Consider the following 1,153,433-nt stretch of genomic DNA (forward strand, 5'->3'; position numbering starts at 1 on the left):
CTATTACCCAATTTTTACACATTCCACTTTAAGTCAAAGCAGTTGATTTCTATTCTGTTGCAAACTAAGGTATTCATTGAACTTTGCTATGACACTAATTTGCACACTGAAAACAATTTTGATTTTTAAAAGCAAATTTGATTACTTTGGTAATCTAGTCATGCTTTTTTTTCATACAGACTATAAAAGATGTGCCAGGCTTCTTACTCGATTGGCAGTAAGCCCTATATGCATGGAAGGATAAAGGTAAGCTTTTTCTTAGCAGAAATGACATTCCACTGCATAGCAAAGCAGCAGATGTTGTGTTTCATACATGAAAATTCATGGGAGTATAATAACAACTGTCCTTTAGATAAGGTGTTCCCCTCCCAGAAGATTTGAAGTAACTGGCTTAATCTGGCAAATTTTGGCATTAAGGAAAGGGTACCCCCTACTGGAAGTCATTACATAAACGTCCATGTGCATCATCTGTGGATTATTTATAGCAGCATACTGTTAGCAGATAGTGAATTTGTTGTTACAGAACAAAACACAACAGCTGTGGCTTATTTTTCAAGAGTTTACTCAGTACACAATTGCCTGTATCGGCAGCAGCAGCCGCCCTTTTATGTGTGCAGCTGTAGATGTGTGCTGTACTCAGTAGTGTGAGTTAATATATACACAGCTATACACATCAAAGCTTTACAAATGCAGATAGGTCACAGGTGCTCTTATAGTAATTCAGTTAAAATGAATTGATAGTAGCATTGATAAACTATCTTCAAGCTATTTGGACTTTGTGGGATTTCCTTGTGTACACCTCTCATGTCTAGAAGTTAATTCCCTCCTTCTTTGCCTAGATGGGCCTCTATTTCCCATAAATACTTGGGAAATTTAATCATGCACCAAAATAAAAACAAAAGCCAATCAACCAAACCAAAAAATGACTCACAAACTATCTGTAGAGAGCTGTAACATAAGAATACAGATAGACTAATTTACATTCTTTCCTCAACCTTCACCTGAGACAAAATGTGATCTTGGACAAAGGGATAAATAATAACCATGTAGATTTGTCAGTAACAAATGCTGTCAAACCAAGATGCTTTAACTCTGTGACAAAATACACATCTTGTGGAAGGAATCAGTGAGAAAAGTAATAAATATTAAGCATTTTACTTTATTTTATTTTAAGCATTGACACTGTTTTGTACTTCACTCTCACAACCAAGCTGGAGAATTAGGATCAAGATAAATGTAAAAATTACTAGGAAAAGATACATAAGTAAGTTTTTAGTGCTTGATTGTCAAAACTGGAAAAAGGTACTGGCCACTGTCACACAGCTTCATTATGGGTTTGATATTGTTCAGTATTTTCATTAATAACTTGGGTAGTAGAATACTGTATTCATGTATTTCAGTATTATAGGACAAGCAACCATGATACAGTACAACCTTGAAATTAAAAATAATCTTAGAAAATAAACCAAATAGTCTAAAACCAGGATAACAGATAAAGAGCAGAATTATGAAGTCCTGTAGGATTATTCAGCTGCAGAAATACATGGAATTTGGTGACTAGTTAGATAGTGCTGTTGAAAACAGAGGTTGTTGTGGATTGTAAACTAAGCAAGTCAGCAGTGTTACACTTGAAGAAAGTCAAACAATACTGGAATGTATAAGTAGAATCATTGTTTATGAAACTCCTGACACAGTTACTGGAATACAGTATTTAATTCAGGGCACCTCACTTGAAGACATATGGGTCCTTGTATGAGTCCAAAGAAGAGCAACGTGCATGACCAAAGGCTTAGAAAACTCAGTATACAAGAACAGTTACAGGAATTTGGATTATTTAATCTAAAGAAAACATGGCTGCAGGAAGATCTGATGGAGCTATTCAATTTCACAAAAAGTTTCTACAAGTCATTCTCTATATCCAGTCTGGATAAATGAGACTTAATTTGTGTAACTTTGCAAATAGGTGAATAATATTATAATAAGTAGATGCATCAGAGTGTGAAATTATTTTTCCCTTTGTTTAGAAAATTTTATCTGTATCTTAACAACCTGCCATGTAAACATGAAATTGTAATATGAAGGAATAGCAACTAAAGTAGTTCACATCTCAGGCTGGGAGTCTATTTAAAAATATCTACCTCTCAAACAACTTTGCTCAACATATTTCAATGTCAGCAATAACTTTCCAATTCTTTTATTCACGTAGACAAAAATCAGTGGTGGTAGACTCCTTAAGCAGCCTCACTTAGCAGAAAGGAAAGACTATCCTCTACCACATACATTTGGAGATGCAAAGGTGTCTCTGTAAGATTAAGCCTCTTTTCTCCTCAAGGCTTTTCCACTGCATCAGTTCAATTTGTGTGAACCAAATTAGGTTTCCTGTTTTGTTCAGTATCTGATTTTTGTTTCATAGCAGGTTTATAAGTGGGCTGTGCTATAGATGGACTATTACTTTGGTAAACTAGTAGTTTTGTTGGATTTTTCAAATCTGTGGACATCAATCGATGTTTAAAGATCAATTTGGAGAGAAGAAAAAATACAAATTTATTTTTATTTGTACTTACAGTGCATTTTGGACTAGCAGAGCTTTAAAGCACACAAGACATTGAAACTCAGAGCTAATATCAAACAAGAAAATAATATATGAAAACAGGAGTCAGACATATTACTGTCACAACACATATCTGTATGGGCAGATGTGTGTTTATGGTGCCTTGTGGAGCCTTAACTTTTTCTCATGTATCCTATACATAGGTAACTGAGCTCCATCTTCTCTTTTTTTTAGAGTGTGTGTTCCCTTTCTGCCTGTCCTACAGACATGAGCAATGCAGGGACCCAGTAACAGCCCTTCAACTTGTTGAGATTGCATGAGTGAAGCCAGAGCAGCAGATTTGTATTATCACATCTCTCAGTAGTCCTTTTGTTTGTTGGTTTTTTGGTTTTTTTTTTTTTTTTCAGTCAGGCTGTATTCCCTGGCTGCCACGAGCACCATCTCTAATTAATTTTATTCTGTTACCCCTTCTCACGGTCAACACAGCTGTGCTAGAGTCCTGTCCTTGATGTTTCTTTTTTTTGTTCTGTTCTTCAGCCTTTTTCTTCTGCCAGCTTCCTAGTAGCTCCCATGTTCCATGCTTGCTTTGCTCCACTCCATGCAAATACATCCCACAACTGTTATGTTGTCCATATCTGCAGTAGGTAAGAGATGCCAGGAGCACTTGATTCCCAAAGTCTTCACCTTAATAAAGTTCACAATTCAGATCATGAGCAGTTCTGGTGACAGATAGTGATGAATCTGAAAACCCCTTTGACAGCATTTGTCACAGCCACTTTGGCTACAGTCATACAGATTTTACTACTTGAGTTTGAAAAGTGCAGGTGCTACTGTTGGTGCTCCATCCCTTTTCGATTACCTGTTCTGTACGTGTTTGCTAGAGGCCAGCACTGATCTCATAACTTATTTTAAAACTCCTTGCACTATGACAAGAAGTACAGGGACTAAGAACTGCATTATCACATCTTACTGCATACTTCTCTTTTGACGATTTCATCTAATTTTTGTACTGACAAATATTAATAGGGTTTTAAAAACTTTGAAAGTATCTACAGTTATTTCAAATAAAGTAAAACTAATTACACACTTCCACACTAATAAATACAAGACTGGTGCAAGTAGTTGGAGTCTCAGGCTACGCAGAGAAAATGAGGTTTATATATTATAAAAAGTGTATTAAAGAAATCTATCAGTTGCTTGTTCCCTTAAGATGCAGATGCCAATAATTAATATTTGTACATACCGGTCAAATATTTGTTGCAAAATTCATAATAAGCTTAAAACTGAAATTTCCTTTGGAACTCCAAAAAATCTGTGTAATCTCCACAAGATGTATTGGCCATACTAGTAATGAATGGGACAAATGCTGAAAATAAAGTTGAAAACTTAAAATTCTCCACTAAATATCCCATTCCTATACACCATATTATATATCCATTTTTTCAAATTATTCTTAAAGCAAGATATTTGGGCACTTGCATTTTGCTTCAAATATTTTGTAACAATGGAAACTACAGCCCTTAATTGCATTCTCCCTTAGACTGCTGCTTTCTCAGAGTAACATCAAGTGCATTGAAATGTCAGACACTTGAATTCCATAAAAGTGAAGGTGAAATTAAGATGAGATGATTGTGTATTATTCAGTGAAGGCCTATTTTTTTTTCTAGGAAGTATAGCTTGATCTCTTTTATACTGCTGCTCAGGGCATGTTCAATCACCTCTTCATGATGCCAGGAATTGGTTCCCAAGTTAACGAATTTAAGACTTTTCTCAGAACTATTGCTTTGAGTTAAAAAGACAGCCAGTGTGCATGGTTACTAGTAATACATCGTCCAGGTTTATTAAAGGGCAGCTCACAGTTTTCCTTGTAGTGAGATGACTGTGACTAGCACCAGATAGAACATTCAGAGCTTCATAATCTTCAGTGCATGGATCTCTGTGATCACATTACAGCAGAATTCCACCTGGGTGTGCACACTTGGGAAGAGATTTTTTTTAATGTAAGCATGAGGAGGTTCTGCTACAAAATCCTACTGGCACAGTATTTTGAAGTTTATATTGATATTTAAACAACTAAATTCTTCTCATATAGATTAGCTTTTTCTTACAGAGTTTATCATCATGCATAGGTAATAACCAGAATCAAATTTGGAAAGCTGTAATATGCCTTTACAATAGCTTTCATTTGTGCTTTTAAAAATCAGCACAATTGGCTGGGGGGTTGTATAGTTACCTACGTTCTCAACAGAGGCTGTAGTCAAATTGCATTCAGGATCTCCACTAAGACTACCCATCATCCTTCAGCTAAGTTCCACCCCAATATTCCTAGACTGATGCATATAACAGACTATATGAAATAAAAAAAAATTAAAAAGTAGAACAGATTTATCAATGCTAAAAACCTCAGGTGTATTCAAGGGTTTCTGAAAATGCCAGGGGTTTAGAAAACTGTGATTTAGCTGATACAAAACTGTCAAGTTACCCATACAAACGCAGGTGTAGATGAGATGACGAATGAGCATCCTAACCACTCTTTTTCTTCCCCAGTGAGATGCATATTCACATTAGTAAAGAAAAAAGTTTTAATTACATTTTCAGTATTTAACTTACAGATTGTACCACACACTGATCAAACCAAAAGCATGTTAATTTCTTCTAAACATCACTTTTTAACATCATAATTTAAATAGGGAACAGTAGGAGCATACATACAGAAAATAAGCTAGATGAAAATGCAAGACAAGAAAAATTTACATCAGTTTCCCCCTCTAAGGAAGGATATTAAAAAAAAAAAAAAAGTAATTGTCCTATCTGCAAAGCCAGAAAAAAGCCCTAGATTGCATTAAGATTTTCTGTAACATTATTACATTTTCTAATAGCTTTCAAAAATTGCAAAACTAAATGTTTAAATACTATTAACAAGTATTTCTGTATGCACCAATAGCTTGATTTTCAATGGATTATGTCAAGTCCAACTGACTTTGCATACAAATGATTCAATTACAAATTATACTTAAGCAGTAGAAAATGTAGAGAAGCTCAGAGTATAAGAGAATTCACACTGATCATGGGGAAGACAGCTATGTTCATACAGACAATATGGAAGTTTTAACTGTGAAAAATATCATCAGCAGAATTCTAGTATCAGATTATCACTGGTTTTTATCTCCGCCACCAATTTCTGATGGCTGTAAGACACCAAAGCTTCATCTAGGTCTGTTTGCACGTAAGAGTCTTTCACTGTGTAGTTCCTGCTAACTGAAAAAAATGTACATTTTTTTTTCTAAATAAGAACAACAACAGGCATAGAAACGCTTGAAACTGGGTGGACAGACTTGCAACATTCAGTGCTCACCTGTCTAGAAGAGGATAGACTTCTAGATATTTGTATGTGCAGTTGCACTACATTTTCTTACAAGCTTTAAAGGTGTGGGGGAGTAAGGTTGTGAAAATCTTCACTGCTCAGCTTTTGAATCAACATTTCTAGAATAGAGACAAAATACATACATAAGCAATGGGGAAACCTGTAATTTTGTATTGGTGATTTCAATATCAGTGTCATAGGCATGACTGTGATTTCATTCCAAGGTGCTCTCCTGGAAGACTTCAGGCAGCAAATTAGACCACTGCAGCTCCTGCTTAGTTTCTGGTGGCTCAGTGCATGTTCCAGAGGCTATAGTTAGACAACCAACTCTTAAAAAGTTACTTCTATTTGTTTCCTTGTTTATATGAATCCAAGTTTCTTCACAAAAGGGCCCAATAAAATATCAAATTCTTCCGAGATCCTTTAAACTGGACACACCATGAACAGCTCCTGACACCAAGGCATTTAGACAGCATTTTGCAATCTGTTAATGCTATTCCTGAGGTTTATTCATTTCTTGACTTCACAGATGCAGTCATTGGAACAGATTAACTATGAGCACATTTTTGATAGGTAGAACTGAATTTACCTAGTGTCTATCAAAAATGAACCATCAGAAAAAATTATGTTTTCCAGAATTTTAGCGTCGATTAACAAAGAAAGCATTAATGTTACAGTCAGGCTGATATGAATTGAGGTAAATCTAAAGTTCACTACTAATCTTTGCAAAGTTATTACTGAATTCTCCAATTTTATTTACTATTTTCATGGTGATAAACACATTCTCACATGTATGTGAGTATAAAAATGATGACAGGCAATTTCTTCTTTCTTTTGATCCACCAGATGTTATTACCACAACAAGGAACACCAAGAACCAAGAGAAGTGCCTTGGAAACCAACAGGAAAACAGAACTTACTACCTTTTAGCAAATTCCATTGTGAACAAGAGATTTATTTTTGCAGATTGACAGACTACTTCCCATAATTCTTTTAACATGCATTTTGTATGGCATCAACAGTTTGCAGATTGACATTCTTTGCAGTAGTGTTAGTGCCAGTAGTACTTAATGCTCCATACTTAAAAACACACTACAATTGATGTGTAATGCTGCCAAAAATTATGTAAACACAAATATTTCACCAAGAAAATTCATGTTCTGTTGCTTAATTCTACAGTTTTAAGGAATGTTTGTTTGTATATCTAGAACTACTAAAGATCTACTCCACAGTAGTTGTGGTCACCTGATATCCTTCATGCTTATGCAATTTTTTAAAAGTTTGGTTAAAACAGACTAGCATTGGGGTCACATTGTACCCTGGAGTACAAACTGCATGACAAACAGGAATGTTATTCCAAGTAGATATACTTTTTGGGACAGTGGAGCATGGATTTTGTACACAAACACAAGCTGCCATTAATTTACTTTATATAATAAATGTATAAAACATTCCAGCGAACGTGCAATATGTAAATACTGTAAATAACAAGCATAAGTAAATAAAGTGTTTGGTATTAAGTTGTTCTCAGTTTGTTTTCTAATCACTGAATCCAGGTAAACAAACTACCTTCTGGCATGTACTATCATTTATCCACACTTAAATCTCTTTCCACGAAGAGTTCACTTGTGCAAAAAGGAAAGGTGCACTTACTTCAGAGTTCAGTAACGTGGACACCCTGGATTTATGAGCATGGATAGATCTGTGTTTCAAACCCACAGAATGCCCAGACTACAAGGCTGCTCAAATTCTCTACAGCATTATAAAATGGAATATTTTTTAAGACTAACAGATGATCTGAGGCTTTTGTTTGAGTTTTGGCTTTAGTTTGGGGAGGGGCTTTTTGTATGGTTTTTAATAATGTGCAGTCTGTTCATGATACTGCAAGGCAATCTAATCAGAAAATATCCAGGGAATAATATTAGTCTTGTAGAATTTTTAAGGAGTTAGTCCAAAATCTTTGACATACATTTCCCTTTCTTCCTTAAATCATATATTAAATCCAGTTGTCACCAGATGACTCAAACAGGAAGAAAAATTTTATGTTCAACCTATAAATCTATGTATTGGATTTGCATGGCCAGGTTTTGGTAGTGGAGGGGCTACAGGGGTGGCTTCTGGGAGCATCTGCCAGAAGCATCCTCCATGTCCAGCAGAGCCAATGCCAGACAGCTCCAGGATGGGCGTGCTGGGCCAATCAGAAATGGCAACACCTATGGGATAACACAGTTGAGAAGGGAAAAGTTATTGCACAGTTGTAATTGCAGCCAGAGAAGAGAGGAGTGAGAACACGAGAGGAACAGCTCTGCAGACACCAAGGTCAGTGCAGAAGGAGAGGCAGGACATGCTCCAAGCAGCTGAGCTGAGATTCCCCTGCAGCCCGTGGTGCAGCCCATGGTGAGGCAGCTGTGCCTCTGCACCCCATGGGGATCCACAGGGATGCAGAGATTCACCTGCAGCCCATGGAGGAGACCCACACCAGAGCAGGTGGATGCCTGAGAGGAGGCTGTGACCCCGTGGGAGGCCCGTGCTGGAGCAGGGATCTGGCAGGGACCTGCAGACCTGTGGAGAGAGGAACCCATGCTGGAGCAGGTTTGCTGGTGGGACTTGTGACCCCGTGGGGGACCCACGCTGGAGCAGCCTGTTCCTGAGGGACTGCACTCTGTGCAAGAGTGATCCACACTGCAGCAGTCTGGGGGGGACTGGTGCCTGTGGGATGGACTCATGTTGGACAGGTTCACAGAGAACTATTTCCAGTGAGGGGACCCTACGTTGGAGTAGGAAAAGGACACCTCTCCCTGAGCAGCAGCAGAAACAACCTGGGATCAACTGACCATAAGCCCCATTCCCATCGCCCTGCACTGCTGGGGGAGGAGGAAGAGCTGGAAGGAGGAGTGGGGGAAAGGTATATTTAAGGTCTTATTTTATTTCTCATCACCCTGCTCTGAATTTGTTAGTAATAATTTCAGTAAAAACCCCCAGCTTGAGTCTGTTTTGCCCAGGACACTATTTGGTGAGTGACCACTCCCAGTTCTTATCTCAACCCATGAACCCTTCATTTTATTTTCTGTCCCATGTCCAGCTGCAGAGGAGAAGCTCTGGTGCATGCCTGGCATCCAGCCAGGGCCAACCTACTACAATGAACCACTTTTATCATAATACTGGCATTTATAGTTTCCATTCTATCCTCAGTTTGAACCACAAATTGTAAAACCAAAACCAAACACGAGCCCAATAGGAGCTGAGATTCTGGAAACTGACACTTCAGAGCCTTTAACATCCAACTCTTCAGAAGAAAAAAATGGCAGAAGTACAAAATCCCATCCTGGAACATGGCTGTATTTAGCAGGGGAGAAGTACATATTTTTATTTGCTTTCAGTGATGACTAAATGCTAAGTTCCATGTCTCAGTGGATGCAATACATGCCTGCAGAAAACACGGTTGTTAAAGGAATCAACTTCTATGAGATTCACTAAAGTGCTCATCTGCAGTAAACGTGGGTGGAGCTCTGTGCTTCGCTGTGGTTCCACTGACCAGACCACAGGCTAATACTTAACATGGGAGTTTAAAATATTGTGAAGCTTTCTTTTTCTAGTAGGATACCCAAAATCTGGCTAAACAAAAACCTTCTAGAAAATCTCCTTGTAAAAGAAATAGCAACTTATTATTTAATCAATTAATATAAAAAAATTAATCCCCTAGTCGTTTTCTCTAGGTTTAGCAGAAGTCATCATGCTCTAACAGAAAATACAACTATACTAGACTGTAGCTGACTTTTTTTTTAGTCTTAACTTTACCACTTATAACAAGCTGTGGGGACAGGGAGGGAGAAACAGGAGTCAGTTCTGTATTTTTTCATTCAAAACTACATTTTTCATGAGTGGCATTTTGGATGTGTGAGCGCTTAGTCATCTGTATGATACATGATTTGTGTCTTAATCCTGTTTTCACTGTTTCTCTTTGAACCCAAATAATGGTTCTGCGCAACTGTCCTTCCTGAAGGCAATCCCTGTTCTGTATTCTGGGCTTCTACAAATTTGTATAAAATACCATAGTGCTCCTTCCCCTCTTCCATTAAAAAAACCTACTGATTATAAAAATAAATCAATCAGCACATTCTTCCTAGTAGAGGTGGTGAATTATTAAGTCACTACATTGCTTGCTGAAAAGTTGAAACTTTTAAAATGTGAACTGAATTTAACACGAGTTTCAACTTAGTATCACTTTACAGGAAGATTCCTAAACCCAGTGAAGGTAAACAACCATATCCTCTTATTTCCTTTGTTACCCCAGCAGCTCAAAGATAAAGATTTAAGACCTTTCAATCTCAGCCTTAATATGCAGGAAACTATAGGCTGAATTCCTACATAGCCGTGAATGGGAAAGCACAAACCATCATGTTGTCAATCTTATGAGTTATTTTACTTTCACTGGGATATCTGAAATGGTCATTCTGGCAGGGAATAACACTAGATTATGCCTAAATACTTCCACCTTTGACGTCAAAGATGCATCAAACCACCTTTAGGATGTTTTGTCCCTAACTGCCCATCATTTTTCCCCATTTACTTTGTCAAAACATTAATAAAGAAATCAAAAATAATTTTTCCAGAGGCAGTACCTAACTGGATCTGAAATAGTGCATAACTCTTTGTCCCTGAAAAGTGAAACAGCTATTAGCTTGCAATTCCTTGCTTGTTTTTAAAAGTCAAAACTGATGGTAATGCAATAATGCGCAACGATTCTGATTTCTGTATTCAAGTATTCCTCCTACCATCTGCCTTTTCTAAGCAAGTTCTGAAGTTTGATGTCTGATTGAAATTTTAGCACAAAACAGAAACCTCATTAACACAAGCACATCTATTCTACAGCAGAAGTCCCAAGAAAGTTAATCCCCATTGTGAAGTCTGCAACAAACACAGAGTGACACCAGGATTCCAACCTCCCCAAGAATAACATGATCTTCTGTTGAAATCCATCTCTCTCCGACAAGGCTGAGCAGGTGACAAGTACAGACTACAAGTTTGGAAGGCAGCAAAAGACAAAAACAAGGCCATATAAGAAAACAAATTTTATAGATCCAGTTTTACAGATAACGTGGTAATGCTAGTTCATACCAATGCTGAGAATATTAAAAACAGAAAATCATCACGGTATCACTTATATTACTGATCTCAGTTCATTTACATGTCTAAGGCAGACAGGAAGGGTGATGTTCAGAAAAGCAGGCATAGACTTTTACAAAGCATTCAGATTTTGTCCAAGAGCAGAACTGTCTACTTACTGGCCTTCTGCTAACTTAGTATTGCATTACAGATGGACTGTCTTTACACTGCACTATACTCTCAAACACTTGTGACAGGCTGTACGTCCTCCTGAGTAAATCTGGAAATACTGTCTGACCCTCATGTAGGAACTGGGACTACAGCAAATTTCTCATCCATTGTATTGCATGGACTTGAGTATTTTACTACTGTGAGATACAAAATGTGATTTCACATTTCAGCTTTAAAGCTGGTATGTTTTCTCCTCAAAGTAAATGCTGTGTTACAGGTGCTTGTGTCACTGTGCTAGGAACTGACCAGAAGACTAAAGGAAGACTTAGCCAGTTCTATCAGGCAGCAGATCTTTTAGTCTAGCAGGCTCCACATGAAACAGCTTCCATCTAAAGGCTGCCTAATGATACTGGGATGACATGACCTAAGTTACAGATCAATTATTATCTCACAGACTAGCACTGAAAGTTGACTAAAATCAACTCACTGAAGACAAGACCTCAGTCAGTTCAGTCAGCATTACATATAAAGAAGCAAGGTGTTACTTTTCCAGTGCTTGTGAGAAAGCACTGGAAGAGTTTACAGAAAAATTTATACTGAATTATATACTTTATAACTGCATTGATGTGTGACAAAATGGTTGATCATGTAATCCAATTAAAACCTTTCTATATTTTCTCATTAGATGACAGAACAGCTAAAATACAAAGTTAAACTGAGTAAGTATTGAATGCAGTGGCAGAATTTTACAATTTAAATACATCAATCAAGTAAACTTTACATATTTCAGATGAAGCTAATTATTTTTTTTAGAAATTATATAATGAAGCATTAATGAGACTTCTCCAAAAATGCTTTACAGCATCTAACACACTGCTCGTAAACAGTTTCAAAGTCCTTTTCGTTCCCCTAGAAAAGAAGAGAGGAAAAAGACTGTAAGAATAACAATACTGGCTAAAGAGCAAATACAAATTGCAGACTGGTTTGTCTGCTGTCAGTAATGGCAAACAACAGACACTAGGAAAAAATATAAATAGTGTAAATACTTGGTGATAGCTTTGGCATATTTCTCTCTAATTTGAGCTCAGGAATTTCCAGAGACAAACTCTGTGACTTTGTATTCAACAGTCCGGCATGACTTTCCTTCATGTATTTCTTCCACTCACTTTTGAGCCTTTTAAGTATTTTCCTTTTTTAGGTTCACACTAAACTGTCATGTTGAATTTCACAGTTTAATGAAGCACTGTGTGGAAACAAAAAGCCCAAAAAAAACACCTTTTGGTTTTGAACCTGCTTCCCACTAGTACCATTTGCTTACCACTATACCATATTCTCTAATATTCTCTACTTCCTGAGTAATGAATGGCAATTTCTTATTCAGCTTTCCCCACGATACCAAGATTTTATAGAACCCTACCTTATCTTCATCCACTTCTGTTTCCTAAACTGAAGAATATTAGTCTAATGGTTTGCTCTTGGCTGGCATTATCCAACTATTTTGATCACCTGCGTCAATGGCTATGTCTCTAACTTTCCTGATCACATCCTCTTTGTAACGAGGATAATCAAACAGGGTTTCACCCAATATTGAAAATGTAGGTGCACTGCATTATTTTAATTTAAATAAATATTATAAGCATAGTAACATTTTCCTTTCCTATCCCAGTAATATATAGTTTTCTTAAGTCATTAAAAAAAAGTTTACACTTCACTTTGTGTAACATCAGATTATTTATCATATGCCAACTGATATGTCTCATATCCCCATTATGATCTGGGAAGATTATACTACACACACACAATTTTTCATCAAGCCACCCAAAGAATTTCTTATACATACATAGTATGGATCTTCAATGATAAGCTGTTTCTGTGGATCATAAGTTCCAAGTAGCTCAATTTTGGCCTTGCAGTCCTTAACTTGGTTGCTTTTCCTGTTCAAATCTCTGTAGAAGAGAAAACAAAATTTTCCCCTGAATTTACCTTCAGAATTTTGGCATCAGTATGAGATGTTCACGACCATTTCTAGACAATGCAGGAAAATAACGTGTCTGGACTCCATCAATCCTGTGGACTTTATGTTGCTCCTTATTTTTGTTTTTCTTGTTACGTGGGGTCTTTTTTAATTGAGTGTGGAAGACATAAACTGAATTCAGAGCATAAAGAAGCAGTGAGGCACTTTAGCCACAGCTTAAAAAACTTTTTAACAGTAAGTTCATCAAATTCGTCCTCAAATCAATCATTAGCGCTTTCAACACTCACCCTCAGCTTGTACTGAACAAAAAACAATGGAAATTATCCAGGTATTTTTCCAGAAGTATGAGTAAGATTCTCCTATCTGCTCAAAGCCACTGTTTTAGACTGGTATGCTCTAGCTCATGTGAAATCCTACCACATTCAGTTAACAGAAAATGGTAAATCAGTGAGCTACACCTGTTTCCCTTTTGATATACGGTAGCATTTCACCAGCTGTCACATCCTCTTCCTTCTACATTGCCTCTCATTGATCGAACATTCTAGTTTTGAGATGGCATTTTCTCTATTTGCTTAAAAATGGCCATCTGTTATCCCAAAAATGGTCATCTGTTATCCATACTTAAAATGGACCTCTCATCATCTTCAGATTAAAGACAGCTCAGTACTATCATCTTCACAATGAACTCCCAAAACATACTAAATTATTTTAATATTACACATCTCCATACCAAATCATCATTTTACTTACTCACCATTACAAAAGGCAAAGAAATCCCTTGTGAATACTTAGTCATAACCATATCAGTTTTAAGACATTAAATTAAAATTATTAATTCTGATTAAGAAATTAATTGCACATAGTTTAGAAATAGCAGTGAGACCACAGTACTGGTTTTGCTTGAAGAAAAATCAGAGATCCTCTATTAAGCTATTGCTTGAATTTACAGATTTTTCAATAAATTCTCTATAGCCTTCTGTTATTAAAAAAATGTCAGACCATCTTCTTAAAGGTTTTTGTCATACCACTTAATGAACAGGAGAGGGTCAGATGGCTCTGGTACTAAAGAAAAGACATGTCCCAAATCTTCCCTTTCTGGTATGACAGTCATTCCATCAACACCTGGAATCAGCCTGCCCTCCTCAAGCTACAAATAAGCATTCCTAGGCAATACAGTTGAACTCAGTGCAAGCTAAAGGGAAAGCTTTAGCACAGCAGCAGCAATATCCCTGTTATAGTTCTGACATTTCTTCTGCTCTACAGCTCATATCAAATGAATGGTTAACTCAAATTTCTGTTTAAGAACTCAAGTGAAAATAGAAGGAAGCCTTGTCACGTCATTGCCTGAGACAGTGCAGTCAAGCCAAGTGTTACACACCCTTCGTTCATGAAGGCTGTGGAAGAGAGCTTATTCAAGACATTCTAGAAAATTCAACAAAATCACACTTATTTCAGTTAAGTGGTGCTGCTTCTAGAAGACTTTATGTGCTGCTAATAAGGTCTTTATTTAGATTTTGCTGTTGGTTGTGGTGGTTTGGGCCTTTTTAAACTAACTTGACAATAGCCCTTACAAGCACTTTGACACTTGTAGTTTATTAAATTCAGCTCTTTAATGCTCAATATGCATGTAATTGAATAGAAATTTTGCTAGTGATATCCAAAATTTTACACTAGGCAGCTACTTAACCAGATCTTTCTTAAGTACGCTTAGCTACAGCACAGCTAACAATAAAAAAAGACTTCCCCAAGCTAACAACCTTGCTAATTTCAGAGTTCCCTCTCTTTTTCTATATAAAAAAGTAAAAAAAAAAAAACAAACAAAAAAAAAACACATCATGTTTAATCCCTTCCAAGTTCCCAGTTTGTCTTTTAACTGCCATGCAATTAGAAAAACTGATCACTTCAATCAATACAGTAAGTACATCTTCATTCTTAATTATACAGGCTTCAGCTGTATACAGCACAAAGTAACTAAATTTCTGTGTCCTTCATCCTTGAGTGGCATGTATCACACAAATAAACCATTAAGTTCTGGCTCAATAAACTTAATAGAAGTGAAGAATCTATCCATTAGCACATCATTCACATACATGTAAAAAAAAAAAAAAACCAAATAAACCCCAACATAAGCTAAGCAGTAAAATGTGACATCTGTCTTCAAAGTGACTTATGAGACATCACTACAAGTAATCCATATGAATTTGTTCCATTTCTTCATACATTACCTTAGATTGCTCTCATCCATACAAAGTATATGATCAAAGGTCTGGAAATCCTCTTTAGTAATCTAGAAGTAAAAATAGGTGCTTTAGCCTACAAACTGCATTTGATTAATGAAAGGGGGGGAAAAAGTGTTTTCAAATTCTGTAGCTCTGATTTATTAAAAAAAGACACAGGTGGAAAGAATAGAACTGCAACTTTATACAATTTTATAATAACTTACAAGGTTTTAAATATATTCTACCATGATTATTTATCCATTTATGCAAGTATTCCACAAAAAACAAACCCAAGTCAGCTACTTAACCAACCTTTTCTATTTTTTCCTTTTACATTTCATGCATCAACTTAGAACATCATTAAAAACAACATTTCTAGTACTTTTCAACTACTAAAACTAAAGCAATTTCCAATTATGGGAACCATGCAATAAAATGGCTAAAAAAAAAAAAATTACTTTCTTGACAGGACAACAAAAACATAAGTAACCTGGAATCAATTGCAATACTTCCAATCTAGAAATCTGCTACTGCACAAGCATATATACCAAGTGAAACTTAAAGCTGAAGTATGATGGTATGTGTTACAATCTCTTAAAAACAAATACATCCACAGTATTTTAGACAATGTAAATTCACAAAATTTGTAGTATGACGTGAAAAAAATCTGGGATCTATTGTACATCTTCCTACCATCATACCATCTGTTCTTTTTCTTTCTTGTAATTTATTGACTCCTAAACACAGGTCTCAAGTTCAGAGATCTGAGTTCAAGTCATGTAGGCAAACACAGCAGATAAACCACTGACTTAAATACTAATGTCATCTTCTTGTTTTAAGGATGGCTGCAGATGTTTGCCAGTTGTCATTTTATTTCAGTTTACATTTAAGCCTTAGTTTAGGGTAAAATCTTCCCAGACCATGCCCCCAACGCTGGTATAAGATATGTGAACCATGTGTCCATAAAAGGGTGAAGAAATGGAATAAAATTTTTAATATTAGAGTTTACTTTAAGACTTATTTCATGCATAGGGCTGTGTGAAGCCTCATAACCAAGAAACTTGGGAAGGTTGTTCAGAACAGGTTTTCTGGCAGGCATCGCTACAAAGGATGGGCTAGAGAAGTAAGCAAGTACACAGCCAAAAGGCAAAACACATTATTCTGTAAGTCAGCGTCTTAACTTTTAGAAAATACTTATGTATTAAAGAAAAAGGTTTAGATGGCAAAGCAGACACATTTTTTTTGTGCAAATGGCAAATAGATACTGATTAAGCTCCTGTAACAGGGAGCAAGAAAAGACAGACAGAAATTATTATCAGAATAAAGCCATAAATGAAACATCACACACAAAGAGAATTGAAGAGGAAAGGTCAGGAATGCACATGAAAAGAAAGGGTTAATGATGAAAACTAATGCAGACTTGTTTATTTTCACTGTAAAAATATTTGCTGTATTCATGCAGTGCCTCTGACCTAAGAAAATATTTTTGCAGTGGAAATAGCTCTGTTTTTCTGGCAAATCTAATCAGGACTTCTACAAGCTGCTTCTGATTGCTCTACGCAGCTGAACACTTAACCCTGTGAAAATAAGAGGGCACTGATTTCTTTGTTGTACAGATAAATGGAAGAATAAACTAGGAACGCTTAACAATGTGACAGTTATTACTCTATGACCAGCACTAATACAGTTGCAAATGCAGCCCTAAAACCAAGGCCACCATTTGGCTTGTGCTTCTAAGTCATAACACAGAATCAGATTAAAAAAAAAAAAAAAGCTTTAATTGAGCAAACTCCATTGAACTGAAGGTACTCCTCAAAACTACTAAAACTAATACTTTGGGGGATGAAATTGAGGACATAAAAAATTGGATACATTTTGAGAAGTGTAGTGGAGAGTTCAAGTAGTCAACTTTGGATGAAACTACACAGATAATAACTTTACATTTAAAAAATGCATGTAACAATTATTAGTGAAACATTTCCCTTTATTTACAGAAGGGAAATCTTTTTCTCCGTCTGAAACCCACAGAGAGGTAGTAATCCTCAAATTAACCCAGTTCTGAAACAGTATTTAATACAACCTTCTTCTAATCTCAATTTGGGTCCTTTGCTTTAATTTAATTGCTCATAAACCACTCTAGGAACACCTAGGAGAACAATTCTCAAGTTTCCAAAGTGTATCTTCTAGGAAGACAAACATGTCACACTACTGTGATGACTGAAACACCGACTGAATAACTTCAGTACCATTTAGCTTGTATATTGACAAATAATGATGTTTGTAAGAACTGATAAACAGTAAATCCAGATGTTGTAACAGGAAAAGATCACAACAGACTTTTGTATTTATTATTCTAATAGGAAATTATTGAAAAATCTGAAATGGTGCTGTGCTTAATTCTGTTTCATATAAACAGAGATTAACATCAGGAGAGGTCAGCAGAGGGCAATTGACTAATTGAGAGAATTTATTTTTGAAAGTCAAAAAACTAAACATGTAGTCTTTGAAAAGTGAAGAAAGTAAATATAACCTCAGTGAGGTCTAGAAAAATTCTGAAGGGAACAGAAATGTAAGATAAAAACAAGACTACTTGATCTTTTTGTCAATACAAAAACTAGTGGCATAAATTCAAACTAAGTAAAGGTCAAGCCCTAAAGGAATATCTTATATCCAGAGAATAGTTAACTGAAGTAAATTATGTGCATTTATATGAGTGTCTGAATGATTTAAATAGATGCAGACACATTTACCTCCAATCTCTCTGGAATTCAGTACGGAAATACGTGTTCTTTTGTTAATGAAAACAGATACGAGTTTAGGTTAAACTTAGAGGATTTCACTAAGTGGCAAACCTGTCTTTTGACTTAAGAATGCTTCAAGGGTATGTCTTCCTCTGAAGTTACCACCAACTGTGCTACTAATCTTGGGTTTGAGTGCTTTCATTCTAATTTAGCACTCCAGATATTTTTAAAATATCTACATGCAAGCGCAAAAGCTTTCATTTTTAAAAAGTATTTTAAAAATGCTCAGAATACTAAACATTTGGAGGCAGGGGTTTTCTATAATTCAGAAACTAGTTCAATGCTTTCCAGTTATACTTCCAATGAACCTTAATAACAAAAAACTCATTAAGCTCAACTAGAAGAGTTAAGCCACTCTGGAGTCCTTTAAAAAACTGCACAGAGTATTTATTTACTACTTGATACTTAACCATGCACTGGTCAAATGACTTCTATGATTGCAATGGTTAGGGCATGGGTATGAATAAGGAAGAAAATATACTCTCCTCTACCTGTCGTGCCTTATGTGCTGTCTCAATGCCATGATTTCTTAGACAACTTAAAGCCCTTGTATCTGGGAAGCGCCCCACGTTCCAGTCTGAAACAGCGGCACTGTCTGTCCTCCACTGTAACAATAAAACAAATACATACAGAGATTTTAAGAAAATTAAGGTACAGTACCTGCCTGGCAATATGATTCATGGTAATGCCATGCTTCTTCATGCAATTCTGTCCTCGATAGTCAGGAGGGCTTCCTATTTCATAGGCAGATGTCGCTGCACTGTCTATCCTCCACTACAGAAAAACAAATTCATATTTTTATGTTTCTTTCCTCACTGCTTATATTCTGACTGGCTATGAGACAGGTATTTCTTGGAACAGAAATCAATAGCTTACCTTATGTTCAAGCTTCTCATCAGTTACAAGTTTTCTGAAAACTGCTTCAGCTATTGGAGAGCGACAGATGTTTCCTATGGAAACAAGAGATTCAAGAGAATTTTCAGACTATTGAAAACAAAAAAACAGTAATTGTGTGGAATTTTCAGCCCAGGTCAGATTAAAGATTTTTATTTACTCATATAGAATGCAAATTGTGTATATGAGAACCCCGAGTCCTGTGCCTGGGTTGGAGCAATCTCCAATATCAGTACAGATGGCATGAAGGGATTGAGAGGAGCCCAGTAGAGGACTTGGGAACACTGGTGGGTGAAAAGCTGGATATGAGTCAGCAGAATGCATCTGCAGCCCAGAAAGCAAATCATATCCCTGGCTGTATCAGAAGCAGCATGGCCAGGAGGTCGAGGGTGGGGATTCTGCCCCTCTGCTCAGCTCTCACGAGACCCCACCTGGACTAATGCATCCAGTTCTGGGGCACCCAGCACAAGAAAGACATAGAGCTATTGGAATAGGTCCAAAGGAGAGCCACAAAGATGATCTGAGGGCTGAGCACCTTTGAGTGAGAACTGAGGTTGTGCAGTCTGAAGAAGAAAAGGACTGGGGAGATCAGATCTTACTGCAAACTTTCTATATATAAAGGGGGCTGTAGTGATAGGACAAGGGACGATGGTTTTAAACAGAAACGGAGAACACTTGTATTGGGCATAAACAAGAATTTTTTTCTTTTTTTACAGTGAGGGTGGTGAGACATTGGAACAGGTTGCCCAGAGAAACTTTGGTGCTCCACCCCTGGAAATGCTCAAGACCAGGCTGGATGGGGCTTTGATCAACCGGGTCTAGTGGAAGGCATCTCTGCTTATGGCAAGACATTGCAACTAGATGAGATGACCCAGCTGATGGCCCCCTCCCACCCAAATCGTTCTAGGATTCTGTACTATCCACTGGTCTCTTGAACAAGTCCAAAACACAGCCACCACCATTGTGAAAATGTACTGAAATGGCTGAACAGCCTGTAGTAAAAACACTCTTGGTAACTGAAGTCAAGTTGCTACAGGTCAAACTGAGCCCTCATCAAGAGCAGCATCCAGAAACCAATTCTACCCCCCCAAAAATTGAATTCAAGTACACAAGCTTTAAAAACATCACAGGAAAAAAATCTGAACTTTTTCTGCCCAAAATTCAGAGGATTAGGAACAAAATCTAACACATGGCAAAGCTTAAATGCTGTCAACCAGCCAACAAACAGTTAAGATATTTATTCAAAAACATAAACAATCTTCCCTTCCAACGGCCTCCAATTGCCCTAGCCACTTGATATGACCTTATTTTCAAAAAGAACCTATTTCAAAAATGAATTACAGCTCCATTAAAAACTAAAAATAATGGATCTACAGCATATTTGTTCTGAAACTGTAACTACAACTGTAACAATCTATGGCAGACCTCTTAAAAATGCATGCAGAAATTCGTATTTGAAAATAACGAAGTGTCTCAACAAAAAGAAAAAGCCTTTTCAACTATTACTTTAGCTCTTTCATCCTTAAGCAATTTTCAGTAACTAGATGGATATTCATAATATTTGATTTGTAATGCAGATTGCAGTAACTCATACACACAAATCTTCCGTTCCCGTCAAATATAATGTGCAACTTTGCTCATCTCTGATTTTTGAGCAGATAAATATAAAATACCAGAAATGGCAAAACTCATCTCTGTACCCTTAAATAAATCACTCTCCTACTACTGATTAAATTCTTCCCAAATCTCAAACTGTAAAAAGAAAAAAATGCCAGTGAACAAAGCTAAATTCCCATCAGCAAAAAGAAATTTTCACATGAGGCACTTAATCTCATTTTTAAACAAAACACCAAGGTAGATACTTCATTGCTAGGGGGCAGCTGCCATGTCCTGGGCATTAAATAACTTGCTGTCACACATTAACTACAAAAATCACAAAGAAGGAAGTGAAGGTCTGAAGCAACACAAATTACTATCAAAGATTCAGAGAACATCAAATCAACTAAATGGCAAAAGGAACAGGCTAACCACTGAAAAACTGATCTTACCAAAACATTAAGTGAGTTCTGATGTCAGCAGATCTTCCAGGAGAAAATATACTATAATTCCATTGTTTGAATTAGTTTATTTCATGCACAGAAATGAACTCAGTCTTGGAAGAAAAATAAAACAGGAAAATTTTGGGGCTATGTGGTTAAGTGAGAAAATAAGTTAGTATTATTAATTATGTAAATGCTTAAAATAAAGTAAAAAAATAATCTCAGTTTTTGAGTGAGTTAAGCATTAAACAGTAAAACTTCAAAACATGGTAACATACAGCACAAGACAGAAAATAACCTTTATATCAATGAACTCAATTCTTTGATATTGAGAGCCTATACAGCATCACTCTTCTTACAAACACATCAAGCTCCACTTTAAAAAGCATCATCTATCTTAAAAGGCTATTCCAGATACTAATTTCCTGTGGTAGCATAAGACCTTCCAGTTTCAACTTAGTATTTATTCCTGGAAGTCTCTGCTCATCTGATCTTGGTTAACATCAGTCTCTGTCTCTCCTACAACAGATAAAGAACCCTTGCCAAGCCTAGCTGTGCTAAACTAACCAAACCAAGCTCTCAATCTCTTCATGAAATTACCTGACCTTATCTAATCACTCGAATTAAGTCATATCTGCACTTCTTCTAATATGTCAGGATTCAAGAAAAGTAAATTCAAACAAAAAGACAGATTACACTACAGGAAAAGTTTGTTCCCATTTGTTTTTTAAATTAAAAAAAGTCTGTAATAAGGTACTTAGTGTTTTTGAAAATAACCTGAGAACTTCTACAATCACCTTTGACTCATTCACAAGTATCAAATTTATAAGTCCCTACTCCTAATTTGTCCATTCCCTCTCTTTCTTTGTTGCTTCAAATAGGTGATCTTTAAGTCCTTTTTCTAAACTATTACATCCTGCTTCCATTACACCAGCTGTGGAGGCCATCCATTTCTTCCTCAATAATTTTTTTTTCTCTTTATGAATGATCCCACGCAACTGTGCATGAACAGTAGAACTTTCATTACTACACTCAACATTTCAGTAAAAAACAATGATTAATATTCTTGGATCTAGTAATTCATTAACTAGCTCCCCAAAATTTCAAAATCGTGGTTTTGGAATAAATCCCTCATGGCTTTTTCCATTTGTTCAGCCTTCTGCTTCACATGGATTGAACTTGTCCCAAATTTTCACTCTTCTACAGCTTGCTCACTTCTTAAAATAAATGCCATAAATATAACCTTTAATGATACCATATAAAATACCATAATGAACAGCACCATGATCACCCTTGATTAAACATATTAACTACCACTTCAGGCAGTAACTAGAAACTTCACTTGTATCATTTTTGAAACCAACACTTAACCCAGTTTGTGACTTAAAAATTCATGTCTTCCCTGATGACACACTTATGATATTAGCAGAAGTATTAACACTGTTAGGGAACTTCAAGCAGCATTTAAATCTATTCTTGGGAACTACGGACAGAATCACAGAACTGATTTAACAGAAGCTCTTTTCCCCACATACTCTGCAATATTATTTTCATCTTAAACAATTTTTACCCATGCTACTCCTTGCAACTGTTAGCACTCATCTCAAGATTGATGTGAAGCTCTATCTTATCCTGCTAACATATGCAAACTTAATCCTTGTTTTCCAGCCACTTTCCTCACTAATTTTCGATCCATTTCAGATACAGTTTTACATCCCACATTGGTCTTTTCAGGCTGTGCATCCTCACAGATATACAGTATTTCCTAAGTTATGGATTGACAGACATATTTGGAGAATGGGAAAACTTCACAATAAGAATCATAGGGCAATTACCTTCCTCCTTGGACTTGAACCATTCTTTTCCTTAAATGTTATCTACATGTTATCTTCACTACCTATCCTCCTGTAGTGTTCCCTTCTGCTTTGTTGTACTTCCAACTGATCTGATCATGCTGGCTTGATATAGAAGGCAGCAGTATTCAAATTCTCAAAGTCTCCATCTTCTCCCTTTATTTTTTTTGCATACAAAGTTCTTTAAGTTTTTTATTTTCAATCATAGAGAACTAGTGCCCAAGGTAGCTAGAGTCCTCCTACTGAAATTAATCCTACTAACATCTCTGAATACAATGATTCAAGGACAAGAGATTTCAATCACAGAATCAGTACTGGAATCACAGAATCAGTACTGGAACCATTTGTCAATCACTTTTAAGAAGTCATGTTTTCACATTTACTTTCTAAGCACAAGGCTTCCAGTGACAGTGACTTAAGCCAACACCTAATTTTTGGAATTCTTACTCCTATCTCTGCACTAATCTTTGACCCACCCTAGACAGAAATGGAAGCTCTGCTTATACTGGCAGAAGAGAGAACCTGAATCAATTTCATGCTCAGTTCCATTGCCCATCTCTGAGTATGCTGATCCAATCACTTAGTTTCTCAAGTGGTTTTGGATCTTTATTGTTCCTTATTCAGCTCCCTACTTCTTTCAGAGTTTCCCCAAATGCAAACAAATGCTTTTCTCTTGTTCCTTTCTTTTGCTGTCTGCTGTTAGTAACAAAAGTTTTACTAGTTTTCATCCTCTCACATGCAAAAACCTGATTTTTATTCTACTTATGTTTCCATGAATGGTCACTTCATCCAAGTGACTGGAATAATACTTTCCATCATTTGCACCATTCATCAGGTCCCCTTCACGAGTGTTTAAAACTGACCAGTCACTTTATTATGTTCTGTACTCCAATTCCTGTCAGAACTTCATCACAAGTCCTAGTTCTTTCCATCTTGTCACACTCAACATTCAATTACTTTTGTAAGGAACCATTCAAGGCACAGATTTTAGTTCAGATTCCCCAGTCTTTGCATTTGTGTGTGTGTGTGTGTCTCAAAAAACTTTCCTTGCAGCGAGAATAATTATCCTGAATTATTCAACTGCTAGTACATCAGGCTTTTCTAATAAACCTAAAGGTTCATCAGGAAAACACAAGTTTTCAGCACATAAGCACCTCATTACAGCAATCAGACCCTTAACATATTTTAAGCATAGATCTTGTTTTTCAATTCCAAGATTACTTTTACAACCATGCTTTCAACTCTCTGGTAATTCTGCATCATTTTGAAACACAGATTAAATAAGACACTGTATTCTTACAGCTGTATTACCAATACTGCATAAAAGAAAGGTAATTTTCCTTACATTTGTCTAACATTCTCTTTATAAAAAAAAGACATTTCTTTTTGTCAACTTGCCAAGAATCATCATTACAGCAACTGTTTTTTGTGACTTCTTCAATGTCTTACCCAACCTATTGCTTTCCCATTCTGCAGCTATAAACATCATTTTGTCCCATGAAGCCTAGTATTTGGCTATATCTAAACACATACAATGAATTGTGACAACTGAATCAGGAAACTCAAATCTCTCTGTAACTGACATCTAATGTCCTCATACCCACTAAGTTAGTTGCCATTTCAGAAATTATTTTATGCTGTTTAGATCCCTGGAGACAATACTCATTCTCAGTGATTCACAACAAGCATTAATAATCTGAAGATCTAGCCAAACCCACTTTGCTCAGCAGTATACCCATCTTACAACCACTCCTCCATCTCTGGAGGAGATCAGAAAGCCAGTGCCTGGTCTAAGATGCCCAGTCTGCTTGTTATGTTATAGTGGAGAAATCATCAGAGAGAAAGAGGCAGACTTATATAATACAACATCATATTAAGCCCATTTCTGGAGCTCAACTATTCATTACATTAGCTATGTAAGTGTAAAATGAGCAAATTGCATTTTGATTCACCTTCACTTTTAATTCCTTCTCTGCTTAAATGTAAAAAAATATTTTCTGGTGCTTTTTCATATCTGTAATCAGATAAGTTACTGGGTACTTCAATTATTTCTCAGTGATGAGGAACCCTTATCATTAATGTAGTTATGCACATTAACTAGATTGTATTTTGTTCTGTAATGACTATCTGCTTATTTCATTACAAACAAAGAACACAATAGATATTTCAGTAATAGGTTTCTTTCAAAACAATGTAGAATGAAAACGTAATTTTTCATGAAGAAGTGTCCTTTCTGGAATCCGCTCTCATTAGATGTGGCAAAATTTAGAATTAATGTACTGCATTAACCAACGCTGCAGTTAAATGCAGTTCTAGAAATCTGTTTGGTACTCTTTTCAGCAACAATCTCAGCTATTATTCCTAATAAAATTTAGGAGAAAAAAGGTATCACTTTGAAGTGATCAAAAGGTAGTGAAGAAAAGGTATCACTTGAAGAATAACAAAAAAAAAAAAGTAAACTTAAAGCAGGAACAAGAAACAAGTTGCCTACAAAATTTAACTGAGAAGAGTGTATTTCACTGGAAAAAAAAAGTGCTTATCATGTCAATTAGCTTTTCACAGCACATATCACTAAGGTTTTTTTTTTTATAACCCAGTAACACAGAAGAGGAAATTTAAAGGCTATTTACAACATCTGACTAAGACAAGCCATCCTATTAACACTGGTACTGATTGGTACTTGTGCACCCTTTCTTCAGGCCTAATAATTAACTAATATAAACCACTATGTTACACTACAGGGGTCCTGCATTAGAACTTTGTTATAGTGGCAATCACCACTGTGGGCTTACACACCCACACATACGAATTGTTTCACAAAACATAGAATAGTTTGGGTTGGAAAAGAACCTGAAGATCACATCTGACTGTTCACCTAGCACTGCCAAGTCCCCCACTAACTCATGTTCTTAAGCACCATGTCTACATGTCTATTAAATACCCATGGAGCCTCAACTATTCCTCTGGACAGCCCCTTCCAATGCTTGACAACCCCTTTGTGATGAAATTTTCCCTAATACCCAATTTAAACCTTCCCTGGTGCAACTTAGGGCCATTTCCTCTCATCTTGTCTCTGTTAACTTAGTTCAGGTATTGTAGAGAGTGGTAAGGTCTCTCCTGAACCTCCTTCTCTCAAGGCTGAACAACCCCAGCTCCCATAGCTGCCCTTCAGACTTGTGCTCCAGACCCTTCACCAGCTTTGCTGCCCTTCTCTGGACACACTCCAGCACTTCAATGTCCTTCTTGACTGAGGGCCTCAGAACTGGACACAGCACTTGAGATGCAGCCTCACCAATGTCGAGTACAGGGGGACAATCCCTGCCCTGGTCCTGCTGCCACACTATTGCAGATTTGGGCCAGGATGCCATTGGCCTTCTTGGCCAGCTGGGCACACACTGGCTCATGTTCAGCTGCGGTCAATGAGCACATCCAGCTCCTTTTCCACGGGGCAGCTTTCCAGCCACTCTGCCGTCGGCCTGCAGCACTGCAGAGGGTGGTGTGATCCAAGGGCAGGACCCACACTTGGTCTTGTTGAACCTCTTATTGTTGGATTTGATGCAGCTTGTAAAGCTCACTCTGCAGAGCCTTTCTACTCTCCAGCAGATCAACACTCCCACCCAACTTGGTGTTGTCTGTGAACTGACTACAGCAGCCCTCAATCCCCTTGTCCAGATTACTAATTAAGATATTAAACAGGACTGATCCCAACACTGAGCTCTGGAGAACCACTACCCATGACCAGCTGTCAGCCGGCTGTAAATCCATTCACCACTGCTTTGGGCCCACACATCCAGTGTTTTACCCAGGAAACAGTGCACCCATCCAAGCCCTAAGAAGACAGTTTTTCCAGGAGAATACTGTGGGAAATGGTGTTAAAGGTTATAGTGAAGTCCAGGTAGACAACATGCCTCTTTTTCTCATCAACGAGGCAGGTCACCTGGTCACAGAAGATCAGGTCGTTCAAGCAAGACCTGCCTTTCCTAAACCCACCCTGGTTGGGCCTGATGCCCTGGTTGTCCTGTGCCACTTGATGGCACTCATGATCATCTGCTCTATGACCTTCCATGGCACCAACACCAGGCTGGCAGGCCTGCAGTTCCCCAGGTCATTCTTTCAAACCTTCTTGTAGATGAGTGTCACATTTGCCAACCTCCAGTCAACCACAACCTCCCAGCTGACCAGGACTGATGATAAATGATTGAAAGTGGCTCAGTGAGCACTTCCAGCAGCTCTCTCCGTGCAGGAAACATGGCTGGAAAGCAGCCTGGCAGAAAAGGACCTGGAGGTGCTGGCTGACACCCAGCTGACAGCAGCAGGCCCATGTGGCCAAGCAGGCCAGTGACATCCTGGCCTGTATTAGCAATAATGTGGCCAAGAGGACCAGAGATTGACCAGTGATTGTCGCCCTGTACTCAGTACTGGTGAGGCCACACCTCAAATCTTACCTTCAGCTCTGGTCCCTCACTACAAGACACTGAGGTGCTGCAGTGTGTCCAGACAAGGGCACCAAGGCTGGTGAAGGGCCAGGAACACAAATCCTGTGAGAAGCAGCTGAGGGAGGTGGGGTTGTTTGAGCTGGAGGAAAGGAGGCTCAGGGAGACCTTATTGCTCTCTACAATACCTGAAAGGAGACTGCAGGCAGTGGCCTCTTCCCAGGCCACTTGTAATAGAAGAAGAGGAAACAGACTCAGGCTGCACCAAGAGAGGTTCAGTTTGGACAGGAGGAGGAAAATTTTCACTGAAAGGGTGGTTAAGAATTGAAAGGAGCTGCCCAGCAGGGTGAGGGATTCCTTGTCCCTGTAGTGCTCCAGAACCAACTGAATGTGGTACTTAGCGCTATGGTTTAGTTGGCACATTGGTGTTTGGTCAAAGGTTGGACTTGGTGATCTTGGAAGTCTTTTTCAACCTTAGTGAATCTGTGATTCTATTCTGTGAATCTGTGATACTACTCCCCATCCCTGTTTTCCAGCTCAGGGAGCTGGTACACAAAGACAAACTGGTCTGAGTGTTCAAGACTGAGGCAAAGAAGGCATTAAACACCTCAGCCTTTTTCTTATCCTTTGTCATTGTTTCCTCCTGCATCCAATAAAGATAGAGATTCTACTTAGCCCTCCTTTTGCTGCTGATCTACTTATAGAAATATTTTCTTTTGTCTTTTATGGCAGTAAACACTTAAAGTTCTAGCGGGGTTTTGGACCTTCGAATTTTTCTCCCTGCATAACTTCATGACACGCTTTAGTCCCCTTGAGCTGCCTCCCCCTTCTTCCAAAGGTCATAATCTCTCCTTTCTTTCTTCACTTCCAGCTAGAACTCCCTGTTTAGACAGACCAGTCTTCTTCCCCACTGGCTCACCCTTCAGCACATAGGGATGGTGATTACCACGGTCCTTAGAACATTGTGTTTGGGAAGGAGGATTCCTATTAATTAAGATGTTTTATATATATCTGATGTTTTACAGATATCTGTTTTATATATCTATCAGATGTTTATATATATATTTGTATAGACCACTAGCTTCTAAACACACAGCAACTGATTATCCCTTACGAAAGGATGTTTTCTCTGGATTATTATTAGCGGTTGATTTTACTCAAAGGTAAACATCAGAAAGGTAAACATCATATTTCAGAAAACTGAACTCATATTTTGCTATTCAACTAATCTGCATGTCTCCTATTACAACAACAAAAAATGCAGATAGTAAGAAGCCCAAACATCAACTAATGGTTTTGCAACAAACCTGGCAAACTGCCAGGGGTTCATAGCACATAGGTAAGATTCTATGGACTAGGAAACAGATAATGCTAACAGTCCTCCTAGATCAGAGCACAGGGCCATCCAGCTTGTTATGCCCTGAAGAAAGCAGATGTTTAGAGAAAGCATGTACAAAATGGGGCATGGCTCTGTAATCTATATAGTTAAGTTAGTTATTTGCTGGTTGTGATTATTTTGTCTACCAGTAATTGACTGTCCTAAACTCCAGAAGCGCATTCAGGTGATTTTTGGTCACTTCAAACTTCTGTTTTCTGTGACTTGGCATGACAAGATTTACAACTTAACCATAGAAAATATCAGTAAAATAAAGTTTCCTTTTTCTTCATTTCGGTAGCCTTTTAAAAAGGTCTTATTCTTTTCATTCATTCTCATACCAGATCAAGAATTTCATTATTAGACCATAACAGATCAGCCTCTTCCAAATTCCTTTTTTTACTTAAAGTCCTACCCTTCTTTCCCTCCTTTTACAGCAGCTCTTACATTAACTTCAGTGGTTCTTGTCGCGGTTTTCTCTCCCTTTCCCACGTCAGGTGCTCCCAACAGCAAGCCTGCGGGCAGGCTCCCCGTCCCCATCCGCTGTTCCAGAAGCCAAGTGCTGCACAGCCCATATCAGAACGCTGTCCAAAGGCACAACCGTGCTGTCCCCAAGCAGCAGCCTTAGGTCAGAGCTGGTTTATGCCTATTTAGGTGTTGCGCTTTCCCACACGCATGATTCGCGTTTGTCAACACTGCATTTCACCTTTTTCACTATTTCCTACCGACTTCACAGAATCACAGAACCATTGCGGTTGGACGGGATCTCTGGAAATTATCTAGTGCGATGCCACTGTCGAGGCAGGGCCACCGAGCGCAGGTTACACAGGAACGCGTCCAGGTGGGAAGGGAACGTCTCTGCAGAGGGAGACGCCACGACCATCCCGGGCAACCTGTCGCGGTGCTCTGCCGCCCTCAGCGCTAACCCTTCCTCGTGGTTCCTAGCAGGAAAAGGGCGCAGGTGTATTCCGCCTTCTATCTCACGTCCTGGCTACCATTCCGGCCCTCCCCGGCACGGCAAGCCCGCGGAACCGCCCGAGGGCGGGTGCCGCACTTCCCCCGGTCCCGGCCCTCGCCTCACCGCGCTCCCGCCCCACCGCGCCGGAGCCCCGGGCCGAGGAACGGCGGGCGCAGAGCGGGCGCGGCGGGGGCAGAGCGGGCGCGGCCGTCCCTGGCCCCGCTCACCCAGGCACACGAACAGCACCGACTTCGTCTCCCCCGCCGCCATCTTCGCTCAGAGGACCTCGCGGCTGTCGCACCGCCTGCGCCTCGCTTTACGGCACCGGCCGGTATAGGCGGCTTGGGACTTGCCTGTTTTGAGGGGGGAAAAAAAGAGCGAAGTATGGCCCGTGCCCGGGACAGCGGGAAGGGAGGGAGGGACGGGACGGAACCGGGCAGTACCGGTACCGCCGAGGAGCCGCTGCCGGGAAGGGGAGCGGGCGCTTCGCAATCGCCTCTGCCCCGCCCGCCTCACCTGCGGCAGGTGCGCGGCTCGGCGGGGCCGCCTCGGCGCCGCCCAGTGAGGCTGCGGCGGCAGCGGCGGCAGCGGCGGCAGGAGGAGAGGCAGCGAGGGGGAGCGGGGGCGCCCCGGCCCGGGCAGGAGTGAGTATCCCGCGGGGGCAGGCGTGAGGATCCCGCGGGGCCAGGTGGGCTCCTCAGCGGGGCAGTCGCGGCGGGCACGGAGCCGCCCCCGCAGCCCGCGGGCGGAGCGATCGCGCTCGTACTCCGCGGGCAGGGCCGCTGGCACATCGCAGCCCCTCTCGCCCGGGGTCGCAGCATGTGCTGGGTCCTGCACGTACAAGTCTTAGAAGCGTCGAATGCGGCTTTGGCCTCGCCAGGCTGCTGGTGAAATTGAGCATAGGGGCGCTTCGCATTCCAGGGCAGCTCGAGTGTCTGGTTTTTAGTTTGTTTTATTTAGTTGTATTTTATATCTATGTATAATATAGATAGGTTATATATACCTACAATGTATTGTAATACATATATATATATGCAAATATATTTTTATATTTTATTTATATTTTTAAGTTATATAGTTTTTTAAACTTTTGTACGTATTTATTTCTATTTTTTTCTGCTGGGCTGTTTTGTATGCTGTCTCTATGTACCTGGCTGGGTTTTGTAACACCAGCAGACGCAGCCCCACCACAGCCGGGTGTGGCCAGGACTGGATTCCGCTGCTGCTTTTTAAAGACCTGCTTGGCTGGTCTTCTGGTCAAAATGCAGCAGTTTGGAGGTTAAATAAAAAATGCCAGAATCTTAATTTTGTGCCAGATCCGTGACTTGCAAATGAAAGCTGAAGAGCTTATATAATGTTTGCTGTGGATTGGAGCAAACTGCACACTTCCTTTTATGCAGCTTGAAATGCTATCCTACATACACAGCTTCTTTTATAAATACAGTTGTACAACCACTTTTTAAAAATTATCTAGTTATTTGACTTTGCAGTGGAAGTGATTCGTAATCAGCAACGTGGTTTTTGTCCCCAGTGCCTGCAGCATCCTGCTGTTGTCAAGCCAGCTCGCAGGTGTCGGGTGTGAGGTGGTGGAGCCAGGCAGGGGCAAGGGCTCTCTCTCCTTGCTTGTCAGACAAAGCCTTGGTGAAGGAGGCTGAGATGAGTCAGTTATGGCATTCTCACATGTGGCTCTGCCATACTACATGGCTGAGCAGAGCAGAGTGCCTTCAGTCCTACTTTCTGTCACATGCAGTCCCTTGTGGTGTCGACTTTGGGAGCGGATTCCCCCCCAGCACACCCATTCCCGTGTTTGTGGGTTGGGGAAGGTGAGGCTCTCTATAGAAGCGAGTGCTTTGAAAGGCCATCCTGGAGTTTCTATAAAACCCGGTGTTTGTAGCTGTGTATGTCACATGTGGGCACATGCCTAGCTGTAATTTTGAGACAAAGTCTTTCATGTTTCCCTGTCTTTGGGAGGGGACTGGGGAGGATCCTTAAGTGTTACTCCACAGTCTTAATTGAAGGGATTATCAAGCATTGGAACAGGCTGCCCAAGGAGGTGGTGGAGTCACCATCCCTGAAGGTGTTCAAGGAACAACTGGACGTGACACTTGGTGGCTGTGGTCTAGCTGACAAAGTGGTGGTTGGTCAAAGGTGGGACTTGATCTCAGAGGTGTTTTCCAGCCTAAATGATTCTGTCAGTTTCAGCCCTCAGCAGTGGAAGAGAGACAAATTTTTGCCTTCTTCAGCTAATGGCAACTTCATACCTTTGAAATGGACTGTGACATAATTCACTGTCCATCGTGTCATGGTTTCTCACCATTCAGAATTATTCTTTCTGGTGTAATAAGCTCTCCATATTTGGGGGGCTTTTGAAACGGTTATTGTGTTGTTGTAAAAGATCCTCTAATGCAGGGCTGTTATGAAGGATTACCTGTATGACTTAGTGGAGAAGAAATGCTCTTGTGAACAAGATAATTTAAGAACGTAGGAAGAACTAGGGTTCTTCTAATTATTGATTAATAACTATCAAATACCTTCACTTTTTTAAGGTTTATTCCTTTTAGCTTGAAGAAATGTTTCTTGTGTGATTAATTGTAGGAACTAATTAGCTGTGGGAATTGGTGACTTCTGAGATTTGATTCATGCACATAGTGAATTGGGACATCTAAAGTGTGGAAAGGAGAGAATCAGAATGATGGTGACAGTTTTCTTGACAGAAGTTTTAAGTATTTATTGGGAAATAAGCAGAGTCTGTATTTTGTTTAGGTAGTTAATGTTTTTTCATGGTAGCATAGAGGGCTATTGTGTACCATACATCTGGGTTTCATCTTAGATTTTTATTCTCTCTGTACTTCTGGCCTTGGTGAGAAGATAAACAAGATGTTTGTTTAGGATTTTTGTATTAAAACAGCCTTGTTTTAGTTAAAGCTTTCATGTGCAAAGGGTAGTAATGTTAATCTGCTTGGGTTGCCTTGAAGTTTATTCTTCATTATTAAAATACAGTTAACAAGTCAAAATTAAAATTCCTTTTGGGATTTTCCCCTTACCCTGCTGTCTTAATTTCACACATCATACCTACTCCTGCATTAAGATGACACGAGACAGGTGGAACTGACTTTGTAGCTCTGACTTAGCTTCAGTCACGCTACTTATCTTACATGTTGGGTAGGACCTCTTTGGTGCCAGTTGTTTACACTTCCAACATATTATAATAAGTGTATATGAAAGACTTGCTAGAAGGGTTTCAAGTGGACAACATCCTGGGGCATGGGTGTAGGGTGGATAGATTTGGTGGCATGTTTTGAGCCAAAGCCTGCAATTCTTGTAGTACAAATTCTTGCTAGAGTTCACACATGAATCTCAGACAACCCCCAGCACAACTCTGCCTTTTGTGCATGTTTTAGAACACATCACTCTCATCTCTGTATTCTTGAAGATGATGTTTTATTATTCTTTTTCCACAAATTGAGTGATTTCTTCCTTATGCCACTTGTGTTTATTCTTTCTTCTAGTGCAAAGGCTACAACTTGGTTATAGAACTGTGGGCTTGGGATTTTAGCATTCTTGCAATTGCTAAAAGTTATAAGAATTTTTGAAGACTTTTGGCTACAGGTATTCCACTATTCTGCCTCCTGTGCAGCCAAACATATGTCTAGTGTACTTTTTGGAGCAAATCATCTGTGCCTCAGGCAGGTATCAACTCTCTTCACACACCACAGTTCCTTAGAAATAAGGAACATTACCTAGTTGAAACATCTTGCATCTACAAGGGAAACACATTTTTCTTTAAAGTACATTTTTCAGCTTTGTCACTCTCATTTTACCCTCATGATTCCAGCTTTCATCAGAATAGGAGATGAGAGAAAATTCTGCATGTCTAATTAGCATTTTCTCCAAGCTGACTTCAGTACAAAAACTGCTGGGAACCCAACTTGTCAAATGCTTTTGATAAGGCAGGAGACTGTGTTACAGGGCTTTTTTTCCTTAGCTTTTCTCAAGGAAAATTCAGCGTGGGACTGAGGTCTGATACCACATAAAGTTACAAAGTTATCAACTTTGTGTTTGAATTAGTTCTTTCTTCTCAGTGGAGAAAAGTTATAAAAATTATGCCACAACCAAATGGGACATGGGTTTTTTACATGTTGTAGGATTATTTTAGCATTAACAAAATGAATATTTCATGTGAAAAATATCGAACTCCCATGGTCTAGAAGTGCATGCATAATTGGTTGCAAGATTTGAAAAGGCAGCTTGTAAACACTAGAGCTGACCAAAAATCTTTCATGCTTTTCAACACTTCATGACAATAGTCATACTGATACAACTAACAAGCATTATTGCTTTTAATACATTTCATACCATATATTTTATATCAGATAGCCTGTGCAAAGCCTAAGTTTATTTTGGATATGTTATTTTATATAATTATGGCATTTCAAATAAATTTTGCTTTGCTTTCCAAAAAGTCCTCAGCTAACATCTCAATTTGTATCTCTGTAAGCCTGAGTTTGCAAAATACCTGTGCTTAGAGGACACCAGCCTCAAAACTTGACCATGAAGTTTACTTACTCCTTTAAAAAAGTCATAGCCGAAAGCCTTAAACCTATATTCAGTGTTTATCCTCAGCAAGCTCGCTGATGACACGAAGCTGAGCAGTGCCATTGATACAACAGAAGGATGGGATGCCATCGAGGGGGACCTCGACAAGCTGGAGAAGTGGTACCTTGAGAACCTCATGAAGTTCAGCAAGCCCAAGTACAAGGTGCTGCACCTGGGTCAAGGCAATCCCAGATACAGACTGAGAGCAGCACTGCTGAGAAGAACTTGGAGGTTCTGGCAGACAAATGCTGGACATGATTTGGCAATATGGCAATGTGCCCCTGCAGCCAAAAAACCCAACTGCACCCTGGGCTGCATCCAGAGCAGCGTGGGCAGCAGGGCAAGGGATGGGTTCCTGCCTCTCTGCTCTGCTCTCATGAGAACCCACCTGGAGTGCTGCTTCCAGCTCTGGAGTTCTTAGCACCAGGCAAATGTGGACCTGTTGGAGCAAATTCAGAGGGCAGCAGAGATGATCAAAGGGATGAAGCACCTCTCCTATAGAGACAGGCTGAGAAAGCTGGGTTTGTTCAGTGTGGAGAAGAGACAACTCCAGGGAGAGAGGTGATGCCTAAAAGATGACTTTTTACACACACAGATAGTGACAGAACAAGGGGTAGCAATTTTAAACTAAAAGAGGGAAAATTTAAATTAGATGTTAGGAACACATTCTTTACTGTGACGGTGGTGAGGCACTGGGAACAGGTTGCCCAGAGGAGCTGTGGATGCTTCGTCTGTGGAAGTGTTCATGGCCACATGTGGTCTAGGCAAAGGTGTCCCTGCCCATTACAGGGGGCTGGAACTGGATCATCTTTCAGATCCTTTCCAACGGAAACCATTCAATGACTCTCTAGTAAAGGCTGTGAAGAGTTACTCATCTTAGAGTATTAGCTAATGGTAGACATAGTGCACATGCAGGTTGGGGTGAGGCAGCTTGCCTCTCCAGGTTTAGAGTTACAACAAAAGTCTTTTAATTTCCATAACTCATAGTAATATATTTTAAAGACCCCTAAGAACACACACACACACACAAAACCCCAGAAAACTCAAACCTACAGACTTCTAGAGATAAGACCAAAGGAAGAAATCTGCTCATCTATCGCAATTACTTCATTTCTATCAATGAAAGCCCTTCTGTGCTTGAAATACTTCTTTTTCCAGTAAAGACTAGGGATTCTTTGTATTTTGGGTTGATTTCATATTGTGTATTTGCATGCCAAAGTCAAAACATAGATGCTTGTGTTACTACTCATTGTCTGACTTCCTAGCTGTCTTGCAGTAAACCATGCAGATGTAATGCAAGTTTATGTAAAGGTTTTCGGAAGTATTAATGGCATTTGTTATTCCTCCCTCTCCACAAATTGCTGTGATTTAAATGTATGAATAGATGTAATTGTGGAAATATAATCTTTGCAAATTCTATTATAATTTCTTATTATAATGTTCTTTATTAAAAAGCTCTTCAAAATGCTGTAAATAGCTTTCTATATTGATAGCAATGTCTATGAGATTCTCCTCCTTGAAATATAGACTTGTTGGGCTGTTTTCCTTTTAGAGAAGGTGCTATCTTCTGTTATGTGTCATTTCTTTTGCATATTTGAATTCTTGAAGGCTGAATTTAGTTGTAACTTCAGTATGCTCATGAGGTTTTTCCTGGGCACAGGCTGTCGTCAGCAGCTAACTTTAGCAGCTTATTGCAGGTAAAACAAGGAAAAACAGGCTGGTTTTAACATGGGTAAGAGTGTTTTTTTTTTTTTAATTTTATTTTCAGCTTTATTTTTAAGCACTTTTTTTACTTCCTCTCACCAGAGTGTTTGGACAGAATATATTTCCATCTGTCTTAGGTAAACCTTAAAATACTTCCAACTCCTTGATTTCTGTATGCTGTCAGCTGCAGGTTCTGCAGACCTTTCTGGTCTGTTCTGCCTCTCTCACCACTACCAGCGCCAGCTTAATGCAATGCCATCCAGTAAACAACTTGTAATCCAGGGTGGGGAAGGAGGAGCGTGTAGTTACATTAATTGACAGTATAAAAACCATTAGGGTTGTGAAAACACACATTAGAGTCTTCCAGTGCAGCTCAGCTGACACTCTGCAAGGCCATGTAGTGCTTGCTGAAGTACTTGTACCCTGTGATAACTCATACTGTCACTGACAGATCACTGATTTCTCACACCAGTGTTGTTGACAAGCAGTGAAACATGGAAGCTGGCAAAACTTCAGGAATCCAAGTGATAAAGATCATGGTAGAAATACATGAGCATAGTGCAAAACTTCACTGTAGAGAGACCCTGTTTTCCTGCTTTTCAGCTCTGCTTCCATTGCCTTACACTGATGGATTATCTGTTGTCTCCTGTCCCCCTAGCTGTTCTCAAGGTGTGTATGTCAGAATTGTACAGCCTTGCCCATTAGCTAGCCAGTGTGTCAGTAATGCTTGCCCATTCCCTGCCACTGCTTTCATAGATTCCTTGCCTATACCATAAGCAGGATGTTCAAAGTGTACATTCTGAGCCTTTCCTTGTTCATGGTCCTTGGAATCTGGAGGAAACAGTATCTGCTTGTTGGTTCCAAACCAAGAGTAAGGAGCTCAGGCTCTGACAATAGTAGTCTGCTGGAAATCAACTAAAAAGGGTCGTTACTGCCTTTATTTTTTAATATCATTTTCCTGTAGGTTCCTTTTCAATTTATTCTGCTGTTTCATTGAACTCCACAGATCTTTTCTTGACATTTCATTAACCTGGATTCTTTGCTTTCAATCACTGACTTCAAGTGTTGGAAGTCGTAAATGGAGAGAGACTCACAGAGACATGTTTAGCATAGGCTGCTGCTTGTCATCCACATCTCTGTATTGCATCACATTTTCTTGGGCTGGGCAAAATGCTTATGATGCACATCTGGCATGCTGTTCGAGGAATTCCAAGTACCAGATGAATCCCAAGGCTGGAGCTGGCTACCACAGTATCATGTTGTTACACATTTGTGAAGCCAAAATTGCATTAACCTCTTTAATTGCAGTGCCAAATTGAAATTTCTTGTTTAGGCCCTTTACCAGTGCTACACAGTCTTGTTTTTCAGGTTTCTCCTTCCCATTAAAATGTTGTTCTTTAGCTTTTCTTGACTATGTGAATTTTCATGTTTATGAATGTACATAATTTTGAATGTTCTCTGTTCGTATAAGCCTTTTAGCACTGATGTTCCTGTTGTAACCATGGGTATTTGCAAATCAGCTATGCCTTAATATATTCTTGTGCCGTTTCTGTACTTTTTAGTGAAGTGAAAGCAAAGACTGTATGGGGCTCATAGAGGTATTTGTCATTGTTTTTCTTCTTTTTGTAGCCAAAAAAACCCCATTAAACCACTTTTCACCAAATACTTCAAAGCTCAAACATACACGGGCAACATATGTGTGAAATCTGCATGCAAATCTTTGTCTCCCCTTTGTCATCTGCTCTTTGAAACTGTACTTTTGATGTTTGGGTTCTCGTAATGCCACTAGGCTTTATTTCATCTGTTCATATTCAGCATAATTTTGATTGTATCAGAATTAGTTATAGCTTTTAAGTAAAAAGGCTTTATTTATTCTTTAATGCACCTTGCTCAGATAATTTCACCAAATGTTCAGCCAGCAAATTATTACTGTTAGTCAGAATGTAAATTAGAGGCTGACGCACTTGCCTCATCAGCTTACAAATTAAGCAGTTAATCAATTTTGGTGTGATATTCCCCCACGGGGTTTGTGTTGCTGACTCACATATGCTCAATATCTTCTCCTTTCAACAACAGGCAGGAGTGCAAATGAAGCTTGCTCCCAGCTGAGCATTCGCTGGTCACGGCATTCCAAATCCATCAGTCAGTGTATCCTCCTGATAGATATTATTGCCTTATTGCTCCTGGTTGCCTCTTTCCTGAGCAGTGCTTGAATACAAAACAGACAATTAGATATGCATACTTAAAAGCTAACAGTGAAGACAGTGCTACAGGGTTATGATGTATGTTAATGATGGGGTAAATGGAACACGGAAATTCTGCTTATGTCGAAATATTTCATACAGTATTTTTATTAAAAAGCAGATGTGTCTATATGATTTTTTCAATAGACTTGCAATATTAAATTAATTTCTAAGGAACTAATTTTACAAACAAAATCCTAAGGCAAACTTGAGGGAGAAGAGGATAATTTGATAGATGAACAAAAGCTGAAATAATTTTTGAGGTCACAGACCTCCCACTTACAATTTGGTCTGTTTACAGAGTGATTAAAATAAATAGAAGAAAGAATTTACTCCTTTGCCTTCACTCTAATATTTTATTTCTATTGTATTTTGGGACAGATGCCACCATTGCATCACAGTGCAAACTTCTGTGTACTTTTTTTTTTAATGAATAGTTTTGAATTGTCTGACATATTTGTGCTATTTTTTATTGACTAGGGTTTTTTTTTTTTACTAAAAAACCAATAATTTTCTTTGCCTTTGGACAAACTTTTATGAAATTGATTGATCTAAAATTAGATGGTAAGAGTCAGGCCTCAGCCATACTATATATATACTGTATGTCAAACCATTAAACTTTGCCTTTTTAGTGTTGATTGTTGACTCTGTCCTTATATAATCCTGAACTCTGTCAACAAAATCCTGATTGTGGCATAGCCCAAGAGGGAGAGCCAAGCTTCCCCCTTTCCTCAGTGATAAAAATACTGTATTTCTTCTGCTGTGGTTCTAGCATTCACCAAAATGGGAGTCCAGCCAGGCCTTATCAGGCATCATATTATACATAATTGAGGTCAGGGTGGGGATTTGTTTGTTTGTTTGTTTGTTTTTTAAACAGGTCATCAGTTCCTCAAGGCTCCTGTCCTGTAGGCATCCTGCCAGTTCCTTAGTATCTACACAATGTTATGGAAGTAAATAAAGGAACTCAAAGTGTGCCACTGGGGAAAGAATCATATGGTTTCCACTTTGAGTAACTGTGTTGGTTTGCAGCATGAAAGTGTTTAATCAGTGGCCTATTCATCCTGCCCGTTGTTAAAACCTCTCTCTGCCATTTTTGCTTGCCAATTAATGTCACTTTAATTTTCATACTTGCTACTGTCTAAATTAAAATCTTACTTGCAGCCCTTCTCTACAAGGTGTAGCTTTGAGCTCCTCAGTTCGTAGCATGTTCAACCTCTTTCTTTTTTTTTCTTTCCTTTTTTCCCCTCTCTGTATTTCTACTGTGTTTTAGAAATATCACCCATTTCTCAGCTTCTGAAAGGGCACAAGTCTAGCTACATGCAAAGTAACCGGCAGAATGCTGTTGTCAAATCCACCTTCTGTGTCCTAGTCCAGAAAAATAATCCTGCATTACTTTAGTCTTTCCTGTGCTTGCTGTTGTAGAGTACAGCTAGATGAATGTCTCTCCAGTTTCTCCATTCCCTGGTGATAAAGGTACCCCACACTATATGGCACAAAAAAAAAAAAAAAAACCAAAAAAACCAACCAAACAAACAAACACCCAAAAAACCAAACAAAACCAAACAAAACAAAAAATCAAAAAATACAACAGAAACCCAAAACAAAACAAAAACACAAAAAAGAAAAAAAAACAAAAAAAAAACCTTTAATTTTGGAGTGGAAATACCTAATTTTTAATTTGCTTAACTAATGCTGTTTTTCTGTGCAAAATTTGTATTTTAAAATACAGTTTTTGGAATCATAGTACAGAAAAGTCATAGAATGGTTTGGGCTGAAAGGAAAAAGGACATCTAATCCAACCCCTCCTGCAATAGGCAGGAACACCTTTGACTAGAGCAGGTTGCTCTGAGCAACCAGTTATGTATTGAGAGGGGAAGGAACAGTGAGGTAGTAATAGTATTACTTTGATGACTCCTGAAGTTCAGCTTCAAATTGTCTTCAATTAAATAGTAGCTCCTGTGTGCACAGTGTTTGCTTGCAACCATCAAATCTTTCTGAAGCAATTCTGAATTTGAAATCTGAAATTGCTTACAAAAACTGTATTGTGATTTTATTTTTTCCCCACTCTGTTATTCCTGTTTGCAGACTTTCAGGTGGTTTTTTTTTTTGTTTTTGTTTGTTTGTTTGTTTTTTTTTACTTTGAGTAGTAGGAAGAATAATTGGAGATGTTTTTCCAAATTATGAGATTAGTCAAAGAGAAGCAAAGGGGAGGAAGGAATGCATGGGTAAACAAGGAAGAGTTTGATAAGAGCACAGAAGTTTATTTTATTTCTCTAATCTAGAAGCTGGATAATGCTTGCTCTTGATTAGTAATGTTTTTTAACTCCCCAGTGTTTTCATCTCCCCAGTGTTTTTTATCTCCAGTGTACAGGTCTTATTTTCATTGTCTTGATCACTTTGCTAGAACTCCTGTATGGTCAGGCACATAACTGTCCATTTTACCACAGTCTAATCTTACTGAACCATGTGAAAAATGAAGTAGCATGAAATGTGTGTTCCGGGTAGACTGGGTAGGTGACCCTTCCCAAACTTGAGACCTCTACACTTGCAAAGTATCTTAAGTGAAAACCTACATATAGAAGGGTTCACCTGATTTTGCAAACGGACATGCACTGTGTATTACAATGTTAATTATTAATTACAAATTATAATATGCTTGGTTTATTCTTTGTGCCTTCTTGAGCAGAATCGTGTTGCAATATGCTTTTTGGGACTGCCTCAATTTATCTCACAAAAATATAAATCTTATTTTTCTCTTACAACATGCTGGTCGTGTTTGCCCTCTGACCTTGAAAATGCAGTGTGAAGTACAAACAACAGAAGTAATGGAGACATTTGCTCCACCCCAGCTTGTTAATCTAGCAAAAGCAATTGTGAATTCATGTTTTATTTGAGCTACGCTGGCCTCTCCTTTTGCCATGTGGCCAGATTCCAGCCTGGGGAAGCCTTCCAACCACAGAAGAAATGGATGTTCAAAACTCCTGCAAGCAGTTTGACAGTTTTAGTACTGTAACAGTCAGAGAAAATTCACATGCCAGGAACTTTTCAGAATATCCTGAGCTCTTAGAGCTTCACCTTCTCCTATCCTTTCACACTCAGGGTCTTGACTATCATCTTAATTTTCTGAAAAGAGAAGGGATTATTAGGAGATAGAATTAATATTTCTACTAAGATAACTGCAGTGTGGTTTAGAGTCTTTTACATTCTACGTATTTCCTTTTGTTCCCAGAGAGGCTGATATTTCTGCACAGCCTTCTGATGGCTGATGTCACTTCAAACTCTCCAACTGCTGCATCTTCACCAAAGCAAAATGTTGCTGCAAGCTGCCTCACGGGACACTAAACCAGATATTCAGCTTTCAAAACCTCTCTTGTTCTTGGAATCTTCCTTCTTGCCTGGAGAACAGACCAGAAGAATATTCTTCTCTTTGAAAAATGGAGGTGTATCGTATTCTAGCCAAGGGAGCCTGGACAGAAACCTGGCTGACTTGCTGCTATGCACTTTGCTTGGTCTGAGCTGAATTGCTCTCTAAGCTTCATTGATGTAACCTCAAAATGTATTTAGTCCTCACCTTCTTGGTTTTGAGTGGAAATGTTGCCCAGAGTGAAGAGGTGAATGAATGTTCAGGGAATGCCAATTAAAAAAATAGTCTACTTTTGACTGAATGTTCTTTCTCAATGCACAGTCTTTTTTACAGATTTGTGAATTTAGGAACAGTAGAATTTTATGAAAATGCTGTCACTAATTTTTTCAGAGATGTGAGACTAGATGCATCTTTGGTCTTGCAATATATATATGTGTTAGCTGGATGGCTTGGTTCTGATAAACTTGGAAATAGTGAGTGTTGTTATGTGCAGACAGGAAAACAAGAATAATTTAGGAAACTCTGGGGGATTTTAGTAGATGTAAAATCAAGACTAACTCCTATCTCTTTAATTGCACTAAGGCTTCTTTTTGCAAATCTACAGGTGAAACATTACTATTCATACATAAAATGGTATTTATAATGTTGCAGAATACTATATGTTAGATCACATTGGAAAGAAAATACTGGTAAGACCTTCAACAGAAAGTAGATCTCTAAAGAAAATTTCTTGGTCTGAGGCTGAATTTTATTCACTTTCAGAACATGCCACATGTTTAGCTTTGTAAGAGAAGCGTCCTGAAGAGGTGTGAAATTTTTAGGGTTCATGAGTCAGCAGTTGCCTGTTGTTCCGCTGTTTGAAGGACAGCGGGGTTGATGGTGGTATAGAGAACAGCAGTTAGAGTGGTCGGGGATGGGGCAACTACCCTGAGGAGAGACTAAGAAGGCTGAGACTCCTGAAAGAGTGGAGAAGGCTGGTGCCTTTACATGTAAAAGCATGAAGGTGGTAGGTAAGTTGAATGCATTAGGTATTCACCAGAACTTGTAATACTTGAGCTAGCGGGCATTCACTGTAACTAGGAGATTAATTTAAAATAGAGCACCTATTTCTTTAAGTAGGAGGTAAACTGCTGCTGCAGGAATTCCAATGGCAGAGTATCAGCAGTTTTGAAAAGGCATTAGACAAATTTTTGTACAATAAGCCTATAAATAAATAGTGACAGGAACAACTAAGGGTGTGTCTCAAACACCCTTGCTGTTACCAGTGTGGATTCTGAACACATGCAAGAGAAAGAGATTGCATAAAAGAATCAGGCTTGTGTGTTTTATTAAGTGGTGTCTTCAGTTAAAACTGTCAGAAACAAAATGTGGATCTGATGCAGAAGATGACTTATTATATTTGCTTGTTCTGTGTGTGTTTGATTTACTCTCTATTTGTAAAGAACCACTTTTCCCATTCAAATGATACTGTTTTTTCATATGAGATATCCTAAACTGACTATAATTCATTTCTTTCATGTTTTACAGTGAACAACCCTATACCTTCCAACCTGAAGTCAGAAGCTAAAAAGGCTGCTAAAATACTACGAGAATTTACAGAAATAACTTCCAGAAATGGACCAGATAAAATCATACCACGTGAGTAAAGAAAATGCTTTGATTCAACTAAAACCTTCAGCACTCCCTGTGTTGCAGTCATGCTGTCTTTACCAATTCCCTCTGTTTCCACTGACCATGACTCAGAGATGAATGAAAATTTCGGGTGCCATAACTTCTTTGAAAATATTTTGGAAGTAAAGAGTTTCAGTTTGCTGTATTCTTGGCAGCTGTTACTTACTGGGAGAGATCTTTTGAATGTTTACTGCTACAAGATACCTGCACTGGAAGGCTTCCCCTGGGATGGACAGACTGTCACATGCTAAACCCTGTAAATGTATATTCTTAAGAGAGAACCTGCACTAGTAGCTCTAGCTCTTGAATATCTATGTTGATTAGAATTAGCTAGATGAAAATAAGTTGAAGCAAAGAAATCAGGGTGATTTTCCTTTTGATGCTGGTTCAGCACTCTTCTTTGCTGCTGTCCTCTTTATTTTTGCAGTTGTTACCCTGTGTTTCTCCTAGTATCTTCCTCCACCTGTTTTTGCTAGTTGTGGTTTTGAATCCTTAACTGTTATGTTCTGGAAGGTCTGCAATAAGATTTGTAGGATGCTGACACATCAGTATTTGCCACTAACACTGTCTAATGATGCAAGCTTGTTAGGCTGCTCTGTGTTGCTGTGATTTAAATTTGGACTCCTCCAAAAATTTGTGGAGACATGGTTGTCAGCTATTCACTGCCTGTTTACTGTTTATCTTGTCAAGGATACTTACAAAGTGGGTGGCACTAAGCAAACTAATTCTATACAAGCTAATCAGGACAGGTGGAGCAGTTGTGGCAGTGTATAGATTGTCACAGTGTATAGATAGGCTAATGTGACCTGCAGCTGGGTTTGCAGTTCTCTGTGGTGGAGGTATCATTATTAGTTCGACTTTTTTTTAAGGTTTCTTTAAGCTTTTGCTTCATTTATTTGACTCTTGTGTTCGTGTTTGTTAAATATTGAGTTTTGTTTTCTTAGAACTTCTCTTACATGGTCTTGAATAAATGATTTTGCTGTTGCAGCTCACGTAATAGCTAAAGCCAAAGGCCTTGCAGTTTTGTCTGTTATCAAAGCTGGATTTTTGGTGACTGCTCGAGGTGGAAGTGGAATTGTATTGGCTCGTCTTCCTAATGGAAGTAAGTGGATATTTTACTTTCATACTTAATGAGAAGTTAATTAAAAGAGATAAAAATATATTTTTTCATTATTCTTTACACAGAATAAAAAGGAGATGTGTGATGAGTCAGGAAAGTAGGTGACAGGTGACAGTGTTTGTTGGGAAAGGTGTTTTCAAATCTTTGTACCTTTGTTTGACCAAATGTAAATCTTTCAGTATCTTTGTGGAAAATAATGAAATATAAAAGTACATAGTATAAAATTCATTAGAAAAATTTATTATATCTGATTATGAATAAGTATATGATAAATATTTTTAACAAGGAATTGTTTAGATTGTGAGGGCTTGTATTTCTTAAATCCTTTCCTGTAGGATAAAGCATTATAGTTATGACTCTATTGTAGTGGTTTTGAACATAGTTTTAAATAGAGAATTCGTTAGCATTTTTAACTATTATAATAAAGTATTTCTTGTAACATGTGGTTAAAATTCCGTAAATTTATCTTGTTTTACACAACAGCTTGGTCTGCTCCCTCTGCAATAGGAATTGCTGGTCTTGGTGGTGGATTTGAAATTGGAATTGAGGTATGGTTTAGCATTTGCAATACTTGTTGGTAACTTTTTTTGCAAGAAATTAAAATACATTCACAAAGATCTAAATGTTAGTGAGATAGTAGAATCTACTTTATGTACAAAAATATTATTATGAAATCCATTTATGCAAGACAAACAAAAGAGGGGTTTTGATCCCATCAGTCAAATTGTTAGAAGGCATTTAGATGAAAAAAAGTGACATGACATTAGTTTCCTTGATTTCTCACTTCTAGCAGACTGATTTTTTTCACTTATGGAGAGCTTCCTGTCACGGTTTCCTTGTAAGACAACTGAAGTTAATTGAAAAAGCATCCTGTACTTAATAGTGTGTCAAATGCTTTGCTAAAGGGCACAGGGACTCTATCTGGCAAGACACAGTGTAAAGAACTGGAGTAAAATGGACTCCACTTAGTGTATTTCACACATTTCCCACTCACACGTGTGGTTACTGTCATGACCCTTCAGTTTGAAAGCACCAAAACTGGCGATGCCTCTCCTGAAGGAATACTACAGAAAAAGAGCCAGTTCCAGCCAGCAGAAATGCTTTAGTAAAGGGCTCCCAACACATTCAGAGAAACACTGGTGAGCTGAGCCCTAATAGCGCTCTGCCTCTGCTTCCCATTTCTTCTTCCTCACAGCTCCTTCACGCTTGTATGTTTTCATCTTTTCTCTGCTTCCGCAAGAGACTAGCCTCAAGACTCATCTTTCTCTTTGTTTAGCTTCTGTTCTGCTGATTCCCAAAGAAAATCAGAGTAACAATACGCTGCCAACAAGATCTCTTGCAATGGGCATTCTGCTCATGGGGAGAATCCATGTGTAGATAGATGATCTGGGTGATCCATGCCAGCCCCCAGTACATCTACGGCTGTCCCTGTCCTGGCAGCCAGTCAGCCAGCACTCACATACTGAGCAACAGATCAATATTTTATTCTATCCTCAGTGTTCACTGTGTGATCTCAGGCATTATTGCATGCACTTTTTAAAGGATGATGTGAATACAAAATCATTAATTTTTGTAAGGGATTTTCATTGGTTTTCATGACTACAGAATCTGAATGCATTATAAAGTGTTCAGTTTGAGCCCCAGAGTTTGTTTTGTTGTGGGGTTCATTTATTTTTTTCTTTCCTTTTAAGCCTCTTTATGTGTTTTGATTAATCTATGAAAATTTTCTTTTAATCATCCCCACCTGATATTTTAGATAATGTAGACATTTCCTATTGATACTGAATTAAATAGTTTCAATACAGAAGCTATTTGAGAGAGGGGGTTTTTCTCTGAGTAATACTGTGCCCTTCATTTGAAATTTTAGTCAGCTTACAAAATGCTGTTTCCTTACCGATGTTATTATAACACAATCTTTTTTATTTCTTCTAGAAAATATATGTTACTCAGAAGTACCTGCGTGACTTAGGAGCATACAGTCCCATTTCAGCATTCTTCTAGTCCTATATAAACTTAGATGTTTTAGAAACTAGGTGAAATTTATTCCTGTAGGAGAGATTATAGTTGATATAGTTGTAGTGATACTTATGGATATTTTTAAAAAACAAGATGGAGATCACACTCAGAAGTCACAATGACTTGGTACTTCAAATTAAGAACCAGTTTTAAAGTTTATATAAATGCTTTCTCACTGTGGATTAACTTATCTTTAACAATGAATTCATGCTCTTAATGGGTAAGAGGGAGAAGCAGTATCCTGACAGATGCTCTCCCTCCATCCCTGGATGATTCACAAACTGCTCCTGTAGCCATCTTTTGTTTGGGATGGAGTGGAGGTTACCAGGGGGCTAATAACAAAGACCTCTCTTATGCTGTGTGTAATACTTCTAGGCCAGCCTTGTTTTGCAAATAATCTGGTATTTCCTCTTGTATTCCCTGCTGTCACTGTTTGGAATCTGGGGTAAGTTGAAAGTTTTTTTCTGAACCTGGCTTTCAGTCAAGTCCATCAGATGAAAGATCAGGTGCAGTAGTCCTTGGGTATGTTGCTACCTCTTCAATTATTAGGTTTAATAGGTTATTGAAGCAACTGACTACATCTCATATTCAAGTCTTAAAAATTTAATAATCCATATACACACACACAGATATATAAAACTCCTGTCATGACAATAAAGTTTTATCTATAGCACCTGTATTCTTTTTGCTTTTTATTCTTTGGACAGAATTTTTTGTTTACTAAGTTCTGTCTTGCCTTCATTAGTTTAATTATTGCAAGATCCAAATGATTCACATCTGAAAATGTGCCTTCATAATTGTATAAGCCATGGAAAATAAGAAATTGTCAATTAGGAATTTTGAATTAACATAGAGTTTCTCTTACAGCTTTTGTTTATCACATACTGACCATATCAGCACTTTGAAAAAAATCAGTCAAATTTGATTAAAAAAGTAGTTGAAAGGATTTTTCATTCAAAATACCTTGCAGAAAAAGAATCAACTTTGTCATGAAAGCTATTTCAAAATAATCCTTTACAAGAAAGGAAGATCATCTCCTGTGCTGTTCTTTCTTCTTAAAAAGTGTAGTACTTTTATTTAATATTTTATAGGTCTCAGACTTAGTGATAATACTGAATCATGAAAGAGCAGTAGAAGCTTTTGCCAAAGGAGGAAATCTTACACTTGGAGGAAATCTTACTGTGGCAATTGGACCTCTGGGGAGGTGGGTAATATGTTTTCTTAATAAGGCATATATGGAAGATAATTTTTAAAAGCCACATTGATGTGGCATTTTTTTATATGTTACAACACAACCTAGGCAACCTGTATGCTGACTGGACCATATTGCTCTTACCAATCACTTATTTTTTCCTTTTTTTCTTTTTTTCTTTTTTTCTTTTTTTCTTTTTTTTCTTTTTTTTCTTGATTAAGTTGTTTATTGGTAGAAGGAAAGTGTTTGAGATTTGCTCTCTGTTTGCAGGAGACTGTTTGGCTAGGCTCAATGAAGAGCACAGGTGCTTCTGTGCCTTATGGAACTATGATTTTTAGTAACATATGGGTCTGCGCTTTCTGTCACCACAGATCTGCCCAACAGTAAATAAAAACTACACCAAATAATTTATTTTAAACCTTTAAGTGGTTAAGCTGTTTACTTTGAAGGATTAGGTGAAATAATCACTGAATAATTTTACTTGGAAATGAGCCTTGCAAGACTGCTATTCCAACCTCCTGCTCAAACCAAGGTCTGTTACTTCACATCAGGTTGCTCAGTCCTATTTTTCCAGTTGGATCTTGAAAATCCCCAGTGAGGGAGACTGCTTGGTTCTCTGGGCAACCTGCTCTACTGTTCAGCTCTCCTGCCTTACACCCAATCAAAGTATTTCTTCATTCTATTTATGTCAATAGTATTTTATTCTTCCTTCCTACACTGCTATAAAAAGCCTGGCTTCATACTCTTGATTACCTCTCCCCAGGTATTTGAAGCCTGCTGTTAGGTTTGCCCCAAGTCTTCTCCAGGCTTACCAAGCCCAGCTACCCCAGCTAGCCCTGCTTATGGAGTATGTGCCTCCTTATGGCTACTCTTTTTATAATTATGAAGTTTTACTGCTTGTTTTTAATCTTTTGTAACAAAATAAAAGGATGATACTTATTGCACAAAAGAGAGAGAGACATCTGTGGATCAGGGAAGGGCAGTGAATATCATCTACCCTACAAAGCCAGTCAGTACACTGTCCTGCAACATGTCCAAGCTGGGACATAGGTGTCAGGGTGAGAAGATGAGCAAACAGGTTAAGAACCGGGTGATCACGTTAGAAATTGTTTATGTTGAAGTCTGAAGCCAGATTTCTTTAGAATTTCTCAGGAGACTCTTCCAGGACCTCTCCTGCTTGGTATTTTTATCCATGACCTAGAGGAGCAGTTGCAAAATATCCTCTTTAAGTTTGTGGATGACTCCAAACCAGGATTTGCAGCCAAGGCACTTCAGGGTAGGGCCACCATTCAGACCAATGGACCTAGAGAGTGTAAAAATCCAACATGAAACCCCATGAAAATAAACAAGGACAAGTGCAAAGTTCTGCACTCCTAGTTGGATGAACCCCCTGTCAATCTGAGCAACTTCCCTACAGAGAAGGTGCTGGGATCCTGGTGGGCGGTGGGGCTAAGCCAGCAGTTGATTCCTGACAGAAAAGGCAGTGTAGGGGGTTGCATCAACAGGACTGTAACCAGTAAATATGGGAAGTGATTGTTCCCCTTCACTTGACATTTTGTAGACTGTGCCTAAAATATTGTGTTGAGTTTTAGACCTGCAGAAAGTTGTTTATAAACCTGAGTGTGTGCAGTGAACCACTACCTAAATGGCCAGGTAAATGCAGCATGTGAATGATGAGGCTGGGGGAGCTCAGCTTATTGAACCTGGATGAGAGAAGACCTTCTGAGGCTGCATTCCCAACAAGGCATCACCAAGAAGACAGACCACAGTTCTTTACAGGTGTGCATGGGAAGACAATGAGAAGTGGTAGTCACAGATTGAAACAAGGAAGGTTCTGACTGGATATGAGAAAAAGAAATTTGACATGAATAAAATTGAGTGCTGATATAGGTTGCTCAGAGTGTCTGTGGAATTATATCCTTAGAATTCTTCAAAAACAGGCTGGACAAAGTCCAGAGCAACCTTCTTTCAGTTTGATGTTGTATCCATTTTGAGATGACTGTCTTTAAACTTAAAATATTATGTGATCCTGTGAAGGACAAATACTGTAATTTTCCAAATCTGTTGAGGTTCAGTAAGGCCTTACTTGAAGTGTTTGTGCTGACCAATCATAAAGCCTAGGAGGATTTGGAAATATTGAATAGACTGAGTTTCAGTCACCAGTCCAAACATAATCAGATCATTTTAAAATGTGATTAAAGTGTGGCTTTAATAGTTTTCAGAGGAGGCTGTTAAGATCTAGTTATTAAAATTATTACAGAGATGCCTCTGCCCAAATAAGATGCAAGTGAGACCATATGCTGGAGTCAATAGTATGGATTTTATTTAACAGTAAATGTGAGTGGGGGAGGGAGAGAGAAAAAAATAGAAAAAAAAGAAGCGGGGAGAGAAAAAGTGACAGAAAGACAGATTGAGTAGAAAATACCTCTCTCTGGATCCCTACAGCATCCTGTTGATCCTCTTCTTCTGATCTTCTTGGTGGTAAGGGTTCCACAAATCTTTGAGTTCAACGGATATGTTCAGGCTAGTTGGGAACCCCCAGGTACCTCCCCTGGTTGGGAAGCTTGACAATGTCTCTTGCCATAGGGTCCGATCTGTTGCATCCCTTTGCATCACATTCAGTCCTTTGATGTAAAGCCTCAGGAATCAGTCTGAGGGTGCTTTTGGGATCTTTGATGGTTTATGATCCCTTCTCAGATATGACAGCTGCCTCTCTTGTCAGTGCATTGAGTCAGTTATGTCCCATTAGACCTTCCCGGGGGGAAGGGGTTGGGAGTTGTGTAAGGGAGAACAATTACCATGATAAAAGGTGCCATCCCACCTTGCTGGATTTGCCTCATCAGCCTGGCTTGCAGCCTCCCCCTCTGTCTTGTGTGAATCTCACTGCACACCCAAACTCACCTCTCTGCAAAGGATGTAAACCTGGCCTCAGCAAATCACCCTGAAGCCTCCTTGATTGTTTTGAGTCATAAGCCATGAACAGTCCAGTCTCTCAGAGACCTAACGGGGAGCATTCATATGAGGCAACATTTTTCTGTGCTTCTGTCTGAAAATAGGGTAAAAATAAAATGAAGGAATAAAAGACAATTGCTGTTCACGCTAGAAAACTGTATTGAAGAATATCAACCAAAACTTTTTCCTTCTAGAAACTTAGAAGGGGATGTTGCCCTGAGAAGCTCTGCTGCTGTCTATACATACTGCAAATCTCGAGGGCTGTTTGCAGGTGTATCTCTGGAAGGAACCTGTTTGATTGAAAGGAAAGAAACAAATCGCAAGTAAGCTCTCTATATATCTAAAAGGTTCAGTGAAAGCAGCGATAGAATTAACTAGGACACATTCATGTTGGAAAAAGTGGTTTTTGTGAAAACATACTATATTCAGTTTAGAATTTCTTGAGGGACAAGGGTTTCTTCAATTTAGACATCTTGCAATGGGTATTGAGATGATGCTAAATGCTGAGGGATTATTTATTTGTGGCAGGTTGACCTTAGCTAGCCACCACATGCCAGCCCAGTTGCTTTGTCATTCTCCCTCCTCAACAGAATGAGAGGAGAAAAAGTATGATGATAAACTCATAAGTTGAGATAAAGGCAGTGAGATCACTTACCAATTACTATTTCAGTCAAAAAAACTCCAACCTCATCAAGGGGAAATTAGTTAAATTTATTTTCAGTAAATAAGAGAATAGGATAATGAGAAATAAGAACAAATCTAGAAAGCAACACCTTTCCCCCCCACACCTTCCATCTTACTGGGCTCCACTTCAATCACAGCTTCTCTACTTCCTCCTCCCAAGCGGTGTAGGAAAATGGGGGCTGTGGTCAGTTTTCCAAATTTACAACTTTGAAATAGTTCTGTCATTTCTCAGATTATGATCAGTAGGAAAAATGCAGGGCTAGGGATGGAGACGGGGAGCATTTGCACAAAATGAATTTATCCAGAAATTGAAATATAATAATAATCAAATACCTGCAATCTTTTTTTTTTTTTTTTTTTTTTTTTTTTTTGGATCAGGTTTTATGGGCAGGACATTCGTGCTAGTGCCATCCTGCTTGGTGACGTGCCTTTCCCTGCTCAAGCAGATGATCTTTATGAAACTCTAGCATCCTTCACTGAAGTGTATGAAAATGAAGAGCAAAAAAATAATCCAGGAAAATCTGTAAGGGAACAAGGAAGGGTTTGTGTGCTTCTTTTTCACATAGGCTTTCCCTGTTCCTAAGCTGTTCCTAGTCAGTGTCAATGCTGATGTTCTTTGTGTCATTTTTAACTTCTCTGTTTGGATGACTGAAGGCATAGCACTTGTCAGTTACTGCATGTGGAACATTTGTTCAAGTATTTCCCTGCTAGACTCTTGAGGGTAAGAATGTCGCTGGGTTTGCTTTGCATCTTCCAGAATAACAAAGTCTATCCTTGTTTTGTAATTGTGTATTATCAAACCCGAGGTGATGATTAGGAATATTTGATCAAGTGTTTTTAGTCAAGTTAATTGCAAATTGGGTACTCTTAGTTTTCCTACTTTTTTCTGTCTTTCATTCAAACAATCACATTTATAATGTAATACTGGGACTGTAGAAGATACTTCCTTACAGATGTTGATGTTACTGATAGACAGTACTGATTTACGTACAGCTTTGTTAAACCCATGGTGATTTACGTCAGTGTCATGTCACTAGTGTTTAGTATGCTTTTTGAATTCCTATAAGTACAGTGGAGAAAGAGTAATTTTAATTTTTTTCAGTGTAATTTGACATACTTCTAGGCTCTGAAGTGACAATCTATGTCCAGATATGATGCTATGTTTTTAAAAAATTTGTGTGCTTTAGGTAAGTGACCGACCTGCTAGACCATCAACCAGACCAGAGCCACCTAAACCCACTGTTAGACCTACACCACCAGGTGAAAATTTTTGATAATGGCAAATTAATTATCTTAATAAAATTAGAGCTTTAAAGCTAATTAATACTATGCAGTTATTATAGCAGCTGCCTCTATAAAAATGTTTTTTAAATACTCTTCCTTGGACAAACATTGAAAACATGTTGATGTAGTGTCATGACTGATAAAGGCTAATGGATTTGTTTTTTTGTTTTATATTAGCAAACCTTTTCTCTCTAACATATTTTCTATAGAAACAGTGTTTTTATAGTTACAGAATCATGTAATAATTCAAAGGAAATACTCATAGATACTGGATACATAGGAACCTCACAGTACAATGAAACTTCTTAGTAAAAATAACAGAAACTAGAAACTGCTAGTCCAAGTTCTAGAAACTTCTGGTTTCTAGAAATTATAGTTTCTCTTTAGGTTGTCATTATCTCTTACTCATTAGAGGTTTTACAGTAGAGCAGAAGAGGCAGAATTTTGACTCTTTAACAGTTTGTCTTAACAAAGTGCTTTCATTCAAAGTGAGGCTTTACTGTGCAGCTCCTCTTGTTAACTTAATTCTCTGGTTAAGGATGTGAGGCAGAGTCTGTATTTCTTTCTTCTGCACTGGTTCTTAGTTAACTGCAATCATTTAATAACTATTGAACTTGTATCCGAAGAGCAGTATACAAAATATAACAATATATGTTAACCTGTCATATAAGAACCTACTTTATTTTCTCTTTCAGCTAAAAAGAATACCAACAAACTTTATCCTGAACTTCCCAATGATTATGCATCTGGAGGTAAGTACTAAGCTTATACTTATTTTATTATTACAGTGTAGAATCTGAGAAGTCCTAAAAGTACTTGGAAAGATATGCAAAAATATCTGGCCATTGATATTTTTCTTTATTGTCCATGTGTTCAAAAGAGATTCAGGTCTTGTATGATCTCCTGAAAATATTTCATAAACATTGATCTTATTCCTTGGCTTTACATTCTAATGATGATGTTCTTTTTCTGAGAAGCCCAAGTTCTTTTGTTTTATTCTGTGAGCTGGAAAAATGCACTTGAAGTAGTAAAACTGTTTTATGTTACCACCTAACTGAAATTAAAAAGGAAACTGATATAACAAGCTTCTGTCCATGTCCTTATGCAATGTACTATAATTACTGTTTTTAATTTTAAAATTGCTTCCACAGATGATACCTGATTATGCTGGCATAAACCCCAATTTACATGGCTTCTTTAGGTTTTTGTACTGAAATAACTCTGTGTTACACTAAAGATATTACTATTGATTCTCTTATGTTTAAAGCACTTTCAGTCTTAACAGGAGAATCTTATTGTGTAGTATTTGCATTCCATATTACATATATATATATCTATATATAATATGAATATGTACTTATATTTTCATGTATTGCATGCTCACTTGAAAATAAAATTAAACAAAATACCTCTTTTTTACTTCTTCAAATAGAGCTAAAATTGAGTTTGATAATAGTTCACAATGAAAAGTCTATTTCAGGCAAAGTATAATTATAGCTTTTCACTAAAAATTAAGATAAATTATGTGTCTTTGTCTTTACATTCTTTTTCAAATCTTCTCTTCATACATGTTCTTGATATGTGTGTCTGTTGAAGGGGCCAACATAGGAGTATCTTAAGCTGAGCTGTCGATGTGACTTCTGCAGATTAGAGACTTCCCGAGAATCAAGATTTGTTATTGTGTTGTACGACTTTTACGAGGAAAAGAAGGATGACTCTAATGGTCTGTACTCAGTAGCTGTCATCCAAGAGAGAAGAACTGGTCTTCTGGCCATTAAAACTAAGCTTTCCCAGTCTTAGAAAAGCCCTGACCAACTGAGAACAGGATTCTAAAGCTTGCACATATTTGCTATATTGAAGGGAGTGTTCTTCTATTCAGGTGCAAGTGACAAGGTAAAAATATTTCAGAGCCATCTGTTGAATGGCTTTCAAGATTCTTTGAAATCAAGATATAGACTCAGTCTGCTACTGGGAATTTCTAGCAATTCCTCAAAATATATAAGTTTTTCTTTAGGAATGCGGTGGGGCAATAGGATCTGCTCTAATGACAGCCTGGTATATTTGGCTTTCTGTTGCAGATTACATTTCCATAGGTAACAGTTCAAATGCTTTCTGAATCCACAGAAATACTCTATGTTTCTAAAGGCTAAAGCTTTTTTCCTTCTCGCAGGGGGCAATTAAGATTGAAGTCAAGAGTCACAGTCTCTTTCACAAAGAGTGTATCAATGCTGGGGGATGAAATAAAGAGCCATAAGGCCATATCTCCTGCCAATAATCTGTTTCTGTCTATTTATAGTCCAAAATACTTCAACAGAGCTGCCTAGCAGCTATAGCATATACACGTCAATCTTTATTGCGGGAGTAGTTGCTGCATCAGATGTTCTTCTACAGTTATCTGTAAAAGACATTAAAAATTTTTTGTGTCATTCTAGTTTAAAAAAATACATATAGATAAGCAATAGAAGAGTGAATGCATCTTATCTTTAGGAAGCTACGTGTTAGGTAAAATGGCTGGGGTGGAGGTGGGTTTTGATGTTGAGCAACAAGCTTAACTGGGTTGCAAGTAATAAGGACTTGCCTTTGGTCGGGGAAGGGGCAACTTGGCATTGTGTTACCAGCATTTGGTTTTGCAACAGTTATACAAGTAGTAGAAAGGTTGAAATATTAACTCTTCTCATTAGATGAAAGAGAGAGAGACTTGTGGATGAAACATTTTAAATTATTTTCTGTGTACTTGAATTATACAGATAAGTAATGTAATATAATCTTTTTCAAATGAAAGAAGAATGATAAATGAAAAACATTATTTTCTAAACTGGTAAGGTGATACTTGAACTCAGATGCAAGGAGATTGTCTTCATGTAACTGAATAATACTCAAGGTAATGAATTTAGTTGTAAAATGAGTGTTTTAAATGTTTCCAGAAACTTGGGAATACCACACATTTTATTTAGATGCAGTTAAAAATTGCATAATGCTTTTACAATTCTGGGAAATAAAACCCCAAAACAACCACAACAAAAAACCACAACAAACTAGCAGCTGCTACAGCTATTGTGATTCAGTGAAGTATGAATTTTTTACACTGGTAGACATTTTTCTGAAGACTCACTAAATAAAGAAATTTGATTTGCTTATGAGCATGAAAGTTCATGCCTTCTCCTTTACTAGAAGTAGGCATTTGCATTTCATTTTTCTACTTGTCCCTCCTTGTTGTAAAATCTACTAGAAGGACTTACTGGCCCTTCCAAGATTTATTACCACAACATAGCTTTTCTTTTTCTGGATGGATGATTCTTTGGACTTCTTTACCACATCTGTAATACAAGCAGCCTATGATTCTTTAGTGACTACTTGGACATTGTAGACTCAGGAGTTTATTTCATTAGGACCACTTTTTTAGATACATTAGGTTCATAGTTTGTTACACTAGAATATCTAATCCTAGATATTAAATTTTCATTAGTGTTATGATTTGTAGTTTTCTGTGCTTGCCGTTCTGCCATGGAGCAGCAAGTAACTAAAAATGTAGCTAAATGATAACTTCCTGCCTACCCTCCTAACAGTGTGCTGAATAGTATACAATTCTAAAAATGTTACAGTGATGTGGTTTCCCAGCTGAACCAGTAGCAGCAGGAGTAGTGATCTGCTAGAAAAAGTTGGGCCTGGGTTGAGGTGAATGTTGGTGAGAACTGAATCAATAACAGGCAGTTTCTTCAAATCAGAAGTCAGATCTTTTTCGCTTTTTCTTCAGCTCAGCTGATCAGAAAAGGACTATTTCATATGTTTGGAAAAGAATCACTTGAAATTGCCAAGGTGCTGGAACAATCAGGAAACAGACTTGAGACAGGAGTGGGGATGAAAATGGAAGAAATTTCTTCCTTCCAAGCAGTGTGCTTTCACTATTCATTCACAATTATCAAATAATCAAAAGGCTTAAATTCTTACAATACTGTAAGACAAAATACTCATACTGAACACAAAAGAAGTTCTTTTGATATCAGTGTAAGTATTTATGATAATTTGGAGAAAGTAATGATGCTGTCTGCATTTTTTAAGGGGTCATGTGATTTTTTCAAGAAACCTATAGGAACTTGTGGCTGTGAAGCCTGAATATTTCAGGATTTTTTTTTCATGTGCTTTCAGAAACACTGTCTTTCTTACCTTCCAGAATTACTAAGCTAAATATTTTAAAATTTTATCTTGAGAAAAATATTTGCCCTCTTTGGGTTTTTGACTGCAGTAAATTATCTGCAGCCATTGAAATTTTTTATCTATTATGCATAAAATCAACACACCCCAACCTGATTACAGGAAAACTAAAAAAAAACCCAAAATATGAATTTTGACTAGGTTTTTCTCAGCAGAAACCTTTCACTTTGAAAATAAAATAAAATCTTAATAAATTGTTATTGTCCCAATAGGCATATATTTATGTTCTTGCATGCTGAAAGAAGTGCTATCTCAAACCTACTGATGAGGATACGGAGGCAGATGAGAAAATTGTCACTGTTTTTAAGAGGCTAAAAAAAGCCCCTTCTTCCTTCAATGATGATTTAAGTGATTCGTCAGCCTCATTATTAAAAATTCATGCCTTCCTACATGAATTTGTCTGCAGCTTTTAGACAATATTTGTTGTGGCTTTCTTCACTATATTAAAGAGCCCTTTGCTACACAGAGGACCTTTTCTTTTGTTCCCCTCTTGTTCTCTTTGAGACACTTGTGCTGAAATCAAATCACTTTTTGGTCTTCCTTCATCTTTCTTTTGATTGCCCAACAGATTGATGAGCTCTTTGTCAAAGGTCATTTTCTCTTTCATCTCAAATTATAAATAATAATACAAATACCAAATTCTGAGCTGTGAGCTCACTGAGATCAGTAGGATTTGGGCTCCTAAAAGCTCTAATGAATTTGCACTAAACTCCAGTCTTTATATTTTCTATTATTTATTTATTTATTTAAACCTTCTTGAGTGTTCTTTATCTAAGTTTAAAACAATTGAGGCAATATCAACCCTTTTTCATTAGATGGTACCATGAGGTGGTAAATTCAGTTTGTGTTAACTAAACACATCAGAGCTGCTGCTTTTCATGGTTACAGTTCTCCAGGAATCAGGCCTGGCCCACTTCTCTGTCATTTCAGAGGTGATCTCAGTGTTTCTTTTGGTAATCTTCGAATGCCAGACGGTTCAGTAGATCTGTGAAAAGCTGCTTCCCAAGAGAATTCCAAGACTGATTTTCTTGCCTCCTGAAGTGAATTTTGCCAAGGAAAATTGAGGGTCTGTATGTGAATTTGCCTTTGTTAGAACATTATGGGGTTTTTTGTGGCCAGTTGCAAATGTTTTAACTAAGACAACATAACTGTATGGACTATGAATTCATAGACCTCTTCTGAGGTAAAAAGCTTTCAATTTTTTGTTTTTGCTTGTGATTTCACCTCCTGTTTCACTTACTTTACTTGCATACCTGTTCTACAGTTCAGTTTACATCTGACTTGTTATCTTGTTATTTTGAAAGCTACTTCTCTCTAGGATGATATTGATCAAACTTGGGAAAGAAAATATAAGCTGGAACATGGACACCATTCTAGCAGTCTTTGCATTAATTAGTACCTCTACTTATGTGTGGTGCTGAGGGTTTTTAACACAGTATAATGAAAAAATGGAATTTTTAGTTACAACTGCTGAAAGAGAGCATCACTCTATGTTCTTGCAACTTTAAAATAGGTTTGCTTTGGTAAATAGTATTGAAGCAATCACTTTATTTTTTTATATATGTATTTCTCAACTTAGGTTTAACAAAACCAGTACTATTTTGGAACAATTCATATTTAACTGGAAATCTAACATGCAATTATTTATATTCACTGTGCAGTTCCATGTTTAGATATGCCCACTGACAAAACAATCTGACAGGTGTGCTACAGGAGAAATGGAAGTGTGCCCAAATCTCCTCTTCATGAGTGACTTTTGACTTGGGCATTTTTATTTTAATTAAGACTAAGCACCACAGCAGGAAAGTAAAATTATTCCATGAGTTTTCAAACAAACAAAATCAGCTATGTGGTCTCAGACTAACTTTTCTCAGTGTAATACCTGAATTTTTGCTTTTCCTTTGTTGTTAGAAAACATATGTCAAGTCTGCCTTTCGAGGATATTGTCAATATTTCATTATTTGCTTCTTTCTGTCTGTTCTGGATCAAGATGATTTTAAATGGTTTCATCGTTCTGAAATTTTCTTTTCCAACCTGAACTGTTGAAAAGTTGAATAAAAAGCTTTTAACTTTTAGTTAAATAAGATTATAAATATTTTTTTTTAATTTTTTTTGTATCTGATATCTGCATAGACCTGGAATGGAGAAGGAGTCAAGAACCTCTTGTTTTTAAGGATGGAGAAAGACTCTGTTGTTCTCAGTGAGGGAAAAATGCATTTTGCTTTTGAACTGGAAATTAAATCATCCATAAACACAATAAAATCAGATGTGTACATATACCTTTAGGTATTGTGGAGATGTGCTGTGTATCTGAAACTGGAAAAAAAAAGCCACTTTTTTATTCTTCAGTTTATGAATTACTCCTTTTCCAAGAAAGGAAGAGATTTGCTGAAGGATCATGTAGAACTGTAGTAAGGAAGAATCCTCATTAAGCTGTGCAGTAATCTGTTCCTTCAATGCTATAATTTAATGAGAATCTCTTAGCAGATTATAAACTATAAAATCAATAAGCTCAGAGTCACAAATAGGTATTTCTTTTAGAAAAAATTTACAAAGTGAGACATATAATGTTCTGCCATAATCCTTCATAACATTGTCTACTAATTTGGTAAACTAAAGTATGGGGGGTTTTGTTTTGTTTTAAGAGTTTTAGCTCAGCTTGGTCTATTATTGTGTTTTTCATGGCAAGACTGGTGACATGTTTATATTTAGTTACTAGAAAAATAAAACATCCATCTGGTGGTCCCCCACAGTATTAATTTTCTTGCTATTATGAGCTCTTTCTTAATACTAACGAAACCCAGGAAATCCCAGGAAATTATTTTTGAGACTATTTTTATCCCTGATTCACTTTTACTAGGATTGTACTATTACTATCATGAATGTGATAAGTCAGATAATCAAGCTGCTTATGGCTTATATTGTGGCAAGCTGAGAGGAAAATATGCAGCATGCAGGCCTTCACTGGTCATACTGAAACAAATAACTTGATGCATATAATCAGCTAACTCAAAATACAAGAAGGCACAGAGAGATTGAGGTCAGACATGCTAGAATGAAATTGGGGTCTTTCTGATGTGTGTGTGCATGCGTGGGCAGAGAGCTGTTGTGCTAAGTATGAACCAGCTACTCTGGCATGGATAACAATATATTTTTTTTTCTTGGCATTTTTAATGGCTTGGAATAAAAATTGGGAAATTAGAGCTAAAGCACAGAACAACTTCAGTGCAATCTATGTGTATTTTTTTAAGTGTAAAGCACCACTATGATCATAATTCTGATTCACAGAACATGAAATTATTCAAAGGAGCATATACATGTTAAATAGAATAGATCGAAGTCTTGTCTGAAGCCATTGTAACAGATACAGATTAATGCTTTAGCATCTGGAATACATGCTTTAAATGTTGTTTCAAAGCTGTGTACTGCTTCAGATATTATTTTCTTCTGTGTTGTTCAAGCAGTAGGACTAAAACAAGCTTAAATTCCTTTCCTGTCTATTATCCAGAAAAGCCTTTGGGAGTATGGGAGCTTCTGCTTCATTTCTAGTACTTGAAGCCAAACAGAAATTTTGACTACGTCAAGGAAGTGATAGATATACAGGATTTCTCTCCAGAGTGCAGTGAAATGCCCTGTGCTTGACTGACTTAAGACAAAAGCTAACACTACTGCAAGAAATGCAGGTCTTTTTGCAGTAATGGTGGCCTGATGCTTTTCAGATCCATCCTTATAGCAGGGATGAGAACATATACTTTATACTAAATGCTAAGGGAATATGGCATTCACATTCTCTGAACAGAGAGACATAATTCTTTCTCTCAGGGTTTTTTCCTGGAGAAGCACAGAGAGAAGAAGAGAAAACAGTTCTTATCTGTGCCTGTGTTTGTGCCCATGTGGAATGTGGTATGGAGATTGTTTACCCAAGGTGATTGCTTGATTGGATCCTGGTGATGATTGTTTGGATTCATGGACCAATTGGATCCAACAGCTGTGTCAGGACTCTTGGGAAAGAGTCATAGGTTTTCTAGTTAGTTAGTGATAGTTCTTGTTAATGTAATATAGTTATAGTATAATAAAGTAATTAATTAGCCTTCTGAAATCATTGGAGTTCAGCGATCATTCTTCCCAGGCACTGGAGGTTACTTTTACTTTTCTCTGGGAAATTATTATTTTTCACCCTGATGGAACACCCACTTCAAATGTATTTTCCCATGAGCAGGAAAATTAGGTGCCCTGGTTCGCCAGAATGCGATATATTCTCTGTCATGGGGGGACCTGGAGTCCTGCATCTGCCTTGGCTGTGCTGGTTCAGTGTTACATCATGCAGATCAGCCAACTGGATATTGCTAATTGAACCAAGAAAGTCATTCACCTTTTGTGGAAACACTGTCAGTCCCTGAATAAGAAATAGGAGTCCATGGGGAAAAAAAAAAAAAAAAAAAAAAAAAAAAAAACCAAAAAACCAGACACTAATGTAAGCTAAATTAGTACAACAAAGAACTGTTCTAGAAATGGTGTAATAATGCTTTTCACTTCTACAAAAAATTATATTTGGTTTGTCTTTCTCATTAACAATTTTTAGCCATATTAGGTAACCTTCAAATATTCTTTTTCCAATTGTTTTTTCCTTGAAGAAGCTTAGCTAGAAGTGACCTCTACTCGTGTGGAAAGGAAGTGTTAATTTTTTCATACACAGTGAGACTTCCACCCCTCTTCCCGCTTTTCTCACAGTGGTGCTTGTTTGTGTTTTTAGCAGCTCCTTTGCTATGTAGCAAGGAAGGTGTCAAAAGAAGATTAAAAATAGGGAAATAGAAAACTCCTCTGTAAGGAAAAATATAATGGGAAAACTTACGTTGGTCCACAATTTCAAGTATTGGTCTCTGCTAGAAGGTTTAGACTGTGTCTTCACTACTACTGACATTTCTGCCTTTTGTCAGCAACTACAGAAGGATGGGACAGAATCTGAGGTTGAGAAACCAGAGTAAGTTTGGAGATACTGTTGAGGGAAAAATCTGCCATCACATAATGTTGTACATTGGACAAATTTGAGCCTGTGGTTGAATCCCATCTGCAAGCCTGAATTTCCTCATGCTTGAACCAAGGGGATATGATTACGGTTAGTTTTTTCTTTCTAAGAGAGCATCTCTACAGCCAATATTTTACTTGATTTAAAAGAACATGTATGAAGAATACTGTTAATACCACTCTTAAATTTCAACTGAAAATTGTGGTACTGTTTGCTTTTTCATTTCAAGAACTTTATCATAACTGACTAGGCTGATGTAATGAGTAGTCTGTAAAGTTTGATTGTGCTTAGCTGGGAAGTATAATATCAGCACACCATGGGTGATAATGGCTATCCCAGATGCTTCATCCCTGTGATGGTGGATGTGGCAGGTTGCAGAGTTTCCACTAATCAGATTAGGCTCTAGTTTATGGTTCTGTGTCATTTCTAGCTCTTGCTGAAGCTGTTCTGTAATGAATAGGGCTATCTATCTTTCTCCTACCAGTTTAAACTGTGGTCAAATGATTACAGGATTGTGCCATGGGATACTGTAAGTGGAAGTACAATTGCTTGAGTCACCAGTTGGCACAGGAAGGGAACAATGATTGAATACCTTTTGAAATGATAAGTTGATGAAGCCTGTGGTGTAAGTAGAATTAATAATGGCTGTACTGCTGCTGAAGGAACATAAAAGCAATGAGAATTAGTAATTGTGGCAAGAAGTAATCCAAGCATTGATTTCAACAGCCCCTTAGTGCAGCTAAAGTTAACAAGTTTTCTATATATTGCAGATGTTCAAATAATGTAAATGTTATCATGAAAGTACTGACTTTATATCAAAACAGGAGATACTCACTTGTTCCCATTACAGAAAGAAGTTTCTGAATCTTTCACAATGACTTGAAACACTTTCTCCCTTTCATCTATATTTTTTCTAATGAAGATCAATTATTCTTTTCTCATGCTTTCTAGTTCTCTAGAAAAACTTTTCTATCTGATTCCTTTGCATCGTAGTAGTAGCATCTTTAATTTGTTTTATTCTGCAAAGCTCATTTTAATTTTGCCTTGAAAACAGGCTTTCTCTTCTTGGTCCGCTATTTTCTCAACTTGTTTTAAACATTGATGATAAGGAATAAGGATTGTGAACAGACCTTCACATGAGGCCTTGTACAGTATTATTTTATTATTATTTAGTGTGTTTCCATATGAGATACTCTTTGTCTCATAAGATTTTATTTTAACCATTTTCTAGCCAGTGCAGAGAAGTATTTCTCCATGCAAAGGAAAAAAAAATTAGTATTTCACAAAGCATTTTCCTAAGAAACTGGCAGAAACTGTTTATAGAATTGTTGCACTTACTACTCTTTGTTTTTTTTCTAGAGGCTTTCCCAGACCTTTGTAAAAGCTAAGATTTCTATCAAGTGAACCAGGTTATGTGCCAATAGTACCCTTGGCAGAAATTTTGAAGCTGACTGTAAAGAGATTTGAGAATCAAAAAGCAGAGACAGTGTATTGAGATTGAGATTGAGATGCCTACTCAGTATGTGTAGAGGAAATATGGAGAAGCTTTTCAACATAAAGGAGTTCCAGATCATTCCTAAATCATCAGTTTGATCTGAATAAAACAGACCTCTGTTCTTGTCACTGTACTTTGCTTTTCAGAATATGAAGGCTATGCTTAGGATTGCATCTCAGCTTTTGTAGTATGATTTCAGCAGAGGCATTATTTGCATTCATGTCGTGTTGAGCACGATAAAGCCCTTGACATTGATATGGGTTTTTTGACCTTTTCACTTTGAATGAAAATCTAATTGTTTTTGAAATGTCAAAAAAATCCAAAAAGTAATCAGCAAAAGTACTGCTATGGGATTGGCTCTTGCAAACAGGAGGTAGGGTTTTTTTTATATCCTAAATATCAAATACATCCACAGATGCTTAACAAAAAAGGCACTTCTTTAATGCAAAAGCTGAGTGTGCTGAAACAAAGATAGAAAGCATTCCATCAGCAGATGAAGATGATGAGCCAGCATGTTCCCCAGTAGGCCAGAAACTCAAGACCAGCGAAATACGTTTCATACTGAATGAGCTAAATTTGCAGAGTGACTTAAACTTTAAATATAGTCAGGTCTGTTTCAAGCACCAGTTTTGTTTGCTAGACATGACACTGTTCAGTAACAACTCAAGTTGGTAATATAGAATCTGCTTTGAAATGATCCATTTCTAGCTTATATAGAGAGGTCAGAAATACATAAGCCTTCTCCTGGGTTTTGTGAGTCTCTTACAAAAGTGTGTGTATAATGTCTTCATTCCGTGCATGCAGATTTGCAGCTGATGATGAACTTTTTATCTGTTGAGGCCTTGCTTCAAAATTGAGGGTCTTGTACCTTATATGGAACATCTGTGGCTAACTTTGCCTTGAATAATTTTTTCCAGCCACTGTTTCTTTGCTCATGGAGAATGTAGTTATTAAATTATTTTGAAAATCAACTGGAGGGCTTTGTAACACTGGAAACCTGGACAAAGTACCCAGTTAAAGTAATACATAGCATCTAGTACTGCAACTAAATCAAAAAATAGGGTTTGCTGAGGCAGTACTCATGGAGGTGGAAGAGGGCTTAACATCTGGTTTTGCTTTCCTTTCAAGAACTTGGGTGTACATTTAGTACTGAAACATATTAAAGAGAGTAGTTCCTGGAATGATACAGGCCTTCCTTGACATTATCAATGTACCCTGAATACATTTTCTAGGTAACTGGAAAAAGGAAAACATTGTACACCTATTAAAAAACTGTGGAAAGGAGGGCCCTGAGAGCTACACACCTGCCAAGCTTCACCTCTGTGCCTGGGAAAGTCATGGAACAGATCCTCCTACAAACTGTACTAAAGTACAGGGAGTCAGGAGGGTGATTTGAGACAGCCAGCACAGCTTCATCAGAAGCAAGTCCTGCCTGACCAACCCAGTCAACTTCCATGATGAAATGACTGTGATGGAGTGGACAAGGGAAGAGCTACAGATGCCTTTTATCTAGATTTCAGGTCCCTTCCAAGCCAAGCCATTCTTTGATTTTGAAATTGCCTTAAATCTATAGCTACTGGAACAAAACAGCCTTCAGGTGTTTTAGGTATAGAACAATTCTTTGCCCATAAGTGAATGTAGAATAGAGTAATGCAACTTATGCCTTCTCTCCCTCCTCAGACCAGGTTTGTTTGACTGATCACAAATAGGCATTTGTGGAGCATTTAAAGAGTAATTTTACCCCAATGACAGTGAAGCTCACTTAATGCAAAAAGTCCACCCTCATTTTCTTAGTCATGAAGAACTAATTATTTGCAGCCATCAATATAGAATTTAAATACTTGTGTGTGTTAAGAAGCTTTTATTCAGAAAGTGGAGAAAGACAGGTGATTTTTTTTTAGTTGCCCAAAACAAGCCATAATTATTGGCAAAGAAACAGCTAAGTAAGATATTATTTATTCTGAGTGTTATTTGCTGAATATCATGTCTCCTGACTTTTGATCAGATGAGCATTATTGGAGATTATTTGGATCAATGGTGGCATATGACATACTTCAAGTATCTGTACAGAGTATATCTGATTATAACAGATTAGTACCTGTAGATGTAAAATGTCAAATCTACTGTGCATATTTAGGTCTTCCCAAACATCTGTTCAGTGACATCTGAGGTTGTTGTTTTGTATATGCAGAGGGTTTTTTGAGGTGAGTCTACATTTAAAAAACAAAATCAAAGAGGCCATTAAGGAAATTAGTAGTTTAATGTGAATAGGACATTTGAGATTTCACTTTTAAGGCTTGGTTAAACAAACACTTGATTTGTTATTTGTCCGGAAACAACTAAAATTAAATTTGTAAGTAAATATACATCTATTCTGCTCTAGAAGCTGCAATAAACCTTTTTTTTTCTTAAGCTAAAAGCTGAGGAATGAGAGCTAAGAATATGGAAAATGAGCACATTGGGTGGAGAAAAGAGCTCATCTGTATACTGGTGTGATTCAAGAACTGAAATTATTTTCATTACTTTTAGTATTTAGAATACAGTTAGGCTACTATTTTTCTTTCTAAATGGGAGTTGCTTGAAGATTTTTTCTAAATAGCCATTAGAATGCATAATATTTTGTTGCCATATAGGAGTTGAAAAGTTAATTTCTGCAGGGTCACAGTGTATAATACACTACAATATGGTTCTTCTTTAGTCCATTTTCCCCAGTCTTCTCTGGCTGATGTTTTGTCTTGTCATCCTTTCATCCTTTCTCTGACTTTCCTTACTTAATTTCCTTCATAAGCTTTTAAACATATCATTTGCCACTTTCCCAAGTTGCTGCTCTTTTAGGCCTATTCAGATCTTTAGACATAGTAAATGGTAAAGCCTGAGAATGGACATTGCCCAATAAGAGCCCTATAAGTGAATCTCAACATTGTAATGTGTTTTATTTCTGCTTATCATGAAATTGTAACTTAGATAATGCAGTAGTTTGACTTAACTTATGTGCATCCTAGCTGTGGACATGAATTCAACATCACCTTTGTGGCTCTGAGCTGCAACTTTGAGCCAAACCTGACATTACTTAATTTGTTAGAAACCACTTACAAATGGTAAAGCCTTGAAATTCAGACATCATCAGAACGTGGACTATTATTTGCATTAAACTTCTTCAACCATAAAATATTAAAAGTATACGTATTCAGTGAACTATACTTAATGACATCTTAATCTCCAAGATGCCAATTTTTGAAAAGTCATATGGATGAGATACTGCCTCTGTCATGTTTTCATCATTGTATGTGGTCATAAAGGGGACATTTTGAGGTAGTGTTGTTTAAATATTTCATTACTTTGGAATTTTTCTTTCTTTGATTACATTCCAGGAAGTAAATGACCCACTCCTTTTTCATAAAAGTATTATGTAATATATGCAAGAGGTTTTTAAATTTAAGAAGATATTCAAAATAGGAGTCACACCCATTGCAAACTATGTGTTTTCTATTTAAATAACAGAATACTATTTTCAGTTGCAGTTTTCATCATTTTGATTGCTTTCTAAAGTCATGAGTGGAAAAATGAGTTGTAAAAAGAGATTAATTTTTATATGTACATGTAGTAATAAATGTACAACTCTGTACTTTTTAACCTTTATTTCTTTACATATGAGAGTATCTTTTTCAGTGTTTTCAGTGTTATTCTGTGAAAATTTGACTGTTATAACATTAATGAAATTGTTTTCATTGCTTTGTTCCTAAGGAGACAATTTTAGTTGCATACATGTATTCTTTCAGATACTGACACAACTTTGCTTTCGGATTATCAGCAGATGTAGATTGGTTTTAGAATATCAACAAAGTATCTTCAATTTTTTCTTTGTTATAACTCAGAGTGCGACTTATCAGATTTATTATGATCAAGACTACTATAATTCACATATTTTAAAACTAGTATTCTTTCCTGTTTTAAAATTTTTAAAAGCAATTACAAAATGTAATAGTGAGATAAGGCATGAGATCCTTAGCATTAAGGGACTGAACAGCTTTCAGGGAAACAGATATGTTAGAGTAATTATTGGTATCTTCAAAAACTCAGCACTAAGCCTTACATCTTTCTGTCACACCTCCTTCTCAGTTGCCTTCCAATGTTTCTTTGACTGTCCCCGATGCAATTCATCTAAGAAATCTAATCTCTTTCTTAGATGCTCTTCTACATAATAGTTCAGAAATAGACTTCAAATATAAAGAAAACTAAGGGGGTAAGTTTAGCTACAGTAAAAGGTAGATACTCCCCAGTATAACTGATCAAATGTAGCCAAGATGTTGGATTTGTCTCATTCTTGAAAAAGGTACTGTATCACTGAGCCTTTGGTAGTTTCAGCTTCATAATTCTTTGGCAAAAAGATCGACGCAGGATTAGCATTGTATCAGACAACGTGCCGTCCAATTTCTCTCTCTGTATCATTGGCCTGGTACATAATTAATGCTTTGACTTCCACCTGATTAATGCTGTTCTTAAGTATTTTCTAAATTAATATCAACAGGTCAGTTTTAGGCTTGTTTCCTTAGTCTCTTTGAAACAGCTGCACCATTTACTTCATGTACTAGTATTTCTTATGGTCAGGGAACAAATCAAGACACTAATCACAAAAACATCTTTATCTTCCCTCTTAACTTTGCATCCCTCTAGTCTTCTGTTTGCTAGCTGCTTTTTTGGTGTGGTTTTTTTTTTTTTCCCTTTTTGTAACCTTAAAATAGATTCCATTATTTTACAAATAGACTTCTCTCCTTTGAAAACCCACTAATATTAAAGCAGTTTATAGAACCAATGACTTTGTTCGATTGATGACTGTCAAACTAGTGAGTATTATCTGTATTCAGTACTGTATTATGTTGAATTCTAATTTGACTCTGGGTTTAGAGTTCTGGGATATAGAATACATCCATGCATTTTCAAAATCTCTCTCTATATATATTTAAGTTTCTTTAAATTATGTACACATTCCCTTTATTTCTTGACCTTTGTTATTAGTTTCTGTAATTTCATTAAGATTCTTCTCAATGGATTTGACCCCTTAGCTTTGTGTTGTCTAGCTTTATCACATATTTTACTCTTAGATCAGCCTTCAGCTACAAGAGTGACTCTGCTACATCACCGGTACTTCTCCTGTTCTTGTACTTCACCTTTCTGTGTCTCCCAGTTCCGCCAGTGTTCTCTGCTCTCCTTTCCCTTCCATTTTTCATTTGCTGATTTCTTCATTCATGGTTATCTCCTCATTAGAAAAAACTGTTCTGACATTCTCATGTGCTGATTCATTACAATTTTTTTTAATTACAATTTTCACATTCACATATAAATCTATGGTCTCCACAAAGTAAGTTCTCTGTTCCTTCTGTTCTTTCACTCATCCATTTAAACAGTTCTTTGTTTAATGGTAATGTGAAAGGTCAGTTACTACAGGCCTTTTACCTAACGATAATATTCTGTTTATTCATTTGCAAGAAGAAATAGGTTAAACTGAATAGAAGTTTAATGAATGAATGAGTGGAGTAAGGAGTCCCTGAAATGTGGTAGCTATCTTATTTTTAGTGTAACTGTCTGAAGGTGTGAAAAAATGGGGTTTGACTATAAACCCCATATATGACTATATTTATGACTATAAAAGCATAAGTCAAGCATATAATTGTCAAGAAAGGTTTCAACCAAAGGCCAATGTTGAACAAAAAAAAAAAAAAAAAAAGTATGCCAGCACTGAATTACTTGGAGCTAGACATTAAGAAAGTTATCTTAGCAACCACGGGAATACATCTGTGAAATAACCTTCCCAGATGACTAATGGGGTAAAAAGAGAAGTGGCAAAAAAGTTGGTTTATTGTCTGGCAAAATACCAGACTCTGACCTAGGTCTCAGAGAATGTGCTTCATTTAGTTATGAGCTGCTGGTCTCACCTGTATGGAGGCCTTGCATTACTAGACCATGCTTCAGGTCCTAGCCAGTGTCTGTCCCCTTTTACCACTTCATATTGTTTATCTTTCAGGAGGATACTGATGCAGATATGATGGTTTTACTCTGTTCATATCTTCTCTAAACTTGAACGCTTTCACAGATGCAGAAGATTGTCATTGTTTTATTTCCCCTCTCTCTCTGTCCCATCTGATCTAGTTGCGTCTTTTTAACTCCCCAACTCACAATATTTCTTTGCAGTATTATCATCTCATCCTTCATCTTATGAAATGCAAGTCTGATCATATTGCTGTTATCTAATCTACTTTTTTCTTGTTTGGAATAGTGTGCTCCACCTTCTTTAATAGAGTTTCTCTTGCTCCCTGTTCAAGCCATTGGCTCTATCTATGCTGATAAATTAGTCTTTGCTAATTTATCAGCATCAATAATGCCAGTGTGATTGGGCACTGGAACCTGGACTCTGATTTGGAGACATTAAGTTCAATAACATGGAAAGGAGCCATTTACTGATGTAAATGTAACTGTTACTTCCAAGTCTCTGCTGATCTGTGTACAACCACATATTAGTAATTGCATTCCATCCTTCTGTATGTAACCTGATAGATTAATATTAATCTTCTGTTTTCTTTGGTAATACTTTTGATCACTGAATTCTATTGCTGGACTAGATCTGTAATCACCTTTATATTTATATTTTGGCGTCTCACTGAGAAGTCTTCCTTATTCAGCCTTCTATTTTTCTGCTAATTTTTCCCAGCTAGCTGTCCTTTGTTGCTTTTAATTTGCTAGATAATATTTTCTGCAAAGAACTATTTCTGTTTCTCCTTTACTCAGGTATTCTTTTGTTAACTAATTAAGAATTCAAGATATAAATTGTCAAATAAAATCTTAAACTTTGTCCTGGTGATCACTGCAGAGCACATGTGTTCTTCAGCTTGAATTTCTTGAGAAGTTCTCACTTTCACTATAGGAGCAATGAGACCTAGAGGTGTTCTCTGGGTACCACTTTAAAGATGTAGCCTTTTCTTTCTGTCTCCACTTTTGTCCATGCTTTTGTCCTGTTACGATTCAATTGTTGCAACATCCGTCTCTCTGACCTTTGCAAATTCAATATTTCTTTACTGTCATCTAGATTCAGTTCCTGCTTCAAAGTTAATTTCCTGCCCTATCATTTTGTCCATCTTTTACATTCCCCCACTGGCTCTCATGTTAAGTATGCCTTTGAGCTCAGAGAGAACCTAAAGCACCCTCTGACAGATCTAGCTTTCATCTCTATCTTATTAGTATTACAGATTTAACTTAGTGGTTCACCTACCTACTTCAAAGTTGAACTTTAAGCATTTCTCTGCCTGCCTTTAGACATCAACAGGGCCCAATTCTGGAGCATTTCTCAAGGCAGAAATGTAGGTCTATAATTTCTTCTATCATGAGCCCTAACACTCCTTAAGAAAGCTATCCTTGTCATTAGTAGTTACCCTGATGCCTTCAGAATTTACTGCATGCCATTTCCTTTGCCAACCCCTTGCCTTTCATATTCTAATGTATAATATGCTGCATCCAGTATAAAATATATCTCTCTGGGTTTTGTCGTCCCTACCCAAATCCCACCTGAAATAAAATTCAATAAACCTTGAGGCATGTTGAGCTCAAACACACCGAAAAGCACTCCATGACAGATCCACCCTTCATTTCAAGGTTTATTGAAGGCATTATAAAGGAGGAAGGGACTGTAAGACCTCTAGAAACAGTGAGTACTGAAGCTGAGTAACTGTTACTTTTTGGATTCTGTACTATGAGTTTAATTCTTCCCTTAAAGCTGGCTTTGACTGTAATGCAGTAACTCACATGGCTCAGAATAAGCCATAAGACAGTTTTTTCTGTTTTCTGTCCTTCACTTGTCTTCCAAGGAGCCGGTGTTACCTTTTAGTTTTTACATCTTTACATCTTTACAACACAGAAAATGCTGACATACCTGTAATATAATACTTACTCTTGTCATTTACTGCCTCATCTCTCATATTGCTTGTCCACCAATGAATTTATTCAGCCCTTTATTTTACTAAACTCTGATCTAAGAATTGCTCTGTCAGTCCTAAGCTCAACTGATTTGTTTGTATGCCAGTGCAACTCCTTACAACACACTGATCCATATATGGACAAGAAGGCCCTGCCAGGAGGTCACATTCTCAGAGAGTTGCGGGTCTCTACTAGGTGTGCTCCATGCTCCATGCTGGCACTCCCTTAGCTGGATACAGGCTAGTCAGTGTCTCTTAAGAAGTCTGTTCTGTCTGGCCTGACCATCAGATGATGCTGACATTGTGAGTTCCATTAGTATCAAATTGGGTTTTGATTACAGCTGTTCCAGTCCAAACTCCCTACAATTACAAATTTTCATTCTGCTTTTATGCTTTCAGGTAACTTTATTTCAAAAGTCTCTTCGAAGTTTTTCACCAAATTGCAGAATGATGGAGGTTGAAAGGGCCTCTAGATATCATCTGGTCCAACCCCCTTGTTCAAGTAGGATCAGGTCTATATGGCTTTGGAATACCTCCAAGGATGAAACTCCATCACCTCTCTGGGAAACCTGTTCAGTCACCCTTAGAGTAAAAAAGTGTTTCCTGATGTTCAGTCAGCACCTCCTGTGTTACAATATGTGCCCATTGCCCGTGTTGCTGGGCATCACTGGCAAGAGCCTGGCTCCACCCTGTTTTTACTGTCCCTTCAGATAGCTATAGACACTGATAAGCCTTTTCTTCCCTAGGCTCTCTCAGCCTTTCCACATAGGAGAGATGCTCCAATGGCAGCTTCCATATGGCCCTTTGCTGGATTGTCTCCTACATGTCCATGTTTCTCTTGTACTGAGAAGCTCAGAACTGGACTGCACTCCAGGTGTGGCCACGACAGTGCTGAGTAAAGGAGATCACCTGCCTTGATGCCTACTGCAGCTTAGGATACAGTTTGCCTTCTTTGCTCAAGCTCATCTATAGCTGTTGGATTAAGCTAATGGTTGTCTTCTACTTTAACATGTTTGGTTGGGACCTAATAATAGTCATTCTTTTTAATATGATCATTTGGGGCAAACATGCTTCAGGCATTTTAGTGTAACCAATAAATGTATACATACAGTGTTTATACTCACAGTGGTATCTTAGCAGGTGGTGTTGTCCAGACCATTTTCTAAGGTTGGCATGAAAATTTCCTGTTAAGTCTTCATTGTTAATGGCACCAACAATCATTTTTTACTCAGATTTGCAATGGCCCGGTAATTGACATAGTTCTTTATCCTACTTTGGAGTCTTTCCTGAACTCTGATTATAAACTCAATACTAACCCTTTCCAAGCAACAGCCCATAATGGGTATAGAACAAATATTTGCCTGTTCACTGTTAGTTACATCTCTCAAACTAAACCTATGAGCAATACCTGATCCTTTCAATGCCTCTCACCAGTGTACTAGTATACTAAACCTTTCTGATATTTGATATGTTTGTTTTCAAAAGCACAGATTTTTGCATCTGCCTAATCTGTTAGTTGTTTTCCATCATGTGGTCTGTTTGTTGGTTTTATCCTACTTCTGCACAAACGGGGTCCATGTGGTTGCTTAGTTTTCTAGGTCTGCATTTAAACAATAAGAATTCTATTACAGCTTGGACAGCTGACCCCAGCTGGGTAAAGGGATATCCCACAGAGTCATACTCAGTATATAAACCTGGGGGAAACCTGCCTAGGGGGCCACTGCTTGGGAACAGGCTGAGCATCATTTGGTTAGTGGTGAGCAATTGCTGGTCATTTGCACAGCCTGCTTTTCTTAGGTTTTATTTCTCTCTTTTCTTGTTATTTTCCTTTTCATTACATTTTAATAAAAAAAAAACTATTATTTTATTTTAATTATTTTAATGTTTTTATCTCAACCTGTGAGTCCATGAGTTTTCTTACTTTCAGCCCTCCAGTTCTCTTTCACATCCCACCGAGGGGGCAGAGAGTGAGGTGTGTGTGGCACTTAGTTGCCATTTGGCATCAAACCCTTACATCAGTGCACAGATGACCCACAAAATCATGCTAGCTCTCAAATTACCAACAATTAGCAAAATTTGCAAAGTGGACATTTAGCAATTTCACCACTAAGCTCAAGTACTTGAAACTTACTTCAGTTTTATTGTTGGGTCCATGGCCAAAAGCAGCACATCTTCTGCAAGATATTAAGCGTCAGGCTGATGGCTGAGGGATATATACATCTATGCCAGTAAAATTAAATTTGGGGCCCACAGCTGAACTGTGTTCCAACTAGTCTGTGTTCCAACTTAGAGCTGGGTTTTGAAAGTATAATAAGCTCAAGCCAAAATTATTACAAATGCCTGTTCTTCTCTAAAAACCAGTCTTAAAAACAGCCTGTGGCTTTACTAATATTTTGTAAGCTCACATTAGAATGTGAAATTAGTGGCTACTATACTAGTAAATTAAACAGTGTGAAGTCATGGGCCCAAGCACTGTAATGGATTTACTTATCTGGTTGTGTTGTTAGAAAATGCCTTGGCATTATTCTTACCATGCACTTTCCCAAAAAATTCCAAGATGTGGTTTAGTTGTTACTCCAGTATAGGAAGCAGTAGGCAGTTTGCACGTGGCTCGTCTCTCTGGTCAGTGTTTACTGGTATGTATGCAACATGTATGTGGCCAGTCTGTGCCAGCTGGCCTTGTAGTCAAAAACTGGCACTCTTAACTGAGTCACAGAAGTGTAGACAATGTATCTGTTCTACAGCAACTTCATAGAAAATGCTTTTATCATGCGATAAATATGCCATAATTAAAAATAGTTATATTGCTCTGTCATTCACTCTGGGGCTGTAATGTAGCACATCCAAGAGGCCATAAATTCACTCTAGTTTATGCCACACCAAGTCTTTTATCCATAGCAGTGGTCCTTCATAAAATCTTCAAATCATTATGGTATGTAAAGATAAATAAAATGGAAGGATATTGTGGTCAGAGAAGTGTGTTATCAAACACATGCCATACCTGTGTATGCTGGAGCATTAAAGATATTTGCTGGCGACTGTACTAATTTGCCTTCAACCAAAATTTCTATATTTCTGTTTTGACCACTGTGTTTGTGGAAGTGTGTATTCAAATAGCAATAACAAATAAGGATTTTCCACAATGTAGTTTGTTTTTCTTGCAGTGTGCATACTCATGAATCTCAATTATTTTAGTATCGTGTGCTGTATGTAGCACTGTAGCACCATCTTGTGTGAGCGGCAAATGTCGTTTCTGTCTATGCATTCAGTGATCTTCATGTGGAATATAACAATTTTATTTAAAACCTTTCTATGTAAAACTGAAGTTGGGAAATGAGAACACAGTATAGATCCTCCTTATAAACTATGTGGTAGATTTTGTAACAGTGCATTAAGGTACCTTATTGTTAAGATGATTCATATAAATATGAAGCATGGGATGCTGAACTGTGGAGGCAAGAAATGTGCATTCTGTCTGCATTGTGCTACAAAACTACAGAAATAAAGAAGAGAAATTAGAATCTTTATGAGAAATAAAATGAAACAAAACTAGAGTATGGGAAAAGGCTGCTAGGGAAAATTAAGTAGAAATTGCTATGAAAGAGCTGACAGGAATAAAGCTGAAAAATGCTTTTAAATTATTGCAGGTAACAAATACCGGGGCAAGGACACAGAACTGAGCCTTCATATTCAGCTGTAGTGCTTTGAGCTTTCTCTGTGTTTGGAAAGATGCACATGTATAGTGACAAAAAATGAGAAGAGAAACACATTAAACAATTTTGTTCATATGACAGAGCAAACAATAATTGGAGACATGGTTGTGTTGCACTGAATACACTCCTACCCTTTGATATCTCATATATGGATCTTTTTTCCACCTTTTCAACCTTTAATTTGTGTTGTGTTTCCTTTCTTTTTTCCTCCTATTTTTACAGAGCCAATTTCAGAATAGTCAGCAGTTTGTGTAAGAGGGATTATAGTCTTAATGCGGGTTCAGCCATGGAAATGGTAACTGTTAGTTACTTACCACTGCTATGAGTCCAGCATATCATAGTGGTCTTGACAACTCTTTTTGGAATGTAATGAAAAGAAGCTTTCACCTCACTTTTAGCACTTTCAGTCTTTTCTTTTGCTCTGTCAAATATCTACTTTTTAAATATATAGTAAGGAAGTTTTAAATATATAGTAACTCCAATTCTCTTTGAGTGATTATTCATTTACATGATAGAAACACATAGGTTTAATAACTCGAAGCATAGGAATTTGTTGCCTTCACTGTAGCATATAAATGCACTTAACCCATGTGTGCTGCCTGAATGTGGCACAGGGGTAAAACATACCCCTTCTTCCTTTTTATATGGAACTGAGTCATAACTGTTTTCATGCCATAGCACCTAAAGAGTCCTGGGCCACAGTATTTTCTGACTATTCTTCAGTTAATGCTAGGAGTAAAAAGTTGATATTTTAATTCATACTTTTTCTATAATTCCCTCAATCAAAATATCTAGCTTCAAACTACACTGTGCATGAGAGCACATCACATCATCCCAACTGCATCAAATGCTTGAATTCTTGGAGGAAAATTGTGTAATTGCTGAATATTCAGTCTGTCAGGGTTTCAGATGTGACCGTAAAAGAGCTATTTAAAAAATCTGCAATCTTCCTTTTTGGTAGGAGTAACTGGTGGAGATAAGGACCTGATAAATTTGGAGTTTTGTTCACAGTAAAAGAAATAGTGTTGTATGACTTTAGATCATGACTATAGATATCAGGATACTGTGTGATCAAGAAAGATGGCATTTGACTTTTCTGCAATCAAATCTCTCCTAGCTCATGGACAAATAATTTTCTTTTAGTCTTTGGTGATTGCTAAATGCAGAAGAGAAAGCACTCACCTATAGAATGAACATATATATTGACAGATGCGGGGGGAAAAACCCTGTGCTCTTTATGAATACATTTGTGGTCCATTGTTCTTCTCTGTCCTCTTTGGCTGCAGTTTGTGTTTGTGAGCCTTAGGGGAAAAAAATTTCCTCTTTCTTTTGAAATGATAAAGGCAACTGGAAAAAAAAATCTGTGTCAGTTGCTGAAGACAGACTGCAAAAAAACAACACAAAAAAGTTGTATCAATGCTTCTCTCACCACACTTTCTAGCTCTCTGCTGGCAGTGTGTAAACTAGTGACAGGTTGGGTTTCCCCTTTTGCAACAGTTTTGACAGCAAGAAGGTGCACCTAATTCTAAAAGCCTTTAATCTAGCATGCTTGAGCATTTATGCAGCCATCATGTCCATATGAGCAATATATCCTGAAATCTCTCTACCTGACTGTGTAAACATTTCCTCTTGATTAATCTTCCATTGCACCTTCCATTTTTCACTTTTAGATTCACTCATGTGAGAGATTCAACTGTTTTCTAAATCAACATTAATCTAAAGCAACTAACTCCTATAGCTCAGACAGTTAAAGGAAATGAGAGAAAGCATAGTTATTGTTAAATTGAAGATACTCAGATGAAAAGTTCAGTGCTAATAAACATTGGCTAAATAATAAATATTGGCTAAATATTTTCTACAGGAATGGAGGGTGGATAATAGCATCCAAAAATTTGATAGTTTTAAAACTAGTTCAGAAGCCTCATGGCAGGATTCCAACCCCAACTGAGAGCTGAAAGAGTGATGTAAGAGACTGGTGTAAAGAGAATAAAAGCCATTTGTATATGTGGTCGAAAATACCACTATACAAACCAAGTCACTTCCAGTACATCAAACCATAATCAGTTCTTTCCACTGCCACATTTTGTGTGTTCTGTTTAACGCCTGAGATACACCAAAATCCCAGGCACTGCAAAACCTATGGAACAAGAAGGAAAGGGCTATGGATATTTTGCATTTTGCCATCCTATATCTTGAGTTTTGATTAAAAAATCAAATTCTCTCCTTTGAGTTTTGCGGTTTCCATGAAGAAGCTGTCACAGAGAACACAAACCAAAACTCAAACCTGAGCAGTGGCTCTGATAGCAGTCATTCAGGAAACATTTGTGCTTTCCTCAAGACACCACCTTTGTTCCCACTGTCTCTGACCATATAAGGCATACAGAGAAATGGCTGATCTTTACTTTGTATAGAGTATTATTGTATTAAATAGACTGCGCTGATAGGCTGGAATTCAAATTTCACTTACCTAAGATTGTAGTGGAAATGGAGGGGATTTTTCATCAGTGGTTTATATGCTCATATACATTATTTTAGTGTTTTTGTTACCCTTTTCTACTGTCATTTAAGAACATTCTGTTTAAGAACTTAGTGTGTGTGCTGACACTAGTAATTTCCTGTTCGTAATTCCTTTTTATTATTTTCTTTAATTTCAGAAAACTCTCAGAGTGATCCAGTAGAAGTGACAGCACTTTATTCATTTGAAGGACAACAGCCAGGTGACTTGACTTTCAAAGCTGGAGACAGAATCACAGTGACAACTAAAACAAATTCCCAGTTTGATTGGTGGGAAGGAAGAATAGCAGGAAAAACTGGCATCTTTCCAGCCAATTATGTTGCCATAAGTAACAACTAAATTTGTACAGAATAAAATGTTGAGGCAGTAATATATGTACACTGAAAAATATATTTTAACTTTTCAGATTTTATTAAAATCAGATTTTAGATCAATACTATTCTAACAAAAAAAATATTAAATGCTTTGTATGACCATAACTTTCCCCTACATTTATTTCTTAAGTAAACAGTAAGTGATAGTCAATTTATGAGAGTTTTATTTTTAAGCAAGTTGTCCCAAAAAGTAATCCAATTTGTGTATAGTTTCAATTCTGTCTTGCTATATGGATTATTTTTTTACATGAGGGAAAAATTTGGAACAGTTTAAAATTAGATATGCTGAAAAAAAGAATTGATTTTTATTAAATTGTAATTTATGGTCTCTTTCCTTAATAAATGCTCTTAAATTTGCTTCAAACCATGTCTGAGTTCTTTACTTAGTAAATGCAGATGTTTTTCCACAGGTATAATAGTTAAAAGTGCCTTCCTACTTGGTTTTAAAAATCACTCTAGATATTGCAGTTTTTTAGTAACTACTTTAGGTCTGGCTTGTAATTTTTCTTATTGTTAGGCATACAAAGACCTTTTTGAAAACAACTCTGTGACAGTTAAGCAGTTCAGCTTCTCTGATATCTTGTCTTATATTGCCCTCACCCTTGGAGAATTTAAGCAATTCTGAAAGTTTGTTTAGTAAAATGCATGCATAGTCCCTCAGAAAACATATAGGCTTATCCTTGATTCTTGTAGGAACTTGTTCCACAGATCTCTATATCCACAAGATAGAGAAATTTATTGTTCACAGGTGAGCGTCAATTCTTCCTGCTTCTTCCCATTTAAAACTTTTTGAATGTTTAATCTTTAGGCAAGGAGCAACATAAAGTAAACTAGAGAGTTAATAGAGTATATTTATGATAATAAGATAGGTACAATATTTCTGTAGGGTAGATGTGATAGTAATGTATAGCACTATACTATGTATCTCATACTATGAGATAGTATGATTCTCAGATTTTAACTTCGTTTTGAGTATATTTGTAAATCAACTTCATTTTAAGATACAGATGCTGCCTTTAAAATTGATGGGACAAATCAGAGCAGAGGTGAGAATGAGGCTTTGAGTTGTTTAGAACCAATTTAGTTCCCTTCTCAGTGCTGAATCTGCTGGATTTGCCTCTTATTTGGAGTTAATGCCAAGATGATAATTATGCTCCATCAGCTTTTTCCCCACTTGAAAATGTCCTTGTTTCTTCTATGAGGACCAGAAATTTATTATGTGTGATCTTTCCAGCAACCACGTTATAGTTGCTCTGTTATGATACACTAATCTATCAGGTAATCTTTACCTTTAAGTTATCCCATCAGAATGCTAAGGCTAAGCCCAGTGTAAATGAAGACTTTGCATTATTTATTTCTACTCATCGGCAAAAGTTTCTGGATTTCTTTCAGACTGGGCCAAAATACATTTTGATAAACTCAAAATTACACAGAAGACACTGAAACCATAATCAAATGCGTTTACAACCTTTCAGTGAAAATCCTTTATATGCTTTGCCTCATAATTTAGACAAAAATCTGTCTTCAAATAGATACCACCACCAAACAGATCCATACTGCTTGCACGCATTTTTTAAGTAAATATTTTCCAGCTAGTGGGAAAGATTTATACAATCTCATGTAGCTGCAGTGGAAATATATGCTGCCAATAGATGCCTTTAGAAGGACTGTTGTAGCATCTGCCAGTTGCAGGTGAGAAAGCAGGTTCTGTGCTTACCTATCTTTGACAGACTGTATCTATTGCTTCTTAAGCCAAAAAACACCAAATAAGCCAGGACTCAGTGAACAGGATTTATAATATTGTTATAGTCCCAGAAGCTAGATATTGTCACATATTCACAAATAATAACTCCTGCATTTATGATATCCTCCTGTTGCTGCATTTTAGTTATACAGTATAAGCTGAAGCATCCACTAGAAGAATTTTGCTGTAATACTTCATTAGACATTTCCAGAGTGCTGGCTGCTTTTTCAGCCAGTGTACTTGCCTTTATGTAGAGTTGTTAAAGCTTCTTAACTCATCTCAAGTGTCTTTTTTCATGAAACTGTCAGAATTTATGAACTCGCACAGCAAAATCTTTCTATTGTTTATGTAAATTCAGTTTCCTGGATTGTCTTAGCTGAGTTTAGGGAAAAAATGATGATTGTCTAATCTCAGTGTTCATGACAGTCTGTAGACTCTGCGGGATATCACTGATTAATTACTAAATCCAAGCTGCATTTTGAAGGGGAAATATTAAATGGAAAGGATATCTTATAACTGGAATGTGTCTTACTTCATTTAAATGTAATATAAGAAAGAGAAGACTCAGCAAATTAGCCTAATGCAAGGAAAGTCATTGGTTGTCAAAAACAGACCTTGAAGCACTACAGAACTCTACTGCCTGATTCCAAATGTCATTGACACAGGCTGGATCAGTTCGCATCAGTGGGCTTAGGCTAATTCCAAAAGTGCTTTTGCAGTAAAACCACTTTACAGTAAAAGGCAGTCTGCACATTTCTGTGAACTAAGAGCTCTGTAAGGAACAGTGGTTGTAGCTCAGGTTCTCTGCAGTAGGTCTGGGAACAAAAACCTAGAGATACACAGAGTCACCCATGAGACTCATGTTCTGGTAAGTGAGGTTTTCCATCAATGAAAATCCATGGCTGTGTTCCTTTGCTACAGGATGCCTGACCAGATCCAGAAGAAAGATAGTGAAGAAGATGGTGCCTCTGGCACAACATATGTAATGAGTTATCAGGTGCCTGGTATCCAGGTGTTAGTGGGGGTTGGAAGAATAGATGTCTGCAGCACCAAATCAGTGGGAATCTGTACTGGAAGAGAAAAAAGGAGTTGTGGAGCCATGGGATTCCCTCAAGGGGATACTTAGTAAAAGGTAGAGTTTACAGGGGAAGTACTTCTGCTGTGTGTTGAGCAGGTTCAATAAACAGTTTTATAAGCAGTTAGCTTCAGGGTTCAAAACAACTATTTTTATTGTGGAAACAGTTAATCAGACAACAGTAATTTCTATACGTACAGTACAGGTACTTTCCGTATTTATGATTATATTTATATATGGTAGCTCTGTTTCCTGTCAGTCCTCATGGGCTTTATTTTGAGCAAGGTGATTCCTGAAGGGTCATAGTTAGGACTATGTGCTCTGTGTTCATACTCCAGAAGAGATGACTGAGAGGGGACCTCATCAATGTCTGTCAGTATCTGAAGGGAGGGTGTCAGAGGATGTTTCCAGTCTCTGGTCAGTGGTGCCCAGAAATAGGACAGGAGGCAGAAACTGGTGCACAGGAAGTTCTATCTGAATATCAGGAAGATCTTCTTTACTGTGGGGGTAACTGAGCACTGGAACAGGTTGTCCAGAGAGGCTGTGGAATCCTGTGTAGTATGCTTTAAGATGACCCTGCATGAGTGGGGAACTTGGACCAGATCACAGAATCAGTTTAGTTGGAAGGGACCCACAAAGATCATCGTGTACAACTCCTTTCCCTGCACAGCACCATCCCCAAGAGTGCCCAAGAGCACTGTCCAAATTCTGTTCAAGCTTCTTGAGCTCTGTCAGCTTGGTTCTGTGAACACTTCCTTGGGGAGCCTGTTCCAGTGCCCAAACACCCTCTGGGTGAAGAATCTTTTTCCTGATATCCAACCTAAACCTCCCCTGACACAGCTTCAGGCCATTCCCTTGGGTCCTGGCACTGGTCACCACAGAGAAGAGATCAGGGTCTGCCCCTACTCTTCTCATGGGGAAGTCATAGATTTCAATGAGGTCTCCCCTCAGTCTGCTGTTTACCAGGCTGAACAGAGGACCCACTGTGGTTCCTTCCAACCTGACCCAGTCTGTGGTTCTGTGATCCCTAACATATCTTTGGCATCTTACATAATTTTATCCATTTATATTTGTTTGTGATACTTTAAATATGTGGACAAAACCATAGACCGTGTTCAGTGTTATAATACATTAAAAAAAATTAAAATCTGTTCCTTTAGTAATATTTTAGCCTTAACTCATAATTTTAAAAGTTACTTTGGTAATAGGTATAATTGAAAAACTTTTCATCTCCATTTGTTGGTTTGTGGTTTTTTTTGTTTTTTTTTTTTTTCTTGGAGGCCATTGCAGACCAAAAAATATTTCTGTTATGTGCAGGTGTAAAGTTCCATCATGGCTAATATCTCCAGGTCTTCAGCAACAAGTAAACATATAATCCCAATCTCCCTTCTCATATCAGGCCAAACACTCCTGTTTACTGAACCTTTCACAAAAATTTATCAGGCCAGTCTTTCATGATTAAGTGCTCTGTTTCATTCTTTCTGTATGCACACCCACCCACCCACACACACAGAGGGTGGTTATTTTGAAACTGTGTTAAATTTTGAAGACTGATATTTACAGATCAAATCAAGTTTTAGAGACTTAAATCCATTCTGCATACATTTCTGTCAATTCTATACATAGCCTATGCCTAGGATCATAAGACAAAAAAGTTATTCATGTTTCCAATTTATCTTTAAAAGAATTGTCTGATATGAAGGGAGCTAAATGTCACCTGTTCATGTTGATTTATTGAGGGTACTTAGATGCAGAGAACTTTTGAAAGTTACACCTTTCTTTTGTATTACCTAAAAACATAGACACAGCATCCAACCTATAAGCATCCATTTCTGAAATACTTGGCCAGAACATTTTGAAATCAAATTAGTTTTCATTTGGGATCTAAATTTATCCAACACTTCAGTCTAAAAGTTCATGGGAAACCATTTGACTTTTTAATTGGTTCTTGCTCTTAATTTAATTAGAAATACTACAAAGAAAACCTCTTGGGCTTTTCCCATGCCATAACTAATGTAAGAAAAATAAACAAAAAAGAAATAGTAAGCTTCATTCTTTGGAAAAAATTTTTAGTTAATTTCATCTAATATTATGTGCAAATAGTTCCTTAAATGTCAGGAGTGTATAAACTAATGCGTGGTAATCCTTGTGCTAGATTGATAGTCACATGTTCTATATCTGCTTTCCATTCTGTAATTCTTTACCTACATCTGGTTTTGACAGTAAAAATAAAAATTCTGATAATTGCAGTCTGCAGACGAATTCTGCTATCTGCATTGCTAAGATGGGCCTTTGCATCTGCCTTTATAAAGCTTATAGGTAGCACCAGTTTGGAGTTCTCTCCTGCGGTTCTTGAGCCTTTTACCTGAGAAGGTTCACATTCCATTTGACATTCTGAAAGAGGCAAATACTCCTAACATGCTCATATTCCCATTTCTAGCCTTTGGCTGGAGAATTTGTTTTATACAGGAGTGTCTCTTACAAGCACGGAAAGCAGCCTGGGCAGGGCCTGGGGGAGCCGATTGCCACATGGAGGATCTGCCTCGCTGAAGAACGAGGAGCTGCTTTGCTTGTCCAGCCTGAGGACTCTGTCTGCAGTGGTAATATGAGCCTGAAGGGTATTCTAGCTATATGAAGTGTTTCCATGGACTACTTGAATAAAATTTATTCCATTCACAAAAGCAGTAATCATAGTTAAAGTAATTTTATGGTTTAAGACATTTTGAAGCAAAGAGTTTCTTCTCCTTCCTTCTTTTTCACCTGTGTATCCTTCTCCAGTCTTGTGCTATTCCTGTGCTGTGTTTGGCCAATTGGTATCTGACCTGCTGAATGCCTGAGGACTATGTTTGACAGTGTCCAGGGCAATTAAACCTAACCTTACTGTGGCCTCCCTCTAAGCATAAGCATCTGAGTAATGCTAACCACGGTACCACACAGATAGTTCAGGAGAAAAAAAAAAAAAAAAAAAAAAAAAAAAAAAAACAAGGGCTATTTAGCTAGCTTTAGCAGCCAAAATTCTCACATCACTCCTGTAAATAAAAATTGTTGCTCTGTCAAGCCAGATATACAGTCTCACAACAACATTATTAGACTTCTGAATTTCTGAACATTATGTTTTCACAATATTGCAGTGCCTTTTCTGCTTTCAGACATTTTAATATTGTTTTCCAAATGCAAATGCAAATCAAATAATTTTCTCCAAGAGTTTTAATACTTTTTAGATTCTAATTTCATGCCAACTAAATGTGAATTTATGCCTCACAATAAATTTAGATGATGCTCGTGACGGAAATAAATAAAGCACCTGGATGCAAAAGTATTGTCACAGATTGACAGTTCCAGGTGGTGGGGAGACATTTTTGATTACTAAAGTATCGAGTCACTTAAATAGGTGCCATTCTGTAATATTTTATCAACTGCAGAAATTTGGGTCAAAATGTAATGTTTTGAAGCAGAGGTGATGTCTGTTAAAATACTGGGTCTAATTTGTCTCAAACATTCTATGACGCTCATTTTTTGTAGAAACTAGATCTGCCCGTTACCTTCTAAAACCTGTCTCAGGCTATTACTTGCTCTCAGCATTGTATTCCCTTTAGTGTGTCTTGTGTTTTCATGTCCCCAATTTCCTTCTGTCATATCTGATGTCAAAATTAAGGCCACAGTTAAGCCAGAAATTCAAAACATCAGCCTCTTATTGTGATTGGTTTTGTGTCAGCCATCAGATTCTTACAAATTTGAACAAGGACAAGCTGTTTTAAGATTTTTCAGCTGAAGACTGTATTTGATGTGTTTTGGATCACTCCTTCTGCATATCTGATCTCATGCTTTTCAGACTAACCCCTTATTTTCTTCTGGGAATGCTGAAAATGCTTGGACCTGTTCCAGCTGATTTTACATCAGTGGGATTCTTTTGGTAGCTTGAGGTATACTAAATGTTAAATGGTGCTATATTTACTTAAAATCTACATCACTCTTCTGGCTTTACTAGGAGCCATACTGCTGATCAAATTACATTGTAAAACAGAAATTATTGATGCATTTATAAGCCTCTGAAAACAATCCCATCAGTGTTTTCTCTGTGGCCATCACACTCCCAAGCAATACGTTCTCTTTATGTAGGTTTCCAGTGGCTCACATTCTTACCAGAAAGGATACTTGTTTTGCATCAGTCCATGCTAAGAATATTTTTGCTATGTACCATCTATGTGTTTTTCTGGTCAGGTACTTCTGTCCTTTAAAAAGTCATCTCACATATTTAAAGCCTGTTAAGCTCTGAAGCAGCCCTGAGCTTGGCAATTTCCTGTTCAGAGTGGCAGCATCTTTTCTTATAGATCCTATAGAGTCTGGTCATGATTATGGCAGCCAGAGGAACCAGAGTTTCTTTTTCAAGATTTTTAGTCACAATTGCTCTTTTGATTGCATTTTAAAAAAGAGTTTACTATATAAAAAGTAAAATTCTACAGCTACCTCCTCGTTTTGCCTTCTTAAGGTTTGGAACATTACCTTAGCTTAAATTGGAGTATTTCTTGACATGAAGAATTTCCTCTTGTAGCAGGGCTTCACCTTCTGATGGACAGAGGTACCCTTCTATAGCCTAGCATTCATTGCACACTGTAAATGCTATAAAACAAAAGTGGAATGATAAATTCTAGAAAACAAAAGTGGATCACAGAATGGCTTGGGGTGGAAGGGACCTTAAAGATCATCTAGTTCCAACCCCTGTTATAGGCAGGGATAGCGTCCACTAGACTAGGTTGGTCAAAGCTCCATCCAATCTGTCTTTGACCACATCCAGGGATGGGGCAGCCAAACTCCTCTGGGCAACCTGTTCCAGTGCCTCATCACCCTCACAGTGAAGAATTTATTGCTAATACCTAATTTAAACCTATTCTCCTTCAGCTTAGGGCCATTCCCCTTTATTCTATCTCTGCATGCCCTTGTAAAAAGCTCCTCTCCAGTTCTCTTACAGGCCCCCTTGAGGTACTGGAAGGTGCTCTGAGATCTCCTTGGAGCCTTCTCCAGGCTGGACAACCCAAACTCTCTCAAAGCCTGTCTTTCTAGGAGAGATTCTCCAGCCCTAATCATTTTATTTGCCCTCCTTTGGACTTAAATCCGGCAGGTCCATGTCTTTTATATGTTGGGGCCCCAGAGCTGGGCACAGACTGCAGGTGGGGTCTCACAAGAGCGGAGTAAAGGGATAGAACCACCTCTCAAAAATTGCTGGCCATGCTGCTTTTGATGCAACTCAGGATGCCTTTGTCTCCCTGGGCCGCAAGTGACACTGCTTGGTTACATTGAGCTTTTTATTCAACACTCCCAAATCCTCTTCCCTGCGGCTGCTCTCAAGCCATTCTTTGCCCAGCCTGTGCTTGTGCTTGGAATTTCCCTGATCCAGTTGCAGGATCTTGCACTTGGCCTTGAAGCAGAAGGAAAACATATTCAGCACCAGCCAACACATCATTCAAAGAGCACTCTTTCTTTGAACATACACCTAGATTTGTGCCATTGACTTCCAGGTACCTGTTCATAAATGTTTAGGAGTCCTCGCAGCTTGGATGTCTCTTTTTCCAAAGCAGTCAGTTAAAAGAGGTAGGTTGCATGAAGTGCCTTCTAGAGTGCTTTCTGGAGTCTGCAGCACAGAAGATTAACTTGTTTCGTGACACTGCCATCCTAATGTCATTTTGTAGTGAATCCCTCAGGATGAACTCTGTTTATAAATCCTTTATAGTTGCATTTTAAAAATAAGTATAATTTTTTCTACATGACCTGCTAAATTAAGGAAGGAGACACAATTTCATATCCTATTAACCAATGTTTGCAAACTGGAATGTGAACTGAAGCTATGGATCACTGCCACTGGAAATGAGGAATTAAAAATCTAAGAAAGGGAAAGATATAATGAACAGCAATATAAGTTCATATCTACTTTGGTAATAGAAATTAATATGGGGTATTAATCTTATTTGATAATTTCGGCACACTCAAGCTATCTGCTTATTTCGTCATTGCCTTTTTAGGTACTAAGACAAATGCTGGTTAAAAATATGTATCTATCTAACTTCATATTGAGAGAACTGGGTTAGATTAATTTAACACCCTTCAAGTTATTCTTCTTTGATCAGCTTTGAAATATTCTTGGCAAAACAAAGAGCTGGAAAGAGAACTTCTTGAACTGAAGAAAACACACATCTCATGAAAAGTTGTTATTTATTAAAAATTTTTAAATCATATATTGCTAAATGGGTTATCTGAATTTAATATTACTTGCTGATGATATCTAACAACAGTGTACATTCCAAGCCTAAGAAACTCAGGTAATCTGGAATATCTTTATTTTTACATGCTATAACATAAAAAATTTATATTTACATATTTCTCCCGAGGATGATGTTAGAATAAAAATACTAATTCTTTTACATTTTAAAAATGCCAGTTTTCTTCAACATGAAGAGTTTGCTCTTAACAACTGGGCTCCAAAATCCAAATGAACAAATTGTTTAACATGTAACTCATCAGTTCCCCATTAACAGATCCTGGCTGGCAGTATGAAACTGGGACGTTATTGATTACAGTTCCAATGAGATGTACTAGCTTTAATAAAGCCTACAAGCAACATGTGCAGGCAAGCCAGATTCAAAACTGAAACGTTATCTAAACAGAGTTGATTTCAAATGTTTCAAATGTAAATAACCCACCGGGTGGTCCTTGAGACTGTCAGCAGTCATTATTTTCTGTAGCATAAACAGGGCTGTCAGCTGGGATTTCTGTCACAGAGATAAAAAAGTCATTCTTCCCTTGCAAATCCCAGGCTGCTTTTAAAGCAAGTCATGCACCTCCAAGATAGATGGAGAGTTCCTTTCTGGATTTTAGTGAAAATATCTTGTAAGCTGCCATGAAAACCAGGATAGGTGTCTGAACTGTGTAGTCTGTGAGGTAAGTAAAGGTTAATGGAGTCAGCAGAATAATAAGCCTTGACTTTCTGAAATGTCTAAATAAATGCATAATTTCCACAGATTCTGCATGTTTGTTTTTCAAAGTTTTCTGCAGGTAGCAAAAACTAAACCAAAAATCACAGATGTTAATAGTTGACAAACATGTAAACTTGGATGAAAAAATCATTGTATGTTAGAGGCTACTGCTTCAATTAAACATAGAAACATGATCAGTTTAAGTGATCGAAAGTATTAGTCGATCACCAGGATTTTTATAATAGCTTTAAGTTAATAATCTGATGTAGACATTTAAGAAGAGTGTTACTGCACTGTCTGCCCCTACTTAGTTCAATAGCAGCTGAGCAATTAAAACATCTTAACAAATCTGGTCTGACATGTCTTAGCACAAAATTATTCATGTAGTACTATCTTCTGTATCAACAGTCACACCTTTATCTGATAGCCACTGAAATCCACAGGAGCATTGCCATTGGCATCAATGGAAAGATGATTTTAGACAGTGCAACACAACAGAATTTATTTCCAAAATCATTGAAGTTTTTTCCAACTGATTTCCTGGAAGACAGTAACATTTCCAGGTCCTTCTCAAGACCATTTTTACACTTCCTCCTGGAAACAGTTCATCCAGGGTCCCTGCCTGCTTTCTATAATGGTGCTGTGCACTGCTCAAAAACCACAGAACTTCACTTTTTACTGAACAACCAAGATCTTTTCTTATTATTAAAGTTTAAAAAATTAAAATATTTTCTTTGTGCATGGGGAACTGAATATAGATCCTACCTTCCATGACAGAATCATTCTTTGCGAGCCTTATTTTTTCTTGCTTACATGCTGCAATAAGTAGAATCAACAGAAAGCATGAACAATGTGGTTAATCCCTCCTGATGCCTTGGATTCTCAATATATATTACATCCCTTGGTAATTTTTGGAAGAAGGAAAGAAAAGGGAATTCTTCCTCAGGAGTGTTACTTGAAACCTAAAAATCTAAGGAAACAATGCATGATAAAGGAAAGCTTTTGAAAGCACCCAGGGTTCCATGGTGAATCTGGACTCTCACTCTTTTCTAGCAAAGAATATAATCACATTTTAATATGAATTAATGAGCTGAATCCCATGGGTTCTTCCAGATGACTTGGCAAGATAAACTCAGATGTATTTTACACAAAAAAAAATCCCTTCATCTAAGAACCTATGACCAGTCATGCAAAATTGACTTTCTTCAAGTCCCTTATCAGAGATACATGCAGTGAATGGCTAAAAAATCAAGAAATATTTATTCCTCCCTCCTACCTAAATCTTTATTCTCTGTTTGTATGTCCTGCAAAGTCTGTCTGTAGTGTTGTCTGTGTGCTTGTCAGATTACCTGGCTACAGTTTTTCTTTTTCCTTTCTCCTTTCTTTCAGTGCACTCCCCATGTTCTCTCAAGCAGCCCCCAAGTATTCACTTCAGCCTTCCCCGGGGTGTTTTGTACAGTCCTCTTGAGCCTTGTGTTCTTATTTTGGGGAAACACCTGTATAACATGGCTGGCATCCTGAAAAAAAGCATCTTCCCTTTAAAAGCTAGTACTTGTACTTAACTTTGTAAAGTAATATATAGTTGCCTTTATCTTTTTCTCACTACAAAACCTTTCAATTTGCTTATCTGTGTAAAATACTGTAAGCATCCCACTACTTTCTGCTGCTAAGAGGAATTTAATGACCAACTCCCTCTGAGATTAATGAATTATATAAACATAAAGTATTACAGGAATATTACAGGTTTTTTTCTTTTGGGTCAGAATTAACTTTATTTGAAATTATGGTATATTTTAAACAGTTTTTTAGTTCAGCAGGTGAGGCCAGCAGATACAATGAGTACCTGAGCTAGATGTGTCTTCATCCCACAGAGGTGCAAAACTTTCCCCATATGACATTTTACTGAGCAGCACCCAGACAGTCAGCTGTCACATACCATGTGCAGACCTACATGAATGAAATGATGACAGCAAGGGACTATCTGCATAATATGGAGAAGTGTGGGGAGGCCAATGTCCCAGTTTCTGGGTGCTGGAAGGGGAATGTGCTTTTCTTGATATGTAGTATCTACTGCTTCTTTAAATCACAGCTGTGGATTTTGGTTTTGCCAAAAGTAATTTTTTCAACAGAATGGAATTTTTCACAAAACACTCCCACAAGAATTGCCCATTTTTAAAAGTCTTTGAAATAGGAACTGTTTGGATTGACAAAATTTTTTTTTTCTTCAAGTGTTTTTCAGGTGTTCCAGCTCCCTGAAACTTTTCTTCTACTGTTCCCCATAGTTTTTCACCCTGCAGTATATCTGTAATTTTCATACATATTTCCCTTATGTTTGTGTTTGTGCATTTCATGGCCTTTCACAGAAAACACACTTAGCTATTGAAATAAAAAGGGATAGAAATCCCTGCAGTATAATTGTGCATCAGAGATACCATAAGCTGTAAATGGGTGTTCTATAATCACAGTACTTCCCTTTTTTCTTCACCTGCCATTATTTTTCCAACACTAACAACACATCAGTCTAGTAATTCACTGTAGTTAAGAAAATGCACTGACATGTCAGATTTGAATGTTAAAGGAAAACACACGGAAGCCACCTAGAACTGTGGTTGCAGAGAAAGAAGATTCTTTCAAATCCTGTTCTCCAGTATCTTTTTATATAAATACTCATTGCATTTTTTTAGATTAATGCCAAAAGGCTTTACTGTATCAGTCAGTAATAAAGTGGAGGGACTGGGTAAGCTAGGGGTAGAGGTTCAGTTAGTGCCTCTGCACGTGCGTGTATCCATATGTGGTCTTTGGTGAAGAATCAATGCCAGAGTGAACCTCTTTGATTGGATTATATTGTGTCTTGCCCTTTCCATCATCATTATATTATTAGCTGACATTTATTTTCATAACTGTGCTTTTACTACAGCTGTAGGAAAAAAAAAACCAACTTTGAAGTTCAGGATTATATTGTGCTGGGAATATTACTTAAGAATTGGCTAAAATACAACGGAGGGAGGGGGCTGAGCATGGGAATTTAAGGCTGAGTGGAGCAAAAGCCATAGAAGTTCTGAAGCCCTGGTCTTGTGATCTTTAATAACATAGTTTTGCTACTCTTCCACTCCACAAACAGCATTGCTGATTTACTTGCATGAATAAGATTTAAAGGATCAAAACTATAACTTGACACTGGTGGACTTACAGGCATAGTTTGGTTTAGTCTACTGTAAGATCTAATTTTGCTCTGATTCAGAAGAGAAAAATTAGAAGAGCAAACTCCCTACATAGTCACTGGAGAGAGGTAAGTGCTTCCAGGGCAGACACTTAGGCAGTGTCAGTAAAATGGCTAAAGCAGACAGCACAGATAACATGCTTCTGAAATATAACCGTACCATGTGGTTCTTGGAAAGTGAAACAGAGACTTGGGTGCATGTTAAGATTAGTCAAAGAAAGATAAACTTATGGTGGAGTTCCTGCTACTTTCATTTGGAATGTTAATAGCTCAAATTAAACAGTGTAGAGTACTCCAAATACCAGAGCAATGAAAAAGTTTACAGCAATGATATCAACATTTGGAGGGTCCATATTTTTTCAAGGTCTGTTCACTTCCCATGACTTTTAACATATTTGTACATTGCCAAATATAACTCAGGGTGCAGATATGATGTAGGCCTGATTTAACTTGGGTGCCTGGGTGTAATTCCTTCACCAGTGTTACCCCATAAAGCCAAAATCGAACCAAACCAAAGAATGCTGCTTTCTATTGTAAAACTATATTTTGTCCCCCTGTATGAAACAAACTTCCAGATTTGTGTACTCAGAAGGAGGCCAAGGAGTGAACCAGCAGAGAGAAATTCTCCCTAGGAATAAGAATAAAGTGATTTTCTAAGGTCAATGCAGAAATGTAAGTAACCCCTACTAAAATTATGCCTTTCCTAGGCAGAGGTAAGTTTGTTCTCAAAGGCTGAAAACCTTGTCTTTTATGCTCCCAAATTCAGATGTTTTATGAAACTTTCACATTAAAGATGTGACATGGAATCAAGCACCATCTCATTAAAAAGGAAGATGAAGTTTTCGTCTCACATTTTTGCAAACAGAAGTTATCAAGGTTCAGGCTGCCAGACTGGGAAAATGACAAAGCAACAGACAGAGAGAAAAGAAGCTGGGCATTTGTGTCCATCCAGCCCCCCAGTCTGCCACTTGCTGGATGCAATTTCTTGGATGAGCCAGCCTTGCCACTTACTTTTCCCCACGTGCAAGGTGAGGAGCACCCTGTGTTTAAAACACTGCAAGGAGTACTAAATGGAAGGAACTGAACACAGGCATGTTTGAGTAAAGGAAGCCTATTTCTAAACCACTCCTGTTAGATTCTGTGTTGGCAGCCTGCTCAGCTTACTGCTTATGAACAGTGGGATTGGGCTAGTGCCTTACTTAAAGGGACAGCACAGTGACAAGCTGAGCTCCCTGTGGTCTCCGTGGTGTTAAAGAAAGTCAAAGCAAATTATTTGTAATATTGGTATGTGCCTACAGAATAATTGAAGCTGTATCCTAAAGACTTGCTGTCTTGGATGAACCCCAGCTGTCCTGGGCATCTACCACTCCAAAAGCAAACCTTTGACCCCTTTATATTTTCACAATTATATGTATGTTATCAAAAAACAGTAAGAACGTGGGAAAGTGGAAAAGAAAAAGGTTAAAAATAAGCATCCTTACTGTGGGAACATGGTGGGGGAAGAATGGTAAAGGCAGCAGCTCTCCCTCACATCCAAGCAGAACTCTGTGCAAGGTTCTGTTGCCTTCATGCCATTTTTTTTTAAGAAAGGCACTGTTGCCTAAGCACCTGCCTGACTTACACTAAAGCAAACAGGCAGCAAATGGGTCTCTCTTAGAGGCATTAAAAATGGCCCCAATTTGTGCTTACTATGTCCAAAGCCAACAGGAGACCAGGCCAAGCAAATGTACTTTCTTGTTTGGCAAGTTTGGGTGCTGCCTATTTGCTGATGAGAACACACAGATATCCTATCCTATCTAATTTGAAACATCTGTGGAAAGAAGTATCTCATGAATGATAAATACAGAATCGAAGGTTCTCATTGCCAACAGAAAAAAAAAGGCAAGAAAAAGAAAAGGCAATAAAAAAAGGTCTCATTTTTGCTGCTTTTCCATTGCTATCCTTCAGTAAACACTAAAATGAAAACAAACCAAAAAGGAACCTATATTAAAATACCTTCTATGCTAAAAAGGTTTGATCCAATTGTTCTTGAAATCAATAGGAATTCACTTTAGAGAGCTTTATGTTGAATGCCTAGGGACATTCTTCTTTCAAGAAATTAGCTGCCTCACTGAACGTATTTGAAGAGTTTAGGATAAAGTAAGGGGCATTTGAATTACAGAGCTACTGGCTGATGTGTCAACAGCCACAGGGTTACAGCAGCCACAGCCCCAAGAAAATCACAGATTAAAAGAAGCCACTGATACCAGCAAGAACATCAATGGGCTCTGTACTAGCTCAAGAGTATCTGTGTTTACCATCCTCTTATGTTTGGGGTTTTTTTTCCTAAAACTTTGCATGTTCCAAATAAATTTAATGTCCTTGGGGCAGTATGAGAAGCTGAGCAAGGCTTCTTCGTGTTTACTGCCCAGACAGTTTCTCATGCACATAGAGCAGGAAGAGTCAAAGCCCAAGTTTTGTCCGACACAGAGAAAGGAGTAAGGGATAGGTGACTCATGGAAGATGATCTTGTGATTCCAGATAAATAAAGAGGATTAATAATATATAACATGGTCCCATCAGTCTGCTTCAGTGGCACTGCCAGACAACACTGGAACGTGTGAGAAAATGAGACGTTAGACAAGTTAAGGGAAGGCATGACCTTGGGAAGAAGCTGTTGAATAGAGGGTGAAAAAATGTTTCTATCAGAAGACTGGTGCCACCAATTAATTAATTGAAATGTTTTGTGGTTCATGAGTCAGCCTCATTTTATTTTGGGAGTCAGCTTTAGCAACTTTGGAGGAAGATGGCAGAAGAACTGAATAATCCATTTGCTCCCATAAACTAAGGATTAATGGAATAGATGTCTGTTGTTCTTTTGAGTTCCAAAGTATATTAAACATCCTTTTTATTTCTCCTTATGCTCTTCCCATAAAGCCAAAAGCCTAAAATTGGCAAGGCCCCCCACACAAGGGTTACAGAGAAACCTGTGGTGTTCTGTGAAGCCAGAAATATGGTTAAAGCTTGAAAGCCCTCTCAGGAAAAATGCTGTCACAGGCAAAGCTGTTTGTCATTTTTGATAGCAGAACTTTCCCTCCTGTGGATGGTAAAGAGCCACCCCGAGTGCTGAGCAGGGTGAGTCTGCAGCAGGGATGGCAGCAGCAGCAGGCAGAAGCATTCAGCAGTGAGCAGCAATGGACCATGCAAAATTCAATGAAGCAGTTCTTCTTTTGGCCTCTGCACACCTATCCCCAGCGCATGTGATTTCTGAAATCCACCAGAAGCAAGTAAAAACCTATTTCTTTTCATTCACTGTCCTGGAATGTTTGTTTCCTGCCCCCCCCCCCCTTGCTTTTGGGCATCAACTCGGCAGAATCAAAGAAAAATACACTTTTTAACTCAATACAAAACCCAGCATACAGGCAAGAAAGGGACAAAGATAGTCACTGATACTTTTGTTCTTAGATATTTGCATGCACATCACTGCTGTGATAGAGGGGCTGCACCGAGCTACCCAGATTTTTTGCAAAGCACAGAGTATCCTGACATCTCAGGTGATTCTATAACTACAGAAATTAATCATAAGTCATTTATTTACATGACCTGGTGATCCTTTCTGCAAGTTTATGTAATGTTCAAAAGCTAACATTAGTATGAGCTCCACAGATTTTAATCTGCTTCTACATTTTTTATGTTTATCTGATCATTAAGTGAGCATCTGTACTTCATGTTATGGAATAAAATTTACTGAGGAAATACTATACAGTGGGGAGAGTATTCATGAAAGAAGTACATATTGAGTATAGTTTGGCTGACATTCAAAAATGTAGAGCTCTGATGGCTCAGTCCATTTCAGTGGGATTCTTGCTCTCAGATGGGCTAAACTTTGTCAGTGGCAGCAACCAAGCAATAGCTAACTGGGCTTTCAATAGATAGAGGTTCTGCTTAGCCAGTTGGGTTAATAAAGTGTTTTGAAAGCAATTTTAATCCACTTTCACACTGAAAAAAAACTCTTGTAATCATTAAAACTGAAAGTTTGAATTAGAAAATAATCCAACACAGAGAGAAGTAACTAAAGCAGTTTATTTTGCTGCCACTAAATTCAAAAGAACTGAGCTGATAGTAGAAAAACCTAGAGTAAATGTTACTTGATAGGGGCAGTGGCAATCTAAAATTTAGTTTGATGCTCTATAGAGAAAAGATCTATAGATACATAAAATGTTTATTGAGAAATACATATAAGAGGTTAAAGTCACATTAGGCTTCAATAAAAGTTTATACTTGATGGGGAATTAGGTTTCTTTGATGAATTAGAGGCCAAAATAAATAGTTTAATCCCCCACAATTTTTAGTCTTCTAGTTTTTATTTGCTAATTAATATAGATTAAGAACCATTACATTTTTAGTCTTCTAGTTTTTATTTGCTAATTAATATAGATTAAGAACCATTAAATTTAAAATCATAAAAAATTTAAAATATGTTATTTGCAATTATAAGTAAGTGCAACAGATGAAATATCAATATTCAAAATAAGAAATTATTTCTTATTTCCTTGTTTCTCCTCTTAGTTTTTTAAATAGCAATCTCCACAGACTTTAAAAAGGAACAACAGAGATGATTTAGGAGAGTGTACAGGAGTAAAAGTAAAGAAATTGCTAGAAAAAAATGACCTTAAACCAGATTTTCATAATGACAGGCTGATAAAGTTAAGGGACCAGATGGCCAAGAATATTGAAGATAGAACAGAAAAGGTCCTCAGCCTTTGTTTTAAGCACTTTTAGACATTTCCCTTGCCATTACCTTATTGACCTAAAAAAAATACTGACTTCCCTCGATTCCTAATTTCTGTAATGGGGGGTTTTATAGAAGAACAATGTCTACTTTTCATAGCTTTTTTTTTTTTTTTTTTTTTTTTTTTTTTTTTTTTTTTTTTTCAGATCTAGGAACTACTAGGTTCACTGCTGAAAGATTTGGGGTGAAATTGTGGCCAATGGGAATTTTGCCATCAACTTCAAAAGATTCAAATTTCATCCTAGATCTATCTTATTTGTTTAGCAAGAAAGTGCTTATTTTTCTATTTTTTTTTTTTTTTTGTGAACAAACTGTCAGCATTGTGTGAAACAAACCATCTTGATTTCCAGAGTGCTTTTCAAAAGCCGGGTGACTGCCAAAATTGCAAATCCAATTTGTTCACAGACTGACCAGTGTGTGATCATTCCAATTATATTTGGCACATGTCAAGTGGAAGAATCAAACCTCCCTCTTTTTGGATCACTTATAAACACTTCAAAAAATAAACTCCCAATATAATTAGCTGCTGAAATGCTTGGCGAGTTGCCCTTAAAAAAATCCCCATCAGGAAACACACCCCCTTGATTCTTCCTGGGCACGTTCTTCAATAACACGCTCAGATCTTGTCCCCTGCACTGGCACTGATTAGTGTAATCCTCCTGACTGCCTATGGGTACCCCCAAAAACTGGTTTTCCCACAGCCGAGGTCCAGGAACTGTGGTACATGAGAGCTGGAAGATGTGGCAGCACTCCCCACTCAGAAGCTCCCATCGAGCCAAGCTGCTGCTAAGTCCACGTGCAAGCTGAAAGTGTGCAGCAGAGCTCACTGGAGCCCTTACCCTGCAAAAACTCTGCTAATGATACATGTTGAGGTTTTTTTTGCAATGCATCAGTGAAAATGTATTATCCTGTCAAGCTGTCTGAAACCCTGTATGGGAGCTACCTTTTCCAGAATAAATCTGCCTTAAATCTTAAAAACAGCTTGCATAATCCTGCCAAAATGCAAAGGAAGAGTCAGTGAACCAGTTACCTGGTTTTGCTGCTATCTTGAAACACAAGAGCTTTTCCTCTTATTTCTTTACGTTTTTGTGGGGTTTTGTCTTCCTTTCCAATGATTGTCACGAGAATCACTTCAAAACACTGAGAAACTGAGAAAGAGAAAAATTCAGTGCTGAAGAGAGAAAGCAGAACAGTTCCATGATCCATGTATCATGGAACTCAAGCTCATTCAGCAAAACTACATTTTTTGAGAACAGTTTGGCAAGAAAGAAAACATGCATTTGGACTTTTCAAAGTCATATACTTTACCATCACAGCACTGAGGACCTCCCAGTGCCTAATCCTTATAACATGTTACTTCTGAAGACAATTCTACCTCTACTCCCTGCTGTTTTAGCAACTTTTGTGAGTACCCATTTTGTGTGGGAAGACTTATCAACTAAAATATTAAATCAGGCCCATCTCACAACAACCTCTGTAAAAGAAAGAAATGCTTTCCTGCTCCATGGATACCTGCCTGAAGCAGCACCTCATGTTTTCCTGATGAATATTTCTTGATAATAGCTTTCCATTTTCCCCATCTTCTCCATCCCAGTTCAGTTCTCATGTAGAACACAACCAAAGGCATGTTTTAGACAAGTCCAAATAGTTTGGGTCTGGTTCATCCCCCTTACCCAGGAATAGCTTAGCACAAAAGTTGCCAGATAAGCCTTGCAGAACCCATATTTGGTAAGTATTGTTGCATTTCTTCCACATCTCTACTTATGTTTTTCTTCAAAATTGTTCAGAAATCATGAACACTGACAAATGGATCAGTAGATGCCTGACTTATGTTTTTCTTTCATTAAATATAGCTTGGAAGTTTATTATTCTCTAGTCAAAAGCTAGCACAGTCAATGTGATGGGTGTATTTATAATGGTTCCTACCAGACTTCTAGCTCTGTGTGCCAGTTCTGTCAGTGTTCTGGGATCATCTGATGCCTCTGGCTGAACTGTGGTGAACTATTTAAGACTGCCATCTTGTCGTCAATAATGTTCATATCCCAAGGTCAGTTCTTACTGTTTTCTACCCTAACTTCCCATTGAAACATGATGAGCCACTTCATTTTAAGAGTAGAATTTATGTTCACATGCACCGTCTCATGAAGCTGTGTGAGATGGCTGCCAGAAGACTGCGCTTTTAGGAGAAAAATAGTTGTACTTGGAAGGATATGTAAACCCTAACACAAATATTATGAAAATAGTGTTCAAACAGGTAAACTTGATGCCTAGTAAGATACTGGATCTTCCTTACCTTTTTTTAGCTAAGGAAAACAATTATTTCTAAGAGAACAGATTAAAAACTTATTAACATCTTCTAGATGATTTTGTTTTGTGTTGTGTTTCTGATTTTTAAGGCACTGCAGCAATCCCCACTTTAATGTGCAGTGTTGGGACTTTCTGCCTCTTCTTTATAAATGTGTATTTCTGGATGTCTATAAATCGGCCACTCAAGATTGTTCCAGACAGATACTTGGCTTCCAGACTCTAAGTGCACAGAAGAATGGTTTTCTTTTCCTCCTGTACTGACAAAAGTAGATGTGATAGTGTGTACGCCTCACCACTGGAATGCAGTAAGTAAACAAATATTTAAAGGACATTTTAGCAGCCTCAGCCAGTTTATTTACCTAGCTCTAACTCAAATGACCTCTGTTTAAAGCATAATTCAGGCAGTCAACTGCACCCCAAGTACTTGCATCCTGCCCCCTCAACAAGAATAAGGAATGTGAACGACGAGCATCCTAACATCTGGGAGTAGGCAGGAACAATGGACACAAAGAAGTACCAAAGCATCAGGACTGCATTTGCAATCTTGCATCACATGCCTGAATCCCAGATATTTCTGGTGAGGCTTTGCTGACAGCTCCTGAGGCACAGTTTACACTGCCCCTAGAATGCAAGACTATGGGCAAGGAGACCCAAACCTCCCCATACCAGACGGAAAGCTATAGTAATGCTCCACTGCTATTCCATTCTTGGGTAATTTTTACAACGGGAAGGAAAGGCGGGCCACAAAGAAAGAAGGTAGTGGACCCAATATTACAAAATTTCTCCACAGTTGCCTCCTTTTAGAGGGCTAAGGCTCCAACAATACATTTCATGCCATGAAATACTCTTACTGCTATTCCTGAGCTGCTGGGGAGTATCTTTCCTCCAAGCCCCTCCTGGGGTGAGTGCTATGAATATCACCTCCAGCACAGCAAGCTGAGGCAGGCAGCAGCCACGGATGGCATTTGTCTTGGAAAATGTTTAGTTATGTGAACATCAGCTTTCGCAATCTGATTCATAGCCTGAATAAAGGTTACGAGTTTTCAGGCTGGTATGCACCACATTCAACATAAGATTGTAGCCTTTTATTTAATCTGAAGAGAGTCAAGTTACAAGGAACATAACAAGTCTTTAGAATTCTGCATACAGCTGAATTCCACCACCCGCCCCCCTTCTCCCCTTTCCATGTTCCTTTCCAGCAGATATGAGAAGTCTGGTTTTTAGAGAGGTAGTGAAGGAAAACAAATATTTACGTATCATTTGTTCCTCCAGGGCCACATGAAATTGATTGCTCCAATCAGCAAAAGAAGGAAAACACTGTCTGCTATCAATGACTGAGTTAATCAGGAGTCTCAAAGGAAGAGCTTATTGTAGAAGAGTGAAAACATTCAACCCCTGTCCCTTCCTCTAAGGAAGTTTCAACACTGGACCAAAGTTCTCCAGCTTTGCTTTGCTTGTGTCTGAGGCATCCAAGACCCCTCCATGGCCTCACAGGGGCCTAACATATCTAGAGAACAGTTTTAGTGGCCTCACATCATCTCAAGCCATTAGGTTCTTAACCCAGTTGATACCCCAAAATTAAGGAGAATTAGTTGAGACCACAGTTTAATGTAAGTAAATGTGTGAAAAAGAATGAAAAGTCTCTTTAGTGCAGGCATGGGTAAATAAAAGGCATCAGCTTCTTAAAATTTATGGTATTTGCACCACAAGGAAGATTTTCTGATGTGATGAGCAAACTAATGGGCAGTGTTTGTGTCAGAAGTTTGTTTGTGCGAAGCTCACTCTGAAAACATGCTACTTAAGTTTGGTTGAGTTTTTTGCTCTCTGAGAAATTCTTCTTTTTAAAATACAAGAAAAGTTTTTAATTTTCTTATATATCTTGGTTTCTACTTCTCTCAAATTTTGCACAGATCATGTTTAGTGCTGTGTAGTGGAAAATAAGAAAGATTTGGTTATTTAAACAGGTGTCCAGCCTCCATGGGATGAACAGGTTACACTGAGTTTAACAAATGGCCATGAAGTCATGGTAGCTAACAGTGTTGATCAAAAGGGTTACAAATATGCTTTTCCTCTTAAAAAAAAAAAAATTTAAAAAAAGGAGATAATGTATGGGAGTGTCTTAGATCAAGGGCTTTTTTAAATTGCTTTAATTATTTTATTCTCTGACAACAAATGTGTCAGGATAGAACCAAGTTCTTTCTGTGTCCTCTTTGCAGTGCCTCAATGATGCAGTGAGATGCTGATGATCCTGACAACACCGGACAAAGGCTGACATCCATTTCTTTCTCTCCAAGGTGCCTACGGCTATGCTGACTTGGATGAAGAACAGGAGGGATTGAATGGCTGGAGGTGCTCACCTGCAGCAAGCCCTCCAGCACTGGGGCTGCAGAGCCAATGCAGGGTAACAGCAGTGGCTGCCAGCCAGGACAACTTTTCCACATGTGCCTGAGCTCTTTGTGCGGTGAGGGGCAGAGAAAAAGGGAGCACATAAAGCTGGAGCTACATCTGTATGGGCTGAAATATGTAATGACCTCTGTTTAAGGTGTAAGGGCTGACTATGAGAGGTATTTAACACAGGCACTCTTCAGACATTGATGACTATCTTTGGCTTTAGTAGAGATAGTGCACAATGGATTCCACCAGACAAGACTATCAGATGGATCTAAACAGCAAAGATTTTTTCAGAAGGTCAGCACAAGACAAGAAGCAGTTTTTACCCCACTGTACCACAGCCGAAACATCTTGCAGAGCTTTAGTGACCACCAGCACAGTGGCAACCTCTGAGAGCAAGTTTCTCACTTGGGCTTCTCCTGCTGCTAAAAATGTAAGTTATTTATGAGGAGAAGGTCTTGTACCCACATTTCAAACTGTAAAGCAAGCCAGAAACTCTCACAATTTCGTGTAACTGTGCCAGAAGCTAAAGAAGTCTAACACATAGGAGAAATCACATTTCATTGTGCCTGAGAGAGAAGGACCAGAAGCTGGTGGCTGTATCTGAAAATATTTGCATTTACTGTCTTTAAGATAAAACTAAATATGATAAAACCATATTATTTAAGATAATAACTAAATATGTTATTATTATTTGGGGGTTTTTTGTTGGTTAATCAGAGACTTTTTTGTTGTTTTTTTCAGGGTTTTTTGTGTATTGGTACAGCCCTAGCAGACTGGAGACATGAGAAAGACAAAACCTGTAGGAAAATATGCTGTATTTTGAGATGCAAAATGATGCTTGTTAAGTGCTGAAATCCGTCAACACTACTCTGTAGCCATCACAGTAAGTGTCCCTTGCCAACAGAGCTAAAGAGAAGATAGAAAGATCACTGGTCCTCTTCTGAATGTACTGTGCTTCATCCAGGCATCAAGGAGAGAATAGTGCTATCAGGACACAACTAGCCAAGCTGCATTCAACAAGGTGAACACATTCTCACTAAAATACATAAAGATTAAGTTAGCACTGGGAGAATATTTTTCATAAAGTTTGAGCTTTGAACCCTGTTCCCCTTTAAAAACTGAACTTTAAAATTCAGCATTCCACTTGCTTTATAGACAGTAGAAAAACTTCATTTTAAGCTTTCTCTTCCACTAATGTCTTTCTTTTTATTTCACTAGGACTAATGATCTCTGTTCTCTCCTAAATCCTTTACCATTCTACTCCTTTTTTTTCAAATTGTCTCATTCATTAAAAAAATTAAATTAAATTCAGAGCCACTGTTCTGTTCTCAGCCTTTCTGAGTCTGTTCTTGACCTTTCTTAACTTCACATTTGCTTCTTCTACCTCAGACACAAAGAAGGGTTATTTATCCCATATGCTACGTTTGTTTCATCTGTGCAGACACACAGCCAGGATCTTTACATCTTTTTGGAAGAATTTCATTATTTTAATAGTACCTATTAAATGAACCTCTTAAAATATAAGAAAAAAAAAAAAAAAAAAAAAAAAGAAATATTTTCACAGAACAGCCCAGGCTGGAAAATACCTTGAAAGTTTATCTGGTCCCATCTTTTATGAAAGAGGCATCTTAGGTCATAGTTCTTATAACACCTTAAGATTATAAAGTATAAAATAATGGGAATATCTAGTAAATAGAACTTCCTACAGTAAATAGAACCTTCTGCCACGAGGCATTTCCCATCTGATTTGAAGGTGAAAGATTTGCCTAGGACTCAGGCAGGCTGAATAAAGTTATCAGCTTAGGTCACTCACTTTACCTACTCAGTGTAGGCAAAGTGATATTTGATGTTCAAGTCTGTCCTTTAGATGCCTTCTGTTAATGATGATCAAAGATCTGGTTGCATAGGGCACTAAATGAACCATCAGTCACCATCTCTTCTTGAAGGAACATTTATCTTGTGTTTCTAAACTACTTGTTTCACACAGCACAAGAACCTCTGAGCAATTTGTTGTACTGAGGCTTGGTGTCCTGTACTTGGTACTGCCTGTGCTTCCATGTGTGCTCAGTCAGAAATCCCTAATGCTACTTTTTCTATTGCTGATCATCAGTATTCTTGAAAAGGACAGAAAATAAAAGTGTATATGTTTAAAACTTTATCAGTATCATTTCTTTCTTTGGGACCTGTCATTTTTCACTGTGTTTTTCTGTGATAACCACCTCTTTAAGACATTTTTTTCTACTGATTTTGTTTTTCTAGTAATTTCCTAATCAATCTCTCTTCATTTTGCTTTTCACATTGAACTCTAATTATTTTGCACTATTTTAGAAATTAGGAATTATGTCTACATGAATAATTAATAACTTGGTTTAGTGGCTGACCTCTAAAATTTAGGTTAATGAAAATTTATGGCTGGCCTAATAAAATTACCAGTTTTGAGATGGAAATATTTTCATTTTTTTAAAGAGCAATTTTGATCAAACCAGGCATTAATCCAACTCACAGCAATTCAATTTTTTTCAAACTAGGTTTTATCACAATGAAATTTTTTCAGTGGGAATCAAATTTTAATTCATCAGAATGCATCAACCTGTTATTCTAGGTGACATCTTACTGGAGCAACAACGTAAGAACAAGATGTGTCTTCCTGAGGGTGCAGATTTGTGCTGCCATCAGAGACGGTTTTCCTGAGACCAGCATCTGGACCTGAGAGAGCAGCCAGGGGCAAGACTGACAGCCAACTTGCTCTTTTTCTGTTGGGACAACAGAAGTAGAACCTTCTGCCACGAGGCATTTCCCATCTGATTTGAAGGTGAAAGATTTGCCTAGGATTCAGGCAGGCTGAATAAAGTCATCAGCTTAGGTCACTCATTTCCATGCTCTGAGAATCACCTTAATGGTTAGTAGCATATTACAGAACCTAGGAGGGAATAAAGAATCTGTACAAGAGAGACAAGAGATGAAGTATTTTTCATGGAAAATGTCAGTGGTGTTATAGCTTCAGGTTCTCTGGGTCTAACAGAGGTTTGTGGTTGTAATAAGGCTTCCCTGTATTTTATCTGTTCCTGCTGTTATGGTGGCAAACATTTTTCCTCAAAAATCAAACAGAGGAGACATCCTTGTGACTGTTAACTTGTTATGAAGAGTACAAATTATGGGCAGAATTTTCAAAAGCATCCTCTGTGAGTCTACCCATGACTTCAGAGGTAAAAAAATCTTCCATTCCTGCCCCCCATTGACTTCAGTGAAGCTGCTTAAAAATCCTTTACTATTTTCAGCTGACTCTCATTATTCCATGGATCTGGAGGTAAACTTATCTCCCATTGTCTTACCAGACTGAGACCATTCTAACTGCATTTTGAATCAACAATTTTCCCATCTTTTCCGCATACAAAATGATTCTTTTTTCTCTTTAGTTTCTTCATAAATCTTAAGATACTGTCAAAATGCAATGTGATTTATATTCATTGTGTTTCGTGTATGTCTCCCAAAGGTGCCAAAACAATAAACCCTGGATAATAGATAAGTTATTGCTGATAACTCAACCAAGAAATATATGACAACTGTGATAGCATGGTTTGTTCTTAGCAATTATTTGTATTCTCTGAGAGATGGAAACTATTGCAGATCCTGGGAGCACAAAGCCTCTAATCCAGCTGTTAGGAAAGGAAGATGGATTCACTAAACTGCAGGGCCACAGAGATTGCTTATCTCTTTGTCATTATGCTGGGGCAAAGGCAATTATTTCTGTTGAGCCTGGGCACAGGTTTCTCTCTGAAGGAACTACAGATTGGGAGCATTTGATTTCTCCAGGGAGAAACATAATTTATCCTATTCATAAGCAAGCAAGTAGGTTAGTAATTAACATAAGAAAAGCCTATATGAAACAGATGGTAGAAGGGTGAAGAGCTGGAACGTCAAGTGACCAGCAGACAGCAGGACAAGGGCACATGGACTGTTGTCTGCAGCCTCATGCCCTTCCCCTCCCACCCAAGGTCAAGCAGGAAAACGCTGCTTCACTCAGGAAGGCGCGGGGGCCGCGACTGTATGGAACGTGGGCTGGTGTGAGAGCCACTCTCCCAGTGAGGCTGTGCAGCAGAAGGACAACAAAAGGGGTGACAACACGTGGACCTGTGCTCTAAGCACTGCTCAGGGGTGGACAGCATTGCCAGGTCTGCCTGGCGTGCACTGAAACCAGGGGTATCCCTGTGAAGACGTGCAACACAAATTCAAAACACAACAGGGTTATTTCATTAGCAGTATGTTTGTAACAGCACAAATGGTTTCCTTGTCATAAGCATATGCAGTAAATGCTTTCCAGCAACCAGCAAAGTAACCACAGATCCAAAAACCTCAAGGAATGAAAGGCAGTGGGATCCCTCCCAGCAGCATAGTGTTACAGACAATATTCAAAAAAACACATCTGAGTTTAAAAATAAAGCAAATAAACAAGTAAGCATGTCACACTCCACCACTCCTCAGTACATAATATCTTACTGAGAAATGAACTGTCAGCAGAGCTGGTTGAGGTTGCCACACCAGAAATGTAGGTCAAAGTTCACCACCATTTTTTTGGAGACCAAGGTACCAGCTTACACTTCATCTCAGCTGAGGTCCTTTGACAAACAGAGGAAAGGCTGTCCACAACACATCCAAGTCATGTTCTGGAGGAGACTCTTCCACAGCTGAGATAGCTGAGAACCACTGGAATACTCTGACATTCCTCAATAAATTGAGAAGGGGAATAGACAGAACAGGTCTAGTGCTCTTATACAGAGCCTGCTCTGGGACCTTAGACTACAAGGTCCTTTTGTGCCCTTCTCTCTATTTAACTAGCAAACTTCCTAGCTGGAACAGCCTTGGGTACAGTTACCAGGGTTTGCAGGTGCTAGCAACACAATTACAGTGACAGTGTGAAGTCCCATGATTCCACTGTGGCTCATGCTGCTGTTCAGTCCAAAAAGCATGGACTTGTTTGCCTTTACAGCCCATCTGGCTTCTTAATAAAGTGATCCTGAGTTGGAATGAATCCTGTCATGAGAACTAAATCTCCAGAGTATTTTGTGTGCAGAACAGTGTGACTCCTTTGGTAGATGCCTGTTTTTGTATTCATTTCTGTAATCCCAAGCAGGTTTGGTGGAAGAAAGGGAGGAAATTTCAGTAGAGTTGCTTTAGTTTGGAACATACTGTGCCCTGTTCCTGTTGTCCCCCTCAGCAGCCTGTTTCAGGAAGGCACTGACAGACCCCAGAACCTGTGGTGCCCATGCCCTGATGCTCCTGCACTCCCATGCCAAGCACAGATGGCACCTTGTTCCTCCAAGTCAGCAGTTGCTTCCCACATGGCTAATGCCTAGAAATAAAAACAGCAGGAACTTGAAAAGTAAATTGAATTAAAAGTAGCTTTCCTGACTCCGAAAAGTGGTATTGAAAGAGGAGGAATGCTGCTAATGAAGTAACTGATGTTTATTCACTTACAGTTGTTAAATAGGAAAAAAAAATCAACAAGAATCTTGTTTCTTAACCAATAATACTGTAACAGTTCATAACTTAGATACTTTAAAATGTGACCAAGAACACACTGCCTGCACCCCCCTATATTTACTATGTATTAAGTAAACAAATCTCCCCCTGGTCATAAGGCCTTGGGGAGGGGTGAGCCAAAACTTCATATTCAGATGAAAACTTGCAATATTTAAGTAGCTCAGAATATTTCACTGAAAATATAAAGTCTTGCATCAGCACGTCTAGAGCAGACATATTTATCTGTTTCCACAAGTCATGATTATGCATTTCTTAGTCACTGTGAAGATGGAAATCTCTGTCTGCAGACTTCAGCAATGACCACCGCAGTTGGAAGCGATGGTTTAGGGTTCGAACTCCCAGCTGCAGTCTGAAGGAGACACAAGGAGATGATGTCGTTTCCAAGCAATGCAATTCTCGAAGGCAGTCCCTAGATGTCACTGAACACCACGGCTGGTTTAGATATAAACCAAGAAATTTTACAGCAGGTAAGTCCTCATGCTAGAGACACGGTGTATTACTGCTAGCTAGAAAATTATGTCTTTCAAAAAAATCTTTATACATTCAGTCCTTCAATTTCAGTGGTGAAAGTATTCCATACTGAAAATTAGGAAACTTGGAGCATAATGAGCTGCTCAGGCACCAGCTCTAGGTTTGCTCCTGAGTTCCATCAGACCTGACAGGTGGTTGGTATCCCCTTTGAAGCTGATTTAGGGCCCCATCCAGCAGCTTCTCCACTAATAGGGACAATTCCTGTTCCTTTAGTCCTTCTGAAAATTTCTCTGTTTCTCTTTCTTGTATGAAATTATTTTTCCACAGAAACTTGCCTACATCGTGCCCTTCTTTACTTTCTCAAAGGCACTTGGTCCTGTAAGAGTCCCTAGGGCTGGGCACAGGGTGGAGCAGCAGCCAGGACCACCAGCCCAGCATCCGCCTGGTCTGTTTTGTCTAAGTTTCTTGGGGTGGTGACTGTGGGAGCTGGTCTGTTCTTATCTTCTGAAACCAGTCCCGGTGAGATCAACACAGCCTCTCCAGTGCCATGGCTACCTGATGATATCACCACTATAATACAGCATTCCCCATGAAGACTGGCTGGGAGAGCTAGGGTTGTGCAGCCTGGAGAAGGGAAGGCTCCAGCGAGACCTTAGAGCACCTACCAGTACCTAAAGAGGGCCTACAAGAAAGCAGAGCACCACCCCTCATAGCAAGAACTTCAGCTAAAACACTGCCTTTGCCAAACAGAAGACCTGTGAGGAAGATTTTCAAAGGTAGATGTGACAGGTCGTATTTTTGATCATCTGCCTTTATAGTGCAATACTATAAACTGTGCTATATAAAAACTGGTATCATCTACACATTGGTGTCTAGTATTTCCTTGGACTCCCTGAACAGCCCTAAAAGGAGTGATCTTTTTTGGCATGGACTGTGTTATTCAACTTGCTTCTTCCTTATAAAAATGAAAAAATACTTGCAAATTTTTAAAACCCTTCCAAGTGGAAGAGGCTCAATTTTTAAAGGAAAGTGAGAACAAACTACGTTTAAAGTAAGAAAGAAAAGAACCAAAAAAGGTCTCATAGGGTTTGAGCTTACAGAAGAGAGGCTGTAAACCAGAAACATGTTCCACCGGTAAATCCAGGTAGGTGCTGCTGTTGCTGCTACACCAGCACTGCCTTCTCTGACAGAAAAACACCTGCGTCTCAAGATTTATTTTCAAGGTTAGGAAATCTGGAAACTTTCTGCAGAATACATTAAATCATACCTGAACTGTTACTGTCTTGACTACTTCAGTGATCTCTTCAGTCTACTGGAATGGCACAAGTTTGGCACACTTTTAACTTGTCTTCCTTATCCCTCACTGGTAATTCAGCTATTGCTTATTTATTTATTATTGCTTGTGCTTATTTAGCACTCCTGGAGCAAAACTTTTAGTTCTTCTCTGACAAGTTTAAGACTAGGTAGACAAAATTAGAGCAATTTAATATAGCTTTTGTATTATTTATGTATCAAATGGAAATAAAACAATACAGTAGATGTCTGGGAAGAAGCAGGCATGGGGTGAACCACAGGAAATCAAAGCTACTCACTTCCATAGGTGTGGATTTACTGTGAACATCAATAGTGCAAGAATATACACAAAGCATGACTCTGGTCTACAGCTCTTGTGCCATCATTCCTTCAGACACTGTTGTTGTATTGTGTTTTGGTTATTATACTCTGCATACAAATGGTTTACTCCCGTACCCCCCTTTTATCCTTATGGTACTGCCCTTGTCAAAAGCTATCCCCTAACTCAGCATAAGTGCTGAGTCACCCCCTTGTCCCCTCTCTGGCGCCTTGTCTGTCACTCGACGTCCCATCCCAATGATCTGGAAACTTCCATCAAGGGCGTCGGGTGATTGGGCAAGGGCCAGGGGCTCCTCCTCTAACCTCCCCTGATACGTTGTTGTTCCTGTCTTTTACCCTGAGAGCCACTCCCCGAGTTTTCCCCATTGGTTGTTGAATAATCCCTTTCCCTTTCCACGCCCCTGTTTATAAGTTGTTGCCAAGTCTCTCTCAGGGCTCTCGATGATTGGTTTTCCCTGGAAGCAGTTGGGCTTGTAGGAGCTCCCAATAAACTTCTGGACTATAAACCCCTGACGAGAGTCAGCCTCCTTGCTTCAGTGTTCGCTGTCTGCCGCTCCTCCGGAGGCTCTCCTGAAATCCTGCGGGAGCACACAGGAGTGCCCTCTGCCGCTTGTCATGCCCATCTAGCCGGGTCAGACGAGCTCTGAGTGCGCACAACAGCACACTGTAAGTAATAAAAGTAGTGATTTTTTGTGCTGTAATAGAACTAAGAACTTAACCACAAAAGTGGACTCAGGTGCCCTAAGTGCTCTATAAACAGAGGACAAAATGCCATTTTCACCCAAAAACCTTTGAAGCCTTCAAGGTGCCAGCCCCACAGCTGCATATTCTGCTGCTGGTAACACTGGCAGGTCACTGGCTTGTCCCTGAGGCAACACTCAGGAGGTGTTTAATGAGCAACAGGGAAAGTTTGAGGGTGTTCCTGGTATGGTGGGATCTGCTGGCATCACAGGAGAAAGAAGGTGTTTAAAATACAAAGAGCGAATAATTAAGATTATAATTTTTGGCTGAGTGAAGAAGGCTATGGAAACATGTCACTAATGCCTTAGAGATGACAATGTTGCAGTTACTGAGAGACAGTGGGAACCTGAATGAAAAACTTGTCTGGCTGGATGGACAGAAGAGATCTACCTTAACAGATGCAGACAGACTCACAAGAATTCAGGGACAAGCTCGGTATGAATATATGGATCCAAAGTAGTCAAAGAAAACCGGTGTTATGGTCCTGATTGATAGGGAAGCTAAGTTCCCAATCACTAAGGGAGAAGATGGTGGAATGCACATGCAGGGGAGTGTGTGGGTTGGGCTGCACTGATTTCAACATCTATATATTCCCACGAGACATGAAAAGACCTGAGTTTTGAGTTTAGGCAGTTATGAAAGGCTCCAGAGCCGAGAAGTGAAATTCTCAAGTGTCCAACACACTTACGTGTGTCCAACAAACAACACACAAATTTATGTTAATGAGGGAGATTACTGGAAATTATTTGTGTGTACACAGTTTAAAAATGCGATTATGTGAGAAGCCTGAGATGCACTTGCCAACTGGTGATTGTTGCCAGCTCCTGGAGAGTGGTTTGAGAAGATCACTGGGTATCTGCAGTTGTCACTCTGGCATGGTTACATCCAGTTCTCTCACAACAGCTAGTCACAGACACCTGAACACAGCTGGAGGGTTTCTTCTCCTCCCCAGAACTCCTCAGTCTTCTACTTACTAAAAAAACCTGTGTTTATTTTGAAACACGGAACAAGTTCACACCTTGCTCTTTCATTCTGTCTTATATTGTTGATCTCCTGCATATAATTCAGGATGAAGTTATTCAAGTGTTTTGTCACAAAAGTTTTCCTGGTCGTACATTAAAAAAATTGTATTTCATATTTTAAATAGGTGGTACAATGGAAAAATAGAGAGCAATGCAGCAGAGTAGTGGCATTAAAAACATACATAATATACTGATTAAAAATGTATGCAGTCAGTTATTGTATAGTTATTTAATGAAAGGAAGCATAAAAGGAAGAAAAAATACACAAAATTAAGGGCTGTTTTAATAGGGTGTTATTAGAACAGAAAACCTTGTCTCACTTAGACAACTTTATGGTTTTTTAGTACCTACAAATAAGAATAATCACATGAGCACAGTTATGAACTCAGCTATTTTTCATTATCTTGAACAGAAATATAAAATTATCATAGCCTATGTAATGTAAGTGAAAATGATAAGGTAAATGAGCTGAAATTATAGCTCTTACCTATACAGCAAACAGACTGGTTTTCTGGCTGTTTGCTCACAGAAAGCCCTGTGCCATTTCTGCCTCTGACTTTTGGAGTTCCTGTGGCATCTCATTTCCCATCATGCGAACAAAAGCAGTGATGGCAGAGGGTGCCCATAAAAGCCAAAGTACTGCTTATGTTGCCTTATTTTAGCACAAACATTGTTTCCTACCTTACTTGAAAGTAAACACTTTGCTTAAGCAGGCTCAGAGTGAGGTGAAATACCACATACCTTGTGCTGTGGTATGTGTGAAAACCCACTAAGGATGAGAGGGCACGAGTAGTATTTCAGGGAGGAATTTTGACATTTCAGCTGAATAAAGGAAGAAGCACAACTCTGTGTTGTTACACATTTTGGCATTGCGTCCCTTCTGCCCTTCACCAACAGATTCAATGAGCATTTTTCAAAAAGCGATTTCCAAATTTATGTGGCTTTGGGAATAATGCTACCTGTGAACTAAGCATCCAATCCTGGAGACCTGTACCATCTGAAAAGTGTTTGTGTAAATCCTGAAGACAAATTTCAGGTCCTCAACTGAGGTAGAAATAACCGGCTCTACAAATGGGGCAATGTGCAGCAGTCCAGAAAAAGCAGAACAGGGTCTTCAGCAGTTCAAAGGCTGAGACACTGGTGTCTTGCTATTGCAAGAGAAGCAAACTCCTGTGTGAACAAAAGATTCACCTCCAAAGAATCCAATGTACATTAAGGCCTCATCTAGAATTTTGACTGTTGCACTTGGAGATATACCTTCCATGGAAATGGTTGAGAGAAAAGCAATGAGAATGATGAAAATTCTGGAAACTTCTGCCCTGTGAAAAAAAAATACACGACTTGAGATAAGAAGATGCAAAAAATTATTGTGTACAAATAGTGTCATCATTAGGTCAAAGGAGGTGATTCTGTGCCTCTACTCTGCTCTTGTGAGACCTCACCTGGAGCACTGCATCCAGCTCTGGGGTCCCCAACACAGAAGATGTAAGAACAAGGTTGCTGTTGAGGCAAGAATGGAATGAAAAAACTCCAATGGTTCAGAAGGCAAAAGAAGAATCTTTATTACAGGAAGTAGCATTCCTTTTTATAACGAGGATTGCTAAGGTGAAATATGATTGGTCTCAAAGTGAAAACCTTTCACACCATTGGTGCACTATGAATAGCAAACTGTGGTAGAACATATCTATAAAGAACATGAACAGAAAGAGAGATAATAATTGCTTTCATTCCTTCTCCTAACTTTCCCAGGCTAGGCCTGGGAGACTTCTCTCTCTTTTCTCTCTGAACTAAGAATATCCACAGAACAATGCAGACCTGTTGGAGAAAGACCAGAGGAGGTTCTCAAAGTTGATCACAGGGCTGGAGCACCTCTCCTGTGCAGACAGGCTGAGATACTTGGAGTTGTTCAGCTTGGAGAAAAGACGACTCTGGGAAGACCTTAGAGCACTTTCCAGTATCAAAGGGTACTGGAGAGAGGGTACAAGAGAGCTAAAGAGGGACTTTTCACAAGGGCGTGTAATGAATGGCTTCAAAGTGAATGAAGGCAGGTTTAGACTAGATATTGGAGAGAATTTTTTTACTGTGAGGGTGGTGAGGCACTTGAATAGGTTGCCCAGAGTAGTTATGGATACCCCATCCCTGGATGTGCGCCAGGCCAGGTTGGATGGGGCTTTGAGCTACCTGGTCTGCTGGAAGGTGTCCCTGCCCATGGCAGAGGGGTTAGAGCTGGATGGTCTTTAAAGTCCTTCCAACCCAAACCATTCTATGAGTTTATGATTCTATAATGTGCTGAAGAGGCAGCAGGAAAAAATTAAATTTACCATTAGGAATTTCTTTTTTTTAATCATCACAGTAGTGAAGGACTGATTGTGTGGAGGTTTGTGAAGCCTGAATGATTAGAGGTGGTTTGACAGAAATATCCATGGGTAGAGGCGGATAGACTAGATGACCTCCTCCAGTCTCTTGCAAGTCTAGTAATTATGAGTCTGCAATTTAATGATGTCAAATAAATGTAAATTTAAAATGTTTTCACATTTCACTACAAATCTCATAATAACTTGACACCACCTCTATATTTAAAGAGAAAAATATTTCAGTCCAAAGGAAATCGATCTTAACTAGAGTTTACTTCTATCTATAGTGGCTGTTTTTCTTTTCAACTTGACATCCATATTACTAAGGCCTTACTAAATAATCACTTTAAAACACTGTGCAAAAACTAGACTGTTATATATAGTCTGTAATAAAAAAAAAAAAAAAAAAAAAAATCCAACCAAACCCCCACACCTTATCCCTTACAACTGCTACCTTTCCTCTTTTTTACCACCTGGCCCTACCAGTGCTGCAGCTTCACTGCACATGAGGCACTGCACTTAAGGCTGGACTGCAAATCCTCAAATCTAAAGTGCCTTTTTATAGGCAAAGTCAGCCATGCCACGGTGAGACTGGAGATGATCTGGGATCAAAGACACAGCAGTGTAGTGCCTTTACACCTGATTGCCACACTGACGGATTAGATTTGTCTTTCAGTCCTAAATTCACCATGCAAAAGGCAACATCATAATAAAATTTCATTAAGCGGCTTTATTTTTCCATATAACAAACTTCAAAGGAAAAGATAATTTGGGGGGAAAAAGTATGATATAAGAAAAGAAATCCAAATGAAAGGATACTATGGAGAACTGGGGCATTCCTTTGCAGAAGTATTAAATGCCTGTAGCTGAAAACCACTGCACAGGCTTGAAAATCAGGCCATTGTTATTTAACCAATATGAGCCATTTTCCACATATCATTCATCAGCATGAATCTGTAATAATCTTACCAAAGAGTAACTAGGTGCAGAGTTTGGCCTCAAATATTTCTTTTGCAGTAATTTCTTCTGCTTTTTGGGGAGAGGCTACTTCTCCTTTTGTGATATTAATGTTGACAAGAATCTGTGAGTCCCTAATTCCTAATGAGATTGAAGATGGCACAGATTAATTCAAAAGGAATTGCCTTGGAGCATTGCCAAGAATGATTGAATTTTTTTTTTTTTTTGGCTTTGGGGAGCTGCTAACATGTTTTAGTTTCCCATTAGCACATTTCACGGGGTGAGGCATCCTAAGAATTGCTCAGTTCCCATCAAAATCTCCAGAGGAAAACAGCTCAAGTCTTTATGACCTTATAGGTAGAACATTCACACCGATCACGTGCAATCCCCTGAATTCATGTGATGGAACACTGATTGCAGCAAATAATTAGATGACAAAGAATTTACAACTTGCCCAGAACCTGCAACTCTTTTTTTTCCATATTGTGCTTCAGCTAGAATGGCTATATTATATATATTGTGCCCTGCAGATTTTATTTTTTTACTTCTTCTTTTTAACTTGTGCCAGGCAGACAATTCCCAATCACTTACCCTTGATCAGTAACATGCAAAATAAATACCAGCTTATAAAGTTTGCCTTTCTTTTTTTTTTTAAGGTGTGTATTTTTTTTTTTTTTGCTTTGTAAGCAAATGGAATGGTTAGTTCTTCCCCATAATTACTGGTATCTTTGTGCCATACCATTTCATGCCTGTACAGCAGAGAGTCTCCTTTGCAAACAATAAAAGGAAAGAAGAAAACCAAACTAAGATAAAAAACAAGGTTAGAAGAAAATGAAATACAGGCAATATTTCTCCAGAGCATCCTCTAAAAATGAGTACTAGCTAGTGAATATAGGGCCAAACAGTAACCTAAATCCTGTCTTTCTCATCAGAACTGTCTTCAAGGAACAAATGAACTTCCATTTGGCTATTTCATATTTCTACAGTTTCAAATAAGACAGATATATAAATATGGAAACAAAGGGGGTTTTACATTCACACACTAGAATTTTATTGCCTGCATGTATAGGAAATTCAGAGAGTACCTATCTAAGGTTCATAACTATTCAAATGACACCAAAAGTGGCATTTAGACTTCTAATCTCCCTCTGCTATAAATATATGCATGATACAAAATCCCAACTAAATCTGAAGTGTAACAAAGGTGGAAAACCCTGTGGCCTTGGGGCCTGATTTCAATCCATGATTTCATTTTGCAAGGCATGTAAGTGCATGATTTTTTTTTCCATATTATTGGAAAAACAGTTGTGGTTACTGTTTGGTTTAAAAATATTTTTGGTAAGCCTAGTCAGCAAGAACTAGTTTCCTCACCCTGAATATATACTATTCAAGACATGTCTGGTTTTAGTATTCAGAAGTCCCAACACTAAAAATTGTTAGAGAGTCTTCCTGTCACCCAGAAAGTATCTGTAAAATACCTGGTCAGTAGATACAAGGGAAGAGTTAGAAACCTAGACCCAAGAAAGGAGTCAGAGACACATCTTGTTGCAGAACTTTTTGAGATATTTTTCATCCTGCAGTGGCCAGTGCAAAAGCTTTCCACAGTGAAATCATCAAGTCTTGTTTACATTTAAAGCTGGCACTTTGGAGGCAAATTTTCTCTAACACTTATCAAAAGGAAATATATGCTGCATACTATATACCCTGAGCATAGTAATTACATTTTATGTCATTTAATGGTCCTGCTGAGCTCTACTCCCCCACGGTAATTATATAGGTACTCCAAGAATTTTAACCAAGGATGGATTGTGTTCATTCATCTGATTTTATATATTGCAGGCAGTAGGTTATGTGTTCTAGTACTGTGGAGGGATCTCTGATAATCCAGACATGATCTGGTGATACTGGATTACTTTTGGCCTAACTGTACTTAGCAAATCTGATGTTCAGTCAGTAGCTTTTTCTTAACCATTATTCTGATATGTGCATTACATTTTCTGCCATGCATTTTGTGTACCCAGTATGAGATAAGAAATAAGTTTTATATAAGTTAGTTCTGATCTGGTGGAAGTTTCTTCTACTCAGTCAGGAAAGCTTGGGTTCTGTCCAAAAGTTTTCTTTTTGGATTTCTCTCAGCCCCAAAGTTTCAAGTGAAGCCATCCACCAAAAATAACGTGTTCAATTTAACTAGTGGACTTTTATTAATCAAGAGGTTGTGGAAGTTTGTTTGTTTGCTTTCTGCTATTTTTAGAGTGTGTTTTGGTCATATTTTCTGTTTTTCCGCTTAAGGCATGAGTTAAAAATGTCTGGGTTTTAATAGTATGGGGTTGGTTTTTGTTTTTTTTTTTTCCCATAACCCTATGACTTCCATAGCTGAGGTTTAAGAAAAACTATTATATATCAAGAAAACTAAGATAAAATTACGAGAGTTGTTACCTCTTTAACTGTATCTACAAATGGGGAGATAGGCTTTCCATTGATACTGACTTCATGATCCTTCTATAACCATATTCCAACTTGTCACCATACCTTATTTCCAAGTGAATTATTTAGTATGGTAAATCACCTGTAAAAGCCATATTTATAATGGGGGTAATTTGTAGCCCATCCTTGTATTCCTGGGAGTGAACAGAAGAAAATGCAATTCCGATTTTTTTCTTTACTCTTACGTTTTTTCACCCACAGAACACAGTCTTACATTTTCATATGTGTTTCTGGGTCTGAGTTAGCCAGCTATGAACATGTCATTCTAAATTTTTCATTTTAGACTGTCCTGTTCTCCCTGCACGGTTCACATTGACACTAAAATTCTGAACCTTAAATATACTTCACATTTTCCGGCTTTAGTTTTTAAAGTTCTTTAAAAATACTTTGTGAGTTTTATTGGTACTCTTTCACATAAGGAGGAATTTACTTGAATAGGAATCACATTTTATAGATGACTACTAAACCTAAAATTAAGGCTGAAAGGTAGAAAAATATACTGTCACTTTCATGTGGATTGCTTCTAATACAGATGTTCCTGTGTCAATTATTTTCTTTAAGACAACTCCTGGATCCATCAGAAACTGTCCTGCTCCTTGGTTTTGATGAGTTTATCAGGAGGGGGTGCCTATCTTACATTCAGAGGAGGGAGGAATGTGCTGGGCCTAGGGTGGTGTGAAGAGAAGAGATTCCTCTTCCCTGATAGTACTGGGCTACCAAGACCTCAGACCTGTGTAGTCTTGTAATCACTTAAAAGGAATTCAGATTGTTATCATGGTGGCCAGCTTCAAGTCATCTGCCAGCCTCAGAAAAAGAGATTAATGCTTTCATAATAAAACTCTCTCATTGCTAAAAATTTGATGACCCCAAAGGTGAAAAGGGGAGTATAACATATACCACCTTTAATCAGAGCAAAAAACAAGTTGTGGAAGAACTAATTTCAAGGTCATTGCTGCTTTACCTAACCAGCACATCTAAACAAACTGTACTTTTCACCTCTAGGTTTACCTACTGTGAGTTTGACCTAACATGAACATTCCTGAGCTTTGCAGGGAAGAGGCAAAGTGGGGTGGCTTCCTCTTCTCCAACACAGACAGTGATGGAGGAGATAATGTATTTTGCACAAGGGAAGCAATGGTTTCCCAAGTATTTGAACATTTATTATGTCCAGAACAAATGAATGGTGAAGGTCACCTAGGAGGTGGATGAGCCTAGTTCTGCAATATTCTTCCTGAGAAGGCATGACAAGAAATGCATAAAGAATTCCAAGTTGAGGAGTGACATGATTAAATTCTCTGTTTTGTTTTTTTCTAATAGAGCCAAATAAGCACTTGTGACTTTGCAACCAAAGCTAAGGACTGGGCTGATGTCTCAGGAGAACAAGTCACAACAGCTCCAAAACTTCATTTTCTGAGCAGCAGCTCATTTAGCATCCATCACTTGTGCAGTTGTGACTACTTCTTCCCATGTGAATTCCTTTGCTTTTAATGACATTGAAGTTCATCTGTGATTTTGCCATTTAATATTGTGAACTCCTTCAGTAGCATTCTGCATTCAATTTTAATTTTGAACCCACTGGATAATTTCTTATCCACTGCAAAACTTCATCTTTCTAACAACACTGTTATTCTAGGATGATTCTGAACATGTTGAACAGTAAAAAATCCACTGATTTTCAGAGATTTCTCCAGACAGTTGCAAAAAGCATTTCTTCCTATCCTTAGTCTAAAACCTGATCTTTCTTCTAGGCCAGTAAGAACTTATTATGTCAAAAAGTCAATTAAGACAAAAATCGTCAGAATATTTTGAAAGTTAAGGATCAGTTCATCCCTTATGACAAGTGTGTTTAAGTTTTCAAAAATGTGATTTCTAAATGCCAGAGAACAGAAAAATAGTAGGATGGAGACTAGAGGCAAGGAAAAGAAATGCTTCAGTGGTTTGTACCTTTGCTTACCACTAGTATTCCTTGTTAGGAGTACCTTGTCTCACAGTGACCTCTCAAAACCTTTTATCCTTGCTCCCTCCACTACTGTGCTAGAAACCTCTAACTTCATGCCAAATCCCAGGCTCCTAGCCCAAAAACACCCAACACCTGAATTCCCTCAAACCACGGCTTCCCAGGCGCTGCTCACATCTGTCCTTCCCAGGCCCCTGCCTCCCACCTGCCCTAGACATCCTGCCTGGCAGAATTTCTCCACCTTTTGCTCCCCAAAGACTCTCCCATTGCAGAACTTTTTCCTCCCACTTAAAGTGAGGCTGGTAACTGCTTGAAAGATAGTTACGATCACTTTGTGCTGAAAATGAAAGCCTCACAGCCCCTGGCCACTGGCAGCACCTCTAGGTGCAGTCAGCACCAGTGAGCTGCAGTCCTCCTCACTGGCATCCTCCATTTCAGTGCAGCTGACCTTCAGAGAGGTCTGAATTCTTTTCAGTGCCTCCCCTGGTACCTGAACACAGCTTTGGAGAACATTTACTGTTCGGTGCTGTTGTAGTTGCAGCAGTTACATAGCGCATGTCTTGAGACACATCATCACAGTAGTTTCAATGAGAAGCTGGGAAAACAAATGAAACCAGGAGCAACTTTTCCATTTAGAATAAGAGCCTTAATTTTAGCATTTTTAGTACTTTATTTTTACTAATTTATAACAAATAAACAATTCTGTTTCATAAATATTCAGGTTTAATATTTATAATCATAAATCTCTATAAATATTCCTTGTAAAACCATGATTTTTCTTCTGAGATCCACTTTCAGATGAAGTGTTAACAGTAATTGGCAAAATTCATCAATTTGCAATTTTTAAAAATAAAGATTTTTGTCTTCTCCTCTTTTCTCACCAAAGATTAATACAGAGTTTTGCTACTTATATTTCCCTAAACACTCTTTGACTGTACATTTCTTTAGATTTTAAGGCCAAAAAGGAACCATTATGATGCCCCTGCATACCATGGACCATTTTTTCCCGTGCTAATAATTTTGGTCAGCCCATGGCAACATTTCTCACTTAGCATTTCTCACTTTGGTCAGCCCATGGCAACATTTCTCACTTGGTAAGATCTGATTCAAAATGCCCACAGAAGATAAGTGAGGGGTTGCATAAAGGATTTCAAATTGTATTATTAACCTAATATTACTAATACCAAACAGAGGATATTGACAAAAAATCTCACCCAAACTACATGTTGATTTTATAGTCTTGTGATTAGCATCAGTGACCAAATTTTTAATTTCTGTCATGAACATAAGAAGATTAGGTCTCTTTTAAATTTGAATAGCCAAACAATAAAAGTCCCACAAACACTCTAAAGCTTAATCTGAAAAGATCGCGAAATGTTTATGCAAGCTGTCGTGGTTTGACACGGAAGTGAAGTTTCTCAGGAGGTTAGGGTCAAACCAATCATTTGTCAGGTTTGGATATTGGCACTTGGAGTGACCACTGAGGGCACGGACACACCTCTGAGAACACAGGGGGTTAAAAGCAAGAACTCCCAGGAGAGCTCTCTCTTTGGTTCCTGTCAGAGTGCAGTGCAGACCTCTTCTGCCCAGCCATGGGCTGGGCAGGGGAGGGGAAGCCATGTGGCGTGGTCGAGGTAGGCCAGGGGCTGAAGGACTGGAACCAGGCGGGCCCCCTGCGGACAGAAGGGTGGAGAGAAAAGGAGATGCCTTTGTTCCCCTCACCCCCAGAGGGAAACAGACAGAGAGCCTGACAGCACCTGGAATTTGCCGGCAGAGGAGAAGGAGAAGGTGGGGGGGAAGGTGCCCAGCCGCAGGAGTTGGCGTTCTGGGCAGAGATTTCAGCCATCGGGGGAGTCCAAGACTTTTAACCCTTTCCTGGGAAATGAAGGCTTTGCAAAATGTTACTCCTCCTCAATTTGAAAGAGAAGAGAGACAGTATGGGACCTGAGATGTTAGAAGAAGAAATTTTTAGGTGGGAGGAGATGATGGAGTAGCTCTTGGCTGGACTTTTCTTGTTAGCCATAGACTGAACCAATTCCTCCTGCAACAGAAACTGCATTTTAGGGGGATGCAATGGTGAGCCGAGTGACCTGCTTCAGCAACTACCAGCACAGGAATGGCATGAACAGAGAAGAGTTGAGGAGGGTGTGGTGGTGCCCTCTGTCTTCAGGAAGAAGATGATCTCTGTTCTTGAGACCCTCGGCCCCAGGGGAGGAGGAAATGGGGAGGACTGTGGTCCCAAAATGAGAAACTGAACTGGTGTTCTTTAGGTCCTTGGCAAAGCATCTTTAAAAGAGCCCTATGAGCAGTCTGTCCATGCACAGTGGTGAGAGCACTGTGACACGGAGAGGAGAGTGTCACACTGGCAGATTTTTTTCCGGGCGGTGCCATGTGTGACATGGAAACGCAAGAGGTGGCAATTGTGTTTCCTGGGGGTCTATGGTGCAATAGAGACTCCTCTCTCCCTTGATGGACTGAGTATTGATTATCTGAAGGGTGATGACTTGATTGAGGGTCCAAGTTGTGTCTCACTGTGGTTTCTTGGAGCTTGGGTGGGGGGAGAAGGAGTGTTTTGTAGGGCTTTCATTCAGGATCTAGTGTGTGTCTCTTATCATAGTAGTAGCTTAAAAAAGTTATTTTTCCTATATTTCTAATCTTGGGCCTGCTCTGCTCTGTTCCTGATCGCATCTCACAGCACTTACTGGGGAAGGTGCATTTTCATGGGGCCGCTGGCATTGCACCAGCATCAAACCGTGACACAAGCCCATGTGTTTTAGCAAGGCTTTCAAAGCTTAGACACTCCCTGTTCAAGTATGTCCATTAATATTAAGCTTTTAGGATGTGCAGGTTTCACCTTCATTACAGAGTTTGAAAACAGAAAAGGACTAAAATGTGATTTTAAGGATCTCCTAAGTGCAAAGATGCATTTAGATGCTCTCAGTTAGCTCAACAGCATTCTTCACTGACTAGGCATGAAGATGCTCTGACCCATTTCTGCTGGTTCCCAGTTTTGGTATTTATAGATGCCTCTGCTCAGTTTTTATCTCACTGTAGGAAAACCTCTTTGCGACACTACTTCTGTAATTCTTCACAGTTTAGTTTTGTCCTTTCTCAAATGTCTTCATAAAAATACTGTTAAGAAAAAAAAAATTGCCCTCTGATGGCTAAGTTCAGTATAAAGTCTGAACTGAAACCATATTTTTGTAACTACATTTTTAAAAATGAGACTCATCTGTTCATAATGGTACTGCTGATAGAACTTTCACTATTGCAGTGGTAGAAAAGGCTGTTATGGGATAATACATATGAAATATTCTTCAGATAAATAAAAGATTAACTTCTCTGTGTGGGACTCTGTAGAATACAGATAAATGAAGTAATAAGAATGAACTGAACCTGAAGCACATTTTTGTTCCTCCAGCTTGCCTGATATAGAAAAAATAATACAGATCAAAAGAAAGGGGAATCAATAGGATTAGTTTCAAGAACACTGCAGCGTGTTTCTGATAATCCTCTCAAATAAATTGTTACTTTTTCAACCCTTTTCAACGAGACATTGCCTCCCATTTTGTGCCATTAGTCATGCTGATCCAGTGCTGCTCACCTTACTTGCAGGAGTACTCTACATATCCCTTTTAAATGATGCCCAAATGGATTATCTGAACAATTTCCTATTGAAGGCAGTGAGTAACCACTGAGTGCTGAGGTAATATAATTTCAATGAATCAGTTCCATCTGAAATGTCAGATAATGGTCAAACTAGATAATGGAAATGGAATCCAGCCATATCCTTTTGTGAAATGGCAGTTTAATGTGAAATAAAAGCCATTCATCCTTTTTACTCCCTAAATCACATCAGCTGAAACAAAGCAGAAATTGCCAATTCTGAAATTGAGGTGGAGACGTAGATTTGGGGAGTAGGTAGGCAACAGCAAGTTGGATGGTGTGATATCTTATCCCTGAAGGGAATATGGATTGGTTCTCTCACTGATGTAGAGTATGGGGACTGTTCAGCAGTCTGGAAAGTATTGGTCCCCATATTTATTTAATAGTTTAATGGTTTTAACCATGGCCAATGCATAAAAGTTTCAATCTCTGGCCTCTCTTTTTTGCTTGGAGTGGAGGGAAAATAAGCAGGGTCAAACCCACATCTTTGACCTCCAGAGGGAGTTCCCTAAGTGTCTGGTTCTGGAGTGAAAACCAGAGCTGAAGATGCTCTTTTCTCTTTCCAGTGAGGAGCACAAATTCCACAGGAGAGAGGAGAGAGCTAGCAGAAGTCTCACTTACCTGTGGTTAGGACACAGCTTGGGAAGTTATGGGTGCTGATGTGAGCCATTTCAGGTGCTGGAAAACATTACTGGTCCCCTTTTTGAGAGAAGCACCTAGGTCATAAACTGCAACTGAAAGTGAGGTTATGACAGAAAAAATTGTGAGCCACCAAATGACAATAATAAGAGAACACATCACCTCTCCTCTTCATCCAAGTATCTGCCTAGGTGCCTTACTCTCTTGGTGTGGGGCCTGCCAAAGAAATTATATAGGAGAATATCTGCACTGGGAGATGGTCCAAAGATAGACACAGAGCTACAGAGATGGGACAGTTCAGGGCACTTGCAGAACTGAAGAATAATAATGAGTCCTCGGGAGGCTCAGGGTCATCTTGGGTGTCTTCAGGAACAGGGACTTTTGAGCAGAGGCGAAGGATGGGAAAGGAAGGAAGATTCACATGTGGAATCACATGGAATTCACAAGATGTGATTCACATCTTGCAATTTAGGTATCTGAAAGCTGCCTAAGTGCTCGTTTGGGCTCCCAAACCAAGCTCTGCTCTGAATAGCAATCATATCTGAAAGCTTAACACTGTAGAGCAAGTCCTGGCATGACAAGAAATTAGGTCTGTGGAGTCTGGAAGCCAGACCAACATTTCAGGGCAGAAGACAGTTTTAGGGGTACAGCGATGAAGGCTTTGATGGTACTCAGATGAGCAGGCACAAAGAATATGTGAGAGGCAGCACTGCTGAGGCTGCAGTTTTCAAGCTGAGAATTCATTTTGGCAGCAAAGATAACTAGGAAGAAATACACTTTTCAATGTTTCCAATGAGGGAAAACAGAACAATATTTTGTGAAGTTTTTGCTCTGGTAGGGAAGAGGAGAAAAAAATGGCTTGTAACTGCAGTAACATTATTGATACCTGGTACAATCTGTCCACAGATACTTGGAGAGAACATAGATGGCAAATCAAGACATAATTTTGTAAGAGCCTTTAAAAACCTAGTCAGGTTAAACAATGGAAAATTATTTTGATTAGATTGAAAAAGTAAGGTGATGCCTAACAAAAATGAATATACATGCCGGCATCTTCCTGGGTGGAAGGGAAAGATTCTGCCTTGCAAGCTGATCTTGCCTTGAAAACAACAGGATGACTCAGATAATTCCCTGGCTAATGAGACAAAGTGGTCAAGGGAGCAGTGAGGGGCTCTGTGATAAGGATAAACTCAGACATATTAGGATAACCTTTTGCCCTCAACATATCTTTAAGCACAGAAGCCCTATTTTGACAACTCACTGCATGATTACCAACCTTGCAAAGAGTTCACTTGCATATTAGAGCCCATTGATTGGGCTGGTATCCACACACCCACCAGTGCATCATCAGCTTCTGGAGCCCAAAGGGTCCATTCAGCACCATCAATAGTGACTTGAAGGACTTGAAGTGCCTCTGGTACACCATTTTATGGGTCACATGTAAACAAGTGCAGGAAAGATTAAACTGATTGGTCAATAACTGGGAGTAGGCCTTTGATGATTCCTTAGGTTTCTTCCAACTCAGTACATAGGATTCTGTGATTCCTTTAAATAGAGTTTTAGAGCTAAATAAATAAATAGAGCTAAAAATTCATACATGGGTTAGCTTAGAAAAGTAAACCAGGCCTTTCAATATGCACCAAATGAAATAGCTCTTCTTTATTGCTCCTTGGGGAAGCTTTCAGTGGGATAGAGGGGGTTTCTCCTGCAGGAGTCACTGGTGGCTGGAAGGTTCCTACAGAGCATGCAAAATCCCACTCAGTCCCTTTCTGTTTAAAAACAGTCTTTCAAAGGTTAATGCTGTGTCAGATCCTCCAGCTTGAGTCAAACAGGTGCATGACTGGAGTCAGTCTTGAAATCAGGATTTAAAAAATGGCTGTAGATGAATGGAAGCAGAACTTTACATCAGAGCTTTACGAACTTTACTCTCTAACACTTGGGTATTCTTAGCAAACTAATTGCCGTTTGCTCAGAAAGCAGGAAGTTCAGAAAATGAGAAGCACTAATCACAAGAAATTGATTTTAATGCATCTAAAAATAAAAGGCACTATACTTCTTTCAGATACAGCTGCAGAGAAACTGATTCATTGCAGCTAATATAAAATTGAAATTCTGAATTAATTGCTGAGGGAAAATGTAGCTAAGGAGCTAAGGCAGGATCACCACCTCTCTACTTCAGTACTCCAAGGTGATGGTATTCCTGTAGCACTGATGTTCTGCAACAAGCTGTGCTGTGTTTTGTTGATGGATTTTCTGCACATATGTATTCTTCCAACTGAGAGGAACTTAGCTATTCAAGCTGCCCTCAGTTTATTACACTTTCCCTTTCTGACAAAGGAGAGGTGTTAAGTCCACTGCCTCCCTGCCAAGTGTCATGACATACAATTACATACTAATTTTGAGCAAAAGTGGTCAAAAAAAAAGGTTAGAAACCTTTTTAGTTCCACCAACCAATGAAACAATGAAAGGTCTTACTGATGTCAGCATTGTGTGATTTTCTTCTCCCTCTGAAATCTTACATACCAGCCTGTTAATTCTCATTACTCACTCAGAACAGTTAAGAAACACCTTATACAAAAAATACACAAAAATTCTCAAGATGCCAGGTTAATCACTCAAAAATTAATGGATTATAGATTTAATATAATCGGAGTAAATTCTTGCATTATGATACAGCTATAGGATTATTTCCTTTATCCTCTCTCTTAGGGGGATATCTATTTACCAACATTTGGGATATAAAATATAAAATAGATTTAAAGGAAAATCTAGGTTAGAGTGGACCTCTGGAGGTCACCTGGACCCATCCTCTGTTCAAGCAAGTCAACTCCAAAGTTAAATCAGGTTGCTCAGGGTCTTGTGCAGTTGAGTTTTGGAAGCTTATGAAAATCATTACCTTTGCTTCTCCCAGCATCTTCAGGAGAATCTCTGAAGCTCTGAAGCCCAATTTGAGAAAATTTGAAAAACTAAAGACATTAAAAAAGAATGGAATATTGCCACTGCAGGTAATATAATGAAATTCATCACTTTGGATTCTATCAGCAAACAATTAAATCTGAAAATATAACTCAGGACAGCCAACATGGACTCACAGAAGGCAAATCCAGTGAAAGGGTCTTAAATTTTTTTTTTGGTACAGCAGGTTGCTACGGAGAAAACAACTAATTTTTGCATTATAATTTACTTCTACAGAACAGTATTTTACACATTTTTTATTGCAGTATAGTACTTTAAACAAAATGTTTGCATTACAGCATGAAAACAAAAGACATTTTGTCTGCAGTGACAGGTCCCAGAAAATTAACTGTTGATGAAGAGGTGTCCAATAGTCAGACAGTTACTAACAGGTTGTCAGTTCTTTATTTAAAGTTGTTCACATGACTGAGATGACAAAATCACTGGTGGTGTGTTTGCAAATTAAAAATAAAAATGGCAAGGTAGTAAATACCATGAATAAATTTCTGGTGTATAGGAATTGAAACTACAGAGTCAAGTATTTCAAGTTCCCCAAAATGCATTTTATTTTGGTTAGATGCAAGGTTATACAAGAATATCTACAGTTTGGAACACTAGTTCAGAAAGAATTGTTTCAGAGAATGTTCAGATTGTCATCTCAGATATGAGATGATCAAGGCAAGATACATTCTAATCTCACTCACAATAAAGCCTCTCAACATCTGCACATTGTGATCAGCTCCTTGACAGTGCCAAGACTGCAGATATCTCCGGGGGCTACCTTTCCTTTTCTTATTTGTTTCTTACTTAATTTCCTGTTCCTCAGAGGCTGTGAGAATGGAAATATGCTTTCTTATTCATAAAGCTCTCTCCCTTTTTCTCTCTCTCCCTCTCTCTCTATATATTTGTGTTTATTTATATATTGAATGAGTCATAATAAACTTTCACATTGAATAGTAAGTTCTGAATTTAAGCTGCATGAAAACAAAGGCTAAAAGGTTGTGTCACCTTATACACGTTACTTCCCTATCCCTGCAGGAAGATGGGACATTTCCTCAACATTACAATTTCACATTCAGCACAATTTTTTGGCCCTCCACAAAGTATTCCCCTTGTGTGCATCAGTGCAAAGACCACTCTGACTATAGCAGTTTGACACCCTCTACTGTCAAAGAGTAGTGGCTCATTCCTCACACACCACTGCCAATTAGGATACATATTTGACATTGTAGAAAAAGTTAAAAAAAAAAAAAGAAAACCGCTAACAATGTATGCAGACAAAGACAGCCCGTGCTTGCTAGAGACCAAAGTGTCTCCCTCTGTCCTTTCTGCCTCCAGCTTTTCCATAAGACACAACCAGGATGCTGAAATCATGGTACTCCTCATAACCCCTCCTTCTCCCCCATTCCTCTCAAATCACTTCCTGTGCTTTGGAAGACACTGGAACTAAAGCAGGGTCATCTTGCATCCACTGGCCTCCCCACAGAAAGACAAAGTCCTGGTGCAGTAGCAAAGCACAGAGAGGTAAAGTCTGATAGAGAGATTCGATAATAATTCAGCTGAAAAATCCCCCATGTGCTTTCCTGAGAAGCATCCATCCTTTTTGTCCCTAGAGGGTAGACAGTTTTAACTTTACTTTTACTTCAAGAGTCAGATCCCAAATATTTATTAACTCAAAGCCAAGTACAAATTAAACATTTTAGTCCAGGAGTCAAAGCAAAACTGAGAGTTTGCCAATACTACAATGATAGAAGAAACAATCCCTAAGTCTTCAAAACAGCTCTGAGCCCCTCTGAGGGTCTGTTCATTCCAGAGTCCTGATACATGCTGGAGTTATATTTGCCCCTTGTGTCCTGCCTGAGATAGCCCCATAAAACTAGCCAGGGACTTATGCTGGATTAAAACCAAGATCTCTTCTCTGCTTTACTCAACATTGAAATTGGGCAGAGGACACCACCTGTAAATCTGTGCATGCTAAGCATATGCAGAAGTTATATGAGAGATAGTAATTCAGCAGGATTGCATTTAACTGAGAGAGAGATTAGAAGCCTTAGGATTTCTTTTCTGAATTGACTGCAGTGTAATTTTCACATCCCCAAAGAGAATAAAAAGAAAAGAAAAATCTCTCCTTTTTCTTAGTAAATACTTCTTTACATTATCTATTACCAAGGTGAAAGAAACTCTGAAAGAAGCAGAATGGAAACTTTCAGAATCCAGTCTTGGGGAACTAAAGCAAATGCTGACATTTAATTTTGCATAATTTTCAAACCAGTCCAATTAAAGACCAAATCCTGCGCCTTCGAGCATGTGCTAATTGTGGATGCCAAAATACTCAAGCCCAGTGTTTCTCTTTTAAGTCTTACTGTGTCCTTATATATATATATACATATATATATATGAAAGTAAAATAAATGCAACCTTGGATGCTTTTGGATGGGCACTGCAAAATGGACATGGTAAAGATTAGTGAATTCCACAAAATTTGTGGCCTAATGACCTGATTTGAGGACGTGCTTCAACTCTCACACATCTAAAAGCCTGTGATTTTTCACACATAAATCTGGTAACAAGTAACTTCAGGGTTGGCTTCAACTTCTTACTACATTAAACTCCAAGCCATATTACAGCAATGCATGTAGATAAGAGTTACTGCAGATGAAGTTCTGATATCTGGAAACCTGGAGAAAAGTACATCAAATTGCAATACAAAAGTATTTTTTTCACTATTTTGATTGTTACAAATTGTTATTTGTTATGTGCATGAAGCACCTTCAGCTATTTCCATTGTTTTTCATAAGATACTTCTTCAATATCAAAGAAAAGTATATTATAGTGAATTATATTTTGAGCTGAGTTCTTGTAACGACAGTTCCATGATTTTCCATTAAACCCTGCTCCCTTTCCCCTTGGCTTCACCCTGCTCACTGTTGCTACAAAAGGAAGATCAGATCTGAAAATGTGTTTAAATGGGATTTGGATAATTCACTGCCAAAAATTTTGGCTGTGCTATGCTGATGATTATTTCATACTTTGACCCCTTCAACCAGAGCCATTATTCATATTTAGGGAAACATTTCAAGTCAAGCAGCTGTTCATGTTTGCTGTGTAGGAGAAGGAAGACCTTCACTTTCTTTAACCAGTCTACTGGTTATTTTTTTACTAGGGAGAGTAGGCTGAGAAAACACAGGTATATTTTTTTAACTTCAATTTTATACAAAACAAGTTTAATGTCCTATCCACAAATCAGTTTTGATTTATTCTAAGCATGCACAGAATAAGATAGATGTCTTCCACCTCAGTACCACAAGTTTAAATAAGCCATAAATCACTTTTTGTTGCAGTTTGGATACACAATAGGCCAAACTTTCTTAATGTTTGTGTCAGTCTGTCATAAAAGCACTAAAATACCTTGAACCTTTATACCCACTCCCTCCATCCAAAAAATCTATATTTACTCAATAACCTTTTGTTCTTCTATTAGTTGATCACCCTTGTAAGACAAAACATATGCAACATTTATTTTTAGCTTTGCCTTTGACAGTTCATAGTTTAATTCTCAAATGTTTAAATCAAGTCATGATGCCCATAGAAAACCTTAAACAGTGAAATAGTCTATCTACTGGATTTTTTGAGCTGAGCAATGAAAGTATAATTTGAATTTTTATAGTATTTGTCAGAGTAAAATAATATTGATGCCTTTGTCCATTGAAATACAAATATATTCTTTCCAGAGTTTTGTTGCCTTATAATTTTTAGATTTACTGAGTTAGGGAGCTATGAAATAAAAATAAGTGCCTGAGGTTACTACTGTTTATTTTGTCAACAAACTGCTTTAACTGCATACAACTTCACCTCCAAAATAGTCCTGATTAATTGCTAGAATTTGTGAGTTTTTATTATTTTTTACAAAAAATATTTTCTTTTGCACATTAGCAATATAATTAATACAAACGTTTACTCCTTTCCTCCAGGGCTCTACCCATCATGTACCCCTAAACCACAAAACCTGGTTTTGACCTCAGCTGCATTTCTGTTAGATGAAGAATTGTGAACTTGGCCCTTATGGCAGGTTTTTAGGATAAGGTAGTCGTCAGCACAATAATTCTGGCAATGTCTCTCTTTTGATAAAAAAAATCATAATTGTTTTGGTAAAAACAAAAATCTGGATTTATTTAATAAACAGTATATAACAGACCAGCTCCCAATAAATACACTTTAGGAATTTGAGGCTGGGAAGTTTCTGCCAGCCTAACATATGGGAGTCAGAAGGAGGAAACTACATTGTTGATAGGTAATAAACGTCCCCTTATTTCTTCTTCTGGAAGAAAGCTGTGGTTAATTAGCTCAAAACTATGGATGGCCCAAGTAACTAGGAAGCAAGTCCTGAGGTCTCTGCCTATGGAGATGCTGAATTTTTTTTCTTCTGGTTGAGAAAAGTTCCACTGTAAGAATTTAAAACCAGAGATTTTGTCTGGCAAGTGCTGCACTTTTTTTGAAAACCAAAATGTCATTCTTTATCTTGTTGGTAAGTTGCTGTTTTGAAGTCTTGCCCCTCTCCTCCCCCAATTCTGGGACTTTTTACACTATGGTGCTGTCAGATCTTGCCTTCTGTCAATGTCAACATCACAATCCAGTCTTACGGTTTTCCAAGAAACTGAAATAAGTAGAATTTGATATTAGTATAGTTCTATTTTCAGAAAACCAGGAAAATCTTTATTGTGAATAATTTTATATTTTAAAAAAAGCAGCAGAATACACTTTTTTCCCTTTGTTAAAATAGATTATTTTATAAGATATTTTTCTGTATTATTAAAACTTGAAGAAAACTTGAGAAATCTTATCCAGGATAAAGGCTATCTTTAATATGAAGATTAATATATATTCCTAGAATAAAAGAAAATTATACACACAGTACATGTATGCAAAAGAGATTAGGCTTTTCTTTCAATAAATGTAATCAATTTGTTAGTATCTGTCATTTACTCACATATAGCATAAAAAAGTAGCAAAATTACTTACTCTATTACATCACTTCATTACACTGAATTATAAAACATCCTGTGCAAGTTTTGGAATATCAACTAACATTGCATAATACCTTAATTACTTTTCAGAGAACATGGTACATTTTAACTTAGTAAACAAAAATCATTTTAACCCCACACAAGGTCACAAAAGACCTAAAAAATGATTTCAGGATAAGACAGATTTATTGAATCTGGTCCTCAGGAATATCTGTTATTGTTAAGGCAATAGCAAGGCTATGGTGTTGCTTGTGTAAAAGAAGTATGGGTAAAACAGTCTCTTCTCAGAGGTACAGCTAATATTCATCATGCTTCTGGTGGCACTTCAAATGTACCAGACACTTTCCAAAACCAGAAAGGAATAACTTCTGTTGCTGGACAGCTTCTTGCTGAAGTTCACTGAAATAGGGCAGAGCTAAGGGGAGAGGGAAAAACAGGAAGCCTAACTGAGAAAGAGTTGAGCAAACCTGTATCTTGTGGGTCCAGCTGTCTTCCAGGCAGGAAAAGCATGCTCTCACATGTACTGCAAGAAATAACCCAAGAAGAGCTCAGAGTGGCTTGCCTGAGATCCAAGAGCATAAATTAACTTGTGATTTCTTGTCAGGTGTAAAATCCATAAAACCTATTGAAATCTCTAGTAGGATCTCTGTCCTTGGAAATAATCAGTACTTGACTACATGTGGCCCAGAGGGACATGATCTAACATCAAAGGTGCATCTGACCTTGAGTACTGCAAGGATTGGACCAGTGATACCTCTGCATCCTAAATTATTGTGTGATTCTGTAAAAGAGCTAAGATGGCTTTATTTCTTCAGCTGATCTCAACACAAGGTCACCAGGGCCCTGTTCAGTGCCTGGATGTCACGATCCATCCCCATACGGGTCACCAATTGTCAGCATCAGTGCTGGGCACCAAGTGACCGTGGATGGGAACTGTCACCGTTAATTATCTTACTGTAAGACTTTCATACCTTCTCTCAACTCTGACTCCTTTTCTCTTTCTTCCACACGGCTGGCTGACTTCTACCTATCACAAACAGCTGACCCTGTCTGTCCCTAGGCCAACTGCCTGACCCTTGCTCCTCGCACAGCCAGCAGACTCTAACTCTCTCCTGGAGCAGCTAACCCACTCTTTTATAACACCCATCCTTATTGGACTGTCTTTATTGGCTCTGAGACTCAGGGAGAAGCTGCTGTATGCTGGACCTGGCTGCCAGTACAAATTCCTCCTGCTGCCTCTGCCCGTCCTGCCACAGCTGCTGTCTAGACAGGGACAGGGACACCTTGACATGAGCATAGCTTGTAGCTGCCTTTAAATGAGCAAATCGTCACACCAGCAGTGCTGTGGAGGGCGATCTGCAGGAAGGAAACTGAGGCAAGTTACTGATAATGCTGATTTACAAAGGGGAAATTAATGGCTGAATCTGGTCTCTTTCCAAGCGAGCCCTAGAATTACTTGGAAGCACAGATGTACAAAATAAAAATTATAAAGAGAGGGATTCTAGGAAGAATACAAAGTTTTCTTTTATTTCTACTCCAATCAAAAAACATATCCATTTTTAACAATTTGTTGGACTTCAGGCTAAGTGATACATCTAGAAAATCTGCACCTTACTGATCCTGTGAGATACAGAGAGTCTGAGTTCATCTTTGAATGGGTGCCCAGCTGCATGCATGACTTTGAGGTATAACGGAAAAAAGATTAGGCAATTTTCTTCAAACCAGTTTCTCACTGGGAAAATATTCCTTTAGGTCATAAAGTACTTATTTACTCAATCAATACTATGACAGTGAGATTTACAACTATGTCATTAATAACACTGATTGACAACTTCCTCAAAACTCAACTCCAGACAAACATGATTCATCAACAAAAGTGTACAATTATAGATTTGCAGCCAAACACATGAGTCTGGAGCAGCTGTGGATAGGGAAAGGGGGATGAGTGCATGAAAAACAATGCCTGATTTTTTTTTTTGCCCCCTATGATCAGTGTTTGAGGCTGACTCATTTGTTTTGAATAGTTGCTTACTTGTTTCATTGGTTGCTGAGGGTTCTTTTGATCTATTGGAGGATGAATTGGAAAGGGACTCCTCCTTTGGAGAACTTGCACAATTCTTTACACTCAAATGGGCTTATGATAAACACATTATTTTGTCCATAGTGAATGAGCTAGGTGATAGTTCTCCTTGGATTTGGTTAAGGACCATCTTAATAATTTTCCCTGTTGTCTGAATGCTTCCACTCCACATCTGTCTTGCAGGAATTCTGAGGGGGAAAAGGAGACCTTGGTGGAGATCAGTGCTGTTGCTTCAGTGTTCCTTTTATTGAAGCTATTTTGTATTTAATGAGTCTCTTCTGCTTGTGCCTCATAATAGCTGTAGGATTTTTTATTTATTGGTACAAATTACACTTGGTCTTCTTTTTTAATAAAACAGTTTTCCATCATAAAATTACCGCGTGTCCAAGGAGAAAGTATGTTGGGTCCCAGTTAATTTATTCTTAGATAAAGAAGGCCTAAGAAACACATTTCTTCTCTCATTTAAAATAAAAGGTTTTTACATTTTTTTATTTTTCATTATTCAGATATAGTTTTTAATTTTATACTATATTTAGGTGTCTTGTACATAGAATGCAATTTACATTTTCTGGCTATCTTTAATATTAGATTCTTTAGCAATTATCTGCAGCTGCTGAATCTACTAGTTTCTTTTACTCTGCAGGTTTATGCTGAATCTTCAAGTATTTTCTTACTAGCCTAATTCCAGCAGATGAACATTAAAAAAAGCTATTTTCTCTAAAGGCAGCACCTGGATTTTCCATATAGTCAGTGCAGAGAAGGAGTTAAGACTCCCACTTGGAGTTCTTGTGTGCCTTTCTTTAGTGCCTCACGTGAAGAAAAACAAGATTTCGGAGAGGGGTAATTTTTTTTATGGGACCAACTGCAGCAGCATTCAGAAGCCCCAGCTCCTTTCTTGATCACCTAAACAGGGAGCTTGGCTTTTAACTTTGGAGGAGAATTACCTCATTAAAGAAGTACGGTTTAAATGCAATCTGAATTTAACAGCCAAATCTTGGCTGCCGGCTGCAGTAAAAACCTTGAAAACCTCTTCTGAACATGCACAGGAACAAAAAGAAAGGCACTTGGACTTTAAAAAAAAATCCCAAGGTTGTGCCAGCTTCATGATTTTGAGTCTGTCTCCTGCTGTTTGACTGGATGTGACAGTGATACAAAACCTGCTCAGCCAGGTGATTGTGTCCGCCTGTGATCTTTTCCTTCAGCTTTGCTTCTAGTAAAGCCTGCCCTGTCTGCTGCAGGACCCTCAAGAAAGAGGGGTTTCTTCACACCCTGCAGAGCCTATGCCACCATCTAAACAGGCAAAGACATCTACTGCAGGTCTGGCAAGCAGCTGGGCCGTGCTGATGAACATCTTGGATCGGGCAGTTAGAGTGCTGCAAGACCTGCAGCTCATCCCTGGCTCTGGAACAGCAGTGCAGGTGTTTGGGAGATAAGCTGCTCCAGGGCTGCAGCACAATCCCTGCTCAACAGTGTGGGGGACAAGGGTGAGGACCCTCTCCTGATCCATGGAGGCAGGTGGAGTGAAGCCAGCCACATGCAGCTGGTTGACATGTGAAGCAGAAGGGTCAAGCAGGGAGCACAGGCAGCGAGGAGGGGGACACAGGAGAAGAAAGTCACTGCACTGCAGTGACAGAGCTGGCCTTTGCTGGCACAAGGGAGTTTGTGCCCCCTCCCATAGGTGTGTGATACAGTCAGAGTGGCACCTACTCCATGTAGTGGCTGTGTAGTGCATTCACATTGAGGAACAATCATCCAAACAACAATTTACCCTGAGGAACAATTGTCTGTCCATGTTTGAAGCCCCCAGCTATGCATTGTGATGCACCAGCCCCAGAGAGCCATGGAATAAGTAGTTAAGCTACACTGGCTTAGGGTGGAAAACAGAGGTGAGAAGGGGAACAAGAAATGTCCAGAGTGATCTGCCTAAAGGTAGGGTAGATATGAGGAGTGGGACACAGATCTTCTAATGGTGCTTAATGGTAATATTCTCTGAAAAATAAAATAGAAGAATTAAGCTGACCTGCACTGCCTCTGTCTCCTCCTGTCTTCTCTTTTCTGCTATGCACATATTAAGGCACTGAGAATATTAACTGCACCACAGAGCTGACACTGAGCTAATAACTGCACCAACACTGATACATGTAAGAAAACCAGATGTAAGTCACCAGCATAACTGCATAGGCTCAGGTGAGCTCCTGTGGTGCTATTCTGCACAGAGAGATCCACACCTATTTATTTGAGTTAGAATTTGTAAACATGAATAGCTGCAGATTTATCAGACTTGGCTGCTGACTGATGGGCTGGAAAAAGGCTGGTGTGGCCAGGGCATTCCCAGGCAGGCAGGAGCCAGGGCACCTCACTCTCCTGGGTAAAGCTGCATGCTCCCAGCACCCACACTGAAGCCAGTGGCAATGTTGTGGGAGATCCACTAGATGTAGATACAGCGTTAGACTGTCACTGATACAGGAAAACTGCAAACTGTCTTCTAGGGAAAATTACCTTTCAGTGCCATGAGAGGGGGCAGGTGCTTCTAAACAGAAACTGAAAACCTTTTAAGGATTACACTGATATTAGGTTTCATAATAAGAAGAAGTGTGTTAGCTAAGGATCTTCTAATAATGTCTTATTTATTCAATCTGTTCTTTTTGAAAAAGCCTCCTTTGCTCTGTTGCATTATGGCTAAGCGTCACCAGATGCCACATTATCCTCTTAAGACTGCCCTCATTTACCCTCCAAAGCCCCTGTCCCCTTTGCAGAAGGGTCCCTGAGATTTGTCAGCTCACCAGGGCAGCACTGGTGGCACCTCATGCTGTGGGAAGCATTAGTGTACTCTTGGGGGATAGCAAAATACTGAGAAATAAAAAGTAGGCAAATAATTCTTCAGTCTTTAGCTAATGAGGCTCTTTTTTTGGAATGCAGATGAGAAATTTATCAAAAGAAGGCTAATGTAAATTTGTAAATGTTTAAATCATCTAAATGGTGCATGAGAAACACTGCCTGGTTGTCCTGTGGGCAATAGTGCAGAGCATCAGCTAATGTAAATCCGTCACAGCAAGGTATAGCAGTGCTAGACCATTCATGGGTCTGGCATGGTCAAGGAAAACTCCCTGCAGAATGAGCACTCTGCTTGCAGTGGGACAGGTAAAAGGAATGAAAGGCTATTGCCAAGGGCATATAGGAGACAGGTCCACTGTCTATCAGAAAGGTACTCATTGTTCATAGTCTCCATTCATTTTCCAGTGTGATACAAATTTAGGATAGCAAGTTTGCCCTGCTGCACTTTCCTAGTGTTGAAGAGTAGCAGAAAAAAATGTCTAGAGAGGAATAAGAAAATAAAATCATTAGCCAACTGATAATCTTCTTATAGATAAGAGAGTAGCAAAGGAAAAGCTGCCTGCAGGGTAATGGTGTTTGCAAATAATTGAGCCCTCAGGAAGGCTCAAAATGAAGAAAACTGGTAATTTTCAAAGACGAACATCAGATGCAATGGATAACAACATATCAACAATAAAATTAAAAAAAAATTAGATAGATAACAATTGAAGGACATTTTGAGTTTTTCCTTATCCATGCCTACACCTAGTGCCAAGGGTAGTCCCATCCTGATCCTCAAAACAGGCAACACAGTATTCCCCACCAACAGCTCACAAGGCCAGGAGGCAGGTTTGAGCAGTGGCCCTCCAATTATCCAGTGTTTGGATGTGACTGGCCAATGGTTAACCCACTTCACGTGGGTTTTGATATATGCCAGATAAAATTTTCCCAACTCCTTCTTGAGAAAAGTTTGGGAGAGGCCACATGTGAGGCCCAGTTCCCAGCAGAGAGGATGGCTGTGATTGCATCAGGCTGGCTCCTTCTGCTCTGTCCTTCAGTTTAAGCTGGGATTTGAACCCACGAATGCCTCCACATGCCAGCACTACCCTGCAGGTTTTGCAAACCACCACCCTCCTACCACAGGAAAAAATGTAGCTGACAAAACTGTCACATTTTTTTCAGGCACTTTGAGCTGAAAAAAAACAACTTTCCAGAGTATAATAATGATGGCACAGGAACCCAAGCTGAGGTGCTGAGGAGATGCAGGTCAAGTGCTGGCAAGGACCCAGGGTTCAAAAAAGCTTGTGGAGGTGAGACTACAAACAATTTCCAGCTGGCTTTCTGCTCCACCATGCCATGGCCTTCTCACCCAAGGAGTTGCATTGCTTCATGCAATACTATTTGAATGTATAAAGCTGTGTAAAGTGCTTGAGCTGCTTCCCAACCTGCAAGCCAACGACCAGTTTCCTAACCTGTTTTAATTTTCTGGGCAGAGCCTTAAATCCCAATAACGAAGTATACAGTTGCTCTGTAAATTCCCTGCTGGAAATAAAGTGATGCACATGAAAAAAAATGTGTTCTATGTCACAGACTACACAGCAGGGAAAAAAAGCCAGGATTTGAGTATAATAAGAAAGGTCTCTCTAATGTTGGTTGGGGTGGAGCTGCCTCACCAACACTGAGCAATGTACAAGCAGCTGCCTGGCAGCAACTCAAGTCAAAGTATGGAAACTGGCCCTCATACCTCAGGGCCAGGTTCTGCATTGCACAGGCTGAAGGCTGTCTGAGACACATAAGCCACAAAAGACAGTTGGCTTTTTCTCAATAAATTACTTTGGCAAGAAGTACTTTTCCCCAAAACAAAATTCCTTGCAACAAAATAATAATAATATTTTTCTTGTTTTGTAAAAGGGTTGAGCTGCTTAATTGTTTTTCATCCAATATTTTGACATCATTACCACAATAGCTACTAAAATGTTTACCTGCTGAAATCTGCCTCTGATAAATCGGTGGAAAAGACATTGAGATACTATGACAATACTTCACAAGAAAGCACAAAGAATAATACACACAATAAAGCTAATTAAGACAAATAAGAGACTTTAATTTGTTTTAAAATGTTTGGAATTTTAAGACTTTGCTTCTAACAACGTTGTGTTTCAGCCAGCTTTTCTCAGATGTGCTTTCAGGAGTTATCCACATGCTCAGTGTTTGCTGTTGCCTTCGAAGATTGTAATCTCATTCAAGCAAAGACTCATCTTCTCACATGTTTGCAAAGCACTTGCACAACTCTGAATGTCATTGGAGTTAAAAGCAACAGACCCATCAACAGAAAGATCAAGCAATGATACAAAGAAAAAAAAGTCTTTACATGACATTTGAGTGAAAACATGCTTCCAGAAAGGAAAGATGGATAGTATAATCCAAGATTCACACCGTGATCCAATTTAGTGTCTTGGGGACACTAATTTGTATGGGGAGAAGCACACAAGCACTGTGCCCACATCTGTGCCTGTGTGGCAGCACTGTGAGTGCACAGCCTTCCCCTGTTTAGTGTGGGCACACAGCCCCAGGCAGGTGGCTGGGCAGGCCCACCATGGACTCCTCAAATGATTAACACTACCTAGAACCCCCCACTGCTGGGGTGTTTTTCCTCTCTCTGCCTGTGCTCAGCTGTTTACTGCCTCAATATCATGTATTGCTCACTGGAAAAAAAACACAAGCAAAAAGAAAGAGATTGACTATGATAATGTACTTAATGAAGGAGGGTTTGACCTATATGTGAACTGAACGGAGCAGAGGCTAAGGAAAGGACATTCACATACACACAACCTATATCTGGGACATTGGTGAAGCTGTCTCTACCTTTTCTGAAATATTTCAGGGGTTCCAAAGTGAAAAATGTTAAAACACTGGTAACAAGGAGCATTTATATGGCTCGATGCTGTGTCATGTATCAAAGACGTAGCCAAGAAGTCCTAAGACATATAAAAGCCATACTTCACTTGGATTAATATAACCTCTTTCTCACAGGGGTTAAAAGGCAGTTTAGGTATCTTAGTACACTGCTGCAACATGCTGGCCAGACGTAAAGTACTGTTTAAAAGGGGAAGGATTGGATGAAGAAAGCTATCCAATTTACTCGAGGTCAGAAAAATACCTGTGGTGGAGACAGTCTCCCATCATCACCCCAATGAGCCATGCACTCACATCCCCCATCTCCCCTGTGTGTCTGTGTAACATGCAGAGGGAGGAGAGGGGTCAGCAAAGCACCCAGCAAAGGGGAAGAATACATTAATACCTACTCTGCAAATTAAACAATGGGTACTGGAAAACAATGCCTACAATTTGGTGACAATCTCCTCAAGTCTCTGCCTTCACAGCCATCATCCCTAGTCTGACCTTTTAAACCTGATGGTAATCAGGCAGGAGAGCTCAGTTCTTCACTTCATGTTGTTAATGAGATCAAGCACACACAGATCCCTCCTACCCCTCCTGATCATTTGTCAGATATATCTATGTCTTATCCTTTACTCAGAGCAGAAAGCATCCAAATGTCATTAAAGCCTGCCCTTACTGTCCAGGGACAACTGTTTAATACAGCAGGTCACAAGGGCAAAGGGAGCTTTTAGACATTGCCAGGTGAACAACTGAAACAGCACCAACTGGCAGGAGACAAATTTCAACTTGTGGTGCAGGATGCACAGAATGGGATACAGTTACTGGGCTACTGAGACAAAGAGGACAAATACAAGAGATAAAACTAATGCTTTCAGCAGAAACTATGGACCAAAAGACCAGAGGTCCTTTAGCTGGGGCCACCAGGGCAGGGGTTTTGCAGCTGGTGGGTGCAGTGTTCCCCAGTCCCTGACTCATGGCAAGGACCCAGGGTTAAACAAAGCTTGTGGAGGTGAGACTACAAACAATTTCCAGCTTGCTTTCTCCTCCACCATGCCATGGCCTTCTCACCCAAGGAGCTGCATTGCTTCATGCAGTGCTATTTGAATGTATATTCATACTCCCAAGTTCAATAGGCTGACAGGAACAACCTGTCTTTGGGCTGAAGGTTTTTTTTCTTAGTTGGAAATGTCACAGTGCTGTTCTGAGTGCAGCTGCCTTTCAAAAGTACAAACTCTTGAGTGCAAAGGACTGGATTATATCCACTGCAACCTGTCATTGCTAAGTGCAGATGACCTCTTTCATTCACTCTAATTCCAAAACACACATCCTGTTGTGCAGTACTAAATACTTTTTTGGCACAGAGTGTGTAACAGATATGATATATAGATTAAAAAAAAACACCAAACACTCATTCAGCTCTTCCTGGAGAGGTTTAGCATGTGATCAGTCTGTCACATATCAGTTATTCAAATTGAACTCAACAAATGTGTGCTAAGGTGGAACAAAAATTACTTGACACAGGGGCCTCACCGAGTCATGACTGAAATCTAGCAGTCATGGTATGGAGGAGATTCCATTTCAGCCTCCTTTTCAGCATGTCCATGTACAGACACATGGAACTTCACAGGCTTCCCACAAGCACTGGGATGTTCCCTTCCCACCTTCTGACAGTCTCTGCTTCTTCTTCTTCTTCTTCCCTGACATGTAACCTTCCTCATTATTCTTCATTCTCCATTATTTTTTCCCTTCCTTGCCTGACCTCTGCCTCCATGCTGTGCTCTCCTGCTGAGCCCCTGCTTCCATAATCCCTGCTGTGTGTAGCAGATGGAAGAACAATGGGTGGGAAAACCCTACAGACAGAGAGGAGTGACTGTGGACTGACTGCTAAGGAAAATGGAAGAGATCATCAGGTCTTGCAAGCTGCCTCTTTCACTTTAAGGAGATCTTTGGATCAAATAAAGACAGGACATCCTAGGATTCTCTTTCCAGGTGAGACTTCTCATGCATGTTGAAGACCCTGTTTTGTTAAGCTGTACAATATCCTGAATGATGCCAACAGACATCAGTGGTGGGGAGTGGGAACCAGGGAGGCTGACACTGCTCTCCATTTGTCACTGAGATGGTGGGAATCACCAGGAATGGCCACCACTGAAAAAGCATCACCAGAACAAAGCTCCCAGAGTTGTGGCTCACCTTGCTCAGAAGTGTAGAGAACACATGGGTGGATATAAAGAGAAAATAAATAAGATTTTAAATTGGAGTCATCATTCTTCTGCCAAAACCTTTGTCTAATATATACTGCTGAATGTGTGCACATTTTGTTTCGGAGGAATGTAGCCATATCCTTCTTAACATTTTCCTGCACAAAATGAAGGCATAATATGCAATACAGCAGGCTGAGGACATATTGAAGATATTTACTACATTCTGCTTATGTAGATGGTGTTTGTTTAACCATCTTTATTCACAATAATTAACTGTTGCATTGCAATTGTCTTTAGCACCAAATAAAAGTTGTTCCGTACTTCTTTACCAATGTATTTTTAAGCCACTCAGTGCTTAATACAAGTTTGTAACCTGCAGGCTCAGGTCTTGTGGATACTCATACACGTGAATTATTCATAAACTAAGGAACCGTGGCTATTAACATAAGTAAAACTACTTGAAAAAGAAAAGTAGCTCACGCTTCAATTTTGTTCAAGAATTGACCTTAATTTGCTCTTCAGATCTAGACTGCCTTATTAGGAAGCTTTCTTGTCTGTTTTTTTATTCATTTGATATAGGTAGGAAACAGATAAAAAAGGTCTCCAAACTTGATAAATCTTCTAATTTAGACTGAGCTTTCATGACAGCTGTGGACAGCATCTTAAACCAAAGGGCTCGCTGTCCTCCCCCAGTGCCCCAACATTTAATACTTTCTGTGTGACTGTGAGGAGGCAGACAAGATGACTCAAATGCCATTAATGTTTACAAGACGGGTCTGTGAAGCCTTAAATCAGTGAGGCTCAGCTGTCATCCTGTGCATTTGCATTTGTAGTGAAAAAGCAAATCCCTGATAATTCCTTGATTTTTCTTAGACAGAGAGAAAGCAGAGAATATTTTAAAGAGCAGTGAAACAGAACTCAGCTATTGCATTCACAAAGTGCCATACATTCATCTTGCTGTTAAAACTGTAAGGAAAAAATCTTGTAAGAGCAAAGCTTTCCCTGCTTACAAAGTAAACAGTGAAATATAAACTGGATTACTTGTCATATCAGGAATATATCACTGATTTTTCAGGGTGTTCAGACATTTTATTTATTCAGAAAACCTTCACCAGTTTCTCTGGATTCAAGTTGCAGCAGAAGTAATGGTAAAGAGTTGTTGCCTAAGGTCCCTTTAACTTACTACTTGCTAGAAACATTTAAAAAAGGACTCTTACAAAGTTAAAAATTTGCCAGTTGCAGTTGCAACGTTCACATTTTAAAGTAAAAAATGCACCAAAATAATTGTGAAGCTTTTTTGCTTTGTTTTGAGTCATCTACCATCCTCTTACCATGTGAGGTGGCTGTAACACCGCAGAGCAAGACTCACTGCAGTCACAGGTTGCAGCATGAAGACTCACTCCTTGCTCTCAGAACTGGCAGTTAATTAGAAGCCAGTTTATCAACCTTACCACAGGCTGTGAGCCCTCTGAATTTTTCATTATCTCCTCCCCTTAAGAGCACAAAACTCATAATTTTTCCACACAAGCACCAGACCATGGGATTCAAGGAAAGAAAAGTAAATTTTGGACTTTGATCAATGTCTTTGATGCAGTTTAAGAAATTTCACAGATTGAGACGCATTCCTGCACTTCCAATCCTAAACTCCCTTAGTTTCAGACAGGGAAGAGTATTCCTCAATATCCCCTCTATCCGTTGCCCCTCAGCTCAGGACACATTTTCAATGCAGAAGGTGCAGAATGGCCCAGCTCTCCATAGCTCTGGGCATGTGTAATTTTGCATCTTCACCTGGGTTTTGTGGGTGAAGCAGTGTCTGTATCATCTCCTTCAGATTAAGAAAACCAAATTATTTTTTCTCTGTGTTGTCTCAGGAAGCACTTGTAAACATTGCAGGACACAGGAATGCAGCCTGGTTTTCTTCTGTACCTTATCGAAATGTCCTGGCCACTAAGCTTTGACAACAGCTCCGCTTGCCACTGCCTATCCTGCATCCCTGGCTGTGTGTCTGTCTGGCTCAGTAGGCTAGAGAGAGGGGGCAGGTCTCCCCCTGCACACACTTTTTCATGTCAACATCTTCATTTTCTGGAAGCAGCATTTCCTCCAGGTTTAGCAGGCCCTACTGACCACTGGCACCCAGTAAACTCTGCTAAATGTATCTTTCCTTACTTATAAAGTTTTGATTAAGGCTTTAGGAAAACAAATTTGGAAAGACACTTAAAAGAAAACCAAACAATGTACACAGAGACGAGTCTCTTTTAACATATTCCAATGTAGCTAAGCCAAACCAACGCTCCTTAGATGCTGATGGATCTGGACAAACAAGGAAGCAGCTTTCCAGTGTCATCAGAATCTCATATTGCCTTTTCAGTTCTTCAGGACTTTTTTTTCCTCCATTGTACACACCTGGCTTGATTCAAAGTGAAGGCACCTCTGAGATGACCACCTCAATAATGTTTCAGAGGTTTTTTTCCTTTAATTCACATGGCCTGAAAATAATTATGCATGCAAAGCTAATCACAATTTTGTGCTTGTGTTCTGCACATCCTGTAGCACTGTCTCAGATTTTAGTACAGATTCACAGTCTTTTTTCAGTACTGTTAGGAGGATATAAAATTAACCTAGCCTTGGTCATTTCTCACTCAAATTAACCAGTATAATTTTAAGCTTTTCTAGGATCATACCAAAGCCTGGATCCCAAAGAAAATAAGGTGTCCATAGGGAAACCCTGATTCAGGCACCAAATCACTTATGATAATGGATGTACTTTCTACATCAGGCCAAAGGCATTTTATCGTGTGCTATAAATGCATCCTCAACACCCAGCTCAGCTTGTTGGGAACATATTGCTGGAGGCAGATAGGTCTGACGGTTAAGGAAGTGCAGAGCTTGCAGCCAGGACTTACAGGTCCCTGGTACCTTGCTATCAGCTTGCTCTCTGCTTTTCTAGTGCAAAGCTGACCTCTTGAAGCTTTCTTCTCCCTTTGTGCTACACTCCCTTGTACTTCAGTCAGCGCAGCTGCATGACAAGGAAAAGTGGGGCAGCCTTGCAAAGCACAAACCTTGAATAAATAAACTGCAAGGAGAGAAACGAATCCTGACTGGCTTCTTGCATCTCTTGAAAGCAGTACATCCTGGCAGCCCTTGTGTCTCACAGCTCCAAAAGGATTAATGTGGTGTTTACCTGCTCTTTCCCAGGCTGAGCAAACGTTTGATCTTGCTAATGTGTACACGAGTTTGTGACAGTTGCCATAGCACAACAGGAACCCTCCCTTCTCTCCTGTTGTTCGTAACCTTTGAGGACTAACTAGCCAAGCTTTCTGACAGCATCAAAAATGCAGCTCATTTTACATTAACTTCCAGGGCAAAAAGGGATGTTTTCAAAGCTTCAGTTACTGACTGAGTTGGATATTCCACCATCAGCCAGCATCAGATGCCTTTTAGAGGAGGAAAGGGCTGTTCTTCTCCCAGAAAATAGGGAACTGGTTGGCTTTTGGTGATTTTTATGGAGGAAGAATCAGAAAGGTGGTACTGCTGTGCCTACACCTGCACTGGAGAAACAGGGAAACACTTCCGTCTCCCATGGGAATCCATTTGGGTACTGTTGACTATTATTTCGTGCATGGTATTTAACACTTGTCTCCTGGCAGAGACTAATGTTCCATTGTGTCCCTGGGCACTTTGTGTGAAGAGATATTTCACCACAATAAAAGCAAGGTGCAGCCAAGAATTGCAGTGGGGGGGGTTGCAGAACAAAGCTGGGAAAGTTTCCTGGCGTATCACAGGTAAAATAAGGGTGGCCCTACAGCACCAACTATGCACTGTGTATGTCACAGCAAGGGCCCATAGCATTGCTGTCTGCACAATACTTCCTTTTCTTCATATTATCTTCACTATGCCCATCTTCTTCAATATGCTTGAATAGGCATATATTAAATAGGATTTATATGGGTTAGGGGTCAGAACTAATACCAGCTGATGTGATGATTCAGCAGTGAGTCATGTACCACCACTGAATGCCCTGCCCTACTCCACACCATCAACAGTGTTCAGTGTCTGGGTAGCACATTCAGTGAGAAGCTTGCTAGCACATTCAGGTAGAAGCTTGGACAGCCTTCTGGGATTGTGTGGTGGGAGGTGAGCACTGCTTCACACACAGGTGCTGGCATGTCCAGTGTCAGAAAATTAAAACTAAGGAATGAAAAAGGCCTTTGCTACCATTTTCACTCTTTGTGAAATGTTGATCATAAAAACAAATATTGAAGAAAAAAAAAATGGAAAACATCCCCATCTACTAGTTTCAATAAACTGCATGTGCTGTCATTTAAATAAAAGCTGAAAGAGGAAACAGAACTTTTCCAGCAGTAATATCCTATGTTTTTTATGGCTCCACTTATCTCAGTCTTATTTTGGCTTGGGACTGGTGGTGTACTGTCAAACACTAGCATCAGCATTTTAAATTTATCAGGTTTTGAGGACTATCTGTTGAAATAAACAGCCTATCCAAAGTGGCAACATTAAGAGCATTGATGGAGACTCAAATAGAATTGGTGGGTGCTTTGCAGTGCTAAATTAAATAACAACAGAAAAATTCATGCTGTAGATGTCATGCCCCATGCAAGCAAACTGAATTCCCATAGCCTCATTTCAGGCCATAAAATTCTGGTGAACAGAAAACAGCAAGGTAAGTCCCATTTCAGGTCTAAAAGTCATGTTCTGGTTTAACCCCTTGATCCTAATTAAAATCCTGGTATACGTTTTCTTAATTTGGGAGTGAAAAAAAAAAGGAGGAGGGACAGAGACCAGAAGTGTTCTCAGTCTTTAATTTACCTACCTACATCATTGCTGCTTCTTCCCTGGGCTTGCAAAATAAGGTTAAAAGCCTAAACAAGGAGGAAGCCAGATACTTACTCTGTTCTGTATTTCTCCAGAGATGACAGTAAAAGGTGAGGTGAGATGTGAGATGAAGAGGCTTTGCTGAGCATTGATCAATGTTCTTGGTGAGTTGGAGAGTAAAACCTCTGGTGCACTTTTATTTTTAAGGTTATACTTTTAATCAGCAGTGTTATATCTATTTTTTCAGTCACACTGGAAGTGCATGCAGAGAAATTTCATGTTACAAATCAAGAAGTCATGCATTATATTCACACAAGTAAAAGGAGAAGTAAGATTCCTCCTTTTCTCCTGGACTCTTAGAGCTCTACCTTTCTTAAAGGAAGTGCCAGTCCTACCTAGCCACTGTATGCATGGCAATGTTCAGTCCATCTCACCTGGAATAACCAAAGGTATCCTATAAATACTTTACCAAGCAGTATGCACCCAAACTGCCCAAGCTGACTTTTCACAAGCTGTCTTATCACTTCCTGAAGCCCTGATACCTAAAGGACTTAATTAACTATCTAAAAATGGCACAATGATTCTGCAAAAGATAGCTAGCAAGTTGCCACTATGTAAATCTGTATTCATATTCTACAGCTGGTTCAATAAGACTGCTCTGGCTTAAAACTGAAACTGATCATACTATCTGTTTTCTGGAGTGCTTGATTAAATTAGTTTCCTTTCTTATTTGTGAGACATTCACAAAGGACTCCTGTTTCCTCTCAGCCTGACTTTTGTCTAGGTGCCAGATAGCTTACACAAACTAACCTGTTTGTGAACGGTTGATTTCAACTGGCAAACGAAGCTGTCTGGCCTGTCTCCAAAGTGCTGCTGGGAGCCCTCTCACACAGGTCTCCTGTGACAAGGAGCAAACAGCACACCCAGGTTCATGTGCACCCTTGCAGACAAGGGCCAGTATCTCATTTCATGACTGCAGAGATATCTTGCCATTTGGCCCTTCCAGTGCTACCCAGGCTGTGCCAGTGTGGCCATTATGAAAGTACAGCTTGTACTTGCCAAAAAGGTTCTTCAGCTCATTCTGAAATTAACTACAAATGCAAAATTTGTCTGCCTCTTCCAGCTTTGCCTTTTGCCAGCCCAAATTTTTCTTAAAACTGAAGGATCATATCCTCTCAGAGAAAACAGCCAAGAGACAGTTCTAGTATAGACAGGGTTAGAAAACTCATTTATGAACAGACATTTGAAGCTTGGCTGGATTTAATGAAGTGACATGTCAAAACAATAAATATTAAAAGAGCACAAAGTTTGATAGTAGAAGAAAGTTTTTCATTAAAAAATATCAGAAAGCTCTTGTACAGAAAGGACTCCTCTTGAACTCTATCAAAGTCTGTGTGTGACGTCTGTGCATTACTATGAATTTAATTTAAGGACTAAAAGGAAAAGATTGGTAGAGGATCTTGGAGACCCCAGATATTGACCACAAAGTAAAAAAAAAAAAAAAAAAAAAAAAAAAAAAAGAAGAAGGAAGGAAGAGCAGAGAGGAAGCAGAACTGGAGAACTGGGAAAGAATGATTCTTGCAAAAGTCATCAGATAGAAGATATGGTTAATGAGTTTCCATGTAGGAAACTATGAGATACCGGTATGAGAGAAATTAATGTACAAGAAGTTCATGAAGTCCCGAAAATAAAATCTGGGATTTGGAACTACTGTGCAGAATGTAAGAACAAGTACTGTAGAGAAAACTAAACCACAATCAAATAGCAATCAAGATTTGATCTCTGAGATTGAAATAGTAATGAAAAAAAGATAAATAAATAGCAGACTGCTGTAATCTTGTCAGCAGTGGTGATGAAAAAAAGTGGCATAGAAAAAAATTCCTTAAGGTTACTAGAAAAGATATTAACAATATAGGAAGATAAATATTACAAATGACAATGGAAGGGTTTTAACTCCCAGACATCAATTAGACATGAAAATCAGATATCTAGTTTGATAGTTATGAAATTTGTTTGCAATTGAGAAACACATTCCTAAGCAAAGAAACTTTTGTATCTCGTCTTGTTAAAACATAATGCTGCCATGAAAGTGGTGGCTGCAGAAGCTAGTCTTGCCTCATGTGGGGTTAAATTAACTAGAAGGATCAACAAAAAGAGCCCATATTAAAGATTATTCCAGAAGAGAAATCTGTAGGATATAGGAAGAGCTAATGAGTGAAGGCACAGGTGCTGATGAGTTGAGAAAACTGAATGAGACTTGGGTGTTGGGCATAAAAAAGTGCTATTCAAATCTTCCTACCAAGAAAAGGAGAAAATCCTAAAGAAGGATCATAAAATTGTGTTGGTAAATAGCCACATAAAAATTTGGAATATGTAAAAACCTAAATACCAGGGAAAAAGACCTTTTACAAAATTCAAGGTTACACATACACCTATTCTAAAAGCTGAATCTGTACCTCTATATAGCTATTCTGCAGTGCCTATCCCCGTATTATAAAAAAATCTTTCACCCTTCCATCCCATAGATGGCAACTGTTGGACAGAATTCACTTCCACTTCCAGAGATGATGCTGGGGCACACCTTTGTTCTCAGCTTGCCCCAGCTGTCTTAAAAAAATGTGTTAATGTGTCCTTCTCCACCAGCCAAATGGAAGGAGGTCAATGGGAAGAGGTGCAGAACTCAACCTATCTATGAGCTCAGGTGGGACTAACTGGAACCATCCACATTCCCTTTTATGTCCTTTCTCATCTTTGATCTGTTGCTGCCTTCTGGCTTTGCTATATAATAAGGCTCCTACTGTTTTTAAATATTACAGGTTTCTGCTGCTCTTTCAACACTGCCCTGAAATTACTGAACAGAGGTACCACAGTAGCAATTTACACAAATGGTGGAAGCGCAAGTTAGAGTCCCCATTTTCTTTCATTTTCACTCATTGTTCAATAATTCATTGTACTCAAGATTTCAAATTACTTTCAAGTTCTATGACTAATAGGGTGTGGAGATGTAATTTACTTACATGAATGTTTCATTATTTCCTTTCCAGTGAATTTGAAGAAGGTATCACAAAACCTCAATTCCTTAACATTGTAACAGGAATCCAGTGACTGAGCTGAAATAGGACTCTAATTTAACATGTAAATTCTGACCATCAACAAAAGGGAAAAGATCACATTGTAGTTTCACTTCATCATTACCCTCCATTTACCAGGAGTGCTTCAGATGCATTTGGAGAAGGTCCCAGTGCAAAGAAGAGAAAAATAGGGCACATGAAACATCAATTATTAAAGTATAATATTCATTGCAATGGATGTAGTCACTAGGAATGGCTAATGGGCCCAGAGACACATATTGGTCTTGATTTACAGATATTAACTGATGTACTGATATTTAGACAGAATAAGTACTGGGTATATAAGGGGTGGTATAAGAAAGCACCCACTTAGACTCAATAAAAAAAGAAAAAGAAATGTTATGTATTAATATTTTATTCTCTGCCCTTAGGGCTGTAAGGTTAAAAACCATCCCTTAGGTTTTCTCCAAAAAAGCCCTATAATTTCTGTATTGTAGCATCTTAAAATTTGCATACTTTCGAATATTCTGTTTCTCTCCTATTCCCTGCTCACTCCTGAGACTGCCCTTCCTCTGCTTCCAAAGCTGCCGGGGCTCTTGCTCTCTCACAAGACCGTCTTACACTCTCTGCTGACTTGTGCCGATCCACAGCACCATTAGCCCAGCTCTCTATCTGGGCCAGAGCACGTTCTAACTCTTGCCAAAGGCCTATGGCTGCCAGATTTTATGTTATGTAAATCTGCAAACCTCTACATGCACCCTCACAATTTACAGCCATCCTTCTTCACCAGCCAATGCGATAGCTCCCTCATTGCCCCAGCTCTTACCCTGGCACAAAATGCCCTGGATGGCAGCAGCCCACACAATGTCTTATCTCATGGAATTCTGTCAAAAATAGCCACAACAAGTCAGCATGTGAACGGCAGTTCCCCAGAACTGTTGTAATGAAAGGCAAATCTGGAGACCTGGGATATACAGCCCAGTTCCCAGGAAAGATTGCCTAATGAATGGAGGAGATTGTCAGTGTTGTTTTTTAAGAACAGGTTACACAAAAAAGCAACAGAACTGGCAGAGCCAGAGATAAATAAGCCTGCCTTTGGGCAGGGGAAGGCATTCAAAGACATGGTACAGTCTCCTCTGCTTTCTATCATCTGCCTAGTTACAGTGATTTTTGGCATATTTCTTAAGCCTTCTCTTTGTGCCCACACTAATTTGGATGATGAACCATCAGAGAGATGCTGGAACAGGAATCAGGATGAGCAGGGCATGTTTTCTCCTTCAGTGCTGCCTCACTGTTTGACCTTGAGCTTCTTTTCCTGTTGTATTCGCCAAGACTGTGCATCTACAAATAAAGCTCGTGGTAATTCATCTGCGTCATAGAGCTAGGATTTTGGATGATAACCAATGTGGAAAGAAACATTTTTTTTTTCTTCTTTCACTAAAAGATTAATCACATGAAGCAAGAAGAAAATAAATTCTAACTTATGTGAAGAATTACTGTATCAGGATTTGAGGGACAGTCACAGAAATGTACACTTACACTGCATAAAATCAAACCAGGCTTTGCAATGCTTCTCATATTTTCTAATGGACACACCATTACATTGTCCCACGTTTTACTTGTGTTGACGTAACCTCCAAAAACATCCATGAAATTGTGGGGAAGTAGTGAACAATCACCATTTCAATTAAGTTCACCTGCAACTGCAGCTAAAATGTCTGAAAAGCAAATTTTCTGGATTGAGGTCCTGGCCTCTCTCTCCTGCCCTCTGCTGCAGTCTTTCCCATGTGAATCCTCATTTTTCCCAAGTGATGCTCAAGTGAGCACAAGTGATTTCAACACCTCCTTAGTCTGAACTCCTGAATATTCAGAGTATGCAGAGAAAGGAACCTGGTAGTATAGTACCATTTTAAAGTGGTTGACTTCTCCCCATATTTATAATTATAAGGAATAAAATTCCTTTGAAAGTAATACAATTCCCCATGGCAATTCATTCATGCTAACTGTGGATCTGTCCTGGGCAATCCACTAGCAAGCTCTTACCAAAGTGGAATTAAAAAGTATATTTATACTGTAATGTCAGGTTATAAAGTTGGAACTTGGACTGATAATTTTTGCAAAGCCAAATTATTTTGTGTGAACATATACTGGAATCAGCATCTTCTCCCACCTTGTACTGTGTCACTGTTCATTTCCCAAAGGAATATTAAGTGGGAATGAAAATCATGACAAGCACTGTGACCACTGTTCATCCCAAAATCCATTATTTAAATAAATTACCTTTTCTGTTGATCAGTAGCTCCAGCACCCCATGTTAGGAAGGTTGAAAGTCAGGGACAGAATTCTCTGTTTCATCAGCTGCATTTCATCACTCCAACCACATCAGAATTCATGCTACAAAAAGACATGAGATAACCGCAAAGGGTGAATGTGGAATGCAGAACTGACAAAAGCCTTCTGAATTTTCAAATGGTATGGGAATCTAAAATCCTTAAATTGTTTGTTTTCACCAAGATTTAAACAATATGAAGCTGTTTGGGTTATATCTTGGGTTTCACTCTTCATGAGGCCTAGATGATTGTAAATCATCTTTTTATGCCCCCTTTATTCCAGTAAAATTAAATGATCCTTTGGTTTACCAAAAGAGGCTGTTTTCCTTTAAAGTACACTGTCATTTGTGTGTTTCTGAAATGGCAGATGCCTTTTTGGTTCCAAAATCAGAGTTGATAAGATATTAAAGCCCTGTGCACAATGTCATTAAAGTCTTATCTGTAATTTAATTCTTTTTGTTGCACATTAATCTTCAGACATGCTGTTTTGATGTGGAAGGACATAGTCTGTGCAAAACCTTGGCAATGGAAAATTTACTCATTGTGTCATGGGTCCTCCCAAGGAATAAAGCACACAAATATTATAAAATCCCTACAGTTGCACTGATTCATCTGTTTCTCCTTGGTTAAAGGAAAGAATAACAAGAAAACCTGGGCAGTAATGATTATTAAACAATTACTTTCCACCTTATCTTCAGTAAATTTGCAGGTTTAAGAAATAATCTATTTTCATTTCAAATTTCTCAGTACACAATTTCTGAAATGCAAAAGAATCCAGATTTTGAAATTTTCATCTTGTTAAACATTTGGATCAGTGTTCTAGGCTCTGTTTTTGTCTCTAAGTCCTGGTGATTATTCTAGCATAATTACTAAACCTTGGTTTCATTTTGCTATGTATAATGTGTTTGTTATGTACACATGGAAGTTCTCTCTCATTTTTTTGCATATCTCTTTCCTGTGATCCTTCATTCCTACATCAGAAACCTAGAAAAATATCCTTCTGAAACAGGAATAGAGATAAAAATCTGATTTAATTCAATTGTCAAAATTATGGAGTAGAATTATATGCCAGGAGATGTGTGATTTTCAGGTAATTTCTTTTCCATGGAATGCTTCTGTCTCATTTAAAACGTTAATTTAAAGCCTGAGGGGCCAGCCCGTCCTGCACTCAATATACTGGGCTGAAAATGAAATTCTTCACTAACAAGGTGCAACGAACCCTTGCTGCCAGAAACCAATATATTGCTGATGTCTGCATGTTTTGTAGCTTTAATCCAACAGCACATTGCTCTGCAGGCAGATACTCCTATGTAAAGGAGGCAGCTCAGGAGGGAACTTATTATTATTAAATATACATAGGAACAAAGAAACATCCTGACTGTGTTTTTTCCAAGTACTTGTGCATAGGTATAATACTGTGATTGATGTTGCTATATCCATGTACTAATAGCCAAACAGATTTCCAAATTCACAAGAGCCATTGGAGAACATCCAATTTCTGTCCATTCACCCGGATGTCATAAAAGAAGTTGAGTGATGGCTGATCCTGGGCTAAAGCAAGTTTGCTTATTCTTGGTAATGGCTTTCTCAGTAATAGCAGGAGGAGTTCTGTTAAAAAGTATTTGGCCAAATAGCCCAGATTTTCAGTGATGTGTAAATCTCTATTAAAATCCCTTTTAGAGCATCATCAGTACCTAGTAAAAGGTGTAGACTTACTTCCCACAACTGAAGGAAACACATACCTGCTTTGTATCCACAAAATGTAGGGGTTTCAGTGTTCTCTCATCTTACTGTATTGTCACTCACCTGAAGAGAGTTTTTAGTGTTTCCTCTGTAAGCAAACTCCCTGGTGAGACTTGAGCCCACTTCTTACACCTTTCATAACAAAGACTTATCAGTCTATGCACCCAGTTCTTTTCTTTAGCTTTCAAAGAGCAAAGCCTTTTTGGTAGTAGTTTTCTGGGAAAGCAGGTAAGACTCATGGGGTGACCCCACAGTGTGAATGTATCTGTAGATAATCACATGAAGGAGAAGAGAGACTTTCTTATCCCAAGCCACTCTGCTTGATGCGCTCCTGATGCACACAGGCACAGCCTTTGCTCCTGCTCGTCTTTTCAATCGTGGTGCATTTTGTGGTTTTGCATCTGGAGGAGCTGCCAGGATGCCCTGATCTGCCCCTGCAGCAGCCACAGGAGGTTGGTGCAGAGGAGGCAGCCTCCGGCATGTGTCTGCAGTTACTGCAGGCTAGAAAATCCTCCAGGTCATGGTATTGTGGGAAAGATCCCCTGCTGTCAGAGTGTAACTATGGTTCACACATCTCAAAAGATGAGTAAAATAAACCTTTGATGGATGGTTTTATTCAGCTTCCTTCATCAAAGACTAAAACATAAGAAAGCATGAAAACATAAGAAAATTATATCAAAGTAACAAGCTGAAAATAAACTTGCTTGAATGAGATGGATGTAGTTTGATTATGCTCAGTCATCATTTTTTAAACTTGACCTTAATTTCCCTTCATATATCAAGTTCCTACTATATAAAATCATATTTGCTTTCCTGTGTTCATCCCTGCTGTCAGTTTTCCAGGTTGCTTTGTAATTTACTATAATCCTCCTGTGGGTGAATCACCCTTCATGCTGGTGTCTTCTGCCAGAAATATTTTTTGTGTCCTGGTGCACTTTACTGAACTGTGTTCTTCCAGAAACTGACTAATGACCCCACTAAAACTCAGAAGTAGTTTATGACCAGTAGAGTTTTCTGTGATAGAGAAATAACTTTAATGTCCATGACAGCTTTGGAGGCTTTAGCAGATACAGTTTAAGAAAAACATTTGGGGAAAAACAGTTAACACAAATACTGAGTCTCTTCAGTATCACTTGTACTTCCTGGGTATTTCTGGGAATAATGCCAGCCAAAGGTGGCACATACACCTGCCACAACTGAGAGCAGAATGCCAAATGACTCCAGTTGGGACTGGATCAAGAGCTGTAGCTTTTGTCAAATACCCTGTGATTAAAAGGCCAGTTTGGATCAGTTCAAACACCACTAGAAGACCTTGTGTAGGATTGACGCAGAGTTGAAGAAAACTCTTTGTTTCACACTCTTGATGACTCTTTGGTGCACAATTCTCACAGGCAAGGAGTGGCTGAGAGGCACAGCTCCCATTTGGGCTAAGGTTAAATTCCCAAAGCAAGAGTCCCTGGGTTAGAATGACCCATGGTGGCTGTGAGATTCATGTCCATCATCACATTGGGTGAAGACAATTGCTCCCAGTGAGTCTGTGTTGATGTAGTGCAGTCTGTTCTCTGGAGAAAAGCCTTCAGTCTGGAATGGGTGGAGCAAGGAAGAGTTTTAACTGAGCAGTGGGTCTTTCTCATTCTGATGTGTGGAGATGCTAAAGCACAGGGCAAAGCTTTAGAGGGGATGGGGTGATACTGGCTGCAGAAGACGTGAAACTCAGTCCTAGGCCTGCTGGCATGGAAAAGGAGGTTTTCTCTGTAGACTTAAAATTCTTTGATTCTGCAGAAAGCTGCACAGCCCAGGATCTGGTATTCAGTCCACTTCGGTCCACTTTTCTGTTGAATCTCTGGCACTACTTAGACTCTTCCTGGAAGATTCCTATTATTGTGAAATACCCCTGAGACAATAAAGGACTTGGAAACTCCAGATGAGCTGGAGAAATATCCTCAGATATGAGATATCACAGGACAGCTCTCTTTTTCTAAAGCTAAGTTTATTTTAGGGCATTTTTTGCACTTGAGTGAGGTACAGATGAAATTTCTAAAATTTTATCTATTGCCTCTTCCACTGGTCATTGAACATGACACTCTTTGTAGTTACAAATAACTCACACAGAGTGGAAAAAGCCAAGCCTATGGCTCATGGTGGAAGTAGGCTGATCCCACATACTGAGGAGGTCTGGTGATGCTGGGCATCACCATCCTCCAGCTTTCACACCAGCAGGCAAACAGTCAACACTTGCTTCAAAGGCATCTGGAGAGCTGTTTGAAAGTCTTCTTCAAACAATAGTAAATTACTATGTGCTATTGTGCTTTGAGCTCTTAATGAGCTTTTTAAATGCTCAGAATATAAAGCTCAGAAGATGCTTTTTTAAATGTTGGAATATAAAGCATAATCAGACAATCTCCATATAGAGAGGTGTGTTGTAAATAGAGCTGTACCAAATTGTTGACTCATAAGGCTTTTTAATGGTTTTTATTTACAGTCAAAAGATAAACTACAGAATAGACATTATTGTGAGAAGACATTCTACAGCATTGTAACTAGCCAAATCATTTTAAGGATCGTGTGCTCGAATCTCTATTAGCACAGGATGATCTTGTCCCTGAATCAGGAGCCTACTGAGAAAATAAGAGAAACAACAATGTAAAGCTTCTTGGAAGCGCTGGAATATCAGTACAGTGAAGTTATTATGATATAAAATGCACAGTGTGCTATAATGAACAAGCTGTCTTACTGTTTATCTCACTTAGAGCCTCCCTACAATAATGGTTTCTTGGTAAGATACATATTCATAATCTTTATTATATCTGTTTTCTAATAAAGAATTTTCCTCTTTTCCATTTAGCTGTTATTGGCAATTCTCCTTTAGGTGCATGCATCCAATGTCTTATAAAAGAGCTCTGTGAGACATTTTCATAATTGAAAATCAATGTATTGTACCTCATCCTTCAGCTGCCCAGCTGTAGAGCTGGTTCCACCTCAAACAATGACTCATTCCAGAGCCAAAATTTATTTTCCTTTTTCTTCTCCAGTGGTGTTCTGTCTCTACTTTTTAGGCACTGCATATCCTTTTTGAGTCCTGCCCTAGAGGAGCATGGCTTTCGAACCCTGAGGCCACAGAGCAGAAGTGCTTTCTTATTCTGTTTCACTGCTTCCTCTTTTGTGGTGTTCCTTACAAAGTAAACAAAACACAAAAAAGATGAAGGTAGGAACTCAAATCCATAAAAATGGGAGTCAACAGACTTCCTACTGGAACATTTTTAATGTTGTGGAATCTCTCCTCCTTCCCCCCATCAACCTTCCCCTCCTCCTTAGGCAATACATTACCTGTTATTTTTTTTTCTCCAGTAAGTGATAATCACCTTCTTATCTTATCTAGCATTCCCCATGCTATTCCCCGAGGCTCAAGCTGCCCAGCCACTCTCAGTTGTCTTAAATGATTTACACATCTAATTAATAACAAAGTAGCTAGGATTTAGCTCTGGAGCTCAGGGCTTCAATTTTATGTCCAAAGAAGGACTTGGGTTCCTGAAAGCTTATCTGCTTCTTTCAAATACAGAAAGTGTTCTCATAAGAGATTATTGCCCAGCATTGTCATGCCATATGCTTACTGTGGTAACAGGATGTGGAGGACAGAGATGAGAGACAGAAGGGTTCAGAGGAAGGGAAGTGTAAGTTCAGTCTCTGAGGGGATGTTGTCCCACAGTGGCAATGTTTTTACTCACACTTTGATTATCTGGTTAGAATTAGCACTGATAGAATTACTCATTTAGTCAGTGTGGGGTCATAAAATGTCAGAAGTGAAGAATAATAAATAAGCACCTTGGTCCAGGAGTTCTTCACAGGTTTTAATCTGATGGTAGAAAAGCTTTAAGAATTTCCAAGTTTATGAGCCTTCACCACTAGAAAAATGAAAATTTTTACAATACTGACATCAGAATTCCTTTTGTAAGTGCCTCGACTTCCCTGTCTGAAATTTCAGTGAGATTAAGAAAATGGTCTTCTGTAAATGGTTCTTTGACATGCATAAAGGACCTCTGTTTTCTTTATTCCCTTTGATAACAAAATGTCCATAGTAGAATTAGATAAACTTATGAAGATTAACATTATTTATGAAGGGGTGACAAACAATGATAGCAGACCAAGATCCTTCTTTTTTCTTTAAATTTAAATTTATTCAGCCAACATGTCCATTGATAATATTGTACCATTTCTCTTTAAAAGGCTGAATCTCTGTGGCAGTCATTCACTTTATTTGGGGTGTGCTGGAACAAGAACCTGGTTTATATTTGCTGCATAAAACAGTGGGCTTAATTGTTGCGGCGCGTTCCGGGGGGGACCCCACGGGAGTGTCCCCGGAGGTGTCCCCTTAGGTTGTGAGTTCGCTGGTGGCAGCAGGCAGCAAGGAGACTCCACACGGCTTCTGAGGGTGCTCATTAGATGAGGTTTATTGGGGTCCTACCCCGGGAGGCAACATGGTTTCTGAGGAAGAGGGGGGAAAGGGGAGTGAGGGGGAAAGGGGAGGGGGAAAGAGGGGTTGAGGGAGCACCGGCCAGGAGAGCCGGCGAAGAGAGAGAGAACCGTCCCCCGGCACACTGAACAGGGAGATTCAAAGTGGGCACGGAACAGATTGGGCCAATGGCATTACAGACACAGGATACTGCAGGGGAGGAGCACAGGCTTGGAATAAACCAGACATTTTCCACGGGTGAGACAGAGCATACCATTTCACTAAAATATAGCACCACACTTTATGACATATAAAATTCTACCTAAAAATGCTTCAAAAAAGAAACCACAAAAAACCACTAACCAAAACCCAAAACCAAACCAAAACAACAACAAGCCCTCCCCCTCAAACACAGAAAAAAGGACCAAGGGAAAAAAAAAAAAAATCACCAGTTTTGCATTTTTTAAATCATTGCAGGAGATTGCGTAGTCTTTTGACAGGGAAGAAAATGGGGTGGAAGGTACATAGAAGATTAATGATATAACCAGCAAACCTTTGTTCATTAAAATACAAATTTTTAGGCCCAGTAAAGTCTCAACAGCATCAGAGATTGGCCATAGGCAAAGGGGCAGCAGGGCAGTTAAAATGCCTGCAACCCCACCATAAAAACATCTCTAGTTAAGAACTGAGCAACTGTGCATTTTGAGGAAGGACTGATGAGTGCATCACAAAAATATTGTTTACTTCTCTCCTTAGAGCTAATGGCACCAGCAAATAAATAATAAGTCATTTCTCAAAATAGAGTGAATCAGCTCAGTGCTGGTTCTTCCTGACTCCTGCTCAGCATTTTGTATTCAGCAGGAACACCACGATGGCTGAGCAAAGCAGAATAGGGTAATTAAGTTGCCCTTTTCTCTGACAGAAAAGAAAGATCTCCTTGTTGGAGTTTAAAGTTTCCTATTGCTTCCTTCCAGAGGCTGTGATATCTTCTTAAACAGCCTGGTACAGGTAAAATTAAAGCCACAGAGATGAGAAGTGTCTTTAGTTCTGTGTTTATTATCAGCCTTTCATTCACCATGGGGCTAGCTAGGCAGCTCTCAAAAGGAAAGGCTCTAGGTGTCTACTCACCTGCTTCCTCTTTAGGAAATCTCTATTGCCTCTTGCATCTTTCCAATAACTACTTCAAAAGTCTTGCTCCTAGTCAGTACTTCAAGGTTGGTTAAAGTTCAAATATACTAAAATGAATAGTTTTGCCAGTGTGATTTCCCACAGCCTTGTTTCCTACTAGCTGATGTGCCCCCAAGAGCAAGGTCTTGCCCCTCCCTTCCTTCCAGCATAATCCATTCTGAACAGTCCCTCCTTTTATGTCTCTTTCTCAGTGTAGCACACCCATCCGCCATTCCCTCTAAGTCCCCATCTCCCCAAACACCAGTGTGACAAAAGACAGTTTATGCCATGCCCTGGTGTGAGTTTTGCATGTGCTGGCCAGTTCAGTGATACCTGGTGATAATTATGGATATCCAAGGGGGCAAACTCCTGCATTGGGTACAGCCCAGAATCCTACCCTGGCTCTTCTCCACGTGCCAGCTGGATGTGCAGGAAGAGAAAATCCTGCTGCTTCTTGCCCTCTGTCAACTGCCATGGACAGAGAGCAGTGGCATTTTCATCTGATTCTTCTCCTTCAGTGATTAACTCAGGAGTGAGTTCTGGTTCAAACAGCCTATAGCAGGAATGTGGTAAAATGAAATTACCTGTTCACAACTGGTTACAATATTGAAATTAGGATGTTCTGGGGTTAATAACCTACTGCAATGCATGAGGGAGCCACCAGCTTGCAGAGTGACTGGAGATTCTTATTTAAGATCTCAGACAAAAAAGCTGGTTTGACCTTTTTTGAAAGTGAAAGAATATTACTATGCTGTCAGACAGAAAAAAAAAAAAAGACTAGAATATATATTAAAGCCAATATAGAATATACATAAAAAGAAGATGCAACAAAACCTGAGAAATTATATGAAATAAAAACAAGGTAGTTTTACCATCATTACAAAAATTAAGGTAGTTTTGCCATCATTACATAAATTACTTAGTGGGCAACTTTTATTTTGTGGTCTGTCTTGCAGCCAGTGATCTGTTTGACTCAGACTGTTGTACTGTTCTCCAGTCTTCAGCTCCCCTGCTCACTGCCACCGGTTTGTCACACATGACACTTGGCCATTGCAAAAATGCTCAGATAGGTGAGAGACTCCTTTTCCTGATTATGGATTCTTGGCAGCAGTAAAAGGCTCCAGTTCAAGCAAGGCTTGGACATTCAAATTTTGGTAGAATTAAAATTAGTAAACTGGTGTCTACTATTTTAGTTTGGGTAAAAAAATACTTCCACAAATAAGTAATTCTTTTGTGTTCATATTTAGATGTTAATACATTTCTGATGTAAAGTTATTTTAAAAATAGGGGTCTACATTGTACTGGCAATAATTAACATGAAAAATATGCTTTTAAAGGAATAACTAGAACTTTTAAATCTTCTAGGGCTATTTAATTCAAACTTCCTTTATTTTCTAGATAAAAACCATTTTAAAAACAGCATTTAAGGCTTTCCATTTCTTTCAAGATGTTTTGACGTGTGCTGCATTTTTACATTTTTTAAATTTCTTTCTCCTGAGACTCTAGAGTTCTGTGTATGAATTAGGCAAACTAAACATTAGCCTAAGTGATAAAAAATATAGTTCTTTGCAATATCATTGTATTAAAAGAAAGGCCAAAGATATGATTGTGACTTCTGCTGGCAAACATCATTTGAAGTATCTGAAGAGGAAAATAAACTTGTTTTCATCCCTGTTAATTATTTTGGAACATGAAAATCAGGGAAAATTGCATGCTGTTGTATGCTCATTTCTGTTTTCGAATTAAGCATTTGAAAGCCTTGCTTGGTTTCAAATTTCTGTTTTCTATATACTACACAAATCCAATATAGCTGCTACCTGAGAAAATGCAGAGGGCAGACTGATGATATAAGATGGTGGGAGTGCATAATCCTGTGAATGTCTCTTTCATTTCCCGGATGAAATATCAGGCTTCATGGATCAGTAAATTATTACTAGGTTTTAATCCATCAAAGCAGCGTGAATTTGAAAGCTGCAGCAGCGTGGGATGGTTGCAGGAGTGGGGATGTTGCAGGGGAGGGGGGTGTCTTGCTCTGTCCTCAGTGCAGCAACAGTTCCTCCAGGAGCTGGTAAAGTGAGGAAGGCAAGGAGAGCTGGGGGCTGCCAGGGGCTCCTGCCCACCCAAGCCCAGCGGCAGCAGAGCACAAGGGACACTTGTGCCTTTTAAACTCCTTTTCACAGTTAGCAGCACTCAGTTCAGCCTTGCCAGCCCAGGTGTGAGCGGTGGGCTCTGAACCCCAAAGCACAGGTAGATCCCTGCTACTGGTACCATCAGGCAGAAAACCAAAGAGGCAAAAAAGGGGCAGCCCCTTGTACCAGCTGTGGCTTGTGTGTGTGATGCTGAAAAGGCACTGTTGTGTACAGTGGTACTGCATAACACTTGGTGTCATCTGGAGTTAATTTCTTATCTCTCTTACTCTCTACCATCAGGTATCTAACCTGAGCCTAAGACAACTGGCTCCAAACATCCTCCTGTTTCATCTCGGTCACCAGCACCCTGACCTGCAGGTACACACACGGCTGGGCAGCCACTCTTTATCTCTTCTCCCTCCATACCACAGAGATTACATTTTTGTGACCTGCTAAGGTAGTGAAGGATTTGTATATAGAAGTAGTTTAAAATGCAAAGCACACAGAAAACAAACTGCAAAAAAACAAATTAATTTTGGATCCCAGGACACTATCTTGATACAAATTACAGCACAATGTGGTTCTGCAACCTTTTCTGAGGGGGCTTCTTCAAACACCCGTGCTGTGTACACTCACTTATTAACATTAACATTTGGTGGAAGTCTGTAGGGTAACATGAAATTAAAAGTCACTCTGGCTGGTACATACTGATTAGAAAAGCACATTTTGAATTTCAAATAAAGCTTGTAGGACTGCAGAATACTCATATGAGCAATTCTCATATTAGAAGGCATCTTCCAGGAAAGCAATTAACATTCCATCTCCTGTATTTTCGCCACTGGAGAATTTGGGTGCTGACAACCGTTGACATCTCCTTACTTACTCCATTTGCCCTTGCACATCCAGCTCCCAAACACGAGTGCTGTTTCTCAGCTCCAGCCCTCTTATTAGTGATAATAACAATGCTTCAGTAAGAGCAATTACAAAGCAGCCTCTCGAGAGACCTGGCAGTCATTTCCCCTCATGCTAAATATGTCAGGATCTGTGTCACCTACGATTTGACCAAAAAGTAGTTGAAAAACTTCCCCACTGCAATGTGTAACTCTGATTCTATCAATTAGCAAACATCAGGACAGTGGCAGGAGGCCGCACACAGGCTTGGCAGGGCAGCCAACGAACCAAATCTGCCACAGGCTAGCAGCGGTGCTGGCTGGAGCTGAGTGCAAGACAAACACCGTGCCCGTGTGCTGCTGGGAGAGGGCAGAGACCCTTTCCACAGATACTTTCTAGACAGCATATTTCTAAGGATGGTGTCTGTGTCCCTCCCACACTGAACTTTTTGCGATCACTATGCTCATAAAATTAAAAAAACGCACCATGTTAGTAGAAAAGTATGAAATAACCTGTCCCATAATTTTTAAAGTCTCAACTAACTAAACTCAAAGCCTCCTATGTTAAACAACGGAAATAGGGGCAGAGATCTTGCATCATGTCTCCAAACAGGTGCTTTAATAGACCATACTCTTTTCAGGTCAGTAGACAATCCTGAAAAAAATGTAACGTGGTACTGAATAACAATTTACTGGTGTTAGAAAGATCTCTACAAATAAGTAAATTGAATGATGGATGAAAAATACAATTTTGGTTTGCTGAATAAATTTATACATACCAGTCCTGTTTTTCCTGCATTGGATTCTTAAAAAGATCTCTGGAAATATTCTCAAAAATGTATTTCAGGAAGTAAAAAAGGTTTAGTTCTGAAATCCTAGACTATATTACAGATTTATGGGCATACTTGACCAGAACACAGTTATTATTTTGAAAGTAAAATTCATCTTCTCCGGTATTTACCCTTCTTATACTAGCAGGACCTTTCTTTGTCCTTTTCTTCTTTTCCTGTACATACCACCAATCATTTTAATGAAGTTTCCAAGGTTTTTCCCCTTTCTTTCTCTAAACTTTGCTGTGTAAGTGAGCTCACCCAGGATTAGATTAAGCACCAGAATATATTTTAGTAAACAGAATTTATTCCCGACCTTCAGCTCCCCATCCACTGGTACAAAACAATCTTTCATTCCCTTATGGCAACATCCGAGGAAAATGCCACTGTATAAAAGAGTTACAACTCATTTAGACTCCAAGGGATAAGCTGTCAAAACAATGCATTGAACGGGGTACATCCAATAATACTCATGTCTATTCAAACCACATCAAGGTTTGTATTTGATGCACTGCTCAAATGTCAGCTCTGAATCTTGTTTACTTGTCCAAAAAGTAGAACTTTGGTATTTTAACTAGTTACCTGATAATGTTTTGGCTACACAGAAAATGCAGTGGTAGAGGAACCCATAAATTTGAATATGAGCCTTTCAGAGATGTGGGACATCCTCAGCAGAACAATCAGCTTCCACTGAATTCTATCTCCTTTTCATTGTAAAGATCATTTAAAAAGTCTATTTGGCCCATGTTTAAGTTTTAGTCTTGTCCCTGTATCTGCACAAAGCTTTGCACTCTCTTTTATGCACTACCACAGTTAGGACAAATTTTCAAACAAATTGAGCTGCAACTGAGCTGAGCAAATAATAACATTTTTGTAATCCAGAGTATCTGCATTTTGCCTTATTGTGTAGAATCCTAGCAACATTTAAATTGGAAAAGACCCTTGAGATTGAGTCCAGCCACTAGCACTGCACTGCCAAGTCCACCACTATATAAAAGCTATACAAAACCTTCATAACACCACCCTATGCGGATCCAAATTAATTGCTGACACAGGCCATGATTTTGGCCCTAAATTTAAATGAATATGCTATCAATTCATACAAAATAATTGAGAAGAAGGAGGAATCTGCCTTTAATTTTTCTTAAAACTGTGCATTGGGGAATGCACAATACAGAATAGAGAAATCATCAAAGGAAAGGATGCTACATCTTGTACTTCAGGACAGAGCTAAATCCCAGGCTTCTGAAACCTCTAGTCAAAAGTAAAGGTGCCAACAAAACAGAAGCCAGGCCCAGGACCACTGCAGCCCTGGTTACCAATAAGTTGTGCAGGCTGCCTCAGCCCCAGGCCAGGCAATGCTGTCTGTGCTCACAGAGCTCTGCAGGACCCTCTGAAATAGAACCAGAGCAGCAGCTCCGTGCCAGGACCTTGAGCCCCTATAACAGGCCCAGCACTCTTCACACTGCAGCATCTGTCAGTCAAGGTGGAAAATCTGTTTCCTGCCATGTCACTCTCCCTTCTCCTTCTTAAAAAACATTTTTTAATCCTGAAACTTTTATTTATTTATGCAAAAGAAAGCTGATCTCACTGAGCTGTAGAGTTCCTGGGGGCATGTAATGATGTCCTGATGACAGCAACCTGTGAAAGTGTCTATACCTGTTTAATTTTAATCACATGAACTGCCCTGCTGAAGTCAATGAGACCATACTCAAGCCATAATTTAAGTGCATTTTTTATTTCAGGGACAGCTTTTACATCTGGAGCATGCACATTCATTTAAGCAACAGTATATTTTTTTTATGTGTGGGAGAGCAATGCATCTGGTGTGCCAATGTGCAAAAAACCCACCTTTTAGTAGTGAGAATTTTCAGTTGACCTTGAAGTCTGATTTTTCAGAGCCCCAAATGGGTGTCAGAAAGTCATACCCCACTAAGTAGAAGAAAACCAGAAACTAGACAGAAAGAACAGAAAAGAAGAATACTCCTTCTAGCATGATTTGCTTTGGAGACCCCACCAACCAGAGAGGTGTATCTGGAAACATTTTCCATACTCAGATGAGTGCAGAGATTATAAATGTTCCTGTAGCCTCTTAAAAAAAATCCCATATAATTTAGAACAGGTTAGTTCGATTCAGTGGGTAAAAACACCTTTTTCTCCCTGTGTAATGGTATTACTTCTGGAGAGTGAAGAAGTGCTACAGGTGACAAGTAAAAGACAGTAGCACGAAGACAGTGGCTCCTCAGCCTTTGCATCATTGTGTATTGGCACAATTTGGTACTCTGTATAGGGTCTGAGAAACACTGAAGCAAGATGCAGTGGTACCTTCTGTTGTCATAGACATTCCCAGATTCCCAGATGTACTCTATGTCATGTAAATATAGTTTGAGTCATCTAAGCTAGTTTTTTATCTAAGAGGTGTAGAAACTGATGATTTCAGGCAATTTAAAAACGGAAAGATTGATATTGCTATATCTGCTAGACACTGTTATTGTTCTATTTACCATCCTCAAAGTTATTTCTAGTTTCATATAATCTTTCAACTTTTACGATCCTGATGTCACTGCAGAAGTAACACACTGATATTTTCTAATATGTACTGTTTGTAGCTATATGAAATAAACAGCAGATAGATTGTTATTTTCATGTGTTGCTCCTGTTGCTTCTTTCCTATATGAATTGTAAACTTCTACAACAAACCCCCTGTCCATTATTCAGTCACATCCCAAAAATCAGTGCTGGGTTAGTTAAGGGTACCACAGACTCACAAATGTTAGCCATAGAAAACAACCAATAAACACAGACGTTACCTCTGCCATAGAGATTTCATGCTCTACTAATACATGTTTCACTAAAGCCCCCGGCTAAAACATCTCATCATAAGTGCTAGATTTTGGTGGAATTCTATGTTAATGTCAAACCCCTGCCATCATGCGTTCCACTGCTTGAAGACCTTGCCTTCTGCAATATTAATGCCCATTTTTTGAGACTTTTCCTAAAACCTGTCTTTGATGTTATCATGTGTTTCTCATCTGCTCTTACACTGGGATTTCCCCCGCTTCTATTTTAGTTTTGCTCATGAGTGCAGTTCAGGGGAATTTCTGAAAATTTCAGAATTTAAAAATATTCCTCCAGACAGTCTAAAGAAAGATGCATGATGAGCACAGGATGAGACAGTTAAGGAGAAGCACAATACAGAAGCCTATACCTTAATGAAAACAAGTGTGCTTATACCAGAGGGACACAGATGCACAGCAGAATTCCTGAGCCAGGTTCCTGAATGTGTTAAGCATCCATTAAGGGATTCTACCAGTGGGAGAATACTGGGATACTTGGATTTTGGTCTCACCGAGTATTGTCCTTCATATGATTTTCATACAACTGTTTTCATCTGCTGCTACAACCCACCCTTCTCCTGTATTCACTAAATTAAGCCTCCTGCAGGTCACTTATGCAAATCTGGTACTACCATTATATACCTCACCTAAGAATTTGGCAGAGAAAACACCCTAGTTTCCACCCTGCTTAATTATAGGTGATACTATACATCAATTTTTCAGCATATTCTAGGAGAAACTGGAAAATATCCTTAAATATCTGACATTGTTATCTGATTTGTATGTGTCTGCACACTGTTTAAAGGCACATATTGTCTTCATATGTAGGAAGAAGAATAAATGGAGTCTTGGTGGTCTTATCATCTAGTTAGGCTTCAACTAAAGAAAAGAGTAATTAACTGTCCAAAGAATGTCATTAACAACCCTGGCCATAATTAGCAAACTGACACTCCTGGCACTCTTTACTTTCCTGTGTATACTCACTCAGGATGTCCTTATAGACATGAATTACCTGTGCTTTTTACTATCCAAAGTTCCTCCATTTTCCACCAGATTATCTCAACCACTAGACCTAAATTCAGACAACTATGAAGAATACAAAAAGGAACAGTATGGGGAAAAAAATTCTCCCACACTATTCTGGTGACACTTTGGGACCATTAGCACTTAATTTTGAAACTCAGCTAAACAAGTAGCCAAACATAAAGCATCAGCAATTTTTTTGATTGTGGTTTTGTATTTTTGATGATTTGTTCATTGTTAAAATATACAGTTTCTCAGAATGGACAAAATACAGAGAGAAATTGTGAAGGTGGAAATGAAATAGTAGCTCAAGGAAGCAAGATGTAATGCATTCTACATAATATGTAAGATATTGTAGTCTGTATGATGAGGACTTCTGAAAGAGTTTTGGGAGTATGAAGAACCACATTAGGCTGGGGAAAAAAAGGCTGTGCTTAAGGCCAGATGTAAAATAATCATTTACTGTATGAGCACTTGGTGTATGCAGGCAACTGCAGTCTATCCTTGCATTAGAGCCCAGCCCTATTAGACATATGAGCAAACCAAAAAAGGCAGAACACTCCTCGCTGCATGAATAGCCCTGCTGCATCCAAGGTAGCTTCTCCTCTTCAACCTGTCTCATCAACAAACTGAGTAAGCAGCTGGGAAAAAAAAAAAAGCCTTTCACCAGAAGGCAGAAATTTAAGTCTTGACAGCAGAGACAGACAGAAGACAGAGTCCCATGTGTACTGCCAGAGCATTATCTAAATGTGCAACCAGAATAAACAGCAAGATTCAGATTCTAAGCCTTCCACAAGCCAAGGCACAGGAGCACAAACTATTCCCTTAGATCCACCATCAGGGTCTCACAAAGAAAAACTAGTATCTCAAGTCATCTTTCACATCTGCAAAACAGCTGGCTATGGATGAATTGGTTATGAAGAAAGTTTAGATAGGAGTCCTCAACCCCCTTCATTTTTATGATACAGCCACTTAACAAAGTGTCTTCTTGGTGTTCCTAGGAAGAGTGTGATCTTTTAAAATTCCCAAACCACAGTTGCTAGGGAGTTTTTTTTTATGCTAGTTATTTATCTCACTGACAGCTAAGCAGAGTGACAGGGGTCTTCCAGAAACAGAGAGTCTGGAGATCTCCTCCTAGGACCTCTCTTTATGAGAAGATGGTACAGAATGATATACTGTGCTGACTCTTAGGTCAACAGTTTGTTCAAAAAGTTCTTTGTCTCATTTAGCTGGGTGAATTTTGGAAATTAATGAAGTCAATGTGCATGAAGTTCACAGAGCATGTCAGCACAGGTCAGCACCTCAGTTCATGCTCAGTGCTGCAGCCATAGTTACATGACTTTCAGTACAGAAATAGTTCCATGTCTGCCCCAAGCAAGCATGGACAGGGAGAACAAGGTACAATTGACCATCAGTTTAGATGTGACCAGGAAAGGGAACAAGGCTGTTCAAATGGAGAAACTCTTATGTTACTACTGGCACGCAAATTCACATCTTGATTTTCTGTAGAATACCTTTCCCATGCAGGCATACCCTTAGAGCAAAAAACACTCTAAAGGATTTCCAAGCTGGTCAGCCATAGCTGAAAACGTGGCAGAGAAAAGTGTAGATGATTAATATTGACATAGTCCACAGGCTGCAAGACTGTGTAATTGTCAGAGCTTCTGTTTTAAACTCAGGATAATCCAGCAAAAAACAAAACAAAACAAAAAACCCAAACAATGGCTATTATACTGTCATTATGGTTGTTTGCTGAAATTTACCTTCTCTGAACATTGTTTTTTTAGAAATTCAGGCAGGAGTGCACCAATCCTGCCCATGCCACACCCTGGGTGAACTTGGCCACAGTATCAGCCATGGACACATTACAAAACTGCCTAAAGTCCTGACCAAAGGGCAAAGTGTAGTCAGATGACAGGAGCAGTGGTGTGGCAACAGGTTGTGACTTGAGAGCCTTTTCCACACAACACCTGAGCTCCACCCATCATCCTCTGCAGACTGTTCCCTCCCAGAGCAGACATGTTCCCAGGAAAAGCTGCAGCAGTTAGCATGGAAGCCCGTGACCTGGGCAGTCCTGATGCAGTAAAAGAAGAATTACAAGACACATTTCATCTTGAAATAAAAGAGGTGTCACCAGCAAGCAACAGGGTAACAGAGAGGGAACACAGAAGGACAAGTTAGAATATAGAAATCTATCATGCTGATGTTCCATGGCAACTGAGCTCCCTATGCGTAAGCATCTGGTGTCATTTGAGTCACAACAGGATGTATAAAGTGGCATCATGGGTCCATCAAACATGGCACATATCCTGTAGAGTACCAATTTCCTTCCAGATAGCAGCTGGACATGTTTGACCCTCAGGCAGCTCAAGTGATGCAGAAGTCTACATCTAAGCATCTGAACTTAGGTGGGCTTTCGGGTGACCCACTCAATTGTCGAGTGATTGTGTAGACTAGACCTCCACTGGCCATGGGCACAGTTTAGGCTCCTGGCACCTACATGGGGACACTCATGGGGACACAACATGTTGTCCTTTGCTGAACCCCACTAGTACCGTTAGGTGAAAGGAATCCAGCCACAGAGTCAGTGTATATGGGTACATAGTAGGTTATTAAAAATGTATTGATCATAGGGCTTCAAACTCTCCTGAGTGGAAGGCTTACTGCAGGCACAATGGAGAAGTGGACAAAGTAGACTAAGGGATGGTTTCTCCCCTCAGATAACATGCCAGGTTTTGAAGATTTAAGATGAAACACACTGCTCCTGATCAGAAAAAGCTAGTTTACCGATCTGCCTTGACAACATAATACACCTTAAGTGGGCTTTGCAAAATTAGATAGTATTTCTGCTGGTTGCATTCCAGCAGAGCACTGCATGGATAAACAGTTCAAAGGAAACGTTCAGAGGGTGTGTTCAGTGTGTTCTACTAATCTCAGTTGCTTTGATGCAGTTAAGTGATATAGTGATTAAAGCCACTTGCAATATTTTAAGATTAAATAAACTCAACCATTTTCTCTCTTTTACCATTATTCTTCTCCAACCCCCATGCTCAGGAGAACTTGTACATGACAAAAACTCATTATTTCTGCTGGCTTGTAAGAAAGCTGTCATCAGGCCCTATTCAAGGTGGAACACTCAGGATCTCTGTGTGAGTGTCCTCAGTGGCCACAGACCAAATGGCCACAACCTGCTCTACAAGTGCACTAAAGACCACCAACTTAGCATTCTTCTGCTTGTAAGCAAAAAAAAAGCCCTCAGTGATTTCTTACAACGAAGTTAAAACTTGCCATAGATTGTTTTTAAACTAGATCTGGCCCCAGGAAAGAATTATCTAATCAACAGGAGTGCAGAAACCACCTGGAGGATGAACTGGATTGCAGCTGTAGTGAGCATGGAGTCCCTGGCAGCATCCTCCTTCTAGCAGAATACTGCTGCTGCAGTGCCTGGAAAGGTCCTGAGGATGTTCTCCCTCTGCACTACACACACATAAACATGTCTACAGCCAGAAAAAGGGGGACAAGCTCTGTCAGGCCATCAGAAACAAGAGGCTGGAGGTCAGCGTCTTGTTATCATCTTGGGCAAAGTCATGCCAGAACTGGCTGCTCTGGGGGACATGCAGGTGAGGTCAACAGACAGCACAGCCCAAAGGAAGCACATCCACCAACCTGCTACCCAGGCTGGACCAGGTCTCATCGGCTGCCTGTCAATAACTGGGATGTAGGGTGCTCTGGTACTTCTATCAAATAGAATCCCATCCAGGAAATCTGACATCACACTGAAGTACAAACCAAGGTGCAGTAAAAGGAGATGATCTGGAGACTGGGTAGAAAATCCCATGACCGAATTGAACAAAAACTGATATAGAAACTCTAGTGGGTTACCCCTGTAACTGAGTTCTATGTGCATGAGGTCCCACCTTGCCCTTAGCCATCAGATATGGCTCTCTCCAGAAGCTATGTTAACTACTATTAAAAAAAAAAAAAAAAAAAAACAACAAAACATCACATTTTCACAGCAATCTTTGCACTTACATGTGCGCATTTTTCAATAGAGATGCTCTCTGTCCTTGGAGGGTTTCTGCTTTAAACACTGAGACTAGGACACAACTGCTTTGGTTTTTCCTGTGAGAGAAAATTATGATTTTGCAGCATGGGGCTCTTCCTGAGGAGCAGGATGCTGGTGGAGGACTCCAAGTGCCCTGGCTCTGTGACACAGTGCACAAGCTGGTTTGTGACACCACAGGGATAGCAGCCAGCTGTTCTCTGTCGGGGAGCTGGGAGCATCTGCTGTCCTCCTGGAACAGCCAAGACACAGGGAAGGAGCAGAGCCAGCCAGGGCCCCAGCTGGGGAGCCATCAGCACAGAGGGGAAAGCAAATGCCTCTCATCAGGCCCCAATTAGCACAAATGTGATTAGAGAGGCCACCTCCCCTGCAGGCTGCTGAATGCTTGGCCAAAGACAGCAGTGAGGGAGAGACAGTGGGAAGCGAGGGAGAGTAAGAGGGGGAGAGCTGAGGGAGAAGGGAGTGGAAAAGATGGACAGCAGGCCTTGTGTGCTCTAAGATAAAATACCAACCACATTATGTAGGTAAATGCATTTCAGCCTTTCCCAGTGCAAAGCTTTAGTCCAATGACTTTGCCAGTGATCTAATGCTCCTTACCTCAAGCCATGCAGAGCTCCCCTGAGCAGCTCAGCTGTGTCTTGCTGGCAAAGAAAGCAAACCCTTGCTGCTGCTGTACTAGAGAACACAGTCCCGACCATTCCCATGTGCTTTGCTACTCTTTCTCATGTTGAGCCACAAAGAGTGCCATGCTGTGGGACCAGGTTTCAAACCTGTAAAGTGTACACCAGGGCTGTTGCTTAGACCATCAGCATGAAGCAGGACAAATATGGTTCATATAAATGGCACTCCAGTTTCCAACAGAAGGAAAATTCACAATCATATGGAGGAAAATGCATTCTTCACTGAAGAGGTCAGTGCTGGCTTTGGAGGGTGATGAGCCCTGTTAGGAAGGTGAGGGAGGAACAGATGTAGACCACAGCCTTCATGAGGTGCCTTCCAAGGGATGAGCTGTAGTAGTGCTGTATTTATACCCACCAGCTAAAAACACAAGACCCTCACTAGGTAGCAGATCTGCCAGCAGAAGGATTTAGAAATGCCCCAATTTAAAATCATGCGTAAAAAATACTTGGGAGTTCATTAAAAACATTGCCTATTATCACTATTTCTTGTCTAGAAGAGGAAAGATTTTGTGCTTTTTTTTTCCTTGACCTCTAGAGCAGTATGGAGTTGGAAGTTGATTTTGCCAGCTGATATCCTTGTTAATAATCCTTTTTCGATCTCTAAAACCCTTGAAAACATAATAAGGCAACTTTGTGACCAATGCATAATGTCAGCCTTTTCAAAGAATTGTATAGAAGCATAAAAGGCACAACTGTGACATTGAAGCTCAGAGATGCAACCTCACACTCTAATGTTGTATTCATTTACATATTCAGTGTTAAAACCTAGACAGTATTAACAAAACATAAACCTCTCAAATAAGACACAGCAAACTAAAGTGTGCATATTTTGTTTGTAGTACTTTTAAGCTTCTAAAAAGGTTAAATAAATATTAAATTATATTTTACTTATTCATTCAATTTAAATTATTGAAAAATAAAATATAATTAGTTAAGTAATAACTTAAGCTCTTTTCACTATTTATCTCCTTTCCAAAGCCTTTGTAAGGGTTCATTGAGCATTGACGTCTTTGACTAACTTGACAGTATGCAAGTTATTTTTATTTCTTCAGTGATTGTATCTCTGGGCAAACAAACTTGCCTGATGCTTAGTGTCCTTATCTCTGACTGAAGCCAGTGGGAACTGGATCTGTTTATAGCTTCACTGATACATAGAAAGCCTTCATTTTTGCATGGAAACCTACGAGAACACAATTATTTTTCACCATCTTAGCTTATCTCTTCACCTCTGCCATGCTCACATAATTTCAGTTGGCTGAAGCAGCAATCTCACGAAGGAAGGAAAGAAAAGCCAGGAACACTGTGGTCTGGCAGATGACTTTGGTTTCTCAACAAGTCTGGGCAAGTGTCAAGTGATTCACAAATGGTTCAGCCTCTGCTGAAATCAGATAAGGGTCAGGTCCAGGCGCCACATGAAACACATGAAGCCAGAGCCAGTGCTGGGATTGCAGGGACTCTGGTGAATGCAGGGTCCTGCTCTTTCCCTGGAGTGCTGCCCCCCATTCCACAAAATATCTGCAAAGTCTGGGCTTTGCTCTTCCAGCCTCAGATGGGTTTAGTTTTGGACAACAGATGTGCTAATCCAAGCACTGCTCCATCATCCCTCACCATGAGCCAGGGCTGACAATGCCTGGTGCTGAGGGCCAGCACCTTGCACAGGGGCACCCAAGTCCAAGAGGAGACTCATATCTTGTGTGACCCTCTGTTCCAGTGCCTGGTTGCACACAGCTTTCACCTCCTGGGAAACAGCTTTAGTTCAGTCTGGGCTGAATGCTCAACACTACAAAATTGGATGGATCAAATTTGTTCCGTATTTGGGGTTACTGGGAGAACCACACACGGTGCACAAACCCCCAGAACAGAAAACTCAATAATTATGGTGTTTTGGAAATATTTTTCCCCTGGTAATCCAGAATGATAATCTGAATTACCAGATTATCTGTTCATTCATTACTCAATACCAGTCTTAAACCAAAGGAACAAGGATTTCAACTAACTTTTATTCTACAACATACTGCATAACTTGAGTTTGTGTGTTAATCCTTATTTTCCTCCCTTTAACAAAATTTTGGACACAGATTCTGAACAGGACAATAGAATAATCAAATACTTTCACAGAATCACAGAATATTCTGAATTAGAATGGACACAGAAGAATCACTGATTCCAACTCTTAAGTGAATGACTCATGTAGGGATTGAACCCATGACTTTGGTGTTATTAGCACCATGTTCTAACCAACTGAGCTAATCTCATGTGAAAGAGAAAAAAACCTACAACAGTCTAATTATTAAAATATTTTAAAGGTGTTTTTTTAGGGGGGGAGGGGCTTTTTTGGTGCATTTATCAGATGGGGTAATGGAAGCAATTTTCTAGGAGAAATTTAAAATACTATCTGCAATTCTAAAAACTAAAATACTAATCTAAAAAAATCTAAAATGCTATCTGCAGTTACTCTTTAAGAACAAGAAATTAGTTCTATTAGGCTTACCTTATAGGCTCCCTCTAAGTTCAGCTGGCATTAAAATAATAGAGACTCACTATTCAAAGCCAAAGAACTATAAACTAAAGTTATTTTTCTCTGCAGTGAAGTCTCACTTTCAGTGGGAATAAATAAGTACTTTAGACTTTAAGTAAATAGCATATCACATTTATTTGTATATCAGTTGATTTTAATATTGCTAGAATTCTTTTATTTTATGCTGAACAATGTTGTAAGCGATTTACAGAAAAGTTAAATACACAAAACAGAGGGCTAAGATCTGTATAGAAAAACTAAATGAATGGGTCACATTAAGAATGGAAATTAAATAGGTGTTCAAAAATATATGATCAACTATTAATGTTTTTGCCTTATTTGTCTCGTTCTGCCAAATCTTATTGGTCTTTATATAATCCTTCCCCACAATATATTTTTAGGTCTAGGCCACAACCTGCTCTGATCTCACAGCTGCTTGGAGAAAGAGTTTGGACTGGAGACCTGGACTACAAGTCCTGAATTCAACATGAATTTCCCTCTGATCCTGTGGTCTTTGCTGGCTCCACTTATTCCGCTCTGGAGCCAAAGCATGCCCGTAGGCCATACCTACACTGTCGAATCCCTCAGGAAGTGCTCCTGGGCTGGTCCCAGTGCCCACGGTGGAGAGGGACCCTGGCAAGTGAAAGCAGACCACGCCTGGGTGCCATGTACATACCCACACTGCTCCTACAGCCAGGCTACACCCACCCCACACCTCTCCGCTCCAGACTCCTGTGTCACTTCTGAGATGTAATTACCATCTGTGTGAGTGGCTGAGGGGTCATTTTGTCCAAAACATCTGAAAAGTGAGGTCTGTGCTTGTTCCACAGGATGAACTATCTGTGCTGGAGACCGCATGTTGCACACCTGAGGGCATAGGGTGAAGGAGCCAGACCTGTGGGAGCTGTCTCCATGTATCCCTTTAGAGTGGCTCTGGGGGTGGAACCTCTCTGAGCAGCACCTAGGGGACTTGCCTGTTCTGGAGAAGGGTGACTGGAGGCTCCAAAGCAAAGCCAGTGTGGAAACCGGTGCTAACCTTCCCTGCCTAACCCCTCACACCGATCAGGTCACAACCCACTCCTTAGTGTAGTTCACCATCTCGCAGCCCAGGCTCTAGTAAAGCCCAAATGGCTTCTTCTTCAGAAATCCAGGAAGCTTTTCCTTTTTTATATTTGTCTGTAAAAGTTGTCTTAGAAAGACTTAAACATATAGATTAGTTCATAGAGAGGATGCCATAAATAAGATGTCTGTACTTGTTAAAAAGGAAACAAGCTGTACTTGTTAAAAAGGAAAATAACAAGAAATTGGTAGAAAAACATTTTCTGACAGGTAAATTACTGGATGGACACTGAATAGACATATGGGATGAATGATTAAAATCGCTAGCCCTTTTCTGCTCATTGAATCGGCTTTTTCAGCCAGGATTTAGCATCTTGCTAGCGCCTGGTTTAAAGTTTGCAGGGCAGGGGTGGACCTGTTCATGGAAGAGGTCTGGACTATTGTTTCCTAGAAAAACCTGCAAATTAGAATAACTGTGTGATCCTGTCCAGAGCAGCTGCTGCATCAGCATGATAAGATCTTACTGAATCTGTAATTTTGTTCAATGTAGCTGTGCAACATAAACCTAATGAAGCTTGAATACTGGGGCTTATGTTTATTTGTTTTGTATAGCTTTGGAATTGATGTAATGATACAGAACAGCTAAGCTATTTTACTGTCTTTATCCAAGATGTTATTTAATCTTTGGAGTCAATCAGATTAGAACAAATCTGTTATGACTTTCAAGATAAATTAATGTACATCAAGAATTTGTAGTCAGGTCATTGCAAGAGTATTGTGAATGTTCTTCTGTTGTTATGTGGAGCTCAGGTCATGCTGGGGTGCATTTAGAAGGACTCTGAAATGCAAAGGGCAAGACAAGGCTCAATTTCACCACGTAAACAACTGTGTCAGAGAACCCACTTGCAACACAGATGTTGCCCAGCTTAGTTAAAACACAACTCTATAGTGTAACAGAAAATTACTCATCTTCCCTAAACCAAAGTTGAAAATTATCCAATAGACTCAGTCAAACTCACAATTAGCCTATGCATAGAATTGCTGCATGTCATGGTGAATATCTAGAGAAGGTCAAACAATTAATTAAATTTGTAGTGATTATTCAGAATTGCATCTGTGGGCTCAGATTTTATTCTCTGATCTCAAGACTAAAACAGACATGATTTGACAACTTCTACACTATTTAACTCACTTGTTAGCCAAATAGGATAGTTGGAAATAGCCAATACCTGTGCTGATTCCCAAAGCTGGGCTAAGGAGACATAGCCTATCTATCTCCTCTGTACATACAGACAGGGCAGGGTGCAGGTTCCCTTTTGAGCTTGGAAGATATTTGCCTTTTATGTCTGAACTGTACAAGAGTCCTTTACAAAGTGACAGGACAAACCACCACACTTTCAGAGGTATAGTGACTGATGACTATTAAATGTAAACGTTTGTCCTTGGCAGGGCAACTGTCTTGATAAATAAGTTCATTTTCCCATCTAAACTCTGAAAGGAGCTCTTGCATCAGCAAATTGAAGGAGACTTGAAAATACTTAGAAATGGGAAGCAAAAAAGCTGCATTAATACATACAAGCACATTTATCAGTTTTCCTATATTTGCATATTTTTGTGCCTAAACAGTAATAAACCAATCACCATTTAGACAGCCTGTATTCCAACAGTCTCCTTTAATTATCACATGTCCATCAAGAATGAACTGCAAACCCACATCCTTAGGGATCTGGGAAGGATTCTAAGCACTGAAAAATCATGGAAAATCACAAGGTATCTCAGCTATGAAAAACACTGGCTCCTTCTGTGGAAAGGTAACATGCAGACTTTATATGCCAATGACTCTGCTAGAGAGACCATGCAAGAGCTCTTCTGGCCCCAAATTATTATATAGGAAGTACAGATAAAGCACTGGTCAGTTCTCTATGGATTTCATAAGGACAGAGACTTAAATTTGCAATCACTTGATAAGAAAGAATGAACAACTGCTAGCTGTATCTTTAGAGAGACTACAAGAAATCCTTGGGAAAGACACATCATGATCTCATTCTATTTGGTATTAAAACCTTAGACAGAAGATGACAGACTTCACATGTTATACATATCCATGCATTCCAAGTTCTGATACTGTGGTCCTTCGGTGATATTTCCAGAGTTTTGGTGTTTGACAGATGGATATCTTTAAACATTAGGAGCTGTATCCATCATAGTGTTGGACAAATTTATTCCATTATATTTAAAAAGAGCTCAATGATGGGCATTTTCTCAAGGAAAATGTGACAAAATTTCTGTCTTAATAGAAACATTTTCAGTTTAGTGACTCACCACACACTGTAAAACATTTAATACACTCTACAGAAAGTGGATAAGACCAATAGGGAATGGGATTTCCAGCAGTCAGTCTCTGAATGGGGCAATACCTGCATAAGCAGGTAGGACATTCAGAACTCTGAAGACTGCTCTGGGTGTTATTTGGTCCCTATGCATCACTGGGATTCTCAAATATGAACATTAGTTTGATTTCTACACTCAAGTCTGTATCACTGAAAATGAGACTGGGCGAGCTTACAGAAGCATGTCAGCAAGTATGGTGGAAGAGATGAAGTTTTCAGATACCATTCTGTGATTTGAAGGCACATCTCCAGGGAACACCTTAAACAACATTGAAAGTGAGACTTTTTCAACCTTCCCTAATAAATCCTTCCACTTTGCAAGAGTAACTAAAAATCCATGAAATTCCTAGGTGCATGCATACTAGATTATAGATTGAATATCTTCTGACCATTACCTTCAAAAATTTTCTAATTAGAGAAGAAAAATATACATGTTTTCAGCAACAGAATCTGAGTCGAATGAACTACAACAATGAACTACAGAGCCACATTCTAACTGCTGTGTTGGGAAGCAAGAAATCCAGTTTGAAAGTTTGCTGCAAATCTGGGAGGGGAAGATTGTCTCTCACACTTTGCCAGGTGAGTACCCCAACTACCATGATATATAATTATATGTAACAGACAACAGGCAATTATCTGTCAGAAGTTCAATAATCAGTGACCTGTCATGTACTTCCTAATCTGCCTGTGTGTGAGCACACAGTGGAATTCATGGAACATAAGTGTGCACTCTCTCTCACCTGCTTAGGCCCACAGATAGACATGTACTGCCTTGGCACAGCAGCAGCAAAAGCTTTGCCCTGATTGTTTTAGGCATCTGCCAGGCAAGCAGACAGCAAAGAAGTGACACAGAGATGCTGGAAGTTCCCTAAAACATCAGGGATGGCTTTAAGCCTTTATGGGTTTTAGTTTTAGATGACATGAAAGGGCTTTTCTATGATCAAAGCTAACTATACGTGAGACCAGACTAGCAGGACCTTTACAGATGAAAACTCTCTGGATAAATATGCTGATGATTGCAGCAATGCTGCCTATAGCATTCATAAAGTATTTAAGAAGTGCCCTGACCCATCCCTGTGTTGGGTGAAGTGACTGTGTATGAGTCTGGTTGGTTGGTAAAGGGTGTTGCAACCACTGAGATGCAACTATTTTACAACTGCAAGCTATGACTAGGCCTATGGGGAACACTGTGAACATTTATCCAACTCGTACACGACAAAAGCAACAGTAAGAACCTCTTTCTGAGTGCAAAGTTTATTTTAACACATGTAACACACATTCATTCATGAAGTATCTCAATTCAAAATTCAAGGAATCCCTTTCAGGATCAAACAGAGTTGTTCTGGGAGTTAAATTACTCATTTCCTTTACAGCATCATAGCTGTATTTTACTGTGAAAACTCTGGCTCTTCCTCTCCTTTTCAAATTACTCAGTGAATTTGATCAGACAGCATGATAAACATATCAGCCCTTTCATATCAAAATATTCAATCTCAATATTTTAACACACACTTAAATATGTTAGGCACCAAACCTGGGTTGGATTTTTTTTTGTTTGTTTTTTACATTTTAGGCATGTGAGAGGTGTATGAAAAAAGGAATTAGTGTAAACTCAGATTTACTGCAGGGACAAGAAGGCATAAAAAGGGAAAGAAGCTAGCACATTCCCCATTGTAATTGCTTGGTGTAATGCATGTTGCATTTGTTCTCCCTTTCATCTCTTGCTTTCACTGTGATATTCCACCACTTTTCTTCTGCTCTTTGTTCTAATAAAGCTCCCCATATGTTACCATGAATCACTGTGATGTAAATTACACAGTCCTGTTGAGATCCATGATGGTTGTTCAGCCTGGAAAGTGGTACACCTGGGTGAATTTCCAAAAAAAATGAAGTCCACTAATGACAGTGAGCAAGCTGGATTGACTTTAGGATGAAGATGTTTTCTGATTAAGATGCCAAGCTGTCTAATGAATCAAAAAACCCAAAATCACAATGGTGGAAAAGGATGCTAAGTGATCTGGCAGTGGTGGGAGAGGCTAAAAGAAGACATACAAGTGATGTGGGTCTGCCTCTGCCATATAGTGCTTAAGCCCTGAATCTTAAAATTCTGCCTGAAGATGTACAGGCATGCCTATATCTTCTGTTGTGTGAATCTGAGAGAATCAGTACAGTCACTGATTTCATGTTGAAAGGCCTAAAATGTCCCCATTGGAGACAGCTGTTTGGAAACTGTTCATTTCTGTGTTGTGGCTGCTTTACATCCCCCCAGCGTAGCAAACAGGACACTCAGTGGCACCACTCATTGTCACAGTGGAGGTGAATCAGCCCCTGATATGGGCTGCAACACCTGCACTCAGCACTGAGAGCTGCTGGGGGTAAAAACCTCAGTCCTGGGACACAGTTGTTCTGGTGGTCTCCAAAATGAGAGCGTCCTATTTCTGTTAGAGCTTGAGCTCCCCTTTCTCTTTCCTCCTTGCCTTTACCTCCCACTGCCACCACTTCATTTTTGCCCTTTGACCACTATAAATCACAGTGTCACTGACACTGGCAATGGGGTGGGAGCAGTGACAGCAATGACCTAAGCTTTGCACACATTGAACTGTTTGCTTGCAGGGCCATTGTACCAGTCCTTTTTCTGGCTTTCCTCTGGTCCAGACTCTAGCTGTGCTCTGAAAACATCCCTTATTAATAAAAACTCAGTGAGAAGTGGTTTTTCTACCCAACATAAATTTCAACTGCTTTGTGTTTCGTGACAACTTTAAATGCCAGCTGACTCAAAGGTGTTTTGTAGAACTCTCCTTCCATGGGAAAACTCTTTGTGTCAGCTCAGGCTTAGTGTGTGCAGGACTTGCCTCTCTTACCTTTGTTTAATGCATTGGTGCCAGAGGGAGACTGATGGCAGCTGACAGGCTGAGGGACATTTGCTGCTGCACCCATTTTTATTTCCTTTTCATTATCTGCAAGGCTGTTCCAGGATGGGGCAAAGGTGGTTTGCTCGGGACTCTCATAATACACTCTCTTTCTTGCTGCTTTCCAGAAGGAAGAAATGCAATGGCTCCCTCTTCTTTAAATACTGTAAGAGTGTATCCATAAATATAAGAGCTAATTCCAAGAAATATAAGTATTTCAAATCAGAAAATCATATTTTAAACTAAAATGCATTTAAGTTTTAAAATATGTGGCCTAAATGTATTTAAAATATCACTTAACTGTGCAGCTGCAATATTGATGTACCTTACTAAAGGGAGACAGAATTTTGTTGTTTGCAATGTTTTCTGACCCTGGGAAGACTCTTCCTCTCCTGGAATGTTGTTGTCATCATCCAGGATTCTCAGGGACAAGTATCTCACATATCTGGAAAGTCAGCTGGAAATTGCTGTTGCAATTTTTCATGAGAAATTTCTTCTGACATGCACTTCATGGAAAATCAAAACTCACATCTACTTTTGTCAGTGAGATGAGGATGAAACTGCCTGAAAAATGAAAATATTCCATCAAAAGTCTTTCAGGCATGCATTTAAAGCCAAGAACATTTTAAGAGAAAGGAAAATATATCAATTTTTTTAATGTTTTAAACCTTTTTTTTCCATCAAAACCAATGTTTTAAAGTTGGTTTTGTATATCAACTCTAAACACAGCTATTGTCCACTGAGAAAAACTATATAATATTGCAGGGTGTGAATGAACAGCTTTCATAAATAATTATAGTTGTTTAATAAGACCCCTCTAATTGATACTTGTGTGTGTTCATTTTTGTTATTATTTCAAATGAATGCAAACAATTTTTTTTGCAAGTTCTTAAAGCTTCTACAAGACACTAGAATTTGGAACAAACAAAAAATAAAATGCATGGAGAAATGTGAATATATGTTATTACATTATTCAGTGCCATAGAACTCCAAGGAAAATGTTGAAGGAAAAAAAAATTAAGGCAAATTTATCAATATGGGAATTAAACATGAATATCTCATTACTAAATTTATTATGTCTATCAGCTTATTGCTCAGATTGTCAGAAGACATCAGCCTTCTCTAGATGCCCAGCATCCCAGGAAGCATTTCAATACATGATGATATTAACTACACTCTTACACATGTGTATGAACCATTTTAACAGGAAAGAGTTCCCTAGTAATCAACTGTGCTTAAACTTTTATTATTTTCTCTCAGTTTTCAAGAATATTGATTTTAGGTAAGTTGTTATGTGAACCAGCTCTACTTGTAAACCTGTAAAAGAAAAAGAAAGTTATTTCTCAAAGAACTGCACCCATTCTACATATCAGCAAGAATTTCACCCTAAGCGATCTCAAGGTATGTTACAAATTTCAGTCATGATTCAGGCAGCCATCATATCTGGGATTCTTGCTGTGAACAGGCAGTTGTATGTGTTACAGGGCTTCTGGAGTTCAGACCTACATGTCTAGAAACAAAGATGATGTAAAATTAAGGGGAAAATCAGCAGTAGAAACATGTTGGTAAGAGAATATTTCTGGTTTGTGTGTTTCTAAGAAGGTCTTCACTGAAGACCTAGCCCAAATTCTGATTCCAGAGTTGATCATAACCCTTCTCTTGACACAGTGAGAACCTTGCTGGTAGCAAAGCGGTGTACCCTGAAACTTCATAAAGAGGACACGGAGGCTCATTTCTTCCTTTCTAAAATTGTTAGCTACAATTTAGTGATTGTAAATATGAAGTATGAACCAATAACCAAAAAAAGCATTCTAGTATTCCCCCAGAAGTAATAGACAAACAGAAACCAAACCAGTAAAAAATATGCATTAAAAAAGCTGCAGATATAAACTGGCTTTTGTTTCCTGTATTAGAACAAAAGTTATCTATAATTCAGTTATTACAGTGCATCTCACATGAGATCACGAGTTAAAGTTGAACTGCCCCAGGTGATTATCTTACAAGTCTAATTTTCGGGAGTTTACATTACCGCAAATGGCTCTGTCCTGACTGTTCAGAACTACCAGCCTCAGATGGGAATTCTGCCCTGTGTTTCTGAAGGGCAAAGATTTGCGACACGCAGTTCAGACCGATGCCATTCTACTGCACTTTACACTTTAGGAACGCACAGCCACAGCACAGCAGCGGGCCAGGGACAAACGAGTCCCTGCGGCAGCCGCTGCCCCGAGAAGGGCAGGATGCCGCCAGCACAGCTGGAGGCACAGCTGGGTGCACAGCTGGAGGCACATCTGTGCTGCCCGCCCGGCGTGCCCAGACTCTGCTCTGCCGCTGTGCTCTGGAAGCCCGTCCCGTCCTGTCCCGATCGTTCCAAGTGTTCCCGCTGGAGCGCAGCGCCGGCACGGCCGGGCACTGAAACTCGGGGGGGAACGCACCGCGTAAGGGCCGCGAAAGGAGCGGGGCAAGGTGGCGCGCCCCGAAGGGGAAGATGCTCTGGGGTCTGCCGGGTCAGGCCCTCAAGCAGTGTCCCGTCCCCAAGCGGCGGCCCGGGAGAGGATGTTTCTAAGGGGAGCAAACCCTCCGAGTGCCCCGGCGTCGGAGCAGGCGCCCCGCGCCCACCGCAGCGCCGCGCCCCCGGAGCCCCGGCCCCCCAGCGCCGCGGGCGGTGGCGGGGGCCGGGCCGCTGCCCCCCCCAGGGCGGCTCCTGCCTCCTTCGCTCCCTCCCTGCCTCCCTGCCTCCCTGCCTCCCTCCCTTCCTGCCGGCCGGGATTGGCTGTGCCTGCCGGCGGGCGGGCGGGACGCGCGGCGCCCCGACGGTGCGGGGAGCGCGGCCCTCGGAGCGCGGAGCCGCCGCCTGCGCGCCCGGGCTGTCCTACACCGCGATTTTCCTTTTTTCCTCCTTTTAAATTTTTTTTTTTTAAATTTTCCTATCTCACTTCCTTCTCGGGACTGGAAGCAGGATCCGCGTCCCTGAAATTGCTATGCCAGCTGAACTCTCCCGGGCCGTGGGAATGCACGCCATCTCCGACCTGCACTCCTCCCTCCCCCTGCGGCTCCTCAACAAGGGGCCCGAGTACCTCCGCCGGCAGCTGGAGGCCGGCAAGCCGGGCAGGAAAAGTGCCGTGGAGAGACTGGCCGCCGATAAGGCCAAGTACGTGAAGAGCCAGCAGGTCATCGGCACCAGGCAGGATCCGGTCATCGCGCTCAGCTCAGCCTCGGAGAGCAGCAGCGAGACCTGTTCCGTGGAGAGCAAAGCCGCGAGCCGGGACCTGGGCGCAGGGACGGGCGCGAAGCCCCTGGAGCTGGGCAAGGCGGTGAACTCCTGCCGAGCCCCCCTGCAGCACGGCCCCCCCATCGCCAGGCGCAGCACCAAGAGGCAGATGCGGCCGGATTCCCTGGTGATTTACCGTCAGAAATGTGAGCTCGGCAGAGGTCAAAGCCAGGACAGCTCACGGGGGAACTTGGTGAGGAGGATCTTCCATGGGTCCATAAAGGAGAAGCAGTTGGCTTCCCCTGCGTTGCCCAGAGTCATGGAGGACATCGCAGCCACCGAGAGCAGTGAGCCTCTCTCAGCAAAAGATGGTGACCATGAGCCAAACGACCATGGAGCGGTGCAGACTATCCCTGTGAGCACTGAAGGGGCAGGGGTATGTACAAGAGAGCATGAGAAACCCTCAAAACTGAGTACACTTCCTGAAGAGGTCAAGGAGGTGAAGAGGAGAGGTCTCCATCGCTCCCAGTCAGACATCAGCTCTCGCTACTCCAAGTCCTTCGCTGAGTTTGAAACATTTTTCAAATACTGTGGCCTGGAGCAGGAGGTCATTGAGGATCTTGGGAGAGAGAACTTCTCCGTGGTGTCTGACAACGTCTCCTTCAGGATCCGCAGCATCAGCGTGGCAACATCGGAGAGTGAGTTCACGAGGCACAGCGGGGATGAGGGGCTGCTGGAGGATGAACTCACAGAGCAGGTCCCCAGCAGCACCTCTGTGATTGAGCGCAACGCTCGGATAATCAAATGGTTGTACACGTGTAAGAAAGCCACGGAGACCAATAAGGTGATCCAGGAACTGGCGTGATGGCTTCATTCAGCATGCGTTGGAGCCTGGTGAACTCAAGGTGTGTGCAAAGCCTCGCCCTGACAAATTTTCTCTTTCCTTTTTAGAGCGCAGTGAACTTCTCATGGTGTATATTAGTCTTTGAAGGAAGGGCTAAAGGAAAATGTATTTTGTTTCCTACGTGTTCCAGATATGGCTTTTTTGCAAAGCAGAAGTCTGTGTTATTACAAAAACCAAAATACAAACAAGTAAATGTTTGCAGCTTGCCAGGTTTAGATCAGACCTGCCACAGGAAATTAAAGAGTCAGTGTCTGTGAGGAATGCCTGCACTTTGCAGATTCCTGCTTTGCAAATATCTTAATTTCTTCTAATTTCTGCTATATTAAATGCTAGGAAAAAGCCTTAGAAGTGTATTCAACCTTTAGTTACAGTTATTTGGATAACAGACTGAAGAGTCTACTACTAATTAGGAGTACACTGTATTTATACGGTACTGCTGAAACTATTACTCATCAGGAGTGCACTGTATTTACACTACATTGCTGCAGTTTTCTCCTTTACTTCACTCTCTCTCCTTCTCCTTGCACATAGGCACCCCCAAGTATCAGAAAAGCAAAACTGAATCAGTGCCCTGCTATCAATCTTATTTCCTTTATGGCTTTCTGTTGGGACACTAAAAGTTTGTTTCAGGTGACCTCATAGCATTTCACAGAGTTTGAGTTTTCTTCTGCAATGGGTTTTGCTGTGTGGTTTGGTGCTGGTAGCTGGAAATGGATTGTGTGGTTTGCCTTGGTCAGAGGGGTGCTCCAGTGTTTTAAGCTAAAGATAATTAACACAAAAGTGTGGATCTAGGCTTAGAAATCAATTACGTCACAGACAGAAGTATAACAAATTTAGCTCTGGTAAAAGCCAATGTCCTGGGTTTAATAAAAGCGGTGTTTAGTTTGCATATGATCTCCTGAAAAAGAACTATATTAATGGAGTCTGTGGTGTTGATAATCTATGAGATAAGAGTTTTTCTTCTTCAGTGCATAAAGCCCCCAGGATAACTACTGCAACTTACCATGAGGTATTTAAAAATTTCATGAGTAGGTCTTGATATGAAGGATTACATGTATATTTTCTGACAGTTCATAATTGGTGCATGAGAAGAACATCATTTGGTGTAGATGCAGCTGTTGATAGAGCATGTGGGCCCTACAAATGTGAAGAACTGTAGTGCTAGAGCCTCATTCCTATGTGGAAATGAGGCTGTCACTCTAAATTCCTTTAATCCATGTATGGCAAAAATCCATTTACTTAAACTGGTTTTAATTATGTGAAATTCGGTTCATCTTTAGAATTAGATTTTTTCTCAAAAGTGTATTTTCTTCCTGCAAGAGGAGAAAGACAGGGAGGGAGCCGTTATACAAAAACTTTTCAGGGCCATGCTGATAAGCATATTCTCAGGTATCTGGCTGACAACTTAAAAGAAGTGTTGTTATGTAACAAATCCTTTCCCAAGTAATTTTAGAGAGAAGAAAGAGCTCTTCTGAACGAATCATTTCTCCTTCCTCATCCTTCTGTGATAAGAGGCCAGGGGGGTACACAAAACAAATGAGGAAGGTGGTGGTTTTCTGAAGCTCCTTGCAGCTGCCAGCCTTGCTAAACAAGAGGATGGGAGGCAGATTCCAGCAAGAACCACACAAGAAAAACAACCAAATAAAAGCCTGTTTGCACCTGAATGCCCCTGATGGGAGTAAGGTCCAGGTTGTCACCACGGAGCTGGCTCCAGAGGGAGCAGCTGGTCCTTTCCCATCCAATTGCAGGGTGCTAAGTGTGTCCAGTGCTGCAGCTGAGGCAGGACACGGTGGTGGGCACCCCTGGGAGCATGCAGTCTGCAGAAGAGGTGCTGCACCAGGGCAAAGGCAAGGGCGGGAGGGTGGGAAGTACCAGGAGCTGAACCAGTGTAACTTCACATGAGCTTGATCAATGGCTCTTTATTTTTACCATATAAGAGAAAATTGTAGTACACAGCCTAACAAGGTGGTGAAAAGATCTCAATGAAAAAAACATCAAGTGTATTCAAGTGATCCTATGTTCATTCTGCAATAATTTTAATTACTCCGGTAGCAACTCCTTTGGCACCAAAATTTTTGACAGCCTAGGAAAAACTAATTCAGAGGGTCCTTATTTATAAACCTAATTTTAAGAATATTAGGGCTAACTCTCAACTGTTGGATCTCATCTGTCAGGTAGTTTCTGAAAACTGAGAACATACTTATCATTTAGGCCACAGAAGTGGGAAGTTCAGAAAGGTCAGCTAAAAATACCTGTACCCTGCACCCAGAATAAAGGACAAGGGTCATCAAGAGTTACCATAAGTTAAATACTACATTTACTGGACAGAATTTAAGGAGAGAGTTGACTATCATCACGTGATTGCAAGATGAGTCTTGTAGTTCTGGTCTAAATTTTCATTCAGTTCTACACTTTGACAATAAAGCATCAAGTCGGATATCTGTATGTTTTCACAATATCCAAGTATTTGACTCTGTTTAGCTTGCTTATTAAAGGGCAGTGGACTGCTGTTCTCTGCTGGGGAGCAACGTACTCTTCCTGGTGTTCCCAGACACATCCTTAGAAGTTCCTGGTTTCCTACAGAGGCTTGAAAATTGTTGCATCTTCTTTGGACAATGAGGCAGAAACCTCATTTCTGAAATCCCAACATTCGTTACGTATAAAACACCTTTCAAGAACTGCAGAGCTTTTATGGGCCAGCGATCATTCCATTCATATTTTATGTTCTCTGTTTAATTTTTCATAAGCTGTCTGGGACCTGATGGAGCACCATGTAAATAAAAGAGCTGGTTGAAGGATCAGGTTCTTTAGCATGTTTCATCAGAGAGATGATTGCAGAGTGTGGGTTATGAGCTTCAGAAAACTGAGGTCCTCAGCAAGATGGTCATTGCTGTTTCTTGGTAGAAAGCTTCCTGGGTTGACCTCTGCAGTTCAGTTCTTCTTACTGTCAGTTTTGCTTGATTCTAGGAAGAGGGTTCACTGCATCCTCCTTCCTGAGCTGAATCAAGATTATTCAGCCTTGGGTTTCTCATCTTTCTTAAATGGATGGGCATTATTCACGTGGAAATCTCCAGGGAGGGTAATTTACTATGTTGGCAGTAGCCACAGGCAGCTGAATAAAAGCCTTAGAGTATCACCTTAAGCTTGTCTGATTTGATGAATAACAAATGGCACTTTTTTTTCTTCTTTCTTCAGAATTGTTGACTTGGAAGTTGAACAAAACCAGACACAGGAAGAAACTGTTCCCTCATCTGGCTTATGTGTACTTTGTCCAAGTTTAGTATTTTGTTATTGCTTCCTACCTTCACCCCCATCCCCTGGAAGCCTCACTCTTGTCAAGCCCAAGGGTGTCCAAGACTGCAGTGAAAAGTGGAGATTGTGAACTGTGTCCCCCAGCAAGACAGCAGGAATCAAAAGCCCCTGGAAAACTGAAGCGTGGCAGCAGCTGCTGTCTGCAGTAGTATTCAACATCAGCTCACTGCCTCAGGATGTCATTCCAGACTGTGACAGAAGGTCTGTTTTGTGCACCCATCTCTTTCCAGCAATGAATTTGTCAACAGGGATGGGGGGAGAAAGTGGGAATGAAGTGGCAATGACCTCTAGGTCAGGTGTTCCCTTGCAGACAGACTCCACCTGGATGTCCAAAGGCTCTGCCTCACCAGGGCTGTTTGATCAGACCTCATCCTGACATCATTCACTATCATTTTCTTTGCTTATGAAGACTAACTGTGGCAGCCTTATCTGAGATACTTGGCAAACATGTGAGCTAAATCCCTGCCAAACCTCTCTTTCTCTGAGAACATGCAAACCAAATTGGCATACCTTGTATCCACCTAGTTTGCTCTTGCTAGTTTGTCACACAGTGTGCTCAGACATTGGGAAAGAATAGCACCAAATACTACCAGCTGCATGGTTCCAGGAAACAGGTATTGAGGGAAGTTTTGCATTGTTTCTGCCTTGCAGAATGGTACAATTTGTTTGCAGTGTGTGCCCGAGTCTGACATGGCAAGCATTGCAAGGTTTGGCAGTCGTGGTGTAACACCTTTAGTTTTAGGCAGTGAGTGAGCAGGCTGTTACAGAACGGCATTAGGGAACTATGCCAGGCTGTGTTAAGCCACACTTCCCCAGTGTGGGTCTGCAGCAGGGCTGTGCAAGGTGGCAGCGCTGCGCTGCAAGGCAAGAAGGCATGCTAGGGCACAGCCAGGCCAGGGAATGTCCTCAGGACACCCAGTGTAGACAGCTCTTCACTCAATATCACCAGTAAAATGCTTCATTTGTGCTGCCTGAGCTAAACTTACTTTAAAAGGTGATACTTGTATCATTAGTGTAGTGAATAGGCCTCTGCAGTAACTCATGGAATTTGCTGGCTATGCCTCAAACGCCCCAATCTGTCATTGCTTGCTAGAAAATCAAAGCATTTCTATATGGACATTGAAAACCACAAAACAATTAAAAAAATAAAAAATCCAAAGCCACTTTCCCTTTCATTTGCAGTGATATCCATCTGTGAAAGCTGCCTGACTGGCACAATGTTGACTTCAGCTGTTGGTCCTGCAGAGGTTAAAAGCTTACTTTGTGTTACCGGGGTTGTGGAAGAGGTGCGCTTGAAGAGCTCATCGACATCAGCTAAATATCATCTGAGTTGCACTTCCATGGGTTTTAAATGTGCTTGTCAGTCCTTGGATGGTTAGTTCTCAATTACAGCACCAGTTTGGAAGTGCAATGTCTTGTGTTTCTAGTGTTGGGTTCTAAGGCCTACATGTCTGAAGTTCTTAAGATAACTAGATAATGATTCCAGATAAAGTAATTGTTGAACCCACTTTTCAACTGGGAGAAAATTAGTTTGTGTGGGCTCCTTCAAACTTAGAAAGAAGTTAGCACACGTGGATATTTTCTTACATAATGAAATCTCCATATGTATTTGTTACATTATTATAAAAGGATGATTCTCAGAAGACTTCAAGATGCTGCTAATATGATAAGATTTATACACTGAAGGTGCAGGTTTTTAAGGATCACAGTGTAGGTTTATTAGTCAGGAACGTAATCTGATGTATCTGTTCTGGTCATGCTCCCAGCAAGATGCTGTACCACGTATATATTTATATATCAGAGCTAAGGAATACTTTTCTTTGAAAACATGGATGACTGTAAATAGCTCAGAGTGCAGGAAAAATCTTTTGAGTTACAATCCAGTGCCCTGCCACAGAAGAAGAGAATTAATTTGTTCTGTTTCCAAGGAAAATTTTTGTTTCATTTTCAAACTTCTATTTGTTGTTCCTCTGTCAGTTGAGCAGCTTTCAAAAGTTAAGATGAAGATGTATTACTCATGAGTTTTCAATATTAGGAAGGACGATGTTTAATTTGCTCGAAAATACTGAACATCAGCCTTTCTGAAAATTTATGAGGATTTTATGGCAGAGGTTAGTGAAATCAGAACTGGACCCATTCTGAATACTTTTTTAGTCCCTCTTTTTGTCTTTGTGGATAGTTCATTAGGGTTCAGGTGACTTTCCACACTGATGTGGCAAAATTTCTTTGGCCTTGTTCAAACTCTGTAGGAATCCCAAGCACCCCCATTTATTTCAGAGGTGATGTGGACTTGTCTAAGATCTTTGCCTGATATGCTGTAGATGCCCTGTATTTAATAATACCTTCTGGAGAAGCTAATAATTTGCATTTCCTATATGTCAGGACAAAAATAGATGACAACCTTTTTTCCCCATATGTTTTGGGAATGGCTAATTCAGTGCTTTTTCCAAATGATGAGAGCTCTGGTGTTCATTCTGCTCCTGTTACTGTTACATGTAAAGGGTTCTCCTTTCTTTCTCCTTTCTTTCTGCTGGGTCTTTCAGTCATATCCTTCAAAACAAGAAGAACTTGCTAATGTTAGCCACTACCTATCTTTTTCTCAAAAAAAAAATTTGGGTTTTTTTTTGTTTTGTTTTGTTTTTTTTACTATTTGATTATAAAAGATATAATTTAGGATGGGTGGAATTTTCCAGCTTTGGTGTTAAACTGTGGAAAAGTGGGCTGTTGCAGTTTGAACAGAAGTTTTAGCAATGGAGCTGGTTTTCCAATTGTTTGGGGAGCCTAAAACGGCGGCTGATGACAAAGGCCAGTCATAAATTGTATTATTTTGTTTGACTAGAACTATGTAAACAAAATAGTCAAATGGGATGCAAGTGTACAGAACAAATTGCTGTTTACACCCAAGTGTTTCATGGTTCTCCAGTGCTGTGACAAGGGGCAATGTCCACAGCTGTGGCATAACAGAAGAAAGGTACAAAGTCTGGGGTTTATGGTCTGGAATATGGAGATAAGACTGAAATTTTTGCAATATATTGTAAATATTACTGTACAGAAATCTATAAGAAATACAGATTTTTCTGTATATATATTACTTTTCTAAGGGATATAAGTCTACACGTTTTATGAAATCAGCCAAGAATTACATTGGTGGGGATTAAGCAGAAACTTTCTTCTGGAGCAGGTTGCCCTGCCATTGCGTCCTGTGAAGTTTCTTGCATCTGCTTTTGAACCCTTTGAAATGGAATACTTGTCGGATCTGATATGGATGTTTCACCATTGTTGTGCTTATATTCCTGTGAAAAAAAACTGCATGCTGTTTAATGCATACAAATAAAACTACCACTCTGAGACGTAATGTTTACTTTTTTAAAGTATACTTTTATTTTGCTTTCTCCATTAAAGTGCTGTTATTTTAAAACTGGAATCTCATAAGGGAATTAATTTCTCTGTGAGTGAGGCTGATACTCGACTGTGAACATCTCAAAGTGCAATGCATCCCTGAGCCTTGCCCAGACCCCTGGCTGAGAGCTTAGGCACAGAATCTCACAAGGAGGTGGCACAATAACTAGTAGCTCTCAATATCAGTACATTTGAATTATATGAGGCTAAGGCTGTTCTACAACATTCTAACACTTTTTATTTCAGAATATGGCTGAAAAGATAGAGTTTATTTCTGAAGGCTACTATTTTTTTCCAAATTTACTATTCTTTTTGGTCTTGCTTACTCTCAAAAGCTACAATGTGCTGCAGGCAACACCCCACTCATCTCAGCCAGTGTCCAAAGTGGAAGGGAGTTTGAAGTTCTGCTTGGAAAATATATTATCTCCAGAATTTTATAAAAAACTGTTGTTCGACTGTTCTTTCCATAGAAAGAATTCAGTATATTATGCTAAATCTCTGTTTATTTATTTTGTGAAGAAAGCAGCAGAAATAACGGTTGCATACAGTGAGCTTTTACCAGAAACCAATGCATTCCAGTTTCTTATTAATCATTTTGGTATGGTCTAATCTGCTCAGACTCAAGTGTTTCACCAGCCAGCATTTGAAGGCAACTTGAGGTAGAGCTAAAAGATGCTTACTGTGCAGATTGAGATCTTCCACAAAAACCCAAGAGAAACTTTATTATTGCTGACCTGTAACCTTCCTCTCACACATCCTGCATGACCTATGTCAGTGCAAGGTATGAAGCAAGTGTGGAAAGGGTGAAATACATGCATCCCCCTTTCTATGGAGGTTAATCTCCCATAGCAAGCCTTTGTTCGTCTTGCTGCCTTGGAGAGGACAGAGCCATTGTAGTCTGAGAATGACCTTGGGCTACAGCCCAGCTTAGCATTTAGGAACATTGCTTTTAAGTAATTTTTCAGATAACACCTGTGTCCCATATTTTATGAAATCCAGTTTCTGGATTTCTTCCAAAAGTAAGGTATGGCAAGTTCCTGCTCTCAGACTGTCTGGTGCAAGGAACCTTCAAAAGTCACAGCTTACTCATCCACTGCTTTGCTTCTGATTCATCTCTGAGTAGTAAATAGATGTTGGAAAGAACCCAGAAAAAAGGTCTTTTCAGATGTATTGTAGATGTTGAAGCATTCTGAACACACCACTGCAAAAGTACTTAGTATCTCCAAGGGCTTTTGCCAAAAAAGGGCAATGCTATGTCAACAGCAGGTAAATAAACAAATACAGGACTTGGCTTTACTCTGCAAAGAGATGCCTTCAAATTTTGAGGACATTTTGTGATTGGTCTGTATTTATCCTGGCTTTATCCTGTGGTACTGAACAGGGACTATGTCAATTCACTTAAGTATAATGTTGTAGAGAGAGGTGGTAGATGCCCCATTCTTGGATATAAAATTAACTTAGAAAGGACTACTCAGCTCATTTGCAGGCAATGATGTAACAGCAGTCTGTCAAGGTATCTATGACAAAAGTTGTTGAGAATTTTGGTCAATTATACTTGCCAATAAAATTTATGATATAACAGAAAAACAAACAGTATCATAGAAAAAAAACCCCTTCCAGATCGAAGTCAGCTACATATATCCTTCTCCAGAAATCAATCTAGTTACTGAAAGAACACAAAATCCTCTAAAATTAGCTTGCACATTTGTACTGGACTTGAGTTGCCTCAGCACTTATGATTAAAAATATCTAAGAGCTGTGATTGTCTGTGTTTCAAAGTTTGCCTCAATCATCAAGAGTTCAACAGGAGTACCAATTTTTATGGTTTTTTCATAGGCAGTAACAGGAACCAGAGGGCAGCATTCATCAACATGAAACTACGTGATTATTGGTCAGTTATTGATGGGCATTAGAGCACTGAAGCAACAAGCGCCAAGATGTAGAGTCACACACACAGGCAGGCACAGCTGAGCACACGAAGGGGAGTGCTGCTCCTATTCCTTCCTTTTAGCCCAACCTCTTCTTGCATCACTGTTTTTCTCTTTGGTGACCAGGAAGTCTTAACCACTTCCGCAGTTATTCATCGCTCTGAGTTGCTCATCTTACGCCCTCTCTGACAGTCCCTTTCTGTGTTTACATTTCCAATGAACTCATTCATGTGCCAATCATTATGCATGGCACTGTTCTATTTGTCCTCATTCCTGTAATCTTTTTTTTTTTCTGAATATTGCTTTCAGTTAGGTTTTACACCCTTCTGCTCAATCTTGCTGTTTCTGCCCTAAGGAAACTAAGAACTAATCGTGCAAAAAGTCAAGAAATGAATGCGCTCTGTAGTTAAGCAGAAGAGATTACAAGATCTGAGACCAACTCTCTAGTCTTTTTTCATCTATATAGCTCTTCCTGCATAGCTTAGCAATATTTTTCTCATTGTTTTCTTCTATACCTGTTTGTAACATCATCTTTGGCTTGGTTTATGTCTTCTAGACAATGTTTTTCAGAGCTGTGGTGACTTTGTCCTCCAAGAGCTCTGAGCACAGCTATTGCAAAATCAAATCCCGAATCACAAGTCTTTTCATGGTGTACTATAGTTTAAACCTTCCAGGAAGTTTGGTGGGACCAAAGAACATTAGGACAGTGAAAGGCAATTGGGTATGCTTTGCAGTAGCAGGACTGAGAAAGAAAGACTGAATCAGTTCTGTGTCGAACCCAGGACAGCAGGGTATCTCTTGAGATAGTTGGAAAGATGTCGTTCGCCACTCATTTCTTGGGAACACATCTTCACTCAACATTTATTTCCTGCAGGAAAGAAAATTTAAGAACTTGATCACATGCAAGAGTCAACCAGCATCAAACAGAGATGTAGTCTATTGGGTTCATCTGCAAACACCAGCTGAGCTGCCTCTCCAGGCATCAGTTGGGTTTAAGAAGAGCATCTGTAGAGCTGCCTCCATCTGCTCTGACAACAATGAGAATAGGATTCCATTATAAAAAAGGATTAAATTCCTTGATGTCAATGCTATAAAGAGGCTGAAATTTGTGTAACTTCCGAGAACAGGCCTTCAATGTAACATTCCAAAACAGAATAATTGTCTGGAAGCTCCATTTTTCCTAAATTTTCAGATTTTTAGATTGTGTAATTTTATTACCCTACAGCTGGTAGAAAGGCCATCTTATTCCTGCAGAGTTTGAGACATTCAAAAATCATCTTACATTGCTCTAAATTGCAGAAACAAAGTGTTAGGATGGTAAGAGGACTTCTCTGCCCACTGATCATAGAATCACAGAATATGCTGGGTTGGAAGGGACCCACTAGGATCAGCAAATCCAACTCCTGGCCCTGCACAGGACAATCCCAAGAATAACACCATGTGCATGAGAGTCTTATCATGCACTATCCAAGAGGACAATTTTCTTCCATGTACACTTTGTCTAAAATCCCCTTTTACCTATGCTTGATCTCAAACTGTCACAAATAAATTCCCCTGATCTTCAAATATTTACAAAATAAATCAGCGTGGTTTGTATTATGTTAGCAACTTGCTTTACCTGAGGACTGAGACCAATATTAACAACAGTCCTCATGTGTGAAATGTTTGTACAAAAGCAGGAGTACATAAAAAATCCAAAGTCTGCTAATTACATCACACTACATAGGGATAATCTGGAAGATTTTTTACAGTAAAAATGAATATTATGCAATAAAAAATTCATGCCCTGCAAAATGCAGGGAAATAGGGAAAACTGATTTGAAGGAATGTTTAACTCCCAAAGTTACATAATTTGATGTATTTTTGTCTTTCTTCAGAGAACCCTAAGAAAGGCATTTACAGCCTATCTGGTGGTTCAGCAGAGCTGGCAAGATTTAGGAAGGTTGCAGTAAATTGCAAAAGAGATGTTTTGTCACAGAATAGAACTCAGATTCTGCCTGCAGTTGGGAGGCACAGGAAACTGTTGTTTTAATTAGAAGTATGGATTTGAATCTATTTGCATTACTTTAACTGTGAAATAAGATTGATTCAAAAGTGTTGCAAATGTCCATGTGCTCAATTGTCCTTCAGCAGTCCTCCCTCTGCTTAGCTCAAGTCAGCTTGCCACAGGGCTCAGCTGAACAGAAACAACTGAAAAGATTTGAAGCTCTGAAACACTCATTTAGCTGAGATGTGGCCATGGAATGAGATCTGGCTGTCAAGTGCTGTGGAGCCAGTTACCCTCCACCAGCTGCAAGTCCAGCCTCCAAGGTGTGCTGAGGTGCACAAGAGCAGACCCTGGCCACCACCAGCCCCCTTTAGTGCTGCAGCACATTGGGCATCTTCTCAAGTTTTTGTCCACCAGGCAGGAGCTGATGGAGGAGTGGGGACTGCTGGGAAGGAGGCCTGCTATGCAGGTAGTTGACCTGGACTCTAAAAGTGCTCTCCAGGGATCATCCTCTCAACTATAGCTGTTCCAGCTTCAGGGCCCTTGCCTACTGTGTAAATAGAATACGCACCGGTAAGTTAGAGAACAGGATTTCTTTTCATCTAAATTAATGCTCTACCACTTCAAAAAATTCTATATTTGTCTCTCTAAACAAATATCTAAAATAGATTTCCAGATTAACTGGAAATACTTATTTCCAGTTTAAGCCAAACTTAAAATTATTTTGCTCATTCCTAAATTAAACAAACACTGACCAAGGACTCTTGTATTTGTTCTCTGTTGATTTTACTCAACATTCTTCTACAGAGATATTATTTCAAGGTTTATATAGGCAGATTTCTTTTGAAATAAAAACTTTTCGTAAACACAGTTATGATCCAGATCGAAACCATCCAAACATTTAGGATTCTTCAGGTACTGAATTTGAACAAGAAACAGAAGGACATCAATTTTACACTTTACATTTTGCCACAAGCCTGGTTTTCATCCAGATTCACAGTTCAGTGGAGGAGGCAGGAGAGTCACGAGGAACGTATGCTCTGTAGCGTGTCTGGTCGTGGATAAGTGCTGTGCTTTCTTGTAGATGTATACATGTAGCATGATAACGCCCAGGGAATGGCTGCAAAGCATAAACATTGCCCAGTACAAACATTTCCAATATCAAGAGCCCTCTGATGTCCATTTCCTGCAGCCTTCCCAGCCTTTCTTAGTGATCCTATTTGTTGTGACAAACCTCAAAGACAGCTGGAGACACAACGATGTTTTCTGCACAGTCAGGATCACACCTTTGCCACTATGATCAAGCATGAAATGTAAAGCAAAGACAACAAATTCCATCCAAGCAGGAAGTAAATGTGAGTGGATCTGAGTGAAATCAAATGGGATGGTGCAATGGAAACACAAAATAGTCGATCATAAACGGATGTGTTTCATAGGAAGAATTGTGCCACATAGCAACAAATCCATAAGAAGTATGAGAAAAGCCAGTGTAGCCAAAAAAGGAGGTGAAAATGAAATCACTTCAAGGAGGAGTCTTAAGACATAAGGAATAAAGTGAACTAGAAAGCTCCCAGACTGTAGAAAGAAAGGTAGCTGTGATGATGGCATCTTCTATTGTGCGGAGGAGGCAAGAAAAATTAATCGAGAATAAAGTGAAAGATATGTCAACCATTTGACTTCCTTATTAATAATTGGGTTGGATCCACTATGCTGTTTGAGTCTGGTGAGCTTCTAAGATAAAAGTAAGCTGATGTGAGAATCATTTTAATGAAGTCATAGATTTTGGCTTTACAAAATGTTCTGCTTTTCAGGCTTAAGGTTCTCACAGTATTTAATTGAGTAATAATCAATTACTGGTAGTAGTTACAGCTAGAAAGAGCCACATGATACTGCAGCCAAGAAGAGGGAGTGCTAAGATACTGGGTCATAGCTTGAGCTGTTTGAAATGGTGTAATGTTTCAAAAGAACTCACAGCCTTTCCAAATCATAAGTCTCTTTATCAGAAGTATCTCAGATCCAGTTTTGCAAACAGATGCTGGTACTAAGGGTTCAGCCACATGACTCAGCTCTGGCAGCCAAACCTGCCAGCACTTGTCCTGTGAGCTGCTGTGACTGTCCAGGTGTGTGCTCCTGGCCGGCTCCAAATGGGAGGTGATGCAGCCTGTGGGTATTTTACAGCTGAGGCTGTTGCTCTGTTCTAAGGGCAGGCTAACAAACAGTGCCCAGCAGCCCAGTGCATCTCACCTGACTGCCAACCCCAGCAGGCCTATCTGCAGCCAGTGAGTCATCCTGTCTTCCCATAGACCTGGAATGAATCACTTCTGCAGCTACCTACAGTTCACTGCTGACTGCTGGGGGAGAATGGTGACTGATTTAGGCTCGACTACTAACCTATGGCCAGTTAAACTTAGACAAGAGCAATCCTACCCTCATCTGGTGTTCATAAACTGTATTGTTGTGAAAGTGTTTGTCTGAAGTCATAAAGCCTACTGAGATTTTTAGAGAGGGCCTGTCACTTCTTTTTTTTCTTGTCCTTTATTGAGGTAAAATATTTTGGTTACTATTTTGGCCTACTGTTTCTGAAAATCCCCAGCCAGGTGTGGCTGGAAGAAGCTTCAGCTTGGTAAACCCCAAATTTGTCAAAACTGAGGAGCCCTGGAAGAAATGCTGCAGAGCCAACATGGTCATTGGCAGAAAGTCCCAATAGGGCAAAGAATGTTGGGTGCCTCCAGGCTAGGTGGGCTCAGCAAATGTGACACCACAGTGGTACCCCAACATCGAGAGGAAGTGTAAGAGTTGTCCTTACTTATCTAGGAATAGGCAAGTTAGTTAAGGTTAAACTCAATGTCTGGCATATTAATTAACTTCTGTGGAGTGTGGCTGCTTAGAACAATTGTCTACTCCCTTAAATCTCATTTTTGGAAGGCTATTTCAATCTCACAACCAGCAGGTTAAAGTAGTGCCAACTGAGACATGCTGAGATTTGGTTTATCCTTATGATAGAGAGTAACACCTAAGGCAAATCTGAAAAATCAAGTAGTGTGCTCCTGTTCCAGAAAAGACCTGTGTCTTTAGCCAAAAAATAAAGCAATTACTGGAAAGACAGGGAAAACAAAGGCAAGGATTGATACAACTGTCTTTGTTTTATTTTCAGAATGAAAGAGGAAAGAACCGTTTGTCAAAACAATAGCAAATGTGCCGAAAATCAGTGGAGGAAGGAGATGTGAGTCATTAGTGTACATAAATCTAGATATCTAAATGGTAAGGCTGATCAAAAAATTTCCAACAAAAATATTTTCTTAAAGGAACTTGTCTCTAATGGAGTTCTTTTCACAGAAGTCCTCCCCCCTCCAGCCCCCCCAAAAACTAAAATTTTAGGCACCAAAAAAATTAGAAATCTCTGAAAATGAATATATTTTTGCCAGTAAGAACAGGCTAGATGAAAGCAAAACATCACTTACATAGTAGAGGAAGCTGTATGTTCAGAGCATCTGGTGTATTCATTTTGGGTATGCTCATTTTGGGTGCTGGGTTCTTTTTGGTCCTGAGGTGGATCATGGAAAAGTTGAATACAATTAATTAGTAATTGTTCAGCTGAACAGTATTGTTGTCGTTGTTGTTAAAGGCCAAAACTACTGACAAGAATTTTAGAGAGCTCTAATTATACCATTAATACAAAACTCTTTACTAACTAGTACACTACTGGGTCTAGGCACCGTACCCCCTTCATCTTAAAATTTCAATATGTACATATACTTTCTCAAGCCTATTAATATTAAGTGTAATATTCATTTGTATTCCAGTCAAACAAATATGTTCCAGGCCATTAGAATGCAATAGAGTCATTACTTTTTTCCAGATAAAGCACAATGCGCTGAAAAGGAAGTTTTCATTTGAATTCTAAACTTGGATAATATCTTAATATGTGAATGTACAACTACTGAAGCTGTTAATGTGTAACTAACTGAAAGATTCTTTGAAACAATACCTTGAGTCTCTGCAGTTTTCACAGTTATGTTAGTCAGCTACTTGTGATTTGTATGTGCTGTGATAAAATATTTTGCATATAACAAATAAAGTTGTGTCAGAGAGAAAATTAAAGGATATTTCCCTTCTAGCTATCTTTTTCTTTTTTCTAGAGGTCTATGTACCCTCTCTAAATATTGCTTTATCCCTTATATTATGAAAAGCAAGTGTGTTGTGAAACACACTTAAATCATCCAGGAAGTCTTGTAACACCCATTTCAGATTATTTCACAATGATATTTTTATTCCTGTGTGGAAAACTGAAGCAAAAAGAAATGAAAATTCCATAAAAATTGAAAAAATACATGCTGATGCTAAAGGGAGGGTTTTTTTATCTTTGAAAGAGAAGGAAGGAAGGAAAGGAAGGAAAGGAAGGAAAGGAAGGGAAGGAAGGAAAGGAAAGGAAGGAAGGGAAGGGAAGGGAAGGGAAGGGAAGGGAAGGGAAGGGAAGGGAAGGGAAGGGAAGGGAAGGGAAGGGAAGGGAAGGGAAGGGAAGGGAAGGGAAGGGAAGGGAAGGGAAGGGAAGGGAAGGGAAGGGAAGGGAAGGGAAGGGAAGGGAAGGGAAGGGAAGGGAAGGGAAGGGAAGGGAAGGGAAGGGAAGGGAAGGGAAGGGAAGGGAAGGGAAGGGAAGGGAAGGGAAGGGAAGGGAAGGGAAGGGAAGGGAAGGGAAGGGAAGGGAAGGGAAGGGAAGGGAAGGGAGGGAGGGAGGGAGGGAGGGAGGGAGGGAGGAAGGAAGGGAGGGAGGGAGGGAGGGAGGGAGGGAGGAAGGAATCTCAGGCAATATCAGGCTGAAATAAAAGTGTGAAGGAAGGAAGGAATCTCAGGCAATATCAGGCTGAAATAAAAGTGTCTAGGAAATAAAAATCAATGAAATGTTTTAAAACAAAGCCTGTTTGTAGCTCAGCTATCCTTCCTAAGATATTACACTCTTCTTAGAATCTGGCTTACATGCTTTTTATAATCTGTATAGTAGTAATTATTTTACACTTTGCTCCTAAATTTGTCCCCAGCAGTCTTCCCCCTCCTATTGGGCCCTTTGATTTTTCATTCTGCTTATGAAAATAAAGCTGCTTGCAAGGTTACACGACACTTCCCAGGGCATTCACTAGGTGTACCTGAAAGTCATGTCCTGTGTTTGCCTGAGGTATTGGCTGCTCCTCCCATAAAGGGGCAGAGATTGCATTTGTTTGCAGATGAAATCTATATTATTGATTTCTAGCCATCAAGGTTCAGGCAGCTGCTGTTTTCTGAAACCCTAAGGCAAACAATGAATTGTAGCACCAGAGAGACACCAGACAATTTTTCTTGCTTCTGCCATTTTCTTGCACTAGCTTTTATGTCTTTTGTCCTGACTTTCTGCTTTGGAGGCGTGCCTAAGTCATGTTTCTTATAAACATGTTTTGTATCCAGAGATTTTTCTTGCTCTTCTAGATGCACTGGTCCTCCAGACTCTAGTAGTCTGTCAAAGGTGATCAAAGAAGGAGCTGAGAAGAGACAGTTTAAAAGGGAATTGCTGATCAAAGGATTGCAAAAAATATTTTTATCAGAGATATGTGATATTATGTAATTGGAGAATTGGTATAGAGGGAATAATGGTCTGTTTTATTATTAAAATAAAGGTTTGCAATAATAATAGATTCTTTAAAAATACTGTAATATCTCTTATTATTATCTAATAAAAACTAAGCTGTGGCTTTTTGATAGCTTTTCAGGTCCTTTCATCAGCTCTTCAGACCTACAGGCCCTTTTCTTTTTGATATACATTTAACTCTTTTGCTGAAGTCCTGTGAACTGGTTAGTTTTGAAGCTACGATACAGTACTAAATGGATTGATATTTATATTTTATTGGCTTGTTAAAACCAAGCATATTCTGAGGAAGAAAAATTGACAAACTGGCAAAGATTAAAAGCTGTGAAGGGCAAAACATGTAACTGGGACAACTTTCAACATTTGTATGAATCCACCAGGAAGCCACCTACTTTGCACCAGGCTTGTGGTGTGGGCAATGCACCCACACAACTCAGAATGCACCCAAAGCTGCAGGATGGTGCTCTCTGCACCAGCACAGGGTTGCCTTCAAATCCTGCATCCCCAAGTGCTTGACAAGGCACTAACACAAACCAATAATATATTTGCAACAAAAGCAGTGCACATTCTAGGAGATGTCAAAAAATGTCTGACAGCTACAGTAAAGACAACAGATGCAAGTCAAAACAAAGCCAACATTTTCAAAATACTGCTAGAATCTTAATCTATACTTGGGCAATTAAATTACTCAATCACAGACTTCATTAAAGATAGTAACAGTTGAGAAACTTCTGTAATTCTGAAAGAAAAGAGCTCCCATTTTGTTGCCTGAACTCAATGTAGAACCAAGCTTTTCCTAAGAACACAGGAACTGATTCAGAAAGGCCAACTTCAAACATGCCTGACAGTCCAGCTCTGCAGAAATGCCACATGAGAACCCACCCCTTATTGGCAAAGTGTCTCCTTAATTAATACAAAATTTTGAGAATTTTATTTTGGATTCCTGATTATAAACACAATATTTTAAAATACAGACTCAACATGCACTGGATATTGATATTTCAGAGTAGACTCACTGTTCTTTCAATACTTCAATATGAGCAGTGCTGGAGGGAAGGTACCACAAAATGGTTGTTTGGATTTGAACTTAGCTTTAAAAAAATCAGTAAGAGCACGGTTCACAATGACAAATCCTTTCAGTCTCTTTTTTGATAAAGATTCATGATTCTAAAAAGCACAGGTACACAACAGAATTTAAACAAAATATCAACATTTCTCTAATTTTATTGCCTTTTATTTTGGAGGAGGGGTTTGGCAGACCTATTTGTAAATGTGCATCCCTCAGACAACTGCTGATCTATCAACCAATAAAAAGTTAGTAACATTTCAAAATGCAACAATCTGAAATGTAAAACAGAACTGAATATGGACTCTTGTCTTCTCCAGAATTAGAAATACTGTTCACTTTTTGGAGAGCAGTATGAATGAATAAATGGATGACAAAAAAGAAAGACAGACACATAAATAATTTTAAAACATGACTTATGTTCTAAACCATTAAATGAAAATTTTATCCATTTATCATATCTCTTTGCATTTAGTTGCATGATTCTCTCATTAGGAGCAATTTCTCTTCAGAATTCCTCAGTGTCTTTCCTAAGAGAGTTTCACCACTGTGAAAGAAGAACCAACACACCAGTTACAAAATAGAGGATTTCCCCTAATATGATCTGGTTAGCAATGAAAATGGATATCACAACACAGACATTTCTGGAGTTTGCAGACATTAATGGTTTAATAATCATTGCAATATGTATAGCCATTTTAATGTGTGTTTACATAATAGAAGCACCAAAGCCTGCTGAACTGGAAGTTGATCAAAATCACATTCCCAATTAGGCAGTAAGCCAAGAGAAAGGGCGAGCTGATAAACTCTTCACAGTATTTATATACCACTTAAATGCTAACTAATCATGGGATTATTGATATGAAGTACATCACACTAACAAAAACAGAATTGAAGCTTTTCTCTTAGAACAATCAAAAAATAAAATTTTCATCTTAGAAAAAAAATTACCACAGACATTCATGCAATCGTGAATATTAATGGACATTGTTTTCATTTTGTACAAGATCAAAAGGGTGGAACCACTGGAAACTTGTTTTCAATTCTTTTGAAAGGTTTCATTGGACAGTTTTGAGAGCTTTCTTCTGAAAATAGCAGTACAGTCTATGACTACAGAAATTTATAACCTCACTATCATTTCAGTGAAAGAAGAATTAGGACTGGAATTTTATTTTTTCATGAGAAATAGAATCAAATTAAAACCTGTTCTCTTTAGAGATGATGACTATGGCTAGATGCCAGAATATTTGATTTGGCATTGAAAGGATTCCCTCAGAGTTTATGAAGAAAAATTATCTTTATATACATAACCTATGATGCTGGAAACAAAATAGTGAATGCTTTCTCTAGAGTCATGTAAGCCATAGACCTACTCAATAGTGCTGGTTTTTCCATAATTGAGCTACCATGATGCTAAGAACATGCAGTAACACAATTTTGTGCTGCCTCAACCCCATTTTTTTTTCTTTTATAGTTACTAATAAATGTACCTTTTCAGTTAGTTCCTCCATTCGCTCCATAATTAGAGCAAATAAACAGTTTACCCAATTTTTAGCCTTTGCTTAAGGCAGGTAATGTGAAATGAGAATATGGCCTTTTAGCTCCACAGTGGCACAGCTTCCCTGATAACTACAACATGTCTTAAATTTTTTTTTTCCTCTTGTGAAAGAATGTAGGGTTTGATTTGTCTTTATCACAGTAAAAATCATAATTTCCATGGAACAACAGAAAATTCATATAATTGTCTTTGAGGAGTTTGGTTTGATTTTACCTAGGATATTCAAAGATCTTCCCCAGAATATTGTGAAATGATGCTTTGGATATTCCCTTTACTCATAGGTACTTTACTTAACAAATTACAGACCTCATAGATATATTCATAGTAAACGAGAAAAACCAGAGCTGTGCAAAGCCCTACTGTGCTGGTTTGCTATGTTACAAGTGATCTTTTGCTTCCTTTCTTTTCCAAAAGGTGATTTTTCCTGATCTGACTGGAACCATCACTATTTGTTGTATCCTTTTGATACAGAAAACTTTCCTAAAAACCTGAAACAAGCTGATCCTTCATGGTGTCAGTGAACATTTAGAATACACAGCACTTTCCAATGCAGCTTCTCTGCTGGTGGTGCTGCTCCTGCAAGCCAGGGGCTGTTGGAGCTGCTGGGAATTGCTCATGGCACAGCAGGTGAGCTCTGCCTGCATGTACCTGCAGTGCTTTGTAATGGTTGTTGTAAACCCTCCAGCACTAAAGAGCTCAGAAAATGTCCATTGGCAGATGGCAAACACAAACAGCAAATGTCAGTGAGAGGATGGAGTTCTTGCCCAATCTTCTTAACGTTCGGCAAAGTAGCCCTTCAGCAAAGGAAGTTTTGAATTCTGTTCCTGTGTGAAACTGCAAATATCTGAGTTCACCACACCCCAAAGCAAACTTAGACCCACTGGTATTTGACTGCAGCCGTTTTTAGCTACACAAGAGAAGACATGATTTCATAATGCCATCCCATCATTTATTCACTCTCTCTTAGCAACCTCAGCTCACTAAGCAATTTAGGTCACACAGATGACTGCACTCAATCCCTACCAGCAAAGCTGGTGTTTAAGAACTCACCATTAATCATGCTATACAATATTCAGGTATGTGCATGTTACAGTGCAGTCAGTGCCATGCACAAACCTGTACATACTAACCATGGCTAATTTAGAAGAGGCATTTAAAATAATTAAGCAGTAAACCACAAGGCATTTCAAGGAGATCAGTGATGTTTCTTTGATTTTTGTAAAGTCTGAGAACAATGACAAAGCCTCAAATAACCCATTGAGTGCAAAACTATTTACAAATTGTACTATAATAATCTTTTATATATTGGATAAAGGTGCATAGATACATATAAAAATTATTACCATGGTTAGACACCAGCTCTGATCTCTCAGCTTAGCTCTCACAAATGGCACTGGAGAGCCCCACACAGACACCCCACATTGTTTGACCACCAGGTTAAGTGCACACTGCATTTGGGTCCTCATGTAGAAAAACCCCAAAGATATGGTGGACATGGTGGATGAGAGGTTGGACAGAGATGCCCTTGCAGTGCAGAAATCCAGTTCTGTCCTGGGCTGCATCCAAAGCACCATGAGCAGCAGCGTGGGGAGGGGATTCTGCCCCTCTGCTCTGCTGAGACCCCACCTGCAGTGCTGCATCCAACTCTGAGGTCCCCAGCACAGGAAGGACATGGACCTGTTGGAGCGAGTCCAGAGGAGGCCAACAAGATGATCAGAGGGATGGAGCACCTCTGCTGTAAAGAAAGAATAGCAGGGAGAATTGGGATCGTTCAGACTGGAGAAAAGAAGGCTTTGGGGTGACCTAATTGCAGCCTTCCAATGCCTAAAGGAAGAATACAAGTGAGATGGTGAAGGACTTTTTACAGGAGCATGTGGAGACATGACAAGAGGAATGGCTTCAAACTGAAAAAGAGTAGGTTTAGATTAGATACTAAAATATTTTTTAAATTCCTTTACTGTGAGGATGGTGTGGCACTGGCACAGATTGACCAGGGAGGCTGTGGATGCTCCATTCCTAGAAGTCTTCAAGGCCAGGTTGGATGGAGCTCTGAACAACCTGGTCTAGAGAAAGGCATCCCTTCCCCCTGCAGTGATGTTGAAACTAGATGGTCTTTAATGTCCCTTCCAGCTCAAGCCATTCTGTGATTCTGTGAGTTATGACATATCTGTGAATCTGCAAGAAGCATGTGACACCCAGCTCAGCAAGGAATAAAAGCTTTTTCCTTCACATAATTCCAAGCCTGAGGACAGGAAAGACCATCTGCCACTACCACCCCAGTGACACATCAGTCTGCAGAAAGCCTGTCACCTTGTTGTGATGGCACACAGAGTCAAAGATGAATTCAGCCAGGGCACAGAGGGCATCCCCTAGAGAGTGAGTGATTCAACAGGGCATATGAGGCTGCAACTGAGTGCATCTATGAGAAGTGTGAAAATCTAGTGAGAACCAGTGCCCCATGAAGCCTTCATTTCACCAGGATTGCTTCACCAAGTACCAGGTACTTATGTACAGCTCAGGAACCTAGGTTAGGCAAACCATACGCAACCAGGAATTAATTTCCACATAGGATGGTGTTTTCAATGAAAAATAATATTAGGCAAAGACTGAAAAATATGACTACTGTGCTGTTATAGCATGAGATGAGAAAATCAAGTATGAAGAGAAGGTAGAAAAGGAGAAGACTTGTTAGCAGTTGGCAAAAAGGTCTTGGAAGAAGTAGAAACAGGAAAAAATGTGAGCTTCAAGACCAGGCAGAAGTCTAGTGTTAACAGTTTTTAACATGGCATATTCTATCTTCATCTATGAGGGAAGCATGGTGACTTTTGTGATAGATATCCAGAGAGTGTTGGTCATACTTGGAACAGATCATTCTGTGTCCACCTCCTACAACATTCAGTCTCCAATGTCCTCAGAGAGTTCCTCTCAATAGCACAGCATGATGCATTTACTTTGGACTGGGCAGTGGACCTGATGCAAATCTGCACTCTGTTGCTCAGACAGTTCCAGAACCCAGTGTGGCTCTATTTGTGGAGAGTGGCTTTTGCATCTACAGTTCAGCAGCCCTCCACTTTTCCTCCAGCAGATGCTCATCCAAAGCACACACAAATCTACATGAAAGGACTGAGCTGATTCCACAAGTGAAAGCCTCCAGAATATCAAATGTGCCTTCCATGTATTAGTCTTGATCACTGACATGAACACTCTAAAGCTCCTGGGTTATCAGGTTTTTCTGTTCCTGTAGCTAAAGCTACTCAAGCACATGGCTTTGTCTCACCCTTTCTCAGCCTTGCAAGTTTCTGTTACATGGGCCAGTCTGTAAAGTAAACACCTGGGGAATGGAGCCACTGCCAGAACAGCATTGCTGTGGGTGCCTTTTGGGAAAAGGTTTCATACTATGCACTGGAAGCACAAATTATGCAAGATCATTTTGCATAGCTGTTCTGGATCTGTGAACCAAGAGCTGAGGCAGGGAATGAAGAATGTGGAGGAATCCACCCTGCATCTGCTATGCTCCTGTATCTGTGACTGGTGACTGTAAGGTTTTCCTCATCATCCATCCCTGGGCTTTGCCAGCAGAGACCCAACTGTCTTCAGCTACTGAGGGCTTTGCAGTTCAGAGACAAGGATCAGTGAGGGAGGTGCTCTGATGGACTTCATGCTTACAAAGAAAGATAATTTCACAGGAACATAAAGATCAGGGGGCAGTTGACTGTGGCAACCACAAGCTGGGGGAGTTCACAGTTCTGAGAGGAGAAACCATGGCCAAAAAAGTGTCATAACCCTGGTCTCCAGGAGAGCAGTGTTTGGCCTGTTCAGATAGTTATATAGCAGATTTTATGGGATACAGTTCCAGAGGGACTCTAAAGATTTATTTTTAGTGGTCATCTTCTCTGAGCACAAGAATGGTCCATCCTCATGAGTAGGTATAAAAGCAAAGGTAGGAGGAGGACTGCCACTCCTTTATAAACTCAAACATAAAAAGGGACAAAACAGGAGGTGGAAGATGGGACAGGTAACCTTGTAGAAATAGAGGTACACTGCCTGAACATACAAGGATAGGGTTAGGAAAGACAGAGCACACCTACAGTTAAATTTTCATGTTGAGGATATGCTGAGCAACAAGGGCTTCAGCAGATATATTGAAAACAAAAGGAAGACTGTAAGAAATGTGTCTGCTGCTGAATGGGGTGGTGCACCTGGTGACAAAGTACAGTGTAGTTAATGGGCTGAGAGACTGAATGCTGCCTTCAACTTGGTCTTTACTGGTCTTGTCCTTCATCAGTCCCAAGGCCTTGAGACCAGTGGGAAAGACTGGAAGAAAAAAGACTGCCTTTCTGGAGGAGAATCATTTAGGGAATTTGTGAATACACTGGGTAAAGACAAGTTGGATGCACCCATGAGTGCTGAGGGAGCTGATCAGTGTCACTGGAAAGCTACTTTCCATTCTCTTTCAAAAGTCATGGCAGCTGGGAAAGGTTCATGAGTACTGTTAGAGAGAAAATATCACTGTCTTCAAGGAAGGAGAGAAAGAGGATATGGGAAACTACAGGCCAGGCAGTGTCATCTCAATCACAAGGAAGGTGATAGAACATACAATCCTGAAAAACCTTTCTAAACACAAGAGCAAGAAAGTGCCTGGGAATAGTGAGCGAGGATTTGAGAAAAGGAAAAAGATGCTTGAGCTGATAGTCTTCTGCAATGAAACTGAGGAATAAAGGATGTTTATCTTGGCTTTACTAGGGCTTTTAACATTGGCTCTCATAACATCATTAATGATCTAGATGTTGGGGCAGAGAAAAGACTCAGTAAGACTGCAGACAATAAAAGGTTGGAATGAGTGGTTGACACACCAGGGAGTTTTGTGGGCATTGAGAGGGACATGACCTGACCAGGCTGGAGAAATGGACTGGCAGGAATCTCATGAAGTTCAATAAGGGGGAGTGCAGAGTCTTGCACCTGGCGAGGAAAAGTTCCATGCACCGATAGACTGTGGGAGACAACCAGCTGAAAAGCAAATCTGCAGAGGAGTGGGGGACACTGGTGGAAAACAAGCTGACCGTGACCCAACACTAAATAATTGTAGTAAAGGTCAAGAACCTCATGAGTTGCATTAATAGTGGTGTTGCCAGTAGATCAAAGGATGTGACTCTGCCCTCTGCTCTACTTGCAATTGTGCATAAACAATCCACAGAGCTGTAAAGAATATGTGAGGGTCAGATGGGAGATCTCTAGAAGTCCCTTTCAACTCATCTGTTTTGTGATTCTGGCAAAACAAATAAGTAAGAAAGCACAGATTTTAGTCTCTCCATATGGAGTAGAAGAAATCAGTGTTCTGGTTCTCATGGCAGTGTCTATCCTATTAGCTTATCCATTGATTTTAACATAAAGCTCAGAAAAAGGTGCTTGGCCCATAGTTCTCACTGAAGTGACACAGTCACAGCTTTCCACTGCTGTAATGGAAATGACACCACTGAAGTAGATGTGACTACAAAATAACTGATGAAGTGCTGCTTTGTACAGAGGAAGAAAAGCAGTGTTTTCAGAACTAAGATCACTGCAAAAGTGTACTGGAGAGTTTGAAAATCATTCTAGTAAGAAACATAATAGAAAAGAATGCTGAAACATGGCTTAAACTGCTTAATTTGACATTCTGTCCCACTCTCTGGTATTTATTACCTTTGTCATCCAGTGTATTATTATAGACTCTGAAGGTCAGATTTTAAAGTCTTGTTGTAGGTCCTTTCATTGCTCAAAATGGCCTGGTCTTGATGTCCTATGCCAAATTTCTTCCTGCAGAGGGTTTATCAAGCATTTATGAAATTTTTATTTGGCCTATGATTTTTACTTTCTAAAACTGGGGGAGATATGAAACTCATCCAATTTTAATTAGTTCCATAAATGGATCATTATCATATCTGAAATATCTGAATGGGATTCTTGGAGCTGGCACAATTTCTCAGAGGGTAGCATATTCAGATGCTTTATGTAGCACAGTTGCAAGGCAGGAGGGAGCTCTATCATTTTCCCCAAAGTGGTGCAATGCAGAAGGATGTATACTAGCTGAGAATTCCCTGGGGACACCTAATGCAAGCAAGTGCCCATCATGTCCACACGTTTCAAGGACATTTTTGTTTCTTTGCTAAGTATAGAGGGTATCAACAAAAGAGGCAGAGGCTTGGACTCATGCCTCACTTCAGAGGCTAAGACAAAGCTTCATTGCCTTCCTCTGCAGTCACTGGGGAAGGAGAAGCAGGGTCTCCCCAGCCTGTCTGTGAGACACAGCCCAAATCCCAGCCACCTCATTCATTCCTTGCCACCCAATAAAAGCAGTGGAGAAAACCTGAAGGAAACAGGCCTGACAGCCTTTTCATGCTCCTGCATACATACATGTGGTTTTCCTCTACTGCTTTTGGTCGTCTCATGGTGTTTGGCCTTTCTTACCTTCCTGCTCTGGATACAGAAGTAACCTTCAGTGCCAGCCTCTACTGTGGGTCAGATTGCTTTTCAAAGTTCTTTTAAATACCACCAGGCAGTAAGCAAGCTACATCAACTATGATGGCTTTACCACCATACCCTGTGATGTCCTTTGGGGGAGCTGGAGCCTAGCATTCTTATTTTCACCCATATTGGATTCTGAGCTATGCTGGCAAAAACAATTGAAAATAAATAGAGAGAGAGTTTTGGTGCAGACAAGCATCCACATTTTGGCTCCGGCCTGCTCATTTGAGTAAACAAACAGTGTGTGATCCTCCAAAGATCTAAGTAAATTCTACAAAGAACAAGTATTTTTTTGCTCATGACTATTTATCTCATGTTTAGTTACTGGGTGGCAACCTCCAATATGAAATGCAAAGCTGCTTACAGAGGAGAGTAAATAATCTGATCAGAATGGTCCCCTGCAGCCCTCTGATAAAAGGAAATGTGAGCAGAGGTGCACCTTGACCAGCTGGAGTTTTGAATTGTGTTTGCAGAAGCTCAGGTTGCAGGCTGTGTAAAAGCTTTCTTTCGTGGTAGTTAGATCAAGCATTAACAGCTGCTGTTCAGTGGGGCATGTGGAATTAAAGTCAGTGACAGGTTAAAAAGAAAAAAAAAAACAGAAAGAGAAAACACATAGGACAGTGCAAGGAACAAGAACTGGTTGATGTTATCACTCAGCTGCAAACAGCAGAGCAGGGGAGGGGAGGGAGGGCTGCTTATCCCAGTTAATCCAGCTTGCTGCAGTTTCAAAGGTTTTCTGCTTTCCTTTTAACTCCAGTTCCCAGAACAGTGAAACAAGGAAGGAAACAAGTAGAAGGGACTTGGAGGTGGGCAAGGCAAATAAAATGCAGTAATGGCAGTGTCCTAAAGTGAGCTAGGAGAGGAAACTGTAAAACATGTTTTCATGCAAAACAGAGGGTTAGCTTTCGACCTTGAACTGCAATTATCTGATTCTTCCAAAACAAGTTTAGTAGCATTCGTGTCAGGGGTGGTATCACCTTCTGTTTTCTCCACACTTATCTGCATTAGAATACGCAAACCTTGGTAGCAACTAATATTTCAAACCTGAATCCAGCCAAGCACTCAAACACAACCTGAAAATGAGGCTCATCATTAGTTCCACCAAAGCCAACAAGCTATTGATTTGATTAAATTTTAACAGGTACTTGAATGCTGTGCTAGACTGAGATCTCCCAGATGCTTTTACTGGTTAATTCCCCTAAGTGCTGAACAAACAATGCACCCAGCCCTGCTCATAGGCAAAGCCTGCCTGCCAGCTGTGCTCTGGCTTGGGAGGCTCCGTGCCTGCACATCCACTGTCACGTCACCTGCAGGTTCTCACCTGGGACTACCTGTGTGGGGCACTGCCCTCTCACCTCTTGCTCAGCCCAAGTGAGGTGAGCCAGGGTCCAGTACAGACTGGGCCTTGCTTTGAGTGATGGAGATCAAGGAGCCTCTGCTGAGCTAAAATACTTAGGAGGATGCTACCTTCTCTCTTGCCAAGGATGTTGGATATTGCAGCTTCTCCATCTCCATGCCTGAGCCCCGAGGAGGGGCACATTTCCTGCCAGGATGGAAATGTAATGTTTAGATAGTAATTTTTTCATGCAATAATCAAGGGAATTAAACACAGCCCATTCTTTTCCTTGGGAAGATAATAGATTTACTTGACTTCATATTTGGATAGTGTCACAAATTGTCAATGACTCCTAAAACAGAAAGAGTAGATATGGGCATCTCCTCTATGGGTATAAATTTTGGGCAGAGTCTCTGTTGTCAGAAGTCTCCATTTTGGAATTGAGACATGAAGTGGAGTCATTATTTATTATACACTGAGATATTTAATGCTCTCCTGTACTTGAAAAAAGGAACATTTCTCAACCACAGAAAAATGATTGTAGGTGTGGACCAAAGCTGTAAGTTCCATTCATTCACACAGCTGTCTGTATAAAATGAAGAAGGTTGTACAGCTCCCTTAAGCTATACATGTCCTGGCCTTCAAAGCAGGTACAGGAAACACACCTACATAAATACATGGATTTCTGAAGCCTCAGGTTAAAAATGTAATACAAGGCTTATTGACTTGGTGTATTATGCTCAGTCTAGTAATTCTGTACCATGCTATGCAATTAAAAATGTCAAGTCGTTAGGGGAAGTTTAAACTATCCTTCTCAAAGAAGTACCCACAGCATGACTCAGAATTGGCCTTGGGCATAGACAAAGTAAGGCAGAAGGCTGCAGGAAGGCAAGTCTGTCACAGGTAGCAGTGCATATACCACAGCTTTGAAAAATCCTTAAACATGTGCTGAATTCTAGATGCTTTTAATTAGGGCAAATGAATTAAATCTTACAGCAGATGCCCTAATTGCTTGTCTCCAGTGATTGCACCTGGAGTTGGGGCCTGGCAGTCTGGCAAATTTCTCACCCCACCATTGAACTCACAGCACCATGAGTTGCACTGCCTACATGCTTTGTAATAGGTGAAAAAAAAAAGGTTGTCAGGGTGTGAGGCTGCAGTGAGCCATTTTTTGTAACTTTTTAAAGTAAGCAATCAAACAGAAGAAAATGCCTCAATGCATTATGGTTTACTTTAAAACTTCCTAGAAAATCTAGATTGTTTCTGTCTTTGGCTATTAAACTTGATTAATATGGCCCAACAGGTGCAAATGCAGCAGTAAATGCTTAAAAGATACTCTTATCCTTCTCTCTATTATTTTCCAAATTACTTGCATCCTTTCTGACTGTATTACTCTTTAGATTGTATTTCAGAGATCACTATTCAGGCTAAGTGCCCATGCCTTGCTGGGAGAGCTGCAGTTTAGGAAGCTCCCAGTGCTTCTTCACAGCCCCATTTGAGCAGTGAGATAAGGTGGGGCATTCTGGGTGTAAGCACCTCCAGGACTTCTCAGTGATAAAAATACACACACTTCTTGAAATGCTGGTTGCAGTGCACAAGGCTTTCTGGCAGGGAAAAAAGCAGTCTTGGAACTGCTATCCATTTTTCACAGCTGTTGCTTCTCAAATCAGATGCCATAATGATTAAGAACAGGAGGGTAGAAAGCACAGTGGGGCTTCAGACCTACCTTTGCACATCAACTCCATGATCTCTAACCTCAGTGTAGCTGGCTGCTGCTGAGCCATCATTCATCACAGTGACTCCAGCTCCCCGCACCAGCAGGTGCCAGTCCAAGATCAAAAGTAATCACAGCAAATACAGTTTTTCTGCACTTACTGTGAACATGAAAAGGCATCAGGGCTGTAAAGAAATGTGAGTGAAGACAGCTTCCTTACCTTTCTTCCTGTGAGTTATGTGGTGACTCAGGGTATTTTAGAGAAATACACAGAAAGAAAAACCTCCAGCCGGATACAACTCAGCCTTTTGCTTGCAGAATAAAAAGCAACAAGGGGTTGCTTGGTGTTGTTTTCCTATCCAGACTCTGTCAAGACCTGTTTGAACTGCCTTGTCCTATTGAAAGAGCTGTGTGCTCTGCAGAGCAAAATAATATTTATTTTTGGCACTACTATAGTGCTTAACATTTTACCAGGGCTTCACAAATATGAATAGAACTGCATTCATAACATTGAATAAGTAAGCTGACAGTGAGGTAAGATAGCAAACACTCTTCCCCTCCTACAGATTGATAACAGCCTCACTCAGAAATGACAGTGTCAAAACAAGCATCCATGATCACAAATCTGGACAGTGGTCTGAATTCAGTGTACTGATGGTTTTTTTTTTTTGTTTTTGTTTTTTTTTTTTTTTGTAAAAGCCTCTTGGGAAAAAGAGTAGAAATATCATTTTCCATGGGTAAAATGACCTTGAAAAGCAGAAGCCTACCAGGTGCAGAGGAATATGCCTCCCAAAGAGCTTGCAGGAACAAATCAGCCACAAATGAAACAGAACCGAAAGGCAAGGAAGATGAAAAGGGTAGATTTATACTGAAAGGTTTGATCCTGCAAAGATATATGAACATGGTGACCTCTGTGCACTGGGGCTGTGCTCTGCAAAGCATCCTGTGGTTCCTTCAGGGCATTACCTGACAGCCCAGCTGCTCAGATGCAGTTCTCATAGGGCAGGGGTGCTGTCCTCAAAAATTGGATTCATTACCTGGCATAAAGCAAGCCAGTAATTAAACACTCAAGAGAGACATTGACTATTTATTTCAGAGCTGTGCAAGCATTAGTGCTTAGTGGAATTCCACAAATCAAGCACACCAAGTATCAAAAATTTTTACTATTTATACATTTTAATAAACAAAGGAATTAGTGTTCATTGGATACTAGTTACACAGTTCTCTTATTAATTAGCAGTCTATGTTCTATTGGTTAATGATTCTCTTGCCTGTCATGCTAATTAGTCACCATGCTCAGTGCTTCTCTTCTTTTGGGTCAGTGGGTTTCTTGGTTTGGTGGTCAGTGAGTCGGTGGTTGCAGATCTCCCCTTGCCAGAATTACCTTTTACCCAGTTGGAGCTGATTTCAGCACAGTTGCTGAGTTGGGTTTATTCATTTCTGCCTATCTTGGAAGTTCTGCCAGTTGTTTTTGTGACCCACAAATTCTGCATTCTTTGTGCCCACTCTGAGTAGGCATCCTTCTTCCTAAGCTTTGTTAACATTTCCCTAGGTCTGAGATCATGACCATCCCTAAACCTTAACAAGGCAATTCCGCCAACAATTAATTAGCTTTTCTAACACAAGGACATCACTTAGACCCTGTTAGCTTCTCTCTGTTTAATAGTTTATTGATTTGGTTTGAAATTATACAATGATAAAGGATTAAAGAACATCCTTTCTTAAGAAAATTTTACATATTTCACATTCTGCTACAATCTTGAAGGCCAGGATGGGGGTTATACCAACTGTACCCATGCATGACAAAGACTGAATCATCTGGTGAGGGTAAATACCCTTCTGGAGGGTGCTATTTTGGGCAAATATAATAATACCCATTCTTCAGCCCTCCCTCAGCTGATTCACACCCATAGAATAGTAGGATTTATATTGGTAATATTAGTTAGTAAAGTACATTGGAAAAATATCTCTGTATTAAGCTATCTAGTTAAATCTGTAAAGTTGAAAACTGACAGCTGTCTAAAGTGAGATGTTTCTGCTTTTGTGGCATAATCCATAGTAGTGATGCTGATGAATAATCTGTCAGAAGGTGTAAAAAGAATCAAAATTCTATGGCTTCTCACTGGTTACAAAAGCTATTTGATCATTGCCTTAAAACTGAGTGTCTATTAAAGGCTTCTTCTCTCCCTACCTTTTTGGGTCTACAGTTTTTAAAGCTTTGCTGTAAGACCATTTTTGTCTCCAGCAGCTCTGAGGAAATCACTGGATGCAGAACAGGGTGGATGTTAACATTACTGGAGTGTATAGTTCAAATTGTTTATCCTGTTTCTATAAGATTGAACTGCTGTAAGAAAAATGTAGGTTTTTGTTGTCAAGCATAAGACAAGGCATGCTGCTCAGTTAGCAGGCTGCCTGTCTAGCACAAAAAAGCAGAAGGATAACATCTGCATTTTGCTAGGATCAGGGTTTAATCTGACACCATTGGGAATGTCTAACACTTTTTAAATTTGTTTGTTTGTACTGCAAATGGAATATTCTTGTGTTGACCCAATTCAGATCTCTATAGGTAAATGCAGGAATCCTCAAGCAGACATCAGGATCTGGTAGACTTTAAGTCCTGTACCAGTGTCCTCATGAAATGAATCCCCACTTCCTTAGGAGTTTCCAGACTGTCTTCTCTCATAGCAGGGCAGGACTGATAGGAAGTGAACAAGCAACAGCTCTTATCTAAATCACTGAGCTGCTGCACCGCATGCGAGGGAATAGCCTTTGCTCAAATCAAACAAGCAGGCCAATTAAATTGGTAGATTTTCCTCTTTGGAGAAAAAAGCTGTTACTCAAGCTCTAAGTCACAAGGCTGCACTCTGTAAATGAGATAAGGCCATCATCTAGTCAGTGGGTTTGCCTTTCCTCTTGAGATATCACTGTGTTGCTGCTGTGAAAGCATCGGAAACCAGGTCATTTTGTAGCTAATTTCTCTTTTTGCTAGTTAAAACCCTCTCATATAACCCTCTCGAACTTCAATTGACTTGCTGGAGCATGTAATTGCTCCCTGGTAGGCTTTGTGAAGGAAATAGTCTTATCTGATAAAACAAATTATATAATAACATTAAACGTTGTGTTTAAGAAGCTAATCCTCAAGTTAAGTGATTGTGTGGAAATCTCAGCTCATTGAAATAACAAATATTAGCTTTGTCAGGCATCACTGCTGTGGAGAAAGGCGTGAAAATAAGTACCCCAAACATCACAAACTATGAAATAAATAAAGCTAATTTTAAATAATTTGTACTTAAAAAAAAAAAATTAAAAAAAAAAAAAAAAAAAAAAAAAAAAAAAAAAAAAAAACCAAATTAATCAGCCAACCAAAAAAAAATACCTTAATTGCCATAAATATTTCCTATTTTTATGTCAGTGCTCCTTCATTTTTAGAGAAACTTCTCAAAAGGCATTGGGGCTATGCCTAAAAACATTAAACATTTCTTCCTGTTAATTGCCAACTAATAAGTAAGTATGTCACATGCTTTTTACACTGGTATTGCTACTGCTTGTAAAGAGAAGAGGTGTTGCACTTTGGACAAAAATACACTAAAATATTTAAAGTTTCCATTTCTTTTACATTTGTATACTTTAAAAATCAGTTCCATTTCTGGGTTTATTCAGGCTTTGTTTTCAAAACATTAATGTGCACTTTCATTTCGGCTCAAATCCCCTTATTATCCTGCAAAGGTCTTTTGCAATTTAAGACTATTTCCACTTTTGAAAAACATTTATTTTTGCTATGCATTTGTACTTTTTTCATGGAACACATTAATATCTTTCTAGCACAGTTTCTTTTTACTGGAAAGCCTGAATAAGGAGAGAATGACCATATAAGAAGCAGTAGGGACACATCTGAGCTATGTGCAGTTTTTTTGGCAACTGTTTACTCCTGCTCCCTGTTGTCAGTTTAGCTGGTAGAGATTCTGCCTTCAGTTTCAAATCCTTTTTCCACACAGAGAAGTATGACTGCAGAGGTTTATTATAAACCTTTTCATCATTTGTACTGCATTTTACTCTAGTCTTTACCTGACTTGAATGTGCAAATTTTAACGTTTTCCCTTTGTCTCTCCAGTCGTCTCCTGCAGCAGTTTTCCAACGTTTAACATCACCCAGCAGTCACTGTCTACACACTTCAACAGGCCCATTATGAGGCTTAATTTACTCTGGCCAAACCAACTTCTCTGTGACTCACGTATTAGCCTTAGGAGCTCTCTTCTTCTGGTACCTGGCATACATGGGACAGGAGGAGGAAATTTTTCACTTGGTGTTACACTGCTGATTAGTAACTTAGCAGGTTACCTGTGTCTAGCAAGTCTGAGATGTATACTGACAGCTGTTTTAAACAATTTAAACCTTGAGAAAAATACTTCTTATGGCTACTTCGAGAACTATCTATATTTATAAGAACTCTAAAGGTAAAAAGGTAAAAACAGTTTTTAAATTTGTTCTACATGGGCATTGTACCATGGAGTTTTGGTGTTTTACAGCCATGCCACCTCCAACAGAGGTACTAAGAAAGACCATGAGAGATCAAAAACATATCACCAAGTGCAAAACAAGATTAATGAATGATGGCATATGATTGTCTGGGGAAGACTTTCCACTCTTTCATAAAATCCTGTAAAATTTGAATATAAATGGCATGACATCAGTATCACTGACCTTCTGAGACAGAGTCACATTAGTGATGCTAATCTGTTCTAAGACTTTCTTGTTCTTTTCCTCCCTTTCCCTTTGATCTTTCATAAAGACATTTGTTCTAGGCAGGTTTAAATTACTTTTAACAGGTGTCTTAGTGATGTTAGTGGCAATCTTATAAGAAGTACTTGGAGAATTTAAGAGAGAAGACTGCTTTCATAATGAACCACAGTATATTTGTGAAATACCTGTGCTGAAAACCTGCTGTGGTTTTTAGTGGAAATTCAAGCAGAAATTCTGTTATCTCCTGCTCAGTTGTGCATATGCTGTCCCTGCAGCAGGCTGGGATATATCTGCTGAGCTCTTTGAAAGCAAAGGATTTGCCATTCCTGGAAATAGTAGACTGTCCAAGCTAATTTGTTCAGGAAATTATCAGGACCACCTTGAAATAACTTGAAAAAAGATCTCTTATACAGAATTTCTTCTTCTTCAAGAGCTACAGGCAGTCTCTCATGGCATTCCTTTGGATATCTCCTGCCTCTGTTCCTTCAGTGATTCTTTCCAAGAGGGCTTCTTTTTTTTCACTCACTTCTACAGTTTCAATGTGTCACCTGGGCAGAACAGGAGGATTTCCTGCTTTTGTTTGGAACTTCTGGCTTGCTCAGTACCCAGAAACCACAGAGATGCTCCTTGGGGAGGAAGGTTACCCTTCAGCACCCATTCCAAAGTCTGATTCTTTGGGAGTGTTGAGAGGTTGATTTTGGTGTATGGATTTCATAGACAAACTGTGTTTCTGCTGCACACAGAACAGGGAAATGAGAAAAAAAAAAAAAAAAAAAAAAAAAAAAAAAAAAAAAAAAACCAAACCTCAAAACTTACTATGAGCACTTGATGTGCTCAGGAGGTCTGACTTACCATGCAGAACCAACACACACACAGTTAGTCCCCAGATATATTAAGCCCATGAGGTACACGCTGCACTGAAGCCTGCAAAAGTATTTCTGTCAAGAAAATCCATCTATCCCAGTGGGTCCCCAAATGACCTTCCCAAGAGCCAGTGTCTAAAACTTAATTAAATTTTCACTACTTTTCTAGGCCATATGAAACCAGAAATCATACCCTTCATGGAGCTCAAATTCATCCTCAATGATCCATCACACTCCTTCTTCCAGTGGGTATTCATTAATAGCAAGGGAGGTCTCTTCCCTGTCATACACTCAGCTCTGCTGTACAATTTCTTCCATGTTCCCACCCTGAAAGAAAAGTGAAAGAAGCTATTTTATTTTCTTTTTCAAGAACAGTCCTCCAGGATATAAAATAGCTTTTCTTGCCAGTATTATCAGAAATGACAGTTTGCAAAAGTCAGCAAGGACATTTTTTCCAGCGGGTTGCCAATTGTTTCTAATTTGCAAAGCATCCAAAAATTTTTCAACTACTGAACCTAGTTCAAATTTTTACGCTCAAACCCTGTCACTTTTATAGATTTTAGAGGCAAATATCTGACAGGCTCAGGGCTAAAAACTGATGTTGCCACATCCCACTTTATTCATATTGGGCCCTTGCAGACAATGCCAAGGACTAGAATATCAACAACTGACTGGCTCCATCCTCTTGACACCCTCCTTTCAGCTGCTTATATGCATTGATAAGGTCCCCCCTCAGTCTTTTCCTCAAAAGGCAGAACAAGCTCAGCTCCCTCAGCTTTCCTCATAACAGAGATGCTGCAGTCCCCTGCTTATCTTTGTTGTCCTTCACTGGTCCTGCTCCAGGATTTCCATATCTCTCTTGCCCTGAGGAGCCCAGAATTGGACACAGCACCCCAGAAGTACCTCACCAGGGCTGAGCAGACAGGCAGGATCATCTCCCTCAACCTGCTGGCAATGCTCTTCCTAATGGACCCCAGGAGACCTTTGGCCTTCTTGGTTACCAGAACACACTGCTGGCTCATGGACAGCTTGTTGTCCACCAGGACCCCTCTTCCTCTTCTCCACAGAGTTGCTTCCCAGCAGGTTGGCCCTCAGCCGATGCTGGTGCATGGAGTTGTTCCTCCCCAGGTGTAGGACCCTGCACTGGCCTTTGTTGATTGCCTCACCATTACTTCACAGACACAAGGCTGAAGCTCCCCTGACCCTGTGGCACCTCCCCCACTCTGCAGTCCCCTGTATTTGACCGCAGTGGGCAGGCAGGCCAGAATGCCAGCAGGACAGGAGCGTCACAGGGATGCACAGGAACCAGGTGGGTACCACATTTGAGCTATCCCTCCCAGAAAGCATTTTCCCTGCCTGCCCCCACAGTCCCTCCATGGTGGCAACTGGGCAAAGAAAAAAAGAGGCTTTATGTAGATACTGTCCCGCAGAGCTTCACGGGGTGGTCTGCAGTATCATCTTCAGCTATTAAAACAAACCTGGTTAACCACAGTGAGGCCTCTGAAACAACAAAAAAGCAGAAAAATGCCCTGAATTCTGGAGAGGTGATTAAATTGCATGCCCTGTAAGTTCTTCCTATTATAATCACTTTGATATGCACTATGTAACATTCACCTGGCTTTCATCCCTACCGCTGTCTACTGTTTGTGGTTGAAGAAAAAGTGTCGTTTATTTTGAGCTAAAAGACAGCTTTGTTCCAGACCAGATGTCTCCTTCACTATGCATATGTCAGCCCTGCAGGTGCTATCTCAGACTCAAGAAACAGGAAGTTTTTCAAATAACAAATACAGTGTGAAGATATTGCTTGGACAAAATAATAAAACACTTTCTCAGCTTCAGTCATAGTAAATTTTGAGGTTTGGTTTTTGTTTGGTTTTTTTTTTCCCATACAGTGAAAATATATGTGCTTTCTCTTCCATCACTATAACTGAGAACAACTGCACTGACTTCAGAGGAAGGCTTCACATCTATGCTCTTAAGAGTGAAATTTTAAACTAGCACATGGATATGCTGCGTATTTGAGGGACTTGGCTGGTTTAACACTTTAATTCTTCAGTGGCTGTCTTTATATTTTCCTGTCTCTAATGCATTGAAAGAAAATCCAAGCTTTCAATGAGTCATTTAAGAATCTCAGCTTTTTGGGGAAACTTTTACTTCAGGGTTTCACATGAACACTATGTCTCTTAGATGTAGAATGCAGAAAGTATCCTTCTATATTTAATCCAGCTGCAACATCACATAACATGCCAACTGACTTTTCCCTTTCACCCACCACAAAAGAACAGTAACATCTTCCTTCTTGCTTTTAAAACACCTATTTTGGAAATGATTTTTTGGGGTGACAGCTCACTGTCACCTTAAATATGGGTCCTTCTTAAATATCATTTGCAAGTGATCTATTTGTGCTTCCTTTCCAGTGAGTAAAATTTAGATTTTAAGATATGGAGAATAGATTACCCCAGTGGCTAGTAATCACATACCTTTGCTTCATCTTAAGATGTGCGACTGTCACAAGAGGTAAATTATTATGGTCCAGATCTACAAAAGTATCTACAGAAGAACCTACATAGAACAGGATTTTCATCACCAGAGAGACATACCCCAAAAAAGATGCCTCATCCCACAAGTACTAGGAAAATTTTTGGTGTGCCATTTAGTAATACCTAAATATATGCGAAGTTTCTGAATCTGTCTTTGAAGGAAAACACTGTTCTTCATCCATGGGTGGCCAAATCCACCATTCAAGCTTCCCTCTGACAGATGGGAGCTCTGCACACTGCATCACTACCCCACCTATGTGCTTTGTTTGTGGGTAGTTGGGGACATCTTGGGCCAATTTCTGCCACAGGTCCAAGAGAAAACCTCATGAACCCTGCACAAGCCAACACTAGAGCTAGACCCCACATTGAATGAGGAGAAGGACAGACAGGATGCCAGACTGCACTGTAAAACACTTTGCTTGTGGATCTGAGGCATTATATAAACCACAATGCCCTTTTATAACTGTGTTGCTGGCCCTGTGTTATATGGAAATTAATCTCTCTTTTTAAATAGCTGCATATTCATAATTCACCCCAAGAGACTTATGAACAGGATCCCCAGTTATCCAGCCTCAGAGGTTAGTTGTAATAGCACGGCAGCATTTTGTTTGGGTGTAGCCTAAATGGTTAACAGCGCTTATATGCTTGGGGAAATAAGTTATAATATACTCTTTACATTGACACAATTCCACCAATGCTTGAATATGCTTTTTGTTATCTAATCAGTCATTTGTTTCTTCTAGTCACCTGGAAGAGAAAGTCTTGCTGTGAGGTGACAAACAGTCATCCTTTGCCTACACTAGATGAGATCATAATCTTCTAGAGGTACTTATCCTTCCTGGCTGACTTTAGAGATGCCTGCTCTTCCAGAGTAGATATTTTTCTGCACTGACAGCAAGGGGAGCTTAAACAACAAGTTGAGAGGGGGATGGCTGCAGCATGTGAAGTTTCGTCTTTCCATGTGAGCCCTGTCCTCTGTCTCACCTCAGAGCTGTGTGACTGACCACAACAGCTCCCTGAGAATGACTAGATGATGTCCTTCATCTAATGCACAAGTCATTTACTGAAAGTGTACAACACCATAGGGAAGTTTTCTGGTACTTGCCCAAATGGATTTTTTGTGGCAATTTTCAATGCTGATTGCCAGATACAGCCTTTCTGCTGCTATATCTAGCTATAAAATAAGTTATATAAAAAAAATCCTGAAGTTTTCTCACTGGGGAAGAGGAATGCCAGCTGTGGAATGTGGAAATGTCCCCCATCATGTCTTTGTCTCGGTGGCCACATGGAACTGAATAGAGGTGGTGAGCACCTTTTGGTGTCTCTTGCATATTTTTCTTATTCATATTGTTGCTGTTACTGGTTCTTTCTCAGCCCATTGCTGTTTGCCTTCGGGAAGTCGTAATCTCAACCCATCTTCTCTGCCTTTGTCCCTCTCTCTGAGGGGGGGGGGGGGCAGGGAAGGGGAGCAGCTTATTTGGAGTTTAATTCCCACCTGGTTCTAAACCACCACAGTGACTTATCCAGGCTTGCAGCCATTTTAAGGCAGTTATCCTGCTCTTGCTAAAATTGCTCAAGGCAAGAGTCTTCCTGTTAGCAAGAGACTAAAGAGGTAATCAGTTTACAGTCAAATATTGAGTTGTTCTTCACTGCTGAAACTTTAAATAACTGGTCTTATAATTATTCTGCTTTTCCAGATCCAAAATATTTTATAAATACATCCTTTCCAGGTCATATAAATCAGTCTGACACCCAGTGTGCTCAGTGGTGAGGAAGGAACATCTGTTCATTTCTTCAGTAGTCATCCAACCTGGCTGTTTATCTTTAAAATACAAAAGTGGCAGTATCATGAGCACATGACTGCAAATTTCATCCAGTCTGTTCATATATTGTTACATTTACAGTTACATTTCCCTGACAATTCAGCACCATACAACATACCTCAAAACTCCACTAATCTCTGTAAAATAATCTGCACAGTTACAGTTACATTGGGCAGCAGCTGGCAATGAAGGAAATTTAGACAGCTTACCAAACAGAAAAATTCATTCAGTACAATAGTAGTTCAGCTCTCTCTCTAAAAAAAAAAAAAAAAAAAAAAAAAAAATATATATATATATTAAAAAGGCAACAACAACAAAGCAACAGCAGCAAAGCAGTCATAACTCCTTCTATAAAGAAGACAGATTAGAGACAGCCTGCCCATGAAATTTGTTTCCCTTCAGGTAGAGCATTTTAATAGTCTGTTCACTGCAAGCAGGTATTGCAAGCATGTAAGGCCCAGCTTTTCCAAGTGCTGCTGCCATCCTGGGCTTTCAGTGAAATCAGGATGGAGCTCAGGGATCAGTGTGGCATCAAGCTCCCATTAACTGTTTACTTGCTGAGGAGAAGAGCCAAAAAATGTTTCATTCTTCAATAGCCAAAGAGAATGGAAGAATATCTGGTGGATTGTGCATTCATGGTCAAGGGGAGAAGCTGCAGCAGGACAAATTGCAAACATTTCAGTTCAAAGACAGGACACAACAATGGCACAATATGGAAATGTAGGTGGAGTCCAGCTAGTCCAGTATATAGCAGTGGCATCAAGAATTAACACCATTTGAATTGAACTGACAGAAGTCAGGTGATGAAAACCAAAGTGAAGTATTAATGTAGTGATACTTTGCCTTTTTACTTAAAAGATCAAATAAAAGGCTCAGCTCCTTAATTTGTACATAGTGTAAAGTCAAGCTATAGATTTTTGTCTTCTCCATCTCATTCTTCTGCTGTTGTTCTTGATTATCAAAGGGATTCAAGAAACAGGCTTTAGCTAAGTTTAGGCTGTTTGAAAGCTGTTCATTAGCTGTGTTCACCTGCCACTGGGAATTCTCAAAGCATGGCAAAAATCTCTCTGCTAACCTTCAAAGGTGTTAAAGGTAATCCAGTCAGCCGAAGAGCCATTTTTCCCCCAATTTATTAAACAATTCCTCATCACTTTTGTTGCTATGTAATTTATGGCAAAAGTGCAGACTGACTCTGACTGCAAGGATGGCTCAGGAAGGGTGCATGTTTCCCAGCAGCTGTTGCTTTACCTGGCATTTGCCTTACCTGTGGCTCACAAAGCATGGCCTTCTGCATTTTAAAAGGGTGCAGACTTCCTGCAGAACCTTTGGAAGAAAGGGCATCAACCAGTTCTGGCATAAAACTGTACATAACCTAAGCATTTATGATGACAGAAATCTCTCAAATCGCAGGCTACAAGATTTCCTGGGAAGTTCTGTCATTCAAGTAACAAATCTGAGGTGTCCTAAGGATGGTCTTGCTTCTCAGACTCAGGGGAAAAAAGGTCAGATCTTTGTAGTCTCTCACTTTGTCTATACCACTGAGTAAAATATTCCAGTGACCACGGGTCCTGAAGCTAACTGGCAGAACACACCATGCAATCTGTGCATGACTTATCCCCTTGCTTGGGCTGATTTTTCAGGAACAATCCATGACATTGTGATCCAAGCTGTGCCTGATCATTCCTTTGGGAGCAGGTAGTTTCAGAGGTCTTGAGAACTCAATGGGAAGGGGACCAAGTATGTGTGGATACTGCAGATCATGTCAGTGGTCAATGCCAGACAGAGCCTGTGGGTAGCAACAATCCCAGCTTTAGGGGATGACTTACATAGTCATGCAGAAGCAGCAGCCCATTGCACAAACAGATTTCACCTGCCAGACAGATGAGCTGGCCCAGGCTGCAAGATCTGAAACATGAGAAAAGCTGTACTACTGCTCCAAAAGCAGTAGCTAGAGAGAACTTCTTCTGAAAGGCAAAGGATCCCAGCTCCCTTGAAAACATTATCCTGGAGCTGGAAAAATACGTTTTCTATCAATTTAAGATTGCCAGAGACTGGCTTAGCACATGCCTAGTGTTGTCATGTGGATATTCTCAGTTCAGTCAGAGAGAAAAAGAGAAAGATTTCTGCCAGGCTAAGCCTGGGAAAAAGTCTGAGAGGAATGTAAACAATCTATTATCTTGCTTTCCATTCATATTGTTTATAGATATGTTCTAGCACACTGACCTAAGTCCAGCGTACCAGTCAGGTGAAATGTTTTTTTACTTTAAGACCAATGGAATTAATGTTCATGATGTTCTCTATAAAAGAGAAAAGTGCTTTTGAATAAACGGTCATTTTGTCTTCTGAAATCGTGCAAGTCGTTTTGCCTGTCCCTGGCTCAACAGCGTCATTGTCGGACCCTGCCCTCAGCCAAATACTCTCATCACCCACCAACCTGTCCAAGACAGCTTCTCCAAGGCTGTGGGGTGGCCACACAAACTTATCAAAACTACAGTTCATCTTCTTAGATGAAAATTGCCCATTGTGGTAGCTGAACCCCTGCACTTCTGAGTACCCACCCGCATGCAGTGATACTGCATTGTCAGCCCCATCCTGTGCTGGAACCATTTCAAAAAGGCCATTATGTCCATTTGGCTAGTGAAGTACTGCTGTCATACATTTTCTGGCATGAAACAAGCATTTGGAGCATGTTCTAATAGTGGAATAGCAATCAGTCTTTAGAAAATTCCTCTGCTAACATCTCTGTATGCCTAATTTAAGTTGCTGAACCCATATAGCCAGTAAAATGAAATGGCCTGATTTTCAGAGATGCTCAGCTCTTCCACATAAGTGCCTTTGCAAGACAGATGATTTACTAGGCTGTGCTGTTAAGCCTGTTAGCTGCTGGCTCTGAAGTTTCAAAGGCTAATCTAAACTGACAGAAAGAGGCGTTTTGCAGGGGGATCATCATAGAGGAGAAATATTTTATAGGTGTACACACTGGATATATATAGAGAGACTGGGCTATCAGCCAGGGTGTGCAGTCCAATATGTTGTTTCTACCAGAAACAATTGATAAAGACATTGATTGAAGATTTGACAAAGAAGTAACACATTTTTAATATGCAATCCCATTTATTCACAACAGCAATGACAAAAATGCAAGGACTCCTGTTTCCTTCATGACATCGATTTGGCACAGCAGCTTGTAGACTTGTGGTCCTCTTTGCAGTAGCCCATTCAGTAAAACAACATCTCTCCACAGCTGGAGAGGAAGGACTGCTCCTATCGCTCCATCAAGACTACATCTGCCTTGGAGTCCCTTATCTGGAATCAAATAATGCAATGAAATTTGTTTCTCCTTGGCACCAAGCCCTATTTTTGGCTTGCCTCATAGCCTCAAGTCTCTCTCTTTTTTTTTTTTTTTTTTATTACTATCATGCCACATAAACTCTTGTGGCATTGAATGTGCCTGCCACACACACTCTCTTGTCTTTTGTCTTTCCTTGCTAGTTGCTCTACTTCTTTCTCACATAATCAAATATGCCTTAGTATGTACCTGTTTTCTGGAGGGTGATTGTTGCTACTGTTACCTCCCCTCAAAGTTTAGTTACTTGTCTGAGATGAGAAGTGGGTGCTCTACCTCCCCTGTGTGTGCATAGAAATCTTACGAGGGGATCTCACAGGCTTTGCTGTGCCTTGGATAAAAACCTCTCACCAGATTCTTCCTTTGTGTGAGATGTCCTGCCTCCCATGGAATTCACAGATAACAATCTGAATATTCACTGAGAGAAGCAAAATCAATTCAGGATCCAAAGTCAGTGAGAAAATTGCAATGAGGGAAGAAATAGGGGGTGGGGGGGAATCATTCCAGTCCAATTCCAGTTTAGACCCACTCTAAATCAGAGAGAAGGGAAGCAAAATTGCAAATGGATAAGTAACTATTCAGTACTGTACTTGCATGCTCTTCAAAATTTTAATTATTCCAGTGAGGAGAGAAAGTATAATTTATTCTTCTCATGAGACAGAAATTGAGCAAAAGACAGAGAGCAAGGTCTGTTCTTTTAATTCATTAATCTAGTAATCTATATTCCACATTTTTGCAAATCAAATTTATCCTGCACAGTAAATGCAGCTTGGCAAACCTTCACTTGAGTAAATGTGATTTTGTTAATCTCCGTTCAGATGTTTTTGACCACTCCACTTTTTTGCAAACATCAAAGCAGAGATCACAGTAGCAGGTTTTTTTTTATTATTATTATTTTGCTAGGCAGGAAGTGAAATATCCCATGAGTACCTTCTGCGAAACAAAGATGCTGATTTGACAAATCTTTAGATCCTGTAGTCACTGGAAATCAGGGGACTCATGCAGAATCTGTATTGCAGATCTCTCCCAAACCTCACTTCATAAAAATTGTAAGCAATCCACACTAATTCTGTATTAATTTGATCTTTTTTAATGTTTTTTTTTGCCTCCTTCAAGCCCCTATACAAACTATGTTTTCAATAACTTTTTCTTCTATATTTTCTAGTAATGCAAAAGTAAACGTTGCATGGTGCATATCAAATAGCTTTTTCATACAATTTCTTTAGGCAGTTTTGATTTTGCAAAAATAAAGTTATTTTTTAAAAACACCTTAATTCTTGCAGAGTTATTAAAACAGACTGATTCAATTAGCTTCCATGCTGATAGAGTCTAGGAAATTTTGATTTCTTGGCCTTTTTTCAGAAGCAGGCAAAGACTAGAATTTTATATTTAAACCAGGGTACAAATTTGAAGTTTTTCTCATTTCTAGATCCTTCTATACAGGATCTAAATTTGGATTCTTGTCATCATACATAAGTAATTACATGCTTAGTACATCTAACATATTGTAGACATTGTATATAAACTCAAGCTATATTAGTACATTAAGTAAAAGAAAAAAATTGCAAAATTCAAGATCCATGCACTGACTTGTAGCTAAAGGCATCTTCTGACATAACAACTTTGCACTAGGAAATGTATCAATCTTCCTATTTGTTCCTAACAATCTTTCCTATATGAAATTTTCATTGGGTTTTTTGGGTTTTTTTTAAATAATTATTTGTATGCATAAGTGTTAATACTATCTGTATATTTTATCTCCTGGTCTACGTTCAATTTCTTGGGAAACGTCCTAATGATATGTATGGAGGTTAAAAGGCTTAAATGGACTGACTTTTATTCAGACAGTACAGCCAGTGGACCAAGGCACCAAATTGATGCAAGCATGTAAAGAGTAATTAATATTGTAGCATACCTTGGTTCTTCTGCCTAAATAATTCAACAGCATTCAGTCCAGTAGGGAACTTCTTGCCTGTGAAAAAGACATTGTGTTTGTCCTATGAAACAATGGGACTCCACAGCAGCAGAATCTTCCTGTTTGTAAAACTGGGTAAAAAACTGGGCTAGTTTAGATTTAAAAGATTAAACAAGGATAGGAAGAACAAAATAAAGGATTAAAAAAAAACAAAAAAGGAGACCATAGAACTTGAGGAAGTCAGGTACCTGAGGTCATGGTCAAAATAAGTCTCATTTGATATATTCTGCTAAATAATAATTTAAAGTTGGCAGAACATTTCAAAACTTAAAGAGATTAACATACTAAAGGTCTGTCTATCTTTTCTATCATCTTGTCTGTTATTCCTCTCTTTTCTTTGACACTTTTTTCTCTTTTTCTTTCTGTCCCTATCATATTCAGCTTGAAGTATGTCCCATTTTAACCTCTGCTCACCAAATACAATAAAGGTGGAAGTATGCATTTTATTAGTCCAATTTGTATGAGGATAGTTCCCTGATTTGAGTGTGATTTCTTCATGGAAACAACTATACTGGTCCAAATCCATGCAAGGAATAATTAGCATTAGCGATGTCGGTATATGTGGTTTTAAATAAGCATGCCATTCTTTACTTGGAGAGAATTATCATGGGGAAACCTATTGATTTAAGTGCAATTGCTTATATGAATAAGCTACTAGGTTGGGCAATCTGTTGTGCAAAAAACACCCTTTTCCTCTTGACTATAAGGAGAACACTGTGAGCCATATGGTCATCATACTCATGAATACAAAACACTAAGGCTACAAAGAACTCATGCACACCAAGTTTGGGAATATAAAGCATCTCATATAGGCCTTGATATCTTATATGGACACTTAATTTACAGAGTTTCCATCTGGTTTATATTAGGCAGCTGGTGTTTTGATTTGTCAGAGAAGATAATTCTAAGAAGGATGTAAAATTTTCCTACCATTTGTTCATATAATGTTTGTCCCTCTCATTTTCAAACCCTGGGATCATTATTTATAGATAAAGGAAATCTGGATTATCACACAAGAATGAGAGAGTTCTTCATTTGTTCATAATTTATTCTTATCCTGCTGCTAGTTTTGGCTGTTCTACTATTAGATGCAGTCAGACAATAAAAGCTCACAGCATGATGCCTATCTGTAGAGTTTTGCTCAGTTTTTGCAATCTAGGCAGCAATATTCTCTTGTTAAGTAGAATCAAAATTCTGTGTACCATGCAAACATGTTTTTAGGTCAGCTATTCAGGTGCATTACCTACTGTTGAAACAAATATAAGGTATATTTAACCAATGACAAAACCTGGTATTTTATTTCAAAATAGTTTATGCTCACTCAGCTTCAGAACCATGTTTGGATATGAGATAAGAACCAAAACAAAATCCACTTTTAAAAGATTAAATGTGTAATAATGCATACAAATTTTATCTTTGTAGTCATAGTTATATTCCTAGGTCCAAATGAAAATTAACTGTGTTAACCAACATACTGACTGGAAGCTGACATAGTTATCACTCAGTTATCACTCAGTTATCACTCAGCTATCAGTTAGCCAGTCATGGTGTCTGCACAGAGGTAAACCTGCACTATTGTCCTGTTGATCAATTTGCTATTCTAGTTCCTTTTCTGGCAAAGAATTTGTGGGGAAATTTTGACAGGTAGTTTGACAACTCAAGTAAAACCAGGTTATTCTTATTTTACACTTCTAAAAAAGAATATTTAATGGTTTTCATTTTGGCCCCTGGTCAGTTTTTTAAGGGATGGTGTGTAGTGTGTAAGCAGCTTTTCTTATTCCCTAGTTTCCCTTTTTACAGTCATTAAATGATTCCTGGTACTATCCACCCTGATGGGTACAAGAAGATGCTGGAATGTCTGATTCATCGCAGTGAATCCAGGGATAGTGATGTACAGCCTTATTTCAAGCACTGGTAACAAGACCTTGCATTTGGATGCAGCCCATTGTAATTTAAAAATCACTGAATGAGCTGAGATGGAAGAGGCCCACGAGGATCATCAAGTCCAACTCCCTGCCCTGCGCAGCACCATCCCCAAGAGTCACACCGTGTGCCTGAGAGCAGTGTCCAAATGCTTCTTGAGCTGTCGGGCTTGGTGCTGTGACCACTTCCCTGAGGAGCCTGTTCCAATACCCAAACACCGTCTGAGTGAAGAATCATTTTCTAATATCCAACCTAAATCTCCCCTGACTTAATTTCAGTGCCTTTCTTCAGGTTCTGTCATTGGTCACCACAGAGATCAGGGTCTGCCCCTCTTCTTCCTCTTATGAGGAGGATGTGGCTGCAATGAGGTCTCCCCTCAGTCTCCTCCAGGATGGAAAGAGCTTTTAGACACTAAATGCAGAAGTGCAACTTGACTTTTTACATGTACTTCAAAATGCTTTAGAAATGCAGAATGCACAGGCAGACATTGCAACATGCATTGAAGCTTCACACATGTGTTTCCCAGGGGAAATAGCTAACATCTCTGTTGGGACTTCTACTGAGCAATGCACCCCACTATGATGAACTTAAATGGCAGAGAAAAACCCAGGTTTGGTGCTAGGGCAAAAATTTTAATGGCAGGAATAATGAAGCTCTAGAGGGATTGGCCAAGGATATTGTTGAATATCCATCCCCTCAAATCTTTGAAAAAGAGAAAAACTGCAGTTATGGATGATCCTGTCTAGGGGTAGCCAGAAGAACTTCATGAACACCTGAAGTCATCTCCAGCTTTATTTCTGTATCTACCCTGTTCCATACCTTACTATAAGATATATCAGCAGGAGAAGCCCCTTCAGCGTGGTGGAAGTGTGTATTGCATCTGACTGTGCTGTGTGTGGAGTCAGGAGATCCACTGCAGCAGTGGTTGGGATGATCCACAGGCACCTCAAGCAGCCACGTGGGAGTTACAAGCCATGTCAGCCAGGGTGCACTGCCCTTACCAGTGAATCAGCACCCTGAGAAGCATGAGGCACAAGTCAGAAGGACAGACAAAATTAGAGTTTAAAGCTGAATAATTATGTGAGACTCTTCTCTTTCTCAATATCGAAGGGACGGAAAAAGGTTACCAATAGATTTTGTAAGAAAGCCACTGATATTATAGTAGCAGACACACTCCTATGTATGTCTGCTGCACTTTCTGCACAGCTAGAGTGCAAGATAGATCTAGACTTTAGCTTTTTTCATCAGTTTATTGCAGGCTTTCTTCTAGTGGAAGAAAGTGGAATTAGAAAATTGAAGAGAAGGGTTGGAGACATCTATTAAGACTGAAGAGCAGTGATGATATTTTTAGAGGAAGCATGAGAAATGCTTCACAGGAATGAGCAGAAAGCCTGCACCATCCTGTAAGTTCTTCAAAACAGTGTCCAGAAAGTGCTTATTGCATATTTCCATTACAACTAATTAATTATAATGATTATGATGATAGCAAGGAAATCCTTAATTTTAGCACCATTAGATAAAATGCAGGTGACAAGTGAACACTGCCAGGTTGAGAGTATTTAGTCTTCTTTATAAATTGAAGCACTGTGCATAATTCCTATTGATGTTCTATTTATAGCCTGAACAGATGGATTTCATAGTCATCCTTCTAGTCACAGCAAGGATGCCAAGATTTGAGAAAACCCCAAAGAATTAAACACCAGGACAAATGAGTATCACCGGGGGACTCCTGTAATTTCTCTTCAAAGTATAATATAATAAAAAAAAATGTCCCCTGGCTGCTGCAGAAGGAGACAGATAAGAAGAAATATTAGGAAATTTACATTGTCATGACAAAGACTTTAAGAAATCCTATAATGTGGGGCCAAAGACTTACATCTTAAAACCAAAGATGTTCTATATGAATATGGTAGCTAATGTTTAAATGTTAAAGGCAGTCTGATTTGAATACAGTATTTGATTTATGTCAGGTACAGATGGGAATTTTCTGTTTCCTTTTCAAGGCAGGATTTCTGATCTGTCCAGGGACTGATCCCAAGATAAAGGACTAAATAGTCAAAGGATGACTAGAGTTTCATTTCATAGAAACTGAAGGAATTTCTCAACACTAGCAGAGTGCATCTTCAGTGACCAAGACAGCAGTACAGCTCTGCCATGGAAGACTCATTAATCCCTGAAAAGCTACAGAATGTGGCTTCTTCTCTGACTCCTTGCTCTAATGGCCTTGCTATCTGTAACAGTTATTAAACTCATAAAATATATCTTAATAGAATGGAAGAAATGCACATCTTTCAGTGTCCTATATTCACTTCCTGTGAAGTCAGAGTTCAGCAGCCTCATTAACTTTGCAGTGCCTGAGCCTTAGTGAATAAGCCAAGTTCACTCAGCCCTCTAAAATGCAGTTGGTTACAGTACTTCAGCACTTCAAAAAGGAATGAAAATAGGTTGATCAGTAATTACTACTCTTACAGTGAGACAGCCATGAATTATTTGTCAGAGTAGATTTTCCACAACCTAAACATTTATTTTTGTTGCATTCCTTTTAAAGCATCTAGAAGTTGTGCTGTTGAACAGAGTAGTTTTCTTATTTTAGTCTAAAAAAAAATGCAAGAAAAAAAAGCCAAGGAAGAATAATATATTATTTCTCCTAGACTAACTGGTTTAATTTCCCAGTTGGTGAAATAAGAAATAAAGCAATTTCATTTTTTAAAATTAAATTTAAATTAAAATATTCTCATGAACACATGTACATATGCCACTATGATATTGACAATGAATAGAGATATATAACCTTCATTAGAAATAAAATAATTATAGAAAAGTGAGCATAATCAGGTGTCAGATGATGACATGACAGGGTACAGTTGCAAGTAAAAACATAAATTAAAATATGGAAGGAGACAGACATAGAAATCTGGCCTAATTGATTAAAATCTGCTTTACATCTCGAACATGTTTTCTGCTAAAATTTCTACATGGTGTTCTTGTAATCAATATGGGCACAAATTTCATCAGCATACCTCCATGTATTCTTACTGTATTCTATTTTTTCAGGTAGAGTTTATACCACAGCTGTCTGTTACTTTTTCCTTTTCAAAAAGTTCCATATTTATACCACAAACATCCCAGTTTAGCTCTCAAAAGAATTTTCCACATTGGATCAAATTTTTGTGTCCCTCCAAATAATAAGCAAGCAAATTAAAGTCCTCTTTAACATCCTCTTTCTATGTTTTCTCCTATTTCCTCCCCTTATTTAAGTCTGCATCAAACATTCCATCCCTCTGGCTTGAGGTGGAGCCTGTGCTCCAGGTCTGTGGCAGTGTGATAGGGGAGGTGATGCCTTTCTTCAGAAACTCTGCACTTGCCATTCTGCTGACTCAGGGGAGGTTTCTGTGTGCCTAGGTTGCAAATACTGAAATTCAGTATTAAGCAACTGTATATATCACTTCACAGCAACATTTTAAGAGTTTTAGAAATAAGCTACTAAACCCAAGTTCTAATAAAAGGAGAGAGACCAGAGGACAAAACTGTAATATATAGAAGTTGTCTTTACATTTCCTATTTAATTTTATGCTTGGTCATTCATTAATCTGCTACAATAATGTATTGAACCTCCTCTGTAAAATAAGCATGTACTTTATCAATGACAGTGGTTATTGGCTGTTATTTTTCATGTGCACACAAATTAATAATAGAGAGATAGGAACTGTCTCCTTTTTTTCAGTTTGACTTCTTAAGGCTTGTATAACTGTCAATTTTCCAAAGACTGAGCCTTCAGCACTTTCAACAGTAAACATTATTATCAGAAAATGCTCAGAAAATGAGGGACCAAGCTATCTTTTAACATTACACTACTTTCTGTGTAAAAAAAAAAGAGGTTAATCTAGGGCAAAAGAAGGAATTATTGTGCAAAATTCACAAAGAAGGAATATGCAGGTGCTCCAGCTTAGATTAACAAATGCATTTTCTTCATCAAGAAGAGGTAAAGGAATAATGTCATTGAAGAGCCATTGGACAGGAGGCATCTGGGTGTGCTTCACTAGAAGTGAGCTGCAGGTTGTCTGGCCATATCTATGTGGCAGCCAGGAAGACTTTTTATATCATGTATGTATTCAAATTATTATTTACTGAACTTGGTATGGTACAAACTTCAGTTCCATTTTCAAATCCCATGAAAGAAAACTCAGAAATGTCCCTGAAACACAGGAATGGGAGCATAGGAATCAGGAACTTCCTTCAGACTGAGCCCCAGGGTTTTGTGGAAAGAACAACCACACACATAATAGACAGAGCAAGAGCAGTAGTTCTTAAGGTATCAGATTCACAAGAGCTTCTACTTTGACAAAAGTTTTGCTTCTTTCCATCCTCCACCCTCTGCATATTAGCTCACAGGATGCATGGCACAGAATCCTGATAAAATCCCATTGATTTGTTATGTATTAAAGTTTGCCAAACACTAACCCACTCACTTGGGATAGAATTAATTTCTTCTGCCAAAGCACTTAATCTAAATGTCGCAACAGTCTAATGAAGAAAATGTTGATTTGAAGATTGCCTGGAAAAAGGATACACATAAATACTGATTCCATGAATTTAAGCTATAACAACATGACAAAGTTATTCCAATAGAAAACTTGCCAGTTGTGCCAACATTTTTTCCCCCAGCGTGGTGTCATGGAATCAGTAGAAAAAATCTTCCCACCTCATAACAGAACATGATGAAGGAATGAAAAAAAGAAAGTAAGTAAGAAAACATGAAATCTTTAATTAAAAAATACCTCCTTCCACATTTTGCTGAAATTATTAAGGGATCCTGTGAATTGCAGTTGTTTGCTTTGGCTTACAAGTTGAATCTGGAGGTTTCATACTCCCCGATAGAAGTGGCTGTTGAAAACAGGGCAGAAATGATGAGGACTAAAGCACACAAGTTGTGACAGGCCTTTAATTATCTCACTGAAAACTGAAAGGGGGAGGCAGGAAATATTTTATGAGTAACGTGTTTCTTACATTTTGGAGGAAAAGAAATAATAGAAATATGGTGGGAAATGCCATGATAGTTCATGTCAGAATTGTGAAAGACACATAACACTCTATTTTGGGACAAAACAGAAAAAGATTAGTTAGAAAGAAAAAAATCCTGTAAAATCTGGGTCCATTGTTCCAGTACAAGAACCCAATCCAGAATTTATGTTTCTCAGTACTGCCTGGTTGCCAACAGCAGGATTTCAGATTCTTGCTTTATCTTTGCTGATAACCAAAACCTTCCTCATACAGATGGAGGCTTCTCCTCCCTGATCTTCTCTCCCACCTGGCTCCAACTCTCAGCATTATCTCCTCTGAGTTAGAGCCCTGTCCTGGGCAGTGGAGACACATTTCTCAGTGCCTGAGTACAGTGCAAACCTCACCACCTCTCTCAGAAAGAGTCATTAGAGCAAGAGAGACCCTAAACCCTGCAGGCACGTCCTTCCTCCAAGGGGCCATCAGCATCCAGCCCTTGCTGTCGCAGCAGCCCCAGGTGCATCCAGTGCCCAGGCTCTCCCTAGAAGCAGAGTGGCAGCACCACTGGGCCCAGCCTTTCTGCTGGCTTAGTGCTGCCCATGGCCCCTGCCTGGAGCTGCTGCCCTGGAGATGCTCCTGTCTCTGCACCGACCTCACGGCAGCCGAGGCATCAAATACAGCGAGCCACGAGGAGTGCTGGGGACTGGGCTTTTCCTGTGCTACCACAGATCTTGTTGGACACTCATAAGTAAGGGATGAGAAAATTTTCCTATGTGCAGCAATGTGTGTGCGTTATTGACTGTAGCAATGGTGGAGGGTTGTGATCCTGTTTGGGAAGTCCCTTTTTTCTTTCATTTTTCAAAGGAAATTTGTGTTTTCATTAATCTCCTGAAGTGCAAGGAACAATGTGACTGTGAAGCCTGTAGTGTGATCAGGGAAAATTTAAATCAAACATAGCAGAGAATGAGAAAAGGATGTAGAAACTGCAGACTGGGTGGACAGTCAGTTTCTGAATAATGACTGCTCTTCGGTCAGCCTTTTTCTTGTGGTAAGAAGCCACTTGATTCAAGCTAGCAGCTCTGCTACCTGTGAACAATGGGTTTTGTTTGCAGGAAAATGTCTCTGCTAGAAGCTGGAACAGCTCAGTCACATCAAGCAGACTGGCTGATAGCACCAGCAGCCCTTTCAAGAGCATGTGGCAGAAAATCAGAAGACAGCATTTCAGCTGCTTGGCTCTATGAAGCACATCTCCATGGAGAGGAGACCAGTCACTTGCTAAGATTAAAGCCACCTCTGACAAATATTCCGTGCACACGTGAGATGTCAAAATCCACATCCTGAGTTGATTCATCCCTCTTCAAAAGTAAGGATGCCATGGACTGGGTGCACGTGCTGATAGATCTTGTGGAGAGCAGTTATCCCCCAGAGACTACTGGGATGTTCAGCCATGCACCAAGGCACGGCCGGAAGAGCACCTGCCTGGACAAGGCAGGTGCTTTGCAGCTCCTGGGTCACTTGGCTTCCCAGGACTGGGAAGAGAGCATGACAAAAGGTTAAAGGGGCAGAGCAAAGCACTTGCGTGTCCTGGGACTCTGTAAGGTCATCTAGTAATTTTAGTCTTCATTTGCCCTGGTGCTAGCTGGCACCAGAATCTCTCAGAAACACAGTGCCAGCAGCCTTCATCAAGACTGAGTAAAACAGCAGGAGACTGCTGCTCTGTGAACCTTCCAGGCTGTTATCTAAACCTGCACAGAGTTTAATTACCATTTCTATGGAGCCTTGCAGAGTTGGGGGCTACCAACCTTGTGCAGAAAATGTAAGATCTTAGCCAAAACACTTCTTTTACTGATTTACTACTTCAACTTAATGACCACTCTCAGTTTCCCTTTATTGACTGCCCTTTTATTGACAAAAAAGAAAGCTCATTTTTTAAGTGACAACAAAACTGTTTTTCTCCCATTTATTGCAGTGTCAACCTGAAAAACTATAATAATGCTGAACATCAAGAGAAAGGAAAATCCGACCCCACTGATTCACAGAGGATTTAAAGGGATCACTGGCTCAGAAAAGGTATAACATAATTTTCATTGTCACCAACAATTGTACCACTCCACTGGCAAGGAAAGCTAGCTTCTCTTTCAAGAGCATTTTCCATAGTGTCTTTAGATCAGTATACTCTATGCTGAGCCCTCTTCTGGTGACGGCTAGTTAGCAGTTGCTTTAGATTAAACAAATAAGACAGGAAGAATTGTTCTGATTTCTCATCTCGAAGGTTGAGAAAGTCTGTTTAATAAAAGTCCAGCTTTTGAGGTACTGAATCATCGGTGGACAACAACATTCTGAAGCTTGCTTATTTGTACAAAACCCTGATGATGGATTTCATATGCTTAAGCAAAACCTGTTCACTGGAACATTGCTTAAACTACTGTTCATATACTGAAGTATTCCATGAGAAAAAAAGGGATTTTTCTGGTTCACAGAGTGCATTTGAACTCTCTCCTGAACTGCAGAGTCTATAATACACAGTGCTGAGAAATACTGAAAAAACCCAAGAGATTCCAGCATGACTGAGACACTGAAATGCACTTAGACCTTCAGGAGCTGACATTAGTTATGTGTATCAAGAACAGCTGTCACATAAATAATTCCAAATCTTTGGTCTTTCACATTTTGTTCCTTTCTAGTTATTATTTTTCCTCATTGTTCAAATTCCCCATCAGAAAATCAAACAGTTTTTGTCAAATATTTCTTGGTCTCTTGCTCCTCATCTCAACTGCAATGTCACCACATCACTGAGACAATCTATATCACGTAATTAGTTCATTATTTACTGGAAGCTAATTATGAATTATCTAATATAATGGTCTATATTAGATATGTTCTAATGATATAGCATAATTATATAATACATTATACAACATATTATATAATTATTATATATTGTATGCTACATTATATAATTACCACACTGTATCATACACAAATATAGTACATGCACTACACACCATTACAAAATGTAATAACAGAATTATATTTAATGTGATATTTTAAGGCATACTTAATGTGTGTATAGGGATAATTAATCATACATTTTTGTTAATCTCACTGATTTTTAACAGTCTGTTCATTAGTTCATATCAAATTTGAAGAATGTTTCCTTTTCACAGCATTTGCCTTAAACAAGAACAACAAAATAAATTACCTATTGGTCATCCACTATCAAGGCACTTTGGCTATTTATTAGATATTATTAATATTACAAGATCATTTCCACAACCTCATATTCCAATTTTACTTGTCTCCTTGTCTGGAAAACTGGAATTCTTTTAAGGGTAGTGGTATTAAATCTTCCAGTTGCATCACATCTCTACAGATACACAGACCAAAAATATCTATAGCATGGGGAAGATACCCTGGATCTTCCCTGCAGTTTAGAATGTAGTTTCTTGGCATATCTTTTAGAGAATATTTTTAAGGTTGATCATAATCAATGATCTGTTTACCGCACAGAGCTGTAAACCAAATCTGCAGCCCTTTCTAGCAAGCAAATTAACAGGACTCATTATGTAAAAGAGGATATTCCAGCAGAATTTCTGTTTTATTTATGCCAAGCTCTACTCAAAGATCCCTTTGGTTTCTGGTTAGTTAAGAACAGAATTGAGCTACTCATTCACAGAGAAAATGAAATAAAAATGTCAAAAAGACCTCTTCTATTTTTCAGGCCAGTATTTGGTTTGAAGTATACAAAAGTGCTTGGAGTACTAGATCATTACAGCTGAACTATTTCAGTGGTTCTAACTCTGCTAGACAAGGTGCAGTGCAGCCTCACCTTGAATATTCTGGGCACTTTTAGTCACTGCAAGATATTAAACTCTTAGGGAGTGTCCAAAGGGGAGCCACAAAGATGGGGAAGGACCTTCAGGGGAAGGAGGGGCTGAGGGCACTTGGTCTGTTCACCCTGGAGGAGACTGAGGGAAGACCTCACTGCAATTACAACTCCCTTGTAAGGGGAGGAAGAGGGGCAGACACTGATCTCTTCCCTGTGGTGACCAGTGACAGGACCTGAGGGAATGGCCTGAAGCTGTGTCAGGGGAGGTTTAGGTTGGATATCAGGAAAAGGTTCTTCCCGCAGAAGGTGTTTGGGCACTGGAACAGCTCCCCAGGGAAGTGGTCACAACACCAAGCCTGACAGAACTCAAGATGGGTTTTGGAAAATACCCCCAGGCTCATGGTGTGACTCTTGGGGATGGTCCTGTGCAGAGACAGGAGCTGGATTCCTTCCAGGAATGGGAGTGGGTCCCTTCCAAGGAGTGGGTCCCTTCCAAGTAAGCTGGTTCTGTGATTCTGTGATTCACACCTCAGAATATGATATGAGACCCCACTACCCCCTCTGAAAGCTCCAGTTTAGCTACCCCTCTCCATACATGCCTACATATACTGCCTCCTGCTCAGATAGACAGTGCTTAAGGGTAGCTCTGTTGAGTCATAAAATATATATGCTTAGGCAACTAAATTGTACTTGAACTGGCTTGAGACAAGCCATCCTTTGGCTTTGCAGTAATTAGATCTCCTTTGACTATAGTAAAAATTAGATATTTTGTATATTGGTACATACCTACAAGTATAAATCTCTAATGTAAATGATTTTGACTTCTGACCCCAGTGGATATATTTAAATGGAAAGCTTTGAGACAAAGTAGTTACATCATTAACACAACTTATACTGGTGAGGCCATGGACAAAAGCAGAATTAAACTTCAATTACTTCATTTTTTGTAATGTGTTTTGAAGTATTTTGAAGGCAGAATAGTTCTTGCTGTTATTGTTAGGAAACTAGCTGCAAAACTAAGAAAAGGAACGCAGAACCAGGCCAAAAGTAAAGGATTTGTAAGGCAGCCATGTAAGGCAGCCATACTAAGAAAATAAACCACAGTATTTTGTGGATAAAGACCATCTGGCAGAAAATGGTCAGATTTCCCAGTCTTCCTGGTAAAAGTTGTAGTAGGTCAGCTGTGAACATCCAAGCTCCTCCCCTGAAGGGTGCTTTTGTTCCTTGTCCTTGCTGCAGCTGATTAAGGTACATTCAGAAAGCCAAAATATGGATGACCTGTGACCTCCTCCAGCTCTCCCTTCCAGATGCCACCTGGGGCAGCACAGTCAGACTGAACCTTAACAACTCTCTCCCTTAGTTCTTTCCTGATGAAGCCAATTGAAAGATTGAGCTCCGGCTTGTCAGTGAAACCCAAAAAAAAGGATTTGTCTCTGTTTGGGCAGGAGCTGCAGGTGCTGTGCATTGGCCAAGAGGGCCTTTAGCCCTGGTGCCATTTCTGACTCCAGTGAAGCCCATCCTTGCCCACCATGTACTCCCAGGGAAGCAGAGCCCAGACATGTGAGATCAGATCTGATCAGCCTGGCAGAAAGCTTCCCATAGCAGGAGTATTCTCTTCTGGGCATTTTCATCTCCTTTCCTTACATCAGTTGATCAAAGGAACCATGATTCACTCAAGATTTGTTGCACTGTAAACAAAGCCAAAGCCTTAACCACAAACACTTTACATGTGCTTGTTAGCAGTGTGTAAGTTATATGCCAGTCCCTCCTGGCTGTTTGCAATGAGCCAAGATTCATTTATTACCATTCCATGTTGTCTAACACCATCCTGCTGATCTATACATAAAAATGTATAGTAAGCAACAACTGAATATTATAAAAGGCTCTCACTTTTGCTGTTTAATGCATTATCTAACTCATATATCTTTGCATTACCACAAGGTAATGCATTAAAATGTTGGAACGTGACTTGCATGGTGCTCAAGATTTTCTGGTAGGTTTACAAGGTATTAAATGAATAGCTCAATTTTTTTCAATATGTATTCCTAACAAGTGGAAAAAATGATGTGTGGTTGTGCAACTGTTGATAGCCAGTGCAGACTTGCTCTCATTTCACGTACCAGCTCTTTATGTACTTCTGCCTCACTCAGGTAAATATTTCTCCATTGTCATTTGAGGGATTGTTTTAAAGTATACGAACTCATACTATACAAAGAAAACTTTTATCACTTCAGGATTCCATATATAGGACTGATTGGTAAGCAGACCTTGAGTTTTAGCCTCAGAAATCAAGGTGTGAAGCAGAAAACCGAGGCTTCAGCTCCACAGCACACAGCCACTGTCATCCACTGCTGCCACTTCTGCACATCATGCAGGAGCAGAAGGGCAGCATGTGTCAGATGTGCACAAAGTTGCACTAAGTCTTCTAAAACCTCTGTGAATGATCAGATAAACTAGGTTCCTGTGATTTGCACTTAATTTTGGAAGCAGTTATTAAACTAAAGAAAATACTGCAGTCAAAAGTAAAAGATTTGTTGCACAGAAATTTGAAATATTTGGAGAAAAAGATTAAAAGAGGCTTTGAGCAATAAGGTTTCTATCCTCATTTTTCTTTATATTTTGTAATTACAAATTAATTAGAAATAAGCAACATCAGAATTAGTCAATGTACTAATTTATTAAAAAGACACATTTAGGTAAAGTGTTTACCATATCAGTAAGAACACCAGGGACTTGTCAGATTGTGCCTTAAGCAAATATAGGTTAGAGCAAAAATTTTCATAAGTGTGCAAGTCTGACAGACTGTCATAAGAGTGTTACTTCACATGTAACTGAAGATCCTAGAATCATAAATGGCAATTTCCCATTTCCCAAGGGATTTCAAAAACTTTAAATAACTTCACTACAGACCTTCTTGTGACAAATAAAAAGAATATAGATATTGGAATTAGGCACCTTGGAGGACCACTCTGACAAGTATATAACTTTTTGCTCCCCACAGAAAATGATAACAAAAGTTGACCTGAAAATCATGTTTTGAAAGAAAATCTTGAGTTTTTTTTAATGACAGGCTTAAATAATGGATTTGGGAAGAAGCAGGATAGTTACACATGAGGAACTGAAAAACTTTCTCCTCTTTTAGCTACTAGAGGTACCCATAAGGGACAACCATTAAAATTTGCAAACTTTGTAACTCCTATCTAAAATCCTGGAGGACTTGCGTAAAGAAGTCTTGGTTTTTTGGATTGTATTCTTCAAGAAATTTTAGACTTCTAGAAAAATGCCAGACAGCTGAATACCAACAGGAGTCAGGTATGAAAAAGGATAAAGATAATATGTAGTCTATGCTTCAGAGTAGCATAGATAATTGCAATAGTTGCTTTTAATCAACACCTTAAAGCACATTGTTGAAGTTTTTCAGGTGAATTTGAGCACTTCTAAAATTTGTTCATCTCCTTTTGCCATTCTGTCTGGTATATCATCATCCTCAGACATGAAACAAGTTTTTTTAAAAGTTACTAAAAAAAGCCTTATAAACACAATTTTTTCTATTTTTTCTCTTGGCAATGATGATGACAACTTGGCAATTTAAGCAGTGGCTAATTAATTCACTCTGTCAAAGGGGAAAAAAATATGTGTCTGGTTTACTTATGTCATGTTGTTGTGGTATCTCTACTCCCTGAAAACCAGTTCTGGGACAGTGCTCTCATCCCAAATATTACATCAGTCCAAACCTGCTTGGCTGTCATCACTTCCAGACTGTCAATACCTGGTAATAAGGTCCTTTCAAAATTCTCCTTTCCATGTTTTTATAAAACATATTTCTGATATATATGATATAAAGGATTGTGCACTAAGATTCATATCACTTAACATTCTGCAATGAACACTTAATTCTCAACAGCTAAATTATCTCTTTATTGACAAGTATCAATCTACTCACTAGATGTGGCCTCAAATGAATATTTTGTCTGGCCAAGTGCTAGCTCTGCCCTGAGGACATCAGCATTTCTAAATATTTGGAATGTGGTTTTAAACTGTTGACTTTCTTACTAGAAGAAAACCAGGTGCATTTGATTTTGCAGTTCCTACAGAAAAGTGTCAACAAGTAGAGGTGTGATCTGAGATGATACTCTGATCCTTCAGATGCATTTGTGATGTTTTAAAATTCTTGGGTCCCAGCTGTCAGACCTGCACAACCATCAATAGCTCTTTGGACAGTGGTCTAGAGACTACTTGAGCTTACTAAGCAAAGCATCAGTGGCTAGAAACACCTGGGGCTCCTTGTGTACAGTTGCTGCAAATACAGCACTTGTCAAGTACATTTTAGAATAATGCGTTCATTTTGCTTTTACTTATTGTTTGCCTATTCTTAAAAGCAGTGTCCAGGTCAGAGACTGTATTCACACAGCGGGGCAGCCCCAGGCAGGGTGACTTTTTCCCCTCTGCATTGTGCAGAATGCCAGGACAAGCTCAGGATACTCTAGACAAGGCAGAGACCTTTTGGAACCAACAAATGAGATGGACTGTCACATGGGAAGGATCTTTCCCACAGGACATTTGCTGACCAGTGCACTATTTGCATTGGCAAAAATGTTAACATAATCCATATTGATCTCCTTTAAATTTACAGGCACTAAATCCTTGTTGAGGCTGTTTATCCCCAGCTATTCAAAAGCATGATACTGTCATCAGGTGGGTAGCTTAAAATCATGGTATTTTCAGCACAGTACTTTGTTTCTTGCCTTTATAATATTTCCTATCTGAATTTTGACATATAATTGGGCCATATAGTTAAAAGTGTCTCCCTGCAAGAACTTTTCTTTATTGTCATGTAATCATGTGGTTGCAAGTCTTGAGCTGGTATATTTAAGGATAAACCATTAAAATAAAAATGATGAGGAGGATTTTTTTCTTTGTTTTGAAAGCTTTTAGCAGATCATAAGGGATAGATCTTCTCCCTGTTCTAAATCCTATGATTCTGAATGAATGACTACCAAAACCTCAAGTTGTTTAATGGTGCCATGAAGAATTGTGAAGATGCTGTGGAGTCCTAACCTGCCTTTCAGGGAGTCCTTTCATACAGTTTAAACCTAAGGAATATCAACACAATTATGCTTCTACCTCCAAATTACTCTTTTTTCTTTATGCTATTTTTTTATTTCTGCATTATGAATAAAAGAGATATTTTTCCTATATTCTGCCATAGAGTATTTATTTTCTTTTCTTTCTTGTCACTTTCCTTAACTGAAATTAAAATAGCCATAGCCTGCAAAAGCGTGATTTGTTCCTTGTGCATGAAAACATAACGTCCTTCTAGGTTATCTCAGTGGGATGCACTGTGACTGCAATGCACCAAAAACCCTCTAAATTAAAAGCAAATGAACAAACTGGGTTTATGTTAAACAAAACAATGGAAAATTCCAATCAATTTAAGAGAGCAAGGTTGCAGAAATGTTTCCTATTCTTTGCCAAACTCTCCACTTTCTTTCTGCCCAGTAAGAAAAGTAACACCATGCTGCATTTTCCTGACTGGTGACCATGTTGTCACAATGATTCCTTCTTTCCTAGCACCATAAAAGGTTACAAACAAGTAACTTAGAAAATTGGTAATATTACAGCTGTTCATTGCAGTTGTCGTCACATCAAGATGTGCAACTGTCATTAACCAAATAATTCAGCTTCAGTGTTATAGTAGAAACAGCACTAGCCTGAAATAATTGCAAAAGTTTTCAGAGTAAAAGGGACATTTTCATCTGCCACAGCTAAAATCAGTGTGATCACTGACTGTGACAAATAAAAGAATCATTTCAATGTCAGGTGTAAGTCTTTGGTAACAGTATCACACAAGTCATCATGGCATCAGACATCAGTCACAAATCAAGGACCTTCTTGTATAATACAGAACAAAAATTATGACCCTTCACTCTAAGTCCCCTGTTCTAACGATAGATATTACTCAGTGATGACAAATTTCAGGTTGGCTTCCTGTGTGCTTTGCATGACACCCTCTAAAACACATAACTACACACCAGTGATAGCAAACCTGTCTGCAAAAGGAAGTTCCTGACGTAGGAAATTACTCATCTCCAGAATTTATTTGAGTCCCTCACTTGTGATTATTTCTGTATGTTGAAAAGGAATGAAGCCAAAGCATACCACTTCCATTTCATTAAACCAGGAAAATTTCCCCAAGATAAATTCAGACAACACGGGGGATTCAGAAATTCCAAGCCATTCCTTTAGCGGCTTGCTGAGTAAGAAAAACTTTCTTTTTTTTTTTTTTTTTTTTTAAATAGAGGAATTTCCTAACCTGAAGTGGCCTTTATGGACATCCTCTACCTTTATGAAAAAAATTGCTTGAAAATATCCCCAAAATCCTCAAATTTGAAACATATTTGGCAGATTAGCCGAGGTCAAATCCTGTTTCATCTCTGAAGGAATTGTAATGGTAATGGTACACATAAGGGACTTCAGCACAAGGGTGGAAATATTTCATGCAACTGCTCACATTGGCACCTAGAACATTCTTCTAGCTATCTGTTCTTGTGCAGCTGATCCAATGCCTCAGAAAGCTTTAGTGCATGTGGATGTATAAAGGAAAGATTTCTTATCTCTACAATTTGCAATTAGCTCTCTCTTTCCTAGAGTCTCCTGCCTCAGTAAATTTAACCCTCACAAAATTAAGTTTAAAATAGGAAAAAGATACAGAAATGCTTGCTGAAATGCCAGGAGTTAATCTGTGCTCACATGAGGATTTATCCCTTTGATCTTCCCTCTGACACCTGGTTGTGGCTGTGGCTAACTTGAGCTACAGTGCAAAATGCAAAAGGAATGCAGGTTCCAACACTCCCAAGATGTCATAACAAAAATGCAGTGCACAAACACGTTTCTGTGTAAGTTCCTTTTCAAAATGAGTACTCATAAATGCAGTGTGGAAGATGCTTTTTCTACAGGTAAGGACTGCAGAGCACAAGTCACCAAAGCTAAGCACTAGGAAAACAATAACTAAGTCCTTCTGCAAATCTTTACTGTGACTGTATGAAAACTTTTTAGCAGTTATATCACCTCTGGATGATGTTTTGATGCTTGTCTTACTGGAAAAAATCCATTATTATTTTTAATTAATTAAGATTATTTTGAAGATTATATAAGTCGTTTTTAATTAATCAAGACATAAAGATAAACCTGCTCAAAATGAAGTCATTCCCCAGGTTTGCCTGTCTACTTCCCTGAATAGTGATTGAAATGTTCTTGAGAGGCAGAAGGATATAGGTAAAGTGCACCAAATACTGTATTAGGATACCTGAACAGGTTTAATGAGCCACTGCTCTAATCAATGTGTTGAAGAATACCTTTAGTGCAGGGAGCTCAGTGTGCAGGCTGCAGATTGAGCTCTGGGTGGTAGGATCAAGAGGCAAGAGGCCAGGAAGTGGCACTGATCTTCTGCACAAGAAAGGGCATGACCAGACTCAGAGGCACGGCAGGAGCCAAATACCCCCAGACTTTCCCACACTTAGACTGTGAGGATATAAAAGCCCAAGGTTTCCTTGGCTTGTGTTCCCTTCTTAGAGACAGCCAGTTTGAGCTTTTGTCTTGTTATTTAACTATTGCACCAAGATTAAATTATTTCAAGGATCCAGACTCTGGAAACCCATGGTTGAGCCAGTAAGGACACCTGGTCTGTCTGTGTGAGAGTGGAGTGTGCAGGGAGTGAAGTGGGGACCTGTCAGTCACTGGAGCCACCCCCCACCAAGGTGTCTCAGTCCCAGCTCAGGTGGTGAGAGTGTGACTGCCAGAGTGGCTCCTGGATGGTCAGACAGGAAAGCTTCCCTAGCACCATTTAAAGTTCAGTGCCAGTTTCTCTTGCTTGGTATCTTAGAGCCTTATGTCAGAAACTTAAATATGAATTAGTATGCCTGAAACACAAGAAGGCATCTGTGCTAGTAAACAAAATGAGCCCAGAGACAGAACCATGCAGCAAGACTCATAGCACATGGAGAACTTCTCTTCCAGTCCAAAACAGTGTCTTAGATTCTGGAATGTGATGGGACGTGATGATGGCCTGTGATGCTCCCTGAACTATATCCAAATGCTGTTTGGGAAAGCATTAGCTCTGTCACCATGGGACTATGTCCAGCCCTTTCAGAATTTACTGATACATAGTTTATGTATCTACCTTCAGGCAGCCACATTTTTAGCTTATCCATGGGCTGACAGTGTTTGTAGACTCACAGTTTAAGTTCAGGGCTTTGCTGTTTTAAGTGTTTTTATGCTGAGAAGCCTAAGAGTACTCTATCCAGCAGTACCTCCAGCCCATGATACCAAACGCTCTTACCCAGTAAAATTCAACATTCCAGTATCAGTTTCTCATCAGAATGACCTGTGCCAACTCAGAACAGTGCCCAGGGGCTGCCAAGTGCTACTTGACATGGGTCAAGTCTTGCCAAAAAAATTCTAAGAATTTAACAAGACAGTATACCTAGGGGTATACTCTAATATGGCTTAATTTACGAATATAGATGCAACAGGAGAGATTGCTTTTATCCAAATATATCTGCCAGTTCAAGTTACAGGCAAATACTACACAAGGCAGGCCTTCCTTCATTCCTTCCATTGTCCCTATCTTCAATTTCTACAGAACAGCTCAAATCAAGAACTAATTACCTTAAAACAAAACAAATGGAGAATGTAATCTTTTTTCTGTACATGGAGAATTCTCTACCCAGGACTTTGTATTGTCAACAGCAAAATTATATTGTTTGTATTTAAAGCTAAGAATTTGCTTGTACATTAAAAAAATAGAGTACATGACAGCTTTCACAATAAAATATTTTTAATACACTAAGATATAAAAAGAACATCTTTAAGACTTGGAGGTTGCAAATCAAGCTCTAATGGAATCTGTGGGAGGACTGCTACATACTTCAGTAAATGCAGGCACTGGCTTGCAGTTCCAGCAATGTTTAATTTCCAGTAACTATTAGCTAAGTGGGAATTCCTCCAGAATTGCAGAAATATATCTAAGAGCCAAATTCAGTCCAAAAAAAATTTTTAAATACTTTCATAATCACACTAAAATACTGGCATGACAGGGATCAAGATACAGGAATTCCTACTGTGATTATTGAAATTTGTTTAAAATATTATATACTCTGAATATAAATCAGTATAAATTGTTTCTGGTTTGGACATATCCAATTTAGACCTGAGTTTCTTGATTATTTTATTATTAAAAATAAACAGTTTTTTTGGTCAAGCCTTTTGTATACATCATACTGTATCAGCCAAGGGGAAACTATAAACATATAAAACAGATATTCTTCTTGATACATTTAGAAATTATGTGTAATAAACATTGCAAACTGAGAATGGGTCCTGAAAGAGTAATTGGATCATCTGACACAGAGAGTAAACCAGGTGAGAATTCATAAAATTAAGAGATAAGGTTGTATTGCTTAATGGCAGTATTGCAAAGGTCACTCCTTTAATTTACTGTAAAGCAGATTATAATATAATACAGACTCTTCTTTCAAACACTGTGTAATCACTAAGGTGGTAGCAATCAATCAGTATTTCACTTTCAAAATAAGAGGATCTATTGAGTAAAACTTTGAGGCAGATTTTCCCAGCTCCAGCTCTCTTCAAAGGATAGAATATACTTCCTGAATATGCAAACTACTTAAAGCTGAAGAATTTTATTACAGAATAGAGCAATAATCCAAAACCAATTTGACACAGAGAAGTAGTCTCAAAACATAAGTGCAGGTGGAGAATATTATTTTTCAGAGGTAATAAGAATCTACCAGAATACAAGTATGGGGATAATTGAGTACACATTCTTTCAAAAAAGATTTAGCATGGAAGCTAATATTCAGATGAAAAATCAGAAGTGCCATGCTAGTGGAGGAAAGCCATTGTGGCACTTTTGAAAAGAAGTATTCCTCTAAAGACATGAGGAAGTAATACTTCTGCTCTGCTTTGGTAAGGCTTCAATTGAATAACTGTACCTAATTGGGATGGCAGCATTTCAGTAAAAACAAAACAAAATCAAACAGTATAAAAGCTACCCACTACAGTTTCTCCCTTGGATGCCTTTTTGAGTGTGATATTGGACTATTTTCATGAACTCAATTTCAGTGATGTTTGCATGGAAGATGATGTGAAGAACACGTTATAACAGTAATATCTTCTGGCCCCTGCATCTCATGAGTGAGATAAGTTGTATGAACATATAAACACTCCTCCCTGTCTTAAATACCTCTCCAGACTTCCCTGAGTAGCCAATGTACTGCCTTCAATAAGATAAGGCTGGAGCTAAAAAGGAAGCAAACCGGAAAATTGCTTTCATTAGCCCAGAATGCCCAAATCCTAAAAAAAAACCTCATTAGAATGGCCAGTAATTAATAGGTTGTAAGCAGTTTTCCTCAGCTGAATTCTCAGCTCACCTTAATTTTTTTTCAATATTATTTATTTTTAAAATAGTAATAAATGAATAGTAATAGTTCCTTCAAATCCTGCTTTTTACATGAGACAGATTTATCATTCTGTTTGCCAAATTAACAGCTTTCTAATGGTTTTTTTCTCTGTTCAGGGCTCTGAAGCACTCTAGATCCCTAGGGCAATGATAAGAAACTCCACATTTTTCGTTTTTGTAGAGCAGACCTTTGGCAGCCTGCAGAGAGAGGCAGCTATAATAAGGAGCACATGTCAGACCCTGAGCACCTCTCCTTTGCCCTGACTCAAGCCAGCTGTCTCTGTTCTCCGTGCTGCACTGAACCCATTGGTACCAGGGACAGAACCATACTGTGCTCTTATACAGGCACAATAGTTGTGGCTTCAAAACTCCGGAAATGTCATAAAGTTCACTCAACAACAGCTAAGTACTTCAATAAAGGCCAGCTTAAATACTGAAAAGGAACACATATTCACTTTCTGTTTGAGATGTAAATAGAGAAGTGTTAAGTTCTCTTCAGGTGAAGAGGAAGATTATTTCCCTTGGCTGCTGTCTACCTCTTGGGAGTTTATGGATACTTAGAATTCTTCAAGTTTTTGTCCAGTAATATCACGAAAACTGTAAATACAGTTCAGGCATTCCTTTTCACTGCTTTGCAGCTGAATATTACATACAGGGGAATTGGTGACCTCTGTAATGGCAGGCTGTAGCAGAATGAAATATTTTTTTATGTGTGTTCATTTTCCCTTTCTCTATTCCTTGGTATTTAAATCAGAATACTAAAGAAACAGATTTTCCCTCCACTGTAGCACTTCTGCAAGTAGAATCAGAATCACAGAATCAATTAGGTTGGAAAAGATCTTTAAGATTATCGAGTCCAACCCAGGACCTAACACCACCTTGTCAACCAGATCATTGCACTGAGTGTCCCATCTGGTCTTATCTTAAACACCTCCAGGGACTGTGGCTCCACCACCTCCCTGGGCAGCCCATTCCATGCCCAAACTAAACCTCCCCTGGTGCAGCTTAAGACTGCACTCATTAGCACTCTGATATTGTCTAGGCTAGTGATAATTTTATTCACAGTAGCTGGGATGGGGCTACTGTGGATTTGTGCTGAGAACAGTGTTGACAATACTGGGATGTTTTCACTGTTGGTGAGCAGTGCTTTCACAGTGTCAAGGTATTGCTGCTCCTGATCCCAGAGAAGGGGGATGGGATTGCACGAGGAATTGGGAGGGGACACAGCCAGGACAGCTGATCCCAACTGAGACAAGGGATACCCCACACCATATGGTGTCTTGCTCAGCATATATAAAGCAGGAGAGCAAGGAGGAAGAGGTGGATTGTTTGGAATGAGAATGTTTGACTTCCCAAGTCACTGTTTGGTGTGATAGAGCCCTGCTTTCCTGGGGCTGAACACCTGCCAGCCCATGGGAAGTGGTGGATTAATTCCTTGTTTTCCTTTGCTTGTGGGTGCAGTTTTTGCTTTACCTATTGGACCGTGTTTATCTCAGTTCTATCTTTCTGACTGTCTCCTATCCCTCTGACAGGGGACTGAGCAAGCAGCTGTGGGGGGCTTGGTTGCCAGCTGGGGTTAAAACATGACACAGAGACACATCAGTAATTATTTCCTCTCCATACTTTTTTACAGGTAATCATCTGCAGACAAACATATCCATAACAAAAACAAATTCCACCTTAAAATTCTACAAACCACTCTATATGCCAATTATGAAGGCTAAAACTCTGGGATATTTTGGACGAAGTAGCTTTTCTGTTCACAGGATGCTAACATATTTGGCAGTGCAAGGACCTGAATATTCCTGTTGATATTAGCCAGACCCTTGCAGCGTTGGGGTTTTCTTTGCCCCCGTCCTGGGTAGCTGGGGCGCCCGGCTATGCACGTTGCTCGGCGGTGAGACCGGGGCTGCCACGTGGTGCGGAGCTCTAGGGCTGAGCCGCCGCGTGGGTTGGCCGCTTTCGTAGCTGCACGCTGAGATGAGACATAGGGAGAGAGAAGGCGCACTCTGCCCCGTGTGGCTGAGAACTGTTTATTTCCCGCGTGGCTGCTGCGTTGGTCGCAGCAGCGTTCCCATGCGTGCGTGCGGGCAAAATGGTGAATTGGACAAAGGGAGCCTGGGGTAAAATAGGGGGTGGGCAGACAGGGGCAGAAGCCCCCCTCGCCCAATGGGGACAGACGACAGAGGAGTGATGCGGACCACGGCATCCTATGGGAACATAACAGGGGTGTGTACAGGGTTTTGGGACAAATGGGATTACAGAGGTGGGGTGATTGATACAGAACTTTCCGAGGGGAAGAAGGGAGTGGTTACAAGATTGACAGGTGAAAGCTCCTGTAGCAGACAGCCTGGAGCACACCATTTTGAGGGGGAAATAGGGGTACATAGAACCGACCTAACTAAGATTTATTAAAACCCCTAACTGAACCCACCTGGCATACAACAGACCCTCACCACTGTCATATGTTGTATGAAGCAGCAGCACCTGTATGCAACAATATGTAAACTGTTCTCACTGGAGTCAGAGGAAACTGTAAGTAAACCCTTGTTATAAAAAGCCCTAGCCAAGTGTAGGACTGTTCACAGCAAAATGATAATCCATGGAGCTTTCAAAGTCCATGGAATGGCCATCATTTGCACATTCTTCAGAATGACCAACATGAAGGGCAGAGTTTCAAAGTAATAAGCAGAGAGGATCACTTATGTGTTCCCCATTTTGTAGATTAAAAATAAAAGAAAAAAGAAAAAAAAAAAAAAAGGCAGCTGGATGGATAAGCTGGCAAGCTGCAGTCTTGCCCACATATAGGTGAGATCCCTGTTCAGTTGTTCAGTGCAGTCTCCAGGCTCAGTCAGAATGGGGAAATATTAGGATGTTTTGCAGTTCCCTGAACGTACCTGTGGCCACATTCAGACTTCCACTGCACATATAAATCAAATGCAGCCACATATTGGACTGTACAAGCAAAAGTACAGTCAGCCAATCAAGAGAAGTGATTGTTCTCCTGCTCTCAGCACTTCTGTTGGCTGCATCTGGAACACTGTGGTGTCACTTTTAGCCCCCAGCACAACAGCAACAAGAACAAATCAGAGCAAGGCCAGCAGCTGATTACTGCCATGTTTAAAGATCTGAAGCAGGTGTGAAAAGAGATACTGAAGGAACTGCATTTGTTTAGCTTTAAGAAGAGAAGGCTTCAGGGACACCTAGGATCAGTCTATCATTTCTGAAAGGGAGTTAAAAGAGAAGATGGAGCAAGACTTCTCAGAGTGGACAGCAAAAGGATACAGGTTACAAAAAGGGAAATTCCTATCAAACAGGAGTTAAAAAATCCACAGTGAGGGTTAACCAAACAGACTGCAAGATAAATTGTCTGATCTCCATCTCTGGAGACTCAGAATTCAGCTAAACACAGTCTTGAACAAACCCCACCTGCCTTCAGAGATAGCTCTGCTTCGAGCAGAAGTCTGAACTAAATAACCTTCAAATATCCCTTCCAAACAGTTTTTCCATGCTTCTCTGATTTAAAGTATTTACCAGGAAAATAGGCACAGGTGTAACTGTTCTTTGTTTAATTGCTTGCAAAGCAACTCCAGTGGTACAGGATGAATGTCAATGCACACAGCAAAACTTCAAAGACCCTTCATGTGACTCAAGAAAAAAGAGTTAGGCTTTGAGAGATACTAAAATTTGGTCATAATTATAACCTAATGTTAACTGATCTACAATGAAAAATTTCTGATGTAGAAGCGGAAGCCCTTAAAGTTAACTAGTACAAGACTGAAGAAAAAATACCCAGCAAGCTTTGCAGAACACTCAGGTTTTACAGGCAGAGAAATTCACAGGCAGACAGCAGCAAGAGATGGGGCCATTCCCTACAGGAAGGTGAGCTGGGAGCTGAGGGTGACTGCTAGTCCAGCAGTGCCCTCACCACCCCGTGCACAGCCCCACAGCACCTGTGCTGCAGATCTGGTAACACTCAAGGGCAGCCCCTGGCACAGTGAGGACATGAATCATGTCCTTGGTCCACCCAGGGACCATCAGGAAATTAAGGACAGAAACAGTGGAGAAATTCCTAAAATAGGCAATTAAGGACAGCACTGGAGAAAAAGCTTTTGCAAAGGTCCAGGATCCATCCTGGAGGCAGGACCAGAAACATGGATTGGCACAGGCCCATTCACAGCACAACTGAGGCCAGGACTAAATGCCCAGCCCTGAGCTGAAATGAAGCCCCCAGCACAATTGTGGGGGTGGAGGCTCCAGGTAGTTCTGGTCAGGGCCATTAAAGCCTATTAGTGCTCTCAGAACCCTGCCAACTTCAGGGTTTAAAGGTATATCTTGTCTAAAGATGTAATTATCAAACTATGTGAAGAAAAAAAAAGCTTGGTCGCTCTGAAGATCATTTTCCACAATGCAGTGAAAGATGAGATATATTTTAGCAACAGAAAAATAATAACAAAGTGTGATCCCATTAAATAAAATTTCCTATTGCTTATTAATAAATCAAGTCATTGCATCAAATTTTGACAAGGTTCCTAAATTCCTTACCATCATGCCTACTGCTTTTAGAGTGGTATCTCACAGCTCATACCTATTCACTATATTATTAGAAACTGATTGACATCTTGACTTTTTTTCTCCATTCCAGCTTGTGCCTTGTGGTCACATTTCAAGAGAGACTGGGAATGCTATCTGGGACAGATTAATTTCAGTGAAGTACACATAGAATGATTTTGACCAGCTGTCACAGATTTCTCAACTTATTTTAGAATAACTTCAACAATGTTAAATAAACTTCTCCAGAGATTGGAAATGCTCCATCAATCACTACATTTAATACCAACAGATTAAATGCTGAGCACCAGCTCTGGCAATGATTGGAATGTGATTCTTATTGTATCTCCTACACGTATCTTAGCAACACCATTCTCAGATGTAGGAAGTTCCTCCTGCCCTTCACACTGTTTATAGATTTTCATAATAATCTGGAATGATCTAATAATAATAAATAATAGTTAGATCTATTATATAATAATAACCTGAACATGATCTTAAAACATGCAAAGCACCTTCTCATTTTATTGACACCCCTGCAAAATTTGTGCATACTATGAATTTTCATGGAGCAACTCCAAACCCCCATCTTTAGAGATGGTTCCTATATATTATGAAATCAGTGAGAGTCGTGTTTTCCCCAGATGCCCTGAAAAATGAAGATTTGTTAGTTTGAGTCTAGGCACAACTCTTACTGTGAAAATAAAGCAATGCTTCTCACGGTGAGTTAAAGTTATCACTGGGAAGGGTGAGCATATGGGCAATGAGCTAAGAACTGCTTTAAGTCTCTGCTGACAATTTAGGAATAGATTTCATATAATTTTCTTTTAGCAAAGCTCAAAAACTGAACCAAGTCATCTCTTTTTTTTTTTTTTTTTTTTTTTTTTTTGCGAATAGGAAGTTTAGTGTGTCATTTCCTAGCTATTTAGAGCTCCACTTTCCTAATTACTGTTGTTGTTTTTGTTAGTGCCTCACAGAGCTGTATGGCATACAACCACTTTTAATCCTAAGGGTAGATATAGTATTGATCAGGGCAGCAGAGAGGTTTGTATTCACAGTGCATGTCAGTGATCCTGATGAGCTTCTTCAGGTCCCACTGGGTCAAGTCCCTGCCTGTCACAACTGCACAAGACCATTCATCATCTGTCTGAGGTATTTTGCTTTCACGTCAAGCAGGAGTGTGTTGATAACTTTCCAACTCCACTATGGATCTCAGCAGTCAGCTAAAACTGTGCCAGAAGTCCTCTCTCCATCAGGAACACTGCTGCTGCTGCTGCTTTTCCTTCTGGGCTTTCAATCCATAAACATGAAAGTTATTCACTAAAAGAAAGTTTGCAGCAATGCAATTAAAAGTTAGCTTTTAATTTTTAAGTTTCTTGTCAACTTAAATCAAGATCTCTTGTACAAAGTAATTTCACACTCATGCTTCCTCCAGGCCACTCTTTTTTCTCAGTTCAGCTAGTAGTCATTCTGTGGTACTGGCGTACTTGAATCCTGATGCCTACACTTATTTGGAAGAGTACTTGGAGCTTCCTAAGCAAATGGCCAGCAGCCAGTGTAAGACTCACACTTCACTCTTACCTCCTTGAATTCTACAAGTTCCCCCTCAAAGGGATACTTGCCTTTTTCAGGGGATAGCTGCCTTTCCTCTGTCCAGCCACTTACCCCTGCAGCCAAAGGCCGGAACTACTCTTCATTTCTTTCCTTACAAAAGAAATGGTGTTACCTCAATGTCCACATGACCCAGTTGTCTGAGTTTCTCTCCTGGCTCCTTAGCGATGACTACATCAAATTTAAGGGTTTGCCAGCATTATAAAAAGCTCTGCTTACCACATTGGAGAATCTTGTGCTTTCAGCACCAGGGAGTGTCTGGAAAGTACAAGTTTACAAAAATGAAGCAAGTGCATTGTTATTCCTACTAGTCTCAGAGTCACAGCAACTACAGAAGATCTTCATTTCCTGTGTTTCAACACTGTACAACAAAGCAGGAACATCTATACCTGGATTACTCCTGGTAGACATATCTCTAATCTGTTTTCAAAGTTCTTCAGAGACAGAGATGCCATGACCTTCCCTAGGTGGCTTTTCCATCCCTTTACTACTTGAACTGTTAAAAAACTTCCTTGGTGTCTAACCTGAATTTTCTGATGTAATTTAAGCCCTTGCATCCATTACATACATATGTCATAGACAAAGAGAACAAATTAATTCCTTGATCTTCACGGAAGACCTTTACTTAATTGAAGTTTGACATTTCTTTCCCTCTCTTTTTCTCTTGATAATCCTTTCTTATTTTTCATCTAAATAACCCTTGTTTGTTCAGTCATTACTTGTAGGTCATGTTATCCAGTCCTCCGATCTTTTTTGTGGATCTATTCCTGAATTTCTCATTTTCTTCTCCCATTAACTGGAAGCCTCTGCTTCTGCAGAACCTTCATCAATTATTCTCTTCATCTGGACATTTTCATCTAAATGAGGTGTGTTGGGCATGTGGGTATCATCTGTGTGTAAAAGAAGTAGAAGGATAATCAGTTGCTTCTGTTGGTTTTCTTTTATTAGATCTTAGCCTCAGGTTTTTCTAGCATTCCATCATTTGAATTATGAAAGAAAAGCACAAAGTAAAGCCCTGGACAAATTCCAGTAAAGGTGAGACAAATTGTAACACTCAGTAGGGATGTGATTGTCAGAGGCTCTTTTAAAGCCAATACTGAGGTAACACAGAGAGGTCTGTGTTAAAAAAAAACACATCTGTAAGTGAATTTTTTGTTTAAAAAGGTATGGAACTGGAGCTTAAAAGGTGGCTGTTCTCTTCTGGCTATGTGAGAACTATGTGTAGGCAATTTTGCTGGGAAAGTACTAATCATAGAATCACAGACTGGGTTGAGTTAGAAGGGACCTTAAAGATCCTTTAGTTTCAATGCCTCTGCCATGAGCAACAACTTTTCACTTAACCATGTGGCTCAAATCCCCATCCAGCCTGGCCTTGAACACCCATGACCTTCCAGGGATGGGGCATCCACAGCTTCTCTGGGCAACTGTTCCAGTGCCTCACCACCCTCACAGTAAAGAATTTCTTACTAAAATCTAATCTAAACCTAGGCTCTCGGTTTGAAGCCATTCCCCCTTGTCCTATCCCTACAGACCCATGTAGAATGTCGCTCTTCAGCTTTCTTTGTAGCCTTCTCTTTAAGTACTGGAAGACTGCCCTAAAGGTCTCCCTGGAGCTTTCCCTTCTCCAGGCTGAACAGCCCTAACTCACTTAGACGGTCTTTATAGGAGAGATGCTCCAGCCCTCTGATCTTTGTGATGCTCGTTTGGATTGCTCCAGCAGGTCCATGTCCTTCTGTTGGGTGCTCCAGAGCTGAATGGAGCACTCCAGGTATGATCTCAGGAAAGCAGAGGGGTAGAATCACCTCCCTCAACTTGCTGGCCATAATTACTAAAACTCCAAATGAAATCTGATGGAATGCACACCTGGCTTAGGCCCTTTATTCTAGTTCATAACAAAGGGAGTTACCTGAACACATCATTCCCATGTGACTTGAAACATAAACCCTTACTATCTGGTAGACTGAAAGAAATATTGCTAAAGGGACTAAATAACTGACAGTAATAACAGAAATTTTGGCAGCAATCAGATACAATTTGCAAAATGAATGCTACAAAAAGGCATGCCCTCTATTATTTTTTGCCAATTTTTTAATTAAAAGAGTGAGTCATACTTCATGTAGACGTGCTTCCCAATTTTACTGACTCCCTGGATTTAGGGAGCAGAAAAAGAAACATGATACATGAAAAGTTCACAGACTTTCACACTCTAGTTTAAGGCCCATGGGCTAGACCTTTTAAAGGAGGCTGGAATCTAAACATTTGGTAGCAAGTTCTGAAAATGGGAATCCACATTTTAAATCTGTAATCTCTGTGAAGAGAGGTATACATTTATGAAGAGTATTTAAAATTAAATACACTTTCCTATAGCTCATCAGTAGGACTCCATCAGGGTAGATCATTACAAAAGTATCCCTTTTTCTGGCACTGGATCCTTGACTGGGGGTCACAAGGATGTAGTACCAGAGATCAAAAGCACTGGCTCCTAAGCACAGGCATAATTATTTTCCAAATACTATATAGGAGTCACTCTTTTCATTACAAACAAGGTTGAAGTAGGAATGGTACAGAAAGCAGGAAACCTGAATTAATTTCTTCTCTGAGAGAGTGCTGAAGGAAGGAGACTGCAGTACCTACTATTTGCTGTTGAAGCTGATCCAATATTTAGCAAAGAGGATACTGTGGAAATTGCAGAATTAAAAACCAAGACACTGGTAGCACACCTCACTCATATTTTTACATATGACCAAGCAGAGACATTAGCAGGAAGATATACAATGCATATCATATATAAGGTAGTATTTCTTGCAAAAAGCCTACTTACTGAGTGAAGTACAAAGGTCTAAAAAGCACCTCAGAGTCCAATTTTTAAGAGAGCAGGCAGAGTTTACTCAGTAATGCTTTTACAGGCAGCAGAGAGCCAGCTCTGGCATGAAGGACTGAAACACAGGACTCACACTAACTTATTCCCAGTGCCTTAATCACTAGATAAAGGATGTATCCATGATTACATGGCTAAGAAAGCAATTTCCAACTCTCGGGACAAAGATACTCTCCATGGTCAAAAAATTTAAAAATACGTATTTTTCATTACTTTCACTCAGATGCATTAATTTAATGCGGGTCAAGTCTATGTTTCTCAGGACAAACCATCCTAAAAGTTAACTCAAGAGATTTCCATGGTTTACTGAAACCTCATCAAAGACAGAGGACATCCCTTTTCTGTGCTGGACTCATGATATATATAGCTAGGTTGTAGCTTTCTACTCTTCCATGGTCCTTGCAGCTAATTGTCATCTGCATATGTTATTAATGAAAGCATTCAGCATACCAAACCTTAAACAGAATTTTGGAACTTCCATCTGGGCCTAAAGCTGAGCATTGAGGAAAGTCCTATATTTTGCTATGCTTTCTACTCTGTGAAAGTCATGAGTGAAAGGCGTCTTTGACAGAATCCTCTGAATGCCCTTCACAGACAGCATCTCTTTCATTGATCTACTGATGTGCTTTTTTCCTGGAATACTGATGTCTGATGATCACTTGATTATATTGTATCTGTCACTCAGTGTTAAAATACCAATACTGAATATACCTTTTTGTAGAAGATTAAGAAGATAATCATTTTCTCTTAAATTATTTAAACAGGAGTGCATAATATGATATGCATCTGTCTACCTCAACATGCTTTAAAGAAAATTTTTATGTCAGCAAAAAATGACATTTCCATCACAGTATTGTTTTCCACTTTAATTTTAATTTCTTGTTATAAATTATTATATTTTGTAAGATTTTATGGTTGACAACTAAACTATAAGCTAAAGAGTAACAACCAGAAATATCAGTTACAACTTCAGTAACTGTCTAAAATACAGAAATTGTGAGAGAAGAGTACAGATTAGAGGAATAAAATTTGTTTCCAGGAAAGAATATTCATTGTGAAGGAACTGGATTGAGACTCAAGAATTAAATTTTGAATTTTGAACTTGCTTCTGTTACTATCTTGATGTGGCTTTAAGCAAGTCACTTTATATTTTCTAGTTGCATTTTATTGGTGAAACAGAAATAATAGTATTTCCTTACTTTATAGGTGTATTAATAAGGATATGCATGTTGATAAAAGACTACTATGACATTGATTGATGACACAAATTCTCCAATTAATTAAAAGAGAATTTGCATTATTTTTCTTCTTTCAACTAATACTTAACTGCTCAGTTGTCAGCACAGAATACTCGTCAAGTGAGATAGCCACCTAGGAACCAGAGCCTTAGAAGAACAGCCTAAAGTCCAGGTTCTGTCTCTGCATTCACACATTCAATACTTCACAGCAGCTTGGCCAAGAAAAAGTGACTGATACGATCAAAGGGAGAACTGGTTTAGTGAAGTTCTTTCCTGCCTCTGAAGAAAGCATTAACTCTTCTCAACAATGAATTTTCAGGAAGCACTGACCTGACATGGAATTTATTTGCTTGAGTTAACTTGACAACTGGCAGGCAGCTGAGGGATGTTTCGCTTCCCCAATGCCTGAACTGCTGCATATGAGTCAAGTGTAACCAAGCTCTACCTGTCAAAGGCTGTGACAGAACAAGTTGCAGCCCAGGAAGATGGCATATACAGCCAGCAACAAGAATCCGAAAAAGGCAACTCCATTGCTGCATCACTAAGGGACACTTATCATCTAGAACTCAGTGACAACCTTTGGCAACAGAAAATACAGAGAGCATAAAGGTGAAAGATGTTGTGAAGATGCCTTTATCTTTTGCTAGGTCTGAACTACTGTACTGAATGAAGTTCTTAACATTCATCAGAGCATCCAAAAGTTGGTGAAACTAATGATTTCCTACTTTCACAGCCTTCAATAGACATGATAACATGTAGCTGTGTACATTGTAAGAATGTGCCTTTTTTTCCAGAATAGCCGCTTCCCCTCTCCTCTCTGCTCTATCCTGGCTGCCACCAGGTAGAAAGTCTTGCATTGTGTATTACTTCACAGAATGCCACAACTGTTATGTTGGACAGGACCTCTGGAGATCAACCAGTCCAACACCCCTGCCAAGCAGGGTCACCTAGAGCAGGTTACACAGGAACACATCCAGGTGGGTTTGAACATCTCCAGAGAGGAAGACTCCATGACCTCCCTGGGTAGATGGTTCCAGTGTTTTGCCACCCTCATGTTGAGGTGAAACTTCTTGTGTCTTACTTCATGGCCATTCTGTCTTTGGGCACCACTGAAAAGAGTCTGGCACCATCCTCTTGACACCCAGCTTTGAGGTATTCATATGGATTCCCTTTCTCTTTTCCCTCTTTTTCCTCTTTCTATAAAATTGTTTGAAAAAAAGTTAGGAGGTATTGACTAGAATCAGTTTTCAATTCCTGAATTTTTGTATATGCATATTCAGAAGGAATTATTCTCTTGGATTTACTATTTTAGAATTTAAAATTTCAGAAATTAAATGAGTAATGTTTATTAGTTTGATAGGTAGTGGTGTAAAGTTTGGTTGATAACCTGTTTACACTTGCTATCACAACTAGATAAAATCTTCATATGGTATGAATTTACTTCTCATTTTCATATACCACTTTCACATAAAGAAAACCTAAACAAACAAGGAAAATATGACATTTGTCCCTAATAATGTAACATTTGCACCATCCTGTGATCAGACATCTATCTCAGAACTAAGGAAAAAAAAAATGCAGGTCTTAACGCTACCACAGATATACTAGCAAAATCAAAAATTTATGTTAATTTGAAATTTCATTTATAAGTCAAGAAAAATCTTCTGAGTTTATAAAAGAAAATGGAATGAAAACTGTGAGAGTAGACATTGAAAATTTAAGACTAGTAATTGATATATGCCATAGTTAATGTTATTTTCGTTGTCCTACTTTTTTTGCATTTGTTTTTTAGGGTACAAGCTGATGGACTTTCACTGTGATTTCTATAAATCAAACTCACCAGAAACTTGGCTCCTGAATCATCACTTATTCTAAGAAATACTGTCTGATTTTTGCCTTCCTTATATTTATTTGCAGTGATAAGGACCTTGTAGCAAACAGGTGGGTTTTGCAATTTGCTCCAAGGGAATTCTCACCGTGTTGTGTGTAATCTCTTTTGGCTTCTATGTTTGAATAAATCACAGGTAGATTTAGAAAAATGCACTGAAAAGACTCTCCTACATGCTGACAGTTACAGTAAGCAATAGTTCAGCACTGCCAATAGCACAAAGTAAAGAACACGTCCCCATGTTTTTGTGACATATCTGAGGCAATGAAAGGAGTACAGGTTCTTATAAAGGATATCCAAGATTTTTCCTAAATGGGAGAGTTTGGATGCATGAAGATCAAACCATAGACTGAACACTGGAGGAATCTTGTTTATCTGAGTTGTACAATAAAAATCCTGCAATAATCAATATTTTTTTCTTAGACTCTTATGGATAAGAGTGCTAGTCATAATAAATATTGCCTAGAATAAGAAAAACAGTACCAACAGAATGACATATCTGTTTCCATATCATGTGGAAAAGATTAAGCTCTCTTTTATGTCTGCTTTAATAGAATGTTTAATTACATACCACATACAGCTCTTTTCAACATGTCTAAGGATCAAATTAAGGCAGAATACTGAAGAAGACTCTTATCTGTAGCAGTCTCATTTCCTGAGGGAATGAGAAAGTCTCTAGTAAAAACATGGAACAAAAAAAAAACTGATCTCAAGGTTAAGGCAATTGAATCTTTTGCTTATCCTTTTTGCTTCCAGCCTCCCAACAGTAGTTTTCTAGTTTTTGTTTTTGGTTGTGGTTTTTTTTTTTGGTTTTTTTTTTTTTTTTGTGTGTGTGTGATGCCAGCCTCCCTCTTCGCTAAGTATCTCGCAGATTATCACTATGTTATTGTTTTCTCCACTATGTTATTGTTTTCTCACTTTCTTAAGTGCTGGAGGCTTCACAAAAATGCTAAGTGTCCCTTTGTCCCATGCCAAGCCAACCAGTGTGGAAGATCTGCCTCAAAGGCATGAGAACTTTATACCTTTAAAAAAAAAATAAGGCTGTCTGTGTGTTCTGCCCTGAGAAAACAACTGTATTTTTCTTTCACTTCATTCTTAGTAAAAAAATCAGGAGGCTGCCATTCCACACTTGGACTGTGACTATATTAGTAAATCAGACACTACAGACAGTTCTGTAGCATGAGAAGCCAAGTGGCACAACACAGTTTGCAGATATACCACTACATTATCTTCCACCTCAAAACAGAAGGGCCAGAGCCTGACTGTCTTCCTGGTTTGTGCTTACCAAACTATGCCAGTACCCAGGCTAGCAATTAGTACAAGGACTCTGACTCTCTTTAGATTTATGGTGTAAACACAGCCTCCAGGTCTCAGCTTGGCTAGTGGTAAAACTATGAACAGCTGAGATGAGCAAGTACAGCAAGTACTGATGGTCCTTCCCTAAGTTACTTCTTCTTTGAGGTCTTTTTCAAGTGGTATTTTCAAACTCTTTTCATGAAGTTGCCATAGGAGTTTTATAACTTTTAATTGAAAGCACCCTATGAGGTCATTCATTATTTCTGTTTCATTATGTGTTTGTTTGCTTATAAAGGGAACATACATGAATTCATTTAAGTAAAGTAGGTTGAAGTTCCTTCCTATGACAATTTTACCTAAAGTGCTGTGCATCATTTGCATTGATTGTGCATTTATAGTTCAATACTAGTATAATAAGAATGATTTATTCCATGAAATGACAGTAAAGCTGTATTTGTATAAGCACTTGATTTAATCTCTTTCTGAAACATTTGCTGTTTAGACACAATAACATCAAAGCAGATTTAACACTGTTTAAGCGTTGTAATTACTGTGTTGTTGTTATTGTTGCTGTTAATACACAAACTGTAGAGACCTACCAAGATACAAACACCTAAACATTGCTTTTCTCTGTGAAGGATGCCTAAACATTTTGCAAACTATTCATCATTCTTCACTAGGGATACAAGGGTTTTCTGGAATTGCCTCCGGCATTTGATTAGTGGTAACCATTCAAGTCAGCCTGAGTCAGGAAACAATATACTACTCAAAAAGTGCAACAGTTTACATATCCAGAATAAAATTATATTAGAATTAGACTTGTAATGGTTTTGTCTGGGGTAGAGTTCATTTTCTTCACAATGATCTGAGCCTACCTTCTAGGTTTGTGCTGAAAACAGTGTTGATAATACAGGGATGATTTTGTTGTTACTGAGCAGCTCTTGCACAGCACTTGCACCTTTTCTGCTTTCCATGGTGCCACAATGGTGAGGGGGCTGTTGGAGTGTGGGAAGTTGGGAGGAGATGCAGCAGGGACAGGTGACAAACAGGCCAAAGGGGTTTCTCAGACCATATGGGGCCATGCTCAGTACATAAAGGGCTGGGGGGAGAAGAAGGAAGAGGGGAATGTTTGGAGTGATGACATTTGTCTTCCTAAGTCACCATTACATGCAGCTTTCCAGGGGATGGCTGAACACCTGCCCTGCTCATGGGAAGAGGTGAATTAATTTCTTCTTTTGCTTTGTATATATGTGTGGCTTTTTTTTTTTTTCACATGTTAATCTGCTTTTTTCTCAACCCAGTAATTTTCTAGCTTTTACTCTTCCAATTCTCTTCCTCATCCCACTGGTGGGGGCATCAGTGGGTGGCTGTGTGAGCTTTTATTCTTCCAGTTCTCTCCCTCATCCCACTGGTGAGGGCATCAGTGAGTGGCTGTGTGTTGCTCAGTTGATGGTTGAGGTTATACCACAACAAGGCTCCAAGCCAGTGTCATGAAACAGTATTTCTGCTCTTTCAGAAAAGGATGTGGATTATTTCACACATTTTTATCTGACATTCCTCTTTACTGGTACAATAGCCTTCCTCTCATTTTGGGGTTCTCACCCATTGCGAATTTCTAGGCTACAAAATCACTTCTGGATTGGATAGTAGTTACACCTGAAAACTGAACAAATGGCTGCTGGAGTTGCACTCTTATCTGATCTTTCTGCATAGCAGCAGAAACAGCCTTGCACAATTACCAGCACTATCTACAGTACTCTGATTTCTTCACAGTGTACTGGTTAGGTGTAAACAACTTGGTTACTGGAGCTGTTAATAAGTCTGAAGTGACTTGTAGCAGCTACAAAACAAAGTTACTGAGAAAAGAACTAATATTACTTTTGAGAAACCCTTTTTAATTAAAATTTAAATTTTTTAAATGACAATTCCTAAGGGATATAACATTATTGATTCTTAAATGCTCTTATGCTAACCTGTTTATGGACAAATTTCATAATGCATATGGGATTCATTACTGAGAAAGGACAGATGAAAGTTATTCCAAAACAAAAGCAGCTTTAAAGCAAAATACCTATACTAAATCAAGCCATGCAATGGTGGCCACTGAAGTTTAAGTAACCAAGGACAATAAGTGAGATAACAGCTAAATGAAGAAGGAAACATGATGTTTTATATATAATAAATATAAATAGTAATAGTTTCAAAGTGGCTAGTTATGCAGGTGGCTAAATACTACTAATTGATTAAGGTAAAACAGTTTTACAAATCTCTCTGTTGTGAAAATTGACCTTGAATGCAGCATTTAATTTCAGTTATAAATCTGGCACTGTATTTATGAACTAAAAAAAAATCACAATTAATTAAAAGCTATTTTCTGAGGACATCAAGTTAATGAGCTATGCTACTTGAACGTAAACAAGTGTGTGCAGATTTTCTTGCTAAGTATCTGCATGAGTTCATGTCTGCAAGTCAAGTGAAAATCCACTAAAGCTCATTTTTGTTTCCAGATGAGAGAACGTGGTGGGATGTTTGAGACATCAGAGACAACACAACAATTAATAGCATCATTTCAGAGCTCACCAATGATTTCTTTTAGATCCATTTTATGTTTAATGCCTGCTTGTGAGTGAGGCTGTGTGCAACATCATATTGTTTCTCTCCTCAATTTTAGTGCATTTCACACTCAAGTATGCAAATCTCCCCCATCACCTATAAAGCTTCAGGCCTTGCACTTTTATAGCAATAATTCTCTTCATGACTCATGAGAGAATATCAAATCTCAGAACCTTTTCTCTGCTAGGCCAGAGACTTAGACTTCTCCATGCCCTCTGAGCTGACTGCTTTGACAGCTATGGAGATATGGATTACTTGGGGTTTGCCATCATGTCCCATACACATTGGAAAATTGCCTTCTAATCTAGAATCGCCAAGAAGCTTCTTGTGCTCAGAGTGAGACAGACAACCAAGTAATTCAGTAACTTTGAAGTAAAGTAACTAACTTTGCCTAGGGAACCTCCCTCATGACATTTCTGTCCTGCTTCCTCCTCACCCTTCATTGTGGCACCATTAAGTCAAGTTAGTCCTGATTTACTCCAGTAAGCAACCTAAAGAAATGCGGCTTTTGGTTTAAAAATCACCTGTTTTAGGGACTGTCAACCAAGGTGATCCAGCTGATCTTAATTGATGAGAAAGCAAGTGAAGCAAAAGGAAATTCACAGGTTGAGGAAGGAGATCCTCAGCCTCTATTTGACCCTAGTGTGGTCACATCTGGAGAACTGTGTTCAGTTCTGGTCTACACAGTTCAAGAAAGACAAGGAGCTGCTGAAGAGGAGACCACAAAGATGATTAGGAGTCTGGACCATCTCTCTCATGAGGAGAGACTGCAGGAGCTGCCCCTGTTTCTCAGTCTGGAGAAGACTGAGAGGGGATCTCATCAATGCATACAAATATCTCAAAGGCAGGTGCCAGACCCCTTTCAGTACTTCCCAGTGACAGGATAAGGGGCAATGGCCATAAAATAAAACACAAGAAGTTTCACCTCAACATGAGGAAGAAATTCTTTACACTGAGGGTGTCAGAGCACTGGAACAGGCTGCCCAGGGAGATTATGGAATCTTCCTCTCTGGAGATATTCAAAACTCACCTGGACATGCTCCTGTGTATCCTGGTCTAGGTGACCCTGCCTTGGCAGGAGGGTTGGACTGGATGATCTCCAAAGGTCCTTTCTAACTCCAACTATTCTGTGATTCCAAATCCTTAGATCCCAAAATATATTCTATAAAATATAAGCCAGTTATATCCTGCAAGATTTGGCAACTGGAATATTCTCTGCAAGCTGCAGCACAACAGCTCTGTATTCAACACTTTATTCACAAGATAGGGACAATAAAATTGCTCCTATCTGAAATAGGACAGAAAATAATCAGGTACTATCATTCAGAATCAAATGAAGATATGTCCTGAAACACAAAGACTCACATTTTTTTCTCTGTGTGCACTGCTGCCACCAAGGAGCTTACAATATCTTATAAATACCTCTTAAGGAAGGAAAATAAAAGCATTATCAGGAAGTGGATATGATTGCAAACTATTTTTACAGGCTTTGGGAGCTACATTTTGAAAAACAATAGTAATAATAATAATAGTAATGATAATAATAATGTGATTTTTTTTAGTCCTGGGAAGGTAATGTTGCTGGATTTAGACTGTGAATGGTTTGCATATTTATAAATGCTTGAAAGAGTGAGGAATGATTACTGCTGCACATTGATAAAGAAGTGCCTTCTTCCTCAACAGGACTAATAGCATCTGCAGTGCTGAGACTCATAAAGCATTACTGTTGGCTTTTAAGATGATTCATAGGCCAATTTTAACACAGAGAGGTATCTTAGCATAGCATTGAGATCAGCAGTTCCTCCCTTCTGATCTGGGCTCTGATACAAAATTTTCTTTATACCCTTGAGCTGTTCACTTAATCTTTCTGCCTCATACTCCACATGTGTGAAATATGTAGTTACCATATTCACCTAACAGTAAAGAAAGGTCATTGTTTCTCTTCTCCAAAAATATTTTCCTTAGGCCATACCTAACCTCAAAGTCACATGAGGACTGAAAGTTATCTTGAACCTTTGAGACAGGGTTAAAAGTTTGTCTGAGCTTGAGGCCACATAATTTCTCTCCACAGAAATAGCTAGTGGCAAACTCAGAACCTGAACCTAGGATACATGGGCTATCTGACCATTGCACAGGCCAGAGTATAAATAATGTGGATGCTTGGTGACCTTTGCTTGAAGGTGGAAAGAAGAGTCCTCTTAAAATACAGTATAGATGGAGTTGGGAAGATAACTTTGCTGCCCGTGTTCCAAATATCTACTCTATGATTTTACAAAAAAAAAAAAAAAAAAAGGTAGGTAATTCTCACTTTGACCCACAACCCACAAAGGGATCTCTTTATATTCTTTTATTGTGAAGCTATGAGTACTGCTGTGACTTCAGTCCTGCAGAAAACTCTGCAGCATGCTAATTCAAACAATGTCCAGTTTGCTTTACAACCATAGCCTAGAAACATATTGTACAAAATAAATAAGTTTGTCTTTTCTTTCAAATAGTAGCAATATTAAAATTATAGCTCCATGGCCCAGAAGAGTATTCCACCAAAAAAAAAGGATTTTTTTTTTCTTTCAAAATAGCAATGGTAAAAGGATATATTCATGAACAGTCTAGGAACTTTTGTCCTTGTTTTTTAACCCTTAAAGAGTCCATTCTGTTCTAGTGTTCTCATTTACTGTAGAAGTTGTATTATGGTACCACAGAATATTAGCTGTAGACTCCTCTTGTGGGATGTTAAAGAAAACCATTGGGAATCTGGCAATGAGAAAGATATAGTAAGAAAAATTCTCTAAACCAGCAAACAGTGAGGTCTGGGGATGTTTCCCTAAGCAGCTAGGAAGTCCTACACAGGACTATTTTTGCTATCTCCCAAACATGATATCTCAAGTACATCAGGAAGGAAAAAAAAATGCCAGAAAGTCACATCCTTCTCTTCCTCTGCACTGATAATGATACCAACCAAACCAAAAGATTTCAACCACTGTAAAAGAAGTGCAGCTGTGATCTCTCCTCTAAAATTAACACCACAATTTAATCTTGCTGTAGTGTTTCAGTATTTTTTTTCTAATTAAATGAGTCTTGTAGCATAATGTCACTACTACTCAGTAGAAGAGCTGCAAATGAGAACTTGATTCTTATATTCTACAGATGTGTTTCATGATAAAAGAAAACTGCTCTCAAACTCTGTGCATACAAGAATCTATTGAGGAGCAAATGAGAGAGCCTGTGACCATCAGACTTTCTGTAACTATTCAGTCAGTAAAAGCAAAAACCTATGTTTAGACTGATGATCTTCTAATAAGTACTCTTTCATGGAAGGGCAGATTCTAACTCAGAGTAAATATAAGCTTTTCTAGAAGATTTAAATTAGTTTCTCCATGGTTTATATCTTGATAGAAGAAACATGTGGTACTTGAAACATGCTTTATTTTGTTCTAATTTCATTCAAAATCTATTCTAAAAATAATTTCTGAGATTCTCCTTCATTCAATTCCTTGAGTAAAATTTTACTTTTACTGGTCGACGATGCAGTATTTCTAATGTATACTGTTGCCATCTAGTGTCAAAAACCCAACAGTGTATTTAATATGATATTTCCCATTTTTAGGAGAATAAGCACATTATTCTCCTATAATATAAAGCATATTTGTATGTCTCTACTAATCTTTAAATTAGTTTGATTTTCTTTTCTCCTTATCAACCATTTGTGATAAACTCCTACCTTGTCTACTGTATATCTTTTCCAAGGTCACCTAGCAGGGATCCATGCTTTAACTTCAATTCTGTTGGGACACCTAGGCATGGTACAGTACTCAGGAACTATGGTGGGAAATGAAAGTCTTTCTCAAAAGCTGCAAGGAATATGGGGTGTCCTACAGGAGGACGAAAGGTGATCCCAGAGGAAATGAATCTCACCTAACTAGACAGATTTACAATATACATATTTACCTTTAAAGTTCCCTCCACAGTCATTGGAAAGACACTGGTACTTTCAGGGAGGAATTCATCTCATTCTAAAGCAGAAGATTAAAACAGGTCAAATTAATGATGTGCTTTAAAATTGCCTACATCTCTGTGCTCCCCAACTATATAGCTAGTATCAGGTAGCAAACTCAGGTGAACACATCTAAACTAGAGATGGCTAAAGGTGGATGAGATGAATCTCACTTCATCTCACTTTCAAAAGGTCTGGAAAGAATTTACTAACTGTCTAAATTTGGACTTGAGCCTGTCTTTTAAATAGCCCTGTTTGAATAGTCCTCACAAGTTGTAATGAGATTTTCAAGTTATGTGCTTGCTGTCACTGATGGCAGCTAGTATCCTTTAAATCTCTTCTAATCATTTTAAGAGAGGTCGACAGAACACTGGAGAAAGAAGGACAATTTGATTACACAATTGATTAAAGTGAAGATACAGCAAAGCTGCCAAGACAATCTCTTTAGCCCTGGAAACCCGAAGCACAGTCCAACCCAATAATTCATCATAATGGCAAGTAACTGAAGAATGGGGATCCAATTGTGGTATTTTCCTGTAATATTTAGAAAGACAGCAGGATGTTTTTTGGTTTTTGTTTTAAGGCAAGAGTTTTAATAGAATTGAACCTACATTAAAAGAGAAATTTTGGCTTGTCCTATTCCACTGGAGTCTTGCCACTGATTTCATTGTGATCAGGACTGTATTCTCAGTATTGCTGCTGCCTACTCTATCAAGCAGCTAAGACCTATGGAGCACAGCAACTCGTGAAGGAGCATATGAGGTGAAAGCTTAAGTCAAAAGAGAGTCTTGGAAAGAGTAAGATTCAAGAAATGTGCAACTTTTTCCTCTATTTTCTGTCAAGTGTTCCTGTCTGACTATTGAATGTACACTCCCAGAACTCATAATTCCTGTGACTCTCCCCACACGTGTTTAAATTTCTGTTAACACAGTTAGCTCTGCTTCCATATGGCACAGCAGTGGCACTTGGTTGCTGTGATTAACTCTAAGCATTGACTGGGAAGGTAAATGAAAAGGCATGCTTTCTGCTGAAGCAATTTGCCAGTCAAGTACTGCAAGCCATATGTTTCTCTATCTTCTTCCAAACATTTGTGCTGATGTTGCTAGAAGGCGATGTCATCCAAGGAAAAGGAGATGCATGATAGATCCTGCTGTGATAGATTACTGAAAGCATATAGCACTTGCCTAATGCATTTTTAGACTCTAAATTCAGTGTTTTACAACCACTAATGCTGCTGCCACTAGAATTCATCAGATTATCCCTCCCACCAGCAGGACTGTTGCTTTGTGGAGCCCATTACTTTCTTGGTAGTGTTGGAAGCTGTGAAGGTTTTGCTCTGTATCTCCTGATGGACATAATGCTCAAAGCATGTACATGCTACATAAAATTGTAAACAATAACAATAAATCAGATCAGTGGTCAGCACTGCATTAAATTAAATGCATATCCTCAAGTGAGGTTAAATAGTTGCAAATTGGTTTTAATTCAGTATTTTTTCTGTCATTAAAACAAAATTAATTCCCCAGATTGGCACAGACTTATCTGAAAAACAACAGCATCTTGGGGCCAGTCTTCACTCTGACAAATTCTGGCTGAAGTTACTGAGCCCAGTTCACCTCACAGATGTAACCTCTGCAGCACCATTTATTACTGCCATGGGATTAATACTCCTTAAACCAGGCAGCTTCCATAACAAGCATGGAAGTGACTACCAAAGGAAGTCACTTTGGTACCAATTCAAATTGGTAGTTACATCCAGATGAAACTTCATCTGTCACTATAGTAACTCAACCTAGTCCAGCTTTAAGGGCTAAAAACCCATTCTTTCCCCTGATCCTCTTATCTCTACTATGCCAAAAACATTTTGTACAGATCCCAGTTCTGCAGCTGAAAGATCTAGCATCAAAGTTATAAATTACTCTCATTTTTTATTTAATTAAATGAATAAAATGTAACCATGCTATAAAATAGAGACATAAAAATAGTACATGCCATGAATTTACGTTTTAGAGCTGTCAGCAAATTCAATCAGGAAATTATCTCCTCAGTATAAATGAACACAGGAAAGCAATTAACTGTTTTTAATTTAAACACAACAAATTGTAATATCTTCCAGACAGGTAAATCAGAATTATGTCCTAACTTTAGTAATCTATAGGCAGCTGCTCTGTCCTCCCAAAGTTGAAGAAATAATGTAAGGATATAGGTTAACAGCAGCAATCATTAGAACAATCATAAATATGTTCTTTTAAGCATATTGAGTCAAGTGAAATTGATGCCACAGAGCAGAACTCTACAGGGTGCAATCCTGCTGCCATTACCTAGACAAAACTCCCTTCAGCATCAGCACTTTCACAACTGGTGACATCACAGAACTGCACATTTATAAAAATCAGAGAATAAGAAGGAAGTGACTGGGCTGTCTTTAAACAAATTAGCTGCATCTTTAAACAGACTGACTACACCTTTACTGTACTTTATAGGGTGGTCTAAATTCCAGTTTATCCCAAAGACCTACTGCTAGTAATGAGGAGTGACTGGTAACCTCCCGCATTTCATGGCAGTGTGGATGTACTCATCAGGTACCAATATGTTTTCTTAAAGGGCCTACAGGATGATCTAGTTGTTAAACACCATCAGACGAGCTGAGAATGGCCACAGTGTGAGGAGACAGCACCAGTCCATGGCACCCTTTTTGTCAGATCAGAACTGTGAACAACAGAAGCCTCCACCGTAGCCATAAAGTAAGTGAAGGAGATGGGCCCCCAGCCCACAGCTCTCTGTGGGAGCACAAGTTCTCTGGTTTTTGCCAAGGAGCAGCGTGGGACTTCTACTCCTCTTCTCTACTCCTCTTCTACTTCTACTCTACAAAGTTAAAGTAGAAAGAAAGAAGCAGAAGAAATGGAAGGGGAAAAGAAAGACACAATGAAATATGGTTCTTGTTCTGTTCTCAGGGTTTTAAAGACATTTAGTCATCCTTTTGGTATGGACAGGCAATCATTGCTGCAGTAAATGTTATGTTCATTTAATCAGGGTGCTTGCAGGAGAAAAACATCTAAGTGATTCTTGAATCTAGCTCATGGGATAACTGTACACCTAGTTATGTAATGTCAGCCTAAATACCATTTCCAATGCTATCAGCAAGACTATTCCCATTGATTATTGGTATTTGATAGTATAAATTTCCACCTTGAAAGGCACATTGATCACTTCCTGCTGTTCCTCTAGTCTAATACATGTGTTAATGAGGCAGTTTTACCTTAACAGGTTGCAAAAATGATTTAATTCTTTGCATATTGCTTGTGTTCAAATAATGTATGAATTAAATCTATGTGTCTTCCATTCCTATGAGCTTCTGAAAATGCCTGTTTAGTTTAATGGCAATCCTATTTTTTCTATAAAATGCACCAGGAAAAAATAAAATTCCTATCCACAAGGTCTTTGATTGTTTTGTAAAAGTTCCTGTTTACATCCATAGATTTTGTGGTTAAGATATTTGTTAAATCATAATTAAAATTTCAAAAGAGCATATGAACAAATGTACACTCAGAATTAATAGTTCTAAACCTCTTTGAGAACTGGCTAGATGGACTGCCACTTTGTTATGCTGTGTGTAATAGAATGGTCCCAAGAATTATGCAGACTGTGAGTGAATAAAATTATGCTTTCGTTTCTTCATTTTCAGGGAATAAATGAAGCACCAAGAAAACAAATCTGAAATTTGCTCAGCTTTTTTCATGACTGTTTTTTGTACTGGACTGGCACTGAATTTAACTGCAAAGTTTAGAATTGTAGTTGTATACTATGTAGCTGCTTTTCTTCCATATAAACAAGCCTGATTCATTTCCTGTGAAATAAAGGTCAAAATCCTCCTTGACTCCACTGGGACTTGGGTGGCACTTCAGGCTGTCATATGAAGTGGTGCTCATATTAACACAGTAAGCAGAGATCAAATGCAGGAATTTCAACTCATAAAGCTTAGTGGACAAACTCACCACCTCCCCCCAGCCACTGCCCCCACAAATGGATTCTTTAGTAGGAAATGTGAATTTAGGGACTGTAATTACATAGTGAGCAAGACTATGAATAATAATCATAAAAGTATATTGTGCTCTAATTTCACAAAATATATTACTTTCTAAGGCTTCCTCAGTTTAGTGCTTCCAAAGGGAACTCTTTACTACCACAGATCACAGTGGATTACAAATCATGAGAACCACTAATGATGAGGTATAAAATTACTGACCATGTACTAATCTCTGATAGACTTTTGAGTAGTTAAATTAGTTGTAAGTTTACAATATAAGAAGCATATCTTATACAGTGACCTCTGTAGCATTCAACCATCAGGTTTTTGTTTTGTTCATCAGAATCGCCTATAGTTGCATTTTTCCAAGAGAAGAAAAAATTATTCTGAACCCATCACTCCAATACCCTGCCAAATAAAGTTTTTGACAGCTTGCTTGATGTTTCATCTTTGTGTCAGATTGATAGTCCATTGATGCCACTCTCATTCAGCAGTGCTGTAAATTACTCTATTGAAAACAAAGACCATTATGTTATTTATAACCAACATTTATTTCTCAAAAGTAGTCTAATATGCAAGCTTACATGTAGACAAAGACTAGATTAAAAGCACTAATTTCCAGTTGCTAGAGACAGTGCTTTTTAAATATGACAGTAGCTTCCTCTGGCCAAAGCCATGGACAGCCTGAGCTCAAGCTGAATGTCCAAGGGCTTTGAAGAGAAATCCATCCTAATTCAGAACCTCCTGAAAAAGGGGAGTGGAAACGTGAGGTTTCAAATTCCCTACAGGACACCTGCAAGGGATGAAACCATACAGTGCATGCAGCCATCTGACAGTCCCTACTGATGGCAAGCATAACACCCCTCAAAGAAAGTAGCCATTAAAGCTCAGTCTAATACAACAATGTCTGCAACAGCTCAAGGTCCCTAAGCTGCTAAAACATCACTTCTTGTCACAAAGTTGCACCATGAGGTAATAAACATAATGCATGGTACTAACTACATTTGCCATAAAAGTTGAGCATGAGACTAAAACCTGCATCCCACAGAAGTAAACACACATGCCAGCAGAATTTACAATGCTCCAGAGCTCATCATGTGATTATCCCAAGCCCCTTATTCTACTACCCACCTCTACAGAGGTAATTGCTTTTATTTCAGCATGTTCTTTTCCTCCTTGTTCCCCTATCTCATTCTAGCCTTTTCCCCACCTTTACACTGTTGAAAATTGCTCAAATGAAAGACATAGGAACTGAAACTTATTAAAACCTCAATAAACTAAATGTTCTGCTCAACATGTACAAATCCACCGGGGAAAGACTTCCAGTAAGAGTGGAAGATTTTCCAGTTCTGAAAAATAACATTGGTATAGTATAAAAACAGTTGGAGTAAGAAATTGGTTAAATTTCTGTGGAGTCTGCATTGCCAGTGGAAAGACACTTTGACTTTAAGGAACTTTAACCACAATTTTTATTGCACAAGACTTTTCTTTTTCCTTACTATGCATTTGCAGTTTGTTTCAAAAAACAAACCTGGAACAGGAGATTTTGTAACCCAGAACCACAGTTCTTCGACACCACTGAGCTAAAGCACAGTAGCTGAGTGTAATTTGAATTACTGAAGTTAAGATTCCGCATCCCATGCAGATGAAAGTGTCATGGTTTCAAACCCACTTGGAGGTGAAACACCACGCAGCTGCTCACTCAGCCCCCCTCTTCCCTCCTCCCCCACCCTAGCTGAAACCAGGACAAGTTTAAATGTGTTTGCTAGCTTCCATTAAAATTTTGATACATCAGAAAGCGTGATTCTGTTCTACCACTTCCATAAACCACAACATAATTTGACTAACACAATTATTATTTATAGGTGTTTCATTTGGTATAAGCAAAACCTAAGTAAGCTTCAGGGTTGGGTTTTAATTTCAACATGCTTTCTTTTTTATTTTCTCACTGGTCTGCTTTATCAAAACAACATTGCTGTGATATCACATACAGCTTCTGCTGCTGAGATAAAGACAGTTACTGATAGCATTAGTAATTATGTTTGGGCTTATGCTATTCCATTAAACCATGTATAGCATAGGCATAGCTAAATGGGAGTGAAGCGCCCTATGGACAGGTGTTTTAGTTATGAGTAGATATACAAAAGAAGGTCTGTTGGGAATTTCATTCTGTTTCAGACCACTTCTCCAAGGTCATTTTTAATTCTTAGCATATCTTTCCACATTCTTAGAGATCTTGCCAATTTCCTACCATCTACCAATTTAACATGCATACACTTAATTCTGTATTCTACCTCACTATAGAAGTCTTATTAGTATTGGATTTTTCCACCAGACATTAACGTTAAATTTACAAATTATAATTGATGGGTTTTATTTTCCACTTTTTAAGAACAGACACAGTATTTGCTCTTTTGCAGTTCTGTCACACTTCTCAAATCCTCTATATGTTTTTTATACAAATGCTAATATCTTTAAGATTGCTTACTAGCTATGTAACTCAATGTATCAGGTCCAGCTAATAAACTAATAAACATCTAATTTCTCTAAACATTCTATCTTTCTCTTTCAAATCATATTTTTCTCTTTGTCTTTGAAAACTTACCCTTTTCAACTAGCAGTTCTGTTGTTAGCCATCTCCTTCAGCTGAGCGTTTTAGCAAACACCAGTACATCTCATTTTGTAGAATAGCAGATTAATAGTTTACTTATTTTCTTACCCTTCTAGGTACATCTACTAGTTTGTGTTCAGTTCCTTGCAGTCAGATTCAAATATATCATATGTACTGACTAAGCTTCCCTTCCTATACTGATGAAACTTCTCTGTAAAATTAGACTTCTTTGTTCCAATTCTTCCTGTGAGAAAAGCCAACAGAAACAAGAGAGGAAAAAAAAACCTCTCTCCTTCATCAGTTAGATATCTTCTCATTTACACATTAATTGTATGTCTATCTTAATTACTACAACATTGTCCTCAGTTTTGATCCACTTTTTCCTTGAGTTCTATGTCCCCAGCTTTTGCTGAAGAAATCACTTTCTCTTAGGAACATATATGAAATCATTAATCCAAATCAATTTAAAGATTCTATGGATGCATACAAATAGAGTGAAAACAGATGGTAACTTAACAATATAGAAAGTCTGATTCTAAGAATTGGTGGTTTTTTCTGATTAAAGGTTTCAAGAAGGTTAGAAACCTCTTGCCATCCTTCATTACCATAAAAGCAATAAACCTAATTCTGATGAGTAATTTCTTAGCAATTTCTATAGCTTGGACCCCCATGAAATTCCACCCCACACTGCAAATTCCTAAGCTAATTAATTTTCTTTCTTAGTTATCTTTCTCTGAAAAAGGCAAAGCACATATTTCTTGAAAAATGAACATTTCTTTTCCAAACCTTAGTTTTGACCTCACATTTCCCCTATCACAAATGAGTTAGTTGCAGTATCCAACCTACCACTGATCAAATGGTGTGATTTTTGTTTGTGTCCCAGGGCTTTCAATTAAAGATTTATCTCAAGATATGGTATATGCTCTTTTTCAGATTGTTTCTCTGGAGTTATCTAAAATCATGGTTTTTACTGCCACATTGAAAGTTCTTCAGTTTCTCCTTTAATGTTTTTTTCCCAGCCAAGTGTTACTGATTTTTTCCACAGAGTAATTATTAGCTTTCAAAATTCTTTTCCTTCTGCTATATAGTGTTTGTTCCAACCAAAGTAAATCTGTTTTTACATTCAACAGTGAATTATTATAAGATACATCTTCCATATTAAAATTCTGCAACCAACATTGATATGCAAATCTGCCAAAGAAAATTACTTTTCTGAGTGTAATAATAAATAACCTACTGTATATCTGTGAATCCTTTTTCCACACAAAGCTCTTACAAGATGTTTCTGTTCATCAATTCTTTCCATTCCCCGTGGTCTTTGGGGAGCAATTTGTCTGATGATATCACATCCCTGTGGACTGGGGAGTTGAGAGGGTTTTTACAAGTCAGAACCTCTCTGCATAAAGCAAGTAGACAGTGCCCAGGTTCAACCAAGAGTCCAGACCAAGGGTAAGGCAGGTTCAGACAGCTCCAAAGTCAAGCTGGGAAGCCAATCTGCAGGTCTAGGAAGGAGCTCAGCTCAGCAGGTTATGTGGACAGGCCAGTCAGGTTCCTTTGGCACTGTCAGCAGCCTCTCCAGCATTCCCAGGAGGAAAGGGGCTGCCCCGGGCTGCACCACTGCTGAGCTGGACCTGTCCTCAGCAGCCAAGCCTTCAGGAAGGGAGATGTTGTCTTATGCATCTACAGTTTCCCTAACACACTAAATTATTTATCCTCTCACACTGAGGACAGTAATAAACCTAATGAAGGAAGAGCAGTAGCATTACCTCTTGTTTTGACAGTATCCATGATAAGTATTAAAGAAAAAAAATGCAAGCCACAAAAGAAATTTCTGAAGAACTGTGTAATACACTGAAAAACACACGTTAAGTAATATGCGGGATAATGAGGTTTTTCTCCAAGTTTTGATATTGTTTTTATAGGTTGGTAGTTTTTTCCTGGAAAACGAAACTATAAGCAACTGACTCCTTGGAAAAAGGCCAACTGCTTGGATTATGTGTTCTTTTCCATTTTTGTTTTACTTACAAGTTTTGTCTTCATCATTATCGTGAGTTTCCTTCTGCTTTCTAATGATTTTATTGCTCCTGCATAATATTCCTGTTTCTTTTTTTTAGCATTAAATGTTGCTAAGTAACTGAATCGGGCTGCAGTATTATTTGTCAGAACCATTCTATTTTTTGAAATATGTATAGAGATTACTCAGCAAAATGAAAACTACTCTTCCAAAGGAAAGAAGGCCATTTGCATCTACCACAACCCTCATTTTCAGGTGATTTCTAAGAAAAAATAGAAAGTGATTCCTATAAACATACTATATGTTTATAGGAATAAACACATAAACATTCCTACAATGCAACTTTTGAGACCAAACAGTTAAGAAAATATGAATCTTAATGGCAAGATGCTTTATGTTCTCCATGAGGTTATCCTAAGCCGCACCAAATAACATTTGTTTTGCTTTTGATAATGTGTCTCAGATCTTACAAGCAATTGTAATTTTAAAGTAAAATAGCTTGGCTTTCCTTTGGTGTAAGCTCATTTAAAGAATTCACCTTTGTTGTGGATTATTAAAAAGAAATCCTAATTTAAGTAATTCAACAGCAAAAAATGGGAATGATGGAATTCACCTTTTTTTTTCTCCTAATTTCATGTTAATGTAGCAATGATCTAGTGTCTCATCGACATGGACCTGCAATCAGCAGTAAAGGTAACTATCCCAAATGCAAAACTCATCTGGGTTTAATGAAATTTTCACTTTAAAATCTCTCTGAAACAATCAAAAGTACTAACAGCCACACTTCAGATGAGTTTGTTCAATTTCCACTGAGAAGGCTTAAACTGCTTTAGTATTAAATAAAACATAATAGAAGGCTGTGACACCAGAATAAGAAAATTACCATAGAACTTTATAAAGAATATGTGAAACAGAATAGTGTCAATTATAATTAAATTATTCAAGAACTGCTCGAGCTGCTCCATGTTGATAAGAATAGTCTTAAAAGCTTCCACATTCCATTAGGTTATTTTATATCTTGAAACTCCCCTAAAGTGAGCAGCATGCTTTCTTTCATATACTTTTAACACAGACATGCACTACACGTAAGAAAAAATATTTTAAAATAAATTTCTCAGTCTTTGATTAATTTTTTAAAGGTCAGAGCATGGACTCTCAAGATAGCAACTATTCTTAACATGGGAAATATCTCTAAATTGCTTAATTTGAAAATTTATCATATTTTGTTGCAAAAAAGGCAGATGGAAAGGTATCATAAACATTAAATAGAAGAATAACTTCACAAACACTATATAGGAAAATGACTTTGGATTTGAAGTACAGATTGAGAAAATTACACTTGCAAGAGAGGACGGCTCAGTAGTAACTATGGGCAATAACTGCTTTGCATCTGCTTGTTGAATAATCACAAGACTTTTAGACACTTGGAATGAAACCACACATACATAAGGTCTTGTAATAAGTGGCTCTTTACTAAAAAATAAATTAAAAATTACATTCTTCCAGCTCTCTCTATTGTATAATTAATATAAATATGCTGAAGCCAGCAGGTGAAATATTATAATAGCTGGGCATGAGTAGCAGCAAATATGCAGGCAAGAGAGTTGTCACGGAAAACCCAATTACTTATGTACCTCAGCTATTAATAACTTTACTAAATTTGAAGCACAAGTCAAAGAGTGTGACCGCCTAAGCTGGGAAGACACACTTGTCCTTGTCCTTCTAGGACCTATACTAGAAAAAAAGAAAAAAGCTAGAAGCATATAGGAAGGAACAGACTTCCTCAGTTTCTTCCTTCCCTATTGTATCCTCCCTAAAGTGGGAGGCATTCAGCCAGGGTAACATCCCCCAGCTGGGCTAGATACCAGCAGGTGTGACCGGCAGGTTGAGGAGGGGATTCTGCCCCTCCTGGGGTGCTGCATCCAGCGCTGGGGACAGAGAAGGGCCACGAAGATGCTCAGAGGGCTGGAGCACCTCTCCCACAAAGACTGGCAGAGAGAGCTGGGGCTGTTCAGTGGAGAGAAGGCTCCAGGGAGACCTTCTACAGCTTCCAGTAAATGAAGAAGGCCTACAAAAAAAAAAAAAAAAAAAAAAAACAGAGAAAGGCTTTTTACAAGGGAATGTACTTATAGGAAAAGTGGGAAAAGCTTTAAACTGAGAGAGATGAGGTTTAGATTAGATACCTGGGAGCCATTCTTCCCTCTGAGGCTGGTGAGCCCCTGCCACAGGCACAGGGAAGCTGTGGATCCTCCCCCACTGGAAGTGTTCAAGGCCAGGCTGGATGGAGCTTTATGCTCCATCCAGTGGGAGGTGTCCCTGCCCATGGCAGGGGGATTGGAAATGAACTTCAAATATCCTTCTCAACCCAAATCATTCTATGATATTAGGAAGTGTGGTGCCCACTCCTCTGCTCTCTCACTCCCCCTCTTCAGCAAGACAGGGAGAAAAAAAATGAAAAAGCTCATGCATCCAGAAAATGACCAATCCACCAATTTCCATCATAGGTAAACCAGAATCAACTTGGGGAAGATTAATTTAATTTGCTGTGAATTAAAAATTGGATATTTTAAAAATTGCAACGTGAGAAACAGAAACAAAAAACAAAAGCACCTTTTTGTCAACTCCCTTATTTCACTCAACTCACACTCAACTCCACTCTTTGTTCTTGACTTTTCTGCCACCTCTTCTCCTCCACAAGTGTCACAGAGAGATGGGAAACTGAGGTTGGGCTCCATTCATAACGCTTTGTCTGAGCCACTCCTTCCTTCTCATGCTGCTCCCCTGCTCCAGCGTGGAATTCCTCTCACTGGACAGAGTCCTTCACAAACTGCTCCAGTGTAAGTCCTTCCCAAAATGCTGCACCCTTTCAAGAAGTAGTCTCCTGCTTACTGTCTTTCAGGGTTTTAATGCTGCTTACTTCTCAGGTAAACACAAGAGAACCGCAGCATATTTTCTGAACTGCATCACTTTTGGATTAGATGGTTCACTTATGAAGCTCTGCTAGTAAAAGCCAGCCTGCCCTAAAGGAGCAACCCCACCAGAGCAATGAGTTAACTGAGTACTCATGGCATGGCCACACACCACAGGACACCTCAAAGAAAGAAAATGTAGAAGGATCCTAGAGACATAAGGATTTTTTGCCACATCATGAAGGAATTTTGTAGATCCAGGTGCCAAAGAGAAAAAAAACAAAAACAAAACCAAAAAGCTTTAATGGGCTGGAAATGGAGATTGACATGTTCCTGGCAGCAGAGTAGTGGTGTAGAATTTTTAATATTGACTCACATAATTTTCCAGTGTGGAGCTGGGAAACTTTTCAATCTGGAAGTGGCAGAGAGAGTGGCCTACAGCCTCTGGCTGTGCAAAGGTAACACTTTTGCCATGGCTGTATTTGTGCCAGGATATTGGGGTCTTGAAAAATATTTGGGTATTCAACATTTTTTTTTTCTGTCTTCAAGAAAAGAAAGGAATCCTATCTCCAGCTTAATTACTAAAAGTAACATATTGAGAACACAATGAATCCCAGACCAAAACCAGCTACTCATATAAGTTTTTCAAGACCAAAAACAGAAAAGAAGCCCTTCCAGTCTGAGTCTTTGCTGAATTCTGTGCTGTTATGACACTGAAATTATTTTATAGGCACATAAACTCCATTTTCTTATGGGAAAGACTAGCAAAAAGATTAAGGATTGCTTCCAGGTAGGGACACGATGCAGTAATTGTTGTATTGTCAATCCCAAGCATTCAAATATTTAAAATAATAAAGCCTTTTTCTACAGCACAAAATTTAGGACCAATTACAATGTTTGAAAATACTACTTTAATTTTACTCTTAATGGCTTTTTTTTTTTATATATATTTTTTTCTCCATATTCAGACAGGTGAAAATAGCTGATTTTTAGTGAAATCGGAAATGTTTATACAATCATATATTAATGATTTAAAGTTTTAAGAAACAAGGCCCTCCATAAACTTGGTTTTCCGGGGCAAGAGGAGCAGACTGGGGCACACGGAGGGAGACCACACCGGGGTACTCCGGGCACACCTGGGCCACAGGGACACAGCGGGGCAGGGGCAGTGCGATCACACACACCGGTCATGCCGGGGAGTCACCCTGGCCACGGAACAGAGGGGGTCACACCGGTCACACGCAGGGAGGCACACCGGGGGGTCACACTGCTCACACCGGGGGCGTGGGGTCACACCGGGGGTTCCCCGGGGGTCACACGGGGGTCACACCGGGGGGCGGGGTCACACCGGGGGTTCCCCGGGGGGTCACACGGGGGTCACACCGCGGGGAGGGGTCACACCGGGGGGTTCCCCCGGGGGGTCACACGGGGGTCACACCGGGGGGCGAGGTCACACCGAAGGGGTTTCCCGGGGGTCACACGGGGGTCACACCGGGGGGCGGGGTCACACCGAAGGGGTTTCCCGGGGGTCACACCGGGGGTCACACCGGGGGGCGGGGTCACACCGAAGGGGTTTCCCGGGGGGTCACGCCCCGCCCCGCCCCGCCCCGCCCCGCTCGCGCCACACGCCCCGCCCCCGCCGACCAAAACATTGGCACGTGCGCCCCGCGGGCGCCTGTCACGTGCCGCGGCCGGCTCGCGCCGGGCGCAGACGGCCCCGCCCCGCTGCGCCAATGGCGGCGCGCGCTGCCGGGTAGCAACAAGCGCGGCGCGCGGCGGCCAATCAGCGCGGCGGGGGCGTGGCCAGCGCGGCCCATGGTACTTCCGGCAACAGCCCCGGGCCCGCGCCGAGCGCCGGGCGGGGAGCGGCGGGGACGGCGCGGTCGGCGCCCTGAGGTGAGCGCGGCCCGGCCCGGCCGGCCGGGAGGACACCTGTGGGGCCGTGTGCGTGAGCCCCGTCGGCCCGCGGGTAGGGGCTGAGCGTGGGCCGTCGTGGCTTGAGGGGTTTGGGGTTGGCTCCTAAGGGCGTGGGGGGCTGAAGGAGTGTGGGGCAAGGTGTTTAAAGTCAGGGTGCGCAGATGGGGCTGGAGCAAGGCGGGCCGGGCAGCGCTGAGGGGTCTGGAAGGAGGTGTGTGGAGCCTGCCTGGACGAATGGGGTGTTGGGATCTCATTAAGCTGTGTGAGGGTGGGAGCCAGCATGGTTTCACAAATCCTGCCTCACAGATCTGGTGGCCTTCTGCGGTGGGATTTCAAGGTTGGTGGATGAGGTCCCATGGGGTCACACCGTGACTGATGTAATTTGCCTGAACTTATGAAAAGCATTTGACACTGTCCCACACAAATTCTTTGTCTCTAAACTGGACAGATGTGAATTTGACAGATGGACCACTGGGTAGATACGGAACTGCCTGGATGGTCATCCTCAAAGAGTTGCAGTCAGCAGCTCTGTGGCCAAGTGGAGATGAGTGAAAAGTGGCATTCTTGAGGGGTAGGGATTGGCACTGGGCCTGTTTAACATCTTTGCTGGGGACATGGACAGTGGGATTGAGTGTATCCTCTGCAAGTTTTTGGATGGCACCGAATCGTGCAGTGCAGTCAACAAGCTGGAGGGAAGGGATGTCATCCAGAGGGACTTTGGTAGGGCAGAAATGAGTGTGTGCAAACCTCCTGAAATTCAACAAGGCTAAATGCTAGGTCCTGCAGCTGGGTCATGGCAGTCCCAAGCACAAGTACAGGATGGGTTGAGAATGGACTGAAAGCAGCTTTGAGGAGACGAACTCAGGGCTATTGGTTGACAAGGAGCTCAACATGAGTCAGCAGTGGGCACTTGCATCCCAGAAAGCTGGAGGTGTTCTGGGCTGCACTAAAAGAAGTGTGGCCAGTGGGTCAAGGGTGGTGATTCTGCCCCTCTGCTCTGCTCTCCTCATACACCACTGCAGCATTGCATCCAGCTCTGGGATTCTCACCACAGGAAGGCTGTGAATGTGTTGGAGAGAGTCCAGAGGAGGGCTGGAGCACCTGTCCTGTGAACACTGGCTGAGAGAAATGGGATTGTTTAGCCAGGTGAAGCCAGGCTTTCGGGAGACCATTAGAGCAGGCTTCTAGTCCTTTAAAGAGGGGCTACAAGAGAGCTGGAGAAGGACTTTTTACAAGGGCCTGTAGTGACAGAACAAGACAGAATGGCATCAAACTGAAAGAAGGTAGGTTTAGGTTAGGTCTTAGTGAAAATTTCTTTACTGTGAGATGAAGAGGCGCTGGTACAGGTTGCCCAGAGCAGTAGTGGGTATCCCATCTTTTTAGCGTTCAAGGCCAGATTGGATGGGGCTCTGAGCAACCTGGTTTAGTGGAAGGTGTCACCCAGATTGGAACTGGGTGATCTTTAAGGTCCCTTCCAACCCAAACCATTCTGTGATCGAGATACCAGTATGAGGGGAGTACTAAGCAACTACTTGTGGTTCATATTATTCCTAGGAAGCAGTAAAAGATTGGAAAAGCAGATAGGCATGAATAAAATTTGTTGCAGCTAGGGGAATGGATGATGTAAATTTTGGAAAAGGTTCTTGTTAAGAGCAGAGGAAACCTGAGGTATTAGTAGGAAGAGGACTTTAGTCAATCCTGAGGCCTAGGCAATGCACTTTGTTTTGTATGCTATGCAGTTTTTAAATAAAGAAAAACCCAGCTGACTTTCTCAGCCTGTATTTCTTCTGGCTTTTTATCCTCTTCTAACAAATACATTGGGCGAGTACTGGTCAAGAGTGCAAATTTTTAAATAAATTCGTGGTGATGTTTACTGATGAGGCCTAATATTTTTTCAAGTTGAAAAAGTATTAGAAAATGCGTGTTTGTGAGGACCAAAGCTGTTGCTGTTATATATTAACATGTGTTTTGAACATGATAATGCTATCTTCCCTCTATAGCTTGCATGTGAAATCTCTTGTTAAACTAAGGAGCAATATATTTGTGTGATGAATGGGAAGAAGAGAGTAAAAGCTGGCAAGGTTATAGTCTTTCAAGTGTAGAAAACTGCCTTGTTCAAGCTCTTAATGTGTCAGAAATGAATCTCACTTTTGAAACATGGTAGCAGAACACTGTTTGAGTGATATACCTGTGATGACCTGCATCTGTTTGTAGGAATTTCTGGAGACCTGTCACAATGGACTTTGTTGCAGTCTCCTTTTGTCCTGGTATCTGCTTAATAGGCTGGCATGGGAGGTGGTCTCAAAAACAACGTAAAAAGATTTTTGGGAATGTTAAAATTCCTTTCCCAAAGCATCACTACACATTTTACCATAAACTCAGTATTTGTAAGGATTAGAAAAAACAAAAGGTGCGACATTGATTTTGTTAGCTGTCAATCTCTTTAAAACCATTTATTAGTCACATATGAAAATTAGTAATCTGTTTGATCATGACAGAGCAGATTACATGTGATATAATTGATTTGCTTTTCTTGGTATCATTCCATTCTTGGGCTACCAGGATTTTTTTCCTTGTTCTCCAAAGAACACGGAAATCTACCTTGATCTAATAAAATGCTGAAAGACAAGAACAACATCATTAGAGAATAAAAAAAATCTACTTAAACCACTGAATCTGTTTCTTTAAAGGATGCTCTACAGAGAACTTTTCTCAAGGTATTTTCTTTTTAAGACTAAAGAGAAAATGAAATAATGACAGGAAGTTTTGAAACTTTTTAAAATAAATTATAGACAAAGAATCTCTTCTTGCTGCTTATAGAGAAACCATGCCATTTTTGGGCCAAGACTGGAGATCCCCTGGATGGAGATGGGTTAAAACAGAAGATGGATGGAAAAGATGTGAACCCTTCAGTCATGCACTTGAGGATGGGAATAATCAGCTGAATGATATCAGCCACACTGTGTAAGTTTAAAAAAAAAAAAAGTGATTCTGCATGAATTAATAGCAGGTGGGAAGGCAAAATTCACTTAATTTCCATTCAGATTGCAACTGTTTATGGTAGCTGATGTCATCTGTATCCAAATGCAATCATGTGTTTTGTTAGTTAGACAGACAGAAGACCCCTGTGGAGACTGTCTTTTGTCACTGCTTTGTGAGTTGCTTATTTGAGGCAGCCAGATCCCTTCTTAGCCTATATGTCTTTCAAAGTAATAAAACAATAAATACTTAGAAAAAACCCAAACCAACAAAAAAAAAAAAAAAAAAAAAAAAAAAAAAAAAAAAACCATGCCCCCCCCAATGCCTGCTGGGTTTTATTTAAAGGTAAAAGTGACACTTGTAAATTACAAGTGCAGAAGGCATATTGAACCTGGAAGTGAATGAAGGCTTTCTGCTGAGTGGGTGTTGGATTAGTTTGTGGCAGCCATAAAATGTTTTTGCTCCAGACATTCAATCAGTGGTAGCTTAATGCTCATTCTCTAACACAGTATATGACTGTATGTGCTCCTGTAGGACAGGTGAGACAGAGATTAGGTAAATAAAGTAATACTTGTGGCAAATAGCCAAAGACTGGTGTGATATAAATAATTTTGTCAAAACAAACTTCTCTACAAAGAAGTAATTCTCAGGGGTAAGATTCTTGGTCATAAATTCCAGCATAATGTGCTCATAATGAGGAAAGGGAACATTTGGTGTTTTGTTGTTAGTCCAGTAAAAGATAACTCATCTGGTTGAGACGGATTTACTGGGAAGCTAGGACTTGCTGTAGCCACACACCTGTGTTTTCTAAATTTGTAAAACAATCTTCAAGGGAGTTATCAAGCAGTGAAGCATTATTAAGTTTAACCTACTGTTTGCTTTATGCCTTTTTTCCCTTTGTGTTAATCTGTCACTGATCTCATTTGGGCTTCTTTATCCACATAGCCTGGCCACTGTGGATACAAAACTTTGTCTGGAAGAATGTTCAGTAAGCCTCCAACATAAAAGTTGCCTTAAATACCTTTGAAAAAAATATTTTCTCTTTTATATCTTTAATAATATACTTGGCAAAGTAAGGGAAATCTAATAAGTATTTAGCAACCATGCAAATTGCTTCAAAAATAAATATCATGTAGGTTGCTTAATTAATATTGTTTGATAAGTATGAAAGGAATTATCAGTCTTTGTGAATACCATTAAGACTTCTGCTCATAATTGTCTGTGTATAAATGTATAAATGTGTCTTTTCCCCAAAGAGCAAGGTGAGGTATTTTTATGGCTTCTTTAAGCAAAAAATACTGGATTGATTTTTTTTTTTTCCTTTTTTCCCCTTAGTCTTGGAAGACCCTAGAATTGAACTCTTCTGGAGCCAAAAACTGTGGTTTTAGTTTTTGATTCTTAATTTTACTTTTGTCTATTCAATTAAAAATGTATGTTGTTCAAACTCAGACAATTCAAGTTGGTACGTCTTGGCATAGTAGCACTACTTTGGAGTAATTTCACTACACTTTCAATTTTGGATCTATGATTGTAACTTTTTATATTCCAGTTAAGTTTTGCCACTAAACTGCAATTAATGTCTATTTGCACAACAGTGTGGAACAATTTAGAGTGGAAATGACCTCTGAGCATCATCTGGTTGAAACACATACTTAAAGCAAGGCCAGCTGAGTTTGGGTTCTGCAGGGCCTTGCCCAGTTCAGCTTTGTGCTTTTCCAATGGAAAATGGAATGGAAGTTCTTTTCTGGGCTCCTGTTCTAAGTTACTGTTACTGTCAGTGTTATTTTTGTTGTTCTGCTGACCTAGGTTGTGTCATTTCTCCTTGCCCTCCTCATTCTAGTAAGAATTTCTCTTATCACAGGTTGTGTCCATTACTGCTTAACTTACTACTGCCCACCTCCTCCAGCCTTACAGTCTCACTCAATCTTATTTATAGTCTCATATTAAAAACTGACAGCAATTAGATTTCCCTCCACCACCAGCTCTTAAAACTGAGCAAGGTCAGTTCTCTACCCTGGTGCACCATGTGCTCCAGTAGCTTGGTGACTCCCCACTGGAGTTGTTCCAGTATGACAATGTTTTCACTGTATTGGGAAGCCCCAAACTAGCCACAGTACTCCAGATGAGTACTCATGCCAAATAAAGATGGATGTTTGCTTCTTTCAGTCTGCAGGATACACATTTGATAGCTCAATCCAGGGTGCAGTTGGCTTAACACAACACAAGGGCACACTGCTGACCTGTTTTCAGGTACTTATCCTCAAGACTCCTGGCTCCTTTCATACAAAACTGCTTTCTATCCAGTCTGTACCCAGCATATACCAAGGCTTGGGGTTCTTCTATGTCATGGGCAGGGCTTCACATTGTTGTACAGCAGTGTAAGATGTGTTGCTGGCTGGATCTCTGTACCATCTTAAGCTGTTTGGCAATAATTATGGTGTATATTGAAGATATAACTCACTTTAGGAGATTTGTTAACGTGATGTAGCACTAAAAAAAGAAAGAAACTTGATAAAGTGCTTCTTTGTAGAAGAAAGGTACAGTAAGCAGTACAAAAATACCTATTTGTCTCTCTTTAAGCTGCCCTGTGAATAGGGGTGGTGGTGTATACTGATCTGGCAGTTCTAGCAGGGTTTTATTCATTTATATCCATTGTAAGGAATCATCTTTTTCACTAAAATATTCTGTAGGAATCTCTTCTGAAGTTAGTACTTCAGTATTGTATTTAAGGGAGAAGTTGTAGTAGTTTTCCTTTATAAGGAAATAAATTCAAGCTATGTAGTTGGATGAAAACCTTTCTTGTTTTGCTTCTATTCTCTTCTGTGAGTGAAAGTGTAGATAGAGTTGCTTGCCAAACTTTCCTTTACCCATTGCAGATATTTTCTCTTCAGAAATCTAATCACAAACAGATTCATAAATAAACCTTAAAGACACATAAGTTACTTAAATTGAAGAATGTGTTCTTGTTAAAATAGAAGTTCAAACTTTGCTTGATTAGTCATCCAATGCCTTGGTGAATCCAGCTGCTGAATTAGTAAAATTGGTGGACCTAATAGTAACCATGCTTGAACAAATATAATCATTTGTGCAGGAACAGTTTTAATTATTTGGCATAGTGCTTGAATAATTGCACTTTAGATCTTTTTATGGAAACTAAGATAGAAAAAAAAGAGACCATCACTTCTGTCGATCTTGGTTATATGCCTAAGAGTGCCTTGTGTCCAAGGTATATAGTAGCTGGAAATGTGGCTTGGGCTGTGTGCATTCAAGCTCTGTGGTGTGAATGCTGGCCATGACTCCCTGTAAATTGAAATAGACACTTCCAGTGCTATAGCACTGTGTCCTTGAAGCTTGGCGGTGGAGAGAGGCTTGATGGGGGTGCAACTGCCTTACAGAATTTTATGCAAGTGTCTTTCATTAGCCCACAACTTCGGAGTAAAGCTGTCTTATGTGTTCTTTTTTGAGGTAAATGAAAGGGAATTAGACTAATAAGATATTCATGATGGTGGTATTTTACTTTTTTGTGTGTTAGGTTCATATGAACTACTTGGGCTGGCAGGGTAGTCATTTCAGTCTGCAGTGTCTCTTGTCTAATTCTGTGAGATACAGTGTTCACAAGAGTGATTTCGGTACTGGATAGAAGTCCTTTGGTTTGAATCTATGAACAGATAACATTACAATATATTAGTCAAATGACAAAATCATTTGGTGCGTGCACTTAGGGTTTTCCATGGTCAAGCTGTGAGAGTCACTTCTAAAATAGTCTGTCTCTGTAAATAATTTACTTGATGGCCATGTGAAAAGAAGCAAGGGATGAGGGAAAATAGTTGGAGCTCAGATAGCCCTGTCACATTTTCCATCATTTTAAGCACCATACCCAGGAGGTTATTTAAATACCGCTATGAAATTACTTTTTTTGGAAAAACTGAAATTGTTGCATGATCTAAGATATTGTAGTTCTAAGGACACCAGGTACTTTGCTTTTAAAAGCTTCAGAAGAATTTTTTATGAAGTGTGTCATCAAGATGAGAGTAAGAATAGCTGTAAATTGACAGTATTATGTATGTATTTAAATCCTGCCAGGTGCACTCAGATGTCACGTGCAGTATTATAATAAAAACACTAAATTAAGGCTTCTGTTGCACCATATGGCACGTGCAGCACTTAATTTGGTTTCTTGTATCTTAAATTGGTGTTTGAGGGGGCAGGGGGTGCTTTTGGAACAGTACAACAGCTTTATTACTTGTCAAGCAACTCTGCAGATTTCTGGAAGGAATGCTAGTGGTCACTGGGTAACTCTGTGTTTCTATCCCATTCTTCAGATGTCTGTGGGACCCTTGCTTTCATTCATTGCTTTCAGACCAAAGGTTTGTCAAGAAGAGTAGTGTTGTTTACGGATGAGTAGGGAAAGACTCTATGTGAAGTGGGACAGAACATGAGGAAATAAAGCCTCATATCAGAGATCCTCAGAGGTAACAGTCCGGTTTGTGTTTTCTCTACAGAGACTTAAGGAATTCCAGGAATGTCACAGGCAAATTTGCTAGATATGCAAATTTATCTAGAATGCTAGATAAAGGTATTTGAAATAACCATCTTCTTCTTCACAATTCCTTATGTTTATTGACTCCTTAAGCTTAGTTATTTATATGATGCTTGAGGAATTGTATCTTACGGGGTGTCAGGAGTGGGATTCAAATTACTTCAGGTATGTTACTGATCTAAATTACTTTATAGAGACACTTGGATCCAGGAACAAAAGAAGGAATCTTTACACAATAACCTTCCTCTTCTAAGCAGGCCTTCGGAAATGTGGCCTCCCACCCTCTCTCTCCATTGCTTGCCTTGGGTCAAGGAGCATGAGAGAGTTTCTGTGCTGCTTGGATGATGTTGCAGAGTATCAGGGCCTATCTCCCTAGTATTGTATCTGTTGTTAGGATGGTAAAACTCTGGGAGCTTTGGGCTCAATTTCTGGTTCTGTAGCAACTCTTCAGATTCTGCCATAGCTTCTCACATGATGTGGTGATGCAGCCAATATGTTAAATCATAATTAAATTAATTTTAGTGAGTTTAGAGATTTCCTGTATGATAGCTTTGGGGGGAAAAAACCCGCAAAAACAAACTGATATGTTGGAATGTTACATAATCAAATAACTTGTGTTGATGTTTTGCTTTTGTCTCTTGCTGGTTTCTTCCCTCTGAGCTCTTTTGCTGTTTGACCAGATGTGATATTTGGCACTGTTGTATAGAATATTTAAGGTGTTGAGTCTTTATCCTCTACTTTAAAAATATTAAGGACTGAACTAATGCTATCACCTTGTATTGAGCACTATCTGAATGCAGATGTTAGGTTTAAATCCTCAAAAAAAAGCTAAGATGAAACCAACTTTCTTTTTCTAAATCTTCTTGACTTGTGTATCTTTAAGCTGAGCTAGCATGTACTGATTAGAACAATTCAAAAGCCAAAAATTTTTTACAGTGTTGTTTAGCAGATGGTTCAAACCTGAAAATTTTAACTGTGTAAGCTAGTAGCAATAGACTAAAATAATTTTATTTTTGTCTTTAAATGCCCAGATACAGTTTATTTTTGAAAAATCTTCTGTTCTTCAGTTTACAATGTTCAGTTGTTTTAATCTGAAGTTCAAACTGGCAGTGATAAAAAGTGATTTAGATTAAAATTGTAATGGATGTGAGGAGTTTCATATACAACTTTGTTGCCAAAGAGCAATAATGTAGAAATAAGAATGTCCCCCAGTTAAACTTCATTACCCTGCCTTATCTGTGCAAGACCATGGCCTTCATATGAAGTATCTTCTTTCTCAGTGCTAGAAAAGAGAACACCCATTTTTATCTTTGTTGCTGGTCCTTATAGTTATCTGCAAAAATTGAATGAAAACTTCATGAAGCTGTGTAGAATTCTTGTAGCACAAACAGTTTTTAAATGCACATAGATTTTAGAAATGTTAACCTATTAAAAAGATTTTCAGTAATTTGTATATTTTTTGTATTCCCAGTATGTTCAATAAACATAAGCATTTGGTATAGTCCTCAGTGTTGGGTTACATAGTTAACTGTCAGGAGTGACATAGGTGGAGTAGAGTCTCTCTGGCAGTGACAGACCACTTGGCTCTTGATGCTGTGCAAATCATTGGTAAAACAGTGCCATGACATCTGTAGTATGTACAGTTGTGAATCAAGAGTTTCTTAAAGACTTTCTTCGCCCCAAAGGTGGCAGTAGTAAGAGAGATGTCGTTCATTGCTGGCTTTCTGCCTGTGCAAGGATGCACAGACTTCACAGACTTTTTACCTGTGTGCAGTTAAAACTTGGTCCATTTCAAATAATGGGTTTTTGTACATCAGAACTTTGCAGAGTTTTACAGTTGTCCAGCTAGTACTGTCTCCTTAGTACTCCTTCCTGAATGTACGTAATGACTTTCAGCATACCTCTTAGGAAGATACTTTCATGTATTAATTATTTTGGCACAAAATTCAACCCCTCTGGGAAGAAAAGAAGGCAGCTTCTCTCCAGATACATGTTGCTATAGACCATGAGATAGAGGATCTTAATTAAGAACATGATTTCTTTATTTTTCAGCTGGTAGACTTTAATGCAGAAAACTGTAAGATGTATGCATCTTAAATATTTAATTACTGCTATTCTAATTAGATGTTTTTATTTCAGTATCATAACTGGGGATGATGAGAATGAAGAAGTGTACAATGCAGAAGACTGTGAGTTTGCAGCCAAGAAAAGGAAAAAAGATCATTTTAGGAATAACACAGATTCGCAATGTAAGGCTGGGGTTTTTCATTTATTTTAGAAGTCTCATGTAGGTTCAGAGAAATGTTAAAATAGTCATATTATACTCTCCTATAGAGTAGCCTTCCAAATTATGCCTATTTCTGTATTGGCAACAAATTCTGGTGTCAAAAGTGATATGTCTGAAACTATGTTATTGACCATTTATTGTGTTGGATTTTTTTTTTCAAGTACCCAAAGGTAATTCATTTAAGAATCATAATTGCTGAGTATTAGGTGTCTTCTGATATTAATCACTTTTATGTTTTGTGGACTAGTTTTAGATTAAACTCTTCTGGATGCTTATGGGACCAAGTCAATGTAGAACAGGCACCTGTACAGAAGAAAATGGATTAGAGGGGTGGAGTGGTCAGGAACAAAAACATTGTCTATATCTGCTGTACTTTCAAATGCTAAGGAGCCTGTTGTATTAAAAAAAAGGTCAGGAATTATGTAGGACCACTGTTATGTCAGTGATTGGTCACAGCTGTCAAAAGTTGTCATTCATCTGCCAATTGTGTGTCAACTCTTGTGGTTTAAAAAAAAAAACATTTATATATCTTTTCTGTTATTTTCATGAAGTCTGTATCTTGTGACAATTTTTATCTTTTCCAGCCTTTGTAAAGTTCCTTCATTAAAACTGTTCTGTTCTTTTATGAAGCATTTTGTTGAAAATTGTATGTTTAGTTGAGTTTCTGGAAGGCGTTAGCTAATGTGGAAGCGTAAAATGCTTATATTTTTATTTTATTTTAGGTTTTTATCGTGAAAAGTGGATTTATGTTCATAAAGAAAGCACCAAGGAAGTAAGTCTGCATGGTGTGGGTCAATTCCTACAAGCTTTGTGGTTCTTAATTGACAGACAGTATATTGAAAAAAGTATTTTTGCCATGTGGTCTTAGGGGCTATACATAACTCACTTCATTGGCAACACTGGACACCTGCTCATGGGGAGGCAAAGGCAGCTGGCAAAATGACTTTTCAGTAGGTCTTTGTGGCAGAGATGTGATAACTTGCAAGGATAGACATACAGTTCTTCACTACTTATCCAAGCCCATCTATCTTTCTACTGTCTCTTTGAACTAAAATTGAAAGTATTTGCAAAACCAGAGAAATATCTCCAAAGAAGTTGCTTGCAGGCAGCCATCTTATATTTTGGGATCTTGGTGTAAATTTGAATGGAAGTAAGTAAAACATCAGTTTCAAACTTTACAAAGAGGGTCTTTATTTTCAGCCAAGTCCACATGCTTTCTGTTTGGGATTTAAACTGTATCATAACTATAAGTTATGATAACTGCAGATAACTAGAAGTGTAAAGGGAATATGAAAGCTCTTGGAAAGTTAAAATACATCCATTGTATGTAGAGATTAAACTGTCTTGAGGTGTGAATTTCATTCCCGTGCTGATTGCCATGGCTATCTGGGATGTGTGGAGCTTGAACATCAGTAAGGAGGTTTTACATACACATAGTAATGCCAGCCAGGAGAGAGAGAAGAAGGTGAGGCAGATGACTGTAATCATGCAGGCAAAAATAGCTTTGCATTTTAGAGCTGAGAGAGACAATACAGAGCTTTTTACTCAGGAAGGGCATGCTATTGAGGAGAGCTTACATAAAAGGATATATTTCAAGACTTTGCAGATCTTATAGACCAGTGACCCAGAGACTGCCCATCTACATCTGAAGGGTACTTTAAAGCCTCTCACCAGATTCATAGCCATCTTTCTGCTTTATCTTCTAGATGAGGTTACTTAGATTGGTCTGCAAAAGTCTCAAGTATGCTTTTTCCCTTTCTTCTGTCTTAAATTAGGGTGAAAAGGAGCAGGGGGACAACAGACTGTCACCAGTCATTGTGGTGCTTTGAATGATAAGGTTAAGCTGAGGTTTCAAAGTACATTGAGGCCAAAATACAAGTAGCCTAAAATCATGCATTGGTGTCCTTCATAACCCATATATAAAGGGATTATTTTTTTTCCCCTGCTTGTGGAGAGGTTGCAGTACTAGTGATGTGCAAGTATTTGCTTCTGTTCCTTGTCCATTCAGAGAGTAGATTAAGTATTTTTGGTTACCTTCTAATATTTGACCATTCATCTTTCAGGTTTACTTGGGTTTTTTAGTATAAAAAACAAACCAGGGATGGTTAGAATTAAGCGCTAATCTTTCAAGTAATTCTTTGTATAAATTTAAAAGCTTAGAGTAGTAGGTTGAAAAAGTAGCAAGGAATAAGAATACATGAGCCAAAAAATTCACAGCAACAATTTAAGCTAATCTAAATCATTATTCAGAGGCTCTAGTTTTTCTTACAGGTTCTAATCTTTCTTGATTTTGAAATAGTGGTCTCACAACTAGGAAACATTTCTTCCCGAATTGGATACTGTTTTTTAGGGCAAAATGTGAAGATAGGGGAGGTCTTGATAAGAAACATGTGAACTATGCTATGGGAGAGCATTGAAATTAAAGAAAACCAAAACAAGTGCATTTGTGTGGCTGAAATGAAATTGGAGATGTTTTTGAATAATTTTGTCATGATTGTACACTGGGAAAGGTAGAGCTGTAGTTTCATAGCAATCTGTTCAGGGAAATGTCTTATGTTAATGTTTTAGGCATGACCAAATGATAACTGTTTAGCCAGAGAACAGCCACAAATACTTAAATTTCAACAAAGGTTTAGTTGACTGTATGTGTTAATTCACTGCTATTAGCTAAGCAAGGTATGCATATTGTGAAGTGTGCAGTGTGCTTGGTTTTGAGGTGTATCAGCTGAATGAGCAAGCAGAAAAATCCTGAATTTGGTCATTAACCAACAGGCAGTAATTATCACCACTCTGCAGTGAATTCTTAACTGTCCCATCCTGCTGGGGTACGTGCAGGGTAAGCGTTCACTGGGTCGCAGAAAGGAACATTATTTGTACCTCAAAATTTGTCAACATCCCATAATTTACCAAGGAAGTCTTTCTAGGAATGAGCTTTAAATAATTATTTATCCTCCTCCTTTCCTGGGCTGACAAAACCATAGTAGCACACTGCTCTGCAAGAATCTCTTTTACCACTTAGAGATTTTCCTAGCGTCAGCGTATTGGGTCCTGGGCTCCAGTGTGGCTTTGTGGCTCTAAATGTACTGATTTTGCATAATCCTATGTCATTTTGGCTGCTCCTACCACCTTAAATTGTTCTCAACGGCCTCTGAAACTTCCATTTTCATATTAGGATATGGAGAAGTACCAAGAGAAAATGCACTTGCTCTTGCTCTTGGTACATAAAAAAAAAAAGTGCCTAAGCTTCTAGCACCTGGAAAATAAATTCTAGATGTTGAGACCATTTTTTCATCTGATCTCAGAAGCAGCTAGCTGTGTTCTCACCCTCAAGTATGAATCAGATGCTTCTCTGTGCATGGCAAATGGGGACTGTGATAGCCACGAGGAGTGCCAGCATTGTGGCCATGCAAGAATGGAGTAGATTCCCAGGGAAATCAAATACCAATGATGCCAGATTACACATTTAGTATGAATTGAAAGGTCTTGCCTACATACCTGATGGTTACAAATAGTGTATCTTGTTTCATTTAATTTCTTGTAGAACAAATAACTCTTCAGTCCAGAGGCACTATATTTCCAGGGAGCATGGTATCCATTAGCATCAGCTGCATGTCAGATTGCTTTTCTGAATGTTTTACTGAATTTAGTCTTTGTTTCCTTCCATTCCAAGTGTATTCTTCCCTTTCTCAGAGACATGGCTATTGCACCTTGGGAGAAGCCTTTAACCGCTTGGACTTTTCAAGTGCGATTCAGGACATCAGGAGGTTCAATTACGTGGTCAAAGTAAGCTCTTTATTTTATATGTGTAAAGCTCTTTATTTTATATGTGTATTATAAAAATGCTCTTGCTGATCTGCCTGTGTGTACAAAAGGAATATTTTTGCACTGAACAGATGATGATTTGTAATTGTATAAATATCCTGATCATACATAATTTATAATGCAAGTAGCAACTTCATACTGAGTAAATTTTCTCTGGTGAAAACTCTTTATATGGCTGTCTGAAAGCCTATAGCTTGAGGATGATGGTGATAGTCAGTGTGCTGTGTCATTTTAAAGGGGAACATTGATGGTACTTTCAGTTGTTCATCAGTCTGGGTAATGAACTCTCTTTAAAAGTAAAATAATTTCTATACAACCAAATATAGTAAAGTGTTATTAATCATAAATATATGTTGCTGCATCTCAAATATGTTTCAAATAACAATTTCCAGAAGCATGCTTGATGTATAAGTATTTTGCTATTTCTGTATCTTCTGTAACTTCTTACCAGTCCTGTGATTCATTTCAGGTTTTTTGTTTTTTTTTACCAAGGATAAGATATTTATGCATTTATCTTTGTTAACATTCCTTATAACTTGAGACTGCAGCTCAATGCCTCAACAGCTGCCCACTTGGAAATGCCTGTTTTGGGGATACTGGTAACCTTACTAGCCCCAGGTTTATTTTATTATCTAACTTGAGGTAGTAAAGTGCTTGTCCCAGCTCCTAGAGAAGCTCAAAATCTGAGTCACATCAGGACTACAGTGGACTGTTCAGTGGTGAGGCTGTTCACAAATATTGTATTTCTTGGAATGCATCCTGAACTTGAAAAGACACAAATAAAAATTAAATAAACATACCAGGAGAACACTCTTACCACTAGCCTGTGGACTATTTGTAGAGAAAACACATTCTATCCATCCCTGTGAAGATGAGGCAATGCATTATACTTTCAGAAAAACAACAGATGTGGAAACAAATCAAAAAGGATTTGCTTCCAAGTTAGTGGTTAGGGTACTTGCCTGGTTTGTTCCCCTTGCAGGGTTGGGGTTTTTTTTGGTATATGTATGTACTGTGGTTTAGAACATTACTTTTTAATGCTGTTTTGGGAGCAGAATCAAGAGCCTTGATCTTTCCCAAGACTTTTCAGCCTTGAACAGTAGGAAGAAGAAAAACCAAAGCACTTAAAAAAGGTGATTTGGTATAAATGGTGTCAACCTTGGGTGTCTCACTTGAATAGCAAGCAGGTAAAAGGAATGCAGATCTAGAATTTTGCATTTGTTTTAGATGCTGCAGTGCCTAAACTGGGTTGCTCAAAACAGTTGATAAGTCAAAGCGCAAAGTCCAGCATAAGCACATTGACCAGTTTTTCTTCAGTTCACCAAAAAATATAAAAAGCTGGTTTTGTCAGCCAGGCTTACGATCATTGAGGAAGGAGTAGTACTTTAAAATTCAGAAATCTGGCTTTGCAATCCAAACCATTATTCTGCTAATAGCAGGCCCTAGGAAATCTGAGTGAATTTAAAATAGTAGATAGACTTTCAAAGTCCTTTAATTGTTTTAGAATTTATTTGGAATTTTGAAAATTTTGCATTGTTTTGCAAAACTTTGATCATGTTTTTGCATCAGTTCCCCTGAGGTGGTAGCTGTTTGTTGATAGCGAGGTGTAACTCAGGAATACTATTTTGAAAGACCAACCCTACTCTAGCTATTCTTTGATCACAGACCATCAAGATGATTCTCCAACTACCTAAAAATATGTCATTCATTATTAAAAGTTAATATTGATGTCTGTCCAGGACTCTTTTAGGATGGGCAGTGAGGGGAAGAAGGTAGGATCAGTTAGTTTTTTGTATTTGTTGGTGCTGCAGTGTATTGATAACTTTGTAGCTGTTAAATTCTGATACACTGAATTGGATATGGGTGGGTTTTGGCTGAATGTTTCCAAGTAAACACATCATCCATTCAAAGTTAAAATCTCTAGACAACCTAAGCCATGGCTCTGCATATATCAGTGTGTGAGATCCTAGTACTCTCTGCTACTTTGCTTTTGCTAGAATTGTCTTAATCCTTGCATATTACCTTTCACTGAAATTGGAATCTTCATTACAATCAATCAGGTGGAATTTGTTTCTTTAATTTGATCTTTAGACTGAGCAACATGATTAATTAAAAAAAAATCAGTTAAGAGAAATGTACCTACTTGCTTGAACTGGCAGACTGCCAGAGACCTCTAGGTATGTTCTCAATTATTAATCAAGCTAATAGGCTTTGAAAAAGCCAACAAAGAGATCCTGGTATCTGTTTATACAGTTTTTGAGATTAGATTGCTTGTATTTAACTACATCAGGACAATTATTTCTTTCTTTCATAGCACATAGTGTTTTGTCAGAGATCGTGCAGAGGAGCCAGAAGTAACATTATTAAATCAGGGACAGAACAGGTATATTCTTTCTTCCTCCCAAGGAAAATTATTGTTGAGTGAAGTGTCAAATTGGTGTTTTAGAAATGAAGATACAATATAATTTTTGGCAAGCTTAGTCTTCTTCATCCTCTGTGCCAACACTTGGTGCTACCCTACACTGGAGCACTCTGTAGGGAATGCTGTTCCATGCTTTCCCTTTCCAGTGTGTTGAGAACACTTGTTCTGAACTCATTGTTATAAAGTGCAAGTTGCAAAGCTCAGTGCCACACCTCTCAACATTGCAATGGTGTCACAACATCAAAGTCTCTCATAATAAGAGACCATTTTTTGATGAAGAGCTAATGGTTCCTATCAGCTACAAAACTTAATCTGAAATGTAAAAGCAAATGTGTCAGAATGGAGGAAGGGCTGCCTCTGGTACCTATAGCTTGGCATTCATGTGTGGCAAGAGCTTAAGATGTTGTGATTATTTTGCCCTAAACCATTGCCACTGTTCTTGTCACTTTTTTTGCTCACAGTGGTTTCAGAGGCAGATGTGTGAACAGCTAGGAGATTTTTACTGTAATACTTAAGAGAAAATTACTGATATGTTTTATACACTGCTCATTATTAAATTGCTGTGGTTTATTCTACCAGGGACCTGAATGTAGGTCTAATACAGAAATTGGTTTTGCCGAGTTTAGGCAAAATAGAGTATTTCCTCTCCATGAATAGAAAGTAGTGCACTAAATCCATCACACTTCAGTTTGACCAGTAAGATACTTTCACTCAGAAGCTGTAATTCTGGTAGCTGGAATCAGTTCAGAGTGATGTTCCTGGCCACCAAATCTGTCAGGGACTTCAGAACCCAGCCACATCCAAGTTCACATTTGTATTTGTGAGCCCCTAAAACAGACTCTCTGTTGGTTCACTACAGCTCATAAAGTATGTCGTGTGCTTTGCCAGAGATAAATATTTGTACAGTATTTTGAAAATGTGCATCCTTCAGAAATTGTTCATGGAAGGCCAGTGGAAATGGTTAAAGCTTTCCACATGTCTTACTTTGTCTTCTGAAATCTGTAGTTATATTTTCACAAAATGCCAATGCAGGCTGTTGTAGGTGAGCATATGCACTAAATGTGCATTTAAAACCATCCTTTACTTCTGTCATTCTTATGACTTTTAACCTTTTTTCATAGCTTTTGCAGTTAATTGCAAAATCCCAGTTAACTTCGCTGAGTGGTGCAGCACAGAAGAACTACTTTAACATTTTGGACAAAATTGTGCAGAAGGGTAAGACCAAAGGATTTGTAATCTAACTGTTCAGATTTAATTGCTGTAACTAAGCTATCAACTGATTTTTTTTTTTTTGGTTAATTTTATTACCATTTTTACATTGTAAGACATAGTAATAGCATACTTAATTATGCCAGGTTTCATACTTCCCATCCCATGATTGCAGTAAGTTATTTTCTCTTTGTTATTGAATAAAGTCTATTGAAACGTGTTGGTGAAATTAAGTGACATTTAGATTCTATTCAAAAACTATTGGTTACTGTTAAATTATGCTCTTCACAAAATGCAAAAGCTTTTAGGTTAATGAAATGTTTGGGTTTCAGATTCCATGATGTACTGAGACTCAAAAAAGATAAGTTTTGATTATTTTAAGAAAAAGCCATTACATTATATTGTTTGTTTTTTTTTTTTTTGTTAACCACACTAAATGGAGATGTTACACTGTCTGCTTGGAACTGAAGAAATTTGATATATAGCTACCTGTTTAGCATTAAGCTTATTAAATGCATAGCATGAATTTTTGCATCAAATTTGCCTGTGAAATTGTTTATTATTGATCTTGCATGTAAGGAACTGCCCCACTGAATGCTGTGGTGGGAATTAGGGCAGTTATTTGTACAAAAACAATTGAGTTATAATTAATTAATCTAAAAATAGTAGTTATTAGCTTGAGCTGTCAGCGTGGTTAACTCTGTCATCCAAAATTGTATTCGGTTTGTTTTGTTTTCCAGTTATGGAAGACCAATATAATCCACGATTGATCAAAGACCTTCTGCAGGATCTGAGTTCTACTCTCTGTATACTGATTAGGGGAGTAGGAAAATCTGTGTTGGTAGGCAATATCAATATTTGGATTTGCCGATTAGAAACTATCCTTCTGTGGCAACAACAATTAAAAAATCTTCAGATGAACAAGGTATATTATTAAATCATGTTAATTAGTATTTGGGGGAGGAGAATTATGTTGAATGTTGCATGCGGATTTGTAAGTGAACCAAATTTCAAATACATTTTAAATAGTTTTCTTGTTTTGTTTTATGAAGAAGTAATGTGAAATTAACTCATTGGCATCAACTTAATTTTCTAATGTTTTAATAGCTTTTCTCTAATGAAAACTGCTACAGTGTCTGTACTGCTGCTTTGTAGTAGAGATGTATAGATAGAATTGGTTTTCCCACTCAAATAAGTTTCAAAAAATTTATCTCTAGTTTGTCAGACACGAGGAAAAAGCCCCAATTTTTAGTTCCAAAATAAATTTTCTACAATCGAAGAAATAAAAATTGAAGACATTTCGGAGGTGTATCAACTCAAGTAGCAATTTTATAGATTTATTCATTAGCACAGTTGCTTTTGTAGGAAAAAAGATAATGACATCAGCATCTGGATTCTCCTCATGTGACTGTGTTCAAAGCATGTGGTATGCACTGTTACAGGGTTTTAAAGTGGAAATGTCTGATGATAAGCAGACAACTTTTTTTAATTTGACTGGTTTACTCCTGGAAGAAATCCTGTAAGATATTGCTCACTGTAAAGTCATACAAGTATTTTATCTATTGGCTTCCAGCTATGAAATTATGAAATTGTCCTTTCTGTGTGAGCTGGTTATCTGAATAAACCTTCTATTTTTGGAATAGAAAGGAGAAATGAGAAACCTGGTCTCAGCAGTTTCCATGTGCCAGGCCACCACAGCACGGCCACTTCTGAGACAGTGCAGTTACTGCTGGGCTTGTTCCCTTCCAGCGTGACACTTCCCTTGGAGCTGTTTTACACTGGCTGAAGTAGCCCATGAGCAGTCTTGCATCTGTAGTGCTCACATACTCATTCCTCAGAGGAGGAACGCTGCTGCCCCAGCAGTGCTTGTACCAGATGACTCTATGGAAAGTCTGGTCTGTAAGCAAGGTGAATGGCTGGGAAGGAAGCAGACAGAAATGTGAGCCCATGGGTGCAGGGCTGCAGTGCTGCCACCACCTTGTGACAGGGCAGCTCTGCTCCCTGGGGCTGGCAGCTGCCCATGCTCTCCCTGCCTGCTGGGACACTGCCTCCAGCCTGCTGGGCCTCTGCCACCTGACACTGTGGGCTCCAGCTTTAGTTGTGTAGGAGCTGTGCTGCTGCTTACCCCACTACAGTTCACAGTGGTGTATAGTCTTAATGAAAACATTCTCAGTGCTCTCATCTGTCATCTCAGCAGATCTTCTCATTTATAAATGAGGGGGAGCTTTCTCTAGAGTTCAGAAATTATCCCACTCTCTTCTAACTTCCAAACTGCTTTAATTTTGTATCTCTGGTCTTCAGTCCTGTATTCTATATTCTATTCTGTACTCTAGCTGGCTTAAGGCAAGTTGATATGTGTTTTGCTTGTTAATAAAAATTGAGAAACTATAGTGATCCAACAAGTTAAAAAAAATTGGTTCAGGCCTTTCTTATAGTTAAGGCTTTAGCACACTGTAGGTGAAATTGGCTAGATTATAGTTTTCAAGACTGCATTATGTTATTTTGAGAGAACAGAAGTGTTTCAAAAATTATTTGAAATTTAAATAATGAATTTAGGATATGTTTATTTAAACAGTATGAAAGCAGTGATTATAAAGCTTACAGCTTGTTGCTTCTTCTGTACTATTAGTCATTTAAATTTTCAACAGCAGTTAGAGAATAATTGTAGGCAAGCATTAACCATAGATTTTACTCAATGATTTGAAAAAACTAAACTAAGACCTAAGATGCCTCTAAAGTAAAGAATCTTATTTGTACTCTATACTGTCATGTTTTTGTAGCTAAAAGTCTTCAACTCTTATTTGCAGCAAGTCAACAATGGACTTACACTTAGCGATCTCCCTCTCCATATGCTGAATAACATCTTATACAGGTTCTCTGATGGCTGGGACATTATTACTCTGGGTCAAGTGACCCCAACTTTGTACATGCTTAGTGAAGACAGACAGTTGTGGAAAAAACTCTGCCAGTACCATTTTGCAGAAAAGCAGGTAATAAACTCTGTTATTTGTATAAATGTAGCTTTTTTGATATTATATTCTAATAATGGAGCATGAACTTGCCCTTTTTGAGATAAGTGTATCATTATGCAGTAATCATGAGTGTTCTCCGTATTTGGGGCTTGATTCCTCCTAAATGTTGCATTCAGTGTGTCTGTGAGTTTAAGGTAACTACTGGGCTGTTTGCTTGCATTCACTTTAAAAAATAATGTGTTCACTTTTAAAAATAACACAAGGAAACAGCCCAGTAGTTATCCTAAACTCACAGACATACTGAATGCAACATTTAGGACGAATCAACCCCCAAATAGAGAGAACACTCAGGATTACTGCACAGTGATTGCAAGATGGGCTTTTTAAAAAACTGCCTTGCCAGTGTTGTAGAAGATACCTCTAAAATGTTCCGCTGAAGTAGACCTTGCATTACCAACTAAGGCAGGCAGACAGGTTTCTCAAACTTTTAAGTTACATGAAAATTCTGGAGAAGCCAACTTGAATCTTTGCTAAGAAGATTAAGAAAAAATGCTTTGAAATTAATAACAGACAGAGAAGCAGTACTTTCCTGTCACTTCCTCATAAAGAGCATTGAATTAATCTAGTAATGACTCCAGAACTGTCTTCATTTTCTGACATTAATAAATGCTGGGAAAAAAAACCTAAGAAAGGTGAAAAAAAACCTAAGAAAGTGGAAGGTACCTCATCAGAGCTGGAGGAAGAACTTTTAAAACCTAGTACATTCTGTACTGGAGGAAGCCAAAGTGCCCGTTCTTAAATCTGGAAGGTTGAAGTTGCTTGGTGACTACCAGATTAAGTATTATTGTAATGGGGAAGGCAGAACTGAAGCTCAATTAACTCATGCACCATTGAACTAAATAAGATTTTTTTTTTTTTTGTGTAAGATGAAAGGTATTAGAATTAACTATGGAAAAAATAGACAGACAGAAGCAAATTGAAAACCCATCCTCAGAAGCAGCCCAGAAGAATTCAAGGTTAAGTTACAAGGATAACAAATTTAAGCTTATGTAGCAGTTGAGTGGATTTTGAAGGTAGATGAGGTAAGCTCTACTGAACAGTGACAAAACTGGTTAGAGAGAAACTTCTTATACTAGGGCAATGCAGAGAAAAAGATCCTTAAGGGTTTCAGTGAAATTAGCTGTCCCTGTGCCCCATAAAGTACTCTTGTACACAGTGTTTCCAGTGTGTTGCTGAATATTCACATTCAGTTTCTTACTAAGTTATTACCTAATGATGTTACCATATCAAATTATGCTTCTTCTCATTACAAGTGTACTGGCTTAGTAAGCCACAGAATCACGTTAGGTTGTTTTTTTCTGTCCCCTGCAGTGTGTTTGTTGAGCCATTGAAACAACCATGAAAACATAATTGATATCTGAAGAGCACTTTTGGGAAAAATGAGGGTCATTATGAAACAAAATAAAGTGTAGCTGAAATCAGAAAGACAGTTCTGTTCTCTCCCCATTCAGGAATTGTCGTCTGAATGAAGAAAGCCTTCAATGTATTAGCATTAATCCACACTGAGTGGAATAGAAGTCTTTTATAATACATACTTAATAAACCTTGTCTGTCTCTCAAACTGGGGAGAAATAGCTGTTTCTGTCTTTACATGCAGATTAGGTCCTCAAGAAGTATGTCAATCACTAATAATTGCTATCCTTCCTGAGAGATCACAACCAAATGTGAAAAATAAACATGTATATGCTTTTAAAATTAAAGAAAGAGCTTTATTTAAATCCATAATGCTTTAACAGAAAACCATGATCTGTAATGCACAATCATGTTTTTAAATCTCATTCCTGAGTGGTTTAGGTTTTTTAAAAGGATAAAATTAATTGCTTACAACTCTAAATACTGTTTTGTTAAATGCTTCTTGAGTATAATTAGAATAATTTTGAGACAGTAGAATTAGATCAGCTGTGTATGGCCTAGTTTTTCTTGGCAAATAGGCACTCTCCTATTTTTAGTCTTTGCCTTCCATCTTTTTTGTGACCAAATCTCTGTCACTGCTTTGCAGAGATGTATGATGTCATAATATTGACTTCAAAGAATTCTAGTTGCAAAACTTCAGTTTAACTACCTTCTCCCCACCTTTCCCTGTCCTTTGCCTGAATTGACTGCAACAATTTTAAAGGAAGATATTAATTTTATGTCTAGTTTTGTAGGCATTTGATTCCATCAGAGAAAGGTCACATTGACTGGAAGCTGATGTACTTTGCACTTCAGAAATATTACCCAATAAAGGAACAGTACGGGGACACCTTGCATTTCTGTCGACACTGTAGTATTCTGTTTTGGAAGGTAAGAGCTTTGGAACAGATAATCAGAAATAGTTCAAACAGCTACTGGTGATCATCTGCAAGGGAAAATACTACATTCATCAGTTTTCTCATGTGAAAGGTGATTGGATAACTAATATCTAACTTTAAAATTTTATATATAAAACTTCCATATAAAATCTGTGTTAAATTCTAAAGTCGTTCTTAATCTTGCCGTCTTATTGGTATCTGATAACCTCAATACTTAGAATTGCAATGAAAAGTGCCATGTGGAAAGAGTTGCTCTTTCTAGTTAGTGACACTTACTTAATTTTACAGCTGGAAGATCAGATATGGGTAGTGTCAAGTGGACAATAAAGAGCAAGAAATGTTTGAGAAATTTTGGAAAATACTTATATTACTCATATTCTAAATAACATAAATTAGTTGTGCTTGTGTCATCTTTCTGTGATTTTTATGAGAAGTTGTGTGTCAGTGTGAGGCTTTTTAATTTTCCTTCAGAAAACCTAGGCTGTTAGCAGGATAAGCTAAATTCTGCTAGAAATAGCATGTTCCTTAATGATGTGATTTTGAAGTTGAGTATTTTTGATATCACGGGAGCCCTTCCAGGTAGTAACATTTTGCAAAATTAATAGAAGGAAAGCAGGTAGCCAGAATTGGCTTCTACTGTGAAAAGCCTGGGCATTTTCTAAAGGATCTGTGTCAAGAGTGACTAAGAACTTTCATTACAGTGGAATAAGTCTTTAAAATGTAGCTCAATATGTAGGGTAAAGCCTCTCTCTGAAAGGGGAAATTTCAAAGGTAAGTACATAGGTGCGTTTAGATGGGCATTTGTGGTATGAGATTTCTCTGGATTGCCTGCCTTCACTGTGTAGAGTTAATGCTTTCTACACTAAATTTCTCTCATTTTGATCTTAATATAATTGAAAAGTACATGTCTCTAATATTAGGAATTACTTTGAATGTGTTTGGAATTAAATGTTTAACTTTGGTGATGGTGGGACAGTAAGAGCTAGTGAACCTGTGCAGGTTGCAGTAGTATTCCAGTAGTAGGTTATAGCAGTCAAGGTGACAAGACACCTGTTCCATTCTACTGCTGGAATAATAGGGCTCATTTTGAACTTTTAAATTCTTTGAAACGCAGCACAGGAAGTTCTAAATGTACTTTGGACTGATGAGCAGTACCTCCTAGATCACCATTCCAGTGCTGCCTCATCCTAGAGATTTGGGCAGGTCCTAAAGTGACAGTGCAGTTATAGATTGTGCAGAAGCACACAACCAGAAATACTGGAGCAGGTGTTTGGGATCAGCTGTTTCAACAAGAGCACAGTCAGCAGGTTGAGGAAAGCCATTATCTCTTTTCATGCAGCACTCATTAGACCATCTGGGATGCTGCAGCTATGAGGCCCCCAGCACAAGGGAGATACTGATGAACTGGGTGAAGTGATCAGGGAGGCTGGAGGACTTGCCATGTGAGGAGTGGCTGCAGAAAACTGCTTCAGGGGGACATAAGAGCCTGCCATGAGGACAACCAAGCAAGGGAACAGTTTGACCATAGAGCTGATGCAGTTTCCATCCTTGGATGTGATCAGGAACTGACTGAATGAAGCTCAGAGCAACCTGGTCTATCTCACACCTTAGCCTGCTTTGAGCAGGAGGCAGGGGTAGAGACCTGCTGAGGTGCCTCCCAGCCTGATCATTCTGTGAGCCTACACTCACATTCCTTGGCATCTAAGCCTTGTCTCTGTCTTAAAATAAATGATGATCAGGCTGAAATGGATTGTTAAATGAATTGATTTATGCATAATTGGCTTCCTTATTGGCAGGGAAAAGTTAATTGTTCATCTGAAATACTGTCCCTCTTTTTACAGGGCAGTGTGGGTCAAGTAATGCTGGTCATTCAGTTATATGGGGGAAAATAGTGCTGCTTTTTTTTTTTCAGACTCTTGTGTCTATATCCCTTCACCAGCTTGCTAGAGGGAGGTGAGAAATAAAGCAGGGGTGAGGGGCAAAGAGATAGGAGGTATTTTATTAATTCTAGATAAATCCTGTTCTGGGTGAAAATATTCCTTAATCTGAGCATTTTTCTGGCTTTGAAAATTTATTCAAGCTTCAGTATCATACTTGATTAGAAAGACTTAAATTAAATATGTATATGAGTGCTCGACATACAATTATATTTGTAATGCATAGCAAGAAAAACCCAAAATAAAGCAGAAAAACAACAAAAACACTACCACCAAATCCAAATTTAAAAAGAGAAATCACAGTTACTACAGAGGAAGTAGCAAGTGTTTGAATCTTGAAACAAATAGAAGCACTGTATTCTTCAGCTAGCTGACAATACGTAAAATTTTTGTTTCTTCTTTTAATGGTATAATTCAGAAGTCAGGGAACTTTTGTTTCCAAGGTCATTCAGAAGAGCTTCAGGCAGAGCTGAACACTTCTTCGTATGTAATCTATTTTTATTTTTCTTCCCTCATTAAAGAGTAAAGCAAAACATTTGAATAGTTGCTGAGAAAAAGATGCTAAAGCGATTAGGCCATGAAGACTAGGAAAGATTAATTTCTCTTAACTCAGTTGTGCTAACAAGGAATGTGGCTGCTCTCCATAAATTGTTTTTGGAGACAGAAGTGTTGCGTAAGCATGAGACTATTTAGGGAAATTATTTACACTAAGGGCCATCCATGATGCAAGTAAATGGTAGTTTTGGGTAAGTGTGCTGAGAGTTAGGAGTTTCTAAGAACCAAAGCCTCAAGGGTCTCAAATAGCCCAAAAGCACAGGCCTAGCTAGTGATGAGAAGAGTTTTCAGCAATTCATGAAATTGATAATATAATGTAATTGCTGACAACGTGAGAGGGCTACACGCAGGAAATTCTTGGAACCCTCTGTTTTGTGTTCTTTTCAAAGAAGGCCTTGCAAAAAGGGACTGATGGCAGCTGAGTTGAATTACCTATTGAACTGTTGAAATAGGGAAATTAGTTTTTCAGTATACTATAATAATCATAATGGGGTTTTAACAAGTCTTTAGGAGTTTTTCAGGAAGAGGTATTTGTATTCCTTGTCTAAAACCTGTAACCCAAGTTAATTTATATATAGCATGTAGGAGTTGCCTAAGTTCTTTGTTGGAAGTACAGTGACTTTTGTACTCTTCTGTGTTAGGAGGGAGTCATAGGAAAGTTTTCATACTGAACATCTGTTTTCAAAACGACTTCTTGCTAAAGGATTTGTCCATGATGAAACTGAAAAATCCACGTAATTTCAGTAGTGCAAAAGTAATGGCTGATTTTTGTGCGATGCCTTTGTGAGTGGTTTCATGTATGCTATGTCCTCTGTTCCACTAGGCACCATTGCAATTGTGGCAGGTTCTTTTATTTTCCTGAGCTTACTTAGTAGCACTTTTCAGTTATCTCAGACATGGCCACAGAAGCTGAAATATCTTTTCTTCTTTCAGTTTCCAGGGCTTTATGAAAACAGTGTAATCACTTCACATAAAACTTGGTTTTAGTCTTCTTGCAACTTCTACTGATTCTGGTTCTCACAAAGCTGCTTGTGATTTACCACAAGAATAAAAGACTTTTTCTAAATGGCTTATAAACCTTTGCTTAAATAAACTTTAACTCTGCTTCTTTTACTTTACGGCTCTCCTTCCTGCTTTCTTCTTCACGATTTCAAAGGACTACCACCTTGCTTTGTTACTCCAGGTATTTCTTGTGTCTCATCTGTTTTCATTGCTGACTGTTCCATAATGTCAAAGTGAATAATGTGTTCCCTTCTAATCTGATGCTCTTTGTTTTGATTTTTCTTTCTATACATCAGTTCAGCAGCAGGAATAGTTTGTTTCTTGTTCCCTTTTAGATAAAGGTAGTGATGACTTCCCATCTCAGCTTTTCATCATTTTGTCTCTCATTATTGCCATGATCTCTCGTAATGCCATTTAAACTAGGGGCCATAATTCAGTTTCTAATGAGCATAGGTGTCAATGGGATCAGACAGATGTTGCTAAGAAATAGGTTTCTCTGCACTCAGTGTCATTATAAACTGTTTTCTGCATGCCCTGATGTATTTAATTCAGTATTTAAATCTGAAGAGTAACATGTACCTCAGATAACTTCCATACAAATGTACAAAAATTTATTTTATTGCACTTGGAATGCGGTAGTCATATTTACTTTTATAGAGAATTTCTCTGAAAAGAAATTCCCCAAAACAGGCTGCATGTGACTTGAGATAGTCAAGGGAATTAATTAAATTGTTGTCTTCTGAATGAAGAAATGGTGAAAATACATCTACAGAGCTTGTTAATGTCTAGCTGTGCTAGATTTTGGGGAAAACAACTGCATTTGCCAGTAAACACTCCTCCGGGGGAATTCTCTTCTTACTTTGAAAGAAGTCAGCTTTAGGTTTGAACATTGAAATCAAATTATTTTAACAATTAAGTGTTTTTATTTTATTATTGAGTTTATTATTCCCATAAAAATGTTATTCTCTCGAGATAAGGAATACTCATAATTACAAGAAAGTTGTGGTTCTTCTTTTCAGTTCTCATCACTTTTTTCACTGTAAAATTTATTTTGTTTTCAATAACTAAAAACATCAATAACTGATCTCTGAGATATTTTTTGCACCTGTAATTCCCAACTGAGTGGAACTTTCAAAAGTGCTTTTATAACAATGTACAGAGAAAGAAGCATGTTACAAACTCAGTTTAAAATATTCAAGAGTACAAATAAGAAAGAGGATAAACCCTACCTTTTTCCCAGAATTATAATTCTGATGGTGTTTTCTCCTGGAAACTAGGAAAGTAATGACATGATATTGACATGGCAATGGGTAGAGAAAATAATAGTCCATTAGCAACTACCTTTGAGTGTTTTCTGGTGTGGTGCAGCTCTTCCTTGCAGGTGTCATCTTAAGATCAAGGTGTTAAGGTTAATACTTCTGATTTTGGTCTTGGCCATCTGTTCTTTCTCATCTACAGATTCCCCCAATATGCAGTTCTACCTGGGTCTCTTTTTTTATGTGTGTGTTTGTCTTTCCCTCTGTGTCATGAATCTGTTTCACCGTGTCATGAATCTATTTCTCAGGTGATGTTAAAGCAATTATTAAAAAGAGTGGGAGGATGAGGAGGTGATACTACTTGGTGTATTCTTGTAGTCCTCCATAGACTTAGTGGAAAAATACAGATAAAAAGTCTATTGAGTAACAATTTTCACTGGAAAAGCTGAGCAGTATTTAGAATGTATCTCACCTGGTGCACTTCGGTGCTTCAAAGACTTTGGGTGGGAATGTGGCAGTGAGGAAAAAAACACTAGAGATTCTTTCCTTCTATTAACTGAATTGCATGTAATTTCACTTCCTATGGAAACAAAAGCAATGAAGACCATAGTAGTCTGTGATCTGTTTGTCATGTATTTATCTAGTTTCTTGCCTCATATGGTGCATTCACCAACATGGGTGGAAAAGGGACAGAAACTCCTTAAAGCCTGGTGAGGACACTTCTGAGCCTTACAACACTGACAAGTTTATCTTCTCCACTGAACTGTCTGGGAACTGCTTCTCATTACACCTCTGCACTTCCCTCATTTAGGGGGTTTTAATAAGATGCAAAACACAACTTTTTGTTCAAAGAAGAATTTAAGTCTTAAATAATTGGACAGGTCTGCTGAGGTCAAATTTGTGTAAGAGGAAAGAAAGCAGGCTTAGTGAATTTGTAATGACAAAGCCTTTCCACCCTGTCTTACTTCTCTGTTCCTACTTTGCCTAGGTGCCAACTTCTTTTTTAAAGGCAGTACTTTCATTTCACTTGGGGAAAAGGTAGGTGTGAAAGATGAAAGAAAGACTGGGGGGAAAAAGTAGCAAGGTAGAAAAGCTTTTAAGACTGGGATTTCAAACACACTGTTCAGGGTTTTTGAGAAAATATCTGCTGCTCATCATTTTCAAAGCAAGGGACTCATTTTCCCTCAAAGCAATAGATGACTTCAGGGTTTGATTAAATAGATAATTTAGGTTCAGTAAAGCTTGTGCCTTTTTGCCTTTTTGTTATGCTTATTGAAAAATAATGAATAAGGAAGATGATACTTTTTCAAAGTTTCCAGCTCAGGTTCTCATAGAAGGAGAAAATTGTTTTGGGTTTGGTTTTGCTTTGTTGTTGGTTTTTTTTTTTTTTCCCGTCCCTAAATTGGGGGTGAAAGGAGACTGAATATGGAAAGAGAACTTATTTTTCTCCTTCATTTTTCAGGATACAGGACACCCCTGCACAGCCAGTGATCCAAACACCTGTCTCATGCCAGTATCTCCTCAGCATTTTATTGATCTCTTCAAATTTTGAGATATTCAGTAGCTGTTCTCCTGTGTTTGTGGCCATTTTTGTGAAAAGTCAGGCAGGATATGTTATGCTTTTTGTGCAATATATTTAAGTGTAATGTTTTGTTGTAGCTAAAACATATAGGGGGGAGATTATCAGAGAGGTTTATTTGGCATATTGCTTTTGTGCAGAATAGCAAGGAGGAAAGGAGAAACATTAAGAAAATTTCATTGTCAGGAAGTCTCCAGTGGACTTTTTTTCAAGTCCAAGAAAGACCACTTTAATCTCAACTTTAAATCCATGCTTTTGACGCCTTAATAGTTGGTTAAAATTATGTAGGGGAGTTTTGAAAATTTCATGGAAGAATTAAACTACTCTTTCAGGGACCAAAGGAGGTTTTTTTTTGTTAATCCTTCTTTCTATAAGCCACGGTTTTCAAAACACCTCCATATAATTTGCACTATTATAAAGAATAGGCCAATATTCTCTTAGACTCTTACTACATCATTATGAAGGTGGCATTCATTATTATGAGCTAGTGAGTAAAATAGAACTGTGGTTATATCTGCTGTTGAACCTGTATGAATGAAGGAAATCAACCAATTTTTGTACATACATTATGCAAAAATATTTATTTTTCTTAAGGACTTTATTAAACATTTAACCCATCTTAGCACATCTTGCGGAACTCATGAGACCAATCTGGGGCTACTGGAAAACTTTCTGATGGTAGCTACAGCCTTCATTTATACTGTTTGGAATGTCTACAAGTGCAACTGCAATAATTTCATCTTCTAAGAAGAAGACATTATTGAAATTTAATGAGGATGGAGTTGCTTGTTCCTAGACTGGTAGAGTGGCAGAACAGTATGCTACCAACTGAGGTTTTAACCTGACAAGCTATGGGAAACACTGAAGGTCAGTCTGAGCTGGAGCACCTTCTACCAAGTTAATCAGATGATAAATTCTCCATGAACCTATTTTTTTCTATCCTGTAGAACAAAATAAATTGCTTGGTTTAAGGAGGTAAAGGAAAAATCGTGGAAGTTTTGGATTTGTCAATGAAATTTAACAATATGTAATATACAGAAAAAATAAATCATGTACCATTTTCTGCACTTGCTTGTTCTGAATCCAGTTGTGTACAGTGTAATAAATCATGGTTTTATGTGTTATTCCTAGAAGCCTCTGGAGCATAGAGATGAATCCAGTTGAATTTTGTAAGATCTTTCTGTAGCCTGTTGTCTCTAGTAATTGGTAATGGGATGAGAAGCATACAAGCAGTCCTAGTGCTATTGCTTTACAGTAGTTTGTTGTATTTTCCCTTTTTGTAATAGCCGATCTGGGCTGTTAATAGGCTGCACAAGAAGAGGAGAATATTTATGTCAAGGAATAGTTTAATGTTAACATAATTCTTCGTGATTGAATTGCTAATTTTCGTGGATTTTTCAGTACAGAGCTTTGTGGATTTTTTTTTTTTCTTTCCATGCAGGTGTTGGCTGTGGCGAAAGTAATGGTCAGGTTTGGATCCAAGGACCTCCATTCTTATTCCTGTTCATTCAGAGCATTGCTGCAAGCCTTGCTTTCCCAGCCAAGCACTGCTGCAGCCACTGGATTTGTTAAGGACCCAGCAGCCCTTCTTTTACAGCAATTTGTTCCCCATTTATTTAATTCCTGTAATTGCTCAGATGCTTTCCTGTCTCTGTGACCTCAATAACCCTGACAGTGGCTGGTGGTGGCTGACATCCTCTAATCACTCCTTTATCATGGTTACAGTTTTGCTACCCTGCATAAAACTTCCTGTAAATACATGGATGCTTTCTCTGAGAGCTTGAAAGAAAGGTTTTAAAGCCAGCATTTGGTTTAATGCTGCTGTGAGCTCTTCACCCTCGTGCTGAAGGCCTCTGCTGAGGGACTGTGCAGAACCACCTCTCCTGCAGACAGAGGGCAAAGCTCTTACACTGTGACCTGAGAGATGCCCAGCACTGAAAAGACAAATAAGGTGACAGCTGGGGAAAGGTGTTAGGAGAGCTGAGAGGAAACCTCTCTCCTAGCCACTGAATTGAGGAGGGAGAGAAATGACTTTAAGACCTTATAATCCATTTTAAGACAGGTTTGGAAAAACTAATTTTCATGTTCAGCTTAGTGCCCACCAGGATCCCAAAGCCAGTATAGTGGCTTTTTAAACATTTCTTCTGGATAAGAGATATGCACAGATGTGCTGAGAAGCATTTCAGTTCAAGACTCTTTGTTGAGAACTCATAAACACTGAGTGGGGAATCAAATTGTCATGAGCAGTGATACAAGCTTTTAACACTGGCAAAACTGAGTTTTGGGAACAGTTCCACAAACTTGGTAAATATTTAGTGACTACACAGCTTAGACTTAAGGCAGATAGCTTGGTTAAGAGTGGCTGTGTGATGTGAAGTTGTTGGATGTGTAAGAAGATAACTTTCAATTCTGTTACTTAAGCAAAAAAGCTAAGGCAGTGATTTTTGTAATAGGGTTGGTGGTGGTTGAGTTTTTGTGTCGGTCTGTTGAGTTTTTTAAATTAAATCACATAAAGAATGGGGAGCTCACCTTTAGGATAACAGTCTTTAATACCTCACCTGAAGCACAGGACATATTTTGACAGCCTAAATTCATCTTCTTTTCCTTTACTCCAGCATTCTCTCGTGTAACCTAAAGCACTGTAACCATGAGAAGGCTTATGCCTTAATGTGAAACCTCTGCTCTTTAGCCTCATGTGTGCTGCTGTCCTAGGAGGAAGGGCAGGCACTCTACCCTTCAGCAGAAAGGGTGCCTTGAAATGTGTTCTAAGTTTCTAAAGCAGAGGTTTCTTTTTCTTTGGGGACAGCTTTTAATCTGAATCTCCTTATAGACATTCTTCAGTGGCAATGGTAGGAAATCATGTTTTAACTGTGGCCCCTCCATGATCACTTCCCAATCCTGGGTGATTTGGCTTTTAGTGAATCCTAGTCCTGAGAATAGCAGTTCAAAGGCAATCAGGATATTTGCTGCCATAGTCCACAAGGAGCTTGAAATTACAAATTTGAAAAACAAGGTCTCCCTTCCCACTCCCCAGTCACTGCCTGCCAAACCTGTCTCTGAGAGACTCCTGGCCTTTTTTATTAAATTCTCTCCCAAAAGTTTTATTCGCCTATTTCTGGGAAAAGACATTCTGCCATGGACCTTCTCCAAGAGCACTGTGTGAGCCTTTCTCCTTGGATGTCAGACAGGACTGAGGCTCTTGCCTGGAAAAAACAGGATTGGGAACTTGCTTGCTCTTTCCCCCTGTTCCCCATCCCTGAGAAATGCATTAAGTTGCTTTAGGAGAAGGAAGAAGCTGAATTTCAGGAAAAGACCAAGCTCAAACCAAGAGTTCTCTACTAGGACTAGCATTGAAAGACTAGTGGCCTTTTTGCAGTCTAGAAGGCAGAAGCAATGAGAGCTAACAGGAAGCAGAGGGTCGGATGGGGAACAATAGCAAAACATTTTGGATTTCATGGTGCACAAATTAGCATATTTACAGCTCCATCATTGGCAAAGAACTTAGAGGAAGGCTAGACCCTTAATATCCAACTAGAGTTGCTTGAATTGGCAGATAGGTACCTGCATTAAATAAATCAATATCAAATGTTTGGAGACAGTTGTTAAATTAGAGTTCAGAATATTGAAACATTAGCTAATTATGCTATTTGCTTGCAGTTTTTTTATACTTTCATCTGTAAGGCTCAGGTCCAAACCTTCAAAGACACTGGAACATAATTCCCAACAAAAATTCCTACAAAGTTCAGTAGGATGAGTGTTACCTTTAATGCTTAAAATGTCTCTATTGAAGGACATGACAGATAAGTGGATCAGAACATGAGAGGTGAGAGTAAGGGTGGGTTTCTTTTGATTCCCGTGGACCATCATCTGTGTCACACACAGACCTGTCCCTCTACCTGTCACACATGCTGGTAGTGCTTATTTCCTGCAGGTTTATGTGTACATTCTTCTACAAATATGAAAAAACACCTTCAGTTTTACATTGAATTGTACATCTGTTGCACTTCATAATCATTGTACCTTCAAAGTTTTTCTAGCAATTTTCAAGGTTTACACCAACAGCTGCCACTTAATTCTGAAATTTACTTACTTGTTTTTTATATGCTCTTCCCACTTGAATGCTAATTTCTTGTAGTATCTATAGCAAAACAATAATGGAAGAAGAATTTGTTTGCTAAAGTCAGTTATCATTCCCATAATTCTCAGATACAGAATGAAGTTCTGCATGCTGAGAGCACCTCTTCCCAATGTTTTGGTCCTCATTATTCTCTTAGGCACAGCCATTATTTTTAGCTCTATTCCTACTGTGAACTTTTAAAGCTGCAGACCTGCACTGTCCTTCTGAACTCAGTGGTATCCCTTTAGAATTGGGTGAATTTATAAAAGCAGTACTTTGGCAGCATTTTCACTAGAACCAGATATGCTTGACCAAAATGCAGCAGCTCCTGCAGTTGCATGTCCCAGGCTGCACCTCTGCTATTTTTCCTTACACAGCTCCGCAGTGCATGGCCTGCTCCTGTGCCATCTGTGCCCTTCCCCTGCTCTTACACTGAAGCCTGACCATGTTTAAGCAGCCGCTGGGCAGAAGTGAGACCACCCCTAACCAGGATGGGTGTTGCTCCATCGCCTAGTTCAGCCCCCTCACTTCAGTAGATGAATCCTACCACCACTTCAGCTCTTGCTGCGAGCTGCCTATAGGCCTTCTGTTGATCCTATGTTTCTTCTGTTGCCTGCACTCACCTTCTACATTTTTCATCAACTAAGTCTAACATATAGGCGTAGAAGTATGGAATAGATCTGGAGAAGTGTTTGCTGCAAGTTGAAGAGCCCCAAAGCTACAAACAAACAGAACTTGCTGTTTCTACCTGTGCACAGGGGATGGTTTTTTCAGTTGCTCATTGAAAGCCAAAAGTCCTGGTCTTGAACTAGAACACCATGAAAAAACACCAGGAAAAAAGACTAGATGTATATTAGTTCTCATTCTCTAAGACCAAAACCCTGGCCTAATAATTAATATTGGTTCTAACAGCTGTAGGAACATTCCCAGATGTTCTGGACTTCTTTCTTCTCTTTATAGTGTGCTTCATTCCTCAATGCCAAAATATCAGCTCCTTCCCTAGTCTTGCACTGTGCCCAGTGCATCCAGTCCTCCCTGCACAGCTCAGGAGCTCAGATCTTGCACTGTGACCTCAGCTGCTGCTCACCCTGGCCACCATGGTTTGGTCAGGTCACACCTGCTCTCAGGCAGGGAGCACTGAGGCAGCCATGCTGTGCAGATGGGTTACTGCACTTCAGGGTTAGTTTACAAAATGAAGAAAAGAGCATGTATCTTTTTCATTAGAAAAACAATATGGGAATCTTGTGCTTCATCCCATCAAACAATGGTTTACTTCCTAATGGGAAGTGATGCTTGACTTGTTTTCCTTTTTTTGTCCTATCAAATGTTGGTTGCCAAGTTTCTGTCCAAATGTTCAGAAGATAAACTGTTTACAGGCACTACCTAAACTGAAGGCATTTCAGCCTAAAAGCGGGGTGTTGGTCATGAAAGAAACCCCAAAGAGTGGGTCTTCATGTAATCAAGGTGCCTTTGCATGTGACACCCCTCCTAAAAAGCTAACAGACTACAAGTACAAAAATAAAACAAATCAAAGAAAAATTAATATTCATTATCTTGCATACTAGAAAGCTTTAGGAGAAAAAAAAGATAATATGCCAAGTACAGTACTTGGTGTCAGGGTACACTGGTCTCCCCTCCTTTCTACAGCACAAACACACACCACAGTGTTTCATCCATCCCTCAAATACCAGAGGAACTTAGCAGTGTAACCTTTAGAGAATCCAAGGCTCCTGGACAAACAAGATGGTCAAGACCACAGCATTTGGGGGCTTCAAGGAAAAAGGTAAAAGATAAAAAAGGCCAAAAGACATTGCTAATTTATAGGAATATTTCTGTATCAAATCTGATATATTTTACTATACAATCTCACATAATGAGACCAGCCAGTTCTCCAAAAAATTACTTTGACTGTTCAGTCTCCTCAGTACAAGGGGCTGGAGTAACTAGAAAGCAAAATATCACATGATTATTTTCAGAAGTGGACAAACCAATCTCAGAAAACACAGCTGTGCACTTTTCTACACAAAGAATAATAATTTTTCTTTTCCAATAGCAAACTCACAGTTCAAAATGTGTCGTAAAGCTTCTAGTAGTGTTATTTGGGTCTCAAAAGCATAAAAACTTAAATGCCAGCCAAGCTTTTACCAGATTGTTATGGCCTTGAAAAGAAAATTCTCACTTTCTTGCATCTTTTAGTAATTGCTAGACAGAATAGGAAAAATTTCTTCCCAATTGCAGAGTAGGTATTTCTTTTTTCATTACCAGTGATAACAGTTGGTAGATACCATGTGAAAAACCATCAACTCCCTACACTTTGTTTACTCTCATACATTTCATATAAATTTCTATTACTTATATTCCTATTTTTATTGTTTTCATACTCTTTATTTCTTTGTAACTACAGAAGCAGCAACTTTCTGCTATAATGGTGGTGGCACCTAAAATAAATGTAATTCTCTGCTTTTGATTTCTAAACTGGCTTTTTTGCCTGTATGTTTGATTCCCTGTCTTATATGGTACAAATCAGCCATGCTACAAGAAATTTTTGAGACTGACAGTATCTAATGATACACACCTTTTCCAACTGTCGCTGGTGATAAGCCTTTTAGGAAATTACTTTTCTTCTTCACAGTATTGGTTTTATTTCCCAGATACATCAGAAACCAACTAGCAGGCACTCAGAGGAAAGAATCAAACAAATCCCTCCAAATGAGCATGAACAGTTTGGATATGCAAGAAACAGCTAAATAACGTGCACATTCGTTTTCAGATTGCACACAAACTGCAGTTTTGTCATCCAAGATTCCTATACAATAACAAGCATTTTGAAAAGTTTCAGAAATTGAGACAGATGCCAGGCCGAATTCACCTGGCTATAGGAACATCTGTGCTCAGAATTTGACAGGGTACTTGTCTGCTCAGGGTCTGGAAATACAGGTCCTTCCACTTCCACCTGCCTGGCTGTGCATCTGGCCCACCTATGTCTAGTCAGAGGCTTCCCAAGAGAGCCTTTTTTCTCCCCACTAAGAACATAACTTGTATGAATGAAGTTTTCTGGTTTAGCTACTTCATGCATTATGACAAGAAACATCTTGCCTAAATGTTCCCTGCTAAGTCTGTGTAGACAACCACAATGCTAGCAGACTGGAGTGGAAGAATGGGAGACTGACAATAAATTCTTTCTGCAGCTGCTCCACTGGAAGCAGTGGCTGCTTCTCACGTGTCACAGGCCAGGCTGTGCAGGTGTCACCTTGTTAGGGGCCAGTGTGTGCAAAAGCATTTCAGGTCCTCCACTCTATGTGTGGCTGGGAAATCTTCAGGGAAAGAATGCTGCTGCTCTGCCCAAGCTTTCACAACAGCCAATCAGTCAAAAAAAAAAAAAAAAAACCACAAAAAACAACAAAACCCACAACATTTTAAACCAAAAAATACCAAAATATGTTTAGTTTGTTGAAACCTATGAATTCTTACCTCTGTAAAAGCAGTGTGTGATACTTTAAATCTAGGATGCTGCAAGTTCCAAGATGGCACAATTCACAGAGTTTGGGCAAACACTACTATCACTTCCTTGGCCATGCTCTACATCCATGCAAGTAATGTCACAGAATCAGCTGAGTCGGAAGGGACCCACAAGGATCACCGAGTCCTTGGATCCACAGGAGTCCAGCTCCTGTTCCTGAACAGCACCATCCTCGAGTCACACCATGTGTCCAAGGGCACTGTCCAAACGCTTCTTGAGCTCTGTCCAGCTGGTGCTGTGACCACTGCCCTGGGGAGCTGTTCCAGTGCCCAAATACCGTCTGGGGGAAGAACCTTTTTCTAACATCCAACCTAAACCTCCCCTGACACAGCTTCAGGCCATTCCCTCAGGTCCTGTCACCGGTCACCACAGAGAAGAGATCAGGGTCTGTCCTTTCTCTTCCCCTCACAAAGAAGTTGTAACTGCAGTGAGGTCTCCTCTCAGTCTCCTCCAGGCTGAACAGACCAAGGGACCTCAGCTGCTCCTTGTACAGCTTCCCCTTAAGGCCTTCCCCATCTTTGTGGTCCTCCTTTGGACACTGTCTAATAGTTTAATTATCTTATATTGTGGTGGCCAAAACTGTCCAAGCAAATGTAAACATTCACATGACAAATTCAAATAACAAAGCATAGTCAAAGAACAAGGTGTTTCAGTTCAAACTAAATCTTTATTCATATGGAAAATACTACTTTTCTTTTTGCAAATGATGCTAATAAATAAAAATACTCAGAATGGACCTTGCTCAGAGCTAAGTGACTAGTAACAGCCACACAAAGCTTTTAATTCCCGTTAAAACCACGCCAACGATCATGCAGATTGGCTACAAGAAAGCAATATAAACTATATTTTATTTTGTGCAATCTTATCATACCATCTTAATGCTACCTTCTTCTAAAACATTTGACACAGATTGAAATGCAATTTCAAAACAAATATTAAGAGACATATTCTACACTTATTCCACATATGGAGCTGTGTATAGCTTAAGCTCTTAATGTTTAATGTAGTTAAGCATCTAACAAAGGTAAAAGATGAAAGGACCCCATTCTGAAAATTCAGACACATTTATAAACATGAGAGAAGAAAAGCTCACACCAGTGAGTTCTCAACAGACAAATACATTATTAAAGCATAACAATAAATTATATTATATTTAATAATGTTGATCCTTAAAATGGTTATTTCTGAGGAAATACCACTTAAAAAGCACACCAAAACTTTCATCACTAGGAGTGAAACTGGATTTTACATATCTCAATTTCCCACTTCTGTTTTATAATAGGCTTCATATTTGTGAGCATATTCTTTATCATACATCTAAAAACAAATTGAAAAAGGTTGCAGTTAAGCTGTGCATCAAACACATCATCAAGGTGAGAAACAGGCACTTGACAGTATAATGTGCAAGGCAGAACCCTTACTGGTCACAGTATAAATAGTTTCTTCAGAAATGAAATTAAAACTTCTCAGTCCATCTTTGAGAATATTAAGGGCTGCTAAAAGATCTTTTTCTGTTCTTTCAGATCAGTACCAACAACCAAATAAAATACTAGCTCATGTCTTAGAGGGTATTCCATAAACTATAAAATGCAGCATACTTTACCCAAGAATACTAATTCTTTCTATAAATAACCTTAGAATACATACTTGCCCAAGGCAGAGAGTTTACTCAGACTAAACAATGCAATATAAATGTTAACCTTTTCTCCCCTATTAATACTTTTTAATATCTAATGCAAATTTTACAAGTATATTTGCCAGTTGTAAGATTTTGTTTTCTAGCACAACACATCACCATTCTTTTTGGTAAACTTAAGAACAATGTCTTTTAGCATCCTATCAATATTAGGAAAAAAAACCCAACCTACCAAAACCATTTTGCTACAGTTTCCCTCCTGGCACATCTCAGCAGGAATCTCCAAACAATAGCTATACAGGAACTGCAAGCCAGAAAACTACACATAAATTGGAGGAGGAGAAAGAGAGAGCTAAGGGAGGAATAATGTGGCAGTAACAGAAGCAAGGTCAGAAAAAAAATTGCATGCATCCCTTTTCATCAGCATAAGCTTCTTGCAAAAATATGTTTACAAGGCATCTGTTATATAAAGGTCTATACTTTCTTGTAAAAATGCTGATTTTCTCTGACATGCTAGCTTCATCTTCCAACTGCACTGGCCATATTGCTAGACAGTCAAGTTTCAGTTCTGTAACACCAGTTTAACAATCTGGAGAGAAAAGGCCTACAGTTCATTTCTTATGAAACTTTTGGTTTGATTTTTATTCATGAATGTTAAAGTAGTCTTTGTGTGGGTCATATAAACAAAACAGAAACTGACTTTGGATCTGACATCAGCTGCACCACTAGTGAGAGACAATATGCTAAAAAGAGGCACTTTTATTAGTCATATATACATTTCAAATCTCAAGTTTAACATTTCACCTTCTTTTATCAAAAAATAAAGCATCAGTAGCTAATAAGATGGAACTTTTCAACAAAAATGCTTCAGAAGTTGTGTGCATGCACATACTTGCAATGGCTCAGTTACTCAGCTACCCTGAAAATGCTGGAATATAATTCTATCATTGCTTATGCAGTAGGAAGGAAGGAAAAACACAGTCAAAACCAAAAAAGTTGTTTGTAGAACAAAGATCAGCTATTGTAAAACATATGCCTTTCCATAATAAACAATTTATTCCTATATCCAGATTCAATATTCCTCCAGAATACCAAGGTCATCTTACATTCTACTCAATGCTGTTTTCCAAATTTTCAATAATTTCTATTTTTGTCATAACATGCATCTTAAATACTGAGAACCTTAGCTTTGTCAAAAGAAGTTCAATATTAAAAAAAAAAAAAAGCAAACAAACCAAACAAAAAACAAAAAAATGACCAAAAAATCCACAGGGGAAAAAAAAATCTAGAACACAAAAATACCCCAACTCTGGAAGACCTATTTGACCTGACTGTTGGTAACAATCCTGTAATGGAAGGAATTACATCAGAGTAGTATTTTCCCATGTCACACAGAGTACAGCACAATGTGACACTAAGCATCTTGTATGCACAAACTGAAGCATAAGCTGAGGCTGAAAATTTGGAAAACAGTACTAAGTACAAGCACTCTTCCTGCAAGTGACAGATTGGTATTCTTAGTTAAAAAGGGACAGCATCAAAACTAAAATTTTGAATGGCCCTCAAATATCAGTAAAGAAGCAGGACCTCAAGCTAGTGGCAGTTCCTTCATAAGGCAGTCAAATTTACAACCAGTGTATACATTCACTAAGGAATTACATTTTTTTTTGGTAAAACCAACAATCTGACATACCGCTGAGTCTGAATGTGAAATATAGGCACAAAATAGATTCTCTACTTTTTTCAGTATGGAAAACATAGCTATCAACAATGTAATAAGAAAATTTACTATCAGGTGAGCAAAATTTGTAACAATCTGAATAAAACAAAGTACTGTATAAAGGTGCAATATTGAGCAGATTTGATTTTGGTTTAAACATGTGAGTAAATCATGGAACTGTTCTCTTCTTACGTATAAAGTATTTCACCAGTATTACCAGTATCATTCTAGTTCTTCCCAGTTGTCAGTAAGGTTACCTTTGCTTTGACGTCTAATACTAACCAGCTTTCCAGCTGATTTGATACTCCACCTGGAACTGTTTCCTGAGCTGGCCAGGTTTGTGTATTTTGTGGAGCCTTTGGTTTCATCTTCCCAGCCTGACCAGGCTGTATAGTCACTTAAAGGAGTTGCTGCATCACTGGTAGAGTCAGCAGTGGTAATCTGTGGCGGTTCCCATCCCTCAATCTCATCTGGTTTCCTAGATGGAACATTCTGCTTTATCACCAAACTGTCCCAAAAACCTGGCTTCTTTTCAGACTTCATCTCTTCCTTTAATTTTAGGTTTGTTCTAGAAAATAACAATGATATCGTGATTAATTCCTTCACTTAAGAGTGTATGTAGCAGTTATTAATATAATTAAGTTTCACAGTAAGAAGTGCTAATCATTGTCAGCCTGTGGCAGCACATCCGTTGCTGTCAGCTTCAGGAAAAACGCCCTCACATACACATAAACCTAAACACAGCAGAATCTTGCAGTGATAAATCAGAAGAGGACTGAGTATGGTCATTTTCTATTACAAGAGAACTGGCACACCACCATCCCCACCCCATTCCTGTGGGGTGAACTCCACAGAGCTGCCTTTGGAAATGTACGAAGTATTTTAGGATCCATTTGAACAATTTAGGACTTTGACAAAAAAAAACCCCAAACAAAAATAAATTTTAAAAAACCTAGGACCACAATAGTAGAAGGAATATGAAAATGTTCTAACACCAGCTTTAACACTCATTATGTTACTCAGTTTCATATACCTGCTACCGCCTTACCAGTTAAACTTTATACCTTAAAATAGTTGATGTACACAGTATTAGGACTTTAAAGATACCAGGCTTTTTTATTAATATTTTCATAAAGATCCACACAATAATGTGATAACAGCTGTTTTGTATTTCTGGTAAGAACTCTCAAAATGCTCCTCCGAAACTCAAAACATAACTGGAACTTCTCTCTCAGAGATTTGAAAGGCTACTCATATTATTACTTTTCTTATCCCCTTAAGAATCTTTAACCTGAATAATTTTGCAGCGTGAAATATTTAAATTACAGGATGTCAAATATTTATGCATAACTTTATATGCAGGATTATGTATATAATCAAATAATGGGCCACAAGGAAAGGTTGAACACCAGGGTTGAAAGACACAACCTTTAGGGTTCAGTGAGCTAAAAAGCAAATTGAAAACATTATCTGTAGTAGCATATCAATTCCTTAGCCACAACTACACCCACCATTGAATCTCTTTTAAATACTTATATTAAAAAAGCTTTGTTCCATTAATGAAAGTTTATCCCTATCATATTTAAACAAAAGCAACTCAACCAATACCTTTAAAAATTACTTTTCCTTTACTGGATTTTGAATTTATGATGCCTCAGAATTTTCATCTTGCTAAAACCAGCCACAGACTCTGAACACTTTTCTTGTATTTTGTAAACAGCACACTTAAAAGTTGCATGGGTCTTTAAAAGTAAAGTAAAAATCATAGTATATAATTCAAGAAAAATATCCTGAACTTAAAAAACAGGCAGTTCTCATAGTAATACCAAAAAAACTTTCTGCATTGGTATCTCTGTTATCATACTTCTGCTCTCTTCACTGTATTACTTGATTCTTATATTCAGCATCAATTGCAAAGCATTGTTACAGGAACCTAGCATCTTAATAACACCCATAAGATTGCACAGGGTTAGTAGATGGGAATTTTTGGGAAGTGTCATGGAAGAGGCTCAAATGGAAATAAAATATACGGATTTATATTCTAAATTGTTTATTTATATACATAAACCCCCTATAAGCATTGCATATATGTGGTGTTGCATCCTGAAACACATTTATTTCAAAGTAAACTGGAGACAATAGCTGCTACAGCAAAGTCTTATCAAAGCTAATATTTGGCAGGAATATTTGGTATATTTGGTTTGTAAAAGGCAGTGAGGTAGCACATGTAGGTAAAGCCTACAGATGCTTGTAACAGGAAGATGGTCAGTCCTGGAAGTGTGTTCTGTCCAGGAGGCTGCCCTCACCATACCAGCACACAACTGTGCCAAAACACAGCTCAGTGCCAACAGGGAAGCCTTGCAGATCCTAGTACAGCTACTCCACTTAACCTTTCTAGGTGTAGTAAGACTTCAAAAGAGAGAGTAAGGCATGTAAAAAAGGGAATTTGTAAACTCAACCATAATTAATCCCTAAGAGGAAAGTGAAAGTGTGAGAATGACCCTTTTACTCATAACCCTTACCACTTTTCCACAGCAAAAAAAAAATATTATGCAGCTTAATTCCTTTTTCTTCCTGACGAACCCAAAAACATTTAAAACATCATCTGTCCTTTCCTAATACAGCATGCATGCCTTATTCATTGTAAGCTTAATGTATATTTAGCTTTGCCCATAAAACTTCCTGTGTCGCTTTGACTTCCAGCAGTTGGACAATGCTGTTTCTCAGCAGCCAGCTCCATTACTTTGCACAGGTATTTTCTGTATTTTAATAGTGTATTTTAATAGCAGATAGACCAAATGGCTTTACTCACCCTTTGGATTTTGGAGACTTGCATCCTGCTAGCAATTGCTGTTCATCATCTTTATTGAACATAGATGTCACTTCCTTCCAGCCCCGGAAACTTGCACCTTGAACCTACAGAGAGAAGTAAATCCTCATCAGTGTGGGTGACAGACTGACAAGCACAGAGTGGGGCTGCCACTGCTGCCACTGGGGCTGGCAGGCAGCAGTGGCTGTGTCCCCTGCACGTGGTGCCACTGGCAGTGAGTGACTCCATGGAGCTGCAGAGGATGGCCATGCCTAGGAAAAGAGCCGCTTGAGAGCTCTCCCTTGCTGAGAAAACAATACAAACCCTCTCGGTTTTGTGATGTCATCGAGAACAGCTGGGCTCCATCTTAATGTATCACAGTAAGAAGGGAATCTAGGCAGCTTTAAAAACAGTCTAAAGGGCTTCAGTAGACATAAAATGAAACAAACTGTCGTGTCTAGAAAGAGTCAACAGACAGGACAGCCACATACATTATGAAACTCTTTAGATTTAACCTGCTTTACACATGTTGTCCCTCTCTGTAACCACCAAATTACAACTTCCTGCCCTGCAAGCAAGAAGGGCAAGAGCACTGGCTCACCAGTGCAATGTATGATGTGGCACTGCTGCACTACAGTGTGTTCTCTAAATTTACTGTGACCATTAAGCATACAGCATAAACTACTTTTTTAACTTTATTAAATGTTTGATTCTCCCTCCCTCAAGGCAAAATAACCAGGTATAGGATACTTTTACTTTGATAGCATGCTCACAAAAACACACAAGTGTGTGCTCAGCACAGAATAGGAAGGTTGCTGCTCTTCTTCACAGGATCCGGTAAGAATGGCAGTAATGGTCTGTCAGTGTTACTTGACTGTATTAAAAAATATGATACATTAAGAAGTATAATAATCAAAACAAAACCACAGCTGTCAAGAAAAGCAGGAGTTTTTGGCATTGGCATGTAATAATAAGACAAGGGGGAATGGCCTTAAGATGAATGAGGGTAGCTTTAGATTAATATTAGGAAGAAATTCTTTACTTTGAGGGTGGTGAGGCACTGGAACTGGTTGCCCAGAAAAGTTGTGGATGCCTCATCCCTATAATTGTTCAGGGCCAGGTTGGATGAGACTTTGAGCAATCATGTCTAGTGGAGGGTGTCCAAGCCCAAGGCAAGAGGGTTGGAACTAGATGATCTTTTAAGGTCTTGCCCAACCCAAACCATTCCATGACTCTATCATCTGTTATCTTACTAAAATTCTAGTATTTCAGGCCTTTTTGGGAAGGAACCTTTGCTACCAAGGCAGAAACACAGCTACAAGCGGCACTTAAAAACTCTATTTCCTTTTAAACTGAATGATGCAATTCATAGATAAGCTGTTTTATTTCAAAATTGATGTTTTATCAAGTCATTTTCACCTAATAAATTTGCAGATTATGAAAACATAGAACCACCTTGTTACTAGTTTTCAGATAGCAATTTAAGACTCTTAGCCATAGGAGAGGAGAGCCATAGGAGAGGCTTAATTGAAATTATTTTGGCCTTTAAAGAACAACATTTCATTGATGAAATGCTTGGAGACAAGCCTTTATACACATACATCCAATGTAACAAAAAGGATATATCTGTACATACACCTTCTTTAATTTGGAACATCATACATATTTTGCCAATGCAATTCCAACCTTTGCTGCACTGTCTGAAAGAAACCAGGAAGTGCAAGAGTAAAACCAGAACCTCTGCCTACCATGCCTAAGCCTCCTTTTCTACACCTGCCTGCACCGGCACCAATCTCCTGAAGCATCTTTTCAGTGCACAGACCTGGAGGGAACAGCTCACTCTTGATTGTCACTGGTGGCATACTCTTGAATTCACACCTTAGTGAAGGAGGAGGTCAAACACTCATCTCACACTTCCAGAAGCTTTTTTGTAACCACTGAACTGTTTTTAAGGCAACAATCTTGTTTTTTGACTTCTGCAGTCATATAGCTGACACATAATAACGAAACTCCTCAGAACAGCCTGCTGAATTTCCATGTTTCTTTTCAGAGTTCTTTAAACACTTTTAACAAACTGATGAGTGCAGCTGGAACAGTTACAACTGTATCAGCTGGTAGGAACAGCTCAGGAAGATCTTGAAGTCGCCATTCCCTCGAACCATCAGGTTGACATGCAGCAGCTGTATAGCCAAAATGTGCTGGGAACCATCACAAGAAGAATTAGACAAATTCAGACAGGAGGTCCATATATGAATACCCCCAAGGGGTGCATCCTCTAATACCTCAAGACAATGATTCTTGAAGTTAGGGGAAGAGGCCCTAGACCCCAGCCATATTATGCTCTCCCTGAACACCATCTCCTTTTACCACAGTCACAGACTGCCAAAATTTAAATCAGTTGGGAATCACATACAACCTCACAGAGCACTTGGAGAAAGACCCATATCCCAGAACAATTGGCTTCCTTGCAATGGATGTCAAAGGAAGGTCAGTAAGTAAAGATAACACTTCAGTAAGCTGACTCCTCACCACACTGGAGACTTGTTTGATGTAAAACTACTAAAGTTATGCAAAGTATGAAAAAACAGTACTGATATGGTATTAAAGTATCAATCCACTGGCAGAAGCTCTGTATATCATTTTTAGTATGTAAGTCTCTACACAAAAGTATTACTCCTAAAATTTCCTAAGAGGTTTGTAAATGTAACTGACCCGATTATATTCTCAAATCTTTAAATTACTTTTCCCTATGCCATTGGAAAAAAGATATAATTCAACATCCAGAATTCACAGAAATTCCATCCTTTACAGCTGGAAAGGACCTCTGGAGAACATCTAGTCCAACCCCACTGCTCCAAGCAGGGTCACACTCAGCAGATTGCTGAGGATCATGGACAGCCAGGTTTTGAGTATCTCCACAGCTGGAGAATCCACAACCTCCCCAGAAAACTGTTCCTTTGCTTCAACATCCTCATGGTGAAAACATTTTTTCCTATTTTTAAATTATATTTCTTCTATTTCAGTTTCTCTTGCCTATTCACTGATCAACCTGAGAACAGTCAGGCTCCATCTTCTTCACACTTCTCTCTGCTGCTAGTGTACAAGCAGAAACCTTTCTTATTGCTCACCAAATTTCACTCTAGGTGAGTTTAATCCTTTCTAACCCCATCCCTGCATACTCAAAGAGTGTATCTATACTCCCCTCATGTCACTTGACCCTACTTCTACCTCTAGAATGCCTCCCTTTAATGTTTAAGGTTTTTCAGGAATATCACATTCATGCCTACTGCCACCTTTGTGTCCTTCTCTGCCTGTTGGGTTGGGCTTGAGTCTGGAGTAGGTGATCTTTGAAAATCAAAGCTGACTGATAGAACCAGGTGTACACTCAAAACCAGGATTAAAAAAAAAATCAGTGAAATGCTCATGGGACAGCTAAAAAAAAAAGGGAGACCACTATTAAGGAGGAGAGCACTATTACTGACTACAACTGTAACATCAGGTGTTAGAATTATAAGACCACATTGGATGCTGCAGTCTACTATTTTTCCAAAATGTCAATGAGAAACAAAGCAGGAACTTCTAAAGAAGCCATTTCAGTATTCTCTGAAGTAGAAATATAGGCTGGTCTCAGCTGTTTGACTATGACAGCAATTAATAAATTTTCTCCTGTATCTTCCACTTTAGGTTGGGAATACCTGTGCAGCAATGTCCTGTGCAATCACTTAAAAGAATCAGTAAAAAGTGAAATTCAACATACATATTAATCCATCAACTGGCAAACCATTGAGAAGCCATCATGGTTTGTTTCAGCTGGTATCTTAAGAGCTCAAGACCAGAGCACAGGTTCTTTTCCTTTAATTCCTTCTAGCTTGTGAAGTACTTTTTTTCCACCCTGAGAAAGCTGCCATTTAATTAGTGTATCATCTGAAAGTAGGAGTACAAGCAGTCCTCCTAGAACATCATGCAAAGGATGTGGTCTCTATCCCTGGTCAAGCTGTCTGCTGTTTCTCCTGCTTGCTGCTCTCCCCTCTGCTTTGCCAGTGCTCCAGTATCAGTGCCCATCTGTCAGACAGATCCCCAGAGAGAGGGGATCAAAAGGTGGCAGATCTGCTTTATCAGATACTGATGCTGACAAGGGTCAACCCAGGCCACTGCCTGCTCACTGATACTGCCTTCCTTATGCTATGGTTTTGTACCTGTGTGATGCTGTGGAAAACTGCTTCAACTGCTTAAGCCAGCAGAAATCTAACTCCCTCATTTTTGCATTCTTTTAGGTTAGTGCTAAGAATCAATTCATCAAAGATAAAGTATTTGGAATTTAGGGGCAACAGCACCTTTTTTGTAGCAGCAACTATTGTAACACCTGAAGCACCCTCTGAAAATTGCAGTCATCTATCAGCTTTCTTCCATAATCAGAGCTTTGTACATACATTATGGCTCCCCTCAAACCCCTAAGCTCCACTCCAATCTCAACCTTCACAGTAATACTTCAGCTGTTACCTGTATTGATTCAAGTAAATTAACTGTATGCAAATTATATACGTTGACTGCAATTTTTCTTTCTTTAGATTAAACAGGGAACAAATGTCTACTGATAGTTAACTTTATAAAATGCCCCAGAATGGGTCAGGACCTCTTAAACTGGAGGTCTCCTACAAAATTGATAGGTATTATTACCAAAAATTACTTCAAGGACACCATTTTTCACCACATCAACAAACTCTAATGTTTACATGACTATCTTCCCATAATAGATAAACAGGCAAATGTACAATCAAAGAGTCTACTGGGAAACAGTAAAGCATCACTAGGAAGACTTTTAAGTTAATTTTACGGTCAAAGGTAAACAGTTGATAATTAGAGCTCTGCTAGAGGGCAAGAATGTTCATGAAACATTAGGGTAAAAGGCAACAAACCAGGAATACTAACAGCTGGGTATAAACTAAAGTAGTTCAAATTTCAAAAGTTTATTGCACCCAAAAAACTATGCAGATACAGATGGATATATACTAAGAGGAAAATGGTGAAAATTTAACTGTAAGCAGGTAAATGTGTGCATCAGATAGATGGTTAATGCAGGCTAACATAATGGGAGAGATAAAAAAGCACAGAATTCAATCAAGTCAAAGAAAAATAACAAGCTTTGGGTCACAGAGTTAGAGGTACAAGACAAGGAGTTTACAAAGCAAGAGATTCAATTATGTTTGAATTTACCCTGACTGCATTAGGAGTGGGTACCAGTACTTTCAGAATATTCCTGGTTAGACTCTTCTACTTCCTGACTGCCACGCCAGCAGGGCTCTGGAGCACAGAAATCACTCTCTGCGGGCTAGAACAAGCCACATGATAGAGTCTTAGCAAGCAAAATAAGCAATTACAGGGCATTCTTGCTGTATGCCTGCAGTGAGAACCAGCACTTCCAATACCATTGTGTAGTTAAGCAACTAATCCCTAAAAAGGCACTGCTCAGCATGTATGAAAGGAGATTTCTAGGAATTTATATTTGGACCATGTTTCACCCAACCTTCATAATTATTTTCACAGAGGATTGACAACTGGTGAACTAAAATTCTCCAGTTAAGCAGAGGCACTTCACAAAACACTCGCAGAAATTTTTTATAAATATAAACAAATGAATGGTTTTTCCTCTTGACTTGGCTGAGAAGAAATATTTGTTTGTTCCACAGATTCCCTCACTCCTCCCCTAAAAAAAATTGAAGCTAAAATAGGAAGTTAGAGATATAATTTTCCATATAAGTACCTTACAGTTCAATAAAGTTACAACTAAGTGTTTAACTGTTAAAAATCAGCTTTAATTAAAGAAGCATTCTTCCCACATGACAGGAAACCTCTTCAAAATGAACGAGAAGACAAATAACCAAAATTTAAAAACCAACTCCCCTCCAAATTTGCCTTACAGATATTAAAGCATTGGTGGTGGTGGGGATTTTCTCAAGCTAGCCAGCTTCTGATGCACAAACTAATGGTTCTTGCTGTGTACCAACACCCTCAAATCCTTCTGAGCAGAGCTGCTCTCAATCCATTCTCCACCCATCCTGTACTTGTGTTTGGGACTGCCACGACTCAGCTGCAGCATCTGGCACTTTGCCTTGTTGAACTTTATGAAGTTATGAAGTTCACACAGGCCCACCTCTGTGCTGCCAAGGTCCCTCTGGAAAGCATCCCTTCCCTCCAGCTTGCTGACAGTATCACACAATTTGGTGCCATCCACAAACATGCAGAGGGTGCACTCCATGCCACTGTCCATGTCCCCAGCAATGATGGTGAACAGGCCTGGTCCCAACCCCTCAGGAATGTCACTTGTCACTGGCCTCCACTCAGACATTAATCAATCCACTGGTCATAATTCTTTGCATTTGACCATGCAGCCAATTTCTTATCTACTGAATGATCCATCTGTCAAATCCACATCTCTCCAGTTTAAAGACATGGATAAAGATAAAGACATGGATAAAGACATGGATATTAAAGACATGCAAAATTCTTTGCACAAGTCCATATAGATGACATCAGTCGCTCTTCCCTCATTCACCAATGCTGTAACACTGTTGTAGAAGGTCATCAAATTTGTCAGGCTTGATTTGTCCTTAGTGAAGCCATGTTGGCTGTCACCAATTCCTTCCTTATTTTTCATTAGCCCCAATATAGTTTCCAAGAGGATTGGCTTCATGACCGTGCCTGGCACAGAGATGAGACTGAATGGTCTGGAGTTCCCTGGTCTTCTTTATAACCTTTTTTGAAAATGGGGGTCATGTTTTCCATTTTCCAGTCAGTGGGAACTCCACCAGATTACCATAACTTCTCAAGTATGCTGGATAGTGGCTTAGCCACTTCTCCACCAGCTCCCTTATGACCTACAAATGTATCTCACCAGGATCCACGGATTTGCGTGCATTAAGGTTCTTGATCTATTTTGTTTCTCAAAACTTTGTCTCTTTTCAAAATCTGGCCTGAAAACAACTACAGATTAAGTTTCTACTATACTTTTATTTCAGAAGCTGAGCATGGCAGTGAGACCCCCAAAGACTGATTTTTTCAGAGGCCAAATCATAGAATCATTTAGGTTGGAAAAGATTTCTGAGATCATTGAGTCCAACCTGTGACCAAACACCAGGTGGTTAACCATGGCACTGAGTGCCATATCCAGTCATTCCTTGAACACGTCCAGGAGTGGTGACTCCACGACCTCTCTGGCCAGCCCATCTCAATGCTAACCATACATTCAGTGAAGAAATTCCTGTTGATGTCCAACCTGAACCTCCCCTGTACCGCTTGAGGCCATTTCCTCTTGTCCTGTTGCTGGCTAACTGGGAGAAGAGGCTGACCACCACCTGGCTACAACTTCCATTCAAGTAATTGTAAAGGTCTCCCCTGAGCCTCCTTTTCTCCAAGCTAAACACTCCCTGCTCCCTCAGTCACTCCTCATAGGACTTACTCTCTAATTCACACATCCAGGCAGAGTGTGCACACAGGTTCCAGTTTCTGCATTTTGCAGACCACCACTGAAGCACTCATAGTTCCTCACTTTGAGATGTCATGAGGCTTTTTAACCACCTATACCTGCCTTTTGAAAGAGCTGTGATGTGAGAACTAGAAAAATTCAGCACTGCAATCAGCTTGTCCTCAGTGTTCAGTGGGCAGCTTCCTGCAAGAGCAGGATCCAAGACCATTTTCCAAGCTCCACCTGCAGCCTTTAGGACTAGCTCCCACTTTTAGACCTCCAAACCTAGGTCAAAGGCTTTCCTCCACAAATGGGCATCAACACTGTCTTAAACCTCAGGCTTTAAGAGACCAGGAAGGCTGTCTCCCCAAGGAGCACACACACTATTCATCTCCTACCTTCTTCTTCAAGAATTCTGTTGCTCGTCACCACATTGTTGCAACATGGAGATTATTTTATTCATGACATGTGTGTACTGGAAAGGCCACAAATGCAATTCTTCAGCCTTTTATTAACATATAAAAATTTTAGAACTTCTGGAATATCACTGTAGTGACAGCTTCTATGACAACAGAACAACCAAATAAAATACAGAATTGTTTTTAGAAAGAGAAGATGAGAAGGATAAGGTGCTTTCTTGAGAATAGGTTTTTAAGACAAGAGGGTTTTTCTTTAAAAGACAAAAACACTGCAGTGGTTTATCTGGTGACATTTCTGTTTTTTTAAGTCAGAACACACACTTAGTAAGCCTTCCTGAATGACTAAGAAAGGGGCAAAAAAAGTTTCAATAGAAAATAGATTAGTTTTACGACTATCTCCCTAAACATTTATCATCTGGTATAAAATATATGGTAATTTATGTTTTCATAAAAAAGAATATATTTCTTCAAAAGGGTAGAAAAAGGTATAGTACAATCTGACTTCTATTTTCAAGGAAAATCATGGTGCATCTGAAGTAGAACAAAAAGAAGTAACAGAGACAGATGTTCACTTTATACATATTAATGTAAAGTATCCCATTACACTAATGAACATATTTTAAAATACTTCTCTTTATACCTATGGAATTTCAAAACAAGCTCTAGCTTATTATAATAACTTCCACTTCTTTCATCTTCTACTAATGTATTTTAAGAACATTAAAGAAGACTCTTGGACACATATCAAGGTAAAAAAATTTAACTTGCATGCCTCCTTCTCTTTCCTGAAAGATATACAAAATAAAATCTTTAACCTCTTGTGGTCAGAGAGCAACTGGACATATAATGGAATAAATAACCCCAAATTCTTCTACTTTTCATGTTTTTATTGCCAGCTGCAGCTAGAATTTACTGCTTCTTTAGACTTCAGCAATTCCTGTGGCTTCATATTTTTATCTTAGGCTTTAATAGCCATCATTGGGAGGAAAAAAAAAATCAGGATGCCTTCCCCTCCCCATTAATGAAAGCAAATAAGGCAGCTTTCCAACTACTCCTGCACTACTAATATTACTACAATAAGAAGCCCATGACCAAGGATTATACATAATTATAAAATCATCAATGAACTATATAAATTCCTTAATCATCTGTCCATGAAAAGCTGGACCCTTTCCAATATACACGGACTGAAATATATATATGATATTAAATGTTTTTGTTTTTTAATGTTTTTAATTTTGAAAACTAAATTTTCAAAGAACAGGTATTTACCTTTGTTGCAAGATGTGACACAGAAGATGAAACTTCATCATGAAGAAACTGGTCTTTATTCTCAAAAGAAGGATAAAAATAAAAAAGGCCCATAGTCAGTTTTGGTTTGACAATTAGCACTGACATATTTTAGACTATTCACAAATACTTTTATTCTATTTGGCACATCATTAATGAAAATTGACAAAACATGATTACAACACAAAACTAAGTAAACACCACTACTAAAATATAAATCTACACTTAGAATTATGAAAAATCAAACCCTTGAAGAACCAAAACCCCATACCACAAAGGCAGAAACACCCTTGCATCATAAAAAATTTAGTCCAATTAGTTTGATTTTACCTTAATAGTAGTATCTTAACTTTTTTGGATCTGCACTGAGTTTCTAAATACTCTACTCAATGATGGTTTATGCATTGTCTTGGCTGGGGGGAGAGGAATGTCCCAGGATTTTTTCCTCCCTCACATTAAAAAGCCCTGCATTTCCTTAACTCAAATAAAAACTTTCCTCCACACTTCTTTCCCCTCCATGAACAACTGTAGATTTCAGAAGAAAACTAGAGTGCTAAATGCCTGTGAAGGCTATTCAGTAGGGAAGCATTTCTGCCCATCTTTGCATTAAACTGCTATGTTAGTATTGTCAGGTCCTCCTGTTACTATCAGTGCTCTCTTCAAGACATGGCAAGTAAGATCATTGCTGGGAGTACTTTAGAGGTCAAAGATAAAGGAAGTGGGACACAGAAGTCAGGAAATCTGAGACTTTCAATTTCTTCACTCTGTATTTCAATAAGAAAAATGTTACCTTGTTTTTTCCTCTACATATGACTACAAACAGAAACATTCCCAAGTACAAAGCCAGAACAGCTACATATGACCAAAAATATTTAACCCCAGTTTAAGTAAAAAATTAAAAGAATTAAAAATAAAAAGAATTAAAACAGAAAAGTGGAAAGTGTTTTTGAAGCAGCAGTCTCACTAAATCTCCAGGATTCACTCTGGTCCATATTTTGATTACGTCAGCCACTTACTGTTTCAAAAATCAAATTTATCAACTCGTTTTTTTTCAATTAAAGTAAATGCTAAAGAGTTGATATGCAGTCCACATGCACATATCTCAAGACACCTAAAACACTCATTATTGTGGCTCCTTTGCATTGCCAAAGGCCTCCTTCACTTTGCTAACAGCATCAGAAAGAGGTGAGAAAACCAGCACAAAAGTATTATGTATTTCTAGTCATGTGGGCACCCAGATGTATCTGTTTCATTTTGACAGACCAGCTTCAAATCCCATGCATTTTTTAATACTTATTTATTTATATTTCTTTTTATATATTTATTTACATCCTAATGTTTCCACTTACTTGACAGGCAATACTTTATATTGTACAAGGGACAAGGATAGAACATTCCTAGAATAGAGTAGTGGAAGACCATTGCTCTATACCTCAATAGTATTTGTATGTTGGAATAGAATGAGATGTAGATAGCCAGATTTACTTGCTAGGGTAGAACACAAAGTCAGGAACTCATCATTCAAAATGAGACTATTGCTTCCTGTGGATTGCAACAAGTTATTTAACTTCCGAATTCAGTTAGCTGTCTAACACAGGAGGATTGTAGGTAGAACACCAAAAATGTTAAGATTTGTGTAGTTCTCTCAAATTAAATTCAACTACTTCCACTCCTTTTGGCTTTTTTATTTCTCTACTTTTAAGAGAAACATTGGCCATGTTTTAAATGGAAACAGCTCACACACAGTATTCAGAAGTCTCTCTCTTTCCCTTCAACACTCTCAACATCAAACGTTGGGGTGAGGTTGCAAAGTCCTAAACTTAAGACTATGGAGTCTCTGGTAGGACATGGCATGAGCTAGAGAATACATCACCTGTTTTATCCAAATTTTTCCCAAGAACAAAAAGAAATCAACAAGAACTAAGAAATCTCCAAGGGGAAACACGTTAAGAGAAGAAATTTTCAGACATCCAGAGTTGGCAATAACTATCATTTCAACAACCAACAATACTACCTCCAGAACAAACAAGACACTATTAGTACCTTTCATAGAAATAGCACCTCTCATTTCAATTCTTCCAGCTCTCCAAGTATCTTAGGAAGGAAAATGAAAATATGAAAGTGTATAGAGACATCATGTTCTAGAAGAGAGAAAAGATAAGAGTGTGAGCCTCTAGCAAGGCTGACCACAAGGAAGTGAGAGTGCAAGGCATTTTCACAATGACAATTTTTAGGAGAAAACCTCAAGATGCAAAGAGCACCATATAGGGCGATGGAGTCAGCATAATAAAATGTGAATACCATTGTCAACAAAAGATGTAATTAACAATAAATAGTAGACAAAAAGGGGTATTTATTTGCTTCTTTTAAAAAGGGACAACTATGATTGTGTTGCTGTATTAATACAGTGTTACTACTCATGGTTATACGAAGTGGTACCTCCTAAGGAATGAGACACAATGTTTGCAGCAACTATACTCACGCAACCCAGGCTGATGGTAAGTGGACAACACAAAGTTTAAAGAGATTAAATCCAAAGACTGAAATTCATTAAACCCTCAAGAAAAAACTGGTGAGAATCCAATCCCTAAAATACAGTTTTTCGGGGCAGAAGACCAATAAAGTATTCACAGTATCCTATTAAATACACTGCTGAAGAAAAAGGGGACTTGGATAAGGGCAGAGTGCTTGTGATGGGATCCATACATCCCATGCTTTGCTCAAAAACAGCCTGTAGGTTTGAATTCAGTCATTTCCAACAGACTAGATTTGAAAATATTTTGTGGAAAATCCATCCTTAGGGAAAGCAGACAGAAGCAGACTAATGCCACACAGTAGGAAGAGAGTGGGAGAGGAGCAGGTATAGGGGTTCGGAGCCAGCTGTGGCCCACATGGCAGGGAAGGACCTGTGCTCCTTGCAGGAGGGATGGGCTTTGTATAAAAAAAAATATATATATATACAGAGGAAAAGAGCTGAGGGAGGGAGGGGACCTGTGCCACCACTGAGAAGAAACCAGGAGGAATGATGAGACATCACTACAACCCATCTTCCCTTGTTACCCACAGAATAATTTGTATTTTTAAGTGATGCACATTATTACACCCTTCTCCTGATACAACTTCCCTGCTTTTGTTACTATTCTGAGATGAGGGAGCCTACGATTTGGTTTATCAATTTTCTTTAAAGGACAATCTGCTGTGCAGCTACATGTCAAAAAAGCTCATCTTCCCTCTTTATCATGCTGCATAACACATAGTGATACTGAACATTCATAAATTATTTCAGTATGTTTTAGTCTGGTTGGTTTACAGGTATGACATTTCATTGTTTTACTTCAATTTAAAAGAAAAACCTGGACTACATGACAGTATTTAGATATTTCCAGGTGAAAATGCTAACACTAGTGGGAAATGCTGATCAGCAGCTTGAATAGCCCTCCAGTTCTGGCAGGAGAAGGTTGGTATGCACAGTGTGTTTTCATAAGGAAACAAGTGCCCTTTTGTTGGACATACTGCAAACCATAAGGTACTCAAGGGACTAATTCAACTAGCACACAAACCTTTTTGTACCGAGATCAAAATTGTAATCTGCTTCCCTCAGCTTCCTTTGTGGTAAAGTAATTAATTAGTCTCTTTAGATCATTCACTTTCATAATTCAGTCCAAGATGAAGAATGCTGAACATCAAAGAGTTAAGGGAAATAATAGCATCATTTCATCCTGCATGCCCTTCTTATGCTCTAGTAAGTAAAATGATATATTATCGATTTTCTCTGCCCAGTTGTGGGAGTTTCCCATCATACACACACACACACACACACACATACATTAGCTTTGCAAACATAAGAGTAAACAAGAGTAGGTCCTTTTGGAACGAATTCTCACCCTTCTACTGACTTATTGCATGCCCTCTGCCTACCATCACATCTCATCAAGGACTGAGTGTAATATAAAGTCTTGGTAGCCATGCCTGTAAGAGTGAATAAGATTATGTACCACAAATGTATGATTTAAGTGGAAAAAAAATCCCAAAACGAACAGCACCTGAAGAGATACATTCCAGGGAAGAATTTAACATAATTTCCAGTACTCCACAAACCCTACTAAATAATTTAGTGATAGGAGAGGGGAAGGGTTAAAAAAAGAAATTGAAAAAATCATTCAGGAAATCACAAACCTGAAAGTCAACCTCTGAAGCTGGAAAGATTCCCAAAACACTGATTACAAACCAAACAGTAGAACAACTACGTATACAGAGCCTGACCAGAAACAACACAGATTAGGAAGAGGAGATCACACAGCCAGATCATCATCTTAAAATACAGCTAACAAAAGAAAATATTTCCTCACGTTTGAGAAGGATTTTAATATAATGTAAAATGATATAATGTAAAATGATATAAATAAGACTAAAGGTGATTATTAATGCAAAAAGCCACCCTGCTAATCTAAGTTTAGAACTGAATCAAAACCAATGCAAAATACACTCAAACACTGAGTAAGAAGAAAGTTATCAGTAGAAGAGCAGTGGCATTTGGCCTCTTTTTTTTTGCTGTACCTGTAATATCCACCTGGAAAAATTCAATGCATGGACATAGGCTTTCTGAGTCAGGAAATTGATGCAACAGTGATCAAATGTAAATGGGCACTGAAACAACTCTAGTAGTTTCAATATTCCTTTAACACAGCTGAAAAACAAAGCTGAACTCTACCTGAACACCCACACAAAACTGAACATGCCTTTAAGGAAAAACAAGGCTTTCAATTTTAACAAACAAAGGCTGCATTACTCAATCACACATCACTTTCTTCTTGGACACAAGGCTATGTGTTCAGTAGAAAAACTCCAGTGCTGAACTGTAAATTGCCTCTGCTCCTTTCTAGCAGAGATATCCTAGACTGAGATGAAGATAATGCGATCAGCCTCGTCCATATTTCATCTACTGCTAGATCTCAATCTTCCATTTGTATGTCCCTAAAGCAGTGAGTGAATCAAACCAGCCATCTGGGCAGAAGGTGTAAATTGAAAATTTCCTTTTAATGTCACCAATGAAAGTATTAACCTAGGTATTTCTAAAATCTTGCTTAAGAGTAATTTGGTATTTTAAACTCATTTTTTCTTTCTATAAACAATACTTTTCCACAACAGATTGCTCCCTACACTTAGAAAAAACATCTTTATTATGACAATAAACTATCTAAATAGTGACAATGACTCCTATGCTACAAGTTTCCTCTGCCAGTCTTCAGCAAACCCAAAAATGCTTTTGTTGATAAAGAAAAAGAAAATGTATAATATAAGTATGTTGAAGAATATACTTTATTTTTGGCATATAGTTTGTAGACAACACTAATTTGGAAATATGCTTTTAAAATGTAATTCTTCTAAAAGAACATATTTCACTCCACTAACTTTAAAAAGTTTGGATGACTACTTCAGGTACAGGAGAAAACCCAACGTATTTAAAAATTCTTCCATCTTCTAGGCTCCTGTCTCTCATAACTGCCTACTATTCACCAGACCAACTGAGAGGTGAAAACATAGGGAAACTGGTTCTCATCTTTGAAATAATTTTAATTTATACAGTACTCATAATAAAGATGATACTCTTTTCTTTAGCATCCACAACTGTTAAGAACTTGCTTAGCATTTTCAAATTCTGTTTTATTCAACCACTTCAGTTGTTTCACATTCCATTACATTTTAAAACAGAATATCTAAATTATTTCCATATTTTTTCTGTCAATTGATATAAATGGCCAAGTGTAGCAGAGAAGATTAATTTCAGAATGTAAGTATTTACACAAGAATACTTCTGTAGTTCTGAATTTTATTGGCATTACAAAGAGAAACATTGGAACACCAGGTTCCTATGCTCTGTTTTTACATCAATACACAAGGTTACTCTATTAAGTGTTTACATTACTGTGCATCTCTGTAGTAAGATGTTATAATACATCTTACTCAGACTTTGCTTCTCTGAAATATTTTTGAAAGGATATTAAAGATTAAAATATTTTAAAAGATGATATGTCATTAAGAATTTAGTTTTACCTAATTTATAATATTTCAAATATCCTTCATGAAATGGAAACAGCCATATTAAGATCAAAAAAGCATCAGAGTCAAAACTGGAACAAATAAGGTCAGATAATCAATTTTAATTCAATTTCTGTAACAAATCAACTATTCCAGTGAAGTTTTCAATTTTGATGAAGATTCCAGCTGAAAATCTGTCAATTATTTTTAACAACTTGGCCACAGCAGAAATTCATATTTGCTGTTTCCTTAACCAGAAAACAAACCAAGAGATGCTAATTCAAAAGACAGTAGCTGACATACAATTCTTATTCCACCATGGAATTTACCATTAAACTACATGTCTCCAATAACGGTCTTGGATGAGTAATGGCCTAGTACAGTTTCTGCAAAATGGGCTGAATGCATCATTTTTTCTTACAGTGTTCAGCAGCACACGTACAGCTTCCTTTTGATGTGTGGCTTTTATCACATGTGCAGTGATCACAGACATTTTCCTGGAGCTCCTCACAGAGAACCAGCAGCAAAACTTGTTGGAAATGTACCTTTGATGATGACAGAGCTGAAAGAAAGTCTACCTAGTAAAGTGTTCAGCAACTTCTAGTAACTCTACTTATGTTATGGATGTCCTCACACAGTTTGGCAAATAGTTTCTACAAAAGTGAGGAAAACATAAACCTACTTTAACAGTAAAGAATTAAAATGATGCATTCGTTCTCAAAACCATTTACATTTTACTTTGTATATTTATGGTAGGTAGGAAGTCCAGCAGAGGCAGGAGAGTATGGCTCCAGAAACCTCACAAAACCCCAAGAAGATGCAACAAATAACTTAGGGAAAGCAGATCTCAAGCAAAGCTGTAGAGGAGGAGATGCTGGTGGATTTGTGGAATTGTGGGAGTGGATAATTCTGTGTTAGGCTGGAGGGGAGGAGGGCAGACACGGTTGCTGCTGGCAAAGCCAGGCAATCAGAGCCACTAAAGCAGAACAGGCTCGAGGAAAGATGCAGGTGATAAAAGTGACAAATGGGGGAGAGGAAGGGGATGTACTAAGAAAAATCTTGAAAGTAAGGACAGATTTAAATGCAAATTTCCTGAAACAAAGGGAGGCCAGCTGAAGAAATGGAATCTGAAGGATGAGGAGGACTTAAACTTTATGCCATAAGCAACAACATTAATATCAGCAATGGAATTTACAGGAACTAGGGGATGGGAAACCACAACATAGGTATTAGAAGCTGCAGAGGAAGTAATCACCATGAGTATGGGAAGTATGGGTCTGCACAAGAATTTCAGCTGTCTAGACAGCAAGAAAAAATAATAATTGAAAAAAAGAGAGAGAGAGAAAGAAAGCAGACTTGACCTGGAATTCATGGAGGAAACAACAGTAAAGTCTAGGACACAAAATCTCTTTCACACAATAGATAAAAAGCACTGACAACTTGCAGGTTAGAGGCTTGGCTGAAAGAAAAAAATATATAGTGATGGTGTCTGTATAGGAGACCAATCAGACAATATGTGCTTTGGGACTTTTAAGAGTCAGAATAAGCCAACAGAGAGGGGATAAGAGGTGAGAAACAGATCTGATCCCAGCCAACTGTGTAAAAAATGACAGTATAAATTAAAAAGTGAAACACCTCAAAAATGAAAAGGATTTAAAACTTAGAAAGCTGAAAGCCACAAAAGACACTGTCAGCTCAGTGGAGGTCCAGAAAGACTGTGAGAAAGAAACAGGACCCACTCAAGAAGCTGCTGAAAGATTTTATGTGGCAAGAAGGAGGAAAAGCAAGAAAGGCAGGCCAAGGAAGGCTCAGGAACGTCTTTGCTGACAGTACCCCAATCGAATGTTCAAGAATTATGACAGAATTCAGGTGATGGATTTTAGCCAGGAAAATGCCACTGAAATGTCACAAGAACAACTCCAATGAAGAGGAAAAAAACAGGCTAGCAGAGAGGAGAAGGTATGATGGGATTATTAGAGTACTGAAGGCAAAGCCCGAGACACACAGAAATGGCTAGAAAGTGAAAGAAAGGCATTAGCTGGATTAACATTTTCTACTTTATTTTTTTAATTAAAAAATACCCTTATTCAACGTATTAGTACAACATAAGAAAGGCTGCTCAGCTTCCACCCATTTCCGCAGGGCTTGTCTGAGTTCAACTCATTTCAAGATGAAAGCCAGTATTAAAATTGTACTAGACACTTAAACATCTTCATTAAAAGAGATAACTAAAATTCTGTATAGCCAGCCTTCAAACATCCTGAGCAAGTCTAAACAAAATTCAGCATAAAACATGTTTTTGCACATATTCTCTTTGAACATAAAAAATACATCTGGGAAGAACAGATCAAGGCTAGGGTTCTGAAATATTTTTACATGAAAGACAGAGTTTCATTAGATAATATAGGTCAGCCTGACACCCATCCCCTCCCCTAATATATAGATGTATTTTAACATGGAGTTCCATTTTACATCAGAGTTACACGCGATATTGACACAGCATTGACATCTCTGAGAACTGATTAGATGGTAGGATTGCATCAAGAAGAAATTCACACAACTGCCAGAACAATGCCTTCCAGAAACCAAAACCCAGCAGTTTTCCCTTTCCAAAAAAACAACTACAGTTTGAAACATAATGACTATATTCCAAACTGAACGCAAGTTTGGCATGCACCACTGTACATTTCTAGCATATTTTTAGAGAGACACACACATTAATTTCATCTCATGTATGTGTACTATTTATGCATGTCAAGTTACCTTCATGCATTAATTATAACTTAAGTGAATAAAGCACCTTCATTGCACAAATTAAAAATACTTATGCTTCAAAGCATAAATGAAGATACAGTCTAAAACTGTCTGGTCTAAAAAAACCTCATAATAATCCACAAATTTATTTACACAAGTACTGTTTCAAAATGTACTTGTCTTTCTTATCTCAGGAAACACCTTACTATTTTAAATAAATGTAAACAATTCAAAGTACTTGAATGCATGCAGAAACTTTTACTAAAAAGTGGCCAGAGGCTTACAGTTCCCTCCCTTGCAATTTTCATGTTCTAAAATTTGTTTTTGTTCTCCCCTGGAACAAAATCAAACCATTCTGTATAACACAAAACTAGAACTGTCAAAACTTTTTTTTAGATCAAACTAGGCTTTTCTATTTAAGAACTATGAACGTCTACAATTTCAAATGTCTGCTTAAGGCCAAATCAGGCTTCCATATCTAAATAGGATGATTAAAATTTCTCTGGAGTAACAAAGGGGTTTTTTGTGTTGGGCTTTTTTTTTTTAACTTATAGTAGACTAATGCTTTGTTGCTGTCTACTGCAATGTCCTAATTATTAGGTTGCACAGTGAGAACTCCTTCACTCTTTCTCAGCTTTGAAGAAACAATATACAGCACCAACATTTCATTATACTGGAATACTTCCAACGTGGTTTGCTTTAATGACATAGATGTGACTACCAATTTCTTGCCTTTGAAGTAAAAAGTTTCAGCCTTATTTATAGCATGAATGGTAGAAGCTTAAGGATTTTCTTCCCAATTGCTTATTAAAAATGAAAATAAAGACAAAAGATGGTTGTTGAGAAAACAACATATCATAAATCAAAGTCAAAACACAATGACTCTCATTCATCTTCTCTTTTACCAAATGATATATCAGAAAAAGAAATTAGATCTAACAGTCGACTTCTGCATGAGATCTAAAGCTGGGCTTCTTAATTTACTAAAAACCACTCACAATAATTATCTAGATTTGGCTCTAACAATAAAAAATCAGGGATGTCCTGGATTCTTCTCATCTTGATGAGGTAATCCTTCATTCACAGCAGGCTGTACCATAACAATTTACACACACTCTGAGGCATCCCCAATGCACAGCTAAGGTACCACAAGAACTGGCCCCATAACTCCTCCAAGCTCTTACGGTGCTGCTGTCCTCCAAAGCCAGAGGGTTGGCTGACACAGGTCAGGATGCAGCAGCAGAGAGTGCAGATCATTACCAAATCCCTCTACACATTACTGGATTTCACTCCCTTACAATCATATTATTGGGAGAAAAAAACAGGATCTGATGAAACATCAAAAATTTCAAATACTAAAAGCAAGGTCAGCTACAACAAGCTGAACAAGTACATTTGGTTCCCTTGACACCTGTCCCAGCCATGTTTTAGATACACTGTGCCTATGGCTGACCTAAAAGCCGCTCTGATCATGAGAATTACAATGTCAATCAAGTGGTCAGAGCTCTCTATACACTCTGTTCTTCCTTAAAGTGTACACAAATTCTAAAATGACTACTGCTATATTTTGGGCAGGATGCTGCATTCCTTTCAAAATATCTTGATTTTAACAGGCAAAATAACTATTAGCATATAATCTTCACTCCAGCCTCTGTGCCAAGCTACACTACAGTTGTGCTAACCTTACTGAATCCTTTGTCTTCTAGAATATTGAATTTAGTGACTTGGAATAATTATTTTTTCTCCTGCCACCCCTCAACACAAAAATCAGTATCCCAGTTCCACTGGGAGCTGAAAAGGATTTTTCTTAAAATTCACAAAAATGCAAACCTTTTTCACAAGAAACCATTGTCATCACCATTATAACTTGAGACTTCAACTAATGGAACAGAGGCCCATGACAGTAAAAGACAATTAGACTGGACAAAATAAAATAAACAAACTCCAGCCTCTGTTGCTAAAGTAGAGGGCTGGGAGAATTGTGTGGACAGATGTCTGAAGAATCCTCTCCCGACTGGGAGGCTATGGTCAGGAGCCTCAAAGGGGGCTTGGATCATTAGTGGTAGAGAAAAGGAGCAGTGAAGAGTCAGTGGGATTTAGTGGAAGCTTTCGGTGACCTTTGGTGTTCAAGGAGGGTTTCAGGAGGTGAGCAAGTCTACAAGGGTTATGATGGTACAAGCCAATAGCTTAGCAGAAACTGTGGAAGTTTACAAGCACCTCAGGATAGGAAATGTAGGAGGCAGAGGTTAGATGTTGTCTGAGAGGTTGGGGGAGATACTTCAGGTCACCTCAAACCCCACAATCCTCCTTACTCCACTGAAGGGGGTCTCCAAAATGAATGCCCATTCCTCTTCCACAGGAGGAGATCCTAGTCATCCCTATGACACCCCATAGCTGCTGCCAAAGAAGTAGCAAGGGCTATGGCTCGACTGTTTACTGTGCAGGGAAAAGGGCAAGGCAAGGCTAAACTAGTGGTTGTGGCTACTGGAAGATGGAGAGAATAACAGCTGTGACTGGGAGAGGCTGCTCTTCAGCAGTTGCCACACGGGTTGACAACTCACAGAAACTCAAGGTGAGGATAGTTTATCCAGACACACTCCAGCTCTTTCAGCAAGATAAACATGGGGTAGAAAGCTGGGAAGGCTTTAGTACCTTCTTTTTAAAAGAAACCTCACTGTTTTGCAACCACGGGCAATTGCTTATTCAGAACCACTCATTCAATATCTAAAGTAACTCTGTGGCAACAGAAGATTAGCAACTAAGCTGTATTGGGCAGTACAACTGGCTTCTGAGCTGGATGGATACCAATTGCTACCAAGTTTTTGAAAGCAAGTCAACAAACATTTTTTTAGTTGTTTTCCCTGATACTCAACGGATACCCTTCCCTTCAAGTTATATTTGTTAAGAAAGTCACTGTTGGTATTTAATTTAACACTTAATAACAAAAGCTTTCAAACAAGATTGCAGCTATTTAAAGATAGTGAACTACTATTAGTGAAACCAAAGAAAAAAATCAGTCTTGCCAAAACATCAGGGCTCTACACAAACGCGTAAATAAAGTCATGTTCTTAAAAATCCTAGTTTAATGTATTGTGCTTAACAGATGGGTTGCAGTGCCTCTGCCTAGGGTTGGGAGAGAAAGTACCCTGCGGTAGGAAGCCACTGGAATGAAGGACAGCAAGTCCCAGAAACGCCGGAGGCCGGCTGCTGGAAGGAAAGGCCAGTGGACAGGCCAGTCAGCACCCCAAAAACCGGGTGACAGTCGCACGATCCGCTCAAACACTCCCAGCTCCGACCAGGGCCAGCCTACCGGCACATCAGGGTGGGAAAACTGATTACTCATGCCGCCGGAGAGCAGGGCAGCGGGAGCGGGGCCGAGCCTCACGACCCCTCCGAACCGGGCTCCTTCCTACCTGGGGGGCAGCGAAGGCGGCGGCGGGCGGCGGCCCGCGGGGACGGGTCTCCTCCTCCTCGGGCGAGTCGTCCAGCAGAACTTTGCTGCTCTTGTTGAGCTTCCACATGGCGGGCGCGGGGCGGCCCCGCTGCGAGCCAGCAGCGAGCGGGCCGCGGCGGGAGCGGGCGCTGCTCCGCAGCCCCGGCCGGGGCGGCTGCGCTCGGCAGGGCTGTCACCCCGCCGGGGGCTCCCGGCCGGCAGGGAGAGAGGGAGGCAGGGAGGGAGGAGCTGCCTGGCGGCGCCGGGAGCCCGCCCCCCGCCGCCGCCTCGCCCACCGGCCTGCGGAGGGAGCCGGGGGTGCGGACGGGCGGCCCGCGGCGGCGGGCCGGGCCGGGCCGGGCCGGGCAGGACAGGACAGGGCAGGGCAGGGCAGGGCCGGGCCGGGAGCCACCGCCCCCCGCCGCCCCTCACCTGCCGCCGCTCCCCGCCGGAGCCGCCTTCGCCCGCGGCAGCCGCGCCGCCGCCGCTGCTGCCATGTTTGCGGGGCGGGGGCACGGGCAGAGGGGGCTGCCCGGCATCACCGCGGCAACAGCCGCCGGCAGCACCGCCGCGCTCGCCCCGCAGCCTCCCGCAGGCACGGGAGGGGGTCCCGAGGATAAGGACCCGCCGAGCGCCGGCCGATGCTGTGGAGGGCGCGGGTGGCGCTGCCGGGCCAGCGGAGGCAGCAGGATGTCTGTGAGGGTAACGCGGGCACTCGGAGGTGAAGCTGGACCCGTCTGGGTAGCGAGAGGAGCGGCACCCGCAGAGCGCCATAGATGGCCCGACAGCTCTGCAGATGGTCCTGGCGCACCCCCCGTGTACGCTGCCCGTGTGCCTGCCAGTTTATCCACCCGTGTGCCTGCCAGTGTACTCACCAGCGTACCCACCCGTGTGCCTGCCAGTGCACCCACCCGTGTGCCTGCCAGTGCACCCACCCGTGTACCCCCGCGGGTCACCGGGGTGCCTGTGAGGAAGGACAAGCTGCACAGCCAGACCCCAGCCTGGACCACAGGCCTGTTCCCCTTGACCCATGGAGCCCTACAGCCAGGGTGGAAAAGCCTGGTGCATCCAGCTGGAGCCCAGTGAGTGCCAGGAGCTCCCAGTTTGACGGCTGAATGATCCACATTTAATGCCCTGGGTACCAGCTGGTATTTTCATTGATTCTTAGTTTGCAGACAGATTTGCTAGGATACTTTTCCATTAAAATCCCCACCTAGCACTCCTTTATCCATTATTTTGATCTGTGAATTAGGGTCAGAAGTCCAAAGAACTGGGAAACTACTCTAAAACTACCGGTTTTGGTTGTTCTCTTGCTTAATGCTGCTGTGATTTCACTAGTGAAAGGCTGTAACACTCAAGGATCCCTCATGACAGACTTGCAAGTCTTGCTGTGACTGCCTGATCCCTTGGTGCGAGCGGCAGCAGTCAGGGAGCAGCAGTGCTTTGCTGAGGGTGCTTTTGGCTGCAATGTGCACCTGGATTCCTGCTTAACCGGAAAAGGCTTCACCCCGGGGCAGGAACGGCAGCTCCTGCAGGCTCCTGTGCTGCCTACTGCCTTCAGCTCCCATCAGTGGCAGAAGGACACCCACAGATTCTAGATTTGCAAATCAATGAGAAAAGGACTTTTTCTGTCATAAAATGTCCTGTGTAAGCTAACCTCAGAGGCATCATATTTTTAACTAGAAATTCTCTTTTGTACTGTTCAGGATTTCTGTAATGACTTAGGAAAGCTGTACTATAGGTAGATAGCTATCATTTGTTGCTGACTCCACAAAATATACATTCACTTCACTTGGACCTGCAACCACAGAATTTACATCAGTGCAGTTTTAACTCTCTATCTTGAAAGTGAGCTTCACAAAATTATATCAATGAGCATAAAGCAAGTGAACAAGTGTTTGAAGGACTCTAAAAGCCTTTAGTTTTGCAATAAGTTTTCAAAGTCTTATCTCATTTTCAATCCCTTCTCTTGTGAGACTAAAAGCTACTGAAAAGTGATGCACAGAATTTCCTTTCACATCTTGCTTGCATTAATATTAACTGAATCTCAAGAGGGTAGGAGACAAAACACATTCTCCATTATTAAAGACAGATCAGGTTTAGCATGCATTTCCTCTAGAAGGCCAAGTCAATTTATAACTAGTTCTTTAACCTCTCACTCCTTCAAATTTATAAACAAAAGTATTTCTAAGTTATATTGGTACATGTTTGTGTATCTCTAAGTAGAAAACAACCGTTTTATTTGATTTGAATTCTGTATTCAGACCTTGAAAAGATCAAGTAAGTTGTCACCACATAACCCTACCATTTTAATCCAATACCATCCTTATGCTATTTTTTCTTATTGCTGTGTGAAACACCAACTCTACCATTAGGCTTAAATCATGGAAATACTTATGATTCTGCTCAGTTTTGGTCTCACTAAGAAATTCACACAGCATTCCCAATACACACAAAATTAACTACATGCCTTTGGTCTTCATTTTTTATTAATTTTAACTTTTTTTCCCCTAAGATTTTATCCTAAGATCTTGAACTTCAGTGTGAAAACTTGGCTTTACTTTGGTCACTGAAAATCAATCCATTTGACTTTAGAGAGGTGAGAATTTCAGTTCACATTTTCTATTTATCTTCAAGACCCCAGGGCATGACTGAGTGTTATCTCATATTCTTTGGAGAAGAATATTATTTTCTGCTGACCTGTTCTACAGATTTGGGCTTATAAATTCATTATATCCTTTTAAAATTAATTGTATACAACTAATAAAATTTGTTTTTCCAGAGTAAGAAGCTGACATCTGCCAACTGGATCTGCCTAGGGTGAAAAAGAATGCAAAACACTTAAATACAAAGTTTCTTCCTCTAAGAAATAATATTGTCATGTGTCCCTAAGTTGTATTCAGGGGAAAGCTGTGAAATCCTGTGTTAGAAACTTCTTGCATGGTGTTTAAAATGCCACAAACATCTTTATAAATATCATTATGAGAAAAAATTGATGATTCCTCTTCTGAACTCTGCTTCTGTCTCCCTTAAGGGAGCACAGAACTGGGGAAAAAAAAGTGAGAGAAGTAACAGAAAATGAAGCCTTTGTCTCTGACTCCCAAGGAGTACTGAGCTGTTTCGAAAGCAAAGCCAGACAACATGGTTTTAGCAGCCACTTCATGACCTGGCAAAACATTATGCTGCTGAAAAATATGTTTCTCCTTTCCTCTTTTACTCCAGGCTTTGACCCAGGAGAGAAGAGGATGGAGTTCTTTTGCTGGCCTAAACCAGGCTCTCAGGAGACAGAGAGCAAAAATGAGAAAAGTGAAGAGCAGTAAGTAAGCTCTGTATCATACCACGTAACTCCATGACACTTAGTGGCTTTAGCATACGTCAGTGACTCCAGGCTGCAGGACCTTTGCCAACCTTGCTATGGCTGCCTGAACACGGCTGCAGTGCTGCTGTTCCAAGCAAGATGCAAAAACAAACCCATGTTGTGCTAGAGATGACACATCCACCACTGCTGCCACCACTGCCAACCTTCTCAGCTGCACTTGGTGCTCAGACCTTGGCCAGGCTCTTGAAGCCCACGCTAGCAAGATGAGATTTGCCACTTCACAGCAGTGTTAGGCATGCACCACAAGCATTAGGGAGACACCTCTCTCCCCCTGCAGGGACCCATTGTTAGCCATTTCATGGTAAAAACTGTCCTTATAGCACTGTGCCAGAATACAACATAGGCACTGTATCTGTATATCTACTTCTGGATTCCTATCCCTATGTGCTCTTCACCTCCTGGACACTGATAGTGCCAGAATCCCAGTCTGGAATTTATCTCATGAAAGTTTAAATGCATAAATGTCATATCTCAGTTATTCCCCCTTTCTAACTTGTGGAGAGCAACACTGTGTTGTTTTGCCTTTTTCATCTTGGCTTTCTGGAGTGTTTACTGTGGACATCTACCTACAACTGTATCAAAGTTCACAAAATTAAGCAATGCCAGGGCTATCTCTATCTTTTGAACTGCAGAAAGGGAGGAAGGTTCAGCAACTACTAATACCAGAGTTCAGGGCAAAACTTTCTTGTTCATGTTTTCCCCCATGCTTCCTAGCAGTTCCCTAGCCAGCTTCAAGCTAAAACATATGTGATATGTATAAGAAAATACATATTGTGTGATACAATACACAGTTTTTAGGAATATGATTTCTGGATGACTACAGTACATGAGTTCTGCAAGTCATCACAAAGTCCAAGCTCGTTCAAATGCAATACTTACATTTCATTTATATATACATAGGTGTGTAAGTCACATTTATTACATAAAAGCTGTTCTCAACAATTTGAAAAATGTTACATTCTACTCTTTTGGGATTTTAGTATAATTCTCATTTAAAACAAAACCTAAACATAGCTGGTTTAGAAACCAGAAAACACCCCAAGATGGTCTAACCTTCCTTTCTAAACTCTCAGGGCCTACCAATAGAAAGGTGAGGTCCGACCCTACAAGGGAAAGGAAATATTGTGTCTCTATCCAAACTCAATTCTCATTGATAACAAACCCACTTTGATTTGAAATACTGGCATGTATAGGAAAGCTGTTTGTGGTTTGGCATGTAAATTAGTCAATGTAGATCTTTGTCCAAAGAAAATGTGTAAGAGAGAAAAGCAAAATACTTTTAGAAAATACACTTATTTTAAAAGCTGACAGCTGCTTGAATCAACTGTAAGTCAGTTCAAGAAATACCAAGAGTCCTAAAGGAAGCAGATGATTGTGTGCAAATCCATGCTAAATTAATTTATACTTTGTCATTACAATTTATTATAGAGATTTTATGTCCCCAGGGATGACATAGCAAAAATAGAAGAAGGCCAGAACTGATGACAAAGACACTCATACATGGAAAAATACTGTTATGAAGATGGATGAACACTGTGCTTTAAACCAGAAATAAATACAAGGAAATGGAATAAATGTACACAGAAAAAGACTGGAAAGGTGGATAGAACTAGCTTTTTCTCATCAGATATAAACAAGGAAGCATCCATTTAGACAAAAGATAATGCATTTATAACTGAAAAAGGAAATAGATGTTTTTCAACGGTGTAATTGCACACTGTGCAAATTCATTTCTGAAGAATGACATTGAAGATGTATTCAAGAAAAAGGAACTTCATGAGGATAACAAGAGCATCAGGTAGCACAAGTAAGCCCCAAAAAACTAATAGGATAAGGCTCAGATTTCAAGTGTTATGCTAATTTTCACAAGCTAGATTTTAATAAAATGAAAATATATTCTGTTATTTTCCACTACAGGATTTCTTGCTGTAATGTACATCAAATTGGCAATGATCTCTATGGGAAATAGAATATTATACAAAGCACACCACTACCTAACCTCTCTGATCTTACATCCCTTTTCTTTTTTATAAGTCTTTTCAAAAACTTTTCCTAGACAGAGAAGAGTTAAAATAAAATGACCTGAAACAGTGCTGTTCTCTGCAATATGTACACTGGATAGAAGTGTACTCAGAAGATTGCAAGTACTAAGATTTCATAGTCTGCAGAAAGCAAATGTCATAATCCAAAGTGGCTCAACTTCTCTGTTCTTTGAGGTATGCTGTATTTTATATTATGTTGGTCACAAACTTTTTCAAGAAATCTAGTGCAGTTAAAACTTTAATTACCAAAATCTAACAAAAATGAGCAATTGATAGATTAACTTTTGAATATTTAAGCCACAGAGTATGTAGTTCAAATCATGAGAATACTCTCATGAGTTTGGCCAGACTCACTTAAGAACAGCAAATGTAATCAAATATGTATCATCTTCTAGACTACTCAGTGATCTGTTTTGCAGAGAGCTAAACCAAATGAAACCTTCCCAGCGTTTTATTTAAGTCAACAGTAAAATTTTGATTGCAGATTCAGGCCTTCTCTGCCTGGTGAACTGATGATCTCAGCCTGAGATGTTTTCATGGATATACCAGCACTCCAAACAGGCAAAGATCTCCAGGTGGGGCCTTTGTTTTGTAGTTCCACAATTATCTGAAGGAAAGAAGGTGTGCTGGGGGGAAAGGGGGACTGTTTCTCCCCCACACAGCTATCAACAAGAGCAGCAGCTCTGACCCTGAGTGACATCTCTGGACTGCAGGAGTCTGCCGGGCTATAGCAGACATGGCCTCAGTTTTCTTTGGAGATCCAATTCTTACCTGTAGTTTTGATCCAAAATTACAGCACAAGGACACTGAAGAGCTCAAGGCTCATTTCCAACTTCTCTACTTACTCAGAGCATCGTGAGGCCATTAGTCACAAAACAAATCTCCAAAAAGACAGACAGCAAAAAGAAATTGGCAAAGAAAAATATGGTAGAAACATTCCAGTTCAGTGCTTATTCTGTTGGTTAACATCAGCAGTGGGAAGATAACAAAGGAAACTACTCAGTGTGAAGGGGGAATCTCAAGGCACCAGCATATGACTCTCCTGGGACCAATTATTCCTCAAGTTTTTCTCAGTGATGCAGTGAGCACATAAGCTCTTACTAGACCCTGCAGAAAGGAGCAAAAATTTTTTTAAATTAAGTCCTGTTTAAACCATGTTAGCTGTCTTTCTCCCTTTTAGAGCCAGGTGCTAGCCCAACCATAACCAACCCTTCAAGCCTTTTGAACAGAAGGGGCTGGAGGAAAAAAAGAAATATGAGAATGAGAAGTGATTCCAGAGGTCAAAAAAAGATTAAAAGGAAAATGTGTGAGTGTGTCAGACTTAAAAGTAGATTGATAGGCACTGGAGGAGGGCAGCCCCCAACATCATCAGTCACTCCTGGAATGTGTCCAGGGAAGCCATGGTTGCTGCCCACCAGCAGCAGAGCTCTCTTTGTCAGCATGAGAAGACGAGGGACTGGAAGCAGATGATGCAGTTGGCAGGATACCCTCACTGAGTTTATGTCTCATGGCGGCGTGAAAGGCCACTTTGGCTGTAACCAGGAGGAGACTGATGAATAGGTCTTGTGTTTACTGCCCATTGTGTTATAAACATCTCAAGTAGTCATTAATGAAAATGTGTTGGAAGAATAAATACTCTTTAATCTAGGCAAAAATGAAATACTGTTCTGCAGTGATCTAGCTTGCTTTTTTATATGTCATGTATGATTTAAGACAGAATTTTGTTTATTTGTAATTTCTATTCTTCCCTGACATTTAAAATGTTCTTTATTTGTTGTACTAATAATGGGCTTCAGATGTGAGAAAACAAATTACATACTTATTTTTTAGTGTGACTTCAGTGCAATGATCTGAAAGTACTTACTTACATATTAGTGAATTAATCCTGACAACATATTAGTCAAGAAAAAAAAAATCTTCATAGCTGAAAACTCCAGCTTACTTTTTTTTTGCCTCTTTTACAAAGTTTGCTATTACTGGAATAAAACAACAAATCATGATTAATAATAAAGCACTACCTATGCTTGAAGCCAAAATACACAGATTTCCTAGCAAGCACTGTCAGATATTTTACTAAACAAGCAGCAACATCCTGATTTCACGTTCTTGCTGTTTATCCACTAGCCCACTTTCTTTGCCAATTCCACATCTACACTAACAAGCACTGTTGCAGAACTGTCACCAAGTAGTCATGGATTGTGTATCTACAAATACATTTTTTTAAGTGATCAAAACCTCGAAATATTCTCATCCAAGTGATACACCCTTCCCAAGGCCACAGAAGCTTTTATCAAGCCTACAGAAGAATAGAAAGAGATGTTGCCTCATTTATATTTTTCTTAACAATTTTCTAGTTCCACAATGCCCTGTTCCCTCAAAGCAATTGTCCCACTGTGGTTTTGTTTTCTATTGCTTTGCATTGATCAATGTAATATGAAAACTTCACATCTGAGAAAGACTTTTTATTTTCTCCACTGCTAGCACAAATCAGAGGCAGGTAGTCATTGCCTTATATAATTTGGGAAGACACCTAAACACTATGCTTCTGTCTGCAGAGAAAAAGTGTGAATATCCTCATGCTGGAGAGAAGGGAAGGTGTAAGGCTGTTTATCATGCAGCTGTAGCAATAGTGAGGTTTGTGAGGAATACAGAAGAGATGCAAACCAGGGAATGAGAGGCAATACTGCTAAAAGACAAACATCCTTCTGGAACAGTAAAGGGATATTTATTTCAGTATGGCTGAATCAGGCCAAAAGTCCATTTGCCTCAGCATCCTGTCTCTGATAATGATGTTTAAGAAAAGAAACAAGGCATAGAGTAAGTCCAGTGTGGTACTTCTCATGGCATGTCCTGCCAGCATCAGCTTCCTGTTCTAGAGAATATATCAGCATCTCTGGTTTTAAAAAGCCTGATGGAATTCTATTCCATGAGTTTTCACTATGGATTCAACTTTTCTCCATAAAATTTGTTTATTTTTCTTTTTTTTATTATTATTTTTAAATGTAATGAGAAAGAAAACCACACAGAAAATTTTGTTTTTATGCAGGAGAAGTTAGGAATGTTAATAACGTGATGGGAAACATTATGTGGGTCACCTGGTCATATTCCTATTGGTGGAATAGTGGCATCCACTGCAAAAAGTCCCCTGTATGTCACTGCCGGACAGCTCTGTGCCCATGTGAGCAGCCCCTTAGTTTCCACCCATCTTGGCCCACAGCCAGGGTGACCAGCATTCAGGTGTGCTTTTGCTCAAGCATAGATCTTCAGGGGATGATGGAATCTACAGTAATTCAACTTTTTCTTGCTGGCAAAGGATAAAGGTCAAGTCCAAACAGCCCATTAAGCATCTCAAGTGTTATTGTTATTATATGATACAGACACATAATCTCCTGCCCTTTTAAATGTTTGGCAATCTATAATCTGTGACTATGAGAATGCCAGTGGAGTCCAGAGTCGGAGAAATGTACTTGGTTTCTATTGTAAGGAAATATACAATTATATATAGATAGAACCATACTATGGATAATGCAATCAAAGGCACTGAGAAAATTAAAAGAAGAAATGGCATAGGAAAAAGTACAAATGCTGGCTAAGCAACAAAACTGTCCCAAATGCCTAACAGATGGAGTTAGAGCTATGGCTCATGAAATTATGACCATGTATTTTCCAGGGAATTCTGTAGAAAAAGACTTGTTATTCATGAAAGTTGAAAATTTAAAATTATTTAAATGCAAGGTATTGTCATCTCAACAAAACTGCACATGAATCTCTTATTCAGAACAAAAAAATTTGCAATTAAGAATTTTACTTACTCTACTTTGGAAGTATTTAGAATGTGGATTGAATTCTATTTACTCCTTGCATATATAGTTTTACTGTTGATTTGACCTTGATTTCAGTTTCTTTACTTTGCTTCTGATATATGCAAAATTAAAGGTGCTTTTATTCTGAAGCTGTGTCCACACAGGATTCAAGGCAGTTTTACTAATACGCTTCCAAGTCACACCTGTAGGTGGTTCACATCATTTTCCTGAATGCTTCTATATAATCAAGGCTGGTGTGACATGCTTGGGACACTGCTGTAGTCTTGGATAATGAGAGTCAGGAAGAGAGCTATAAATATTTCTACAAAAGTTATTACTCAGTTTTGATTATTAATTAGTTTTCTAATAAAGTATGCAGGAGTCAGTGGCATTTGCCTAAATTTGCCTGGAGTATTTGCCTTCCTTATTAATTTTCTTATTAATTTTCTTTAGCATGAAAAAGAAAGTTCCCACGCACAGGCTAATGATGCAAGATGGAGTTTTTGAGGTTTTTTTCCTGTGCTTAGACCAAGTGGCTGATACCTTGACCTCATTGATGTCATTGATAAAGTTTTCCCTGACTTTAGCAGTGGTGTATTTTAATTCAAAATAACTTCATAAAGAAGAGAGAGGGAAAAAAACTGTGTATGTGCAGTGTAGAAATATCAATGTAATCTAAAGAGGTATTTTATCAGATTAGGTCTTGGTTTCTCTCTCATGCCTTTGAGATCAGTATTAAAAAGATATTTTGTTGTCCAGTTAAATTTCACAAGAGAAAGATTCACTTCAGTTGGTTCAAAACCTAGTTAAAGGAGTGATTTTATTTTTCATGTCTCAGTCCTCTTGATCATAGCAGTACCTAACCTAAAAGGAGACCTTGGGCTAGCCCCATTTCTTCTGACAGAGACTTATCTAAAATGTTACTAACAATTATTTGAAATGAAAAGTATAAAAAATCTAGTGGATGTTGGAGCAGGGTCTTAAATTTTGTTTTGGTATTATTTAGCCAATTGCGTAGATGATTTAAATTTAGAAAACCTGTTTACAGAAGTTTAGAAAACAGTTTACATGGCTGGTCTTTTCAGTTTTCATAGAATCATGTAATTATTAAGGTTTTCTTGTCTCTAATCTCAGCTTCAATGAGAATAGTTTTCTTAGCATTTGGCTATTACAGAATCAGAATTAAAACCAAAGTGCTTCAAAAATCATCAAGTTTTCATCAATCAGTTGCTTTTTTTTTGCTGTTCTCAAGGCACTAGCATGTAAAGCCAGTGTGGATCCCCAAAGAAACTGGCAGCTTGCTACTTTAAAATTTCCTTCATGTATCCCCAGTGAGATGTAAATCTACAATAATCTAGATCTTCCACCTTTTACAGCACCTACAATTTTAGATCCAAATAAATTTTCCCCCAGCTGTTCACTAATAGCATGCTCAGCTTAACTTAACAGAAAGGTCTACGGTAAAGCAGATACAGGTGAGAGTTACTTTCTGAAAGCTTACATTGCTTTTTGTGCGTTATGCTTAGTGTAAACCAGGTCCCAGAGACTATGTCCCTTATGTTCGGCAGTAAGGGAATATAAAGCTTGCTTTAGCCACAAAGGGCTTATGCCAATATAGGAATTCAGTTTAAGCTAAAGCTGGAGAGATTTATACTGGCTGAGAATTTGCTTATGCTTTAAGAAGCTTACTTTTATTTAGAGAGTTCAGAGATTTTAGGAAAGGCTTCAATTAGAAGAGTTTATATTTTGTAGATATATTTGCATACCAGTACTTATTTTTCATAAGGATTTTGTAACTTAAATTTGCATAGCTTTTATTTGGATTTAAAATAATGTAATTTAATTTTTTCTATAGCTTTCCCTGCCTTTATTTCATCCACTATTGATGAGTTTGCATGTTCACTTATTACAGTTATACTGTAAAATCACTAACTTCTTTGAAATTCCACTGTGTCTTCCTTCTGAATTTAGTAGTCTCAATATATACTTTACATAAATCCTTTTGCTTTTCATACCATAATAGTTTACTATATAGTTGTCCATTTGGTCAGAAATTTATATTTATTGCAAACAAGAAAAAGAAAAAAAAATCAGTTACTTGGAACCAAGAAATTCATATGCTTCAGGAAAGGTGAAGATTGATATCAAAATGAATAAACTTACATTTCCTATGAGGAGAAATGCTTAAATTCAGAAATAGCATTGCCTGCTGTGTCTTTTATTGTGTCTGCTGTGCTGTTGTATAGTGCTGTAATCTCATCATTCTGCTTTTGCAAAACTGTTTTTAAAACTTCATCTTTGATTTGGCCATTCGGCATTAACCTCAATGTTGATCTTGAAGGTAAGCAGCCATTATGTGTGCCAACAGTCAGTCATCCTGCATTTTGCTTAAGAACTACCTACCAAGTAAAATTCCCTTTGAATTTCAGAGCAAATAACGTCGGTTTAGCTGTCCTGTGCAAGGTTTCTGGATTAGTTCAGTAGCATAGGAGCCTGCAGTTGATCAGTTTGCCGCTGCCTTCAAAGGCAAGAATTGAACTGTTTCAGATGGGACATGATAGCTCAGCTACCAAATTAATCTATTTTTACATGATAAATTTTAATGATCCTCTTTTGTGTTCTTTGCAAAGAAAGGCTTGGCATCTTGATGTAGTATTGCACCATATCTTTCTTGTGTACACTGATGAAAAGCCATAGTGAGGTAATCTCAGAGGGAAGGCAGCACATCCCATTAACCTGTGCTGGGATCTGGGTACCTGGTGTTCAGCTAAATCCTAGTTTTCAATCCAAAAAGAGTGCTTTCATCACAGTTTAAGATAAATCACAAGCTCCCTAAGTACAGGGTCTGCAAGTTCCCTGCTCTGCAATATCCCTGGGTGTCACAGTGCCTGGTTGCTGGGAGATGGGAAGCTGCCACTTACCCCCTCATCAGCCCAGTATTAAGAAGAAACCAATCTCATTTTTGCTAGTCTCCTTCAAAGAGCTTTTGTTGCCTGTCCCTCAGTAAGTCTTTTCAGTCTGCACAGATGCAGCAAGGGTGATGTCCTCTGATGGGTAACTAAGCACAGAAACCCAAGTGTGGTACATCAATTCCCAGTTTTTTCAGTGACCAGTGTGCCCATCTTACAAGTATTCATCATGCTACTGAGATTTCCACAACAGGCAGGACCTGAGCCCACAGAAATGAGGAATTCCTTTCATGATGCTTCTATAAACATCTGGTTTCTGCCTAGCAGAGGTCATGTGCCTCTTCACCACCACTGCAAGAAAGAATGAGAATTGTTTAGGTGACAGGTACTTGAATGTATAAAATGTAAAGAATGAGAATTGTTTAGGTGACAGGTACTTGAATGTATAAAATGTCACACGTTTTTATTTAATTACTCGATCCTTGTGTTCTTTAGATATCTGGAGGCATGATTTTACTGTGTAATTTTTAAAGACTTGGACATTACAATATCTCTGACAATAAGCACAACAACAACTAGGCAAAAAAAAAAAAAAAGAAAGAAATTTCTTAACCTAATTACATAAAAGTCCAAAGAAATTCTGCAGGTCATACATATATGGAGATTTTCTCTATTAAATGAGGCTGCAGGGAAATGCCTGAGAAAAGTTGTGAATTACACTAGCATGAGAATCAATTGATTTACTCAGTAAAAATACCCATTCTAGTGCTGACCCCCCCCATGAAAAAAGCCACTGGCATTTTTCCTGAGGGTCTGTGAAAACATTAATGTTACACTATTCAAATCTTTTTTTTTTTTCTTTCAGTACTATCCCAAGCAGTTGTTTTGGTGCATATGAGTCAGGGAATAGCTTACAGAAACCTCATGACCAAAAGAGATTTGGATTTTTTTGTTTGTTTATGGGGGTTTTTAATTGCTTTCTGAAAGCAGGAGAAGATAATAATGTTGCATAATCTTAGATGAGAAGCACCATGTCTAAATTGTACAAACACAGCTGGAGGGTGACTTAGTGACTACTCCTTATCCACCCATATTGGTGGAGCATCTGCACTTCCCACAGGTAATTCCTAGGTATACTTACTAGGAAGATGCAGATCATGATCAATTGCCCTCCAGAAATAAAGCATAGCCTAATTGAATATGGGTTTCTTGTATTTCCACAGCCCACATTTTTGTATGGAGGAGTTTGTCACTATTCTTTTAGAACTACATCTTTCCAGGTATACTGGCTTTTCTCTGCAGACAGACACTGCTCACAAGCTTAGGTCAGCAACAGAAAATATCTTGATTGCAGAGTAAATGGTCCTTCTTACCAGCTTAACTGAGAAGAACTAGTGACTTTGCCAGTAAATTTGCTTACCTTGACAAAGTGACACATGGTAGGGTAGTCCAATGCAGTGGTTAACAGCATGAATTGCACCTCTAGCACCAGTGGCAGTACCAGGGGAAGACAATTCAGTTTCACTTCCTAACCCAACTCTGCAACTGCAGGATAATAAAGGAGACCTGTGATTGCAGTGATCTGTAATTTCAACCACAGAATTAACAAAACTATTGTCCAGCAAAAATGAAAAGAAGTGGCATATTCTATTTAATGGAATATTTATTAGTTTTTTAAATACATTTGTCAAAATGACTGTTAGTGTGATATTGTGCTATAAATCTGTATGCTATTAAATTTAAAATAATCTCTAATAAATTTGTTGTGCTTATTATTATCACCCTTTTTTTTTATCTGGTATTTTATATTTTCCATTTGTGAATAACCAAGATATCTGTGAGTAAGCAATGTCATAAAATGCATAAATATTCAAAGAAAATACTATTGTGCTTCTTATGGTAATATTTGTCTGCTGGAAAGTGCAGTTTTTAGCTTTAATATGGAAGCTTGATTTACAGTGCCTGAAAAAATGCAGCTTGTAACAGAACGAAGATATTCTTCATCACAGAAAAACACTGGTATTCAAAACTTCCTTGCTGACCCCCTCAGGCATGTCTCATAAGACATTTCATTGTAAGCTATGGAACAGAAATCTAAAGCTCATGACTTAGCACTGCCAGTGCCTATGCTTGTGCTACCAGGCTGCTGCAACATAGCATTTGAGTCCTTCAGCAAGGTTTGTAAGTGTTGGCTTGAAGATACTACGTTGTGGATAAAAACTGAATTGCAGTTTAGTGAGCTCTTATTGAACTGCTGAAAAGATTGTGGCTGATAAGAATTTAACCTATGACACAGTAAAGCAAAATAAATGTGCTACTAAGGTTATGACATGACCTGTAGAAACCAAAAAAACTGAAAGGTTAAATTTTATGTTCAGTCCAAAATTGCTGTGTATGGTGTAAAGTGTGACATCCAAAGTGGCCAGCTTTACTCAATGAGCTAAAAATTGTGTTATACCCAAGTTCAGTGTAACAGAGCAAGGTGGAAATGTTAAAATCGTAGATCCTAAAGCTTTGTGTGGGCCCATTTTTCCTTAAATGTCGATCTGTGTGTGGAATGGCACAGGATTATACAGAGGAAAAAAACCTCACTAAAAACCCCACAAGGATGAGCCATTCTTCTGTATATATTTTTTCTGTAGAATCACTCAATTAGTAAAAATACTTTTTTTTCTGGTGATAAAAGCTACTTCATTAGTCTTTTTATTTGTTTACTTGTTTGGTTGGTTTTTCATCCTTGTAAATATGTGGACTGGGAATATGGTTTTTTAAAGGTCTGCAGATCTAGGTCTGCAAAGCAGAGCTCCTGACCTCCAAGATTTTGTAATGGACCTGAGCTGCTCATTGTGGGGTCGTGCACTGGACACACACTTCAGTTTCCACAGAAAGCACCCCAATCCTGCAGCCTGTAAGACAGTCACAGCATGGCCCAGGAGAATTCCCCACATTGTACCCCTTAGCATGGGTGCACCTGGCAGCACAGGGAGACGCAGCCTTCCAGAGGCAAAGCACAAGTGCAAGACAAGTGAGAACAGCTAAAAAGAAGCTGAAAAAAAAATGGGCAATTGAAACCAAGGCTGGAGAAAAGCAGTGCAATCAGATCCTCAGTATTACAAAGCACCTCATTTTGCTTCCTTACAAAGCTGGAACAAGAGAGAGATCTAAATCTAATCAAACCTAGAAGAATGCTTGCCTTAGTCCTGGGAAGAAAGCAAATAAAATAAACAAAGATCAGAGACTGAAAATTTCAGATGACGAAAACAAAATACAAAGTGTTTATTTATTTATTACTGCAGTAATTTATCTCCAGTTTAAATTTTGATTTTGTTACATGACTCTTACCAAACCTCAGTTCATTCACTTGCAAAACTGGTATAATTTTACTTAGCAGGAGTCTTCCAAATATGAATAGATGTGTTATATTCTTTACTTGGTTAAATGTTTCAGAAATGCTTTTTGAGATTCCTGAGTAACAGGCACAATCTATAAAGTATTGTTACTATTACTCTGAGCTTTGTATTAGGGACCTGACACAATGAAAATAACAGTGACCCACTTCAATCAAATTCTGTATTTCTTCTGAAAACTTGCTGGGTTTATCCATAAATGTGAGCATGAGAGAGGACTGTTTTAGCACATTTAAGAAAGGAAAAAAGTGCGATCAGAGATAGATACTATTTTTTAAAAAATCCATGTTTAGACACCTAAAGGGGATGGAATTGAAAGCTGCTGAACAATTCCAGATGTCACCATCTTGAAAGAGTGCTGGGGAGACTTTTATCCCTCAGCACAAGGAAGGAACTGGCCTGATTTTTAACTGTGGATTCATGTAATCCCAGATATTCAGTTTTGAAGATGCTGTCTGAAACCTCTGGATATTTGAAACACCCAAATCCTTTATTAGTAGCAGTTAGCCTTTTCTATGCCTTGGGAGATCTACGGGACAGCTTTCAGTACACAGTAGTAAAACCACATTTTCTTCTTTTTTTCTGTGTGGAGAAATAACTCCCTAAATCTCATTCTTTTGGATCAACTGTAGGCAATGCTCTGGCAGAAATAGTGACTGCCAATGTAAAAATGTTGAGCTGCAGTCAGCAGACTCATCACACTCTAAATATTGTAGCTTGTGGAAAGAAATGCAGTGTGGGAGTAACCTTTTACTCCCTTCTACATACTTGTGGAGGCTTTCTGCCCTTTTGCACAGTTGTAAGCGATTGAACGTAAAACAAAGCACTACTGGGGGCTGTGGAGCACTGCTGGAAGCAGAGCAGAGCAGGTGACTCCATTTGTCTTCCTGCCAAGTACTTTAAAGGGTACCTTTAGCTGCAGTGGGCACTCTATGGGGTGGGCACTCTATGAGGTCTCTGTTTGCCCTGCCCAGGGTATGGCTGAGTGAGGATGCTCAGTGACTAATGATGCACAGGGGAGATTTTCTGCCCTCAAGAGACCCCATAGCACCGTTTAACCACAGCTGGGACCACCTGGGCTAGGGCACACATCCCTGCTGGGTCAGGCAGAAGCACTCAAATTAAGTTTCAGAAAATCATGTGTATGGGAGGCACCTAGCTAGTGCAAACATCATAACAGAAACTCCCTGGGATTTATATACCAATAAACAGAAAATAGTCTCCTGCTTCACAGGTATGTCTGAGGTTTGGTCCTGCCCTTCAAGGCTTAATAGTCTATGGAGAACAAAAGACCCAGTGAAGTGCTTACTACTTTCTATCTAGTACCTGATAGCTGGTGATTGAAGAGGATGACACCACCTAAGTGAGCCCATTGTACCTCCATTTACAGACTGAATTGACAACAGTAATAATACGTCATATACATTCATTTCCTGCCTACTCAATGAGGAAATTATGTGCATTTGTTGTAGGTTAAAATACCACAGCAAGCCAAGCCAAGGGGATCACAAAATTATCCCAAACAACAATACAATATTTCCTCCTTGTCCTGTCAGATCCCCTTGGGCTCAGACTTTCCATTTTGGGGGGATTTGTTGGTAGAGCTTAATATAATTTCCCAAACTATGAAAAGGTGGGAAAAAATCATGGTTTTTGTCAGTATATTTTGTTAATATAACTGTGTTAAGTCATCAAAACAGCACTCCTAGCTTATATTACCAGAGCAGTGTTTTCTAGCCTCAGATTTAGCCTTTTTTTTAGGCAATTGAGAAACAACAGCTTTGGTCACCCTGGCATTTCTGCTGCTTCATATTGGATGTTCCTGCAGGAATAGGACAGCCATCCTCTTGCAGTGCCAGCCAACAGTCATTCTGGTGTCTGTGAACATATGCCAAGAGAGGACTGAAACTTCCAAAGTAAGTTTGATGACAAAAACCAACAAGGCAGGTTACTTTTTGCATGAAGCTAGTAAAACTTTCAGTGGAGGTATAGAAGTACTTTGTAGATATTATATAGATAATAATAATAAAAAAAACTTTATAAAAATTTGTGTTGGGTTTTCATGGCCAGGTTTTAGTAGTAGAGGGGTTACAGGGGTGGCTTCTGGGAGCATCTGCCAGAAGCTTCCTCCATGTCCAGCAGAGCCAATGCCAGACAGCTCCAGGATGGGCGTGCTGGGCCAATCAGAAATGGCAACTCCTATGGGATAACACAGTTGAGAAGGGAAAAGTTACTGCACAGTTGTAATTGCAGCCAGAGAAGAGAGGAGTGAGAACACGAGAGGAACAGCTCTGCAGACACCAAGGTCAGTGCAGAAGGAGAGGCAGGACATGCTCCAAGCAGCTGAGCTGAGATTCCCCTGCAGCCCGTGGTGCAGCCCATGGTGAGGCAGCTGTGCCCCTGCACCCCATGGGGATCCACAGGGATGCAGAGATTCACCTGCAGCCCATGGAGGAGACCCACACCAGAGCAGGTGGATGCCTGAGAGGAGGCTGTGACCCCGTGGGAGGCCCGTGCTGGAGCAGGGTCCTGGCAGGGACCTGCAGACCTGTGGAGAGAGGAACCCATGCTGGAGCAGGTTTGCTGGTGGGACTTGTGACCCCGTGGGGGACCCACGCTGGAGCAGCCTGTTCCTGAGGGACTGCACTCTGTGCAAGTGATCCACACTGCAGCAGTCTGGGGGGGACTGGTGCCTGTGGGATGGACTCATGTTGGACAGGTTCACAGAGAACTATTTCCAGTGAGGGGACCCTACGTTGGAGTAGGAAAAGGACACCTCTCCCTGAGCAGCAGCAGAAACAACCTGGGATCAACTGACCATAAGCCCCATTCCCATCGCCCTGCACTGCTGGGGGAGGAGGAAGAGCTGGAAAGGAGAAGTGGGGAGAAGATATTTTTAAGGTCTTATTTTACTTTTCATTATCCTGCTCTGATTTTTTTAGTACTAAAATTCAATTAATATCCCCAGTTTGAGTCTATTTTTCCTGTGAATGATATCTCTTTGTCCTGAAATCAACCCATGAACTCTTTGGTACATTTTCTCTCTCCCTTACAGCAGCAGAAGGGAGAATGGATTTGGTGGGTACCTGGTATCCACCCAGGGTCAGCCTACTATAAACAATAAGCAAATACACTTTGGGTTATGCAAATACACTTTGTGTTGCATTCATAGCTAAGAGAAACATAAAGCTACTGACATATATATCTACTTGTTAACATTTGCCTGTAATAATAAGAAAATAATAGGAACAGTTAGAACAAGGCATGGCTGTTGACTCACTAGCAAAAAGGAAGACTATGATTGTATATGTAAATAGGCTGCAACGCAATAGTGGGGGGAAATTGTATTTCCATAAAAGAAACTAGGAAAATTAATATGCACATATTTTATAGTCTCATTTATACATTCCTTACATGGTAAATAAAACTCAAAAACAATCTCACTGTTCAGCGTAAGAAAAATTGTTTCACATGAAAGTTTTATTTCAGTCTTTCTTGAATGGTGAGGAGAAGTACCTAAACTGAATTTCAGCCTTCAAAAAAGGGATACAGAAGAGTTCCTTATATGCAAGACATTGTAGGGCATATGTGAAGCAGAAATTGAAATACATATTTTCAGTATATTCAGTATGTATTTGGGCTAACTCTATAAAAATAACTGCAGGTCTGCCAAAACACGAGAGAGAGAGAGACAGAGAGACAGAGAGACGCAGAGAGAGAGAGGAGGTCAAGCTAAAATATCCTGGCAGGACTGATGGACATAGGCCTGTTTGGCATCATGTGTACTCACATCTGTGAGCTGGGGCTGTGTGTTCAAGGACAGGATCTGCTTCTCTGCAAGAAACCCTGCACATTGAACTTCTCCAGGAGCTCCACAAAGGGCTGGTAGTGGCAGCTTTCCCTGCTCCACCCAAGATTTCACAGCAGTCCAAACTTGGCCACCCTGGTGCTGCTGGAAGACCTCAGACTGCCTGCCCTCAGGGCTCCTCAGTGTTTGGAAAGTTTCTGAAATAGCTATTCCAGAACATAATTTGTGTGTACATCTTCTCTGCATGCTCCTATTTCAGAGTAGGAATGTTTCTTTTGGTCTGACTCTGGTCCTTATTCAGAGCTAATTCAGAAACTAGGTGGCTGCATAGAAAATAGGTATTAAAAAATTATTCTGGAATAATAGTCACAGCTCTCATTTCTGCACCAGTTACAGTTATTGGGGAATGCCTATTCCAGTGCATTTTCACATGGAGGTGAGCCCTGAGTGTTCTACCACCTGTTTTTTTTTCCCCATCAGATAAAGAGAAATCCATATGCCACAGACCTGAGAAATAAATGAAAACCCTTTGAAATTAAATGCTGCTTTAAACTGAAGTTATTTTGACAACAGATCAATCAAAGGTATCACGCTTTACTTATGGTGCCTGAAGAGTTGAATTCTGAGCTATAGTTTCTGTTGCATCACTGAGTTACTCATTGTCTTAACTAAAGATGATTCATGGGCAATTAAAAAAGGGCAAGGAAGAGAAATGCCACCCTGGTGTGATCCAACAGGTAGGTGTTGTCAGGTGGAAAAACTCAGGCAGCAGGTAGGTGTTGTCTCAGACCCAGTCTCACCAGCAAGGCAGCAGGGATGTGACCAGTTTAAACCACACGGAACAGCTCTTGTCCGCATGCTTGGGAACAATGTACCAAATTTCTGTAACAGTCTCCAGGCAGTGCAAAGCAAGTGGAGTCAGCTCTGCAACCTTGTGCTTGAAGGACACTGCCCAGGAGGCCCTTTGTCGCCTTTGTTTACCCTATTTGCCTCATGCAGCTCTACAGTGAGATGCCAACTGGAACAGAAATGCTGCTGGACTGAAGGAGCTAACCAGTTTTTTATTGTATATATTAAGAAACAGTATTGATTTAGTATCTTTTCTAGTAAAAAAACCAGGTTTAGATTGGACATTAGGAGAAATTTCTTCACTGAAAGAGTGGTTGAACATTGGAGCAGGCTTCCCAGGGAAGTAGTGGAGTTACCATCCTTGGAAGTATAAACATGTAGATGCAGTGCTTAGGGACATGTTTTTGTTGTGGGCATGGCAGTGTAAGGTTAGTGGTTGGACGCAATGATCTTAGAGACTTTTTCAACCGTAATCATTCTATGATTCCAGGTGTCAAAAAGCATGGAAGGAAAGGCACTGGTGCTGTGAACTTGGGCAGCTACCCTTGCTCCACAGTGAGCAGTCTCTTGAAGGACAAGTGAGATGATGACCTGAGCTGAGGTGGTCTGAAGTGCTTTCTAGAAGAGGCTTTCTCTCCACTGCCCTCACAGGGAGACGCCACTGGCTCTCAAACAGGTGTTCTTACAGCATATGATGTTAACAGCTCTATGAACACTTAGGTCTGTAGTAAAATGATAGCACAGAGCAACAATGGGAAGGCTGAGCTTTCTCTAAATCTGAGCTCAAGATGAAAAAGGCAAGATCTACATCTGTCAAAAGATGGATGTCAGGCTGTTGGGACTCTCACAGTTACTGGTAGAAGGCCAGTAAGAAATAAGTAATTACAAAGTCAGTCTATTAATTTCTTTACTAGATCTGGCCAAAAATAGGCCACTGCTATTTGTAGCTGAGAGAGAAATAGTGGACGTCTACAGAGGAATAAATTGCTGTTATGAATTATAAGTTAATGGGCATTGAAAATGCTAAATTATAGATATTAAGTAATTATGCAAATTATATTCCTTCATCTAATCATTTATTTAGAAGAAGCACTTATATAGTATTTTCACAGAGTGACTGCAGTGGCAGAAACAGTCTTATTGATGTATAACCTGAAGTATTAGAAGTAAACAAACTTCTGTTATAAATGGTATTGTCTTCTTTTCAGGAACCTCAAAGCTTTTCATAATGTTAGCAATGTCTTAAGGTAGTCCTCAGAAATATAGGGACAGGCAACCTGAGGCACAAAACTGGTAAGGGAAGTAAGACCCAGGTTTTTCCTCTTTAGTTTCATGTACCAGTTTCACTGAAGATGGCAATGCTTGGCTTAATGTGTTCCCATGCCCATCACCCTAGGCTAGGCTACCCAGTGCCCCTGGCCTGACTGTGCTCTTCCAGTGTATCTGCATGATTGCTCATTGGACTACTTCCACAGAGAAGATTTCCCCTTTATTTTTAAAAAAAATAAGAACTTTAAATAGTGTTTTTAAATTTTTATTTATTATTTTAATTACAAGGTTGCCTTGGCAGGAATACATGGTGGCAGGAGCAAGCCACAGCAGTAGCAGAGCTGGGGACAATGTCAGCCCCCAGGTGGGGCAGGGGATCTGTGCTCTCCACCTAAGAGACTCATCGAGCCTCCCCTTTACCCTGTGAAGATGGCAGTTCTCCTCTTAATGCACTGCTGAAGCATTGTTTTGCAGGAGATTGGGTGAAATCCAGCAAATACATCTTTGTTTTTCAATCTGGTCACATAAAATTCTCTCTGGGTTTTATGGTTATGCTGGCTGCTCTCTCTTCAGACTAAATGAGCAAACAATTAAGTGTCCCACTGCTCAGCCAGACCTAAAGCAATGGTAGTGACTGCCAAGGACTAGACTGACTACAAACACTAACATTGGGAATTAATTAATTCAGTGTTTATATGTGTGTGCGACTTATAGAACAGGCAGAATTTCAGCAGAAAGCCATGCAGACAGGAAAACTCATGTTTGTAAATCAGAAAGAAAACCAGAAAACCACTTTTTGGACAGTATGCTAGCTGAACGCCAGGGTTGAAATATGAAAAGGGAAATTGGCTCTGTATGACTTCCGTGCTTAGGAAAACATTATTTGCCAATAAACATAGTCATATCCAAGAAATAGCTGACTGTCATCATTTTCTCCTATGAAGTAGGGTGCACAGATCACTGCACACAAAGCAAATTCTTATGATGAAAATAATAAAAACATGAGATCTGATCTGATGCATTTGAGGCCTCTACTTGGGCATTTCAAAGTTGCCCATTAATTTGAGATTGGAAAATTTTGTTATCCAAACTGCGAGTTCTGCTGAAACTGCCTGTAGCATTGCCAAAGGCTGGCAGTGGTGACACAGCCCTCAATGCAGCCCAGGCCAAGGCACAGACTCAGTCATCATGCATCCAGCAGAAATTTTTAAACTCTTTTTTTGCTGGGACATGCAGCGTGAAGAATCTGTGGCCACTACATGAGATTTTTATTTCTTGCTTGTTGAAATGAAACCATGGTTCGTACTGAAAGCTTTCATTAGAAACTGGGATGAGACAATCTGAAAATAGGATGATTTCACTGTCTTACCACATATCCTGCCAACCCCTGTGCAGGACTGGCCAGGCACTAGCCATGTAAAAGTTAATGGGAATGGACATGTAGGTAACGTAGGACTTTACCAGCTGCAAGGGACAGGAGCACTCCCACAATCTGAAGGACAAGTGAAGAACCATCTGCCCAGATCCCATCTCATTACCAGAAGGAATGATACGTAACTCTTGGCTTTTTTGATCCATTTAAAATCTTAAATGTGGTAAATATGCAGTAAATAATGTAGTAATCCCTGGAATGAGTATTGGCTTGCAGAGGCTTTTTTCTTTCATAGTCCCAAATCTAATTATTTTTCCACCCTTCTTTTTCCCAATTTTGCTCTGTTTCCTCTCTATCATTCTCATTCCTGTTTAAAACTTTCTGCTTCTTTGCACTGTTACTTTCAACAAAGAGGAAAGAAATAATGTGGTCCTTCATTTTACTGCCCCTTAGTAGCAAAATCAGAAGGAGAAAATACAGCAGAGAAAGGAAGAGAAGCACATTTACATTTCTTCTAACTACAGCTGCTGCTGACATTTATATTTATTTGATTTACACACATTCTAATTAATACAAGTAGTAAAGGGGAGAGCTCAGCAGTGAAGCTACAAAAGTTTACAAGTTGCTTTCACATGTTTATTACTTCGCTAAACTCCAGATCCCTAATCAGCTTAACAGATTATTCCCTGCATTCATAATGCTCCGCTGACAATGAAATGTAAACAATCTGCTGCAATGGGAGATGTAAGATCTATAGAGAAGATCTCAGCATTAACTTATGTTTCTGTTCCTGGTGTCAGGAAAGAAAACAACCAGTAATACAAGCCTCAAGTGAGTAGTTTTTCTGCAAGTGAAAACAATTTCACTGATCAAAAAATGTATTAGTATATATCCAAAGAACACGTTATCCCACAGTTATTAATTGTTGAATACAGCAGCCAGCACTCCAGTGAACAGAAACAATTTCTCCAAAAAGAAAAAGAGAATGTGTAAAATTAGTCACAAAAAACCTGCCCAAAACCAAACAATGTAGTTTGAGGAAAAATAAGTATCAAAGCATTAAAAAGTATAAAAATATATTAGCATAAGGAACAGTAGTCCAGAAGATCTCTTTACTGCCCCTCCTATGGCCTGGGAGCTTTTAGGGAGGTACACTCATAATATAAGGAAGAGGGAACTTCACTACATGACATTTCCTTTCTGTGATTAGAAATGGGGAATCCTTTTCCTTTTACTCCAAGACAGATGGGATTCAGGAAAGCTAACTATTTTTGCAGCTTTTAACCTAAATTACATTTTCCCCCCTATCTGCTACTTATGACAAGCTCACAGTATTTTTGTGTCTTTGCATAACACACTGTATCTTCAAAGAGAGCTGAGCACCACAGGAAAGATGATCCTACTTTTAGCTGGACAGTGTGCAGGTTAAAAGTAGATCTTACCTCAAATTACATTCTATACTCCTGTGAGTGGGCCCCACTATGAACTGGTTTTGAGTGGCATTCACCTGTAGAAACTTGATTTTCTAGCCTAGAGCTGACCTCTCCTCAGTCAGCATCTGTAGGAATCAAACCAAACCAGTCAGATAGACTGCAGGGCTTGCAAGCAAATGAACACACACCAGTTGGCCAGGCTGCATCTACACGTGCTCTGCTGTGTATTCAATTAAACATGCAAAAAAGAACTTACACATTTTGTCAGTTCCCTGCAATCATTAGGCATTTCTCTGCCCTTACCAGTTCATACCACAATCGCAAATTTTTAAATGAGTAGGCACTCCTCAATGACTTCCAGCTGTAAGAAATGGGTCTCAGAAGGACAGAATCATCTATTCTGAGTTCTTGAGCCCTGAGCAACAAGTTTAATTTGTTATACATCACATTAGACTGCAAGGCAGTCCAGGTTGCTATAGGGAATTCCATAACAAAAGAATTGATACCTATTCAAATAAAAACATCTTTAGTCTACTCTGCAGTCAAGGAAGGCAAAGCCTATTCAGAGTCTCCTGATACTAGTTCAAAAAAACATCACTTTACAGACAGAAACATATAGCCTGTTTTCTCATTACCACCCGTCAACAGCAATGACAGCCTGACTGACAGACAATTTCAGTGTTCCCCTAAGCCCTCTATCCTCAAACCAATACTTCACAGGTTCAGCATATCTATTACAGCAGGAAATATCCAGTTTATTCACGGGCATTTGCAAGGTTGACCCTTTTGTTCAAATAATGGTCCCAGCACGTGATGTTTTACAGCAGCTTTCCCATCATGTGGGACCAGTAGCTGAAGCCTGTGGCTTTTCACTGACATTTTCCCCAAAGGCATGTGAGCAATCAGATGCAGCCCATCTGATCTCTGTAGCGCCTTGTCAGAGAAGGTGACAGTGGTTAACAGAGCTCTTCCAGTGTCTAACAGTGTCTAACCTAACCTGTGATTAGATTAAATTGATCTAATGTGATTGGTAAGATTAGATAAGATCCCTTCTGCACTTGCAAGGAACTGTGCTGCAGGGGGAGAGCCAAAGTATTCATCTGGACCTGATGGTCTTCCAGCAGACAGCACACTGCTGGCTCAGGGAAGCGCTCCTACAGGAATTTTACCCAAAAAGACATCTATTACAAGGTGGGAATTGTGACTTAGTGCTCAAACTGGAAGAGAATTTCAGCCTTGGCTGCTCAGTGGGAGGTTTAATATGCCAAATATCTTGTGTTATGTTCTGACCTTAGAATTTTCCTGGAGTGTATGTAGGCCTATAGCTGCAGATATTTTCTCAAATTATCCTCCAATGTGACACTTTTTTATGGAGTACAACTAAATAGCAGAGTGCAGGCCAAACCACTGGGCCACATAGGAAGGCTTAAGCAGGAATTAATTTTAAGTACTATTTGGATCTAATCCCAAATGCAGGAGTTCAGGTATTTAATTGCAGTGCAGCTGTTCATGCCACTGTGCCAGAAGAAAAAAAGCCTGAAGGAGGCTGGGAGAGCAAGGGTGGTAATGGCCTCATGGGGTAGCACAAGGAAGAGAGGGATGTATTTGGAAGCCATTTGTATAGTCCTTCTGTAATCAGAAAAATAAGGGTTTTTAATGGTCAGTCCCCAGCTAAATTGCTTTTTCCTTCTTCACTGCGAAAGTCAAGGAAAGGGACCCCCCCATGCAGACAGTGAACATCCCTTCTCTTGTGCCTGCTTGCTGGAAACAAGGACAGCACTGCAGCAGCTCCCAGTTCACATCCTGGCAACAGCAAGGCTTGCCTGAATACTTCAGCTCAAGGCAAACACAACAGGATGCTTTAAGGCAGCAAGATACAAGTGCTTCTCTTCAGAACAGACTGTGCTCCTGAGAGGTGGATTTCACCCACCATCCTCAGGGGGACCAGCCCTGAATCACACCAATGTAGCCGAGCACATCAACACCCCAGGGACTGACAAGCTGCTTCCATTCAACTGCTTAACACTAATTGCCCAAATACACATCTCTTACCAATGGGAAACACATGGTAGCTCCTATGTGTTGCTGCTCACTGCTGAGAGTTGGACAGTTTCATATTTCACACGGAGTGAAACTTTTCAGGTTATCTGTTTCTGGGCTGTAGCTAACACATAATAACTTCAGAGGATATTGTGCCTACAGGTCCATAATCCTGAGAGCAGCATCAAGCTCAAAGGCCTGAGAAAACAATAGGAATAACTTATTCAACAATTAATTTTAATTAGTATTCCAAGATGAGTGGACAAAGGAAATAAACAACTAACAAATTTATCCTAAAGAATCAGGATAATTACATTTGCATTTGTTTAGAAGATCTCTGCAGCTGTGTCAGGTTAGCATGCTCTCTTTCAGGAACTCATTAATTTAAGAAAAGCCATACCTTGAAACAATTTTTTACCAGATAGATGAAGAAATGGCTGATGGATCCAGATGGCTCTGTGATGCAACTGTTTTCCTGCTGAAAGCAGGAGTAACAGAAAAGACAGCAAAGGTTCCCAGCTTCCTTCCCTGCTGGGCTGTGCCTGGAAGTTTCTTTTATTTCTTCCTCTCAAGTCTTATTCTAGTTCCCGTTTTGAGTTCAGTTTCTCTAGGCTCTGTGTGCTCGTGTTTTTTCCTGTTTCCCTTTGGAAAGGAGCAGTTCACTGACTCCCCTTCCAAGTGACAGCCCTGCCTGTGCCTTGGTGTTTTGGGCTCTGCCGAGGGTGCTCTCATTTCTGCCACACCAGCCCAATACTGGTGCTGGTGTGGCAGAAATACTCTTGCTCTGTCTTAAAACTACTCCAAGCACAAGAGAGCTGCAGCTGCACAAGAGAGCTGCAGCTGTACCACAACTGGGATGTTGGGCAGATTCATGGTGTTTTGAGGGGGTTGCTTTTCTGGTTTTATTGGTGGCTCCAAGTCCCTATCACATGGCATCTCACTTGCATTTTGGTGACAATCTTAGCAAGAAACTAGGCTCACATTTTGAGATTTTATATATAGATATATAGGTAAAACCCCAAATAATTATCTGTTCATATAGGGATTATGTGTGCATGTGTATACATTTTCCAGGAGCTGTATGTCAGAGCTGTTGTTGATGTCCTGAGGTTCTGGATAAGTAGCACATGGATAGTGCCCAGGAAGGGAATCCATAAACCCTTAGCCTTGGAGCACTTGAGCTCACTGTCATTTAACCTTTCTGGCTCAGCTCAGTGGCTCCATCCTCACAGTGCCCTGGGGAAGGTTGTGCTATTCATGAAGTCCTGAGTAAAATTAAGCTGCAAGTTTCTGTCAGTTCTTCAGCTGCTTTTTACAGAAGTGCTGTCAGGTGAAGAAGAGGCTATATAAGGTGAAGCAAGTACGCTATAAGAAGCTCTGTAAGCGCTGTAATTGTATATTACATTTATAAGATGCACAGAAGTGCTGTAAGATGAACTAACTGGTGAGGAAGTTGCGCTTGAATGGCTTTTGATTTCATGTTGGTCAGATAATATAAAACACAAAATCACATCTGATAAATACACAAACACATTTTATATATTAATTATAGAAGCATAAATATATGTATATATTTTATCATGTAAATAATACATTTGTATAATAACAGCTATGTAACGACATATTCATATATATACTGTAGTATATATACAGTGTATATGCGATGTAAGTTTGTATAAGTAACATATATAGTACGTAACACAATATTTGTATTGTTATTGTTAGACATAATGCTATGTGTATAGATAGCCCCTCAGCTGAAATACATGAGTGGATCTGTCAGATTTGGCTTGTGCCTTGCAGTGCCAAGCAGTTTTGTTACTGTCTGGAAAGACTGCAGAATGACTCCTGAAGAGGAGGCACAAGGAGAGCAGAGGTGCCCTAATGTGCCTTATTTAAAACTTCAGAAAGAGCATTAACACTGTGGTGTCCAGCTGTTGCATCTCTTCATTTTAGTACTGGTTTTCCATAAATTGCTTTTTCAACCTAAATATATAGGTGGCAATGACAGTGTTATGTAGCAGCTCTTTTAATGTTACCCCACTGCTGCAGGACATCCCTGCCTGGCATATTTGCCCAGATGTTTATTATCTTCTTTCTATGGATTGTGTTTAGTTCCCAGGAAATAATTCACACAAAAATGAAATATTGAATAAAGGTTTTCTGAATATGGCTCCTTCCCTGAAAGTGCTGGCTGATAGGAGACTTCCCAGAGAGTGGTGAGATTTATGTCCTGGGATAAAGACGATGCACATCATCTTCGGAGCTGTGAGGCTGCCTTGACACAAACATCAGGAAAGCTGATTATCTGAAGTGCTTGGAAAGTATTTCTTGTGCAAATATGCTCTTTCAGACTTCTAAGATAGCACCTATCACTGCAGTTGCCCCTTACAGGATGACATTATTGAGAATTCTCTAGAAAAAAGACAGTGATAGTTATTATGCAAAGGATGGTGTAGAGGTGGCAGGGACTTCAGATGGGAATTTGAGAAATAGCTTTGGGCAACTGGGCATGGGCAGAAATGTGTAGAGACAGCCAAGAGCAGTGATTGATTTCCCAGTCTCCAACTGCACCAACATTCATCTGATTGCACTGGTCTTTTTTTATTATTATTTATTTGTTTGTTTGTTTGTTTGTTTAGGGTGTGTATTTTCCTCTGTGCTGTTCCACAGAACTGTTTTTAGGTGAATTTATGACAGAACTTTCAGATTCTTCATTTATATTGGCAGGAGTCCCTTCCCTTCTCTTCCCTTCCCTTCCCTTCCCTTCCCTTCCCTTCCCTTCCCTTCCCTTCCCTTCCCTTCCCTTCCCTTCCCTTCCCTTCCCTTCCCTTCCCTTCCCTTCCCTTCCCTTCCCTTCCCTTCCCTTCCCTTCCCTTCCCTTCCCTTCCCTTCCCTTCCCTTCCCTTCCCTTCCCCCCTTAATATTTCTAAAGTTCAAACTCTTAAAAGGACCAGGAAATAATTTCACATAAAATATGTACTGCTAAATAACATGTCCAATTTTTTCATTATGGATATTCAGAAACAACTCTATAACATAAGCAAAAATCCATCTGGAGAATTCAAGAGTTAAACATGAAATTATGGGGTTTGTAATGTTGATTTGATGGCAGATTTGCATGAATTAAGCCCCTAATCCAAACCAAATAAGGTCAACACCACGACAGTCATGGTCAGCTGACCTTCTCTGCTGCCTGTGGAGTGCTGTGGTACAAGTGATGAAAAATTTTATAATGATGCTGAAGGACTGCCTTGTCCAATCATTCCCTCTGGTACCTCTGCAGGGTGCTGACAAATTCAGTGGGGTTGAATCAGTGTGAGTAACATTTGAATATTTCAAAACTGATAGAGCAATGGTGGAGCTATTTAAGTTTGGAATATTTTGAGATGCCTTGGAGAGTTCATCCCACAAAGTGCACTGCCTCCTGCTTTGTATTCTGTGATGTCAGTCAGCTATTCCTTTGAAGGGATCTTATTAACAGACTCCCCAGCCCCAAATTCTGGTATCTCATAGAGTCACACTTCATTTTACTGTTTCTCTCTGACAATCTGCCACTAAAGAGAGAGTTATCATCTGCTTATAGATTAATTACAGTGTATTCCCATATATTCCCTTGTCCTACCCCAAAGGGTATACCACTAAGTGTAAAAAAAAGCCCTTCTTAATGGGTCATAAATAGAGTTATATACTAACTATAGCACTAAGTATATAGAAAAACTTGCTGATGTGTTTTTGTTACCTTGAATCTTTCCTACAATGACCACCCATCCATTTGTTGCCAGTAGGTTTGACAGCGTGAGGATGTGTTTATTATATGAGGGTGGATCTTGGCTCACGGTGCTGCTCTGGGACCACCTCAGAGGGTTGTTACAGCTGTAGGGTGGTGATGGGTGCCATGCTGGCTCTTCTCCCTGAACACACCCCAAAACCTCCCAATGATGTTGTAGGGTGTCTGTGAAAGGAGGACACTTCTGTGGCAGCAGGACCGGCCAAGTGAGCATGCGGTCAACCCTGTGGTGGGGCTGTAGCACCCAGGACACAGGGGGAGAGTAGGTGTGCATTTGCAGGCAGTCCCAGCCATAATACAGCAGGAAACATCTCTCACCTGGTGTTTTAACAGCTTGAGTTTGGCATACATTGGTGCCACTGAGTCTTACTGGGGACCTTCATTCTTATGGATGGTGCACAGTGAGGTTCTGACAAGAGAAGGCTCCTTGTAGGGAAAACTTTACTGGAGATATGGTGTCTCACTGCAGGACCTGAGACTTTGTGTTATCCCAACTAATCTCTTTTTAGTTCATGGGTTGTTTCAACACAAAGAAATTTCATAAGACTTGTGCTTCCATGAGGGATGTTGCAGAGGAAGATACCTGAACTGTCAGAAATATTAAAGCAGTTAAAGAAATATATTGGTGACATAAGGATATGCACTTAAATCAGAACTTAGGTAGATATACTAAATACAAATGTCCAAAATTTGAACGAAGGCCTAGAGTGAAGCAATAAAACAGCACACACCCTCTCTTTTGTACACAGAAGTACTTCAAATGCAAATTCACCACAGAAATCCCCTATCCTACCCACTGTATGGAGCAGGATTTGGTCTATGGCACTTGTGTATGGACGGGATTTGCAAAGCTGCTCCCCACACCTCTAGCCTTGGTGCAATTTCTGATTCTGTATATTGTAAAGGAGCAAACTGGGGCACCACAGAAAGTCTGGCCCTCACATTTGTCCCCTAGCATTTCCTAGGGCTGCAGAACTCCACTTGTTCCTCCATACGCTCTCCACAGGCACATTAGCCAGGAGGATGTGTTACATGTGGAGTTGGAGGGGGAGACCACAGCACACCAGAAGGAGCTTCACCCAGGAGATTTTGCATCAATTTGAGAGCCTCTGTCTTCTTTAAGGATATTTAGAGTTGTTTCAAAGTGACAAGTATTACCTTGTTCCCCATAAATTGTTCCACAGATGTGGCAGTTTTTTGGCATTGTTAGAAAGATGATTCATTTGCCTAAACCACTTGGCCTCGTTGTGTGCTTAGCTGGTATATGGGAGTCATACCCAGGCAGGCTCCCAAAGAAGAATATACCTCATCAATGGTCAAAATAAGTAAAAGTTAAATTTGCTAACACTTTAATTTTCATGGGACTTAAAAGGGTAAGCAGTTGTGGCTAAGAGGTGATCTGCTCTCTTCCACTTCTTTGTTTCTCTTATAAGCACAGATACAAGGGGTTGACCAAATATTCACTTGTTCTTGCCTTGGGAAAGTTTCCTGTTTTGGCAAAAATAGTTGTGCATTAAAAATAAAATAAGGTTTTTTTAAATGCAGGAATTTGCACTGGATTTGTGAACACATGCATGTAACAGGGATGGTTTAGGACCTTGTCTGGAAATCTGCCCTCAAATACCTGTCAGTGATAGATATTCAGATTGAGGTGTTTCAAAGAACAAGGTTATGAGGCACCAGAGATTACTTAAAATGAGCTATGAACATAATTTTTCAGAAGAGCCTCACTGGAGCAACATGGAAAAATGATGTGCAGGGAGTCAAAATAGATCCTAAGGACATGCTGATCTCCAGACCGGTTTTTTTTTTTTTTTCCTAGTATGCTGCTGGCTGCAGGGTGGCTGTGCTCACTCAGAGAGCTCATTTATACTGCCTTTATGTTTTGGTGAGGGCTTGCACATAGGAAAATACATTCACCAGGGCAAGGGCATTGACTGGATTTTGTAGGTAGGATAAAATTATGCCAGTTCTGACAGCAACTGCTTAAATCCTTAATCACATCCAACTGCACAAGCTGGCCAATATTTTCAAAACACTGTCAAAAATAGTTTTAGTCTGATGTTTGCCCAATCCATTGAGTTCTTCTAGAGCTGGTCAAAAGAAGAGCTATATTTCAACTGGAGATAAACAGAAAAATTGAACTTTTCACTAAGTATGCTTATCCTTTTTTTTTACTTGTATGTAAATTTATGAAAGAAATGTAGTTTATCTTCTATATTCATCTTTATGCTTCCCCCACACCGGTGCTATAGGAACAGTTCAGAGGAAACCTGCATTAACATTTTGTCTCTTGATGATCAATAGGATATGAAATAAAAGCTCCATTCCTAAAAAGAAACCTGGAGTTTATGGTATGGAATTAACTTTACCTTAGGCATATAAAATATTATTTGGGTTGCATGATATTGAATAGTTGATAGAGATAAATAAATCAGGCTACTGAATTGGACCATGCACAACAATGAGATTAACAAAAGAAATCACATGTATTTCTAAACACCAGAAATGGACACAAGATGGACAAGGTGGCAAAAGCAAAAACTCCAGAATGGGAATAAAAACAGTACAGAAAAGAAAAGATATTTGCATAAAATTATTATGCTTTTACCTAAAAAATAACAGGGTGCATGGCTATGAAGTGTCAGGGCACAGTGGTTATGCTATGGATCAGAGACAGCCTTCCTCCTCCCACGTGGTGTGTTAAATGTCAGAAGTATGAATATCCTATGTACCCAAAGCTGGGCTCCTGCACCAAAACTGGGCCATCTTCACCTTCTGGTCAACAGGCAAGGCAGGGCTCATGCCATGGAGATCTACCTGAGGTGCCTCAGGGGAGGGCTTGCTGTGTTAATGTGCAGCTGTGACCTCTGAGCCCAGACATCCATTGCTAAAGACTTGTCATGGGTCCAGCAGCCCACGTGTGGGACAGGGGGAAGTGAGTGTAGACATGAGACCTCTGCCTCCATCCACCTGTGTGTGTGATGGCAGGCTTGCCAGGCTGAGCAATCCTGCTGTGTGGGACTTGCTTGGGCATGTGACAGGGTATGGCACTGGAGATAATGGAGGTTGTTTACCACTTGCAAACAATTTCCTACAGAGTACAGACAAGATCATGGCTCTATCTCAGAAATTGTAATGGGAATGAAATTGATGACATTTGATACAATATTTATGGTGAAGTTCAGTCAGTCTGTTCTCAGTAGTTAATTACATTTGGCTGAGGAGCCATGGGAAGAGCAGGGCAGATGCTAGGAGGTCTGTGGTTTAAAGTTTTTGTCCTGCTTTCCCATGCTAGCTGTTCACCTACAGCTATGCTCCTGGTCCTGCTCATGCTCCCTCCGTGTTCTTACACCCAGCTGTCCCACAGCAGGGACCTGCCTCACCCCCAGGCCTGCTTCTGGGGACACCTCTTGGGGCTGGGAGGCATCCAGGGCTGGGGATACAGTGCTCCTGGTGATGAGTTTGGTGCCACATCCAAGAGACACAGCTGAGACAGGTGCTTTGACTACTGGACTCTTGGGGATGGATGGCATCATCTTCTCCCCTCCAGCTGTGCATCCAGAGGCACCAGCTGTTGAAGGATGCATGTGCTAGGAAGAGGTTTCCACTGGCTTGTGGGTCCTGAGTGATCAGGACTGTCCAAGTGCTGATGGAAGCTCAGATATTTTGGAGTAGCTGCCTCAGCTGGAGGTAGTATCTTGCAGACCCACTGGGCTGCTCTGCAGTCTCTTTTCTTCCCCCTGGTGCTGCAGGGAGCAGAGGTTACTCTCCTGGCAGGGTACAGCTTATTTCCATGAGGTTGGGCTTTGTAGTACCTGAAGAAAGGCACCTCAAGTAGTAAGTCATGACTTTGGCCTCAGTGCATTTACAAATGTAAGCCAAGTTTTCTTTTCCACACCCACCCCCCCTCCCAATATTATGGACCCTCTCCCACTCAGAGAAGACAGAACAGCAAGAGATCAATTTTGCTGGAACATCTTTTACTGAATAAAACTGAAAACAAAATACCCATTTCCAGACAACCCTTGAAAGCACTTGGCAGTGCAGCCATGCACATCTGTGTTCCTAGATGCCAACCTGTGGGGCAGAAAACATCTGGGATGGCTCATCCCTACTTAAGTGTTTGGTGGCATGCTCCATCTGGTGATCCTGCAGTATCAAGTGCTGGCTGCTGTGTCGGCAGGTTCCAGGATAACAGAGCACCCCTGAGCTTCCTGTCCAAATCAGCTGTCTCTAGCATAATTTTGTGGCACAGAGTGTGTATTATGCATCCACAAAGGCACTGCCAAGCAGAGTGGCCTTGTCTTTGCAAATGCTGTGACACAGAGCTTTACAAGGCCAGCAAGAAAGAACACCTGCTTTTTGTGGGTCAGCAGAGATGTCTTCTGCAGGCACAGTGTCCACTGTCAGGGCTGCTGGGGAGATGGTCAGGTCTGTGGCATGAATCAGTTTTCCCGTTTCCAAGCTACCAGTTTGTTCACTCTTTTTGTGCAGATCACATTTTCTGTGCTTCTTACTTTTGTATCTTTCTTCTGAGCTCTCTTCGCTTGCTGCACATGTTCCTTGAAGAGTGGTTCAGAATGAGAAACAGCAGTTTTGCCGGGCCTTCACCGGCGCTGGACAAATCAAGAAGACTCCTTCACACACCTTCCAGCCTGCACCTCCTCTCCTGACAGCCCCACAGGGTTGCTTCCCACCCCTGCAGGTGTTTGACACTGCTGCCTAGTGCTGTGATTCGCTCCATCATGCTTGCCTTGCTCCTCATCCTGTGTTCACACAGCTGAAGCTTCTGCCAAGGCGTCAAGTTTTTGTGCTTGTCCCTCCTGAATCCCACTGCTGATCTGTGCTTACCACACTGATCATAGAGCTCTTGGCAGATTTTAGATCATTCTGAATTCTGCTCCTGTCTTTTGGCACCTAGAGACCTTCTGAGGGTAATGTTTTATGCATTCCCACTCACATACCATGAGTCATTAGTAAAAATATCAGGCAGCCCCCGTTCACAGCAGTGTGCAGGAGTCCATTCTATAATTTTTTCCCAGACACTCAAAGAATGCTCTTCATTCTTTGTAGGTTGTTGAACAAGGCCTGTAATCTCATTACTGAGGTTCATTTAATAGTGTTTTCCTCCAGCTTGCATGTGAGAATGACATTTGCCACCTACATTACAATGCTTGCTCACCTTGCAGTGTTGTCTGAGAAGGAAACTGGGTTGGTTGCACACGATTTATTCCTGATAAACACACTTGCTGCTTTTTATCCTCTTATTTTCTTGTGGGTTTGCAGATAGCTCTGATTATTTTTTGAGTACTGTTGAGTGGTTTTTGAGCACTACTAAGCAGTGATCCTAGGCTTTGCCATTTGAAAGATTTTTGACCTATTTTCAGTCTTCTGGGACCTCCCCCGTTCTTCAAGAACTTCAGATATAACCATTAATGACACTGACTCCTTCAGCCAGATCCTAAAGTACTCCTAAGGCAATTTCCTCAGGCAGCAGAGGGCTGTGTTCCATCAGAGGCTGGCACCCAGAGAACACACTGCCTGCATGGGAAGGGCAGCCACCAGCCCCTCCTGCTGCCATGGGCAGAGCAGAAAAGTGAGAAAAAGGAAATACTGTTACCTGCCTGTTTCAGGTGAGGAACTGAAACAACTGCTGGAGTCCCTCATTGGACCCTAATGTAAAACTTGAGCCCTGTTATCCATAAACCTTCTCCTTTTCTCATCCTCTCTCCCTGAAGTGGATGATTTCAAGTCCTTGGCACCAGTTCAGATCCAAGAGTGCAAAGCACATACAGTACTTTATTTACCGTGCAACAGAGATCTGCAGATAATTCAGCCCCAGCGATATTACACAATTACTTATAGATGTCTGTGTTGAAAAGAAATGAAAATTATTATTTATTGAGAACTTCTCAGCAGTCCCTGGGATTAAAGAATGTAATAACATTCTATGTTAAACATTGTGTTAGGAGAAATAATACTTTAGTACAGGTATTGGCAAAATAATATTTCATTTAAAGGGCTGTTAGACTACAATGAGTACAGGAAGTCTAGCTCTAAAAGAACCATGGTGACTGAGGTACAGCACAACCCACTTTTTAATCAAATATCAGGGATGACAGTGAAGCTCCAACTCTGAAGGTCCCTGCCCACCCAAACCATTCTGTGATTCTGTGATGCTGTTTATGACTGTGGCTTTGTTGCTTGGGAAAAGCAAGTGTTAAGAGCCATGGATTTCATTTGCTGTAAGAGCGAGTTGTTTGACCTTTTGCAGTGGGAGATTTGACACTTAAGTGAATTGATTTTGGCTTGGATTCAGCCTATGGAAACATAAATGAGATGCCTGAATTAGGAGCACAGGCACAGTAGGCTCCCTCCATAATCAGTGGAAAGAAACGTGTGCCTCTGGAGGTGGACTGTCTCACCCAAGAACTGAGTAGCATTTATTTCTCTCCAGTGTCAGTGAGAAAAACCTAAAGTAATTCCAATCCTACTTTAAATACCTGAGATATTTTATGTTATATCATTTCATATACAAATTGCTCAGGTAGCAAAATAATGATGAACTAAATAAGACTCAAAACAGTATTTGAAGCATATTTTACACAGAACTGCACAGTTTTGAGCTGAACTTTCTTTTTTGTTTGTTTGTTTGAGATTTGTTGGGGTTTTTTTTTTGTTTGCAGTTCTCCAGTTCTCATCCAGGAATGATTAATTTTCTGCTGTTCTCTCCTAGCTTACATAAGAGACTGGGAAACTTGTTAATTGCATTTGTACACCAATTGAAATTAATTGTGGCCTCTATGGGATTGCTGCAGTGCATAGGCACCTCCTGATTTGGCCACAACTCATGTCCCAGGGCCAGCAGATGGCTCTGGTGGCCACCAAGCTTCACCCTGGCCCTCAGTCCACCTCCAGCCTTTAGCCTGCAGGCAGTGGCCATCCCCTTGTTTCACGGGGCCAGAAGGTGAGCCATCTCTCATGGGTTCATTGCAGATGAGGGTCATTTCCTGAAAGGCCCACCAAGACAGGTGGTTCTGGAAGGGACAAGAGTGACCAGACTGGGGTCCCTGCTCATTTAAGGGGGAGATGGAGGAAAGGAGCTAGTGGGGTTGTGAATGGGCCTCATGGTAGATCCTTCAGTGCAGTTTTCTGGGTGCCTGCAAACTGTTCTCTCTGCAGAAGGCATCCTGCCATTTTCAGGGAGGATGGTCGGTAGATACATGCCAAACTCCTGTCTAGCAGCTGCTGCTCAATGACAGTGCACACTTGTTGGCAAGGGCTTCATCTCCAAAGGAAATACAGAATGCCCTTTGTGACCTTTTACTTCCCATAAGGATGCTCTGACATGGCATCTTCACCGCTCCTCTCAAATGCTAGTCAGCCCTGGTACCTGGCAGGCTGCAGTACATCCCCCTCTCCAGTGCGAGCTTGCTCCTACTCAGTGCTGCTTCAGCTCTCTGAGGCTTCCAGGTGCCTCCATATGAGAGGTGAGCCACAGGGGGGCTGGTCAGTTCCCAGGCTCTGCTTTCCTAGTCCCAGAAACAACATTCTGCAGCTCAGTGACTCCCTCTGAAAGATGGAGCCTGGAAATTGTGTCTATGAATTCACTGTCTGACTCAGTGTCTGTCTTCAATGGGAAACTGCTATCATTGGAACAGAATGTTTTTGTGGAGATAGGGATGATTTATCTCTGCTGCCTTGAGCTTTCTGACACTGAGATGACCAGTCCATTGTCAGTACAGAGAGAGGCACTCATTAGATGGGAAGTTGGCCCACCTCTTCTAGACACCTCCTGAAGGGGATTCATTTTTTCTGGAAGTGTTAATTTTTTTTTCACTCACTGTGGACAGAACACATGGAAATAACTCAGGCTGAATATTTAATATATAGTGACTAAAGTTTAGTGAAATAAAGGTGCAGAATCATACTCCAGTCTTGATATCCTACAGCAAACTCTGGGCTTTTTAGTGCACTGCTCAGCAAGGAACTAATTAATATGGGAGGGCAACTATGAAGTGGAATTCAAACTGTATGATTTAAAAAGAAACAGCCAAAAAGTTTGCTAGTGACCCACTGAAAGTGGGTTTCTTTACATTCATCCTCCTGTCACTTTGACACAAACCTGAACTGATTTGCACAGCTAAACCACAGCTACCCAGAGCCTGAGTGAGTTGCCAGGTTTGCCCAATGATTGTGGGAGCATTGGCTCATTATAGCCACCCTGGGCTCAGTGTGGTCCCTGGCTCACCGCACGGATGAGATTTACAGCCCCTCTCACCCAGTGGGAGGGATGCTGCTTCTGCTTCTCTTGTTCTTTGCTGAGTGATGCCTCTCACCCCATCCCATGCTGTTCTGCAAGACGAGGTCAGCTGAGGCCTCGGGGCCTTTTTGCTTGGCAAGGAAAAGCGGGAAGATGCAGGGACACACATGCAACAGCAGAGTTCTTACAGGAAAATTGAAAATAAGGTGGAAAGTGGCAACAAACATTGCAGATACCTTCTCAGGGCAAACACTCACCGTGTTTATTTAGTTCTTCCTCTTGATTCTATGCTATCAAATAAACAGCTGAATTCAGCTGGGGATGAAGCATGACAAATAATCCCTCTGGTGAGCGCTGGGGCTAATGAACAGGATGTGGCTGGCAAGTGATAGAAAAGGGGACTCCGAGTTCCCTGATGAAAGAGCTCTTTGCCAGTGCTGTGCTGCAGATGAAAGCTGAGGCCCACTGGGAGGTTGCAGGTTGCTCAGGACGGAGCCGCGATTTGCACAAAACATTGCTGCTGCGAGGCATCACTCCTCACACCGCTGCAGCACTCACCACCTGCATCTGAGCACAGAGCCTGCTCCTTCCCTCTCTCCCTCATGTGCACAGACAGACAGGCACACTGGGTCAGTCACAGCTCCAGAAGGGCCACAAAGCAGCTCTGGGAGCAGGAGACAGTAGTTAGGACAGAGATGTGAACCCTCACTGAAGGCTCAGCCATACTCTGGTTGTCTTGGCTCAAAGCAGCACCCAAGGGGCTCTTCTGCCATTGGAGGGTCACAGTGAAGCAAAGTTTTGGGTTCCATTCCTCTGGCCTTCCTCTCCTCAGGAATCTATCACAGTGCAGCTGAGTAACACCTGGTGGAGCAGAGTACAGCCTCATGTGCTTCCTTTTCCCTTGAGGCAGAGCTCACTTTTTAAAAGGAACTATGGCTCAGCTATGACAGGGAAGGCACATGGTGTTTGAGCTGTTCCTAGCCAGTGATGATTCTGTTTAAGCTTTCAGCAATTTTGGATTTACGTGCCCCATTCCTTTTGGGCCAAGTTTCTGTAATCCATTACTGAAGAACAGAGAGTAAAGGACAAATCCATTTGTCAGTTGCTTTTTTAAAAAAGATTAAAAATCTTTCTCAGCAGCAGGGTAACTCTGCCTTGGCATTTCTTCCTTACTCTGGTTTAAATAATAGCAATGAGATACAGTCTCTTCCCCTAGTCAGGAAAATTAAGAAAATTTGGAGAACCCTCAAATACTAAGTACTTTGACATGTAAGAAAACCATCCCCATTCTTCAGCTCATCACTAAGCACCTTCAGGCTGCTGCCAGGGGCCAAGGTGGTAGTGGCCTCCCTAGGACCCGTATCTGCTCTCTGTATTCAGAGCTAAGGGTGTGGGCAGATTTGGCCAAACTTTCCATTGCTCATGTCAGCTAAGCTGGATCTCACCTATTGTTTCTTAATGGAAAGACATGAAAGCACTCACTACGAGCTAATTCAAGCCCTTACCCTGCTTGGCATCCGACACCTCCTTTGACTACTGACTCCAGTGTCCCCCCTGCAGGATGAACCTCATGAGTTGTGTGCTGTGCATCACCTTTTTAAAAGGTGTGGTTTAATGGTTTTTATACTCTTAGAAAGGTCACTTGCAAGAATGATGCTAAGGAGGGGAAGAAATGGCTCTTTCTGGGCCCTTTGGGGCTGTTTTTTATGCTTACAAACACACCCACTGCAGATACGGGTACTGATTAAAAGTCAGTGACACTCCATAGCTCATGATTACACACAAAGTTGAAAGCTGAAGTGAATATAGCCTCAGGAACCTTATTAATCTACTGTTTGATTAAACTACCTTTCAGCCTCCTTATTAAACTGTGATAGTTCTAGAAGAATAACAACAAAGTCATATGAAAGGCAAGACTGCTTGAGGGTGTTATTTTGTGTTGTCATTGACTACTCATAACTAGGAGGGGAAAAGGCATTTTATCCAAGGTAAGAAAAGATGTGACAAGCATTAATATCTCCTTCTGTTTGTTTTATCACTAATATATCCATAGGGAAGCGCCATTGCACCGCACAGGGAAAACCTTTTCTCAGTTAAGTGTCAGTGGCCACATTCAAAAGAAGCCAGGGAAGTGAATGAACACTAACACACAGCTTTTCCACTGACAAACTCACTGCTCAACCTACCATTGAAAAGGTGGTGCAGACACAGAAGGTTTCAGGAAGGAAGCTCCCACACAGCATCAATGCCCCAGTTTTATTTATTAATTTATTAATTTCTCAATTACCACTACAGCAGCATCTGAAACCTCAGCTGAGGCCAGACTTCCATGAATCTGGCACTAGCAAAAATACATGGTCTAAAATGAAGAGTTTCTCAGCTTGTTTGCATTCTGTTCTCAGTCACATACATGAATTAGGGGCTCAGCCCCATGAGGACATTACCACTGCCTTGTAAGAAATGGAGCACCCACTGATGGGTAAGGGAAACTCAACTTCATCTTCTGGGTCTGTGGTATATTGGGAGATACACAATCTGCAGCTCTAGAGATAAGTAATGGTCTAGAGCAGCAGTTTGCAGAAACATAATTTCCAGAAGGTGCATGAAATATGTCAGGCACTCCCTTTATATTATACTTCCCTTACTAGTGGATGAGTGCTACCTTGAGTGGCTGCCCTTAGTTGCCTGTCCCAATGGAAGGAGACAGAAATCCTGCTTTAGATAACTGAGTACATATGTGTGAAAGAGCTTGAATGCTTTGTGATATTCACTAGCAATGCTACTTATCACAAACAAGTCTCCAGTCTATGCTACATCTATTTGAAGATTAACAACCATGTTTGAGTTTCTGATTATTTAATATTCTTATTTCTCTTGCCTTTAGGAGGTGGACTTAGGCTTACAAATCAAACAGCTACAAAATCTCCTGTGATTCCTCCTCAAAGAATAAAATAATTAACTTGATATATCAAGACATAATTCAGACTAGAAAAGTTACTTCTGTTAGAAGTGGATTAGTTGAGTTACAATTGTTCAGTATCAGGAGATATTAACCTATATTTGCCTGATATTAGAAGTAAAACCAATCCAATAAATTTTATGAAATGGCTTTTAAAGTGTATTTGTAAAGAAAGTCTAATATTTACTAGCTTAAGTAGCATTTCCATTTAAATATTCTTAGAAGCTAGGGAAGGTACAAAGTAATTTCTGGAGGGTAAGTCCTCAAACATAACAATTGATATGCCAAATGAAATCCATTGCTGATGTTTTTTAAAACTAGGTAATGCAGCATTAACCTCCCCAAGCTCACCAGGCTCCTGACTTTCATCAGCATTCAATTGTTGATGAATTGCCAACATTTTTGAAGTAAAACCATATAAACAAAAGTACAAATATATTTAAAATGTAAATGCTTCTTTGGTGGAGATCAAGGAAAAGATTAAATACCTCACTCTGGCAAAGGATGTAAGGATGTTCCTTAAATCCCCTTTGACTTCAATAGGAAAGAAACATATGCTTGAAGTTTGGTGTGCTCAGAGCTTTGAAGAGAAAATTCACAGGCAGGCTTGGGAATTGCAGCATGGAGCAGTGTCCTATTCAGGTTTTGGGAGCCCAGCCACACACTGAGCCTGCAGGCTTCTGTTAGATGTCTATAAACATGGCAGACATAGGTAAGGTCCAAATCCATGGCACACTGTGTGCAGGGAGTGGGAAAACTTAGATAATAAGCACTTAGGAGGAAAAGGTTTTAGCTTGTCCTAATTGCCTGTTTGTAGTGGGTGCAGAGCAGGGACAGGCTCATAGAGCCAGCCTCCTTTGGGAGTCAGGAGCCCTGGGACCATGCCAGTGCCTCAGGAGAGCAGGAGGAGGGAAGGTACAGTGCCACAGGCTCCTCCATGGGAGCACCTGTGCAGGTGCCTTTCCTTCCTCTGCCAAAGAGTGCTTGCTGTAACATACAGCAGGACAAAAAGGGATTTTAGCTTCCACTCATATTCTGGGCAACCTCCAGTCCACAGCTGGGCTTCCAGACACAGAAAGGATGAGAAGATGGGCATGTTGTTGCCACCTCCACAAGGTTTTGATGCCTTAGTGCTCAACAAGCCCCAGCCTCGCCTGGCTGAGGGGAAACCTGAAAGGTCTTCCAGGGAGGCACAGCAGTGAAAGAGAAGGGCACATGGCTGTCTGTTGTGCCTGGCATGAGGTGGCAGATGCACTTCAGAAAACTGAGATTTTGGGTGTAGGTTTCTACGGGTACAGATAGGTTAGATACCAATGCCTACATCTTCTGCTGGATCCAGTCCCATCTTTTCACATAAAGGTGATTTTCTGCCCAGGCCCAATTCATCAGAAGCAAGCTGAAACATCCTGTTTTGTAAATAATTTCAATTACAGCTCCCTGGTGCTTCACTGTATGTTCCCGAGGCTCCTGTGGCCCCTACCTTTATAAAATCTCTCCACACTTAGTGTGCCTATTGCCTGTGATGTCCTCCTGTCATTTTAACTGGTAATAAATAAAGCTTTCAAAACTACTCAAAACAATTCTCATGGAAAAGCACACATTCCTCATGAGCATAATTTCCAATGTGAACATCTCAGTGGCCAAGTCATCATTTATTTCATTCTAGTATATCTTGTTAAAATGTTATTGCACATAGTCTTCCTCTAACAAAAGAGCTTGCATTAGCATAGTAATGACCCTGAAAACAGCTAATGGTCTTACATTCATGTTGAATGGGAGCAGGAAATCAGTTAACAAAAATGCAGCAGCCAAAAATCCTGTAATAGATTAAAAAGCCATAATTCTGGCATACTGAGCGTGGTGGTGGGGGTCACACTATATAATGTCAGTCTCTGTGACTGAATGTTTTCCAGAGGTGTCATTCTTACTTTTGTCAAGGAGTTCAAGTATTTTGTTTCATTTCTTGTAGGTGAAGGCAGAAGATGGAATATTTAATTATATGATTTTTTTTTAAATACAAACAGAAGTCTATATAAGATGGAGGCAATTCGTGACCTGGCACATTGAAAAAAAATGACTTTGTAAACACTGATTCTCTCATCATCTTCTAACAAAAGTTGTAGGGGGAGGAGAGACGTTTCTTAGAGAAGGTGAGAAAAAGGCAAACAGGGACAAGAACAATTAAAAAATAAAAAAGTAAAATTTTCAGCCTGATTCAATTTGTGATTTGTCATGTTGGAATGAGCAATCTGAAGAGTTCAAAATATTCAGCTGTGTAGGATGCCCCTTAGTGGCTGAATTTAAACACTGTTGACAGATGAAATAATTTTAAACACTGAAAACGACCCCAAAATAATATTTGTATTTAGTAACCAAGAACAAAGGATGTTAAATGCTAACATATGCACAGAAGAGCCTACAAAGCCATGTTTACATAAAACATAAGAAACAGTTGGAAAAGTACAAGCCAATAGTAAGAGAACTTTCCTGAATAAGCTATTGTACCAAATGAGAAGAAAACAAGGGAGAAGTAGGGTAAAAAGGTCAAACTCTATTTGTATTTTAATCAGAATGTATATTATGAGATGAGTTGATTTTGCAGAAAAATACAGCCAGATGTTGAACTCTGCAATGGAACCCAACCCAGTATTTTTACTGATACTTTCTAGAACTTTACTGATACTTTCTAGTTTCTGCACAGCTATGAAGTTATCTGGTCTGGAGCCATGGGGCCTTCCCAGCACCATATGGCTGGTGTAGCCTGTGGCCATCTCTGCTGTGACAGAAGGCTACCAGCTTGTGCTGCAATACACAAACATTGCTACTCAAAAGGCATCAAGAAATGTTTAAGATTCAATAGAAAAAGCTAGAGTGCACAAATTCTGGAATATCCAAATGTACAGTGCAAAGAATCTATGGGATCCTTTTGTTCTAACCCTTGTCATGAGGAATATATTGCTTCTAACTTCTTTGCAAAAACAGTCTTTGCACTGGAGTCATGTGCAAAAGCTGCAACGCAGTGACACCCCCAGAAGCCAACCTGGTCTCTTTACAGCTACTCTGAACGTAACTGTATTTTATACCTTTAGATCTCTGTGTATACACCGAATAACAAAAGAAATCCATAACCTTTACAGAAAGTTTGTCTTGTTTGGAAATCCAATGCTTCTGATAGCAGTTTTTTTTTTTTTCTTTCTTGAAGAAGTCTGCAGTCTTTCCATCTATTTAACTTTGCATGTAGAAATCACAGCTGCAAAGTGTCTCATTACCTCCACACGGTAACAGCAGCAGCAAAGCCACTCATCAGCAGGGAGTCAGGCAGTATTGACATAAGCCTGGACTTCTTGGGTCACATCCAACCACAGCCTAAGTGGTCAAGGGGAATCTTTTTGTTTGAGTTAGCTGGTGTGTGCTGTAGCTGGATATGCTGATCCCGAACACTCCCAGGAGCAATGCTGCCCGCTGCAGCACTGTGTCTGACGGGTTGATAACGATCTTTGCTGCAGCTTGAGTCTAAGGGAGAAACAGGGCAAGTTACAGTCTGATTCAGCTCAGTGCAACGCAAAAGGTCTTTGGAACCTACAAAGTGCTTATTTTCTTCTCCATGCCATTTAACAGGGTATGATTCTGCTTTCCACTGAAGAGCATTGCACACAATCTATTGCATGTTTTGGAAACCCTCCCTTTTTCTCAGTTTCTTAAAGATAGGACACATTTCTGATAATGATTTTTCTTTCAGTTGCTGCTCATTGATTTTGGTGACTTTAATGGGGTTCCCTCTGGCTACCTGAGAGGGAGAGCTGAATCAAGTGTGGAGGCTTAGGCATAAAGGAGAAGGAACTTCCTTATTCTGTAAAGAATGAAGATCTCTTGCTTTCAACAGATTTGCTACTAACACAGGATGTTCCCTTGAATGTTAGATATTAATTCAGGAAAGCAAGCCTAGAAGGGATCACTAACATCCATACATACTTTATGACCTCCACAGGTAGGACCAGACCAAGCAGACAAATTTTGACATAGTCATTTTGTCAAGTTCGATGAAGAAGCAGGAAATGCTAAGCAAAGTAAAGATATGAATTACTTATTTATATCTGAATAACAATCAGAAAGGAAATTAAGTTACTGTTGCTTGCCTAGTCCATATGATACACTGATCAAGGGGCAGAAACATATTTGCATGGAGTCCCTAGAGAGCAAAACAAAAATTTATATACGTATTGGCACTTTGAGTTAAAATACAACATGTGTCTTTCTTGGTGCTGCATTTGGTTTCTTTAAGTGTAATAATTACTAGACCTCAAATAATGTTTTTGTTTATTTTTTTTTATGCTTTCCTTGCAATCCATGGATGAAAAGCATGGTATCACTGACAGGAGCAACAGATTCCAAGGAGCCTCTTTTTCACTTCCATATTCTAGGGTTTTTATTGAGCTTAAAGAATTAGAGCTTGGTGCTCTGACCTTGATAAATGTATCTGACTGTGGCTATTTCAGCTACAAAATAAATAAAAGAAATTTCAAACAGAATTACTATGTAAGGCGATATCAAAAGATATGCAGAGAAGTGAAAGAAATTCATGGCTAGGACTGAAACACAGCATCTTTAGCTCAGCCTCTCAACCACTCAACTATCCCTTCTCAACTGCTACAGTCTATGATTCTGGATGAAGATCGCAGTGCTAAGAGCTGTGACATTTTCCAGAGAAAGGATGGATACTTTGTAAATATCAAAATATGGAATACAATAAGGAATTTTTCTGTATTCTTTGGTGTATATATATGTATATATATTTATAGCTGCTTTAGTATCAATTATTCAGCTGATTTAAAATGTTTTCTATACATGCTTTTATTTGTTTTCTTCGTATAATGATTGATAGTCTGATTTCCCAATGTTCCAGAGGTCAGTACTGACTGAGGTTTCCTTATCATGGCCAAGAAGCTGGCTGAAGTGCTTCACTGATGGGTCAGCTGAGTCGCATCCTTCTTTCCATTAGCATTTTCCCACTGCTCCAAACACACAAAGCCATTGCAAGAGAAAATTATGGAGAAGCAGTTTCTGTTTAAGTACTGCAGAAGAATTAACTCCTTCCAAATATTCTGCACATGGTATTCCAGCCTGATACCAATTGTCAAGAAATGTCATAATTCATTTGCTTTTCAGCAGAGGATTAATTATTTTGAGTTAACCCACAGGAAACCAGCATTCCCTTGGGTTAGTCATACAGCAATTTGAAATAAAATCAACCTGATCAAGAGAAATACAGGTATTTTTAAGATTAATTAAAAGGAAAAAAAAAATCCTACCTGCAGCAACCTAATATACCCAGGTGTCATTCTCCGGAGAGGAATAACCATGATTTCTGAGTCTTCGTAGAATTTCAGCCCCTACAATTCTAGAGCACATAAAACATTACTAAACCCCAGGATGCTTTACAAGTTGGACTTTTCATGATACATAGGATTAAGCCTAATGCAGTTTGCTACAGTGCCAAAAGCACCCCAAGAAACACAACGTGCAAACATTTCTTGCTCACCTGATGCTCCTTTTCCTCGAGCCCTTTCCATGCTCTAGGGCCCGGGGTATATAAAGCCCTGCTCTGTTGCATAACCTGTCACATGGCATCTGTCTGCACTGCTTAGGTGTTGGCAGGGCTGCAACTGTCCTGCCTGGGGCCAGGTATGTCTTGCAATATTGGAAAACTCTCTGGGAATGCCTAAAGCTCATTAAGAGAGCTGACCTCCTTAATAAGAAAAGGACCTAAGCCTGCTTTATAGATAGCACTGGACATAGGAAAAGGAGGTCATGATGGCTTTTCATGTCTCAGAGTGACAATGCGAATAGGATTGGATGGTGTTTATATAACTTAAAGCATATATTTATACCCACAGGATGACCTGACTGGATAGGAAGCTTAATGCAACCACAACCCAAGTTCAAAGGTTGTGCTAATATAACAAGGCTATTTGGAGGCACATTTAAAAATAAGTGCTTTCTTTTCTGATAGCATTAGCTTTTACTTAGCTTTTTAGCATAGCATTAGCTTTTACTCAGCATTATGCATGGTCTTGTGCATTTTTCTACTGCTAGTTCTTTAAAAATACCTAATCTGATAATTACTGATATTACTACTTTTTGTTAACTGTGATCTCTTTTCACTGTAGTGTGCTTGAATTCAGTTCTATTCCCGCAGTCATATAGCAGACTATGTAAGAAATGGTGGTAAAATATAATCTACAAAATTAATTTCTCCAACTTTTAGTAGTGTCCATTGATAGACCATGCTAAGAAAGCTCTTTTTTTCCATTTTCAATATATGCAACCTTGCACAGAGCTAGTAAGGCAGAATTTGACTCCAGTCGCAGTCCTACTTCTAAACATGCAGGGTAAGAATCTTCAGATGTTCTGAGTCAGTAGAGCACCAATGTGCACATTGAGCCCACACCAGTTTCCATGACAAGTGTTCCAGAGGTCAGTGCTGACTTGTACTCCTATAGTCTCTGCTATGGAAGCTCTAAGATCTCTGAGAAATATTCCTGCTGTAAAAGAGCAGAACATGATTGTACTTGGAGAAATTATCCACTCCAGATATTCCACAATGATACCACTTCCTTGTCTTCCTTTCAGCAGATGCCTAATTAATGTTACACAAAAGAATGCTTCTGTTTTATTCCAAGGCTCTGGCTTGCATAGTACATGGAGCAGTTCTCATTTTCTTTTCATTGCACCATGTTTGTAGCACACCAACCCTGTGGCACCAACAGAGCAGTGTCTCATTAAAAAAAAAAAGAGGTAACTTGAGTTGAAATCATCCTATAGCATCAATCTAAATCATCTTCACTGAATCATCGCAGATGGTTTGGGTTGGAAAGGACCTTTGAAGGTCACCTAGTTCCAGCTCTCCTCCCCAGGCAGGGACACCTTCCACTACACCAGACTGCTCCAAGCCCCATCCTACTTGGCCTTGAGTATTTCCACAACTTCTCTGGGCACTAAAAGCAAGAGACTGGGAGACTGGGAACCTGCCCATCTGTTTGTTCTTTTTTAAATATATATGCAATTTTCACAGTGACCCCATGCTAAACCTTTTGCACTGCATCCCTTAGCTATAGGACATACTGTATTAGCAGGAAGAAATCAACATAAATTTTGAGAGCTGACTGAAGTTAACAGGAAGCTTATCAGTCCCTGCCCAAATACATTTGGGATGAAAACCTATAGTATGAAAAGTCAAAGGCCTTTTTCTTGTTTTTCACTGTATGCTCCATGCCAGCTTTCCCAAACAGTCAGGAGAGGGCCTGTGTTTGCTGCTTAGAGAGGGACAAGGATAATGATGCAGTATGCCTTTTTCTGGAAATACACAGAACACTGAGATTTTCCTTTAAATTTGCAGCCTTGCCTACATTCAAAGGAAAACCTCCTGACCTGAAGTATTAGAGGAGCTGCAAAATTTCTGCCATTTTTTGTGGCAGAAATTCACTGCCCTTTCCATTCAGAGAAGGGCAGTGAGATTCCAGTGACACGGTATTCAGAAAGGGAGAGCTTTCCAAACAAGCTTCTTTGTGTGGAAAATAAAAGGGAAAGGAAAGAATATGCTTTGGCTGAGATAGCTGTTTTTAAAAAGGATCTCTTGGCCACGTGCAACACAGCTGAATTGTAGAATATTTTCTGTAATTGCAGACATTACCAGAATCTGAATTACATGCCCAAGAACTGTGAAAGAATAACCATCCTAGGATGTTTCAGGAGAACTTTGATCAAACAAGGGGTTGCCTCCATTCCTTTTGAAGTCCAAGCCTCTGAGAATCGAGTCCTGACTGCCAGGATGCACAGGTGAACTTCTGGGTCACAAAGACCTCTTCTGGCACAAACACAGGGATCCCACGTGCTGTGCAGGCTGCTCTCTTCATTCGTCTACTAATGCCTCCCCTGCCTGATGGAGGCACTGTTTACTAATAGGCATCAAGCAGCTAAGAATGCAAATGATATGATGACATCCTCCCCAGTATTAAAGACAAGGGATACTTTGAACTCAGCTGTCAATATTCACCACCTTGTGCTCTATTTCCATTAGGAGGACAAATCAATAATGAAATTACAAGTTCCTTTGCTGTAATCCAGTGCCTTTGGGACCTGCAAGGGCTGCTTCTCCAAATGCAGCAGGAATCAACCAATAGAAATAAATTATTTTCACACTCTTAAAAGACCCTTCTTGACTGGCACTCCCCAAATAACTTTCCATGCTGCCAGTGATCATGTCTCTGCCTCTCCAGTGTGGAGCAGGGACTCTTATAACAGCATCACCCATGTCAGCACTGCACATAGGGCTCTGGCCCCTGCTCTTCTGGCAGATTTTGAAGCCTGTGCTGTTGACCACCCTCAGACAAATACCTCAAATACTTAAGACAGTAATCATTCATGGACTTGTCACTTTCTCTGTGTGCCCCAGACTTTGTTAGGTTCTCTTTCACAGGCAGCTGATTTTCTTGACAGCTGGACTTTATGATCTTAGAGGTCTGTCCCAGCTTTAATGGTTCTATGATTCCTGCATCATAAAAATCCTCTTTCAGATCCTTAAAAATGTTTTATCTTAAAACCAGACTCATCTTCCCAGTTTTCCTTGTTTCCTGTGCTCCATACAATGATTCTTATTTACCAGCTTGTTTTCCCACATACTTCCTAGCATATTTATTTTTATCTTTAAAAGGGCAGCTACATCAGCATTTCCCTCTATACCAGCTCTAGCACCAGAAATTTCTCTTTAGGAGAGGGTTCTATACTGCTTTATTCTGCTCATCAGTTCTTGCCATTGGAGACCCTTGTGGAATCTGGAGTAGAAATGGCCTATGGCACTTGAGACTGTGGATGCTAGCAGGTCCTGATTCCCCCACACATGAGTCCATTGCCTACATCTACCCTGATTTCTTTTTCCCTCATTGCTTTTGCTTTTTTTTTTTTTTAACATTTATTTCTGAAAAACATTTTGGCCATCCTGCAGCAGAGGGAGGGAAGAGTAATGCAAGCTCAGGTGCATGAGTTAAACCACAGGAAGAGGTGGTGGAGGTGCCCAGGTGAGCAGCCCCCTCAGGCCTCCCCTCCAGTGCAGCCAGGTCACCACAGAAAGTCTCCTGCAGAAAGGACACAAGCCTCTCTGGGAGCTGCTCAGACTGCTGGTGGTGGCTCGTGCAGGTGACGCTGATATTGCTGAGCTGTGCGTGCTGGCTGGGGCTGTCCTGTGCACCGACTGCCACACCACACACAGGCATGGCCTGGGCCCCAAACACAGTGCGAAAAGCGGGGACAAGGCAGGGGATTCTCCTGCTGCCACACTCAGTTCCTAAGGGAACCTGACACAGTCACATTACTGGCTTTGCTGGGGCAAGGTCACCAGACTGACAACGTGAGAGCAAGATGTGACACCACGGAGGGGACAGTGCTGCCCCAGGGGTGGCTGGGGTGAGCAGCCCTCACTGCCAGGGGAAGGCACTGCACACTGCAGACAGGGGGAGGCTGCTGGCAGCCCCAGGGCACCTCAGGCAGGTGGCACATGGGCATGTTGACGGGCATCAGTTTCTTGTGACCCACCACACGCGCAGGGGATTGGGGCTGATGTCTCGCCGTTAACTGCTCCGACCTGATGGGTACAGCTGGCAGGCAGAACGCTGCAGGGCACTGCCTACGTGCAGTCACAATTCTGAACAATAAACTGGCTTAAAGCAAGACTCTCTGCTGGCTTTGAGGGCCATTAAGCTTGATTTACTCAAGGCTCTCTATACTGATACAGGGACAGAATTTTAAAAGAGGATTTCCCATAAAGCATATACCATTTTCATTCTATACCTGCTGAACAATGTGTCACTTGGAAGTCATAATTTTGAAAACAATCCAGATATTTAACTAAAGAAGTAGCTTCCAAAATTCTTCATCCTTAAAGAGTCCAGGGTGCAGGAATACACAGCAGAATTCTGAACCTACCCACGGCTTCCACAAACACCTCTTTGTGCAGGATAGGAATAAACATAAAGTGCTGCCACTGCAGGCAAATCAATAAAATAAACCATATAAAGAAAACAAACCACCAAATCTTCCTCAACACACAGCTGTATGACAAATGGTAGGCTTTTTGACTTTAACAATTATTAGATCTGAGAGCATGTCCTTGCAAATAATTATGTGCATTACTCAAAAATTAGAACTAAGCTAAAAGTAATTTTGCCTTAAACAAAGTTAACAAAAGTGCCAGCTCTGTTGGGGTAACAGGACTGGGCACTATTAGGTTATAGAAGGAAGGGATAGTCCTGCCTCAAAGAGCCTAGAATCTGTGGGAAGGCAGATGATTGCCACCAGTGGAAGGAGCACAGGGAAGCAAAGAGGACGTATAGCTTGGCATGCAAAGCGATGTTCTCAGCTCACTTACAGTCAGACTGTTACCAAATTTTTGTAGGCATTGCAGCAAAACACAGTGTAATGGAGGGAAAACATGGGTAAAGGAATTTTAAGATGGTAAGGGAGGCAAGGAACAGGAACAATGTTAGTTGTATTGTTGAGTTACACAGTAATATCTTCAAAAAGCACAAAATAAAGGAGGTGCATTGGAATATGTTGACGACAGAAGTAGGAAACGCCATCAATAAAAGAAGACTGCAATGCTGTGTAGATGAGCTATAGACTGCAGAGTTCAGTCCTCAAAGTCATCTAAGGTTATAGATGCACAGCAGCAAAAGATTTGTGTTGCTGAGGCTTAAGGAGTTACCATTGAAGTAGTTTAAACTATTCATTTATTTCCTGCTGAGCATTGACTCCTGCACTTCCCACAGCTCCACTGCCAAGCAGTTACTCCTGTGTTTGCAGCCTGCCTGCCCACAGTGCTTTGATGCCATCGAGGGACAAAAGAATAAAAACTGACAAAAATGTCATAGCAAAATAATAGGAAAAAATCAAATTCATCACAGCAATGGAGAAAGGAGAAATTCTTTCATGGAAGCAAATTTTATCAGAAAATGCTGCAATGTGTATGTGTGAGAAACAACAGGGGGAAAGATCCAGAAATATTTCCTAAGCAAAGGTAGGTAAAGCATTACTGTTGCTGGAAAAGCACAAAGCTACTGTTCCAGAGCTTACCTGGAACCCAGTTCTGTCAAGCAGCACTGTATCTCTCACCTAACTCCAGATAAGGCCCACACAGATGCCTGCCTTGGAACCAGTTGCTCTAAATACCCATTCTCATTCACCCGTTTCAAATCTTTATGTTAAGATCAGGAAAGAAAGTGACAATAGTACAGTGAGTTGGTACGAACTTCACCCCACTGATTACATCAGGACAACTCAAAATGAAGCTGTTATGAAGAATGGCTTTTAAAATGACCAAAGCAGATTAAAGGCATATATTACAAGAAGAAGCTATGCTTAACCTCACAAAAGGAGGATCATGAAACTCTTTCTCTCAGATACTGACAAGCAGTGAGGATGTCCTTGAGCACTGATTTTTGCCTCACTCCCCAACTACTGCATGTGGTCAATAGCCAAGCTTCATCTCCCCTCACTCAGTAGAGGTCTGCACAGAGGGAAAGCAACACCAGTAACATTAAGTAGCCATAGAAAAGCCAACATACGAGAAGGCTGAATAGAAAGCTTTGCATAAACAGTTACTATTGACCTGATTAGCTGATATGCAACTACAGCATCTTTGGGGGGAAGATCTCCGACGTCCCAGAACAGAACTTGCACCTACTGATCCATGAGCCATCAGCTGGATGAGCACATTTGCTGTCATCTTTTCTCTAGCTCAGATGTGTACTAGTATAGATGAATTTATTCCTTTCACATCTGAAAACCAAAATGAAATAAACCAAACACAAACCAACTCAACCCAAACCCACAAATAGAAACAATGGGCATTTCTTAAAGGTCTGAAGACCTTAATAGAAGCTAGCATCTTTTGAAAAGGTGCTGTTACGCTCACGCCAACCGCTGGCAACTCTTATGTTAAGGTCCATCTTAATGCATTGAACAAATTTGCAGAACCTTTAAGTTGGACTGCAACAGAAAACTGTTCTAGCAGACATGGGCAGGGAGAAGCTTGCCTGCCTCTGCTGTGCAAGACATTGCATCACAGGCACCTTCCTTTTGTCTCACTTAATACACACTCCTGGGCAGTAGGTCCAGTTTAAAGTGCATAGCAGAATTACAAATGTCTTTTCAGAGCAACAACTTTATGCCTTGCTGCTTCTGTGGTGGGTTTGGAGGTCAACCAGCACAACGTGCTATGAGAGAAGCTGGAAGACTTGGCCTGAGAGCTGTGCTCGCTGACCTGAGAATTGCCTGGGTACATACTGCTGGACAGATTCATCTAGAGATATTATGCTGGGAAGGCTCATATCTGGCAGGCAGTGGACAGAATTCCAGCACAGCTTCAGAGTCCCAGTTAACCCTGGAAACAGTCAGTAGCAGAGCTCCCTTTTCCTCACGAGTGCAATGCCCTGTCCTGCCATGTCCCAGGATTCGACACACACACTCCGTGAGCAAGGTAGTGCACTGAAGGACATGCAATGCAGTCCTGACAGCTTGTGAAGAAGGTGGGGATCATCTTTTAACATAAAGCCATTTTTCAGCTACCAAGGCACTGCTGATCTGATGTGGGAAGCCTATGGCACCTCTGTGGATGTATCTGGATACATGAGTCGCAAGACACATCATTACTTAAGACCACATGCACTCCTCTGACTGTGTGCACCACTTAACTGTTTTTAATCCACAACAGTAGATTATTTCTTGCTCTAAAGGAATGACATACAGTAGCTGCTATTTTGCACAGAAACAAGGCATTAGGCTCTTTCCTGTGAACAGCCTGCAATTTCCCATCTGCTTAGGAGCAAAGAGGGGCAAGCTTGTTCAGGAGCAAGGCATGTTCTCTCATCCTGCTCTACTCCCCAGAGTCCAATAAAATGGGTATCTACATCAAGACACCCACCAGATACTGGCTCCCATGCCAGGATGAACATGTGTTCCTGGCTGGCCATCCAGAGTGGGTGTTTTCTCTGTGAGAGCTGGTATGAGAAATTTTATTACAATCTGTGACGAGAACTCTTCATGTGGTGTCCTTTGCTGCTTCTGTGGCTGACAGGACTAAAAGCTGGACTGTCATACTCCATGTCCTCATGGGCATCCCTCATTCCATCTGCAGGGGGTTCCAAGTCATGTCAGATTTCATCACAGCACCCCAGATATCTTCTGCATCTTGATACACAGTGTACAGATACTGACCTGCCCACTGTAACCTGCCCACTGCACATACACACACAGTCCAGGGTCTTTGGAATTTGAATTTGTTTGTAAAAAGCTGGACAGATCATTCCCAGGAGTGCTGTACTGTTGCTGGGAAATCTCATGAGTAAAACTGTACCCATGAGCAGATGCATATGCAACCAACTATTGCACAGAGCTCTCTCTCCTTGTGTATCTCCCACATTGCAACCCTGTTACACACATGCCAAGTCCCCCCGGGTCACACAAGTGAGCTTTGGAAGCAGTCTTCTGACATATAATTCCAGGTATTTGAGTATGGCAAATGAGGTTAGGAGGCTATACCTTTCATTCAATGCCTGTGAATGACTGGATGGCTTGCAAAGCACTGCCATATTTTGTGTGTGTGAACAACCCTAACATTGCATGCTGTGCTTTTCTGTAACTTAGGGACATGTTTCATTTGTTTCAGAGCGCAGCTACAGTGTGAAGTTATAGCTGCAGTGGGGATATCTGGGGTACCAGGACTCTGGAATAGGATTCATTCTAAGAAGACACAAATACATTCAAAGTGTGACCACAATTTTGGTTCTAATTCTAAAGCACTGTTTTACAACAGAAGTACAACTTCAGCCAGTAATTTCATTGGTACCTCTCTGTGCCTTTCAAACAAAATTTTCAGACAATCAAAATGTCTAAGCTACTATATTCCACATGGCTTTATAAACTGTAAGTAATGAATTCTACAAAAGCATCTGTTCCACCTTCTAAACAACCCTGTGGAGGGGCTGGAACTTTTTCTACATATGATCAGAGTTAAAATGAATGTAGAGCTATTATGAAAATGTAGAATTTTACTGACATTCACCATTCCTGAATTAGAAAATGTATCTAAACATCCAGGGGTTGTAAAGTCTTCCATAGTGGTCTCCTAGGAAATTTTCTTACATTTAGTGGCAATGGATAGTTAGGTCTGTAACATCCAAAAATGGTTTCTGATTTAGAAGCTGAAATATATTTATCCTGAATATATTTTGCAGAACGCTGTGTGTCTCCAATGCAACAGGCTAGTGAATTAGTCTACCAAAACCACAAAGCGTCTGTAAATTCCCTTGTAAGACTTTAAACTGAAGTATAAGAAGATATAAATTACTTGAGTTTTCCAAGTTTGACAGAAAATCTTTCAAAGCTTTAAATTAAATCACATAGCTTTAGTTGGAACTTGCTAGCTGAATTTTTGTTCTTGCATGCTTTCTGGTATTGCTTTCCTTGCAATTGCCTTCACGTTGCTGATTACACATGGTTCTCATTCCTTACTGTCTGCTGTCCAGTTTAAATGTTCTGATCCCTTAAACAGACATCTATTAGTTCTGGCATGTAATTGTACAGCATAGTTGTGGCTATTTAACAGTACTGGTAGTCTATTTTTAGGCATAATCCTGGTAAAGGTAAATGTCTTATGTCGTGAAGTCTCAAGCTGAACACAGCAAGATTCTTTCATCAACTTCAGAAGAGGGTAAAAAAATCTATGCAATAAATATGAAATGAAGCATGACAAATACATTAATCCAAAGAGCATCACTTCTATATATTTTTTGTTAGGTTGTTTTTATTCTGATGTGAATGTCTGACTGTGAGGCCAAGCAGAAATTACTAGAACAGAATTCAAATTATCTGGGAGTGGAAACCAAAATGAGGGTCAGAGCAGTGAGCATTTGCACTTAAGTAGGATCCACTGGACTTAGCCTGAAGCTCTGTCTTCAGAGATCACATTTCCCAGGGCACAAACCTAACAGCTCACTAGAACCAGATAGAATTCACCAAAGAGCTCTAAACCAACTGAAGGATGAAATAACACCACTGTGAGCCGCAGTGTGTGACCTCTCCCTGAGAATCCTCTGTGTCAGGGGATGGGAAGGTGGGGAAAGGACTAATTTTTACAAAGGATTCCAGGGATGATCTGAGGAACTACAGATGAGTGAACATGACATCCTTGTTCAGCAAATCAGTAGAAGCCACTGCAAGGAAGAGAATGAGCAGACACATGGAAAAATATCTTGGGACGCACTCCATTAAGTATCTGAAAAAGGAAGACACACTTCATAAGCCTGCTGGCTTTTTTTTGAGAAATTGGCAAATAAGCAAACAAGGTGTATTAAAGCACATTTTTACAATTGGATGGAGTAAAAGAAAGTCCTTAAAAAGGAAGTGTCATGAGCTAAGAAGATCCTAATTTAAATGAATAAGCAATTAAAAAATATGAAAAAAAAAGTAGGAATGCCATTTTCCCACTGGAAGGAAACCACCAACACAATATTTTGGGACTTTTTGCCAGGATCTTGCTGCTCAGCAAAGTCTTAAATGACCTGAAAAAGGTGATGAATAATGGGAGAACAGAGACTGCTGATTCCATTACAGTTATCACAGGGATTAAAATCAAAAGCTGACTGTGCAAAGCTGCAGAAAAGCAATATGATCATGCACAACTTGAGATAAAATGGGAGATAAAATTCCACATGGGATATCGCAAAATGGTGGACATAATTATGTAAACTGATCTATTATGTAAATAATAGTTATGTAAACTAAGATCTGTTCATAAATTAGAAAATGATACCATGAAGATGTCAGCTCCATTACCCAGTGAGGGGTCAAAAAAGCAACTAAATTATTTGAAAAGGACTAGAAAACAAACCAGAGCACACTTCAACAAATCTGTGGTGAACCAGCAGTCTTAATAACATGGGCAGTTTTTGTTCTCTTATCTTTGAAAGGATGAAGCAGCCTTAGAAAAGTTACAAGGGAGGGCAAAAAAAGGTACAAGGAAAGGTAGGAAAAGTTTCTTTATGAAGAATCTGCAAACAGGCCACTTCAAGTTGTATGTGTCCTTCTACTCTTCTTCTGTGCTTCCCTCCTTCATCTGGATGGAGTCTTCTTCCTCTCATGTTACTGTGTTGTTACCAAAATTTCCATAGTCTTCCCAGACAAATCAAGGGTCAAAATACAAGCCGTTGGGATTTTCTCTTCTAACTCAGACTTAGAAGGAGGACTTCTTCCATCTTCCCATATTCCATCTCCAAAGCAGAAAATTAATGTGGATTCACTGCACTAAAATACAAAGGTACAAAGGTAAAAAAAAAAAAAAAAAACAAAAAAAAAAAAAACCAACCCCTTTTCACCTCTTTCCTGCATCAAAGCCTTGTCAACAAGATTTTTACAGATTATCAGACATTGACTTCTCCAGTTTGGATGCAGAGACTGCTTTCAGAGCAGAGCTTCTCCATGAGTTAGGAACTGCAGTGGCAGACTGTCCCACCTGGAAGTTACTTTCAGAGCTGACTATAAACTCCTCCCACTTCACAGTTTATAGAAATCTCAGTCCTCTGCTTTTCCCTGACAGTGAGGTGGTACCACCGTCAGGCATGTTTCACTCTTACCTCTCATGTACGGGAAGCTGGGGTCAACTTTATTTGAAAACTGGAGCACAGGTACAATTGCCAAGGGGTGCACGTGCCCCGATTCCTTCATCTTCAAACTTACTTCTGACTAGTCTTGAGTCGGATGGAAAATCACTCCAACTTCAGAGATATGTTCATGGATTCCCGCTCATTTGAGTGGGACAGACACTCAGTTACTGAGAAAACCACTGCTTCAGTCCTTGGATCATTCCTATTCAAAGACCTGTGCATTTCAGTTCAGGAGGAATGGGACTTATGGGCTCTGGGTGGGAAGCTGCCCTTTGTATAGGTTCTACATAGACTTTCCATGAAGTGCACATCAGTACCTTCCTATGAACTTGTACACAAAAGCCTTTCCCTGCTAGAGATGATTTGTTTTTTACAGTTTGTGTAGAAATGTCCAATTATACAGATTACACAGATTTCTCCTTTGCTTGGTTCCCTACATCCTGAATCACTCATCTTCATTAACTTAGTGTCACATATTTTTGCGAGCATCAGAAACCCAGTGGAAGGCTGAGTGTAGCACTGTAGAAAGAAGATTGCTAGTCACCATAAAAATGCAAAGCACAACCAAGAGAGGGTGCTTTAATTTCAGATAGACAGCTGTAAAATTGCTTAGCAAAGATAGCTGGAAATTTGCTTGTACTTCTTCCCAATTGCAATGCAGAGGTGAACGGCTGTGTACTGATAAAGCCATCTGTCTTGTGGGTGCCTGGAGGTAGCCTCTGCACCAAAGCAATATTGCCAGTTTTATAGTTAATATCTCGGTGCACAATACTCTTGAGCTGAGAGCTGGATTTGCAGACATTTCTGCTGCCTTAGGGCATCCCAGAGCACAGCACCCCTGTTGTAATGACTCTTGTTCAAATGCTCAGGCTGCTGGATTGGGAAGGGGATGAGGAATGCTGCAGGGCATAATGCATTGCCAGCACACCATTCCATGCACTGAGATAATACTGAGGTCCATGCACTCAGATTTGAAGCCAGAGAAAGAATAACTGTCAGTAGAATGCTTTGGCTGGGTAGGTTTTTCAGGTGGTGTGCATATCCTGGAGTGCTGGTTTTCACTGGCGTAGGGGTTTATTCCCAACAGCTGCTGTGGGGCTGTTTTGGATTTGTGCTGAAAGCAGGGTTGACAGTTGTATTGGGTTTGTGTGGCCATGTTTTGGTAGTGCAGGGGCTACAGCAGTGGCTCCTGTGAGCAGCTGGCAGAAACTTCCTCTATTCAAGAGACTGCTGTACAAAGCAACTACGATTTCAGGACACCAGTGATTTCTGTGATCAGCCTTGCACAACTGGAGCTGCACCAAGGTTGACAGAGAGGACCCATAGTTGCTTATCAAAAGACTACTCATCCTCTTGGAAATACTTGCTCAATGGAATCTCATCTTTGTGACTTTTACCTCCCAAGTTTTCCACTGCTGTCATTTGGAAATAAAAGTCTCAGGTCACCCAGGAGAATGCTGTCAAGCACAGAGCACTATGGGTCTGGGTCCACATCACAACCTACGAGGGAAAAGCTATACTTGTGTCTTCTCTGCTGTTCACACCACCTCAGTAAGCCACTGTTGCCAGCTGCTTGCCAGGATCTGCCCATGTTCAAATTCTCACCCTGTGGTACCTGCAGGGTTGTTTGAGATCACTTCTCACTTTGCAAGGCCTTGCAAATTATGGAAAAAGTAGAGGGAGAGGGGACTTTTAGAAACAAAGTCAGCAAAGTATTTATGTCTCAGGTAGCCTGACAAAGACACCTGAACTGTTTGTGGCTTGATATTGAACCTCGATATTCTTTGCTTATGGAAAAAAAGAATCAGACTGGAAGAAAGGATAGTACCAGGATATTTTGACAGAAATGCTGCTTTTTCCCCTGTAAGACTTCCTGTGTAGGGAAGAGCTAAGGAACCTTTTGGAATCCTGCAAGGCGTTGTGTATTAGCAGTGAGCCAGATCCTGGGAACTGAAGGTTCCATGCTGTTTGTCTGCAAGGTCTTATACAGCCACAGTTCAATTAATATTTCTGATGAATCCTTACACTGATCCTGGGGTTTACATAGCCAATGCTGATGCTGACATTTAACATGCCTGTGCTGCAGCCTAGAAATCTCAGAGAACTGCTTCTGTAAGGAACTGAAAATTTACATAACTCACTGTAAAAGTGTGAATGCAAATTCACAAGCAAACTTCTACATCTCAAATCTGTTTTATTCATCAGCAGCTAATGAACTCGTTGCAGGGATCTTTCTTCAATTACCAGCTGGAAGAAATGCAACACAACAGATAATACAAACAACAGACACCTTTGTAACTAAAACTGTGGATCACACCTTACAGGAAAAGGAAAAAATATGAATTTTCCCTTGATATTTAAAAATAAAGAACCTTACACAACAATCATTCTTAACTAATGCAAATCATTCCCCCGCAGAGCAACAAATTGAAAACACCTGAGATAAATTTGAGAGGCTATTTACTTTGAATACTTTTCAATTGTTCTACTTTTCCCTAAACATATTTTAAAACAAAATTTAAGAGGGTTTTTTTTCACAGTGTCTTTAGTTTGGATTCTTATCCTTATCTGAAAAACATTAAAGCTTGTTTTTGTAGAAAACTGAAGAAACTTGTTGACAACTATTATACCTAGTGCCACATGACTTTCTGATCAAAACAAAAAGCACATAATGTAATAAATATATGTTAAATACATTAGAAATCCACTAAATTATTTCAGTTTTCTCTTTTAAAAAAGTAGGTACAAATATGGAATCATGTCTGAATAATGACTATTTCTCTTTGAATCCCATAAAGATTAATACTAGGACTGAACATGTTTAACATTTTTACTGATGATATGGAAGAAAATATAATAATTTCTGGTAAAATCTGCAGATGTCACAAAGATTAGCAGATAATCAATAATAATGAAAGCAGTACAGGCACACAAAATGATCCATCATTTACTAATCTAGACATAGTAAAAACAATTCAAGTTAATACAGCCAAACAGAATGACTAACATTTAAAAACATGAAGTATGGAACCAAGGACTAAATCCTGGATAGCAATGAATTTCATGAATACTTGTCTACTATTAAAAATAATTTAACATGGACTTCCTATACAATCTTATGTCAAGAGGTTGATCCAAAACCAATGAAACAGTGAGTAGAAAAGTTGGCACTTCTGAGATTTTAAATGAACACTAAGTTTCTATGCTCAGTTCCAGCAGGTTTGTTTCCTAAATGGTGGGAAAAAATGGAGAGAATGTATGAGGGAGCCACAAAACCAACTTAGAAGCTATAGAAAATGCCTTAAATCAAATAATTTAAAGAGATAATACTTACGGTGTCAAAAAGAAGGTTGCCTTGTAGCTTGATTACAAAACTTTCACAGAAAGTAGTGGCTAGTGAGGGACTACTTAATCTAGTGAAGAAAAGCATACCAAGAACTAATGGCTGAAAGTTAAATCTAGACAAATTGAAATTTAAAATAAGGCACATGATTCTAAGCATGAAAGTGACTGAGTACTGGAATAAATTACTAAAGAAGGGGCTAAGTCTTCATTCCTTGATGTCCTTAAATCAAGCTGGCCTGTCTCTGTACATGACTTGCTTTAGCAAAAACCACGAACTGTGCTTTTGTTAGACTGGTCTTCGCCCTGAAGTAAAGGGAAAATTTATGACCAGGGATCTAGATGGGGTCAGAGAAGATAATCTCATGGCTTTTGCAGTCTTACCTTCCACGAATCTACCAATTTACTGAATGAGTACAGAGAAAAAAATTCAGAGTGACTTTTGCCATCTGGATAACAATGTGATCCATAGCAAATTGTAAATCATACAGTAATAAATGTATGTCAGAAACCATCAAGATGAATATATTCTTGCAATGCCTTCTAATTTAGAAATTTAGAGTTATTTAATATTTTACACATTAATTTTATTCTGGGTAATTGAATCAAGGTGAAAGGGTTAAGCAGACAGGCTAAATGAAACACTGTGCCGTGTACTTGGTTTAATGTGGTTGGAAAAATCAATGAACTTTGGTCTGTCAGCTTGCAATCACAGATTTAACTGAATCACATGTCAAGTATTTACTAATGTAAATAGAATCCAGCACTATAGTCATGGTAATAAGCCAAACAGCTTTCCCTGAATTCCAATCAGATTTGAACATGACCTTCATTTTAAGCTCACACATGCCAGAGATCAAACAGTTACTGTTATGCCTGCAGAATTCAGTGATTACACCTGTGATTCTCAAGAAACCGTATTTGGTATTGATTTCTTCTGCAGAATCTAGGTAATGGTTGATCAGTTTGATATTCCTAGCAATGGTTACTCTTGAGCATTTATAGTCACTTCCACTTCATTATTGTCACTGGGAGGAGGAATGAATCACACAGCAAACTTTTACTGAGTCTACTTGAGAAATGGTGGAGGCTTTATGCACAATCACATGCACAAAAAAAGGAACAAGAAGAACAGAAACATCTCCTCAGCTAGTGTTGAGTGAACTCCAGGCACAGCTGTACAACAGCTTCTTAGTCTTCTTCTCCCTTCCCTTTTTACCATTCCCAGGCAGTAGCTTCCCACAAGAAGACATGAAAGCATCAAGGAGAGGAGGTCACAGCCCTGTCCAAGTTGAAAGAGCTTGCCACTGCCAGACCAGTGTCAGGAGTAGGTGATGTTTTGGCCATGCAACACGCACATTTCTGTCCTTTTCTCAGGTGCAGTAAATGATCTTTTTTTTCATTACTTTTTTCTTTTTTTTTTCCTTTTTTTTTTTTTTTAACAAGACCAAGATGCCTGCAATGCAGATATTTTCATGAATAACCTATTTATGCTTTCATACCAGTCAACATAAAGCACTAAGTTCTCCCATTGGTACCACTGCTCCACTTCTAATATAGATGTCTAGCAGCAGTTATATCCAGCTATTTAATCCCAGTGATTAGGAAGTTCTTTAGGACAGGCAGCTCAGATGGTAAAAGCTACATGCTACACTGTAGACATCTGAAGTCAGGATGAATGACTGCATGCCTCCAAGATCTCCTTAGCAAGATGTAGAAGAACACTGTCTCCAAAGCACCTGCTGGGGAGAACCAGGTCCCCATTTTACCAGACTGATCATGTGTGCAATGTAAAATTATGAGGCCACTTTAAACTATCAGCAGCCTTGCCCACAGATTCAAGCATGTTCTCCACTGTAAACAAGTCTATTACATTTCCTGAGCACAGTGTCATCTCAGAGGTGATAGAACTGGCTGCACTGGTGCTGTGCAGCAGGGCAAACCCTGCATCAAACTGTTACTGATTTAGGAAAGGAGAAAACAGGGAGATTGATGTGGGAGTATACAGACAGTAAGGCAACATTAATCAGCACAACAGGCAGTTGTCCTAGCACCATACTGACCAGGCTTGGGGTTTTGGCCAAGGTTTTGGGCAGGATCACAGAAAATGAGAGCTTTAAAGAAGGAAAGGAAGACAATGGAAAGATTGTCCTGTACAGTTGTGGAAAGCACTGCGGGAAAAAAGCACAAATGTGTAAATCTGAAGTATGGTAAATGGGTGATGGAAATTAATACCAGAGGTTGACAGGAATGGAGGAATCATCTGTGCACTGAATGAGGGACGGAGAGGACTGGCAAAGATCTTGAAAGTGAAGAAAAGCAGCCCCTATTTGATGCAACCTATAGCAGCCTAGAGTTGATGCAAAAGAAAAGTTCTTTCTGCTTTTGTGTGGTATCACAATGTGGCTGATATTCCTCTTCAATCTTAGATTATACTTCTTTTTTGCCCATTGTGTATCCTAAAACAGGACACAGACTTGCAGTAATAATGTAAAAGAGAACTACAGCTTGCTTATACACTTTACCAGAGTATGGAGTTCATTAAAATGACTACAGACTATTAATTATACAAAGTTAAGCAGTCAACTTAGAGAATACCCTTATTAAAGCTATATATTTGACCTTCACTGACTATGGTGCATATGTAGTTTCAAATAATCATAGAATATATAGATTTTTTTCCTAGATTCTCAGCGACAGTAAACAAATACAGCATCTAAATTTCTGCTTTTCTAAAATACATATGTCCCCCCTCCCCCTTAGGCCTGCATACATCGAACAGTTTAAAACAACAAACAAAATTTACTCTGATGCAATGCAGAGGATGAAGCAGTAAAGAGTGAAGCTTAATTATCTGCATAAACATGTGCAATACAGCCTTCCTTAGGAGCAATCCAGGGCTGATGCAATTAACTACAAAACCTGCAAAGCTAAAACCTGAGGTTTCACTAAATATTAAATATAATACATTTTCTCAATCCTAGAGATTGCCATCTTTTGCACTACCACTTTCTATTATTATGCCCAATGTGTAGCATCCTGTACATGCAAAACACACACCTCTTTCCACTCAATGTCTGTGGACTGGTTTTATTATATACGTGGTATTATTAGTAGGTTAAATAAATTTTCTCTGGTGAAAGACAGCTTTAAAATCTTCTGTCTTCATGCTGCCATTCACCACTTTTTCCTTCCTTGTTTTTGAGTTTTTTTGAAGTTATTTTTTTTTTCTCCCAATGTCATTTCAGACATTCAGCTTATTGAGTAGTAACTTCCTACAGTGGTGCAAGAGAGAAAAGCCACCTCTCATGGAAAACACATTAAGGAATTTATAACTCTCCATGATTGTAAACCACTACCTAAAATATTGCACCAATTACAAAGCAGTAAAAATCTGTAACATTAGAGATTGAGTCCCATATTATATATCCACAAAGAAGAAAAAATAAGGTCTTACAGGCAATTTTAAGAATAAAACATGTACCTATATACAGAGATAATGGCTTTGAACTCATGCCCTTGTATACACAAGTGCACTGACCAGCTTATCCACTACTGCAGATGTCTCAAGCGACTTCAGCCCATGGTCTTCCTTGAACATGCTGGTAAGGTACCACTGCCTCTCAGAGCAGATTTCTTTCCCACTGTGCTGCTGTTCCTTACTTACCATGCACTGTTCAATAATGTGAACTAGAAAGTTAACCCCTGAAGACACACACAGATTACTTTCCACTCGATCCTTAAATTCTTCCTACTCTTGGAGTCCATATAGGTTTTAAACCCAAAAATCTGAAGTTCTGTCTTCACAGAAGTTTGAAATATGCTAATAATAGTGTATGCACAGTTTAGCCAGAAGTATTCTGATGCAAAATCCACTTAAAAAACTCTTCTATGTTTCAGTAATTCCACATGATGCAGCATATTCATTAAACTGAATGATGCTGAAGAAGCAAAAATTCAAGGCCATCCCCTTTACCATATATAAGTTCAGCATGAAAATCTAAAGGGATAAATGTTTCATTGCTATGTTGAAGAAGCCATGTATAGTGAAATGAAAAAGAGTGTTCACTGGTGGATATTAATTTAGATTTTTCAGTTTTCATATCTCAGCCATATTGTGACACCACTGCTTAAATACACCTGAGAAAGTGTAAGGAGATTGAGCACCATTTCTTTAGAGAAGCATTGCAGAAGTGTGACTAGGTATTAAAATTGTGATGTATGAAATCTTTTTGACTGCAAATAGAATGTCAAATATGGACTTGCTGCCATTTTTAGTACACTAATTTAAATTATGAGTAATGTCCATTTCTTTTGCTTTTAAACTAGATCTTTCTGCTGTGTTCTTTTGTGCATTGCTTTTAAGTGTCTTCATGCATGCTGCAGTTCAGCACATCACTGTCTGGCACATTTGTTTCAGAAATAAATACACTTATGCAATTGCATTTATCTACAATGACAATCTACAATTTATCTTCTTGAAATTGGTCCAATTTTCTAAACTCTTAGCATACTTGAACCTCTTCATAATCCCTGCTAGTGCAACTGTGGCAGGTTTGGTAAGTGTAAGATTCAGTTCCTATTACAAGTCATTTGCAAAGACATCAGATATCACTGACTAACTGGCTAAACACAGAAAATGCTCCTCGGCTTGCTTAGCTGGGGTCAGCTGATTTCTGCACAGAATATAAGGCTCTTACAGTGGTGAAGGCAAAATTTTAATTTCTTCACTTAATGAGAAAGAGTTATGATTTTACTTTTGTTACAAATTTTGAGCATCACTAGACCAATGCCTTGCAATGTGATATATCAGGCAATATAATGAAACAGAAAAAAACAAAGCAAAAAAACCCATGCAATGTTTGTACAGTCTCATCAGTGGTGTATCTCCAAGCACACGTTGGAGGAGTTAAATATGTTGCCCCTATCTTAGTTATGACAAAGCCAACACACCTAGATATGTGTTAGCACAGATCTGTGCTCTGTATCACCTGCCAGATGAATGATACAGCAGAGAGAAGAGCCTCTCACAAAGCATTTTTTTCTTCATTATTCCAAAACATTTTGCAACCATGGATATTACTTATTGTAGTATCTACACCTGGATAAATTCAATTGCAAAAATATTACACAGCAGTAGACAGATTACACAGTAATCAGGGAGAGAGAACACAGTACCATAACTCTGAAGTCAGTGAAACCCATTGGATTGTAACAGGCTGAGCCATGGAGTAATTCTGAAAACGCCATCCAACTTTCTGCATAATTCCAAACAGGACTTACGTGACTCACATATAGAAACGTATCTATGTCCACAATTTAGCAGTTTATTCAGCAAAAATACATTCCTCACACATAATGTTGCTTAGGTTTAAATCTAAAAAAATATAGTTCTGTTTTCCAGGCAAGCAGATATACAAGAAAAGTCAAGAAATATAACTTCCAGAAAGGAATGATAAACTTACAAATAAAAAAGATAATACTATACTTCTTAAACAAAATACCAGACAGAGAACTTTATCATTCCAGCAAGTCCCTTATCCTAAAATGAAATGTACATATTAATACAGCTGAAGATTCAGGCCATACTCTTGACCAACCCATCCCAAAAGTCACACTGTAGTTATATCTTTATTGTCTTTTGGAGTTTTTGTTCATTTAACTTTATTGTCTTCTGGAGTTTTTGTTCATTTACCTGAAGGTGCAGAATGTGTATTGACACTGCTCTTCCTGAACAATTGCTACTTGGTTAAGAGTCTGTATATTAAATTTTAATCCTGTGCATATGGACACATGGGTAAGGCTTTATTTCCTGTTCTTCACAGGAAGTATATCTGTAATCCAGTAGTGAAACAGAGATGTGGCTACCTTGGCATGATCTGAAACAAAGAAAGCACATTTCTCCTGAAATACCTCTATGACATTTCTGAACACTAAGAAAAAGTCTTGTGTGAACATCTGTTTCCATTCAATATTAACATTTCAGTAAAATCAATGCACATACTAGACATTGAAGACTAATACCTATAAATGTCTATATTAGCAGGGGCATTTTATTTTAGTACGTCAGTCTTTTGTATGAGACACAATTTTGCTCGTACACTTTGAAATTTCCTATTTGTTATGATTCAATAATTCAGAAAAAATGAGATTGAAATGACATGATCATATAGGCAAGGCTTCTTTCTGTCTGGAGAGTAGTTTCACAGATCATTATTTAACTTAACAGTAGTACCTAGAAGCACCAGTTGAGAATGAGTCATATTGTACAGATAGCTGCATTAAAGCCTCAAAATGCTACGAGTTCTGTCTTTGAATTCAGAGATTACGTATGTGACTTTACTGATTTTTAATGACAGGATTTTCTGCAGTACTTATCACATAATAATCACATTTAAGATGATTCTATAACATTATGCTAATACAGTTTTCAAATTTCCTTTTCTTTGAATACTCATTCATTCAAAAAAAAAGAAATGTAAATTTCATCATTTTAAGGCCTCTGTATATCCAGCCTCTGCATTGTTGGCACACAGTAACTATATTAATTTTGGTCTGGAAAATGTACCTCCCCCTGCAATGAAGACTTATATAAATGACAATTCTCAAAAAAATGACAGTTAAAAGAATCTTTTAGCTCTGCCGTGACTGATAATTTCCTAGGCAACAAGGGAAGAGTATGTTTGAGATTTGAAACCAACCAACAAAGGGAAAATGTTAATAGATAACAGAATGAAGTTGATGAGCAGAAGTTCATAAATGAGTTCATAAGTTAGTAGATAATGTCTTTTTTTTTTAATTAGGCGATCACCTATGCTTTAATAATTGATGTGAAATGGGAATTAAGTAGCTCTCATTTCCAAAGCTAGTTTCCAGTCAGCAAAGGGAGCATTACTTCCAGTCACAGCTCTTCTCCTTTGCCCACTGGACTGTGGAGGATCATGAAGGTCTCTGGTTTCCTTTTGCAAATGGCCACAAACTTTCTAACAGAGATCAGCAAAGCCCCCATCATGAGAAATCCATGTCTATGTGACTTTAAACATTGTCTTCCCTGCATGCACAGAAGATTTTAGGTAGAAGTAAGTATGTTTTGTTAAACACTACCAAATAAATGGAACTAGTAATAGAGCATTTTGTTCTCTTTTACAGACTGAGAACAATGACACTCTAAATAATGATGTTCATATGAACAGTCTTGACCAACCTCAACTTTGTCTGATCATTCACGTACAAGGTCAAAGACAATTGGATGGAGTATTTGAAGCACAAAGTGCAAGGTAAGTTGATGGAGGATGACAACTAAACAGAACAACCAGTACCTCTGAACCATAGAGATTTTCTTGTTTAAGTAATTTTTCTCATTTAAATGAAGGTGTAAAAGATAATAGCTAATGTTGATAATTTTTGTGTCTGAATCTCCTTAGTATTTCCTTTTCCTGCAAAATTTATCACACCCTACCATCACCCTTGATAGGACTTTATTCAATGACTGCAAAAATTGGGATCTAAGAGCTTAAGATAAAACAGAAATTTATTTCTTGTTTCTTTTTTCTTTTGGATGCACTGTGATTTTCAATCTGAGTAACACCTAAGAGATGCAAAGGAAATACCAAATCTCGGTATTGAACTAGCAGTTTTGAATTTGCAGTCTGCAGACCAGGAACAGCCTATGACCTTATTATACAGCACCCTTATCATCAGTAGGCATAAGCTTGCCAAGTGGGACTTGGTAATCCCAGTGGAAAGTTGGATGAAACCATAACATCCATATATGAGAAAATAAAAGACATAATGGTGTGGATAATTTGTAACTTCTACTAGTGGAGAATGTGCACTTATATGAAGAGATGCATCACTTCTCTTTTTTTTTTCCTATACTTCCCTTCCTGGAATTAAAGATAAAACTGAACAAAACAGAGCACCCATCTTTACTACCCTGATGATGGCATCTTAAGTAGAATCATAACCATGGGAAAAAGTGTTAACATACTGCTTCTTGAGCTACAGGGAATAAAATGTTTATTTTATAAAAATAATACACCTTCCTAAAATCAAGGGTTTTTTAAATCATGTTAATATGGAATGACCTTTCCTTCTAGTACTTCGCATCCATGTAAAAATAAAGAGAGAAAAGACGAGATAATAAGACAAACTAATAAAAAAATTAGAGATTACTGTAATGCACTGTTAATTTTTAACTAATTATTTGTTAATACAACAAAGAGTGTATTAACAAATTCAAGTTCAAAAGTTCTTTGTAATAACTCCTAACTTTTATCACCTGCTCATCGGGAGTGAAAACTAAAATGTAAAAAATCCACACTGGACAAGATGACCTGATTTTGAGCCAAATGTATGGGAAGAAAAAAAAAGAGTATAATTAAAGGTCTAATTCAAAGTAAAATTTCAGAGCATTGTATTTTCATTCACTGAATTTCCAGAATTACAAATAGAATGTATTTTTTAAAGTCTGCTGAGGAAACTTAATGACTAGCAGGTGCTTAATTATCCTTTAATAATTTATAAGAATGTATTTTTCCTCTTTCTTATGTTGTTGTACCTCATAAATATCAAATAAACTACTATGGTTACACCACTGTGAACTTGGAATGAGATTAGAATTGAGTCCAGAGTGATAGCAGTTACTAGGGAAAAAAATCAACTGGAAGTGTAAACAATTCCAGGCTGTACCAGCAGAAACATTATTGAATTTTAAAAATCACGCAGAAAATTGTCTTTTACTTTTTCAAGTGATGAATATATACATTGGAAAATTAGGGGTTTTAATTTGCTTCTGTTTTCTCTCTTCATTTTGACATTTCCGCTATACAAAAGTAAACAGAGCAACTTTTCTCAAGGCTGCAAAACCCAACAGAACTCCAACTGTATTGTATAGAAATTAGAAAAGGCCTGTAAAGAGTATCCCGAATGTTGTGACTTCAATTCCATTTGGATTTAATCAAGAAAATCTGAATTAGTTCATTCAATAAAGGGTAATACCATTTTCATGATTCCTGCTGAGATCTACGTGGTTTGCACACATGTATTACATACAGTGAGACAATGTGATTATAATTAATACCAGAGACTGTAGGCTTGCAATGCACAGAAGGATTTCATTCCATGTGGATATATATGTGGATTCTTCACATCCATCAGAACCTTAAGGGTTGTCATACTGCACATCTACCCTTAAAAGAATACATATGTACTTCTCCAAGAGCATCCTTTTCAAAATGTATCAGATCTGAACTCCACAGGCAGGAATTCTCTCCTCTCTCTGTCCAACACACAGCAGCCAGTAGGCTCCAGTCTACATGAGGATCTTTAGCCACTATCATGCTGTAAATTATTTAATGAAGTTGCAAGCAGATATCACTTCTCTGAATGCTGTTGCTAAGCCTCTGATGGTTATGATCTTAATTACAATGTTACCACACTGCTACCACCTTTGCTGTTACTCTTCAAAAGACTTATGAATACAATCTAAAGTGGTTGAGATTCTCTCATGCTGTAGGTAACTGCTCTCAACTCTGATTAAATTCTTTGGCAGGCAAGAAAATTCAGCACATCTTGTAGATTTTTGTCTGATGCTGCAACACAAGTTCTAATGACTAGTAGCAATGACTGTTTAAATGAAGACTACATGAAAAATGAATCATTATACCTCATGTGGACTAAATGCTGATCCCACATTCACTTGAAGAACTATTAACTGTACAAGAAGAGATTCTACTAAAATTATAGGGGTTATAAAAGAGAGCAGAAGGAGCCTGTGCCTCAGGCATGTAAAAATTTAGTAGCAGAGTAATTTTTCTTTTTATGAATGACTTCAGACTAATATTTGTTATAAAGAGTAACTTTAAATTTTTGCATTATCAACAGTATTTTTTAGAAACTTAAACCGGATGTTTATATTTAAACAAAATAGTAAATCAAAGTTTAGCTTGCAAAGTCTGTGTATCAAAGAAGCCACGTGGTGACCAGGAAGAAATAAAATAATGGGTTTTACTGACTTGTATGCATGTAAAATTAATCCTTAGCTGGAGGAGTGAAATCTCCAAGACAAACAAGTTAATTCCTGCAATTTAAAAAGTCTGCCATGGGAATGTATTAAAAATATGCTTTAATTATGATTAAATCTTAACACATTTCAGATTTCAAAAATACTGGTTTAAACCCTTGAATCATCTTGTATTCTGTAGTTGCTGCAAGGTGAGAAAAGCTTCCATATTTATTGTAAACAAATGGGAAATAGGGATATCACTGTATTTTTGGTGGGAATTATGTTTTCATATCTTGTATAAGCATATATTTACTATTGCATCATTATTTACAGCTTCCTAATTAACAAAAAGCTGTGTGAATTTTAATTCACACGAAAATATCAGCATATGAACATGAGTGAATAGTACCTACCAGGAGACATCATAGATTGTTCTTGGAATTGTTTCAAAGCATACTTCAATCTCTCAATATCCTGTAGCAATACAAGGGATTTCAGCCGATGCAGATGAGTCACGTCTGAGGAAGAGATGGTGCGAAATTCAAGACATTGTAAGAGCTCTTGGGCAGTTGCTGAATTTACAGCAGCATCTCTGCATTCTGATTTCTCTGCAAAAACAGTAAGAAAACTATGCTAAAAATATTCAGTGAACTCAGAGAATTTCCCTAATTATAATTTTTTTCCTAAGAGAGCATCTTCCTTTTTAGTACAAATTAGAACCATGTATCAGGTACTAAAGAGTAGCTTGTTAAACATTTTTTGTTATATATTCAAACAATGGTAAAGCGAAAACTACAAAAATCAGTAATTAAAAAGGACAATAGGATTCATAATGATAGGAATGCAAGAAGAATCAAATTTTCAAAGCTAGCAGAGAAAGAAAGTGTGAAGAAGAAACTGCACTGTGGCTAAAGCACTGTGTTTTTGCTTGCTACACACTATTTATTATGAACTGCACAGACATTTGGAGAAGGGAACAACTCTGTGGAACTACTGCAATGCACTTCTGGAGGCAAACAACTACTCTGGTATTGCACCTTTATGTTTTTATTTAAAAAGCAAGTATTACAGCATACAAGACAGCAGAGAAGGACACACATTGTTGTAATGGGTTGACCTTGGCTGGATGTCAGATGCCTATCAAGATGCTCCATCACTCCCCTTCCCAGAGGGACAGGACAGAGAAAATGAGATGAAAAGAAGCTCATAGGTTGAGGTAAGGCAGTTTGCTAAAAAAACCCAAAACCACAGAAAACCCAGCCAAAACTAGCAGATGTTTGCACACACATATTTAAAGAGGAAGAAGGGTTTATTCTCTATTTTTCACCAGCAAGTGATGTTCAGCCACTTCCTGGGAAGCACAGCTTCAGCCCATGTAGTGGCTGCTCTGGAAGGCAAACATTGTCAAAGAACGAATACCCCTGCTCTTCCTCCCTTAGCTTTTATATCTGAGCTGATGTCATCTGTACGGATGGGTATGGAATATTCCTTTGGCTAATTCGGGTCAGCTGGCCTGGCTGTGTCCCTCCCAGGGTCTTGCCCATTCCCAGCCCTTGATGGAGGGGAATGTTGGAGAGACAGCGCTGATAGGATGCCAGCAGTGCCCAGCAGTAGCCAAAACTCTGGTGGGTTATCAACACCTTTCCAAAGTACTGTGAGGGCTGCTGTGCACAAATGAGCTCCAGCTCAGTCACACCCAATACAATTGTTTTTACACTACTAAACCATAAATGCACTCTTTCATTCCAGTAAAGTATTGTCTGTCCCTTTAACCAGACTCCCTTTAATTCTGTTTTTTAACAGCAAGACATCTGAGAAGTACAGAATTTTCCCCATTCAGATTTTTAACATATGTACTAGAAGTATAATCCAATGTGACCATTTCAAAATGCAGCTAAAAGCAATGGCTTCCAATTTTATCTAAAAAAATAGGGAGTGTTAAAGTCATTCAACAAGAAAATGCAAACAACATAATGTCAGATCTATATATAAATTGGGATTTGCCTAACGAGAAAGTTAGTCACACTCTGATTTATAGATGTTATATCTCATTTGCAGATGCAATTCCTTTCAACTAAGAATTCCCCACTGTGGATTCCAAGGTCCTCACTGGCTCAACACTTCAATCTGCTGGTTTGAAATTAGAGCCAGTCAGTCTGTCAAAAACTGCCAAAACCTAAACTTGACTTGCAGGAAAGCTGGAAGTTCAACAACACTCTTTCTTAAAAACCAACATGCAACACAGCTGTGGACAATTTATCAGGTTTCTGTTCTGGGTCATGTATTAACAGCAGAACTTGAAGAATTTGCAATCGTGCTCTGTCACTGTGGAGTTCCACTACAGCAAATGCAAGTAGCTTAGCTTGCATTTACTTAGCCATATGGTGAAGTAGTAAAATTTTTAATTTTGGTGATGGAAAGACCTTAGCCAGAAAGTAGGATAGATTTCAAATGCTAGGCTTAGTATGAAGACCTGATGCAGCAGGAAAATTTAACATTAAGCAAAGAAAATTTTATGTATACATCTTTAAAAAGTTAACATGAGTTCCCTGATGCCATCTTAACAAGGTTTTTACAGTAATTCTGTAACCAAAAGATGAATTTTATGGTACTAGAAGCTGACAGCTCTGCCTCAAGATGGACTAATGCAGGTAGGCAAGCTATTTAATATTCTCCATTCAGCTCCACAGTGACCGATAGGCCATTAGGGATAAATCATGTTGGATAGGCCATTAGGGATAAATCCATGTAATTCTTTTAAAAGTACTGGGGAATGTGCATTAAGCATCAGTTCCCATTCAACTTGTTCACAAGCATTTTATGCCAATATACTTCCCTAGTGTCAATAGTATCTTCCCTGTTCCTGTACATGCTGTCTGTCTAGATTTCCTTATAGAATTCAAATAAATCTCCTGGGACATTCAGAGCATTCAGAAAAGTAGATTGGTTCAGAGATACTAGGATAGCAATTGCCCTTACTTGAAGTTCTCTGAAAGCAAGTAATCCTTCTGGATATTTGCTTGCAGAGGGGAAAAAGAATTTTAACCACTTGTCCCAAGTGCACTGGAATGTTTAGGGGAAGAGCAAGGAACTCTATAGGTTTTTTCTATTGATGTGAATTCTTGCACAGTCATGTACAGACCAAAATGTGGGACAAATACTAGGTACATGCCTTACTTATTCTCACATGCCTCTTCAACAGAGACACTTCTTTAGTAGATTTGTCCCATTTTACAGCAGTAATAAATACATATCCGTTTTCTCCTGTGTGCTAATATTCATAAAAAGAAAGGGGAAAGAGTGGTACGTACTATCAGTAAAATAAATTTGTTGTGTTGCCTGCAGGAAGTCCAGAATGCTATCTGCCTTTTCACCTATGTCTTTTAAGCCTGCTGCTTCTTCTTTGCTGTTTTTGTCAGGCTGATATGTAAAATCCACACTGGTAGTTGCTGTTACTAAGCCAGCTGCTCTCTTTTTCTCTTTCTGTCGCTTCTTTTTCATTTTCCTCTTTTTGTTTTTGCTTATTTTGGGACCGTCTTTTTGCTGCAGCTGTAAATTATCTTGAACAGTCTCTTGCATTCCCAAATCTGTTTGTTCTCCATGGAAATTGCTAGAGATTTGTGAACTGCTCTTTTGTTTCTTCCTTCGAATGCGCTTTCTCTTGGTTTGCCCTTGATATTCCTCTTCTGTGGATTCAAAAGAGACATGAGAGCTGTAAATAAGAAGATCTGTAATAAGCATTTTAGCACTGCATACAGTGAAATATGACACCCTTCAAATTCTGGGATACCTGAGTGGCTCTACCCTTACTTTTATTCTTACAATGTCTCAGTACTACAATATCAAGGTCAACTTTTCTGAATGCATTAAAAAGACACACTTTTTTCCCTTCTGCTTTCAATAAAGACAGTATTCTCCTTCATGCTACATACTTTTCATTTAATTCGCTTTCTTAAGGCAGATAATATGGTTCTATACAGAGTGAGGTCAAAAGAATGACCAGAGCAAAAAATCAGTATGGGCAGACTGGGTGACATGACATGAGAGAGCCCAAAGAGTACCACAGCACCAGTCGGTAGACTTGACCAAGAACACAAGAAGAATGTACATAATTTACAAGGAAAGAGATTATAGTGTTTATATTGATGAGATGCATTCATGACAGTGCTGTACTTGAAAAACACCAGGCATATGTTTCTGACTCATCTCTTTTTTCTTCCTTAAGCATTCTCCTCCATTAGGATATCTTACTGCTAGCTCAGTTTTGGGCATCAACTTTATAAGAAAAGCATGCAAGGCAACAGTGACGTTGGCAAGTAATCTCTAATCTCTTTAACAGCCTGCTGTGGTTCTGTTGTTCCCTTGCTACATTATAATTTCCTTATTACCTAATTCTTCAAAAGCCTCAGTTGTCACAGGAAGTCCCTCTTGCTCTTCAAGATAGCTTTTGCACTTCTTTACTCAGATATTATCCCTGTACACAAAGCCCAAGTTTTAATGTAATCTCTGACCCTGAACTGATTGCTCCTCCCACAGACTCACTTCTAGCCCCTCTAGCACTGGCCAAGGAAAATTTGGCCAGAAGCAAAAACCTATCTTGCCTCTAAGTGTACTGCTGCCGAAGTCCATATTCATGTCTATAATAATTGCTGTCTAATTAACTGGAATTCCCTCATTCATGATCTAACAAAATCCCCACACATTTAAACTTTATGGATTGCAGAATGCCAGTTTTCTTCTATTTGAAGAAAGTATTGAATTTGCATGCCAAGATTTTGGTCACAGGGGCTACAGGGGTGACTTCAGTGAAGAGTTGCTAGAAGCTTCCCCAATGTCCAGCAGAGCCAATATCAGCCAGCTCCAAGATGGACCTGCTGCTGCTGGCCAAGGCTGAGTCACCAGTGATGGCAGTAATGCCTCTGGCATAACAAAGTCATGCGCGCATATATATATATATATATATATATATATATGTAACTTGTAACATATAGTTAAGAAGGGGAAAAAAGTTATTGTGCAGAGACACCGAGGTCAGTGGAGAAGGAAATGCTCCAGATGCCAGAGCAGATTCCCCTGCAGTCTGTGGTGAAGACCATGGTGAAGCAGCTGTGCCCCTGCAGCCCATGGAGGTTCATGGTGGAGCAGAGATCCTCTTGTTGAGGACCCTCCACTTGAGCAAGTGCAAGCCTGAGGGAGGCTGTGACCTCATTGGAAGCCCATGCTGGAGCAGGCTCCTGGCAGGATCTGTGGTCCAGTGGTGATAGGAGTCCACACTAGAGGAGGTTTGCTGGCAGGACTTGTGACCCCGCAGAGGACCCAAACTGTTCCTGAAGGACTGCATGCTGTGGGAAAGGACTAATGCTGGAGCAGATCATGAAGAGCTGCAGTCCATGGGAAGGACTCATGCTGGAGGACTGTCTCCCATGGGATGGACCCCATGCCAGAGAAGGGGAAGGACTCCTTTCCCTGAGGAGATGAAGAGCCTTCATCTCCCATCTCCCTGCACTGCTGGTGGGGAGGTGGTAGAGAACTGGGAATAAAGTTAAGCCTGGGAAGATGTAGTGGTGGAGGGGGGAAGAACAGAAAGGTGCTTTTAAGATTTGATTTTACTTTTTACTATCCTGCTCTAATTTTGATTGGTAATAAATCCAATTAGATTCCCCAAGCTGAGTCTGTTTTGCCCATGACAGTAATCACTGAGTGATCTCTCCCTGCCCTTATGATGTGAACCTTTAGGAATATTTTCTATCTCCTGTCAAGCTGAGGAGGACAGTAATAGAAAGGCTTTGGTGGGTGCCTGGCATTCAGCCAAAGTGAATACACCACTTCTAATGTTTTGCTCAAGAATGTTAAGACATTAATCCTTCCCTCAACCCCTACCTGCATGCTTCTAAATTCCTTACAGTGCCCTGAGCCTAATACTCTTATTTATCTGGATTTGCACCATTCTCTTAGGGTCAAAGCAACCTCACTTGGCTAAAGTTGGTGTGATACAGGAGAGACATCTGAAGCCTAATGCCTGTTGCAGAATGATACGCATAATCTCCTGAACTGTCTCAGACATTCTCAGTGTGTTTGGCTTTCTCATCATTCCTCCCCCTAACCAGTCTTTGTCGCTATTTTCTCCATGGTTGGAGGCCCTCTCTTTAATTTCTGTTTCTTTTTCTGTCTTGAACTCTGTCAGCTCTGATCCACTTTCTCTTTAAATATCACTACAGACTTTTAGTTCTTTAGCTGTCAGATGACTCACCGCAAAGCAATTTTCCATACTTTCAATGAAGAAAACTGCATAAAAATAAATTTTCTGTATTGTAATTGAACACCACAGCACATTAAAGACACGCCAAGCGTCACCCTGGACCCACAGTATGGAATGTTTTGCACCCATGGTATTTGAGCTAAATATCTTTATATGTGATTTGGACATATGGGATGTGGGAAAAATAATGTCTGTGTCATCCTAAAGGAATAAAATATCAGAACTGAAGGCAGATATGAATGGTGAAAGATGCTATAAACAAAACATCAGTGTTTCATCTTGAGATCTAGTTTGGATTTTCATGGAAGTATTTGTGTTAAAATAGGTGAATTTCACTACAAATATATATACATTGCTTTGCAAAATTTCTCAGACCTCTGTTGACCTGAACAGCACTGTTTGCTAATAACACTAATCTATACACTCAGCAAAGCAGCCTAACTTGTTCTCTAAGCATGTGAGACCCCCAAATCTCAGTGAAACTACAGCATGGTGTGCAGCCAAGCACCCTTCTTTGGTTTGAGATCACTTGAAAAAAAACAGGGCAAAAGCCAGGATGGGGCTTAAGATAACTAATGTTTTGAGTCAAATCCAAAAGTTTCCTTATCCTAAGTAGCTCAGGACATCAGAAGGTCTGAAGAGACCATGGTGAAGCTGTCAAAAGGCAGAATGAATTTAGTCTTCCCATGTGTAGGTATTAAGATAAATGCCTGACTGAAAGGAAACCAGAACTATGCTGATTTTCCTCCAACACAGGAAACAAATACAAGACTCTGCCTAGCTCTCTTGAGGAGCTATTGGCAGTCAAGCCTCTAGACTGCTTAAGGCAGTCCTTTAGAAGTTTCGGTCATTCTTTGCCCTGTATTCTAGTACCTGTGTACTATCTACTGTTCCATGTGTGGGAGCTACCAGTGATTCAACATCAGGAACAAATACAATTAGATGCTTATGAATGTAAAGCAATGCACACAAAAGGGATTAATTCACACAGCTCACTGGTACGGGTAAAGTGAGCTGTTATCAGCTCAGGAAAAACAAAAGCCATACCTGTGCATCAGCATGGAAACTCAATGAAAACATTTGCTCAGTTGGTATCAGTGATCACAACAACTAACACCTTGTTTGCATACATAAGAAAAGAGATGGAAAATAACAGGGAAAATATTCCAAAGCTATTATATAAACTTACTGTACTGTTCAAGCTTGTAATGCTGTGTTTCTTAGCATAATTCCAGAACAGTAAGGTTTTGGCAGGCAAAAGGAGGACTCTCAGAGAAGTTAGCAAGAGAAAGAAACTCCAAAAATATTTGTATGATTTGACTTGAAAGAGTAATAAAATAGACTTAATTTCTGTCTCCTCATATGAAAAGGTGACATGCAATTAATCTGAGCTGTTTCACAAGCTAACAGAAGAAAGTAAAGCCATTTTTTTTTTCTCTAATGGTACAGTTTGCTATAGATTTCCCATGCATGTGGCATGCAGAGGAGCCAAGAGAACTGCTTGTTCATATAACCAGCAAGGCTACCTGATTACAACAGCCATGCTAAACTATAAATGAAAATTATACAAGAAACATACACCATAAAGTTTATGTCACAGCCTACACAACGACCTTAACAAATTATATATTCAGTGGGATTCGCCTCCCACAGCTTTAGCTGCCTGAAAATACTTAGACCTATGCTGCCTCTGATAACCCAAAAGACACTTTCTTCTTCAGAAAGCAGTTTATCTCATACTAAACCAGCAGGGATGGAAATGCAATCTGAAGGAATTCATCTCTCTCTCTCCCCTTCCATTAACCACAAAGGAAATCAAGATGATGAGCTCTGACTAGATGCTTGCAACACCTGAGAAGAATCAGTCTCTTTTACAGGAAATATTGGTACACAGTAAGGTGTTTCTTTACTTGAGTCTGCTCATCACGTGATTTTTACTAATTAACAAAATCCACTGTTTTATAAAAAAACCCCAAACAAGACCCAACTTTTAAACTTTTCTCTATATTTCAACCCAGTGGGGAGGCCTGATAAAAGTTCAATAGATACTAATTTGGTTCTAATAATTTTTACCACTGACAGAAAAGATTTGTTATGTCAAAGCTAAGAAATTCTAAAAAACTGCAGGGAATATACACTATGCAAGCAATCTCAGTATGTTGAGTAAGTACTTAAGCAACAGTGATAGGAATAGCTTTAGAATCACACTAACTCTAGCCACAACTATAACTACAGCTTGCTCTGATTCCTCAAGAGGTGATGATTGTTCTCCTGTTCCATATTGGTCCGTCACCTTTCTTTGTCCTAAGATCTATATCTGCTCCGCAAGTTGCTTAATTGATCACATAATGCAATTTTCCAGGAGCAATTGACTCTAACCTGTTTAGTCTGCACTTGGTGCTCCTTCAGACTGAGCAAAGTGTCTTTCAGATGGAATGTCCATATACAATTTCCAGTCACAGTCATAATTTCATAGACATTTCTTTCAGCCTTAGTAAGAACCACTCCCTCAAGAACTGTCCAGAGTTCTTTTTTTTTTTTTGGCACAGATTCCTTTTTGGATGCAGTTTACCACGCAGGTGCACAGTCACACTACCCTAACTGGCAGTATGACATGGAAGTAGGGATGTGCAGCCTCAGAGTGTAAGTCAGCACTGAAAGAAAAAGTAGTTTTCTAACAGCCTATCTTATCTTGTCTGAAAGATTTAAATGTTTTCTCCATTCAAACTCATGTTTCTTTAACAGAACAGAGGTAGAAATACATTAAAAAAAGGAGACTTTAAATGAAATTAGAGGTCTCCATTGATACGTACAGCTTACTGAACTGTGATAATGAAAAGTCAACGCAACCAGTTTCTATCTTCAAAGGAAAACAGAAAACAATGAAAATTATAAAAAAAAAATAATGACAGCGAGACACCCCATAAGCGAACTTTTATTGAGTTATATTTTATCAGGAAGTTGCTTTGTATTCATCATCAGAGCAGCACAATAAGATTAAATACAAAGCCTAACACAGGCTAAGAGCAACAGCTGACTTCCTCCTGTCCAGACTAATCATCAGCGTGAACACACTGCTGGCAACTCCATGATGGAAAATACAAGCTCTCTCGAGTTTATCTTTACTATATCAGTTCATTCATACAATTCCAGATGGAAACATTGTGAGACAGCATCCAATAAGAGAATGAAAAATGGGAGGCTGATTACTTAGGTGTCTGCAAGTCCAAGGGATACAAAGTTCCACAGTATGCAAAATGAAGTTTGGCTATGAGAATAAGCTGGGATTTTTGAATGCTAGGGATTTTTTAAAATCAGGTCCCTGAATATTGTAAGGACAAACTTTTAGAACAGGGAAAAAGAAAAAAGAGAAAAAAAATGTAAAGCATACTGAGGAAAACAAGTCAAAGAATATCCACTCAGCTTTAGGAATCCATACAATCCGCTCATCATTACTCAAGTACGGCAGCTGGCTCTCCTGTTCAAGTCCCACAGTTGGCTGTCTGGATGTTGCTCATGGTATTTCTGTAATTCTGTTGGGTTTTGGTGTTTTGGTTTTGGGTTGGTTTCTTTTTTCAGATGAAACAGGACGTATGTCCTTCTGATTTTTCAGCCAGTTTAAGCTCTTCCCCTTGATACTGGATGAATTTTCCATGGTGTACCATGCACTCAAAGCAGAGGATTTTAATTTTGGTTTAGGATCTTGTAAGGGAAAAACCAAATGTTATTTTTAGTGCCAATTAAGATATTTGAAACTGCAATTTGACCAAGAGCAAAAAGCTGTGGCTGATGAATGCAATCAAATGGAATGGTTCATTAGAATAAAAACAATACTGGAAAGATCTCAGGGACACAAAATGATGTTAGTATTTTTTTCACTCTTTTTTGGGGAAACTGCTTCAAATAATTTGAAATCAGAGAAAGAAAACCCATTTAAAAACTTCAGAACTTCTATTAATGTGCAACACTTGTAATGTTGTAGAAAACTGCAAAAGACTGGAAGTTGTTTAGGATAGGGACTTTTATTTTTTCATTCATACTATGTTTGTGTGCTGATAAATCAAGAATTGACATAAAACTGGCAAATGTTGCATAAGTGCTGCCTACCACAGAGGAGTATTACCTCCTGGATTTAAGCAAATCCAATTCATGCTAATGACAATAATCAGTTAAAGGCAGATACCACTTTCTGCATAAGTCTTCAGTCATGAATGTTCACCTGATTGTATATACAGATGAATTTCTCTTACTCATAAGTTAAGTCAAATTCCTGCCATAGGACAAACTGTACTTGGTCACATCAAACAACTACCTACTTCTATATCCTGTATCATACAGCAGCCATACACTGCATTCAAGAAAACGTGAACTCTGGACTTACAGACAGGTACAATAATGGGCGTTCTTTTGCACTTTTTGCCCTAATAATTGCCATAATTTTTCTTTTTGATTGTTGCTAAATGTTGTTTTCATAGTTATTCATCGTATTGTAAAATCTTACTCTAGCTTGGTAGCAGTCAGTTCTGAGCTCACCACTTTGCAGGTGAATTTTGACTGGTTATTTTTTCCTAAGTACATCAATTGACAACTGCCTAAGATGTGTTTCATCTGTCATTTTTGACAAATCACTCAATCTGGGATTACACTGCACCCAACTCTAGCCTTTAATGCAGTTGATATCCATGTAGCCATCAGGAAACCTTCTGATATCACTTCATTCTTCTTACCTGACCATCTATTGAACACAAACCTCCAGTTGTGACCTCTGTTTTGAGAACTGCTGCATTCTCTTAATCTACTTATCTGTTCTAGGGCTTCACCTTTCATGTTATGTCTATATGCCCCCTTTGGAGAGGGGCTTTATCAAAAGCTTGGTGGAAATTCAAGGAAACCACATCACCTGTAGCATGATCCTTATCCATATTATTTCCTATGTCTTCAAAGATTCCAAGATGTTTGTACAACTCCTCTTTGCAAACCCATTGATCTGTCCCATTCAGATCACAGTTTATCAAGCATTCACAAATATTATTTTGCATCATAATTTGTGCCGAACTACCTAAAACAAACAACAGGATAACCGGCTTGCAGTCTCCTGGATGATTTAAGAACTGTTTTTAAAAACTGGTTGGTTTCACACTATCTAACCTCAAAGTCTCTGACCACAAGGCCATTTGAAAAGCATGTAGCTATGCATCATTGTCAGTAATATGGGCAATTTTTTCCTTAAATTCTTTTAGAAAGTTTAGGTGAATAAAATCTGGTACTTGTGATTTTATTTTATAAATTTATTTTGTTGCACAACCATTAAATCACTTCAATTTACATATCCTTTCAGAAAAGCCAGGAAGAAGTGCTGCATCATGGGATTCTCCATAGTATTTTTTCCACAGCTAACATCAATGCAAAGGATTTATTTAACTTCTCTGAAACAGGCCTCTCTAAATACTCATTCTACATCAAGATCATTGGCTCAAAGGACTGGCAGACACACTGCTCCTGGTGCATCAAAAGTAAGACCTATTCAGTTTTAATTCTATATCACATTTGCTCAAACACTCCTTTGCCTGTCTTACCACACTCTTACATTTAAAATATGTTTAATATATCATCTGGGTGTGAATTCAGTTTTTTAAAAGACACCTACTTCTTTCCAACAACTTCCTTTACTTTTTTGTCTGGCTCTGCTGTCTTTCTCTTGCTTTTTCTCAAGCCTGTCATGACAGGTGGTGGGCGCTGGCCTTGAATATCACATATGGTGTCCTTAAGTAGCTTCCATACCACCTGGTACAACTTCCTTCTCTTAGCTGACCTTTTTTAGATTCTCTTTAGTAAATATCTTTATTTTTCTGTAGTGTTCCTTCTTGAATTGTTGTGGATTGCTGTTTGTTTCCTGTTGTTTTTTCAGCATGTTGAACCCAATGGTTGCTGTTGTGATGTGCCTCTTGTGAACAAAACTCTACGTAGGATAAAGTCAAGGGTGTGATTTCCTCTCACAGAACTAATCAGAGTCTAAAATCTGAAACTTTTCACAACATCCTGATGAGACACTAAGGGAGAAACTGAAGACCCCATCATTGCACTCTCTGCTGCTTCTCTGATCTTTCAGCAGTGAGTGTTCCCAATCCCAGCTGGATACGTGATGAAACAGACTCTGGACTTGCTTTGCTTTTTGGTATGTACACTCAGTTCACACACACATTGATCTAAGGCATCGAGGAGATATATAAAACTATTTTAATGCATAAATTCATTTTAGCAGTAATGTTTTGGGCCTTCTGTCACTTAATACAGAAAGCTATAATTGATGAAGCTACCAATCTTTCTTAAATAGAAGTATTTCTAATACAAATTCTGTACTGTTCAATGACTTAATTTTTAAACAAAAGCAAATATTTTAACTTTTCAGTGATCCTTTATTGTTTTAAATTTCAAACTCATTGTCTTCAGCCATTGCATTTTGGGGTGATGTACAATCAGACTCAGTCACCATTATTTAGAGGCATCAATACAGCACTTCCCACTTGGCCTCAGTTGTGGTCCCCAAACCCACTAAGAATGTTGACTCAGTGAGGAAAATAAGAGTAAAATTATAAAGCTGAGCATACTCACATACAAGAAAAAACAGAGTTTCAATGACAACCAATAACTGTTTTGAAGGCTACTAAATCAGAAATGCTCAAGAATCTTAAGCAGCCACAAAGACTAATTGCTACTAAATATAAAAATCTTCTTAGTCTTTGGCTAAATAAGATTACATCTCTGTATTAGAACAGATAGTATGAATGGGAGGGGGAGATTTGGAACATTTATATTAAAAAACTGGAAACATTTTAAGCACCTGATGTCACATTTCTATTTTAAATACTTGCTCTTTCTTTTACTTTTCAGGACACAAACACATGTTTAGAGTTTTCTTCAAAGCCTTTTTTCCCAGAGATGGTTTTCAACCAATGGTTAGTTTAAAGAATCCAAAGCTTTCCCTTTGCTCAGAATAACATCAGAAATTATAAGAAACACTGCAATCTTAAAATCCTGTGCAGCATTTAAAATGTTATTTCCAAAGATACCAGCTAAAACAGCTCAAAATGTTTAGACACTATTAAGAGTATAGGAATACAGACTGAAAAATGGGAAATACTGGAAAAACTGGTCATCTACTGGAAAACAGATATGTAGTTTTCCCTGTGATAGAACAGCATCTAAGAGCAGATGTAAACGAAAGTACAGTCTTTAGCACAGAAGAGCTACATGAAACTACACACACACTGACCCAGCAAAATGAAGATACTCAGCAACAATCCCCCAACTTATGCCAGTTATCACCTCAATATTTCAGTTTACACCTCAATTCTATTTTTGCCATATTTTGTAATATTTCTTAACTTTTTACAAAGCATCTAATAAACAATTATATTTAACCCCATATATGAAAGAGCTGCCACAACTGCAATTTATTACATGGTTCTTCCAGTAAACCCTATTTCAAAACAATATGGAAAAGTAAAGTCTGAAAGAATGCAGAACTTCCACGTGTTTTACTTTTAATTATTTCCTTCATCCATTTATCTTTGGATCTTAAACTAGATTTGAATTAAATTTACTTACACAGTTTCCAAGCAGCTTTGTAAAAACAGGGATGTTTTAGGACAAGGATTAAGCTTACTTTCATTAATCACATTCTAAATTAATTCTGTATTGAAGCAAAGGAAAGTAAGTAATTTCTTAATGACCAAGTGCTCTATGTTGAACTAATCATACATATAAATATGCAGGCAAGTATGCTGGAAAAACAAGCAACACCACAGGGAAAAATCTAGAACAGCTGTAATTTGGTAATCTGTCAGTCTGTAATAGACATGAACCGGGTGCCACAGTCTTCCCTGGTATGCGGGTTTGTTCTTGACTGCATGTCAAGAATAAACCTGCTCAAACTTTATTTTTTTTTCCGTAGTGAATATTTACACCAACTTTTTTATAGGAAAGCAAGGTTTTATTAGAACAGACACTAGAATAGCTGATTTCTTTTCTGGGGGTGGAGAAAACTCAGAATGAGGAAAGTTGAAACAAAACTAAACATATATAACTTTACCTCCACCTTGCCCACTGCATCCTCATAAATCAGTCCTCTTTTCTTAGGCTTGTTCTCAGTTCAGCACATCAGATACCAGAGCTGCAGAACAGTCTGCACAGTGCTCTCTGGATCTCTAGGGAATTTCCCTCTGAAGCCTGGGCTCCCATTGTTCTCAGTGGACTTCTGGTCTCTGCTGTACAGAGGGTTTATCCCTTGGCCATCATTCCTCTACACCAGTGTGTTCCTCACATTCTATTAAGTTATTCCCTCTCAGTGGGTGTCTCCTCATCTCCTAAAGACTCCATCCTGATTTCTGTACTAAGCAGCTACAGATTTTCAAAGACTAAAATATGATATATGACATAAACATCTGGTCATTCATAATAATAAACTTAAAAAAATCCACAAAACCCAGATGAAAGCATCCATTACAAAAATAAATCTTTGAAAAGTGAATGAAATAATTTTGTCACATATTCTCAACAAGAGATCATGTAGTGTGCATATTCTACTTTCCTAGGTGTTGAATTCATTGTACACCATCTTTACACTATTAAACCACCTATTTCTGGGCACAGTAGAATGTTACTAGGATAATATGGATCACTCCCATTTCCAGGATTTCTTGTGCTGCTTCCCAAAAGTAAAAAAACCCTTAAAATGGCAACAGGAGCACAACAACTTGTCTATTCAGCTTAGCAAAGTGTCAAGTTATTTTTAGTTCCCTTTTAAGTTGTTGAAAAATAAGAGTTGCTCTGCAGCTCATTGAAGAATAGTATCATCCCTTGAATATAAGAGAGACATTGTTATTCTTCTTCAGCTATATGACATGAGCTGTGAAATAAATCTGATGCGATAAAGGGAAATGTGTTCATCTGTCTTCACTTGACTTTGTATTTCATACAAATTTTAAAATCTGTCATCTGCTTGCAGAATGCAGTTTTTTCCATCACACACTGTACCCCCAATCCAGATTAATGTGACATGAATGCTTTTCATCTTTACTTGGTACACTGCCTATCACCTCTACAAAGTTGGTTTAATTTTTCTTTCCAACATCATAGAACCTTAGGTATCAACAGCTGTCAATCACAGACTACCCATAATATGCTATGGATATGCATACATCCTTTGTCTTTGATGCACTTAGATGTTCATTACTAAATGAATCTCTCACTTGCTTTCATGAGCTGGCTGATATGTACTACTATTAATCCAGTTGGGATGCAAATACATTTCCTTGTTGGTGTAAAATGCCATTTCTTTGGGGTAGGAATAAAAAGGTTCTTCCAAAGCAAGCTTATCCTGCCACAAGCATCTAATTTTTAACCATTTATGTTGACTTTTAGGCAGGATGCTCTTCCTGAATGAAATACTCAGCAGCAAGTAAGAAATATGTGAGAAGAGGAATAAATCCAGGTCTAGGAAGTCCCTGTCTAGGCTCAATGATATCACAGAATCATAGAATCCCCTGACTTGGAAGGGATCCACAAGGATCATCAAGTCCAATTCTTAAGTGACTGTCATATTTCACTTTTCCCCAAAACAGCTACTACATCACAGGAAATTTTCTGACACTGGGGAATATTACCTTTTTATACTCAGAGCCTGATTATATGCATCACACATAATTTTATTTAAACAAGAAAATGTAAAATAAAAGTTTCTTCATTTTACTTGTACAGGACAAGTAAGAGTCTTCCAGTAGGACCCAGGCACAAGCATGCCCCCAATATTTTAAGTCAGATACATAAAAATTCTGGATTTAGATTCAAGGAACATAGGACCAAGAATAATTTTTCAAATTCCTTAAGCAGTTACAGTTTCCCTAATTTAAATTAATTACCAAACACAAGGAGGGGGGGGAATCTCATTGTAAATGCTAATGTTCTGCTGGAGTCACAGACTATAGCTTCATTTGGCTTTTTCTTTTCCACTTTGAGAACACACCAATTTTTACAGCTGAACAGACAACACAGGCTAGTTAAGCAGGTAACATAAATTTAAAGAGATCTGTGTGCTTCTGTAAGAAATACATATATATTACATGATTGCTATTGTTCCTATCTGTACAAACTACCCAACTGCTTTTACACTATACTACTATTACTCTCATGAATGTATCACATGCTATACATGAAGCACAAATTATTGCATATGTATCAACCTGAGTATCTTCTGTGGAGCACAGGCCACCAAAACTGCCTCCTTGAAAAGTAATTTTTATGTTTTATAAAGACTTTTGGATGGCTATTTACTATATGAAAAAGTGTTTTTCTAAAATCAAAACCCAACCAAACCACACTACCAAAACCAATGCACTGTGTTCTATAGAAGTCCTAAAAATCAAGGGGTTTATGCCCAGCTCAGCTCTGTTTTGATTTTTTCCAAAGCATATGCAAAATAAGTGATGAGAAAGTGGAAAATTTTCTTATATAACAGTGAATAGCAAAAAGAAAGCGGGACAGATCTGATCCAAATCTAGAAATCTTCAAACCAAAAAGAAAGTCCAAGAAATCTGTAGTAACGTTACAAGCTACCTGCATATCTTATTAGCAAATTCAAGATTCTTAGAATGCTGGGTTTGAAATCACAAGGAATGGTTGTTCAGTTCCTCTCCTGATTCCTTCATAAAAGTAATCTTTCACCAAGGGGGACAAGAGGCCACACAGTACAGGTTTCTGTCTTATCAAAAAACTGGGATTTTGACTTTGGTAGCCAGTTCCAGTGTTCACAGGACTTTTTTCATTCTGAAATACTAAAAAGCTCACAAAAATCTTGCATCAAGTGAAACGATCAATAAATCTCAGGAATGGCTTTAGGTTATCTGAACACAAGGGCCAGTGCACTGACCTCTGGGAATGCAGGACTGGGAATGGGGATCACTTGGATGGAGATAGCCGATGCCTGGCTCTATGGTGGTGTTGGCTACTTCTCTGGCTGGGCAGCATTAAGGGAGACTACAGCTGGTATCTTATTACTCACTCACCCCCCACAAGGGGATACATGCTAATTAGGACTTCACACAAGAATCACTTCTGCCATTAAATTACACTGTAGCCAGCAGAGGTAACTTCCACTGTACCAACAAGTATGATGACACAAAAAGTTGGCAGAAGATCACTAGAGAATAGGCTGCAAACAGCTCAAAATAATTCAGGGCTTTCCATTAACTTGACTTTTAACTTAGGAACTTCACTGCAAGCAAGTTAAAGTGTACAAAATTACTGCCATTAAAAGAAAAGGTATAAAAAAAAGGGAAGTATAAAGACCTTGTAAATACATTTGAACAAACAGATATATAACCACAATGGAAGTTTATTCTGCTTGCAACATAACTGCTAGAGGCACTTCAATTTAATAGAATTTACATATTACTATAAGAATGTATTTAATAGAAGAAAAATGTCAGAGAGCAAAAAGGAAAAGCATTGTAGGTCACTAGAGAAAATATTTAAATAATTTAATCATTACACTTTTACTTAGATGTTTTTCTGCATATGTACAAGTTCTTTTGCTAGAAGAACATGTAACACTATCTCTAAAGCTTTTGCTGAAGTTCTCTATGTTTATACTAAACAAAGTGTGAAGATTATTTCAAATGCTAACACTTCTGATTATTAGTGAATGTTGTATACCATTATGATTTCTAGACATATGTCAAAAAAATACTGCAATGGATTTTTTCCTTGAGATTACTGATTTATACATCTAAATTTCATGCACTCAGTAAACCAATTTACAACTTGAAATTAGAAACACACATAAATAACATATGAAATAAGCAAACACTGCATATTGTATTTGATAATCTTTCATTTCTCCTTGATACATTCTTCTTCCCTTTTAGAGGGAAAAAAAAATCTCCATCCAAAGCTGTGCAATCTTTAGCACTGAAGGCTCCACCCATCAATAGCATATTCAAGACTGTAAATGAAATATAATTTGATTAAACATGCAAAGCCCAAGAGACAGTTAGTAATGGAGTGTATTGGGTTTGCATGGCCAGGTTTTGGTAGTGGAGGGGCTACAGGGGTGGCTTCTGGGAGCATCTGCCAGAAGCTTCCTCCATGTCCAACAAAGCCGATGCCAGACAGCTCCAAGATGGATGTGCCCCTGGCCAATTAGAAATGGTAGTAACACCTCTGTGATAATATAATTAAGAAGAATTAAAAAAAAAGTCATAGTCACAGTTTTAATTGCAGTCAGAGATAGCAGGGTGAGAACATGAGAGGAACAGCTCTGCAGACACAAGGATCATTGGAGAAAGAGGAGTAGGAGATGCTCCAGGCACCAGAGCTGAGATTCCCCTGCAGACCATGGGGATCCATAGAGATGCAGAGATCCACCTGCAGCCCACGGAGGGGACCCACACCAGAGCAGGTGGATGCCTGAGAGGAGGCTGTGATCCTGTGGGAGGCCTGTGCTGGAGCAGGATCCTGGCAGGGACCTGCAGGCCTGTGGAGAGAGGGGCCCACACTGGAGCAGCCTGTCCTTGAAGGATTACACTCCATACTAGAGAACTGTAACCCATGGGATGGACTCATATTGGACTTATATTGCTCATGCTGGAGCAGGGGAAGGACTCCTGTCCCTGAGCAGCAGGAGATACTGACCAAAATCCCCACTACCCCTATCCCTGTTCCCCTCTGGAGAGGAGGTAGAGTTGAGAAGAAGTGAGAGGCAGGGGGAAGGTGTTTTAAGGTCTGTTTTTACTTCCCATTATCCTGCTCTGTTTTTTTTTTAATAACAAACTCAAATAGTATTTTGAGGATGTTTTGTCTGTGACAGTATTTGATGAGTGATCTCTCCTGGAACTTATCTCAAACTGTGAACTCTTTGTTATGATATCTCTCCCCTGTGCAGGTGCAGAGGGGAGTGAGAGAGAGACTTTGGTGGGTGTCTGGAATCCAGCCAGGGTCAACCCACTGCATGGAGGTAAATGCATCATTTTCATTAGCAAGTGCTACAAAGGAGGATACCAAGAAAGGCTGGCATTTTTTCTCAGGAGAAGAGAAGCTGGCAAAAAAAGACAAAATTAAATATATATCCAGAGATGGAATAACTCTATCACTGGTTTATTACTTAAAGTCTTACCACTTATTGTAAGGCTTTGTGTTTTTATTTTTTAAGGAGCTGTAACAAATTAGTATTTCTCTTCTCTACCGTGTTCATCTATATACAAAATAAAGTACTGAACAAGGAATTAATCACTTCTTTTCTCTGGCAGATGAACAAGAAGGATAGACATTATGTTCTTTTCAGTAAAAATGCCACAGTTCATCTAAGGTATTTAACTGCTGTGTAAAAGCTACCATAATACTCACTTCCCTTTCTGGGTTCATATAAAAAGAGACAGGCTCCTCCAAACAGAAAGTTTGATCCTAGACAGACTTTATTATCATCACTTATTGTAATACCACGAGGTGCCTCGCTCTTCTAATTATTCAAGCAGTTTAGTAGAGTATTCTCATATGCTTCATTGAAGAGGTGGGAAAAAAATATCAGATCCCTGCACAAATATGCTGTACTGCAGCAGTTCAGGGTATGAACTGTTACAGACCTGCAGAGCAGCCCTGGAGCCTGCAGCAGTTGCTGCCTCTCTGTGCTGATCTATTAGCACTGGCTCAATATCAACTACATTACAATATGCAGTTTTTTGTTCATGTCTTTTTATGCTTGGGTTTCCACAGCAGAATCTTTACTATTTTATATACCTTGTGATATGACAAGTGACTAGATCTGAGCACTCAATAAAATCAAATTCTCTGAGGAATGACTCTTAATAAACATGCACATTTAATTCTGCTACCTTGTCTAAAAGTTAATGGAGAACTGATCTAAATGTGTCAGTTACTAAACCTTACTAAAACTGAGGTTTTTAGTATACTGAATGAAGGCTGGAAAAGAGCATATGCCATACTTGGAACACTGAGTACTCCTTAAGGTGTCTTCACTGTATTTGCTGCTTCCTCTGGAAAGCTAGGTGAGTAACTAGATATGCACTTCCTGTATTTATTAATAGGCACTTTTCATGAATTTTTACAGCACATTGTATTTTTTATCGATTCAATGACGCATGCCTTTGTAATTTTTGGAAATTTCTATTACATGCTGTTTCATAATGGGAATAACAAAGCATTCTATATGTGAGAAGACATGCAGTAGACAGTATTAGCTTTTCACTTCTCATCTTCAGACAGAAAGTGACCAAAAAATAGAATAAAGCTCTTTACTTGTCCAGACTGACAAAAGACGTGTCCATTTCTAAGTACTCAAGAAATGCTGATATACTACTCAAATAGAGTGCATACTTAATGCAAAAAGATTGGAATGGTTTGTGAACACACTGCAAACTTAAGCCATCCGGGTAAGTACTTAAGTTGAATTTAAGACAGAAGCATGAAAGTAAGCTCATTGTGCATTAAAGATACATCTTTTTTATTAAATGTATGTTAGGCTCTCCTTAAGGTATGGCAACCATTACAGCTCCATTATATTTCAGATTTTTCCATCTAGCTAACCTACTATTCAAGCTACCAAAACAAATGTTTTATCTAATATTATATGTGGCATCATGATAGTGCAATGGCTATTTGCTGGTGAAAAGAAAATTAACAAAATAAATTCAATTTTGTGGTTAGCTGTGCAAGGATGCTGATATCCAGTTCAGTGTTACACTCACATGATGGACCTGTTCCAAAACCACCATCAGCATCTGGTGAGAGTAATGTACTAAAGAAGATTTGAATGGCAGAATTCCTTTCTAGCAGTCAGAACTTTAGGTCATGTGGCATTTTTCATCCTGTTCTACACACCTTAAAGTTGGACCTACCAGAAAATTAGCTTATGTTGCATTTTCTCAAAGTTCCTCACATTTATAAATTCAGATTTTAAATACTCTTTTTTAAAAAGAGCAATTTAAGAAATCTTTTATTCGTGTGCATTCAATTAGATTGGTAAAAAACTGGTATCATCATCCCAACAAAGCAAAACAGTTGCATAAAACTGTTTCTGTATTCTCTCCTACTCTCTCCACAGCAAGATGTGGAGAGAGTTAGTCGGGTGAGCTATAAGTAAGTCCTTTCCAAGTATCATCCATGTACCCAAAAACAAAGAGCTTTGAGAAAGTAAGGTCACCCAGTTCTTTTGGAATAGTACAGAAGCAGGCAGAACTGATATGACTTCACACAAAATTTTACCTGTCATTAGACTAGTTACACCAAGACCAGAGGTTCAAGGCTACTGTTTAAAGTATCTGCATCAAGAAAAGAAGTGTCAGATACTGGCAGTGTCCCACAGGTCACTGAAGGCCTGTTACCCACTACACCCCTACAGAGCTGAGTGCTCAGCTAACTGCAAACTAGCAGAACCAGTCACATCAGTACAGCTGCGCTGGTTATACCAGCCCAGCGGATGAGCACATCCAGATTTCAGAAGAGGAGTCTGTGAGATACAGCACTATCAGCTGGATAGAGCCAGAGGTGCAGCTGTTGGAAGGGATTTGCTTTCTGTCAGGAGAGACTGCCTGCTGGCCCTAATGCCTCCTCCACACCTGCGCACAGCTGATGCAGCTGGGAAATGGAACTACTGGTACAGAGATGCAGCAGCTTCGTTCAGTCATAAGCTGCTCAAAGCAACTGGGGATCCCTGGAATGCACTTCAGATTGCCTGCACTGTATTGTGGCTAGATTATGGCAATAGATTTCTGTACACTGGTATTTCTGTCTTTTGCTATAGCAATATCCATTTTCTTCAGCCCTACACAGATGGCTGGAAAGAGCGTGAATGAGGCTGAAGCATGGCATGGCAACACATAGCCTGTAATACTGAACAATCCTGAGCCTACAGTGAAGGCAGGAGCTTCCTTGCTTCCTTTCTCTCTGACAGTACAGAAGTCTGTGGTGGAGTATGCCCGGTTAGTGATCTGAACTCTAATTATGAGCCAATTTCTGCTTGCAGGGATAGAACGGAATGAAAACAGTATAAAACTAACAAAATTACTTAGCAAAGCTACTGTGAATGGGAGATTGCAGGAAGATGATTTTCAAAGCTTCCTTGGCATAGGTTACAGTTACGAGGGTTGTTCAGTACTTTGAAACTGCTACCTGTAAACTTTGCAGAGGGCAGTAATCAAAGGCAAACGATATGAGATCACAAAATTTCCCCAATGGAGACTGAATGGAGACAGCCCACTGCAAGCTATATCAATGTGTTGCTGTTAATGCCTACAAGTTGCCATAACTACAACTACTGCTATAAAAAAAGAATAAAATGAAGTCATGAGGTAGGCCTGATTTTGACTTTGAACATGAGACAGTAGCATTTACTGTATGTCATACAAAATACTTGCAGAAAACTGTGTAAGAAAAAAAAAAAGACATGGTTAATACTATACACATTTTTTTTACTATCTTAATTTTCCTTGTCCACTCAGCCACACTAAGTCCTTTCATGCTAGAAACAAACTTTCTACCCTGTTTTTATAGTGTCCAGAGTATTTAAACACCAGGATAATATGAATGCAGAGTTCCTATTTTTACAAAAGGCTTTCCTCTTCCCCTGGTCCCTATTTTATTTTCAACTTGAAAATTGAAAATACTGCATTGAAACAAGTCTTGTTAGAAAGAGTAACATGGGTCCTTACAGCAAGAGGATGAGCCAGGGTCACCTTCTCATACCTAATAATCAATAAGTGTGTTGTTTGTCAGTGGATATTTGGCTCTTAACAAGAAGGACAGCAATGTTTTGCTGTGGCTCAATACCAATAGGTTCACAGGCAATAGCAGCAATAACAGAGCAGTGGAGGCTAGAATTTTGCAGGCAACCAACTATACAACTGATAACCAAAATGAAAATATCATGTGATCAGAAATGTCCCAAGATCTACAAACCAATTAAATTTCCTGCTTTAACACGTGAGGAACTAAGATTCAGAACCATGAAGCACTTGCAGACAGACTCATCTGTCTTCTGCCTTTCTCCTTAATCTAGCCATACTGCTTTTATCCTGCTGCTACATGAAGATTTAACTACAAAAGATTAGGCCTTGATTATGGTTTTATTATGAAACAAGGAGGTGAAAGTAGTCAAGCAGTGCCAGATTTCCAAAGGGTTGGATGTCTGCTCAAGTGAGGTAGCAATTATGCCTTTTTTGCTGGGATCTAAAGAGCTTGTTGGTGCTGTTCTCTATTTATTTTCCTTGCCCATCAGTTCCTTACTGTCACTATGACAACAGATGCCTGTAACACAGCTGCAAGGGAGGAAAAAGGGGGAGCGTGCTCCAGCTGAAAGGGGTTAAATGACTCAGCCAGTAGGGAGCAAGAAGGGAAAAATGATGTTCACTAGGGAAAGACGAGAAAATAAAAAGCCACGGTGCCTCTTTTCTTTCTCTGAGACTCCTCTATTATAGGACAGGATGCTCAACAAAAACATTTGTAATGACTGTAATTTGAAATAAAACAAAAAGCAAGAAAACAAAAGTCAGGGATAATGGCCCTAATTCCCTCTCCCCTACTATGCATGCTGTCACCTGACTTCAGAACCTACTTTAATCAAATTACTTTCAGACTTACGGACATGTAATGAGAAGACATTTGAAACACCAGTTGTAGCACAAAGGAATAAGAAAAGCTGAAGGTCAAAGAACTGTCACAGAAAGTGAATGAAATTACCTGAGTCAACATGTCTCATTAAACATGCACTTTTTGGTGAATTCCTACTCTGCTTAAGCACGCATCTCTCCTCTGGGATCCAGCCCAGCATTCTATTTACTTTGTTAAAATGGAAAGGCATAATCTAGGTATATTGGGTCTGCATGGCTATGCATTGTGGTGGGGGTGGGCTACAGGGGTGGCTTCCATGAGAAGCTGCCAGAAGCTTCCTGAGTGTCCAGAAGAGCCAATACCTGGTGACTCAAAGATGGATGTGGAGCCATCCTGATGTCAACCAGAAATGGTGGTAATGCCTCTTTGATAACCTAGTTAAGAAGAAATTAAAATTAAAAAGTTGTTGCACAGGTGTAATTGGGGCCAGAGAAAGCAGGACGAGAACATGTGATATTAACAGCTCTGCAGACACCAAGGTCAGTGCAGAAGGAGGGGCAGGAGGTGCTCCAGGCACCAAAGCTGGGATTCCCCTGCAGCCCATAGTAAGGACCATGGTGGGGCAGCTGTGCCCCTGCAGCCCATGGAGATCCACCTGCAGTCCATGGAGGAGCTCCAAACCAGAGCAGGTGGATGCCTGAGAGGAGGCTGTGACCCTGTGGGAGGCCTGTGGAGAGAGGGGCCCTGCTCCCATGCTGGAGCAGCCTGTCCTTGGAAGACTGCACTCTGTGGAAGAGTGACCCATGCCACAGCAGTCTGAGAGAAGCTGTTGCCCATGGGATGGATTCACTTTGCAGCAGTTCAGAGAGCTATTGCTTGTGAGATGGACTCACATTGGAGAAGTCTGTGAACTTTGAATCTCTAATTCAAGCCTGTTTTGCCTGTGACGGTATTTGATGAGTGATCTTTCCTGGTCCTTATCTCAAGCCATGAATTCTTTGTTAAATTTTCTCTCCCATGTCCAGCTGAAGAGGGGAGTGAGTGAGTGGCTTTGGTGCATGTCTGGCATCCAGCCAGCATCAACCCACTATACTAGGATTAGGGGTATGTTATTTTCTGTACTACAGCAACATATAGTAATGAAAGCTTATTTCAAAGGTAAATTTTTGTTATTGAAATACTTGAGGCTTTTTTAGAAGCATGCAGATACTAATACAGCATCTAAACATGTATTTTATTTACAGTTAAAAAATATAAATCAAGGGTCTTTAATAAACCATTAACACGCAGCCATGGAAAAAGTAAAGCATTACCAGAGTGTCACATTACCATGCACTCTTTTTTCCTTAATACGTTTTCAGCATTTACACCCTTTCCTAGCACCACACACAAACTTGAGCTAAATATCTGGGGCACAATTCTTTGCCATCCAGCTTTCAAAGCCATCTTCCAAAGGGTTTTTTGGGAGTTTGGGGTAGGGTGGGGGGGAAATGTTAGTTTTGTTGCATTGATAAGGTCTACCAACATGTTAATGTCAGAAACCATCACAAGAAATACTGAAGACTGAAATGACATTACAAACTCATTATTTGTACCATGGGTTCTGCAACAGTCCCATAGCTTGTGAATATACTGGCATTTGGAAGATGTAAATAGTTACAGATAGTGGCAGTTAGAAATGACTGGTTTCTACATTGTATATAAACCTAAATTAGTGAGTCATCCTTACAACTTCACCTGATAGCCCAGTCCTGTGTCTAAACCCTCAGTGGACAGCAGTGAATGTCTTGGTAAATTCTACACTCACTTTCAGGAGGTTCAGACTTGCTTACTATGAAATCAAGAGAAGTTACTACTCCATTCTAGCTGGCTGCTTGACAGAGCACAGAATTCGCCTGTAACACTGCTCCAGCACACTGGTAGTCTGGAGATGTTTTCCTAAGTGCCTGCCCAAGTTACACCTTAAATGTTTATAGTTTGTATCACATTCAGTACACTAGAAATATTTCCAAGAATATGGCATCACACTAGTCAGCTTTTGCAATGCAAGTACATCAGCAAGCATATTCTTTCAAGCATACACTTAATTCCTTAAAATTAAGTATGATAAAAGTTAAACTCATAACTAGAATTCTTGACAACTCTTAAATCAGGTGTCACTTTAAAAAGGAAATCCTCTCCTGTTCAGATAGAAAATAAATCAAAAATTTTCCACAGCAGTATTAGAGAAGTTGACTTAAGTCTTTCTTAACTTTTAATATAATTCCAGTGATGCATTCAACCCACAATAATGTCAGTGTACATACGAATATTACTGGATCCAGACTTTTGTTTTTTTTCTAAAAATTAAGCCAGATTTAACAAATTATTAAATACTTTATCTGAACTCTGAAAATAAAAATGGTTATTTAATCTTATTCAATTTCAGAAAGAAAACTGGTGGTTTTATCTATTAAGGAATGTCATTGCATCTATCAAGAAATACAAGGTCTGCCAAGAGGAAATTGAAGGAAAAGACATCTAAGTATAGAATTCTTCAGCTATAGCTGTCCTACATCTTTATTTGTTTGTGGCATCTTTCACTGTAACTGATTCCAAAATGTCCAGTGCACTTAAGCTGAAGAAAAAACAGGCTGTGGAGAATAAAGTTCCTTAACCTCACAGACATCTCTCCTTCCAAGCTATTGATTAATCTCTGAACACCACAACATTTTGAAAAAGCTCATAGTAACAACCTCAACAGAGGTGTCATTGTTACTACAGTTTGCTTTCTGATGATGACAACCACATGAGAATTCCTGAGGCTGTTGATGGCTCAGAAAAATCTGCTATTCACAAACTGGGAGCAATATATTGATTTCTGCAAGGAAAAAGTTAAACTACAGAATGTTATCACATATATTTTTATTATGCAAAGATATATTGTTTTAATACTAAACACTGACATCCAAACTAGCAGAGAATTGAAACTGGATCACCCAAAATTAACTAGGGGGAATTCAAATAAAATTTAAATAATACAATTTAAAAAGACTTACCCTAACTATTAGAAATACAAAAGAGCCCAAACTACCATATAATCCTTCCTTGCTGAATTATTGAAATAAACTTTTTCAAGTAATAACTCTTTCACAGTAAGTTTTCAACCTGCAAGTCCATGCCACACTAAGTGGAAAAGCAGAGACCCATGCTAACAAATCTAACAAGAGAAGGAAAGAGAAGTGAACCTCAAAGTAAGAGTTATAAAAGTAGCTGAAAGCACAACAGTAAAACCTTTTTTTTCAGCAAGTTGTAAAAATCAATCTACACATCTGTATATCAATCCTGTTCATGCTATTTATGCTTATTTATGCTATGATTTTAAATATGATTTGGTTCACTTGTGTAGCAAAACACTGGCTATTATACTAAGAGCTGTACTGTAGCATCTTTCATTATTCAGGCATACTTAATGAAGTAATAAATTAAACAGGATTTTTGATCGTAAGAATACTTTAGTAGGCTTGTTATTACATTAAAAAAGAACAAAGTGGAAAGAATTTTATTATTTTTAGTTTGCTAATGCAGAATCCTTACTCTGAAACTGCCACAATTCCCTCAATTAGTCTTGTTATAAGCCTTGGATATTCTCACAGAAGTTGCCACAAGACTCTGGACAGTCAATGCAGGAGCAGCTGACAGAAGGCACTATATGACAATCTGATTTGCAGGAGGTTTTTTCCTAGCTTTTTCTCTGAGATATAAGATTCAGAAAAGCAATTTTAAGTGTTCTTAAACTCCTTTGTTTTCAAGAGAAGTTGAGTTTATTTCATGTTGAGTTCTTTCCTGAACTCTTTTATTTGAAATAAGTACATTGAGTACTGGTAAACATTTTGATTTACAATTAAGAAGCCCTACAAAAACAGTATTTATTGTAGTATCACTGAGATAGCTGTATATATGAATGAGCTGATTTGGAATTAAAGCAGAAAACTTTTTATATCAACTGTTTATTGTGACTTCTGTCTACTGCCACACCCTCTGATTAATTTGAAAACATATCTAAAACATCGATACAGTATTAGTTTCTTCGAGGGTAAAGAAACACAAATACTACATGCAGTAGTGGAGTTTATATTCTTAAAAAGAAGCTGTGAAAAGGGTGATACCTAGAAGATCTACAAATGTGACTTGAGGATTGAAGTAAATATCTTAGAGCAATGCACAAGTGAACCAGTTTAATCAAAAAGATTGACAGTGACTTGATTACTGTGCTTCTTTGTGGGAAGAAAATACTGGTTAATAGAGGCCCTTCATTTCAATGGAGGAAGGCAGAAAAAGCAATTTTCATTTTTTTTTATTCAATAGAGTGAGACCAATTAACTGTTAGCACTAGAAAGCAGTGGAGCCTCTGTGACATCTTTGAAATTTGAACAGCTTTTTTTTTTGGTTTGGTTTCTTCTAAATGCAAAGTGCTGAGCTCAGCATGGGGTAAGACCTCTCTAACATGTACAGAAGATTAAGTTAAATAATCTAATGATTCCTCTGGTGTGAAGGCTACAAAAAGATTCATAATGTTGGAGTTTCACAACTGGTGCTACTTATCAGTGAAAAAGGTTTGTTGCTGACCTTAGCCGCTTTAAACATACTGCTCCCTTGGTGTGCTTCTGTGAAGTATCACATTCCCAACTTCCCAAGAATGAAAGTAGACAACACATGATTCATAACAGCATCTCTTAAAAACAAACATACGCTTAAGCACCATTAAGTGTTCCCAAAATGGCTGCCTTTAAGTGAATCAAGATGTTACAGACATGTAAGAAAATACCTGAATTTCCTTCTCCCCTTTAGTTCAGAAGCTATTCTGGACATCATTAATTTCATGATGACAACATCAACCTTAGTGGAACTAGCAGTCTAAACAACAATAATAACGGAAAAATCCAAACATATTTTAGAGCTGACAAGAAATTATTTTATTTTATAATTTTAATTACCTTCAACTTTTAAACCATTTCTCAAAAACAGTTGATGTTGAAATCCATATTTTAGTGACTGAATATTTCAGTGTTTCACACAGTAATTTACCAAAAAGAACTGTTGGCCATGGCACATCTATTCCTCTTGATGATCTTGTTATATTAATTCAGACAGAGTTATATTTGGTTTCCTTAATTTATTGAGAGGACACAGCAAATCACAGTGACTCATAACTGAAAAATTATAATCCTAAAATAGAGTCATATTATTTTCATGAGACAACAATGAAAATTTGATAAACAATGAAATTAATTTTTGAGTCAGATTTTTTTTTTGTTGAATTTCCACATCATTAATTCCCTTTAGTTCTGGGATAGAAAAGGATAACACAGGAACCTTTTCTTACCCAGTACATAAGCAATATGCTTACATTGTTAGGAAACCCAGTGGAAGATTACCTGTTGCCATACAAAATATATCATATAGATAGTATTGGGATTAAAACAATGCATACACCAGATCTCAAATTCACTTTATGGAGCTTGTCCTTTGGGAATACCTGGGACAATTCTAAACAGATTAATTTTATATATATAAAATATTCATATATATATAGTCATGCATGCACCCTTTTTTTCCTTCGGTGTCAAAGGTTCTCATTAGAACTTTCCTTTATCCCTTCAAAAAAGATCTAAATTTGGGATATAAACTAAACCTAGGTGAGCACAATAAGTAATCCATAGTGTGATTGCTTAAGATGTTCCTTTAATATTTTATGAGCATTGCCTGAAATCACAGACTTCATTGTTCAATAGATTTTATATGTATGCTTAAATGACACACACGAGTAAAGTGAACCATATACCGTCACCCTTGCACGATTAGCACAGATCTCCAGTTGTGCAATCCTTATTTAGACAAAACAAATAAGGGTCTAAACTGCAGCAAGAAAGATCTATCATTAAAGGGTTGTGAAGCACTAGAGCAAGTAAAAAAGGGAATGTAACAAAAAATTTCCCTGTAAGGAGGTTTTAAAAAAATAATTAGGCAAATACCTGGTAAAAATAACATCTACAGTATAAAATCAAACCTACCTTGAAAAAGGAGCAACAGATTAAAAATCTTCACTACAATTTTGTTTTTTCTTGATTCTATGACTAAGTGCAAAGCCAAATAACAAACCAATCCAAAAGTAAGTCTCCCACAATTCCAGATCCTTTGTTAACTGTTTCAAAAGTAGCTAAAACCCAAAACTTATTCTTCCTGCACAGTGAAACTGGGATCAGCCAAGAGCATTCTCCATCCAACAGTTAATACTATCACTAAGCAACACCAGAACTCTACTTACTGCTACCATGGTTGATTACATTTGTTTTGAAATACTAAAGGAAAATATTAAATCTAAACAATGAGCCAATGAAGTCATTGTTCAATACTTTATCCACTGTAAAACCAGGCAGCTATTTATATAATTCTAAAAAGAGACAATACAGCTCAATCCTAAATTCTGTTCTGCTTAACTGCTTTGCAATGTATCGAACATCTAATTATGTATAATACTATATCACAGCAACATCTCATATGCACCACACATAATCTGATTTATTCATAGATTTTAAACAGCAGCTGAGTAAATTTGCCACAAAAGTTCCATGCTAATGCCTTAAGGATCTATCTCAGTTGCAGCAGTGTTCAGTATGTATGGTAGTGTTTTATTTAAAACAGCTTAAGTCCCTGCATAAAACTGAATTTACCCACAAATATTGTAAGACTTCATTTAGTCTTATCAGCAAAACACAGAAGAGGAAGAAGCACTCCTCTAATATCTGAAAGGAAAGTACATTAAATAATAAACAGAAATTATATGGCATGGAAGGAGAGAAAAGATGCTTCAAGATCAGAATAAGCAGCTTGAATTTGACATGCTAGGAAAGAGAAACCCAGTGAACTGTCCAAAGACAGCTCTACAACTAAACAAAGTTAAGGGTAACCTAAAAACAGCTTCTGGATTCCAAACATGAATCCTATGTAACTGAGAAGAGCACAACCTAGAAGCTCTAAATTAGAACATCTTTCCATTCATAATCCAAAACCTATCAAGATCTACTCTTATGTTACTCTGATAAAGTTACTTCTTTGTCACTCAAAACTAGTCTTTAAACCACTACACACCAAGGAAGAACCCTGTGGGTATTGTGTGCAGAGACAAGCAGAATTTGCCTTTCTATATCTGCAAGTTACGTCTCAGGTTTTCCTTGTATTTAAGGCAATCTCCAGACTGAAACTGATACTGTAGTTTAATAACTACTGCTTAGCAGGTGATTTACTTCAGCTGACTTATCTGGGTATCTTCTTGGCTACAGAACATTCCTAGTGGCCAACAACAGTAATACACAATTCTGGACAAACATACATCCACAAGAACACAGCAATTGAAAAAACTAAATTAATTTGTCTTATCTAAGCTTAGGACTTCTTTCTAAAGACAGATAGAATCAACTGAATTCTGGCAATGTTATTCAGAAAACCATGTATTTAACTGAGGTCAATTTAGAATCCACTTTATAGATTCTGTGCTTTTTCTCTTGCATCCTTTGACAACATCAAATATTGTTTCTGAAGTTATATGGTCACAGTTTCTCATCAGAAAGCCTTTGAATATTAAAGGATTGATATATCCCCCCTACCAACTCCAATGATGAATAACTGTTCTGAGAGATGCAAATTTGACAGGTTGTTAAGCCTTTACCCAATTCCTCAGAACATCAAGGGTAGATGTAGTAAAACAGTTTTATCTAACATTTATGCTTAAAAATAATATGACTGTGAGCAGGCATAATATGAATACACATGTCACTTGAGTGGGAGGAGCTAAAGACTTTGTCCTCAGTTAGGTTCTATGTAACTTTAGTAAGATCTGTGGCACTGCATGGCTATCACCAAATGCTGAATCTAGTCTAGAAACCCCAAATGATGGAAATGAACCCATAGGGAAGTACATCCTCATTTTGCTTATGTTGCAAAACAGTGACACCCACTGGCAGCCACGGTTTAAATACTTTACTGTTGCAGTCTGAATCTTCTTGATAAGAGCTGCTAAGAAGTCTCCCTTCTGAAAAACTAATCACAGTAACAACCATGCAAACTTACCTGTTGAGTCAGCACTACTGCCAGAGGCTTCAGAAACTGCCTTACTAAGAGCATCTGGAGTAACTGCAACATAACCCTCTGGAGGAAGATCCACTGTGTAAACTCTTCTTGGAGACATAACTGTATCATCATTATCTACAAAAAGAAAATATAAAGTATCTGGCTCAATATTGGTCTCACTACAGATTTTCTCAATAGTTTTCCCAACTACAGTAATAAGTGATCTTGAAAATCCTTACAGAGTGACTGAAATTATCCTAAGACCAACAGAACTGTATCAAATTTCATAGTATCTATAAATAAATAAATACTTCATTCATTTTGTTCTTTACACCAGAAGCATTTTTTTTTCTATTGTATCAGGCACATCTTCTCCCCTGTCTTGAAAAGAAGCTTCCACTTTCAGTGATACTTTAAGAGAGACTCTAAACATGTTTTTCCCCATTCAGCATGAGCAGACTATTTCTTTAAGAACTGCTTCACAAAAGATGATGGATGGATGGATGGATGGATGGATGGATACAAGCTTATTAGGAAGTGACAGAAGCAACAGAAGAAGACTCACAAAACAGTAGTTTGCCCATTTGCACAGTGTTTAGTCATAGCCTACACTTCTCTGAAGGGCGCAAAGATAAAGGAAGTTTGAAAGTCACACTTGTCTAAGCCTCAGCAATGCCTGCCCCAGAGGACTCATCTCCTCATCCTGCTCTACTTCTTTCTAGGGCAGGAGGGGAAGTGCCAAGGGAGAGCGAGCTTTCCAACTATTTAATTGCACAGGAAACTATTTGTGTTGATGGCAGCAGTCTGTTTCTGTATGATTTCTTTCCCCTTTGAATGGTATTTAAAGTACGTGCAAGAGCAGCAGTAGAAATCTCATTTATTCACCAGACAAGAAGTCACAGACACATCTCTGCTCCATTCACATGATGTCAGACCATATTTCTGCGCAGAGTAGTGACAACAACAGAGATCAACCACAGTAGGAAAAAAAGCCTTTCCAGATGGCCAGGATTTCAGGGTGTCTCCAGATGTTGCAATGTAGTTTTAGATGGCTAAGTGTGAAGTTTATTTAATTTTGGATTGTTGGGCTTTTTTTGGTTGTGCTTGTTGTTGTTTTGTTGGGGTTTTAAACACTCAGCCAGCTCCATAAGTCAGCACAGACACAGCACTAGCCTTCCCTTCTTCGGGGCAATGTGTCCCTTTAAAACACACAGTGAGCTGTTAAAATGATATACAATAAAAACATTTCTGGCAGGTGCACAATAAACCTCCTTACACCACACACTTGAAGATCCCAGATGATCCAAGTTGATCATCGAGGTGCAGCTATGTGCAACTACGGTTGGACTAATTCCTAAATATTTAGAATGGGGTTGCATCTGATAGATCCCTAATGAGAATAACTTCCATATTTCTAATATGGAATTTAACTATGCACTGATATTTCTCAGGCAGCCTACTTTGAAAACAAAGTACATTTCTGAACATTCAAAGTATTTCTGAAAACACCACCATGGTTTTCATCATGAGGGAACAGATTTGTTTTGAAAACACATTAGAATAATATAATCTTTTTCTTGAATGAGCCAGAAAGTTTCCAGTATTGATAATACTTACTTAGAGGAACAATAAAGGAAAATAAATAAATAATAAAGATGAAGAGCAACTATGTGCTTTGGAAAAATCCATTAAAAATTAACATGGGATAATTCTTCAGCAGATCCTTTCCATGTAGATGATGCCAAATCATTGAACTGGCAGTACTTGCATTGACTTTCTTCTCCCCCATCCAGGTTGATTAATGATGAAGTGCTAATTAGTGACAGTTTAAAATTATAAGGACGTATAAATAAGTTATTCCCTTCTGAAGGATTTCAAGTTTCCTCTTTTTTCCATTTTTATTTAGGTTTTGTAAAACAAAGATTATCAGGAAAACACTAAACTTAATTTACAATAGCCTTGAAAAATTCGAATCTTTTAATCATATAAGCAGTAACTACAATGAGATAATAACCTCCCAGACAAAATAGTTACACATAACAGAATTTGAGGAACCATCTGTAACACACAATCCTACAAGGAAGAACAGTTACAAATCCTTCTATGGAAATGAATGATGACTCATGACTATATTTTTTATTTTACCTCTTTAAATGGGAATCTCCAAATCACACATTTATTCACACCAGCTGCATCTTTAAGAAGCTTGTAAGCTCATAAATCAAGAATTAGTCTTGGCTAATCTTGTGAAAGTATGTCAAACCAAACTGTCACCATATCTGCATCTGGATTTTTGCAGCCTGGGGCCAGAGTCTCCTTGGGCCAAGAAGAGATGTGTTGGTCAAACATAAACACTGCTGCAAAGAAAACGGCCGAGCTTATAAAACTGTGACATAAAGAAGGTTTTTTGAGAAACAAAAGTAAACAGATACTAGAGATATTAAAGAATGCTCCCCTTCTACTAGTTAAAAGTCATTAATCCCATTTCTGAGGTTTTATTTTATGGAAAAAAAGCTCCAACAGCTAAAGGTCATTTACAATGCCCCAAAAAGAGTAAACATTTTTCTTTAAGGCAAACCAAGAATACAGAATAAATGTTTTGAAACTATCTGTCTTCTATTCATGGTCCCCACACAGAGATCCACAGCACATAACTCAGTGTGGTGGTTTGTGCACAGAGTAGGGAAAAGCATCTACACCATGCCATTAGCAACATTACATCTCCAAGCATGTCAGTTCCTTGGCCAGCTATGTTATCTCTTACTATCTTACTACAAACCAGTATCGGATTTTTTTAGAAGAAGTTGAAGGTAAATCTTCCAGCCATACAGAATTCTCAACTGACCAGTCAGTCATCTCATGTAGCCACTGTATTTTGTTAAGTTTATTTTTCAGCATCTTTAAACTATCCCCTACTTTTAGTTCAGAACAGTGGCACATAGCACTAGCACGGTTTCCAGACTGCCTGAACACAAAGCATGCTTAGGCACACCTCAGACACAGACACGGCCAGAGCACACGTTCATACAGTCTTGGTCCTCTGCTTGCTGTAAGACTAAACCCTGGACAGAGACTGAATCACTTCGAGGTTCTGTGCTGGGTTGGCCCTGGCTAACAGCCCAACACCCAGCCAGATACTCACTCACTCTCCCCTCAGCAGGCTGAGGGTGGGGCAGCTTACAGTGGGGCGAACAGGACTAAGAGAGCTCATGGGTCAACAGCAAGGACATCACAACCACAAGAATCTTTCTTCACTGGCTCTTTTCACTCCCAACTTCACCTCTATTTCCTCTCACTGCAGGTTATACCCAGTTCCTTCAGAGAGACAGAGCAGTACAAGGAAGTGGGGTAATGTTTGAAGTCTCTGCTGTTCCTTTTCCCCCCACAGGGGTTTTCCATGGGCTGCCATCCTCCAGGAACATTTACTCAATAACAGAGTACCCTCTCCTCCTCTGACCCTCAGGTTTCCACTGCTGCCACTCCTTTTAGTTCTTTCCTGTCTTGGGATTGTTTTCTCATTTCTTAAAGAAGTGTCCCCTAGGGTGACCCTGCCTCAGCTGTGGGCTCAGTTGTGCCCTGCAGTGGGTGGGCTGGAACTGGCTGTGTCCAGAACAGGGCATCCCCGGCCTCCCCTCACAGAAGTCCCACTACCAGTGACTGGACCCCAGGACCCTGTAGAGTTTTTCAATCAAGAAAAAAACTTTGTCTTACCTGTGAAGTGCTTCTCTGCAACTCAGAAAGCTTTGATAACTCACCCAAGTTAAATTCCCATAGGGCAGAACTCATAAGAGCAAACAGAGAACCCAAGTCAAGCTAGAAAATCCTGCAGCTCCCCCTCCCCCCACAAACAACTCTAAGTTAGCCAAATCTTACCAAGATTGTGATCTTTTCCACAAAATTACCCCTTGGAAACACACAGTTATCTTACTTTTCCAAACAGATGGAAAGAGTTCATCCCCAAAAATAGGTCTTTGTAGAAAAACAGTGTCCTAGTTCTGGCCAGGACAGTTAATTACTTTTTACAGCAGCCAGGTGCAGTGGCACATGCCTGTAGTCACAAGCTGCTGGATAGGCTGAGCCCACCTGAGTACCGGATCCAGGAGCTCTGGGCTGCCCTGTGCTGTGCCCAGAGGACATAGCCAAGACACCAGCCTTACTCAGTACCACCTTAGGCCACTTCCAGGGGCTGGGGAAAAGGGACTATTGCTTCCAAGAAGATAGGTGCTCCTTTCCTCTCACAGGGAATTCCTGTCAGGCAGAAGAGCTGTTTGCCATTGTTTTTCAATGTCCTGGGCTGGGGTGAACATTTGTCATGTCAATCGCCCTCTCTTTGTACATTGTTATTAGCATTGTTGCTGTTACTGTTTGTTTTCTTATCTCACTGCTATTTCCAGTAAACTGTTCTTATCTTCACCAATGATCTCTGCCTTTTGATTCCCAGTGGAGAAGGAGAGGGGAGCAGCTGATGGTTTTCTTTTTTAGTGGGAGTACTAAATCTGAGAGTACCATTCCTAAACCATCCTACATAGGAAAGGAGGAAATGATGCTGAATCAAACACAAGGTCTGAGAAGTTCAGTGTCATACCCTCTACAAAAGTCATTATTTGTAGTAGGCATTTTCTGTGCAGTGTTACAGTAGATATGACTGGGACAAAAATAAGGCTTGAATGAGGTTTGTTATTTCCCTTAAAAATGTTGTATTAAAGTATGATTTTACTTAGTATGTAAGCTAGAATATGACCCTGTTATAGCTATTCCTCATTTTTATTGCATACAAGTGAGATTATAACCCCAAAACTCTGACAATTCCCAAGGAATGTATACACCTCGTTATCTGTACACAATAACTTTCCCCTTCACTGACTAGCAAGACAAGCACCTATAAAGACAGGACACAAATCCTGGGCAAGAGTCATCTCCTTCAAAACCCTTCATAAACTGAAGTGTACCAAAGGTGGTATCAGTGACTATCTGTACACACCTTGAGTGTCCTCCTGAACTGTGGTACTGAAAAATAAATACTTTTCCTGTTGATCAATGTGAACACATCAAAATGTCCTTCAATAGCATGAACAAATCCAGTTAACCTAAACACCCACCCATTCCTCAATGTATACTCATTTTTGTTCAGAGAATATCCAAGTTCCTGGACATCAAACTATTTCAGTCTATAAGGTACAATAAAGTAACCTCAGGGACATGAGGTGCTACATAATGTACAAACACCCTCGGTTCCCAGGCTGACTTAGCACAACCTTGCCTTCTAGTCTCATACACCCTAGAGTGCTTTACACAAAGACAGAAGCTTTTAGTCTTCTGCGCAATTGGAAATATGGTCCTTTTCCTTGGAGGGTGGAATTCCTACTGCTTGACTGCAGTTTTCAACAGTATTCTCTCCCTCAATACTAGAGAAGTCACACTGGGTGGAAAACAAAAAAAAAAAAAAAGAACAGATGCTACCAGCCACTATAGACTCTACCTCATTATCACCAATACATGTAACAGAATGCTGAAAAAGCTTTTTCTTCTGCAAAATTCAGAGTTGCGAAATTTTATAATTCTGAAGATGTCTGCTATTCTTCATGGAAGGACAATTTCCCCTCTTCGCCAAGTAAAATGTCAAAGTTTAAAGTTCTATTCTAAATTGCACAATTACATACATTTAAACAATAAAGTGATAAAATAAAAAAGTCTTTTAATTAAAGAGATACATGTTGTCCTCTGGCTCAGAGAATCCTTAAGCAGCAACTGTTGGAGAACATTGTGGGGAAGCAGTACAATACACTTATTCCAATCCTCTTTTTTATAATACTGATGGTCACAACATTATGCAGACAGCAGTACTGAATTTTTTGATTTACCTTAATTTCTGATACTTTATTCAGTTATGTTTACACAAAACCAAGCCCACTATCCTTTGACATTCAAGCAAAGCATGTTTTCACTTCATTCCCAGGGTATTATTTTTTAGAGTCCTAGCCATATTACAGATGAGTGCTCCCAGTTCTTAGGGTGCTGCCTTGTGCCTGGCAGCATGTTGAAACTCAAGCTAGTTCATAATTACCTTCCTTCTGATACTCACATTCCCAGAAGTTCTTCAGTTCATTGAAAAGAGAAAGTGTAGATTACAGAGGATACTAGACTAGAGCACTGAAAGAAGAAAATGAAATGAGAAAATCCTCAGAAGTACTTCCTCATCATGGTGTTTTCCTTCAGCTTTCCTTCAAAAGGAAACTGAGCCTATAAAGACATTTTACAAGGCCCAAACTTGGGATGGGAAATTAATAAAAAACAAGGAACAAGCAAGCTCACATTTATTTCCCTCACTACCTCCCACATGTACACTAACTCTTAGATTTAGTTTATTTTTTAGACACATAGAAAGGCTCTATTATAGCTAATTTTATTGGAGACAGCACTTACCATTATAACTGAGCTTCAGTTTCACTACATTAGGAGTGGCAAACATTTTTTTGTCACAGAGAAAAAACTGATTAAGTACAAATCATTCTTACTCTTTCTCACTCATGATTTGGGGAAGATGTTTTTGCTTTTTACCTATGAACCATTAAAATAATCTATGTTTCCTTGGAAAAAGTAATGAAAACTAAGCATAAGACAAAGTGAGACTGAAGCATGGAAAAAACACTTATTGAGGAAAACAAGAAACAGAACACTTTTCAGACATGAATCTGGCTACAAGCAGACGGTGGAATTAAAATTTTGCTGTTTTCTGAAAGTTGAATATAGGAGGTAATGATGAAACAAATTTTACAGCTAAATGGTATATGTGTCCCATATATGCCCCGGTATATGAGTATATGCAATATTTTGATTAGATGTCTAAGATTTCGAGCTGTATAAACAGGAACATAAAGCTATCTTAATGTTATGCTAGTACCCAGCTCAATTACTTCTCCTGCTGCAGATCTTATGTGTTCAACACACTTCTAAAAAGCCAAATATATCCCTGTTAATCAATTCCTAAAAAAAAAAAAGCAACAACATTGAATCTAAAAGGCCATGCCTAAGTTGCAATTATTTAATTATCCTCACTGATGAAGTGATTATGTCATTACTGGAACGTACCTGAAATAAGACCAGAAAATAAATAGATGTGCTCATAAGAGTAAAAGCATACTAAATTTAAGGTTTTAAAGCTTTTGCCCCTCTAAACTCACATTTTCTATTCCATAACTAGAAGTTATTGGTAACAGTCCCTTCTCATTTGTATTAAAAACAATGCAAAGCACAAAATATTATAGAAAAGTATTTGCTCAGAACACAGTTCAGTACCTAGCTCACATTATAAACATTTCCACTTTTCAAATTGTTACAAGGTAAAGTTGATAGGAAACACAAGTAAGCTTGGGCAACAGCAGAAAATATGGGATTTGACTCTGAATAATTATGATTTTGACAATAGCCACTTAAGTGATAAACTCCCCAGTGTAAACTGGAGCAGGAGTGGTGTCTCACACAACCCATTTTGTCACCAATGCATTGAAAATGATTTCAAACACAGAGTCAAGGTGAACAGCAGGAATGCTTACACACAATTATTATGCTGCATTTCTATTCAATTTAGTCCTATCAGCCATCTCTAGGTGAAACAAAGCTATTATATCAAGTTCTTAAACAAGCCATTTTTCTGTTTCCTTTACCAAGATAATTTATTTTCCTGCAGTTGACCAGTTTAGGTTTAGAGCTTGTTAGCACATAGAGCTAAAGCTGGCATTTTCTCCTCTACATAGGCAACTGCCACGCACTGTTAGATGAGCTACTAACGGAGCTCAGTTAGTAGCTCACAGAGGCCAGCAGCTCTCCCTAGGACAGCTAAGCTGTTTGCAATGAGCATATAGAAGAGGAGAAGGAATTACATAAGAACACTGGAAAAGGAAGGACTCTGTCAATCAGCAGCACACAACCACTCCAAAACCCAGAAAAACATTGCTATAGGAACTGAAGACAACAAGAGAACTGTTTCTGTCACAATCAGAAGTTACCAATATTTTACATGCAGCCCACTCAGTCTGAACAGAAAGAAGGGTTTTTTTCTTTGTTTGTGGGATTTGGATTGGTTGGATTTTTTAGGCTGGGTTTTGGAATTTTTTCCCTTCTCCCCTAAACCCCAGATTTCTACGTTCCCCTAAAGCAAGTAGCTATACTGGCTTGTAAAACTGGCTGAGGACCGTTTTTACCACAGCCACTAGGGGCTGGTATCTTCAGTCAAATACTCTACTCCTGGATACATCTGTCCCATTTGCACAGCATAATAGCACTGTAATATACCATGCAATGAGAGAATTTTTAAACCCTTGAGAAAACACTATAAGAGTGTGTGACAACACTTTATTGTATGATAATTATAATCTCCATTGCTCCACAATAGACAGCTTTTCAAAGTAATTAACTAAAGCAAAGCTGAATTGTTTAACAAGTCTCTAAATTTGTTTATTGCATTAAGTACTGCTAGAATTTAATTTCTTAACCATAAGCACTTCATCAATTTGATCAACTAAAAGGCAGGGCAGCTCATGCATATTTTTTAGACAAGTATTGTATTCTAGGCATTTCTGTCACTAGCTTAAGTTTTCTACAGTAAAATGGCTGCAGGAAGACAGGATTTGTATGAGGAAGGACACAGTCCTGGCATCCTAGGGATGATTTAAATGCAGTACACTGTCAGCATCAATAACTTCAGTGGAACAAATAAGGAGAACACAAAACAATCACACAGTTGTATTGAACTTTGACATGAATTCCTCACATAGGATAACAGTGCTGGGATAGGTCACATTTGATAAGACATTCACATTTTTATTTAATGAATAAGTAGTAAATTGTGTTTTGTCCATTTATATAGCATAACATGGATTCCAGCTTTTTTAGAAAGCCAAGACCTATTACTAACAACAGCTTAGTAACATTCCTCACTATTTCTTACTTAAATAAATGAAGAAGAAGGAAAGTTTAAGTTATCTCCACAAAATCCAAAACCCTGCCTAGGCTCTCTGCATTTCAAATTTTTCAGAATTAGGGAAAAGGCAAAAATCAGAAGTGGCACAGCATGATATATACTGACATATATTTAATCTGAATGTAATTATCCTTCTTCAGCAACTCTGAAATTTTTGTTTTTATAAGGAAGATGCTAAATACTGATCAGTAAATTCCAAGTCTTATAAAAAGTAGTTATAATTCTGACCAAGAAAAAGGTCAGAGACTAAGGAGGCCATTTGCTCATACTAGGAAAGGCTGAGGGAGCTGGGCCTGTTCAGCCTCAAGAAAAGATGACTGAGAGGGGACCAAACTCACCAATGTCTAAAGCATGGTGTGTCAAAAGAATATTTACAGGCTCTTCTTGGCTGTGCTAAGCAATAGGACAAGAGGCACTGGGCAAAAACTGATGCACAGGAAGTTCCACCTGAACATGAGGAAGAACTTCTTTACTGTGTGGGTGACTGAGAACTGGAACAGATTGCCCAGAGAGGTTGTGAAATCCTGTGCCATGTGCTCTAGGATGACCCTGCTTGAGTAGAGAGGTTGGACCAGATGACCCACTGTGGTCCCTTCCAACCTGACCCATTCTGTGATTCTGTAAAAAAGTCAATTCTACAATTAGCAAATCTCTAGTTAGAAGCATGCATGTCACTTTTGAATATATACTACAAAGCTATTAGAAATAATTACCGAGGTTTTAAAATATCAACAAAAAAGTAAAGAAATCACAGAACTGCAGACCTCACAAGAAACATTTTAAAACATATTAATTCTTGTTGCAAGTAGATCTGGCCCTAACAAAGGTCAAAAACTAACAAAATGAATTCTCGGGACAGAATTTAGCCAAAGCCCATAACCACCTGAGCAATTTATATTTTGAAATGCTCAGTCTTTTGCCAGGTACTTTTTTTTCTGTGATACAGCAAGTTTTAAAGCATTTCTAAGATAGCATAGTCACAAAATATCATTCCTTTAGGGAAAATTTCTCTTATTTTATGTGCTTTCAACTCTCCTTTTGCTCTCTTTTAATGCTTTGCCTTCCATAAGAATTAGGTTCAATACCAATGTGGAACTTTTAACTGATTTAAGGTAATAAAGATGGTAATCTAGATCTCCTTTAATTTTATGCTTTAGTAGCAAAAAAAAATTTTATCTTTTGAAATTAAGAACTATAGCTCTTGCAATGGGTGAATCAAGTTCCTCAAGGGGGGAAATATTTAGAAAGACTTTTCTAATTGTTCTGGGGGAGAGGAATCCCTACTTTGGTTACATTCATTTTCTTACTAAGTATTTAGGTACAAAAGAGAAAAAAAGTCTGATTTAGGACAACTATAATCTAAAGGGAAGGTATATCTTACTATCTATGCCCTAGAACTAAAATTCTGCACACACACAAGTGCTTTGTTTTGTTTTGGATTTGTTATTTGTTTGGCTGGTAGGTTTTTTAGTTGGATGGTTTTTTTGGGATCTTTTGTAGTTTTGGGTTTTTTTTTTTGGTTTTTTTTTTTGCATGTGTGTGTAGTTTTTTTGTTTTGTTTTTAAAAAATCCAAATTTTCTCTCTTCAAACAAAATTATATGACTACTCTTCTTTGGGGTCCAGAAGAAGCATGACACCTCCACATGTTTTCTCCATGCCTAACAGAACTACCACCTTCCTGAAGAAAACACAAATACCATTCAAAAGGCCTCTACAGTTACAAAGGACAGTGACCCTCAGAATTTGCCTTCCACCTCCAGTTATTCTGGGTCTTATTGTAAGCTTTGGTTCCAGAAATATGTGAGGAGCTTTATGGGATAACCTTTTCTGATTCCAAATTATTAATTATCCAAAATTAAATGAGGACCAATCATTAACATAGGTCCTGATGTTCCACTTCTTAAACATCTGAACTTCAATCTGGTCTCAAAAAAGTCATGTAAATGCAAATATTTACAGGATATAAAAGTATGATCTTAAAAGCCTGCATCTGGAAGGACAATAGAGACATGCCCATAAAATTTCAAGGCAATGCTGCAAACTGCATTCCAATAAAGATCAGAAACTTGCAGGTGGAAGGTGGTGGCAGTTTAGCTCAGACAAATTGGTTATGGTATTTTCACAATCTGAGAGTAACTGTTAAAGGCAAATAAGGACATTGTGACGAGTTTTACAGTAAAATCTGTTATTTAATGCTAGAAAATACTTAAGACTAAGTCAGTTTATTTTAAAAGAAATCCTCAACTTTTTATTGACACTAGATCATTTTTAGTAGTATTTTGTAGGACTGAAATAATAAACTTTCAAACTAGGAAAGCGTTAGTATCTACAAAAAAACAAATCCCTTATTTTTCACTGTTTCTTTCAATTAGCCACCTTTGACTACTGCTACTTAAATGATCAGCTGTCTTGTTGTTATGTCCATAATCTTTGGTCTGTAAGTAAGAAGTCACTTAAAACAGTTTATGATCAAAAAATTCAATCAATGCTTTTATATTTTTCCTTCACCAAGGAAACAGTGTTTATAGTTTAAACCTTCTACTTATCTCTAAACATGTACTTTTAGTGTCCAATGGTATAAAATCACCACATGTAAATTAAATTTACATAAAATCACAACCAGAAAAGAATGGTTGTGTGTTGGTTTCCCAGATGGGTAATTGATTTATCTTATTTTCTTATGAGTTTATCACATCAAGGCTTTTTTGTTTTTTTAAGTACTTATATGTTGAATTTGAAACAAGTCAGAACCCTTTCTGTACTACTGTGGCATTTGCATGCCTCTAACAGGAAACAAACTCAGTTAGAGTTTGCTGTTAATTTCAAAAACAGCCTTGTTGCTCTGCCGTGAAAATCCTGAATTTAAACTTGTTCTTTTTACTCCATGTTTCCTATCCCATAAGCTATATTTTCCCTGTATTAGGATTCTGAATAAAAAGCCTTCATTACCTTGAAGAATATTGCAATAGGAATCAGGTATAAACAAATCAGAGGAGTAATAAATCACAAGGTAAAATAAATTCTCCCCCTCACCTCCCATTTCAGTGGAAGTTTTGCCCTAATTTATAAGGAATGGTATAGATTCACTACAAACAAAGAGTTTTAGCTTAAGAAATTACTCCACAGTTGGGTATAATTAGCACACCTTTATCACAGAGCAAAAAAATAGCCTGTTACTTATTTTGAAAGGACCATTAGTTACCAATGCTATCACATATCGTTGTACAGAATAAGTTTAATGCTTTATCAACCTTTTGAAAATATGCTTTTCATTACTGACTACACAAAAGAAGTACAAAAATTAGAAAAGCAAATTGAGTATAAAACATATAGAACTACAAAAGTTGAAATTTCCATTCAACCTTGTATTACAGTAATGGTGCACTGGTTTTGGCCAGGGTAGTGTTAATTTTCTTCCCAGTGGATGGTACGGGGTGTGTTTTGGATTTGTGCTGAGCACAGGGTTGATAACACAGAGATGTTTTTGTTATTGCTGAGCATGGCTTGCACAGAGCCAAGGCCTTTCCTTCTTTTTGTACTGCCACGCTGGTGAGGAAGCTGGGGGTGAGTGGAAGGAGACACAGCAGGGACAGGTGACTCAAACTGACTGGAGAGATATTTCAGACCAAGTGATGCACACACTGACACACAGACTTGACCTCAGACCTACCTTGTCCGGTTAATTAAATTAATTAATATTAACTTGCCCGGTGTCACTGGACTGTTGGTTGAACCTGGTTACTGTGAGCAGACATTCTGCTGCTCTTTGTCAGGCACTGTGGGACTGCTTCCACAGTGATTACACAGCTCCTGTGCCTACCTTGTCCCAGCTAGCCTTCCTTCACCTTCCCTTTGCTGCTTTCCCAGACAGATCTGAGCTCAGTCAGGCATCCTGACACATTTGCTTAGTTTTCTGCATGTCAAAATAAGTCATTCTTGTGCTTTGAGAGGTTATTCTTGAACCAGCTCTTCAGAGCTACTTTCAATTCAGGCAATCCTCTCATTAATCCTAGCAAGCAGATCCCTGAACAAGACAAACATCTGCTGTTATGTAGCACACAGTTCTAACCCTACTAATCATCCTGCTCACTTCTTTCTGGACATTACTCTCCTGCCCCAGACCACATCCACAACCAGATCTTCCCTGTGAGCAAGTAAGGATAGCTGACCATCTCCTCCAGAGAAAACTTTTTATACTCTTGTGAAATATACCTTTCTATTTCAAGCCAGTTTAACAGCCTTATAGTTATGGCAAAATCTGGTTTTAGATAAATACAAAGCAATTCACACTCATTCTATACTTGCGCACAGAGTCTTTTTATCCACAAGTAATACCACAGGTACCTCATTTTCCAGCTCCACCTCCTGGCACACAATTAACATTCTACAACTTATTTGAAAAAAAAAAAAGGCTTTTACTCACTTGTTCAAATATTCATGTGCCATGTTCACTGCATAAACACACACAACATAATGCTCTTTTCCAAGAAACTAACATAGTCTCTAAATTAATATTTGTTTTCTGATGGATCTGCGTTCCCCATGGGGTTTCTGCTGCAGCACGAGGGCAGGATCATGTATTCCCACCAATCTTCATCTGCATCTCTAACAGCTGAGCACAGCTATACCAGCAGAAGTCATTTTATCACTATTTAAAAGACATTACATCAAAGAGAGTTACAGCTTACACTGAACTTTCATATTTGCTACTGCTAAATGCTGCACCCAAGCATATACACCAAGACTATTTCTTGACTTTCACAGGACCTCAAGTGTTCCAGGTATTAAGCACCACTAGCCCTAGTACTCAAATTCATCTGTTTGTATTAATAGATGAAAAAAAACAACATACTATACTGTTCTGAAATAAAGCAGCTATATTTAAAAGTATATTATCATAAAAATGACAACACGGTCTCACCTTGAAATGATTTGCAGGGTGTAGTAGTTGATGTGCTAGCATCTGCTGATGAAATCTGAACATTATCCAAATTCTTTTCTTTAGATTTTGATCCAAGATTTTCAAGAACGACCTCCTCTTCTCTACTTGAGGTCTGAACAAGAGAAGATGATGAAGTTTCACCATAGAGACGTTTCAGTAATTTCGCCAAGAACACTGCAGGGTAAGAAAACTTTTCTTAATAGGAAGAAATAGAGTGTTTTAAGAATAATTTAAGACTTCAGAAACCGCAACAACTAATTGATATGAGACAGTTTCCCTCATATTCCATGGAAGTCTTTTTTGAGTAGTCTCTACCTCTCACAGGTGAAACTGAAAATAAATATATTTAAGTTCAAAACTTGAATCAGAAAAACAGCTTTAAAACACCAGAGTTCACTAGCAAGGTTACATTTAAAGTATTCAATTTGAGTACATTTTGGCAATAAATTAACAGTACATTAACAGACTAAACACACATTAATTTTTAAAACAAGAATCTTTCTATGCAAGTGTCATAAGGCTGCTCAAAATGCAGGTCTCTTCTGGCACAGAGGCACCGCAATTGAATTACTCATTAAAATCAGTAAGCCACAACGATTTAATCACACAGAAAAACCAGAAGTAGACAGCAGCAGAAACACATGGTAACCAGTTATTTCTACAGAATTATCAGTATTCTCATACGCCTCTTCTTCTTATGGGCCCATTTCTGACGACACCGACAATCTGCTATGAGTTAGTCAAATGCAAGTATCATTTGATTAAATAAATATATGCAAATAATCTGCTTATTAACAAAATCATTATATTTTTAATATATACATGTACACTTCAATAACTTAAAAAGACATACTGAAGTATAAATTGTTACTAAAAGTTTTTATCTATTGCAAAGCAACATCTCTAGTTTCATGAATTCTATGCGATCAAGGGGATATGGCGGTATGTGTGGGTGGGAAAAAAGACATCTGGAGAAAAATGTTATCTATACTGCAACCTCAGATTTAATATACATTCTGTGGACACTGCACAAGCAACCTGCTGCAGATTCATAATAAAATAATTCTGCCAAGAGAAAAGAACCTAAATTGTTGCAAGAAGAATGCATCCCACTGCAGCTTAGCAGAAAAACCTTTTGCGATCACGTAACTTGTCAATAAATTACTTCACAACTGAAAAAAAACACCTTCATCCTTGAACCACCAGTCCTTGATAGACAAACTGTACATCCAGTGTACCTTGGCAGCTATGCTTTCCCATGTAAATGCTTAACTACGTGAGTGAATGCTTTGCTATGGGCTATGATTATAGTTTCCAGATAGACAGATATGAACAAGTGACTGTGTGTTTTCATAAGGTTCCCTACCTGGGTTAGTCTACAGCTAGAAAGACAAAAATCCACAATTACTCTCCTCAGCTAAAGAAAGTAGAAGGAAATAACCAGTGTAATGAGACAAAGTTAACTGCCTTTTGCAGATCTCTGACTTTTAAGCAAGTTTTCCAAGAGCTTTATCCTGAATCCTTTCCCCAAGTGCTGCTACTAACACGACATCATTTTAATAAACTACAGCCATTACTAAATGTCATGGTTTAATGCCAATAGGCAGCCCAGCTGCTTGCTCACTTTTCCTCACATGGAATGGAGGAAAGAATCAGAAAGATAGGATTGAGACCATTCATGAGTTGAGGTAAAGACAGTTTAATAGGTAAAGCAAAGGTCACGCACACAAGCAAAGCATGGAATTCATTCACCACTTCCCATGGGCAGGATGTGTTCAGTCATACCCAGGAAAGCAGGGCTCCATCACATACAATGTTGACTTGGGAAGACAAACGTGTCCCACTTCCTCCTTCTTCTCCCAGCTCTGTATGCTGAGTATAACACCATACGGTGTGGGATACCCCTTGGGTCAGCTGGGGTGAGTTGTCCCAGCTGTGTCCCCTCCCAGTTCCTTGTGCACTCCCTGCCTCCTCGCTGGTGGGGTGGGGTGAAGAGCAGAAAAGACCTTGACTCCATGTAAGCACTGCTCAGCAATAACAAAAATATGCCTGAGTCATCAACACTATTTTCACCACAAATACAGAAAACACATCACCACAGGAGATGTTTTGAAGAAAATTAACTTTAGCACATCCACAACTGGTACACAGATTAACATTCAAGCACTTGTACTGAAGGAATATTCTTCCAAAGCAAATGATTACTGACATACTGATAAATCTAGATATGCAAATATAACTCCAAATCTGCTGAGAAGACCAGCCTCCTCATAACTACACTGGATTTTATGCTCCCCACCTTGAAATCTGATATCCCTAGTCATCTCCCCCCCATATTACATGACATTTTCCTTTCCATTTTTAAAATTGTGGGACTATACTCATACACACAATAGCATTACTTCAGAAAGCAAGATGAGACCTGCTGTGATACATTCATTCCTTCTAATTTCCATGGGGACCTCTCCCTATCTTTAATACCCTTGCTTGAGAAAGCAAGCTGATAGAATGCCTGCCTTAGAGGGTATAAATACTGAGGAGGTTATTCTTTGATAAAAATCTCTTTTGCTCAGAAAGAAGTATCTAGAGTAGGAACAGTGAAAAGATTCATGAAAGCAACATCCACTTGGCTGGAGTTTTCAGCAGACACTGGAAGAATCAGCAACATGTGGAGTGAGGGAGCTCTTTACTGCCTGCAAAATTTTCACATCTGTATCAGAGCATCTCAGCAATGACACAGGTCATCTCTTAAGATAACAAGTAATTTCCAAAAATCATAACAAAATAGAAGTGAGCAGTATTGACACTTAGATATTACAAGGTCCTCATTTGAAACCTGATGTATTTCAAGCCTTCTGAAGACAGCAGGAAGCAATGAATCCCAGCAGTTCCCCTTCCTCAGGTGAATGAAGAATCACAGAATCAGGTGAGTTGGAAGGGACCCACAAGGATCACTGAGTCCAACTCCTGTCCCCGCACAGCACCACCCTCAAGAGTCACATCATGTGCCCAAGAGCTTTGTCTAAATGATTCTTGAGCTCTGTCAGACTTGGTGCTGTGACCACTTCCCTGGGGAGCCTGTTCCAGTGCCCAAACACCCGCTGGGTGAAGATATACTTTTACTGATATCCAACCTAAACCTCCTCTGACTCAGCTTCAGGCAGGGTCCTTGGGTCCTGCCACTAGTCACCACAGAGAAGAGATCAGTGTCTGCCCCTCCTCTTCCCCTCACAAGGAAGCTGTAACACCAATGAAGCCCCCCTCAGTCTCCTTCAGGCTGAACAGACCAAGTGCCCTCAGCCATTCCTCATACGGCTTCCCCTGAAGGCCCTTCACCATCTTTGTAGGTCTCTTTTGGATGCTCTCTAATAGCTCAATATCTTTCTTATATTGTGGTGTCCAAAACTGCCCCCAGCACTCAAGGTGAGGCCACCCCAGAGCAGATCAGAGCAGGACAATCCCCTCCTTGCCCACTGGCCATGCTGGGCCTGATGCCCCCCAGGACAGGGTTGGCCCTCCTGGCTGCCAGGGCACTGCTGGCTCATGTTCAGCTTGTCATTGACCAGGACCCCCAGGTCCCTTTCCATGGCAGTGCTTTCTAGAATCTCACTCCCCAGTATGTCTGTACAGCCAGGATTGTCCCATGCCAGGTGCAGAATAAAGCACTTGTTGAACTTCTTGGTGATTGCTCAGCCCTGTTGAGGTCTCTCTGCAGGGCCTCCCTGCCCTAGAGGGAGTCAACAGCTCCTCCCAGTTTTGTGTTGACTGTATTTGGTTAGTATCCCTAGAATTGCCAGAGAGTACTGAAAAAACTGCCTTATTTTGAACTATTTGGAATCCTAAGTATATTCTATTCTGAATAAAAAAATAAAATAAAAATCTGCCTGCAGCCCAAAACCTTTTGAACAAAGTAGTCCTCAGTATAAGTGAACAAAGAAATTAGGCTCTGAGGAATACCCATTCTGCTATCCTCAGCAGCTTTGCATGCTCCAAAGCAGCACTCTGCTGTGCAATTAACAGTCTCAGAACTGAGCTACCAAAACATTTTTCAGATGACAAAGGAAGCTCTTTCCAGAGGGGTTTTATCGCTGCAATTATTTGGAAGAAAGGTATCGTGTGATATCCGTAAGCATTGGCTCAATCACAGGAGAATGGTCTTGCTGATGCTATGGAGCAGTTCTTGCCTATTGAAAACCTCTCCTAAATCTGATGTCTCTGGTACTGTTCAGCATCAGAGATCAGTCCAATTGGTAAGAACTGCTCAGACTCTTAAAAATAACTACCCCTTAACAGAAAATTAGCAATAAAGGAAACTCAAGCAAAAATATCTACTAACAGAAATGTATCTTACCTATTAGAGTTTCAAACTGCAGTAAGACTTACTCTCACCATAGCCATAGCATGGTCAACTTAAAAACCATATGGTTATTTCTTAACAATGTCTTCCTGACAACATAACTGATGGAGGAAATGTACAGGTTCATGTGGTCTTTTGATTCTGATTAAGCTTTTCATTTAATTTTAAAAGAAAGAAAAAAATCACTTTCCAGCTGAAAACATGTAACACCATTAAAATATTCCTACTGTGCAATGAGCTGAAGAAACACTGTAACACTTGACTTTCCAGGAATTCCTCAGTGACAAAAAGGAGTCAGTATTTTCAGACATGAGAACAAGCTGCAAAAGGTACCAAACAAGTTACATTGCTAATTCTTGACAATTCAAGTCTGGAAAGAGTGAAGTACAAATACATCAGAAAACTGAAAAAGTATCAGGTGTCTACAGTTTGACATCATGTAAGGAAAGCAAAGTGTAACTCTAAGAAATACAATGCAGAACACATGCTGACTACTGATACAAATTGTGAACATCCATAAACATCCATGACCTTTCTACTACCAATTTTACAAGAAGAGTAAGGAGCCTGCTTCAAATAAATGCATTTTTGACACCTATTTATTAAATTGACACCCTGACTGAATTCATATTATATACATGAGCAGACTATCCACAAACACACTAAAATAGCACTGCAGACTTATGAACATTCTGGGATTGGCAACAGGACTTAGCATGACTTAAAACTCCATTAGGAATACAGACTGTAACAAAAGCATGCTGAATAATGAAACAAATTAAGTTCTGAACAACATCAGAAACGTTCCTGTGCAGCAACAGCTTTCTCAAAAACATTTCTGTGAAGAATGCTTGCCACATACTTTTAGCTACTTGTCATCCATACTGTAAGTACCCCCACCACATTTCTCATTTGGTTGCCTCCTGCCTACTTAAGTGGAAGTTGGGCAGTAAAAACTAAGTAAAGTGGCATTGGGAGCACTGAACTCTGTGAAGCTTGCAAGTTGCCCTACTTGGTCTTTGTCTCTCCTACAAACAGAAGCTTTCCAAAAATGGAAGAATCAGGAACTTCTTCTGAAACCATCCCATGCGCAAGATGTGCTAATATGCTATTTCTGCTACAGCAGAAGGAAAGATAGCACAGCAGAATGGAAAAGGACGGAAAGAGCAGACAGAATGATAATATTCATGCAGAACATATGGACAAGGCTTCATTAAAATGTTCAGTTCATCTCTGCTAGTGAAGAATTACTCTCCAATATCCAAATGGATTTAAATCCTTGAAGTCTTTTTTATCATGCAAGTACCACATCTCCTATGAAGGGCACAACAGGACAGTTACTTTAAAACATGATCATAAAAATCACAGAACTGTTAAGGCTGGAAGGGATCTCCAGACACCACCCAGTCTAATCCCAAAGCTCAGAACAGGATCAACTATAGCAAATTGCGGAGGGCCTTGCCTAGTAGGGTATAACAATCCCATTGCATGGATCATCTCCTCTTCCCTAATCATGGCTGGGCACTCTTGACGAGAGATCTTCAAGGAATCACCCAAAAAACAGTGACTCTTGAAAAAGAGATGACTGCGTTTATCAGCACCCAGAGCAACGGAGTGTAAAAGCATTTTAAAAGACTGTTACAGACAGAAAGTATTAGCTAGACTGCTCTTCTTACCAGCTAGCAGGTGGAAGACTGATGACAACTTCAGGCCAGGAGCTGCTCATTCCTTTAAACTATGCCACACAAAGCTTACTTTTCCTTTAACCATACAGGATAGTTTGAATTTCATAGCTTGAGTCTTCTGGATTCTTTCTGAAGGAGTTGCTCAGCTGGCCAAACTGATGAACAATTACTTTGCTCTGTGTTTATTTGGTCTAACACAGTGATTTTTGGGTCATGGCTCTGCAAGCCTCACAAAGATAAAGGCATTCAGTTTGTATTTCAGCCACCAGGGCAAAATTCAGTCTGAAGTTATGCTGCCTGTTTTGCCAGCAGATTAGACTCCGCTCCAGAGACCTCAACGTACACAAGACACCAATTCTGCCAATGAGCCTCTGAGTGCCCAAGGTGTACTCAGTAGAGATGATGGTGCACTAAGTACAGGTCCCTGTTAGAGTAAACGGAAATGAATACAAAGAACCTCCAAGGATAATTAAATTTATTAACCTTGACCTAAACTTCCCAATATAAGCAAAAGACACACACACACACACACTGACCTCAGAAAAAACCAAAACCTCCAATCATCAAGCCCCATAGCCAAAATGGCACAAGCAAAACAAAAAGGAATCAGCTGAAAGCTCAAAGACCCCAAACCATTGCTAGAAGTGGCAGAGACCAAAGGCTTGAATTAAGTCAAGAGAGCTTGTGTGTGTGCACAACATATTCTAGTCCTGAGGGAAATGAATAGCTATTCAAGTCATTAAATCAAAATCCTCTGAGTAGGGATCACTTAGCTGCAGAGAAGATTCCCAGATTTGGGATACCAATTCAGCAACTACCAAAAGATTAAAATCAAGGAAGAAAGAGAGCAATTAACCATTACAAAACATTCCATGGCAACTGAAGAGGGTATAATTTTCCCACTCCCCCTCACTTTTACCAAAAACATTCACGCTATGCAGGGATATGAGAAAAAGAACGATGCAGTGACACGCAATTACATTCTGTGTAGCTTGACAGTTCAGATAATCTAAAAAGTGTATCCAACATCTAAGATGGGATGCTCTTGTTAAAGTCAGGAGAAAGAAACATAAAATGTGATTTTCTTGCTATCAGCAAGGTCAAAAATTTTGCCAAGAGTGATGTATTTCCATTTCACCATGGATAGCGCATGCAAACCAAAGCAAAGCACTGTAGCAGTATCATGGGAATAACAAAATTGATCTTTCCAACAGGGGGAAAAATAGTGAAATATGCAGAATCCTAGCTGTGATCAAAGTACAGTTTTAAGTACACAGGAATGGGTACAGTATTTTGCTTTGCATTCCCAGTCTGCAAGCAGTCCTCATCCTGCAGGCGAAGCTATGGTAACAGGCTCTTACAACAGTAGCTAAAGGATAAAAAAAGGATAAAAAAGCAAGGACTGCAAGACCTGCAGCAGAAAATTCAGGCTGAAGCTGACTGTCTCTTTCAAGAGGCACTTGTCGACAAATGCAGAAGCTAGCAGTTTACAAGATCTTGTGTTTAGTCAAAGAGGAGGCTGTTCTGCAGATCATTGACTACATCTTCAGTCTCCATACTTCAGACTAAATCACATCTATCTATGAATTTATAGTGCTTCCTTCCAAACAGCACTGCTATTTTATGACATGCTTTCTCAAGGAAGACACCAAGTAATTTTTCAGCTTCATATTTCAAAATAGAATTCACTTGCATCTTAAGGCCAGAAAGTGTACTACTCTATCTTGTCCAAATGACTGTAAGATGTACTTTTACATCTACCTACACTGAGACCAAAAACTTTTATCTCAACACTTTTAATATACTTCAAGACTCTAGAGGAACTCCATAATTCATATCAGGGTTTTTTTCCAGTGCCTAATTGCCTTTGGCATAAGACACATACACACAGACTATGTTTGCTACTCAGATTTGAAAAACTTGACTGTTTTCAACATTGAAAACAGTCCTTCTCCTTACTAGGTTAAGGAATCCTACATTATATAGGAATATGTTTCCCATTGGAGATTGCCCTACAGGTTAGAAACCTTGATTCTGAAATCTCTTTTGGCCTGGAAAGCAGTCTTTCAGCCTCACACACCTTACTTTTAACTATCTGCCTTTGTCAAGAGAGCACTTTTTTTGAACAAAGGCTGTCCATCCCATTTCTCCCACAAACTGTGATAAGTTACTTGGTTGCTGTGAGGTTTTTCTGGCTTTGTTTTTTGAACTACAAAATTCCAAAACTAAGACTGAGTAGAAACACCATGGTGAAATGCTGATATCACAAACTGATTATTTTAAACTTGACTAGCTCCTTAGACAATCTTTTAGTTCTACAATGCTTACAAAACATTAGTGACATCTTAAAGGGAAAAAATTGTACAGGTCTTCACACGATATCTACACAAGGTGGGAATGGTCCTCTTTACAAGTTTACAATTGGTCTCATTGACATTACACATAACAGATGGTTTTAACAGCTAAAGCTATTATTACATATTTAATGGTGAAAAGAATCCACATGTACTGTTTGGGAATGAAATAATGGAAGGAGTTAATTGTATCCAATGTCCAAGAATTCTGTGCTTGAACTACTAGGTATCAGCTGCATCTCAGTCTGGTTGTTAACCAAAACGTCACAGGGAGCTGCACAAGAAATGTGGATGCTATCATTTTCTATCTGGTGTGTAATAGTAACTTCATATTATCAAGGTTTGTCTCAAGACCACTGACATTATTCTCACTGAAACAGCATCTATTAGTCTTCAACATCCCATAAGACAAAAAAAAAATCAGATGCTAATTGCCCTAATTTTACACCTGTCATATTCTTTATTACAGGTTCGAGAACCACAATGGAAAAAAAAATCCAGTTTTGTGCTCTAAGGCAGTAGCTGATAAAATATGTCTTCACTTACCTTTTTACTTAGCATTACTTTTTATAGCACATGGAAACCCACTTTGTTATCTAAAACTCAGTAATATAGAATTCTCCTGTCTGTGAGAGAACTTTTGAACAGCTCAAAGCAGCTTATTTAAGCATATGGCACATATCAGTAAGATTGAAAGGGAGAAAAGGAAAAGAATATAGTGATTAACCACCCCATATCTATGTATTCACCTAAATTAAGCAGTTATTACAAAGGGAGAGTTATTACAAAGAGAGATTGACCTGTGAGCCTCCAGACCTACGCAGTTCATAGCAATTGCAGATACAAAACAGTAACTTATTGCTAGAAAAAGCCAACATTTATTTTCTCTTCCTAGCTTAAAATAAACTTATTCAGTTAGACCAAGCACAGTCTCTGTCACATTGCAGTTTCAAATCAGTAAGACTGATCTTACATCTGTCAGTAAACTCTACATGACTTGTAGTTCAACAAGAATCTGACTAATAGATAGTGCCGTCCTGTCTCAGCAAAGGTTTTAGAGATCTGTCAGCAGGCCACGTTAATTACAGCCACAAGCTCCTAGACATCTAATAAACTTGACGTGACAAAGATGATAAGAAGTTCACAATGAGAACACCAGGATTTTGTTCTGCTGTTCATAAGAACCCCATCTGCCTTGCAGTGAAACCCTGCAAAATGTGTACTGCTACTGCAGTCCTGGGAAAACAGAGCATCTTCACTATAGTTTCAATTTGTGCATACTATTCATCTTCTACAAAACTTAAAAATATCTTTCTCATACTGCACCATTATCCTTTTCTTACTTGGCAAAATCAAACAGACCTCACTAAAAACATCTAAAGATATCTCATACACCCTTAACAAATCTGAACTTTGGTGACTATTATTATTATTATTATTATTAATAATCATAATTCTGGCCACTGAGTTGAGCCAACTGTAAACAACAGCTGCACAAGACTGTCAGCAGTGCCCTGGCAGCCAGGAGAGCCCACTGTGTTCTGGAGGGCATCAGGCACAGCTGGGCAAGGGAGGGGATTATCCTGCTCTGCACTGCTGCAGCCCCATCTCAAATCCTGTGTGCCGTTTTGAGTGCTACAATGTAAGAAACATACAAAGCTCTCTGGATAGAGAGCATCCAGGAGAGACCTACAAAGATGGTGAAGGGCCTTGAGGGGAAGCCATATGAGGAGTTGGCTTAGGGCACTTGGTGTGTTCAGTCTGGAGGAGACTGAGGAGAGACCTCACTGCAGTTACAACTTCTGTGAGAGGAAGAGGAGGGCAGACCCTGATCTCTTCTCTGTGGTGACCGGTGACAGGACCCAAGGGAATGGCCTGAAGTTGCATCAGAGGAGGTTTATGTTGGGTATCAGGAAATGGCTCTTCACTCAGAGGGTGGTTGGGCACTGGAACAGGCTCCCCAGGGAAGAGGTCACAGCACCAGCCTGACAGAGCTCAAGAAGATTTGGACAGCTTGGGCAGATGGTGTGTATTCTTGGAGATGGTGCTGTGCAGGGACGGGAGATGGACTCCAATGATTCTTGTGCTCCCTCCCAACTCAGTGTACTCTGTAATTCTATGAGACTTTTTTACTCTCTCTTCTGGACAGATATGGGGAAGGGAAGGGGGAGGGCTGTGCACTTATAACATCACTGTTCAGAAACCAATCTGAGGCCAACACAGGTGTAAAGTTTCAGAAAGTTTAAATCTTACTTCAACCTAAATCTGGATGCAAAGAGCATATGGCTAAAAGTGAAGACTGAACTATGCCACACATTGGCTAAAGTTATATGTTATGGTAAATGATAGTAGTAATATGGAAAACAGACATCAAAATAGCTGAAAACAGTAAAAATCAAAAAGCAAAATGCAAAAATCCCAGAACTCATTCTGACTTCAGATTACTGAAGAGAAAAAAATTGCAAATTTTAAACAGACAGTTTCACATGAGAAGAAGCAAGCTAAAATGATGGTAAATATATCAGTATTTAAAAACCAAACCACAAAATTGGCAGGTGTAGTATCACTGAGCACAAAGAAAAGTCCAACAGATTTGTGCATTAAGTATTATTCAAAAGAAACCTTCATAAATTTATATTATATAAAACATAAATTTAATTTAATTTCTACATAGCTTTCTTCAAAGAGTAAATATATCACCCTTTGCAGTGATTTCAACATTTGGTTATAACAAAATCAAGAAACTTCTGCAAGCATCCCTAATATACATATAACAGAAATCAATATTACACCAAACATCCCATCACAATAAAACTTCTGGAAGTTCCAAAGCAGCTGAATTTTTCTTTTCTTTCTGGACATATATGGAGTTTTACTTTAAGTCAGTAGCCAACCCATAGAAATCCAGACTTCTTGAGAGCAGTTTTCAACCTTTTGAACTAAACATAACTTAAAACATAAGAAACCACATATTGCCATAACAATCTGTGCTGGTTTTGGCTGGGTTGGAGTTTTCTCCACAGTAGCTGGTATGGGGCCGTGTTTTGGATTTCTGCTGAAAATAGGGTTGATAATACAAGGATGATTTCGTTATTGCTGAGCAGTCTTAAGGCCCTTTCTGTTACCTACCCTACCAGTGAAGAAGTTGAAGAAGGAATTGAGAGGGAACATGTGTGGAGCAGCTGACTCAAACCGTATGTTGACATGGTCAGCATATAAAGCTGGGGGAAAGAAGGAAAGGGGGAATGCTCAGAATGATGATATCTGTCTTCCCAAGTCACCATTACAAGTAAAGGAGCTCTGCTTTTCTGGGGAAGGCTAAACACCTGCCAGCCCATGGGAAGTGGTGAATGAATTCCTTCTTTTGCTTTGCTTGTGTGGATTTTGGTTTACCTATTAAACCATCTTCATCTCAACCAAGTGAGCTTTCTCACTTTTCCTTTTCTGATTCTTTCCCTCATCCTAGTAGCAGGTGAGTATGTGAGCGGCTTTGCTCTGAGGTGATAGATTCCAGATATCTATTTACAACAAGAGCAAACCTAGTGTTGAGTGAAAGGCATTACACACTGAATGTTTAAAAAGGCAAAATAGCTACAAACAGACACACCTCAACGACACACACCGCCACCTCCACCACTTCTACTAAATAACACAGATTCACACACCTGCTCCTGAATATAATCACTCCCTAGCATGCTTAAACAGTCCTACCTACCCTTGGGGACCATCCTATCTCAATGCAAAGTACGTAAGAATTGCTTGAACTTCCTAAGAACAAACCAACCCTACATTAACACACTCCATCTCCCAAAAAACCCCAAAATCCCAAACAGCCACCCACACAAAACACAGAACCTTAAAGACCACATCATGTCAGGCACTGCTCCATGTGAGCATGTGCTCCCCTTGCAGACTTTATAAAGAGAAGGCCATTGGGTGTATAATTTCTGCTACTTTCACTATCGTTTTGGTCTTTCTCCTTGACTGCATTTCTCATCAAGGTCAGCAACCAAAACTTTTTCTCCCTCCTTCCACAAAAGGTTTCAATGGCAGAGTCAAGTACACTTAGTCTAGTGTAAATTCTACATTTAATCACAAAACACCCAGTTATTTGTAATTTAGCCAATGACAATCCAAACAGAATTTACATCTTGGTAAGCTGTAATAAATCTTCAATCACATTTGCCAGGTAAGCAAGATACTTCTCACAAAAGAAAAAACAATATCAGGCATCAAACTCCACTTGCAATTAATATTTCCCTTACTGATAAACCTATATGATGAAAGAAAACACACCCACTTTAAAAAAAAAGGCCTCTATCTTTTTTCCCGGGAAAACATCAAAGTATTTGCCAAAATTATGTTGAGTTTGGAAAACAAAAATAAGAAAAGGATTTGAATAACCTCAAGATCTCTAAAAATCAATGCTTCTCTGAAACTAAAAAAAGGGAAGAAATGGTGTGTTTTTCTGCAAGAATATGTTTAATATGTGATATAGCCATTTAGAAAAAAACCCAGCAAAACAAAAAACACCAAAACTAAGGAACTGTAATCTCATTTCAACAACTATTATAATCCTGTCCCAAGTCACCTGAAAGATTAAAATAGCACTCCTTAAAGCAATATTCTCTGTTTAAAACCATTTGTCACTGATGTCTATCAAGTGTCCACATTTGCTTTCCAGTTTAATCTCTCCAATAGGAAGTCTCTTGTTGTCCCACTAGATCCTCCCTTGTACAGCACAACTTTTCTACCACTTTTTACTAGCAATTATATCAATAATGTACACTACACCTTCATCAATACCTTAACTCTACCTTTCAGCAGCTGGAACATCACTCTATACAACCCTTTATGAAAGTGTTATTTTGGGCTGGCACAAACTTTCAAGAATGACGACTAAAGCCTTCAAGATGCAATTGTCAATGTTTAACATCAACAAATGAGGAGTTCAGCTGTCCCAGACAGGATCAATATCTTGTTGATAGCACAAAGAATGACAGCGGTAGTACCTCTAGCCCTGTCACGAATCACTGGTACATGAGCAAGTGAAAAACAAAAAAGCCGCACAAAACTTAAAAAAAAAAAAAAAAAAAAAAAAAGCACTTTCTCAACTACTTCTGTAGCACCCTTTCCTGGCAGAGTGAAGTGCATTTCACTTACCTGCTCTACTGGCTTTTCACTATTTAGATTCCCTTCACTGACAATTAGACCCATGACCGACAAGCTGTTGACCATCCCGTTTATTCTGTATTACGGCCCAGTTCCAGACAAAATAAAAAGCTTAATTGCTCTATTGTCATGCAGACAAAAATCTGTCTTCAGCATTTCAAGGTACTCCTACAAAAAACCAGCAAAACTAACCTCAAAGACAAGCACCTAAACCTTCTTTCTCAGCTCTTTTATAGGACACCTGTCCTTTCAAAAACACATGTTTCACAACAGAAAGTCAACAGTTTTGATATATGCTATGGGCTGCAGAGGTTGATCAGATTAGGTTCCAAACTCTTCCGGTTTTCTTATTTCCTCCCAGGGGAGCATGTGACATCCTTGTATTTCTCACTGTATTTTCTTCCCAATCTAAAGTCATGGCTCCTTAGAATGGCTGAATACAACACGAATGATTTCCACCTTTACATAGTAAAGTCAGGCACTCAGCGTGATCATTCTAGCTTTCTCTGACACGCTAGCAAAACAAGTAGCTCTTTATCTGACCTTCAGTTTTAAACAATTTGAGAGCTTTAGAATTCAGTTCCCCCATTCTCAGCTCTAGAGCCATGCATTCATTCACAAGTGCAAGAACTCACTCTTCCTAATTCACTTTCTTCCAGAAAACATCAATTTGTAATTCACATCCCCAAAGCACAGAAGCAAAACAGTTACTCCTTCTCCCTTTCTCGCAAAGAAATCTGCATGTAAACTACAGTGTACTACTGTGTATTTAAACCTCCTTCAAACGATCTCTACTTGCAATCCGTCAGCAAAGAGCTTAAACATTAACGCTTGCTGATCAGTTTCACTCTCAAACTGTTATCCCCCCATGAAGTATTCCAGTTTCAGGATGCTGGAACTGTCTGTAAACGCCAAAGCCAAGCACAGGATGCAAGCCTTCAGTTCTCTGACAGCTCAGCTCTACTCGACACCTCTTAAGAACGATATATTTCTTTATGGAACACTTGTATTTTGATTATTGCGGTCTTCCTGTGCTGTGTCTTAGAAAACATTTAGATAAACGGAATAGACTGAAGCTGTGCATGGATAGCAGATATTTTATTCTTTGCAAGCACAGTACCACAGTTATTTCAGAAGCGAGATAACTCACTTTGAATAAGCTGAAATAGAAGGTCACTAACAAGTAAGCACGCATGTGTGTGCGTATTGAGGAAAAAAGGTGTCATCTTAAAATACTTTATGATTAGAGAAGTAGATTTTATTTACTCTCTCCCAACCCTCAGGCAGGAATATTCGGCCACAGAACCCGCCCGGCCCTCCGAGGCAGAGGGGCCGGACGGGAGGTCGGGAGGGCTCAGCCCCGGAGTCTCCGCGGCCCCGGGCACCCAGAGCCCCGCCTGTGCGGCGGTAAGGCTCCACCGAGGCCACTTTTGTCCATCCGCCTCCCCCCTGCCGGGCTCGCCCGGCTTCCTTCTCACCGCCTTCCCCCGCGGGAAGGGCACCGAGGAGCGGAACAAGCGAGTCCCGCGGCGGCAGCGCGGTGCGCCCGGGCCGGAACACACCTCGGCCGAGGGCAGCCGCGCCCGGGGCCGTCACCGCCGCCCCTCGGCTCCCTCCGGCAGCAGCGCGGCGGGACCAACCTCCCTCCGCCCCTCACGGCGCTGGCTCACCGTTCCTCCTGCTCCCGGCCATGGCCCCACGGCCTCTCCGAGACACCCCCACGGCCCCGCGCCTGTCGCTCTCCTTCCCGTTGGCCGCCGCGCCTGTCGGTCCCGGCGCTGGGCGCCGCCATTGGCGAGGACCGCGGCAGGGCGTCCCCGCGCCGCGCGTTGGCCCCGCCCCCTCCCGGCCCCCCTCAGCGGGCGCGATGCCCGCGCGCTCCGGCAGGGGGCGCGCGGCTGCGCAGAGCCGGCGGGGGCGCCGCTGCCGCGCGCGCGGGAGCGAGGGCGGGGGTGCGCGCGGGGCGCGAGGGGCGGGGGGAGCGGCGCGCGGCGGGCGGGCGAGCGGCGCGCGGCGGCCCCGGCGGGAGAGCGGCGCCGGGGGACGCTGGGCGCGCGCCGCTGCTCCCGCTCCCGGCTCTCCTTAGTCCTGACCCGCCGCAGCCCGCACCCGCCGCGTTAATAATGCACTAGAATGTCAGCGCTGAAAAAGGTAGGGAGGGAGGTAGGGAGGGAGGGGAGGCAAGGGAGGGGAGGCAAGGGAAGCGGCCGCCGTCGGGGCGGCAGGCGCGCCGGGCTGCTCGCACAAGCAGCGGAGGGAACGGGCGGGTGCCGGTGCCGCGGGTCCGCGCGGGGACCGCACCGTCGGGGCCGGGCGCCTGGGCAGCGGGGCGAGGGCGCGCCAGCCGCGCCGTCGGTTGTGGTGTCATCCCCATCACCGGTGCGTCCCGGTGTCGCCGTGGCGAGGGTCTCGCCTCGGTACAGCCCGGGCAGGACGGCTGCGCGGCGGAGTGCCCGATGCTTGAGCGGGGCGGCCGCGGTCTGGCACCCCCCCGTGTGACCGGTCTGGTCGGAGGGAGCGGCGGGAGGGGGATGCTGCGCGCGGAGCCGCAGTGCTGGGGCGATTTAAATTTTGGCAGCGCGTGATTCTGGGGCTGCCCTGCGAGGAGGGGCCGGGCAGCCGGGGCTGGCGGCGCACCGCCACCTGCTCCGCTCCCCGCTTTCCCTTCCCGGCCGCCGTGCCGCCCCGGGGAGGGTGCGGGTACGTCGGAGCGGCCGCGCCGCTCCGCCAGGCTTGTCCCAGTCCTCCGGAGGGACGGCCCGGCCCCCAGGGGCGGTGGGGCGGCAGCTCGGCAGCCGAGGAGGGGCGGGCGGCAGGTGAGTCCGCACGTTCCCCGCGCCGGCTCTGCGCGTCTGCCACGCCGCGGGCGCGCCCCCGGAGCGCGGGGGTGGGTGCCCGGCGCATCTGCTGCGCTGCCCTCGGTCACCGGGGCGATCACGGGTGGCTCTCGCCACGCAGAGGCCGGCGTTCGCAGGCGGGTTGGCTGAGCGCCTCCGCGGCCGTTTGAAACACCGTCTGCCGGAGAAATAAAATAATTGCCCAGTGTCATAATGAGAGCTCAGCGCGCCCCAGCCCGCCTCGCCTCCCGGAGCGGAGCCGGCAAACCGCCCGGCGTCCGCCACCGTCGGGGCGGGCGGTCCCCGCCGGCCCGACCCCACCTGCTGCTGTGGGGCCGGTACGGATCGGCCCGGGGCAAGGCAGTGGGGAGACCCTTCCAGCCGGCGGGAGGTGCAGAAAGGGGGCTTTCTTCTACCGCCCCGCTTTCTGTCGCCTTCGTAACCTAATTCCTGCCGCTGCTGGTGTCCCAGTTCTAACATCGGTGCCGGTGCCGTACAGCTTGGCGTTTAGCCATAAATCCATTTATAAGTGCTTCGGCCTCAACTTCCCTCAAACTTAAAGGGTTCTAATTTTCGATGACAACCTACTGTTTGTTTCCAATTTTGCTTCGTTACGGCACTTTCTTACACAGGCTTAATGTGCCTTGGGAGCAGGTGATACTTGAATCTCTTCCAAATTAAAGCCCTGAGAAGGGGACTAAGTGCTGCCGTCACCTTAGGTGGTGTGAGCCCAAGAGCACGGCTGTGAATGCAAGTGCCCTTCTTAGCCCTAGAGTGTTTTGTAACAATTTTTTTTTTTTAATTTGTATCTCTGCTTCACAGTAGCAACATAGGCAGAGCACTAACAAAATATAAAACACTGGATACCTCCAGCCATTTAGGTAGTAGATGACTGCAAGCGGGCATCCTGCGAGGAGCAATGGTCACCTCAATGTGACCGAGTGCAGATCCAAGGGCAGATGATGGAGAAATCTCATGTGGAGTATTAGTAACTGAATGTTTTCTACTGTGGGATGTGTCAAGGGGGCATACTGATGGTACTGGACATTTTAAAAAGCAGCTTGAGGTAGACCAGAAGATGGACAGTAATATTTTACAATGCACGTGTATTTGAGGTATCAGCCGTTCATATCTCTGATTTGTTGCATTTCCATCTTTGTGTTTTATCTGAAAAACAGGTAAAATAGGAAGAGTAGAAGTTTTCTATTTCTGTGCTTTCCGCAATATAGCAATACTTTCAAGTAATTTCCAGATGGTTTGCACAAAACCCTTCTTTTCAGAACCGCAAATTTTAATTTTACTGTCTGTAGTTATTTTTACTGTGCTAAGCTGATCATATCATTTATGTTTCAAAGGTTCTTCCCCATATCATTTTGCATGCTTTTCAAAACATATGTTATTGTGGTTAAAATGGACTCAGACAATGTTTAATAGTTTTATGAATTAGAATGTTATACATCAGAGATTTAATTCTGAGTGCTCGAGGCAGACCCTGTATGATCTGACATAATATTCCTAAGTTAAAGAATGCATTTATTATGCCATTGTTCAGTAACACATGAACTAAAATCTAGGATTGTCAAATAAATTTGTTGATTTTATTTTAGATTTTTTTTTTTTTTTTGCTTTTCATTTTAGTACTATAAAGTGTTATTTGCATTTAGTCAGTCATATATCTAGTTTGCACTGGAATAGTATAGGGCATACCTCTAATAACTTTTTAGAATTTCCAGTCCCTCTGAAATGAGTTTAAATTCCTGGTGCAAATTGAAATTACACTTAGAGTGAAGTCATAAGTGCTTTAAGCAAGCATTTAACAATCAGCAAGCATAGACTACTCTTGACAGAGGTATTGAGGAGAATGTGTTTTGTCTATGTAACACATAAAATCACAGTCAAATCCAAGACTTGCTGAATCAATGGTAATAACCATAATGACTTAATGGGATTGGGATTTCACATTTGTGTATGGCAGGATCCCACAAATATTAATTGTGATATTGTTGGCAATGCCAAGCTGTTGGTAACAAAGTTACCAAAGCAAGACAAAAATTTCAAGGTCCATTGTGGCAAACTAAAAGTAATATTCTAAATGAATTCCAATACATGAAACAATTTATTTCAATAGTAATTGGTATATGTGATATCAGAAACATATCCCTGAATAGAAGGATTCATATCTGATCCCAAGGAAAGCTGTCCAGTTTCCACTGTGTCTGAACATCAAGCAGCATTCTGCACAGAGGGTACCCTCTGCAAGCTCCCCTGAACACATTGCCTGTCCTGGTCCACTTATCATGTCACAGTTATGAAAGGGTTTTTTGACAGCAGATATTCTAGTAGGAAATATTTGTAGATGCAGTCTGGATGACTGAATTTCAGCTTAATTGTGAACTTTGCCTGTCTAAATTGTGGACTTTGGTGTAATCATTGGCATGGCTTTTTTGTGCCTTAACAAGGATGGTAAAATGCTATTTTACACCTGCCTTTGGCAAGAACTTTTTTTCCCTGTTTGTAATTGCACATAGTCAAACCAATTTCCTTGTATAACTACGATATTCCTATGAGAAATTTTAGTAATAAAAAGAACATAACCCCTCAAATAACCTGCTGATTTTTTATGAGATATACCATTGGGGGCCCTTTGAATCTGCATCAGTCAAACAAAAACAGCTGTTTTGGTTCTACTCCATGAACAAGACAAGTCTTATTTGCTGCTTCACTTAATCAGTACAGTGAATTTGTTTCTATCTAACCATGCATGGTGATTGAGATGACCACTAATGCAGAAAGTCAGTGTTAACCCATCAATTGTGATTGTATTTAAGGAAGACTTTCAGTTCTTAGAAATGTATTACATGGGCCAAAATATCCCATTGAATTGAAAATGTTCTGTTTGCTAAATGTGTAGTTTTGTTTGAATAGCTACAGGAAAAAAAATATACACATATTAGTTCAGTTTGCCTTGCAAAAATTCATAGTCATCCACGAACCATATGGCTTTCTTACCTCTAGTAGAGAAATAGCTCTCAGCATGGCAGATACAGTATGTCAACAGCTATGATCAGATATAAGTAGAAGTGGGCATGGATGAATCAGAATCTCTTTTAAAGTAGACTTGCTGGAGAACACAACTTCCCATATTTCAATCCATATATATCTCCATTATAGAACTACATTTCCCAGAACAGATTATAGTTCATCACAACTACTTTCTGTTGGAGAGGCTGAAATGATTCATTAAAGTAAAATAAGTACTCTTCCCATGATATTTATTTAGAAAATGTCAAGTAGCAGTTTATTCATTTAGTACACGCTCGGTTGTGATGGGAGGATAGAAATCACTGCAGTTAGATTTCTCAATCAGTATTTCCACGCATGCATATATATTTGGTCTCACTTTGCTTTTATCTGTTTCTCATTGTACTCTCTTAAATATTTCTTTTGTGCATAAAATTTACTTATCTTCCATGCATTTTCATTCCATATTTGTCACAATTGTCCTTGCCGGTTTTGAAAATGAACAGCAAATAACTTCCAAAATGGCATTGGCCTTAAGCCCTCTAAATTTTTTGTGGCTTTATAAGCATATGTTCCTATGATATAAAAAAACTTTATTTCTATTTTTGATAGTAAAGGTAGCATCCACCAGCAGTTAGCAGAAATACATGAGGTATACCATAGATGAAGGCTTTTGTCTCACAAGGGGAATCAATGTCTGTTATCTTCAGGAGATGCTGCAACCACCGTGTGTAGATAAATTGGCAGTAGTGGAACATCTCAAAAATATGATCAAATGCATAAATCCAACAAGACAAAAATCAGTAATTTAGAGATTCAGACTTTGCACAAATAGTAGAAAGCTTAAGTATACTCCAGAGTTTCTGTCTATCTATAGCTCCCCATCTTGGGTCCTTCATAGCTTCTCCTTCTCCATGCAAAATTCTTCCACCACTCTCAATTTTGCATCTTCTATCTTAAATACTCTCTTTAAAAAGTAAATTTGTTATGTCAAAAGAAAGAAGAGCATCTTAATGTTGTCAGATTGGCCTGTTCTCATTTTGAACAAAAAAGTTCTTGCATTTCAAAGTTTATTCTAGAAAATGTAAAGGTTAAATCTTGATGATGACATTGAAAACAGTTAGGAAAGCATAAAACTAAGACACAGATTTAGGGAGAAATTGAACACCACTCTATAGCATAGTGATCAGTTAAGGTGTCTCTGATATGTATTTCATCTTGGAAGCTGAGAGGCTGCTTGAGCAGTGTTCAGCCTCTGGCATGCTGCCTTTCGGAGGAAACAACTTCTCTGCATTGTCCTGGTGAGGCAGCAGGTCGGTATTGAGAAAAACAATTCAGAACTATTTTTATTATCTTTCTCCTTTAACTGAGGTGATACTGTATTTTCAGTAATCCCTGAGGTGTGGTGAGGATGCAAATTAATTGTTTAGGCTTGTCTGGAATCTACTTTACCTTAGCATCACATTTTAAAAAAAAATGCTGATTTTCTTAATGAAATTTATTTTTGTGCATTGGAGGTCAACTGAATAAGTTTCCTGTGATTCTTTGCTTCTTGATGCTATGGCTTGTATTGTGAAACTTTTAAAAGCCTTAATAATGTTATGCAAATTACATATCATAAGTCTCCAGCAATTCGCCTAGTTTTGCAACTGGATAAGCTGGTGACTTTTCATTGAAACAGACACAATATTATTAATGATGTAGATAACCAAGTTACCCTTAAAGGAAACTTTGTCCAAACCATTTCCCTCTCATGTGGTGACTTTTAGAGCTCGTGCAGCTGCAGAATACAGAAATATGCTATTGTATTATTCTGTGCTTTTCTGGCAATGAGGAGTAGAACGAACTTCTCAGCTTTCACACCTGCCTTCTAGTTTCACAAGTAGCCTATAAAAATAACACTGAACAAATAGCTTCAATCGCCACAAGTGGGAGGTTACTTTTTAACCTCTTTTTTTCCCCTGAATAGCAGACAGTAGTGAAAGAATCTCAAGTAGTTGCTACACCTTTTATTCTTATATTCTAAAAATAGGGGAGCAAGGAAAAAAAAAAAACAAAACCATAGGATCTTCCACTTCCACATTCTTGTTGATTTATGGATTAATAAGTCATTGGGATATAAAGCTAAAGAGCATAAACACTCTTATTCTCTCAAATTTGTCTAAGCAGAGTCCAAGTAAGATAAAAGACAACAGTTTTGCCTCATTCATGCAGAGTGAAATTCTTACCAAATAGCATCAGTATAAGGCCAGCTTTATCCTCTGTGCAACAGCAGATTTCACTTAAATCGACAAATATATTCTTTAGTTTTAGAATTTGATAACAATTATCTTCCCTGATGAGCAGAAAGGAGGGCAATACTTGCGTTTATTCCTTTGACTCACTTCCCTTGATCTTGCAGCATTTCAAATCCTGCATACTTGAAGCTACAAGAAAAATCTTTTTTTAATGCTAGAAAAGGAAATGAAAAGGTATGTCCAAATGTCTTGAAAAAACTATGTATCTATCTCAATTCTTAACCAGTCTTCCTCATGATAACACAATGCAGAGGAAATAACACATAGACTTAAGAATGTGTGGTTTTTTTAAATTGGGCTATGAAGACCATCACAGCAAGAAGATGCTGAGTATCAGTGAGAAGTATTAATATCCTCCAGCTGGGAAGACGATGGGCTCCCATTGGTAAGAATGACATAAGCTTCACCTTCCCTCTGGAGGAGAGCTCAAGCCTCTCTGATGTTTCAAGCCCTTTCTGGCAGCAAGACATGAAACTGATCTTTTCTTTGATGGCAACTTGTGGCTTTGTTATCTAGCATGTGGCCTGGTTTTGGACTATTTTGGGATTATCTTTGCCATAATGTTTTACTTAAAGGTAAGGAATTGAAAAAATATGATTAAGTGTTCCTGTTATGCACTGTATACATGATAAATTTATTTTTATTTGAGTCTGAAATTTTGATCTCACTCATTGAGGGTCTGTTTACACATACTGTCACTTAGGAGTAGCTACTATAGCTTATATTCATACCACAAAAGTCCAAAATTTGTTTTCAGAGCTAGATAAACTATTGGATTTAAGAGAGTAGCTTCAATAGATAATAGATTATCTATTATAATTTTTAAATAACTAATGTAAATGATTTTTTTTTCTTAGTAACTTAAGAGAAAATTAAATATATTTTTTCCTTTCTGGAATTCAAATAAATAAAGTGGAATGCTCTTTCCTTCCCCTCAGGTTTTGGTAGACTGAGAAAACAAAATGTTACATGTGGCTTAGGCATGGCTCCTTCATAATGGTTTGTTGAAAATCCAGTTTACTACAATTTGTAGATCAGAGTAATTTTTTCACAAGGTCCTGTGGTTTATAGCAATTATATGCAGAAAAGGCTGCAGTACACATAAGAATGCAGCATTACTTTTGTTGCCAGTCCTGAAATGCATTGGATTCTTAGTGTCTCCCATCTCAATATATGTCAGCTCTTATTCATTATGCAAGAGGTGAGTATAGCAAGTGAGCTGTTTCAGAAGAAATTACTTTTTGTGAAGTTAAAAAGGGATGCAATTAGTTATGATATAATGTACTCCTCAAAAATCTTAACATGACACTTCTAAGGGAGAAATTGTTTCTATGATACCTTTAAGTCTCATATCCTTTAGTAAAATGATGCATTCATATATTGCACTGACCTTTCTCACGAAAATTTGAGTTATCTACACTGGAAGGTTTCAGCTGCAACAAGATTTAGAAAGTTATGCATTACTTTATGAATACAAAGGCACATAGTGACATTTGAAAGTAAGGAAATAGAGCACCAAAGTATTAAAATAGATCTAAATGATAAATTAAATATTTTGAAGTTGTTACTTTTCAAATTAAAAACTGATAGATTAATTTTGGATGCTTCCCAGAGTTCTTCTCTTTTCCCCCTTATTAATGTTTCTCTACAGCTAAAATAACTTGTTAAAGGTGACAGAAATCAGTGGAAATATTCTTATGTCCACCAGTAAATGACCTCATAGAGTAATGTGTGTTAAGTCTTGAGGTAATTTATAGTGCAATTAATGTTCTTTATATTGTTTCATTTTGAATTATCTTTTTTTACATGTATATTGTTTCATTTTGGATTATCTTTTTTTTACATGTATTTATTTTTCCCACCTTAATTACTGTATTTCAAAATATCTTTTTCATTTTATGGTGCTTTTTGGTATTATGCATACCTGAGTAAATGTAAATGTAAATATATCATCTGATATATTATTATTTTTATCATGTACTGTGCTTATGATTTTGAGCAGTGTGGAAGTCTCTCCAATACTCTTAGTTGTGGATAAGTTATTCAGCATACTTACTTTGCTAACCAGTGCCATCTCTCTGATCAGTTCCCTGGGATTTTTCTATTTCTTTTTACTTTCTGAAATTGTCATGAGTTGCTGTTCTAAAAATTATGCTGAAAAGCAAAATACGAAGCTGCGAAGCTCAGTGTGTGCTAGGCTGTAGAATAATGCTTTGATCAATAAAATGGAAAAGTTTCTCCTATATAAACATATCACATTCAGATGGCATTCTCTTTAAGGAGCTTTCCTGGCATGTTGGTGAGTAATCTTCTATTTAGTTGCACTCCTGAGTAATATAATACATTTTTCTTTTCATTTTTTTAAGAAAGATACAAATGCCTTTTCTGAACTTTGTTTAATAGAATATTTTCTCTGCATTAGTTAATTGCTTTAAATTGCACACCATTATTTTTAAAACTTTGTGGCATGCTTCCTAATTGGATGGAATTTTGTTTAAAATGTACTGACAAATACGCATTTGTTACTCCAACATGGACACTGAAGCTTAGCCAAGGCAGTGTGATACCTGAGAATCACAAGGATGTGTAAAGCCTTACATTCTGATTACAGACTGGAAATGAAATCTAACACTTTGCTTCACTACTAGAACAATCAGTGCTCTAGGTACAGCTCGTTAACGTTTGTGTTTTCCTGCACTTCATGTTGCAGTCTATGAGCTGGAGGGTGAATAGAACAGGAGAAAGCCCAGGTTAATGTTGAAAAATGGGAGAGTATTATGGAGGGGTTTAGGGATGTGTGTGGTACTGCTTGGCAGCAGAAGAAAAGAAGACAAATGATCAAGAATATAGATAAAAGTGTCAGAATGTAACACTGGAGAGATCCTAATAGTGCAATACGGGGGATGACTTTTGGTTGCCTTGTTCTGGTTACATGTAAGGGACAAGAACAAAGTTCATAACATCCCTTTCCTGAGGTATCACACACATTTTAGGAACTGTATCATGCAAGATTGGCAGACTTTAATGTTTTCATGAGTGTAAGAAAAAATTGCATGGACTATAGGTAAACAGACATCAGTATTGCATAATGTATCTTGATATATAAAAAATTATAGAAAAGGCTCATCTGATAGGAGGTAACTGCCAGGATACAGTTGGATTGTTCTTTACATGGAAAACAGATTGCCTGTAAAATAGGGTAACTTAGATAAAAAAAAAACCCAACAAAATCCAAGAAGACGTTTACTGAAAGAAAACATTATTCTGCTATTAACTTCAGTTGCATAATGCTACATAATGATGAATAAAATTTGTCTCTCTTTTTCAACATCTTTCATAAGGCTGATCCAAGTTACCCTAAAGAAATTAGGGTTACTTATTATTATCACTACTTACTTATTATTATCACTAAAATTTGCCAAGAAAGTTGTGCTTCTCTTGACCAATGGAACAAACTTTTCCTGTGTTTCTGAATTGAAAGCACAAGGAACAAAGTATTCTTGGCAGCCAGGCTGTTCCCCTGTGAATTCTCTTCTGAAAGACATCAATGTGATCATTAGTTGTCTTTATTTTTCCAGAGCAAAACATAAAATCCTCCAGCCTTGACCTCCCTTCATAAATATGTCCAGCTCTTATAATCACTACCACTGGTGAAATCTTATCTGAAAGATTTGCAAGAAGTACCAAAATAAAGAGCAATGTATGTGCATGCAAGATGTCCCCTTTTTGAAGGAATGATAGATACACTGAAATACTGTTCAAAAAAACCTTACTGATGCATTTTCTTAAAAACTGTATCCATGAAAATTTACTCTAATGGTCCAGTACTACTGTTTCTTTGGCTACAGCTATTAATCGTGTAGTTTGATCTAGAGGATTTTCTGATATTATTTCTGACAGATTTTTTAATGTATTGTTTTAACACAACTCGGTTTCAATCTATATGCCATAAACCTTTTAGAAAAATTCACTGTATATATAAACAAAAAATTGTGATCATACCCAAGCATTTATATGTGTTCCACAAAGGAGAGTGGAGAAAGAGGGAAGATTGCAGATCAAACAGTAGGTTTTCAACATCTTTAGCGTGCTTAGGTTAGAATTTTTAAGAGTAATTTAAATATTCCCACTGGAAAAAAAAGTGATTAAAAGTATAACAAATAAAATTGAGAATCCAGAAGATAATATAGAGTTAATGATACTGTGCAATAGCAAAGTAGTATTCATATAGTCATGATGAAAATGAAACTAGTAATACTTTCACATTTTTTCCATATGGAGGCAGTTAATTGTTCATAAATATATGAAAAAACTCATGAACTGAAAGATGAAAACACAGTTGAACTGATTCCAGTAAAAAATTAAATATGATCTAAGGTTATTTAGTGGTTATGTATAATTTTTTTTTTCCTCACTTGTGACTTGAAATTTTTATTTAGATATGAATGAAAATAATTTCCTGGAAAGTTGCCTGTTGTCACCAGAAAATGATATCTTTCAGAATTTCCTTGATAGTAACATTTTTTGTTGTTGTTTTTGGGTTTTTTTGTGTTTTTTTTTTTTTTTTAACAGCAGGCAACTTGAAAATTTCAGCTGGTGTTGAAGTGATGTATATTTCTGAATTCCTGTAAAAATATCTTCTATGTGTGTTTGTGGCTGAACCTGGGCCTTCATTTAGTTTCTTGATGCAGTAAAAAGGGCTGGCTGAAGCCTCCTGTTCCCAGTTGTGGTTTGGTCACTATGGATATCGCAGGCTTTCTCTTGCACAGTGGCAATTTATTTGCTTTACCTGTGCTTGATTCCATGGTGTTTGAGTGTGTTGAGGGTGAGGAGAACACAGCTTCCTCATTTTTGACAGGAGGCAGCATTTTGATAGCTCTGGCTTACACTTGGGACTAAATGCACCTGGGCTCCCTTTATTCCCCTGCATCACTTTAGGTGCCGTAGCACCTCCAAGATTGCTGCACAGCCCTGGCTGCATCCAGGTCAGGGGCATCCAGCACTGCCCAGGGAGCACCAGCTCCCCAAGGTGGCCCTTCCCTGCCACTGGTGAAGAGCTCAGGGCCATGTTAGGGACTACAGATAGTCACACTTCTGCCCTTCAGCCATGGCTTCAGAAGAGTCCATGTAATCCATGTGCTGTATCTGCCAACAGATACAAATCTGTCCACCTCAGGAAACTTGAACTTTCCATAATAATACCAGGTACCTGTTTGCAAATAACTAAATCCTGCCCAAGACCTGTGTTGCCATTGCACCAAAGGGAGCTCTTTAAGTGGCAATACCTGGCTGTAACCATCGACTTCGATGAAAAAACTTCAGTGATAAGGCAAATTTAAAACTAATGGATCCTAGAGATTTAAATGCATTTTTTTATTTTATATAATAAATGAGCACGTCTAAAGTGCTTTTCAGATATGTTTGGAGAACACTGTGCTGGCTATGTGCAGATTTGAGCTGTGAGTTGCACAGACTTCAGCTTATTTGTATTTAGCTTTCACAAATCAGCCTACTTCCCAGTGCAAACCAGCCATCTGAAGTATCTGAAATGTTTTAATTCAGCCGTAATTTGAGTTACGGGTGAACAAGTAAGGTTTTGCCTCTGAACTCTGATCTGGTTTTTAGGTGCCAGCCTGCAAGGCATCCCTAAGCACACACCTTGCTATGAGCAGGGTTTTCGGTTTTAGTATTGTATTTGGGCTGTGTCATACTTCAGTTGTTTTCACTGTAGTCTTCCAGTCTTCCACAGAAAAGGTGACTTGTATATATTAACCGAGCAAAATTTTGATGAGCATGGGCATTTTCAAGTCATAAAGATCAAAAACTGCCTACAAGAAAAGCTGTATTTTTGTCTTCTCTATGTTGTTTATGAACAAATAATCCATGTTCCTATTTTTTCTTCTAATGTGAAACTGGGAAAAGGTGTTTTTTTACTGTTGTTGCTTCTGTCAGAAAAGTAGCCAAATACCCCAAAACACTGAGTTGGGATATGTGCTGATGGCTGAAAAGAGAGCATCACCCAAACTGTGCAGTGCCCTTTGTTTGATAGCCTCCCCTTCCATCGATGACCACTGATGGTGTGCCAGATGCCTGAGACCAGAACAACACTGCCACATGGAATGCCACAGTGCCTCTTGCCCTGCCACTGCACTGTTGATGAATGTGCCGTCTTTGGGGCTGGTGGCCAGCTGTAAAATTCCTGCAAGTGGGGAAGTCCATTCTTCTATGGCGTCAGTGAGTTGTCCATCTCTGAACTTTCTGCAAGCTGCCCCAGTCACTGGCATGATGAGAATTACTGGAGTACTTTGGGCTATTCCTCTGTTGGCATCAGAGAACCCTGAAGGAGGGGCTTAGGAGAGAAGTGGTACCTGAAGATCTCTGCTTTCTCCATCCAAGATGATGCCTTCAGGCCATACTGAAGCTGGGCAGCATATTGCATCTCACTGCCAAAGCACAATTACCAGCTCCAAAGCTCGCCCTGCCACTGGAACACTGACCTCTCTCCTGGGTGCAGTGTTTGGGAAGAGCGCAGTCAGCAGTCCTCTCTGCTGATCTCCAGTAAAGACTGAGAAGGGGCACAGATTTAGTGTTTATCCTGTACAGGGCTGCATGTGCTTTTCCATCATTTTTAGAATTTTCCTTTGAAAGAGCTGACAATGCGTGATCTATTTTAAATAGTGCTTCAGAAGATGAAATTATTTTTGGTCTAAGTGAAATCAATAAGCAGTTTTAAATATGAGATATCATTTAAATAAGCAAAAAAATGTCCAGTGACCCCCAGTATTTATTGCTTGTCTTAGGCCTGCTATGACAACCTTTATTAGCTAATTAATAGCTCCATTCTGTAGAGCAGCTTACTGAAGCCACCAAAACCTCACTCTTAAGTCTTTCAAAACCTCACTCTGAAGGCTTTCAAAGGCATGAGTAGTAATAAGTGCAGGTGTGGTGTTGCCTCCTTTATTTCAGGCTTCCCTTTCTCCTAGGATACCTTTTCCTCAAAGTCCTGGACCTTGTTTTCCCTGTCTTCCTTGTGTGCATCAGGAAGTCTTCCAAGTCCTGGTGTGTGTAGCCCATCCCTAAGTCAGGTGCTGGTAAAATCTCAGTTTGCATCTTCCTTGCCTGCACTGTTACAAACTTCCCTGTCCTAGCACTATGTGGTTGAGCTGTGCACATGCTGGGCTGTGTAAAGCAATGCTCCTGCCTTGCTTATGGAGATCACCATTCCTCTGCCCCTGCCCTCACAAAGGTCTCAGAATGGACTGGGTTTCCCAAACAGGAAAGCATTTCTAAGTACTTTATGAAAATTAATGTAGCTCTCCCATGCTAGCTTTTTCCCCCTAATGCTCTCTTTTTACTGTCTCCTTGTCTACCACTATAATTGTAATGTTGGTACTTTCATTTGTTATGTTGAATATTTTCTGAAATAAATAAGAACATTGCTTGATTTGTGGATAATACTGGTCCCTTATGTATAGTACTGGGAAATGTTGCCTAGCAAATTCTGTGACTCTCTGTGAAATATATTAGTTTCTTCTCATAATTTACATCCATTATTTCTCACAGTATTTGATATATTTTACGTGCTTTTGTGATGCTGACTTTAAGGGAAAGTGAAATCGTGGTCAAGCAGACTTATGGTTTCAGTTCTTTCCTTGAGACTTTGTTGCTGGGTATGAGTTTAATCTGATTAAATGTCCATCTTGTAGCTGCTCCATTGTGACAGTAACTAGTGGTTACTGGAACTTCTTGGTTCCCTTGGTGTGGAGAGTGGAGTAGGATGGGCAGCCCTAAGTGGAGATGTAGCCTTGCCCTAAGGCAGGTTTGCTGCATCACACCTGGAAAGTGCTGCTTGTGTCAACACCAGAGCTTAGGATGACTGGCTCAGAGGTGACTTTCTATCATAATGGATGTATATAAAAATATGGGGAGTTTTGTCAGGAAAATCTACAGGTAGTCTTTTTTTCATACATTTAGGGAGAATTTTGCCATGCTATTAAACAGGTCTTGAAATAATGAATCTCATGATTGTAGTTTCTCACTGTTGCTAAAGATGCTTTTAAAATAAGCATAAATACATCAGAAATAATTGATTTCTCATTAATATGAGGTTGCAATTGAATCGACTGTTCTCGTGCCCTGAATTCTGCAGAAAGTTAAAAATTGTGTCCTAACACTGCATGAACTTTGAGTTGTATGCCCTGTCTCATGCACACTTTTTTTTTTTCCCCCAATCTTCATAGCAGAAGAAGTCTGGTTTAGTGCAATTCCACACAGGAGCAGGGCTGGGGTACCTGCCTTCTCTCTCTCCCTCTCTCTCTCTCTCTCTCTCTCTCTCTCATCAGTAAGTAAATTTTTGTCAGATCTCCTGATATGCTTGCTGATTCTATTCCTTGCTCAGCAACAGGAGGTTAAGACATAGAAAAAGGCTGTTTTGGAGTCTATTTGAAACATGCCAATAATAGCAATTGTTGGTAATGAATCTATTCCTTATAAGTACATGACACGCTTCTCCTCTCTTGTGATAGAAGCTTTAAATGTTAGTAGCCAGGAAATGCAACATTTTGATTGCTGCCTGTAGTTAAATACATAAAAATATCAGAGGCATAAAATATTTTGGCATTAAAAAAAAGCAAATGGGTTGAGAGATAGGGAATATAAGGGAGAGAAAGAAGTGTCTGCTTGGAATACTTGATATTGCCTTTCCTTCAACTATTGCTAAGAGAAGTTTAGCAGTCACATAAGAAATGTGTTTGTGTTCCCTCACCAGCTATGTTTGAACTGGGAGTTTGATCTCTAAGTTGGTCCTTGTAACAGGATTTTTCATGTCTAGATAGTCGTGGTGCTAGTTTTAAAATGCTAAAAAGTGGAAAGTTCTAGAGTGCCATGGAAATGCTGGCTCTATCCATGGTGTTCTTGGAATGGATGTGTCCTGCATTTTCTTGGTTGATCTACTGTCAGTTTTTGAAGTGGCAACTCTGTACTGTGCTACCTTTAACTTATCCTAGAGTTAAAATAACACAACAAATAAAAAGTAATAAAATAATATTTTAGAAGAACAATTACTGTGCACTTTATTGCAGCTGAACTTATTTTGGCTTTTTTTTTTAAATAATCTGCTGCTGACCATTAGAATATTAAACAGAAAATTGCCATTGAAACTGAATGTTTAGTCAAAAGTTATACTCCCATAACTCTGCTAGCATAGAAGGGATAAATTGTCAGTATACATTATGCACATCATTATACACATACCCATTCTCTTTTTTTCAGTAGCAGATATATTTGACAAATTTCAGTGTTCAAAAAAAAAAATTAAATTAAATGAAACTTTATTGTTGGGATTTAAAAGCTCATAAAGCTCTGTTTTACCATGCTGCACACAGAGCTATTTTTAGAAGCAGTCACAGAGTTTCTTTCAAACTGAATCAATGTTAGAAGATTTCAGCTGAGAAAGCTGGTAATGATTTAGGGTGAGACTTCAATTTCTATATACGTAAGAGTAAAAAAAAAAAAGCATAATATTCTAAAATTTAATACTTTTAATACCTAAAAAAGTCTTAATAGATATTGGCATTGCTCCATATGAAACTTCTGTAAGCCATCCTAGTCTTAGTGAGTTCAGCATCCTAAAGAGGCACATGTTCATGCATTAAAAAAACAGCCTCTCTGTTGCCCTGTAAGCACGAAATCAAATAGGATTTTTGCGGTTATTTGTTCCAAAGACTTTACAATGGATCCTTAAATACTTTTATTATTAGCAATTCAGCATTGTAAGTTCCTCCAAGGAGCCTATATGCTTTGTGTTTGAGCCACATAAGTAGGTTATACCTTTTATGTTCAGCTGACTTCTAAACTGTTTTCTGTTGCTTTTGATTATTGAATAGTTAGCTTACTCTAGCTCTGCAGGACACTGAGGAAAAAGAAGATAACTGTTCAATACAGATATGGCTATTTTCCCTCCAATTCTCATCAACACTCTTGTTATTAGTTGTGTTTTAATACTGTATAGACATGTTATACATTCACAATTTTCTATCCATAAAATAAGAGAAATAATTAGTTTACAAATTACCTAAATCTAGATTAGTTTATAAATTACCTAAACCTGGTACACATCTATCACAATCATATCAATATCTAAATCATATTTGAGCATAGATAAATAATACTTTGTAGGGAATATGACCACAAACCTTTTTCTTCTGTACAATGGTAGCTTGTGTGCATTGTCACCATTCAGGCAGAGCATTCTTTCATTAAAATATTTCACTGCATTTTTATGAAGTTCATGTGCAATGTGTGTTCCTGTTTTCAACCAAGCTATAAAACACCACTGCCAGCTGGGGTTGAGAGCACCACTCTTTGCTTCCATCAGACTTCTTTCCACTTCTCTGCAAGCTTAAAGGGTTACTTTTAAAAATTACATTCTTTATGACCTCTAATCAGCTCCACAATCTAGCTACCAATTCTTAGGGTAGCATTTATGTCAGAATCTACATATGATACTCAATTTGGGATTAAGATATCTGAATGTAGTTTTCTGCCTCAATCAGATATCTAATGCCTTTTCAAAAACTTTTAAATTATTCCATGTTGCTCTCAGCTACTGCACTAAAAGACTTCAATCCTTCTTGGGTCCTGTGTGATATCTCCCAACATCAGCAGAGCTCTGAGTAAATAGGTAGCCCCAGAAGCTGGGGGGAAGGCATTAAAACAACAACAAACACAGCAACACAAACAATAAACACAGTCACCTGTATTTATGTACTGACTCAACTCCTCCTTGCCTAAGATCCCACTATAGTGCACGAAGATTAATCAGTACAGTGACAGAGACTGAGAAATTAAGCTGAACAGCCCCTGTGTGTGTATTTCAGATGCTTGAGATATCAAGCACGGGGTAGAATGTGTGTTGTGGGATGTACAGAGGGTGTATGTTCTATAGAAGAATGCCTGGAGGTCAGGCATTGCATCTGAGAGCACCAGCAGTGACACCAAGCACTGGTATGCGAGCAGCTGAATTGAGCCTCGCAGTATTTATTATCAGAGGCACCACTGACTGTACTAGTCATAGGCACTTTGGGAAATGTCAGCACCAGTATTTGTGCCTCATGGATCTGTGAGCTGAATTCTGCCTTGCGGAGGACCTGGATATTAATTCAGCATAATTTTGTTGCTTGGCTGTTTGCCTGTGGTACCTCAATGTTTCATTGTCACATATGTACAAGAAATTACTAGTCCATCAACTACAGAGACCTGTTCCCATAAACTAAGATTCTCTGCTCTTTGGCCTCTAAGTCTTATTCAAGGCTTTGACTTGAAATCCAAACAATATGCTGTTTGCTACACCTTCTGTGCCTACCTTTGAACAGTCATCACTGATTTTCATGAACCAATATCTGTGTACCTAGGACTAAGATTGGCAGGTCATGTCCACATGCTTATTATTAAGTCCTTTATTGATCTTCTACTATCAAAACATTGCTTCAGTATTATGACGTTTAAATGCTTGAAGTGTGGGAATCTGAAGTGTGCAGCAATCTTCCCACCAGACTACATCCATGCAGCCTGAACAGAAGCTGGGGGCTGAAGTCAAACTATGTAATAATCACAATAAGACCTCACAATTCTGGATCATCAGAGGCTTTAAATATGTTTTTCAAATATTAATATCACAAAAGAATGAAGTTCATATTGTTAGCTTGTGCCCATGTCTTTGAGAATAAATATGGAATTAAAAAGAAGCTATGAACTCTTCCTGAAACCTTGGGTAAATCATTCAGATTGTCATCTGTCTTAGGTGGACAGTAGTGCTGTATTCAGTGGGGAGCTGGGGGGTGTTGCTAGCTGAGGGTATTGCTATCTGAAATGGCAAGTGTAGGGGTGTTTTTACAGCCAAAAATAATGTGAATTCAGTGGGATTCAGTGTACAATTCATATTGGCATTTATCAAAATGCGTGGAAGTCATAGAGTTTCAGATGTCTCCATCTGAGCTTGTTGCCCTTGCATTTCTTTACAGTCAGTGGAGGTCTAGTCAGTGTAAAGTGTAACTAATCTCATTCTAAAGTAGGTGTCTGAATAGATTAGACTGCATGCAAAGGATGCATGGAGGTGACTGGTTCGGATGTAGGAGAACTGAATCTCATCCTACCTGTTCCGTGGGCAAAACTGCTATGATTTTGCCTTTAAAAATATACATTCAACTTTACTGAGCCACAGTTAGCATACCAGATGTATAAGTGTTTCAGAGTAAGTCTGTTTTAATCATTTACCACAGATTGTCATACCAGAATTTTAATTATAAATACCAAATAATTATTTATCACCTTACACAAACACAAGGGCAACACCCATTATGTCTGTGTGGGTCATCTGGAGCAGCAAGCAATGCAATGAATAAGGTTTCACAGTGAAGGACTGAGGAGATTTTCTAGGACTTCTTTTTCTAGGACTTTCTAATTTCTAGGACTTCTATGTTCTTCCTTAATGTGATCTCTTGGAACCTTGTTCAGATTTGCACAGATCTAATGCAGTACTTGGTAACCATGTGTAACCTATATCCCTGTCTCCAGCTGGTGCTTAAGGAAGGTGTGGTCTTCTATAGTTTCTGTGTCTTACTGCCACTGTGCAGTGACTGTGAGGTGACTCAGGTACCTGCACACCCGAGTGTCTGAGAATGACACTGGACATCATATATGGATATCTTGTGTCAAGTTTCATTTATTTGTCATCTCTTTACTTGCATCTCTTACAGTTACCCTCATCTAAAAGAAAATCACGTTACAGACAAAAATTTGCTGCATTGAGAATTTCAGAACAGGCATAGATCATCCTCACTGGAACTGCACACAGTTACTGACCTGAGTTCTCATTCTAATTATATGTAGTTTTTTCTGCCCTGTTTCTTTCACAGTCATGGCTGATTTCCCTACTATGAAAATATATTAATATTCTATAATAGAATATTTATTCTACAGCAATAACTGGATATCGACACTCACAAAGTAATCCAAGAGTTTTCTTAGTTGATTTTGACAATTTTCAAAAGACTTGAAAACAGCTTCATATTGGAAGAAAGCAGATCTGTATGAGATCCTATAAGGAATGGTAATTCTCTGCCAGTTTTTAATGGTAGGGAAAGACTCAGTAATAAGCAACACAGCAAAAATCACCCACTTCCAAACAGATAAAGGAAAATACACTCCAAGTCCCCTCAAAAAAAAAAAAAAAAGGGCACCTTAAAGCACTAAGACACAATCTATTGTATTTTATTATAGTTTAGTAAATATGTATGGGACCTGCATCATTGTTACTGAAGTGAATAGGTAGTTTGATGCCTTATTTCTTACAGATTTTTTAAAAACAATGCTATTCACATGCTGATCCCACAATTTACTAGGAAATTCTTTGAAATTCCGTTCTGTACTCAATGCTAAATTATTTAAATATGAAGAAAAAAACAATATGTTGCTAATTCAAATTAAAATCAATGAATATTTAAGGCCTATGTTTACTCTGAAGCTACAGGTTGGGCACTGTGGGCTAGCCATAGCAGTTGCAAAAGAATATTAAGGGATTCATGAAGTATTTTTCCTAAGTCAGTGTGGCCAGTCAGGCCACAGATCTCAGATATCCTGAAACCTGCTCAAGTGCTACAAGGCACATTTCTAATATCTTAATTTTAAAATTAATCATAAAATTTTAATGCCTAAATTTAGGGAAGTTCAATTTTAAGCTATGTTATTTGGGAAGGACAAGTTAATTGGTTTCAACCTGCATTTAGTACTGACTTGACTGCCCTTACTCTGGCTAGTGAAAATGCCATGTAAGAAAAAAGGCCAGGAGTGTTAGCAATCTGCCAGTCAGCAACTCTGCAGGAAAGTGAAATTATAAATGGTGGGAGTTACAGAAATAATGTGAGTCATGCTAAGAAACTGTGTGTATCTAAGAGGAGCAATGGACAAGAGTGTATTTGCTCTACATGTACCTGCAGCACAGCAGCCTCATATTAACCATCCCCAACTGGAGCAAGTGTAAATAGCATAACTAAATAAAGGGGTGGGAAAGCAAACTGGAAGGGAATATCTCCTCTCATCCAAAAGCTGTGAAGCTGCATGAAGGTGATGCTCTGCACAACCTAATAAGTCCTTGCTGTGTCTGTGAACAAATGTGCAGTTTTTAATTATTTTTCTTGCTCCATTTGCTGATGAGCATAAGGGCTTGGCCAGGATGTATCTTAGAAAGGTAACTCAACATGCATATTCAGAACTGACATGACTGACATTTAAGAGATAACTATAGGAAATTAACTCATTTTTCAAATTGAGCATGCAGAAAGGAGCCTTTCTGTTATATTTAGCACTGCTCTGAAATATTTTGTAAATCTTCAGTGTCTGTAACATCACTGAGGCTTATTAAAACTTCATACACAAATGCCTTTTTTGATTAACCTATCTTCTCAATTCAAATACTTTGATTTTTTCAGGGGAAGATTTTTTTGTCTTATGTTAGTGAAGAAGCTTTTACTTGGTAAAGGGATAAACACATTGATGTTTATCCCTTGATGGTATATTATATATTAGAATGATGGTATATGTTAGAAAAGATGTAAGTAAATAACTAAACAGAGGGTAAGCTGAGTTGTCTGTTGTGTGCAATCTGTTGCAGTTCAGTAGTTTCTCATGCCATTAGTGTGGTAACATAATGCTGTGATGGTAGTACTCAAAAATACAAAGAGGAGTTGTGTTCAAAGCCACAATCCTGATATTTATTTCAGTGAGAGTCTTATTATAGTCCACATATGAATGTGGTTTGTTCTTTTATCTTTTAAAATCTGTCAAGCAGTGCTGTCTCTCTTCAATAAATATTTTTAGATCAGTCTTATTAAATGTTTTAGTTGCTTTTATGTAATTGCTTTTGAATCAAGGCATTCTTGTCCTAAATGGAGAATGAAAAGTAACCTAGCAGTGAAATCCTTTCACTTGTTACTCAGATTTTCTCTCTAAATTTACATTAGTATAATAAGAATATAAAATGCAGATTTTTAAATCTGGAATGAATAAGAGTGTGGTAAAAAATAATTAGAAGTGTGAATAGCTATTGTAAAAATCAAGAGTTGACAAAAGAACTTTACATTACGTGAAATATAGAGAAGCAGTTTGAAAAATTATCAGATTATTGAAAGACCTTAATGCAGCATTAAGCTTCATCAAATGAGATCGTCCATTCTCTACAAAACCTTTCATTGTGACTTGTGGCTCTGTTCCTCTTTTTGCTCTTTTCCATTTTTGCTTGCTTTACTTTATCATATTCTAGTCATGTTCTTAATCATCCATTTGTATTTCCCTGCTCTCATGTCCACTCCCTTGCTTCTCAACCCTCAGGGCTGAATCATGCCTCCACCTCTGGGAGCTTCTCTGTAAGCAGTACTTCTCAAAAAGCCCATGTGTACTTCCAGAATCCTGACTGCTGGAAACACAGCTCACTACAGGCCTAGTATTTAATTTGTTTCTGATCATCTATTGTCATCTCAACTTTAAAAGAATGAGAAGTTGACTTGAGAAGCAAGTGAGAAGCCAGGAAAGTGATGGACATGGCTACTTTCAGAAAGGCTCATTCTACTGGCCTAAGCTTTAGATGTGCAAGTGATTTCATTCATATAACACTACTATTGATTTCTGTGTGTTAGCTGATCAAAAATAATTACTTTCCTGAACATAACATAGAAAAGTCAGCTCTTAGCAGCTAGTTCACAGAGTGATCAGATGCAACTTCTAGTCAGAAGGATCTGAAACCATTGACTGCTAAAGGCTGGGAGTGTGTATGCAGAGGAGGGGCATTCCGCTTCTTTACTATTCTAAAATATCTCCTACTGACTGTGGGTGAAAGCAGGGCACTACTGGTAGATGTTACATGGGCTGTGGTATGAGCTGGTGTAACTATTCTTGGCTTAATCTCCTAAGGATGTGCACATTTGACCAAATGTCAAGTTAGTAAAATTATTTGTATTTGCATTAGAAAAATTAAAATATTTCCCATAAATTGCATTTCTGTAGTACTGTCTTGGATTTCTTTGAAAGTATCAGTTATGTATAGGGGGTTAAAGAATTTAATTCTAGTCTTTAGGAATGACTTATGTAAAAGAGTATCAGCTTCCCAGTCAATAGCTTTGAAAACTGCTCATCAGCAAGGCAGGTAAATTATCAAAACTACTTTAATTAATGTATCCCATGTAAGCCTTTGGCTATCAGACTTTTGCTGTCTAAATATGTAATTACATATTGCTATCCCTTTACAGATTAAAAGGTTATTTCTGCTTTTAACTTTTCAGGCGGTTTTATGGAGCATAGATTTGATTTCCCTGTTAAATTTTAGAGACTGAAATAATGTCTTTTTCTTCCCCCTGAGAAACACTGTAAAGTTTTTTGCTTGCAGTTTCAATCCCCTCTTACACTTTGAACTAAGGACTTGGTGAATCTCTTCTGAACAATTCTGGATGGATCTTAGATGTTGGATGTGCTTGTGTTGTTTCATTTATCTTGTTCTCTGAAGTAATTTAATGTCCTCTTGGGTGTATGTGCAGTCAGAAGTATGGCTCCTATTACTCTTGGCAACACTGGAGTTTCCTGATTCATTAACAAGACTTCATGTACAAGGTGGTGATTTTTTTTTTTTCACTGAATGCCTGAAATGGGAGCCCTTCTGGTCATCAGTCAGTCACTGTGTAATTTAAGTTTTATCCTAATGCATATTCAGAAGGGCCAAATAAAGACACTTCATGTTTCCTGATTTCCAACTGCCTGACGTGAGAACCTCAATTATTTTATTTTCCTTTACATTTTAGAACCTTCTTTGATTTAAAAATGGTTTTATTTTTAAGAAACTTTGCATAAAAAGCACACTTATTAGCTACCATATGCCTCTCTCACTCATGCTCAGAAATGACATTTATCCAACCAGTCTAGTTAGACCAGTCATGGGGGAAAGATGGTTAATAATTGGGAATGGTGGAAAGGACCTTCAGCAGGAGCTGTACACAGATACTTGAGTGACTTTGAGAGACAGCGTACCTGTATGACAGAGTTTTGCTGTATTTCTTTTATCCTTATTTATTCCTACTGCAGTAGTGCATAAGTGCATATGGCAAAAGGTCCTGACTGCTTTTGTTTCTCACAATCTGTGTAATAGTGTTGAAAAGAAAATCCCTCACAGAGAAGTGTAGTGTCTTATTTGAGGTCACAGAACAAGGGTCTCCTCCACGAGACACCACCATGCCAGACAAGGCTGTGCAGCTCTGCTCCAGCACATGGCCCGGTGAGCGGGCAGCAGTCACAGCAACTGGAAGCTGGAAGGGCTCCTCTGCTTTCCAGAGCCACACAGCTGCCTCATGGCCAGGGGCAGCTGTGTGACTGCTGTAGTGACATGCTGGAACACACTGCTCCATGAACAAGAATGTAGTGAAAAATTACTCTTAGGAATAAAGTGTTTAGGACTGAAACAGATCACTTGGATCAGTGAGATAATGTGAGCATATATATCTCATTGGATTGATTTAAGTCCCAATTCTATTTATTGTGAGGTTTTTTTTGAAACTTCAAGGGTTTAAAGCAATCTAAATTTACTTTTTACTATATCAGTCAGCACTCCCCTTCCTCACCTAGCTCAATAGTCTCAGGATTCTTAAAGTCTTTGTCTAGGAAGTAGAAGACCAATATTAAATTCTTACTGTGCATAGATTTAGTGCCTTAACTTAATTTGTCTTTTCCACATCACTGATCAAGATAAAAAACTATTAGCTCTTTTCCCTATTATAACAAGGATGTCAGTCTTAACTTGAGAAGTGTTTTCAGGAACTGAGAATTGTTCCACATAAAATATCTATGTTATCAAGTTGTTCCTAGCCAATATTAATTCTAAAGCAATGTATACAGAGTAAAAAAAATATTGAAGAGTGTTACCAGGCTGACAACATTGCTCTGTGCTGTCTGATACATGGATAAGAAATGCTGTCATTCACTGATCTTCTCCAAATATAACTGGATTCTTTTCAGGGCAAGGCAAAAAGTACCTGCATGATTTATATATCTGTTAAAGTTGGAATTCTACTGAAAACTGTAAAGAGAACATTTCAAAGGAAATGGCAGGCATTTTATAGTGGAAATTAATAATACAATAAGATTTGTTGCTTTTTCCTTTCCAGAGTGTCTCAGAATCCACAGAAAGATAGCATTCCATATAGCCAATACTTCTATTTGTAAAATTGCCTACATAAATGAATTGAGTTACCTCTCATGGTTAAAGCTAGTGGCATGTTCTGTGTCACACACTCAGTGCTGCTTCAGCTTCCTCAACTTCACAGAGCACCTTTTTATTAACTCCTTCAAGGCTTTTCTTGCATCAGAATTCCTCTCCTGGACATCATAACTGATACATCAGAATCCTCCATCCCTTTCTATCTTTTCAAGCAGTTTTGCTAGTAATTTGACAGGCCTAATTCACACTCCTGTTTCTCTTGGGCAGGATGTATCACTATCAAGAAGTCCTTGTTCCTCACATATTCAGTGTAGTGACTTGGGAAGTGTAGTCTTGTAGTTCTGTCATGGGAACTTGCAGTATTTCCAAAGTCTTTTGGCTTACCCTCTCTTTTTCTTGAAGAAATATCCTCTCCTATCTGAAATATCCTCTCCTATCTATAAATACTCCATGTGGGATGGTGTTTCTGTTGCATACCACATTGCATCCACCACCTGCGAAAGTGTGGGGATGGCACAGATATTGGCTTGAAGTGCTGCAGTGGAGTAGGTGTAGTGACCTCTTGTGCTTATGGTATGGGCCATGGTCTAGGAACAACACTGTGAGGTATAGACAACTTCACTGATTCACAGAATTTCAGGCTAAAGTGCTACTGTGAGTATCTGAACTTGATTCCTGAATGTTTCTGCTGAGGAACCAATACACCTCACCCGACACTTCTGTCAACTGCCTATTGTTGCTCATGGAAGCTTGAAATGAAGAAGTCTACAGTTGTGGTTGACAGAGCAAAATAAGGTATTTTCCAGAACTGGTTACCAGCAATTGCTGTCCATTGGTCAGCAAAAAGAAGAAGCTTCCTACCTGAAATTGCATCCAAGAATTCCTGCCTCAAATCATCATAATTTCTTTCTTCTTGAAAGAAAAAACAGTTACTATTCTACAGACAGAAAAGGAATACAAGTAGAAATAAAATGGGTAAATAAAGAAGGGAAATAAAAGAGTTATGTTGCTTTTTCTAACAAAATTAATTAAGATAATAATTTTAATAATTATTTTAATAATTATTAAAATAATGAAGGAGACATGCAGAGAAGACAATACTGTTATGAGCAGAATAGTCAGATGGATTTCCAAGCTCCATGTGGCCTGTGCTGATTAGGCAGGTTTAATAACTGACCAGTCAGCACTTTTTCATCACCTGTTCTACATCCTCCTCTCCATGCACAAACTACCATACAGGCAATGCAACAAGTACAGCTGTGTTCCACTTTTCTATATGTTACACACATTGAATAGTGCCAGAGGACAGCTCATGAATATAACATTTTCCACTGCTTTTAGTTTGTCCTTGCGCCGCAGCATAAGAGGAGTTTTACAGTACACTTGGAAGGTTAACAAACCTGAGCTTTCACAAACCCTGAGGGTACTCCCAGACTCACCCCTCCATCACAAAAGAAAGCCTTCTCACTTACACCATAAAACCACAATTGAATATCCCTGCAGATCTTGACTGCAGTAAGATTTCACAGGGACAGATGCAATTTCTCAGGTAATATGGTCTCAAATTACACAAAGTATTGGAGGTTGCACCCAGCATTTGGCTCCCACCTAGAAACCTACTGTATTTTCATTATGGTATAGAAGAGATTCAGGTGCTTCCTTTCATTTTATTTGAAGTTTTGAATTTAGGGCACAGGGCTCTTGCTATAAACTCTGAAATGTGCCTGTTTTCTTGTGACAGGCTGTGCTTGTGTAAGAGTGTCCTCCAGTGGGGAAGCAGTAAAGCAGGGTATTGGTATATGATTTATAGTCCTACCTTCTCTCCTGTGCCTCTCCTATTTCATCCTGCTGCTTTGGCTGTCGATCTTGGAGAGGGACAGATGCTGAACTTCTCCTCCAAAAGGGCTGTTTGGTCAGATTCAGAGGTCTCAGTTGAAGGCAATATCCTCAGCTTGGTGGCCAAGACACTGAATAATGAATTTTCTGCTGAACCTGAAGTCTCAAGTGAGCCACACTTTGGACCCAGCCTAAGGCTTTCTGGGGCCAGTGGATAGTCTTCCACTGATCAGGATGACCTTGGGATTTGGCCCAGACCCATCAACCTGATCTATCTGAAGATGTCCCTGCTCATTACAGGGGGCTGGCACAGAGGATCTTTCAAGGTCCCTTCCTACACAAAGTGTTCTGTCATTCTGTTATGTAGCTATGTTTTCATAAGCAGATAATTAGAGGTTAAGTATTCACAATGATATGAAAACCTAATAGGCCAAATTATTCTCTGGGGTAATTCTGTTGTTTTTCAGTTGAGTTATATCAATAAATTATTTGACCCAATATTTTGCTAATAGGAGGGCTTATGAAATGCTAATTATGTTGGTCAAATTAGGGAAAACCAAACAGACTTCAGCTTTGTTTGTATGGTTAAGCAATGTAATTATGAATGCTGGAATTGACAGCTAGGCTTAATGTGGAATACTGAGCTCTGACTAAAACTGTAGAAGTGAAACACTTTGTTGGGAGTACATACTGTACGGAAACTGGAACATGTTTTTGGACAGCATCCCTGGCTTTGCAAATCAGATGCTAAGATTCAGCAAAGATGAATCTTGAAGGTAAGGAATGCTTTAGCAGAAGAAAATCATAATATGGGTGTTAGTCATGGGTTGCATTGCCCTGTGAATGAAGGTTCAGCTGGAATTATTTTAAATTGTTAATTTGTTAGTATATGAATGACTCTAATCTGGATAAAATTGCCCATTTTAAAGGGGGAGCTGTGTGACTGTGGCTGACTTGGCTCTGTATTGCCCAGTTTGGTCAAAGCCAAATCCTGACACCATATCCTAAGACATACCTGTAGAAGAGGAGATCCCACACAGAAACAGCATTTAACAGGATCTTACATAACCGGATCACATTATCTAAGTTCCTATCCCTGCTAAAGCTCTTTTGTCAACAGTCAGCAGAGAGCATGGCATATAATAGCAGTATATATAATATAGTAGTATAGCATGGCATAATATAGTGGTATATATAATAACATTACATGGTTATTTAGCAAAATATTTTAAAATAAATCACTATATGCATTTCAAAGGAATTATCTCAATAGGGAAAAGCATAATTTTCAAACTGTCAGTGCTTGATTGCAGGTTTACATTAAGATGTTTTTGAAATTACTAGAAATACCAAGAATGTAATAATAGCTAGCTACATGAAGATCTAGATAGGAAATCTGAAGTGGAATGCCAAAAATGAAAAGGTTTACTCTCTTTTGGTTCTTTTGTACTTACAAAAATGGGAAGAAGAGCATTTAACAAAAGCAGAGGTGCTGCACTAGATTTTGCCAACCAACTGAAGAATTGTGGTTTATGCTGATGTATGGCTCTGCCATAAAAATCTCTACAACACTCACCAGAGTTGCTAGTGAAGATTAATCGTTTGACCGCTCTTCTGGCTAATATCCATTAAACAGAGTAACCACATTTCTCCTTACAGATTCTGATATACCCCTTAGAGGTAAGCAGTTATATTCACCCACCAAGCCTCCTACTCACTCATAATACACCTTTAGTTCACTGTCAAAAATATCTGTGGCGTTCAAGGGATTTATTTTTGCTCAGAAGGTATTAAGAAAAAAAAATGGGATTCCTTGTTTTTATTACACATTTTTGTTAGAAACCAGTGTGGGGGAGAAAGATTAAAATACTAACCTTTGTGTCTTTTGTGAACAATTTAAAGTTTAGGAGCATCTTTCTTTCATGGCATTATTACAATAATAATAGCAACAATAGTAATAGTTCATTTTTAATTATTTCATTTGAACCTTTACTGACAAGGCAGTGTAATCCATGACTAACAGCCATATTACAATTATTATTATTGTTAGTATTATTATTGTTCCTATTGAGAGTTTTTCAAGGACTGTATTACCCTACCAGAAAAAGGTTGTTGTTGTTGTTGTTTTAACAGATGAAGGCGGTCATATATATATATATATATATATTATATAGACAGAAGAGTAGCAACAAAACCCAGGCTTTTATAGTCCTATGAAGTTTCTGGCCATGAGTCCTTGCTTAAGACTGGTGACACAGTTACGGAATTAATAGTATCTCTGTCCCATTTCTGGTCCCCCTGGAATGAGTCCTCCAGGTGTCAAGTCTGATGCCTAGTCCTGTGTCTGGATGTAAGCTCAGCCTTTAACCTACATTGTGACCAGAATCTAGGTGCCATTCCAGCTCTTACTGAAGTTATTCAGCTTTTAATCTAGTTGTGTGTGTGAAGGCTCCAGTTCTCCATTTTGCTGTTCTTTAGCTATGTAGGCAGCATTTATCCAGTGAGACAGATAATTAGAGGAAAGCATTTTAAAGCCTCAGCCAATTTACTATTCAATGTTTATCTGGTTGTCCATTGTCTTATGCTGTCCTGTGCAGATAAGTCAGTGACTTCTTTTACTGAGGGATCAAGGCAAGTAATTTTAAGACATTAATTATTTTTAGTGAACAGTTCCAAACATTTTATGGCATTTCTCAGTGATTTTGCTTTCTCCTCCTCTCAGTATCCTCACTGCTTCTTACCTCTGGGCTTGGGTTCCTTTGGAACTCGTTCAGCTCTGCTCCTTCCTGACTCCTCCCTTCTCTCCAGACCTCTCCCACTTCCTCCACAGTGCCTGTCCCTTCTGAGACCCAGCCTGGGAAACTCTACCTCCCACTTTTATTCCTGGCACAGCTGGGACTAAACCTAGTTCAGACAGTGGTCCATTCAAAAGCTTGTATTTTGTACCAAATGTCTCTGTTCCCAACCAGTTGGCCCAAGAGTGCACTGAGAAGGTGATGGTCAAGCAGTCTGCCTACTACACCCATTTGATACCAAAGCTTTTGGCTGCTGCTTGGTGTCTGTGGGACAAGTCACTGGAAGTGTTTATTGCTCTCTGATAGTCCAACTTATCAAAGCTATAGTTTGGGCAAGAGTCAACATCCCCCTTGGACTATGCTTGCATTTGCCACCAATGAATCTGCTATCACAACACAGATTTGACTGTTTGGTTGGGAAAATGCAATATTGTTTCATTATTGGAACCATCTGATTCAAAGAAAAGTGGTAACTCATTGCTGTACTTTTGAAAGAGTCCATTTTCAATTTTTTGGATTCATAAACACACCAATTTTACAATTTCACTATGGACTGCAGTTCCTTTACTCCATTCCAGGAAAGATTGGTGCTATTTTTTTGTAGGTTGTTTTAGGCTGTTTCTTAAAGTCAGCAAGAAACTGATGCAAGAAACTGGTGGCATCTTTCAGTTGCTACTTAAGTCACAAGCTAAGTCCAGGAGGACAAGCTTCAACTGATCTAGATGTTATAAGGCAATTTCCCAGTAAACTGGCACTGCAGTGCAGTGCTTAAAATGCCTTTCAGCAACAATATGAAAGTCTCAAGGGTGCCATTGCATTGCAAAAATGCTGATAGAAGGATGAAGTTCCTTGGTGTTTTTTTCTCTCTTTGTTCCTTGAGGCTTCTGGTAGCTTGTGGAAATTAACAGGCTGGAATTGAGAGTACTGCTCCTTATTCTGCTGTTACAGAGAGATGTGTCCTTTCTTTCCCAAATCTCTTTGAAGAAAGAAGAAAGGCAGAAAAAACCCACACTTAAGTGGGCTGGCTAGATTCAAATACCAGCCACTGTTGGCCTTTCATTGGTGTTCAGCAGACTTTGCAAGATTGTTTTGGGAGGCACTCCAACACACAAATCTGCAATCTGCTGATACATATGCCGTGGAGTTGAAAGTGTTTTTCGTTTATCAAGAACCTTTCAGAGCATCCTTATGCTTCCTGCACTGATTCAGGCTTTTGTCAGTTACCCCTTACATTTCATCACTCTTCAGCAGCTGAGATGAGGCATTGCTATTGCTAGATACCAAATTCATTTTACAGATGAGCTTGCTGCATGGAGATGTGAAATATTTTACTACTTTCATAATTACAGTGTCAAAAAATTACTGTAAGAAAACTTGTCATTATATCTAACCCAGACTGAAATGTAAATACAAAGTTATGCTACTACTTGTCTACTTGCATTTCAGTGTTACTAAAACGTTGTCTTAAATGAAGCATTTCCAAACCATACCAGGGGCATGGCCTCCTTATGGTCCAGAAGACAAAAACTCTATGGTGGTTATTAAAACTACTTTAAGAGTTAAAAGTTGGTCTCATTTTTTTCTCTGACACGAAAAATAAGATGGTGTGAAGAAGTTTATATTTCAAAACCCTCTTCCTCATCTTCACTTTTCTTTCATTGCAAATGGGAAACATCTTTGTATTTTTTTACAGAGTGTATTGTGGTGGTTTTGTGGTGGAGACCATGCCCATTGCGGGCAGAAATCTACACAAAAAAGGCTGCTTTTTCTCCCTTTCTCTTATTTTTCTTAGAAGATTTGCATTCATTTGCTTTCCTGAATAAATAGTCCCAGATATGACTTAACAGTTGTACTGTATCAGTAATATGTATTTAAAGTTTTCCATTGAATGTTTTACATATGAATAAAACAATACTAACAAAGCCTTGCAAAGTACTATCAAATACATTAATACTGAACCCTAAACTAAAGAGACATTTTAAAGTTTTGTTCCAGACCTGAAAGGTCCTGAGACAACAAATACAAGTTTATAGCTACAAGGATGAGCATCTTCCCTGATGCAAAGGGATCTTTCACAATGAAAGAAAATAGTTGCCAAAAATATGCTGAACATTTGTGAAATTCAAATAAGCAAGGAAAGCCTAAGCCTGTAAATTCTTATATTCTCTAAGTATCTAATCTACAGAAAAGATTGTATATGAAAAGACTAATTCTATTAATGGAAAAACAAGGTTGCAATGACTTGACACTGTAAAAATACATTGTACTTGCTTTATTATTATTATTTTTACATTGTCATGGAAGTATCCTCTGCAGTAAATTTGTTGTAAAGAAACATTTTCAGTCAAAAAATGGTGACTGTCCAGCATTCCTATCTGCAGCAGTGTTGCAAGCTCATGGGATCTCAATTGCGAGCAATAAAAATATGCCTTAAAGTTTCCAAGATGCTTACTAGCTCTTTTTCTAAGCTTTTCATCAATAAATCAATTGAAGTGTAAGATGGTTACTTGAGCAAATGAGAAGGTAATGACTCAGTTTCACTGTATTCCTAAGAAAAAGATTTTTTTTTTCAATAATTAGCAGTTTATAGCCAATGTGTTTCTCACACCAGCATACTACTTCTTTCTAGTTTGGATAACTTTTGCTACCTTTAGTGCTCTGTAAACAGAATTGGAAAATATCTTCTGCCTTCCCTATTCACAGTGAGGCAAGTCCTTTCAGCTCCTTTGTTACTGCAAGTTATCAAATGGACAGAAAATTACTCTCTGGTTTGAAAACAAGGTCCCAGACAGCCATGTTAAAAAAATGAGCTTAAAAATATCAGTAATCTTTACATCAAATCTGATCGTAGTAAAACCCCGTTTAAGGATGAGATGCTTTGCATTCTCTTTTATCTCCTGTATTTTCAACTTCAAAATTTCTCACTTTGTGTTTCAAAGAAAAGTAAGCAATTATGTAATGTATTAGCTTAAAGTAACATAACATCAAATTGGTGCATGTTTTAGAGTTTAGTTCTTAGATGCATTGGTTGTATTTGAGTTACTACATATTCTTTGTCTTCAAAGAAAACTTAAACAAATGACCATCTAAAATTACATCTACATTTTCCTGAATCATCAGGGGATTCAGTATCAAGCAAAGAATGTACACAGGACTGAATGCTCTCTTTGATTCATAGGTTTGTTCAAAAGCTTTGATATAAAAACTCCGTGGAGGCACTCACTGAAATCTTGGCAGGTTGAAAGAATATAAGAAAGTTCAGGATGAAGAACTGGCCATGCAAATGTCTATGAGAAATAATTCTTTATAATCTTGTTGAATTTTCCTAGTTTTTGACCCAAATATTAATAAGTTAAAGTCAAGGTAAAACTGGATGGATTCTTTGTTATGGGAAGGAACTGTGTGCTACTCAGATAACATAAATTAGCACACTCACTCTAAGGCATCTTTACCAATGAAGTACTGAGAGACTTCAGGGAAACAGCTGTGAAAGACGTGTGCACTCCCATCCCCAGCACCACAGTGCCTCCTTTTTGGTCCTGTCTCCCACAAGTAGAGTCCCCAGTCCTAACAAGAAGCCCATAGAAGCTTTACACATATACCTGAGGCAAGAGAATAGCATTTTAGAACTGGATGCTAAGTAGCATGGTGAACCAAACAGCTCTTCAAGTATCTCAGTGTGAAGCCATGTAGAACTAGCCAAAGGGGATGCTCAGTGCCCTAAATAGATGTGACCTACATTTTAGACCTTCGTAAGATTTAGATACATATGGCAGGGACCTCCCTTTGCTCTGGATTTGAAATATGAACTTCTTATATGGCATGATTACACCTTTTCTCTCTTTATTTTATTCAAAAGTCTTATTTTGAAGAAAAACCATAGTCCTGCTGTGTTATTTGGTCCTGTTCTGAATACTGATGCATTCACAAAAGGCATCATCTTATCTTTATTTTCTCCTCATGCCTGAAATTGGTGATTGGTCTCAGCTACTTGCTTTGCTGAAGGTCAGGATGAGTGGGGAAGCCCTACAAAAATAAATCCAGTTTAAGTAAACTAACCCAGTTAATGCAATCCTATCAAAATAAACAAATTTATAATTAAAAACAATAAATAATGATATAAACAATAATATAAATAAGAACATTAAAAAATTTAGCAGGGAATTCCTAGTTTTGCTAACATTGCTCCTCATGCTCCAAGCATGTCTCCATCAGAGACAGGCAGGGAGAGAGGTAAAAGAAAAGGCTTCCACAGGTGGGAGACATTCCTGCCAGTACATGGGGAGCAGGAAAAGCTGTTATTGTCCTGCACCCCCCTTTCTGAGGGAGACTGCAGAAAAAGCAGGGTTGGCTGTGGTTTGGAATTGCAGCTGCCTGGGGCTGGGTTTTCTCACTCCTTTGCACAGAAGCAGTCTGAGAAGAGTGTGAAATGCTGCCTATGAGACAAGAGGAGGGATGAGATGCTGCAACTCAGGGGCAGCCAGGTGCTAAATGAGCCTCTGACCTCCTCTCCACCACCCTTTCAGCCTGTCAGCACCACTTTCTCTACACTTAGGTGCATTTTCTGCAGTGATTTGACCTAAAATCTGGTATTTCAGCCCACAGAGAAGTTATGCAGTACCGGGGAGGGGGGAGTTTAGGTGAGAGGCTGGTTGCTGCCACCTGGCAGAAGGGTCACACCCACCCTGTTCTCAAGTTCGTGGGTCTCTGCACTGGGTGTTGCAAGTGTGGGACAGGCTGTGCTCACCTCACTTCTGGATTGTCCTCCAGGTTCAAAGCTGTAGTTTCTGTACTTCTAAGCTCATCTTGGGCTTCTTTCCCCACTGCTGGTAGACATGGGGCTGTGTGGCAGTACAGTTGGTTAATGCTGCTTTTATGATTTTCTACCCTTTGGATAGAACATTGCTATTAGGCATCAAATCCTTTGATATGTTCCTTTGATTTTTGTCACTTTGAGGCAAAATTCTGAGAAAGCTGAATTGTCAGTTTATCCTTTAATCCTGGCAGCTCAGGTAAGCTGGTGCCTTTCCTCTGTGAACCAACAGAGCAAAGCAGTGGGGAAATACACATTATTCAAGAATGTAGACCACCCTGGATAGATTTAAGTGGTGTTGAATTCTCCAACATCATACAAACTGAGCTGGTATCTACAGTGTTTATTAGGCTGAGAGACGATCAGCTGCAATTCAGTGTTGAGTGCTGACAGGCAAGTCAAACTAACATTTAATTTCCAAAGGGTACGGAAAAGAGTATTTTACCGATTTCCAAATCGGAATTAACTTGTTTTTATTTGATTTGATTTAATTTTGCTAAAGCAAAAGAGCCTTACTTCTACTGTAAATCAAACTCAAGAGCTTGGCTGGGATTTAAATGCCTACATATCTAACATGAGTGGTTTTGGCTGTGTTTTTGGCTGTGTCTACACTGTTGTGTGCTGTTCCTAAGAGTAGAACAAGGCTATCATTGTTGCACAGAGTTCTTGCCTGGAGGAGCCTGAAACCTGATCTGGTGCACTATTTTGGGAGGAATCAACATAAATGCACATTTATCGTAGGGTATTATATATATAAATAGATGTATACGTATAATAATCCCCCCCACCCCTCAGGGTGCCCTCACCTCAAGAGTGACTGGTTCCCGATCTTCGTGGTTGTATTTGCCTTTAGGGTTGTGTGGGTGAGAAGACAACTCAGACTACTTTCTCACATGAGTTTCTGAGTTTTTCTGTACATTCTTAAAAGGTGTTCAACTAATACTTGAGCATCATCCAGACCTCATGGTACTGATCCTCCTGCCAGCACTGTGAGCTGTCCCAGCAAAATCAAAAATGCTATCCCAGCAAAATCAAGACACAGAAGACTAATTTGCTAAGATACTGATGACAAGTCAGTACTGGTGCACCCTGAGTTTAGCTCTGCACTGCATTTGGAGCATTTTGATGTGCTTTCAGTAAATTGAAGTACAGATTTATAAGGCAGTTCTGTCCTTTGGGTAGCTCTGTCTACAAAGGATATATGTAATGAGTTAAATCTTCTGAGAACTGTAGGCAGGAGACAGATGTACAAATCCCAAAAAAGTTTTAAAATTTTCTGTTGGTAAAACTCCACCTGTTCCTGTAGTGAAGTGGCCCTATTTACAGAGAGAATTAATTCTCTGGAACCCACATCTTGCCACTACCAAGCGGAATTTCTCTGGGCATTTCTTGAAAGAGACATTTGCAGTTTTTGAAAGAAAGAAAAGTATTTCCTAATGCAGCTCTGGGGTTCATGGATAAGTACTTCAATCCCTAAATTAAAATAAGTTCCTTCACACTGTTTTCTCAAAAGTTCTTGAATTCCAGGAAAAAAAAAAAAAAAACACAAACTAAAAAAGAATAAAATTCAGATTCAGCCATTTCCATAATCTTCAAGTGTTTGCTCTAATATGCTGGCTTGTGTGGCACCTACCCTTAGGCATCTCAGATTTCTTTGGACATGGTTTAGGAAGCCTAACTGCTGGATATTTGATGGTTTTGAGTTGGACTGTCTGGACAATGACTTGGAGTAGATGTACTGCATTGCTTAACACTGTGGAATAAAGCCAAAGTGTGAAATCCTTGAATGATGTAAAAATAGTGGCAGATTACTTCCCAGCTGTGTGATGTAAGGCCTTGCCCATGCCCATGCCCATGCTCTGTGGGGCACACTCATTTGGGGTCAGCTCTATGAGTCTGATGCATTTCAGATGTCTCAGATTCTCTGTGAATGTACCATATCTGTAATTTTGTCATGTGAGTTTCTGTTTAAGAATTTCCAAACCGCAGTTAAGCGTCCTTCCCAAAAGATGCACCTTCATCCTTTATTTATTTATTTTTATTTCTTGGGTTGTATAGAGGATTCAGCATAGTAATACGTTGCATTTTCTACTCACTTGACTTCTGATTTCCTATACTGCCATGATGATTATCCTATATTGCTATGCTGATTTTCCCAAACAAGCTCAGATCTTTCTTTATTCTATTCCCATCTATGTCTTTCCAGTAAATAATGTCCATCTTACCTGATGAATGAATAACTAGATGATTCAGTTGTCTCTTTTTCCTGTATTTTGCATGTAAAGAATAAAGGGACTGTTAATAAACATTATCAGTCTATGATGGCAAAGTCGAATATATGAAAAAGCTTTTCCATAGTATGGTTGTTAACATGCTGTGTGTGTCCTTGTGTTCCTTGTTACATTCAATATTTCTATGCTTAATTAAATTAAAAGCTTCTTGGAGTTATGGTCTTATTTTTGATTCATGTGCACACTGCAAGAACTCAAAACTTGTTCCCTTCTCTTTCGTTTGGGGGGGAGGGAGGGGGTGCTCTTTTACATTTTGCATTTCCCCCACTGCTGTTCATCCCTCACCTTAGGGTTACTCCTGTGATGCATGAGGAGGAGAGCCCCAAGTCCGCCCACTGCTACTGCTCTGTGCGGGTCTCTGCTGGGCTGTGCAAGGCTCAGACACGGGCACAGCTCGGGCCTGCTCTCGGCCCGGGGACAGCAGCCTGTGCTTGTGGGGACAGCTCGGGCCTGCTCTCGGCCCGGGGACAGCAGCCTGTGCTTGTGGGGACAGCTCGGGCCTGCTCTCGGCCCGGGGACAGCAGCCTGTGTTTGTGGAGAAGACAAAGGGCTGACGGCACCCAGTGACACCCAGGACTCAGGGCAGTGCTGCGGTCCATGTGCGATACGACTTCTAGGGCGGGGAGATCATCCCGTGCTTGTTGCTCCCGGGCAGCGGCACAGCCCAAACCTCCCTCAACTCTCCTTCAGCCACGCAGCGACAGCCAGGACAGCCCCAGGCCTGTGACCCGCGTCCATCGCTGCCGTGGGCCGTGGCTGCGGTGGGGAGACCTCCCGGCTGGGCAGAGGTGGGAGGTGGCGGCCACCGGGGACTGACTTGTGCCGGGACAGCGGCCCCGCTCCTGCCCGGCCGGCTCCGCAAGCCGCCCCGGCCGCGCGCGAGCAGCGAGCGCCCTTCAGCGCCTGGCGCGCGGCGGGGGCGGGGCGGGGCCGCCGGCGCGGCGCGGGGCTGCCCCCTGGCGGCGGGAGCGGGCCCGGCACCGCAGCCCCGGCCCGGCCCGGCCCGGCAGCTCCAGCTTCCCTTGTCCCGGTGTAACCCCGGCCCGGCCCGGCCCGGCAGCTCCAGCTTCCCTTGTCCCGGTGTAACCCCGGCCCGGCCCGGCCCGGCAGCTCCAGCTTCCCTTGTCCCGGTGTAACCCCGGCCCGGCCCGGCCCGGCAGCTCCAGCTTCCCTTGTCCCGGTGTAACCCCGGCCCGGCCCGGCCCGGCAGCTCCAGCTTCCCTTGTCCCGGTGTAACCCCGGCCCGGCCCGGCAGCTCCAGCTTCCCTTGTCCCGGTGTAACCCCGGCCCGGCCCGGCCCGGCAGCTCCAGCTTCCCTTGTCCCGGTGTAACCCCGGCCCGGCCCGGCAGCTCCAGCTTCCCTTGTCCCGGTGTAACCCCGGACCCCGCCCGCCTCACTCCGGGTGGAGGAGAATGTGGAAGGGAAAAGCGAAACCCCGGGGTCTGAGATAAGAACAGTTTAATATTTGAAGCCAAATAAAGTGTAATAATTATACGGATCGTAATAATGATAATAGTAACAAAAATAGTAATAACGATAATAATGATAATAATTGTAACGAAAAGCAGAGGGCGGAGTAAGCCCGAGAGAAACAAGTGATTCGCAACGCAATTCCTCGTCACCCACTGACCGATGCCCTCCCCGCACGTGGGCAGGCGTCGGCGGCTCCCAGTGAGCTCCCTCCCAGTTCAGATCCCGAGGATTATGTTCCCTGCTCTGGAATATGGCCTTGGCCAGCTGGGGTCAGCTCGCCTGGCTATGCTTCCTCCTGGCTTTCTGTGCACCTGCTCACTGGCAAAGCGTGGGCCACTGCAAAGTCCTTGACTTAGGGTAAGCACTATTAGCAGGAACTCAGACATCTGTGGTGTGTCAACGTTATTCTCAAAACACGGCACTGTACCAGCAACTAGGAAGAAAATTAACTTTATCCCAGCCCAAACTAGGACATCCTAGTAGGAAAATTTTTAGCAGGGGATGGGGGTAGGGGGTAAAGGGAGGTGTGTGTTTAGTTATCTACATTTCTTCGAGCTTTTGGAGTTGTTATAAATGGATTGAACGATTCTACAAAATGATAATAATTTTCTACTGTAAGGGTTTTTTTTTTCCCCCAAACTCATATTTCAAGAAATAAAATGAGCCATTTTGAGCCCTAAGGCCATTTTAGGTGTTCATCTGCTGTTGGGATTTGATTTAGTTTTATTACATTGAAAAAATCAATATGTTACTGTAATTCAGAAAATGCTTCAACTGAACTAGATGTAAGCCTTTTTTTCTTTTCTTTTCTTTTTTTTTTTTTTTTTTTTTTTTTCTGCTCAGTACTTTGTTAATGTTGCTGTAAGAAGGAAAGCAGTACCTGAAGTACAATTTTGGATTTTGGTATCTTAAGATAGAGGGGATTATAAACTACATTAGCTATAAATAAATTTAGATATCATACATGGTGCATACAGTAGATCTAGTGCAGCTCTGTATTTTCCATTTTCTTTGTGTGTCATTTTTTGTTAGTAAATATTTATGTAGTCTCTGTTTATGAACATATAATTATATCTAAAAATGTAGAAGAGAAGTTATCACAGCATCATTTTCAAATCCTGTTTAAACCATCTGCTTTCTAGGTGTTGACTTTGTTTTCTGACTACGTATAATAACCATAGAATAGTGAAAAATAATAACAAAAGTGAAAATGAGATGCATGCAGTAAAAAAAAAATGCAGTTTAAATTATTTAGCACATATACTTTTAGAATACATTTTGATAGCAGAAGTGTTCCTGGAGGAATTAAGGTGGCAAAACAGGAATTTCATGGAAAGAAACTTGAATATACCAAAGGAAATTAATCCAAGCCCTTATTTTTCAAATACATGCTTCAGATTGGGTAAAGTTTATTGTTTCCTTTGTATTGTGTATTCACTAACTTAGAAATACTGCATTAGTTTTAATGGCTCCTGTTCTGCTTTGTAAGTAAACTATTGCCATTAGCATGAGTGGGCTACTTCCCTTTGCAGTGATTTAAAGAATTAAACTACCAGATTAAAATTAAATTTATCTACAGCCTTGCATTCACAGGCTGAGACTGAGATGTAAATATATCTTCCTTCCTTACAAGGAGGAAGATACACATTATCCCATGCAAAGTAATCCAGTAAGGAATACATTATGAATGATTCATAAGGACCATGACCTTTTCCAGGACCAGCCATTTAAATATATTTATTTGAATATAAGGTGGCTGTAATCTTGAAAGCCATCCCCTTTATACTCTTGGGGTTTTTTTTCTAATATTTCTTTTGTAGCCACTCTTGCTGACCTGAATAAAAATATTATTATTTTCAATGTTCTTTTCTTAGGTGTTCTTTTCTAAGCACGTAACCACCAGATGCTGTGGTTTTTCTGGAGTAGACCAGCTGCAAACATACAATGACCTCAAAAGTCATGCTTTCAGTTCACTGTTTGTGAATATGTGGCCCCAGTGTGCCTTTGAATGATATTTTGTACTATTTTATCTTTCAGCTTGTAATTTTTTCAGCATCGGATACTTTACAGCTACAGATCTAGTAAGTTACTTGACGAAATATCTGGCACCTGATATGAATGCATGCAGTTATCCTGATGGCCAGAACTCACTGCTAACTACAAGAGCCACGCAAAGTAAGAAGCCTGTGTGTTTGGAGGCTCAGAGTCCAGTCTGTGCTTTGTGAGGCTTAAGCAGAGCTTAAGCTACTCAAAGGTCTTCCATCCTCACTATGCCCTAAAACCATTTAAGAACCCAAGCCAGTGGTTCTGAACCTTCTCTGTATATCATGGCAGAGCAAGTTTGGGGAATCTGGAATCTTCCCATGGATATTATCACCTTTGCTAGGATACTCCTAAGGCTGAGGAAAGGAAAATGATGTCAGGGAAGGGGGGGGGGGGGGGTATAAATTTCTATAGGAATAACTCCAGCCTCAGAAATAATTGAAAAAAAAAGATGAAACCCAGGAAAATTTAGTAATGTTGTGTTTCTTTAGAAAGAAAAGTACCAAGTAAAACTGGGGACAGGACCAGTGCATTGTATTTGCTTTTGGCAAACATGATATGGAACCTTTGTATTGCGATCAGATAAATTTACTTTGCAAGAGTAAATTTTTGCTGCAGGGGAAGGGTGTGCACATAACAGATTTAGTGGAATATGTGTTTTGTATTTAAATATATAAATTAGAACTGAGTGCAAAATGCTGTTTGCACATCAATAATTGCTTTGTGTCTGACTGCCAGCCAGGCTTGACTGCTCAGCAAACACCAAAGAGGGGCTGATTGCTGTCTTCATATCTGCTCTTTGTCCTTGACTACTGCATGCAGTTTTGGCTTGAAAAATGTGGTTTTGCTGTAGAGTAACTGATTGACACAAACCTTCCTGAGGTAAAGTCAGTGTAGGGAAAATCCACTATAGGTTTTTCTCCAAAATTGAAGTATCTTGAGGATAAATTACATCTCTGGCATGGTTGATCCCACATAGTTTATGACATGATGCAGCTAAAATGCTTTTTCTTCATCATAGCGTCATGTTACGCAGCTTATATGTTAGCTACCTTCCAGGGTCGTATTATAGTTTTTTCTGGCTGGGGGAGAAAAATCTTCCAGCAGAGCTCCACAAGAGTTGATAACTCCACTGTCATTTGAAGTGGAGCATGGATTTATGTCTCATTTTGGTTAGGCAGTTGGACTGTGACAGTCTAAATTTCAGGCAAAAGCAAGTTTTTTCCAGGACTATGGACATGGATGTTATTTATCCTCATGGCCAATACAAGGAACTTTTTCTCTTTGGTGTGCATGTAATAAACTTCAGTGACAGATCCCTATATTTACTTCTGTTGTATTTCAATCAAGCCACACAGAAATTCACCACAGATCCAAATTATAGAGAGGACTAAACCCATTAGTCCTTTTAAAAATAATAAATAGCAATCAAACTTGGAGTTACTCAAATAAAGGCTGCAATTAATATATCACTGATACAAACCAAGGAGATATTTTTATTTTCCTTACGCTGGTTTGAAAAAAAAAATTACCAGAAATGGGCAAACAGCAGCAAAGGGAAAGAAGGATAGAGAAAGTTCTGGAATAACTTCTGAAAGGTACATGGCCTGGAATGGGCCAGGCTGGGAAAGAAAAAGCTGGGAGAGATCTAAAAACACAAGTAATAGGAAAAAGGTGAGCAAAGAAACCTCTTTTTCCTCACATAGAAACAAGGAAACAAGGGAGCATCAGCACGAATTTGCAGGTGACAGGTTGGAGAGGTGCCAGGAGAGGGCTCTGCTCACAGTGAATAGACAAGTTGCAATACCTCTTGCTTCAGGATTCTTTGGGAGCCAGGCAGGAGTTTTAAAGTATTCCAGTGGGTGAATTCAGGGCAGGGTTAGGTTAACACAAGGGCTCTTAAACACAAATGGATCACCCCAGCTGCTGATATCTTCTGGCTGCTGTAACAATGCCTGAGGGTGCCCATAACATCTCCTCAGGGCTGGTGCAGGATATGTGGTGGATCTGGAGCTGTGTCAGACAAGGGAGCTGGAGGCCTGGTGGGTGTCTTTGGGCACCTGGCATTGGGAAACCTGGGGATCATGGGTATCCCAGCAGGGCATGAGCCAAGTGCCAGGGCTTAGGCAGCTCTAGTGAGATGTGATAGGTGTCTTGCTCAGTGGACAGGTGAAATGCTTGTGTTGCTGCAGCATGGGAGGCAGGTAGAGAGGGAGAATGTAAACAGCCTTAAAATGAGGGGAGAGCTGCCTTATGGTATGTACCAAGCAAAGCTATTCAGTTTTGTGTCTGAGCACTAAACTAGGAGAAACTGCAGGTTTTGATTTCTGAAATATCTCTTGGGTTGCCAGGATGTGTCAAATCTTTGAAACATTTTATTTAGGATTCACTAGCTTTGTAGGCTTAGGGCAGATTGTTTCCATTTTTCATGGTAATTTCAGCACAATTCTGGGCCTATTCTAGGGGCTGTCACTGCTGGGTGCAGTCAGTTCTGCTGGTGTGCAGCTCACCCTGCCCGGAGCACTTGGCTTTGCTGGTCCTGAGGAGCAGCTTCAGGGCACCACAGGGGAATGGGAACCCCATTTTTTTAGCAGTGAGCATGAGGCAAACCAGCACAAGGATCTGACCTCTCTGCCAGCACTGTAGGACACGCAGTGCGAGGGTGGGAACAACCTGGGCAATGCAGGAGACAATGGCTCTGGTTCTTTGCAGCCTGCTGAAAGCCTAGCATGTGTTTCATGTTCAGCAGCTGAGGTAAATGTAGTCAAGTCCTGTGCACTGATCCTGGGGCTGGTCCTTCCATCAGGGACAGAAGCCAAACTTGCTCTCTAAACACCAGCCCTTTCTCATGAGCTCATATGCCAGGAAATGGGCTCTAATTTACTTCCCAGATCTTAACATGCAGCACTTTGGCTTGCACGAATGTTCCCAGAGCTGTGCAAGGGCTTTGCTGTGCTCTTTGCTATTCTCTGTCTTTCTGCTGGTTGTGTGGAGAAGAGCATGGATATATTCCATGCCATTGCCCTGCATCAGCCATTGCCCTGTGCCCTGGAAGAGTAGAAATGCCCTGGAAGAGTAGAAGTTATGGATGGATGGCACAAAAGAGCAGAGAGGTAATGCTGCTTCAGACTTGCCTTGCTGTTACTTACCTGTTGCAGTGTGTTTTCTCTTTATGGTGGCCAAATCAGAACTTTCCATTGCAACACCAGGAATGCATCTGTCTTTGGTGGTTGTCTACAGCCAGTCTTTCTCCTTATGAGCCTTAAATTTTCTCTTACCGTTATTGCTCTATATTTACTGGGGAGTTTGTGAAGTGCTGTCTGAGAGTTACATGGGCTGTGAACTGCCTTGGAGAGCCACACATTTTGATTGTGGCAACACTTTCTGAAACAAAGCTTGTCACAGGCTGTAACTAGAGCCCACCAATAGTGGTACTGTTTTAATGCAGTTGAAATAGATTGAAATGAGCAACTCCAGTGATATAGGAGTTTAATTGATTCTTTGTTGATTCTGACTGATGTTTTATAAAGCAGTACATCACTTGGATAATGACCCTACTTTGCCATCTGTGTCATGGTCCAAAATTTTGATAAACTCTCTTGTTATAATCTCATACTTTTTTTACAATAACCACTCCTATATTATGCCAAACCACTGTGATATACACTTTAGTGTAAATGAAAGATAGGATCTTAAACAGACACCAAATACAAAATGCCTGAAAGACCAGAGATTTCAAATGTGTGTTTCTTTTTAAATAATTAAAATAAGCATAGCCTTTTGAAAAAAATATATCTATATATGTCCCTCAAGTTTTATTAGAAAAGTGACTTGCTGATTTTGTCATGAATGGTCAGGCTGAAACCTGTACTCAAATAATATAATCTAACTCAAAGGTTGTGGTTCCTGGTTGCTTACTTAACAGAACTAGATGGCATGTTTGCAGAGATAGAATCATAGAATTGTTTAAAGACTTTTGAGATCATTGAGTTCAGCCATTAACCTAACACTGCCAAGTCCATCACCAAACTGTGTCCCTAGAGTCTAGCTTTGCCTCATTAAATTCCACCTAGGTAGTCTGAAGTCTTTAGGATTTAGGGTAATTTAGTTGGTCCAAATAGCTACTGCTACTGGACTTTGTAAATGTGTATATATATGTATGTATCCTCTTGCCAAGGTCCCTGTTACAGAATTCACCACTACTTCTTACCTTTTTCTATGCAAGCTGTCTTCCCCTCACCTATTTTCCAGTTAGTGAATGTATGATATCATGTGGATTATGTGCTATTTTCTTAAACTTCAAATAAGGAAATTAGATCTGAGTGGGATTTTCCATGGTAGATTTAACCTAGAGTATGAATAAATATACCTCACAGCCTGTTTTTTATTCTGAGTTATGTTTGCTATATATGCTGAAAGATCTGTAAAATACAGTTTGATTGCTATTGGTTCCATTTAGTCTTCCTTTATAGAGTACTGTGTTATACCACACTAGAAATGCTAGCTAGCTCGTGTGCAGAGCAAGGCACAGCAGATGATAAGACCAGGCTATTTCATCAGAGCCTTGATGAATCAAGCAAGGATTGTACTTATTCTGAGCCCCGCCTTAGCAAAAACTCTCGTGGGCATTTAAAAAAACCCTCCAACAATGATACAAAAACCCCAACTCACTGTGCAAATCTCACAGGAATCAGAAGTTTCTTCATTCATTTGCTGAAGGGATAAAAGAGATGTCCCTCAGGGGAAAGGAGAAAAACTGCCATGTCATTTTGATTCAGGGATCAAAATGGGGTTGTTTGGTTTGATTTCTGCACTACCCTCTTCCTTCTCCTGTTTGTATTGAGAGCAGCAAACCCCACAAACCATGCTCCAGCTGTGCTCTTCAAAGACAGTTCCTTTCTATTAAAGTTCAAATTGCTCTGTACCTCAAGATATGATAGAAATAGGAAGTTATTTTGCAGCAGCTGTGATCTCCTGCCTAAATCCAAGAATTTACAAGACATGCAATTATTTATCTGTGGGGTTCATTCTGTGAAACTGTTTTCCCACTAGTACTGTGCATAAAGCAAGCATGCTGGAGAGCAGCCCAAATTTCTAGCAATTAAATAACAGCAGCACTCCCAGCTAAATATGGAGGTATTCAGTTCCCTCTCCTGTTGAAAGGGGCTCAGTCTTCTGTCTTCTAGTTTACCAGAAACTGGTCTGAGTGTCTTAGTTCATTCTTTTCGGTGAAGTCCTTTGGAGTTTCTCCTTTTTGCAAAAACAATTAAATCTTAATGGATCAAGATTAAGAAAAAAAAAGTTAAAGCTGGTTGTTGAGGGTATTTCTCTGAGGAAGGGGTTGCCTTTGCTCTGAATGCTTAGTGCTCCATACTTACTGAAATAGTTACATATGCACTACAAGAAGAACTAATTTTTAACTATCCCATTCCGTGTATTTTTCTTTCTCTGGTAAAAAAATACCAAATAAAAAATAACCCAAGGGAAAGAAACCAACAACTGCCCATTGAAGATAGAAGAGCTGTAGGAACAGGAATCAAGTTGCTTGACTCTAGTTAACTATGGAAACAACTTAAAACCCATTTCCTTACCTCCTGTCATTCTCTGAAATGTTCCAAAGTATTTTGTGAGAAGGAGCATAGGCTACCACATATGGAAGAAAATTCCAGCTGGGCAAGTCCAGGAGATTGAAAGTGAGTGCCTAAGGGAACTGTGCTTCAGGTCACATTGCTCACTCATTTCCATAGCCAAGGCTGTGCCCTTGTTCACTACAATGATCTCAGGATTCTCATTTTATGCAACTGTTTTCATGAGAAGATGCATTCCTAGTTCCCTAGTGGAGTTTTTCTGATTACAGTAGGTAATCAGAGGAGTAAGAGAGGACTGTTGAATCTAGCAGCACCTGGGCCCATAAATATGTCCCATTTTGCCTCCTTATCTGTCAATGAAACATACAGCACTCTATAATATGTGACTATATAATATCACAGTTATGCAAAATATAGAGTTGCTTATTAGGGAAATTATTCTAAACATATGCTTGATCCATGTTCACTGAGAGACACTAGAGCAGAGTGGCAGCAAGCATGACACAAGCATGGTGGGGCTCTGACAAGGAATCTGGAAGCCAAACCAGGGAAGAGAGAAGAGAAAACATCTCTTATTATCCACAGGGCTGGCAGCAAGCAGCTGGGCTTGAGCACATTGACCTTCAGTAATGCCATGTTCAAAGCTGTACACAATAATAATCTGGCTCTCCAATTTGGACAATAGCATTTCAGTCTAGACTTCATAAGAAGCTGTGTGATTTTTATGAATATCAGTCTCTGCCAGATTCTTTTGCATTAATCATCTATTTTGCATCTTGCAGGGGTTGCTGGGAACATGTCTCTTCTCACCAGATACTCCCACATCAAGTAGACTTGAGAGTACCGACATTCTATACCGTTTGTTACGATTAATGCTCTTCTGACCATTGCTTACATGCTAGACCTTACTTTGCACATATTTTCCCCATAAAATATCATCATTGACGATCTTCTGGAAAATAGTAATTGTTTAGGAATTCAGGTTTATTTTTAAGAAAGCATAGTTCACAGAGATGATTTGACCTCTTTCTCATTCCTGCCTAAGATTTTACATTTTCATCTATGCATACACCACTCAGCTGTTCTGTCAGTAGACTAAGTGATTGTGGTTGAGGTTCCATTTTTTCTTGTTTTCTGGTAACAGCTCCTTTTTAAAGTAAAACCCTGGACATGCTGAATGAAATGTACTTACTATAACTTTCATTGCCCATACTCTCAAAGCAAAGTTTTATCCAGTTGGGAACTTTGCTATTAGTGCTTCACACATTACCTTCTGCCCTGCTGCATGGAAGCTCACTGTCCCACTGGCTTGCAGATGTCCTTCCATTCCCATTTCCTCTAGGAGATGTCACGAGAATGACTTAATGGGAATTGATCTGTTCAGAGGGAGTGAATGAAATGTTTTATAGGCTGGCTACTGTCTTGTTAGTGAGAACACTCTTAAAACACAACGTGATGACAGCTAGGATAGTCAAGAAAAAGCTCAACTTCAACTGCTTGAAATGCCTCAGGCATTCAAAAAAAAAAAAAAAAAAAAAAAAACCAAAACAAAACATGGAGTTTCTGAAAGAATCTTTTTGGAAATGGAAATGAACTTTTCCCTTTGAAAATGAGCTGAGTATTGTAAACTCTGCAAATTTTCCAGCAAATTCTGCTGTACTTTTCTGAGTTCTGCCAGAACTTGGCAAATGAAGATAACCTGAAATGTGATATATTATTCTTAGCTCTTACAAAAATAGATTGCTTGAAATTTGGAATGCCATGTTAACAAAATCGTCTTCAACTTTATAGAAACACTTTAATGGAATACAGAAACAAGAGTTATTTCCTTATTTTATTTCATAATGGAGATGAATTAAGAAACTAGTTAAAATATGGCTAGCTTGGCCACAGTTAAGGAGTTTTTGAGGAACAAAGCCTTTTTTCACTTATTTAAAAAACTGACATAAAATATAGGAGGTTATTGTAGGCAGAAGTGCTCTGAGGTAATGAATTAAATCAAGCTAGTCTTAATTTGCTCCTTTATTTTAATGGCATTTCAAAATTCATATTCTACTTCAAGCAGAGATGGTCTTTACAATTTTATACTCTCTGAGAATGCAGGAAAAACCATAAATTGGAATTTGTACAGTGAACTGTCACTAAAATTTAGCTTTGTTCAGAGATTTGGAATAAAAATTATGCTATATGTAAGTCACATTAAGGCCTCTGTGGAGAATGAGGTTGTACAACTCTAAGATAATACATAATTGATTTTATCTTGGAAGTGTATGCTATTGCTCTTCTTTGTATCAGATGAATGAATCTGACAGACAAAATACTGCATTTAAAACACAAAAGATAATCATTATCCTTTGATTTCCTCCCTGTCCTTATGATACAATCTGAGTTCTTTCTCCTTATTTTCTCCTACCAGAACTCAAGTTAGGTTGCCTCATTTTCTCCTATTGAATTGATGGTTATTTAGGAGGTGTAGTAGCAATTGTATTATCATCAGCACTTCACCTTGAGAAACCCATCTGGAAGTGTGCATGTTCTATAGCAATTTCTTGGATCTCTTTGCATAATAATTACACTAATTATGATTGTATTCAGAATAAATGGCAAAATGGTAATAAAGGTGTTCATTCCCTATTGAGGAGAAGTGCACAGGAGCAGTAACAAATGGCACAGCTACCTTGACTCTTAAGGGCACTCCCTGTTTCTCCAGCCCAGCTCTCCCTTTTTGTGAAGTGTCTGAGTTCTGCTTGTTGTCTTGGCAAAAGACAGCCCACTCTCCGTGAAAGCTGTGACCCTGCCTTGGGTGATGGAAGTCTTCCAAGCTTTTCCAAGTTGAGTAATCCCCTCAACAAAAGCTATGGAGGAAATAGCTGAGGCTGCTTCTGAACCACTAATGTGAATCCTGGAGAGCTAAGAAGACTTCAGAAACTTCAAAAAGTGCTATAATACAATTCAATTGTCAAGGGTAGAAAATAGGACTAGAACACATACACAGCCCCTCTTACATGAATCTGGATTCCACTGTAATACTGGAACAGTTACCCTGGAAGGCTCAACAGAAAGGATAGGTTAACAAACATAAATAATGCCAGTCAATATGGTTTGACAGCAAGGAAGACTTGTCAAATAAATCCGTTATGTTTCTTTGACAGGACTATAGATTGGTTGATGGAAACAACTGTGTGGATACAGAAGCAATTTCATTTCTCTGAAGTATTTGGCTTGGTATCACAGGGTATTTTGATTAAAACCTACAACTGTGTGAGGAGGAATAAACAACTGTCTCATTTTAAGGTTTGACTATGTATTTTCCTGGAGAGATCTGCAGAGACTGGTTATTGACTGAAAGCTGCTCAGTACTTTGGCAGTGGTCTAAATGAAAACATGGCTGGTAGATCATGCAGAAGGCACACAGATGCTACAAAATTATGTAGATTTTTCTCTTAATAGTTTCTGTTCATTATTTTGCTTTGTTAATTCAAGTGCAATATAATGAATTGAGAATGAAGATTGAAGGCATATGAACAAGCAGTATGAGGCAGAAGCTGAGATGAAGCTTTGTCCCTGATGGCAGGGTGGCAGTCCAAGTGCTGCAGGATGCTGGTGGCATTCCCAGCAGACACAGAGGTGCTGGGGGGGTCCTGGGGGGCAACCCACAGCAGCAGAGGTGCAGAGCTCTGTGAAGGGCATGCCAGCAGGGATTTCTGTTTCTGGGGAAGGGAAGGTGAGGAGGTCCCCAGACCAGTGAACACAAATCCAGAGCAGAGTAAAAGGATCTGACCAGGAGCATGCTTTCCTACCTTGCAGGCAAAAACACAGCAAGAACCTATGGCTGAAAATTAAGTTAAATTAACATCAGTTTTGGTGAGGGACTTGGGGATTTAGCCTCAGCTCTCTATGTAGAGCTTGAAATATGAACATCAGCCTAGGTAGAAGTGGATGATACAGCAGGAAGAAGCAGATAATAAGCCTGAGGTCAGGCACCACATTTGCTACTCCTTGCTTCCAACCTCTCAGTATCTGCAACTTTTACAGCAATTACAGAATTTTCTTTCCAAATGTGTGTTTTATCTCTCCAAACATGTCTTTTCAGGTGAGGTGTGTGTAATTTCTCAGAGTGACAGTGCTATTACTGTACCTTCCAACTTAGGGAGAATTTTAAAATAGAAGTAAACTGGGCCACTTGTCTTAATAAGATAATAGGAAGTCCAGTCCAAAGCCTCTTGAAATCACTGGTAATTGATTTCTCTTTCAAAGGCTTCAGAAGAACCCAGCAAAATATAGAACAGACTATGCTCAAGTCTACTGACTAAAACAAGATATATACTATTATATGCATTTGAGATGCAGCATATGAAAGCATACTGTAAATTTCTAGTAGCACACTTTCAAATGTAAATATTCATCTGAATGCTTTTAGAAACAGCAATGATACTTGACAGTGAAGGCTGAGAACAATTTTTTTTTAAAAATCCACATTCACATGTTTATGTGTAGACTAGATAAATGTGTGCAAATATGCTTATAAATATTATAATAAAAATCTTTCATGCCTATTATCATACAATATAAAAGAAGCAAAATGCAAAACTGACTGGTGAGTAACTGTAGTATTTAAACCAGCAGAAGTAAACAATTTGTTTTCAAAATTCAGAATATATAGAATATATCTAGGAAATAAGGTGTATATTTGGAAAATAGAGTCAAGCTCACTGTGGTGCAATAATTTGCAATTTTTTGAGCCACAGAGTGCACTGCTGTGGATCCTGTGTAGTCAGCCTTTGCAGTCAATGGAGAGAACAGGCTTTCAGAGATGGCTCATCTGTCTGCCATAGGAACCCATCTGGATGTCTCTCTTAGGGTGCCTGCTTCTCTCTGTTGCCTACGGAGAGCATGAATATGAGTCATGTGAATCCCAACCACCACCTTCATGGCTGTGGTGGTTTGGCTTTTTGGTACTCCCAGCCTCTCTGGCAGCTCTTTGTGGCATTGGTCCCTGCTGTCTGACTGACGGGCTCCTGCCCACAGCCCTCTCTGGTCCCCAGGCTCACTGCTGCTGTGTGACGAGCTCACCATCGCAGTCCTGGGCCCAGAGCTGCTGCACTGCAGCCATGCTGGTTGTCTGCTTTCAGGTTTTCCTTGGGGCCACAGTCACTGGCTTCTAAACAGTCTGTTAATTGTGCATCAGGGATCTAACAGCATCATCATCAGTGGGGGACTTGTGGGTTATATCCTGGCAGTTCTCAGAGATCAAATGTACCCAAGCAGTACTGTGAGATGGCTGCCTCTTTTCCCTTTCTCTACCAAAAAATCACAGATCTGTTGGAGGCTAACAGGTCTTCAGTGAAGGACTCTACTTACAAAGGCTTCAGTGGTTATCTGAGAGGCTGCAGAGCAAGCAGAGATGTGAGCATGGAGAGTGAAATGAGGCAGACGTGCTGGTGGATATGAGGCAGCTTTTTGTTGGGTGTCATGCAGGCTGAAATGCAAGAATTCATGTTCACGCATAAAGCACTGCCAATTTTTGGATTTCATTGTCATCATGCATCCATATTTTACAGTTTTTCAGGGAAGAAATAAATTGTTCACATAGAGATACACAGCTGCATTGAGCTAATGAAGAGCAGAGCAGTTCCCTGAGATAAAGGAGTTTCTGGTAGGGTTTCAGTACACTACTGGGAGCCTCCTCTCTGCAAGATGATTCCAGATCTCACTGCATCAGACATCGCTGTTCGACTGCAGTTACTCTAGTGGAGGCATCCTGCTGTCCTGATCTCTTCTCATAACCATCCCTCTAGAGCTGAGGAGATCTTGGTCTTCCAAAACTCCCTGACTTATGTCCAAACCCTTGGTTGCTGTGGCCTGACCTTTAGCAGCACTCAAAGGCTTCTGTGGATATAGAGGCCAAGGCTGAGGTCTCTCTGGAGGGCTGAGCTCAGGAGTGTTGTTCCTTTTTCACTCCAGAGCTGTGTCAAGACTCTGTCTCATAACAGCTTGTGCACAATCCCTTTGCATTTCCCCCATGCTGCCATTTCATTCTGCAGAGACTGTGATAGTTTCAGTCAGGGACAGGCAGGCTTCTGGCAAAGCCTTTAATGCATGAATCAGACTTTATTCTTAGGGAAAATAGAAGAGAGAAGCACATGCAAACTGTTCCTCATATATCAGTATCTCCTTTCCTTGAAGCAAGACAAACAATTCAAGGTTGCAATAAAAACCATAAACAAGTGTATGAGCCTGCAAACTGTTGATGAAATAAAATAGAAATGTTTGAGTTCCCCAAGACAGATCCCCAAACTGTCATATTTAATGTCTATTATTAGATCAATATGTTAGTTTACAAGCATCTAGGGAGAGGTGAGCTGGGTAGAAACAATATCATGTCTTGTAAACACATATTAAATGGTATGAATAGTAAGAACACATAGAATATACAGGATGTGCTCTACAAACTCTATATATGCAGGCAGAATAATCAAGATGTATTTCACTTTAACTTTTATATCTTTTGCATTAATATTATGATTTTTTTGAGTTAAATAAATGCATTGAAATGCTCTGGATATTAAAAAACATGCCTTGAAAATACACAGAGTTCTTTTGTCAGTTTATTGTCAGTGTACTGCATATGGTGAGTTGCTCTTTACGAACCTTTTTAGCAACTTTTGTCCACTTCATGTACATTTCATAGAATCAAGAATCATGGAATATGCAGAGTTGGAAAGGATCCATCAGGATATTTGAGTCTAAATCCAAGCCCTGCACCGGACACCCCAAGAGCCACACCATGTGCTGTTCCTGAGTCTTGTCCAAATGCTTTTTGAGCTCTGTCAGGCTTGGTGCTGTGACCACTTCTCTGGGGAGCCTGTTCCAGTGCCCAACCACCCTCTGGGTGCGAAACATCTCCCTGATATTCAGCCTAAACCTCCTGTGACTCAGCTTCATGCTGTTTCCCTGGGTCCTGTCACCAGTGACCCCAGGGAAGAGATCAGTGTCTGCCCTTCCTCTTCCCCTCACGAGGAACTTGTAACTGCAATGAGGTCTCCCCTTGGTCTCCTCTTCTCCAGGCTGAACAGACCGAGTGACTTCAGCAGCTCCTCATACAGGTTCCACTCAAGGTGCTTCACCATTCTTTTGGCTTTCCTTTAGCATAGTATCTTTCTTATATTGTGGCCCCCAAAAGTGCACACAATTTTCAAAGTGAGACAGCCCCACTACAGAGCAGAGTGGGACAATCCCCTCCTTTGTTTGGCTGATGATGTTCTTCCAGATGCGTCCCAGGTACAGTTCTCCATTTTTTTTTTTGTTTTTTTGCATGAAGCATTTTTAGGACTTTTTGTCATGGACATTTCTGTCACCCTCCCCAGTATATTTATGTAAATACTTTTTCCTTTGTGTGCTTGAATGCCTTTCTGTAAAAATAGTTCTATTATTGAGTAAATCTCATATTTACAGTTAATTAAGAAATTATGTTAACAGAGGCAGAAAGTTGTCACCAAACAAGGTTCTCCTGCAGTCAGAGTGCCATAGCTAATGTTAAGGCATTTATTAAAAATAAATGTAAAAGCAAAGCAGACAGGCTCTGAATGTGAGGCATGCATGCAACAGTGCTCCCTTCAGTGACCCCTACATTTCCTGCATGGGGGGATTAATTATGCTGGTGCCCCCCTGCCTGTCCTGGTACATTACTGCAACGTGTTCAAAAGAGCTGTATTGTACATGCAGCTCATGAATGAATCCCTACATTTCAGTCACCCCCTCATTCCCTGTGTCCAAATGTGAGCTGCTCTCCATCTGGAATAAGGAATGGAATATCTTTCCTATCTAGATGACAGCTGTGAAATACGTTGCTCTGTCTTTCCAGTTTAGTCTGCAATCTTCCTTTGAATTTTGGGATCCACTCCAATTTTGCAGCACTTTAGATGTTGCAATGATGTCTGATCAGTGACAGCTGCTATAGGAAGCCCTAATACAGATGAATCATTTTTCTCCATTCACTCCAATTTCTTGAGTTTGCTTGCTTTTATTGAACCTTCATTTTCAAACAGTGTGTGCCATCTTTTCCTTTTCCCAGGGATCCATGTAGGATCAGATTGGAGATCCTACCAATGTAATACCCTGCCTAAAACAGGTTCTTCAAAAGAAAGCAAAACTCCCATTTGGCAGACTTGTAATTAAATATGCATTTGTGGGCGAATTTTCTTAAACTACTAACAGCTCTATTGAATTTTAGAAAAAGAGAATATAAATTTTATACAAAGAAGACATACATTTTATTTAAAGAGGATACAAAATTGTAGGCCAATGCTGCACATTCTTTATATTTTGCAATAAAGTAGCAACAAAAAATACTAATTCAGAAAAACATGTAGTGTTTCTTTTCAAAATGGTTTTATTTTCTGCCTTTGCAAGCCAGTAAGTTAAGTTCCACCGTATTAGTTGTATTTCTTCAGTTCGTCTTTAACTTCTGAAAATTAGAAATCATCCTTCTTTGTCCTTTTTACTTTAAGGGAACTAGACTGAGCAGTTTCAATACGTGTAGACACTTTAGCTTCTGCCAACATCACTTTGCTATGAGCAGAGTTTCAGAAAAAAAGTCCATCTTCTTGTTAGGAAATATAACTGGTGCCAACCACATGCTACATATACCTCTTTCTGCTGTCTGCTTACCATCAGATAACATAAAAGACTGGAAAGAGCCCAGCTGAGAACTACTGTGCACAAAAAATTGATCTAATCAGAAAACCTGCCAAGAAACCAAGAGTCACCCCTGTTGCCTCCACCTGTCTGCAAACTATGTTTCTTCTGCTTTCATTCTTCTTAGTCTTCCCCATAGCCATCTTCCATGGACTGCATTTTGAACCCCGATTTAACTCTTTGTTGCCAAAATATTACTTCTCTCCTGACTTCCTTTTGTGCTTGCCTCCCTCCTTTCCCTAGGTATGTTCTCATCTGGTGCGCAGTGTAATTGCAGTCTTACTTCAGACAGTTTTTACTCTTGTATTTTGCTTGCTGAATTCCATCCACACTCCCCTGTTCCCTGTGAATGCAGTGCTGAAGCGCTACCCTGTTATTCTCTCCATTTCATGCTCTTCCCTCTTCACACTCAGTACTGCAGCTGGTAGCATTATGTGATACAAATAAAATAACTGATTAACTGATTAGCTCTTTTCTCTCTTTGTGAAACAGTTATATAAACTGATTCTCTTTGTTGTCAATTTATACATAAGCCTTTGCTGAATAGTTGAGAAACATATTTTCTAGTCTGTGGGTACTTCACAAACTGCTTACTTTGATTATTAGCTTTTCAATCTGTGATTAGTCATCTAAATCACAGGGTATCAGTATTGCCAACTTTAAACATTACAGAATCATGAGTCAGCCTCAAAAAATCATAGGATTGTTTAAAAATTGTGTCTTTTTTTTCCTATTAAAATACTTTTGCTATTTGGATTTCATTTGGCTTTTGAGCCTTTAAATTACATTTGCTTTAAATTTCCTTGCAAGTTTGGATAAGAACACTTTTTTTTGTAAAGGAAGTTCATTTATTCTGATCTAGTGATCTGAATCCTCAAGAAGAAATTAAGGAAAATAAAAAAAAAAAAATAAAGAGTTGACAGTGATATACCATATTTTCTGTTATCTTATTGAATGACTGAAAATTTTTACATAGACAATGAGGAATACCAAATAAAGATGACTAGAGATATCAATTTTCCATATTTATTTAAAATCAAACAGTTTAACACCTCCATACTAAGAAGTGTTAGGCTCCAGCTTTATTAATTATGTCCCTGCAGCCTTTGGAAGAAAAACAAAGGTGCATATAGGAGGCTAACTAACTCAGATTGGCAATAACTCAAGCAACAGAAAAATCTGTGCCACTCTTACAAAAAACCGTGAGCTTTTTGTATGAATGCAGGTATTTATGTGCAAATATAATCTTTGTAGTGATGAGCTGACATTCTTGAACTGTAAAATCACCCAAGCATCTTTGTGCTTTAATGTTGGCAAAGAATTCTCCTAGATCAGGGGTGACCAAGCCATGATCTGCTTACTAGGGCAGCTCACACTATCCTCTCCCCATGGACTCCTTCCAGTGGTGGTTTGGGATTCAACTGTGCACCAGATATCCACCTTGTTCCCAGCCATGTCTCTCACACCTATGGTCCTTGTGGAAAAAATGCCTTTTGCTGCCACCAGAACCAGCTGTCTTGCTCGTGGCCCCCCTTGGTTTGAAGGCACCAGACAGAGGGTTACTGAGTTTCTTGGTTTGAGGGCACAGACAGGCAGTGTCTAGGTTTCAAGTTTGGAAACCAGACAGAAGGCTACTGGATAAGTAGCCAATTTTTATCTTGCTTGTTCTCCTCACCACTTCTGCAAGCTGTTAATCGCCTGTGTCCCACTTGGGTATTAGTGGAGGAGCACAAAAGGGCAAAATCTGCAAACCCTTTAAATATGACTGTGAGGCAGCTGTCAGTTCTAAACTCTGTTACCTTTTGCTGTTGCTCATTACAAATCACAAGTGTCTCTTGTCTAGGAGGAAGTGTCTATACAAAGTCACCATTACAGCAAGTAATCTAAGTAGAAGTAATAGGAAGTTGCATGAAAGCATGGTAAATGTCATATCTGATTTATCTTACATTCCTTATAAGCAATACCAGGTGCAGCTTGGTTAAAGGCACAAAACCTGAGATGAACAGTTTAAATCCAATGGAAGGCTTCATCTTCCTCATTGCTGGCTACCCTGCACTAAATCCTTTGACTCACACAGATATCTTTCTTATCATATTCCCCTAATCCCAAACTGGTGATTGTTTCCAAAAGTAGTTTTCTCTTCTTATAATCAATGCAGGTTTCTTTAGAAGGTAGACCTCTGGACAACTTTAGAGAATGATTAATATTACCTTTGAAACACCTAAGTGTTCTACTTTCTTTAATCTACCTTGGAAACAAACTGAATCTAGATTTTGAGTCAGACCTCTTGCTTATTCCCCCTAAGGCTTCCCCTCCACACCCCTTCCCTGTCCCTCGTCCCATCTTTTTTTTAGAAACAGGAGTTATGAGCAGTTCCTCATAGGTTTTTAAGGTGTTGCAGCATAGTCTACCCATCCAGCAAAGAAACTCAAGGCAGTCTATCCTAGTAATGGACAAGCCCTCACTATACTTCTATCTAGAAGTATGCCAGTACAGGCCAATATAAGTCATTTTGTGGTAGATATAAGAAAACATTACTGTAATATTTTCTGAAAACCATTTGGCATACCTGTGCCACAGATAATGAAAATTTCAACCTTTTATTTGGTCAGAACTGAAAATTCTGAAGATTTTTTCCTATCCTGAATGGATAACCAGTGGAGTATTAATCAGCTTCTCAGTATTCTCTCTCTTCTGTTCTCCAGCAGATCTTTTCTCTCCCTGCCATTTACTTTGCTTTAGCAGAGAAAACAGTAGTCCCTGTAGGTAATTCTAGCTAGATCTCACCTCCCAAGACCTTCTGTTTAATGCCAAGTACTGCAAGGCTCAACAATAGCAACCTTTTGGAAGAACTGTATATCCCACTATTTCTGCCATTTGTTTTAGAGCAAATTTGTGGTTATCTTTGTGTCCACCCCCACAAAGACAGGCAGCTGGACATTTCCACCACAAGTTAAGCACTCATAAAGGTTGCAGCAGTAATAAACAAGCTACTCTGAAGCTTGAGAAACTTTGAAGCTACACTGTACAAAAGCTGCTGATGCAAGCATTACAGGCAGGGAGACACCTCCATCTGTCTCAGCTCTTGGTAGTGGTTTTTAGAGGGCAGCAGATGCTATCCCTGTAGCAACTTTTCTCTCTTTGCTTGTAAGACATCAGACTAAGGAAAGACAAAACCCAGTATCAGGATTTGGGGCTGTGCTTACATAGCAAATCCAGCACTCTTTTGGGACTTTGGTCTCCTGATAGGCTCCAAAATTAGCTAATGCTTCCCTGCACTGTCCACAGACACTGGGTCTGTCCTCAGATCTTGCTTTGTTGCTCGATCTGCTCATCCTCCTGCAGCCACTGCCTGTTTTACAGTTCTCTGTGGGCAGATCCCTGTCGAATTTTCACCCAGCTCTGAGGCATTCTTGCTGTCTGACAGAGTGCAATGCCTCCCGGGACACCTTGCCCAGTTGTTGCTTGCTGTGAAAGTCAGGGATTGCCCATGCTGCACCCGAAGAGATTGGCTGCTGCTGTTCTCCTCCAAAGTTCTGTCAGAGTGGTGGCACCTGAGCTAACTTGGAGTGAGTCAGAAATTTGTACTATGAACATCTCCCCAGTGGCTTCTCTCCCTCTGTCTTGCATATCAGCTTTGTTTTTTACTTTACAGCACAATTTATTCCCAATACTTGCCTAGACCAGATATCCTCTCCAGGCTCCTTGATGGCATTTGCAAATGCTGTAGTACAATAGTCTCCTATCCACCCCATGCATTTCTTTTCAGTGTTTTATCTCAGCAGCCTTTCCACATGACGTGCATGAGTAACTTATCTATCCTGTTCATGCAGAATCTACTATCCAAAAGAAGTAAGCAAAGTACTTATTTCCAGGCAATATGCAGGAATGGAAGGGGATAAAGATGCTACACTTCTAAAAGCATAAGCTCAAAGTGTTCAAAGTGTCAGTGCTGAAAGTGTCCCTGTTGAAATGTCAGTATGGATTCATAAAATTTCCCTTTGAAATCGGTGTGAGGTGTGTGTCAGTAGGGACTGCAAAGGATGCTAAAAGTAAATATAGCCAAGAGACCTTGTTTGGGCACATTTGAACTGGGGAATTTTGCTGCATTTCCCAGTTCCTTTAAGTGAGTACTTAGGCCAGACTATCAGTGTTTGTTGGACAGAAACACAAACACATCAGTAGCAAGTGAGCCACCATTTGTTCCTCTGTGCTCTCCCATCTGGAGCATGGGATAGGAATGTCTGTAATAATTACAGTGAATTTTTGAAAGAAAAGAAGAAAGAAAGAAAGAAAGAAAGAAAGAAAGAAAGAAAGAAAGAAAGAAAGAAAGAAAGAAAGAAAGAAAGAAAGAAAGAAAGAAAGAAAGAAAGAAAGAAAGAAAGAAAGAAAGAAAGAAAGAAAGAAAGAAAGAAAGAAAGAAAGAAAGAAAGAAAGAAAGAAAGAAAGAAAGAAGAAAGAAAGAAAGAGAAAGAAAGAAAGAAAGAAAAGCAGAGTTCTCTCTGCTCAGTTCTCTGTGGATAACACACTCTAAAAATGCAGCTGCCTGCAGGGCTTTGGATCAGACTGGATCTGAAAAAAAGAATTGTAATTAAAAAAAAATAAAGGTGACTCTGGTGGGTCACTTCTAGCCCACAATATTCTATAATTCTATGATTGCTGATTTTAACCATGTGTTATTGTTATTAAAGAAATAGGCACCAGGTACATTAGATTTTTATAAGTACATTGTAAGGTTTCGGAAAACAAAGCAGCTCAGGAAAAAAGAGGCAAAGCAATAATGATTAGACTAAGAGTAGTGCTTTTGTAGTATATGTAATGGCTTGTTTCAAAGCATGAGGGAGTCCTGTAAATCCCTGGGCATGTGGAAAATAGCATATTAGTGCAAGGCCATAATGATAATCTATAATGACAGAATAAGAGAGCAAGCAAGTATATTTATTTTAATGTGATTATACTTAGTGAAAAATAACACTTCTTGACGCCAAAGTAGAAAGAGCAAAATGTTATTCCATTGCCAGAATTTCATAAGATATTGTGAATTTATCTGCAAATGGGTCCGTATACTACAGCATCTAATATTAAATTAAAGAACAAACTTCCTAAAGAAGCATGATCTTCGTGTGTGGTACAAGAACAAGACCAGCTTTGGAGTAGCTGACTTAGGAAAGATGTTAGGTAAGTGCAGCCAGGGAAATGCAGTTAAGACTCTTGGGTCCAGATCCAAAAGGATCTTAAGTCAGGTGACTGTTTCTGGGAGCTGAAGTCAGAGGGTATATCTAAGCCTCAGCTTAGCTTGAAGTTTCTTCTGTCCCTGGCAGCTGAAGAAGTCTAATTTTCTACCCCTGGAGGTATAAACATGAGTCATAATAAATCTTGTAACTTTTATGGATGATTTTATAGAAGAAAAACTCTACACTGTGCTTCTTTTGAAATTTGGCTACTCTCCAGGAAAAGATAAGGAGATTTTTCTGTCTGTTCAGGGCTCTCCTCTGGGAGAAAATGCATGTAGTTCTGATCCCTGCTTCCAGCACTGGCTTGGTTATTTTTATTAAGATGGTCACCAGCCAAAATCTGGAAGCCATCCAGGGACATTTCTCTGCTGCAAAAGTTCTCTCTAAATTAAAAAGCAGGGAACTGCTTTAACAAGTCATGCCTAGTCCTTATCCTGTCCAGTGTTTCTCACCTATTGGGTACGTCTTCTACGTGTAACAGTTTGCTCATTATCTCTGGAGCTAAATGACAGAAAAATATCACAAATAGCAGACTTCACCTAAATAAAGGCTTTTAGTGGCATGACAGTTTTATAACATCACCCACATTTCATAAACTGCATATGAATTCCTCTGGCAGTCTCACGAGGTACATCCTCTTTGTCAGACAAAACTTCCAAACGCCATTTATGCTTACAAAGCATAAGAGAAATTTTCACATGAAGGAATCATTCATGCAGAATAGTTTCACTGTCCAGGGGGACTGAAAAATTTAGGTGTGTTTTAAGGAGAAATGACAGCCTTATTACTGGGCAAAGGTAATTCTCTGGAAACTTGATTTTTAGTTTGAAACTTTTGAAACACCATTGTTATTGGTTATATCAGTAGTTTGAGAAACGACCTTTGTACCCATCAAAGTGTAGCTGACAGTGTGAGGACTCCAACGTGGGTTCGTCCTAGGAGTGTTTGATGCCATCAGATCCAGTTGCTGCTTTTCATGTCACTGAGTAAAAAGGTTCAGCTGAAAATTCTCCTGACTCTAGTCTCCAATTCTCACGAACTAAGATTTTCCCTTCCTGTTACATTTTGATGTTTTAAGTTTAAGCTCTCTTAACTTTCTCTCAAAAGAAGACATGCTATTGTGAACCAGCTCAGATAGGCAAGGGGGTCCCTGCCCTGGCTTGCTTCTGCCTGCCTGCTGTTCTTAGCTGCCCACTGAGATTATTGATGCCTCAGTTCTGGACCTGTCCTCTCTAAAGGGCTTGGTTTAACTTTTAAACATCTAAGAAAACTGTTTACTTTTGAAATTGGCTGTTGGTAAACTCAGGGTGAGCTCCAAAGAGAGCACTGACCTCCTCCGTCTGCTGGCACAAGATGAGGGCATTCTGCTCTGCCTCATGTCCCCCTCATCCCTGGGTGTGCAGTTCTCCTCTCTCTCTGAAGCTGGGATCTAGCTCAATATGCCAGCAAAAATTAACTTTTTAAAAATTCATTTATTTCTGCATTTGTTTTCTGCCAGCTCAGCAAACTGAATGGGCTGGGCATTGGGCAAGATAAGCAGCCAAATGGGCATATGAGAAGGTGCCTCGGCAGTGGGCAGGAGTGGACAGCCTCTTCTGCTGGCAGCAGCATGGCATCTTCTCATGGATTTTAGTCACCTTCCAGCTCTCTGTGCTGCAAATAGGACCTGCTTGGCAGCAGCTGCTGCGTGCTCTGATCGCTGAGCTGCCTCCCATGCAGGTGTGTTTTCTGCAACAAGGACACTGTGGGTGAGGAGGAGCAGGAACCACGGCAGCCTTCTCAAGGCTGCATGTGGACCCCTCTTTGTTTTCTTTTATCCTGTACACCCAATTCACAGGGATGAACATGTTTTTAGTGGACTTTCTAAAAACAGCATTCACAATAAGCCACAAGTTACAACAACACATTCCAAATGCTATTTTGGATGAATCGAGGTACAGAAGGATAATTCTGGAGAAGGAGGATCAGCAGGGGAAAACAGCGAAGTTGTAGTGAAATTGATAGACTTAATTATAGTATTTGCTTCTGTGAAAGCTATAATGTTGTCTAATCAGTTAAAAAATGTGGGAAGATGAAGGAGTTACTATCAATTTACACTACTACTTTAAGGGTTTATTAAATAAAATATCTAGGATACTGTGATAAATATAATGGTGTATATGGAAATATATGAGCTAATTACATGTTTGGAAAAAACACATGAAATATCAGAAAGCATGAAAAATTCTGGTGTTTTACGCTGTGCATTTGCATTTTATGTGCTCCTCTGGTTTACCTAATCACCTCCCTTTGAAAATATCCCACCACTAGTCTGTTGTAGTATCCTTCCCCATAGTGAATCCAAAATGTCCTGTGTAAACTCAAAGAACAAGAGGTTGTTATTACTAACTGTTACCATAAGAAGTGTAAACAGTAAAGTATTTATACTGTGAAAGACTACTGCGTTACTTTGAATCATGTAGATTAATTTTTGTGCTATATTTGTTTTTGGTAAAGGCTGTTTTGCATCACTTGATAGGGCCAAGTTTGACCATTGAATTATTTGATCTTTACAACTGTTTGGGTTTGTTTTTTTTGTTTTTTTTTTTTCTTTTTTTGTGCTTGTGGTGCAGGGCAAAGCAGCAGGGAACAAAGCATTTTTTTCTCAGATCCCAAGAATGATGTGCAGGTTTTATTTTCTGTTTTGCATTTCCTGTGTTGTAACTCTTCAGAGTAGGGCCAAATTACCATCTCATTTACATTAGTTATATAATTCAATATAACTAGCATTAGTCTAAAAATGATAAATAAGTTAATTGCAACTTCTTGGCACTTTTTTTTTACTTTAGTAAAAAACTTCGGAGTAAAAACCATCGACACATGTATGGGAACATACACTATATATTCCTGTTTTCCTTTACACCCTCGCCAAAGCCTATACTCTTACTCCAAACCCACCTGTTCCAGTGTAGCTGAGTCAGCAGAAGTCTTGCTGTTGGTACAGTTCCAGAGTTGTGTAGCATCCTCAAGGGACTGCTTCTGCCTTAGTGACTTTTCCTCATTCTTTTCTCAAAATAGTGCCTGGAGGGTGAAGATATTGACCAAGCCAACCAGTAGTTGTAATCTACAACCAATTATTTGCAATTTTCTGGTGTCCAGTCTGGTCTCTTTCTCAGCAAAAGACTCCAACAATGTCACAGGTATAATAAACCATTTTTAGGGCACAGCAGGACAGGCTGGGATGTAGAGTGTGATGCAGGGAATGCCACATATATAAACTGCATGGGAGCTTTTGACAGCATCATAGCTATCGATGCAAATCCAATGGTAACAAATGGGGACATTGTTTATCCTTTGTATTTTGTTAATTTCTGTGTTAAATTTTTCAACTGGAATACTCATTGGTTTTGAAGTTATGACCCAAATGTACATATAGCAAATGTTATTAGATTCACTAATTTAAATGTTTGTAATTTAATAACAGATCTAATAGTGATTATGTCTATGCTGCAACCCAACAAAATAACTAAGTATATATTTTGCAGTTCAATATGTGATTAAATGAGGACATACTGCTGAATCAGAGTTTGACTTGTGAATGGGTATTTATCACAACAAAATACTGCACTATAATAAACATCTGTGTGCCAAGTCAAACAGCAAATATACATGACCCCTGGAGTATTTATTTTATTATTCTGAGGCAAATTAATGCTATTTTGTTCTGTTTCCTCAAGTTATATGTAAATTTTTGTGACTCTTACACTGTTCTGACCTTATTCTGCTGAAACTTCAAAGGCTTATTACATTTTTTCACCCCTAATGCTTGTAGTTAAATCTGTAAGCACATTCAGACTTTCAGTTTTCCATGGTTTTAAATTTGATTTCCAGCAAAGAATGCCAAGTGTCTGTTTTCCATTTCCAATTGTTTGAATTTGAAGAATTGTACGAAGAATGACAAGCACACAGTACATGTCATGGGGAAGCCAGCCCTGAAGAGGGGACCAGCCCAGCATTCATGCTATTTGCTTTGTGATCAAGAGTAGACCATGTCATAACCATGCATTTGAAGAGGCTTCAGCATGAATTAATTATTAATTCAAACGTGAATACAAAGAAGGTCTTCAAACATATTTTCATCAGTAACACAGTGTAAATATTGCCTTCTATTATCATGTACATAATTTTGCCATTCTTCCTGGTCTTGTTATTTTAAATATGAAAAAATATGGACAGCAACAGCAGGTTGCCTTTGAAAGATAATAAGCATTTACTTATCTGCCTCAAAAATCAGTATGGAATTTAAAGGATCATCCTTTCCTGAAGATGGGTGAAAGTACCCACAGGTATTATTGTATTACCCACAGGTATTATTGTATTTTATTTAACAATTTTCTCCCCTCATTTGCATTGATATGAATTTCCACCCTATGTCACATAACAATAATGTTTCTGTTCTAGTTCACAGATCACAATATCTTCTCTTGGTGTTTAAATGAGAGCCACAAAATGAATTGCCACTTTCTCCAAGCACTCCAAACAGCAAATTAGTTGCAGTTACCTCAGGGCTCTTTGTGTGTTAGAATAACAAAAACTCATCAATCTAAAAGGCAGTCTGAAATTCAGTAGGATATTGCATTAGTTGTACAGAACATTTGTGTAAATAAACAGGCTACTTATACTTTGGAATCTTGTCTGTGTCAAAACGTTTTTAGTAGCTTTTTAAATAGTGTTTTGGCTAGAATAAACAATGCAAATGCTGAGTGGCAGAGGTCTTTAGTCTTTCGTCACACTAGTGCAATTGGGACAGACTCAGGAAATTTCATTACTAATTGTAGATTCTGGTTTGAAGAAAATAAATTGATGATGTTTACCAGTCAGGAGGTAACATTGACGCTGATGTATATGAAGATGGGATGACCCATGAGAACCATTAAAACACTGAAAAAGGAAATTATGTCAGTGGAGATGGCTTGTCTACTAGTCAGGTGCTTATTCTTTAATATTTTCAGCAGCCTAGACTTGTCAAGCAGACTGATTAAATAGTTCAGCATTGTGTGACTTAACCTTTTGTTCTTGAGAGGTGACATTTCCTTGAAAACAACTTGAAATGAAGAATTAAAACAAACAAGCTGAAAACATTCAGTTTTCAACTGGATAGTCAAGACAGGAAGAAAATAAAAGCTTCTAAAACTACATTTACTTTAGCTTGTAGTTAAGGAAGTGGATGCATAAAAGGTCATTCCACATGTGCAATTACCAACAAAAAAGTGCTCCTGTACCCTTGCACCAGTTCTTGTGCTTATTTCTCTGATGGTAAATGAAAACTCTAGAAGCATAATTAAAAAAAGAAAAAACAGTTAAAAAATTGTCATAGTCAGGGAACTATTTAACTTTGTACAGCCTCACTGCCCCTTGCAAGCCTTACAAGACCCCCAAAATGTAGAGAGCTAGAGCAAAGTGTTAATTGTTAATAATTTCTTTATGGGAGTGTACTAAGTGTGTTGTCCTGGGATGTAGTTAGCACAGATCCAAATATTCCTCTGATTATTTTCAGTTCTTCCCCATTCCAGTGCCCTAAAACTGGGGACTTTTTTCTATGAAAGCAATTCTGCTTTGTACAAAATACTTAAATTAGTATTACCAAAGAGGCAGGAACTTCTCTCCTTTTTTAAAATTTTTTAATTTTATTTTTTCTTTCAAGACCTCTGACAGCTAAATTTTAGAGCTCTTTGTGGTCTGAGTAACATTAGTAATTTTTTCTAGCTGTGCAAAATGAAGAAAATCTTCATCAGAGAAGATGAATGTTATCTCACAATAACTGCTCCTGGCAGCCATTTAAAAGATAAGATTCTCCCATCTCCATTTGTCAGATACTTGACTTGCAGCTCAATCTCCCGTATTGCAGATAAGCTGTGCCTCTATTGCCTGTCTCTCAAGGGGTGAGACAGCACTGTCATCTCCAGTGCTCATTGTAAGACTATCCCCAAGAGTGTATCAGGCATTTTATGACAGCCAGCTTAGTAACACTCCTGGGGATTCCCCAAGCTCCCCTCACTCCTCCCACTGCACTGGAGGAGCATCAACTGCAGAGAAATACACATTTGTTTGTGTTTTACCTCCGTTTTCCCACCTTAAAAGGCATCAAAAATACCCTTTCTCTGTGTGCAGCTTTGGATCACTGGTGGTATGCACACACTAAACTGATCAAAGATTAGAGCAATGCATTGAAGCAGCATAGTTTGAACAGTGTGGTATCATCAACTCACAGATTAAAACTGCCCTACCACACTTCCAATTTTGTATTCTGAAAAACCGTCTGCACAAATTATGATCTCCCTCCTTTAAAATCACCACCGGAAGCATAATTGTTTAACTAGTACTGAAAAAATTATAACCTGCTTACTGAGACCTATCCTTGTTTTATCCCACCTTCAGCAAAATCTCTCCAGACCACTGGGGCTTGCAATAAACTATTGTATTGTTCAACATTGAATGAAATGTGGGTAATATTTCTGTCTTAAAGAGAAAGCTATTATTTCCATAAGAATGCCTGCTCATTGGGGAAGGAGATGTGGGTAGTCACTTTGTATTCTGAAATCTATATCCCCCTGTGCTATCAAACATTGCCAAGGGCATGAATGAGGCACAAGCATCCTTCTCTGTTTGTTCTCTTTGCATGAAAGAATTGTATACCCTAAATCTATGAAGTAAGTATACCTAAAAATAATCTATCCTTCTCTTTTTTTCTGCTGTCACTTGCAGTTGTCCATCAGGAGTGAAATGTCTCAGTTCTGCCTATGCATGAGTTCTGTAGTGTGCTGCTGCTTTAACTTGTGTGTTGGGCCAAAAGGTGACTAATGGACTTGACTTTCATTGCACAACAAAGACTAATGGATTTGACTTACATAGCACAACAAAGCAGCTGTTGGGAAAATTATGCCTGGTGCCCAATTTTCAGGGCAACTTTCACCTGGGCAGGGTAAATGGCTAGGTGAAATATCAGACATCTGATTCATCTCAGTGGGTCTCCCATCCATGATAAAGTGCTACTTACCTCTAGAGTCTCAACTTCTCCAAAGTTACAAACGTATAAAAACCTTGTTTAACATGTAATGCCAAATAATATTTGCAGACTCTGGTCCTTACACAGTGGAGACTTCAGTTTTCCCCATTTATATAGGTGATATCTATTTTTAGCTATTAATAAATTTGGAATTCGATTTATCAAGTAGTTTCTAAAAGCCAAACTACTAATAAATTATAAACCATTAAGTAACTTCCTGGATAGTTAAAGTAATGACTCACAACTTCTGGTAGGAGTTCACTTCACAGCAGGAAAGATCTGTGATACCAGCACCATAAATGCTGCTATAGGTATAGCTAGGATGTTTCCTTTCTTATTTTTGTTGTGGTAATTTTTATACCTAAAACATCCTCTTTTACCTTGTTCATAATTTTTGAACTGTATGTCTTTGTATCTATGAGACTCCTACACATTCTACACAGTAGAATAAAGCAGGCCATTGTTGCCACGCCCTAGCACAAAACCAAACTTTAATAACAATTAGTTTCTTTGTAACAAAGATGCATGGAAGGACTACGACTCTATTTTACATGTGGAATGGATTTGCTTCTGCAGTGCGAGTATAGGCATCAAAATATTTAAAATCCACATGCTTCACACATAAATCTTAAGTACAGTTCCAGAGCAGAAAAGAGAAATACCACCTGGTATTCCCTGGCATTTGCCTTATTTATATTATTATTATTATTATTATTATCTGAATAATCTGTGCATTTCAATTGCATAATTTTTTTGACATTGTGCATTAAAAAGTTCTCTTGCAACAAGCCACAGTAAAAACATATTTCACAATAATCTCCCAGACTAAAACCTGAGAGGGCTCAAGCCATGGCTGTCTTTGTTAATGGTGTGTGGGTGAGATGGAAGCAAGGAAACATCCCACATCTCTAACAAAATAATTGAGGAGCCACATGCTGCCCCGTGAAGTACCAGGGGTATGGTGAAGGTTGGGGCCACCAGGTGCAACCCTCTCCCTGATGGTGGGGCACCTCTACCTCTCCAGCTCTGGTTTTGCAGCATTCCTGAGAGGAGGAGTTTTTTTTACACCGTGTGGGTGTGCTGCAGGCTATTGCAGCCCAGCTCAGCTCTGCTTGGCAGGGATTCAGCCCTTTGGAAAGAGTAGGTAGGCATGCAGGATCCAAAATGTCCCATGAAGAGGACTATGACTTTTGCTCAGGAGAAATAAAAGCAGAGAAAACTGTCAGGGACAGTAGCAGTGGTATCTGCAGTGCATAGCATGTGTGTGCTGACAGTCTGTCAGATGAGTTACAAGTGTGGGGAGATAGCCAGGACCTATCTGCTAAAGGGCTTCAAATTCCCCAGCCTGAAATAATTGCTGTGATTTCCTTTAGCCTTGCTCTATACTGACTTTTACCTGCACCTTTTTGGTGTGTAGCCTAAGGGTATGGCAGTGACAAGAGCAACACCAAGGTGTCCTTTTGCCAAAGGAGGGGCTATTCTTACCACTGTAGTACCATCCTCTCCAACTAGGAGACTTTATAGTCTAGGCATTGCAAGGCCTGCCCATACATGATTTGTATCTTAATAGACTAGTGCAGGGGGAAGAAAAGGAGATGTTGCTTTGCTTTGTATTTCAGAGAGTGAAAATGAAGATGTTTGTTCTGCACCAATATTTGTATAGCAAGCTCTAGAATTTGTATTTGCTCAAAAATCAATCAGATGCTGTAGTGGGTTGACCTTGGCTGGGTGCCAGATGCCCACTAAGTTTCTCTATCACTTCTTTTCCCAGTGGGACAGGGGAGAGAATAAGATGGAGAGCAACCAGTGGGTGATATAAACCAGTTTTATTGCAGAGAAAGAAAGGAAAGGAGGGGAAAGAAAGGAGGGAGAGTCTGCATGCACACAAGCGAAGGGAAAAGTCAGTCTCTACTTCCCATCAGTAAGGGATATTTGGACACTTCCTGGGAAGCAGGACTTCAGCATGTGTAGTGGTTCCTCTGGGAGGCAAACTCTGCAGAATCACAAATGCTCCCCCTTCCTCGTCCCTCCCTTAGCTTTTTATATCTGAGCTGATGCCATCTGGTTCGGAATATCCCTTTGGATAATTTGGGTCAGCTGGCCTGGCTGTGTCCCTTCCCAGGATCTTGCTCACTCCCATCGCTTTGATGAGGGAAGGGATGTCAGAGGGGCAGCGCTGCTCAGCAATAGCCAAAACACTGGTGTGTCATCAACACCCGTCCAGCTACCAATGCCAAGCACAGCACTGTGAGGGCTGTGAACTTCACCTCGGTCAGACCCAATACAGATGCTTAAAGGTAAATCATAGCAGCTCAGTTAAGATTTCATAAGCAATTTCCCGTGCCAAATAATTCTCCACACCTTACTCACCCACAAGTTAAACAATTATAGCCCCGGGGTGACTAGTAACTTTTGAGGGAATACCTGTCTTTAGATGTCTTCTTAAGCTGCTATTATTCTATATGGATTTTGGGTTTTGCAGGTGGATGTAAGTGTACTCACTATTCAAATTTAAGATTCATTAGTACAAATAGAAATTGCATATGACAATTAAAACTATATTTGAAGGAGGATAGAGGAGCTGGTGCATTTTAATTTTATATTTTACAGTGATATTTGACTGTATCGGTACATTAAATCAAATTTATTAGAATTGTGGAATAACTTACGTTGGAAGTGACTTCTAGAGATCATCAAATCCAAGCCTCTTATCAGTCCAGGCTACTTTCAAAGTTAGAGCAGGTTTCTCAGGTCTCTTTCATCTGAGTTTTGAAAATCTTCAAGGATGAAGATTCCACAGGAAAAAAATATCTGGCATGTCTTTAGCCTTCTCTTTTCTTTCTCAGGATCCCCCTACCTCTTGCCCTGAGAAGGTGACCACTTTCCAAGACAGAGAGAGGACTCACAGTCAACACCCTTGTAGCCCTTGGATGTATTCTATCCAGCCCCATGTATTTGCTATATCCAGTTAACTGAGGTGTTCCCCTCCTTGATCCTCCTGGATATGCAGCTCAGGGGTGTAATGCAGGGGCTGGCTGAATCTCTGCAAGTGCTATAGGACATGCAGGAGCTGGGCTCCAGGCAAGCAGCAAACTCCTGAGAGAGCTGGTCTGGCCATCCCTTCTTCACCACAAGATGATGAAGCAGTGACCCTTGAAGGGGGAATAATGCACTCTGACTCCATGTTGTAGAAGGCTGAATAAATTGCTTTTATTAAGCTAAATTATATTACATTAATACTTTACTAGAACTATATTATACTAAAAAGGTACTAGAAGAAAAACCCATGACTGTCTCTAGACAGTCACGACACAGTTTTTACTCAACTGGTTAATTAATCTAAATAACTACCACCGGTGTGCAATTAACAACTCACTCTTTGGTAAACAATTTTTATAACACATTCCATATGTGCTAAACAACAGGTGCAGCAAATAGAGAGAAGAACTGTATTCTTCTTTCTCTGACCTTTCTCACTGTGTCTCACAGCTTCCCAGGAAAAATTCTAGGAGAGAGCATCATGTCTCTCTCTGTTCAGAGAATGTGAATAGCACAAGATGAAGCTTGGATTCTTACCTCTGCAGAGTCTTTGTGGAAAGTTGTGACTGACTGTTGGACTATTAGTGATCTGCCACAGTTATTTCTGTGCCCATGATCCACCTGATCCTATCATGCCAGAGACAGGATGTCTTGCATCTAGGCTATTGCCATTGGGTAGGAGATGTCAGTGCTGCTCATGATGGTAAGAGATAGGAGAAATGTTCATGATTTCTACTTTACACCAAGACTTGTTTCTTGGGTACAGTCTCAGGGAAGTGAATCTTTTTATTTTGGTTGCTAAACGTGTGCAATGACTATGTATCTGATCACAAAATCACAGGATCCAATAAGTTGGAAAAGACCTCTGAGATCACTGAATCCAACCCAAGACCTAACACCACCTTGTCATCCAGACCATGGCACAGAGTGCCACATGCAGTCTTTTCTTAAACACCTCCAGGGACTGTGACTCCACCGCTTCCCTGGCATTCCAATGCCAAATCACCCTTTCTGAGAAGAACTTTTTCCTAATTTCCAACCCAAACTTCCCTTGATGCAGCTTAAGACTCTGTTGCCTGGGAGAGGAAACCAACAAGTTGACACTTGTTGCCTGGGAGAAGAGACCAACCCCCACCTGGCTGCAACCTCCTTTCAGGCACCTGTAGAGAGTGATAAGGTCTCCCCTGAACCTCCTCTTCAGGCTAAACAACCCCAGCTCCCTCAGCCAATCCTCAGAGGACTTGTGCTCCAGACTTTTCACCAGCCTAGCTGCCCTTCTCTGGACATGCCTCTGCACCTCAACATGCTTCCTAAATTGGGCGGGGCACAGAACTGGACACAGGACTCAAGGTGTGGCCTCACCAGTGCAGACTACAGGGGAAGAATGGTCAGTCCTGCTGGCCATGCTATTCCTGATACAGGCCAGGATGCCACTGGCCCTCCTGGCCATGTGGGCATGCTGCTGGTTCATGGTCAGCCTGCTTAGATGATGAGATACTTAGGAATGCTTCACCTGAAAGAAAGTTGAAAATGCAATTGCTATTGTCCTTGAATATTGCTATTGAAGTTTATCCTCCTATTAATTTACTTTTGGAAAAAGGCATTAAAACATCAACTGAAAAGTCTTGGCCTCTTTCTCCCAGCAATGTTAGTCTGGGAAGGACCACATCATCATCTCTCAGATTCAGAGCACTTTGAGAGCATCATCATTTCTCAGCTTCAGAGAACTTTGACATTCCTTGTTCCAGATTTTTGAAGGCATAGTTTTGGACAATGGTGTAATGGTGCAATTATTTGAATAACAAAGTGGAGAGTTCCAAATGGACCTCTATTTACCATGCTGTGTTTAGTCTGAGGTGTCTTAAATAATTTGTGGAATCTCTTGTAAGTGCTGCCAATTACAGTAATTGGACTCAGAGGTCACAAGTATATGTATCACTGCAACAAAGTCTTGTTCTGTCAGTCAAGAGTGTAAATTTCTGACAAATGAAAGATTTAAAAGAGTTTTTTGCTCTTGCTGATGTATTGTTCTGTAAGTGTCTAAACACTGAAAAGGAAGTTAGAAATAAATAGGGTTTGTGGCTGTTGCCAGCACTACTACTTATTTTCCTACTACTAAGAAAGTATTAAGTGTGAAAATACTGTTTTAAGGTATTATTTTGAATCACTTCAGAGCTAATTCCAGTCTACATAGGTTTTTTTTTCCCTCAGGCTTGGCTAGTTACTCTATTGAGTCTCTATTTTATATTCTCATGAAAGCAATGTGGATTACAGTTCAGGTGATAACTTCTAAAAGGTTAATGTTTATAAGTATGTATTAATTGTAGGGCCATTATTATTAGTTCATTCTAATACAGATTCATGCTAACATTACTCTGAAAAGTGTCCTAATAGTTATCATGTTTTCTTTCCTGGGTCATCAAAAAATTATCAAGCCTGTGTTTCAGCTTAACTTGTCATGGTAACTGGATAGAAGGAGTAATGAAGCCAATGGCGGTGCAAGGAGATCAGCTATGTTATCTCGGGTCATTGTAGCACTATACCTTCTCTTCTGGAGTTATTTTCTCCTAGTTTTGATTGAAATATAAAAAGTAGATAATGCAGTCAATGATTTCCTCATTACTTAATTGTCTGTCACCTTTTGTTGAAAACTCTGCTAAGGAAATGTTCTTTCTGTTGTTGCAGTCAGTACTTCCTTTAATCATGGAAAGGGTTGTAGAGAAGTTGCATTTTTTGAGATGTAATACAGTCTGAAAGAACATGTGTTAGTATGGATATTGTAATATTTTCAGAATATTTTTGAAATTTGTCCTCTTTAACATTTCCTTTTATTTGAAAGGAAAAGGACACAATATACTTATTTAAATGTGATAAGATATGCTATGATAAATATGTTGATACAATGCCAAAGTGTTTGATATATGGCAAATATGATTTATTTATTTTCATTGTTACTTTACCTTTCCACAAAATCATCATGTTTTATTTATGTTCTTGATAACTAATTGGGTATGGTGGCTAATGCAGAGGATGATGGAGGAAAATTTTTTTACTAGAAGCCCCACAAAGCAGATAAATCATTAGCAAGTTCTGTTTGGACATTAAATTAGCTTTTGGAGAAAGGAATTAAAACATCAGTGTATATGTGAAATTGGATATTGGATGTTCATCAGTGTATATGAGAAATTGGGTATTGGTCAATAGCAATTTAGTAAAATCTTGAGGAGATATAATTGGACAAGTTTGGGCTGCCTCATCAGAATACAATGAAATGAACTGACAAGATAGGCTTCTCACTCGCACCGCCGTGGGTGGGAGACGTTTTGGAACAGGTTGCCTTTGCAGCAGGGCACGTCTCATCAGGAGCTAAGAGGAGAGGTTGTTTCCTTGGGAGGGCAGAAAAATTGACAGCTCACAGGCAATGATTGAAAGGTCTTGCAAAAATCTCTACTACTTCCAGCAGTACCAGACAGAGGAAAAAAAAAAACAAATCAAGTCTTAATATGTTCTACTTGGGCCAGCTTTGCTGTTGCAAGTGGGATCTGTGTTGCTCTGACAGGGAACATATATGGTTTTGGAGGAAGGCTTGGGAAGGCAGGTGCCACTGGTCCTGATGATCTCTTCTGCCAGATCTAGATATTTCAAGGACTGATTTTAGGAGTTACTTGGAACCGCTGCTGATGCTGGTGTAGGCTGTATCAATATCAGCTTCAATTGAGACACAGAAGAGGCACACTAGTAATGGAATTATCTTTTGAGTTCTTACAGGAATGGAAATGATAACTGGTATTGGTTGATGCACTCCCTAGATACCCCTTAAAAAGCTTAAGCAAATATAATTATGCTTGTGGGAGTGCTATGAAGTTCAGATTTGGCTTTGGTAGGTCAAACCAACTGCATATTGTTAGAAATCTGAAGGCAAGCAGCCTTGATACAGCACTTCACCACCTGGTTGCATAGAATCATCATAGAATTATAGAAAACTTGGGTTAGAAGGAATCTTAAAGATCATCTAGTTCCAACTCCCATGCCATAGGCAGGAACACCTTCCACTAGAGTAGTTTGGTGGTCAAAGTCCCATCCAACTTGACCATGCATACTTTCAGGGAAAGGGCATCCACAACTTCTCTGGGCAACCAGTTCCAGTGCCTCATTGCCCTCTGAGGAAAGAATTTCTTCCTACTATCTAATCTAAATGTCTCCACTTTTAGTTTAAAACAATTTCCCCTTATCCTGCAAGAGCCCATCTGCTCTGAAAGAATTATGGTTATGCTGTAATGATAAGCCTTTGATTTATGGTGGTTTGTAGCACCCAACAGCTTGTGAACAGGAAACCTTGCCTACTTGTAACACCCTGTCTTAAGTCAGATAACTTTACAGACCTGCCAGATAAGTGGCTGCTGTGAGCAGCCAAATCCCAAACGCTTATTTTCTGCTTAAGAAGCACCAGTGAATAACTTCCAGAGAGGTTCCTTCTCCTTCAACAGTGCTAATGGGACAAAGACATCTAAAATCCTCAGGTATGAAGCCAAAAATAGATGGAAACAATAACACAAACTAAAACAAAAATATAATATACCCTTTTAATTACCTGAAGGCAACAAAAGACATTCAGAGAAGCATGAGCACAGAATTTCCAGTGGTTTAAGATCTATTACAAACATTATTCCAAAACCTCTCTGTAGTAGCTGACAAATAAATTTTTTCCTAAAACAAAAGCCCTGAGACAAATATAAGGAAACCCAAATACAGAGATAGAATGGATATGATCCTTAGAATGAAAACAGACAAAATTAATTCCATGAGGCTTGTGTAGATGGTAGGAAGGCAGCAGTGCTTAGCACAGAGCGGTGCAGGTAGCAAGGTCTAGGAGGTGTCTCTCTTTTCCAAAGAAGTGACACAAGGTTTGAAAGACAAAAAGACAGGAACTCACTGGATCTCACCCAAATAACTAACCTTAATTGTCTACAGTACAGTACTGCTTCCATAGAAGATGCAGGGCACACTTGGTGGCTGGCTCTGCCCGTGGACCGTTTCTTTGCAACCATCAGTGTAGGAGTAAATCTCAAATTCTGGAATCTCATTTCTCTGAAATTTTATAAATTGATGTGGATATTCCCAGTATGTTTTAGACACATTTTCTTTTTTTAATGTTACCCTATTCTTGTAATCAAAATGCCTCACATGCTTATTGTAATGATTTTGTGGAGAGGGAGGTTTGGAGCATAGGGGTGTCTCCCAGAGGCAGTCCTTGGAAGTGGTTGCCATTGCCCTTGACCACAAGGGCTGCAAACAGGACCTGTGTGGCTGGCATGCCTAAAAGGGTATGTTCTGAATTTCTAGTCTTTGGGTTCACTGAATTTCTAGGATGTAAAAAACAGAAAAATATTGTCCCATCTTGGACCTGAAATTCAAGTTGAGCTTCTTTCTTTCTGGCAAGTTACAAATCACAGTATAAATCCTTGTTAAGTTCTGCCTTAAATTTCACTTATCAAGCACTCAGACTCCTGAGTGAGTATGGATATTCTCAGTTCAGTCAGAGAGAAAAGGAGAGATTTCTACTAGGCTAAGCCTGGGAAAAAGTCTGAGAGGAATGTAAACATTTATTATCTCTCCTTCTGTTCATATTGTTTGTAGCTATGTTCTGTCACCGTGTGCTATTCATAGTGCACCAATGGTGTAAGATGTTTTTACTCTAGGACCAATGAAGTTGGTCCTCACGATGTTCTCTATAAAAGAGCGATGTACTTGTTAATAAACAGTTCTTTGCCTTCTGATGAGGGAATCATTTCATTCCTGTCCTGCCTCAACAGCGACACCTGAGTTGGGTGTTCTGCAAATTTGGACCTGTGAAACATTAATTTTCCATTGACTCAATTTTTAGCAGAAGAAAAATGTAAATGGAGAAAGAAAAATAGTATCTAACTCATTTTTCTATGGCCATTTTAGCAGTCCAGTTATAAGTGGAGTAGAAAGCAAAACATTTTATCATTCAATACCAAAGAGAGGCCTGATCATCTTTGTGTAGCAGATCCTTTTAAGTGAGTAGATATCTATTTCACAGAGGCCTTTTTGCATATGAGAATTATTTTGCTTCACATTTCTGCTTCTTTGTAAAGTGGGGAATTTTTTAATGGGTTTGAAGTTAATTTTCCAAACGTCAATTGTTTTTTTAGGAATAAATTCTAGTTCTTGTTATATCACTCTAAAAAAAAAAAAAAAGTTGTGTACTGAACACTCAAGAGACTTACCTGTTTTATTTTAAAGAAATTGAAGGAAAGTTTCCAAGCAAACTTATAAAAATATGATCTTTATTAAACTTAAATCAGCTCTGTTGCTACCCTGTGCTGCTCTGAGGAGCTTTCTGCATACCTATATTATGTATAGCTACAAGTTAAAATTTGAACATTGAATATGGCAGCTATATATTTATATATCTCTAAGCACAGCAACCTGTAATGAAAACAAATGTAAATACACCCAAATCAATATCCAACCACAACAATTGGTATTTTTCACTGAATTTGAGGATGCTTTCATCTTGACATCATAAGCTAAGACAATGTTCCTGCTACATGTGACTGTCTAGCTGTATACAATTGACCAAAGTTAATTTGCCTACTGCTAGGGAAGCACCTTGATGTGAAGTACATACCACCTGCTGTATTATTTATTCTGTTTCTGCATCTTTGAGTCCATTTTTAATTTAGTATTGCAATGCCTTAACTCCCAGCTGAGAGCTTATAAAACTGAAGGTTAAATCATCAGTTAATATCATTGAAACCTATTTCTCTTTTGCCTTCCCACCTCCCCCCTCCCCTCCCCACTCCAGTTGATCACATATTTTGATTTCTACTGCAGAAACCAATGCAAGTCTGCTTTGGGTAAAGATTCTCCCTCAAATTGCCTGTGTGAGTAAATTTCAAACAACCAAAAGGAAAAAAAGAAATCTAAGGATCTTCTGTAAAATTAGAGAAAAATCTCTGAGACTGATAAGGTATTTTAAGCATTTAAGCAATAAACTGGATATTACAGCATGCAAATGAATGAAAGTAAAGCAGCAGGGGAAAGGAGAGGCTTGTAGAGGGAAAGGTGACAGTTTTGCTGAGGAATTCTCCTGTCAGTTTCCCTAGGGAGGAGAGAAACAAAGTGGGGAGAAAGTGGGAGGAGAGCAGTGTGAAAAGGCTCTTGGATACCATGGAGATGGGTACAGTGTAAAAATCTGTATACTATAGATAAGTAAGTGGGAGGTTGATATCAAACTCCTACCAGCCAGAAACTGGCTTTGTGCAGGGTAAACATGTTAAAGGGCTGGGGAGCAGGAAGCATCGTTTAAGACTTTGCCATACTGTTTGCCTGCTTAGCACTTAAAGAGAGTGAAGGAAAGGGACAAATAAATGTTTTTTTGTGGGTTTTTTTCACTTCTTTTATCTATATCTATTTTCTAGATAAACTCTTTTCTAGAGCTTTTTTTATTTCCCCATTGAAGTTGTCTTACAATTTCTGACCTGCTTTTTTTTTGTCTCTACTTTTAATTTCAGTCTTAATTTGATTAATTGGGAGCTCATAATAAATTCATAATGCTTCTTCGTTTTTCGTGAATGTGGGGAAGAAAATGTGACAGATTCTTGAGGAACTAAGTGTTACTTTATGTCTGAGTAAGACAGTATGTATTTGAAATTCAGTCTCTGTGTTACACTGCTTTGAAAGACTGTCTCAGCTCATTTTAGGATTTCTTTGTTCTCTGCTTCTAATTTTTATGCTTTCGATGCCTGTAAGACTACTGTTTTTTCTACGCATGGCTGTAAGGAAAATTCTATAGTTCGTACATATGACATTGTATTTCCAAGAATTATCAGGGTTTTTTTAAAATTCTAAAATGTAAGAAACACTGTAGAATGGTGAGTGTGGTTTTCAGAAAATTGTTGTTTGTGCCATTGATTCTTCCCAAAATACAAGCTGCCTGCTGCCTATGAAGCGGAGTAAAGCAAGGTGATTTTTTTACCTTTTATCCACAAGCTTAGGTTTAGAATAATGCCAAAACAAGTGAATTACTTTTGTAAAAGCTTACATTTAAATGCTGTGACTTCTGTGAAATTCAGAAGAGTTCGATGGGGAGACCATTCTCATCCCTGTCAGTTGTACCCGTTGCTTTTATTCAGGGAGGCTTTCTGGCCACAGACTGACTTGTGAAGCAATAATGGCAAGGGGAGCACTGTTTTGCAGTGGCTCTGCCTCTGCATGTGTGCATTCAGGAGGAAGCATGGTGCAGCAAGGTTCTTAAGACTTTATATTGTTTTGCTGGAGGACATACAAGCTGAGGTGTTGCTCCTCCTGGGCGTTCTGAAATCGAGCATTGGAAAAGTCCCGCAGGGAGGAATGGGGACGTGCGGTCCTGCCGCAGGGCTCTGCATGGCTGGGTCTGAGCATGCTCATCCTCTTGGCCAAAAAGCAAGAGCAATCTCTGGGAAAAATAGAAATGTCTCTATTCCGTGAGATATTTTACTTCCTGGATTTTCAGAACTTAATGCCAGCTGTGGTGGTGCTTGGGATCTTTTTAGAGGTTGGAAGCCCAGGATTTCCTGACAGTGGTGGTGCTGACCTGCTTTCTGTAAAAACTAACTGATTTTTTTTTTCTTTTAAATTTCAGACTTTAAAGGGTGCATGTTGATCTTCAAGGGTAAAATTGAAGAAGCTGTCTTAGAGCATGATTTTTAATTGGCTTTTTCTCAGAAAAAAAGCAAAAGAAAAGCCATTAAACTTTAAGCTATAGTTTTACTGTTGCTCATATCATTGTCCAGGGTGCAAATTCTAGATTTTAAAGTCAGATTAAAATTAAGTATTGGATGTTTTAAGTGCAGGTTGTTGCTAGTAGGAGTACCAAAGCTGATTGTCCGCACCAAAATTGGTGAATTTAATATGTAAATCTGTGAAGAAGGATGAGGTCCTGCCTATGGGAAAGGGCCAGTGGTGTATGGTAGCAGCTCTCTGGTCACAGACAGCAGTAGACAGCTTTCCTGGGCATCATTCTGGGAAAGGTTGTGAGAAGATGATTTTGAATTTTTATCTTTACTTACTGCACCTGTTGTTGTAAACATGTAGAATGTGTTATGGAGATATATTTACCAAAGGGTGGTTTCTTAATTAGCCAATGGTGATGGTGTTTTAATTAAAGGACCAATCAGGTCCACCTGTAGTGAACTAGGGTGTAAAAAGCAATGGGTTTCTTAAAAAAGTGAATTAGCCTTCTGTGAACCCCTTGAGAGTCTGTGTTGCTCATTACCAGGTCCTGAGCCGTTGTGCTGACAGTGGTGGTGCTCAGCTTCTGCAGCATTTCTCACTGGCTGCCAGAAGCATTGCACCATGGTGGATGTGGTGAACTACAAAATGTGGCTCTTCTCTGTCCCTGTCCCCTTGAGTTTCCTACACAAGCTTCTGGAGTTTTAAGCTGTCCACTGGAGCTGGCTGTGTGGAGAGCAAAATGCTGTGCTTTGAAATTTGGACCTGGGTGGTTTACAACAAGCTTGATGCCACAACCCCAGGGCCACATGTGTGAAATCAGGAACAGCAGCATCACTGACTGATAACATACTGTCTTTCTAAGTTGAGCATGTTTGATTATGGTCTTAGGTTCTTTCAATCAACTTTTGATATTGTAATCAATGGGAGAATGGGAAACTAACTTTGCATGCAGGTAGTAAGCAGCTAATTTTGCAAGATTCTTCTCTGTTTGCAGGTCCTGATGAACAGGATTCACCTTTACATCACATGATAGTTAATTTGGATTCAGTTTGAGAGCACAAAGCTTGATCAGATGCAGCAAATGCATCATACCAGGAATCTCTGGCTTTTCTTCACATGACGTTAAAATATATATATTCATTAACAGCTGTTTCTTTATTGCCACAGGTTCTGCCGGGCATACTGCAGAAGCATTGCTGTATTTTACCTGACAGGAACACAGGTAAACCTTTTTCTTAATGAGTGAATGTTGTAATATGATTTGAAGAAACACAAATTGGATTATATAGAGAGGCCTTGTTTGCTATTTATAGTCATTGAAATTATCTTATAGGGAGGGTTAACTTGGATGTGTTGTTTAAATTACCTGCTTTCATGTGGAGATTTTATGTATTCTGTTAACATTCTGGAGGTGGCACCATTGTAGAGGTTGCTCTCAGGTTTCACTTAAAAAGTTATTTGTATGAATGTCTGAAGCATTTATACATTTTTAATTTTAAAGTTATTACTTTGTCAGGAAAAAGGGTTTAATACTGGAGTCTGCAGTCTGGTCCTGTTGATTCACAAAAATACTAAGCATTAAGTTGTATGTAGCTCTGACTGCAGATAAATGCTTGCCCTATGCTTATTTTTCAGAGTAGAGGAGTAGACTAAATGAGTAATCAGAAGCAGTATCACTAATAATACCTTACTGTTGTGCAGAAGAAAGTTAGAGTAATGTGTTTGTGAAAGAACAAATAAATTTATGAGAATGATATTGGAAGAGAAGAAATCCATAATTTAATTTTGCGTTCTTTTATTACAGGAAAAAAACAATTTATTTTAAAATAAGTTTTAAAATCCTTTAAAATACTATAAGTTGAGTGAAAGTGACTGCATATGCAACTCTGGATATGATTTGACAGATTCATTTTAGAAAAGTAGAAAGAAAAATACAGATTTTTTTTTCTGATGATGATTGCTGGCATCTCTTTAATCTTCATACCCCTTTCCCCAGTAGGTACCATTAAAATAAACCAGTTTGCTCCTTGGCTTGCTATTACCTGTATTTCAGGCACAGTTTGTACTAAAGGTGATTACAGAGAGAACTTGACAACTGTGTTGAACTGTATTGGGATTTGTGGTTACTTGCCAATGTTGAAATGAAATTTAAAATCTGATTTCCATTTTAGACTGTGAATGTGATAGAAGTAACCTAATAAGATAGTTCATAACACACCCATTCCAGCACGAATTGGGAAGTTTATAATTGGCGAACAAATTGCATACAGACTTTGGCCTTCATAACAATTTCAAGAGCTCCTGAAAATTGGGCTTGGTGTAATGACCTCAACCCAGTGTGTGTGCTCCTTTGCTGTTATCCTGTGCCAGTTATTGTTTTCCTTTTATTTGTAATATAGGAACTTGATCCTGATTCCACTGACAACCAAACTCTTCTTAACTTATATAAAGTGTATCATGTAGATATCAAAGTCAGAGTTACATGAAGTGATGGTCGGGAGCTGGGCACTAAGACTGACCATTTATTTGGAGAGGTACAATATGTCTTTACAACCAATATCAAGAAACCATTTATCTAAAATCTCAGTCACCTGGAATAGTGCCTTCATTTGGACATAAGAAAGAAAGGAGGAGGTTGCTAATGTGAAATTTTGTTTTGAAAATTTTGAACTAAGCTCTTTGAAGAGGAAATCTATCAGGCTTTGGTATGTAACTGCTGCTGTAAAACTCAAGCACACTTATGTATGAAAATATCTGTAAGTTCTATTGCATCTGTGTCACTGCTGCAGTACTTTTTTTATGCTTACCTATTATATAGTGGGGAGTTGCCAGCAGGTGCAAAGTAAATGAAATCTGTGTTCCATTTCCTCCACTTCCCCCATTTACAGTGTTTAAATACGTAGCAGAGAGGAGGAGAGTTCAGACAGGACATGGGGGATTTTTTTACCTCCTTTCTGGATTAAAAGAATGACTGAATTACAGTTTGATTAATTGCATCTGTTAGAGATAAATGAACCTTTGTCTTGTCAGACTTTAGGTCTAAATCAACTAGTCTCAACTAAAAAAAAAAGAAATTCAGGAAATTTATGTAAATGTGGAATGTGCTATTTGCATTCGAATGTATACATCATACATAATCTTGTCCAGTCCCACTCTCAGTAAATGAGCCCAGAAAAATTACCTGATTATGAGCTGTAAGTCTGTGTTCAGCTGTTGACATTTGGAGGAACTGAGTTTGGGTGTTGTTCCTAATAAATAGGAATGACAAGGAGAAATGGACTAGGTGGAGGGATGGGAGAAGAGAGAGGAGAAGAACAATATGATGAGATGACAAAACCATTAGGGAAAAACAAAATGCTGTAGGGAGTAGGATGAGAGAAAGGGAGGGAGGCAGTAGCAGTTTCTTCACCTATAGCCATTCAACAGTTCAAGTGAAGGCAGCTTGGTGTTCTTGGGCTCCTCATTCAAGAGTGCCCCCATGACCAGACTCTTCCACACTATCAGCACTGGGGCTGCACCTCAGGGAAGGAAATGAGCCCTTGGGAATGATGGGGCCAGTGTTGCCAGGCCATCCATTGTCTGGCTGCCCTTCAGACCTAAGTTTGATTCTTGGGGAATATATGCAATTAGCCTGAGATGTAATATGCCCCTGATTGCCTGTGCTTTAGAAAACTGCACATCTCACTGTCCCTTGCTACGCTGTGTAGGAGTTTGAAGTGGCCGCACTTTGTCAGTATTGGTATTCTGTATTTGTAAACTGGAGAAGAGAGCTATGCATGGAAAGATAGGTACCTGGGAGCAGTGATCTCCTTCCAGTGGTGATGGTGTGTTAGTACTTCTACCATGAACTGCTATTCTCAGTGTTTATAACTTAGCTATAAAAATATATCCTGCAAAGACTTTCAAAAATGAGCATAAAAAATGTAATTCAGCCATCCCATAGCAATGCAGTTTTGGAAGAAGATACACATTTATCGACATTAGGTGTTTCAAAGGTTAAAGAATGATTAATTTTCAAACATGTAAAGCCTTTAAAAAATAAAATTCTCTAAATAAATCACTGAATACAGCTAGTAGTTACTTGCATTAAGCTTGCTAACAGACAGTGATGTTTCAATCCTTAACTGATAATTTATTTGTGGCTTTCCATTAATGATATTTTCATTACTTAATTAAAAGTTCATATAGCATGCACTGGCACAATGTGTGCTTGTTATTGTGTTAGCTGGTATCCAGAAACTTTGTCACATACTCTATTACTCAAGAAGCAAAAGATCCCAGACCAGGCACCTTTATTCTACACTTCCATCTTATATGCCATAGCCATACTGTAATAACTGTATTGATGGCCCTGCTCAGTTTCTTTCCATCTCCTAACCAGACAGCACCAACTGGGATGCATTAGCAGTTATAAAGTTAATTGGAAGAAAAACAGCTATGTGCTCTGTACGTGTGTTTGTAACAAGGTCATAAGGGGACACAGTGCGAATGTACTCATGACCTGGTGAGGAGCAGCTTGCTTATTTTCTTGTATTATAGCCCTCTGTCTCCCCAGCTCCATCTGGGAGAAATAACCCACCCCTTTTGATGGACATCCCTCTGTGTGCACATGCAGTCAACTCATATTCCTTTTATAAATATTTCCCAGCAATGATCCATCCCCTGTTACTGGACAATCTTCAGCCAATTCAGAAGTCCTTTCCATTACTGGAGAATTACTTCTGTAAGCCTTAGGTAGATGCTAAGGCTGTCCTTCCTCCCTCCCTTAGTAAGGTACTTGGATATGGCAATGGATAAGAGAGCTCTTCATGCAGTATGAGCATGGTTTCTACCCTCAAAATGAAGATAGCCATTAAATGCAATATGTTTCAGCATTCCTAAACAAAAAATTGAGGGGTAGGAATGCTGATTTGAAACAGAGAAGTCAATGTACCCTGCTGTGGGTTGCTTTTTATTTAAATGTATGTATTCTCAAAATGTATTTTTATTTCCAGTCTTGCTTGAAATAGAACTCTTCAGGCAGTACATGTGGGTTGTTCAGCTGTAGAAAATTTCATGCAAATAAAAAGAAGAAATATATCTGAAAGCTTATGCTTTTGTGTATTCGTGTTTAAGCAGTCTTAGAGCAGAAGAGTGAATTATTTGGAATTTGATTTTTGTTTATCCCAGGCCTCCCTCTATCATGATTTAGCTCAATAAATGATCCTCAAGATGTGCACAAATACACCTGGTGAAGTAAAACATAATAGAACTCTTTAACAGAAGGCATCCGGTGTGATTTTCACATTGCTGCAGCCGTTAAATGGACATTCTTGCACTGCAGAGATGCTCATAGCTGTGTGTTCTGTCTGTCTCTGTTGTGCTCTTGATACACAATTATTAGTTTTCTGTCATGTGAGGAAATTGCACAGACAGCCTCTATAATATTCTTTTCCATCGTAGCCATGACTTGGGTATGTGGTGGACTGCAAATTTGGGCTCATTTTTTCCACTGAAGATCCCAAAGGAAGGGATGAATCAATTGTCACTAGCAGCTTCTTGGGCTGATTCATTCTTTGACGCTTTAATCTTGAATTTCCCCTCTCATCCTGAAGGAGAACATAGGTACAATAAAGAGCATCTGCAGCTATCTTGCTGGCTTGATTCTGATAAATAGCTCTCTTAAACTTTGAGCAACACTCTTAGTAAAAAAAAAAAAAAAGGAAAAAAGATTGATGCTGTCTCAAGTTTCTTCATAACCCATTTTTAGGTCAGCTCTTGTGTGCTGATATTGAACTTGCGCAAGATGTTAAATCCTTCATTATAATCATCCTCTTTTGTCCGCTGCATTGCCTAAAATTGCACTGAAAAAAGTGTAACCGATGTTCTGCTTTCTGCAAAGAATGAGTAATATCTTCTTGAGAGAATGGTAATTGCTTTATATACAAAAGCAGGAATTTAATAATAACCAATCTCTTCATTGGGTAAAGTGCAGCCCAAGACAGTAATGTTTCATCCTTTGCTTGTTTGCTTTTCTTCCTGTTGCTTGAAGAGCAAATATTGAACTGGAGAAAAATCCAAGGTGGTACTAAATAGAATTCCTGCACTAAAATTCACTAAATTGGATAAAGAAGTTAACATAGTTTTTTTTTTTTTCCTTTAGCTACAACTGTGTTACCTTATTGGTTTTAAAATACAACTAGTGTGAATAAGTGTTCAAAACCAATGTGTTTTATAACTAGCAAATACGTTGCTACCTGCTAGTTAATTTTATATATGTGTGTGTGTGTGTATATATACATTTATTGAAATGCAATGGATATTTGTAAGAAGAGCTATCCAGATGACTGGGCTGACAATGTGTATGTATAAACTGTACAGCAGCCAGTTTGATTTCACAGAAGGAGTTACAGCATAGTGTTCAGAAGCCAAAGTACTGTTACAAAAATATATTTACCATATTCACTAGCATATTCCATCTGAACATTTTGAAGTATTAAATTAATTGTGATGAATTTTTGCCTTCTGCCATTGTGATAAAGAATTTATTTCCTATCATATCCTCTTTAATCAAAGAGGAAGTCAGATTATCAACTGCTGCCACATAAGAATATTCACTGGGGTGATATATCATCCTCTTTAGAAGTTCGTTGCTGAAACTGAAGTTGTCCTTTTACTTTCAAGATGTAGTTATAGATTTTAGATAGTTCCTGCAGATTTCACCTGCTGTCTGCTTGCTGAGTTAAACATGAGCATTCTCATTCAGATGTTCAGCTGCAGGCTGCCTGCTGGTACTTTCCAGCCCAGTTTCCATGGAAATGGAAATTAGAGGGCAGAAAATAAAGGAAGAATACGTACTTTCTTAATCTTCTAGTTAATCTGGAAGTTCTCTTACCTTGGTGTCAAGGTTGTTTTGCTTTTAGTTAGATAGGCATATGATGCCAACTTCTGCAAATGCAAAAATAAATTAAACTCATTATCAGAGCTGTTACAAGCAATACCTGTTACCATGACTCTGTAGAGGTGTTGGAGATCACCAGAAGAGGATGAAGAAGGAAGAACTGGACTGGCAAAGAATAAACTGATGAAAGGATGTGTGGCCAGTGGCCATTTTAGACTTAGTACTGCTAGATGTCTATCTAGAATAAGGAGCTATACACTTTCCATCTCAAATTAGCCAGAAGACTACCTTGTCTTATTGGATCTGTATATACCTAGGACTGTTCATCTTGATCTGCTAAAATCTGGTCTCCATGAGAGCAAAAATATAGGCAGGTTGGGCTAGACTCATACTTCAAAGGGGCTGGGTCTATTATCTCAGGACCAATAAGACCTCAGACTTCAGTATCAAGGCAGCTTTAAAACTAATCAATGCACATTAGTCCACTTAAAATAATTAGACAGACTAGAAGACTCTGGATATGTGTAAGCAAGAAAATGTTTTAAGACTTCAGCTGGCACAGATCTCTGTGCCATTCTGCTTGTAGTGTAAAAAGAATGATCAGTGTACACAGTGCTGCAGTCTTTGCATGGTGTCCTAGTTGGTTGCAAGCATAGTACAAAGACCTTTTTGGTGTTCCAGGTCCCCTACCACCACTAGTTCATCCAGGGAGATGTTTTTCCACTCTTATTGCTCTTATGAGAAGTCACAGTTTTGCTTCACCCAAAATTATGCAGTCTTAAGACCAAAACACTGAACAAAATACTGAACTGATGTTTAGATGTCAAGTTAAATGTTTCAAGATTGATAAAATACACTCCCCTGAAGGGCAAGTGTTGTCTAACCCCTGTGATCTCAGGACTGAATGTAAATCCTTAGTTGTGAAATAGCCCTTTCCCAACAGTCTCACCCTCATATGTGTGGGGGAAACAGGGACTGAAGAAAGAATTCTGACTTGGTGAGGCTTAATTCTAGAGGCAGATGTGGACATGCATGTTGCCTAACATTGCAAGAGTCCTGGTGGCTAAAAATGTGTAGGAAGGAAATTAGCTCCAGAAAACAGCATCACTTTCAAGAAAGCTTACTTGAACTTTACTTCTGAAATGTTTTGTTAAGCATTCCAATGTGTACAGCTCAGCTGCTGAAGGAAGAGAGAACTGTGCATCCTCAGATGTAGAAACAGCAGGTAGCTCTGATAACTGGCCATGGTAATAATGTGAGTAGGCCTTGATAAATGAAAGCTGTATGTAGAATGATTTCTATATGCCACAGTTTGGTTTTTGGTGGTTTTTTTTTTTTTTTTTTTGTGCTTACATCTATTTGTGAAACTGTTGCCCAGGCAGTATGTAAATCACATGGACTGAGGGGCTCTGAAAGTGTGAGTGTACTGTACACAGGCACGCTCTTGCGGAGGAACATGGTTTTGAAGTTCACTGCCAAAAGGTATGTCTTGGCCAACACAGTGCAGTGTGTGGGTAGAGGTAAAGAGTGTGTAATTGAGCAGAGAAATCAAAATACAGACATTTCTACTCATACAGTGAGTAAGGAAAAATGTTAGTATGTTTTTCTAGAACAACTATAAGTCAGTGGTGAGGAGCACAGGGAATTCTTATAGATCTCAGAGGAATATAGCTATAATGCTGAAGGACTCTTAAATTAATTTTTTATGTGGGTTCAGTAGACCACACTGATATTTCATTACCTTTAGAAAAAATTGACTGTAAGCCAAAAAAACTATTCCTTACCTTTTAAAGCTCTCAGGGGTGTCTGCACAAAAGTATCTGCATTCCTTACTTCAGTAGCGTCCTGTCTCTCCAGCTGTGTTGAGGCACCGCTGAAGCAAGAATAGACCTCTTGACTGGTGTACATTAAATACACAAGTCAGTTGTGCAAAGTATAGAAGTAATACACATGCTTTGTTTGCTACCATTTTTAAAACATTTTAATTATATTCTTTTTTCTCTTAATTTGTAATTTAACTGTGTAAGTTGATTGATATCTTAAAAATATATCTGTTCCTGAACTTTGAAGACACCCTGTCCTGAGAGGAGTAAGCAATCAAAACAGCATTGGAAGTGACTACCAGTCTTTTATTCCAGAGTTACATAATTTTCATCACAATCCTTCAATTGGTGGAAGTTCTTCAAAGTTTTGAAGAGCAAAACATTTTTTTCAGATTTGTGAGAATAATGGAATTTATCATGAAAGTTTTCTTGGAAAAGGAATGTAAGTTAGAAAAAATAAGGACTAGAAATCACATTGCTAACTTCTTAAAAGAAATCTGTTTTATAAAACTCTTCTTTGCTTTATTTTGTCCTTCTTCACCCACCTCCCACTCCTCCCACCCCTTTTTACTAGAAGACTGGGAAAGTATGGGGAATTGGATTCTGTATCTAAGATGCCCACAGGGTTAGATAATTTTTAATTTCATAAGATGCCTGAACAATCTTTGCCTGCTCTAATATATGCTTGCTAATTTGGTATAGTCTGCCTCATGTTTTGGACTAGTATTTAACTCCCTAGGACAGAATAACAGTTTAAAAGAGATGTAGCATGCAAGCATCTCCATGATTAAAACCATCAGAACTCTCTTTCATTCTAGTTGTGCATTTTCCAGAAAAGGACACTGACACCCTTCTACTGATGTACTGGTGAAGACTTTTTCCAGATGTATCTTTTTGTTCAGCTGAATTTATTAATATACAGTTTTTCCTGTCCTTCCTAAATCTTCTTGTATTAGCTGATTGGGTGGGAGGACTAACACATACATTTTATTATCAAAACATCTGAGCTGTTCATGCTTTCCATTCTACAGTGACATTCTCTATATTAAAGATGGTTTACTTTGCTAGAATGATTTTATTTGTAGTAATGCTGTATGACGTGGTTCTCCTGTCTTTTGGGATACTATAGGAGCTATAAATAACGGCGGCTAATGTCTACAGTCATGCACAACAGGAAGCAATTTAACCACATGTCTCTTTTCTGTCACAATGGGAAATAGCAAACATTTCTGCATCAATAATGCATATGATCCCCAAAGCCATTAGTGGTGCTTATTGTAGAAGTATATTACCAGAGGCAGTGCTGCACCCTCTGCACTTGAGATTAAACGGTAGCAAATGTTTCCATGCGTGTGGTTTAGTTGTCTCAGTATGACTGCATTGGTTAAGACACCAGCTGTACCTCCAGAGGTACAGCCAAGTAGGTACTGAAACCTCCAGTCTGCCAGCCAAAAGAAGCAACAGTGTTAGTCAGGAAAAAACAGGGAAAGAGCTTGGGAACAGCAAAAATGGACACATTAGCTTATCCTTCTTGACACAAAGATCATTGGGGCAGGGAAGGATCAGAGAAAGTGAAGATGTTTCACCATGCAGGAGGCTGACGTTTCAGTATATCTGTGAAAGTCATTGTACAAGATTAGATGCACGTTGTCACTTGTAGGTTGTATTAATTTTATAAAAATATGTTGGTTTGCTGGACTTAGGTAGTTAAATGCTTAAGTGAGAGAGTTTGAATATGTTGCTGACCAAAGCTGCTGTCCCAGAATTCCTCAGGTCTTATCTGGATACAGCTTAAAATCAGGGAAGAAGTGAAGGTAGAGAGTACAGTATCAGGGAAACTATGAGAAGCATAACTCACAACTGTTCTCATTTGACAGCAAATCCTGAGGATGAATCATCTGCAGATTTTCAGTGGTATATATAGGAAACCTAAACTTACCAAAGAATAGCAATGGGATGACAAAAAGCCATGGAGGCATTTGTGGTTTTTCTTACCTTATGTAATGGCTTCTTGAATGTCCTTTATAAACCAAGGACTGATCCTCTGTACTGTACCACTAACAGTTGTGAGCCATGAGCCTCCATCATACTGAACATGGGCAGAACAATGCTGGAGGCTTCAGCTGACAGAAGTTTAATTCATGAACCACCTTCACAAATATATTTGGAAATTGTGACTCACAAAAATCAGCCCACAAGGCATAAGAAATTACATCATGGTTAAGCTGCAGGTGATTATAAATGTAAGGGACAAGATAAGCTTCAGGGAAAGGCATGTATTTATTGAAAATGCTTCAATACTTCTTGCTCCCCTTCTAATTTGGAGGGCAGTTGGAGGAAGCAACACAAAACTGAAAATCTGAAGAGGAAGGGTCAGCATGGCATGAGCTGTTAATACCATGTGTTACAAAATGTGTCCTTCCTTTCATTACCATAAAGACTTGGAAATCATCTACAGCTGTGAGCATCTGTCCATTAGGACTAGTAATTAATGCTTCATATACCTGAGTGTAAATCTTTCTGATGTATTGTATTTGCACTAAATATCTATAATGATTCTTTACCAAAGATCATTACAATGTTGCCCAAATGTGCTCAAATTTTCTCTCTCCTGTTTCTATGGAAACTGTAATACTGATAAGACACAGTAAACAAATGCACTGTATCATAAGCCTCCCCTTTAGCAGGACATTCATTTTGCTAATATCTGTCCAATTTTATCTGGTGACAGGTATTGTTCATTTAACCATTCAAACAGTAAAGTATCTATTTAATTTTCACTGAAGACTTATCTTCTGGCTTTGAGGGCTTTTACTTGCTCTTAAATCATTTTCCTAGCACAGCGGTGAGTTGGTATGTACCAGTGGTTGCCGCTGCTAATATTTGCTTAGCTCAGAGGAGAGTAGTGAGTGCTTATATGCAGTGCTTCAGAAATAGGAAAATCTGAACATGTAGTAGTACACTTGTTGCTAGCTAATGCAGAAAACAAAAGCTTCTTTTGCCTTTGGTTCTTTAGAACATGCTTATGTGGCATGGTCTTTCAGGGAAAGGTTAGCAGGTGGCCTGCTGTCAAAGAATTAGACTTAGGCTTTTGTGGAACAAGTTACACCTCACAAAGCTGAGTGTCATCTTCCTGAGCCATGCCCAATTGCAGTCTTGAAGTATTTTACTTCAGTATTTTACTCAGCAAAAAGTTCTCTGTACATTCTAGAGTGCCAAACACAGCTATACAGTGAGGAGACTGACCTCCTTCCCCCTGCTCTGGGAGGACTGGCAGGTTGCAGGCAGAAGCAGGCAGTGCATCCCCTGCAGCGCTGAGGACCGTGTGTCTTGGAGGCACATGCCAACCCAGGGAGCTTGAGTTGAGGTGGCAAACTTCATACTCACTGAACCACACAATAAAATCCCTGCTTGATTGCTGATCTTGCCTTCTGTTTTAGAACCTTCCTTCTGTGATACCAGTTTCAGGGTGACTAACCATGCTGAAAAGGGTAAGGAGGTTTTCAAAGATTTAACTAAATAAATTATTCAAATGAGTCAATAAATGCTGTGCCTATGCTATACTTCTTGAGTGGTTTATGGGGAATGAAAAGTTAAAGCTCAAATAGCCAAGGTTAGGAATGGAGAAGCCTGCTTGGTTTTCATGCGCTGGAGAGATTGGAATTTACTCTGAACTCTTCCCCTGGGCTGCAGGGTGGCAATGAGGCAGTCACCTTTGCTCCAGTTTGTAATGTTAAATACACATTAAAAATTTAAAGAGCTGCCATAGCATAAGCAAAATACTCTTTATTTTCTATGAAAAGCTTATGATGCTTGTTTCACTGAAGACCTGCTATGTTAAATATCTAACTAAATCAGTTGATAACTTTACTTAATGGTAGTCACTTCTATAATGGCTTTAGAGAAACTGATGGGAATGGTGTGCTAATAAGGAGATCTGTTGATCTAGAGAAACACAAATCATCACTCAGAGCCTTGATGTACTTGTGGTAATGGTAGACAGCAAAACTCCAATTTTTAGGTTTTTCTTTTCAGATTCTTTAGCACTACTATGGATATCATTACTGTGAGAGGGACTGAGATAGTCTATCTGGATTTTGGATACCATGGTGACAAATGGTGTTCCTCAAAGACACAGAATTACTTTGATGTTCAATAAGAAGTAGGCTGCTGGATGGGGCTTAAGGTATCCACTTCTTTGTGTGCAAACACAAGTGTCTTAATGTCCTCCTAAAGAAAGCCTCTTTAGGCAGGGTATCAGATTTGACAGGGGCCCTTGAGATACTTTTTACTGTTTCAGTGAGACTTGGCTCCATGAGGGAGCCTCCCGTGCTTTTTCATAACCATTAACTCAAGAAGCAAATGAAGGCACATCAGCCTGCATAGGCAGAGATTTTTTGTAGGACTAATAGTATTTTATTTTGCCTTTTTTTTTTTCCATGGGGGCAGGCCATAAATCTTCATTATGATTGTCTTTCCATTTCTAGTGTTCACTTGAAAAGAGATAGATTGCACCATACATCATTCAGCTTATAAAGGGGGCTTATAGAAAGACAGAGAAACACTTTTTACCAAGGTGGTGAGCACTGGGCATTGGTTTTAAACTGAAAGAAAATGGTTTTGGGCTGGACATAAGGAAGAATTTGTTTACAATGAAAGTGGTGAGGCACTGGAAGAAGATAAGTGGTGGATAACCCATCACTGGGAGTGTTCAAAAGTAGGCTGGATAGGGCTTTGTACAACTTGATCTAGTTGTACAAGATGAAAGTACAACTAGATGAAAGTACTTGAAAGATGTTCCTGCCCATGGCAGGGGGTTTTGGACTAGAAGATTTTTAAAGATCCCTTCCAACCCAAGCCATTTGATCAATCTATGTTTTCTTGATTTTGGTTGTACTTGTTATTTGAATTAAAATTCAAGAAGGGGTAAATTCTGAGATACATTTGATTGCTTTTCCTTTCAATTTTTATGAGATTCACCTTCATATTGGAAGGCAGATTATGGCCTTAAGGTTGACATCTTCAAAATGTCATCCTTGTAGGCATGAAGATATTACTCTCTTGGAAACCATTGCAAGTGATAGTTGCTGGGCTGCATTCACTGTTTTCTCTTAGTGGTGGTCTCTGACTTCTTTACTCCAGTAATTTATGTGAGGATGCTGTGGTCATCTTTCTTCTTTTGAAACTCCATTTTTTAAGCCCTTGTGGAAGACATCCTATGCCATTTCATCATTTTGATTTTTTTGAGTTGTAATTCAAGAGCATCACAGATACATTCACTGATGTTCTGTGTTTTCCTTTTCCTTAGGACCTTTCATAACTCCACATGGCCAATAACTCAAATCTTCATTGTTGGTAGTTATTTTCATCTTTTAAAAAAAATTTGACAGCTTTATCACTTTGTTGGATATTTTGCTGATTCTCATGCCTAATGTTTTCAGTTCCCTGTAGGATTTTTTGTATTGTCTCTCTAGTTTTGCTGCATTTATTTGATATTTTAATTTTCTTCTTTATAACCTATCTGATTTTTTTTCTGTCTTCTTTTTAAGCATATAAAAACACTATTCACTATACTTCCTCTTTATTAATATAGCTAGAAGATTCTTAGCTTTTTGATGTTGTGTAATTCTTAGCTGCAGAATTCAGAGCTTCTTTAACTGTTGCTGGCATCTTTGTTTGGCATTATAGAAGACATATGGCTTCCTACAAAACTATGTCGTTATTTAACTTGATTTTTGTTGCCTTCCTGTTTGAGCTTTTGACTAAGGTATAAATACTGCATCAAAAATATTTCTTTCCCTACTCAAGAAATCTGATGTTGGCTTAACACTGAGCATTCTAGGAGAACCTAGGAGGTTTAGCTTGCAGTAAAAATATTTTGGTTTTTCATTTCCCCCTTCTTCCTCCTGGTATTGGGCATGTGTGCACATTTGTCTCAAGCCATGTGGATAGGATGGTATGGAAGTGCCAAGAGTGAGCTAATTTTTCAGCAGAAATGAAGACACGGGTTCTTGTTCTTTTGTGTTGTTGCTGTTGTGTATTGATTTGAGGTTCTTTTTCTTTCTTTTTTTTTTTTTTTTTTTTCTGGATAGGTGATAAAGATGGAATTTTCATTCCATTCTTTTAACTTCACTATCTTTTCTACTTGCACTGTGATCAGCCAAAGTGAAGGCAGGGCAGTCTGCCCTGTGTTGTTGCTCTTTAGACTGTATTTCCAGACTCCCACAAATAGCATGGGTTCTCTAACACAATTGATTGCTGTTTCCAGGGATCTGTTTTTCAGAAACATTTTTCCTTTCCAGGTATTCTGAATTGGTATTCCTCTAAATTCTTAGGTGATTATATGGGTTGTCCATAATTTAGGATCTCTGGTACAGTTGAGTACTCTCTCTGTCTTGCATGTTTTACATTTAATGTCTGCCTAATGGATGGTAACTTTTAACTTTTGACACAATCTGCCTATACACACAATTTCTTATGGAATTGCTAACTAATTTTGCATGTAGGTAAATGAAATAATTTTACAGCCATTTTGACATTTTGGAGGATGTGATATATGGAAGAATACTGCCTAAAGGCACATTATTTAATCCAGTAGAAAACTGTTTTTTTTTTTTTTGTTTGTTTGTTTGTTTTTTTTTTTTTTTTTTCTAATTATATCTATTTGATATTATGGCCACAGGTTTTTTAAATAATTCAGATAATCAGAGAAAACCTCTAGGTCTGGAAGATCTGATTTGAACTATGGAGAATGTCTTCTCCTTGTCCAATGCAAGTTCTATTTGTGCCTGCCTGGAGGTAACTCCTCATGGTTGTGCAGCCTGTTACAAGTTCCACGACTTTCTGAAGCAAAGTAGGTCTGCCTTTGATAAGTCTTACTATTAGATATTGTGCAAAATATTTCAAACTGAATATACCATGTTGCAACTGCAAACTTGTTTATTGTTCAGTCCACCATGGACAGAGAGAATATTTGATTTTTACCCGTTTTTGCAATAGTATTTTATGTACCTGTGGACTAGTGCCCTTGATTTGAGCCTTCTCTGTTTCAAGAAAAGATGTTAAAATAGTTTCTTGGCCCTTGAACCATTTTTTATCTAAACTCCTTGTGGAAAAAGTGAATCTGGCTTTGTACTCTTTTTTTCCTAAAGTGTGATGTGACTGCATTGAAATTTCTTCTTAGAGAGGTAAGAAAATGTGATAACTGTTCCTAGATAACAAGAATATTTGTACTGTAGTTATTTTTAAACTCAATTTAAAAAAATTAAACATTTGCCTCTATTTCTAATATTAGTTGTAAAGCAAATTACATGGGCCAACATAGCAGCCACAATGAAATAATCCTGATTGATCTATATGAATTGGAAGCATAAGAAGAAAACAATAATTTAAAAATTCAGTTTTAAGAAGTCAATATATACAGCTGTGGATTGTCTTCCATTTAAACAGGAATTAAGGCATGATAACATCTTAATTCTCAACTATATTCTTGTCCTCCATTCTTTCCTTCCACCATCCTTCCATCTGTGCTAAAATGAGCACTTTAAAAATTATTCTCAGTTCTGTATATCTTCTTAACTGTAGTACCTGATTCATTCTATTGATTCATTTAGAAGTGATCTTCGCAGAAAGTCAAGAAAAACTTTTTGACTATTTTCATTAGTTTTAGCCTTGAAATTTTTAACAGGATAGCTTAATTGATGTTATAGATATTGACTTTGGGATGCACTTACAATATTTAAAGTTCAACAGCCAATAAGTAAATCATACTGAAATATGAGTTAACTGGCAATAGTGACCCTTGACCATTTCTGCATTTCATTTTGGCACATGTTTATAAAACAACTGCCATCACAGTGATAATCCCTATTTTCAATCCTTAAGTGCTTTTCATTTAATATACTCACATTTAGATTAGACACTGGGAAGTAAATCTGTAGGAGTTAAGTGCCTGTTTTCTTATGTTATGCAAAATAAAGAAATGCGGTTAGACATATTGCTGCAATGATGATTTCCAACATCAAGTATTTCATTCAAATGAATGAAACATATTGCTGCAATGATGATTTCCAACATCAAGTATTTCATTCAAATGAATAAAAGGGCATGCATGCATCTAGCAAAGGCTGCATACTTGTCTTCCATCTAGGTATTTTTCCTCCTTTTAATTTCTTAATATTGCAACCAACTATTTTTTAAAAGCTGTGTGTGCTAGTTAGATTTTTGAAAGGAAGCCATCTGAAGAAACTAAAGCTGAACTTTATCTTCTTGAGGTATTTGGAAGTATTTGCTCTTTTTTTTTCTCCTCTTATTTTATGACTATTTGTTTGCAATTCAAAAGTACCTTTATCTTCTGCCTGGGATGTTCACTAATGGTTTTGGGGAATCTACGAATGTAATATTTTAGAGTTCAGTGAGTTTGTCTTTCCTCCAGATCATCTCAAGTTGGCTAAAAAATGCAAAGATTATTTACAAATATCACTGTGTACATTAAAATGATATGGAACTGGCACCTGGGCTTTCTGTCAAAAGAGAAGAAAGCTTCTGTAGGTCTGACTCCTTTTTTTATGAGGACCTGATACAGCAAAGCACTTAGAAGTGTCTTTCTTCAAAGACATTAGTGAAAAATATGGTGAAAATTGGCAGAACAAAGTTTATTGGAAGATTTTAGACAACTTAGAAACAACAACAACAACAAAATTATAGCAGAGGAGTAAGCCCATTGTAGTTGAGGAAAATTACACTACTGATTAAAGAAGAAATTAGGGAGTTTCAATAAATATTTCTATTCTGTATTCTACCTTTCAGATGTAAGACCTTGTGTTATGCAAGTCAGTAGTTTTTCTGTGACAGCGATATCTACGAAAAACATTAGAACTATCTGTAGAGTCAGGTCACTTACATCCCAGCGTGTAAAAAAGCTGGTTTGAAAGTTTTCTGGTTCATTATTTATACTAGAATAATTCAAGAACAGCTGGGGAAACTTCCCTATACATGGCAGGGGGGATGAAACTAGATGATCCTTAAGGCTTCTTTCAACCCAAAGCATTCTATGATTCTGTGAAAATTCTCGATGTGTGCCAGTATAATACTGGCATTCAAAGTAACAATCATGATTGCTCCAGTAGCAAATTAGATTCATTTTATATAAAACCTGAATTCTGTCTAATCTTTTTGGTTAGTAAGGAGTTACAGGTTTAGACTCTGTAATGGCTTTTCACATTTTTAAATGACAGTAGGCCTTGTCATAGATTCAGAATGGCTTGGGTTGGTAGGGACCTTAAAGGTCCTGTAGTTCCAAACCTCCTGCCATGGTTAGGGACACCTTCTGCTAGACCACGTTTTTCCAAGCTCTATCCAGCCTGGCCTTGAACATTTCCAGGGATGCAGAAGTTTTCTTCAAGGTTTCAGTTTAATTCAGCCAAATGTATATAGAGTGCTGCAAGCTTCCTGACTTGATGCAGATGATTTTAAAAACATCACTTCATTATAGCAGAATTATGGGCTAGATACTGGTTGAAAGACAGATCTCAGAATGTTGTTGTGATGGCAGTGAAAAGAGGTCGTTTTTAGAATGGCTGTGAAACAACTAGCACCAGGCTCAGGCCAATTCAGCACTCAAATGGAAGTAAATTTAAAAAAAAAATCTTCTAAAACTTATATCTGAAACAAACAATTAGAACACCAAGACTAGAATGTATGTATGAATTAATGTCATTCATGTCCACAAAGCTGGACACTTTGTTCAGGGAAAAGTTAAATGGCCAATTAGGACCAAGAAAAGGAGGTGAAAAAACTAGAATAGCAAAGAATATCTTCTTGGAAATTGAATTCTTTCTATTTTCTGGTTCTGGACATGGGATGCAACACTGTTTTAGGGTCATGCTGGGAGTTGAAGGGCTCAGTTACAGATTCAGTATTTAAACAGAGGACTAGGGAAAAGGAAGGGGGCTTCAGCATTACAGTGGTGTTATTATTAGTACATGACAGTTTTCTTGCTTGTCTATTTTAAACGACATTGGAAGAACACATAGGCATGCTTAAAAAAGGGGAAAAGACCCTTAAGATCTGGGTCAAATGCATTACCTCAAACTTAGTTTGATCTTTGGCTTTTCAGAATCAGAGGTGTATTTCAGCTGAACCAGATCAGTCCAGAGTGAATGCATCACCAAATACAAGGCTCTTCAAATTGTCAGAGAAAAGTAGAACAAGACAACTACAAATAAGGCAATTTTGGGTTTTTTTTTCCTATGGTGAAAATGGAGATAGAAATGTCTGGTGAAACTTATTTCCCATGGCAGATTATTCATCTCTGGCCAGCTCCCACTCATATCTATTTTGTCTCATACCTGAGGAGTTTTGGGTTGACCCTTCCAGCTCAAGAGGCCAGTCCTGCTGAGTCAGAGGTGTATTTCTAGAATATGCATGAGACATGCAGTATGATACCTAGCCAAATGATAACCCTTTAGAACACCAGGCTTCTTAGGCTTTCTGACATCAGTTTATGGGAATCTGCAGGGCACTTGTCATTGAAATATCTTGATAATGCACTTCAGGTAGATGTAAAGGTCTTCATCTGGGCCACTTTGCTTATTTACTTATGTAGCAGGGGGCATGTACTGATGACTTTTAAGACTAATTGCTGCATGCCAATTTTGCTAAATATAAAACTAGATATTAGCTGTAGCACGAAATAAAAAAAAATCCAAATTCCCTTTTCCCTCTCTTGATTTTGTCTATAGATTTTTTTCATTTTTATTGTGTAAATTTTTTTCTGGGCATTGGTGTTTCAGTGGCCAAGGTGCAGAGGCTGCTGTCAATACAATCACAACATACACCCAATGTGTGCCTCTTTAAAAGGTCATGATTTAGGCAACCAAGTTGACTGGAGTTTTTGTGTAAAAATGTAGATGTTGATGGAGAAATGGTTAACTAGATTTCATGATCTTTTCTAGGTCTTTTTTTCTTTGGGAAACAATGAATTGTATGGAGGTTGCTTTTCGGGTAATTAAGGGCTTCAGGAGCAGGCTGAAATGGTTTCTTCATCACATCCTGTTACTTGTGCAATGTAGCTTGCATATTCTCCTGAAATTTACGCTTAAATTACTATTTCATTCCCAGCTGTCTGTAGCATCAGAGCTTTTAACTTTTATCTTGATGTTATCATAGATGGATCTTTCTGGCTCTGAAGTGATCAGAGATCACTTGTTATGCAGATGAACAAGCTGAAGAGCAATTTCATAGCAGCAATTCTGAATGAATCAGAAGTGCAATGAGGATTAATAGGATTGTCAAGCTGTGCCTTTCTAAGAAGTACACCCATCCTCTAGATACATCTTTGCCTACTTCCAGTGATCCTGCATCACAAAATATTCAAAACATTTCATAATCTAGTTTTGCACTAGATTACTGCACTAGATTACTTAGAACATATCTAAGTAAATGCATATACTGTGTCCTAACTGCTGAATTCAGTCAAATTTTAAAAGTATGCAAATATTACATGCTTATGATGTATGTACAATGAATGTGATTTGCATGGGACTAAATGCTGAGACATGTTTCTCAAAAGCACTGAAAAGTGTTTCCTGAGCAGAGTGCGGTATTTTTAGTGTTGCAGATGATTTTTAGTGTTGCAGTCATTGTTACAGTGGGTCTTGTGCACATATTTAAATAATATATGTAGATAAAGGGCTCAGGCTGTTGCCAAGTTGTTGATAAATTCAGGTCCAAAGGTATTTGAAAAAGGCAAGTGCTCATTTCTTAAAAGTATTGCAGTATCATTGCTCGTAGTTCTATTTCTATGAAAACATTCATCCTGGTAAATCAGTAATGTGTAAATGAACTTAATGTGATTTGATAAAAAGATATCTCTGGTAACTTAAAAACTGCATCATTAGAATTTGAAACAATGCTTTTGCAAACATGTCTCATGGACAAGTCATGCAGCCAAGTAAAGCTGTGCTGGTTTTAAGTGGGTTCCTGAGAGATTACAGGATTTCTGTGCAGGAAGACACATAGCAGGATTGATTTTCAGATCTTATTTAGTTAATTTCTTTGGACAAGTGTACATGATTAGTGGATGTACTCTTAATCTCACATTTGAGAGAAATTATCAGGAAATTAGGAAAATGTCTTCTAATTTTCTGTCAGAGGTGGATTGCTTCATTGCACTTCATTGAAATGATTATATTTTGTAAGCTTAATAGCTTAATTCTGTCACAGAAATTCAGAGTCCTGTCAAAAATTGTTGTTTTATAAATCACACCCAGAGTAGAAAACTGGTAATTCCCACATTTGGATGGGTTGGAGAATAACTTTGTAATGTTCCTAGGCTTTAAGGATTTTGTAAAATATTTCTCTTCCACACAAATATGAATACCAATTTTCCAATGAGTTCTAATATTCTGATTAGCCTGTTGTTTAAAAGTGAATCTACCTTTGTAGGCTGGAGGCTTTGGCAAGGCAGGGTTGTTGTATCATGCATGGCAAAAAGATTGATCCAAGACTATTGACAATCTTTTAACTTTATTTTATAATAGGAATAATAACGTGTGCTTTGGAGAGTGAAAATTTTAAACATTATTAAAAACTAAAAGCAATTACAGTTACTCAGAAAAAAATAAATACAATAATTGAAACTGGAAAAGGCTATAATGAGATTATAATGGTGCAATAATAATAAAAACAAATAGTAAGCAAAGAAAGATTATGCTCTCAGATATGTAAAGCTCCTGACAATAACTGGTGAAAAGAATGGGTAAGATGGATTGGGAACATTTTTGAAACTGATGGTGCTGTAATTAGCTGTGAGCTGTGCTGCAGAAGCACTACAAGCAGTAAGAAACTGCCCTTTTGGAGAATAGGGCCAAAGTGAGCTATCTCTATATGTAGGCTGAGTGGGGCAAGAGGAAGGCAATTTGGGGCTGCAATCCCCTTTTTGGGGGTAATCTGAAAGCAGGATGTGTTTTGAATTACTCGTGTTCAGTCATAACTTAATCTCCCACAGTACTAATTCTGGCCTGTGATAATATCTTATTTCAGCAGTGATATTAGAATCCAAAAGTGAGAAATTAAGCAAGAGAGAGATTGAAGTATTATTTGTCTTTGTACTGTGGTGTCTCCCAAAGGTTTTCTGGAACTTCTGGTTACTCTTATTAATGTTTTTACAAGTGTACCGTCACAAATGTGGGCTGACACTGCCAGAGCTGCCTCATCAAGGGCACTGTTGAGAGGGGATTGGCTGCCTGGCCACGTGCTCCCAAAGTGATTTATGTCAATGCCAACATGGGAAGAGACAGTCCTGAGCTGGGCTGATGATCCTATATTCTCCCACTGTTAAGGTCATGGAAACATCTGTGCGAGCACATAGAAGAGGGAAGCAAAGAACCAGTCCAGAATAAAACTCACTTTTAATGTGCATTAATTCCCAGTTGTACAGCTAGAAGACCCACTGTAAAGCCACAAGAACCAAGTGGTCAGATATTGGGGTGCAGAGCTGCCTCTCAGCAATACTGCATGAGGTTCCAACTTCCAGCACTCAGAGATCTGCAGTGTTAGGTATTGACAGAGATCTATTCAAAGTAAAGACATAACTTTCTTTTCAGACATTACTCACTTTAAGATTTATCTCTTCATGTCATGCCTCTCAGATTTAAGTCCAAATAACAATGTGGTTTACACTGAAAGAAATATTTCTTTTGATGGAGAATTGCAAAACTTCAGGAATTTTTGGTTTTACGGGGCCAGTAGCCAGATATTTGTGTCCCTCCCAACAGTTTGAGAAGAGCTCTTCATCTTAGAGTATGCACAGGTTCCACTGCCTAGTGCATTTTTTATACAGATTTTGTGTTGATTTGTTTTTCAGGTTGCTTCTCTGAGCTCTTCTTTTCTCCTTCCTTTTTCTTACTTTCCCACTTCCTTTTCCATTCTCTTTTCCTTTTTTCCCCCTTTTAAATTAAAAATTAAAGGTAAGTTTTCAATCAGACTGTAGGACCTAAGCTACTTCTGTACTAGCAAACAAAAACATGGGGTACAAAGAATAATATCATGAACAGATCCAGAGATATTTTTATTTTCCAATCCACAGATTTTAATGTTTTCCATGTTGTTGAATTGTTAACATAGAGGGTTTTTTCCACTGTAGTTTTTGCTTGGGGCCAAAACTGTATGTGTCTCAGACAATTCCTAGACAAGGACAAATGGTAGATGAGGCTAAGGACAGAACCCACTAGCAGCTCCTTGGATGCAGCCACTCTTATTTTAGAGGAAAGAGTTGTCCAGAGTGGACAGGTTGTGCATGTTACCCTCACAGTAAGTGAATGTTCCGTGGTGAATTTCGTTTGCCAGTGTTGATGTGGCACAAGCCTTTGTGTACAGAAAAGGGATACTGGGAAAGGTTGTAAATGACCTGTGGGCCTGGGCTGAATAACAACAGATCTGTCTATGAGCTGGATTCAGAGGTTCTTGCTGTGAAAGTAGAAGGATAATGCTGAGTATCCTAAATTCCTGATGATGATCTGGTTCGTCCTTTCTGTCTCATTTCCAACCTGTCACAGCTCTGGTTCTCCATTTTGGTGCTATTTACTTCCTCTTCCGCCCCTCTTCCTCAGGCTCCTCACTCCTGGTTCACTTCTTGCTGAGGAAGTTTGAGTCTCTCCCTCTGAACTTCCCATTGCACTCAACACTGGTATTCCCTAGAAACAAGACGTACTTTGAACCCAGTTTTTTAGCTTGACTGTTATTACTGAGAGGACACTTTTTTTAAAGAAACATTTCCAAGTGGTAATCTGAGCCAATCAAAGCAAAGCTTAGCTTCAAATGTTTGGGTCAAGGCAGTAAATTATATATATTCTTGCCTTCATGCTCACTTTGCACTAGAAAGGCTGTTTGAAAAGTTGTATATCTGTGTAGAAAACTTAGTGCCTGGAAGATCAGGTCACAGCCTCTTGAAAATTTTATACACACCTAATAATAATAATAATAATAATAATAATAATAATAATGATAGACATTGCTTATATATGGGTATTTGAGTCTCTCAAGAAAACTCTTAATATACGACCAAGAAGCTCATATACCCTAAATTTTTTTCCTTCTCAGTGGTCTCTCACACATCTGATGTCTTCATGTTTACAAAGCAGTCTTTGTACTTCATTTTTATAAAGGCAAATGAAGCTGACAGTGACCTACTCTATATAGAGTAGACGCCCTAAAAGCCTTTTTCAATTGGTAACTTTTTTCAAGCCAGGTTTTCTGTACTGATCCTTGGCCATTTTCTTCAGTCAACCACTTTTTGTGTTCTTTGCATTTTGGCACAGTGATAGTGCCTCTGCTGGGGCTGGTGGGAATGAGGGATTTGAAAAGGGCACAGATACTGAATCATGCACATCTTGTATTCTGATGAAAAACATGTACAGTGTCTCACAAGTTGCTCCCATGAGAATTTTACTTAAATGTTAATAAGACACATTAGTAATGCACTAGCAGCATCATAAGAATAGCTGAGAATGAATGAGCAGTACTGGGAATGGGCCAGGTTAGATCCTGCCACTGTCCTGCCAAGGCAGGGGTGTCCCATGCCTGAGCGTTTGCTGTTGTGTGTCCTCCAGAGAGGCCAAATTCTGCCAGCTTGTTCTCAGCTTCTGCCACATGAACCTAATTAAAACAGGAATACACATTTTATATTGGGCCTATGTGTAGCTACTTCTGTGCTTTAAGGAAAATGGCAAAATTGCATATAAACAGAAAATTTGGAGGGACTGAGAAGGCAGTAATTTTTCCATTCATAGATTTGTTGCTGTAGGAGAGAAGATTATAACCATGTCACCTAGACTAGTGACATCTGAGTTAGCTGAACTGGTTTTGTGTTCTCACTGAGCAGCTCTGTAGCTTTCTGATCTTTTTGACATGGAGGACAGTTTGAAATACCTCCGAGATCACCTATGACCAGTATTTTTGTCTCAAATACAAAACTGTAGAGTTACAGTAAGATACTTTTGTGTGGAGAAAGGACTTGCATACAGCATTTAAGCTTTTTAGTGTATGAACGGTTTCCTCTTTGCAGTTTATGTACATGTAGAATACAATTCACAGAAACTAAATTATTATTTTTAATTAGGATACAAACAGAAAATAATTATTTTCTAATTTCTGTCAAATGTAAAAATCTTCCAATTAAATGTTAGTAAGAAACTTTTTCTTGCTGTCTGTAGTATTAATTTTCTGCTACATGGGAATAGAAGAAAAAGAAATCGTATTGTTATTTCCGTTAAGGTTCCGTACACATTCTTCGTGACCGCACCTTAATTTTGAATATTGCAAGCTGAATGGAAATAATTAAACTTTAATCTGTCCTGTTGGATATATGACTAAAAGCCATGTTAGGAAAATAGCAAATGCAAATTTATTTTAGTGAAAACTTGAAGACTGAAGAAAAAAACATTTTAATATTCTTACTTTAATATTTTCAATTATTGTAATTATCTCTTATCATCTGATTTTTGTGGAGACTTCTGGAGAAGTCTCAATCTTATTACAGCATGATTTTTTTAAAGGGGAAAAAAAACAGAGGCAGCAAACATTATTTACTCCAGTGCTTACAGTACTCTGAAAGTAGAAGTAAAAAAAAGGGGGCAGCCTCTGAGCAAGAGAGGCTGAAGTTTTACTTTCAGTCATATTAGATCTGTAGCTACTTTACCCCTTTGCACCCGTTTGTATGCAGCTGGACTGGGGGAAGCCTCTGCAAGGAGATCTGGATGGGTATCAGTGGTGCAGAAGAAAACTCCCCTTTATTAAAATGTGGCCCATTGCAAAGTAGGAGCCCCATGGAGAGCAAAGGTACAGTGAGGTTATAATTAGCATAGCTATACTCAGGTAAATTGAACATCCAGCATCAGAAAATTATGTATAACTGATTGAACTGAGCATCTTGAAAATCCGGTTGTTCCATGAACTTTAGTGACTGGGAATTTTATGTTTAGCTGTAGTTCAGTTTCTCCCACCACTCCCACCAGAGGACAGTAATGTAGATATTTTGCCTAATAACATCTAATCTGTCGCTTGTTCCTGAAAGAAGAAAAGGTGCCCTTCATGATATTTGATGAGCATGTTTGGGAACCTTAGTTCTAAAATAAGGAGAAATTATTTTTCATGCCTACTAGTTCAAGCAATGCTTCCCTTATAAAAAAAGAATGACAGAATCATTTCAGTTGGAAAAGACCTCTAAATTCTGATCAAGACCCATCATTAACCCAGTGCTGCCAAGTCCACCGTTAACCACAACCCTATGTACCATATCTACACATCTTTAAAATATCTTCAGGGACAGTGATTCCACCACTTCTCTGAGAAGCCTCTTTCAATGTTTGACAACCCTTTTGGTGAAGAAATTTTTCCTAATATCCAAAATAAACCTTCCCTGATGCAATTTGAGGCCATTTCCTTTCATCCTACTGCTTGTTAGTCAGGAAAAAAGACTGAACTCCACCTTGCTACACTCTCAGGCAACTGTAGAGAGCAATGAGGTCTCCTTTGAACCTCCTGTTCTCCAGACTGTATAATCACAGCTTCCTCAGCTGCTCTTCATCAGACTTGTGCTCCTGACCCTTCACCAGCTCCATTGTCCTTCTCTGGACTTGCTTTAGCCCTCAGTGACTTTCTTGTAGTGAGGGACCCAAAACTAAACGCAGCAAACACAGGATTCGAAGTGTGGCCTTACCAGTGCCGAGTACAGGAGGACAATCCCTGCTCTGGTCCTGCTGCCACACTATTGCTGATACAGGCCAGGATGCCATTGGCCTTCTTGGCCACCTGGGCACAGCTGGCTCATGTTCAGCTGATGTCGACCAGCACCCCCAGGTCCTTTTCCACAGGTCAGCTTTCTGGATACTGCCCCCAGCCTGCAGCACTGCAGGGGTTCACTGTGACCCAAGGGCAACACCTGGCACTTGTTCTGGTTGAACCTCATAAAAATGGCCTCAGCCCATTGATCCAGCCTGTCCAGGTCCCTCTACAGAACTTTCTTACTCTCCAGCAGATCAACACTCCCATCCAATATGGTGTGATCTGCAAACTGGCTGGGGAAGCATCAATCCCGTGTCCAGTTCATTGATAAAGGCATTAAACAGGGCTGGCCTCAACACTGAGCCCTGGGAAACACCAGTATGTGGGAAGTCTTTGTGGAGTAACCCACAGCTTCCTTTTAGGAGTAGTCCTCATATGAGGTTTTCCACCTGCCTGTGCAATTGTCAGGTGGAAAAGTATCTCCAACAGGCTCTTTTTTCTTGGGTTCCATGCAATTTTATCTGCTTGCTGGCTAACAACAGAGCACACTGTTCCATTTACATCCAGTCCATAGGAATCTTGTTGACTCTTTTCTTTAAAAAATACATACAGATTCTCTCTACCCTCATCTCTGCCTCTTCCTTTGCTGTGTGTTAATGTCAGGTGCAAGCCCCAACCTGACCTACCTTCTGTGTCATGTTGGGCAGTGCTTGCCAGGAGAGCCTGACTCTTGTCTGCATTGAATGGAGATGTTTGGGTCATTGTGAGCCCCTTGCTGAAGCATGATGAGTTCACTCTAGTGGTCCAAGGGGAAATTACTCAATTCTGCCATTTCTCAATGATGCAAGGGCTTTAGCAATCACTGTAGAGCTTTCAGCCACCTTTTCCTGGAGCTTTGGAACCAAATACTTTTTTAAATAAGAAATTGAAAAATACTATTTGTTTTTTTTTTTTTTTAGTTCTATACAGACAAATGATGATTATCTAAGGACACTGCATAACAAACAGGAAAATAAACCAAGAGAAGTCCCAGTGCACAATCTAAAGGAAGCTGTTGATTACAAAGAATACTTTATTAGTAAAAATGGATCAAACTTCTGAGAATACCATTTGTTCATCATGCATTAACTTCCTACAGTATGAAAGAAAATTGGTGCTGGTTCTGCATTTCTGGTCACTGCAGGTCCTCCCAGCCAGGAGGCTCTTCAGAACACCACTAAGCTGTTGCAGTTTGTGCTGTTTGTAAAAGCTGTCCTGAAATAAATCATCCTGGAATCACCCATTGTAGCACTGAAATTACCCTGGTTTGGTGAATTCCACCTTTCACAAATCCCCATTAGGCTGAAATGGATCAAGACATTAACATGAACTTGTGGCTTAAACTAAGGACATTGAGACAAGAGATATATCATTGTCAGGTAAGTTTTCTCCATAGCAAAACTATCAGAAGCCTTGCATTTCAGACATGTCTTTGCACATAGCAATATACTACATATTTTATTTGGTGCACCAATTACCAACAAGATAGATACTTTTAGATATTGTTCTTAGCTTATATATAAATTTGGAGATTTACTATTCCTATTTTGGACTGAAAGTGCACTTCTCAATGTGTCTCTGCTCTGGCTGTACTCATGAATAGTTGATTAATAGCAGGTTTGTATGTCTATCCATAATGCCTACTTGCCAAGGCAGACTTCTTCTGTTGCTTCTATTTCACCAATAGATGGAGTAGAAAGTGCCATAAATTCTTTAAAGATTCATTCAGATGATAGCTTAATTGTAAAGTAATTCTAGCCTGGAAGAAGTTATGTAATACGATACCAGCTTTTAAATTTGTAAATAAAATTAAAATACATGCAAGTGTCTTTACTAAACAAGGCATTTGACAAAAAGACTTCCTTTTACCTCAGCTATTCTTTGGTGCTCTAGCATTAAAGAAAATTTTTTGGAATATACAATTGTACACAGCTGTTTGGTAGGAGGAAGTGGGGGTGTCTTCAGTGAAACACATAAGTTTTGCATGCAAAGAGTACTATTTTTGTTGTGCATTAATATTCAGTTTTGTTAAGGTGGATCAAGAAGAAACAAGTTCTGTGATCAGCAGATTCTTGACAGTCATCAATTAACAGACAGTGATTTCCATATAGTATATAGCCTGCACAATTAATTGCCATGTGTACCTCTCAGAGAATAAAATGAAACCAAACATGATGCAGGGATTTATTTTTTTCTTTTCCTTTCCACTATTATATTGTCATGCTTTATTATTACCGAGTCTCCCTATCATGAAATGAGAAATTAGGTTTGTTAGGATTTATCTACTTGGCATTCTTAAGCTTTGTGGCATAGGAACTATGAGTTTAATTTAAATGTTATTTATATTCATTTCATACTTCAGTAATGCAGTCTTCAATGTATAAAATAACCAGGCTTACAGAACAGGTTTAGCCAGAGTGAATATATGCTTTCTCTTATATGCTTAGCATAAAATATGCTTTTTCTTTAGAGATTAAATGAATAATCACTGTCTAGTTTAGTAATTGTCACTGTCTTGCTCTTGCCTGCTTGTTCTCTCTCTCTATTCTGTCCAGGAGTGTCTTTCTCCAAGACAGTGATTTGCAGACTTGATTGCTAAATGGTGATCCTATAATGCCATTGTAACCTGGGCAATGAAAACAGTCCTAGAAACATTATGACTCAAGCATTTAAGCTAGCTTTTACAGTATCTCTTCTTCCTCTCTTTTTACTATCCTTTCAATTTTTTCCTTCCCTTTATCTCCCAGAATTGAAAGCTATCTGGTAAATATAGGGTTGAAAATTCAATTACAGCAGAAACATTGGTAGATTCTTATTTTTCCTCAAAGTCTGAAAATGAGGAGGGACTTAAAGGGAAAAAGCTGCCTCTGCCATGGCTGCTCTTCACTATCTCATGCTTAAGGGAGAGGGAGGAGGCACCTCTCCAAACTTCCTCTACCTCAGAATCAGTTCAGTCATAATTACATAACCACATTCAAACAGGTTCAAACCCCCCACCCGGCAAGGGCATATGGTGATGTAAAGGGATATTTAATCTAGTGTGCTTCCTTTTTTTTGGAGTGAGGCAATGACATGTTCCAGGCATCAGAAGAAGCCCCCAGCTGGGGCCATCTCACTACCTTACCTCGTGTGCATGGGCACACAAGGCTGACCAGGGAGCAAGTGCTACGTGACCCTTGCTGAAGTTAGAAGAGCTGAAGGGTTGACTTGAATTATTGATGGATGCAGTTCCCATGCAGGTTATGCCAACTCTGTGACCCTCTCACCTGCCCAGATCTTGTTCTGCTGTGTCTCTTGTATCTATCACAGGACATGACGGGGACAGCTAGTGCCAGGGTAGCCTTTCTGCATGAAATTTCTCAGTCTGAGGGTAAAGCAGACCTCTTATCAGGAACTGGGGTGTCTTCTCTAAGCCTGTGGATGTAGGCTAGCACCATTGGGCTAGAGAGAGGTAACTTTGATTTGTGATTTAGGCAAAAGGACTTCAGTCTCTTCAGGGAAAGGTAAGTCAGAAGATTTTCAAAATGATAGTGCACTTTGTAACCTGAACTCCTTCCATGATAACTTAAAATGCAATAGCACTAATAAGCCATAATTAGCAATGAAGTCCCTTCTCATTGCACCCAAGAATGTGCTGTGAAGAGTTACGCCTCTTCTCTTCTGAAAGTTGTTGGAGCTCTCCCCCTCTCCCTGTTCTCCTTGAGCAAGAGCCAAGAGTGATGTCTGCCTCCATTGTAAATAATAATAGACCTGGTGGGAATTGCCTGAACCAACAGTTGCCTTCTCATAGAAAAGGAAATAAGTTTTTTCTGAAGTTCATTTCGCCTGGCAGCTTGGGAAGAGGCCAGGTTGTTCATGCTGGTGGTTGCTCATGCTTCAATCTCTTCTGCTGCTTATAGCATGAGTTTGGTGTTGTTTTGTACATTTTGCCACTCTCCCAAGTATCTTGTCAGAGATTTTATACCAAGTAGTTTATGTTTGTCCTTTTCACCCAGCCAGATATGGCTCTAAATAAAATACCCACTCTGAAAGAAAATTGGGAACTAGAAAACAAGTCAACCTTTCAACAGAGCAACAAACTGCAGTCATATGTTTGTGGACAGATTCTAACCCCAGTCTTGAACCACAATTCATCTGTATTTTGACATGCTCCTGGCACAGAACAGACAAGGAACATCAAATATGGCTTCTGAAAGAGCTTTTGTGCTGGAGGACTTATGCAATCCTCCTGTCTGGGACCTGAGGATACAGACTTGTCATAGCTCCTGAGAGCTGGACTAGTCATTTCACAGAACTAAAACAGAGTTACAAAATTTTTCTTATGTTATTTTTTCCCTTTAATTCAAAACTGTTGAATTACCAGTTTTCAATTATATTTTTTAAAGCAGGGTCTTAAGTGCTTCCTGTTTTTTTTTTTAATATATATGTAAACTTAAATATTGCTTTCATGGCACACTTTAACTTCAAAAAAAGCCTGGAATTTTGATATGCATTTAAATGTCAGAGTAAAATATGAGTAGAATTGAAGACTTAAAGACATAAAATATTGGTAATTCTGTTGATTATGACCCCAGAATATCTGTTGCAATTGCCTTGCTTGATCTTTTATGTAATGTAGTTCATGTGATTTCCTTTAAATAATACTTGTTTGAAATGGACCCAATCTTTTAGGCAGAAAAAGATCTAATTATGATTTTAAAAATAGAGTCATTTTTATAAGAACTTCCTCTTTATCACAGTGTTCCTGATGAACATCAGAGTGACATATTTAACAGCAGTTTACTTTAGTGCCATTTCAAACGCCCAGTAAAACATTTTGATAATCTTACTACAGGAGCATAAAGAATACTTAGTGCCTTTAAGGGACATTATATTAATTAAGATTAAATTATTCCTTTTTTCTTAATGTAGTAGTTCTGTAATTTTCAGTCAGATATTTGTTACTGTTTTTGTCTTTATGTCTTTTTGTGTACTTGGATTTCCTGTCAATGGCTTTGTTTGGAATAAAAAACTTCTAAGAAAAACAGAGCAAGACACAAATCATTTAGAGAGTTCCTGAAAATAATGACAAATTTTATAGTAAAAAAATTTGAAGTAATTAAATTTACCATATAGTATGCAATTGTAGGCAGAAGACAGACTGCTGGATTATTGGTTGTTGGATTTTTTGTTCATTTTTCTTTTCCCATGTGCTAGAGAATTGATACTGTGTCCAGGATTTCAGTGAAGCAACACAATTAAAAGTTCAATGTTTTCCAAATAAATAGTTTTTAATTGTTTTTTCTCAGGAAGGTCTTCTTACACCTCCACATTAATAGGCATTCTTCTGTGCTTCAACTAACCACCCACTCACTTTCTCTCTTTAAAGGATCATCTATCCCAATTACCATTGAGACTTTTCAGTCTCTCATTAAATTTGGAGCAGTAGGCAATTTAATCAGGTGGTGATCAGTGTGATATTACAGAACATGACCTTTATAAAGTGTATCTAAAAAATTTGGGTATTCTGTGTTACCAAACATATACTCAGTGTTTAGTTAGTTTACAGTTCTCTTTGGGGAAAAAAAAGTGACTCATAGACTGCACTGGTAAACATAAAAAAACAGTTTTTATATATGTTATTTGTATTCAATTTGAAGTGTTTTCTCTTGCATGTCAAGCAAATACGAATTTCCACCCCCCATTTGGACAAGCTTGAATCAACCCTGGAGCTGACTGAGGATGTGGGACATTGGTAGAGCATCATTCTTCAGATGAATGCCACATTCTGCCTTTTTTTTCCCTAGTCAGAGTGTCATCTCCCATTGCTTGCAGAGAAGGAACCCTCTTGCAGATGGAGCTTTTACGTTGTGAGCTGTGACTCAGAGCGTGCCCGTGGGCTGTGGAGCGGAGCTGAGGCTGTGGGAGCTGCAGGAAGCGGAGGGGGTGCCGCAGCCTTCTCCCGGCCTTCTGGGGGCTCCATGGGCTCTGCGCACTGCCGGGGACGCAGCAGCTCCATCAGCTTCCAGAGGGGCCTTTTCTGGAAATCCCTGGAGACTTAGGGTACTGCTCTGGCAAAAAGTGGGCTTAAACTAGGGCCAATATGTAGAGTAGGAAATCTGTCAGGCCAAAAGGAGTTTCGTGCTGGTGTAGAAGGGTTTGGCATGGCAGTATTGAAGCACACTAAGCCATTCAGTATGATTGCTGCCTGTGGTCAACAGGTGTTAGGAAATCAGAGCTACTCTGATACCAATGAGACACTGAAAATTTTGTTTTGAGTTTAGCAAATTTAGTTTTGCAGCACAACACAAGATCTAAAGCAACTATCTTTCCCTAATATTCAGATCACAAATTTGGTTGATTTTTCTTCCCTGCTTGTGAAACTGCAAACACAGACAGTCCTTAAAAATTCTGTAACTTGAAGCCTTAGACTCAAAACCCCAGACCAGCAGCTCAGACATGGGTCTTTTTATGGAAAATCCCAATTAGCTAAAGCTGTCCACCCATGTGCCCTTTGGAAGCTCTAAATCTAGATTTTTCATCACACAAGGTGAATTGCAAGTTAGATAAGTAGGATTTGACTTCTGAGAGGGTGAATATATTGTTTCTTCTCCCCTAGTACTAAAATAATTGAATAGATGCCCTGAGGTATAATATCCAGTGTATTTTTGTGTTTCTTTTTTAGATATTAACATGCTCTGAGTATCCAAATATATTTTTCGTACTGTCTTACATTATGTAGTGCAACATAATTTAGTGCTGCCAGCCAGAGAGGAAGAAATGCCATCCTCTTCTCTGCATGCAGATTTCTGAATTCTTCTAACATAATCCTCATATGTTTCTTCAGCTAGGCCCATCTCATATATCCATATTGGAAGTACAAAAGTATTTTTGCCAAGGAGTCAGGACTACAAGTACATTTGTGAGGGGTAATTTAAAGGTGTTATTACTATTGCAGTTGAGTCCTGAATCAATTCCTTCTAGGAAAAGAAGACCAGTTTAATGAGATCAGAATTAATAAAGGTTCACCAATTTCCTCCTTCTGTGGATTAAAGAAATTAACAAAAAAACACTATGCCAAAATTTAGCATCCTGGTTCTACCTTTCATATTTCTGAAGTACACATCCAGGAAGAAAATTCGTCAGTTGTCTCTAAGCAACATGTTAGGCAGTGTTGCAATTTTTCATGTGCCTCTAAAATAAATAATTTATTTCATGTAAATAGTGAGGACACCTATGTTGAAGGGTGGATGAGTTTGTAAAAGGCAGAAGATTTATATCTGATTATTTTGACTCCTTACTATGAGTTTTGTCTGGGAATGCTGCTCATCAAAAACTCACATTGGAATGAGAAGAAAAAGGTAAGATTAAGAAACAGAATGCTTATAATATCTTACAGCACGTAAAATTACCAATAAGTCTTTAAAAAAAGATATTGTGTTCAGTAGAGCATGTTTTTAGGGATGTACCTTTAACCTTTTTCAGATGTCAATTACTGACTGCTTAACACAAGATGAATTGAAGAAAGGTCTGGAGGGAATTTTACAGATGTCCTAGTCATGAGAAACTTTACAAAAAGCTTGTGAAGCTGCCCACAGATTTGAAGGTGTGAGAAATCTGAAATGCCATGGATGACTACGAAGCTACTTAAAATTTCTGAGGTTAATGGACTGCATGGTAGGGATTATGAGCATCACTTAACTGCTCTGCTTTTACAGAACAGACTTTTCCTATTCTAATAATGTGAATTATGAAGCATATGTATTCTGATATGACCTAATGGATGCCATTGTTCCATTTACGAAAACATTTGATATTTACCAGTGTTGGTGAAGGGCAACACATTGCATAGTCCTGCAATTTACCTAATTTTCTGTAGTACATAATACAACACTATTTCAGATACACTTTCTTTGCATGCCAATAGAACACCACTGTTTTCTTCTCCACATTCCATACAGTAAAGGCTATTCCCACTTTTACTATAATCGGAAAATCAAAGTACACCTCATCCCATGCCTTCATTATTTTAGAAAATGGGTGATGGCCTTCTTCAGCCTAGTGAGTATTCTTTCCAAAGAAAATCAGTCAGATTTTCAACATCTGAAAGTTCCAAATTATTACTTTTTCTCCAACAGGTCTCCTCTCTTTTATCCCCTGCAGAACTAATTTGGACTAAACAAAGACATAAGCAAACTTATCAAGTATCTGGGATGAACATAAGAGCTGGTAGATGGCAACAGCTACAGAGAATAGAGTTCCACTTTCAAAACAGTGTTAAACATTTACATCTTCCCATCCTTTTTCCTCTGAGAAATGTAGATGGGAGCCTTTCAGTTTGGTCCTGGATGTGCAAATACAGCTATGTTATTAAAGACCACTGAAAATTAATATTTTTCTATTTTGGTATTTTGTTCTTGTCACCATAAGCAAATGAAACCAGCAGACAAAGGCCTCTTTCACTGACAAAAAGCTCTCACATATCAAAAAGCTCTTTCTACAGAATGAAAAAATTACATCAAATATTTGTTGCCTCTATGCAGAGAGATATTAGTCTAAGATTTGAATAATTCCTAGAATTTTACTGGTGTCCCCTCACCCCCATATTATTGGTGCAGATTTTGTGGGATGTCTCCCACTTCAACCCCATTCTGAATGGTTGGAAATGTTTGGAATTGAAAAGGATTTTTTAGTTACTATAAGGAGAGGAAAATTTAGAATACAGTAGAGATTGAATACACCTCACTACTTTAGAAACTGAAGATCCTTTTTTCTCAGATGTGTAAATCTTAACAGATTCTATAAGGTTCAAAGCTTAAGTAAAGTACATATTCTAAAAGTTTTGTCATTTGAGCTGCATTTAGCCATTTCTGAAATCTTGTGAATTAAACATTCCCTGCCTCTGCCTTACCAGCAAGGAAGCATTGATTTGGAGATAGTGCTTCAAGATGTGCTCTACTGTTCATCACTCTGAGGTACTAAATTGCAGAAAGCCCTATAATGTTTTGCTCCCTCATGCCCATCCCTAACAAACTGTTTTACAGAAGGTTTAAATTATTAATATTGCAACAATAAAGCTCACAGTTACTACTCAGCTCCTTAGTTGGCTGCTGGATAAAATTCTCTCCTCACAGTGGTGGGCACACTAGTAATACATTAGCCAGTTGGGTTAAAAAGAAACCTCACAAAAAAGGCAGATATGGAAGAAGTGAAAATAATAAAGTGGAAAAAAACTTGGAAACTGTTGATGTTAAGTGTGTCTAACACACTGCAATTGAGGAAGGACCACATTGGGTGCTCCTTATGTTGTCAGTGAATATTTAGTTTTGGTTTCCTTCGAATGATCTCTCTGCAAATGAAAAAAACAACCAAAATGCAAGCTTTGTTTCCTGAACTGAGAAATATCTTTGAGCCTTATACACATACACCTTTTGAAAATGTTTTTTCAATCCACAGTTCTATTTTGGCTTGGACTCAGTCTTCTGTGACACATCTTTAAAGTTGTTTTGAGTTAGGGATACATATATATTTAGCTTAGTACTGGCTGAAGATTACCCTGTTTCTGGTGGTCTGTGCAAGATGGATCCAGTCCATGAAAAATACCTTTCTAATAGAGAGAAATCTATCCAGTTTTGTTATTTTCAGAAAAAGATTGTTTTCTGAGTCCAGTAAGGCTTGTCTTGCCACCTCATTGAAGGGTGACCCCATTAACCTTCATCATTTGAAAAGTATTAACAAAGGCTACTGCTGCAGTGAGTGCTTTTTTGATAAAAGAATGCTAAGAGTCTGCAAAGTGCAGGCTTACTATCCTTTTCGTTTTTACTGTAAGTAGACATGCTCTTTAATGGGGCTCTGTAGGGAAAAAAAATCCCTTTTCAAATGCCATTAGTCCGTAGCTGCAGTGATGTCCAGCCCCCAGCTAGACAAGGCATCACCCTGCCTGCCCTTGGGTCTGTGGCTGGTGTGCCCAACACTGTGGAATGGAATGGAATGGATTGGAATGGAATGGAATGGAATGGAACGGAAGAATTAATTATTTTAATTGGAATTATAATTAATTTAATTTTAATTAAAAAATTAAAGGGACCTCCAATGGGAGGGACCTCCAATGATCACCTAGTCCAACTGTGTGACCAATTCAGGGCTGACCAAAAATTAAAGGAGGGCTGACCGATTCAGGGCTGACCAAAAATAAACATAGTCTTGTTACTGGGGACTTGTGTACTTACATGCACGTAAACAGTATACTTTCCTCCTTGAAGCCAAACAGATTATGACTTCAGTTCTTCTTTGGAGGCATTCAAGGGCAATTATAGATATGGAGGAATAACAAAGCATTTATTTGAGCTCTGTGCTGTAAAGTGTGTGACAATTAAGATGGTCATATATAGCCTTCCTCTTCCCTACCTGTTGGCTGTATTGCACATGTTGTCACTGCAGCTCACTTTCAGAGACTGTGTTATGTACTTAATGCTTCACAGTCACACTGGAGTCATCACTAAGGGTTGAACCCAGAAAATTTTAATGAGTTTTGGTCAATGAATTCAAGAAGGTGGCCCAGATATATTTGGTGTTCAGACTGATGTTTAGGGAAAATCCCATCAAACAAGGTCATTCTGGTCTCTCCTGAGCTAAGCAGAAAAAACTATTAATATTCAATGTGAGGATCCAGAAATAAGCTATGTGTTGAGAAATGTAGAAGTACACCTATTCATGTAGTATTTTTTGAATGCTAGGAAGTTATATGTTAGGAAAAAGATTAAATTCTTACTGTTATCAGTACACAAGTATAATGTAATATGACAATAATTTACCTAATTTGATGGGTTTTAAAAATGTCTATCTTAGAAGCCAAGTGCTGTGAGACTTCTTTTCTGTGCTACCTTTTGTTGAATCCTTAGTCTGAGGAACTGTAGGACACTGTGTCATAAGACAGACAATCACTGAGCTCTCTCTAATAGCTAGAAAGTCTGTCATTTTGTTCTGTATTTATCTCCCAAAGTGACCCAGGAGGCAAGAACAGGGTCTCCCAATTGGCAGCTGGTTCCCTGGCATCTATTCTGGTTCAAGATGCTATGGGATTTGAACTGGGATTAGCTCAGCTGTCAGACCCTGGTGCTAATAACACCAAGGTTGTGGGTTCAATCCCTGTGTGGGCCATTCACTTAAAAGCTGGACTCAACGATCCTTGTAGATTCCTTCCAAATCAGAATATTCCATGATTCTGAACTAAAAATGCTCTGCTGGAGCAGTAGTTTACAGAGCTGTTCTTACCTAGGCTTTCCAGCAAGGTCTGCATGTGAAAGGATTTGACTCTGTATTTCTTGGAAATACGTAGCCTCTCCAAGCATCCATCTGCCCTCCTTTGAAATAGCAATAAAAAACATGTATTCACAATGATATTTCAGGGGTTAAGTAATTAATGTGTTGAGTAGCTTAATACAGAAGCACTTTGTATGATTAAGTACTGATGTACTTAATTAGTTTTGGAATTTGATTATATTATTTGTAGTCTCCTGCTGTGGTTCATTTAGAACTTCTGCTTGGTCTTCCCATGGGAGTATAAAGGATGTTGTGCCCAGAACACAAGTACAGCCCTTGTTTCAGTCCCACCAAAAGTGACAGGACACATTAGCTATGGGGATTTCCAGTTTCTTTGCAAAAATACTGGAACCCAGAGGAAATACTTATGCTATTGGGCAGGACTGTGCACATGACTGTTCATAATTCAAAAGCAACTACCTCTTTTCCTAGCACTCCTCTTGATCCTTGGGGCTAATAGTATATGCCAAAGAGACACAGACAGAGTCAGGCCCAATTCCTGAATCTAACTGCAGAAATAGAAGTGGTTGTATGTGGTTGTGCAAGTTTGTACACCTGTACAATCATGGCTTAGTTTTCCAAGCAGCTCTTCTTGCTGACCATTGCAGATATGGCACTAAGATATGCAGTGCTGACTGCAAAATAGCTGGTAATCACACCAAGAGAAAAGAGGGACCACCATCCTTGTACATCTCAGGTGTAAACAGAACTCTTTGGGGAACATTGCTGTACTTCAGCAAAGGAAAGATGGAGTTGTAGTCCCTTATGTAATAGACTCAAGTAATCCTTGTTAATGCCAAACTCAGGTTTTGGAGACAGCACCTTCAATGAGAGGGGCAAATATACATTTCGATATGAAGAGCAGACAGTGACGTGTAACACTTGGCGACAAAATACTGCCAGCCCTGTTTTTTTCTGCAACTTAAAGAGAAAAAGGAAGAGAGAATATTCTTGATACAATGCAGATGTATCTCTTCCAAACTGATAAACTTCTGAAAACTGGTAATACTTCCTACCTTGAGGCCACCACACTTGCAAAAGCTTCAAGTATTTTAGCCACAGCAATTTTTCCCTGATGTCTAAGAATCATGACAAAATGTGGGTGGGTAGTCACCTCTGAACTTTAGACTTAGCCTATTCATCTATGGAAACACTGAAACTCACCTCTGCTTTTAACTTTTGTGCACTTTCTCTCAGTCCACTTGCCTTCATCTTCCTTCAGCTGTTAGCTCTCTTCCTCGTGGCTAGCATGATGGAGCCTGATTTCAGATTGTGGCTTCTAGATGCTATGGAAACAGAAATAAATATTTTACCTTTTTTTTTTTTTTGTATTTCTTATTATATAAGTGCATTAGTAACAATACATGGCACAGGGAATGCAGTAATCGAATGTGCTGTGCAGAGCTTACTCTTTGTTGCTTAGCAATTAAATGTATGCACGTAGCAGCAGCACTGACAAAGATGCTAATAAAAAGTGACAAGTTATATCTCCAGAAAAAATTACAGGATTAAGAAAAAAATATCTGTCAAGATACTAGAGCAACAGCAAATGGTACATATGGATAGATCGTGCCCCTCCTGAAGGCAAGATCTTCAGGTACTGACCACTAGAGGGGCTGAGATGATGGAAATAGAAGGTACCCACATTTATAGCATGGGCTACAGACACACTGTTGTGGAAACATCATGGTAAGACTTTCTATTGTTGTTGTTGTTGTTCCTTTATTATTCATATTTATTTTTATCCATAAAGTGTCTAGAAACATGTTCTGTTTCCTTTGTTTCATTTATCTTCTCGGTGTTCAGATTTGCAGATTTTTCACAGCATTTCTGTCTATCAAATTTCTGACTTTCCTAGCAGATCCTTGTGTCACAGTATATGGTTTTATTTATATAACATGATGCAATCTTTTGTGTTAATGTAAATAGAATTCTCTTTAAAACTGGTTCTTTAAGAATATTGATCAGCTTATCATTATTTATTTATTTTTAATTCGGAGCAAACACGAAACAGAGGAACTGCACTGTAGGCTGAAATTCTCAGAAAAGCCCAGCATTTAAAGACTGCTTTCTATGTGGGATTTGTATGTTTAACCTTTCGCTCCTTCTCTCTCATTTTTAATCTTCCAAAATCTGTGTCACTTGTGTTGTGCTCAGGTAGTGCATTGCTTCTTGGGCTGGTTAATACCGATTATACACTTGCTCTGCTGTAGATAAACACAGTCATCAAGGTTTTTTTAGCGCTTTTTCCAAACTGGCTTGACACATTGTTGCATGAAATTATTTTTACTACATTTAAAGAATGATTTACAGGTTCTAAGTAAGTACTCAACACATTTGTTAGTATCCGTGGTATTTAGCAAATATTTCTAGTTATGTGGAGGATTTAAATAGTTTTTCTTCTAATAATTCTTTCTGCATTTTAGAGCTTTTCCTCATTAGATTTCTGATCACCAAAGTGCTGATTCTGCACTTGACAGTCTGCCTGCATAGTGAATTGCAGGATCTGGGCCCAATTTTGATCTATTTATATTGTAGTCCATTTCATTTTAACTGAATGAAAGTACTAATTTGGCTGTACTTGCTTTCAGCATAATCTCAAGTTTTGCCAAATCATCAGACAGTCCATTTGGAGTTTGGCGGGGTTTGCTGAAGCTCCTGCATTTTTGGTCAAGTGCTATTGAAAAAAAAAAAGAGATTTATCAAAAAAAAAGTAGCCTAACTCTTGGCTTGGTTCAACAATTCCAGGTCTTTATCTCCAGCTTTAGCAAATAAGATGGACCCTGAATCAGTACAGATCATGTTGTATTCTGTGTTAACAAAATGAATAAGGCTTCTTTTAATTAATGTACTATACACCCGAAGAAATAAAAATAAAAATATACAGTAAAAATAATAGTTAAAAGTTGAAACATTACTTGACTTTTCCCCTCCCGCCTTCATTATGACTGTATTCATAGAACAGTTATTGAGATAACACTGACACAGAGCAATCCTGTAATATGATGCAAACAGCAGAAGGCTATTCAATGAGGTTTTTTTGAGCTAGTCCACCTTATGATCACTTTACTTTTTCAGTATTTTTCCAAAAAGGAGTCTTTTAACGTTAGTTAAGCAGGCAGAAATTATCATGTACAGATGCAACTATATTGCAACCCCAATAAGTGAGGGTAAAGAAATAAGTGTATAAGATAGAAAAGAAGAAGAGCAGCAGATCATTGTGGTAAAATATTTTATGTGCATTTGGTTGGGATCTTCTTAACAAGATGTTTTACATCTAGCTCAGGACACTGAGTCAAACAACCAGAAAATGAAAGATTTGAATTCACTGGGGTGATATAAAGCAAAAATTTTCCTTTTCCTCCTACTCTATTAAATGCTATAATGGCAAATAAGCTTTGAGAGAATCACTTTGATTTGTGAAATACTTTTCTCCAAAGGCTGCATTTTGAAAGCTATTTCCAAATAAGCCAGTGCTACCCAGAAGTAGCAGAAGTATTTCATGTTCTAGAAAGATTTAAAACATATTTATGTATGCCTTCCTTCCCACATTACCTGCAATGACATGAAAACATTGTGTGTGCTTATACACGTATGTATGTGTGTATACATGTATGTATGTGTGCATATATAATGCCAAGGGGAAAAGCAAATGCTTTACAGAAATGTCTACTTAAATGTCTGCCTGAAAATGTATGCAGTACATTCTTTTTTAAATAGCCTCCTCCTGGTAGTACCTTCACTCAGATTCTCACCATTCCCATACAGTGTTCTGTAAATACCCTGTGAGAATGACTAGCAGGGAGGATGATCTTGCATAACAGGCAGCTGACTAATTTAGACCAGGAACATTGATCTACAATGACTGAAATAGTTCCAATCTTGTTCCGTTTTCGACATTTGAAGTTTTGGCATCACCCCCATGGATACTTGTGTAGCTCAGTCACCGGAAGTCACTGCACATATATTTTACCATTTTCAGATGGAGCAAGAGAGGGCTAAGCCATTCCAAATATAAAAAAAGATAGAATTTTTGTGTCATATGTGTTCCTGACACAGAGAGGGCTATGTTAAATTTTTGTGAACTATCTCTGCCCTGTCCACGTCTTTAACACGTACCATAACAGGCCCTCTTCTCCATCTTTCTCAGCATGCTACTTTTCCCTCCATATTTTATTCACCTTTCTGAGCACTGTAACTTGACCTAAGCTGTTCTTCTCTTTTATCCATTTAGATTAATTAATGTTTTGATAAACTTTCAAAAACTTATTGCAATAATGAAAGTCTGAGGTCCATCTCTCACCTATATTTTCTTCAGTTTTGGATCACCCAGGTAAAGCTGGGGACTCTGGCATATGTTTCACAGGCATAGTAATTGAACAGTTTCTTTGGCCACCAGTGTCTTTGAGACATTGATTTAAATCAGTGTTGGACACTGCAAAGCCAAGCACTGCAAAGAGGCAGGACTTGTTTGAGGACTGGTCTGTTCTGGGTCTGAAGCCAAGGGACGAAGCTGAGCTTGCAAGGTGGGAATGTCTTTGATTGTAAGTCATTGCTAGTCACTAGAGCCTCTTGGAGGTTAGCTCTGATGTTTTCTTTTGATTGATATTCAATATTTTGATTGATACTCTTCCCATAGATGTTGGTACATAATCAGTGCCATTGTGTGTGTATGTATTTGCAAACATATATGAGGGTCCACTGAGGTCCTCCTTTGACTCCAATGATCTTTTTCTCCATCCATGCACTTCATGGATGCACTTTTCTTCATCTTGCACTTCTCTTAGAAGAGACCTTAAAAAACTCCCAATGTGCTATTATGCATGTGCTACATAAATAGGCATACATCTTATATTCTTTGCTACCACAAAGATATGAGTCATACCTGCAAGTAATTTTGTTTTGAGTAACAGCAAACTGGATCTGAATTCCTAAAGTAGGAAGAAGTCAGGGAAGAAATGACTGTGTAGTTTGCTAGTTTAGTTTTCAGCAATGAATCCTGTAAAATAAACAATGCTTTATGAAATATATGCCCTTAAAAGAAACCCAAAACCTAATCTAGAACTGTAAAATATATTGCCTTTGCATTTGTTCATTTAGATTTGTATTCATATTGCAAAAATACATCTAAAATGAGTAAAACACTGAAAATGAATAGGTTAAGAAATGAGCAGATATTTCTGCAATTAATTTTTATAAGAAAAGCAGCAATTTTTTTTTCTCTCCCCTCACTCTCCAATGTATCTTGCTTACAATAATCAGCTCACCAGTTTTAATCTTAAATACTTATACCTAACTTGCAGAATACATCATTATGGCAAAAGTAAACTAGTTTGAATCCAAATTTTCTTACTCACTAACAAATACCAGAAGAAAGTGATGGGTAAAATTTAGGACACTATTGTATAATAAATGAGTAATCAGAGAAAATGTAATGCATAGACAACAGTTGCTCCTTGCTGTGCTGTTGCTCAGATACACAGCCTGTCTGAATCTAAACATACTGATTTATAAAAAGTGCAGATTTGGTGATACATACCCCAGAAGCCTGAAAACAGTGAACAGGAAGAATTATATTCATGTAACTAGTTGCTGCCTATTTGAAAAAGCCCTTTTAGGCATACAGTAAGCTACAGTGGAGTTAAGCTTGTAAAATTACATTGCGATGTTTTAGCCTGTGACTGGGAGAAAAGGGCTTTCAGAGACATCCACTCAAAGGCTTTTTTTTATTTTTTTTTTATTTCTTGATCAGTGCAGAAGAAACTCGTGGAAACTCTTCCATGAGAATAGCTTGGCAGAGTCCAGACCCTAGCAATAGAGAGGATGAGGTTAGAATTGCTTTTAATTTTTAAAGTGTGATTTGATGTTCCTAGGTTCTTTATCAGTATTAATACATGGTTGGAGATATTTATTGATGGACAGAAAAGAATAGCTTCATCTTTGTTCGACAGAGAAGGCCTTTGCAACATAAAGGATTATAAACATTCTTTTTAATAATCTCATTATTATTTGAAACATTTCTTTAACTTCATATTAAGTACTGGTGCTCTGATACTGAATATGGATGTGCTTATCAAGATATTTGTGGGAAATACTCTGTATTTCTTATGAGACACGAGTAGTAAAGGAGTGCAGGAACCCTTTGCCTGTGGGACCCATCAGAATTCTTGCCATCAGAATGAGAGTAAGCCTTCAATCTGTCATTTTATGCATGCCGCAGAATCAATCTGGCAACAGTGTGCGAGACCGTTCCAGCTGAGAGCTGGATTTCAGGGAAAGCTTGGCTTTATTTCCAACTGCTCAGCCTTTGCAGAAGGTGAGGTGGATGGAGGTTGCTCCCCCCTGCTGGACATGCCTGCCAAGAGAACAGCAACTCGGAGTGCTATTTTGAGTAGATTCTGACTTGTGGAGAAAGGTGGTTGAGTCGCAGCGATGCCATTTCACCCGCTCAGGGGATATTTGCCTCTAGATGGAGCCGTCCACTTGCGTTCCAGCGGCGCTGGCTGAAGCGGAGTCTCAAAGGCGCAGTGCTGCTGCTCGGCAGAGCCCTACAGCCAAGCAGGTCTCCCTGTTTACCGCAGACTTCATCCCTGCTCCCACCCCTGGCTGTTTTCTTGTGGGCTTCCTCTGGTCTCCTTGGTCACCTCTTGCAGCTCACTCTGTGTCTTGGCATCTTCCAGGCCTAGAGAAGTCACTTGTTCCTCATCATCTTCATTTTCTCCTTAAATCTAGCAGCCAGCTGTGTTCTGTAAGATAGTAACTTTTCTAAAGCTGTATTTTCTTTATACTGTGTACTCATTTGCTGTGATTGTGAATCTGCACTGTATTTGTCTGTGCTTTAGGTAAAGTCAAGGCATGCCTCCTATGTGTTTGCACCTTGGAATGATTTCTAAAGAATAATTTGTGTCTTTACAGGTAATTTGATCCTCGACTTGGATTAATTCAATCTGAGCAAGATCTGCTCTTATTTTAAATACTGTTCCATTATAAATTACCTTGTCTGTGGGTTAAGATGCTCTGCCATAGCTCATAATGCTGCAGCTGAACTCCAATATAAAGCCATATTTAGAGGTGATTTTTTGGTTCCCAAGAAGCTGGGGCTGTGAATTTTCATTGTTCTGGGTATAAGTGCTCCCAAACAGAACAAAATGTGTTTCTGTGCCAATCAGGTTGTAACATATTTTAAGCAGCGTGATGTGACATAGTTAATAGTTAGTATACAGAGGTCACTTTACTTTTCGGCATTTCTCCCAGGGAATAAGACAGGAGCATGAGTAAGTAAGCAGACATAACAGAAAACAACTTAAATGTCAGAGTAGCACTCTACCAATAAATATCATCCTTTTGGTGTACTCTCCTTACATAAGTTTTATAAACTTCCACTAAACTGCTTCTGGTTCTGTCAAAATCTAGATGCATGTGCATTTACTAAGACTTCATCAGAAGTAAAACCTCTATCACATTCTCATTTACATTGAAAAATTTTGAGCAGAGAATTTTTCAATATTTTCTATGACTCATATAGAAATTTCTGACTATTTTAAGCCAACAGCTGAATTCTTTGAACTTCTAGGAAGTACAATCCCCCTTCTTCAATGTATCTAGGTGTCATACATGGAAATGATACATGAAAAAGTGACCACTGCTGATTTGTTGCTTTGTGTGACAGTTAATACATTTGCAAGAGTTTGTTATTATAAAAGTAAGGGATTACAGGGAAAAAGTCTATTTTCCAGTCTGGTTTAAAAAACTAAGGTTGTGATAGGCAGTATTCTGAGTTCTTACAAGTTGGACATTTGGTCTGAAATGTCAATGGCAATTTTCATATCTACTTTTTAAGAAAGTATTTATGATTTTGGGAAAGTTTCATCTGTGAGTATTGGGGGTGTTGTTTGACTCCTTGAGGATGGCCATTCTGTAAGACATGCTGTAGATTTGGGTGTTGAGGGGATTATATCTCCTACCTCAGCAGCAGGAACAAGCCTCTGCTGGCGCTGCTTCTCTATAAACCACAGCAGGGTTCGGTGTAATTCCTGCTGAAGGTGTCAAGTATTTTACCTGCATGTCCTGTATGCAGTGAGCACCCTGCTCTTTCTGAAAAAGGGTTCTCAGTAAAAAAACCTCATTGAGTGTTTTGAAGAGTAATATTAAGATCTTTCACCTAAAGGGAACAGCAGTAAAATCACATATAGGAAAAATAGAGGGAAGTAACAGAACTCATAAAGAATATATTGGTCTGTCAAACATGTCACAGTAAAAGCAACTAGCTGTAAGGAGGTAGTTGAGGTGAAAAGAAAGAACAGGCTACTTGTATGTAGGAGAATTGACAATGGTGGTTCAGGGAAGTTTTCAAAATAACAGGCAACACCAGGGAATGAAATCATTCAGTGTGCTGAAAGGGACTTAAGTAGAAAGCTAACTGAAGTAAAAGGATAAAACTAAGAAATATTTTAAATGACTGTTGAGGACACAGCCACTGGATACAATTTTAAAGAGCTTGGTATACTGAGTGACTGTGAGGTCAATAAATGATACAGGCTCTAGCCAGTTTGACATTTATATAAGAATACTGAAAGAAAGAATCATGCTGACTGCTGTAAGATAAAGCAAAGCAAAGCAAACAAAAAAAAAAATTCTTTTACATATAGCTATTTCTTATTACAATGGATAGGGAATCTAACCACAGAAGATGAGCTTTTAACTTTTAATTTTCTTATATTGGAAAGATTTATAATAATGCTAACAACAATCATCTGAATTTGACTTGCTAAATCTCCAGGTAGTGCCTTTTTTCTTGCATCCTGTGTAGTCTTTTCTGGGTTTCAGCTTTGCACTGGCCAACAACAGACAGCTGTTCCACACACACTGATGGAGCTGGGGGTCCATAAAGCATTCCCACAACAGGGTTTCTCCTGCAATACTTTTTCTTATATTCAGATGTGGAATAATATGCCTTAGCTCAGAGTCTATACTTAAAAAGATAAAAGCAACACAGCTAAAAGGCTTATAAACCAAAGAGACTATTTTTTTGTCTGAATAATTTTGGTGCATTTGGTGAATTTTAATGCTTATGGAAATTAAAGATCTTATTGGAAGCAAAGAAAGTGTAGGCAGTAACCATAGTGACTTCTGCACGTATCAGCTTTTCCAGTGTGCTTCAGTTCTAGACTGCAAAATCCTGGGTATGAAGCATTTGTGGGTGCTTACTGGGCAACCATGATGCAGGGCTGATGCAGGGGTATTATTGTCCTTTCATAAAAGACTAGAAACATGGGAACAAAAGTCATTTACCAGGTTTCTCACTGAGGTCAAATCTAAATTATGGAAGCATCAAAGGGTGCCACTGTGAATTTTAATGTTACTATTGATGGGGTTTTTTTGCAGACTGGCAGGGTTAAATAATCTATTGGGGATATGTTCATCTTTGTAATGTCATTTTCTGGCCCTCAGTCACCCTTAGAGAAAACCAGGTTTACGGATGTACTGTAATATGCTTTCTTGAATTATTGCTGGAGGATTTTACTTCTTCCTGCATTCCACTGTTAATGAGTAGTCTTGCTCACATTGTCTTTCTGCAAGAAACATAAAACTTATGAGAAATAATCTACAGAAAGAATATTTCTACTATGTTGTTTTCTATGGCTGAAATAACTATTTTTAGTTTTCAGGCTAACCAGTAATTTCAAAGCACATTTTCACTGCCATAGCTTATGCTAGAAGCCTCAAGAAAAAAAAAAAAATTAGACTTTGTAGTACATGTCAGCTTGGGAACTTTCCTTTGGGATGTGAGCAAGGTTCTCTGAAATGAAAATGTAGGCTGATAGAGGAGGAAGGAGATTTAACTCCTCTTATATGAAATTACTGTATATTTGAGTATTGAATATTGCAATATTGAGTACTGTATATAATTTCATTAAAGTATTCAACGTTTCTTTTTTTTTTTTGTTAAAATTATGCAGTTTCCCTATCCTATATTGTGAATATTTTTTTCTTCAAATAGGAAGCATTAAATAAAATTTATTTACTTTCTAAAATAAAAGGCAGATTCAATTAGTTTCTAAAATAGGCCTTGTAAAGATTGGGATAATTTAATATATATTATTGGTTATTTGGGTATGTGTAAATACATGCATCTGTTTACCTTTATTACTTTAAGTTAACATGTAAGATTGAAAAGAATTTGGGTCAAAATGTATTTTTAATGCAAATCATGATATCCAGAGTACCCCATTTCCTCCCATTGTCACTGTACTATGTTTTTCTGTCTAGCTCAGATTTGTCAGTAGGAAGAAGTCATATAAGTGCCAAAGGTTTCTCCATCTTTGAAAAACTTGTCAGTCCTACACTGATACTTTAGAGTTTGACTTCTCAAATTTGTAAGGGACAAATACAGGTTCTTGTTGAGCTGTTACACATACTCAGATTGAAGTAGGGTTTCAGAAAAAGCCCTTCAAGAAGCTTTTGTGAAACAGATACGAAGAAGCAGTCCTTGATTTGAAGTCCTCTCAGTTTATTTAAACAAAACAAAAAGACAGTGTTTTCCTGGTTGCATTTCAAGTGAATGTGCCAAGACAGGTGTGTCTGTCTGAATTATTTTCTTATAATTCATTATTCCAGGATTCTCAAACCCAGCATTTAATAACACTGAGCCCTATATTTTTTCCCTAAGAGCTAAATCATTCCATCTCACTTAACTAATGTATCGATTGACTTTATCGAGTCCATAATAGTTCTGAGTTTATGAGCTGTGATGCTTGGAAATGGATTAGTGCCAGTGTCTCTGATGAGATATGGCCAAAAGACGACTGTTTTGTCTCTTGGCAACATATGAAATTATAGAATTTGACTTTATTTCACCTTCAAAACAAAGCTTATCATCAGCCACAGCAAGGACCTGAACATGATGTCAAGCCCATATTTCAACTTGCAAAGGTCCAAACTCTGGTACTTTAGTTGTTGCAGCACAAGACACAGTTAATATTGGGGTGACATAGTAGCCATATTTGCATACTGGCAAACAAAGCACAGTATATGTGAAGCAGAATTTTATTTATGCGCCAGAGGACCTAGACTGTGTTGCTATATTTAGCAAATAATCAAGAAATATTACTGAGACCTTGTAGGCTCTTTCTCATGGCTGTGAAATGGAGACAGTGCTTCAGCTTGGAGCCTCACTGTGTGAGGTGCCTCCTCTGTGCTCTCCAGACCCTTTGAAAGCTTTTGAACTATCTGCAGCTGCTGTCACGTGTCTCTCCACCTTTCCCAAAAATTTGTCAAGGCAGAACAGATGATTTCATTTAAAATTTAACCTGATGACACTTTGGTCATCTTCAACTCCTTCCTCTTTCCTCCATTTTTTCATGGTTTCTAGAATGATTTTTTAGAACAGCATCTTCAGTTTTGTCATAAAGTCTACCGATCATCTTTCAAAGACATCAGATTTTTGTAAAATCAAAAACCAGATAGGAAAAGATCATTTTTTGTCTATTTTCACATCACTTTTTTGTCTATTTGAACTTAGAAAATTGGGAAGGAGGAAAAGGGGAAGTAAAGGCAAGGAACACAAGACTGCAAGTGAAGGAACTGTGTTTGACAAAGGACATACAACAGAAAACAAAAAGATAGAAAAATTAAAGCGTGTCAGGTCAGAAAGCCTACACAAACATTTTCAGATTAGTGGTTTCTGAAGCAATGTTACTTGAGAAAAATTGGTAAAAATAATTGCCCTGTTATAAAGTTTGTCAAAATGAAACAGTGCAAAGTTGAGAAAGTTCTTAACTGCTCTAAGCTTAAACATACAGGGGGACCAGGTGGTTACTTTTTCATTTACAATAATAATTTTGAGATACCAATTTCTTGAGTACATTCTGAAAATTCTACTGCAAAGAAATGGCTGGAAGCTTCGAAAAGGAAGGAAAGAAGGAAGGAAGGAAAGAAGGAAGGGAGGGAGGAAGGAAGGATGGAAGGAAGGAAGGAAGGAAGAAAGGAAGGAAAGAAGGAAGGAATTAAAAGCCTCTAATTTAAGTTCTGTGGAGATGTTGGTAAGAAGAAAAAAGTGCAATTTTTGAAGCAAACTCATTATCTTTAAAAGAAGGCATTAGTGCTATAATTTTTGTATATGGTCTTACAAGATTGCCTTTCTCTTCGTTGTTATTACAGCTGTTCTTAAACACTTGCATTAAGAGGCAGACAGATGTTTTTGCAGTCTTACCTCCAAATGAGTGAGGGATCATTGTTCACAAAGCTGTCCTGCTCACAGATGCATCTTGCACTTTGATACTACCAAAAAATGATAGTATTTTGATAGTATCCTAACCTGCAAGAGCCCTCTCTTTTTCATGTCAATGGTATGGACATACCATAGCTTTGCTGGTCAATGTTAGTACTATTTTATAGCTTTGATCTTCAGTGAAGAAAAGTCTCTCTATAGATTTCCTGTCTGCCAAAGGCAGTGTTTTGTCACAATAGCTATAATTTATACAGAATCCAGATCTGAAATGCTCCAAGAACTAGATTTTTTTGACTACAAGGATGAACCCATCCAAACATCTGACCTCTGGAAAATCTACCAGGCATTCTGCAGTATCAAGGTCTATGGTTAAAGAGAGTATTTATTTCCTGCTTATATTAAACAGTATTTTGTAAAGACTGTTGAGCCATAAATGTTTCAATGCAGCTGCCTTTCAATGAAGTGGGGAGTTCATTTGAAAAGGAAATGACTTAGTAAAATGCACATTTTCACAGACAGAAAGAAATTAGGCAGAACTTTTTATCTTTTTTCTTCCTATTTCCCAAACAATGCTATTTCATTTAGAAGAGTCACTAGATGCAAACCATGACTGCCCCTTATCAATCAACAATTGTGCTAACCAGATTTTAAAAAGCAAAGTCCTCCTCAAATTTTGTTCTTTTTTTTTTTTTTTCTATCAGAACATGTAAATTTTAATTTGGCAGATTTTTCTTCACCTGTATTGATAATGGAATGTGAAATTCAGATTTTCTTTGGGACACCAGCATTGCAACTGGTGGTATAAAATTGAGCTTGTGAACAGAACTTTTTTCTGATTGTTTTAGGCATTAAGTAATAATTTACAGTGATTATTATCATTCTTAAGAATTTATTTAGTTGCAATACCTGTAATTGATATTTCTGGCTTTTTATTGGGAAATAGGATTTTGACAATAGGATTTTGTGCAGTAATTAAAAACCGCATATTATTCTTCATCAACATTGCTATATTATAACATATTAAATTTGGCCTTATGAGGCTGAAACCCCCCCCTTTGAGTTTTCCACAGTGCTGTTGAAAAGCAAAAGTGATGAATCTCAGAGGGATTTAAGGGAGAATATTTGTTTAGGTACAGAAATGCAATGCCTGCTGTCTGTTCAATGGATCCCATCAGTCCAGTTCAGTTCCTCAAGAGATTTATGCACAAGTAGATCTGACTAAACGAATGAGGATAAAACTTCTAGCCCTTAGCATTTTTGATCTTGGCTGCAATCATTATGAAGGATAGCAGACTAAAATTTCCTTGTCGAAGACTCTTGCTTAATTTTCCTGTTTGTTTGCTAAAACAACTGGAAGTGCAAGTTCTTATAAAGCTTTTCTTTGTTTTAGTTAGTGTGAGCCTTGTTAATCGATATGCACATGGGGTGGCCTAAGTAATACAATTAAAGGAAGCATCACAATGTCCAGTAGCTGTTTTCCTACTCTACTTCTGGGAAAAGATGGCATGTAAGAATTCACTTTTTATTTGTACTGATTATTAGCTGTTTGCAGTTTGAAAGGACAGCACTGAAAAACATTTTAGCATGATTTTTGTTGATTTGGTATAATTAATATACCTTACAATGAGATGGAGATGGCAGGGTTTCTTGTTACTCAAACCAGCAGACCAACTCATTTAACCAAAGCAATTTGTTTTGTCTCTGCTTTATAGACTATCTACTAAAATATCAGTAGGTGTTTTAGAAGGTAACATCCTTCTGTCTCCTGCCTTTCAGGATGGAGTTTCAGTAATCCACTGTTCTATATCCACTGTTCTGGTGTTCTGTAACTTATGTTTCAACTCTAATTAGTGGAAAGCCCAGAAATTTTAAAGAAGATCTAGCCTTTCTAATTCTTTGCCCAGAAATGTTCAGATTTATCAGCTGTCTATAATGTCTGGAGAGATCTAGTTTCCATTTATGGCAGAAAGAACAAACCAAACAAAAGGAAGACCAGTAGGAATTTCAAAGGTGGTTTAAGGACATTTAGACTTATTTGTTAGGATATCAGGGTATTTCAAAGATCCCACATGTAAATGAAAGATCTTAATTTCAAAGATCCCACATGTAAATGAAAGACCTTAAGACCTTACTAGAATATTCTGTTGTGTGGTTTGTAGGTTTATTAGATGTCCACTGTATTTGCTTACTTAGTATTAGATGTGGTGGCTTATGACAATCTCTCCATGACCAAGTGCAGCAGCTTTGCTTTCACTGGAGTGACTCATCCTTTCAGTATAACACTTCAGGCCTTTCCTGAGACACCAATATGCTTGGACTATTTTCCTACAATATCTCCCTAAACAAATGGTAACTGCTTGAAATGATGGTCCATTCTCTTTAGCACTATGTTTTAGAAAGCTCAGAAGCCTTTAAGCACAGATCAGAACCATCAAGGCATCTTCCATGGACCATGTTTAACATACTTCTCGGCCCGGGAATGAGCCCTGAGCTCATCACTGTGTTCATGGTAAGCTGAAATCTAGGTTAAGAAGAGTGGTGGCATCCTTTGGCTCAGATGATGTAAAAGATGTTGTTTTAAGAAAGCATGCATTTGCCTACTATATCCTGGGAACAGCCTTGAAAGACTTAGAAAATTAACAAGGAAATCTGACATTTGGTGTTTCCCAAGGCAGGATAGAATTTGATGAAGCAGTGATTAATTTTCTTTTTAGCTATTTTCTGTCTTTTTTTCTCTCCTTATTTCCATTTCTTCAGCTTTTATCTAGCCAAGAGAGAAACTTCTGGACCATCAATCTCAGTTACACTCACACACATTTCTCCTTTCTAACTGTTTCTTGTGTTATCTTTGTTTTTTGTCATGGAAACACATGGAAAATATTTATGCCATCTGGATACACAGAGTATATGCTTTTCTATTTCCACCAAGTACTGAAATGAAGGGGTTATATATCCAGAGCCAAAGCTGTGCTTCTGTCTTTTCCTAAACAGCATATTTAAGGAGATCAGCTAGTCTTGTCTTGGAAGACAAGCACAGGAGGGAGGGAGGGAGAAGGAAAGAACTGGCTTGTATCTAAATGACTACTCAGTGCTCTGAAGTTGTTTTCTCCAATGTTTTCAACATCTGAGGAAGGAGTTCTTCTCTTTAGGGTGCCTGTAAAAAACCCATTGACTTCTGTGCTTTGACAGCATACTGTGTCTTGTAGCCATGGATGCTGCATTCAGATTTTGCTTTTAACCTATCTAGACCTGAAGTGAGTCACTCTGGTAGGAGTCAACTCTGAAAGAGTCGCTTTTATTATTAAAATTTGCACTGCCTTGCCTTTGAGACCCTCTCTATGTGTAATACAGAAATTTAGTAGAAGGCGGTCCCTGGTCCAAAGAAACTATAAAATAAAGGTAAATTATTAGAAGGGAATGTACAGTGGAGGGGCTGGATTTTGAGAAGTGGACTCTGTTTTGCTAGAACTACATCAGTGGAAATGTATATAAAGTCCTCTCGGGGTTTTTGCTTTTAAGCTTTAGTGTTCCACTCTGAAAGCCCAGCTTGACTGGTGTTCTGGTGAGCACTGTCCAAACATGAATGCGGATGGATCCTAATGCATTTCTTCCCATGTATTAAGAAGCTGTTTAGATGCAGCTCAGTCTGTTCAAAGCAGGAGTAAGTAAAACAAGATTTGTGAAGATCCTGTTGAAAAATGCCCTGAGGTAATTTTTTTTTAACCAGGGGACCTTCTTCTGAAGTTCTTACCAACTTCTGCCAGGAAAAATATTAAATAAAAGTTCTTAGGCAATTTGCTTTGGCCTCTAGGCACAACTGAGTCCCTTGGGGTGAGTAGGCAAGTGAACACTGTATCACCTTTAACTTTCCTCATATCTCTGTGTGTTAAAGCAGGCAGATGGAGACTAATTTCAGCTATCTGTGAGTATTATAATATTTCCCAAATACATATATTTAATAGAATGTTTTTTCTTAAGAAAACCCTGATGTAAGAAATTAAATCCATGTAGCTAGTGCATGAAGCAAGCCTGTCTAGCAGCCTGGATTTCAAAGAGTCTAAGGGTAATTTGATACAGTGTTCATATTTCAAGCTCCTGTGACAAGCAGCTGCTAATTCTAAAAAATATTCACTAATAGTGGGCTAATTTGTGTATCACTGAAGCACTGGTCCTTTTTGCTGTCAGTGCATATTTTAAATTTGCAAGGGAAAAGGCTATCCAGTCTTTTATTATTTGTTAAAAAGAAACTGACAGCTACACTTCTTAACTGAGAGTGATTTTGTTCATATCTACCAGTATCCTTGAGAGTGCCGAAGGCATTTGAAAAGGTGCCACTGCTCTGTCATTATGTTTTATCTGCCTTTACTACCTCTCCAGGGTTTTGTTCCCAGTTTTAGGTGTGAGGGTTTTGTTTGGGTTTTCTTTTTTTCTTTTTTTTTTTTTTTTTTAATGAGCTTTACTAGAGAGGCTTAATGCTCTTTTTCATTTACAGTCTTTTATGTGATTATGCAGGATTCGTGGTATCACATCAGAAGAAGCTGCTGTAGATTGATGGGACCCCATCAACCACCCTGCCCACTCAATATTATAAAAATTTGTGTCGTCAGTAGTCATGACGTTTTGTAGGAAGTTGCCCATTTATGGATACTAGAGCAAATGATATCATCACAATAGGTGGCTCCTGTCTAAATAGGATCATTTGTGAAATGAGATTACAGGCATTTATCTGGGAAACAGGAGACAGAGGCACCTGCTTTATGTAATTGATATCCTGGGGAATTATTGTGTACAATAATCAAGAAAAATCTTCATTTCTAATTCTATTATGTGGGAAAAGAGCCTTTCTTTTTTCTGCCTGCATAAAACAAACCCCACTTCCACATGGAATAAGCTCCAGACCATGTTTTCTATTATGCTTGAATATATGGGACATGCATTGCAATCCTATGCTTGCCACACTGCTGCAGTATACTTGTTTTGCAGAGCTCTGTAGCAGGCTAGTCAAAGCTGTGACTAACCAGACCCTTGGATACATACTCTAATCTCTGGCCTTTATTTTTACAATGAATTTGACTTGTTCATTGATTGTATATTTTTTCTGATTTGTGAGAAGCTTCATGCTCTGTGTTTGGATGCTGACTGCAATACAGCAATAGTCTTTGATACGGTAAGTCAAAGATGACTAATTTCTTACTCTTGTGCCTTCAATTTATACTTTCTACAACACCATCTCATCAGGTAGAAAATTATGTGTTAATTAATGTTGAAGTAGTTAATTTTCAACAGATGCTAGTCCCTTCCCTCTCCTGAGCACTTTGCACCATGTTTTTTTTCCTACTCATGAAAGCAATAGGTTTGAACTGTCTTTAAGTAAAATGCTTTTGCTGTGATATTTTTAATAATATTGCCATCATTTTACCTATTCTGTAATTTCAACAATAAAGAAGAAAATAGATCACATGCAGAGATTTGGAACTTAACAAGTGATGCTAGATTACGATAAGTTCAGTTCAATATTAACCTTTATTACAGTGAACACAATTTGAAAGGCAAAAATTTTCAGGGATTTGTACTTCAGATAAAGTATAAGGGTTTCAGTTTTCATTTGAGTATTAATACAGTCAGATACATTCAGCTACAAGAGCCCTTATTTCATGTGAAAGCAGTGGAGAGAAAATGCCTTACAGAAAGACAGTTTTCTTTGTAATGCAGCGTGCAGAAGATTCAGTAGTACTCCTTATCAAGTGCACTACATGAGATAGGAGCAAAAAACCCCATATATTTTCTGCACAGTGGTGAGAGCCTTTGCATTATAAAAATGTTGCTAACAAAAAATCTTATTGAACAGAAATATTCTTTAATGAGCTTTAAAAAGTCCTGTAATCACACACACAGTATGCACTCTTTTGGAAACCTAATATTAATTGTACAGTAAGGGTTAAGAATCGATATAAGAAATTTTTTTGAGAAACCTACCTTGAAGCAGAGGTCTGGAGGATCACTAGGTTACTGGGTCTTCAGTAAAATTCATTCAATCCTGGTTTTAGAACCGGCAACTTTGCAGCAAGTGGATAGTGTTCAAATGCCTTGAAATGATTCAAAATGGGAAGTATTCTCTGTATGTATTTTTCTCCTTCTCATGCTCTAAACTTTTGAACAGTAGAGGTTTGGGGTGTTGCTTTCTCCATGACTATTAGCCCTTCTAGTTTTGGATATGCCTATCCAAAAAATCAATAAATTTTTATTTTCCAGTATAGATTTCTGATGTGCAGGTAAAATAGCTTGCTCTTTAAAAGTTTATGCAGGAACAAAGCCACAAAGGAAAAAAAAAGAGAGGTCTGTATAAAATAAGAACAAATGTTCAGAGTGGCTGTCATCAATTCACATTTTGCAATTTCTGTTGCTTTTTCACTTCTGTGGAGAAGTTTGAAGGTTTTATTTCTGTAGTATTCACATGATTATTTTACAGGCATGCATTAATATCAGTTCCTGCATTTGATCACAGTTCATGGATCCATATCTGTCATGTTTCCCTGTCATTTGAGACAAACTACATCCTTTCTATTTAGCAACAAGTGACCAATATGATCATGTAGTTCCCAGTACAGTATAGTTTAAAAGGTATTTTCTGAAATGTGAAAACAGACAATATTTTTGCTAGGTATACAAAATCTGTGTGTTTAGCTAAGTTGGTGACTACTGGCATCATTTTTTTTAACAAAACATGCTATTTTAAGATAGCATGGTGTAGGTGCTTCAACACATGAGCAGATTAAACAGCAGTACTGAGCCTGATATTATTGTTTGCTTTTTCAAGAAAAAACACAGAATAAAGACTATTTTGTTGATATAGTTACATAATGAGATATACTTAATATGTTTCACTGAAGAGTTTTTACTGTAAAGGCTTCTTAAAGTGATCTATAACAATGAAAACATTTGCACAGATTTCCTTTGTGTGTATTAAGCGAAAGCTAAAGGAAAGAGGCAGATAATGAGTAGAGGCCAAATTGTATGCTCTGTATTTCAGACATACAATTGTTATGTAGCTTAGCTGATCAAATCTTGGATAGTGACTGGTTTTCAGGGTGCATCTTTTGGGGAACAAAGATAAAAAAAACCTGTGTAGTCACTGCTTTTATTAGCCCACCTGCTACTTTGAAACTTTATTTTCCAAAAGCCCAAAAATGCATTAATAATTTTTTACCAGTTTTCTATCTATTATAATTCCCACTAAAGGAAAGCAGCTGCTTGTAATAAATAATAAAATAATGTAAAAATATTAGAAAATATAATGAACATAGTAGGAGCAATAAGCACACTGAAGGGCACATAAATAGAAGCAACCCATCCATTATGTTTAAAACATTATATGCAGTTCTTAAATTAAAAGAATATACAGAAAGAGAAATGACCATAGCACAGAACATACAGTGTTTCACTTGTGCTTTATCAAATAAGTTTTTAAATTATATATGGAGGAGTCATAGAACTCTGTAGCATAGATTACGTCATGTTACTTATGCTCCATAAATCTTGCTTATTATTTCTTGCATTCTATTATTGTCAACGTGTTAGAAATCTCGGCCATATTTTTCTGAAAACTTTTTGATCTATATACTTGAGATTTTTCATCTTAGATATTTAATTTTTTGCTCTTGGCTTTGTCATTGCAATACATTTATGTAGTTAATAATTTGGTTCTGGTTTCAAGGAGAAAAGCTTGAGTTTATGCTGGAGTTCATCAAGGAAAATCACAAATAACTGGACTTCTGTACATTCAAGTTTCATGAGTGTCCCAGATAGATGTCTCTAATGTGAATATAAAGGGAGCTAAATCTGAACTCAAAGGAAAGAATATGGGATTCATATTGCTATCAAAAATAAAATCCCAATACATTATTCTAGAGTAGTAAGGGAAATTAACTGGCTTTTTGACTCATTTAAAAAAAAAAGTTCTGTTCAGTGATAAGCGTTCACTATAGCACAAGGTCCATAGGTGCTAGCTTCATTTTCGTTGGATACAACAGGCATTACAGTTTTTCTTTTTATATATGCTTTATGAATTCTGCCCCAGAACAGTGAAAAGGTCTGGAGTACATACAAAACCACACATCCTTGACTGGAGACCCCATGGCTAAATTAAATTGAATTCCTTTTAGTTTCTCCTGGTATAATATAAAATATTCATACCTGCAACAATGAAAGATTTGCATAGATTGGTGCAATAAAAATTATATCTGTTGTAGGATTTAATTGTTTTTGACAGATATGCTTGCTAAATTGATATTAAGGCCTGAAAATTGTACATGACAGTATGAATGCCAGCAAAGTAGTTCTGTGCAGCAAGCTATTAATTCCTCTTAGCAGTACATTACCAAGGTACAAATAGGGTAACAAGTCTGTTACTGTCAGACAACCCGCACAGTAGAGCATTCAGTGATATACAGAGGAAACCACATAGTAATTCATAGATTTCTTTAACTGAAGGAAAGTGAAACTGCATCTTAGTTGCCATTAACATCTTCAGAGAAATGGCAGGGAAATAATAAATGCCACTGCAGCTTTTGTGGTAGCAATAGTTACTTGCACTATTAAAGTCAAAGATTTAAAGGTGACGATTGCCCATCAAACTAAAGAGAGAAAGAGATTCAAAGCAGAAAAATTATTAAGGAATCATGTTTCCATGATCTTTGAGAAAAGACATTCTTTGTCACTAGCTTCAAGATTTGGCTGATCTGTATAATAATCTGCTGTGTGTCCTCCCAGTTCTAAGCACTCAATCTGACACTTGATACAAGAGCAACAACATCCTTTAAAATTTTCAGTTCATTTTCTGTGACCTACCATCATCAAATCCTTGGTTTCTAGGGCTTGAACATGCTTCTGCTGAAGCTGATGGCAAAACACTTACTGGCTTAACTGGGCTCATGATAAGGGCAACACACCATTTAATAAGAGAGGCCAGAAAATATCAGGCTGCTTTTTGCTTGTCAGATCCAGGTGCTGTTCCTGCGGGCAGAAATCTCACAGCAGTTCACGAAGAGGAAGAGGACTTACGGACTTTGTGTACTTTACCCACAGAGAGAGGAGGGGCAAGGGCAGGCCAGGCATGTCAAGATAAAATATTCCAGCAGCACAGCGCAAATGATAACATGATGAGCGTGTGGCTTAGGGCAGCCAGGTGCTGTGTGCACCAGGCTGTGCTGCCTGCCTGCATGTAGCACCATGTAGCACCTGCTGCCAGGACCTCTTTGGGGTCCTGCACTTGAAATGCCAGGATCTGAAAGGAAAGCAGGTGTTGGTGATCAGATGTTCAGCATACAGTCACAGTCACACTCCCTCACTGTGGCTGCTCCTCTCTATGTGATGACAAGGAAACCCAAATGGAAGTATTTCATCTCCTACAGAAATTTTGCTGCGGGGTTGGAGGGGGAAGTGAGTTTGGCATTACTTTGAAGAGTGGGCCCAGTTCAGATGTTCTTGTTTTTAATCTATCAGCCACCTAAGAGGTACTTATTCTTAGGAAGATTTCCTTTGTGCTGGCTCTCCTAGAGAAAATGACTGGGTTAAACTCCCCCAAAATCTCATACTCCTCACCATTCACATCACCTGCATGCCTAGGAGAGGGCATAGAACTCAGAAGCTGTTCTATACTTTTCTGCAGAAATGAATTTTTAATCCCCCTTTTTTTCCGTGCATTTTTGGTCCTATAAATTTTATCAATGGCTCTTTAAGTGGGGTGTTGTCATCTGGACAACTATTTTTGCATCTGATTTATTTCCCTTCCGTCTGTCCAACTGCTGATAGAAGAAAGTACAAAAAGAAATTAAAAACAAATTTTTTATGTTCACCCTGTGTGTTTGACAGCATTTTGTATCTATTCAGCCTCATTGTTTCCTCAGTGCAATCATTTGGCTTCTTCCCATTTGTGCAGCCATAATAGAAGCTGAAAGGAAAAAACATCTTAAACCAAGAGGAATAATACTGTAGTGTCATAAAGATTGGCAGGCTAAATAGCTGAATCTCATAGGGAATCTTGATTTTATTGATTATATGTAGGCAATGGAATCTTTCTCATAAATATGTAGTCTGCATACATTTTCATAGACTTAGTTAAAGCTTAAATTATACCTTACAATTAGACAATTAATTTGGGCTATTGCTCTGAAGTGCTGTCTAAGCATTTATCTCTCCATATTTTAACCATACTGCCACATATTGAAGCTGTGGTACCATTTCATTATTTCTTCAGCCGATTCATCTGAAGAGGTTCACATCCTGCCACAGACACTTGTTCCTTCCCACTCTGTGCCTGAAGTGTGCCTGGTTGTGCTGACTTGGCTTTTTATGTGGCCACATTCCAAACCATGGCTTTAACAAGACATTCTTTTTCCAAAACATGCAGAGACAAGCTAAACAGGCCTTTTTATAAATCATATTCTTTTTCTTTTTTTTTTTTTTTTCTGTGTGCATGCAGTTCCATTTTAAAGCACAGCAGATAATAGCTAGGTTGATCTATGAAAAAAATCTGGAACAAGGAGTAAGACTAACTTCCAAAAAGAACATCTTAAATCAGATTTACATCCAAAGAAATATTAAAAATCTTGTTAAAGTTTTCCTGGTCTAAATGTTGAGTCCATTCTAGATGAAAACAAGTATGAACTTGAAATGCTTTCTAACTTGGGAAACTCCCTTTTCTGGGACTGTGCACATCAACACAGCCTTTAGTGTTTGGTGTCCCTTGAAGCTGGTTGTAGTACTACTTTGATGGATCCCTTATGTTCCTGTTGTGCAGTTGGTGCCTCCTTCTTATCAGTCCCATGCATCCCAGACAGAATTCCCTAGATTTTCTATCTAGACATTTACTGCTTTGAATGAAACCCCTTATATCTGATCTGAGCATGGGGCTTTATGGATACATTTATGCTTCAGTAAGCAAGAACAGATATATATTAATAACAATGTAATCTTGAGATTCACTTTTGATTTCTCTTGTTCTCCTAAGATCTCATGTCTTCTATACCTGTTGTCACGCAGGAATGCTGCAATGTGAGCAGGAACAAGCATTTGTGCGCATTCATGTGCACACAGACATATGCACACACATGCACAGGGACACACACACTGTTCCAGTAAGAGAGCCAGAAAAAGCAGTGTGTGCCCCCCTGAGACAGTCCCCCATAGCACAGGCCACAAGAGCCAGGGAGGACCCTAAAGACCTCCTGGTGCCTTTCCTCACTCAGCTCACTGTCCTGCTCCATGGTCACACACACACTACAGTCAGTGCCCAAGGTTGGAGCTCTAGTGACAGACGTAGTCTGGTCCAAATTCTGGTTCTAACGCATTTAAATCTGGGTACACAATTCTCAGTTAAGCCTTTTCAATGAGTACATTTAAAATAACAAAATCAGCAAAAGATGGATTTTGTAGTAATAATGATTGTATAGTGATGGGATTCTGAAGTTAATAAAACTGTTGACTAATAATTCTAAAATTTCCACTCTCAATTTATACATGAACAATTAACAGCATCTCCCAAACTCTCACACAGGGCTTCAATTTAGCTGGCTCATAAATACTTCAGTCTTCATTGTTTCATGCAATGTCACTGCTTTGTAAACCAGGCTCCTGGGGGATCAATATGTGTTTTTTCAGAAAAGTAGCAAAGCAGTCATTTTGACTTTTTTACCAGATTGAGCCCTTTGATTCAGATATTTTTATTTCCCTTATGTGATCATGCTATTAGCAGTGATAATAAAAGTATAAATTACACAGGTATTTGGGAAAAAAAGAGCAGGACAAATGTTTCAGGCATGTCAGTAAAGGGTGACGATGTGACTATGCTGCAAAAGTTTTTGGTTGTAAAGAGATCATATAATTTCCTTCTAAGTCATTCCTCTGTAAAGTATGGGTGGCAATACTTTGCCAGGTAGCAGAAGGCTGTGTTCTTTGAGATAAAGGTCCAGAAGTTGCCCCTTTGATATATTTGTGAAGCATGACTGACATAAATTGATAGAAATTACAACTGATTGTGTTCATACATGTTTCTTTCTATGCTAAGGAAGGGGAAATCATCCTCACAGAAGGGCAAGCATTTCCATTGAGTCTCTTCTGTCAATATGCTGAGACTCTGAAGAAGTCCAGTACTGAAAATGACTGCAGGCAGAAATCAGGGAAGGCACTTAGGGATCCTGGCCACTAATATGCTCACTTTCAAAACTCATCTTAAACTGTATTTTCCATTTCTTTGGCTTTAAAACAAAAAAATTACAGCAGTAGTCAAGTGTGAGCAGACTTAAAGACCTCATAAAGAATGCAGATTTGCATTAGCTTCCAAAATTTAAGGTTTTGAAATTGAAAATATATTGAAGACACACACTGCAGCTGGTGGCATTTGGCTTCAGACTATTGTAAGGAAGCTCTTGAAAGTGCAACTCTTTTAACACATTCTACACTTAATTTCATTTTTGTTTTGAAGCATTGAGAAAGCCAGCTAGCCTGTATGTGCCATACTACATTTGCATGAGACAAAAAGAGGACAAATCCTATGCACAAGTAGCACACAGCCCTGGAAATTAACTCAAACATTTAAAACTCTATTTCAAAAGACTTTTGTTTTAAAGTAATGCAATGACATAATTTCTGTTTTACCGATTTCAGTTCTGAATTCTATTAACAGCTCAATATGAGCCGATCAACTGCTGTGTCTTTTTCCTTTAACAGTGCCATTTTTATGAATACAATATGAATCTTTTTCTCCCTAACCCCTAAGGGTGAAGTAATGTGATTTTTTTGCTTTCTAGAGTATTCACTCATGTTAAATGGTCTTAACAAGTCACTTTAACTGTCTGTGTTCAAATAGGTTCCTCTGAAATCAAGAGAGGCCACATTTGAATTTCCAGGCAGTGTGCCATTAAGAATCCAATTAGGGGTAGTCAGTTGGTTATGAAAAGATGAGATTTTAACAGAATTTCAGGCTGGAGGACTGCACAGCTTCTAGTCAGGTGTGTATGGCACCTGTGCCCCTACTCCATGGGAAGTCACACAGAGCTGATATGGTTGAAATTTTTTCAGAGACATTGAAATCTGTGAACAGATCAAGACTGTATTGTATATTGAATAATAGAGATTCCTCCATATAAAATAATTTCAGTTAATGTTTTTATCCTTAAATTTAAGTGGTCTAATTCACACAGCTGTGATGTGTCATGAACAGAAAAATAGCAATTGAGAACAGGATACTGAACTACAGTTTCCAGCACAGAAGGGGACACTGTGATTACTGTGCAAACAGCTGTTACCTTTAAATGAAGGACACTTTTACAGAGAAGTTGTATAGGATAAGAGAGGAAAAAAATAACAATGTGTCCAAGTAAATGGAAGTAGGGATCCACCAAATGTTTCCTAAACTACAAAATAAATAGACTCAGACATCCAATTGAGTATTGTACATGTTGGTTTCAAAATTAAGTTTGTGTGAGTTCCATTTTTTTTAGCAAAAGTATATAGGTCCTCATTCAAATCAATAGGATACTTACTAGTAGACAAAACTGGATGTAAACGTGGTTCTTTCTGCTCAACTCATTGCCAGTTAAAGCTAAAACCCTGGCTTCTACTGACTTGTGAGAAGTATCTATTAAAAATTATATTCGTGAGGCTGTGGGGTAAACTAAGGCACCAAGAGGACCTGTTAGCTTTTTTTCAAAAGTTGCAAACCAAGCTACACACAACATTAATGAGAATGCTCAATGAAAATTTTAAAATACATTTGCCAAAGATGACTTGGTTTTCCTCACATATTTATGCATCAGAAGGAACCAAGACAAATCAGAATTATAGCAATCTTGCATCAGGTGGAGACTTTTTCTGAAGACTTTTTTACAGCATTCTTTTCTCTCTGTTAGAACAAGAATAAAACAAAACGTAGTGTTTCACTAGTAATGGCAATATTAAAGAAAGAGCTTAGTATATTAAAAGAATAAAAGACAGGTCTAATGTGGTTGTAAGATATAAGCAGCACATGATTTTGAGGAAGGAAAAAAGAGTAAGCTCCTTGCCCAAGAACTTAGCATAAATCTGAACTGAGAGTTCAAAGATCCTTCTTTTCAGCGAGACAATGTTGATTCCTGTGGATTAATAAGAATGTGTTTATCATCTTCTCGTAGAATATGAGATCTGGTCTATTGAAGGAGTTAGTGATTTGGCATTTCTATGAAGCAGATTATCTTTTGAACCGCTAAGGCACTAGTTTAAGTTATTCCAAGTTTACATGTCTGTAACTAAAACTTAGTCTGGAGAGTTGATTTGATTTCCCTGAGTTTGCTTGAACTAGATTGCTTATTCACAGAAAATGGCCTATCTGCCATGTGCTCTGCTCATGGAGTTCTTCTTTCACTTACCACTGCTGTACAGCAGGGGTTAAACATGTCTCTTCCAATACTAAAATAAGCTGTTTACACAAAATGTTGGAATCCATTTCTCTATGTGCTGTGAAAATTTTGCTAGATAGCCTCAAGCAGATGAAGGCTTTCCCTGTTTTCAGCCTGCAGCAAGAGAAAGGAGCAGCACTGCAATACTTAATAATTTTTTTTAATATTTTTGCTATAAAAAACTGCTAAACATTCATCTGTTAACCTCTAACGTTAGCCATAAATACAAACCTTTACAACTGTGATTTATTTCTTTATTGACTTAAAGCAGTGCTTTTTATTTCATTAACAAAATATCTGATGTGATTATTTAATTTATGGAAAGCGTGTGTATTTCTGATTTCAGTCCTTGTGCTGGGTCAACCTTGGTCAGCTGCCAGACCCCCACCCAGCCACCTCTCATTTTGTTCCTTCAGCAGGATGAGGTAGGAAATAGTTTATGGAATGAGATAATACAGGGATGTCACTTACCAATTGCCATCATGGGCAAAGGGACTCAGTCTGGGGAAATTAACTTAATGTATTGCCAATTTAAAATAAGTTTGGATAGTGAGAAGCAACAAAAAATGAAAATAACTCCTTTCCCCTGGCCTCTCATTCTTCCCAGGCTGAACTTTAATCTTTTATACCTGACTCCTTGGCCTCTGCCACCCACGGCAATGAGGAATAGGGATAGGGGTCCATCCATAAAAACTCCTCTCTGCCGCTCCTCAGCACACATCTTTCCTGATGTGTCCTTCCATGGGCTGTAACCCTTCATGACCAACTTGCCTATGTGTGGGGTCTTCACGGGCTGCATTGTGGCTGCTCCACCACAGTCCTCTCCACGGGCTGCTGGGGAATTTCTGTTTTGGTGCATGGAGCCCATCCTCCTCTCTGCTCTCACCTTCATGCCCACAGGGTTGGTTTGGGTTTTTTTTGAAGGTTTATCTCACAATTTTTGTTTCCTCACCGCCATTTGTGCAGTGTTTTTGCCCTTCCTTACACACACTGCTCCCAAGGCACGCCCTGCCCAGAGCAGTTGGATCCGGCTGAAACTGGTTGTGTCCAGCTCGAGCCGGCTGTGTCTGGCTGGAACCAGCTGTGTCCGGCTGGAACCACCTGTGTCCAGCTGGAACCGGCTGTGTCCGGCTGGAACCGGCTGTGTCCGGCTGGAACCGGCTGTGTCTGACTGGAACCGGCTGTGTCTGGCTGGAACCACCTGTGTCTGGCTGGAACCGGCTGTGTCCGGCTGGAACCACCTGTTTCCGGCTGGAACCGGCTGTGTCCAGCTGGAACCACCTGTGTCAGGCTGGAACCACCTGTGTCTGGCTGGAACCGGCTGTGTCCGGCTGGAACTAGCTGTGTCCAGCTGGAACCAGCTGTGTCCGGCTGGAACCGGCTGTGTCCGGCTGGAACTAGCTGTGTCCAGCTGGAACCAGCTGTGTCCGGCTGGAACCGGCTGTGTCCGGCTGGAACCACCTGTGTCTGGCTGGAACCACCTGTGTCCGGCTGGAACCACCTGTGTCTGGCTGGAACCACCTGTGTCTGGCTGGAACTGGCTGTGTCCGGCTGGAACCACCTGTTTCCGGCTGGAACCGGCTGTGTCCAGCTGGAACCACCTGTGTCCAGCTGGAACCACCTGTGTCTGGCTGGAACCGGCTGTGTCCGGCTGGAACCACCTGTGTCTGGCTGGAACCACCTGTGTCTGGCTGGAACCGGCTGTGTCCAGCTGGAACCAGCTGTGTCCGGCTGGAACCGGCTGTGTCCGGCTGGAACCACCTGTGTCTGGCTGGAACCGGCTGTGTCCAACTGGAACCAGCTGTGTCCGGCTGGAACCACCTGTGTCTGGCTGGAACCGGCTGTGTCCAGCTGGGGCAACCCCAGCTGGAACCCCTCACAGAGTTGCTGCTGCTGCTGGGGCTGGACACCTGCAGCCTGTGTGGTGCTTTTTTCCTTGGATGTTTAAAACAGAAAGTTTGTAATTTGAAAAGCCCCTGCTCATATGAATGGGGTGCAGGTAGGGTGTGTAGGGGAACCACCAGAAAATTAAATTATGTAAGCTTTTGGACAGTGGAATCCTGCCTTTTCTCATGAGAAGGTTGGAGTGTAGGGCAGACCTGCCTAAAAAATGACACCTTGATCTGAAATTTAAAAGTTGTCCCAAGTTTATTCTGTTTAAAACCTAATCTATTTTATTCTGTCTTTTTTGGAGACTGTATTACACTTACACTGTATTACACTGTTTAAAAGTGTCAATGAAAATTTCCATGAGAAGGAACTCAATTTCTTGTGAAGTATTCCCAAATAACTATATTCTAATAAATTTCATAGTGTTTCAGTTAATAGAAATGCTTTTAGAAATATTATTTTAGAGGAAAGTCCTCAGGTTTGACAGTGCAGATCAACTACTTCACAACCACTTAAATGTGGGGTAAAATATATTTGTAGAAGCAATGAGATTCGTGCCTTCTTTTTGTCCATCTTTGATATGGTCCAGCCCATGAGAGATTGTATGGCATGCAGTACAGCAGAAATCAGAGCAATTGGGCAGCAGAGCAGCCTGTGTGTCTCTGTGCCCTCGTCTCAGCCCACCAGGAGGGGATGAGATTCTTCCCTTAGTGCTAAGAGAGGGGACCAGCCCCTGTTGCTCGTGGGGAGCACCTCTCAGGCTGGGGAGAAATGCCTCACTGGCAGAGAGCTGGTGTGACTGCATGGCACTGCACTGCACAGCATCTCATCCTCCAGGAGCTACCCTTGGAAGGGAGCACCAGGCAGCACGACTCCTTTGCAACTGGAGGTTTGACGGTGTTCTTGAATGTGGATTGCTACTCTAGATATTGGTGTAGATTACATTCCATGTCACTTTGACTTCAACTTGATAGCAATGTTGAATTCCTTCCTGTACAGTGCATCTACAGAGAGCATGTTGGCTCACATCTTCAAAGAGGTCCCATGGCAATGGTAGAACCATGCAGTTGCATGTTTTTCAGATGTCTTCTGGCAGTGACACCAGTATAAGTCCACCAAAGTTTACTTGTAGCTTCATGTAGCCTCATAGACATGAGAATGAACATTATTTAAATGATAATTTTTATGAAACCAAGTCTAAAGTAAATATTCAAGAAAACTATAATACCAAAAATGAAGTTAGACACACACAAGAAAACCAAGCACTTCTGTTATCTTGGGACTATCCTGATGACAATAATGTAGAAAATACATGCAAGTGATATGTATAGTCTGTGCAGTCTGCAATACAGCTAAATTATCTGAGTAGACTCACACAGTATGGAGTGCTCATCCTTTTTAGCAGGCATACAGATGTGCCTTCTAAACAAGCCATCACCATGCTATTCACAGTGATTCATTATGTTATGGCACTGAAATGCAAAATACATTATGCCTATTTTCAGTAAATGTCTTGTCTTTGTAGGTGTCTTCATTTATTTATATAAGACTCTTTTTATTATTGCTACTAACTAGGTAATCAGCATTCAAATTCTAAGAAATACTGGATTTTGCTGCAGATCTGTAATGCTGTTTCAGTGGAACTGTCCACTGTTTCTCAGTGCAGCATTTTAGTAGGTTTTTAAAAATATCCCTTTTTCATTAAGCATAGCTCCAGTATTTACTATTGTGTAAGAGACGGCAATGGGGAATACAAGTGAACAAGGTCTGCACTAAGGTGCAGTGATGGCAGGAGATTAAGATGTTGGAGAGCTGTGGTTGACACTAAAGGAACCTTTGCCTTAAGCAATTCTGCTTGTGGAATACCAGTACTGATTTGGAACCAAACACTTATTGATTGATTGATTGATTGATTGCTCTTATTCATTAGCTCTGGCTTCAGGCTTGGTCAAAAGCCTCAAACTACCATGGGTTGTCTTTTATTTATTTGACTTTATAATATTAATTTAGCCTTAATACTGCAATGAAGGAAGAAGATATTAAGAAAAGTAACTCCTGAAGGTAGACTAATAGCTTGCATACAGACAATTAAACTTACAAGGAAATGCATATGGTGCAGACTTACTCTTGCCAAAGTTTCACAAGCAGGCATTTCCAGATTCTGGACAAAAACGTTGCACCACGCTGTGTCAATCTGTCTGTGCCTAAGGCTGACTGTCTCTTGGATGCATGGTTATTCTTTAATATCAGGAGCTTTACTCAGGCAGAATTACTGTGCAACATATTGTGCATTGCTGTGCCTTGCTCAAAGTGCTTAGGGATAAATGCAGCACCGGCAGGAAAATCAATGTGTTCCTTTTCTGCTTTATTTTATTTTAATTATGGAAAGTAGTGAAGTTGTTTAAAGGAACTTGCATTACATATCTATAATGTTCAAAACCCCAAACAAACTCACTCAAATATGCTCACAATGAATATTGTATATGCCAAAGTGTAAAATAACTAGAGGAAGAATATTGCACTAGGCTATCTTGGATAGATTCAAGAAATATATTGTAAAACTTTTATATTTACAAAATCCTTTCTCCTTCTAAGTAAGATGTGTTACCTGCAAATTTTAAGAAAGTGAGTGAACTTGCAATGTTTATCTATATTCACTTTGTCCTTGGTGTTGTCCATTGAACAAAATATATGCACATATATGCAATATATGCACATAAATGTATACATACATATGGAAGCAGTCATGTGAACCTGTTGCACACTGCAGCAACCTGCCTCAGTCATCTGAGCACATCTCTGAAGTGAGGAAAGATCCTTATTTTGAGAATTAAACAGAGACTCTGTCAGTTGCTCCATGTCCCCAAAGAGGCCTTTGGCAAAGTATGAAATTAAACACATTACTCACCAGTCTTGCACTACAGCCATAACCACTGACCTGAATGATGGACACACTGCAGTAGTCCTCAGTCTTTCATAACAGTTATTCTTGATTCTTTCTCCACATCTGATAACTGTGTGTGACAAAATTCTATGACAGCTAGCATGGCCAATATGTTTTTCTCTAGTAATTGCCCTAAAACTTCATATATCCTGTGCTGACTCAGACAGCCTTGGCTACCCAAATAAATTGAATCTCTGGAAAATTTGGGTCTGTGTGCATCTAAGGGGACAGAAGATCTGGCAGAGATCTTTGATCCTGGAACTGCAGTTAGGAACAAAACATCCATCTGTGACCCCACTGGCCTGGGACCAAACAACTTGTAAGTTATTACTGCAAACTCAGTATGTATTACTAAAGTCAAAATCATACTGAAGTTCTGTCACTGCATGATGCTGGTATATGCTTTAGATCTAATGTCACTTATAAAAAATGGCAGAATAAAGCATTTAGTCAGAGTGTTTGCATAGCCTTCTATAAAGTATCATAATTTGTTAAAATAAGTGTCAAGCATGCTTGACAGACAATAAAGACTTTATTGTGTAAGCTATAGCTAATTTTCTCCTGAGATATGTTGACACCATGCCATCTAATTTAATCTGGACAGGTGTTGTTGTGCACCCTTCCTTTCGGAGTGTTATTTCTCACTGTCCCTTCAGTCTGATTTTGTTAATAAGTAGCACAATAGTGAAAAACGTCAGTCATTTCCCTTTCACATTTCCTTCTTTGGGAAATGGATAGGATGTGCAGGAAAGGGGAAAAGAGACTTCAAACTGTTGTATCCTTTCCTCATTTTACATCAGTATCTATAAGGATTCAGGAGGCCCAAAGTTGAGGTTGCAGTGAAGGATGTGAAGGTAGACTACTCGAGATTACACAACTCTTTTGTCTTTTCCTTTAGGTGCAACATAGAAAAGTTCAAGAGATTCCCTAAAGAGCAGCCTAATACTATGTCCTTCAGAAAAAAATGTTTTTGTTGGTATCTCTTATTACTAGAGTAGATTTTACTTGTGTGAGAAATGGCCTTAATATCGCCTAAGACTGATGATGCGGGCAAGAATGGCACATATAAGCAAAGGTATAGGATAGTATTACTGCTTATCCAAAGTCCAAAAGTCAATTACAGGGTCATTACAGTCTTCATAAGACCAAAAATAATTCTATTTTTTAAATTATTATTCTCATTGAAAAAAAAAAAGCTCTATCAGCTATCTTTCATCATCATCTGTACCTCTTTTAAAATAATTTCTTTTTCCATGTGTACCCATCAATTTTAACTTTTTCTGTGCAGGCAGTACTTTGTATTTGTGAAAGATAAGTGATTTTGTGCAAGTTCACTACTTTCAGCTCTGGTGTACAGACTGGAGAAACAGTAGTGTAAATGAGGGCGTATCAGTTCACATTTTTCTGAATTTTCATCTTTTCACATATGCTAAAAAGCACAGCTGGACATAAACATGTCATAATCACTCATGGTACCATTCTATTTTGTGTCAATTTTGAAAATTGACTGCAAGATGCCATGCTTTATTAATTGAAGTATTGTCTCTGATCTTAGATGCATCTTGATGCAAGTCTGTAGAGAGCTAGAGAGTAAGTCTCCCTCCTCTGGCAGAGCAATAATATCTGAATATTTATTATGAAGATCATACCTGATAAAAAATATGCATAATAGTTAGTCTTCATTGAGACCTCTGGTTTTTTACTAACATGGGTGCTTTGTACAGAGGTTGGTCATGTGTGACATACACACTAAAAAGGCCCTAAACAGCTACTTTCAGTTTTAACCTTTTTTTTTCCTTCCTACTCATTGAGACATCTTTTTAGAATCCTTAAGTCTTGTTTGCAGCTGGGAAGTCTCATAATGATCCATTTCCTTAATCCTTGTCTTCCTTAAAGTGGTTAGTTTTTGTCAAAGGGCTGGATCATCACCATGATATCATGGTACACCATGTCAGGAAAAGGCCTGGTTATTCTTGAAGGACCTTTTTCTCTTTTGATATCTAACATGCACTGTCTTAATATAGGCCGAAGAGAGTCTCCTAATACTGCAGGGACCTCAAGCCAAGAGTTAATGGCAGTTCTCAACTTCAGTTCCCCTGTGTAGCAGAAGTGCCTCATCTGTACCCCCGGCCATGGAGGCAGCAGGACAGGCTTTCTTCACTTTTGAGGAAATGGAGCAGAAATGACTTGATAAGGAAACTGATAACTTCCACAGCCTTTTTGTTTCAGTAGAAAAGGAGGTAAGAGGTACCTTCAGTACTGTGGACCTCCACAGATAAAGAATATCTCTAGGAAAAGAGCTTAGGGGGCTTGGAGTTGGTTCTGAGGTGGGAAGACTGTCCCCGAGGCTTCCATAGCCAGTTCAGGTCACAAAATCAGGGAACAGTAGCCCAGCCTACGAAGCTACCAGCCAGAATATGTCCCTTGGTCACATAGGAAAAAATCTCTGCCTATAGCTTCAGGTTTAGCATATGGAGATGAGCCTTTTTTAATCCATCCTGTGTGTGGGTTCAGCTTCTTAAAAATAGTTGCTGCAGCTGCACACTTTGAGTCTCTGTTCATCTGAAGTAGAAGGGTTGCTGAGCAGTGTATTGAAGTAATGTCTCCCCACTGCCTTTAATTCTCCTGGGGACACTTTTGCACAAGCCAAAAAGGGGTTCTGCTTATGAGCCAATATTCATACGAATGCATAAGCACTGTCTAAAGTAAGTGTGAAAATGTTACCAATAATTAACAGCACATTGAATAGACCTTTCAATTATTCATTGAGAGCCTACTTATATTCCTCTTTGGCATTATACTTAGAAGTGTAACGATGCGTTTTCTGCAGATTTTATGGATTAGAAAATCATAGGATTAGCCACTCCATAAATTAATCCTGATGTATGTTAAGTAACTCATCTAAAAATGGATGCTTCCCATATAGAAAATGAATAATTAATTTTTGTTTTCCTGGTTAAAAAAAAAATCCCTCAGGTGCTTTTCTGTTTTCTGCTGAAGCTGAAATTTTTAGTCCTCTGACAGTGTCTTACACCCCCCAATATGTCTTGTTTCTATGGAGACACCAATGAACTGCAGCTTGCATTCTTCCGCATATCACAATACAAGGTTGCTTCAGAATTTTCCCAGTGTTTTGCTGTCTTCTCTTTTAATTAGAAATTAATCAATAGGTTCAGTAGTCTTGTCTCATGCACTCTCATATACATTCACATGCACATATGATCCCTGTGACTGTGAGCCACTCTATAAACACAATGTATGCTTTTGAAGTTTTAATTTAGAGAACAGCACATTTTATATTGAGGCTTATAAGACCAGAATTCTGAGCTGTATTGGATGGCAGTGTGGGAAGGTAGATATCTTGTGTGCAGTAGATGAGATGGAAGGATTTTATACTTCATGCTTTGAAAAAAAAAGGAAGGATATGTGGAGTTCTGGAATGAACAAAAAATGTGTTTGGTTCTTTGAATTCTATTAATATTACCTGATATTAATGAATTCTGTTATTATTATCTTATATTTTTGTTTGGCCCCCATCATAATTTTTATGTGAAATTTCACCTCTCATCCCTCCCACCCTGAATGACCAATTATTGCAGGATGGTTCTGTAGATCTGATTCTCTGAGCCATATTGTTGCTCCTCTGTGAGCACAAGGATTCCTCTTCAGGGCAGCAGGAAGTAAACACTTGTGTAGCAGAACACGTGCTAGCAAACAGACAAAGAAAGCAGCTATGTAAATTATTTTGTTTATTAATTAAAAATGTACTGTGAAGTAAACAGTATTTTTAATTATCAAGAACCAGTGAGACTGAAATGATGCCAGAAGTCGTATGCTACTGTTAGTGAGCCCTTTGAAGTCAATAATGTGCCTTTTCTTCCTTCAAGGTAGTCTGAATTATTTTCCCTGGTTAAATTGAACTGGTAAAATAGAATCAGGCTGGTACGGTGCCCTGAATTTATTTATTATTATTATTATTATTATTATTATTATTATTATTATTATTATTATTAGCTCATATTATGCTAAAATAAATTTCCAGTAACAATTCAAAATAGCATTTGCAGAGGCCTCATAATAGATAAATGTTTATGTAAACCACCTGGTGATGGCAACAGACTACATCTGATGCTCAGTTTGTGTGCTAAGATGTATCCTGAGCAACTTTTTTCTCATTTTTTCTTTGTGCTACTCAGCAAACTGTATCCTACTGCTGTCTCATATGTTCATTGTGATCTCCTCTAGATAAAGAGTTGGATTTTTTTCCATTTTTTTAAAGATTTCTGAAGTTAATGGTAATCATTAATTGTACTTAAACACCTAATAATCCAATGAAAAATAAAGGGTTTTGATGATACACTTCTCATATTTCTTGCCAATATGTTTGTATTTATGCTAATACATGCGTATATACCGATAGATATATGTTCGCCTTTCATCACTGGTTTTGTTGTCAAACTGAAAAGGTAAAAACATAATTAAGCCTTTTATAGACCTGATTTCAGAAAGAGTGCTTTTTTTGAAGTCTATGAACATTTATTGCACTCTCAATTTATTTCAACTGTTCAGTATTTTTGTTAACAAACAGAAAATAAGGTTTAACCTCTAAAAGGGCCAAAGCATTACTGCTTTCTCAAGGATAATAATTGTAGCTATGCTAGCTAGCACACAATGGTTAAATATATCCTTGCTTTTGACAGAAGCTAGTGGAGTTGGAACAAGGATGAACATAGCTTATTAAATATAGCTCTTATGAAGACTGCTCTATAATTACTGTGACTTTTCTTTGTATCATTATGATCATAGGCTGATGAAAACAATGAGTCATGTGCTTTGAAAAGGCCAAGAACTATTCAGCCAAATAAAAAAGATTGTACCTAGAGTAACAGCCTTGTTAGTTTTCTTGGAGTAGTCTATGTAAATAATGCACTATAAAGGTTAAATAACTTTCACCAATGCTCCTTCTTCCACTGATAAGAGTTAAAAACTTAGAGGAGAATGCTCTTAGGAGGATCAAGAATGCTTCATCCCATGAAATCAAATACATATCCATGAGCAAATCTTTTCATAGTCTTTTTAATTGAGACTGGGTTTTTTTTGTATAAAAAGATATGCTGAAATTTTTGAATGTCCGCAAGTCTTTTCTGAAAGCCTCAAAATGAAATTACCTATATACTTAAAATACTATGATTACAAAAATGCCTGATTGTCCTTTTCTGTCAGCTCTGTCACTTCTCAAATTCAAAATAGTTCTGGGGACCTGAATTCAAATATTTTCAATCTTTTCAAAGCCATGAGAGATTTCTGTGGTTTTTGTCCCCAAAAGAAGAAAAAATGTCAAAGCTGTGTTCTTTTGGGCTAGATTATATCCATTTTCCCAGGTCTGTGTTGATACTACTGGGGAGGCAGCAGACCCTGATGTATTTGCTGTATGTCAGGAGTAGTGAACTTGAGCTTTTTAACAAAGACTCAGTCAATGCCAGAATCCACTGTCTTCAAGAGTGCCCTTGCTTGTGAAGCTTTCCCCCATGTATACTTAATGGAAACTAATTTTTTAGAGGCCAAAATTTGACACTTAAAAATTCAGCAGCTCATATCTTCTTAGTACTGAAGATTAATAATTGCATTTTCTTATTTTAGATTTCATGAGGCAATTGAGGTTCATCAATACTGAGCAGTATTTATTCCAGACTTTCAGTACAAAGAAAATGTGAATCAGTAATTTCAAAGACAAAGTTAGGGGTTAAGAATTGTTGGTATTCACTGTCATGCTTGCAGAGCTGGAAGGCAGATAGGGCCACCATGTCTGAGATCAGGGACAGCTGCCTTTTCAAGCAACCACTTGACAACTCCTTCTGAGAACCAAGCCAGCTTTATATTAGAGGCATTGCCTTGGCTACATGAACTGGAAGACTTATCTGAAAGCTCACATTCCTGATGGTTGTTATTTACCTTCTCACTTCTAGCCTAATTTATTCTCAGTTAGTGTGTTTGCAGGTCACCAGTAACTATGCAGGTAAAATAGTTTTTTTCCTTCTCTGTTTATGCTTTTTGATGTTTAACAGACACCTCTCATGCTTCCCTTAGTTATGCTGGAAATATATTTGGAATTGTTTGTGTCTGTGTTGGATTCACATATATTCTCACTGTGTGTCTATTTATGTAAATAATATTATCTTCTATTTAATATTATTTGTTTGTTATCACATACACTGCTGCACAGCCTTAAAGCAACCTAATTGTTTTGTCAATTGCATGGAGTTAATTCAAGGATCTCAAATCTGTAAGGGTAAACTATGGTATGAAATAGTGAGTATGAAGAGGTAAATAGAAAGGAGAGCTATAGTAAGTAGTTCAAAACCCATTCTGAAGCAAATACAAGCTTTCCAGTGGGTTTGGCTTAGACAAAAGCAAATATATAAGCAGTCAGATTTTCTATACCAAGGTTTCACAAATGGCTTTCTGGTAATGCCACAATTAAACATCAGTCAATTGAAAAAATAACTTAGTGAAACAAATTAAAAGGAAGGATTTTGACAAATGGACTTTTAGACCTTGCTGCAGAAACCTTGGCTGATGACACATTCCAGTTGTCCGATGTGCTGCTATAATGATTAGTCTCTGTTTCAGCCTTATTTAACAGTTTCATTAATAGTATTAAAGAAAGCAAGTGAACAGCATGTTAATGAAGTCAGCAGATGATGTAAACAGCAGGAAACAGAAAATAAACGATACTTAGAGGTTAGAAACACGAGCAGAAGGAGTTATGAATGTATCATATTCTGATTGAGACAAATGAGAAGCTAATGCATCTGTGATAAACTAGTTCAGAACTAATTTTATATGCCTAATATATATTCACTAAATACATAAAAATATACACATTCAATTACACTAAAATATTTTATTTTCTGGTTGTGAAAGGTCCACTTTGTAGTCAGTATAATGTCTAAAAGGGAAATACTGTCTTTGAAAGAATGTGCAGATAGATTGTGTAAAAGACTAGACATGTAATTGCTGAGTTTCACACAAATAAGTGGATTGTAGGAGCAATTTGCTGTTGTTCAAGCAGGGGTAATGTAAGAGGAAAGACAAATGTAATGAATGAACAAAAAAGGAATGGAGAAGAAGACTACTGTTATCTACATACCTGAAATGTGTAAGCATTTACAAAAGATATGACTTATTTAGCATTACCACAGATTTGATACCTTATCAGGAAAATATTCTTTATTAGATGAAAGCAATCTCTAGCCATATCAAATGAAGATTAAAAAAATATACATACAATCTGTAAAGCAAATTAAGTGCCAATTAATGGAAACCTAAAACAGGCTGTAGGCTTCCACTCACTTGCATACAGAAATGCCAAGTCTATTCAACACCCCTCATTGTGAATGCATGTTACAGAGTTCCTGAAGATTATATCTAACCTATACTTTTTTCCCCCCTTCCCCAACAATATCCAAATTATAGGAGAGGAGACTTCCCAAGTGCTCCATTCATCAAGCCCAATCCCACACAAGCTCTAAAATATTTCCCCTTCCCCAGTGTGGTGACATGCACACTGCAGGCAGACTGACAACTACCTCCTCCAGTTGGAACATATAATCATCAATACCCTTCTGAGCTCATTTAAAATGTGACTAACTTAAGCCTCAGCTCATACATTGTCAAATCCCACTTGGTGAGTCTTGTTCCTGTTCCAGCTGGAGATGGGCCCACGCTGGAATTTGGGAATCTAGTTTTCACGTTCCAAAATTGAACAAAGAGACTCAGACTCATTTCTAGTTTCCTAAACTGCAGTCATGTCTGTAAGTAAAATGCTGAAACATTAGTTGTCTGGGAAAAATAAATGAGTGATAATTTTAAGAGATAAGCTGTGGCTACTCAGTGCAGTAGCTTCCAGCTTTTTGGTGCTGTTCCCAGAAATGCTTCAACCATGGTGAGGAGCTCAATTCTCTAATTAAAAAAAAAAATTGTATCAAATATTTTTCAGCTTTACACTCTCAAATTAAAGCTTAAAAACCTCCAAGGAAGGAAAGGAGGCCAGATTGGAGGGGGAGGAGGTGAGAGGAAGGAAACGGGTGGAGAAAACCACTATATTCCCAAGATGCAAGGAAAGTTGAAAAGTAGAAGAAAAAATATATTAAATCAGTGTAAACTAAGAGGTAAGTTTAAGGCATTTTTTTTACATTGAATGTATGTTTTGTTGGGGTATTTTTAGCAGTAAAATTCTGCATTTTTTACAAACATTTGAAATACATTTAAGTGAGGTAATTGCTTTTTTTTCAATTTCTTCTGCTATAAACTTGATCTATATTTTTATTAAACCTATCAAAGGATGTGTTGTGCTGGTATTTTGCTACTTTTCTGCTGTTGCTGGGTAAAACTGTCTATTACCTCACCAGTGACCTACATGAAGTGAAACAACATCCCATGGCAGCAGACAGGTTGTTTTGTTGTAGAGCTCAGCTGCTAAAGTTAATTGTTTATGGAGGCTTAATGGGCATTGTGCTCCTACTTACCTAACTCACTGCAATTCAGTAGTGTCTTAGTGTAGCTTAGGAAAAGAGCCCCTGAAGTAATAGATTTTGGTATAGTTAGGAAGATAGTTGACCTGTGTTCTTAAACTGAGGTCAGAGCAATGCCTTATATTTTTATTAGTGTTGCTGCTGTTAATGCTGGTTGGTGTGTTGCCTATGCAAGGGTCGTATACATTAAGTTTTGATCAGGGACCACATGCCAGCTGCTGAATAGTAAAGCTTGGTGCGCTCAAAAGCTCATTTATTACTGGGATGTTTGTTGCTATACTGCCAAGAGCCTGCCAGAGATGCAACAGAATAAACTATATTATATAAACTATACAAAATATTGGTGATTAATATGACTGTGTTTGTATTGCTGCACCAAAGACTTTGCACAGTTAAGTTTAGAAAGGAAGGAAGAAGAAATCTAGAAAACGTAGGGGCGGGTGTAAGGACGTTCTGCATAGCTGTACCAGCTGTGTAGAGCAGGAGGGCTGAGACATTCCTGTAGCCCTCAGCACCTACTGTATACATAGACCAGGTCACTTGCAGCATTTTTATTTGTGAAGGCTGGGAACAGTGTAGGGCAAGTGAAAGACAGCTGCCAAAATGGGAGAGACAAAAGCTCTCAGTAGCTGATAGTGAAAAACAATACAGGAGATGGGGTTTGTAGGGAATGCTGCCACCTTCCTGTCTGATCCATACCCAGCTTCTGTTGTGTTTGGTCCTCGCAAGCTGGAGGTCATACTGTGTTTAAAGCTTCTGATGTCTCAGTTGTTCATGGTTTTATCTGGTCTTGTTTTTTAACATGTTTACACTATTGATTTCAAAAATGTTATGGAAATAGGTTATATAAATTAATTACATTGTCTTTGGTTTAAGCCTTGTGTTTGAGTATTTTATGGATTGCCTCAAGTGTTTTGACTGTGAAAAGTGAATGCTTATCATTGCCCCCTTAAGCTGTCTGCTTATTAGCAGAAAAGTTGCGCTGCTTAGGTTCCTCACTTCTCCAAACGTCTAAACAATATTGCTCCTCTGTGTACATTTTCTATCTCTGTTATGTATATTTAGTGATTCAGATGAAAATGTTAGTCATTTGCTGCCTTCTGAAGACATATATGTCTAATGACTATCCCTTTTGCTTGTGCTCACCACTTAGCCTTCCTTAACTTCTCTAAATATTTTTTTCAAAGTTGAACTGAATACTTAACTATTTCTACAGATAACAGTTACATAAATATAGGCATGGCAGCTGTGCACTTCAAGATGAATATATTATGGATGAAGAGTTTGAATGCCACAGTATTTGTACTATTTTTATTCAAACACATCCTGAGAATTTAGCATCGAATGGCCTAATTCTGCTCTGAATCTAAAGCCAGTGAATTAAACCAGAAACTCCTACTAGACTTCATATAATCCAACTCTGCTCTGCATATTAGAGAAAAGAGTTCGACATCACTTTCAAAATTGTTCTGAATTGTGCATGAAGCTAGATATTAAGAAGGGCAGTAGGAAAGGAAAACTTGGGAAAAAAAAAAAAACAAGCTGTTTAGTGGATGCAATGGTGGCATTGAGGCAAACAAAAAGATGGAGATGGCTGAGCAACAAGTGCTGTGAGGGGTAGGCAGGGAGAGCTGGCTGGTAGCTGAAGAGTGAGTGGAATGAAAACACAGCCTGGCAGGCAGGTAGCCAGCAGCTGCAGTTGCAGACCCCTGAAAGTAGCAGGGGTGCTCCTACATTACTCAGATACTTTCATATCACAATTCCTTCAAACTTCCAAAAGGCCTTGGACACCTATGAGGGTAAATGGGAATAAAGCATCCCAAGGCACCTGTGTTATTTTAAGCCGTGAGCTGTCTCAACAGAAATAAAAGGCAAGACAGAAATTGTGCTTTAGAACAGACTGGAAGCTGATGACTCTTGCAGTCTTTATTTTGTTCTGTATAGATTAATGGAAAGCATTTTCCTCAGACATCTGGAAACCATGACCTATATTTTAACCAAATTCTTAAACAAATAATTAATATGGCTATTTAATCATAACTCCATCACCAGACAAAATTATCCAACCAATGAATTAATCATAACTATATCCTTACCAGTACCTGCCATGTGTTCCTGTTCTTTCTCATTTGTGGCTGCTTTGAACAGTAAGGGAACCCTTTTAAGCTGATACAGTTTAGTTTAGTATGAGACTAGAAGGAACATAAATATTTAAAATAGATTCTATATAGAAATAGAGAAAATAGTTTGGGCATTTTCTCAAAGTCAGATGCCTTTGCTCATTGCTAATGCAACAGAAGAGAAGTAGAGGAACAATCCAGATTGCTAAAAACACCCTATGTAAAAATGAGCCATTTACTTAGAAACTAGCAGCTATCCATAGGAATTGATGTGTTGGCATTAGTGCACCAGCTACCAGGTATGTTCCATCAGATTCGCTTCACAACAGATATAAGGCAAGAGTGTCATGAAGAAATTCTGGCTGGCATTAATAAAGCTGTGCATGGCAGCACTTCAGGAAGAAAAACTGCCTTTGATACAGCTTATCTGAGGATTTCTTCAAGTGTCCAAACAGGTTGAATCTAGCCAACTAATAGCAAGATGGGGTAATAAACAACAAAGGCAGTCTTCTATCATGTGCTACCATGAGCTTTGCTATATTCACGGATTGTCCTTTTGAGATAGGGAATACCTCTCTGACTTAAACAGGAGAAGTCTTGGTAACACCTCAACAACTCATTCAATGCAGTATTCACCCAGCTGCAGCTGGATCAAATGGAATGGGAACAAAATGGTGTCAGCTTTTTAAGGACTCTTTGACTTGATTTTTATCAACAGTTCTGCTGGTAACTGTAAATACTAAAGGCTTTATCATAGCACAATACCTGTTTTGGCCAAATGCTGTCCTTTTCCCTTCTCTCAAGTTGTGCCCCAGCTAAGTGTGCCTTGCATTAAGCATCTCTAGATGCTTTTGCTTTTTCTGCACAGTGTGTATTCCTCCATTGTCCCTAGGTTTAAAAATATAGATAAATATGTGTGAGAATGTGGAAAAGAACTGAAGGCAAACCCTTTTCCTCTTAGAAAGTGATCTAAGCTGGCAGAGGACAGCCCCAGTAGTTGCTCTTCATGTCTACCATGCAGAAGGCACAGTAGATGACACTTCACCTAAAGCAGAAATGATTAAATGCTAAATAGATTGGATAAAGAAAGGCTTTGATTTTTACTATTTTCCTACATCTGATGTGCTCTATGCAAAACACCACACAAAGAAAAAGCCAACTAAAAAGGTCTTTTATCTTCCACAATTATTTCTATCCCTCTAGGGAATGCCTCCGTCTTCTGAGGTGGCCCTTCTTTCCCCAGTAGTACCTTTTTCATCAAGGACACTCTGCATGTAGTCACAGCAATTGTTATAAGTGCACAAAATTCCAATGTGAGCTTCATCCTCTTAATTTTTATCACTGCTATGAACACAGACAGAAAGAGAATCAGAATCATTTAGGTTGGAAATGACCTTTAAGTTCATTGAGGCCAACTGTAGACCTAAAACAGACAGGTCTCCCTCTAAACCATGTCCCTAAATGCCACATATAAATGTAAATAAAATCAGGTCCCTGTAACACATTCATTTTCATGTCCAGATATATTATTTAAATATTGCTGTATGACAAAGTATATTAGAAGTGTCCAATCCTCACTAGGTTTTTCTTCTCATTCTTGCACATTCAGATGCATTCTTGTGCCTTGTTCAAAACCAATGCCATGGGTGGCTTCCTGTCTGGCATTTCTCGAGCCTTTTGGGTTCCACTCTTGGGACTTCTATGCTTCCTGGTTATAGGACTTTATCCTTGAAATAATTTAAAATAGAAGGGGAAGCAAGAAATACTTAAAACTTTATTACCTCTTCAAATTTTATTAATAGTTTTTATTTTTACAGAATAGTTGTTTCTGAAGTCAAGGAAGAAGCTGTTTTAGCACAAAAATTGAGACAAGTTTTGCCAAATTTCTCAGCAAATGAAATGACAAGTGTTTTAAATAAGTGCTTTAATGTATCCAAGCGCGTTTATGCATTTAGATAGCCAATGACTTCCATATATGAGGAAAAGTATTTTTTTTTTTGTGGTTTGGACAGTCTAACTTACCAATCAATATTAAATGATTAATGAAAAATATATATCCTGACTTTTATGGCCATTCAAGATGTAAGGAAAGGAAATTTTCCTCACATCTCACGCTCTCGTGAGCTCTTGTGAGCTATACATGGTCAGGAAAGTGATTGGCACTGTAAACTGAGCTAATGGGCAAGGGAGAGATGGATCTGAAAGAAGCTCTGCTTCTGATTTCTCTTACAACACAGCTTATCAAGTATGGTGAAGGAATCTGCTCTTGGTTTGAATCAGTGAGGCAGTATTGGTTGCCTGAAATTAGGAAGGAGTTGAATTCTGGGGTAGTTTCCTTCCCCTTCAGTGTGTCTAATCATTCTCAGGTCGGCTAGAAAAAACCACAAACTGCATCTGCAGAGGTAAACGGTGTGGTGCAGCATCAGAAAAATATTCTGATGGAAAAACATCTTATTCACTATTAGTTTAGTATTCTATAAATTCAATAATAAATCAGTACCAAAACAGCTTTCTGATGATTAAGTGGCCCCTGAACCCTTTGTACCAAGCTGGGCTCTTTGAAAAACTGGCCATTTACCTCACTCCAAGTGACATTCAGTCAGCAACAGATCAGGCAAGAGAAGAGGGAAACTGAATCTTCAGTTGATGACCATCTTAAGGAGAAAATAGACACTCAATATCAGATTGCTATATTATTACTATGTTTATTTAAAGAGATTGTCTAAATGGGATTTTTTATGCCAGCATTTGCCCTAGGAATGCAATGGTAACACCAGCTTTGGCCTAGAGTAAAGTCTAAGATTATCAGGCAAGAAATACTGTACTGACCTCCAGTGTCAAAGGTGTCTTTGAGCTCCTAGCTGCTCAGTTTTCTTCTGGGAATGCAGTCATGATTTGAGCTTTTATGCTGAAAGTGCATGTTCAGCAGATGTCTTAAGGTGGAATTATTTCATAGAATAACAGAAATAGCTGACTTTGGAAGACATCCCTAGAGATTTTCCAGTCAGAGCCCACCAGCTGAAAGTCATGGACACGACACTGTCCATGTCAGTTGGGTTTTGTCACCAAGAATGGGGACTGCACAAACTCTCTGGGGAATTAATCCAATGTTTTATCAGTTTCCTCTATTTCAATTTGTGCCTCCTTTACTGTCAGTTGATCTTCTGAGAAGAGTCTAACTGAGGGGCAGTTATTAATTTGTAAACTGCAGAACACTGCATTGTTTACAAAACAAAGAGAGGAACAGCTAAGAAACAATATCATTTTTGTTGTTAGTCTATTCTTTAAATCTGGATCAATACACTTTCAAAAACATACCAATCTGGAATTAGTAGAAATTATGTAGGAGGAAAAGTCTGAACTTGATTCTTTGCTTACCTCGCTGTACCCTTGAAAAGAGAGGTCAATTTTTTCCCTTTCAAAGTGCTCTCTGTACAGTTTCAATGGGTCCAGGACACTCAGCTGAATTCAAATTCAATGCCACTCTAAACCAACTAGCTAACAAGACTGAATAACAAGAAATTAAGTACTGTGTAATTTTGTACTTCAGCAGTGTTCTCCTCCTTTGTTTCAGAATAATTTAGAAGTGAGATAGTTGCAGCAGCTTTGTTAGAAATTGACTATATCACCATTCTTTAATCAGTAATACATCTTGCTGCAAGGGGGTGGAGTGCTCATTCTCTCTTGGAAGTACATATGGATGTGTGTATGTCCATGGACATCTAGGGCAAAAACCTTCAGGTGTGGCCCATGACCCAGGAAGTTCCCCCCGTCGTGATCCAGGATGATAACTAGAGAAGAGCATTAAGGCAGCCCCAGTACATAAGTTAAAAAAATTTAATATCTATAAATGAGTGAAGACTTTGACTGTCCTCTGGTGCCCACTTGTAATACATTTTGCTGTGGAAATCTATTCCGAATCACAGATGTTATCATGACAATAACCTCTTTTTTCACCATCTATTATGAAAAACAGCCAACAGGATTTGTTACTGTAATTCACAGGCTCATATCATTCTACAGAGCTATATATAGTTCAAAGGTTAGATATCCAGCATGATTTCTTTTATTTCTGTGAGAGTTTTAGAGGTTGCCAATGTTTTCATCAGGGTAGTGCTGAATATTATTTCACATATGTGGATGGCTTTCAGCCATTATATCATAATCCGGGAATCTGTGAGCATGAAACTCTGGTTGAGTATGAAACTGTTTTGAGTATGAAATTGAATGGGTTTGATTGCTGTCTGTAAATGACTTTACTCAACAGATAATTTTTAAATTATTATTATTATTTGAATAAGAATTTGATAATCCTATTTACACAATGAGGGGAAGATAGAGATTAGCCAATATTTATTGCAGGTAACTTTCAGAGTATTACTTAAGGAGGCAAAGGAAATACCTGCTTTTACTGTCTCTGAGAGAGATTTATCTCTGTCTCTCTCCAATTGCTGTAGAGAGAGGGAATATTTTCAGCTTCCATTTTAAGGAAATATTCAATGTAAGGTGTAAAGAACTGAAACTCTCTAAGAGATGAATATTCTTGATAACTGCAATAACCAAAATACTCATGGCACTCTACAAAACTTTCTGAATGGAAAGGTAAGATGTGAGTTAAAAAAAAGAAGAAAAAAATCCATTGAATGTTAATACTCTCCTGATCTCAGGTATAAGGAAAATGACTGTTGCTCTCTAACAGCAATTTAGAGTGGCAAAAATATGTAAGGCTATTATTAGACAGAAATCTCTGGAAACTAGAATGGTTTAAGATCTAAAGCTGAGGTACTCTCTTCCACTACAAGTATTGTTTTAGTTTAATTCTTAGGGACATGAGTATATTTTTGTGTTGGATTTATCTCTTTCACTTCACTGCACAAGTTATGATAGTTGTGTTCATCCTGTTTTCCTGAATGTGATGTTTCTGTCACTGTGCTACTGCCAGTGATTATAATAGAAGTTCTTTTCATGCATGCCTTGTCTGACTGATTAATTACTTAGATAATATAAATGAGATCACAAGGAAGGTTTTGATATTTTTGTGTGTTTATGTTTGCAGGTGTACTTGTATTAATATCAGATGTATTCTGACTCATTCACAAACATTCTGAAAATCTTGTTTCCTTATTGAAATCAGGAAAGCCAGCAAAATCAATTTTGTGCTGTTTTATAAAGCCAAGCACCTAAAATGATTGAATTAGATCAAATTATCATAAATTAATTCTATTAATACATCTAGTAAACTATTGCTTTGAATATAATGTTTTTGTATGAGAACACTTTTGTTTTGAGTCTGTCATATGGAATCACTGAGCAACAGTTTATGATGGATATGTCCTATATGTTATTGCATCCCACTGTGGATGTACTGACTCCAGCTGGGATTGTAATTAAATACTGAAGTACTGGAATTTAAATGTTTTTGGGTCTAAGCAAATGTTAAACTTCATGCTGAAGATACAAGGTCAGGATGGTAAGGGCTGCCATATCATAACAAGGTTCATTTATCTAGACTATAATTTCTCCTGTTCATATTGGGTTAACTTGCATCTTACTGAAACTTCTGAACTTTGCCAAAGTAGGTGAGGTGAGTAGTTAAGATGATAAACTAACAAACCATACTGTCTTGTGGTTTTTTGAGGAGTATCTTTATATGGCCTTTTAGTTATGGTTGCCACCACCAGACAGGGTTTTTTAAGCTGTTATACAGTATGTTTGAAGTCTGTAATAGAAAAAGTTTTGCTTCTCCACACCCTCAGTAGCTTTCATTTTTTTCCTAATCTGCGAAGCTGATTTTCTTCAGGTGGACATTTTCCATTGGTTCCTTTATAAATTGAGGTGTTAATGTAAAAAGGTCCATGGAAACAAACAGAAAAAAAGCTCATTCTAGCCATGAAAAAATAGGAGTTATCTATAAGAGTGGGAAGCTTGAACATGGAGGAGGCTTTCCAATGCTTTTTAGCATATTTTGCTAAAAAGCAGATGCTTCAAATGCTTCAAAAACAGTCATATGGCAGAAACTTGATAGAACAGTAAAAGCTGTCAAAGCTATCAAGACTGTATGAAGTAAACTTATAAGCATAAGATGAAGCTTTCATTCTTTTCATGCTCTCCCTGCTGTTTAAATATGTCCTTGTTGGTCTACTCTTTAGAATTTTTATACTATATTGGTGCAAAAATTGAAGTAGAAGATCCCTGGAATATAATGGTTAGTAAATGACTTTTAATCTGGAGATTAGTCATGTGTCATTCCAACCTTATCAGCATTCAACTACAGAATAACCAGGGCATAGCTTTAAAATAATATCATTGTAAAATATTCTTTAAACAACCCCAAGTAAAGATGATGTCTATGACAGACATAAACCAAGTGTATCCAAGAAAGATTGCTAGCATCTAGTCAAAGGCTGATTAATGGGATCAGAAGATAAACTAAGCATATAGAGTTAATGCTTCTAGATTTCTTGTAAAAATAGACATATGGAAAGTAGGCAAGAGAATCCAGAATAAGGTTTTGAATAAAATCAAACCAAAGATGTATTACTGCATATGCTGTATAAGCATAGATGCTGCTGGGAATACAATTGCTTCATCATCATGGGTTCAGTCAGTCAATGGATATTCTAGACAGTAAATCAGTGGAGTCTGTCATTATTGAGAGCTTATTATGAAACAATTTCAGAGGTTAGATATACAAACTAGTCATATGAGTGTAAGTGAAGAATAACTATTAACTTTTCAATATTCATCAAAAGCAGAAAGGCTGTGTTTAGGTTTTCTAATGCTTATGAATAAATTACATTTTTATTACTTATCATTCCTAAACAGCAGTGTAATAATTACCAAATATTGATGACAATTTCTGAATACTGAACTGACCCTTCATGTTTGCATATATTTGCTCTGAAAGAATGATAGACTCATCAGCTTTTGAGGAAGTGTATGCTGAGAATATGAAATATATGAGCCAACCAGTGCTAGATCTTCAGATATTAGGAGTACTTGATTTGAAAGCAGATAGACCTGCTCTGAATATCATAACTCATAGCTCAGAGAACATGTGAAGCATCTAATCTCTCTTACTGCACTTCAGGAACTGTCACCCTGGTATGTTTTCAAAACGCTTTATACAGTTTACTCAAAGGCATCTGAAAACTTCTCTGATTTTCTATAGTGATTATTCTAAAATCAAATGCATCTCAGTTCTAGCTGCCTAATTATCTTATCTACTTCAAAAGGGGAAAAGCAAACAAATAAAGCAAATAAAAATATCAGCAGATAAGTGACCTTTTATTAAAAACAAAAAAAGGAGACATAACTTCATTATTAATACCTCCATGTACACTATTTTTCATAGAAGCACTGGCATAAAGTTGAAAAGATTGATTCCTTCCTATTCACAGTAATGGTCCAGAATAGGATGCATTTCTTGACTAAAATTTTTGGATATAAATATATACACTCATATTTTTCAATGTAACAGAATTTCACTGTACTAAATTGCATGAATTGAGGCTTTTGTGTTCTCATATGTCCAGTGTGGTGTCTATGCTACTGACAGACTTATGTTTGTCTTATAGTTTACAGTTATCAAGACAAAAATGTTTGTGTCTTCATGGAACTATGCACTTTTCAGTTCTCTAAAATATCTTCTATTCTGTGTAAGGTTTCCTTACAATAACCAATTATCTTTGACATGTAGCCTTATCAAATGCTTCTTGAAAAATGCATACCATCCACGTCACTCTCTCAGCATTTTCTTCAAAGGGTTCTATCAACTTAGCTGTGCAAGACATTCCTGTTATATGATGATAGTGGCTGGTTTTAATGGAATTAAGTTTAGCTTAGTGGCCCCTTGTCAGTTGCAACAAAATTGTTTTCAATACATATTAAAAATTTTAAGCTAGCTGGTGATTAAATATTTTACCCTTTCTAATGAGTTATTTGAATACTGGTAGTCTCAGCTTTCTAAATCTTCAGAAGCCGGTTCTGCCATCACAGAGTACTGACTGTGAAAGCTCAGCAAATGCTTTGCTAATTGGAAAGCATTAGGAAGCAAAGCACAAATATGTACTTAAACAACAGAAGCACAGAATGAAAACAGAAAATTTCAGAGAGTGAAAGAGAGGAGTCTAAAATTCAGAAGAAAATTTCCAATATTAATAACCAGAAAATAACAAGCATACTACAGAAACTTAACTTCATAATGCTGTAAATATCACACCTCAAGGTCTTAGAGGCTTGCAGAACTTAATTTTAATTTTTTCCCAAATGGGGGGAGTATGTTAGTTATATTCACGATTTTATGCCATAGGAATAATTGCATTTTAATAATTGAATTGCATTTTTCAGTAAATTTTCAACTTAAGGACTAATTTTGAAATGAAAAGCAATACATAGAAAAAAAATTATATATATTGACTGTCTATTAGTTGTGTATCATCAAGGCTGTTACCAGACCAATAAATATACAATAGTGAATTGTAGAGCATAAGGAAAGAAAATAAAAAATGGAAAGTGAAAAGCTTAAAACCACAGTAATCATAGAGACTCTTTCATACACTTCTATGAAGGCAGTTTACACCAATACAGGCACTGTAATGCAGAGTGAAAAGGAGTTAATGGTAGTGATATCTTGTGCAGCTTGGAAATGGAACCAGACTTTTGCATTCATGTTCATCTTGGCTAGAAGAAGTAGACCATGAAAAAAAGGCATATTTTGTGAGTAGACACAGTATTAAACTGAAGACCTTCTCCCAGTCTGAAAAAAAAAAAAAAAAAAAAAAAAAAAAAAAGAAGGCACGTTTGTAGAGAGAGAATTTGGGCTTTTTTAAAATATGGGAGAAATGTTCTGGTTCCCCATGGCCACTGGATCTGTCATGATATGGGTGAGTTTAATCTCAAAGAAATATAAGCAAGTCTTTAGAGAGCTGTAGGTCTTGATATACAATTATATGCTTGAAGCATATGTTGAAGCATTGGGAAATAATCTATTGATTATGTTGTGGGACTACAGTTAGACACTAAAAGCCTAATTAATATTTTGGTGAAAAGTGGATATTGTTGTCTTATAGAATTTTCTCAGTAGACAAATAGACATTTTGTCTCCTAAACTAAGAACAAAATCATTATTGGTAAACAGAGTGCTGCAGCTTTTGCAAAGTATAGATTTTTCTTTCCCCCCTTCCCACTTAAATCAATGGGAATTCTAATCTGCTGAAGTACAGTTCATCTTATGCAGAAAAACAAGGTGTACTTAGATTATGTAGGAAGCACAATTAAGACAAACCTAATTATCCACACGTCCTCTTTATTTGTTAGTTTAGAGCTGAAGACTTATTCTGATATTAAAGCACAGACACTGGTTCCAGCTGAAAGGCTCCATAAAATAGCACTGTTAGCCTTTTTCTTTGTTAAAGAAGGTATGCATCAGTATCTGTAAATAACAAACAATAGGACAAAAGGAAACGGCCTCAAGTTGCACTATAGGAGCTTTAGATTTTAGGAAAAATTTCTTCACTGAAAGGGTCATCCAGTATTTGAACAAAAGCTGCCCAGTGGCAGTGGTTGAGTCAACATCCCTGGAGGTATTTAAAAGATGTCTAGAAGAGGCACTCGGTGATCACAGTAAGTGACTTAGGCTCCACGGTTTATGGTGGACTTTAGTGTCAGATTTACTGTTGGACTTAATGATCTTAAATGTCTATTCCATCCTAAATAATTCTGTGATTGCAAGTATTGATTATTTTAGGAGATAAATAATTCCAGTAGAAATCTATCAGGTGCTAAGAAGTGGCATGCCACCTGAGGAATTTTTCTCAGATGATTATTTTTCTTGCATTGAGTTGACCTCTTACATTGTTTGAGAGAAACTGCAAAAATAAGGCAAAAATAAAACAACTCTTCATCTGATGCTTAAAAGTATATTTCATACATTCTTACTCAACATTTCAAAAAATTGAGCATATGCAATCATGAATTCTGTTTGAGTCAGCTGTAGGTTTTCAGATCATGTATCCCTCAGACAGGGGAAAACTGTCGGAACAAGATCCTTTTTTTTTCTAAAATATTTTCAGAAACAGCTTCATAGATTTGTACAATCTTTAGGGATGGTATTTTTTTTTCTGTTAAAGATCCATGCTGTGTAGGCACCTCAGCTGTTATGTTGGCGATGACATAAAAGCAATTAGTTAAGTTTCTTACAAGTTTGGCTTACGTAAATAAATATATATGTTAATGCATTGTCAAAATACTTCTCAGTGAAATATTTCATTTACTGTAAAAATCCACTTTTTACTTGTCTTTTCAACCTGTAAAATGAATGAGGAAGATTAGTTGATAATAATAGTACAGTAAAATCTTCCACTGGCAGGGAATAAATTTATTCATTTTAGCACATTATGCAGTCTCAGGAGTTAACTTCTGTGTAAATGAATGTCATGCCCCTGGAGGAAGCCAGACTGACAGGGCTCTTTGCTCAAGACTTCTATTCAGGTTATATATAACACACAGACCACTTTCCCAACTACTCTTCCTTTGTCCTGCATTGAAACAATGAAAGGAAAATCCCTGTGTCCATGTTGATTTTCTTCTCCTCCATGGAGTTCAGTTGTAAAATTATAGTTCTTTGAAATAGGAGGAAACCTAACCTGATCTTTGTCTTGTGAGAGCTTATTCCTTGCTGCTTGATAGTGGTTTTCTTTTATTAAAGTTAAGGCGTCACATACCTGGAATTGTTGTTGTTCTAACTAGAGAAAGGACTCCAAACACTAATGTGTTTGACCAGCAACTAGAGAAATTCATACTGCACAGATTTGCTTTGTTCTGGGTATAGATTTTTCAATACTTGAAATTTTTCGAAAAGGGAGATTCCAGTTTTTGTCTATGTGAATACAATATATTCAGATTCAGGATTCACAATAATTTATTAAGGAAACTTCAGGCACTTATTTTAAAATGTTCTTTCCCTAATACCTTTAAAGAGCACCCTTCTGCGTTTCTATGATCATTACGTACACACTTAGGCAGACAGACTGATTTTGCCTACCAGCTGCATTAGTTTTGGAAACAGAATGAGCCTCCAGCACCTTGCTGGATAGGAACAATAATTATAATGCCTTAAATTCATGAAAAACATTTATTTCTGGAGCCTTATAAAACATCAGTTTAAAGTATCTAAAATTTGGAGTGGTGAAATATCCTTCTTCCATATTTTAATTCAAAAATTTGTTTGGTTCTTAAAATATCTGTGCTGGTTTTTTGCCAGAATGTATTTCGATATTACATTTCAAAATATTGCTTTGCTTAGTAAGTAAAGAGAAAAAAAATTCATGATTTGTGTTATTAGAACTTATGATTTTTATCAGATTTTCTTTTTTTTTTTTTTTTGAGGAAGTCATGAGTTTATCAAATACTTCAAGGAGATTGTAAAACAAATGCGTACAATACAGTAAAAACCTTTATATAGATATTTCCATTTATTACTCTTCGGGTAGTTAGCAATACCTGTATCTGTTAATGAACTGAAAGAGCCCATTTAACTCTTCCAATAACTATTTAGATGTAGATAGGCCAAAATTCTTTACTACATAACTAGCTCCATAATATTTAACATAGGAAAGCCTTTCATTTGAAATCCTAGTCTTTACAGTGAGTCAGGTTGTTTTGAGTTTCTTCATAAGTGACATAAAAAAACAGCTTAAAAAGCAGGCTACACATTGCCCGTTCAGTCAGAATTCTCCCTTTGCTCCCTTATTTTGTATAGCAAGTATACAATAAAACAAGCTCTTCACTCAGCTTGTATTGTTTATCTCTAAACTCTGGTTATACTGGCCCTTGCATTGTTTATCTCTAAACTCTGGTTATACTGGCCCTTCTTTCCTGGCTCTTTCTACCTCTATTTTCAGGAATGACAATTACGTCTTTTTCTCTTATTCTAGCTGTGACTTCCACCAAGTTCTTCAAGAACATTAGAAAAGTCTGTATATTTAATATAAACAGTAAGCAAAGCTCAAACTACTCATTGAGTAGGTGTTGATTCTGGGGAGGAAAAAAACCCAAACTAAAGTGAAAACTAATACATTGAAGATGTAATAAATTATTTTGAGTTCTGCTTGTTGTGTTGGCTTTGGAAATGCCATTGCATGGATATCATGACAAGCAGTAAAGGAAATTCCACCTCTGGAATTCTTTTCTTTGCTACAGTAGTGATGAAAAACATATCATTGCATTAGAAACTAGAAAAGCATTTCAGATTACATTGACAATTCTAGAAATAATAAAAAATTTAAAATAGTTTCAAATGCTGTTAGATCAGTATTCACACCTTTCTATTCATTATAATGGAATTGAATTTACTTGCTAACACATTCAGTGCTACAGAGCTAATTTAAAACCAGATACCATTAGAAATATTTTTTCACATTATTTATTTATTAAAATATAATGGCAAATAGTATGGTAAGTGCTGCATTTCCCTGTGGAATGGTATCACCCTCCTAAAAGACCCCTATACCTGTGACTGTTAGAACGATCCTTACTTCCTCTTTGTACCCCATTGGCCCAGAGCCAGATAACCCAGACTTTCCAGACCCTAGATAAAAAAAACCCCACAGCCATTGTCCGTCCTCTTTTTCCTCCTTCTCCCCAGGGAATAAACACCTGTAAACTGAGCCTCTGCGAATATCTCACCTGGTTTCTGAAGCTTCTTATCCCTGCAGGTCCCCCAAGGCTGGGCTAGCTTAGCAGTTCAGGGGGGATGACAGGGGGGAAAGCATCAGGTAAGCACAATTAACAGTATTAGATACACAGAATATTTTTTGCTAGCAAGACTTTAGTAAATATGTTGACATGGATTTGAATAGCATTTTAAGTTATGGTGTAAACTACAGCATATTGTGAGGATGCAGTTTCAAATATTTTGAATATGCACTTTAGAAGACTTGAAGCAGAAGGCATCTAAGTATGAAACTCTTAATTTATTATACCCTCTTGCCTTCAAAGTTTTCTTGGGACTCCTGTGGTTCACACTCTGTCTATTATTCTTTAAGTTATTCATATGAGAATAAGCCACTGCAGGCATATAACATAATCAGTAGTACTTACCACACAGCACTGTCCATTTTGTCTAGAAGACACAACCACCCTTAACATAGTTTTGGATACCTTTGTATTTGCACTCTAAACATGAAGCCTTCAGCCAGTATCTACAGCTCTGTGCCAAAACACGGGTTTGCCATTGGTTATTTGCAGGATTCAGACCAGTAAATGGAGCTGATTTGAACTGAACACAAGGGCCCTTGTGAGAATCAGGCACTTGATTATCAAGGGCTGCTGCTTTTGAATACAAGGTCCTGAGTTTGATACTAAGTGCCATGGGTCTGTGTGATACTGGACTTAGTCTATAATTCTCTTCTATCTGTAAATGGGACTGAAAAGAACCCAGATAATACAGTTGTGTGTGCTTGGTATATGCAAAATAGAAAATAAGGACCACCTGTAATTTCTAAAGACACTTCCTGATGTCAAGGACTGTATTATTTTTGAACCTATAATTCTGCATCAAAGATTTTCACTGAAGAGTTGGAAAATTCAATACTCAGCAAAAATAAAATCCCTTTAGTACAATATTTTTTTTCTTGGTACGCTTCAAGGGGGTGTAATTGTTTTAAATTATGTTATACATTACTTTGACATATTAACCTGCTAAAGGGGCTTTGTAAAAACTGTGTGGTATCACATATAGTTTTCTTATGGTAGCAACCAATACTTGTACATCTGCTTGAAGGCTTTGCATTTCTCAATAAGACACTCTTGAATTACACACAGTAATTCCTAAAATTTTCCATTCAGAAGTTTGCTAAACATGTGCATCTATATCTCCTGAAGAGCCATACATCCGCCATTCTTTATATGTGATGTACATCATTTGTTCCTGTGCTTAGAGATTTGTAATGAACAAGCAGAATATGTTCTCTTTATAAGATTTTTGAGATAGAGTCAAAATCTTAAAGCTTTATGGTGTCTATTGTATTGAAAGCTTATAAATTCAGAGAAAAGAGGGCATTTCACCTTATGGTTTCTCTGCCTAACAAAATGTGATATTTTTCAAGATTTGCAAATTGAAAGACGTGTAGGGGCAAAACCTTTATTGTTCTTGATGTAGTGTGGGTAGATTGGCATGAGGAAAACTAGAAAGATTATTACATAAAAGTGGGAAGAAATATCCACAGATCTTCCAGTAATTTAACTTTATGCTTTAACAGATCAATTCCTTTGTACAACCACTGTCAACTCAGGAAAACTGCTTGTCATCCATCTTGCAAATCTACCAATTCAGATCACATTCGCAGCCAGCAGAACCGCAAACAGTAAATGAAAACTCTGCCATATTTTCTGTCATCTGTTGAAGCAATATTTAGTCTTTAAGAAAAAAAAAAGAAAAATTAGTCACAGGAGCTTTCTGTCTCTTTATGATCCTATGACTGTATAGAATAACGGCCCTTCATGGACATGAGCTGAGTTTTGCCATATGGTTGGGGATGTCGTAGCTGCCACCACTGCTCCTGTTGTTGACCAGTAGCACCAAGAGCTGTGAAGAATCTGTCTTTTTGTAGGTGAACAAAATTGAATGTTGGTGTGTTCCTTACTCTAAATGACTCTTTACAATTAGAGGCAGAGTAAATTCATGTTCACCCCCAGTATAAAACTTTTGAATACCTGTTCAGTATCTGGAGAAAATCCCAGAAATCTCTAAAAGTTAATTTTCATCAATTTTATTCCCAAATTGCACAGCTACTCTAGAAGAATAAATCATGACTATTTTTGGAAAAGACTCTGCAAAGTTTTGAACTTAAAGGAGAAGTTACTTATTAGTAAAGTCAGAAAACTCTTGATCCAGCCTAATATTTTTTTTCTGCTAATATGTCAGTTACTAATTCATAGTATTACACAGTTTGAATGTTTATAATATTCATTTATAAAAATATTCTATTAAGTTTTCATAGAGGATCTTTCTTTAGTCAAATAGTTTTTTTTTAAGTTTGGGCAGGGGGACTTGTCTGTGCATCTTCTTTTATAGAATAAGTATAGCTTTATCTGCTTTGAAAATATCAAACCCTGGTATTAGGAAATTGCTTTATTTCCCTTTTTTCAAATAAGTAATCTTTAAAACAGTGGACCAAATCTTCTGTTTTCTATAGCATTTATCTGACAGGAAATTTTCTTTACTGAGATCAAGAGAATTTGTCACTGAACGGATATTTTTCTTCTCTAATTTCTGTTATCGTTGCCAGTATGTTAGTGTTAAATTGACAGCTTCCAAGAGCACAGAATTGCACATGTGCAGCATTCTTAGATAGTGCTTTGTATTTGAAGGACATTTTACACTGGTTGACAATAAGAAGAGTTGTTAAACAAGCATCACAGCAATACAATTCACTTAAGATTTATGGTAATCCATACCATCTAAAGCTGATGAGGAACCTGAACCCTTTTATCATAGTAATATTCTTTAGAAAATGATTTAAAAAAAAAAAAGTTTGGAGATTAATGCTAGCAATGGTAGCTTTTATTGGGAGTACTTCAAATGGTTCAAATGGTTTCCGCTTGACTTGTCTCCAAATGAAAAGTGTGAGGATAAAGGCTAAACACTGCAAATGAGAATTCATATCAGAAAGTTGCATCTAAGGCAGTACAGTTCTAGCTGTGCAACTTCACAGATTGCTGGCACAGTTACAGGCATCTGTATTTAAAGGTAGTGGGTTATTAGTTATCCCAGCTTGGACTCCAGCTTCAGTGCTTCACAGTTGGTTTACTGCTGACACACTTGCTATGCTTCCTTTGCCTGGACTTTTTATATCATCGATATTAGTGCACCTCTTTCCTTTATAAGAGTAGCTACATTAATGGAGAATCACAAGGCTGAGTAAATCAAATCCATAGGAGATACAGTACATACTCAAGTGAGCCCTTTATGTCATACTTGCCAATGGTTCTATTCTATAGTTTGTAAAAGACATTATCTTTCTTGTGGGAAAGTGTAATTTCTATTAAGCTTTCATTGAGAACTAAGAGCTGTGAAAGAGCCAAAACTGCCAGAGCTTTGAGGGACTGGGGCCTGAACCTTTTCCTTATAAAGGGCTTTCCAAAGAGGATCCAAATGGCTTTGAAGTTCAAAAATCCAGATTCTCTTAGACTATGAACTGGAATTAATAAAAGCAATAGAAAACTCCAAGGGGCCAGATGGAGCAGAATGGAAATACAAGGTTTATAAATCAGCCACCTCCTTCTCCCTGTGACCTTGCAGGATGATCTTTGCTTTCAGTCATTTCCTCACTGCTGTGCTTATTGGTCCTTGTCACTATCTCCTGTTCTGCTCACAGCCCTTTGCTGCTCTTAGCAATCATTCAGGCTCTCTTTGAGCTGCAGGATGTAGGTGTGTTCTCTTTTTCTCTCTTAGCCCTTCCCTGCCTTTGGCATGCAGTAACGAGGCTGCTGGATTTCCTAAAGAAATGTGCAGTTTCTGCCACCTCCTAGGAGATAATTGTCATTCCTTTTAAAGAAATAAGGACAAATTTCACAGGCTGATCAGAGAGAAAGAAGCAGTATTTCCTATCTGCACATGTACATTGTCAGTGATGATGAAGATTTTCCTTTTGGATGATCATACACTGTAACAAGTCTGTTAGTTGTATAAATGCATAAATAGTGTATGAAGTTCACCATGTATGACTGTATGTATCCAAGTGGAATCTAATTCATTGATAGATATATTTGTGTATTGAAGTTGTTTTTCCAGACTGCCCATTTAAAAACAGGTATGTCTAATAAAGGTACAATAGGTATGAAATGACTAACGATTTTTTTCAGACTGCTGTAGGTGACATTAGTGTTCTCTTCCATAGGCATAGTTTGGGGCTCTCTTGTAATTAGTATTTCAGGCCATTTACCCACTGCCCCTTGTGCCTGTGTGCTGTGCCAAGTAATACTGCTGTCTTTGTTTCTTCTATCTGAATTGCACAATCCATGTATTCAAATCAATAAGCTAAGCTATGTTGCAGAAACATAATAGGATGTTTTGTCTCAGTATACTAATCGAGCCATATATCCATCCAGTTGGCCAGGTTTTCCATTTGTGTGACTCAGCAGAATGGTACTGAAATTTATGAACTAAATTAATAATAATAGCTCAGAATTACCACAATTGTTTAATCAATATAAGTGATTTTTAAATCCTTAATACTATATTTTATTTTGTCAGTTAAAAAACCAGGAGCAAGTATTGCTTTATCCAAAGAACAGCCTTACATTCCTGTTTTAGAGCAGGAACCAGCTGTCCTAGTGCTTCATAGCCAACTGCTCTTGTGTTGTAGGCCTCACATTGGTTTAGGTAAACCTCTTCTATGGCAGGTTTCTTACTTCAAGCATGATAATTTTGCTTGGAAATCAATCTTTATTTACTTAGACCCAGATCCTTAGATGCATATGAGATGTCCCATTAAATCCAATTAAACCACTTTAGGCAGGTCCAAATGCTCATTGTTGATTTGTATGCATGAGCTCAGTCATGGCAATGGCAATGCAGCTTCTCGGGGGCTGAGAGCCTCCGGTTCATGGGGAAGTCAGTGGAAATGCAAAGGGACTTCCCACATTTGGAGAGCAAAGGGACTTCCCACATTTGGAGAGCAAGTCTAGACACATTATCCACGTGCACACATACATTTAAAAGTTTTACAGCTTCTTGCCCAGCCATGCACTGGATAAGTAATGTAAGGCATTTCCTGGCTGTACTTTCAGCTGTAATTCAGGCATGATGAGTCTCTCCAGAGTTCTTCACCATTTGCTAATACTGTGGCAACAGTTCTGGCTGTTGCAAATTTTGTCACTGTGGCATTATATATATGTTGTGCAACACTGTAAACACTTCAGCATTATAAAATTCTAAAAATTAATTTTATGTTGCCTGTTTTTTTCATGACTATTAGGTTGGCTATTCACACTTCAAACCTTGTGTTCAGTAGTAGTACATAATTTAAGTAGTTTCTTTAATATTTTATTAATTATTTTATATATAAAATATTATTATTCATATATATTAATTATAAACCCTGGGCTTAATCTTCCTGTATTGTAAGTGCTGCAAAAACAAGTATCAAGACCAGATCTTGAGGTCTTTTTTTTTAACTATGCTTAGTAATATCTCTACAAAGACTTTATAAATGTAGATATTAATTTAAATTAGAAATAATACCCCAAAAAAATAGAACCAACATATCTTTCCAACGTGTGCTTTCTAACCTGAGTGATTACTTCTGCAGTGTTAATTTCTGTGCTCTCCAACCACCCTATACATTGGCTACCACCATCTGTTGTGTGTGGCAGAAATTGTGTTGGGAATCTTTTTGCATGGGTCTTGACTTTTCCCAGTCTTTTGTGGAGCAGCAAATGTACATTTCCAAGTACTATAAAATAAGTTTGATGCATTGCTCATTTATTTCAGACAGCAGCAAACTGGTATTCTTAAAATGCAGAGATGGGATTCAAACTAATTAGTTCTGAAAATGTGAGTATTCTCTGTAAGACAGAAAGATATATAATAAATGATTTAATAATCGGTCAGTATGCAGCAGAGATGGCAGATCATTTAGAAGAAGTGAAGTTGAACAAAAACGTAGCTGGGAAGACTGGATACACTAGTAGAGGGAAAGCACAGAAACAAAATCCAGCTTGAATATTAAAATATTTACCCAAAGCTGATAATGCTTACTTTGGGCGTGTTGCACTCTTACCAGTGGTTATTCTTGAGAAAGGTTTAACACCTTTTTCAAAATGTGCAGATGTGCTGCTTGTTACCTTCTCCATGTGTGAATAGCATAGGAGCTGTCACTGGAAATCAAGGTTCAACTTCTTGTTTCCATTCTAAAACAACATAAAAAAATCTGTTTTAAGTTATATTAACCCTCATTTTAAAACTTTTGTGGTGCCAGGATGGTACAGTGGATGTCAATGGATCTGGAAAATCAGGAATAGACTGAACCATTCTAAGAGGAAGACTGGGTCTGGAAGCATAAAAACCAAAAGAAAGGTCTTGTTATTTCACTGTCAACAAAGGCAGATATTTTCTGTGCTTTCTAGGCCACACATCTATTGTGTAAAAATGCACTAGGAGTCTACAAAGTGTCTGTTTTCAACAAAAGTACAAATCAAATTTTAGAATAAAGTGCTTTTCTGTTACCACTTTTTTGTAATATTATTTTGAAGAATGAATTAATGTGACATAAAAGGAAAAAAAATAGTGTAAAATTGACATTTTGAAGCAGAGAGAATAAATATTAAGAGAGGAGTCATTTGAGAGAAGTGTCCTCAGGAGAAAACATAATAATAGGTGTTCCAATAAGAGAGAAAAGTTGGCCAGCCATGAGGGAGATAATAAATAACATAATGTTTCTTTTTTGTTTTCCACACAACCTTGTGCTATATTACTTCAATACCTGTTGTGGAAATCCAAAGCATATTGTCTTGGTTGGTTGTTCATGATCAGCTAAGAGAAGTTTATGTTACAAGAGAACATAAATATCACAATCTCATCAAGGCTAGAAGTGCAGACAAGTGTTTTATGATTTCATCTAACCCTGTTGGGATGAGATTACATTCTTGCAAATAGCCAATACAACAGAGACTAATAATTGTGTTCATCATTTAATTATCATTTCCCTGTGGTCTTTAAGCTTGTATTTCATGTTATAAACATGAAAAAGACAATTAATTAATTGAGCAAAATGCTTTAAACTATAGATTGTGAAGTGCCTGCCAGGAACATGTGGACATCTGTTAAAACTCTAGTTCTAATTAACAAGAGGAATTTTATTGATTAGGGAACAGTTTATCTTTCAAAATAGTTTGTTTCAATGGAAAAGCAGTGGCAGCATATTCTGAAAATGTTTAGTTGCAATCTCATCTGGTAAAGTATTTAGCTATTAATATGGTAGTTAAAATTTTGCCTCTGATGTTTTAAGGTAGAAAGCTAGTAATTAGTTTGGAAGGAAACATCTCAAAATGCTTAAGCTTTAGTTGCTCTTTTTCTGACAAGTGTTCTGTAACTACTTACAAGTAAGTATGAAAGAAAAGATGGTTTGGATTTATATATCTAATAGAAAAAATATGCATTTACAGTTAGAGTATTTTTAACCATTTGGAAATTTTCATTTCCACTGTTAACTGATATTCCAGGATAGCACAAAAAAAACAAAGTTACACCATTCTGACAAGTCTCCTTAACATGACCTCAAAGAAGGCTGTATGTTTTGCCACAGCATTATTCTGAAAATATTATATTCTAGATCCTAAATATCTGTGCAATTCCTTGTTGAAGAAAGTTAGTCATAGATAAAATTAAAAATATTGTATGAATATATCTTGATTTGAACTGAGTTCTGTATAGGGGGAGGTAGTCAGCTCCAACATAATAAAGGTTGTTCCTTGTTCTTTGAAGTGTTATTATTTTGATAATTTATTCCATACTATAGCTGTATGAACAAATTAATAGCTTTAAATCACACCAACCTTTGTGGTTTTTAAGAGGCATGCACAGGCATAATTGTGTAGCATTCATCTGAGCAGTCCAAAGAGTATATCTGAAGAAGAATAATCCAATTTCTGTTTGCACACTCCAAGTACATATCTGTAAGTAAAAGCACACTAATTTGATACAGCTCCTCTTCTAAATAGGACAGATCTTCTTTCGGTTGGTTGGAGGGGTTTTTTTGGGTTTTTTGGTTTAGTTTTGGGGGTTTTGTGTGTGTGTGCTTTTGTTGTTGTTGTTGCTGTTGTTTTTGTTTGATGTTTTGGGTTTTTTTTCAAAAGGGTTCTCATATGTCATCTACTTCAAATATTAACCATTCCAGGTGTTTGTGATGAGTAAGAAGAAAATCAGCTTGTGCAACATCTGTTATTACTGGTTGTAAGAATTAACTACGTAGTCTGACTGTTATCTGCAGTATAACTCTTGAAAGTAAATTCTAGCAAAGAAAGCAAAAATACTATATTGTAGAAACTGAAATGGTAATTTTCAATTCAAGACACAATGCTTTTAGACATTTTGGAAATTCTGACACTAAAGGCACTATTTGTTTCTTCCAGTCTGTTACTTGAAAGTGTATTTTACACTTTTTTTTTTAGTGTTTTGCATGTGATATATAGCAAGGCTTACACAGATCAGAGCAGACACTGTCATGGTTACTCCCCACACATCATGAGCCAACCTGATGTGTGAGGTAATTCTGGTCAGATTTTAGTGAGTGTGTCCACCCTTGATAATCCATGCTGAATAGAAGAATGTATGTATTGGGTTCTAGCATCACACCTTACTCCAGTAAACATGTCTACTTGTCACTGTTACTTCAGGATAATATGACAGTCTATACAGGATTGCAGATGTTTATAGAGAATTATGCTGAAAAAAGAAGTGCCAATAGCATGGACTTCAGAAATAGTAGCAAAGTTTACAGACAGGAAAGAGCCAACAGATAACATATCCAGTTTTGATGGAAGGCCTTGTATTCTATCTTTTTGTCCCAAGGTTTCCTCATTTTAGCCTCAGGTAGGAAAACAGACTGGCTAATATAAAACTACAGCACACTGCAATTCCAAAGTGTAGTATGGAAAAAAACTGGGACAATGTCATGAGATTATATATGTTTTTATATGAACATCTTAACAGAGTAGACATGATCCAGAGGTGATAAAGATCTAAAGGGGCGTTATATCCTCTTTGCTAAATTGCATACATCCAGTGGTCTGAGAGGAAAGTCAGTTCAAAGCTGACTGGCTTATTTCAACACAAGATGTAGAACAGGTGGAATAATGGAAACATAAAAACACCTTTCTCTGCAGAATTGACATGTGAAGGTGGTTACAAAAATACACTGATCTGATCCAATCAGCAATGTCTCATATACCAGAATCCATCATAAGTTAACTAGCACCAGAGTAACAGGAATGCATGAGATGGAGCCTGACTCTCCTGAGATTAGCAGGCTAAATGAGTCACAAGCAAAGCCGAGCTAGATCAGGTGGGAGGCAGCACAGTGAAGTGCCAAACACTTTTGAAACAGCCTGCTCCTGGGCTGCATGGGCTCCTGAGTCACAGCAGGTGTTGAGGCACTTGTAGCAAAAAGGCAGTGCAAATTCTGCTGTTGCTCAGAGTTAAGTATGAGGTAAATCTCATCGGCTGCAGGTACCAGACAGCCATCCTCCTGCTTCATTAACACATTCCTGTCATCTCTGTCCTGACTGGTTACCTGGTAAATATGTTTTATGCAGTGAACCATTCCAGCTCTTACATTCCTGCTCCTAGGTGAAAGGAATCAGAGTTCTGATGAGTTGCACTCTACCTCTCCTTGGCAGGCACTGTTAATGAGAGTGCCTTAATGACATCTTGCTTTGATGCAGTCATGCTGTGCAAGACTAGCTAGCTGTGAATCTGCCTTCAGAGTACATCTATATTGATAATCCAGTTGCCTTGAATTATGTTCTTCAGCTCTATGTGTTCTCTTTTTCCTTACCTGTTTTGTTTTGTAGCCTTGTTTTTGTGGCCTTATTTCCTAAATGGGCTGGGTTTATGTGATCGGTGTAACAATCCCTTCCCTAAGCATTAAGGGGCCACAGCTAAAGTTAACAGAAGAGTACCTCACTCATAATGGCAGGAGAAGACAGAGAGAATGTAAGATGAGTTGAGGCCAGCTGTATGAATTCCAACAACACAAAGTGTTGGATCTTCCATTTTGGTCACAACAACCCCCTGCAGTGCCACAGGCTGGGGACAAAGTAGCTGAAAACTGCCTCATTGGAAAGGACCTGGAGTTCCTGGTTGACAGCAGCTGAACATGAGCCAAAGTGTGCCCAGGTGGCCAAGAAGGCAAATGACATCCTGGCCTGTATCTGCAATAGTGTGGCCAGCAGTTCTGGGGCAGTACTCAGCACTGGTGAGGCTGCACCTGGAACCATGTGTTGTTCAGTTTTGGCCCCCTCACTACAAGAAAGACACTGAGATGCTGGAGCAAGTCCAGAGAAGAGCAGCAGAGCTGGTGAAGGGTCTGGAGCACAAAGAGTCTGATGAAGAATGACTGAGGTAGCTGGGGGGTTTTAGCCTGGAGAAAAGGAGGCTCAGGGAGAATCTGATTACTCTCTACAACTGCCTGAAAGGAGGTGTTAGCCAGATGGGGATCTGTCTCTTCCAAGCAGCAAGTTGTAGGACAAGAGGAAATGGCCTCAAGTTGCACCAGGGGAGGTTTAGGTTGGATAGCAGGAAAAATTTCTTCATCAAGGCGGTGGTCAAGCACTGGAAGAGGCTTCCCGGGGAAATGGTTGCGTCACTATCCCTGGAGATATTTAAAAGATGTGTATATGTGGCACTTAGGGAAATGGCTTGGAACAGCAGTGGTAGGTTTGCAATTGGACTCAATTGTCTTCAGGGTCTTTTTCAACATAAATGATTCTAGGATTCTGTGTTAGAAGGCAAAGGTATCTGAGTTAGAATAATTTCTATATGGAAACACCAAATTTAATAACCAGCATGTATGTACTGGCAAATACAGTGTTGAACCTTAGACTGAGGAACAAATTTTGCAGCTAGGTAATTGTTTAAGCTTCAGATTTAAAAACAAACAACATTTGCATATAATTTCAGATCTTGTAATAATATGATCTTTCTTCAGATAGCTAATACTCTAAGCAAATAAAAACATTCAACAGATTACTAAATAAATTGCAGAAAATATTTGAGTTTTGTAGGGTAACACATGGAATGATATAATAATAGCTGGTTTTGGATCTGTCAGTCTTCATTTCTCAGCATTCAACACAACTATTTCTGATAAACAAATACAGAATTTTAATAAGCTTATTATTGTGATCTAAATAAATTTTTAAATAAATAAGATCATTACTACTTCTTCCATAAAATCTTTTTAGTTTAGAGTCAAAGATCTATTTTGAGTGTCATGTGCATGTAAATTTTGAATACATCGCCACATGTTGTTCTGATTACTGTTTTGATTGTAAGAATTAAACCTTATAGGTTTTTTTCAGATTTTCATATATTTTATGCTTTGTTTTTACAAAGTTCCTTTTACTGTTCGCTTTAATAATTATTGAAACTCAAGCATTTAACTTCATGATTTACTCTCTGATGACAGGGTACATGAAAACCCAGGCTGTTTCCTACTTTTCTGTGGCAGCAGCTCTCTAACCACAGAGAGCAGGCACAGACTTTCCCAGACATTTTCTCGGGGAAGGCTGTGAGAAGATCAGAAGAAAGAATGAAAAACAATTCTTATCTCCACTTGCACCTGATGTTGTGCACATGTGGAATATATCATAGAAATTGGTTTATGAAAGGGTGATTTCTTAATTAGGCACTGGATGTTGTTTAGATTAATTGACCAAGTAGGTCAAAGCTATATCAGACTGACAGTAAGAGTTACTAAGTTCCTTAATAAGTATAGTAAAATATAGTATAAAATAATATAATAAAACAATTAATCAGCCTCCTACAATTATAAAGTCAATGGTAATTATTACCCAGCTAAGGACCTACAGTGACACTTTTCACTATCATCAGTGTGAGACCTGATATAGAAATTTTCAGTCAGCGTTTTTAGTGATCAAGATGACTTTCCTCTTTTCTGTCCCTGACAAAGAGCTTTATCACAGATAATCTCCAAAATTCCTTTATTCTTTCCTTGACCCCTATCCTACTTCAGCAGTTCGTAGAAAAGGAAGAGGAAGGAATCAATATCTATTGGAGGTGACTGACATGAATGCTGCACCATCAGAATTTGAGTTCATTTCTGTCAATTCAGCCTGCCTTGAGTGAGAGAAGTTCCACTGGAAAGTAAAAGTGCAGCAAAGGGATTAAATTAACAGCACAGAATAGCTGAGTTAGGCTGCAAGGATGAGGGTGGTGGTGGTTGTTTTTGTTGTGATTTTTGTGGTGCTTTTTGTTTGGGTTTTTTTCCTGGAATAGTCTTTTTGCTGGGAAAAGCAGTTTCACAGAATTCCAAGGCACCAACTTGAGTAGAATGTATTTGCTGGCAGATTTCTTTGCTTTGCTTGATGCCTAATATTGCTGGGGAAGGTGAGGATGATGGTGCCAGCAATGTGGTTTACCCACTTGTCCTTTTTTTAGGACAGGGAATTTCCTCCTGAGCCTGAAAGGATCAGGTCACTTTTCATGTGTGTTAATGTGAAATGTACCTGCCATTGAGCCATACAGATCCTTCAGTCCTGTGATGGCAGCAGTGACGACTTCCTTGGGAACAAGGACATGCTGCCCTTGGCACTTTTTCTTCTGGATGGTTGTCTGAAGAGGCATTATTCATATTTCTGTAGCTCGGAGTCTTGAGGTGCAAGAGGGAGAGCCATTTTACCCACTACTTATATTGGCTTCTCACTGCTTTGCTACAGGAGTACCACTAGTATTTTGACTTTGACCCTTGCCTCCAAATGGGACAGTTAACTAGAATTTAGAACATTGTTTCACTGTGACTTATGTGTGTGAAGAATGACAATGAGGTGTTATATCTTAAAGAAATGTTTTGCATTATTGATTATGAGCTAGCATGGGGGCACAAAATAGAAAAAAAAATCACACAATTTCTTTCCCTCTTCTTTTTTCCCTCTTCTTTTTCATCTGAGCTAAAAGGAAAGTTACAAGGATTTGTCTTGTTCATAGTAAAGTGAAGGTTAATTAGAAAATACTTTTCAGAGCCCTATTAAAATCCTCAGATTAAAGGCTCCAAATACTGCAAGTATAAAACATTCTTATTTATTATTAATTTATTTTCATCTGCTTCAGGACATACGGAAGACTCATTTCTAACTTAGAAAAACAATCAATTATAATTTAGTACCAAAGTTTTTCATCTGACTTTTTTTTGGAGGGGGGAGCAGCGAGGGTGGGTCATCTTTGCTGTGAGAAACCATCCACAAAAATTACAGTGGATATTAATGAGAAGAGTTTTAATGATGTTCAGGGCCTCTACAGAAATAAAGTATAAACATTAAAATCAATGCACTCTTACACAGTCTAAATTGAAAAAACACAGCCTCATATTTTCTTCCTATTTTGATTATCCTCTCTATCGGGCCCCTGTTATCTTTTCTCTGGTTGAGCTGATCAAAGTGGGATACTGAAGGGTGGTGCAATGCATGGTGATTGCTTAATCTGCAGCTCTAAAGAGCTGTAAGAGTATTTCTAATGGTTCCCTGGTCTGAGCCATGCAGTGGCCTGTTCCAATGAGGACCTGGACACCTTTCTTAGGCAGTGCCCCTGTGGAAACCCAGAGTTAAACTCTTTGTCTTGTGTGACAGCTATTGAGAAATAGCTGTAGGGGAAAGGTTCTGGACCATGTAATTTTGTGTTAGCAAGGTTATGAAATGCCATTGATGGCTCTAATATTTATTTTATAAAAGTTATATAGGTCTTGAAACACCATTCTAGAGCATCACTGTTTATTAGAGATTTATGTGTGTTTCCAGAGTGCTCATTGCTGTGGTTTCTGAGAACTGGAGGTCCTGAAGTTATCAATTTGACTGTGAAGCTAAATTAGGCAGTAATGCCCTTGACTATGTTTTCTCCAGATCAGGCAATAATCTTCGTGATTATGGGCTCTGTTGTGTATTAATTGACCATGACTTGTTATGCATCCTACAAAGAAGATTCATAACCTATTTCAAGGTCACTTATGTACTAGTCAAATGTCTTAAAAGGGTGAATATTGATGAATTCCAGTTTTAAAGGCTGTTTTTCCTTTAATAATGTAACACTGCTCTTACATGCTTTTATATAACACATCCAAAGCTTGTCTTCCTTAGATCTTCTTAAGACAGACATTTGTAGCAAAACTTTAGCTTTTTTATAATTAATGGAGACAGTAAATTATTAACTTTAAAACTACTACTAAATGCCTTTGAAAATGGTTGTTTGCAGGGAATGTGCAATTTTAATTGTGCTCTGATTATCTCTGAAGCTGTGGAATTTTAGTTGTGGTGCCTTCGTGGAGAAGAAGAAATTGTACAGTATGAGGAAAACAAAAAATTCGGAATACGTAAGAGAATTTTAATTGGTAGGCACTGGAAATCAAGCAAGTTGTTTTCATTATAGTCTATTGTTTAATAATCATAGTTTAATAACATGGTTTAATCCATGTTAAGGACCCAGAGGTTGAAGGTTTCTTAATGATTTTATAACACCAAATGTCTTACTTTTCATATTTCAGTGAAAGTTGTTACAGACTTTTTTCTTTTCTATCTTTATAGGGTTTTTTAAACAGGTATGATGAATAAGTAACTTATTCTAGATATGTGCGTCTATTTCTGTTTTATTAAAATGGCCTGCATTTCCTTAGTTTCTTTTCTGTATATCTCAGTGGTCTTTATTAAGATAACCTAATGACCTAATCATTATTATCTCAAAGCTTCAAAACAGAAAAGACAGAAGAAAATATTAGCTTGATAGAGACTGAAGAGGAAACCATCAAGGATGCTGGCAAAGGAATTCAGCAGTCTTGTCTTCAGCCTACTGTTTTCATGCCATTGTGTCTTGGCAAAGACTTGAGGCTTGTGTTGCTTTTTGTCACTAGTTCTCAGCAGACTCAGACATTTCATAGATGTTTTAATACTGATGTTGATTGACATAAAAAGATTAGGTGGAATAAAAGCTAATATAAAAAATCATGTAAGTGATAATACATATTTCTTGGAAAAGACAGGAGCCAATAAGCTTAATTAAAATAACTGTGAATAGGACATAAAGTTGTATGCCAAAGTTATTATTTTTCTTCTTCATTTGCAGAAAGGTACTTTTGATTCATATTATTCAGAGTTTTTTTCTTTTGTTTCATCTGAACTACAGCAAATAGTGCATTATGCCTTATACTTTGCTGGTAGTGTGGCACTTTATTCTTAGAAGAAAAGAATGGATATGAAGCTGCTTCTATGGTTTTGACAGATGACTAATATCTTAAATTCTGAAAGCTTCATTTTTCATAGTTTCAGAACTTATTTGATGTTTGCTGTTTAAAAACTATGCCTCATGTATTTTAAGTTGTTTTGTAACAACAACACAACCGCACAACACAGGGTCTCAGCTGAACACCTGTGTTTACTAACACAATATTCAGCTACTTCAGGTCTTGCTGGTTTCTAAAATATAAACTAAAGTGAGCACTGCTAGAAGACTATGGGTCTATATGGAGATATCTATATGGAGCAATTCCCAAACAGTGCAGGCCTGATGTTTGTTTCCCTAGACACACTTTTTTCTGCCAGCCAACTAAGTTTAGCCAGATTCTAAATAAGACTGAAGTTGAGAATAATGCTCTAAGAGAGAAAGTGAACAAGATAGTGTTCCCTAATATTTTCTAGTATTTCCTTAAAAGAAAAAAAAATTGCAGCATTATATAGATTCACAGGTTTTCCTTGAATTCTTTTGAGGAAGATTTTGTAAGATGGATAAAAATGTTCTTCATGATTGAAAAGAACCCAAAATGAAGAAATTCCTTAGAAAAACTATTTACCTTAAATGATTCAGTAGTCGGCTCATTTTGAGGTATATTGCAAATGGGAGGCAAACTGTATTTTTAGAGAAGGAGGTAGGAGGTAAGCCTTGTTATTATATCTGGTATGTTCCTCATCCCCCAGTTCTAAAATTAAATCCCTGGACAAGATTTAAACTGGATGCCTGAAGCTAGCTAAAAAGACCAGAATTTCTTAGTCCTCCTGGATGGAATTAATTCCATCCAATACCAGTATAATAAAGATGTCTGCATATTGAACTGATCATCTCTTTCTTCTTTTATAATGAATGTTGAGAAATAGGTGGGTTTAGGTCGACCTTTTCTCAGGTATGTGACTCAATTGTGCCTTTAAAGTGGCTGTTTTTCTCTCTTTGCTGTGAGACAACTATCTTATGTATAATTTAATGCAGTCATCTGCATTTGGTTATATGAATTCCCCTCTATTGAGTTTATTGAGTTATAAAAAAGGAACCCTTCATAAAGTAAATTCAAAATTCAGTACATTAGCTCAGAAAAGCTGCTCAGTCCAAGGTCATTGCTGCATGATTTAACTTCTTGTTCTATACACTGCCCGTCTCACCTAATGAATTATGTTTAGCTGTCCATTAGTCTTGCAGAATACATTGTTCCTCTCCTTTTTTCCCTTTTACATTAAATATCACATTTGCAGATAATAAAAATGTCCACAAAATATATAGCCATAGAAAAATGTTGTATCCATAATAGGGCCAGATATTTTGAGCCTAAATTATCACAGCAGGGTTTTAAAAATGGATGTGATTTCTCTTCATCGAAAGTCAGATAAATACATCCTTACCAGTTCTATGCCATAGGTGGGCCCTATTAGAAGGTCAATACTTTCAGACAGTTACTCTTTCCTTGAACAAAGGTAAGCTTGATGTTTCATGTTATGACTTTAGGAATACTCTGGGACAATTCATACAATTCACTTCAGGGATCAGTGAAATAGCTTAGCAAGTATCGCTGTTTCTACAGTGGCTGATGTGAGTGCTCAGACTATACGTATGATCTTGGACAGTGGACTCCTGTGATATTGTCCCTCCTTTTTTCTTGTAATGTACTGTGGTAAGATGAAGTATCCAAATCTCACAGCAGTGTTTGCATTTTCATCAGAGGATAATATACATAAACAAGGCACAACAGGAGCAGAAAATTATATGTTTCTGCTCCCAAAATTCCCAACTGAATGTCAAGCTAAGGGAGATGCAGAATTATATTTCCTCCTGTGTTTTAGATATGTACCCCTGTGAATTTTTTCATTCTTTACAGTCCAGCCTTTGCTCTAACCTAATGACTGGATCACATTTGTGGAAAAGGATAGGTGTGATAGGAAAATATCTTCTCCTGACAAAGACTTTGGAAGCGACCTATTTTCCTAACTCTTGGATAAAGGCAACTCTAGGCTAGTATAGAAATGATAAAAATATTTCCCTTACTCCTTACCCATCAAGCATGGGTATGCATGGCATTGATGCTGAGATCACATTGCTGAGTTAAAGGATATTACTGTCTTAGGTAGATTCTGAACATGTCTAGCTGGCCATGTGTACTTCTGCTTCTGAGCCTTTGAAGGGAACATGGGTTAGGAGACACTGTTTTAGAAACTCAAAATGACAGCAATTTTAAGCATGTGCACAAAAAGAGCTCTTAACAGAAATAGCTAAATCTTTCCATAATAGTTTTACAGCACTCCTAATATAATGGTTACCAATGTAAACAGTAAGATTTTTCAATTTTTGTCTGCCAGTTTTATTTCTTACTGTATGCTTATTCCATTTTTCTAACAGAAAATTTGGTACAGTAAATCACTCTTATTTTCTCAGGTATAGCAGGAAAATTCTTTACACATACAAATCTAGGCTCAAAAAAAATCTTATTTTTAACTATACAGTGTTTATTGTTAAAAGAAAAAGCTATATTTTTCCTAAGCAGCTAATACTAATGCACTCTTCTTTTATTTCTGATAATAAAATACATGGATACCTCAGTGGTATTAATCACATTTAGATTATGAATATCAATATTCAGTACTGACCCTGTGGTTGGACCACAGGATTCCAGAGCCATCTAAGTTATTATAGTCTATAACTACTACGGAATACTTTGTCAAAACTAAATCATTTTGCTTTTCTGAATTTCTATGTCTTTCTGTTTTTATTGAACACATGCTTCCTATTCCTTTCCCATAAAGTATCTCTTTAAACTTGGTAGATGATTGCTTTTATTTCCAAGGCAAATTGCTGACAGCTGTTGCAGAATGATTCATGGTGTCTACATTTAAACAGTGATGCCTAATCATTATAAAATGATCCATCTGGGTTTTGATTCTACAGAGGGGACTTTCTGTGCTATGAAAAGACACAAGGCATGTGACACTGATATTTTAGTAGTAGAACATAGCAAGTGCTCTGTTTCATAGCTTCCCAGATTCTCGATCTTCCCCTAAGCCTTAAACATCAGCATATAAAGCTTGCTTATGGAAACTGTAAGTTGCTGATACAACTATCCTGTTCTTTATTTAGGATAAGATTGTGCCTTTTGGCATAGCCTTCAGCAAGAGGTGGTTTGTGAACTGCATCATTGTAATGCCAGCCTGGGGAAGTATGGTGACTCAGATTTTCCTCTGAATCACATTTTCTCTTCTGCTTCTTCCTTGCTCTGGGGGAATAGCAATTTACTTCTGGAAATTAGTATCTCTCTGCAGTGGCGCAGCTGTTCTAGCCAACAAGGCTGGAAAAAGATTTCAATCTTGCCCCCATTCCTCCTTAGGTACCTTCTGCTCACCTGTTTCAAAGCAGATACAGCTAAGTAAATAGTCTGGTTTAATCCTACACGCTCAGGCCTAAAATTTAGTTTGCGTGGGGCTCTAATTGCAGGGTTCCTCCATTCTCTCCTGCGTGGGTGCATACTTACAGACTAAACCTTAGAAAGAAGACTCCAGATGTGATACGCAGCCTAGAGAAAATAAATAGCATTTTACTTTGGCTCAGTCATTCAAGTAAAAGAGGACTGATAATTTAGAAACTTTGTACCAGTGTATGAATTTAACTTTTCTTTATCGAATAGTTTTATATAGCAAAAAAAAAAGTTTTATATAGCAGACAAATTTAGTCCTAATGCAATCTGAAAGAGAATCTGCCATCCTGTAGATCTGTATCCCCTTGAATCTTCCTGCTTTTAGTGGAAGTTTCTTGACATTTGGTGACATCAACCCATGGAGGCTTGCTCTGCCATTGCTGCATGTGACCATATTAGTACATCGTATGTGGAACTAAATGGGCATTTTGCAACTTCTAAAATTGTAAGAAGGATGGCAGGATAACTGAATACCTTTTATCAGCACTAATTATGCTATAGAGTAACTTTTAAAAAATTCTTTTTGTATTTTAACATCTCTATGCTAAAGTAGCTCACATATGTATGAGTATATTAGTATGTAAGTATGGTCTACCGTTGCATCGGGGTTTATTCTGATTTGGTATTGCAGTATCAATCATGCAACTGTGTAGGAAAGTACTGCTGAATAAAACACACATACACATGCCACTCTTTTAAACTGCCATTATAAGTCTACAGTAACAGATAACACATCATATATGATTTCTAAACTGCAGAGGGAAAATATGATGACCATCAAGCCAAATAGCACTTTTCCTTCACTGAAGGGGTGTGGGACATTAATCAGGTGCAGCATCCTTGATCAGGGGAGACACTGCTGGAGCTCTCAAAGACAATGCTCTCTCTGCTTTTCCTTCGTGCTCATTCTCATAGGGGCTGTGATCTTACATTCTTTCTTGTTTTCTCCTTAGAATTTTCATTATATATATCCAGATTTATGTGTTTGGTGTGTGTTTTTTATTTTCTTTATTGTGCTCTAAAAGAAATTCTGCTGAGCTCTCCAAGTTGCACTCCTTTAGTGGCCAGAAACAGACCATTTGCAGCATGTGCTTAATTCCCTGGGGCCTTACTGTTATACTGAGTCTGTTCTTTCAACATACCTATTAATTGTTCTGCACTTTTCCACCCAAGGACCTCTTCTAGAGCATAGACTTTATTCCGACCATACTGAGCAGTTACTCTAACAAAACACTGCTTACAGAGCTGCTTTTTACCAGCTGCTGTTTACCACAGCTGTTGTGGTCATTTCCAAGATCCAACCTGTACTCCTGTTATAACAGGGGAGTCCATCACCTTTGCAAATACCTCAGTCTAGACAGTAGAATTTTATTGTATGGTCAATAGTGATCATTAATATTTTCACATTTTGTTCTGATGCGGAAGCATGATGTTTGTTTTACTAGAAAACAAAGAGAAAGCATACAAACATTTAGAATAAGCCTTTTTTTTTAAGAACTTCAGGAGGCATGGAGGGTTGAAAAGCCCCTACAATACACATGCCCTGCTTAGTGTATCCAGTATTACTATAAATGTTGATAACCATTCAAAGAATAAACAGAATGCTACAATAAATTGTAATATAATTTCTAGTTTGTTTGCCAAATAAACCTGATTCAAACCTGGATTCAGCTGTGCTACATTTTTCTTCTAAGGCATCTTTTTTCTGTTTGAGATCATAACCCTATTGGGGTATCAGAAAGAACAAAGAATGCATTGTATTAAGGGAGTTGCTATGAAAATCTGTTTGCTGATTACATATTTTTTTTTACAGAATATACCATGGTGCAGTTACCCATAAAGGTTTACATGAAACACCATGCCATATAATATGAGTGCACTGGTAGTAAGACAACTCTCTCAATCTTGCATCTTGGTTAAACAACTTAAAATGTGCTGGGTTGATCTTTCTATTTTTTTCTCTAGTTTGTAGCTTTCTGAAAGGAAATGGCTTTTGAAGGTATGATAATCTCTGGAGGGCTCTACCAGCCCAGGAATTTAAATGATTGACACCCTGTCACAAGGCATCTCCTACTAACATAACCCAGAAAGAAATATGCCCTTTTTCTGAAATGCCACTGGCCTTGCTGATTGCTATGTGATCACTGTTAACACCTAGCTTCCTATCAGCCAGTTCTTCCCAGACTGTATAGTCACTTTTTGTATTAGTGCACATGACCTCTCCTTTCTAATATTAGTTTGGGTCTGGTCTCTGTTGAGTTATTTGCCTGGTCTCTGTTGAGTTTTGTCCTCTCAGTTTTGAACACACTGAACTTGGTCAAAATCATTTTGAATTCCAATGCTGTATGGCAAAATGCTTTTTACCCCTACAGTGATATGAATGCATTTTCACTGCAGTTGTGTAAGTTATTGTTGAAAATACATTGTAGTCCCAGATTTGGGCCAGCACTGAAGCTGTTGTCCAAATTTGATGACTCCAGACTCGATGACTGGCAATTGATAATGGTAGGAATGGTTGTGATTTTTTCCCCCTAAAATTTGTGGTTCTCTGTAGTAGTAGTTACATTCAGAGTATCATTAACAAGATTGTTTATTAAATTTGCAGCAGTACCACTAACTGTATTAACGTCATTCTTATTTTTGCTGGTGGCAGGCAATTACATTGGCTTTACTATGCTTGGCAAACTCTTATTGTCTGCTTATAGATTGTCTTATATTCTTTTTATAGCTTTCTTTTTTTTTTGTCATTTTGCGATATTTTGACTTTCAAAGCTACATTAATATGTTTCTATTTCCTCAGCCTTTCCTTATCTCAGTAGCTAGAGGACATGTGTTTGTGTGCTACTTCCTTGTATGCTTGCAGCTGATCTCAACAGAGATTGCTTTGGCTAGTTAGAAAAGTTCTCTAAAGTAATTAATTCTCTGAAGCTTTCTATGTTCACTTTTCTACATGTTCTTCAGCTTCTTTTCTTTTCCTGGACTATTGTTTAAAATGCTTTTTTTTGTTGTTGTTGTTGGTTTGGTTGATTGTAATTAATTCTTCCATGTCTGAAACCTGAAGCAGTGTGGAAAACTTTAGCCATGTCTGTGTAGCATCCATATTTACATCTCCTATGCAATTAAACAGTTGTCTTAAACAGTTGTCTCTTCCTTTCTTTTGTCTTTCCATGACTGCTTAATGTATTTGTAGACTTTCTCATTGTCTTTTGAGTCTCTAGCTAACTGAAAGACCTTCTGCACCCCAGTCTTTTGATTTTTATCCATATGGGGCATGTTCTCCATTTTGCTTATCATTAATTATGTTCTCCATTTTTCTTATCATTAATTATCTGCTTTTGTTTCCACTTTTATAATTATTCTTTTTCCATTTTCAGATCATTACCAAAATTTACTGATGCAGTTACAATTGTCTCTTTGTATTTTTCCTACCTACATTTCAAAAGGGGTTTGCTTTTGTATATTCAATGTAGTTTCTCTCAGTAGGTGGTAGCTTTCATGTGCTCATTTATCCTTTAGATAATCTTATTGAGAGATCTTACTGTCGGTCTTTTTTTCCTCTTTTAGTCTGCTTTTTAAGTCAGAACAAGAACTTAAAATCTTTTTTTTTTTCTTTAGTTAACCTCATCATTTCACAATGACCCCATACTAGCTTTGCTCTGCCACTTAAGTTAAAAACAAACCTACAGTACCTCCTCCCTAGTAGCCTTTTTCACCTCTTGTAACTTTTGAACTTTTGCATTAAAGGTTTGAATAATGATGTGTCCTAAAAAAAAAACCAACAAACTAATAATCCTCAACCCTTTCCTACTCCTTGGCAATGACTTTTCTCTTGCTAGATCTACCCTGAGATACCCAGTATGTTTGTAGGTCTTTCTGAATTTCAGAGTAAGTCTTTTAGATAATATATGCAATTCTACACCTTCTTGTATATGCTTGTTAAAAAGCAGTTTCACTGTGTCTCTGTGATATCTATGATGTGTATAAATGCTTTTGTGTTTTCCTTACTAGTACTCTAATATCTGTTTTTACCAAAAGATTCAGATAAAGGTCTGTTATTCTCATTATTTCTCACACAGCCTTGTTGCAATATCTAGATTTGTATTTAATAACTAAATCTGTGTTTTGAAAGTAGCAGTTGGCTTCTTGCAACCTCTAACTTTACTGTAGTAGAAAAACCTCATGCATCTACATATCCCAAGTAAAATTTCTTTCTGCTTCCCATCAGGTGCTATCACTTATCTCTTATGGAAATTCCTGAAATTCCATTTCCCTGGAGACTGAGATGGATTTTGCATGGCTGTTGGATTTTACCAGGACAACATGCCATTGTTCCTAGGTTTTGAGCTTAATATGCATGTACAGTCAGTTTGTTTGTCTGTAAAACTTCCCTTTAAAACGTTAAGGAGCGTGTGTAGATCTTGGGCTACTGCACATCAGACAAGATAAGGACATGAGGAGCTGCCAGGGTGCCTGCAGCCAAATGGGAGCAGTGCACACGACCTCCCCTGTCCTTTGGTGACACTCATAAGTTGGCCACATAAAAGACAGCAGGACACCATGGGTAAAGGAAGGGAACTGACAGTTAAAGAGAATGGAAGACCAAGGCAGGAAGTACCAGGACAACTGTCAGAGTCACCAAGTAAAGGTAGAAAGTCAGCAAAACCAGAGCCAATGAGGTAAATTAGAGGGGGAAGTTCATTTAGGAGGGGTTGAGGATGGTAAACAGGAATAGCTTGGGTAGAGGGCGAAAATGAAGTATAAGATGAAGCAAGTCATCTGCTTGGAGCTTTTTGGAAATACCTGATGAGCAGCTTGTTCATGATCAGTGCAGTCTTGCAGAATGACATATCTGTTGCAGCTGTGTCTGTGATGGTGTCTGACTTCCTTCAGAGCTTGGGGAACTGGGATGCTCTCCATAACACTAGTGATGGAACTCCCAGAAGCATGGACTGAACTTCTTAACAAAACAATTGTAAACTCACTGATCTCAAAGATCTGAAGGTTTTTATAACTGCAGGGAGAGAGACACAAATTCAAGCTGAGAGAAAAACTTCAGTCTTGACTCCAAAGTCAGCTGTGTAAGTAATGGGTATGTTCCACGGGCCAGTCAGTACACAGCCCTGACACACAGCCACGCAGAAGCTACTAAGAAGGCTGTGAGGAAGACTGGGATGAGTTTAGAGAAATTTAGTTAAGTGAGGAATGGAAGAAAAGTGGAATTACTACATAAGGGACTGCATGAAGCCAGAGAACCTAGAATAAAATAAAAGGTATGTCAGGAGTCAGAACATAATTGAAAACAAGCAACAAAAAAACCCAAACCAACCAACCAACCAATCAACCAACCAACCAGCCAACCAACCAACCCACAAATCAATCAAAAACACTAAAGAAAAATGCATTGTAGCCTGCTTATGAAACCATATATTTCATATCTCCATGGATTTCCTCTGACATGTTTTTGGGTGAAGACGAATTATTTATTTAACTTCCTTTTTCCCGCAGTGAATCATCCTAATCTTTCAGGAAAGTAGTCATCACAAACTTTAGACTTTGATAAAAATACCGTTTTCCCCCTTGCTTTCCTTTCAAACTTTATCTGCAAATTATTTCTATTGTTCTGACTCTGCACTGATAAAATAACACTCTTATTCTCACAGAACTAACATCATCTGCAAATTATCTTCTTTGTTCTGATGTCTTTTCCATGTAATATTCACTGACTTCACTTATGACGGGCAATCTTTGTGTCATTCATTTGGGTAAAGAATTTAGGATGTGTATATCACAGCTCTAAAGCTGTTATTGTGCAGATCCCAGAGGAAACTTTCTACTGTCCTCTGGTGTGCTGTGTTCACAAAAATAAAAACAATTAGCTAAATAAAGTTTTCTTGTCTAATCAAATGTGTACAACTTAGCATTCAAATCATCTTATAAATGTAGGTAATCTGGTTAAAATTCAGAGGTTTCTTGTCATGGAAATCTCAGTTTTTGTCTTCATAATTACTTGCCACCACAAGATTAAGTACTGGTACCACAAGATGAAGTAATGAGGTACCCCATCTCCACCAGACCAATAAGGAGTTAGGAGCCAGAGGCTTTCATTTGCAAGGTTTTGATACTGATGTGGTTATGAATGATACCTTGGCCCCTGCTGACCTTGGGAACCTTTTCACCTGCATCTCTTTTCTCTTGTGACCTCAGGTACTGCAAAAGCCTGTTTGTTTTCAGTTTGTGTCTCTCAGTTCAGAAAGACTATGAAAAGAAGACTGAAAATATTCAAAGCCTTAATGTACCATCCAAGCAACTTGACACAGTAGGGGACACTAAAATGACTTTAAATCACTCTTTTAGCTCTTAAAAAATACACTCAACATCCCTTCTCATACACAACAATAGTTGCTTTTCTCTTAACCCTTTAAAGACTGCTTTATCTGTTTTTCTCTTACCAGTGATCAACATGGATAAATCACTGATAATATCCCAAGTAACTGTAGGTATTCAAGCAATTCTCCATGTTTTCTTTGTAATTTGATAAAGAAAATTCTGCTGTTAAAGTATAAATTGCTGGAATTTATTAGTGAAGTAGAAAAAATAAAAGATATGACATAGTTTATCTTAAAGTTGCCTTTTTAGTACGCAGTAGCCATTTTTAAACTTTTTCTTTTCTATCTCAGAGTGTACTACAGTTAAGCACAACAGCTCCATATACCATTGCCTTTCCAGTGAACAAAAATGGATTTGATATCTTTACATGTCTGGTTTCTCCTATCTCTATTAACATCTCCCTTTTGCCTGTTAACATCCTATGTTATATGGTAAAATCTATGAGAAAAATTAGATTTTATATTACAAATAAAATATCTGAATATTCATGTCAGCCTTTATGTGGAAAGGTTAGTACAGATTTGCTTGGAACACTTGTACCATAAACATTATGTTACATTTCTTTGTGGATGATGTATGCAAAGAAACCTCCTGTTTTAAAATTATTTGTAACATATTGATTAAGCTTATTAGGATTTATTTTAATACCCCTTTGACCTTATAACTGATCTGATTTAAAATTATATAAACTGTAACTCTGTATAGCAGCAGAAAAAAATCTCAGTTTCAAATGTGGTTTGTGAGACATATGCTGGGATCCTCTGAGGAATGTTCACTTCCCAGTAACATGAAGTACCATTTGCTATCTCAGTGGGAATTGCCAGATATTGAATGTCAGGCCTGCTACTGGTTCATTTGTACATTTTGGACCTTAGGCTTTTGTCATATGGGGAAGGAATGAAAGTGAGAGAATGGCAGAGAAAGGCATTTGCAGGAAGAAAAAATATATTTCTCTGGAGACACTGGTGTATTTTTAATTGCAGCTGTTAAAAGCACTTGTTTGGCATGATAGGTTTGGCATGATGCCTTGTTTAAAGAAGGCTGGTTGTACTATATCCTCTGTGACCTGAGAGAGACAGTGGTGGCTGCTGTCATAGTCTTTTCAATCTTCATGCCCTCCAAGCTTTGGTGACTCAATTGCTTTGTGTAGCTCCTTGCCACCTCTATAAATACATCAGCAACAAAAGGAAGGAGAATTTCCATCCTTTACTTCATGCAGGGCAAAACTGTGACAAAGGATGAGGAAAAAGCTAAGGCACTTAATGCTTCCTTTACCTCAGTCTTGAACACTAAGACCACTTGGTCTCTGCGTACCAGCCCCCTGAGCTGGAAGACAGGCACAGAGGTCAACACACCATATTCCAAGGGGAAATGGCTGGTGAGCTGCTACATCATCTCAACATACACAAGTCTGTGGAGCTGGATGGGATCAACCGCAGAGTACTGAGGGAGCTGGCAGAACAACTCACAAAGCAATTTTCAATCATTTACCAGCAGCTCTGGCAAACCAGGGAGGCCCCAGGTGATTGGAAGTGTGTAGATGTAACACTCATATATAAGAAGGATTAGAAGGAGAATCTGGGAACCTACAGGCCTGTCAGTCTTACCTTGGTTCTGGATAAGATCATGGAGCAGATCATCTTGAGACTGGACTTCAGTAAAGCTTTTGATACTACTTCCCACAGTATTCTGGAGAAACTGGCTACTCAAACCTTGAACAGGTGCACTGTTTGACAGGTAAAAGAAAACAAGTAGATGACTGAGCCCAGAGAGAGGTGGTGGAGTTATATCTAGCTGGCGATGGTCATGAATGCTGTTCCCCAGGACTCAGTACTGGGAGCAGTCCTGTTTAATTTACCAATGATCCAGATGAGAGGCCAAGTGTGCCCTAAGTCAGTTTTCAGATGACATCAAGCTAGGTGGGAGTTGATCACCTGGAGAGTAGGGAGGCTCTGCTGGGGAATCTGGACAAGCTGGATCAGTGGGACGAGGCCAGTTGTATGAGGACCAACAAGGAAAAGTACCAAGTCCTGCCCTTGGGTCACAACAAGCCGAGGCAGGGCTGCGGGCTGGTGATAGAGTGACTGGACAGGTGCCCAGTGGAAAAGGACCTGGAGGTGCTGGTGACAGTGTATGACATGGGCTTGTATGTGCCCAGGTGGCCAAGAAGGTCAGTGGCATCCTGGCCTGTATCAGCAATAATGTGGCCAGCAGGACCAGGGCAGTGATTTTCACAGAATTCACAGAATTTCACAGAATCACTAGGTTGGAAGAGACCTTTAAGATCATCAAATCTAACCCATGCCCCAACACCTCAGCTAAACCATGGCAACAAGTGCAACCTCCAATCTTCTTTTGAACACATCCAGGCATGGTGATTCCACCACCTACCCAAGCAGACCATTCCAGTACTTATATCATTCCGTGCAAAACTTTTTCCTAGAATCCAACCTATATTTCCCTGGGTGCAGCTTAAGGCTGTGTCCTCTTGTTCTGTTGGCTGCTGCCTGGTAACTCCCCTGGCACTCAGCACTGATGAGGCTGTACCTGGAATCCTCTGTTCAGTTTTGGGCCCCTCACTACCAGAAAGACACTGAAGTGCTGGAGCAAATCCAGAAAAGTGCAGTGGAGCAATTGAAGGGTCCGGAGCAGAAGTCTGATGGGATCTGGGATTGCTTAGCCTGGAAAAAATGAGGTTCAGGGAGAGCATTACTGCTCTCTACAGCTACCTGGAAGGAGATTGGAGTGAGGTGGGTATCAGTTTCTTCTTCCAAGTGACAAGCAACAGGACAAGAGGAAATGGCCTCAGGTTGAACCAGGGGAGGTTTAGATCAGGTATTAGAAAAAATTTTGTACCTAAATGGTCTTCAAGCATTGGAAGAGGCTTTCCAGGGAAGTGGTGGAGTCACCATTCCTGGAGATATTTCGAAGGTGTATATGTGGCACTTAGGGAAATGGCTAGGGACTTAGCAGTATTTGTTTAACTGTTGAAATCCATTATCTTAAAGGTCATTTTCAACCTAAATGATTCTAGTATTCTGTGATGGGAGGCAAGCGTATCTCAGAAAAAGTTTCTGTATGGAAGCACCACAGTCAATTACCAGCATTTGTGTATGAGCAAAGAGTCTTGAACCTTAGAATGAGAGACAGATTGTGTACTGCTGGGTTAATGGTTGGACTTGATAATCTGAGACACGGTTTCCAATGTAAGTGATTCTATGACTGTGTGATTTTATATGCACAGTGCAAACACTGGAAAAAGAGAAATTTGCCTTGCCTGTGGTGTCCTCTCTAGGTATTTCAATAACTACCTTCTTACTGTAGATAGCATGAACAGTGAATTAAACATCATTACATGAATATTTCAGATGAGGGTAAAGTGAGTAAGTTATATTACAGTTGAAATATTTTGCATGGATAGATGTTTTGCCCAGTATTGCTCTCATAACTAGTGGAAATCAAAGGTAAGGGCTGTGAAACTTACACAACAGCACCTATTAATTTTCCTAGAAAGTGTGATGTAATTTAATGACCATTCCTTATGACATTTTAACAAAACTTGAATATCATGGTTCCTGGTTTATAAAAGCCTTCTTTATTCCTCAGCTACTGAAATCTAATATATTAAAATGGTCTCAGATTATTTGTACTAGTATGTTTTTAACTTTTATAATAATGGATTAAAAAATAAATTTGGTAAGATTACTCTTGTAGAAGAGTACAATTTTTCAGTAAATAGGATTGTGAAGCTAATTTTTGGAACTCATCCTCCCAACCACAGAACATCAACTTTCTTCATGCCCCTTCAGAAAAGTAAACATGGCACTAAAGACAGAGGTAAGGTGGGTAGAGTGATACCTAGCCTGTGTTCAAGCAGTAAGAAGCCCTTATGCACCTTTAATAATGATCATTAATATAATTATCATTCATTATTTCTTTGTTTCCCTGGGCAAAGTTAGGGGTTAGAAGAACATTTGTTTCTTAAGTCTTGAATGTGGTTTTGACCTTATTAAGTCTATAAACTTATAAATGAGTAGCCACAACTGATAACAGGAAGCTAAGGGAGGAATTTTGCTTTCCCATTTTCCCCTTTAGATGTTGTCACACCCTACCTAGCTTATGTATAGGCTTTCAGTGAAGAGTATCGCTGAAGAATTCTATTTTTTTAGTCCTCTATGAAAATGCATGTTATGGCATTCTGACCCATAAGTACATGAACATAACATTTCCATCCCCAAATGGCTACTTGTTCACATTCAGAAAAATCACAGTCCTTTCTCTAACTACTTGTTGAACAGTAAACTGTCAACATAAAAAAATAAAAACTCTTAATGGTACCCACTGGAGACAAAACAGTGGAAGCACTTACATGAACCTTTGAGCACAAGTCATTGTTCTATGATTAGATTTCAAATGCACCAGAGTTTTGTACACCATACCTAATTCTTCACACACAGTGCTCTTTTCTCCAGCTCCTGAGAGAAAGGAAAATGCAACCACTTTTTAATGTGAACCTTTTATATTAAGCCAGCCTGACTGGATGCTATGTTGTGAGGGAAGGAGTTACAGTTTAGAATGACTAGCAGAAAAATAGCCAGCACTGATTATCCAAACTAAAGGCCAAAGGGTGAGACATAACAGGTTGCAGCAGCCTTTTGCAGTTTGTTTTTTATATTAAAGTGGAACAAGTCCATTTCCTGCTTCTCAATTTCTACCTGAGAAAATTATTTGCAAAGGTAACAGGACAAGCTTTTAACAGAAACAGGAATAAAATTATCAGTAATATTTAGGAAACTTCCTTTTGGATGGTAAAAACATGCATTTGCTTTAATAATATTTAACATATTGCAGATTTCATTATGCCTGTCACAGACACTTTTACTAAAAGTTGATTTTACATATTCCATGACTGGGGAAAAATTTCCTGCAACATAAATGACTATCGGATTTTGAATTTATTGATTATTACATAATGAAAAGGAATAATGAAAAACTAGATCATCCATGTTTAAGAGTTGTGCTGTGCTGGAGTGCTTTTCTCTGTAATAGATACTGAACTGCACCACTGGTATGGTTTGAATAACTTTAGAGTCCTTCCTTGTGTCCATGCTCCTTTTATGGAACAGGTTTCCTGAATGGGGCTTTTTTTCTATGAGATACACGTTCTTATCAGAGAGCCATAGAATGGTTTGTGTTGGAAGGGATCTTAAAGATCATCTAGTTCCAACTGCCCTGCCATGAGCAGGGACACCTTCCATGAAACCATGTTGCCCAGACCCCCATCCAGCCTGGCCTCAAACACTTCCAGGAATGGGATATCCACAGCTTCTCTGTTCCAGTGCCTTACCAATCTCATAGTGAAAAATTTATTCTTAATATCTAATCTAAACCTACTCTCTTTCAAGGATAGATTTTTTTCAAGCTGTCTCTTTTCCAAGCTGAACAATCCCAACTCTCTTAGCCTCTATATCTCTCCTTATAGGACAGGTACTCCAGACCTCTGATCATCTTTTTAGCCCCATCTTGCTCCACAGGTCCCTGTCTTTCCTATGTTGGGGGCCCCAGAACTGGACACAGTACTTCAGGTAGGGTCTCATGAAAGTGGAGTAGAGGAAGAGAATCACCTCCTCTGACCTACTGGCCATGATAGTTTTGATGGAGCCCAGGATACAGTTGACTTTGGGACTGCAAGTGGACATTGCTAGATCATGTTGAGCTTCTTGTCCACCAGCTAGCTTTTCCTCAAGGCTAGTCTCAATTCATTCTCTCCCCCACCTGCATTTTTGCTTGGGATTGCCCTGACCCAGCTGTGGGAACTTGCACTTGGCCTTGCTGATCTTCATGAGGTTCACATGTGCCCAAATCTCAAGTCTTTTTAAAGTCTTTTTAGCTTCCTCTGGATGACATTCCTTCCCCCCAGTGTGTCAATTGCACCACAACCCATGTGTTTAGTGTAACCCACAAACTTCACAGATTTCACAGAATATTCCAAGTTGAAAGGGACGCACAAGGATCACTTAATTCAACTTTTAAGTGAATGGTCCACACAGGGATCAAACTTGCGACTTTGGTATTAGACCCATGCTCTAACCAACTGAGCTAATCTCAGGGTCCAGACTTGCTAGGGTGCACTCAGTTTCACTGTCTACATCCCAAGAATGATGTTAAATGCCACCAGTCACAATGCCAACTCCTGAAGATCATCCCTTATCACTGGTTTGCAGTTGAACAGCAAGACATTGATTGTCTGCTTGAGTATAACCATCCAGTCAATTCCTTATGTGCCCTAAATGAAGACAACTTACTGGCCGAAATGGCTGGATTATGTTTTCTCAGGAACTATGATATACCACTGTTTAGAAGTTAATTGTTTTAACTAACCTACCTTATAAGTGAGTATATAGCATATCAGTAAATCAGAATGTTACTTTAAAAGTAGTCTTAATTTGTACAGTAAACATGCTATTTTTTTTTTCTCAAAGATAAATGGCAATATGATTCTATGTGAGTATATGAATCCAGAAGCATCCTGGGGATAAAATCTGTGTCAGAGGCAGTTTCGTTCCCATTGCTCCAGTGAAGTACTAATCAGATGACTGACAATAACAGAAACAAAGTACCTCTTTACTCAATACAGTTAAATTCATGGTTATATTGTTATAGTAATATAAAACTGCATGTTTCCTGCCTACCAGGTAGAAAAGAGGAAGCAGGTAAAAGAACAAGAAATAAATAGTTTGCATACAAAAATGTACAGTAAAGATCTTATTCTTTCTTGTGGATATGGGTTGAAAGCACTCCAAAGGACACTCAAGCTTTAGGGAAATGTTCTAAGAACAGTACTTTAGAGATTCTCTGCTCAGTTAAAAAATTTACTGTGCTTTTTCAATACTGGTTAATAAGTACTTTGAGATCACTAATTCTCTGAAAACTTAAGGGACACAATCAAAGAAAACATTTATGCGTTCTATTCTTTGATCAAACTGTAATTAATACATCATATAGATCAGCCATTATATTAACATTCTTCTTAAAATATTTGCTTTAATGATTTGTAATTTACTAGTTGAAAATTAGGTTTATACTGAACATTTCAATGGCGCATTGTATTTGGAAAGCAACCAAGTTGTTTGATTAATGCTGGAACTACAGAAACTATCTTACAGATTCATGACCTATGTTCCTGTGTTGCAGTAGCCTGGTCCTCTCCTCTTGTTCCTTAAAAATAAGCTTCCTCCCACCCCAAGTAATGTCTTTACTTCCTTGATAACATCTGCTAGGCTTTCCTATTCACAGTATGCTTGGCTCTCTCCCATGTTCCCTAAATCCCAGCTGCTGGGGAAGGAGCAGCTTGTATAAGAGCTGATTTCAACATAATACGTGTGTTGATTGAGAGATTAACAAATCTGATTGTTGCTGAGCTTGTATGGCTGCCTTTCCAGTGGGGTCTTATGTTGGGTTTCTGTTTCCTCTTTCCAGATGCCAACATTCTCAAATATCTTAGCAACTTGTCTTCTAGGTGCCAAGCTCCCTGGTTAAATGCAAAGGTAATGGGAATAGTGCATAGAAAAATAAGAGAACTGCCAGAGGGATAGAAAGTCAAATATATGTAATATATATTTATCAAAGCAAATGTAAAAGGAGAATCAAGTGGCAGGAAGGGAGCAGCTTACCTGTGTGTATCCTGGTCCACAGATGGAGTCCAAATTTGTGGCACTGACATTGCCCTAAGAGCCTTCTTAAGAGTACTTCTCTTAAGAGTATTTCTTAATTTTCTCCAGAAAATTTCCTTCCAGACTCTCTGGATATACCTGTAATACACCCCTCACTGATCGCTCCAGTGTCTTCCCCTACCCATGACCCATCATCACATATCTTCTCTCCCATACTGACCATACTCTCTCCAGGCCTTGCCCCCAGCCTTGGTCCTAGTTTCTTCCCCAGAATGCCTCTTCGCAGTCCTCTGTTCCCAACCCTTACCACCTCCACTTCTCCTGTGGGCCACACCTAAGCTCAGTGCCCCATATGCATCTACCTATTTTCTCAGCCAGGACCAGGTACTTTCATTTACATGGATAGGTCTGAGCTAATGGATTGCCCTTACCTTCTGGATTTATTCCCAAAAGTCACTTGGACTATCTTGTTGGTTACTCTGACAGCTAAGCACATCCCTTTCCTTGGGCTCCTTTCTTGCTGTGTTGGTTTTGCTGGGCCTGGATTTTGGTAGCAGGAGGGTCATAGAGATGGCTTCTGTGAGAAACTTCCACCATGTCCAGCAGAGCCAGTGATGGCTCTGAAGATGGACATGCTGCTGGCCAAAGTTGGTAATTAGAGAGGTTGGTAATGCCTCTGTGATGACATAACTATGCCATCACAGAGGCATTACCAAGAAAATCAGAACAATGTGGGCACAAATTTTTTCCTAGCCAGAGAAGAAGAGGAGGTGAGAGCATGTGAGGGAAACAACACAGAGACACCAAGGTCAGTGAAGAAGGAGGTGCTCCAGGTGCCAGAGCTGAAATTCCTCTGCAGGCTGTGGTGATGACCATGGTGAAGAAGCTGTGCCCCTGTAGCCCAAGGGGATCCACAGGGAATGCAGAGATCCACTCTCAGCCCATGGGGGAGGTGTCCATGCTGGAGAGGATGCCTGGAGGAGGTTGTGATCCAATAGAAGACCCAGTGGAGGGAGAGGGCCCTTGATTCCAGACTAAATCAGCTTGTCCTTGGGGGACTGCACCCTGTGGAAGAGTGACCCACATCACAGCAGTTTTGGGCCTGTGTGCTCATGGGAGGAACTCATGTTGCATCAGTTTTGGGAGGACTGCTGCTTGTGGGTGTGGACCCATTTTGGAGAAGTTCACAGAGAACTGTCTCCCATGGAAAGGGACTCCATGATGCAGGAGGGGAAGGACTCCCCTACCTGAGCAGTATAAGAAAATCTCGGGGGATTTTCTTACTTACCAAACTTACCAAACCCCCATGCCCTGTCTCCCTGTGCTGTTGGTGGGAAGGAGGGACGGTTTGGGGGGAAAATGGTGGTTTTGAAGTGATAATTTTACTTCTCATTATCCTCCTCTGACTCTGTTAGTAATAAATTCACTTTGTATCTCTAAGCTGAGCCTGTTTTGCACTTGGAGTGTTTTCTCCTGGTCCCTACCTCAACACATGAACCCTTCGTTAATTTTTCTCTCTTCTGCCCAGCTGTGGCAGGGGAGGGTGAGCGAGTGACTTTCGTGGGTGCCTGGCAGTGGGCCAGTGTCAAACCATGACACTTGCTAACATAGACATCAATGTTGGAAGTGATTTTTGCAAGCACAGAGACCAGTTCACAGAGAAGTCTGGACTGGAATAGAAGTGAGTAATTGAGATGATGGGGGCTTCTGTGGTGATCAGGAAAGAGGAATGCATACTTTACAAGAGAAAATATTATGGGTTGACAAGTTTTACACACCAACGGGAAGGCCAAGAAGGGATATGATTGCTCTCTATAAATATTTCAAGGTAAACAGCAGGAATAAAGATAAGTGTTATAGTCTAAATCATATTGCCAGCAGAAGGATAAACTGACCATGAATTAATGTCATTTCCAGTTTAGTAGGATGGTTTTAATCCTCCAAAACTGAGGCTCCTGTAACAGTGTCGTAAGAGCAACAAAAATATCCTACCTAGGTTTTGATGAAATTTGTCAAATCATTATTTAGACTGGGAGAAGCTTGCTCAACAGCACTGGGAGTCTGGTGCTTTGGGAGTACCACTAGCACACCAGTTTTTGTCAGTAATGCACTGCCTTGCTGCACGCTCTCATGCCTGCCAGAGCCGGATGCAATATTCTAGATGGTTTTTAATAAATGCCTGGAGCACTAATAATACCACTTTACTTTGTGGTATATCTATTTATTAATGCAACCTACTATCATCTTTGCCTTCTTTTCCAGCAGCTGTGAAATGATTTGATGGTTTTAATTATTTTTCATAATAACCCCAAATTCCTCTCCTGATTAGCTTCCTAGATGAAATTTCCATTTAGGATATATTCTCTAACTTGGTGTTTGGTTTCCCTGCTAATTATCTCACTTTTTTTTTCTGTGTTAAGCTGCATTTGCCATCTGCTCATCCAGTCAAAAAATAATGGAAAACCTTTTGAATCCAATTGCATTTTCCTAATTACTGGTTCTGTCTCCAGTTGTGTTATTACCCACAGACTGAAAGATCTTGGGCCAAATAATTAGCAAAAAACCTGAGATTCCTTTGATTTTGGCTGAGCTATGCTGATACATACCAAGCTCCTGATCTTTCACTTCCTAGTGTCTAAAGTTCCCCATGTTTCAAAATATAAACATCTGAGTCCCACTTCTCTCAGTTTTCATGTACAGTATTGATGCTGCATTTCCCACACCTAGGCCAAGCTCCCACTGTGAATGAGTATTTCATTCATCTATACTCGGCAAGTACTTTCTCCAGGGAATTCACATGAAGTTAGTGGCACTTCCAATGAGCTTCAATGTTTCAATAAACATGAACAGAACATTTTTTGTTGTTATGCATATCTGAACATTTGCAGATGTTTGGCAATATCAATGATTACAGCATTTAAAAAAAACCCCAAACTGACAACATCTTAAGTTCTCATATGTATCTTTACTTCTTTCTCTGTACCTACTGATTTTTTTCTTCTCTGTATCTACTGATTTTTTTCTTCTCAGTGTTTCTGTATGCCATTTTGGTGTAGGTAGTTTTTAAGCCTTGCACTTGGATTCCGTGATTCTGTTACCTCCTGATACTTTTTGCATTACTGTACTGGGCTGACCCTGGCTGGATGTCAGGTGCCCACCAAAGCCTGTCTATCACTTCCCTCCACAGCTGCATGGGGGAGAGAAAATATAAAATTCATGAATTGAGATAAGGACACAGGGAAATCACTCACCAAATCTGTCATGGGCTAAACAGACTAGAATTAGAGATATTAATTAAATTTATTACTAACAAAGTCAGAGTGGGATAATGAAGCAAAGTAAAGCCTTAAAAACACCTCCCTCCCCTGCTTCCCAGCTCCACCTTCTCCCCCAGCAGTGCATGGTGAAAGGGAATGGAGTTAAGGTCAGTTCATCACAGGTTGTTTCTGTTGCTGCTTAGGGAACCGAGTCCTTCTCCTGCTCCAGCTTGGGATCCCTCCCACAAGAGAGTTTTCTATGATCTTTTCCAACATGAGTCCCTCCCATGGGCAACAGTCCCCCTCAAACTGCTGCAGTGTTGATCACTCTTACACAGGGTGCAGTTCTTCAAGGACAGGCTGCTCCAGGGGGGACTCCTCTCTCCACAGGCCTCCCACAGGGTCACAGCCTTCTCCCAGGCATCCACCTGCTCTGGTGTGGGTCTCCTCCATGGGCTGCAGGTGGATCTCTGCATCCCCCCTGGACATCCATGTATTGCAGAGACACAGCTGCCTCACCAATGGCTGCCCCATGGGCTGCAGCTCAAGTGCCTGGAGCACCTCCTGCCCCTCCTTCTGCACTGACCTTGGTGTCTTCAGGGCCGTTCATCTCACATGTTCTCACTCAGCTCTTGTGTGGTCATAATTACACCTGCACAGTAACTTTTTTTTTTTTTTTTTTCTTAACTATGTTATCCCATAGGTGTTATAATTTCTGACTGGCCCAGCACATCCATCCTGGAGCTGTCTGGCATTGTTTTTGCTGGACATGGCTAAAGCTTCTGGCAGCTGCTCACAGAAGCTACCCCTGCACCCCCTGCTATCAAAATCTGGCCATGCAAACCTAATACACTTATTTGGTGAAAAGTTTGGTGTTTTGTGAGTTGCTCTCTTCAGTTCTAGATTCTTGTTACCAAGTTCTTTCTCATAAAGACCATTCCTGTCTTTTTTTCCTGTCTGTATATTTATGTATCTTTTCCTAGAGTCTGTACATGAAAATATTTTTTATGATAGATTCTTATTCCAAATCAGCTGAATTAGATGTTGGAGTTATTAAGCTATTACAGTAAGGAGATCTACCATGCCAACTATACAGAACTGTTTATTTTCACAGTGAAAAAAAAATTTTCATATAAACAGAACCCCTGTAAGCTGTTATGTTTGAGCAGTGTCACTAAAATATTGTGGCAAGGACATGAAGTCATAGGGTACAGATTTATTGAACATTTGCATTTGTGCATTAGCAATGCCAGTATTCTTGTCAAAGGTCTTTTTAAAAGCAGAGTTTGGGCTTTTAGTTAGCTGGACAAGCAAGCTGAAGGACAGTTTTAAAACCACCCGAGTTTACTCAGGGCTACCAGTAGTTTTATATTCCTAATTATTTTATCAATAGTAAGGTGCTATTGATCTCCATATTTCTGCTTACCTAACAGAAATATCAGTTGAATGGAAATTTTAAGCATTGCATTCAGTTCCTGCAACTTGAGGCAATGCTAGTTGGACATTTACTGAGGCTTTTTTTCAAGGAGATTATTTCTTCTCCCATCCTAAATATAATTTAAGTTTTCCCCATAAATATTAGTCTTTTACAATTTTATTCATTTATTAATGATGCAACTTATTATTGCATTACTATAATCAAAAATCACAGGAGGGAGAGAGAGAGAGAGAGAGAAATTCCTCTTAAATGACAGAAAATTGGGTAAAGAGGAGGAGGGAATAGATATTCTTAAATTTCCTTTCCTTTACTGTAAGAGTATTTAAGAATCTCCTGATCTGGGCCAATTTCAAAGCAGGCACATTTTAGAGAAATGTATAAAAGATTACTTTATTCTGTTGAAATCAGTGTAAATATTTAGGTATTTGCTTTTCTAGGTTTTGCATCACATGTAATAATTATGCGAAAACATGTAATTTCCCATCCAGAAATTTATTTTATTGTTGAGAAAAAAACATTTGATTAATTATTTTAATCCTATGGAACTAAACTCATGACCCTAGAGAAAATAATGCATGCCTTCAGAACATGAAAACATTAAAATGTGTGTTGAAAACTTTTATTAATATTCTCAAAGCATTTCAATTTCTTTGTGTAGTTTAGATATTACACAAAGTTTTGCTGGGTTATTTAGGAAATAATAAAGCTAGGCTAGACAATTTATATTGTAAAACTTCATGTAAAAGACAAAGCATTTGTAAGTCTAATAGATAGAATTATATCATTACTAGTACATCATACAATTAGTTCATGAAGTCTGTATAGATGTTTAAAGGTCCTAAAATATTAACAGAAAATGATTTATATTGGGAAGCTTGTTTATGTTTAAACTTCATCTTAGACAATGTTACATTTACTGCTTTTTAACCACACCTGAGGTACAACAGTTTTTGAAGTCAAACAGCAATTTTCTAATTATATCATCCAATAACTAAAATGTTTTAAATAAGAAAACTTAGATAAATAGTCCTGAAAAATTGCTATGATAAATCTTTTTTTTTGTTTTTTTAAGGATGTAGTATTTAATCTGAATGACAACTAATTTCACATGTGTGTATATCTGTTTTCTGTTGATTAGGAATTCAGGGGTGTTTCTGTGATTAAGAGAATTTATAATGCTAAATCCTTTAGCATTATAAACTACTCATTTGTGACATTTATTTATGAATAACTTGTGTATTATTTATAGTTTGATTATGAAAGATGGATCATAGTTTTTTCATTACTTGTCTCTGCCAGTAATTCAATATTATCTTCTTGTTAAAAATAATCTCCTTAGTTTTAAATTTTCAAGAATTTAACCCCTTAGTTACATCTTGCAAATAGTTTGATGGAGGCCATCAAATTTTGGTAATCACATGTGTGTATTTATAATGTCTAAATTCATGGCTAGTCCTGCAGATAACCTCACTCACGTGACTGTTTAGGGGTCAGTCAGCAGTGTTTAGAATGTTTGTCTGAAAGAAAGGGCTGCATTAACAACAAATTTCACATGTTTGAAACAATTTTTTTCCCTTTAAATATTCTGTCAGAAAAACAGATCAAGGGTGGTGGCAGTTTCTTTGCATGATTTTGAACGTTGGATCATAAAGAGAAACTACTCCATCAATCTGATTTTTCATTTGTGTATGCAAACTTGCTTCCAGTACCTTGTTAGAAAGCAGAAAACAGTGGCTATCATTACCCTAAAATTGAAAAAGGCAGTTTCAGTAGACATTTTATTTAATGCATCTGGAAAGGAAAGAAAGGTAGTTCTGAAGAATAGGGAGAAACTGGTATGGCTTTAAACTCTGTTAACTTATCTAAGAAATTTTGGGCATTTAATATGGACTAGTGTACTTTATGGTCCTCTGCTTTTGTCTCTCTCTCAAAAGTGAAGAGCAATTATTCAACTCCATTTTATGTTTAAGACAAAAAAAATGTTTATTTTCCAAAAGGCAGTAACATTCAGATGGGACTATTAGTTGTATCCTGTCCTTAGGCTAGATTGGTCAGTGGAAGTTTGCTCCAGTGATGATAATGCCCGTGATTTGTACTTAATTGGCTGAGTATATTATACATTAATCTAACCTTGAGAGTTTTATGAGGGATTCAATATATCAATAACAATGTCTAAAATACTAGCATGGCTTGTTCTGAGATTCTAATTTTGGTGCTGTTTTAAAATCAGACAAATACATCCCATATCAGTTTTGTGTGTTTACATTTCAGGTTCTCTGAAGTTTCTCTATGATATATAGAGATCTGTGATACTTAGCAGTTACAAAAATGGCATAGTGCATGTTAACAATCTGTATTTTGACCTTTCAGTGGTTGTTCTCTGTACATAGACTCCTAATACTGCACATTTGGACTTCCTCATAGCTGGCTATTAAAGCAATCACCAGACCATTGCAAAGGCATAAAGGAATTGAAGGTCAAATCACTGGCAGTGAATTCTAGCTTGCTGCAGTAATCTATAAGGTAATGCTGGCTGAAAGAGGTACCACTTGCTGTGTACATGATGCACTGCAGAAAGCAAGGGGCTCATAGAGTTGAAAAGATATAGTGATTTTTAAATCTGCTGTTGCAAATTTGCTTTTGGCTATTTAAAGTTGAATTAATTAGTGTTTCTACAAAAAGATCAGATATTTCAATAACTGAATTCCATATCTCAATGTAGCTTAAAATATCTTTTACACCTTCAGATCCTATTTCTTTATTGCAATTCTATATCTTCTTGTCAAATGATTTATCTATTTATTATCAATGTTCATTTAGTTGTAACGGGAATTTTGGGTTGGTTTTGTTTATGAATGTTCATGAGGAATGTTCACTATAGAAAACCATGCATAAAAAGCTTCCAGATGTGCTCGGTTTTGCACTTTGTTCCAGCATAGCAGCTTTGTACAAGTGTGAGTGAATACTTCACCAGAGAAAAGTTGGGAGCTTGAAGTTGATGCTTTTTACAGAAAACAGCAAACTTTTTTTTTTCTGTTTAGCTCACTGGAAAGTTTATATAACTCCAAATAAATCTTTAATTTCTACTGTAAAAGCTAAAATTAAGAACTCATTTTTTTGAGCTTAGGTCTGAGTCCTGCAGTGAACTCTTTGTGCCTTTGTAATGGTCAAGATAAAGGTCACATTTATGTATCCAGTGAGATGAAAGTGTTTTAAATCATCATCACAATAGACTTTTTTTTTTTATATGAGAAAGTTTAAGATGGAAAACTAAGGATATTTCTGTAAGTCCACTTTCAAATTTTTCCAGATTAGCTTTATTAACGCTTATTTCTTGGGCAGCAAATGCTGCATAGCATAAACAGATTTTGGTTTAATTTCTTAAAATCAGTTTTAGTGCTTCATACTGAATTTGTGCTTTTTCTGTATTTACTCTCCAGAAGACAATGTTTCATATAGAGAGTAGAGACTGTATTGAAGCTGTCCTCCTGAGATATGAAGATATATTTAGAAATATCACCAGATCTCAAGGACTGTTCAATGCAGACATCCTAACAGTTTCAGCTCAGAGCTCTTGTAAACTTAGTTCCCCTCCAGCTGTATTTAAGAAGGAAACCATAGTGGATTCTTCCTCAGGGCACTGAAAAGTCTTATACAACTGATCAGACCTTGAGCTATGGTCTCTAGCTGTTGGTAGTCACTGCCTGGCACATCAAAATTCTGTAAACATCCTCAAGTAGTTATTTAGCATATGAGGCCACTGCATATTTGGGACTGGATCAGGTCAATGCTTTAATGTTGCATATCACAGTCCTTTTGAGTTTGACTTAGAACCTAGAAGTGTAATTAGGACTTTTATAAGAGCCTTAGAAGTGTGTCTGCAGCGATGAAGGCTGACTGCACACTGGACAGCATCAGTACAGCTAGCAGGTTAAATTGAGTGATTGTTCCCCTCTTTTTGGCACTTCAGATGCTGCAATTGGAGCACGGCCCAGTTCTAGCACTTACCCACCCCCACCCCAGTATAAGAAACACAGACAAATTGGAGCACATCCAGAGGATGGCCACCAAGATGGGCAGAGTACTGAAGTATATGATGCACAAGGAGACACTGAAGAGACCTGAATTTGTTCAGCCTGAGGCTGAGGAAGCTAAGAGGAGAACAGAGCTAATTGCTGTCCTCAGCTGCTTAATGGGTCATTACAGCCAGATGGAGCCAGACTGTTAATGGACATGCACAGTGTAAGGACAGGAGGGAACAGATAGATGCTGCAGCAAGGGAAATTTCAATTAGGTTTGAGGTATAAACTCTTCATTGTGAGGGTAGTAAACAGTGAAACAGTTGCCCAGGGTGACTGTTAATTCTCCTTCCTGGTGGATTTTCAAAACTTGAGCAGGCAATGCCTTGAGAAACGAGGTTACTTTGGCAGTATTCTGCTTTGAGGGATAAACTCTAACAACCTCAGAATATCTCTTCCAATCCCTGCTGTTCTGAGTTGGTATACATTACTGACTTTATATGAAGGACATCATTCAAGTCTTGCCCAGACATGGATACATCCCCTTAAAATTGTTACATATTTTTGTAGACCCTTTGTATTTCCTTAATTTTTTTTTTAAAGTCAAATCCACTCTCCATTTAGATGCTTTCAAAATCTGATTCCTATATGACAGTAAATAAAGAGAAAGGAGTGAAAAAATCAATTTAACCTTCAGTGTACCAGAGTATCAGATTGTGTGATATACTCTGTATCTGTTCAGTCCCATCCTATTTTTTTTTTGCCATCTCCCTATTTGGTTATTTGTTATATCATACTCAGCTTGGATTTGTACCATTTTTATTTGTTCTTATGAGGCTCTGACAGTACTGGTGAAATCTCTTAAAATGAGCAAAAGGAAATAAGACTGAGGAAAAAAAAGAGACAGAAAATAGAGAAATTATGATCTATAGCCTGGGTAGTTGTGCACTAGTGTACTATTGACCCTGAATTGAACTCCAATGACACTTGCATTGGCTCCAGAGGGCTTTTGGAGCTAGCAAGGTTCAAACTGTCTTCAGTTTTGTATTTCACAGCACTCTCATGGGTCATCACTCCTACAATTTTTGATCATCACCCTTGCCCTCCATGGTATTTTTCAAAATCATGCTACAATGTGATTAGGGGGTGGCAAGCTTCTTAATCTTGTCTGTGAGGAATATGACTCACTTTAGCTTTCAACATCACTAGAAAATGAGAAAAAACAAGCAGAAATACAAATGGATTTTCACTTAATAAACCTATCACCTGGTCTTTTTTGGACTTGTTTGGGATATTTAGATATTTAGACTCTCCACTCGGATACTGTGCATTTGAAATGTGTATCAGAAGTGTGCTAAAGCACATCCTTTTTATTACTGTGTTTATGGCTGCTCCTCTGAAAAGAAAGCATTTGTGTCCAGATCACCAAGAGAAACATTAGCTCCTTTTTTATTTCTTGAGTGGCTAATATTTGCTTTTTATTGCTTCAGTTATTTTTGTTTTCCTGTGAAAATATCTGATTTTCTGATCTCTTTTGGCTTAGTTAATGCATGTGTAATGTGTAAACTCCATATGGAGAAGGATCTGATGTACAAATACTGTGAATAGGTTCTGGCATTGCTTTGAGCATTAATTTTATATTTTTATCTGGGGAAAATAATGGTCTCTTAGTGGTTGCTTTATGCATTTGGTTGGATGTCAGTTCATTTGCTCACAAATATACAAAGTTTGCTTCCAGGCTGGTTGATTTTCTTTAGCTTTAGGCTCACTCTATTTTAATAATGGCTTTTCTGTATTCTGTTTATATTTAAACTTCTTTCAGTATCTTCACTTCTCAGGAATACTCATTTTCTTTGCTCTGTCTTTCCCAATATAGCCCAGCTGCTAGGCTCTCACAGGAAGCTGAGTTATTTCCTATTGTATTTTTCCTATTCTTCAAAACTTTAGTAGCTATTTGATTTTCCTAACCTCAAGGCCCAGTCCTAGGCAGTAAAAGGGCTTTAGCTATAAATACAGTTGAAAGGAAGTATTCAAGAAAGCTGAAATTGTAAATGCAGGGGAATCTCATCTTGAGAATGGTCATACAATGATCAGCAGTGAGAGGAAGGCAGGAAAGTAGGCTTTTAGACTCAGCAAGAAGTACTTGTAGAAATAGTTTCAAAGGAATTAAATACATTTATTTGCTATATCCACAACAACTCTAAACAACTGTGATTATATTTTTCATCATGTTCTGCATGATGAAGTCACTTATTTTTCTGAGTAAAAAAAGAACCACAGAAAAACAAAACAAGTTTCAAGATGAACAGATATGTTTACCTATAGATACACAAATGTGATTTTCTTTAGATTGAAGTTATTTTTATTTCCTTTATGACTGTTCATGGAAATGGGCCAAAACACTATTTAAGTGCAAAAATACTTGCTTTCTCTTCCTATTGTGCCATTTTTCAGCACTCATAATACTAAAAGAAATACAGTGCTTTGGTATAGTGTAATATTGATTATTTTTACCACTTCAAACAAGTAGTTGTTTCAAACAAGTAGTTGTAAAAAGTACCTTGAATGCTTTGTGGATTTGTTTTACATGGATTACCTTAATAGGGCTTGTACTGCAAAAGTGCATCAACAAAGTATCTTTGAATTAATTTCATTCTTATGATAGTAACTCATCCAAGTACCTCTAGTCAAATTTCTGTCCAAAAGGATGAGTGACATATCATTTGAGTCAAGAAAATAGTGCTGCCTTAAAATAGGCCAATAGCACTCTTAGAAATATAAGAGATTGTCAGAGAGTAAATATTTTGCTGTAGCAGGCAGTCAAAGTGTTTTGGTCATGAAGTGTATTCAGTGTAGGGCACTTATAATCTGGAGAACAGCAAAGATGAGCATTATACACCATGACTGAGAGAAAAACTGAAGAATTAGAATTGAGACAAAAAAAAAAAAAAACCTTAAGGAAATGAGTATCAATTAGATATTATTTTTCCCCTGAGTGCATTAAATGTTTTATTCTCCATTTGCATATGGAGGGTTTTATTCCTTGTCATTGGAGGCTTTAGAGCACATTTTAGAAAAAAAATCTGTAGGTAAAACGGGCTTTGTAGAAGAAAAGGCTAGTTGGTTTTTCAGATGTCTCTCAATACCTTACCTAAATGGGTGACTGAACACAGAGCAGGACATCTCCAGAGAATTTGCTCTAGCATCAGTGTGGAACAAAGAGGATATTGTGAATGGATAGTCTTGGTAGACATGGCAAAATCCTGCAGTTTAGCCTGCAGGTCTGTCCCACTGATATTTCAGCAGATGATACTGTGTAATGATGAGATGCCAACAGAAGGAAAGAGCTGAAATAGATAAAGAAAAAGGTATAGGAGTAAAAATACACGCGAGGGAATGGAAAACATAGTTCATAATACTTTGAGCTTTTATTGGTGCTATTATATCCATGTTCAGATACAAATATTGGATTAAACTCCTTAAAATTATTATTTTCACAGTTGAGCCTGAAATTATGATTTGCTTTTCAGTCACACTAAATCGCAGTATAATGCATGGCTACTCTATTTCTCTTTGAGGGCCACACAGTTCTGTTTCATTAACATCAGTAAAATGATATAAAGAGACTGATGGCAAGGTGCTGATGAAAATTATTAAACAGGTGTGTTTGCCTTTAGAACAAAAATCTAAAGAATTATCTGCTAAATTTCCTCTTGTACATTTATTATTATTATTATTATTATTATTATTATTACTATTATTATTATTGCCTAAGTGAAGGGGGGAAAGGTAAACTAACCTGGTATTTGTCAGGCAAACCATATTTCCATATTTCTCTGTGAAACAAAAATAATTTCTGGTTTTCCTCTGATACATGGAAGTCTGCATTCAAATAGGCAGTGATATTCAGTAATTGTACAGTGCTATCTGCTTTTTTTGGCCAGTTAGTAAATAGATATAATGGGGGAAACAGGAAAAGCAAATAGAGAAATATGGGCAATTGAGAACATCCATGTTTCTAATTGAAATTTCAAATTATATAGGCAGCAGGGAAGAGCTGTGCAGGGCATCTGGAAGTATCAGATGAAAAGAGAGACAGAAAGGCCTGTTACAAAAATGAAGAGGAGATACAGAACAGGATATGTGATATATTACTCAAAGGGTAGTCAGAAGTGCTGACCTCATGTATTTTCTGAATGCAGTGCTGAGCTGACAAGTTATCCCCAGCACAGCACTGCTTCTCACCATTGCATATTATTTCTCACCATATTGTCACTTCCATAAAACCTGGTCAAAATCATCCAGACTGGACTCCATTATTTAGAAAAAATCTCAACCCCTGTTTAGTACATAGTGTACAGTAAAGTGTAGTGTTAAATACCATATAGTATTTTATTTAGTTAAAAATATTACTGGTATGTGGTGTCTTAATCCTATTCCATTATATAGCCTGCATGGATATTTTGAATTGCAATTTTTTAATGGCTATTTTGTATATTTCACCTGGCCCTTATATTGCTTTCTTTACTCTACCTCTTTATAGTAGATTTGATTGTACTTGCACCAGCCATACATAAAAGCGTATACAAAGAATGAAATGTTAATGTGTTTAACAGAATAATTTATTTTCACTCTAATTTAAAACTGAATTCAGCTTTTTTTTTTTTTTTTTTGAGAAATAATGTTGGCATTTATATGTCTGGTTTTATTATTTTTAGTTGTTCTTACCATTGAGATTGGACAAGAAAAACTATAAGAATGAAATACATTTCATAATATTTGGAGGGAAAAATATGTTGTGTCTTCATGACAAATTTGTTTCTTCATAGGATCTTTCTTATGACCTATTTTATCAGCAAGTTCTTGTATCTGGGAACATTATTTCTGTTGGCTAGACAATTTCAAAATGATGGAGTGAGATTAATAATATAAATACAGGATTTCCTTGTTCTATTGATTTATTGGATCCTAAACCTCTGAACACTCACCTGTATTAGTCATTTTACTATTGAGAACTATGACAAAAATTTACTCAGATGTATGAGTGTTTTCAAGGAGCAACTTTGTTAAGTGTAATTAATTAGCAACACATAACAAAGAATACATCCTGTGAAAATATCACTGTAATACTTTGGATGGATCAGATATGTACAGACATAATCCACTACTAGGAATTTTGCAAGGGAGGGGCTTAAGAAATATCTTTGTCTGAAATGTGGTCATGTCCCCACTTCTATTTGATCCGCTTCAACATTTTATCCAGCATGGGTGTCGAAAAGTTACTTGTCTGAGGCCATAATTTCACATACATTAGCATGGCTATAATTGTTGGGAGACTTGGATCAGGGGACTCACCTTATTGAGACTTGATATGCTAGTTTAATTTTTTCTATGAAAAAATGAACATGAATACCAAGCTGCACAAGAGTGAGCAGACAGTATTCTCATTGCAAACAGGTAAAGGTTGTTCTGGGCTATGTCAGCACGAGTATGATTAGCAAATTGCCAAGGTTTATACTTCCTTCTGGTGCTGGTGAGGCACATGGAATACTGCGTTCACTGGTTGGGGTTCCCTGCTTCCACAAGCATAGAGATGTTGCATCCCAGGTTTGGGTTCACATTATGGGTTTTTTCTTTGTTAGTTTTCCAGTTATCTGTACCCTTGTGCATCCCCCGAGTTTTTCCCTACTCCTGGGGTTTCCATGCCCGTCTCCCCATTCTCGCGGTCCCACTCACCCCAAAGTCTCGTGTCCGCCCCTGATGTGTTCCCATTGGTCGCTGTAGTACACGTCATCACTACGATGTCTGTACCCATTGGGCAGGAGGACTCCCTGTCCGCCCTGTCCCTTCCCTATTTCATCCCACTCCTCGGCATGCTCGAGGCCATTTGCGTCCGTGTGAAGCTGGGATCGGCTGCAGCTTTTCCATCGCAGCTCTCGCAGCCAATAAAGCATCCAGCCGCCACGCGGACGGATTTGGACGAATTCCCTGCCTCTTTGTTTCTTCCCTCGCGCCGACGGCAAAGCGCGGCCAACAGCCCACCCCGGAGCGCGACAGCAAAAGCGCCCGGAAACTGCGGCGAGCCCCGGCCCCGACGAAAAGCTGAGAAGCCCAAGCCAGGCATTCGGGAGCTGACTGGGGCAGACAAAAATAAAGAGCAGCCGCATAGAGAGAAAATGGAGGAAGTCTAGCAGAGGGCACTCTGCTCAGAGCAGTTGAAAGAGATGGGCTTATTTAGTTTGTTGGGCTACATGGAGAAGAGTTACAGAGTATGGAGCAAAACTCACTTGGGCAATGCTGAGTGATATAACAAGGAAGAATGGCCACAGAGTGCAGAGCAAGAGAGTCAAATACAGCTTAATGAGACTGATGCAGCTCTGGTGCAGGCTGCTCATTGAGGTTGTGGAATCTCCGTCCTTGGTGACTTTCAGGACTTGACTATTAAACCCCAGCAGAGTTGAACTTGTATTGGCAAAAGCCCTTCTCTGCTCTCAGTGGGAGACTGAACTACTTCATCTCCAGAGGTCACTTATAATAAACACTCCTCTTTTGCAGTGAATATTACTATGAAGTCTAAGACCTTTTACAACATTAAAAAGAAAAAAGGAATGAGTAATTAAAAAAAAAGGTGGCTTCTTGATTTTGATTTTGTGCTACATAAGTTTCTAAGGCAGATTAGGTGGCTGTTTCTTTCTCTTTTTTTCTCATTGGTTAATTTTTTAAGACTAGTTTAGATTTTGCTGATGCACTCAATTAATGCTGATACACTCAACTTTGAGTGAGATGGATCTAAGCCTGAACAATGTAATTTCACCTGATGGAATGGTATACTGTTGTCATGTCCTTCATTGTTGTCATCTGTTCCCAGAACTGAAATAAAAATTAGAAAAATTTAAATTAATACAGGTATTTAGTATTGAGCCATCTTCCAGAAAGATCTTTTCTACCAACTAGCAACTTCTCTACAGAGAAAAGAAGTTAAAATAAGTGTCAAATCATAGCTTCTTAACAAAATTTTCAGATTTCTGTATTTCCATATAATGCAGATCTACAAAAAATTGAGTGCCATGTGTATGTTTTATGTGCTGCGGTTTTAGAAACTGAGGGCATGCAGTCTCTCAACAATAGCCATAGAATGTACAGATCTAAACAGACTCTACAGAGAAATAATTATTTCTGTCTCTCTCACACAGGCTCTGTGGAAAGCAGGGCTCTGTACAACCTCCTTGTCATGTTGTTTACTTGCCTACTAGAAGAGGTTTATGTTTTCATTTGTCTCTCAACATGTATGTGTGCAGCACAACAACAAGGGTACCTAGTCTCCCCACCCCAGTGGAAAACTACAGCAGAGAAATTCATATACAGAAACTTACTGGTGAATTATGCACATCCACAAAGTCTGCTTCTTACCAGTGTAGAGGGAGACGTGCTGCTGTCAGTTTGAAATGATTCCCAGCTGCTGGAAGGCATAACAAAAAATCCCCCCATGAAGTCTCCTCAGGCATGCTGAGATAGGGGGACACCTGGGTTGCTCACTGATACAGGACCTTAAATAAACCTCTGAGAAAAGTCCAAAAAAGCAGCAGTCTGGCAGGGATAGAGCTGACACCTCTCTAGATTTTGACAACTTTCTGGCAATAGTCATAGCTGCAAGCCTTATTTTGCAGGTAGACTATCTAGCCTGCTGCAGACTTGTAATATTGCCACTAATTTATGTTTATGAGGAAAAAAGAGGGAAGCTAGTAATTTGTACTGTTGAGTGGAGACCTTTAGAAGATGGTGTTTGAAGGTGCAAAATATGTCAGGCAGACTCTTTGGATTGTAAAAAAACTGGTGAAGCAGTTGTTAGCAGAACACAGAGGATCAAAAATGTCAGAAGTTCAGAAACCAAGCCAGATTATTCTTCCTTATCAATCAGGACAACAAACTACACACAGGCAGGCAGCCCATCTCAGTAAAACCTCAGAAAGTCTTTGAATTAAATGTGAAAAAAGATCTTCTGAGCTGGTTCTTCTGCATCAGTTCATGTTGTGGCAAGTGCATTTTTCATCGTGCGGTGAAAGAAACTGGCCTTACTTACCTGTGACCAGGCTTTTTGTGCTCTTCACTGGAGATGTTCTCAAGCCTGCTGTTGGGGTGCTGTTTCTAGTTTGTCACTGCTGGGGACACTTATGAATCTGTCAATACAAACTTTGGCTACATGTTTCAAGGTGTTGAACTACTTTAAATTTCATTCCTTTCTATCAGGCAACTTTATGGTGTTCTAAAAGTTGTGATCTACCTATCATCAGCAAAGCTGCTTGGAAAAAAAACCTTATTTTTCCTCATTCCTTTCCCACATGCATGCCACAGTCTCTAACAGTAGTAGAATCCCAATGATTAACATGTTTAAAATATATGAAAGATGTAGGGTCAAGTGCCATTACAAGGTGGGTTACTGTGAGACAGCTTTTTATTTGCATGGAGAAAGTTCTTGTAAATAGCTGGCAGTGTCACTGAGGCACTATGGAGGTCAATCTGCTCAGTGCATGTGTTTCATATTGTATTTTCAGACATTTTTTACTTTTGAGTGAAGATCACAGCTAAAGTAATATCTTCTATTTGTTATCCAAGGTGGAGATAATTTCAGCAAGCTTTTGTGGACTTTTATTTGCCAGGCATGTAAAACTGCTTTTTGTACTGATTTTATATTAAAATATATACACAAATGTGTGTATGTGTGTGCCTGCATATATACATATACTTATTTCAGCATACGTCTTGCTGTTGAAGATGCCATTTTTCACCTGAGGGTTAACATGAAGATTTCAGAGCTTTGTGATATAAAATATACTGTTTTTTCTTGTTCTAGTAGGATTTTACCAGTATATCAGAATATCTGCCAACATGATTACATTCCCTGGGATTTCAATTGATTTTGGCATTTGGATTCTAAACAGCAGCTCTGTTCTACAGCTTGATACTGACTCCTGAAGCAGCAGGTCTCAAGAGATACTTCACAATATTTCCTCCATGTGTCCATATATTTGTACATTAAACAAAATATATTTTAAGACAATCAATTTACAAATAGTGGTGTGTAAACTGCACGTTTAGGAATGTATGTTTGTTATGATGGAGTTTAATCTCCTTCATTGCTATACTTGAGTATTTTGCAGAGTATAAGTGTACATTTGAATGACTGTTTGACTTCTCTTGCCTGGGAGGACCTGGGAGTCTTTGATGAGAAAGAAATATAACTCTGTCACTATTACTGTTTGCTACCTCCAATAGTAAAATATTAGCAGACTTAAACTTTTTATTTGAGTGACTGTTGTCACTGCAGTATTTTATATATCAAAATATTAAAAAGTCTTGTGGAAGCAAAAAGTCCTGCTACATGAATGCACTCTGGAGTCTCTGAAGGTGATAGTAATATAAATGTAACTAAACATTTATATTGTTCTTTTTAAAAATTCTTCCTGCAAAAATATCTTTTTAAATTCTTTTGCACTTTTTAAGAAATGTATGCTGGAAATAGAATTGCATTTTTTTTGTGCTAACTTTGAGTTATCTGAGTTTTGTTATATTTGGATATAATTATGAAATCTTAAAATAAAGAAATTACAATTTTCTCTTTTTCTTTGCAGAGTCACAGTGTACACTCTGTGGGGAACCTGAAGGTGAGTGTGTTTTCCTACTAATATTTTTCAAAGCAGCTAGAGGTGAACATTTGACTTTAATAATACTCATGTACAATAGATTGGAAATAGCACATACATGGTGGAAACCAATGAAAGACATTCTACCCAATGTTAGATACAAAAAATTATTTGAATTAAGATGAACACATGCTTCAGGCAGGAAATACCTTAAAAGGACAAATATTCAATTTGAACAAAAATTAAAATATTTACTTTTATTGTACTTTTTTGTGTCTTTCAAACTAATTTGTCAGTGAGAGTGTAAAGAGACATTTAAGGACATCAATATGAGAATGGAAAACATAGAGATTGGACATAAGAGGGAAATGAAAAATATTTTTAGATGTTAGATTAGATATTACATTTACAGAGAGGCTAACACATTTTAGCAGATGAAGTGAATAAATACTGCTTCTGAAACAAAGATAATTAAGCAGAAACCTATGTAGTTCAAACATGTGCCCTCATGGCAATGTTTGTTGCTTTGTTTTGTAAGGGTTTTTTCCAAGTGACTAATTGAATACCAAGATGAGACACACATTTTACTTAAATGAATGCTCAAGCAATGAGAATATGGTTTTTAAAATATGCCATTATTGAAGAAAATATCTCTAATTTATTTTTTTATTAACATTGGTGCTCTTATAAAGAAAATGCTAAAAGGTTGACTATTATGAAATCAACCTTGGCGTCTTTCTAAGGAACAGAGTTCAAAATAGTGTAAATACTGGAGCAAAGTATACGAACTAAAAAATAAAATTATAGATTCTAGGCTTTTCACAAAGACATTCAGCTTTATATCTTGAATAGTTGCTGATAAAAAAGTTTAATCTTCTAATGTTTTATAAATTTAGTAGAGACAAGTTGTAAGGATATGAAGCCTGGAAGTGGAAAGCTTTGAGACCTTGCAGCTAGTGAAATTATTCAGTAAATTAAATAATAATTACCTCCTTCTCTTTTGTTATCTACTGAAAAAATAATTATTTTAGAAATTTGTTTTGACTGCATTCCTTTAATAAGTCAATTGTTGATTTTTTAATTTTCTTTGTCCTTTATTTGATAAATTTGTAATAATACAGATACATGTATGAAAAGGAAAAATGAGATTGGTGTTTGTTTGCCTTTCATGAGATATTACTCTCCTGATAAAGCTGGCCAACTTTAAAGTTATGCATTGGATTAGTTCTGTTTCATTATATGCTGTGTCTGCTTCGTTAAAATAGTTATCCTTTCTTTTCATTACTTCTCTTTCATACCTCTTCACCTTTGCAATTATTAATAAATATGTATGGACTTTGTAAAAAGGGAATTTAAAAAAAGGATAATATTTTTTAAACATTTATATGACTAAAAACCCACATTCAAAAGATAACTATATGTATTACTGTAGGAACAGGCCTCAAGAAAATAACCTTCAGTTTTTAGCTATATATAAATGAACTTTCCCAGGAGTGAATGTCTCCTGGATCACCAGTGTCTCCTCTAAAACACAGTATTAGTGGAATGCTAATTATTAATTCTCTGCCTAAATTTAAAAAAATATTGATATAACTGTCACCTTAGATTAGTGACAAGACTTAGAATCTGAAGTTTTTCCCTTATCAGACTAGCACAAATTCTTATCTATCATTCATAGATCGTTCACAGAAGTTTGATATGTGATTTTGTGGTGAAGAAGCAGTGACTCTGGGGATATGACTTTAGTCTTTGGAAGGCCATTCTAAGACAAACTTCCTATCTCTGTTGTATAAACCAAAACAAAGAACAAAAACCCTTAAAAAGATCCTTTTCCTATGCAACGTTCTATAAATTTTGCTATAGTTCTGTAGTTCACTAAGAGAAGGGAAGAACTAAAAAATCAAGTTTTTGCAGTGTTCTAAGTGTAATTTCTGACTTTTCTCTGTAGACTTCTTCAGAAATTTGTGATATTTTGTGGCTAAAATATGTTTGTTTGAAATTAGAGGATAATTCAGAGAGTATCCCTTAGATACTGTTTGCCTCCAAGTTCCTTATTTTTTCCTCCTTTTCAGATAAAAGAAAAAAAAATAAGAAAGTTCACCAAGTGCCTTAAAGTACTTTATTATATCAAGGCGAATTTGCAGAACTATAGGACAGACATGACTCAGTGTGGTGCTCCTATGCTAATTTCCAAAGTGTTAAGCAGAGATTCATCTGAGAAATAGTAGATGTGAGGAAATCTCCCGGGCTTGGGTGAAAGGAAGACAATGTTTTGCATCTTAGATTTTCTGGGTTCCTTGGAAGATGTTTATGCCATTTCTTGAAAGACCTGCAGGCAGCTAGATATGTTGTGATCATGTTTGGCCTTCCGTAACAGAGGTGACAGAACGGAAGCATTTTGCAATCCTCAAATTCTCGTTGTCGACTTGGTCAACTGTAGTCTCACTTCTTATTGCGGTTCATCCTTCCTCTAACAATCACTTCCTTGCAAAACCAGCAGCTTTGTCCTGGATTATCTAAGTATCATAAAAATGACTGTGTAAAACAGGGCTCTTTGCTAGGGGCACTTTGCCAAGTTTTTAGCAGTTAGTGCTGCACTGCAGGAAGCAAGTGCATTTATCTGCATACACATTGTTGCACAGGTGTGGAAATATGTGTGTGTATGTATCAGATATGGAAGGGAGATATAAATTTTGAGAGTACAGATTCCTCACTTCAATGTTTCGCCTGGGAACTTGTGGTTCTGCAGTTAAATGTATCATGTGTCCTCCTTTGCATCCTATCTAAAGAGAATGAGTTAGACAAAACTGAGATGTCTGTTTCAGAATAAGTCTTTTGTATGAGCTGCAAAGACTTGTATGTTCTGTTTCAAAAATCATGGATTTGCTCTGTTACTGATAGTGTTCCAGCCTGTCAGTGTGTGATATTTGAAGAGCATCAGGGTTTTTTTTTATACTGGGATGAAACTAAAGTTGCAGAATCCCATTAGCATGGCTACTTCAAGCAGATCCATCTTCTGGAAATGCAAGAGCAACAATGGTGTGTTTTCAGAGAGGTTACAACATCTAGGCAACATTTGGGCAAGTCATCTGCAGATGACAGATTATGTTGTCATGGTAAACATTTCTGGGTTGTTCTTTGCTATATTCCTGATCAGATTTAAAGTGAGGATGGCGTGTTATAGACACATGTCTAGCTCGGTCTTTGTGACTGCTGAAGTACTGTTACACACACTGGTGTAGTCATGAGAGATTTCAGGAACAGTTTTCCCCATAAATCCTCTAGCAGATATTTCTGTTCTTTCTAAATATTGTCAGAAGGTTTTGAAAGGACGATATCAAATGTAATTTTGTATATTATCAAAGCAGAAAACAAGTACATTTGGTGGCAGCTAAGGTTTCAGGAGACCACTCTTTCTTCTCAAAGCCTTTCTTCCACGCATTTTTAATATCCTTCGTAACTCCAGTAGTGTCTTACTCTTTCTATATTTTTTCCAGGTAGTTCAGATTCTTCCTCAATGTCTCAGATCTCTTTTGGGCTGTGGTATACACCTACAGTTTGAATTAAGTTCACCCACTATTTTTGCCAGTACCTGCACAAGATGTGGTTGGTGTTGTTAGACTTGCTGGGTTTGTGGTAGCAAACTTTAAAGAGTAAGTCTTTTAATTAGTAAAATTAATATTCTATGCAAAAGGAGAGCTTAGAGGAGACCTATTTCTTAATGTTTTCACATGGCACATTGGGTTTTTTCCTAAACTTGTTCTTCTGTTAAGTTAAACAGTTAATAGTTCAGACAGCCAAGGCATAGATACTGAATGACTCCAAGTGTCAAAAGATTCAGAAATTTCTCACAATTATATTTTTTCTGATAATAAATCCAATTGTCAGAAGATTAAGATTTTTTTACTGTTGATTTCAATTTCGAGATCAGAAGCCCACATAATTTTGTCTTCCTCTGAGAAAAAATAAGTTTGTGCAAAATATCTAGCAGCTACAAAAATGGTATCATATGTCACAGATTTACCCTTACAGAAGTTTATATCAATTACTTGTAGGAGGATTTTTAATATGATTAATAGTGGAAGATTAATTTAATTTATTTTTATTCTATTTTTATTTAGTAAAAGAAGTATTGAATGTTCTGAAATAAAACCAAATTTTACTGTTTAATTTTATTTGCTCACAAGATGCATAAAATATTTAGTATAACTTGGGAAATATAAGAAATGTAAATAAATAGTAGACAGTAACAACAAAAGATTCTATATTCCTTGATGAAAAAAAATGTATTTTTCAGCTATGTCAGTGTTAAGAGAGATGTATTTATTTCAGGTGCTATTAGCTTTGTTGCCTTTTGTGCCCTGGTTAATGCTAGTTTTTGGAGTTTGGGGGGAAATAGATCTGTTTTTTTGCTTTGTTGCTCTGTATGATTTTGTTTGGTTGGGGCTTTTTGTTTGGTTTTGGTTTTGTTTTTCTTCTTTAAATAAAGAATCTGAAAGTAGGTAGTTCAAAAAAATACCCTAAACTTGGCAATATGTCTTAATATTGATGGTGTTCCATCTGTGTAGTTCTGGCTCTGAATATCAACATTTCCCTTGGTATCTCATGGAAAACTATTACGGGCATATTAATAACTCCAGAGAATTTCCTTAATCTTCATTTTGCTAATCTTAACATTTAGTAATCTACACTGAGAGCTGACAGTTTTGCCACTATTAGCAGTGACTTTCAAGAGTCCTGTAGTCTTAAATTTTTATACTCCTATGGTATTTACTAGACCAACAATTGTCAGCAATAAAATACATGTTGTCTGAGGAAGCAAAGAACATTTCACGACACATAATCCTGACTTTTTAAGGAAACAATAATATGTTAATATTTCTTCTTTTCCTGCTATTTATTTAAAAAAATCACAATTGTTTCTTCACGTGGGAAAGTTTCTTGTTCTGTATATGTACCATGAAATACTTAAATAGATTATGGCTCCTGCTATGCAAATAATAATAATTCATAATTATTACCTGAAGTGATTGAGATAATTCTGAGTTTAGTCAGTCATATATGAAAAATTTTATGTAAATTTAAGGTCAAGATCTTCAATCTTTCTACTTTGACCTATTTGTATACTAGCACCTTGGTTTTCATGAACAGACACATTTGTGTGCCTGGATGAACTTCCTCCCTAGCATTTAAATAATGATTAATAAAATTACTGGTATGAAACTTCCTCCTGGTCCAAGTGTTGTTAATAAACATTTTTTAACACTTTAGTTACTTCTCTCAAATTGATTTGATTTGCTGTTTTTATAGAATTTTTTTCAAGTTTCACAGAATTGTATTGCTGTCATTCTCCATTTGGTAGTCTGTAAATACTGAACATTTTTTTTACAAAAGCAGGCAAGTTGGTTACACTACACATTTTTAAAAATTACCTGCAGAATTTGGAGATTGTATGAACCTAAATATGTTTTAATTTGTTTCTTACTAGGCTAGTATGGGATATTCTACCAGTTAAGTTGTTTAGGATACCAAGTTAGAGTATATTCATAGTGGGCATTATTCTTGAACTGTGCTGGGTTTTATATAAAGTGAAATCATGATGTGAATCATGATTTTTAGGAAAGAGTTATAGTATTTCTTCTTCAGACAATGTTGAACTACAGGTTGCTGCTGCATTTTCATGTTGCCTGCATTTAGGCAGACAGAAAAGGTTGTCTACAGTATGTCTGCTAAAGATTTAGCTGCTGAAAAAGTTCTCAGTTTCTGACTATACTTGAAATATTTGAAGATTCAATTTTTAACCTACATTTTTATATAGTTTAAAAAGTTATATATAACATTATTAAAATTAATAATTTTGTCTATAACTGTAATAAGTATGCCCATTTCATCTAGTTGAATTGAAATAGAGAATGGTATTTTCAAAGGCCTAGGTCCTATGTAAACTGAATATGAGATGTGGTGATACTAATTTTAGTTCTTTTATAGTCTATCTTGTTGTTATTAAGATAGAAATATTTAAAGAAACAAATCTCATTTTATTTTAAGAAAATAAATTATTTTCTTTAATAAAGTGTGTGCCATGCCTTCACTTAATTTATATTTGAAATAAATTAAATTAATTCTTCAGCTCTTTTTACTTGTCATATATACAGGAAACAGCTGTACTCAAAACTACAATGTTATTCTTGTTTTCTTCATCTACTGATCCACTCCCCTGAGTTTTGCAAACCGAAAAAAGAAAAAAAAACTGATTTAATTTAGATAAATAGCATGTAATCCCAAATGCACATTCATTTCACATTGTTATGATTAAACTAACAAACAAACCCAAAGACAAGGACCATCTTATCGCTTTTGCTCCAATATGACTGAATAAGTGAAAAGCTGATTAGATTTCTGGGGATGAGGGGAGAAAAGTTGGCTTCAGAGGCTGTAGTCAGCACACACTTAAGGCTTTATGCAGCATTAGAAATGTGAATATTTCCTCTGCCAACAGTGGATGAAGTTGCAAATGTAATTTAGTCCTGTAGGGGAATAAATTGTCTCAGGACTGCAGTGTTTGCTAGAGTGTAGGCCAGTGTGAGTAAGGTCAGTGCAGCCTAGAAGATGCTGATATTTTAAATTAACCTTTGCATGGAAGTATATATGTATATGTGTACACTTCTTGCTTCCATTTTTCTTCTTTTGCTAACTGTTTAGCACCTTTTCATATTACATGAAATGTCCTCTTTTGAGTAGTTGTTCTTATATGTCAGATTTGTCTGCTGAATGTGAATTTCTGCAGAAGTACCTTCCTCTTAAAGATGTTGTTTTAGAAGTATGTCTCATAAATGGAAACTTTTGTAGTGTGAGCGCTCCGTGCTTTATCTTAGCTTCTAATTTCCATGCTCTGTAATTCAACTGTAAGACTTTTTATGTATACCTAGAAGAACTCCTTCTGTTGAATAGTAATGCCTGCAGAATATTGCCTACAGATTTTAGCATGCTTTATATTTTAGAAACATACTTCTGCCTCTTTGTAGGATAAGAACCATGGTTGGTTTCTACCTAAACATAGAAATTCATTATTTTTTTTTTAAGATGGCACAATTCAACATTCATTCCTTATTTAATTTACTATGGATTTGACCCAGTAAAGTTGAAATAGCTGATATTATGGGTCAGGGTTTTTTGTTTTTGGTGGTATTGTTCTTCAGTATGTAGATTGGGGTGGACAGTTTGCAAATTTGATTTATTTTCACCATATCACTCCGTGAACCTGTCCTTTAGTCCCAGGCTCAGGGAAGGCTCAGAGGGTCATCCTGGCCTCTGCAGACACCCACTTAAAAGGAAACCTAGGCCTGCCTTAGCTTCCAGGTTTATATCTAACAAGAGCCTTGTGTTACTGGGGGATTGTAGGTATCTTTGTCCTTTTCTAGGAAAAGATGCGGCTAATTCTAAATGTAAAGTTGAACATGAGTGAGATGCAAAATGCTGTAAGTGCCACTGGATCTTGTGCATGCAAGACTAAGTTATTGTTTCTCAATCAGTGTTTAATTTCCTGGGTAGAGTCTTAAAAAAATCTGCAATTGTAAAGTTTTAGAAGCACAGATGTAACAGAAAGCAGAGAAAAACTCCATTCCTATCACTACATACTGCGACCTTCAAGACTGAATAATTCCAATCCATCTTCTGAAACCTATGCACAAATAAATTACATGATTATTATTGCACACATATACACATTTCTTTCTGACTGAGCAGATCATGAATGACTCTTACTTTGATTTGAGATCATTAATGTGAAAAGATTAAGAAATAATGTGGTGGCAAAAGGAGCTTGGTTTTGAAGACAAACATGCATTAATTGAAAAGAGATTTCCATGCAGAAAGAATGCCAGTTTCTCCTAGAGTGTATATTTGCATAAATCTTAGATAATGTCTGGCAACATTCATCTCAACAATGTATGAAAATCCTGAGCTCTTACTTAGTGCAGAGCTACAATTGATATTAGTGGAAATATTATGCAGAAAAAGAACTAGGACTTTCAGAGCAAAGAACTTCAAGCAGATTGATTTAGTCTTCTGTACCTGCTGATTATTTCCCACAAGCTTTCATCACAATTTTAGTCACTGGAATCCTCTCATGCCTTATAAAATAATAACAGAAACGTTTTTCTTTTATAATATGTGAGAAAGAAATAGCTTTCAGTATGTGGTTGGAAATATTTTTTTTTGTATCTGCTGACTTGACTGTTAATGAAAATAAAAAAAATAATGGCAGCAACTGTGTTAATAACAATTAGCATATGCAGATGAAAGTTAAACAAGCTTTTCAGTGCTGGTCTTTTAAAAATATTTCAGAAAAATCTTGACATAGTATTGTTCCAGTTACTGGAAAAATGCATTTCCAGGTGCATCAAGAGGCAGCACATCCTTCACATGCAGTACAGTTCCTAACCCAGAGCTGGTTTTGCAAATTTTGATCCCACACAATATAGCAGAAACTTGGGTGAGTTTGTTCTTTCCCCATAGCTTATTTTTCTCAGTGGTACAAACTGACTACCACTGAAAGCCTCAGCATGCTTAGCAAAAATGAATAAACCCTTACATTAATACTTCACAAAGGTCATGGTTCACTTTTTATTTGTTTTATTTAACATAGCCCATGAAAAGATAATTGGATAAATGTATTCTGTCAGATATAGGGCTTTGTACATGGTCCAACAAGTTATGTGGAAGAAAATTATAATAATTCTGTTCACTGTTTAGAATGGACTCATTGTTTAATTAGAAACTTCAAATGTTGAACTTGCTTACACTAATGTCCATTATCAGCATTCCTTATGAGACAGACTAATTATTAAAACATGGAAATAATTTATCTTTCAGTGTATGCAGAGACAGTAATCTCTTGGGGGTTTTTAGCTTGTGTTGAATTTTCATTATGCCATTAGGTTTTTTGTTTGTCAAGTATATAATAACAGTGTCCTTCTTAAGAACTGAATGTCTGTGTTTGCAAATCAGACTCCATTCTGAAAAGAAACTTTCAAGATAATTCCATCTCAACAGTCTCTGTTCCTTACCAAGAGCATCCAAAACTAGTGATGGAACAACTTTCGTCTTGTAGATTATTGTAAGTTATGGATTTTATGAACTGAAACAAGACTTTAAGTTAGTGCCATGAATGGCACATTGGATATTTTATTTTTGCCTTTTCCTCAATAACCTTCAGTATATCATACAGATATAGAAGAAAATTATTTCCCTTACTGGTGAAGAACACGTGAGTGGTTTCTGTCTTCCTTTGTTTTCTTTGTATTTACTGTGTATAAAAAACATTTAAAATAGTTTTGTGCTAGAGATAATGATTTTCACTTTTGTAGTAGTAAGCTCCTGATTGAGTGGTTGTTTAACCACTGCAATATTTACCTTATACCACAGAAGCAACAGGGAGGATCTGGAGGCTATTGCTGAAGACAAGCCAAAAATAATCTTCTCTATTTGGTCTATGATAGCAGACTCGACACTTCATCACCTAGAAAAGTTCATGCAGTTCAAATTCTAGCCTCTTCTTCTGTAAGATAAATCTGATTCTTGATACCATAAAGTTTATGTATGTGTTATATTTTCTAGATAGCCAGTTGCTGAGAATTTAAACCCAGCTTGGGAGATGTTTTTTTTTTTTTTTTTTGGAATGATTTACTTCATGTTGTAAAAGTGCTCTCATAAAAGAACATGTTATTACTGCCTCTGCCATGAGAAACTCTTTGCAGCAATCAATATCTAATTCAGGAATCATTCTGTGACATGAGAGGAGAGAGACCATGGAAGGAAATTAAACACATCCATTTCTCTTACTGAGAAAACCAAACACAGAAACATCATCTAGCACAAAAAATCAGCTGTGGATATGATAGCAGATGTAACAGAAGAGGAACAAAGACTAACTTTGTAACTGGAATTCTTGCTCTATTCCATTGATGCAGGATTTTTTCCCAATGTCATAGCCTCTAAAGCATGGTGGTTTTAACACCTGCAGTGAATTTGGCCCCATTTTAACATTTTAATATGTCTGTGGAAAACACTTGTAGCTCTGCTAAACCACATAGTACCTTTCTGCCACAATTATTTCAACAGAGCAAGCTCAGGACTTGATGTATCTGACTGAGTAGGCAACACAAACTGAAATTATTAATGTGTTTGAAATGGAACAGTTAAGGAAATTTTGCACTACGTTTTTTTCTACAAGACAGATGAGACTGAATACTTTATTCCTGCATCTGTGCTCTATTCCTAACATTATCTTTTAGAAAAATCAGCCTCTGAATATGAAGACATATAAAGACTTGTACAATATATTTTAACTAGACATTGACAAATCAATCATTCCACTCACAGTGGAAAGAAATAGGCAATTTGTTACTGTCTGCAAGAATGATGGAGATAACAGGAAGAGTTGGAGGAGAATCCAAAGCAGAACATTGACACAAGCAGAAAAAAAATACAGCCCTAGCTGACTGTGTAGTTGCCTACTATCCCTGCTGACTGATTGCAAGATCTTGCAGTTAAAGTACAATTACTACTTGGTTCTAAACAACTAGCATTCTGTAGCAAACCTGTGTTACCCTCACAACTGAAAAATGAGATTACTCATTAACATCTGATGAATTACACTTACAGTGGAAACTTCAGAAACAACCAGCTCTGGAGATATAAATTCAGTACTTAGAATTAAAAAGAATAATGTCCCATCTTGTATTCTAGAATACTGCTACAAATATATTTTTTAAATACTAGGTCATACTAAATAATATGCTATTATATGTTATTACATCTAAATTTAAAAAATATATATACAGACACTCTATATAATTTTCAGTGTATGGGGTTTTTTTGGGGGTGTTTTGTTTGTTTTTTTTTTTTTTGTGTGTGTTTTTGGTGTTTTTTTTTGTTTTTTTTTTTTTTTTTTTTGTCAAAGGCTATTTTCTCTGAATTAGGAAAATTTCTGAGAATTAGGAAAAAAACAACGAATCAACATTTGGATTACTTTTAAGTTTTAAAACCTGTAGTAGTGAATAGCACAATTTTGTAGCGAAAGAACAGTGTCCCAATTTGATCTGATCTGAATCAGCTATGATCACATCACAAAAAGCTGTGCCATTCAGTAGGGATCCAAATGACCACAGCAATGGAAGGCTCTGAGACAGAACCTAACACAGCTAGTTTTAAATAGAATCACAGAATGGTTTGGGTTGGAAGGGAAGGGAACTTTAGACCATCCAGTTCCAACGCTCCTGCCATGGTCAAGGACACCTTACACTAGACCAGGTTGCTCTGAGCCCCATCACTTTCAGGGAAGGATCATCCAAAGCTGCTTTGGCTAACTGGTTCCAATGCCTCACCACCCACATAATGAAGAATTTTTTCCTAATATCTAATCTAAATCTCTCTGTTTTCAGTATAGTAAATACATAAGGCATAAACTGTGGTCAGAATGTTTATGCCTGTTTTGTAGTGATTGATTGTATACTAAAGTTTAAATTTCAGATGACATCTAGTAAGTTTTGGTTGAGTCTGCAGAGACCTTAATTAGCTATATGATCTAAAAAGTGATAAAATGCACAGTGAAGACAATTTATGAAGTAAGAGTGACACTATTTAAGAGAAGAAACATTTTAATAAAATTTGTAGAAATGAATGATAATAGTTTTCAAACTAAAATGTGGGAACACAGCAGGGCAATTCCAAAAATATCAGAGCCTTTCTCTCTGACTGGCTTAGAGGGAGATAAATGAGTTGTAAATATTCACAGCTTTGATGTTCTCTTCAACTCACCAATTCCTTATGGAACATTTTTCACTCTGTTTTAAACATCTCTCCTGACTCACCCTGAATTTAGAACCATAACTCCCTCCATTCCTCTTTCTGTTTCTTTGCAGCATCATGTATCATACTCCATCTACTAAAATATGCACAGTAGAGAATTTTGTTTCTTGTTTGAAAAGGTAATACATTGATTAACAAATGCTGCATAATTTATCGAAGAAGTAATTGCTCATACAGTGGTGAATTAAGCTCCCTAGCTGAACTTCTGGAAAGCTTTTTTCTGGCTCTAATTTCTGGTGGAATACCATTGATACAGTGTCTCTCCTCAGGAGAAGTGGCTATAATGAATATGAACTTTATAGGGGTGACCTAAAAGTCTAGGTTGAGGTACATTTTTGAAGAGAAGTTCAGCTCTGTTGTAAAGAAAACATATCTTGGAAATGTATGGACTAAGATGACAACCTGCTTACTAATGTTTTATAAAATAAATATACTCCATAGCTGATTAACCAGCTTTCCTTCAGATGTGAGAGATCCTTCAGTCCCTGTTCCTCTTAGTTCAGAACAGGAACACTGAAGCTCAGTCTGATTTCCAGGTGAATGCTCTGGTCTGGATTAAAGTCTAATGTAGAACAGATCTCCAATGGCCTATGTAATCATTCTTTCTTTGAAAGAGTAGATGGCTGTTTATCCATAATGGTACAAGAGAAATAGACAAACACATTAACCAAAAGCAAAATTCACTCACCTGTTCTGGTTCTATTTTTAAGGAATAAAAATGAAACCAAAGAAGTGCATGGAGACAACAGCTGTGTTCAGTGAATATTTCCATTTACATAACTTCAATCTGTTTGGTATTTCCTATGGTTTACATTTTACAGTTTGAGAGATGCTAATTTCGATAATCAGATCTACAGCATGGCCTCTCAGTATATATTCTAACATGTTTAAGAGACATTTGTAGTAACACCACGTTTTGGAGAGACCATGCAGTGGATTATTATGCTTAAAATCTCACTTTTAGCAACATTAATTTTATTGAAAATTATTTGGAACACTAAAAGGAGAAGCTTGCTATGCTTGTGTCATTGTTGAGGCAGGACGGGAACAGAAGAACTCTAAGATCAGAAGGCGAGAAGAAAACTGATTTATTTCAAATGCACTGCTCTATTTATAGGGAACATTATGCAGACCAATTTCATTGGTCTTAAAGTAAAAACATCTCACACCACTGGTGCGCAGTGAATGACGCACGGTGGCAGAACATATCTATGTATCTATGAACAATGTGAACAACAAGAGAGATAGTGAATTATTTACATTCCTTTCCAACTGTCTCCCAGGTGCAGCCTGGTAGAAAACTCTCCTTTTCTCTCTGACTGAACTGAGAATATCCACGTGCTTGCTGCCAGTAGGTTTCTTGTTCATGTTTAGGATGCTGACATCAGCCTGTCTGTTGTGGATTCATTGAAATTCTTGAGTTTACAGCCCTTGATAAGCAAGGGGGTTGCTGACTCCTGGACAGCAATTTCACTGACCTTGTTTGATCCTACCTTAATCAGCTCCCAGGGATTGATTTCAAACTGATTGTAAAACAAGTACCTTCCTCAATGACTCAATAATCCAAGTCTGGCCACTTAATGCATGATTTTGATATTTTCATTGTATTTCAGAAATAAAAATAAGAAGTAATGTTCTGTTTATGATCATGTTTTGTTTATCCTCCCATCAATTTGTGTCTCTTGCCATTTTACTGCACTGAGCAGGGAGACAGCTTTGAATATTTACATCAAGTAACAAAGGCAAGATCAAGGGCTGCTCTGAGTGCATATCAAAGCTTTAATGAGTGGGTTGTTTTCCAGTTTTGTTTTTAATGAGATAAAGAAAAGGTGTTAATGCAAAGAAATAAAGTTCGTAATTAAGCATATAGTAGGAGTTAAACATACTCCTTAAACAGAATATCTCAGTTTCTTAGGCAAGCTTGATATCCAAATCCATTCTGTCCTTTGTCTTGTTTCTCAAACTGATGCACAAGACAAGACTGGCAATTGATCTACAAATTATTTCCCTCTCTTCCCAATGTGGTTTCCTTTATTTTGTCTTACTTCAATCAAGTAGGCTTTGCAAAAGTATAAATCAAACAGCTGAACGCTACCACTTTTGACTGTTTTGATTACTAACTTTTTTACCCAGAGCTGCATATTTAACATATAAGATAGCTGAATGGGTAGGCAGAGAGGCAACTTGCAACCTGAGTGCTAATAAATTAAGACCAATACATAGTTCCTATTTCTTGTATAGAAAAGTATTGAATATTTTGAAAAGTCCTTCAAATCATTCTCTGCTTCCACTGCCACTTGTCCCTAAATGTCCACGGACTGCACTTATAACGCAGCACAAGTGTGTGCTAGTAAGGATGATCAATAGAATTGCCTTGAAGGTTGTGTGAAGAGCAATGAAAACTGCTGCAGCTCTCAGAAGGTCTGCAACAGGGTGGCAATTGTTTGATCAGCTGTGGCATCCCTACTAAAGTTCTGGTGAGACTGGAGCCTCTCAGTCTTATAGAATTCAGGCATGTCAGAGCTTTGGCTGTTCCCAAAGCACAGCAATGCTGTGAAGATGGAAAGAAAATCTCTCTCAGAACTGTAGCTGCTGTGCTCTGTGTCTGAAATGTGTAAAAGCTTTAGTCTCTTAGATATATATTTCAGTAGCTGAGGCTGAGCAAGTTACCTGCTGGCACCGTTACTAGAAGAAGGTGAAATAATCTGTTCTTGGAGAAAATTCAGAACTGGAGAAGTTATTAAAAACAAAAACAAATCCACAAAGGAAACAGGGTAGAAGGAGGAAGTGCCATGGGAGCAAAAAATATTGCTGATGCAGCATTATATAGAAGTTAGGCTTGTGAGTGAGACAAAGGGTCATTACCACAAGACACTTGTACATTTTTCTGTTGACCTACTGGGCCATAAGGACAACGAAATCTTCCATAGGATCTCAGGAGACATTCTGAACTGCACAGCTGCCAGGCCTTGGACCAAGAACAATATATGCACTTTTAAATATAAAATTCATCTGTGAAATTGCTGGTCAATCAACAACCTAAGAAAGGTTAATACATTATTTGTTTAGCTGAATGCTTAGCTGCTCAATTGAGCACTTGCTTTGTCTTAAGCAGTCAAGTTAAAATATTTCGTTATGTGTTAGCAATAACCAGCTTAAGCCTGTGCTGACATTTTTTGTTGAATTAGGTATATTTTTTGACAGCTGTGGAAAAAGAGAATTTATTTGTTTTGTGGATCAATAGGGCTGCCCCACCTACCATTAAATTCCCATTGAAAACAGCATCAGCTGGTTCCTAATTATCAAGTCATCCTTATTTGTCAAGAATGTAAATCTGAATACTACAGTGAAGCAATGTTGAATGGAATGGAAAAAAAATTGATTTAAGGGCTATATATTAAGAATTTCAAGGATGAATGTAAACATTTCTACTGTGCTGTACTTGTATAATTATGTTACCAAAAATACAAAGCTGAAATTAAAAATTACTTAAAATTATAAAACCCTGAAATATCTGAAATTGGACCTGTTTATGAATACTTTCTGTATGCAAACTCATGTTTTAAGAGCCAATTTTCCTTGAGAACATTGCTGCTGACTTATGTCTATTTTATCAAACTAGTGCATTTTTGATATACAGATATCCCATAATACCTCCAGCAGTTAACTCATCCCTTGTAAGCACAGAATGAAGTTTAATTTGCTGTTGAACTGTCAGGTGTCTTTGCTGACACAAAAACAACACAAGGCTGTTTTTCTTGCAAAAGACATTCAGGCAAAAGTGTATATGTATTCAAAGTGAGGTCTTTTATCATTTTAATCAGTTTTGAGCTCATTATGTTCAATATAATTTATTTACTATTTAATGTAGCGCCCCATTGGTGAGAAACATAAGCAGTTAATGACCTGCAAAATGCTTCTATGTAACTAAATTCTAAAAGCATTTGACAATTAATTGAATTAACTATGTCTTGAAACCTGCCATTCTGGGAATATTCTAGCGATTGATAAAAAAACTGTTTTCTATACATAAAGCAACTTTTTCTCTGCTTACAGCTGTGTCCATGATTTTCACTGTGTATCAGGGTACATATATGTAAGGAGTCATCAGAAAAATGGCCTTAGACTTAGTAGTTTTAATATAAAAACTTATATTCTCATTTTAGATAAAAACTATGCCACAATTGTTCCTACTAGATCACTTGAATATTTGAGCTGTGTATTTATTTTTTCCTGTAAAAAGAGGTTGGAATGGCTGGAGAAAAGTATTTTGACAAGCTGTCCAACCTCTTGCTCACAAGTGCTATTTTAGCCTAGATTTTTAAGCAAGGTTTTTATTTATTTATTGGTCAATCTGAGGGAAAAAAAAAAGTGGGAAAACAAATGCACTGGAAGTGGCACTGTCCAGGATGATCACTTCGGTAATGTCAGTTAGGATGAAGATTTTTAATTTGTTTTCTATTTTACATGTTTTATGAACCCTTCCATCATGTTGTCCTCTGCACTGCAAGTCCACAGCAGAATTCCTGCGGAACAGGGCTCAAGAACTTTTTGTGTTGCTAATCTCTAGAGATATAAACTTAACCCTAAAATTGTTTCCAAAAAAGGAGTATCTGTTGATTACTCAGCTGCACCACAATTAACCAGTAACTGTATTAAAAAATTGATGGACCAACTTGCTTTAAATGCAAAATGTGGCCAGTGACCCATAAATGAATCTTCAAAATTCAGAAGAGTATTTTGTTATGCATGTCTGGGGTAAAAATAAGGATTAGAAAAACATGTAAAGAGTGAGCACCATTCCTAACTCTGGGGTGAGATATGCATGTCAGCCACACACTTTCAAGTAATACCATCTCTGCTCCAGCCTGTACACCTAGCATCTCTCTCTGCTGTAGGCTATTCATCATCCTGCAGATCCAGTTACTGTCCTTCTTTCTCCCCCAAGAAAATTGTCCTGCGCTTCTCTCTTCATTATCTTTCCTCCTTCTTCAGCCACTTCGGACTTCCTCAGACTCACCTTCAAATTTTGTATGTCAAGCTTGCCTGCAGCTTGACTCACACTCGGCCCTGCCGTGGCTTGTTTACTTTGATTTAATTAAAATGCACCCATCCAGAACTCTGGGCGCCACTGACTACAAGGCCTTGCAGAACCTTAAATTTCTGCAGTATTTTCACATTGCTTTCTCTATAAGCCTGGAACAACCTCTTACTTTAATTACAACAAGCAATGTAAAAATTTTCCCTCAAAACCACCCTTTGTTTGAATCCTTCCTTAACTACCAAAACTCTATTTTTACCTTCTTTAGCCAGTCAGGAATTTAATTTATTTCAGTTACTGAAGAAATAAACTACAGTGGTTAGGAAGGTCAACCTTAAATTCATTGTTTATTTCTGTATTCTTTTTTCCTGGTGCTTTTAAGATTTCTGTGTTAGTGTCAAGGAGTGTAGTTCATCATAGGAACACTCATTCCTTTACTGTGGTTGGAAGAAAACACATTATTTTCCTATGTTACCCAAGTAGTTTTGGATGGGAAGAATTAGGAAATGGAAAAGAGTATCTTCCTAAGTTAGCCAGTAATTATATTTAAAAAAAAAAAAGGAAGAAAAATAAAATGTTGTGAGTTTCTCATATATGGAGCCTCAGCTTTATTCCTTAGTGGTGAGAATATCAATAGCGCTGTTTAAAAAATACTTCAAAAGAACATAAAGAACCTGAATAGATATAATTTATTAACCTTTTGGATGATTTTGTTTCTTGGGTTTTTTTTTTTTTTTTTTTTTTTTTTTTAAGCAAGAGGGCTTTCTTATTCATCTCTTCTTTTTCTTTCCTTACTCCTCTCTATATTTCCAGTTCTATTCTCCAAAGCTCATTATCATCCTTTCTTCCTCTTACTACTCCTTTCTCTTTTCTTACTACTTCTTTCCTCTGTACATTGCTCATGAGTTCAGTTTTTGGTGTGGCAATTGCTCTTTTCAATCCCTTTAGCCATAGTTTATCATCCTTCACCTGGCCTCCCACTATAAGTAACAAAGAGAAATAGCAGTGGGAGCGTGTCAGGATAGACAGGATGCAGGAACAAACACAAAGCCACGGATTAAATGCAAAGTGTGAATTTATTTTTGTTAACCTCACTAGCTGGGGGATGCCCCAAGCAGCACCTGGGCAGTGGCACACGGGCAGTGACACAGGCACCATAGAGTTTGCTCCATGCCAGAGGGTGGCTGGAGCTGGTGTTTCCATGTGGCTTCCAGGGATTCACACAAGCACTGTGGGAAGTCACTTAGCCACTGGGCTTTGATCTTTCCCACAGCAAGGCAGGAGTCTCAGGCAACTTCAATAGGGTGCCTCTGAGTATCACAGGCCTAGGTTACCTAAACACAGATGTCCTGCTTGTCAAACACACAAGACTAAAGTATTATTAGTGTGACATGTATGTTTTTCTACACCCCATCTGTAAGTCGCTTGAGCGTCTTTGCAATCATCCTCGCAATTCTTCCATTGTCTTCCCACATCGTGTCTCAAGTCTGCTCATCTGACTTTTCTTTAAACACTTCTATAATGTCAGATGAATCTTTTCTGGCTGTAAAATCAGTGACAGAAGCAGACGTCACAGAACACTGCAGATATAAGCTCTTGGTCAGATGAGTCCCACCCTCAACAATTTCAAGGAAGGAGCATCCATAACTGCTCTGGGTAATTGTTCCATTGCCTCATCACCCTCATAGTGAAGAATTTTTTCCTCATATCTAATCTAAACCTGCCCTATGGTTTTAAGCCATTTCCCCTTGTCCTATATTTCCGTGCCCTTGTAAAAGTTCCCTGTGCCTCTCCCCTGCATGCCCCTTCAGGTTGTATAGCTGCATCTAGATCACTCAGAAGCCGATTCTCCAGGCTGAACAACCCCAGCTCTCCTCACAGGAGACCTGCTCCAGCCCTCTGATCATCTTCATGGCCTGCTTTGGACTCACACCAACAGGTCCTTGTTCTCCTTCTTTTGGGGCCCCCAGAGCTGACAACAGTCCTCTAGCTGGGATATCATAAGAGCAGAATAGAGGGATAGAATCACCTTTGAAATGAGTGACTGAAGAGTTCTGCTTTCCTATAAGCTGGAGTGTATCATATATTCCTGGTGATATATAGCCTATAGAAATCCAGCTACTGTGATTAGATCAAACAAGGGAGGCTTGTTTATAGTAGAAGACATTGTAGTCTCATGAAAGGTCAACTTTTCATCAATTCCACACTATTTGCACTCTGTGTTTTGCTGTGTTGTAAATGAGCACAATTTCATTAGAAGTATTTCTGACCTTTTTAGTGCACATACTTTCCTTTTGAGATTCTAAAACTTTGTCTTGATTTGCTCTTGACCTAAAAGAAAATAGCAACTTTTTATTTAAATATTTTCCAATTATTTTGATATCTGTGCACACGGACTAATGAAAGTAATTCTAGAGAAATTGAAAGAATTTATTTCAAAAGCAAGAGCTGCACTGCCCATTTCAAACTTAAACAGTCTGCTCCCCAGAATAAACACTAGCTGCTTCCAGTTCCACTACAGCAGTGGATTCTGACATTCAAAACTACAGGAGCAAATTCAGAGAACAAAAATCATTTGAGTTATTGAAATCACAGAGTATTTCATATGCTTCCGTGTGTTTGCTCTATCAGTCTAGATTATATTTACTTTCACAAAGGCTTTATCACACGAGCACAGCAATTCATTTCAGTAAGTTGCTCATGTCCATTCTCTTTTCATTTGCAAATTCAGTTGAAAGTTCATTCAAAGTAATAAAGAAAAAAATTATACTAGCTTTACAAGAAGGATAAGCAGCAGCCCTTTACATTTTAAGAACTTAAAAAATAGATTGGTCTAATTAAATAGAATATCTTCTGAAATAATGTCTCGGTGTACAATCTATAATCTACATAAATGTATGCTATCATAAATATAGTTGATTTTAACTCCATGAGATCAAAGTTATTTCATTTTAATGTCTTCTTTCTGGATGTGACTTTGAAGATGAGTAAGGCTCAAAATCTCCTAGGCAGGATCTGCAGTGTGGTTTGGATTAACCGTGTCAGTTGATATAGATTAATTTCTCTCTTAGGTAATAACTCTTGCTGCACTAGCAGTGCTAGTGACAGTGAAAGCCCTCTGACTCTACAGCCTGGACACATGATTGAACTGCTTTGCTCTATACAATTGTGAAGACCTTTTATGTTCCTCAGTCTACCTGAGTAGTCTAGAAAAAATGTTTGTACCATTCAGGATCATAATCCTTTATTTGTCTCATAAATTTCAAAGTAATATCCAGCCTAGTGTGAGACTTTGGTAATTAAACTCTACACTGAAAGCTATATGTTTCATGGATCATTGGATATGCTAATTACCTTTTACTAGGACTGTCATCTGTATTTATGTTGTGGTAAGCTATAGAATAATTTCATGCACTTGGCAAAATTGGTACTTATGTAGGTATTTTAACTGTGATGGATTTTTTTAGGTAAAACATAGAAATATGATACTTTTTTTTTTCTCTGTACTCTGGCTAAATGAAATTAAGCATCTTAATGTGAGTAGGTCTGTTGAGGTTTTTTTTTTCACTTCATAAAGTACATTTGCAGTGTGTTTTCTATTGCACTTGGGTTTTCACATCCCTTTACCTTTCTCTAAATTGGAACAAATTGTTCAAAGCTTGAATTGGATAAACAGATCTATTGTGTATAATTCAATAACTCCTTCATATTGCACAAATGGTTCATATTGCACAATATGGGAGGTTATCAATATTTTTCCTCCTCTTTTCTGTAATACAAGAGCACTAATGCAGTGTCAGAAAAACGTAGAGTGGTTTTCTCATTTACAACACTGGTGCTCAGTTTATTCTCTAATTTTATGTCAAATTTTATTATTTATTTTTATTTAGGTATCAGATCTGATCAGGGAAGAGAATCGAGTAAATATATATGAATATCCACTTAAAATGTAGCCAAATTCTTGTTTATATTTTATCTGAAAATGGTATAATAACAAAGGTGACTTCCTTGATTAGAAAATAGAGGTAGAATTAAGCTTTTCAGCAATATCAATACAGGAAAACCACAGGAAAATCTTTAATGTCTCGTAAAGTAAGAGACTATATCTGTCTGACCTCTTTATGAAAGTAAACTGATGTTTATAAACAGCAAATATATTAGATCAGACAGAAACTAGTACTATTGTATTTTCCCGTGAAAAACTTAGACATTTCAAGATAAAGAATCAAGTTTGCAAATAAAAAAAATGTCGTTTATTTTAGGTGATATTTTGACATTTTTATAACACAATCATGTGACAAATATTTGTTTCTGTAGAAGTTCCTGGTTATGTAGAAGCTCTGTTTTTGGTTCTCTGTTGGGTTAACAGAGTCAACTCCAAAACTGTCTAACAAAATCTGCACCCAAATTTTGAGTGATCTCACGGAGGATGCAAATAACAGAAAGTAAAACTGACCAAACTAATGCTTTTCAGTAGAAAACAATAAGATGGTAAAGGTACATATAATGGCATTCTGATTACCTGTGTCTATTTCAAATGTCATTTTGGAAATCACAAAGCTCTTTTTTCAGGGTAGTACAGTAATAGCATAACTGCTCTGCCTCTGAAAGCTACAGGTGTTCTCATGTTCTTGAGCACTTAAGAGGTGTGTGATTTATTTGTTTATTTATCTGCACAAACACAGGTACCAATGCAAAGTTTGAACCTGAGTAAAATTCTTTATGTGAACACTCCCCCAAGAGGAAAAATATATCTTCAGAAGGACATAATTTAAAAATTGAACCTCACCTTATTTGTATTAAGAGAAATGTCTTTGGTGATTTTCCTGAGTGCAATAATGAACTTTTGGTTATAGCTCCACTAAATCCACTGCTATATAAATTTGAAGACTTTGAGTATCTTTCAGACTTTTTATCTTTTTATGTTATTTTAGAGGATTTTTTCCTTAAAGTTCTTGTTCCATCATGTATTTACCAGCATGCTCCATTTTGTTTAAGATTCTTTTTTTTTTTTTTTCTGGTAAATGAAAATGTATTTCTTCATGCAGAAATGTTGCATCTGTAGTGATACTCGCAGGATGTCCATTTTTTTATCTTGAGATGATTGCTTTAAATATGGTTCCAGATCAACAGGAATTTTCCCCCTTTTGTGTTACTGTGTGCTTATGGGAAAACATTTTAAAGTGTGATTCTTGGACTGGATATCCACATAACACTTAAGAGTAATCAGTGTCATGCTGAATGTCTCAGCTTATCTACATGGTCTGAACACCAAAACAGAACTCTCATTATTCAGAATTAGTGTGGAAGCAAATGGGGCAACTTTGATTCAACTTTGCACATATCTCCTTTGTGATCAAATTGTTTTCCCAATTATCTGAGAAATTCAAGTAATGTAAACGATTACATCTGCTTACAAAGATTACAAGTTTGATAGAATGGGTTTCACAGTCCATTCATATTGTAATGGTTCCTTTGATATCAACCTTGTCAAAGACAAATGAACCTTGTCAAAGACAAATGTACCATTATATTCCTCACAGTCATTAAGTGTCTGTTTGTTTAAATACATATTTTTACTTATACATATGAAAGTCTACAGCTACTAAGTTTGCATATCCTGCTTTAATGAATTCATCCCAACAATTCAAATAAAAGCCTGAGGTGGCTTCATCAGCAATTACTAGTTTAGAAGTCTCTGATATTAGAAGTGGCATATATTACTTGCTTATACTTGATTTATCTACAGTGGTCAATATCAAATGACAGATTCAAATAGATGACATCGAAGAAGTGAAGTAAAGTAATTTAGTTCCTTCTCTGAGCTCTTTTCAAATAAATGGTTCCTTAATATTCCTAATTTCTTTTTCTCTCTTTCTTTTTCTTTCTTTCTTTCTTTTTCTCTCTTTCTTTTTCTTTCTTTCTTTCTTTCTTTCTTTCTTTCTTTCTTTCTTTCTTTCTTTCTTTCTTTCTTTCTTTCTTTCTTTCTTTCTTTCTTTCTTTCTTTCTTTCTTTCTTTCTTTCTTTCTTTCTTTCTTTCTTTCTTTCTTTCTTTCTTTCTTCCTTCCTTCCTTCCTTCCTTCCTTCCTTCCTTCCTTCCTTCCTTCCTTCCTTCCTTCCTTCCTTCCTTCCTTCCTTCCTTCCTTCCTTCCTTCCTTCCTTCCTTCCTTCCTTCCTTCCTTCCTTCCTTCCTTCCTTCCTTCCTTCCTTCCTTCCTTCCTTCCTTCCTTCCTTCCTTCCTTCCTTCCTTCCTTCCTTCCTTCCTTCCTTCCTTCCTTCCTTCCTTCCTTCCTTCCTTCCTTCCTTCCTTCCTTCCTTCCTTCCTTCCTTCCTTCCTTCCTTCCTTCCTTCCTTCCTTCCTTCTTATTCTTCTTCTTTCTTGCTCTCTTGCTATGCAGTGCTCATAGTACATTTTTTGTAAATTACACTGGTTCCTTCTCTACCCTACAGTAACCATTGATCACCCTTTTCTTTATAACACAGTTGCACATATTGGAAGAATATTACTGTGTCATACTCAGTCTTCTCACCTTCAAATTATTACTTGAAGTACAGATTACTTGAACCTTTTCTTGCAAGTTATATATTCTATTTTTTCTAATCCCTTTTACTGTTCCCCGAATTTTTCTTCATGTTATCTTCACTTTCCTTAAAGTGCTGCTGTCTAAAGGGGATACTGCATTACTGCATTACTTGGAGCTCATTGGTGCTGAATTGTGCAAAATAATTGCATCTTAATCTGCTCTTTTTGCTGCTCTAGTTGCTGCCTACCTTTTTACTTCCTTTATTACGACTGTTTGATTGCTTTTTTCCAAGTACAACACTGTGCTTCCCTCCCGGAATTCCAACTAGTGGTTGAAATTTTAAAACCCTAGTCTAAAAATAATTTTTATTCCAGTTTCCAGTGTGCTTAGAACTCCTTTGCCCTTAGTCTAACATGTAAATTTGGTCTTGTTTTTGCCATTATGAGTGAAACTGGTGAAAATATTTGGTAAGTCTCAGCCCTTCCAGTCCCTGATCCACTCCTACTTGAACTCCTCTCCCACTCTGGCAGCAAATCATTAGTAATTGTTTGCTGAGAGAAATTTCTCAACTGATTTTCCATCCATCTATCTCACGGTGATTAGATCCCCTACCTTAGCTTTTTTATGAGAATATTATATGGAATAGTTTCAGAAGCTTTAATTAAAAGTTAGGATATATCATACCTGCAACTTCCCTTTTATCCAGTTGACTTGTATAAGGAAAGTAGACTGACTTGACATGAGTTCTTTCAGACAGATGTACATATATACTTTTATTATCTTGACTTCTAGGAGCTTGCAGATATCATAGTTTAATACTTGTCTTTAAAGTTATTAAGTTAATAAGGTGTTTCTTTGGGCATGAGAATTTTTCATTGGTTGTTAGTTTTTTTCTTCTCCTACAGTATTTATCCAAATACTTGGATAAATACTTAGTAATATTCAGAATTTCAATAACTAATTTTTTAAAAACTTCAAAGTGAATGTTTTCAATCCCTGACCCATTGCTCATGTTTGACTGGTCTGCATCTTCTTTTATCATATTTTCTTTATCTGTGCATTTAATGAAGCTTGTTAAATTAAGTCTGTTAAATGAATCTTCATTATTTGTCATTCATGTAAAGATTTAAGGAAAGGCAAGGGAATAGGTTAACCTTCCTTTTTATAATTTGGTCTCTGTTCTCTTTTATGTTCTTTTGTTTTTATTGTTCAAATATAGTTATGGACCTTTTCTGTTGCTTTCTCTTCCTTATTCCAGTAAGAACTTTTTTGGGTTTTTTTCACAGTAGTCTTCTTGTTTTATTTTCAAATGAACATAAAGTACTCCCTTGTGTTTCTATGATTCCTTTTCTGCTTTCAGATCATTAAAGAGCTCCCAGCTCAGCCAGAAATATCTCTAACTTTCCTTCCTCTATTTTCTTCACATATGTACAATTTGTCTTTGTACATTTGGTAACAAAAAGTACAGTCTTGCTAATGGGAATATTTTCAAACTACATGCTCAGATTAGTTGAAATGTGTCTTACTGTGTTTTTGTACTTACTAGGATGTATTTTTTGAATAAGTTACTAAATGTACTACTTTGTTTTTTCAGACTGAGAAAAGGCAAGATAGAATTTGACATGTACACACAAAGATGAAAATCATCTCATGGCACTGATGATATCAGAAACAGCAAAAGATTCAGCTTTCAGAAAACCAATGCACTTAGATTAGCAAGTTCTTAGTTGTTTGGGTTTTTCTGTAGCTGTTTAGAAACACAATCAGCTCTTCCATCCTTGTTGTTCTGGTCAGGACAGTACAAGAGTACATGGCTAATTGGATTGCAGTTTTTTCCCCTGAAGGCTAAGTCTCAGCAGGAACTAGGAAATATTGTCTCTTGAGGAGACAGATGCTGTCAATTCCATTATGATATTGCCTTTTAAAAATGCAAGATAGCAGCTCTTGGCAATTGCAGAGCCTGGAATTCAGTAGGAACCAGCTGCTGGGACATGTCTTCATTGATGCCTCTGATGATGCTGTCACTGCTTGGTTTTGGTCCTATGTTAGCCCTGCTTCCTAGAACTATCTATCTACAGATACTGTCTCCAGCATCTCCACCTTAGCCTTCTTAGTCCAATTTAGATTTACTTTTCAAGAGAAACTTGAGGTTTTTGAAATCTATTACCGCTATTTATTTTACTCAACTTTCCAATTAATTAAAATATTAACTATAATAGCTGTTTTCCCAATTAATTTTCTCCCTCTGGATTCTCATTAAATTCCTCACAACTAATTAAAATTAAATCTGATATAGCTGCTGACTGGATGAATAAAAGGAAATTCTTGTATATTTTCTTTTTCTTCTCAGACCGCCTTTTATGACATTGAATAAACTGGCCTCTTCCTTCTTTCTGAATTCAGAGGAAAATTACTTCTTAGGGAAGTATGCCTTCCCTTAAAAAATTAATTGTACTGTTCAGGTCAATATTGCAGTTCTGTGATTTGTCTTACAAAGAAATGGTGGAAACAATCTTCTGTAAATTCAGTTGTTTAGTAGGACAGATAAAACATCCTGTCTTAACAGAAAATGATTTTATGAAGAATTCCAGAGTAGAATTACTTATATGCCAGAGTCTAGCAGATCTTTAAAATACAAGAAGCAACTTGCTTGACTCGGAAAATAATTTGAAAGCTACGGAGTGTGAGTGCCAGTTATATTTTAGCCAACTGAAACAGTTTCTTGTCTCTAGGAAAAATATTATCATTCAGAAGCAGACATCAATACACTTCGCTTGAGAATTTTTGCCAGATGGTGACACATGGATTTCCAAAGATTTTATATAAGTGTCGTGGTTTGACATGGAATTGAATTTTTTTCAGGAAGTTGGGTCAAACCTATCAGTGGTCAGGTTTGGATATTGGCACCTGGAGTGACCACTAAAGGTATAGACACACCTCTGAGAACACAGGGGGTTAAAAGCAAGAACTCCCAGGGGAAATGCCTCTTTGGTTCCAGTCAGGGTGCTGTGCAGATCTCCCCTGCCCAGCCATGGGCTGGGTGGGGGAGGAGAAGCCATGTGGCCTGGTCGAGGTGAGCTGAGGGGTAGAAGGACTGGAACCAAGCCAGCTCCTGTAGATGGAAGGGTGGAGAGAAGCAGAGATGGTTTTGCCCACCCTCCCCCCCAACCCCAGAGGGAAGAGACAGAGTCCAGACGGCACCTGTAACTTTGCCGGCGGAGGAGAAGAAGGGGGGGAGGAAGTGCCCAGCCTCAGCCTTGGGAATTGGCTGCTGGGCAGAGATTTCAGTTGTCTGGGTAGTCTGAACTTTTAACCCTTTCCTGGGAAATGAGGGCTTTGTAAAATATTACTCCTCCTTGATTTGAAGAAGAAGAGAGACAGTCTGGGGTCTGAGATATTGGAAGAGGAAATTTTTGGGTGGAAGGAGATGATGGAGTGGCTTGTGGCTGGACTTTTCTTGTTAGCCATAGACTGTACCAAATTCTCCTGCAATAGAAACTGCATTTTAGGGGGATGCAGTGGTGAAGGAAAGAGACCTGCTTCAGCAACCACCAGCGCAGAAATTGAGAGATCAGAGGAAAGCTGAGGAGGGAATGGTGGTGCCCCCTGTCTTCAGGAAGAAGATGATCTCTGTTCTTGGACCCTCGGCCCCAGGGGGAAAATGGGGGGGACTGTAGTCCCAAGATGAGAAGCTGAACTGTTTTCTCTTTTGGTCCGTGGCAAAGCATCCTTAAAGGAGCCCTATGAGCAGTCTGTCCATGCACTGTGGTGAGAGCACTGTGACATGGAAAGGAGAGTGTCACACTGGCAGATTTTCTCTGGGCAGTTGCCATATGTGACATGGAAACACAAGGGTGACAATTGTGTTTCCTGGGGGTCTATGGTGCAAGAGAGACTTCTCTCTCCCTTGATGGACTGAGAATTGATTATCTGAAGGGTGATGACTTGATCAGGAATCCTGAGTGGTGTCTCACTGTGATTTTGTTTGGAAATTGGGTGGGAGTAGGAGGAGTGTTTTGGAGGGTCTTCATCCTGGATTTAGTGTCTGTGTTTTTTATAGTAGTAGTAGTTTAATAAAGTTTTTTTCTTTTGTTATTAAGTTTGGGCCTGCTCTGCTCTGTTCCTGATCACATCTCACAGCAATTATTTGGTAAGGTGCATTTTCATGGGGGCGCTGGCATTGCGCCAGTGTCAAACCATGACAATTATTTTCCCATTTATCATGATGCTGTTTGAAAATGCAGTAAAGTCATAAGGCAACCCTACAGTATTGTGTGAAAATTTATTCTTATTCTTTCATACTCTTTTGAGATCTAATCAAGAAGTGTGACTATCCCTACTCTGATTGCATAGCCAACCTACTCTTGTCCTCACAAGTGAAAATGTTTATGCTGGACATGGCAGATAACATGCAGATGTTTCTCCCTAAGAAATTATCAAAAGGGTTTGATTCTGCTGGCCGGAAGGCTATACTTTTACATATACTAGCAACCTCTTTTGTGTGGGATGTGTGTGGAGATATATAGACACACGCACACACACACACACACACGCGCGCGCACACACACAGAGTAGTTTATTTGTAACCTTACCAAAGAAAAGGAGATGTTTAATCTAATTACGTTTCAAAAGCATTAGACAATAATGTTAGTGATTTCAATGTTTGTAGAAGAAAACTTGTTTTAACCACTAGGTATTTGCTGAATCAATGGGGGAAAAAACACTGGAGAAAACAGAAACTCTTGCAGTTCCTGGATGATGTCTTTTTACCACCCTTCCTGCAAAGGGTCCCAAATGTAGTGTTCCCTCTTTATTGGTATCTAAATTGATACAGTGGGGTCTGCTATGGAGAAATTCTGATCTTCCTCAGCTGGGACAGAGGCTGCTTTGAATATTAAAGGGGATGTTTAAAACAAAATTCTCTGAAAGATTGAATCCTGGGCAGTTCAGAATGGACACTGAATGTTAGTTGTCTGACATATTTTCAGAATATTCCTCAATTATTCATACATCATATGGGGCATAAAGAAAATAAATGTGTGAAATGCTGCTAATCTCTGGAGCTGGATTATCTGTGAGGCTAATAATATCTACAGGTATTGTTTGACTGCTCACTGAGACAACAGAATATTGTAGAGATGCATTTTAAGAGAGCACCTACCATCATGAGTTCTGAGTGAAGCCAGAACCCTCTGCAAAATAGAATCAAACTATGTAATTGAGGCCAGTCAAACTAGGGTGGCAAACTGAAGTACCCCAGTAAACTAATTCTTGCACTTGCTCACTATTGAAGCCTCATTTTTTAAAATAATGTTCTTTACTGCTTTTTTTGTTTGTTTCTGTGTATAATACATATTTGTTGTTGGTTGCTTGTCATTGAAAGTCTAATTAATTTTAATGTTGCCTACTGTTTTTCAATGGAAATAGTGGGGTTTTTATTTTTACTCCTTATGAGGAAGTGTATTTTTTTAGGACCTTTCCAGAATATCAAGCAACTTGTCCTAATTTTCACTGCAATAAGTAGATGCTGTCCAAAGGAAAAAAAAGGAAACAACACAACTGATATTTCAGTAAGAGATGCAAGCACCAGCTACAGCCTGTGGACACATACTTCAGCCTGAATACTTCAATTTATTGGCCTGGGAATACATATAAACTTTCTTCCAAGGAAATGCTGGATACAGAAAGGGATGTCTTCCTCGATTGCCCTCTCCAAAGAAAGCTTTTGTGGTGCATGTGCCAGCTTAGGAACTTTGGCTGGCAGTGTGCAGCTGTCTGGATCACAGGACTGTGTAGAGAAGATGAGCCTTTCTTTACCACTCCAGTTAGGAGCCTGGGCCTTTTCCTTGCCATCTCTTTTTCTCTGTGGGGAATCCTGCACACCATCATCAAAAAAAAAGGTAGGAGAAGAGCACTACAGAAACCCTACCAAAATGAAATAGTGGAACAAACAAACATTTTTATAGCAACCTCACAATGATGTGTTGTACAAACCTAAACCCAAGTAGTAGTTGCCCATAAAATAGCAAAAGAATTCAGAGCAGAGTTCATTGTGTCTGTTGCCTCTGACAGACTGAATATCTCTCTCCTCATAGCCATATTGGAAACAATCTGCAAGACTGAAAGAGAGTTCAGAAGTTTGATCCATTGAAACCAGCTGCTCCCTCCCACAAAGCAGTGAAGAGCTGTCAGCAAGTTCTTATGAAACTTCATGCTTTGAAATGCATTTCTTACTGGACTGTGTGGGAAGAATGAGTAATAGGCTCTCATTGTGTTTCACTTTTATACCCTTTCCCTCAGAATAGATGCACAGTAATTTTCTGGAATCTCAGCAGTCAACCACTTGCCTTGCAATTCATCAAAATTGGCTATTCTTTATTTAAGTAAGTGTTAACATTTATTTGTGGTATTTCGGATGTGATGTGCTGGCATATCTGTGTTTAAACATTTACAAGAACTTTCATATATGTTTTAAAATATTTAGGATATGTCAAATGGAAAGAGGCTAGAAACTGTGGCTTCAGAACCAAGAAATAGTATGTACTCCTTTGGGGAAGCATAGTTTATCAAAAACTTGGGTGCAAAGTACTTCAAGTGCTAAGATAGTCTGTCTTTATGACTGATAATTTGAAATACAAAGTGAAGAATTGTGGAAAACCCCATGTGGTTATATTCTCTCAGAAGAATTAGCTCTAAAGGTCATGTTCTTTGAGGGAATCCCCTTTCTCTCCCATGACTGATGGTTTTCCCTTTCAAATATTCTTTTACTTCCTCCTATCTCATCACAGTAGATAATTCCACACTGTCCTCATCATGCCTGATTATTTCTACCTGTTCATTGTCCTTTCTAGATAGGTAAGGTATTATCTCTCCCACATATCAAATGTATTGCATCTAGTCTTCTAGCTCTGTTTCCCCAGATGTTTCACAAACCTCTTAATTGGTTAGATTCTTCTCATTCTTTTTTTTTTTTTTTCTTCATCAGTCCTCACACAGTTCTGCTTCTCTCTAAATCTTTTTGCCTTTTTGTCCTCCCTTATTTTTGAACACTGTCTAGCTTGCTTCTTTTATTGCTTTCAGATTTTGGCTTACCACACGTGACCTCTCCAGTTACTAAAAGATTCCTTTTTCAAAGCAATTTATTTTTTGATATATCTTTCACTTTTCCAACTCAGACACTGAACATATGTATGTTAATGTTTGTGAATGGCAGCATTTTAGGTTTACAGCAATTCATTATTTAGTTTTGATACTGCCTGAGACTGCAGAGTCTGGTAGCCCACTGCAGTGTGGCTCTTATGGCTCTGTATCCCCAGGCTCAAAAAGGCTTAGCATCTATTTGTGAGAGGCATATATACATATGCTCAGATATATATACATACACGAGCACATGTATTCACATTCTTGTGCTGGTGTATATATATGTATATATATATATGTGTGTGTGTATGTGTGTGTGTGTGTGCGTGTGTATGAACTTCAGAACACTCTAGAAGCTGGCCTTAGACTCTCAGCCTAGAAGCTTGCCATTAAATCCCAGGTCTCCTCAGTTGCTGGTACATAAACACAGGAGCCTTGGGGGCCCACAGCCTGGCTCTGGTTGCTGATGTTGAGATATCTCATCCTGTTTGCCTTGTAGTCTAGCTTGATGCTCACCAGCATTCACCTGGCTCACTCAGAACAGAAGTGCATCCACACAGAAGGTATATATAATAGGATTAAATAAGTATATAGAATACATATGTGGTGATCAAGCACAGGGCATAGTCAGACAGGTATTATGTACTATTACCTGTTTCCACTTGATTAACCCCATTTATCTGATTGACCTCTCTCTTCCCACTCCTCTTCCTGTCTGAGCAACCTAGTACCTCCCTTTCTCCACCTAGAGTCCTTCCACTAAACACCCCATAATAAATTCCACACATTTCCAAAATTTCTTTAAAATATTTCCTTCTGAAAGTTTTACAGTCTCCAAAAATGTCCTTTCCCTTCATCCCACAAGAAGTCTCAAACCTTTAGGGACAATTACCCCCTCCAGTGAGGAATGTGGTCATGCAGGAGTGTTTCTTTTGCTGCTTCACCTTGGGGTCTTTCACCCAGGAACCATGGTGTAATAGGTCCCCTTTCTGGTCATAGGGAGCAGCTGATTTAGTGAGCCACTTTTCACTGTCTAGGTTACTTGGGTTCCTCTGCCTGTCATTGCTTCTCCAGTTCTCACTGGGCTTTTTGTATTGGTGGTGATTAGCCTTTAATGAAATAAAATAACCTAACACACTGAAAAAAAAGATCCACCTGAGCCACAACAAGTAAATAATCCTGCTTTGTGGAAAACTTCTGGTGTTTTCCTCCTTTGAAAGATGTTATCAGTATGCTTCTGGGTTGGGATTTTTACTACAGTCTTGTCTTTTGACAAAATTATTTTATAAAATACTGTATCCCCTATCATCTGCTTTATGCCCAGAAATGGGTCCTATAGCTTCAAGATGGGCCTGGGGGAAGGGGGAGAAGCTGGAGAAGTTCCTTCAGCAGGTTGTGTTCAGCTCTCACATACTCCCTCATTTTTCTCATCTCTGCAGTGGAGAGAGGGAGTACATTTTTGTGTTTAGCTAACTTCTTTTTGTTAGCTGAGGCAAGAAGTTTTTTCTTGAGACTATGGCTTCTTCTTCTGGAACTGTTCAGCTTTGCTGGGGTCCAAGAACCAGGTCATCGATGGGAGCCGGACACTGTGAGTGGTGGGGAGGCTGCAGGAGAGCCACATCCCGGCTCCAGACCTTGGGAGAAGCTGAGCAGAACTCTAAAATCCACCAGCTTTCTCTACAGTGAGAAGGTTCAATGCTAACAGTATTTTTTTCCTGTGTTGCAGGCAATCTGCTTGTTAAATAAGGAGGTTTTTTCACTTTCCTCCAAGAAATTCATTTTGTATTGTTGGGGGAGTGAGTGCCGAAACCTGTCTTCTTTAGTGGTGATGTTCATTTCAGGACTTTGTTTCAAATCTAGTACAAATCTAGTACTGAAGACTAACTTTTTAGCACAGACAGGATTTTGTGGAAGTGTTGTAGCTATTGAGACTTCATTAGAAGTATCAAGAGTAAGAGACTTCTCATTTGGTTTGAAGCCTTCTGTCATGGTCCAGTATTTCATTCAGGTGCAAGTCCATTGTATTCTGCCTAATTTCTGATTCCTAATTTCTGATTCTGCCTAATTTCTGATTCCTGATTCTGATAAAGACCATGATGCAGATTCACTCAATGTCCATGATTAACCCTTGAAATCTAAGTTGTATTTAAGCTGTATCACCTTAACATGCAATGGCATTTCAAGGCCCTTTGAACAAGGTACTGGTTCATTGAATTCTGCTATCTACTGCCAATCAGAAAGACTGAGAGCACAACGGGGAAATAAGTGACCTTTCAGCTCTGATTTATGGCAATGAAGAGTTAGCATCCTTGGCAGAGTTGGGCATAGAACACTGGAAAGACTGGGATACATGGAGAAGAAATGGCAGTAAATCTGTCCACATGTACTCTCAAGGAATGCAGAGTACAGTCAGGTCTATTCAAACTTCACTGGAGTGTTTAAAGTCTTATGAAAAAATATATTTGGAATAATCCTGAAAATCTGGGAAAGCAAACTGTGTGTGTATCACATTCAAGATAAAAAGGCACCTCAGCAGCTATTCTAACCATAACAACACTAGTCATATATAAAACATGGTGGAAGTTTGAAAATTTTGTGAGACATATTTATAATCTGAAACTGTCCTTCTAAATTCTGAAAAAGCTAAAATTTTCTATCATTTCATTTGAAATGCATGTGTAGAAAGTATTTTGGTCTTGTTCTGTTCACTAGTTCTTAAAAAAATACACCTCTTCTAGGATGAAAGTATAGACACTTGCATACATGAAAACCAACTTCTTCTTAAGTGTATTCTGTTAATTAGGACATTTTCAATATGCTTCCAGTGATGAGTTTTAGTTAATAACAGGAACACTTACTGAGAACAGTGTTAGAACAAAAGGCTCCAGGTTCAAGAGTATCACATCTGGGGAGTTTTTATACTTTAAATATTCAAATTCAGTGAAATTGGAATATTTGTATTTTCCAAAATATGCTGTTAATGTGAAAATATTGTATCACTAAAATATCAAACTATGAAAGCATGAAGTGGTGCAAAGCTTTTTTTTTAACCTATTAAAGCTATTAAAGGTGACTCCTGAGGCAATGAGATAAATATGGTTAGAGTAACAGCAGCATAGAATGGGAGTAGCATGATTATTAGTTACACATAAATGATAGTACATATTTGTGTTACACTGTCTCAAATCCCTGTAGAATTGGATTCTTTGTGTCTGCTGTGATTGAAATCCAAACCTAATACATGCATGAGAAACAAGAGGGAGGTTTTATTTGTTAGTTGCTTGCAGGGTTTTACTTGGGCATTTCATGGACAAACTTCTGTCAAAATCTTTAATGTTTACTCAAAAATATTCCTGTGTATTCAGCATTCACACCCGATTCATGAACTAATGCAAAAAGTCAAAGTGTCTCTCAAACATTTCTTTACTTCAAAGGAGAGGAATATCTATTCTGTAAAGCAATACCATTGCTTTACAAACCATCCTTCACAGAAAACTTTATCATAAGATGCTCAGCACAAAGATTCATAAATTGAAGCAGATGAAGATGAATTTTACTCGGTTTATAGAAAAATGTGAACCTATATCACTTTTATGGGATGGTGAAAACATAAATCTGCAACAAAGAAAGGCTAGTAAAAAGACCAAGTACAGTAAATGGATAGGATTTATCTTTAGATGTGATTATGAAATAGACAACAAGTCAGTAAAGTCAGAGGTAACAAGCTTTTGGTTTTAGGAATGAGCAATTTCTGAGCACTCAGGAAGGGAGACTGGGAGGGACAGAGTCCAGAAAACTATGGTAGATGACAGATTAAAAATATAAAGAATTAATTTTTAAGGATGAATTTTGCAATACTTTGGAAACATTTACGAGGTTCATGCATGAGACAGATGAATGGAGAAAATTCAAAGAAAATAAAAATAACTAAAAATTCTGATCTGAGTGAAAGGGTGGTTTTGTGTGCTGGCATTCAGGGGGGAAGCAGGTGGAAGGAATTAATCTCATTTAATATGAAGGTTTGGAATTTGGATTTCTGAATGCAAATGAATTGTGCAAGGCAGGCTTCATAATCACGGCAGAGAAGTAGGAGTGTAACTCATCTGACATCAGCTTTAATACAAAATGAAATTGTGACATGTTTGTCATCACTAATTTTAAAGGGAATCTAGATGATGAAGGCAGATACAATGTCTGTATTAGATATCTATTTGATCAGTGAAACACTCAATTCCTTTCCTTTTCTTTAATGCAGCTCACCTTTATAACCTCAGGCAAAAAAGCATAGGAAGTTAGGAGAGTGGGTGTTGAAATTTTCTTGTCATTTCAGCTCTTTGATGAGGACTGCATCCAAACTGAATCATATGTTACAGTCCAATATTGGTATCTTCAGGGGAAAAAAAAGGCAGGAAGAAAAACAAACCTTTAATAATCTACTCATAAATACGTGGCTCAAATCCCATATGAAAAGAGAACCTTTGCTGAGACATCTGCAACACAACCATTTCCCATTTTCCTTTTCATTTCTTAAGCAGAGAACACAGAGACAGGTGAATTACTAGGGCTTCTGTCAGCTGCTTTGTTTTGCTCACATGTGTTAGATCTAACATAGAGAAATCGGGAAACTCGATACAGATTCTCAGTCCCCCTCCACTGTACTAAAAAGAAGATCTACCTGTATCTTTACCAAACATTTATAGAGGAATAGAAACACGTCCCACGATGTGTACAGCTTGCACAAGGCCTATACATAGAATAGTGTTCATATGTAATTAGACAGGAATGTTAAGACAGACTGGAATTTGAAATGGACTGTTAAAAATTTTGTAGTGGTTGCACTAGTTTTCATTACCTTTCCCTCTAAAATAGATGTCCAAGCCTTTTGAGCAGAATGCTTCCAGTCTTTTTCCACCTCCATGTTTTCTGTTTTCACTACGTCACATCTGCCTCCTGCTGTTCTTTCCTGTCATTTCTTTCCTCACACATCAGCTTAAGGGTATGTGACACCAGTGCCAGTGAAACGTGTGGAGAATTAGGAGTGACTGTGCTTGATAAACCCAGATGCAATAATTATTGCTCACTTATGCACCCACACTGCTACTTTTTCTTCTTATATTTACTGTCACTGTGATGCGGTACAATGTAGACAAAAGCTGGTCTTCCTGCCTCAGTTCAGCCAAAGATTTTTACAGATAGTCTCTCTAGGGTGTTATTACTGGAGTGAGTAGCTTGGGTTTCAGCAGAGATGCTGGGAAATGAGAAATGGCTTTGTTTGCCAGACCTCTGCCCTCTGTCTTGCACTGTGAGCTGCACTGCACCATGTGGGGACAAGAAATGGAAAGGACTGTGGAGCTCCATGTGCTGCTGTCACAGACAACTACACCACCTAAAGTAATAAGTGTGTGGAGTTACAGTGCCTGACTGGGGCAGTGTCTGTCTCAAACCTGTTTAGTGAGACATTTAGTGTTTTTCAGGTACTTGAAGGGAATGATGAATAAGAGGCTAGAAAAGTGATAAATTTATCTTTAAGTAGGAACAAGAAAGTAAGAAGCTGGACTGGGTGAACACTGTGAAAAGCAAAGCACAAGAGCAATTTAATGGAAAACTCTGCCTCAACAAAGAGCAGGCAGGGTGAATGTACATGCAAACCTTAAGTGCTCTGAACAGATTAATATTTGATCACTGTGGCAAACTGAAAGTTTGTAAGTATATTCAATTACTGACAGTTAATATCTGATTATTCACTACTTGCAGTGAACTGTGAAATAGCAGTGTATTTATGATGCATGTTTATTGAATCTGTGACTTATTAAATACTTTTTCACATGAAGCCATTATAATAATAAGTTCAGTATTTACTGGGAATCTTTTGGCAATGTAAAATCTGAGGACAGAAATAAGAATTCATAGAATTACAGAAAAGTCTAATTTCTGACTTGAAGATAAAGGATTTTGTGAGGGACTGCGTCAAATGCCTTAAATAAGTTTAGGTAGACATCTGTCTGTCTTCCTTTGTCGACCCTTGGAGTCAGTCCACTATAGAAGGCTGCCAGATTGGTCAGGCAGGATCTGCTCTAATAATACCTTCTTGTCTTGTATGTGTCTTAAAATTGCTTATATGAGGATCTTCTCCATGGCATTCCCAGGCACAGAGGTGATCTCACTGGTCTGTAGTTCCCTAGATCTTCCTTTAATCCCTTTTTAAAAAGCAGGAGTGATGTTTCCATTTTTCCACTGCTGGGCACTGACTGCACTTTCAAATATGAGGGAGAGTGGCTTGGCAACAGCACCAGCAGCTCTTCAGGGCCCTAGGGTGTCTGTTGCAGGCCCCAGAGACTTGGGCTTCTCAGTTTCATCAAACGGTTGTGAACTTGCTCTTCACTTACAGTGGGAGGGACTTCATCACCTCAACCCCCACCTGGAGGTTTAGGAACTTGAGAGAAGTGGGAAGCCTGACTGCCAGTGACAACTAAGGCAAAGTTGTCACTGAGTATCTCAGCTTTCTTCATATATTTTGTGTCCAGTTCTCCCTTTTCATTTCTCAGGGAGACAGAATCTCCTTGGCCTTTCTTTTCTAACCTATGTACTTAGAGAATGCTCTGTTGTTATTCTTCACAGAAGAATAATCTTTCAAACACAGGAATAATTTGTTCCTCTCCATTATTTAGCTCAGGTGCATCTAAAGATCATCAGTTTAGATAAAAAGAAGATTTATATTATTCTAGCATTTCACTTGGTTAAATTATCTTTATTTTAATTGCAGTGTTTGTCATCAACATCACCGCCTGATTTTAGCAGTGTATTGTCAAGTGCAGTGTTATTGATTTCTCATCCATCTTTTAAAGTTGCTTAGTGAGATGGTAATTTTTTTTTCTGTGCCTCAAACTCTTGCTTGTTCACATATTTAAAAGAAAAAGCATTTCACAACTTCATCAATCATCTACTTACTTTTCAGAGGGTTAAGGCAAGTAAACTCTCTTAAGTATGAGGATAATGTCTTTGTAACAAGGTTGGTTTTTGTGTTTGACAAATGCTGACTAATGCAAGCCTTTTATTTTTAATTTTGTTAATGATCTTTCTCTGTCTAATAATATTGGAACTGTACAATTTCATTCTCATTAATCATGAACCTAGTGAGAACATGAAGACGTTATGCAAAAAGAAGCAAAAACTGGTCTTCCAAATCATTCACTGTTACTGCTGTTATCGCACAACCTTCTGCCCATGTCTGTTTAGTTCACAAATGTTCACTTGTTACCATCCTTGGATCATCTGCTCACTCTTCCAGCAGTAAGACCAATGCACAGTTATATTTTTATATATATATATATATATATATATATATATATATATATTTGCTTGGGTCCTTCTCTTAAAAGCAGCAACACATGAGTCTCCTTAGAATATGGATTTTCATTTAAAATACATATATTTAATTGATTCTTCCTTTTTTTCTCCTGCTTTGAAAAGAGCTTTGAAATATAGCGCTTTTTCTATAACATTATTTTTGAACATGCCACTATGAGTGTATCAGAAATAACTAGGTATAAGGATCACTAATGGGTAAACAAGTGTTTAATCCAGATTAAGGCATATAAGTATAGAAAGTGTTTAAATCCTAAAAAACTCCTCCTAATATGAAATGTGATGCTACAAGTATTTTTTTCCATGTGAGTTATTTATTTCCAAATTGCTTATAACTAATCTTGTTATGAACTTGTGGTTTTTAAAATGCTGAAATGCTGAAAAGTAAGAGAGTAAGAGAAAGTTCTTGAGGTGAGGTAGTAATGTACATAGTGGCTCTTTTATTTACAGTATGAACAGATTATTTGAACTCAATTTTGTATTTGTATGTCTGCTGCTTAAACCTACAGAGGAAAAGATCAATACTTCATTCATTGATGCAATAAGTCTGTCAAAATAGAAAACAGAATAACTCCTATTTATGGGTGATCTCACCCAGGTTTTTCATGTATGTTACTGAGTCTTTTTCTCTTTACATTAACAGCAGTTGTCCATAGCCATATATGTTGTGAACTATTCATCAGTATTCCTTGTGTTTTGCAAATCCCATGCCTGGAAGTTGTATGTGGTGTTCTAAGTTTGATTCTTCCCTGTTCACTTTACACCTCTCCTCTCCGAAACACTTCTGTTGGCAGGGTTTGAAGAAAGGCAGCAGCCAGAAACAATACTATGATTTTTGTATCCTGACTTCTATTAATTCTCTACTTTCTTTTTCATAGAGATGTATGATTGATTCCTAGAAGGCCCCATAGGCCATATAAACAACACAAAAAAGTAGAATTCTATGATAGCATATTGTAGCAATAAGAAAAAAAAGGTAAATGTACAGTTCAGATTTAAAACTTTAACAAACATTTCCGTTTAAAAAAATATTTGAAATTTGTCAAAATATTGTAGATAATAAATGAGCTGCCGAAGCAGAAAAAAACCCTGTGGACTGTGAAATAGGTATGCTGTGCTTGAGTGACTGTTTACCTTTTTTAAGAAAATTACCCCATTGATGTCATAGGTAAATACCTCCTAATAACTCAAGAAAAATTTTCTTCACTTTCCAAAGGAGGAAAGTGTAGCGATAGTAAGAAAAAAGTCTCCCATAGCTAACTCTAAGCTTTTAAGCTCAATTTGGTTATGGTCACACCTTCCTTTTTCTTATTTTTCTATCCTTCTGGGTGCCCCGGTTTCCAGGGCAAGAACACCCAGGTTTATGACATGCTAATAAGCCAAAGGATGTTTTTAGCCAAGTCTCTGTTCTGTATGGCTTTAGAGATCAGGAGCTCAGAGAATATTATGCAGTGTGTGTGGTCACAATTCACTTTACATGCAGCCAATGTCACTTTCCCTAATGTTTATTAATTAATCCTTAAAAAGTCTTAAAATTTATTCAGATTTTAAAACTCTGCAGAGTCTGGATTTCACACTATTATCTTGTCTCCTGGTATATAACCTTAAATGCAAGATATTAATAAATTATGCTAACTCTCTCTTGGCTACTTAGCTGACAAATTTGTGTTACTTTTATTTATTTTTAAACTAATGTAAGGCAGGCTAATATTTCAGATGATGTAAAATGTATGAGGCTTTAGAGAGGTTAAGGTTTTAAGCAGCTTTCAAAGCCTTAGATCATTTTCATTCTGCCTCATTTAAAGACGGAAAGAAATCCTGGAAAGAGTTTGAACCAATAACTAAAAGACTAAAGGTTAGACCATTAAAAAAAAAAAAAATCCTGTGGAGACAAGTACTATTGGAGGTACCAATATCGAGAACGGGACGTGCCTTGGCTTGTCTGGCCCATGCTGCTGCTCTGTTTAATGTGCTCTGCCTGAGCCACACTTACCTTTTCTTTCAAGCATATATTTTTCCTGCCCAATAGGGCACTCAAACCTCTTCCAGTTTTTGCTGGAATAAGCCCTTGTACTGCAAACTCAGTGAAGGGTGAACTCCTCTCTAAAGATCACCTGTGTATCATTACTGAAATTCAAAGTTTGAGTGAAGTGCTGGTCCTGCTAAAGGCAGTAGGACTTCTGCCATTGGCTCAACTGCCTATTTTGAAAAATGCTTTACAGTTTGCACAAATGGTCAAAGTTGTGCAACAAGGAGGCTGATGATGTCACAGCATAGCTGGGACAGTTATACTGTTGTCCTTGGTAGAACAACTTGAAATTTTTTTCTTTTGGGATTGAAAACAAAAGAAAGTATGTTTACAAATTTCTATTATCAACAAATATGTTTATCACCAAAGTAAAATGTCAAGCCTAGAGGGTTAATGATTTTAAAATGAGAATGCAGAAATGGGAACTAGATTGAAAACAACTTTACAATCTCAGTTATAGCAAATTCTGACATTGCAAACAGTATTATGTTTTGCAGATATTTCATTCTATTACTTTCTGCTTTGAAAAGCCTTCAAGAACAGTCTGTCTGGATTGTTGGGGCTTTTTTTTTCCCTTGTGGCACAGGAGTGCTGCACTAGACAAGGCTCTTATCACTGAACTGGCCATTCATCAAGATCCTGACTTAATAATGTAGCATTCCACAAGTGCTGTGCAGTTTATGTTGCATTGTAGTTTGCTCTTGCAATTGACTGTTGTTTGCTTGTCATGACAGACTGGAGAAGTAATAAAATGGGGTAAAAAAGAAGCAAGAAAAAGAAAGAAACATTTAAATGATGCAATCAGTGAGCCATTAATAAATTGTTAAAAGACTCTGCTTACAGCCTGGGATAACTTTTTCACATATCCTACCTACAACAGACTTTGCAGGCTCAAAATTAAATTGGGTAATCACTCTTGTGATCATCCTTCTCTTATCTTTGTTATTGTTTTACAATCACAACTGCAATTCAACAAAGAGGAGGAGATAAATTCCAAAGGATAAACAGTCATGTAATTTCTACTTGTGCAGTGCCCAGCACAGAAAGCCATCAACTAAAAATTAAACAATTGATGCTTATAAAGACTGAAAAAAACATCCCAGCATTCCATCAGCAGCATCCTGCACTGGCATATATTTTCAAAGTTTTCAGTTTGTGTTCCTATTTCCAATTATAAAGAAGAACATAAAAGGCATGATAGTGAAATATGGTAGGACTTATAAAATTGCTGGGAAAAAAATTACTGCTTGTTTCTAAAATTAAATGTGAACTCTTTAATAAACCAGAAATGGTATTGTGGGGTACATTCCAAGAACTGTAGAGTAGCAGATAACAAATGGAATATTTCAGAGAGGCTGAAAAAAATCAAATGCAGATGGCTATAGATTTGCAGTGTTTGTACACCATGCATATATGGAATAGCTGAGAACTCTCATTTGTTAAGAACTGCTTCAACAAGGTCACCTTTCTGTGTTGTTTGCATTGCAGTCAGATGTTATTGTTAGGGGAATATGCTATATTATAGTGCCTGATTCATAAATCTTTGCTTTTTGCCTCATTTATCATTCTGCTGGTAGTATCAACAAAGTAAAACTCTGGTTGGCCACCTTTGTAAGGAAGTTTAAAAGTAAGGCTGGAAATCTACTTTGATTTCAGACTGATAAGAAGAGCTAAGTTGTGAAATCCTGACTAGAGTGCAGTCATTAGGTGTTTTGTCAGGGTCATAAGAAGATTAAGGACTTCCTGCCATTCACTTTGAGGGCAGAGAGAAGGGGCTTCACTGATGTATCCTAGCTGATGCTAGGTTCTTTTCCTGCTAACAAAGATGGCTCTGATTCATATAGGTGGGAACTATATGTGATATGACAGGTAATTTTCAGTATAGTTATATTTAAGCAAAATTTAAAGGTTATTTGAGATTAAAGATTATTTAAACAAAATCCTGTGAGTCAGGTAAAATCTAACTTTTTTTCCTTGAGGAACCTTTTCATTCTGAATGCAAGGAATAATTTCCAAGTTCTACTGCTTGCTTTTTTAATTAGATGTATGTTTGAGTATAGCATCATTAAACAGAATTAGAAAATAATTAACATTACTGGATTAAATTTGTATATATTCATTAAATAACAATTTTCATTCAAGTATTTCATAAAGCTCTGAAGTCTGATCATAGTTCTGTTAACAGCTCTTTTTAGTTTACTATTATTACGTTACTGTCAGGATTTGAGCCCAGTTCCGATATGTACCAATTTGTGAATTGTCTTGCAGTTACAAATGCTAATATTAGTGTAGGGATCACATCTAGTGGCAATTCCCTGGTTCATTGTTTTAACTTTTCTAGACATAGTATGTCTTTGTACACCAGTACCAAGTCCCTAGTGAGCTTATGAACTGCACAGCTGCTCTTGTGTGCTGTTGACAAGTCTCTTACAGAGTTCTCTGTTGTGTGGTGAGTTGCTACATTTTGATCAGCTCATTTATCTCACCTCAGTGTTGAGGTCTAATTTTTATCTTGTTGTTAGCTATAGACAACCCTTATATCAAATGACAACACCATTCCCTGGTTTAGTTCTTTTAATTTCTTTAAAATTAATTTTAAGAGTCCCTCCTCATTTTTGGGTTGGGTGTTTTGGGGGTCTTTGGTGACCTCAATAATCCAACACTGGACTGATTCTCAGTAGACTGTTCATGACTACTTCTTGACCCCATTCCTTTGCTTGCACTGCTCTTATGTTGTGCAGTCACCATGCAGTCACAGGGAAGTTTGGCCTACCTCTTTACAGCCCCTCTTTCCAGCCACGCCCTGCCCTAACTTTCCCACTTGAGTGGCCATTGGTTTTTGAGGCATAGCAACACATTAACTCCCCACTGTCCAGGTTTTTGCAGTGACTAGTAACATCATTTTTAGTAAGTATGATTCTTCATCATCATTGCTCAATATGTGTTTTGGGGTAGATGATGTCCCAATCAAAGCATGTGCCCTGTATGTCTGCCAGCTGCAGTAAAGCTTTTTCTCCTTTTATTTAAACAATTTTGATCTTCCCTGGTGATTAGTTTTGCAGCAAATGCACAGCATTGTGTCACTTTGGCATAGCCCAGGGTATCTCTTGATTCATGATTATAGCAGAGAACTCCAGGGCATTGTGCTGAGTAAGCAGTACAACTCTTCTGTGCAGTTTCATGACATGAACTCTGCTTCTACCCTATGTATGTCTGCATCCAACACTTCACCGTTATATTTGAGGTCGTGCAGAAGGAGACAAGGTATCAAGAGAATTGGAAAAAAACAATCACACTGTTTGACTGTAAATAGAACAAAGATAACAATCTGGCAATTGTTGACAGTTAACATTAATCCTCAGAAAAATTCTAGAGCAAAAAGTCAAATAAAGTAGAGGAGCAAAGCACTAGCTGTCATATATCTTTTATTTTATGCAGTACACTCTCTAGGGTACTTTTATTAACAGCCTAGATGGTAGAATAGAGTACGTTTACTGTGTCTTGCAAAGATCAAAAACTGGGAGAGCTCATGCTGGACGATGGGATCAGAATTCAATGTGATAATGACAAGGCAGCAGTGCATGTGGAAACATAAAACAGGAATTATTTACTGCACTGATAGAAAATGAGGACAGATGCTTTGGTAGCAGTTTTTCAGAAAAAAAATGAGCATGAGCCCACTGTGCTGTAAAAAAAAAAAGGAAGCACAAATCAAAAGTACAGCCAGAAAGATGTGTAAAGCAATCCGAAATGTGGCCTCTGGTAGACTGGCCATCTAGAAAACTGATGCTTGGGGCATTGTAATTCAAGAACTATGTGGTGCAGAGGAGATACTCTGGAATAAATGAATGAGATGAATTATGATTCTGTAAAGTTTGACCTGTTTCATTATTGAAAAACATTTTAAACTGGCAAAGTCAATGAAGAGCTGTCATAGTTCTCTTTGTAAGTGATGGAACCTCCACCACTGGAGCTTTTTAAAAACTGGTCAAACAGCTCCTGGAAACAATGTAGATACTATTTATCTTACCTGGGAGCTGGATGACCTTCCATGGCTCCTTCAAGCCCCATTTTTTTATTACCCCATGATTATTAAAGCAGAAGTTCAAAGTTTGATCGCAACTGAATTACACAGCAAATAAGTGCCTAATATTTCTTAATTTCTTAATAATAGATCCCTCTGGGTGGATTAGACTGAAATGACAGCGGGTGATCCATGTTTATACCTGTATATATGTATATGTTGAGAATGATTGTTTCAGCTGGAGAGGTTCAACAAGCTTAGTATAATTATCCAGATGGAGTTGTCAGTGTTGCTGATGTTGATGTATCTGTGATCGACAGTGGTGGAAAAATTGGAATTCTTCCTTTATCAAGTCGCTCTTATAGATTCCTCTTATCAATGACCATTGTTTATGCTTTAAAGAAACATGCTCCCATCTGACCATATTACTTTAAAGATAGGTGACATGGTTTGACCCTGGCTCATGCCAGCGCCCCCATGAAAATGCACTTTCCCTAAATGAGTGGTGTGAGATGCAATCAGGAACAGAGCAGAGCAGGCTCAAGCTTAAAAACAAATGAAACAACTTCATTAAGCTACTACTACTATAATAAAAGACACACGGAATTCGGGATGAAAACACTCCAAAACACTCCCCTCTCCCCACCCAATTTCCACCAAAACACAGTGAGACACCACCCGGAATTGCTGATCAAGTTGCCACCCTTCAGATAATCAATTCTCAGTCCATCAAGGGAGAGAGGAGTCTCTCTTGCACCATAGACCCCCAGGAAACACAATTGCCACCTCCTGTGTTCCCATGTCACACATGGCACTGCCCGGAAAAAATCTGTCAGTGAGACACTCTCCTTTCCATGTCACAGTGCTCTCACCACCGTGCATGGACAGACTGCTCATAGGGCTCCTTTAAGGATGCTTTGCCAAAGACTGAAAGAACAACAGTTCAGTTTCTCATTTTTGGGACAACAGTTCCCCCATTTTCTCCTCCCCTGGGGTCAAGGGTCTCAAGAACAGAGATCATCTTCCTCCTGGAGACAGAGGGCACCACCACACCCTCCTCAGCTTTTCTCTGTTCACTCCACTCCTGTTGCTCTCAGTCACTTAAGCAGGTCACTCCCACTCCTGCACTCTCTTGGCCCAAGTCATTGCATCTCCCTAAAAATGCAGTCTCTTGTTGCAGGAGAGATTGGTTCAGTCTATGGCTGTACAAGAAAAGCCCAGCCAAGGCCACTCCATCATGTCCTCCCACCTAGGATTTCTTCTTCTAAAATCTCAGGTCCCAGACTGTCTCCCTTCTCTTTCAAATTGAGGAGGAGTGATATTTCACAAAGCTTTCATTTCCCAGGAAAGGGTTAAAAGTCTCGGACTCCGCAGACAGCTGAAATCTCAGCCCAGAGCTCCAATACCCACAGCTGGGCACCTTCCCCCCCTTCTCCTTCTCCTCTGCTGGCATACTGCTGGCACAGTCTCAGTCTCTTTCACTCACTCTCTCTCATTCTCTCTCTCCCTCTCTCTCTCTCCCAGGCTGCATGGCTCCCCCTCCCCCACCCAGCCCGTGGCTGGGCAGGGGAGGTCTGCACTCTCCAATGACTGGAACCAAAGAGAAAGTCCCCCTGGGAGTTCTCTGCTTTTAACCCCCTGTGTTCTCAGAGGCATGTTCATACCTTCAGTGGTCACTCCAAGTGCCAATATCCAAACCTGACCACTGATTGATTTGACCCCAACTTCCTGAAAAAAATCACTTCCCTGTCAAACCATGACAATAGGTTCTACAATTTCTCCCATATTAACAAATATTTGAAGAATAAAGAAAAAAAAAACTAATTTAAGAGCAGCAGAATCAGGATCTTGGAATAACTTAACTGACAGACTCTCACATCAACAGTTGATGAGTTGAATACATTTGTCCATATGCTAATGGTTTTGGACCCTTGAAAGTAGGATATATTATTTTCCCCCTTACTATTGAACCCATGCTTTCCATGCAGCTCAGTTGTGGTCTTTGAATTTTCTTCCTTTAAACTAGAAATGACTATTTAGGCAGAATGTAAGCATTTTCTGTTGGATGTTTTGTATTCAGTTTGAACTGCTTGATGTCACCTTAACGATAAAACTGGGATAGCGTAACAGGTGCTTATTGTCTTTTTCTTCCTCATTGTCTTTCAGATGTTATGTTTTGGCATATGTTAGTGGCTGTCAAGGGGATATTATTGATCTCCTGAGACATCTGCTCCACTCACATTAATTTGACTGTTCTTTCATGAAAGATGAGTGCCTTATGACTTCCCATTCCTAGCACAGTAATACTGACCAGGTCTTTGCAGCTGGAAATTAATATTATTTAAGATGCACCTCTAAATTATACAGTTTTTCTTTCTTTCTAATTGAATGTCGTTCTTTTTGGTGGAATTATCGTGTCGTGAACTACCTAAGGATAAAAGTCCAAGTATTTAAATAGTTACTTTTATTTTCAAAGTACATATTAACTCATTATTTTTGATTTAGCAATAAAAATGCAAAACTGTTTAGAATCATAATATCACAGCAAGGTTTTGTTGGGTGTGACCTTAAAGATGGTTTAATTACAAGCCCCCTGCCATGGGCAAGGACACCTTCCACTAGACCAGTTGCTTGGGTTCCCATACAGCCTGGCCTTGAACACTTCCAGGGATGGGACATCCACAAATTTCTGGGCACTCATCATGCTTACAGTTAGGAATTAATTCCTATTCCAATGTGTATCTAAACATATCCTCTGACTGTTTTAAGCCATTCCTCCTTGTCCTATCACTACATGCCCTAGTGAAAAGTCCCTCTCCACCCTTCTTGAAGGCTCCCTTTAGGTACTAGAAGGTGCTCTAAAGTCTCTCTGGAGCCTTCTCTTGACCAGGATAAACAATCCAAACTCTTTCAGCTTGGCTTCATAGGAGAGGTGCTCCATCCCTCTGAGTAGCTTCTTGGCCCTTCTCTGGACTCACTCCAAGAGGTCCATGTTCTTCTTCTTGGGGGGTGGCCAGAGCTGGACACAGCACGCGAGGTGGGATATCATGACAGCAAAATAGAGGGTGAAAATCACATCTCTCACCCTGCTGACCACACTACTTTGGATGCAGCCCAGGACACAGCTAGCTTTCTGGGCTGCCAGCACACTCTGTTGGCTCATGTCAAGTTTCTGGTGAACCAACACACCCAAATCTTTTTCCTCAGGGCTGCTGTCAATCTAGCCTCCATCCAAACCTGTATTTGTGCTTGGAATTGTCCCCCACATGTGTGGGACAATCATAAAAGAGACTTTAGAATATCTTCATGAATAATCGTAACCCAGAAAAGAATCAATTGATCTTTTTAAAAGAGGAAATTAATTATTTGGTCCAGGCAATAGTATATTTTCAGTGATATTTCTGAAAGAAAAATATGATAATTTTATTAAATTGAGAAAGAAAGGAAGTGAAAATTAACATGCTAAATTCAAAAATACAAAACTGGCAAGCATCAGTTAAAACAGCATCCAGAAATTGCCCTCCTTCCCTTAATTTAACCTATGACTCAAACAAACCCCTTTCATACCATCCAACTTGAAAAATGTACATTTATCTTGAATAAATTTAACTGAAAATAGTACAGATTTAAAAAATCTTAAGGACACAGCAGTCATTTAAAGTAAACTAAATTTTCCTTAGCTTGAGCTACCAACAACTGGTAGCTAACTGGTGGTTAGTTTAACTAAGGTATTATTTAGTAGAAGTGTTTTGATTTGTGTCTAAATATACATTTTATTTCAAAAAGTGGATGAAATTCTGCTTTGAATATCAGTTTTGCATTTCCCTGTAGTTCTCCTTATTCATACTGTTTTTTAACTTTGAAGTTGTAAGCAGATTAATGAATAAATTGGTTTACTATCTGTGCTCTAATCTACATGGGACTCAAAATGAGGAAACAAAACTTGGTGGCATTTTCTGCTCACTCCTTTTACCTCAGTAACTTTATGAGATGCCTTATGACTACCTTGCTATCTTGATATTTTGCCTGTTGTGGAGAAAGGCATTTCTCTTAGAAACATGTACTACTCTGGTGATTACTTACCAGTAGCTGGCTACTGTACTGACCCATATGTAGGACCTAAAGCATATCAAGTAACTGTGGTGTCTTACAGATTCACAAGAACAACTGAGTGTGGAGCAGGAATGAAGAGAGAGAAAAATAAAGGTATAAGTGGAGGAACAAAAGAGAGACAGAGTTAGATGTTAAATGGTAACATTTGAGTGATATTTAAAAAGGGATTGATGATTGTGAAAAGTCTAACTTTTGGAGGCAGAAAAGCAGTGGCCAAACAGATATGTATGACTAAGTGACCATTGTAACAGTTCCTGTAAAATGCTGTAATTAACTTCTACATTGTTGTGACCATTAGGAAATTCCTATGCATATTGCATATGCCATGGTTTTTGACAGTGTCTGTACCTTGGAATATCAATGAGCCAATTCTTATCTCTGATTTTTAATCCTTAAGATAAACTAAGTTTATCCTTAAGATAAACTAAGATAAAATAATCTTGTAAAGAAATGGCACTGACTTCTGGAATGGAAAGAGTGTTTTCCATCTCAAGGCAGGCATATCCTTTCTCTAGAAAAACTTATGTTTCCATAGACCTTTTCAAAATACTAAAAGCTAAAGTTTCAGATGCTTATGAATACAATCCAGTAAAAAGTGTATAATCTAGTGTTGCATGCTAGTGTTACACCTCAGGTGATACCAATCTGAAAAAAAACCAATATTTTGAATTATCTGGAATATAATACATAAATTTGCTTTTTTTCATATAGCCATAGTTATATGGATAGATCCAGATATATTTCATTAGCAGAAGTTCTAAGAGCCCAAGAGACGGAACATCACATAACAAACCCAACAGTAAACCAATTTCACTGTGCTATTTTCTTTGCTATCACTGAAATTTTAAGTTATGTTAGTATAACTATGAGTGCACTGCATAGGTTCTGGTCTTGCTTCCACTGAAATCAATGGCAAAATTCCCATTAATTTAAATGGCATCAAGAATGATCTCCAAATATTCCTTCAATAAACTGTTCTCTCGCTGTGCTTCTTCATGTTAATCAGCAATGAATTTTGTTTGTCAGCTGATAATTTTGCATTAAAATAATAATAAAGAGATGTGATGACAGCCTGCCATTTTTTGTTCCTTCAGTCAAACACTTGATGAGATGGACTGTGTGATTTCTTCATTTAATAAACTGCCGGCTGAAGATGCAAGTGCTGTAACTGACACAAATCAGAAACGTTGACAAAAAATCTTTAATATAATTTAAGAAATGTTTTTAGTGAAAAGAATTTTTTTCCACATGTTTTCTTTTCCAGACAAATAGCTTTTAGAATTCTGTTTAAATTTATGTTTAAATTTACCCCTGGACCTTTGAGAAAAGAAAATATAAGAAGGATAAACAATTCATTCAGTTGTCATTTTGTCTACCACACGTGCTACATAAATAAATAAGTATATAAACTCAAATTAGTAGAATGGCAGCAGGCTTCCTGTAATATTTTTGATTAATCAAAAAATCAAAGGTAAGATTATACGTTTCTCCCTAATTCTCATGTATACAAAATATCTTTTTACTTCTACAGTGTATGAATTCCATTTAGCCCCAGTTACTGGCTTCTCACATGCATGACTGTATCCCAAGGAGCCCTTTACATATTTGGGCAGAGAAAAGAGCAAATCTTCCTTATCCTCCTTTTCGTTTATGGTGAACACTGCCTGAGGCTTTTTCCTCCTCTTTTGACCTCATTACTAACCTTGCTGCTTTTGAGGAAACCTAGCGAGCTGTATTAATTTCCATTAACCAACTGTTCAGAAGGAATTGGCAAGGAAAATGCAATATTAACATGACATGACAGAAAAAATTGTTAAAATAGCTCTAGTAGCAACTAATGCTTGCATTTCAGATGGCCAACAATGAAAATTTGTTATTTTATTTCACTTTTTTCCACCATAAAAATCTGGTTGCTTGGTGTATTACTAACTACACAATACTCTTCATTATGACTGTAATGCCGTGATGTCATCACCTAGAGTAAAACTTTCCCAGTTACTGCAGAAAGTGGGCTAAAAACCTGTGTTACACATTAAAAAACCCCTTGAAAGCAGCCATTTAGTTGAAAATAATCCCTAGAAGGACCCCTCTATTTGCCATTTACCACTAGAGTAAATGCACAATTTTAGACACCATGGTATTTGATAATCAAGAAGACAAGGAATTGCTATGCTTTTGTAAAAGAGCGATTCACTGGTATAGAATCATAGAATCATTTAGGTTGGAAAAGAACTTTAAGGTCATCAAGGTCAACGATTAATCCAGCATTGCCAAATCCTCCACTAAATCATATCCCTAAATGCCACATCAATGCCTCTTTTAAATACCTGCAAGGATAGTGACTCCACCATCCCTGGGAAGACTGTTTCAGTGATTGACAACCCTTTCCATGAGGGAAAGGGACAATATAACAGAATTTGTTATTGTGCGATCACACAGGTTAATCACTTGTGGTTTTCTGTAGAGTACTGGTGAAACGTGCTTACTGAAAGCAAAAAACCTATGTTCATAATAATTTGAAACCAAATGTTGCTAAGATCATCTGGCAAGATTATTTGTCCCTGTCACATCCCATAACTGTAGATTTTTCTTTTATTTAATATTTAAGTAGTTTTTGATAGCTTTTAAATATTGTAAAAATATAGAAAGAACACATTTGGAATACCTAAATTATGTAGAATTTGGAGGATCATTCGCAGCTGAACTGTGGCTTGTAGTGATTTACTTTTAAAAATATGTGAAGTACCACTTTTCAACATGACATTCTTCATTTTTTCAGACACCTATCCTTTTACAAAGGATATTTCAGCACAAGTTTTTACTAGTAAGTAGAAAGTTTTGCTAGTTCCTGAAATGTTATGTAAATTAGAAAAAAAAAAAAAAAAAACTTATGAAGGAAGACTTTTAAAACTTATATCCTTAAAAATCTTCATCAATTCTTCTTGGTTGTCTGGTTGGTTTTTTGTTTTGTTTTGGTTTTTTTTCTCCCATATATCTCAGCCCTCAGCCAGATGGTCCAGAAAACTGCATTTGCTTGTGTAACAAAAAAAATTACCCTGAAACAGTATGTTTTAATAGAAAGTAGAATGACAGCTTCTTGTTTGCTCTTTGTTATAGATAGATTTATTTTCTTGACCTGTTTCTTTTTTAAAGGATAGAATAGAAATCTGCTCATTAAATTTACTTCTCTTTTTCTATTCACATTTTCCTTAAAAGTGATTTCAGAAAAGCCAGGAATGCTGATAGCTATTTGACAATACAGATAAGCACCAAAGAATATTACTGATATGCTATAACAAATGCTGCTATATTGTATACATTGACTTAACAACTCTAGCTTGAAGTATGCCCATGACATTAAACTTCTAAGTGCCTGAATCGGACAGCTTATTTAACTGACTTGGATACCGTCAAGAAATAAAGATGATCCTCCCAAAGCTAGGAATAAGGGCTTAATTTAGGTACCCTTTCTTTCTCTTGGCCAGTTTAAGGAGTGTAAATACCTAAAGACAAACATTGTGAATAATCCATAAAGACCCAGTTGCAAACTTAACATTTGACAAAAACAAGTTAATTAGTTGTGTTAGCTAAAAAGTAAAATAATCCCCTTCCATTGATGGAACCTTTGCAAAGCTTGAAAAAATTTGTTCTGTCTCAGGTATTGTCCTAATCCTCAACTGCAGTTATTAACATCTCCATATCTTTTCAAAGAAGATGTAGGCGTCACTCAGGTATGATTTAATAATTGTGATGCAGATATAATTATTTGGAGTGGTAGGAAGGTGTCGTGGTTTGACATGGAATTGAATTTTTTTTCAGGAAGTTGGGTCAAACCAATCAGTGGTCAGGTTTGGATATTGGCACCTGGAGTGACCACTGAAGGTATGGACATGCCTCTGAGAACACAGGGGGTTAAAAGCAAGAACTCCCAAGAGCTCGCTCTTTGGTTCCGGTCAGGGTGCTGTGCAGACCTCCCCTGCCCAGCCGTGGGGCTGGGTGGGGGAGGGCAAGCCACGTGGCCTGGTCTAGGTGAGCCGAGGGGGCTGAAGGACTGGAACCAAGCCAGCTCCTGTGGACGGAAAGGTGGAGAGAAGCGGAGATGCCTTTGTCGTCCCCCCCGAGGGAAGAGACAGAGAGTCTGGACGACACCTGTAATTTTGCCGGCGGAGGAGGAGGAGGAGGGGTGGGAAGGTGCCCAGCCTTGGCCTTGGGAATTGGCTGCTGGGCAGAGATTTCAGCCATCTGGGGAGTCTGAACTATTAAACTTTTCCTGGGAAATGAAGGCTTTGTAAAATATTACTCCTCCTCGATTTGAAGTAGAACAGAGACAGTCTGGGATCTGAGATGATGGAAGAGGAAATTTTTTAGTTGGGAGGAGATGATGGAGTGGCTTGTGGCTGGACTTTTCTTGTTAGCCATAGACTGAACCAAATTCTCCTGCAACAGACTGCATTTTAGGGGGATGCGGTGCTGGGATAAGAGACCTCTTGCAGTGACTACCAACAGACGAATGGAGAGAACAGAGGAAAGTTGAAGAGGGTGTGGAGAGGCCCTCTGTCTTCAGAGAAGAAGAAGGGAAGAAGAAGATCTCTGTTCTTGGACCCTTGGCCCCAGGGGGAAATGGGGGGGATGGTAGTCCCAAGATGAGAAACTGAACTGTTGTTTCTCTTTGGTCCGTGGCAAAGCATCCTTGAAAAGAAACCCTATGAGCAGTCTGTCCATGCACAGTGATGAGAGCACTGTGACATGGAAAGGAGAGTGTCATGGCAGATTTTCTCCGGGTGGTTGCCATGTGTGACATGGAAACACCAGAGGTCACAGCTGTGTTTCCTGGGGGTCTGTGGCACAGGAGAGACTCCTGTCTCCCTTGATGGACTGAGAATTGATTATCTGAAGGATGGCAACTTGATCAGGATCCTGGGTGGTGTCTTACTGTAAGTTTGTTTGGAAATTGGGTGGGAGGAGGAGGAGTGTTTTGGAAGGTCTTCATCCAGGATTTAGTGTTTGTGTTTCTATAGTAGTAGTAGTTTAATAAAGTTCTTTTCCTTTGTTATCAAGCTTGGGCCTGCTCTGCTCTGTTCCTGATCACATCTCACAGCAATTATTTGGAAAAGTGCATTTTCATGGTGGCACTGGCATGGCGCCAGTGTCAAACCATGACAGAAGGCCATGTATAAATAGTCTCCATAAGTAACATGCTAACATTATTCACCTGTCGTATCCACAGAATCAATCACTTTGCCATGTTTGAAAATCAAAGCAGAAAACACTCAGACACACAGACACTGCTCTTCCAAATTCTTATGTGCTTAATCCAGCTACAGAGCAAAAGATAACACATTAGGTACAATTGCCGAGTTGGAGTAGTGAAAGGTGGTGAATGGCATCCCTGCCTTCTCTGCTGCACTGATTAGGTGCAGCAGCCCTAACCAGGGCAAGCACAGCCGGATACATTCTTTTTCCCTCCACTTTCTCTGCCTTCATTTTTGCAAATGCTGTCATGCTCCCCCTTTCTTGTTAATTCCATTGCATTTTCCATATATTTTGGTTATTTCAGTATTGAATTAATATTCCTTGTCCTCTGTTATGCCCCATAGTGGGTTCAGCCAAGTTCCTGGGTCTGTACTCTTTGATGACCATTAACTGACCATTTGTGGTTTGTGTTCATTCCCTCAGGTGCTCTAATACCACACCGTGCTTGTCTTTTAAGGCTTTTGTTATCATTTTGTGCTTTAGCTCCCAAAGGCACCTGCTATACTCCTGTAATTGCTCAATCAGGAAGTAACCCGCAATAGGTATAATTCTATTGGAAAAATACATTTTTGTATTTTTCTCTATCTCTGACACAAACAAGGAAATATATAATAGAGTTAACATTAATTGTTGATGAAGAGAAAGTACCAAAACCAGCCTCCAAACATCAATGGATGCTTTTGCCTGACAATTTCCTTAACTCCTCATGTTATTTATACATAACCAGACTGTCATCAATCTTAAGAAGTGTTAATGCACCATGACCTGGGAATTACCTTGATTATAACATAAAACCATTCTGATTTTCTACATTTAAAATTGGTAATAGACATCAATAATCCTTGGATAGCTAGAATCGATAGTTACAGGCAGAGGTATAGCAGGTTTTATTGTTTATTTAAAAATATGGCTGTGTCACTGTAGTCATAATAATAACAACTTGTACTAGATTAACTGTTAATATTTTTATTACATTCAGAGATTTGCATTTTTTGGATATATATAAGATACCATATAGACGGCATCCATAAATATGGGGTGTTTTAGCTTAAAATTTATTTGGTTTGACAAAAACTGGGGGCATATATTGGCAGGACGTGAAATTAGTCAAGCAAAATGTTAATTGATGATAAAAAAACAATATGCTCTTTCATACCTTTCAGTATTCAATTATCTAGCAATTGTGACTGGCTGTTATATTCTGAAAATTTCCTTCTTGATGGTACTATTGCGTGGTTTTATTTTCATAATTTCTTAGTCTTCAGAAGAACACTGCCATTTGGTTTTTTCCTTTTTTTTTGATGTTTTGAAAGCTGAGATACTATTTAAGATATTTAGTTCCAGCTGACTGATTATTACACAATCAGTGAATTATTTTTTTTACTCTATCAAAGAAAAAAGGTTCAACCAAAAACAAGATATAAACAAGATATAAAGATCTAGGGTATTGTTTTTTACTTGTTTTCATGGATCAGTTCCGTGAACAATGGCCTATAACTCATCAGCTGCTAGATACAAAATACGTTGGACTTCAGAGACTTTGGAGGGGACAGGAAAATGTTTTACCACAAGGAATAAAGTTATCATGGGATGAAAATCTTAGGAAAACCTCTAAAAACAATTCAGTCTATTGGTTAATAAATGCATTGTGCCAAAGCTAAAATATCATAGTTTTGTTTTCTACTGTAGTTTTTTTAACAAGAGCTAAAATTTTTTGGATCATACAGTTTCTTGTATTGGTAAATAAATATAGTGCCAAAGTGAAAATACCTAGGGTTTTCTTTTCCTTTTTTTTTTTTTAGGAGACAGGATTTCAGATTTTACAATAATATGGCCCTCTGATTAATAAAATATTGCAAAATGTTTACTTACTAGTTATTATTGCTCCTTAGTGTTTAGCCTCACAGAAAGATGAAATTCCCAGAAATACATATTCATATCAGACTAAAATATTAATACTATAATACCATGGAAGAAAGTGAACTAAAACAAGCAAGCTACCTAGAATATGTCTAGGTTTCATCTTTTATCTATTAAAAATTCCAGAAAACCAAACTGTTACCAGTATTAACTTTCCTAGCATAGGTAGTCAGCTGTTTTGTTTGTCTAATTAATCTCTCTACAGAGTTTATTTAAGGAACATATTGGGAAGTTATAAAGGACCTCTGGATGCTCAGCTTTTTTATAAGATGAGAAACTCCCACATAAGTTTGATTTTCTGCTTCTTCAGGCTTTCAAGATGATGGGGGTAGGGGAAGAAAGAAAAAGAAAAACGCAAAAAATATTTTCCAGGATATATGAACCAAGAGGTGAAAAACCAACAAAGAGTACCTTATACAAACACATTTTGAGGTAGGATAAAAGAGCAGGGTACAGCAAGAAAAAGATGGTATTACTTTATAACTTCTGTGATCAAATGCATGTGAATGCAGTAGCTCTACATCTTCAGCACAAATGACTGCCATACCCACAGTTCCAGCAACCTTTATTCTATTGAATTCTTCTCAAAGCTTCCACCTCTCTCTTTTTACAGAGCCTTGCTGATTTTTTTTCCAAGAGAAAATAAACAGAATTTGTTGTGACCTTTATTCATTCTTTGGCTTGCTTTTTCTTCTCCTTTTCCCATTTTCATCATGTTTAAAGAGGTTTCTCCTTCTCTACTTTTCTCACCTCTCCACTTTCTTGAATTCCTGCATCAATCATCTCTCCTCCATGAGATGGTACCCATTTTACACTGAACTTTTCATTAGCTTAACAGAGGTTGTAAGAGACTAGGTTTCCACTAGATAATGGAAACTTCTAACTCATTGCTAATTCTTCTTGATTTCTCTAATGTTTTCCCTCTGATGTCTTACAAACAGTAATGCTGTTTGTAAGAGTGACTTTTCCTTGCACTACACCTGCACAAGTCTGCTTACAAAAAGGTTTAACTTCTCATAAAGGAGAAAGTTATTTTTTCAGTAAGAACAGCAGTCCTGATTCAATAAATCAAAGATTTATCTACCATTTGGAATCTGCTCTTACCTGTAGATCCCTCAGGTGGGAAGCTATTTACTTACAGGCAGTTAATAGCAAAAACAAGTGCAGGAGCACAGACTGATTTAAGGCCATGTAGCTGGAGCAAATAGGATATATTTATTACTGTCCTCTGCAGATATTTTAAGACTAATGCATCTCTTTTTCTACAAAAATACAATCCTTTTTAGAAATCTGATGAGCTTTTTCTACTTCAGTGTGTGATTCACATGTAAACTGTGCTTTTCATGTGGGCATTTAAATCTGGTAGTCTGCACAAAAAACTTCTCTAAGCCACAAGACACCTCTAAAAGCATATAAAAGACACTGCTGGAGTCTGAACATTTAATTTGCTCTGAAGAGTTACTGCTACAACAGTTTATGAAGAAAACACCCATGCATACATCCATTTAATGTGTAAAGAGAACACTGTCATGGAAAAGCATTATGATAGTTTTTGAGAGAGGAGTAAAGAGCATCTGAAGTGACCATGATGTGTGGCTTAACTGACTTAACCAAGGGAAATACGGCTGTGGTAGTTGGGTTCACACGCTCTTCACCTGTCTGGAGTGTTCACACTGTCAGACTGATGTTGTTAGATTTATTCTGAGCTAAACCAGAAAACACCACTGCTCTTTTTCACTGAAGATCAAGCTGTGTTGAACAGAATGCCAAATAGGTCGTATTTTCTACTTCACCATGTTTCAACACTGTAGATATCTGAAGATGTAGTGCTGAAGAGAGATTTTAATCAAGCCTCTCAGCTTAATTTTTTCAGTGTGACATTTTCCACACAGTTTTGCAAAGAAATTTAAGGATTTTTCTTCGTTTGTGTTAAACTTGTGATAAAGAAGACATAAATACATCCTAAAAATTCTTGTCATTAGCAACAGCAGTTTCATTCAACAAATTGCTTTTCATTTATGTGTTTTAAGAACAGAAAATTTTCAGATGGGTTTCACAGGTATAAGAATGATTGTTCAACTCACAGGATACTAGGCAACTACAAGTGCTAGCAATAATTCAGGCCACAGAATTAGTTATTTTATTCCAGAAATTGAGCAAAAAATATTTCTATTTTTGCTACCTTTTCTATGAATTTTTATTGGCAGTAAGACTATATAAGAAATAAATCATAATAGATTAAATTATCACTGGAATAAAACCAGAATTATTACAATACCATGGGAGAAAATGAAACTTGTCTTAAAAATATATCTCTTAAAAAATCTGGGGGAAAAAAAAGACCTTGTGACTTCATTAAGGGCAGAATCTTCTTGCTTTTTTTTCTCTCCCTTCCTTCTTCACATGAAAAATATGTGCTGGATTCTGCTATCATTCTATTTATTTATACATTTTAGTTGTCTCCCTTACGTAGACATTTTTGTTGCAGCTTGATAGAGTGGTTATATTTGATCTTGTGTTATCCAGATCTTCTCCACTTGCTTTATTCTTTGCCATTGTCTAAATTTCTATAGGTAGCAAAACAAGACAGGTGAACTTGTAGTACTGATTCTGTGACCTGGACCTGAGTGTTCATTTCCCCTTTCTTGCAAGTATTGGCTGTAGTTCTTTCCTTAGTGAGTGGGAAAAACTCACTAAGGAAAAAGCCAGATGAGTGGCTGGGAAGGGCTCACTGAGGCAATTGCAGGCAAATATTTGTAGGTGTGACCCTTTCTCAATTTCACATCTAATACAAGACAGTTAACCTAAGGGCAGTAGTTTCTGTATAACTGAAGAATCTGATCCAAATCAAACCCAAAATGGTTTTTGAGAGCAAAACTGTTGCATTAAAATTTTTACAAAGTGCACTTTTTAAAATGTATTTTTAAGCACATCTTGCAACTAGGGAATCTATGTAGTGGCAACAAGGCTGATACAGATTTCAAGAAGCTTTCAGTTTTTCCATTTTTTATCTCTAGCTACATGAAACAATCTTTTTCTAAGAAATCAATGGTAAAATGTTAAGAATCGTGCATACAGTGGTGCAGGATGCAAAACAGGGCAGAATGAGTGGAAAACATTTTGTTCTAGGGTTCATGAGTCTTTTTTATCCCCTCTGGGTATAGATTATGTTTCAGGACATTTGAATAGCAGCATAAAAAAAATCAGTTCCTTTTGTAGCTAAATGAACTATGAATTAAATTTGTTATCAGATGACCAGTAGCTGTTAAGCATTTTCCAGCTGAGTAAGCTAATAAACCTATTTACTCTTTCTGCACGAGCAAGCACAGGCCCATTAGCTGCAGATGCCTTCAGCAATATTCTCTGACTTATAGAAGGTCATTCTCCTCTCATTGTCTTCATATCTTTATAGTTTAATGTTTAGCAAAAAGAACAGCTGCAACAGTTCTAATTAGTAATTTAAAATTGCAGTTGTAGGACTTTTATCCTCTTTAACCCCATTCTGACGGATTAGAGCTTTATATGCATTTACTTTGAAGACTGTTGATTTAAACTGAAATAATCACCTGTAGTAATTTAAATTGTCGGAGGCTTTATTAAAATTTGGTAGGAAAAATTCTGTGCGCATCAAAAGACCTTGCTCTTGTTCTTTACTTTGTTATTCAGCACTTGAGTGTTCGCTTGCTAGATCCTTTGCCATGATGGATCAGGCAGAAGCTAATGGATGATTTAATTTATCATGTCTACTGACAGGTACTGTGTACTTTCTCATTTTGTGACAAGGAGGCAGGACAGGTTCAGTTTTCTGATACATTTCTCAGAACCTGTTGCAATCCTCTAAATTTCTGCAGTAGGGTAACAAAAATGAAAATGCATTATTGCTTTTGTTGTCTGTATGGCCATGTATTCTTCATCAGTGTCAGGTAGAGCTGCTACATCAGCTTTCTATACTCTCTTGCAAATAGATTTTGGAAGGACAGAGCCAGTTCACAGTTCAAGGTCACAACACACGAACATCAGCAGGAGACAAAAAATTTCATTTTTACTCTGTAAGAGTGATAAAGTTTGTGATGATTTTTGGTGTTACTTCTGGACATTTGAGTTTTTCTGCTTGATCAGAGCAACAGTTGTTTTAAATTTGTTTCCTAGTGGAGTGAATAAGATACCTGATGGAAAAGAATATAGTCTCTCCCAGTCCAGCTAGAAAAAGCTCTATTCCATGCTCTTTTCCCTCCTAGGGAGCTTATAACATGCCTATGCAGTTGTTCTATCATTTTCTACATTTTTCTATTTTTTTAACCTTATTACTATGCTACATAAGCTTTTAAAGTTTATAAGAGGGATTTAAATGTCTGCTTACATTTCTTGGGGTTTCTGTTTAATTTCACACCTCAATTTTCTTAAAATGATTTCTGAATTTCTACAGCTCCACCACAAATGGGTGGAACCCTTTTGTAATTATTGGTACCAAGAAGAGGCTAAAAATTAATAAAACAGTATTTTTACTTTTACTAAAAGGCTAAAAATATTAATTCCATTAAAAATATTGATATTTTTACTGCAATTATTGATAAAGGGTACTAGAAATAAAATCAAGTTTAATTACAGTAACTATCTATTTTAACTCAGTCATTTTTCTGTGCTCTTCAGATATACCCAACTGTTCAAATTCAGTTTTTAGCTAGGGGGAAGGAAGTGTAAAGTTACTTAAGTGTTAAATTAAAATTAATATCAGCAGGAAACCCTGAAACTAGCTGTGAGGAACTTCATGTCATCAGATAAACCTTCCTGCCTTAGGCTGTTTTATTTCTGGAAGAAATATTGCTAGCTCTGTTCTCTCTTATTGCTCATTCAGTACTGGGCCTTCTACACATTTGAAATCTTTGTCTGGCTTAGCCTCCATTTCTGTGTGTTCTTTGAGCTCTGCTGACACTGACATTCTTGATTGGAAAGGCTTTCCTTTCTTTTGGTTGCCCCACAGTTTTCATCATACTTGCTTTGGTTGCAGTAGAAGATAATCCACACTTTGCTTCTGCTTTTCCTCACATCTCCTTCTTGGTGCTAGAGGATTCAAATGCTTGGTTCTCAGGCTGGTCTTTCTCAATTCTGCAGTTATTGCATGTGTGAGGACATTGAAATTCTTGTTATGTGAGAAGTTTGTAACTGTGTGGCATGGGAAAGTGTTTTTCAATGGATTTCAAATCCTTGTATTAAAACTTCTGAAGTATCATTTCCCTTCCACAAGTTTTTGAGAGTTTGAAGTATTATAAATGAACAGTTTATGTATAAATGCTTAGGACCCTGTTTACCATAAAAGCTCTAATGACTTCCAAAGTCTCTGACAATTTGTGTTGTCTGCAAACCTGGTCTCTAAACGCAGCATTTGAAAACTTATATTGTTAGAGTTGTTAGAACACATTTTTTGTTAACTATCTGTGTAGGAATCTTATTTTATTGGGATCCTTTCTTCCCATCTTTGTCCCAGCCCAGGAAGCTCCCCGTTGACTCCTGCAAGTTGCCTTCAATCTCTTCTTTAGCAGTAGGAAACAGGCATGCTGACCCGTGCCATTGGCTCTGTTTGGTGCCCTCCCCCACCCTGTCCCCCCCACTGTGGTTCCATGCTGGAGACCTCTCTCTCATGGAACACATTCCTGCCCTCGCCTGACCTTCCTCCCCACACTTCACCCGGTGGAAGGTACAGCCACCGGGAGAAGGCAAACAAGGGCTTTCTGGTCCGTCCAACCACAGACTATTGAAAGAATGTAGCACAAATAAAATATATATTGTCTGCCTCTGCTGAGCAAATTATTTTTTTAGGAAAGTTCAGAGGACATTTTGGAAACCAGATGCTGGAATTTGAAATCATACTATGTTGCTTTTTCTGTAATTCATATACTGACATTTCTAGGACAATCCTAGGTTGTCTTATCATGAGTATATTATAATATTGCCAACCTCTGATTCAAATTTGTTGCTGCAGGCCCCCAGCTGGATAATAATTAGCACTGACTCCATGATTGCAGAAGGCTTATCACTTGTTTTATCATATTATCTGATACTATATTATTACTATACTTATTAAGAAACTCAATAACCCTTACAGCCAGTCCGATACAGCTTTGTCCTAGTTGGTCAATCAATCCAAACACCATGCAGTGTCCAATTAAGAAATCACCCTTTGGTAAACAAATCTCCATGACACATTCCACATGTGCTCAACAGCAGGTGCAACAAGTGGAGATAAGAATTGTTTCTCCTTCTTTTCTCTGATCTTCTCACAGCCTTCCCCATGAAAGTGCCTGGGAAAGTCTCTGCCTGCTCTCTATGGCCAGAGAGCTGCTGCCACACAAATTTAGCTTTTCAAAGTTGCTGAATGCCATATAGAGGTAAAAGAGTGCAACCTGTGTCACTGAAGACAGAAGGATTTTCCCTCCCTGTTAACACAGTGGTGCTTACTTTCAGAGCAGTGTTTCATTAGGTGTAAATTAGAGAGCCATTCAATATTTGGTTTTCTCTGGGGACCAATTTGAGCACTACATGAATGCTTATTCTTGTCATAGTAGTGCCATTCACGCCAGTGTCATTCTCCTGCAGTTCTTAATCTGTGGTTTGAAAGCCAAAGTGAAACTGATTACCACAACAATGTCTACTCAAGTGATTTGGTTTTTAACTTTGAAAATTTGTGTGTCATGATTAGCACTCCCACAAACTGCTGTACACCCGATGTTTCATCCATTATGGCTAAGAATGATAAATCTAATGTATTTACTTACTGCTTCTTCCAGCCCTATGCAAGGTTCCAAAACAAAGCTAAAGCCTCACAACCTCACAATTACTGTGTCCTACAAATGTTCTGGTTTACCTACAAAAAAAATGAATTACTATACTTTTACACACTTGAACACAGGTTTTGTATGAGCTGTTCACACAGTTTCTCTTGTTGCTAGAGGCAGCTTCAAAGTCCTTTCCAGCCAGAAGTATCATCAAAATTTTCATAGTCTTTCATAGCAGCTGGTAAAATATGGCTAACTGGAAATATAAACTTTACGAGCAGTATTTGAATTGGTAGCTCAGTGGTATTAGCTGAGACAAGAAGGGAAGTAGGATTGTTGCATTTACAGAAAACAGTCCACAGAAGTATGTCCTTCATTCTCCTTAGTTTTATACTACTCATATGAATTTTAAGAAAACAAAAATAATTAAGTGTTAAGCTAGTGTTTTCTGTGGGTTTGCATCCCTGATTTCGGTGCTGGGGGATATTCTCACCCTTGGCTGCACCAGAATTCTGGGGGAAGGGGAAAAAATATTCTCCTGATTTCTTAAAATCCTCCCCTCTCCCATCAGTTCTGCCACCATCCTTTACACTTTTGTTTGGGTTTTTAAAAATATTTCAGATTAAGTGTTCCAAAGAATTTTACCCAGGCCGAACTCCCATGCAGACAAGAAAAAAAACTTTTATTGTGTCTAAATACTTATTACAGCATTTGTACTTCTGATCTTTGCAGTTCCTTTGTTTCTGGTACACCAAACAATGGACTAAATGACTGCTTTTCTGTTGACCCTTGTGAAGTCTATTACCTGTAACATTTCCAAGCTTCACTCAGACTAGAGATTTCTAATAAGGCAGTTACATTACTTGAGAAGAGTGAAACTTTCAGAATAAAAATAACAACGGTGATATGTTTAGAAACGTAATTATTATGTGAGTAGATGCTTATCTGCTTATAACTCATTACCAATGAAAGAGCAAATCAGGACATTATTTCTACATTCTGTCTATAAGCAAAGGGTAGATTGATTTCTATTGTATAGAAAGGTATAAACTTACCAAAAAGAAAATGCAAAACAGCATCCATGTGAAGCCTTTTATTTGTCCATTGCTTTTTTGGTGATAGTAAGGTTTCTGTCCAGTGCTGCTTTCAGTCTCAAATGGTTTGACTTTAATGGGGAGTTTCAAGACACAACATACAGCAATCTGTAAAAGAAGATTTTATGTTTTGGGTTTTTTTTTTTAAACTATGTTAGTACTTAATATAGGTTTTATTATTTGTCATCATGCTTGCCATAATTCTTTACTGCTCTTAGTTGTAATACTCAATTTTCTATTCACACCAATTTCTTTCACTTTGGTCTAACCTAAATTGGCACAGAAACTGTGTGAATATGTATTCCATTAAGTATCATGAAATATTCCTTCATGTGAGCATTAAGGAATCTTTTGAACTTTTTAAGCTATTTGTATTGCATTAAGATGCTTCTGATGTTGACAGAGTAGAAAATGTATAAACCTACTGTTTACTGACTGACAAGGACTGATCTAATATTAATTCATAATACTACCAGTAGATCCCTGTAATAAACAAAACATAAGCTTTCAGAGAAATAGGCCAAGAAAAGAACTGCACAGAACAGCCAGTATATCTCCTGCCCTTGCAGGATTCATGATGTTGAACAGATGTTTGATCTAACTGGTTTTTCATTGCCTCCAATATTGGAAAGACCACCATCAATTCTGCTCCTCTTCTTCGCTATCCTTTCTGTTAGAAATTTCACCTAATATTTTACACAAGTCTTCCCTGTTTCAAAATAAGCTCCTGGGTTTGTTTTTTTTTTTTTTTTTTTTTGCCCCGCATATGAAAATAGAAATATATTATTCCTTCCCTTTGGCAACAACCTTTCCCATATTTGAAGACCAATATTGTACCCTGTTGGTTCTATATCTATTAGGCTTTAAAGCAAATACTCTCAGTCTTCTCACAGGTCATGTATTCCAGAGTTCTGATCAATGTCTCCTCTGTATACTTTATCCTGTCAAATCTGGAGACAGCTGAGGCCCTAACCTGTACTGCATGTGAAAAGACAACAACTTTCCATGTCTTGCAGTTTCTGCCCTTGCTTATATATCCCACTATGATCTTTATTTCTTTCCACAGGTAGTATGATATTGTCTGTCTAAAGTGTGCTAAACTATAACAGTGGACACTTTTTTGTGTAGAGTAGACACATGACAATTTGTCCTTCAGCTGGTATCTTACAATAATTTTTTTCCCTGCTGAGTTCAGTAGCTTGTACTTGTCCTTACTGAATCCAATTCTATTTTATTTTTTCTTTAAGAGAATTGTTTAGTTTTAGAAGATCATTGTAAGCCTGCCATCATGCTGTCCCAGTGACACATCCAGTCAGTCAGGTAATCCCATCTGATCAAAAAAGCCCCAAATTGCCATTACTTATTCATCAGTATTAAGTGGGGACACCCCATTTAACACAACATGAGGAAATGGCCTTAACTTGTGCCAGGGGAGGTTCAGATGAAATATTAGGAAAAAAAATTCACAGAAAATGGTCAGACATTGGAATAAGTTTCCCAGGGAGGTGGTGAAGTCACTGTCTCTGGAAAGTTCAGGAGGTGTCTGGATGTGGCACTTAGGGATATGGTCTAATGGTGATAATGGTGGTACCAAATTGATGACTGAGCTGAGTGATCTTGAAGCTCTCTTCTGGCCTTGATGATTTGGCCACTGCAACTGTGAATTACTGGTTAGGATACAAGTTTTTGACTTTCCATCAGTTCAATTAAAAGTAATTTAATCTAGAATGTGTACTTCCCATTGTCTGTGACATTGCTGCCTTTGTCATGTGGTCCAGTGTCAAAAGACATAAGAAAGTCAGTTAATGGACACCTAGGGCTCATCTACATGTATAAAATTTTCTACTCTAACACAAAAAGAAATAATTATATTCTAGACAGACAAAATGTGGTCTGCCACTCCTTTGCTTGTGTTCTTCCAAGTAATTATATATTGTTATTTGTTTTAAATTTTTTCCTTTCCCCAGAATTTCTAATTTCTACAACTTTTTACCTGGTCAGCCTCTGGTCCATACCCCTTCCCTTTAAAGGTTTAAGCTCTGTTTTCGCTTTGTAATCTCTCCATAAGATCAAGATAATTTAATAGAATTAGTGAAATAAATATTCCTTCTTGTCCTACAAGCCACAAGTACCAAAGAGCAGTATTTTTCTACCATAGCAGAAATGTGGGAGCCTGCTGCTCCAGGTACTTGTCTCTAGTTACCCTGGGCTCTGCTCAGATAGGCCAGAATAAACACACTCAGTGCACAGCCAAATATAGAAAGTCATTAAAAAACCTTGAACTAAAATAAAAAAATGGTCTGTAACCAACAAATCTCTGTTTGTCCTCCATCTACTTATAAATATGCTATATATGCTTGTTCCGCAAGTTTTCCAGAGTTCTGAGCTAGGATTAGTTTGTTTTCATGCCTGTCTTCAGGTGGCATAAATCACCCCCTGGAAATGTGTTTTTCTCTGTTGATTATAGAAGGAGACTCAACAAACAGCATATACTAAATAGCTAATTTTTCATAGACTACCTGCAGACATGGTTATCAAGGAAATTTCCTGAACCAGCTCGGCAGAGAAGTAGTAGAGCTGGGAATAGTCCAATGCTTCTGAACTCCTTTCTTTAGCTTGTCTGCATCTCTAATTGTTGCCTTTGTTCATTGTATTACAAAAGACAACTTTAACGTGCAGCTAAAATATAGAAAAGCCAACTTTGGCTATGACTTTGTACAGAAAATTCTTTCCTTTTTACTTGAGACTCTGAGAACTCTTTCAATATGGGCATTGGTGAATGCAATGCAGAATCAAAATTTTATTTTTTAAAGCTATTTTTAATTCCAATACCTATTTTAAGTACTATGCACCAAATTACCAGGTATCATTGTGAAAACTACCCTCACAGTAAGGAATTGATATAATATATATTAGTGATAGTCATGGAGATTGTTGTGATATCAGCTTTTTGAAGGATTGTATGTTACTGATCATACTGTTTTACCTTTGGCCAACATGGAATAAGCTTATTAGAGAGAAAATTTAAAGCAAACATGAAGCATATTATTCTCGCCTGGTTTTTTTTTTGGTTTTTTTTTTTTTTAGTATCTAGTTTTGTGGGTTGTAGATAAAATTTGGCACAACAAATTTGTACAACTCCATATTTTCAAGTTTTTTATATGATTTTTTCATAACTTGTGTCTAAAGAAAACTGCAATAAAATACTTAATTAAATTAAGTTAATCCCCTGGCATGTAATCAGAAGGGCTGAGGACTTTCTGTTTTGTGGTGCCTGATTATTTTTTCTCTTCTCTGAGGAGACAGCACATCAGATGTAGAATATGCATCAACCCAGATGCAAAGATCCATTTATATACTTGACCTCTGTATATAATCAGCAGCAGTGGTGCTTTCATTGTTGATGCCTTGTCCTTGTATATTAGAATCCGGGATTTATCTGGGAACTCAAACTCATTCAGCTGGTCCTGAGGCAGAAGAGTGGTGTAAGTCTCCTTTAACAAAAAAAAATAACAATAAGATAATGGAGTCTCTTCCACCCAAAGGTACCTATGCAATACTGAAGACATTGTTAAAAATTAGGAAACCTTATGATTAAGATGATTAGGGCACATGCATATCCTGTAGTTGAATCTAGGGACAGAAGAGAGCTGACTCAGAACTTGGAATAAATTTCTGGCAAAGCACACAGCACTGGCCACCAGCAGCCATTGCTCCACTGGTTTAATTCTCCTGCCACTCACGTTGCTGTAACATCCTGCTGCTGCCTCAGGACAGCTGCCCACAGAGCAAAGGCTGGAAGAGATGATGGGTTGTCAATGTCCAACATCTCTTTGATGAGGAAAGAAATATATTTTATGTATATAATGTGTGAGGAGAAGATGAAGAGGCCAAGATCTCATAAGGAAGAGGAGCAGTAGAATGGCAACATGAAATGTGAGGGCGGACAGTTCTTGTCTTTGAGACCTCTAGGGATGGGAGCAAACAAGACTTTTGCTGCTTTAATTGCTTAGAACCTATTCTGTTTGTTTGTTTTAGAACAGAGCTGAACCTACTGAAGACACTTCGGGTGGATTTGATAGGGACACATTTAATCACATTCAGCAACTTCTCAATGTTAGCAAATTCTTGATGCTATGCAATAAATTTGGGTGAAATGCTGCTTGGATTTGTTTAAAATCTGCTCAGGAATTAAAAAGCTATAAATTTTTGCTAAGAATACAGACTTCAATAGCACATTTTGTAGTGCTGTCTCAGAAATAAAAGAAAAAGGTAAAAAAAAATAAGTTTAATGGTATCTCTACTGAGATTATAAAACCACTTCTAAGAAACGGTCTTGCCTGAGGCTGCTGACTTCAGTTTTCTCTCGTAATTAGACTTTCTTACACTGTGTGTCACATTCAGTTGCAGTAAGACAATTAAACTAAGAAATATGAAAGATATTATTCTCTTCACTTTGTGTCAGTGAAATAGTTCTTCTAACTAAATCACTGCAAGATTTGTAGGACACAGAAAACAGCTCCCTTTTCTTGTTGATAATTCCTGAAAACAATTGTATCTTACTTTTTAAGCAACAGTATTAAAATCATGTATCTTATTATTTTTATAAAACATCCTCTCACAATATTCAATTGGCACAGGGTAAATGCTAAGTAGAGCAACAAGACAAGAATCAGAAGTTGTTTGGACTACTCTTCTTGGGTTTTTTCTTTGTTTGCTTTGTTTTTTTAAAAATATCATAACCAAATTTCCTGACAGGCCTGACATTAAATAAGCTGATCAAGCAAAGCTATGAAGGCAAATTAAGATTGCAATTAGAAACATGCATTACTGGAGGGGATTTTGAGTTTTTTAAGTTGCATGATTATTTTATTTTATTTTATTTTATTTTGTTTTGTTTTATTTATGAAACATGTTCAGAGTTGTGAGGTTGTGGACCTTGGGGATTTTGAAGGTGTTTTTTTTTATGGCTCTCCTGATATAAATATTAACGTTGCATTGAGGTCCATATTCATAATATACCCAGATATGAAAACATCTACAAAGTTCAATGAGTTAATTTTGGAGGCAGATCTAATTCCATATCAAAGCTGGTTTAAAAAAAAAGTAAATTAATGCGACCTTTCCATTATTACAGATTTTGTTAAAGTAAACTCCAGAACATATAATATGTTGAAATGCTAAAATTTGAAAGGAGATCTTTGTCTTTTAGAAATTGTACACACAGGCTAGACTTGGCTTCAAATAGTTATTTTCAAAATTTTCTTCTAATTTTTTTCTTCCATTTGAAAATGCTGATTTTTCAAAACTGAGTCTTTTCCAGAGAACAAAGCAGTTTCTTTAGAAAAGTTTTTCAAAACCAAAGTTGGTCAAAGTGAAAGAGACCAAGAACAATTTGGCTGCTTGCCTATTTGCTTGCCAGAGTGCAGAATTAACTTGTAGCTCAGATATGTATCCTGGATTTAGAGATGGTAATTGACTTGTTCACTCTGTTTTAATTGTACATCCATATATTTTACAATAACCTTCAGAAGAATCATGCCTAGGATTTAAGTTATCAATAAATAGTCACTATCTCATCTAATAGTTGAATATTTAAAATCTAATAAAATCAAGTACTTTGCATGATGAACCATATTCTGTACTGCAATAATTCCACTGACTCCAGTAAGTTATAACATGAACTAACTTTTCTCCTCTGGTTATATTCCACATGAACAATGTTGAAAGTACAAAACTGTGTTGAAAGAATGCTAAACCAACCAAGTGAAGCAATCAAATCTGGAAATGCCTGTGGGCAAGAGCCAATTCAGCTTTTACTTCATTCCCTTGTGCATAGAGATTTTAATTACATTATTACAAACTTTCCCCCATAAAATCCCTTCTTCTGTTTCACAGTCTTCTCCTTCTGAATTCAATGCAATTCTTACCTCTATGAAATTAAAAGGTGTCTTGCAGGCATTTCTGATAGAGCTCTGGTGTTTATCACTGAAAGCATTGACAATTTTCCTAAATTACCACTTCAGAGCTTGGCCATTATTAGTGAACGAGGCACAGAGGACACCTCATCATGGATGCACAGCGTCTCCAGGCCAGGCACATGGACTGCTTTTGCCACTTGTTCCTGGCGGGCTTATTTCAGCCTCCAACACAGCTCCTGTCAGTCCAGAAATATAAATGAGTTCTGCCTTTAGTTTGATGACATAAGGGTACACTGTGCACTAGTAACTACTAGAGCTTTATATTCCTGATCCAATGGAAACAGATTCTGATATATTTTTAGAAAAAGTGAGTATCCTACTACCAGTAGTAGAGGAGCTCTGCATTCAAACAGGTGGAGAAGAGGGACAACTGGCTGGATCCAGCATGCAACAATTCAACATTATACTCTACTTTTCCTACCCCGATGAAAAGCTGTAACAACAGATGAAGTCCAAAGGCATGGACTAAATTACCTCAATGGACCTTTTTAGGAATGGTCCATAAACTAAGTGAAATGTGTGTGTGTATAAATATATATATCAAGGCACAGGAAGAGTGATGATGGTTTACTGGGATGTACTGGAAAGTGTAGGACAGGGTCATGGCATAAATTATATGGAACAAAGGTGGATACTACCCTGGTTTCAACTAGGATAGAGTTGATTTTCTTCTTTTTAGCTGGCACAGTGCTGTGTTTTGCATTTAGTTTCAGAATTATATTGATTACTCTCTGATTTTCAGTTGTTGCTAATAGTGTTTACCTAAATCAAGGAGTTTTCAGTTTCCCATTCTCTGCCAGTGAACAAGTGCACAAAAAGCTGGAAGGGAGCATGGCCAGGGTAGGTGACCCAAACTGACCAAAGGGATATTCCAGACAACACAATGTCAGTCTCAGTATATAAACCAGGGAGATGGGCAGGACCAATCACTGCACTGGTCAGCAGGTGCAACTGCATATTACATCACTTGTCTTTCTGGGATTTTATTCCTCTCCCTTCCTTTATTTCAGTCATTGAATTGACCTTATTTCAGCATACAGGATTTACCTTTTTCTGATTCTCCATCCACCAGGGTGAGGGGCTATGGGCAAGTGGTTGTGTGGCATGCAGTTACTTAAGTAGATGCTGCTTTTTTTTGTTTGTTTGTTTGTTTTTTGGTGGTTTTTTTTTGTTTTTGTTTTTTTTTTCCTCCACCTTAGCTTTTGCATAGCTACAGTCCTTAGAAGATTCAGCTGGTTTAGTACAACCAAAATTGTCCTAATATTTAGTAAACCACTGAATCACCTTTGTCATATAAAGCTCAAGTTGGTACTTTATATGTCAATGTATAAGCATAGTTATTTAGTCTTTCTGAAACCAGGCAGGGCATCAAAAGCTTGAAAGATTGCTTTGTTTTATCTGATAAAAGGAAAAAAAGGACAGGAGAATGAATATGAAAAAGTACTGTCTCTTGGTTAGCAGAACCTAATGAATGATGTATGAAAAACCAGATCAAGCTGAACACAAATGTGAAAGCAATCTCACATGATTTAGAGGAAGAGAACTGATGCTGTGTTGAAAATGAGAGAAAATAATATTTTGTTTAGAAATGCTTTCTGATTCAACAGCTTATATTTCCATAATTTTCAAGGAAAAAACTAAGTCACTAAAAATCAGGGAAAGTGGGAAAGAAGATGCATTTCCAGAAGTGAAAGAATGAGATAAACTGAAGGAATTTGACATGAAGAAGCAGCTTCTGAAAGAAGTGTCATAGCATTTAACATGATTAGTGGCAAAAAGTGAAACAGTTGAGTTTCACAGGATTTCTTGCCTTTCTTATGAAGAAAGCAGATTTAGGAAGTAATGGCAGTAAAACTGAGCAGATATATTATCTTGAAGTTCACTTTTCAGGAAACAGGGATTTCTTTATCTTCTTTCTTTTTTTGTGTGATGTTATGGAACCTCTGTTTGAGACACCTCATTTGCCCAGAGCCTACATTCAGAGTTTTGTCAGACTGTTTCACAAATATCTTGACATAACATATACAGTTTGAATTTATTTAGCATATTTTTAATTTTTATCATTTTCTGGTCTTGAAAATTTGATAGCTTGATATTTCTGAGAGTCATGATATCACCATATCATGATGTGTATTTACTTTACTTCTTGAGTCATGGAACACAAATGCTCCATGACAATGTCTGATAAACTGAAGTTTTAACATTTCATATGGAAAGATAATGTGATTGAATGTATTGATCAGACACAAGTAGACTCTCAAATTTCTACCCTCTATTTGCTGGATGGAATATGGAAATTCTATGTACAAATTATGCTTTTTAGATTTTGAGTAAATAAAAAGCTTATGGCTGCCTGTGCTAGCCATCTCCTGAATTTGGGAACTGTGCTTTTTCTCTGTAGTATTATTCAGAAAAATAGGAAAGAGTTACACTTGCTGTTTGAGAACAGAAATCAGCTCTGGCCCAAAGTTAGTGCTTTAGCTTATTAGCTCAAGAACAGTACTGTACTAACCACAGCTCCACAGATCCTGGGCATGGCCAAGCTACAGTTCTGGATGGACTGGAATAAATTGACAAACATCCTTTAAAAAATGAGTTAGAAATACAACTATCTAGAAATTTTTAGGTGTCAGGCTGTCCCCATGTGTTGAAAGATGGGCTGATGGGTAAGAAGACTGGCCTGGATGAACAGAGAACCTTTCCTGGAACTGAGGAAAAACTGGAAAATTTATGACCTTTGGAAGAAGGGGCAGAAAACTCAGGAATACTATAATGATGTCATGAGGTTAAGAAGGGAGGAAATTAGAAGGCCAAAGCCCAATTGGAAGTTACACTGACTACTAATTTAAAAGGCAATAAAAATGTTTCTATAAGTACATCAGCAACAAAAAGGAGGTTAAGGAGAATCTCCATCCCTTTTGGAGTGCTGTGACGTAGGATGAGGAAAAGGCTGAGGTACTTAATGCCTTCTTTACTTCAGTCTTGTACAGTAAGATCAATTGTTCTCCAGGTTCCAGGCTCTGGAACTGGAATACAGCTACACAGAATGGAATGAAATCCCTGTGATCCAAGGGGAAATGGTTGGTGACCTGCTACATAACTTACATATTCTCAAGTCTTTGGGGCTGCATGGGATTCACCCAAGGGTAGTGAGGGAGCTGTTGGAAGTGCTCACCAAGCTACTCCAACAATTATCAGCAGCCCTGGCTAAGCAGAGAGGTCTTGGGTGACTGGAAGGTAAAAAATGTGAGGTTAAGACAACCATGGCCCAGCCAGCATAAGTTTATGAAAGGCAGGTCGTGCTTGACCATCTTGATCTCCTTCATGGATATTGTCTACCTGGACAAATAAAAAGCTTTTGACACCATTCCCACAGCATTCTCTTGGAGAAAATGGAGCCTATGACTTGGATGGTGCATTGTTCACTGGGTAAAAATCTGTCTGGATAGCCATCCTAGAGAGTTGTGGTGAATGGAATTACATCTAACTGCAGCTGAGTGGTGTTCCTCAGGGCTCAGTACTGGGACCAGTCCTGTTTAGTATCTTTATAAGTGACTTGTGTGAGGAGATCGAGTACACCCTCACAAAGTTTGCAGATCACACCATGCTGGGTGGGAGTGTTGATCTGCTGGAGGGTAGGAAGGCTTTGCAGAAGGATGTGCACAGGCTGGATGCATAGTCTGAGGCCCATCGAGTGAGATTCAACAAGACCAACTTCCAGGTCCTGCCTTTGGGTCACAACAACCCCCTGCAGTGCTACAGGCTGCAGGCAGAATGGCTGGAAAGGTGCCCAGAGGAAAAGGAGCTGGGGGTGCTGGTTAACAGCTGAATATGAGCCAGCAGTGAGACCAGCTGGCCAAGGCAGCCACGGCATCCTGGCCTGTATCAGCAATAGTGTTGCCAGCAGGATCAAGTCACTACTCAGCACTGGTGTGGCCACACCTTGAGTCCTGCATCCAATTCTGGGCTCACCACTAGAAGAAAGACATTAAGGTGCTATAGGATGTCCAGAGAAGGGCAATGGGGCTGGTGAAGGTGCTGGAGCAGAAGTCTGATGAGGAGCAGCCGAGAGAGCTGGGACTTTTTAGCCTGGAGAAACAGAGGTTAAGACAGAACCTTATTATTCTCTACAAGGGCCTGAAAGGAGCTGGTAGTGAGGGGAAGCTGGTCTCATCTCCCAAGGAACAAGTGATAGGGCATGAGCAAACAAGTTTATACTGGATATTAGGTAAACTTCACCAGAAGAGATGTCAAGCATTTGGACATGCTGCCCAGGAAAGTGGTGGAATCAGCATCCCTGGTAAAAGATGTGTAGATCTTAGATGTGTGGCATTTAGGGACATGCTTTAGTGGTTTACTTAGGAGTGCTGAATTAATGGTTGAATTTAATGGTATTCAGGCTCTTTTTCAACATAAATGATTCTATGTTTTTAAGGTGTTCGTTATTAAGTGATCCGGCATATGCAATTCTAAAAGTGCTTTTGATCCTAAAAAGGTTTTTGTATATGCTAAGACACTAAACTGCATGAGGTAAAAGAGGTGCTCTCACCTCTTCCATGGCTAAACCAGCTACACAAGCTGAAGTCACTGGGAAACCATGAATAATGTTTGTGTTGACCTTCCTGAAAAACATTTTCATTGTATGCTTGTTTTACATAAATGCACATATGTACATAACAGTATGCCTGTAGATAATATCTGTGCCTTCCTGAAAGTCTTTGGATTATTACATGTGGTGAGGATGACATGCCTGTGGTAGTCCACTGGGAAATCCTGACTCAATATGAGGCAATAAATCTGTGATAAGCTCCACAGGGTCCAAATTACAGTATACCTACCTCAGATGATAGGTGTCCTCCATGACTGCTCTCAGAGAGCTGGGGAATGCTGCCCCAATAAAGTCTCTGCACTCAAGCAGGGTGGGTGCTGCTGCTGCTGTCAGTACAGCATCCATCACTGCAGGAAACCAGGGCTGGGGTTTCATCCACAATGTACTTTTAGTTTCCTAAGGAGAGTTACTTTGGAAAGAATTAATGTTCTGATTGTGAGATGTCTGTATGTAGCTGTAGGTTCTACAACATATTTTAAGATGCTCTGTAAAATCCTGCATTGAATTTGGATAAACCAGTCCTGAGGCCATGATTATACTATGAAGCATGAAGCAGACCAATTGCTTGAGATCAGCAGCAGAAGAAAATGGATTAATGATGGCTTTCAAAATGTGAAAAAACTGTTTCTGGAATTTTTTTTTTTTTTTAGTGTTTTTCTTCAGTTTTTTTAAAGTGAGACAGAGTAAAGAAATGAGGAAAACATGTTTTAGAAGAAGAGAAGCAAGTAATGAACCAGTTTAGTTGGCCAGGGTAGATGCTGCTGCCGCATGTGGCCAGGCTGCATCGTACATGTGATGAAGTGAAGGACCCTTTGAGGGACTCCTGGGCAACCACCTGGGAGCCCCCATGTGCTGTTATGATCGTGTGCCTCTGTGCATACTGCTTGTGTTGGCCTGCCAGTCATGCACTGTGGAAAATTGTGACTGTGCAAGTACAAGGTGAGCTGTGTGTGCAAAGACTTCAAAGGCCAGTGTGAATGATTACCAGTTATTAATAATAACAGAAGTTTTCTTTTACAGAAACCAGACTTATTAATAAAGCTTCCCTAATCAATATTTTTTTGTAATTTGTCTCCCTCAATTCAGTTGTCTCATCAGGAATAATTCACTTCTTTTTCCTACTCTACACTATAGCCATATGTGCCCATGATCTCCTTGGGCAACCTATGCCAGCGCTTAGTCACTCTCATGACTGAAAAGAAAGGTGTTTCCTGGTGTTCAGATGGATCCTTTTGAGTTTCAGTTTGCAGCCATTAAGTTCTTCCTGGAATAACCTAAATCAGAAAGCAAAATATAAAGTGGCAAGTATCAACCTGTATAATTATCATATGATTTTAAGAGAGGGGGAAAAATGATCATTGAATTTTTGCACTAGAGGCTGACAGGACTAAATAAGTTTATTTTTGTCCAGAACTGATTTTAATAAGCCATTTTAGACATCTGAGACCATCAAATTTTCCATTTGTAAACCAGCAATTTTTCCATGTCTAAATCATTCTAATTTTATTTTCAGATCCACACCCATATAATGTAGATTATTTTCCTAAAAGATTCTGGTGGTGAGATTCATCTCCAATTGCCTACACTACAGGTTATGTAGATATGTAGCTGTCTAAGCTCGCACTGTAGTCATTAGAGATCTTGTCAATGGAAAGAGCTGTTCTAACTATTCCTCTGTACAAGTTTAATTTCTACTTTTCAATGCAATTAATTGACTCACTTTCAACTACTTCTTCATTTGAGCTAATGGAAGCTCAAACACATATCTCGCAAGAAAACACCTCTACTGAAGAAAAGTAAATTTGGATCTTACTGTTAGTGATATCACAGGAAGGAATGCAGTCAAATGATACCCTGGTTAGCAGCACAAATGTAATCTACCTGTCTCAATATGATGTAATTTTTTATCAAAAAATTAATACTATCAAATGCAATCAGAGCAATAAATAGGTTTTTGAATGTCATATTGATAATTCTTCATAACTAACTGTTCAGCTGGATTTTTTTTAATTATCTCCAAAAATAAAAATTCATTCCAAGCACCAGCACAAGTGAGCAGTAAGATGGTGACTGATGACCGCATTGTTATGAATTCTTGAGTACAACCTTTATGTTCTTTTTTTTTTTCCCTTTCTTTTTTCTTGTCAGGGAAATTATCACAAAAAAGGTTTACATTTCCATTAAAATTGTAATTATTGTGCTATTTAAAAGATTGGTGGCCAATCAATGCAAATAACCTATTAATGAAAATAAGAGAGACTCTGAAAACAGATTTATTGCAGTAGGTTAGGATTATAGTGACAGATAATAAGTAGAGGAGACCCAAGTTGATGCTACAGAATTTTACAAGAGTTGCTTCTACTGAAAAAGCTTTTCTTCAGTGAATAATTTACATAATTTGTGGAGCTGAAGGGAACTCTCCCCCTCTAGAGGCTAATGCAAATAATTGTTCACCTACTTCTTTAGCCTCTGGCTTTAGGTTTGGATACTACCAAATTAACCCTCAAATCTTGGTGCAGCCAAACTCACAATCCCAATCCAATCCTGAGTTTCATGCCAATAGTTGTCACTGACCTGATTGTCAAAACTACAGCTGTAACTTCTAGTTAATGCAAATCATCTTTCATCTTCAGCCAGTGTAGCTCTATGTCACTCCTCATGTTCTTCTTTGCAACCAGCCCTTTGTATTCCAAATATTATGAGCAGCTGGACTTCACTTGATTCATCTCGTTTAAAGAAGACTTGAGCTTTGTAGAAGTCATGGTATATGTGTTGTGCACATCTGCAAGGGTTCCTGAGTTCTGCTTCCCAGTTAGGGGCTTGTAATAAAATGAGTCTAACTGGATATTTAGCAAAGCAGAGACACATATTTCTTGCTGACAATCGCTGTTAAAACACTTGGAAGCAGGGCAAAATCTTGTACCTTCAAGAGAGCACAATTTAGCATTCATTAGCTTCTTCTAACCTTTCTAAGCAGGTACTAGCTCCCAGAGATAGTTTGGTATCATCTTGCTGTCAATGCCATGGAGAACCTTTAATGTTAAATGACTTAAATGTCCTCTGCGCCTTAAATGTGTTTTTCTGTGCACTGTAAAAATCACCCCTTCCACTCATTGTTGTTGGCATTCTGCCAGTGCATGTCAGTGGCAGCCATACACTGCTTTGATATTGTACTGTAAGCACAGCACGAGGAGTACCATGAGAGGGGAAGTCAAAAGCCGAGCACTGCATCGTGCACTGAACACTGTTTGTACAATAGGAAGAATGGTCCTTGGAGGCAAGATACAGAGAGGACTACATCTTTGCTAATCAACTCTAGGAAGAAATAATTAGTTTATTGGCATGGAAATCTTGCACCATCTACGTTTGTTTTGCACTGAGCTAATAAAATTTGGTGTACTAGAGATGATGCTTGCTAAAAAGTGCACACTCATTCTCCTTTTAAAAAATCATGGTTTGCATTATAACTCAAAGTCAGATTTATTGTCAAATCACCAGTTTTATTACCTAAATCAATGACATTTAGTATGAATTAGGTCTGGATTTCATGAGTGAAATTCCTTGATAATTCCCTGCTAATATTGACATGTTAGCTATGTTGCTTTAAAAAGGGGATGAAAGTGTGTGTTACTTTTGTGTACTCCACTTTCATCTCAGATTCCTGTTGCTTAGGAAGCCTTGTGTATGAAAATAAAAGGGAATAGCAACAATTCTGGGCAATTCACTAAATAAATGGAATAGAGGAAAATTGGATTCCACCCGTTCAGGCTTACTTAATTGAAAATCAGTCAAGGAAACTGAAAAATGCTCTTAACGATAACAGGAAATGATGATTTTTCTGTTGCCCTTGAAGTCCATGAAAAAGTAGAAGAAATCTTATGGCAGAGACTAAATATTCCAGTTGTTTCAGCAAAGGTTTCATTCCATTATAACTGCAGTAATTTCATGTATTGAACTCTAGCAGGGAAATGTTGCACATGGTATTTATCTTTATATGGGAAACTTTACCTTGCCTGCCTATGCAGTGTCAGCTGATATCATTCTTTGTGAAATGTAATGATGGAATTGGGGCATGGGGATCATGATTTGTAGGTTCAATATACCATAAAATCTTATGGTTTCAGCTAGCAAAGTAGGTCAGATTTTCTTTAACAGTTCACACAGAACACATGCTTGGGTGACAAACTACCTTGTTTTCAGTTAGTGTAGGCTGACTTCTAAGAAAATAAACACATCCACAATTTATATCACAAGCTTAACACAAAGTATTACACAGTAGTGTTGTTTTATGCTGGGACAAGAGCCTAATTAATTTGCATTACCTTATCTGTATTTCTTTCAGCTATAGCATTTTTAATAGTGATTTCTGCTGTAAGTTACAATATATACATGAACTTTTCAGATAGAAATTAGTTGCAGTTTTTTTTGTTTGTTTGTTTTGAGTTTTTGTTTTAGTTTGGGTTTGTTGGTTGGTTTTTTCTAAATTTTATTTTTTAAAATCCCAATATCTGAGTAGATATGTTTTCACTGCTTTTAGAAGAAGAGAATTTTTTCCTCTTCTGTTTTTTTTTGGTTTTTTTTTTTTTTTTTTTTTTTTTTTTTTTTTGGGGGATCATCATCAGGTTTTGCATCTGGATATTTTTATTAATGATATAAAACAGATGTTTTCACACACCTTATTGCTGTTCCAGGATGTGCCACAGGATGTGCACAGTGACAGCATTTTGGACAATTCAAGTATTAGATATTGTTTGGGTGCTTCTGATTTGCAAGGTAGCTGCATGCTGTCTCTGTGCTTTCAGGAAGCAGTCACTGCCTAGCTAGATGCTCCACCTATGCATAATCTGGTTTTGGTGTTGTTTTTATGGACTTCTAGGGGGCAAAAACATTCTTCTATCTCTTAGAGTCTGAAAGAAAAAATACTAAGGATGCATTTTTTTTCTCTGTAGTTTATGATAAAGCTTGAGACACCACATACTGGAATTGTTAGTTTATTCATTGTGTTCAGCAATTTGGATTTCAGAAAGCAATTCTCTCTAGTGCATTTATCACAATTTAGGTTGGTTTTCTTCTGTGTTCACTTACAAAACTAAGCGGGTTCACAGTCCAAATGTCTCAGTTAAACTGTTAAAAGTTATTAGAGCCAAGAACAATTTTCCTTTTGTCTAAAGAGTTCCTTCATCAGTTCCAGGAGTTAATTGGTAAATATTTCCCCAATGACTTTTAGAATTAGTTATTGCATTACAAAAAGTTCAGGATTTCTGCAGCGTAGACCATTAACTTAGAATCTTGTATCTGCTGACTGTTGCAATAAGAAAACCACTTTTTTTTTTCTTTTTTTTTTTTTTTAAGATTAAGTAGTTTATAAACAGTACTAAATAGTTTTTTCCAGGCACTGCTAGTAAATGCAATCAATTCCTAAAAATGACAAGAAAGCTCACTTATAAACATATAGTAGGGTGGATTGGTCAGCCACAATCTGTTGTGTTTTTCCAAGAGAGTGTAGCCATTGCACCCCTCTGTGATCCCACTTGTCATAGAAAGGGAGGAAGGAGGGCCTGAAGCTCTCACACTTCCTTGGTGAGCTAACTGGGACCTGGGGGAGTGCTCCTAGCAACAGGACTTGTTCTCTAAGTGGGTTCACATCACTGACATGATGTGACAGAGCACTGTCTAAGAAGGGTTTCTTTGGCCATGTGTGTCTGAGAACTAGCCTTTCACTTTGGCAGTGCAATAGCAATCCCAGCTAGTGTTGACTGTACTTTGTCAGCCTGCACTATTCTTCTGGCTATAGTGTAACTCCTCAAAGTTACCAAATAAATATTTGTTAAGAACACGGAATTTCCAAAGTAGCAAAGCACTTCAAAGATGGAATTCCGAGTTCTGGTCTCAGTGCACATTTAGAAGGGCCCATTCTGATGCCTCCAGCATCACTGATGTGCCTTCCTGCTGTCTTTTCAGATGGGAGTCACCAGTGAAGCCCTCATTTATGCTTTATAGTGTCAGCAGGGATAATTCCAGCTCTCTACCCTTTTTAAAAACAGATAAATTGGGGAAAAAAAAAGAAAAAAAAATTTGTGGACAGTAGAACAGAAAAAAGTTAGGTCTCTTATTTGTTGTGATCAAAAAAGAAAATATTTTTAAAATATTTTTTATAAAAGCATTCTTCACTTTTTAAATTTATTCTTATGCACAAAGGTAGAACGAAAGTTTATACTCAATATGTGTTTCTGAAATCAGAGGTTCACTTGCAAAGCATTGTAAAATTCTTATATAATTGTGGTATGTCTGTCTTAAACAGTAAAATAAATTACCTTCTCGTAGTGTTCAAAGCTTTCATCTTTAGATAATATTTTATATCTTTACAAAACTATGGAGAAGAAAACCATCATAATGTAATGTTAAGTTTTCTGGTTTTGCTTTTCTATATGTATGATTAAATTTTTATATTAATGATAATATGATATTTGGTGCCAGATTTGCTTTTGAATTTTTGTGCTTTTTAATATTAAATTAGTGTTAAAGATTATTTTTTTCACTGTTTTAATTTCAGATTTGGATTCTCTAACAGGGCATGCATTTCCAGGTAAAGTGGACAGTTAGATTAGATTGTTGTTTGTTTTATACTCAGTTTATTCAGTTTTCTTGGAGGGTGGGGGGAAAGGGATGTTGTAAAATTTATTTGGTGTGCATCTGACAGCATTTTGTTACGTGTCAACGTTGTACTATTAATTGGGGTTTTTGTAGATTTCAGATAAATGACGAAAAGATAGCTATTACATGCACTAGTTTAAAGAATAGAATTAAAAATTTGCATTAAATGTTAACTATTATATCATTAATGTAAACAATCCATGGGGAGGGAAGAATCATTCCAAAACAAGTCCTAATGAAAAGATTTTAAGTTATTTTAAGTTATTCAAACTTGCATGTGATTCTGTAAGGCAGGCAAAAAAAAAACCCACTAGTCAGTATTTAAGGAAAGCAAAGATTCAAGAAATACAAGACTTAGTTATCAGTTTTATTACTGAAGTGTGTAAGAAAGAGGTTTTGAATAGTAAGAACATTTTCAGTAGAGAATCGAAAAAGAATGATAACACAATTACATTAATCCTCTGGATTCTACTGTACATGCACATTTTTTTCTGCTGTGTGGAACTCAAATTTTAAAATAGTACATCCAATTAAAAATTTTAGAACTTTATAACTATGCAATTCAAACATTTTGAGTTGTGAATTTTTTAGCAGAAACACAAGAGCAGAGAATTTGATGCTAAGTAATCATGTGAACTTCTGTGTTACTTGTGCAGAGATTTTGGCACAGAAGGAATATAAATGAGCACTTTCTGAAATAAAGTAAATCTCTGCTGCAAATATGTGGACTCCTTCTGTGCTCAAAATTTTCTTGACAATCCTTCAGTTGAACAGGCTGTGAAAACTAAGGCATAATATTTGTATGACAAAGAGATTTAGTAAAAATTTTGGATGATACTTTTCATTAGAATTATCTTACTGTTTATTATGTCATTTGCTTCTAAAGTGTCTAGTGCATAGTATAATATTCCTCCTTCAGTTTTTCCTTAAAGATAATTATTGAAAAAATATGGGACAGTAGATTCATTTGAGGTTTTCCAAGCATTCCTGCACTGTAGGCATTAGGTATGCTGTAAGAAACAGATCAAAAAAGACCAACATAACAAAAAAGTTTAGAAGTTCATTATAATGAAATTTGTGTGCAGTGTGGAGCAGATCTGAGTACAGATTCTGTCAGAATAATTTGTAGTTAAATACAGCAGCACAAAAAGTGAGGTCTATTTGAGAAGTCAGAAGACTGTAAATGCAGATTTAGGTATTTTCATCCCAGATGAGAAAACTCTTATTCTGAGTATTTTGGTTTGGTTTGAGTAAAGATACCCATGGAATAATATACTGCTTAATTAGGGTCATCTTGTAAATTTGATCCTTCCAAGTGCTGTCAAATATATGCATGTGTCACAAAAATAGACATTGAGACAAGCAGGATCAGTGTATCTTTTTTTTTTTCTCTGCTTTTTAAAGGTTGAGTCTGCTTTTGTTTTTGCATGAATATTTTATGTTACTAGATGGTGCTGTCGTGGTGTGTCCCGTTCTTACTTTGTAGTATGACAACATAATCATAATGAGCAATACTGACAACAGAGCCTTATATTGATACCTATGCTTCAGAATTATGGCAAAGATAAATCATCCTTATTCTGCATGGAAAATGTCCTGAATTGCACGACAGGTGATTTACATGCCGGCATTACATTCCAGGTGTAGCTGTGCACAAATCAAATGGCCCGTTATTTAGCACAGATAGGAATAACTTGGAATCTAACAAATCGTCAAAGGGATGTAGGAGAATTGTATAGGCAGGCAGTAAGTATAAAAGCCTAGTGTGGACTTCACTTAAATAGATACTTATTTGGAGACTCACAATATGAACATGCTACTGTGCAGCTCACAGAAATCACTAGAAGGTCCATCTCTCATTTTATGCTTTATTTGACAGAGTTAAGACATACTCTTTTCAAATAGAAGGGTAAAAGTAGCAGAATATTCTTTCTTGCCTTCAGCTTTACTTACATTTAATAATCAAGTCATTATAGTATTCTGCTAAAATAGTGCAGAATGTATAGTTACAGGTGTAGCTAAATTAAAAACCAAAAGGGATGCTTATGTATATATGCTGGAAAACACAGAACAGTGAATGCTGATACCTATGTGTCAACATGATTATTCTAGTTAGGCTGAAGTATGTTAACCTTCAGCAGATAGAAGAGACCAAGGTATTACTTAAGCATCTTTAATAGCAATTAGCTAATTAGCTGAGATAAATGTGTTAACAGGTGATTTGTGTCTCACGCTGAGCAAACACAAAACAAACCCATTTGAGATTTCTATTTATCTCACCTTGAAAAAAAGCACACCCTTTGAGCTAATCTAGCAGGATTCATTAACAAGTCCTCTAAGGGTATGGTGATCCAATAGTTTTACTCTTGACCCCTGGCCAGTGCTCTGCAGGAGCAGAGTATGGAATGACTCCTTAAGTCACAGAGCAGTGTCAGTGAAATGCTGACTTAATGCCAGCCCCTTAGCAGGGAAGACAGACCAAACCTGCCTCTGCACTGACCTAATCACACAGGTTCTAGGGCAGGAGGGGTTTGCATCCATCTAGGTGACTTTAAATTCATGCAAGTTCCCATTTGGATATGACTACTTTGTGAATTTCAGGCTAAGAGGAAGTACTTTCCCTATCACCACTGGCCCCATTGTGTTTTCTGTAGATTTCTGCAATCTCTGCTACTTCAGAGACAGATCAGAATATAAACCACACCAAAGTATCTGTCTGGTTTTTATGTGAAGGGAAAAAAAATTCTTTATAACCCTTGCAGTTGATCAGCTGAAACCCTAAAGTACAAGATTTGATTATAGTCATTGTCTTAATGCAGACCTGCAAGTGTTATGGGCATGTTGAGAACTTCCAGAAGCTGGATTAAAGCATCTCTTTTACAATGATATCTAATCTCGTCCTAAAGCTCCAAGCAATGGCGAGTCCACCAGCTCCCCTGGTAAGCCATTCCAATATTTAATTACCCTTAGTGCTAGGAAATTGAAATGTTGTGGAAAGGTTGAATTTGTCTAATTTCAGCTGCCAGTCTTCCTTTTGCTATGCCTTTGTCAGCAACACTGAAAATTGCCCCTTCTTCAGGTATGTTTTCTGAACAAGTGTCTATGACAAACTGCAGGGACCTGTTGAAAGGTCTCTGTGCAGAGAAGCTGTGCTACTTGGCCTGATGAACTTATTGCCTTGATCTGCAAACCTGGCCTCTTTCATAGACTATGACAATTTTATCACCCCTGTGACTACTAAAAATTTTTATACAGTAGTCAAGATACCTTTCAACTTTTGTTCTGGTAAATTTGAGTCATTGTACTGTTTAAGGCTCACACTGTAAGACTGGTTTTCTGATAGCTGTCCTAGGAAACCCTGGTTTTCAAAAACTATGAGAATATATTCATGTAGAATTTTGTAAATGCTGTATATAGAAGTAAATTACTTTTTTATTTGTACATAACACTTCCTTCTTAATTCTCCCTTTTTAAGGATTTAGCTACAGTTCAGGTTACAGTGATTGTCTGTGTCAAGCAAACCAAGTGGTAATCCTGAAAGGTAACTGACATTTGAGTTGAGGAATGAGTATTTTTTCCCTAGCTTGATGTGGCTAACATGAGATTTGAGGTGGAAGGGAATGCTCTTATAGCAGCATATGAAATCTAGCAGTTTCAATCTGGTGAAATCTGGGTGGGCATTGAGTTTAGGGTGATAATTAGTCCAAAGAAGAAGAGGAATTAGCCAGGATGTCACTAATGAGTGGGATGAAATAAAGGTTAGAGACTTTAAAGCCCCATTTAAATGCATTCTTCAGACTGCATCCCTATAAATAATATCTTGTATTAGCTCACTTAGAAGATTAAAAATGTGCCTTTAACTAAGCGGAGCTCCATGGTGAAGAGAGTTAATAGCAGTTGTCTGCTTTGATTTCCACGGGCTGTGAAGCACACCTATGAATTCCTGTTCTGGATCACATAAAAATTAGTTAGGTGCCACCTGAGCTAGGAATCTACAGAAGGTAATTCAAATGCACCTTCTGCATCTCTGTTGATTTTTCTTTTAATTCAGCTTTAGCATGTAGTGTTTTCTCTTTTCCCTGCTTCCACCCCAAAGTACCCAACTGGTCAGTAAGATCCACAGACTTTCTTTTGCTTTGTGTTAATGATGAATGCTGTTCTGTTGCAATTCATCTGAATAGGCTTGAGATTTTCTGAAATACCTCAGGGACAAAGATACTATTTTTTTCAAAGACTTCTTCACTGTTGGCAATGTAATGCTTGATTTCAACTTCAGTATTCTGTTTTAATTTCTGAAAGTCCCTTAGTAGTCTAGGGAACAGACTGCTGTCTCCAGCACTGTCAGTAAAACTAAGATAGCCCTAAGTGGAATGAGCGCTCTCAGGTCTTTGAATAATAGCTCAAGCTACTGTAGGAACTTTGCATGTGCAGTCCTGTAGGAAGTGTTTAGAGAAAGAGTGTCTCAAATGCTAATTAAATATGTACTCAAAATATCCTTCTCATTTCTCATTCCTGGGTGTATCTGATCAAGGTAGTGGTCAGTGACCTGCTCATTTTCCAAAAGAAACAACATTTTGTCCATATAATGAGCATCATTTCATTAATCAGTTAAAGGCCTGTTGAACTGTGCACTTTCCTAATCACAGATCTGCTTTGTCAAAAATTTAAATGGACATTTCATTTAGTACACCAGCACTGGGTATTGTGGTTGAAATAAAAGTTTATCTGTGAGTGTTTTCTCAGCCATAGTAATTGCAGTTACTGTAGCATTTGTGTCAGAAGCATAGAAAGTCTCATCTTTATCCTTTTTCTCTGCCTTTGCCCAAAGTATGTGTAAGGTTGGGTTGAAAATGAAGACTGGATGGCTTAGGACAAATAACACTGACTGGAACTTAGTTCAAGAGTATCGACAACAAAGTTCAGTGTTGTTTGATTAGAGTTGACAGATTTTAGAGAACAAATTTGGAGAAAATACTATTTTGCAGCTGGTTTTGGCTAACTATCATTTTGATTTTATCTGGGGAAACGTTTAGCTAGTGAATTGAGTCTGCTAAGTGTTGCAGGGTTTTTTTTTTTAAATCTTTCTCCTGAATTTCAGTAACAGAAAAAAGCAAAATCTGTCAGCTTAGGCTGAAGACAAACCTGAGTTAAAAAAAAAGGTAAAAAAAGTAAACAAAAATGTAAAATGAAAGTCATCAAAGGTTAAGAGGATGGAGTATGATGAGCAGGTAAACAAAACAAAACTAAAAAGGTCACTCACAGCTGAGCTCCTTTTGAGCTTCTGTAAAATTGAATGGGCAGAATCACAAACTAAAAATAAGTTATCTTGCATTTATTGTTTTCCTCTAGTACAGATTTTATCCAAATTCATAACTTTTGTAGTTCTGTTCATTTCTTCCAGTACTATGTTTGTCCCTTGACTTTTTTGTCTCAAGTAAAAACCACGAGGAGAAAGTTAGTGTGTGCCCTATCTTGCCTTTAGAGTCTTAGCTGGGACGTAACTGTGCATAGTCCTGCTGTTCAAAATATCAGTTTTCCAGATGAAGCTGCAGGTAAAAAAAAACCCAACAATTATGTACCAACCTGAAAACGCTGCTCTGGGAATTTGTACTTGACGGGGTCAGGTAGGATATTAAAAATTATTTCAAATTGATTTAATTTTTTTTTTTAATTTGTTTCTGAGCTCCTTCAGGATCCTGGTCCAAAATAGCTCATATGTTTTCAGTCTGGGTTTCTCTAGAACCTGCCTCTTGTGGGTCATTGAGCAATGAGAATTGCATGTCACCGAGCAAACCTTTCCTGGTGTGGGGATACAGATGTGTTCTGGGGCAGCTGAGCTGGGGCACACACGGCGTGCTGGTGTGTGCTTGCTCTAGAGTGCAATGCAGTCATGGAGTTACAAAGATAGGAAAGAAAATGAAAGTACCTAATCATGCAGGAATTTGACAGTGTGATTCATTCCTGTATTCAAATGTTTATTTCTATAGCCTCATTTTCACTTGTTTAGTTTCCACCTAAATATATGCAAAAAGCAAAAATGAAAGGGATATACACTTTTCTTGAAAATATGGCAATTTCAGAAGTGAAGGAACTATATAATCTTGAACTTAGGAGTCTCACAGAGACATATGGTATTGATGCATTGCCACATGAATTTATTTTACTCTTTAGGATTACTTGTCTCATTTCTTTGGCTCTCAGCTATGATTCATACTTGTTTAACAAGAACTGTATGAAGAGCTGTTGATGTAGAAGTACTGCAGGTACTACTAGTAATTTCTTAGCCATTTATATAACATAAGTTATACAAAGTCTTAATGAGTTCTGCACAATTCTTGATCTTGTTTAATGTGAAGCTAATGATTAATTTTTAGTTAATTTAGTTAATAAAGTGCTTTTAATTAATTCTTTTTTGATATTTTATTAATTATTGTTTTTAAGTGTTCTGGGGTATTTCATGTTAAGGGTACAGGATGAATCAGAGTAATTATATTCCTCATTCATTACCACCAAACAGAATTTAAAGGAACTAAAATAAATAAAAAAAATGTTTGGACTCTACCAGATCCTGCAGAGTTACAGAGTTACATGGTGTATCTCTGATTTGCAAATGCATGAAGTCATGGCTTGAATCTTCTTTAATTAATCACGTCTTTTTAGAAATATCTGAATTGTAATTATTTGAAAGCAGCAATGGCTACAGTATTTATGATATTGGGTTTGTCAAGTTATCCTCAATGTTCAGTTAAGGCAGCAATTTTTCCAAACTGTCATTCAACTATTCTGAGCTCTGTTTTTAGACTGTGATGCTGCAGGAGATTGTTGCAGGGCTTCATAATATTAAGAGAAATATGTCAAAGGAAGACTCTGAAAGGTTAAAGTCTCCGAAAAGAAGTATATTCAGATATTTTAAACTGATAGTCCACAATAACGCATTTGAAGAAAGATATCAAACTGGAATTTGAGCCAAAGGCAAATCCTTAAGGAGGATAATTTAATGTTTGAATTGAAAAGAGGACACCCATGTTGGTAGTCAAAGATTGTCTTCTTGCAAGCTTTGACTCCACATCTAAAACCTGCTGTCTTTAATTTCCTTTTTGATGGCATGGATTAAATGTACATTATTTTCACAACTAGACATAGAAAATGCTTTTAATTTGTCAGGTAGTAGCTCCTTAAGTACACAAATATTAAATATACTGTAATGATGGGGTTTGTATTTACTGTTACTATGTACCGTCCAATATTACTCCTTGGCTATATGTATAGGCCAGCTTGTAGCAGCTGAAGGTTGTACTTAGAATATTTTATGAAATAAGTTGTTGATATTAATACATATTCTTCTAATATATATATATAAATATATAAACTTTACAGGACACAATAAAAATCATGACTGTTTTTATCCTTGTGGCCAATTAAGTAGTCCAGCTTCACTTTTTAATGAATTTTAGTTGTTTGCTGTATGCAAAAAAAAAAAAAAAGGTAGTTTTTTTTTAATTTTTTCTGGTTTTGTTTTAATTTTTATAGGTATTAATTTATCAAATATCATTTTCCCTAAAATAATGTCATCTCAGAATGCTTTTTAAATTTATAGTTTTGAAATATATATTTATTTCAGACCCTTCAGTTTTTCCTTTTCTTGAAATGAGCAGTTGGAGTTGTGAATTATAAAAACTTTCCAAGGAGAATAGATGTTCGGATTATTTTCTATAAGCCAACAGATTCTGCCCAGAAGTTTTATGTATTGCATAGATGACAAGTCGGGTATTTCTTTGCTGTTATAAGATTTTAACAATAATAAATCATACCGCTATATAAATACGTTCTTATGAAAATAATGAATGACACTCAAAGCTAAAATGCCATAAGCAGTCTTTACTATTTCAAAGTAAACTTGCTGATAAAATTTAGATTTTATTTTTGACATAGCTTTAGAACTGTTTCCTTATTCAGATTTCAGCCAAGGAAGTGATCATAATGATCAGAGACAATAGGAGCTGGTGTTTTCCTTGGTTGTCTCTACCTCTGAATGAATATGACTGTGTTTCCTATAATCATAAATTTTGGAGGTGGTTGTGTAAGACTTATCTATCAAGATCAGTGACTTGTGTATGTGTGTTTGATTTTAATGCAAGACTAGGCACTGTTAATTAATATTGAGATGACTTTTTACAGTTCTGGTGGTTAACAATCAATTTTTCAGAAAGAGAAGTTGCTATTCTTGTTAGTTTGGCAGGAATACTCAACCTGTCTCACAGGTCAAGAACTGGTTATTGCTGTGATTATGAGTCTGTCAGAGGGGATTACAGAATTTGTCCTGTAGGATGATTAAGGCTCATGCACTATTTCAGAGCATAATCTAATGCTCATTTATTGTGTATGTTGAACTGCAGGATAAAAATAACCTTTTAATAATTCCTCTGGTAGGTGTAATGCTTTTTTCTTTTTCTATCAGCTGAACGTTTAGGCCTTCATCAAAGTGCTAGATCATACGTAATTAGTTTGTATGAATTAAATGATAGTCAGGTTGTACATATTTGTTTGGATGGGTGTAGAAATAGAGGATTATTTCCCTGTGTCAGGATCTTTGGCTGTAAGAAACTATGCATTGTAGGTGGAAAACAGAAGCTAACTGCCATGTTTACATTTTATATGTTCTTTAGGTGAAGTTCATAAGTAGAATACATTGCATCTTTCTCTTGATCCCTGAATTGCTCCTGACAAATGTAACCTACCCATAGGACAAGTGATTGTGCTCCAGCATCACAGCTTCTTTTCCAGCTACCTGTGCCAGTTTCTGTCTTTAGTGCACTTGCCAAAATGAGAAAATAACTCAGAAGCCAGATAAATTATTTGCATCCTGATATCATGTGTCATCAATTCTCAGTGGTGAAGTAAGAAACTTATTTTTTTTTACCTTCTGCATATTTTTGTAGTGAGGAAAATCTGTCAGGAGGTCAGTGCTGTAGGGTCCTTGTCAGGGGCTCAGCTCAGGAGAACTTCACAGACAGAGCCATCCCTTCATTACAGTCTGTCAAATGCAGTGTCCAATATAGCTTGCTTTCAAAAGCATCCATTTCCCATGGACAGGTGGTGATTCACTTGCTGACATCAATCAGATTTCTCCTTCAAAAGGAATTCTTCCACCCTCACTGAGAAAATAGTATAAGGCATTACTCTTTGCAAGGCAAGGATAGCAGACTGCATTCCTATACTTCCAGCAGGTAGAAATTGATGGTGCTCTCCATGATCTTTACTTTTAGACCACAGCTACTCAAGTGGGAAATTTCAGAGTAGCTTTAGTGAGAATATTAGTTCTGCTGTGTTTTTAAGTTCTTATTTTGAATTTTTTTTCACAGACTTTTTTAAAATTTAAAAGTATGGAGCCAGATGTTTTTAAAAAGCACTTGAAGGTGATTCAGATTAATAACAAGATTCACAGAACCATTGGGGAAGCAAAAGACTTACAACTATGGGAGTGTGTCAGCAGTGTGTTAAATTAGTAACTGTGTGTAGGCTCAATATGAGATTTAACAGGTGCCCCAGATATGGTGTGCTGACTCTCTGCATTGAAGTGAATTTTATTTTGGTAACTGAGAGGAGGTAGGAGAGAAAGAAGGAATTGGCAAGCTCCTTCTGCACATTCCAGAAAGAATCTGACTAACATGAAAGGCCAGCTTCAGATGCCTTTCACTGGATCTCCTGCACAGCAAGGAGCACTAGATTTGTATGTGGTGAGTTGAAAATGGTAGAGAATCCCATAAAATACAGGTGAGAAGAAAAAGAAGCATTGTTCTGCATCTGTAATAAAATCTATGCCTTCCTCAGCATTTCCAGCATTTTATCTGTTTACTGTATTAGAGTCTTAGGAGACATACTTTTGTATTTCATAAAGTGCAGTGACAATGAAGTCTCTAGAATGGAAAGCAGCTATCTTAGCTAAATTATGTTGCCTGTTGCTATGGAAATGGTAGCTCACGAATTTTTATGTAAGTGCTTGAGGTACAATACTTATGACATCTTATCTAAAAAACAAGGTTTATACTTCATCCACCATCAGGTTTTTGCTTTACTTTAATGACAATATTGGGCAGTAATCCCCAAGAGCAAATGCTGAAATAACAACCCATTCCATGGAAATATTTTTCATCATAATTAACTGGGCAATTTTTGAATTGCAATATAATCAGGAAGTTATCAGCCTTTGAATCTAATTTATATATCCATTGTCGATGTTTTGAATATGTATAGTTACAGGAAAATGCAAATCATTTTAAGCAAACATTGTTTATTCTGCATGTTGCAATTAAGACTCTACCTGCCTTCTTTCAGTATCACCTTTACATCATTTTTTTAAGTCAAGATGTAATTGACTTAAAAAAACCCTCAATATTAAGACAGGATTGAGAAATAAAACCCAAGCCCTCATAAGTTTTATCCAAAACTTCCTTTCCTGTTACATCTTATAAAACATTCTCACTAACATAGCCAAAAATTTGTTTTCTTCCTGCAGAGAATTAGTTGCATTCTCATAACACTTTCCACATCAAGTAAGCTGCATCCACTGTACCTGTTTATTTCTTACTTAATAGAAAAGCATTATATTTGTCTTGAAATCAAAGACAGGAATTTGAAACTCATATTTTCCCCATTATTTTAGCAAATTATGTAGTTGCTAAATAAACAGAGAAATATCTGCAAGAGATCAGAAAGAAGCTAAGCAAAAGAAATTTTCCCTGGAACACTTACATTTATGTTAAGCATGTGATCCTAGTAAGGTAATTGAATATTATAAGATGAAAGCCATTCTTTAGGAATATGGTGATGCTCTCAAAAAAACAGAGAGCAAGTACATTCCTTGGGCAAACAGGGCAACAACTAACAAAAGACTTGCACAGTGTGCCTTCAAGCATTTGGTGGGTCATTGCTGGGATTTTTGTCACAGTAACAGAAGGAAATATAAGTAGTCATAAAAAATGGTTTTTCCTCTTATTTTTCTTTGATCAAACCTTCCTTTTCTCCATGTCTATAATTATCCAGCCTCATCTCTTGTAGGACCAGGTCATCTCTTTTTTGACATCTTGTCTGAGTCCCAGCTGCACCAGTCCAGCGAGCCATATTGCCCAGTGCCTGTCACTGCATCTGCCTCAGTAAGCTGAGGTGGGCTGTGATCTGAGCTCCCTCACTGGCCTGTGGCCATCCACATAGTTAAGTGCCAGAGCTCTCCCTGTGTGTGTGCCTGGGTGTGTTTCAAGGACTCTGGTTGGCAATGCATCTTTCCCAAAAAACAGTTTGGCTGCAGGCATCTTATTAGTGGAAGTGGAAGAGGGGATGAAGGATTGCAGTGGTACAAACAAGAGCTGTGTGGTGACAGCTGGCCTCAAGGCCTGTGTCATAGCCCAGGCCCATTTCATTTATACAAGCTCATGGTTTAACCCCAGCCAGCACAGCCACTCACTCGCTCCCCTCCAAGGAGAGAGAATTGAAAGGGTAAAAGTGAGAAAACTCATGTATGGAGATGAAAACAGGCTAATAGGTAAAGCAAAAACTGAACACACAGATAAGGCAAAGAATTCATTCACTACTTCATTGAGCTGTCCCCAAGAAAGGTCTCCAGCATGTGTAACACTGACTTGTGAAGGCAACAGGCATCACTCTTGAATGTCCCTGCCTTCCTTCTCCTTCCCCCAGCCTTATGTCATGACACTATATGATGTCAGATATCCCTTGGGTCATTTGGGATCCCCTGTCCCGGCTGTGTCCCCTCCAGGCTCCTTGTGCACCCACACCTTCCTCACTGGTGGCATGGGGGTAGGTAAGGAGCAGAAAAGGCCTTGGCTCTGTGAGCGCTGCTCAGCAATAACAAAAAACACCCCTGGATCATCAGCTCTGTTCACAGCACAAATCCAAAACACAACCCCATACCAGTTGCTGTGAAAAAAATTAACTCTACCTTTGCCCAAACCATCACAAATGTAAATAGAGCCTATACAGATATAATCCTGAGCAACAGTCTGCACTGGTACAGAGACACTATCTCGTTCTGACTATTGCACTTGTTTCTACTGTAACCTTCAGACAGCCAAGTTTTCCCTGTTAGGGTCTACACAGAGCTGGGGGGCAGTTCCTCCCCTGATATGCATTATTGTAATTAGATTGAAGGTAATTGAACCATGACACTTTACATTGACTGAGAAAAGGGTGCACTTCTCTGCCATTTCCCTCCCCTGTCTACCATGAGGATAACCCTATTCACACTCACTCTCTAATATCTATGGAGCTTTCTAGCAATATTAAAGTCCTAGCTCAGAATATTCTGACTTATTTTTAAAAGAAAAGCTTACAGCCCTTCCTGCCTGGTGTCACAAACAACTTTCCTTGCATGATCTGATTCCTTTCAATTAAACAAGTTTTGTCACCAGGAACTTGTCTTTAACTGCATTTATTTTCCAGTCATTTCTGCAATCTTTCTGGTCTGATTTTTCTGTTACCTGTTGTCATAATTTAAGATGAGGTTGCTGTTCCAATTAAGAAAGTGACAGGACTCTCAAGTAAGAATTTGCTTGATGCACTGACTTCTGTCAAGGTGGATTATAGCTGTTTGTTGATTGTCACGCATTTTAATGATATTAGTGAATTTCTTGGTATGAATAGATGCTACACTTTTCACTCCTCATATACTCTAAAAAGTTACACAGTGTATTATTTTGCTATTTAAGATCACAGCTTTCTGTTTTTCTGTCCTCTTTCTCTCTCTTTCAGTGCTTAGTCTTTAAAATATTGCCTACAGTTTGCATGACCTTTTGCAAACCTCTCTAACACATTTGTTATGTAATAGGAGACATGTCTGCAATAAAAATTACAGATATAATGATATGAATGTTTCAATCTTTTTATGTCTTTGAAGGCATCTTTTTTATTTATTGAAACAAAAGCACATTTTGTGAACAAGATCTTTCTCATGTGAATACCAAAATCTTAGTCAATTTGCACAATGCAGCAAATTATTTTTTCTTGAAATAGAAGTGTTTAGTGTGAGAGATATTCTCCATACTTAGCTGAAGCAAACCTATTTTCCCATCAGTGCTAGATATGCAAAGAATGCTAGATAAGATTCAGCCATGTTAAGACAAGAAGAAAATATAACTGTATTAAAGCATTTTCATAGTAGACTTTATATTCTTAATATTTCTAAAAAGTATACAAAATCCAAGTTTTATAAATCTATAGTCATTCTGGACTAGTTTTAATACAACTTTCTTCTGGATTGTTTATGAAACTCATACTGTTCTCAAACACTGATACTAAGTTCCACAACCCTCAGCACTGCACTGCTGATTTGCCTGAGTTTTTATTACCAGACTTTGGCATGGAAATAAGTATAAGCATAGCTGGGGCCCTGACTTGACAGGGCCTCCCTTAGAGCAAGTAGGTCACTTCTGGAAGCTGATTTCCATAAATTAGGCAGTAGAGAAGGATAGGCTGCAGCAGGACAATGGCTGCTGGAAATTCTCAGTTCTGAGTTTGCAGTTCTGGACACGAGCATCTCCACAACCTGCACCCACATGGGTGTGAGAAAGGGGAGGGCAGTGGCCTTTGCCTTTTGTGCCCTGCTCTCCACACTTCCAATTGCTCAGCAATATGGGCAGCTCAGCCTACACTGAGCGCCTTCTGCTCTGGGTGAGCTGTGGGCCAGGTCTCAGGGGGGTGCAGTGGCATGTGTCAGATGGTGAATCAATGCTGGGTTCACAGACTTGTTAGGCATTGTGGTATAAGAGCTCCCCATGTATTAATGTCCCTACATGTAAGAGTCGTCTCCTGGAGGGGCTTGGGGCTGGAAATAATCTACCCAGGTAGTAGAGAATATTGTTAGTAAGTACCTTCTAGAATTGGGTTGTCTTATTGTTTTGCTTTGCAGTTTCACTGCTTTTTTCCTAAAAGATAATTTTAAATAATCCTAGACAACTATTCTTCTTCTTGGGCAAAATGAACAGAGTTAAAATGACAAGATTTGGTTGCAGGAAATACCAGGGACTGGGGAAGGCAGGGGCTATGGGTATTTCTTTGCAGTATGTCACAGACGAGTGCAGGAGGTTGTGCCATCAACTACTAAATTTGGGCCTTCCAGAAAGACTTGTTTGGAAGAGGAGACAGCAGGGAAGACCTCTGCTTCCAGGTAGTGACTTCCAAGTGTGTCTGTCTCTCATGTTAGTCTAACTGTTCTGTCAACTATTAGTCAACTGTTTTTCTGTATTGGAGATACAGAACAAGAACGTTTGAAATGAAAAAGATTTATTCTTTGTATTTTACTCAAGAGGAAAAAAAATCAGCTGGGATTTAATAAGACTTGCCTGGTTCATTTTGTTTTTCCTTTCAAAGAAATTCACTGTGGAATCCTTGACATGATTTATTTGTACATTAAGTATCCGATTCTACATTTGATTTTCAGAGGTGACATTTATTCCACCTAACTCTAAGTATTTACGCTCTAGGTGTCTCTGTTAAATCAAGTTACCTCAGACTCTACAGTAAATGGAGACAAGCAAGTATTTTCAGGATAAGATTCATCTGACCTATGAAGATGTCTGTTTTAAGATTAGATGAATAGCAGCTTATTCACCCAGTAGCACTTTATCTCCACATTGTCTGTATATGGGCTTAAGAGTGTTTCCAAGATTCATTTTGGCAGCTGAGTTTTGCTCTTTTTGAGCCAAATAAACACACAAGATATGTTCGGGCTTCTAAAGTACATGGAAGTATTTTGGTAGAATTCTAGCCAAGTAATATAAATCTCTTTTTGGGGTTTTAGTGAATGATAAGCAAATGTTTTTCCATCAGGTACTCTGCATAAGAATTGATAAGGTATCAAGTACACAGGCGAGACTTGATTAACCAGGATAACTGATAAGCATGATGACACGCACAAAATGAATTCCTATTTAGGCAAATGGAAATACTGAAGTCTAATTTCCCATGTATTGTGTTCATTGTCTGACTTTTCATTCCACATAACAGCCCATATAGTGACAATGTTGTTGCTATCCTACAACTGTGTGAGCATCACTCTGCTGACACCCATTGCCATCTGGGCACTTAGCTTCTGCCAGCTCCGGTGTCATGCCCTCATTCTGCCTAAGTGGAGTCACTATTGTCCATTTCACTACTATTTTCTGATTTTCACAAACTATCTCTAGTAATTTTTATTCCCTTTTATACTGGGTCTTGAGTTCACAGTTAGTTGCAAACTGCCAAACCAATGGACAATCTGATTGCACAAGTCAGGTCTTCTTAAAATTCTATGCCAAAAGTACAAATAAGGCATATGTAAATAAAAATATGTAGTGAAATGGCAGCTGCAGACACTAATATTAATGATGGTCTGGAAAATGGAGATGAAAGTCCTTAAATTCATATTTATTTGTGGTGGTAAATCTTTGTAACACAGTGCATAGGTAGGCAAATAAACATGGGGTCAGTCTGTATAGAACTTCCTTGGGTCGGTGTGCAGCATAACAAACATTTGGGTGGAAAAATGCCAGGTTTAGTAAGTGAGAATCCAGTGTTTGAATTTATTACTCACTGCCAGTAAAGGAGGCTGAATTGAGCACGGTGTTGATAGCAGGCATGGGAAACACAGCTGAAAGGGGACTCGGGGGAGCAGCTCGTTCTGGCTCCAAACTGCCGCCAGCCAGGCGAGCAGCAGGTGAGCAGACACAGACCTGCCCAGGGCAGGGCCAGGGACCTCGCTGCTGTCAGCCTCCACTTGGGAACACTTTCAGTGTTGCTCCCACCTGTCTCTGCACTGGAGTTAGCTCGGCAGGCAGTGGAACTTTATGCTGAACCCAACTTTATGCTCCTGTTCTTTGCTTTTTATATCTTTTTGCATAAGAAATTTTAGCTGAGCAGATACATGGTCTTTTTTGACACAAGAAGTTTGGCAGATCCTCAGGTGGATAAACTGGCTTAAAAGTATAAAAACCAAGTTAGATCAACTTAAGATGACCAAGCCTGAGTCCCACATTTAGTTCATTGTAATGGTTCTTCTAGATGTCTATACTTACAGACATTTTGCTCAGGCTCTGAGCTGGTCATTTTGAGCAAGTTTCAAGCCAAAAAATCTTGCAACCATATTTAATGTGATACAGTCTGGAGCTAAAAAAACCCTGCTGGGGACTGAGTTGAAGCCCAGCACTGTGCTAATGACAACTTACATGGTTATCATGTGGAAGTTGGCCCAGGCTTAATCATCAAAGCCTGGCAAAATTCTTTACAGAAACACTCAGTACCGATAATCTCATGTTGTATTTTACCTGCAGTTTGTGAGAAGGAAGAACTGGCCTGAGACATTAAGCTAACTAATAAGGCTTGCAGAAGAACAGGATTCAGGAAACATCATTAAAGCAGATGATAATTGTGAACAACACCTCTTCAAATATGATCTTTAAGACTGACTAGAGTGCCACTTAAAATGCACTTTTAAAAGTGAGCTCTGTATCCAACTGCCTGAAAGAAATCTCACAAGTACTTCTACAGCTCTAATCATAATGCTGTGCTTTTCAGGCCTCTTTTTTTGCTGATCCTGGCTTAAAAGGTCAGACAAGTACCATTCATTACTTTGACCTAGCAGCATCAGGCATTTGTTGCAGTTAACTCTGTAGCTATTATTCTCTAAACACTTGGAGTGAAAGATAGCAGCCTCAAAGTCCTGACTTTTGAGTTTTCTCATGTTTCCACAAAAAGATTTTTGTATTGAAAATGACACAAACCATGTCTTGAGTCTATCAATAAGTCTCTGATGTAGGGTGGGAATAGAAAAACAGTAACTGGCTGCCAGAAGCAATTAGAATACACAAGTGCATTTTAGAAGCACAGGATTTGGGATTTTATGTGGTTCTCTTTTATTTTTTGTGTATTTATTTATGGAATAATATCTCTCTTTAAGGCTTAATGAAGTGCTTCTAACCTGTAAGGCATCAGGCTGAATATAAATTCACATTCGACATTTTAGTTTTGTCTCCATAGAAACTAAATGTTCAAATGTGTTAAGTTATTTTTGTCTTTGGAGTATTTATGTGCCTCAGAATTTGAACATGTACTCAGAGTGAAAAACTATGATCTCAATAAAATTGTGTTGTCTTATGGACTATTAGCAGGTGAATGAGATGTATTTGAATGACTGGTATGGCAAAAAAAAACTCTGGAAAGAGAGAAATTCAGAACTCTGTATTGAAAATAAACTAACCCTAATGTTCCATCAACTTGAAAAATCTGTAAAGTGAAATATATCCAATTGAGAATGTCCAGAATCATCACTTTCTTGCGGTTGTGCTATTGATATCTAGCTGAAGTAAGGAAGTCCACTGAAGTATTGATATCAATACAATTAGGTGAAATTTAATCTCAATAGATACTTTGTTTCTCAGAAGAGAGGTTATACTTTCTCAGAATCAAGGAAAAGCACCAATATGGCTGAATTAAAGTTCCCATTATTTGACTTTTTAATATAGAGTTTTACTGCAGAAAAACTGTCATTCAAAGTAGGAGAGCTCAGAGAATGAAGAGCTTCAGCTCAGTAGCAGAGAGCTTCAGTTGCAGCACTTCAGAGTGGCTGTTTTCAATCTTGTGACTTAGAAGAAGAGTAGGTGTTTATGTTTACTGGTTTTATCTGGATACAGGTAATGTCTGAAATTCAATTGCTGGGTGCTGTTACTGTACTGAATCTGTACATACTGATATTTTAAGGGTCATCACTTCCCAGAAGCTACTGACACTCCCTCTCTTTTAAAATAAATATAATTTTATTACATAAAGAATAATTAGAATGAGTTACAGTAAAAATACAGCAGTGTCAATAAAGCCAAAGACAACATGAAGCCACATTCTTTGTGTCATATAATAGTTTACATTCATTTGTCATTTTCAGTTGAAAGTCAGAAAGACAAAAGAAAGCAAAGGGAAACCTCAGGAAGTGCAGAAACATAGTGACAGACAGGAAGAAACCCATCCAGAGACAGAAAAATTCTACATAGAGCAGAGAAAAAGCTTGATATTTATACAGATGCTGTCACACAAACACAAGCACTCATTACATCTTCATAGCAAAGAACTTCACCGCCTCCAAGAAACAGCACGGTAGAGTCTTTAATGTCTCTTCAAAGGCTTCAGGTTAACCAAAGAATTGCAACACATTTAGTCTGGAGGCAATAAAAAGCCATGGGATAGTAAAAAGTGGTTTTAAGAAAAACATGGTAAGCAGAGTGTCATGGAGAGGTACACTGAAAAGGAGGTCAATTAGCAGTGGAAAGAGTACAGTAAACTTCTGTGTTTCAGTGCACTCAGGGATGTGCCCCTTAATTGCATGGTAGTGTCAAAAAATGCCATTTTATAGTCTAAGTCCAATTCTATGAAGTTATATTTTCTTAGGGTATACAAAGTAATTTTTTAAGGCAAGTAAATTTGTATTATCAAATGAACAGAAGGCAATCTATTTATTAACCACACTGAGCAAAGAGAATATGCTACGAATGGTGTGCTATGTCTATGCAGAAGGTAGTCACTAAATCATATAAAACAGATGCAAGCATTCTTTCTTTTAGCTAGAAAATATCTGTCTTATGAGTATGCTGTACATTCATTGTTGCAGTGTCAGGCTTGCAAAATTATTTCTTGATTTAAGAATGACAAATATGCTGTCCCAATTTTATGAAGGGAAAATTGAACAGGATATGATGCTACACAAGAATACTGAAGTACGACTCCTTTCACTCATAAAAGATGGAGACAGGTTGATGTAGTATGCAACAGAGCTAATACTTTTCCAGTCAGTGTAAATGCATAGTATTCCATATTTTTATGAGCAGGTTGTTAAAATCTAAAGTCACAAAATAGTAAAAAATTTAAGGGAGCTCTGCATAGCATCTGGTCCAGGTTGCACTCAAATCAATGCCAACCTGGAGTTTCTCGGGACCTTGTAGAGTCAAGTTTGAACCTCTTCAAGGATTGAGATATCTGCAGCCTTTCTAATAAACCAATATTTGAAAGCCTTCAAGGGCTCCCCATTTAGTCATATTCAACTCTATCCACCAGGAATTCGAAGTCCTTTACTGCAAAGCTGCCTTGGAATCAATTGACCACCAACCTCAGCTGAGGCAAGAGGCTATTACATGCCAGATGCAGGACTTGACATTTCTTTGCACACAAGTTTATTGTCAGCCTGTTTCTCTGCCAGGTTCCTGTGAATCACAGTAATAATCAGCATTGTACCGACCTTTCCCCTGAACTAATGCTGCTGACAGGGGACTGTCACCTCCTCCAGAAAGTAATGAAGGTGTTAAATAACTGACCCCAGTTTTAAGGTGTGGAGATGCCACTAGTATCCACCCGCTGGCCAAACTTTTTATCAGTGATCACAATGCAGCAAACGCAGCTGTCCAGCTGATTTTGCCTTCACCATAAGAATAGGTAGTCCACTTATCCAAACCCCTGCCTGTGGATTTATGAATGGACACTAATTATACTAATAATACTTGTGATAATCATGGATATTAATGCATTGCATTTGTGTTACTCTTGCTGAAAACAGTATGCTTCCAGTATATGATTAGTATTTAGTCAGTACACTAGGAAGTTTCTGCCTATGCAGCTGTTTCCACCTCAATTCAAAGAGTCTTTGGAATTGATATTTCAGATACAAATACTATGATATTCTGCATTTGAGTTCTGTTCCAGATGGGCTGGTGAATGATTCTTTCTAGAAGCAGCATTATAATATGGTTATATTCTTACGGGTCTGATCCCAAGAAAGCTAAAATGAATGAAAATAGTCCCATCAATGTTTCTAGATTTTATATTGGACTCAGTGAACTCCCAAGTTGATGTTAAATAAATGCACTTGCATTATGGAGGCACTGGTGAGACCAGCAAAGTGTTAAGGAAGCATCGTAAGTGTGAATCACTGCAGTTTAAACCTCAACCTGTTACATTTTATTATATTTACAAGAGGTCACTACAAATGTTTATGATATTACTCATTACATAGAGAATTCAGGTGGGACTGAGGCAGTAATGTTTTAGGCCAGGATTCCAAGCAAGATTTTGGAAGCACATGGAATATTTAAAATATGCATTATAAAAAGTATCACGGTAGATTTAGATCCTTATTCTGAAACCTCTACTCTCTTAGTGCAGAGTAGATGTTGTGTTAGTATTGAGATATAGTGAAAAACACCAAAGAATTACAAATACATGCACAAAATGGTGGTGTGTGGTGAAAAATATTCAAAACCAACAATTTTATGATTAATTTAACTGTTTTGGGTAATGATTTTTCCTTTCTCCATCCAACTGGAAACTTGCTCACAGCAAATTTCAGTCCTCTGTGATGATCTCTCATATAGAATTGTTTAAAACCTTGTTACCTGAATTGTTAAAAAAATGTGTTCTTGTATGTGTTCACCTAGAGATTTGAAGGTTTTCAAGTAATATGGAATTAGAGATGGTTCTAGTTTTCAGAAATGGTTTTTTAGAGATGGTTTTTAAAAGCCCTGCTAATAAATTGCTTTAGCCACCCTATTGTAAAACAGATGCAAATTATTTAAAATTAAAGTACCTGCAAGTTTTCATCAGGTCTAATATTTACTTGGGCTTTTTTTCTTACTTTTTTACTTTTCATTGTCTGTTGTAACGATTTCGATTAGTAATGAGACTCCTGGTACTCTCTGTACAGGACGATGAAGCAGCCAAGTGAAAAGTCAAAAGACTAATTTCTTAACTGTGCAGTTTGATGAACCAGTTGAGGGAATTTAGGATCATGTACATGCAGCAGTGTCTAACAGTGAGGACTGTCATGAGCTGATGACGAGGGTACTCTGTGGTCATAAGAAAGAGCTGCCTCCATCCTTCCTCCCAGGTGCCAGTCAGAAAAAGCATGCTGAACCACAATATTGCAAAACACCCAAGGAATATAATTGGTACCATTACCTGCCCAAAGCTGCCAGTTTATCTATTGTTGCAGTTATTCCTTTTGTTTATAAACAGAAATAGCACTTCTATTGCTGCTGATAATATGTTAAGATTGCAGTAGCTCTACATGACACTGGAAGAGAACCATTCCATATTCCATGCGTGAAAATGTAAGGAGAAGGGGGAAAAAGATCACTTTTTTTTTTAGTCTAATGGCATCTGTATATTGAACTAAGCCCAGTTTGAAAATTTTTGTTTCATGAACATGAAATATATATATTTCATGTCCAGTGTCTTTTCTATTGTATAAAGGTATATTTAAAAAATGCATTGTACACAAGTCTTTTAGGATATTGATTAAACTTTTATGTGTAATACCTCTGTAAACCTCTGTAAGGAGAAGGGGGAAAAAGATCACTTTTTTTTTTAGTCTAATGGCATCTGTATATTGAACTAAGCCCAGTTTGAAAATTTTTGTTTCATGAACATGAAATATATATATTTCATGTCCAATGTCTTTTCTATTGTATAAAGGTATATTTAAAAAATGCATTGTACACAAGTCTTTTAGGATATTGATTAAACTTTTATGTGTAATACCTCTGTAAACCTATCATCTTGAGATTAAAGCTCTTTGTATTGCTGAGGTAGTGGGAAGCGTATTCTCACACAGCTTTTGAAGTTTGTATTCATGACTGATCAGTGACTTTGAACACTGCAGTAGAGAAAGAAGTGTGACATATTTGTATTTTGTAGTTCTTAATATGCTTTATACATGTATTATGAATAATAAAGTAGGGAAAATGAATATTTGTTTTGGGGCGTGCAATTCTGTGCTTTAGACTATCACAAATGCTTTAATCTTTTTAAATTTCCCATTTTCTTGAAGTCTGAATGTAAATTGAAGATATGTTACTAAAAAATGATGGGTCATACAAGATCCGATCCTTAATTATGAACATCTCTTAAAACTGCAAAGTTGCAATTACATAGAGTTAAATGGAGAATCAGATACAAAGAGAGAAAAGTGACATTTTGCAGAATCATCTCGTTTAGATTGAATCTTAACAAAGTCTCATTCTTCTTTACTTCATTTCTTTCTCTTTCAAGCTGCAAAAAATCCCAAGTTTGTACTGGATTCTTCTTATTTGTTTTTGTGTGACACTTTGAATTTCAGCTGTTCTTCAGAAATGCCAGAGGTTTCCCACTACCTGGGCTTTAGTTTGGCATGCCTTTGAGAAGGGACCTAGAATAAAATCTAAACAAACATCTATCTTTGTGTTTGATTAAGACCAATGTGTGGGTTTTCCGTTTACTTCTGTGAACAAGTTTATTGTTCATCTTTTTGAGTGTTTTGTGCAGCATATACAGCATGGCCCTGATCTCAAGTCATAAAAATAATTTTCAATAATCTCGTTGTTATTTTTTACTGACTCTTTCTATTCACTTTCTAAGGAAGTATAATGCTATTAAATTGAAATCCATGGAGAACATAAATGCATATGTGAAATCTAGATATTTTTCTGAATTGCAGTATCAATCATAACAGGGACAACTCCTCCTGCTCCTCCTTCATCTGTTTTATTTTATTCATTTGAAGTAAATCCTAAGAAATGATTTATATGAAATACAGTAAAAAAAAAATCTCAGGATGAACCCAGATTTTGGAACACGGCGATGCCAAGACCTCTGCATCTCCACCTTTTAACTAGTTACTTAATTTCTTAGCATTGTCTGGTTTGGGATGACAGACAGCTTTTAATTGATGTCAACATAGTACTTGTTCTTGTCCTATCTTTTGCCCACCAGTTTTTTGATCTGACAGCTTATCAAATGCCTGGGTGAAATACAAACAGATTGCTTTCATCACCTTTCTATCATTTATTTCCTTGGTCACCCTTTCAAAGAACTCACTCTGGTTTGTTTGGCAAATAAATATTAGTAGGAGTTTGTGATTTTTTTCTGTTTTTCATCCTCTGAGAAGGATGTTTTCCTTAATGACTGATGCAAGTGTTTTGCCCAGAGGATAGGCTGGTCTCTAAGGAGTTGCATTTTTCACTCCTGTTCATTTCTTGAATAGAACGGCTGATATATTTAACCCTTTCAAGTAGCTGGTCTGTAATAGCACAGATTACAGCAAGACAGTCTGTTTCTGAAGGTCCTGGAGGATGCTACTCTGGTATCATGGATAAGAATATAAAAGGGCCCCAAACGTTAAAAAAAATAAATCTTTTCAAGTGTAGCAATGATTTTTTAAGCTGACATGTCACCTGCTATGTCAACTTACACAGGGGAAGCCTAGAAATCTCCTGTTTGCAATTTCAACCAGTTAACTGTGTTTTGCAGCAGATTGCACACACTGCTGGGCTCTGTATGCATAGCAGAGAGAAATCAAATGTTAGGATCTGCTCCTGAAACGTTAAAGTAAATAATGAAAACTGAAGCTAGTGCTGTTTTGTGGGGTGGTGGTTTTTACCATCAATATCCTGAATGCCACATGGTGTAGAGACAGGCTCTCCAATGCCAGTCCCTGGCAGGAGATCTGCAAGTCTGCTCCACACTTGGTGGGTGCCACCTTGCAGTTCTCTGTGCCTGCTTCCAGAGCTGGAGAAATGTGTTGGGGAATTCAGAGTAGGAGTGGGAAGAGCCAGTGATGCAGCTCCCAGACACTGAGGGTTAGGATTCTGTCCAGGAGCATGAAAGGTCTCTGTGCTGCACCCCTTGCTGTCACTGTGTTATCATGAGTGTCAGTGAAAGATCAAGCCCTTCTGGATATTCAAACAGAAATAAGCTGCCTGGCCTATGCTTTTTAGATGGTGGTAGAGCTTAGAAAGGATTTAGAAGCCTAGTTTAGCAGTAAGGGGCATTTCCTCACCAACAAGGAAGCTACCAGTGAAAGGCAAAAGATGCTGGATTTTAGACCTCTCTTAGCAGCTGATTTTACCAGTATCCATATTTAAGGTTGCCTGAATGCCACATCCAACTTCTAAAACCTAGGTCACACCAAGCAGCACACAGTATGACAAATTATTTATATGTGTTAAATGAGTTTCTTTCCCTTTGCAGTCTCCAGTATTCTTACAACTGACATTTTGTTGACTAGCTCTTTCAGGGACTTCTTTCTGACATATGCTTATTTCAGTTCTGTAAGCCTTCCATGCAAATTTTTGGAAAGTTCAGTGTTAACTTTCCAAGCGCTGAATTATAGGCTTCCTCTCCCATGCAAGGACAACAGGCCGTATGACCTTCTTAGGTGAGAATGAAGGCTTGATATTACTTCTTTGACATAATGAAAGTACATATAATGTGCTAATGAAAGATGTTACTTTGAAATTAGTTCTGTAATACTGTCAAGTGTGTGGACCATTAAAAAACTCTCACAGTGCAAAGTCACCAATCTAATGATTTCCATCCCTTTATAACTATGGGTTTTTTAATCCTTATTTTAATCTTATTTTTATTCTATTTATCCTTATTTTATTCTTTGATTATCCCTCTATTTCATCTTGTGGAGAAGAACAAAATTTAATATTGCTCCTTAGATTTGAATTTAAATATGGATATGAACTGGCTTAATTAATCATCTGTGCATATGAATAACTATATAATACCTACCAAACCAATTAAAAGATAGCTGGAACTGTCAAAGCAACTGGCAGTATATAATGGGATGTGAGTAAGAAGAAAAACAGTGCTCATCCTGCAGAGCCTCTATGGCTGGTTGGCATGTCTGGTTCCCCAGGCAGCAGGGAATGCACAGAACACTGGAATAGGTACAGCCCTTGAGTCTGTCAAATTACATAATCAGAATTTTAGGATTTCTAATTACACCCAGTATGCTATATTTCTCTAAATAATTTTACTTATTTTTATTAAGGAATAGATTTAGAAAAGCTGTATTTGTTTTCTATATAATGTAGCAATTATAATGTCCAGCCAGAACAAGGCTTGCTTCCCATGGCCATGTCCTTAGCTCACTCAAAATCCATAGAATTTTTTAAAATTGCCTTGTCTTTCTACATTTTTTATTTCATGACAGTGGTACAAATACAGATTAGATCTTGTAGTTTTTAGTTCCAAAAAATGACTATTGTAAAACCTTCAAAACCTGGGGGTAGGGAGTGAATGACAGACAAAAAAAATTCTTTATCCAGGACATGATTTGCACCTAATAATTGCACACTGTTCTGGCATCACTAGATACAGTGAATCTAAAAAGAATGTGACACTTCTCCCATTTCACTTTAGCATGGCAAGATTTACTGTAATACTGAAGGATAAACTTCGATAGCTAATTAATTGCAAATATTACTGTGTAAGTTAAGCCTTTTTCATGGAAGCAGGAAGGATTCTGCATGATTCAAGTTGCTATATAAATAAATAAAAAGAAATAGAAGATCATGTTGCACTCACTCTTGGATGCCTTATTGAAATTGCATATTTTACAGCCCTGGCATCAAGTGTCTTTGTATCAGGTAAAAAAAAAAAAAAAAAAAAAAAAGTCATTTAATTCAGCTAGGTGTTCATTCTGCTTCAGTGGACAATTCAGACATGAGTCTCCCGGGAAATCCAATCCCAAACAGGAAATAAAATCTGCTGCTAACGAGGCTCAGTTTTTTACCGTGCTTTTCCAAAAACAGGAACACAGTCCCAGGTTTGTGGCATCCTGTGTGCTGGCAAGCCATGCAGATATTACATACTGCAGCATGCTGCCATTCAGAAATAAATAAAATAAATAAAGTGCAAACTCAAGCTTCTCTCCATGGCAACCCCTGCATCACTTGAGCCTCGTGCCACTTCCTGAACAACTGCGCATAGGAAAATAAGCCAACAGCCAGCATGGGGAAAAACAATAGAGACAGGTACATAAAATCTGCCCAGGCTGTCAGGCACACTCTTCCTATAGATTGTTTAGGGCTGCCTTTTTAACTTTGTTTCCATATGCTCTGTGGTTGGGTCCAGTTTATCCTCACTCTGGCACGGGGGCAGAAGATTGGGTGGCTGATGGGAGAGCTAAAGCTGGGATGATGCAGAATCTTCTTCTCACACAGGCCTCATGCAACAGCCTTGCCCCTTGGCAGGTCTGGTGGGCAGGATGCCCCTAGGGCTTTCCAGAGCCCCCAGCATCGGGTCACTGCAGTGATTCTTCCCGAACAGGTGTGGAGCTGCACTCGAAACCAAGCCCCAACAGCCAGGCAGTAAAGCTGATTGTGGCAAGAAGTGACACTAGTCCCTGAACTGTATCCGGCCCTGCAACAGTTGTCAGTTTTACTTAGCCTCTTTCACTGAACCCATTCAGGTAAGAAAAATGGGCCACAGTAAGTGGCTAAACTGTCCTCTCTCAGGGCAGTCTTCTCTCGTTCCAAATATCCTGAAGAAAGAGCCCTAGGACATGGCCATGTGCAGTCTGGAGGGAGCCTGGGTGGGAAGGCTTCAGCCCATTCCCACATGTATGCTACCTGTCAAATCCTGTGGAGGAAATTGGAGCAGTATTTACATGCCTGCCCTAATCCACTTTATGAATTTCCAGATAAAAATGTTGGAAACAGGTAGATCTAAGGATGGAATAAATAAGCTATGACTTTTTTTTTTTTTAGTTTTGCACTTAGAGCAGAGATATTCAAGCAGAGATGGGCAGAGCAATCTGCTGGAAAAGCCAGACTTGCTTTGCATTCAATGCACGGATTTGGCTAGGAAGGATTGGCAGTTGTTTAGCAAACTTCTTGTGTCACTGCAGAGATGGGATTCTTACAGTGTTTCTGATATTCTTCCTGCTTAATAAAGTTCATAATAGAATTAAATACAGTTGTGCCTAATGCAGGATCAAAGAACAAAGTTCATGACCTTCTACTATATGAAGACACTCAATATCTAATGGAGTTTCTCTGCTACAGCAGTCTACATACCCCTCAATATTAATTTTTTGGTACTTGGTACCATATGAGAGATGGAAACTCTATATTCAGACGTTATAAATGTACACCAAGCAAGTGCACAAGTGTGTATTTTGCATCCATCTCTATATATGAACTCTTCTTTGGCCATTTTCCAAACCTAATAATAACATTTTCATAAGCAATTGCTATAAATCCATTTTTTATTATATATGTTAAGCCCATTTTATGTTATACAAAAATTTTGTTACACTTTGAAAATTTGCTGTTTAGAGAATGGCTCACTTACCAGCACTGTTGAAAATGGCAACCACTGCTGAATCAAGGGACACATGACTATTGGGAGAATTAATACAGGGATGAGTAAAACCCCCAAATCTCTCCTTTTTGATAGAAATAAATTGACTATAAAGTCTTTGTAGAATACCTTCTTAGATTAACAGGTCAATTTGCCAAGTCACTGGATTAGAGAAACACACTCTTCAGGGGTCACTGAATGCTTAATTATTTAAAGACGGAACAGCTAAAAATGGAGAAAAAAACATTAGCTTTGTGGTAAGAGTACTTAGCTGTTATTGAGAGACGTAGAGTCAAGTCCCTGCATCAAGGCAAGAAGTGTATAGGCACCACACAGGACAGCTGACCATTTGTCTTTTGGCTGTTCTTCGGTAGCAGTGCTTACATCTCTAATAGCAGTGTTTACATGTCAGCTTCCTGATAACAATTTTTTAATTTGATTTTTGTCCCAGTGAAGATTAAGACTCAAGCCTCATTTTATTTATGAAGAAAAATAGGCTGGCTAGCTAGACATCCTGATTAATTTTCAGAAACAATTTTAGGCTTGTTTTCTTTTTCCTACTAAATATGCAAAATTTGGTGGATTTAGTCAACTGAATTTGTTAATAGGGTGTAAGTATGTGTATGTATCATTGGGACAATGGGAGGTCAAAAGGGAAAAAAGATGTCATGAGGAGAGTAGTGAGAAATATCACTTTAGTGGTGCCATTGTGCAGCAACTACTTTGGAATTTTTTTCTTTTCCAACTTAACGGAAGATTCTCATAGCTGCACATTCTATATGGCCCATTTTCTACTGGCAAATATTGAACAGCATTTCTCTACTACCATGCCTTGTGTGGGAGATACTCTCTGCTAGGTGATCTGCTGCACTTAGAGTCAGTCAAGGTCTCTTTCTTTGTTGGACTCCTGCAGACTCAGGTGAAGTGGCAGCCTGCTTGGAAAAGCAGAGGAAACAGCTGAAGGCTGCCTTCCCATTACCACTGAGAGCTATTCAAACAAATATTTAACTTGTTTCAGGTCATAGCTGTATAGTACTTTTGTACATGTAATCGAGTACATATGTCACCCTTAATGCAGATATTTTAGAAAGCTGTTACATTTCAGACTTGTTTAGACTGTACATTTTACAGGCTGGCTGTGACAACTCTGTGCTATAACATAATTCTTGAAAGTTTTTCTAACAATTTCTTGGGGGGCAACAGAAAATAGATTAACACATAATTAGGGTGGAGCTTTTGAAATGCATGTAATAGCAGGCTCAAGGTGTGGAAATTTTTCCTTTTATTAGTGTGAGTATGATATGAAATTTGCTGACTTCAGAGAAAGCTGTATTTTCATGCCCAAAGGTAGATTTGAGCCTTCAAGACATACTTTATGTGTGTTGTGCTTCTATGCTCCTGGAAATGGCTGTAATGGCTGTTTTTCAGAGATGTGTGCAAAAGCTCTAAATCACTTCAAAGCACAATTACTCTTTGAAGTAGTCAGCCGAGAATGGTCACCTTATCAAAATTTGAAGTGAAATATTAAAGTAGCCATTTGGATACTGTATCCAGATAATAAGTGTTCAGAAAGAGACTTTCTTTGTATGTCTATAACAATCTAATATCTCTGCAAATCACATACACATCATAAGCCAGCTTTAAAGCAGTTTTGTAAGTACTGGTTACAGACCAGGCAATGCAGACTACAGCTATGTGTGGCTTACTCAGCACACCTGTTTATTTGTATCCTGTGCTCAGTGTTTTGCAGCAGCAGCAAAACATCTGGAAACACCAACTTGGAGGAGCTGTTGCTGACTGTAATAAAATTAGAAACCTTGTGAGAAACTAAGGCAGTCAGCTGTTGGTTCTGTCTCAACCACTATTTCCTGGACAGATACAAGATTGTTCTGTCCTGCTCCCGGGCAAATGAAAGCTACTTGGATGTGGCTAGCAGGGTGCTGACCCTAAGCTAATACACCCTCCTGTAGCAGAACTTATTGTCTCAGACTCATCACCATGTTAATTGCTTTTCATATCTTACAAACATAAGCTATGCAGAATGGACAAGTGAACACATGTCTTCTTATAAATAACTATTCAGACATTGAATAAGCCAGATTGTCTGGTGGAAATAAAAGTGAGACACAGACAGTCCTTGAGCCCAACTGTTTACTCTGGTTTTCCTATAAAAGCCTGAACACAGTGTGCCTCAGATGAGATATGAAAAGAATACCAAATTACATTAGCTGAGTTTTCCTCTGGTTCTTTTTCATCTCAGTAGAAAGCATCCCAAATCTCAGGTTTCCACTTGGAATAAAAGAGCAAGAGTAAATCCTTTTTTGTGATTTGTCTGCTGGAACAGAAGAATAATTAGAGACTGTTTATCAGTCTATGAAAACCAACTGACTCATTGCTTCTGTCTTTAATGGTTCTTTTGTGTTCATAGCTTATCTGAATTGTTCATTAACCAGGGATTCAGGAGATCTACTTGTTGCTGTAGCCTGTGGTATGACTTCTAGCAAAAAAAACTTTACTTGATTGTTTCCCAATTCAGAAATTATGAGTACTGACAACAACTACCAACTATTCCATCAGAAAATTTGAGATATACTGATGAGGAGAAGTACATATTAGAGAGAGGTATTATAATAATTGTTTACTTCCTGGTTAACTGAAATATAATTGATGGGTAATATTTAGTGCATTTAAGTATTAATACAGGAATTTTATAGATACCTTGAGAGGGCTGCTCCGTGTAGAAAATGAAAAATAGAGTTTGAGGGAATAGATTAGATAGGTGAAAAAATTCCTACCTTGCATCTCCTGATGGAATTTAGGTGCTTTCTACTGTCTACCTAAGACAGTATATTTCAGATGAACAAAATAACTAAGAAAATTTTAGATTCTGAGGGAAAATTAGAGCTAGTAACATAGTGCAGATCTGAGATCTAAACCTTTGGACTCTTACTTAGGTAGAAATATGGTTAGATCTGGGCTTAGATAGATAGGTGGTATTTATATTGTATTTGAATGTATGCAGAGCAGAATGGAGACTCTAAATCCCTTTGTAGGGATCTAGCCCTGAAAATGAGTTCTGTAAGTTTGAAATAAGAATTCTTTGTCAAAAGGATTGCTTAAATTCCAGTATGTCACAACAGTCACATCTACACTAGTGCCAGAACAAGGATTTGATCCCAATTTCTTTTCAGAACATGTTCAATTATGAGCAATCATGTGATCTTCACGAGAGTCACACAAGTGTGCGTACAGTTGTGCACAGAGATGTCGCAGACAGTAATTAATGGCTAGAGAAAAGGAGATTATCACACAGAAAGTTTCTGAGACTGTTTTCATCTTGGGAGTTTTCAATCTTATATTTCTATTAGAGAAAAAAAAAGGCAAGAAGGAAAACTAGAAGAAAGAATTGGAGGATGCATTTTTGAACATTATGTGATGCAATACAGATTGCCTTTACCTAAATCATGTTAATGGTTTTCACAAGTCAACACATTTTTTTGCTTAAAAGTAAAAAAAAAAATCTCATAGATGAAGATTGGGACAAGAGAGAGAAAACTGCTTCATTTCTTTAGCATTATTTGGCAACAGCTGTAGCACAGCTGAGTTCTTATAAGTGTAGTGGGGGAAAGCTACACCATTAATGGCAGTTTATCTTATGTTGTTCTCCAGGCTCTATTATCTGAGTGCTTTGTGCCAAATGTAATAAAATGGCCAGATTTCTTATTATAGAAAGCAAAAATTGCTGAAGGCAAATATATTATGAAGGAAACTGTCAATATGATAATTGGATAATTGTGCACTTCTGTCAGTAAATTGCAGAAAATATATACATATATATATATATATATATATATATATATATATGAATATGCTAACCCTCTAGACCATTTACTGGTAGAATAACTGGAAAAGTGTGCATTGAGGATGTTTTATTCTTTTTGTCATTTTTATTGCTACATAGCCTATAGAGATTACACATTACAATATATTTAAAAAACATTATAAATAGGTTAGGATACCACTGTGTGCCCATTTGCAGTCAGACACTTTTAATAATATAATTTTAGAAATTAAAAAATTAGTTGATCAATAAATTAACTAGTAATTCAAGGAAGATGAAAGTCAGTGGATATAAGTAGCGCCTTTGTTAAAAATATTAACTCAGTTGGTTTTACTGATGAAATACATGCTTCTCACATATAATTTTTTTGAATATTTCTGTTGATAGTCATCAAAGAAATACTGGCTAAGGTCATTTTAGTTTAATAGTACAAGTAGCTAGTTCTCACACATTTAATTTAAAATATTATTTATTATGAAAATAATTGATATTTTTAAAACAGCTCATGTATGCTATTGATAAATTGAGTTTTGGTATCTTCTACAGGAATAGTTTTTAACTATAATAGTTGAAACATTGTCAACCAATCTACCTTTTCCCTTTTTTAGTGTTGTTTATGAAAACCATGATGCAATTTTCATGTATAAAAAAAAAATGATGCATCAGAAACAAAATTTTCCCAAATGGGAAGTCTTGGGAAGATGTGGATAGGATGGAAAGGAGGAAAGTGAAAACAGAGAAGAGGAAAGGGAAGAACTCCAAGTTCTTCTTGGCCACTTGCCAGTGAATGAGTTCTGTGTTACTCGTTACCTTCCTAGTGACCAGGAAGGAATTTGGGATGGAAGGGCTGAAAAATTTCAGTGTTTTCATCCTCAGCAAAAGGGAGAGAGGAGCTTCCTAGCTCTCTGTGGATGCTCCATCTATGTGCATGCTAGAAGGACCTGCCTACCCCTAGCTCCTTTTCCTGGACATCAATAGGATCTGGAATATTCTCCAGCCCCAGTGTTAAATGAGAGACACAACTCAGCTGACCTAGGCATCCCAAGCTGCCAGGCCTCAAAGTTAGCCAAGATGCTGGAACAGAGAAGAAGGGATAAGATTTCGTGTACAAATTAAAAACGGTTTCTTCATTTATCATTCAGATCTTTAGCTTCACTTACAATTTTGAAATCAACAAAATTACTCTGTTTTTCTCGTGTCCTTATGTTTAGAATGACCTTAGGTAATTCTGGAAAGTACTAGAACAGAACTCAGTTCAGAATTAAAGTATCAAATATATGTACCTACAGAAAAAGATAGCTCAATGTCTAAGTTCCCATGACAGTCATTAAAGATCTCATCAGCGGGTCCTCAGCTCACCATAAAGACTCCACTGACTATATTTAATAAATCTTTGAGTATGTGGCAGCTCAGATGCTTAGCAGATATGTGGACACCTTCATTAATATGTAGCTATGATGGGTGTATTAAATCTCACCTATAATATCTTAATAAAAGCATAACAAATTATAGCCAGATGTTTAGAATTTTTTGACCTCGATACAACATGGTGAGATGGCTGTAAAAGCTTCTTTGCTATTAGCATTCCTGCACGGGGTAGGTGTTACATCTATTTAGAAACACACCCTGGAATAGTTCCAGGCAATGAAACCATGTGGCATGATCTGAACTACCTTTTGTTAGTAAATCTGTCAGCCTCCAAAACATGCCTGTGCACATGAATATGAGTGTGAAAATTGTCTGTTGGAAATGGCAGGGATCTCTTAATCTCTCTGCAACATTCTGGCCTCATACCACTGCTGAAACTGTGGGGTTTTATGCTGGGTGGCACGAGCTAAAAACATGCAGAGCAGTCTAACAATTTATCCACATCTGACTACAAACCACAGCCTGGGAACATTCCTGGGCATTGTTTAATTTATTAGCGTACTTATATCTTGTAAGTAGTACTTCTCAACTATATAACTTGTAGGCTTTTCCTCTGAATCCATCATGATTCAGCTGGACCAAGAGAGTGCTGTGAATAAAATATAGCAGTTTGGTTACAAGTGAAGGAAAAAATCCACAAACACCAATCCAAGAAATCAAGAAATAAGGTACATATTGCTTTGTTACAGCTTCCTTCCACAGCTTATGATAACTCAGTTATTGGTACAGCAACACAACATTTCCTGGGATTTTCTAGTAATGCACACAAACAAGTGGCATGGGAAGGTAAATGGTGCCATGGAAACAGAATTTAGATACTGCCTTGAGCAGGATGGTAGTGTAGTGTAGGACTAACAAAAGAATGTATAATGATTATGTTAAATATGGTCTAAATGTGAGTGAATCTTACATGCAAATAGAAGATAACAATACATTTATGTTCAGTTATTTTCCACCCCCCCAAAAGAAAAATCTATCTCAGAGGACAGTGAAATCTGAGATTTTTGTTCTATAGTGCCATGCCTACTAACTTTTAGAGGTAACAGATGTATTTTGGTACTGTATTTGAATGCATTCACAAGTCACATTTCTTTTCGTTGTTTTTTACTGTAGAAATAATACAGTTAGCTCTAAGTGTGTTGAAAAGCTCTCTCACCGTCGACTTCAGTGCAAACTTAAATTATGACAGTGGATAAAAGAAAAAATCAAACTCGAATAGTCTTATGCAGATAGCCCAGTCTAAGGAAAACCTCTCTCTAGATTTTGTAGTAAAATATGGATTTAGGCAAATAGCAATGTTTTTCTTTAATACTTGTCCTAAACATTCTCTTGAAATTATTTCACTTTCAATGAAAAGCAGATTGTTTTCCTTGTTACATTCTTTTTTTGCCTTGCACATTATCTTTTTTACTCAAGTATTGCTGAAGTGTTGCACCTACCACCAGATTTTGGCATCTGTGTGCTGAATCTAGTCTTTACATTGTGCAACGCCAATTATCTCTTTCTGCTTTGAAATTATGCATCCAGCTATTCTGATCTATAAATAGCAACATACTGGTGAAATAAAACTGTATTACAAGTAATTTCACAGGATTTATGTTTCTGTCCCTAGTTGTTTTGAATGAGCTGTCACAGTATGCTGGGATGCCTAGAATGTGTGCTTCAGGAGCTGGGACATAAACATTAAGCCAGTTTGGAACTAGTAGTTGCTTGGTATTATAATATATAGCCATAATATTTTTAATCATTATATTTATGAGACTGCAAATTGGAGAGGGGCAAACAGACACCAGGGGATGTGTAAGGAAAATTAATGTCTCAGTTTGTGGGAGCAGCTGATGCCATGGACCCACACAGGCAACAAGCAGCTGCAGTGAGCAGGTGGATGGACACACAGCCCTTCCATGAGCATTGCCCATTCCACTCCATCTCTGAAAGCACTGCTTTCAGTGGGCCCATTGCAGCCACTTTGGCAAGGAAGACCTGAATAAACTCAGAAACAGAAACTCACGAGTTGTCTTTGAAGAGTACAGCTGTATTTTGCATTTCAGAGATTGAATAGCTGAGGCAGAAATACTGCCTCTTGCCCAAGGTTTCAAATCAAACCAGCAGCAAAACCAATAATTAGGCCCCATAAGTTCCTTATTCCCAGTTTTCTCCCATTTGCCCAGATGCTGCAACTTCACCATTCCTTTATAGTTTTTCTTTATTTTTTCAGAAAGTTAACTGTAATTGTGAATTTTAATTCATCTTTGAAAGGCCCTTTGAAAGGCCAGGGCATGAGAGCCTCAACATGCACTGGAAAGCATGGCCAATAGTACTAACTTGTCTCTTGAAAATTGAAAATAGGATATTGAATTCTGTTTTGTGTATTAAATGAAATATTTATCACAAGAAATTTAGGGAAAAGGATTTGAAAGGTCAAATTTTCCATTATGGTCTAAGAGCAGAAAGGACAGCACAGACCTTCAGAGAAAAGCTAAGGTAAAAATATCACTTTATACTTAACGTTGACATGCAGACACTGCATTTAATTCAGCAAACTGCATCCTGTTGCTACTTAACCCTTTATCCTCTTGACATTCACCTGTAAGAGCAATGCTTCACAATTTCTATGTATTGTTTTTCCTTTCATTAATTCTTCCACACTTCAGATGTGCTCTTTCTGCATGCTCAAAAGAAGTTCCGTGAAAGTAAAATCTTTGAAAAGGGAATTGTGCAACTTTTTCCACTCTCTGACTATTTGTAAACAGTTGATTTCCTTTTAAAAAATGTGTGAATCTCCACCTCATTTTTGCCTGATAAAAGTTAAATTTTTTTCTGTGACTTTCTGGTGCAGAATCAACAGCCCACGGGCTGGGAAAAAAAATGGAGAACATATTTTGCAGCTTTCTGCTTTCTCAGCCGTGCATAACTTGAGCCTTAACATTTTCTATGTGTTTCAGACTCAGTCTTTGTTGTGTTTGACTCCTATCCATCCCTTCCATGCATTTTAGTCATTTTGATCAACTCATATTTGTTTTTATGAATGAAGGAACTACTCATCATGAACAAAGGCATTTTTATAATGAGGTTTTTTTTTTTATTATTATTATTTTTCCTGTGAGACTTTGTACTTTGACTTGCTCATGTTACTGTTAACCATAGAGAGCTAATATGCCAAGTCTGGCATCTGGTCATTTTTGCACAGCAAAAATGTACTGCAAACATACAACCTTTAGAAAAGCAAAAAAGGAGATGGTCAAAAGCTGGTCAGCAAGGTAAAAGACAAGTTCCAGGTTTTCTAGTAAAGTGCAGTCTGTATGAATCATGAAGAGTTATCAATAAAAATGCCAGACTAGTAGGGAAAGGAGAAGAAGGAAAATAAATAAAAAAGTTTCGCAAACTGAGCATATTTAACCTAGTTTAGATTTTAATTTTGTTGCACAGTGGCAAAAAGTTGGATGTAAGCATTTTGTTATAGCAGAAACGGGCTCCAAGAATGTAGTGATTCAGATTTAGGGATACTCTGAAAACTGCTCTGGAATCTAAGAATGCAACAAGAGAAAATACCTATAATTTGTCTAGTGAGTCATTTCTAATGCAGAATACTATCTTCATCATATATTTTTCCATGGGTTTTTTACTTGGAAAACAAACACATTTTTACATTTTGTAGGGCTGTTTCCCAGACTTTATTTTGTTTTGTTTTTCTCACAAGGTTGGCTTTGCCTAGACAAAGCAAGACATTTGGCACTTGAAGACAGAATTTTCAGGACTCCAGCCATGTAATAAATTAATTGTATTTTTATTTCTAATGATTAAAAGCAGAAAAAAAAAAGGTGAGTGCTAGCACTTTGGAACCCACACAGACTCACCAAAATTTACATTAATTCAACAAGAAAAGGCTGTTGGCAATTGAAAAAAATATAGGTTAATTTTGACCAGAAGTGGGATTTTATATACCAGGTACAATAGTGATGCTGAAAGATACCTGAAATTTAAAAATGATGGAGAAAAAAATTAAATTTAAAATTTAAAAGTAATGGAGAAATTTAGAGTGGAAAGGTTAACCAATATCTCATGCAAACGCTGAGTTGCCAGTCATCACATTCTGTGGATTATCAGCTCAGGAATTAGATAGACTTGTATTAGTTCCTTATAAAAACCTCCTTACCTGTATTCAGCATTTTTCTCTTATTTCTTTTTCTACTTATACACCTTTCTGTTTCCTTTCAGACAAAATCTGGTTTGTTTATTTGGGTTTTTTTTTTCCTCAGGAGGTGCTTTTCCTTCCTTTTTATTTCTTTCCAACAGAATACATTTGTTTTGCGATATAAAAGCTGTAATTGCACCTAGGAATAAAGTTCACTTCATGAAGGATATTGTAATTCTTTTAAATTCTAGTTCAGTATAAAACCCACTAAATTTTGAATTTGTCTGCTAGAAAATTACTACCATATTGGGCACTTCCTAGGACAAGACTGTCTCAGAGCTAAAAATGCTGCTCAGCCAGGTCTCTGGGCTGCAGCCATGCTTCTAGAGAACAGAGGAAGTCGTCCAAGGGAGAATGAATTTCTTTCCATTGCTGAGCTATGGCGAAGCCTTGTTGTGATCAAAATATCTTCATAAAATGTCTTGACTCCAAGGAACAGGAGCCAGAAAATGCTGGATATTTTCTGAGCAGCATTTATGTTAACAAGATTTCTTTCAGTTTTCCCACAAAGGCTTTTCTTTTTGGAAGTGCTTGACTGGTATGAACTATTTCTTTCTCATCTGCTCATGAACTGTCTTTTACCTCCTATGTTATATTTTTTAAAGACTTTTCAAACAAATGTTGGCCTTGACCCACTTCAACAAATCAGAAGTATTAACATTTTTCTCACCTATGGTATATGCTAAAGCAGTTGTTGTAATAAACAAAGTGAATTTTAAGGGATATTGATACATCTTGTTATAGGAGACTCCAAATGATGAAATAAATAGCTGTAAGATTAATGGAAAGAAAAAAATGCGGCATTGATAGCGCATGACAAAACCTTGAACATGTTTAGATAAAAAGTCTCTGATATAAAAAATGTACTTTAAATGCCAGAGAATGTTAATTACTTGCAATTTAATAAGAAAATTAATTAAGGAACAGCACAAGTACAAAGTAAGAATGCCTGTTGCTTTTCTCAGCAGATAATTGACAGCTTTGAAATACTAATAAAAGCCAAGCTTGAGACATACAAGACTATTATAGAGTCTATTATTTCATGTGGAGGTGAGTTTTGGGCACACAGTGAAAAAAAAATCAAATTCATTAGGAAAGCATCAAGAATAATCTGGAGCCATAAGAAAAAAAAGAGATATTAAAAAATTATTGACGAAGGAAATTAGAGAGGTCGTGCATGAAGTGAAATCCCAGCAATAAAAGAAGGCCGGACATGTAGTTAGGACCCTGAAGGATTTCTACAATTATCTTCTGTCTCTAATTTTTGACCTCATGTCCATAGAAGAAGGAGAAAAATGAACAAAATATTATTAGTATGATTTACAAATAATAGAAGAAATATATTGTTGACTAAAAATGTTTGGACTAGTAGTGGGAAAGACAGAAAAAAAAATGTTGTTAATTGTGAAAAAGGCTGTTAGGATCAGGAAGTCAAATATAACCTACAGTGTGATGTCTTAAACATTTCAGAGAGGAAGGATTTTAGTAATCCCTTATAAACTCCTGCTTAGCATGCTGGGTAAAGATTTTTCCAGTTTGCACTTGGCAAGCAGGCAGTAGGTTTCTACCACTATACCCATAAAATGTTTGTCTGATTATCTGATGAATCACAATATAAGGAAATTTTATTTTTCAGCTTGATGTTGTCCTTGCTATAGATGTATCATATTCCTCCTAATTATGTTCAAATGGATAGAAAGAAGGCAAGAAGAGTGGAAACAACCAAAGGAAGCATCAGTGTCTACTTTTAAAACTTTTACAGAGTTTATAACACATGACATAATTGAAAGAGCAGAATAAAAAACCTAAAGAGGTTTTTTCAAAAACATTGAAATTACTTTTACTCATACTTTTATATGTTCTGTATAGTCTTAGATGCATCCCCAGGGGAAATCTGATTCCTTTAACTGGAAATAGATATATATGCCAATAAATGATGGTTTTTAAATATATACAGACAGTGCAGTCCTAAGTTGCCATTCCATTTGAATATCCATTTTTTTTTACTATTAATAGCATTATTTATTTACTATAATGGTAGGTTAGAGTCTGTTTTCAGATTTCTACATGTATATTGTCACAATATTTATTTGCCAGTTACATGAATCATGACCTAAGCAAGAGACATCTGTATCCTCCTACCTAGGGCACCCAAAAATTTGTTTCTTTGTTGATTTTATTATGTTGCATTTCTCATCCCTGAAGCTATTAGTGTTCTTAAAAAAAATAAAAGACCAGGATGAAAAATTCTATGGCTGTAGAGTTTTCAGGTGTCCTAACTTCCATTTGAGGGCTTTGCTGTCCCAGATTGTGGACATTTTTTTGTGAACTGTCTTCAGTAAAGCAATTCTTCTAATACTATCATATTACTAGGAATAACCATAATAATATTAATTACTTATTTCATTACTTATATGTTAAATCTAGCATTGTAGCACTAGGAAACTATGAGCTGAGCAATGCAGCAATGAGATTTTGTAAATTTAGGAGAATAGTATTTATAATCTTTAATTTCAAGATGAACAAATAAGAGGAGAAATTACTATGACAGATTGAGCAGCAATTTACAGATATCAGGCTAGTTCTCTGTCTGGGAGTTCTTTTAATGGAATTTTTCTAGTTATTTGCAATTTTTGATTGGAGTTTTGAGTAGAAGAAAGCTGTTGCCAGTTGAGAAACTAAACATAAGAGAACAGCTAGGGATATTTTAGAGTCCCCTGGGTCTACCCAGAGCTGAGTCCGTGTGTCCAGAACACGAGTAGTATAACTTAATGAATTGTGAAGGAAACCCTGTCATGCTGCTCTGGACAACATTATCCATGGACATATTTATCCTGCCATCAAGTGTGATTTCCCTTAATTAGTTCAGCAGATGGGCTGATGTGTTTAGCTCCAGCACTGATGGCAACAAGGCTGCCGTTGCTCATGCTTCAGTGAAGTTTTTACCAGCACCCAGTGTCTATTCTTGGTGGCGAAGGCCTGAGCTGTTATTGCTTAGCAACAGGTGATTTCTAGCTAGATTAAAGTTTCTTGTGCTGTAATGATTCTTAATAAGGCATATGATCTTGAGCAAGTGTGTTTACAGATGTGAGAACAGAGGGCTGAAGATGGATAAGCACACATCAGCATGTAGGAGATGGAAAACTACTGGAGTGAGCACAGGATAGCATAGGAGGCCCTGCTCTCACTGCTTCAATGAAGTAGTAAAACTCAGGGTGGAGGAGAGGGTATTTGAGCATAACATTATGGATTTTTGTATCAGTGAAAGCATTTCAACAAAATATGTTCTATATCTTTCAAAGGCGGTAAGTTTTAGTCACTGATAATTCCCCTTTTGTTCATAAATCCAAAAACTTTAAAAGAAATTCTGTGGGGGAGAAAACCCCTTTTACCTCCTTTTTATGGAATGACCTGCAAAATACAATAATTAATGTTGGAAAGGGCTTCTAAGAACATTGAGTCCAACTGTTCACTAAGTCAACCATTTGGGTGGTGCAAATGTTAGTAATTTCAAATGAAGTTTGGAGGATATTCAAACAGGTACTGGTCTTATTTGGAGAATTGAACAGAAAACAGTTTTTCACTATCACAGGACTTGTCAGGATTGCAAGTTTTCAGGATGATGGCAAAACTGGGTTGTGGGCTGACCTCAGCCAACAGCCAAATGCCCACACTACTGCTTCCTCATTCTCTCTGCCACAAGACAGGGAGAAAACAGAAGGAAGGTGAAAAGACTCATGGCAGAAGATAATGATAGTTAATAAAGAAAGTAAGAGGTGTACATGGAACCAAACAGAGGATTCATTTACTACTTCCCATAAGCAGGCGTGTGGCCATTCCTTAGAAACAAGGGGCTCAGCAACCATAGTGATGACTTGGAAGACAAATCCATAATCACAATAATGTGGTTATTGCCATAACCACAAACATCCTTCCTCTTCCTCCTTCATTGGGCTGACATGAAGAAAGCAAGCTTAATCCTAAACAGACCCAGCTGAAACATTTATGGTTGCTTTTTCATTTCTCCTATTTTTTAATGAGTGGCTGAAGAGGTGTATGACCACTAGTAGCAATATGAGAAACTCAAACATGTTTTTCTGCTTTTTCTATTCTACTTGACATTACTTGGTTTTTGGCATGGTGACTCATCCTCCCTCTGTCTTAACAAACATTTAACCATTTAAATTAGTTTAAATAGGTCCACTAAAACCCTAGAAAATATCAAGTCAATAACACCAAGGCACTTTGAGCACTTGAGGGACTTGTTTTCTAACAAATCTGACCCAGATAAAGTAACAGCTGACAGCTGCTTCTTCTATGCTGAATCAAGGTAAAAATTAGCAAGTTCTTCCAAGATTTCCTTCTCTCTTTGACTGGAAGATGAAACCTTCATCAAAACTGATACATTCTTGCAAAGAAATTTAGGCCTCAAGGAGTTGATATTTTCTAAGAACAGGAATAATAAGTGAAAAAAGAAATAAAAACAAGAACAAAACCCCCAACAATGCTCTCACTCAAAAATTTATTTATCCATCAAAGAATTAGTCAAGAAAAATTCCTCAGAAAATCCAAAAGGAAGGGATTAAAAATAAATAAAGCATGCTCAGAGGTTGCATTTTAATTAAGAGACTGAAAAGAGTGCTGCCATCAGTGCTGCCATAGGGGATTGTCTGCATGGATGTGATGGGAGATTATTCTACATAAAAGAACTGTGGGTACAACAGTGAAATTTAACCCATTTAATGCTTTCAGTGCTGGAAATGATGGCTAGGAAGTAATTGATACATGTTTTTGGTCAGCATGGCATCTTTTTGCTTATTTATTTTTAGCTGCCACTTTCACATAGTCATATTCTTTCTGCCACCTGTAAATACATGGTGTGCTTTCAGTGCCTTTGCCATTTTCCTTTGGACTGACTCCAAATAAAGTTAAAACAATGGAAGGTCTTGTATGAAGAGACTGCATAATTTGACTCAAATTATCTTTTTCTTCAGAGGCTGGAGAATGAATACAAAAAGTAATATTACTTTCAAAATAAAGTCATTAGTAATCATTAAAGCAGCAGCCAAATGCAGACAGTATTACAGCTGCATTAAAAAAAAATGGAAGTGGAAGTCAAACATTACTACTAATCACTGCCATTGTCCTGAAAGAGCAGAAATTAAGCACTGATTTAAACTCATTTCAAATCTCATTACTGAGAGACCAAATTACTAAAATTGTGGAGGCCTTACTCATGGATTTCCATAGAACAAAACCATATTTCCAGTCTTTAAATTTGCAAGTGTCCTTAAGAGCTACCAGAATGGCAGCATAGGAACTACATCCAGTTGCATGGGTGAATAATGGGTACATGGAAGCAAGATTCCTAGGATTGTCTTGCTGATGTGACTTGACTCTGATGGGGTAAGAAGATGACAGGTTATTTTATTCCTCTTGCCCTTTCATTCTAAGACAACAGAGAAGAGATGAAAGTTTTGTCATGATGGCATGCCTCTCTCGTGGGAATTCACAGAATTCGCTAATTCATTTTCAGCCAAGGAGTTTGTCACTACCAGCCTGGGCTTGATTTGAGCATTGCATCAGAAAGTAAAGTCTCAGTATTCCATTTTCGGCTTCTGGCCTTTCTGATGCCCCTATTTATGGCCTTGAATAAACAAAGATATGGAGAAGCAAAATGAGCCTGGCAGTAATCATTTGGTTTCCATCTGTAATGTGAGCTTGAAGGCCTGATACAAGCCTTTCTCCTCCTTCCCTTGAAAATGCAGCCATGGCTGAAATACTGCATCACTGTGTGTAACATCCCAGCAAATGTTTATGGGTGTCCCAAACAACTATTGGAGTAATATGGTGGTAAAAATGGATTGCAATTAGAAGATACTGTGTTCAAGGTACTGAAACAGCCCAAATGTAACTGTAAAATGAATGATGTGTTAGTTTCCGATATATTTCTGTCTGTGATGGACAGGTCAAAGTGAGGGCCCTGCCACAGTAGTGTGTTGCAGCAGTTTATTAAGTCACCATATGTGTGCTGACGCTTGGTAACTGGACTTCTTTACACTGTACTATTGGCAGATCTGATCTAATTCCAGGTACTTTTACCTTACAGGCTATGGTTTAACTGGTTTGACTTACCTTACAGGCAGATGGATGGTTACTTCAGCAGAGCTGATATTCTTAAGCACATTAAACCAACCATACCTGGTCAAGTATCTAAGCTAATGTTATTAAACCTTTTTTTGTTGTTAAATTTTTCAGTCATGTGAGTTGTTCCAAAGAGCAAGTTGGATGTATTCCTGATCATGTATCATTGCCAGGGCAGGAAAAGGGCAGGTGAACATCTGTGCAAAGCACCTTTAGTGCCTTGCAGATACAGGAGTAGAAAGAGTCCATGTGAATAATGTCAGTGACCTTGGCTCTGTGTGGGTATTTGCCCACTCACACAGAACTCAAAGCAAATCCTTGTAGTGAACAAGGTCTGGAAACTATTTTACTTTGTGGATCAAGTAGGAATAGCAGCACTTAAATGTGGAAGAAATGTAGGTTGTACCTCTGCCAGTGTAGCAGCTACAAACATAACGACAGCTAGTGAGGTGACGTGAACAAATAGCACCTTTGCTGAGAGCAAATATTTGTGTTCCTTTTTAAGTAATCATGACAGTCTGGCTTAATGTCATTTTGCTTTAGGCCCTCATTTGAGGACTGGAGGTGATGAGCCTGGCAACCTAGCACTGTCCTTAGTCCCTGGAGAAATGGGCTGGGCAGAGATCAGTCTAGAGCTTCCCACTCCTCCCCACCAAGGGGAGGAAGACAAAGGTGCCCAGGCTCCGCAGGTGCTTCAGTGAAAAGCCTACCCTTGAGAAAGTAAATGAAAAATTCGTTTCTTTTGATGAGATCAGTACAGTGAACTTTAAGATTAGGAACTGGCCAAGCACCTATATACCTTTTGCAACATCCTAACTACTGATTCTGCCCATCCCACAATGGACAGCTTATCATATTGCTTTCCATTTTCACTGGCCACACAGAGAATTGATTCTCCTTCAACTTCATTTCTGTTTGTGTTATAGGGAAAATCCAAATAACCCAGCAGCTGCACAGGTTGTAATTGAATGTCGACCAACAAACAGAAAGGTTCACTTCAGGCACATTGTAATTGGTTTTAAAATGTAATGAGTCAGTGTGTCTGTGTATCCTAAACAATCACAGAAATATCTGCTATATATTACACAATTTCTAGGGCAACTAGAGAGGACCCAAGGAGGGTTGCACCCACTGTGCAGTGTTAAACAATTGCATTAGTGAGAAAGCTCTCTGTGGTGAGGTAGTTGGCAAAACCCTTTTCTTTATAAAGCACAACTTTCCTGAAACTGAAACTGTTTATGAGTCAGTTCCAAACAAATTCATTCTTAAAATAAAAATGTAGGGGGGAAAAAAGAGATTTTCAATTGTTGAAGCACCCTATTTTGACTTTTTTAGAAGTTTCATTTTTCTACCTTGAAGATGTGCTGCCTGACATCTCTTTAGCTCATGAAAAAAGATAAAACGGTATGAAATTAATTTGAAAATATAGATGTTTCTTTCATTTTAGATTATCACTCAACAATTTTATTAATTTTAAGTTATTTCTAAGCTGTGATTTTATAATTCGTAGCTGAAAATTGCTATGGGAATAAGGAAAATTTCTTTGGCTTTTCTAAATATTTGCAGTGCTCCATTAAAGACCTGGTGGTACAAATAACTCAGCAAAGCACATAGTTGGGACTATACATGCATCATGCACAAAATCTTCAGGTGACCTTCAACCTATGCCATATTACTTGTGCCTCAAGAGTATTAAGACTGTGGGTGGAAGAAGAAGATAATTTAAAAAAGAAAAAAAAAAAGACTAATGGGGGAGAATTAAAAGGAAAAAAGCAGCAAAAATAAAGTATATCTATGAAGGAGATGTAAAAAAGAGGGATACAGGACAAGGGAAAGATGAGAGAGATGAAAGGCAGTAGAAGACAGAGCAAGCCTCACATTGCAATGACATAGGGATGGTGGGGGAGGAACTAATAACCAATTGCTGGAAAATGCGTTAAATCTGAGCCGCTGAGCATAATTTCAGCAGCACCCACAGGATGATGAAAACACAGGGCAAAGAAATGAGGCATCCTGATTCATCAGTCTACGCCTGCTACAGCTGCTCCAGACCCATGATTCTTTCTAGGAAGAAAACTTGTCCTGGTTATTGCTATTTTTGAGAGAGAAAAAGGGCTCATTTTTAGGTACTGAATTTCATATCTGCTTAAATTGCCAAAAGGAAGCTGCACATTATATAATATGTAATCATATTTGCTAAATAAAAAACCCCACCAGCTGTCAATCTTACCACCCCAGCATTTAAGCGTTCACAGAAATCCTCACCAAAATTCTCTTGTGTAGGAATGAATATATTTAAGCCCTCCCTCTGCTCTCTTTTAACCTTGCACATAGAGAAAAACACATGCACATCCTGTCTCCAGTTATAGAGAGCTTCATCATCTAATGTCAAAAGCCTCATTGAGGGATTTCACAGCTGCAGATACTAATAGCTAATTTCACTTTTCAGTGGAACTGCTGACTTTGCCCTCACATCCCATTGGGGTCGAAGGTTTTCCATTCTAAATGTCTCCTGCCATGGTAGATCAGTGGAAGAACTGCAGTTGTTCTCTAATGTTAAAATATCTTATTTATTGAACATTTGAAAGACTGGCACATTGCTCAGACCTTTTGCCCCACCATAAAATGAATCTGTAAAATCAGAATGCCATGACCTACTAGTAATAGTTGCTGTATATCTTCTTGTGGTTTTTACTAAAGAGTAAAGCAAAATATAGTGTGAGAATATCTAGTTTTAACCTGACAATGGAAAGGTTACAAAACCCATGTTCTGTCAAACATAGTTTAGTATTAGACATTTCAGCCATTTTTAAGGAAAATCTTAAAAGAAATGCCTTTTCTAAAAATGATTTTGAAATAAATTGAAATTACTAATTTCATCTACAGTTTATTTTTTTCTAAATTATTTTTCATTTCCATGCATATGCAGGAAAAAAATCACTAAAATAACTACACTCATCCAGTAAGAGAAATATCCTGTTTCCTCTTCACAAACCAGTGCAATTCAGGGACAATTTTTATGTATTTTTAAGAGAGGTGTAAGTCAAGTTTTCTGACTTGTATACTCCTCTCTCACTACTGGACTCTTCCTGTCCTACACACTCTGTCCTACACTTTGCTCTGGCATTCTTCCTCACTTTTGACTCTCTTAAGTATGTTTTCACATAATTTCTGCATGTATTTTAATAGACTTGGTCAGCATTTTACTTCTCTGACAGGATAGTTAAGCCTTCACAGCTGTGCAAAATCCTACTGTGTTTCTGATGTGCATTTTCTATTTTTCCTCTCCGCCAAGGTCCAAGATAGACTTCTTGGACCTCCTTAATTGTCCACTGTGAGGTAGCTGGGAGTCCTTCCAAGAGCTGGCACAGTGGTGGAAGATGAAAATGTACCAAAGGCAATTGTTGCAGTTTGCCTGAGTAAAGAAATATAATGGATTCTGAAGAGTTTTAGGGAGAACTAAAGATTTTTCTGGGGTATCCAGAACTACTGGGTTCACAGGATGGAGGTTATAATTCACAATAATGGGATACTATATTTTTTTAATATTCACACTTTTTATTATAGAATATTTGGGATTCCTCTGACAGATCCTGAAAAACAATAAAGGGTAAATAGTTTTTTCAGGGCTTCACATAGTCATTCAGCCATGAAAAATCCAGGAAGAGCTTTTAGGAATTTCTTAGGCTGTTTGAAGCACGTCACACAGAGCCAAGTTTGAACCCAATGTCTTATCACTGAGCTATTCTTTTTTTGCTCGCAGTCACTTGTTAATTTCGATATGAAAAGATTGAGTTGTTTAAGTGAATTATTCATTTAAGTGTTAGAATGACTGAAAAGTAACTCTAAGACTTTGCAGCATCATCCAACACATTTTTGCTATTATTGCTTTAAGTGAGGAAGGGAAGAGGAACTTGCAGATCTCTGGGGTAAAAGGGATAAGGCAGCTCAGAAAGCCTTCCAAGGAGCAAAATTACCCTGGCTGGCTCAGGAGAGGCTGCTGTAGGGAACCAAAGACTTTCAGGGTGATTACCACAATATTGCTAAGGCAACCAACCTGTGTTTTGTGGATGATTTTAAGCTGCCAAAAGCTGGGAGGTAGGAGTTACAGTGCCAAGACCAAGATGATCCCTGACAGCTTCTGTGGTCCCCTGCAATATATTTTATCTTATTCTTTTTCCATTATAAGATCTGGGGGACATTGCCAGCTTCCGCTCCCTGATTTATTAGGCTGTGTGCCTCCAAAAACTGATGCCTGATTTCATAGTCCTGCTGTGTGGTACTATACTATATAAAAGTGGAAAGGCAGGATGAAAGCAAGAGAACAAGGAAGAGAACAGCAATTCCTCAGTCCTGATTTTCAGGGGGTGTGAAGGGTGGTTTGTTTTTGCTCAGTAATTTGAGCTGAGTAAAAGGCTGGGATTCTTCAACATTTATTAGTGTAGTATATAAGAGAAGTATGTTTGTGTTTGGAAAGCCAAACAAATTGTCTCTCTTGGGCACAACGTAATATGACTAATGAATTATCTAAGTTATGAAAAGGGCAGATGAAAATATTAAAAAATAGAAGAAAAAAGCAGAGAACCACACCACACCACATTAAAAAAAACATACTGTAAAGCCATTTGAATTTCTGGCTGCTGCATCTTAAAATGGTATGGCAGAGAAAAAAAATGTACAGAGAACAGTGAAAAGGATAATGAAAGTTTTAAAACAGCTTTGCCATAATAAAATACTAAACAGATTGATTCTTTGGTTTGGAAAATGGAGGACTAAGGGAGGGATATGGTCTACACAATTATAAATTACATAGACATAGTGAGTAGGGCTCAATGATCCATTATTTTTCACAACCAAAGAACTAGAGGCACCTAATTTAATTATCAGGCATCCTGATAAACAAACAAAAAGGAAATTATTTTTCAAATAAAGCATAATTAGATTGTGAGGTGCATTGGCACAGGATGCAGTAGAGGCTATCAGTATAAATGGGCTCAGAGAAGATTAGATAAATCCATAGAGGATAGGCCCATTGGTGGCTGTTAAAAATGATAGTCTAGATTAAACTTCTGTCTCAGGAAGTCCCTTAAGTGCTGGTTGCAGGAAGTTGGAAGGGTATTTTAGGCAATCTCTGTATTTGCCCTGTTTCTAGCAATATCCTTTTGGGCCAGTGCTTGAGCCAGCATACTGGAATTAAAAGATCTTTGCAGAATTCTTCAGGAACATTTCTGTGTGTGTGTGTGTGTTTGTGTGTGTGTGTGCATGTGTGTGTGAGTGAAAAATAAGAATAAGAAAAAGGAGGCTGTGATGAGAAAAGCAAAAGCAACTTAATTAAACAATTACTTCCTCTTACTGTTAATACTTTTCACACAGGCCTCTTGCAAAGGAAAACCTCAATAACCCTAAAAGTGCTACTATCAGCTTTAATTTTCATTTCAATCAGAGTTTTCCCAGCCCTGCTGTCCTTCTGTGTTGCTTATCAGCATGCTATGAGAACAATGCATGAGAATATTGTATTTGACAATGCTGCCACCTGGGCTACATCTGTAGTAAATTAAACAGTGCCAGGACAATGCCCAACAAATAGGAATTTGATTACTTGTAATGCTGCTCAGACAGGTCCCTGTCTTAGTTTTACACTTGGCCAACTAATTTTCTCTGTCCCAAATAATCCCCAGGCTTTACTAGGGAATTAGTATAGACAAGGGATCATCCCCCATCAGAGTTTGGATGGATCCAACCTGTTCTTGAAGATATGGCTAGACCATGCCAGTTGGCCTCATGGCCAGAGGAAGAGCCTTCACCATGCCTGGTTTGCTTTATAGATGTGATAAAGATTGGATGTAACCTCTGGAGGATTGGGTGAGGAAAGGAATAAGTTTTCTAGAAGTTTTTTTTGGCCTCTTGGGGAAGGTCCAAATCAATCCAATTAGCTGTCAGGAGGGGTGAAGAGTCCATAACATCTCCCAGACATTTGGTAGTATTCCTGAGTTTAGGACCAGTTCTCATTTCTCTCTTTTCATGACATATACTGAACAGTCTGGAGATGTCTTTGGCCAGGGTGCAAGGCCCCCTGCAAGAAATGCTTTGATTGCATAGCAGGACTTGAGGTACAGGAGATTTCTCTTCTAGATCTTTAAGTTTCCCTAGTCTGGAAGAGGTGATTTTGCTTTCTCAGCTTGCAGGGAGCTTGCAGGCTGAAAGAAAAGCACACAGTGAAAAAAATTGATGTGAGGTCCAGAGCAGGTCAATAATAAATAAATCAAAATCCTATGAACTAAGAAGTTCAGTATCAGTTCTAGTTCAGTCTTACTCTTATATGGTGATGGAGAAGGGAGTTAATTGATTATAAGTCTTGCTGAGGTGAACCTTTTAAAGTATGTGAGCAACAAGTTCACTGACACTGGGGCCTATTTTGTGGATGGATAGGTTACAAAAGAAGTACAATTTAGGAGATGGAAACAGCTTGCCTGGTTATTAAGAGTAGAATGAATGCATGAAAAATGAAGTCCAACAAAGAGGCAAGACTTTGCAGGTGAAGAAAGAGAATTTAAACGAATAGATCAGGTTCAGAGAGTAGACAGAGGTTAGAGCTGAAATGACAAAATTTGAAGGGTGGGCAAAGTGATTATTCATCCCTGTCACAGCACATACCCTTGACCAGACATGCCAAGCAGTGCTTCCCTAGAGAACATCTCCTTAGCAGGGTATGGAACAGCAGAAGCCAGGCCACGCTCCTGGCAGACATCCAGCCTGTACTGGGGACAAAAGCTGTGCCACACCAGCTTGATCTTGGGCACTGGTCTGTGTCATTTCCCACTGTACATGTAGTAGCTTCAGGGTTGAATGATCTGTCTGGATGTGTCAAGCTGGTTCCAACTCAGCAATATCTCCTGACATTTCCAAGCTTAAGTCTAGAGAACTTCAGATGTGACAAGTTCCTATCACAGTTTTGAGTGTCATCTGTGCAGTGTTGAGCTGGAATGAATGACAGATGCATCACATATTTAAAAAGGAAAATGAGATACTACATGTAAGTGATAGTTTTTGCTCTCTTGCTTATGCAGATCACAGCATCATTTTACTATACATTGAGCTTTCAAAAAAGCAAATTTCTCTGCATTTTTAGAGCCTTTCATTTTTTGTCAATGTTTTTGAGCCCTGTTGAAAGTAAAGACTTTTCCTGCTATATTTTAGTTTCAGGTTCAGAGCAAGAGTCTTGTTTTCTATTTGGACCTTTTTGTGATGCAGTAGTTTGTATATTGATATGTGTCCTTCGTGTGTGAGCTGTGTTCCATACATTGTTAAAAAACTTATATTGTAAATCATTCTATTTTCATAATCTCTTTGTTTGCAATTCATTGTTCATTGAAGCATTCCATGCTAAGAACATGACTTTCTTCTATGTCCACTGGTGTAGAATGTTCTACCAGTAGGTAGCAAAGGGCAGCTGAGGCCCTGTATATCTATGAGGCAGAGAAGGGGAATGGCATGAAATGAATGCACTCATTCTCTGACACTTGCACTTCAGCATGAGCCAGAATGCTGTGATAATCTGCCTGACTCCTTTTCTATGAGATATGAAATGTTCATGAATGCTGTATGTTCATGAATGAAGGCCATGCTTTTCATTTTTATCGTCAATAATAATAATAGCAATTTCCAGGAAAATTTTAAACTGAAGAAACAAAGGCCATTTATGTCTGTTGCTGAAGGAATAATATAAGTTTGGAGTACAGTTTAATCTCATACAAAGATTATCTGTGTAATATTGCAAAAGCCACCAAGACTCTAGATTAATTTAGGCTTCATAATTGCAGAACACAAAAATTGACCCTTTGCAATAGCTAAAATGATAAAAGCCTTTTGAAAAAACAAAAGAAATAATGAAATAGTGATGTGAATATGTATAGTGATCAAATATAAATAAATAAGTCCTCATAATTAGGAAGTAAACTAATTTCTAAGACCTACTCATACCCCTCATACAGATTCAGAAACCTAAGAGAATGACAAAGGATTTCTAAGTTCCTTTGAAATATCTGCAATTGACCCTATTTATAACAGAATATAACTTTTCTGTAGGAAGGACATTTTATCTCTTTGTGCTCTCTGTTTCTAGACAATAGGCTCACTGACATTAACAAATGTAGTACAGCTACAAGAAAGAAATTAATTTTAATCCTAATTCTAATGGGAAATTGAGAGAGAAAGAGATTAAGTGGATTGTCCAAATTTGTACAGAAATGCTTACAGCAAAGTCAGAATCTGACTTACTGATCTCATTGTATGACCTTTCCCTTAAATTTTGGAAAATATTTTTTTTTCCTTTTTTTCTTTTTCCTCAAACACTTCACACCCACAAAGGTTTAGTCTGAATTAGCCTACTCCCAGCATCTTAGTCTAGTTTTGGTCAGATTTGTTTTATGATGCTGATTTCTTGCAAAGGAAAATAATGTTATCCATTCATTCTGTATGTGTTTCTGAATATATGTGCATGACAGACTTTTAGAATCAATAAATATCTTTTTCAAAAATATAAAACTATCTTCTTTATTTTGAAGTTAGCAGCAAGGTCTACTTAATTACAAGAATGTAAAGGATCCTTCCGAATATTTTTGTTATAACTTTCATTACTTATAACTGATTCCTGTGCAGCCACATTAGAGGACAAGCGTATGAGTTATACAATATAGGCAGATCATGTGAGCAAAGTCTCCATGGAAACTGCCTAATTTGTGCTTTTATTTAATTAGTGTTGTCCATTACCTCTCCAAATGAAGTTTAATTTAAATTCATATGCCAGTCATTTTTTAAATTGTGCATGACTTTTCATCCATCACTTACTGAGATCTCTTGTAGACTGTATTTTAGCAGACTGAGTTTATTTAACAATTGAGTTTCTAAACAGGATGTTTATTTGACAGCTCCGCTTATCCAACATTCTTAACATCCTTGGAATTAATTTTCTATGCAGTATCTGTGCTATAATACTCATTGTTATCAATTAGATATTCTTAACCTCAGAAATTGTCAAAACCTTGGAACAATTGCTTGAGAGATCCACATGAGTATATTCACTCATTTTGCTTGCTGTGAGATAATTGGGAAAAAATTTGAGTACAAATAAAAAGTGTAACCAAGACCAAGAAATATGCAAAATGCATGTGTTTGTTAAATGGAGCATTGAAGCAGGCAAAACTGTGTGTCTGCTGTAAGCCACACCAAAAAAAAAAAACCAGCTGGTCTCATTGAGATACTCTTTAGAAAAGTCTGAGTTGGTTTGACCTTACAGATCTGCCTGTCTGAGGGTATGATAACATGAACTGATGTGAGTTATTTGGAAGTCACTGGTCCTTGGTTGTGCACCAGAAAAACATAGTCTGCAATACCTGATTTTATCTTTCTTTCAAGAGCTGCTGGTTGAATGTATACTGAGAGGATATGAGGTTCTCCATTATTTCCCAGTTCTTCTTGAGTGTCTTGTAACATACACACATGATAAGAAAGTGGCAGGCTGTGTATACTCAATAATTCCCACCCATCTGAGACACCAGCAAACATGAAGAATAGGGAAAAACATAAAAAACATTAAAAATGTAGTATTGAGTAAATAGATGAAACATATTGCTGATATATTTTGTATCATAATGTACATATTCTGAAGCAAATCTTGCATCTCATGGAATCGTTACTGACCCAGTTTTCCATTTGCATCTCCATTATCTCAGAAATATCTAGACTAGGTGCCTGGTCCAAAATTAGTTTATATGCCAGCATGACAAAAGGGTGATGCAGAGGCAACAAACTGCAGCTCTGAAAGGGATATAAGCAGGGTAGCTCAGATCTGCACTCTGGTGCCATTCAGGTGGTTTCTGCATTCATGCAGCATATACATGTCATCCAAGTTTAAATACTCTTTCAGAATTTCAAAAGTTATCTCTGGAAAAAAAGTAAATGTTATTGATAGGAAAAAGTCATCATCACAACATTATCATAATTCACAATGGCAGAATTAAAATGTTTTTGTATAGAAGGTAATAAAAGTGACCTAAGAATCATGTGTGGTAAGTGCTAGAGATGCAACTGGAGGACCAGCAATAAGGATTCTTCTAGAATAATTACATGAAGGCTAAAAGTCAATACAATTTAATGTGACTAAAAAAAATTGGAAAGAACAATGTAAAAGACATTACAAAAAAGGCATTTATGAATATTATGTGATATTAGTGATTTGAAAATGTCTAGCAACATTAAAATAATAATAATTAATATATTACTAATAGAAGAAAACTTGAAAAACTGGCAAAGGGATCGATACTGCAGATAACAGCAACTCAGCAGCTTCACTTTAACAGAAGTCCTGAATGGTAATAGGTGTCACTGAGTGGATTTAAAAACTAGTGGACAGTTATGTCTGGATGTAGAAAAATATCAGAGTTATTAAATAGCTACTTTGTTTCTGTCTTTTCAGAAGAAGAGGGTGGCGATCTGCTCAAGTCGAGCTTCAGTTTTCCAGGGACGCCAGAGGAGGAGCTAGGTACAGATACATCTCTCAGATACCTGGTACCGCTTGTGCACCCCGAGGCTGGGCACAGCCGCGGTCTGGGGCACAGGAGGCTGCTCTGGGGTACGGCCTCGCCCCTGCCATGGAGCCCACCACTGTCAGTGACAGTGGTCAAAAAACTCTCAGTCAAATCCTTCTGGGCATTTCTCATCTGCTATATAAGGTTAGAGAATGCAAAGGAAAATCATCAGATTTGAGTAACACTCAGGCAACTGAGAATTCAAAAGAAGGTATTCAAGGAAATTGCCAACCTTCCTTCTTTTATCTTTTTCTCTTTGTCTTACTCTTTAGAGAACATCCTAAATGCAGATGGAGTTTTCAATGTTACCTTTTCAATCTGAAAAAATAACAGAAGCAAGAAATCAGAAACTCTTAAAGCCCATGAGTGAAATCTTGATACTTCTGTCTTACAAGGCTAGTACTAAAATGTCCTGCTGGCTTCAGTTTTATACATTTAGATTGTGAAAAACTGAGTTTCTGTTCCTGGAATTTCATACTCAGATTGTCACTGGTTTATGTGAAATCTGTCAAAATTTTGACTTATATGCAATTACTTCATGTGGTTATTTTTAGAAAAGCGATATGGGAAGTGGTTTCTATGTGTTTGCTACTTAAAATTCACTTTATTCAACATGAGCTTACTTACATTTCAGAAGTCGGTGTAAAATAATTTTTCTTTTTGTGCATATGCTCATGTTAATACCTTGCAATGGTTTATTTTTTGTTATTTGGATGCTGTTGTAGTTGACAAGAATATTATAAACTCTTGCCTGGACTGTATTATTACCCACTGCTAGGAAGATAGATTATAGTTTCCATGTTAAGGAAAACTACCCAACAGTCAGAACAAGGAGCATGAATTCACATAGGTTGTGTCCTTATGTTTAGCCAATCTTTTAGAAGAGGATTCAAATAGTGTTGCCACTTAGTTGCACTCAAATCATGGAGTGTCATAAATGTTCAACATAAAAATATCTGTACTGGACTTGTTTATTCACTTAACATTCCAAAACAAGGGAAGAAAAGCTACAGGATACATTCCAAAGATTAGACAGAAGAATGTATTAAGGAAGAGACTGAAGAGGCCTCAGTCAGTTTCTGCCTTAATCAAAGTGATGTAAAGGGGAAGATATCATTTAACATGAGGCTTCCTATGAATCTCACAAGTGGATCCTGTGAGTTATGAAATGAACAAATCTCTCAGCCTTCTTGGACATTTGGAGTTTTTTCACCCTGCTGTCCCATTTCACAGCACACAGGAAGGAGTTCAGATGCCCTGTGTTAGAATCAATCTAATCTGAGAGTTGGAAAGTATTTCAGATGTAGATGTCTAAACTACAGATCTTGGGACTTCTTTTAGAGTCAATGAAGGGTGATAGACTTTTCTAGGACATAGCAGGTTTGTCCTACTTTAGAAAATTAATGAAGAGTGAGATAAGTAATGCTTTAGAAGTAAGTCAAAATTGTTCTCCTTCCCATTTGTTTGAGAAAGAACTGCAGGATTTCTGGAGCCAGAGTAAGTTATATACAAGTCGATAATATTAAATATCAGGTTTGTATAGGAGCAAGGACCCTCTTATGAAATAGGTAGTCAAAGATTAACACAAAGATATATTCTAACTGACCAATCATCCAGAACCCTGACTAGGAAGAAGATGGGGATTAGTCAGAAACTAGAAACATGAAAGTAAAACAGCAATAAGAACAACAAATAACAACTAGACTACAAAGAAGTTAAGCTGCTTTCCAACATTTCAACTATTTATGGCCAAGTGACTGAAAAAAATATTCCAAAAGCAAGGAAAAATCTGTCCTGACTCCTCAGTTTTGTCCTTATTACAGTCCTCTGAAAGTAAGTACCAAAGATTGCTAGATAATACATGGGAAAAGGCTTTAATATTTTCAGAATAAAATCCCGTCTTCCTGACAGGATTTAATCACCAAACTGGAGGTGGTCAAAGTGGACTGGATAGCATCACTACTGTAAAAATATATAATGTAAAAAGGTAATGTAAAAACATATCCTCTTCTCCCCTTGAGAGAATCACTGAAATTGGGAAGACTTTTAGAAAAGTTGTGTGATAGTTAGTTAAATTCTGTGTAGACAAGCTCTGCAGTTACAGCTGTGCTAATGTGCTACCCCTCTAGAGATGGGTAGGACATATCTGTCCTTCTGTCTTTGCCCCAGTGTTGTGCTCTATCACATGAAGATTTGTGCTCAAATCAGTGAACCCTATATGTAACATGAGTGAAAAAACTGCAAACAGATCTTTCTCAGCTTTCACTTTTTCTTGTAGTTGCATACGTATAACATTAATTATTCATTAGAGAGAAATATGGTTCTGGGTGGATACTCTAATCCTTGGACTATGGAAATGGGCTTGTTTCTTTTCTGTATTTACATAACCCAATGACTATGTCATAATTTTGTATGAACAGCAAGACAGACTGCTGACAGACTGCTAGAGACCTTCATCCCTGAAGAAAATACAGAAAGGGCTTTCCTTGAGAAGTAAAATAAACTGTCCTAAGTCAAGACAGAGTTGGGATGATGTTCTTTGAGGTAGTTTTAGCTGCAGGGCCATTCATTTTTCTAGACTCTCATTGTCCTGAGGAGCTTCAAGTTGTGATCTCTCCGGTACTGAATGATCTCTGGCTCCAGGCCCTTGTTTGTAAAATGGGTTTAGAATTTCCGAGTGAGGTTTGTGGCTTTGGTGGGGTTTAATTAATGTTTGCACAGTATTTCATGAGAATGAAAATGCTGAATAGTCATTAAATAATATTTTTAATAAAATTATCCACTGCCTCATTGGAAAAAGGTATCAAGAGATAGGACTGATCTCAACTCTTCCATTATTGATTCTATAAAAGACCTCTTTAGTTAAAACAGGCAGAAGGGCAATGTATTCCTTCAAAAAAAAAGCTTATCCAAGCATTATCAGTCAGTTTTTGAGAACATTACTTCATGGCTCTACCATTAATATTTATTTTGTTACCAGAGTTCAGGGTGATAAGTATTATTGTTACAAGATTTGCACTCACACCAAAAATTCCTATTCTTTTCACTAGGAATATCTCAAATAAGAAAACTGGTTAACCAAATAAGAAAATAAAGGTAGCAGGGCGTGGTGATGGGAGCAAGAGATCTGACTTTTGATGTCAAGCAGCTCACTGTAAGTCCCACAGAAACTGGAGTTCCATCATTCCAAGCTTTCTTCTATCTGGTGTTTATATCATCTAAACAATGTTGCTGTATTAGGAAAAAAAAAACATTTAATGAAACTACTCTTTTCTGTGCTATCTGAAAATTTCTCAGTCTTGTTTACTTTAGGCATGTAAAGGGTAAGGCAATATTTTGCTTTAGGTGTCCAAAGCAAATAGTGCAATCTTAACAAGAGACATAGAAAAATGTCTCTTTGAAAGGCATTCAAATAGTTACAGAAATGTGAACAGGGAAGATGGGATTAACTTCTCTTTAAACATATGTTTTAATACGTAGTACATGCACAGAGTAATGAGGGGAAAATAGATTATTGAAAAAATATTTTAACTCCTTTTTACAGGTAAGAAAAATATTTACTTTACACAATTTCTATAGTTAGCAGCATCTCATGTCAAGCAAAGAAAGAGAACTTGCACTAAAGGCTTTTTACTGCAGTAAATTCCTGTTTTCTCTTCAGGAATGAGTATTGAGTTGATGTTAAGGAAAAGGTTGAAACCTGTAAGACAGGTTGCAGCGACTAATAATGCTCTTAACATGCCCCAATTGCAAAGTAAACTGTAAGGGAGTTTAAGGGCAGGTTACAAACATGTATTTTCATTTCACAGTTGATGCTTTCGATTAATTGGTAAGGTTCAAGTGTCAGACAGTAACTCATGGTTATTCAGTCACTGTTGATTGCATGATCATGCCTTTATGACCTCATGTGTTGGAAGGAAGAAAGGACATGGCTGTTCTTGAAATGAAAGCATTAATAAAGTCCTGACTATTCAGTCTGTCTGTCCTTCTACCATGCACTCAGTGCAGTCAGTGTCTGAACACTTCTCAAGGGTTTTAGCTTCATGTGCCAGGCACTACAAGAAATTTTCCCAAGGACAGAGGAGAGGTTGTCAGCGAGATCTTGACTCTCGTCTGTGCCACATCCATGCCTTGCTGCATCTTCCCCCAGAGCATCCAGGGATAGTTAAACATATGAAGACTGACTGAAGCAGGTGAGACTTCAGCCAGACACATGGCTTGGCCACACAGAGTAACCACTACAGTGACATTCATCCCAGTAATCGGCAGGCACAGTAACATTCTGGTATTAATTCATAGATGAGCCACAGACTGAATGTTCCCCTGGATTGTGATACTAACATTCAGAGGTACAGAAGTTTTATCCTAGTTCTATGGGGAATTGAAGCAGGGAGTCTACAAGAGACGTGCACAAAGGACCACTGCAACCCAGTGAGGTAAAGTCAGCCTCTCCATGGCAATTGATGCCCCTGCCCATGGTATTGTCCTGAACTATGCAAATAACTCATGGCTGCCAGAAAACTTGACTGCAGATTTCCCAGGTTAATCCTCTAACCACAGGGCTATCTTTCTGTCATATAATAAAAAATATGTAGCCAGGTGATTTGGTATGACAATATAAAATTCTTTCAAATTTACAAGAGATTCTAAATATGACATGCCCCAATATGATTCAGTGTCACCCTATAATTAGCTTATTGTGACGAGATTAACAGATACCGCAAAAAAAAAAAAAAAAGCCTTTCTTATTTTTCTTATTCCACCATGTCTTGAAATAATTCCACTTCATATTCTTTGTTTTTCTGTACCCAAAACTGTAATGTAGAAGGTTATTGGCGTGATAATCAAGATTGTAGAAAACACTAATGAAATCATAGGAAATGCTCTTCAGAAAATCAATTTTGAACTTTAAATTCCTTTTAGCTATGCTTGAGAACTTATTCTTTAAATTACTTTCAGTCATAGAACAAAATCATATCATATGGCCTGAACATATAAAAACCTGTTAACTGTCCAGCATTTTATTATAGGTTGTTGGCAACAAATGCTTACTAAAAATCTGCAGATCAGAAGCTGTTTCTAAAAATTAAATGCCTCATAATGTCAAATGACTGCAAAAATCCCATTAGGCCCAAGGTCAATTCACAAACAGGTAAAGATATTTATAAGGATGTAACAATAATCAAATAGGATATTTGTAATTAATTATTTACCCATTTTTACTACAGAATAAAAAGGGAGTTATGCATTCATAAACAAATATTTCTGTGCTAAATGATTTCACGTGTGGGGTGTTAGCAAAGAAGGGACATTTTTCTCTCCCTCATAGCCTGCTGACCTCTGTAACCCCTGGATGCATACCTGACATGCAACATTTACCTTCCCATAAAGAGTGTGATGGCTGCAGAGATGAGATGATGATGATGATGATTAAGATGAGATTGAGATGAGATGAGATGAGATGAGATGAGATGAGATGAGATGAGATAGATGATGAGATGGGAGACTGACAGATTAGCCACACCTTCCTTCCTCAGTGAATGTCTTCATTGGATTCTCCCTTTTCAAAAGGATAAACTGGAAACCTTTTAAATGTATTTCTATAATGAGCAGCTTAAATCGTGTCCTATCAATTTCCTCTGGAAAAAAGTTACCATACTCTGCCTCCACATTCATAATTGCCTGCTTAGGTTCTGTTGGAGTGGGAGAATTTAGGCACAACCAGGGTTGTGGAGATGCTTCCAGACTGGAGGTAAATGACTGCAGTTCTCTGTCAGAGTGCTGGGCACATAGGTAACTGTCTTCCCAAGGGAATTTGCACTGGCAAAAGCAGTGCAGCAACATAAACATCAGCAAAGACTGCTAATGCAATCCCAGCTTTCACTGCTGAGTTCAGTTGCCACCATTTATTGTGCAACTTCACTTGATTTTCCATCTGTTTATAGTGTCATTTCTCTTCACAAGAGAACAGACAGCAGCATATTGAGATATCTTGTCTCAAACTCACCCGTATTTAAACCACCACCTTGTCCCAGGAACAGGAGTCACCATTTGGCCCATCACTGCCACATGGAACATCTGGGTGCTAGTGATTGTGGGCACAGGCAATTAATGTTTGCAGTGTTTGTCACAAATCCAAAACAGAGCTCAGTCAGGCAGAAAAGAGACAGCACCCGGATTTGAAAAATTCCCAATCTGGAGGTTATGTAAAGAGGAAGATTGTCTGCCTGTTACTATGGCAACAGGTTTAAAAGGGATCTTGTCACCAGGGTGCTATTTCTTCCTGTACCCCATAGGAAAATCAGGATCAGTCCTCCTCCATCTCAGTGGGTTGAACTAAACAGAAAAGTTCACCATACAATGGCAAAGCAGCAAGAGGCAGCACCAAAGGTGTACACCTGAGCAGATAATGATGAACTCTGAAAAGTAAAATAATTTTTTTGGGTTAGACCATGGCTAAAACTAAATTTTTTTTGGTGAATCAAAAATCTGTAAAGAACTGGTGCTGAAGCAAACAGAAAATCAAATAATTTCCTTCAGTTCTGATAATTTAAAAGCTGAATTAATTAAAAAAAAATATATAAAGGTAATTTTGAAATACAGTGGTATTTCGAATTGAGCAGTCATCGTTCCATGGAAAAAATCAATGGTTTTGGTGATTAATTATTACATTATTTCTTTCCCAGAAGAGTACTCTGTAAAATAAGTGAAATCTTTAAAATATATCCATGTTTTAAATAAATAGTAAAAGGCAATTTAGAGGGAATATGCAATAAATACTTTTGCTTGGATACATGAGCATTAGTTCTTGCAGTCCCCTTAGTATTGGATGGAGTAGAAAACTTCCTCTGATATGTCATCATAAAAAGTGGACAAATTCAGAAGAATTCCAAAAACACTGAGAAAAAAAAAATCAGGGAACGAGGTCATAAATGTCAGCATTATTTTTTTGTTTTATTTTTATTTAAGAATAACCCCAGAGATTTGGTGATTCCATCCATCTGAGTAGTTGGTCCAAGTGTTTGGATCCTTGGGATTAAATTTTGGCAATTATGCTATCACAGGCAGTATTTCAAAAGAACCAGTTTCACCCTTCCATGCCATCATCTTTCTGACTGGGAACCCTTGCAGGTTTCTAACACATTTATTCCAGTCCAACACAAATTGTGCATTCTGCAAAATGCAGCCCTGATTAGAGATGATCTACCTCAAGTAAAACATAGGTATCATGGGTAAAATGACCAAGAACTCTCTCAGCAAAGGTTTACAACTAATCCTGGCCCCATGACGTTAATGGGAGATTTGTTACTGCTATCAACATGACAAGGATTTCCCTTGTACTTCCAGAGCTGTGTATAGATTTCTGTGTATGCCTTTGAGTTGTACTCTGCAATTACTTTGGCTTCCTTTAATTGCTGGGAAAGTAGTGGCAGTTTTATGACCATGAGGGAAATGGATTATCTCATGACCTAATTACTGCAAGCAGCAAAATTTTATCCTTTAGGAAAGAAAATCCATAAAGCCAGGCACAATAAGGAACAAAAGAAGTTTAGTGGTTTTGGGCTAGTATTTCTTCTCTGTATCTGGAAGCATTATAACCAATTGTTCAATGATATTCACATAGTGAAGCCCCAGTTGACTCCCTACAGCTGGATTTTTCCAGAAAATAAGCTGACGTGTTAGTTATTTTATAGCAATCTAGTTCTGCTACTTTATATTTTTCCAAAACTTTGCTGATCATACAGATTCTATGAAAAAATATTAGTCATAAATCATTTTGTGGACTTACTTGTGTCATAGCACTGTTGAAAGGTGAATAATAGCAATATAGTTCAAACTTGAAAAGCACTGTGAAGGCTGTGTGCTGCGTACTCATTGGTACCAAGACATCACACACTTCAAACCAATGGAAATTAATTTTGCACCATCCTGAGGAGTCCCTGCATTGCTCCACTCCATATCCTGGAACTTTATACAAATCCCATATTGCCTCTCATGGATTTCTGTCCTGTCATTTTTTCATGACATGGGCACAACATTGTGACTTTCATCCTCTCCATACAGTTCAAGGGCCAATTTTTCTACCCAGAAGATGTGAGATGTCTTCATTCCTCAAATACTATTTTTACATTTCTTCATTTTTACATATAACATACCCTGTTCTCCATGCCAGGCAGTCAGTGTTGTAACCTGGCTTTAGCTTGTCCCTGGTCACAGCTTTCCCCAGTTAACACAATTCTGTACTTTCCTTCCTCCCAGTATATTGTGCTTTGAGTCCCCCACCAGCTTGTTCACCACCTCCAAGGTTCCATTCTTGCTCGTCCCCTATTATTTTGCACTTCTTTTATTATATATCCTTTTCTCTTATCATGCTTATTTATCTCAGAAATAAATGCCTTGAAATGTTGGACTGTAAGTCTACTAATCTTTATTTGAAAAATGGATTGATGTGGAAAATTGTTGGGCTGAACAATAGGATTTGTGCTATCATATATTTGTTCCACATGCAGACACCTGTGTAACCATGCTCAAAACTGACTACTGAATAAATTGCAGCACTCCACATGGTCCTTACTTCTCCCTTTGGGTGTTCTGACTTTGCTCCAATTTGGTATGTTCTGGATTCTGGTGCTGTTCAAAGAATACAATTTGAATGTCCATTTTTATCTATCATGGAAGTTATAAAAACCATCTGACCCTTGATCATTATTTGTCATGTGGTTCCACTGAATTAGCTTGGGCTGTCAAAACATTTTCTATGGTTTAAAAGTATCCATGTGCCTCAGATCACCTAAACTTATGCATTTTTGATGTAGGTTTCTGCACTGGAGCTTTTCAGCCACAGTTTTTGCCATAGTCAGCAGAGACAAATATGTACATGAAGGGTAGTATTCATCTGTCATTTTTGGACATACAGTTCAGGCTTCAGAAGAATCATGCCAGTTTCTCAGTCAAAAATAAAACCATATCCAGACTGTGTATTTGTAAGCGTCTTTGGCTGGTGTTGTTCCTGAAATCATACCTATGTTATCAGTTCCTATTTCCATAGTATGAAACTGTGACGGCAACAGTTTAACAGTATGCGCTGGACACGCCCTCCAGCTCTGTTTACACTGCCAATGGAAACAGCCATGCATGCCTGCCACACGGTGCCCAGGATTCTGAATAGAGAAGTATTTGATTTTCAGGTTTATGTGTCAGTACAAACCAAGCAGCCACATTCATCCCATGTGCTGTTTGACAGCTTTGGACATTTTGGTGTTTGGCTTTAGGTCCTCAGCACCACCTACTTCTTTCCTTTGGCTGTGCAGAGAGACTGGAGGCATAAAGTAGCTTGTTGCAACAGTGCTGCAAGAACCAATATAACTTGTCTTTGAGGGGATGCCACTCAATGTCCAATATTTCAATTAAGCAGCCTGAGCAGTTACGTAGGAATTCATGGGTATGCACTGCATGAAGAGCACTGCATGAAGAGCACACGCATCACTGAAAATACAAGTGATCTTCTAAAACTGGTCACTCAATCTTTGCAATTTTATGTACATTTTATACAAGATGTTGTGCTACATAAATGGGTTGGAAATCTCATGAGACCATTGCAGAAGATTCAGGCATTTGTATTTCCAGGACCTCTTCCTTGCATTTGGCCAATTAGTCAGTCTTCTCAATCCCTGTAAATATTCATTTTCAAGGCTAGTATAGAACAGAAAAAATACCGTAACAAGTTAATGAAGAAACAATACTCATGTAATACTATTTAATGCAGACCTTGTACAGACATTTTTCCCGCTAAAAGATTTTAATTATGCATTTTCATGTTTAATGTCTACTTGTTTAATTAATATGCCCATTTTCCCAATATTTCATTTTTTATTAGTTATAGGTTAAGCTGTGAGGATATATTTTTCATAATGCATTTCAACTCTGATTCAACTGTGTGAAACAGAAAGATGCAGCAATCTGTTTTTATCTACCACCTCTTTTTGAAAGCTAGGTTAGGTATCACTTTTCAGCAGTGCATTTTCCTGGTTACACTAGGCAGAAGAACAGTTCCTTCTCCAATGAAAACCAGACAGATGTTTCAGATGGGAAAGCAGGTTACTGACAGACTTATACAGTTAAAGCAATTCAAATTAATTTCACAATAGAAAGAAATGTAAGAAAATAAATCAGGCATCATTTAGTAGATCCAGAAAGTATTATCATGCCCTGAAAGCTTGCTTCTAATATGCAACACAAGAAAGATTTGTGGAGACAAGAACCTCTTATGAATGTCAGAGAAGTTTCTGTGTTTTCCTATTGATGCTCTTTAGCCAAGAGCAGTGTTCCAGGAACCCTAGAAATGTGCAGCTCTTGTGCTTCATTACCTAGAGGGTTTTAGCCTTCTAACCTAGAACATTAATAGCAATTCTAATTCATCACTTCAAACATTATTCTTCGTCCTTGAACCTATCTTACTTTTTTATACTGTCTAGCACAAGGAAAAATCTTGGATGATCTAAAAATAGTGGCCAGACCCCAAACACAGGCACACCAATGTCTGCTTGGAGCAAGAAAACAGCTCTCAGAAAGCCCAGAAATGAAAACAGGAGAAAAAAAAAAAAAGCAGGACACAACATGGCGTAACAGGGAAAGATTTGAAAGAGATAGGAAGGGATGCAGAAATCCTTCCATCTGCTGAGGTTAAAGGTTGCAATATCTGCACAGTAGTCTCTAAAAAAGAAGAGCTTTAAGGGATATTCAGTGTTTTGGAATTACTGGATTCTCTGACATGACAGCCCATGTCTTGTTCTAGGTCCACCCCCAACCCCAGTCTTTAAATATTATCTGACTATCCATTGAAGTTAGTTGGAAGATTCCATTTTGCTCTGATGAAATCTAAAAAAAAACATTCCTATGCTCTCATATAATATATTTTTCTCTGTTCCTGTTCCTTTATCTCTTTGTCTGCTTTGGGTTATGTTTATTTTTTTTTTCTTCTATCTCCCTTTAGCTCTTTAGCTCTGATGGTGGCATTTTATGTTTTTAGAGTGATTGCCCAGAGCAAACATAAGAGCTGCTGTGAAACTTCAAGTTATAGATTAAAACTTCAGTCCAATTTGTCATTTTTTGATCTATCAAATACGAAACTATTTAATGCTACCAAAATATTAAATTTATTTTGAAAGGATTGAGAAAAAAATTGCTGCAGCTTTATGAATTTTTATTAATAAGCTGTGCTGTGGTCATTGACCATAGACACACTTTTAGCCCCTTGCAAATGCTACAAAAGCATGTTAGCTTAATTGATTTTTAAGCTAGGACATTTTACTTGGCAGACTAAGAGCTAGTGCATGGGCAATTACACTGCTCTGGCACCACACAGTAATTCATTCAGCCACAGCTTAACTGTTTCTTCAAGCACTTCAGTCTCCTGAATGAACTTGACTGAATAATACAAAGCACAAGTTACTTGATAAATTTATATATTGTATTTCAAAATTCTGAAGATTTTTCAAAATATTTGTATGAAGAAGTAGTTGTGTCTGGGATAAAGAACAAGTTTGATATCCTATATTGACAAACCTAATTGGAGTGATAAATTTAAATGATGCACATATAAGTAATTTGGGAATTTATCTAGTTTCAGTTACTTTCTATGACAGAGTTAAGAAGGGGCAATTACTTCTGGAAAACATCTACTTCTTAATTCATGTTTCAATTACTTTGATTACACTTAATAAATGCCTATAGCAGTTTCTAGATACTGTGTTTCAAACAAAAATAATTCAGACATTCCATGTAGCACAGAAAATGCTATATGAAAGCATACAATGGGAAAGCAACATACAGAAAACTGTATTTTTCTATAGTTGCAAAATTAGCTGGAATCACAGGGATCCATGAAGGACAGAAAAGTTGTTGTTAGATTATCCATTGCAGTGCAGTCAAATCATATTCCTAGGGATGTAAGAGGATGAAAATATTTGAAGCCTTCTGGACCATGTTTGGTATTGCATGAGGCCTAAAGAAATCACCAGGGACTAGCAATTCCGTGCTCGAGAAATTAGTTTCTTATTCTCTTTCTTTCATTCTGTATCTCTGCCATGCCCTTAATTTTTTTTTTTTTTTTTTTGTCTAAATACATTGGTGAGGCATAGCAAAAGTTATATTCATTCATAGATGTGCAAGATTGTGATGAAAAGGCTTGGGGTTGGCTCTCATCATGTTGTTAGAGTGACAGAAGAGCTTCCTTCCACCTCCCTCTGGCTCACACCTCTGTGAACATTAATATCAGAAAATCCATAAGCACTTTGGAAAATATTTCCTATACTGCAACTTCCTATTTCTGTAAAGGGATAACAGTACCTTCCACATAGAATCATGGAATTGTTTGAGTTGGAAAGCACATTTAAAGATCATCTAATCCAACCTCCCTGTAATAGGCAGGGATGTCTTCAACAAGATCAACCTCTTCCGGTGTTTTACTACCCTCATTGTAAAAAAAACTTCTTCAGTCTATCTAATCTTATGGGCTTGTAAGAACTATGGTAATAATCTCTGTCAGGTGCTTTGGGAACCCTTTATGGGAATATTGGTAATATCCTGGGTAAAGTACCACTAATTACAGGACTACTTTATGTGGCTGAATTCCAAAGCACTGTTGTAATTTACTGCTACGTCTGTATTTAATCAAAATTACGTCATTTCAGAGAAACAGTTATATTTCCTTCCTGTAACTACATTTATAGGTATTATAACCTAAATAGGAAAACAGACTGAGCAATCAGCAGTAATATGATTTTATTTTAATGTAATAATAGCAAAGAATTAAGTGAAAGAAACAGACAGGAAAACAAAATAGAAGAAGAAAAGGATACATGCACAGACCCATCAGTTTGATGCCATGATAAAGTATGGAGGTGGCATATGTACCATTAAATCCATCTTTGACTTCAGTGTGGCATTATGCCTAGGCTGAAGAATATTTCACTGTTCATTAGTTTAATGCTGCATTCATTTTAAAATGTTGTGTGCAACTCTGTTGAAATTAGGATGTAATAAAATTATCAAAACATCTCCCACAATAGGAACAGCCTTTAGGTTATGAGATAACTTATGCTAAAGACTTGCAACCATTTGCCGTATGCATTGAAGGTATCTTGATATAACACATATTCGTTGAATGAAATAAGAGAGAAATGAGTATTGATCTGTTTCATGACTATATCCAGGCATTGAGTTTTCATCAGCAGTGGAAATATGATTCAGGAGAGCTTTGTCATATGATTAGAAACCCTTCCAAGTGCTGTCAATTACTGTGTTATCTCTACAGCTTGGTTTCAAGTGTCCAGTTAAAAAATATTCTCTAGCTTCCATTCTGGTTCAGACCTGAAACTTTCTTGTATCAACCACCTGTGCAAGATTATTTAGATTCTTAGAGCAAATTTGCAGAAAGGCAGTGCTAAGTGGGTTTTATAAACACTTACACATCTGTCTTATCCTCTGAAGGATTATCTTGCATCTTATCTCTTTGTCTGCTATTGAAATGTTTCTTAAATAAGCTGAAATTGAAGAGGGAAAGTGAATGGGAAAATCAAATTGAAGTATCTCTGGGTTTGTTTTTAATTTTCTGTTTGTAACATTTGACAGCTGCAAGAAATTGTATGAGAGAAAAAAATCAAAGGCTTAAGTATCAAAATCTTTGCTTACAAGCTACACTTATTTAGCAATCATGCTTGCATAATAACTACAACTTGGAGCACATGATTCATAGGAACAAGTAATCAAGTATATAAAACCCCATAGCTTGTACCTAAATATATTTGGGTTTTTTTTCAGCAATAACTTAGAGTGAATAAGTAAATATTTTGTAGTGTGGCCATAAAAAGGGGCAACACTGCTTAATAGAGTATACATTACATGTATGGTAATAGCAGTAATACTTCTGGACTAAGGATAACAGATGTTCAAATAGTATGAAATGCTTATTGATAAACTGTTTAGCAATATAAAAATTTAGCTTCATTTCAGCATGTTCATATTTTTTTCTTCTTGCTGTTTATTATTTATACTTATGAAGAGTGAACTTAGGATCATGAAGTTGAGATTCATTGAAGAAAATGAAGTTCAATTTATGGTACAAAAATGACTCCATGGAGCAAGGATACATTTAATATATCCAACTGTCAAACCACCAAAATAGAAACTACCATGTAACTTAAATGATTAGTCACAAAGCTTGACATATGAGCTATAAATATTAAATAATAAACTGAATAGTTGAATGTATCCATTAAATTTGAGTAAATTTACACAATTAATAGCTTCATAACATCTAGAATTGGTAGCGCACAATTTTGCAAAGAGAAAGGAGGCTATATCCTCTCCGTAATTTAGTCATAGTGAACAATTTTCAGCAGTTTTTAAATGGTGGAAGAAATTTCATGAATGGTGAGACTTTCCACCAAGGTCATAGAGAAAAAATGTTTTGTTTTTCAATATACTTGGAATTTTCAAGTTAATCTTTTAATCAGACACATAACACAGGTTTTATGTGTTCTCATGACAGACCAGCAGTACTCATGGTCGCCTTCTCAGCACTTCAATGAAGAAAGATACTCTCCTGCTCCGAGGAATATGAAAGGATTATCTGGTAGTCGCAATCAACCACAGTTATGTTCAGCTCATACTTGTGGCTTAGCATCCCCTGAAGATTGTGAACATACCCACGACCATATCCACCATGGGCAGGAGCCAAGGCCATCGTATCTTCTCAGTCCCACAGAGAGTTGCCCGCTGGACCACCACCGTTGCTCCCCACGCAGCTCCATTCATTCTGAGTGCATGATGATGCCCATGGTAATGGGCGATCACATGTCAAGTAGCACTTTCCCCAGAATGCACTACAGCTCTCATTACGACTCAAGAGACGACTGCGCCATGTCTCACGGTAACCCTAAGATTAACCGCATTCCTGCAAATCTTTTGGACCAATTTGAGAAACAGCTTCCTCTTCACCGGGATGGGTTTCATACTTTACAGTACCAGCGGACCTCAACAGCTGCGGAACAACGCAGTGAGAGCCCGGGAAGGATTCGCCATCTCGTTCATTCTGTCCAGAAACTTTTTACTAAATCTCATTCTCTGGAAGGATCATCCAAGGGGAATGTTAATGGAACAAAGGGAGACAGTCGAGGGGACGATCATCATCATGGGCACCATTCCAAGCATAGCAAAAGGAGTAAAAGTAAGGAGCGAAAACCAGAAGGCAAGCATAAATCTGGAATGAGTAGCTGGTGGAGCTCTGATGATAATTTGGACAGCGATAGCACTTACCGAACCCCTAGTGTGGTAAATAGGCACCATGCAGATCATATATCCCATTGCTATCCTGAGGCACTGCAGGGGCATTTTGGGGATCTCTCATTGAAGACTTCCAAAAGTAACAATGATGTGAAGTGTTCGGCTTGTGAAGGGCTACCAATGACCCCTGATAGTAAATATATGAAAAGGAGTTCTTGGTCCACGCTTACAGTAAGTCAGGCTAAAGAAGCTTATCGCAAATCATCACTGAACTTAGATAAGCCTCTGGTTCATCAGGAAATCAAACCTTCCTTGAGGCCGTGCCATTACCTTCAGGTAAGAGGAAGATTTTCTTGAGATTTTAATGAAAAGAGCATCACAGTATATGCCATAGTCATAGTAAAAAAATATACAAAGGTACCCCTCAAAGAATTTCTGTATGTCTCTCCTAATGCAGATATCAGATACTCCATTAAAGTGAGAAATCTCTGGCTTTTGTCTTTGTTTATAGACCACAGATTAAAAACTATAAAATAGGTGTGATATAAATTAGTTTCAGGTCAGTAGAGGTGTTTTCGTCTTTGGAATTCACACTGAACTTCTTGATGAAAAATATATATTACATTAAAAAAGGAGCAGTACTCTCAGCAGTCTGAGAGCTAGAAAAAGTGTTTCAAATACAACCATGAATGAGTGATTTTAAAAACAGGCTGTGGGGAATCCTATTTTTGTGTTCTTTTATTCCTTTTCTCCATGTTTTTGTAAGTAACAGAAGAGTGGATTTACTGGTGTACCAAATTGCTTTGTTGTGGTAATGACTGGATCACCCAGGATTATATTGAACTGAGCCTCTTTTGAAACCATACTATAACAACATCTGTATTAAAAGATACATGAGTACCTCAGGGAGAGAGATATTTGAGGCCTGGGACTGATTTTGATGGTGTTCTGCACATGTGTTCTCTTGCAGCAACAAAGAAGCTTCCACTTTCTCCTGCATTTAAATTTTAATACCTCCTGCTTGATGCCGTTTGCCACCCCAAAGTCATGCTAATGTAACTATCATGTTGCAAAATGATCTGGATCATAAAGTGACACAGCTTTAAAGAATACTTTCTAAAATACTATTTTGAGACACTTGTATAATTTACCTGGCCTACGTCCAGCACAGTCCCATCACAAGTGACATAAACACATCAGATTATACAGAGAACTTTAGTGGATGCAGAGCAGAAAGGAGAGAGTACCTTGGAGGATAACTTCTTCAGCTAGCTTTGTCACCAGAAAAAAATGTAGTATACAAATATTCCTTTAGTAATTTATACTAAGTATAGCCTGCAAAGCCCACATTGTTCTGAGTACATTCTCTTCTATTTCTTTTTAAGAAACTCCTCTTTCTCCAGAACTTCACCAATTCTTACATTAACATGGGGAAATCTCTAGTCCAGATCTATGTATTTGGAGCTTTTCAGTTTCCCTGGGCCCTGCAGAAATGACTGTACTTCTGTGCAGAAGTCTCTCCTCTCAGAGCTATGGGTGTCCAATAGTGATGAGTCACACTGGAAGAGCCAGATCTTTTCAAATGCATATGCAGACATCCAGGATCAATCTTCCCTACTGAAACAGGGAAAGTTTCTGATTGCAGAGAAAGGAAAATAAATTGCAGCCCTCAGAGTATTACCATGCAAATTGATTCCAATCTAGACTGACAGCTGTGGTATTTTATTATATCCAAGTACATTCTCATGTATGTAAAATAGACTGCACTTCCCTAGAAGTTTTTGATCTAACTCAACGAGACAGAACTGGAAGTGCGTCATGTGCAGGGACTTCCATTCTGTCTATGTTCTAAAACCATGCATACAGCTGTGACATTACAGAGAAGTTTAGATATGATTAGATTTTTCCTTCCCATTACATACTTCTACCGTTAAAACTCTGGTTCCTCTATACCTCTTTTGGGTTTAGTGCTTTCCTTTCTGAATCATGTTTCATAGTTTCTTCTTCCCCATTCCCCCACTCCATCTCATTTGTCTTTGCAGAAGCTATCAATTTTTAATTTCATTTGCCTTCTCCTTACTCCCAACTTTTATCAGCATCCTTAAGTGAATGTGAAAGACTGAGCTCACAAACTAACTTGGTTATCACTAAGCTTTAGATCAAGCCTAGTGACAGGCCTAGGGGTTGGAAAAGCACACTTCTTTACAGATATTTTTTATGTTTTTTGTGAATTAGGATTACTACAGAAAGGGATTTTCATTCAGTAATTAGGAAGGCTTATCCATCTTAAAATCTAGGAGATGTGAATTCAAATTTTTGCTGCACGGAGACTTTGTTTTTAAGACCCTTTAAAATGGGACAGTACCCATTCCCTATTCATAGGGATCCTATAATGGAAATGTGTTATGACTCAAGTGTTCAGTTACTACCACAAGGAATCTATACTTGTGTCCAAAGCAGTAATACAATGAATTCTATAACAGAAATATTCTCATTAAAAAATATTAAAATAAAACATATGTTTCATCATATCAGAATATGCCACTCAGAGCATAGATATCCTTCAGACTGAGTGGCTGGTTTATTCACTGCTCAAGGTCAGCAAACAAATTGAGGGGAATCCATTCTGCAAATGTCATAACTAAATGCTTGTTTTTGAAACTTCTGCTTTGAGGGATGTTGGGCTTTCAGGATGAAATCATAAAGATCAGAAATATGTCCCGTTATTACCTCTGCCAGGAACTTTCTCTCTGACCCAGGAAATGTAATTTGTTATTCTCTGAACTCTTCAATTGCTCTATCTGCAAAACTGAGGAGGGATATTTAACTTTTCTTATGGCAGTGTAAGCAGCACCACTGAATAATGATTGGATAAAAATAATCATTAGGTTCAGAAACTGAGAAAGGTAGATAAACATGTCAGAATCCCCACCCAGGAGATTTTACTGCATTGCTCAAAAGTAGATGGCAATGAGAATTCAAAGGATTATGAAGTTGATGTGCAGCAGCAGATTTCCCTGAGGTGCACAAGTGAACAGATTAGCATAAAACCCCAAGGCCTTTCACAGGATCTCTGTTTTAAAAGTGGTATTAAATACATTTGTCCTGAGTGATATCAGCTATATATTTTTAATTCTTTTAAAAATACGGTTGTGAAATTACAGTCCTTCAATGAATACACAAATACATAAGCATACTCAGAATAACAAAAAATAAATTTCTATATTTATGTATTATTATCATGTATATATATTTTTTGTTGTTGCTCTACTACCTTTTTTCTACTTTTGTTCTACTCCCTAGTTATATGACATTTCTCAGTAGCCAACTGACATTTCTGTCTATTGGTTTTCTTCCTATTATTTTTTTCAGTATCTGCATGAAATATATCTACTTCTGTTTTCCATTGAGACTTTTGATATGCAGAATCTCAAACTCAAAGACCATGGCAGTCTTATGCCTGTGCTTCAGACTTTGTTTACTGTCTTATGTTTCTGGGCTTCCACTTTGTCTTCTGTCATAACTATTGAGCTTCTTTTCCTTCAAACTGAAAATCTGAAGAGTGAGTATAGGAATTTTCTTTCTAAGAAGGAAGCTACTAGCAAATTAATAAATGCCTGGAAAAAGAAGATAAGGGATTTTGAAATTGTCTACTCTTTATATGCTTCAGTCATGTCCTAGTATTCCTTTAACCTGGTAAATCTCCAAGCTTAATCTCTGGCTCCTCCTTTAGGGTTTCTCATTTCCTTCTCCACACAGTCCTTGCAGCTAAGGCGTCTCCTTGGACTGGGAGTGTGGTGCTGTAAGTCAGAGGTGATTCAGTCAGCATGCCTTTTTCAAGCATGGGTGGTCATCTAGTCCTAAAGTGGATGATTTGAGAGAACTAAATTAGTTTAAATAAAGCTGTATAATATAGTGATTATTTTTATAATTTAAAACCCATATCATATTTGCTTCACTCCTTCTACAGTGGAAGTGATGGGAACACACAGGAACAAGGGAGAGGGTAAGAGTGAGAAGCTCATTTAGGAGGGCTGTAATGTCAATCCGTTGATCAATTACTGCCTCGAGCAGAGGGCTACCATTTGTAACTGTACACTAACAGCATTTATCAGACCATATCTTGTGAATATTTTATCAGACCATATCTTGAGCTGCAGTTATTATGTATGGGCCTTTAATTTCTATTTTGAATGCAGACAAATTGAGAATTGCAGTGCATTTCTGGGCACCAAACACTTTGCCACCCCACTCAGCAGGCAAAACAGCCCAAGTAGAACACACATGCAATAATGCACAGTTTTGTATAGTTTTAGCCATAGTGGCTGCTACTGTTTTCCAAGTCATTTTAATTTTAATATAAAATATGTTAAGAAGAAGATAAATTAGCTGTGAGATCTCCTCTGTCTTCATCAGTTGTTTTGGCTAATAAGGGTTCACATGTGTACAGTGCAATGACTGATTAATTCCACTCTGATATGAGTACTAGCAAGGAGCAAAGATTTTTAACAGAAAAAGAAAATGAACTAGATAACTGTGCTGAAAGGATGTGCATAAAAGAGTCACTTACAGTTTCCAGAACTGAAATAACTTTGAATGCTAGTTAAAGAAAAATAATTCCTATAATAGAGCCAAAAGATAGGCAAGGGCATCACACTCACCATGACTGTAGTTCTGGAGAACAGTGTGATGTGTCACTGATTAGTATTCCTTCCTCACCCATTCAACAGCCTCCAAAGCAGCAAGCAATTGGGGTAAACATACCACAAGGTACAGTGAATGAGTCAGCACTAAAAAAGGAAACAGCATGTTGTTCTAAAAATGGCTTCAACCCACTCCTGTCTTCCTAGTGCATTTAAGTACGAGCGTCATCGGTTACAGCAGAGGCACTGCTAAGCGTGTGGATAATAATGTCAGCTGTGTACGCTACAGAAAAAGAGAAAAGCACAATTGGTCTCTTTAATAAAGAAAAAGAAAAAAGCAGCGGTTTCAACAAGGCTCTTTGCGGGTTCAAGTTAAGGCTACATGGAGAAAACCTTTGAGGACAAGTTAATGGATAAATAGGCCTTAAGCCCTCAGTTACATTTTCTCAGGAACTCTGCTGGTGACAGTACAGATTCTCAAAAATGAAACCACTGCCCTTGTGAGGCTCACAACTGCTTTGTACTCTCCCTCTAGTTTGCAAGGAGGGATTTGAACTCAATGCACTTTTCTCAGCACTTCATCTTTGTTAAACTAGATTGTATATGCTTGCTTGACATAAAACCTGTGCATGAACTACAGAAACTACATCCAATCCTCTACCAGTGAGTGCACATGTGGAGCTAGCCAGAGCTAGCAGAGTTTTGATACTCACATCCAAATCACTATCACCCACGCTGCCTTCACAATGATTTATGACCAGCCACCACTGAAGAATTAACTGGGTTGTTTCCACAGCAGGAAAAGCTAGTATAGACAGCAGGGTAGCAGGGCAGTATGCATCCTAGATCAGCATGGACAAATGCTGTACCATTTGGTTTTCTACAGGCTGAGACATCCTTGTCCCAGCCACCCCTATGCCCTCCCAGTCAGCAGCAAAGATGTGCAAGACAAACAGGTAGTGCCCAAACAATAGGGAAATGAAGGGACAGTTTTTTGCCCTGTGGTCCCTTCACAGTGTTAATGTCAGTCTGCAACATCTCGTGGAGCATTAAATAAAAAGGAGTAATAAAGCTTACATTTCTGTGTATTACAGAATGCCGATGGGTTTGTACATCACAAATCCTATAATACCTAACTACCCCTCCCAAGGGGAAATACATTCAAACAATAATACTGTAAAGCAAAGCTCTGACCAAACAGCTGTCTTAAATCACTGGTATCTTGAATTACTGTGTTAATCAGTGATACAGGTCACTGCTTCCATGCCCATGTACTAGGATCCTCATATTGGATAAAATGAATTACTGAAATTTTTTCCAAACAAGAGTAGAAAGATTTCAGAGTTAGTATTTTCTTAAAGCTGCCAGAACATGTCCCTATTACTGTGGAAATGTCAAAGCTATGAGCAGAAAAGGGAGGCCGTGATCCCACTGCCCTTTAATCAGGGGGAGTTGTCCTCTTTATGATGTTAGAAGTGTGTTACCAAATTGTTTCTCAATGTTCACTTCACTGAAGCTGAAGGCTGACCTTTTCAGTTGTTACTCAAAGGTGTCACTGGTTCTGAAGAAGTTTTCATGCAGGAGTAACTTACTGTTATATACACTCAGGCCATCTGTCAAAGGAGACTGCACTTGGGGCTGTAAATGACTGCACACTCTCCTAGGCCACAGGATTGCTGCCTAGGGCAGACTCAGCTCCTCTCTTGAGCAGTCCATGCCATTCTTCCTGCAAGGACATGACTAAAAGTGGTGAAGTATTCACAAATGTTGCCTTTTTTTTTTTTTTTTTTTTTTCCCTGGGTTTGGCCATCTTACAATGCTGTGCATAAAGCTTGTTTTTTGAAGTGGAATTGCAAATGTGTTTAAATAGCTCATTGTCCATATGGACAGGTTTCTTGGTACTTTGGTTGGGAAACACTTTTTGAAAAGTATGCAGATAGTTAAGCATTACATAGTAGATAGACAGGAGAAAAAATACTCATTTTGCTCTGGAAGCTAGATAATTGCAGTCATCTGGACTTAACTGTTCAAAACATTATGTCAATCTTTAGCTAAAATCAGAAAAAATTGATGAGAGGCAAATACAGCTGTTAAATAGCCTTTAAAATATTTCTGTTTTAAAGACATTTACTGTTTTTTCAGTAGTAGACTTGTAACAAACTGAAAAAAAAAGTTATATAATTTCCTGCTTCAATTGAATAAGTTGCTGTTTACCACAGGCCACTTTCTGAGTCAGCCCTGCATATGCTGCCTTTTAGCTTCATCCCTCTCTAGCCTTGTAACAGCTCTGCAACCCTGGAGACCTTGCTCTTTAGTCTCTATGGTTTCAGAGGTGCTGTGCATTGTAAGTTTGTTGGGAGCACCTCTCCTTTTTTTTCTTTTTAGGGGCATTTTTTATTTCTCTTACATTATACTTCTGTAACCTTGAATGGTCTCCAGGGTCTTGCCCAACTCAGAATAACTTGTAGTCAGCTTCAGTTGCTGGTGTGGTTAATGGGCCTCATCTGCTGCCTGTCAGTCAGGCAGCCCAGCTGGCAGGTGTATTCCTGGCTCCCTTTCATCTGTAGTAAGAGACAGGCTGCAATTCTGTTTAGGTCTTTAGACTTTCGGTGCTTGGTTTTAGAAGAATTTGCATTTAATTCAATTTATAGAAAAAAGATTGAAAGGAAAATGCAACTATGAGCTGGCCCAAAGACAGAGACATAGGAAAACAAACTCTGGGTGCACACTCCCTTCCTTGGCAGAAAAGCTGCTTGTGGCCTGCATGCAAAGTTCCAAGTTGGGATCTTTAATGTTTCTGTGAATTTCCCTTAGTAAATTGCTACTTTATGCTACATATATTCTAGCAAATTACGTAGTGTCAGGATGGTTTCCTTGGCACTGCATTCTGATCCTCAATACTGTTATATGGCTCAGCAGGTCTCAGGCATTTTTTTCATCCAAGCTAGCCAATTTTTCCTAAACTCCCTCCTGAGCACTCTTGGTTCAGTACTTAGCACAGTACTGAAGGCCAGGGTGTGTTCCTGGTAGCCACACTTTTTCAGTGTGAAAGTGGTGGAGGGCAGCAACCTCCAGGCAAGACAGTGGGTCTTTACTGACCTGTGTTTGCCCAGCCCTAAGCAGTGACAACACTATTTGCATCCTTCTCTCTCCCAAGTTCTTATGGTTGTGCAGGAGCACAGTGAGTTGGAGCAACTCGCCAGCTCAGCTGAACACTTACCTTTACTTATCCTTATTACTCCTGTTGGGGTAATTTTTCTGGCAGCACTCTAGGTCATTGGACCATTACTAGCATTGCTTGAAAAGCTGACTATTGCTTAAGGAAAACCTACCCCACTGAAGTTAATGGTAATATAATTTTAAAGTGGCTTGAGCTGATCACAAAGCAGTGTCCTTGATCACATACCAAAGGAAATACACAGCCAATTGAAACACAGGTTTCTTGGTTGAAACTCTGCTGGTTTTGTCTCTTAGACTGAGAGACTATAAACAGGTTCTCATGTAAGCACAGGCCAAGCCTTCCCTTCAGTCCAAGTTCATCTTATACCAAAGCTCTGGCACAAGATCTCAGTGAGCTTAGCAGGCTAAAATCACCCACAGTGTGGACAAGTCCATGACTGCTGTCTGACTGCACCTTGCTTCACTATGTCAAAACAGCAGAGTCCTGAGGGTCCCAGAGAGACGCAACAACACAACAGAGGATTTCCAGGTGGCTGAACTGCAAGGATCTGTGCCATCAATATGAGCACATATGGTAATGGGGCAGGAATTTGGCCCACTTTCATCCAAATAGTATAAAAAAAGCCATAAAGTCCTCACACCAATTACAGTATTTAGCCATCCTCGAATTATAATTCACATTGTTGCTGGAAAACCACTTGGGAAACAAAGTGCTGGTTCCTTTATCTTGTTGCTGTTTTTGGTTTTGGGTTTTGTTTTGTTGGTTTTTTTGGGTTTTTTTTTGTTTTGTTTTTGTTTTTGTTTTTTGTTTTGTTTTTGGTTTTAATCACTTGTGAGATGAGAGTTATAAAACATGATTAAACTAAAAAGAGCGCAGTTCTTTAGAAAACACAGAAGCAATTTTAGTACATTGGACAGAAATCTTTGCTTTAAGGATCGCTTAGTGCAGTTTGCTTGGAACTCCACACGAGAGAATAAAATGAGGCAATAAATACTGCAAACAATGATTTTCCTATTTGAACATCTCCCAGCTGGAATAGTATGTTTGTGTTCTGTGATCTGCATGGGTGTCCAGATTATTACTAAATCCCAAATTCCTGAAGTCAAGTTGTTTTCAACCCAGTGTAAAACATATATTGTTTGGGATCTATATTATTTCCTTCCTCTTTCTGTAACACTATGTCTGTTCAGAGCAAAGCTTGGAGAGAATGGCTTGAAAGATTACTCTTTTTTTCTCAAATTAGCTCCTAATGATGGACAGTGTCAACACACCTTTGGGAATGCTGCAAGAACTTTTTGTGCTTCTGAGCTGTCAAGAAGTTCAAGGAGTAGAGGGTGGCATGTGAAAATTAAAGCTAATTATGAAGAATGACATTATTAGTGGTGAGGAGGAGTCCCTGGCATGTTTTGTAGAGATTTTTCAATGACTTCATTGCATAATTCATGTTCTTTGAACAATGAATCAGCACATTAAAAAAAAAAAAAGACACACAGAAGAAACTAGTCAAAAATGTGCACTGAGAATCGTGGTGAGTTGTAGACACAAGATTAACTACTGAGGAAACAAACTTCTTTTTTCAGATACTGCACTTTTCCTTCCTGTAAAAATCCTGAGTAACAGGGTCTAGAGTCCACAGCCAGTAAACAGGGTTAGTGCCATTAACTTCAGAAAATTGTTCTTGTAATTGTGTGGTGTTCCTTCTGGAGTGAAATTGTCAAAAACACAGGAGGTACGGCTCTCATCTCCCACTGTAGTATCAAGGATACTTTCTACCATTGCAAAAAATCATCTTTGTCTGCTCTCCAAGATCGTCATTTACTTTCATCTACTTGCAGCTGTGCATGAAAGCTGTTTTTCTGAGGCTCCTGAAGATATGATCTAGGAGAAAACCTCTTACCTGCATTTCTGATTGTGTCATCTTCTTGACCAGGCTAAGCATAAAATTACAATAACCATGTGTCTCCAACAGAGTGTTTCATATCTTATCCTTCTTCACATCATGTATAATCTAATTTCATGTGTAGACAGCTTCTGCTTCTAGAAAAATGTGAAATTTGTATTTCTAAAATAAGATTTAGGTAAAAATCAATATTTCAGTTAATTTTATATCTGCATGCTAATTAAATTTCACAGAACTCCTATGAGGTAGGTAATCCTCACTTTAATCTTTGGGAATGAGAAACATGAAGAAGCGATAGTCATCTCCCTCAGCTGAAGCCCTTTATTTAGAAGAGTTTCATTTTAGATAGTAAAGTAATCAGCAGTTTAGCTGTGGAACATCTTTAAAATTCTGTGAACTGTGAGCAAATGCCATAGAAGTGGATGGAACAATAGGAGCAGGTCTGTTTTGAAATGTCAATGGCTGTTGTCATTTTGACTGTATTAGCTAAACCCTAAACTGAAATAAACTAAAAAAAATCAAATTATCAATGGTCAAAGTCCAGAAGAATGAACATTTCATTTTTTCTTCCACTTTCATCAGCAGTATTGCTTAGATACAAGATTAGATGTTCGCTCTCCTAGAATTAGTTTTAGGGGGCCTAGGCTGCCTATATCTCACAAGGTATAAGGAAAAACTTTTTCTCCCTGAGTGTGGTCAAACATGGAAACAAGTTGTCTAGAGATGTTGTGGAGTCTTCATCTTTGGAAATATTCAAAACCCAGTTGGACACAGACAAATTGTCACTGAATATCCTGAGTTGGAAGGGACCCACAAGGATCATTGAGTCCGTCTCCTAGCCCTGCCCAGCACCATCCCCAAGAGTCACATCATGTGTCTGAGAGCATTGTTCAAATGCTTCTTGAGCTCTGTCAGGCTTGATGCTGTGACCACTTCCCTGGGGAGCCTGTTCCAGTGCCCAAACACCCTCTGGATGAAGAGCCTTTTCCTGATACCCAACCTAAACCTTCCCTGACACAACTTCAGGCCATTCCTTCGGGTCCTGTCACTGGTCACCACAGAGAAGAGATCAGTGTCTGCCCCTCCTCTTCCCCTCACAAGGAAGCTGTAACTGCAATGAAGTCCCCCTCAGTCTCATCCAGGCTGAACAGACCAAGTGACCTCAGCTGCTCCTCATACAGCTTCCCCTCAAGGCCCTCCACCATCTTTGTAGTAGTTCTGGGTAACCTGCTGTACCTGACCATACTTTGAGCAGAAGGCTGGACTAAAGACCTCCAGAGTCCATTCCAACCTCAGAAATTCCATGATTTCTAGTTTGCTCTGTAGTTTTGTTAAATCCATCCCTATTATCCCTGACAGCATGCTGTTTTTTTCTTGTGAGAATCAGGGGACAGACATATAACTGAAGTCCAGTTAAGGGTCCAAAATCTTTCTTCTGTCAGATATGGTCTGAGCACAATCAATACACTCAACAGGAAGAATAGAAACATAGAAACATTTAGATTGGAAATTACTTTTAAGGTCATTGAGTCCAACTGTTAATTCAGCACTGCCAAGTCCACCACTAAACCATGTCTCTAAGCACCGCATCTACACGTCTTTTAAATACACCCAGGGTATTAAATACATCCATGGTGATTCAGCTACTTACCTGGGCAGCCTGGTCCATTTAATTCAAATTAAAACACAGTGTAAAACATATAAAATAAAAAACAAAGAAAAATAACAACTCTACTCACACAAATATATACTGTTTCTATGAAAGGGAGATAGAAATAAGATTTAGAATAAAATTCAAAAATCATAACTTTCATGGCCATTAACTAGTCATGTGACACTCTAGGTATTTAGCCCAAAAAATTAGTAGTAAGGTGTATTTTAAGACATGAACTTCTAACAAGGAACAAAGATAGCGACATTTTATCTAAAGCAAGCAAATTTGGTTTTATAGTAACAAAGTTTCTAGAATACCCTCTGTGAAGATGACAGTTTGGTTTCTTGTGTAGCCTATAGAAGGTCAAACCATCTTCTCAGTTCTATGAATTGCATTCTGATCAGCAGGATGTGCATCAGTTTGGAGCAAAGGTACTTCTTTCTTTGTTAAGAGGCTCCACAAGTTTTATCCAAACACTCTTTTACATAAAATTCATGTGAATGCTTGGCCTAGGGGCTGTATCTCAGCTCTCTCTTTTCAGGTAAATCCCTGATCACAAAGCTGCATCACACCCTTTATGTAAATGGAGTCCCTCTCTCCTAAGCAGCCCTCCCCAGACAATCTATGAGGGCTTCATGAAAAGGCTGGGAATGACAAAAAGAGGAGGAGAGCTCTCCAAACATCATTGATTAGAAGGTGACCAAGAAAGTCTTCCACTTTCCCAGCTGTTTCATCATAGAAGACAAAGAAACCCACCTTTTTTCTTCAAAACATGATTTTAGGATCTGACAGGGAAATAACAGAAGGCCTTTCTGCTGTCTGTAATCAGATACAGTAAGTCCAAGAAAGGAGAACTATTTGAGATTTTTCTTCGCACTTTACACTCAGATTGCTAACTACATGGACCTTCTTTACGTTACTTTGAAGGAACTAACTCTCCTAAATGCCTTTATGAGGAATTTAGGATTCTTCCTAAGGTTCTGGAATTCACTCTCAGTTCAGCTTCATGACATGTAGTAAGTGTAAGGTATCAAGTGCTTTATTAAAATTGACCCTAGGTGATTAATGTAAGATGTCAAAATGAATCAGTAGATAGACAATTGAAAGATGTCAAATTTTCTGAATCTGTTACTCCTTACAGCAACAGTGAATGACACTTGTGAAGGAGACTCATCATTCTCTGTAACAGTTGTAACCAGATCAGCAGCCAGACCTTGTCAGCCTGTTGTTCTTGCAAAAGGAAATTCATATGGTAATATGCAGTATAACTCCTCTGTGGATAGAAACTACATATACAAGGATTCATGTTAACATCTAGAACAGAAGGAAGGCCTTCTCAGACATTATAAATATCAGCACTCACCACTGTATGTAAGTAGATAATTAGGGTAATTAGTCCAAATTAGCAGCTGCAAGCCCTGCAGATGGGAATTTCAGGGGCTGGTAACTATTGTAAGATAAAATTTATGCAAGTTGCAAAGCCCTTTCCATATTTTGTAAGATGTATATTTAATCACCCTCATACATGATGTTAAATGTTTTTGTTAATATCTCAAAATAAAAATCTTTCCTGCACTTACATAATGCTTTTGCTTTTCTTTAAAGCTATGTTGAGGTTTGAGATAGCCTGGATTTGGAAAGATTTTTCCAAGTATTTAACCTATCAGCTCAAGTAAACAAAGAACTAGGCTGAACTGGGACTCAAATTTTGCTTCTATTCTCAGTCCACCAGGAAAAACAATGTCAAGGGCCCTTTCTTTTTTTTTTTTTCTTCTTTTTTTTCCTTTTTTTTTCTTTTTATTTTGAAGATGGCAAAAGGACTCCAGCTATTTTCCAAAGCTCTGGATGAAACCTTCTGAGAAAACACATGGTCAAACTTCCTCACCAGGTTCCAGAATCATTTTCACTGTGTTTAGTGTATTGTGCTCCTTAAGTACAAAAAAAAAATCCTACAAAACCCAGATATTTTAATTGAGAATAATGTTGTAAGAACTAGAAATGCTTCTGTGATAGCCAATGAGTTGGTCTGATTAGAAAGGGATTCTTGTTGCCTTGTCTACCACGATCACATCACACCACAAATGAAGCAGGACTTCTGGGGTTTTTAGCATTGGTCATTAGCTGTTATGTGAATTCATATAACTTATGAATACTGACAGCAAAAGAAAAGCAATCAACAGAAATAGCAATGCATATAACTGTAAGGTTTGTCCTTATCACAGTAAAGAAGTTTAATTTTTTAGCTACTTTAATGTACAAAATCAGTCATTCCTATCTTTTAAAATAAGATTGCAACTTCAATCAGCAAATAAGCCTGTGTTGTACTCATTTAAACCCAGCCCTTATCTAGTTGTTTGAACATGGAATTTCAGACAAAATAAAGTTGAGAAAGTAATAATTTTCTGCATTTGAGTAAGTAAAAGCTTATTGACCAATGTCTTTTTAAACTTTCTATTTAATTATCTTTGAAGTAAAATGAAGGGAAGAAGTTTCAAGCCTAAATAATTATTCTATGAAAAAGTTATGAGGGGATTTTTTTAGAAAATAATGTTAAGACATGATAATTCAGCTTTAGTACTGAAAATTTAACAGCACACCTTGTAGTGGGCCTATGTAGATGTCAGTAACTGTTTTTTGGCATTTGGATTTTGGCTCTAGCCATGCTGACATACATTTAATAAAGAATATTTAAAAATAAGAGTACATTTGTATGATATCAAGTAATAAAATTGCTCTCTAATTCAGATTTTTATAGCTGTTAGAATTGTCAACTTTAGATTAAAAATTTAAATGCTGAATTTAATGTCTACATATTTAGTATTTTAAGCAACTAGCTATGACTACTATGACTACATGTAAATGATTTTTTAGGTCTCATAGAATCATAGAAACCAATCTTGCAGTATTAATCTTATACATATTGGGTCTGAGAAAAGAAATGAGAATGATGTATCTCACAGGCTTCAAGTTTGGGAAGTTTTTCGATGCTTCTTTTCCTTTCACCATCCAAAGCTGAATAATGTGAAAACTTTGTTTCTTTGCATGATGTAACTGATATTTCACTTAGATTCATGCTCTGTCCTATTAATTTGTATAAGAACATGACTTTTTTTTTTCTCTAATAGTTATCTCTAACATTTTTCTGATATGTGCAATCTATTTCATCTCTTCTTATTTAAAACTTCATTTCTCTCTTAGTCCCTTTTTAGGACTCAAAACCCCAGGTTTGTTCACCTGGTGTGCATGGCTAATTCATCTATCTTGAAAGTGCCATAGATGGCAAGCAGATCATGTTAATTATTTAAACCCAGTCTCCAAGACAGCTGAAACCAATGGGAGCATTTGCTTCAGCTCCACATTGAACTCTCTCTATAGAAGGTTTCAAATATGTTTGACTTGAAAATCTTTATTTGACATCCTGCTTTGCAGAAACTACGAAATATATATTTAATTGAGATTTCTGACTTATAGTATATTAGTAAATAAAGACAGTAAACTGCTTAATATAGATGGAATCATAATGTTGATAAAAGATTTGATGATGCCAAGGACATCTGCCTCGGTCCACTGATGAACTCTGTCACATCCTACTTTTTAACCATGAGTCCTTATAATGTATTACAGAGAGTTGCCTGTATCCTTAAGACAAATTAAATGCATAAGTGTGTTTCTGGATTAGAGCCAGAGGACTCAGCACCTTGGAAGTTAAATTAAAAAAAAATCATAATACTGGCAGAGACAGGCTGTGTTTAATCATAAGCATTGAAACAAGGCTGATTTCACTTTGGATTGAAGAACCCACTCTTGCTCAATTCTTTGGTAATTTGTGGTGCAGAGAGATTTCCATCCACCAGCTGTGGATTATCTGACTACCAATTTTACTATTTGGAAATCCACTTGAACTGCATAAAGGCAACTGCAATCCTGAAACCACACGCATTATTTAACTGGTTGAATTTCTGATTTATTACAGTCTCTATCAAGCATTTTGCAGTTTCTAAAAAGGAAAAAGACAAATTACTAGCTTTTTTTTTTCACAGAAGTTTGCCCTAAATCCTATTCCTATCCATTTATGCCAAGATCATGGCTTAGTTTATCTGAAATATGTCATTCACCTCCCTGAAAGCCCCTTTTAAGGACTGCTGGTAATAAACCCCAAAGTGCTCAGCTTTCAATGAGTTTTAGGTCTGAGATACCTGATTAATTTACTGTTATCAGATTAAAATCTATGTGCAAACTTTAAGCTGCTTCCTGCAGTTTAGAGCATTTCTACAAATAGATATTGCAGCTCAACTCACAATCCATGACTTCACTGTTCCTTGGGTTCTAACATTTATAAACTGAAAATTTCCAACTCTGAAGTTGAAGTTAAATGGGAAAATCATTTAGCGTTCTTAGAAATCTCTTTATAAGCAATCTGTTTCTGAATAATAAAAAGTGTTTTACTTGTCTTTGTAAAATGAATAATGGAAGGAAGTATTTAAATATATAAAAATAATAAAGCACATTCTGTGTGTGTGTGTTTTATGGTCTCCGTTAGGTACCTCAGGATGAATGGGGAGGATACCCAGCTGGTGGGAAAGATGACGAGATCCCGTGCAGAAGAATGAGAAGTGGAAGCTATATTAAGGCCATGGGAGATGAAGAAAGTGGAGATTCTGATACTAGCCCCAAGACATCACCAAAATTATCAGTTCGACCAGAGTCATTATTAAAATCCATTGGGCAAAGACCACTTGGAGATCATCAAAAGTAAGCTTCACTACACCTTTCTGGAAGTTGTCATGACCTGGATAACTTTTCTTTGTGTCTTATGTGCAATGGTCAGCTTCCATAGGAAAAAATATCTGTAGTTTAAAAGGTAATTTTTTGGCTTCATTTTAACTTAGTTACAGTTTCTTGTGATTACTGGATGAAAACCTGATATCTTCTCCCATCAACGAAATAAATCTTCTACTTCTGAATGAGTTTGTTATGTTTACTGAAGGAAATGTATACATATTTTATGCCAGAAGTTCAAAGTTCTGGGCTTTTTTTTCTCTAGAAGGTTTGGTATATAATACAATTTTCGTTATTTCATTGCTTTCTCTGAAATAGAAAATATACTCTATTCTATACTAGATATACTCTACACTCTATTCTATACTAGATATAATATTAAATATGTAATTGTACTATATATTGGGCATTTTACACCTTTTTTATCAGTGCAATGCTTTATGTATCAGCTATACTGTATCATACTCATTTAAACACATTGTGGATGATTTTGTTTGATCGGGTTATTTTTCATTCATGCTACCATTCATACTACCTACAATATGGCCTATTAAATAACTAAAGCAAATCTTAAAACTACAGGGAAGTATGTATATATATATATATTTCCCAATAGATCTTTATTTTCCTCTCCTTTTATCTTTTCAATATAACATTTTATAAGTAAACTGTAAATATTCTTGTCAGGAGATTTTCAAAGTGGTAGCCTGATTTAAAATCTGCAGATTATGTTAATTTGACTGGATGTTTCTCATGGCTTATCAAATTTATCTTTTTCCCTGGGATATAAACTAAAGAAATTAAGAGTGAAATCTTGGACCGAGTGTTGTTTATGGTTCTGTAGGTAATACAATACGGTTTACCATAGTGACTCACCTTTTCATTAAACAAAATAAAACAATAACCATAGGCAAAAATCTTTTTGGCTTAATTAAATTGAATTATTTGCCTTGCAATCTGCAAGAAAGCCACCAACTTTCACTATTATTGAAGAGAAGAGTTTTCAACTCCATTGCTTCATATTGTACTGGCCCAGCCACTGCCTGGCTGAGTTCTGGGCACTGTTGTAGGCCAGGGATCATTCCCAGAGAAAGTTTGGTTGCAGTCATTCCAGTTTTGGAGGGGATGTCTTATCTTATTCATGCCACAAACTGAAATCTTTTTTAAGACAATCTTCTAACTTTCTAAGCACTTAGATCAAATAAAATATATTCTATGCTGGTTTTGTATCCAGCTATGGTTGGGCCTCCTGCAAGGGAATCTGAGCAGCAGCCCAAATTTTCCAGTGAGTAACAGGTCTTGGTGGCTGCCTTAGACCACTGCAGCTTATAAACACATTCAGACAGCAATTAAACATAACTAAACTTACATATTCAAATAAGAAATATATTTCAAGTAAGAAAGTATTCTGATTTGTTAAATCATGAAGGCAGGTGGTTATTAGTAGGCCAATACCAAATGTTGTGTCTTCTGTCAGTTTTCCATGTATTGCAAATACACCACTCAGAATTTAATTGATTAAAGCATGGGTGCACTGCTGATGCAGGTACTAGGGTTGACAGCTGTGCTTGTTCCTGGCCCCAGAGGATTTCATGGCATAGTTACCACTACCCAGTCAGAAAAGAAGGAAGCTTTTTTGTAATACTGTAAAATACTGTAAAATATTATTAGAGGTTCTGTTGAAATCTGTCAGTTGCCCCTGCTGACAGATATCTTTTAAGTCCTCCTATCTTTTGAGTTTTTCCTTAAACTGAAGGGCAAAACCTTGAATCTACCAGCCTAACAATCACAGGTTTTTCCTTTGAACTTCAAGCAGAAATGTTACAACTATTCTGGTTCTTGTAAGTCTTGCAAAAATCTACAGATTTCAGCAATCCTAAAGGCAGACAGAAAATCTCTTGTTGCACAGAAATACAAAGTGCTGATCCTAAACTTGGGTTTTCACCACAAGCCATCTCCTCCCAGTATCTCTGTCTCCCTGTCCCTGTGGTTCCCTTTTCTGTCTGGTGGATGTCTATGAATGATATAGCAATGGATAATGGTTATGGAGCCTTCCTTTCTCCCCCAGCATGGCTCAGTAATCCCCACTGCATGCTGAGCACCATTTGTACCACTGATCATGCTGCTGAACCAGAAGCCAGGGCTTTGAGCAGCATTCCCGCATGAATAGCAGGGCCGAACAGCATTTCTGGCACGTGTTATGAGATATTACATAATTCAAGATGTCAGCTGCATTAGCTGGCTTTTTAGCTTGTTTACCCAGATGGAGAGAGTTAGTGCACAGAAATAAAATGAGGGTTTAATTCTCTTAGTTCTCTGCTGGGGTGACAGGGTAGCTCAGAACCGGGGTCTGCCAGACCACCAGTAGACTTGTAATAAAAGCTGAATATTGATAGTTTTGGCAGTATAAAAACATTTTTTGGCTGCAAAACAAAAGTAGATGGATTTCATAAGAAAAAGCCTACTTTTCCTTCACTATCCTGAATACGATAAACCAAAATTAGAACAGCTTTCACCTAACCTTCAACAGACGTTTGACATGTGTGCATTTCTCCTCTGAGTACTATTAGGCATCTTTGCAAGGATTTTTTTCCCATTTAAATTCTGTTTATGCTTCGACAAAAGTAAGCCTTATTTTACTGGGTTGTGTTGTTCAAAGATCCAGCAAATTGAACATTAAAAGTTTCTAAACAATAAAAATGCTTTTTTGCATCTGAATAAATAAATACAAATAAATAATATAATAGAAGTATTAAAATTTTGAAATAATATCTTTTAAGTTGCTTTTGGAAAGGAGTATATTTTACTCCAAGCTGGGGGAGGGGGGGGGTTAAAAAAAAGGAAGTGCATAGTCTGCCACTGCTCATTTATAAAGCTGACAGAAGCAGGTCATGCACCCAACCACAGTCTTCTGATCACCTCCGTCAGAGAGAGAGCACAGCCAGCAGCATCCTCAGCCCAGCTCCAGCCTGGGCCACCTGTCTCACCTCTGGATAGTGACATGTCATGGTTCAGGGACCAGATCTGTTGGATGCAACCACTCTCACTGTAGGATAGGGAAGCTTGGTTAAAGGGTCAGGTAATGGACTTAGCTTATTTCTGAGTATAGCTATAGCATAAAGGGGCTCAATTTTTTTCTGAACTTTTCAAAAATTAAATGCACCTAAATATCTAGATGACTCACTGAAGATAAATGAATTTCAATTCTTTATGTTTCAAAAAACTAAACAGTATCTTGCACAACTTAGTCCTATAACATCAAGTTGAAGCCAGTGTAATGTATTAGTATTATTAGGAAATTGCATTTGAGCAAATTATAATGCAGTCAGACTTGCTGTGGTGGAGACAGGACACATACCTGAATCTACTTCCTTTCAACTTTTTGTTTTCTTGGAATGGTGCCAGAAGTCCTATTTAATGTGGAAATTATGTTAACACCCAGTAGCCCTGGGGAAAAAAAAATGTTAATTTTTTTTGAAATTATTTTTCACTGTGATTATACAAAGTTGTTCAGATGACAGTTTTGGTATGCTAGAGTAGCAAGCCCTTCTATTCAGTCCATTGTTTTCTGTTTTGCTGTGATGCTACTGAAGATGAAGTTAAACTGTGTTGGAAAGCAGTAGTTTGTAGAAGGTATGCCATACCGCTAGGCATTTTCATTTACATTAAAGATCAAAACAACTGAACAGTTTATGGAATGGATAGCTGAAACAAAGTTCCCCACCCTGAATAAGTTTTGTGCAATCCTGGGAGAGAGCTTGACCCACATGATTTGTAAGGGTATCCTTTCAACCTAGTAAATGTCATTTTTCTGTATTCATGACAAAACCAAGCAAAGCTGAGATAGAAGCATCAGAGACAGTGGGATCCAGAACACAAAGTTGAAAATAAAACAGGAATTTTGTACTCTGGAATAGGAAGGTAATTCTGAAAAACTGAATATAATATGGTTCTTTGATGCTTTTCATTTTCAGGAAAAAAGTACATAATATACTGATTATGTAAATGAACAGAATAACACTGTAGAAATAGCAAATCCTGTTTTCAGTATCTCCTTTATGAAGTATTATGAAAGACTCTGAAAACCATCTCACCATGTAGTCAAAAGTAATAACAATAGCATTTAGCCCAAAGTAAATACACTCTATTTGAAGATCATACTGGTATCACTCACAGAAATGAAGAGTCATGCTGTGCTGAAGTTTTCCATTATGCTCTGAAGTGACACACAGGAAACTGTGAAGATTAAATAGGTTAAGCTACAGTAAAATAAATTCAGTGACAGCAATGTGTACTTTTGTTTTGTAAACCTCTAATGGCAGACTTTTCTGTTTCGGGTAGCCCAGACACCTTAAGCTGATGGGTGGACAGGCAGAAAGACGTGTGAGCACAGAGGTAGTACAAAAATGCAGGGTTTCAATGAGGAAGGGAATCTGCCATAGTACAAATTATTTGGCAAACTACCACAGTACAATACCAGTGATACTTCCAGTTGTCTTGACAACACAAGATTAAGTTTTTCTCTTAATACTCAGCCAGATTTTGGCCACTGTATGGAATGAGTATCTTAATTATGAATCACACTCACAGAGAGAGAGCATCTTTGCCTCCCTCAGATGTCTAACATCTCTATTTTGTAGTTTTTTTACACCCATGGCACACCTGAAGAGCACTATGCATGTCCATATTTCAGCCACTCTTACTCACAGCCTGGTGAGTCACCACTCAACACAAAACACTTCATTCATATTGTGAGTTAATATGTGTAAAACCTGAAATGGTTGACGTGTTTTCTGGGCTCATAGTAAACCAGAGTGAAAGAATGATCTTTCGCTGCTATCCCTCTTGTCAGAGTGAGAGACTGCATCTATCCACAGCCATGCTAACTTAATACTTATCTGGACTGTTATCCAAGGCACGTCCATGTTCTGTTCTGCAGACTTTATTATGGCAACAAAAATGTTGCCAAAGCACACAGCAAGGGGATTAAACCTCAACCAGATCTGACAGCACTTAGCTGCCAGACCCCTTGGCTCAGCAGGAATCATGGAGTAGCACAGACTCCTCTAAGACACACGGGAACTCTCCATTGAAAAAAAAAATCTATTTGCAACCATTTGTGATAACCATAACACACTTACAACATGAGAAAGTGAAAGCCAAAAGAGAAGTTTGGAAGTAATGCATAAGGCCAGCCCTGTGGTTTTTTATCCATCTTTGCCCATGACAGTGCAGACTCCACTTTTCTTTAGTGCCAAACAAATTCATGGGTCTTTCTCCTAAGACAAGCCCCTTGGCAGGTGTACACAGAAAGGGCTGTGGATAAGTGTGCACATGTGGGGGAGTGGGTGTGCTGAAGAAATGTCACAGATTGAGAGTTAAAGCACACCTTCCTTGCTAGAGAAATTAATGTCCTCTTTCAACTTCATCCATTGCTGTGCACCACTGATCCAAGCCCTTTTTAATTTTTAAGGTAAGCTTCAATTTGCCATTAGCCCTTCTCCATTTTAAATTAGGAATGGTTTTGAAGCCACTCCTGAGAAATATTTGTAATAGGAGAGATGAAGAAAATCACTAGAAAAGGAACCCTCATCTTTTATATGCTTTTTATTTATCTTTGGTTTTTTTTTTCCCTCAATTTTCTGACTCTAAAAAGCCTCATTACACACTTCATTAGTAGCATTCTGAGGCCCTATAGTGTAGTAGCATCTACTCAGAGTCTCTGAGGGGTGAAATTGGAGATTTACTGAGGAGAGTTTGAAGGCTAATTACAAAGCCTTATCAACTAATAATGTAATCAGAGGGCCACTGGCATGGTGATAGTCTTCTCTGCTGCAGTCAGTAAGATCTGGGTTAGATTAGGCTGCAGGGTTAAGAGGGAATGCTGATGAAGGGCAGACAGTCATCTGGCTACCTAGGAAATATCTTTTGTGGGGTCAAAAGACATCCCCATCTTTTTTTTTTTCATTTGCAGAATAATAGCAAATGCTCTTAAGCAGTGTCCGGCATCTTGTTCTCTGTGAAGGAGCATAGTGTGAAACACAGGGAGTCACTGAGCCTGGATCTCCTGCCTCATTTTAGTAAATACCAGCTTTATGTTGTAGAGCTGAAATGTATTACCCTGGATTAGGGATGGAAGGTGGATCCTAAGGCTCTACACAAAGTCCAGAGTCTTTTGAGGAATAAAGCAGGATTTTCTCAGAAAAATGCAATTACATGATGGATTGTGGTGAAAATGCAGTAAGATTCAGGTCAATATAACAAGCACAAATAGTGACATCCAAGAGAAAATATGCTTCTGGTTTTTTGTGCCTATTTGTTTCTGCTTCCAACACATACGTTAGTTTTACTTTTCATTTGAAAAGGATCAAAAGCTGATTTTCTCAATAAAAAACTAAATAGTACTATAAAGGATGTGTACAGAAACATTTCTTCAGGCAAGGATTTGAAAATTAAAATGCTTTTGGTTAAAAAAACAGATATTTTGTGTGTGTGTGTATATATATATATATATGTATATGTATATATATATATATATATATATATATATATATATATATACACTTTTCCCAATTCTACTCAATTGCTTCTCCAGAAATTACATAGTCTCATTAATATCTTCAACTTCAGCATGAAAGTCACTTATTTGCTTTAGATCTACTGGTTTTAATGGACTTACATGTGTGCTTAAATTAAGCTCAAGTTCAGATGCTTTAATGAGTCCTGATAGCCTGTAGTCTACACTTATTCTACCAAATTCGGCTTTTTGCATGTGTACATATATATGCACCAAAAGCAAAAAGAAAAAAATAAGTGAGATAGCTTCCTGAGGAAATTGACGTATATTTCAATTCCACAAATGGATTTAGGAATATATTTCAAATATCTGAGTTCTGTTTAGATCCACAGACCCATTTACTGAACTGCTACATGATGCTTTAAATGCCTTTTGAGTTTTTGCCATCGCATCTGCTTGAATTTTGTTGATGCTGACCAGCTTGTTGCCAGTTTGCCAGGGCAAGCTCAAAATATTATATGGGAACAAGACTTTTAGGATTAGCTATAGATTAGCTATATGTGTAAATCTGTCACCTTTTTGAAAGTTTAGAGTTTAGATTTCTTGTAGCCTACTTTTTTTATTTCAGGAACATTTTGAGTGATTTGGAATACAGGCTTGGTTGAGCCTACATCCTCTCTATCTTTGCAAGGAGTGATCAAACCACCAGACTGTTTAACGATTCTGATGATTTCCTCTCATTCTCTTCTGGTTCATGTTGTACCAAATCCCTAAACACTGACTGACAGTAAGAGTTCTCTCCTACCAGTGATTAGTAGGCATTTCATAAGGATAGAAACAGCAGTCTCCACCTCTTTCCTAACATTTCTGTAATAATGTTCAATATGTTTCAGGCACACTTTTTAAAAAGGTATGGGTCAATGATGAGCTATCTAGGCATCTAAACTATTTCATTTCACCCAAATTCTCATATCTACCAGTGATCAAAGCGAAGCTGCAGACTGGCAAATATTAGAAAAGGAATTCTTTGCTACAGATGAATTTATGAGATTTATGTGCACTTTTGGTTTCCAAAGGACCAGAGTAAATGTGCTATTTGAAAGGGAGAATCAGACTTAATATCTACACTCTGAGTTCTCCAATGGGCTGCATGCAGGCACATCTGGGTGCCTTTGCAGAGCTCTATTGACTCCAGCAGGGCTCTATGGAGATCCAGTGTGACTCGCAGCTGCTATACAATAGCACTGCTGGCTAAGCTTAATCATTAGATTCTGGTCGATGAGTTATTTCATGTATCTAGCAAGGCATAGTTAAGATAGGTCCAGATAGAGAAATGAATATCCATTGAAATGCAAATCTCTCAAGAAAATAGGTTTTGATAACTGCTGCTACTTTGATAATTCTAATGCACCTCCCTTTTAGGCACCCAAGATGAATTCTTTTACAAATTTTATCTTTTTGTCCCAGAAAGATACTTCTGAATTGGATATACTGATTTGAACAGAAGTGATTGTACTTCCTTTAATGTTCCCATTCATTCTCACATTTTTACACAAATGCAGGCATGATCATGAAAATAAAAAGTTATTATTTTAGAATATGGTAATTCCAAAACTTAATTTGATGGAACATGGACTTTATATTGGATGCTCCCTGAATAAACCTGATAAACCTATTCAGAGTGAGAAGGTGACCTTCTTGCTACAACTTTTAGAGGCCTCAGAAGACATTAATTCACTTTTGGTGCCTTCTTGACCCAGGGTGCACTGGCGACTGAACGTTTGACAGAGAAAAGGTACTCTGGAGAGTGATCTTTATTTTGAATGTGAGTAGGTCAAGGTCAATACACCTTGGCAAATGTATTGCTGGCATCACGATAATACTGTTTTAAACAGTGGTATTAGGTTTATGATAAAGTTATGTGATGTCAATCACTTATTAGAAAATGCAGACAGTAAAATAAAAAATGAAACCAGTGTGACTGGGATCTCCTGAGAGATCCCTTTCTCAGGAGTTATATAGTCCATTTTTCCCCTGGGGTTGTCTTGGCTGTCAAGTATGTCTGCTCAGTAATTAGGATTTGTAGGAAAAAGTTAGGAGGCTTCTAGCTTCTACCCTATACTCAACTGTAGTGGGTTAAACCACATCGGCACTGGTCATGCCACAATTCAATTCCCGTATCCAGTTTTGGACCTCTCATTTCAAGGACATTGAGGTGCTGGAGCATGTCCAGACAAGGGCAGCAAGGCTGGTGAAGTGTCTGGAACACAAGTCCTGTGAGGAGCAGCTGAGGGAGCTGGGGTTGTTTAGCCTTGAGAAGAGGAGGCTCAGAGGAGACCTTATCACTCTCTGCAGCTGCCTGAAAGGAGGTTGTAGCCAGGCAGGGGTCAGCTTCTTCTTGCAGGCAAAAAGCGACAGGACAAGAGGACACAGTCTTAAGCTGCACCAGGAGAGGTTTTACATTGGGCATTAGGAAGAAATTCTTCACAGAAAGGGTAATTGGACATTGGAATGGGCTGCCGAGGGAGGTGGTGGGGTCACCGTTCCCTGTTTAAGGAAAGACTGGACATGGCACTCAGTTCTGTGATCTAGTTGACAATGTGGTGTTAGGTCATAGGTTGAACTTGATCTCAGAGGCTTTTTCCAACCTACTTGATTCAGTGATTTTGTGATTTTTTGTGTTGTTTTGACCCTGGACTAGCTATAAGATATTAAACCATGCCATTTTCTAATTCTGGCATTTCAAGCTGTCCTAAAAGTAAAACAATATTGTTACCATACATACCTTTTCACCAAACAACAAAATTATTTGTCTTCTGCAAAACATGCAAAGTTTGTGTGAGTCCTGGTGCAGTACTGTGTGCTGTAAATCTAGCTCACAGCAATACTCATCATGCAGCAGCACCAAGAGACTTCAGGAGACATTCCACAAACCATCCTGGGTGTTCATCAGCATCTGATCTCGGTGATGACAGAGGACGGGCCGAGTGCTACACAAAGTGAAAGGTTTTGACTGAGTGGTGTGAGGTGCTGTGGAGCACATCGCAGTGGGAATGCCTCCAATCCCCCAGCACCATACGTGAAGTCACTGTGCTACTTCCGACACTATCCATGGTCCCATAAACTTTCTGAAAGCTATATAAAACAATGGAATTCAGGAAAAAAAATGAAATCATGTTAGCTCTCTCTTATTTACAAAGTGTCTTAGTCCTTTAACAAATACACCATTAATATAAAAGGAAATAGAACCCTAAGAATTAGATTGCTGAAGATGAGGAAATAATAGTCTTTCTGTGATTGTTGGTTAATGCCCTTCCCTTATCATTAGTTAATGTGTTATTGCAGCTATTGGATTAGCTTGCATTATAATTCCTTTCATTAAAACATCTTCTAAGTAGCTCACTGGTTAGAAAGGCCTAAGTTGGGAAAGATAAGATCTAGAAGTGATTTTCCATCTCCTGAAATCTCTTCACAAACCTTATGTAGTGCTTTTTGATTGCAGTACAAGAAAACTCAAATTTCTTTCTACATTTTTGATATATGTTCTGTTAAGGATGACTACAAGACAAGGAAAAGCACAAATTTAAATTAGGGGATTGGAGTCAAAAGAGTTTTAAAAGGTCATCCTTTTTAGTTTCTTTGGGTTTGGGTTTTTTTTAGCACATCTTATTACTTGTTGTAAGGTTGAAGTAACAGGTGTTTTCCTGCAATTATTTTGCCTCATTCTGCTCTTAAACTTTACTCTTGATGAAGTGTGGGATAGAACAGTTAGTTTACACAAGAAGTCGAGGAGGTTTGGGGTAGTGGTAGTCTCCTAAGTGAGGGGATGGGATTGGGTGGCTGTAGCAGGTTGAGCAGGACTATGATGACAAATAGAGGTGTTAGGAGTACTTTTGAAATCTGCAGAAGACAGAAGGATAAGTGGCCCAATGCTGACTTCTGGTGAGTGTCTTAGAAGATCTTGAACAGGAAACTGTTAGCTGGCATTTAAAGAGGAAACAGTAAGGATTAGGATCTGGGTGGGCCAAGAATGAAAAAGAGCTGTCCTTTGAGGTTCCGGCAAATATGAGTTCTGAGTGTGGAGGAAGGGGCAGCTTTCAAGTAGCCGCAACAGGACACATGAGGTTTGGATAAAGAAACCTCAGTTTTTGCAGTTTAGAGAAATGCAAGAAAATGGAGACTGTAATGCAAGACTCTTAGAAACTGCTTAGGACTGCTTTCGGACTACTGTCTCTTCCTTTATTCTTGATCTATTTTTTGTTGGAATATGCAACCTAACCTCACTGCCATTCACTCTGTACCAGGCTGACAGGCTATCCCAGCTATGCTATCAGGCATGCTATCAGTTATACTGTCCCAGATAAACATGTCATACTATAGCTCACTTTATCTGATTATAATACAGTATTTTTCCTCCCTGAACACACTCGGGCAATCTGCTGAGTGCTGAATGTGCTACTGCAAATTTAGCTACCTTTACTGGGAGTCCTTTACTTTTAGAGTAGAGGTTCTCAACAGCTGCAAGGTCATTACATGGAAGTGCTTTTTCCCCCCAAATTTTCTTTAGACTTTGAACCTTTCTTTCAGATAAGATATTTCTCATTAAATTAAAGACCTCTGTCTGGCTGCCATGAACTTCTACTGAAGCCAATGGAAAATGGAAAGTAACCCTTGGGGGCAGAAAAGCTTTTTAAGGACATCTCTTCCTAAAATCTAGTCTATTCAGAAAAGCAAGTGGGAAGAGAGCAGACATACTAATTTAATTTTTCCTGTTAGTCTTGCCCTATTCCTCCTTCTCCATAGTACTGATTTTTAGACCCACCTCTTTGGTGTTACTAAATATATCTTTTTAGTGGTCTTGGAGATGATCTGTTAAAACATCTCATTTGCACATGCTTGCCGTGCCCTTCTGCAGTGATCAGCAGAGATATAAGATCATCTATGCTTCTAGATAACATAAAAGAAAATTATTATCTTTTTTCAAAGCAAAAGAACTTTGATGTTCTGGAAATGAAGGCCAATAGTTTTGTTCCTAAGCTTATAGGTAGAGTGGATGTCATTAAAAAGTCAGCATTTACTAAGGCCAGATGTTGGTTGCATTTTCTAGCATTGTTGACAAACATGAGACTTCCTTGAGCAACAGATCATGACATTTGAGAGCAACTTCTCCATGTAACTCTGGTATTTCACTTCCTGGATCATGTTTATAGCAAGATCATCATTTTCACCACGCATCAACACAATTATCTTAGAGGATAACTTTGAGACTATATTTTACAAATAAAAACTAATAATTTCTATTTATCAGGAAAATTTCAAAGTGTTAATCAAATGAGCATAAAATTGCTTTTATAGCCTTTTATAGCTTTTATATGTTACATTTCTTTTACTTTGTTACAGTTCCATGAACCAATTAATCTCCTCTGATAAATGAAAAATTATTTCATGATCAGGTAATATCCAAACTCATTCATCAAAACTCAGCTGCTTAGAAGTACTATGAAATACTGGGCTTCTTTCCATAAGAAATTATTGCTGTAAAAATTGTTGATGGTATTTAATGATAGAAATGCCTAAGAAGGAACCAGAATGTCATTAATTAAATACTAGGTTTTTAATCATTATTTAGCAAAGGGGATAGTTATTAGAATCAGGTTTAAATTAATTAATTGTGAGTATTTCATACACTTATTTCTAATTTAATTCTATTCTTCTATCTTTTCTTAACATTGCCCATGTTTTAATGAAATCTCAAACATCTCTTTAACAGACTCTTTATGAACTCAGAATCTAGATTTTGCCACCTGCTGATGATAAGCAGAACATCCAGGAGGGACTTATTTGTTTTGAAAAATATTAACGTAACAACATCAAAGAGATTATTGACAATACGAGGCAGATTAAAAGTCTCTCTGCCCTCGTGAGACCCCACCTGAAGTAGTATGCCCAGGACAGGAGTCCTCAGCACAAGAAAGATGTGGACCCCTTAGATCAGGTCCACAGGAGGCCAAAAGATGATCAGAGGGCTGGAGCACCTCTCCTGTGAAAACAGGCTGACAGATCTGGGGATGTTCAGCCTGGAGAAGAGAAGGCTCCCTTGCAACCTTCCTGTTCCTAAACAGGGCTTTTAAAGAAGGGAGAGTGGCTTTTTACCTGGGCAGGTAGTGATAGGACAAGGGGTGATCACTTTTGAACTTAGAGATTTAGGTTAAATCTTAGGAAGAAATTCTTGACTGTGAGGGTGGTGAGGCACTGGCACAGGTTGCCCAGAGAAGCTGTGGATGCCACATCCCTGGATGTGTTCAGGGCCAGGTTGGATGGGGCTCTGAGCAATGTGGTCTAGTCGGAGATGTCTTTGCCAGTGGCAGGGGTTTGGAACTACAAGATCTTTAAGGTCCCTTCCAACACAAGCCATTCTGTGATTCCATGAGTAAGTAAAGCATATACAAAAATCAGAATGACACGGAGCAGCTGTCAGACATCAGCCTGTCTATAGAGGAAAGGCAGTTTAGTTACATACAACAAGTAAATGTGGATGGTGAGGCTTTACACCACTTCACCTAATCTATTATATTTGTCTTCATACCTATGGGAACAGAAAAATGCTCTTCTTTTTATCATCTACAACCAAATTAGACCCACTATCAGCCTGTTATCTTAATCATAGAATCACTTTGACTGTAATGACTTAATTAACCTCTGAGCACATACCTGCAATAATCTCATATATTTTCATTTGCTTTTGGCAGTTATAACATAGTTTCTACATAGTTTATCTCTGGCATGAGGTTACAGAGGCACTCCACAGAAGGAACTGAATAGACAGGTAGAAATTAATTGTTTTTTTCTCCAGGGAGATTTCTTGGGATTATGAAAGAATGTTTCCCCTGAACAAATATGTAAACAAAAAGCATCCTTTTTTTTTTTTTTTGCTTCACCAGCTCTGTTGCTCTTCTTTGGATATGCTCCAGCAAATTTATTAGGAAAAATTTCTTCATTGCAATGATTATCAGACATTGGAACAAGCTGCCCAGGGAAATGTCTGAGTCACCATCCCTGGGGGTATTTAAAGAACATGTAGATGTGGTACTTAGGGACAAGGTTTAGCAGTGGACTTGGCAGCATTCAGCTAACAACTGGATTCAATGATCTCAGGGGCCTTGTCCAAAGTAAATGATTCTGTGAATCTAAGGTAGATGCACTGAGGAAGCAGGGCTATGTCTGTGTTGACCCTGAGATGGAAGAGCACATGGAAGTGCCTGAGAACAGACCTCCCAAGTATAAGGGTCTCTAAATCCCATCTGCTCTTGCAGCTGGTGGTGTGAGGGAATACTGGATCATCACACATCAGACATCAAAGGACATGGCCACACGGGGAGATGGATCTCAGTACTCTGCTTTTCTAGGCAAAGCCATGATAAAATGTTTGAGATTCCTCCCAGAGTGTTCCTCAGTGTTTGCATCCAAACTCAGGTTGTGTCTGCTCCATGAGGAAGGCTGGGCTGTTCCTCAAGCACCAGCCCATGGTCATGCTCAATGTTTGATGAATATGGTCTGAGAAACAAAACTCTGGTTTGCGCTTCATCTTGTGGCAGGAGTTGACATGTGGCTTTCTCACTCACTGAGTGCTCTGGTTCTTCCAGAGAGGAAACTTCACCCTTTGAAGGGAAATTTCCAACAGCCCAGGCACATGTCACAGACACTGCTGGACTGACCAACTGTGCCAGCTCAGCATGAAGTAGCTGTATGGCCAATATTAGGCGTTCAACTGGCACAAATCTACTTTCAGAAACTGTTTTTGTTCAAGCTACCTTTAAGGAATAAATATAAAAGCTGCCTATTTACTGCATGAAAACAAATATCATCTGGGACACCAAATAATTTCTACACTGATGTGCAGGGGAAAGTTCTAAAATCTGATTTACAGAGGTTCTGAGAACTCTGGTGTACCAGAGTTTAATTTTTTGTATTCAAGGCAAAGTACTGCACTTTCCTCAGGTTTACTTATTTTTCTGGAATGTTAATCAATAAATTTAAAACAAAACATGGAGACTAGCATACTTTTGGTGTGAAAGCATACTGAAGAGGGCTCAATGTGGTGTTACAGTCCCAGTCCTGCAAAATGGGAAACGTGTAGTAATAAAACAATTTCTAGAGCTTCATGCAGTTGCTCTGAGCACCTTATGAATTTATTTTTTTTTAGATGAACATGGGATATTCTAATCTTTTGTAAAACTATATCAATTCTTTGAAGATAAAAGAGCTCTTGATGCCTAAAACCCTAATGAAAGCCAGATTACAAGTAATAGATTTTATCTATGAAGAAAGATTTTTAGTTACTTTGGTTTGTGCTTTAGCTCTGTTTTTTGTTCCTGTTGACTTAGACCTTGTCTTTTAGTAAAGTTCAACATTAATAGCCAGGAGGATTGATGAGGTTTAAATAGAGCAAAGACTTAAAATTTCATACCATCTAGGTAGCAGAGCCACAGACAGATTCTCCGCTTGTCCTAAGACATTTAGCTACAACAGATCTATGATGCTTTATAAAGAGTAAGATTTGGACCCAGGGGAGTGGGTTTGTGCGTCTCATACAAATTACTGCCTTTAGTGTCCTAATTGATACCATCTGTAGTTTTACACCCTTTCCTTTTTTTCTTCCTTTTTCCTTTGTAGTCAGAGCTACCTTCAAACTGCAAGTGACGTGCCTGGGGGTCACAACCTGGATCCCTCTGCAAACTACAATTCCCCAAAGTTTCGCTCAAGGAATCAGAGCTATATGAGAGCAGTGAGCACGCTCAGTCAGGCCAGCTGTGTTAGTCAGGTGGGAAATTCTTGTTATAATTTTTCTTATAGATTAACTGCAGATGTGAGACTTGAAACTAGTGGATGGTTTTAGGTTTTTTTCATTTTTAAATGAATATCAAACTGAGGATGTGAATTGTGGAAGTAATTCAGTTCTAAGGAATGTAACTCAAAATTTCAAGAAAAATACTGAATGCTGAAGGCAAAGAGACACTATCAAACATTATATTTTCCATTTATTTTTCATTAGAAATATAAATACTGGTGTTTTTATTTTCAGTCCATATTAAATATTTAAATATTAAGAAGATTCAGACTGAGCATGAGGAGTACACTCCTACAATACTCATCAACTGAAAATACCTGCTCTGATTTCAGTAAATGTGGATTGCCAGATTAAGATATAGATTGAAAAAAAAATATGCTCCAAAGGTGGAATGTTTCTTCCTAAATCAAATCCCTCACTCTTCTTGGGTGAAAGAATAAGTTCCATCAACTATTCTATGTATGGGGTCTCCTGAAAAGGTACAATTTTACTCCCTACTGGTTTTATGTCTGTTAGTTAGTACTAACTCATGGTAAAGTGAGGTCTGAATCACACCTGAAGTTCAATAAGCCATAAGAATTATGTACATGTTCTATGTAGCAGAGGACTTTGCATAAAATTCCCAATGTTTCTAATGCTTATTGGTCCTGACTTTTCTTCCTTGTGTTGTTTCATGACAGATGGGCCCTGCCCACTTCTCAGACATGGTACTTAATATTTTTTTGACCATTTAGTGAGCCACCTAAGGGTATACATACACAATGGTTATGTTAAAAGCAAAATCTTTTTAAAGCAATTTCATATTCATTTATATTCAATTTGTATTGCATGGCTATTCAGGCCTGGATTCAACTCATCTAAATTGAGGCTTTTAACTGAGGCAAGAACTAAAGCTTCCTCTGTAGTTAATGGAGCAAAAGAGTTTCTTCCAGGACAGTGAACATCCCAAGTGGGCTGAGAGCCCTCTGGAAATGCTTGTCAATCTCTACTGACTGTAGAGAGCTGGGAGGGGCTGGTCACTTGACTAATGCCCTTCAGTCAAATTCCTTAATTTATGTGAGGTAATTCTAAATTTAATCTTATGTAGCACACATTAGAATTAGAAACAGTCAGTCATTTTCCAGACCTTTCACTATTTTTTCCCAGCTACCTTGTGAAAACTGTTCCCATCATTCTGATGCCTTGTTTTTTGTTACGCTGCTTATTGGTTATTTTGTCTTTTTGTTATACTCTGCTTTTGAGAAAATTTCATGAGTATTAAATCCTTCATTCAAAGCAAATGCTGTCAGCTGCCAAGTAACAATTTTCTCACATAGAATTAGTCTAACATCTTTTGTCTCTTTGACCATGTCTGTGCACAGAGATATCCACTGAGCTGTCCATGATGATTATTTGGTTTAAGTAGTGGCTAAAATTCTTTATTGCAGTGTGCTTTACCTGGAAGGTGTCCACAATAGATTTCATTTACAGGTAGATTGCTCAGTTGGCCAGATTAACTAAACCTGCTAGATATATTTCCTTGCTTTTTCAGTGTTCACTAACCTATGCAACTTTGTGTCAGCCACACACTTCCTACCTCACAGTCCAGCTGTTTCCAGACCATTAACAAATGCATTAAATAGATATTACCCCAAGCAAATGTATTAAAATATCAAGTTCTGGACATTTGCTGTTTCCTGTTATTTTTCCATGACATCATCCTCCTCTTGTTCCATCTACATAATAGCAGTTTGTGTAATTTGTGGGAGTTTTTATGCCTTTTTGTTGTGAGATCCTTCCTTTTTCACATCTGAGAAAGGTTAGACTCAAGAATGCTGAATTCCATGGTATATATTTTTAATTTAAGTTTGAAAACTTTTTATTTTCTATTATCAATAACCTTAGTTTGAAATAAGTGGCTAAGATTTACAGTTTATGGACTAAATTACCATATATTTCCTGATCAACAATATTGCAAAATAGTTCAGAGTAAGATTTTTTTTACCTCTTTGAGATTGCATTAATCTACTTAACTTTATTAAAAGAAAATTTTATGAACAGTAATTTAATTCATTTCAGAAAATTTTCAGTAGTCAAAATGTCTTACATAAAATTATCTGTTATTCATAATCATCAGAACTTCTCTATAAAATTTCCATTTACTTAACCAAAACCCTAAAACATTTGAAACATTTGATGGGACTCTCTTTCCATAATGAATAAAGCACTTGGAGTACTTAGCAGCTGTATAGGAAAATTAATATCAACTGGATGTGCCATTTAGTGATGCCATAAATTTAACTTGCAAAATTATTCATACTGATTCTGATTTCTAGTACTCACTTTTTAGAAAAAAATTATTTTTGGAAAGTCATGCAATTATCTGTCCAGTGTTAACTTCCCATCTGATTTTGGATAAACATAATATTGAATTATTCAGATACATTTACAGGTAGTTAGGGCTGCCTTCAGTGAACTTTGAAAAACGCTGTAGGTAGAATTAAGGCACTAATCTTCAAAACAGCGACATATGGTTACCTACCTAGAGGTTCCCCAAGCCTGGCCACTCTGCCTAAGCCATGCTTATCATGAAAACTGCCTCTAAAAAAGGCAAGTGTTGCATCATGCCCAGTCTGCAAGGCAGGGCTAGCAGGTAGGTGCTGGGCCGTGCCTAAGCACTGCAGGGAGCTAGAGGCTGCTGCTGAAACACCCCGAGGGGACAACGTGGTAGAGAGTCCAAGAGGCACAGCCCGGCTGCTCTGCCAGGCAGGGTTCCACAGCACTCCTGCTGGTAGAACTGTCAGATTTTATATAATGCTGCTGAAAAAAAAAGGTTCTTCCATGGAAGTGAATGGCTAGCCCAGTTAACCAGGGAGTGAGTTTGGCTTGGGTCCCTTCTCAACTATGCCAAAAGATATTAAACGGAACATTAATGTATGGCATGTGTGATGCATTAAATATAGATGTGTAAACAGCTGATTTAAGTTTAACAATGTGAATGTGATCAGAAGGGATTACTACATTTTAACTATTTGCTAAAACAGTTCTTCATCAATGTACAGGTGTCCATTTGAGATGTTGAGGCCGTGATGATCACAAAAAAGCAAGTCAAAAATCAAATGCATTGTTGTTGTTTATTCAGATGAGTGAAGCAGAGGTTAATGGACAATTTGAATCGGTGTGTGAATCAGTGTTTAGTGAAGTTGAAGCTCAGGCAATGGATGCCCTTGACCTCCCTGGATGTTTCCGCACAAGAAGCCACAGTTACTTGCGTGCCATTCAGGCAGGCTATTCCCAAGATGATGAATGTATACCTGCGCTGACATCTTCCAACATCACCTCAACCATCAGGTCAACCACAGGTAAGCAAGTCTCCACTGACCCTTTCACTGCTCTGCATGTAAAAACATATCAGATTGCTTTCTAAAGGAAGGTTTGACACTAGAAACATTTTCCCTGTGTAGAGATAATGTTTGATACCAGTATTCTTTTGTTTTTAATATTGTACTATTGTGGCTACATCTTGGAATAAGCTCTTTCTGGGAAGAATCCTGCATGCATAATGTGATGGACCTGGATTTTTGACCTCCATATCGCATACATACCATTATCTAGGTGCAAGTATAAAAATGCAAGTGTAAATGGTATAATGTCAATATTGTTAGACATTTATGTGGTTTATATACCAACTAATTGGTCTTCTAAATGAGATTAGTTGTGATAATTTTAATTTAGATTGTTAAAATACCAAAAAAAAAAAAAAAAAAAAAGTAAGATTAAAAATATTTGGTCTAAATACTCGAAGGTGGTTAATGTAAAAGGTTATGAATTTCTTTTAGGGAGGGTCTAACCAATTGTACCAGTGTACTGAATTGAAAATGCTTTGGCAAGCTTCACACATCTGCTATTACTCATTATCCATTAGCATTCATTGTTATAACACTCACTGTTAGGATCTTTTAGCATTCTTCTGGCAACTTTCTTTTTTCTTATTAGTTGCTTAGTGAAGACGATAGCTTTATTCATTTCAGAATTTTAGCATGTATTGGTAGAGAAAAGATTGCACAGAGAGCCGTTAAATAACTAAATTAAATCTATAGGAAGTATGTATTCTTTGTAAACTGATCTGAATTCACTTCTACGTTTCCAAATATGTTAATGCCAGTTCCTAATTATGATATTGTCCTTGCCACATACTATTAAGCTGTAGTGTAGGCTACCCATCTACAAAAGGTAAAAATGAGTTCAAAATGTATCATATAAAAATACTTTTTAAATTATTTCCTTGTTACCTCTGTTGTATAACAGAACATTGGGAGCTTAGAAAAGAATCTGTGGTTGAATAACATACATTTGCATTCCAGAAGTAGCTAAAATGTTATTTTATTTTAAGCATAGTATCTTAATTGTTATATAAAACTTTGTGTAAAACTAGAAATTGTTGCTTACAGTGCCCCCTCTAGGGATGTTTCTGTTCTTTGATTAATAGAGATGCTATCACAATATAAAATGAGATCTTATTGCTACCACAGAGGCTAATTTTCATCTTTATCATATATTACTATGTGCTCATTATGAAGACACCTTCCATAGCAAAAGACACAAATAGATGTTTATTTTGGAGTCAGCTCCAACTACTGAATTTGAATATATTCAGTATTACCTTGGTTACCAAGTAGACTGATTTTTACCTTAACTGTCATGAGTTTATATGCTACCTGAGCCCAAAATTCTCACTGAAAAGAACTTATTTTATTTTGCTCAGTGTGAAAAAGCTGAATAATAGAATATATTTGGGAAAATACAAGATTAGGTAGTAAGTATGTTTGCGTCACATTGTTTTCATGCTTATGAAAAATGTTTTGCATTTATTAGTAGTCTACCGGTTAAATACTGTGGTTTTGAAAATTTTAACCTTCCTTTCACTCCTAACTTCTCCCTCATCTCAGAAATTATTTATCAGATAGATTTTCTTGCCAACAATGTAATTCTTCTGCTTTGTTGTGGTGAGGTAAAATTGACAATCTGGAGAAAAAAGATGACTTGAGGTGTTTTCCTGTTCCAAGCCTATGGACTTTATAGAGTTCTGAGTGTGATTCTGTAATTAAAATGTCATCGCTGTGCCACTGAGCAAATTTGTCCTCAGCTTCTATATAAGGTAAATATCCAAATCAGAAATAATTACCTGATATACAAGAGAAGGATTATATGATTCACTTTTAAGGGAAATTTCAGTTGCCAAATAAGTTCTTGTTTTTAAAATCCTAGGTGTAATGCTTCCATTTTTGTCTCTTCAGCCCTTGTCACTTTGGAGGGATTTTCTATCCTTACTGTAATTTTTACAAAAATCTTACTTCTTCTTCCCTTTCTGAAAATTGTAAAAGAAGCAGTTGCCTGAAATGTGAAAATGGTGTTGGCAGATACTTGACATTCAAATAAATGTCAGAAAGGTCAGACTTTCAAATCAGCTTTTATTTCCAATTCAGTCTTTTATTTCTTAGGAAAATTACATTAACTTATTTTTTGCTTCTGATGTAACAAATTCTTCTTGGCAAAGAAACTAAAGGAATTTTTTTAGAAAATTAGCAGTCGTTTCAATTTAATTATTCCATTCAATTTTAGTTATATAGGTCATGACTGCCCCTTATCATTGTCATAAAGCAATTGATTCATAACACACAGGCTTAGCTAAAAATTAATTCTTGTAACTAAAAATGTAAACTTAAAATAAAATTCTCTGTGAATTCAATTACAATATATATTTACAACATGCATTTTCCTAAAATATTCCTCAATGCATTTACAACTTCCAGGAGGCTGCAACTATAATGAATATTATGTGGGACATTATTAATGGACTACGCTAAAAGGATTTTCTAATAGATGGAGAGAGAGCTACGAGTATTGGGCTCTTCTTAACTGCATACAGCTTGACAGAAAAAGCTCAATGAAACATTGGTACTAAAGAACACATAAATTCTGCATGAATCCATGTAGTTTAATTATATGTGGAACCAGTCTTCTCCACCTCTGAGGGAGATTGTGACAAGGCCTAGGGCACTCCCTGTTGGCCCAGGTGTAAAACAATGAGACAAGTGACAGTGCAAAGGAGGCAGCCAGCATTGCTGGCCTGTGGTAAGCTAGACCTGGCCTCTGTGTGACCCCTGCTGGGACTCTTCTTTCATTGAGGTTAGGGCATTTCTAGCCATCACGCTCCATTTTGTGAGGAGATAATGAACCCAGTAAAAGATACTTGATGTTAAAAGCCCTGAATGGCAGCATATGCTTTCTGTCTCTGAACTGTATCCAGTCACAGCTGTCAGATGCACAGCTGAGAAAATGCAGCTCCAGCTGCTCCTGCCTCCCACCTCGTTCCTCCATCACAGACAACATGTAATTTCCTGAATGGGAAGTCACTGAGTGCAGTAGTCATCCTGAGTGCTACTGACTTACAGCTCTGCTACTCCTGCAAGCAATGTTTCACTTTTCCGGAAGAGTTCATAAAAACTGGGTCACTTTCCCAGGTAGTACCAGCCTGGCTCCCTGTTGTCTAAGCACATCATCCCACTGTCAGCTCAGCAGACACCCGGGGAGTGTGGCACAGTGCTGGGGGAGGCACAAGCTGCTGGAGGTGTTGGGGCTGTGCCACCACCCGCTGAGCCCGCAGCCAGCCCTGGCTGGAGAGTCCTGCTGGGTAGTGGAGGCAGTAGGTCGGGAGCAGTAACACCTTATCCCACCTGCAACACCTGGCTTCTCTTACTGAAAAGTAGTTCAGATACTGTGGTACAGCACTAGGCTGTACTATGAAAACATAACCGACAAGGACATCTGGAAGGTATTAATCACTCCCTCATTCTCCCTTTGTCTGAGAAGGTCAGCTTATTGTTGCTACAAGTTCTGTATGTAGAGAGAGTCCTTTATATTAATCACTCCTTATGTTATAGACTATTTCAGGATGTTTCCTCACAGGTTTTTTTTTTTTTAGTTTGGTTTTACTGTGAATGCAGAAACACTGAATTGCAATGGTAATGGAGGTAGCAGTTGGGATGGTCTCTTGTGAAGCAGAAGAACATGCTAAAATCCCTTCCCTAAGAGAGAGAGAGTAACTTGGTATTTGCACTTCTGGCAAAATTCAACACCAACTTATCATCTCTTCAGATGTGGAATCACACATATTTTGTCCTGATGACATTATATACATTGTATAAAGCACTTTCATCTTTATTGAGAGGAACATTTCCTCTGGATTCCTCTGGACCACTGCTCAGGATGTTTACCCATCAGGTGGAATAGCTTCTCAGTGTATATTGCTTTTATATTGAAATTGAAGCAGCTAGCCAGAAATACTAAATATGTGACTCAATCAGATGCATGAAATCCTTCTCCAGCAACAAGGAGGAACTAAGCAGACTCTGTTAAGTTCTTTGGTTTTCAGTCTGATGAGTGAGTATCATTTTCAGTTTCTTAAAACTACTCCACATGTTCCTCTAACCCAGTTTTTTTTTTTTGCTACAACAGTATTTTTTGACTGGATTATTGATAAATGAATGGATTAATGATTAAAAAAATCCACCTAGCTATGGACTTCAGCACAATGGGGACTTGGACAGGGTACATAAAGGCATCCTGGATTTCTGTCCCATGTTAAATGTCAATCCAAAGTAATTTCTCCCACTTCAGGGATTTCCTGCTAATCTTGAGAGAAAATTAGCAAAAAGCATTGCTGGATTTGAGGAACAGAGTTACTAGCCTTAAGTTCCTAGTATGCTGCATACAATTTTTTAATTCTTCTAGAAAATGTGGCATAATGCAATCTGTCAGATTTTTCCAACCTTAATGATTCTCTCAGTTGTGCACACACCTCCTTTTTTCTGATTCATAGTAGGTAGCTCAACTAAGTTCATGCTTGCTAAAGACTTCACTGAGGAAGATGAAAAGTTTTTGGGTTATTTCACTTTTTAAAAACTGTCTTTGGGCCATTTTACTTTTCTCAGTCAGCTGGACTCTGCTTAGCAATGAGTAAACTTCAGAGAATTCCACATTTACTGAACTATTCAGCACTCATTCCAAAACCAATTAATTCAAGCAAGGTCACATTGGATGAGGAAGTTTTCAATTAGAGCTCCTACAATTACACAGGATGCCTGAGGAATTGCAGGTTTCCCTTATCCTGACTTCCAGCTATTTTCAGCTTTCCATTTCCAAATAAAGGGCTATGTAAGGTGATTTTTTACAGCCCATGTTTGAGATTTAGCCACAGAACTCTCATGGTCAGCGAACTGATTGTATAATCATGTACTTACAAAAATAAATGGATGAGAATACGATATTTCACAGAGAAATTGTACTGTTCCATAGTATGGCTACCCCTTCAAACCCTAAAAGGACTGATTCACTGGTTGCTAACTGAACACTAATAACATTAGTTATTGTTTTGAGGTTTTACTGGTTTGTCAGGTTTTTTTGCCACTTATGAAGGTACCAAAGGTGGGAAAAAGACATGGTGCTACTACATATGACACCCCTCCCATGAGAAAAACATAAGAGTGTCAGGACTGTGAGCTTAGGGAAGAGAAAGCTCAAAAGGAATTTTATAAATGTGTATCAATATAAAAATTGAGGGAAAAATTCTTTTCAGTTCTTAAAAGAAAAATTATTTATGAGCAACAGATGTGTGATTTTCTTTTATTTCTTCAAGTATGAGATATTTCATTCAGGTGGCAGTTTGGATCTTTTTAATCTGATGCACATAGCTATGAAAACCCAGCCAAATGGGGGAAAACTTATGCATGAAATAACATCTCCACAATTTCTGTTCTTTCTATAGAAATAAATGCTCAGTCTGAGAGGATTTTACTGGTATCCATTGCTAAGTAATAGCTAGTAGTGGAATCCGCAACAGATATGTTTTAAAACACAAAGCATTGAGTTCAAATAAGATATAGAAGGCTGTGTTCTCAATCATAATTTAATATCTTGACTTTCCTTAATTACTGTTGGGGCTCTATGGAATTATCTGACACTTTAACTCTCTGCAGGAAACATCATCTATCTCTGGGAGCATTTGGGCATGAGTTAATCCTTTGATGCTGTGCCAACTTGTGTTCCTATACTGTGAGAATAAATCTTATCCTAACAAATGATGAGCCCCGTTCTAAACTTGGATACAGAAACATAATTTTCATTGCTCTGGGTGTATCTGGAGAGCATAATCAGTCTTTAATTTTTTAAACATATTGAAGTTTTGCTGCTATGCTGACACTGCTGTTCAAGAGCAGCTCTACATGGTAGAAATGACCCAGGAAGTCATTAGGATGAAGGTGACACAAACACTTTGGTCCAAGGAGTTTGACAAGATGGCCAAGGAGCTGTCACAGCTGTTCACAGCTCTGGGATTCCTGGAGATTGAGTAAGGCTGTGCTAATCAGGGCTGCCTGGCCTCCTCAAGCTGATGAGGCATGAAAGCAGTTGGAGCAATAGCCAGGAACTTTTCATAATTTTCATTCTCCCTGGTGCAGATTATTTTCAGAGTCAAAGATAAAATTGAAGTTACTGCCTTCCATCTATGATTAGTTTAAAAATGTGTAATGAGTGTTTCTCTCTTGTTCCTGCTGTTCTGTGCTTGACAAAATTCCTCCGTAACCCACTGGATTTGCCAACATCTGGTTCTTTTCTTATTAAAAAGGACACCTATGCTGCCTCCCCTGGCAGAATTTGGCTTCAAAGCTGTTCTGTTGAAAGAGTTTTGTCAGCTATGTTTTCTTTATGGTATTATATGGTGAAAAAAAGTAGAATTTATCAGAAAAATATAACATGCAAGGAAGGTGATTCACTGCTCAGTTTGAGCCCTTCCTGATGTGGTAGAAGCTGACAGTGGCAGACGTAAATCTCAGCCCAGTTGTTTACCCTGAGTCTGCCAGAGGGCTTTGTCTGTGAAGCTGAGGGAAGCACACAGGGTTGTTGACCCTGGAAGCACCAGTGCATCGTGCTTCCTTGCAGTGAAAAAGAAGGGAGGACCCTGCCTCTGCTTCAGCTCCTGGGAAAGAAAATAACTGCTAAGGAGTCTTCTCAGAAGCTCTGCATGTATTCAGCCCTGTTTTTTTGTTGAAGGTATGTGTGTCAGGGGTCATAATGACAATATGTGCACTGGAACTACACTCCTTGCCATGCTAGCTATACAAACATCATTTGATCCATTTCTGCATTAGGAAACTTACTCAGACTTAGATCTACCCTAGAAAGACAACTGATAAACCTCATACTTAAAACATACTGTAAAGATTTTTTTCCAGAGCATCAGAGAAAATAAAGACACTAAAATTGGTGACATTCCAGGGCATAACCTGACAGAATTAGCCTTTGACACGACAGGTTAGTTGAATTGTGTTGGGTTAACCTCCAGGTCAAGTCAACTAAACATAGATGCTTTTGTGCAATGTAGTTGTCTAAGTTCCCATAACAACAAACTCTGATTAGTTCAAAGACAATTGACTGGTACCATTTGAGACATCTATACAGGACCTAGGAGAGAATTGCATCATTCTAGACAAGAAGCTGTTGTTTAGGGAGGAAGGCTTTGGTAGCTACGTTTTGGTGAGTTTGACTCAGACTGAATACAGTGTATGGATCCTGTTGTGCACCAACACAGAATCAACAAACCTCAGCCTACACTGAGGCGTTTTATTGTCAGTGAATAGCACTTTGATTAGTTCTGACAAAGTCTTACTTGCTGTAAGGCCAAGGTTCAGTCTCAGTATATAGTCCATTGAAATATACACACTGGAAACCACAAATACCAGAGCAATCCCAACAGCACACTACTACTCTTCAAGGGTAACTAGAGGACATCTAGGGTTCTTGGAGATAATTAGTTTGAAGTGAGTAGCCTATCACTTGGCTTTCTGAGAATTAGAATAGCATATCAAGGACACACCGACGAGTCATGGATTTTATATGCATTTTTTTACCTTTTCAGGCATTCCTGTGTCCAGAAAAATACATGTATTTCCACTCTCTGTGTCAGTCATAAAAGTTCATCTCACATGATACATATATCTAAAATGTAGGTTTCAAAGGCAATTAACTTAATATCCAATTATAGCAGATGGATATCTATGTCCTTTATAACTTGTACTTGTTATGATGTTATGAAAGAAGTGGTCCTCTGGACATCCTTTTTTCTCTCTGTTGTCTATTAAAATAGTCTACAATGATAGCATTGCATAGCTAGCTAACGTCCATTAATCTAAGGCAAAAGTTAAAGCTATTCAAATTGCATTATAGGATGAAAACGAAGGTTAAATTTGGGTCCCACTGAAAACAAGGATAACTGAGAGAACCTAAAAATCTGTGATATCAAAACACAGCAGCATCCTTTTCTACACCTAAATACAGGGATGGGAGCCTGCAAGTAGCTTTCTTAGTTTTGACTGGTTTTGACACTGGTTTTGACACTCATACTTACTCCATCTGCTTCTTGGGTAAAATGGTTATTTGATTTGACAAAAAAGTGCACTCTGAGTTTGTGTCCAGACTTGTAATCTCTGTGGATTAAATTAATTGTTTAAAGGTACTGAATTGCATTTGTTTAAAATATTTGGTAATCACTTTTGTTCTTTAGTGTCAGATTATTATCATAACATAGTGATAAAATTATGCAACATTTCCTTAAGGCTAAGTAAGCAAATTGTTTTTCTCATCCTACTTGTCTTAAAATTCCTTACTGTAAGTTAAATAAAATTACAAGCTACACAAAGTTACTGGAAGAAAGAGAATAGAAAATAGAAAAAGCAAAACCAATTATAAGCCTACATAATATATTCATGAGGGGGTTTAGGAGGCCGATGGAAATTAATTTCACTGAGTGAGAAGGGTACGTGGGAGTTTGAGAAGAAATTTTACTAAAAAACATTTTTAATTTTTTTGTTTTATTTCAAAGTGAAAAGAGTAGCACAAGAAGAGTGATTCTTAGTGTTTGGAACGTTTTTTTTCTCTTTGCCTCTTATTGTGTTGATGACAAATGCAATCTGTATTCCTGAAAAGCTCCACATACATTTTGAAAATGAAATATAGTTAAAGGAACATTTTTCCTTCCTGTAATTGAAAAACTGAGATGGTGTTTTTTATGCAACTTCGGTATTTTAGAGGCACATAGGAACTGTTTAGAAGAACAGTACAGCTGTCAGCACTTCGTCGTGTCATCTACAGGATACTGGTTAGGCTATAATTTCTTGCTAATTAACTGATCTAAAATAGAACCCTTTGTAACCAGTCCATCAGCAATCTATGAGGTTTGTGTTGCCCACATCTCTGTTAATTTTAGCAAAGGCCTACAGTTTCTGATCTTGATGTCTTGTTTGATTTGCATTTCTGTTTTGAGACCAACATTAATTACACTGTCAAAACATATTTATCATTTATGTAACATGGAGCTGCCTACAGACCTAAGTTTTCTCAATATGGAGGTAACATCTTGCACACTGAATTACTTGATTATAGTAATTCCTTTTATACATTTCTTTTCCAGGGAGACTGTAGTGGCTCCAGCTTTTTCCAAATTTAATGGTCACATTTCCTCTTAATTGCTAGTTCCCAGTACAAAATCAGATAGATGCACAGAATTAAAAGGATCTACTCTGGATATTGAGGCTAACCTGTTGCCCACAAAGATTTACTTTAAAAAAAAAAAAAAAATAACAGCTCATCCAGTAACTTTGCCTTACCCCAATAAATTTTAATTGAGGTTATGTGTCATACTAATGATTTCCGTAATTTTAAATATGATGCACAGAATCTGTTAATCAGAGAGATGTCAAAGACAGATGCTATTTAAAAAATAGGGGTTTTTATATGTAATTCATTTGGCAGCAGTGTCTCAGTGATGAGCTATTTTGAAAAACTTTTTTAAAAAGTTCGATATAGGAAGCACAATTCTTGTCTGTGGCAATAGTATGCTAATATAATGGTCCAGATCCTGAGATGATATGAATTTGACAGGTTCCACTGACTTCAATGTCAACATTTTCAATGGAATTAACAGCATGGTCTAATCTATACCTCAAACTGGTCATTTAATTGAAAAAAAATTACAGAAATACAGAAGGTTTGCTTTTCATTCCTGTCTGGAGTTATGAAGATACCTTGGGCAAAGCTGGTACTGGCTGCTATATAGTAGCTTCAGCGGAAGATTCAGGAAATTAGGTTTCAGTTCTTGCTGCAGGCATATTCCATTCAGATTTGCTTTACCATCCAGCTCACAAGAGATGTGGAGCAGGGGAGATGAAGTTCCCACCTTTTCAATGAACACTGGTAACAAAAGACAGAACAGATTATGTCCCAGTGCAAACCAGTGTGTCACAGGAACAGAGCTTTAGGCAGGAGTTTTTCTCATCCCTTTAGGAATTTCACAGTGCCATAGAATCATTAAGGTGGGATGAAAGCTCCAAGGTCATTGAGTCCAACCTTTGACTGAACACCACCATGTCAACTAAATCAACTGCCAGGCCCACTTTTTCTTGAACACTTCCAGAGATGGTAACTGTCAAAATTAGATGTCCTAATTTGAGCTGGTTGTCCTTGATTGTCTTTATGGTTGACAGAGAAAAGCACAGGAGGATTCATTTTGTGGTAAAATAAGCATCTAAAATGGGCAATAATTGCCCCCAGAATTGCTTGTTTTTCTCACAGTAATTCTAAAAGTGATGGGACATCTAACTTAGATCTGGACTGGGTTTTTTTCAGTGACTGATGTGAGGTGAGATGGATTCCCATGTATAGTTCCCAAAAACTGTCTTCAAGGTCTGATGTAATTCACTGTTACAAAAAGACCCTACTCTAATATACTGGCACATGATAAATGCAACATTTTGCCCCCACAGACTATTCCAACATGAGACTACCAATTAACATCTGACTTTAGGGTGTAACAAACTTCCAGGTTTACTTAATCACAAGATGTGTAAAATGATCCAACAGGAAGAAAGTTTGCAAAGTTATAGATGCATACTACCCAGACAATGCTTTCAGGTTTAAATAAAGTGCAGCCCATCCTATAAACTGTGCTGATAAAAATCATCCGGGTGTAAGCAGTCTTTCAAAAAAAAAATCTCATAAAAATATCACTGTGATGCTTTTATATCTTTTATATACATATACACATATACATATATATATTACATATATACATATATATATATATATATATATATATATATATATCTCACTGTTTCTTACTGTTTAATCTCAAAAGGAAGAAACAGGGTCTTTTCACAGATCCCCAAACTCGAGACTCTCCCTCTAATGAGAAACTCTCTGTTCTCTTTACTGGCTAGGATTCATCATGGAGGCCTGAATGAGAAAAGGGAAGAAGCAGAAAGATAAGTTAACAACTAAAGCATCTCTCTGATTATGTTAGGGGGAAATTTATTCAGAATTTAATTAAAGGAGTTAACTTAATTAAAACCAAAATTATCTCTTGAATTTCAATCACAGTATGACAGTGGTAAGTTTTAATGACTACTTTTGCAAGGTTTGAATATCCCTACAGTTAAAAAACACCTACTCTCAACTATCTTTAAAATGGAGAAGATCTTGAAGATGGAAAGCCCTCAGAAATTACAGGATCTTTCACCACCAGAGCAGTGAGCAAAGGTGTGGACCTTTCCAGGGAGCAGCAAAGGAAAGGGCTGGAGAAGCCTGGACTGTATGTGACATTTCCCTCACCTGCCCTACTCTCACATACAGACAATATTTCAATTTAAGTACAAGTGGGTGTGTTAGAGGAGCACTCTAAAGAACTTGATTTACATTCAGATGCCTGTCTAGGGTCAGGCAATGGAGCAAATCACTCTTTTTCTGTGCAGCCTGAGTACATACTGCTTCAGCTCTGAAAGGAGAAAGTAGAGACTCCAAACATCAATGTAGGTTTTGAGGTAGTCACTGAGGGCACACACTGAAAATGGCAATCTTGGATACAAACAGACTGATATACTAATTTACTTGGATCCAAGCAGTCTGATTCAACCTTTTCCTCATCATCCTAACAGATCCATTTTTCTTAATTAAATACCAGAGGCTACACATGTTAAAACTAAGCACTTTTAAAGCTTTTTGTCATGACTGAACTTTAAAGCTATAGTTGATTCAAGAAGGAAACCCCTTACTAACATTTCAGAATTTAACTAAGAAAAGCAGATTATTTTGTACAATTAAACTGTCTTGTTTGACACTACAGTCTCCTTTTAATTATATTTGGAATCAGAGGCTGGTGTAGATAGAAGATGAAAAGAGGCATATATAAAAAGATATGTCCCAACACCCTCTCTTTTAAATGGGGACTTGTATTCTTATTTTTGACATCCATGCCTTGTTAGAAAAATCATCAAATAATTAATTCTTTTTGTGAGAAATAAACTCTTTTAGTGTCTGTGATTTTTTTTTTCTCTCAAGAGTCCCCTTTGATTTCTTAATGTTCTTTTAATGATCATCATTCTGTGTTTTGAGAAGTAACTGTTAGGCACCCACATGTACATTTTGATTTTGGGAGTAACTCAGAATTTCTAATGACCATGATGGAGAACAGTGAGGAGATTTCAGGGTATTTCAGGGACATGTTAGCTGGGACTTGCAAAGCCTTTGGCTAAAATGGTATACACCAAAAGACTACTCCAAGAGCTGATTACTCTTTTGATACATGATTAGATTTGATTGTCGCCTTTTGTTATGACAAGGTCTCTTTTTCCTCTTCTGAAATAATTTCAGCGTTGGTGTTGACTTTCCCCATGCAAAGAAGAAGATCTAGCTCCAGACTGGGCATCTGCATTGTGTTTCTTGTGGTGCTGTGGCTCCTCAGAGGAGCCCTGTGTGCCTTCAGCAGCATGTCCCTGGGACCTCAGCCTCCAGGGCAGCTCCAAGCTCCCTGCAGAGTAATTATCCTCCTTCTGGATAGACCTCTGTACAAAACAGAAAATCTAGTTTACTCCTGCCACAACCATTTCCTTTAATGGTGGTGCTTTCATGTAAATTCATCACCCAGCTAACTTTGTGATCTCAGCCTAAATAATGTTATTTTTACTAAGTACTTAATGGTTATATCGATTTGTAAAAACCCCTCAGGTGATTCTATCTTGCAAATGGACCAAAAGTGGTGATTTATTAAAAGACTGCCTTTTGAAAGGTGTTCTGAATGTCACCCACAGACACCGCTATTTCATCAAATAAATCACATTTCTCCTACTGCATTGTGTCTGTGAAGGTCTATGGCTAACCTGAAGTTATATCTAAATTTACTTATTTTAATAATGTTATTTCTAGTATAAACTTTGCTGACACTGAAATATGGCCTGAATAACTGACTTCTATGGCTGAATCAACAGTAAATTTTAGCAAGTTTAAACAGATACAGTGTAGATTAAGCAGGATATTCTGCTTCCAGCTATATCAGTTAAACTGTTGCTTATAATTATCAGGAAATCTTCCTTGTATTTCTACTGTGTGTATCCAAACCACCAAATTGCCAGTTCTTCAGAGATGGAATCATCTTCCTGCCTACTCTGCAGTATTGCCATAATGCCTGATATTCTGGTTGTGACCAATGCTGCCTGGCTGGCATTACATAAAAAAGCAAATAAAAAAATTAATATGGTTTACAGAATAGGTCCTTCCTAGCCACCTCTGTGCCAAATTCAGCACTGGTAGGCAATCTTGTGTGCGTGAGGGTCCGGCACTTAGGATATCAATCCTTACAAAACTAATTTGACGTTTTACACTTTTTCCTGACTGGGTGAGAAATTACTGCATGTTATGCTGCATTGTTACTGTCTCATTTCTTCTGAACAAATTATACCTGGTTTGCACCATTGTTTAATCTGGCCCACTACGAAGCAGCACAGAACCATTTTTTTTCTCTCCATTTCACTAAATGCCCTTCCTTAAAAGAAAATCTAGTGGAGCCAATTGCACATATTTATGTTGAAGTGGGGCAAATACCTAAGCAGTCAATACTTTGATTCAAATAGGAGTCTGAAATACCCATATGGTTTAGAATTAGAACAGTTTGTTTCCATTTTTGTAATTTTTGATTGATTATTATAAGCTACTAGAGGAGGACAAAATGTATGTTCAAAACTTTAAAAAATATTTTTCCCACTTTCTTAAATTAGTCAAAAAATAAATTCTGCTTTTTATATCAAGATAACCTTTGAATACAACTGGAAAGAAAATTTTAGTTTATTTTTCTAGTTTATTCATAAAAAGACATACTTATGTCTTGTGACATCTACTTTTTTTTTTCGTTGCATTTCGGAGCAGCTATAGATTTTGCAAACTGATTAACAGCATTGCAGAGGCCTGTTGCTTTTACTTTGCTTGAGCCTCATTGCTCAGCAGCAGGACTGGTGAGAGAAATATCAGGAATATTCAGGATATGCACACTAAAACCACTAAAAATTAAAGAATTCAGAAATCTTTGGTCAGCACTAGAAACAAGAGGAAATTTTTCTGGATTGATGTTTTATGTGTCCGAACATGGAGTGGGTCTCTGGCATCTGCTCAGCTGCGCAATTTAAATCTGTCTGAAGCCATCCTGTACCAGCTCTGCCCTCCTGGTGCTCTTTCATAGGCCTGCCTCATGCTGGGTCTCATCTCCTGCTGTTGTGCTGCCTCTGATGCTCAGCTTGTCCGTACTGAAGACAAGAATTCCCCATCCTGGTCTTCTCGTTCTCAGTTCAATTTTCACCATCAGTGCCCTGTGGAGCTATGGGGCACTGTCCTCCGTCAGTGCTCAGCACCCCAGGACTGCATTGCCCAGCACCAACCCTCTCTGTGGGGCCAGCAAAATCCACCACAGCTCTGGAGTTTGCAGAATGATGAATAAAAATGGGGAAGACATGAAGCACTGCTGAAGAGGTTTTATATGCTTGCTTTGGATTAATAACTATTAAGGCAAATATAATTTACAGAATAAAGAATGGTGCAAATGTGACAGGAGTCCCTGTCCATCAGCATAAGCAGATGATAAATAAAAAGCTCATTTTCTATTAGGAGCAGGAAATGTTTCTTCATATGTGTAATGTGTTACCTTTACAATTGCCAGGACCAAGAACTAGACATGATAGAAAAGGGATTTTGTTGATACCAGGACTATTTGCAGATGCCATTGTTAATGGAAACAATTTGCAAGTGACATAAAGTTTCATGCTTCAGACCTTAAGGCAATAGGTATTTATTAGAGATCTAAACCCAAGCATGAACAGTAAACTGTGGATTACTGTGTTACTTTCACCTTTAACAAGACCCTAATCTGTTATGTAGCTGTCCCTTAAGTCAGCAACACATGCCAAGTTATCCCATTTACTTCACTAGAGCCACTTGAGTGATTAAAGCAAATAGAATTTGGTAGCAAGATTTGACTCTCAAATGCAGGTCTCTATCCTCTTACTTGATTTTGTTAGTCTCCAATTAGTCCCAGATTTCTGTCCCTGAAACTGTTCTTTCAGATATGAACTCATTAACAATGTGGAGATGGATTTTTTTATTCCCTGCTCAATATTTGATCTCTGTGACTGTATAGGAATTAATTTAATTTCTCCTGCCATATTTCATTGTAAACATGTAGCCAGTTTCTCACAAACTTCTAGTCTACTGAAATTTCTTCTACTTTTTGAATATCTGTGGGATTTTTAATTTCTGTTTAGTGTTCATAATCAAATGTTTGTCAGAACACTGCAATTACTCTAATACTTGGTGGCTTTAAATCGTGTCATTCCACGAAAATAATCAGACTTTTTTAGAATAAAATATTCAATTCTAGGGAGAGAAAAAAAGGGGGGGGAAGAAAAAAAGGCAAGAAATTGTTTTGGTTTTGCCACAGGGAGAATTTTTCTTTTTCAGAAATGTAAATGAAGATTAAGTCAGCTAAGAAGGGTTGCAACAGCAGTTTAACATTTATATTCATTAGACAGAGAAGTGATCTGTTGCTCAAGTAGTAGGGATATACCTGCTTGTGATGTTTCATTATCACATTAACCATATGTTTCATTATTCACTGCTATTCTTTTACATGAAGACAGATGTAAAAAACAGTAAAGTAGTTATCACAGTGATAGCCTGTCTTATGTTACAGGTAAAATTGACTTCCTGTGCTGGATATTGTTCACCCTATTTCACCCCATTTTGTCTATTTATAATGTTTCCCAGCACATTGATCCCTTGCATCTACATTTGCAGAGTGGGGAAGCAGCATCATGGCGACTCTCTTAGTGGAAACATTCCTCAGACCCACTGCTTGAGTTCATTAGACAATGGCCTAATTTCCAACAGCCTCCCCCTTCTTCTGTGAACTTTCTGTACTCCCTAAAGCATCTGAAAAATAATGAGTTTTTTCTTTCTTCTTAATTGCTGGTTACAAAACTGACAGGAGATAAGATTGGTGATAGGACAACAAAATGGCACTTCAAAAAAAACACAGCCTCAAGTTCTGAAGAGCATGTTTCACATGTTTTACATGTTTCACGTGTTTCACTCTGTTTGAGCAATTTAGCTCAGAGCAAGGCTCCAAATCTCTACCAGAACTGAGCATCATCAATAGTAATTCAAAATGTTCTTTAAATGAAGATTTTCCTTCCTAGTTCAGCCTTTCTCTCTTTTATGCATGATAACACTTTAATTTGTGATTATCAAGAGTCAACATTTAAGAGTCACTTTCTCAAGCCTCACTGTTCACATAGGCTAGCCTGGTGATACAAGTTTAGCAGTCTAAGGTGTTAATTCCTAGGCTGACCTCTTCATTACAGATGGCTGCAGCACAGCCTTATATAAATAAAACACAACTGGAGAGGGTGACTTCATTGCTCAAAAGCCCATACTGGTGTAATGGGAAGAGGAACTTTTACAGAACCTTTTTTGGACTCAAGTAACCCCAGTTCCAAGGTTATCTGAGTTAACTGTTGCCATGTCAATCCATTAGTAACACCAGACAAAGGCAAACTTACTCCTGTTACTATACAAGAAGTGAATTAGACTTGGTTTCTCCATATAGGAATAAAGATAGATATACCACAATGCATTTTTTTTATCCGTTGCTAATTTTATGAATAATGTTTGTATGTGCTTTGGGGAAAATACTCTTCCACAGCAGAAGTATTCTTATTAGTACCAAAAAAATGGTGAAAAAGTGTATAATGGGCTTAGACAATTAGAAAATTCAGCTCTGTGATATTAATGATTAAATATTAATCTATATATATTTTTTAATTTTGTAAGGATGCAGTATTGGCACAGTTCACAGTAGAGTTTTCTTGGATGTTTTGTTGAGTCTTATGCTGGAAGATAGAATCTATGTTAAACCAGCCTCAGAACTGCTCTAAGTCTTAATAGCTTTGCATATATTACAATATTTTTAACATGCTTTGAATTTCCTTCTATTAAGTGTATTGAAAAAAAATTTAAATATATGCTTCTTGCACAAGTAAGTAGCCAAACTTGCCTAATTCCAACCAGTGTACCTGGAAGGATTTTAAAAGGTTATAGAGTGGCATACCATAAAGTAGAAGTTGTTGAATAATATTTTGTTCCAGTATATCGATGCTATTTTCTTAGTATACTGTATCCATACAAAGCTCACCATTCAGACAATAAGAACAGGGGGGAAAAAATCTTCCTTTATTTCTTTTATGAGCTTTATCCCTTAATCTCAGAAGCCTCAGTGTGTACTTACCCAGCACAGGTCTTAACACACATATCCTTGCTAACTCTCTTTCATCTTCACTGTAATTTGGGACTCCCATTTCCACCCCTTCCTTCTTCCTTGCTGAAATAAAATATTTCTGTGGATAGCCATCTGACTCTGAGTGACACTTTCAAATAATAGTGAGGTTCATGAAGAGAACTACGCTACACCATCATAATTTTTAAGTAGCACAATCTTAAGGTGATTTCTGTTGTCAAGTTTCCATCAGATTAATCTTGATTTCTCTCTTTCCTTTTTTCTTTCTTTTTTTCTTTCTGCCTTTTTTTTTTTTTTTATTTTAATTCTTTCCATAGCTGTAACTTATACAAGTTACAAAAAAACACCACCACCAGTACCCCCTCGCACCACTTCCAAGCCACTGATCTCGGTCACGGCACAGAGCAGCACAGAATCCACCCAGGACGCGTACCACGACAGCCGGACTCAGAGGATATCCCCGTGGCCGCAGGATGGGCGAGGGATGTACAATTCCACCGACAGCTTGGACAGCAACAAGGCCATGAACCTCGCCCTGGAGACAGCGGCTGCCCAGCGCCACGCGGCCGAGAGCCAGAGCGCCTCCATACGGACCAGTGACAAGGCCATCCTCGTGACAAAAGCAGAGGAGTTCCTTAAGAGTCGCCGTTCCTCCATAGGGATCCAGGTAATCTATCATAAACATCTGTCTTGCTTGTCTTTCTGTAAATACCACAGAGTGAGTCACTCAGCTTCACTTGCTCTAATAATCTCACAAACAACCCCTGGCTGCTTAGCGTTAATTGCAATTCACATCATGGCTGTGCAGAAAAGTCTTTGGCTAATACACTGTACCTGGGAGAAAATGAATGAATAGATCTCTAGGGAGGTTACCTGTCATTAACACTTGATATGAAAATTATACTGCAGAGCTACAGGTGAACAGCATGTTCATCTCCTTCCCTCCATGAATTAACAGTCCTTTTTATAGAATTTCACCAGCTTTAAAATGCTTTACTGTAGTTTTTCCACTATATTTCTCTTTTGACCTTGGAAAATAAGTAAAGCCACTCAATCTTCAAGCATTCTACCTACAAAGAGACCCTTGCCTTTTTAGTTGTGCTTGGAAGAAGGTACCAAAAAAGAGAAAGAAATGTTCTGCTGTAGATACAGCATAATTATAGATGGCAAGTAATAAAATAAACACAGTCTTTGAGCATTCTTCTGTTTGTCCATCAAAACCCACACTATTTATTTCACCTGACAAAATGTGTGTCAGACTGTGGAAAGCTCAGTCAAGTTCTCTTGTTTCAGGCAAACGAAATAAGACAATTCCAAATGCAAATTATGATTGCTATTCCTTCTGCTAAATGGTAAATACTAGATAGCTAGAAATGGTCGTTTGTTCAAATCCTTAGGAAATACCAAGTAATAATAAAAATTGGAAAGTTGAACTTGCAAAGAATGTGAAGTCTTTTGAGACAGGAGTGGAGGAAAATTTAGGCTTCTATTCTGCTGAATATTCTAATTTACATCACTGGGTTCACTTTTGCACTTACTTTTGCTAGATTAGCTATAGAGAAACTGACATTTATTTTGACATAGGTATTGTGGAGACAGCAACATAGATCTTGAGAAGGTAATCATCTGTGTAAAAAAGCCCAGTGAGTGACTGTATATTAGAAATATACAAGAATAAAAAGAAGGAATGTGATTTTCTTTAAAAAGTAGTAATTGCTTTTCCATTAATATTATAATGTAGTCATAGAAAAGTGTTTGGGTTAAGCATTTCACAGCTGCTGATTGAACTTTACAGGTTAACATTTTAGCATGCTGTAATTTTGGTTTTCCATAATGCACTATACTAATGAGAAGGAATCAGCTTTGCCAGAAAGCTGTTCTTCCATTTCCTTGACATAAAAATATTTTCTTCTGATTCTTTGGATGCAGAAAAGTAGAATTCAATTTAACAACCATGGTAAAATATTCAGATGCCTACTTTTCAAATGTTTTACAAAGTAATTAGTGTGTCCTAAATTGTTCAGAGAAGGAGCATGGGAGATAACACTGAAAAGTTCAAAGGATTAGCAAAGAAATCCTTGGTACCTTTTAGCTCCTAACCTGAAACTTACTATTCAGAAAGGAATAGCATCTAGTGTTGTTCTTATCTCTCCTTTACAGCAACTGTGCACAGTGGTATTTATCAATGTTGGTGTCTTGATTTGGTCAGTTGCTGTTCATATTCCAGCAATTAATTCTGGAACTTTGATTACATCACTTGATCCTGTTTATAACTACAGGTGATGACCAGTACTTTTCACTGGGCCCTGATCCTTCTTTATGTGTGCTGTATTTAATCATATGTGCTTATAATCCACAAAAACACCCATGCAATGATTTCCTTGGGGGCAGCAGATCTTCCAGAGCAACTTGTCATCTTTCTTGGACTGTAACAGTGGTCCTCAAGTGCACACATGGAGAAAGGCAAATGTTGCTTACAACAGCAGGTCTTAGAATGGTGAGCTGTTTATTATCTTTCCAGAAATGCAAACTGCTTGGTTGTACCATTTGGCATTAGATAAAGTTGAATTTTCAACAGTACGCTGAGCACATTTTAGTTGTTTGGGATTCTTTTCAGCATTAAGTTTCAAACATCACATTAGTGAGAAAAATACATTTCTGCGGTGTTTTTAAATAGGAAATACATTTTGTTATATTGCTATTGTCAAGTTTGTACAGAATAAAAACACAGGTAGAATGTTCTTATTGCAAACTACACAAATAATAATTTATGCACGCAAAGTACAGTTGCAGTATTTAATTTCTTTTAGACTTCTGTGTCAAAGTACCTTGGAAAAGGATGTTTTTTATTTGCATATTTCCTTGATTGACTAAATGACTTGTTTTCTCATTAGCATGCCATGCCAGGGTAATGCATTGAATTTGCATTTATTTGCATTAGTTAATTTGCTATCAGGATGGTTAATTTGTGCATTTTTTACTGTTCCACTCCTTTAACACATTGATGGGAGAATGTTTGCCAAGAGAGCTTCATAGAGGAGCGGAGAGCAACAAAGGTACAGAGTGACCAGTGGTACCACTGCAAGTGGAAATACAATGGACCCACCCTAGGGCTTCCATGTCTTTGAGATATATGATTTGTGTAGTGCACATGTAGTGAATAGAAGTCCTTTTGAAAAGCCCTGGCATTCTAGGCATGTGCCAATAGGGTTGGTATTCACATGCACAGAGAACCCAAGCTCCCAGAGAAGCACTGGAGTTATTATACATCTCTAAGACCTGCCTGTAGAGACAGAGAACAGCACAGATACACTAATCCATCTCACCGTGTGTTAGTCCTATCCCAGATGGAATTTTGAACAGAAAAATAAATACTTGGGAAATTAAGCTTTTTCAGAATATGGCCGAAGGCTTTGTTGGGGTGGGGGGGTTGTATTTTATTTTTTCCATTGACATATATAAATCAAGAAAAATATTGTCAGGCATGTCAATAGGCACTGGGAAAACATGCTGACTTATAAATTCAAATGAATTAAAAATACTGATTTTGAGATTAAAAATTTATTCAGCAATTGAAAGAATATGTGGATATAAAAAGAACAAGACTCTTGTAATACTAGTAGCTCTAAACCTCATATCTGTCTTCCATCATGACAGCAAAAGACTAATCAGAGTATGTGAATTAAAATGGAGAGTAGAGATTGTCAAGAGTAAAATAAGGACTAAATGAGAACAAGGTTGTTGCTAAGATATTTTCCAGGATTTTCCTCACTCTTTTGCACATCCTGGTATATATGCTAATGACTAACATTTCAAATCTGTTCTAGTTATAAACTATTTCATATTAAAAGCATTGGGAATTTGAAATATATGAGAAAACATGTCAAGGAATTCCTCCTATTTTTTTCAATTTTTCAAAACATGCAGTCCTTTGTTTCTTCTCTATTTAAAAGACTGCAAGGCTTCTCAAAATGAACAGAAACCCTGGAAACTAATGAGATTGAAACAAATTTTCTATGTGTGAAGGCTGATTCACAGTCGTATTTTTGGAGACAAGCCCTAATTGTAATGTAGAGAATGGACTCAGTCATCTTCATTTATCATCAGAAGATCACGCTTCAAAATACCTAGTGGGTTTTTTATAATCTCCAGAATCTACATTGAACAAATACTTCTTATAAATTAAAAGCTGTATCCAGGGAGATTAATGCAATAGCTTGCTTTAAGTTTTTTGTGACAAAAGGAGATCTTCTGCATAACTTAATTATATATATATGTGTGTGTGTGTATATATATATATATATATATAAATTATTCCTGTCACATAGTAAAAATGTTGTTCATGATATTCTGCACTCTCAAACTAGAACTTCCCTTTAACACAAAGCATTTTGTACCCATACATTAAATATACTTAGATAGGCACCTACATTTTCTTTGTACAGTTTAGGTTATACCATCTCTGTCAGTTCTCTACTTCAGTGTATACACAGCAATCAAAAGAAATATTTGCATTGATTACACTGGTCTTTGGATCATAAATGATCCAAAGCTATAGAAGCAAGTACTGTTTATTCTCCTCCTAAAATGACTGTTAGACTGTGCTTTTGTGAGAGGAGTGTATTCCTTGCCTGGAGAAGTCAGTGAATATTTGTTGCTTCAGAGCAATATGCCACTTAGCATTAAATGCACCAAAAAAAAGTCATTAGTAACCTCTTCTGTGTACAATATTTTGTTTCTACAATCTCATATAAGCTTGACATAAATCCCATTTCTAAATTCTGGCTTGTATTTTTAGTAAAAAGTCCTTTCTTAAAAGATCAGAGAAACTTTTCAAGCTGCTCCTTTTGATAATTAGCAGTTACTGTGCCATGCCACATATTTGAGTAGTCCAGATGTTCAGCTGGGAAGTAGCAGAGTGGCAAAATGTAGCTCCATGGTGAGACACAAAAATCTCACAAGCATTAAAGTATAGTTTATTTTGCCAGGTTTCTGAAAATTATTTTGAAAGAGTGTATGTTTTTGTCTGGTTAAAATCTTCCATCAGTTAAGTAAAGCAATAGCTGTTAGTACTGTAGTTTTATTTCAAGTGTTTTTCCTACTTTGAAGTCACTGCATACAAATAAGGTCTCCCCATACCTAAGAGTGGTTATCTGAATTCACAATTACATGTACTTGATCTAGTGTCAAAAGTAGTGTTTTCTATTCTATTTAGTTTTGTTATCACTGAGAAATCTATGCAAAAGAGGAAGGGTGAATTATTTCCCTTCCTGTACATCATCAGAGAGATTGTTTATTAAACTCTAATTATAGGATAAATTGGTTACAGCAGTGGAAGCCCATTGAGGGCAGTGAAGTCGCATGGGGAGAGATAATGTGGCCTGAAGGACTCTTACTGCTAATGTTTATGAGAGTGAAGCAAGAGCCAACAGGTTAAAATCTGTTTTCTTATGCATTGAATATATTAACTTCAAGTTTACCTTTGAGACAGTATGCATAGAAGCTTGGACTGGAATTTTTAAGATGCTGCAATGTTATTGCAGTTGCAGTGCTCATGTTTAAGAGCAGAGTAAGACTTTAACACAGAAATAAAGATTGCTTTTAGAGTAGTTTAAATATTATCTAAAAAGCATAGTAAATACTTTGAAAAAATAAATTTAGTTCATGCATTCTTTGCTAGAATGAGTGTGTATAAACATACTAAGACTGATTATTGCAAGTGAGTTATTTGCAATAGTGATTTGCCTTTATTGAAATAATTTTGTATTCATATAATTTACTTGTGGATCCTTTACTACACGAACACTAACACTACAGTGTTAGTATCTGATACTTAGTTTTCAAATTAAGAGCTATATCAGTCAGCAGTGACTGATCTCTGAGGATTGTCTGCTCCTTGTACTGACAGCAAGGAATGTGGAGGGGACAGTTATGTCTTTGTGAAAGGTAAGACACAGAATCACAGAATCATGGAAAATCCTGAGTTGGAAGGGACACACAAGGATCACTGAAAATATAGAAATAATCTCAAGGTGCTCTACATATGCTACTAATGCTACTAATATTTTAACATTAACATAACTAACATATGCTACTAATATTTTAAGCCTAGTGGACATAAGCATATATGTCAACATTTTTAGTAGCATAAAATGCCAATTTTAAGAAACTTTTGGCTCTTTTTTTTTTTTTTTGCAATGAAAGAGGAAGCTGTTTTACTATATTAGATCTACTCCTTTCTTCTGCTTTTGATATGACTGCCTATTTTTTCTTTCCTCTTTTGTGTGAGATTCCGTCATAAACATATAAAGATAAAATTCTTCACATGGTTTTGCTTTACTGAGACTGTAGGCCAATTTGAAAATATTAAGGTTTTTAGAACCCATGTAAATATTAAAACAATAATGAATGAAGGACTATAATAACAGATTTAGTAAAACATATTTGAGTTTCAAGAGTCACACAATCAAACCAAATGTATTACTTTTTATCCTCTGCTCATTTTCGTTTAACCTGACCAATCAGATGAAAGAGTTTCCTGCTGTTTTCTAGCAGGAGTCTTTATAATATCTGTCATACAGCAATGTAGTTTGTTCTTTTTTTTTCTTTATGATTGCAAATTACTGTCTTATTTTCCTCTTTTACTTGTCTTGGTATTTGCCTCCATTTCACATTTTATTGGTTGTTACAATATTTGCAATGCTAGATTTTGCCTGCACACATACACACACAAAATTGGCATTATGCTGTTACAAGGCATAGTGAGAAAATGAAAGCAATAAAATATCAAGGCAATCATGAGGTCATTTAGTTAATGTCAGTCTTGGCAAGCTGGAGGAAGGACAATCTGGCAAGAGTTTATATCTAGAGATAAGTGATATAATTTTTATTTTGATACCTGGATCATCATTTTTCGGATATTTTTTTGGAATAAAATTTTAGAGCATATTACTTAATTTGTGTCTGTGAATTCTAGGTATCAATTGCATATTGGGTAAATTATTCAGGATTATATCTCCAGGTAAAATGTCAGTAAGAAAACACTTGTAAACACACAGATAAACTTTTTCTCGATGTGTTGCATCAATAGAAAGATACCAACCCATTCCAAATAAAGGTAAAAGAGAATTCTGCCTCCACATATCAGAAGCAGAGTTCAAAAGAAGACCTGCTATTTCTTACTAAATCAATGTAGCTGGCAAAAACAGGTATGTTTTTGATATGCAATAATGAAGAAGGGTGTGTGTTGCAAGTCTGCCTGCTTTGTTCCAGAAAAATTGATGGACTGATTGATGTTCTCTGTAGGGGCCTTTCCTTGTTTATTTCTTTGCATCATCATGTTTCCAACAACACTCTGTCTGAGCTGCTGAGCCATCTCCGTGGAAAGCAAAAGTCTATTCTCTGCCCACTGGCCATTGCTCACCTTCAGAGTGTTACTAGCCGTATGTTGCCCCCACAACTATGACACCATTGACCCTCCTCACCCTATTTCTGTGTTCAGGAATCTGGCCTACCCCTCATACGTCAGGACTCACTCCCTAGATACCAAGGAGCACATTATATAAAAATGGTCATCCTAAGGATATCACTCTTTCAAGAAAGTGCAGTTCATTGGAAAGGGCTGAAGGCAAAGACTGACATGTGAGGAGATGTCAGCTTGGCTTCATCTCTCTGGCTTTGTCTTAGGTCTGGACTGGCCACATTGTCCTGTCCTTCCGTGCTGAGCCATGTGAGTGAGCAGAAGGCCCTGATAAATCCTTTGTTCCCATCTGCTCCACTTCTTCAATCTGGCCACCCACAAACCTATCTTCCCTTGTCAAACCTTAAGACTTGTAACCTGTGGAGCCTTTGCCTACATCACTGACACCATCATCTGGAATTGCAGTTCAGTCGAACAAGTTCAAGGAACTTGATCAACAAGTGGAAGTAATATGAAATTATGATGGTCTTTTCCTTTGGACCCAGTCCGATAGAATAATAAAATAGAATTGAATTATGGAATAGTTTGGTTTGAAAGGGACTTTAAAGATCATCTAGTTACAACCCTCTTCCATGGGCAGGAATACCTTTCACTAGACCAGGGAGCTCAGGGTCCCATCCAATTTGGCCTCAAACACACTTCCAGAAATAAGGTATCCACAACTTCTCTGGGGAAATCTGTTCCTAAATTATGTGATTTGACTCAGACTGACTGGTTGCTTTGGGATGAACCCCAGTACCACAGCTCTTAGAAACAGTTTAGACTTCCTCATCCCTCCAATTGTTGTTATGGATTTCAGCATCAAACAACATCCTCCAGAAAATGTTTCCCCACCTCGGACATCATCTTTCTGCTAGCACTCCTACAGGTGCAACCAGGAGCCACAGTCTAAGCATTTTGTGTCTGCTCTTATTCACTACATAGTCACAGAGTGGGTTGGGTTAGAAGAGACCACACTGGGTCATCTGGTCCAACCTCCCTGCTAAAACAGGGTCATCCCAGAGCACACTGCACAGGAGTGTATCCAGATGGTTCTTGAACATCCCCAGGAAAGGAGACTCCACAGCCTCTCTGAGCAATCTGTTCCAGTGCTTGGTCACTCACACTGTAAAGGAGTTCTTCCTTGTATTCAGTTTCTGCCCATTGCCTCTTGTCTTATTGCTTGGCACCACTGAGAAAAGCTTGGAAATATTCTCTTGATACCCTCTCTTCAGATACCTGCAGACATTTATAAGGTGCCTGGTGCTATACTGTGCAGTTCAAGCATGCCATTAACATTTATTAGAGGATTCCTGCACTTGTTGTTCTGATTAACAGCTCCAAGACTTACACACGTGTAAATATAAACATGTACTCATTGCTGGCTGGAGCTCCCTTCCATTCACCTACATGTGAATGTATGCTGAGCTACGGCTTAAAGATGGTGGGAGAAGTTACCAGAAACTCTCTTCCTCAAGAAGTATAGTCCACATATGCACTTATTTCCCACCCTCCTCCCACCTTATCCCTGGATCCCTTCAGAAACCAGGTGGGGTTGGGACTGTGCAGCTGAGGCACAGCTGCAAAGACCATCAGGCTCTTTCAAGAGATGCCTGTGACTGCTGCAAGGGTAAAATTCTTCTTATCTTTATCATCAGATATATTCTTTGAATTCACACATGGAGTATGCATATAGAAACCTGGTTGATAATAGGTTTTTTTATTTAACAGTGAAAATATTATTCAAAAGGAAAAGTCAGTTCTAGTCTTTTTCTTTTTTCCTGCCTCTCCCTCGATTCAGTACAATTTGCATACTGCAGCACTTGCTCTGTCTGTGTCAAAGACTTGGGGGCGGTGTGGTGGTGGGGAGTGCTCTATAAAATCCCACAGAAACTTGCAAATGTAAGTCTCAGTCTTGAAGGAAACTACTGTGAATATATTTTGTTAAGTGAATTTCAGATGGGAATGCTATAAAAAGTGCATAAATTGCCTGCTTGATACAGCATTTTCAGGACTGTTATTTAAAAAAGGTGAGATAGGGCATTCTGCTCTATCCCTCACATCATTTAATGGCCTTATATTTGTCAACATAGTTGTCAATAAAATTTCATTGCTCCATTTCTTTTTATCACTTGCAAGCTTATGGGGCTACTTCAGACTTTATTTTATTTTGTAAATCAAGGACTATAATGAGACTGGTTTACAATAATATAAAATAGAGTTACCCTGTGGATTCCTCATTCTAAGAGCAGCCCTTCTAGACCAAGCTTACTCCCTGATCCCACCAAACTGAGTAATTGTTTCTGCTTGGATTTGAAATAGAGAATTACATAGCAGAAGAATTTGTGCAAAACTTTAATAAGATACAGCACCAAAACAATAATACCAGACTGAATACCTATTGCATTTATTTGACTGTGCTAGGTGTTTCTTAGCAGTAAGAGATGAAATATATAATTAATTTTGAATGACTGTGTGCAAATTTGTGCGGAGTTGTCAATGCTCACTCTGCAGATGTATCTTTTGTGTTGAATTAGGTGGAAACAGCAACTGATTCAGATACTGAAAGCAGAGGCCTACGGGAATACCACTCTGTTGGAATTCAAGTGGAAGATGAAAAACGGTAATTTAAGCATGTTCAAAAATCTGTAGTCTTTCGTAACACAACACGCATTTGTAAACAGATTTAATAAATAACACCTGACAGGTGCTGTCACTAAATAATCCCCAAAGCCAAATTTCTTATACGCATGTTTACCATTTGGTAAAATTTGTCGAGATTACTTAGCACTTGCTTCACATTTATCTAACTTTCCAGTTTCTAATTGGAGGGAAGGAAATTAAAGTATTAAATTGAAATAGTGGCTCAATATAATTATTGTAAGAACAAATACTAAGAGCTACATGTTGGAACAGTGTTCCTTCAATAGGACTCCTCATGCTGATCCAGGCTTTCCCAGTCCACAAAAGGAGACAAAATTCTTAGGATGGTACCTTTATTCTAAACTAGAATCAGCTTTCTGATTTGTTCAGTCCTTCTCTAGTTTTTTAAAGCTGCTGGCCCATGTACTGACCCACAGGTTAACCCTCATAGGTGCTGTTTGTCAAGTACTGGACCAGGACCATTATCTCATTTCACAACAGCTGTCTGAGAGTATCGGGCTGCAAATTGCCTTTTGCCATCACTGACTACAAATAATTTGAGACAATGGACTCCAATGTCAAAAGATTTCACAAATAATCTTTGCTTCTCTAGCTAACATTTTAACACAAAGCTTTTCTAAAATGTCATTATTCAGTGTCATATAACAGTGGAAAATCAAATTTTAATGGGCACCCTTTAAGACCAAATAATCCCCAACCCACAGTCTTAAACATGCTGATATTACCTTTCTTTTATTACAGGATTCTCAAAAGTCCTAACTGAGAAGATTTTCAGATCTTTCTACTTAAAATTCTTAACATTTGAAAGTTTATATATATGCATACTTTACAGACTTCTATCAGGAAGTTCTAGTTTTGCTAGTTATTTCCATTTTATCTAGTAATGGCACGTGTTATTTTGTAGTATGAGAACAAATCAATATTTGCTTCCAGAGACAATTTAAATTATTTTCTTTTGTACCCTTGCTTAAATCAATGATTCTACTATGCATTTTTTTTCCTCTCTGCTCTGTTTCTACTCACTATCTAATTTTAGTGAGATATACACAAAGAAAAAATGTTTAACATAGAGTCCAATGAGAAGAACAGAAACCATTCCTTCTCACTGACACATTATTCTGTGCCTCTGTACCATCAACATTATTTATATGTCTTAATATCTTTTCTTTCTTCCCCCTTCACCAAGACATGGACGATTCAAGCGCTCAAACAGTGTAACAGCAGCTGTCCAGGCTGACCTGGAACTGGAGGGTTTTCCAGGACACATCACCATGGAGGATAAGGGACTTCAATTTGGCTCGTCATTCCAGCAGCACTCGGAGCCCAGCACACCCACCCAATATAGTGCAGTGAGAACTGTACGGACACAGGGACTGTTCAGTTACAGAGAAGATTATAGAACCCCAGTTGACACCTCAAACCTTCCACCACCAGAACCCTGGCTGGAGCCAGCCATTGAGACAGTAGAGACTGGTCGAATGTCTCCTTGTCGACGTGACGGATCTTGGTTTATGAAGTTACTACACACTGAAACTAAGAGAATGGAGGGATGGTGCAAAGAAATGGAAAGAGAAGCAGAAGAAAATGATCTTTCTGAAGAAAGTAAGAACATTTCAGTATATTTTCAGTATACAGATGATTACTAAAATATGAAATGTTAGGATAAAATTGTGAGCTGTGGTTTGTCCTCACTCATTCTGTAGGAGAAAAGAATCGTAATACATAAGAACACTGTCCTGCGGCTGGCTGCGCAAGATGGTGCCTTCCAGAGTAAGATTTTTGTGAAAGTAGTTAAAGAGCCAACTTTAGAGTCCAGTGCAGGATCAAAGTCTGGTATTACATAGAGCTCAGATGGTGCAATAGCTCCATCCACAGCTCCAAATTTGACACATTCTTCCCATTGGCTTATATGGCTCCAGTGCTTGGACCTTTGCCAGAGCACACAGGGTGGTCTTACATGAACATTGTTTTGCCGTTTTCCTGAAACCTGCAATTTTGCCTCTTAGTGAGCAGCCATTTTAAAAATATTTCCATTCCTTTACAGGCACTTCAGCCTATTGGAAATACAGAAAGCATAGCAGGCAAGAACAACAGTTAAAGTACTTCTGCAGTTAGACAGGCATATACATTATTAGAAAATTCAGCTGCATTTTCTTATTACAATTTTGTCAAGAATCATTATTATTCTCTCATGTCCTGTGGACACCTTGAAAGGAGTGATGGGATAAAGTGAAAAATAATGTAGACTATTTTGGAACAAGATCCAAGACAGCACTAATGATAGTAATATATCAAAGTGGTCCTGGGACTCAGTAGCCAGCTCCCTGTGATTCCCTTTGAGGTCAATTACACTTGTTCTTCAGGCTCAGTTTTATAAATATTTAAATCCCTGGCTATCTGAATTATTGTCTCAGATGAGATTTTCTCCAACCACAAATGAATTCATATTAAGTTTTCTTACTAGCATCTTTCCCTGCACTCTTACAAATTTCACCATCACCTCTGACTACTGTTTCCTGATCGTCTTCTTTCCCCCTCAATGAGTTCTTGCTATGATGTACCCTCAGGTTTTGAGCCAGGCCAGCATGGTGACTAAAAGGCCAATTTCTATTTCTTGCACTGACCTTTTCAAAGCAAAAAATGTCTATGTTTTTACATCATCATTTTTTTATTTTACAGTCATATTTCTCTGCTGTATTGTGCACAAGTCTGACAAGTAACAACAGAGAATTTGGGGTGGGGCAGTGAGTAAGGTCGGTTTTCCTTCCTTCAGCCTCTGGTGCTTTATGGACTGTGGGTTTTGTCCTTATTTTCATCATGGCAAAGCAGAGCTCAGAATTTTCCCCTTCCATTGATATGTGAAGACTTTAATACCCTCCTAGGGCCTGTTAAATAACAACATATTTTGCTTTGAGTAGCCTGTGGACTGTCTTGCAGCGTCCATGCTTTCATAATGGTTATTCCTCAGTACTTCTTTTTTTCACATATGTCCTATTGTTCAGTTCTTCAAGTCTTTGCAGTGCTGAATACTGATGTTTCAATGTCATCATTAAGAATCCCAAAGCACCTGCTTCCCGGATCACCTGTTACTGATGTAGGAACATCAGTGTTTTCAGTCTGAAGCAGAAGTTCAAAGAGCAAGACTTTGATCTCCTTTGAAAGTGTAAGATTATTTAGGGAGCAAAGGGGAGAAACACAGAGGGCGTTAGACCCTCTCTTTCCTAGCAAGGAGTCTGCAGGCAAGAGCTGGACTTCTCCTACCACCTCTCTTTGTAAGCTCATCCTTTTGCACAGCCCCAGTCAAATCTGCAGCCATATGAAATGAGCAATGGCAACACACTCGCATCCGTACCCCCGCCCTCACTCGGAGATGTGAAGAGGCAGTTAGAGCTGTTACATGAAACTGGGTACTACCTGAGGAAAATTTGGATGACCTGACTTTAGCTGACTACCTGTTCTCAGATGCAAAACCATTCTCCTTCCCATTATGTGAACCTATACTTTTGCACTCCAGATATACTCTGGAACAGCTTGCTACAATCAAGAAGGTAGTTTTCTATAAATTGTACATAGGACATGAAGACAATATGGACTTCAGTAATTTTTATTAATATTAGGAGTTAGTGACACTAACTTAGAATATTTCAGTCAAAAAACAAAACATAGTATCTGGATTTTGTTTCCCTGTTTGCAGAGGGACTCAAATTTGAAAGAGAAATAAAAAGAGTAATTCCCTGATAACAGAGTTGATTAAATACAACTGAAATCCTTGAAGTCTTTTTTTTTACACTAACAAAAAAGGGTTAATTAGTTGTTCTTGGGGAAACGTTTTGATCTTCTTCATAGGTTAAAAAGTTATAGAATATGTCTACACAGAGTTTGCAAGGTCAGAATTTGTGTTCAGCTGACTGTCTAAAGTTTCGATTTTTCATTGTGTGTAACTCATTTCAAGAGATCTTCCTGAAATAATTTCCAAATTACAGTATTTTCAAATGGTATACTTTCATCTAATAACACTGACATTAAGTAAAAGAAAGTTTTCAAAGATTTAATTTCAGCAGGGGAATGAGCTTCACAGCATTCTAAAAACTCTGTGTGAATAATTTTTTTCCGTTTGAGTCTTTAAAACATTTTGTATCCCCAGTCTGAGCTACAGAGGTTGTAGGGTGTGTATCCTCAAGAACTTAAGTTTAATAACATCACAGTATGAAATGTATCTTGACATCTTTAAACATTTGCCAGTTCTTGAAGAAAATAAACAGAAATGGCAGAGCCAAAAGCAAATAAATATTGTTTTCCATCTTCCAGCAAGACTACTTTTCCCAAAACACTTAATAGCAACGTTTGCACATTCAAATTGTCATTCTTAATGCTGAATCATTTCTTCTTGGTCTGTATATATTCATTGTACATGAAGACTGAATATAGTTTTGCATCATATAGGAGATGGCTGTCCTTATGATACCACTTCTATTTTGTTTTAAACATGGGAACAGTTAAAATAGAACAGCATTTTAGAAAACAATTTCAGTTTTGGTGCTCACACAGCAGCCCTAAGATCACCAAAAGCTTTCTGATTGCTACATTGATTTTTTTCTTTCACTGAACCTTTTCTTCCATAATGTTGTTTTAAGAAGTTCACTCATCAGGTATTAGAAAAAGAGATAATCATTGCAACAAAAATAACTTCTAATAACTTCTCTCTTTTTTTCAGAGCATTTTTTAAATTTGGTCAGTTGCCATGAGCTTTATTTTGAAGTATCTGCAAAGTTCTTATATTGTTTGTGGAGGCAGTTATTTGTGTTCTGTTTATTGTTTATATATATGTGTGTGTGTGTGTGTGTGTGTGTTTGTGTGTGTGTGTTCATTTATATATAAGAAATATATAAATGTGTCTGTAACAGTTCCCAGGGTTAGACATCTGGTCACCTGCACTCACAGGGTGACTCCAGGCAAAGATATGTGTTTCTCATGGGTGCTGACTGGAGTTTCAGTTTTACACCCTGAAAATTGTGTTTGGCTATTAGTGTGTAGGTGATGACAAGAAAAACAATTTCAAGTGTCACAAAGCTATTGAAGACCAGAGGGGGTCAGGACTCTGCATCCCATGAGCACGGTGATGGGAGCAGGGAAAGCAGAGCAGGGGGAGGGAACCACAGTCCCTGCCTGCAGCTTGCAGGCAGGGTTCGGCAGGGGAAAGGAGACAACATCCTGGGTTTCTCAGTGCCACCTGCTTGGCCACTGGAGTACTTCATTATGGAGAACAGCCCTACAGAGTTTACTCTCACATAAAAATCCTTAGATAGATGGAAACATTAACTATAGGATAAACTATGCCAGCAGAAATGTTTTGCTGGTATCGTCTGCCTCGTGGTTAGCACCTCTGCTGGCATAGCAGTAAAGTGATCTCTACTGGGGAAAAAAATAAAGATATTAGAGTGGGAGCACAAAGTATCACCTCTCTCTCCCATTCCCCTTAATTCCATGGATACTGGACCATCCCTTGCTAATCCTCTAGCTGATATTTCCACAGTACTGCAAAGGCTTTACTAATAGGACTGAATAGTAATAGAAAACACAGAGTGAAATCTCCCATAATTTTAGGTGAATAAAAATCAACAAAAAAACCTCACAGCCAATTGATTTTAGTATATTCATGAATTAATTATCCATAAAAGCTTTCTTAGGTGTTTGACCAAATATAGGTTATCCTTTAACCAAAGAGAAATTACTGACATCATTTTCTAATGCTTTTCACAAACCTATGCTTCAGGAGATATTGAAATTTCCAGTTGGAGTGTTGTGAATGACTAAACAATGTCTCAACTATACTGAAACAGTCTGTAAAGTCCTACAGTGTGGCATCCAATAATTCCTCCCAGCATTTCCATTCTTCTGCTGAAATTTTCTCCTTTTTGAACTTAGCTTTGTTGAGGTAAAAAGCAAATTTCCAGCAAGCCCTTGTTGGTGAACAAGGGTCCCATTACCCTCCAGAGCACTGCCAGATGGGGGCTGTGGTGTCCTAAAATGCCATCTGAACATTATATATTTATTTGTGTGTCTAGATGCTCTGTTGATAGTAAAATGATATTTCTAAAGATTACTAATTTAAGTTTAGAGATTAGACAAATATCATGCCCTACTCCTAGAGTTAGGAGGGTGAACTAAATGCCAGTTTCAATATTTTTCCAGGCATATTATTTCAGATTGTGGAGTAATTTATTTACAAGTATAGGGAGGGAATGAAACGATCAAATTGAATGAAAATTTAAATTTAAATATGTCATTTAAATAGACAGTAATGAATGCCAGAAGCAGATTGATTGTTAGCAATTTCTCACTGCTGGTGCAGCAGTGGGACAATTGAACAAAGCTTTTAACCTATCAAGATCAGCGTTACAGCATCAGATTATAATCTATTTCATCAAGACAGATCTAACTTTTCCCTCTCTACTTTTGTGATATGAAATAATTTTTGATTGCAAGGTTTTGTAGAATTTCGCAAGCAATTCCACACATAGAGGGGAAAAGACACCATTGTGTTAATGTGCAATTTACACAATCTCTAATCAGGGTGTAAATCCTGAGCCTACTCTAACTGAAGTCATAGTCAGGGTTTTGTATGTCTTCACAGCTAAAGTCATACAGGACCATGCAACAAAAATGTAGTGCTTCATATGCTTCAGGGAGCAGAATTAATGTTGTTTGACTCTTTCCTGACATTTAGGCAAATACAAAATTATCTTAATGAAAGGAGGTGTATGGATTATACAAAGATTATGTCTATTTATGTGTATTGGTAGATTTTATCATCATTTATTTACAAGAAAAATCTTCTAGTCGTCACCAAACATCTCAATCTGTTCAGTCTCTAACATTCATCATTCTTTCATGGAGATAATCAATCTGCACTCATCAGAATAATTCCCCAATGCATGAAATTAATAACAAGCTTTTGGATGTCTATTAATATTGTGCTAAAGATTATGAGTTGAAGTGTTTTAATACTTTAATTTAATTACAGCAAGGCAGAGTAGCATGAATATGAGAAATTCTAACCTCTATGTTTTATTACATCTGATTTACTTATTAAAATGGAAACAGAGTTACATCTTTAGTAAATTCTAAGGCTGAAATTATACATGTGTATTCAGCACTGTGACTCAGTGGCACATGCAACCATCACAGCCTTATACCCCTGAAAAATGTGTATCCCAACAAAATGCTACATTGCCAGTGCCTAAATCTTGACCAGTCTGACTGGGCTTTAAATCACTAATGCTTGTTGACATGATGCTTCTTGATAACGAAGATAAAATTAATGTTTATTTAATATGAGGGTTCGGGTAGCTGAGGTTCACTAGAAAATATCAGACATACATAGATTCTGTCAGGATCTACATTTCTGCAGAAGAGTACCAATGTCACTAACTCAGGCTATGTATTTGAGCTATGAACTGTAAAATTCACCAGAGGAAACTAAAACTGAACTTTACTCACTAGAGACAACCATTACAATCATCAGCCTGTGGAATCAACCTCTTTTTTTGCCCAGTGAATTATTGAACATAGCATGGAATAAGTGATGTCAGGGACCTGCTACAGCATAATTCCTCATCCTGGAAAAGGAGGACCTCTGACCCCACACTGGGAGTTTGTCTAATGTCCTAAGCTACAGATCACTGAGAGAAAAAAAGGAGGCTACAAGACTGTCTGTCACTAAAGTAATTGCCTTTATTAAAAATGTTGAAAACATAATTAAAGCAATTTGTGTCAGATCAAATGAAACATTTTTTTTTATGTTTTTGTATGTTTGTTCAGGTTTTAACACTCAAATTTTCCTTCCTTCATGCCAATAACACTGTAGAGGAAAGTGAGGGGTTTGATGATCAAAAACCCCAAACCAATTAAAATGATTTATTTCATTTGGCCAACAGAACAGAAACAAACCTCAGTGAATTACTCATGCAGCCCTGAACCACTTAACCCTTTTACAATGGATGTCACACAGGACTGATGAATTATGTATATTTCTGTTTAATTTAGTGTTGAGGCACAGCTACACTGTTTGTCTAAGAGAAAATGGAATAGAGATTGAGAACCACAGCTCTACATATTAGCCCATGCCTTGAAAGCTACTGAGACTTTACCTAGAGCCCAAAATTTTCAAATTATATCTTGCTACTACTTGCAGGTGAGCAGATGTTTCACTGGACTAAAGAAAGGAGAATTAAAATGTAAATCTACTACCAAAATACTGTTTTCACATGCCTTCTTGTACTTATTATAGATAAAAACAAAATATTAAGCCCTGCCACATTTAAATGTTTCCTATATCAGGAGCTGAAGATCAGTTGTGCTGTACCAGATTTATTCCACACTTACACTTACCATACCTTTTGAATTATCAAACTTGGTTTCTCCAAGTTGAAATAAAATATATCAGAGTAATTCCTGTCTACCCTTACCCCAGCTTTCTATCTCCTTAACATTATTTAAAGATCTGGAAACTCTTCTGGCAAAATAAATTTTTCACTGAGACCACAACTTATAATGCTTTTTAAAATGCTTTTTTGGTTTTTTTTGTTTTTTTTGTTTTTTTTTTTTTTTTTGTTTGTTTGTTTGTTTGTTTTTTGTTTTGTTTTGTTTTGTTTTGTTTTGGGGTTTTTTTTTGTTTTTTTTTCATCATAGAGATGGATGTAGAAGAAAGGAATGGTAGGAAAGGATATGTAGGAAGGTATAGAAAAGCATGGTGCCACCTACCAAAGTGTGGTATTTATCCCAGCAGATGTGGGAGTCAAGATGAGTTCATTTCTTAGAGATAAGCCAATCCCCTTAGGTAGTACTGTCAATAGAAGGACAGAGGCATCTCCAGGAGGAAATTCAGCTCATCTAAAAACAAATGCCTAACATGGCTGAGCTGCTGAACTCAGATTATAACACATCAAAATTTTTAATTTAGACAGATGACCCTTGGAAACATATTTAATGAATTTGGTCATTTGGAAACAAAGTAAAATGAGTTTGGTGATTTTCCCCAGTGCATACTGTATGGGCATGTACATGGACAGTGAGGAAATACCAACACATCCACGGGAGCTGATGCTGCTTTAGCAAAGTCCTGGAGCACCTGTTTGTGTCCCAGTTTGTCTGAAGCTCCTGTGCTGAAGACTTCCTGAGCAGACAACCTGTAATTCCTAGTGGGTGTACCAAAACAGGTCTTAGAGATGTCATTCCTGTGAGGATCTAATCCCTATGGTAGGAATATGCTACATTACAGTTGAATGTAGTAACTTTACCCTCAGAACAGATAAAGAGATCTCACCCAAGAATCATTCACACAAGCTTAGTGAGTGAAGTATTTTGCAATCGCAGAACCAGAAGGTCTAATCTAAGGTACATGTGCCTTTGACATCAAAAGGAACAGACATCCAACTGGTTCTCGAGGCAAGACAATTGCAACAGCTCTCAATTTACATGAGTAAATGTAAATGGGAGAGGTGTCATTTACTTTGAAATTTAAGAGTGTTTTCAAAATCATATGGATTGATGGATGCCCACTTCAGAAAGCTGAATATAGTCCCTTAGTTTTTTCTACTTCCTTAAGCAAGTAAAGTCTAAGCTGTTTTGACTTATTAATATATCATTTATTATTCATTCATTATTGCCAGAAGATAAGGTGCCACTGAGTTTTCCTATACCTCAGTATTTTTAAAAAATGTTTTATGTGTATAATCACAAAGAACAAAACCAAATATTTACTTCCATTTTAAAATAACCAGGAACTTCACCTGCATTTTTTGATCTGGATATTGTATTTACTGCAAAAAAACATTTCTTGGTAGTAATCCATCTGTATCCTTAGTCCTAGGTAAGATCCGAAGTGCTGTTGGAAGTGCTCAGCTCCTCATGTCTCAGAAATTCCAGCAATTTTATTGGCTTTGTCAGCAAAATCTGGTAAGTCACTTTGCCTGGTTATTCTTGAAGAGTTTAAATTTATTCATCCATAATATTCCAAAAAATGTCACTTTAAATTTTAGAATTTAATATTTTTATTTCAAAAACAACTGTAGTGCACCTGAGCAGTAGCATTCTGAAATGTTATTTTCATGTTCCACATTTACTTCCCCCTTTTTTTAAACTTAGTCCTTATGTAGGATGTTGGTAGATTTTTTTAAGCATATTTGTAATTTCAGTAATTTCAGTCTGATTATGTTTTGCTTTTCTCTTTTTGCTGTCTTAAAAAAAAAAAAAAAAAGAGAAGGGAACAAATACAAGTTTTCTGAGACATAAGATTATGGCTTATTTTTGCAATACCCTAATATAGTAACTATATTTCACGTAAGGAAGAGGGAAATTTTCACATTAAAATCAGTGGAAAATTGTAAAATAGAATAGTGGAGAATACATGATCCAACTTTCTACCTACCTGAAAATAGGACTGATCATGGAAATGAGATATCTATAATGTTCATCAAATTAAGTTGGATAATTTGAGTTGCCAATTATATTTGAGATGTCCTGGGGCTAAAGGAACAGATACATTATATTACTTATGAGGGTTACTGCTATTGTTCTGGAAGTTCATTAGAGAATAATTCAGTTCTAAATGTTATCTTCATTAATATGACAGCAGCCATCAGTGATACAAACACTGTGGGAAGACGATACCAACCAGCAGAGGAACGTAATTCTTCTAGCTACAGCTGGTGGTAGAAAACCTTTCTTTGCCTCTCTCAAATATCAAGTGTACCTTTTCCTTTTAACTGTCCCCAAACCTCATATCTTGACAATTCTGAATTTTGTTGTGTGCATGACAGCAGACATAACCTACACATCTGCTTACATACTTTTCTTTGCTAGCTGGGATTTGTCACATAACTTCTAAGGTAGAACATCCATTCTGCAAAGACCTACTTGCTACTTTCCATCCATAAATTGAAACATTCAGAATACCTGCAATAAAATAATACTGAGAAAATAATGCCAAAAAATATCATACCTTCTGATAGCAAATATTAAGATACATGGTCCTCTTTAGGAAAGAATCCAGTTATCAAAAACTCTGTCAAAACTATAATTTTAAAAGCTGTTACAAAATAACAGAAGAAATATACAAAGTCTGACAAGCAAGAATTGAGCACATCAGTATTATCAATTATATCATTTGTGCTCCCTATCTAGTAATTTGTTTCATACCAAAAGAAGGGAATCTTCATCATTGTCTGAAACTTTCTCTCTGCAAATTTAAAAATGCCCTCCATTACCTGATTGATTAAGCTGTGCAAACTAAGATTTGGAGAGCCTAACCTCCACTCCACTTCATTTATCTTCAAGTGGACCAAGCACTTGTGCTCGAGAGCATTACTGTAATAACAAATGCAGCTCCTGCTCAGCACAGCCATCAGCTGTTCGGGGGACAGAACAATTCATTACTGCAAAAGCAATAGAGAGTGCAAGGAGAAATCTACAACTTTGTAGACAACACGACCAAAGAGATGGCAAGATTTTACTTCTCTTTTTCTCTTTTGGATAATAAACCTCTGAAGTCTGTAACAGTGGCTTTACCCCACTTGCAAGATTTAGGCTCTGAATATCCTTCACTTTCATTAAATAAATAATGGGCTTTGCAGAAAGCAGCAACTGCAAAACTGACTGTAGGTCATTCATGCCTCGAGGCTTTTCTTCCTATACCTAATGATAAAGTTTGTTGCAAAATAGTCAGTGCCTACCTACAGCAGGGTTTCCATAGGCTCCTAAAGCAGCATCTCGGTGCCCCAGGTGAATGCTGCCAGCTTGTGCATTCCCTCTCTCCAAAACATCCAGCATGTACAGGGCTGCCACATGGCAGTTTCTCTGACAGGGCTCAGCATCTATAAGCTTAAATGTAGGACACAGAACAACAGCATTTAATCCTACCAGTTCAAAATGCAACAAGGGTTTTTGAGGAATATACTTAATCAGACTGAAATTTAACCATGAATGTCACGTATGGACTTTTCTAAAGGATCATGGGAACTTCAAATAGCACATTGTTGTGCTTGACTATGCTCCGTGTTAGGAGTTCTTATCAAAGACTCTCACTTAGGGTAAATTCACAGAAATGTAAACTTCAATGAAATTTTCTTTTTTATGACTCTGGCTGGCTATCTCCTGTATACTGTTCCCAGTAACTGCTTAGAAAAACATCATTACTGATTAATAACTAGTATCTTCTGCATTATTAACATTACTTTTTGTAACACCCTTTATTTTCTTTGAAATGTCCTCCTCCATGTTTTCTAGTCAGCATAAATCCTGCTTGTATGTCATGGTTGCAGGCTAAAACAGAGCAGCTTGAGCACCATCTAGGTACTTGTTGCTTGCTTTAGACCTCCTTCAAAACGAAGGCTGCAAAGCTGAATTCCAAGATACAAATAAATAAGCAGTTTCTGAGAAGAAGCAGGTTTAAGCCAATATTTTCAAAACTTAGTTGGCTGTAATAGTACTCATTTGTGCCATCATTTATTCATGAACTGTGGATGTGTAAGAAGCAGGAGGCAGCCCTCTTGTGTACAGAGCACACACGGCACAGCCCTCTGCAAGAGTTGTGCTGGAGGCAATGGTCTTTACAAACACTGTGAGCAGAGTGGGGCACACAGAGGTACAGAACAGCAATTAGCCTTGATTCAGAAGGCAATGCCCTTGCAATGAGTGGCATCATTTTCTGGCTGTTTAGAGGAAACTGGGGAGAGTGAGTGAGGAGACCAGGCAGGAGACAACAGATTGCAAGATAAGACAGACTGCTGTGGGACTCTCATCATGAATTTCACACAGGGAGTCAGTTCCTACAACCTGAAATATTGACCTCTGTAGAGTAAGTAACCCCACTGACATAAATTTTAAACTGTTTTGTAACAAATTGGATCCACCCAATGAAGTAGTTTTCAGTAAACACTAATCTGAAGTTGTAATGTTTCCCAGATGTCTGTTATAATCTCTATGGCCAGTTCTCTTAAATCCCTGAAGTTCCCCATTAAAAGGAAACTTTCTTCAAGGGAAGAAGACTTGTAAATTGTCCTTGGCCAGATTCTAGTAGGGGTCTAGATATGGGTGACCTAATCTCCCACAGTGGCATCTGTAAACCCAAGTTTGAGCAGCAATTCCTAGTTTAAAACTCTTAGAAGTGTGTGATTCAGAGGAGTAATTCAATAGCAATGCTGACTTATCTCCCAGGTTCTGGACAGCTGTGGGGTTGTGTTTAAATATAAAATTCCTTTGACCACTAGATTTGAAAAAGGTGGGGAACAGAGCCTGCCATAACAGCAGTGGTGCTGGCATAGCAAACTAGTCTTTACAGGTTTGGGCCAGGAAGGGAGCGATCCAGAGTCTGTTTGGCATGGTTTTGACGTTCCCTCTCCCAGCTCCATTCTTTAGACCATCGTAATGGCTTCCTCCTGTCCTGGAAGGGAAAAGGCATTTCTTCATTACCTTTGCAGACATGTTTACCAATTAAGCCCTATTATTAATAAAGTGGCAAAGCTCTCTTCTTGAACTAGTACCAGTGCTCAGAGAGTATAGGGTTAAGAGTCTGCATACTACCTTATAATACAATTTTTATCCAGCACTGGCATCAGGTTAATTATCAAATACAGGGTCATCTTGCTAACTGTTACCACCAGTGTTTGCTCCATTAAGTCTTATGCACATAGAGCCTCTTAATTGCAGTACCTGGCGGTAATGTCTTCCCAGGTCCTGAGTGTGATTCAATTCCCTGGAGAACAAAATCCAAGCATCCCATCAAGATTTCATACTTCATGTATACATTTGAAAATCCAAGACAATGCAAACATCAAGTTCAGCATAAGGTGACATCTTTGTGGCATTGTTTTGTCTTAATCAGCTACCGCGAATCTAATTTTTAAGCCGGAAGACTTCGGGCTGGCTGGAATACAAACCATGCTCCCCTTGCCTTTAATAATCAGCAGACAGAGGCTGTCAGCTTGTTCCTTTTTAGAAATGCAGGTCAGCACAGCATATGGTGCTAAGGAACTTCCCATGCCGCAAATTCAGGAAAGCTCGCGTGTGACATCCAACTCATTCATGTTTGGGTTGTGTAGGAGGCACGGTTTTCCAGTCACAGCTCCCAGCTGCAGAGCACACAGAGCCTTAGCACTGAGCAGTGCTGCAGCAATGAAATCTGGCACCATGCCCTTCCTGCCTCAGTGCACACCGCTGAAAGCCTCCCGGAGTACTCACGTTCTCTCCTTTGTGCACTACAGGACCCGAGTGCCATGCCAAGACCAACTTCCCAGGACCTTGCAGGTTTCTGGGACTTACTGCAGCTCTCAATTGAAGACGTCAGCATGAAGTTTGATGAACTGCACCAGTTGAAACTCAATGAATGGAAAATAATAGAATCACCTGAAAGGAAGGTAAGCAGACCATGGACAATACCATTTACTCCCCATTTGTAGTTCTGCAGTCTCCTTGTGTTAAATACAATAGTGAAACACATTAGGTTTCTAACCCTGGGAATTATTTAATTGGCATGGCCCAATATTTACATGGAAACTTTCATCAGATGTGAGGAGTCTTTTCATTTTTAACAACGTTGAGCTGAATTATATAATAAATAAAATGGATTTTGCTAAGCTAGTTTACTCCATGACACGTTTGTTCAAATTATTTGATTCACTTTCTAAAGGCTAGAACAGAAATATGTTCTTATTAATTCAGACAGAAGTCAATAGCCCAAGAATTCACACAAGGTAAATTCAGCACTCTGCTACATTTGAGGCAGCTAAAACTTGAACACTGCAGTGTTTAACCCTGCCTGCATGACACAAATGATAATAGAACCAGAATGAGAGCAAAGCATGTGACAGAACATAGCACAGGTCATACTAAAGCTCAGCTGACATACTTCTGAGGGACAAAGTGCTGCTGGCGAACTCGCTGCACCCCTGCCCTGCAACTGCACTACTGGGGAGATGCCCCACATGATGCTTACAAACCAAAGGTGACACATTGCCCATAAAAGCAGTGTAATTTGGAAATTGCCTTTCCCCTCTCTAGAACTTCATCCCTTACCTTGACTACCCCACTATCCTTGCTCATTATTGTATCTGTCAGATGAAAACAGCATTTGGTTTGGGTCAGTACTGTTGGCCTCAGGTGAATATTTGTTTGGTTTGGGAGGAATTAGGAGGCATTTTGACAACTTTTTCATTTCTTCATGCTCCTCTTGGATTTTAATTTTCAGCCAACGGGTTGGTGGATGGTGAGTTTGCAACTCTTGCTTACTAGTGGCAACTGGAAGTAAGAAATTATTATAGTGACAGCAACAGTGATATTCCAAAGAGAGAAATAACTAAAAGTGGAAAAGAAAATAAGATGGGATGACAGGAATGGAGCTTTTATGAAAACAGTAGATAGAGAAAATAAAGACAGGCAGAACTGGCAATCATGGGGAATAGCATCTTAGGCTGTTGCACTGTTCCTGTTTAATACAGAACTATATTTTTAAATAACCTTAGTTACTTAGTCTTGGCTATTGCATTTGGATAGTAGAGTCAGAATTAGTTTAAAAAAACCAAAGAAACTCAACTAAATAAAAACAAAACAAAACAAAAACAAAAAAAAAACCAAACAATGAGGAATCTGTAAACCATAAGTGTATCAGTTCAATTTTTGTATTATTTGAATCCTGCTGTGCATCAAATTAACTGTGTTCTCCATAAGGAACAGCCCATGCTCTGGATTATTACCATTACTTTAAGAAATTATATAGCAATAATATCTATCTTAATAACTCTACCTATACAAATAAACTTATGGAGTCTTCATCTTCAGGGCTATGCAGTCCAGTATTAAAAATGAAATTAAAAAAAAAACAGCAACAAAAAAATCTGATTTAACTTCAAAGTTGCATTTAATTTCAAGTGCACTTTGAATGGAGACGGTATGAAATCACGTCCAGAGGTCTACCTCTTCTAACTTAAATTAGTGTACAATGCCTTGGTTATAGGCCCTCATATGATATTTTACAGTCTCTAAATGGTCAAAACAATTCTTGATTTAACACCTGCAGAGAAATTTACATCTTCTTTGGTAATAAAATTGACTGACTTCACTTTATAATTTGATAATTCTTCAGCATAATTTTCTTTAAAATGGCACAGGCTTGCAAGCAGAACAATTAGCCCTATGTTCTCTCTCTGGTTGGCGTTTGAATGTTTCCATAGAGCAATTCCTAGAGGAGACTAAACTAATAGACACGTATACACAGCTGCTATCTCATACCCAGCTGAGGCTAAACTCAGTATGATTAATTTAATCAAAAATCCTGTCCTGCTAATCTTAGAGAGTCTTTTCACTTGATCAGACCACACAGATGCGCTGAATTCTTATTGGAGAGACAGTGTGTGTTTCTGTTTATAATGAGTGTAATAATGTGTCAGCTTAAATCAAACAAATCCATATGAAAGTGAGGTGTGCAGATTGCATGTGCCAATACCTGCAAGGATGGTGGAAGGAAGGGCAGTCTTTTTTCAGGCACAGGACAGCAGAATGCCTAATGGTTGTCAAATAAGAGGGTTTTGTCAGTGTCCCTAGTGTGGATAGCTGTTCATGTAATCCATTAGTCAGCTGATGGGCAAGCACAAACTGAGCATGCTTGATGTATGTAATCAGTATTTTGCATTTCATGTCTTTGATGTGCATGCTCTGCTGACAAGTATCTTTTACATGCAGCTCACCCTTAGTTTTAATGCCCTGTTGCAGGAAGAAAGAAAGATTCCTCCTCCTGTACCAAAGAAGCCCCCAAAAGGAAAATTCCCTATCACAAGAGAAAAATCTCTGGACCTACCTGACAGACAACGGCAAGAAGCTAGAAGACGGCTGATGGCTGCCAAGCGAGCAGCCTCTTTCCGGCAGAATTCAGCCACAGAGCGTGCAGACAGCATTGAGATCTATATCCCAGAGGCTCAAACCCGGCTTTAAAGACAGAATGCTGCAGAGTTCCTTTTTTTAAACAAAATGCTTGTACAGTTTGTCACTTACCTGGTAATTTTTGTCTCATTCTCTCCACTAAATATGCCCTTGATGTTGTGTTCTTTGTGCCATAAGCACAGTGGAATGCTTTTGATTTCCTCAGAATTTGCTGAGCTCACCGCAAGAACGACTTCTTTTTGTATTTATTGTCTGACTTACAATCAGCTACAATGGATAGGGCTTGTCAAGACCTGACTTATCCAATATATTCTCAGAGGACAACAAGAAACACCTCTTGAGATGGAACCCAGCTTACTTTTTGTTATTTATATTTTTATAAAATGTGTGATAATTAGGGATAAGAATAACAAACTATAAATGGGTGCATCTCACCATTCACTAGAGGCATTAGCTAATTCAAGTAGAAGGTGCTACAAATGTAAAGAGCAGGAAAGAAAGAACCCATTTATCTCCTTGACCTTCAGTTTCTTTTCCTAGAATCCAGCTAACACATTTACCCATGCGCTCTGCCACTCTTCTCATCTTTGTTACTGCAAAATAACATTAGGCCTCTCATCTCATTCGAGTTTCTGGAGATGAACAGGGATATCCGGCCACTAAAACTCCAAAGTTCATCAGAAACCAAGAAGCATACAAGTCTGGTGATGGTGGGAATATCCACTAAGAAACGTTTGCTGTTAGCAGTATAACGACACTCTGAAACCTAAGCAAAATTGTAATGCAAGAGGACTTGATTGATGGGTGAAAGGAAAACAGAAGCCTTAAAAAGTTAGATCTTCTGTAGTAAGATGAGTAAAGAAAAAGTTATACTCGCTCCTTTGGACCATTCATTGCATTTTTAACGGTTCTTTTACATGTTAATATTTATTTTATAAACCTTCTCTCTTTCATTTCAAGAGCTGTGCTACATGTACTATTTCAAACTCTCAAATTGTTATAACAATTGAGTTTCCAGGGTATCCTTGAGAACAAAAAAATCTTGCTTGTTTAAAATGCCAGTTGTGATGTTGTAAACAGTTTAAGAAATATGAATGTGAGTGGTAAGTATATATAAGTTTAAATGGTTATGTTAAGGTAAAGGTGAACTGTGGTTTACAATTGTATTTTTTTTTAGAACTATTTTTCTATGCAGTATCATTTATGGCAAGAATAAGGTTCTTGCTTGCTTCAGACATAGGGGGAAAAAAAAACTGACTCAAGAGATAAGTGATTTCCAGCCATGGAATATAAGGAAAGTAATTTATTTTTAAGCCTCATATTGTCAGAAGAGATAAGTGGTAGCTACCACAGTCAAGAGGCTTTCATTTAAAACAAGTTAGGACAGAATTATTCCACTTCACCTACCTTCCAGAGCCAACCAAGCAATCCAGCACTTAGAAGTCTTCAGGTGAAGACGCAATAAAATGAGCAACATGCAGCCCCCAATACCAAGGTTTGAGTTTTATTGAACACAATTTTAGGTGAAAAGAATGAGAAGCCAGTGAGACAGGCAGCCCCAGCTACCACATTCCCTGTTTAACTGCTTTAACAAATGCAATGTATTTAGCCATAGGCAGAACAATTCTTTAATTATACTCAAGCACTTTGGTTCTTCACCTATTGAGCACTTTAAATCCAAATCCCACACACCCTGCAGCCTGACGGATGAGTGAAAACGTGAAGTACCATAGGTTATGCAGATCTGACATTGCTTCAAATCTGTTTTCTTTTGTTTGGTTGCTTGGTTTTTTCCTTCTTTTATCCTACAGTGTGTGGTATTAAGCATGAGTTCTGTCTTTCGAAAACTGATAAAGCATGCTTGGCTTCAAAGTACGAATCTTTAGAGATGAAGTTTTGAGAAGTTCCTGTGAGAAGACAGCCCTGTAAATTGAGCCTGGTATCTGGTATATACTTTACCAAATAGCCTTAAACTATATTTGAAGCAAAAACCAAGACGAATGTATACCCTTCAAGAATGCAAAAAAAAGTAAGAAAAAAAAGAGAAAAAAAGGAATAAAAAATAATAAATCCCTGAAATATTCTTCTATAGATGAAAACATTATATTCCCCATCACTTGTGTTTTCAAGGCATTTTCTATTAAGGAAAGAGCTGAATCCTAGGCAGTGTACAATATTGATGCTACTTCCTATATTTGTTGTAGTATTTTAAGTAAAGAAGTACATGCAGAGACTGGCATCTTTAGTCTTGAAAAGTGGTATGTTAAAGTGGAGCTCCTAATTAGAATATCCACACAAAACCAAAGCCAGTATTTTTCCTATATTGAAGAAATTTAAAATAGAGACACACACACACCTGTACACATATGGCAGCTGACACATTTTATCTAATTTTCTGTACACTTCCAGGAGGAATCACTTTACTCATTTGAAACCTCCTACCTGCAGCAACAGGTCATACAATTAAGACAAGCTGTACCTAATTCTGCCACTAATTAGACTTTATGAAGACAAATTGTAAACCAAACAGATTACAGATAAACTGAGACCCCAGCTGGCCTAATAATGCTGACTTGGGGGAGTCTGTATTCTACATTTCCCATGCTGTTATAAGAAAATTCTCAGTATAAGATTTATAAATCTATGATTTCTGTTTGTTTCACCTTGTTCAAACAAAAAAAAAAAAAAAAAAAAAAAAAAAAAAAAAAACAAAAAACCCACAAAAACAATTGGAAAAAATCAAAAGTAAATGAAATGCCTACCATCAAATTTGATAATGTTGTCTGTTCACACTACATTTTGAAATGCAATATATTAGATTGTTGTACAGGTAACATTTTATCTTTTAAGGCAAATAAGCCATTTCAATTTACTTATTGTACACCTGGTTAGTTTAGAAAGATAACATTATGCTTATAATATTTGTCTTGCAAATAAATCAAAGTCAGATGGCTTCATTCTCTGACATGAGAAACACCATATCTTAATAAATATATATCCAGATCAATTTTAATCTGACCCCACATCACAAAAATAAAAGTCAGTTGCAAAACCAAAGTAGGTGGAATATAAATAAACAGAAAGATAGGAACTAGAATGCTTTCTCCTTTGAGAGTTCATGGTATAGAGCCACTCACAACAGCTGAGTATAGCAAAATAGTCTAGTGTTTAATTAAATATTAATTGGGCTAATATGTGTTTTAACACATTAAATCTATAGAAAGTCTCTGTTCATTTAGTCATTGCCTGTAAAACAAAAGTATACTAAACAAAATTCAGAAAATTTAAATGAGGAAAAATGCCAGAATGGTAAAATTGTTGATATTTGCCATACTTATTTTTCCTTTGTATATTTTTTTAGATTTTAAATCCTTTGTAATTTCGTGAAGTACATTATGAAGTGTTTTATTATTTCATGTCCACCTGATTAGAATGGCCTTTGGCAGAATGCAAACATGAACAATGTTGTACAGTTTAATACCAAAAAATGATATTTTGATTCATGCTTAAATCTTGACACTATATTAGATTTGAAATCAATCAGGAAGGAATTAAAGCGTGCATAGGAAAGTGTGTGAATTTCATATATAGAGATAGATATAGCATATATTTCATATAATATAAATTATTTGTTTTAAAATAAGCCCACATCCTGCTGTATCAGTAAATTAATACCCTACTTCCTCAGCACTGCATCTAGTATATATTCAAGGAATGATTGGTTATTGGGTGGTTTTGCAAGTAACTGCTATGTGACGAGTGTCACACGTGGTGCGGGGTGTCTCATGGGGCCCGCAGCCTCCTCGTGGCCTGTGGAAGCAGTGCCCTTGAGAGGTTCCTGGCCTCGTGGCACCTCAGGCAGTGTCACCGTTCTGTCCCAGGCCCTCTCCGTGCAGGCCCCCGGCCCCTTGCCCGGAGCAGTGGACCTCCACATCAGCCCAGCTCAGCCTTTTACACTCAAAGCCTTGAGCCTGCCCTGCCCAGCTGGTGGGTTTGATGTCCTCCTCAGCATTTCAGAGTTGGCACCAGTGACAAGGGCACACTGGAGGCTGACCCATCAAGAGCTGGTTTGTGCATGCTGATTTGAGGTCTGAAGCTGGTTTGGCAGCTCCAGGTGTCAAGCTGTGTGCACTGAAAACCTGGGAAACCAGAGCCTCAGTGTAAGGGAGCTTAAATGAATCATGGAGCAACGTTACTCCCATTACTGTTCCTTGAGCATCTTATGATGCAGGGATACCACCCGCCAACTGCACTTGAGGTAAGGAATATCAGCAAACCCCTTAATGTCTAGAGAGGTGCTTCCTGGTGTATGACAGGTTGACACCCACACTTACACAGTGCCTTTCATCCAGAAGGATCTCCAAGCACTTTATTAGCCAACACACAAACTCCAGGCTGGGCTGCAGCTGGGACAGGTAACCCAGCATGGCGGGATGTTGGGGGTTCTCCCACCTGTCCCCATGCTGCTGGGAGTTTCCTTCCACAGCACACTTCCAGCATCTGGGACCTCACAGTCTGAGCCTGTGCTGAAGGAGAAGAAAAGACTCACTGAACTAAGAGGAAGACCTGAGCAAAGCAGAGATGAGGGCAATCAGTGCTCATACCATCCCCTAGGGAGTAGGCAGGGAGTGATGAGCATCAAATTAATCTTCCAGAACAATCTCTGCCTTTTCTGTTCCTGACAATGGCAGTGAGGTCCCAGCAGTGGAGGAGCTCCCTGGGAGGGTGCCAGAGCAGACTCCTGGCTGGTGCCAGGCACAGGAGCTGATGGCACTGCCAGCTGAGCCCTCTTGGTCAGGAATCTTGGCAAGTGTCCCCTTCGCAAGTGCATTTTCCCCACTTTCTTAGCAGGAGAGATCCATCCAGGGTCCTTGCTGCACAAGCAGCTTTCCCCAGGCACCCTGTTCTTTCCCCAAGTGTGCCCTCCAGCCCAGCTAAAATGAGGGATGACGTGGGGCACAGCACTGAGGTATGATGATTGTGTTTTGGTTTGGGCAGCTGCTCTTTCGTGAGACTTAGCCCCAACCCTAAGGGTTCTCTTATGGCAGAGCAATGGGGGAACCTCTCTCTGCATGGACAGGATCAGTGGATGAGGGGCCACCATTTCATACTGCACAGAGCAGAAAGAGGATATATACATTTATCAATATATACACATAATGATTTTTCACTGTCAAGGTTCCAGAGAACCAGATCCAGGAACCACAGTCAACACTCACATTCCTGTAGATTGTGCCACTTTCTTGCAGCTCATCCTCAACATTGATGGCTGTGGCAGGTTCACTGCCTACTGCAGCCCCATGGCCCATCAGCAGCTATTCACCATGTTCACCTCCAGGGACCATCTTTCAGGAACATGGCATGCTCATATGCATATACAGAGTCCTGTCAGGAATTAAGCCCTCTGTATCCACAGAAATTGCTTAATTTATCTCTGAAATGCAGCTACCTCTATGGCATAATGCTGTAGCTGTTTAACTACATAATAGGCTATTCAGGACAGCAAGTATAAAACCCAAATTGAAATGGAATGTTGCCCAAAAAAAAAAATTTGGCCAGCATATGTGAGCTGATTCAGCTCCTCTTAATGAAATAAAATTCCAATAGCTGAAAGGGGCCATGGCATTCATTACTGAATGTCTTTTCCAACATAAACAATTCTATGATTCTGTATCTAAAAATGGTATTCCAGATCTTTTCTCATTAAATGCATATTGTGTTTCATAAAAGATGATGGCAGAAGAAGACTGCACGTTCACTGATCCACTTTTCCACACCCAGCTTTTGTCCCATTACCCTTCATTGCCAGAAGAGAACTGGGCTTTTGAAGTTAGATCGTAGTTAAGGTAAATTAGTCTGTCTACACAGCTTGCTCTTTAACTGAGCAAACACAGAACAGTTTTCATCAGCTGGCAATTTAATTCTCTATTTTATTAAGGCCAAATTGTTATTTTTCTAAATTGGTTTTGTTGGACAGGATTTTTTACTTCTCTAGGTACAAAAACATGGATATTTTCACCTAAGCATAAATGAGGAGGAGGCTTATTTGAATATATAGTCATTATTCACAAACACAGTCCATTAATGAGGAATTTTCTTCTTCTTACCTTGCCACTCTTTCATTCAGCACACTATTTCCCATTCCAAAAGCTTCACTGTCATACAAGTTTCTTATTTCTGAGATGGATTATTGCAGAGCACTGGGCTAAGTTCTGATTCCAGTTGTATTAGAATCAATGCTCAGAAACTGAAACCAGAAAGAAATATCAGATCTGAATCAATATAATTCAGATCAATATCTGACTCAGCAAGTCTGAGGTAGGAAGGACTCCACGTTCAAGGTAGCAAGTGTGCCATTACTTTGTAGGAGCTCATTCTTCCTTTCAGGTAGGTTAGAGTCATGCAGAGGGCTCACTAGTAGATTTGAATGTCTGAAGAGAGTCCTCACAAAGACATGCCATCTTTGTTTATAGTTACCATGGAATCCACATGCTCATATCCATGCTTTGATTTACCCTTTGAAGGTTTAATAAAATGGCCATCTCATTTTAAAAGGGCTCAGCATGTATGTATTATTTAGTTCAATTTATACATTAATTTCCTGACTGAAATAAAATTCCCTTTCAAGTAGCCTGGCTTATATACTCTAAAACTGTTCTTTCCTGAAGAAAAGCCACTATGACTGTGCAGGATTTTCTGTACAGAGACAAAACTCATACTTTCATTTACCATGGACATGCCAAAATAATCAAGTGTGGCCTAAGGACTAAATTAAATGCCTCCTATAGAACTTCAAGGAATGTTAGAACCAGGAAACTAGCTGTTTAGTTATCATTAAAAGTATATATAAATATATATAAATATATATATACATAAGAAATCATATCAACAATGAGGATGAACTGAGTGCCAAATATTCACCATCTGTATAAAGCTACACTTCATTAGAATTAAACTATTTTATGTAATTCTTTCTCATGCTTTTATGGTTCTTTTGATAAATTCTATTTAGTAGCATGCAGGATACCTAAATTGAATGTACAGTATGTTGTTTCATTGCTACAATAATTTATTGCTTCTCAGTAATATCTTCTTTACCAGAATGTTATTTGTTACTTTGAAGACATATTTGAAAATTGTTTTATTATTGAGTTATTCTTTTTTTCTTGATTCTCTACTCATCTTCAGCTGATTGTAAGAAAATGTGCTTCACTATTTTGCCCCATGGCTCTTTTATGAAGCTGCCTCTTTCAATTGGTTTATGTATTGTTTATGTTCATCTCCTGTAAATAATTCTGCAATTAAATTTTTTGAGAAAAAATAGACTACATTCTTTATTACATTTTAAATTTTGCATTAGTTAAAATCTGACATTTCCAGCTAGGCAATTTGTAGACAACACTAAACTATTACTTTAGACTTGTAGCCTTTGGAGTGTTAGGAAATAAATTATAAAAATAAATTTGTTAGGATTTTTAGCTGTAATCAGAGGAAGATGCATATAAAATCTGATGGAAAGTAACAAATAATGGAATAAGCCATGACATTTCATCAGTGTTTTTTGATTTACAGTGAATAATACTATAAGTATAGAATGTCATCCACTGATTTAGAGTGAGAACATTGTGTATCATAACAGAAAGAATACTAGTCTCATTTGCTTGTAAAAACCCTACAACTGAATTACTTGTAAGCAGTCATTAGCGGGCAGAAGTAACTGAACGGATTTGTTTTGACAAAGTGAATCCTGAAGCATCTCTGTGTGTTTTTGCTGTTTGCAACAGGATAACCAAAAAGAGCTTCTAGCCTACTTCACGGTTTCAGCTCCTTTCAGGTCAGACAAGTTTCCTTCTGGGAATGGCTTTAGCAACTCGGCAGAAAATTTGATGAATACCTTGCCACATTTCTTGATTAGACAAAAGCCGTGGTAGGCATGAAACAAAGATTAGTCTAAACAAAGGAGGTATCAGAAATAATATGAAAAATATAAACTTATTTAGCATAGAAAAGTGCCTAGTTGCTTGAATCATTAGATTTTTATTTCTCATGTATTATATATACTATTGTAATTCTTAGGAGCTCTAGCTACAGATCACTTGTACATTTGAACATTGTACATTTATAAACTGAAAATTTTCCCTTACCAAGAAGAGTTTACCTTACCAACCAACAGATTGGAAAAAACAGATAGGCAGACAAAGAAGAGAAACTGATGGGAAAAAGTGAGATGCTTTTAATTAAAATGAAGAACAGCATCCCAGCATCCCATCAACTGTCATTTGTTTTGCAGCCACCAGAAAAAGAGGGGATAATGAAGTGAAAGATACCCTCAGGGATGTCTTCCCAAGAAGGGATTGAGTTCAAGAAAGAACGTTTGTTTGAAAACTTAACACAGAGGTGATGAATTTTGGCATCCTGAACCACCTGGAGGTGAAAGATGACATCTCCTGATTTAATGACTGGTGCTAGGTACACCATGGACATGTGGTGTTCAAAGAGGCTGTGAAAGGTCTTGACAGTAAGACCAATAAAATTCAACATTTGATACTCTGATGGCTCATTGCTTCTATGAAGGAATTTTCATTTTTAATATCTCTTGTGGAAGGCTCAAGATTTTCCAGCTATATGTCAGCAGTTTTTATGAGAATGAAATTTAGGGAGAGGTCATTAGAGCAGCTTAGTGGTTGTTTTTGTCTATATCCTAACACTGGATGTTAATGCATGGAGCATCACTTCCAGCAGTTCTGTACTATTATATCAGAACTAAGGCCTTGATCACTTCTAGCTGAAATTCCAGTAGCCTCTTAACTTCTCTTAGCCTTCATGAGTTCCCTAAAATAAGCTGATCCTTCCTGCAATCTGGAAAAGATCTCAGGACTAACAAGCAAGCTGTTTCTTGTACAACAGCTTCACAGATGGTTGAATGTCAGCTCAGTATTACAGGCATACCCATATAAATGAGGACAGGCATCGCTGATGAACTAGTAAGGTCAAGTAAATCTGGGGCATAGATGTGACATATTTTATTTCAATTGCTGAACCAAATAATCAGGTGCAGAGTACATGCTCTGGAATGAACATTTATTCCAGGTGAACTGCACTGACACTGACAGTGGGTTTGTGGAAGGCTGCTATTGTTTTTACTGTAGCAGCACAGCTGAAGTGTGAAAATTTTGAAATGTAGACAAGTACCTTACATAACCTATTGCAGCCCTAACACAATCCTTCGCACAAATTTTGCTGTGACTTTTTAAACAAGCAATTCATAGGTAGGAAGAGGATAACACGGTGATAAAAACTAGGCAATGCTGGTTTGCCAACATCGTGTCATGTCAGCCAATTTAATTTTTCTCTTTAACATGATGAATGGCCTAAGGAATTAGATAAAAAAGAGTAGGCTGTGATAGATCTTCATTTCACTGAGGCTTTTGATTCAGTTCCATTTTCATATAAAACTAGGAAAATATTCTCTAAAGGAAGTTTTTTAAAAATTAAAACTGATGCATCTAAAAAAATTATTTTAAATATGCATATATGTTTGACCTTTTGTGAATTCTGAAGGCCTTTTGGAGTGTGAGAAGGAGAAAAATCTAACCTGCTCTCAGTACTATTCAGCGATTTCATTGACAGCTTTGATGATTTACTAAAAAAACTTCATTGATGTGGGAGTATTATATTCATTGACCTGGGAATAGTTACAGGCTCTGCAGAGGATATGACCAAAAATTCACAGCGATCCCAAGAAGACAGGCATGCTTTCTAAATTCAGTGTGATGTATTTCAGTTAGGAAAGAACAAAAAATGCTGTATTGAATGCTATACTAAATGTTGTACTCGGATGTGACAGAATATTCTTTTGAGAAAAAGCAGAGCAAAGAAAATGTGATCACAAGCTAAAGGAGAGTCAACCTGATGCTAAATCAACACATGCTAAATCACATGCTCTTAAGAAAAGAGGAAATCTAATAGTGAATGTATTAGCATGTCATTAAATTAGTGTGGCTTAACAAATTATTGTGCTGTGTAATCATCCATGTATACACAATCTTAAATTGCAGCGTGCACACATTATTGGGCTTGACATTGCAAGCCAAGCTAAAACAAATTACCCACAGAAGCAAGAAGTCTTCAGATCGATAAAAATCAAGCTGGTGTATGGAAACATGGCTCATCCTCCCCCATCCAGGCTGCTCAGTAGAAATCTCCATGGGCACTGCATTTTGCTCCATGTCAAGTGTCTAAGGACTTCTAACAGACTTGGGTGAAGATGATATTTGTCTCTGTCCTAGGTATGAACACCAGCAGGTCTGGGATACAGGGCAGGATGCTTTTTGCCTGGTCGTCTGCCTGTGTTTAGGAACCAGACTGTCATATTTGGGCAATGGTGGGATATACACTCTCTGAATCTTGCTATCTTCAACTTAGCCACTTCCACCCACATTCTGTCTGAGATGGCAGAAATTACCCTCTGGATCTCAAGCCAACAGTCAAACACAAAATGTGAACAAGTGAGATAGGCAGAAATATTTCATAATGCTTGAAAGTGACGCTGACTGGCTGACTACTCAGTGACTCCACTGAGAAAATGGCAAATCAGATGCTGGGGATGTAGGGACATTTCCTGTGTGCTAAGAGGTTCATGTTCAACTTTGTTCAATGCTATTGAGTTTTGGTTAGAGTATTAAATTCTGTTTTGGAGGAATTGAAAAGCAGTGGAAAAAATTTGAAAGAAAGTAAAAGGGATTACAAAATATTTAGAAAGCACGACATAAGTGAACAGAGTTCAGAAGATAAATTAAAAAAACCTGATTTGTTTCAATCAAATGAATTGTTATGAGGTGTTAATGAAATCGTTTCCCCATTCCCTGGAAGGAGGTCATTAGCATCATTAGAGAAAATGTCTAGCTTTTGTTTCTTTGGATAAAAGTAGTGAATCCCTGTTTAATTACTTAATGCAAGGACAAGGTAGCACAAATATCCTATGTGGCTTTGCAGCTCTAATCCACATGTCAGAACTCCCTGAAGAGCCACAGGAACCACCATCCAGCATCCTGGCTGCACATGTGCTCTGAAAGGGATGTGCCTAGATCATCATGACAGATGATCCTATTTATAAGCAACTGTCCATTTGCAAGTGTGAAAGAGGCATTCACTTGCCGAAGCTGCCAGTGCTGCTCCCCAGCTCTTCCCAGAAGGAGAAGCTGACCAGGAAGAAGGATACAGGAGGCTAGAGCCTCTGCTGGCCTCAGCACTTGGGGAGGTGAGTGCTCAGTGTCACCACATCTTCTCTGTGTGTTATGGGGTTATCTGCTCACAAAGGAACAAAGATGTGCTGTTCTTGAATAAAACACCTTAATACTAAATAAGGAAATTGCAGAAAATTGGCGATAGTAGCTGAGTCAGCACTGTTCTTTTCTCTGTATGAGGTTCATATCCCTTTTTATTAGTACCAGGCACTAGGCTGCTTGAGGTGCTACAATTAAGAAAAAAATCTAAAGAAAATTTCTGATCTACATGAGGAGTAATATCATCTCAGCCTTTACCCCTGAAGAGAAGCCCAGATCCTGACCAGGAGTGGACATTATTAACCTGCTTAGCCAGAGTCTCTTCAAAAATCTTTGTGATTGTTGTGTGGCTCTCATATCCTTTGTGACCCCCAGTAACTCACCTGCATAGGTGAGACTATCTGAAATATGGAGGAGTTTGTCAGAAAGGCTCTGCACCTGTCACTGCCATACTTACAGGCTTCCTCCTTGCACCTGAGCACCATCACACTCACTGCAGAGCTTGGAACTAAAATATTTGAGGAGGACAGGGCTTAGGTCAATGGAATGGAAAATAGTGACAAATCAATTTAAATGCAGATCCTGGAGGAGTATATTATAATAGACTGCTTCAGACAAATCTTAAAAGGAAATTAGCTTTCATAAAAATCAAGGATTCAGTGTATTAAAAAGTGACATAATCCCAATCATAAGAGAGGTGTTAAATCAGTTTTGCCAGATAGGAAATCACAACTGAACAGTAAGGGAAGCAGATGAATCTTGTGCTTTGGGGTTTGAATATGTCAAAGTAAATTCTGTAAAATATTTATAAATTTATGAAGTATAGACAACATCTTTTTAAAATCTGGTATTTAGAATTTTATGAATGTTTATATTTATATATTTATGTGAGTCTATGTGTGTATGCATATATATGTATATACATATGTATATGTGTAAATATAATATGTATGTTTATATTTATCCATACAGAAATAAAAGAGAAACAACTGTAAATTTTATATATATTTAATATTTTTAAATGACCAGAAATCATGTTCAGTTTGGTTTGTGCAAGTCTGTGTCTCGTGATAAAACCATTTGCTTGTCTAAATCACAGAAAGAGGAAGCAGAATAGAAAGACTAAGGAAAGGGAAATCCTACAGAGAAAAACCAATGTCAATGCTATATTCTTTATTCTTGGCTTATTATAAATACATGATTGCTTTAGCTGATTTGGAATAGGACTTTACCATAATTCTCCTTCACTGTTAAAGAGTATTTTTGGGCTAATTCACACTAATATCAGTTTCAACAGCCAGGTCTCAAATCAAATACATACATGCATATTGTGCCAGAAAACAAACAGATTCTGCATGACATGAGCTAATTCGTTGAGACACTTTTCAGCCTCAGTTAGGAGGTGGTTTTACTGTTTTGAGACAAATTGGTGTATAAAGAATTCAAATTCAAGATCTTTTAATCTTCCACTCAGATTCACTTCATTTTCCTAAATCTTTCCAAAACACATATTATTGTCATCTTATTTAATGGGACACATAATAAACAGATTTTACGAGAGTATCCTTATTTGAAATAACAAGAAGCTGTAACACTCTATCAGATTTTACATCTTTAATTAGTAACTGAAGAAGGAACAAAGCCTAATACCTGGAGATAAATGTGAATTTCTATCCATTCAGTTAGAAGGGTCACTTAAGACCACATGTAAACCAGCTGTGATAGCACATGTGGAGGGGAGGTTCTCCCTGTGTGTCATTTCGCAGCTTGCTGTCTCCAAATATCAAAGTAAGGTAAGTGTAATAAAAATGCTGTTGTAAGTCAGGGGCTACAAACTCTTCCCTGAAATTCACTGTGTTGCAAGAGAAGGAGATGATACAAGGAGAGGAGGGGTTTTGTGCACAGGAGGACCTGAGGAGCAGGCAGCAGCATTTCATGGCCATGTGATAGACTTGTAGGAAGCCTCAGAGGCATATTTACCATCTGTGTTGTGTTTCACTTTGATGGCATTTACCTTGTGAGACTTAACAGATTGTGACCCTTCCTTGGCTTCTTTCTGGGATCAGCTTTTCTTTTCTGGAAAACAGAAGAGCTGGTCCATGAGCTGCTAAGTATTTATCTTTAATGTCACAAATGAAATATCTGCAAATACCTTCTGTGATGATCTGTTGTGTTATCTAGTGTCAGAGGCTATACTGGGACTACTGACTTTTTTGGACAAAGATTAATGGCTTCCAGTAAAGACAATATTGTATTTTTAACCTGTGAAGAAAAATGTTATGTGAGTTCAGGAATAAGATGAGTGATAACTCTCAGTCAATTTATGAAAAGGGGTAGTTTTCAAGGTAAAATATATGAGGGAAATTGTTCCTGGGGAAGAGGGTGAGAGATATCAGAGATGGATAGGAATGAACAATAGATGTTTTTCAGTCACAAGTTTGTTTCCAGTAGCTAAAAATGAATTACTATGACCAAAATAGTATCTAACTTGCTGTAATTCTCATTGCACTAACTTACACTACCCAAGGATGATCTGGATTTCAGATATCATATGAGGAGCTGACAGTGCTTTCAACCCCCACCATATCACTGTGCTCTCTCTGCTGATGTGCCCTCCTTTCTGGATATCTGCAAAGTTATAATGTTATTTGCCTTTACTCTAAACAAACAGACACTTTTCAGTGTCCTGGGAGTTCCCTCCTTGTACAGTGCTGGTTAACGGCAAAACCCCTTTGACTCTTCTTAATTTTACCTTATTCTGGAAGGAACCTGACTGTTTCTTACATTTAACTAAATAAACCAGTATAACCTGTATAAAAAATCGGTATAAATGTAGTTCTCCCACCCTTCTTTGTCAAGAAGGAAACAGAAACAAATAAATTAGAGAATGCTTTTGAATACTGTCTGGAGGGACAATCTGGGGGGGCACTAAATTATTCAGCTCCTTTTGGCTGTGTCAAACAGGACAGAAGTTTTTCACAGTCCCATTTTGCTAGTCTGGAAAGCGTGAGGAATGAGAAGCATACATCACATCTCCTTCCCAGCCTGCCCCCCTGGATGTCTTTCCAAAGGCAGGCAGCATGCAGCAGGATTGCTGCACCCTCTGGTCGTGCCCTGCCGCGCAGCTGGACTGGGGCTGCTGGCGCAGGCACAGCGCAGCTGCCATGTCCAACAGGCTCAGCCAGCACTTCTGAGCACAGCTCTCCATGTTTCAGAAGTTTATACTGCCACCCATTGCTGTAGCTGAGCACATCTTCCCCGAAAGTGATAGCAAACTCCTGAACAGATTTCATTCGCAATAACACATTTCTCTTTCTGGAATCACAGCTCTCCATCACAGCAAACAGATATATGTGGGAATAATGCTTTCTGAAGTGTGTCTGCGTAGGTTGGAGTGGAAATGCTCTCTCAAAGGCAAAGTGTGATCAGACTGTGGAGTCATTGGATCTATTTTCAGTGCCTGCTTCTTCTCAGCCAAGAATACTTTGGCCCCAGCTTTGTCCCTCTGCCACGGGGGTTTTGTTGCAGGTGCTGTCAGCATGTTGCAGTGATGCAGGGGAAAAAAATTCAGGTCTTCATAACCTCTGAGGCTGAGCATCCATTGCCTGACAAGATACATTATACCACATGTTTGGAAACAACTGCACCTGCAGGGCAGGTGCAATGGGAACTATGGCTCCTATAAAATGAGATGAAAAGGAAATTACATTTGGGACTGTGCTGGTACATCTGGGTCATCAATGTATGCTGCTGAAATAACGGAATCTGTGTTTTTCTGCAGACAGAGCTTACAAAAAAAAGCATTAAACCAATATATCAGCAGTCGGTGTAAGCACCAAATTCAACTTTCTTCAATGGTAATGATTCACTCTTTTTCAGAGAGTTTGAGGGATTTCATGTTATCATACAGTTCTACAAATATTTCGTCACACCATGCTTGTGCTATTCAAAAAACTTTAATTTTAATTTCATCCCTTTGGCTTCATCTGCTATAACTATACACAACCAGTTTGCATCTGTGTTCCCAACACATGCACATGTGAATAGATGATAAATTCCTTTATACCAGTACTTGTCATTAATGAAATTCAGTTTCAAATTTTCCATGCCATTGCTCAAGCATCTCATGAAATTATCTGGCAGAACATTTGTAGGTGTAAGAATGCATTTTCTATAAGTGGGACTAGGAAGAAAATGAATTTTGTTTGTATTTTAAAAAATGTGATACTCATTTCACCATCATCATAGCACTGGGAAACTCCATGGTATGTCTAGAGTAAAGCTAAGCTCTGCAAGAGTCATGTGGAAAAAGAAAAATAGAGAAGCCATTTGTGCATGGCAGCGCAAGCTGGAGGGATTTTGGGAGCTTCATGTCACAGCAATCATGCAGAGCCCAGTAAGGGACAGGATTGGAGACCTGGTTTTTCCCTCTACCCTTTTCTTCCAGCTTTGAAGAGGATAGGCTGAGAAAATTTTGCTAACTGAAAGCTAGGAAGTACCTCCAGGGATGTTTGTTTTTTCCTGTCCAGTGGTCAGGAAGCAGGAAGTTACTGAGGAAGAAATCTAACTCATACTGAGAAGGTGGACAGCAAGCTTGGAGAGGAGGAACAGGAAAAGAGTGAGGGGGTAGGAAAGGTATGCCTCTGGAAACAGGAAGAAATATATGCAAAAAAGGTACTGATGGAGGCCAAGACTGGCTGCTGGAATGGAATAAGAACTTATCCTCCCTGGCCCAGACTGAATTCAGGGCTATTCAACAGTAAATGTTGAGCTACTCCCAGTCAGTGCCTCTGAAAAAACTCAGCTATGTCTCAGCCTTCTTAGGAGACCAGTTCACATAGAGGTCAGTAAAAATGATGGAAGGGTCTAGTCTTTTCATATAACAAACTGGATTTTACTTTGGGCTTGAAGGGTTGGGAGATTTTAAAAGCCTCATGCAGAGTGCAAAACAACCCCAACCCGTCCCTCATCCTATAAAGAGCAGATTGAATACAGCTTATATTAGGCCAAAAGAGGTGTTGCGAAACAGGATGAGCCGGCTCCCCGTTGGCTCATGGAGGGTTTCTCAGCACCCTCCATCCATTTTCCCACTGACAGTGCTGCCATATAACATACAAGTGTGAGAATCTACAAGTAAACACAGGGATTTATAACACAGCAAGGAGAAAACTACATAATTAAATTAAACAAGGTTCCCATCTGAACAGAAAAGAACTTCAATAATTCTAATTAATGGCCAGGAGACACATTACAAGACACAAGACAAGAAATGAGGCATAAATGAATAAATAAAAACATCAAGAATGCTGAAGCACATAATATATTTTGTTCATTTTATTTGTTTTTTTTTCATTCAAATTAGAAAAAAAAAGAAAAATTGGACTTGGAGGTAATATTCAGATCTTGTTAATGCTTTAAAAATAAATCAACATGTCAAACTCACTACAAAATATTGCAGATGCAATTTCACATCAATAATGCATAATCAGCCATACGCCAAGGAGGATCAGCAGTACTTTCACTGAACATAAGACAGGTAAGCCAGATCTTATAAAACTACCTGCTGTTGACTCTGTAGTCATGCTTGAGTAACCTTGTCCCTCACTTTAGTGGCCTGGGCTTATCCCTGTGGATTCATGAATAGCTCTTGAACTTTAAATCTACAACTGGAATTTTCTGGGTTGTCCTCTGACTGCCTGTATTTAGACCATTGTATCAAGCAAAGAGAATGCCTCCTTTTATACCTCCAAGTAAAATAATTTAAGGCATATCTTAAGTGTAAGCTAAGTTAGATACCACCTAGTTTCTTCCATTTCAAAACAACAATGTAAGACTTGGTCTACAAGGTTGATATTACTATTTTAAGACACATAATTTTTTATAACAAAAAAAAAATATTATTGTGTTGTGTGAAAGTAATAAATTACTGTTTGTTTGAAATTAAAAATGCTGTGAAAGACAGTTCTTGCCCGACTAAGCATTTGTTCAAGTAGTGATTTTAAAATTAGTGTCTAAGTGACAGTTTCATCCAGCCCATATGGGTTTACCTTTAAATTACCCTGAAAGTCAGCAATTTAGGGAATTTTTAATAGATGCAGCAATCTAGACCCCAGTACTGTCTGATACCATTGGTAGAAAAAGCTGAGTTAATGAGAGGTCATGGGATAGAAATCACTTGCTTTGCTCTAGTGAACAAATTGTCATTTATATGGAAGGACTGCATAAGGGTTTGTGGCATAAGCATTTGGAACATATTTCAGTACACTGGAGGTGAGGAGGAACCCTATTAGTTTCAGATGGAACGAGGAAAATACAATTTGGAAATGAAAATTCATCATAAATATCAGGATGAACTGTCATCATGTGAAAACTGACATGAGGCAATACCTTCTCCAAGACTGTGATTTCCCCTCTTACCTTCTCTTGTCCACTACCACAGGAATGGCCAAGCAGAAAAGTCACTGAAGGCAGCTTTGCACCTGGCTGAGCTCAGTCTATGCTCAGCAACTTTTCTCTAACGAGAAAAATAACATCATGTAGTATATTTGGGGATGGAAAAATCGGCTGTTCCTATTCTTGAAACATTAAGTATCTCCTGTGTTTACCCACCTAGAGAAAAGACAAAATCAATTCAAAATTTACTTCTATTAACTACAAATGGATTTTCAAAGCGCTAGTAAAGGATCATTTACCAGAGTCTGATACTAACAGGTGGGGCATAACTAGTCAGAGTCAGAATGAAGTAGCCAGAGTACTAGTCACATCCTAGTTGAGAGTAGAGAGGACAAAGGATATTCCTCTCCATCTGTAGATGTTATCTTCCATAACATTTTGACAGCAGTTTCCTTCTAGAACATTTCTCTTGCACCATGTTGGATTAATGTTGCTCTGCTGCTATTAATATTACTACTGCTTTCTCTGGATAAATGCTGTCTGCACCAGAAAGAATGAAAAAAAATTAGGCAACCAAAAAAAAAATTTAAAAGACATTCTGCAGTGAATTGTCCAATCCCTTAATAATTTTTATCTAAAATAGTCCAGTTGTGTAAGTCATCTCAGTACCTACAAATCACAACATTCTGATAGAATGAAATTATGAACAGAAAAAGCAACTTCAAATAAGTTGTTGTTGCATTTATATGTAAAACAACTAAGAAAGTAAGTTCAGCTCTAATTATGCTTTAAATCCCCTTATTTGACATTTTTGACATAGAATTTCTAGTTCGTATATAGTCTTTCAAAGACACCCCCAAATTTAGAATCATGAAAGTTACATTAAACTTCAGAAAATGTCTAAGAGAGGAGCACAAAAATAATCTGTTTAGTTTATAAAAAAAATCCCCATCCAGCCCACTCTACTCCTACCTCAAAAATCTAAAATGTCATCTGCTTTCAATATATCAGTATTTTCCAGGGAGGAAGTACTGGGAATTAATAGGCTTTTTAGTCTAGCAAGGAAAGGTACAACAGGCAGCACCTAAGGGGAAGCTAGACTGCTTCAAACGCACGAGAAGACCTGCATTTTAAGACTGAGATTAGTCACTGGAACAAGCAGCTAATAAAAGCAGTAAATTCATTTCTTTGGTCTTCAAAAGCACAATAACTGGATTTCTGAAAATAAGCATTAATCAAACTCAAGTGATGAAGCCTGATAAAGGAATGACTGAGTGAACGTTAATGGCTTGTGATGTGCAGGAGGCTGGATTACATGCTCTAGTGATACCATCTCTCCTTAAACCCTCTGAGTAAATACAGCATTGTACTTGCTTCAAGCATAATGATCAGAATTCAGCAAATTCACCTTTTTCTTCTCCTCAATTTTATGTTTCTTTTCAGAAATCAGGGAGACAATTGCCATGTTCCCATCTATCTGCTTTGCTATTTTTATGCTCCTAAATCTTGAAAAGAAGCAGAATTCACTTTATGACTTTATCACTTCACACTAATATGGTATTATAATATAAATGAAATCTGGGGCCATTTTGTTTATCACTGCTAAACCCACAGAAATGGCAGGCACTCAATGGGCATGCTGTAGCCTCAAGCATGTGGGATAAATGGCAATATTTTAGGGACTCCTTGGGAGCTTCAGATCCCATTGCAGTTCTATAAACAAATAAACACTAAAGATATTTAAGTAACCGTTAGCTTAAAAAGCTTATTTATTTAATTAAAACAGTAATTTCAATTCTGCAGATTTGTGTCATGCTTGTCCCACACCAGCCTTCTGGCTGTTGTATCTTCTCCTCTATTCCTCTATTTCTCTGCAAGGGAAGCTCCCACTGCATCTTGCATTCTTGAATGATTTCTAGCACCGGGTTAAGTTTAAATGGGAAAGAAAAAAAAAAAAGAAAAAAAAAAAAAGATTTGTTAATAGTAATGTACTTGAAAAGTGTGGAAGTGATGAAAAGAAGCAGTGCCACTGCTACCATTTGCTCTGAGGAGTCGTTCTGCAGGTGAGGAGCTATGCCCCTTTTTGACATCTTTCTAAATACCCGTGACACCGTGCTTTCGAGTAAGTTCTGATTTCACGACAGCAGCACGGCTGTGTATTTCCCTGGAATTAACACCCATGCATCCTTCCCAGTATGGGGCTCTCGCTGACCCGGTGGAAGAGAGCAGCCACCGCTGTTTAGGGCGCTGGCAGAGCGCAGGACACAGGCAGCAGCCGCCTGTCCCCAGCGGAGTTCAGGGGTCCCGCAGATGGGAGGAGATGGGTGACATGGGCGGAGACACGGGCGGGACGCGCGGCAGCTGGGAACACCTCGGTCTGGAGCTCTGACTTGGCCATCCAGCTGTGAGCCAGCAGGGCTGTGAGAGGGGATGGTGAGCCTTGTGTACCAGTAAGGAATAATGTCCCCGCTTCCCCGTCAGGGGTTGTCGTCATTTTGGAAGCGGTAACCAAAAGCCTGCTGTTTGTTCCTGCTTCGGGGGTGAGCGCTCCGCTCCCTGCCATTGTGACCAGGATTAACGCTCAAACCCGCAGGGGGAGCGTCATCTCCGCACTCCGCCGAGCCGCCACCCCTCGCATACGCACCAGCATCGCTGCGGAAAGCGGGCGGAGGCTGCAGGAGCCCTGAGCTTCAAACCGAGCGGTTTCTGGCCGTCTGGCGACACCGCCGTGACCTTCTGCCGGGTTGGAAAAGTGCTGAGACCGCCGGAGACCGGGCGAGACGGGTCCCACACAGTTCCAGCACTGTGTGCCCGTCCCCAGCGGCGCACAGCCAGACACTCCCGGTCCTGGTCCCGGTCCCGGTCCCGGTTTCCGCGCCAGGTGGCAGCAGAGCCGCAGCGACGGGCGGGCAGGGGGCGGCTCGGAGCCAGCGCCGCGCCCCGCCCGAGAGCGGCACGGGAAAGTTGCAGGGCGAGGGGTTTTTTTGTTGCAGAAAATGTGTAGGGGGGTTATGTTTGTTTGCGTGGATTCAAATAAATAATAAATAAAAGGAAAGCAGGGAAAGCTGGGAGCGCAGTTGAGCTCTTCAGAAGGTGACATGGGCTCGGTGGTGCCTGGGCTGGCGGGTGCACAAGCTCTTCGCAGGCTCGCTCCGCTGCGGACCTGCGGCTGCGGAGTCACGGCCATACGCTGTTTCTGCAATGACAATGTAGGGCAAGGAGAATTTGCCAAAGAGTGACAAACCCCGTGAAAGCTTGTTCCAAGTGTGTCGGATCTTTATACACAGAATGCTGTGGCCAAGTTCCTGTCCAGAAGACAAAATCTCATTCATTTATTTACCCTTTAACTTGTCTTGCTGTGATGTATTGTAATGCCACTCTGATGTTTTAATCGTTAGCAAGTGAGTCACAGAAAAATATGTCTTTTTAGTAAAATTATTGTTGGAACCAGCACTCAACTTTCTGAGCCCTGAAGTAAATTTCTGAGCACTGAAATTCAGGTGAGTTTCCTCGGTAATTCAGTTTAGGAGAGTTTCAATCTTAATTACTGACTTTTACAGGGTCAACACTGGTCTGCTACTATGAAGCTACTGAATTTTTATCATGGAGCTTTTATTATAGATGTCAGTCCTACCCTGTGCTTGACCTTATATGTGATAATTATAAATCAGACATTTAACCTGTCAGTGGATAAGAATAGTACGGGGCTATAATTTTGGGGATTTGTTGTAGTATTTCTTACAGGCTGCTCTTAGACCATATAAAGTTGTAGATTTGAAGACGAAAGCAGGAAATCATAAAATCCTTTTTACAGGCCAGCCTTTCCGAAGTAACATTACATCAACCTTTAAGTGGCATAAGTTTGCTCGTCCCCGGGCCATCCAGGGCTTGACAGACCCTGTGCCACTGACTGGTATTGTGTCTCCCTACCTGGCAAAACTGCATCTTTTGTACCTGCCTCAAAGCAGACATGGACATTAAAACTGAGGATGAAACTTCCAAACGCATTCCCTGACCAACACCTGTGAACACCTCCTACCCCAGATGGAGGGGCAGCTGCTGCAACCAAACAATACAGTTGGTCCTACAGCCCTGGAAAAGGCAGGTGAATACCCTGCCAAGGCCCTGGCTGCTCAGGAAGTGTCTGTAAAGCCAAACACAGCCACAGAGTGGAGAAAGAATTGTGTAACTAAAATTGCACATGGGAACCCAGCCTAGTCATACCTTCCCCTGGGAACACAGCCCCTGTAATCCCCCAGGAACACTGCTTCCAGGAGCTAGATGCTAGCCCCCACTTTGCTCTGTTAGAAAAGCCCTTGGAGTAGTTGCACAAGATGCATCTATGCAAGAGTTCAGACTGACATCACACAGAATGTGTGATGAATTAGACTGTTGCCTTTCTGCAGGCCTTAATTTCTGAAAGAGTTGAATTTGCTTTATTTGGAGCTGCTGCAATAGTTTTTTTCTGAGTAATCCCCTATTTTAATTAAAGAAAGTAAATAGATATGTGGAAAAAGAAATATTAACTGGGTCTGTTTCCTTCCCAGTCAAGACTGAATTCCAAAACTTCATCAGTGAGTCTGCCTCTGTACATTGCCTTTGTGCATATGGACAGCGGCTATGGGACGATAAAGGCCCCTTGACATTACAAAAGGCTGATCAGAAGCCTGTGGTTTAGGCAAACTGCTGATGTTGGACCCTGTTCCACAGTGGGGCACAAATGCTGAGTGCAATGAAGGCATCTCTGTGTGCTGTGACCTTCTGCATCTCCCACAAAGCCAAGCAGAGTCAAGGTCTCCTGGGGCCCTGATGGCCACAAGGCTGGAGCCCAGCAGGATGGAGCCATGGTGGGTATGCATTTCCATTGCTCCCCTCTCCACAGAAGTACTCTTTACTGAAGGCAGAAAGGAGTGTGGATAGAGAAAGTGAGAGAGAATGAGCTAATTTTTTACCTCCTACATCAGAGGTACAATGCTATGCTGCTTCCTTGTTCTGTCTCTAATGGTCTAAGTAGATTAAGAACCAGCTGCTGCTTCAAGCTGTCCTTGACAAGACCATGGAGAATTCTAGGCAGTTGATGAAGTGCCAACTCCATTAGCTCTGCAGCTGATGTGGTTTCATATACTCCCAGCCAGTCTGAGCAGCCATGGTTGGCTACTGGGGGTGCTCAGTGGCTGAGGGCTGCCACCACGGGTCAAGAGGTATCTGGAGTGCTGGATGCAGGAGACATTTGTCTTCATTCTGTCTGTCAATTTGCCTTAATAAAGCAGATGATCAATGAACTGTTTCAGAAATTGACTGAAATCCCAAAGTCCTGAGAGAGGATGGTAAGAGGGACTTCTCTTTCTATTCCTCAAACTTGTTCAGATTTTCTGGTCCTGTGCTGCCTTCAATATCCCTCTGATATTTTCATCTTTACACAGAGGTTGCTCTGTCCCCTACAACACCCATGTGATGAGTCATTTTTTTCCCCCAAATGTGATGCCAGATTATTTGTGGAGATCAGAGGACAGGAAAAAAAAAAAAAAAAAGAAAAAAAAAAAAGAAAAAAAAAAGGAAGAAAAAAAAGAAATGCAGAATATTCTGCAGCAGGGGTCAGAAATACACCCTCAGACCTGAAGTGGTCATTCAGGAAGATGGGTTGACAGGGTGCAATTGCAGATGTAGTGAATAATGATTGTCTGGTGTGGCTCTCAGAGATCATGAAAACACGTGAGGGAAAAGCAGAGATCACATCTGCCATGGTAGGTGGGAGTCTATGTAGAGGTTTCTCCTCTCTGCAAATACAATTGTTCTCCTTCTGTAATGGGCGGACTGACAGAGCTCACTGAAGTAGCAGCCAGCACATTTTCAATGCAAACTGAAGTGCCTGCTATACTGTGACCTGTGTTGAACCTTCCTGCCAGTATCACATTTATTCCGTGACAGCAACCCTTCTTGGGCTGCTTCTGAGAGACATGGGGATGCATGGGGCTGATAACCCAGAAGCAAACAGCCCTAGCTGGCTGGCTTCCAGGTTTTGGCAGGCACATGTGGATTCCTGGCCCTGTCATCACAGCTCACTGGTACTGCCTTGCCTCAGATCTTGTGCAGCAAACTGTGCAATTGCCAAGGAGCCAAATTGCTTCCAAAAGCATGCTTGCCCTTTGCAGGGCTGCACGACCTGCAGCCAGCATGGCTCCCTGCCTTGTGTGAGACTGACCTACCCTCACTGCAGCAGTACCTCCTTACTGCTGAGCCCCTGCTCCCAACAGCCAAGTCATCAGGACAGGTATGGTCCTAGAAGATGGTGATGTCATTGATGTCCTTTTGGTCCCAGATCACACAGAGATCAGCTGTCAAGAAATGTACCCTAGAAAACATGTTTATTTTCCATTGACTAGAGGAAAATTGGGGATATACAGTATAAGGCTGAGCTATGCACCACAAACATCATTTCTGAAGACTTCTAGGATTTCTTTTCTCCTTTTCTCCTCTGCTTACCAGTTGCCTAAAGGCAGAGCCAGCCTCTGAATATTTGTGACATTTTTCTCCAACAGAATTTTCCTAAATACAGTAAAAATTCAAAGTGCACTTTGTTCTGTTTTATAGATAAGTTGCCTGAAGGATGTATTCAAATCAGAGAAATCACAAGCACGTCTGCTTGTTCTTCCACACACTAGGTGTACACCCATGGCTCAGCTTAAGGAAAATTCTATAATGTCAATTGATAAATGCTTACATACAGTCAACAAAAATGCTGCAATGTTGAAAAGAACTGAATGCATTTTTCATTCAGGTGGGACAAACCATGCCTTTGTATCAAAGCAACTCTAATATATAGCTGATGCCTAATTTAAAATATACTTGTTAAAATGAACTAACACATAGAGTAAAGAAAACAGCTAAGAAGTATTAGGGAAACTCACAGTAGAAAAATAAGTGGCTAGCAAATAGTGCTTTCACAGAGCCTAAGCAGACCTCCAACCTCCACAAATAAATATTTCATAATATTATCTTATATTGCACAATTACTGAATCACAGCAAAGAAACTGAAAATTGAGGCTCCTTTTAGACATATCAATGAACACAATCTCAGTTTTTAACTATAATATGAAAGCAAGATTAAATAACAATACATCAAAGTGCAACACTGATAAGGGTGTGAAATTTCTGTTCTAAAATAATTCTGCACTTGTTTTCTCCCAGCTGGCAGTTTAATATGGCCAATTTCTTCTCCGTTAGAAACAGAAATATTGAATACCACAAATGTCTGCAATGAGGCTGTCCCAAATAAATATTGTTCACATATTTAAAATTGATATTTATTACACCCAAAATACATATGAGTTTTTTTTCCAGAATCCCTTTTGTTGACATTCTCCTTTCTTCCCCGTGTTTCTCCTTTGCCATGTCTTGTAATGTACTGAATGGGATGCTTGCCTGACCCTGCCACATTCTCTGGGTTCTGCTCACTACCTCTGTCCTCTCAGTATACTCTCCTCAAATACTGACACTGGTTTTCATACACAGAAATGTATTGTATTTTATATACTCTCCAATTGTATTGTATTTTATAAACTTGTATTTTATATACTCTCCAATCCAAAAATGTCCTTGGATTTCAGAGGGTGTATTTTCTGTCCTCTGTGTCAGGCAGTTGTGAAAAGTGTGATTTAGACAGTGATTTACATTGTCTGTGGCACAGCCTTCACAGTGCTCAGATGGTGCTTAATGATACTGTTGCAGAGTAGCTCATAAAATTGGGCACATAAATGTTTTTATGATTATGGACATGCATGGGCTCAATTCCATATATCTTCCTGAATTAGGCATTTGTGCTGAATTAGCTTTTGATTGGTTTTTGCCATTCTGCTGTGCACCTAGTAAGAGGTCTAGGCTAAAAGCAGCTAAGGCATCAAGCCATTTGTTTTTCCAGGGTTGCCTGTCCCTGGAGAAACATAACTTATCTGTTGAGAAACACTAAGAAAGAAATAAGTAAGACCTCCTTTGTTGTCTAGCTTAAATGTTGTTCTTTGTGTGAAGAAAGAGATCTCTTATGCATTAATTTTAGAACACACAAGATTTCACTGAAAATTATTCCCTTCAAACCATCTCAAGCTGTTATCCTGTCAGCAGGAAAACAAACATGATACTAACTGAGCTGTCATTCTCTGAGAAGTCAATCTTTAAGCCACTCTCTCTCCATCTTTTAAAACAGTCTTAGCGAAACATGACCTGTCAAGTGTGAACAAGCCAAACTATAGGAAAGGAATATCAGCCAGAAGGATTAAAATACTGAGGCAGGAAGATGCTGAGAGATAGATCCCATGATTTTGGATAAAGGGCCTTGTAAGAGAAAAGCTTTGTTGTTTCGCAGAAGAGAGATTTGGGAATGGGGAAGAGAAAGAGGTATAGACTGGAGTATCATTTTGGAAGGGAAAAAAGGTTGAGGATATCTTACTTTGCAATTGTAGGAGAGAAGGGAGATGGGCACTGAAGTGAGGTGAGATGGATTTGAGAATTGACCCTAAGGGTATTGCAAAATGGAAGACTGGAGTAGACATGACAGAAGTATTTATTAGACAGACTTGATGACACTGATCGTTGTCAGTGCTCTCCCCATGCACATGTGAGCACACTCCCAACGCCTTCTTCCTGGGCAAACAGCTGCTGACACTGCAAAGGGGCACGTTAGGATGTGTTTGTGGTAGCAGATTAGCTGTCCCTTCTGTTGAGAAATCACTTTCCAGCCACAGCTAAAACGGGTTCATTCCAGGATGAATGTTTTCTGTGGAGTGGCTGCTGCACTGTAGAAGGCTGACATCCATGTGAGTCTTTGGAAACCTGGTGTTGGTCAGCCGAAGACCCTCGTGACCCACCTAATTGTCTCACTGTCAATCTAGTTGTGATTTCTGTCTTAATGTCCCTAATTCCTGCCTAGAGCCTTCTGAACAAGATTCATACTGAACTGGGACCAGTTGTCTACCTCACATTTTTTCATCCCTCCCTAGCTGCTCATATAGCATCCCTGCTCAGATATTTTATTATGGATCTGCCAACATCACATCACACTTATTTTTGTCATTCCTTTAGCTTCATTAACCTAACATCTGTCTATGAGCTGCTTTTATGGGGAAAAAAAACCCTCTGAACATTTTCAGTTAGTATGTTACAAGAGAAAGTTTTTTAAACCAACTCTCCTTTTCAATAGAACAGCTATGCCATGTTTTCTTGGCCAAAAGTGTTGACAATACGAAAGTATTAACAACTGTAGTTGAATAACTTTATTTTAAAATATGTGATATATAAAAACTATTTTTTAAAAAAATGCTTACATTCTACAGCCTATTTGCATATAGATGAATAAGACCAAAGGTCATTCAATAATGTTTTAAGTTCACTGTCTTGTCCTTCAGAAATACACTGAGCAGAACTAACAAAGAAAGTTACAGTTAAAAAGTTCTTTAAAAATCTATTACTTCTCAGCTACAGCATCTCAATTAAAAACTGTGTTTCTGTGAGGAGGCTTAACACCTGCCTATGAGTCCAATGGAGATACCAGGGTGATACAAGAGTAGTCACACAGTGATTTAGTGGGAGATCAAGAGTTTGATCACAGAAAAGGGTGCTCACCTACCCTAGTCATAAATAATACTGTGACTTCAAGCACAAAGAACATACCTCCACAGTAGTGTTCAGGGAAAAGAAATGTAAAATGAAAATTGGAGATCATTCTGGTAGTCTTTCTGTACAAACACAGGGCTAGTATTTTCCTATAGGTTGCTGGTAGAACAACTACTAGAATACTGCTTCCAAATAAATAAAGATTTAAAAAAGTTATAGATTAAAACTCAAGAACTTTTTATAGATTGCTTAATCATTCTAGAAGATTGTTCTATTTAAATGATCAAAGATTAAAGGCCCCTTGAACACAATTTATAAATGCCAAATCTAGCTGTTGAAGTTATAATGAGATTCAGTGACTGGAATAAACTAATTCAGACCGTAAATAATGCTCTCATTAGTTATATGTGTACATATAAATTCTTGAAATAATCTATCAAGGGTTGCCCATCACTAAAAAGAATTAAATCAAAATAGTTTTTTTTTATTTGGTAGATGTGCTTTAATTCTGCAACATCTATTGGACTTGAAGCAAATTAAATAATGGATGTCCATTGACCTGTGTTACTCAGAGGACTGAAGTAAATAATTTTAAGGCCTATATTAATCACTGTGTTCTTTAATTTATCAAATGAAAATAACAATGTCATAGCTTGGTCAGGTGAGTTAATCCTTATGTCTTGATTTGTTTATTCCAATCAGAGTATTAGAATATCCTTTGCAGGGGATACTTCCTTCCTCCCACAGCCAGAAACAACCCTAAAACAGACCACTGGGACACATCCTGGCTTCTAGGTCATGTTGCCACCTTTGTCAGCAAGCCTTCACAGAAGCTACACTGGATCAGATAGGGACATTTTCACCAGCACTTTCACCTTCACAGAGGCCACACTGGATCAGATAGGGACATTTTCAAAGGGATTACAGAGAAGGTGACATTATTTGGGGTTGTAACTATACCATGCTGAGAGATGTCCCATGACAGTTGCATCTTTTAAAATGCATTGCAGTGCAGCCTGGAAACAATGTGGTCGTTTTTCAAGAAAAGAGACATCTAAGTGTGCTTCTCATTAAGTTCCCAGTCAGTAAATTCCAAAGCCTAATCATTGCTCTGCCTTTTTACTTGGCTGGCAGTGATTCATTCACCTCCCTGGGACCACGTGTCAAATGACAATAATCTGCTGTCTGGGGGCTTCCAAGCATTAGGTACTTTATGTAGTGTGCTGTAACTTGAAGGTGCATTTCAGCATGTCACCCAGACCAGCACAGTGACTGGTCTTTCATCCATATTGATGATAATGGAACAAGCAGCATAAAAGCTGAAGAAGAGAAGATGGGGGAAGGGGTTGTGACTTAATTGCAGCCTTCCAGTACCTAAAAGGAGCTTGCAAGAAAGCTGGACAGGGACTTTCTACAGGGGCATGTAGTGATAGGACAAGGGGGAATAGGCTTAAGCTGAAGGAGGGTATGTTTAGGTAAGATACTAGGAAGAAATTTTTTGTTTTGAGGGTGGTGAGGAACTGGAACGGGTTGCTCTGAGAAGTTGTGGATGTCCTGTCACTGCAAGTGTTCAAAGGCAAGGTTGGATGTGACTCTGAACAGCTTGGTTTAGTAAAGAGTGTTCCTGCCCATGGCAGGGGGAGTTGGAACTAGATGATCTTTAAAGTTGCTTCCAATATTATTTGACTCTATGATTTCATCTGACCCTTTTATTACAGTTTGTCATTACTCTTTCCTTAGATATTTGCTAACAGCTACTGGCCTTGCATCTGACATATATAAGCAATAAGAACTGTATATTTAGGGAGAAGGCTGTTACAACTTGCTGCTGGTCAAATTATACACTATTTTGCATTTGGTGTAACTTTTTATTTGGTTGGCTTTTTGTCAGTTATAGTCATATAACACTTTGGCCTAACTTAAGGTCTGTGGTATACAGCTTTGGTCAAGGACTTCTCTTTTGTAAAGCCCTTACATCATTTTTGCCACCATTAAGGGCTGGTGCTTTATGAATCTTTTGCATATCAAATTGTGCCAAATGGCAGTCATGGAAGTAATACTCATTCTGAAGAACAAGACAATGAACACTCTTTCTCCAGCTCCAGGCTGTATCAGCTAAAAGGACATGAAAGGTCTGCTGCCAGACACCCTCGTTCCACCCCAGCTGTTACCAAAGCTTCCTGCAGCATTTTTCCTTCCCTATCTGGAACTTACTGCAACAGGTCAGAAAAGGGTTACTGGTCAAGGTAGCCCAGCTCGCCTTGACAGGAGTATAAGCAGCTCAGGAACAGATTAGAAGGCACAGTAAACTGCAACATGAAGGGTGAGGGAGAGGTGGTGAGCTGAAGACAACACCTTCTGCTAGCACAGCCAGATCTTGCAGTGAACATATGCAGCAGCCTTAGTTTTGCTTGATTTCTCATCTAAAACAAGGAGCACAATAGAAAGTAGGATTTTTCTCTGGCAGCTTCTACTTATCCCAATCTCATATACATACCTACGCCTTAATGCTGGATTTTAATTTGCCCATTGAGCCCTCTAAAAGCTCCTTTCTTTGTTCTTATTCACTTCCCACTCACTTCTAAAGACAGTGGCTGTGATCATATTGTGAATTCTGTTATGTAGCAGTACCAATTAGTACTTGAACTTAATCCTGACTGTTACTTTGGAAGAAGTAGAAAGTATTTGCTCATTTTTATTCTTCAGGTCACTTTGTGAAAAATTCACTTTCTGCAATAGATGATGGGTTTGTAAGTCGCAATAACTCAAATCACAAAAACTTAATTTAACAGATTGAATTTATGCAATTTTTTGCTATTGTCAATGTATTCACTTTTTCCTGCTGTTTCCAACCACCAGTTCCTGCTCTGTATTGAATACAAAATGGAGACTGGGGAATGTATAACTAATCAAATGGGGTAAAATAAGAAGTGTGTATCTGGATCCTTATGTTTGGGCTTCAGGTAAAGTTGGTATTTTCTTACTTATTGCTGTTGCAATATGGTTTTGATAATCAGATTTCCTCAGAAGTCTGTCATTCTGAAGCACTCGTTATTTTTTTTTTCCTTCATCCTCTTCAGCAGTGGTAATAATTAATCTGATTCTTTTGGCATGCAGTTTTAAATCCAGTCACTTCAGCAGAATGAAATTTTAACCTTAGCAAATGGAAATCTGCCTTGTCAGTCTGGAGTTCTTTTCTATGTGCTGAAGGGCTAAATGTTCAGTAAATTCTCCTACAATGATTTCATGAGTACACCTGCTCTCTCCTTGGTTGTCAGTTTGATGCTTGGTAGTGTAGGTAAATTTAGATTTCATTTTATAGGGAAAAGTGAGATACTCCTGCTAAAAGACCTTAAGGAAGGTTTCATTCTGCACAGCTATTTCTGTGAAACCCCTTTCTGTGAAAAACATTTCCAGAGGGGCATTTTATTTCACAGAATACTCTGAGTTGGACAGGACTCACAAAGATCATCGAGTCAAACTTTCAAGTGAATGGCTCATATAGGGATTAAAGCCATGACCTTGATGTCATTAGCACCATGTTCTAACCAACTGAGCTAATAACGAAACCTTTAATTACCTTAAGACCAAATCAGAAATAGAATTACTTGGCAGCTAAAATCTAGTTTCTGTTAATAGCCTATCCACTGGAGGTGCTGGAACAACAGAGATCCTGCACCTCTGACACTGTAAAAACTGTCTCCTTTTAACAAAGGCGTTGACTCATTAACTGGCTTCTTTTGCCTTCAGTTTGTTCTCTTTTTTTCAGACATTAATTTCGTTTGGAATGCTTATACATAAAGATGAGCCTGATGCATGGGAGTTTTGGTCTTCTCTTTCAAATAACTGGCAAAAAACTAGGGCCATTGTTTTCTATAGCTTGTGTAAGCAGGTATCACTTTTCTGTCAATTCACAAATACAGCAACTTTAGTTCAGTTCAGTCCAGTCACCTTTATAGAATAAAAAGTACTCTGATTACAGTGAAAACCTTTACTATAACTTTCAATGGGGCTTTTCCTTTATTAACATAATTGATTGCAAAATGATATGTTGGAAGACATAAGAAGGCTAAGAATCAGTTAAATGTTCACAAAATGAGGATTCTTTATTCAAGAACAAGAAAACCAGCTGACTTCACATTTAGGGAAGCTGTCAAGTTCTGTGGAAGTGAGATGATAGTACCTAGTAAGAAGTTAATGATTTCACTGAGGGCTGCTTTATTTAGGAGTCTATCATTGTGAAGCTGTAAACTTATGCAGAATATATTCTAATTTTCCTTATGCTGCATTTTCAAGTGTCTATGCCTTCTGAAATAAAAGGATGGAACAGTAACCAACAACCATCTCCAACACACTGTACAGGTAGTGAACAGATAGAGTGTTGTGCTGTAGCATCATTATTTCCAGAGGAAGGAGGGTGGGTATACAACTGGAGCCCAGTTTAGCTTTCAGACCACTAAAAACTGGCTCCTTCCATAGCCCACTGCTCACCAGCAGGGCCATGTCACAGCATTACCCTTTGAACTTGACAAAATATTTACACATAGATTTAATAGATTACAGCCTCAGTCCACAAAGATTTACTTGTGCTTTTTACTATGACAAATCCCACTGAAATATTTATAAACTTGGGTGTCAACATTTCTGAGAAAAAAGCTTGAAAAACTTGTTCATGATTCTGAGTGGCCATTATGAATTATCGCGGCCTGGGGCCCCCGGGGTCTGTCTGCCCCCCGGGCAGCTGCCACGGTAGGTGTCCCGGGTAGCGCTGTGCTGATGAGGCACAACCTCTCTGGGTCCCTCGGGCTAGCTCCCAGCCGCAAGCAACCTAAGCGAGCACTCTTGAGTGATTCCAGCTCTGTGAGTTCAGCTCTTAGTGATTCCAGCTCTGAGCTCACAAAGGTGCCTCGGCAGACGCAGGGATTGAGAGAGGAGAAGTCTGTGTAGAGTTCCGCAGCGGTGTCTTTATTAGTAGCTCATGTGAAGGGTTCCAGTGACAGCTCTTCCACTGAACTGGGCAGAGATGGGGGTTTAAGTAGGCTGCTGGGGTGTTGGAAATTGTCCAATGGCCAGGGTTGAGGAGAATATGACCTATAGCCTTACAGAGAGATAACAAGGGTCCGAAGATGGAAGAGGGGCTGATTTCTATGAAACTTTTCAGATCATATTTACTTTGAATGAAACCAGCCAACCAGTTCAAAATATAATATAAAAATCTCTTGTGAGCTGATGTGCAAAGGGTAAGATTACATAAAACCTAATTTCTATGATTTGTTAATTGTATGTTTTCCTCTAAATTTCCTTAAAATACTCTAAAGGCTACTACAATGGGTTATACCCATAGCCCACTATGGTTTATTTCAGTGGGGTTTAGATTAAGCTTGCAAAAAAGAGGAGAGGATAACTTGCCAGAAAATTGTATAACACATGTTCCTTATCATCCTTGAAATACATTACTTTCCCTCTGTGAATATGACTTGTGAACGAAAGGCCTTAAGTCTTACTTTTCACATTAAACTATGTGATGAACCTACTGCAGTATGCAAGAGTCTAGCAAAATAGTGAAAAGACCTGTTTACTCTTTACTGAAAGTGAAAATTCTGGAAGAATGGAATACAAAGAAATGGGAAAAGCCCACACAGGGCCTGACCACAAGCTGGTATAAATGTGGTGGATGATGTATACCACAAACTGGTATACAGTGGTCATGTGCTGGATGATGCCTTCTGTTTCAGCACAGATGTAGTATACAGCCAATGTAGTAAAGAGCAGACTGGTGAAAGCTTTAGGCTTCATTTAACACTAACAAACTTGTGGAGGACATCAAATACTTGACTCCTGACCACTGCATATAAACCTAGCTTTGAGGAGAAAGGAGGTATTAGGAAGATTTTGCAGCACCACAGGCTTAGTTAAATGAAATCTGTCTTAAGGATTAAAAGAGACAATATAACTGCTGTTTACTGACATTAATATGTGTAGAATTTATTTTTAGAAATTCATTAAGTAAATGGTAAGAATCTTCTTATTCTAAACAAATTTAAATAGACTAAATTAAAAAAAAAAAAAAAAAATCCATCTTTTGCAGGTCTAGAGTAACCTGCCACAAAAGCAGCTGGTTCACAGCTGTTGCATTAAACATACATTTCTTCCAATTATTCCTAGCAAAATATTGTAACAAAAATTATTTTCCTTTTAATTTCTAATATTAATTCTTGCTCTATAGTCTTGTAATTGTTGCACAGTACTGCAATTTGTGAAATAACTGAATGTTTCCACTTGGATCAGACTGAAAAAGAGAAAATAATTAATCACCTTCCGTCTTCTTTACTTCTTATGGGCTGCTTATTCCATGAAACCATTTAAGCTGTTCCAAATCTTCTTACTATGATGGATTTGCTGTCATTTTGCTGAAATCCCCAAAATTAAACTTGTCATATTATTCACTGAGGCCACAGAAATATTCCTCATTTCTGCTCACTGTTGCCACACATTAATTGTATGGTCCTTAATTTCACCTTGGATAATTTTCACGGTAACTGTAGCTGTCTACACATACAACTGAAAGATGGTCTGAGGAGATACCTGAGATCAAATCCTTGCTAGAGACCCATTGGTAAGCTGACCACTGGCTGCTCTCATTTGACAAACATCGTTTTACTTGCTGGTAAATTCCCTAGTTTCTATTCAGGTGAGATTACTTAAAGTTAAATTAAGCCCCAGAATGCATGTATTCCAGGAGACAGATACAGTCTTTTCCTTTGATACCTGAAGAAGCACTGGAGGTAACTGTGTGAGAAATGAGAGAGAAGGACTAGACATTCTGGGTCAACCTGAAACACCAGTTAAGACTAACCTTCGTGACTACAGCTGTGAAGCAACAGTGTAAATACTAAGGCAGAATAACTTGTTCTAGGAAACATTGTTAAGACATGTTGTTTGGTGAGGGAGGAATAAAAAAGTTCAACTGCAAACCCAAGATCTTTATCATCACCTCGTGGTACTTACCTGAAGCCAGCCAGAAGCAGCTGAGGAACTTAAGTCTAGGACTGAATACAGTTGGTATTATTCTTACTTATTATTCCTATGGGGTAAAATAAGGGTTTAATGACACCAATGAGTCTGGGCATTAGAAGGTGAAGATCCTCAGACAGGACCATAAAGAGGCATTGACTAGACAGAGGTAGTGAAAAGAGGGAGAAAAACCCAAAGATTAAATATATTTAAGCAATGACTCAAGAGAGATGCTTACGGTGCACAGAATATAAAGGGAAGCTTGCAAAACGGAAAGAGACTAAGAAGTCTGTGGAGTGAGGTATGAACTTAAAGAGACAAAGAAGAGGTGGAGCTGCAATGACTTATTATTTGCAGATTAACTGTAGAGCCAGCAGAAGAGAGAATTGGAGATTCAGATAAATTCATTACACAAATGGTTGGACCAAGCAAGAGAGACCTTGAGAGTGTCATGTATTAAAATAGAAATAAATTAGGATTAGAAAAAAAAAAGGAGAGGTTATCTTGCCTTAAATGGAATTAAAAGAATGAGAAGAGAAGAAATAGTGAAGGAATAATTGCCCAAAGGCTGTACTTGGTGTGGTCCAACTAAGCAGTGGAAAAGAAATGGCCAGATTCAGCGTGGGAATGAGTAATATCCTGAACTTTGTCAACATGTAACAGAGCTTTTGGAGTGAAACTGAGCTATCCAACACTATTAAACAGTGGTTGTATACCTCCAGCATTTTCATGGAATGTTCATAAACAGAAATGGGGGATAACCTTGAGAGGGACTAAGTAAAGAATCTCCAGTTTTTCTATATCACTTTCATTATTTGGAAAGATTCGAGCAGGCAGAAACCAACAGTTTCATTGCTGTGATCCTCCCCATAGTTGGTAGCTCAAAGTGTGGATGACCAGCAAATCTGAACTGTTTAAAATTTCGAGAATATCAAGGTTTCAAGGCAACTATTTTCACTGTGTTCTGAAGCATAAGGAGTTGATTAATTTATTTAAAACTCACTGTAAATGAAATACAAAAAAAGTTTGTGCAGATCTCCCCGCGGGATGCAACACTCCCAGTACTGAGGAAAGCATAGCAGTCTAGATAGATAAACATGTTATGCAATGTAAAGACATTCTGAATCCATGGCACACATGAAAGCCTTGTAATACAGGTTTTCTAAAAGAAGTCAAGTATACTTCCTACTGGCTAAGAGGAAAAAGGCCTTAAACAAGCATGTTCAAAGTGCTCAGTTTAACAATTGTGATTTGCATCTAGGAATACTGCATAAGTACTTGTTGGATAAGAATCAGAAGAACTTTGAGAGTGTGTGTAAAGCATTGAAAAAACCAAGATTACACATTTGGTATTGCCACAGCGTTCTTTGAGGCAGGCATGCAGTAAGCCTCCCACAGGCTTGAACCAAAGCTCTCACCATTAGTAGTAAAGCTCCCATAGATTTGAACCCAGACTGTAGATTAGTAGGTGGAGAAGGTGTAAATTTCAGTTTAAAAAGAGAATTCAAGAAGCATGTGACTGAAATACAGAATTATGTGACAGGTCAACACAAGTTGTGCATATATGCATGAATCAATGTCTATAAGTGTGCTAGCTTTTCTTAAACTTTGGGAGCAGAGGGCTAAAACCTTTTGAGAAGTCCGTGAGGTCTTGGCTTTTAAATTAGTAGTAGATTTTTATCCTCTATTAGGAAGATTACCAGCTCAGGTTTTATTCATGATCATATGACTTCAACATACACTGACTACAAGTGTTTGGTACTCTGGAATTAAAATATAAATGAAAATAACCTTAGGCAGTAACTTGAGTCCTTCATATGCTACTTAGAGGATGACAAAGAGCTATAAAATTATCAGGGAATAGCCTCATCAGGCAGGTTTTCTTCCAATCTTCATCCCTTTTCTTTTGCTACAGATAACTTCTGGCCCCATCACACCATGTCTCCTGCAGAGAGAAAAATCCTCTCTGTTGCCACTGCAAACGGCAGAATTCAGAGTGCCTTATTGTGGACTTTTCTGCCAATACATGTCCAAGGCAAATGTTTACAGGACAAACAGTTTTCTGCAATGGATGGATTAATTTGATAATAGGTTTGAAACTCCTTTCTCAACTTGGTCCTGAACCACATAACTCACTGTGAATGGCAATGGAAGCACAGGTTGGCCATATTCTGTATTCCCACCACTTACACATAAAATCCTACTCTAGTCTTCCTGCAGTCTCTGCCCAAAGAGTAGGCTTGCCTCTCACTGAAGGTGTCACTGGTTGGCCTTGTGTCCCCTATACCCATCTCCTAAGCCTACCTTTTAGGTGCTCTCACACCACTGAGAGGGGACTGGTCTGCCTCTGGAAGCACGGGGAGCAGGGAAAAGGACTTGGGATCATGACACTTTGACTTGGGGAATAATGAAAAAAAAGTGTTAAAACTAAAGACATTTTTAACTAACATCAGGTATCTGTGTATTTGTAAATAAAACAGAGGTGCTACTGATTTGTTACCACATGCAGTATTTAATTATTGCTATGACACTAAGGTATGCTAAGGTTCACCTGCACTAACTGGTACTTGTCTAAAGAGTTACTGGGAATTGGGCATGGGTCCATTTGAAGCAGCAGTATGGTCAAAATTACCTTCTAAAGCCAACATTTATACACGTTTTGGGAATAGTGTGTACCGGAATAATTTTCAATTCACAGCAGGGATGCAATCACTTGTTTCAAAGGAAAAGGCAGCCTCCACATGGTGGAGGATGTATAGATGTAGACATTGAGGCAACAAAACACAGGTATTGTAAAGTGTAAAAAGACTCAGTTCTTGACTTCAGGCAAGCACTACCAAATTGGTAAGGAGAGGCTTTTAGCTACGAGGAGTGAGTGGACCATCCAGACTGCAGGCAGGGATCCCAGCCAGGAGGTTCTCTTTGCTCTTCCAGCCATTACATTCTGAAGATGCTGTAACCACAAAGCAAGCAAACAAAAGAGTCTAGACAGGAAATTTAGCTTTGGACAGGGCATGCTGTAGCATCCAGATAGACTGTGAAAGGGAGAATGAATATGACATAATGTGGAAGATGAGCCTCACTGCAGGAAGAATTACTTTGAAATACCTGAAGTGATCATAATGAAACACCTATAATGAAGCTGTTACTAAGTATGATTGTAGTATCAGTAGAAAATTTGGAAGTAACACTGAACTATTTCAACACAGCTATGGCTGCCAGTAACTAAAAGATGTGATAGTGCTTTGAGAAGGCAAGAAAGGCAGCAAGACAAAGAAAATCCACAAGAAAGACAACAGCCGGTGATCTGGCTTTTGACATTATGGTCACAGTTCTTTATATGAAAGTTAAAAAATCTCCTTCCTTGACAACTTAAAGGAATTATTTAAAGACAGTTCTGGCAAAGAATAAAATTGGGGAAAGCTAAAGCACATGCCCTTGGTACATAAGTCCCATCATGTTGCTTGAGAGAGCAACTTCTTCCAACTTCTTTCCAGCTTTTGCTTGATCAGCTTTATCATCCTTTTCAGATTTCCCAGGACAACTGGGAACCTGCCAGGACAACTCTGGCACCTGCTAGAAAACAGGGGGTGATAAATGAATATCTACCATCAGCTAGGAAGTACTTTTCAAGTGAGAACTTCTTCAGATTTTTTACTTCATATCTTTCAGGCCCTGTGGTCCTTTTTCCCGTTCAGTGTTATTAAATGGCTCTAACTATATCCCAAGGCTTTGCAACAAATTTACTCTCCCTTTTGTGCAAAAATGAATCCTCCCATCTGCAAGACCAATTTACCAGAGTTTGTCATTAGGAACTCTGTCACTCGACCGTGCCTGCTGTGCGAAATCAGTGTTTTGGCTGAAATATCTTGCCCAGCATTTACTGCTGAGCCTGGTCCTCCTCAGGTTACTGGTAGGGAAGTGGCAGGTGTGCTCCGCCTGTGACTCACCTCAGTGGCACACAGGTAGTGTAGGCACCGAGCCCTCCTGTCCCTTTGGGCTGTCTGCAGAGCAGATCAGAGCCAAGGTGCCTCACACCCAGCACATTAAAAGAAGGCACAAGAGGTAGGTTTTGTCCCCAGACTTTCCCAACAAGCAGGTGTTGCTGGCTGCCTGTATGAAAACTACGGAGGTGGCATTCGAACAGATCTTACTTTTCACAGAACTCACTCAGGGTCTGCTGCAGACCCTGGTATCACATTAGCAATTAAAAGCAAATGCACACAACTCCTGCTGACCAGTTATCCTGCCGTGGTGTCAGGACCCAGTTTCCACAGGGAATGGCAGCACTTCCCCATCTGGAGACCAAGACCTGTCAGACTGCCGATGCAGATTTTCCAGCTCTGGTCGCTTATCATAGGTAGACTCAGCTTAAGATTTCAGCTGTTCTAGGCCAATCTTCCACGTGACAGAAGTTGTGGCTTGATTTTGTCTTTTTTGGTCATTCTTTTTGAGGAATCACCTGATTTGTTGTGGGACTGAGCGTTTCCCCGGCAAAATTCAGGGTCCCTGCCAGTCACTCCTGTTGAAGACAAAGTACACCGCGGGTGCGGGACTGTCACACGGCCGAGGAAGCCTCCCGGGGTAGTTTCAGTGAGCTCGGGAGATTCAGCCTGAGTCACTGGGATGACAACATCAGCTGTCACAAATAAAAAGAGACTCATGTAGCAGAACACCACTGACATCCATTTCATAACTTGCCGTCTTCAATGAAACTGGATAATCATAGCTAAATGTACTGGCAATGCCGCCGCTGATATTTCTCTTTTACGATCAGTCTCGCTGAGCAGGGGTCTATCAGGCGTTGCTCTCTCGGTGGTGGCGGTGCTCAGCGCTGCCCCGGGCACAGAGAGGCACCTTTCTGGCAAGGCTCCCCCTGCCCGGGTGGTACAGCCGCGCCTCCCTCCCCCATCCCGCGGCGCCCGGTGGTTGCTGCTGACGGCGGCGCGTGCGCAGAGGGCGGCCGGCGGCGGCGGGCGGTGCTGAGGGACCGGCGGGTCGAGCCGGGTCGGGGCCTCCCCAGGGCCTCCCCAGGCGGGTCGAGCCGGGCGCTCCTGGGGGAACGGGCAGGGCAGTCCCTGAGCCGGGAAGGGCCGTCCCGTCCCGTCATTGCGGGCAGCGCTGTGGGTGAGGAGCGGGGCTTGTGCGTCGGCGTCGGGGCCGGTCCCCAGGTCTGCGTGAGGGGCTCGGCGGCCCCGAGGGCTCGGGAGGGTTGCGGGGGGCGTCGGTGCCGTGTCAGTGCGGGGGCGGAGGAGCTGTCACGGCCCTGCTAGAGCCAGGGCTTGCGGTAGTGGGTCGTGCTGTTCAGGTTCTGGTCGTACCGTGGGATCGGTGTGTTTTGTCCTGGTTTTCCCCGGGGAAATGGCGGGGGGCGGGGGCTGCTGGGACTTGGAGTCGATCTCTCCAGTTGTGATGCCATGGGGTGGGCGAAGGGCCTTCGGGGCTCCCAGTCCATCCCCCTCCTGGTAGCGGGGCACCTGCGAGCAAAGGGTGCGAGTAGGTGCGCCACGGGGAACGGAACATTTGCCGCCTGCTGAAGCACGGCGGGAGCTTCTCGCCGGGCGGTCTGCCCTCGGTGGTCTTTGTGGCCTTTTCACTTGCGTTCACCAGACTCCCAAACACACGGTGGTGTTCAGCAGTCAAAGGTTGCGGCGGGTCTGCTGGTCCTGCTCATATCACATATATGGTTCATAAAACGAGCTGGAGTTCAAATATTTCAGTATTATCTGACTTTTCTCTCCCCACAAGCCTTTGGTTTTGAACTACGATGTATTCAGGAAGTTTCAGACAACTTAAGGCACTTAATGCTGGGCTGTTCAGCTAATTACACCGATGTTACTAATAATATGTAATAATGTTGCTGGTCTGCATTCCATACTCTTTTTCCATTTTTGAATTTGGTTTTTTTTGGTTTTTTTGTGTTTTTTTTGGAAAGGGGCTTAATGTTCAGAAACTGATTGCAGTGTCTTGTTTTGAGCCATGATGATTACAGCCCCTTTTTGGTGTAAGTGATCCCCCTTACTGCGTTAGTTTTCTGTAGTTTTATGTCCTGGATCTGTATTTGAGATTCTGAATTGCACCCAAAGCTATAGCAAATGCTGTAAAAGCGGTGCAGGAAAAGCAGGGGAGTAGGACAATAACTGCGCAATGCTGTTGAAATAAAAGATTCATAAGTAACAAAACAGGATTTGCTTATTGTATTTTCTCTTCCTCTTTCTTGCATTCCTACTTGACCCTCTTCTGCTTTTGCTTCAGTACATTGCTTTGTACTAGTAGGGACTTCACAAGCCAGTTGTAAATCTTACAGCATGTTTTTTTTTGTCTCTCTACCTGTCTTTAGGATGACTCTGCCTAATGGCAACAGCACTGAAGTCATAACTGCAGTGGATGTGAGCTCTCTATATTTTTGAGTCTATATATATGGATGTACTTAAAAATTCACTAAATTTTTTTATCCTTGTTCCAGATGGAAGAATTCATGCTTACTGGTTTGCATAAAATAGCAGAGGCTAAATAGACATGAAGGAGACTGTAGTGGGGATGAGAAGTATCAAAAGAGAAGAAATGAATCCTACAAATGATGATCCAGTGTTTGGGACCGTTTTTGACTGGGACTATCTCTTATGGGAAATTCGTTTGACATTTTTAGCTGCCGGTTTTTTAATCTACTTGGGAGTATTTCTTCTGTCTCACTGGTTGTCTTCTTGGAGAAGTTCCACTTACCGTGCCTTGTATGCAAAGGAGAAGGTGTTTTGGAATATGGCAGTCACACGTGGTGTCTTTGGACTTCAGAGCTGTGTTGCTGGGTTATGGGCTTTGCTCATAGATCCCGTTTTTCATGCTGACAAAGTCTATTCACAGCAAAAGTGGAGTTGGTTTAACTGTTTAATAGCAGCTGGATTTTTCTTGCTTGAAAATGTAGCAGTTCATATGTCCAACATTATTTTTAGAACATTTGATATTTTCTTAGTAGTTCATCATTTGCTTGCTTTTGGTGGCTTGGCTGGTTTAGTAATTAATGTGAAATCTGGACATTATCTGCCTTTGATGGGAATGTTGCTGGAGATGAGTACTCCCTCAACATGCATTTCCTGGATGCTTCTGAAGGTAAGAATGTGATAATTTTCATATTATATTTGTAAAAGTTTTCATGTGTTTCACTTGTTTGTAGATAATCTATGTGGTTTGTTTGAACAGTTTTTCATCAAAACTGCATTTATCCAACTGATACCTGTGTTATTGTCATATACCTGCTTTTGTCATGATGTCACTTGTGCAGGCCTCCATGTAGGTTTGTGTGATGCTGTGTGCATGTGCACAGTAGGATGGTATAGATCCATACCAAGTTTAAGATTCCATATATATATATATATATACATATATATATATGTGGAATAACATTGCACTATGAGGAAAAAATGCCTGAGGGTATGTGTATTTGAAAGCTGGATATTTGTAATAGTTCTACAGATTATTCAGTTCCTTATCTTGAAGTATCAATCTCACTTCTGCATACTTTGTGTTCTTTCTTTTCTAGGCTGGCCGTGCTAGCACCTTTTTCTGGAAGGCAAACCAGTGGGTGATGATCCATCTGTTTCACTGCCGCATGATTCTTACCTACCACATGTGGTGGGTGTGTATTTTCAATTGGAATTCTATTGTAGAAAATCTGGGACTTCTTCACTTTATTGTTTTATTCTCGGGACTATTTGCTGTTACGCTAATACTTAACCCATACTGGACATACAAAAAAACTCAGCAACTCCTCAGCCCAACTGACTGGAACTTTGAAAATAAAGCAGTGGAAAATGGAAAATTAAATGGTGAAACACATGAAAAGAAGAGGATATAGCACTGAAACAACAATTTCCCAGCAGGGTAACAGAAGAATACAATGCAAAGTCATTCTTTGCATGTGAACTAGAAGATTTTGCAAGAAGCTCATTGATGCAGTGACTCCTTGCTGGTAGCACTATATGCGCATCACGAGTGTTGAAAAGCATTGTTTGGGTTTCTTATGTGTATACATACAAGAACTTCAACCCTCATTATAAATTACACCAACAATTTGTTGGGTTGGACAGTATTTCATAATGTAGTAGTGATGTGCTCCCTAATGGCATGTTTTTTTTCCTAATGCTTCAAAGTGGCTTTACAGTAAGTCATCTATTAAGCTTGGCTTGAATCAAGTTTAACTTGAATCCTATTTCATATATGGTAGAGATACTGAAAATTATGTTAAATTGTTTGTTAAGATCAATTATGATCCAAGTTAGGTATGCATGGGTACCTAATTCCTGTGTGCCAGTGAATCATTCCAAGTCACAGAACTGGTCAGTGGTAGTCATGGCCCGGCTTTGGGTTTTGTCGTGGGCTGTTTTGTGGGTTTGGGGTTTTTTTGGGTATTGTTTTTTTTCTTTTTTTCTTTGAAGCGCTCTTAAGGAACAAGGAAAATAATTGTTTGAGTGTTTGTTGTCAAAGTTGTAGTTTTCAGTTTGCCCTCAGTATGAGAGGAGTTTATATCCATCAGAACCATGTATGTGGACATCCACACATTTGCCATATGAGTGGTTTGGTAGGTAATCATAGTGACCCCTTCCTGACTTTAAATCAATGAAATACAAGTGGCTCTGTGCCATCTTGAAAAAAATGCTGCTTGATTAGTAAAATTATTTTGTTTGTAGGTCCTGCATGAGGGGTCATGCAATTAGTTCCACTAGTGCTTCTGTTATGGTTCCTCTTATTTTTGGGAATGCACTTAATTTTAGATGGTTTCAGAATTGGAGGTGACTCCTCTATGGAGGAAAGCTCCTATCACCTCCTGTGGGAGTTCAATTGTTTTAATATTTTTATTTAACTTTAAAGAACATACCAAGTGACACTAACAATCCTTTGCACTTTATCTGCCACATCACAGAAATCTTTCCTTGACCTGAGAAACTAGGTTGCTCTTTACATAGGGACTAATGGTGATGGATGTTCTCCCACTTAAAATATTGGTTTGATGGTTCCTGGGTGATATATTGGGAAGTGGATGGAGGGATAAAGATCACGATAGAAGAGAGTGACGCCTAGTGGCAGGAGAATGACAGGGGTATTAGTTTTGGTACACAGAACAAATTAGATTTTAAAAAATGGTTAATTTGAGTTCTGTGTGACATGACTGCTACACACGTTTATTTCCCAAAGCATTAAGACTGGGCAAGCCCATGCTGTGAAGAATTTTACATTAAGCCGTGAATTAGAGACTTTGTGAACTGATCTGTGGTGGAGCATATTGTTTTAAATGTGTGAGGGAAGCACTCTTTGGTGTAAACAGCCCCATTTTATTAATTTTTGGTGGGAATGTCTTTGGTTTGTTCTGAGTGAAGGGAGTGGTCGGGTTGCTGTGTTCCCTAATTCACTCTGTGTGAGCACAGAGTTGAATTGCTGTTCTGTGATGGGGAGGAAACTTCTTACTTTAGGTCACAAATATATAGCCAGATCTTGTTGATAATGATGAAGTGGTGAATATCTGAAATTGCCCATTCAAAACCCAGCTGAGAGGGTCACAGTAATTTTACACAGCAAAGCTGTCTGCTATTGTGCTGATAAAATAGATAAAATCTAAATTTGGAGCTGCCTTCTTATTTCTAAGCTGGGCAGAATGAAGTTGCAGTGTTGTCTGCCTGGCCACCATCCTATAGTGAAAAGGGTTCTCAAAAGTTTGAAATGGTGTACCTATCTTGAGGAGTTGTATGTGGGAGACTAATGTTAAAAGTACTTTGGAAGAAACCAGAGGGATGAATTCCTTGGCTGTGGAACCAAAAATTATGATCTGAATGCATACGTTGCAGAATCCAAACCTCACTTGCAGGAGATCCAGGGAGAAAGGCTGAGAATAAGTGATCAGATATCAGAATTATGGTATACTCTATGAAGCTTAAAACTTGAAGGTTTGGATTCATTGTTAAAATCCCAGATACAGAATTCTAAAGAGTCCTAACAGAAAATGGAAGCATCAGAAGAAGTTTGGGATGTGTGTGTAATTCATATAGTGGCTGGCATTCTTATAGAATGTGAGGTTCCTATGTGCTAAAATAAAAGAATATGGATGGTGGGGATTAGTAGTGAATTGAGACTGAAAAAAGACAAGTGGAAATTTATGTCATAGTACCGGATGTCTAAAGTTTAATATTTTATATTATTAATGTGTATAACTTTATTGATTGAATTTTAAATCTTTCATTAAAATTATGTTTTTATCATCATAATGCAGTTTTTTTAGTTTGCATCCTAGTGTGAGTTTTTTCACAAAAAGACTGTTAGGGTTTGCATGTCTTAACTATATAATGAATGATACTTTAGAGCCCCTGTTAACCTAAACTCTGGTAGACCTGCTAGAACAAGAAAGCTATGCAATAAAGCAAATAACAGCACTTATTTTATTTCTGTTGGTTTAAGAGTACTTTACAGTCCAGCTAGAAATACAACACAACAAAAATACAGACAACCTTTCTTCTTCATCCTTTTCATGGCCTAGTGTTGGAGTTACCAGTTTTGTTACACAGAGCCTCTTTTTTTATACTTGAGTATAAAAGGACCTTTTATAAGGGTGTGTAGTGAAAGGACAAGGGCAATGACTTTAAACTAGGGGAGGGGAGAGTTAGACAATATTAGGAAGAAATTGTTCCCCATGAGGGTGGTGAGGCACTGGAACAGGTTGCCCAGACAATCTGTGGATACCCCATCCCTGGAAGTGTTCAGGGCGAGGCTGAATGGGGCTTTGAACAACCTGGTGTAGTGGAAGGTGTCCCTGCCTACAGCAGGAGGGCTGGAACTAGATAATCCCTAAGGTCTCTTCCAATCCCAGACTTCTGGAATTCTTCAGTGTCTATTGACTGCTCCCTTTAGGAGGGTTTTCTGGTTTATTATTGTGGAAGTCACATTCCTCTGAAACAAGTCTGAAAAAGTTCTTGAACTGAGGGTTTTGGTACTTATAACTAAGTGATCCTTTTCAGCCCAAAGGTAGAATAGCCATTTGTGGTTGTAAATTTTGTTGAAGTGAAATTAATCCCAGTCCTGTTGGGCCTTCTTACACAGCTTCATCCACAATCCTCAATTTAGAAAAATTCAGTCAGCTTCGGTATGGTTGGATTGGGTCACAGAGTATGCTGCTGTGGATTTGGAAAACTTGCATAAGGTGATTTTGGGTGAATTATTTGTTTGCCAAGGTGACTGCTAGGGACTTGGCTCTGCTTTCTTGCTGAACAAGCTTATTTGAGGAGTGGTGTTGGTGTCACCTTTCTGAAGTTTTTTTTTTTTAAACCCAAACAACAAAAACCCAAACCAGCAAGCTGTGGTGGGGATAATGGTGTTCAGTTGTTTTGGTTTGGTTTTTTGTTTTTTTAAAGAAAGATGTCTGATCTGAGACGTCCTTGTCCAGTCATCTGGTTCTTACGGTCTTCATACAACATTCCTAAATCACAGTTTGTGTTTTCTTCCATTTCTAGTGTATGTTTTATTTCCAAAACTTGTCATAGTTTTCCCCCCTGAACCCACAATTTTAAAATTTTTATTCTTACTTGCAGTACTGGTCATGATCTTGGAGTCACATTACCACTAAAATATTTTTGTCTAGTAGTTTTCAATACATGCTGTCAGGCCCATCTTCCAGTAAATATCCATGTCCAAATCTTTCAGAGTGTTTTTGTGTTTTCCTGATAACATGGATTAAATATTGATGTGATATGCAGTTATAAGAAACCTTTTTTAACCTCAGGGAGACTCCCCCTTAAAGTGAATTTAAAAGTGTTAAACAAACTTAAGTCTGCTCTTGTACAATATAATGTTTGTTGAAAAGCATCTGTACACTGTACATAAATAAAAGTATTTTATTGTATAGCTGTCTATTGTTATTTTCATTTCTTGACTAAAATAATGCCTGTTATTTTTGCTTGCTATTTGTAACTTAAACAGTTTTTGCAGTGCATGCACTAAAAAAGTGATTTATTTTGAAATGTTAAACTTGACAAAGGTAATGTCATATTCATGGAAATAGCTATAAAAATCTTGTAAACCAGTGTCCCTTCACTAGCATTTCATGTGTTATTCCCACAAGCTTGTTTAGAACACTAGAAGCTGTGCTAAATGTAAGTGTGTATTAAAAACAGTTAAAAAAACATCTCTTGGGAATGACCCTTCTGGTTGGATATTTGAAGTGTGTGGTTCATTTTTGCATTAGGCTCTGACCATGCAGACATTTCATTTGGTACCACATGATGCTTCTTAGTTTGGTATAAGCTACCTTAAATAAATAACAAAATCGCAAACATAAATACCAAAAACTTGCCCCATTGCAAAATAGTAAAATACAGTTCTGAGCATTTCTTTCAGGATGTTTTTCAGGAATTGATTCCTGATGCTTTTTAGATTAGTGAGTCAAAGGAACTCAGCATCATTACTGGTATTTTAATTATTCTTATAAGAATGCACAGTGCAAGCAACTGGTTAACTGGTTGGCTGGCTCTGCAGTGAAGTTCCTGAGATTAATTGAAGCAGAAGCAAGACATTCACGTGTACAGCTCCACTAACTGTGAGATGTGTGTGAGTACAGGTTGGGATGAGAAGAACAATGTATGATCATGTTTGTATGAGTAAAGTCCCCCTTTTTTCCTTTTTTTTCTCTTTTTATTTTTTTTCTCTTTTTTTTTCCTTTTTTTTCCTTTTTGTTTCTTTTTTTTTTTTCTTTTGGTAAATGATCTGTAAAATTAATTTAAATGTTTCTGTTTTGCTATTCAGGTGTTTCAGTTAATAGGTAAATACATTTTACTTGGTAGTGTTAAATATATCCTCAGAAAAATATTGGAGCAGATTTGCGCTGACAACGTTACACAGCAATTACAGTCTTTTGGTCTGGTGTCATTGCACTGTTACTTAAATTGGAACAAAAAATGCAAGCAGTATTAATGAAGTAAACTATGCCTTTTGATGTAGCTGTCAGCCCCCAGATGGGTTTCCAGTGTTGGAGAAGACATTTCACACACTGGATCTGATTGACTTATTAGCATGTTCTGCTAGTGGTGGTGCCACAGAGCAGGAGCAAGTATTTTGCAGCACATTGTGCCTTCTGCTTTTCCCTAAGTTGCACACTAGTGAGTGAGGTGGAAAGATGATGATACAGCAAACCTGCAACACCATAGCAGACCTTGTTCATAGTTCATGATGGCAGACAGGGCAAGCTTGGAAAGACTGGGGCCTGCTCACTTGTCCTCAAATAAGAAAGCAAGAAAATTGGCTGTGCCACTGCTTGCTGCTATTGTCTGCGTATTCTGAGAGCCACCTAGGGTCACTTCTGAGTCCTTAGGAATGTGACCTGAGCAGAGAGAGTGGAAATTTAATACTAGCTTTGTCAGATGCATTATGTCTGGTCTGAAATTTTTATTTCCTCTTATGATTGTAGCTGCCTCTGTTCCTTTGACTGCTTGCCTCACATTAGCATGCTGAATAAGCTGACAGTATTTTCACTGCTCTGTCCTCAGACACTGTAAAGAATTGTGAGGTTTTAGTACTGGTAATTGATTCTGGCAGCTCCAGGTATTTGCTTGGATTTATATATTGCTATATAGATCTGCACCTTCCTTTTCCTGCCTTGCTGCTTCTACTGCTAAAAGCAGTTTACCGGGTGAACACTGCATTTTGTTACTGAAGTTGTGCTCATTCAAGTTTAAGCATGGGGCTTGCGACAAGAAGGGAACAAAATATACCTGAGAAAGGACTAATTTTGTAGAAGGTAGAGAGTTGACTTACCTGTGTTCCTGAACCTTGCAGTTCTGCTGTCAGGATCTTTAAAGCATAAATCAAGCTATGAAATCTATGATACCTTGAAAAACAAAAGTGATGCAGACAAACTACAGAAGTACATAGAGTACTTTTGCATGGAGGTTTGCATAGAATAGGCATATAGCATCCAACAAGAGCTTGTTCGTCTTGTTTTGTGGGTCGTATTTACAGGAAGAAAGTGTATCTTGGAAAGCAGCAGTAGCCTTCCTAAGGACTTATTAAGAATTAAATCAGAAAAAAGCTAGGGGGCTTTCTGGTGAGGTGGATGGAACTGGTTGTTACATTGTACACTGCTCATGAAGTTGTGGTTACATATTGAATATGTAGTTTTTCTGATGTTTTAACTCTTCCTTTTTTTTCTCTCAGCATCATATTGAGTGTTACTGTGACACTGGTTGAGGCTAAGTTTAAAAACTTTTTAGGACATCAAAATTGCTAAGCAATATATTGCCCTAGGCTGAAAGAGCCTAAAGTCTGTTCTAATTTAAAGCAATTTATTCTTGTATCATCATTGCCCTTTTATCTTACATAATTATTTTTTACCCTTAGAGCCTTTTTTGCATATTCATGAGTACAAATCAATCTGCTCTTTTGTTTTCCCAGCCATCCTAATACTCTTTGCTTGTCACTTTTCCCACTTGAATTCCTTTTTATTACGTGTTGGCAGCTTAGAGTTGTACATAGTATTTGATATAAAGTCTTCTCAGAATCTTGTATTACACTAATACCTCCTTTCCTTCCCTGGGAACAGTTCTGCTTTGGACAAAAGCTGCATTTGTCTTTCAGGGTTGCATGGCCTCAGCACTTTTTGGCACTCTTGAGAGGAAATTCACTTAAGTTTTTCCCTTTATTAGCTTCAGGATGAAGAAGAGCCATCAGAGAACAGTGAAATAACTGAAAGTAGGAATGTTGTGTTATAGAAACAGTTTGTGCGTATGACTGTTTGGGGTGCGGGTGCCCAGCCCCGGCAGCAGCGGTTGCTCCGTGATGGGAGGCCGGGGCTGCCCCAGCTGGACACAGCCGGTTCCAGCTGGACACAGCCAGTTCCAGCCGGACACAGCTGGTTCCAGCCAGATACAGCTGGTTCCAGCCGGACACAGCTGGTTCCAGCCGGATCCAACTGCCCTCTGCAGGGCGCGGCTGAGCCACAGCTGGGGCAGGGGCACCATAGGGAAATGTAGGTAAAGAGGGGCAAAAAATGCTGCACAGGAGTGAGGAGAATGAAGGGAAATAAATATCTCTACGAGCACCAAGTTCAGTGAAGAAGGAGGGGGAGAAGCTACTCCAGGGCAGCAGAGCAGATTTACCTGCAGCCCATGGAGGAGGTCATGAAGGAGCAGGCTTATCCTGAAGGACTGCAGCCTGTGGGAAGCACCCACACTAAAACAGAGGAGAAATGAGAGGAGGAAGAAGCACTGGGAGGAGCTGTTATTGACCGACCACAACCCTGGTTCCTATCCTACTGTGCCCTTTGGGATGGAGGAGGCCAAGGAGTTGGGAACGCAGTGATGTTGAGCCTGGTGAGAAGGAAGAACAGAGAGGGGAGGGTCTTTTTAGTTTTGTCTTTGTTTCTTACCATCTCATTTTTAATTTTAATTGGCAAAAAATGAAATTTCCAGAAGTTGAATCTGTTTGGCCCATGACAGTAGTTGCTAAGGAACCTTCTTCGTTTTGACCTACAAGATTTCCATATTATTTTCTCCCCAAGTCCTGCTGACAAGAAGGAATGAGAGAGCAACTGGGTGAGGGTCTTGTTGCTGGACAAGGTCAGCCCATCACAATAAGTTCTGGCATCAGCTGTACTATCACTTGTGTACCACCCATGACAACAAGGAGATGATGTAACACAAGGTCTCTGCTCCTGAGAAATATTAAAATATAGGAAAATTTATACCTAGTCTGTCTGAATTGGCAGTCTGAGAATTTGACTTGCAAATATTCCTCATAAAAGAGGGAAAGAAGTGAAATGAAATGCATTCATGAAAGATGTTCTAGCGCTGGTAAAAGGTCACAATATTATAAAATTCAATTGTCAGGTTCACCTGTTCTGGTGTGCTCAGAACTGAGGAACTGTCTCCCAGTAGTGGTGCTGGTGCTTCAGGAAGAGGTGGAAGATGAGTCTGCAGTAGGCATCAAAGCAGAATATGAATAACAATGTTTTTATAAACCCAAATTTTATTTTTGATGTAATAGTCTGAATTTAGGAAAACTGTGGTTTGCTTTTATTTTTTAAAATATATATTATATTGTATGTATTTTATATGTATATATATATATATATATATATATATATATATAAACAAACTGTCACTCTGAGTCTGAGTTTGGTAAGGAAAGTAGAGGGCACCTGTAGCTTTGCAAGGCTCCAGCGTGTGTTCTGCTGATGCTCAAGTTAAGCAAGCTCATTGGATGTCCTGGCTTGGAGTGGTTTCTGAGAGATTACAGTAAGAAGATGACATACTGTCATCATGGGGGACACAGGAGCAACAGAATTTCCAGTGGATGAATACTCACTAGGAAAAAGTGCCAGCTACATCAGCTGTTAAATGGAAGAATCTGAGAAAACTGGGCTTTGCTGGGGAACTTGATAACCTACGTTTTAGTGGTTTTGCTAATTTCATGCAGTATTTTGAAAAGCAAGCTATTGGAATGATGTCTTTAGGTGTCATAAATTTAGGTGTACATTAAACCATGCCAGTTTCCAAGGAGTGAGAAAAAAGGCATCCCACCTTCATGGCTTTGTGTCACAGGATTTTCAGGACACTGGCCAGGGCTGATGTTGTCCTTAAGATGCCCAGTACATGAGCTGGAGTAGGTAGATGGTGTACATGTATGATGAAGATGTGGGGGTTAGATGACCTGTGTGCAGTAGCTTGGAGTCGAAGTATTTTTGCTGAAGCCTCAGTAATCAGAAATGAGAGCAAGTAAATTTTGGTGAGGTCTCATGCAAGTATCACCAGTAAAACCAATTTAAACATCAACTTCTTAGAATCTGGTTATAAAAAGCATCATGTAAACAGTGGAGACAGCCATTATCTGTACTCTAATGACTGACAACTAATTATGGGTGGATAAATAATTTGTGATTGCAATGATTAGGATGTTAATTATTACTGCTGTTTATGAGGCTGTTGCCTTATAAAAAGTAGGAAAGTGGAAGTTATTTTGAGAGTTAATTTTTCTTTTTTATGATTTTCATTTTTGGATTTTTCCAACAAGGTTTCCACAGCAGCCTTTGATTAGAATATATGTATGGTCACCAGAATAGAAAGAAGGAGCTGTCAAAGATCAAAAGGGTTCCCAAAAAGTCTTAAAGAAGGATTTAAATTTTGTCTAATTGTGAAAGATAAGAATCTGTGGAAGGTAATTATGAAAGGGAGAATTTAATGCACATAGGTTGTGAGATAGGTGTCAAAAGGAGAAGGATATTGCTAGTAAATGGTATTTTTAATTACAGAATCAAGCTAGTTGTACTTGGTCTAGGTATGTGTCTGTTTTTTAAAGTGGCCTCTAATGGTAAGTACTTATTAAATAGTTTGCCCAAGATTGATTCCCCACCATTTCAGCTCTTGAAATGATAGCTTGGTGTGAGTGAAATACAACATATTTTAAAAATTACAGAAACAACAGAAACAATAGGAGAAAATGGTCTCTGATGGAACTGAGAGGTCTCTGATATGAACTGAACACCATAATGGTATTCCTGGCCTTAACTTTTACATATGGCTCAATTGTCTTGTTTTCTTTCTTACATAGAACCTATAGATCTATGTGAAAGCTATTTTGAGTCAATGTCATGATGAACTGTATTAAAAAGAAATAACTTTGTGAAAATGGAAACATTTTTGAAAGGAATAGTTTAAAAAACATTGTGATTCAGACTGTATGAACCCACACAAGGATAATTGTGAATTTGTGTTGTTAAACAACAGACAAAGGGATAATGTAGGGAAAAGGCAGATTAATCAAATGTCAAATGCCACTATTTTCTAGTAACTATTTCCTGTAATGATAATGAATTTACTATTTATTGAGTGTATTTTATTACTTGCTGTACAATGAGTTTACTTAAATAGGCAGGGATCACTGCTGGATGATGCATAGATCTTTGAATAGCATTTAGCTTGAAGATTTGATTCTTAAAAGTGATACAAAGATTTCAGGTAATACTTAACATTAAATAGTCGAATTACTTATAATTTATTTAATGATGTATATTGTACTTAAGAGCATTTATTTTTATTGAAGTGTGACAGGTGTACATGGATATGTGTACATCGTAAGGTACACATCTGCAAAATAATTGCATCTTGTAAAGGTTTTCTATATTTTAACTAAGTGGCATGGTCAGTTCTGAGCGTACAAGTGGTTGATGTTACTCTCAGGACAAACATTCCATGCTTGAGTGTCACAGGCTTTGGGTGGCTGTGTGGTTGGCTTGGTCAGAGCTGGTCTGTAGAGATGCTTGCTGTGAGGATTGTCATGCAAGAAGAATGCAAAAAGATGCAAAAAGAAAAAAAAAAAATCGGCATAAGATTCCAGCATCTCTAGATAGCATTTAACTTGAAAACTATTACTGGATTTCAAGTTATAAATGAGATTAAAATCCAAAACAGCGCCGTGGCCGAGTTTGTACCGTGGCATGTTCAGGGGTTATTCGGAAGCATGAGGCTGAGTGTGCCGAATTGTCCAGCCCCGGGCCCGGCTGCCCTCCCGGCCTCCGGAGCCGGACAGCTCCACTCTCTGCCCGTGCACCGGCAGGGGCTCCGGGCGAGGGGCGGGATGTGCTCCCGGCCCGGGGCGTGTCACGTGCGGCGGCAGGAATGCGGCGGGCTCCGGGCAGACACGAGGTGCCCGCCCCGCCCCGGCCCGACCGGCCCGACCGGCGGGGCCAACTGGGATCCAACCGGGCCTCGCGGGGGCGGGCGCCGGCAGCGGCGGCCCCGGGCAGGCGCTGACGGCAGAGGCGGCCGCAGCGAGGCGGGGCCGGGCCGGGCCGGGCGGCTCCCGCCGGCGCTCAGGAGCTCCGCCCGGCGGCCAGTGCGAGCTCCGCGGCGGGCTGAGTGACGTGTCCGGGCAGCGGGGCAGCCGCCGGGGCCCCGGCGGAGCGGGCCGGAGCGGGCCGTGCCGGGCGGCGGCCGCCTCGGAGCGTTTGGCGGCGGCTCCGGCCGCGGCGGAGGAGGTGGGTGTTCGCTTCGCGCCGGGCTCTTGCTCCGGTGCTGTCACGGTAAGTTTGGTCCTCGGAGGGTGGGCTCGATGTTTGGTGCGGAGACGCCCTTCATGGGCGGGGGCTGCGGGGGCCCGGGGCGGCAGCCGCTGGGCACCGCCGCGGGGCAGGAGGGGGAGAGACTTGGCGTGAGATTGTCACCAAATACGTGTTGCCGTGCGAGGTGGGTCACTGAAGCGAGGATGCGAGGGGTCCGTAAAGCGCCTTGGCCAAACTTCTTGCTGTTGAACTCTAGTGAAGTTTCTTCCGCGAGGTTTTCGCGGGGGGTTTCTCGCGTGTGCGCTGCTTCGTGTTCCGCGGTGTGGGGAGCCGCCGGCTCCAGCTGCCCTCCCCGCTCCATCAGCTACGGACACGGCTACGGAAAATAGAACTCCCGTGGGAGCTGGAGTTCCTTTCCTTCCCCGTTCTTCAAAGCTGGTGTCGACCAGTTTTTTAGTTGGCATCTGCAATTAAATCCGTTGTATTGACACGGGGGGAAAGTACTTATTCACTATAACACTGTCCTTTTATGTATTTTTTTCTTTGGTTTCTTTGTAATTAACGGTTCAACTATTGGAGAAGTTACATAGTTGTTTGTGGTGATCCCAGACCATGTAGTTGCTTTTGCAAGATGCCCTGTGCATACAGGGTAAAGTAAGAAGAGCTTTAAAAGATTGCCCAGTCATGCACTGGACGAGTGAGTGAGCAAGCTGTGTCAGTAGGCAGTACCAAGTGCTTGGAAAGGCAGCTGTTAATAATTTGGCCACAGCAAAGGCTAATTTTAAAGATTTTTAGGTGTTGCTTTATTTTTGACCAAAACAATTTATCCATCCTAATTTTTGTCATCTTTCATTTACATATTTCTTCAATCCTTCTTTTTTTTTTTTTTTCTTTCTTTCCCAAAGATACTAAGACCATGGCTTTTACCTTGAGCTAGTAAGTTTTAAGTTGTTTAATCGAAATACAAAAAGCATCTTTTTGTTTCAGTCTTGCAGTTTAACTGTTAGCATAAAAAGGTGTAGGGTTGGGGTCTTTTTCATGAGTCAGGAAGTAAAAAATATTGCTTAAAAACTGTTTCATGCTAAATAAATACAGTGAAATTCTACCAACATGTATTAGTTTGTGGCTATTTTTATTGTAAATAAAATATTTTTTTCCTAAAGCCATCACTTTGCTTGGTGAACCCCAGTGAGCAATCTGTTCTGCAGTAGAAATGAAGTATAACATTTTTAAAATTTTCTGTTGGCACTCGGGAGACACAGGTTTATTGCCTGACTGTGGGGACATGTTTGGTGCCTACAACTTCAAGCCCATTATTCAGGCAGAGGTTCTGGCTGTTCAGCTCTTTTCTTCAATGTGCCCTTCATTCTTTTCACTTGGGTGATCTGTTTGATCTTGATAATCTGTCTGACTTGCTTTGTTTAATCCATCTTGTCTTTTTTTTTTCCTTCTCACCCTCAGGCTTAGTATTCCATGAACTAGTTACATGTGCTTATTGGGTTATGAGCAGTAGTTCTTTAGGTACTACCTTGAAATCTGATATTTCAGGAGGCTTTACAGTGAGATTTCAAGATTTTTATAATATATTCTATGGATTCCTTAGATTACCTGTGGCATTGTACATGATATTGATTTATTGTGTGAGTGATGACAGGTGCCTTGTAATGGTACTGGGTTAACAGTGTTTGGGGCTTCTGTGGCTGATACCCACAGATGGATGTGGTAGGAGAAAGGACCATGGAAGCAGAATGACACTTAGTAATGGACTGTCCATCATCTCCTGCTGTATGTTGGGACCTGGCAGCATCCTATGGGTTTGGGCTGCAGGAGCTGGTATGCCACAGGTTATGGAGAGGAGCCCCAGTGCTGTGTGATGGGTGTGTGCAGTCTGGCATTGCAGCTCGGAGATGTGGAAGCCAAATGTACAAGTCTTGTGCTATTGGCTCTGACAGGCCAGTTATGAGCACACTAAAGTACTGGAAAGGTGGCTACCTCCTTCCCTCCATGCTGAGGAGCTCTCTTTACCCCTGAGCTATGCTAATGCTTAGCAGATAGGCTATGATTTCACTCATCAGTAGACAGCAGAAATCCTTTCCCATTCTGGAATACTGTAAAACAAACTTTATCTTGCCAGGCTGGGCTGGATGGGGCTCTGAGCAACTTGGTCTTGTGGAAAATGTCCCTGCCTCATGCAGGGCAAGGGGGTTGGAACCTGGATGATTTTTAAGGTCCCTTCCAACTGAAACTATTCTATGATTCTGTGAAGAAATCTCAACAACAGAGGAGTTTTTAGTTGATTCTGAGCTGTTTAGGAATCATTGCATAGTTTATAAACATTTGAAGGAAGACAACAAACCTGAAAGGCTATTGTTAAACTTCATAATTGTTAACGGAATTAAATGCCATTGGGAATAGTACATTGCTTATTTGTAAAACAGGATGTGTATTAATTGCTTCTATATGAGTTAGAAACTATTTTTAGAATCTGATGTAGAAAAATTATGAACATCAGTCTATTTCTGAAGCAGCCAGGAAGCAAAAGCTGCAGTCCAGAAGAAGGAGGACCAGTTTTGATTCAGACTTTCAGACTGAGCTTTATATGTTGTGCAAAGCTACAGTCAGTTTATTTGTACATCTGTGGTACACTGTTCTCAGTTTTGTATGTAATGGAGAAATGAGCTACGTGAGGTACTTATTTTCTTCATTTTATATATGCGGGACAGTAATATTGTTTCCGCTTATGTACAGTGACTTCTATTTCACTTTTGTCTTTATGTACTTCCATTTTACAGTTTACTTTAGAATGTTAGAAGGGATCCCATGGAGTTGTCTTATGGTTTCTAAAAGGTATTTTTTAAACTATCTTTGTGTAAGTTCAGCTTCCTGATGGTTTTTTGAGCTGTAGGTGCATTTCTGAACTATCCTTGGATGTTTCTTGTGGAATATCTATGGAGGCAATTGTACCTTAGAGAAACTTCCTTTGGAGTTACAGTGTTAAACACTGTGAATGCAATTGTTCTTACTTTTTGAACATGTTGTATGTTGTAATGAAACTATAAATGAGGTTTCATTAATAGTGGTATGAATTAGTCTTTAATTTTGTGTCTATTCGACAACATGTGAGGGAGGCATTTTTCATATCTAAGATCATATTTTGTTAAAATCAGCATTTATTACTTTTCCCCCATTCCTTTTAATACAATGTCATTCTTGTTATTACATGTGTTAGTGGAAAATTAATATTGGAAAATTCATTTCTGAATCTAGAACTAGTTTAGTGAGTAGAAAAGCTGTAAGCCTGGATACTTGGAAATATTCAGGGATTGGTTCATAAACTGAAGCCTGAGAATTACTTAGGGGAGACTTTGGGAGTATCATGAGAGATAAAGGCTCTTTATTAGAGGCAGGTGGGAGGCACATGAGCAAGGTAAACCAGAATTCTCATTGTGGACCTATACAACTATGTCTTAGTATTTTTGTTTTCAGGTCTTTCTCATTAATGTCACTGTACATGTGTGCATGTGGTTTGCAGAGCAGAATATTGCGACTCAAGTTCTGTCACATATCCATGGAAGAAAACTGCTTCATTATTATTAGCATTTTTTGAGATTTCCATCAGTTGGACTTTTTTTTATTGTAAAGAATCTTGAGTTATACTTGCACCAAAATAATGTAGGTTATTTAGAAACCAGGAACATGTAAAAGTAGAACTTGTTTTTAAGGTAGTAATGACAGGTAATGCTAAACAAGAGTTGAAAAATATGTTTTCAAACTCGTGATTTTAGATCAAAAACTTGATTCATGTTTATTCTGAAATGCCTGAAACAGCAAGACTGTGGGAAGTGATGCATAACTGCACAACACTGATTATGTCCTACATGTTCACTGCTCAGTCAGGAAGCCTGAAGCTTAATGTCAGATGTGTGGGTGAAGCAGTTAAGCAGAGCAAAATAAATTGTTCTACTTACGTGCTGCTGAATAGGGGCATTATCTTGGGAAAATCTGTTTCAGTGACTTACTGTACTGTACAATACTTGTTACTTGGGACTGAACCATGAATGTGAACTGTTAGGATCCAAGCTCAAGGTCACTCTTGTTTCTCTTCTGTAATCCCTTGTTTCTCGAAACACGTTAAAAAAATTGCAGAAATCGTATGAATATTTTTTCCTTAGAGATACTGACTGTGCATCTCAAAAATTTCCAAGAAAGAAGGTAAATGTTATTTCCTCATCTGTAAAATGATATAATAACTTATTGAGAAGTAGATGTGAATATTTAGATTTCCTTGTAGGATCACAGTGAGTCTTGAGCTTATGTCTCTTGTTTATTTTTCACTTTTCTAAAGCATTCTCAGTCTCATCCTCAGTGTCCTTTTAGAATTTCATACTTAATATTCAATATTTTTGCAAACCATGGATTGACTAATTTGAGTTTTAAGAACTTCACTTTCAAATTGTAGAAGGTTGAGAGGAAAGATGTCTACTAGATAATTTCCAAATCAAGGAAAGAGTGAAGATTTGCTGATGTTTGGACTAGATGTAGAACCTACACTTCTGTGGGAATCTAGCTTCCATTATACGTTTTTTTGAAGACAAGGGCTGTTCTTTGCAGGTGGTATTGCTATTTTTCTTTCTTCCTGTAATTAATGATTTAACAGCTGCATTACCTGATTTGTGATGTATTTGAATAAAATTTTAGAGTTAGAAAATCAATGAAAATAGCGTTATTTTTCTAGTTAATGCATTTTTGTTATTAGAAATGTATTTCCATATTTTACTCCATATATTTTTGAAACTCAGTAATAAGACTCTATTTATATTCTTAATAACTTTATTCATCAGATGAAATACATTTGTTCAACTGGATGATTTTCTAATGATCAGATAGAATGAGTTGTCCTCGATGAGAAACAGCATGGTTACTTTTCCAAGGACAGTAGTACTCAAAGAGCTGAAAATGTTTAGGTAAAGTGTCTCTGTCAGGACCTGGTTTGCAGGCAGCAGTAGTAACTGAATGTTCATTTTAGTGTATCCTTGCACTTACATCATTGGAAACAGTTTCTGGTGGAAATATTCATCAGTTGTCATCAGTATCTTGAAAGACAACCTATGCCATGTGAAACCAGGATGCACAGATTTAGTGCAAGTTGAAACAAGATATTCTGCTTTTGTAATGAATGTCTGACTAATGTACAGCTGGAGGGAGAAAAATGCTTTATTGACTGTATCCATAAATAACATTTCTGTGGCTTTTTTTTTCAAGTTAAGACCTTGATTTGCTGCAGAATGAAACCCTCCCTGTGACAAAATTACTTTATTTTACATATAAGGCTGATCAGAATTACTATACTAAATGATATTTTGGTGCATTTTTAATAAAAAGCATTTCTAAACTCTCTTAATAATAATTATAATTACACATGTATTATAATAATATGTATGCAAATAAATCCTGTATAGGTTTACATCACAATTGAAGTGCGCTGCAGCGTATGAGGATCTTCTCTGATTAAAAATAGAAACTTTGATGAGGATATTTCCAATTAAGGTAGTTCTTCATATCCAGAACTGAAAGGGACTAATCTGAATTAAATTTAAAAAGGGAAATAGCAGAAATATGATTGCTTTTCCAGATGAAGTTACTCGATTGCTCTCAAATTATAGCACAAATTAAGAAAAATGCTCTTAATATTCATACATTCTTATTTTGCTTGCTTGTGGGACATGAAGGATCTTTGTCTTGACCTAGTGATGCAGTTTTCTAGTTTGTGTGGCACAGAAGAAAAACATATAATTCTTGACTTAAATCATGTGATTCCAGCATTCCCTTTTTATTCTTCAGAGGCTTGCAATTTGTTACACTACTCTTGACCTTCAGGATGGTCTGCAGATTCTGGGGTGATGCCCATCTTCTTACTTTGGGTATTCAAATAGTTGCCATGACAAAAGACAGGAGCAAGGCTCGTTCACTAAAAAGTCAGGTGTCCCAAGTGCATGTTTGGGAACCCCTTCCTTTCCCTGGTTTACTTTTTATGCGTATTCCTCTAATTCCTCAAACATTTGTAAGTCATGGCTTTTCTATTTGTAAAGTAAATATATTGCTACTGAGCTTATTAAAACCATATGCTTGTGTTGGATTCAGCAAGGTCTTTTGCAGAATGGGATTTTGATCCAGGTGAGTGTGCTGCTCGATGGGTGGAAGCCTGGTGGGATGGCTGATTTTGGAGGTGGCTGGTTGGCTGGTAACCAGTGGAGAGCCCCAGCTGTCCAGCATAGGATGTGTCCAGTTTAATGTTATGCATACAGTGGAAGTCCACCAGCCTTTGCTCATGGCGTTTGCAAGTGACACCAAACTGGGGGAAAGGGGTAGGCAGTACATGTTCTTGAGATTCAGGCTGTCATTCAGAAGGACTTGGGTGGATGGGAGGAGCTGGCTGGCAAGGACTCTGTGGAATTCAGCAATGAGGAGGGTAAGGTTACACACTGGGGAAGGAATTCATCCTCAGAGGGGAAGGGTTCCTCTCACTCAGCACTTGTTAGACCACACTTGCAGTATGCACACTTGCATCCTGTTTTGTGTCCACACCTCACCCCAGTACAAGAGAGATATGAATAAAACTGAGCAAGTTCAGCACAAGGCTGCTACAATGCCAGGGAGTGGCAGCACTGCCCTGGAGGAGAAAGAAGTTTCATTGGGGCCTGGCAGTGTTCTCCCACCAGCTGGCAGACTGTGAGGAAGGGGGCAGGACCACACACTATGGTCATAACTGAAGTAAGAGTAGTTCTAGCTAGATATAAGGACAATGTTTTTTTCTAGGAGGACAACAAAGCAAGGTGTCAGGATGCCTGACATGGTCCTGCAGTCTGCCTTTAGAGATTTTTATCTACTGAGAGTATCTCAGTAGATTAGGCAGCCTGGTCTCACTTGGTAGTGGACCTGGCTTGGAGCAGCAGGTTGGACTACATGACCTCCTGCCAACCTGAATTAATCTATCAAGCAGTGATTCTGTAATTTGCCTTGCAATAATAGTCTGTAGAGGGAAAGAACATAAAAAGTGAAAATTTAACAGTACTGATTTCACTGTGATCAGGATCCTTTGGATAACTTTACAAATGCAATCTTTGCTTCTCTCCTTTTTCCCTTCCTCTAGGTGATGTACTGAGCAGGAATCTAGGTGAAGAAATGTTTTAAGTATTACCCTTTAAAAAGAAAGGTTAGAAAACCAATCTTCAGCCATGTTTTTGGGGTGTCTCTGTAGATTGTTTCTTTTTCAGAGTGTGCTGTTTCTGTATTTTCTCTGGTCTTGAGCAAGACATGGTTTGGTGTGAGAAAGGGGAGCAGAAAAAGAAGCAAAGTAGCTTTTGTTGAAGTGGATTCTCTGTTCTGAAGAATGTGCATCTCTGGCCTTGTTTGAATTGATGTAAGAAATAGAATGTCACCCAACTTTATCTGAGCCATGAATTGGACTTCCTATTAATTTTCTACCTGAACCTATGCACTTCCTGTTTTATTCCATTGCTTGTGATTTCAGTAATTTTCTTTGCTAAATTTAAGAATAAAATCTGTATAGAACAGGACTCGTAGCTATTAATGAAACCAAATATACATTAAAAGAAATAATGATCCAGTCTTGATACAGACTTCTTTAATGGCTTACAGCATGGGATGGGAAGCTGTCAAAATATAAATGGCTGCTTCATTCATACTCACTGTAGACACCTCTTAAAAAAAATTACAGTCTATGTTTCTTAGGAATAATGTGTATGGAGAGCAAACTGTACAATTGGTTTTTATTTTTTCTATCTGTAAGAGAGTGTTCTTGAGCTACAGGAGGAAAAAAATAGTAAATTAGCCTTCTACCTTCTGCCTTCTATCTTGTAATTTCTCTGCACTGCTGGAAGAGTCTTCATATCAAATTTCAGCGAGATTTAATTCCCAGTGGGAGTTCTGTAGTTCTAGGTGGAAGACGACTCAAATGGGCATTATACAGCAATATTCACTAAGTGATGTGGACACAAGGGGATTTTAGACATTCAGGGGCTTTACCTTCTCAAGTTTTCTTGTTTTGATGTTGTTTTTTAGCTTAATTTTTAGATTTTCAGGCTTTCTCAGAGACATTATATTTCTGCTTGGACTAAACTTTCTCCACAAGTCACAGTTTCTTGGAAATCAGTCTCCTTGATTCAGCTTTTGTTTTCTTTTATAAAATGTTCATTCTCTCTGCAGTGTTAAGAATGAAGAATCCTGATGTTGCTGCAGTTACAGTGCACATACCTGTAAGAGGTGTGTAATTCACCATTACAGTTCTTGGGGTGATAGAGCTGAGAACGCTTGGCAGCATGTGCCCTTTGGGAGCTTGGCATGTAAGTACAGTGCCCCCAGGTCTGAATGCTGCACTGCCTTGTAGCTTTGGCAGAGTTTGTGCCGGTCCCATTTTTGTTGCATTCTGACTTCAGCTTTCTGATTTCTGACTGTTGGAAAATACTTTTGTTGAAATGGAAATGCAGATGTTGATCTGTATTTGTAATCCTTTAGCTGAGAACTGAGAGTCTGTTGTTTGTCCCACAATTAGAGGAAATCATTGAACCAAATCAGATACACAGACACAGCCGAGAAGCCTAGTCCTGGAGGCAAAAGAAATTACCAGAGATTAGGAGAAAGGAAAACTGAGTCTCAAAGAGGAATGCTGACATTCTTCTATAGTCTTTGGACAAGCATAAAGGTGTCTTTGCCTTTGTTTCATTTTCTGAAACTGCCCTTTGCTGTGGAATCAGAATTTCAGTCTCACAGATTTTGCAGGTATTAGCACTTTGAGTTTGTGAGGTCTGCTGTGGAACATCACAGACTCTCACTTCCTTCAGTACCAGCTTCCATGGTCAAAGGTGAGTGTAGTTGGTGGAAAATTTTAAGTACTGGGAGCTGTCCTTAGGGACCATTTCACACTTGGATGATTTTGGTTTCTTGTGTGAGTGCCATTGGAGCTCTGCTTTAAGTGTGGGGGACTTCACTGCATTAGAAACGTTGCCCATGAACATCTGATTTTAATGTGGTATTTTAATTTGTTTTCTTTTTTCCTTACATATCAACTTAGAATTTAGAAATCCTTGCAAACTTGGTCAGGAACTGAACATATTGCAGTATAATAAGGGATTATTGTGGTTTTTTCTTTCAAAATGCATTTAATAATATTATTCCTGATTTTTAGTGCCAAACGTAGGAAGTCACTAGCTAAACATCTATAATAAAAGCATGCTATTGTGCTATGAGTAGGGTTTTTTTTTTTAACAGTAGTCTCGTAGGCTTGGAATAATTGGGGTTTGCCTAGATAGACTGGTTCAGCTATAAGTGGGCAGGTAAAGTGGGAACTTAAAAAATTGGAAAGCAACCTTTAAATATGAGTAAGAATTACCTCCTCCTCACAATTAGGCAGGAAAGGACTAGATAAAGACATCAGGAAGTAGACATTGGAAGTGAGGGCCAATATTTAGACCAGAGCAGGTCAGCTGCCTTTTTATCAAAGTGCCCAGGAGCTCCTTTGCCTCTCCCCCTGTGTCTGCTGTATGTGGGGCACACAGGGGAAATATGGGGGAAGAGGGGGAAAGGAGACAATCTGTAGACCACCTTTGTGGCCCACAGCAGTCACTGCTATCTCTCCCCACATCTGAAGCAAAGAAGGTGATGAGCACCAAGTCAGGTGAATGCCTTTTGCATCTGGATGCCAATGGGAATAAAGTAACTCTGAGAGCTTCTTTCTGTCCCTTTGTTCCTGTGATTGCTGTGGAGTCTGGAAAGGTGAACTTTGAGTCATTAAACAGAGGATATACTGTGTTTGAGAAAACAATGTTACATGGGGGAAAAGAGCTCCATTTTTTTATAACCTCTATGAAATTTTGATTAAGTCAGGGCAGTTGTTCATTTATTCATATTCATAATTTTATGATGAAATACACATGAACATAATAGCACATGTTTCATGTTTAATAAGGATTTTTTATTTTTGCAGTTTTTAAAATACCTTTGGAACAAAATCTTAATATTTTGTGTCTTAAAAGCTGTTAATTTTTTAATTATAATTTTATGTTGGAGCAAATAACATTACTCTGTGGTCTCGGTGCTGCATCTGGAATTTGGTGTTCGTTGTGAGGCCCGAGTACAAGTGAAGGATTGGCAAACTGGAGCAAGTCCAGTAAAGGCCACTGCTATGGCTGGGGGTGGGAAGAGGTCAGGAGAGGCTGAGGGAACTGGGTTTGTGTCATTTTGAGAAGAAAGGAATGAGGGGGATTGAGTTGCAGTCTTCTACTTCCCAAGGCACTGTTGGCAAGAAGGTGGAGCCAGGCTTTGTTCAGGGGTGCGCAGCAGAATGAGAGGCAATGGCTGCAAGCGGCTGCAGGGCCAACTCCACTTGGGCTTACAGGAAAAACTCTGCCTGGAGTTTCTGGTTAAGCTCAGGAGCAGGATGCTCTGGGAGGTGGTGAAACGTCCACCTTCATGGGGTTTCATAACCTGGGGGGATAAAGGCCCTGAGTAACCTGATTTAATTTTGAAAACACCTGTCTTGAGTGTATGAGAGAACATTCAGATGTCCCTTTCAGCTTAATTTGAGCTTTGATTTTCACTATTATTGTCTAAATGCACCTGTAAGCTGTGCTGTGTAGCTCTGTTAGGAGAATCAGTGGGAAAAGCACTTGAGCTACAAATGCAAATGTACCATATGCTGCTAGTCAAATTAAACCATCTGCCTTAATCTTGATTTAAACATCTTTGAGTTAGCTCCCCTGTCTCTCAAAAGAAGAGTGAAAAACTTCTCTTTGAAGTATGGTTCTATCAGAGATTGTTCATAAATGTGCTGTCTGCTACATAATATGGTAATTATTTTCTTTTTGAAGGGTATTAATGCAATCTGTAATACACAAGCTCTCTTTCCTGCTTCAGGGTTTTTCTCAGCATCTAAAAAATAGTGAAAAATATGTGGAACTTCAAAATGAGTGAATGTAATGTATAAATCAACCCCTGAGGCATTCTTAAGTGAGAAAGTGTATCTTTCTTCTTGTGAATAACTGCACTGTTCAGATGGGAGCAAGCAGGTCAGTGGGTAGGACTCTAACACTGGGTCTGTGTCCTTCTTTGACACAATTCTTGTGTAATTTGAAGCATGTCACTGTGAGCTAGATCAAAATGGAAATCAAGCTCCATGGCTCAGCTCTGTGTCTTCTTAATATTTGCTGGTGAGAAAGGAATTGATTTTTAAAAAATCATTGTTGGAAGTTAACCTTGATGTTTAAAAGCTTGCATCATATATTTAAAGAAGAAAAACATTCTGAAAGCCTTTTAGCTGCTCTCTTAGAGATGCATTTGGAAAAGGTGCTGAGACTCACTTTCAGAGATTTGCTTGGTATTACGTATGTCACACTTGAAAACCTATGCTCCAGTCATGAGCAGCTTTAAAAAAATACAGGAAAATAGCCATTTCTTCAGACTATAATATCTCTTGTTTTGGCTGACAGTTTTGGTGTGACAGGATGCATTCCAGACATCTGTAAGCAGGAACACGCCTTGGAGCTCTGCAGATATAAACTGTAGAGAAGCTTTAGAAGGAACACTGTACAGTGAAAGCACATAATGGAATTTATTGTGTTATAGACAGATGTTGGGTGCATCCTTTCTGAGCCTTGGCTCTGAAGCTACTTGATTTTGTTTAGGACTGGATTAAGAGCTACCAAAGCTTAAGACAGTTTAAAAGGGAATTTTGTGTGCTTAGTAAATGAAGTTGTTATGAATTGTTTTATCATACTAGGATCTTGCCCTACCAGAGTTGTAATCTTTCCTGGCACATCTGTCCTGATAATCACCCTTGCAAACCTAATGTTAGGGAGGTAAACAGCCTGGTGCCTCCTAGGGTTGGATGATTTTTTGAAGCTTTTTTTTTTTCTATTCACTGCCACTTTTTCTGTAAGTGGCAATTGATTTGACCTTTGAATCCTGATCCATTTAGTTTAATATTTTGCCACTGTACCTTGAATTTCACTCTCTCTTTCAACTAAATCTTTTAATATTTGGGCTATGGAGACTTTCCAAGGGCATGAGCTGTTTTGTTCCCAGCAGAAGTCATAACTTCTTCAGATGAACATCTATGGGCCACTCAAGAGTAGGACAGAAAATTCAGCATTGGCTCTTCCACTGTCTTTTGTAGCTTTTGGAAACTAACTTTTCCTCCTCAGCCCTATTTTGACATCTGTCTTTTTGACATGCTGTCTTTTGAGTTAGAGTGGATATGGACGGGGGGCAGAGTGTGTGCATTGCTTAGTACAATATGTTTTCTTTCCAGATGATTCTGGATGTCACTATTAAGTAGCATTATGGGGAAGGTGGGATGATGTCTCTCATGGGTTCTGGGCTTTGCTCTCTTCAGTTGTGTATTCAGTACCGATGTAGGGGAATGCTTTGTAAAGTTATTCTTTTCCTTAAAACATGAGATCAGTGGCATTTGAGAAAAGTTGAAAGAAAAGGTCCTCAGGAACTCGCTCGCTTGTACTTCACTCTCCTTAGGAAAGGTGGAAGTAAAGGGACTTAAGCAGAATTTTTATGATTAGCAGAAAAAAACAGTGGAAAGAAGTTGTGTACAAAGTATATAGTTAAAACTTGTTTTTTCTGATTGCTGAATAGAGAAAAGCATCATGAAAACTCATAAGCTTCCTACAATTTTTATCCTTCACCCCTTCATGAATATTTTGAGATGCAATATATACTCCAAACAGACATTGAAATAACATATTTTAGTAATCACCTTGTGATTGTCACAGTGAGAACTGCAGAGTACAAAATAGTTAAAAAACTTCGCCTTTCTTCAGCTGGCTTACTGAGATCATTAAAAGAATTGGGTCCAATACTGAGGGCTGTGTACATAAAAATTTGGACTGTATTCATATGGAAACAAGAAGCCAGGCAAATTTCCTCTCTTCCATAATGGTATTAGCTAATAGCTATGAGCTTGGCCAAATTGAAAAGGAGTGGCTCGATATTTGGAAATTATGTTCATCTACAAAACATGTTCCCTTCATTTTTGCAGAGTTTTCCAGTCTGCTAAAGGTGCGGTGGATATACTAGAATGGACACAGAGGATTTCCCTCCACCACCACCAGAAGGTAATTGAAATAGTTTGGAGTTTAAAGCCAATTTTTCTATAAGAATTTGATAGTCTTTCCAGCAGTGATTTTACCTCTGCAACATTCCCTTTCCCCATATCACCCTAAGGCTTGGTCCCAGTGGTATTCTGTTGAAACACGAACTCCTGTCATCTTCCCTGTCTTGTTCTTGGACTTCATCCGCTGGTGTAGTTAGAACATGATGGGAAGAAACCTTGGAGCAATTGGTCCTTGCAGTCTAAATCTGAAAATACGTGTTTTCTACAGCAGCTCTTTGTAGTCAGAGCACAGGCACCTACGGAAGAGTATTACAGATGCTGGACTAAGGGGCTTGTTGTGTAAAGTTAACACTCAGTGCCCCTTGCCTGTTGTATCCTGGTAGCTGGATGGGCTCTGGTGTAACCCAGGTTTCTGAGCGCACAAAGGTAGGATCTACAAAGACACTGTCTCACTGCCTTTTGCATTTATGCTCAAAGAGAACATTGCATGTGGTGATTTTTTTATCCTGATCGATTTCCTGTAAGCACATCATTGTGTAGTGCTTGCTAGTACATATTTTAATACTTAACAGGATTTGGCTTTTGGTAGCTGGATGTTGAGAGAATTCAAAGAAGTATGATGTGCTTGTTCTGGTCATCCCAACACATAAATTTCTGGAGATCTGTGGTTGAATCTGCTTTTATTTCAGTTAAGTTGCTATTATAGTGTGTATAGATAGTGATTTTTCTGTAAAATACTATCTGTTCCTTATATAGGACAATATTACTTATGGACTTGCACTTTATTATATATATTGATAGATGTATATATTAATATATATATATAATATACCTTATTGCCTATAAGACATTTCACTTGATGTTCACACAAAACTTACATGAAGCCATTTGAGTATAAAATCAGATTTAATCTTCATTTTGTTCAGCTGTAGCTCTTTAGGAATTTGGGAATTGTCATTCTAGATCAGAACTGCTTTCTCTTAGTTCCGGCACTGCCACCGATAGAGGTCTGTTTCTAGATACTACCTAGGGAGCTGGGAATGTGAAGGAAGCAGAAACTTGTGAAATCTGCTCTTAATGGGTTAAATTTCTGGCCAGCATTATTGACAGTTTCATTTATACTCTGAGATATCCCTGAGGTTATTGTTGGCAACAATTCCTTGGCTGTCCATGTCCTAATCCACGTGGCCCGGACCCTGAATTTAGTTCCGTTTTGTTTAGTGACAGTTACTGTGAAACTGTCTCTATGGGATAATCCATCTCCAAAGCAGTGTAGTGCTGTAGGGGAAGATCCATCCCTGGGGAATCAATATTTCCACTTGAGCAGAGGCTGCCGTTTTTCAAAGACAGCCAATAACTGTGGCAGCAGCTCCCAGCTTGGTGCAGCATTTCAGCTTGTGGGATACTCTGAGGGGATTTCAGGGTGACGCAGTTCAGTACAATTCCAGAATTCAAGTTCTTTCTTGGCAAAGGTTTTTGTGATGTGTAGAACTATATATAGCATGTCCTTACTTTCAGACATGTCAGTTCTTAATAGGCTGGGATTAGATTTATTTAACATGAATTGAGATTCTGCTCTACCTAATCTTGCATCAATGTCAATTGATACTTTTTTGGGGAGGGAGAGGGGAAAGGGGCAGGGTGGGATTTGGAACAGAGACCAGCACCAAGCCTGGCAGAGTTCAAAAAGTGCTTGGTTAATGCTCTCAGGCACATGGTATGATTCTGGGGTGGCCATGTGCAGAGCCAGGAGTGGGACTTTGAGCCTTAAGGATCCCTTCCAGCTCAGAATGTTCTGTGATTTTTCTCTCATCTGAAAAAGCTTTGTCTGAAACTAGCGGAACATATATTTTTTTAGTTTGCCATTGCTAACTGTCTTAAAAACATACTAAAGGGATTATCAGTGAAGATAAATTTCAATAATGACACTAAAAGACATTTTAGTTCACTATCTAGCTAATTCTCATTACCTGTTTTGCAGGTGGAAAAGAAGTGAGGATTTTAGGGCCAAGTATGACAGCAAATACACATAACTAACAAATGAAGGTTTATTTTGCATGAATATGCAGTGGGCATCCATGTGTGTGTTCAGGAGGAGTGAGCAGCACCTGTCAGTGCCTTTGGACAGTGGGCACATGGGTGGGCTATCCTAGCTCATAGAGGGGATGAGATTCCTGTTGGGTGCAGAACCCTTTTCTACAACATTAAAAAAAATTCTTACTTTTGGCATAATGATTCTAAAATCCCGCTTTGAGGCCATGGATGACATCAATTGCTTTTTTAAAAAGAACATTCTTATGATGTTGTGGGGATTTTTTGTTTACTTATCTTTTGTCCTAACAAAGCTGTAGTGCTGAAAGTCACATGGGCTCCCTTCTATCTGCAAGTATATACCTTGCACTATAAATCTCAGCTTTATTCTTGATGATTAAGTTTTCTATGGTTTTGCCAGGTAAATTCTCCACGCTTATTTTTATCAAATTTTTAATGTATGCAAAAAGGAAGAATAGTAGTAAACCTTCATCTTTGTCATGGGGATGTTGCAAGAAAATAGATGGAAGGTTAAATAATGTGTTTTCATTAGCCATAGCCATCTGAATCTTGTTTAAACTTGTTTAAGTTAAGGTGCAGTAAATGTCAATACTGAAGCTGCTTCTACCACTACTTGATAAGGAAAAACTACATATGATAAAAGAATGGAATGTAACATATTTTATTTATTTTAATTTATACTGCTTATGCAACTTATCTGTTCATAGGTGTTTGGACATTCCATTCATGCATTGCTAATCAGGTAGTGACAAGTCTGTGCTGGTTACATTTCCTACCTCAGAGCAAATTCAAGTAGTGAGTAACTTGGAAAAATTATTGCCTATGTGTTCTGTCCTCTAGATTGTTTTAAAAAGAGCTTCTTCTTCTAGCCATGATTAAAAATCTCCTAGTATTTTTCTCTATATATGTGGAGGGATTGTATGTTTTGGCAACCAGGGAGCAGTTGGAGTGGGGTAGGTGCAAAAGCTTCCTTGGCTAAGAGCAAAATCCAAAAAAGTACTTTCAAAATGGATACTTGGAATGATAGTGCTAGCTCGTGTTCCCTTCTTTAGTGTGTCTGTACATACGAATTTAGGCATGAAGTGCAGGTATTTAGAATTTCTTACATAAAAGAATTCCATGTCTATCTTGTGAAATAAAGTAGAGGATGATGTTTGTTTTGTCAACAAAAAAAATCCTTTCTTGAAAGCTGAATGAAAATGGGAGATTTTATCATGGCTGTAACTTGTAATTATGCTTTTAATTGGTTGCTGTAATGGAGTGTCCTTAACCAAACCCTGTTAGACAAGAAGAGAATATGCTGTGGACTGCAGACTGTGGAGGGAGGAATTACAAAGCTGGTAGTTCTAAGAATGTGGCATCACATTGAATCTGTTATGTACAGGACGTAATTTCACACTGAACAACTGGGACTGGAGGCTGGATGTTAATGTCAGGATGGTGTTTACATGTGATGGCCTGTATTAGTGCAGTTACTGCTTTATTAGGAGATGTCATGTCTGGCACTTTTTCATTCCTCTACTTGGAAAATATTTGGTGATCTTGCAAAGTGGGAGTCCTTTTCTTGAAGTGAGTACTTGAGAGATGTTTATCAGAGCCTGTTTCCAAAGGAAACCTATGTTTGTTTGCCTGGCACGATGGGTACCTGAGGAACAGCTTCTTGCCCAAAGGAAACTGGGGGTACTTTCTGTGTCAAGGAGGCTTAGTTTTGCAGTTTCATTCTCTCTGAATATGTCTTTCTGGTACATGGTACTATGCCTTATATGATTTCTCTGTGAAAACTATTAGAAAGCGTTGGATGTATTTCCTCATACTGAGTATACTTTTCTTTGTTTCCCATTTATAGAAAATTAACATAAGTCATAGATTAAAATTTTAAAGTGAAATACTGAAATTTCAGTGTTTGTACAAGGACATTGTGAGAATCAGTTTGAATGCATAGTCTTCATAGTATTGCTAACTACTCTCTCTAGCTGAGAGAGAATCATCTTCATTTGAGAAGTATGAGAGATGCCCTTAAGGACCAAGTATAGTGGAGAGCTGGATGTTCACTCACTCACACCACTGTCCCAAGCTCCTTGGGTAAAGCTAGATAAGAAGCCTTGTCATGCTGAAGTTTGGGATTTAAGATGTTCTTTGAAATGAAGTTGTTTTTTACTAAAACTGGTAATAGACTAAAAATATCTCCTAGACACCAATTTTGTACATATTTTTATATAAAAAAATCACCTCTCTAGACGTATGAGTGGGATATTTCTTTGCTCCTGATATGGAGACATGTAGAACAAGGAGACCAAGGACATAAATCTGGATATCCTGTATGCAGCTGAGTGCTGTGATTGTGTCTTTCCGCAGTTATTTTTTGTTGTTTCCCTGTCAGGGCCAGAACACTAAAATAGTCCTTGCTCCTCTGTCCCTGAGAAGGAAATCTGGCTTGAGTCCTTGGGTAAGAGTGAAGTAGAAACAACTGTGCTCTCATAAAAGTTTCCACTGGGATGACCTTACGTATTATAACAAAAGAAAAATAAAACCAACCCTAAAACAAAAAACCCCACCAACCCCAAAAAACTGAAACTCAACAAAAAACCCACCAACTCTGAAACGCAACAAAAAACCCGCCAACTTATTAAAAATTTTTATTTACTTTAGTAAGGAGCTGCTGGTGAGCTGCTGGGTTTTGCTGTAGAGACGACTGTATTTCTCTGCCAGGGGAGCAGCTTTTTATTCTATATCCTATATGTATCTCTTTCAGATTATTTAGGTACCATTTCTACTATTTAGTGAGAAATTACATTGTTTATTTATGTTTTAACAGTTTTAAACAGCTAATTTTGTGACTAAGACAAGAAGTGGTTAAATTGGGCTTTTTAATATCGACAAGAGAAGCACTTACATGTTTTATGATTTAATTTCTGAAAGTACAGAATATTGAAGACCCTAAGATTGTATTTATTTACTGTGGTTTGGGAAATAAGGCATTGCTTAAATTAAGCTGCAGTTATGAAGGGTTGGGCTAAACAATATTGTTAGGTATCTATTTTCAGCATACAGACAGTTACAAATGATTGTAAAAAGGGAGCCAAGATTTCAGGAGAATGAGAACAGAATATGAATTGTAGTTATGAATGGCTCCTTGTTTTTGAAACTGGCAATAGCTTGCTGGTGTCTGACATCCCATCTGTAACAGAACAATTTATTTATTTCCAAAGGTCACATTTCTCTCAGTAAATGAAGGAAAATACATTGTTTAAGGTAAAGATTAATTATTTTATGTGACAATTCAGATAAGCTACGTAATGAAGAGCAACAAGAAAATTCCTTTTGCATAAACCATTTATGGTGTCACATGTCACTCCTAATTATGTGTTTTTTCTTCTAGCCAAGTATATTTGCGTGTTGGGAAAAACAAAAAAATAGAAAGCAAATAGATTAATTAATAGCTTATTATTGGCTTTAGTACCCACAAACAAAACACAGTATACATAGATGTAATTATATCTTATTTTATTTTGGAGAAAAATGGTAAAAATTTTGCTAGATGTTTAGAACATGTTAAATGATGTTACTGTTCTGTATTTCTTGGTGGGTGACTTCATTTCTTTGATAATATTTGTTTTTTTCTTTCTGAATAATAAGATGTAGTTCTTTTGTTGTCCTGTTTACTCAGCTGCTCTTTAAGGTGACTGGACTTTACGTGCTAGATGTGTGTAGGGACAAGGCCCAGACATGTTAATCAGAAAGAGTAGTTGATGATGACATAAAGACCTTTCAGGGGATTGCAGAAAAAGTTGATAATTGTTTGATGGTAATCAGTGTTGATTGCTTAAAAAAAACCCCAAAATTATAAAGGATTTTATGCTGATTTTGGGGTATTCTTGAAATGAACACTTGAAAATAAGCTCTGAAATTATAATTTCAGTGAGCCCACTGAAGAAGAGGGTGATTTTTTTTTTTTCCTATACTTCTTTTGCCTTTTTAGGACTTGAATCTGTCATTAACTGGCTGGGACAAATTGCTGGAAAAGAACTGAGAAATTTTTCATTTTTGGAGTTTTTTACTTCTGTTTCACTGAACTCAATAAATATTCACTACCCATGCCTGAAGCCTCTGTAATGATTCTACTTTAGAGTTTACAGAAAGATTCACATTTCTTATAAGTTGTTATAATTCTCTTACCTTGTGGATGAGCTTGTCTCAGATAAAAGCTTGTCTGTATTATAATAACTTAAATAAAGTGTATGAATTTTTGAATGAGACATTTATTAGGTGCTGCTTTCTTTTCCTTCATAGAGGAACTGAAACTTTGCCTAGTAGTCTGAAGAAAACATACTTGTTAAACATTTTTAGGGGAAGACTCTTCCAACCCCCTGTATAGATTTTCTTTTTTCTTCCTCATTGAAATACTCTTTCTAGCTTTATCATATTTTCATTAAAATGATTACAGAAGATTATTTAGTAGGTCAAATACAGGTTGTTGCAAGAATGTGTCTTACTGTTGAGCTCAATAACTTTGTTTAGGTGAAAGCATGATAGTTTCTGGATAACCTTCTGGATAACCTTATGCTGCTAGAACTTTCTCTAGGGGCTGGACAGGAAGATGCCTGTGCTCCTGTGCCATGGGGGTGCCAACTGATGGATGAGTTCCCAGTCTCTGTATTTCCCCATTCTGTATGTTGGCAGGGGGGGATAGAGGGAAATGCAGGTGCTGCCCTGGGAGCAGTGAATTGGTTAAGTGTAATTTGTCCAGAGGAACTTACCAGTCTTCTGGTTGCAAAGGGAAATAAAAACAAAATTAACTTTGGGTGGGATTGCTGTTTTCCCAAGCATATTAAATGGTGACCCATTCATATTTGCATGAGAAAAACACTTGCTGACTGTATTGGGTCTGGCTGAGATGGAGTTCATTTTCGCCACAGCAGCTCTCTCAGATCTGGCTGGCATTGGCTCTGCTGGACATGGGGGAAACTTCTGGCAGCTTTTCACCACAGTAGCCACCACTGTAGTCCCCAGACTACCAAAACCTGGTCTGGCATCCCTTTGCCTAAGTAATCCGAAGATTCAGTCTAGGAAGTATGTACAATTGCTGGCAAGGTGGAGAAAAAAAATGATCCACAAATGAAGTCGAGTCCTTTGCTAACTTCTTAACCAGACTATGTCATCCTGGTAGAAGGATGTTGCTAGAATGATCCAAGACCTAAAAACTCAAGCTTTTGCTCTGGTTGGCTTTCAGCTTCTCTTTAGTATGATAATCAGTTTATGCACCCGAGCTGTATGTTTTCTTTCTGTAGAGTTGGGATCTCATGCTCTGTTTTGGATCTCCAGGGTGTGTCTGGCTTCCTCCTTCTTCATAGGGTTTCCAATTACTTTTAAAGAGCTTTTGGTCCAAGGTATTGCTAAATGATTCAGCAGTTTTATATTGCTAATTAGAATTAAACAAACTGTATTAGAGAAATGCATATACCTCAAACCATTAAACAGCAATTGCTTCAAAGTAAAAGTAATTATTTGGAAAACTAGATATTAATAGTTGTTAATCATAGAAAAAGAAATATTGAAGTAAATTAAAAGCCAGACTGCTCTCAGTGGTGGAAGTTTCCTTAAAAAGGGTTATTTTTTCATAAAATTGTCGACTACATGGTCAAAACTGCATTTTCTAGGAAATTTTTCTGTTTTTCCTTCATATATAATATGTACCTTGTGGTTAGCTAACATGCTCTGTCCTTGCAATGCCAGAGCTGGATATTTCATTTTCTCAATGACTTTGTAGTTGTTTGCTGTTTTATTAGAGCTCTGTGGTTTTCCTGTTCCCTGTGTGGGTTGTCCATTTGGCAGCACATTGTAGGTGAGTTCAGCGGGTCGTGTGCGCAGTAGCTGAGGCTGAGCTCGGCTCAGCTACCATCAGCAGACCCATTGTACCTCAGCTCAGCTGTCTGGTGGCATTTATACCAATTCAGATGGGTGACTTTTGGGGTGCTAAGGGTTAAGTGTATTGGTATTCCTTGAATACTGATGGAAAGCTAGTAGCCTTTAATATGGAGAGGTGCTTTGTAGTATAGAGAGGGATCTCTCATGTATTTATGCAGAATTCCAAATAACATCTGTACAGGCTTTCCTTACAGCACCAGCAAAATTTCTTGGTATTTCTTGGAAATTCATAAGTCAGAATGTGTTAATGTGGTGCTGAAGTGGAAAAGACATCCTTGGGACCAGGCTTGATCTGTGTTTCCAGTGGTGGCAGGCAATACCAGTGCCACTAGTGTGCTGAGTATTTAAAGTAAATGGCCACAAACCACTGATTTTACGTAGCTGCCTTTCTGGTTATTGGGTAGTCAGCACTGAAAAGCACATTGAGGCTTTACAAAGGATACAGGTCTGCTGGTGTTGCTCCTGCTTTTTCTGGACAGCATGGTTCTTGTCTTAATGATGTTATTTTAGACTTTTGATTTTTTGCTACTAGGTTCTTTTAAATTTTAGCTAATTAAGACTTAAATTTCTGTCACTGTGAGTAGTTTGTAAACTTCAGCGTTTTTGCTATTTGTAAATATCTCCTAACATCCATAGACCTGGGCTTTATTTCAAGGAATGCAATTTTTTTTGGTATTAGGCATGCTGTTGTTAGCAGGCTCTCGGAAATGTGAGCCCGCAGATTCATTACTCTTCTGACTCTGGTTTTGAATTTGTTTTTTCTATCCAGAAGAACAATATCTGTTGTGCATGCTCAACAACATAATTAGTATGTAGTGTGTGTATTTGCAAAATACTAAAGAGGCATTTGTACTTATTTCTTTGTTATTTATTTGCAGGGAAAGCCTGTTAATTCATGTGGTTTTGCTTTTGTTTCCATCACTGCAAACACTTTTTGCATGAATGTATATCTTTAGTTTGGTTGGGGTTTTTTTTGTAACTGTTTTCCACAGAGACTGGTAATGCTGACATTGTGGTCATGCTTTGGATGTGTGTGCGAGCTGTGTGTAATTAGCAGCGTGCTTGTACCACAAGGACCTGGGTTCCCTGCAGTGCCAGCTTAGCACAGCTGTGAGTGCAATTGGAATGGGTGCAAAGGGAAAGTCCTTGGCTCCAACCCACTTCCCATGGGAAGGAGCTCTCACTCCCATGTTTTTGCGTGCACAGTTTGTCCTAGATGTTTATATTCCCCCAGAAAAATAGATACTTTCCACCTGTGTGACAGTGTGAGGAGGTGATTTATGGATGCCAGTGGTGTGCTGATGGGTGTCCCGTGTGACTGGGAAGTGTCAGTGAAGTGGCAGAAGCACTTTCACCTACAGGTCAGCCTTTCTCCGGCAGGGTCCCTCCTGCCCTGCACCTCGCCGCTCTCCCTGCACAGGTGCTGGTGCAGGTGTCCTTTGAGGAAGGGCAGAAGAGAAATGTGTCAGCTGAGTTACCAGAGTGAAAGAATACTTGACTGCAGTTTTCTCTCCTGGAACTCAAGAATTAGTGGTCACAAGTGGGAGATGAGCGAGTTGAAAATACCACGTTGTTTTCAAGCATTAGGAATGCAACCTAAGCGGTGCCTTCAAGCTAGGAGAAACAAGATGTTGTCTAGTGGCAACCAAGTTTCTTGAAACCTGTCTTCAAGTTCTTGCTGAAGATGAGGCAGATGTTATTTTACAAAGTTGGTCAAATCTGGAAGCTTCTGCAGGCATGAGTGTTTCCTAGCACAAGGTTCATCATCCTGGCAAACACCAAGCCTCTGCTACGAAATCTCTTCTTAAATAAAAAGGGAACAGCTTGAGAGTCCATTTATCCTGGAGCACAGTCAGCAGGGTGTGTTCGGCCTCAAATGGTTAGTTTTACAAAAATTATGGTAACTTAAAAAATTCAGTTGTTTCCTGGTATCTGCATGCTTTCAATACTTATTTCTATTGTACACTTCCATAAGGAGCTTGTCAGATTTTAATTGTGGTCTGTAAAGGGAAGGGTATCTCATCAGAAAAATGTCTGGAATGTATCAAGGATAAATAATAAGCATTTAGATTGCTATGTCTGGCAGTTTGTTTTGACTTGTAACCTGTGTGAGTTAGCATATTTTATAATACCTCAAAATATTCTGGGATAGTAACATTTTATTTTTTTTTTTTTACTAATAAGTTTTTTGTATTTCAAGACACTCAAGTATTTGTAGAAAGTTGAAACATTTGGGGAATTCATTTGAAAGGAAGGTAGGTCTTTGCAGTCCTAAGTGTTTTGTTGCAATCCAAAATAATGAATAAAAAATATAAATGTTTTAAAACTGCAGGTTGGAATAAAAGCAGGCAACTCCTGCCAGTGCGTTTTTAGGTTCAATTGTATTAATATTTTTTCACTAAATAATAAGTAGATATATGCCATTTAAAGCATTCTACACTTATTTCCTTCATCGGTCGTATAGTAGAAGCGACTAGAAATATTTATTGAGTTCTTTAAATATAATAGATACATTTCTGCTTTTTGTTCCATAATAGCCTGTGAACTTTAAAAAAAAAAAAGAATACAACTGATTGTGAAGATGACATTCTTAATTATACAGAAGGCTTCCACTTCTAAAAATATTTTTCAAACCTTAAAATATAAATTATTCATATTTCTTGGTGGCAGCATGCCTGTTTATGTCCAGGTCTTCCAGGTTTATTGTTATCATGCCCCAGACTGTTGAACTGTTTGTGCTTGGGGTTCTATTTCATTCTTCCTTTATCATGATTTTTCTTGGAAGAAAGTTTACTTCTTTAGTTGACGACTTCTGAGTTGTCATGGATTTATGAGATTGCAAGGGGGGGACAGACATTTGGCATGCTTTTTTTTATTTCAGGTGTGTTCATATTGTATTCAAAATGCACTTGATAGTAAGTGCAGAGCTATTTTATCTTACTTCTGTGTCACTAAAACTGTTTAAGAAAACTATTAATGAAGCTTCGCTGACTTAATCTGGGCTTTAAAATTAATGTCATTCCTTTAACTCCTTAGTTAATGGATGGGAAGGCAAAGGGTGCCAAGAATGCTTTGCAATTGGCAGACCAACCAAACATTTTTTAAATTTGCTTATGCCCCAGCAGGTCTCTGTAAACACAACCTAAGTGAGCTTATTTCTGAAGTAAACTTAAGAAATGTCATTTCACTGGATAACAAGGCACAGAAAAAGTCATAAATCTGTGTGCGGTGCACAGTTATGAGAACATGTATTCCTTTTTCTGATTCTAAATTAGTGCTTTCATACTTAATTTAACTTGAAGACAATGTTTCCTTATATCAGATTTTTTTTTTCTGTTTTGAAAACTCCAAATAGAAAGTGTTAGAAATGTGAGAATTTCCGTGAAGCATTTACAGAGCTCGCAGAGTGGTATAGCCATACGATGAACAAGTTCAATCAATTTTTGTATTCTCATTGCACTGGTTGGCACACATACAGCTAAGGATGTGAGCAGAGGTGAAAGGGAAAATTGAATTTTTAGTAACTAATTTAATTGTTTGAAGTAGTTCCAGACAGACTCTGTCATTCTAAGCATTGTGTGATTATTACTTCAGAAAAAAAATGTATTACATTTTAAAATTATGTCAAAAGAAAGCTGTCCTTAGTGTGTTTTTTGCAAGGGAGCGTGCCTTTGAAAATACCCCCCACATACACCCACCCAGCAGACTCCCCCTCTCCCCCCTCCTTTTTTTTTTTTTCTGCAAGACAGTTGCCTCATGCACTTTTTGGCTTGATCCTTTTGATTTGCAGATAAAGGGTAGGAGGAACTGGGACTTTCTTCATGAGCATGAAATTTTGCAAGATCTGTGGTGGTATTTAGTAGCCAGATTCAGCCTGGGTCTAACTGCTGTCTGTCTTTTTAATTGTAGCACTTAAAAAAGAGCTTTTGTCTGTGTGTTGTTGTGACATAACACAGAGAACTGTGGAAAACAGGTATTTTCAAAACAAGAATTTGTCTTTTTTTGTGGGACATAATCTGCATTTATCTGCAGTTATGATCAGCTCTTAAGTTGAAGCAAAAAGCCCCATCCTCTTTTTATTTTATTTTTGTTGTTAAAATACTTTTTCCATCAATTGAAATAGTATGCTCTTGATATTAAAAGCTTAAAGGAGAATATTTTTATTAAATATGTGATGGAAAGTATCTGTAAATTTGAAAGACTAAAGTTTATACCTGCAGAATTAAGCAAATGTAGAAGTAATGCAAAGCTGTAATACAGTTTAAAGCTTTCTGAACTGAGGATATTTGTTTGTCTCCGGTATACCCTTTCTGATGGACAATGTATTCTTTCTTTTTTTGTCTCTTTTTGTAATCTTAACCTGCTGTACCATCAGTGATGCGATTATGGGATCTTACCAGGCTGTAGTGCCCATTTATCAGGTTCTGTGCCTTGTTTATCTATGATGCAAAGTAAATGTTTTGAAATTAATGAAGACGGGCAGTGTTAACAGCCATAACAGAAAAAAATTAGGTGGCACGTCCAATTTTTGGTTTTTATACTCATGTTGGAAAGACATCTTCCTCTCTTTTGTTTCTTTTCCCCATTACACAGTCAAGCAACAAATATTACAGTTTAGTCCGATGGATGGTGAATCAGGAAGAATGCCATGTTTGTCTTTAATCACTTGGAAGAGCTTTGAAGAATTTCTTGCATCTTTCAGGAAAAAAAGAATTGCTAATGGACAAAGCAAAAATGAGAAGCCTGATTTCATACAGAAGAATTTTTGAAAGGAATTAATCAAAATTAAATTAAATGTCCTACTGCCTCAGTCACTGCACATGAAAATAAATGCAGGGCAATCTGGGTTTTTTGTTCCTTACTATTTTTGCAATTAGTTCACTTTTTCTCCTGCAGAGAGGCTGCATGAAAGATCTTGTTATTTGTGGCTGTAGTAAAATATGCTGGCTCAGCCTGCTTGAAGAAACAGAAGCCTTGGCAAGAATGCTGATTACCATGACAATCTAAGCAGTCTAGAGCTTTGGGGTGTTGTGGGTTTTATCATAAAGATAAAAAATGAGTTCTGAATGGTAGGATAGCTGATAACATCATCATGATGCAGCAGATCCAATCGTCTTTGCAAGAATTATTTTTTCATTTTCTGTTACCTGAGGATGGAGGGGGGAAACTTATCACCTTCAGGTAAATTTTTATAACATAATTGTGTATTTACTCCTTTATCTTCTTTAGGATATTGTTTTATGCTGTAGGTACATGACGGGATTTACATTTTCATGGGTTTTCCCCAGTAGCATTGGGGGAAACTGCTGTGTACTTCTTCCTGCTCCTCTCCCCAGCCCCATGTACAGAGCCAAATCTGTGCTACAGTATCTTCACAGGCAAAGAGGAAAAAAACTCTCAGCCACACTTTTTATCTATATTAGGGTGTCATTATTTTGGCCATTACTTCCTCAAAGGCTCCATACCCTCCCTCCACGAGAATGCATGGTGTGGTAATAGGGCTAATAGCATGTTGCATGGTTTAAAACTATCTCAGATTGGAGGAGGAAAATCAACTGTTGGTCTCTGTTGTGTGTGAACTAAGTGATTATCACTGGTATTTGGACACTGTTAGGAAAGAATGGACTTAGGAGTTTCAGTTGGAAAGGGAAAATTACTTGAAGTTTTAAACTTGCAAAGTCTCTGTGCAAATAAATTAATCTGTGAAGTTTTCATGTTTAAAAATTGGCTGTTTAGGTGTTTTTCTAAAAATTTTTTGGCTCATTATGACAAAAGCAAGGGTATTTGCATTATTACTTGTTTGTTTCTTTGCAAGTAATTTCCTTGTTTGCACTAAAGGATTTATTGAAAACTGCATGAGGTTATCAACACATCAATCAACTTTTGTTCTGTTCCAGTAACCTAAAAATCTAAGGGTTCATTGTGTAAGCTTCATTTGTAATGTGGAGCATTTACTGGTCCCATGAAATCATTATTAAGAGCAAACAAACAAAGGTGTGTCTTTCTGCACAGTTCTAGAACATGAACCAAAAGCCGCGGGTCTGAATGATGAAGAGGAGGATGAGGGAGAACAGTTTGATTTTGATAGTGGAGATGAGATACCAGAAGCAGACAGGCAAGCCCTTGTGCCACCTCTTCCTGGTCCTGGAAATTACACGGAGCACCAAGAGGCTGGTGCTGCAGGTAAGTCAGCCTGTTGGTCTGTACTTCCACTGGGCTAAATAGTCAAGACTGATCATAGGATGCCTTTTCTTGACAGTTGAATAAAAGTACTTCAACAAGAGTTTTCCATGGTGTTATGGCCCACCCCTGAGGGTAACTCAGGTTCTTCTTAACGGATCTCTTGGAGCAGATTAGAGTGAAACAAACACAGAAGGATTGGTGTTTGTAAATATACACATGTTGGGTTTACTTTGGAACAATTTGATTGTAATGGAAAGCATATATGTAGCCATTTTGGTTGTTAGTATATAAAGTAATATGGCAATATCAAAGCATAAAAATACCACCCACTTAAGGAAACATATAAGGGAAAAGGAAGGAAGAAAGGGAAAGAAAGGATAAGAGTAGGAAGATACATAATCACCAGCCATAGATCTGTGATGACACTTGATTGAAGTGATGATTGAAGGTTTTTATCTGTCAGAGTTGGGGGAAAAAGCCCATAAAATACAAAGTGTGGTAGGTTAGTATGCTCTCAGGTTCAGGTGGGAGTGCCCAAGCACCTCCTCTGCGAGGGTGAAGTTTTATTCTATCTTTTGATCATGCACAGTTCTCTGGTGGAACTCATCAGAAATGAGTCTGAGGGCACTTCAGGGGTGGTTGAGAGTTTATGAGCTCTTCTAAGGCAGCTGCCTCTAATGTCAGTAAGCCTTGTGTGGATGTGACCTGCCCTGGGGGAAGGGCGTGTGTGTAAGGGAGGGCAGTTTGGCATGATGAAAGGCAAGATCCTGTCTGCCTCCTACCAGCCTCAGAGCATAGTTTGTAGCCTCTGGAGGTGGTAATTTCACCCCCTCTGTCTTATGCAGACCAGAGGTTTGTCATTACACACCCAAAAACTCATTGCCTTCTCTTTGCGGGCTTGCAAACCTGGCCTCAGCAAAGCACCCAGGCATCTCTGAAAATGGTCAATTTCTTTTGAGTCATAGTCCAGTCTCTCACACATGGAAATACCATGCAAGTGTTTTGAATATTCCTGCCAGTTACAGTCATGGTAGATCTGACAGGGCAATTGACCATCACATGTAATTCCTGAGAGGTTTCCCATTCAAGTGTGATGTCCAAACCAATGGATTGGACATAGTCTGAGTGTCATGCTACAGGAAAACTGTATATCCTGGCTGATCTTAAGGCACATTGATGGCTTGAGATAAGCTGTTTCACAGCTAAGCTTGCTGGTTGCTGAGTTGAAATGTTATGCATAAAACTAAGTAGAGTTTGAATGTATGAATTTTGTTCATAAACAGAAGTTTTGCTAAATATTGAAACATTTTTTACAACATATGCAGATGTTTCCAGTGCTGAGGCGTAGTCTGGAAATTGCTGTATTCTGCTCAAATTGCTAACAGCTGATTTTGCTTACTTTAATCCAATTTCCTTTTGTAAACAGATTCACTGTACTTATGGCAATTAAATATAGGTAACTCTTCAGGTACTGTGCAGCTTGACAACCTGGAACTTAAAGATCATCTTTCCCTGAGCATCTGTTGCTTGCTCACCCTTATTGTGAAGTTGTGCTTACAGCTTAAAATCATTTGATCACTTGGGATAGCAGTTCCCTTCAGAGTGGCCTGTGGTTCTGCTGTATCTCAGCTTGTCTCAAAAAATACTGGGAACTTTCTATAACAGAAAACAATGCATTTTCAAAGAGGAAAACTTGTGAAGTTATTTTCTTCCTCCCTTTCTTAACACAGCATTTTCAGGACTGCCCTCCATGACTTTTCTTATCCTTATGACTACCCCTAAAATATTTGTTGTGTTTGTGTTTGAAAGATTCAAATTAATCTAGAATCCAGATTTTAACCTTTTCAATTTAAGACTGTTTTGATTCATGTGCTTATGTCAGTCAAGTTACTGTTTTTCCATAGGCATCTTTGTAACTCATTGTTTTGCTCTTGTTGCATCCCTCATCTGTGAAATGGGGAGGTTGGTACTACTGTGTGGGAATTTTGAGTCAGGTTGTAAACAGCTTGTATAGTAAAGATTGGGTCAGTGTTTAGCATACTTGCAAAGAGCTATTAGAATGGCTTGAACAGGTATGAAAACTAAAACTTTGTATTTTTGTTTAATCTTTCAACTAAAGGAGCTGATAATTTAGAAAACACTGAGAAGCTGCAAACATCAGAACCTGCTGCAGAAGGCACTCCAGCCAAAGTAAATCCCTACTCAGTCATAAATATTTCCCCAATCCAAGATAAGGATCCATCCTCATCACCAGAACCAAGTCCTCCGGATGAATGTGCAAGTCCCAACCTGTCTGGTGGATATTCTGTTCCTGTCCCTTGTGGATATGCTGTGCCATCCAATTTACCTTTGATACTGCCAGCATACTCCAGCCCTGTCATCATACGCAGTGTTTCTGTAGATGAAGAAGGTACTGTATTTACACACCTTACTTTATTTGAAAGGGAATCCTTGGTTAACCTCAGGTACCTTTCCTGTATAGCACTCACCCTGGGTGAATATGATTAATGCTAATTCCTTTTTAATGTAATGAAATAATTTTCAGATCCAGAGTTCAATGTTCAAGCCAAATGGTTTCTTCTCATACCTTTTATTTTGTTTTCCTAGATCCTGGCAAAATTCCTATTCCTTTTGCCTTTTCTATATGCATTTCTGTTTGTTTGTTTTCCAATTCTTGTGGATTTAGAGTTGCTATGGGATTTTTCCCTTGATGATTTGATGAATTCTCTGTCTTCTAGTACAATTTTAAGACAGAAGAGGAAACTAGAAAGGGAAATAACTATGGATTATTACAGAAACAAGAGATGCATTTTGTAACCTGAGTTGAGAAAGTTGACAGCTTAATGTCAAGACAGTAGGAAAAGAAAGCTCCCCATATCCTGCCTTTTCTTTGTATTTTGAATATACTTTTCCTTAGCTAGGCAGCAGTTCTTCTATAATTCCAGCCTTTATTCCAGACTTTGCTTTTTACCACTATTAGGAATACTGTCAAGTAAAAGCAAATGTTTATGTGGTCCTTATTACCTGTAGAGGAATATATTTTTGAAAGATAGAATTAAATGCATTAGGTGTTGTGATTTCCTCTTAACAGCTTTTCTAACAAATGGCCTTTGAATTACTTAGCTTTCAAAAATGCATGGTGTGAAGAAACTTCCAAATTTTTTTTAAAATATGCGTAGGAATAAAACTATTCCAAGGAAGGAGATTATTCTTAGCAATGATCTAGTAAAATCAGTTTCTTATGGCAAAATGTGCAATTTGAGTCAAACTGACATGTTATTGCAAGCACTTGCTTTTTTTTTTTTTTTTCCTACTTGGCAGGTACACAGTCAGCAGCTGAAGAATGTCATTATAATTCTGTAAACTTGGAGGACCCTCAGAATAGGTGATTGCCAGTTCATCATGTTTTAATGATTTGTAAAGCCTTTATTCCTAAGAAAGCTTGTATTTGATAAGTATTTTATTTTCCTTGTGTGATACTTCCATGTTTGTTGGTTTGTTTTTTTTCACTTTCTTACTCCTGTATTCTGGTTGTGTACAAAAATCAGGACTGGTGTGTGTAAATGTGCATGACATTTTTGAAGACACTGGGTTGAATTTTTCTAGAGTGATGGCAATGTCAGGTGCAACAGATTGCTGGAGGTTTGGTATAGCCTGCTGCTTTTAGCAGGACCACTTCCAATACTCCATCAGATCAATCATGGCCTTGCTGGCTGAGCCTTCAAACCCTCCAAGGATGGAGCTGCTGCAGCTTCCCTGAGCAAGTCTTCCCTGCTGTACTTCCCTTCCCCCCTTCCCCACCCCTACCTCTCCAAATGTCCAAACCAAATCTCCCAGTGGGCAGTCTGTTGACCATTCCCCCTTTGTCTGGCATTAAAAAAAAAAAGGGTCCAAAAACCCCCAAAAGAAACCCCCCCCAAAAAACATAACCCTGATTCCATCTCCTCTGTAGTTCTCTTTTGGATAGTTGTAGCTGCTCTTGGATCATCCCATAACATCCTTTTTACCAGCCTAAATAATCTCCATATCTTTTATCTCCTTCCTTGTAAACCATGTGCCTTAGTCCTTCACTTCAGTTTCTGTACATCTCTCTAGAAGTAGCTTCAGTTTCTTCACAGCTCTCTACCAGGGGAGTGTTGGGAAGCCGAGACTGGATGTGCTGCTACAGGTTCAGCCTCACCAGCACCAGGTGGAGGAGGAGAGCAGAGCTTTGCCTGATGGCTCCTGATGTAACCCAGAGTGTCTTTATTCCTATTTACCATGAAAAAGAAGTTCTCACTTCACTGTTTCTGAGAGAATTTCCTGTGTTCTGATAGATGAACTCAAAAGCAGAGTATTTTTTAAGATTGTAAAGAAAGCGTTTTCAATTTTCTGACAAAAATTGTCAGACTACTGACTAGAATAGCTTATTCATCAACCAGCTACATACTGAAGGAACATTTTTGACTAATCAGCAACCTAGGAGTGGAAACTAGAAGGCAGAAATATATTTGTTGTCTTGTCTTCATGGATGTTTTAAAATGTTGTGGTATAACTTTTAGTTCTTTTATTTTGTTGCCTCTTTTTCAAGTGAAGATAACCAGACCAAGAAAGAGGATGATGCCCTGGCCAAATGGGTTGCAGATCCTGCAAATACAGCATGGATGGAAAGTAAGTACCCGTGAGCACTGAAGTACAGCTGTGGAAGGTGGTCAGTTTTAAGTTGTGATCAGCAGTATGGATGTGTCTATGTGCACAAGCAGATTTTATGGGAATGTCCATGTTCACTTTTACTGTGTGTTTTCAGATAGATTTCAGAACCAAACTGTACCAGTTAGAACTTTATTTTAGAATAAAGTTAACATTCACTTTTCCACCTGTTGGAATCTGTGGAATCATGTGTTATGGAAGTCATTTGGCTCCATCAATGCATGTGCAGTGGAAATAAGCTCCAGTTCAGAGTCCGATCTGCGACTGTATTTGAAATTGCTCTTCTTGTGCAGTAGTAGCAAATAAGTACTTGGAGGAGGAGGAAGGGAAGGAATTGCTACTGTCTTGGTGTGTGCTGTTGATTCTTGGCTGGCAGCTTTATTTTAAATCAGAACAGAGACTGTGTGGTTTGAGGACAGATTATCCTGCCTGTTCTCAGTTGTTCCCACTGGACTGGAGTTCATCTTACATATTTTGTGAAGTGACTGAAGAATTTGCATTGTCATTCTGCCTCTTAATGGTAATCATTACATTATTTAGTTTTGGCTCTTTTTAAAAAGTCAATTTCAGCTTTTCTACAGCCATTCAGTAAAGCAATGAGCAGCCTTCAACAGGCACAGAATATACCATACTTCTGTAAGAAGGAGGGAGAAATATTGGTTTTTGCAGTGGATTTTTGTTTTCAGGCTACCAAAGGTCACTATAACCAATGCAGATAAAACTGAAATTTCACAAAAATCATATACTGCTTGGTGCATTATTGCAATATTTGAATGATTAGATGTGCAAGCAAAATGTTAGTGGAGAGTGAGTCATATCTCCATTGTATTCATATTTAACCAAATTTCTTTAAAATATAATAGTATATTTCAGTTGGAGAGGATCTACAGCATTTCAACTGCCTGACCATTTCAGGGCTGACCAAAAGCTAAAGGCATGTTAAGGGCTTTGTCTGCCTCTTAAACACTTGGTCCCATTCAAATTTTAAGAAGTTTCTCTTTTTTTTTTTTTTTTTTTTTTTTTTTTTCTGTCTTGATTTTAGACCCGGATGAGGTAATTTATGATGATGTGCCAAGAGAAGATTCAGACTCTGAACCAGGTTTGAGGTCTTTGTAATGTTAAAAGCAATGTAAAATGGAATTATGTGCATGTATACTAAATGGATATGTTCATTAAGTGCCTAAAATATATATAAATGGATTTACCATTGTGTCAATAATTGGTAGGTCTTAAAAAGTTCAGAATTATACTAATACTTTAAAGACTATCTCAGGAGGTCTCCTATACTGCTCTTCTCAGAAGCTGAATTCTACTTTGTTTTATAGATACTGTTACAAATGCTTGAGTATTCTGCATATTAGAGAATTACAGTGCTGAGTGTTGCAGCTGTAGTGCCCTGAACAAGCAAGATAGTTAGGAATAGGGTGTTTTAAATAGTTAAATGATGTATGATAGTGTGTCATTGTCGTGGTTATAGAGAGAAGCTCTTTCCTTGAAAGTCCCCTTCAATGTATTAATGCTTGATAGATGGAAGAGATGGTCCAGGGTGGCTGTTCACCCTCCTGATTGTGACTCTACAGAAATGTTTTATTTCAGCTTTGAAGTGATCTGCTCCTGATGGTCATGACCATGTTTGGAGGGGGCAGAATAGATCTCAAAGTAGTTACTGGAGTCAAGATTTTACCTTTACTGGAAATGATGGAGTTAGGGTTCAAGAAGCATATTTCATTGAGTTCTTGCTCAGGTTTGTTTTGCAGTTTTTGGCTATAGTGGAGTCTGCTTAAATATCAGTTGCTACTGACTGATTTTGTGTTTGAGTGAATTGGCTTATTGGGGGCTCAGCATCTTACTCATTGTGGCTCTCTGAGTCTGTGGCTCTCTATCAGTCTTTGATACTGAAATTTGTAATGAATCAAGAAAACATTTAAGCTTTCTTGTGTGAAACCCACATTAAATTAATCTTTAAAGCTGTAGCAGTTTAATTTCTTGTCCTTAGTAATGTTCAGGCAAGGTGTTGTACAAATTATTACTGAATTTTTTTCATTTATTATTGGAAAGTACCGTGTTACATTCATGACTTGAATGCTTATATTACTGGAAGTTCCCTCAGGGCTGCTCTGAGCAGGGACATCTTTGTGCTGTTGCTGATCAGTCAGGAAACACATACACCAGGCCCAGGTGGCTGAGCTAGGTGGGATGTGGGATATGGAGCAAAGCTCTGCTGAGCATATTGGTCAGAATCTTTAGCTTAACCCATAAGACATCAATTAAAATTTTGATTTGCATGTTGTCCCCTAAGACATTGAAATAGTCTGAGAAAATAGGTAGGACAGGAAGTTTCATCTTCGTACATTCATGATCTTGATGTTTATTATTTGATATTTTGTCAGGGAGATGCAAGTATTTCAAAAAAGTTTCAGTCAGACAATCTACATTACCACATGGACAAGATAAATTCACCCAGTCACGGGGTAAATCCTGCCCCAAAGCTCACAGGATTTAGACTTGCAAAAGTCTTGATTTATTTTAACTTGCTATGATGGTTCTTTTAAATTACTCATTGTGCTAGATTACCACTAAGATGTCTTCTTCAGTAACAATATTTTAAGGACAGACTTGATATACATGGGGATTTAAAAAAAAATTAAAAATCTGAATCTTCCAAATTAGACTAATTAAATTCTTTATAATTAACACAGAGGATTTGAATGTTAATATTAAAATCCAGGGTTTCGATGGATGCGTAAAACATATCAGCTTTTCTTTTGAGTACATGTTTTTTCTCTGTGTAAATGAAACGTCAATCTTAAAATAAAAGCACAGCTGCTGTTTCCTGAATTTAATAGGAGACAGTTGTAAATGCTGCATCATAACCTCTGACAATAGTGATTCCTGATAGAAGTGCTGTACCATGACAAGCATCCACACTTTTCCACTTAATATGGTAATATTAATCATCAATCACTGACAGATAATGCTGCAGCTAGAGTGCATTCCTGTTTCCTGATAAGCAATTGGCTCTAAATTTTCCATTTAATTTGAGTAAGTTTTATGTTCTTGACATCTGTGCCAATGGAAAGACCTGTGTCTTTAAGAGAAGGTACTTTGGTCAGCCTTTGCAATATAGATTTGAAAAGGTTATGTCTTGGAAAGGTTAATACTTCAAGTTTTTAGAGTAAATTACGAGCAAGGTAGCTGCCAGCTATGGGAGACTTCCAGTGACTGGTGGTGATGAGTCATAAAACACCATTGTGTAACACATTTCTTGCTACTTTGGTTCGACCTGTTCTGCTGGAAGTAGTGACCTTTTCATTTGATTCTTGCCATGTTTTAGCATTTTTTATCATGTCTCTAGGGACAAATGGCAAGCTTAAAAATGGAAGGATGTTGCTTCTCAGTACAGATGTGCATTCACAGAGTTTAAACTTCCTTTGAAGTTCTAAATAATTTTGTGGGATTTGGACACAACATTGTCATTTGAGCGGCACATGTTTCTAAAAGGATCATGGTGTGTACCCATAACACTGTCCTTTTTTAGTATTCTGTTTCAGAAAGACAATCCACTTTGGCTATTTGAATATTGGATTTAATTCAGAATTTTTAATGTGCATACAAAAGTCTGTGCAATTCTTTATAGCATATCCTGAACAAGTTTTCTGGTGTTCCAACAAACATGCATTTCAGTGTAGCTTTTTTATTTTGGTTTAATTCTTGCAGAGGAAATGATTTATGATGATGTTGCAAATGGTGATGATGGTGGAAACAGCTCACTGGAATATGGGTGGAGTTCAAGTGAATTTGAAAGCTATGAAGAACAGAGTGATTCTGAGTGTAAAAATGGAATTCCCAGCTCCTTTTTGCGAGGCAACCACAAGAGACATGTATGTATCCGGCAGTGCTGCTCAGTCATTGAGGTTGTCCTGGTTTCTAACACTTGCCTTTCTCACCTGTATTTCTTTTTTTCCTCAATTCAATTTCAAATGCCAACAGCATCTTTTTAAAGGAAATATGAATCAGTGTGGGAGTGACAGTACATAACAAAATGTAACAGGGAAAAGCAGATATGAAAATATTAAACAGAAGCTTCTTACTAAAAAGATAAAACTCAAATTGGATAAAAATGAAATTAAAAGTGAGATTGTTTTTGCTTATGGGCAGTTCCTTACCTTTTTCTTCTTTTGCAGTTGCTGGATTAGTGTAAGTGGTAAATAAGTGTGGAAAATAATGTGAAAAATAAATGGGGACAAGCCTGACAAGAATTGATGGTTTGGGATCTTTAGGTGCTCCAAAGTCACAAAACTCTTTGCCAGTGTTCCCTAGGTTTCTGTCTTAGATCTGCATCAGTTTGCTTGTTTGAAAGTGAGCTTAAAAAACTTCTGAAAGTAAAAGATTTTTGTGATCAAAGAGAGTTCTACCTGTTAGGAGAGAAGAGAGGTGTCATGATTAAAATGATCCATCTGTGACACTTCTCAGGTCTCGTACCTGTGGCTCCATCTGTTCTGCAGGAGGCGAGAAGGCCCAGGTGACACAGCTGCCTGTCCTCGCTGCGCCTCTCTCATTCCACAGGGAGAGAGGCCCTGGGCTTTTGCCTTTTCTTTGCCTTGGCTCACTTCTGCCCTTGAGTACCCTCTTAGTGAGAGGCTCCCCAGTGTGTGCTGACTGGGGACAGATCCCCAAGAGCCACTTGGCAACTGTGTGTTGTGAGCTGCCTCAGCACCCCGTGGCTGGAATGTGCAGGGGTTGCAGACAGGGTGTTATTTCATGGGACACTTATTTTCATTTTGCAGGTTTCTTAATTTGATGAGAATAAAAGCCTTGCTGTCTGTGTTTCCCTCCAGTACATGTAAGCTGCTCTCCCCTCACTTCCATCCTTGCTGCACGTCCTTTGGAAATCAGGGAGTGAGCAATTAACTGCAAGACTTGAGCCAACCCAAATCTGCACTTTGTAAGCTGAGTGCTCATCCTCTGTTTTTGTCTTGGTTTTGCTCTGACTAGAATGATCTTAAGCTGTTGCAGCTGTTTGTTTGGGAGATTTTTCTAACAAGACTGAAAAAATGGAGTTTGATTTTTTTTTTTTAATACCTTGGAAGAGACTAGGAAATTAGTTTGCATGTGGGTGTGTAAGCCTTAACATGGCTGCTGGCTTATTCTTTTTTTTTTTTTTTTTTTTAATCTTCTCTTGTTATCCCTAGCTTCAGCTTTGGCCATAGTCATAAGAATCTATTTACATATGTGAACAAAGCAAGGTTTAAAGCCATTTTTTTGGAACTCTTAAAAGTATACTATGATCTGTCATGGAAAACTGTTGGCAGTGGTTGAATGTGATTGCACCAGAATCAGGCACAGAGCGTCTGAGCAAGAGACTGAGGAGTGATGAGAGAAGAGTGGTGTGCCCTTGGGTACTGCCATGCATATGGCTTTTTCAGACCTGTGACAAAAGGTTTTGGAGATTGCCTTGTGAGGATGGGTGTGAGGAGGTGAGGAACACTTAAGCTGGTGGATGGCAAAGTCAGATAGGCTCCTGCACGTGGATGGGTTGCTGGGAAATGTAGAAATCAGGAAATTAGGGAAGGGTTTTGGCAGAGAGTGAGAAAAGAAACTTTAGAATTGAAAAAAAAGCCCCTTGCAACAAGCAACCAAGAAAACAAAACAAAACAAAAAATGACAACAACAACAACAAAACAAACAAACAAATGAAAAAAAAAAACCAAACCAAAACAAAAAAAACCCACAAAAAACAATCCCAGCCCTCCCTGCATTGGCATTTCAGCATGGGCAGACACTACTCTTCTTTATGTACATTTTCTCTATATCCATTCCTTGCACTAACTCTCACTTCTCCTCAGGTCCTGTGATGGATATTACAGTATATTCCCAGCACTGCACATCACCTTCTGTAGCCTTTCAGAGCCTGTGAGGGACTTGTCATAATTATAGTGTTAGTTGAAAAGTATGGCAAGGTTGGAGGTGGGATTTTTAATTTTAAGTGCTTACTTCCTTCAAAGTCACCTTTTCATTGTAATTCTTATTATTCTATTTATTTACTAATTTATTTTAAGAAGGGAAGGTTTTTGTGCTGTCAAATATTTCTTGTCTGTGAACCAGATGCTATTCTCTATTATACTGCTGTAATGCCAGAATTATGATGTTAGAGGTAATTGCATCCTGACCCAGTCTAGTGGAGCTACGTGCTGGGCCTGTTGCTTTGTTTTCAACTCAGTAGGCCTTCTCTTTCCTGGGGCTTTGATCTCTTGCCAAATAACTCTGTTAATACCAAGCTGTGGGGTTTTACACTGGACTTCTATTATAGGGCACACCAAATATTTTCCTCTTTTTTTTCTTTCCTGGTTGCATTTTAACCTCTTTTATCTACCTTTGTCAAAATGTTTAACAAATGGTAATTAGTGTTCCAGAGCATTCCTTTCTCTGTGATAGTTTCCTTACCTTGCAAATGAATATATTTATGTGTGAGATGGTTACACCCAAGTTCATACAATGAGGCTATGATGCATGTGGAAACCACAAGAATGTGAATCCTGTTAGTGTCTCCTTACCTGACTCTCTGCCCTGTCAATTTCTATATTCTCAGGTGCCAGCAATCTCCACAGGCTCCTCAGTCTCTAAGTTTTCTTCTGATTCACTGTTTTGAAGGACAGTCTGAAATACAGACTAGGGTTTGGGCTCCAGTGAATAATGCTTATGGTTAAAGCTGATGTATTATTTCCATGTGGTTTTTAAGAGATAGGCAAAATACAATTAATATGTATAACAATTTAGTTGCCTTAGTCTAAGTGGCTTGGCCCCTGTCTTTACAGAAAAGCACCTGGTGGAGTTCAACAGTGCCCAGGAGTGATGGTCCCTTCCTCGGACTGGAGCTTCCCTCAGTGATAGCTTTCCCTCAGTGATAGTTTTCCCTTAGTTGTCTTTGGGCCAGTAGATAGATGGGGCATTGTGCATGATTTATGTGAGTGCTTTAGCATGAAGTTTTCACTATGGCTTTTTGAAAAGATTGTGTCTTTTTATACACTGTAGCTTTCTCATGACCTAACGCGTTTAAAGGAGCATTATGAAAAAAAGATGAAAGATTTGATGTCAAACACTGTGGGAGCAGTAGAGATTCAGCAACTAAAGCAAAAACATGAGCTGAAGGTAGTGTAGTTGATTTTTGTAACTAGCTACATTTAAATAATTGCTTTTCCAACACAGACAATGTTGTTTTTTATTAATAGCTTGAAAAAGTAGATATTAATTTGTATGAAATGAATTCTGAATGTGCTGAATTTTTATCGTGTAGTCTTAAATTAAAGACTATAATATTGCTATACTCTTAAAAATATTTGGTCAAGGACCTTTTCTCATGCTTACTTTTAATGTTAACAGTCTCAGAAGATGAGATAGGGCACTGACTTTCCCTAATGACTGGTGCCCTTACTCCAGAGTGTGAGCCAGGTGCACAACCCTAGTGTCTCTCTGAGACCTTGGCTCCATGAGGCTAGCCTAGTCCTAGCTCTGTAGCCACAGAGGATCAAATTGAGAATCTCCCTGCTCTCCATTCTGAATGGAACCAGTATGAAAAGACTGGGTTTTTGTGAAAAGCTTCAGTCTCAAACCCAGAAATTGCCTGATTGCATCAAGGCAGCTTTGTTTGTGTTCTGTCAGTAGTGGGTTTTTTTTGTTGTAGGGACATTTTGGGAAAGAAGTACAAAGCAGGGTATTTTAATAAACATGTTCCAGCAAAACAAAATTTCTTTGGTGTTTTTTTTTTTTTGTTCCATGAAATTTTATTTGACTGTAGTAGTTCACTGTATGATTATGGCATTCTTAATTAAATCATTGTATTTCTTCAATTAATGAAGTTATTAGTTGTAACTTTTTCCTTCATAACAGTGTTTGTTTAAGAATGTAGTTAATATATAACTGAGTCTAGGGGATTATCTTTAGGTCAGAAATACTTTGGAAGAGTTAATGGGACACTGAAAGATGGACAAGACCTCTGGCCGTTAATGACCTGTGAGTAGTAGGTATTTGTTCCATAAGATAACATTTGAGACTATTTAAAGTTTCTGTTTGAATGCAGAAGGGTTCTTAAGCATTTCTGCTCTTTTAGACTTGCACACAGCATTGCCATGAAGTAAGTCCTTGTCTCCAGTTTTTATTTTATTTTGAAATACAGGAGCTTGGCTTTGAGCTTTCATGGTTCTCTCTACTTATTATGTATTCATTGACTTTGGACGATATCGATATCCTAAAAGTGTGCAGGCTCAAATGTTTTCCTATTATTCACTGAACATGTAGACTATATATTTTGTCTTACAGATGCAAAAGCTTATGAGAGCTGCTAGAGAAGGTACCAAAGATGGACTTGAAAAGACAAAAGCAGCTGTGAAGAAGGGTCGTTCCTTCATTCGGACAAAATCTTTCATTTCTCAAGGTACCTGCTATTTCGTTTTTCTTTTTGTTACATTCTCTAGTAATTTCTGAGAATGAATGGCCTAGCGAATTTTTGTAGTGGGAGCTGAGAGCTAGGTGCAAGAAATCAGATATATATCAAAAATGTATGGTATAATATTCAGTTTAGATGACAGTATGGTCAATGCATCTTGAGCAGTTTTTTCTGTTTGGGGCAAGAACCTGAGTGACCTGAGAAACCTGAGGATCACAGAGAAGGGTCAACTTAAGAATAATAACAAAAAGTCCCACCAAGCAGTGTGATCTAGGTACTGGTAGATGGGAGTACGGAAGTGATGTTAACTTACTGTTGTGGTGTAACCCCAGCCAGCAGCCAAGCCCCACACAGGCACTCACTCACTCCCCTACCACCAGGACTGGGGAGAGGATTACAAGGGTAAGAGTGAGAACTTGTGGGTTGAGTGATTGAGTGGGTTGATTACTATGTAATGGTGAACATAAAAGCCACACGCAAGCAAAGAAAGACAAGGAACTAGTTCACTGCTTACCAAGGGTAGGCAGGTACATAACCATCTCCAGGAGAGAAGGGCCCTATTACACACAGTAGTTACTTGGAACAACAAACGCCATCACTCTGAATGTCCCCTCCCCTTACTCTTCTTTCCTCCCACTTTATATACTGAGCATGATGTCATATGGTCTGAAATATCCTTTTAGTCAATTTTGGTGACCTTTCCTGGCTGTGTCTCCTCGCAGCCTCCCATGCATCCCCAACACCCTTGCCAATGTGGCAATATGAAAAGCAGAAAAGGCCTTGTCTCTGTGCAAGCCCTGCTCAGTAATAACAAAAACATGTCTGTATTATCAACCCTGTGTCCAGCACAAATACAAAATGTAGCTTCATATTAGCCACTGTGAAGAAAATTAAATCTACTTCAGTTAAAATCAGCACAGTTACTAAGTCTGTCCAGGTCTCTCCATCAAATAACTCTTGAATGTCAGGAGATTGTACTGTTAAGACATGGTTTTCAGTGGAGAAGTAGTTGACTATTTTAAAAAGTTCATCATTTGTAAGGAGTAATGCTTTCCATGCTTAAGAGTGAAAGTAGGGGAAAAGACTGTACTGTACTGTTGAAAACTTAATCAGTTGTTGATTTTTGATGAAAGCTGAATTTGGGTTGGGAAAACAGAAAGTGATATAAAATCAAAAAGCCACAGAAGTATTTGTGTTCTTTCTGTAGTTGAGAGCAAGTGACAATCCTTTGTCATGAGTGGTGGCAGCAGCTGTCCACAGGTAATTTTTTCAAGAGACAGGTGGTAAATTAAAACTAGTTTATTTTTCAGATAAGTCTGAGAGATAGTGTATCTTTCTGCTCAAGTTTCTGCCCAACTAATTAAATGTTAGTAACTTCAGAGCTTATAAAACTACAATTTTGGGAAGCTAAAACCACAAGGCTGGAACAAAATATTTTTCTTGAGAAAAATAAAGTTGGTGTATGGGCCATGACACATCTTACATCTCTGCCATGACCTCTGATTGCTTCTCAATTTACTTAATTCAAAAATTGAATATAGAATGGTACAAAGAATGAGGTGATCAGAAAGTGTATCCTCAACTTCTTGCAGTCGAACAGATGAAAATGATCTGCAGGGCAGTGTAATGATGGACCTGGCATTTCTTCTTACATTTCTGGAGATTAGGTTGCAGACACAGTATATCTGTGGATGACTGAATCTCATAACCACTTTCCAAATCAGCACAGAGCTAGTGAAAAATTTGTTAAGTTTGTTAACTAAACTCACAAGTTTCCCCCAGCCATCAGATCTGCTTCCCTTAGTTCTCTTTTTGTTCTAAGACCGTTTCTTATACTGTTCTCTTTTTATGTCTCCTTTCCTCACATCTGCTTGTTTGGCTGGCTATGTACTGCCACCTATCAGTGCACTTCGGTGGTGCTTTTTCAGTAACATTTTTACCCACAGAGCAATGCAGAATCCCTCACTCCTTTCTGATGAAAGCAAACATTTTGGTTAATTTGGCTACTTTAGTTCAGCTATAGAAGGGTGTATGGAATTTTTTTTAGCTGGATCATAATATGGGTTTTCAGTTTCTTCCCAGGGAACATTTATTTTAAAACTGCTGTCCCTGGAGCTGTAGTGCTTTAATCCAAGTTGTCATGTTCTGCCCTCTGGATAGCCCCATTCTCCTGTCTGAGAAGAGGGAGTAGAGGTCAAGCAAAGGATGCTTAAGCTGCCTGCAGCTGTGGGAAATTAGGATGCCTATGAAAGGTGTTCTGTATTAGAGTACCTACTGGTGGTAGAATTAATGTGATTTCACAGATGATACAGAAGTGCTGGGAAATTTCTTTTGTTTGGTAAATTAAAATTTAAAATTTCTGAGCTCGGATTATAGGGTCTTTGCTTTTTTGGTTTTTTTTTGCTTTTTTCTTCTTTCAATCCACACATAGAAGCTGACATTTTGGTTATTTATTGGTAGATCATAGATCATCTTGTCTGGAAGAAGAAGAGCTAAATTTATTTATTGATGTGGACTGTATGCACACAGAAGCAATTATGACTCCTATGCCTGAAGGATTATCACAGCAGCAGGTAGTAAGCTTTGGGAAATATAGTATGCTTTTTTTTCTCCCCTTCTGCTCTGCACCAATGGCTCTTAGGTGCCTTTGATCTTCAAACATATTGGCATTTTATTTAAGTGGATGTCAAATTCAGAACTGAATAAGTAGTTTTTTGAAAATTTGTGTGTTCCTAGTTGTTAGTTGCATCAGTACTGAATTCACCCAGAGGTGCAAAATGTTTTGCATTATAAGATTATCTATAAGAACTATTGAAGTGTTCAGATTGTTTCACTATCTGAACACTTAAACTAAATGTGATGGTTTTGAGTGAAAAAAAAAAGAAATATAAAGAATTTTTATTGAACCAGAAAACTTTGTTCCAGGTGCTCTGGGATTTCCATTTTAAATGTAGAGACTATCCTGTATGCTCTTTGAATCCAAAGGTTTTTCTTGGTTTAAAAATCATCCCAAATAATGTCAAGTCTACAGAAAAATAGAAGAATTTATTTTGCTGTTTTCTACCTCAAACTGTATAGTCACTGTGGAAATCACTTCTAAAAATACTGAATCAGCATCAGTTAAGAAATTTTGGCTGAAAATAAATTCCTTGGGTTCATGTTACTGAATTGTTATGACAACTAATAACTATATGAGAGTTTTTAGCTTCTTGGGGTGTCAAGTCATGAGTTAGTTGGTCTGTACCTTAAGAAAATGAACAAAAAAAACAAACTAAGGGGCAATTGAGGAAAGGGCTATATATTTTCGGATTCTTTTTTGTTTTGTTTTACCTTTTACTTGGGTGAAGTTTACTTTTCTCTTACGTTTAACACAGTGAAATGCTAATCTTGTAACAAAGCAACTATCAAACTGTGTAACAATGCTAATATTGTAACAAAGCAACTATCAAACTGTGTTCCATTACTGTAAGATTTTATTACCCTGTGAGATTTCAGCATCAGTCTGAATGCTCCTTCCTTATTTCCAAATAGGAATTTGAGTGGGTAGTTTTGTACAATTAAGTTCACCCTCTTTTGTAAAAAACCCCACAGTGCTTATAGTTTGGAACAAGCTGTTAATAGTTGTGTACGTCGTGACAAATATTGCTCATCTGCCCAGGAGGAGCTGTCCAAGTGGGCAGGAATGGAGTTAGGAAAGCCAAAGCTCAGCTGGAGCTAGTGAGGTGTGAGAGGCAACAGTGAAGAGGTTCTGATATGTACGCTGGCAACAAAAGGAAGCTGAGAAGAACACAATACGCTGCTTGGTGGGGCACAGACCTAGTGATAAAGGGTCAAAGCTGTGCCACCTTTGCCTTGGGTTTTACTGGTGAGGTTTGTCCTCAGGACTCAGCCCATGAGCCAGAGGCAGGTCTGCTGGGGTGAAGCCTAATCTGCAGCTGGGGGTGCTGAGGCCATTTGGACAAACAGCTGTCTGTGGGTCCAGATGGGATGGATATAAAGATGCTGCGGGTAAGGCCTGTCCCAGTCATCTAAGATCACAGTGGCCAGAAGACTGGGAAAAAGTGTCACACTCTTATCCACAAGAAGGAGAATTGAGTCTGGCCTCACCCCAGTCCCAAAAGTGATGGAGCATATACTCTTGGGATCTATGTCTGTGTTTAGTAGGACAAGAAGGTGAGTGGGGAAAAATCAGCATAGATGGACCAGAGTCCATTTGTGCATGACCATCTTGAGCCTCTTTGAGGTCACTGAGGGGAGAGGTGATTGTGGTGACTTTATGGGCAGAGGGGAGCAAAGTGTGCCACTTACCTCTGCCTTAACAGGGCTTTCAGCTGTATCCTGAAGCATTCCTGTACTCCTGTAGGTGAGATACAGTCTGTTTGGGTGGACTAAAAGGTGGGTGGGAAACAGGTGAGGACGCCACGCTCAGTGAGTCCATGGTACAAAGTGCAGCGGGTGGTCAGCGTTAGAGCTGTCCCCCAGGAGCAGGCACAGGCATCTGGCATTTAAAGCCTGTGTGAGTAATCTGGATGCCAGCTGCAGTGCACATCTGGAGGTGACGCCAAACTGGAGGGGTGCAGCAGCTGTGTGGGGAGGTTGGCTGCTGGTCAGCAGGGCTCGGTGGGCTGGGGTGTACAGAAACACCGAAGCAGTTCAGGGGGGCCAGCATAGCCTGGCTGTGGGAAGGGGTCACAGCCCTGGGTGCCCCAGGCCAGGGCCCCCTTCCAGCCCAGCTGCCCTGTCACAGCAGAGCTGCTCTGTAGACATGCTGGCTTCAAACAGCAGGTGGCATGATGGCTTCTGTTTAAATCCTGGTGCCCGCAAGTACTGAGGCTGGGGCTCATATCTATTGCAATAACCTGAAGCCACTACTGTGTATTCTTATTGTGTATTATAGAGCCTGAAATTTTTATTTCTACAGATGTTTATTCTTTTCAGAAGATTGAACTGTGACTAAAAGTAGGATTAGTATTCTTCACCAGGGCCACTGATCGGCTATACTAAATAAGACACTGCTAAATCCATTCTAAACAGAGATTAGACACAACTAATTTTACTGTATATATCTCAAGCAAAGTCTCAGATAATTTTGAAGTCCTCCTTTGAAATGTCAGTACCTGAAAGAAAATTCTCACATAACCTGTATTTAAATAATGCAAAATACAAGTGTGGAGAATTTAAAGGCACTGATGGTGGAGGAGGCAGGAGGCTGGGGATTCTGGAACAGAAAGAAGCAAGCCTGAGATTTGAATTTCATGGTCGTTTAGGCTAACTTAATACAGCAAAATGAACAGTTTTTCCTTCTCTTGTCTTATGGAAAGTGCTTTGATCCTACCCCTGTGCTGTCTTCTCTCTCATAGTCCCCTTTTGAAACTCTAGGGTGAGCTGGATTAGGAAATGGATTTGGGTGAAGACAGATCCTTGTAACCAACAAGAAATCTAATTGATGGCAAGAAGCTTAAGCTCTAAACCAGATTGGTTCTCCAGTCCTTCCTGTCCTGCCACCCACATGTCCATACAAAGTGCATTTCAGCTGAAGCAGAAAGTGGAGATGGTGTAATAAATAGCCTGTAGTTTAACATGAAATGTTAAGACCTTTTCCTGAAGGTCTTACAACTCTGTCAATGCATAACAATATAAATAAGATGGGGGACTTCACTTATGTGTGGTAATGCCCAAAAGAGAATGCTGACTTGGATGCTTTCTCAATGGTACAGTTTATACGGTCTAAACTTTAAAAGACAATTAGTATTTGCTTGTTTGCCCTTCATGTTGCTCCTAATAAATTTGTAAAATCTATTAAAAATACAGTTTAGGACTGATTTTTGAAAACTTCTTATCTATTTTGTTATAGCAAATCACTGAAGTAATCAACATCACCTTATACCTATGATTGTTTCCATTAATGCCTGCATATATACATTTAAAGTGCATAGGATTATAGAATATCCTGATTTGGAAGATCACTAGGATCATTGAAATCCAACTCCTGGCCCTGCACAGGACAGCCCTAAAAATTGCACCAGGTGCCTGAGAGCATTGTTAAATGCCAAAGTCAAAACAAAAGTTTCAAAAGTAAAGCTTGGAATTACAACAGTCAGAAAAAAATTACAGATATCGATACAATAATTGCTGTGTTCTTTAAAATCGGTAGTTTTAGAGTAATAGTAAATTTAATTACTTTTGAAGAGGTACAGTATTTTTAAATGCAGTTCCAGTATTGAAATTGCTCTGTATATCTTGTGTTTTATTAATGTGAGAATTTTATCATCATCATTTCCAACTATAATGAATGTGTTACCTGATTAGAGCTTTGGACAAAACTTTGTTGTTTCAACAGGTTGTGAGAAGGTATATTTTGGGCTCTGTAGTTGATAGTGAGAAGAATTACGTGGATGCTCTCAAAAGAATCCTGGAGGTACCTTAATATCTTTTGCATTTTAAAATTTTGAATATTTGAAAAAGAATCATTAAAGATCATTAAAGAATCTGTCATAAAACTAACACAGATTTTGCTATAGATACTTAATGCCAAATGTTCAGTGATTTTGCGTGTGTACTGTTGCATAAGTTTGTTTTTCTGCTTATAGAAGTCCATTTTTTGTTTGTTTAAATTAATTAGCTTTTTTTTCCCCACAGCAATATGAGAAGCCCCTTTCAGATATGGAACCAAAATTACTGAGTGAAAGAAAACTTAAAATGGTCTTTTATCGAATTAAGGAAATTCTTCAGTGCCATTCAATGTTTCAGATTGCGCTGGCGAGTCGTGTATCTGAGTGGGACTCTGTTGAAATGATCGGTGATGTCTTTGTTGCTTCAGTAAGCAAATGTGTCAGAACAGATAATCTGGTTTTATTTTAGTCTTGTTTTTCCATCTCCACATCTTTCTGACTTAGCTGCTTTATTCCCAAGTTCTCCAGTGCCTGTGGCAACTGTCAGAGTATTCATGTACTATCCTGATAAGGAAACTGACACCAACACATGTCTTCAGCTTGGTTGGCAGATGTGAAAGGATTGTGAGAAAAGTTTTCAGGCTTTGATTAATCTTTCAGGCATTTAAGTAAACAGTTTATTTTTATGAGAAATTATTGATTCACAAACCCACCAAAATTAGGGTGAGACTGAGGCTTGGTATCTCGTAAAAAATGGGTAGTCATACCTAGGAGTGTGCAAGTAGAAAGAAACCACACTAGGTAATGTCCTAAATTCCTGCGTTTTAACTGAGGTGAGGCACTGATAAAGAGTATTTGTAGAACCCTGTCCCATCATTAATGGAAGTCCATTCAGTAAAGGACAGAATTAGCTACTGCTTTAAATTAGAGAAAACAAGAAATGGCCTTGGTGGATAGAAAGATGTTGCTCACCATGAAAGTGTGTCTCTAAGAGGCTGCCTGCCTTCTCGCTTGAATGCTTTGTTTTATTGCCACCCAGGTGCTGAAAATCACCACTTTTTCATGCCTGTAAGAGAGCTGGGATCTGATCACAGTTCACCCAAAATGAAATAGTTACTAAAGATTTGTTGTTGAAGGGAAACCTGCCTTGTTGTGACTGAAGCAAGTTAGGTAGTCTTAATGAGAGCAGCTCTGCAAAAGAGAGGGATGAAATTACCAAGAAGGCAATGGGTGGTGATCTTACCATTCCCATGACTGTTTACAGGCCACACAGTCTGTCTGCTTTTTTGGTAAGTCCTTAATTGCTGAAGTCAGGATGTGAAGGCCCTGGGACTTTGCTGATTCACTTAATCTGGAAGACAGGTAGTGAGATGAACAGGGGATCTCAGCTGTCAATTTGAATCTCAGGGGATGCCCTTTGACTGCCGATTGTCCTCAGGTTCTGCTCCAGTGTTCTAGCCAAGATGAATCAATTTCTGTAAATACATTTCTTGCCATTCACAGCTGTTACATCTTTCTGTTTCCAGCCTGTCTTCTGCAGAAAGATTATTTTTGGTATTACCAGTATTTCTGTGTATCCAGCACTAGGCCAAGCAAAGCCTTTAGTTCTGAGTGAGTCCCTAACAGCCAGAGGTCTATATAGCTGTGCTGGCAGAGGTCTTTTGTATTTTTAGTTAGGATTTTCCCTTTTTTCTTTTCAGTTTTCTAAATCTATGGTATTGGATGCATACAGTGAATATGTAAACAACTTCAGTACAGCAGTTGGAATTCTCAAGAAATCTTGTGCCACCAAACCTGCCTTTTTAGACTTCTTAAAGGTTAGTTCATTCTTAAGATAGTTGTGCATATGCAATAAATAAGAAAGCATGAGTTATAATTTGGGAGGAAATTTGACTGCTGATACTGTATATTGTCTCACTGTTTTTATGGACTTAAGGTCTGTTTTATGGATTTGGCACAAACAGACCCCAGAGGATGCCCTTCCAGTATTGTATTTTTGGCATAATAACATGCTGCTAGGTCTGGGATGTATTTTGAAGTGCACAGTAGTTTTATTGTTATTCAAATCAGTTTACTGCTGTTTGCTTTACTTTATTTGTCTAAACATTAGGATTCTTCCAAATCAGGTGAGCTTCAAATAGTAGTTCACTGTATTAAGCCACATTTTAATTTGAAATTTATTTTAATTCTAATTTGTTTATTGTGTGAGAAGTAGTGCAGCTGGATTTCCATTCTACAACAATTTCCCTGGATTGTGAAGGTTATGTTTCTGGCTTGGGGTTGAAATTGGTGAATTTTTTGCAGAATGCATATTGCCCTGTTGGATATGATGCTTGTCATGACAGGTATGGAGAGCCTGGCACACACAGTAGAAGTGCTGTGAATCTCTAGGGTTGACACCTTACAGACAGTGCACAGAATTAATTGCAAGGCTTTTGGATTGTCTGTGACATTGCTGAGAGTCTGAAAGCTCAGCTTGTCTCATTCCCCAGGCATCCTGGATTGAGTTGTGCCTCTCAGAGCTGATCACCCTGTCGGGTCTGTTACAGTGGTCCAAAAAACAGTAAAAACTGGGTGCCTAGTGCAACTCTTAGGGTGCCTAGAGAAGGGTTGCAGGGGTTTGCCTTCAGATCTTAAATTAACTAGCAACTTTTTGGAGTGTGGACAACTCTGTGCAGGATGATACTTTGGAAGCCTCAAGCACCTTGAAGATCAGACTCTAATGAGTGTTTAGTCACTTGTTAAACATGTTCTACTGTTAAAAGCGTGTTTTTACAATAGAGAAACAATCCACACCTCTCATCACTGCTGTTCAGAGCCACACTGGTTCTGCTTCCAGAAACACAGCCAAACTCTCATGACCAATGACACTTCTTTACCTTTCCTTTTTTTTTCCTTTTTTATTTTTTGCCCGCCAGCAATGAAGATCAAAATCGTCACTACTGCTGTTTGGAAAAAAAATAGATGTTTATATAGATAACTATGGAAATAAGCTGTTGTGAAGCTGATAGTTGTAGCAATAAATAGCAATTTAAGCACAATGGTAATTTAATATCATTTAGATTTGCTTTGTTTTTAATATTGATTATTTCCTGTAACCTTCCTATTTCTGGCCATTTCTGGCTTTTTTGCACATGCAAAAGAAATGTGTCTGGTTTTATCTGCCATTCCTGGTAACTGAAATAATGGATTCTAACACGTTTCCAAATATAAATCAACATTTTTTCCTTTGTTTCTTCTAATAAAGAAGATCAAAATCTCTGTTTGCATAACACGGAGATTATGATGTTTTTCTTATATTTCCTCTTAATAACCCATAGGTAGGTTTTTGGATTTATAGGTGGTACATTGCTTGTGTGGCTTTAGGTCAGCTGTATTTATTTAAGGAGGATATTTCAGTTCAGTGGGAGGTCATCATTTTCATAGTGATGGGTTTTCTAAAAGATTTAATATTTTTAAATTAAATCTTGATAGTAAATGGAATCCTTACAGTGTTCCTATTATAATTAATGTAAGCAATATAGAAGAATTTTTAGGAAATGTTTTCCTTTTGTTCTGTAACTGGTGGAAATGTGTTCATGGTAGTAAATGTGGCTTTCTTGCATTGCAGCAGTGTCAGGAGTCAAGTCCTGATCGCATTACACTGTATGGTTTAATGATGAAACCAATCCAACGTTTTCCACAATTCATTCTGCTATTGCAGGTAAATGATGTTTACCAAAGGGAGGCTCCTTTTGCATCCTTGTATAGTTTGCCCTTGGGATTACATGGTAGTTGTCTTCTGCTATAGGATCTTGTTGCAGTGGAAGTGACCACTAGATCATGGGCAAATAAAGAGAAAATTTCAGTGCATTAAACATGCTGATCTCATAGTCTGATTGCAGGGATGGGCAGTAAGGGCACTGCAGGAAAGCCTTAGTAAACTTAGATTTACTATAGATTACTTGCTAAATAAAATATAGCTTATAAATAGTTTTCTAGTAAAGGTGTAGTTCAAATATGCTACTTGTTTATTATCTGTTTGTTAGCTAGTAACACTTCAAAACATGATGAGGAACTTAGTAGCATTACTTTCCATTGAAGAAAAAAACCAAGAAGATTAAATTCATACCTTAGATAGTTTAGAATACATGTGAGATGCAGAACAACAATCCACTCTCTGACTACTTGGCTCATAGGATCTGCTGCAGTATGTTGTAGCTTTCTTCTGACCTTTAGCGTCTTGTTTCTTTTCCTGTGGAAACTGTGGATTTGACAGGAGTCCTTGGGTCTCATGTCAACAGACAGTCAAGCTGCAGGAAGAGGACAATTCCCCAGTATAGACCTGCTCCAGACAAATTTACTCTGTTTTTACCTCCTTCCAGACCACAGCAGATCTACCCCAGTAAGCACTGCGTGTTAGCTGTGTTCGCAGGTGCCAAGAGGAGGACAGGCTTTGGGCTGCAAGTCTGGGAATTACTGGGGGTAGAGGAGCAGAGGTAGTCATGGGGGAAGCATGTGAATTGGAAGCCATGGTGAGAGTTTTTGAAATAGTAGCAACAATTAAGTTTATTGTGGCAGGAAGATTTTTAAGTGCTCTGGGAATGGAGACAAAGTATAATTCAAACTGTCCCTACTGTATGCCTACAAAAGAGAAAGACTTGGAGGAGCTGTTGTGACCTTAATGAAGTAATGCCTCCTAATTTAGAAGGAGTATGCTGTCCATGTTTTAATGAGGAGTAATAACAGTAATAAAAGTAATAAAGATAATGCAATATTATTATGACAGTAAATATCAGGAAAATTGTTTATAGACACATAGATATTATAGTATAGTACTGATTGCCAGATTGTTTAATATTATCTCCTGTCTCTGTAATTTTGTTCTTTAAATAAGAATGTGATCCCATTCAGTATATTTTTAAAGAATTACTTAGATATTTGGGAAGTTATGCAATGTGCTGTCTGAATATTCATTAGGTGTTTATTGGTCTTATTCTTTAGTAGTACTCAAGAATTTAGTTGTAACTGTACATTCTGTAATTTTTGGAACCTGAGTTTGAAAATAAATCTGATAGGTTTTTTTTTGTTTTATAATTGCCCCTCAGGATATGTTGAAGAACACTAATAAAGGACATCCTGACAGATTACCTCTACAGATGGCTCTGACAGAACTTGAGACACTGGCAGAGAAGTTAAATGAAAGGAAAAGGGATGCAGATCAGCGCTGTGAAATAAAACAAATAGCAAAAGCAATGAATGAACGTTACCTGAACAAGGTAAGGAAAGTAGGAAAATATAATGGAAATGGAACAGTCTGTTTCTGGGCCTTGAGCAATCTTTACAACACACACCAAAGAGACAGCTATGTTTTTTTTTTTTTTTTTCTGTAGAGATAACCACATGGGGTCATTCTAGTGGTAGATGTGAGATGTGATCTGCCTCTGGGACTGAACAGGCTCACCACTGTGTGCTGGAATAGGCAACACACTGAACTTGCCTCAGCAGTATTGGTGTTCTGTGGCAGTGTAGGAAATAATAATATATAGTAAAATCTCATGTATGTGTTCTGCATGGAAAAACTCAACTTTTCATTTATCTTAGAAGCGAGGAATTACTCCTGTGTAAAGAAAGGGACCATGTCCTTCTACAGCAGTGCTTCCAACTATGAAGCATTTCAGGATGTGCTATTGAATGGGTCCAACATCCTTGTTTTACGGAAAATCTCAGTCTATTTCATTCATATATTTGCATTGTACAATAGAAATATCTGAAAAGAACTCTAGAAGACATTCAGTAAGAAGGAAGGAGCAATCTCTTTTATTTGGGTTTATTAGTAGCTATCTGTACTGTGGATATACATATGCTTGTTTTATTTGTAATATAAATGATTCCTTCCTTCCCATGAAGTGGGGCATAAATGCTTCAATTACTGCTTTTGTGAAGTTTCAGGTTATTAGTGGGGATGTGCTGAAGGAATGGGGTTGTTTTTGGAGATACAAAAAAGCACATATTTTAGGAAAGCAATAGTCAACCAGAAAATACTTGTTTAAGCTATTTACCAGGAATGGAATACTGAATTTATTTTCATACCGGAAAAGCATTTCCATTCTAAGTGCATTAGAAGATGGATTCAGACATTTTATTTTCTAGTTGTAATAATCCTGCTTCATGAAGCAGCTATTACTCATCCGCAAATAGTTCCAAGACACAGAATGTGCTTTTGAAGAGGTGGCCAAGGTTACCTTTGGTCAGTTGATATTGATTGCAAGATTTTGTGTGTTACGCAGTGGGGAATCCATTGATATATACGTGGGCTGTCACTCCAAATCTCGCAGGGTCCCACAGGCCTTGTGTGTTAATATTACAGAATCAGCTGAGTTGGAAGGGACCCACGTGGATCATGGAGTCCAACTCCTGTCTCTGCACAAGACCAATCCTGAGAGTCACACCAAGTGCCTGAGAATATTGTCCAAGTGCTTCTTGAGCTATGCCAGGCTTGGGGCTTTGACCACTACCCCGAGGAGCCTGTTCAGTGCCCAAACAGTGCCCATCATGAGGAAGCTGTAGACTGCAGAGAGGTCTCCCCTCTGTCTCCCCTTCTCCAGACTGAACAGACCAAGTGACCTCAGTCACTCCTCATACACCTTCCCCTCAAGGCCTTTCACCATCCTTGAGGCCATCCTTTGGACACTCTCTAATAGTTTAATATCTTTCTTACATTGCAGCCCCCAAAACTGCACACAGTATTCAGGTGAGGCCAGTGCAGAGCAGAGTGGGACAATCCCCTCCCTTGCCTGGGTGGTAATGCTGGGCCTGATGCACCCCAGGACATGGTTGACCCTCCTGGGACTGTATATTTGCATATACAGTTTTGGAACAATGCCAGCCAGGGTGAAATAGATGGTGAAAGAGGTGGTTGGGTAGAAAATTAGAGAGTTGTGGACCATTTTATTCTGCTGGACACTATGGAGATGTGTTTGACATGTAAGGGATTGGTTCATGCTTGCGCACAGTGGCTGATCCTCAGCCCTTGAAGGCAAATGTCACTTGCAATTTACATGCCAAGAATCTCTTGGACATGTCATCTTCTCCACAGTCTGTGACACCCTGCCAGCTGCACTCCTCAGCTGTGTGAGCCCAGGGGGACAGAGCAGGCTGAGCACACTTCCTCCTCACACTCTGGCCTCCCACTCTGGGCAGCTGGAATCATGTGGACTATGAAAGAAGAGACTAAGGAAGGAAATCACAGAAATTGTGGAAGGAATAATTTTTTTCTCCAAGAAACCTTTATCAGTATGGAAGATTCCCAGAGCAGCCATGGTCTACATTAAGATGCAAAGCCCTTTAAGTCCACATGGATGACAGCAGAAGTTACTGTTTCTCTAAATCAAAAGCAGATTAATAAAGAGACCTAATTCCCTTGGCAAATCCACCTGCAATCACTTGTGCTAGGATGGCATGTGACAACCCATTGTTTTTGCTTTTTGTGTGCTGGATGTTGGATGCACTGTGTTTAATATACAATGCTGATTGTTTTCAAAATCCAGCTACTCAGCAGTGGAAACAGATACCTCATACGGACTGATGATATGGTTGAGACAGTTTATAATGACAAAGGAGAAATTATCAAAACCAAAGAACGGCGACTTTTCATGTTAAATGATGTGCTGATGTGTGCAACAGTAAATATTCGGTAAGATTTAACTTATAGTTTTTAAATGATCATTTGCACTTCAGGTGGAAAAAAGTGACACTTATTGAATTGCTTTTGTATTGTTGTATTTACTGTGGCTAATGGTTTCTAGGAGCAGTCATAATAAATGGATAACTAGCTTTGTTATAGTCCTGCAAATTGCTGGCTGATATTTGGAAGTTCTAGAGTAAATTTGTAAGAAATTATATCAGTTGGAGATTACAGATACAAACGCTCTGTAGTGTCTTGCTATTGCTGTGTATTAGTGCTTAGTGCAATATAGACATACCAGGGTAAGACTTTTTTTTCTTCTTCCTTAAATTCAGACTGTAACACACACAGATTTGTAACTTGACACAATTTGTGAAGTAAATACCACCCTCTGCAAAACAAATAACCTCCAACAAACAAATAAATGAAACCCATAATAAAGTCATGCAAGTTGCCAGAACAAACCTGGAACTTGCTAACAAAGTCCCGGATGGGGAAGCGTTGTTATCTCTGAGACCAAATATTGAAGGATTAAAGGTTAAATGCTTTGAAAAAGGCATTTTTTCATAGTTCCTTCTGTGCTTTTCTTGGCTGTAATTATTACTGTTACTAAATGTCTGTGTGTGCCAAGGTTGTGTTCACATTCATATGTTGCTTGTATCACAAATTGTTTTATGTAATGGTACATTCTGACAATGAAAATGCGGATTGTTAAAATCTAAAGAACAGCTTTTCTTAAGCATAATATGAGTTGACATCTTAATTCATTACTGAAGTATGAATCCTGTACATACATTTCTAAGTGTGTGATTGCTTGGTCTCATGTCCATGTGAGTGAGAAGTGCCATGAAATAACTATACTTTAGGAAATTAACAAGCTCATGTCAATTATCCTGTGGTCCTTGCCTTTACAAATTCTTTACTTTCTTAGTAACACTTGAATATTATTTTTAACTATTCATCTTTTATGTTCTTTCATACTAGTAAAGTCTTGGATTTTCTGTATTTACACTTGAAGCAGCAAAGTGCAGTCTGTTTTTGTTTTCCATGTTAAAAGTTCATGATCATGCCAAGTCTCTGACTCTCTGAGGGTCTTGTCCTTTGTAAAAGTATGTATCTTCTGCAAGCCATAGAAAATTCCTCTGTAACTAGTGGACCCTAGGCACCTGGGACATTTGAGTGTTCCTGGTTTGCAAAAGATAGATATTTTTACAGATGACACAACCATCAGGTCTTTCTTTGCACACAGTGTAGATGACCAGCAGGGACTGGTGGCCTGACTCTGAAGTAACAGCAGTTGGATAGGGTGGATGCTATCCCTAGTGACAGAACAACCTAGTTTTTTTGTTTGTTTGTTTGTTTTGTTTTTGTTTTGTTTCTTCTGAGCTAGGTCAAGAATTTATAAATATTTACTTAAGTTGCGGCAGTTGTGTTCTTTGTTCATACTTGCTTCCTCATTGAAACAAAAGTCTGTGTTGCAGATAGGTAGCTGACTAGCTGAATTTCAGCATTTAGTTCCTGTTCTCGATAAATGCATTTTGCTGATTTCTCTCAAGCATTTGACTTCTGGATTTCAGTCATTCTTTCTGTGAAGTAAACCTTTTGTGTTCACTTTAACATCTCTTTTGTCCTTTTTAGCAAATGTTTGTTACATGTTCTTGAATGGGAATAAGGGAATGAAGGAAACAAAGTAAAATTAATATTGATGTCATATTCCTAATGACATTGTCCATTGTCTCATATTCCTAATGAGCTTCCTCAGTGTGCTCTTTCCTCTGAAATGCCTGTTGTGATACACACTTCTTAAGCAACAGCTCAGGCAGGATTACTATTGGAAGCCACAGCAGTTGCAGAGGTCTGCTGTACAGAACGGTCTGGGCTGTGGGGCTTGGCAGAAATGTTGGCTTGTCAGCCCTTCAGTCGTCCTTCCTGTTGCCAGCAGTCATTCAAAGGTCCCATCATCTGTACTCTAAACATAGGAGTTAGGGCCCAAAAAGAAGTGTTTCAAAAAATCAGGAGAATGTGGAGCCAAAGTAAAATTCCAAATGCCAAAGCACTCGTATTAGGATTTCAGAATGCACATTGATCTTAAAATATGGTCATTTACATTTTGCTATAGAAATGTAAGAACTGTTGTTGGCAGTCCTGTGGTGTTTGCAGACAAGATTATCTGCACCTGCATGGCTGCTCTTTGCACGCTGAGAAAGGTCAGTCATGAAAATCAGCCTGATACATGTAATTCTTTCCAGTTGTGCATTGTACTCAAGCTGATAAACAGCAGATTTTAGCTTCTAAAATAATAAATAGTATGCCCTGAAACACAGTTGCTCGTCACAGCAATAATTTGTGCATCTTCCAGCTCTTCCTATGAAAGCAGTGGCACCATGACAACTGGCCAGAGGTATTTATTGAAGTGGAGCGTACCGCTGGGACAAGTGGACGTCATAGAGTATGGTAGCAGTGAAGGCCAAGGAGACAACTGCAGGTTCCCACCCCAGCTCTCTGCTGAAAATGTCATCATTAACTGTAAGCCAAGTAAGTGACAGGAGTTACTGACTTTTACAGACTACTTTGTTAAAATCCGTATTTGAAATTCAATGGGCTACTGAAAACAAAGGAATGCATTTTGTCCATGAAGATTTCTGTAACATGAAGAGTAGTAAAGCCTCTTTCTTTGGAAACTGAGAATGCATAAAGTGACAGCCAGGCTCCTGCCTTGCAACGTGAATTAGTTGTATTTGTCGTACTTTAGAATTTTATGCATGAATGAGTAAAGAGTTGTAAAGCATGAGAGTGTGCAGACGTTCAAAAATGTGGGTTTGATGTGGTGCGCCAGTGGTCTCGTGGTCACTGCTTCTGCTTTTGTTCTTTATCCCATTGTTAGAGCAAAGAAGTTTTTTTCAATAAAGATGACCAAGCCACCCTGTTGCTGTGATTAAATCTGGACACAAAGTCTGGTTACTGCAGGGTAACTTACTCACTTCTCTCAAACCCATGGTATCTTGCACCTTCAAGTGCTTCAGAAAAAAATCCTTAATGAGTGTTATTGAAACGATATGTTAGTAGGTAATTTCCTCCTAACCCCTCTCCAAAAAAGACCTCAAGCTCTGAAGTTTACAAATTCTTCTGTGCTAGTTAATCCCCCCTACAAGTCTGCCCACTGCCTTCAAGAGAAATATGAATTTTAAGACTTTACTTTTTAGCTAGACTTTCATACATAAGGAGTTATTTTAATATCCTGCTTATTGTCTAAATACTATAATATTAAATGCATTTAGATATCTCTAGATTGTGATTTGATTCCTATTCATGGATTATGATTCACATGGATTTCAGTACTAGTAGCTCTAGGCATTATTTCACACTACATTTATTTAATAGTGTACCCTTGGCTTCATGAATTTTCCCACAGTTGTGCTATAAGGAGGCATAAATGCTAGAGCATCAGTATAAAATTTGCTACGTCCTGTATTCTCCAGGATGGTTCTTGTCAGGTCTTCTTGCTCCTCCTTTTGTAAATAGCTGCAGAAATTTTTATGGGCACTTATGTCTTTATTTCAAAGATGACTTAATTCTTGTAATTCCTTTTAAGCAATAATGGACTACTTAGAGAATGAGATTAAAGCCTTTATCTTAAAATTTACCAGCTGCTGTATGCATAATCTTTATATAATCCTGAAAGGATTATATAAAGAAGTGTATTTCTTAAAATTGAGGGTCCCTTTTGTAGGTGAGTGTGGGAGGAACAGATTGTTGAATATTCTTACTATGATTTTGTGCCGCAGTTTCACAGCTGATAAGACCAAATCCTTGCATGTCAGTGTGGTCATTTGGGGAAGAAAAGCATGAGGGGAGAAACTAAAACAGTCATGTAGAACTTCCTTGAACCTCTTGGCTTTTGAGATTTTACAGCTTTATCATATTTGGTGGCAAAATCACACAAAAAAAGAAATTACTTTGTACATCATTTGTAAATCAACCTTCAGGTTAAATGGTATTCTGTAGGTAAAATGTGAGCTGAACTAATTTTTCTCTTGGTAAGCTCTGTTATATTAATTCAGTCTTCTAATAAAAAAGATCAAAAGATAAGAAATAAAAAAGATTTGAAGGATACTGGGTATACTGAAAAAATCCTTTATCTTGTTAAATCAAACTTTTCTGCCAAATGATCCAGCTAAATTGAATATAAAAAATAATGAAAGAGGAGCATCATAGCCTTGTTTTTGCATATACTGCTGTGTTTGCACTAGCTGTTACTCTGAATGCAGAATTGTTTGAACTGGCCTTTATAGACAAGTTTGAATACGCACTAACACTAATTGTGTTAGTTATTCTGTGGAGTTGTCGCCTTAGTTCCAGTTTAAGTTGGCTGCTAAAGATTACAGAAGCTCAGAAAGTACAGCCTTCCTGCAGAGGGACAGAGTGGTAAGACTGTGTACAGGTTCAGTGTTGCTTCTTATTTGCACCCACCAAGTTGCTGCATTTTATAGTTGATTACATGGTCTTTAATATTGTAGTATCAGATAATTGATAAGTCTACTAGGTGTTTACTACAAACTGCAGAGTGGTAACAGAGAAATACTACCTACTCTGCTTGAAATTCTGTATCTTTGCAGTCATCATAAAATTATGTCTCCCTCTGTTTTCAAAGTATACAGTGAAATCCCGGTGGCCTCATAGTATGTGATTTTAATAAAATATAGTGATCAAGAACAGTTTGGGATGCTGCAGGCAAAATCCTGACACATAAAACCATTTCTCAGACCTAATTTTCAGCTTACATATCCAATTTGTGGGTACTGAAAAGATACAGAATAATGGTGATTCTTTGTAAAATCATTAAGTAGTAGAGGGATTACCTCTTGCATTTCTGGAAGACTGAGAATAATTGATTTGTATCTGCCACATGCAAGGTTGAGTACTTGACTCCTGTAAAGTTGGTATTCTGACATTGCTGCTGTGATTAGCAAGGATTCTTGATGGATTCAGGTTGTGTTCTTGCAAAGATTACTGGTTATTAGTTACATTTCCCTTATCATGGTGCTTTCTTCCCCACCAAAATCTTTTCTGTGAGTAGGCAGCTGTCACAATTGTATCTTGCTGTTTATTATTGACTAAATGTAATTGGTGCTTCCAGTTTTCTATGATGTTACAAGAAAAAGCAGTTTAGTCTAAAGATGCAAACTTTACTTTGGGCGCTGAATTAATAGCTAAATTTGAATTAATCTTGTACAGCCTGTAATATGCAGCTGAAAGGTTGAAAGATTTTATGAGTATGAATAAATCAAAGGCATGCTTCAGTACTGTTCTAAGATGAAAAGCAAGGGCTGGGTGAACTTGGTTTTCACTTGGCAAAATCACCAGTGGGCAGTTTTCTACCCCACTGAGCTTTGTTCAGCAGTCTTTTGTATCTGGATCCTACAGAAGAACACATTTAGGGGCTGTTTTTTGGTTTTAAACCATTTGTATTTTGGTAGGAAAAGGTATGTGGCCTGAGGGTGTATGGAGCAAAGCAGGAAAATTTTACTTGAGTGTATTCTGCTGTACTGCCATGTCCTTGATGTGTGCTTGTCTTGTTTCTGTTGTTCTCCCCTAGCACCAACCATAGACTAAATTCTCATAGTTACGAACATGAAGAGGGATTGAAGTCTTAGTTGTTTGGCAGGCTCCTTTATTTGTACAATTCTAATATTTTTTCTTAGTGGAGTGCAATTACAACTTGTGTTTGCTTCCTGCAATCATAATCAGTAAACATTTCACAATCTCAGTCTTCAGGAAAAAATGCATTTCTCTCAACAAATTAGTCGAAATCCTGTTTCGGGTATTAGAGTTAGTCTTGCTTGAAAGTCTGTATGGCTCTCTGGCATCCCAGACAGACAGTTTTTGTGGAAGCAATTATTTAATTATGTGTGCCAAAAAGTGTGATGTGTTAATTTTCTCCACAGAACCATTGGCAGTAAGATGTGAGATAAGAGTTTTTCCCCTGGTAAATCCATGTATTGTTTCTGGTAGGCTATTGCTGTTCTCTTCACCCCAGTTAGTCCATGTGCAGAAGCACAGACACAGTCATAGCATAGAAAAGTTAAATTAATATAGGAAGAGGGGAATGATTTCAGTGGGAACAGAAATTTGTATATTCTTGGTTTTATTTTCATGCATTGGTAAGAAATTCACCTCCCTCACCTGGCCGGTGATCCTGTACCCGATGCCTCTCAGGACACGGTTGGACCTTCCTGGCTGCCAGAGCACTGCTGACCCATATTCAGCTTGCCACTGACAAGGATACCCAGATTTCTTTCTGTGTGGCTGCTCTCCAGTGTCTGTGCTCAGTCTGTTCATACATCCAGGGATGCCCTGTCCCATTCACAGAATCCAGCACTTGCCTTTGTTGAACTTCCTACGGTTGGTGATTGCCCAGTCCTATAATTTTGTCAAGGTTTCTCTGCAGGATCTCTCTGCCTTCAAGGGATTTGACAGCTCCTCCCAATTTAGTGTCATTGGTAAAGTTCTTATTTTTCCTTGGAGTCGTTTATGAAGACATTGAAGAGAACTGAGCCTAAAATGAAGCCCTGGGAAACCCCAGTAGTGACAGGTCACCAGTCTGGTGCTACCACCACTATAAACAACCCTTTGTGCCTGACCCATGAGCCAGTTTCTCACCCATCACATGATGTGTTTAGCCACAAGGTATGGATAATGTGTTTATCAAACAATGTGTGCTGGACATTTTGAGGCCTGTGAGAAGCCTTAGATCAATAGCTTTACTGAAATCCACAGTTCATATCAACTGACTTCCCCTGATCAACTACCTGGGTTACTTTTTCATAAAAGGAAATTAAGTTTCTTAAACAGGACTTCAACTTCATGAACTTGTTTTGGCTGGGACCAATGACTGTGTTGTCTTTCAGGTGTTTTTCACTAGCTTCAGAATAACCCTTGTAACTTTACCAGACACTGAAGTGAGACTGACAGGCATGTAGTTACCACAGTCATCCTTCTTGCCTTGGGACCATATTGTCAGGTTCCAGTTTACTGGGGCCTCTTCAGATTCCCTTTTGGGTTATGTGGAAAGAGGGCATCAAGAAAGCTCAACACTACCTGTACTTTTACAATATAAAAAAGGATTGATGAAAGCACAGTGAATACAACTTGGTTTTAATATGTCATTGATATATTATAAATACTTTCAAAAAATATAAATAGTGTAATCAAAGGGCAAATTTGTAACTTCTTACCAAAATATTCAGTATTGCCCCTCTAGAAGAATCAGAAGATAACCTTTCCTTACAATTCATCCATGTGTACATGAAATCACTGCGAATATGTGTATTTCACTGCCTTTTAATGGGGAATATAGGAATGGAAGTCAAATATACTGGCCAGAGTTTCATTTTCTCGGACTTCTGGCACATGTTACGAGTTTGCAGCACTTCATGCAAACTGTCGATGGGTTGGGAATTGTGGTTTGTGCTGAGGCAAATGCTGGTTTGGTGCCACAGCAACCACCGCCAGTTGCCTGTTCTTGGGTCCCCAGAATGAAAAGGGTGAGTGAGAAGTTTCTCACAATGCTTTTATTTAAGACCAGACTAGAGAGACTCTGTAGAACCAAAGGGTTCTACACCCAGACATGGCTAGGCATCCTGCCATGTCTGGGTGGGAAACCTGTGTCTGGCAGCAGTCTTCTGCTCTGATCACGTTGATTAAGAGACAGCATAGACAGTTACTTGAGCAAAGAAACATCAATTTGAGCAATATGTCTAAAGGCTGAAAGGGGAAATGAGCCAGACCCATCTGTACTATAGATCCATACAGTAATGAGCATTGAAGAAAACAATTATGTCAAAAATCAGGTTAGTATGCTTATGGCTGCATTTTCATGTATTTTTTTTATTTCACAGGTTTACAGTTTGTAACTGAGAGCAAAGCTCAGAACTGCTAAACCATGGTTGTTCCTCTTTCTCATTCAGAGTTCCAGGGATACAATTGTACTCTGTTTCCACTTGATTGTGTTCTTGATCTCTGTGGGGTTTGTTTACTGTCAAATACAGTAGTGACATGATGCTGAAGTGCAGAAATTATTCCTCTCTTCCAAGTTTCCTTCTGCTTGATGCAGTCACTTTGTGTAGGCCTCTGAGTGTTGCCAGGGAAACAGGGAGGGATGTATGATGGGCTAGAGTGTGCACTTGTTTCTGTCAATATGCTGCTCAGTGGAATGGCATCTCTTTTCAAAAATGAAGATAGTGCTGCTGTGATAGCCATTGCCATTAAAGCTGGGTTTTTTTGCATGTTTCTCTAATGAGAGATACAGAATTGGGGAAGAAAAAAAAGTCAGCTTTATGATCCCTGTAAGGCACAGCAATAGTAATACAAAATCCAGAGTAAGCAAAACTAATATTAAGTGACATATCAACTCCAGCATTGGTTATAAGATTTTGAAAAAAAGATGTGGCATGACTTGCTAATTTAACTAGCTTTCATCTCAGTGAAATATATAAAGATTAATAATGTAAGGCTTTATTTAAAGTTAATGTTATTGAAGACAATACTGTGCACTAAATGAGATTTAATATGTGTATGAGATTTAATAAATGTAAATTGTCACTGATATATACAAACAAAAGACCAAAGAGTTTAAATAAATCTAGTGCCAAAAAGCCTGTTCATCTGAGCAAATGGGGTGACATTAAATAGTTGACTTTGTTAAGCGGACATAAGTTTCTATCTAGTGGATTAGGCAAGGATAAATTTAGGTGTTACATGCTTGTCTCACCCATGCAGGATGAGATTCTTCTCTTTGCCTTTTGTATTTTTATATCAATTATAGGATTTGTCATCCACTTCCTATAAACCTTGTTCTGTGTTGCTAGGGATCTCATCCACATCATGGCACAGAGTAGTAAAATTATTAGAAACCCAGCTGGTGTGCATGAAAGAGGGAGGTGAGCTGCTCACAGTGCCATTTCCACATGAGTTGTTATAGTCTGGTGGGAGCTCCAGTTTAAACCTCTGGCAGCTGGGCCAGTTTATGACTGCCTGGAGACCTGTCTTGGGACCCTTGCAGTACTTTCATTGTTTAAATGCTTTCACATGTGTACTTTCATTGCCTATTTATATCAGTGTTTATCTTTTTGCACCCAGTTTCTCCCTCACCCTTTGTGCCCATGCAGGTGCATCCCAGAGGTCCTGGTGTGACCCCTCTCCCTCCTTAGGAGGGCAGGATCTTCCAGGTCCATGCTGTCCTCAGCCTTCCTCTTTGGGCCTTGTGAGAGAAAGGGCCATGGCACTTCTTTCACTCTCAAGTTTTTGTTTACAGCACTTTTCTTCCTCATGGGAGCAGAGCCAGGAACTGCAGTCAGTTCATAGTCCAGGAAGACCCCTGATCATTGTCCCAGCTAGTGTGACACTGGGGAGCTGGGCCGTGGGGTCCACTCTAATGAGCAAATCAGGGCTCCAGTGTTTCTCCCTCATGTTCTCTGCTGCTTTAATCTCTGACACAGTACAGCTGCTGCTGTCAGCAGGAAAAATATTTATGGCCTTTTATATCTGAAATTCCCTGTGTAGTGAGGATTAGCTGGAGCTTAATATAATCTTGAAGTCATGCTCTCAATGTTTGAACTACTTCTCACTGTCTCCAAGGCTTTACATTTCCTTGGTGGTTTTGCATTATTTTGCATAATTTTATTCACAAATTGTATAGCACAATGAATTCAATACCTTACTCACTACTTGCAGTTGCAAGCTGTTGATTTTATCTTGCTATTCCTCAAGATATGTGAATAAGCAGTTTTGTGGTTAGATGGTAATTTTTATGCAACCTATTTCTTCAGTGTTGGATCTGATACAATGAGAAGGACGGGTCTCAGCATTCATGTAATTACAAGTAGATATCTCAACTGACAGTGAGGTAAAGTATGTTAAAAATACTTTGTCAGAGTTGAGATTTGTGAGGTTTGTTTCCCAGCTCTACTCTGTGTACTGGGTATTGTGTGGTATTTGGTTCTGTGATTAGGACCCAAAGAACTCCTGTCTTGCATGGCAGTGAGAATAGTTAATTTAATACATTAGTTTGAGAGACTCAGATTATAAATTTCAATAATTAAGAACATAATTTATGTTTAGATGCTTACATGATTAAAGTATGATTACACTGAACAGTGTCATTTCATGTTTATGATAAAGCTCTTCATGGTGGTTGATGATAGAGAGTCCTGACTATATCCTGACTGCTTGCTTACACCATGTCTGAACTGAATAGTTTGCATTCTAGTAAGCTTGAGGGGTTTGTTACTTGTCACCTAATACTATGTGTATGCTTGTTCGGCTTCTTTCCACACCAGGTTACTAAGCCTAAATTAGGGTTGTAGTGCAAAGATATGTGCGAGTAGCTGCACGTATCAGCTTTTCATTGATGGCTGCCAACTAAACTCTTGTTCTCTGACATCATTCCTGACTTCTCATTTGTTTAAATTTCCGAACCTGGAGTCTGATGCCTCTCAAAAACTTGTGTAGTTTGGACCTGAGAGTGTGGTATAATCTCAGGAGACCTGCAGTTGACTTAAGGTGGCTCAAATTTTTTGGGTGCGTGCAACTGTGGATATCATGAGTTGGATTTAGTGTGAAAAAGCAAACCAGGGGAGAGCAGAAAGTCTGCTTTTCTGTGATGAACTTTAAATTGACCTGTGGACTTGTTTAGGTCATAAGCCAGGATTTTGGACAACTTTTTTTTAATCACTATTTTAGTCAAATTCCAATTGGCTGTTCAAAAACTCTCATAAAGGAGAAACAAGAAAACTGAATCTGCCACGTGCTTCTCTGATCCATCTGTGGAAACAGAAACAGCATAAGTGAGCAAGTGAAGACACAAATATGAGGGTGGTGATGTGGGTGCTGTCAGGGACTTTGCTTGCATAACACAGCGTGCAGGAAGTTGGTAGTCCATAATCTAAAAACCTCATCTGCTTTTGTTACTGGCTTTAACACTCATACAGAATTTCTGAGGATGATGTATGTCAAAGGTATGGATGTGCCTCTGGTGTATAACAGGTGCTTGGATGTGTCAACGTTCTTTGCAAGATAGTTTTAGTACAGAAGGGGGCCCTCATCACCAGCCTTCTAGTGAAACTTAGGTGTTCTGGGACAAGAGAGTTTGCAAAGGAAGAGGAAATAATACTTCACATAACATCAGTATGAACTGTTAAATGAATTAATGTTTCTGGTATTTCCAAGATTCACAATCTTTTTGCCAACTTTGTTTATTTGTTGCTGAAATAGGTAGCTTGCATATAAAATTGCACATAAATATTTCCTTTTCTTTTTGTACTGAGAAAAGTAGTTCCACTAGACCTGTGAAAGGAGAATGTTGTTTCTCACTTTGATAAGTTCTCTTCCACTGAACAGCTATAAAGCAATGGTGTGCTTTGCATACCACTGTATCCATAGGAACAGGATTTAGGACCAAGTATAGGGGAAGAATTCCTCAACTGCAGTGATTGAATCTTGGGTCTTATTAATAGTTTCTGGTTTCACTTCATTATATTAATTATCAAGGTCTTCAGTGTACAGGAAACTATTTTACTTTAGATACAACATTGTCTTTCACAGTCTCCATTCTTGTCCTTTGTAATGGTGGGCATTATAAATTAAGCAGTGGGCTGCTGGCTGCCTATTATTACTTCAGGAAAAAAAAATCAACATAACTTTTCTAGGACAATCAAAGCAAATTTTAAAGAATTGAATAGTTCTGTCTACACTTAAATGATTTTAAATATATTACTGCTGCATCATCATAGTTTAACATTAATAGGTTAACAGTCTCATGATACCTGTCTGGTTTATTATGAACTGATCAAGAATGCATCTAGTATCATGATACTTTGCTTTCCAGAAGACTGTACAAGCTTCTCAGGTTTAAATATAGTTTAAATGTTGTGTAAGGGCCTGTTTTTTTATTATTTGTTCCAAGTGTGTAATCCTATACAAGTACCAGTTTGATATTCCTTTCTCAGACACATCAGCTTAAACTTACCTCCCACATATGTAACTTCTTCCCCCATCCCAGGTGATTTTTATGCTCTATATGAGGATTGAAACTTTCCCAAATCTCTTCCTTTCATAACATTTGACGTTTCAGTGTGCTGCCTGGATGCACACAGATGGCTCAGTGGGAGGAAGCAATACAAATGTGCTCAGCCTGGAAGGCCAGATTGCAAATGGCAAGTCAAATTTGGGATATACCAACCTTTGAGAGTGGTCTTCAGATCTGGCATGTTCTTCAAGCATATCATTAATTTTGTGTTACCCCTCAGTAACACTGGAACGGTAGTCAGGAAAAGAGCCTTTCTCAGATTCATTTGTGGGTTTTTTTTGCATTTGAGCATTCATGATCTTCCATTCTGTGCAACACTACCCTGACTTCAGGGCTACATATCTCTCAGAAGCAAAGTAATCTTTATAAGGACCTTGAATTTTCATGATGCAGTGGTTTTCACTTCATTTCAATATAGCTTTTCCAAAAGCAATTTATATTGATGTATTGTGGTTCTGAACTATGTGGAGAAAAGTTCATTACTATGATTATACTCAAGGCAGACGTTGTCTATATTAGTTACTTTGCAGTAAAAGAGACAGCCGTCAGTCTGTCTATTATAAACAGTATTTCGTTTCAACATGATGGACAATACAGAAATGTTTGCAAAAATAGTTGCAATATTGGAAATATATTGACTGAGGCTTTTATTTGTGTGACATTTGGATTTATATAAGAGTATTACTTGAAGAAAATCCTTCTTATTGGGAATAAACAGGAGTTTAGTATGGGATGGGACCAGCTGAGCCATTATGTTTGCTTGCCCAGCAATAGATGTTCAAATTATGGGTGATTGCATCTACTCTGTCTTTAGCAGCATAAATCTGTGATAAAATAGTAATTCACAAATGGGAATCAGAACACACAGCCAGAGCTTGTAGAAAATATTTACAGGTAACAAATCACCATAGAAAATAAATGTGTCCCTTTGTAATTCTTAGACAAGAAGAATAGGGTGTGATCAGTTCAGGATTATGATAACCAATATGCTTGAAGTGGCCATGGAAATTAAAAATGTAGGGAAACCGGATGGATGACAATCCCAAGGGAGCAGCTGCTGTGCCAGCACCTATTCTCCCTGCTGTTGTGCAGGGAGAGAGCTGTGGCTGGTCCCCAGCAATGCAGCCCTCTGCCAGAGGTGGGAATCCTCCCCCCTGCCCAGGCACTAGCACACGGACACTTCTCTAGCATGTGTATATTTATTCACAACCTTCCCAATCCTACTTTTGCCTGAACCAAGTTAAACTGACTTTAACCACACCCAGGGAATTTCCTGCAGGCTTTGAAAATGTCTGGGTATAAATCACCTAGAATTGCTTCTGTTTCAGTTATAAAAATTACTTCGTACCAGGCAAAATTTATGAATTTAAAGCTGTGGTGCTGAGAGTAATAACTGGGAAACAAGCAGGTAAAATAAATGTTTGTTATTTTACTCAAATGTATCTTGGCCTAAGAAGAAATTGTTATAAAAAGCAAATATTCTCCCCATTTTTACATAGCAGCAAAATCAATTTAAACTTTAGCCTCCTTTCTTCCCTCTAAAACAAGTTGTGGTTATGTTTTCTTTTTTAACCTTGAGTGTATTTCAATTTAATGCTGAGCAAGGAATTGGGTATCTTGCAAGAATTACTGGTTGTTGGCACTAAACTTGCCTGTTGCAGGGAGGCACAAATTCCTCTGGTAAAATCTTAGCAACAAAGGGGTTGGTGAAAAAGATTCTTGCTGGATTACATGTGGCCAATATTTCACCCTTGATCTGTAGGTGGAATGCAAAAAAGTTGCCTTTGAAGCCACATATGTGGTTATTGGTTACAACATGCTGCCTTTTCTCCTGCCCAGGCACACTCTGTAGCACGTAGGATGTGTAGAGCTGGGGAGATCCTCCTCTAAAACCACTAAAGACTTTTTTCTCATAGGAAAAATAAGTTGTTTTAGAGGTTGATAATTAACAAGAGTAGCTTGGAAAGAGAAGGAAATGTCTTTATCATTTGTGAAACATTTCATAGTACAAAAGAAACCGACCATGTATCTGCTTTGGAGTGAAGCCAAGAGTTTTTCAGTGCACTCTCTATGGATAAAAGGAGTGAACACCCACCCCAAAATAGCCAGCAGTTGAATGGTCAGGGAACATGTGTGGGCTGAAGGAGCCAGTCTGTGGCTGTGAACTGAGAAACATCTGATGAACAGAGTAGTGTTCTCCCCCACCTCCTCCACTCAAGAAAAACCCTCCATCAGACGATTCTCAGGATCAGCTGTTAGTCAGTGCTTGGTTAACCACTGAGAAGCCAGTTCTATTTTAAAGGACATTGTGAGTAACCCTTACAGGACCCAGTTCAGAGATAAAGTTTCTATAACTTGCAGCTATTTTTCAGACACAATCCAACTGATCACTTTTTGGAGAACTTACTTCTGATGAATCTACATCATTGTTGATTTCTGAAGCCTTATTTTTCTGTGTCAGTTTGTGCCCACTAGGGACCTCCATGAAAGGCTGATATTAGTGGTGCCTATAGTCCTAGTCTATTAAAATATCTTCTTGGCTGTTTCTCGTTTCTAGAACATCAGAGAATGGAAGCAGGCTCTCATTAATTATTTACTGATTTGATTTTGTGCTTCCTTTCCAGTACTAAGAATGTGATCTTTTAATGAATGAGCCTAAAATTACTTTTATTTGGTTTTTCTATGTGACAGCCTTTCAGATGCCAGGTTAGTTTATTTGCTTTGACATTCATATTGCATCCTTTTTATCTTGACTTATTAATAGCTTATAAAATATGCATGATGAAGACAAAAGAGACTCAGGTGATGATTACTGAAAGAAATTCAAGATTTATGCCTTATTTCCAAGACTGGAACAAAGATATTTGTAAGATTATTTGAAGCTTCAAGAAGAGGATTATCAGGCACGGTGGATATATATGTACTGCCCAGGGCAAGCCCATCTGTGTAGGTAGTTAAACCTTGCTTTATGGCCTCAGTTGAAGACTATGGCATAAAGTCCTGCAGCATCTAGGACTTGCCTGGATGCTGCTTGTTATATGTTGCATTAATATCTGTTCTCCAAACAATAATAAACAAAATGTCTGCTAAGTGTCTTTATCAAGCTACAAAGCATGACCCTGGCTTTATAATTTAAGAATAATGTAATTTGCTTGGGTGAAAATATCTGTCCTATACAAGTGAAGCCTCACAGACTCAGCTTTTCACAACCTGTTTGTTCTAAGTTTTCTCTTGGTTCAAACCCACAAAGCTAAATTTCAAAAAGTCTTGAAGTAAGTTTTTCACAGCAGCTGTTTGGTTTGTTTAGTAGTGGAGTTTGTAAATGACAGGTGACTGGACTTCTGCCAAAAACTCAACTAATCAAACAATTATTTACAATTATTTCTGTTCAGTGTTAATTTTTTTTTTTGCAGAAGTTATCTTTTCTTTAGATAAATTTGGAGCAAGAATGATATAATTTGTGTTATTTACATTGCCAGACACGCTGTCATGGCTTTTAGCTAGATTTCACCAGATTGCCTGTTTCTTTGCAAGTAGCCCCATAAAAATCAATAATTTGATGCATCTAGGAACTAGTGATTCTAGTACTTAACAAATTACAATTATTGTGGATGGTAGCAAGAAAAAAGGTGTAAGCTATCAGAAGATAGATACAAGAAGAGAAGAGAGATTTTTCAAGTATTTGGGTTGAAGAAAGTGAAAATGCAGCTTAATGAAAGTATGGAGTCTGCAGTTCAAGAAAAGTGTTTAATTTATTATTTTTTGAAACAACTGCAAACATACTCAACTGACCATAATTTCCAAATTCTTTTTCTTAGATCTACTTTGGAGTTGTTTCTTTTCATGGTGTACAATAAATGTAATCATCTTTTCTTATGGACTAATTTGGTTTTCAGGGTAAGAAAGGCTAGATTGTTCTTTTAATTAGCATTCAGAGCAGGCAAAGAAGAGGATGATAATCACATCTATTATCTAGATGTGTAAACAGTAGTAAAGGGCAGTCATTCCCTGTCTGTTGCTCAAGTGCAATGCACAGAAATAATTTCATTGATCCAATTTACCAAAAGATTTAAGGGCCAGATAATAATTTGGAATTTTATGGGAATGTGTAATATTTTAGGTTTATGTTGCATTTTCCTGCAGTGAAATGGTGAAATCAGAAATAAAGTAGACATTCATATTTTCTTTGAGCCTTGAAATGTTATGCTTTTCAGGATTTAAGGCAGACTTCCAGCTTAATAGAATCACTTGCATTAAAGAAAAAGATTGTGATGGCCTCTATCTGTTTGATGCCTCCAAACAGGAAAATGTCTTTAGAAAATAGTTATTTTGATACCTAACTAAAAAAATACTAATGATTTAAGTAATATTGTTTCATGCATGCTTATTTTTCATATTTATTCTGGCTTAGGCTATTTGGACAACTTTGTGTTTGGTTTGAGTTTTGTACCCTGGCCTGCAGCAGGCTGGGGGAAGCAGAGGCACCAGCAGTGTGTGTGGCAGCTGAGCGGTGCCCAGCACTCTCTGCCCTGCAGCCAGAGCAGGTGGCACAGCTGGCTGCAGAGCCAGTAGCCAGCACTGTATTCAGATCCTGTTCTTGCCAACACACCAGTGAAATCCTTCTGATCCAGGGGCGTTTGCTGCCCACAGACTGGCTTCCAAAGCTGTGCTAGGGATGAAGGATCCCTAGTTTGGATACTACACTGTGTGAGCTAAAGAATCTGCAGGAGTTTCCTGGCAAGATAATCCAGTCCTGTTCCTGTCATTCAGCCAGAGGGAAACATGCTGACTCTGTATGAGTCAGGGTGGGTTTTTTTATGGGACAGTGAGTGTTGTTTCCAAAGGAATTATATAACCATTCCACTCCTAGCATCATGGTAGTCAGAGTTTACTAGCAGGGGTTTGCAAGCTTTGTGTATTTAAATGGACACCTTATCCCAGTAATCAGTGTGTTTTTCTGAGTTATTGTTCCCTCATAAGCCCTTGTACTTGTTGATTATTAGCATAAAATATTTCTGCTGTCATTCAGATTTGCTGCTGATTTTAGAAAAGATCCTTTTTTGATTTAAGTATGAATGCAGTAAAATTTCAAGTGATTCAGTGAAATTGCAGGCTTGTGTTAGAGTTAGGATATAGATATATGATCCAGAACTGTCTCATGATCAATAAAGCAAATTTTGAATTTTTAACCATCATAGCAAAAGCTACAGATAAATGTTTTTGCTTGTCATGTAACCAAAAACAACCTCCAGGAAAGATTTGCATTAATGTGTTACAGCAAGTCTGATGTTTGGTGCTAAACAAAACTTCCATGGCAGCAAGAGATTTTGGGGCCAATGAAGCTTTGATATTTGTTACAATTCTAGTGTGGGGTATTAAAACTGCAGATAATGCTCTCCATAATAACTAGATGAACAATTTGAATCTTGTTTGTAGCTAAAAATGCAATAAGATGATGTAAAAGCCAATGGTAATGCCTGTACATGCAAAGAAATAAAGCACTCTGAATTTAGGATATAATATATGTTTATATTGTCTTTGTGATATTTTCCTTGTTCAACTGAAAATTGCATATTTTTGTTATGTATAACCTTATGGTTTTATTCATTTCAGACAAACTCTATATGGGACCAGGGCAACTGTACCATGATCTTCAGAACCTTTTACATGACTTGAATGTACTTGGTCAAATTAGCCAATTAATAAGCAGCCTTAAAGGAAACTATCAGGTAATAAACAAAGCTGGATTTATTTTTCAAGCCTGTTCTTGTAAAGTTGTATAATTGCCTCTCCCTGGTGTTTGTGCTAGGCCTTCTTTAGTTCTCTCTGCAAAAAGTGGAATAATTTTTATCTCTAGTATTACCTCTAGTTAACAGCATTTACTGGTAACTGTTAGGTGTTATAAATAGATTACAGCTGTCCTTCTAATCTTGCTTTTCTTTGTGGTTTTTAAGTGTAGGTGGGTACTACATGTGTCTTCGTTTGCTGAGTAGCTGATAAGCTTATATGGAAACAGAATTACATTTTGATGTAAAGAAATTGGATTCTTGCAGTTAGACGCAGTAGTAGGAGGATGCTTGTTTGGAAGAAGCTCTTGATCCCCATCCAAGCTTATAATCCTGGCTTTTGGGGGGAAACTGTATTTAAAACTGAGTATAAATCACAAAAATATAAAAGGATTTTCAGAAGAATTTTGAAACTATTTTGCTTTAGCTTTGTTCACATCTCTTTGATTTAGCTTATATTCTGGCAAACAAATATAGTACTTAACACCAAATGAAGTCTTGAGATTTCAGACAATTAATTTTTTGCTTTTTATACATTTTATACATGGTTACATGTAGTTTTTAACTCCTACCTGCCACCACAGGTTGCAAATGTGTGTATATATATGAATATATGAAAGCTGAGTTTCTCTTGACATATTTTGACTTCAGAGTGAAGGCATTAAATAAAACATAACATTTTGTGAAAATAAGTACTCTGAATGAAGTTTATGGAAAGAGCTCTTTTGGAAAAAGCTTCACAAGTATTAGAAGGTGAATTTCATCTGCATCATTGGGAATATGTATAGCACAGATATAACATAAGACATTCACCCATCACCATATAAAAAACTTTTCTGCCTTCACTGACAGAGCCAACTAGACTTTGAAAACTTAAAATTCAGTCCTTGTTTCAGGGTAGATGTGTGTAAGATCATTACAAGAATTTAGTTAAGGACTGAGGTTAGCTTCTTGATATTTGAAAAACACTTAAGTTGTCATAGAATTCTAATGGTGGAAAGTGTGTATACTTCTGTGTACTTGTTAGTCTTGATGCTTTGTACATTCAGGTGAGCTTTTACTCTCTGCAACAGAACACTCACCTTGCAGTTGTTGTTTCAGCAGCTTGAACAGATTTAGTCAACACATCTTTCATGATGGCTCTGTAAACATTTTGACTCAAAGATTTGAACAAAAGCATATTTTCCATATGATTTGTCGATGTTTTCAAAAGATTTTAGTAGCAGAATTTGTGATGCTGGAATAAAGTAAAAGGCATGTGCATACACTCAATAGAAATTCATGTTTTAATTTGACAAACACTTGGGAATGCCATTTATGCATCATCAAACTGAGCAATGTAAGATTAAATGTTCAGATGAAATACATTAGAAAATATTTTCCAAAATATTTATTAGAAACACAGATATTTCTGAACTGTGTTTACAATTATGGCTAAATTATCCATGATGGAAATGTGGTCTAATTGAATGCCATGTCTCATTGTTTGTTATATGCAGGAATCACCTTATTATCCTGTATGCAACAGGCTGGTAGGCTGGTGTTGAATCTTAGTTTCTTTAATTTTTCAGAACTTAAACCCATCTGTAGCCCATGACTGGACCTCAGGTTTACAAAAACTGATTTTGAAAAAAGAAGACGAAATCAGAGCAGCAGATCGCTGTAGAATTCAGCTGCAACTCCCAGGAAAACAGGACAAGTCAGTAGAAATCTTGATTACAAAACTTTCTAAGTTGGTTTCTATATTAGGTATAGATGTACGAGTGAGGATTTGGGAATCTGTAGCTCTTCCCTCCCTTCTCTCTCCATAGTAAGCCCCTGAGTTTTGCTCTTACACCGTAATGCTGGCAGCTTTAATGTTCCAGAGCACCACTGTAGGTTTTCTCCTGTTGCTCAGCTCAGCATTCTGGATGCAAGAAGCAAGAGAGGAGGCATGGCAGTGACAGCTAATAGGGAACAGTCACTGTTGTATTCCTTCACCAGCTCATCTCATAATATTTCATGTAAAGTATAGGAAGATGGAAATATGCTGTATCATAGCTTGCACACTTAAATCAGAGCTGTGTCTTTGTCTAAGTATTATAAAATAATGAAATTTCATCTTGCTCAACATTCTTAGCCATGGCTGTATTCATAGCCAACGCATTTATAGTGGCTTTTCTTTTCTTCCTGTACTGCAGGTCTGGGCGGCCAACTTTCTTTACAGCTGTGTTCAATACATTTACCCCTGCCATCAAACAGTCTTGGATCAACAATTTACAAATGGCTAAACTGGCCCTTGGTAATTCCTAGTTACTCAAATTTCCTAAAAAGTTAAAATAGCTCTCAATGTACAGTGTAATATATTTATTTTTATTTTTTGGAGAATGATTTTCCTTTTTTGATGAAAATTGTCTGTAAGTGTTTAAAATTGCAATAGAGTAAATAGTAGTGATTGTGTATCACTACAAAGTAATAGCATTATAGATAAAACAGGGCACTCATTATGAAGGAATAACAGTATTTTAATGAAGTCTGGTATTCATGACTAATTGTTGCATCTAAATCACCACAAATAGTCTCGAAGTTACAGCAATAAAAAATATGCTGTCCTGTGATGTTATTAGTTTCCTGTGTTTGCACAAGGGGATAGGTGTCCAAAGATACTTGGACTTTCTAATGCCTAAGTTGAGAAACATTAACTTGCTTGAAAGCAAGTTTCATCAGCACATGGTCAAAATAGAGTGCTTTTGTGATGTCTCACAGAAGACAAGCAAAGTAACAAAAAAGAAGAGAGAATGGATGTTTCCATCATTCCAGGACGAGTATCCTTACAATTATGATAACTGGCAGCTGGTAGTGATGTTTATTAAACAGGCAGAGAAATGCTGTTCAACAGATTTCCTAGAGTCTTGAGGAGAGGTTTGATGTGTCATTTCCTCTTTCAATATTCAATTTACAAGATCATTAAGAGACTACCCTTAACATTTTGCTAATGTAAGATGTTCTTTTTTTGCATTATCAGTATGTATGTAATCTACTCAATTGAATTTTTGCTCATAATTTTATGTTGTCATTTATGCATCTATGGCATAAAACAGCCTGATCTGTATTGACTCGTCCTGACAGAATTCTTTTCTGTTCCTGTGGAAAGTGGAAGTGATTATTCAGTGAGAGGTTTGTGGAGTGTTTAATGTTTGTTCTTTCCATTACAGCAGAGGATAACCTGTTAGGTTGGTTCTGCATAGAAGATGATGGGAATCAAATCAAAAAGGAAAAACATCCTCTCCTCGTTAGACACATGCCAGTGATGATGGCCAAGCAACAGGAGTTTAAGGTGAATGTAATTTTGATAGGAGATTGCAAGTAGGTTTTCTTGTGTGATATAATTTCTAAAGAATACCATATTGTAAATAGATCTATTAGTTCACATCTGGTAGTTCTCTTGAGTGGCTACCTTGGTTTAAGACCATTAGCAATTAAAGGTCCAGAAGAGTCATGGGAATGAAAAATGAAAATATTGGGTTCAGCCCTGGGTTAACTTTGCCAGTTTTGCAGCTCCTAAAGTAATGTGGGTGTGAGCCCAGGTGTCATTCCTGGTTCTTCCAAATCCTTGATATTACTAGAAAATATGACTTAAGTATTACTGCAGCCTCAGCTGCAGTTTGGCTCTCAGGCCCCAGCTCAGGGTGGGAAGAGAACCTCTGCTTGGCTAATCCTGTTTGTTTGCTCTCTGTGTACTGCTCAGCCTGCCCCAGTGGCGTAGGGAGCCATCAGGGCAGGTTTACATCCTAGGCTTCTGTCAAGACTGAGAGCTAAACTACCAGGGTTAACTATGGAAAAAACATCACTTTTGACTAAGATGCAAAGTGACACAAGGTGTAACAAGGAGCCTGGGAAATACCCAACATGCAGACTGTCTTATTTTTCACCAGTGATTTATTTCATTGTCACAGCTACTGTGAATCAGTACAAGTAGATAGCTTCAGCATCTGTTAAATGAGACATGCTAAGACAGGCATGAAAGCTCTTTTTTCTTTCTCAGTTTTTCATCTATTGATTTCAAATTTTTATCTGTATATAGTGAACTGCTTTGCTGAATAAATTGTGTTTTTTCTGCTAAGGCAAATCACTTTGTAATGCCTGCTGACTTCAAGGAGACTAAAATTCTTTGCACTTTGGAAAATTAAGTAAACTTGAAATTTAGAACTCTTAACTTTTGCCAACTTGTTTTGTGGTGTTTTTTTTGGTTTTGTTGGAGTTTTTTTGCTTTGTTTTGTTTTGATTTTGTTTTGATTTTTTGTTTGTTTTTTGTTTTTTTTTTTTTTTAATTGTTCACTGTTGGGAGGTGATGTTGCTAGACTGTGGGCAGTTAATACTAACTGAGTAGTCTAAGTTAATACTAACTGAGTTTTCACTAGTACTACAATATAATCACAAGGACGTTGATGTCCAAAATTAGAACATTAGTTTGAATTCGAGAGAATCTTGTGTAAAAATGTAGTATGACACCTCATTAGAAAACTTTCTATTCTCTACACAGTTATGAATTGCTTTTATATATTTTGAAGTGTTTACATAAGCTTTAGCAAACTGCCATGGATATTAGGGAAATTAGAAATCCATGACTGGTCATAAAAATGTTTTTTTTCAGATCCTTGATGCTTGATTCATCTTCGGAGTTGGAATGGACTTTAAATATAAATCTTGAGTCTGGTGTTGCTTTCAGGTTTTTTTTTAATGGCCTGCATGATAAAATCATGAGTATTGCTATTAATATACTGACAGTAACATGATGACATGAGATTGGAAGGGAGTTTAAGTCTGAAGAATGATAGCATTAGCATTCAAAATGACCAAGGCACCTGGAGAAACAATTTGCGGGGAGAAAGCAAAATAAAAAGGATAACAGTCAGCAGGACAGACACATGGTATGCTCAGGGAGAAATTAGGAGTTTCATAAATGCAGATTGAAGAGGTGGTTTAGTTGGTCTGTTAAAGTAATTTTTAGTAGACCAGCAAGGTAAGGATTGGTTAGGAATGCAGTATTGTTGCAAAGAGCAGTAATGAATGAGATGTGTAGAAACAGGCTTCTAAAGAGGTGACCATGGTGTAGTGCTGCTACCAGCTCTGCTAGAATAGTGTGATCGGGTGAGAAAACTCTGCACTCTCAAATGTATACATGAGGCTGATACATCTGCTGGAGGGATGTCACTTGAAAAAGCGGCAATGATAAATTTAAAAACAAAAATTTGAAAATGCAATTGTTTAAAAAAATTATATGTAATTAAGTAATAATGTTAATTTAGCCTAATGAAGAGGTGTCTTAGGCAGGGCCATGACATATATCAGCCTTACATGTAAATGGACACTGCAAAGAAAGAGAAGTAAGTACCTGGTATCTGAGATGAGAGGTAACAGGCTAATGATTACATCAGGGATGGTGTCAGTTTGGGGACGTGAAAAAGCTTAATAAAAGTCACAAAGCATTTGAGCAGATCAGCAAAAGACAATTTGTAGTCTTTGGCTGGGAAGGTCTGTAGGGGTAGATAAGGAATGTGTCAGGAACAATATCTGTGCAGCTGACCCTGCCCAGGGGAAGCTGGGTGAACTAAACTGACTCCTTGCCTTATGAGAGTCTTTGATATCCTTAAATGCTTTAGTTAATTACAAACTAAAATAGAAAGAAACAGGCATATTTTTTTAAAGTGCTAACGGCTCTCTTTTTCTCTCTGAAGATTGAATGTGCTGCTTATAATCCTGAGCCATACCTTGCTGGAGAAACAGAGTCAGATTCCTGTGCTGTGGAACATGGTTTTCTTTGGGTAAGTGTAATCTTTACCCAAAGTAAAATCTGAAAGTGGTTGTCTCCTGTTTCTTTCTACTGCTTTTTGTGACTCGAAAATGTGTAGGTATGAAAGAAATGTTGGGTTGGTTTTTTTTCTCTTTGTTTATTTGTTTAAAAAATAAAACATTAGCTACTAATTTGTCAGTGTGATCTTGCTGGTCTCTGTAGGGTGTCAGTGAAGTGCATTTAATTTTTGCAGCACAGAAGGAATTCCAAAGTGCTGAGCACATTCAGAAGGGAATTATGTGCTAATTTGTAACAATTGCTGCTAAAAACCCGTATGAGCTTACACTGTCTGTTTTCATGTGTCAAGAATGCTTTAGCCAAAATTAATCTGTTTAAATCTGCATAGGAAAAAAACTTACTCTACATATTGCTATGACCCCAGATACGCAGATATTCCAGCAGAAAAAAATGAGGTGGATAGAAGCTGTTCTTAAAAAAAAAAGGCAAGCTAATGATTTCAGGAGCTTTTCTAGTTACTACAATACTGAAATTTTAAGGGAACCCTTGCAAATTAAAAGTTAGAAATCGCTTTTCTTAGCTGTGTTTTTCAAGGTGACCCATAAAATTTCCTTTTGTCTTTGCCATTTATAAACAGTAATTGCAAAAACATGCAAATGAAATCTTTCTGCTGCTACAAATATTTTTTCTCTTTCCTATTTTATTTCATATAAACAGAAAGAGTTACTATACAAAAACATGTACTGTGCTTGGGTAGATTTTTTTTACTTCTCCCTGATCCCTAAAATGTGCAAGTTTTTGGACATGTTAATGATACTTAGTTTTGGATCAGGGAGAAATTTAGGTTTCTGTATCAGCAAGTTTACAAGACTCTTTCTTTTGGTACAGAGCATTTCTTTGTAGACCTCTTACTGTGCAAAGGACAGGCCTCAGCCATATTATCTGTTTTAAAAGAACCGGAGACAATTAGAACACCAGTTATTAAAATAGCATGTTGCACAGATACTTACAGTAATTATATTATGTAACGTATGTACATTTGAGTCAGATGTCAGAATAGGCCATAATATAATTCCTGCTTTAAAAACACAATATTTTTTGTGAGTGTAAAAGCCAAGTTTGTATGTATAATGTTTTGATATATCTTGTATTTGTGCTGAATTATTCTCTTATGTCTTAATGCAAGAAAATTCATATTGGCACATATAACTTGAGATGCACTCTTCAGTTAACATTCCAATCATTCCTTCTTGTACATGTTGATTTTCCTGGAGACAAGCATCAGTCATAGTTTGTTGTGTTTTTTTTTAATTTTCCTTTCTTCATTTCAGATTGGCAGTTGTACTAATCAGATGGGCCAGATTGCAATCGTCTCGTTTCAAAGCTCCAGCCCCAAGGTTATTGAGTGCTTCAATGTGGAATCACGGATTCTCTGCATGGTCTACATACCAGAGGAGGAGAAGCTGAAAGAGCAAAACAAAGCTCCAGACTCTGAAAGTGTTCTTGCAAAAACTTCTAATGTGCCTACTATTTGCCTTGGCATGGAAGAAGGAAGGTGATTCTTGGTTTTGGTGTAATGTGTATGATTTATTGATTAAGTTTGCTATTCTATAGCAAAACCGTCAGAGATATTTTCAAGAAAATGTTTACTTTTTAAAAAAGTATCCAAGTGTTATGCTAGTGACCTCAAGGTATCTTTTCCACTTAAATCAAGGGTAAAATGCACATTACATTATTTAAAATAACACTGTGTGATATTTGAAATTAAAGCAGGACATCTTTTTGATGAAAGAGGATTAGTTCATCATGTCTGAAAAATATAAATACTACTTTTGTAACATTACAAGATTATCTTTAGGTATTAGACAATTTTCAGAATGGCAAAGAGGAATCCATTAATCTTCTGCCCTGTCATATTATGCAGGATTTGTCACATGAAAAAAATAATATTGCTGTTTACTATTGGCATGAATTACTTTGCTGTCTTTGAACTGATGGCCTAGTGAGCCATCCCTTGATTTGTGTTGAAGAATGAGGCTACATATTCTAAACTTATAGGTCAGTTGACAAACAGATCTTGTTATAGTTAGTGAGGTCATAAGTGTGTAACTACATGTGATTTTTGAAGGTGTTTGTAACCAGTATGAATGAAGGAAAACAATATTTTCCAAGGAAAATGCCATTTCTAGAAATCAGTGATTTAAATCCAGATTTAACAATATTCTTACCATACCCATTGTAACAATCAATAGCAATTGTGGAAATTTTAAGTGTAAGTGATGTCTGGTAGTGAGTTTTTCTTTTGTTTTCCCTAGTTCTCCACATAATATATTTTTTTTTAACTAATTAAAGTTTTAGATAGACTCATAATAAGGACTTTGAGCAGAATTTTTATTCTCTTTTTTGAATAACTGTTTCTGCAGACAAGGTAATACGAATGTGTTGTCATATGTCAATGTTAAGTAATTGCAAGTTGTCTACGCAGACATTCTGGGGTGTCAAGAATTGAAGGAGAAAACCCTCTTTTCCCCAGTATTTTATTTTAAACTTCTCTTTTGCATATTCTGGTACAAACTATGTAAAGCATAATTTCACTGGTCTGTTTCTTCTTGTTTCTTTCTATAGCATTTCTATTTACAAAAGTTGCCAAGGCTCAAAGAAAATTCGACTTCAACACTTCTTCACTCCTGAAAAATCAACTGTTATGAGCTTAACATATAGGTCTCAGTACTTGTTTGCTGGCTTGGTAAATGGAAACATCTCAATCTACACAAAAGCAGAAGGTAATGCTGCATAGTGATATGATTTGATGGCATCCTGAGGAACGCACATGTCAGTGTATTTTGGCAGAAGCAATTTTCCACTAATGTATTTTCTGAAAATTCTTTGTAAAACTGCTGAACTAGGATTACTGCTCTTTCCGGTACGTCTGAAGAGACTTGTTGTCTCTTTTTGAAGGGTAGTAGGAGCTTTGATACTGTTCCCACTTTCACCATACATGCATATGACAATTGATTTTCCCCCTTAAACCCTGAAGTCTTCAGTGTTGCAAGAATCCAGAAATTTACGTGCTAACAGCATTACACAGTATTTTACACAGCACAGTGCTTATTTCTCTCAAATATCAAGTACTGGTGTTTATGAAACTTAGAAATCCCCTACTGGTAGAGATTTCTGTATTTCTCATTTAAAATGACAGTCCCATTTTTACTGTGCAGATGGAATGTACAGTAAAAATGTCATAGGAATGTCTTTTCTGTGTGTGCAGTTCATCTATTTTATGGCAGGCCTCCTTTTTTATTAGTATCACAGTTGGTTGTTTTGTATCTAGCTAAATAATTGGCTAAAATAATTTGAATAAAGGAGAATCCCAGGCAATTTTTCTGAACCACAACTGTCTTTTCCAGAGCTGGTTCAGGTGCTTCCAGTACATCTCTCTAACTTCCCTGTAGTATTGCATATATATCCAGTGATTCAGTTCAAAATCAGCGAGGCTTTGCTTAAGGTTTGAAACCTTAATGTTTTAGGTGAAATGTTAGCACAGAGACTCCTAACTTGCGAAGTACAGAGCCTGCAGAGATCTGCCTTGTTTGTGAGCTGCAGTAATGATGGTTGTCATGCTTCTCTAATGAGGTGGGCCCTGTGGACAGTTCAGCTGCATCTGTGTGGCACTGTACGTTGGCTACTAAATCTTACCAGTCTCTAACTGTGGAACCAAACTCAGTATCTGTAATCTTGGGACAAATTATACATCCACTGTTAGATCACAGACTTTGTTTGGGAAAGGTACAGGATGCTTTTTTTTTTTTTCCCCAAACAACAAAGGATCTGGGTAAAAAGTGTTGGGAAAGAGACTTCCTTTGTCCAGTTGTTGTCTTCAACCCAGAAGGTTTCCTGTTGAGCTGTTGACTCTGATCCGAAGCCAGGCATTAGATTTCAGTTCCCTTTAAAACTTTTTTTTTTTCCACTGATTAGCATTTTTTTTTCTTAGCTTTTGAGGCACAGGAGAGAGGTCTTGATCCTAGATTCATATTATTTTTGGTGTTTCAGTTTCTCTACATACTTGGGAGGGGTATTAAAGTGAATTTGGCATCTTCTCTGAAAGGTGATGACGTATTTAAGCTGTTTTAAGACTGCAATTGCTATCACTCAACTTCTTCCAGAAAAGACCACTTAAAAAACACAACTGACAACTATCCTTGGCAGTATAGCTAAGAAAGGATTCATGGGTTGCATAACTACAGAGAATGTTAAAGATGGGGCAGAGCTGTTAACCAGACTGCATTACAGTCTGGTTATGAGATGGTGGTTGTTGCATTGACCAGGATCGTAGCATCCCCTGTTTGTCTTCTTCTGAAGACGCTGGTTGTGGGCAGTGAGATGTTCATAGAGCCTGTCAAAGTCTGAGTCACGGTCACTGGAACTTTGAGATGGGAAATAATGATATTTCTCTTACTCTTGTCAGTTAATCTTGTAGTCCCTCTCCTTATTGCTTGCTCAGTGTGGCTTATTTCAGTTCTCCATGCCCCATGGAAGTTGTGTGATTCAGCTGCTTCCATGTTAACGTCCATCTTCCTTATGTTGGCTGCTGAGGTTATGTGAGGCAGTCAGCCCTGGAGGGGTGTTTTTATAAGTGCTGACCTATTTACCAAACAAAGGAATCCAACCTCTGAGGAGCTTTGTGCAGTTCATCAGGGTTACCTTCTGTTCTGCAGAGGAGGTTACTTTTCAGCCACTTCAGCTTGGGTTTTGGTCTATCATCATAAAGGAGATTAGGTAAAGATTTAAAAGTGAATGTGAAATATATCCCTGCATTACATCTTGATTTGAAGCCTGAGAAGGACAAATGCTGTGAGATGCACAGGAAACATGGTTGTTGCAGGATTCCATGAATGAGAAAGGATAACCTTTCTTCTAGGATGAAAATCTGTCTCACAGTCTGTGATAGAGTTGGGGTCCTTTTGTCTTCCTCCCTGGGCAGAAACTGTGTGAATCAGTTCAGTCACTGAAGCTCGATGCCTTACTCTATGTAGTCAGAGACTCACGATTTGTGTCATTTGGTTTGCAGGACCCAAATAGCTCTAATTTCTCCAGTGGTTCTCAGAGGAGTCAATGCATATAAATATCCATTATTTGTTTACAAACATCTGACTTTCTTCACTAGAGAACTATGTCAGATAAACAGCATCCAGGGTGCTCTGCTGCAGAAAATCTTGTTTTGAAGTAGTAAAAAATGGAAACTGAGAAGTCTTACAGTAAACCAAAGAGCAAATGCCATGTTAGTGGGAGAGTAGGAGGTGCACAACTTCCTTTCTGGAGGGTAGTCATTTTAGTGAGACCTCATGTACTTTCACATATAAGGTAAAAAGTACTTAAGTACTTTTTGGTATTTTATGTATTTTTAAGTACTTTAAAATTTTATGTATTTTTAAGTACTTTAATGTATTTGAACACAAACTGAAAGCAAAGTCTTGAAAAAGTAATAAAATCTACTTGGCTCTTAAATGTGAGCTAATATGGTGATTTGTGAAAATATCACAGAACACTGGAGTGCAGGTCAGCTAATATGTTAATTGTAAAAACAGTACCCCTGATAATTATCATCACTAATACTTAATTTTATGTGTGTGAGAAGACTTGTTTTGGGAACTGTGAGACAGCTAGTGAATTAAATGCTCTTCTATATAGGAAGGGGAAAATTTCTCTTTTGCGCAGTTATCAGTCTGAAAATTCTGCCTTTAGTGTTTGCCTCAGGCTGAGTTAATATTTCCATGCAAAACATGCTTAGAAGAGGTTAATGGAAAAGTGTGTTGTATTGTCTTTGTTTAAAAAACATAACAAAACCCCTTTGTGATGAATGCAGACAGCCCAGCAGATGTGTTTTCTGAGTGATGTAATAGCAAAAAAGGTCAGCGCGTGTTTGACTTCCATTCACAAAAGTATCTTAGGAAAGGGAAATCACAATCTTTATAAAATATAGGTGTATTGTTCCTGACATACTGTAGTCAGTTCCAGCTTCCTTTCTTCTAGACATTGATATACATTTCCTTTTCATAAAGTCCTGTAAAGAGTACGGGAGAGAAACAGGAAAAAGAAAATAAAAACTCAGAATTTTTGTGGCAGAAAGTAGAAGAATTAATATTTTAGTAGTTCAGTAAGAATTTGGTCCAATGAAATAATAGCTGGGTCAATTTTGGCCATGCACAGAACTGCTAAGAACTTGGGAAACTCTGAAGTTGCTCAGAAGTTTTGATGACTTAACTGTCCAAAGAGGCTTTGTGACACTAATCAATGGAGCATTTTCAGAGGATTAATATCAAAGAAAATGACAAAAACTGAAAGGAAATACAAGAGTAAGGGAAACAGTTATCACAGTGAAGGAGTAGCAAGTCAGTTGACTGGTGGGGTACCTTGATGGATTTGGTAAGACCCTTGTGTTCTCTGACACATTGAGGAAAGGAAAAACATGTGGAACATAAAATACTGATGTCGAAGTCAGAGTTTGAGTGGATCCATGTATTGCTCTAGCTTGTCTGAAAAGTGGATTTCTGGCATGTGATTGCCACTTTAGGTAGATACTGTGAGAGGTATTGCTATGAAAAATAAGCAGTGGTATTAAGCTGTTAGGGAGAGGACTAGAGCAGTGATACTGAAACAGAGATAAAATACTGTTGTCTTTGCATTGTCACATAATACTCATCACCAGAAATATGTTGACAGTGCTTTCAGTCTTATTTGTGTATCTCATGCCAGGACCTCAGTACCACCCCCTGTATAACTGTAGGAAGACCTCTGTCAGCTATTTAGCTTGAAGAATTTGATGCATGTGGGAGAAAAAATGAGTATGCATGCACAGTATAGGATATTCCTAATTACACATTGTTTAGAAGAGCAGGCCTGAGTGTCTCATCTTATTTCCAAGTGATAAGGAATGTGCTAAACTTTTGGCTTCTGTATGTACCATTTTACTCCTCCACAGTGCTGGGTTGTGTACCATGTGATGGAAAAAATGTTTGTGCTCCACTGCACTAATTAACCAAGAACTGCTTTTCCCAGGGCTGTGTTGGCAGCTCTGTTGAAAGCATCAATAGTGCTGCTAAGCAAGAGAGGAAGCTGTCGACAAAAGTGCTTGCTCCGTTCAGCTTGACTGAAAGCATAAAGGAAGGGAAAACTACTACAAACTTTGAAAATACTTTCTGAGGAAATAAACTATATGTTAATAGGTTATCTTATATGAAGACCTGAGTGCACCAACTAATTACAGTTTTTTAAAGTACCAAATATTTAAAATATTTATAAATTAATAATAGGAAGCCTATTCTTATAAATTATTGTAAAATAATTTTACTTTTCCTCATTGAGTTTTGTGGAAACAAACCACAGAAGGATAAAATGAACATTGTTTTAAAACTTTTCCTATAAAATGGACATTGTTTTAAAACTTCTTCTAGTCACTCAAATTTAATCAGATAGGAAGATAACTAATTTTTCAAATTCATAAAACCCACAGGACTAATAACAAAATGCACTAATGGAAATAATGTCCTTTTACATTGAAGTCTTAGAAATATTTTATAAGTATGAGAGACCTTACTTTGATGCAGCTAAATGACACATGCATTGCAAGATACTTTTCAACACTGGTGTATAGACTAGTGCATGTAACTTCTGGAGAAATGTAAGTTACAAAGAGAATTAAAAATATTGGCATAACACAGTGACTTAACACAGATCTATTGGTATAATATCTGTCTTCTGTTTTTTTTTAAATACTTATCTATTATGCAAATATCAAACATCTTATATGCAACATAAATATTCGACATCTAATTTCCGGAAGCCCCTGGATTCATTTCTATCTTTGACCCTGTTCTCAGATTTTGTAGACACACCTCTTTCCTGCAAACATCTCTACCTGCAATTCATATCCTCATGAGATATGCCTTGAGATTCTGTTGGCAAAAATTTTATCTTGGCTTCTATTTCTTCCTTCTTTTCTGTTTTGCCAGGAAAAATAAACTTATTTTAATCAGCAACTAGCAAAGAATTTTATAGCATCAAACACAGCTATTCCTTATCTTTTTTGCAAGTGTTGTGACTAATTTTAAATACCTGGGTAGTGCCAGTTGTTGAAACTACTTAGATAAGCATGTCTTGAATCTGCAGGTGTTTACACAAGTTGGATAGAGATAATGTTTCTTTCCCCTTAGATTTTAGAAGCAATGGACATTGGAACAGACAGATAACATGAAATAGCCTGTGTCAAACATGAAGTCTGTGCAGGTATTGAACAGGGTCTGCTGAGATCTGGAGAGAGAAGCAGGAAGAGTATTATGTTTTCTTCAAAGCATGATTTTGATAGTGTTAAACCACTTGTGAGCTAAACACAGACTTGCTAATTAATCTTGGAGATGGGTGATAAAATTCTTGGTCAGAAAAATGAAGTCATGATCTTACTCTTAGCCAGCCTGTGGTTAAAGCATTTACAGAAGTATGTTGGATTATCAGGCTTAATCCCTTGCCTTGCTTGAGTGGATTTTTACCCATGCTTTCCACTCTCAAGAGATTTCCCTGGCTGCCACAAAATGAAAGGAGAGAAATGCACAGGGCTTCATTTGTCCTCCTGGTGCCATTCCACTTAGTATAATTAATGAATCATTCACTGAGGCGGGGTCCAGAACACAGCTGACACATCCTTTGAATACTGTTCTAATTACTAGACTGGAGAGTGTCCCCCTGCCCTTTTTTCCCCTCATCTGTCTCAGATATTGTCTGATCTAGAAGACATCAGTGTTTGCAGGAGGAAATAAAAAAAGCACCAGAGAATAGCCTTATCACATGACTAGGGTCATAAGGTAGAGTGATAGCTTTGGATTTTTCCTGGACTGATGCATCAAGTGAGATTTCAGGGGTTTTATTCAAGAAATTGTGATAACATGAAAGACATGAGACTTCTATCTCAGCTTCTTCATATGTCCAATCCTACAGAACTCTTAAACTGTATTTTCAAGTACTGTGTTAACACACACACCAACAGAAAATGGTTTTGTGAGAACTGAGGTTTTTTAGGCATATATGTTGAATCAGATATTCATTACTCAGATGGTATTTATAACATTGATCGAAATCACCTTCTTACATTGATGAAAATGATGAATTTTGCTTAATGCTTAGTCATCTGAGGAGTTACATGAAACTTCAGGACATAAAGGTCCAGATTTTAAAAAAAAGAAACACATTAGATGTTTGAAATTTAATTTAAGCAAAATGTAAATAAGTCCACAGTTGAGATCCTGAAAATCCTTATTTTCCTGTTGTTTCAGTATCAGAAAATGGTTTTGTGAGAACTGAGGTTTTTTAGGCATATATGTTGAATCAGATATTCATTACTCAGATGGTATTTATAACATTGATCGAAATCACCTTCTTACATTGATGAAAATGATGAATTTTGCTTAATGCTTAGTCATCTGAGGAGTTACATGAAACTTCAGGACATAAAGGTCCAGATTTTAAAAAAAAGAAACACATTAGATGTTTGAAATTTAATTTAAGCAAAATGTAAATAAGTCCACAGTTGAGATCCTGAAAATCCTTATTTTCCTGTTGTTTCAGTATCAGCTGTGCTTTATATATAAATTAATGTATAGCTTGAATGTATTTAAGAGAAAGATTTTTCAAGTTCTGTGAACTTTTGTTTTATATTAATAGTTTTTTCAGTGAGAAAATACAACTAGAAAAGATAGCTTTTTGCTCAGCATATCTGCTCCTTGCCCAAAGTCACAGTCCTTATCCTTCAGAAAAGACAGGAAGAATGTACCAGAATTATGCTGGGTTTATCCCTGAGAATGGTGCTGTGTACAGATTGTTAAACTTCTGCAGTCAGCATCCCTTGCACAGTGAAAATTGTGACACGCACGTGTGCGGCTTCACTCTCTGAAGGCACTGCACTGCCTACAGTGGTCATAAGAGTATGGGCAGCCTCCAGTTTATAATTTAATTTGTGGGCAATGTGGTTGCTGAAGAATGGAAACTTTTCCAGAAGTTTGTTTATTACTAATAGTGCATATGAGTCATAGAGAACACAGAGTGGCTCTGACATTACTGGGAGCGTTTGCAGGCTAATAACTGGAAGCACTCCTCTCAATGCAGACTAAAATAATGAAAAATTATTTTGACAGCCTGAAACTAAATGTCACTTCTACAAAGATGCTTTCAGAAGAGAGCAACATCCTGAGAATGACTCAGCAAAGGTTGTATCACACAGATGACAGAAATTTTGAGAAGTACTCCAGACCTGAGGCTTCTCATTATTGTTGTTGCTACTGTGATTGGTGAAGCAGGAAATTTTGTGACCCTGTTCCCTAAGCAAATAAGCACTTGTTTTCAGGAGGGAAAAGGAAAAATTGTACTTAAGTGCTTGCCTAAAGATGTGTTTACTTTGGTCTCATCAATCAAAATTTAAGTGGTTACTGAGTTGAAACCAGTGTCAGAAAAGTAGACAAACTTTTCTGCAGTTTGTGCAGGAAGAAGGCTTTTCAATGGAGAAATGGTGCCTTTTGAAATCTTTCATCTCAGTGTAAAACCCAGTTACTTTTAACAGATTTTTATATTATTAATAAAGCATAATGTATAGAAATGTCATCTTTGAGACTATATTCAGTGAGCATTTACAATATATAAACCAATATGAAAACATTATTATTGATGTACTTAACAGGTCAATTTGTATGTATAAAAGAGAAAGCCACAACTGTTTCAAAAAGCCTATGCTGCTGGTTCTTAAATTTGGGGATAAATAATCTGCTAGTTCTTGTTTCGAAGAGATGGCAATTGAGAGTGACCATAGCAGTAAGTGGAAGCATGCGGTTCTTACCAGAACCTCTCTCAATAACTGATTGTGCCACATACACATGCATAATTTAATTTAGATCTGCTAAATACAGTCCAAAGAAAACACTGTGGGTTTTGTAATTAGAGGAAAAAGTAAGAAAAGTGAAGATATGGCACAAGACCAAGTTTTAATTTCTTCCTTTTTTTTTGCTTTTAATTTCTGTCTTAATTGAAGCATCTAGTAGCAGGAAGGTCCATTTCATCAAAATGCTCTTAGAGAGTGAGCTGCACTCATTAGAGCCTACAGTAAAAATCTTCCTGATGACTTTGCACATGAAGGATGATTCTGTCCTAGTTAGATTTGATTCATCTTGAAATAAATTGGCTGTGAGCTCCTTCTGAGTTGGAGACAATTGTGTCAGCCATGGGTTTTTGGCTGTATTTCCTTTGGAAAGGAAAGCAGTTGTATCAGAACAGCAATGTGGTATTCCTGAACTGTCATTTAATCTAGATAAAATTTACTCTGTTGACAGTTATATGAGTACTTAGGTTTGGGTTTTCTCCTTAATGTTGTTTTAGCCTTACAAATTTACCTGGAAGCTAAAAGTAACCATACACAAATCACAGTGTAGCTGGAAGTGGCAACTTGCAGAAATTTAAGCAGTGGAATTTCAGAACTGTTTTAAAGCAAAGATCACCATTTGGTTGTGTATAACCTTTCTCCTTTTTTTATTGAAGATGGGACATGGAACACAGAACCTCAGAAGATAGTTAAATTGGGAGTTCTGCCTGTTAGAAGTCTGCTTGTGATGGAGGAGACCATTTGGGCTGCATGTGGTGGACAAATTTTTATAATCAGCACTGTGACGCATTCCATAGAGGTAAGCGCTTTTAAAAGCATTGCTCACCTATTATGCTTCCAGGTATTAGGGGTGAAATTTTAAAGATTAAAATGTGTTTAAGAAGCATCATGATTCAGGGAGCTTTTTATTGAATGTGGTCTCAGTTCTTTTAAATCTCACTCCCTTAGTTTGTAATTCTGCTGTTGTGTTCTCTGCTATGTCTCATCAAACCTTGCTGCCATTTACCCACTGGTTTCCATAAGGTGCTTGGAAATTATAGAGTATTTGGGGCAAGAGATTTTCTTAAAAATTAAATATGAGGTAAGGCAGCAGAGAAGTAGGTGCCTATAGGATTTTTATGTTAATTACTGAAGAACATTTAACTAAGAGACTGCCTCTGTATAGTTAGATGTTACTTTTACCTTGTGATAATTTCATAATATAATTTTTCAGAGTTTTGCTTCTTGGTGGCCTACAAAAATTTTATTTCCATAAGAGCAGTTTCTGATGAATAGTCACACAAAAGCTGGCTTTTTCAGAATAAGAGTAGAGTGTTCAAACTCACATTTGTGACCGCATTTTCCAGAAAATGTTAAGCCCTTATTTCTGTCAAAATTACACCTTTCACCAAAAGAACATCTTAGTAGTCCAAAGTTAAGAGCTGATGAAGCATCAGGAGTTCAACCTCTCCTTCAGCCTACAATAGAGTGTCACTGAATTGCATGATGTTTACAGCCGTGAAGTTTTTTCAAACAGGAGTCATGATGAGCTCACAGCCTCCTTTGTGTGCTTTGTTGCTGCATTTTTTTCTTTGATGATCGTGTTTTCTCCCAACAATTGTCTGTTTGGTACACTTGATTCTGTGAGTCATTGTCATGGGTTTGCAGGGAAATAGCTAACATCCTAATTTCCTCTATCTTTTTCTGTGTTTTCTGAGAGATTTGTTTCATCTAATAAGTTGCTTGGATCGTATATTCTCTTACTTTGCTTTTTTATAAGGCTTGTTTTGTTAGTATTTTGAATGGTGTGATTAGGGAAAGATTTTTGGATTATTGTTTTGGATAGATGCTTGAAATGGACTTTTGTTAGTTTCACAGCCTGTGGGACACATGGTTGCTATTCTACAGACTTTGGTAAAATCTCTCACAAAACAGTAAGAAAACTTCTCTAGGAAAATAGTAAGAAATCACAGCCAGGTTGTTCCTGTGTGAGGCTGGATATGTACAGACAGATCTCTGTAAGTAGGTTTGGCAAGTCTGGTGTAATTCTGTAACAAAGCTCTCCCTAAGTCAGGTGGTATGGCTGCAGTTTGGGCTATGCTGGGCTGTTTTGGCAGAGGAGAACAAACACAGAGAACAAACAAACTTTGAGAATTAAAGAATGTTTAAAGCTTACTCTGTCATAATACAGTAAAATGTCATGGACTGCAGTGTTGAAAACAGAAGTTTGGAGACATAAAATAACAAGTACTCTACCAATATCAGACATGGCAGTTTCATTTTCAGCTGTTACTACAGATTTTCCTACAAAAGCATCACAGGAGGTTTCTTCTCATTTCTCAACTAAGCCATCTGTTGTATTCAGAGCTCAGGTTATTATAGGTCTATTGCACACACAATAAGTACTGCAGCAAGCAACATATAAGGAATGGTGCATATGGGTTGAGTAATGTTTTTTCAATATAAATAATTTTGTTCAAGAACATGATGATTTTCTGTATATGTGGCTGAGGGTCATCTTTTTAATTTCACACAAATACCCATGGCATAGTGTGTCACTTTCCTCATAGAATTTTGAATGAGCAATGATTTTCTGTTGTTTTTTTATGGGTATTAAGGCATACTATACTGATCTTTTTCTCATCATCTCACCAGACTAAACAGGTCACTAATGTTTTCAGTGTTGCTGCCTACTTAGTGATCTGACCTGTTTTGATAACTTCCTAGGTTTATGTTTCCAAAAGTGATCTGCAATGTTGTCCTTCCCAGGTTCACTGGCAATATTGTTTCAATATTATACAATACATGAGGCAATATAAACTCTGTGTATATAAAATATTTTAACATCTGAGCTGCCTCATCCTTACTGTGAAGAGCTGAATCTTTGCTATGAGGAGAAGCAGCAGCAACAAAATGTTTGCTTTCCCTCTGTGCTCTCTCTTGTTGAAAGTTATTTGTAATGATTTGACTCAAGATCTTTTACACAAACGTGATCTTTGCTCCATCAGCAGGAATACAGGTGTTGCACAGGGCTCACCTGTTTCTCTTCCCTCTTTACTGAACTCCTTTATATCTCCACATACTTAATGTCTGGAGATACTCCATGTATACTGCAATGCAGCTGTTTGCTACTTCATTGCTACTGTCATGCATGCATACTATGTGCTCTGCATCAAGTACATTATCTGTAAAGGCATCTGGCAAGATCTTAAGGCCATGTTTGTGCAAGTCCATGAGCATATTCAAGTCTATTTTTTAAACTTGTCCTTCTGAGGCATTCTTTGCTTCACTGGTATCTCAAATTTAACTGTCTGTGCATTTGCTGAGTGCAAAGTATGTTACCCTTGAAGACAATCTCATTCCATGCCTCCTTGCTTTGCTAAGATTTTTATTTGAGATTTTTTTCTTTCTTTAATAATTTTTAGTAAATGAGCAGGTTGGCACTGTGTGTATTGGATTTGGATATTACTCACTTCTGCTTTTCTTCCCCCTCTGATATGGGTAAGACTCTCAATTCACTTGTTCTAATGATATGTTACTGTAATAAAATGTTTTAGGTAATGTCTTTTATTGGCACAATGCCCCAAACTGGCACAATGCCTCAAGATCCTTGGCAGGGCACACATGAGAAATGCATCAATTGCTGTTATATATTAATTACATACTCTGATCCTCTTTCTGCGAAGAAGAAATTTGTCACTTAGTTTTGACCCTAGATCTGACAGTTGTGTTGCTGTTGGGTACAGACCTATATCCGATAATTGTCTCTGGGCCTGGGGCTCCTTGTACTCTGCAAAGGCAGTTTGTGCTTGTTTCAAAACTTCAAAAAGTGCCAGAGCATTTAATAGAATAAAGTCACTGGTTGAGTGACATTCTGTCTGAGTCTGTTTTGTCTTGTTTTTAAAACTTTGCTATCTATACAGGGGTTACACTGAAATGTTCAGCTGAGTAAACAAAAATATGGAAATCCCTGTACATGAATGTGTGTTGCCCAAGTGTTGTAATTTCTTTAAAGCAGTGAAAGACATTTGTTTGGTGTTGAAGGAAATGGCACCCATTATCCTCTTCACCTGAAGCTGAAGAAATTGTGGTTCATCTCTTGGTGCAGCTGTTTGGTGTAAGTGAGCTCTCCCTCAAAAGAAAGGCTCTGCTGTGTCCCACACTGCCGGAACACTGGTGGGCTGCATTGGGCTGTGGCGTCCACAGTGCCTTCTGCAACTCCTGTGTTGCTGTAGTTAGAATGGGAGAGCCTGAGGAGGAAAAGCTAGGCAAGAGAAATGTAGGTATGAAAACTGAAAGAGAAAAAGAAAATTAATTCAATTATTTTGATAACAAAAGGAATGAGACATCTTTGTTCCTTTATATCTGTCTTTATTGTAATAAAAAGAAAAGAAAATTAGAAGTAAAAGACCAGCTCACAGGTTTTCAGATAGATGTGTAATTGAAACATATGTCAAAGCTATCCTTTATGCAAAAATTTATGCATAAGAAGGTACAGTTGTGGGATATGTTCTTGCTCCATGTTAGAAGACCCTTTCAATGAGAATAGTTCTTTCTACAGGTCTTGTCATGTTTGCAGTATACAGTTTTACTTCAAGTGGGTCTGTGTGCTCCAGCAGACAGCTGTACAAATGGCAGGACAGACTTAAGTGGGAGTATAATGAGTTGGCTAGTAAAAATGGAGTGTGACAAAAATGCATGTGTAAGTTGTTTTCAGTGGCACCAGCACAGTTGTCAGCAGTGGTTGGATCACTCCAGAGAAAACTCTTTTTTTACAATCTTGTTCATTTTTCTTCTAATTTCAAAGAGTGCCAGTTGCTCGTCAGGTTTGCTTTAGCATCCATGGTCTATACCCTAGAAGTTCTCAAAAGCAAATTAGTCACCAGTGTAGGGATGTATGAGTCTATAAACAAAGTAAATAGTTTAGAATCTTTTTTGCAATGGAACATGCATGATGAGAATATCAGCAAATCTAGTCATAAGGGCTGTTTTTGACTTTGAAAGGTGCTTTTTTATGGATAAATTCTTCTGTTGAATAAATCTTACAGTTTTCAATTTGTGTATATCATTTGGTAATGAATGAATACTGGTTACTTGAGGAAAACAGTGAATATGAATGTGCCTGCCAGAGTTGCTTACCTTACATTCTGCATTGTTATTATTCAAAGAATCAAAAGGTAATACAGTAATGCTCAATAACTGAACCACTGCCTGACAGCTGAAGAGAAAATTCTGTTCATTTACTAAAAACTGCACATTTGGGGAATAATATTAACAAATGAAAACCACAAAAAAATAATTCCCATTCTCTTTAAACAGCAAATTTCTCAGTGAAAATAATTTATGCAGTAATAAAGCGTGAAAAAACCTTGAATGCTTACTAAACATAACACCAAAAGTTATTCTTTGTGGTAATCCTAAATGTTTGTTCTTTGTCTCTGATCTTAGCCTGTTAGTTGAATTTTGATGGAAAATTTGGACAATATATCTATAACCCTATTATATTTAGATTTTAATTAATAAAAAGCCAAAATGTAACTTAATTGTAACACCTGGAAAATTTGTGTATTTCACAAGGAAGGAGGAGGTACTTCTGCATTTTATCTACAAATGTAATAAAGAATATATAATACTTTAAGTGAATATTAGAGCACTTATTACTTCCACACCCCTCAATGAGAGATTTTTATCCAAGGAACAGTTTGTCATTTATTTAGCTAAGTAAGTTTTGTGTTTATCAGACTGTCTCTCTGGTAATAGCTGGCACAACAATAAAAGGCTGTGTTCAACTTCACAGACAGTCTTCTTACAAGACCAAACTGGGAGGAAAACAATCCCTCCTTCTTGTTAATGATTAAGAAACTTTACTAAGGCTTTCTCTCACATGTTAATGGAGACATACAGGGAGAGAGAGGTTTCTGCCTTCCTGGACCCAGGTTGTAACTGGAAAAAGGTCTACCTTCAAAGTGTTATGTTACTTAAATTTAGAAAGAGGATTTTGGCTTTTATAATGAGAAGCATCAATTCTTTGAAGGACAGAAAAACAATATAGCTAAAACTTGTGAAATTCAGAAGCATCAAAAATCAAACTGCAGTATTAAGGCTGAGGCTGACATAGTGATGTGTGTAATTGAGCAAATAATTGTGTGTTTATATTCTTAAACACTCTACTTTCTAAATATGACTTTTTAATAAATTATGTTATTCTTGTTATGAAAAGACCCCTGGCAGAACAAAAGAAAAGTATTTTTTTATTTTTGAAATAGAAGTTCTGCTGTAGATAAAAGTACAGCTGCGGTAGTTTTCCCAAAGGAGTGCAAGTAAAGAAACATGAAATCCTTTCAAGTCTGAGCTGCTTTGGGCTTGCCAGCCCCTATCATGCAATATTTTTAAAAACCAGAAAATCTGAGTTACTCTGTTGTTAGGTGGAACTCTGGTTCAAGAGCTGAGAATCCTTCTATACTGATGATATATTTCCAAAAAAAGTCCCAGGGAAATTAACACATCATAAACAGATATCAGAACATATCCTGAGCAAGGCAGAAGAAGCTTTGTCCTTGTCTAAGAGGATGAAGATACGGTGCTTACACTGAAAAGTTGATAAGAAAGGTTGAGTGATATCCTTGACTTGCATCTCCCCACAGAGCCCTTGTTTTTCTTGCAGAACCATTTTGAAGCCCATCAAGAGGAAGGGATGGTAATTTCTCACATGGCTGTGGCTGGAGTGGGAGTCTGGATTGCCTTCACATCTGGATCTACTCTTCGACTGTTCCACACAGAGACACTGAAACACCTCCAGGATGTTAACATTGCCACACCTGTTCACAATATGTTGCCAGGTAGTTGAATTGCATCGCATGGTAACATTTTTGTTTTATCACTGTTGTTCTCCAATGCTGTAGATTAGGCCAGAATCAGAAGGTTCACCTCAGACTTTGAGTCTGGTAGGTGTCTCCTGACTATTTGCTTTAGTAAGTCATAGTCCATCTCCTGCCCAGGTGAACAATGCGTGCAGTGAGCTGATTGAGTAACAGCTCTTCTCCTTAGAGGTTATCAGTGTAATCAGATAAGCAGGTGGATTCTTCTCTTTGGTCATATTTTTTGCATGACTGTGAAACAGTTGGTTAATGTAATCTGTCATGAAATTGTGTTTACTTTGCAGAGATTAGCATTTGCTTTTGTAACCTTAGAATCAGGTACGCGATGGAATCATTTTGCCTGGGATCTGGACCAAAAAAACACTTGCTTACTTTTAGCTATATCAGTAGATCCAGGGAACTCTGAACCATTCACATGCTGCCATTCTGGGGTGTGTTCAGTGTTTTGCTGATCGGAGCTCTAATTTTGTGAATTAAATTATTAGTTTTAAATCTAACCTGTGGTTGTTAGGATAAAATTTTGAAAGTTAAAACTCTTTAAGTGTTTTAAGACAGAAGCTGTTCAGTAGGCAATTGAATTGGCTTGTGTCAGTTTAGCAAGTGGATGACAAGGACCTCAGCATCAGCAAGCACATCAGGTGGGAGCTGGGGCTGTGCTGGGAATACAGAGACAGAAAAATGGTACTGGCATGGCTGAGCATGAGGTATCCATGAGTGGACAACCATTCTTTCTGTCTCTCCCTGTTTGTAGATTCGAGTAGACCAAGCTTCTGCAGTTTTTATGGGCAATGTGTGTGCCAGTTTCATTGCTTAGTTTTTCTAGCTGAAGCCAGTTCTTCCCACACAGAGATTATATTTATATTTTCACAGAAGTTAGGTATAAATCTTACATCAAAAATGTTTCACTTTTTCTGTATCTGTCTTACCATGTTTTCTTTCAGATGAAATTAGGTTTACAGTAAAACTCCATTATAAATTTTGTCTGTTTGTCATGTTCTAGACAGGGCGCTTTTTACATGTGGTGTTTAACCATAGCTCCAGCACTGAACAGCGGCAAATCACCTGCCTTTAACTAGATAATTTGATTGAATTCATCAGAATTGTGCAAAGAAATCAAGATCAGTTGTAAAAAGATTAACTTTTACTATGTTCTGCTGTTCATAGCAGGAGGAAAAAGGGAAGACCTCCCTTATACATATTTTCTGCATGTAAAAACATTCAAAAATTTAGCTTTGTGTTCATTGCCATGGCAATAAAACTGCTGATATAACATACCATAATTTTTGTAAAAGAGTTTTAGCTATTTATAGCTCCTTGGTGTCATTCCTACCCATTTTAGTTCCTTTTTTTTTTCTCTCAGTGTCTTCACAGAAAGCACACCAGTGAATGGAAATGAAAGTCTATTTCGGGAGTAGGACATTATTAGAGCAAATGTTCAAAGGGAGACTCCTTTCTAAAAATGAACTGAATTTCAATTATTTAGCAGCAGCTCTCAGGCCTGTTTATATGATCTCAAAAATGCTGCAACAATAAAAGCTAAAAGACAGAGTAGTGGGAGGTTTACATAATAAAACAGCAGTTTCAGAATTAAAAGGAGCTAAAGAATCAAGTTCTGTGTAGTATATATTAAGATAAAAAAGAATAAAAAAAACAAAGTTAAACTGAATTACAACATGGTGAAATAGCTGTATATTTGTAATATATGTATTTGCCTTCATGAGAGATTTTTATGATGTTTAGTTTTCAAGGAAACAGCTCTGTTATCTTTCTGAAATTCAACAGAAGTTCCTTATGTGCAGAAATAACAGATAAGTAAAAATTCAAGTGGTGTTGAAATTAGAGAAGAAATTTGTGTAAAAATATTGCTAAGAGTCTTAAGAAGAGAGATCTAAAAAGGCAAGATCTCTGTATAACTTTGAAGAAGCTGGGCTTCTTTTCCCAGGATTTTACATGTAACAAGATGTATTACTGTCCCGATAGGCTACCTAGAGATGTCTTTGCTTAAAAATAATGTAAATAAGAGGAACATTGCTTCATTAATTTAATGAAATTTTTTGTTGTTATACTGTACAAGTAAAAGAAAAATTTACTGTCACTGTTAGGAATGATTACTTTGAGTTACAGTACATAAAAGATAACTACAGTAGCTAAGCAGAGTAGGAGGGTCTCATAACCTTAATAATGAATTCTCATAGCAGTATATTTCCCCAATTTTGTTCTTAGAAGAAGACAGTTTTAAATATCACAGCTCTCTGTCTGGTAAAGGACAGAATCAAAGGGCAGTGAAATGGCACTGAAGGCCATTGTCCTTATGATCTGGTGAAGTTTAGTAATGCAAAAAACCAGACTGTGTTTGGCAGATTCTTTTACCTGATGGGGGTAATTTTAAATCTGTGGCAGTCTGCTTCTCTGAGTATTGGAGATCGGAGGGCTCTCACTTTCTGGAGCTATAGAAAGTTTGTGTGTAGGAATGCAGGACTGGAAATGAAACCAAGATCACAGAGGTGACTGTGGGATAGACATTTAGTCTAGACTGGTCTGCACTACCTTTACTTCATATATCATCAAAAATATTTCTTAATAATGTATAACAAGATTGTGTTCTGTAACGAAAGGCCAAATTCCATGTGAGAAAGGAAGAGAATGTTTGAGAGGAAGAACATAATCACTGTTATAGATCCAGCTGTTTATTTCACTGCCTAGTTCACTGTGGATTCACAGTACAGCTGGATTGCTTTTAAGGAGCCCAAGCACAGCTCTGGTATCTTAACAGAGGGCATACTGAGTAGCAGAGAAATCTATTAACATTTGAAGACAAATACTCACACTTCACTAGTGCAACATATGTCATTTGTAGAGCAAGTTTATGCTTAAATTTTGTGATTTGTAGGTGAAGGATGAAGAAAGTTAGTTTTTCACCAGCCTTTGTCACAGCTCGCACCAAAAAAAAATCACAGTGTACATGAACAGACATATGTTTTTTCATAGTCACAGTCAGTATTCTATTAAAGAACATCCTTAAACATGTTTTTGCCTTCAGCTTTAAAAGAATTTGCCCTTTTAAAGAGACTACTGTAATTACAGTGACCTTGATACTTCATTGCTCGTAGGGATGATGACAGGTTACCTGTTTAACAAAGAGGTGATTTCTGCTTAACTTGCCATATTCTGTTTATATCCATATATCCTCTAATGACATGTGTGTTTCCTGGAAACAGATGGCAAAAGCAAAGGAAAAAAAGTGTAATTTCCTCTCTACAAAAAATCAGCTCTACTATGAGGCTTTACAGCTTGCTTTTTTCCCACCCCGCCAGGTGCCAGACCATGAAATGCAGTTGCTTTATGATTACTGTTGGGAAATGATAAAAAGATGAGAAAACTTCAGATCAGCCCAGCAGATTTGTACTGTGGGCTGGTTTTTTACATTGTAGGAGCAGCATGGCCATGTAAGAGGATATGGAGCAATGTCCTTGCACCTAATTTGGATTGAATTTAGATCTGTGAGGATTTATCCAGCTCTGGTGGTTGTTGTAATGGAGACCTGAGAAGGGTGAACACAGAGCAGACCATACACTTAATTACTGGCTTCAATTCCTGTAAAGTCAAGATCTTGGTCAGATTATTTTACAGGTTTTAACAGGTTTTTCCTCACTGGGACAGTGTGATCTAAAAGTTGCTATTTAAAGATGAGTATTTTATTGCTTTTGGAATATGTTTATCATTCTCCCTTCTCAACTTGTTAATTTGTCTGCTTATTGAATAATACATTCTGGGGAATTGGATTGACTATTTCCCTCTGAATTTGAAATATATCAAAACAAAAAGTCAGAAAATAACAAAGATAAATATGATTTCAAACCTTGGCTAGCAGATAAATTAATATTTTAAATTAGTATTTTTAAATCTATATATATTTTTAGTTGTTTTATGTTATTTAAAGTACCTTCTCAGATGCCAATGTTTCCTGCTCTTTCAAGATTTCACAGCAAGCAATTTTTATTTTGACCTCTCTGTAGCTGTTTCATGCTTTAGGTTGTGCTAAGTGTTTAAAAATCTAAGTTGCTGGCTGATAATTTGCTGGTTTTACATATGGAAACAGTAACACGTATTTGCCAGGTAAAAATTACTGTCTAAAAGTTTTCAGGTTTGGAGTATGAAATCATGAATATAATGTTATCTTTTAAATGCTTAAAAAGCATTAAAGTTCTAAAAATAGGAGCATCTTGCTTCTGCAGGGGATTGAGAGGCAACAGTGCACTTGGAGCTTTTGATAATATTAAAAGTTAAAAAATTGTGCTCAAGTATTTGTGTAGTTTGTAGAACAAGCTCTAAGTTAAGCTAAGCTTGTACCTTAGCTTGCACTTGCTGTAGTACAAGTGATAGGAGAGGACCCACATGTCATAAATAAATTGAGCGAGCCTGAGCTCTAAATCACAGAATTCATATACTGATTTTTGAAATTTCCAGAACAGAGAGGTATTTGGGCATTATTTTGGAACTTCTTTTGTGGTGAAGGAGTGCCTTTGTGTGCTTTGTTTTGGAAACTAAATTAATCCCATTAATATCTCAAAAAAGCCAAAACAAAACAAAACAAAAAAAAAACCCTAACACTAAACTCAACTAAACAACAAACCCATTGGAAAGGCAAGAAAGATTCAAAAGATTGTAATTTGTGTACAACACAGACTATCCTTGCTCATTTAGCTGAGGAGGGATGATGCATCCTACCAGCATAAACATGTATAGTTCATGGAACTCAACGTAGTAGTGTCTGAAGGTCTGCACAAGTAGATGGAGCCTTTTAAACTTGTCCTTTTTACACCTGACCAGGATGACCCAATCATTGTGCCTTTAGGGTGTTTTAGGATGTGCTTTTAGGTAGACAGACCTTGGATTCCAGATCTGACCCTATGTGAGTTTCTTAAAACAAACCATTGCTCGGTTAATACTTAATTTTGTAAAGTTCTGTGAGGAAAGACTTGTGGTCTGCCTCCTGTTTTCCAGTCAAGTGCTTTGGGTGACTGTCAAGCTTCTCCTTCCCTGCTTTCCCAGTGAGTCTGTAATTCATATATTCTTGGATGCAAATTAGCTCAGCTTCAAGGGACAAGACAGAAAATGCATTCATTTGTGAAACACCATAATTAAGATCTTTCTCCAAAGTATTGAACATGAGGGTTTACTCAAGTGAAATCAAATGTGGAATTCAAATTCTCAACCTACTGGTGAAGTGATTCACAGTTTCAGAGCTATGATGAAGATGGAATGACTGCTCTCTTACATGTAGAGTTAATAACAAATCCAAGAAAGTGTATGTTTTGAACCTGAAATTCTTCGAGCTTTGAGCAGAGTTTAAACGCTCCTCCCCATAGACTTGGGCAAAAGCTTGGGCAGATCATAGTTTCTGTTTCTGAAGCTTGCCAAGGCCATTTTGAAAATCCATTTAAACAGAATCAAACATATTTTTAGTCAGCATTGCAAGCAAGTATTACTTTTTTTTCACTAGAAAAATAGCAATCCTGTAAGTAGTGTTGTAGAAAACCACAGAATCATAGAGAAATTTGGATTGGAACTTACTCTGGAGGCAGTCTTGTTCGTCCTTCATGAAGAAGGCCTGATTAGACCTGGTTGTTCAAGGTCTTGTCCAGCCAAATTTTTAATACTTCTGTATAGGATGGAGATCCCACCACCTCTCTGAGCAACCCATTGCAGTTTTTGACCACATTTATAGTGATGCAGCTTTTCCCTGCATAGAATACAATTTTGCCATGCTCTAAATTTGAGCATGTTGTGTCTTATCATATCACTGTGCACATGTGGACAGAGTCTGTCTGTCTTCTGTGCATCCTTCCAGTGCAGACAGCACTTCCTTTAATATCACCAGTCCCCTCATCATCTTGGTCAGACTTCTTCCAATATGCCAATGCCATTCTTGTATGTGGGGACCCAAACTTAGACAGGTGGACACAGCACTTCTGATAGAGTTTCACAGATTAAGAAAAAAGTAATCATGAGCAGGCTTGAGTCTTGAGTATAGAGTGTTTTTTGAGTATTGTGAACTGAAATGGTTTTCAGTTTTATTATTGGCAATATACAAACATAGCCTATTCATAAAAGCAGATTTGTAGAGACAGTCTGTGTTTACCTTTAGATGCTGTGGTTCAGAGATTTAGGGCAGAATGTTTCAGAAGTTCAATAATATTTAAATTGTCATGTATGTAAAGTGTAATTCCATAATCCAGCAAAATATTTGCCTTGCAATGAGTGCTTTGCTGAATTGAGATGGTACAGCTGATTGTGTTTGCCTGAAGTTGCTTTGATCTAAGCAAAGGTCATCACTGTTCAGTAACGGAGCACTTGCCAAACTCCACAGGGCAGCAGCGTGTCTCTGTGACCAGTCTCCTGGTGTGCCATGGGTTACTGCTGGTTGGAACAAACCTGGGTATTATAGTAGCATTACCAGTGCCACGCTTGCAGGGGATTCCCAAAGTAACTGGTGAGTGAAATTTCTCAAACATATCGAGTACTGAAGATGTCATTTCTCTTCTGCCAGTAACTTAAATGAACCTGCCAAATTATATGTATTGTTTAGACAAAAGTTAGACCTCTGTGATGCAATTATACTTGTTGTTCTTTCCGAGCTTTACAATATTATCCAGATACTTGTCTAGTTTTGTCTCAGTTGTTTGAGAGGGGACAACTGTTTTTCTTTAAGAGATAGGCATTAATCCTGTCAGAGTACAGCCAAATACATGGGGATGAGAAGAGAATGCAGACAGTCTTATTTCCAGATTTAGGGAAAATAGATACATTAGGTTTAGAGACACAGATACTTTAAAATGAACATGTTGTCTAACTGGTTTTTGAATAAATCGGTTGTGTTCCCTTTTCCCCCAAACTGGAGACTTGGAATATATGAGAGCATATATTTCCTTTTTTTAAAAGTGATCAAGGTTTTTGCATTCTGGAGAGATGTATTTATGAGTCACTTTCACATTAGCCCGTTTGAAATACAAGCACACAAATGCTGCTGTATCACTATACAAATGGTTAAGCTACCATTAGAAGCAAGGTTTTAAATGCGTGCTTAATAGGGCCTTTTCCCCAATGTTTTGGATTCAGAATTCTGCTCAAGCCTCTGTGTTGCAGAGGGAAGCTGGCAGATTTTATGAGGCAAGCTCTTTGCAGCTTCCTCCAGGGGAAAAAAAAGCTTATGTAACTTAACAAAATGAAAATTAAATCCTCTGTGTTCAGCAAAATACGCAGCAATAATCTGGTATGACACAAGATAAATGCTTTGTAAAACTCTGGAACCTATCTTAGGTGAAAATAAATACAGTTACAAGAATATGCATAGTTGCAGAATCAAAAATCTCTCATTCTTCGATTTTCTGTTTTTATTATTTTGGTTTATGTCATATATTCTTGCATTTATCTGGGATCAAGATTTTATCCAGACACTTGTCTAGTTTTGTCTCAGTTGTTTGATAACTTTGATAACTGTATTTTGAATTTAAAAACTATGCCTCTTCCCCATAATGTTTCCAATAATGATAAATCATTTTTTTATGAATGTACTTCTGTAAAAGCAGAATATGTTTTCTTATAATGTGCAATGCATTTGGGAGTTAGGGATGGATATAGTGATTTATAAGATTTATGGGCTTTTCCCCTTGCTTGCCTGGCTCTTTTTAATAATGTAGCTTACTTGGTAGAATTCAAATTTTTTCTCCTTTTTTTTTTTTTTTTTTTGCTGTAAAAGGCACATCTATTGATACTGTTACAGCTTCTCAATTTGGCCATGTGCAATTTGTTTTTCATGCATTCTAATGATTTGCATTGTGTAAATCTTCCTTGTTCCAGCAATATCCCACTGATTAAATACTTAAAAAAAAAAAAGAAAAAAAAGATTGTTCAGTCAGTTCCTTATGAATCTATAATGGTAACTAGAAAACCAGAAGGATGAGTTTTAGTTCCTGTTCTACAGTGGGGATGGGTCTGTTGCAATGAAACAGATGTTCTTATGCTGTTCTGGAGAGGTACAGAGGTAGAACAGGATTGATTTGGGGTACACAAAATATGTGGGGATTACTGGAGAAAACGCAGTGTTATGTTTGTGTTGATGCCAGCTAAAAAGTCAGCAGCATTTCTGTGCTCGTGCCATAGTAAGAATGGAGCACAAAAGTACATCATCTAAAGTTCATATGCCATATTTCAGCTGATTTATTAGTCCTAAAGCACTTGTGATAGAACATTATTTTTGTACTCTTTTTTTTCTGTAAGTAGTGTCCACACAAGGCAAAAGACTGGATGCATATAATAGGGCATTAAGAGTTATGCTATTCTGAGCAAATTTCATGAACTAATTATGGTAGAACACTGTGGTCTGAGAAATAATGTTCTTTAATTGTGTCTTTTCTTTTGGCTCCAGGAAGAGGAATGGTGTCATACCATGCACACAATAGCCCAGTCAAGTTTCTTGTAACAGCTACATCTATAAACAAAAAGAACAGAAACAAATTGAGAAACAGCCTCCCTCCTGGCTCAGAACCTAAGGACGATGACCAAAAGAACATTCTCCACAGTGAAAGACCAGGCTCTTCCCTTAGTAACACCCAGGACACTGCAGTTTGGCTGGGGGATTCAGCAGGGTCCATTGCACAAAGAAGTGACTTGTCATCATCTTCTGGATCCCTTACTTTGTCTCATGGATCAAGTTCCCTAGAACACAGACCAGAGGACAGTAACATTTATGAGCTTCTGAAGGATCAAAATATCTCATTTAAAAGTAAAAGACAGAAATCTAAGAAAATGAAAGTAAGTTCAGTATTAGTAATTTCTGGTGGCCAAGGACACAGAAGAGTGAACAAGAAGACCAAGCAGCAGCGACAAGATGAACTAGTGTCTTCAGTGATGGTCTGGCAAATCCCACTCTTAAATATTTAACTGAACTAAATTCAAGATTGTTTTTGCTATTAAAAAAAAAAGTGATATCCTTTTGTGGCTAATGCCAGCTTAGGACCCAAGCAGATAGGCTTTATACACCTGGGAGCAATTTCAGTAGGCTTGGATCACAGGGTTAAGGGTGCAAGACAGTCTTCACATACTTAGAACATTCTGCAGTGTTAGAGTATTGGAAAATGTTTAACTAATGGTGCTGTCTTTGATACTTAGGAAAAAATAAAAGGAATGTTAGGGACTTTAAAATGATTTTAGAATCTCTTACCTTATTTATACTCACATTTATAAATATCTTAATTATGTTCTATAGCACTTAGAGAAGGCAGAAGGCAAGGAAGACATGCCATGTCTCATGCTGGTTTCTGCTTGCATAAATCAGTTGTTCCTACTTTTTTCAAAGGGACATATTTTGGAAAGAAGAGTAGATTTTGGCATGGAAGAGTAGATTTTAACAAATTAACAAATATTTTAAAATATTAAGTAGTCTAATGTGAGCTAGTATTAATTTGGCAAGAATTATAATAGCTTGAAACTTCATTCCACATACCAGAGTTTGGTTGGAACAAAACTAGCTAAATTAATTAATCAGTACTTGTTTATTTCAACATAGAGCATAGATTTTTTTTAAATACTAATTTCTAATGCTCAGTATTATTAGAAATGTTGCAGTACAAAAAGCACATTGTCTTGGTGTGATGTGTATCCAACTTGTTTTTGTTATACAGAAAGTTGCAAGGATGCGATGGCTTTGGGTGAATATCAAATACAGATACAGGACAGCTGTGCATTGTAGTGCTGCTAACATCTTCCCTCTTCAACTCAATATCAAAGCTAAACATGGATTGTAACATTTTTAAGGAGGCATGCACATCCAGTAAATTAATAATGAAGTTATTAATTAAGTCATTAATTGGGAAGATATATATACTAATATAGGAATATCTATAGGAAGTACAGGTAATCACTATAAGTCCTACATTAGCTGAGTTGTGCTGTGTCCCCAGGCAAGCATCTATCAAATAATGTCACAGTGCAACAGCAACAGCAGCAGCAGAAATATGGTCATACCTGAGTAGCAAGCACTTCTTTTCACTCAGTTTCAGCAAAGCACGGCCCTCTAAATGGGTATTGGGAAAGTGGGGTGCACAGCTTCGTTCCCTTAGATAGGCAAGTTGTCACTTTGGTACTGTAAAAAGGATGAATTCTAAGTAGGGACCTGATCAATGTTTTATTCATGAATTGATATATTTCCAAAGGAAACTTTGAATTTAAGATTCATACTGAAATTGCCTGTTGCACTAATCTCTGAAATTCAAGACAAAGGCTTCAGCCCATAAAGACATTGCCAGGAATGGTGATGAGACACATCCCTCAGTCAAAATCTGTTTAATGCAGGCAACTTGTTGAATAGAGTTGCAGGGAACATTCTTTTCCCTCGTCAGTAGACTGGAATACAGAGAAATTAGAATGATTGAGTTTTGTTAAGAACTCTAATACTGTCCATCATTTCAGTAAAATGCCATCTGAAGCAGAATGTTTGTCAGATATATGCATTGACTAGAATCAAATAAAACTTCAGGCTACTTTGGTACCATTATTATCCTGGTAAGAGGGTGATTTGCCCTGAAATGGTTTTTGCTACTTCTAATTCAAAGCCTTGATTCCACTGTTTTTTTTCAATTTGCCTAGTTTAAATCACTATCAACCAAAAGGGCAGTGTTTCCCAGCATGTGCCATTTCAAGGCAAACAGTACTAGAGACTGAAGTATCTTTGTTGGATATAGTAGTAGGGTTGGGGTTTTTAAATGATGCTGAAATTTATTTTCTTCATTTTGCAACAGATCTCTGTACGTCTAAAATGTTCAGTCTTGTCTGCTTTAAAAAGCAAACATCTATCAAGGTGACCCCAAAATCGGTGTGTAGGCTGGCTGAGCAAGTTTGACAGAGCACTGGACGCCTGACACCAGTGAGGGGGACAGAGGGAATGCTGGTGAAGGCAGTCTTTGCCTGCTAAATGGCACCAAAATAGGTATTTCAGAATCAGGTGTGCATTCTGATTTCAGAGGCTTTGCCCACATCCTCCACTGAGCCATAATAGCATGGATTTCAATGAGTCACAAAGGATACTTGTTATAGATGGGATTGTAGGCTTAGGATCTTCATTACTGTTTTGTGTTTTTCTTCCACGTCTTTTGCTATGTGTCTTGCAACTTCAGTTGGGTATTGTCAGTGTTGGCATAGGCTTAGTGTTGGCTTGAGTCCTGGTAGGGAAAAAAAAAGGAAAAAAGCAGAGTGCCTCTAAGCCAGGCAGCTGGCAACATTTTCACAAACTTTTCTTCTTCTCCTCCCTGACCTACTGCTTAGGCTCCCCTGGCTTGAGAGATCAAATCCAGTTTCATTTTCTATACTCTTCCATAGCTATGGCCCTGGGAGCTGCTCTTTGCCCACTGTGTGGAAGTACTACATTGTACAGTTTAATGTATGTATGCTGAAAAGCAAGTTAAGAGATTCTTCTGTGTATAAAGCATATATAATCTAGTATCCCTTGGCTCTGCTGCAGCAAAAAGACCACGTTTTATTTTGCATGCTCCTTGGGCATGGTATTCCACATCCCTGCCTTCAGGACTGGAGAATCTCATCTACTCCCTGATGGATCTTGATCACTAGGAGCAGTAAGTAAAGTCCACCACGCACTCAACTGGAAATCCATGCATTACAGGATCCCCTAGCAGTAATTCTTGAGAGTTGTAAAGAGACATTTGTCCTGTCGGTTGAAATGTAATTTCCTTCAGTTCTATATATAGAACAAATCAATAGAACAAAGTACAAATCTGCTCTTCTGAAAGTACGTTGGAGTTTTGCTAGTGACTTCTGTAAGAAAAGAAAGGGTCTCTCATTCAATTCCCCTATTTTGAAAATACCTATCTATTTATCTTACTAAGCTGTAAAGCAAAAGAGAAGCTGTATGTCTGTCTTTAAAAATGCAATTGTCATAAACTAGATTTTAGTAACTAACTGAGCACAAGGTGCAATGTTCCTTTTTGACATGCAACTTCCTGGTATTACGTTACTATAAAAACAGGCAGGAACCAAAGTTTCTCTTACAGCTGACAAATAGTCCTTATAGCTGTTGTAGACTGTGCTGCTCAGAGGTTGGATTTTGCTTTCTGATACTGCTTTTCTAGATTAATAGAAGTTATGAAAATAATAGGAAAAATGGGGAGCAAATGTAACCACTACAATATATTCTATATATGTTTTCTAACACATAGTAGTGTCTTTTGTAACATGAGCCATAAAACTTGTGTATTTATGTTCAAAGTATAAATTGAGAAAAATGTTGAATAAAAAATATGATAAAAAATAACTTCAGAAGAACATCTTGAGTTGTCATTTTAATTAGAGGTTAGAATTTGGGTCATGCATTAATTAATAATATGGATTCATGCAAGAGAAAGCAGGATATGTGGTTAGGATGACAAAGATGAAATTTTTTTAGTTTCATATTTCTGCAATTTAAATGCCAGCAAATGCAGTTTCTGAAAATTATGCAGTCATTTATTATAAGGTTTGATTACTGTATCGATAGACCCTAATAGTGCCTAAGCAGTGGAATTTCTACTATGCTGTGTGGAGTAAGCATCAGCACTTGGGCACCATGCATGCTGCATAAAAATGAGAAGCATTAATTTTGAAAATGAGTATTGCAGAGCAAAGGCTTTAAGAGAGGAAATTCATTTCCAGTTGCTAACAGGCAATTCTTTCTAATTAATCTGCCCTAAAGGATGCATACATAATCCCACGATTGTGTTTAAATACAGAGACTTGTATTTATCAGACTCAGCAATAGCCTTTTTGAGTGTACCTGTGCTAGTATAAACAAACAAGAGGATTTACTGAGAATTCTTTTGTTGCTAGGAAAGCTGCCTTTTTGCTTCTGGCTGTATACATCTCTTTAGTACGTGGTTCTGAAAAACATCAAATCATATGAGCGCAGGATACCTGTGCACACCTGGAGACAGATTCTGTCCCAATGGGAATTTACAGTTCATGATCTATGGTGACAATCTGAGGGCTAAAATTGCTTACTGCCTCTTTGAGAAAGGCCTGAATATTGGAAAGGGTTTCCTGAACTGTGGTTCAGTACTTAAACTTCACTGTTTCTTTCTCTTCTGTCCTGTTTAATTTTCTAGCTGCATGTAGACAAATTGGTTTTTGTAAAATGCACTTGCAGGTGAATATCAGTCACTTGAAAAGTGCAGCTGTAATGGAGAGTTCTGCATGAACTAGTCTGTATTGCAATGAGTGACACCATGGAGCTGATAACAGTATTTTTAGATTGCTTTACATAGCTTCATAGTAATAATACTTCACATAATAATAGTCCTGTTAAGAAGGCAGATTGGTATCTGCAGCTAGGAAGAAAATAAGTTGAAAAGCATTAGCCTGACTTGAAGCTATATGATGAGACTGTAAAAGCACACAGATTAAAGCCATTGCTGCTCTCCAAGCCCATGATTAGTCCTTTAAACAGTCTCTTCCTTGCAGGTGTCCTGTACATGTGGTGGTAGAAAACGTCTGTGTGAGTAAAGTGGCCAGGACTAGGGTGGCAAGTGGAGCACTGAGCTGTGATCACAGGTATTGGTTGACTGGCTGGGGTTGAGCCTGGCCTGGGCTTCTCCTGTCAGACAGCACTGGCAAAGCCACTTACCTGCTACATTTTAGGAACTGATTAACTATGTTGATGTAAATTGTGTGGTGCCATTTGCAGAATAGGCTTTCTGCCTCTAGTTTCTTAATACTGATGCAGCCTTGCATGTATCCATACAACCTTCTTTCTGTGGGATGGTTGCCTAAAAGTCTGGAACTTGGGACCTGTCAGGAGATAGAAATACCTACTAGCATAGACTTGACATGTACCATACAGGTACCAAGCTGGTATGAAGAGTGCCACTGTTAATCTGGGATGGTTCATCAGCTGCTTGCACCATGCCACAGCTCAAAATTCTGGTCTACTTCCTATACTTCTTAAAATTTAGGGGCTTTATAGCTGTATGTAGAATCTATATCCTGTTTCCTCACAACTGCAGCATGCACACTGCCAGATCTATCTGCTATTCAGTTTGAGAAATCTAGCTCAAGATTTTTCAGAATTAGTTGCTGCTGTTTTGCAATTGTGCTTACTTGATTAATAGCATTTTCTTTAAAGACATGCCCAGCTACCAAATTGCAAAAAAACACTTTTTTCCTCCTAAAACAAAGAGTCAACAAAGCAACACTGAAACAACTTCAGATGAAAGGATCAGAAAATTTCCTAGCAAATTAAGACTTACTGTGTAACTCCATTTGAAATGCAACAATGCCGATATATGACCAAAAGTGCTTCAAGTGCTTTGGCCAAGCTCCATAAACCACACTATAAAGCAGTTAGTCTTTCACAGCATGACCTTCAAAGGTGTTCAAAGGGATTTTTTTCCTCCAGCAAAACAGGCCTTGACAGCAGAACTGCAAGTTCTACTGTTGTACATATTGTTATACTCCAGTGATAATCACAGTTATCATTAGTGTGTGTCCCAGCCTATAAGAGGAGCCAGAACACCTAGGATTAAAATGACACACCTCGGGGGAGATAAAATTGTAAGAATTTACTGGAAATACAATTTCAGGAGTATTTTGACATCAAAAGGCTCAGCTGAGCCTCCAGCAGAGCACTGAAGTACCTGATTTCCACCTGATATCTTAAATGCCCAAACGCAGATAACAAGAATGGTTTTAAATTCAAAAAACTTAACTACAAAGCTACAGAAGTTTCATTTTTCCTTTCTCTTATTCCACATTGGAGAGAAACTCTGTGGGTTTCAACTTGAGCATCAGGATCACCTTTAATGTGGGTACAAACACTGCATTCGCTTGCACCTTCCAAATCAAATTGTTTAAATTGTTTCCTGTGGGCTTTTCTGGTTTGCTCTGTGTGCATTTCAAGTTGCGGAACACGCCTGCCAGACTACAGTAACTAAATGCTTTTCAGTGTTCCCTTTCTAAGGAGATTCTTTTCTTCTGTAGAGTTGGGTAGCACAGACTGCATGCTTTAATAAGGAGGATTACCCCCAAGATTTGTAAGAGCAACCACTCTTTTGCAATGTTGCTCAGAGCAGTCTGTGATGCTTTTAATCCTGATCACAAACAACTGACACCATCAGTTAACTTAAGCTGCATCTGCACTGCTGAAGTGCAGAGCACTGCAGAGGTTACAGACACACACCATGAGGCCGTGTCAGGTGCAAGCCATGTGCCAGTCCTTCCCTTGCCTTTCAGGGAAGCAAAGCTGGTTATAGTCTATGCCAATACATGATAACATTCCATATGGCATTTGGGGAGAAATGTACAGATAATGAGGTATTTTGCTCACAGGTAGAGGTATTTTGCGCTACACATGTAGATGAGACAGGTGATGGGAACAATCTGTGGCTGATTATGGCTGGGAAGAAATGACTGGATAAATTCAGCAATGTAAAGAGCAAGGGTAGGCTTTCTTTTTTTTTTTTTTTTTCTAAATTCTTTTGGGTTTTATTTTTAGCAAATTAGCAATGATGTACACATTTTCTCAATTGTTCATCTAAGTAAATGTTGTGTATTCCCCATCTTTTACCCTTATCAGATGCTTTCAACCTCATTAAAAACTGCCTTACCTATTCAGAACACTCTTTTGGGTGGCAGAAGTCTGTGGTAATAAGGCCTTTTTTTAATGTGTTTTTTTTTCTTTTTCTTAAAATAAAACCAATATTCATTTGTCTCTGGTGCACAGAAGTGTGCAAACCAACACTGAAGAAATATTTACAGTTTATTTTTCCTTACAACTATAAGGCTCTATCTGCTACAAGCTGATAACCCTCATGGTGCAACCAGCACTTTTCTTCCAGTTCTACTATCTGGGCGTATTACAGGGATGTGTAAATAACTATACGGGCAGATCAGCTTGGCCCTGCATCAGATGTATACAACATATCATGTGTAACATGTATACAGCATGCATAGGTTTTGTATTCCAAATATAAAAAATGTATTTTAGGCATCTTTGCTCAGCAGAAATACAATAATTATTTGGTCTGTCCCAGCAATACCATCAAACCAATCCTTGAGTGTGTTGTATTACAACACCAAGAAGCATTTCACGTGGGAGTTCAGCTGTTCACAGGATGAGCAAAAGAAGTCAGGTTTTCTTTTCTATTTGTTTTGTTTTGGTTTTACATGTTGGCTTCTAGCCTGGGCACTGTAGGGAACACAGACATTGGCTACTACCACTAAGTATCTGTCACTCCAGTAATCTATTCACAGAAGGAATTCCAGCAAGTTTCAACTATTATCTGTTCCAGAATTTTGATGCTGCAACATTTATTTTTTCAATACATCCTTGTGCCAATCCAAATCACACAAAAAAAAACCCCAAAACCCAACATAACAATGAAGTCAGAAACCTAAAAATGGCCTACCAGCAGCTTTGCATGTGCAAAGGCACTGGTGGCACGTCTGTGCAGACATACCAGTCCTGCCTAGTGTGCGGGACATGCGCCCACAATGTGATGGACTCAGTGAGCAAAGGCTGCAAAGCCCACCTAATTAGCTGGGTAAATGATTGAGCATGGACCCATATGCAGTCCCACGCTGCCATGGGTGCACTACCTGCAGGATTCTACTTTGCTTACTTACAGAAGCTAGCCTGCATATGCTGTGAGCTACCCCCTGAGCCTATTATCTAGGAAGGCTTAATGTTTCTTGTTTCATAGGATGTGGAGTGAATATTTTATCTGGATAAAATAATTATTAGGTTAAATTATTCCTAAACTCCTTAAATGAGAAGTTCTGCCAATAATCAACCTCCTGAGACTGGGATGATTAATTTTTGATGTGACCTACTGGCTAATTTTGGCTGAGGAGCTGTGCATTTTCTCCAGCTACCATGATAACCCAATCCTGCAAGACAGCCTACAAGCCATGAATGGCAGCTATGCAGCTGCTGGTGCAGCCAGTGGGAGAAAAAATAAATATATTACCTTGCTCTGGAAGAGCATAGCCCTGATAAGCTCTGAGCAGATGTGCTCTGGATCAGGATGCTGTTTGGTGACCCTGTCATGAGAAAGGCATTCAGCACTATTACCTATTTCTGCACTGGAGACATTCCAGCATTATGCCTTCTAGAAGGAATACTTCATTTTGCCTGATGAGGATTAAAGAGGTGTGTGAGACAAAAAACCTTCCCATTACTATTTCTTCATTTGGACTTTTCTTCTTTTTAACCAGAGAAACACTACATAAAATTATTTTGTTCCAAACTGTATTTCCTTTTAATTACTGAGCACCACTGCTGGTACGTGAGAGACACAGAGCACGGGCTGCATGTCCAGAAGGAAGTCTGCTGTATGTGACTGAGCAGGGGCCACCTGAGGTTTCTGGGGCAGAGCACAGCAAATGCTTCCCTTCCTGCCTCTACTCAGCACTCTACTGTTGTTGCCCCAGGCTAACTGCCCCTTGCAGAACAGATGTCAGCAAGTCCTGATGGCCAATAGCAGCATTACAATCATCTATCAGTCCTCTTGAATATTTGTCACATCAGCTGGGCTACAGAATGAATTTCAGGCACCAGACTACATATCATGTAAACTGTATGATACCTGATTTCTTTAGGATAAGGTCTTTTCTACACTGGGACAATGATTCATCTCATGTAAATCAGGCATTTAAGAATTGTCTACAGCTGTACCAGTCTGACTTTTCAGCTAATGGAGAAAAATAAGAAATAACAAAGCGTGATTCACCTCATCCTAAGATGTCAAAGATAGGTGAGAAAAATTGCCCTTCAGACATAGTTATTCCTATACATTAATTATAAATGGAGCCTCGGAAATTCAGGTTAAGTAGGGAAATCAAGTGACTAAAACTGAGATGATTTCCACAATGTGTGTCCAGTTTTTTCATCACGTCCAGTTCTATGAGAAACTGTGAGGCTAATTCATGAGCAGCCTTATTCTCCATGGCAAGTGTCCTGGCCTATGATGCACAGAGCAGCAGTATTTTGCAAAAGGTATGCTAAGAGGAAAGCAACTCCTTTATATTTGTTTTCACTAACGGGTTTAATGACAAAGGAGCATGGGGAACTATAAAGAAACTTGATGGGAAGAAAGTATACTGAGTTACAAAGTTAGGGAATTGCTGCCCAAAGCTGAACTTTCATAAAGGTCATTTTAGCTGATCTGCTTCTGGCAACGTTCAGTGAGGGCAGAGGATGGAGTATGCAACAGCCAAGTGCTACCTGACTTCTCAGGCTAGGATTTCGATGGAATTGGATTTTGTAAAGGTCTTCTACTGGCTCCATCCACAGGGCCCATAAAAACACAATATGCTACTTCCTACCTACTACAGGTTTTCAAATGGTCTCCACAAACTATAACTCAGTGTACACTCATACTGGAACATGCTGTGGCAATTAAACCTGAAGAGAAGCTAAGAAAATCCAGTAGTGATTAAAATCGTTATGTATTCAGAAAGCATGAGTCAGAATGATATGATCTCAGATATTATACTGCTGCCACAGCCACATAACTCTCATCAGTAGGAACAGAAGTTAGGCACCTTAAGGAGAGACAATACTCCACATAGAAATAGAACAACAGAGATTTTAAAAGTGAAAATAATTTCCCATAGCTGTATCAGTTGTCTAATTTTAGTGTCATCTTGAATTATATAGTATTTAAAGTGCATGAAACAGCAGGAATATTAATTCCTGATGTCAGAGAGAAGAGTTATTTCTGGCAGGTTTTAATGGATCTACTGTATCACATGGAAATTTCTTCCAGCTAGCCAAGAATAAAACTATGTATACAACTTACATTCTAACCTTGTAATGGAACCAAATCAGGGGACAGTGACACATTTACAGTTATGCTAAAGCCACATGTTGTGCTTACTGTCTCTTCTAAAACCCTGGTGACACTTTATGATTGTTGCTTATCTATTTTATAGCTCCCAGAAGAGCGCTGCCTCTCTCAGTCGAGATGAGACACGACCTCTGCTTGAACACCAGCCTGATGGTTAAGAGCTGCTCCGAAGTCAGAGCACAACTTGACTGGAGCCAAGGGTTTCAAGTGGTTACAGTTATCCAGCACTGCATGTTTTGTACTTTAGTTTATGAAGTGCTAAGTCAACACATGAGAGTTTTTAGCACAACTGATGTCAAAAAGTAGAAGCAATGGGACAAAATGAAGGAGAAGACACCCAACCATGCTTAGCCATCACAACCATGATGGTGGAAGAACATACAGCTGCAATGGCCACACTGCCAGCATAGAAGTAATTAATTGTCAGGTTAATTTGAGACAGGAGATGGTAGTAGCTTTTCAAGTCTGGTAAGGAGTGTCTCCCAAGGCCAGGAGCCACTCACTGGGCACTGTAGGGGAACCAGTCTGACAGGTCCCTGGAGTCTGTGGAGAGGGGAAAAAGAGAAAACCTGCAGATGAATAGTGTTTTGAGGCAGCAGTATCATAGGAAAACTATATGCTACAAAGACAATACGATATATCCCAGCACCAGAAATGGGTCAGGGATTAAGGCGGCATGTCTGCTGTCTTGGCAGAAATCAGACTGCAGCCTGCAATGGGACTTGAATTAGGTTAGGTACCACTGCCTGTGTCGGGAGTAGACCCAGAGTCCAAAAAACATAACATGAACTGTTTTCTAAGAAACTGAAAAGCGGGTCTAATTCTGGGAATCCTGATGAGAGCCTCAGCTTTGAAGCGCAGGAGAAAATGGGACCTTGGTGCCAGCTGCACCTGGCCTCCACGGCGTTGTTTCTGCGCCGGCAGGCACCTGAATAACGCAGAGGCTCCGTCCGGGCAGCCTCCCCGCCGCCTCCCGCAGCGAGCGGGCGGTGCCGGGGGCCGCGGCCCTCGGGGCTTCAGCCGGGGCGCTGCGCTGCGGCCCCTGCGGCCCCTGCGGCAAAGCCCCCGGCCCTGCCTGACGCAGGGGAGCGGCGGCGCCGCCGCCCCGCTTATCCCCGGCACGGCTCCCCGGCCCCGCCCGGAGGTGAGGGAGGACCCGGCGCTCCCCGCCCGGCGCCACACGGGGGGAGTTTCTCCTCAGCGCGGGCAGGTGGGGCCGCTCCGCCGCCCGCCCCGCCTCGCCTCAGCCCCGCGGGGCAGCGCGGGCAGCCCGCGGCGTTCCCGGCTCGGCCGCTGCCCCTCGCCGGCAGCCGCCGCCAGCAGCAACAGGTCCGTGCCCGCTCCTCCCTCCGCCTGCCAGGCGAACAAAGGGGCCGAGCGCGGCCCCGCGCCCGCCCGGCCCCTCCGCCAGCCCGGCCCCTGCGCTTCAGCCATTTGCCTCGCCTGGCATCGCGGCGCCGCTCGCAGCCGCCTTCCCGCTCCCGCCGCCTGGGCGAGGCGCCGGGGCCGCTGCGCTGCGGGAGCTGCCCCGGAGCGGCGCGGGGCTCGTCGGCTGCCGCCGAGAGGTGAGCGGGAGGCAGCGGGACGGGAGCGGGGCCGCGGTCGCGGAGCCTGCGGGGAAGACTGGTGCCGGTATCTGCCGATATCTGCCGTAAGGACCGCGACGTGGAGCCACAGCAGCCGCGTGTGTGTGAGAGGGGTTGCTGGAGCACTGTCAGGTTTAATCGTGTTTCTTTTCTCTTTCCTCTGCCCCCCTTAATCCACCTTCTCTGGGCAGCGGGGAGGCCGGGCATATCTCCATATCCCTTCTCCGTAGGTCGCAGAGGAGCCAACCCTGATGCCTGCGTATTTTATTTTATTTTATTTTAATTCATTTTATTTTATCCCGCTGATCTGTTAAAAATCTTAATGACTCTCTAACGTCTAGGGATGTGTAACAGTAGGAGATTGCTTTCCGCTATAAATTCTTCATGGCGTGCTACCCCATCCTACGAAAAGCACGCACAAGCCCTGGGTGAACATACGCGTGCAGGATTTGGCAGGGTGGAAGATGCTTCAAAAAAACTTATACTGAATTTCAGTAGGAAGATTTTTATGTCTGGTGATTTAAAACAACAAAAACCAGACTTCTGAACCCAAATTTACATTTAGCACAGAAAATGATAGTATTAAATCCTATAGCCAACTTTTTTCACCCATCAGGGAAAAAAAAACCCTCTAGAAATAATAATATTTTGTAAAGCTTTTCCACAGCAATTTAACCAAATAATAGAAAACTGGAGCAAAAAGCTAGGGAAAAAAGTAGGGCAATAAAAAAATAGAATGGCGATAAAATAGAACAATCTTTCAGTATGATCTGAGAAGCAAAAAGGGCTTCTCTGTTTTCCAGGGACTTAACCATCTGTCTCCCAAAAAGAAATTAAGTGGAATATTCGTGACAAATAATAATGAAATTGTCAGTAGTATTGACAAAGCAATGTTTTCTCCCTTGTTTAACTGTTCGGCCCATCGTACTTGTTCTGTATTCTCCTCTTCCCAGGGCCCATCACACAGCATTTATTCACTCTTTAATTAGGACATCCAGTGCATGCCAGTGGGATGCTCTGGCCATCCACTGCTAATGGCACTGTCTGATGAGAACCTGCCAAGAGCCAAGGACTGGTCCCATTCCTGCCCCAGCTCCTCTGTGCTCTGCAGGACTCGCTCCTGGCAGTGGAGCCACTGAAGACAGTGGTGCAACTTGGAAGCTGGAGTTTGCAGGACTGCACCTTGATAATGTTAAAAGGCTGAAATCTGTAGTAGCTTCCTTTCTTTTACAAACACTGTGTTTGCATCACTTTTCAATATAACAAATAGTCTAAAGAGATGGACAGACTTGAAATATCAATAAATATTAGAGCACCATTATTTGGCAGGAACATTCAATTAAAGTCATTAACTGGCTTTACTATAGTAAAGCAGGATTATAGTATTTAGGGCCGGCCTAGGTTACCATAGAGATGACGATATGGTGAGATGACTGCATCCAGATCCTACTTACCAGGGGTTTCAGCATCCTGTAGTACCCTGTTGCAAGAGGATATTAGGGGCAGCTGACTGCTAAAGAAGGGTATAATAAAACATGAAAGGAAATCCTGCAATTTCTTTCAAGGTAGAATTAAACTTTTTTTTAATACTTTTTTTTTTCCTTGGTGGGATCCTGTGTGGATTTTGCAGGGATTTTTCTGTTTATCCCTACTGACACTATACAGCAATGCAGTTGGGAGTCTGTTTCTTGCCTCTGAACAGAAGCAGAGAAGTCATTTTATGCCACTTCACGTCCTGGAAAATACCCATTTAAAAAATGAGCTCATTTTCATTGTATTATATCTCATTAGCCTTCTCAGGACATGACATTTTTACTCTTGGTGTTTTATTTTTGCAGTGAAATTGTCATCATCTATTGTTTCTGCTTCATGTTTGGTCTCAGTGTTGTTGTGTCAGTGAGCAGGCATGATTAGTTCCTTTCATTGAAGAAGAATTACTTTATAGCAGTTCAGGATTTGACAACAAGTTTAACCTGATATTGACTGAGCTCTCATTGAGCAGGAAGGGACCCTGCTCTTTCCCTGGCCTGGACTGTACATTCCTGCCCAATTCCCTGGGCCAGAACTCTTCACCATGTGACAACACAGTAAATGGACAGAGATTTTGCCTTCCTCCTGCACTTAATTAAGCAAGCACTCAGTTTACACTGCAGATGTTGGCATTACAAGTGGGGCTAGTCCTGTGAACAGAGTGTTTAAATCTGTGTGTAACTCTCTGCAGGATCAGGACCAATTGATTGGCAATGTTGCACCCTTTTCTTCATCCTAAAATGCTCCTTGGATGCTAACTGGCAGTTTTGGCTTTGGAAGGATTACAAGACTGGGTCAGTATTGTATATGGTTGGTTGAGTGTTAATGCAAAAAAGAGCTGGTTGGGTGTTTTTATTCTGCACTATACATTTGGTACTTCCCAGTTTCCTTCTTATACCTCATCAGCGAGGATGGCATGATTTATGATTGGTTAAGCCAGTTTATTTAATGCAAAACAAGCATGAGAAAAAATCCAGTGTTTCTACGGATTTTGCACCGTGTGTCAGGAAGAGAAGAAAGATGTGTCACATAAATGCTTTTCAGGTGTGATTTTCACAAGCTGCCATTGCTGTGACTCTGGCTGAAACAGACACATGTACAGCCTTTTTTAACTCACTTGGAAGCATGCCAGAAACCACAGTCTTTCTATACAAATCAACATATGTTGGTCAAGCAGCTTCCATGCTGTTACGTTGTCTGTCACAACATGATTTGCATTAATTGAAATTATTTTAGATTTATGCATTCATAGATGAGCACAAGCTCTTAGTTGTTTTTCTGGAGACTGACTCCTCCAGGAGTACTTAAGGAGCTAGGTAAGTTTTGCATCTCAGCTTTGGATCTCTAACTGCTGGCAGGCTCCTGGACTTGTGAATCATTTCAAACTATCAACCTGTCAGAGTTTTACAACAGTTTTGTTTTTTTCTTCTTGAAAGCAGTTCTGCTTTTTTCTCTTTCCCTCTTTCTTGTAAGTAGATTGAAAAAACAGGCCCTAAGCTCTGGAAATTAACTATTATTTCTGCAACCCATATTTTAGGTGGTAGACAGTAAGAACTAAAAGCCAACCCTTTGCTGTGGGAGTGGCATGTGAAACAAATGTTCTGATTCCATCAGTCAAAGACAAATCTGCTCTTGGGACAGTTTTTCTCTTATACTGTAGCTTTTTTTCGTCTTTCCTTTTACTGCAACTCACTGCATTGCTTTAATTCAAAAAAAAAAGCTACCGTTTACATTTGTCCGTACAGTTGTGGTGGATTAATCCTGGCTGGATGTCATGTGCCTACTAAAGCTGCTCTATTACTCCTCAGCTGGACAGGGGAGAGAAAATAAAGTGTAAGTCTCATGGGTCAAGATAAGCTAAGTGAGCTATCACTCACCAGTTACTGTTACAAGCAAAACAGAGTATACTTAGGGAAATCAGAGTAGGATAATGACAAATAAACCCAGATCTTAAAAACATCTTCCCACCATACTTCTGTTTTTCCCAGGCTTAGCTATACACTTGAATTACCTTTTCTCCTCCCCCTGTGGTACAGGGGGAGAGAGACTGGGCATTGTGGTCAGTTCATCACATTGTCTCTGCTGCTTCTTCTTCCTCACAATCTTCCCCTGCTCCAGCAAGGGGTCTTTCCCATGGGAGAAGGTTCTCCATAAAATTCTCCAGCCTAAGTCCTTCCCATGGGCTGCTGTTCTTCACAAACTGCTTCAGCACGAGTCCCTCCCATTTGGTACAGTCCTTCAGGAACAGACTGCTCCAGCATGGGCCCTCTGTGGGGTCACAAGTTCTGCCAGCAAATCTGCTCCAGTGTGAGCTTCCCACAGGGTTATGGCATCCACAGCATCCACCTGTTCCAGTGTGGGATCCTTCACAGGCCGCAGGTGGATCTCTTCTCCACCCTTAACCTCCATGGGCTGTAGGGGCAGAGCTGCCTCACCATGGGCTGCAGGGGAATCTCAGCTCCAGTGCATGGTCCACCTCCTCCCTCTCCTTCCGCACTGACCTTGGAGCCTACAGATCTGTTTCTTTCACATATTCTAACTCCTGTCTTCTCTGGCTTCAGTTTGCTCCTGCACAGTAACTTTTTCCTCTTCTTAACTCTATCATCCCAGAGGCACTGCCACCATCACTGATGGGCTCTGCCTTGGCCACTGGAGGGTCTGTCCTAGAGCTGGCTAACACTGGCTCTGTCAGACATGGGGAAGCTTTTGGCAGCTTCTCACAGAAGCCACCCCTGCAGCCCTCCCACTGCCAAAACCTTGCCATGTAAACCCAGTACAACAGTGTAAGAAATCCAGATGCTCATGAAGTTAATGGGAATTTTCCTTTACTGCAGAAGGGTTGGGATTTAAGGTGATGTCAGACTTTGGCTTTATCAAAATTCTCTGTGAAACTTAGGTGGCAGTTTCTTGTTGCAGGCTACTATCACAAGCCTAATTCTCTTCAAAGCCATGGAAATGAGCAGTACACAAACATACTTATTCAACAGCAATTGATAAATGAGTTTTGAATTTTGGTTTCTACAGTAGATGCAGAAACAGCAAAAGTAAATGTCAATTGAGTGTATTGTAGTGTGAGCTTTGGAGTTTGTAAGTGCCATGTGTTCCAAGAAGTTTTAAATTTTGATCTTGGGAAAACAAGGGCAAAGACTGTTCCTGTGCATTCATGTGATAAAATTCACTGATGCTGCTTCTTGTTGTTCAGGATGAGGTCTGTACCACTCATTCTCTGTGGATGACCTTTGAGACAGGCAAGAGAGTTGGAGGAATCTGTTAGTCCAATACCTGGACAGTATTTCTGCCAAGACATTTTGCAGCCTTATGGGAAATAAATACTTGGATTGTACCCCCAAAATCAGGCAGCTTTTCATGTGACAGTGGCTGAAAAGCCTCAGTATCTGCTTTGAGATGTTGCTGATGTATATCTAAAATCTTTCTAGTCAGAAGCAACCAAAGTTTAGACTTATAACTGAAACATCAAAATCTCTAAATGGTCAGAACCACAAACTAGGATCTCTGAATCTAAGCTTCTTCTCACAGCTCCGAAATCATAACCATAAAACCAAACATCTCTCTGTGTTCAGCATTCTGATGAAAAAGTATTACTTCTTATTCCGGCCCCTGGCTGTACACCTCTGTCCAGATTGCAAACTAATAAATGCAAGGATAGCACTATGACTGTTTAACATGCTGTATATTTAACTGTATGCATTAGCAACCCTTTATTCTGTAACACTTGAAAATTATAAGTTTGGGTCATGGATTAGTCAGACGTACTACAGTCTTTACTTCTACTCTGTGTCAAAAAGTCCAAAAGCAGATGGGATAGTTCTGTGCCCACCGTCACCCTTCATGGTTGTGTTGCCGGTCTGTATGGCTCTTCAGAAAGAGCAAGGATCATTTTGGGGAAAGAGAATTCCAAAGTGAAAAGCAGTATGTACATTTCTTCAAGGTATTCAGGATGATCTATTTGACACCTGCTTTTCCATCAAGGCCGTCTGCCAAAACAGAGAAACCGAATAGATGTGAGGTGAATGATCTGAACAGAGCAATGTTTTGACCTAATTCATCCAGAAGGTACTGGCTTGGTAGAGGAGAAAAATTCTTTGGCCTGTTTTTGCAAGAATAAGATTAGATAACCAGGCAGTCTTTTCTGTCCCTTTAATTTAGATACCTGTCTGCCTTGTTCAGTGGAAAAAAACATTACAGTGGGAGATACTGAATTGCCTGCTCTAAATTCTTGTAGAAGTTGAGCTTAGTCAGAGAAATTAGTGCCAGAAAACCTTTGCCTGAACACTCAGGCTGAGCATTTGAAATTCACATTATAGTAAAAAATGCTATGCATCCAAGGCATAAAGTGTCAGCCCATGAAAGTAAGAGTATTTTGATAGAAACCTATTTTATTTCTGTCTCAGAATGGTCAGCAGGTGTTAGCTTCTGCTAATGTAAACAGCATGCATTACACTCATCTTTCTCTTCTTTCCCTGTTTAGTTCCAATGATTACATAAAGTCATTTCATACTTTGTTAAGCCCTCAGTTGCATCACTGCTGCTAAAAGCATTCCCATTGTTTGGTGAAATCTGGGCTGACAGCCTACAGGTACTCCTGATAGTGAAGGCTTGCCGCAAAAGTACCTATGACTGCAGCATGCGTTTCTGCTTTGAGATCAGCACAACTGTTTTTCAATCCTAGCACAAGTCAGAATGGCTTAGATCTCCAGGCAATATAGCTGAGCCCTGACCCACTAAAGGCTATGGGAAGAAGTACAGAAACTTCATTTTTGGCAGGGAACAGAATTCAGGATTCTTCTTCTTCCTTACCCCCAAAAACATTTTTATTGTTTCTCTGAAAAGTAATAACTGCTTTAGTCTGAAGGAGAGTAAGCCTTATTCCATAGACTTGATGGTTTGGGCATTTGGTTGATATTTGGGGGTTTCAGTCTTGTCAGGCAAAGGAAGGTTTAGTGACAAGTTTCCCGTGGGGCTTGGTCAGAGCTCTAATTATTGTACAGAAAGTAGCAGCACAAGTCAATATTGCTATCTTTTAAAGTAATTTAGGTATATTTTGTAGAGGATTCTGGGCTGAGGCACCCAAATCAAGAACTAAAGTCCCCTGATTGCACAGGCTAAGCACTTCATCACCATGGTCTTTGGTATTTTTCTGCTGGCTAGCCCTTGGTAGCTCTCATGCGCTGATTTTTGAGGATCCAAATCAGTTGGGATCTAATTGTACCCACCCATGCATATGTGTACAGAACCTGTGTGTATATTTCAGATTCCATTCCAGGAGCTGGTTACAGGTAGATCAGCAGTGCTGTGCAGCTCAGACACACAGCATCGGTCTCTCTTGCAGGAAAACTGGGAGTTGCATCCTTCCCACAGATTAATTCTGTGTGGGAATATGGCCCTATGTATATCCACCTTGGCCTGATTTAATGAAATAAAATAAAAGAAGTCAAACTCCTGTGAGTAAGCTAGTAGGTCACAGTTGTAGGACCAACAGCAAAGTGTACCAGCAGCATTTCTGCTATGGCAAGCTGATTCCTTTCCTTCTTTCAGATTAGGGCTGTCATGCTGGAGGCTTTGCTCTGCTATCTGATCTGGCTGTCTTAGTTCTTAGATCTTTGCTACATTGCCAGCTGCCAGATAAACCTGCCCTCAAAGTCAGCCTTTGCCGTGTTTAGCACTGTGGCGGGTCTCTCCATATTTGAATCCAGTCCAAAGTCTGTGTAGAGACAATGTCTGCAGGAACCTGGAATTTTTCTTGAAATCAAACTGCCTGTAATATAATTTTTAGTTGCAGCTAGAATGACTGTAAACCTTAAGTTTGAAGAAGTATCTGGGCAAAGAAACTATGCATGAGCTCCAAAAATGAGAAGGGTGCCATTCATCCTGTGTCTAAAGGACTTCTGCCTTTCTTAGCATCACTTACTTAATTTGTCAATAAACCAGTGAAACTGTTCAGTTTCTAAAAGTGGGGCTTTTTTTTTTCTCTTAAGTACCAGATCTAGAGTTTGTCTGGGGAAAAAAGCATTTTCATTATTGCCTATTCTTTTACTTTCTTTTCCTAGGTATAAGTCTCAGAAAAAATGGAACTGTTTGCTTCCCTTTGAACTCTGTTGTTACCTCTCACGTTCGGTCTTTGTCAAGCACAATAGTGACATATTTTGGCAGATTTATGGTGCTTTGGGCTCTTCAACCCCTATGTCCTTTCTATAATGATATAAAAGCAAAATCCATTTTTATCTTAGAGCAGAAACTTAATTTCCTCCAAAAGTTACCCCATCTTCTGTATTAAATGCAATACAGAACAGGTGTGTTGGCAGAGTGTAGTAAATTTATGGAGATCAAGTGCTGTTCTGGAATGCAGAACCAAGGCTGACTCTACTTCCATTTTCAAAAATCTGTCTAAACTATTTTGCTTGTTTGCTTGACTTGGTTTCTCTGTGGATATTCTCCTCCTTCTTTGTTAGTACAAACATTGCCAAAATGTTCATAGAGACTTTGAATATGTTTGCATTTTGTTGACAGATTAATACTGAAATACAGTTTAATACAGTTTAATACCGAAAAGCATTTTTGCAGTCAACATTACCACATTACATTACATTACACACTAATGCTTAAATGAGGCTTTTAATCATCACAAGCTGATGCTTAGCTTCAAGTCAGTGCTCCTGGTGTATGGCAATTTCCAGAATTTAAGGTCAGAAAGGATTTCTAGATCAACTAGTCTGCTCGTGTCTAATTTTATTTACCCTTGCTTCCCAGGTGCCTTCCAGCAAGGCATATACTCAAAATCCCTTTCATCACATTACAATAAGGATCTTCCCATGTCACATGAAATGTCCATGAAGGTCAGCATCCTGCCTCCTACATGAACCATAATCCAGTATTGACAGAAGTGTGTGGCAGGATAAAAATGTGTATTTCTCCGTGGGATACTTCTTTGTCTTTGAATATTTATACCCTGACAGTTTTCTCACTCAGGATCCTTCTAAGCTGAATGCACTTCTTGGGTTGCATTCTATAGATTTTCTTGAGCCCATCCTTCCCTCTCCCCATCAATTATGGTAAATTTTAATTAACCACAATATGCTCTAACAGTCTTTTTTTTCCCCTCAACAGCATAAATCTTTTGCTTTGTTTTCACTTACACTTGGTTTGCTTAGGTTTTCTTCACCAGCCTAAGAAAGCCTTCAGCATACAGAATTTTCATGTGCCTACACTTGTGCACAGTCATCAAGTCACAGCAAACATACCAAGCCCTGAAGAAGTGTCAGCTCTGCCTTTCTCGGGCTGACTAAGGCTTGCTGTACTAGTTCTCCAGGCTACTAGCACAAGCCACCTTTTCTCCAAAACCCTGTTAGAGGGTTTCTAGGCTAGGTATCACCTTTTTGCTTGGGAGCTGGTGTGCAGCGTGGAGACAGAGTAAGCCTTTGTCTGGTTTCAAAATGCTGTTCTGAGTCACTCACTAAAGTGTTTTTTTTATGTCTCTGAAATAATTTGGTACTCTTGTCTTCACAGATTTTAAAATGATACTTCCAAAATGTAAAGCCTTGAGTGTACATGCTTCCATCCATTCAACCACCATGTTCCATTGCAAACATACTAATGCTGTAGAGGAAAGGTAACATTTTCCCTGTGGGTACTCTGTATTTCCCAGTACACACATTCAAGGACTGCATTCATCCTTTCATCTGTAGCACCACGCTGGTATGTTTGGTACTGCTGTCAACTTAGTGTAGCTGTCCCTAGATATGATGGAAGCAACCAAACTTCAATTTATCACAGACATGACCACATGCTCTCATACTTAGAAGCGTAGCTGTGAGCTCATGTGTAGAATTAGCAGCAATTCTGCATAAAAAGTTTTTTACATTCAGTATGGTGTTGTCATGCCATACTTATCTGTTGACCTGTAGTGCATTAGTGATAAAGACACCACATCAGCCTTGGAGTTTTTCCCAAAAGTATTGTAATAACTCAAACTTGTTTCTGAGTGGTTTTTTTTTGTCAGACTTTCTTTACTCTGAGGGATATTGGAGAGAACTTGCACTTAATCTTTGCTTTTGTAAGATTGTTATTTCCTTTTTGTTGTGAGAACTCCTGAGAGGCACTACTCCTCCCTAACTATTTCAGAAGAATCTAAACTGGAAGGAACTCAGAAAGATAGTTTCCTTTTTAGAGAATGTCTGTCTCTATGGATATCACTGTTAGGAAACCTTTTCTCTGGTCATGATGACTGTTTAGAACTTGTATATTTTTGGTTTAGATTTGTTAGCTATAGTATCGATTTAATCAAGCTTTTGATAATATTTTTATTATGACTTATTTCCTCTCTCTCTTCCTCCCTGCTCAAACACACACAGCCTTTTCTCCCCCTGAGTTTCTGATGAGGAACTGCTGTCCACATGGTTCTTGTGTGGTCTGTAGTCATAAACTGCAATTCTTAAATGTTTATTTTTCTTTGTGGTTGTATAAAAATGTTGTAGTTATGAGATAAAGACCAATTCATACCTCTATTACATATTGTCAAAAAATTAGAGCACCTTGAGAGGTCAAAATTTGCATCCACACATGAGTGTGAAGGCAATACTATAAAAGCCATATATCCAGCAGTCAGGGCAAGACACTAGGATTGTAACATACCTAACTTTAAAAAAGGGAGACGAAAAAAATCATGCTGTTTTTCTTGTGGTGGCACATTTAAAGACAATTGTACTCTTTTCTTAAAAATAGGAGGTTAATAAAGTGGTTAAGATTTAGAGTTTAAATTTGTAATGAGATCCAACAGTGCAGGACCTTTCCGAGAAATGGTATCTTTATGCTCCAAATATTTTCCCCATCTACAAAGAGAACATTTTTTCCTCCAAATTTCACAGATCTACTCAGTGACCAGGAGTGTAGCAGACTATTTTTATAAGTATGCAAACCACTCTACACTTGACACTGCCTAGACTTCATCCTGGCCAGTTCTACTTTCAAGTCATTGTTTAGTTTTTAAAATAAATATAAGGGATGTTATTTCTCTTTTGATGATCCTTCCTCTTCAGACAATATACAGAGCCTTAATCATCTCAATCAGATTACACCCCTATCCCAAGGGACTTCTCTACTGAAGTAAGAATTTGGCAGTCCAAGTTTTTATAAAAGCATTTTTTCTGGACTAAGGTGAAGCAGAATGGTATTCTGTCATTTCTGAACTGGTAAGTTTGCTGGAGAGGATAGCCTGTTTATGTAAATTAGAGTTGCTTATGGTAGAGAAAGCACTGCTTTTATTTACCATGAGACTGAGTCAGAGCTGTTCCCATTTGTGAACTGGAGAGAAGTAACCCAGTTCCTCCCACGTGCACATATTCCCCGGAGAAAGCGGGTCTTGTTGGAGGAGGTGGTTTGGATCAAAGGCTATTGGCACTGCACAAGAAAAACGAAGAGAGAACAATTCAATACAAGCATTTAATTGGATTTTATCAGAAGGACTGCCAAATTAATGCAATGCCAGGAAACTTTACCTGCAGCTCTTTATTACAGTTTCTCTGTCAGAAAAACTGTGCCTTCTTATCTGTGCTGTTACTTGAGCAGTGTCTCACAGCATTTGAGGTTGGGGCCACACATTCAGGGTATTGTGTGTTATTGCCAAGTCTGTAAATACAGTTCATGTTTGTTGGCAGCTCCTCTGTCCATTAACATTACATCATCCCTAGACCAAACCCATGATAATGAAAACATTTGCAGACCAAGTAATTCAGCTTCTGACTTAAAAGTCCCCAGTATCAAAGGTGACCTCAGTCCATAGGTACCATGTACTCTCAATAGATTGCTTCCTTTTCCAGTACCTGTCCTGTTTGTGAGTTTTGAAAAAATGTTAAAACCAAGTTTATTTTAAGCCAAATGAGATTGTCGGGTGGTCAAATTCTTCTGAATAATCAGAACTATAAAGTATCTTCTGCAATTCTGTACTTCTTGAATATTCTATGTTGCCAGAACAGCAGTACAACTCTTTGATCACTGTAGGTAAGAAAAGAACAGAGGAGGAGTACAGTATTGTATTTCCATCAGGCCCTTTCAGCATCTTTCTGTTTCATACTAAATCCATGACCTTTTAACTCAGATCAGTTGTGTTGCTCAATTGTGGCAAGGTTCCACTACTTCTCTGAATTGTTTTTTCAGCTTCATCTTTGTGTAATTCTTGTGTTTTTTTTTCAGCTGGACAGAGGTGCTGGGATTTCTGTGATGGTCATTGCTGTCATTGGCAAAATCCTCCAAACCCTCTTTCAGCTTTTCTAAGTCTTCAGCTTCCCCATATAATTCCTTGTTGCCTTAATTGTATGTGGTACTTTAAGTCCTTCTCGTGCTCAGCATGAAATTCAGCATGTTCTTGGTAATTAGCTTTGGATATACCAGAGGATAATTTTCTTCAGAATTCTGCTGCTTCCCATTAGCAAGCAATGCCATCAGTCCTTCCTTATCCTTGCAATTCCTCAGGGGAATTGTAGTGAGTTAACACAGACATTTGTTATAAGCTTCTTTCTCAATAACATTTCAAATATGTCAAATCAAACTTCTAAACCAAGCAGCTATTTGAATATGGGAAAAGGTATGATTACTGTGCTTGAGGAGGATCTCAGGATCTCACCCTTTTTTTTTTTTTTTTCTTTTCCCATTAGCTGAGAAAGTTGAAAAGAGAAGTTTTTCTGGTTATTGTTTTAAGTACTCTGAATATTCTAAATGGTGATTTTCCTTTGGGATATAATGCAAGAAATACATTTCACTGAAGAGAGATACTGCTGGTATTAGAATTACTGGTTTTGACTTTTCACATTTAATCACACATACTTCTAATTTTTGGTAGCATTCTCTTTCATTCTTCCTTTATAGTTTGACTTGTAAAATCAAGCCATGACCAAGAGCTTGAAACTATGTGAAGCTACTCAATCCTTCTTGTAGGGGGGATACATAATTAGAAGTTAGGAGAAGTGGTGTTAGAAGTGAGGTGTGTGTCAGGAATGGCCAGAGTATTCTTAGTTGCAGTAGTTGCTCTGTGTACTGTTAAGACTTGATCACATCGACAGGGATGCTGCCCAGTACATCTTCTGTAGACACACTGAGTGTGCACAGATCACTGCAAATCTTTTTGTCTTGTTAAGACTTTACTGAGAAAACTCAGTAAAGCTTGACCTACAGTGTTTGGGTTTGGACAGCAGGAAGTCGGCCACTAAAGCTAGCCAAAGTTCATACAGTCATACTAAGTCCTAGATTTTTAAACACTCAGATGAGGAATTCAAATTTGGTGAAATCTACTAATTCTAATAAGTTTTAAAATGCTGTTGTTGTGGTCTGAAAGTCTCCAATACCCAAAAATCAAGCCTTAGCGTTGATTCAGTCTAACTGAATGTGATCAAATGTAGAAAGCCCTTTACCGAGCAAGTGCACAAAATAAATCACCATGTGGGACAACTGATATTACCACTTAAGTAGAGTTTGCATTGCAAGTATGGGCTTCTAGATTTCCTGTCTGTGAAAGGGATTTCCAGACAATGTCATTTACCAATTATGCTTTCAGTAAAAAAAAAAAAAAAAAAAAAAAAAAAAATTAAAAAGTTAGATCTCCCTAATGCTAATTTAACAGGGTTAATGAATCATGTCTGCTAAACGGAAGCCACAGTGCATATTTTACATAGAAATGAGTGTTCCTTGAAGACTGTGAAAAAACTGACAAAGGGGATTTTAATGGAAATTAATAACCTCCTTGAAAATAGAATCAGGACTGCAGATACTTACTAAATTATGTTAAGTACATTCAGACAATTTTTGTGCATCACTCATCAAAACTTAAACCAAGTTTTGATGCTTGGTTCCAAGTCTGGGAAATTCATAAACAAACATGAGGCAAAGAAATGGCACTTCATTAAATTCTAAAAACTATACTTGTGGAATGAAGGTACAGCTGGGTGGTGATTGTACTGACAGGGACTAACCTACTTACAGCTATGGCCTCCCTTTATCCTGCCTTTTCCCACAAGACACTTCATGTTCTAATTATCTATTGTGATTTTTTTTCCTTGCTTCTACTTTGTATTAACAGAATCTTTGAATAAAGACATGAAGCAATCTTTATGAAGTCTGATTAACACTTTGCTAATGCTTTACAGCTACATATGTTGCTACACAAATGTGAGATTGCTCTTGTCCCAAGTACAGAAAAAATACTTTCATGTGTTTCGTAAACACTTAGGATTATTAGCATATTTACGGTGTCTTTAAGATATTCTAGATATATTATTAAAGGAGTCATAACTTTAACGCTCCCAAACTTCTAACTAAACAGAGAATCTATCGATTTTAAAAATAATGATATTTTTGTTTTAAACAGGGATAATGCATATGAGGAACACTGATATGAAGAGAACTTCCTGAAGGTCATGAAAAGTCAAATTTGGCTAGTGGGGAATTGCCTTCCAGAATAGACTTCAGCCTCAGCCTTCCGCTGAAACAGTTGCACAAGGTGAATACATTATGACAGCACTCATAATTATCTGCCGTTAAAGGAGATTTCTGCTAATCATCCAGTGCAGTGTAGGGACCAGTTGTCTTGAAAAGGATTGCAGTGCCTGCAGATTGCTTAAAGTTTCTGCAGAGCAATGGGAAAAGCAGAATTGCTGTTCAGGCTGTTGAGGTGCTCATCGGGGCGATCCCCCGTCCCACCAAAAGAGCTCAGGTTTTCAGGGGCCGAGCTAGCGCAGTTAGCCGCGGGGGGCGGCCGAGCCGCAGGGTGGATCCCCCAGGGAAAGGAGAAGCGGCGGTTTAGCCCCGGAAACTAGAGACGGCCCCGCCTGCGAGAGCGGCGGCCCCGAATACTAATCCTGGGAGGCGGAGGGGGGAAGAAGCCGCGGGGGAGCGGAGGAAGGCGCGGATGCTGAGAGCTGTTGGGTCTGTCCCGCAGGTGATGGCCGCGCCGCGGCGGCCGGCAGCGCTCCGCACGGACCAGGCGCGGCGCCGGCGCAGCTAGCGCGGCTCCATGGAGGGCAGCGGCGCGGCCCCGGAGGAGGAGGAGAGCGGGGCAGCGAACGGCGCTCCCCCCCCGCCGCCGCCGCCCACGCCGGCCGCCCCCTGCGGCTTCAGCTCCTCCCTCTGCTTCAGCGCCGCCGCTGCCGAGCCGCAGCCGCCCGCGGCCGGCGGCCGAGTGGTGCAGAGCCAGTGGGAGATCAACAACGCCGCCTGCCAGCCGGAGGAGGAGGATGAGGAGGTGGTGGGGCCACGGGACCGGCCGTCCGAGGAGCCCGACCTGGTGATCGAGGTGTCGGGCCGCCGTATTCGGGCGCACAAGTCGGTGCTGGCGGCCAAGAGTGACTATTTTCGTGCCCGCGCCTCACGGGACGTCCTGCGGGTGAAGGGGGTGAGCTACGGGGCGCTGCGGCTGCTCATCGACTACGTGTACACGGCCCGCATGGGCGAGGTGCGGCACGACAACCTGGCTGAGGTGGTGAGCGGTGCCCGCGTCCTGCAGATGCCCTGTGCCCTGCACTGTGCCGCCGAGGCCATGCGCGCCCAGCTCTGCCTCGGCAACTGCTACCAGCTCCTCTGCCTGGCCAAGAAGCAGCGGCTGGCGGAGCTGCGGGAGGCTGCCTATCGCTTCATGAGCGACCATTACCTGGAGGTGCTGCGGGAGCCCAGCGTTTACGGCCGCCTCAGTGGCGCTGAGCGGGACCTCATCCTGCAGCAGCGCATGGATGCCGGCCGGCCCTGCTTGCTGGTGGCCGAGGTCAGCGACGCCTTTGAGCGGCCGGGTGGTGGCAGCCGGCCACAGAGCCGCGAGAGCAGTCGGCCGCAGAGTCCCTCCTCCGTGGTGTCTCTGGAGGAGAGTGGCTCCCTCATTCACTACTACCAGGAGAGCAGCGGTGAGTGGAGGGTGCTGACGCGCCTGCCCGAGGAGGCCAATGCCAAGGGCTGTGCCATGTGTGTCCTCCACAACTACCTCTTCCTTGCAGGGGGCATTGTGACGGGGCCGCTGGGCGGTGAACCCAGGGCCCGCCTTTCCGACAAGGTCTTCTGCTACAACCCCCTGACTGACACCTGGAGCCAGGTGCGGCCGCTGGCTCAGCCCCGCTCGCAGCTCAAGCTGCTGGCCCTGGATGGTTACCTCTATGCTGTGGGGGGCGAGTGCCTCTTCACTGTGGAAAGGTATGACCCGCGGGCCGACCGCTGGAGCCCTGTGGCACCTCTGCCCAAGGGTGCCTTTGCTGTGGCTCACGAGGCCACCACTTGCAACGGGGAGATCTATGTGTCAGGAGGCTCCCTCTTCTACCGCCTGCTCAAATATGACCCGAAGCGTGACGAGTGGCAGGAGTGCCCTTACAACAGCAGCCGCCGGCGCTCTGCTGACATGGTGGCCTTCAAGAGCTTCATCTACCGCTTTGATGTGAGCAGTGGCCGTGGTGGGGAGCAGGGCCCAGGCGGCGGGACGAGCGGTGGCGTTGAAGTTTTCCGGTACAACACAGTGGCCAAGTGCTGGAGCCAGTGCGCCAGCCTGCGGCCCAGTGGTGGCCCCATCCAGCCCTTCCGCTGTGCCCCCTTGGGCAACACCATCTACTGTGTCAACCGGACCGGCACCCTTCGCTTCAGCCTAGCCCAGGACGGTGAGGTGGAAGCAGATGGTGGGCTCAAGGGCACCTTTGATGGAGAGCTTCTTAAAGCTCCCTTGGATGCCAAGGGTGTCCTCCTACCCTTCGTACTTACCCTGCCTGAGAGGCTGGACAAAACAGGGGACCAGGAGGGCTCCCTCCCACTGTAAGGTGGCCAGCCTGGCTCTGGCTTCCTGAGGGGAGTTGGGTTGCAGATCCACAAATTCCCATCTACAGAGCAGACCTTCTCTGTTCTGTCTGCAGAGAAAAGGGACTTCCCCTTTCCTCCTCTCTGCTCTCAAGATGTTGAGCTGGTTTTAACTCAATTGTAACTCTTCTCATGTTTGCTGGGCTTTGTGTGAAAAGCCAAGCACACAAAAGTAAAAGCTGCTATAAAGGATAATCTTTGGATTATGTTCGTACCAATCCTCAATCTGAGAAAAAATTTTTAAGCCTGGATTTCCAAAATATTCTTGACAACAGTGTCATAATGGGACGTTAGTGTTGGTTGTGTGTTTAGATGTAGTTGCAATCTGGGCTGGAGACTTTTCTGTCATTTGTGGTTTTTTTCCCCTCTGGGATGATACTGAGGGATAAACATTGCTAGCAACATAGTTTAGCTGCATTTGTTTTCATGTTAAACCAACTATTTCCTGTGTTTAAAAAGTATAGGAAGAAAATCTCCATCACAGCCTCTCATTTCTGGTGCAATAGATGGTTTAAGGAAGCTGTGGCACTGTATTAATCCCAGGAATTTCAACCACAGATGATTTAACGGATACCAAACTTAATGTTTTAAGTAACACAAATGTGAGCCACATGTTTTACTTGGAATGCAGAGAAAAAGAAAAAAGAAAGTCAAGTTACCTTTCTAAAATGTGGCATTTTATGGTAGATATGAAATAGTGATATGTTCTTTAATTGAAAAAGGCAATGGTTTTTCTATGAAAAGGTACTCTTTTATTACTTTTCTTGATCAGAGATTTTGAATTAAAAATGAAATGAAGCTGTTCAGATTGCAACCAGTTGACATGACCATGTATGCCACTAAAGCTGGGGAAAAACTTTGTACTTTATATGCTCTTTAATTAACTGCAGGTCAAGGAAGGTTAACCTAAACCAACCTGTGGCAAAAGGCCTTTCCCACTTATTTTCAAGACCATCAAAAGGGGACATGGAAAACAAGAATGTGCTACATATATTGATTATATTGTGCACTAGCATGATGTTACTTCTCTGTCTTTTGATTGAGAGACTGCTTTATTTATTTTGAACTAATGATTGCTGTAATCAATAAGTTCTTGTTAATTGCAGTACGTGCTGATGGCGTACGCTGTCATTGTGATTCTAAACTGCCCAAGAGTGCTCTTTGTGGGGCAGCATCCAAATGAGGCAAAACCATACAAAACTTCCTGCCTGTGGAAGGTTGGAGCACACTTTTTGTCATGTTACTCAGAACTGGAAAACATGAAATATCTACAAAGACAGACTATATTGAAAGGGGCACATGTGTTTATTTTATACATTTTATTTTTTAAAAAAATCAGTAGGCAAGGCAAATGTTTTAGCTTTATGGTAAATCACTGAGAAATGTTTTCTGAAAAAAGATCCTTTGTTTTTGCTGGTACATTGCTGTATATTCAGCATGGAACTCACATGGACTATAGAAGAGAATTGTTTATACTCGAAGTTCTAGTATAGATTCATATTTTAGAAAGACATAGGAACCTTGCATCAAAAAAAGCAGATCTTTTTATGTTTTATTAAGATGTTTTTGTTAAACAGGACTTTAGCATTCTTACAGATAATTGCTAGTTCCAAAAGAAGGCAGCAGGCTCTGTCCTACAAGACACCATCTGTACAAAAGAGAATAGTGAACTTCATAGGTGCTTCTTTTCTTCTCTTTATTGTTTGGGTTTTTTTTTTTCCTCTTCTCGTTTTTGCACAGGGTTTTAATGCAGCTGATCTGGTTAGTCATTCTATAGAAAACAGTGGTCCAGTCCTAGTAGTTCTTAGCCAAGTGAGCCTGTTCCCTAGTGAGCTAATTAAAGCATCAGCCAGGCAGGAGCTGTAGGCCTGCAGAGTGTGACATTTATCTTAGCCTCAGTACAGGTTGGTGCAGTGGAATTTAACGTCCTTCACAGAATATTTGATTTAATTCTCAGATGAGAATCCTTGGAAATATTGACTCTAGATTAAATTACAGTATTTTAGTTAGAGCAGGAAAGAAAAATTACATGTTTGCTTTCAGCATAATTTTTATGTTAACTGTAGAAAGTATTTCAAGCTGTGTAATGCAAGGCTTAGGTGGATACTTAAACTAGAGATGTAAGTGCTAGGCCAGATTTTGAAATAGTAGCATCACCAGGAGCACAAGGAAACGTCTGTTTTATCTTGCAATACAAGGCAATTTCATAGTTCAAAGACTTACATAGTATAGTTCTTATACTACAGTGTAGGGAGGTATCAAGCCAGGTTATGCATCCTATTAATTAAGCATTTTCATTCTGCTAATGCCATGAAAATGCTTCTAAATGAGTTTTGGGAAGTTTCCATGGTTTAAGATGTGACAATAATCCACAAACTTTCGGAATAGACTGAACCATATCCTTTCTTCCAATATTTATTGCTGTACACTGTGAAGAAATACATTTCTACAGTAGTAAGTGTTCGAAAAACCTGCAGTGGTTTGTGTTTTTGCTAGCTCCTATTTTTTAAAAAAGTTGAATCAAGTGCTTACCTGCTTTCACTGTTTACACAGTGTCAGTGGGGAGAGTCTGGGCTTCATTAGTAGCTGTCTATCAAACCTGTTTCCTTTGCACACTGCACAGTCACAGCCTGATGATTAACAACAGAGGCATGTTTCTAGCCAGATTTCCTACTCTGTGGCCTCTGTTTCCTCCCTGGTAGACCTGAGGCAGGTTTGCTGAGAATTGTTTTCTCCCCCAGTTCTATCTTCACAAAGAAACCCCCTCCCTGCCCCCAAACTTGGTACTAAAACCCTAATTTAGGTAGTCTTCAGGCATTTAAAGACTGAAATTTTCATTCCAGAACCCTACAGTTTTACTTAAACCTAGCAACAACTGTCTCTTTAACATGTGGAGCTGCTGAGCAGTTCCCCTCCACCCATTTGGAACTGCTCAGAGCAGTTCCACATCTACCTACCAAGTGGAATATCCAGAAACCACTGATGTAATAGGGTTTAATTTAGGTACAAACCAAAAGGCCAGGCCACCCTCAAGTTGTGTTTGCATGTGTTTTGCTTTTAAAACAGCCATTTTCTCTAGAGTAGCCTGAAGTGTACCATATTTGCATAGGAACATGGAGACCTGTGCGTGCTTTCTTAGCCTGCAAGCATTCAGTCCACATTTCCCACTCTCTGGTTGTCAATGGGCGAAAGGAACTTTTGGGGCTAGTCAAGGTAGTCATGAAGGTAGTCATCCACACTGAGTGATCTGAGACTAGCTAGAGAGACATTGTCTGTCTGCCCTGCTCTCTTTCTTTCCCCTGAATCTTACAGCCCTCCCATTTTAATGGGACATGCAGAAGATAGTTGCCCTAATTTTTCAAGGCGTAATTTTTCATCCCTGGACTACTCCTGTTTTCAAGTTTGTCTGCTAGAGAATTTAGGATTCCCATAAGAGAATTTGAATTCCTGTAAGCTGAGTAAGGACTGGACTGGGGCTTTGCAGTTCGTCTGTGTGTGCGCGCGTGTGTTCTCAAATCTCAATGGCTGTTCAAGAGAGGTACATTGGGACCACCTCCTCCAGCTCTTCCTCAGGGGTGAGCTTCATGCAAATCCTCCAAAAGCTTACACACATAGGCTCCTGTACATTGAGTTCTGAGTAGCTTGCAGGCCCCACCTCCTGGATGGGTAATTCAAGTTGCTACAATCAGACGTGTTTTCTTAGGAAAGCTTTTGCAAACAGGCTCTGTGTTTTGGGTTACCAGTCTGAGGTGAGCTCGTCCATGCACTGTACTGGGCAGCCAAACAGGTGATTTGGGTTCTTCTCAGGGGTGCCACTTTTGTAAAGAGGCACTGCAGTACCTAACAATGAAATGCCTAAAGCCTTCATTGAACCTCAAACTAAATCCCGATTTCAATAAAGAAATGCTGTTAACAAATGAAACTTTACTGTCTCTATCTACTAACTGGTTCTGTAAAATAGAAATCTTAATTGTAGAAAAAGCATGTGTACAGATTCTGTTTACACTTGAAGCTAAGTCAAAAAAGTAATTGACAAAAGAATAATCCTATTTGATCAAAACTGGCACTGTTAAGCAACATGGGGAGGATGTTAGTCATACCCTAGTAATGGCTAAAAATGTGCAGTTGCTGATGTAAATTCTATCCACAGAAAGTTTATTTGTAAATAAATACCTGGTAAAATTTAAACTGATAAAAGAATAAATTACTCACGTGAAAGCCATACCTCTCCTGTGCTGTTTGATTGGCTCTCAGAGTGCTGTATCCCAGTTACCACTATTCATGAGTGGCTGTTGCTTTTCCTGATTTACATCATGTATTCCATTGACTGCTCCATAAATCTGTTAACCTTCATTATCACAAAGCTTAACAGTGGTGCTGGTGCTTAGTGTCTGGACTGATAGGTAGTGTTTTCTGCTGGAATGAATCTAGATCTAGACAGAATCCTATCTTTGGGCTTTTTTGTTTTCTTCCAGTAGCATTGCTCCTGGTAAACTTAAGAAAGCACAAGAAGGGGAAACAGTAGTACTGTTGAACAGTCATAGTTAAAAGCATTTTATTAATTTGTCTTTTTTCTGCTGTTATTTTGCAAACTGGATTGGCACTGGTTTAGCAGAACAGCTCTGTTTGGCTATTTCCAATAGTATGAGTCTAAGTAGTATTGTAGCAAAGTATGCTTTTGCCTCTTTCCTGCCTCAGCTCCTACTCTGAGATAATGTAGTGCAAGTTTGTAATAGTTCCATGCATTTACTACATTGCTAGAACTATTCTGACTTTGTGTTGCTGCTACTAAAAGCAGAGACTGACACACAAGCTCAGTGAAATTGTGTGCTCAGAGTATGTGATGACACACTTTTCATTTGGTTTGGCCTACTGAATGTTGAGAGCTCCTTGAATGAACCCACTGGTATTAGGAATCAGCAGGAGTGCTGGTTTTGGCTGAGGTCAAGTTAATTTTCTTCACAGTAGCTGGTATGGAGCTGTGTTTTGGATTTGTGCTGAAAACAGTGATGATAATAGAGATGCTTTCATTGTTGCTGAGCAGTGCTCACACAGAACCCAAGCCTTTTCTGCTCCTCACCCCACCACCAGCGAGGAGGAGGCTGGTGGTGCACAAGGGCTTTGGAGGGGACACATCTGGGACAGCTGACCCCAACTGACCACAGGGATATTGCAGACCATTTGTTGTCATGCTCAGCATATAAAGTTGGGGGAAGAAAAAGGAAGGGAGGACATTTGGAGTGATGGAGTTTGTCTTCCTAAGTCACCTCTATGTGTGTTGGAGCACTGCTTCCCTGAGGATGGCTGATCACCTACCTGCCCATGGGAAGCAGTGTATGAATTCCTTGTTCTGCTTTGCTTGCAGGTGCTGCTTTTGCTTTGGTTATTAAACTGTCTTTATTTCAACCCATGAGTTTTTTTGCTTTCCCCCTTCTGATTCTCTTCCCCCAGATCACTGGGAGGAGTGAGTGTGGAGTGTGGGCTGTGTGGGGCTGAACTGCTGGCTGGGGTTAAACTGCAACAGCATGCTTTTTTGGAGACTAACTTTCATGAATTACTGAAAGGAAAGAAATGGGAGTGAGGGATAGGACAGAAGAGATGAATTCAGAGTCAAAAGTACCTACTGTATATCCAATTGAAACAAATAGCAGGGAAGGGAAACCACAGTTGGTACTTGAGACAGTGATGACTATAGGGCCAGGTTCTTTTCAACTATTTCTTGAACAGGTTAGGTTTTTACCAATTATATTGCTACTTATTACCATTTTACCCCTGCAGTGTTTCTCAAACCACCATGGTGTTTAATAAGCTACCTTTTGCAGGAGTCTCTTGCTTTGTTTTAAAGTCTTAGTGGATAAACCCTTGACAAATCTGTGAAATCATGAAATAACAATGTGGATGCTGCCACTTTCAACAGATTAATGCAAATTCTTCAGACACCGTTCACAGTTCAGGTGAATTATACGTGTAACTGATGTATTAATAGTTTTATTTTTGAAGCATATATAAGCAAAGCTTTTTATGTACTCCCAGTTTATGTTGTAATGAAATAAATATTTTAAAAAAAGCTCATGCTCCCCGTTAGGGATTTCTGGGTAATTGTTGTTTTTCCTTTGTTATCCATCTAATCAGTAAATGGTATTATATTTTTCCTTATGAAGCAAAGGCAAAATTATGCAAATTATCAGACAGGTAAATATATAGGAAATGTTTCTAAGGCTAAGCAAAAAAAAAGGAATATTTTCATTTTACAGTGCCCTGGGTGTTTGGAACTTAAAATATTCTGCAGTGAAAGCATTTTCCTAAATGCAGATTAGCATATACTCCACTTAACTTTTATTTCCTTTTCTTTTCTTTTTTGTTGTCAGTATGTTAAAATGCATCATTCGTTTATTGAAGTTACATGTAGGTTTTTCCAGGATACTCTCCTGTATTATGTCCCACATGTCAGATCTTTGGCTGGTGTAGATTTACAGCAGCATAAGTAAAAGCAGAATACAAATTTAAATTGCCTACTTTGTCTCCTTCATATTTTCTCATCAGATAATTCGCTTGACATGAGGCCATATGACCTGTTTGAAAACTTCAATATTCACAGACTACATGGGATTGGATTTGCTGTAATTTCTCTTATTTCCTTACCTGTTGCAATATGCAGGCTTTCTTATACTTTCTTAAGAAGGGCTAAATTCTGCTGCTGATTCAACCAGGGTAAATCTGGAATAGCTCCACCAAACAACTTAGATTACCAGGTTTTTTTGGTTTTTTTGTTTTTTTTTTTTCATTCTGCCCCAGAGTTTTGAGTCTGTTATATAATCACTGGGGTCCTCCTTTGGAAAACAAAAATAAAAGCTCAGATTGAATAAGACTCAAGCAGTCAGTCACTTGAATGTGTTTTGGGTTTTTTTTTTTTTCTTCACAAGAATATAAATTTTTAACTCTTAATTTTTCTCTGTGCTGTGAACTACACCTTGGGAAGTTTCATGGAAATGAAGTTTATCTCAAGCCTATACTCCTGCTTGATTCACTGAACATTTTGCACCTACATCTCTCAGGATGCTTAGGCCCCAGGTTCAAGCTTCAGGTATCGTCTGGTAAATTATGTGACTTGGTCCAATGACTTGTGCCATGGTTAAATTTCCAGTTCTGAAATGGTAAACCAAACAATTGTAGCACAAAAGATTCGGGTTTCAAAGACCTCAATCTGGGCACACAAAATCCCCTGTTGTTTCCTATTTCCAGGTATAATGCATCACTTTTGTCTGTATATTCAAAATTCACAGTAAGTTTTCATATAAAAACATCTGCAAGCAGATGGTGTTGGCTTGTATTCCCCTGAAGGCAGAGAAGTCTTGCTGGAAAGACAAATCTTCAGTTGCTAGACTGTGCAAACAGGGAAATCACATATAGCTGTGAACTCCCATGTCATACTGAGTAATTATCAAGTGAACATGTCATCAAACATGAGTTTACAGCCTATGGACAGATGTACCTATCACGGCTGGGGACAAAGGAAACTCGAGTAGCTGTTAGTGCTGGGACTATGCCTAGAAACAAACCCCATTCCTGTTTCAGGATTGGATTGTCTAGGCAGCTGTCTAGAGAAGAAAGAAGTCCTAGGCTAAATAACAGCATGTGGCTAAAAGAAGGTCAGGAAGCGGTAAATGTGGCAAGTACCTGCAGGCTTCTTCTTAAAGTGAATGTGAAGCGGATCTGTGTCTCCTAAATCCCAGCTGCAGCAGCTGCTGGTGAGCAAGCTAAGGCAGAGGGAGAGGAGCGTGACTGTACCTGACAGCAGTGACACCTGCCTGGCAGGTCACTGGCGGTGAGCAGTGACCAGAAGGAGCTGAATGAGCATCCTCTGACGGACAGCTGACCTGATGCGGAGTCCTTGGGAAGGAGAGAGAAAATGAGACATGCCTGGCTGTCCTGTGCCATGCCCTTCATTGCTGTGCTCCCTATGCTGGCAGTGCCAGTTCTCAAATTCCCTGCTGAGCAGCTTATACATGGAGAGTCCTGAAGGGGATGACTTTTTATCCTTATTTTTTTTAATTTCTTTTTTAGCCTGTTTTTTTCTTTTTTTTTTTTTTTCTTTTGTTAGGCAGTCTTCTCTTTTTTTTACCTTTCTCATTATCTTTTTTTTTCCCTTTAGAGGTTGTAGGCATTTGTCTCTCTACTCAAACATTTCAATAAGTAACACAGGGAGTCTGTGAATTTGGAAATTTGGAAATACTACCTATTGTAAATCATTGAAACTCCTTTCCTCAGGAGGCAAACTTTCCTTCCATAGCCTGATAATTTTTTCCCTTAATACAGCCCTAAATTTTTAGATGAAGTGTGGAAGACTTAATGCATCTGCTTTTTGGCAAAATGGAACCATGAGCTGTTCACTTCCTAAGGAAATAGAGAAAGTTATGACTAATTAAATTAGTCATAATGCATGCTTAAGGCAAGAGTTCAGCACCTTTTGTTAAGCTGACCTGAGCTTTAAGTCACCTCAGAACTGCAGCTACAGGAAAAAGGAACTGCAGGATTAAAGTATCAACCTGCTAGGAGGTCTTTGAGGAATAAAGAGCACAAACTGGCAGAATAAATTTAATTCCCACACCATTTAGATACCATTATCTCATTGATCAGGGACTAATTTACTAACAACTTGTTAGTGCATTACAGATGAAGGTGTTTTTTCCTGTATCATCACAATCCCCATCTCCATGTCTCATCCAGTTCTGTTCCCTGACCTGCTGATTTGCAGTTTGTTGCACATGTGAAAAATCATTGCAGAGTTTGACAGTAGAAAATTTGTAGGAATTTTTTTCTATTCTGCACAGGTAAGCAGATCTATCATCCTCAATGATGGATCATTTGTCTCCCCTGTATTTTTCTAGCTAAAGAAGAATGTAGAATCTTTATTAGAACTAGAGAAATAAAACCCAAGATTAAAAATAACTTTAGGGAATGCAACTAATGCAAATAAAGTTTTTCCATCATTGCCAGTCTCTTTTTAGATCATAATGAAGTCCTATACAGGCAGAGAGTCTTCTTAAAAATACATTTTAAACTATTAGAAAAATGCAAAATCATGCAGGTGCATGAGAGAGTTCCTGGGTTTGGAGCAGCATGGTGTGAGAACTTCCATGGGCTAATTAAAAGAAGATGAACCTCTTTGCTTTACATTCTTAATGAAGTTCTCCGCTCCTGTGTATCTACTGAAATCAAATGGTGATTCTGACTTTGTGATTCAGTAACACACCTTGGAGGTGCAGTACTTTATCACTCTATTCTAAAGCAAATGGTGTATTTCAAAATGCTGAAAGAAAAATTGAGAGAAACACCCTAATTAATTAGCCTCCTTCATATCTCCTTCTTAAGTGCTTTTTCAATTAATCCCATGTTATTTAAATGTAGATTCTGTCTGTGTCCCAGTCTGGTTTGCCTTTGACAGAGTTGGAGTATAAAGGTATGATGGTGGTGCATATGGAATGTTTGACAAGCCTGGTCCATAAAAAGCCCATGCTGGCTCTTACTCAGCTGGCTGACACACTAATGGGAAGGAGCCCAGCCTGTCATTTAACTCATCATACCTGCTGTCATTGCTACATCAGACTTTATGAGCAGGTCGTGTACAGGTGTGTGTCAGAGTACCTATCACTACATATGCCTGTAACATGTTTTTATCCCAGGCTAGCTAGGGGCATTGTGCCTCCAGGCAAGAAGAGGAAGTCTCTGCTCACCTCATACTCTTTTGTAAGCAACAAGTGGAAGGCCATGGGGAACAGAATTTGTTCCGGCTCGCACTGCTTTCCTGACCAGACTGCCTGGCTCAGTGCCTGCAGGAGGGAGCAAAGCTGTATATTCCCTCTCCCAAAAACAAGAGAGACACAGCGGCTCAGTTGTTACTCCTTTGTAGGTCTCTGGGGAGAGCACATTTCCAGGCTTCCTCTTACTCAAATTACAAGGTTGCCCTTCATTCCCAAGAGCCAAGAAAAAAGCTCAGCTTATATGTAGTAAAAAAGAACTTGTAAAAGTTATTTTTGAAGGGGCAGTAAAAAAATCAGGATTTGCAGCAGCTATCCTTGAAGCTGCTACTTGTATTTATGTAAACAGCTGGAGTGTAGGTCTCCTCATCAGACCCAAGGCTTCCTCATGCACAGTTTAAATGTGAAAGGATTCAGGCAATAGGTTCACTTTCTTTGAACTCTCCCAGCTCTCTGGAAGCACTAAAAACAGCAGAGGAGCCAGTTGAGTGACTGCAGCAGTTCATCTTCCTCAGTGCTGCACAGGGACTCTGCACTGCTGTGCTGTGGCAAATGGCAGCAGGTGGGGAGAGAACATACGAGCAAAAAGGGGCTTTGAGTGAAGCATTCTTAGCAAGAAGAAATCACAGGTGCAGATTGCCTAGGAAAACAGTTCCCTGTTAATGTTGACTCATATATGCTTGCACACAGTTTAAAAAACACATAATTCTATGGGCAATGAATGATTAGTTCCTGCTGCTCTTGCATTAGGAAATAGAGACATCAAGAAGACTTAGTTTTATTTCTGGGTCTGCTGTAAAATTCCATCTATTACTGGGGAAAATCTGTTAAAGCTTCAGTTCTCTCCAAAGAGAAAAGTGGGGGTAGGGAGGGAGAGAAAGGTAATTCAACCTATTAGGTATTGGAAATAAGTTTGGGTTTTTTTCATCAGTAAAGGACTTTGGGAATATTGGCTAATACTATAGAGTGCATTTTACTGTTTCAGCATTTTACTCCATGTGAACAGAATATTTTCTTCCTGTGAACCTGACCAGAATAAAAAAAGGAGTGGAACTGTTCCTACTTTTGTCCCTGTTTGTGGCCTTTTGCAGCATTGTTCCTGGGCTCTGAAAAAGCAGTGGGATGCTTGCCTTTATGTAGATGCACAGATATCTGCAGTGGAGGAACCAGGTGAGTAAAAACACAAACAGATTGGAAATTGTAATACCTCTGCTGTGCCTATTCCTCCACCTTCATCTCTTGCCCCTGTATTTTATATCAGGAAGGACATGTAGTCTTGAGAGAAGTGTGATGTTCTTCCTCACAGTCTTTTTTGAAAGACTTTATCTGAAATAGTGTCCAGTGCCTTGCCATCTGCCTGTAATTAAGGTTACAAATCAATTTTCAATTTCTTCACTTCAAATTTTTAAGATTTTGGGTGATATTATGTTTTATCTTAACTCTCAAAAGTTATGTCAAAAGTACTGAAAGGTCATTGAGTCCTTTATGTGAATTAAAACAGATAAGACCTTCTTTTTTTCTCTTCTGAAATCCTAAAAGGGTAAAATCTCTGTGTTGAAGTGTTTCTTTTTGTAAACTTCAGAGAATTTAGAATTCTGTCAGAAAAAAAAAATAAAAAAGGAAGAAATTTAATAAATCCCTAATACAAGGGAGAAACGAACCAACCAAACACATTCCCTGGAGAGGGTTGCGTTTTCATTAGATTTCATAGGTCTTGTCAAGGGCTGGAAATCTGGATACACAGAATCACAGAATCACAAGGTTGGAAGAGACCTTCAAGATCATCGAGTCCAGCAACTGTTCCCTGATACCTCAACTAAACCATGGCACCGAGTGCCACATCCAGTCTTTTTTTAAATGCATCCAAGGATGGTGACTCCACCATCTCCCGAGCAGACCATTCCAGTACTTTATCACCCTTTCGGTAAAAAACTTTTTCCTGATATCTAACCTGTATTTCTCTTGACACAGCTTGAGACTGTGTCCTCTGGTTCTGTCAGTTTCTACCTGGAGAAAGAGACCAACCCCCACCTGACTACAACCTCATTTCAGGAAGTTGTAGAGAATGATAAGGTCACCTCTGAGTCTCCTTTTCTCCAGGCTAAACAACCCCAGCTCCCTCAGCCGTTCCTCACAGGGTTTGTGTTCCAAGCCCCTCGCCAGCCTCATTGCCCTTCTCTGGACACGCTCAAGCAACATCCTTCCCAACATGAAGGGCCAGAACTGGACACAGCACTCAAGGTGTGACCTCATCAGTGCTGAGTACAGGGGAAGAATGACCTCCCTGCTGGCCACACTATTCTTGATACAGGCCAGGGTGCTGTTGGGCCTTCTTGGCCACCAGAGAACACTGCTGGCTCATGTTCAGCCAGCTGTCAACCAGTACCCCCAGATCCCTTTCTACCTGGGCACTGTCCAGCCACATAACGCACATAACCCCCCAGCCTATAACGCTGCAGGGGGTTATTGTGGCCAAAATGCAGGACTCGGCACTTGGACTTACCAAACTTCATCTTGTTAGACTCTGCCCCTCCATCCAACCATTCCAGGTCTCTCTGCCGAGCTCTCCTACCTTTCAACAGATCGACACACGCTCCCAGCTTAGTGTCATCTGCAAATTTACTGATGAAAGACTCAATACCCTCATCCATATCATCAATAAAAATATTGAACAGAACTGGTCCCAGCAGAGACCCCTGAGGGACACCACTGGTGACTGGCTGCCAGTCACGAAGTCAAAAGAATAATTGATCTGTGCTTTGTGAAAAACTGCTTCTGGGACACCTTTGCCAGTGTCTTTCCATGTGCTGTTGTCAGGATCTAAGGTTGTGAGGATATCTAAAATATACTAGCCATCCCCATTAAAGACATTTTAAATAGTTCTGGTGGTGTTGTTCACTGAACAGTCAATTCTTGCCTCTGCCAGCTGCTGGTGATTGCCCCAACATGTCTGGTTAAAAATTTCAAAACAAAGTATGGAGAAACACTCAGCAGTTCCTTTTGGCAGTGTGGTAACTCTGTCTTCATCCATACTAGCTAGCAGGAGAGCTTTGCTTCATTTCAAGGGCAAAACCTGCTTATGGAAAGAGCTGCTTACAGCAGTCCTTCTGCATCTAGCTTCCTCTTCTTTTCAAAACTGGAGACTTGCATGTCTCTGTGCTGGAAATCCTTTACAGATACTGGCATTCAGTAAAAACAGCAAATTGTGTTTTCTGGGTCCTCAAGCATCCTGTGTAGCCTCTTGCATTCACCACTGCAAGCAGTTTGAAAAGAGGGCAAGCTCAAAAAGAGGTGCTACAGAAAGCATACTTGTTAATAGTTTACCCTCATATCCATTTGCCAATTTTCTCCTCAGTAGCTGGCCTACATCTGAATTGAAGCCAAATGTATCTAAGTTTAGCTGGGCTGATGTGATAGCAAAGACAATGTTTTCCGATAGACAGGATGGGGCTGCTGGGGACATGTAGCACAGCCTGTTAATCCAAGCTGCCATTTGTGGATATGACTTACTTTAGACTGATTACAGTTTCAGCAGAAACCCCATTTGGGAAACCACACAGTGCAGGTAATTGGAAACAGAGCCTGGCACAAGCATCTTTTAAAGTTTAGCACTGGCCTTTGAATTTGTAAATAGAAAAGGCTTGTGACTGCAGTAAACACGGTGGTTGCCCTAGTAAATTTCAAGAAGGAAACAGAGACCTTATTGTTTTCTCTCTCCCCATATAGTTTGTTTGTTTGTTTCTCTGTTTGATCTAAGAAAACTCTAGGACAGCTCCTTTAATTAAGGGGCAGTAGACAAAGCTTTGTCTGCAGGGCAGTATTTGTGTTGATGCACACAGCTAAGCTTACAGGCTCTGTTGTTTCCTCCACCTTTTTATTCTGTTTAGAAAAGCAAGACACTTTTCATATGACCTGTTTAAAACTTATAATTTCCCCTGTTTCAAAGGATGCCTCCCATCACTTCCAAGAGTTTGCATTTAGGTAGATGACTTTCTTTCTGGTTTCTGCACTTTTCTTTCTTTCTTTTCTTTCACTGGTGGATTTATGAGCTCAGCACTCATGGTCACACTTTACATAAATATATATAGGAAACAAAAATTTTATTTTGTCTGTTGTTAAGTGGGATTTCAGTAATTTCCTTAGCCTTTGTGCTACTTCTCCATCTTTCACTGTCCTCTTTTCTGCTCATACACAACTCCTTTTACTACTTCTTAAAATGCCAGATGTGATCACAGTTGTTATCAGCTGTATTTTCAGAAGAGATTATGTCAAATGTTTTATTTTTCACTAGTCACAGGGACGCCTTTCAGCTAAAGAAAGGATCATCTGATTCACCCTGGAAAATATGACTTTTCAAAATCATCTGTGGCTAAACTCCTACTCATTCAACATCTCCTAGGTGACAGTGACTGCATATACTCCACGATAATCTAAAATAAAATATCCCATGGTTACAATCACTAGTTGAAATATGATGATGATGATGATAGCAGGGTTTGATATCTAGCCCAAAAAGCTTCAAGAGACCACTGGCATTGTGAACACTGTTTTTAAATGTAGTTCAAAGATCTATGTAAGACAGAATTTAGATACTAGTGGCAGTATTTTAAGTTAGGTCATCTATCTGACCATTGCAAGCATCAGTGGAACAGAACTGGGAAAAAGAGGAGAAAAAATCAGTCAAAAATATCTCAAGATGAACAACATTTTGAGTATTTTGATGAATGTTTCTCTGTTAAAAAATCAAGTATTTCCAGAGGTAAGTTACTTACCATGGGATGTTAAGATCTGGTTATTGTTACAGAGATGCCTCTGCCCAAATTAAGGTGCAGAAGAGACTGTATGCTGAAAGTCAATGCTATGGATTTTATTTAACAGTAAGCGTAAGGGAGGGAGAAAGAGGGAGGGAGAGAGAAAAAAATAGGAAAGAGGTGGGGGGAGCAAAAGAGTGATGGAGAGGTAGGTTAGGTGGAAAACTCACCACTGTGGATCCCAGCAGCATCCCGTTGATCCTCTTCTGGTCTTCTTGGTGGTGAGGTTCCCACAAAACACAGAGTTCAAAGGGTTAATATGTATTCAGGCTAGTTGGGAACATCCAGGTGCCTCCTCTGGCAGGGAAGTTTTACACCATCTCTTGCCATAGACTCTGGATTGGTTGCATCACTTTGCATCACGTGCAGTCCTCTGGTAGAAGGCCTCAGGAATGAGTCTGGGGGTGCTTTGGGGGTCTTTGATGGTTTATGATCCCTCCTCAGCTGCCTCTCACATGTGGATGTGGCCCTCCTGGGGTGGAGGGGTTTTACAACTGAGCCAGTTTGTGTAAGGGCGGGTGGGTGTTCCGTCTGACATGGGGCTACACCACACAACCAAAAATTCTTCTCCCACCCTGGCCTAGGGAAAGTGTGTGCAAACCTGGCCTCAGCAAATGAATCTGTGGGCTATGGCCTCCCTCACCCCGAGCCCAGCCAGAGCTGATTTTCAGGACAGCTGCTGGGTTTGGCTTTCCTTGTGGATACATTCTCCGTAGACACAAGATAATTCGACAGCAGTACCACCCTTCTCTCAAGTTCCTGTTAGGTGGTTTGGCTCACAGTCCAGTTCCAGTCAGGAGGCATATTCAGACAGGGAGCAGGCTTTGGTGGTCACAGCTTCTTTATACAATTTTGCCATAATGAGCAAAGTCCTTATAAAAAAATGTTTAAGCCATTAACCATAAGATTTCAGTTTCACACATGGGAGGAAACAGAACTATTGCCTTACTGCTAGTAGGTGGCATATAAACCTAAATGAAGCAGGTGATAGTAAAGCAAAAGACAGATGAAATTTGCACAAACATGCAAGCTGGTGGGTTGGATGACAAATAATGAAATGATAGTGGCAGTGCAGAGGTGCTAGGACAGGCAGGAAGATAATGATCTCTCACAGCAGATGAGACATGACTTGAGCATAAGCATTGAGGGAAGGTAAGAACTGTGCTCTCACATAAGGCCTGTTCTCACACCCAGACTGCAGTTTCCTTCACTGGCATTACTAACTGCTACTCTAGTAAATTCTACTTGGCATAAACAAACTAGAGCCTTGAGAATGAGGGATGAAAATTTTATAGTCTGTTTGAGAGCTGTGCTCAGCTCCTGTGGTCACATGTTTGTCTTGCTGTTACCTATTGCACCTCCTTGAAACAAGAAAACACATTGTAATTTCAGATCAGAAAACGGAGGAAAACCTGAAATGCTTAAAAAATGAAAATGCTTTGGTTTTCACCTTTTGAAGATTTGAAAGAGCTTGTAATTTTGGATGTCTGGGCAAAACAGCATTGAGCATTATCCATTGCAGGGTTAATACAAATTTAAACACTGATGGAGTAACATTCAGTCAGTTAGAAATCGAGTGGGTGGAGGGCATGAAACCTGTCTTGTCTCTACCTCCAGTCTATCCAATGTGTTTAAATCCAGAGCTGAAGTGGGTTGTTAGCCCTGGTTCCATCTCTCCAGCACCCTGTGATAAGCACAGAGAGGGGCTGGGAGCTGGGGTCTGCTCTTCCCGGTTCTGCTTCCTCATGGATTCATTTAACTGCCTAGAGGGCTGCTCCCAGCTGTCACCACCACAGCAGCAGTGGGCAGGGGAGGCTGAGGGGAGCGAGCAGGGAGAGGGAGGAGGTTGTAGAAGCAGCGGCATTTGGGCTTGTTCACCTGCACAGGAAAACAGACACTCATGGTCCTTGTTACAGCTCTACATCCTATTTATATCCTATTTATATCCTATTTATATCCTATTTCTGGTGCCAGGCCTAATGGCTCCACACTCTTTTCACTCTCTGAGCTATATTTGAAGCAGATCAGTTTTTATAATCATGCCTAGAGCACCCAGTTCTGCAGAAGGCTGCAGCCCCCTGCAGCATCACGAACTCCTGACAGCCTCAATCCCTCCCCATCACCTCCATCTCTCCTACATTTCTTCATGGCAAATTCACGACCCTTATTTAAGCCCATACTAGATGGCGGTGCTCTTCCTAGGAGAACTCTGATGCTTCCTACCCCTATGGCTGGGTAAGTTGTCCAGACTCATGGTTTATGCAGAGGTAACATGGACATCTGTGAAGCATTAGGGCCTTCACACATAAGTCAGCTGATTGTGGGAATGGCCTGGTATAGATGGAGTTAGTTAGACTGGCAGAAAGTTTCTCTGTTTGTGTGATTGATTGTGATCACTAATTAAAGAGACAATTTTTCTGCCAGGGTAAGGCGCAGTTCAGTTAGGGAGTCTTTATGGCCGAGCTAACTACGAAAGATGGTATGAGCAAAACCTTAGAGTTTAAGTCACCAAAATGCTTGGATATGCCAGTACTTCAGATTATTTTTTAAAAATCCTGAAGGAGTCACTAATACCTAACTCCAGTGTCTACTCTCCAAAATTAACTCTGGAATTATTTCCCTCATACAGGCCATCAAATGTTTCATTATTTCATATCATATGCAGCAGTTTGCTCAGAAAAGACTGAGAAAGGAATTTAGAAACACTTCTAGACTGCTGGTTGCATTACCAGGATGTGATGGTAAGAGTTCACATTTCCCTGGGCAGAGAAAAGGGATGAAGCTGTTCTTCCCTCATATACAATAAAGCACTGACAATTGCCTCTGATACACAGGATTAATCTCCCTGCATTTTGTGCAGTTCCTGACCCCAAAAGGAGGTTCTGAGGGGTCTGTCTGAATGAGAGATGGTTAATGTGATAAGCCTAGTTGGTGGACTTGGAGATAACATAAATGTGGAGCTGTATGACTGTATTGTACATTTTCAATTGAGCCCAAGGAGGCATTTATGTTCCCAGGGCATGTGGACTCATTCTGTGATGCAGTGGAGATGAGTAAGCTTTGTGTGCCTGGAAAAAAATCTGATGTTTCATGGAATCATTAAGATTGGAAAAGACCCTTAAGATCATCACAGTGATTAATATATTGGGGGGCGGGGCAGTGAGCACAATACTGGGTTTGTCACAAATCTTGTCTTTATTTGGAACAGAAGTACTCTGGTTCACTGGATTTACTGTGCACATTCATACCTTGTATTTGCTGCCTAAAAAGACTGTTTTCAATGTGATACTGCCTCTGTTTCTTTAAAATCTGTGGCACTTGTTCTGCCATACAGTTTCTTAATAGTATTGTCACTAACATATCTCCTAGTGCCTTTTGTACTTTAAGAAGTTTAAAATCACATTGTCCTAGACCCTTCAAACTGAAGAGCGTCTCATCCTCTTTTTATGACAATAAGATGATGTTGAGAGATTTAGGGCATGAGTGACAGGATATAAAATTGTGCTGGACACTGCTGTTTGCTGCAGACAGATTCAGAGTCTGGTCCCTCTCTCAGTTGTTTATGCAGCAGAGTTTTAACACAAAAGGCTCAAGAGCTCCAGGATCTGGAATAAAAACCAACATGATTGATTCTTGCTCAGCTGTGGGCCACAGTGACTGCAGGCAATGGTGTCTCTTGTCATCCCTCTGATCTAGAGTTTGCATTCCTCTCAGCAGAGAAGCCCAGTTGCTGCAGTGCATGTCTTGCTTAACAAGTGAAGTCAAAATGCAGCAGCAACACAGTGTGGTATGCAGGATTAAGCTTATATTGAGCCTTGCTTTGCTAGTTTTCCTTCAGCTGTAATTCCTACCATCTTCTCCACTGACTGCTGTGAGTTCCTCTAGCATCCCACATTGGGTCACTGGCATGGCAAAATGAGGCCATAATTGGAAACTTGGTGCAATGATTAGAGTGGTAGCTGTATCTGTTATTTTCTTCCACAGCTCTCAGAGCTCTCCTCTGCTGTGTCCTCTCACAGCAGCTTCTCTTGCTGCGTCAGGTTTGCGGTAAGCAATACTGCTAATCTGCCAGGCTGGGCCCCTGCACACAGGATACTTCCTCCTTGTTGACAGCTTGCCTAGGAGGGATTTTGTGCTGCAGACCCTGAAAAAAATTAGAAAAAACAGAAGAGATAAATGTTGCCCTTCCTCCTTTGTCTGTGTGTGAAAATGAGCATTTGGGATTCTGCCTCTGCTGCCACACAAAAGAGCCTTTCTCTCTGCCTATCCCCAGGCTGAGTTTCCTCACTGGTCCCACTGTTCTCTCTGGATACCATTCAAGTGACAAGTTGCAGTAACTAAATGTCCTCTGCTGTTCAGAGGGGTCACTGCATCTTACATAAAATACTCTGTGTCTTTAAAACCTTAACCAATCCATCAAAGTCATTATTCTGTGTAACACTGAGAGCTTTTTTCTGCATTTGGATTGCTTTACCAGTGTTAAAGAGTATTGTATACTACCATACACATGCATTATCTTTCTTCCTAAATACATATAAAATATCCTTGAACCTTAAGTAGAATAGCTGCTGTGTCAGCAGATGCTTGTGCTTAGCTTAACATTTTGTGCCAGCATAGTCTTACTGCTGAAATGCTGTACCCAGGTGAGACAATTGAGAACAGGTCTTTTTTTACTGTAATTAGATCGAATTTCACCTGTGGGATTCAGTGAGATTATTCCATGTGGAAATTAAGCATATGTCTGTGCCACACTGGTGCCATGTTTGCAGACAAGCACAGAAAGAGAAATATCACAGGGAGAAAATCTCATTTAATGACTTGTAGATATATTAAAAATGCGTATTTTCTTGATAACTTTGCTCCAACAGGTTAGAACTGGAGGAAATGCTTTAGCTTTATGGTTTTTTTTCCTCTTTCAGAAGAAAAGAGGCTTTGAAAATGTGTAGGGAATTGCAGGACAGTGCTGGAGAAGCTGACTGCTATGCTGTCAAAGGGAGGTAGCACAAAGATGGCAAATAGTAAAACATAGAACTGGAAGGTGCAGCAACAAGAAGATGTGAAGTCTCTTAACTAGGAAGTGTAGTATGTCCAGAACAGTAACAAATGGTGTGAATATTTTGGTAGATGCAGATCTTGCTTTTCCTAAGTCAGACTATGACTGAGCTATGGGGTTTTCAGGGAGACTCACCTGAGACTGCTTTAAGTGGTACATGACTTTCCAGGCAGGCAGCAAGTAACTCATATACCCTGTTTGGCTTTTCAGGTGCCCAGTGAGTTCAGGCTGTTGATCTGAACATCTTATTCCTCTGAAAGTTTTTGTTCTGGTGGTCTCAGAGATGAAAACTCAAAATTCAAAGTTATTAATCTCCTGGACTTAATGAAAGGCTGGTTTTCTTTCCCTCCCATTCCCAGACTGTTTAGGCAATGTGATGCTCGAAATAAGCTTTATGGAGCTTTTGTTTTGTTCTGGGTTTGGGTTCTTTAAAATTTATTTTTAATGCCATATAGTCTATTTCATCTCTTCTTTCTGGACAAGGTCCTGGACACTATGCCTGGTTTAGCCATTTGGTCTGTGTCATGTTGCTCCCTGCCTTGTAGTAACAAATGTATCAGTTTCCTCCTGCTTCCTCCACAGATCTTAGTCTGTGTCACCCACAGGGAGACCGAGTGTGTCTTTTCTCCCATATGCCACGGCTGGCAATAAAAATGAACTTAATGAGAACAAGGAGGAGTTTGCTCTCCAGAAGTGCTTGATCTCACAAAGTGTCTCAGTATGCATCTTTTTCTGGGGATGAAGTCATGCAGACATTGCAAAAAGCAAGGGGTCTGCAGTACAGCAAGAAAGCTGTGGGCTGTTCCTAAGTGGAGTGAAAAAGAAAAGCATTCCCTTCACACCTTAAGCAAAAGTAGTGAATGACACTAAATGCTTCTCTTGTGGATGTGAAATTAAATGTGCACTGGAGATAGGGTGCAGCTGTCCAGGTGACAGAATCCCATCAAGTCCCTCAGGATAGTAAGGGAAAGCAAAGGATATTGGGTTACCGTGTGAGTCTGTTATATACCAAGGAGAAATCTGCCATTTAGCTAGAAGTCTGAACAGGAGCATTATTTGTAAAATGAGGACTGATTGCATAGGTGAGACTGGCTGAAATATTGCACCTACTTTCAGGCATCGTCCTTGACTGGAAATGGGGATTCAGTGGAGTGAGCTCAGAGGGAAGCAACATGAGATTTGGGGAATGAAGAAAGTTTCAGAGCACTGGCTGTGTTTGATTTAGGAAAGGAAACTCTGAGTTGGGAACATGGAAAGTCTTTCATTATGTAAAAGAGCACTATCATGGTTGATCTCTTTTTTTGTTTGTTTAGGAAATGCAGAAAGAAATCAGATTAATTTTTGCTTACTCTCCTGCTAGAAATATTCAGGCTGGATACTATGAAAAATTTGTTAAGGTAGTAATATTCCTGTTAATCTACCTAAAGTTTCAACACCTCCTTATTCTTTTATTAGTTTATTACTAAAAATCTCAATGCCTGAAATGCATTACTCTGTATTTTGTGAGTTCTAGAAGTGTCTTTAGGCCATACAGTACTAGTAAGTAATTTCAATATTAATTGAATGAAGATGCCATGTTTCTAACAATATATGATTCTAATTATCTTGAGAACACAGTCTGAGAGCTTATGGGCTCACCCACTCACTTGTAATCTCATGCTGAACTTTGGAAAGAGGTCAGCAGACTGTAGTCTGCTAATAAAGCACAGGAGGAAAGTAACTTGGACAATGAAAAGCCCTTGAAGAGGATAACAAACATGGAAAATGACTGATTGATTGACTGATTGATTGAATGCTTCATGAAAAGGTTGTGAGAAGAACAATTGATGATGGCATGTGAGAAAATGACCTTGGCAAAATGAGGCATGCAGGTGACGAAGAAATATCTGACACAGAGCTGTACAAGAACCATGTGAAAGGGGGAGAGTGGGCAGACTTAAAGCAGTGGCAGATGAAGTGTAGGAGGCAGCAAAGAAAAGCTGCCACATACATGAGGATGAAGTAATAGATCTCCTTCCCCCTTCCTTATATTACTGGAGAGGAGGAGAGTCTGTTTTGAAAGCTCTGTAAAGCAGAGAGATGACATTCTTCAGTGTGGACCTGCTCTGTGCAATTCCCAAAGAAGGCTTAGTTGCCATCAGGAATGAGTGGCTCTTCCAAGCCTGCCCGTTCAGAAGCACTTTCCTATTTTGGTCACAGCAAATATTCCATTTTATCTGGACCTCATGTTTCTTCTCCTGAGCCAGCCTATTTGTGAACATAGACAAGTCTTGTCTGTTTTAGTTTCTTTACTGCAGTTAAACCCTGAATTTACACTTTAATGATTCCATTTCTTAATTTGAAATTTGTCAGTTCTCTTATGGTTTGCTGTTCTCCCCTGCGATAATTACAGACTTTAAAGAGGGTTGGTGACCCTGCCATAGTATGCCCAAGCTGCCTCACCTCCATACTGCTCCTGTGGTATTTGTCTCTCCCCTGCCCTCACTCCAATATTGCTTAGCAGTTTTCATTCTCAGCAACTGCTCCATTTTTAAGTCTACCAGATTTTGGTATTATCAGATAGATAGATGTAGATACATACATACATACATATATATGTGTATATACTCTTAAAATGAACAGGGTTATGTTTGTCATGGTTGATCCCTAGAACTAAAGGCATTCCTAGAACTACTTTATACTGCACTATAAAACTATCTTACCTAGTAGCACAGGAGGACTGCCTCCAAGCCACCATGGGCAATGATACTTTGCTCAGGCTGAATCCTGCCTGTACTGAGGAATTGTCTGGGAAAGCACCCTGTCTTATAGTCCAAAATAAAGGAATTTAAATAATGATGACTGAGTTACCATGCCTGGGAATCTCCTGTTAGCTTCACAGAATCACAGAATCATAGAATGACTAGTTTGGAAGAGACCTTCAAGATCATCGAGTCCAACCTATGCTTGAAGACCTCAACTAAACCATGGCACCCAATGTCACATCCAGTCTTTTTCTAAACACATCCAGGGATCTGACTCCACTACCTCTCCAAGCAGACCATTCCACTACTTTATAACCCTTTCTGCGAAAAACTTTTTCCTAATAATCAACCTATATTTCCCTTGGTGCAGCTTAAGGCTGTGTCCTCTTGTTCTGTCAGTTGCTGCCTGGAGAAAGAGACCAATCCCCACCTGACTACAACCTCATTTCAGGAAGTTGTAGAGAATGATAAGGTCACCTCTGAGTCTCCTTTTCTCCAGGCTAAACAACCCCAGCTCCCTCAGCCGTTCCTCACAGGGTTTGTGTTCCAAGCCCCTCACCAGCCTCGTTGCCCTCCTCTGGATGTGCTCAAGCGTCTCAACGTCCTTCCCAAACTGAGGGACCAGAACTGGACACAGCACTCAAGGTGTGGCCTCATCAGTGCTGAGTACAGGGGAAGAATGACCTCCCTGCTCTTGCTGGCAACACTATTTCTGATACAGGCCAGGATGCTGTTGGGCCTTCTTGGCCACCAGAGAACACTGCTGGCTCACGTTCAGTTGGCTGTGGACCAGTACCCCCAGATCCCTTTCTGCCTGGGCACTGTCCAGCCACACCGTCCGCAGCCTATAACGCTGCAGGGGGTTATTGTGGTCAAAATGCAGGACTCGGCACTTGGACTTACTAAACTTCATCTTGTTAGACTCTGCCCATCCATCCAACCATTCCAGGTCTCTCTGCAGAGCTCTCCTACCTTCCAACAGATCGACACAGGCTCCCAGCTTAGTGTCATCTGCAAATTTACTGATGAATGACTCAATTCCCTCATCCATGTCGTCAGTAAAAATATTGAACAGAACAGGCCCCAGCACAGACCCCTGAGGGACACTACTGGTGACAGGCCACCAGCTGGATGCAGCACCGTTCACCACCACTCTCTGGGCTGGGCCATCCAGCCAGTTCTGAACCCAGCAAAGAGTGCTCCTGTCCAAGCCATGGGCTGCCAGCTTTTCCAGGAGTGTGATGTGGGAGACAGTGTCAAAGACCTTGCTGAAGTCCAAATAGACAACATCCGCAGTCTTTCCTGCATCCACCAGGTGGGTCATCTGGTCATAAAAGGAGAGCAGGTTGGTCAAAAACAACCTGCCCCTCCAAAACCCATGCTGGCTGGGTCTGATACCCTGGCCATCCTGTAAATGCTGTGTGGTGACACTCAATATAAACTCTTCCATTACCTTGCTGGGTACTGAGGTCAGGTTGACTAGTCTATAATTACTAGGATCTTCCTTCCCACCCTTTTTTATGAATGAGCATCACACTGGCCAGCTTGCAGTCATCTGGAACCTCACCAGTGAGCTAAGACCATTGGTAAATGATGGAGAGTGTCTTCACAAGCTCATCTGCCAGCTCCCTCATCACCCTGGGATGGATCTCATCTGGTCCCATGTATTTATGAACATTCAAGCAGCTCAGCAGTTCTCTGACTGCCTTCTCCTGAATAACAGGGGGACCATTCTGCTCCCTAACACCATCTACCAGCCTAGGAGGACAGTTGTCCTGAGGACAAGCCATCTTCCCACCAAAGACTGAGGCAAAGAAGGCGTTAAGCACTTCTGCCTTCTCCTCATCTGCAGTCACCAAGTTCCCTCCTGCATCCAGTAGAGAACAAAGGTTAGTCTTACCCTTCCTTTTCCCATTAATATATTTGTAAAAGCATTTTTTATTATCCTTTACAGAAGTTGCCAAATTAATTTCGAACTGAGCTTTGTCCTCTCTAATTTTTTTTCTACATGCCCTAGCAACCCCCTTAAATACTTCCTGAGAGACCTGACCCTCCTCCCAAAAATGATACATCCTCTTTTTATTCTTAAGTTCTTTCAAAACCTCGTTGCCCATCCAGGCTGGATGTTTGCCTCATTGACTCATCTTTTGGCACACAGGGACAGTCTGTTCCTGTGCCCTCAAGATCTCTGTTTTGAAGCATGCCTACCTTTCCTGAACTCCTTTGTTTCTAAGGGCTGCTTCTCAAGGAACTCTCTGAATAAGTCTCCTAAATAGGCCAAAGTCTGCCCTCCAGAAGTCCAATATAAAAGTTTTATTGATGTTCTTCCTGATTTCACAAATATCGAGAACTCTATAATTGCTTGATCATTATGTCCCAAGTGGCCTCAAACCACCTTATCTCCCACCAGCCCATCTCTATTTGCAAATAACAGGTCTAATATAGTCCCCCCCCGGTGGGCTCACTCACCAGCTGCAACAAAAAAATTGTCCTCCACACACTCTAAGAACTTCCTGGACTTCCTCTTTTCCACTGTATTAAGTTCCCAGCAGATGTCTGGTAGATTAAAGTCACCTACAAGGACAAGGGCTGATGATCCTGAAACATTCTCCAGCTGCTTGTAGAATAAGTTGTCCACCTCTTCTTCCTGGCTGGGTGGATGATAACAGACTCCCAGTAGGATGTCAGTCTTGTTGGCCTTCTCCTTAATTCTTACCCACAGACATTCAAGTTCATTGTCATTAGTTTCAATACCTATGGCATCCAAAGCCTCCCTAATATAAAGGGCCACCCCTCCACCTCTTCTCTCTTTCCTGTCTCTCCTGAAGAGCTTGTAGCCATCCAGTGCAGCACTCCAGCTATGTGAGTCATCCCACCACGTTTCCATGATGGCAATTACATCACAGCTCTGCTGTTGCACCATGTCCTCCAGCTCTTCCTTTCCTGTTTGGCACCTGTGCTGCATGCATTAGTGTACATGCACCTCAGCTGGGCTGCTGATTTCACCCCCAACTCAGGCTTATCACCCTTGGGCCTGCTTCCAGACAGCCCAGCTGCATCCCCTTCCCCCCTTCAAACCTAGTTTAAAGCCCTCTCAATGTGTTCTGCGAGTTCGGGAACTAAAATCCTTCTGCCCTTAATAGAGAAATGGAGCCCATCTGGTTCCAACAGGCCAGCTGCTGAAAAAGTTGCCCCATGATCAAAGAACCCAAAATTCTGCTGATGACACCAATCCTTGAGCCACTTCTTGATAATGTAAGCTCTCTGATTCCTTCCATCGTTTGTCTGTGCCACCCAAGGAGACTGAGCAGAACACTACCTGTGCTCTTGCCCTATCAACCACTTGAGCCAATGCCCTAAAGTCCCTTTTAAGTGCCCTGATGCTCCTCTTCTCCATCTCATCACTGCCCGCCTGGAGTATCAGCAGTGGGTAATAATCAGAGGGCTGAATCAGCCCAGGAAGTCTCTCAGTAATATCCCGTACCCAGTCCCCAGGAACAGACTTCCCTATGGGATGGGTCCAGTTGATATATGGGACCCTCTGTTCCCCTCAGAAGGGAGTCACCCAGTACTACTACCCTTCTTTTCTTTTTAATGTTAGAGGTGGTGATCCGTCTGACAGTGAAGCTTGAGGAGTAGCCAGTGTGTTCTACCTTCAGGAGCTGCCTTTAGAGAAGGCTGCCACTCCAGGGTCTGATCCAGGCAGACATAAACAGGATAACAACTCAGCCAGCCTCAGCTTGGATGTTATCCATTTTGGCATGAACAAGTCAAGGTTGTCTTCACTGAGCTGGGGGCTGGTACCCATCACTGCAGTTGCTGCTGTGCAGTGATGATATACAAAAAATAAATTACTTTGCAAATCTGATGAATCGGAGAGAAACGCTCATGTTCTTACTGCATGTGCTGTTAAACACAAGGCTAAGAACAATGTCTCCTCTGAGAAGTAGATGCAGGGGCTGGTTTTGCACGCCTCTAAGACCTCTGCCACTTTGGCACCTATGTCTGAACTACTTACCCTAGGAGGACAAATTTAACTTTGGAATGGGATGAATTGCATTTGTGGAGAGGCTTTCTCCACTGACAGTAAAGACAGTCCATAGTAAAGAGTTCAGGTACGACTATAGGTGGGGATAAGCTATCTAATAGCAGTCTGCACTCACATTATCGGACAGTTGCATACAAAGTGGTAAATCATCGGATGAGAATCAGCTTTGGATTAAATGTGAAACAGTTGTGCATCAAAGTGAATAAAAATCACAATAATGTCTTGGATCAGTGGTTATGTCTCTGGGTCTGAAGTGCAGAGACTTTTGTTTCGTGACCCCTTCTTTCACCAAGTATGCGAAGATCAACATTTTCTGTAGATCTATGAAGCAGAATCTGAGCAGAGAAGCTGATGCATTTTTGTGAGAGGCTGAGTTCCCAGCGGACCAAGATAGAGCTGAAACGTCTCTGGGGACTGTAGCTTGCTGGAAACATATTTTCCTAAGGGATGGTGGCATTGCTGTTGTCTGGACCAACAGGGAGGAAACACATGGTGCTACTTGTTACAGGTGACTTTGTGCTTGTCCTCCCCTGCAAGTAGGTGTAGCCATAATTCTATGTAGTCAGATCCAGTTACATGAAAAATCTTCTGAATTTTACTGGTGAAATACAAGGATCTTGTTTCTTCCCCCTTTTTAAGAATGGTGGGTTTAAGGATTAGGTAGAATTTGTATGGTAGAGGGTCTGTGCTATCCTTCTGGTATAGGAAATTCTAGTAGAATTTAAGTACCCTTCTGAACCAAATTACAAATTCAGCTAGAACTCTGAAACACACTTGGGGTTCTGATAGTTCTGACTGCTTTTTGCCCTTATTATAATAATTCCCCTCTGGAAATACAGCTTCTCAGAGTGAACCTGGTGTTGTGAGCTGAGAACTTCTTGCCTTGGGGCCCCATCTAGTGGGTACTGGCTTCTACTGAGCAGCAGCAAGGGCAACTTTATTTGTGCTGTTGAGAAATGAAAAGCAAGAAAAAGAGCTGAAAAATTCCCTACGGAGCTTTCTAATCACAATTGAAACAATTATTTGTTCATTCTGGTCCTGCTATCATTTTTTCACTTCCTCTCTACAAAGACAATGCTACTTTGCATTTTGTGCCAAAGGATTTTCATAACATAGTGGAGGTATACCCTAATCATGGGAAAGAAAAGAAAAAAAAAGAAAAAAAGAAAGGAAAAGAAAAAGAAAAGAAAAGAAAAGAAAAGAAAAGAAAAGAAAAGAAAAGAAAAGAAAAGAAAAGAAAAGAAAAGAAAAGAAAAGAAAAGAAAAGAAAAGAAAAGAAAAGAAAAGAAAAGAAAAGAAAAGAAAAGAAATCAATTTATTCCCTGTACCCCTGCATTTCTTTTATTAATGGAATGGCGGTATTGTTTCACTGAGTATGCTGCAGTCATTGGTAAGTGACACGAGGATGTGAGTATTACTCTGTGAAGTTATCCATAAATTAAGAGGCTTCTTAGGTAAACTTGAAGATAGAAAAAATTCCAGCCACACTAAAAGGTCTGTCAGAGCCAAACATTTAAAATCTGTATTTTGTCTTGACAGAAGTGCTCATATGCCAGATGCTACAAAGGTAACCATGTTCAGACAGGACCTGTTTGTCATATATATTTATTAGGAAAATAAAATGTCTTAATAAATGAAAAAAGGTTTTATGGCTATCTCCAAGTTACTTTTACAAATGACATTTTTCTAGTTCATCTGTCAAATGAATTTAGCAAGCCAAATTTGGATTTCAGTTGCAGTTAAGTTATTCAGAGTAGCCCAAGGGAGTAAGATGATTAGCCCAACAAATTATGTGGACACAGCCGTCTAATATTTTTAAAAATAAAAAGAAAAAGAAAGAAGGAAATAGCTAACCTATCTGGTAAGGACAAAGCTGTTTTCTCTGGCAAATGTATTTTACAGAACTAGCTGTTTTGAAGACAGTGTCTGTAATATAGCTAGTAGTGTTTCAATTTAAGATGAACACAAATAAAAGCACTTTCTGAAGTGTTCCTGTGCTATCTGTGTCTTCAGAGAGCATCATAAGGGATGGAGATTAGATAGTCCTGCATTTGTGTAATAAAGTTATCTTGCAAAAAAAGTTATTTTATAAAGGACAGGCCGATTATTTTTATTAAGCTGCTTAGTGGGGTTATTTAAAAACTCTTAATGAAATTCCCAAGGTAGAAATACCAGAAGATAAATGAGAATCTGGATAAAATAAAAAGACCATGTTTGAGAAAGAAGCCTTTTCATACTCAGACTCTTGACCTTGAACATCTCCTTGTCTTATTTATTTTTTTCTTGGCCTATTATTTTTCTTTTCAAATTTAGTGTGTGTGTGCAAAACACAAGTGAAGTAGCTTTCCATGCCTTGAAAATCTGACTCTTTGGTTTGCTATTTATAAAGGACGAAGAATTTTAAAAGACAATATGTGAGTGTGTTTTAGTATGAAATAGTGATTGACCAATAATTTCTCCTTTTATTATTACCAACATACTATTTTTTGTATAATTTTAAATTGGTTTTCAGCCTCTTTCTTTTGTTCTTTAGCTTTTATAAATGGCATCCTTTTAACAACACATTTACATTTTCATATTTTGTTAGCCTAGGTTAGTTTTATGCTGTCTCAGGGGCCATGTGGAGAGTGGGAAAGATCTTTGTGCAAATTTATCTCTGTGCAAATCCTGGAGAAGCTCCAAATTATTTTTTTTCCTTTCACTGTGTTTCTCAGCTTGTAGGGACTAAAATAGTTTCCAAAATAAATGATCCTGGAAAAAATTACTTTCAGAATAAATGATCTGAAGCGCAGTGCTGAAGTTACAGCTGCTGGAATGGTCCCGTAAGAACCATTACACTGAACAAAAATTGACCTAGTTCAGTTTGGCCTGCCCTCCCCAGGAAAGGCATGAAAGTCTGACAGAGATGAATGCTGATTGGATTTTTAGGAAATTGATCTTATTTTTGAGAGAAACTTTGTATCACAAATATATATATATATACACCACTCTAGACAAGATAGCAAATGTCTTTTTCACTCTGATTTCTGAGTTTCAGCAAAAGTCCTTGAACTGAGAGTACTGATACTAATGTTAAATGAAAGCTCTTCTGTCACCTTTATTAAGTGTCACATCCTAGGTTTATTCTATATGGTCTCCTAGGTAAGCTATTTCCATTTGATATTTAATATTCAAATTTTAGAGAGATTGGGCACAGTGTGAAAAACAGCCATTCGGAGAGGGAAAATTCAGTCCCTTTTTATTCCATGTGGAAGTCAATACCAAAGAGGAGGAGTTGCAGTAGAGGAGCAGAGCCCCAGGCCCCCCTAACCAGCACAGGGATGAGGGGATGGGCAGATGCAGGGCAGAGTGCTAAACCTCGAGCTGCATGGCCCAGGGCTGTGGCTGTCTCCAGCTCAGAGGTCAGGCTGTCTCTGAGGAGACCTTTGGAAAATGGTCTAATGCTTCCTTCATTCTGACCTCGGTCTCAGGCTTGGTGAGCCACTGGCAATAACAGCTACAAGGCTGGTGGGAGCAGCCTCACATCCAGACACTCTCCTGGCTCGTGGCTGCCCTCTCATCTGTTCCTCAAACTACATGGCATGGGCTGGGCCCTCCAGCCATGGCTGTTCTGCTGTCCTGCGCTTTCCCAGTGTGAAAAGGAAGACAGAAGTGTTTCCTAAGAACTCATAAACAATGGAAATGCACCTTCATTGTGGCCTGAAAATCCTCCTTGGACCTGAGAAGCCTTTGCTAGCAATTCAATATCGACATCTGTTGAATGTAAGCTAATATTTCATATACTATAAATATGATACTTAATATGAAGATTGATATTTATCATTATATTGCAGCATAAAGTTTAAATAATTTGCAATATTGAAATTGCTGAAACTTGCCTATTTGAAACTGGAGTTTGTGAGTCATAATATATTGCAGAAGTTAAATGAAGCTTTAAAATAAAATTCAGCATCTTAATGGACCAGTTGTCCAAAGACAAATACTATGTCATGGAAATCTTGCTCTGTTATTTTGAATTCCTTACTCACCAAATGCTACATTCTGTGGTATAAGGAAGGCAGTAGGCATTTCCTGATCAAAGCAGTTTCACTGATGGCCAACACAATGCAATGTGTTTGAAGAAAAGTCAGAGGTGTGGAGGAGACTTTCACCAACTTTCCTTCCCAAATGTAACTTTGGAGTTAATAAGGGCCTCCTCCTGCCCTGCCCTTGGCCACATCTCAGTCCCCCAAGGCCAATCTACAGTTTATCACATTCCTGAGCATCACTGGAAAGAACCTGGCTCTGTCTTCTTTTCACCCTCCCTTTAGGTATTTATACACATACATAAAATCCCCTGACATTTCTGTTCTCCATAAGCAGCCAAGATTTCTCATCCTCTCCTTGTATATCAGTTGTTCTAATCCCTTAATAATCATCATGGTATGTCAGTGTAAACACTTATGTATGCAAATTTTAATAATGCACATAATTCCAGGTATGGTAAATTAAATACTAGTTGGTAGTCTTGTAAATGGTGGCCAGAATTATCAAGTCATGAAACTTCCTTGAATGTTTTAAATAAATCGGAAGTGATTCTGGATATTATTAATTTTAAACATCTTTTACAGGCAGCTGTATTTGGATAGCTGCTATTTAAATTATTTCCTGGAGGAAGTTGTTGATCTTTGGTGTTGATCTTTAGCTATAGTGTATCTGTCTAGAAAGATATCATCATACTTGGTTCCTCTTCAGATCTCTGTCATTCATAGTGATTTATCTTTCCTCCTTACTTGGAGGCTGCTGTTCTCTATTATTTTCTTTCAACAGATTACATTCACCAAGCAAATGTTCATTAGCTTCTGGAATGCAGATCAACTCTTTGACCTTTTCCTCCTTAACATCCTTTGTGCATATTTCATAAGTTTTGTCTTAACATAAGAATGACTTTATTATACTGGGCCTAGAGGTACATTTGGTGTCCTTGCCCTGTCAACAGCAAATAGCAGGTCCCTAGGAAAGATTAAACCAGCAAAGCAAATGTATGTGTTGTGCTGCTGCCCAGAGCAGTACACATCCTCTTACCCTTAACTTAGGTTAAGTCCTCTGTGGGAGAAATATAGCACCTCTGCAGCTGTGAATTCAGAAGGGCTGGATGTGGAGGGCTGTTTTCATGACCAGAATTAACCCACCAGTTTCCAAGTGCCTGTGAGTTCTATCAGCAGGAGGTTTGACTGGCTGTAGAGAGACCCATCAGAAGACTAATGGATGTCATTATTAGTTATGTTGGTAAGTTACGTGTTACCCTGCTTGTCATGTGTCTGAGTGGTGAGAGATAGAGGCATTGTCTTCCTAGTCATTGTCTCATCCTCTGGGCTGGCACTAATGATGGGACATGTGGAAATCTCCCTTTTTTTTCTTCTTGGGAATTATTAAGGGAGGTATGGGGAGGTGGGAGGAGGTGGAATAGCGAACAATAATAATGAATAAGGCACACAGCAAATCAAAAGTCAAACTGTTGAGACAGCTGCTCTATATTACCTGAGGATTGAGCTTTAGTGGACTATTTCTCTGTGGTTGTCATGAGGCACAATTTTTTCCCAGGGTATGTGACACATGAGGAAATTCCTGTCATACTTCCATTAGAAAGGGAGTAACACTGCACATATATTCCTTTCTGCTATTAGACAGATTACATGTAGTCGTCTGTTCTCTTTTCAGTGCTATATTTTTTCTCCAGCTGAAAATGAAGGCAGTATTTCTGTTCCACATGTATCACACATGAGTTTAAAGTGTGTTATTGATCAAAAGTGCACAGAAAACCAGCCATCATATTTTGTTGCCCATCTGAACTCGCCAAGTCCAGAATAGAGCTCTTACTTTCTCTTACACAGGCCTCTATTTACTGGCTTCTTTCATGATTCCTGCAAAGACATGATCATCCAAGCTGTCCAGCAGTGTCTTCACCAGCAGCTATCACAATCAGCTTTATACTCTTTACATCTTTATACTAATTCTTCCTAGGATTAAGCAGGAAATAAAACATCTTTTATAGACACAAAGCTGAAGCTCAAGTGAAAGATTTTATATTACAGTTTAGGAATGCAATGCAGGTTGCTTAATTATAATTTCCTGGAAAAATTCTGAAAATATCATAATCCTAAGGTGTCCTTTTGGTAAGGTTCCTTTTCCTACACACTTCCTCTTTCTAGAATATTAATTTTTTTGTAACAGAATCACAGAATCAGAGAATGGGTCATGTGGAAGGGACCACAGTAGATTCTGTGGTCCAACCTACCTTCTCAAGCAGGGCCAACCTAGAGCACATGGCACAGGACTGTGCCCAAATGGTTCTTGAATATCTCTAGTGAAGAAGACTCCACAACCTCTTTGGGCAATCTCTTCCAGTGGTCAGTCGCCTGCATAGTTAAAGAGTTCATCCTCATGTTCATGTGGAACTTCCTGTGCACCAGTTTCTGCCTCTTGTCCTATTGCTGGGCACCACTGACCAGAGCCTGGAAACATCCTCTGACACCCTCCCTTCAGATACCTGTAGCTATCCCAGTCATCTCTTCTCGAGGCTAAACAGGCCCAGCTCCCTCACCCTTTCCCTTGTACAAGATGTTCCAGACACTTAATCATTTTCATAGCCCTTTGCTGGACCTGCTCCAGGGCCGGCATGGTTCTCTTGTCCTGAGAACTGGACACAGCTCTCCAGACATGGCCTCACCAGGCTGAGCGCAGGGGCAGGATCACCTCCTGTGACCTGCTGGCAATGCTCTTCCTAATACACCCCAGGATATTATTGGCCTTCTTGGCCACAAAAATACACTGCTAGCAAGTTCACACTGCTTCTCTGATATGAATTATTGCATGGAAGGTAATGATAGGCAAATTTCAACTCTAGAAAAAACAGCACAATTCTTTTACACTAAATACAATAAAAAATTGGAGAAAGACACAAAGGGACACTGCTGGCAAGGTATCACTGCAAACTATTTCTTCCACTGCTAATGTATACCATGAACTGTGTCTGTCTCTATTCTCCAGGTGACTGTCTACTATTATGTCAACACATAGTTCCAGTTTCCTTTTTTACTTCATTGCCTGTTTGCAATATCTTCAAAGAATCATTCTCCTTTTTCATATATCTGGAAAATTACAATTATATAAACATCTAAACCCCAAACTTGTTTTAATTATTTGGTTTTTTGCTACCTTGTTCACAGAAGTCCTGACTTCTTTGTGCTAGTAGGCTGCAATGACAGAATACAGTCTGAAACCAATATTCTGTCTAGCAAGTGCAATGCAATAGCAGTAGCAATGTGAAGTTTGAGGGTTAGTATGTGTGCACCTTCAGAGGAAGAAAATACCGTGTTTTTTAAATCTGAGAAGCCAGCAAAAAACTACTGTGAGGAAGGTAATGCTAAGCAAATTAAAATTTTAGAAAAAAAGGCACATTTTTCTACATACGGTAAACATAATTAAGATTTGGAGAAAAGCATGAGCAATAAGTAAGGATTAATTCCTGGATACATCCAAATTAACACCTATTTCCTTTTATAGTACAAGTTCTTCAGCCAGCTGGTGTTTTAACCATATGTTTTATCAATTGCGTGGTGTCACTGCACAAAAGTATCCAACACAACTGAATAGACTCTGAGGTATAAATAAGAGAATGATGACTATGACACTCTGGCCTCAAACTATATGTTCCCAGTCAAGAGTTCCTATGCACTGGAAATTCCAGGCAGCTGATTTGGGTCCCTTTGTCAGGTAAAGAACAATGATCTATCACTTACGGAACTCATTGGGGTTCTAGGCAACCTCAATGGTTTCTGTGATGTTGTGATGTTGCTGTTGTTGTCCTGTCATAAATACCCAGACATCTTGACGACTACACTCAGCTCAAGATTTTATCGTCTCCTGTGCTGCTGCAGTATTTGTGTCACTTGGGAAACACTGCCAGTGGATGGGATTGGGTACAAGTGTAATCAGAAAGGCCACCGAGGCAGGGAAGGAGGACAGCTGTCCTAAGCATTCAGAGCTTTACATTCTGTGCCGTTCTGATATGACGTAAGCCTCAAGATATTTATTAAGCTGGATGAAAGCCTGCTTTGGTCTTGCAGCTCTCTGAATCTGCCTACCATTTATTTAGGATATGTTACAGTAGATACCAGATGCTGGTGGTATTTAATGCTGCCTAATTGCAGTAGAAAATCAGAGTAAAAGAGACAGGTAGTGCAAAAATTTTACTGCCATCTCAAGCTATCTATGTATCTGGAACACATAGCTATCTCAGATTAAAGTTAAGAATAATAGAAAAATTGTTTTATTCAGACAGCAGTAAGGTAGAAATCAAAATGTATGTACTTATATTTGCAAGCTCTTCAATCAGTGATGTAAACATTACCTTGTGATTAAAATACAGTTGCAGAGGAATACTCAGCAGGTCATTATGTGACTCAAGACCTAGTCTGGATAAATGATGAAAAAAAGAGAACAAATTAAGACTAACTTTTTAAAGTTTTGTTTTAATGTGAACAGTGTTTACGTGGGGAATCCTACAGTTTTTATTTGGGTAAAAGCACCCTTTGAAATGAAATGAGTCTTTGTCAAATGAGTCAAGGACACTAGTGGATGACTGATTTAGTGACAACTGATTGGCAAAGAGTGAGAAGATTAAATAATCAGTGAAATGGCATGGACAAAGAGTTTAGCAAAACCTCCCCATTAGGAATACTCACAGCTGTACAGGAGGAGCAGTAGCAGCAATGGAGAGAACTGGTGACCTCCAAAGGTAGCTTGACCTGAAGCACCATTTTATGGACCATGGACAGAAACAGTAGTTGCAGATTGGGATGGAATAATCAAGTAGATCTCTTCAGTATGAAGAGTATCGTAATGAAGTCCTGCTTTGTTTTTTATGCCCTATGGCATTGCTCTTGAAGACCTGGAGAAGCAACTACTGAGCAGTTGGAGAAGAATCAGCATGGTTCATTAACACTCCTGCTAAACAGTGGTTTCTTTCTTGATTCTTACTAAAAATATGAAAATTTATCAAAACAGTGTAAATTTGGGGCCTGCCTGAGACTAACAATCTTAGCACACTTGTTATATCTACCTATGGTAAATTCATTCTTTTTGTTTATAGCAACTACAGAATCAAAGATATTCAGCGATACTTAGGAACAGGAATTAAGGGATCCAGCTGATATAGCTCCTTAAGAAAATTGTTCCTGATCTGCCTTTGCAATAGTTCTTGCCCATTTACAGTGAAATCTTGTTAGATCTCCATTCCTTGGAGCTGTTGTGGATATAAGTAATTTAGTTCTGAAATAAAAACATATAATTTTTATAGTGAGAGTTACCTGCTTTCAGGAATACAGTAAAAGTTCATTAGTCTAAAGTACAGTTATGATCATATATGTCAAGTAGTATATTGTGTGGCATGAGACATCACATGATAGCTATGTGCTTTCAGTGACATGAACTGTTGGATATGGCATAAAAAGTTCATTGACCTTGAATAGAAGGATATGACTGAACTTGATACCATTCTAGGTTTTCATGTCTCTCATGTTGGACTCATAACGCAGGCGCAGTCATGAGATCTGTATGTATTCCTTTCCTTCTCCTTTTCCCATGTGAAACAGAAGCAGATAATTTCCACATTATCTGGGTAAGGATATATGGAGTGTGAGAAGATTTTACCTGGAGATGTTGAGATGGGGTAAGTGAAGATCCTGAGTGCTGGACCAGAGGTGTGAGAGTTGGTAGACCTGCATAAATGATGAAGAAATGTTTAGGGGAAGCAATCGGAGGAACAAAGATAGGATCACCCAGAAAGGGCTGTGAAAGGGACTGATTGCATGTAAAGTACACCTATCCAAATGAGCACTGTGCCTGATCACCACAGTCTGTCCTGTCTTCATTCAAACCTCTCTTAACTCTCTCACTCTTCATCCATGTGTGTGAGCACTGCATGGACTGACTGCCAGTTACTGGGGGACTGGCTACCAGCTATTGGTATCAGACTGGGGGTTTTAGGTGCCCTTATTGTCTACATATAGCTATCTGGGGGCACCCATGGGTGTCGGGTGCCTGCAACATCAGCCAGCATGAGAGTGTGCATCTGTTTGCAGCAAGCACTGACACAGACAGAGAGTAGGCAACCAGACAGCAAATGTGTGTGTGCTTGTGAACCTGGAGGGTGTCATGTCTGTGCCTTCACCAGTGACCTTCAGATTCTGCCAGACCAAGAGGAGGAGGAGACAGAATCAGAGGCAATTCCAGTCAGAGACACAAACTCAAACACAGAGGTTATGAACATTAGAAAACTTTTTTTTTTTTTTTTTTTTTTTTTTGCTATTGTAAGAGCACCCAAGAGCTGGCCCTGATTGCCCAGAGAGGTTTTGTATTCTTGTCATGTTCTAACCCCAGCCAGCATCCAAACCCCACACAGCTGCTTGCTCACTCCCACCAGCAGGATCAGGGAGAGAATTGGAAAGGTAAACATACTTCTGGGTTGAGATAAAGACGCTTTACTGAGAAAAGCAAAAGCTGCACACACAAGCACAGCAAACCAAGGAGTTCACAGCTTTCCAAGGGCAGGCAGCTGTTCAGCCATCTCCAGGACAGCAGCGCTACTTGGTAAGACAAGCATCATCACTCAGAATGTCCCCTCCTTCTCCCTTCTTCCCTCCATTGTATATACTGAGCATGACATCATACAGTCTGGAATATCCCTTTGGTCAATTTGGGTGACCTGTCCTGGCTGTGTCTCCTCCCAACCTCTCATGCACCCCCACCTCCCTCATCAGCATGACAGCGTGAAAAGCAGAAAAGGCCTTGGCTCTGTGTAAGCCCTGCTCAGCAACAACAAAAACATTTATTATCAACCCTATGTTCAGAAAAAATCCAAATCACAGCTCTATATCAGCCACTGGGAAGAAAAATAATTCTACCACAGCCAAAACCACCACAGGTCTTCATCTATGGAAATATTCAAAACCTGGATGTGGTCCTGGACAACCAGCTCCAAGTAGCCTTGTTGGAGAAATGGGCTGGATAAGATGACCTTCAGAGGTCCCTTCCAACCTCAAACATTCTCTAATTCTGTGCCTCAGTTGTCTGTGCTTGTCTAATATGAATCCTGCATGTAAATGCTGTTACGAGAAGTAACCCCACATCTGACAGCTACTAAAACTTGAGGACATTAAAACAGGCTTTGAATGGTGTTGCTTAATGGTGGATTTTGGAGGGCAGCTGTGGCGATTGCCCACTACGACCTCAAGCAGTCGAAAAGCGCCGGCTAGCGCTGCCTTGTGAGGCTGTAGCTGCCACGTAAGCGAGCACTCCAGGGCTGTGGAGTGCCCTGGTATGGGTAACGCAGCTTTGGTAGCTTCACGCTGAGAGGAAGCGAAGGGACGAGAGAAGGACACTTTGCCTGCGATACAGAGAACTTTTATTCCCCCTTGCATGGTCGGAGCGACCTGCCCTCAGCGCTATGCAAGGCAAAATGGTGACGGGACAAAGCAATGCATCAGATTAAGTAGGGGGTGGGCGGGCAGGGGTGGAAACCTTCCTTGCCCTATGGGGACAGACGTTAGAGGAGTGACATGGATCATAACAACCAATGTTAGCATTAACAGAGGTGGGTACAGCGTTTTGGGACAAATAGAAAGGCTAACGTGGGGTGATTGACACAGAACTTTCTGGGGGTGGTTACATGATTGACACTCAACAGGGAGTGAACAAACCTTGACTGACAGAACCAAATAAGGAGAAACCCTGGAGAAGTGCGAAGATTGACAGGTAACTGCGGATCTGTGTGGCGGGAAATCTTGGGGTAAACAACTTGGGGCAAACCACTGTGAGGGAAAGATAGGGGTGCACAAGGAACATACTTAACTAACATTAATTAACCTCCTGACTAAACCAACCCAACCTACAACAGGCAGCTGCCTTGTCTTCATTTCTAAGTGTGGCGAAACCTCTGGACCACACCACTGCAGTGTTAGTCCCTGTCTCTGCCTTCTTACAGCCTGTGGTTCTCTCTAGATTTAATGTGCTGCTGATGATACTGGGGTTAGTTGATAAAGGTAACTGTTGCAGCAGCAGGTACCTGCCAAGTGTGTTGTGTGAAACTGGAATAAATATACCAGGATAAGACAGACATCTTTATTGTCCTTGTCTTTTTACAGGTGTCATTGTAAAGGTAAATGAAGAGATGCCACTGAGCAGATATTAAATCAAGAAGGATATGAATCTGAGCTTTCCTGAGTCAATAAAACCTTAGCACTGACTCTGATGGGCTTTAAAGTGGCTTCTTGGACAGCAGGGGGACACATTACTGTTTAGGTATCGTAAAAAATAATATATTTGCTGTAACTCAATGAATTGTAGCTCTGTACTGTGTTTGTCTTAGATATAAATGAGGATACTTACTAAGACATTAATTTTGCCTTATGCTGCAGGGAAAAATTCCCAACATTTTGTATGCTCATGTATTTTAGTGTTTATTCAAAGAATTAT

General features: G+C 38.7%; 11 protein-coding genes and 4 long non-coding RNA genes across 55 annotated transcripts in view; 11 read left to right on the forward strand and 4 right to left on the reverse strand.

Annotated features, from left to right (window-relative positions):
* Positions 1 to 7,435, forward strand: part of ALKAL2 (ALK and LTK ligand 2) — a 13,669-nt gene extending 6,234 nt beyond the window's left edge. The window contains exons 5-6 of one of the 2 annotated variants that reach the window (XM_068183618.1): positions 180 to 246; positions 2,207 to 2,559. In XM_068183618.1, coding sequence (XP_068039719.1) covers positions 180 to 244 — 65 coding nt within the window. In that variant the 3' untranslated portion in view covers positions 245 to 246; positions 2,207 to 2,559. Of the gene's footprint in view, positions 1 to 179; positions 247 to 2,206; positions 2,560 to 6,761 lie in introns of those variants that run through there. The other variant, XM_068183617.1, reaches the window with a different exon arrangement.
* Positions 7,436 to 10,973: 3,538 nt separating this feature from the next.
* On the reverse strand, positions 10,974 to 30,116 carry ACP1 (acid phosphatase 1). 2 transcript variants are annotated; one of them, XM_068183620.1, is made up of 6 exons: positions 29,967 to 30,116; positions 19,064 to 19,137; positions 18,679 to 18,792; positions 15,393 to 15,454; positions 13,033 to 13,138; positions 10,974 to 12,101 (listed from the first exon to the last, which is right to left on the reverse strand). In XM_068183620.1, exons 1-6 carry the CDS (start codon positions 30,007 to 30,009, stop codon positions 12,024 to 12,026), a joined length of 477 nt encoding a protein of 158 aa, XP_068039721.1. In that variant the 5' UTR covers positions 30,010 to 30,116; the 3' UTR covers positions 10,974 to 12,023. The 2 variants fall into 2 exon arrangements, with proteins under 2 accessions (XP_068039721.1, XP_068039720.1); XM_068183619.1 differs by lacking the exon at positions 18,679 to 18,792 and adding an exon at positions 18,848 to 18,961 and having other exon boundaries at positions 29,967 to 30,103.
* SH3YL1 (SH3 and SYLF domain containing 1) lies at positions 30,015 to 78,228 on the forward strand. 4 transcript variants are annotated; one of them, XM_068183612.1, is made up of 10 exons: positions 30,015 to 30,121; positions 43,174 to 43,284; positions 44,306 to 44,419; positions 44,921 to 44,985; positions 47,545 to 47,657; positions 50,792 to 50,920; positions 51,660 to 51,822; positions 52,469 to 52,541; positions 53,261 to 53,317; positions 77,630 to 78,228. In XM_068183612.1, coding segments are annotated over exons 1-10 (1,026 nt in total). In that variant the 5' UTR covers positions 30,015 to 30,120; the 3' UTR covers positions 77,830 to 78,228. The 4 variants fall into 4 exon arrangements, with proteins under 4 accessions (XP_068039713.1, XP_068039712.1, XP_068039711.1 ...); XM_068183611.1 differs by lacking the exon at positions 30,015 to 30,121 and adding an exon at positions 30,216 to 30,383; XM_068183610.1 differs by lacking the exon at positions 30,015 to 30,121 and adding an exon at positions 42,629 to 42,656.
* A 66,017-nt stretch (positions 78,229 to 144,245) lies between these two features.
* LOC137472020 (uncharacterized) lies at positions 144,246 to 149,308 on the forward strand. The gene is made up of 3 exons (XR_010997975.1): positions 144,246 to 144,466; positions 147,144 to 147,319; positions 147,435 to 149,308. It is a non-coding gene; the product is annotated as an uncharacterized lncRNA (long non-coding RNA).
* A 32,159-nt stretch (positions 149,309 to 181,467) lies between these two features.
* On the forward strand, positions 181,468 to 187,825 carry FAM110C (family with sequence similarity 110 member C). 2 transcript variants are annotated; one of them, XM_068183561.1, is made up of 2 exons: positions 181,468 to 182,820; positions 186,015 to 187,825. In XM_068183561.1, exon 1 carries the CDS (start codon positions 181,686 to 181,688, stop codon positions 182,778 to 182,780), a length of 1,095 nt encoding a protein of 364 aa, XP_068039662.1. In that variant the 5' UTR covers positions 181,468 to 181,685; the 3' UTR covers positions 182,781 to 182,820; positions 186,015 to 187,825. The 2 variants fall into 2 exon arrangements, with proteins under 2 accessions (XP_068039662.1, XP_068039663.1); XM_068183562.1 differs by lacking the exon at positions 186,015 to 187,825 and adding an exon at positions 183,351 to 184,018.
* A 93,310-nt stretch (positions 187,826 to 281,135) lies between these two features.
* FBXO25 (F-box protein 25) lies at positions 281,136 to 311,270 on the forward strand. 3 transcript variants are annotated; one of them, XM_068183566.1, is made up of 11 exons: positions 281,136 to 281,271; positions 284,113 to 284,256; positions 290,951 to 291,060; positions 291,821 to 291,870; positions 294,789 to 294,881; positions 298,464 to 298,557; positions 299,292 to 299,476; positions 301,359 to 301,541; positions 303,723 to 303,866; positions 307,523 to 307,549; positions 310,087 to 311,270. In XM_068183566.1, exons 2-11 carry the CDS (start codon positions 284,120 to 284,122, stop codon positions 310,174 to 310,176), a joined length of 1,113 nt encoding a protein of 370 aa, XP_068039667.1. In that variant the 5' UTR covers positions 281,136 to 281,271; positions 284,113 to 284,119; the 3' UTR covers positions 310,177 to 311,270. The 3 variants fall into 3 exon arrangements, with proteins under 3 accessions (XP_068039667.1, XP_068039664.1, XP_068039665.1); XM_068183563.1 differs by lacking the exon at positions 281,136 to 281,271 and adding an exon at positions 283,852 to 284,009; XM_068183564.1 differs by lacking the exons at positions 281,136 to 281,271; positions 307,523 to 307,549 and adding an exon at positions 283,853 to 284,009.
* Positions 311,271 to 319,963: 8,693 nt separating this feature from the next.
* On the reverse strand, positions 319,964 to 345,622 carry TDRP (testis development related protein). Of its 2 annotated transcripts, XM_068183567.1 has the most exons (4): positions 345,383 to 345,622; positions 333,159 to 333,218; positions 324,009 to 324,112; positions 319,964 to 321,764 (listed from the first exon to the last, which is right to left on the reverse strand). In XM_068183567.1, exons 1-4 carry the CDS (start codon positions 345,488 to 345,490, stop codon positions 321,419 to 321,421), a joined length of 618 nt encoding a protein of 205 aa, XP_068039668.1. In that variant the 5' UTR covers positions 345,491 to 345,622; the 3' UTR covers positions 319,964 to 321,418. The 2 variants fall into 2 exon arrangements, with proteins under 2 accessions (XP_068039668.1, XP_068039669.1); XM_068183568.1 differs by lacking the exon at positions 333,159 to 333,218.
* A 354-nt stretch (positions 345,623 to 345,976) lies between these two features.
* On the forward strand, positions 345,977 to 352,483 carry LOC137470355 (uncharacterized). The gene is made up of 2 exons (XR_010997014.1): positions 345,977 to 346,104; positions 347,918 to 352,483. It is a non-coding gene; the product is annotated as an uncharacterized lncRNA (long non-coding RNA).
* Positions 352,484 to 412,089: 59,606 nt separating this feature from the next.
* Positions 412,090 to 478,060, reverse strand: ERICH1 (glutamate rich 1). Its single transcript, XM_068183615.1, has 6 exons — positions 477,937 to 478,060; positions 462,678 to 462,872; positions 448,776 to 448,910; positions 420,100 to 420,474; positions 417,202 to 417,396; positions 412,090 to 412,661 (listed from the first exon to the last, which is right to left on the reverse strand). Exons 1-6 carry the CDS (start codon positions 477,956 to 477,958, stop codon positions 412,588 to 412,590), a joined length of 996 nt encoding a protein of 331 aa, XP_068039716.1. The 5' UTR covers positions 477,959 to 478,060; the 3' UTR covers positions 412,090 to 412,587.
* Positions 478,061 to 478,256: 196 nt separating this feature from the next.
* On the forward strand, positions 478,257 to 930,487 carry DLGAP2 (DLG associated protein 2). 26 transcript variants are annotated; one of them, XM_068183588.1, is made up of 17 exons: positions 478,287 to 478,417; positions 557,439 to 557,493; positions 633,593 to 633,764; positions 700,102 to 700,134; positions 780,404 to 780,436; positions 833,743 to 833,808; positions 848,406 to 849,475; positions 865,058 to 865,269; positions 880,487 to 880,634; positions 883,783 to 884,002; positions 901,680 to 902,029; positions 911,359 to 911,444; positions 912,672 to 913,087; positions 921,351 to 921,442; positions 925,747 to 925,899; positions 926,730 to 926,747; positions 928,250 to 930,487. In XM_068183588.1, the coding sequence occupies exons 3-17, from the start codon at positions 633,707 to 633,709 to the stop codon at positions 928,466 to 928,468; spliced, it is 3,174 nt and encodes a 1,057-aa protein (XP_068039689.1). In that variant the 5' UTR covers positions 478,287 to 478,417; positions 557,439 to 557,493; positions 633,593 to 633,706; the 3' UTR covers positions 928,469 to 930,487. The 26 variants fall into 26 exon arrangements, with proteins under 26 accessions (XP_068039688.1, XP_068039692.1, XP_068039691.1 ...); XM_068183587.1 differs by lacking the exon at positions 633,593 to 633,764 and having other exon boundaries at positions 478,257 to 478,417; XM_068183594.1 differs by lacking the exons at positions 478,287 to 478,417; positions 633,593 to 633,764 and adding an exon at positions 783,324 to 783,443.
* LOC137470356 (uncharacterized) lies at positions 508,265 to 514,302 on the reverse strand. Its single transcript, XR_010997015.1, has 2 exons — positions 513,752 to 514,302; positions 508,265 to 508,611 (listed from the first exon to the last, which is right to left on the reverse strand). It is a non-coding gene; the product is annotated as an uncharacterized lncRNA (long non-coding RNA).
* On the forward strand, positions 516,832 to 526,807 carry LOC137470367 (uncharacterized). Its single transcript, XR_010997017.1, has 2 exons — positions 516,832 to 518,058; positions 526,667 to 526,807. It is a non-coding gene; the product is annotated as an uncharacterized lncRNA (long non-coding RNA).
* Positions 930,488 to 967,692: 37,205 nt separating the features above from the next.
* On the forward strand, positions 967,693 to 970,600 carry CLN8 (CLN8 transmembrane ER and ERGIC protein). Its single transcript, XM_068183616.1, has 3 exons — positions 967,693 to 967,843; positions 969,183 to 969,823; positions 970,254 to 970,600. The coding sequence occupies exons 2-3, from the start codon at positions 969,236 to 969,238 to the stop codon at positions 970,566 to 970,568; spliced, it is 903 nt and encodes a 300-aa protein (XP_068039717.1). The 5' UTR covers positions 967,693 to 967,843; positions 969,183 to 969,235; the 3' UTR covers positions 970,569 to 970,600.
* A 10,869-nt stretch (positions 970,601 to 981,469) lies between these two features.
* Positions 981,470 to 1,086,621, forward strand: ARHGEF10 (Rho guanine nucleotide exchange factor 10). 7 transcript variants are annotated; one of them, XM_068183576.1, is made up of 29 exons: positions 981,470 to 981,719; positions 994,810 to 994,885; positions 1,008,874 to 1,009,044; positions 1,011,164 to 1,011,454; positions 1,012,366 to 1,012,429; positions 1,013,615 to 1,013,694; positions 1,014,776 to 1,014,832; positions 1,017,451 to 1,017,614; positions 1,020,766 to 1,020,882; positions 1,022,050 to 1,022,164; positions 1,024,637 to 1,024,749; positions 1,028,517 to 1,028,594; positions 1,028,816 to 1,028,995; positions 1,030,269 to 1,030,385; positions 1,032,179 to 1,032,271; positions 1,033,656 to 1,033,826; positions 1,036,098 to 1,036,243; positions 1,038,594 to 1,038,769; positions 1,053,933 to 1,054,048; positions 1,055,677 to 1,055,804; positions 1,056,286 to 1,056,386; positions 1,057,303 to 1,057,421; positions 1,059,823 to 1,059,909; positions 1,061,228 to 1,061,451; positions 1,062,522 to 1,062,679; positions 1,071,468 to 1,071,610; positions 1,077,455 to 1,077,629; positions 1,084,039 to 1,084,161; positions 1,086,097 to 1,086,621. In XM_068183576.1, the coding sequence occupies exons 2-29, from the start codon at positions 994,849 to 994,851 to the stop codon at positions 1,086,609 to 1,086,611; spliced, it is 4,059 nt and encodes a 1,352-aa protein (XP_068039677.1). In that variant the 5' UTR covers positions 981,470 to 981,719; positions 994,810 to 994,848; the 3' UTR covers positions 1,086,612 to 1,086,621. The 7 variants fall into 7 exon arrangements, 6 of the variants coding, with proteins under 6 accessions (XP_068039677.1, XP_068039680.1, XP_068039676.1 ...); XM_068183575.1 differs by having other exon boundaries at positions 981,471 to 981,719; positions 1,057,300 to 1,057,421; XM_068183579.1 differs by lacking the exons at positions 1,084,039 to 1,084,161; positions 1,086,097 to 1,086,621 and adding an exon at positions 1,078,220 to 1,078,647 and having other exon boundaries at positions 1,057,300 to 1,057,421.
* Positions 1,086,622 to 1,100,370: 13,749 nt separating this feature from the next.
* Positions 1,100,371 to 1,121,075, forward strand: KBTBD11 (kelch repeat and BTB domain containing 11). The gene is made up of 3 exons (XM_068183569.1): positions 1,100,371 to 1,100,468; positions 1,112,048 to 1,112,179; positions 1,112,618 to 1,121,075. The coding sequence occupies exon 3, from the start codon at positions 1,112,693 to 1,112,695 to the stop codon at positions 1,114,463 to 1,114,465; it is 1,773 nt and encodes a 590-aa protein (XP_068039670.1). The 5' UTR covers positions 1,100,371 to 1,100,468; positions 1,112,048 to 1,112,179; positions 1,112,618 to 1,112,692; the 3' UTR covers positions 1,114,466 to 1,121,075.
* The last annotated feature ends 32,358 nt before the right edge of the window (positions 1,121,076 to 1,153,433 follow it).

This window comes from Anomalospiza imberbis, chromosome 3, assembly GCF_031753505.1.
Source record: "Anomalospiza imberbis isolate Cuckoo-Finch-1a 21T00152 chromosome 3, ASM3175350v1, whole genome shotgun sequence".
Classification (NCBI taxonomy): domain Eukaryota; kingdom Metazoa; phylum Chordata; class Aves; order Passeriformes; family Viduidae; genus Anomalospiza; species Anomalospiza imberbis.

Bases quoted from the DNA above. Each gene is read 5' to 3' on its own strand.
- FAM110C (XM_068183561.1), top strand. From the start codon at position 181,686: ATGCCAGCTGAACTCTCCCGGGCCGTGGGAATGCACGCCATCTCCGAC.
- KBTBD11 (XM_068183569.1), top strand. From the start codon at position 1,112,693: ATGGAGGGCAGCGGCGCGGCCCCGGAGGAGGAGGAGAGCGGGGCAGCG.
- ERICH1 (XM_068183615.1), bottom strand. From the start codon at position 477,958: ATGGCCGGGAGCAGGAGGAACG. The intron at 448,911-462,677 runs GTGAGACCGTGT...TTCTTTTTGTAG, and splicing joins ACCCTGCAAATCATTTCAAG to ATAATGATGATACAGTTATG. The intron at 420,475-448,775 runs GTAAGTTTGCAT...TTGAATCCACAG, and splicing joins CAGTAGTGCTGACTCAACAG to AAGAGGAATATCAAGGGCAA.
- SH3YL1 (XM_068183610.1), top strand. The intron at 52,542-53,260 runs GTGAAAATTTTT...TTTCTCTTTCAG, and splicing joins TGTTAGACCTACACCACCAG to CTAAAAAGAATACCAACAAA. The intron at 53,318-77,629 runs GTAAGTACTAAG...CTTTAATTTCAG, and splicing joins CAATGATTATGCATCTGGAG to AAAACTCTCAGAGTGATCCA.
- FBXO25 (XM_068183563.1), top strand. From the start codon at position 283,984: ATGCTCTACAGAGAACTTTTCTCAAG. The intron at 284,257-290,950 runs GTAAGTTTAAAA...TTTTTATTTCAG, and splicing joins AATGATATCAGCCACACTGT to TATCATAACTGGGGATGATG. The intron at 291,871-294,788 runs GTAAGTCTGCAT...TCCCTTTCTCAG, and splicing joins ATAAAGAAAGCACCAAGGAA to AGACATGGCTATTGCACCTT.
- ACP1 (XM_068183620.1), bottom strand. From the start codon at position 30,009: ATGGCGGCGGGGGAGACGAAGTCGGTGCTGTTCGTGTGCCTGG. The intron at 18,793-19,063 runs GTAAGCTATTGA...TTATTGTTACAG, and splicing joins ATGAGAAGCTTGAACATAAG to TGGAGGACAGACAGTGCCGC. The intron at 13,139-15,392 runs GTAATGTATGAA...TCTCTTCTACAG, and splicing joins ATGGATGAGAGCAATCTAAG to AGATTTGAACAGGAAAAGCA.
- DLGAP2 (XM_068183581.1), top strand. The intron at 880,635-883,782 runs GTGGGAAATTCT...TTGTTTATTCAG, and splicing joins AGGCCAGCTGTGTTAGTCAG to ATGAGTGAAGCAGAGGTTAA. The intron at 902,030-911,358 runs GTAATCTATCAT...GTGTTGAATTAG, and splicing joins GTTCCTCCATAGGGATCCAG to GTGGAAACAGCAACTGATTC.
- CLN8 (XM_068183616.1), top strand. From the start codon at position 969,236: ATGAAGGAGACTGTAGTGGGGATGAGAAGTATCAAAAGAGAAGAAATG. The intron at 969,824-970,253 runs GTAAGAATGTGA...TTTCTTTTCTAG, and splicing joins TTTCCTGGATGCTTCTGAAG to GCTGGCCGTGCTAGCACCTT.
- ARHGEF10 (XM_068183575.1), top strand. From the start codon at position 994,849: ATGGACACAGAGGATTTCCCTCCACCACCACCAGAAG. The intron at 1,059,910-1,061,227 runs GTAAGTGTAATC...TCTTCATTTCAG, and splicing joins TGGAACATGGTTTTCTTTGG to ATTGGCAGTTGTACTAATCA. The intron at 1,084,162-1,086,096 runs GTGAGTGAAATT...TTTTGGCTCCAG, and splicing joins GGGGATTCCCAAAGTAACTG to GAAGAGGAATGGTGTCATAC.
- TDRP (XM_068183567.1), bottom strand. From the start codon at position 345,490: ATGTGGAAGCTCAACAAGAGCAGCAAAGTTCTGCTGGACGACTCGCCC. The intron at 333,219-345,382 runs GTAGGAAGGAGC...CCTTCTTTTGAG, and splicing joins CCGCCTTCGCTGCCCCCCAG to AATAAAGACCAGTTTCTTCA. The intron at 321,765-324,008 runs GTGAGTAAAGCC...GTTATTTTCTAG, and splicing joins AAGTCTCCAAAATCCAAAGG to AACAAACCTAAAATTAAAGG.